The 1,153,433-nt window shown below is 40.9% G+C and overlaps 1 annotated feature.

The window, feature by feature from the left end:
- Positions 1-1,153,433: part of a centromere (Linear centromere model derived predominantly from reads generated in PMID: 17803354. This region does not represent an actual centromere sequence, as long-range ordering of repeats and unmapped WGS contigs is not provided by the model. For details of model production, see http://arxiv.org/abs/1307.0035.) that runs on past both edges of the window.

The following is a 1,153,433-nucleotide window of genomic DNA, read 5'->3' as shown; positions in this document are numbered from 1 at the left end:
GAAATATCCACTTGCAGATTCCACAGAAAGAGTGATTGGAAACTGCTGTTTGAAAAGGAACCTTCAACTCTGTGAGTTGAATGCAATCATCTCAAAGAAGTTTCTGACAATGCTTCTATCTAGCTTTTACGGGAAGATAATTCCTTTTCCACCACAGGCCTCAAAGCTCCCCAAATGTCCACTTGCACATTCTGGAAAAAGAGTGTTTCAAAGCTTCTCTCTCGAAAGGAAAGTTCAACTCTGTGAGTTGAATGCAAGCATCACAAAGAAGTTTCTGAGAATGCTACTGTCTAGCTTTTATATGAAGCTATTTCCTTTACTACCATAGGCCTCAAAGCGGTCCATATCTCCACTTGCAGATTCTACACAAAGAGAGTTTCCAAACTGCTCTGTCAAAGGGAATGTTCAACTCTGTGACTTGAATGCAATCATCACAAAGTAGTTTCTGAGAATGCTTCTGTTTTAGTTCTGTGCGTTTTATCCCGTTTCCAACGAAATCCTCAGAGAGGCCCAAATATCCACTTGCAGATTCTACAAATAGTGTGTTTCGAAACTGCTCCATCCAAAGGAATGTTCAGCTCTGTGAGTTAAACTCAGTCGTCACCAAGAGTTTTCTGTGAATGCTTCTGTTTTAGTTCTGTGCGGTTTATCCCGTTTCCAACGAAATCCTCAGAGAGGACCAAATATCCACTTGCAGTTTCTACAAAAAGAGTGTTTCAAAGCTGCACTATCAAAGAAAGGTTCAGCACTGTGAGTTGAATGCAAACATCACGAAGAGGGCTCTGAGAGTTCTTCTGTTTAGTTCTGTGCGGTTTATCCCGTTTCCAACGAAATCCTCAGAGAGGACCAAATATCCACTTGCAGTTTCTACAAGAAGAGTGTTTCAAAGCTGAACTATCAAAGAAAGGTTCAGCACTGTGAGTTGAATGCAAACATCACGAAGAGGGTTCTGAGAATGCTTCTGTCTTCTTTCTATAGGAAGTTATTTCCTTTACGACGGTAGGCCTCAAAGAAGTGCAATTATCCCCTTGCAGTTTCTACAAAAGGAGTGTTTCAAACCTGAACTATCAAAGAAAGGTTCCACACTGTGAGTTGAATGCAGACATCACGAAGAAGGTTCTGAGAATGCTTCTGTTTAGTCAGCTGAAATTATCCCGTTTCCAACGAATTCCTCAGAGAGGTCCAAATATGCACTTGCAGATTCTGCAGAAAGTGTGTTTCTAAACTGCTACATCGCAAGGAATGTTCAGCTCTGTGAGTTCCACTCAATCATCCCAAAGAATTTTCTGAGAAAGCTCTGTCTAGATGTCGTGTGAAGATATACCCGTTTCGAACGAAGGACACAGAGTGGTCCAAATATCCACTTGTAGATCCTGCAAAAAGAGTGTTTCAAACGTGAACTTTGAAAGGAAAGTTCAACTCTGGGATTTGAATGCAAACATCACAAAGAAGATTCTGAGACTGCTTTCTGTATAGTTTTTATGTGAAGATGATTCCGTTTCCAACGAAATCTTCAAAGAGGTCTACATGTCCCCTTGCAGATGCCACAGAAAGAGAGTTTCAAAACTGCGCTCTCAAAAGGAGTGTTCAACTCCGTGAGTTGAATGCAGTCATCACAGAGAAGCTTCTGAGAATGCTTCTATCTAGTATTTAGGTGAAGGATATTTCCTTTTCCACCACAAACCACAAAGCCCTCCAAACGTCCACTTGCAGATTCTAGAAAAACAGTGTTTCATAGCTGCTCTTTCCAAAGGAAAGTTCAACTCTGGGAGTTGAATACAAACATCACCAAAAAGTTCCTGAGAATGCATCTGTCTAGTTTTTCTATGAAGCTATTCCCTTTACTACCATAGGCCTCAAAGCGCTCCAAATCTCCACTTGCACATTCCACAACAAGAGTGTTTCCAAACTGCTCTATCAATAGGAATGTTCAACTCTGTGAGGTGAATGCAATCATCACAAAGCAGTTTCTGATAATGCTTCCGTTTAGTTAGGTGCAGTTATCCCGTTTCCAACGATATCCTCAGAGAGGTCCAAATATCCACTTGTAGATTCTACAAAAAGTGTGTCTCAAACCTGCTCCATCCAAAGGAATGTTCAGCTCTGTGAGTTCAACTCAATCATCACAAAGTATTTTCTGAGAATGCTTCTGTCTAGATTTTATGCGAAGATGTACCCGTTTCGAACGAAGGCCACAGAGTGGTCCAAATATCCACTTGCAGATCCTACAAAAAGAGTGTTTCAAACCTGAACTATCAAAGGAAGGTTCAACTCTGGGATTTGATTGCAAACATCACCAAGAAGTTTCTGAGAATGCTTCTGTTTAGTTTTTATGTGAAGATATTCCCGTTTCCAAAGACATCTTCGGAGAGGTCCACATATCCGCTTGCAGATTCCACAAAAAGAGAGTTTCAACACTGCTCTATCCACAGGAGGGTTCAACTCTGTGAGTTGAATGCAATCATCACAGAGAAGTTTCTGAGAAGGCTTCTCTCCAGTTTTTATGTGACCATAATTCGTTTTCCACCACAGGCCTGAAAGCGCTCCAAATGTCCACTTGCAGACACTACGAAAAGCATGTTTCAGAACTACTCTATGAGAAGCAATGTGAAACTCTGGGAGTTGAACACAAACATCACAGAGAAGTTTCTGAGAATGCTTCTGTTTAGCTTTCCTTTGAAGATTCTCCCGTTTCCAACGAAATCTTCAAAGAGGTCCAAATATCCACTTGCAGATTCCACAGAAAGAGTGATTGGAAACTGCTCTTTGAAAAGGAACCTTCAACTCTGTGAGTTGAATGCAATCATCACAAAGAAGTTTCTGACAATGCTTCTGTCTAGCTTTTACGGGAAGATAATTCCTTTTCCACCACAGGCCTCAAAGCCCTCCAAATGTCCACTTGCAGATTCTGGAAAAAGAGTGTTTCAAAGCTTCTCTCTCGAAAGGAAAGTTCAACTCTGTGAGTTGAATGCGAGCATCACAAAGAAGTTTCTGAGAATGCTACTGTCTAGCTTTTATATGAAGCTATTTCCTTTACTACCATAGGCCTCAAAGCGGTCTATATCTCCACTTGCAGATTCTACACAGAGAGAGTTTCCAAACTGCTCTGTCAAAGGGAATGTTCAACTCTGTGACTTGAATGCAATCATCACAAAGTAGTTTCTGAGAATGCTTCTGTTTAGTTCTGTGCGTTTTATCCCGTTTCCAACGAAATCCTCAGAGAGGCCCAAATATCCACTTGCAGATTCTACAAATAGTGTGTTTCGAAACTGCTCCATCCAAAGGAATGTTCAGCTCTGTGAGTTAAACTCAGTCGTCACCAAGAGTTTTCTGTGAATGCTTCTGTCTTCTTTCTATAGGAAGTTATTTCCTTTACTACGGTAGGCCTCAAAGAAGTGCAATTATCCCCTTGCAGTTTCTACAAAAAGAGTGTTTCAAACCTGAACTATCAAAGAAAGGTTCCACACTGTGAGTTGAATGCAGACATCACGAAGAAGGTTCTGAGAATGCTTCTGTGTAGTCAGCTGAAATTATCCCGTTTCCAACGAATTCCTCAGAGAGGTCCAAATATGCACTTGCAGATTCTGCAGAAAGTGTGTTTCTAAACTGCTACATCGCAAGGAATGTTCAGCTCTGTGAGTTCCACTCAATCATCCCAAAGAATTTTCTGAGAAAGCTTCTGTCTAGATGTCGTGTGAAGATATACCCGTTTCGAACGAAGGACACAGAGTGGTCCAAATATCCACTTGTAGATCCTGCAAAAAGAGTGTTTCAAACGTGAACTTTGAAAGGAAAGTTCAACTCTGGGATTTGAATGCAAACATCACAAAGAAGATTCTGAGACTGCTTCTGTATAGTTTTTATGTGAAGATGATTCCGTTTCCAACGAAATCTTCAAAGAGGTCTTCATGTCCCCTTGCGGATGCCACAGAAAGAGAGTTTCAAAACTGCGCTCTCAAAAGGAGTGTTCAACTCCGTGAGTTGAATGCAGTCATCACAGAGAAGCTTCTGAGAATGCTTCTATCTAGTATTTAGGTGAAGATATTTCCTTTTCCACCACAAACCACAAAGCCCTCCAAACGTCCACTTGCAGATTCTAGAAAAAGAGTGTTTCATAGCTGCTCTTTCCAAAGGAAAGTTCAACTCTGGGAGTTGAATACAAACATCACCAAAAAGTTCCTGAGAATGCATCTGTCTAGTTTTTCTATGAAGCTCTTCCCTTTACTACCATAGGCCTCAAAGCGCTCCAAATCTCCACTTGCACATTCCACAACAAGAGTGTTTCCAAACTGCTCTATCAATAGGAATGTTCAACTCTGTGAGGTGAATGCAATCATCACCAAGCAGTTTCTGAGAAGGCTTCCGTTTAGTTAGGTGCAGTTATCCCGTTTCCAACGAAATCCTCAGAGAGGTCCAAATATCCACTTGTAGATTCTACAAAAAGTGTGTCTCAAACCTGCTCCATCCAAAGGAATGTTCAGCTCTGTGAGTTCAACTCAATCATCACAAAGTATTTTCTGAGAATGCTTCTGTCTAGATTTTATGCGGAGATGTACCCGTTTGGAACGAAGGCCACAGAGTGGTCCAAATATCCACTTGCAGATCCTACAAAAAGAGTGTTTCAAACCTGAACTATCAAAGGAAGGTTCAACTCTGGGATTTGAATGCAAACATCACCAAGAATTTTCTGAGAATGCTTCTGTTTAGTTTTTATGTGAAGATATTCCCGTTTCCAAAGACATCTTCGGAGAGGTCCACATATCCACTTGCAGATTCCACAAAAAGAGAGTTTCAACACTGCTCTATCCATAGGAGGGTTCAACTCTGTGAGTTGAATGCAATCAGCACAGAGAAGTTTCTGAGAAGGCTTTTCTCCAGTTTTTATGTGACCATAATTCGTTTTCCACCACAGGCCTGAAAGCGCTCCAAATGTCCACTTGTAGACACTACGAAAAGCATGTTTCAGAACTACTCTATGAAAAGCAATGTGAAACTCTGGGAGTTGAACACAAACATCACAGAGAAGTTTCTGAGAATGCTTCTGTTTAGCTTTCCTGTGAAGATTCTCCCGTTTCCAACGAAATCTTCAAAATAGGTCCAAATATCCACTTGCAGATTCCACAGAAAGAGTGATTGGAAACTGCTCTTTGAAAAGGAACCTTCAACTCTGTGAGTTGAATGCAATCATCACAAAGAAGTTTCTGACAATGCTTCTATCTAGCTTTTACGGGAAGATAATTCCTTTTCCACCACAGGCCTCAAAGCCCTCCAAATGTCCACTTGCAGATTCCGGAAAAAGAGTGTTTCAAAGCTTCTCTCTCGAAAGGAAAGTTCAACTCTGTGAGTTGAATGCAAGCATCACAAAGAAGTTTCTGAGAATGCTACTGTCTAGCTTTTATATGAAGCTATTTCCTTTACTACCATAGGCCTCAAAGCGGTCCATATCTCCACTTGCAGATTCTACACAAAGAGAGTTTCCAAACTGCTCTGTCAAAGGGAATGTTCAACTCTGTGACTTGAATGCAATCATCACAAAGTAGTTTCTGAGAATGCTTCTGTTTTAGTTCTGTGCGTTTTATCCCGTTTCCATCGAAATCCTCAGAGTAGGCTCAAATATCCACTTGCAGATTCTACAAATAGTGTGTTTCGAAACTGCTCCATCCAAAGGAATGTTCAGCTCTGTGAGTTAAACTCAGTCGTCACCAAGAGTTTTCTGTGAATGCTTCTGTTTTAGTTCTGTGCGGTTTATCCAGTTTCCAACGAAATCCTCAGAGAGGTCCAAATATCCACTTGCAGTTTCTAGAAAAAGAGTGTTTCAAAGCTGCACTATCAAAGAAAGGTTCAGCACTGTGAGTTGAATGCAAACATCACGAAGAGGGCTCTGAGAATGCTTCTGTTTAGTTCTGTGCAGGTTATCCCGTCTACAACGAAATCCTCAGAGAGGACAAAATATCCACTTGCAGTTTCTACAAGAAGAGCGTTTCAAAGCTGAACTATCAAAGAAAGGTTCAGCACTGTGAGTTGAATGCAAACATCACGAAGAGGGTTCTGAGAATGCTTCTGTCTTCTTTCTATAGGAAGTTATTTCCTTTACTACGGTAGGCTTCAAAGAAGTGCAATTATCCCCTTGCAGTTTCTACAAAAAGAGTGTTTCAAACCTGAACTATCAAAGAAAGGTTCCACACTGTGAGTTGAATGCAGACATCACGAAGAAGGTTCTGAGAATGCTTCTGTTTAGTCAGCTGAAATTATCCCGTTTCCAACGAATTCCTCAGAGAGGTCCAAATATGCACTTGCAGATTCTGCAGAAAGTGTGTTTCTAAACTGCTACATCGCAAGGAATGTTCAGCTCTGTGAGTTCCACTCAATCATCCCACAGAATTTTCTGAGAAAGCTTCTGTCTAGATGTCATGTGAAGATATACCCGTTTCGAACGAAGGACACAGAGTGGTCCAAATATCCACTTGTAGATCCTGCAAAAAGAGTGTTTCAAACGTGAACTTTGAAAGGAAAGTTCAACTCGGGGATTTGAATGCAAACATCACAAAGAAGATTCTGAGACTGCTTCTGTATAGTTTTTATGTGAAGATGATTCCGTTTCCAACGAAATCTTCAAAGAGGTCTACATGTCCCCTTGCAGATGCCACAGAAAGAGAGTTTCAAAACTGCGCTCTCAAAAGGAGTGTTCAACTCCGTGAGTTGAATGCAGTCATCACAGAGAAGCTTACTGAGAATGCTTTCTATCTAGTATTTAGGTGAAGATATTTCCTTTTCCACCACAAACCACAAAGCCCTCCAAACGTCCACTTGCAGATTCTAGAAAAAGAGTGTTTCATAGCTGCTCTTTCCAAAGGAAAGTTCAACTCTGGGAGTTGAATACAAACATCACCAAAAAGTTCCTGAGAATGCATCTGTCTAGTTTTTCTATGAAGCTATTCCCTTTATTACCATAGGCCTCAAAGCGCTCCAAATCTCCACTTGCACATTCCACAACAAGAGTGTTTCCAAACTGCTCTATCAATAGGAATGTTCAACTCTGTGAGGTGAATGCAATCATCACAAAGCAGTTTCTGAGAATGCTTCCGTTTAGTTAGGTGCAGTTATCCCGTTTCCAACGAAATCCTCAGAGAGGTCCAAATATCCACTTGTAGATTCTACAAAAAGTGTGTCTCAAACCTGCTCCATCCAAAGGAATGGTCAGCTCTGTGATTTAAACTCAATCATCACAAAGTATTTTCTGAGAATGCTTCTGTCTAGATTTTATGCGAAGATGTACCCGTTTCAAACGAAGGCCACAGAGTGGTCCAAATATCCACTTGCAGATCCTACAAAAAGAGTGTTTCAAACCTGAACTCTCAAAGGAAGGTTCAACTCTGGGATTTGAATGCAAACATCACCAAGAAGTTTCTGAGAATGCTTCTGTTTAGTTTTTATGTGAAGATATTCCCTTTTCCAAAGACATCTTTGGAGAGGTCCACATATCCGCTTGCAGATTCCACAAAAAGAGAGTTTCAACACTGCTCTATCCATAGGAGGGTTCAACTCTGTGAGTTGAATGCAATCATCACAGAGAAGTTTCTGAGAAGGCTTCTCTCCAGTTTTTATGTGACCATAATTCGTTTTCCACCACAGGCCTGAAAGCGCTCCAAATGTCCACTTGCAGACACTACGAAAAGCATGTTTCAGAACTACTCTATGAGAAGCAATGTGAAACTCTGGGAGTTGAACACAAACATCACAGAGAAGTTTCTGAGAATGCTTCTGTTTAGCTTTTCTGTGAAGATTCTCCCGTTTCCAACGAAATCTTCAAAGAGGTCCAAATATCCACTTGCAGATTCCTCAGAAAGAGTGATTGGAAACTGCTCTTTGAAAAGGAACCTTCAACTCTGTGACTTGAATGCAATCATCACAAAGAAGTTTCTGACAATGCTTCTATCTAGCTTTTACGGGAAGATAATTCCTTTTCCACCACAGGCCTCAAAGCCCTCCAAATGTCCACTTGCAGATTCTGGAAAAAGAGTGTTTCAAAGCTTCTCTCTCGAAAGGAAAGTTCAACTCTGTGAGTTGAATGCAAGCATCACAAAGAAGTTTCTGAGAATGCTACTGTCTAGCTTTTATATGAAGCTATTTCCTTTACTACCATAGGCCTCAAAGCGGTCCATATCTCCACTTGCAGATTCTACACAAAGAGAGTTTCCAAACTGCTCTGTCAAAGGGAATGTTCAACTCTGTGACTTGAATGCAATCATCACAAAGTAGTTTCTGAGAATGCTTCTGTTTAGTTCTGTGCGGTTTATCCCGTTTCCAACGAAATCCTCAGAGAGGCCCACATATCCACTTGCACCTTCTAGAAATAGTGTGTTTCGAAACTGCTCCATCCAAAGGAATGTTCAGCTCTGTGAGTTAAACTCAGTCGTCACCAAGAGTTTTCTGTGAATGCTTCTGTTTTAGTTGTGTGCGGTTTATCCCGTTTCCAACGAAATCCTCAGAGAGGTCCAAATATCTACTTGCAGTTTCTACAGAAAGACCGTTTCAAACCTGAACTATCAAAGAAAGGTTCAACACTGTGAGTTGAATGCAAACATCACGAAGAAGGTTCTGAGAATGCTTCTGTTTAGTTCTGTGCGGTTTATCCCGTTTCCAACGAAATCCTCAGAGAGGACCAAATATCCACTTGCAGTTTCTACAAAAAGAGTGTTTCAAAGCTGAACTATCAAAGAAAGGTTCAGCACCGTGAGTTGAATGCAAACATCACGAAGAGGGTTCTGAGAATGCTTCTGTCTTCTTTCTATAGGAAGTTATTTCCTTTACTACGGTAGGCCTCAAAGAAGTGCAATTATCCCCTTGCAGTTTCTACAAAAAGAGTGTTTCAAACCTGAACTATCAAAGAAAGGTTCCACACTGTGAGTTGAATGCAGACATCACGAAGAAGGTTCTGAGAATGCTTCTGTTTAGTCAGCTGAAATTATCCCGTTTCCAACGAATTCCTCAGAGAGGTCCAAATATGCACTTGCAGATTCTGCAGAAAGTGTGTTTCTAAACTGCTCCATCGCAAGGAATGTTCAGCTCTGTGAGTTCCACTCAATCATCCCAAAGAATTTTCTGAGAAAGCTTCTGTCTAGATGTCATGTGAAGATATACCCGTTTCGAACGAAGGACACAGAGTGCTCCAAATATCCACTTGTAGATCCTGCAAAAAGAGTGTTTCAAACGTGAACTTTGAAAGGAAAGTTCAACTCTGGGATTTGAATGCAAACATCACAAAGAAGATTCTGAGACTGCTTCTGTATAGTTTTTATGTGAAGATGATTCCGTTTCCAACGAAATCTTCAAAGAGGTCTACATGTCCCCTTGCAGATGCCACAGAAAGAGAGTTTCAAAACTGCGCTCTCAAAAGGAGTGTTCAACTCCGTGAGTTGAATGCAGTCATCACAGAGAAGCTTCTGAGAATGCTTCTATCTAGTATTTAGGTGAAGATATTTCCTTTTCCACCACAAACCACAAAGCCCTCCAAACGTCCACTTGCAGATTCTAGAAAAAGAGTGTTTCATAGCTGCTCTTTCCAAAGGAAAGTTCAACTCTGGGAGTTGAATACAAACATCACCAAAAAGTTCCTGAGAATGCATCTGTCTAGTTTTTCTATGAAGCTATTCCCTTTACTACCATAGGCCTCAAAGCGCTCCAAATCTCCACTTGCACATTCCACAACAAGAGTGTTTCCAAACTGCTCTATCAATAGGAATGTTCAACTCTGTGAGGTGAATGCAATCATCACAAAGCAGTTTCTGAGAATGCTTCCGTTTAGTTAGGTGCAGTTATCCCGTTTCCAACGAAATCCTCAGAGAGGTCCAAATATCCACTTGTAGATTCTACAAAAAGTGTGTCTCAAACCTGCTCCATCCAAAGGAATGTTCAGCTCTGTGAGTTCAACTCAATCATCACAAAGTATTTTCTGAGAATGCTTCTGTCTAGATTTTATGCAAAGATGTACCCGTTTCGAACGAAGGCCACAGAGTGGTCCAAATATCCACTTGCAGATCCTACAAAAAGAGTGTTTCAAACCTGAACTATCAAAGGAAGGTTCAACTCTGGGATTTGAATGCAAACATCACCAAGAAGTTTCTGAGAATGCTTCTGTTTAGTTTTTATGTGAAGATATTCCCGTTTCCAAAGACATCTTCGGAGAGGTCTACATATCCACTTGCAGATTCCACAAAAAGAGAGTTTCAACACTGCTCTATCCATAGGAGGGTTCAACTCTGTGAGTTGAATGCAATCATCACAGAGAAGTTTCTGAGAAGGCTTCTCTCCAGTTTTTATGTGACCATAATTCGTTTTCCACCACAGGCCTGAAAGCGCTCCAAATGTCCACTTGCAGACACTACGAAAAGCATGTTTCAGAACTACTCTATGAAAAGCAATGTGAAACTCTGGGAGTTGAACACAAACATCACAGAGAAGTTTCTGAGAATGCTTCTGTTTAGCTTTTCTGTGAAGATTCTCCCGTTTCCAACGAAATCTTCAAAGCGGTCCAAATATCTACTTGCAGATTCCACAGAAAGAGTGATTGGAAACTGCTCTTTGAAAAGGAACCTTCAACTCTGTGAGTTGAATGCAATCATCACAAAGAAGTTTCTGACAATGCTTCTATCTAGCTTTTACGGGAAGATAATTCCTTTTCCACCACAGGCCTCAAAGCCCTCCAAATGTCCACTTGCAGATTCTGGAAAAAGAGTGTTTCAAAGCTTCTCTCTCGAAAGGAAAGTTCAACTCTGTGAGTTGAATGCAAGCATCACAAAGAAGTTTCTGAGAATGCTACTGTCTAGCTTTTATATGAAGCTCTTTCCTTTACTACCATAGGCCTCAAAGCGGTCCATATCTCCACTTGCAGATTCTACACAAAGAGAGTTTCCAAACTGCTCTGTCAAAGGGAATGTTCAACTCTGTGACTTGAATGCAATCATCACAAATTAGTTTCTGAGAATGCTTCTGTTTAGTTCTGTGCGGTTTATCCCGTTTCCAACGAAATCCTCAGAGAGGCCCAAATATCCACTTGCACATTCTACAAATAGTGTGTTTCGAAACTGCTCCATCCAAAGGAATGTTCAGCTCTGTGAGTTAAACTCAGTCGTCACCAAGAGTTTTCTGTGAATGCTTCTGTTTTAGTTCTGTGCGGTTTATCCCGTTTCCAACGAAATCCTCAGAGAGGTCCAAATATCTACTTGCAGTTTCTACAGAAAGACCGTTTCCAACCTGAACTATCAAAGAAAGGTTCAACACTGTGAGTTGAATGCAAACATCACGAAGAAGGTTCTGAGAATGCTTCTGTTTAGTTCTGTGTGGTTTATCCCGTTTCCAACGAAATCCTCAGAGAGGACCAAATATCCACTTGCAGTTTCTACAAGAAGAGTGTTTCAAAGCTGAACTATCAAAGAAAGGTTCAGCACTGTGAGTTGAATGCAAACATCACGAAGAGGGTTCTGAGAATGCTTCTGTCTTCTTTCTATAGGAAGTTATTTCCTTTACTACGGTAGGCCTCAAAGAAGTGCAATTATCCCCTTGCAGTTTCTACAAAAAGAGTGTTTCAAACCTGAACTATCAAAGAAAGGTTCCACACTGTGAGTTGAATGCAGACATCACGAAGAAGGTTCTGAGAATGCTTCTGTTTAGTCAGCTGAAATTATCCCGTTTCCAACGAATTCCTCAGAGAGGTCCAAATATGCACTTGCAGATTCTGCAGAAAGTGTGTTTCTAAACTGCTACATCGCAAGGAATGCTCAGCTCTGTGAGTTCAACTCAATCATCCCAAAGAATTTTCTGAGAAAGCTTCTGTCTAGATGTCATGTGAAGATATACCTGTTTCGAACGAAGGACACAGAGTGGTCCAAATATCCACTTGTAGATCCTGCAAAAAGAGTGTTTCAAACGTGAACTTTGAAAGGAAAGTTCAACTCTGGGATTTGAATGCAAACATCACAAAGAAGATTCTGAGACTGCTTCTGTATAGTTTTTATGTGAAGATGATTCCGTTTCCAACGAAATCTTCAAAGAGGTCTACATGTCCCCTTGCAGATGCCACAGAAAGAGAGTTTCAAAACTGCGCTCTCAAAAGGAGTGTTCAACTCCGTGAGTTGAATGCAGTCATCACAGAGAAGCTTCTGAGACTGCTTCTATCTAGTATTTAGGTGAAGATATTTCCTTTTCCACCACAAACCACAAAGCCCTCCAAACGTCCACTTGCAGATTCTAGAAAAACAGTGTTTCATAGCTGCTCTTTCCAAAGAAAAGTTCAACTCTGGGAGTTGAATACAAACATCACCAAAAAGTTCCTGAGAATGCATCTGTCTAGTTTTTCTATGAAGCTATTCCCTTTACTACCACAGGCCTCAAAGCGCTCCAAATCTCCACTTGCACATTCCACAACAAGAGTGTTTCCAAACTGCTCTATCAATAGGAATGTTCAACTCTGTGAGGTGAATGCAATCATCACAAAGCAGTTTCTGAGAATGCTTCCGTTTAGTTCGGTGCAGTTATCCCGTTTCCAACGAAATCCTCAGAGAGGTCCAAATATCCACTTGTGGATTCTACAAAAAGTGTGTCTCAAGCCTGCTCCATCCAAAGGAATGTTCAGCTCTGTGAGTTAAACTCAATCATCACAAAGTATTTTCTGAGAATGCTTCTGTCTAGATTTTATGCGAAGATATACCCGTTTCGAACGAAGGCCACAGAGTGGTCCAAATAGCCACTTCCAGATCCTACAAAAAGAGTGTTTCAAACCTGAACTATCAAAGGAAGGTTCAACTCTGGGATTTGAATGCAAACATCACCAAGAAGTTTCTGAGAATGCTTCTGTTTAGTTTTTATGTGAAGATATTCCCGTTTCCAAAGACATCTTCGGAGAGGTCCACATATCCACTTGCAGATTCCACAAAAAGAGAGTTTCAACACTGCTCTATCCATAGAGGGTTCAACTCTGTGAGTTGAATGCAATCATCACAGAGAAGTTTCTGAGAAGGCTTCTCTCCAGTTTTTATGTGACCATAATTCGTTTTCCACCACAGGCCTGAAAGCGCTCCAAATGTCCACTTGCAGACACTACGAAAAGCATGTTTCAGAACTACTCTATGAAAAGCAACGTGAAACTCTGGGAGTTGAACACAAACATCACAGAGAAGTTTCTGAGAATGCTTCTGTTTAGCTTTTCTGTGAAGATTCTCCCGTTTCCAACGAAATCTTCAAAGAGGTCCAAACATCCACTTGCAGATTCCAAAGAAAGAGTGTTTGGAAACTGCTGTTTAAAAAGGAACCTTCAACTCTGTGAGTTGAATGCAATCATCACAAAGAAGTTTCTGACAATGCTTCTATCTAGCTTTTACGGGAAGATAATTCCTTTTCCACCACAGGCCTCAAAGCCCTCCAAATGTCCACTTGCAGACTCTGGAAAAAGAGTGTTTCGAAGCTTCTCTCTCGAAAGGAAAGTTCAACTCTGTGAGTTGAATGCAAGCATCACAAAGAAGTTTCTGAGAATGCTACTGTCTAGCTTTTATATGAAGCTATTTCCTTTACTACCATAGTCCTCAAAGCATTCCATATCTCCACTTGCAGATTCTACACAAAGAGAGTTTCCAAACTGCTCTGTCAAAGGGAATGTTCAGCTCTGTGACTTGAATGCAATCATCACAAAGTAGTTTCTGAGAATGCTTCTGTTTAGTTCTGTGCGGTTTATCCCGTTTCCAACGAAATCCTCAGAGAGGCCCAAATATCCACTTGCAAATCTACAAATAGTGTGTTTCGAAACTGCTCCATCCAAAGGAATGTTCAGCTCTGTCAGTTAAACTCATTCGTCACCAAGAGTTTTCTGTGAATGCTTCTGTCTTCTTTCTATAGGAAGTTATTTCCTTTACTACGGTAGGCCTCAAAGAAGTGCAATTATCCCCTTGCAGATTCTACAAAAAGAGTGTTTCAAAGCTGAACTATCAAAGAAAGGTTCAGCACTGTGAGTTGAATGCAAACATCACGAAGAAGGTTCTGAGAATGCTTCTGTTTAGTCAGCTGAAATTATCCCGTTTCCAACGAATTCCTCAGAGAGGTCCAAATATGCACTTGCAGATTCTGCAGAAAGTGTGTTTCTAAACTGCTACATCGCAAGGAATGTTCAGCTCTGTGAGTTCCACTCAATCATCCCAAAGAATTTTCTGAGAAAGCTTCTGTCTAGATGTCATGTGAAGATATACCCGTTTCGAACGAAGGACACAGAGTGGTCCAAATATCCACTTGTAGATCCTGCAAAAAGAGTGTTTCAAACGTGAACTTTGAAAGGAAAGTTCAACTCTGGGATTTGAATGCAAACATCACAAAGAAGATTCTGAGACTGCTTCTGTATAGTTTTTATGTGAAGATGATTCCGTTTCCAACGAAATCTTCAAAGAGGTCTACATGTCCCCTTGCGGATGCCACAGAAAGAGAGTTTCAAAACTGCGCTCTCAAGAGGAGTGTTCAACTCCGTGAGTTGAATGCAGTCATCACAGAGAAGCTTCTGAGAATGCTTCTCTCTAGTATTTAGGTGAAGATATTTCCTTTTCCACCACAAACCACAAAGCCCTCCAAACGTCCACTTGCAGATCCTAGAAAAAGAGTGTTTCATAGCTGCTCTTTCCAAAGGAAAGTTCAACTCTGGGAGTTGAATACAAACATCACCAAAAAGTTCCTGAGAATGCATCTGTCTAGTTTTTCTATGAAGCTATTCCCTTTACTACCACAGGCCTCAAAGCGCTCCAAATCTCCACTTGCACATTCCACAACAAGAGTGTTTCCAAACTGCTCTATCAATAGGAATGTTCAACTCCTGTGAGGTGAATGCAATCATCACAAAGCAGTTTCTGAGAATGCTTTCCGTTTAGTTAGGTGCAGTTATCCCGTTTCCAACGAAATCCTCAGAGAGGTCCAAATATCCACTTGTAGATTCTACAAAAAGTGTGTCTCAAACCTGCTCCATCCAAAGGAATGGTCAGCTCTGTGATTTAAACTCAATCATCACAAAGTATTTTCTGAGAATGCTTCTCTCCAGTTTTTATGTGACCATAATTCGTTTTCCACCACAGGCCTGAAAGCGATCCAAATGTCCACTTGCAGACACTACGAAAAGCATGTTTCAGAACTACTCTATGAAAAGCAACGTGAAACTCTGGGAGTTGAACACAAACATCACAGAGAAGTTTCTGAGAATGCTTCTGTTTTAGTTCTGTGCGTTTTATCCCGTTTCCAACGAAATCCTCAGAGAGGCCCAAATATCCACTTGCAGATTCCACAGAAAGAGTGATTGGAAACTGCTGTTTGAAAAGGAACCTTCAACTCTGTGAGTTGAATGCAATCATCACAAAGAAGTTTCTGACAATGCTTCTATCTAGCTTTTACGGGAAGATAATTCCTTTTCCACCACAGGCCTCAAAGCCCTCCAAATGTCCACTTGCACATTCTGGAAAAAGAGTGTTTCAAAGCTTCTCTCTCGAAAGGAAAGTTCAACTCTGTGAGTTGAATGCAAGCATCACAAAGAAGTTTCTGAGAATGCTACTGTCTAGCTTTCATATGAAGCTATTTCCTTTACTACCATAGGCCTCAAAGCGGTCCATATCTCCACTTGCAGATTCTACACAAATAGAGTTTCCAAACTGCTCTGTCAAAGGGAATGTTCAACTCTGTGACTTGAATGCAATCATCACAAAGTAGTTTCTGAGAATTCTTCTGTTTAGTTCTGTGCGGTTTATCCCGTTTCCAACGAAATCCTCAGAGAGGCCCAAATATCCACTTGCACATTCTACAAATAGTGTGTTTCGAAACTGCTCCATCCAAAGGAATGTTCAGCTCCTGTGAGTTAAACTCAGTCGTCACCAAGAGTTTTTTCTGAATGCTTCTGTTTAGTTCTGTGCGTTTTATCCCTTTTCCAACGAAATCCTCAGAGAGGACCAAATATCCATTTGCAGTTTCTACAAAAAGAGTGTTTCAAAGCTGAACTATCAAAGAAAGGTTCAGCACTGTGAGTTGAATGCAAACATCACGAAGAGGGTTCTGAGAATGCTTCTGTCTTCTTTTTATAGGAAGTTATTTCCTTTACTACGGTACTCCTCAAAGAGTGCAATTATCCCCTTGCAGTTTCTACAAAAAGAGTGTTTCAAACCTGAACTATCAAAGAAAGGTTCCACACTGTGAGTTGAATGCAGACATCACGAAGAAGGTTCTGAGAATGCTTCTGTTTAGTCAGCTGAAATTATCCCGTTTCCAACGAATTCCTCAGAGAGGTCCAAATATGCACTTGCAGATTCTGCAGAAAGTGTGTTTCTAAACTGCTACATCGCAAGGAATGCTCACCTCTGTGAGTTCAAATCAATCATCCCAAACAATTTTCTGAGAAAGCTTCTGTCTAGATGTCATGTGAAGATATACCCGTTTCGAACGAAGGACACAGAGTGGTCCAAATATCCACTTGTAGATCCTGCAAAAAGAGTGTTTCAAACGTGAACTTTGAAAGGAAAGTTCAACTCTGGGATTTGAATGCAAACATCACAAAGAAGATTCTGAGACTGCTTCTGTATAGTTTTTATGTGAAGATGATTCCGTTTCCAACGAAATCTTCAAAGAGGTCTACATGTCCCCTTGCGGATGCCACAGAAAGAGAGTTTCAAAACTGCGCTCTCAAAAGGAGTGTTCAACTCCGTGAGTTGAATGCAGTCATCACAGAGAAGCTTCTGAGAATGCTTCTATCTAGTATTTAGGTGAAGATATTTCCTTTTCCACCACAAACCACAAAGCCCTCCAAACGTCCACTTGCAGATTCTAGAAAAAGAGTGTTTCATAGCTGCTCTTTCCAAAGGAAAGTTCAACTCTGGGAGTTGAATACAAACATCACCAAAAAGTTCCTGAGAATGCATCTGTCTAGTTTTTCTATGAAGCTGTTCCCTTTACTACCATAGGCCTCAAAGCGCTCCAAATCTCCACTTGCACATTCCACAACAAGAGTGTGTCCAAACTGCTCTATCAATAGGAATGTTCAACTCTGTGAGGTGAATGCAATCATCACAAAGCAGTTTCTGAGAATGCTTCCGTTTAGTTAGGTGCAGTTATCCCGTTTCCAACGAAATCCTCAGAGAGGTCCAAATATCCACTTGTAGATTCTACAAAAAGTGTGTCTCAAACCTGCTCCATCCAAAGGAATGTTCAGCTCTGTGAGTTCAACTCAATCATCACAAAGTATTTTCTGAGAATGCTTCTGTCTAGATTTTATGCGAAGATGTACCCGTTTCGAACGAAGGCCACAGAGTGGTCCAAATATCCACTTTCAGATCCTACAAAAAGAGTGTTTCAAACCTGAACTCTCAAAGGAAGGTTCAACTCTGGGATTTGAATGCAAACATCACCAAGAAGTTTCTGAGAATGCTTCTGTTTAGTTTTTATGTGAAGATATTCCCGTTTCCAAAGACATCTTCGGAGAGGTCCACATATCCGCTTGCAGATTCCACAAAAAGAGAGTTTCAACACTTCTCTATCCATAGGAGGGTTCAACTCTGTGGAGTTGAATGCAATCATCACAGAGAAGTTTCTGAGAAGGCTTCTCTCCAGTTTTTATGTGACCATAATTCGTTTTCCACCACAGGCCTGAAAGCGCTCCAAATGTCCACTTGCAGACACTACGAAAAGCATGTTTCAGAACTACTCTATGAAAAGCAATGTGAAACTCTGGGAGTTGAACACAAACATCACAGAGAAGTTTCTGAGAATGCTTCTGTTTAGCTTTCCTGTGAAGATTCTCCCGTTTCCAACGAAATCTTCAAAATAGGTCCAAATATCCACTTGCAGATTCCACACAAAGAGTGATTGGAAACTGCTCTTTGAAAAGGAACCTTCAACTCTGTGAGTTGAATGCAATCATCACAAAGAAGTTTCTGACAATGCTTCTATCTAGCTTTTACGGGAAGATAATTCCTTTTCCACCACAGGCCTCAAAGCCCTCCAAATGTCCACTTGCAGATTCTGGAAAAAGAGTGTTTCCAAGCTTCTCTCTCGAAAGGAAAGTTCAACTCTGTGAGTTGAATGCAAGCATCACAAAGAAGTTTCTGAGAATGCTACTGTCTAGCTTTTATATGAAGCTATTTCCTTTACTACCATAGGCCTCAAAGCGGTCCATATCTCCACTTGCAGATTCTACACAAAGAGAGTTTCCAAACTGCTCTGTCAAAGGGAATGTTCAACTCTGTGACTTGAATGCAATCATCACAAAGTAGTTTCTGAGAATGCTTCTGTTTAGTTCTGTGCGGTTTATCCCGTTTCCAACGAAATCCTCAGAGAGGCCCAAATATCCACTTGCACATTCTACAAATAGTGTGTTTCGAAACTGCTCCATCCAAAGGAATGTTCAGCTCTGTGAGTTAAACTCAGTCGTCACCAAGAGTTTTCTGTGAATGCTTCTGTTTTAGTTCTTTGCGGTTTATCCCGTTTCCAACGAAATCCTCAGAGAGGTCCAAATATCTACTTGCAGATTCTACAGAAAGACCGTTTCAAACCTGAACTATCAAAGGAAGGTTCAACACTGTGAGTTGAATGCAAACATCACGAAGAAGGTTCTGAGAATGCTTCTGTTTAGTTCTGTGCGGTTTATCCCGTTTCCAACGAAATCCTCAGAGAGGACCAAATATCCACTTGCAGTTTCTACAAGAAGAGTGTTTCAAAGCTGAACTATCAAGAAAGGTTCAGCACTGTGAGTTGAATGCAAACATCACGAAGAGGGTTCTGAGAATGCTTCCGTTTTAGTTCTGTGCGGTTTATCCCGTTTCCAACGAAATCCTCAGAGAGGTCCAAATATCTACTTGCATTTTCTACAGAATGACCGTTTCAAACCTGAACTATCAAGGAAAGGTTCAACACTGTGAGTTGAATGCAAACATCACGAAGAAGGTTCTGAGAATGCTTCTGTTTAGTTCTGTGCGGTTTATCCCGTTTCCAACGAAATCCTCAGAGAGGACCCAAATATCCACTTGCAGTTTCTACAAGAAGAGTGTTTCAAAGCTGAACTATCAAAGAAAAGTTCAGCACTGTGAGTTGAATGCAAACATCACGAAGAGGGTTCTGAGAATGCTTCTGTCTTCTTTCTATAGGAAGTTATTTCCTTTACTACGGTAGGCCTCAAAGAAGTGCAATTATCCCCTTGCAGTTTCTACAAAAAGAGTGTTTCAAACCTGAGCTATCAAAGAAAGGTTCCACACTGTGAGTTGAATGCAGACATCACGAAGAAGGTTCTGAGAATGCTTCTGTTTAGTCAGCTGAAATTATCCCGTTTCCAACGAATTCCTCAGAGAGGTCCAAATATGCACTTGCAGATTCTGCAGAAAGTGTGTTTCTAAACTGCTACATCGCAAGGAATGTTCAGCTCTGTGAGTTCCACTCAATCATCCCAAAGAATTTTCTGAGAAAGCTTCTGTCTAGATGTCATGTGAAGATATACCCGTTTCGAACGAAGGACACAGAGTGGTCCAAATATCCACTTGTAGATCCTGCAAAAAGAGTGTTTCAAACGTGAACTTTGAAAGGAAAGTTCAACTCTGGGATTTGAATGCAAACATCACAAAGAAGATTCTGAGACTGCTTCTGTATAGTTCTTATGTGAAGATGATTCCGTTTCCAACGAAATCTTCAAAGAGGTCTACATGTCCCCTTGCAGATGCCACAGAAAGAGAGTTTCAAAACTGCGCTCTCAAAAGGAGTGTTCAACTCCGTGAGTTGAATGCAGTCATCACAGAGAAGCTTCTGAGAATGCTTCTATCTAGTATTTAGGTGAAGATATTTCCTTTTCCACCACAAACCACAAAGCCCTCCAAACGTCCACTTGCAGATTCTAGAAAAAGAGTGTTTCATAGCTGCTCTTTCCAAAGGAAAGTTCAACTCTGGGAGTTGAATACAAACATCACCAAAAAGTTCCTGAGAATGCATCTGTCTAGTTTTTCTATGAAGCTATTCCCTTTACTACCATAGGCCTCAAAGCGCTCCAAATCTCCACTTGCACATTCCACAACAAGAGTGTTTCCAAACTGCTCTATCAATAGGAATGTTCAACTCTGTGAGGTGAATGCAACCATCACAAAGCAGTTTCTGAGAATGCTTCCGTTTAGTTAGGTGCAGTTATCCCGTTTCCAACGAAATCCTCAGAGAGGTCCAAATATCCACTTGTAGATTCTACAAAAAGTGTGTCTCAAACCTGCTCCATCCAAAGGAATGGTCAGCTCTGTGATTTAAACTCAATCATCACAAAGTATTTTCTGAGAATGCTTCTGTCTAGATTTTATGCGAAGATATACCCGTTTCGAACGAAGGCCACAGAGTGGTCCAAATAGCCACTTGCAGATCCTACAGAAAGAGTGTTTCAAACCTGAACTATCAAAGGAAGGTTCAACTCTGGGATTTGAATGCAAACATCACCAAGAAGTTTCTGAGAATGCTTCTGTTTAGTTTTTATGTGAAGATATTCCCGTTTCCAAAGACATCTTCGGAGAGGTCCACATATCCACTTGCAGATTCCACAAAAAGAGAGTTTCAACACTGCTCTATCCATAGGAGGGTTCAACTCTGTGAGTTGAATGCAATCATCACAGAGAAGTTTCTGAGAAGGCTTCTCTCCAGTTTTTATGTGACCATAATTCGTTTTCCACCACAGGCCTGAAAGCGCTCCAAATGTCCACTTGCAGACACTACGAAAAGCATGTTTCAGAACTACTCTATGAAAAGCAACGTGAAACTCTGGGAGTTGAACACAAACATCACAGAGAAGTTTCTGAGAATGCTTCTGTTTAGCTTTTCTGTGAAGATTCTCCCGTTTCCAACGAAATCTTCAAAGAGGTCGAAATATCCACTTGCAGATTCCACAGAAAGAGTGATTGGAAACTGCTGTTTGAAAAGGAACCTTCAACTCTGTGAGTTGAATGCAATCATCTCAAAGAAGTTTCTGACAATGCTTCTATCTAGCTTTTACGGGAAGATAATTCCTTTTCCACCACAGGCCTCAAAGCTCCCCAAATGTCCACTTGCACATTCTGGAAAAAGAGTGTTTCAAAGCTTGTCTCTCGAAAGGAAAGTTCAACTCTGTGAGTTGAATGCAAGCATCACAAAGAAGTTTCTGAGAATGTTACTGTCTAGCTTTTATATGAAGCTATTTCCTTTACTACCATAGGCCTCAAAGCGGTCCATATCTCCACTTGCAGATTCTACACAAAGAGAGTTTCCAAACTGCTCTGTCAAAGGGAATGTTCAACTCTGTGACTTGAATGCAATCATCACAAAGTAGTTTCTGAGAATGCTTCTGTTTTAGTTCTGTGCGGTTTATCCCGTTTCCAACGAAATCCTCAGAGAGGCCCAAATATCCACTTGCAGATTCTACAAATAGTGTGTTTCGAAACTGCTCCATCCAAAGGAATGTTCAGCTCTGTGAGTTAAACTCAGTCGTCACCAAGAGTTTTCTGTGAATGCTTCTGTTTTAGTTCTGTGCGGGTTATCCCGTTTCCAACGAAATCCTCAGAGAGGTCCAAATATCTACTTGCAGTTTCTACAGAAAGACCGTTTCAAACCTGAACTATCAAAGGAAGGTTCAACACTGTGAGTTGAATGCAAACATCACGAAGAAGGTTCTGAGAATGCTTCTGTTTAGTTCTGTGCAGTTTATCCCGTTTCCAACGAAATCCTCAGAGAGGACCAAATATCCACTTGCAGTTTCTACAAAAAGAGTGTTTCAAACCTGAACTATCAAAGAAAGGTTCAGCACTGTGAGTTGAATGCAAACATCACGAAGAGGGTTCTGAGAATGCTTCTGTCTTCTTTTTATAGGAAGTTATTTCCTTTACTACGGTACTCCTCAAAGAGTGCAATTATCCCCTTGCAGTTTCTACAAAAAGAGTGTTTCAAACCTGAACTATCAAAGAAAGGTTCCACACTGTGAGTTGAATGCAGACATCACGAAGAAGGTTCTGAGAATGCTTCTGTTTAGTCAGCTGAAATTATCCCGTTTCCAACGAATTCCTCACAGAGGTCCAAATATGCACTTGCAGATTCTGCAGAAAGTGTGTTTCTAAACTGCTACATCGCAAGGAATGCTCAGCTCTGTGAGTTCAACTCAATCATCCCAAAGAATTTTCTGAGAAAGCTTCTGTCTAGATGTCATGTGAAGATATACCCGTTTCGAACGAAGGACACAGAGTGGTCCAAATATCCACTTGTAGATCCTGCAAAAAGAGTGTTTCAAACGTGAACTTTGAAAGGAAAGTTCAACTCGGGGATTTGAATGCAAACATCACAAAGAAGATTCTGAGACTGCTTCTGTATAGTTTTTATGTGAAGATGATTCCGTTTCCAACGAAATCTTCAAAGAGGTCTACATGTCCCCTTGCAGATGCCACAGAAAGAGAGTTTCAAAACTGCGCTCTCAAAAGGAGTGTTCAACTCCGTGAGTTGAATGCAGTCATCACAGAGAAGCTTCTGAGGATGCTTCTATCTAGTATTTAGGTGAAGATATTTCCTTTTCCACCACAAACCACAAAGCCCTCCAAACGTCCACTTGCAGATTCTAGAAAAACAGTGTTTCATAGCTGCTCTTTCCAAAGGAAAGTTCAACTCTGGGAGTTGAATACAAACATCACCAAAAAGTTCCTGAGAATGCATCTGTCTAGTTTTTCTATGAAGCTATTCCCTTTACTACCATAGGCCTCAAAGCGCTCCAAATCTCCACTTGCACATTCCACAACAAGAGTGTTTCCAAACTGCTCTATCAATAGGAATGTTCAACTCTGTGAGGTGAATGCAATCATCACAAAGCAGTTTCTGAGAATGCTTCCGTTTAGTTAGGTGCAGTTATCCCGTTTCCAACGAAATCCTCAGAGAGGTCCAAATATCCACTTGTAGATTCTACAAAAGGTGTGTCTCAAACCTGCTCCATCCAAAGGAATGTTCAGCTCTGTGAGTTAAACTCAATCATCACAAAGTATTTTCTGAGAATGCTTCTGTCTAGATTTTATGCGAAGATATACCCGTTTCGAACGAAGGCCACAGAGTGGTCCAAATATCCACTTGCAGATCCTACAAAAAGAGTGTTTCAAACCTGAACTATCAAAGGAAGGTTCAACTCTGGGATTTGAATGCAAACATCACCAAGAAGTTTCTGAGAATGCTTCTGTTTAGTTTTTATGTGAAGATATTCCCGTTTCCAAAGACATCTTCGGAGAGGTCCACGTATCCACTTGCAGATTCCACAAAAAGAGAGTTTCAACACTGCTCTATCCATAGGAGGGTTCAACTCTGTGAGTTGAATGCAATCATCACAGAGAAGTTTCTGAGAAGGCTTCTCTCCAGTTTTTATGTGACCATAATTCGTTTTCCACCACAGGCCTGAAAGCGCTCCAAATGTCCACTTGTAGACACTACGAAAAGCATGTTTCAGAACTACTCTATGAAAAGCAATGTGAAACTCTGGGAGTTGAACACAAACATCACAGAGAAGTTTCTGAGAATGCTTCTGTTTAGCTTTCCTGTGAAGATTCTCCCGTTTCCAACGAAATCTTCAAAATAGGTCCAAATATCCACTTGCAGATTCCACAGAAAGAGTGATTGGAAACTGCTCTTTGAAAAGGAACCTTCAACTCTGTGAGTTGAATGCAATCATCACAAAGAAGTTTCTGACAATGCTTCTATCTAGCTTTTACGGGAAGATAATTCCTTTTCCACCACAGGCCTCAAAGCCCTCCAAATGTCCACTTGCACATTCTGGAAAAAGAGTGTTTCAAAGCTTCTCTCTCGAAAGGAAAGTTCAACTCTGTGAGTTGAATGCAAGCATCACAAAGAAGTTTCTGAGAATGCTACTGTCTAGCTTTTATATGAAGATATTTCCTTTACTACCATAGGCCTCAAAGCGGTCCATATCTCCACTTGCAGATTCTACACAAAGAGAGTTTCCAAACTGCTCTGTCAAAGGGAATGTTCAACTCTGTGACTTGAATGCAATCATCACAAAGTAGTTTCTGAGAATGCTTCTGTTTTAGTTCTATGCGTTTTATCCCGTTTCCAACGAAATCCTCAGAGAGGCCCACATATCCACTTGCAGATTCTACAAATAGTGTGGTTCGAAACTGCTCCATCCAAAGGAATGTTCAGCTCTGTGAGTTAAACTCAGTCGTCACCAAGAGTTTTCTGTGAATGCTTCTGTTTAGTTCTGTGCGGTTTATCCCGTTTCCAACGAAATCCTCAGAGAGGTCCAAATATCTACTTGCAGTTTCTACAGAAAGACCGTTTCAAACCTGAACTATCAAAGAAAGGTTCAACACTGTGAGTTGAATGCAAACATCACGAAGAAGGTTCTGAGAATGCTTCTGTTTATTTCCGTGCGGTTTATCCCGTTTACAACGAAATCCTCAGAGAGGACAAAATATCCACTTGCAGTTTCTACAAGAAGAGTGTTTCAAAGCTGAACTATCAAAGAAAGGTTCAGCACTGTGAGTTGAATGCAAACATCACGAAGAGGGTTCTGAGAATGCTTCTGTCTTCTTTCTATAGGAAGTTATTTCCTTTACTACGGTAGGCCTCAAAGAAGTGCAATTATCCCCTTGCAGTTTCTACAAAAAGAGTGTTTCAAACCTGAACTATCAAAGAAAGGTTCCACACTGTGAGTTGAATGCAGACATCACGAAGAAGGTTCTGAGAATGCTTCTGTTTAGTCAGCTGAAATTATCCCGTTTCCAACGAATTCCTCAGAGAGGTCCAAATATGCACTTGCAGATTCTGCAGAAAGTGTGTTTCTAAACTGCTCCATCGCAAGGAATGTTCAGCTACTGTGAGTTCCACTCAATCATCCCAAAGAATTTTCTGAGAAAGCTTCTGTCTAGATGTCGTGTGAAGATATACCCGTTTCGAACGAAGGACACAGAGTGGTCCAAATATCCACTTGTAGATCCTGCAAAAAGAGTGTTTCAAACGTGAACTTTGAAAGGAAAGTTCAACTCTGGGATTTGAATGCAAACATCACAAAGAAGATTCTGAGACTGCTTCTGTATAGTTTTTATGTGAAGATGATTCCGTTTCCAACGAAATCTTCAAAGAGGTCTACATGTCCCCTTGCAGATGCCACAGAAAGAGAGTTTCAAAACTGCGCTCTCAAAAGGAGTGTTCAACTCCATGAGTTGAATGCAGTCATCACAGAGAAGCTTCTGAGAATGCTTCTATCTAGTATTTAGGTGAAGATATTTCCTTTTCCACCACAAACCACAAAGCCCTCCAAACGTCCACTTGCAGATTCTAGAAAAAGAGTGTTTCATAGCTGCTCTTTCCAAAGGAAAGTTCAACTCTGGGAGTTGAATACAAACATCACCAAAAAGAAGTTCCTGAGAATGCATCTGTCTAGTTTTTCTATGAAGCTATTCCCTTTACTACCATAGGCCTCAAAGCGCTCCAAATCTCCACTTGCACATTCCACAACAAGAGTGTTTCCAAACTGCTCTATCAATAGGAATGTTCAACTCTGTGAGGTGAATGCAATCATCACAAAGCAGTTTCTGAGAATGCTTCCGCTTAGTTAGGTGCAGTTATCCCGTTTCCAACGAAATCCTCAGAGAGGTCCAAATATCCACTTGTAGATTCTACAAAAAGTGTGTCTCAAACGTGCTCCATCCAAAGGAATGTTCAGCTCTGTGAGTTAAACTCAATCATCACAAAGTATTTTCTGAGAATGCTTCTGTCTAGATTTTATGCGAAGATGTACCCGTTTCGAACGAAGGCCACAGAGTGGTCCAAATATCCACTTGCAGATCCTACAAAAAGAGTGTTTCAAACCTGAACTATCAAAGGAAGGTTCAACTCTGGGATTTGAATGCAAACATCACCAAGAAGTTTCTGAGAATGCTTCTGTTTAGTTTTTATGTGAAGATATTCCCGTTTCCAAAGACATCTTCGGAGAGGTCCACATATCCACTTGCAGATTCCACAAAAAGAGAGTTTCAACACTGCTCTATCCATAGGAGGGTTCAACTCTGTGAGTTGAATGCAATCATCACAGAGAAGTTTCTGAGAAGGCTTCTCTCCAGTTTTTATGTGACCATAATTCGTTTTCCACCACAGGCCTGAAAGCGCTCCAAATGTCCACTTGCAGACACTACGAAAAGCATGTTTCAGAACTACTCTATGAGAAGCAATGTGAAACTCTGGGAGTTGAACACAAACATCACAGAGAAGTTTCTGAGAATGCTTCTGTTTAGCTTTTCTGTGAAGATTCTCCCGTTTCCAACGAAATCTTCAAAGAGGTCCAAATATCCACTTGCAGATTCCACAGAAAGAGTGATTGGAAACTGCTCTTTGAAAAGGAACCTTCAACTCTGTGAGTTGAATGCAATCATCACAAAGAAGTTTCTGACAATGCTTCTATCTAGCTTTTACGGGAAGATAATTCCTTTTCCACCACAGGCCTCAAAGCCCTCCAAATGTCCACTTGCAGATTCTGGAAAAAGAGTGTTTCAAAGCTTCTCTCTCGAAAGGAAAGTTCAACTCTGTGAGTTGAATGCAAGCATCACAAAGAAGTTTCTGAGAATGCTACTGTTTAGCTTTTATATGAAGCTATTTCCTTTACTACCATAGTCCTCAAAGTGGTCCATATCTCCACTTGCAGATTCTACACAAAGAGAGTTTCCAAACTGCTCTGTCAAAGGGAATGTTCAACTCTGTGACTTGAATGCAATCATCACAAAGTAGTTTCTGAGAATGCTTCTGTTTAGTTCTGTGCGGTTTATCCCGTTTCCAACGAAATCCTCAGAGAGGCCCCAATATCCACTTGCACATTCTACAAATAGTGTGTTTCGAAACTGCTCCATCCAAAGAGATGTTCAGCTCTGTGAGTTAAACTCAGTCGTCACCAAGAGTTTTCTGTGAATGCTTCTGTTTAGTTCTGTGCGGTTTATCCCGCTTCCAACAAAATCCTCACAGAGGACCAAATATCCACTTGCAGTTTCTACAAAAAGAGTGTTTCAAAGCTGAACTATCAAAGAAACGTTCAGCACTGTGATTTGAATGCAAACATCACGAAGAAGGTTCTGAGAATGCTTCTGTTTAGTTCTGTGCGGTTTATCCCGTTTCCAACGAAATCCTCAGAGAGGACCAAATATCCACTTGCAGTTTCTACAAGAAGAGTGTTTCAAAGCTGAACTATCAAAGAAAGGTTCAGCACTGTGAGTTGAATGCAAACATCACGAAGAGGGTTCTGAGAATGCTTCTGTCTTCTTTCTATAGGAAGTTATTTCCTTTACTACGGTAGGCCTCAAAGAAGTGCAATTATCCCCTTGCAGTTTCTACAAAAAGAGTGTTTCAAACCTGAACTATCAAAGAAAGGTTCCACACTGTGAGTTGAATGCAGACATCACGAAGAAGGTTCTGAGAATGCTTCTGTTTAGTCAGCTGAAATTATCCCGTTTCCAACGAATTCCTCAGAGAGGTCCAAATATGCACTTGCAGATTCTGCAGAAAGTGTGTTTCTAAACTGCTCCATCGCAAGGAATGTTCAGCTCTGTGAGTTCCACTCAATCATCCCAAAGAATTTTCTGAGAAAGCTTCTGTCTAGATGTCATGTGAAGATATACCCGTTTCGAACGAAGGACACAGAGTGGTCCAAATATCCACTTGTAGATCCTGCAAAAAGAGTGTTTCAAACGTGAACTTTGAAAGGAAAGTTCAACTCTGGGATTTGAATGCAAACATCACAAAGAAGATTCTGAGACTGCTTCTGTATAGTTTTTATGTGAAGATGATTCCGTTTCCAACGAAATCTTCAAAGAGGTCTACATGTCCCCTTGCAGATGCCACAGAAAGAGAGTTTCAAAACTGCGCTCTCAAAAGGAGTGTTCAACTCCGTGAGTTGAATGCAGTCATCACAGAGAAGCTTCTGAGAATGCTTCTATCTAGTATTTAGGTGAAGATATTTCCTTTTCCACCACAAACCACAAAGCCCTCCAAACGTCCACTTGCAGATTCTAGAGAAACAGTGTTTCATAGCTGCTCTTTCCAAAGGAAAGTTCAACTCTGGGAGTTGAATACAAACATCACCAAAAAGTTCCTGAGAATGCATCTGTCTAGTTTTTCTATGAAGCTATTCCCTTTACTACCATAGGCCTCAAAGCGCTCCAAATCTCCACTTGCACATTCCACAACAAGAGTGTTTCCAAACTGCTCTATCAATAGGAATGTTCAACTCTGTGAGGTGAATGCAATCATCACAAAGCAGTTTCTGAGAATGCTTCCGTTTAGTTAGGTGCAGTTATCCCGTTTCCAACGAAATCCTCAGAGAGGTCCAAATATCCACTTGTAGATTCTACAAAAAGTGTGTCTCAAACCTGCTCCATCCAAAGGAATGTTCAGCTCTGTGAGTTAAACTCAATCATCACAAAGTATTTTCTGAGAATGCTTCTGTCTAGATTTTATGTGAAGATGTACCCGTTTCGAACGAAGGCCACAGAGTGGTCCAAATATCCACTTGAAGATCCTACAAAAAGAGTGTTTCAAACCTGAACTATCACAGGAAGGTTCAACTCTGGGATTTGAATGCAAACATCACCAAGAAGTTTCTGAGAATGCTTCTGTTTAGTTTTTATGTGAAGATATTCCCGTTTCCAAAGACATCTTCGGAGAGGTCCACATATCCACTTGCAGATTCCACAAAAAGAGAGTTTCAACACTGCTCTATCCATAGGAGGGTTCAAACCTGTGAGTTGAATGCAATCATCACAGAGAAGTTTCTGAGAAGGCTTCTTTCCAGTTTTTATGGGACCATAATTCGTTTTGCACCACAGGCCTGAAAGCGCTCCAAATGTCCACTTGCAGACACTACGAAAAGCATGTTTCAGAACTACTCTATGAAAAGCAATGTGAAACTTCTGGGAGTTGAACACAAACATCACAGAGAAGTTTCTGAGAATGCTTCTGTTTAGCTTTTCTGTGAAGATTCTCCCGTTTCCAACGAAATCTTCAAAGAGATCCAAATATCCACTTGCAGATTCCACAGAAAGAGTGTTTGGAAACTGCTGTTTGAAAAGGAACCTTCATCTCTGTGAGTTGAATGCAATCATCACAAAGAAGTTTCTGACAATGCTTCCATCTAGTTTTTACGGGAAGATAATTCCCTTTCCACCACAGGCCTCAAATCCCTCCAAATATCCACTTGCAGATTCTAGAGAAAGAGTGTTTCAAAGCTTGTCTCTCAAAAGGAAAGTTCAACTCTGTGAGTTGAATGCAAACATTACAAAGAAGTTTCTGAGAATGCCACTGTCTAGCTTTTATATGAAGCTATTTCCTTTACTACCATAGGCCTCAAAGCGGTCCATATCTCCACTTGCAGATTCTACACAAAGAGAGTTTCCAAACTGCTCTGTCAAAGGGAATGTACAACTCTGTGACTTGAATGCAATCATCACAAAGTAGTTTCTGAGAATGCTTCTGTTTAGTTCTGTGCGGTTTATCCCGTTTCCAACGAAATCCTCAGAGAGGCCTAAATATCCACTTGCACATTCTACAAATAGTGTGTTTCGAAACTGCTCCATCCAAAGGAATGTTCAGCTCTGTGAGTTAAACTCAGTCGTCACCAAGAGTTTTCTGTGAATGCTTCTGTTTTAGTTCTGTGCGGGTTATCCCGTTTCCAACGAAATCCTCAGAGAGGTCCAAATATCTACTTGCAGTTTCTACAGAAAGACCGTTTCAAACCTGAACTATCAAAGAAAGGTTCAACACTGTGAGTTGAATGCAAACATCACGAAGAAGGTTCTGAGAATGCTTCTGTTTAGTTCTGTGCGGTTTATCCCGTTTCCAATGAAATCCTCAGAGAGGACCAAATATCCACTTGCAGTTTCTACAAGAAGAGTGTTTCAAAGCTGAACTATCAAAGAAAGGTTCACGCACTGTGAGTTGAATGCAAACATCACGAAGAGGGTTCTGAGAATGCTTCTGTCTTCTTTTTATAGGAAGTTATTTCCTTTACTACGGTACTCCTCAAAGAGTGCAATTATCCCCTTGCAGTTTCTACAAAAAGAGTGTTTCAAACCTGAACTATCAAAGAAAGGTTCCACACTGTGAGTTGAATGCAGACATCACGAAGAAGGTTCTGAGAATGCTTCTGTTTAGTCAGCTGAAATTATCCCGTTTCCAACGAATTCCTCACAGAGGTCCAAATATGCACTTGCAGATTCTGCAGAAAGTGTGTTTCTAAACTGCTACATCGCAAGGAATGCTCAGCTCTGTGAGTTCAACTCAATCATCCCAAAGAATTTTCTGAGAAAGCTTCTGTCTAGATGTCATGTGAAGATATACCCGTTTCGAACGAAGGCCACAGAGTGGTCCAAATATCCACTTGTAGATCCTGCAAAAAGAGTATTTCAAACGTGAACTTTGAAAGGAAAGTTCAACTCTGGGATTTGAATGCAAACATCACAAAGAAGATTCTGAGACTGCTTCTGTATAGTTTTTATGTGAAGATGATTCCGTTTCCAACGAAATCTTCAAAGAGGTCTACATGTCCCCTTGCAGATGCCACAGAAAGAGAGTTTCAAAACTGCGCTCTCAAAAGGAGTGTTCAATTCCGTGAGTTGAATGCAGTCATCACAGAGAAGCTTCTGAGAATGCTTCTATCTAGTATTTAGGTGAAGATATTTCCTTTTCCACCACAAACCACAAAGCCCTCCAAACGTCCACTTGCAGATTCTAGAAAAAGAGTGTTTCATAGCTGCTCTTTCCAAAGGAAAGTTCAACTCTGGGAGTTGAATACAAACATCACCAAAAAGTTCCTGAGAATGCATCTGTCTAGTTTTTCTATGAAGCTATTCCCTTTACTACCATAGGCCTCAAAGCGCTCCAAATCTCCACTTGCACATTCCACAACAAGAGTGTTTCCAAACTGCTCTATCAATAGGAATGTTCAACTCTGTGAGGTGAATGCAATCATCACAAAGCAGTTTCTGAGAATGCTTCCGTTTAGTTAGGTGCAGTTATCCCGTTTCCAACGAAATCCTCAGAGAGGTCCAAATATCCACTTGTAGATTCTACAAAAAGTGTGTCTCAAACCTGCTCCATCCAAAGGAATGGTCAGCTCTGTGATTTAAACTCAATCATCACAAAGTATTTTCTGAGAATGCTTCTGTCTAGATTTTTTGCGAAGATGTACCCGTTTCGAACGAAGGCCACAGAGTGGTCCAAATATCCACTTGCAGATCCTACAAAAAGAGTGTTTCAAACCTGAACTCTCAAAGGAAGGTTCAACTCTGGGATTTGAATGCAAACATCACCAAGAAGTTTCTGAGAATGCTTCTGTTTAGTTTTTATGTGAAGATATTCCCGTTTCCAAAGACATCTTCGGAGAGGTCCACATATCCGCTTGCAGATTCCACAAAAAGAGAGTTTCAACACTGCTCTATCCATAGGAGGGTTCAACTCTGTGAGTTGAATGCAATCATCACAGAGAAGTTTCTGAGAAGGCTTCTCTCCAGTTTTCATGTGACCATAATTCGTTTTCCACCACAGGCCTGAAAGCGCTCCAAATGTCCACTTGCAGACACTACGAAAAGCATGTTTCAGAACTACTCTATGAGAAGCAATGTGAAACTCTGGGAGTTGAACACAAACATCACAGAGAAGTTTCTGAGAATGCTTCTGTTTAGCTTTTCTGTGAAGATTCTCCCGTTTCCAACGAAATCTTCAAAGAGGTCCAAATATCCACTTGCAGATTCCACAGAAAGAGTGATTGGAAACTGCTCTTTGAAAAGGAACCTTCAACTCTGTGAGTTGAATGCAATCATCACAAAGAAGTTTCTGACAATGCTTCTATCTAGCTTTTACAGGAAGATAATTCCTTTTCCACCACAGGCCTCAAAGCCCTCCAAATGTCCACTTGCAGATTCTGGAAAAAGAGTGTTTCAAAGCTTCTCTCTCGAAAGGAAAGTTCAACTCTGTGAGTTGAATGCAAGCATCACAAAGAAGTTTCTGAGAATGCTACTGTCTAGCTTTTATATGAAGCTATTTCCTTTACTACCATAGGCCTCAAAGCGGTCCATATCTCCACTTGCAGATTCTACACAAAGAGAGTTTCCAAACTGCTCTGTCAAAGGGAATGTTCAACTCTGTGACTTGAATGCAATCATCACAAAGTAGTTTCTGAGAATGCTTCTGTTTAGTTCTGTGCGGTTTATCCCGTTTCCAACGAAATCCTCAGAGAGGCCCACATATCCACTTGCACCTTCTAGAAATAGTGTGTTTCGAAACTGCTCCATCCAAAGGAATGTTCAGCTCTGTGAGTTAAACTCAGTCGTCACCAAGAGTTTTCTGTGAATGCTTCTGTTTTAGTTCTGTGCGGTTTATCCCGTTTCCAACGAAATCCTCAGAGAGGTCCAAATATCTACTTGCAGTTTCTACAGAAAGACCGTTTCAAACCTGAACTATCAAAGAAAGGTTCAACCCTTTGAGTTGAATGTAAACATCACGAAGAATGTTCTGAGAATGCTTCTGTTTAGTTCTGTGCGGTTTATCCCGTTTCCAACGAAATCCTCAGAGAGGACCAAATATCCACTTGCAGTTTCTACAAAAAGAGTGTTTCAAAGCTGAACTATCAAAGAAAGGTTCAGCACCGTGAGTTGAATGCAAACATCACGAAGAGGGTTCTGAGAATGCTTCTGTCTTCTTTTTATAGGAAGTTATTTCCTTTACTACGGTAGGCCTCAAAGAAGTGCAATTATCCCCTTGCAGTTTCTACAAAAAGAGTGTTTCAAACCTGAACTATCAAAGAAAGGTTCCACACTGTGAGTTGAATGCAGACATCACGAAGAAGGTTCTGAGAATGCTTCTGTTTAGTCAGCTGAAATTATCCCGTTTCCAACGAATTCCTCAGAGAGGTCCAAATATGCACTTGCAGATTCTGCAGAAAGTGTGTTTCTAAACTGCTACATCGCAAGGAATGTTCAGCTCTGTGAGTTCAACTCAATCATCCCAAAGAATTTTCTGATAAAGCTTCTGTCTAGATGTCATGTGAAGATATACCCGTTTCGAACGAAGGACACAGAGTGGTCCAAATATCCACTTGTAGATCCTGCAAAAAGAGTGTTTCAAACGTGAACTTTGAAAGGAAAGTTCAGTTATGGGATTTGAATGCAAACATCACCAAGAAGATTCTGAGACTGCTTCTGTATAGTTTTTATGTGAAGATGATTCCGTTTCCAACGAAATCTTCAAAGAGGTCTACATGTCCCCTTGCAGATGCCACAGAAAGAGAGATTCAAAACTGCGCTCTCAAAAGGAGTGTTCAACTCCGTGAGTTGAATGCAGTCATCACAGAGAAGCTTCTGAGAATGCTTCTATCTAGTATTTAGGTGAAGATATTTCCTTTTCCACCACAAACCAAAAAAGACCTCCAAACGTCCACTTGCAGATTCTAGAAAAAGAGTGTTTCATAGCTGCTCTTTTCAAAGGAAAGTTCAACTCTGGGAGTTGAATACAAACATCACCAAAAAGTTCCTGAGAATGCATCTGTCTAGTTTTTCTATGAAGCTATTCCCTTTACTACCATAGGCCTCAAAGCGCTCCAAATCTCCACTTGCACATTCCACAAGAAGAGTGTTTCCAAACTGCTCTATCAATAGGAATGTTCAACTCTGTGAGGTGAATGCAATCATCACAAAGCAGTTTCTGACAATGCTTCCGTTTAGTTAGGTGCAGTTATCCCGTTTCCAACGAAATCTTCAGAGAGGTCCAAATATCCACCTGTAGATTCTACAAAAAGTGTGTTTCAAACCTGCTCCATCGAAAGGAATGTTCAGCTCTGTGAGTTCAACTCAATCATCACAAAATATTTTCTGAGAATGCTTCTCTCTAGATTTTATGCGAAGATGTACCCGTTTCGAACGAAGGCCACAGAGTGGTCCAAATATCCACTTGCAGATCCTACAAAAAGAGTGTTTCAAACCTGAACTATCAAAGGAAGGTTCAACTCTGGGATTGCAATGCAAACATCACCAAGAACTTTCTGAGAATGCTTCTGTTTAGTTTTTATGTGAAGATATTCCCGTTTCCAAAGACATCTTCGGAGAGGTCCACATATCCACTTGCAGATTCCACAAAAAGAGAGTTTCAACACTGCTCTGTCCATAGGAGGGTTCAACTCTGTGAGTTGAATGCAATCATCACAGAAAAGTTTCTGAGAAGGCTTCTCTCCAGTTTTTATGTGACCATAATTCGTTTTCCACCACAGGCCTGAAAGCGCTCCAAATGTCCACTTGCAGACACTACGAAAAGCATGTTTCAGAACTACTCTATGAAAAGCAACGTGAAACTCTGGGAGTTGAACACAAACATCACAGAGAAGTTTCTGAGAATGCTTCTGTTTTAGTTCTGTGCGTTTTATCCCGTTTCCAACGAAATCCTCAGAGAGGCCCAAATATCCACTTGCAGATTCCACAGAAAGAGTGATTGGAAACTGCTGTTTGAAAAGGAACCTTCAACTCTGTGAGTTGAATGCAATCATCACAAAGAAGTTTCTGACAATGCTCTGTTTTAGTTCTGTGCGGTTTATCCCGTTTCCAACGAAATCCTCAGAGAGGACCAAACATCCACTTGCAGTTTCTACAAAAAGAGTGTTTCAAAGCTGCACTATCAAAGAAAGGTTCAGCACTGTGAGTTGAATGCAAACATCACGAAGAGGGCTCTGAGAATTCTTCTGTCTTCTTTTTATAGGAACTTATCTCCTTTACTACGGTAGGCCTCAAAGAAGTGCAATGATCCCCTTGCAGTTTCTACAAAAAGAGTGTTTCAAACCTGAACTATCAAAGAAAGGTTCCACACTGTGAGTTGAATGCAGACATCACGAAGAAGGTTCTGAGAATGCTTCTGTTTAGTCAGCTGAAATTATCCCATTTCCAACGAATTCCTCAGAGAGGTCCACATATGCACTTGCAGATTCTGCAGAAAGTGTGTTTCTAAACTGCTACATCGCAAGGAGTGTTCAGCTCTGTTTGCTCAACTCAATCATCCCAAAGAATTTTCTGAGAAAGCTTCTGTCTAGATGTCATGTGAAGATATACCCGTTTCGAACGAAGGACACAGAGTGGTCCAAATATCCACTTGTAGATCCTGCAAAAAGAGTGCTTCAAACGTGAACTTTGAAAGGAAAGTTCAACTCTGGGATTTGAATGCAAACATCACAAAGAAGATTCTGAGACTGCTTCTGTATAGTTTTTATGTGAAGATGATTCCGTTTCCAACGAAATCTTCAAAGAGGTCTACATGTCCCCTTGCAGATGCCACAGAAAGAGAGTTTCAAAACTGCGCTCTCAAAAGGAGTGTTCAACTCCGTGAGTTGAATGCAGTCATCACAGAGAAGCTTCTGAGAATGCTTCTATCTAGTATTTAGGTGAAGATATTTCCTTTTCCACCACAAACCACAAAGCCCTCCAAACGTCCACTTGCAGATTCTAGAAAAACAGTGTTTCATAGCTGCTCTTTCCAAAGGAAAAGTTCAACTCTGGGAGTTGAATACAAACATCACCAAAAAGTTCCTGAGAATGCATCTGTCTAGTTTTTCTATGAAGCTATTCCCTTTACTACCATAGGCCTCAAAGCGCTCCAAATCTCCACTTGCACATTCCACAACAAGAGTGTTTCCAAACTGCTCTATCAATAGGAATGTTCAACTCTGTGAGTTGAATGCAATCATCACAAGCAGTTTCTGAGAATGCTTCCGTTTAGTTAGGTGCAGTTATCCCGTTTCCAACGAAATCCTCAGAGAGGTCCAAATATCCACTTGTAGATTCTACAAAAAGTGTGTCTCAAACCTGCTCCATCCAAAGGAATGTTCAGCTCTGTGAGTTAAACTCAATCATCACAAAGTATTTTCTGAGAATGCTTCTGTCTAGATTTTATGCGAAGATGTACCCGTTTCGAACGAAGGCCACAGAGTGGTCCAAATATCCACTTGCAGATCCTACAAAAAGAGTGTTTCAAACCTGAACTATCAAAGGAAGGTTCAACTCTGGGATTTGAATGCAAACATCACCAAGAAGTTTCTGAGAATGCTTCTGTTTAGTTTTTATGTGAAGATATTCCCGTTTCCAAAGACATCTTCGGAGAGGTCCACATATCCACTTGCAGATTCCACAAAAAGAGAGTTTCAACACTGCTCTATCCATAGGAGGGTTCAACTCTGTGAGTTGAATGCAATCATCACAGAGAAGTTTCTGAGAAGGCTTCTCTCCAGTTTTTATGTGACCATAATTCGTTTTCCACCACAGGCCTGAAAGCGCTCCAAATGTCCACTTGTAGACACTACGAAAAGCATGTTTCAGAACTACTCTATGAAAAGCAATGTGAAACTCTGGGAGTTGAACACAAACATCACAGAGAAGTTTCTGAGAATGCTTCTGTTTAGCTTTTCTGTGAAGATTCTCCCGTTTCCAACGAAATCTTCAAAGAGGTCGAAATATCCACTTGCAGATTCCACAGAAAGAGTGATTGGAAACTGCTGTTTGAAAAGGAACCTTCAACTCTGTGAGTTGAATGCAATCATCACAAAGAAGTTTCTGACAATGCTTCTATCTAGCTTTTACGGGAAGATAATTCCTTTTCCTCCACAGGCCTCAAAGCTCCCCAAATGTCCACTTGCACATTCTGGAAAAAGAGTGTTTCAAAGCTTCTCTCTCGAAAGGAAAGTTCAACTCTGTGAGTTGAATGCAAGCATCACAAAGAAGTTTCTGAGAATGCTACTGTCTAGGTTTTATATGAAGCTATTTCCTTTACTACCATAGGCCTCAAAGCGGTCCATATCTCCACTTGCAGATTCTACACAAAGAGAGTTTCCAAACTGCTCTGTCAAAGGGAATGTTCAACTCTGTGACTTGAATGCAATCATCACAAAGTAGTTTCTGAGAATGCTTCTGTTTAGTTCTGTGCGGTTTATCCCGTTTCCAACGAAATCCTCAGAGAGGCCTAAATATCCACTTGCACATTCTACAAATAGTGTGTTTCGAAACTGCTCCATCCAAAGGAATGTTCAGCTCTGTGAGTTAAACTCAGTCGTCACCAAGAGTTTTCTGTGAATGCTTCTGTTTTAGTTCTGTGCGGGTTATCCCGTTTCCAACGAAATCCTCAGAGAGGTCCAAATATCTACTTGCAGTTTCTACAGAAAGACCGTTTCAAACCTGAACTATCAAAGAAAGGTTCAACACTGTGAGTTGAATGCAAACATCACGAAGAAGGTTCTGAGAATGCTTCTGTTTAGTTCTGTGCAGTTTATCCCGTTTCCAACGAAATCCTCAGAGAGGACCAAATATCCACTTGCAGTTTCTACAAAAAGAGTGTTTCAAAGCTGAACTATCAAAGAAAGGTTCAGCACTGTGAGTTGAATGCAAACATCACGAAGAGGGTTCTGAGAATGCTTCTGTCTTCTTTTTATAGGAAGTTATTTCCTTTACTACGGTACTCCTCAAAGAGTGCAATTATCCCCTTGCAGTTTCTACAAAAAGAGTGTTTCAAACCTGAACTATCAAAGAAAGGTTCCACACTGTGAGTTGAATGCAGACATCATGAAGAAGGTTCTGAGAATGCTTCTGTTTAGTCAGCTGAAATTATCCCGTTTCCAACGAATTCCTCACAGAGGTCCAAATATGCACTTGCAGATTCTGCAGAAAGTGTGTTTCTAAACTGCTACATCGCAAGGAATGCTCAGCTCTGTGAGTTCAACTCAATCATCCCAAAGAATTTTCTGAGAAAGCTTCTGTCTAGATGTCATGTGAAGATATACCCGTTTCGAACGAAGGACACAGAGTGGTCCAAATATCCACTTGTAGATCCTGCAAAAAGAGTGTTTCAAACGTGAACTTTGAAAGGAAAGTTCAACTCGGGGATTTGAATGCAAACATCACAAAGAAGATTCTGAGACTGCTTCTGTATAATTTTTATGTGAAGATGATTCCGTTTCCAACGAAATCTTCAAAGAGGTCCACATGTCCCCTTGCGGATGCCACAGAAAGAGAGTTTCAAAACTGCGCTCTCAAAAGGAGTGTTCAACTCCGTGAGTTGAATGCAGTCATCACAGAAAAGCTTCTGAGGATGCTTCTATCCTAGTATTTAGGTGAAGATATTTCCTTTTCCACCACAAACCACAAAGCCCTCCAAACGTCCACTTGCAGATTCTAGAAAAAGAGTGTTTCATAGCTGCTCTTTCCAAAGGAAAGTTCAACTCTGGGAGTTGAATACAAACATCACCAAAAAGTTCCTGAGAATGCATCTGTCTAGTTTTTCTATGAAGCTATTCCCTTTACTACCATAGGCCTCAAAGCGCTCCAAATCTCCACTTGCACATTCCACAACAAGAGTGTTTCCAAACTGCTCTATCAATAGGAATGTTCAACTCTGTGAGGTGAATGCAATCATCACAAAGCAGTTTCTGAGAATGCTTCCGTTTAGTTCGGTGCAGTTATCCCGTTTCCAACGAAATCCTCAGAGAGGTCCAAATATCCACTTGTAGATCCTACAAAAAGTGTGTCTCGAACCTGCTCCATCCAAAGGAATGTTCAGCTCTGTGAGTTAAACTCAATCATCACAAAGTATTTTCTGAGAATGCTTCTGTCTAGATTTTATGCGAAGATGTACCCGTTTCGAACGAAGGCCACAGAGTGGTCCAAATATCCACTTGCAGATCCTACAAAAAGAGTGTTTCAAACCTGAACTATCAAAGGAAGGATCAACTCTGCGATGTGAATGCAAACATCACCAAGAAGTTTCTGAGAATGCTTCTGTGTAGTTTTTATGTGAAGATATTCCCGTTTCCAAAGACATCTTCGGAGAGGTCCACATATCCACTTGCAGATTCCACAAAAAGAGAGTTTCAACACTGCTCTATCCATAGGAGGGTTCAACTCTGTGAGTTGAATGCAATCATCACAGAGAAGTTTCTGAGAAGGCTTCTCTCCAGTTTTTATGTGACCATAATTCGTTTTCCACCACAGGCCTGAAAGCGCTCCAAATGTCCACTTGCAGACACTACGAAAAGCACGTTTCAGAACTACTCTATGAAAAGCAATGTGACACTCTGGGAGTTGAACACAAACATCACAGAGAAGTTTCTGAGAATGCTTCTGTTTAGATTTTCTGTGAAGATTCTCCCGTTTCCAACGAAATCTTCAAAGAGGTCCAAATATCCACTTGCAGATTCCACAGAAAGAGTGTTTGGAAACTGCTGTTTGTAAAGGAACCTTCATCTCCGTGAGTTGAATGCAATCATCACAAAGAAGTTTCTGACAATGCTTCTATCTAGCTTTTACGGGAAGTTAATTCCTTTTCCACCACAGGCCTCAAAGCCCTCCAAATGTCCACTTGCAGATTCTGGAAAAAGAGTGTTTCAAAGCTTCTCTCTCGAAAGGAAAGTTCAACTCTGTGAGTTGAATGCAAGCATCACAAAGAAGTTTCTGAGAATGCTACTGTCTAGCTTTTATATGAAGCTATTTCCTTTACTACCATAGGCCTCAAAGCGGTCCATATCTCCACTTGCAGATTCTACACAAAGAGAGTTTCCAAACTGCTCTGTCAAAGGGAATGTTCAACTCTGTGACTTGAATGCAATCATCACAAAGTAGTTTCTGAGAATGCTTCTGTTTTAGTTCTGTGCGGTTTATCCCGTTTCCAACGAAATCCTCAGAGAGGCCCAAATATCCACTTGCAGATTCTACAAATAGTGTGTTTCGAAACTGCTCCATCCAAAGGAATGTTCAGCTCTGTGAGTTAAACTCAGTCGTCACCAAGAGTTTTCTGTGAATGCTTCTGTTTTAGTTCTGTGCGGTTTATCCCGTTTCCAACGAAATCCTCAGAGAGGACCAAATATCGACTTGCAGTTTCTACAAAAAGAGTGTTTCAAAGCTGCACTATCAAAGAAAGGTTCAGCACTGTGAGTTGAATGCAAACATCACGAATAGGGCTCTGAGAATTCTTCTGTTTAGTTCTGTGCGGTTTATCCCGTTTCCAACGAAATCCTCAGAGAGGACCAAATATCCACTTGCAGTTTCTACAAGAAGAGTGTTTCAAAGCTGAACTATCAAAGAAAGGTTCAGCACTGTGAGTTGAATGCAAACATCACGAAGAGGGTTCTGAGAATGCTTCTGTCTTCTTTCTATAGGAAGTTATTTCCTTTACTACGGTAGGCCTCAAAGAAGTGCAATTATCCCCTTGCAGTTTCTACAAAAAGAGTGTTTCAAACCTGAACTATCAAAGAAAGGTTCCACACTGTGAGTTGAATGCAGACATCACGAAGAAGGTTCTGAGAATGCTTCTGTTTAGTCAGCTGAAATTATCCCGTATCCAACGAATTCCTCAGAGAGGTCCAAATATGCACTTGCAGATTCTGCAGAAAGTGTGTTTCTAAACTGCTACATCGCAAGGAATGTTCAGCTCTGTGAGTTCCACTCAATCATCCCAAAGAATTTTCTGAGAAAGCTTCTGTCTAGATGTCATGTGAAGATATACCCGTTTCGAACGAAGGACACAGAGTGGTCCAAATATCCACTTGTAGATCCTGCAAAAAGAGTGTTTCAAACGTGAACTTTGAAAGGCAAGTTCAACTCTGGGATTTGAATGCAAACATCACAAAGAAGATTCTGAGACTGCTTCTGTATAGTTTTTATGTGAAGATGATTCCGTTTCCAACGAAACCTTCAAAGAGGTCCACATGTCCCCTTGCGGATGCCACAGAAAGAGAGTTTCAAAACTGCGCTCTCAAAAGGAGTGTTCAACTCCGTGAGTTGAATGCAGTCATCACAGAGAAGCTTCTGAGAATGCTTCTATCTAGTATTTAAGTGAAGATATTTCCTTTTCCACCACAAACCACAAAGCCCTCCAAACGTCCACTTGCAGATTCTAGAAAAAGAGTGTTTCATAGCTGCTCTTTCCAAAGGAAAGTTCAACTCTGGGAGTTGAATACAAACATCACCAAAAAGTTCCTGAGAATGCATCTGTCTAGTTTTTCTATGAAGCTATTCCCTTTACTACCATAGGCCTCAAAGCGCTCCAAATCTCCACTTGCACATTCCACAACAAGAGTGTTTCCAAACTGCTCTATCAATAGGAATGTTCAACTCTGTGAGGTGAATGCAATCATCACAAAGCAGTTTCTGAGAATGCTTCCGTTTAGTTAGGTGCAGTTATCCCGTTTCCAACGAAATCCTCAGAGAGGTCCAAATATCCACTTGTAGATTCTACAAAAGGTGTGTCTCAAACCTGCTCCATCCAAAGAAATGTTCAGCTCTGTGAGTTAAACTCAATCATCACAAAGTATTTTCTGAGAATGCTTCTGTCTAGATTTTATGCGAAGATATACCCGTTTCGAACGAAGGCCACAGAGTGGTCCAAATATCCACTTGCAGATCCTACAAAAAGAGTGTTTCAAACCTGAACTATCAAAGGAAGGTTCAACTCTGGGATTTGAATGCAAACATCACCAAGAAGTTTCTGAGAATGCTTCTGTTTAGTTTTTATGTGAAGATATTCCCGTTTCCAAAGACATCTTCGGAGAGGTCCACATATCCACTTGCAGATTCCACAAAAAGAGAGTTTCAACACTGCTCTATCCATAGGAGGGTTCAACTCTGTGAGTTGAATGCAATCATCACAGAGAAGTTTCTGAGAAGGCTTCTCTCCAGTTTTTATGTGACCATAATTCGTTTTCCACCACAGGCCTGAAAGCGCTCCAAATGTCCACTTGTAGACACTACGAAAAGCATGTTTCAGAACTACTCTATGAAAAGCAATGTGAAACTCTGGGAGTTGAACACAAACATCACAGAGAAGTTTCTGAGAATGCTTCTGTTTAGCTTTTCTGTGAAGATTCTCCCGTTTCCAACGAAATCTTCAAAGAGGTCCAAATATCCACTTGCAGATTCCACAGAAAGAGTGATTGGAAACTGCTCTTTGAAAAGGAACCTTCAACTCTGTGAGTTGAATGCAATCATCACAAAGAAGTTTCTGACAATGCTTCTATCTAGCTTTTACGGGAAGATAATTCCTTTTCCACCACAGGCCTCAAAGCCCTCCAAATGTCCACTTGCAGATTCTGGAAAAAGAGTGTTTCAAGGCTTCTCTCTCGAAAGGAAAGTTCAACTCTGTGAGTTGAATGCAAGCATCACAAAGAAGTTTCTGAGAATGCTACTGTCTAGCTTTTATATGAAGCTATTTCCTTTACTACCATAGGCCTCAAAGCGGTCCATATCTCCACTTGCAGATTCTACACAAAGAGAGTTTCCAAACTGCTCTGTCAAAGGGAATGTTCAACTCTGTGACTTGAATGCAATCATCACAAAGTAGTTTCTGAGAATGCTTCTGTTTAGTTCTGTGCGGTTTATCCCGTTTCCAACGAAATCCTCAGAGAGGCCCACATATCCACTTGCACATTCTACAAATAGTGTGTTTCGAAACTGCTCCATCCAAAGGAATGTTCAGCTCTGTGAGTTAAACTCAGTCGTCACCAAGAGTTTTCTGTGAATGCTTCTGTTTAGTTCTGTGCGGTTTATCCCGTTTCCAACGAAATCCTCAGAGAGGACGAAATATCCACTTGCTGTTTCTACAAAAAGAGTGTTTCAAAGCTGAACTATCAAAGAAAGGTTCAGCACTGTGAGTTGAATGCAAACATCACGAAGAAGGTTCTGAGAATGCTTCTGTCTTCTTTTTATAGGAAGTTATTTCTTTTGCTACGGTAGGCCTCAAAGAAGTGCAATTATCCCCTTGCAGTTTCTACAAAAAGAGTGTTTCAAACCTGAACTATCAAAGAAAGGTTCCACACTGTGAGTTGAATGCAGACATCACGAAGAAGGTTCTGAGAATGCTTCTGTTTAGTCAGCTGAAATTATCCCGTTTCCAACGAATTCCTCAGAGAGGTCTAAATATGCACTTGCAGATTCTGCAGAAAGTGTGTTTCTAAACTGCTACATCGCAAGGAATGTTCAGCTCTGTGAGTTCAACTCAATCATCCCAAAGAATTTTCTGAGAAAGCTTCTGTCTAGATGTCGTGTGAAGATATACCCGTCTCGAACGAAGGACACAGAGTGGTCCAAATATCCACTTGTAGATCCTGCAAAAAGAGTGTTTCAAACGTGAACTTTGAAAGGAAAGTTCAACTCTGGGATTTGAATGCAAACATCACAAAGAAGATTCTGAGACTGCTTCTGTATAGTTTTTATGTGAAGATGATTCCGTTTCCAACGAAATCTTCAAAGAGGTCTACATGTCCCCTTGCAGATGCCACAGAAAGAGAGTTTCAAAAGTGCGCTCTCAAAAGGAGTGTTCAACTCCGTGAGTTGAATGCAGTCATCACAGAGAAGCTTCTGAGAATGCTTCTCTCTAGTATTTAGGTGAAGATATTTCCTTTTCCACCACAAACCACAAAGCCCTCCAAACGTCCACTTGCAGATTCTAGAAAAAGAGTGTTTCATAGCTGCTCTTTCCAAAGGAAAGTTCAACTCTGGGAGTTGAATACAAACATCACCAAAAAGTTCCTGAAAATGCATCTGTCTAGTTTTTCTATGAAGCTATTCCCTTTACTACCATAGGCCTCAAAGCGCTCCAAATCTCCACTTGCACATTCCACAACAAGAGTGTTTCCAAACTGCTCTATCAATAGGAATGTTCAACTCTGTGAGGTGAATGCAATCATCACAAAGCAGTTTCTGAGAATGCTTCCGTTTAGTTCGGTGCAGTTATCCCGTTTCCAACGAAATCCTCAGAGAGGTCCAAATATCCACTTGTGGATTCTACAAAAAGTGTGTCTCAAGCCTGCTCCATCCAAAGGAATGTTCAGCTCTGTGAGTTAAACTCAATCATCACAAAGTATTTTCTGAGAATGCTTCTGTCTAGATTTTATGCGAAGATATACCCGTTTCGAACGAAGGCCACAGAGTGGTCCAAATATCCACTTGCAGATCCTACAAAAAGAGTGTTTCAAACCTGAACTATCAAAGGAAGGTTCAACTCTGGGATTTGAATGCAAACATCACCAAGAAGTTTCTGAGAATGCTTCTGTTTAGTTTTTATGTGAAGATATTCCCGTTTCCAAAGACATCTTCGGAGAGGTCCACATATCCACTTGCAGATTCCACAAAAAGAGAGTTTCAACACTGCTCTATCCATAGGAGGGTTCAACTCTGTGAGTTGAATGCAATCATCACAGAGAAGTTTCCTGAGAAGGCTTCTCTCCAGTTTTTATGTGACCATAATTCGTTTTCCACCACAGGCCTGAAAGCGCTCCAAATGTCCACTTGCAGACACTACGAAAAGCATGTTTCAGAACTACTCTATGAAAAGCAACGTGAAACTCTGGGAGTTGAACACAAACATCACAGAGAAGTTTCTGAGAATGCTTCTGTTTTAGTTCTGTGCGTTTTATCCCGTTTCCAACGAAATCCTCAGAGAGGCCCAAATATCCACTTGCAGATTCCACAGAAAGAGTGATTGGAAACTGCTGTTTGAAAAGGAACCTTCAACTCTGTGAGTTGAATGCAATCATCACAAAGAAGTTTCTGACAATGCTTCTGTTTTAGTTCTGTGCGGTTTATCCCGTTTCCAACGAAATCCTCAGAGAGGACCAAACATCCACTTGCAGTTTCTACAAAAAGAGTGTTTCAAAGCTGCACTATCAAAGAAAGGTTCAGCACTGTGAGTTGAATGCAAACATCACGAAGAGGGCTCTGAGAATGCTTCTGTTTAGTTCTGTGCGGTTTATCCCGTTTCCAACGAAATCCTCAGAGAGGACCAAATATCCACTTGCAGTTTCTACAAGAAGAGTGTTTCAAAGCTGAACTATCAAAGAAAGGTTCAGCACTGTGAGTTGAATGCAAACGTCACGAAGAGGGTTCTGAGAATGCTTCTGTCTTCTTTCTATAGGAAGTTATTTCCTTTACTACGGTAGGCCTCAAAGAAGTGCAATTATCCCCTTGCAGTTTCTACAAAAAGAGTGTTTCAAACCTGAACTATCAAAGAAAGGTTCCACACTGTGAGTTGAATGCAGACATCACGAAGAAGGTTCTGAGAATGCTTCTGTTTAGTCAGCTGAAATTATCCCGTTTCCAACGAATTCCTCAGAGAGGTCCAAATATGCACTTGCAGATTCTGCAGAAAGTGTGTTTCTAAACTGCCACATCGCAAGGAATGTTCAGCTCTGTGAGTTCCACTCAATCATCCCAAAGAATTTTCTGAGAAAGCTTCTGTCTAGATGTCGTGTGAAGATATACCCGTTTCGAACGAAGGACACAGAGTGGTCCAAATATCCACTTGTAGATCCTGCAAAAAGAGTGTTTCAAACGTGAACTTTGAAAGGAAAGTTCAACTCTGGGATTTGAATGCAAACATCACAAAGAAGATTCTGAGACTGCTTCTGTATAGTTTTTATGTGAAGATGATTCCGTTTCCAACGAAATCTTCAAAGAGGTCTACATGTCCCCTTGCAGATGCCACAGAAAGAGAGTTTCAAAACTGCGCTCTCAAAAGGAGTGTTCAACTCCGTGAGTTGAATGCAGTCATCACAGAGAAGCTTCTGAGAATGCTTCTATCTAGTATTTAGGTGAAGATATTTCCTTTTCCACCACAAACCACAAAGCCCTCCAAACGTCCACTTCCAGATTCTAGAAAAAGAGTGTTTCATAGCTGCTCTTTCCAAAGGAAAGTTCAACTCTGGGAGTTGAATACAAACATCACCAAAAAGTTCCTGAGAATGCATCTGTCAATTTTTTCTATGAAGCTATTCCCTTTACTACCATAGGCCTCAAAGCGCTCCAAATCTCCACTTGCACATTCCACAACAAGAGTGTTTCCAAACTGCTCTATCAATAGGAATGTTCAACTCTGTGAGGTGAATGCAATCATCACAAAGCAGTTTCTGAGAATGCTTCCGTTTAGTTAGGTGCAGTTATCCCGTTTCCAACGAAATCCTCAGAGAGGTCCAAATATCCACTTGTAGATTCTACAAAAAGTGTGTCTCAAACCTGCTCCATCCAAAGGAATGGTCAGCTCTGTGATTTAAACTCAATCATCACAAAGTATTTTCTGAGAATGCTTCTGTCTAGATTTTATGCGAAGATATACCCGTTTCGAACGAAGGCCACAGAGTGGTCCAAATAGCCACTTGCAGATCCTACAAAAAGAGTGTTTCAAACCTGAACTATCAAAGGAAGGTTCAACGCTGGGATTTGAATGCAAACATCACCAAGAAGTTTCTGAGAATGCTTCTGTTTAGTTTTTATGTGAAGATATTCCCGTTTCCAAAGACATCTTCGGAGAGGTCCACATATCCACTTGCAGATTCCACAAAAAGAGAGTTTCAACACTGTTCTATCCATAGGAGGGTTCAACTCTGTGAGTTGAATGCAATCATCACAGAGAAGTTTCTGAGAAGGCTTCTCTCCAGTTTTTATGTGACCATAATTCGTTTTCCACCACAGGCCTGAAAGCGCTCCAAATGTCCACTTGCAGACACTACGAAAAGCATGTTTCAGAACTACTCTATGAAAAGCAACGTGAAACTCTGGGAGTTGAACACAAACATCACAGAGAAGTTTCTGAGAATGCTTCTGTTTTAGTTCTGTGCGTTTTATCCCGTTTCCAACGAAATCCTCAGAGAGGCCCAAATATCCACTTGCAGATTCCACAGAAAGAGTGATTGGAAACTGCTGTTTGAAAAGGAACCTTCAACTCTGTGAGTTGAATGCAATCATCACAAAGAAGTTTCTGACAATGCTTCTGTTTTAGTTCTGTGCGGTTTATCCCGTTTCCAACGAAATCCTCAGAGAGGACCAAACATCCACTTGCAGTTTCTACAAAAAGAGTGTTTCAAAGCTGCACTATCAAAGAAAGGTTCAGCACTGTGAGTTGAATGCAAACATCACGAAGAGGGCTCTGAGAATGCTTCTGTTTAGTTCTGTGCGGTTTATCCCGTTTCCAACGAAATCCTCAGAGAGGACCAAATATCCACTTGCAGTTTCTACAAGAAGAGTGTTTCAAAGCTGAACTATCAAAGAAAGGTTCAGCACTGTGAGTTGAATGCAAACATCACGAAGAGGGTTCTGAGAATGCTTCTGTCTTCTTTCTATAGGAAGTTATTTCCTTTACTACGGTAGGCCTCAAAGAAGTGCAATTATCCCCTTGCAGTTTCTACAAAAAGAGTGTTTCAAACCTGAACTATCAAAGAAAGGTTCCACACTGTGAGTTGAATGCAGACATCACGAAGAAGGTTCTGAGAATGCTTCTGTTTAGTCAGCTGAAATTATCCCGTTTCCAACGAATTCCTCAGAGAGGTCCAAATATGCACTTGCAGATTCTGCAGAAAGTGTGTTTCTAAACTGCTACATCGCAAGGGAATGTTCAGCTCTGTGAGTTCCACTCAATCATCCCAAAGAATTTTCTGAGAAAGCTTCTGTCTAGATGTCGTGTGAAGATATACCCGTTTCGAACGAAGGACACAGAGTGGTCCAAATATCCACTTGTAGATCCTGCAAAAAGAGTGTTTCAAACGTGAACTTTGAAAGGAAAGTTCAACTCTGGGATTTGAATGCAAACATCACAAAGAAGATTCTGAGACTGCTTCTGTATAGTTTTTATGTGAAGATGATTCCGTTTCCAACGAAATCTTCAAAGAGGTCTACATGTCCCCTTGCAGATGCCACAGAAAGAGAGTTTCAAAACTGCGCTCTCAAAAGGAGTGTTCAACTCCGTGAGTTGAATGCAGTCATCACAGAGAAGCTTCTGAGAATGCTTCTATCTAGTATTTAGGTGAAGATATTTCCTTTTCCACCACAAACCACAAAGCCCTCCAAACGTCCACTTGCAGATTCTAGAAAAAGAGTGTTTCATAGCTGCTCTTTCCAAAGGAAAGTTCAACTCTGGGAGTTGAATACAAACATCACCAAAAAGTTCCTGAGAATGCATCTGTCTAGTTTTTCTATGAAGCTATTCCCTTTACTACCATAGGCCTCAAAGCGCTCCAAATCTCCACTTGCACATTCCACAACAAGAGTGTTTCCAAACTGCTCTATCAATAGGAATGTTCAACTCTGTGAGGTGAATGCAATCATCACAAAGCAGTTTCTGAGAATGCTTCCGTTTAGTTAGGTGCAGTTATCCCGTTTCCAACGAAATCCTCAGAGAGGTCCAAATATCCACTTGTAGATTCTACAAAAAGTGTGTCTCAAACCTGCTCCATCCAAAGGAATGGTCAGCTCTGTGATTTAAACTCAATCATCACAAAGTATTTTCTGAGAATGCTTCTGTCTAGATTTTATGCGAAGATATACCCGTTTCGAACGAAGGCCACAGAGTGGTCCAAATAGCCACTTGCAGATCCTACAAAAAGAGTGTTTCAAACCTGAACTATCAAAGGAAGGTTCAACTCTGGGATTTGAATGCAAACATCACCAAGAAGTTTCTGAGAATGCTTCTGTTTAGTTTTTATGTGAAGATATTCCCGTTTCCAAAGACATCTTCGGAGAGGTCCACATATCCACTTGCAGATTCCACAAAAAGAGAGTTTCAACACTGCTCTATCCATAGGAGGGTTCAACTCTGTGAGTTGAATGCAATCATCACAGAAAAGTTTCTGAGAAGGCTTCTCTCCAGTTTTTATGTGACCATAATTCGTTTTCCACCACAGGCCTGAAAGCGCTCCAAATGTCCACTTGCAGACACTACGAAAAGCATGTTTCAGAACTACTCTATGAAAAGCAACGTGAAACTCTGGGAGTTGAACACAAACATCACAGAGAAGTTTCTGAGAATGCTTCTGTTTTAGTTCTGTGCGTTTTATCCCGTTTCCAACGAAATCCTCAGAGAGGCCCAAATATCCACTTGCAGATTCCACAGAAAGAGTGATTGGAAACTGCTGTTTGAAAAGGAACCTTCAACTCTGTGAGTTGAATGCAATCATCACAAAGAAGTTTCTGACAATGCTTCTGTTTTAGTTCTGTGCGGTTTATCCCGTTTCCAACGAAATCCTCAGAGAGGACCAAACATCCACTTGCAGTTTCTACAAAAAGAGTGTTTCAAAGCTGCACTATCAAAGAAAGGTTCAGCACTGTGAGTTGAATGCAAACATCACGAAGAGGGCTCTGAGAATTCTTCTGTTTAGTTCTGTGCGGTTTATCCCGTTTCCAACGAAATCCTCAGAGAGGACCAAATATCCACTTGCAGTTTCTACAAGAAGAGTGTTTCAAAGCTGAACTATCAAAGAAAGGTTCAGCACTGTGAGTTGAATGCAAACATCACGAAGAGGGTTCTGAGAATGCTTCTGTCTTCTTTCTATAGGAAGATACTTCCTTTACTACGGTAGGCCTCAAAGAAGTGCAATTATCCCCTTGCAGTTTCTACAAAAAGAGTGTTTCAAACCTGAACTATCAAAGAAAGGTTCCACACTGTGAGTTGAATGCAGACATCAGGAAGAAGGTTCTGAGAATGCTTCTGTTTAGTCAGCTGAAATTATCCCGTTTCCAACGAATTCCTCAGAGAGGTCCAAATATGCACTTGCAGATTCTGCAGAAAGTGTGTTTCTAAACTGCTACATCGCAAGGAATGTTCAGCTCTGTGAATTCCACTCAATCATCCCAAAGAATTTTCTGAGAAAGCTTCTGTCTAGATGTCATGTGAAGATATACCCGTTTCGAACGAAGGACACAGAGTGGTCCAAATATCCACTTGTAGATCCTGCAAAAAGAGTGTTTCAAACGTGAACTTTGAAAGGAAAGTTCAACTCTGGGATTTGAATGCAAACATCACAAAGAAGATTCTGAGACTGCTTCTGTATAGTTTTTATGTGAAGATGATTCCGTTTCCAACGAAATCTTCAAAGAGGTCTACATGTCAACTTGCAGATGCCACAGAAAGAGAGTTTCAAAACTGCGCTCTCAAAAGGAGTGTTCAACTCCGTGAGTTGAATGCAGTCATCACAGAGAAGCTTCTGAGAATGCTTCTATCTAGTATTTAGGTGAAGATATTTCCTTTTCCACCACAAACCACAAAGCCCTCCAAACGTCCACTTGCAGATTCTAGAAAAAGAGTGTTTCATAGCTGCTCTTTCCAAAGGAAAGTTCAACTCTGGGAGTTGAATACAAACATCACCAAAAAGTTCCTGAGAATGCATCTGTCTAGTTTTTCTATGAAGCTATTCCCTTTACTACCATAGGCCTCAAAGCGCGCCAAATCTCCACTTGCACATTCCACAACAAGAGTGTTTCCAAACTGCTCTATCAATAGGAATGTTCAACTCTGTGAGGTGAATGCAATCATCACAAAGCAGTTTCTGAGAATGCTTCCGTTTAGTTAGGTGCAGTTATCCCGTTTCCAACGAAATCCTCAGAGAGGTCCAAATATCCACTTGTAGATTCTACAAAAAGTGTGTCTCAAACCTGCTCCATCCAAAGGAATGGTCAGCTCTGTGATTTAAACTCAATCATCACAAAGTATTTTCTGAGAATGCTTCTGTCTAGATTTTATGCGAAGATATACCCGTTTCGAACGAAGGCCACAGAGTGGTCCAAATAGCCACTTGCAGATCCTACAGAAAGAGTGTTTCAAACCTGAACTATCAAAGGAAGGTTCAACTCTGGGATTTGAATGCAAACATCACCAAGAAGTTTCTGAGAATGCTTCTGTTTAGTTTTTATGTGAAGATATTCCCGTTTCCAAAGACATCTTCGGAGAGGTCCACATATCCACTTGCAGATTCCACAAAAAGAGAGTTTCAACACTGCTCTATCCATAGGAGGGTTCAACTCTGTGAGTTGAATGCAATCATCACAGAGAAGTTTCTGAGAAGGCTTCTCTCCAGTTTTTATGTGACCATAATTCGTTTTCCACCACAGGCCTGAAAGCGCTCCAAATGTCCACTTGCAGACACTACGAAAAGCATGTTTCAGAACTACTCTATGAAAAGCAACGTGAAACTCTGGGAGTTGAACACAAACATCACAGAGAAGTTTCTGAGAATGCTTCTGTTTTAGTTCTGTGCGTTTTATCCCATTTCCAACGAAATCCTCAGAGAGGCCCAAATATCCACTTGCAGATTCCACAGAAAGAGTGATTGGAAACTGCTGTTTGAAAAGGAACCTTCAACTCTGTGAGTTGAATGCAATCATCACAAAGAAGTTTCTGACAATGCTTCTGTTTTAGTTCTGTGCGGTTTATCCCGTTTCCAACGAAATCCTCAGAGAGGACCAAACATCCACTTGCAGTTTCTACAAAAAGAGTGTTTCAAAGCTGCACTATCAAAGAAAGGTTCAGCACTGTGAGTTGAATGCAAACATCACGAAGAGGGCTCTGAGAATTCTTCTGTCTTCTTTTTATAGTAAGTTATCTCCTTTACTACGGTAGGCCTCAAAGAAGTGCAATGATCCCCTTGCAGTTTCTACAAAAAGAGTGTTTCAAACCTGAACTATCAAAGAAAGGTTCCACACTGTGAGTTGAATGCAGACATCACGAAGAAGGTTCTGAGAATGCTTCTGTTTAGTCAGCTGAAATTATCCCGTTTCCAACGAATTCCTCAGAGAGGTCCACATATGCACTTGCAGATTCTGCAGAAAGTGTGTTTCTAAACTGTTACATCGCAAGGAGTGTTCAGCTCTGTTTGCTCAACTCAATCATCCCAAAGAATTTTCTGAGAAAGCTTCTGTCTAGATGTCATGTGAAGATATACCCGTTTCGAACGAAGGACACAGAGTGGTCAAAATATCCACTTGTAGATCCTGCAAAAAGAGTGTTTCAAACGTGAACTTGGAAAGGAAAGTTCAACTCTGGGATTTGAATGCAAACATCACAAAGAAGATTCTGAGACTGCTTCTGTATAGTTTTGATGTGAAGATGATTCCGTTTCCAACGAAATCTTCAAAGAGGTCTACATGTCCCCTTGCAGATGCCACAGAAAGAGAGTTTCAAAACTGCGCTCTCAAAAGGAGTGTTCAACTCCGTGAGTTGAATGCAGTCATCACAGAGAAGCTTCTGAGAATGCTTCTATCTAGCATTTAGGTGAAGATATTTCCTTTTCCACCACAAACCACAAAGCCCTCCAAACGTCCACTTGCAGATTCTAGAAAAAGAGTGTTTCATAGCTGCTCTTTCCAAAGGAAAGTTCAACTCTGGGAGTTGAATACAAACATCACCAAAAAGTTCCTGTGAATGCATCTGTCTAGTTTTTCTATGAAGCTATTCCCTTTACTACCATAGGCCTCAAAGCGCTCCAAATCTCCACTTGCACATTCCACAACAAGAGTGTTTCCAAACTGCTCTATCAATAGGAATGTTCAACTCTGTGAGGTGAATGCAATCATCACAAAGCAGTTTCTGAGAATGCTTCCGTTTAGTTAGGTGCAGTTATCCCGTTTCCAACGAAATCCTCAGAGAGGTCCAAATATCCACTTGTAGATTCTACAAAAAGTGTGTCTCAAACCTGCTCCATCCAAAGGAATGTTCAGCTCTGTGAGTTCAACTCAATCATCACAAAGTATTTTCTCAGAATGCTTCTGTCTAGATTTTATGCGAAGATGTACCCGTTTCGAACGAAGGCCACATAGTGGTCCAAATATCCACTTGCAGATCCTACAAAAAGAGTGTTTCAAACCTGAACTCTCAAAGGAAGGTTCAACTCTGGGATTTGAATGCAAACATCACCAAGAAGTTTCTGAGAATGCTTCTGTTTAGTTTTTATGTGAAGATATTCCCGTTTCCAAAGACATCTTCGGAGAGGTCCACATATCCGCTTGCAGATTCCACAAAAAGAGAGTTTCAACACTGCTCTATCCATAGGAGGGTTCAACTCTGTGAGTTGAATGCAATCATCACAGAGAAGTTTCTGAGAAGGCTTCTCTCCAGTTTTTATGTGACCATAATTCGTTTTCCACCACAGGCCTGAAAGCGCTCCAAATGTCCACTTGCAGACACTACGAAAAGCATGTTTCAGAAATACTCTATGAGAAGCAATGTGAAACTCTGGGAGTTGAACACAAACATCACAGAGAAGTTTTTGAGAATGCTTCTGTTTAGCTTTTCTGTGAAGATTCTCCCGTTTCCAACGAAATCTTCAAAGAGGTCCAAATATCCACTTGCAGATTCCACAGAAAGAGTGATTGGAAACTGCTCTTTGAAAAGGAACCTTCAACTCTGTGACTTGAATGCAATCATCACAAAGAAGTTTCTGACAATGCTTCTATCTAGCTTTTACGGGAAGATAATTCCTTTTCCACCACAGGCCTCAAAGCCCTCCAAATGTCCACTTGCAGATTCTGGAAAAAGAGTGTTTCAAAGCTTCTCTCTCGAAAGGAAAGTTCAACTCTGTGAGTTGAATGCAAGCATCACAAAGAAGTTTCTGAGAATGCTACTGTCTAGCTTTTATATGAAGCTATTTCCTTTACTACCATAGGCCTCAAAGCGGTCCATATCTCCACTTGCAGATTCTACAGAAAGAGAGTTTCCAAACTGCTCTGTCAAAGGGAATGTTCAACTGCTGTGACTTGAATGCAATCATCACAAAGTAGTTTCTGAGAATGCTTCTGTTTAGTTCTGTGCGGTTTATCCCGTTTCCAACGAAATCCTCAGAGAGGCCCAAATATCCACTTGCACATTCTACAAATAGTGTGTTTCGAAACTGCTCCATCCAAAGGAATGTTCAGCTCTGTGAGTTAAACTCAGTCGTCACCAAGAGTTTTCTGTGAATGCTTCTGTTTTAGTTCTGTGCGGTTTATCCCGTTTCCAACGAAATCCTCAGAGAGGTCCAAATATCTACTTGCAGTTTCTACAGAAAGACCGTTTCAAACCTGAACTATCAAAGAAAGGTTCAACACTGTGAGTTGAATGCAAACATCACGAAGAAGGTTCTGAGAATGCTTCTGTTTAGTTCTGTGCGGTTTACCCCGTTTCCAACGAAATCCTCAGAGAGGACCAAATATCCACTTGCAGTTTCTACAAGAAGAGTGTTTGAAAGCTGAACTATCAAAGAAAGGTTCAGCACTATGAGTTGAATGCAAACATCACGAAGAGGGTTCTGAGAATGCTTCTGTCTTCTTTCTATAGGAAGTTATTTCCTTTACTACGGTAGGCCTCAAAGAAGTGCAATTATCCCCTTGCAGTTTCTACAAAAAGAGTGTTTCAAACCTGAACTATCAAAGAAAGGTTCCACACTGTGAGTTGAATGCAGACATCACGAAGAAGGTTCTGAGAATGCTTCTGTTTAGTCAGCTGAAATTATCCCGTTTCCAACGAATTCCTCAGAGAGGTCCAAATATGCACTTGCAGATTCTGCAGAAAGTGTGTTTCTAAACTGCTACATCGCAAGGAATGTTCAGCTCTGTGAGTTCCACTCAATCATTCCAAAGAATTTTCTGAGAAAGCTTCTGTCTAGATGTCGTGTGAAGATATACCCGTTTCGAACGAAGGACACAGAGTGGTCCAAATATCCACTTGTAGATCCTGCAAAAAGAGTGTTTCAAACGTGAACTTTGAAAGGAAAGTTCAACTCTGGGATTTGAATGCAAACATCACAAAGAAGATTCTGAGACTGCTTCTGTATAGTTTTTATGTGAAGATGATTCCGTTTCCAACGAAATCTTCAAAGAGGTCTACATGTCCCCTTGCAGATGCCACAGAAAGAGAGTTTCAAAACTGCGCTCTCAAAAGGAGTGTTCAACTCCGTGAGTTGAATGCAGTCATCACAGAGAAGCTTCTGAGAAAGCTTCTATCTAGTATTTAGGTGAAGATATTTCCTTTTCCACCACAAACCACAAAGCCCTCCAAACGTCCACTTGCAGATTCTAGAAAAAGAGTGTTTCATAGCTGCTCTTTCCAAAGGAAAGTTCAACTCTGGGAGTTGAATACAAACATCACCAAAAAGTTCCTGAGAATGCATCTGTCTAGTTTTTCTATGAAGCTATTCCCTTTACTACCATAGGCCTCAAAGCGCTCCAAATCTCCACTTGCACATTCCACAACAAGAGTGTTTCCAAACTGCTCTATCAATAGGAATGTTCAACTCTGTGACGTGAATGCAATCATCACAAAGCAGTTTCTGAGAATGCTTCCGTTTAGTTAGGTGCAGTTATCCCGTTTCCAACGAAATCCTCAGAGAGGTCCAAATATCCACTTGTAGATTCTACAAAAAGTGTGTCTCAAACCTGCTCCATCCAAAGGAATGGTCAGCTCTGTGATTTAAACTCAATCATCACAAAGTATTTTCTGAGAATGCTTCTGTCTAGATTTTATGCGAAGATATACCAGTTTCGAACGAAGGCCACAGAGTGGTCCAAATAGCCACTTGCAGATCCTACAAAAAGAGTGTTTCAAACCTGAACTATCAAAGGAAGGTTCAACTCTGGGATTTGAATGCAAACATCACCAAGAAGTTTCTGAGAATGCTTCTGTTTAGTTTTTATGTGAAGATATTCCCGTTTCCAAAGTACATCTTCGGAGAGGTCCACATATCCACTTGCAGATTCCACAAAAAGAGAGTTTCAACAATGCTCTATCCATAGGAGGGTTCAAATCTGTGAGTTGAATGCAATCATCACAGAGAAGTTTCTGAGAAGGCTTCTCTCCAGTTTTTATGTGACCATAATTCGGTTTTCCACCACAGGCCTGAAAGCGCTCCAAATGTCCACTTGCAGACACTACGAAAAGCATGTTTCAGAACTACTCTATGAAAAGCAATGTGAAACTCTGGGAGTTGAACACAAACATCACAGAGAAGTTTCTGAGAATGCTTCTGTTTAGCTTTTCTGTGAAGATTCTCCCGTTTCCAACGAAATCTTCAAAGAGGTCCAAATATCCACTTGCAGATTCCACAGAAAGAGTGTTTGGAAACTGCTGTTTGTAAAGGAACCTTCATCTCTGTGAGTTGAATGCAATCATCACAAAGAAGTTTCTGACAATGCTTCTATCTAGCTTTTACGGGAAGATAATTCCTTTTCCACCACAGGCCTCAAAGCCCTCCAAATGTCCACTTGCAGATTCTGGAAAAAGAGTGTTTCAAGGCTTCTCTCTCGAAAGGAAAGTTCAACTCTGTGAGTTGAATGCAAGCATCACAACGAAGTTTCTGAGAATGCTACTGTCTAGCTTTTATATGAAGCTATTTCCTTTACTACCATAGGCCTCAAAGCGGTCCATATCTCCACTTGCAGATTCTACACAAAGAGAGTTTCCAAACTGCTCTGTCAAAGGGAATGTTCAACTCTGTGACTTGAATGCAATCATCACAAAGTAGTTTCTGAGAATGCTTCTGTTTAGTTCTGTGCGGTTTATTCCGTTTCCAACGAAATCCTCAGAGAGGCCCAAATATCCACTTGCACATTCTACAAATAGTGTGTTTCGAAACTGCTCCATCCAAAGGAATGTTCAGCTCTGTGAGTTAAACTCAGTCGTCACCAAGAGTTTTCTGTGAATGCTTCTGTTTTAGTTCTGTGCGGGTTATCCCGTTTCCAACGAAATCCTCAGAGAGGTCCAAATATCTACTTGCAGTTTCTACAGAAAGACCGTTTCAAACCTGAACTATCAAAGAAAGGTTCAACACTGTGAGTTGAATGCAAACATCACGAAGAAGGTTCTGAGAATGCTTCTGTTTAGTTCTGTGCGTTTTATCCCGTTTCCAACGAAATCCTCAGAGAGGACCAAATATTCACTTGCAGTTTCTACAAAAAGAGTGTTTCAAAGCTGAACTATCAAAGAAAGGTTCAGCACTGTGAGTTGAATGCAAACATCACGAAGAGGGTTCTGAGAATGCTTCTGTCTTCTTTTTATAGGAAGTTATTTCCTTTACTACGGTACTCTTCAAAGAGTGCAATTATCCCCTTGCAGTTTCTACAAAAAGAGTTTTTAAAACCTGAACTATCAAAGAAAAGTTCCACACTTTGTGTTGAATGCAGACATCACGAAGAAGGTTCTGAGAATGCTTCTGTTTAGTCAGCTGAAATTATCCCGTTTCCAACGAATTCCTCACAGAGGTCCAAATATGCACTTGCAGATTCTGCAGAAAGTGTGTTTCTAAACTGCTACATCGCAAGGAATGCTCAGCTCTGTGAGTTCAACTCAATCATCCCAAAGAATTTTCTGAGAAAGCTTCTGTCTAGATGTCATGTGAAGATATACCCGTTTCGAACGAAGGACACAGTAGTGGTCCAAATATCCACTTGTAGATCCTGCAAAAAGAGTGTTTCAAACGTGAACTTTGAAAGGAAAGTTCAACTCGGGGATTTGAATGCAAACATCACAAAGAAGATTCTGAGACTGCTTCTGTATAGTTTTTATGTGAAGATGATTCCGTTTCCAACGAAATCTTCAAAGAGGTCCACATGTTCCCTTGCGGATGCCACAGAAAGAGAGTTTCAAAACTGCGCTCTCAAAAGGAGTGTTCAACTCCGTGAGTTGAATGCAGTCATCACAGAGAAGCTTCTGAGAATCGCTTCTATCTAGTATTTAGGTGAAGATATTTCCTTTTCCACCACAAACCACAAAGCCCTCCAAACGTCCACTTGCAGATTCTAGAAAAAGAGTGTTTCATAGCTGCTCTTTCCAAAGGAAAGTTCAACTCTGGGAGTTGAATACAAACATCACGAAAAAGTTCCTGAGAATGCATCTGTCTAGTTTTTCTATGAAGCTATTCCCTTTACTACCATAGGCCTCAAAGCGCTCCAAATCTCCACTTGCACATTCCACAACAAGAGTGTTTCCAAACTGCTCTATCAATAGGAATGTTCAACTCTGTGAGGTGAATGCAATCATCACAAAGCAGTTTCTGAGAATGCTTCCGTTTAGTTAGGTGCAGTTATCCCGTTTCCAACGAAATCCTCAGAGAGGTCCAAATATCCACTTGTAGATTCTACAAAAAGTGTGTCTCAAACCTGCTCCATCCAAAGGAATGTTCAGCTCTGTGAGTTCAACTCAATCATCACAAAGTATTTTCTGAGAATGCTTCTGTCTAGATTTTATGCGAAGATGTACCCGTTTCGAACGAAGGCCACAGAGTGGTCCAAATATCCACTTGCAGATCCTACAAAAAGAGTGTTTCAAACCTGAACTATCAAAGGAAGGTTCAACTCTGGGATTTGAATGCAAACATCACCAAGAAGTTTCTGAGAATGCTTCTGTTTAGTTTTTATGTGAAGATATTCCCGTTTCCAAAGACATCTTCGGAGAGGTCCACATATCCACCTGCAGATTCCACAAAAACAGAGTTTCAACACTGCTCTATCCATAGTAGGGTTCAACTCTGTGAGTTGAATGCAATCATCACAGAGAAGTTTCTGAGAAGGCTTCTCTCCAGTTTTTATGTGACCATAATTCGTTTTCCACCACAGGCCTGAAAGCGCTCCAAATGTCCACTTGTAGACAGTACGAAAAGCATGTTTCAGAACGACTCTATGAAAAGCAATGTGAAACTCTGGGAGTTGAACACAAACATCACAGAGAAGTTTCTGAGAATGCTTCTGTTTAGCTTTTCTGTGACGATTCTCCCGTTTCCAACGAAATCTTCAAAGAGGTCCAAATATCCACTTGCAGATTCCACGGAAAGAGTGATTTGAAACTGCTCTTTGAAAAGGAACCTTCAACTCTGTGAGTTGAATGCAATCATCACAAAGAAGTTTCTGACAATGCTTCTATCTAGCTTTTACGGGAAGATAATTCCTTTTCCACCACAGGCCTCAAAGCCCTCCAAATGTCCACTTGCAGATTCTGGAAAAAGAGTGTTTCAAAGCTTCTCTCTCGAAAGGAATGTTCAACTCTGTGAGTTGAATGCAAGCATCACAAAGAAGTTTCCGAGAATGCTACTGTCTAGCTTTTATATGAAGCTATTTCCTTTACTACCATAGGCCTCAAAGCGGTCCATATCTCCACTTGCAGATTCTACACAAAGAGAGTTTCCAAACTGCTCTGTCAAAGGGAATGTTCAACTCTGTGACTTGAATGCAATCATCACAAAGTAGTTTCTGAGAATGCTTCTGTTTAGTTCTGTGCGGTTTATCGCGTTTCCAATGAAATCCTCAGAGAGGCCCAAATATCCACTTGCACATTCTACAAATAGTGTGTTTCGAAACTGCTCCATCCAAAGGAATGTTCAGCTCTGTGAGTTAAACTCAGTCGTCACCAAGAGTTTTCTGTGAATGCTTCTGTTTTAGTTCTGTGCGGTTTATCCCGTTTCCAACGAAATCCTCAGAGAGGTCCAAATATCTACTTGCAGTTTCTACAGAAAGACCGTTTCCAACCTGAACTATCAAAGAAAGGTTCAACACTGTGAGTTGAATGCAAACATCACGAAGAAGGTTCTGAGAATGCTTCTGTTTTAGTTCTGTGCGGTTTATCCCGTTTCCAGCGAAATCCTCAGAGAGGACCAAATATCCACTTGCAGTTTCTACAAAAAGAGTGTTTCAAAGCTGCACTATCAAAGAAAGGTTCAGCACTGTGAGTTGAATGCAAACATCACGAAGAGGGCTCTGAGAATTCTTCTGGTTAGTTCTGTGCGGTTTATCCCGTTTCCAACGAAATCCTCAGAGAGGACCAAATATCCACTTGCAGTTTCTACAAGAAGAGTGTTTCAAAGCTGAACTATCAAAGAAAGGTTCAGCACTGTGAGTTGAATGCAAACATCACGAAGAGGGTTCTGAGAATGCTTCTGTCTTCTTTCTATAGGAAGTTATTTCCTTTACTACGGTAGGCCTCAAAGAAGTGCAATTATCCCCTTGCAGTTTCTACAAAAAGAGTGTTTCAAACCTGAACTATCAAAGAAAGGTTCCACACTGTGAGTTGAATGCAGACATCACGAAGAAGGTTCTGAGAATGCTTCTGTTTAGTCAGCTGAAATTATCCCGTTTCCAACGAATTCCTCAGAGAGGTCCAAATATGCACTTGCAGATTCTGCAGAAAGTGTGTTTCTAAACTGCTACATCGCAAGGAATGTTCAGCTCTGTGAGTTCCACTCAATCATCCCAAAGAATTTTCTGAGAAGGCTTCTGTCTAGATGTCGTGTGAAGATATACCCGTTTCGAACGAAGGACACAGAGTGGTCCAAATATCCACTTGTAGATCCTGCAAAAAGAGTGTTTCAAACGTGAACTTTGAAAGGAAAGTTCAACTCTGGGATTTGAATGCAAACATCACAAAGAAGATTCTGAGACTGCTTCTGTATAGTTTTTATGTGAAGATGATTCCGTTTCCAACGAAATCTTCAAAGAGGTCTACATGTCCCCTTGCAGATGCCACAGAAAGAGAGTTTCAAAACTGCGCTCTCAAAAGGAGTGTTCAACTCCGTGAGTTGAATGCAGTCATCACAGAGAAGCTTCTGAGAATGCTTCTATCTAGTATTTAGGTGAAGATATTTCCTTTTCCACCACAAACCACAAAGCCCTCCAAACGTCCACTTGCAGATTCTAGAAAAAGAGTGTTTCATAGCTGCTCTTTCCAAAGGAAAGTTCAACTCTGGGAGTTGAATACAAACATCACCAAAAAGTTCCTGAGAATGCATCTGTCTAGTTTTTCTATGAAGCTATTCCCTTTACTACCATAGGCCTCAAAGCGCTCCAAATCTCCACTTGCACATTCCACAACAAGAGTGTTTCCAAACTGCTCTATCAATAGGAATGTTCAACTCTGTGAGGTGAATGCAATCATCACAAAGCAGTTTCTGAGAATGCTTCCGTTTAGTTAGGTGCAGTTATCCCGTTTCCAACGAAATCCTCAGAGAGGTCCAAATATCCACTTGTAGATTCTACAAAAAGTGTGTCTCAAACCTGCTCCATCCAAAGGAATGGTCAGCTCTGTGATTTAAACTCAATCATCACAAAGTATTTTCTGAGAATGCTTCTGTCTAGATTTTATGCGAAGATATACCCGTTTCGAACGAAGGCCACAGAGTGGTCCAAATAGCCACTTGCAGATCCTACAAAAAGAGTGTTTCAAACCTGAACTATCAAAGGAAGGTTCAACTCTGGGATTTGAATGCAAACATCACCAAGAAGTTTCTGAGAATGCTTCTGTTTAGTTTTTATGTGAAGATATTCCCGTTTCCAAAGACATCTTCGGAGAGGTCCACATATCCACTTGCAGATTCCACAAAAAGAGAGTTTCAACACTGCTCTATCCATAGGAGGGTTCAACTCTGTGAGTTGAATGTAATCATCACAGAGAAGTTTCTGAGAAGGCTTCTCTCCAGTTTTTATGTGACCATAATTCGTTTTCCACCACAGGCCTGAAAGCGCTCCAAATGTCCACTTGCAGACACTACGAAAAGCATGTTTCAAAACTACTCTATGAAAAGCAACGTGAAACTCTGGGAGTTGAACACAAACATCACAGAGAAGTTTCTGAGAATGCTTCTGTTTTAGTTCTGTGCGTTTTATCCCGTTTCCAACGAAATCCTCAGAGAGGCCCAAATATCCACTTGCAGATTCCACAGAAAGAGTGATTGGAAACTGCTGTTTGAAAAGGAACCTTCAACTCTGTGAGTTGAATGCAATCATCACAAAGAAGTTTCTGACAATGCTTCTGTTTTAGTTCTGTGCGGTTTATCCCGTTTCCAACGAAATCCTCAGAGAGGACCAAACATCCACTTGCAGTTTCTACAAAAAGAGTGTTTCAAAGCTGCACTATCAAAGAAAGGTTCAGCACTGTGAGTTGAATGCAAACATCACGAAGAGGGCTCTGAGAATTCTTCTGTTTAGTTCTGTGCGGTTTATCCCGTTTCCAACGAAATCCTCAGAGAGGACCAAATATCCACTTGCAGTTTCTACAAGAAGAGTGTTTCAAAGCTGAACTATCAAAGAAAGCTTCAGCACTGTGAGTTGAATGCAAACATCACGAAGAGGGTTCTGAGAATGCTTCTGTCTTCTTTCTATAGGAAGTTATTTCCTTTACTACGGTAGGCCTCAAAGAAGTGCAATTATCCCCTTGCAGTTTCTACAAAAAGAGTGTTTCAAACCTGAACTATCAAAGAAAGGTTCCACACTGTGAGTTGAATGCAGACATCACGAAGAAGGTTCTGAGAATGCTTCTGTTTAGTCAGCTGAAATTATCCCGTTTCCAACGAATTCCTCAGAGAGGTCCAAATATGCACTTGCAGATTCTGCAGAAAGTGTGTTTCTAAACTGCTACATCGCAAGGAATGTTCAGCTCTGTGAGTTCCACTCAATCATCCCAAAGAATTTTCTGAGAAAGCTTCTGTCTAGATGTCGTGTGAAGATATACCCGTTTCGAACGAAGGACACAGAGTGGTCCAAATATCCACTTGTAGATCCTGCAAAAAGAGTGTTTCAAACGTGAACTTTGAAAGGAAAGTTCAACTCTGGGATTTGAATGCAAACATCACAAAGAAGATTCTGAGACTGCTTCTGTATAGTTTTTATGTGAAGATGATTCCGTTTCCAACGAAATCTTCAAAGAGGTCTACATGTCCCCTTGCAGATGCCACAGAAAGAGAGTTTCAAAACTGCGCTCTCAAAAGGAGTGTTCAACTCCGTGAGTTGAATGCAGTCATCACAGAGAAGCTTCTGAGAATGCTTCTATCTAGTATTTAGGTGAAGATATTTCCTTTTCCACCACAAACCACAAAGCCCTCCAAACGTCCACTTGCAGATTCTAGAAAAAGAGTGTTTCATAGCTGCTCTTTCCAAAGGAAAGTTCAACTCTGGGAGTTGAATACAAACATCACCAAAAAGTTCCTGAGAATGCATCTGTCTAGTTTTTCTATGAAGCTATTCCCTTTACTACCATAGGCCTCAAAGCGCTCCAAATCTCCACTTGCACATTCCACAACAAGAGTGTTTCCAAACTGCTCTATCAATAGGAATGTTCAACTCTGTGAGGTGAATGCAATCATCACAAAGCAGTTTCTGAGAATGCTTCCGTTTAGTTAGGTGCAGTTATCCCGTTTCCAATGAAATCCTCAGAGAGGTCCAAATATCCACTTGTAGATTCTACAAAAAGTGTGTCTCAAACCTGCTCCATCCAAAGGAATGTTCAGCTCTGTGAGTTCAACTCAATCATCACAAAGTATTTTCTGAGAATGCTTCTGTCTAGATTTTATGCGAAGATATACCCGTTTCGAACGAAGGCCACAGAGTGGTCTAAATAGCCACTTGCAGATCTTACAAAAAGAGTGTTTCAAACCTGAACTATCAAAGGAAGGTTCACCTCTGGGATTTGAATGCAAACATCACCAAGAAGTTTCTGAGAATGCTTCTGTTTAGTTTTTATGTGAAGATATTCCCGTTTCCAAAGACATCTTCGGAGAGGTCCACATATCCACTTGCAGATTCCACAAAAAGAGAGTTTCAACACTGCTCTATCCATAGGAGGGTTCAACTCTGTGAGTTGAATGCAATCATCACAGAGAAGTTTCTGAGAAGGCTTCTCTCCAGTTTTTATGTGACCATAATTCGTTTTCCACCACAGGCCTGAAAGCGCTCCAAATGTCCACTTGCAGACACTATGAAAAGCATGTTTCAGAACTACTCTATGAAAAGCAACGTGAAACTCTGGGAGTTGAACACAAACATCACAGAGAAGTTTCTGAGAATGCTTCTGTTTTAGTTCTGTGCGTTTTATCCCGTTTCCAACGAAATCCTCAGAGAGGCCCAAATATCCACTTGCAGATTCCACAGAAAGAGTGATTGGAAACTGCTGTTTGAAAAGGAACCTTCAACTCTGTGAGTTGAATGCAATCATCACAAAGAAGTTTCTGACAATGCTTCTGTTTTAGTTCTGTGCGGTTTATCCCGTTTCCAACGAAATCCTCAGAGAGGACCAAACATCCACTTGCAGTTTCTACAAAAAGAGTGTTTCAAAGCTGCACTATCAAAGAAAGGTTCAGCACTGTGAGTTGAATGCAAACATCACGAAGAGGGCTCTGAGAATTCTTCTGTTTAGTTCTGTGCGGTTTACCCCTTTTCCAACGAAATCCTCAGAGAGGACCAAGTATCCACTTGCAGTTTCTACAAAAAGAGTGTTTCAAAGCTGAACTATCAAAGAAAGTTTCAGCACTGTGAGTTGAATGCAAACATCACGAAGAGGGTTCTGAGAATGCTTCTGTCTTCTTTTTATAGGAAGTTATTTCCTTTACTACGGTAGGCCTCAAAGAAGTGCAATTATCCCCTTGCAGTTTCTACAAAAAGAGTGTTTCAAACCTGAACTATCAAAGAAAGGTTCCACACTGTGAGTTGAATGCAGACATCACGAAGAAGGTTCTGAGAATGCTTCTGTTTAGTCAGCTGAAATTATCCCGTTTCCAATGAATTCCTCAGAGAGGTCCACATATGCACTTGCAGATTCTGCAGAAAGTGTGTTTCTAAACTGCTACATCGCAAGGAGTGTTCAGCTCTGTTTCCTCAACTCAATCATCCCAAAGAATTTTCTGAGAAAGCTTCTGTCTAGATGTCATGTGAAGATATACCCGTTTCGAAAGAAGGACACAGAGTGGTCCAAATATCCACTTGTAGATCCTGCAAAAAGAGTGTTTCAAACGTGAACTTTGAAAGGAAAGTTCAACTCTGGGATTTGAATGCAAACATCACAAAGAAGATTCTGAGACTGCTTCTGTATAGTTTTTATGTGAAGATGATTCCGTTTCCAACGAAATCTTCAAAGAGGTCTACATGTCCCCTTGCAGATGCCACAGAAAGAGAGTTTCAAAACTGCGCTCTCAAAAGGAGTGTTCAACTCCGTGAGTTGAATGCAGTCATCACAGAGAAGCTTCTGAGAATGCTTCTATCTAGTATTTAGGTGAAGATATTTCCTTTTCCACCACAAACCACAAAGCCCTCCAAACGTCCACTTGCAGATTCTAGAAAAAGAGTGTTTCATAGCTGCTCTTTCCAAAGGAAAGTTCAACTCTGGGAGTTGAATACAAACATCACCAAAAGGTTCCTGAGAATGCATCTGTCTAGTTTTTCTATGAAGCTATTCCCTTTACTACCATAGGCCTCAAAGCGCTCCAAATCTCCATTTGCACATTCCACAACAAGAGTGTTTCCAAACTGCTCTATCAATAGGAATGTTCAACTCTGTGAGGTGAATGCAATCATCACAAAGCAGTTTCTGAGAATGCTTCCGTTTAGTTAGGTGCAGTTATCCCGTTTCCAACGAAATCCTCAGAGAGGTCCAAATATCCACTTGTAGATTCTACAAAAAGTGTGTCTCAAACCTGCTCCATCCAAAGGAATGTTCAGCTCTGTGATTTAAACTCAATCATCACAAAGTATTTTCTGAGAATGTTTCTGTCTAGATTTTATGCGAAGATATACCCGTTTCGAACGAAGGCCACAGAGTGGTCCAAATATCCACTTGCAGATCCTACAAAAAGAGTGTTTCAAACCTGAACTATCAAAGGAAGGTTCAACTCTGGGATTTGAATGCAAACATCACCAAGAAGTTTCTGAGAATGCTTCTGTTTAGTTTTTATGTGAAGATATTCCCGTTTCCAAAGACATCTTCGGAGAGGTCCACATATCCACTTGCAGATTCCACAAAAAGAGAGTTTCAACAATGCTCTATCCATAGGAGGGTTCAAATCTGTGAGTTGAATGCAATCATCACAGAGAAGTTTCTGAGAAGGCTTCTCTCCAGTTTTTATGTGACCATAATTCGTTTTCCACCACAGGCCTGAAAGCGCTCCAAATGTCCACTTGCAGACACTACGAAAAGCATGTTTCAGAACTACTCTATGAAAAGCAATGTGAAACTCTGGGAGTTGAACACAAACATCACAGAGAAGTTTCTGAGAATGCTTCTGTTTAGCTTTTCTGTGAAGATTCTCCCGTTTCCAACGAAATCTTCAAAGAGGTCCAAATATCCACTTGCAGATTCCACAGAAAGAGTGATTGGAAACTGCTCTTTGAAAAGGAACCTTCAACTCTGTGACTTGAATGCAATCATCACAAAGAAGTTTCTGACAATGCTTCTATCTAGGCTTTTACGGGAAGATAATTCCTTTTCCACCACAGGCCTCAAAGCCCTCCAAATGTCCACTTGCAGATTCTGGAAAAAGAGTGTTTCAAAGCTTCTCTCTCGAAAGGAAAGTTCAACTCTGTGAGTTGAATGCAAGCATCACAAAGAAGTTTCTGAGAAGGCTACTGTCTAGCTTTTATATGAAGCTATTTCCTTTACTACCATAGGCCTCAAAGCGGTCCATATCTCCACTTGCAGATTCTACACAAAGAGAGTTTCCAAACTGCTCTGTCAAAGGGAATGTTCAACTCTGTGACTTGAATGCAATCATCACAAAGTAGTTTCTGAGAATGCTTCTGTTTTAGTTCTGTGCGTTTTATCCCGTTTCCAACGAAATCCTCAGAGAGGCCCAAATATCCACTTGCAGATTCTACAAATAGTGTGTTTTGAAACTGCTCCATACAAAGGAATGTTCAGCTCTGTGACTTAAACGCAGTCATCACCAAGAGTTTTCTGTGAATGCTTCTGTTTTAGTTCTGTGCGGTTTATCCCGTTTCCAACGAAATCCTCAGAGAGGACCAAATATCCACTTGCAGTTTCTACAAAAAGAGTGTTTCAAAGTTGCACTATCAAAGAAAGGTTCAGCACTGTGAGTTGAATGCAAACACCACGAAGAGGGCTCTGAGAATTCTTCTGTTTAGTTCTGTGCGGTTTATCCCGTTTCCAACGAAATCCTCAGAGAGGACCAAATATCCACTTGCAGTTTCTACAAGAAGAGTGTTTCAAAGCTGAACTATCAAAGAAAGGTTCAGCACTGTGAGTTGAATGCAAACATCACGAAGAGGGTTCTGAGAATGCTTCTGTCTTCTTTCTATAGGAAGTTATTTCCTTTACTACGGTAGGCCTCAAAGAAGTGCAATTATCCCCTTGCAGTTTCTACAAAAAGAGTGTTTCAAACCTGAACTATCAAAGAAAGGTTCCACACTGTGAGTTGAATGCAGACATCACGAAGAAGGTTCTGAGAATGCTTCTGTTTAGTCAGCTGAAATTATCCCGTTTCCAACGAATTCCTCAGAGAGGTCCACATATGCACTTGCAGATTCTGCAGAAAGTGTGTTTCTAAACTGCTACATCGCAAGGAATGTTCAGCTCTGTGAGTTCCACTCAATCATCCCAAAGGATTTTCTGAGAAAGCTTCTGTCTAGATGCCATGTGAAGATATACCCGTTTCGAACGAAGGACACAGAGTGGTCCAAATATCCACTTGTAGATCCTGCAAAAAGAGTGTTTCAAACGTGAACTTTGAAAGGGAAGTTCAACTCTGGGATTTGAATGCAAACATCACAAAGAAGATTCTGAGACTGCTTCTGTATAGTTTTTATGTGAAGATGATTCCGTTTCCAACGAAATCTTCAAAGAGGTCTACATGTCCCCTTGCAGATGCCACAGAAAGAGAGTTTCAAAACTGCGCTCTCAAAAGGAGTGTTCAACTCCGTGAGTTGAATGCAGTCATCACAGAGAAGCTTCTGAGAATGCTTCTATCTAGTATTTAGGTGAAGATATTTCCTTTTCCACCACAAACCACAAAGCCCTCCAAACGTCCACTTGCAGATTCTAGAAAAAGAGTGTTTCATAGCTGCTCTTTCCAAAGGAAAGTTCAACTCTGGGAGTTGAATACAAACATCACCAAAAAGTTCCTGAGAATGCATCCTGTCTAGTTTTTCTATGAAGCTATTCCCTTTACTACCATAGGCCTCAAAGCGCTCCAAATCTCCACTTGCACATTCCACAACAAGAGTGTTTCCAAACTGCTCTATCAATAGGAATGTTCAACTCTGTGAGGTGAATGCAATCATCACAAAGCAGTTTCTGAGAATGCTTCCGTTTAGTTAGGTGCAGTTATCCCGTTTCCAACGAAATCCTCAGAGAGGTCCAAATATCCACTTGTAGATTCTACAAAAAGTGTGTCTCAATCCTGCTCCATCCAAAGGAATGTTCAGCTCTGTGAGTTCAACTCAATCATCACAAAGTATTTTCTGAGAATGCTTCTGTCTAGATTTTATGCGAAGATATACCCGTTTCGAACGAAGGCCACAGAGTGGTCCAAATAGCCACTTGCAGATCCTACAAAAAGAGTGTTTCAAACCTGAACTATCAAAGGAAGGTTCAACTCTGGGATTTGAATGCAAACATCACCAAGAAGTTTCTGAGAATGCTTCTGTTTAGTTTTTATGTGAAGATATTCCCGTTTCCAAAGACATCTTCGGAGAGGTCCACATATCCACTTGCAGATTCCACAAAAAGAGAGTTTCAACACTGCTCTATCCATAGGAGGGTTCAAATCTGTGAGTTGAATGCAATCATCACAGAGAAGTTTCTGAGAAGGCTTCTCTCCAGTTTTTATGTGACCATAATTCGTTTTCCACCACAGGCCTGAAAGCGCTCCAAATGTCCACTTGTAGACACTACGAAAAGCATGTTTCAGAACTACTCTACGAAAAGCAATGTGAAACTCTGGGAGTTGAACACAAACATCACAGAGAAGTTTCTGAGAATGCTTCTGTTTAGCTTTTCTGTGAAGATTCTCCCGTTTCCAACGAAATCTTCAAAGAGGTCCAAATATCCACTTGCAGATTCCACAGAAAGAGTGATTGGAAACTGCTCTTTGAAAAGGAACCTTCAACTCTGTGAGTTGAATGCAATCATCACAAAGAAGTTTCTGACAATGCTTCTGTCTAGCTTTTACGGGAAGATAATTCCTTTTCCACCACAGGCCTCAATGCCCTCCAAATGTCCACTTGCAGTTTCTGGAAAAGAGTGTTTCAAAGCTTCTCTCTCGAAAGGAAAGTTCAACTCTGTGAGTTGAATGCAAGCATCACAAAGAAGTTTCTGAGAATGCTACTGTCTAGCTTTTATATGAAGCTATTTCCTTTACTACCATAGGCCTCAAAGCGGTCCATATCTCCACTTGCAGATTCTACACAAAGAGAGTTTCCAAACTGCTCTATCAAAGGGAATGTTCAACTCTGTGACTTGAATGCAATCATCACAAAGTAGTTTCTGAGAATGCTTCTGTTTAGTTCTGTGCGGTTTATCCCGTTTCCAACGAAATCCTCAGAGAGGCCCAAATATCCACTTGCACATTCTACAAATAGTGTGTTTCGAAACTGCTCCATCCAAAGGAATGTTCAGCTCTGTGAGTTAAACTCAGTCGTCACCAAGAGTTTTCTGTGAATGCTTCTGTTTTAGTTCTGTGCGGGTTATCCCGTTTCCAACGAAATCCTCAGAGAGGTCCAAATATCTACTTGCAGTTTCTACAGAAAGACCGTTTCAAACCTGAACTATCAAAGAAAGGTTCAACACTGTGAGTTGAATGCAAACATCACGAAGAAGGTTCTGAGAATGCTTCTGTTTAGTTCTGTGCGGTTTATCCCGTTTCCAACGAAATCCTCAGAGAGGACCAAATATCCACTTGCAGTTTCTACAAGAAGAGTGTTTCAAAGCTGAACTATCAAAGAAAGGTTCAGCACTGTGAGTTGAATGCAAACATCACGAAGAGGGTTCTGAGAATGCTTCTGTCTTCTTTTTATAGGAAGTTATTTCCTTTACGACGGTAGGCCTCAAAGAAGTGCAATTATCCCCTTGCAGCCTCTACAAAAAGAGTGTTTCAAACCTGAACTATCAAAGAAAGGTTCCACACTGTGAGTTGAATGCAGACATCACGAAGAAGGATCTGAGAATGCTTCTGTTTAGTCAGCTGAAATTATCCCGTTTCCAACGAATTCCTCAGAGAGGTCCACATATGCACTTGCAGATTCTGCAGAAAGTGTGTTTCTAAACTGCTACATCGCAAGGAGTGTTCAGCTCTGTTTGCTCAACTCAATCATCCCAAAGAATTTTCTGAGAAAGCTTCTGTCTAGATGTCATGTGAAGATATACCCGTTTCGAACGAAGGACACAGAGTGGTCCAAATATCCACTTGTAGATCCTGCAAAAAGAGTGTTTCAAACGTGAACTTTGAAAGGAAAGTTCAACTCGGGGATTTGAATGCAAACATCACAAAGAAGATTCTGAGACTGCTTCTGTATAGTTTTTATGTGAAGATGATTCCGTTTCCAACCAAATCTTCAAAGAGGTCTACATGTCCCCTTGCAGATGCCACAGAAAGAGAGTTTCAAAACTGCGCTCTCAAAAGGAGTGTTCAACTCCGTGAGTTGAATGCAGTCATCACAGAGAAGCTTCTGAGAATGCTTCTATCTAGTATTTAGGTGAAGATATTTCCTTTTCCACCACAAACCACAAAGCCCTCCAAACGTCCACTTGCAGATTCTAGAAAAAGAGTGTTTCATAGCTGCTCTTTCCAAAGGAAAGTTCAACTCTGGGAGTTGAATACAAACATCACCAAAAAGTTCCTGAGAATGCATCTGTCTAGTTTTTCTATGAAGCTATTCCCTTTACTACCATAGGCCTCAAAGCGCTCCAAATCTCCACTTGCACATTCCACAACAAGAGTGTTTCCAAACTGCTCTATCAATAGGAATGTTCAACTCTGTGAGGTGAATGCAATCATCACAAAGCAGTTTCTGAGAATGCTTCCGTTTAGTTAGGTGCAGTTATCCCGTTTCCAACGAAATCCTCAGAGAGGTCCAAATATCCACTTGTAGATTCTACAAAAAGTGTGTCTCAAACCTGCTCCATCCAAAGGAATGTTCAGCTCTGTGAGTTCAACTCAATCATCACAAAGTATTTTCTGAGAATGCTTCTGTCTAGATTTTATGCGAAGATGTACCCGTTTCGAACGAAGGACACAGCGTGGTCCAAATATCCACTTGCAGATCCTACAAAAAGAGTGTTTCAAACCTGAACTCTCAAAGGAAGGTTCAACTCTGGGATTTGAATGCAAACATCACCAAGAAGTTTCTGAGAATGCTTCTGTTTAGTTTTTATGTGAAGATATTCCCGTTTCCAAAGACATCTTCGGAGAGGTCCACATATCCACTTGCAGATTCCACAAAAAGAGAGTTTCAACACTGCTCTATCCATAGGAGGGTTCAACTCTGTGAGTTGAATGCAATCATCACAGAGAAGTTTCTGAGAAGGCTTCTCTCCAGTTTTTATGTGACCATAATTCGTTTTCCACCACAGGCCTGAAAGCGCTCCAAATGTCCACTTGCAGACACTACGAAAAGCATGTTTCAGAACTACTCTATGAGAAGCAACGTGAAACTCTGGGAGTTGAACACAAACATCACAGAGAAGTTTCTGAGAATGCTTCTGTTTAGCTTTTCTGTGAAGATTCTCCCGTTTCCAACGAAATCTTCAAAGAGGTCGAAATATCCACTTGCAGATTCCACAGAAAGAGTGATTGGAAACTGCTGTTTGAAAAGGAACCTTCAACTCTGTGAGTTGAATGCAATCATCACAAAGAAGTTTCTGACAATGCTTCTATCTAGCTTTTACGGGAAGATAATTCCTTTTCCACCACAGGCCTCAAAGCTCCCCAAATGTCCACTTGCACATTCTGGAAAAAGAGTGTTTCAAAGCTTCTCTCTCGAAAGGAAAGTTCAACTCTGTGAGTTGAATGCAAGCATCACAAAGAAGTTTCTGAGAATGCTACTGTCTAGGTTTTATATGAAGCTATTTCCTTTACTACCATAGGCCTCAAAGCGGTCCATATCTCCACTTGCAGATTCTACACAAAGAGAGTTTCCAAACTGCTCTGTCAAAGGGAATGTTCAACTCTGTGACTTGAATGCAATCATCACAAAGTAGTTTCTGAGAATGCTTCTGTTTTAGTTCTGTGCGTTTTATCCCGTTTCCAACGAAATCCTCAGAGAGGCCCAAATATCCACTTGCAGATTCTACAAATAGTGTGTTTCGAAACTGCTCCATCCAAAGGAATGTTCAGCTCTGTGAGTTAAACTCAGTCGTCACCAAGAGTTTTCTGTGAATGCTTCTGTTTTAGTTCTGTGCGGTTTATCCCGTTTCCAACGAAATCCTCAGAGAGGACCAAATATCCACTTGCAGTTTCTACAAAAAGAGTGTTTCAAAGCTGCACTATCAAAGAAAGGTTCAGCACTGTGAGTTGAATGCAAACATCACGAAGAGGGCTCTGAGAATTCTTCTGTTTAGTTCTGTGCGGTTTATCCCGTTTCCAACGAAATCCTCAGAGAGGACCAAATATCCACTTGCAGTTTCTACAAGAAGAGTGTTTCAAAGCTGAACTATCAAAGAAAGGTTCAGCACTGTGAGTTGAATGCAAACATCACGAAGAGGGTTCTGAGAATGCTTCTGTCTTCTTTCTATAGGAAGTTATTTCCTTTACTACGGTAGGCCTCAAAGAAGTGCAATTATCCCCTTGCAGTTTCTACAAAAAGAGTGTTTCAAACCTGAACTATCAAAGAAAGGTTCCACAGTGTGAGTTGAATGCAGACATCACGAAGAAGGTTCTGAGAATGCTTCTGTTTAGTCAGCTGAAATTATACCGTTTCCTACGAATTCCTCAGAGAGGTCCAAATATGCACTTGCAGATTCTGCAGAAAGTGTGTTTCTAAACTGCTACATCGCAAGGAATGTTCAGCTCTGTGAGTTCAACTCAATCATCCCAAAGAATTTTCTGAGAAAGCTTCTGTCTAGATGTCATGTGAAGATATACCCGTTTCGAACGAAGGACACAGAGTGGTCCAAATATCCACTTGTAGATCCTGCAAAAAGAGTGTTTCAAACGTGAACTTTGAAAGGAAAGTTCAACTCGGGGATTTGAATGCAAACATCACAAAGAAGATTCTGAGACTGCTTCTGTATAGTTTTTATGTGAAGATGATTCCGTTTCCAACGAAATCTTCAAAGAGGTCTACATGTCCCCTTGCAGATGCCACAGAAAGAGAGTTTCAAAACTGCGCTCTCAAAAGGAGTGTTCAACTCCGTGAGTTGAATGCAGTCATCTCAGAGAAGCTTCTGAGAATGCTTCTATCTAGTATTTAGGTGAAGATATTTCTTTTTCCACCACAAACCACAAAGCCCTCCAAACGTCCACTTGCAGATTCTAGAAAAAGAGTGTTTCATAGCTGCTCTTTCCAAAGGAAAGTTCAACTCTGGGAGTTGAATACAAACATCACCAAAAAGTTCCTGAGAATGCATCTGTCTAGTTTTTCTATGAAGCTATTCCCTTTACTATCATAGGCCTCAAAGCGCTCCAAATCTCCACTTGCACATTCCACAAGAAGAGGGTTTCCAAACTGCTCTATCAATAGGAATGTTCAACTCTGTGAGGTGAATGCAATCATGACAAAGCAATTTCTGGGAATGCTTCCGTTTAGTTAGGTGCAGTTATCCCGTTTCCAACGAAATCCTCAGAGAGGTCCAAATATCCACTTGTAGATTCTACAAAAAGTGTGTCTCAAACCTGCTCCATCCAAAGGAATGGTCAGCTCTGTGATTTAAACTCAATCATCACAAAGTATTTTCTGAGAATGCTTTTCTGTCTAGATTTTATGCGAAGATATACCCGTTTCGAACGAAGGCCACAGAGTGGTCCAAATAGCCACTTGCAGATCCTACAGAAAGAGTGTTTCAAACCTGAACTATCAAAGGAAGGTTCAACTCTGGGATTTGAATGCAAACATCACCAAGAAGTTTCTGAGAATGCTTCTGTTTAGTTTTTATGTGAAGATATTCCCGTTTCCAAAGACATCTTCGGAGAGGTCCACATATCCACTTGCAGATTCCACAAAAAGAGAGTTTCAACACTGCTCTATCCATAGGAGGGTTCAACTCTGTGAGTTGAATGCAATCATCACAGAGAAGTTTCTGAGAAGGCTTCTCTCCAGTTTTTATGTGACCATAATTCGTTTTCCACCACAGGCCTGAAAGCGCTCCAAATGTCCACTTGCAGACACTACGAAAAGCATGTTTCAGAACTACTCTATGAAAAGCAACGTGAAACTCTGGGAGTTGAACACAAACATCACAGAGAAGTTTCTGAGAATGCTTCTGTTTTAGTTCTGTGCGTTTTATCCCGTTTCCAACGAAATCCTCAGAGAGGCCCAAATATCCACTTGCAGATTCCACAGAAAGAGTGATTGGAAACTGCTGTTTGAAAAGGAACCTTCAACTCTGTGAGTTGAATGCAATCATCACAAAGAAGTTTCTGACAATGCTTCTGTTTTAGTTCTGTGCGGTTTATCCCGTTTCCAACGAAATCCTCAGAGTGGACCAAATATCCACTTGCAGTTTCTACAAAAAGAGTGTTTCAAAGCTGCACTATCAAAGAAAGTTTCAGCACTGTGAGTTGAATGCAAACATCACGAAGAGGGCTCTGAGAATTCTTCTGTTTAGTTCTGTGCGGTTTATCCCGTTTCCAACGAAATCCTCAGAGAGGACCAAATATCCACTTGCAGTTTCTACAAGAAGAGTGTTTCAAAGCTGAACTATCAAAGAAAGGTTCAGCACTGTGAGTTGAATGCAAACATCACGAAGAGGGTTCTGAGAATGCTTCTGTCTTCTTTCTATAGGAAGTTATTTCCTTTACTACGGTAGGCCTCAAAGAAGTGCAATTATCCCCTTGCAGTTTCTACAAAAAGAGTGTTTCAAACCTGAACTATCAAAGAAAGGTTCCACACTGTGAGTTGAATGCAGACATCACGAAGAAGTTCTGAGAATGCTTCTGTTTAGTCAGCTGAAATTATCCCGTTTCCAACGAATTCCTCAGAGAGGTCCAAATATGCACTTGCAGATTCTGCAGAAAGTGTGTTTCTAAACTGCTACATCGCAAGGAATGTTCAGCTCTGTGAGTTCCACTCAATCATCCCAAAGAATTTTCTGAGAAAGCTTCTGTCTAGATGTCATGTGAAGATATACCCGTTTCGAACGAAGGACACAGAGTGGTCCAAATATCCACTTGTAGATCCTGCAAAAAGAGTGTTTCAAACGTGAACTTTGAAAGGAAAGTTCAACTCTGGGATTTGAATGCAAACATCACAAAGAAGATTCTGAGACTGCTTCTGTATAGTTTTTATGTGAAGATGATTCCGTTTCCAACGAAATCTTCAAAGAGGTCTACATGTCCCCTTGCAGATGCCACAGAAAGAGAGTTTCAAAACTGCGCTCTCAAAAGGAGTGTTCAACTCCGTGAGTTGAATGCAGTCATCACAGAGAAGCTTCTGAGAATGCTTCTATCTAGTATTTAGGTGAAGATATTTCCTTTTCCACCACAAACCACAAAGCCCTCCAAACGTCCACTTGCAGATTCTAGAAAAAGAGTGTTTCATAGCTGCTCTTTCCAAAGGAAAGTTCAACTCTGGGAGTTGAATACAAACATCACCAAAAAGTTCCTGAGAATGCATCTGTCTAGTTTTTCTATGAAGCTATTCCCTTTACTACGATAGGCCTCAAAGCGCTCCAAATCTCCACTTGCACATTCCACAACAAGAGTGTTTCCAAACTGCTCTATCAATAGGAATGTTCAACTCTGTGAGGTGAATGCAATCATCACAAAGCAGTTTCTGAGAATGCTTCTGTTTAGCTTTTCTGTGAAGGTTATCCCGTTTCCAAAGAAATCCTCAGAGAGGTCCAAATATCCACTTGTAGATTCTACAAAAAGTGTGTCTCAAACCTGCTCCATCCAAAGGAATGTTCAGCTCTGTGAGTTCAACTCAATCATCACAAAGTATTTTCTGAGAATGCTTCTGTCTAGATTTTATGCGAAGATGTACCCGTTTCGAACGAAGGCCACAGAGTGGTCCAAATATCCACTTGCAGATCCTACAAAAAGAGTGTTTCAAACCTGAACTCTCAAAGGAAGGTTCAACTCTGGGATTTGAATGCAAACATCACCAAGAAGTTTCTGAGAATGCTTCTGTTTAGTTTTTATGTGAAGATATTCCCGTTTCCAAAGACATCTTCGGAGAGGTCCACATATCCGCTTGCAGATTCCACAAAAAGAGAGTTTCAACACTGCTCTATCCATAGGAGGGTTCAACTCTGTGAGTTGAATGCAATCATCACAGAGAAGTTTCTGAGAAGGCTTCTCTCCAGTTTTTATGTGACCATAATTCGTTTTCCACCACAGGCCTGAAAGCGCTCCAAATGTCCACTTGCAGACACTACGAAAAGCATGTTTCAGAACTACTCTATGAGAAGCAATGTGAAACTCTGGGAGTTGAACACAAACATCACAGAGAAGTTTCTGAGAATGCTTCTGTTTAGCTTTTCTGTGAAGATTCTCCCGTTTCCAACGAAATCTTCAAAGAGGTCCAAATATCCACTTGCAGATTCCACAGAAAGAGTGATTGGAAACTGCTCTTTGAAAAGGAACCTTCAACTCTGTGACTTGAATGCAATCATCACAAAGAAGTTTCTGACAATGCTTCTATCTAGCTTTTACGGGAAGATAATTCCTTTTCCACCACAGGCCTCAAAGCCCTCCAAATGTCCACTTGCAGATTCTGGAAAAAGAGTGTTTCAAAGCTTCTCTCTCGAAAGGAAAGTTCAACTCTGTGAGTTGAATGCAAGCATCACAAAGAAGTTTCTGAGAATGCTACTGTCTAGCTTTTATATGAAGCTATTTCCTTTACTACCATAGGCCTCAAAGCGGTCCATATCTCCACTTGCAGATTCTACACAAAGAGAGTTTCCAAACTGCTCTGTCAAAGGGAATGTTCAACTCTGTGACTTGAATGCAATCATAACAAAGTAGTTTCTGAGAATGCTTCTGTTTTAGTTCTGTGCGGTTTATCCCGTTTCCAACGAAATCCTCAGAGAGGCCCACATATCCACTTGCACATTCTACAAATAGTGTGTTTTGAAACTGCTCCTTCCAAAGGAATGTTCAGCTCTGTGAGTTAAACTCAGTCGTCACCAAGAGTTTTCTGTGAATGCTTCTGTTTTAGTTCTGTGCGGGTTATCCCGTTTCCAACGAAATCCTCAGAGAGGTCCAAATATCTACTTGCAGTTTCTACAGAAAGACCGTTTCAAACCTGAACTATCAAAGAAAGGTTCAACACTGTGAGTTGAATGCAAACATCACGAAGAAGGTTCTGAGAATGCTTCTGTTTAGTTCTGTGCGTTTTATCCTGTTTCCAACGAAATCCTCAGAGAGGACCAAATATTCACTTGCAGTTTCTACAAAAAGAGTGTTTCAAAGCTGAACTATCAAAGAAAGGTTCAGCACTGTGAGTTGAATGCAAACATCACGAAGAGGGTTCTGAGAATGCTTCTGTCTTCTTTTTATAGGAAGTTATTTCCTTTACTACGGTACTCCTCAAAGAGTGCAATTATCCCCTTGCAGTTTCTACAAAAAGAGTTTTTAAAACCTGAACTATCAAAGAAAGGTTCCACACTTTGTGTTGAATGCAGACATCACGAAGAAGGTTCTGAGAATGCTTCTGTTTAGTCAGCTGAAATTATCCCGTTTCCAACGAATTCCTCACAGAGGTCCAAATATGCACTTGCAGATTCTGCAGAAAGTGTGTTTCTAAACTGCTACATCGCAAGGAATGCTCAGCTCTGTGAGTTCAACTCAATCATCCCAAAGAATTTTCTGAGAAAGCTTCTGTCTAGATGTCATGTGAAGATATACCCGTTTCTAACGAAGGACACAGAGTGGTCCAAATATCCACTTGTAGATCCTGCAAAAAGAGTGTTTCAAACGTGAACTTTGAAAGGAAAGTTCAACTCGGGGATTTGAATGCAAACATCACAAAGAAGATTCTGAGACTGCTTCTGTATAGTTTTTATGTGAAGATGATTCCGTTTCCAACGAAATCTTCAAAGAGGTCTACATGTCCCCTTGCAGATGCCACAGAAAGAGAGTTTCAAAACTGCGCTCTCAAAAGGAGTGTTCAACTCCGTGAGTTGAATGCAGTCATCACAGAGAAGCTTCTGAGAATGCTTCTATCTAGTATTTAGGTGAAGATATTTCCTTTTCCACCACAAACCACAAAGCCCTCCAAACGTCCACTTGCAGATTCTAGAAAAAGAGTGTTTCATAGCTGCTCTTTCCAAAGGAAAGTTCAACTCTGGGAGTTGAATACAAACATCACCAAAAGGTTCCTGAGAATGCATCTGTCTAGTTTTTCTATGAAGCTATTCCCTTTACTACCATAGGCCTCAAAGCGCTCCAAATCTCCACTTGCACATTCCACAACAAGAGTGTTTCCAAACTGCTCTATCAATAGGAATGTTCAACTCTGTGAGGTGAATGCAATCATCACAAAGCAGTTTCTGAGAATGCTTCCGTTTAGTTAGGTGCAGTTATCCCGTTTCCAACGAAATCCTCAGAGAGGTCCAAATATCCACTTGTAGATTCTACAAAAAGTGTGTCTCAAACCTGCTCCATCCAAAGGAATGGTCAGCTCTGTGATTTAAACTCAATCATCACAAAGTATTTTCTGAGAATGCTTCTGTCTAGATTTTATGTGAAGATGTACCCGTTTCGAACGAAGGCCACAGAGTGGTCCAAATATCCACTTGCAGATCCTACAAAAAGAGTGTTTCAAACCTGAACTATCAAAGGAAGGTTCAACTCTGGGATTTGAATGCAAACATCACCAAGAAGTTTCTGAGAATGCTTCTGTTTAGTTTTTATGTGAAGATATTCCCGTTTCCAAAGACATCTTCGGAGAGGTCCACATATCCACTTGCAGATTCCACAAAAAGAGAGTTTCAACACTGCTCTATCCATAGGAGGGTTCAACTCTGTGAGTTGAATGCAATCATCACAGAGAAGTTTCTGAGAAGGCTTCTCTCCAGTTTTTATGTGACCATAATTCGTTTTCCACCACAGGCCTGAAAGCGCTCCAAATGTCCACTTGTAGACACTACGAAAAGCATGTTTCAGAACTACTCTATGAAAAGCAATGTGAAACTCTGGGAGTTGAACACAAACATCACAGAGAAGTTTCTGAGAATGCTTTCTGTTTTAGTTCTGTGCGTTTTATCCCGTTTCCAACGAAATCCTCAGAGAGGCCCAAATATCCACTTGCAGATTCCACAGAAAGAGTGATTGGAAACTGCTGTTTGAAAAGGAACCTTCAACTCTGTGAGTTGAATGCAATCATCACAAAGAAGTTTCTGACAATGCTTCTGTTTTAGTTCTGTGCGGTTTATCCCGTTTCCAACGAAATCCTCAGAGAGGACCAAACATCCACTTGCAGTTTCTACAAAAAGAGTGTTTCAAAGCTGCACTATCAAAGAAAGGTTCAGCACTGTGAGTTGAATGCAAACATCACGAAGAGGGCTCTGAGAATTCTTCTGTTTAGTTCTGTGCGGTTTATCCCGTTTCCAACGAAATCCTCAGAGAGGACCAAATATCCACTTGCAGTTTCTACAAGAAGAGTGTTTCAAAGCTGAACTATCAAAGAAAGGTTCAGCACTGTGAGTTGAATGCAAACATCACGAAGAGGGTTCTGAGAATGCTTCTGTCTTCTTTCTATAGGAAGTTATTTCCTTTACTACGGTAGGCCTCAAAAGAAGTGCAATTATCCCCTTGCAGTTTCTACAAAAAGAGTGTTTCAAACCTGAACTATCAAAGAAAGGTTCCACACTGTGAGTTGAATGCAGACATCACGAAGAAGGTTCTGAGAATGCTTCTGTTTAGTCAGCTGAAATTATCCCGTTTCCAACGAATTCCTCAGAGAGGTCCAAATATGCACTTGCAGATTCTGCAGAAAGTGTGTTTCTAAACTGCTACATCGCAAGGAATGTTCAGCTCTGTGAGTTCCACTCAATCATCCCAAAGAATTTTCTGAGAAAGCTTCTGTCTAGATGTCATGTGAAGATATACCCGTTTCGAACGAAGGACACAGAGTGGTCCAAATATCCACTTGTAGATCCTGCAAAAAGAGTGTTTCAAACGTGAACTTTGAAAGGAAAGTTCAACTCTGGGATTTGAATGCAAACATCACAAAGAAGATTCTGAGACTGCTTCTGTATAGTTTTTATGTGAAGATGATTCCGTTTCCAACGAAATCTTCAAAGAGGTCTACATGTCCCCTTGCAGATGCCACAGAAAGAGAGTTTCAAAACTGCGCTCTCAAAAGGAGTGTTCAACTCCGTGAGTTGAATGCAGTCATCACAGAGAAGCTTCTGAGAATGCTTCTATCTAGTATTTAGGTGAAGATATTTCCTTTTCCACCACAAACCACAAAGCCCTCCAAACGTCCACTTGCAGATTCTAGAAAAAGAGTGTTTCATAGCTGCTCTTTCCAAAGGAAAGTTCAACTCTTGGGAGTTGAATACAAACATCACCAAAAAGTTCCTGAGAATGCATCTGTCTAGTTTTTCTATGAAGCTATTCCCTTTACTACCACAGGCCTCAAAGCGCTCCAAATCTCCACTTGCACATTCCACAACAAGAGTGTTTCCAAACTGCTCTATCAATAGGAATGTTCAACTCTGTGAGGTGAATGCAATCATCACAAAGCAGTTTCTGAGAATGCTTCCGTTTAGTTAGGTGCAGTTTTCCCGTTTCCAACGAAATCCTCAGAGAGGTCCAAATATCCACTTGTAGATTCTACAAAAAGTGTGTCTCAAACCTGCTCCATCCAAAGGAATGGTCAGCTCTGTGATTTAAACTCAATCATCACAAAGTATTTTCTGAGAATGCTTCTGTCTAGATTTTATGCGAAGATATACCCGTTTCGAACGAAGGCCACAGAGTGGTCCAAATAGCCACTTGCAGATCCTACAGAAAGAGTGTTTCAAACCTGAACTATCAAAGGAAGGTTCAACTCTGGGATTTGAATGCAAACATCACCAAGAAGTTTCTGAGAATGCTTCTGTTTAGTTTTTATGTGAAGATATTCCCGTTTCCAAAGACATCTTCGGAGAGGTCCACATATCCACTTGCAGATTCCACAAAAAGAGAGTTTCAACACTGCTCTATCCATAGGAGGGTTCAACTCTGTGAGTTGAATGCAATCATCACAGAGAAGTTTCTGAGAAGGCTTCTCTCCAGTTTTTATGTGACCATAATTCGTTTTCCACCACAGGCCTGAAAGCGCTCCAAATGTCCACTTGCAGACACTACGAAAAGCATGTTTCAGAACTACTCTATGAAAAGCAACGTGAAACTCTGGGAGTTGAACACAAACATCACAGGAGAAGTTTCTGAGAATGCTTCTGTTTCAGTTCTGTGCGTTTTATCCCGTTTCCAACGAAATCCTCAGAGAGGCCCAAATATCCACTTGCAGATTCCACAGAAAGAGTGATTGGAAACTGCTGTTTGAAAAGGAACCTTCAACTCTGTGAGTTGAATGCAATCATCACAAAGAAGTTTCTGACAATGCTTCTGTTTTAGTTCTGTGCAGTTTATCCCGTTTCCAACGAAATCCTCAGAGAGGACCAAATATCCACTTGCAGTTTCTACAAAAAGAGTGTTTCAAAGCTGCACTATCAAAGAAAGGTTCAGCACTGTGAGTTGAATGCAAACATCACGAAGAGGGCTCTGAGAATGCTTCTGTTTAGTTCTGTGCGGTTTATCTCGTTTCCAACGAAATCCTCAGAGAGGACCAAATATCCACTTGCAGTTTCTACAAGAAGAGTGTTTCAAAGCTGAACTATCAAAGAAAGGTTCAGCACTGTGAGTTGAATGCAAACATCACGAAGAGGGTTCTGAGAATGCTTCTGTCTTCTTTCTATAGGAAGTTATTTCCTTTACTACGGTAGGCCTCAAAGAAGTGCAATTATCCCCTTGCAGTTTCTACAAAAAGAGTGTTTCAAACCTGAACTATCAAAGAAAGGTTCCACACTGTGAGTTGAATGCAGACATCACGAAGAAGGTTCTGAGAATGCTTCTGTTTAGTCAGCTGAAATTATCCCGTTTCCAACGAATTCCTCAGAGAGGTCCAAATATGCACTTGCAGATTCTGCAGAAAGTGTGTTTCTAAACTGCTACATCGCAAGGAATGTACAGCTCTGTGAGTTCCACTCAATCATCCCAAAGAATTTTCTGAGAAAGCTTCTGTCTAGATGTCATGTGAAGATATACCCGTTTCGAACGAAGGACACAGAGTGGTCCAAATATCCACTTGTAGATCCTGCAAAAAGAGTGTTTCAAACGTGAACTTTGAAAGGCAAGTTCAACTCTGGGATTTGAATGCAAACATCACAAAGAAGATTCTGAGACTGCTTCTGTATAGTTTTGATGTGAAGATGATTCCGTTTCCAACGAAATCTTCAAAGAGGTCTACATGTCCCCTTGCAGATGCCACAGAAAGAGAGTTCCAAAACTGCGCTCTCAAAAGGAGTGTTCAACTCCGTGAGTTGAATGCAGTCATCACAGAGAAGCTTCTGAGAATGCTTCTTTCTAGTATTTAGGTGAAGATATTTCCTTTTCCACCACAAACCACAAAGCCCTCCAAACGTCCACTTGCAGATTCTAGAAAAAGAGTGTTTCATAGCTGCTCTTTCCAAAGGAAAGTTCAACTCTGGGAGTTGAATACAAACATCACCAAAAAGTTCCTGAGAATGCATCTGTCTAGTTTTTCTATGAAGCTATTCCCTTTACTACCATAGGCCTCAAAGCGCTCCAAATCTCCACTTGCACATTCCACAAGAAGAGTGTTTCCAAACTGCTCTATCAATAGGAATGTTCAACTCTGTGAGGTGAATGCAATCATCACAAAGCAGTTTCTGAGAATGCTTCCGTTTACTTAGGTGCAGTTCTCCCGTTTCCAACGAAATCCTCAGAGAGGTCCAAATATCCACTTGTAGATTCTACAAAAAGTGTGTCTCAAACCTGCTCCATCCAAAGGAATGTTCAGCTCTGTGATTTAAACTCAATCATCACAAAGTATTTTCTGAGAATGCTTCTGTCTAGATTTTATGCGAAGATATACCCGTTTCGAACGAAGGCCACAGAGTGGTCCAAATAGCCACTTGCAGATCCTACAAAAAGAGTGTTTCAAACCTGAACTATCAAAGGAAGGTTCAACTCTGGGATTTGAATGCAAACATCACCAAGAAGTTTCTGAGAATGCTTCTGTTTAGTTTTTATGTGAAGATATTCCCGTTTCCAAAGACATCTTCGGAGAGGTCCACATATCCACTTGCAGATTCCACAAAAAGAGAGTTTCAACACTGCTCTATCCATAGGAGGGTTCAACTCTGTGAGTTGAATGCAATCATCACAGAGAAGTTTCTGAGAAGGCTTCTCTCCAGTTTTTATGTGACCATAATTCGTTTTCCACCACAGGCCTGAAAGCGCTCCAAATGTCCACTTGCAGACACTACGAAAAGCATGTTTCAGAACTACTCTATGAAAAGCAACGTGAAACTCTGGGAGTTGAACACAAACATCACAGAGAAGTTTCTGAGAATGCTTCTGTTTAGCTTTTCTGTGAAGATTATCCCGTTTCCAACGAAATCTTCAAAATAGGTCCAAATATCCACTTGCAGATTCCACAGAAAGAGTGATTGGAAACTGCTGTTTGAAAAGGAACCTTCAACTCTGTGAGTTGAATGCAATCATCACAAAGAAGTTTCTGACAATGCTTCTATCTAGCTTTTACGGGAAGATAATTCCTTTTCCACCACAGGCCTCAAAGCCCTCCAAATGTCCACTTGCAGATTCTGGAAAAAGAGTGTTTCAAAGCTTCTCTCTCGAAAGGAAAGTTCAACTCTGTGAGTTGAATGCAAGCATCACAAAGAAGTTTCTGAGAATGCTACTGTCTAGCTTTTATATGAAGCTATTTCCTTTACTACCATAGGCCTCAAAGCGGTCCATATCTCCACTTGCAGATTCTACACAAAGAGAGTTTCCAAACTGCTCTGTCAAAGGGAATGTTCAACTCTGTGACTTGAATGCAATCATCACAAAGTAGTTTCTGAGAATGCTTCTGTTTTAGTTCTGTGCGGTTTATCCCGTTTCCAACGAAATCCTCAGAGAGGCCCACATATCCACTTGCACATTCTACAAATAGTGTGTTTTGAAACTGCTCCATCCAAAGGAATGTTCAGCTCTGTGAGTTAAACTCAGTCGTCACCAAGAGTTTTCTGTGAATGCTTCTGTTTTAGTTCTGTGCGGGTTATCCCGTTTCCAACGAAATCCTCAGAGAGGTCCAAATATCTACTTGCAGTTTCTACAGAAAGACCGTTTCAAACCTGAACTATCAAAGAAAGGTTCCACACTGTGAGTTGAATGCAAACATCACGAAGAAGGTTCTGAGAATGCTTCTGTTTAGTTCTGTGCAGTTTATCCCGTTTCCAACGAAATCCTCAGAGAGGACCAAATATCCACTTGCAGTTTCCACAAAAAGAGTGTTTCAAAGCTGAACTATCAAAGAAAGGTTCAGCACTGTGAGTTGAATGCAAACATCACGAAGAGGGTTCTGAGAATGCTTCTGTCTTCTTTTTATAGGAAGTTATTTCCTTTACTACGGTACTCCTCAAAGAGTGCAATTATCCCCTTGCAGTTTCTACAGAAAGAGTGTTTCAAACCTGAACTATCAAAGAAAGGTTCCACACTGTGAGTTGAATGCAGACATCACGAAGAAGGTTCTGAGAATGCTTCTGTTTAGTCAGCTGAAATTATCCCGTTTCCAACGAATTCCTCACAGAGGTCCAAATATGCACTTGCAGATTCTGCAGAAAGTGTGTTTCTAAACTGCTACATCGCAAGGAATGCTCAGCTCTGTGAGTTCAACTCAATCATCCCAAAGAATTTTCTGAGAAAGCTTCTGTCTAGATGTCATGTGAAGATATACCCGTTTCGAACGAAGGACACAGAGTGGTCCAAATATCCACTTGAAGATCCTGCAAAAAGAGTGTTTCAAACGTGAACTTTGAAAGGAAAGTTCAACTCGGGGATTTGAATGCAAACATCACAAAGAAGATTCTGAGACTGCTTCTGTGTAGTTTTTATGTGAAGATGATTCCGTTTCCAACGAAATCTTCAAAGAGGTCTACATGTCCCCTTGCAGATGCCACAGAAAGAGAGTTTCAAAACTGCGCTCTCAAAAGGAGTGTTCAACTCCGTGAGTTGAATGCAGTCATCACAGAGAAGCTTCTGAGGATGCTTCTATCTAGTATTTAGGTGAAGATATTTCCTTTTCCACCACAAACCACAAAGCCCTCCAAACGTCCACTTGCAGATTCTAGAAAAAGAGTGTTTCATAGCTGCTCTTTCCAAAGGAAAGTTCAACTCTGGGAGTTGAATACAAACATCACCAAAAAGTTCCTGAGAATGCATCTGTCTAGTTTTTCTATGAAGCTATTCCCTTTACTACCATAGACCTCAAAGCGCTCCAAATCTCCACTTGCACATTCCACAACAAGAGTGTTTCCAAACTGCTCTATCAATAGGAATGTTCAACTCTGTGAGGTGAATGCAATCATCACAAAGCAGTTTCTGAGAATGCTTCCGTTTAGTTAGGTGCAGTTATCCCGTTTCCAACGAAATCCTCAGAGAGGTCCAAATATCCACTTGTAGATTCTACAAAAAGTGTGTCTCAAACCTGCTCCATCCAAAGGAATGTTCAGCTCTGTGAGTTAAACTCAATCATCACAAAGTATTTTCTGAGAATGCTTCTGTCTAGATTTTATGCGAAGATATACCCGTTTCGAACGAAGGCCACAGAGTGGTCCAAATAGCCACTTGCAGATCCTACAGAAAGAGTGTTTCAAACCTGAACTATCAAAGGAAGGTTCAACTCTGGGATTTGAATGCAAACATCACCAAGAAGTTTCTGAGAATGCTTCTGTTTAGTTTTTATGTGAAGATATTCCCGTTTCCAAAGACATCTTCGGAGAGGTCCACATATCCACTTGCAGATTCCACAAAAAGAGAGTTTCAACACTGCTCTATCCATAGGAGGGTTCAACTCTGTGAGTTGAATGCAATCATCACAGAGAAGTTTCTGAGAAGGCTTCTCTCCAGTTTTTATGTGACCATAATTCGTTTTCCACCACAGGCCTGAAAGCGCTCCAAATGTCCACTTGCAGACACTACGAAAAGCATGTTTCAGAACTACTCTATGAAAAGCAACGTGAAACTCTGGGAGTTGAACACAAACATCACAGAGAAGTTTCTGAGAATGCTTCTGTTTAGCTTTTCTGTGAAGATTCTCCCGTTTCCAACGAAATCTTCAAAGAGGTCGAAATATCCACTTGCAGATTCCACAGAAAGAGTGATTGGAAACTGCTGTTTGAAAAGGAACCTTCAACTCTGTGAGTTGAATGCAATCATCACAAAGAAGTTTCTGACAATGCTTCTATCTAGCTTTTACGGGAAGATAATTCCTTTTCCACCACAGGCCTCAAAGCTCCCCAAATGTCCACTTGCACATTCTGGAAAAAGAGTGTTTCAAAGCTTCTCTCTCGAAAGGAAAGTTCAACTCTGTGAGTTGAATGCAAGCATCACAAAGAAGTTTCTGAGAATGCTACTGTCTAGCTTTTATATGAAGCTATTTCCTTTACTACCATAGGCCTCAAAGCGGTCCATATCTCCACTTGCAGATTCTACACAAAGAGAGTTTCCAAACTGCTCTGTCAAAGGGAATGTTCAACTCTGTGACTTGAATGCAATCATCACAAAGTAGTTTCTGAGAATGCTTCTGTTTTAGTTCTGTGCGTTTTATCCCGTTTCCAACGAAATCCTCAGAGAGGCCCAAATATCCACTTGCAGATTCTACAAATAGTGTGTTTCGAAACTGCTCCATCCAAAGGAATGTTCAGCTCTGTGAGTTAAACTCAGTCGTCACCAAGAGTTTTCTGTGAATGCTTCTGTTTTAGTTCTGTGCGGTTTATCCCGTTTCCAACGAAATCCTCAGAGAGGACCAAATATCCACTTGCAGTTTCTACAAAAAGAGTGTTTCAAAGCTGCACTATCAAAGAAAGGTTCAGCACTGTGAGTTGAATGCAAACATCACGAAGAGGGCTCTGAGAATTCTTCTGTTTAGTTCTGTGCGGTTTATCCCGTTTCCAACGAAATCCTCAGAGAGGACCAAATATCCACCTGCAGTTTCTACAAGAAGAGTGTTTCAAAGCTGAACTATCAAAGAAAGGTTCAGCACTGTGAGTTGAATGCAAACATCACGAAGAGGGTTCTGAGAATGCTTCTGTCTTCTTTCTATAGGAAGTTATTTCCTTTACTACGGTAGGCCTCAAAGAAGTGCAATTATCCCCTTGCAGTTTCTACAAAAAGAGTGTTTCAAACCTGAACTATCAAAGAAAGGTTCCACACTGTGAGTTGAATGCAGACATCACGAAGAAGGTTCTGAGAATGCTTCTGTTTAGTCAGCTGAAATTATCCCGTTTCCAACGAATTCCTCAGAGAGGTCCAAATATGCACTTGCAGATTCTGCAGAAAGTGTGTTTCTAAACTGCTCCATCGCAAGGAATGTTCAGCTCTGTGAGTTCCACTCAATCATCCCAAAGAATTTTCTGAGAAAGCTTCTGTCTAGATGTCGTGTGAAGATATACCCGTTTCGAACGAAGGACACAGAGTGGTCCAAATATCCACTTGTAGATCCTGCAAAAAGAGTGTTTCAAACGTGAACTTTGAAAGGAAAGTTCAACTCTGGGATTTGAATGCAAACATCACAAAGAAGATTCTGAGACTGCTTCTGTATAGTTTTTATGTGAAGATGATTCCGTTTCCAACGAAATCTTCAAAGAGGTCCACATGTCCCCTTGCGGAGGCCACAGAAAGAGAGTTTCAAAACTGCGCTCTCAAAAGGAGTGTTCAACTCCGTGAGTTGAATGCAGTCATCACAGAGAAGCTTCTGAGAATGCTTCTATCTAGTATTTAGGTGAAGATATTTCCTTTTCCACCACAAACCACAAAGCCCTCCAAACGTCCACTTGCAGATTCTAGAAAAAGAGTGTTTCATAGCTGCTCTTTCCAAAGGAAAGTTCAACTTCTGGGAGTTGAATACAAACATCACCAAAAGGTTCCTGAGAATGCATCTGTCTAGTTTTTCTATGAAGCTATTCCCTTTACTACCATAGGCCTCAAAGCGCTCCAAATCTCCACTTGCACATTCCACAACAAGAGTGTTTCCAAACTGCTCTATCAATAGGAATGTTCAACTCTGTGAGGTGAATGCAATCATCACAAAGCAGTTTCTGAGAATGCTTCCGTTTAGTTAGGTGCAGTTATCCCGTTTCCAACGAAATCCTCAGAGAGGTCCAAATATCCACTTGTAGATTCTACAAAAAGTGTGTCTCAAACCTGCTCCATCCAAAGGAATGGTCAGCTCTGTGATTTAAACTCAATCATCACAAAGTATTTTCTGAGAATGCTTCTGTCTAGATTTTATGCGAAGATATACCCGTTTCGAACGAAGGCCACAGAGTGGTCCAAATAGCCACTTGCAGATCCTACAGAAAGAGTGTTTCAAACCTGAACTATCAAAGGAAGGTTCAACTCTGGGATTTGAATGCAAACATCACCAAGAAGTTTCTGAGAATGCTCTGTTTAGTTTTTATGTGAAGATATTCCCGTTTCCAAAGACATCTTCGGAGAGGTCCACATATCCACTTGCAGATTCCACAAAAAGAGAGTTTCAACACTGCTCTATCCATAGGAGGGTTCAACTCTGTGAGTTGAATGCAATCATCACAGAGAAGTTTCTGAGAAGGCTTTCTCTCCAGTTTTTATGTGACCATAATTCGTTTTCCACCACAGGCCTGAAAGCGCTCCAAATGTCCACTTGCAGACACTACGAAAAGCATGTTTCAGAACTACTCTATGAAAAGCAACGTGAAACTCTGGGAGTTGAACACAAACATCACAGAGAAGTTTCTGAGAATGCTTCTGTTTAGCTTTTCTGTGAAGATTCTCCCGTTTCCAACGAAATCTTCAAAGAGGTCGAAATATCCACTTGCAGATTCCACAGAAAGAGTGATTGGAAACTGCTGTTTGAAAAGGAACCTTCAACTCTGTGAGTTGAATGCAATCATCACAAAGAAGTTTCTGACAATGCTCTATCTAGCTTTTACGGGAAGATAATTCCTTTTCCACCACAGGCCTCAAAGCTCCCCAAATGTCCACTTGCACATTCTGGAAAAAGAGTGTTTCAAAGCTTCTCTCTCGAAAGGAAAGTTCAACTCTGTGAGTTGAATGCAAGCATCACAAAGTAGTTTCTGAGAATGCTACTGTCTAGCTTTTATATGAAGCTATTTCCTTTACTACCATAGGCCTCAAAGCGGTCCATATCTCCACTTGCAGATTCTACACAAAGAGAGTTTCCAAACTGCTCTGTCAAAGGGAATGTTCAACTCTGTGACTTGAATGCAATCATCACAAAGTAGTTTCTGAGAATGCTTCTGTTTTAGTTCTGTGCGGTTTATCCCGTTTCCAACGAAATCCTCAGAGAGGCCCATATATCCACTTGCAGATTCTACAAATAGTGTGTTTTGAAACTGCTCCATCCAAAGGAATGTTCAGCTCTGTGAGTTAAACTCAGTCGTCACCAAGAGTTTTCTGTGAATGCTTCTGTTTAGTTCTGGGCGTTTTATCCCTTTTCCAACGAAATCCTCAGAGAGGACCAAATATCCATTTGCAGTTTCTACAAAAAGAGTGTTTCAAAGCTGAACTATCAAAGAAAGGTTCAGCACTGTGAGTTGAATGCAAACATCACGAAGAGGGTTCTGAGAATGCTTCTGTCTTCTTTTTATAGGAAGTTATCTCCTTTACTACGGTAGGCCTCAAAGAAGTGCAATGATCCCCTTGCAGTTTCTACAAAAAGAGTGTTTCAAACCTGAACTATCAAAGAAAGGTTCCACACTGTGAGTTGAATGCAGACATCACGAAGAAGGTTCTGAGAATGCTTCTGTTTAGTCAGCTGAAATTATCCCGTTTCCAACGAATTCCTCAGAGAGGTCCACATATGCACTTGCAGATTCTGCAGAAAGTGTGTTTCTAAACTGCTACATCGCAAGGAGTGTTCAGCTCTGTTTGCTCAACTCAATCATCCCAAAGAATTTTCTGAGAAAGCTTCTGTCTAGATGTCATGTGAAGATATACCCGTTTCGAACGAAGGACACAGAGTGGTCCAAATATCCACTTGTAGATCCTGCAAAAAGAGTGTTTCAAACATGAACTTTGAAAGGAAAGTTCAACTCTGGGATTTGAATGCAAACATCACAAAGAAGATTCTGAGACTGCTTCTGTATAGTTTTGATGTGAAGATGATTCCGTTTCCAACGAAATCTTCAAAGAGGTCTACATGTCCCCTTGCAGATGCCACAGAAAGAGAGTTTCAAAACTGCGCTCTCAAAAGGAGTGTTCAACTCCGTGAGTTGAATGCAGTCATCACAGAGAAGCTTCTGAGAATGCTTCTCTCTAGTATTTAGGTGAAGATATTTCCTTTTCCACCACAAACCACAAAGCCCTCCAAACGTCCACTTGCAGATTCTAGAAAAAGAGTGTTTCATAGCTGCTCTTTCCAAAGGAAAGTTCAACTCTGGGAGTTGAATACAAACATCACCAAAAAGTTCCTGAGAATGCATCTGTCTAGTTTTTCTATGAAGCTATTCCCTTTACTACCATAGGCCTCAAAGCGCTCCAAATCTCCACTTGCACATTCCACAACAAGAGTGTTTCCAAACTGCTCTATCAATAGGAATGTTCAACTCTGTGAGGTGAATGCAATCATCACAAAGCAGTTTCTGAGAATGCTTCCGTTTAGTTAGGTGCAGTTATCCCGTTTCCAACGAAATCCTCAGAGAGGTCCAAATATCCACTTGTAGATTCTACAAAAAGTGTGTCTCAAACCTGCTCCATCCAAAGGAATGTTCAGCTCTGTGAGTTCAACTCAATCATCACAAAGTATTTTCTGAGAATGCTTCTGGCTAGATGTCATGTGAAGATATATCCGTTTCGAACGAAGGGCACAGAGTGGTCCAAATATCCACTTGTAGATCCTGCAAAAAGAGTGTTTCAAACCTGAACTATCAAAGGAAGGTTCAACTCTGGGATTTGAATGCAAACATCACCAAGAAGTTTCTGAGAATGCTTCTGTATAGTTTTTATGTGAAGATGATTCCGTTTCCAACGAAATCTTCCAAGAGGTCTACGTGTCCCCTTGCAGATGCCACAGAAAGAATGTTTCAAAACTGCGCTCTCAAAAGGACTGTTCAACTCCGTGAGTTGAATGCAGTCATCACAGAGAAGCTTCTGAGAATGCTTCTATCTAGTATTTAGGTGAAGATATTTCCTTTTCCACCACAAACCACGAAGCCCTCCAAACGTCCACTTGCAGATTCTAGAAAAAGAGTGTTTCATAGCTGCTCTTTCCAAAGGAAAGTTCAACTCTGGGAGTTGAATACAAACGTCACCAAAAAGTTCCTGACAATGCATCTGTCTAGTTTTTCTATGAAGCTATTCCCTTTACTACCATAGGCCTCAAAGCGCTCCAAATCTCCACTTGCACATTCCACAACAAGAGTGTTTCCAAACTGCTCTATCAATAGGAATGTTCAACTCTGTGAGGTGAATGCAATCATCACAAAGCAGTTTCTGAGAATGCTTCCGTTTAGTTAGGTGCAGTTATCCCGTTTCCAATGAAATCCTCAGAGAGGTGCAAATATCCACTTGTAGATTCTACAAAAAGTGTGTCTCAAACCTGCTCCATCCAAAGGAATGTTCAGCTCTGTGATTTAAACTCAATCATCACAAAGTATTTTCCTGAGAATGCTTCTGTCTAGATTTTATGCGAAGATATACCCGTTTCGAACGAAGGCCACAGAGTGGTCCAAATATCCACTTGCAGATCCTACAAAAAGAGTGTTTCAAACCTGAACTATCAAAGGAAGGTTCAACTCTGGGATTTGAATGCAAACATCACCAAGAAGTTTCTGAGAATGCTTCTGTTTAGTTTTTATGTGAAGATATTCCCGTTTCCAAAGACATCTTCGGAGAGGTCCACATATCCACTTGCAGATTCCACAAAAAGAGAGTTTCAACACTGCTCTATCCATAGGAGGGTTCAACTCTGTGAGTTGAATGCAATCATCACAGAGAAGTTTCTGAGAAGGCTTCTCTCCAGTTTTTATGTGACCATAATTCGTTTTCCACCAAAGGCCTGAAAGCGCTCCAAATGTCCACTTGCAGACACTACGAAAAGCATGTTTCAGAACTACTCTATGAAAAGCAATGTGAAACTCTGGGAGTTGAACACAAACATCACAGAGAAGTTTCTGAGAATGCTTCTGTTTAGCTTTTCTGTGAAGATTCTCCCGTTTCCAACGAAATCTTCAAAGAGGTCCAAATATCCACTTGCAGATTCCACAGAAAGAGTGATTGGAAACTGCTGTTTGAAAAGGAACCTTCAACACTGTGAGTTGAATGCAATCATCACAAAGAAGTTTCTGACAATGCTTCTATCTAGCTTTTACGGGAAGATAATTCCTTTTCCACCACAGGCCTCAAAGCCCTCCAAATGTCCACTTGCAGATTCTGGAAAAAGAGTGTTTCAAAGCTTCTCTCTCAAAAGGAAAGTTCAACTCTGTGAGTTGAATGCAAGCATCAGAAAGAAGTTTCTGAGAATGCTACTGTCTAGCTTTTATATGAAGCTATTTCCTTTACTACCATAGGCCTCAAAGCGGTCCATATCTCCACTTGCAGATTCTACACAAAGACAGTTTCCAAACTGCTCTGTCAAAGGGAATGTTCAACTCTGTGACTTGAATGCAATCATCACAAAGTAGTTTCTGAGAATGCTTCAGTTTAGTTCTGTGAGGTTTATCCCGTTTCCAACGAAATCCTCAGAGAGGCCCCAATATCCACTTGCACATTCTACAAATAGTGTGTTTCGAAACTGCTCCATCCAAAGGAATGTTCAGCTCTGTGTGTTAAACTCAGTCGTCACCAAGAGTTTTCTGTGAATGCTTCTGTTTTAGTTCTGTGCTGTTTATCCCGTTTCCAACGAAATCCTCAGAGAGGTCCAAATATCTACTTGCAGTTTCTACAGAAAGACCGTTTCAAACCTGAACTATCAAAGAAAGGTTCAACACTGTGAGTTGAATGCAAACATCACGAAGAAGGTTTTGAGAATGCTTCTGTTTAGTTCTGTGCGGTTTATCCCGTTTCCAACGAAATCCTCAGAGAGGACCAAATATCCACTTGCAGTTTCTACAAAAAGAGTGTTTCAAAGCTGAACTATCAAAGAAAGGTTCAGCACCGTGAGTTGAATGCAAACATCACGAAGAGGGTTCTGCGAATGCTTCTGTCTTCTTTTTATAGGAAGTTATTTCCTTTACTACGGTAGGCCTCAAGGAAGTGCAATTATCCCCTTGCAGTTACTACAAAAAGAGTGTTTCAAACCTGAACTATCAAAGAAAGGTTCCACACTGTGAGTTGAATGCAGACATCCCGAAGAAGGTTCTGAGAATGCTTCTGTTTAGTCAGCTGAAATTATCCCGTTTCTAATGAATTCCTCAGAGAGGTCCACATATGTACTTGCAGATTCTGCAGAAAGTGTGTTTCTAAACTGCTACATCACAAGGAGTGTTCAGCTCTGTTTGCTCAACTCAATCATCCCAAAGAATTTTCTGAGAAAGCTTCTGTCTAGATGTCGTGTGAAGATATACCCGTTTCGAACGAAGGACACAGAGTGGTCCAAATATCCACTTGTAGATCCTGCAAAAAGAGTGTTTCAAACGTGAACTTTGAAAGGAAAGTTCAACTCTGGGATTTGAATGCAAACATCACAAAGAAGATTCTGAGACTGCTTCTGTATAGTTTTTATGTGAAGATGATTCCGTTTCCAACGAAATCTTCAAAGAGGTCTACATGTCCCCTTGCAGATGCCACAGAAAGAGAGTTTCAAAACTACGCTCTCAAAAGGAGTGTTCAACTCCGTGAGTTGAATGCAGTCATCACAGAGAAGCTTCTGAGAATGCTTCTATCTAGTATTTAGGTGAAGATATTTCCTTTTCCACCACAAACCACAAAGCCCTCCAAACGTCCACTTGCAGATTCTAGAAAAAGAGTGTTTCATAGCTGCTCTTTCCAAAGGAAAGTTCAACTCTGGGAGTTGAATACAAACATCACCAAAAAGTTCCTGAGAATGCATCTGTCTAGTTTTTCTATGAAGCTATTCCCTTTACTACCATAGACCTCAAAGCGCTCCAAATCTCCACTTGCACATTCCACAACAAGAGTGTTTCCAAACTGCTCTATCAATAGGAATGTTCAACTCTGTGAGGTGAATGCAATCATCACAAAGCAGTTTCTGAGAATGCTTCCGTTTAGTTAGGTGCAGTTATCCCGTTTCCAACGAAATCCTCAGAGAGGTCCAAATATCCACTTGTAGATTCTACAAAAAGTGTGTCTCAAACCTGCTCCATCCAAAGGAATGTTCAGCTCTGTGATTTAAACTCAATCATCACAAAGTATTTTCTGAGAATGCTTCTGTCTAGACTTTATGTGAAGATATACCCGTTTCGAACGAAGGCCACAGAGTGGTCCAAATAGCCACTTGCAGATCCTACAAAAAGAGTGTTTCAAACCTGAACTATCAAAGGAAGGTTCAACTCTGGGATTTGAATGCAAACATCACCAAGAAGTTTCTGAGAATGCTTCTGTTTAGTTTTTATGTGAAGATATTCCCGTTTCCAAAGACATCTTCGGAGAGGTCCACATATCCACTTGCAGATTCCACAAAAAGAGAGTTTCAACACTGCTCTATCCATAGGAGGGTTCAACTCTGTGAGTTGAATGCAATCATCACAGAGAAGTTTCTGAGAAGGCTTCTCTCCAGTTTTTATGTGACCATAATTCGTTTTCCACCACAGGCCTGAAAGCGCTCCAAATGTCCACTTGTAGACACTACGAAAAGCATGTTTCAGAACTACTCTATGAAAAGCAATGTGAAACTCTGGGAGTTGAACACAAACATCACACAGAAGTTTCTGAGAATGCTTCTGTTTAGCTTTTCTGTGAAGATTCTCCCGTTTCCAACGAAATCTTCAAAGAGGTCCAAATATCCACTTGCAGATTCCACAGAAAGAGTGATTGGAAACTGCTCTTTGAAAAGGAACCTTCAACCCTGTGAGTTGAATGCAATCATCACAAAGAAGTTTCTGACAATGCTTCTCTCCAGTTTTTATGTGACCATAATTCGTTTTCCACCACAGGCCTGAAAGCGCTCCAAATGTCCACTTGCAGACACTACGAAAAGCATGTTTCAGAACTACTCTATGAGAAGCAATGTGAAACTCTGGGAGTTGAACACAAACATCACAGAGAAGTTTCTGAGAATGCTTCTGTTTAGCTTTTCTGTGAAGATTCTCCCGTTTCCAACGAAATCTTCAAAGAGGTCCAAATATCCACTTGCAGATTCCACAGAAAGAGTGATTGGAAACTGCTCTTTGAAAAGGAACCTTCAACTCTGTGAGTTGAATGCAATCATCACAAAGAAGTTTCTGACAATGCTTCTATCTAGCTTTTACGGGAAGTTAATTCCTTTTCCACCACAGGCCTCAAAGCCCTCCAAATGTCCACTTGCAGATTCTGGAAAAAGAGTGTTTCAAAGCTTCTCTCTCGAAAGGAAAGTTCAACTCTGTGAGTTGAATGCAAGCATCACAAAGAAGTTTCTGAGAATGCTACTGTCTAGCTTTTATATGAAGCTATTTCCTTTACTACCATAGGCCTCAAAGCGGTCCATATCTCCACTTGCAGATTCTACACAAAGAGAGTTTCCAAACTGCTCTGTCAAAGGGAATGTTCAACTCTGTGACTTGAATGCAATCATCACAAAGTAGTTTCTGAGAATGCTTCTGTTTAGTTCTGTGCGGTTTATCCCGTTTCCAACGAAATCCTCAGAGAGGCCTAAATATCCACTTGCACATTCTACAAATAGTGTGTTTCGAAACTGCTCCATCCAAAGGAATGTTCAGCTCTGTGAGTTAAACTCAGTCGTCACCAAGAGTTTTCTGTGAATGCTTCTGTTTTAGTTCTGTGCGGGTTATCCCGTTTCCAACGAAATCCTCAGAGAGGTCCAAATATCTACTTGCAGTTTCTACAGAAAGACCGTTTCAAACCTGAACTATCAAAGAAAGGTTCAACACTGTGAGTTGAATGCAAACATCACGAAGAAGGTTCTGAGAATGCTTCTGTTTAGTTCTGTGCAGTTTATCCCGTTTCCAACGAAATGCTCAGAGAGGACCAAATATCCACTTGCAGTTTCTACAAAAAGAGTGTTTCAAAGCTGAACTATCAAAGAAAGGTTCAGCACTGTGAGTTGAATGCAAACATCACGAAGAGGGTTCTGAGAATGCTTCTGTCTTCTTTTTATAGGAAGTTATTTCCTTTACTACGGTACTCCTCAAAGAGTGCAATTATCCCCTTGCAGTTTCTACAAAAAGAGTGTTTCAAACCTGAACTATCAAAGAAAGGTTCCACACTGTGAGTTGAATGCAGACATCACGAAGAAGGTTCTGAGAATGCTTCTGTTTAGTCAGCTGAAATTATCCCGTTTCCAACGAATTCCTCACAGAGGTCCAAATATGCACTTGCAGATTCTGCAGAAAGTGTGTTTCTAAACTGCTACATCGCAAGGAATGCTCAGCTCTGTGAGTTCAACTCAATCATCCCAAAGAATTTTCTGAGAAAGCTTCTGTCTAGATGTCATGTGAAGATATACCCGTTTCGAACGAAGGACACAGAGTGGTCCAAATATCCACTTGTAGATCCTGCAAAAAGAGTGTTTCAAACGTGAACTTTGAAAGGAAAGTTCAACTCGGGGATTTGAATGCAAACATCACAAAGAAGATTCTGAGACTGCTTCTGTGTAGTTTTTATGTGAAGATGATTCCGTTTCCAACGAAATCTTCAAAGAGGTCTACATGTCCCCTTGCAGATGCCACAGAAAGAGAGTTTCAAAACTGCGCTCTCAAAAGGAGTGTTCAACTCCGTGAGTTGAATGCAGTCATCACAGAGAAGCTTCTGAGGATGCTTCTATCTAGTATTTAGGTGAAGATATTTCCTTTTCCACCACAAACCACAAAGCCCTCCAAACGTCCACTTGCAGATTCTAGAAAAACAGTGTTTCATAGCTGCTCTTTCCAAAGGAAAGTTCAACTCTGGGAGTTGAATACAAACATCACCAAAAAGTTCCTGAGAATGCATCTGTCTAGTTTTTCTATGAAGCTATTCCCTTTACTACCATAGGCCTCAAAGCGCTCCAAATCTCCACTTGCACATTCCACAACAAGAGTGTTTCCAAACTGCTCTATCAATAGGAATGTTCAACTCTGTGAGGTGAATGCAATCATCACAAAGCAGTTTCTGAGAATGCTTCCGTTTAGTTAGGTGCAGTTATCCCGTTTCCAACGAAATCCTCAGAGAGGTCCAAATATCCACTTGTAGATTCTACAAAAGGTGTGTCTCAAACCTGCTCCATCCAAAGGAATGTTCAGCTCTGTGAGTTAAACTCAATCATCACAAAGTATTTTCTGAGAATGCTTCTGTCTAGATTTTATGCGAAGATATACCCGTTTCGAACGAAGGCCACAGAGTGGTCCAAATAGCCACTTGCAGATCCTACAAAAAGAGTGTTTCAAACCTGAACTATCAAAGGAAGGTTCAACTCTGGGATTTGAATGCAAACATCACCAAGAAGTTTCTGAGAATGCTTCTGTTTAGTTTTTATGTGAAGATATTCCCGTTTCCAAAGACATCTTCGGAGAGGTCCACATATCCACTTGCAGATTCCACAAAAAGAGAGTTTCAACACTGCTCTATCCATAGGGAGGGTTCAACTCTGTGAGTTGAATGCAATCATCACAGAGAAGTTTCTGAGAAGGCTTCTCTCCAGTTTTTATGTGACCATAATTCGTTTTCCACCACAGGCCTGAAAGCGCTCCAAATGTCCACTTGCAGACACTACGAAAAGCATGTTTCAGAACTACTCTATGAAAAGCAACGGTGAAACTCTGGGAGTTGAACACAAACATCACAGAGAAGTTTCTGAGAATGCTTCTGTTTTAGTTCTGTGCGTTTTATCCCGTTTCCAACGAAATCCTCAGAGAGGCCCAAATATCCACTTGCAGATTCCACAGAAAGAGTGATTGGAAACTGCTGTTTGAAAAGGAACCTTCAACTCTGTGAGTTGAATGCAATCATCACAAAGAAGTTTCTGACAATGCTTCTGTTTTGGTTCTGTGCGGTTTATCCCGTTTCCAACGAAATCCTCAGAGAGGACCAAACATCCACTTGCAGTTTCTACAAAAAGAGTGTTTCAAAGCTGCACTATCAAAGAAAGGTTCAGCACTGTGAGTTGAATGCAAACATCACGAAGAGGGCTCTGAGAATTCTTCTGTTTAGTTCTGTGCGGTTTATCCCGTTTCCAACGAAATCCTCAGAGAGGACCAAATATCCACTTGCAGTTTCTACAAGAAGAGTGTTTCAAAGCTGAACTATCAAAGAAAGGTTCAGCACTGTGAGTTGAATGCAAACATCACGAAGAGGGTTCTGAGAATGCTTCTGTCTTCTTTTTATAGGAAGTTATTTCCTTTACTACGGTACCCTCAAAGAGTGCAATTATCCCCTTGCAGTTTCTACGAAAAGAGTTTTTAAATCCTGAACTATCAAAGAATGGTTCCACACTTTGAGTTGAATGCAGACATCACGAAGAAGGTTCTGAGAATGCTTCTGTTTAGTCAGCTGAAATTATCCTGTTTCCAACGAATTCCTCAGAGAGGTCCAAATATGCACTTGCAGATTCTGCAGAAAGTGTGTTTCTAAACTGCTACATCGCAAGGAATACTCAGCTCTGTGAGTTCAACTCAATCATCCCAAAGAATTTTCTGAGAAAGCTTCTGTCTAGATGTCATGTGAAGATATACCCGTTTCGAACGAAGGACACAGAGTGGTCCAAATATCCACTTGTAGATCCTGCAAAAAGAGTGTTTCAAACGTGAACTTTGAAAGGAAAGTTCAACTCGGGGATTTGAATGCAAACATCACAAAGAAGATTCTGAGACTGCTTCTGTATAGTTTTTATGTGAAGATGATTCCGTTTCCAACGAAATCTTCAAAGAGGTCTACATGTCCCCTTGCAGATGCCACAGAAAGAGAGTTTCAAAACTGCGCTCTCAAAAGGAGTGTTCAACTCCGTGAGTTGAATGCAGTCATCACAGAGAAGCTTCTGAGAATGCTTCTATCTAGTATTTAGGTGAAGATATTTCCTTTTCCACCACAAACCACAAAGCCCTCCAAACGTCCACTTGCAGATTCTAGAAAAAGAGTGTTTCATAGCTGCTGTTTCCAAAGGAAAGTTCAACTCTGGGAGTTGAATACAAACATCACCAAAAAGTTCCTGAGAATGCATCTGTCTAGTTTTTCTATGAAGCTATTCCCTTTACTACCATAGGCCTCAAAGCGCTCCAAATCTCCACTTGCACATTCCACAACAGGAGTGTTTCCAAACTGCTCTATCAATAGGAATGTTCAACTCTGTGAGGTGAATGCAATCATCACAAACCAGTTTCTGAGAATGCTTCCGTTTAGTTAGGTGCAGTTATCCCGTTTCCAACGAAATCCTCAGAGAGGTCCAAATATCCACTTGTAGATTCTACAAAAAGTGTGTCTCAAACCTGCTCCATCCAAAGGAATGGTCAGCTCTGTGATTTAAACTCAATCATCACAAAGTATTTTCTGAGAATGCTTCTGTCTAGATTTTATGCGAAGATATACCCGTTTCGAACGAAGGCCACAGAGTGGTCCAAATAGCCACTTGCAGATCCTACAGAAAGAGTGTTTCAAACCTGAACTATCAAAGGAAGGTTCAACTCTGGGATTTGAATGCAAACATCACCAAGAAGTTTCTGAGAATGCTTCTGTTTTAGTTCTGTGCGTTTTATCCCGTTTCCAACGAAATCCTCAGAGAGGCCCAAATATCCACTTGCAGATTCCACAGAAAGAGTGATTGGAAACTGCTGTTTGAAAAGGAACCTTCAACTCTGTGAGTTGAATGCAATCATCACAAAGAAGTTTCTGACAATGCTTCTATCTAGCTTTTACGGGAAGATAATTCCTTTTCCACCACAGGCCTCAAAGCCCTCCAAATGTCCACTTGCACATTCTGGAAAAAGAGTGTTTCAAAGCTTCTCTCTCGAAAGGAAAGTTCAACTCTGTGAGTTGAATGCAAGCATCACAAAGAAGTTTCTGAGAATGCTACTGTCTAGCTTTTATATGAAGCTATTTCCTTTACTACCATAGGCCTCAAAGCGGTCCATATCTCCACTTGCAGATTCTACACAAAGAGAGTTTCCAAACTGCTCTGTCAAAGGGAATGTTCAACTCTGTGACTTGAATGCAATCATCACAAAGTAGTTTCTGAGAATGCTTCTGTTTAGTTCTGTGCGGTTTATCCCGTTTCCAATGAAATCCTCAGAGAGGCCCAAATATCCACTTGCACATTCTACAAATAGTGTGTTTTGAAACTGCTCCATCCAAAGGAATGTTCAGCTCTGTGAGTTAAACTCAGTCGTCACCAAGAGTTTTCTGTGAATGCTTCTGTTTTAGTTCTGTGCGGTTTATCCCGTTTCCAACGAAATCCTCAGAGAGGTCCAAATATCTACTTGCAGTTTCTACAGAAAGACCGTTTCCAACCTGAACTATCAAAGAAAGGTTCAACACTGTGAGTTGAATGCAAACATCACGAAGAAGGTTCTGAGAATGCTTCTGTTTACTTCTGTGCGGTTTATCCCGTTTCCAACGAAATCCTCAGAGAGGACCAAATATCCACTTGCAGTTTCTACAAGAAGAGTGTTTCAAAGCTGAACTATCAAAGAAAGGTTCAGCACTGTGAGTTGAATGCAAACATCACGAAGAGGGTTCTGAGAATGCTTCTGTCTTCTTTCTATAGGAAGTTATTTCCTTTACTACGGTAGGCCTCAAAGAAGTGCAATTATCCCCTTGCAGTTTCTACAAAAAGAGTGTTTCAAACCTGAACTATCAAAGAAAGGTTCCACACTGTGAGTTGAATGCAGACATCACGAAGAAGGTTCTGAGAATGCTTCTGTTTAGTCAGCTGAAATTATCCCGTTTCCAACGAATTCCTCAGAGAGGTCCAAATATGCACTTGCAGATTCTGCAGAAAGTGTGTTTCTAAACTGCTACATCGCAAGGAATGTTCAGCTCTGTGAGTTCCACTCAATCATCCCAAAGAATTTTCTGAGAAAGCTTCTGTCTAGATGTCCTGTGAAGATATACCCGTTTCGAACGAAGGACACAGAGTGGTCCAAATATCCACTTGTAGATCCTGCAAAAAGAGTGTTTCAAACGTGAACTTTGAAAGGAAAGTTCAACTCTGGGATTTGAATGCAAACATCACAAAGAAGATTCTGAGACTGCTTCTGTATAGTTTTGATGTGAAGATGATTCCGTTTCCAACGAAATCTTCAAAGAGGTCTACATGTCCCCTTGCAGATACCACAGAAACAGAGTTTCAAAACTGCGCTCTCAAAAGGAGTGTTCAACTCCGTGAGTTGAATGCAGTCATCACAGAGAAGCTTCTGAGTATGCTTCTATCTAGTATTGAGGTGAAGATATTTCCTTTTCCACCACAAACCACAAAGCCCTCCAAACGTCCACTTGCAGATTCTAGAAAAAGAGTGTTTCATAGCTGCTCTTTCCAAAGGAAAGTTCAACTCTGGGAGTTGAATACAAACATCACCAAAAAGTTCCTGAGAATGCATCTGTCTAGTTTTTCTATGAAGCTATTCCCTTTACTACCATAGGCCTCAAAGCGCTCCAAATCTCCACTTGCACATTCCACAACAAGAGTGTTTCCAAACTGCTCTATCAATAGGAATGGTCAACTCTGTGAGGTGAATGCAATCATCACAAAGCAGTTTCTGAGAATGCTTCCGTTTAGTTCGGTGCAGTTATCCCGTTTCCAACGAAATCCTCAGAGAGGTCCAAATATCCACTTGTGGATTCTACAAAAAGTGTGTCTCAAGTCTGCTCCATCCAAAGGAATGTTCAGCTCTGTGAGTTAAACTCAATCATCACAAAGTATTTTCTGAGAATGCTTCTGTCTAGATTTTATGCGAAGATGTACCCGTTTCGAACGAAGGCCACAGAGTGGTCCAAATATCCACTTGCAGATCCTACAAAAAGAGTGTTTCAAACCTGAACTATCAAAGGAAGGTTCAACTCTGGGATTTGAATGCAAACATCACCAAGAAGTTTCTGAGAATGCTTCTGTTTAGTTTCTATGTGAAGATATTCCCGTTTCCAAAGACATCTTCGGAGAGGTCCACATATCCACTTGCAGATTCCACAAAAAGAGAGTTTCAACACTGCTCTATCCATAGGAGGGTTCAACTCTGTGAGTTGAATGCAATCATCGCAGAGAAGTTTCTGAGAAGGCTTCTCTCCAGTTTTTATGTGACCATAATTCGTTTTCCACCACAGGCCTGAAAGCGCTCCAAATGTCCACTTGCAGACACTACGAAAAGCATGTTTCAGAACTACTCTATGAAAAGCAACGTGAAACTCTGGGAGTTGAACACAAACATCACAGAGAAGTTTCTGAGAATGCTTCTGTTTTAGTTCTGTGCGTTTTATCCCGTTTCCAACGAAATCCTCAGAGAGGCCCAAATATCGACTTGCAGATTCCACAGAAAGAGTGATTGGAAACTGCTGTTTGAAAAGGAACCTTCAACTCTGTGAGTTGAATGCAATCATCACAAAGAAGTTTCTGACAATGCTTCTGTTTTAGTTCTGTGCGGTTTATCCCGTTTCCAACGAAATCCTCAGAGAGGACCAAACATCCACTTGCAGTTTCTACAAAAAGAGTGTTTCAAAGCTGCACTATCAAAGAAAGGTTCAGCACTGTGAGTTGAATGCAAACATCACGAAGAGGGCTCTGAGAATTCTTCTGTTTAGTTCTGTGCGGTTTATCCCGTTTCCAACGAAATCCTCAGAGAGGACCAAATATCCACTTGCAGTTTCTACAAGAAGAGTGTTTCAAAGCTGAACTATCAAAGAAAGGTTCAGCACTGTGAGTTGAATGCAAACATCACGAAGAGGGTTCTGAGAATGCTTCTGTCTTCTTTCTATAGGAAGTTATTTCCTTTACTACGGTAGGCCTCAAAGAAGTGCAATTATCCCCTTGCAGTTTCTACAAAAAGAGTGTTTCAAACCTGAACTATCAAAGAAAGGTTCCACACTGTGAGTTGAATGCAGACATCACGAAGAAGTTCTGAGAATGCTTCTGTTTAGTCAGCTGAAATTATCCCGTTTCCAACGAATTCCTCAGAGAGGTCCAAATATGCACTTGCAGATTCTGCAGAAAGTGTGTTTCTAAACTGCTACATTGCAAGGAATGTTCAGCTCTGTGAGTTCCACTCAATCATCCCAAAGAATTTTCTGGGAAAGCTTCTGTCTAGATGTCATGTGAAGATATACCCGTTTCGAACGAAGGACACAGAGTGGTCCAAATATCCACTTGTAGATCCTGCAAAAAGAGTGTTTCAAACGTGAACTTTGAAAGGAAAGTTCAACTCTGGGATTTGAATGCAAACATCACAAAGAAGATTCTGAGACTGCTTCTGTATAGTTTTGATGTGAAGATGATTCCGTTTCCAACGAAATCTTCAAAGAGGTCTACATGTCCCCTTGCAGATGCCACAGAAAGAGAGTTTCAAAACTGCGCTCTCAAAAGGAGTGTTCAACTCCGTGAGTTGAATGCAGTCATCACAGAGAAGCTTCTGAGAATGCTTCTATCTAGTATTTAGGTGAAGATATTTCCTTTTCCACCACAAACCACAAAGCCTTCCAAACGTCCACTTGCAGATTCTAGAAAAAGAGTGTTTCATAGCTGCTCTTTCCAAAGGAAAGTTCAACTCTGGGAGTTGAATACAAACATCACCAAAAAGTTCCTGAGAATGCATCTGTCTAGTTTTTCTATGAAGCTATTCCCTTTACTACCATAGGCCTCAAAGCGCTCCAAATCTCCACTTGCACATTCCACAACAAGAGTGTTTCCAAACTGCTCTATCAATAGGAATGTTCAACTCTGTGAGGTGAATGCAATCATTACAAAGCAGTTTCTGAGAATGCTTACGTTTAGTTAGGTGTATTTATCCCGTTTCCAACGAAATCCTCAGAGAGGTCCAAATATCCACTTGTAGATTCTACAAAAAGTGTGTCTCAAACCTGCTCCATCCAAAGGAATGTTCAGCTCTGTGAGTTCAACTCAATCATCACAAAGTATTTTCTGAGAATGCTTCTGTCTAGATTTTATGCGAAGATGTACCCGTTTCGAACGAAGGCCACAGAGTGGTCCAAATATCCACTTGCAGATCCTACAAAAAGAGTGTTTCAAACCTGAACTCTCAAAGGAAGGTTCAACTCTGGGATTTGAATGCAAACATCACCAAGAAGTTTCTGAGAATGCTTCTGTTTAGTTTTTATGTGAAGATATTCCCGTTTCCAAAGACATCTTCGGAGAGGTCCACATATCCACTTGCAGATTCCACAAAAAGAGAGTTTCAACAATGCTCTATCCATAGGAGGGTTCAAATCTGTGAGTTGAATGCAATCATCACAGAGAAGTTTCTGAGAAGGCTTCTCTCCAGTTTTTATGGGACCATAATTCGTTTTCCACCACAGGCCTGAAAGCGCTCCAAATGTCCACTTGCAGACACTACGAAAAGCATGTTTCAGAACTACTCTATGAAAAGCAATGTGAAACTCTGGGAGTTGAACACAAACATCACAGAGAAGTTTCTGAGAATGCTTCTGTTTAGCTTTTCTGTGAAGATTCTCCCGTTTCCAACGAAATCTTCAAAGAGGTCCAAATATCCACTTGCAGATTCCACAGAAAGAGTGTTTGGAAACTGCTGTTTGTAAAGGAACCTTCATCTCTGTGAGTTGAATGCAATCATCACAAAGAAGTTTCTGACAATGCTTCTATCTAGCTTTTACGGGAAGTTAATTCCTTTTCCACCACAGGCCTCAAATCCCTCCAAATGTCCACTTGCAGATTCTGGAAAAAGAGTGTTTCAAAGCTTCTCTCTCGAAAGGAAAGTTCAACTCTGTGAGTTGAATGCAAGCATCACAAAGAAGTTTCTGAGAATGCTACTGTCTAGCTTTTATATGAAGCTATTTCCTTTACTACCATAGGCCTCAAAGCGGTCCATATCTCCACTTGCAGATTCTACACAAAGAGAGTTTCCAAACTGCTCTGTCAAAGGGAATGTTCAACTCTGTGACTTGAATGCAATCATCACAAAGTAGTTTCTGAGAATGCTTCTGTTTTAGTTCTGTGCGGTTTATCCCGTTTCCAACGAAATCCTCAGAGAGGCCCAAATATCCACTTGCAGATTCTACAAATAGTGTGTTTCGAAACTGCTCCATCCAAAGGAATGTTCAGCTCTGTGAGTTAAACTCAGTCGTCACCAAGAGTTTTCTGTGAATGCTTCTGTTTTAGTTCTGTGCGGTTTATCCCGTTTCCAACGAAATCCTCAGAGAGGACCAAATATCCACTTGCAGTTTCTACAAAAAGAGTGTTTCAAAGCTGCACTATCAAAGAAAGGTTCAGCACTGTGAGTTGAATGCAAACATCACGAAGAGGGCTCTGAGAATGCTTCTGTTTAGTTCTGTGCGGTTTATCCCGTTTCCAACGAAATCCTCAGAGAGGACCAAATATCCACTTGCAGTTTCTACAAGAAGAGTGTTTCAAAGCTGAACTATCAAAGAAAGGTTCAGCACTGTGAGTTGAATGCAAACATCACGAAGAGGGTTCTGAGAATGCTTCTGTCTTCTTTCTATAGGAAGTTATTTCCTTTACGACCGTAGGCCTCAAAGAAGTGCAATTATCCCCTTGCAGTTTCTACAAAAAGAGTGTTTCAAACCTGAACTATCAAAGAAAGGTTCCACACTGTGAGTTGAATGCAGACATCACGAAGAAGGTTCTGAGAATGCTTCTGTTTAGTCAGCTGAAATTATCCCGTTTCCAACGAATTCCTCAGAGAGGTCCACATATGCACTTGCAGATTCTGCAGAAAGTGTGTTTCTAAACTGCTACATCGCAAGGAATGTTCAGCTCTGTGAGTTCCACTCAATCATCCCAAAGAATTTTCTGAGAAAGCTTCTGTCTAGATGTCGTGTGAAGATATACCCGTTTCGAACGAAGGACACAGAGTGGTCCAAATATCCACTTGTAGATCCGGCAAAAAGAGTGTTTCAAACGTGAACTTTGAAAGGAAAGTTCAACTCTGGGATTTGAATGCAAACATCACAAAGAAGATTCTGAGACTGCTTCTGTATAGTTTTTATGAGAAGATGATTCCGTTTCCAACGAAATCTTCAAAGAGGTCTACATGTCCCCTTGCAGATGCCACAGAAAGAGAGTTTCAAAACTGCGCTCTCAAAAGGAGTGTTCAACTCCGTGAGTTGAATGCAGTCATCACAGAGAAGCTTCTGAGAATGCTTCTGTCTAGTATTTAGGTGAAGATATTTCCTTTTCCACCACAAACCACAAAGCCCTCCAAACGTCCGCTTGCAGATTCTAGAAAAAGAGTGTTTCATAGCTGCTCTTTCCAAAGGAAAGTTCAACTCTGGGAGTTGAATACAAACATCACCAAAAAGTTCCTGAGAATGCATCTGTCTAGTTTTTCTATGAAGCTATTCCCTTTACTACCATAGGCCTCAAAGCGCTCCAAATCTCCACTTGCACATTCCACAACAAGAGTGTTTCCAAACTGCTCTATCAATAGGAATGTTCAACTCTGTGAGGTGAATGCAATCATCACAAAGCAGTTTCTGAGAATGCTTCCGTTTAGTTAGGTGCAGTTATCCCGTTTCCAACGAAATCCTCACAGAGGTCCAAATATCCACTTGTAGATTCTACAAAAAGTGTGTCTCAAACCTGCTCCATCCAAAGGAATGTTCAGCTCTGTGAGTTAAACTCAATCATCACAAAGTATTTTCTGAGAATGCTTCTGTCTAGATTTTATGCGAAGATGTACCCGTTTCGAACGAAGGCCACAGAGTGGTCCAAATATCCACTTGCAGATCCTACAAAAAGAGTGTTTCAAACCTGAACTATCAAAGGAAGGTTCAACTCTGGGATTTGAATGCAAACATCACCAAGAAGTTTCTGAGAATGCTTCTGTTTAGTTTTTATGTGAAGATATTCCCGTTTCCAAAGACATCTTCGGAGAGGTCCACATATCCACTTGCAGATTCCACAAAAAGAGAGTTTCAACACTGCTCTATCCATAGGAGGGTTCAACTCAGTGAGTTGAATGCAATCATCACAGAGAAGTTTCTGAGAAGGCTTCTCTCCAGTTTTTATGTGACCATAATTCGTTTTCCACCACAGGCCTGAAAGCGCTCCAAATGTCCACTTGCAGACACTACGAAAAGCATGTTTCAGAACTACTCTATGAAAAGCAATGTGAAACTCTGGGAGTTGAACACAAACATCACAGAGAAGTTTCTGAGAATGCTTCTGTTTAGCTTTTCTGTGAAGATTATCCCGTTTCCAAGGAAATCTTCAAAATAGGTCCAAATATCCACTTGCAGATTCCACAGAAAGAGTGATTGGAAACTGCTGTTTGAAAAGGAACCTTCAACTCTGTGAGTTGAATGCAATCATCACAAAGAAGTTTCTGACAATGCTTCTATCTAGCTTTTACGGGAAGATAATTCCTTTTCCACCACAGGCCTCAAAGCCCTCCAAATGTCCACTTGCAGATTCCGGAAAAAGAGTGTTTCAAAGCTTCTCTCTCGAAAGGAAAGTTCAACTCTGTGAGTTGAATGCAAGCATCACAAAGAAGTTTCTGAGAATGCTACTGTCTAGCTTTTATATGAAGCTATTTCCTTTACTACCATAGGCCTCAAAGCGGTCCATATCTCCACTTGCAGATTCTACACAAAGAGAGTTTCCAAACTGCTCTGTCAAAGGGAATGTTCAACTCTGTGACTTGAATGCAATCATCACAAAGTAGTTTCTGAGAATGCTTCTGTTTAGTTCTGTGCGGTTTATCCCGTTTCCAACGAAATCCTCAGAGAGGCCCAAATATCCACTTGCACATTCTACAAATAGTGTGTTTCGAAACTGATCCATCCAAAGGAATGTTCAGCTCTGTGAGTTAAACTCAGTCGTCACCAAGAGTTTTCTGTGAATGCTTCTGTTTTAGTTCTGTGCGGGTTATCCCGTTTCCAACGAAATCCTCAGAGAGGTCCAAATATCTACTTGCAGTTTCTACAGAAAGACCGTTTCAAACCTGAACTATCAAAGAAAGGTTCAACACTGTGAGTTGAATGCAAACATCACGAAGAAGGTTCTGAGAATGCTTCTGTTTAGTTCTGTGCAGTTTATCCCGTTTCCAACGAAATCCTCAGAGAGGACCAAATATCCACTTGCAGTTTCTACAAAAAGAGTGTTTCAAAGCTGAACTATCAAAGAAAGGTTCAGCACTGTGAGTTGAATGCAAACATCACGAAGAGGGTTCTGAGAATGCTTCTGTCTTCTTTTTATAGGAAGTTATTTCCTTTACTACGGTACTCCTCAAAGAGTGCAATTATCCCCTTGCAGTTTCTACAAAAAGAGTGTTTCAAACCTGAACTATCAAAGAAAGGTTCCACACTGTGAGTTGAATGCAGACATCACGAAGAAGGTTCTGAGAATGCTTCTGTTTAGTCAGCTGAAATTATCCCGTTTCCAACGAATTCCTCACAGAGGTCCAAATATGCACTTGCAGATTCTGCAGAAAGTGTGTTTCTAAACTGCTACATCGCAAGGAATGCTCAGCTCTGTGAGTTCAACTCAATCATCCCAAAGAATTTTCTGAGAAAGCTTCTGTCTAGATGTCATGTGAAGATATACCCGTTTCGAACGAAGGACACAGAGTGGTCCAAATATCCACTTGTAGATCCTGCAAAGAGAGTGTTTCAAACGTGAACTTTGAAAGGAAAGTTCAACTCTGGGATTTGAATGCAAACATCACAAAGAAGATTCTGAGACTGCTTCTGTATAGTTTTTATGTGAAGATGATTCCGTTTCCAACGAAATCTTCAAAGAGGTCTACATGTCCCCTTGCAGATGCCACAGAAAGAGAGTTTCAAAACTGCGCTCTCAAAAGGAGTGTTCAACTCCGTGAGTTGAATGCAGTCATCACAGAGAAGCTTCTGAGAATGCTTCTGTCTAGTATTTAGGTGAAGATATTTCCTTTTCCACCACAAACCACAAAGCCCTCCAAACGTCCACTTGCAGATTCTAGAAAAAGAGTGTTTCATAGCTGCTCTTTCCAAAGGAAAGTTCAACTCTGGGAGTTGAATACAAACATCACCAAAAAGTTCCTGAGAATGCATCTGTCTAGTTTTTCTATGAAGCTATTCCCTTTACTACCATAGGCCTCAAAGCGCTCCAAATCTCCACTTGCACATTCCACAACAAGAGTGTTTCCAAACTGCTCTATCAATAGGAATGTTCAACTCTGTGAGGTGAATGCAATCATCACAAAGCAGTTTCTGAGAATGCTTCCGTTTAGTTAGGTGCAGTTATCCCGTTTCCAACGAAATCCTCAGAGAGGTCCAAATATCCACTTGTAGATTCTACAAAAAGTGTGTCTCAAACCTGCTCCATCCAAAGGAATGGTCAGCTCTGTGATTTAAACTCAATCATCACAAAGTATTTTCTGAGAATGCTTCTGTCTAGATTTTATGCGAAGATATACCCGTTTCGAACGAAGGCCACAGAGTGGTCCAAATAGCCACTTGCAGATCCTACAGAAAGAGTGTTTCAAACCTGAACTATCAAAGGAAGGTTCAACTCTGGGATTTGAATGCAAACATCACCAAGAAGTTTCTGAGAATGCTTCTGTTTAGTTTTTATGTGAAGATATTCCCGTTTCCAAAGACATCTTCGGAGAGGTCCACATATCCACTTGCAGATTCCACAAAAAGAGAGTTTCAACACTGCTCTATCCATAGGAGGGTTCAACTCTGTGAGTTGAATGCAATCATCACAGAGAAGTTTCTGAGAAGGCTTCTCTCCAGTTTTTATGTGACCATAATTCGTTTTCCACCACAGGCCTGAAAGCGCTCCAAATGTCCACTTGCAGACACTACGAAAAGCATGTTTCAGAACTACTCTATGAAAAGCAACGTGAAACTCTGGGAGTTGAACACAAACATCACAGAGAAGTTTCTGAGAATGCTTCTGTTTTAGTTCTGTGCGTTTTATCCCGTTTCCAACGAAATCCTCAGAGAGGCCCAAATATCCACTTGCAGATTCCACAGAAAGAGTGATTGGAAACTGCTGTTTGAAAAGGAACCTTCAACTCTGTGAGTTGAATGCAATCATCACAAAGAAGTTTCTGACAATGCTTTTCTGTTTTAGTTCTGTGCAGTTTATCCCGTTTCCAACGAAATCCTCAGAGAGGACCAAATATCCACTTGCAGTTTCTACAAAAAGAGTGTTTCAAAGCTGCACTATCAAAAAAGGTTCAGCACTGTGAGTTGAATGCAAACATCACGAAGAGGGCTCTGAGAATTCTTCTGTTTAGTTCTGTGCGGTTTATCCCGTTTCCAACGAAATCCTCAGAGAGGACCAAATATCCACTTGCAGTTTCTACAAGAAGAGTGTTTCAAAGCTGAACTATCAAAGAAAGGTTCAGCACTGTGAGTTGAATGCAAACATCACGAAGAGGGTTCTGAGAATGCTTCTGTCTTCTTTCTATAGGAAGTTATTTCCTTTACGACGGTAGGCCTCAAAGAAGTGCAATTATCCCCTTGCAGTTTCTACAAAAAGAGTGTTTCAAACCTGAACTATCAAAGAAAGGTTCCACACTGTGAGTTGAATGCAGACATCACGAAGAAGGTTCTGAGAATGCTTCTGTTTAGTCAGCTGAAATTATCCCGTTTCCAACGAATTCCTCAGAGAGGTCCAAATATGCACTTGCAGATTCTGCAGAAAGTGTGTTTCTAAACTGCTACATCGCAAGGAATGTTCAGCTCTGTGAGTTCCACTCAATCATCCCAAAGAATTTTCTGAGAAAGCTTCTGTCTAGATGTCATGTGAAGATATACCCGTTTCGAACGAAGGACACAGAGTGGTCCAAATATCCACTTGTAGATCCTGCAAAAAGAGTGTTTCAAACGTGAACTTTGAAAGGAAAGTTCAACTCTGGGATTTGAATGCAAACATCACAAAGAAGATTCTGAGACTGCTTCTGTATAGATTTTATGTGAAGATGATTCCGTTTCCAACGAAATCTTCAAAGAGGTCTACATGTCCCCTTGCAGATGCCACAGAAAGAGAGTTTCAAAACTGTGCTCTCAAAAGGAGTGTTCAACTCCGTGAGTTGAATGCAGTCATCACAGAGAAGCTTCTGAGAATGCTTCTATCTAGTATTTAGGTGAAGATATTTCCTTTTCCACCACAAAACCACAAAGCCCTCCAAACGTCCACTTGCAGATTCTAGAAAAAGAGTGTTTCATAGCTGCTCTTTCCAAAGGAAAGTTCAACTCTGGGAGTTGAATACAAACATCACCAAAAAGTTCCTGAGAATGCATCTGTCTAGTTTTTCTATGAAGCTATTCCCTTTACTACCATAGGCCTCAAAGCGTTCCAAATCTCCACTTGCACATTCCACAACAAGAGTGTTTCCAAACTGCTCTATCAATAGGAATGTTCAACTCTGTGAGGTGAATGCAATCATCACAAAGCAGTTTCTGGGAATGCTTCCGTTTAGTTAGGTGCAGTTATCCCGTTTCCAACGAAATCCTCAGAGAGGTCCAAATATCCACTTGTAGATTCTACAAAAAGTGTGTCTCAAACCTGCTCCATCCAAAGGAATGTTCAGCTCTGTGAGTTCAACTCAATCATCACAAAGTATTTTCTGAGAATGCTTCTGTCTAGATTTTATGCGAAGATGTACCCGTTTCGAACGAAGGCCACAGAGTGGTCCAAATATCCACTTGCAGATCCTACAAAAAGAGTGTTTCAAACCTGAACTATCAAAGGAAGGTTCAACTCTGGGATTTGAATGCAAACATCACCAAGAAGTTTCTGAGAATGCTTCTGTTTAGTTTTTATGTGAAGATATTCCCGTTTCCAAAGACATCTTCGGAGAGGTCCACATATCCACTTGCAGATTCCACAAAAAGAGAGTTTCAACACTGCTCTATCCATAGGAGGGTTCAACTCTGTGAGTTGAATGCAATCATCACAGAGAAGTTTCTGAGAAGGCTTCTCTCCAGTTTTTATGTGACCATAATTCGTTTTCCAACACAGGCCTGAAAGCGCTCCAAATGTCCACTTGCAGACACTACGAAAAGCATGTTTCAGAACTCCTCTATGAAAAGCAACGTGAAACTCTGGGAGTTGAACACAAACATCACAGAGAAGTTTCTGAGAATGCTTCTGTTTTAGTTCTGTGCGTTTTATCCCGTTTCCAACGAAATCCTCAGAGAGGCCCAAATATCCACTTGCAGATTCCACAGAAAGAGTGATTGGAAACTGCTGTTTGAAAAGGAACCTTCAACTCTGTGAATTGAATGCAATCATCACAAAGAAGTTTCTGACAATGCTTCTGTTTTAGTTCTGTGCGGTTTATCCCGTTTCCAACGAAATCCTCAGAGAGGACCAAACATCCACTTGCAGTTTCTACAAAAAGAGTGTTTCAAAGCTGCACTATCAAAGAAAGGTTCAGCACTGTGAGTTGAATGCAAACATCACGAAGAAGGCTCTGAGAATTCTTCTGTTTAGTTCTGTGCGGTTTATCCCGTTTCCAACGAAATCCTCAGAGAGGACCAAATATCCACTTGCAGTTTCTACAAGAAGAGTGTTTCAAAGCTGAACTATCAAAGAAAGGTTCAGCACTGTGAGTTGAATGCAAACATCACGAAGAGGGTTCTGAGAATGCTTCTGTCTTCTTTTTATAGGAAGTTATTTCCTTTACTACGGTAGGCCTCAAAGCAGTGCAATTATCCCCTTGCAGTTTCTACAAAAAGAGTGTTTCAAACCTGAACTATCAAAGAAAGCTTCCACACTGTGAGTTGAATGCAGACATCACGAAGAAGGTTCTGAGAATGCTTCTGTTTAGTCAGCTGAAATTATCCCGTTTCCAACGAATTCCTCAGAGAGGTCCAAATATGCACTTGCAGATTCTGCAGAAAGTGTGTTTCTAAACTGCTACATCGCAAGGAATGTTCAGCTCTGTGAGTTCCACTCAATCATCCCAAAGAATTTTCTGAGAAAGCTTCTGTCTAGATGTCATGTGAAGATATACCCGTTTCGAACGAAGGACACAGAGTGGTCCAAATATCCACTTGTAGATCCTGCAAAAAGAGTGTTTCAAACGTGAACTTTGAAAGGAAAGTTCAACTCTGGGATTTGAATGCAAACATCACAAAGAAGATTCTGAGACTGCTTCTGTATAGTTTTTTTGTGAAGATGATTCCGTTTCCAAGGAAATCCTCAAAGAGGTCTACATGTCCCCTTGCAGATGCCACAGAAAGAGAGTTTCAAAACTGTGCTCTCAAAAGGAGTGTTCAACTCCGTGAGTTGAATGCAGTCATCACAGAGAAGCTTCTGAGAATGCTTCTATCTAGTATTTAGGTGAAGATATTTCCTTTTCCACCACAAACCACAAAGCCCTCCAAACGTCCACTTGCAGATTCTAGAAAAACAGTGTTTCATAGCTGCTCTTTCCAAAGGAAAGTTCAACTCTGGGAGTTGAATACAAACATCACCAAAAAGTTCCTGAGAATGCATCTGTCTAGTTTTTCTATGAAGCTATTCCCTTTACTACCACAGGCCTCAAAGCGCTCCAAATCTCCACTTGCACATTCCACAACAAGAGTGTTTCCAAACTGCTCTATCAATAGGAATGTTCAACTCTGTGAGGTGAATGCAATCATCACAAAGCAGTTTCTGAGAATGCTTCCGTTTAGTTAGGTGCAGTTATCCCGTTTCCAACGAAATCCTCAGAGAGGTCCAAATATCCACTTGTAGATTCTACAAAAAGTGTGTCTCAAACCTGCTCCATCCAAAGGAATGGTCAGCTCTGTGATTTAAACTCAATCATCACAAAGTATTTTCTGAGAATGCTTCTGTCTAGATTTTATGCGAAGATATACCCGTTTCGAACGAAGGCCACAGAGTGGTCCAAATAGCCACTTGCAGATCCTACAGAAAGAGTGTTTCAAACCTGAACTATCAAAGGAAGGTTCAACTCTGGGATTTGAATGCAAACATCACCAAGAAGTTTCTGAGAATGCTCTGTTTAGTTTTTATGTGAAGATATTCCCGTTTCCAAAGACATCTTCGGAGAGGTCCACATATCCACTTGCAGATTCCACAAAAAGAGAGTTTCAACACTGCTCTATCCATAGGAGGGTTCAACTCTGTGAGTTGAATGCAATCATCACAGAGAAGTTTCTGAGAAGGCTTTCTCTCCAGTTTTTATGTGACCATAATTCGTTTTCCACCACAGGCCTGAAAGCGCTCCAAATGTCCACTTGCAGACACTACGAAAAGCATGTTTCAGAACTACTCTATGAAAAGCAACGTGAAACTCTGGGAGTTGAACACAAACATCACAGAGAAGTTTCTGAGAATGCTTCTGTTTAGCTTTTCTGTGAAGATTCTCCCGTTTCCAACGAAATGTTCAAAGAGGTCCAAATATCCACTTGCAGATTCCACAGAAAGAGTGATTGGAAACTGCTCTTTGAAAAGGAACCTTCAACTCTGTGACTTGAATGCAATCATCACAAAGAAGTTTCTGACAATGCTTCTATCTAGCTTTTACGGGAAGATAATTCCTTTTCCACCACAGGCCTCAAAGCCCTCCAAATGTCCACTTGCAGATTCTGGAAAAAGAGTGTTTCAAAGCTTCTCTCTCGAAAGGAAAGTTCAACTCTGTGAGTTGAATGCAAGCATCACAAAGAAGTTTCTGAGAATGCTGCTGTCTAGCTTTTATATGAAACTATTTCCTTTACTACCATAGGCCTCAAAGCGGTCCATAGCTCCACTTGCAGATTCTACACAAAGAGAGTTTCCAAACTGCTCTGTCAAAGGGAATGTTCAACTCTGTGACTTGAATGCAATCATCACAAAGTAGTTTCTGAGAATGCTTCTGTTTAGTTCTGTGCGGTTTATCCCGTTTCCAACGAAATCCTCAGAGAGGCCCAAATATCCACTTGCACATTCTACAAATAGTGTGTTTCGAAACGGCTCCATCCAAAGGAATGTTCAGCTCTGTGAGTTAAACTCAGTCGTCACCAAGAGTTTTCTGTGAATGCTTCTGTTTATTTCTGTGCGATTTATCCCGTTTCCAACGAAATCCTCAGAGAGGTCCTAGTATCTCCTTGCAGTTTCTACAGAAAGACCGTTTCAAACCTGAACTATCAAAGAAAGGTTCAACACTGTGAGTTGAATGCAAACATCACGAAGAAGGTTCTGAGAATGCTTCTGTCTTCTTTCTATAGGAAGTTATTTCCTTTACTACGGTAGGCCTCAAAGAAGTGCAATTATCCCCTTGCAGTTTCTACAAAAAGAGTGTTTCAAACCTGAACTATCAAAGAAAGGTTCCACACTGTGAGTTGAATGCAGACATCACGAAGAAGGTTCTGAGAATGCTTCTGTTTAGTCAGCTGAAATTATCCCGTTTCCAACGAATTCCTCAGAGAGGTCCAAATATGCACTTGCAGATTCTGCAGAAAGTGTGTTTCTAAACTGCTACATCGCAAGGAATGTTCAGCTCTGTGAGTTCCACTCAATCATCCCAAAGAATTTTCTGAGAAAGCTTCTGTCTAGATGTCGTGTGAAGATATACCCGTTTCGAACGAAGGACACAGAGTGGTCCAAATATCCACTTGTAGATCCTGCAAAAAGAGTGTTTCAAACGTGAACTTTGAAAGGAAAGTTCAACTCTGGGATTTGAATGCAAACATCACAAAGAAGATTCTGAGACTGCTTCTGTATAGTTTTTATGTGAAGATGATTCCGTTTCCAACGAAATCTTCAAAGAGGTCTACATGTCCCCTTGCAGATGCCACAGAAAGAGAGTTTCAAAACTGCGCTCTCAAAAGGAGTGTTCAACTCCGTGAGTTGAATGCAGTCATCACAGAGAAGCTTCTGAGAATGCTTCTATCTAGTATTTAGGTGAAGATATTTCCTTTTCCACCACAAACCACAAAGCCCTCCAAACGTCCACTTGCAGATTCTAGAAAAAGAGTGTTTCATAGCTGCTCTTTCCAAAGGAAAGTTCAACTCTGGGAGTTGAATACAAACATCACCAAAAAGTTCCTGAGAATGCATCTGTCTAGTTTTTCTATGAAGCTATTCCCTTTACTACCACAGGCCTCAAAGCGCTCCAAATCTCCACTTGCACATTCCACAACAAGAGTGTTTCCAAACTGCTCTATCAATAGGAATGTTCAACTCTGTGAGGTGAATGCAATCATCACAAAGCAGTTTCTGAGAATGCTTCCGTTTAGTTAGGTGCAGTTATCCCGTTTCCAACGAAATCCTCAGAGAGGTCCAAATATCCACTTGTAGATTCTACAAAAAGTGTGTCTCAAACCTGCTCCATCCAAAGGAATGGTCAGCTCTGTGATTTAAACTCAATCATCACAAAGTATTTTCTGAGAATGCTTCTGTCTAGATTTTATGCGAAGATATACCCGTTTCGAACGAAGGCCACAGAGTGGTCCAAATAGCCACTTGCAGATCCTACAGAAAGAGTGTTTCAAACCTGAACTATCAAAGGAAGGTTCAACTCTGGGATTTGAATGCAAACATCACCAAGAAGTTTCTGAGAATGCTTCTGTTTAGTTTTTATGTGAAGATATTCCCGTTTCCAAAGACATCTTCGGAGAGGTCCACATATCCACTTGCAGATTCCACAAAAAGAGAGTTTCAACACTGCTCTATCCATAGGAGGGTTCAACTCTGTGAGTTGAATGCAATCATCACAGAGAAGTTTCTGAGAAGGCTTCTCTCCAGTTTTTATGTGACCATAATTCGTTTTCCACCACAGGCCTGAAAGCGCTCCAAATGTCCACTTGCAGACACTACGAAAAGCATGTTTCAGAACTACTCTATGAAAAGCAACGTGAAACTCTGGGAGTTGAACACAAACATCACAGAGAAGTTTCTGAGAATGCTTCTGTTTTAGTTCTGTGCGTTTTATCCCGTTTCCAACGAAATCCTCAGAGAGGCCCAAATATCCACTTGCAGATTCCACAGAAAGAGTGATTGGAAACTGCTGTTTGAAAAGGAACCTTCAACTCTGTGAGTTGAATGCAATCATCACAAAGAAGTTTCTGACAATGCTTCTGTTTTAGTTCTGTGCGGTTTATCCCGTTTCCAACGAAATCCTCAGAGAGGACCAAACATCCACTTGCAGTTTCTACAAAAAGAGTGTTTCAAAGCTGCACTATCAAAGAAAGGTTCAGCACTGTGAGTTGAATGCAAACATCACGAAGAGGGCTCTGAGAATTCTTCTGTCTTCTTTCTATAGGAAGTTATTTCCTTTACTACGGTAGGCCTCAAAGAAGTGCAATTATCCCCTTGCAGTTTCTACAAAAAGAGTGTTTCAAACCTGAACTATCAAAGAAAGGTTCCACACTGTGAGTTGAATGCAGACATCACGAAGAAGTTCTGAGAATGCTTCTGTTTAGTCAGCTGAAATTATCCCGTTTCCAACGAATTCCTCAGAGAGGTCCAAATATGCACTTGCAGATTCTGCAGAAAGTGTGTTTCTAAACTGCTACATCGCAAGGAATGTTCAGCTCTGTGAGTTCCACTCAATCATCCCAAAGAATTTTCTGAGAAAGCTTCTGTCTAGATGTCATGTGAAGATATACCCGTTTCGAACGAAGGACACAGAGTGGTCCAAATATCCACTTGTAGATCCTGCAAAAAGAGTGTTTCAAACGTGAACTTTGAAAGGAAAGTTCAACTCTGGGATTTGAATGCAAACATCACAAAGAAGATTCTGAGACTGCTTCTGTATAGTTTTTATGTGAAGATGATTCCGTTTCCAACGAAATCTTCAAAGAGGTCTACATGTCCCCTTGCAGATGCCACAGAAAGAGAGTTTCAAAACTGCGCTCTCAAAAGGAGTGTTCAACTCCGTGAGTTGAATGCAGTCATCACAGAGAAGCTTCTGAGAATGCTTCTATCTAGTATTTAGGTGAAGATATTTCCTTTTCCACCACAAACCACAAAGCCCTCCAAACGTCCACTTGCAGATTCTAGAAAAAGAGTGTTTCATAGCTGCTCTTTCCAAAGGAAAGTTCAACTCTGGGAGTTGAATATAAACATCACCAAAAAGTTCCTGAGAATGCATCTGTCTAGTTTTTCTATGAAGCTATTCCCTTTACTACCATAGGCCTCAAAGCGCTCCAAATCTCCACTTGCACATTCCACAACAAGAGTGTTTCCAAACTGCTCTATCAATAGGAATGTTCAACTCTGTGAGGTGAATGCAATCATCACAAAGCAGTTTCTGAGAATGCTTCCGTTTAGTTAGGTGCAGTTATCCCGTTTCCAACGAAATCCTCAGAGAGGTCCAAATATCCACTTGTAGATTCTACAAAATGTGTGTCTCAAACCTGCTCCATCCAAAGGAATGTTCAGCTCTGTGATTTAAACTCAATCATCACAAAGTATTTTCTGAGAATGCTTCTGTCTAGATTTTATGCGAAGATATACCCGTTTCGAACGAAGGCCACAGAGTGGTCCAAATAGCCACTTGCAGATCCTACAAAAAGAGTGTTTCAAACCTGAACTATCAAAGGAAGGTTCAACTCTGGGATTTGAATGCAAACATCACCAAGAAGTTTCTGAGAATGCTTCTGTTTAGTTTTTATGTGAAGATATTCCCGTTTCCAAAGACATCTTCGGAGAGGTCCACATATCCACTTGCAGATTCCACAAAAAGAGAGTTTCAACACTGCTCTATCCAATAGGAGGGTTCAACTCAGTGAGTTGAATGCAATCATCACAGAGAAGTTTCTGAGAAGGCTTCTCTCCAGTTTTTATGTGACCATAATTCGTTTTCCACCACAGGCCTGAAAGCGCTCCAAATGTCCACTTGCAGACACTACGAAAAGCATGTTTCAGAACTACTCTATGAAAAGCAACGTGAAACTCTGGGAGTTGAACACAAACATCACAGAGAAGTTTCTGAGAATGCTTCTGTTTAGCTTTTCTGTGAAGATTATCCCCTTTCCAAAGAAATCTTCAAAGAGGTCCAAATATCCACTTGCAGATTCCACAGAAAGAGTGTTTGGAAACTGCTGTTTGAAAAGGAACCTTCAACTCTGTGAGTTGAATGCAATCATCACAAAGAAGTTTCTGACAATGCTTCTATCTAGCTTTTACGGGAAGATAATTCCTTTTCCACCACAGGCCTCAAAGCCCTCCAAATGTCCACTTGCAGATTCTGGAAAAAGAGTGTTTCAAAGCTTCTCTCTCGAAAGGAAAGTTCAACTCTGTGAGTTGAATGCAAGCATCACAAAGAAGTTTCTGAGAATGCTGCTGTCTAGCTTTTATATGAAGCTATTTCCTTTACTACCATAGGCCTCAAAGCGGTCCATATCTCCACTTGCAGATTCTACACAAAGAGAGTTTCCAAACTGCTCTGTCAAAGGGAATGTTCAACTCTGTGACTTGAATGCAATCATCACAAAGTAGTTTCTGAGAATGCTTCTGTTTAGTTCTGTGCGGTTTATCCCGTTTCCAACGAAATCCTCAGAGAGGCCCACATATCCACTTGCACATTCTACAAATAGTGTGTTTCGAAACTGCTCCATCCAAAGGAATGTTCAGTTCTGTGAGTTAAACTCAGTCGTCACCAAGAGTTTTCTGTGAATGCTTCTGTTTTAGTTCTGTGCGGTTTATCCCGTTTCCAACGAAATCCTCAGAGAGGACCAAATATCCACTTGCAGTTTCTACAAAAAGAGTGTTTCAAAGCTGAACTATCAAAGAAAGGTTCAGCACTGTGAGTTGAATGCAAACATCACGAAGAAGGTTCTGAGAATGCTTCTGTTTGGTTCTGTGCGGTTTATCCCGTTTCCAAAGAAATCCTCAGAGAGGACCAAATATCCACTTGCAGTTTCTACAAAAAGAGTGTTTCAAAGCTGAACTATCAAAGAAAGGTTCAGCACTGTGAGTTGAATGCAAACATCACGAAGAGGGTTCTGAGAATGCTTCTGTCTTCTTTTTATAGGAAGTTATTTCCTTTACAACGGTAGGCCTCAAAGAAGTGCAATTATCCCCTTGCAGGTTCTACAAAAAGAGTGTTTCAAAGCTGAACTATCAAAGAAAGGTTCCACACTGTGAGTTGAATGCAGACATCACGAGGAAGGTTCTGAGAATGCTTCTGTTTAGTCAGCTGAAATTATCCCGTTTCCAACGAATTCCTCAGAGAGGTCCAAATATGCACTTGCAGATTCTGCAGAAAGTGTGTTTCTAAACTGCTACATCACAAGGAATGTTCAGCTCTGTGAGTTCAACTCAATCATCCCAAAGAATTTTCTGAGAAAGCTTCTGTCTAGATGTCATGTGAAGATATACCCGTTTCGAACGAAGGACACAGAGTGGTCCAAATATCCACTTGTAGATCCTGCAAAAAGAGTGTTTCAAACGTGAACTTTGAAAGGAAAGTTCAACTCTGGGATTTGAATGCAAACATCACAAAGAAGATTCTGAGACTGCTTCTGTATAGTTTTGATGTGAAGATGATTCCGTTTCCAACGAAATCTTCAAAGAGGTCTACATGTCCCCTTGCAGATGCCACAGAAACAGAGTTTCAAAACTGCGCTCTCAAAAGGAGTGTTCAACTCCGTGAGTTGAATGCAGTCATCACAGAGAAGCTTCTGAGAATGCTTCTATCTAGTATTTAGGTGAAGATATTTCCTTTTCCACCACAAACCACAAAGCCCTCCAAACGTCCACTTGCAGATTCTAGAAAAAGAGTGTTTCATAGCTGCTCTTTCCAAAGGAAAGTTCAACTCTGGGAGTTGAATACAAACATCACCAAAAAGTTCCTGAGAATGCATCTGTCTAGTTTTTCTATGAAGGTATTCCCTTTACTACCATAGGCCTCAAAGCGCTCCAAATCTCCACTTGCACATTCCACAACAAGAGTGTTTCCAAACTGCTCTATCAATAGGAATGTTCAACTCTGTGAGGTGAATGCAATCATCACAAAGCAGTTTCTGAGAATGCTTCCGTTTAGTTAGGTGCAGTTATCCCGTTTCCAACGAAATCCTCAGAGAGGTCCAAATATCCACTTGTAGATTCTACAAAAAGTGTGTCTCAAACCTGCTCCATCCAAAGGAATGTTCAGCTCTGTGATTTAAACTCAATCATCACAAAGTATTTTCTGAGAATGTTTCTGTCTAGATTTTATGCGAAGATATACCCGTTTCGAACGAAGGCCACAGAGTGGTCCAAATAGCCACTTGCAGATCCTACAAAAAGAGTGTTTCAAACCTGAACTATCAAAGGAAGGTTCAACTCTGGGATTTGAATGCAAACATCACCAAGAAGTTTCTGAGAATGCTTCTGTTTAGTTTTTATGTGAAGATATTCCCGTTTCCAAAGACATCTTCGGCGAGGTCCACATATCCACTTGCAGATTCCACAAAAAGAGAGTTTCAACACTGCTCTATCCATAGGAGGGTTCAACTCTGTGAGTTGAATGCAATCATCACAGAGAAGTTTCTGAGAAGGCTTCTCTCCAGTTTTTATGTGACCATAATTCGTTTTCCACCACAGGCCTGAAAGCGCTCCAAATGTCCACTTGCAGACACTACGAAAAGCATGTTTCAGAACTACTCTATGAAAAGCAACGTGAAACTCTGGGAGTTGAACACAAACATCACAGAGAAGTTTCTGAGAATGCTTCTGTTAAGCTTTTCTGTGAAGATTCTCCCGTTTCCAACGAAATCTTCAAAGAGGTCGAAATATCCACTTGCAGATTCCACAGAAAGAGTGATTGGAAACTGCTGTTTGAAAAGGAACCTTCAACTCTGTGAGTTGAATGCAATCATCACAAAGAAGTTTCTGACAATGCTTCTATCTAGCTTTTACGGGAAGATAATTCCTTTTCCACCCCAGGCCTCAAAGCTCCCCAAATGTCCACTTGCACATTCTGGAAAAAGAGTGTTTCAAAGCTTCTCTCTCGAAAGGAAAGTTCAACTCTGTGAGTTGAATGCAAGCATCACAAAGAAGTTTCTGAGAATGCTACTGTCTAGCTTTTATATGAAGCTATTTCCTTTACTACCATAGGCCTCAAAGCGGTCCATATCTCCACTTGCAGATTCTACACAAAGAGAGTTTCCAAACTGCTCTGTCAAAGGGAATGTTCAACTCTGTGACTTGAATGCAATCATCACAAAGTAGTTTCTGAGAATGCTTCTGTTTTAGTTCTGTGCGGTATATCCCGTTTCCAACGAAATCCTCAGAGAGGCCCAAATATCCAGTTGCACATTCTACAAATAGTGTGTTTCGAAACTGCTCCATCCAAAGGAATGTTCAGCTCTGTGAGTTAAACTCAGTCGTCACCAAGAGTTTTCTGTGAATGCTTCTGTTTAGTTCTGTGCGGTTTATCCCGTTTCCAACGAAATCCTCAGAGAGGACCAAATATCCACTTGCAGTTTCTACAAGAAGAGTGTTTCAAAGCTGAACTATCAAAGAAAGGTTCAGCACTGTGAGTTGAATGCAAACATCACGAAGAGGGTTCTGAGAATGCTTCTGTCTTCTTTTTATAGGAAGTTATGTCCTTTACTACAGTAGGCCTCAAAGAAGTGCAATTATCCCCTTGCAGTTTCTACAAAAAGAGTGTTTCAAACCTGAACTATCAAAGAAAGGTTCCACACTGTGAGTTGAATGCAGACATCACGAAGAAGATTCTGAGAATGCTTCTGTTTAGTCAGCTGAAATTATCCCGTTTCCAACGAATTCCTCAGAGAGGTCCAAATATGCACTTGCAGATTCTGCAGAAAGTGTGTTTCTAAACTGCTACATCGCAAGGAATGTTCAGCTCTGTGAGTTCCACTCAATCATCCCAAAGAATTTTCTGAGAAAGCTTCTGTCTAGATGTCGTGTGAAGATATACCCGTTTCGAACGAAGGACACAGAGTGGTCCAAATATCCACTTGTAGATCCTGCAAAAAGAGTGTTTCAAACGTGAACTTTGAAAGGAAAGTTCAACTCTGGGATTTGAATGCAAACATCACAAAGAAGATTCTGAGACTGCTTCTGTATAGTTTTTATGTGAAGATGATTCCGTTTCCAACGAAATCTTCAAAGAGGTCTGCATGTCCCCTTGCAGATGCCACAGAAAGAGAGTTTCAAAACTGCGCTCTCAAAAGGAGTGTTCAACTCCGTGAGTTGAATGCAGTCATCACAGAGAAGCTTCTGAGAATGCTTCTATCTAGTATTTAGGTGAAGATATTTCCTTTTCCACCACAAACCACAAAGCCCTCCAAACGTCCACTTGCAGATTCTAGAAAAAGAGTGTTTCATAGCTGCTCTTTCCAAAGGAAAGTTCAACTCTGGGAGTTGAATACAAACATCACCAAAAAGTTCCTGAGAATGCATCTGTCTAGTTTTTCTATGAAGCTATTCCCTTTACTACCATAGGCCTCAAAGCGCTCCAAATCTCCACTTGCACATTCCACAACAAGAGTGTTTCCAAACTGCTCTATCAATAGGAATGTTCAACTCTGTGAGGTGAATGCAATCATCACAAAGCAGTTTCTGAGAATGCTTCCGTTTAGTTAGGTGCAGTTATCCCGTTTCCAACGAAATCCTCAGAGAGGTCCAAATATCCACTTGTAGATTCTACAAAAAGTGTGTCTCAAACCTGCTCCATCCAAAGGAATGTTCAGCTCTGTGATTTAAACTCAATCATCACAAAGTATTTTCTGAGAATGCTTCTGTCTAGATTTTATGCGAAGATATACCCGTTTCGAACGAAGGCCACAGAGTGGTCCAAATAGCCACTTGCAGATCCTACAAAAAGAGTGTTTCAAACCTGAACTATCAAAGGAAGGTTCAACTCTGGGATTTGAATGCAAACATCACCAAGAAGTTTCTGACAATGCTTCTGTTTAGTTTTTATGTGAAGATATTCCCGTTTCCAAAGACATCTTCGGAGAGGTCCACATATCCACTTGCAGATTCCACAAAAAGAGAGTTTCAACACTGCTCTATCCATAGGAGGGTTCAACTCTGTGAGTTGAATGCAATCATCACAGAGAAGTTTCTGAGAAGGCTTCTCTCCAGTTTTTATGTGACCATAATTCGTTTTCCACCACAGGCCTGAAAGCGCTCCAAATGTCCACTTGCAGACACTACGAAAAGCATGTTTCAGAACTACTCTATGAAAAGCAATGTGAAACTCTGGGAGTTGAACACAAACATCACAGAGAAGTTTCTGAGAATGCTTCTGTTTAGCTTTTCTGTGAAGATTCTCCCGTTTCCAACGAAATCTTCAAAGAGGTCCAAACATCCACTTGCAGATTCCACAGAAAGTGTGATTGGAAACTGCTGTTTGAAAAGGAACCTGCAACTCTGTGAGTTGAATGCAATCATCACAAAGAAGTTTCTGACAATGCTTCTATCTAGCTTTTACGGGAAGATAATTCCTTTTCCACCACAGGCCTCAAAGCCCTCCAAATGTCCACTTGCAGATTCTGGAAAAAGAGTGTTTCAAAGCTTCTCTCTCGAAAGGAAAGTTCAACTCTGTGAGTTGAATGCAAGCATCACAAAGAAGTTTCTGAGAATGCTACTGTCTAGCTTTTATATGAAGCTATTTCCTTTACTACCATAGTCCTCAAAGCATTCCATATCTCCACTTGCAGATTCTACACAAAGAGAGTTTCCAAACTGCCCCGTCAAAGGGAATGTTCAACTCTGTGACTTGAATGCAATCATCACAAAGTAGTTTCTGAGAATGCTTCTGTTTTAGTTCTGTGCGGTTTATCCCATTTCCAACGAAATCCTCAGAGTGGCCCAAATATCCACCTGCAGATTCTACAAAGAGTGTGTTTCGAAACTGCTCCAACCTAGGGAATGTTCAGCTCTGTGAGTTAAACTCAGTCGTCACCAAGGGTTTTCTGTGAATGCTTCTGTTTTAGTTCTGTGCGGGTTATCCCGTTTCCAACGAAATCCTCAGAGAGGTCCAAATATCTACTTGCAGTTTCTACAGAAAGACCGTTTCAAACCTGAACTATCAAAGAAAGGTTCAACACTGTGAGTTGAATGCAAACATCACGAAGAAGGTTCTGAGAATGCTTCTGTTTAGTTCTGTGCGGTTTATCCCGTTTCCAACGAAATCCTCAGAGAGGACCAAATATCCACTTGCAGTTTCTACAAAAAGAGTGTTTCAAAGCTGAACTATCAAAGAAAGGTTCAGCACTGTGAGTTGAATGCAAACATCACGAAGAGGGTTCTGAGAATGCTTCTGTCTTCTTTTTATAGGAAGTTATTTCCTTTACTACGGTAGACCTGAAAGAAGTGCAATTATCCCCTTGCAGTTTCTACAAAAAGAGTGTTTCAAACCTGAACTATCAAAGAAAGGTTCCACACTGTGAGTTGAATGCAGACATCACGAAGAAGGTTCTGAGAATGCTTCTGTTTAGTCGGCTGAAATTATCCCGTTTCCAACGAATTCCTCAGAGAGGTCCAAATATGCACTTGCAGATTCTGCAGAAAGTGTGTTTCTAAACTGCTCCATCGCAAGGAATGTTCAGCTCTGTGAGTTCAACTCAATCATCCCAAAGAATTTTCTGAGAAAGCTTCTGTCTAGATGTCATGTGAAGATATACCCGTTTCGAACGAAGGACACAGAGTGGTCCAAATATCCACTTGTAGATCCTGCAAAAAGAGTGTTTCAAACGTGAACTTTGAAAGGAAAGTTCAACTCTGGGATTTGAATGCAAACATCACAAAGAAGATTCTGAGACTGCTTCTGTATAGTTTTTATGTGAAGATGATTCCGTTTCCAACGAAATCTTCAAAGAGGTCTACATGTCCCCTTGCGGATGCCACAGAAAGAGAGTTTCAAAACTGCGCTCTCAAAAGGAGTGTTCAACTCCGTGAGTTGAATGCAGTCATCACAGAGAAGCTTCTGAGAATGCTTCTCTCTAGTATTTAGGTGAAGATATTTCCTTTTCCACCACAAACCACAAAGCCCTCCAAACGTCCACTTGCAGATTCTAGAAAAAGAGTGTTTCATAGCTGCTCTTTCCAAAGGAAAGTTCAACTCTGGGAGTTGAATACAAACATCACCAAAAAGTTCCTGAGAATGCATCTGTCTAGTTTTTCTATGAAGCTATTCCCTTTACTACCATAGGCCTCAAAGCGCTCCAAATCTCCACTTGCACATTCCACAACAAGAGGGTTTCCAAACTGCTCTATCAATAGTAACGGTCAACTCTGTGAGGTGAGTGCAATCATCACAAAGCAGTTTCTGAGAATGCTTCCGCTTAGTTAGGTGCAGTTATCCCGTTTCCAACGAAATCCTCAGAGAGGTCCAAATATCCACTTGTAGATTCTACAAAAAGTGTGTCTCAAGCCTGCTCCATCCAAAGGAATGTTCAGCTCTGTGAGTTAAACTCAATCATCACAAAGTATTTTCTGAGAATGCTTCTGTCTAGATTTTATGCGAAGATGTACCCGTTTCGAACGAAGGCCACAGAGTGGTCCAAATATCCACTTGCAGATCCTACAAAAAGAGTGTTTCAACCCTGAACTATCAAAGGAAGGTTCAACTCTGGGATTTGAATGCAAACATCACCAAGAAGTTTCTGAGAATGCTTCTGTTTAGTTTTTATGTGAAGATATTCCCGTTGCCAAAGACATCTTCGGAGAGGTCCACATATCCGCTTGCAGATTCCACAAAAAGAGAGTTTCAACACTGCTCTATCCATAGGAGGGTTCAACTCTGTGAGTTGAATGCAATCATCACAGAGAAGTTTCTGAGAAGGCTTCTCTCCAGTTTTTATGTGACCATAATTCGTTTTCCACCACAGGCCTGAAAGCGCTCCAAATGTCCACTTGCAGACACTACGAAAAGCATGTTTCAGAACTACTCTATGAAAAGCAACGTGAAACTCTGGGAGTTGAACACAAACATCACAGAGAAGTTTCTGAGAATGCTTCTGTTTTAGTTCTGTGCGTTTTATCCCGTTTCCAACGAAATCCTCAGAGAGGCCCAAATATCCACTTGCAGATTCCACAGAAAGAGTGATTGGAAACTGCTGTTTGAAAAGGAACCTTCAACTCTGTGAGTTGAATGCAATCATCACAAAGAAGTTTCTGACAATGCTTCTGTTTTAGTTCTGTGCGGTTTATCCCGTTTCCAACGAAATCCTCAGAGAGGACCAAACATCCACTTGCAGTTTCTACAAAAAGAGTGTTTCAAAGCTGCACTATCAAAGAAAGGTTCAGCACTGTGAGTTGAATGCAAACATCACGAAGAGGGCTCTGAGAATGCTTCTGTTTAGTTCTGTGCGGTTTATCCCTTTTCCAATGAAATCCTCAGAGAGGACCAAATATCCACTTGCAGTTTCTACAAGAAGAGTGTTTCAAAGCTGAACTATCAAAGAAAGGTTCAGCACTGTGAGTTGAATGCAAACATCACGAAGAGGGTTCTGAGAATGCTTCTGTCTTCTTTCTATAGGAAGTTATTTCCTTTACTACGGTAGGCCTCAAAGAAGTGCAATTATCCCCTTGCAGTTTCTACAAAAAGAGTGTTTCAAACCTGAACTATCAAAGAAAGGTTCCACACTGTGAGTTGAATGCAGACATCACGAAGAAGGTTCTGAGAATGCTTCTGTTTAGTCAGCTGAAATTATCCCGTTTCCAACGAATTCCTCAGAGAGGTCCAAATATGCACTTGCAGATTCTGCAGAAAGTGTGTTTCTAAACTGCTACATCGCAAGGGAATGTTCAGCTCTGTGAGTTCCACTCAATCATCCCAAAGAATTTTCTGAGAAAGCTTCTGTCTAGATGTCGTGTGAAGATATACCCGTTTCGAACGAAGGACACAGAGTGGTCCAAATATCCACTTGTAGATCCTGCAAAAAGAGTGTTTCAAACGTGAACTTTGAAAGGAAAGTTCAACTCTGGGATTTGAATGCAAACATCACAAAGAAGATTCTGAGACTGCTTCTGTATAGTTTTTATGTGAAGATGATTCCGTTTCCAACGAAATCTTCAAAGAGGTCTACATGTCCCCTTGCAGATGCCACAGAAAGAGAGTTTCAAAACTACGCTCTCAAAAGGAGTGTTCAACTCCGTGAGTTGAATGCAGTCATCACAGAGAAGCTTCTGAGAATGCTTCTATCTAGTATTTAGGTGAAGATATTTCCTTTTCCACCACAAACCACAAAGCCCTCCAAACGTCCACTTGCAGATTCTAGAAAAAGAGTGTTTCATAGCTGCTCTTTCCAAAGGAAAGTTCAACTCTGGGAGTTGAATACAAACATCACCAAAAAGTTCCTGAGAATGCATCTGTCTAGTTTTTCTATGAAGCTATTCCCTTTACTACCATAGGCCTCAAAGCGCTCCAAATCTCCACTTGCACATTCCACAACAAGAGTGTTTCCAAACTGCTCTATCAATAGGAATGTTCAACTCTGTGAGGTGAATGCAATCATCACAAAGCAGTTTCTGTGAATGCTTCCGTTTAGTTAGGTGCAGTTATCCCGTTTCCAACGAAATCCTCAGAGAGGTCCAAATATCCACTTGTAGATTCTACAAAAAGTGTGTCTCAAACCTGCTCCATCCAAAGGAATGGTCAGCTCTGTGATTTAAACTCAATCATCACAAAGTATTTTCTAAGAATGCTTCTGTCTAGATTTTATGCGAAGATATACCCGTTTCGAACGAAGGCCACAGAGTGGTCCAAATAGCCACTTGCAGATCCTACAGAAAGAGTGTTTCAAACCTGAACTATCAAAGGAAGGTTCAACTCTGGGATTTGAATGCAAACATCACCAAGAAGTTTCTGAGAATGCTTCTGTTTAGTTTTTATGTGAAGATATTCCCGTTTCCAAAGACATCTTCGGAGAGGTCCACATATCCACTTGCAGATTCCACAAAAAGAGAGTTTCAACACTGCTCTATCCATAGGAGGGTTCAACTCTGTGAGTTGAATGCAATCATCACAGAGAAGTTTCTGAGAAGGCTTCTCTCCAGTTTTTATGTGACCATAATTCGTTTTCCACCACAGGCCTGAAAGCGCTCCAAATGTCCACTTGCAGACACTACGAAAAGCATGTTTCAGAACTACTCTATGAAAAGCAACGTGAAACTCTGGGAGTTGAACACAAACATCACAGAGAAGTTTCTGAGAATGCTTCTGTTTTAGTTCTGTGCGTTTTATCCCGTTTCCAACGAAATCCTCAGAGAGGCCCAAATATCCACTTGCAGATTCCACAGAAAGAGTGATTGGAAACTGCTGTTTGAAAAGGAACCTTCAACTCTGTGAGTTGAATGCAATCATCACAAAGAAGTTTCTGACAATGCTTCTGTTTTAGTTCTGTGCGGTTTATCCCGTTTCCAACGAAATCCTCAGAGAGGACCAAACATCCACTTGCAGTTTCTACAAAAAGAGTGTTTCAAAGCTGCACTATCAAAGAAAGGTTCAGCACTGTGAGTTGAATGCAAACATCACGAAGAGGGCTCTGAGAATTCTTCTGTCTTCTTTCTATAGGAAGTTATTTCCTTTACTACGGTAGGCCTCAAAGAAGTGCAATTATCCCCTTGCAGTTTCTACAAAAAGAGTGTTTCAAACCTGAACTATCAAAGAAAGGTTCCACACTGTGAGTTGAATGCAGACATCACGAAGAAGGTTCCTGAGAATGCTTTCTGTTTAGTCAGCTGAAATTATCCCGTTTCCAACGAATTCCTCAGAGAGGTCCAAATATGCACTTGCAGATTCTGCAGAAAGTGTGTTTCTAAACTGCTACATCGCAAGGAATGTTCAGCTCTGTGAGTTCCACTCAATCATCCCAAAGAATTTTCTGAGAAAGCTTCTGTCTAGATGTCATGTGAAGATATACCCGTTTCGAACGAAGGACACAGAGTGGTCCAAATATCCACTTGTAGATCCTGCAAAAAGAGTGTTTCAAACGTGAACTTTGAAAGGCAAGTTCAACTCTGGGATTTGAATGCAAACATCACAAAGAAGATTCTGAGACTGCTTCTGTATAGTTTTTATGTGAAGATGATTCCGTTTCCAACGAAATCTTCAAAGAGGTCTACATGTCCCCTTGCAGATGCCACAGAAAGAGAGTTTCAAAACTGCGCTCTCAAAAGGAGTGTTCAACTCCGTGAGTTGAATGCAGTCATCACAGAGAAGCTTCTGAGGATGCTTCTATCTAGTATTTAGGTGAAGATATTTCCTTTTCCACCACAAACCACAAAGCCCTCCAAACGTCCACTTGCAGATTCTAGAAAAAGAGTGTTTCATAGCTGCTCTTTCCAAAGGAAAGTTCAACTCTGGGAGTTGAATACAAACATCACCAAAAAGTTACCTGAGAATGCATCTGTCTAGTTTTTCTATGAAGCTATTCCCTTTACTACCATAGGCCTCAAAGCGCTCCAAATCTCCACTTGCACATTCCACAACAAGAGTGTTTCCAAACTGCTCTATCAATAGGAATGTTCAACTCTGTGAGGTGAATGCAATCATCACAAAGCAGTTTCTGAGAATGCTTCCGTTTAGTTAGGTGCAGTTATCGCGTTTCCAACGAAATCCTCAGAGAGGTCCAAATATCCACTTGTAGATTCTACAAAAAGTGTGTCTCAAACCTGCTCCATCCAAAGGAATGTTCAGCTCTGTGAGTTAAACTCAATCATCACAAAGTATTTTCTGAGAATGCTTCTGTCTAGATTTTATGCGAAGATATACCCGTTTCGAACGAAGGCCACAGAGTGGTCCAAATATCCACTTGCAGATCCTACAAAAAGAGTGTTTCAAACCTGAACTATCAAAGGAAGGTTCTACTCTGGGATTTGAATGCAAACATCACCAAGAAGTTTCTGAGAATGCTTCTGTTTAGCTTTCCTGTGAAGATTCTCCCGTTTCCAACGAAATCTTCAAAATAGGTCCAAATATCCACTTGCAGATTCCACAGAAAGAGTGATTGGAAACTGCTCTTTGAAAAGGAACCTTCAACTCTGTGAGTTGAATGCAATCATCACAGAGAAGTTTCTGAGAAGGCTTCTATCTAGCTTTTACGGGAAGATAATTCCTTTTCCACCACAGGCCTCAAAGCCCTCCAAATGTCCACTTGCAGATTCTGGAAAAAGAGTGTTTCAAAGCTTCTCTCTCGAAAGGAAAGTTCAACTCTGTGAGTTGAATGCAAGCATCACAAAGAAGTTTCTGAGAATGCTACTGTCTAGCTTTTATATGAAGCTATTTCCTTTACTACCATAGGCCTCAAAGCGGTCCATATCTCCACTTGCAGATTCTACACAAAGATAGTTTCCAAGCTGCTCTGTCAAAGGGAATCTTCAACTCTGTGACTTGAATGCAATCATCACAAAGTAGTTTCTGAGAATGCTTCTGTTTTAGTTCTGTGCGTTTTATCCCGTTTCCAACGAAATCCTCAGAGAGGCCCAAATATCCACTTGCAGATTCTACAAATAGTGTGTTTCGAAACTGCTCCATCCAAAGGAATGTTCAGCTCTGTGAGTTAAACTCAGTCGTCACCAAGAGTTTTCTGTGAATGCTTCTGTTTTAGTTCTGTGCGGTTTATCCCGTTTCCAACGAAATCCTCAGAGAGGACCAAATATCGACTTGCAGTTTCTACAAAAAGAGTGTTTCAAAGCTGCACTATCAAAGAAAGGTTCAGCACTGTGAGTTGAATGCAAACATCACGAATAGGGCTCTGAGAATTCTTCTGTTTAGTTCTGTGCGGTTTATCCCGTTTCCAACGAAATCCTCAGAGAGGACCAAATATCCACTTGCAGTTTCTACAAGAAGAGTGTTTCAAAGCTGAACTATCAAAGAAAGGTTCAGCACTGTGAGTTGAATGCAAACATCACGAAGAGGGTTCTGAGAATGCTTCTGTCTTCTTTCTATAGGAAGTTATTTCCTTTACTACGGTAGGCCTCAAAGAAGTGCAATTATCCCCTTGCAGTTTCTACAAAAAGAGTGTTTCAAACCTGAACTATCAAAGAAAGGTTCCACACTGTGAGTTGAATGCAGACATCACGAAGAAGGTTCTGAGAATGCTTCTGTTTAGTCAGCTGAAATTATCCCGTTTCCAACGAATTCCTCGGAGAGGTCCAAATATGCACTTGCAGATTCTGCAGAAAGTGTGTTTCTAAACTGCTACATCGCAAGGAATGTTCAGCTCTGTGAGTTCCACTCAATCATCCCAAAGAATTTTCTGAGAAAGCTTCTGTCTAGATGTCGTGTGAAGATATACCCGTTTCGAACGAAGGACACAGAGTGGTCCAAATATCCACTTGTAGATCCTGCAAAAAGAGTGTTTCAAACGTGAACTTTGAAAGGAAAGTTCAACTCTGGGATTTGAATGCAAACATCACAAAGAAGATTCTGAGACTGCTTCTGTACAGTTTTTATGTGAAGATGATTCCGTTTCCAACGAAATCTTCAAAGAGGTCCACATGTCCCCTTGCGGATGCCACAGAAAGAGAGTTTCAAAACTGCGCTCTCAAAAGGAGTGTTCAACTCCGTGAGTTGAATGCAGTCATCACAGAGAAGCTTCTGAGAATGCTTCTATCTAGTATTTAGGTGAAGATATTTCCTTTTCCACCACAAACCACAAAGCCCTCCAAACGTCCACTTGCAGATTCTAGAAAAAGAGTGTTTCATAGCTGCTCTTTCCAAAGGAAAGTTCAACTCTGGGAGTTGAATACAAACATCACCAAAAAGTTCCTGAGAATGCATCTGTCTAGTTTTTCTATGAAGCTATTCCCTTTACTACCACAGGCCTCAAAGCGCTCCAAATCTCCACTTGCACATTCCACAACAAGAGTGTTTCCAAACTGCTCTATCAATAGGAATGTTCAACTCTGTGAGGTGAATGCAATCATCACAAAGCAGTTTCTGAGAATGCTTCCGTTTAGTTAGGTGCAGTTATCCCGTTTCCAACGAAATCCTCAGAGAGGTCCAAATATCCACTTGTAGATTCTACAAAAAGTGTGTCTCAAACCTGCTCCATCCAAAGGAATGGTCAGCTCTGTGATTTAAACTCAATCATCACAAAGTATTTTCCTGAGAATGCTTCTGTCTAGATTTTATGTGAAGATGTACCCGTTTCGAACGAAGGCCACAGAGTGGTCCAAATATCCACTTGCAGATACTACAAAAAGAGTGTTTCAAACCTGAACTATCACAGGAAGGTTCAACTCTGGGATTGGAATGCAAACATCACCAAGAAGTTTCTGAGAATGCTTCTGTTTAGTTTTTATGTGAAGATATTCCCGTTTCCAAAGACATCTTCGGAGAGGTCCACATATCCACTTGCAGATTCCACAAAAAGAGAGTTTCAACAATGCTCTATCCATAGGAGGGTTCAAATCTGTGAGTTGAATGCAATCATCACAGAGAAGTTTCTGAGAAGGCTTCTCTCCAGTTTTTATGTGACCATAATTCGTTTTCCACCACAGGCCTGAAAGCGCTCCAAATGTCCACTTGCAGACACTACGAAAAGCATGTTTCAGAACTACTCTATGAAAAGCAATGTGAAACTCTGGGAGTTGAACACAAACATCACAGAGAAGTTTCTGAGAATGCTTCTGTTTAGCTTTTCTGTGAAGATTCTCCCGTTTCCAACGAAATCTTCAAAGAGGTCCAAATATCCACTTGCAGATTCCACAGAAAGAGTGATTGGAAACTGCTCTTTGAAAAGGAACCTTCACCTCTGTGAGTTGAATCCAATCATCACAAAGAAGTTTCTGACAATGCTTCTATCTAGCTTTTACGGGAAGATAATTCCTTTTCCACCACAGGCCTCAAAGCCCTCCAAATGTCCACTTGCACATTCTGGAAAAAGAGTGTTTCAAAGCTTCTCTCTCGAAAGGAAAGTTCAACTCTGTGAGTTGAATGCAAGCATCACAAAGAAGTTTCTGAGAATGCTACTGTCTAGCTTTCATATGAAGCTATTACCTTTACTACCATAGGCCTCAAAGCGGTCCATATCTCCACTTGCAGATTCTACACAAAGAGAGTTTCCAAACTGCTCTGTCAAAGGGAATGTTCAACTCTGTGACTTGAATGCAATCGTCACAAAGTAGTTTCTGAGAATGCTTCTGTTTAGTTCTGTGCGGTTTATCCCGTTTCCAATGAAATCCTCAGAGAGGCCCAAATATCCACTTGCACATTCTACAAATAGTGTGTTTTGAAACTGCTCCATCCAAAGGAATGTTCAGCTCTGTGAGTTAAACTCAGTCGTCACCAAGAGTTTTCTGTGAATGCTTCTGTTTTAGTTCTTTGCGGTTTATCCCGTTTCCAACGAAATCCTCAGAGAGGTCCAAATATCTACTTGCAGTTTCTACAGAAAGACCGTTTCCAACCTGAACTATCAAAGAAAGGTTCAACACTGTGAGTTGAATGCAAACATCACGAAGAAGGTTCTGAGAATGCTTCTGTTTAGTTCTGTGCGGTTTATCCCGTTTCCAACGAAATCCTCAGAGAGGACCAAATATCCACTTGCAGTTTCTACAAGAAGAGTGTTTCAAAGCTGAACTATCAAAGAAAGGTTCAGCACTGTGAGTTGAATGCAAACATCACGAAGAGGGTTCTGAGAATGCTTCTGTCTTCTTTCTATAGGAAGTTATTTCCTTTACTACGGTAGGCCTCAAAGAAGTGCAATTATCCCCTTGCAGTTTCTACAAAAAGAGTGTTTCAAACCTGAACTATCAAAGAAAGGTTCCACACTGTGAGTTGAATGCAGACATCACGAAGAAGGTTCTGAGAATGCTTCTGTTTAGTCAGCTGAAATTATCCCGTTTCCAACGAATTCCTCAGAGAGGTCCAAATATGCACTTGCAGATTCTGCAGAAAGTGTGTTTCTAAACTGCTACATCGCAAGGAATGTTCAGCTCTGTGAGTTCCACTCAATCATCCCAAAGAATTTTCTGAGAAAGCTTTCTGTCTAGATGTCGTGTGAAGATATACCCGTTTCGAATGAAGGACACAGAGTGGTCCAAATATCCACTTGTAGATCCTGCAAAAAGAGTGTTTCAAACGTGAACTTTGAAAGGAAAGTTCAACTCTGGGATTTGAATGCAAACATCACAAAGAAGATTCTGAGACTGCTTCTGTATAGTTTTTATGTGAAGATGATTCCGTTTCCAACGAAATCTTCAAAGAGGTCTACATGTCCCCTTGCAGATGCCACAGAAAGGGAGTTTCAAAACTGCGCTCTCAAAAGGAGTGTTCAACTCCGTGAGTTGAATGCAGTCATCACAGAGAAGCTTCTGAGAAAGCTTCTATCTAGTATTTAGGTGAAGATATTTCCTTTTCCACCACAAACCACAAAGCCCTCCAAACGTCCACTTGCAGATTCTAGAAAAAGAGTGTTTCATAGCTGCTCTTTCCAAAGGAAAGTTCAACTCTGGGAGTTGAATACAAACATCACCAAAAAGTTCCTGAGAATGCATCTGTCTAGTTTTTCTATGAAGCTATTCCCTTTACTACCATAGGCCTCAAAGCGCTCCAAATCTCCACTTGCACATTCCACAACAAGAGTGTTTCCAAACTGCTCTATCAATAGGAATGTTCAACTCTGTGAGGTGAATGCAATCATCACAAAGCAGTTTCTGAGAATGCTTCCGTTTAGTTAGGTGCAGTTATCCCGTTTCCAACGAAATCCTCAGAGAGGTCCAAATATCCACTTGTAGATTCTACAAAAAGTGTGTCTCAAACCTGCTCCATCCAAAGGAATGGTCAGCTCTGTGATTTAAACTCAATCATCACAAAGTATTTTCTGAGAATGCTTCTGTCTAGATTTTATGCGAAGATATACCCGTTTCGAACGAAGGCCACAGAGTGGTCCAAATAGCCACTTGCAGATCCTACAGAAAGAGTGTTTCAAACCTGAACTATCAAAGGAAGGTTCAACTCTGGGATTTGAATGCAAACATCACCAAGAAGTTTCTGAGAATGCTTCTGTTTAGTTTTTATGTGAAGATATTCCCGTTTCCAAAGACATCTTCGGAGAGGTCCACATATCCACTTGCAGATTCCACAAAAAGAGAGTTTCAACACTGCTCTACCCATAGGAGGGTTCAACTCTGTGAGTTGAATGCAATCATCACAGAGAAGTTTCTGAGAAGGCTTCTCTCCCAGTTTTTATGTGACCATAATTCGTTTTCCACCACAGGCCTGAAAGCGCTCCAAATGTCCACTTGCAGACACTACGAAAAGCATGTTTCAGAACTACTCTATGAAAAGCAACGTGAAACTCTGGGAGTTGAACACAAACATCACAGAGAAGTTTCTGAGAATGCTTCTGTTTTAGTTCTGTGCGTTTTATCCCGTTTCCAACGAAATCCTCAGAGAGGCCCAAATATCCACTTGCAGATTCCACAGAAAGAGTGATTGGAAACTGCTGTTTGAAAAGGAACCTTCAACTCTGTGAGTTGAATGCAATCATCACAAAGAAGTTTCTGACAATGCTTCTATCTAGCTTTTACGGGAAGATAATTCCTTTTCCACCACAGGCCTCAAAGCCCTCCAAATCTCCACTTGCACATTCTGGAAAAAGAGTGTTTCAAAGCTTCTCTCTCGAAAGGAAAGTTCAACTCTGTGAGTTGAATGCAAGCATCACAAAGAAGTTTCTGAGAATGCTACTGTCTAGCTTTTATATGAAGCTCTTTCCTTTACTACCATAGGCCTCAAAGCGGTCCATATCTCCACTTGCAGATTCTACACAAAGAGAGTTTCCAAACTGCTCTGTCAAAGGGAATGTTCAACTCTGTGACTTGAATGCAATCGTCACAAATTAGTTTCTGAGAATGCTTCTGTTTAGTTCTGTGCGGTTTATCCCGTTTCCAACGAAATCCTCAGAGAGGCCCAAATATCCACTTGCACATTCTACAAATAGTGTGTTTCGAAACTGCTCCATCCAAAGGAATGTTCAGCTCTGTGAGTTAAACTCAGTCGTCACCAAGAGTTTTCTGTGAATGCTTCTGTCTTCTTTCTATTGGAAGTTATTTCCTTTACTACGGTAGGCCTCAAAGAAGTGCAATTATACCCTTGCAGTTTCTACAAAAAGAGTGTTTCAAACCTGAACTATCAAAGAAAGGATCCACACTGTGAGTTGAATGCAGACATCACGAAGAAGGTTCTGAGAATGCTTCTGTTTAGTCAGCTGAAATTATCCCGTTTCCAACGAATTCCTCAGAGAGGTCCAAATATGCACTTGCAGATTCTGCAGAAAGTGTGTTTCTAAACTGCTCCATCGCAAGGAATGTTCAGCTCTGTGAGTTCCACTCAATCATCCCAAAGAATTTTCTGAGAAAGCTTCTGTCTAGATGTCATGTGAAGATATACCCGTTTCGAACGAAGGACACAGAGTGGTCCAAATATCCACTTGTAGATCCTGCAAAAAGAGTGTTTCAAACGTGAACTTGGAAAGGAAAGTTCAACTCTGGGATTTGAATGCAAACATCACAAAGAAGATTCTGAGACTGCTTCTGTATAGTTTTGATGTGAAGATGATTCCGTTTCCAACGAAATCTTCAAAGAGGTCTACATGTCCCCTTGCAGATGCCACAGAAAGAGAGTTTCAAAACTGCGCTCTCAAAAGGAGTGTTCAACTCCGTGAGTTGAATGCAGTCATCACAGAGAAGCTTCTGAGAATGCTTCTATCTAGTATTTAGGTGAAGATATTTCCTTTTCCACCACAAACCACAAAGCCCTCCAAACGTCCACTTGCAGATTCTAGAAAAAGAGTGTTTCATAGCTGCTCTTTCCAAAGGAAAGTTCAACTCTGGGAGTTGAATACAAACATCACCAAAAAGTTGCTGAGAATGCATCTGTCTAGTTTTTCTATGAAGCTATTCCCTTTACTACCATAGGCCTCAAAGCGCTCCAAATCTCCACTTGCACATTCCACAACAAGAGTGTTTCCAAACTGCTCTATCAATAGGAATGTTCAACTCTGTGAGGTGAATGCAATCATCACAAAGCAGTTTCTGAGAATGCTTCCGTTTAGTTAGGTGCAGTTATCCCGTTTCCAACGAAATCCTCAGAGAGGTCCAAATATCCACTTGTAGATTCTACAAAAAGTGTGTCTCAAACCTGCTCCATCCAAAGGAATGTTCAGCTCTGTGAGTTAAACTCAATCATCACGAAGTATTTTCTGAGAATGCTTCTGTCTAGATTTTATGCGAAGATATACCCGTTTCGAACGAAGGCCACAGAGTGGTCCAAATATCCACTTGCAGATCCTACAAAAAGAGTGTTTCAAACCTGAACTATCAAAGGAAGGTTCAACTCTGGGATTTGAATGCAAACATCACCAAGAAGTTTCTGAGAATGCTTCTGTTTAGTTTTTATGTGAAGATATTCCCGTTTCCAAAGACATCTTCGGAGAGGTCCACGTATCCACTTGCAGATTCCACAAAAAGAGAGTTTCAACACTGCTCTATCCATAGGAGGGTTCAACTCTGTGAGTTGAATGCAATCATCACAGAGAAGTTTCTGAGAAGGCTTCTCTCCAGTTTTTATGTGACCATAATTCGTTTTCCACCACAGGCCTGAAAGCGCTCCAAATGTCCACTTGTAGACACTACGAAAAGCATGTTTCAGAACTACTCTATGAAAAGCAATGTGAAACTCTGGGAGTTGAACACAAACATCACAGAGAAGTTTCTGAGAATGCTTCTGTTTAGCTTTTCTGGGAAGATTCTCCCGTTTCCAACGAAATCTTCAAAGAGGTCGAAATATCCACTTGCAGATTCCACAGAAAGAGTGATTGGAAACTGCTGTTTGAAAAGGAACCTTCAACTCTGTGAGTTGAATGCAATCATCACAAAGAAGTTTCTGACAATGCTTCTATCTAGCTTTTACGGGAAGATAATTCCTTTTCCACCCCAGGCCTCAAAGCTCCCCAAATGTCCACTTGCACATTCTGGAAAAAGAGTGTTTCAAAGCTTCTCTCTCGAAAGGAAAGTTCAACTCTGTGAGTTGAATGCAAGCATCACAAAGAAGTTTCTGAGAATGCTACTGTCTAGCTTTTATATGAAGCTATTTCCTTTACTACCATAGGCCTCAAAGCGGTCCATATCTCCACTTGCAGATTCTACACAAAGAGAGTTTCCAAACTGCTCTGTCAAAGGAAATGTTCAACTCTGTGACTTGAATGCAATCATCACAAAGTAGTTTCTGAGAATGCTTCTGTTTAGTTCTGTGCGGTTTATCCCGTTTCCAACGAAATCCTCAGAGAGGCCCAAATATCCACTTGCACATTCTACAAATAGTGTGTTTCGAAACTGCTCCATCCAAAGGAATGTTCAGCTCTGTGAGTTAAACTCAGTCGTCACCAAGAGTTTTCTGTGAATGCTTCTGTTTTAGTTCTGTGCGGGTTATCCCGTTTCCAACGAAATCCTCAGAGAGGTCCAAATATCTACTTGCAGTTTCTACAGAAAGACCGTTTCAAACCTGAACTATCAAAGAAAGGTTCAACACTGTGAGTTGAATGCAAACATCACGAAGAAGGTTCTGAGAATGCTTCTGTTTAGTTCTGTGCAGTTTATCCCGTTTCCAACGAAATCCTCAGAGAGGACCAAATATCCACTTGCAGTTTCTACAAAAAGAGTGTTTCAAAGCTGAACTATCAAAGAAAGGTTCAGCACTGTGAGTTGAATGCAAACATCACGAAGAGGGTTCTGAGAATGCTTCTGTCTTCTTTTTAGAGGAAGTTATTTCCTTTACTACGGTACTCCTCAAAGAGTGCAATTATCCCCTTGCAGTTTCTACAAAAAGAGTGTTTCAAACCTGAACTATCAAAGAAAGGTTCCACACTGTGAGTTGAATGCAGACATCACGAAGAAGGTTCTGAGAATGCTTTCTGTTTAGTCAGCTGAAATTATCCCGTTTCCAACGAATTCCTCAGAGAGGTCCAAATATGCACTTGCAGATTCTGCAGAAAGTGTGTTTCTAAACTGCTACATCGCAAGGAATGCTCAGCTCTGTGAGTTCAAATCAATCATCCCAAACAATTTTCTGAGAAAGCTTCTGTCTAGATGTCATGTGAAGATATACCCGTTTCGAACGAAGGACACAGAGTGGTCCAAATATCCACTTGTAGATCCTGCAAAAAGAGTGTTTCAAACGTGAACTTTGAAAGGAAAGTTCAACTCGGGGATTTGAATGCAAACATCACAAAGAAGATTCTGAGACTGCTTCTGTATAGTTTTTATGTGAAGATGATTCCGTTTCCAACGAAACCTTCAAAGAGGTCTACATGTCCCCTTGCAGATGCCACAGAAAGAGAGTTTCAAAACTGCGCTCTCAAAAGGAGTGTTCAACTCCGTGAGTTGAATGCAGTCATCACAGAGAAGCTTCTGAGAATGCTTCTATCTAGTATTTAGGTGAAGATATTTCCTTTTCCACCACAAACCACAAAGCCCTCCAAACGTCCACTTGCAGATTCTAGAAAAAGAGTGTTTCATAGCTGCTCTTTCCAAAGGAAAGTTCAACTCTGGGAGTTGAATACAAACATCACCAAAAAGTTCCTGAGAATGCATCTGTCTAGTTTTTCTATGAAGCTATTCCCTTTACTACCATAGGCCTCAAAGCGCTCCAAATCTCCACTTGCACATTCCACAACAAGAGTGTTTCCAAACTGCTGTATCAATAGGAATGTTCAACTCTGTGAGGTGAATGCAATCATCACAAAGCAGTTTCTGAGAATGCTTCCGTTTAGTTAGGTGCAGTTATCCCGTTTCCAACGAAATCCTCAGAGAGGTCCAAATATCCACTTGTAGATTCTACAAAAAGTGTGTCTCAAACCTGCTCCATCCAAAGGAATGGTCAGCTCTGTGATTTAAACTCAATCATCACAAAGTATTTTCTGAGAATGCTTTTGTCTAGATTTTATGCGAAGATATACCCGTTTCGAACGAAGGCCACAGAGTTGTCCAAATAGCCACTTGCAGATCCTACAGAAAGAGTGTTTCAAACCTGAACTATCAAAGGAAGGTTCAACTCTGGGATTTGAATGCAAACATCACCAAGAAGTTTCTGAGAATGCTTCTGTTTAGTTTTTATGTGAAGATATTCCCGTTTCCAAAGACATCTTCGGAGAGGTCCACATATCCACTTGCAGATTCCACAAAAAGAGAGTTTCAACACTGCTCTATCCATAGGAGGGTTCAACTCTGTGAGTTGAATGCAATCATCACAGAGAAGTTTCTGAGAAGGCTTCTCTCCAGTTTTTATGTGACCATAATTCGTTTTCCACCACAGGCCTGAAAGCGCTCCAAATGTCCACTTGCAGACACTACGAAAAGCATGTTTCAGAACTACTCTATGAAAAGCAACGTGAAACTCTGGGAGTTGAACACAAACATCACAGAGAAGTTTCTGAGAATGCTTCTGTTTTAGTTCTGTGCGTTTTATCCCGTTTCCAATGAAATCCTCAGAGAGGCCCAAATATCCACTTGCAGATTCCACAGAAAGAGTGATTGGAAACTGCTGTTTGAAAAGGAACCTTCAACTCTGTGAGTTGAATGCAATCATCACAAAGAAGTTTCTGACAATGCTTCTGTTTTAGTTCTGTGCGGTTTATCCCGTTTCCAACGAAATCCTCAGAGAGGACCAAAACATCCACTTGCAGTTTCTACAAAAAGAGTGTTTCAAAGCTGCACTATCAAAGAAAGGTTCAGCACTGTGAGTTGAATGCAAACATCACGAAGAGGGCTCTGAGAATTCTTCTGTTTAGTTCTGTGCGGTTTATCCCGTTTCCAACGAAATCCTCAGAGAGGACCAAATATCCACTTGCAGTTTCTACAAGAAGAGTGTTTCAAAGCTGAACTATCAAAGAAAGGTTCAGCACTGTGAGTTGAATGCAAACATCACGAAGAGGGTTCTGAGAATGCTTCTGTCTTCTTTCTATAGGAAGTTATTTCCTTTACTACGGTAGGCCTCAAAGAAGTGCAATTATCCCCTTGCAGTTTCTACAAAAAGAGTGTTTCAAACCTGAACTATCAAAGAAAGGTTCCACACTGTGAGTTGAATGCAGACATCACGAAGAAGGTTCTGAGAATGCTTCTGTTTAGTCAGCTGAAATTATCCCGTTTCCAACGAATTCCTCAGAGAGGTCCAAATATGCACTTGCAGATTCTGCAGAAAGTGTGTTTCTAAACTGCTACATCGCAAGGAATGTTCAGCTCTGTGAGTTCCACTCAATCATCCCAAAGAATTTTCTGAGAAAGCTTCTGTCTAGATGTCGTGTGAAGATATACCCGTTTCGAACGAAGGACACAGAGTGGTCCAAATATCCACTTGTAGATCCTGCAAAAAGAGTGTTTCAAACGTGAACTTTGAAAGGAAAGTTCAACTCTGGGATTTGAATGCAAACATCACAAAGAAGATTCTGAGACTGCTTCTGTATAGTTTTTATGTGAAGATGATTCCGTTTCCAACGAAATCTTCAAAGAGGTCTACATGTCCCCTTGCAGATGCCACAGAAAGAGAGTTTCAAAACTGCGCTCTCAAAAGGAGTGTTCAACTCCGTGAGTTGAATGCAGTCATCACAGAGAAGCTTCTGAGAATGCTTCTATCTAGTATTTAGGTGAAGATATTTCCTTTTCCACCACAAACCACAAAGCCCTCCAAACGTCCACTTGCAGATTCTAGAAAAAGAGTGTTTCATAGCTGCTCTTTCCAAAGGAAAGTTCAACTCTGGGAGTTGAATACAAACATCACCAAAAAGTTCCTGAGAATGCATCTGTCTAGTTTTTCTATGAAGCTATTCCCTTTACTACCACAGGCCTCAAAGCGCTCCAAATCTCCACTTGCACATTCCACAACAAGAGTGTTTCCAAACTGCTCTATCAATAGGAATGTTCAACTCTGTGAGGTGAATGCAATCATCACAAAGCAGTTTCTGAGAATGCTTCCGTTTAGTTAGGTGCAGTTATCCCGTTTCCAACGAAATCCTCAGAGAGGTCCAAATATCCACTTGTAGATTCTACAAAAAGTGTGTCTCAAACCTGCTCCATCCAAAGGAATGGTCAGCTCTGTGATTTAAACTCAATCATCACAAAGTATTTTCTGAGAATGCTTCTGTCTAGATTTTATGCGAAGATATACCCGTTTCGAACGAAGGCCACAGAGTGGTCCAAATAGCCACTTGCAGATCCTACAGAAAGAGTGTTTCAAACCTGAACTATCAAAGGAAGGTTCAACTCTGGGATTTGAATGCAAACATCACCAAGAAGTTTCTGAGAATGCTTCTGTTTAGTTTTTATGTGAAGATATTCCCGTTTCCAAAGACATCTTCGGCGAGGTCCACATATCCACTTGCAGATTCCACAAAAACATAGTTTCAACACTGCTCTATCCATACGAGGGTTCAACTCTGTGAGTTGAATGCAATCATCGCAGAGAAGTTTCTGAGAAGGCTTCTCTCCAGTTTTTATGTGACCATAATTCGTTTTCCACCACAGGCCTGAAAGCGCTCCAAATGTCCACTTGCAGACACTACGAAAAGCATGTTTCAGAACTACTCTATGAAAAGCAACGTGAAACTCTGGGAGTTGAACACAAACATCACAGAGAAGTTTCTGAGAATGCTTCTGTTTAGCTTTTCTGTGAAGATTCTCCCTTTTCCAACGAAATCTTCAAAGAGGTTGAAATATCCCCTTGCAGATTCCACAGAAAGAGTGATTGGAAACTGCTGTTTGAAAAGGAACCTTCAACTCTGTGAGTTGAATGCAATCATCACAAAGAAGTTTCTGACAATGCTTCTATCTAGCTTCTACGGGAAGATAATTCCTTTTCCACCACAGGCCTCAAAGCCCTCCAAATGTCCACTTGCACATTCTGGAAAAAGAGTGTTTCAAAGCTTCTCTCTCGAAAGGAAAGTTCAACTCTGTGAGTTGAATGCAAGCATCACAAAGAAGTTTCTGAGAATGCTACTGTCTAGCTTTCATATGAAGCCATTTCCTTTACTACCATAGGCCTCAAAGCGGTCCATATCTCCACTTGCAGACTCTACACAAAGAGAGTTTCCAAACTGCTCTGTCAAAGGGAATGTTCAACTCTGTGACTTGAATGCAATCATCACAAAGTAGTTTCTGAGAATGCTTCTGTTTAGTTCTGTGCGGTTTATCCCGTTTCCAACGAAATCCTCAGAGAGGCCCAAATATCCACTTGCACATTCTACAAATAGTGTGTTTCGAAACTGCTCCATCCAAAGGAATGTTCAGCTCTGTGAGTTAAACTCAGTCGTCACCAAGAGTTTTCTGTGAATGCTTCTGTTTTAGTTCTGTGCGGTTTATCCCGTTTCCAACGAAATCCTCAGAGAGGTCCAAATATCTACTTGCAGTTTCTACAGAAAGATCGTTTCAAACCTGAACTATCAAAGAAAGGTTCAACACTGTGAGTTGAATGCAAACATCACGAAGAAGGTTCTGAGAATGCTTCTGTTTAGTTCTGTGCGGTTTATCCCGTTTCCAACGAAATCCTCAGAGAGGACCAAATATCCACTTGCAGTTTCTACAAAAAGAGTGTTTCAAAGCTGAACTATCAAAGAAAGGTTCAGCACCGTGAGTTGAAAGCAAACATCACGAAGAGGGTTCTGAGAATGCTTCTGTCTTCTTTCTATAGGAAGTTATTTCCTTTACTACGGTAGGCCTCAAAGAAGTGCAATTATCCCCTTGCAGTTTCTACAAAAAGAGTGTTTCAAACCTGAACTATCAAAGAAAGGTTCCACACTGTGAGTTGAATGCAGACATCACGAAGAAGGTTCTGAGAATGCTTCTGTTTAGTCAGCTGAAATTATCCCGTTTCCAACGAATTCCTCAGAGAGGTCCAAATATGCACTTGCAGATTCTGCAGAAAGTGTGTTTCTAAACTGCTCCATCGCAAGGAATGTTCAGCTCTGTGAGTTCCACTCAATCATCCCAAAGAATTTTCTGAGAAAGCTTCTGTCTAGATGTCGTGTGAAGATATACCCGTTTCGAACGAAGGACACAGAGTGGTCCAAATATCCACTTGTAGATCCTGCAAAAAGAGTGTTTCAAACGTGAACTTTGAAAGGAAAGTTCAACTCTGGGATTTGAATGCAAACATCACAAAGAAGATTCTGAGACTGCTTCTGTATAGTTTTTATGTGAAGATGATTCCGTTTCCAACGAAATCTTCAAAGAGGTCTACATGTCCCCTTGCAGATGCCACAGAAAGAGAGTTTCAAAACTGCGCTCTCAAAAGGAGTGTTCAACTCCGTGAGTTGAATGCAGTCATCACAGAGAAGCTTCTGAGAATGCTTCTATCTAGTATTTAGGTGAAGATATTTCCTTTTCCACCACAAACCACAAAGCCCTCCAAACGTCCACTTGCAGATTCTAGAAAAAGAGTGTTTCATAGCTGCTCTTTCCAAAGGAAAGTTCAACTCTGGGAGTTGAATACAAACATCACCAAAAGGTTCCTGAGAATGCATCTGTCTAGTTTTTCTATGAAGCTATTCCCTTTACTACCATAGGCCTCAAAGCGCTCCAAATCTCCACTTGCACATTCCACAACAAGAGTGTTTCCAAACTGCTCTATCAATAGGAATGTTCAACTCTGTGAGGTGAATGCAATCATCACAAAGCAGTTTCTGAGAATGCTTCCGTTTAGTTAGGTGCAGTTATCCCGTTTCCAACGAAATCCTCAGAGAGGTCCAAATATCCACTTGTAGATTCTACAAAAAGTGTGTCTCAAACCTGCTCCATCCAAAGGAATGGTCAGCTCTGTGATTTAAACTCAATCATCACAAAGTATTTTCTGAGAATGCTTCTGTCTAGATTTTATGCGAAGATATACCCGTTTCGAACGAAGGCCACAGAGTGGTCCAAATAGCCACTTGCAGATCCTACAGAAAGAGTGTTTCAAACCTGAACTATCAAAGGAAGGTTCAACTCTGGGATTTGAATGCAAACATCACCAAGAAGTTTCTGAGAATGCTTCTGTTTAGTTTTTATGTGAAGATATTCCCGTTTCCAAAGACATCTTCGGAGAGGTCCACATATCCACTTGCAGATTCCACAAAAAGAGAGTTTCAACACTGCTCTATCCATAGGAGGGTTCAACTCTGTGAGTTGAATGCAATCATCACAGAGAAGTTTCTGAGAAGGCTTCTCTCCAGTTTTTATGTGACCATAATTCGTTTTCCACCACAGGCCTGAAAGCGCTCCAAATGTCCACTTGCAGACACTACGAAAAGCATGTTTCAGAACTACTCTATGAAAAGCAACGTGAAACTCTGGGAGTTGAACACAAACATCACAGAGAAGTTTCTGAGAATGCTTCTGTTTTAGTTCTGTGCGTTTTATCCCGTTTCCAACGAAATCCTCAGAGAGGCCCAAATATCCACTTGCAGATTCCACAGAAAGAGTGATTGGAAACTGCTGTTTGAAAAGGAACCTTCAACTCTGTGAGTTGAATGCAATCATCACAAAGAAGTTTCTGACAATGCTTCTGTTTTAGTTCTGTGCGGTTTATCCCGTTTCCAACGAAATCCTCAGAGAGGACCAAACATCCACTTGCAGTTTCTACAAAAAGAGTGTTTCAAAGCTGCACTATCAAAGAAAGGTTCAGCACTGTGAGTTGAATGCAAACATCACGAAGAGGGCTCTGAGAATTCTTCTGTTTAGTTCTGTGCGGTTTATCCCGTTTCCAACGAAATCCTCAGAGAGGACCAAATATCCACTTGCAGTTTCTACAAGAAGAGTGTTTCAAAGCTGAACTATCAAAGAAAGGTTCAGCACTGTGAGTTGAATGCAAACATCACGAAGAGGGTTCTGAGAATGCTTCTGTCTTCTTTCTATAGGAAGTTATTTCCTTTACTACGGTAGGCCTCAAAGAAGTGCAATTATCCCCTTGCAGTTTCTACAAAAAGAGTGTTTCAAACCTGAACTATCAAAGAAAGGTTCCACACTGTGAGTTGAATGCAGACATCACGAAGAAGGTTCTGAGAATGCTTCTGTTTAGTCAGCTGAAATTATCCCGTTTCCAACGAATTCCTCAGAGAGGTCCAAATATGCACTTGCAGATTCTGCAGAAAGTGTGTTTCTAAACTGCTACATCGCAAGGAATGTTCAGCTCTGTGAGTTCCACTCAATCATCCCAAAGAATTTTCTGAGAAAGCTTCTGTCTAGATGTCGTGTGAAGATATACCCGTTTCGAACGAAGGACACAGAGTGGTCCAAATATCCACTTGTAGATCCTGCAAAAAGAGTGTTTCAAACGTGAACTTTGAAAGGAAAGTTCAACTCTGGGATTTGAATGCAAACATCACAAAGAAGATTCTGAGACTGCTTCTGTATAGTTTTGATGTGAAGATGATTCCGTTTCCAACGAAATCTTCAAAGAGGTCTACATGTCCCCTTGCAGATGCCACAGAAAGAGAGTTTCAAAACTGCGCTCTCAAAAGGAGTGTTCAACTCCGTGAGTTGAATGCAGTCATCACAGAGAAGCTTCTGAGAATGCTTCTATCTAGTATTTAGGTGAAGATATTTCCTTTTCCACCACAAACCACAAAGCCCTCCAAACGTACACTTGCAGATTCTAGAAAAAGAGTGTTTCATAGCTGCTCTTTCCAAAGGAAAGTTCAACTCTGGGAGTTGAATACAAACATCACCAAAAAGTTCCTGAGAATGCATCTGTCTAGTTTTTCTATGAAGCTATTCCCTTTACTACCATAGGCCTCAAAGCGCTCCAAATCTCCACTTGCACATTCCACAACAAGAGTGTTTCCAAACTGCTCTATCAATAGGAATGTTCAACTCTGTGAGGTGAATGCAATCATCACAAAGCAGTTTCTGAGAATGCTTCCGTTTAGTTAGGTGCAGTTATCCCGTTTCCAACGAAATCCTCAGAGAGGTCCAAATATCCACTTGTAGATTCTACAAAAAGTGTGTCTCAAACCTGCTCCATCCAAAGGAATGGTCAGCTCTGTGATTTAAACTCAATCATCACAAAGTATTTTCCTGAGAATGCTTCTGTCTAGATTTTATGCGAAGATATACCCGTTTCGAACGAAGGCCACAGAGTGGTCCAAATAGCCACTTGCAGATCCTACAGAAAGAGTGTTTCAAACCTGAACTATCAAAGGAAGGTTCAACTCTGGGATTTGAATGCAAACATCACCAAGAAGTTTCTGAGAATGCTTCTGTTTAGTTTTTATGTGAAGATATTCCCGTTTCCAAAGACATCTTCGGAGAGGTCCACATATCCACTTGCAGATTCCACAAAAAGAGAGTTTCAACACTGCTCTATCCATAGGAGGGTTCAACTCTGTGAGTTGAATGCAATCATCACAGAGAAGTTTCCTGAGAAGGCTTCTCTCCAGTTTTTATGTGACCATAATTCGTTTTCCACCACAGGCCTGAAAGCGCTCCAAATGTCCACTTGTAGACACTACGAAAAGCATGTTTCAGAACTACTCTATGAAAAGCAATGTGAAACTCTGGGAGTTGAACACAAACATCACAGAGAAGTTTCTGAGAATGCTTCTGTTTAGCTTTTCTGTGAAGATTATCCCGTTTCCAATGAAATCTTCAAAGAGGTCCAAATATCCACTTGCAGATTCCACAGAAAGAGTGATTGGAAACTGCTGTTTGAAAAGGAACCTTCAACTCTGTGAGTTGAATGCAATCATCACAAAGAAGTTTCTGACAATGCTTCTATCTAGCTTTTACTGGAAGATAATTCCTTTTCCACCACAGGCCTCAAAGCCCTCCAAATGTCCACTTGCAGATTCTGGAAAAAGAGTGTTTCAAAGCTTCTCTCTCGAAAGGAAAGTTCAACTCTGTGAGTTGAATGCAAGCATCACAAAGAAGTTTCTGAGAATGCTACTGTCTAGCTTTTATATGAAGCTATTTCCTTTACTACCATAGTCATCAAAGCGGTCCATATCTCCACTTGCAGATTCTACACAAAGAGAGTTTCCAAACTGCTCTGTCAAAGGGAATGTTCAACTCTGTGACTTGAATGCAATCATCACAAAGTAGTTTCTGAGAATGCTTCTGTTTAGTTCTGTGCGGTTTATCCCGTTTCCAACGAAATCCTCAGAGAGGCCTAAATATCCACTTGCACATTCTACAAATAGTGTGTTTCGAAACTGCTCCATCCAAAGGAATGTTCAGCTCTGTGAGTTAAACTCAGTCGTCACCAAGAGTTTTCTGTGAATGCTTCTGTTTTAGTTCTGTGCGGGTTATCCCGTTTCCAACGAAATCCTCAGAGAGGTCCAAATATCTACTTGCAGTTTCTACAGAAAGACCGTTTCAAACCTGAACTATCAAAGAAAGGTTCAACACTGTGAGTTGAATGCAAACATCACGAAGAAGGTTCTGAGAATGCTTCTGTTTAGTTCTGTGCAGTTTATCCCGTTTCCAACGAAATGCTCAGAGAGGACCAAATATCCACTTGCAGTTTCTACAAAAAGAGTGTTTCAAAGCTGAACTATCAAAGAAAGGTTCAGCACTGTGAGTTGAATGCAAACATCACGAAGAGGGTTCTGAGAATGCTTCTGTCTTCTTTCTATAGGAAGTTATTTCCTTTACTACGGTAGGCCTCAAAGAAGTGCAATTATCCCCTTGCAGTTTCTACAAAAAGAGTGTTTCAAACCTGAACTATCAAAGAAAGGTTCCACACTGTGAGTTGAATGCAGACATCACGAAGAAGTTCTGAGAATGCTTCTGTTTAGTCAGCTGAAATTATCCCGTTTCCAACGAATTCCTCAGAGAGGTCCAAATATGCACTTGCAGATTCTGCAGAAAGTGTGTTTCTAAACTGCTACATCGCAAGGAATGTTCAGCTCTGTGAGTTCCACTCAATCATCCCAAAGAATTTTCTGAGAAAGCTTCTGTCTAGATGTCGTGTGAAGATATACCCGTTTCGAACGAAGGACACAGAGTGGTCCAAATATCCACTTGTAGATCCTGCAAAAAGAGTGTTTCAAACGTGAACTTTGAAAGGAAAGTTCAACTCTGGGATTTGAATGCAAACATCACAAAGAAGATTCTGAGACTGCTTCTGTATAGTTTTTATGTGAAGATGATTCCGTTTCCAACGAAATCTTCAAAGAGGTCTACATGTCCCCTTGCAGATGCCACAGAAAGAGAGTTTCAAAACTGCGCTCTCAAAAGGAGTGTTCAACTCCGTGAGTTGAATGCAGTCATCACAGAGAAGCTTCTGAGAATGCTTCTATCTAGTATTTAGGTGAAGATATTTCCTTTTCCACCACAAACCACAAAGCCCTCCAAACGTCCACTTGCAGATTCTAGAAAAAGAGTGTTTCATAGCTGCTCTTTCCAAAGGAAAGTTCAACTCTGGGAGTTGAATACAAACATCACCAAAAAGTTCCTGAGAATGCATCTGTCTAGTTTTTCTATGAAGCTATTCCCTTTACTACCATAGGCCTCAAAGCGCTCCAAATCTCCACTTGCACATTCCACAACAAGAGTGTTTCCAAACTGCTCTATCAATAGGAATGTTCAACTCTGTGAGGTGAATGCAATCATCACAAAGCAGTTTCTGAGAATGCTTCCGTTTAGTTAGGTGCAGTTATCCCGTTTCCAACGAAATCCTCAGAGAGGTCCAAATATCCACTTGTAGATTCTACAAAAAGTGTGTCTCAAACCTGCTCCATCCAAAGGAATGGTCAGCTCTGTGATTTAAACTCAATCATCACAAAGTATTTTCTGAGAATGCTTCTGTCTAGATTTTATGCGAAGATATACCCGTTTCGAACGAAGGCCACAGAGTGGTCCAAATAGCCACTTGCAGATCCTACAGAAAGAGTGTTTCAAACCTGAACTATCAAAGGAAGGTTCAACTCTGGGATTTGAATGCAAACATCACCAAGAAGTTTCTGAGAATGCTTCTGTTTAGTTATTATGTGAAGATATTCCCGTTTCCAAAGACATCTTCGGAGAGGTCCACATATCCACTTGCAGATTCCACAAAAAGAGAGTTTCAACACTGCTCTATCCATAGGAGGGTTCAACTCTGTGAGTTGAATGCAATCATCACAGAGAAGTTTCTGAGAAAGCTTCTCTCCAGTTTTTAAGTGACCATAATTCGTTTTCCACCACAGGCCTGAAAGCGCTCCAAATGTCCACTTGCAGACACTACGAAAAGCATGTTTCAGAACTACTCTATGAAAAGCAACGTGAAACTCTGGGAGTTGAACACAAACATCACAGAGAAGTTTCTGAGAATGCTTCTGTTTAGCTTTTCTGTGAAGATTCTCCCGTTTCCAACGAAATCTTCAAAGAGGTCGAAATATCCACTTGCAGATTCCACAGAAAGAGTGATTGGAAACTGCTGTTTGAAAAGGAACCTTCAACTCTGTGAGTTGAATGCAATCATCACAAAGAAGTTTCTGACAATGCTTCTATCTAGCTTTTACGGGAAGATAATTCCTTTTCCACCACAGGCCTCAAAGCTCCCCAAATGTCCACTTGCACATTCTGGAAAAAGAGTGTTTCAAAGCTTCTCTCTCGAAAGGAAAGTTCAACTCTGTGAGTTGAATGCAAGCATCACAAAGACGTTTCTGAGAATGATACTGTCTAGCTTTTATATGAAGCTATTTCCTTTACTACCATAGGCCTCAAAGCGGTCCATATCTCCACTTGCAGATTCTACACAAAGAGAGTTTCCAAACTGCTCTGTCAAAGGGAATGTTCAACTCTGTGACTTGAATGCAATCATCACAAAGTAGTTTCTGAGAATGCTTCTGTTTAGTTCTGTGCGGTTTAACCCGTTTCCAACGAAATCCTCAGAGAGGCCTAAATATCCACTTGCACATTCTACAAATAGTGTGTTTCGAAACTGCTCCATCCAAAGGAATGTTCAGCTCTGTGAGTTAAACTCAGTCGTCACCAAGAGTTTTCTGTGAATGCTTCTGTTTTAGTTCTGTGCGGGTTATCCCGTTTCCAACGAAATCCTCAGAGCGGTCCAAATATCTACTTGCAGTTTCTGCAGAAAGACCGTTTCAAACCTGAACTATCAAAGAAAGGTTCAACACTGTGAGTTGAATGCAAACATCACGAAGAAGGTTCTGAGAATGCTTCTGTTTTAGTTCTGTGCGGTTTATCCCGTTTCCAACGAAATCCTCAGAGAGGACCAAACATCCACTTGCAGTTTCTACAAAAAGAGTGTTTCGAAGCTGCACTATCAAAGAAAGGTTCAGCACTGTGAGTTGAATGCAAACATCACGAAGAGGGCTCTGAGAATTCTTCTGTTTAGTTCTGTGCGGTTTATCCCGTTTCCAACGAAATCCTCAGAGAGGACCAAATATCCACTTGCAGTTTCTACAAGAAGAGTGTTTCAAAGCTGAACTATCAAAGAAAGGTTCAGCACTGTGAGTTGAATGCAAACATCACGAAGAGGGTTCTGAGAATGCTTCTGTCTTCTTTCTATAGGAAGTTATTTCCTTTACTACGGTAGGCCTCAAAGAAGTGCAATTATCCCCTTGCAGTTTCTACAAAAAGAGTGTTTCAAACCTGAACTATCAAAGAAAGGTTCCACACTGTGAGTTGAATGCAGACATCACGAAGAAGGTTCTGAGAATGCTTCTGTTTAGTCAGCTGAAATTATCCCGTTTCCAACGAATTCCTCAGAGAGGTCCAAATATGCACTTGCAGATTCTGCAGAAAGTGTGTTTCTAAACTGCTACATCGCAAGGAATGTTCAGCTCTGTGAGTTCCACTCAATCATCCCAAAGAATTTTCTGAGAAAGCTTCTGTCTAGATGTCGTGTGAAGATATACCCGTTTCGAACGAAGGACACAGAGTGGTCCAAATATCCACTTGTAGATCCTGCAAAAAGAGTGTTTCAAACGTGAACTTTGAAAGGAAAGTTCAACTCTGGGATTTGAATGCAAACATCACAAAGAAGATTCTGAGACTGCTTCTGTATAGTTTTTATGTGAAGATGATTCCGTTTCCAACGAAATCTTCAAAGAGGTCTACATGTCCCCTTGCAGATGCCACAGAAAGAGAGTTTCAAAACTACGCTCTCAAAAGGAGTGTTCAACTCCGTGAGTTGAATGCAGTCATCACAGAGAAGCTTCTGAGAATGCTTCTATCTAGTATTTAGGTGAAGATATTTCCTTTTCCACCACAAACCACAAAGCCCTCCAAACGTCCACTTGCAGATTCTAGAAAAAGAGTGTTTCATAGCTGCTCTTTCCAAAGGAAAGTTCAACTCTGGGAGTTGAATACAAACATCACCAAAAAGTTCCTGAGAATGCATCTGTCTAGTTTTTCTATGAAGCTATTCCCTTTACTACCACAGGCCTCAAAGCGCTCCAAATCTCCACTTGCACATTCCACAACAAGAGTGTTTCCAAACTGCTCTATCAATAGGAATGTTCAACTCTGTGAGGTGAATGCAATCATCACAAAGCAGTTTCTGAGAATGCTTCCGTTTAGTTAGGTGCAGTTATCCCGTTTCCAACGAAATCCTCAGAGAGGTCCAAATATCCACTTGTAGATTCTACAAAAAGTGTGTCTCAAACCTGCTCCATCCAAAGGAATGGTCAGCTCTGTGATTTAAACTCAATCATCACAAAGTATTTTCTGAGAATGCTTCTGTCTAGATTTTATGCGAAGATATACCCGTTTCGAACGAAGGCCACAGAGTGGTCCAAATAGCCACTTGCAGATCCTACAGAAAGAGTGTTTCAAACCTGAACTATCAAAGGAAGGTTCAACTCTGGGATTTGAATGCAAACATCACCAAGAAGTTTCTGAGAATGCTTCTGTTTAGTTTTTATGTGAAGATATTCCCGTTTCCAAAGACATCTTCGGAGAGGTCCACATATCCACTTGCAGATTCCACAAAAAGAGAGTTTCAACACTGCTCTATCCATAGGAGGGTTCAACTCTGTGAGTTGAATGCAATCATCACAGAGAAGTTTCTGAGAAGGCTTCTCTCCAGTTTTTATGTGACCATAATTCGTTTTCCACCACAGGCCTGAAAGCGCTCCAAATGTCCACTTGCAGACACTACGAAAAGCATGTTTCAGAACTACTCTATGAAAAGCAACGTGAAACTCTGGGAGTTGAACACAAACATCACAGAGAAGTTTCTGAGAATGCTTTCTGTTTTAGTTCTGTGCGTTTTATCCCGTTTCCAACGAAATCCTCAGAGAGGCCCAAATATCCACTTGCAGATTCCACAGAAAGAGTGATTGGAAACTGCTGTTTGAAAAGGAACCTTCAACTCTGTGAGTTGAATGCAATCATCACAAAGAAGTTTCTGACAATGCTTCTATCTAGCTTTTACGGGAAGATAATTCCTTTTCCTCCACAGGCCTCAAAGCTCCCCAAATGTCCACTTGCACATTCTGGAAAAAGAGTGTTTCAAAGCTTCTCTCTCGAAAGGAAAGTTCAACTCTGTGAGTTGAATGCAAGCATCACAAAGAAGTTTCTGAGAATGCTACTGTCTAGCTTTTATATGAAGCTATTTCCTTTACTACCATAGGCCTCAAAGCGGTCCATATCTCCACTTGCAGATTCTACACAAAGAGAGTTTCCAAACTGCTCTGTCAAAGGGAATGTTCAACTCTGTGACTTGAATGCAATAATCACAAAGTAGTTTCTGAGAATGCTTCTGTTTTAGTTCTGTGCGTTTTATCCCGTTTCCAACGAAATCCTCAGAGAGGCCCAAATATCCACTTGCAGATTCTACAAATAGTGTGTTTCGAAACTGCTCCATCCAAAGGAATGTTCAGCTCTGTGAGTTAAACTCAGTCGTCACCAAGAGTTTTCTGTGAATGCTTCTGTTTTAGTTCTGTGCGGTTTATCCCGTTTCCAACGAAATCCTCAGAGAGGACCAAATATCCACTTGCAGTTTCTACAAAAAGAGTGTTTCAAAGCTGCACTATCAAAGAAAGGTTCAGCACTGTGAGTTGAATGCAAACATCACGAAGAGGGCTCTGAGAATTCTTCTGTTTAGTTCTGTGCGGTTTATCCCGTTTCCAACGAAATCCTCAGAGAGGACCAAATATCCACTTGCAGTTTCTACAAGAAGAGTGTTTCAAAGCTGAACTATCAAAGAAAGGTTCAGCACTGTGAGTTGAATGCAAACATCACGAAGAGGGTTCTGAGAATGCTTCTGTCTTCTTTCTATAGGAAGTTATTTCCTTTACTACGGTAGGCCTCAAAGAAGTGCAATTATCCCCTTGCAGTTTCTACAAAAAGAGTGTTTCAAACCTGAACTATCAAAGAAAGGTTCCACACTGTGAGTTGAATGCAGACATCACGAAGAAGGTTCTGAGAATGCTTCTGTTTAGTCAGCTGAAATTATCCCGTTTCCAACGAATTCCTCAGAGAGGTCCAAATATGCACTTGCAGATTCTGCAGAAAGTGTGTTTCTAAACTGCTACATCGCAAGGAATGTTCAGCTCTGTGAGTTCCACTCAATCATCCCAAAGAATTTTCTGAGAAAGCTTCTGTCTAGATGTCGTGTGAAGATATACCCGTTTCGAACGAAGGACACAGAGTGGTCCAAATATCCACTTGTAGATCCTGCAAAAAGAGTGTTTCAAACGTGAACTTTGAAAGGAAAGTTCAACTCTGGGATTTGAATGCAAACATCACAAAGAAGATTCTGAGACTGCTTCTGTATAGTTTTTATGTGAAGATGATTCCGTTTCCAACGAAATCTTCAAAGAGGTCTACATGTCCCCTTGCAGATGCCACAGAAAGAGAGTTTCAAAACTGCGCTCTCAAAAGGAGTGTTCAACTCCGTGAGTTGAATGCAGTCATCACAGAGAAGCTTCTGAGAATGCTTCTATCTAGTATTTAGGTGAAGATATTTCCTTTTCCACCACAAACCACAAAGCCCTCCAAACGTCCACTTGCAGATTCTAGAAAAAGAGTGTTTCATAGCTGCTCTTTCCAAAGGAAAGTTCAACTCTGGGAGTTGAATACAAACATCACCAAAAAGTTCCTGAGAATGCATCTGTCTAGTTTTTCTATGAAGCTATTCCCTTTACTACCATAGGCCTCAAAGCGCTCCAAATCTCCACTTGCACATTCCACAACAAGAGTGTTTCCAAACTGCTCTATCAATAGGAATGTTCAACTCTGTGAGGTGAATGCAATCATCACAAAGCAGTTTCTGAGAATGCTTCCGTTTAGTTAGGTGCAGTTATCCCGTTTCCAACGAAATCCTCAGAGAGGTCCAAATATCCACTTGTAGATTCTACAAAAAGTGTGTCTCAAACCTGCTCCATCCAAAGGAATGTTCAGCTCTGTGAGTTAAACTCAATCATCACAAAGTATTTTCTGAGAATGCTTCTGTCTAGATTTTATGCGAAGATATACCCGTTTCGAACGAAGGCCACAGAGTGGTCCAAATAGCCACTTGCAGATCCTACAAAAAGAGTGTTTCAAACCTGAACTATCAAAGGAAGGTTCAACTCTGGGATTTGAATGCAAACATCACCAAGAAGTTTCTGAGAATGCTTCTGTTTAGTTTTTATGTGAAGATATTCCCGTTTCCAAAGACATCTTCGGAGAGGTCCACATATCCACTTGCAGATTCCACAAAAAGAGAGTTTGAACACTGCTCTATCCATAGGAGGGTTCAACTCTGTGAGTTGAATGCAATCATCACAGAGAAGTTTCTGAGAAGGCTTCTCTCCAGTTTTTATGTGACCATAATTCGTTTTCCACCACAGGCCTGAAAGCGCTCCAAATGTCCACTTGCAGACACTACGAAAAGCATGTTTCAGAACTACTCTATGAAAAGCAACGTGAAACTCTGGGAGTTGAACACAAACATCACAGAGAAGTTTCTGAGAATGCTTCTGTTTAGCTTTTCTGTGAAGATTCTCCCGTTTCCAACGAAATCTTCAAAGAGGTCGAAATATCCACTTGCAGATTCCACAGAAAGAGTGATTGGAAACTGCTGTTTGAAAAGGAACCTTCAACTCTGTGAGTTGAATGCAATCATCACAAAGAAGTTTCTGACAATGCTTCTATCTAGCTTTTACGGGAAGATAATTCCTTTTCCACCACAGGCCTCAAAGCTCCCCAAATGTCCACTTGCACATTCTGGAAAAAGAGTGTTTCAAAGCTTCTCTCTCGAAAGGAAAGTTCAACTCTGTGAGTTGAATGCAAGCATCACAAAGAAGTTTCTGAGAATGCTACTGTCTCGCTTTTATATGAAGCTATTTCCTTTACTACCATAGGCCTCAAAGCGGTCCATATCTCCACTTGCAGATTCTACACAAAGAGAGTTTCCAAACTGCTCTGTCAAAGGGAATGTTCAACTCTGTGACTTGAATGCAATCATCACAAAGTAGTTTCTGAGAATGCTTCTGTTTTAGTTCTGTGCGTTTTATCCCGTTTCCAACGAAATCCTCAGAGAGGCCCAAATATCCACTTGCAGATTCTACAAATAGTGTGTTTCGAAACTGCTCCATCCAAAGGAATGTTCAGCTCTGTGAGTTAAACTCAGTCGTCACCAAGAGTTTTCTGTGAATGCTTCTGTTTTAGTTCTGTGCGGTTTATCCCGTTTCCAACGAAATCCTCAGAGAGGACCAAATATCCACTTGCAGTTTCTACAAAAAGAGTGTTTCAAAGCTGCACTATCAAAGAAAGGTTCAGCACTGTGAGTTGAATGCAAACACCACGAAGAGGGCTCTGAGAATTCTTCTGTTTAGTTCTGTGCGGTTTATCCCGTTTCCAACGAAATCCTCAGAGAGGACCAAATATCCACTTGCAGTTTCTACAAGAAGAGTGTTTCAAAGCTGAACTATCAAAGAAAGGTTCAGCACTGTGAGTTGAATGCAAACATCACGAAGAGGGTTCTGAGAATGCTTCTGTCTTCTTTCTATAGGAAGTTATTTCCTTTACTACGGTAGGCCTCAAAGAAGTGCAATTATCCCCTTGCAGTTTCTACAAAAAGAGTGTTTCAAACCTGAACTATCAAAGAAAGGTTCCACACTGTGAGTTGAATGCAGACATCACGAAGAAGGGTGTCTGAGAATGCTTCTGTTTAGTCAGCTGAAATTATCCCGTTTCCAACGAATTCCTCAGAGAGGTCCAAATATGCACTTGCAGATTCTGCAGAAAGTGTGTTTCTAAACTGCTACATCGCAAGGAATGTTCAGCTCTGTGAGTTCCACTCAATCATCCCAAAGAATTTTCTGAGAAAGCTTCTGTCTAGATGTCATGTGAAGATATACCCGTTTCGAACGAAGGACACAGAGTGGTCCAAATATCCACTTGTAGATCCTGCAAAAAGAGTGCTTCAAACGTGAACTTTGAAAGGAAAGTTCAACTCTGGGATTTGAATGCAAACATCACAAAGAAGATTCTGAGACTGCTTCTGTATAGTTTTTATGTGAAGATGATTCCGTTTCCAACGAAATCTTCAAAGAGGTCTACATGTCCCCTTGCAGATGCCACAGAAAGAGAGTTTCAAAACTGCGCTCTCAAAAGGAGTGTTCAACTCCGTGAGTTGAATGCAGTCATCACAGAGAAGCTTCTGAGAATGCTTCTATCTAGTATTTAGGTGAAGATATTTCCTTTTCCACCACAAACCACAAAGCCCTCCAAACGTCCACTTGCAGATTCTAGAAAAAGAGTGTTTCATAGCTGCTCTTTCCAAAGGAAAGTTCAACTCTGGGAGTTGAATACAAACATCACCAAAAAGTTCCTGAGAATGCATCTGTCTAGTTTTTCTATGAAGCTATTCCCTTTACGACCATAGGCCTCAAAGCGCTCCAAATCTCCACTTGCACATTCAACAACAAGAGTGTTTCCAAACTGCTCTATCAATAGGAATGTTCAACTCTGTGAGGTGAATGCAATCATCACAAAGCAGTTTCTGGGAATGCTTCCGTTTAGTTAGGTGCAGTTATCCCGTTTCCAACGAAATCCTCAGAGAGGTCCAAATATCCACTTGTAGATTCTACAAAAAGTGTGTCTCAAACCTGCTCCATCCAAAGGAATGTTCAGCTCTGTGAGTTCAACTCAATCATCACAAAGTATTTTCTGAGAATGCTTCTGTCTACATATTATGCGAAGATGTACCCGTTTTGAACGAAGGCCACAGTGTGGTCCAAATATCCACTTGCAGATCCTACAAAAAGAGTGTTTCAAACCTGAACTATCAAAGGAAGGTTCAACTCTGGGATTTGAATGCAAACATCACCAAGAAGTTTCTGAGAATGCTTCTGTTTAGTTTTTATGTGAAGATATTCCCGTTTCCAAAGACATCTTCGGAGAGGTCCACATATCCACTTGCAGATTCCACAAAAACAGAGTTTCAACACTGCTCTATCCATAGGAGGGTTCAACTCTGTGAGTTGAATGCAATCATCACAGAGAAGTTTCTGAGAAGGCTTCTCTCCAGTTTTTATGTGACCATAATTCGTTTTCCACCACAGGCCTGAAAGCGCTCCAAATGTCCACTTGCAGACACTACGAAAAGCATGTTTCAGAACTACTCTATGAAAAGCAACGTGAAACTCTGGGAGTTGAACACAAACATCACAGAGAAGTTTCTGAGAATGCTTCTGTTTAGCTTTTCTGTGAAGGTTATCCCGTTTCCAACGAAATCTTCAAAGAGGTCCAAATATCCACTTGCAGATTCCACAGAAATAGTGTTTGGAAACTGCTGTTTGAAAAGGAACCTTCAACTCTGTGAGTTGAATGCAATCATCTCAAAGAAGTTTCTGACAATGCTTCTATCCAGCTTTTACGGGAAGATAATTCCTTTTCCACCACAGGCCTCAAAGCCCTCCAAATGTCCACTTGCAGATTCTGGAAAAAGAGTGTTTCAAAGCTTCTCTCTCGAAAGGAAAGTTCAACTCTGTGAGTTGAATGCAAGCATCACAAAGAAGTTTCTGAGAATGCTACTGTCTAGCTTTTCTATGAAGCTATTTCCTTTACTACCATAGTCCTCAAAGCATTCCATATCTCCACTTGCAGATTCTACAGAAAGAGAGTTTCCAAACTGCTCTGTCAAAGGGAATGTTCAGCTCTGTGACTTGAATGCAATCATCACAAAGTAGTTTCTGAGAATGCTTCTGTTTAGTTCTGTGCGGTTTACCCCGTTTCCAACGAAATCCTCAGAGAGGCCTAAATATCCACTTGCACATTCTACAAATAGTGTGTTTCGAAACTGCTCCATCCAAAGGAATGTTCAGCTCTGTGAGTTAAACTCAGTCGTCACCAAGAGTTTTCTGTGAATGCTTCTGTTTTAGTTCTGTGCGGGTTATCCCGTTTCCAACGAAATCCTCAGAGAGGTCCAAATATCTACTTGCAGTTTCTACAGAAAGACCGTTTCAAACCTGAACTATCAAAGAAAGGTTCAACACTGTGAGTTGAATGCAAACATCACGAAGAAGGTTCTGAGAATGCTTCTGTTTAGTTCTGTGCAGTTTATCCCGTTTCCAACGAAATGCTCAGAGAGGACCAAATATCCACTTGCAGTTTCTACAAAAAGAGTGTTTCAAAGCTGAACTATCAAAGAAAGGTTCAGCACTGTGAGTTGAATGCAAACATCACGAAGAGGGTTCTGAGAATGCTTCTGTCTTCTTTTTATAGGAAGTTATTTCCTTTACTACGGTACTCCTCAAAGAGTGCAATTATCCCCTTGCAGTTTCTACAGAAAGAGTGTTTCAAACCTGAACTATCAAAGAAAGGTTCCACACTGTGAGTTGAATGCAGACATCACGAAGAAGGTTCTGAGAATGCTTCTGTTTAGTCAGCTGAAATTATCCCGTTTCCAACGAATTCCTCACAGAGGTCCAAATATGCACTTGCAGATTCTGCAGAAAGTGTGTTTCTAAACTGCTACATCGCAAGGAATGCTCAGCTCTGTGAGTTCAACTCAATCATCCCAAAGAATTTTCTGAGAAAGCTTCTGTCTAGATGTCATGTGAAGATATACCCGTTTCGAACGAAGGACACAGAGTGGTCCAAATATCCACTTGTAGATCCTGCAAAAAGAGTGTTTCAAACGTGAACTTTGAAAGGAAAGTTCAACTCGGGGATTTGAATGCAAACATCACAAAGAAGATTCTGAGACTGCTTCTGTGTAGTTTTTATGTGAAGATGATTCCGTTTCCAACGAAATCTTCAAAGAGGTCTACATGTCCCCTTGCAGATGCCACAGAAAGAGAGTTTCAAAACTGCGCTCTCAAAAGGAGTGTTCAACTCCGTGAGTTGAATGCAGTCATCACAGAGAAGCTTCTGAGGATGCTTCTATCTAGTATTTAGGTGAAGATATTTCCTTTTCCACCACAAACCACAAAGCCCTCCAAACGTCCACTTGCAGATTCTAGAAAAAGAGTGTTTCATAGCTGCTCTTTCCAAAGGAAAGTTCAACTCTGGGAGTTGAATACAAACATCACCAAAAAGTTCCTGAGAATGCATCTGTCTAGTTTTTCTATGAAGCTATTCCCTTTACTACCACAGGCCTCAAAGCGCTCCAAATCTCCACTTGCACATTCCGCAACAAGAGTGTTTCCAAACTGCTCTATCAATAGGAATGTTCAACTCTGTGAGGTGAATGCAATCATCACAAAGCAGTTTCTGAGAATGCTTCCGTTTAGTTAGGTGCAGTTATCCCGTTTCCAACGAAATCCTCAGAGAGGTCCAAATATCCACTTGTAGATTCTACAAAAAGTGTGTCTCAAACCTGCTCCATCCAAAGGAATGGTCAGCTCTGTGATTTAAACTCAATCATCACAAAGTATTTTCTGAGAATGCTTCTGTCTAGATTTTATGCGAAGATATACCCGTTTCGAACGAAGGCCACAGAGTGGTCCAAATAGCCACTTGCAGATCCTACAGAAAGAGTGTTTCAAACCTGAACTATCAAAGGAAGGTTCAACTCTGGGATTTGAATGCAAACATCACCAAGAAGTTTCTGAGAATGCTTCTGTTTAGTTTTTATGTGAAGATATTCCCGTTTCCAAAGACATCTTCGGAGAGGTCCACATATCCACTTGCAGATTCCACAAAAAGAGAGTTTCAACACTGCTCTATCCATAGGAGGGTTCAACTCTGTGAGTTGAATGCAATCATCACAGAGAAGTTTCTGAGAAGGCTTCTCTCCAGTTTTTATGTGACCATAATTCGTTTTCCACCACAGGCCTGAAAGCGCTCCAAATGTCCACTTGCAGACACTACGAAAAGCATGTTTCAGAACTACTCTATGAAAAGCAACGTGAAACTCTGGGAGTTGAACACAAACATCACAGAGAAGTTTCTGAGAATGCTTCTGTTTTAGTTCTGTGCGTTTTATCCCGTTTCCAACGAAATCCTCAGAGAGGCCCAAATATCCACTTGCAGATTCCACAGAAAGAGTGATTGGAAACTGCTGTTTGAAAAGGAACCTTCAACTCTGTGAGTTGAATGCAATCATCACAAAGAAGTTTCTGACAATGCTTCTGTTTTAGTTCTGTGCGGTTTATCCCGTTTCCAACGAAATCCTCAGAGAGGACCAAACATCCACTTGCAGTTTCTACAAAAAGAGTGTTTCAAAGCTGCACTATCAAAGAAAGGTTCAGCACTGTGAGTTGAATGCAAACATCACGAAGAGGGCTCTGAGAATTCTTCTGTTTAGTTCTGTGCGGTTTATCCCGTTTCCAACGAAATCCTCAGAGAGGACCAAATATCCACTTGCAGTTTCTACAAGAAGAGTGTTTCAAAGCTGAACTATCAAAGAAAGGTTCAGCACTGTGAGTTGAATGCAAACATCACGAAGAGGGTTCTGAGAATGCTTCTGTCTTCTTTCTATAGGAAGTTATTTCCTTTACTACGGTAGGCCTCAAAGAAGTGCAATTATCCCCTTGCAGTTTCTACAAAAAGAGTGTTTCAAACCTGAACTATCAAAGAAAGGTTCCACACTGTGAGTTGAATGCAGACAGCACGAAGAAGGTTCTGAGAATGCTTCTGTTTAGTCAGCTGAAATTATCCCGTTTCCAACGAATTCCTCAGAGAGGTCCAAATATGCACTTGCAGATTCTGCAGAAAGTGTGTTTCTAAACTGCTACATCGCAAGGAATGTTCAGCTCTGTGAGTTCCACTCAATCATCCCAAAGAATTTTCTGAGAAAGCTTCTGTCTAGATGTCGTGTGAAGATATACCCGTTTCGAACGAAGGACACAGAGTGGTCCAAATATCCACTTGTAGATCCTGCAAAAAGAGTGTTTCAAACGTGAACTTTGAAAGGAAAGTTCAACTCTGGGATTTGAATGCAAACATCACAAAGAAGATTCTGAGACTGCTCTGTATAGTTTTTATGTGAAGATGATTCCGTTTCCAACGAAATCTTCAAAGAGGTCTACATGTCCCCTTGCAGATGCCACAGAAAGAGAGTTTCAAAACTGCGCTCTCAAAAGGAGTGTTCAACTCCGTGAGTTGAATGCAGTCATCACAGAGAAGCTTCTGAGAATGCTTTCTATCTAGTATTTAGGTGAAGATATTTCCTTTTCCACCACAAACCACAAAGCCCTCCAAACGTCCACTTGCAGATTCTAGAAAAAGAGTGTTTCATAGCTGCTCTTTCCAAAGGAAAGTTCAACTCTGGGAGTTGAATACAAACATCACCAAAAAGTTCCTGAGAATGCATCTGTCTAGTTTTTCTATGAAGCTATTCCCTTTACTACCATAGGCCTCAAAGCGCTCCAAATCTCCACTTGCACATTCCACAACAAGAGTGTTTCCAAACTGCTCTATCAATAGGAATGTTCAACTCTGTGAGGTGAATGCAATCATCACAAAGCAGTTTGCTGAGAATGCTTCCGTTTAGTTAGGTGCAGTTATCCCGTTTCCAACGAAATCCTCAGAGAGGTCCAAATATCCACTTGTAGATTCTACAAAAAGTGTGTCTCAAACCTGCTCCATCCAAAGGAATGTTCAGCTCTGTGAGTTAAACTCAATCATCACAAAGTATTTTCTGAGAATGCTTCTGTCTAGATTTTATGCGAAGATATACCCGTTTCGAACGAAGGCCACAGAGTTGTCCAAATAGCCACTTGCAGATCCTACAAAAAGAGTGTTTCAAACCTGAACTTTCAAAGGAAGGTTCAACTCTGGGATTTGAATGCAAACATCACCAAGAAGTTTCTGAGAATGCTTCTGTTTAGTTTTTATGTGAAGATATTCCCGTTTCCAAAGACATCTTCGGAGAGGTCCACATATCCACTTGCAGATTCCACAAAAAGAGAGTTTCAACACTGCTCTATCCATAGGAGGGTTCAACTCTGTGAGTTGAATGCAATCATCACAGAGAAGTTTCTGAGAAGGCTTCTCTCCAGTTTTTATGTGACCATAATTCGTTTTCCACCACAGGCCTGAAAGCGCTCCAAATGTCCACTTGCAGACACTACGAAAAGCATGCTTCAGAACTACTCTATGAAAAGCAACGTGAAACTCTGGGAGTTGAACACAAACATCACAGAGAAGTTTCTGAGAATGCTTCTGTTTTATTTCTGTGCGTTTTATCCCGTTTCCAACGAAATCCTCAGAGAGGCCCAAATATCCACTTGCAGATTCCACAGAAAGAGTGATTGGAAACTGCTGTTTGAAAAGGAACCTTCAACTCTGTGAGTTGAATGCAATCATCACAAAGAAGTTTCTGACAATGCTTCTGTTTTAGTTCTGTGCGGTTTATCCCGTTTCCAACGAAATCCTCAGAGAGGACCAAACATCCACTTGCAGTTTCTACAAAAAGAGTGTTTCAAAGCTGCACTATCAAAGAAAGGTTCAGCACTGTGAGTTGAATGCAAACATCACGAAGAGGGCTCTGAGAATTCTTCTGTCTTCTTTCTATAGGAAGTTATTTCCTTTACTACGGTAGGCCTCAAAGAAGTGCAATTATCCCCTTGCAGTTTCTACAAAAAGAGTGTTTCAAACCTGAACTATCAAAGGAAGGTTCAGCACTGTGAGTTGAATGCAAACATCACGAAGAGGGTTCTGAGAATGCTTCTGTTTAGTCAGCTGAAATTATCCCGTTTCCAACGAATTCCTCAGAGAGGTCCAAATATGCACTTGCAGATTCTGCAGAAAGTGTGTTTCTAAACTGCTACATCGCAAGGAATGTTCAGCTCTGTGAGTTCCACTCAATCATCCCAAAGAATTTTCTGAGAAAGCTTCTGTCTAGATGTCATGTGAAGATATACCCGTTTCGAACGAAGGACACAGAGTGGTCCAAATATCCACTTGTAGATCCTGCAAAAAGAGTGTTTCAAACGTGAACTTGGAAAGGAAAGTTCAACTCAGGGATTTGAATGCAAACATCACAAAGAAGATTCTGAGACTGCTTCTGTATAGTTTTTATGTGAAGATGATTCCGTTTCCAACGAAATCTTCAAAGAGGTCTACATGTCCCCTTGCAGATGCCACAGAAAGAGAGTTCCAAAACTGCGCTCTCAAAAGGAGTGTTCAACTCCGTGAGTTGAATGCAGTCATCACAGAGAAGCTTCTGAGAATGCTTCTATCTAGTATTTAGGTGAAGATATTTCCTTTTCCACCACAAACCACAAAGCCCTCCAAACGTCCACTTGCAGATTCTAGAAAAAGAGTGTTTCATAGCTGCTCTTTCCAAAGGAAAGTTCAACTCTGGGAGTTGAATACAAACATCACCAAAAAGTTCCTGAGAATGCATCTGTCTAGTTTTTCTATGAAGCTATTCCCTTTACTACCATAGGCCTCAAAGCGCTCCAAATCTCCACTTACACATTCCACAACAAGAGTGTTTCCAAACTGCTCTATCAATAGGAATGTTCAACTCTGTGAGGTGAATGCAATCATCACAAAGCAGTTTCTGAGAATGCTTCCGTTTAGTTAGGTGCAGTTATCCCGTTTCCAACGAAATCCTCAGAGAGGTCCAAATATCCACTTGTAGATTCTACAAAAAGTGTGTCTCAAACCTGCTCCATCCAAAGGAATGTTCAGCTCTGTGAGTTAAACTCAATCATCACAAAGTATTTTCTGAGAATGCTTCTGTCTAGATTTTATGCGAAGATGTACCCGTTTCGAACGAAGGCCACAGAGTGGTCCAAATATCCACTTGCAGATCCTACAAAAAGAGTGTTTCAAACCTGAACTATCAAAGGAAGCTTCAACTCTGGGATTTGAATGTAAACATCACCAAGAAGTTTCTGAGAATGCTGCTGTTTAGTTTTTATGTGAAGATATTCCCGTTTCCAAAGACATCTTCGGAGAGGTCCACATATCCACTTGCAGATTCCACAAAACAGAGTTTCAACACTGCTCTATCCATAGGAGGGTTCAACTCTGTGAGTTGAATGCAATCATCACAGAGAAGTTTCTGAGAAGGCTTCTCTCCAGTTTTTCTGTGACCATAATTCGTTTTCCACCACAGGCCTGAAAGCGCTCCAAATGTCCACTTGCAGACACTACGAAAAGCATGTTTCAGAACTACTCTATGAAAAGCAATGTGAAACTCTGGGAGTTGAACACAAACATCACAGAGAAGTTTCTGAGAATGCTTCTGTTTAGCTTTTCTGTGAAGATTCTCCCGTTTCCAACGAAATCTTCAAAGAGGTCGAAATATCCACTTGCAGATTCCACAGAAAGAGTGATTGGAAACTGCTGTTTGAAAAGGAACCTTCAACTCTGTGAGTTGAATGCAATCATCACAAAGAAGTTTCTGACAATGCTTCTATCTAGCTTTTACGGGAAGATAATTCCTTTTCCTCCACAGGCCTCAAAGCTCCCCAAATGTCCACTTGCACATTCTGGAAAAAGAGTGTTTCAAAGCTTCTCTCTCGAAAGGAAAGTTCAACTCTGTGAGTTGAATGCAAGCATCACAAAGAAGTTTCTGAGAATGCTACTGTCTAGCTTTTATATGAAGCTATTTCCTTTACTACCATAGGCCTCAAAGCGGTCCATATCTCCACTTGCAGATTCTACACAAAGAGAGTTTCCAAACTGCTCTGTCAAAGGGAATGTTCAACTCTGTGACTTGAATGCAATAATCACAAAGTAGTTTCTGAGAATGCTTCTGTTTTAGTTCTGTGCGTTTTATCCCGTTTCCAACGAAATCCTCAGAGAGGCCCAAATATCCACTTTCAGATTCTACAAATAGTGTGTTTCGAAACTGCTCCATCCAAAGGAATGTTCAGCTCTGTGAGTTAAACTCAGTCGTCACCAAGAGTTTTCTGTGAATGCTTCTGTTTTAGTTCTGTGCGGTTTATCCCGTTTCCAACGAAATCCTCAGAGAGGACCAAACATCCACTTGCAGTTTCTACAAAAAGAGTGTTTCAAAGCTGCACTATCAAAGAAAGGTTCAGCACTGTGAGTTGAATGCAAACATCACGAAGAGGGCTCTGAGAATTCTTCTGTTTAGTTCTGTGCGGTTTATCCCGTTTCCAACGAAATCCTCAGAGAGGACCAAATATCCACTTGCAGTTTCTACAAGAAGAGTGTTTCAAAGCTGAACTATCAAAGAAAGGTTCAGCACTGTGAGTTGAATGCAAACATCACGAAGAGGGTTCTGAGAATGCTTCTGTCTTCTTTCTATAGGAAGTTATTTCCTTTACTACGGTAGGCCTCATAGAAGTGCAATTATCCCCTTGCAGTTTCTACAAAAAGAGTGTCTCAAACCTGAACTATCAAAGAAAGGTTCCACACTGTGAGTTGAATGCAGACATCACGAAGAAGGTTCTGAGAATGCTTCTGTTTAGTCAGCTGAAATTATCCCATTTCCGACGAATTCCTCAGAGAGGTCCAAATATGCACTTGCAGATTCTGCAGAAAGTGTGTTTCTAAACTGCTACATCGCAAGGAATGTTCAGCTCTGTGAGTTCCACTCAATCATCCCAAAGAATTTTCTGAGAAAGCTTCTGTCTAGATGTCATGTGAAGATATACCCGTTTCGAACGAAGGACACAGAGTGGTCCAAATATCCACTTGTAGATCCTGCAAAAAGAGTGTTTCAAACGTGAACTTTGAAAGGAAAGTTCAACTCTGGGATTTGAATGCAAACATCACAAAGAAGATTCTGAGACTGCTTCTGTATAGTTTTGATGTGAAGATGATTCCGTTTCCAACGAAATCTTCAAAGAGGTCTACATGTCCCCTTGCAGATGCCACAGAAAGAGAGTTTCAAAACTGCGCTCTCAAAAGGAGTGTTCAACTCCGTGAGTTGAATGCAGTCATCACAGAGAAGCTTCTGAGAATGCTTCTATCTAGTATTTAGGTGAAGATATTTCCTTTTCCACCACAAACCACAAAGCCCTCCAAACGTCCACTTGCAGATTCTAGAAAAAGAGTGTTTCATAGCTGCTCTTTCCAAAGGAAAGTTCAACTCTGGGAGTTGAATACAAACATCACAAAAAAGTTCCTGAGAATGCATCTGTCTAGTTTTTCTATGAAGCTATTCCCTTTACTACCACAGGCCTCAAAGCGCTCCAAATCTCCACTTGCACATTCCACAACAAGAGTGTTTCCAAACTGCTCTATCAATAGGAATGTTCAACTCCTGTGAGGTGAATGCAATCATCACAAAGCAGTTTCTGAGAATGCTTTCCGTTTAGTTAGGTGCAGTTATCCCGTTTCCAACGAAATCCTCAGAGAGGTCCAAATATCCACTTGTAGATTCTACAAAAAGTGTGTCTCAAACCTGCTCCATCCAAAGGAATGGTCAGCTCTGTGATTTAAACTCAATCATCACAAAGTATTTTCTGAGAATGCTTCTGTCTAGATTTTATGCGAAGTATATACCCGTTTCGAACGAAGGCCACAGAGTGGTCCAAATAGCCACTTGCAGATCCTACAAAAAGAGTGTTTCAAACCTGAACTATCAAAGGAAGGTTCAACTCTGGGATTTGAATGCAAACATCACCAAGAAGTTTCTGAGAATGCTTCTCTCCAGTTTTTATGTGACCATAATTCGTTTTCCACCACAGGCCTGAAAGCGCTCCAAATGTCCACTTGCAGACACTACGAAAAGCATGTTTCAGAACTACTCTATGAGAAGCAATGTGAAACTCTGGGAGTTGAACACAAACATCACAGAGAAGTTTCTGAGAATGTTTCTGTTTAGCTTTTCTGTGAAGATTCTCCCGTTTCCAACGAAATCTTCAAAGAGGTCCAAATATCCACTTGCAGATTCCACAGAAAGAGTGATTGGAAACTGCTCTTTGAAAAGGAACCTTCAACTCTGTGACTTGAATGCAATCATCACAAAGAAGTTTCTGACAATGCTTCTATCTAGCTTTTATGGGAAGATAATTCCTTTTCCACCACAGGCCTCAAAGCCCTCCAAATGTCCACTTGCAGATTCTGGAAAAAGAGTGTTTCAAAGCTTCTCTCTCGAAAGGAAAGTTCAACTCTGTGAGTTGAATGCAAGCATCACAAAGAAGTTTCTCAGAATGCTACTGTCTAGCTTTTATATGAAGCTATTTCCTTTACTACCATAGGCCTCAAAGCGGTCCATATCTCCACTTGCAGATTCTACACAAAGAGAGTTTCCAAACTGCTCTGTCAAAGGGAATGTTCAACTCTGTGACTTGAATGCAATCATCACAAAGTAGTTTCTGAGAATGCTTCTGTTTAGTTCTGTGCGGTTTATCCCGTTTCCAACGAAATCCTCAGAGAGGCCCAAATATCCACTTGCACATTCTACAAATAGTGTGTTTCGAAACTGCTCCATCCAAAGGAATGTTCAGCTCTGTGAGTTAAACTCAGTCGTCACCAAGAGTTTTCTGTGAATGCTTCTGTTTTAGTTCTGTGCGGGTTATCCCGTTTCCAACGAAATCCTCAGAGAGGTCCAAATATCTACTTGCAGTTTCTACAGAAAGACCGTTTCAAACCTGAACTATCAAAGAAAGGTTCAACACTGTGAGTTGAATGCAAACATCACGAAGAAGGTTCTGAGAATGCTTCTGTTTTAGTTCTGTGCGGTTTATCCCGTTTCCAACGAAATCCTCAGAGAGGACCAAATATCCACTTGCAGTTTCTACAAAAAGAGTGTTTCAAAGCTGCACTATCAAAGAAAGGTTCAGCACTGTGAGTTGAAGGCAAACATCACGAAGAGGGCTCTGAGAATGCTTCTGTTTTAGTTCTGTGCGGTTTATCCCGTTTCCAACGAAATCCTCAGAGAGGACCAAATATCCACTTGCAGTTTCTACAAAAAGAGTGTTTCAAAGCTGCACTATCAAAGAAAGGTTCAGCACTGTGAGTTGAATGCAAACATCACGAAGAGGGTTCTGAGAATGCTTCTGTCTTCTTTCTATAGGAAGTTATTTCCTTTACTACGGTAGGCCTCAAAGAAGTGCAATTATCCCCTTGCAGTTTCTACAAAAAGAGTGTTTCAAACCTGAACTATCAAAGAAAGGTTCCACACTGTGAGTTGAATGCAGACATCACGAAGAAGGTTCTGAGAATGCTTCTGTTTAGTCAGCTGAAATTATCCCGTTTCCAACGAATTCCTCAGAGAGGTCCAAATATGCACTTGCAGATTCTGCAGAAAGTGTGTTTCTAAACTGCTCCATCGCAAGGAATGTTCAGCTCTGTGAGTTCCACTCAATCATCCCAAAGAATTTTCTGAGAAAGCTTCTGTCTAGATGTCGTGTGAAGATATACCCGTTTCGAACGAAGGACACAGAGTGGTCCAAATATCCACTTGTAGATCCTGCAAAAAGAGTGTTTCAAACGTGAACTTTGAAAGGAAAGTTCAACTCTGGGATTTGAATGCAAACATCACAAAGAAGATTCTGAGACTGCTTCTGTATAGTTTTTATGTGAAGATGATTCCGTTTCCAACGAAATCTTCAAAGAGGTCTACATGTCCCCTTGCAGATGCCACAGAAAGAGAGTTTCAAAACTGCGCTCTCAAAAGGAGTGTTCAACTCCGTGAGTTGAATGCAGTCATCACAGAGAAGCTTCTGAGAATGCTTCTATCTAGTATTTAGGTGAAGATATTTCCTTTTCCACCACAAACCACAAAGCCCTCCAAACGTCCACTTGCAGATTCTAGAAAAAGAGTGTTTCATAGCTGCTCTTTCCAAAGGAAAGTTCAACTCTGGGAGTTGAATACAAACATCACCAAAAAGTTCCTGAGAATGCATCTGTCTAGTTTTTCTATGAAGCTATTCCCTTTACTACCATAGGCCTCAAAGCGCTCCAAATCTCCACTTGCACATTCCACAACAAGAGTGTTTCCAAACTGCTCTATCAATAGGAATGTTCAACTCTGTGAGGTGAATGCAATCATCACAAAGCAGTTTCTGAGAATGCTTCCGTTTAGTTAGGTGCAGTTATCCCGTTTCCAACGAAATCCTCAGAGAGGTCCAAATATCCACTTGTAGATTCTACAAAAAGTGTGTCTCAAACCTGCTCCATCCAAAGGAATGTTCAGCTCTGTGAGTTCAACTCAATCATCACAAAGTATTTTCTGAGAATGCTTCTGTCTAGATTTTATGCGAAGATGTACCCGTTTCGAACGAAGGCCACAGAGTGGTCCAAATATCCACTTGCAGATCCTACAAAAAGAGTATTTCAAACCTGAACTATCAAAGGAAGGTTCAACTCTGGGATTTGAATGCAAACATCACCAAGAAGTTTCTGAGAATGCTTCTGTTTAGTTTTTATGTGAAGATATTCCCGTTTCCAAAGACATCCTCGGAGAGGTCCACATATCCACTTGCAGATTCCACAAAAAGAGAGTTTCAACACTGCTCTATCCATAGGAGGGTTCAACTCTGTGAGTTGAATGCAATCATCACAGAGAAGTTTCTGAGAAGGCTTCTCTCCAGTTTTTATGTGACCATAATTCGTTTTCCACCACAGGCCTGAAAGCGCTCCAAATGTCCACTTGCAGACACTACGAAAAGCATGTTTCAGAACTACTCTATGAAAAGCAACGTGAAACTCTGGGAGTTGAACACAAACATCACAGAGAAGTTTCTGAGAATGCTTCTGTTTTAGTTCTGTGCGTTTTATCCCGTTTCCAACGAAATCCTCAGAGAGGCCCAAATATCCACTTGCAGATTCCACAGAAAGAGTGATTGGAAACTGCTGTTTGAAAAGGAACCTTCAACTCTGTGAGTTGAATGCAATCATCACAAAGAAGTTTCTGACAATGCTTCTGTTTTAGTTCTGTGCGGTTTATCCCGTTTCCAACGAAATCCTCAGAGAGGACCAAACATCCACTTGCAGTTTCTACAAAAAGAGTGTTTCAAAGCTGCACTATCAAAGAAAGGTTCAGCACTGTGAGTTGAATGCAAACATCACGAAGAGGGCTCTGAGAATTCTTCTGTTTAGTTCTGTGCGGTTTATCCCGTTTCCAACGAAATCCTCAGAGAGGACCAAATATCCACTTGCAGTTTCTACAAGAAGAGTGTTTCAAAGCTGAACTATCAAAGAAAGGTTCAGCACTGTGAGTTGAATGCAAACATCACGAAGAGGGTTCTGAGAATGCTTCTGTCTTCTTTCTATAGGAAGTTATTTCCTTTACTACGGTAGGCCTCAAAGAAGTGCAATTATCCCCTTGCAGTTTCTACAAAAAGAGTGTTTCAAACCTGAACTATCAAAGAAAGGTTCCACACTGTGAGTTGAATGCAGACATCACGAAGAAGGTTCTGAGAATGCTTCTGTTTAGTCAGCTGAAATTATCCCGTTTCCAACGAATTCCTCAGAGAGGTCCAAATATGCACTTGCAGATTCTGCAGAAAGTGTGTTTCTAAACTGCTACATCGCAAGGAATGTTCAGCTCTGTGAGTTCCACTCAATCATCCCAAAGAATTTTCTGAGAAAGCTTCTGTCTAGATGTCGTGTGAAGATATACCCGTTTCGAACGAAGGACACAGAGTGGTCCAAATATCCACTTGTAGATCCTGCAAAAAGAGTGTTTCAAACGTGAACTTTGAAAGGAAAGTTCAACTCTGGGATTTGAATGCAAACATCACAAAGAAGATTCTGAGACTGCTTCTGTATAGTTTTTATGTGAAGATGATTCCGTTTCCAACGAAATCTTCAAAGAGGTCTACATGTCCCCTTGCAGATGCCACAGAAAGAGAGTTTCAAAACTGCGCTCTCAAAAGGAGTGTTCAACTCCGTGAGTTGAATGCAGTCATCACAGAGAAGCTTCTGAGAATGCTTCTATCTAGTATTTAGGTGAAGATATTTCCTTTTCCACCACAAACCACAAAGCCCTCCAAACGTCCACTTGCAGATTCTAGAAAAAGAGTGTTTCATAGCTGCTCTTTCCAAAGGAAAGTTCAACTCTGGGAGTTGAATACAAACATCACCAAAAGGTTCCTGAGAATGCATCTGTCTAGTTTTTCTATGAAGCTATTCCCTTTACTACCACAGGCCTCAAAGCGCTCCAAATCTCCACTTGCACATTCCACAACAAGAGTGTTTCCAAACTGCTCTATCAATAGGAATGTTCAACTCTGTGAGGTGAATGCAATCATCACAAAGCAGTTTCTGAGAATGCTCCGTTTAGTTAGGTGCAGTTATCCCGTTTCCAACGAAATCCTCAGAGAGGTCCAAATATCCACTTGTAGATTCTACAAAAAGTGTGTCTCAAACCTGCTCCATCCAAAGGAATGGTCAGCTCTGTGATTTAAACTCAATCATCACAAAGTATTTTCTGAGAATGCTTTCTGTCTAGATTTTATGCGAAGATATACCCGTTTCGAACGAAGGCCACAGAGTGGTCCAAATAGCCACTTGCAGATCCTACAGAAAGAGTGTTTCAAACCTGAACTATCAAAGGAAGGTTCAACTCTGGGATTTGAATGCAAACATCACCAAGAAGTTTCTGAGAATGCTTCTGTTTAGTTTTTATGTGAAGATATTCCCGTTTCCAAAGACATCTTCGGAGAGGTCCACATATCCACTTGCAGATTCCACAAAAAGAGAGTTTCAACACTGCTCTATCCATAGGAGGGTTCAACTCTGTGAGTTGAATGCAATCATCACAGAGAAGTTTCCTGAGAAGGCTTCTCTCCAGTTTTTATGTGACCATAATTCGTTTTCCACCACAGGCCTGAAAGCGCTCCAAATGTCCACTTGCAGACACTACGAAAAGCATGTTTCAGAACTACTCTATGAAAAGCAACGTGAAACTCTGGGAGTTGAACACAAACATCACAGAGAAGTTTCTGAGAATGCTTCTGTTTAGCTTTTCTGTGAAGATTCTCCCGTTTCCAACGAAATCTTCAAAGAGGTCGAAATATCCACTTGCAGATTCCACAGAAAGAGTGATTGGAAACTGCTGTTTGAAAAGGAACCTTCAACTCTGTGAGTTGAATGCAATCATCTCAAAGAAGTTTCTGACAATGCTTCTATCTAGCTTTTACGGGAAGATAATTCCTTTTCCACCACAGGCCTCAAAGCTCCCCAAATGTCCACTTGCACATTCTGGAAAAAGAGTGTTTCAAAGCTTCTCTCTCGAAAGGAAAGTTCAACTCTGTGAGTTGAATGCAAGCATCACAAAGAAGTTTCTGAGAATGCTACTGTCTAGCTTTTATATGAAGCTATTTCCTTTACTACCATAGGCCTCAAAGCGGTCCATATCTCCACTTGCAGATTCTACACAAAGAGAGTTTCCAAACTGCTCTGTCAAAGGGAATGTTCAACTCTGTGACTTGAATGCAATCATCACAAAGTAGTTTCTGAGAATGCTTCTGTTTAGTTCTGTGCGGTTTATCCCGTTTCCAACGAAATCCTCAGAGAGGCCCACATATCCACTTGCACATTCTACAAATCGTGTGTTTCGAAACTGCTCCATCCAAAGGAATGTTCAGCTCTGTGAGTTAAACTCAGTCGTCACCAAGAGTTTTCTGTGAATGCTTCTGTTTTAGTTCTGTGCGGGTTATCCCGTTTCCAACGAAATCCTCAGAGAGGTCCAAATATCTACTTGCAGTTTCTACAGAAAGACCGTTTCAAACCTGAACTATCAAAGAAAGGTTCAACACTGTGAGTTGAATGCAAACATCACGAAGAAGGTTCTGAGAATGCTTCTGTTTAGTTCTGTGCGGTTTATCCCGTTTCCAACGAAATCCTCAGAGAGGACCAAATATCCACTTGCAGTTTCTACAAGAAGAGTGTTTCAAAGCTGAACTATCAAAGAAAGGTTCAGCACTGTGAGTTGAATGCAAACATCACGAAGAGGGTTCTGAGAATGCTTCTGTCTTCTTTCTATAGGAAGTTATTTCCTTTACTACGGTAGGCCTCAAAGAAGTGCAATTATCCCCTTGCAGTTTCTACAAAAAGAGTGTTTCAAACCTGAACTATCAAAGAAAGGTTCCACACTGTGAGTTGAATGCAGACATCACGAAGAAGGTTCTGAGAATGCTTCTGTTTAGTCAGCTGAAATTATCCCGTTTCCAACGAATTCCTCAGAGAGGTCCAAATATGCACTTGCAGATTCTGCAGAAAGTGTGTTTCTAAACTGCTACATCGCAAGGAATGTTCAGCTCTGTGAGTTCAACTCAATCAACCCAAAGAATTTTCTGAGAAAGCTTCTGTCTAGATGTCATGTGAAGATATACCCGTTTCGAACGAAGGACACAGAGTGGTCCAAATATACACTTGTAGATCCTGCAAAAAGAGTGTTTCAAACGTGAACTTTGAAAGGAAAGTTCAACTCTGGGATTTGAATGCAAACATCACAAAGAAGATTCTGAGACTGCTTCTGTATAGTTTTTATGTGAAGATGATTCCGTTTCCAACGAAATCTTCAAAGAGGTCTACATGTCCCCTTGCAGATGCCACAGAAAGAGAGTTTCAAAACTGCGCTCTCAAAAGGAGTGTTCAACTCCGTGAGTTGAATGCAGTCATCACAGAGAAGCTTCTGAGAATGCTTCTATCTAGTATTTAGGTGAAGATATTTCCTTTTCCACCACAAACCACAAAGCCCTCCAAACGTCCACTTGCAGATTCTAGAAAAACAGTGTTTCATAGCTGCTCTTTCCAAAGGAAAGTTCAACTCTGGGAGTTGAATACAAACATCACCAAAAAGTTCCTGAGAATGCATCTGTCTTGTTTTTCTATGAAGCTATTCCCTTTACTACCATAGGCCTCAAAGCGCTCCAAATCTCCACTTGCACATTCCACAACAAGAGTGTTTCCAAACTGCTCTATCAATAGGAATGTTCAACTCTGTGAGGTGAATGCAATCATCACAAAGCAGTTTCTGAGAATGCTTCCGTTTAGTTAGGTGCAGTTATCGCGTTTCCAACGAAATCCTCAGAGAGGTCCCAATATCCACTTGTAGATTCTACAAAAAGTGTGTCTCAAACCTGCTCCATCCAAAGGAATGTTCAGCTCCGTGAGTTAAACTCAATCATCACAAAGTATTTTCTGAGAATGCTTCTGTCTAGATTTTATGTGAAGATGTACCCGTTTCGAACGAAGGCCACAGAGTGGTCCAAATATCCACTTGCAGATCCTACAAAAAGAGTGTTTCAAACCTGAACTATCACAGGAAGGTTCAACTCTGGGATTTGAATGCAAACATCACCAAGAAGTTTCTGAGAATGCTTCTGTTTAGTTTTTATGTGAAGATATTCCCGTTGCCAAAGACATCTTCGGAGAGGTCCACATATCCACTTGCAGATTCCACAAAAAGAGAGTTTCAACAATGCTCTATCCATAGGAGGGTTCAACTCTGTGAGTTGAATGCAATCATCACAGAGAAGTTTCTGAGAAGGCTTCTCTCCAGTTTTTATGTGACCATAATTCGTTTTCCACCACAGGCCTGAAAGCGCTCCAAATGTCCACTTGCAGACACTACGAAAAGCATGTTTCAGAACTACTCTATGAGAAGCAATGTGAAACTCTGGGAGTTGAACACAAACATCACAGAGAAGTTTCTGAGAATGCTTCTGTTTAGCTTTTCTGTGAAGATTCTCCCGTTTCCAACGAAATCTTCAAAGAGGTCCAAATATCCACTTGCAGATTCCACAGAAAGAGTGATTGGAAACTGCTCTTTGAAAAGGAACCTTCAACTCTGTGACTTGAATGCAATCATCACAAAGAAGTTTCTGACAATGCTTCTATCTAGCTTTTACGGGAAGATAATTCCTTTTCCACCACAGGCCTCAAAGCCCTCCAAATGTCCACTTGCACATTCTGGAAAAAGAGTGTTTCAAAGCTTCTCTCTCGAAAGGAAAGTTCAACTCTGTGAGTTGAATGCAAGCATCACAAAGAAGTTTCTGAGAATGCTACTGTCTAGCTTTTATATGAAGCTATTTCCTTTACTACCATAGGCCTCAAAGCGGTCCATATCTCCACTTGCAGATTCTACACAAAGAGAGTTTCCAAACTGCTCTGTCATAGGGAATGTTCAACTCTGTGACTTGAATGCAATCATCACAAAGTAGTTTCTGAGAATGCTTCTGTTTTAGTTCTGTGCGGTTTATCCCGTTTCCAACGAAATCCTCAGAGAGGCCCACATATCCACTTGCAGATTCTACAAATAGTGTGTTTTGAAACTGCTCCATCCAAAGGAATGTTCAGCACTGTGAGTTAAACTCATTCGTCACCAAGGGTTTTCTGTGAATGCTTCTGTTTTAGTTCTGTGCGGTTTATCCCGTTTCCAACGAAATCCTCAGAGAGGTCCAAATATCTACTTGCAGTTTCTACAGAAAGACCGTTTCAAACCTGAACTATCAAAGAAAGGTTCAACACTGTGAGTTGAATGCAAACATCACGAAGAAGGTTCTGAGAATGCTTCTGTTTAGTTCTGTGCGGTTTATCCCGTTTCCAACGAAATCCTCAGAGAGGACCAAATATCCACTTGCAGTTTCTACAAGAAGAGTGTTTCAAAGCTGAACTATCAAAGAAAGGTTCAGCACTGTGAGTTGAATGCAAACATCATGAAGAGGGTTCTGAGAATGCTTCTGTCTTCTTTCTATAGGAAGTTATTTCCTTTACTACGGTAGGCCTCAAAGAAGTGCAATTATCCCCTTGCAGTTTCTACAAAAAGAGTGTTTCAAACCTGAACTATCAAAGAAAGGTTCCACACTGTGAGTTGAATGCAGACATCACGAAGAAGGTTCTGAGAATGCTTCTGTTTAGTCAGCTGAAATTATCCCGTTTCCAACGAATTCCTCACAGAGGTCCCAAATATGCACTTGCAGATTCTGCAGAAAGTGTGTTTCTAAACTGCTACATCGCAAGGAATGCTCAGCTCTGTGAGTTCAACTCAATCATCCCAAAGAATTTTCTGAGAAAGCTTCTGTCTAGATGTCATGTGAAGATATACCCGTTTCGAACGAAGGACACAGAGTGGTCCAAATATCCACTTGTAGATCCTGCAAAAAGAGTGTTTCAAACGTGAACTTTGAAAGGAAAGTTCAACTCGGGGATTTGAATGCAAACATCACAAAGAAGATTGCTGAGACTGCTTCTGTGTAGTTTTTATGTGAAGATGATTCCGTTTCCAACGAAATCTTCAAAGAGGTCTACATGTCCCCTTGCAGATGCCACAGAAAGAGAGTTTCAAAACTGCGCTCTCAAAAGGAGTGTTCAACTCCGTGAGTTGAATGCAGTCATCACAGAGAAGCTTCTGAGGATGCTTCTATCTAGTATTTAGGTGAAGATATTTCCTTTTCCACCACAAACCACAAAGCCCTCCAAACGTCCACTTGCAGATTCTAGAAAAACAGTGTTTCATAGCTGCTCTTTCCAAAGGAAAGTTCAACTCTGGGAGTTGAATACAAACATCACCAAAAAGTTTCCTGAGAATGCATCTGTCTAGTTTTTCTATGAAGCTATTCCCTTTACTACCATAGGCCTCAAAGCGCTCCAAATCTCCACTTGCACATTCCACAACAAGAGTGTTTCCAAACTGCTCTATCAATAGGAATGTTCAACTCTGTGAGGTGAATGCAATCATCACAAAGCAGTTTCTGAGAATGCTTCCGTTTAGTTAGGTGCAGTTATCCCGTTTCCAACGAAATCCTCAGAGAGGTCCAAATATCCACTTGTAGATTCTACAAAAGGTGTGTCTCAAACCTGCTCCATCCAAAGGAATGTTCAGCTCTGTGAGTTAAACTCAATCATCACAAAGTATTTTCTGAGAATGCTTCTGTCTAGATTTTATGCGAAGATATACCCGTTTCGAACGAAGGCCACAGAGTGGTCCAAATATCCACTTGCAGATCCTACAAAAAGAGTGTTTCAAACCTGAACTATCAAAGGAAGGTTCAACTCTGGGATTTGAATGCAAACATCACCAAGAAGTTTCTGAGAATGCTTCTGTTTAGTTTTTATGTGAAGATATTCCCGTTTCCAAAGACATCTTCGGAGAGGTCCACATATCCACTTGCAGATTCCACAAAAAGAGAGTTTCAACACTGCTCTATCCATAGGAGGGTTCAACTCTGTGAGTTGAATGCAATCATCACAGAGAAGTTTCTGAGAAGGCTTCTCTCCAGTTTTTATGTGACCATAATTCGTTTTCCACCACAGGCCTGAAAGTGCTCCAAATGTCCACTTGCAGACACTACGAAAAGCATGTTTCAGAACTACTCTATGAAAAGCAACGTGAAACTCTGGGAGTTGAACACAAACATCACAGAGAAGTTTCTGAGAATGCTTCTGTTTAGCTTTTCTGTGAAGATTCTCCCGTTTCCAACGAAATCTTCAAAGAGGTCGAAATATCCACTTGCAGATTCCACAGAAAGAGTGATTGGAAACTGCTGTTTGAAAAGGAACCTTCAACTCTGTGAGTTGAATGCAATCATCACAAAGAAGTTTCTGACAATGCTTCTATCTAGCTTTTACGGGAAGATAATTCCTTTTCCACCACAGGCCTCAAAGCTCCCCAAATGTCCACTTGCACATTCTGGAAAAAGAGTGTTTCAAAGCTTCTCTCTCGAAAGGAAAGTTCAACTCTGTGAGTTGAATGCAAGCATCACAAAGAAGTTTCTGAGAATGCTACTGTCTAGCTTTTATATGAAGGTATTTCCTTTACTACCATAGGCCTCAAAGCGGTCCATATCTCCACTTGCAGATTCTACACAAAGAGAGTTTCCAAACTGCTCTGTCAAAGGGAATGTTCAACTCTGTGACTTGAATGCAATCATCACAAAGTAGTTTCTGAGAATGCTTCTGTTTTAGTTCTGTGCGTTTTATCCCGTTTCCAACGAAATCCTCAGAGAGGCCCAAATATCCACTTGCAGATTCTACAAATAGTGTGTTTCGAAACTGCTCCATCCAAAGGAATGTTCAGCTCTGTGAGTTAAACTCAGTCGTCACCAAGAGTTTTCTGTGAATGCTTCTGTTTAGTTCTGTGCGGTTTATCCCGTTTCCAACGAAATCCTCAGAGAGGACCAAATATCCACTTGCAGTTTCTACAAAAAGAGTGTTTCAAAGCTGCACTATCAAAGAAAGGTTCAGCACTGTGAGTTGAATGCAAACATCACGAAGAGGGCTCTGAGAATTCTTAGGTTTTAGTTCTGTGCGGTTTATCCCGTTTCCAACGAAATCCTCAGAGAGGTCCAAATATCTACTTGCAGTTTCTACAGAAAGACCGTTTCCAACCTGAACTATCAAAGAAAGGTTCAACACTGTGAGTTGAATGCAAACATCACGAAGAAGGTTCTGAGAATGCTTCTGTTTAGTCAGCTGAAATTATCCCGTTTCCAACGAATTCCTCAGAGAGGTCCAAATATGCACTTGCAGATTCTGCAGAAAGTGTGTTTCTAAACTGCTACATCGCAAGGAATGTTCAGCTCTGTGAGTTCCACTCAATCATCCCAAAGAATTTTCTGAGAAAGCTTCTGTCTAGATGTCATGTGAAGATATACCCGTTTCGAACGAAGGACACAGAGTGGTCCAAATATCCACTTGTAGATCCTGCAAAAAGAGTGTTTCAAACGTGAACTTTGAAAGGAAAGTTCAACTCTGGGATTTGAATGCAAACATCACAAAGAAGATTCTGAGACTGCTTCTGTATAGTTTTTATGTGAAGATGATTCCGTTTCCAACGAAATCTTCAAGGAGGTCTACATGTCCCCTTGCAGATGCCACAGAAAGAGAGTTTCAAAACTGCGCTCTCAAAAGGAGTGTTCAACTCCGTGAGTTGAATGCAGTCATCACAGAGAAGCTTCTGAGGATGCTTCTATCTAGTATTTAGGTGAAGATATTTCCTTTTCCACCACAAACCACAAAGCCCTCCAAACGTCCACTTGCAGATTCTAGAAAAAGAGTGTTTCATAGCTGCTCTTTCCAAAGGAAAGTTCAACTCTGGGAGTTGAATACAAACATCACCAAAAAGTTCCTGAGAATGCATCTGTCTAGTTTTTCTATGAAGCTATTCCCTTTACTACCATAGGCCTCAAAGCGCTCCAAATCTCCACTTGCACATTCCACAACAAGAGTGTTTCCAAACTGCTCTATCAATAGGAATGTTCAACTCTGTGAGGTGAATGCAATCATCACAAAGCAGTTTCTGAGAATGCTTCCGTTTAGTTAGGTGCAGTTATCCCGTTTCCAACGAAATCCTCAGAGAGGTCCAAATATCCACTTGTAGATTCTACAAAAAGTGTGTCTCAAACCTGCTCCATCCAAAGGAATGGTCAGCTCTGTGATTTAAACTCAATCATCACAAAGTATTTTCTGAGAATGCTTCTGTCTAGATTTTATGCGAAGATATACCCGTTTCGAACGAAGGCCACAGAGTGGTCCAAATAGCCACTTGCAGATCCTACAGAAAGAGTGTTTCAAACCTGAACTATCAAAGGAAGGTTCAACTCTGGGATTTGAATGCAAACATCACCAAGAAGTTTCTGAGAATGCTTCTGTTTAGTTTTTATGTGAAGATATTCCCGTTTCCAAAGACATCTTCGGAGAGGTCCACATATCCACTTGCAGATTCCACAAAAAGAGAGTTTCAACACTGCTCTATCCATAGGAGGGTTCAACTCTGTGAGTTGAATGCAATCATCACAGAGAAGTTTCTGAGAAGGCTTCTCTCCAGTTTTTATGTGACCATAATTCGTTTTCCACCACAGGCCTGAAAGCGCTCCAAATGTCCACTTGCAGACACTACGAAAAGCATGTTTCAGAACTACTCTATGAAAAGCAACGTGAAACTCTGGGAGTTGAACACAAACATCACAGAGAAGTTTCTGAGAATGCTTCTGTTTAGCTTTTCTGTGAAGATTCTCCCGTTTCCAACGAAATCTTCAAAGAGGTCGAAATATCCACTTGCAGATTCCACAGAAAGAGTGATTGGAAACTGCTGTTTGAAAAGGAACCTTCAACTCTGTGAGTTGAATGCAATCATCACAAAGAAGTTTCTGACAATGCTTCTATCTAGCTTTTACGGGAAGATAATTCCTTTTCCACCCCAGGCCTCAAAGCTACCCAAATGTCCACTTGCACATTCTGGAAAAAAAGTGTTTCAAAGCTTCTCTCTCGAAAGGAAAGTTCAACTCTGTGAGTTGAATGCAAGCATCACAAAGAAGTTTCTGAGAATGCTACTGTCTAGCTTTTATATGAAGCTATTTCCTTTACTACCATAGGCCTCAAAGCGGTCCATATCTCCACTTGCAGATTCTACACAAAGAGAGTTTCCAAACTGCTCTGTCAAAGGGAATGTTCAACTCTGTGACTTGAATGCAATCATCACAAAGTAGTTTCTGAGAATGCTTCTGTTTAGTTCTGTGCGGTTTATCCCGTTTCCAACGAAATCCTCAGAGAGGCCCAAATATCCACTTGCACATTCTACAAATAGTGTGTTTCGAATCTGCTCCATCCAAAGGAATGTTCAGCTCTGTGAGTTAAACTCAGTCGTCACCAAGAGTTTTCTGTGAATGCTTCTGTTTTAGTTCTGTGCGGGTTATCCCGTTTCCAACGAAATCCTCAGAGAGGTCCAAATATCTACTTGCAGTTTCTACAGAAAGACCGTTTCAAACCTGAACTATCAAAGAAAGGTTCCACACTGTGAGTTGAATGCAAACATCACGAAGAAGGTTCTGAGAATGCTTCTGTTTAGTTCTGTGCAGTTTATCCCGTTTCCAACGAAATCCTCAGAGAGGACCAAATATCCACTTGCAGTTTCTACAAAAAGAGTGTTTCAAAGCTGAACTATCAAAGAAAGGTTCAGCACTGTGAGTTGAATGCAAACATCACGAAGAGGGTTCTGAGAATGCTTCTGTCTTCTTTTTAGAGGAAGTTATTTCCTTTACTACGGTACTCCTCAAAGAGTGCAATTATCCCCTTGCAGTTTCTACAAAAAGAGTGTTTCAAACCTGAACTATCAAAGAAAGGTTCCACACTGTGAGTTGAATGCAGACATCACGAAGAAGGTTCTGAGAATGCTTCTGTTTAGTCAGCTGAAATTATCCCGTTTCCAACGAATTCCTCACAGAGGTCCAAATATGCACTTGCAGATTCTGCAGAAAGTGTGTTTCTAAACTGCTACATCGCAAGGAATGCTCAGCTCTGTGAGTTCAACTCAATCATCCCAAAGAATTTTCTGAGAAAGCCTCTGTCTAGATGTCATGTGAAGATATACCCGTTTCGAACGAAGGACACAGAGTGGTCCAAATATCCACTTGTAGATCCTGCAAAAAGAGTGTTTCAAACGTGAACTTTGAAAGGAAAGTTCAACTCGGGGATTTGAATGCAAACATCACAAAGAAGATTCTGAGACTGCTTCTGTATAGTTTTTATGTGAAGATGATTCCGTTTCCAACGAAATCTTCAAAGAGGTCTACATGTCCCCTTGCAGATGCCACAGAAAGAGAGTTTCAAAACTGCGCTCTCAAAAGGAGTGTTCAACTCCGTGAGTTGAATGCAGTCATCACAGAGAAGCTTCTGAGAATGCTTCTATCTAGTATTTAGGTGAAGATATTTCCTTTTCCACCACAAACCACAAAGCCCTCCAAACGTCCACTTGCAGATTCTAGAAAAACAGTGTTTCATAGCTGCTCTTTCCAAAGGAAAGTTCAACTCTGGGAGTTGAATACAAACATCACCAAAAAGTTCCTGAGAATGCATCTGTCTAGTTTTTCTATGAAGCTATTCCCTTTACTACCATAGGCCTCAAAGCGCTCCAAATCTCCACTTGCACATTCCACAACAAGAGTGTTTCCAAACTGCTCTATCAATAGGAATGTTCAACTCTGTGAGGTGAATGCAATCATCACAAAGCAGTTTCTGAGAATGCTTCCGTTTAGTTAGGTGCAGTTATCCCGTTTCCAACGAAATCCTCAGAGAGGTCCAAATATCCACTTGTAGATTCTACAAAAAGTGTGTCTCAAACCTGCTCCATCCAAAGGAATGTTCAGCTCTGTGATTTTAACTCAATCATCACAAAGTATTTTCTGAGAATGCTTCTGTCTAGATTTTATGCGAAGATATACCCGTTTCGAACGAAGGCCACAGAGTGGTCCAAATAGCCACTTGCAGATCCTACAGAAAGAGTGTTTCAAACCTGAACTATCAAAGGAAGGTTCAACTCTGGGATTTGAATGCAAACATCACCAAGAAGTTTCTGAGAATGCTTCTGTTTAGTTTTTATGTGAAGATATTCCCGTTTCCAAAGACATCTTCGGAGAGGTCCACATATCCACTTGCAGATTCCACAAAAAGAGAGTTTCAACACTGCTCTATCCATAGGAGGGTTCAACTCTGTGAGTTGAATGCAATCATCACAGAGAAGTTTCTGAGAAGGCTTCTCTCCAGTTTTTATGTGACCATAATTCGTTTTCCACCACAGGCCTGAAAGCGCTCCAAATGTCCACTTGCAGACACTACGAAAAGCATGTTTCAGAACTACTCTATGAAAAGCAACGTGAAACTCTGGGAGTTGAACACAAACATCACAGAGAAGTTTCTGAGAATGCTTCTGTTTTAGTTCTGTGCGTTTTATCCCGTTTCCAACGAAATCCTCAGAGAGGCCCAAATATCCACTTGCAGATTCCACAGAAAGAGTGATTGGAAACTGCTGTTTGAAAAGGAACCTTCAACTCTGTGAGTTGAATGCAATCATCACAAAGAAGTTTCTGACAATGCTTCTGTTTTAGTTCTGTGCGGTTTATCCCGTTTCCAACGAAATCCTCAGAGAGGACCAAACATCCACTTGCAGTTTCTACAAAAAGAGTGTTTCAAAGCTGCACTATCAAAGAAAGGTTCAGCACTGTGAGTTGAATGCAAACATCACGAAGAGGGCTCTGAGAATTCTTCTGTTTAGTTCTGTGCGGTTTATCCCGTTTCCAACGAAATCCTCAGAGAGGACCAAATATCCACTTGCAGTTTCTACAAGAAGAGTGTTTCAAAGCTGAACTATCAAAGAAAGGTTCAGCACTGTGAGTTGAATGCAAACATCACGAAGAGGGTTCTGAGAATGCTTCTGTCTTCTTTCTATAGGAAGTTATTTCCTTTACTACGGTAGGCCTCAAAGAAGTGCAATTATCCCCTTGCAGTTTCTACAAAAAGAGTGTTTCAAACCTGAACTATCAAAGAAAGGTTCCACACTGTGAGTTGAATGCAGACATCACGAAGGAGGTTCTGAGAATGCTTCTGTTTAGTCAGCTGAAATTATCCCGTTTCCAACGAATTCCTCAGAGAGGTCCAAATATGCACTTGCAGATTCTGCAGAAAGTGTGTTTCTAAACTGCTCCATCGCAAGGAATGTTCAGCTCTGTGAGTTCCACTCAATCATCCCAAAGAATTTTCTGAGAAAGCTTCTGTCTAGATGTCCTGTGAAGATATACCCGTTTCGAACGAAGGACACAGAGTGGTCCAAATATCCACTTGTAGATCCTGCAAAAAGAGTGTTTCAAACGTGAACTTTGAAAGGAAAGTTCAACTCTGGGATTTGAATGCAAACATCACAAAGAAGATTCTGAGACTGCTTCTGTATAGTTTTTATGTGAAGATGATTCCGTTTCCATCGAAATCTTCAAAGAGGTCTACATGTCCCCTTGCAGATGCCACAGAAAGAGAGTTTCAAAACTGCGCTCTCAAAAGGAGTGTTCAACTCCGTGAGTTGAATGCAGTCATCACAGAGAAGCTTCTGAGAATGCTTCTCTCTAGGATTTAGGTGAAGATATTTCCTTTTCCACCACAAACCACAAAGCCCTCCAAACGTCCACTTGCAGATTCTAGAAAAAGAGTGTTTCATAGCTGCTCTTTCCAAAGGAAAGTTCAACTCTGGGAGTTGAATACAAACATCACCAAAAAGTTCCTGAGAATGCATCTGTCTAGTTTTTCTATGAAGCTATTCCCTTTACTACCATAGGCCTCAAAGCGCTCCAAATCTCCACTTGCACATTCCACAACAAGAGTGTTTCCAAACTGCTCTATCAATAGGAATGTTCAACTCTGTGAGGTGAATGCAATCATCACAAAGCAGTTTCTGAGAATGCTTCCGTTTAGTTAGGTGCAGTTATCCCGTTTCCAACGAAATCCTCACAGAGGTCCAAATATCCACTTGTAGATTCTACAAAAAGTGTGTCTCAAACCTGCTCCATCCAAAGGAATGTTCAGCTCTGTGAGTTAAACTCAATCATCACAAAGTATTTTCTGAGAATGCTTCTGTCTAGATTTTATGCGAAGATGTACCCGTTTCGAACGAAGGCCACAGAGTGGTCCAAATATCCACTTGCAGATCCTACAAAAAGAGTGTTTCAAACCTGAACTATCAAAGGAAGGTTCAACTCTGGGATTTGAATGCAAACATCACCAAGAAGTTTCTGAGAATGCTTCTGTTTAGTTTTTATGTGAAGATATTCCCGTTTCCAAAGACATCTTCGGAGGGGTCCACATATCCACTTGCAGATTCCACAAAAAGAGAGTTTCAACACTGCTCTATCCATAGGAGGTTTCAACTCTGTGAGTTGAATGCAATCATCACAGAGAAGTTTCTCAGAAGGCTTCTCTCCAGTTTTTATGTGACCATAATTCGTTTTCCACCACAGGCCTGAAAGCGCTCCAAATGTCCACTTGCAGACACTATGAAAAGCATGTTTCAGAACTACTCTATGAGAAGCAATGTGAAACTCTGGGAGTTGAACACAAACATCACAGAGAAGTTTCTGAGAATGCTTCTGTTTAGCTTTTCTGTGAACATTATCCCGTTTCCAACGACATCTTCAAAGAGGTCCAAATATCCACTTGCAGATTCCACAGAAAGAGTGTTTGGAAAGTGCTGTTTATAAAGGAAACTTCAACTCTGTGAGTTGAATGCTATCATCACGAAGATGTTTCTGACAATGCTTCTATCTAGCTTTTACGGGAAGTTAATTCCTTTTCTACCACAGGCCTCAAAGCCCTCCAAATGTCCACTTGCAGATTCTGGAAAAAGAGTGTTTCAAAGCTTCTCTCTCGAAAGGAAAGTTCAACTCTGTGAGTTGAATGCAAGCATCACAAAGAAGTTTCTGAGAATGCTACTGTCTAGCTTTTATATGAAGCTATTTCCTTTACTACCATAGGCCTCAAAGCGGTCCATATCTCCACTTGCAGATTCTACACAAAGAGAGTTTCCAAACTGCTCTGTCAAAGGGAATGTTCAACTCTGTGACTTGAATGCAATCATCACAAAGTAGTTTCTGAGAATGCTTCTGTTTAGTTCTGTGCGGTTTATCCCGTTTCCAACGAAATCCTCAGAGAGGACCACATATCCACTTGCACATTCTACAAATAGTGTGTTTCGAAACTGCTCCATCCAAAGGAATGTTCAGCTCTGTGAGTTAAACTCAGTCGTCACCAAGAGTTTTCTGTGAATGCTTCTGTTTTAGTTCTGTGCGGGTTATCCCGTTTCCAACGAAATCCTCAGAGAGGTCCAAATATCTACTTGCAGTTTCTACAGAAAGACCGTTTCAAACCTGAACTATCAAAGAAAGGTTCAACACTGTGAGTTGAATGCAAACATCACGAAGAAGGTTCTGAGAATGCTTCTGTTTAGTTCTGTGTGGTTTATCCCGTTTCCAACGAAATCCTCAGAGAGGACCAAATATCCACTTGCAGTTTCTACAAGAAGAGTGTTTCAAAGCTGAACTATCAAAGAAAGGTTCAGCACTGTGTGTTGAATGCAAACATCACGAAGAGGGTTCTGAGAATGCTTCTGTCTTCTTTCTATAGGAAGTTATTTCCTTTACTACGGTAGGCCTCAAAGAAGTGCAATTATCCCCTTGCAGTTTCTACAAAAAGAGTGTTTCAAACCTGAACTATCAAAGAAAGGTTCCACACTGTGAGTTGAATGCAGACATCACGAAGAAGGTTCTGAGAATGCTTCTGTTTAGTCAGCTGAAATTATCCCGTTTCCAACGAATTCCTCAGAGAGGTCCAAATATGCACTTGCAGATTCTGCAGAAAGTGTGTTTCTAAACTGCTCCATCGCAAGGAATGTTCAGCTCTGTGAGTTCCACTCAATCATCCCAAAGAATTTTCTGAGAAAGCTTCTGTCTAGATGTCGTGTGAAGTTATACCCGTTTCGAACGAAGGACACAGAGTGGTCCAAATATCCACTTGTAGATCCTGCAAAAAGAGTGTTTCAAACGTGAACTTTGAAAGGAAAGTTCAACTCTGGGATTTGAATGCAAACATCACAAAGAAGATTCTGAGACTGCTTCTGTATAGTTTTTATGTGAAGATGATTCCGTTTCCAACCAAATCTTCAAAGAGGTCTACATGTCCCCTTGCAGATGCCACAGAAAGAGAGTTTCAAAACTGCGCTCTCAAAAGGAGTGTTCAACTCCGTGAGTTGAATGCAGTCATCACAGAGAAGCTTCTGAGAATGCTTCTATCTAGTATTTAGGTGAAGATATTTCCTTTTCCACCACAAACCACAAAGCCCTCCAAACGTCCACTTGCAGATTCTAGAAAAAGAGTGTTTCATAGCTGCTCTTTCCAAAGGAAAGTTCAACTCTGGGAGTTGAATACAAACATCACCAAAAAGTTCCTGAGAATGCATCTGTCTAGTTTTTCTATGAAGCTATTCCCTTTACTACCATAGGCCTCAAAGCGCTCCAAATCTCCACTTGCACATTCCACAACAACAGTGTTTCCAAACTGCTCTATCAATAGGAATGTTCAACTCTGTGAGGTGAATGCAATCATCACAAAGCAGTTTCTGAGAATGCTTCCGTTTAGTTAGGTGCAGTTATCCCGTTTCCAACGAAATCCTCAGAGAGGTCCAAATATCCACTTGTAGATTCTACAAAAAGTGTGTCTCAAACCTGCTCCATCCAAAGGAATGGTCAGCTCTGTGATTTAAACTCAATCATCACAAAGTATTTTCTGAGAATGCTTCTGTCTAGATTTTATGCGAAGATATACCCGTTTCGAACGAAAGCCACAGAGTGGTCCAAATAGCCACTTGCAGATCCTACAAAAAGAGTGTTTCAAACCTGAACTATCAAAGGAAGGTTCAACTCTGGGATTTGAATGCAAACATCACCAAGAAGTTTCTGAGAATGCTTCTGTTTAGTTTTTATGTGAAGATATTCCCGTTTCCAAAGACATCTTCGGAGAGGTCCACATATCCACTTGCAGATTCCACAAAAAGAGAGTTTCAACACTGCTCTATCCATAGGAGGGTTCAACTCTGTGAGTTGAATGCAATCATCACAGAGAAGTTTCTGAGAAGGCTTCTCTCCAGTTTTTATGTGACCATAATTCGTTTTCCACCACAGGCCTGAAAGCGCTCCAAATGTCCACTTGCAGACACTACGAAAAGCATGTTTCAGAACTACTCTATGAAAAGCAACGTGAAACTCTGGGAGTTGAACACAAACATCACAGAGAAGTTTCTGAGAATGCTTCTGTTTTAGTTCTGTGCGTTTTATCCCGTTTCCAACGAAATCCTCAGAGAGGCCCAAATATCCACTTGCAGATTCCACAGAAAGAGTGATTGGAAACTGCTGTTTGAAAAGGAACCTTCAACTCTGTGAGTTGAATGCAATCATCACAAAGAAGTTTCTGACAATGCTTCTATCTAGCTTTTACGGGAAGATAATTCCTTTTCCACCACAGGCCTCAAAGCCCTCCAAATGTCCACTTGCAGATTCTGGAAAAAGAGTGTTTCAAAGCTTCTCTCTCGAAAGGAAAGTTCAACTCTGTGAGTTGAATGCAAGCATCACAAAGAAGTTTCTCAGAATGCTACTGTCTAGCTTTTATATGAAGCTATTTCCTTTACTACCATAGGCCTCAAAGCGGTCCATATCTCCACTTGCAGATTCTACACAAAGAGAGTTTCCAAACTGCTCTGTCAAAGGGAATGTTCAACTCTGTGACTTGAATGCAATCATCACAAAGTAGTTTCTGAGAATGCTTCTGTTTAGTTCTGTGCGGTTTATCCCGTTTCCAACGAAATCCTCAGAGAGGCCCAAATATCCACTTGCACATTCTACAAATAGTGTGTTTCGAAACTGCTCCATCCAAAGGAATGTTCAGCTCTGTGAGTTAAACTCAGTCGTCACCAAGAGTTTTTTCTGAATGCTTCTGTTTTAGTTCTGTGCGGGTTATCCCGTTTCCAACGAAATCCTCAGAGAGGTCCAAATATCTACTTGCAGTTTCTACAGAAAGACCGTTTCAAACCTGAACTATCAAAGAAAGGTTCAACACTGTGAGTTGAATGCAAACATCACGAAGAAGGTTCTGAGAATGCTTCTGTTTAGTTCTGTGCGGTTTATCCCGTTTCCAACGAAATCCTCAGAGAGGACCAAATATCCACTTGCAGTTTCTACAAGAAGAGTGTTTCAAAGCTGAACTATCAAAGAAAGGTTCAGCACTGTGAGTTGAATGCAAACATCACGAAGAGGGTTCTGAGAATGCTTCTGTCTTCTTTCTATAGGAAGTTATTTCCTTTACTACGGTAGGCCTCAAAGAAGTGCAATTATCCCCTTGCAGTTTCTACAAAAGGAGTGTTTCAAACGTGAACTATCAAAGAAAGGTTCCACACTGTGAGTTGAATGCAGACATCACGAAGAAGGTTCTGAGAATGCTTCTGTTTAGTCAGCTGAAATTATCCCGTTGCCAACGAATTCCTCAGAGAGGTCCAAATATGCACTTGCAGATTCTGCAGAAAGTGTGTTTCTAAACTGCTACATCGCAAGGAATGTTCAGCTCTGTGAGTTCAACTCAATCATCCCAAAGAATTTTGCTGAGAAAGCTTCTGTCTAGATGTCGTGTGAAGATATACCCGTTTCGAACGAAGGACACAGAGTGGTCCAAATATCCACTTGTAGATCCTGCAAAAAGAGTGTTTCAAACGTGAACTTTGAAAGGAAAGTTCAACTCTGGGATTTGAATGCAAACATCACAAAGAAGATTCTGAGACTGCTTCTGTATAGTTTTTATGTGAAGATGATTCCGTTTCCAACGAAATCTTCAAAGAGGTCTACATGTCCCCTTGCAGATGCCACAGAAAGAGAGTTTCAAAACTGCGCTCTCAAAAGGAGTGTTCAACTCCGTGAGTTGAATGCAGTCATCACAGAGAAGCTTCTGAGAATGCTTCTATCTAGTATTTAGGTGAAGATATTTCCTTTTCCACCACAAACCACAAAGCCCTCCAAACGTCCACTTGCAGATTCTAGAAAAAGAGTGTTTCATAGCTGCTCTTTCCAAAGGAAAGTTCAACTCTGGGAGTTGAATACAAACATCACCAAAAAGTTCCTGAGAATGCATCTGTCTAGTTTTTCTATGAAGCTATTCCCTTTACTACCATAGGCCTCAAAGCGCTCCAAATCTCCACTTGCACATTCCACAACAAGAGTGTTTCCAAACTGCTCTATCAATAGGAATGTTCAACTCTGTGAGGTGAATGCAATCATCACAAAGCAGTTTCTGAGAATGCTTCCGTTTAGTTAGGTGCAGTTATCCCGTTTCCAACGAAATCCTCAGAGAGGTCCAAATATCCACTTGTAGATTCTACAAAAAGTGTGTCTCAAACCTGCTCCATCCAAAGGAATGTTCAGCTCTGTGAGTTAAACTCAATCATCACAAAGTATTTTCTGAGAATGCTTCTGTCTAGATTTTATGCGAAGATATACCCGTTTCGAACGAAGGCCACAGAGTGGTCCAAATATCCACTTGCAGATCCTACAAAAAGAGTGTTTCAAACCTGAACTAGCAAAGGAAGGTTCAACTCTGGGATTTGAATGCAAACATCACCAAGAAGTTTCTGAGAATGCTTCTGTTTAGTTTTTATGTGAAGATATTCCCGTTTCCAAAGACATCTTCGGAGAGGTCCACATATCCACTTGCAGATTCCACAAAAAGAGAGTTTCAACACTGCTCTATCCATAGGAGGGTTCAACTCTGTGAGTTGAATGCAATCATCACAGAGAAGTTTCTGAGAAGGCTTCTCTCCAGTTTTTATGTGACCATAATTCGTTTTCCACCACAGGCCTGAAAGCGCTCCAAATGTCCACTTGTAGACACTACGAAAAGCATGTTTCAGAACTACTCTATGAAAAGCAATGTGAAACTCTGGGAGTTGAACACAAACATCACAGAGAAGTTTCTGAGAATGCTTCTGTTTAGCTTTCCTGTGAAGATTCTCCCGTTTCCAACGAAATCTTCAAAATAGGTCCAAATATCCACTTGCAGATTCCACAGAAAGAGTGATTGGAAACTGCTCTTTGAAAAGGAACCTTCAACTCTGTGAGTTGAATGCAATCATCACAAAGAAGTTTCTGACAATGCTTCTATCTAGCTTTTACGGGAAGATAATTCCTTTTCCACCACAGGCCTCAAAGCCCTCCAAATGTCCACTTGCAGATTCTGGAAAAAGAGTGTTTCAAAGCTTCTCTCTCGAAAGGAAAGTTCAACTCTGTGAGTTGAATGCAAGCATCACAAAGAAGTTTCTCAGAATGCTACTGTCTAGCTTTTATATGAAGCTATTTCCTTTACTACCATAGGCCTCAAAGCGGTCCATATCTCCACTTGCAGATTCTACACAAAGAGAGTTTCCAAACTGCTCTGTCAAAGGGAATGTTCAACTCTGTGACTTGAATGCAATCATCACAAAGTAGTTTCTGAGAATGCTTCTGTTTACTTCTGTGCGGTTTATCCCGTTTCCAACGAAATCCTCAGAGAGGCCCAAATATCCACTTGCAGATTCTACAAATAGTGTGTTTCGAAACTGCTCCATCCAAAGGAATGTTCAGCTCTGTGAGTTAAACTCAGTCGTCACCAAGAGTTTTCTGTGAATGCTTCTGTTTTAGTTCTTTGCAGTTTATCCCGTTTCCAACGAAATCCTCAGAGAGGACCAAATATCCACTTGCAGTTTCTACAAAAAGAGTGTTTCAAAGCTGCACTATCAAAGAAAGGTTCAGCACTGTGAGTTGAATGCAAACATCACGAAGAGGGCTCTGAGAATGCTTCTGTTTAGTTCTGTGCGGGTTTATCCCGTTTCCAACGAAATCCTCAGAGAGGACCAAATATCCACTTGCAGTTTCTACAAGAAGAGTGTTTCAAAGCTGAACTATCAAAGAAAGGTTCAGCACTGTGAGTTGAATGCAAACATCACGAAGAGGGTTCTGAGAATGCTTCTGTCTTCTTTCTATAGGAAGTTATTTCCTTTACTACGGTAGGCCTCAAAGAAGTGCCATTATCCCCTTGCAGTTTCTACAAAAAGAGTGTTTCAAACCTGAACTATCAAAGAAAGCTTCCACACTGTGAGTTGAATGCAGACATCACGAAGAAGGTTCTGAGAATGCTTCTGTTTAGTCAGCTGAAATTATCCCGTTTCCAACGAATTCCTCAGAGAGGTCCAAATATGCACTTGCAGATTCTGCAGAAAGTGTGTTTCTAAACTGCTACATCGCAAGGAATGTTCAGCTCTGTGAGTTCAACTCAATCATCCCAAAGAATTTTCTGAGAAAGCTTCTGTCTAGATGTCATGTGAAGATATACCCGTTTCGAACGAAGGACACAGAGTGGTCCAAATATCCACTTGTAGATCCTGCAAAAAGAGTGTTTCAAACGTGAACTTTGAAAGGAAAGTTCAACTCTGGGATTTGAATGCAAACATCACAAAAAAGATTCTGAGACTGCTTCTGTATAGTTTTTATGTGAAGATGATTCCGTTTCCAACGAAATCTTCAAAGAGGTCTACATGTCCCCTTGCAGATGCCACAGAAAGAGAGTTTCAAAACTGCGCTCTCAAAAGGAGTGTTCAACTCCGTGAGTTGAATGCAGTCATCACAGAGAAGCTTCTGAGAATGCTTCTATCTAGTATTTAGGTGAAGATATTTCCTTTTCCACCACAAACCACAAAGCCCTCCAAACGTCCACTTGCAGATTCTAGACAAAGATTGTTTCATAGCTGCTCTTTCCAAAGGAAAGTTCAACTCTGGGAGTTGAATACAAACATCACCAAAAAGTTCCTGAGAATGCATCTGTCTAGTTTTTCTATGAAGCTATTCCCTTTACTACCATAGACCTCAAAGCGCTCCAAATCTCCACTTGCACATTCCACAACAAGAGTGTTTCCAAACTGCTCTATCAATAGGAATGTTCAACTCTGTGAGGTGAATGCAATCATCACAAAGCAGTTTCTGAGAATGCTTCCGTTTAGTTAGGTGCAGTTATCCCGTTTCCAACGAAATCCTCAGAGAGGTCCAAATATCCACTTGTAGATTCCACAAAAAGTGTGTCTCAAACCTGCTCCATCCAAAGGAATGTTCAGCTCTGTGAGTTCAACTCAATCATCACAAAGTATTTTCTGAGAATGCTTCTGTCTAGATTTTATTCGAAGATGTACCCGTTTCGAACGAAGGCCACAGAGTGGTCCAAATATCCACTTTCAGATCCTACAAAAAGAGTGTTTCAAACCTGAACTCTCAAAGGAAGGTTCAACTCTGGGATTTGAATGCAAACATCACCAAGAAGTTTCTGAGAATGCTTCTGTTTAGTTTTTATGTGAAGATATTCCCGTTTCCAAAGACATCTTCGGAGAGGTCCACATATCCGCTTGCAGATTCCACAAAAAGAGAGTTTCAACACTGCTCTATCCATAGGAGGGTTCAACTCTGTGAGTTGAATGCAATCATCACAGAGAAGTTTCTGAGAAGGCTTCTCTCCAGTTTTTATGTGACCATAATTCGTTTTCCACCACAGGCCTGAAAGCGCTGCAAATGTCCACTTGCAGACACTACGAAAAGCATGTTTCAGAACTACTCTATGAGAAGCAATGTGAATCTCTGGGAGTTGAACACAAACATCACAGAGAAGTTTCTGAGAATGCTTCTGTTTAGCTTTTCTGTGAAGATTCTCCCGTTTCCAACGAAATCTTCAAAGAGGTCCAAATATCCACTTGCAGATTCCACAGAAAGAGTGATTGGAAACTGCTCTTTGAAAAGGAACCTTCAACTCTGTGACTTGAATGCAATCATCACAAAGAAGTTTCTGACAATGCTTCTATCTAGCTTTTACGGGAAGATAATTCCTTTTCCACCACAGGCCTCAAAGCCCTCCAAATGTCCACTTGCAGATTCTGGAAAAAGAGTGTTTCAAAGCTTCTCTCTCGAAAGGAAAGTTCAACTCTGTGAGTTGAATGCAAGCATCACAAAGAAGTTTCTGAGAATGCTACTGTCTAGCTTTTATATGAAGCTATTTCCTTTACTACCATAGGCCTCAAAGCGGTCCATATCTCCACTTGCAGATTCTACAGAAAGAGAGTTTCCAAACTGCTCTGTCAAAGGGAATGTTCAACTCTGTGACTTGAATGCAATCATCACAAAGTAGTTTCTGAGAATGCTTCTGTTTAGTTCTGTGCGGTTTATCCCGTTTCCAACGAAATCCTCAGAGAGGCCTAAATATCCACTTGCACATTCTACAAATAGTGTGTTTCGAAACTGCTCCATCCAAAGGAATGTTCAGCTCTGTGAGTTAAACTCAGTCGTCACCAAGAGTTTTCTGTGAATGCTTCTGTTTTAGTTCTGTGCGGGTTATCCCGTTTCCAACGAAATCCTCAGAGAGGTCCAAATATCTACTTGCAGTTTCTACAGAAAGACCGTTTCAAACCTGAACTATCAAAGAAAGGTTCAACACTGTGAGTTGAATGCAAACATCACGAAGAAGGTTCTGAGAATGCTTCTGTTTAGTTCTGTGCAGTTTATCCCGTTTCCAACGAAATGCTCAGAGAGGACCAAATATCCACTTGCAGTTTCTACAAAAAGAGTGTTTCAAAGCTGAACTATCAAAGAAAGGTTCAGCACTGTGAGTTGAATGCAAACATCACGAAGAGGGTTCTGAGAATGCTTCTGTCTTCTTTTTAGAGGAAGTTATTTCCTTTACTACGGTACTCCTCAAAGAGTGCAATTATCCCCTTGCAGTTTCTACAAAAAGAGTGTTTCAAACCTGAACTATCAAAGAAAGGTTCCACACTGTGAGTTGAATGCAGACATCACGAAGAAGGTTCTGAGAATGCTTCTGTTTAGTCAGCTGAAATTATCCCGTTTCCAACGAATTCCTCACAGAGGTCCAAATATGCACTTGCAGATTCTGCAGAAAGTGTGTTTCTAAACTGCTACATCGCAAGGAATGCTCAGCTCTGTGAGTTCAACTCAATCATCCCAAAGAATTTTCTGAGAAAGCTTCTGTCTAGATGTCATGTGAAGATATACCCGTTTCGAACGAAGGACACAGAGTGGTCCAAATATCCACTTGTAGATCCTGCAAAAAGAGTGTTTCAAACGTGAACTTTGAAAGGAAAGTTCAACTCGGGGATTTGAATGCAAACATCACAAAGAAGATTCTGAGACTGCTTCTGTATAGTTTTTATGTGAAGATGATTCCGTTTCCAACGAAATCTTCAAAGAGGTCTACATGTCCCCTTGGAGATGCCACAGAAAGGGAGTTTCAAAACTGCGCTCTCAAAAGGAGTGTTCAACTCCGTGAGTTGAATGCAGTCATCACAGAGAAGCTTCTGAGAATGCTTCTATCTAGTATTTAGGTGAAGATATTTCCTTTTCCACCACAAACCACAAAGCCCTCCAAACGTCCACTTGCAGATTCTAGAAAAAGAGTGTTTCATAGCTGCTCTTTCCAAAGGAAAGTTCAACTCTGGGAGTTGAATACAAACATCACCAAAAAGTTCCTGAGAATGCATCTGTCTAGTTTTTCTATGAAGCTATTCCCTTTACTACCATAGGCCTCAAAGCGCTCCAAATCTCCACTTGCACATTCCACAACAAGAGTGTTTCCAAACTGCTCTATCAATAGGAATGTTCAACTCTGTGAGGTGAATGCAATCATCACAAAGCAGTTTCTGAGAATGCTTCCGTTTAGTTAGGTGCAGTTATCGCGTTTCCAACGAAATCCTCAGAGAGGTCCAAATATCCACTTGTAGATTCTACAAAAAGTGTGTCTCAAACCTGCTCCATCCAAAGGAATGTTCAGCTCTGTGAGTTAAACTCAATCATCACAAAGTATTTTCTGAGAATGCTTCTGTCTAGATTTTATGTGAAGATGTACCCGTTTCGAACGAAGGCCACAGAGTGGTCCAAATATCCACTTGCAGATCCTACAAAAAGAGTGTTTCAAACCTGAACTATCACAGGAAGGTTCAACTCTGGGATTTGAATGCAAACATCACCAAGAAGTTTCTGAGAATGCTTCTGTTTAGTTTTTATGTGAAGATATTCCCGTTTCCAAAGACATCTTCGGAGAGGTCCACATATCCACTTGCAGATTCCACAAAAAGAGAGTTTCAACACTGCTCTATCCATAGGAGGGTTCAACTCTGTGAGTTGAATGCAATCATCACAGAGAAGTTTCCTGAGAAGGCTTCTCTCCAGTTTTTATGTGACCATAATTCGTTTTCCACCACAGGCCTGAAAGCGCTCCAAATGTCCACTTGCAGACACTACGAAAAGCATGTTTCAGAACTACTCTATGAAAAGCAACGTGAAACTCTGGGAGTTGAACACAAACATCACAGAGAAGTTTCTGAGAATGCTTCTGTTTAGCTTTTCTGTGAAGATTCTCCCGTTTCCAACGAAATCTTCAAAGAGGTCGAAATATCCACTTGCAGATTCCACAGAAAGAGTGATTGGAAACTGCTGTTTGAAAAGGAACCTTCAACTCTGTGAGTTGAATGCAATCATCTCAAAGAAGTTTCTGACAATGCTTCTATCTAGCTTTTACGGGAAGATAATTCCTTTTCCACCACAGGCCTCAAAGCTCCCCAAATGTCCACTTGCACATTCTGGAAAAAGAGTGCTTCAAAGCTTCTCTCTCGAAAGGAAAGTTCAACTCTGTGAGTTGAATGCAAGCATCACAAAGAAGTTTCTGAGAATGCTACTGTCTAGCTTTTATATGAAGCTATTTCCTTTACTACCATAGGCCTCAAAGCGGTCCATATCTCCACTTGCAGATTCTACACAAAGAGAGTTTCCAAACTGCTCTGTCAAAGGGAATGTTCAACTCTGTGACTTGAATGCAATCATCACAAAGTAGTTTCTGAGAATGCTTCTGTTTTAGTTCTGTGCGTTTTATCCCGTTTCCAACGAAATCCTCAGAGAGGCCCAAATATCCACTTGCAGATTCTACAAATAGTGTGTTTCGAAACTGCTCCATCCAACGGAATGTTCAGCTCTGTGAGTTAAACTCAGTCGTCACCAAGAGTTTTCTGTGAATGCTTCTGTTTTAGTTCTGTGCGGTTTATCCCGTTTCCAACGAAATCCTCAGAGAGGTCCAAATATCTACTTGCAGTTTCTACAGAAAGACCGTTTCAAACCTGAACTATCAAAGAAAGGTTCAACACTGTGAGTTGAATGCAAACATCACGAAGAAGGTTCTGAGAATGCTTCTGTTTAGTTCTGTGCGGTTTATCCCGTTTCCAACGAAATCCTCAGAGAGGACCAAATATCCACTTGCAGTTTCTACAAGAAGAGTGTTTCAAAGCTGCACTATCAAAGAAAGGTTCAGCACTGTGAGTTGAATGCAAACATCACGAAGAGGGTTCTGAGAATGCTTCTGTCTTCTTTCTATAGGAAGTTATTTCCTTTACTACGGTAGGCCTCAAAGAAGTGCAATTATCCCCTTGCAGTTTCTACAAAAAGAGTGTTTCAAACCTGAACTATCAAAGAAAGGTTCCACACTGTGAGTTGAATGCAGACATCACGAAGAAGGTTCTGAGAATGCTTCTGTTTAGTCAGCTGAAAATATCCCGTTTCCAACGAATTCCTCAGAGAGGTCCAAATATGCACTTGCAGATTCTGCAGAAAGTGTGTTTCTAAAATGCTACATCGCAAGGAATGTTCAGCTCTGTGAGTTCCACTCAATCATCCCAAAGAATTTTCTGAGAAAGCTTCTGTCTAGATGTCATGTGACGATATACCCGTTTCGAACGAAGGACACAGAGTGGTCCAAATATCCACTTGTAGATCCTGCAAAAAGAGTGTTTCAAACGTGAACTTTGAAAGGAAAGTTCAACTCTGGGATTTGAATGCAAACATCACAAAGAAGATTCTGAGACTGCTTCTGTATAGTTTTTATGTGAAGATGATTCCGTTTCCAACGAAATCTTCAAAGAGGTCTACATGTCCCCTTGCAGATGCCACAGAAAGAGAGTTTCAAAACTGCGCTCTCAAAAGGAGTGTTCAACTCCGTGAGTTGAATGCAGTCATCACAGAGAAGCTTCTGAGAATGCTTCTATCTAGTATTTAGGTGAAGATATTTCCTTTTCCACCACAAACCACAAAGCCCTCCAAACGTCCACTTGCAGATTCTAGAAAAAGAGTGTTTCATAGCTGCTCTTTCCAAAGGAAAGTTCAACTCTGGGAGTTGAATACAAACATCACCAAAAAGTTCCTGAGAATGCATCTGTCTAGTTTTTCTATGAAGCTATTCCCTTTACTACCACAGGCCTCAAAGCGCTCCAAATCTCCACTTGCACATTCCACAACAAGAGTGTTTCCAAACTGCTCTATCAATAGGGATGTTCAACTCTGTGAGGTGAATGCAATCATCACAAAGCAGTTTCTGAGAATGCTTCCGTTTAGTTAGGTGCAGTTATCCCGTTTCCAACGAAATCCTCAGAGAGGTCCAAATATCCACTTGTAGATTCTACAAAAAGTGTGTCTCAAACCTGCTCCATCCAAAGGAATGTTCAGCTCTGTGATTTTAACTCAATCATCACAAAGTATTTTCTGAGAATGCTTCTGTCTAGATTTTATGCGAAGATATACCCGTTTCGAACGAAGGCCACAGAGTGGTCCAAATAGCCACTTGCAGATCCTACAGAAAGAGTGTTTCAAACCTGAACTATCAAAGGAAGGTTCAACTCTGGGATTTGAATGCAAACATCACCAAGAAGTTTCTGAGAATGCTTCTGTTTAGTTTTTATGTGAAGATATTCCCGTTTCCAAAGACATCTTCGGAGAGGTCCACATATCCGCTTGCAGATTCCACAAAAAGAGAGTTTCAACACTGCTCTATCCATAGGAGGGTTCAACTCTGTGAGTTGAATGCAATCATCACAGAGAAGTTTCTGAGAAGGCTTCTCTCCAGTTTTTATGTGACCATAATTCGTTTTCCACCACAGACCTGAAAGCGCTCCAAATGTCCACTTGCAGACACTACGAAAAGCATGTTTCAGAACTACTCTATGAGAAGCAATGTGAAACTCTGGGAGTTGAACAAAAACATCACAGAGAAGTTTCTGAGAATGCTTCTGTTTAGCTTTTCTGTGAAGATTCTCCCGTTTCCAACGAAATCTTCAAAGAGGTCCAAATATCCACTTGCAGATTCCACAGAAAGAGTGATTGGAAACTGCTCTTTGAAAAGGAACCTTCAACTCTGTGACTTGAATGCAATCATCACAAAGAAGTTTCTGACAATGCTTCTATCTAGCTTTTACGGGAAGATAATTCCTTTTCCACCACAGGCCTCAAAGCCCTCCAAATGTCCACTTGCAGATTCTGGAAAAAGAGTGTTTCAAAGCTTCTCTCTCGAAAGGAAAGTTCAACTCTGTGAGTTGAATGCAAGCATCACAAAGAAGTTTCTGAGAATGCTAATGTCTAGCTTTTATATGAAGCTATTTCCTTTACTACCATAGGCCTCAAAGCGGTCCATATCTCCACTTGCAGATTCTACACAAAGAGAGTTTCCAAACTGCTCTGTCAAAGGGAATGTTCAACTCTGTGACTTGAATGCAATCATCACAAAGTAGTTTCTGAGAATGCTTCTGTTTAGTTCTGTGCGGTTTATCCCGTTTCCAACGAAATCCTCAGAGAGGCCCAAATATCCACTTGCACATTCTACAAATAGTGTGTTTCGAAACTGCTCCATCCAAAGGAATGTTCAGCTCTGTGAGTTAAACTCAGTCGTCACCAAGAGTTTTCTGTGAATGCTTCTGTTTAGTTCTGTGCGGTTTATCCCGTTTCCAACGAAATCCTCAGAGAGGTCCAAATATCTACTTGCAGTTTCTACAGAAAGACCGTTTCAAACCTGAACTATCAAAGAAAGGTTCAACACTGTGAGTTGAATGCAAACATCACGAAGAAGGTTCTGAGAATGCTTCCGTTTAGTTCTGTGCGGTTTATCCCGTTTCCAACGAAATCCTCAGAGAGGACCAAATATCCATTTGCAGTTTCTACAAGAAGAGTGTTTCAAACCTGAACTATCAAAGAAAGGTTCCACACTGTGAGTTGAATGCAGACATCACTAAGAAGGTTCTCAGAATGCTTCTGTCTTCTTTCTATAGGAAGTTATTTCCTTTACTACGGTAGGCCTCAAAGAAGTGCAATTATCCCTGTGCAGTTTCTACAAAAAGAGTGTTTCAAACCTGAACTATCAAAGAAAGGTTCCACACTGTGAGTTGAATGCAGACATCACGAAGAAGGTTCTGAGAATGCTTCTGTTTAGTCAGCTGAAATTATTCCGTTTCCAACGAATTCCTCAGAGAGGTCCAAATATGCACTTGCAGATTCTGCAGAAAGTGTGTTTCTAAACTGCTACATCGCAAGGAATGTTAAGCTCTGTGACTTCCACTCAATCATCCCAAAGAATTTTCTGTGAAAGCTTCTGTCTAGATGTCATGTGAAGATATACCCGTTTCGAACGAAGGACACAGAGTGGTCCAAATATCCACTTGTAGATCCTGCAAAAAGAGTGTTTCAAACGTGAACTTCCAAAGGAAAGTTCAACTCTGGGATTTGAATGCAAACATCACAAAGACGATTCTGAGACTGCTTCTGTATAGTTTTTATGTGAAGATGATTCCGTTTCCAACGAAATCTTCAAAGAGGTCTACATGTCCCCTTGCAGATGCCACAGAAAGAGAGTTTCAAAACTGCGCTCTCAAAAGGAGTGTTCAGACTCCGTGAGTTGAATGCAGTCATCACAGAGAAGCTTCTGAGAATGCTTCTATCTAGTATTTAGGTGAAGATATTTCCTTTTCCACCACAAACCACAAAGCCCTCCAAACGTCCACTTGCAGATTCTAGAAAAAGAGTGTTTCATAGCTGCTCTTTCCAAAGGAAAGTTCAACTCTGGGAGTTGAATACAAACATCACCAAAAAGTTCCTGAGAATGCATCTGTCTAGTTTTTCTATGAAGCTATTCCCTTTACTACCATAGGCCTCAAAGCGCTCCAAATCTCCACTTGCACATTCCACAACAAGAGTGTTTCCAAACTGCTCTATCAATAGGAATGTTCAACTCTGTGAGGTGAATGCAATCATCACAAAGCAGTTTCTGAGAATGCTTCCGTTTAGTTAGGTGCAGTTATCCCGTTTCCAACGAAATCCTCAGAGAGGTCCAAATATCCACTTGTAGATTCTACAAAAAGTGTGTCTCAAACCTGCTCCATCCAAAGGAATGTTCAGCTCTGTGATTTTAACTCAATCATCACAAAGTATTTTCTGAGAATGCTTCTGTCTAGATTTTATGCGAAGATATACCCGTTTCGAACGAAGGCCACAGAGTGGTCCAAATAGCCACTTGCAGATCCTACAGAAAGAGTGTTTCAAACCTGAACTATCAAAGGAAGGTTCAACTCTGGGATTTGAATGCAAACATCACCAAGAAGTTTCTGAGAATGCTTCTGTTTAGTTTTTATGTGAAGATATTCCCGTTTCCAAAGACATCTTCGGAGAGGTCCACATATCCACTTGCAGATTCCACAAAAAGAGAGTTTCAACACTGCTCTATCCATAGGAGGGTTCAACTCTGTGAGTTGAATGCAATCATCACAGAGAAGTTTCTGAGAAGGCTTCTCTCCAGTTTTTATGTGACCATAATTCGTTTTCCACCACAGGCCTGAAAGCGCTCCAAATGTCCACTTGCAGACACTACGAAAAGCATGTTTCAGAACTACTCTATGAAAAGCAACGTGAAACTCTGGGAGTTGAACACAAACATCACAGAGAAGTTTCTGAGAATGCTTCTGTTTAGCTTTTCTGTGAAGATTCTCCCGTTTCCAACGAAATCTTCAAAGAGGTCGAAATATCCACTTGCAGATTCCACAGAAAGAGTGATTGGAAACTGCTGTTTGAAAAGGAACCTTCAACTCTGTGAGTTGAATGCAGTCATCACAAAGAAGTTTCTGACAATGCTTCTATCTAGCTTTTACGGGAAGATAATTCCTTTTCCACCACAGGCCTCAAAGCTCCCCAAATGTCCACTTGCACATTCTGGAAAAAGAGTGTTTCAAAGCTTCTCTCTCGAAAGGAAAGTTCAACTCTGTGAGTTGAATGCAAGCATCACAAAGAAGTTTCTGAGAATGCTACTGTCTAGCTTTTATATGAAGCTATTTCCTTTACTACCATAGGCCTCAAAGCGGTCCATATCTCCACTTGCAGATTCTACACAAAGAGAGTTTCCAAACTGCTCTGTCAAAGGGAATGTTCAACTCTGTGACTTGAATGCAATCATCACAAAGTAGTTTCTGAGAATGCTTCTGTTTTAGTTCTGTGCGTTTTATCCCGTTTCCAACGAAATCCTCAGAGAGGCCCAAATATCCACTTGCAGATTCTACAAATAGTGTGTTTCGAAACTGCTCCATCCAAAGGAATGTTCAGCTCTGTGAGTTAAACTCAGTCGTCACCAAGAGTTTTCTGTGAATGCTTCTGTTTTAGTTCTGTGCGGTTTATCCCGTTTCCAACGAAATCCTCAGAGAGGACCAAATATCCACTTGCAGTTTCTACAAAAAGAGTGTTTCAAAGCTGCACTATCAAAGAAAGGTTCAGCACTGTGAGTTGAATGCAAACACCACGAAGAGGGCTCTGAGAATTCTTCTGTTTAGTTCTGTGCGGTTTATCCCGTTTCCAACGAAATCCTCAGAGAGGACCAAATATCCACTTGCAGTTTCTACAAGAAGAGTGTTTCAAAGCTGAACTATCAAAGAAAGGTTCAGCACTGTGAGTTGAATGCAAACATCACGAAGAGGGTTCTGAGAATGCTTCTGTCTTCTTTCTATAGGAAGTTATTTCCTTTACTACGGTAGGCCTCAAAGAAGTGCAATTATCCCCTTGCAGTTTCTACAAAAAGAGTGTTTCAAACCTGAACTATCAAAGAAAGGTTCCACACTGTGAGTTGAATGCAGACATCACGAAGAAGGTTCTGAGAATGCTTCTGTTTAGTCAGCTGAAATTATCCCGTTTCCAACGAATTCCTCAGAGAGGTCCAAATATGCACTTGCAGATTCTGCAGAAAGTGTGTTTCTAAACTGCTACATCGCAAGGAATGTTCAGCTCTGTGAGTTCCACTCAATCATCCCAAAGAATTTTCTGAGAAACCTTCTGTCTAGATGTCGTGTGAAGTTATACCCGTTTCGAACGAAGGACACAGAGTGGTCCAAATATCCACTTGTAGATCCTGCAAAAAGAGTGTTTCAAACGTGAACTTTGAAAGGAAAGTTCAACTCTGGGATTTGAATGCAAACATCACAAAGAAGATTCTGAGACTGCTTCTGTATAGTTTTTATGCGAAGATGATTCCGTTTCCAACGAAATCTTCAAAGAGGTCAACATGTCCCCTTGCAGATGCCACAGAAAGAGAGTTTCAAAACTGCGCTCTCAAAAGGAGTGTTCAACTCCGTGAGTTGAATGCAGTCATCACAGAGAAGCTTCTGAGAATGCTTCTCTCTAGGATTTAGGTGAAGATATTTCCTTTTCCACCACAAACCACAAAGCCCTCCAAACGTCCACTTGCAGATTCTAGAAAAAGAGTGTTTCATAGCTGCTCTTTCCAAAGGAAAGTTCAACTCTGGGAGTTGAATACAAACATCACCAAAAAGTTCCTGAGAATGCATCTGTCTAGTTTTTTTATGAAGCTATTCCCTTTACTACCATAGGCCACAAAGCGCTCCAAATCTCCACTTGCACATTCCACAACAAGATTGTTTCCAAACTGCTCTATCAATAGGAATGTTCAACTCTGTGAGGTGAATGCAATCATCACAAAGCAGTTTCTGAGAATGCTTCCGTTTAGTTAGGTGCAGTTATCCCGTTTCCAACGAAATCCTCAGAGAGGTCCAAATATCCACTTGTAGATTCTACAAAAAGTGTGTCTCAAACCTGCTCCATCCAAAGGAATGTTCACCTCTGCGAGTTCAACTCAATCATCACAAAGTATTTTCTGAGAATGCTTCTGTCTAGATTTTATGTGAAGATATACCCGTTTAGAACGAAGGCCACAGAGTGGTCCAAATATCCACTTGCAGATCCTACAAAAAGAGGGTTTCAAACCTGAACTATCAAAGGAAGGTTCAACTCTGGGATTTGAAGGCAAACATCACAAAGAAGTTTCTGAGACTGCTTCTGTTTAGTTTTTATGTGAAGATATTCCCGTTTCCAAAGTCATCTTCGGAGAGGTCCACATATCCACTTGCAGATTCCACAAAAAGAGAGTTTCAACACTGCTCTATCCATAGGAGGGTTCAACTCTGTGAGTTGAATGCAATCATCACAGAGAAGTTTCTGAGAAGGCTTCTCTCCAGTTTTTATGTGACCATAATTCGTTTTCCACCACAGGCCTGAAAGCGCTCCAAATGTCCACTTGCAGACACTACGAAAAGCATGTTTCAGAACTACTCTATGAAAAGCAATGTGAAACTCTGGGAGTTGAACACAAACATCACAGAGAAGGTTCTGAGAATGCTTCTGTTTAGTCAGCTGAAATTATCCCGTTTCCAACGAATTCCTCAGAGAGGTCCAAATATGCACTTGCAGATTCCACAGAAAGGGTGTTTGGAAACTGCTGTTTGAAAAGGAACCTTCAACTCTGTGAGTTGAATGCAATCATCACAAAGAAGTTTCTGACAATGCTTCTGTCTAGATGTCATGTGAAGATATACCAGTTTGGAACGAAGGACACAGAGTGGTCCAAATATCCACTTGTAGATCCTGCAAAAAGAGTGTTTCAAACGTGAACTTTGAAAGGAAAGTTCAACTCTGGGATTTGAATGCAAACATCACAAAGAAGATTCTGAGACTGCTTCTGTATAGTTTTTATGTGAAGATGATTCCGTTTCCAACGAAATCTTCAAAGAGGTCTACATGTCCCCTTGCAGATGCCACAGAAAGAGAGTTTCAAAACTGCGCTCTCAAAAGGAGTGTTCAACTCCGTGAGTTGAATGCAGTCATCACAGAGAAGCTTCTGAGAATGCTTCTATCTAGTATTTAGGTGAAGATATTTCCTTTTCCACCACAAACCACAAAGCCCTCCAAACGTCCACTTGCAGATTCTAGAAAAAGAGTGTTTCATAGCTGCTCTTTCCAAAGGAAAGTTCAACTCTGGGAGTTGAATACAAACATCACCAAAAAGTTCCTGAGAATACATCTGTCTAGTTTTTCTATGAAGCTATTCCCTTTACTACCATAGGCCTCAAAGCGCTCCAAATCTCCACTTGCACATTCCACAACAAGAGTGTTTCCAAACTGCTCTATCAATAGGAATGTTCAACTCTGTGAGGTGAATGCAATCATCACAAAGCAGTTTCTGAGAATGCTTCCGTTTAGTTAGGTGCAGTTATCCCGTTTCCAACGAAATCCTCAGAGAGGTCCAAATATCCACTTGTAGATTCTACAAAAAGTGTGTCTCAAACCTGCTCCATCCAAAGGAATGGTCAGCTCTGTGATTTAAACTCAATCATCACAAAGTATTTTCTGAGAATGCTTCTGTCTAGATTTTATGCGAAGATATACCCGTTTCGAACGAAGGCCACAGAGTGGTCCAAATAGCCACTTGCAGATCCTACAGAAAGAGTGTTTCAAACCTGAACTATCAAAGGAAGGTTCAACTCTGGGATTTGAATGCAAACATCACCAAGAAGTTTCTGAGAATGCTTCTGTTTAGTTTTTATGTGAAGATATTCCCGTTTCCAAAGACATCTTCGGAGAGGTCCACATATCCACTTGCAGATTCCACAAAAAGAGAGTTTCAACACTGCTCTATCCATAGGAGGGTTCAACTCTGTGAGTTGAATGCAATCATCACAGAGAAGTTTCTGAGAAGGCTTCTCTCCAGTTTTTATGTGACCATAATTCGTTTTCCACCACAGGCCTGAAAGCGCTCCAAATGTCCACTTGCAGACACTACGAAAAGCATGTTTCAGAACTACTCTATGAAAAGCAACGTGAAACTCTGGGAGTTGAACACAAACATCACAGAGAAGTTTCTGAGAATGCTTCTGTTTTAGTTCTGTGCGTTTTATCCCGTTTCCAACGAAATCCTCAGAGAGGCCCAAATATCCACTTGCAGATTCCACAGAAAGAGTGATTGGAAACTGCTGTTTGAAAAGGAACCTTCAACTCTGTGAGTTGAATGCAATCATCACAAAGAAGTTTCTGACAATGCTTCTATCTAGCTTTTACGGGAAGATAATTCCTTTTCCACCACAGGCCTCAAAGCCCTCCAAATGTCCACTTGCAGATTCTGGAAAAAGAGTGTTTCAAAGCTTCTCTCTCGAAAGGAAAGTTCAACTCTGTGAGTTGAATGCAAGCATCACAAAGAAGTTTCTCAGAATGCTACTGTCTAGCTTTTATATGAAGCTATTTCCTTTACTACCATAGGCCTCAAAGCGGTCCATATCTCCACTTGCAGATTCTACACAAAGAGAGTTTCCAAACTGCTCTGTCAAAGGGAATGTTCAACCCTGTGACTTGAATGCAATCATCACAAAGTAGTTTCTGAGAATGCTTCTGTTTAGTTCTGTGCGGTTTATCCCGTTTCCAACGAAATCCTCAGAGAGGCCTAAATATCCACTTGCACATTCTACAAATAGTGTGTTTCGAAACTGCTCCATCCAAAGGAATGTTCAGCTCTGTGAGTTAAACTCAGTCGTCACCAAGAGTTTTCTGTGAATGCTTCTGTTTTAGTTCTGTGCGGGTTATCCCATTTCCAACGAAATCCTCAGAGCGGTCCAAATATCTACTTGCAGTTTCTACAGAAAGACCGTTTCAAACCTGAACTATCAAAGAAAGGTTCAACACTGTGAGTTGAATGCAAACATCACGAAGAAGGTTCTGAGAATGCTTCTGTTTAGTTCTGTGCAGTTTATCCCGTTTCCAACGAAATGCTCAGAGAGGACCAAATATCCACTTGCAGTTTCTACAAAAAGAGTGTTTCAAAGCTGAACTATCAAAGAAAGGTTCAGCACTGTGAGTTGAATGCAAACATCACGAAGAGGGTTCTGAGAATGCTTCTGTCTTCTTTTTATAGGAAGTTATTTCCTTTACTACGGTACTCCTCAAAGAGTGCAATTATCCCCTTGCAGTTTCTACAAAAAGAGTGTTTCAAACCTGAACTATCAAAGAAAGGTTCCACACTGTGAGTTGAATGCAGACATCACGAAGAAGGTTCTGAGAATGCTTCTGTTTAGTCAGCTGAAATTATCCCGTTTCCAACGAATTCCTCACAGAGGTCCAAATATGCACTTGCAGATTCTGCAGAAAGTGTGTTTCTAAACTGCTACATCGCAAGGAATGCTCAGCTCTGTGAGTTCAACTCAATCATCCCAAAGAATTTTCTGAGAAAGCTTCTGTCTAGATGTCATGTGAAGATATACCCGTTTCGAACGAAGGACACAGAGTGGTCCAAATATCCACTTGTAGATCCTGCAAAAAGAGTGTTTCAAACGTGAACTTTGAAAGGAAAGTTCAACTCGGGGATTTGAATGCAAACATCACAAAGAAGATTCTGAGACTGCTTCTGTATAGTTTTTATATGAAGATGATTCCGTTTCCAACGAAATCTTCAAAGAGGTCTACATGTCCCCTTGCAGATGCCACATAAAGAGAGTTTCAAAACTGTGCTCTCAAAAGGAGTGTTCAACTCCGTGAGTTGAATGCAGTCATCACAGAGAAGCTTCTGAGAATGCTTCTATCTAGTATTTAGGTGAAGATATTTCCTTTTCCACCACAAACCACAAAGCCCTCCAAACGTCCACTTGCAGATTCTAGAAAAAGAGTGTTTCATAGCTGCTCTTTCCAAAGGAAAGTTCAACTCTGGGAGTTGAATACAAACATCACCAAAAAGTTCCTGAGAATGCATCTGTCTAGTTTTTCTATGAAGCTATTCCCTTTACTACCATAGGCCCCAAAGCGCTCCAAATCTCCACTTGCACATTCCACAAGAAGAGTGTTTCCAAACTGCTCTATCAATACGAATGTTCAACTCTGTGAGGTGAATGCAATCATCACAAAGCAGTTTCTGAGAATGCTTCCGTTTAGTTAGGTGCAGTTATCGCGTTTCCAACGAAATCCTCAGAGAGGTCCAAATATCCACTTGTAGATTCTACAAAAAGTGTGTCTCAAACCTGCTCCATCCAAAGGAATGTTCAGCTCTGTGAGTTAAACTCAATCATCACAAAGTATTTTCTGAGAATGCTTCTGTCTAGATTTTATGCGAAGATATACCCGTTTCGAACGAAGGCCACAGAGTGGTCCAAATAGCCACTTGCAGATCCTACAGAAACAGTGTTTCAAACCTGAACTATCAAAGGAAGGTTCAACTCTGGGATTTGAATGCAAACATCACCAAGAAGTTTCTGAGAATGCTTCTGTTTAGTTTTTATGTGAAGATATTCCCGTTTCCAAAGACATCTTCGGAGAGGTCCACATATCCACTTGCAGGTTCCACAAAAAGAGAGTTTCAACACTGCTCTATCCATAGGAGGGTTCAACTCTGTGAGTTGAATGCAATCATCACAGAGAAGTTTCTGAGAAGGCTTCTCTCCAGTTTTTATGTGACCATAATTCGTTTTCCACCACAGGCCTGAAAGCGCTCCAAATGTCCACTTGCAGACAGTATGAAAAGCATGTTTCAGAACTACTCTATGAGAAGCAATGTGAAACTCTGGGAGTTGAACACAAACATCACAGAGAAGTTTCTGAGAATGCTTCTGTTTAGCTTTTCTGTGAAGATTCTCCCGTTTCCAACGAAATCTTCAAAGAGGTCCAAATATCCACTTGCAGATTCCACAGAAAGTGTGATTGGAAACTGCTCTTTGAAAAGGAACCTTCAACTCTGTGACTTGAATGCAATCATCACAAAGAAGTTTCTGACAATGCTTCTATCTAGCTTTTACGGGAAGATAATTCCTTTTCCACCACAGGCCTCAAAGCCCTCCAAATGTCCACTTGCAGATTCTGGAAAAAGAGTGTTTCAAAGCTTCTCTCTCGAAAGGAAAGTTCAACTCTGTGAGTTGAATGCAAGCATCACAAAGAAGTTTCTGAGAATGCTACTGTCTAGCTTTTATATGAAGCTATTTCCTTTACTAAAATAGGCCTCAAAGCGGTCCATATCTCCACTTGCAGATTCTACACAAAGAGAGTTTCCAAACTGCTCTGTCAAAGGGAATGTTCAACTCTGTGACTTGAATGCAATCATCACAAAGTAGTTTCTGAGAATGCTTCTGTTTAGTTCTGTGCGGTTTATCCCGTTTCCAACGAAATCCTCAGAGAGGACCAAATATCCACTTGCAGATTCTACAAATAGTGTGTTTCGAAACTGCTAAATCCAAAGGAATGTTCAGCTCTGTGAGTTAAACTCAGTCGTCACCAAGAGTTTTCTGTGAATGCTTCTGTTTTAGTTCTGTGCGGGTTATCCCGTTTCCAACGAAATCCTCAGAGAGGTCCAAATATCTACTTGCAGTTTCTACAGAAAGACCGTTTCAAACCTGAACTATCAAAGAAAGGTTCAACACTGTGAGTTGAATGCAAACATCACGAAGAAGGTTCTTAGAATGCTTCTGTTTTAGTTCTGTGCGGTTTATCCCGTTTCCAACGAAATCCTCAGAGAGGACCAAATATCCACTTGCAGTTTCTACAAAAAGAGTGTTTCAAAGCTGCACTATCAAAGAAAGGTTCAGCACTGTGAGTTGAATGCAAACATCACGAAGAGGGCTCTGAGAATTTCTGTTTAGTTCTGTGCGGTTTATCCCGTTTCCAACGAAATCCTCAGAGAGGACCAAATATCCACTTGCAGTTTCTACAAGAAGAGTGTTTCAAAGCTGAACTATCAAAGAAAGGTTCAGCACTGTGAGTTGAATGCAAACATCACGAAGAGGGTTCTGAGAATGCTTCTGTCTTCTTTCTATAGGAAGTTATTTCCTTTACTACGGTAGGCCTCAAAGAAGTGCAATTATCCCCTTGCAGTTTCTACAAAAAGAGTGTTTCAAACCTGAACTATCAAAGAAAGGTTCCACACTGTGAGTTGAATGCAGACATCACGAAGAAGGTTCTGAGAATGCTTCTGTTTAGTCAGCTGAAATTATCCCGTTTCCAACGAATTCCTCAGAGAGGTCCAAATATGCACTTGCAGATTCTGCAGAAAGTGTGTTTCTAAACTGCTACATCGCAAGGAATGTTCAGCTCTGTGAGTTCCACTCAATCATCCCAAAGAATTTTCTGAGAAAGCTTCTGTCTAGATGTCGTGTGAAGATATACCCGTTTCGAACGAAGGACACAGAGTGGTCCAAATATCCACTTGTAGATCCTGCAAAAAGAGTGTTTCAAACGTGAACTTTGAAAGGAAAGTTCAACTCTGGGATTTGAATGCAAACATCACAAAGAAGATTCTGAGACTGCTTCTGTATAGTTTTTATGTGAAGATGATTCCGTTTCCAACGAAATCTTCAAAGAGGTCTACATGTCCCCTTGCAGATGCCACAGAAAGAGAGTTTCAAAACTGCGCTCTCAAAAGGAGTGTTCAACTCCGTGAGTTGAATGCAGTCATCACAGAGAAGCTTCTGAGAATGCTTCTATCTAGTATTTAGGTGAAGATATTTCCTTTTCCACCACAAACCACAAAGCCCTCCAAACGTCCACTTGCAGATTCTAGAAAAAGAGTGTTTCATAGCTGCTCTTTCCAAAGGAAAGTTCAACTCTGGGAGTTGAATACAAACATCACCAAAAAGTTCCTGAGAATGCATCTGTCTAGTTTTTCTATGAAGCTATTCCCTTTACTACCATAGGCCTCAAAGCGCTCCAAATCTCCACTTGCACATTCCACAACAAGAGTGTTTCCAAACTGCTCTATCAATAGGAATGTTCAACTCTGTGAGGTGAATGCAATCATCACAAAGCAGTTTCTGAGAATGCTTCCGTTTAGTTAGGTGCAGTTATCCCGTTTCCAACGAAATCCTCAGAGAGGTCCAAATATCCACTTGTAGATTCTACAAAAAGTGTGTCTCAAACCTGCTCCATCCAAAGGAATGGTCAGCTCTGTGATTTAAACTCAATCATCACAAAGTATTTTCTGAGAATGCTTCTGTCTAGATTTTATGCGAAGATATACCCGTTTCGAACGAAGGCCACAGAGTGGTCCAAATAGCCACTTGCAGATCCTACAGAAAGAGTGTTTCAAACCTGAACTATCAAAGGAAGGTTCAACTCTGGGATTTGAATGCAAACATCACCAAGAAGTTTCTGAGAATGCTTCTGTTTAGTTTTTATGTGAAGATATTCCCGTTTCCAAAGACATCTTCGGAGAGGTCCACATATCCACTTGCAGATTCCACAAAAAGAGAGTTTCAACACTGCTCTATCCATAGGAGGGTTCAACTCTGTGAGTTGAATGCAATCATCACAGAGAAGTTTCTGAGAAGGCTTCTCTCCAGTTTTTATGTGACCATAATTCGTTTTCCACCACAGGCCTGAAAGCGCTCCAAATGTCCACTTGCAGACACTACGAAAAGCATGTTTCAGAACTACTCTATGAAAAGCAACGTGAAACTCTGGGAGTTGAACACAAACATCACAGAGAAGTTTCTGAGAATGCTTCTGTTTAGCTTTTCTGTGAAGATTCTCCCGTTTCCAACGAAATCTTCAAAATAGGTCCAAATATCCACTTGCAGATTCCACAGAAAGAGTGATTGGAAACTGCTGTTTGAAAAGGAACCTTCAACTCTGTGAGTTGAATGCAATCATCACAAAGAAGTTTCTGACAATGCTTCTATCTAGCTTTTACGGGAAGTTAATTCCTTTTCTACCACAGGCCTCAAAGCCCTCCAAATGTCCACTTGCAGATTCTGGAAAAAGAGTGTTTCAAAGCTTCTCTCTCGAAAGGAAAGTTCAACTCTGTGAGTTGAATGCAAGCATCACAAAGAAGTTTCTGAGAATGCTACTGTCTAGCTTTTATATGAAGCTATTTCCTTTACTACCATAGGCCTCAAAGCGGTCCATATCTCCACTTGCAGATTCTACACAAAGAGAGTTTCCAAACTGCTCTGTCAAAGGGAATGTTCAACTACTGTGACTTGAATGCAATCATCACAAAGTAGTTTCTGAGAATGCTTCTGTTTAGTTCTGTGCGGTTTAACCCGTTTCCAACGAAATCCTCAGAGAGGCCTAAATATCCACTTGCACATTCTACAAATAGTGTGTTTCGAAACTGCTCCATCCAAAGGAATGTTCAGCTCTGTGAGTTAAACTCAGTCGTCACCAAGAGTTTTCTGTGAATGCTTCTGTTTTAGTTCTGTGCGGGTTATCCCGTTTCCAACGAAATCCTCAGAGCGGTCCAAATATCTACTTGCAGTTTCTGCAGAAAGACCGTTTCAAACCTGAACTATCAAAGAAAGGTTCAACACTGTGAGTTGAATGCAAACATCACGAAGAAGGTTCTGAGAATGCTTCTGTTTAGTTCTGTGCGGTTTATCCCTTTTCCAACGAAATCCTCAGAGAGGACCAAGTATCCACTTGCAGTTTCTACAAAAAGAGTGTTTCAAAGCTGAACTATCAAAGAAAGTTTCAGCACTGTGAGTTGAATGCAAACATCACGAAGAGGGTTCTGAGAATGCTTCTGTCTTCTTTTTATAGGAAGTTATTTCCTTTACTACGGTAGGCCTCAAAGAAGTGCAATTATCCCCTTGCAGTTTCTACAAAAAGAGTGTTTCAAACCTGAACTATCAAAGAAAGGTTCCACACTGTGAGTTGAATGCAGACATCACGAAGAAGGTTCTGAGAATGCTTCTGTTTAGTCAGCTGAAATTATCCCGTTTCCAACGAATTCCTCAGAGAGGTCCAAATATGCACTTGCAGATTCTGCAGAAAGTGTGTTTCTAAACTGCTACATCGCAAGGAATGTTCACCTCTGTGAGTTCCACTCAATCATCCCAAAGAATTTTCTGAGAAAGCTTCTGTCTAGATGTCATGTGAAGATATACCCGTTTCGAACGAAGGACACAGAGTGGTCCAAATATCCACTTGTAGATCCTGCAAAAAGAGTGTTTCAAACGTGAACTTTGAAAGGAAAGTTCAACTCTGGGATTTGAATGCAAACATCACAAAGAAGATTCTGAGACTGCTTCTGTATAGTTTTTATGTGAAGATGATTCCGTTTCCAACGAAATCTTCAAAGAGGTCTACATGTCCCCTTGCAGATGCCACAGAAAGAGAGTTTCAAAACTGCGCTCTCAAAAGGAGTGTTCAACTCCGTGAGTTGAATGCAGTCATCACAGAGAAGCTTCTGAGAATGCTTCTATCTAGTATTTAGGTGAAGATATTTCCTTTTCCACCACAAACCACAAAGCCCTCCAAACGTCCACTTGCAGATTCTAGAAAAAGAGTGTTTCATAGCTGCTCTTTCCAAAGGAAAGTTCAACTCTGGGAGTTGAATACAAACATCACCAAAAAGTTCCTGAGAATGCATCTGTCTAGTTTTTCTATGAAGCTATTCCCTTTACTACCACAGGCCTCAAAGCGCTCCAAATCTCCACTTGCACATTCCACAACAAGAGTGTTTCCAAACTGCTCTATCAATAGGAATGTTCAACTCTGTGAGGTGAATGCAATCATCACAAAGCAGTTTCTGAGAATGCTTCCGTTTAGTTAGGTGCAGTTATCCCGTTTCCAACGAAATCCTCAGAGAGGTCCAAATATCCACTTGTAGATTCTACAAAAAGTGTGTCTCAAACCTGCTCCATCCAAAGGAATGGTCAGCTCTGTGATTTAAACTCAATCATCACAAAGTATTTTCTGAGAATGCTTCTGTCTAGATTTTATGCGAAGATATACCCGTTTCGAACGAAGGCCACAGAGTGGTCCAAATAGCCACTTGCAGATCCTACAGAAAGAGTGTTTCAAACCTGAACTATCAAAGGAAGGTTCAACTCTGGGATTTGAATGCAAACATCACCAAGAAGTTTCTGAGAATGCTTCTGTTTAGTTTTTATGTGAAGATATTCCCGTTTCCAAAGACATCTTCGGAGAGGTCCACATATCCACTTGCAGATTCCACAAAAAGAGAGTTTCAACACTGCTCTATCCATAGGAGGGTTCAACTCTGTGAGTTGAATGCAATCATCACAGAGAAGTTTCTGAGAAGGCTTCTCTCCAGTTTTTATGTGACCATAATTCGTTTTCCACCACAGGCCTGAAAGCGCTCCAAATGTCCACTTGCAGACACTACGAAAAGCATGTTTCAGAACTACTCTATGAAAAGCAACGTGAAACTCTGGGAGTTGAACACAAACATCACAGAGAAGTTTCTGAGAATGCTTCTGTTTTAGTTCTGTGCGTTTTATCCCGTTTCCAACGAAATCCTCAGAGAGGCCCAAATATCCACTTGCAGATTCCACAGAAAGAGTGATTGGAAACTGCTGTTTGAAAAGGAACCTTCAACTCTGTGAGTTGAATGCAATCATCACAAAGAAGTTTCTGACAATGCTTCTGTTTTAGTTCTGTGCGGTTTATCCCGTTTCCAACGAAATCCTCAGAGAGGACCAAACATCCACTTGCAGTTTCTACAAAAAGAGTGTTTCAAAGCTGCACTATCAAAGAAAGGTTCAGCACTGTGAGTTGAATGCAAACATCACGAAGAGGGCTCTGAGAATTCTTCTGTTTAGTTCTGTGCGGTTTATCCCGTTTCCAACGAAATCCTCAGAGAGGACCAAATATCCACTTGCAGTTTCTACAAGAAGAGTGTTTCAAAGCTGAACTATCAAAGAAAGGTTCAGCACTGTGAGTTGAATGCAAACATCACGAAGAGGGTTCTGAGAATGCTTCTGTCTTCTTTTTATAGTAAGTTATCTCCTTTACTACGGTAGGCCTCAAAGAAGTGCAATGATCCCCTTGCAGTTTCTACAAAAAGAGTGTTTCAAACCTGAACTATCAAAGAAAGGTTCCACACTGTGAGTTGAATGCAGACATCACGAAGAAGGTTCTGAGAATGCTTCTGTTTAGTCAGCTGAAATTATCCCGTTTCCAACGAATTCCTCAGAGAGGTCCACATATGCACTTGCAGATTCTGCAGAAAGTGTGTTTCTAAACTGCTACATCGCAAGGAGTGTTCAGCTCTGTTTGCTCAACTCAATCATCCCAAAGAATTTTCTGAGAAAGCTTCTGTCTAGATGTCATGTGAAGATATACCCGTTTCGAACGAAGGACACAGAGTGGTCCAAATATCCACTTGTAGATCCTGCAAAAAGAGTGTTTCAAACGTGAACTTTGAAAGGAAAGTTCAACTCTGGGATTTGAATGCAAACATCACAAAGAAGATTCTGAGACTGCTTCTGTATAGTTTTTATGTGAAGATGATTCCGTTTCCAACGAAATCTTCAAAGAGGTCTACATGTCCCCTTGCAGATGCCACAGAAAGAGAGTTTCAAAACTGCGCTCTCAAAAGGAGTGTTCAACTCCGTGAGTTGAATGCAGTCATCACAGAGAAGCTTCTGAGAATGCTTCTATCTAGTATTTAGGTGAAGATATTTCCTTTTCCACCACAAACCACAAAGCCCTCCAAACGTCCACTTGCAGATTCTAGAAAAAGAGTGTTTCATAGCTGCTCTTTCCAAAGGAAAGTTCAACTCTGGGAGTTGAATACAAACATCACCAAAAAGTTACCTGAGAATGCATCTGTCTAGTTTTTCTATGAAGCTATTCCCTTTACTACCATAGGCCTCAAAGCGCTCCAAATCTCCACTTGCACATTCCACAACAAGAGTGTTTCCAAACTGCTCTATCAATAGGAATGTTCAACTCTGTGAGGTGAATGCAATCATCACAAAGCAGTTTCTGAGAATGCTTCCGTTTAGTTAGGTGCAGTTATCCCGTTTCCAACGAAATCCTCAGAGAGGTCCAAATATCCACTTGTAGATTCTACAAAAAGTGTGTCTCAAACCTGCTCCATCCAAAGGAATGTTCAGCTCTGTGATTTAAACTCAATCATCACAAAGTATTTTCTGAGAATGCTTCTGTCTAGATTTTATGCGAAGATATACCCGTTTCGAACGAAGGCCACAGAGTGGTCCAAATAGCCACTTGCAGATCCTACAAAAAGAGTGTTTCAAACCTGAACTATCAAAGGAAGGTTCAACTCTGGGATTTGAATGCAAACATCACCAAGAAGTTTCTGAGAATGCTTCTGTTTAGTTTTTATGTGAAGATATTCCCGTTTCCAAAGACATCTTCGGAGAGGTCCACATATCCACTTGCAGATTCCACAAAAAGAGAGTTTCAACACTGCTCTATCCATAGGAGGGTTCAACTCTGTGAGTTGAATGCAATCATCACAGAGAAGTTTCTGAGAAGGCTTCTCTCCAGTTTTTATGTGACCATAATTCGTTTTCCACCACAGGCCTGAAAGCGCTCCAAATGTCCACTTGCAGACACTACGAAAAGCATGTTTCAGAACTACTCTATGAAAAGCAACGTGAAACTCTGGGAGTTGAACACAAACATCACAGAGAAGTTTCTGAGAATGCTTCTGTTTTAGTTCTGTGCGTTTTATCCCGTTTCCAACGAAATCCTCAGAGAGGCCCAAATATCCACTTGCAGATTCCACAGAAAGAGTGATTGGAAACTGCTGTTTGAAAAGGAACCTTCAACTCTGTGAGTTGAATGCAATCATCACAAAGAAGTTTCTGACAATGCTTCTATCTAGCTTTTACGGGAAGATAATTCCTTTTCCTCCACAGGCCTCAAAGCTCCCCAAATGTCCACTTGCACATTCTGGAAAAAGAGTGTTTCAAAGCTTCTCTCTCGAAAGGAAAGTTCAACTCTGTGAGTTGAATGCAAGCATCACAAAGAAGTTTCTGAGAATGCTACTGTCTAGCTTTTATATGAAGCTATTTCCTTTACTACCATAGGCCTCAAAGCGGTCCATATCTCCACTTGCAGATTCTACACAAAGAGAGTTTCCAAACTGCTCTGTCAAAGGGAATGTTCAACTCTGTGACTTGAATGCAATCATCACAAAGTAGTTTCTGAGAATGCTTCTGTTTAGTTCTGTGCGGTTTATCCCGTTTCCAACGAAATCCTCAGAGAGGCCCAAATATCCACTTGCACATTCTACAAATAGTGTGTTTCGAAACTGATCCATCCAAAGGAATGTTCAGCTCTGTGAGTTAAACTCAGTCGTCACCAAGAGTTTTCTGTGAATGCTTCTGTTTTAGTTCTGTGCGGGTTATCCCGTTTCCAACGAAATCCTCAGAGAGGTCCAAATATCTACTTGCAGTTTCTACAGAAAGACCGTTTCAAACCTGAACTATCAAAGAAAGGTTCAACACTGTGAGTTGAATGCAAACATCACGAAGAAGGTTCTGAGAATGCTTCTGTTTAGTTCTGTGCAGTTTATCCCGTTTCCAACGAAATCCTCAGAGAGGACCAAATATCCACTTGCAGTTTCTACAAAAAGAGTGTTTCAAAGCTGAACTATCAAAGAAAGGTTCAGCGCTGTGAGTTGAATGCAAACATCACGAAGAGGGTTCTGAGAATGCTTCTGTCTTCTTTCTATAGGAAGTTATTTCCTTTACTACGGTAGGCCTCAAAGAAGTGCAATTATCCCCTTGCAGTTTCTACAAAAAGAGTGTTTCAAACCTGAACTATCAAAGAAAGGTTCCACACTGTGAGTTGAATGCAGACATCACGAAGAAGGTTCTGAGAATGCTTCTGTTTAGTCAGCTGAAATTATCCCGTTTCCAACGAATTCCTCAGAGAGGTCCAAATATGCACTTGCAGATTCTGCAGAAAGTGTGTTTCTAAACTGCTACATCACAAGGAAATGTTCAGCTCTGTGAGTTCAACTCAATCATCCCAAAGAATTTTCTGAGAAAGCTTCTGTCTATATGTCATGTGAAGATATACCCGTTTCGAACGGAGGACACAGAGTGGTCCAAATATCCACTTGTAGATCCTTCAAAAAGAGTGTTTCAAACGTGAACTTTGAAAGGAAAGTTCAACTCTGGGATTTGAATGCAAACATCACAAAGAAGATTCTGAGACTGCTTCTGTATAGTTTTTATGTGAAGATGATTCCGTTTCCAACGAAATCTTCAAAGAGGTCCACATGTCCCCTTGCGGATGCCACAGAAAGAGAGTTTCAAAACTGCGCTCTCAAAAGGAGTGTTCAACTCCGTGAGTTGAATGCAGTCATCACAGAGAAGCTTCTGAGAATGCTTCTATCTAGTATTTAGGTGAAGATATTTCCTTTTCCACCACAAACCACAAAGCCCTCCAAACGTCCACTTGCAGATTCTAGAAAAAGAGTGTTTCATAGCTGCTCTTTCCAAAGGAAAGTTCAACTCTGGGAGTTGAATACAAACATCACCAAAAAGTTCCTGAGAATGCATCTGTCTAGTTTTTCTATGAAGCTATTCCCTTTACTACCATAGGCCTCAAAGCGCTCCAAATCTCCACTTGCACATTCCACAACAAGAGTGTTTCCAAACTGCTCTATCAATAGGAATGTTCAACTCTGTGAGGTGAATGCAATCATCACAAAGCAGTTTCTGAGAATGCTTCCGTTTAGTTAGGTGCAGTTATCGCGTTTCCAACGAAATCCTCAGAGAGGTCCAAATATCCACTTGTAGATTCTACAAAAAGTGTGTCTCAAACCTGCTCCATCCAAAGGAATGTTCAGCTCTGTGAGTTAAACTCAATCATCACAAAGTATTTTCTGAGAATGCTTCTGGCTAGATTTTATGTGAAGATGTACCCGTTTCAAACGAAGGCCACAGAGTGGTTCAAATATCCACTTGAAGATCCTACAAAAAGAGTGTTTCAAACCTGAACTATCACAGGAAGGTTCAACTCTGGGATTTGAATGCAAACATCACCAAGAAGTTTCTGAGAATGCTTCTGTTTAGTTTTTATGTGAAGATATTCCCGTTTCCAAAGACATCTTCGGAGAGGTCCACATATCCACTTGCAGATTCCACAAAAAGAGAGTTTCAACAATGCTCTATCCATAGGAGGGTTGAAATCTGTGAGTTGAATGCAATCATCACAAAGAAGTTTCTGAGAAGGCTTCTCTCCAGTTTTTATGGGACCATAATTCGTTTTCCACCACAGGCCTGAAAGCGCTCCAAATGTCCACTTGTAGACACTACGAAAAGCATGTTTCAGAACTTCTCTATGAAAAGCAATGTGAAACTCTGGGAGTTGAACACAAACATCACAGAGAAGTTTCTGAGAATGCTTCTGTTTAGCTTTTCTGTGAAGATTCTCCCGTTTCCAACGAAATCTTCAAAGAGGTCCAAATATCCACTTGCAGATTCCACAGAAAGAGTGTTTGGAAACTGCTGTTTGTAAAGGAACCTTCATCTCTGTGAGTTGAATGCAATCATCACAAAGAAGTTTCTGACAATGCTTCTATCTAGCTTTTACGGGAAGTTAATTCCTTTTCCACCACAGGCCTCAAAGCCCTCCAAATGTCCACTTGCAGATTCTGGAAAAAGAGTGTTTCAAAGCTTCTCTCTCGAAAGGAAAGTTCAACTCTGTGAGTTGAATGCAAGCATCACAAAGAAGTTTCTGAGAATGCTACTGTCTAGCTTTCATATGAAGCTATTACCTTTACTACCATAGGTCTCAAAGCGGTCCATATCTCCACTTGCAGATTCTACACAAAGAGAGTTTCCAAACTGCTCTGTGAAAGGGAATGTTCAACTCTGTGACTTGAATGCAATCGTCACAAAGTAGTTTCTGAGAATGCTTCTGTTTAGTTCTGTGCGGTTTATCCCGTTTCCAACGAAATCCTCAGAGAGGCCCAAATATCCACTTGCACATTCTACAAATAGTGTGTTTCAAAACTGCTCCATCCAAAGGAATGTTCAGCTCTGTGAGTTAAACTCAGTCGTCACCAAGAGTTTTCTGTGAATGCTTCTGTTTTAGTTCTGTGCAGTTTATCCCGTTTCCAACGAAATCCTCAGAGAGGTCCAAATATCTACTTGCAGTTTCTACAGAAAGACCGTTTCCAACCTCAACTATCAAAGAAAGCTTCAACACTGTGAGTTGAATGCAAACATCACGAAGAAGGTTCTGAGAATGCTTCTGTTTAGTTCTGTGCGGTTTAACCCGTTTCCAACGAAATCCTCAGAGAGGACCAAATATCCACTTGCAGTTTCTACAAGAAGAGTGTTTCAAAGCTGAACTATCAAAGAAAGGTTCAGCACTGTGAGTTGAATGCAAACATCACGAAGAGGGTTACTGAGAATGCTTTCTGTCTTCTTTCTATAGGAAGTTATTTCCTTTACTACGGTAGGCCTCAAAGAAGTGCAATTATCCCCTTGCAGTTTCTACAAAAAGAGTGTTTCAAACCTGAACTATCAAAGTAAGGTTCCACACTGTGAGTTGAATGCAGACATCACGAAGAAGGTTCTGAGAATGCTTCTGTTTAGTCAGCTGAAATTATCCCGTTTCCAACGAATTCCTCAGAGAGGTCCAAATATGCACTTGCAGATTCTGCAGAAAGTGTGTTTCTAAACTGCTACATCGCAAGGAATGTTCAGCTCTGTGAGTTCCACTCAATCATCCCAAAGAATTTTCTGAGAAAGCTTCTGTCTAGATGTCGTGTGAAGATATACCCGTTTCGAACGAAGGACACAGAGTGGTCCAAATATCCACTTGTAGATCCTGCAAAAAGAGTGTTTCAAACGTGAACTTTGAAAGGAAAGTTCAACTCTGGGATTTGAATGCAAACCATCACAAAGAAGATTCTGAGACTGCTTCTGTATAGTTTTTATGTGAAGATGATTCCTTTTCCAACCAAATCTTCAAAGAGGTCTACATGTCCCCTTGCAGATGCCACAGAAAGAGAGTTTCAAAACTGCGCTCTCAAAAGGAGTGTTCAACTCCGTGAGTTGAATGCAGTCATCACAGAGAAGCTTCTGAGAATGCTTCTATCTAGTATTTAGGTGAAGATATTTCCTTTTCCACCACAAACCACAAAGCCCTCCAAACGTCCACTTGCAGATTCTAGAAAAAGAGTGTTTCATAGCTGCTCTTTCCAAAGGAAAGTTCAACTCTGGGGGTTGAATACAAACATGACCAAAAAGTTCCTGAGAATGCATCTGTCTAGTTTTTCTATGAAGCTATTCCCTTTACTACCACAGGCCTCAAAGCGCTCCAAATCTCCACTTGCACATTCCACAACAAGAGTGTTTCCAAACTGCTCTATCAATAGGAATGTTCAACTCTGTGAGGTGAATGCAATCATCACAAAGCAGTTTCTGAGAATGCTTCCGTTTAGTTAGGTGCAGTTATCCCGTTTCCAACGAAATCCTCAGAGAGGTCCAAATATCCACTTGTAGATTCTACAAAAAGTGTGTCTCAAACCTGCTCCATCCAAAGGAATGGTCAGCTCTGTGATTTAAACTCAATCATCACAAAGTATTTTCTGAGAATGCTTCTGTCTAGATTTTATGCGAAGATATACCCGTTTCGAACGAAGGCCACAGAGTGGTCCAAATAGCCACTTGCAGATCCTACAGAAAGAGTGTTTCAAACCTGAACTATCAAAGGAAGGTTCAACTCTGGGATTTGAATGCAAACATCACCAAGAAGTTTCTGAGAATGCTTCTGTTTAGTTTTTATGTGAAGATATTCCCGTTTCCAAAGACATCTTCGGAGAGGTCCACATATCCACTTGCAGATTCCACAAAAAGAGAGTTTCAACACTGCTCTATCCATAGGAGGGTTCAACTCTGTGAGTTGAATGCAATCATCACAGAGAAGTTTCTGAGAAGGCTTCTCTCCAGTTTTTATGTGACCATAATTCGTTTTCCACCACAGGCCTGAAAGCGCTCCAAATGTCCACTTGCAGACACTACGAAAAGCATGTTTCAGAACTACTCTATGAAAAGCAATGTGAAACTCTGGGAGTTGAACACAAACATCACAGAGAAGTTTCTGAGAATGCTTCTGTTTAGCTTTTCTGTGAAGATTCTCCCGTTTCCAACGAAATCTTCAAAGAGGTCCAAATATCCACTTGCAGATTCCACAGAAAGAGTGATTGGAAACTGCTCTTTGAAAAGGAACCTTCAACTCTGTGAGTTGAATGCAATCATCACAAAGAAGTTTCTGACAATGCTTCTATCTAGCTTTTACGGGAAGATAATTCCTTTTCCACCACAGGCCTCAAAGCCCTCCAAATGTCCACTTGCAGATTCTGGAAAAAGAGTGTTTCAAAGCTTCTCTCTCGAAAGGAAAGTTCAACTCTGTGAGTTGAATGCAAGCATCACAAAGAAGTTTCTGAGAATGCTACTGTCTAGCTTTTATATGAAGCTATTTCCTTTACTACCATAGGCCTCAAAGCGGTCCATATCTCCACTTGCAGATTCTACACAAAGAGAGTTTCCAAACTGCTCTGTCAAAGGGAATGTTCAACTCTGTGACTTGAATGCAATCATCACAAAGTAGTTTCTGAGAATGCTTCTGTTTAGTTCTGTGCGGTTTATCCCGTTTCCAACGAAATCCTCAGAGAGGCCCAAATATCCACTTGCACATTCTACAAATAGTGTGTTTCGAAACTGCTCCATCCAAAGGAATGTTCAGCTCTGTGAGTTAAACTCAGTCGTCACCAAGAGTTTTCTGTGAATGCTTCTGTTTTAGTTCTGTGCGGGTTATCCCGTTTCCAACGAAATCCTCAGAGAGGTCCAAATATCTACTTGCAGTTTCTACAGAAAGACCGTTTCAAACCTGAACTATCAAAGAAAGGTTCAACACTGTGAGTTGAATGCAAACATCACGAAGAAGGTTCTGAGAATGCTTCTGTTTAGTTCTGTGCAGTTTATCCCGTTTCCAACGAAATCCTCAGAGAGGACCAAATATCCACTTGCAGTTTCTACAAAAAGAGTGTTTCAAAGCTGAACTATCAAAGAAAGGTTCAGCACTGTGAGTTGAATGCAAACATCACGAAGAGGGTTCTGAGAATGCTTCTGTCTTCTTTTTATAGGAAGTTATTTCCTTTACTACGGTACTCCTCAAAGAGTGCAATTATCCCCTTGCAGTTTCTACAAAAAGAGTGTTTCAAACCTGACCTGTCAAAGAAAGGTTCCACACTGTGAGTTGAATGCAGACATCACGAAGAAGGTTCTGAGAATGCTTCTGTTTAGTCAGCTGAAATTATCCCGTTTCCAACGAATTCCTCACAGAGGTCCAAATATGCACTTGCAGATTCTGCAGAAAGTGTGTTTCTAAACTGCTACATCGCAAGGAATGCTCAGCTCTGTGAGTTCAACTCAATCATCCCAAAGAATTTTCTGAGAAAGCTTCTGTCTAGATGTCATGTGAAGATATACCCGTTTCGAACGAAGGACACAGAGTGGTCCAAATATCCACTTGTAGATCCTGCAAAAAGAGTGTTTCAAACGTGAACTTTGAAAGGAAAGTTCAACTCGGGGATTTGAATGCAAACATCACAAAGAAGATTCTGAGACTGCTTCTGTGTAGTTTTTATGTGAAGATGATTCCGTTTCCAACGAAATCTTCAAAGAGGTCTACATGTCCCCTTGCAGATGCCACAGAAAGAGAGTTTCAAAACTGCGCTCTCAAAAGGAGTGTTCAACTCCGTGAGTTGAATGCAGTCATCACAGAGAAGCTTCTGAGGATGCTTCTATCTAGTATTTAGGTGAAGATATTTCCTTTTCCACCACAAACCACAAAGCCCTCCAAACGTCCACTTGCAGATTCTAGAAAAACAGTGTTTCATAGCTGCTCTTTCCAAAGGAAAGTTCAACTCTGGGAGTTGAATACAAACATCACCAAAAAGTTCCTGAGAATGCATCTGTCTAGTTTTTCTATGAAGCTATTCCCTTTACTACCATAGGCCTCAAAGCGCTCCAAATCTCCACTTGCACATTCCACAACAAGAGTGTTTCCAAACTGCTCTATCAATAGGAATGTTCAACTCTGTGAGGTGAATGCAATCATCACAAAGCAGTTTCTGAGAATGCTTCCGTTTAGTTAGGTGCAGTTATCCCGTTTCCAACGAAATCCTCAGAGAGGTCCAAATATCCACTTGTAGATTCTACAAAAAGTGTGTCTCAAACCTGCTCCATCCAAAGGAATGTTCAGCTCTGTGATTTAAACTCAATCATCACAAAGTATTTTCTGAGAATGCTTTCTGTCTAGATTTTATGCGAAGATATACCCGTTTCGAACGAAGGCCACAGAGTGGTCCAAATAGCCACTTGCAGATCCTACAAAAAGAGTGTTTCAAACCTGAACTATCAAAGGAAGGTTCAACTCTGGGATTTGAATGCAAACATCACCAAGAAGTTTCTGAGAATGCTTCTGTTTAGTTTTTATGTGAAGATATTCCCGTTTCCAAAGACATCTTCGGAGAGGTCCACATATCCACTTGCAGATTCCACAAAAAGAGAGTTTCAACACTGCTCTATCCATAGGAGGGTTCAACTCTGTGAGTTGAATGCAATCATCACAGAGAAGTTTCTGAGAAGGCTTCTCTCCAGTTTTTATGTGACCATAATTCGTTTTCCACCACAGGCCTGAAAGCGCTCCAAATGTCCACTTGCAGACACTACGAAAAGCATGTTTCAGAACTACTCTATGAAAAGCAACGTGAAACTCTGGGAGTTGAACACAAACATCACAGAGAAGTTTTCTGAGAATGCTTCTGTTTTAGTTCTGTGCGTTTTATCCCGTTTCCAACGAAATCCTCAGAGAGGCCCAAATATCCACTTGCAGATTCCACAGAAAGAGTGATTGGAAACTGCTGTTTGAAAAGGAACCTTCAACTCTGTGAGTTGAATGCAATCATCACAAAGAAGTTTCTGACAATGCTTCTGTTTTAGTTCTGTGCGGTTTATCCCGTTTCCAACGAAATCCTCAGAGAGGACCAAATATCCACTTGCAGTTTCTACAAAAAGAGTGTTTCAAAGCTGCACTATCAAAGAAAGGTTCAGCACTGTGAGTTGAATGCAAACATCACGAAGAGGGCTCTGAGAATTCTTCTGTTTAGTTCTGTGCGGTTTATCCCGTTTCCAACGAAATCCTCAGAGAGGACCAAATATCCACTTGCAGTTTCTACAAGAAGAGTGTTTCAAAGCTGAACTATCAAAGAAAGGTTCAGCACTGTGAGTTGAATGCAAACATCACGAAGAGGGTTCTGAGAATGCTTCTGTCTTCTTTCTATAGGAAGTTATTTCCTTTACTACGGTAGGCCTCAAAGAAGTGCAATTATCCCCTTGCAGTTTCTACAAAAAGAGTGTTTCAAACCTGAACTATCAAAGAAAGGTTCCACACTGTGAGTTGAATGCAGACATCACGAAGAAGGTTCTGAGAATGCTTCTGTTTAGTCAGCTGAAATTATCCCGTTTCCAACAAATTCCTCAGAGAGGTCCAAATATGCACTTGCAGATTCTGCAGAAAGTGTGTTTCTAAACTGCTACATCGCAAGGAATGTTCAGCTCTGTGAGTTCCACTCAATCATCCCAAAGAATTTTCTGAGAAAGCTTCTGTCTAGATGTCGTGTGAAGATATACCCGTTTCGAACGAAGGACACAGAGTGGTCCAAATATCCACTTGTAGATCCTGCAAAAAGAGTGTTTCAAACGTGAACTTTGAAAGGAAAGTTCAACTCTGGGATTTGAATGCAAACATCACAAAGAAGATTCTGAGACTGCTTCTGTATAGTTTTTATGTGAAGATGATTCCGTTTCCAACGAAATCTTCAAAGAGGTCTACATGTCCCCTTGCAGATGCCACAGAAAGAGAGTTTCAAAACTGCGCTCTCAAAAGGAGTGTTCAACTCCGTGAGTTGAATGCAGTCATCACAGAGAAGCTTCTGAGAATGCTTCTATCTAGTATTTAGGTGAAGATATTTCCTTTTCCACCACAAACCACAAAGCCCTCCAAACGTCCACTTGCAGATTCTAGAAAAAGAGTGTTTCATAGCTGCTCTTTCCAAAGGAAAGTTCAACTCTGGGAGTTGAATACAAACATCACCAAAAAGTTCCTGAGAATGCATCTGTCTAGTTTTTCTATGAAGCTATTCCCTTTACTACCACAGGCCTCAAAGCGCTCCAAATCTCCACTTGCACATTCCACAACAAGAGTGTTTCCAAACTGCTCTATCAATAGGAATGTTCAACTCTGTGAGGTGAATGCAATCATCACAAAGCAGTTTCTGAGAATGCTTCCGTTTAGTTAGGTGCAGTTATCCCGTTTCCAACGAAATCCTCAGAGAGGTCCAAATATCCACTTGTAGATTCTACAAAAAGTGTGTCTCAAACCTGCTCCATCCAAAGGAATGGTCAGCTCTGTGATTTAAACTCAATCATCACAAAGTATTTTCTGAGAATGCTTCTGTCTAGATTTTATGCGAAGATATACCCGTTTCGAACGAAGGCCACAGAGTGGTCCAAATAGCCACTTGCAGATCCTACAGAAAGAGTGTTTCAAACCTGAACTATCAAAGGAAGGTTCAACTCTGGGATTTGAATGCAAACATCACCAAGAAGTTTCTGAGAATGCTTCTGTTTAGTTTTTATGTGAAGATATTCCCGTTTCCAAAGACATCTTCGGAGAGGTCCACATATCCACTTGCAGATTCCACAAAAAGAGAGTTTCAACACTGCTCTATCCATAGGAGGGTTCAACTCTGTGAGTTGAATGCAATCATCACAGAGAAGTTTCTGAGAAGGCTTCTCTCCAGTTTTTATGTGACCATAATTCGTTTTCCACCACAGGCCTGAAAGCGCTCCAAATGTCCACTTGCAGACACTACGAAAAGCATGTTTCAGAACTACTCTATGAAAAGCAACGTGAAACTCTGGGAGTTGAACACAAACATCACAGAGAAGTTTCTGAGAATGCTTCTGTTTTAGTTCTGTGCGTTTTATCCCATTTCCAACGAAATCCTCAGAGAGGCCCAAATATCCACTTGCAGATTCCACAGAAAGAGTGATTGGAAACTGCTGTTTGAAAAGGAACCTTCAACTCTGTGAGTTGAATGCAATCATCACAAAGAAGTTTCTGACAATGCTTCTGTTTTAGTTCTGTGCGGTTTATCCCGTTTCCAACGAAATCCTCAGAGAGGACCAAATATCCACTTGCAGTTTCTACAAAAAGAGTGTTTCAAAGCTGCACTATCAAAGAAAGGTTCAGCACTGTGAGTTGAATGCAAACATCACGAAGAGGGCTCTGAGAATTCTTCTGTTTAGTTCTGTGCGGTTTATCCCGTTTCCAACGAAATCCTCAGAGAGGACCAAATATCCACTTGCAGTTTCTACAAGAAGAGTGTTTCAAAGCTGAACTATCAAAGAAAGGTTCAGCACTGTGAGTTGAATGCAAACATCACGAAGAGGGTTCTGAGAATGCTTCTGTCTTCTTTCTATAGGAAGTTATTTCCTTTACTACGGTAGGCCTCAAAGAAGTGCAATTATCCCCTTGCAGTTTCTACAAAAAGAGTGTTTCAAACCTGAACTATCAAAGAAAGGTTCCACACTGTGAGTTGAATGCAGACATCACGAAGAAGGTTCTGAGAATGCTTCTGTTTAGTCAGCTGAAATTATCCCGTTTCCAACGAATTCCTCAGAGAGGTCCAAATATGCACTTGCAGATTCTGCAGAAAGTGTGTTTCTAAACTGCTACATCGCAAGGAATGTTCAGCTCTGTGAGTTCCACTCAATCATCCCAAAGAATTTTCTGAGAAAGCTTCTGTCTAGATGTCGTGTGAAGATATACCCGTTTCGAACGAAGGACACAGAGTGGTCCAAATATCCACTTGTAGATCCTGCAAAAAGAGTGTTTCAAACGTGAACTTTGAAAGGAAAGTTCAACTCTGGGATTTGAATGCAAACATCACAAAGAAGATTCTGAGACTGCTTCTGTATAGTTTTTATGTGAAGATGATTCCGTTTCCAACGAAATCTTCAAAGAGGTCTACATGTCCCCTTGCAGATGCCACAGAAAGAGAGTTTCAAAACTGCGCTCTCAAAAGGAGTGTTCAACTCCGTGAGTTGAATGCAGTCATCACAGAGAAGCTTCTGAGAATGCTTCTATCTAGTATTTAGGTGAAGATATTTCCTTTTCCACCACAAACCACAAAGCCCTCCAAACGTCCACTTGCAGATTCTAGAAAAAGAGTGTTTCATAGCTGCTCTTTCCAAAGGAAAGTTCAACTCTGGGAGTTGAATACAAACATCACCAAAAGGTTCCTGAGAATGCATCTGTCTAGTTTTTCTATGAAGCTATTCCCTTTACTACCACAGGCCTCAAAGCGCTCCAAATCTCCACTTGCACATTCCACAACAAGAGTGTTTCCAAACTGCTCTATCAATAGGAATGTTCAACTCTGTGAGGTGAATGCAATCATCACAAAGCAGTTTCTGAGAATGCTTCCGTTTAGTTAGGTGCAGTTATCCCGTTTCCAACGAAATCCTCAGAGAGGTCCAAATATCCACTTGTAGATTCTACAAAAAGTGTGTCTCAAACCTGCTCCATCCAAAGGAATGGTCAGCTCTGTGATTTAAACTCAATCATCACAAAGTATTTTCTGAGAATGCTTCTGTCTAGATTTTATGCGAAGATATACCCGTTTCGAACGAAGGCCACAGAGTGGTCCAAATAGCCACTTGCAGATCCTACAGAAAGAGTGTTTCAAACCTGAACTATCAAAGGAAGGTTCAACTCTGGGATTTGAATGCAAACATCACCAAGAAGTTTCTGAGAATGCTTCTTTTTAGTTTTTATGTGAAGATATTCCCGTTTCCAAAGACATCTTCGGAGAGGTCCACATATCCACTTGCAGATTCCACAAAAAGAGAGTTTCAACACTGCTCTATCCATAGGAGGGTTCAACTCTGTGAGTTGAATGCAATCATCACAGAGAAGTTTCTGAGAAGGCTTCTCTCCAGTTTTTATGTGACCATAATTCGTTTTCCACCACAGGCCTGAAAGCGCTCCAAATGTCCACTTGCAGACACTACGAAAAGCATGTTTCAGAACTACTCTATGAAAAGCAACGTGAAACTCTGGGAGTTGAACACAAACATCACAGAGAAGTTTCTGAGAATGCTTCTGTTTAGCTTTTCTGTGAAGATTCTCCCGTTTCCAACGAAATCTTCAAAGAGGTCCAAATATCCACTTGCGGATTCCACAGAAAGAGTGATTGGAAACTGCTGTTTGAAAAGGAACCTTCAACTCTGTGAGTTGAATGCAATCATCACAAAGAAGTTTCTGACAATGCTTCTATCTAGCTTTTGCCGGAAGATAATTCCTTTTCCACCACAGGCCTCAAAGCCCTCCAAATGTCCACTTGCAGATTCTGGAAAAAGAGTGTTTCAAAGCTTCTCTCTCGAAAGGAAAGTTCAACTCTGTGAGTTGAATGCAAGCATCACAAAGAAGTTTCTGAGAATGCTACTGTCTAGCTTTTATATGAAGCTATTTCCTTTACTACCATAGGCCTCAAAGCGGTCCATATCTCCACTTGCAGATTCTACACAAAGAGAGTTTCCAAACTGCTCTGTCAAAGGGAATGTTCAACTCTGTGACTTGAATGCAATCATCACAAAGTAGTTTCTGAGAATGCTTCTGTTTAGTTCTGTGCGGTTTATCCCGTTTCCAACGAAATCCTCAGAGAGGCCTAAATATCCACTTGCACATTCTACAAATAGTGTGTTTCGAAACTGCTCCATCCAAAGGAATGTTCAGCTCTGTGAGTTAAACTCAGTCGTCACCAAGAGTTTTCTGTGAATGCTTCTGTTTTAGTTCTGTGCGGGTTATCCCGTTTCCAACGAAATCCTCAGAGAGGTCCAAATATCTACTTGCAGTTTCTACAGAAAGACCGTTTCAAACCTGAACTATCAAAGAAAGGTTCAACACTGTGAGTTGAATGCAAACATCACGAAGAAGGTTCTGAGAATGCTTCTGTTTAGTTCTGTGCAGTTTATCCCGTTTCCAACGAAATCCTCAGAGAGGACCAAATATCCACTTGCAGTTTCTACAAAAAGAGTGTTTCAAAGCTGAACTATCAAAGAAAGGTTCAGCACTGTGAGTTGAATGCAAACATCACGAAGAGGGTTCTGAGAATGCTTCTGTCTTCTTTTTATAGGAAGTTATTTCCTTTACTACGGTACTCCTCAAAGAGTGCAATTATCCCCTTGCAGTTTCTACAGAAAGAGTGTTTCAAACCTGAACTATCAAAGAAAGGTTCCACACTGTGAGTTGAATGCAGACATCACGAAGAAGGTTCTGAGAATGCTTCTGTTTAGTCAGCTGAAATTATCCCGTTTCCAACGAATTCCTCACAGAGGTCCAAATATGCACTTGCAGATTCTGCAGAAAGTGTGTTTCTAAACTGCTACATCGCAAGGAATGCTCAGCTCTGTGAGTTCAACTCAATCATCCCAAAGAATTTTCTGAGAAAGCTTCTGTCTAGATGTCATGTGAAGATATACCCGTTTCGAACGAAGGACACAGAGTGGTCCAAATATCCACTTGTAGATCCTGCAAAAAGAGTGTTTCAAACGTGAACTTTGAAAGGAAAGTTCAACTCGGGGATTTGAATGCAAACATCACAAAGAAGATTCTGAGACTGCTTCTGTATAGTTTTTATGTGAAGATGATTCCGTTTCCAACGAAATCTTCAAAGAGGTCTACATGTCCCCTTGCAGATGCCACAGAAAGAGAGTTTCAAAACTGCGCTCTCAAAAGGAGTGTTCAACTCCGTGAGTTGAATGCAGTCATCACAGAGAAGCTTCTGAGGATGCTTCTATCTAGTATTTAGGTGAAGATATTTCCTTTTCCACCACAAACCACAAAGCCCTCCAAACGTCCACTTGCAGATTCTAGAAAAACAGTGTTTCATAGCTGCTCTTTCCAAAGGAAAGTTCAACTCTGGGAGTTGAATACAAACATCACCAAAAAGTTCCTGAGAATGCATCTGTCTAGTTTTTCTATGAAGCTATTCCCTTTACTACCATAGGCCTCAAAGCGCTCCAAATCTCCACTTGCACATTCCACAACAAGAGTGTTTCCAAACTGCTCTATCAATAGGAATGTTCAACTCTGTGAGGTGAATGCAATCATCACAAAGCAGTTTGCTGAGAATGCTTCCGTTTAGTTAGGTGCAGTTATCCCGTTTCCAACGAAATCCTCAGAGAGGTCCAAATATCCACTTGTAGATTCTACAAAAAGTGTGTCTCAAACCTGCTCCATCCAAAGGAATGTTCAGCTCTGTGAGTTAAACTCAATCATCACAAAGTATTTTCTGAGAATGCTTCTGTCTAGATTTTATGCGAAGATATACCCGTTTCGAACGAAGGCCACAGAGTGGTCCAAATATCCACTTGCAGATCCTACAAAAAGAGTGTTTCAAACCTGAACTATCAAAGGAAGGTTCAACTCTGGGATTTGAATGCAAACATCACCAAGAAGTTTCTGAGAATGCTTCTGTTTAGTTTTTATGTGAAGATATTCCCGTTTCCAAAGACATCTTCGGAGAGGTCCACATATCCACTTGCAGATTCCACAAAAAGAGAGTTTCAACACTGCTCTATCCATAGGAGGGTTCAACTCTGTGAGTTGAATGCAATCATCACAGAGAAGTTTCTGAGAAGGCTTCTCTCCAGTTTTTATGTGACCATAATTCGTTTTCCACCACAGGCCTGAAAGCGCTCCAAATGTCCACTTGCAGACACTACGAAAAGCATGTTTCAGAACTACTCTATGAAAAGCAACGTGAAACTCTGGGAGTTGAACACAAACATCACAGAGAAGTTTCTGAGAATGCTTCTGTTTTAGTTCTGTGCGTTTTATCCCGTTTCCAACGAAATCCTCAGAGAGGCCCAAATATCCACTTGCAGATTCCACAGAAAGAGTGATTGGAAACTGCTGTTTGAAAAGGAACCTTCAACTCTGTGAGTTGAATGCAATCATCACAAAGAAGTTTCTGACAATGCTTCTGTTTTAGTTCTGTGCGGTTTATCCCGTTTCCAACGAAATCCTCAGAGAGGACCAAACATCCACTTGCAGTTTCTACAAAAAGAGTGTTTCAAAGCTGCACTATCAAAGAAAGGTTCAGCACTGTGAGTTGAATGCAAACATCACGAAGAGGGCTCTGAGAATTCTTCTGTTTAGTTCTGTGCGGTTTATCCCGTTTCCAACGAAATCCTCAGAGAGGACCAAATATCCACTTGCAGTTTCTACAAGAAGAGTGTTTCAAAGCTGAACTATCAAAGAAAGGTTCAGCACTGTGAGTTGAATGCAAACATCACGAAGAGGGTTCTGAGAATGCTTCTGTCTTCTTTCTATAGGAAGTTATTTCCTTTACTACGGTAGGCCTCAAAGAAGTGCAATTATCCCCTTGCAGTTTCTACAAAAAGAGTGTTTCAAACCTGAACTATCAAAGAAAGGTTCCACACTGTGAGTTGAATGCAGACATCACGAAGAAGGTTCTGAGAATGCTTCTGTTTAGTCAGCTGAAATTATCCCGTTTCCAACGAATTCCTCAGAGAGGTCCAAATATGCACTTGCAGATTCTGCAGAAAGTGTGTTTCTAAACTGCTACATCGCAAGGAATGTTCAGCTCTGTTGAGTTCCACTCAATCATCCCAAAGAATTTTCTGAGAAAGCTTCTGTCTAGATGTCGTGTGAAGATATACCCGTTTCGAACGAAGGACACAGAGTGGTCCAAATATCCACTTGTAGATCCTGCAAAAAGAGTGTTTCAAACGTGAACTTTGAAAGGAAAGTTCAACTCTGGGATTTGAATGCAAACATCACAAAGAAGATTCTGAGACTGCTTCTGTATAGTTTTTATGTGAAGATGATTCCGTTTCCAACGAAATCTTCAAAGAGGTCTACATGTCCCCTTGCAGATGCCACAGAAAGAGAGTTTCAAAACTGCGCTCTCAAAAGGAGTGTTCAACTCCGTGAGTTGAATGCAGTCATCTCAGAGAAGCTTCTGAGAATGCTTCTATCTAGTATTTAGGTGAAGATATTTCCTTTTCCACCACAAACCACAAAGCCCTCCAAACGTCCACTTGCAGATTCTAGAAAAAGAGTGTTTCATAGCTGCTCTTTCCAAAGGAAAGTTCAACTCTGGGAGTTGAATACAAACATCACCAAAAAGTTCCTGAGAATGCATCTGTCTAGTTTTTCTATGAAGCTATTCCCTTTACTACCATAGGCCTCAAAGCGCTCCAAATCTCCACTTGCACATTCCACAACAAGAGTGTTTCCAAACTGCTCTATCAATAGGAATGTTCAACTCTGTGAGGTGAATTCAATCATCACAAAGCAGTTTCTGAGAATGCTTCCGTTTAGTTAGGTGCAGTTATCCCGTTTCCAACGAAATCCTCAGAGAGGTCCAAATATCCACTTGTAGATTCTACAAAAAGTGTGTCTCAAACCTGCTCCATCCAAAGGAATGTTCAGCTCTGTGATTTAAACTCAATCATCACAAAGTATTTTCTGAGAATGTTTCTGTCTAGATTTTATGCGAAGATATACCCGTTTCGAACGAAGGCCACAGAGTGGTCCAAATAGCCACTTGCAGATCCTACAAAAAGAGTGTTTCAAACCTGAACTATCAAAGGAAGGTTCAACTCTGGGATTTGAATGCAAACATCACCAAGAAGTTTCTGAGAATGCTTCTGTTTAGTTTTTATGTGAAGATATTCCCGTTTCCAAAGACATCTTCGGAGAGGTCCACATATCCACTTGCAGATTCCACAAAAAGAGAGTTTCAACACTGCTCTATCCATAGGAGGGTTCAACTCTGTGAGTTGAATGCAATCACCACAGAGAAGTTTCTGAGAAGGCTTCTCTCCAGTTTTTATGTGACCATAATTCGTTTTCCACCACAGGCCTGAAAGCGCTCCAAATGTCCACTTGCAGACACTACGAAAAGCATGTTTCAGAACTACTCTATGAAAAGCAACGTGAAACTCTGGGAGTTGAACACAAACATCACAGAGAAGTTTCTGAGAATGCTTCTGTTTAGCTTTTCTGTGAAGATTCTCCCGTTTCCAACGAAATCTTCAAAGAGGTCGAAATATCCACTTGCAGATTCCACAGAAAGAGTGATTGGAAACTGCTGTTTGAAAAGGAACCTTCAACTCTGTGAGTTGAATGCAATCATCACAAAGAAGTTTCTGACAATGCTTCTATCTAGCTTTTACGGGAAGATAATTCCTTTTCCACCACAGGCCTCAAAGCTCCCCAAATGTCCACTTGCACATTCTGGAAAAAGAGTGTTTCAAAGCTTCTCTCTCGAAAGGAAAGTTCAACTCTGTGAGTTGAATGCAAGCATCACAAAGAAGTTTCTGAGAATGCTACTGTCTAGCTTTTATATGAAGCTATTTCCTTTACTACCATAGGCCTCAAAGCGGTCCATATCTCCACTTGCAGATTCTACACAAAGAGAGTTTCCAAACTGCTCTGTCAAAGGGAATGTTCAACTCTGTGACTTGAATGCAATCATCACAAAGTAGTTTCTGAGAATGCTTCTGTTTAGTTCTGTGCGGTTTATCCCGTTTCCAGCGAAATCCTCAGAGAGGCCCAAATATCCACTTGCACATTCTACAAATAGTGTGTTTCGAAACTGCTCCATCCAAAGGAATGTTCAGCTCTGTGAGTTAAACTCAGTCGTCACCAAGAGTTTTCTGTGAATGCTTCTGTTTTAGTTCTGTGCGGTTTATCCCGTTTCCAACGAAATCCTCAGAGAGGTCCAAATATCTACTTGCAGTTTCTACAGAAAGACCGTTTCCAACCTGAACTATCAAAGAAAGGTTCAACACTGTGAGTTGAATGCAAACATCACGAAGAGGGTTCAGAGAATGCTTCTGTTTAGTTCTGTGCGGTTTATCCCGTTTCCAACGAAATCCTCAGAGAGGACCAAATATCCACTTGCAGTTTCTACAAGAAGAGTGTTTCAAAGCTGAACTATCAAAGAAAGGTTCAGCACTGTGAGTTGAATGCAAACATCACGAAGAGGGTTCTGAGAATGCTTCTGTCTTCTTTCTATAGGAAGTTATTTCCTTTACTACGGTAGGCCTCAAAGAAGTGCAATTATCCCCTTGCAGTTTCTACAAAAAGAGTGTTTCAAACCTGAACTATCAAAGAAAGGTTCCACACTGTGAGTTGAATGCAGACATCACGAAGAAGGTTCTGAGAATGCTTCTGTTTAGTCAGCTGAAATTATCCCGTTTCCAACGAATTCCTCAGAGAGGTCCAAATATGCACTTGCAGATTCTGCAGAAAGTGTGTTTCTAAACTGCTACATCACAAGGAATGTTCAGCTCTGTGAGTTCCACTCAATCATCCCAAAGAATTTTCTGAGAAAGCTTCTGTCTAGATGTCGTGTGAAGATATACCCGTTTCGAACGAAGGACACAGAGTGGTCCAAATATCCACTTGTAGATCCTGCAAAAAGAGTGTTTCAAACGTGAACTTTGAAAGGAAAGTTCAACTCTGGGATTTGAATGCAAACATCACAAAGAAGATTCTGAGACTGCTTCTGTATAGTTTTTATGTGAAGATGATTCCGTTTCCAACGAAATCTTCAAAGAGGTCTACATGTCCCCTTGCAGATGCCACAGAAAGAGAGTTTCAAAACTGCGCTCTCAAAAGGAGTGTTCAACTCCGTGAGTTGAATGCAGTCATCACAGAGAAGCTTCTGAGAATGCTTCTATCTAGTATTTAGGTGAAGATATTTCCTTTTCCACCACAAACCACAAAGCCCTCCAAACGTCCACTTGCAGATTCTAGAAAAAGAGTGTTTCATAGCTGCTCTTTCCAAAGGAAAGTTCAACTCTGGGAGTTGAATACAAACATCACCAAAAAGTTCCTGAGAATGCATCTGTCTAGTTTTTCTATGAAGCTATTCCCTTTACTACCATAGGCCTCAAAGCGCTCCAAATCTCCACTTGCACATTCCACAACAAGAGTGTTTCCAAACTGCTCTATCAATAGGAATGTTCAACTCTGTGAGGTGAATGCAATCATCACAAAGCAGTTTCTGAGAATGCTTCCGTTTAGTTAGGTGCAGTTATCCCGTTTCCAACGAAATCCTCAGAGAGGTCCAAATATCCACTTGTAGATTCTACAAAAAGTGTGTCTCAAACCTGCTCCATCCAAAGGAATGGTCAGCTCTGTGATTTAAACTCAATCATCACAAAGTATTTTCTGAGAATGCTTCTGTCTAGATTTTATGCGAAGATATACCCGTTTCGAACGAAGGCCACAGAGTGGTCCAAATAGCCACTTGCAGATCCTACAGAAAGAGTGTTTCAAACCTGAACTATCAAAGGAAGGTTCAACTCTGGGATTTGAATGCAAACATCACCAAGAAGTTTCTGAGAATGCTTCTGTTTAGTTTTTATGTGAAGATATTCCCGTTTCCAAAGACATCTTCGGAGAGGTCCACATATCCACTTGCAGATTCCACAAAAAGAGAGTTTCAACACTGCTCTATCCATAGGAGGGTTCAACTCTGTGAGTTGAATGCAATCATCACAGAGAAGTTTCTGAGAAGGCTTCTCTCCAGTTTTTTTGTGACCATAATTCATTTTCCACCACAGGCCTGAAAGCGCTCCAAATGTCCACTTGCAGACACTACGAAAAGCATGTTTCAGAACTACTCTATGAAAAGCAACGTGAAACTCTGGGAGTTGAACACAAACATCACAGAGAAGTTTCTGAGAATGCTTCTGTTTTAGTTCTGTGCGTTTTATCCCGTTTCCAACGAAATCCTCAGAGAGGCCCAAATATCCACTTGCAGATTCCACAGAAAGAGTGATTGGAAACTGCTGTTTGAAAAGGAACCTTCAACTCTGTGAGTTGAATGCAATCATCACAAAGAAGTTTCTGACAATGCTTCTGTTTTAGTTCTGTGCGGTTTATCCCGTTTCCAACGAAATCCTCAGAGAGGACCAAACATCCACTTGCAGTTTCTACAAAAAGAGTGTTTCAAAGCTGCACTATCAAAGAAAGGTTCAGCACTTGTGAGTTGAATGCAAACATCACGAAGAGGGCTCTGAGAATTCTTCTGTCTTCTTTTTATAGGAAGTTATTTCCTTTACTACGGTACTCCTCAAAGAGTGCAATTATCCCCTTGCAGTTTCTACAAAAAGAGTGTTTCAAACCTGACCTATCAAAGAAAGGTTCCACACTGTGAGTTGAATGCAGACATCACGAAGAAGGTTCTGAGAATGCTTCTGTTTAGTCAGCTGAAATTATCCCGTTTCCAACGAATTCCTCACAGAGGTCCAAATATGCACTTGCAGATTCTGCAGAAAGTGTGTTTCTAAACTGCTACATCGCAAGGAATGCTCAGCTCTGTGAGTTCTACTCAATCATCCCAAAGAATTTTCTGAGAAAGCTTTCTCTGTCTAGATGTCATGTGAAGATATACCCGTTTCGAACGAAGGACACAGAGTGGTCCAAATATCCACTTGTAGATCCTGCAAAAAGAGTGTTTCAAACGTGAACTTTGAAAGGAAAGTTCAACTCTGGGATTTGAATGCAAATATCACAAAGAAGATTCTGAGACTGCTTCTGTATAGTTTTTATGTGAAGATGATTCCGTTTCCAACGAAATCTTCAAAGAGGTCTACATGTCCCCTTGCAGATGCCACAGAAAGAGAGTTTCAAAACTGCGCTCTCAAAAGGAGTGTTCAACTCCGTGAGTTGAATGCAGTCATCACAGAGAAGCTTCTGAGAATGCTTCTATCTAGTATTTAGGTGAAGATATTTCCTTTTCCACCACAAACCACAAAGCCCTCCAAACGTCCACTTGCAGATTCTAGAAAAAGAGTGTTTCATAGCTGCTCTTTCCAAAGGGAAAGTTCAACTCTGGGAGTTGAATACAAACATCACCAAAAAGTTCCTGAGAATGCATCTGTCTAATTTTTCTATGAAGCTATTCCCTTTACTACCATAGGCCTCAAAGCGCTCCAAATCTCCACTTCCACATTCCACAACAAGAGTGTTTCCAAACTGCTCTATCAATAGGAATGTTCAACTCTGTGAGGTGAATGCAATCATCACAAAGCAGTTTCTGACAATGCTTCCGTTTAGTTAGGTGCAGTTATCCCGTTTCCAACGAAATCCTCAGAGAGGTCCAAATATCCACTTGTAGATTCTACAAAAAGTGTGTCTCAAACCTGCTCCATCCAAAGGAATGGTCAGCTCTGTGATTTAAACTCAATCATCACAAAGTATTTTCTGAGAATGCTTCTGTCTAGATTTTATGCGAAGATATACCCGTTTCGAACGAAGGCCACAGAGTGGTCCAAATAGCCACTTGCAGATCCTACAAAAAGAGTGTTTCAAACCTGAACTATCAAAGGAAGGTTCAACTCTGGGATTTGAATGCAAACATCACCAAGAAGTTTCTGAGAATGCTTCTGTTTAGTTTTTATGTGAAGATATTCCCGTTTCCAAAGACATCTTCGGAGAGGTCCACATATCCACTTGCAGATTCCACAAAAAGAGAGTTTCAACACTGCTCTATCCATAGGAGGGTTCAACTCTGTGAGTTGAATGCAATCATCACAGAGAAGTTTCTGAGAAGGCTTCTCTCCAGTTTTTATGTGACCATAATTCGTTTTCCACCACAGGCCTGAAAGCGCTCCAAATGTCCACTTGCAGACACTACGAAAAGCATGTTTCAGAACTACTCTATGAAAAGCAACGTGAAACTCTGGGAGTTGAACACAAACATCACAGAGAAGTTTCTGAGAATGCTTCTGTTTTAGTTCTGTGCGTTTTATCCCGTTTCCAACGAAATCCTCAGAGAGGCCCAAATATCCACTTGCAGATTCCACAGAAAGAGTGATTGGAAACTGCTGTTTGAAAAGGAACCTTCAACTCTGTGAGTTGAATGCAATCATCACAAAGAAGTTTCTGACAATGCTTCTGTTTTAGTTCTGTGCGGTTTATCCCGTTTCCAACGAAATCCTCAGAGAGGACCAAACATCCACTTGCAGTTTCTACAAAAAGAGTGTTTCAAAGCTGCACTATCAAAGAAAGGTTCAGCACTGTGAGTTGAATGCAAACATCACGAAGAGGGCTCTGAGAATTCTTCTGTTTAGTTCTGTGCGGTTTATCCCGTTTCCAACGAAATCCTCAGAGAGGACCAAATATCCACTTGCAGTTTCTACAAGAAGAGTGTTTCAAAGCTGAACTATCAAAGAAAGGTTCAGCACTGTGAGTTGAATGCAAACATCACGAAGAGGGTTCTGAGAATGCTTCTGTCTTCTTTCTATAGGAAGTTATTTCCTTTACTACGGTAGGCCTCAAAGAAGTGCAATTATCCCCTTGCAGTTTCTACAAAAAGAGTGTTTCAAACCTGAACTATCAAAGAAAGGTTCCACACTGTGAGTTGAATGCAGACATCATGAAGAAGGTTCTGAGAATGCTTCTGTTTAGTCAGCTGAAATTATCCCGTTTCCAACGAATTCCTCAGAGAGGTCCAAATATGCACTTGCAGATTCTGCAGAAAGTGTGTTTCTAAACTGCTACATCGCAAGGAATGTTCAGCTCTGTGAGTTCCACTCAATCATCCCAAAGAATTTTCTGAGAAAGCTTCTGTCTAGATGTCGTGTGAAGATATACCCGTTTCGAACGAAGGACACAGAGTGGTCCAAATATCCACTTGTAGATCCTGCAAAAAGAGTGTTTCAAACGTGAACTTTGAAAGGAAAGTTCAACTCTGGGATTTGAATGCAAACATCACAAAGAAGATTCTGAGACTGCTTCTGTATAGTTTTTATGTGAAGATGATTCCGTTTCCAACGAAATCTTCAAAGAGGTCTACATGTCCCCTTGCAGATGCCACAGAAAGAGAGTTTCAAAACTGCGCTCTCAAAAGGAGTGTTCAACTCCGTGAGTTGAATGCAGTCATCACAGAGAAGCTTCTGAGAATGCTTCTATCTAGTATTTAGGTGAAGATATTTCCTTTTCCACCACAAACCACAAAGCCCTCCAAACGTCCACTTGCAGATTCTAGAAAAAGAGTGTTTCATAGCTGCTCTTTCCAAAGGAAAGTTCAACTCTGGGAGTTGAATACAAACATCACCAAAAAGTTCCTGAGAATGCATCTGTCTAGTTTTTCTATGAAGCTATTCCCTTTACTACCACAGGCCTCAAAGCGCTCCAAATCTCCACTTGCACATTCCACAACAAGAGTGTTTCCAAACTGCTCTATCAATAGGAATGTTCAACTCTGTGAGGTGAATGCAATCATCACAAAGCAGTTTCTGAGAATGCTTCCGTTTAGTTAGGTGCAGTTATCCCGTTTCCAACGAAATCCTCAGAGAGGTCCAAATATCCACTTGTAGATTCTACAAAAAGTGTGTCTCAAACCTGCTCCATCCAAAGGAATGGTCAGCTCTGTGATTTAAACTCAATCATCACAAAGTATTTTCTGAGAATGCTTCTCTCCAGTTTTTATGTGACCATAATTCGTTTTCCACCACAGGCCTGAAAGCGCTCCAAATGTCCACTTGCAGACACTACGAAAAGCATGTTTCAGAACTACTCTATGAAAAGCAACGTGAAACTCTGGGAGTTGAACACAAACATCACAGAGAAGTTTCTGAGAATGCTTCTGTTTAGCTTTTCTGTGAAGATTCTCCCGTTTCCAACGAAATCTTCAAAGAGGTCGAAATATCCACTTGCAGATTCCACAGAAAGAGTGATTGGAAACTGCTGTTTGAAAAGGAACCTTCAACTCTGTGAGTTGAATGCAATCATCACAAAGAAGTTTCTGACAATGCTTCTATCTAGCTTTTACGGGAAGATAATTCCTTTTCCACCACAGGCCTCAAAGCTCCCCAAATGTCCACTTGCACATTCTGGAAAAAGAGTGTTTCAAAGCTTCTCTCTCGAAAGGAAAGTTCAACTCTGTGAGTTGAATGCAAGCATCACAAAGAAGTTTCTGAGAATGCTACTGTCTAGCTTTTATATGAAGCTATTTCCTTTACTACCATAGGCCTCAAAGCGGTCCATATCTCCACTTGCAGATTCTACACAAAGAGAGTTTCCAAACTGCTCTGTCAAAGGGAATGTTCAACTCTGTGACTTGAATGCAATCATCACAAAGTAGTTTCTGAGAATGCTTCTGTTTTAGTTCTGTGCGTTTTATCCCGTTTCCAACGAAATCCTCAGAGAGGCCCAAATATCCACTTGCAGATTCTACAAATAGTGTGTTTCGAAACTGCTCCATCCAAAGGAATGTTCAGCTCTGTGAGTTAAACTCAGTCGTCACCAAGAGTTTTCTGTGAATGCTTCTGTTTTAGTTCTGTGCGGTTTATCCCGTTTCCAACGAAATCCTCAGAGAGGACCAAATATCCACTTGCAGTTTCTACAAAAAGAGTGTTTCAAAGCTGCACTATCAAAGAAAGGTTCAGCACTGTGAGTTGAATGCAAACATCACGAAGAGGGCTCTGAGAATTCTTCTGTTTAGTTCTGTGCGGTTTATCCCGTTTCCAACGAAATCCTCAGAGAGGACCAAATATCCACTTGCAGTTTCTACAAGAAGAGTGTTTCAAAGCTGAACTATCAAAGAAAGGTTCAGCACTGTGAGTTGAATGCAAACATCACGAAGAGGGTTCTGAGAATGCTTCTGTCTTCTTTCTATAGGAAGTTATTTCCTTTACTACGGTAGGCCTCAAAGAAGTGCAATTATCCCCTTGCAGTTTCTACAAAAAGAGTGTTTCAAACCTGAACTATCAAAGAAAGGTTCCACACTGTGAGTTGAATGCAGACATCACGAAGAAGGTTCTGAGAATGCTTCTGTTTAGTCAGCTGAAATTATCCCGTTTCCAACGAATTCCTCAGAGAGGTCCAAATATGCACTTGCAGATTCTGCAGAAAGTGTGTTTCTAAACTGCTACATCGCAAGGAATGTTCAGCTCTGTGAGTTCCACTCAATCATCCCAAAGAATTTTCTGAGAAAGCTTCTGTCTAGATGTCATGTGAAGATATACCCGTTTCGAACGAAGGACACAGTAGTGGTCCAAATATCCACTTGTAGATCCTGCAAAAAGAGTGTTTCAAACGTGAACTTTGAAAGGAAAGTTCAACTCTGGGATTTGAATGCAAACATCACAAAGAAGATTCTGAGACTGTTTCTGTATAGTTTTTATGTGAAGATGATTCCGTTTCCAACGAAATCTTCAAAGAGGTCTACATGTCCCCTTGCAGATGCCACAGAAAGAGAGTTTCAAAACTGCGCTCTCAAAAGGAGTGTTCAACTCCGTGAGTTGAATGCAGTCATCACAGAGAAGCTTCTGAGAATGCTTCTATCTAGTATTTAGGTGAAGATATTTCCTTTTCCACCACAAACCACAAAGCCCTCCAAACGTCCACTTGCAGATTCTAGAAAAAGAGTGTTTCATAGCTGCTCTTTCCAAAGGAAAGTTCAACTCTGGGAGTTGAATACAAACATCACCAAAAAGTTCCTGAGAATGCATCTGTCTAGTTTTTCTATGAAGCTATTCCCTTTACTACCATAGGCCTCAAAGCGCTCCAAATCTCCACTTGCACATTCCACAACAAGAGTGTTTCCAAACTGCTCTATCAATAGGAATGTTCAACTCTGTGAGGTGAATGCAATCATCACAAAGCAGTTTCTGAGAATGCTTCCGTTTAGTTAGGTGCAGTTATCCCGTTTCCAACGAAATCCTCAGAGAGGTCCAAATATCCACTTGTAGATTCTACAAAAAGTGTGTCTCAAACCTGCTCCATCCAAAGGAATGTTCAGCTCTGTGATTTAAACTCAATCATCACAAAGTATTTTCTGAGAATGCTTCTGTCTAGATTTTATGCGAAGATATACCCGTTTCGAACGAAGGCCACAGAGTGGTCCAAATAGCCACTTGCAGATCCTACAAAAAGAGTGTTTCAAACCTGAACTATCAAAGGAAGGTTCAACTCTGGGATTTGAATGCAAACATCACCAAGAAGTTTCTGAGAATGCTTCTGTTTAGTTTTTATGTGAAGATATTCCCGTTTCCAAAGACATCTTCGGAGAGGTCCACATATCCACTTGCAGATTCCACAAAAAGAGAGTTTCAACACTGCTCTATCCATAGGAGGGTTCAACTCTGTGAGTTCAATGCAATCATCACAGAGAAGTTTCTGAGAAGGCTTCTCTCCAGTTTTTATGTGACCATAATTCGTTTTCCACCACAGGCCTGAAAGCGCTCCAAATGTCCACTTGCAGACACTACGAAAAGCATGTTTCAGAACTACTCTATGAAAAGCAACGTGAAACTCTGGGAGTTGAACACAAACATCACAGAGAAGTTTCTGAGAATGCTTCTCTTTAGCTTTTCTGTGAAGATTCTCCCGTTTCCAACGAAATCTTCAAAGAGGTCCAAATATCCACTTGCAGATTCCACAGAAAGAGTGATTGGAAACTGCTCTTTGAAAAGGAACCTTCAACTCTGTGAGTTGAATGCAATCATCACAAAGAAGTTTCTGACAATGCTTCTATCTAGCTTTTACGGGAAGATAATTCCTTTTCCACCACAGGCCTCAAAGCCCTCCAAATGTCCACTTGCAGATTCTGGAAAAAGAGTGTTTCAAAGCTTCTCTCTCGAAAGGAAAGTTCAACTCTGTGAGTTGAATGCAAGCATCACCAAGAAGTTTCTGAGAATGCTACTGTCTAGCTTTTATATGAAGCTATTTCCTTTACTACCATAGGCCTCAAAGCGGTCCATATCTCCACTTGCAGATTCTACACAAAGAGAGTTTCCAAACTGCTCTGTCAAAGGGAATGTTCAACTCTGTGACTTGAATGCAATCATCACAAAGTAGTTTCTGAGAATGCTTCTGTTTTAGTTCTGTGCGGTTTATCCCGTTTCCAACGAAATCCTCAGAGAGGCCCAAATATCCACTTGCAGATTCTACAAATAGTGTGTTTCGAAACTGCTCCATCCAAAGGAATGTTCAGCTCTGTGAGTTAAACTCAGTCGTCACCAAGAGTTTTCTGTGAATGCTTCTGTTTTAGTTCTGTGCGGTTTATCCCGTTTCCAACGAAATCCTCAGAGAGGACCAAATATCCACTTGCAGTTTCTACAAAAAGAGTGTTTCAAAGCTGCACTATCAAAGAAAGGTTCAGCACTGTGAGTTGAATGCAAACACCACGAAGAGGGCTCTGAGAATTCTTCTGTTTAGTTCTGTGCGGTTTATCCCGTTTCCAACGAAATCCTCAGAGAGGACCAAATATCCACTTGCAGTTTCTACAAGAAGAGTGTTTCAAAGCTGAACTATCAAAGAAAGGTTCAGCACTGTGAGTTGAATGCAAACATCACGAAGAGGGTTCTGAGAATGCTTCTGTCTTCTTTCTATAGGAAGTTATTTCCTTTACTACGGTAGGCCTCAAAGAAGTGCAATTATCCCCTTGCAGTTTCTACAAAAAGAGTGTTTCAAACCTGAACTATCAAAGAAAGGTTCCACACTGTGAGTTGAATGCAGACATCACGAAGAAGGTTCTGAGAATGCTTCTGTTTAGTCAGCTGAAATTATCCCGTTTCCAACGAATTCCTCAGAGAGGTCCAAATATGCACTTGCAGATTCTGCAGAAAGTGTGTTTCTAAACTGCTACATCGCAAGGAATGTTCAGCTCTGTGAGTTCCACTCAATCATCCCAAAGAATTTTCTGAGAAAGCTTCTGTCTAGATGTCGTGTGAAGATATACCCGTTTCGAACGAAGGACACAGAGTGGTCCAAATATCCACTTGTAGATCCTGCAAAAAGAGTGTTTCAAACGTGAACTTTGAAAGGAAAGTTCAACTCTGGGATTTGAATGCAAACATCACAAAGAAGATTCTGAGACTGCTTCTGTATAGTTTTTATGTGAAGATGATTCCGTTTCCAACGAAATCTTCAAAGAGGTCTACATGTCCCCTTGCAGATGCCACAGAAAGAGAGTTTCAAAACTGCGCTCTCAAAAGGAGTGTTCAACTCCGTGAGTTGAATGCAGTCATCACAGAGAAGCTTCTGAGAATGCTTCTATCTAGTATTTAGGTGAAGATATTTCCTTTTCCACCACAAACCACAAAGCCCTCCAAACGTCCACTTGCAGATTCTAGAAAAAGAGTGTTTCATAGCTGCTCTTTCCAAAGGAAAGTTCAACTCTGGGAGTTGAATACAAACATCACCAAAAAGTTCCTGAGAATGCATCTGTCTAGTTTTTCTATGAAGCTATTCCCTTTACTACCATAGGCCTCAAAGCGCTCCAAATCTCCACTTGCACATTCCACAACAAGAGTGTTTCCAAACTGCTCTATCAATAGGAATGTTCAACTCTGTGAGGTGAATGCAATCATCACAAAGCAGTTTCTGAGAATGCTTCCGTTTAGTTAGGTGCAGTTATCCCGTTTCCAACGAAATCCTCAGAGAGGTCCAAATATCCACTTGTAGATTCTACAAAAAGTGTGTCTCAAACCTGCTCCATCCAAAGGAATGTTCAGCTCTGTGATTTTAACTCAATCATCACAAAGTATTTTCTGAGAATGCTTCTGTCTAGATTTTATGCGAAGATATACCCATTTCGAACGAAGGCCACAGAGTGGTCCAAATAGCCACTTGCAGATCCTACAGAAAGAGTGTTTCAAACCTGAACTATCAAAGGAAGGTTCAACTCTGGGATTTGAATGCAAACATCACCAAGAAGTTTCTGAGAATGCTTCTGTTTAGTTTTTATGTGAAGATATTCCCGTTTCCAAAGACATCTTCGGAGAGGTCCACATATCCACTTGCAGATTCCACAAAAAGAGAGTTTCAACACTGCTCTATCCATAGGAGGGTTCAACTCTGTGAGTTGAATGCAATCATCACAGAGAAGTTTCTGAGAAGGCTTCTCTCCAGTTTTTATGTGACCATAATTCGTTTTCCACCACAGGCCTGAAAGCGCTCCAAATGTCCACTTGCAGACACTACGAAAAGCATGTTTCAGAACTACTCTATGAAAAGCAACGTGAAACTCTGGGAGTTGAACACAAACATCACAGAGAAGTTTCTGAGAATGCTTCTGTTTAGCTTTTCTGTGAAGATTCTCCCGTTTCCAACGAAATCTTCAAAGAGGTCGAAATATCCACTTGCAGATTCCACAGAAAGAGTGATTGGAAACTGCTGTTTGAAAAGGAACCTTCAACTCTGTGAGTTGAATGCAATCATCACAAAGAAGTTTCTGACAATGCTTCTATCTAGCTTTTACGGGAAGATAATTCCTTTTCCACCACAGGCCTCAAAGCTCCCCAAATGTCCACTTGCACATTCTGGAAAAAGAGTGTTTCAAAGCTTCTCTCTCGAAAGGAAAGTTCAACTCTGTGAGTTGAATGCAAGCATCACAAAGAAGTTTCTGAGAATGCTACTGTCTAGCTTTTATATGAAGCTATTTCCTTTACTACCATAGGCCTCAAAGCGGTCCATATCTCCACTTGCAGATTCTACACAAAGAGAGTTTCCAAACTGCTCTGTCAAAGGGAATGTTCAACTCTGTGACTTGAATGCAATCATCACAAAGTAGTTTCTGAGAATGCTTCTGTTTAGGTCTGTGCGGTTTATCCCGTTTCCAACGAAATCCTCAGAGAGGCCCAAATATCCACTTGCACATTCTACAAATAGTGTGTTTCGAAACTGCTCCATCCAAAGGAATGTTCAGCTCTGTGAGTTAAACTCATTCGTCACCATGAGTTTTCTGTGAATGCTTCTGTTTTAGTTCTGTGCGGGTTATCCCGTTTCCAACGAAATCCTCAGAGAGGTCCAAATATCTACTTGCAGTTTCTACAGAAAGACCGTTTCAAACCTGAACTATCTAAGAAAGGTTCAACACTGTGAGTTGAATGCAAACATCACGAAGAAGGTTCTGAGAATGCTTCTGTTTAGTTCTGTGCAGTTTATCCCGTTTCCAACGAAATCCTCAGAGAGGACCAAATATCCACTTGCAGTTTCTACAAAAAGAGTGTTTCAAAGCTGAACTATCAAAGAAAGGTTCAGCACTGTGAGTTGAATGCAAACATCACGAAGAGGGTTCTGAGAATGCTTCTGTCTTCTTTTTATAGGAAGTTATTTCCTTTACTACGGTACTCCTCAAAGAGTGCAATTATCCCCTTGCAGTTTCTACAGAAAGAGTGTTTCAAACCTGAACTATCAAAGAAAGGTTCCACACTGTGAGTTGAATGCAGACATCACGAAGAAGGTTCTGAGAATGCTTCTGTTTAGTCAGCTGAAATTATCCCGTTTCCAACGAATTCCTCACAGAGGTCCAAATATGCACTTGCAGATTCTGCAGAAAGTGTGTTTCTAAACTGCTACATCGCAAGGAATGCTCAGCTCTGTGAGTTCAACTCAATCATCCCAAAGAATTTTCTGAGAAAGCTTCTGTCTAGATGTCATGTGAAGATATACCCGTTTCGAACGAAGGACACAGAGTGGTCCAAATATCCACTTGTAGATCCTGCAAAAAGAGTGTTTCAAACGTGAACTTTGAAAGGAAAGTTCAACTCGGGGATTTGAATGCAAACATCACAAAGAAGATTCTGAGACTGCTTCTGTATAGTTTTTATGTGAAGATGATTCCGTTTCCAACGAAATCTTCAAAGAGGTCTACATGTCCCCTTGCAGATGCCACAGAAAGAGAGTTTCAAAACTGCGCTCTCAAAAGGAGTGTTCAACTCCGTGAGTTGAATGCAGTCATCACAGAGAAGCTTCTGAGAATGCTTCTATCTAGTATTTAGGTGAAGATATTTCCTTTTCCACCACAAACCACAAAGCCCTCCAAACGTCCACTTGCAGATTCTAGAAAAACAGTGTTTCATAGCTGCTCTTTCCAAAGGAAAGTTCAACTCTGGGAGTTGAATACAAACATCACCAAAAAGTTCCTGAGAATGCATCTGTCTAGTTTTTCTATGAAGCTATTCCCTTTACTACCATAGGCCTCAAAGCGCTCCAAATCTCCACTTGCACACTCCACAACAAGAGTGTTTCCAAACTGCTCTATCAATAGGAATGTTCAACTCTGTGAGGTGAATGCAATCATCACAAAGCAGTTTCTGAGAATGCTTCCGTTTAGTTAGGTGCAGTTATCGCGTTTCCAACGAAATCCTCAGAGAGGTCCAAATATCCACTTGTAGATTCTACAAAAAGTGTGTCTCAAACCTGCTCCATCCAAAGGAATGTTCAGCTCTGTGAGTTAAACTCAATCATCACAAAGTATTTTCTGAGAATGCTTCTGTCTAGATTTTATGCGAAGATATACCCGTTTCGAACGAAGGCCACAGAGTGGTCCAAATATCCACTTGCAGATCCTACAAAAAGAGTGTTTCAAACCTGAACTATCAAAGGAAGGTTCAACTCTGGGATTTGAATGCAAACATCACCAAGAAGTTTCTGAGAATGCTTCTGTTTAGTTTTTATGTGAAGATATTCCCGTTTCCAAAGACATCTTCGGCGAGGTCCACATATCCACTTGCAGATTCCACAAAAACATAGTTTCAACACTGCTCTATCCATACGAGGGTTCAACTCTGTGAGTTGAATGCAATCATCGCAGAGAAGTTTCTGAGAAGGCTTCTCTCCAGTTTTTATGTGACCATAATTCGTTTTCCACCACAGGCCTGAAAGCGCTCCAAATGTCCACTTGCAGACACTACGAAAAGCATGTTTCAGAACTACTCTATGAAAAGCAACGTGAAACTCTGGGAGTTGAACACAAACATCACAGAGAAGTTTCTGAGAATGCTTCTGTTTAGCTTTTCTGTGAAGATTATACCGTTTCCAAGGAAATCTTCAAAATAGGTCCAAATATCCACTTGCAGATTCCACAGAAAGAGTGATTGGAAACTGCTGTTTGAAAAGGAACCTTCAACTCTGTGAGTTGAATGCAATCATCACAAAGAAGTTTCTGACAATGCTTCTATCTAGCTTTTACGGGAAGATAATTCCTTTTCCACCACAGGCCTCAAAGCCCTCCAAATGTCCACTTGCAGATTCCGGAAAAAGAGTGTTTCAAAGCTTCTCTCTCGAAAGGAAAGTTCAACTCTGTGAGTTGAATGCAAGCATCACAAAGAAGTTTCTGAGAATGCTACTGTCTAGCTTTTATATGAAGCTATTTCCTTTACTACCATAGGCCTCAAAGCGGTCCATATCTCCACTTGCAGATTCTACACAAAGAGAGTTTCCAAACTGCTCTGTCAAAGGGAATGTTCAACTCTGTGACTTGAATGCAATCATCACAAAGTAGTTTCTGAGAATGCTTCTGTTTTAGTTCTGTGCGTTTTATCCCGTTTCCAACGAAATCCTCAGAGAGGCCCAAATATCCACTTGCAGATTCTACAAATAGTGTGTTTCGAAACTGCTCCATCCAAAGGAATGTTCAGCTCTGTGAGTTAAACTCAGTCGTCACCAAGAGTTTTCTGTGAATGCTTCTGTTTTAGTTCTGTGCGGTTTATCCCGTTTCCAACGAAATGCTCAGAGAGGACCAAATATCCACTTGCAGTTTCTACAAAAAGAGTGTTTCAAAGCTGCACTATCAAAGAAAGGTTCAGCACTGTGAGTTGAATGCAAACATCACGAAGAGGGCTCTGAGAAATCTTCTGTTTAGTTCTGTGCGGTTTATCCCGTTTCCAACGAAATCCTCAGAGAGGACCAAATATCCACTTGCAGTTTCTACAAGAAGAGTGTTTCAAAGCTGAACTATCAAAGAAAGGTTCAGCACTGTGAGTTGAATGCAAACATCACGAAGAGGGTTCTGAGAATGCTTCTGTCTTCTTTCTATAGGAAGTTATTTCCTTTACTACGGTAGGCCTCAAAGAAGTGCAATTATCCCCTTGCAGTTTCTACAAAAAGAGTGTTTCAAACCTGAACTATCAAAGAAAGGTTCCACACTGTGAGTTGAATGCAGACATCACGAAGAAGGTTCTGAGAATGCTTCTGTTTAGTCAGCTGAAATTATCCCGTTTCCAACGAATTCCTCAGAGAGGTCCAAATATGCACTTGCAGATTCTGCAGAAAGTGTGTTTCTAAACTGCTACATCGCAAGGAATGTTCAGCTCTGTGAGTTCCACTCAATCATCCCAAAGAATTTTCTGAGAAAGCTTCTGTCTAGATGTCGTGTGAAGATATACCCGTTTCGAACGAAGGACACAGAGTGGTCCAAATATCCACTTGTAGATCCTGCAAAAAGAGTGTTTCAAACGTGAACTTTGAAAGGAAAGTTCAACTCTGGGATTTGAATGCAAACATCACAAAGAAGATTCTGAGACTGCTTCTGTATAGTTTTTATGTGAAGATGATTCGGTTTCCAACGAAATCTTCAAAGAGGTCTACATGTCCCCTTGCAGATGCCACAGAAAGAGAGTTTCAAAACTGCGCTCTCAAAAGGAGTGTTCAACTCCGTGAGTTGAATGCAGTCATCACAGAGAAGCTTCTGAGAATGCTTCTATCTAGTATTTAGGTGAAGATATTTCCTTCTCCACCACAAACCACAAAGCCCTCCAAACGTCCACTTGCAGATTCTAGAAAAAGAGTGTTTCATAGCTGCTCTTTCCAAAGGAAAGTTCAACTCTGGGAGTTGAATACAAACATCACCAAAAAGTTCCTGAGAATGCATCTGTCTAGTTTTTCTATGAAGCTATTCACTTTACTACCATAGGCCTCAAAGCGCTCCAAATCTCCACTTGCACATTCCACAACAAGAGTGTTTCCAAACTGCTCTATCAATAGGAATGTTCAACTCTGTGAGGTGAATGCAATCATCACAAAGCAGTTTCTGAGAATGCTTCCGTTTAGTTAGGTGCAGTTATCCCGTTTCCAACGAAATCCTCAGAGAGGTCCAAATATCCACTTGTAGATTCTACAAAAAGTGTGTCTCAAACCTGCTCCATCCAAAGGAATGTTCAGCTCTGTGATTTAAACTCAATCATCACAAAGTATTTTCTGAGAATGCTTTCTGTCTAGATTTTATGCGAAGATATACCCGTTTCGAACGAAGGCCACAGAGTGGTCCAAATAGCCACTTGCAGATCCTACAGAAAGAGTGTTTCAAACCTGAACTATCAAAGGAAGGTTCAACTCTGGGATTTGAATGCAAACATCACCAAGAAGTTTCTGAGAATGCTTCTGTTTAGTTTTTATGTGAAGATATTCCCGTTTCCAAAGACATCTTCGGAGAGGTCCACATATCCACTTGCAGGTTCCACAAAAAGAGAGTTTCAACACTGCTCTATCCATAGGGAGGGTTCAACTCTGTGAGTTGAATGCAATCATCACAGAGAAGTTTCTGAGAAGGCTTCTCTCCAGTTTTTATGTGACCATAATTCGTTTTCCACCACAGGCCTGAAAGCGCTCCAAATGTCCACTTGCAGACACTACGAAAAGCATGTTTCAGAACTACTCTATGAAAAGCAATGTGAAATTCTGGGAGTTGAACACAAACATCACAGAGAAGTTTCTGAGAATGCTTCTGTTTAGCTTTTCTGTGAAGATTCTCCCGTTTCCAACGAAATCTTCAAAGCGGTCCAAATATCCACTTGCAGATTCCACAGAAAGAGTGATTGGAAACTGCTGTTTGAAAAGGAACCTTCAACTCTGTGAGTTGAATGCAATCATCACAAAGAAGTTTCTGACAATGCTTCTATCTAGCTTTTACGGGAAGATAATTCCTTTTCCACCACAGGCCTCAAAGCCCTCCAAATGTCCACTTGCAGATTCTGGAAAAAGAGTGTTTCAAAGCTTCTCTCTCGAAAGGAAAGTTCAACTCTGTGAGTTGAATGCAAGCATCACAAAGAAGTTTCTGAGAATGCTACTGTCTAACTTTTATATGAAGCTATTTCCTTTACTACCATAGGCCTCAACGGTCCATATCTCCACTTGCAGATTCTACACAAAGAGAGTTTCCAAACTGCTCTGTCAAAGGGAATGTTCAACTCTGTGACTTGAATGCAATCATCACAAAGTAGTTTCTGAGAATGCTTCTGTTTAGTTCTGTGCGGTTTATCCCGTTTCCAACGAAATCCTCAGAGAGGCCTAAATATCCACTTGCACATTCTACAAATAGTGTGTTTCGAAACTGCTCCATCCAAAGGAATGTTCAGCTCTGTGAGTTAAACTCAGTCGTCACCAAGAGTTTTCTGTGAATGCTTCTGTTTTAGTTCTGTGCGGGTTATCCCGTTTCCAACGAAATCCTCAGAGAGGTCCAAATATCTACTTGCAGTTTCTACAGAAAGACCGTTTCAAACCTGAACTATCAAAGAAAGGTTCAACACTGTGAGTTGAATGCAAACATCACGAAGAAGGTTCTGAGAATGCTTTCTGTTTAGTTCTGTGCAGTTTATCCCGTTTCCAACGAAATCCTCAGAGAGGACCAAATATCCACTTGCAGTTTCTACAAAAAGAGTGTTTCAAAGCTGAACTATCAAAGAAAGGTTCAGCACTGTGAGTTGAATGCAAACATCACGAAGAGGGTTCTGAGAATGCTTCTGTCTTCTTTTTATAGGAAGTTATTTCCTTTACTACGGTACTCCTCAAAGAGTGCAATTATCCCCTTGCAGTTTCTACAAAAAGAGTGTTTCAAACCTGAACTATCAAAGAAAGGTTCCACACTGTGAGTTGAATGCAGACATCACGAAGAAGGTTCTGAGAATGCTTCTGTTTAGTCAGCTGAAATTATCCCGTTTCCAACGAATTCCTCACAGAGGTCCAAATATGCACTTGCAGATTCTGCAGAAAGTGTGTTTCTAAACTGCTACATCGCAAGGAATGCTCAGCTCTGTGAGTTCAACTCAATCATCCCAAAGAATTTTCTGAGAAAGCTTCTGTCTAGATGTCATGTGAAGATATACCCGTTTCGAACGAAGGACACAGAGTGGTCCAAATATCCACTTGTAGATCCTGCAAAAAGAGTGTTTCAAACGTGAACTTTGAAAGGAAAGTTCAACTCTGGGATTTGAATGCAAACATCACAAAGAAGATTCTGAGACTGCTTCTGTATAGTTTTTATGTGAAGATGATTCCGTTTCCAACGAAATCTTCAAAGAGGTCTACATGTCCCCTTGCAGATGCCACAGAAAGAGAGTTTCAAAACTGCGCTCTCAAAAGGAGTGTTCAACTCCGTGAGTTGAATGCAGTCATCACAGAGAAGCTTCTGAGAATGCTTCTATCTAGTATTTAGGTGAAGATATTTCCTTTTCCACCACAAACCACAAAGCCCTCCAATCGTCCACTTGCAGATTCTAGAAAAAGAGTGTTTCATAGCTGCTCTTTCCAAAGGAAAGTTCAACTCTGGGAGTTGAATACAAACATCACCAAAAAGTTCCTGAGAATGCATCTGTCTAGTTTTTCTATGAAGCTATTCCCTTTACTACCATAGGCCTCAAAGCGCTCCAAATCTCCACTTGCACATTCCACAACAAGAGTGTTTCCAAACTGCTCTATCAATAGGAATGGTCAACTCTGTGAGGTGAATGCAATCATCACAAAGCAGTTTCTGAGAATGCTTCCGTTTAGTTAGGTGCAGTTATCCCGTTTCCAACGAAATCCTCAGAGAGGTCGAAATATCCACTTGTAGATCCTACAAAAAGTGTGTCTCAAACCTGCTCCATCCAAAGGAATGTTCAGCTCTGTGAGTTAAACTCAATCATCACAAAGTATTTTCTGAGAATGCTTCTGTCTAGATTTTTTGCGAAGATGTACCCGTTTCGAACGAAGGCCACAGAGTGGTCCAAATATCCACTTGCAGATCCTACAAAAAGAGTGTTTCAAACCTGAACTATCAAAGGAAGGTTCAACTCTGGGATTTGAATGCAAACATCACCAAGAAGTTTCTGAGAATGCTTCTGTTTAGTTTTTATGTGAAGATATTCCCGTTTCCAAAGACATCTTCGGAGAGGTCCACATATCCACTTGCAGATTCCACAAAAAGAGAGTTTCAACACTGCTCTATCCATAGGAGGGTTCAACTCTGTGAGTTGAATGCAATCATCACAGAGAAGTTTCTGAGAAGGCTTCTCTCCAGTTTTTATGTGACCATAATTCGTTTTCCACCACAGGCCTGAAAGCGCTCCAAATGTCCACTTGCAGACACTACGAAAAGCATGTTTCAGAACTACTCTATGAAAAGCAATGTGAAACTCTGGGAGTTGAACACAAACATCACAGAGAAGTTTCTGAGAATGCTTCTGTTTAGCTTTTCTGTGAACATTCTCCCGTTTCCAACGAAATCTTCAAAGAGGTCCAAATATCCACTTGCAGATTCCACAGAAAGAGTGATTGGAAACTGCTGTTTGAAAAGGAACCTTCAACTCTGTGAGTTGAAAGCAATCATCACAAAGAAGTTTCTGACAATGCTTCTATCTAGCTTTTACGGGAAGATAATTCCTTTTCCACCACAGGCCTCAAAGCCCTCCAAATGTCCACTTGCAGATTCTGGAAAAAGAGTGTTTCAAAGCTTCTCTCTCGAAAGGAAAGTTCAACTCTGTGAGTTGAATGCAAGCATCACAAAGAAGTTTCTGAGAATGCTGCTGTCTAGCATTTATATGAAGCTATTTCCTTTACTACCATAGGCCTCAAAGCGGTCCATATCTCCACTTGCAGATTCTACGCAAAGAGATTTTCCAAACTGCTCTGTCAAAGGGAATGTTCAACTCTGTGACTTGAATGCAATCATCACAAAGTATTTTCTGAGAATGCTTCTGTTTAGTTCTGTGCGGTTTATCCCGTTTCCAACGAAATCCTCAGAGAGGCCCACATATCCACTTGCACATTCTACAAATAGTGTGTTTCGAAACTGCTCCATCCAAAGGAATGTTCAGCTCTGTGAGTTAAACTCAGTCGTCACCAAGAGTTTTCTGTGAATGCTTCTGTCTTCTTTTTATAGGAAGTTATCTCCTTTACTACGGTAGGCCTCAAAGAAGTGCAATGATCCCCTTGCAGTTTCTACAAAAAGAGTGTTTCAAACCTGAACTATCAAAGAAAGGTTCCACACTGTGAGTTGAATGCAGACATCACGAAGAAGGTTCTGAGAATGCTTCTGTTTAGTCAGCTGAAATTATCCCATTTCCAACGAATTCCTCAGAGAGGTCCACATATGCACTTGCAGATTCTGCAGAAAGTGTGTTTCTAAACTGCTACATCGCAAGGAGTGTTCAGCTCTGTTTGCTCAACTCAATCATCCCAAAGAATTTTCTGAGAAAGCTTCTGTCTAGATGTCATGTGAAGATATACCCGTTTCGAACGAAGGACACAGAGTGGTCCAAATATCCACTTGTAGATCCTGCAAAAAGAGTGTTTCAAACGTGAACTTTGAAAGGAAAGTTCAACTCTGGGATTTGAATGCAAACATCACAAAGAAGATTCTGAGACTGCTTCTGTATAGTTTTTATGTGAAGATGATTCCGTTTCCAACGAAATCTTCAAAGAGGTCTACATGTCCCCTTGCAGATGCCACAGAAAGAGAGTTTCAAAACTACGCTCTCAAAAGGAGTGTTCAACTCCGTGAGTTGAATGCAGTCATCACAGAGAAGCTTCTGAGAATGCTTCTATCTAGTATTTAGGTGAAGATATTTCCTTTTCCACCACAAACCACAAAGCCCTCCAAACGTCCACTTGCAGATTCTAGAAAAAGAGTGTTTCATAGCTGCTCTTTCCAAAGGAAAGTTCAACTCTGGGAGTTGAATACAAACATCACCAAAAAGTTCCTGAGAATGCATCTGTCTAGTTTTTCTATGAAGCTATTCCCTTTACTACCATAGGCCTCAAAGCGCTCCAAATCTCCACTTGCACATTCCACAACAAGAGTGTTTCCAAACTGCTCTATCAATAGGAATGTTCAACTCTGTGAGGTGAATGCAATCATCACAAAGCAGTTTCTGAGAATGCTTCCGTTTAGTTAGGTGCAGTTATCCCGTTTCCAACGAAATCCTCAGAGAGGTCCAAATATCCACTTGTAGATTCTACAAAAAGTGTGTCTCAAACCTGCTCCATCCAAAGGAATGTTCAGCTCTGTGAGTTCAACTCAATCATCACAAAGTATTTTCTGAGAATGCTTCTGTCTAGATTTTATGCGAAGATATACCCGTTTCGAACGAAGGCCACAGAGTGGTCCAAATATCCACTTGCAGATCCTACAAAAAGAGTGTTTCAAACCTGAACTATCAAAGGAAGGTTCAACTCTGGGATTTGAATGCAAACATCACCAAGAAGTTTCTGAGAATGCTTCTGTTTAGTTTTTATGTGAAGATATTCCCGTTTCCAAAGACATCTTCGGAGAGGTCCACATATCCACTTGCAGATTCCACAAAAAGAGAGTTTCAACACTGCTCTATCCATAGAGGGTTCAACTCTGTGAGTTGAATGCAATCATCACAGAGAAGTTTCTGAGAAGGCTTCTCTCCAGTTTTTATGTGACCATAATTCGTTTTCCACCACAGGCCTGAAAGCGCTCCAAATGTCCACTTGCAGACACTACGAAAAGCATGTTTCAGAACTACTCTATGAGAAGCAACGTGAAACTCTGGGAGTTGAACACAAACATCACAGAGAAGTTTCTGAGAATGCTTCTGTTTAGCTTTTCTGTGAAGATTCTCCCGTTTCCAACGAAATCTTCAAAGAGGTCGAAATATCCACTTGCAGATTCCACAGAAAGAGTGATTGGAAACTGCTGTTTGAAAAGGAACCTTCAACTCTGTGAGTTGAATGCAATCATCACAAAGAAGTTTCTGACAATGCTTCTATCTAGCTTTTACGGGAAGATAACTCCTTTTCCACCACAGGCCTCAAAGCCCTCCAAATGTCCACTTGCACATTCTGGAAAAAGAGTGTTTCAAAGCTTCTCTCTCGAAAGGGAAGTTCAACTCTGTGAGTTGAATGCAAGCATCACAAAGAAGTTTCTGAGAATGCTACTGTCTAGCTTTTATATGAAGCTATTTCCTTTACTACCATAGGCCTCAAAGCGGTCCATATCTCCACTTGCAGATTCTACACAAAGAGAGTTTCCAAACTGCTCTGTCAAAGGGAATGTTCAACTCTGTGACTTGAATGCAATCATCACAAAGTAGTTTCTGAGAATGCTTCTGTTTTAGTTCTGTGCGTTTTATCCCGTTTCCAACGAAATCCTCAGAGAGGCCCAAATATCCACTTGCACATTCTACAAATAGTGTGTTTCGAAACTGCTCCATCCAAAGGAATGTTCAGCTCTGTGAGTTAAACTCAGTCGTCACCAAGAGTTTTCTGTGAATGCTTCTGTTTTAGTTCTGTGCGGTTTATCCCGTTTCCAACGAAATCCTCAGAGAGGACCAAATATCCACTTGCAGTTTCTACAAAAAGAGTGTTTCAAAGCTGCACTATCAAAGAAAGGTTCAGCACTGTGAGTTGAATGCAAACATCACGAAGAGGGCTCTGAGAATTCTTCTGTTTATTTCCGTGCGGTTTATCCCGTTTACAACGAAATCCTCAGAGAGGACCAAATATCCACTTGCAGTTTCTACAAGAAGAGTGTTTCAAAGCTGAACTATCAAAGAAAGGTTCAGCACTGTGAGTTGAATGCAAACATCACGAAGAGGGTTCTGAGAATGCTTCTGTCTTCTTTCTATAGGAAGTTATTTCCTTTACTACGGTAGGCCTCAAAGAAGTGCAATTATCCCCTTGCAGTTTCTACAAAAAGAGTGTTTCAAACCTGAACTATCAAAGAAAGGTTCCACACTGTGAGTTGAATGCAGACATCACGAAGAAGGTTCTGAGAATGCTTCTGTTTAGTCAGCTGAAATTATCCCGTTTCCAACGAATTCCTCAGAGAGGTCCAAATATGCACTTGCAGATTCTGCAGAAAGTGTGTTTCTAAACTGCTACATCGCAAGGAATGTTCAGCTCTGTGAGTTCCACTCAATCATCCCAAAGAATTTTCTGAGAAAGCTTCTGTCTAGATGTCCTGTGAAGATATACCCGTTTCGAACGAAGGACACAGAGTGGTCCAAATATCCACTTGTAGATCCTGCAAAAAGAGTGTTTCAAACGTGAACTTTGAAAGGAAAGTTCAACTCTGGGATTTGAATGCAAACATCACAAAGAAGATTCTGAGACTGCTTCTGTATAGTTTTTATGTGAAGATGATTCCGTTTCCAACGAAATCTTCAAAGAGGTCTACATGTCCCCTTGCAGATGCCACAGAAAGAGAGTTTCAAAACTACGCTCTCAAAAGGAGTGTTCAACTCCGTGAGTTGAATGCAGTCATCACAGAGAAGCTTCTGAGAATGCTTCTATCTAGTATTTAGGTGAAGATATTTCCTTTTCCACCACAAACCACAAAGCCCTCCAAACGTCCACTTGCAGATTCTAGAAAAAGAGTGTTTCATAGCTGCTCTTTCCAAAGGAAAGTTCAACTCTGGGAGTTGAATACAAACATCACCAAAAAGTTCCTGAGAATGCATCTGTCTAGTTTTTCTATGAAGCTATTCCCTTTACTACCATAGACCTCAAAGCGCTCCAAATCTCCACTTGCACATTCCACAACAAGAGTGTTTCCAAACTGCTCTATCAATAGGAATGTTCAACTCTGTGAGGTGAATGCAATCATCACAAAGCAGTTTCTGAGAATGCTTCCGTTTAGTTAGGTGCAGTTATCCCGTTTCCAACGAAATCCTCAGAGAGGTCCAAATATCCACTTGTAGATTCTACAAAAAGTGTGTCTCAAACCTGCTCCATCCAAAGGAATGTTCAGCTCTGTGATTTAAACTCAATCATCACAAAGTATTTTCTGAGAATGCTTCTGTCTAGATTTTATGCGAAGATATACCCGTTTCGAACGAAGGCCACAGAGTGGTCCAAATAGCCACTTGCAGATCCTACAGAAAGAGTGTTTCAAACCTGAACTATCAAAGGAAGGCTCAACTCTGGGATTTGAATGCAAACATCACCAAGAAGTTTCTGAGAATGCTTCTGTTTAGTTTTTATGTGAAGATATTCCCGTTTCCAAAGACATCTTCGGAGAGGTCCACATATCCACTTGCAGATTCCACAAAAAGAGAGTTTCAACACTGCTCTATCCATAGGAGGGTTCAACTCTGTGAGTTGAATGCAATCATCACAGAGAAGTTTCTGAGAAGGCTTCTCTCCAGTTTTTATGTGACCATAATTCGTTTTCCACCACAGGCCTGAAAGCGCTCCAAATGTCCACTTGCAGACACTACGAAAAGCATGTTTCAGAACTACTCTATGAAAAGCAACGTGAAACTCTGGGAGTTGAACACAAACATCACAGAGAAGTTTCTGAGAATGCTTCTGTTTTAGTTCTGTGCGTTTTATCCCGTTTCCAACGAAATCCTCAGAGAGGCCCAAATATCCACTTGCAGATTCCACAGAAAGAGTGATTGGAAACTGCTGTTTGAAAAGGAACCTTCAACTCTGTGAGTTGAATGCAATCATCACAAAGAAGTTTCTGACAATGCTTCTGTTTTAGTTCTGTGCGGTTTATCCCGTTTCCAACGAAATCCTCAGAGAGGACCAAACATCCACTTGCAGTTTCTACAAAAAGAGTGTTTCAAAGCTGCACTATCAAAGAAAGGTTCAGCACTGTGAGTTGAATGCAAACATCACGAAGAGGGCTCTGAGAATTCTTCTGTTTAGTTCTGTGCGGTTTATCCCGTTTCCAACGAAATCCTCAGAGAGGACCAAATATCCACTTGCAGTTTCTACAAGAAGAGTGTTTCAAAGCTGAACTATCAAAGAAAGGTTCAGCACTGTGAGTTGAATGCAAACATCACGAAGAGGGTTCTGAGAATGCTTCTGTCTTCTTTCTATAGGAAGTTATTTCCTTTACTACGGTAGGCCTCAAAGAAGTGCAATTATCCCCTTGCAGTTTCTACAAAAAGAGTGTTTCAAACCTGAACTATCAAAGAAAGGTTCCACACTGTGAGTTGAATGCAGACATCACGAAGAAGGTTCTGAGAATGCTTCTGTTTAGTCAGCTGAAATTATCCCGTTTCCAACGAATTCCTCAGAGAGGTCCAAATATGCACTTGCAGATTCTGCAGAAAGTGTGTTTCTAAACTGCTACATCGCAAGGAATGTTCAGCTCTGTGAGTTCCACTCAATCATCCCAAAGAATTTTCTGAGAAAGCTTCTGTCTAGATGTCGTGTGAAGTTATACCCGTTTCGAACGAAGGACACAGAGTGGTCCAAATATCCACTTGTAGATCCTGCAAAAAGAGTGTTTCAAACGTGAACTTTGAAAGGAAAGTTCAACTCTGGGATTTGAATGCAAACATCACAAAGAAGATTCTGAGACTGCTTCTGTATAGTTTTTATGTGAAGATGATTCCGTTTCCAACGAAATCTTCAAAGAGGTCTACATGTCCCCTTGCAGATGCCACAGAAAGAGAGTTTCAAAACTGCGCTCTCAAAAGGAGTGTTCAACTCCGTGAGTTGAATGCAGTCATCACAGAGAAGCTTCTGAGAATGCTTCTATCTAGTATTTAGGTGAAGATATTTCCTTTTCCACCACAAACCACAAAGCCCTCCAAACGTCCACTTGCAGATTCTAGAAAAAGAGTGTTTCATAGCTGCTCTTTCCAAAGGAAAGTTCAACTCTGGGAGTTGAATACAAACATCACCAAAAAGTTCCTGAGAATGCATCTGTCTAGTTTTTCTATGAAGCTATTCCCTTTACTACCACAGGCCTCAAAGCGCTCCAAATCTCCACTTGCACATTCCACAACAAGAGTGTTTCCAAACTGCTCTATCAATAGGAATGTTCAACTCTGTGAGGTGAATGCAATCATCACAAAGCAGTTTCTGAGAATGCTTCCGTTTAGTTAGGTGCAGTTATCCCGTTTCCAACGAAATCCTCAGAGAGGTCCAAATATCCACTTGTAGATTCTACAAAAAGTGTGTCTCAAACCTGCTCCATCCAAAGGAATGTTCAGCTCTGTGAGTTCAACTCAATCAATCACAAAGTATTTTCTGAGAATGCTTCTGTCTAGATTTTATGCGAAGATGTACCCGTTTCGAACGAAGGCCACAGAGTGGTCCAAATATCCACTTGCAGATCCTACAAAATGAGTGTTTCCAACCTGAACTATCAAAGGAAGGTTCAACTCTGGGATTTGAATGCAAACATCACCAAGAAGTTTCTGAGAATGCTTCTGTTTAGTTTTTATGTGAAGATATTCCCGTTTCCAAAGACATCTTCGGAGAGGTCCACATATCCACTTGCAGATTCCACAAAAAGAGAGTTTCAACACTGCTCTATCCATAGGAGGGTTCAACTCTGTGAGTTGAATGCAATCATCACAGAGAAGTTTCTGAGAAGGCTTCTCTCCAGTTTTTATGTGACCATAATTCGTTTTCCACCACAGGCCTGAAAGCGCTCCAAATGTCCACTTGCAGACACTACGAAAAGCATGTTTCAGAACTACTCTATGAAAAGCAATGTGAATCTCTGGGAGTTGAACACAAACATCACAGAGAAGTTTCTGAGAATGCTTCTGTTTAGCTTTTCTGTGAAGATTCTCCCGTTTCCAACGAAATCTTCAAAGAGGTCCAAACATCCACTTGCAGATTCCACAGAAAGAGTGTTTGAAACTGCTGTTTGAAAAGGAACCTTCAACTCTGTGAGTTGAATGCAATCATCACAAAGAAGTTTCTGACAATGCTTCTATCTAGCTTTTACGGGAAGATAATTCCTTTTCCACCACAGGCCTCAAAGCCCTCCAAATGTCCACTTGCAGATTCTGGAAAAAGAGTGTTTCGAAGCTTCTCTCTCGAAAGGAAAGTTCAACTCTGTGAGTTGAATGCAAGCATCACAAAGAAGTTTCTGAGAATGCTACTGTCTAGCTTTTATATGAAGCTATTTCCTTTACTACCATAGTCCTCAAAGCATTCCATATCTCCACTTGCAGATGCTACACAAAGAGAGTTTCCAAACTGCTCTGTCAGAGGGAATGTTCTGCTCTGTGACTTGAATGCAATCATCACGAAGTAGTTTCTGAGAATGCTTCTGTTTTAGTTCTGTGCGGTTTATCCCATTTCCAACGAAATCTTCAGAGAGGCCCAAATATCCACTTGCAGATTCTACAAAGAGTGTGTTTCGAAACTGCTCCATCCAAAGGAATGTTCAGCTCTGTGAGTTAAACTCAGTCGTCACCAAGAGTTTTCTGTGAATGCTTCTGTTTAGTTCTGTGCGGTTTATCCCTTTTCCAACGAAATCCTCAGAGAGGACCAAATATCCACTTGCAGTTTCTACAAAAAGAGTGTTTCAAAGCTGAACTATCAAAGAAAGGTTCAGCAGTGTGAGTTGAATGCAAACATCACGAAGAGGGTTCTGAGAATTCTTCTGTTTAGTTCTGTGCGGTTTATCCCGTTTCCAACGAAATCCTCAGAGAGGACCAAATATCCACTTGCAGTTTCTACAAGAAGAGTGTTTCAAAGCTGAACTATCAAAGAAAGGTTCAGCACTGTGAGTTGAATGCAAACATCACGAAGAGGGTTCTGAGAATGGTTCTGTCTTCTTTCTATAGGAAGTTATTTCCTTTACTACGGTAGGCCTCAAAGAAGTGCCATTATCCCCTTGCAGTTTCTACAAAAAGAGTGTTTCAAACCTGAACTATCAAAGAAAGGTTCCACACTGTGAGTTGAATGCAGACATCACGAAGAAGGTTCTGAGAATGCTTCTGTTTAGTCAGCTGAAATTATCCCGTTTCCAACGAATTCCTCAGAGAGGTCCAAATATGCACTTGCAGATTCTGCAGAAAGTGTGTTTCTAAACTGCTACATCGCAAGGAATGTTCAGCTCTGTGAGTTCCACTCAATCATCCCAAAGAATTTTCTGAGAAAGCTTCTGTCTAGATGTCATGTGAAGATATACCCGTTTCGAACGAAGGACACAGAGTGGTCCAAATATCCACTTGTAGATCCTGCAAAAAGAGTGTTTCAAACGTGAACTTTGAAAGGCAAGTTCAACTCTGGGATTTGAATGCAAACATCACAAAGAAGATTCTGAGACTGCTTCTGTATAGTTTTTATGTGAAGATGATTCCGTTTCCAACGAAATCTTCAAAGAGGTCTACATGTCCCCTTGCAGATGCCACAGAAAGAGAGTTTCAAAACTGCGCTCTCAAAAGGAGTGTTCAACTCCGTGAGTTGAATGCAGTCATCACAGAGAAGCTTCTGAGAATGCTTCTATCTAGTATTTAGGTGAAGATATTTCCTTTTCCACCACAAACCACAAAGCCCTCCAAACGTCCACTTGCAGATTCTAGAAAAAGAGTGTTTCATAGCTGCTCTTTCCAAAGGAAAGTTCAACTCTGGGAGTTGAATACAAACATCACCAAAAAGTTCCTGAGAATGCATCTGTCTAGTTTTTCTATGAAGCTATTCCCTTTACTACCATAGGCCTCAAAGCGCTCCAAATCTCCACTTGCACATTCCACAACAAGAGTGTTTCCAAACTGCTCTATCAATAGGAATGTTCAACTCTGTGAGGTGAATGCAATCATCACAAAGCAGTTTCTGAGAATGCTTCCGTTTAGTTAGGTGCAGTTATCCCGTTTCCAACGAAATCCTCAGAGAGGTCCAAATATCCACTTGTAGATTCTACAAAAGGTGTGTCTCAAACCTGCTCCATCCAAAGGAATGTTCAGCTCTGTGAGTTAAACTCAATCATCACAAAGTATTTTCTGAGAATGCTTCTGTCTAGATTTTATGCGAAGATATACCCGTTTCGAACGAAGGCCACAGAGTGGTCCAAATATCCACTTGCAGATCCTACAAAAAGAGTGTTTCAAACCTGAACTATCAAAGGAAGGTTCAACTCTGGGATTTGAATGCAAACATCACCAAGAAGTTTCTGAGAATGCTTCTGTTTAGTTTTTATGTGAAGATATTCCCGTTTCCAAAGACATCTTCGGAGAGGTCCACATATCCACTTGCAGATTCCACAAAAAGAGAGTTTCAACACTGCTCTATCCATAGGAGGGTTCAACTCTGTGAGTTGAATGCAATCATCACAGAGAAGTTTCTGAGAAGGCTTCTCTCCAGTTTTTATGTGACCATAATTCGTTTTCCACCACAGGCCTGAAAGCGCTCCAAATGTCCACTTGTAGACACTACGAAAAGCATGTTTCAGAACTACTCTATGAAAAGCAATGTGAAACTCTGGGAGTTGAACACAAACATCACAGAGAAGTTTCTGAGAATGCTTCTGTTTAGCTTTTCTGTGAAGATACTCCCGTTTCCAACGAAATCTTCAAAGAGGTCCAAATATCCACTTGCAGATTCCACAGAAAGAGTGATTGGAAACTGCTGTTTGAAAAGGAACCTTCAACTCTGTGAGTTGAATGCAATCATCACAAAGAAGTTTCTGACAATGCTTCTATCTAGCTTTTACGGGAAGATAATTCCTTTTCCACCACAGGCCTCAAAGCTCCCCAAATGTCCACTTGCACATTCTGGAAAAAGAGTGTTTCAAAGCTTCTCTCTCGAAAGGAAAGTTCAACTCTGTGAGTTGAATGCAAGCATCACAAAGAAGTTTCTGAGAATGCTACTGTCTAGCTTTTATATGAAGCTATTTCCTTTACTACCATAGGCCTCAAAGCGGTCCATATCTCCACTTGCAGATTCTACACAAAGAGAGTTTCCAAACTGCTCTGTCAAAGGGAATGTTCAACTCTGTGACTTGAATGCAATCATCACAAAGTAGTTTCTGAGAATGCTTCTGTTTTAGTTCTGTGCGTTTTATCCCGTTTCCAACGAAATCCTCAGAGAGGCCCAAATATCCACTTGCAGATTCTACAAATAGTGTGTTTCGAAACTGCTCCATCCAAAGGAATGTTCAGCTCTGTGAGTTAAACTCAGTCGTCACCAAGAGTTTTCTGTGAATGCTTCTGTTTTAGTTCTGTGCGGTTTATCCCGTTTCCAACGAAATCTTCAGAGAGGACCAAATATCCACTTGCAGTTTCTACAAAAAGAGTGTTTCAAAGCTGCACTATCAAAGAAAGGTTCAGCACTGTGAGTTGAATGCAAACATCACGAAGAGGGTTCTGAGAATTCTTCTGTTTAGTTCTGTGCGGTTTATCCCGTTTCCAACGAAATCCTCAGAGAGGACCAAATATCCACTTGCAGTTTCTACAAGAAGAGAGTTTCAAAGCTGAACTATCAAAGAAAGGTTCAGCACTGTGAGTTGAATGCAAACATCACGAAGAGGGTTCTGAGAATGCTTCTGTCTTCTTTTTATAGGAAGTTATTTCCTTTACTACGGTAGGCCTCAAAGCAGTGCAATTATCCCCTTGCAGTTTCTACAAAAAGAGTGTTTCAAACCTGAACTATCAAAGAAAGCTTCCACACTGTGAGTTGAATGCAGACATCACGAAGAAGGTTCTGAGAATGCTTCTGTTTAGTCAGCTGAAATTATCCCGTTTCCAACGAATTCCTCAGAGAGGTCCAAATATGCACTTGCAGATTCTGCAGAAAGTGTGTTTCTAAACTGCTACATCGCAAGGAATGTTCAGCTCTGTGAGTTCAACTCAATCATCCCAAAGAATTTTCTGAGAAAGCTTCTGTCTAGATGTCCTGTGAAGATATACCCGTTTCGAACGAAGGACACAGAGTGGTCCAAATATCCACTTGTAGATCCTGCAAAAAGAGTGTTTCAAACGTGAACTTTGAAAGGAAAGTTCAACTCTGGGATTTGAATGCAAACATCACAAAGAAGATTCTGAGACTGCTTCTGTATAGTTTTTATGTGAAGATGATTCCGTTTCCAACGAAATCTTCAAAGAGGTCTACATGTCCCCTTGCAGATGCCACAGAAAGAGAGTTTCAAAACTGCGCTCTCAAAAGGAGTGTTCAACTCCGTGAGTTGAATGCAGTCATCTCAGAGAAGCTTCTGAGAATGCTTCTCTCTAGTATTTAGGTGAAGATATTTCCTTTTCCACCACAAACCACAAAGCCCTCCAAACGTCCACTTGCAGATTCTAGAAAAACAGTGTTTCATAGCTGCTCTTTCCAAAGGAAAGTTCAACTCTGGGAGTTGAATACAAACATCACCAAAAAGTTCCTGAGAATGCATCTGTCTAGTTTTTCTATGAAGCTATTCCCTTTACTACCATAGGCCTCAAAGCGCTCCAAATCTCCACTTGCACATTCCACAACAAGAGTGTTTCCAAACTGCTCTATCAATAGGAATGTTCAACTCTGTGAGGTGAATGCAATCATCACAAAGCAGTTTCTGAGAATGCTTCCGTTTAGTTAGGTGCAGTTATCGCGTTTCCAACGAAATCCTCAGAGAGGTCCAAATATCCACTTGTAGATTCTACAAAAAGTGTGTCTCAAACCTGCTCCATCCAAAGGAATGTTCAGCTCTGTGAGTTAAACTCAATCATCACAAAGTATTTTCTGAGAATGCTTCTCTCCAGTTTTTATGTGACCATAATTCGTTTTCCACCACAGGCCTGAAAGCGCTCCAAATGTCCACTTGTAGACACTACGAAAAGCATGTTTCAGAACTACTCTATGAAAAGCAATGTGAAACTCTGGGAGTTGAACACAAACATCACAGAGAAGTTTCTGAGAATGCTTCTGTTTAGCTTTTCTGTGAAGATTCTCCCGTTTCCAACGAAATCTTCAAAGAGGTCCAAATATCCACTTGCAGATTCCACAGAAAGAGTGTTTGGAAACTGCTGTTTGGAAAGGAACCTTCAACTCTGTGAGTTGAATGCAATCATCACAAAGAAGTTTCTGACAATGCTTCTATCTAGCTTTTACGGGAAGATAATTCCTTTTCCACCACAGGCCTCAAAGCCCTCCAAATGTCCACTTGCAGATTCTGGAAAAAGAGTGTTTCAAAGCTTCTCTCTCGAAAGGAAAGTTCAACTCTGTGAGTTGAATGCAAGCATCACAAAGAAGTTTCTGAGAATGCTACTGTCTAGCTTTTATATGAAGCTATTTCCTTTACTACCATAGGCCTCAAAGCGGTCCATATCTCCACTTGCAGATTCTACACAAAGAGAGTTTCCAAACTGCTCTGTCAAAGGGAATGTTCAACTCTGTGACTTGAATGCAATCATCACAAAGTAGTTTCTGAGAATGTTTCTGTTTAGTTCTGTGCGGTTTATCCCGTTTCCAACGAAATCCTCAGAGAGGCCCCAATATCCACTTGCACATTCTACAGATAGTGTGTTTCGAAACTGCTCCATCCAAAGGAATGTTCAGCTCTGTGAGTTAAACTCAGTCGTCACCAAGAGTTTTCTGTGAATGCTTCTGTTTTAGTTCTGTGCGGTTTATCCCGTTTCCAACGAAATCCTCAGAGAGGTCCAAATATCTACTTGCAGTTTCTACAGAAAGACCGTTTCCAACCTGAACTATCAAAGAAAGGTTCAACACTGTGAGTTGAATGCAAACATCACGAAGAAGGTTCAGAGAATGCTTCTGTTTTAGTTCTGTGCGGTTTATCCCGTTTCCAACGAAATCCTCAGAGAGGACCAAACATCCACTTGCAGTTTCTACAAAAAGAGTGTTTCAAAGCTGCACTATCAAAGAAAGGTTCAGCACTGTGAGTTGAATGCCGAACATCACGAAGAGGGCTCTGAGAATTCTTCTGTCTTCTTTTTATAGGAAGTTATCTCCTTTACTACGGTAGGCCTCAAAGAAGTGCAATGATCCCCTTGCAGTTTCTACAAAAAGAGTGTTTCAAACCTGAACTATCAAAGAAAGGTTCCACACTGTGAGTTGAATGCAGACATCACGAAGAAGGTTCTGAGAATGCTTCTGTTTAGTCAGCTGAAATTATCCCGTTTCCAACGAATTCCTCAGAGAGGTCCACATATGCACTTGCAGATTCTGCAGAAAGTGTGTTTCTAAACTGCTACATCACAAGGAGTGTTCAGCTCTGTTTGCTCAACTCAATCATCCCAAAGAATTTTCTGAGAAAGCTTCTGTCTAGATGTCATGTGAAGATATACCCGTTTCGAACGAAGGACACAGAGTGGTCCAAATATCCACTTGTAGATCCTGCAAAAAGAGTGTTTCAAACGTGAACTTTGAAAGGAAAATTCAACTCAGGGATTTGAATGCAAACATCACAAAGAAGATTCTGAGACTGCTTCTGTATAGTTTTTATGTGAAGATGATTCCGTTTCCAACGAAATCTTCAAAGAGGTCTACATGTCCCCTTGCAGATGCCACAGAAAGAGAGTTTCAAAACTGCACTCTCAAAAGGAGTGTTCAACTCCGTGAGTTGAATGCAGTCATCACAGAGAAGCTTCTGAGAATGCTTCTATCTAGTATTTAGGTGAAGATATTTCCTTTTCCACCACAAACCACAAAGCCCTCCAAACGTCCACTTGCAGATTCTAGAAAAAGAGTGTTTCATAGCTGCTCTTTCCAAAGGAAAGTTCAACTCTGGGAGTTGAATACAAACATCACCAAAAAGTACCTGAGAATGCATCTGTCTAGTTTTTCTATGAAGCTATTCCCTTTACTACCACAGGCCTCAAAGCGCTCCAAATCTCCACTTGCACATTCCACAACAAGAGTGTTTCCAAACTGCTCTATCAATAGGAATGTTCAACTCTGTGAGGTGAATGCAATCATCACAAAGCAGTTTCTGAGAATGCTTCCGTTTAGTTAGGTGCAGTTATCCCGTTTCCAACGAAATCCTCAGAGAGGTCCAAATATCCACTTGTAGATTCTACAAAAGGTGTGTCTCAAACCTGCTCCATCCAAAGGAATGTTCAGCTCTGTGAGTTAAACTCAATCATCACAAAGTATTTTCTGAGAATGCTTCTGTCTAGATTTTATGCGAAGATATACCCGTTTCGAACGAAGGCCACAGAGTGGTCCAAATAGCCACTTGCAGATCCTACAGAAAGAGTGTTTCAAACCTGAACTATCAAAGGAAGGTTCAACTCTGGGATTTGAATGCAAACATCACCAAGAAGTTTCTGAGAATGCTTCTGTTTAGTTTTTATGTGAAGATATTCCCGTTTCCAAAGACATCTTCGGAGAGGTCCACATATCCACTTGCAGATTCCACAAAAAGAGAGTTTCAACACTGCTCTATCCATAGGAGGGTTCAACTCTGTGAGTTGAATGCAATCATCACAGAGAAGTTTCTGAGAAGGCTTCTCTCCAGTTTTTATGTGACCATAATTCGTTTTCCACCACAGGCCTGAAAGCGCTCCAAATGTCCACTTGCAGACACTACGAAAAGCATGTTTCAGAACTACTCTATGAAAAGCAACGTGAAACTCTGGGAGTTGAACACAAACATCACAGAGAAGTTTCTGAGAATGCTTCTGTTTTAGTTCTGTGCGTTTTATCCCGTTTCCAACGAAATCCTCAGAGAGGCCCAAATATCCACTTGCAGATTCCACAGAAAGAGTGATTGGAAACTGCTGTTTGAAAAGGAACCTTCAACTCTGTGAGTTGAATGCAATCATCACAAAGAAGTTTCTGACAATGCTTCTGTTTTAGTTCTGTGCGGTTTATCCCGTTTCCAACGAAATCCTCAGAGAGGACCAAACATCCACTTGCAGTTTCTACAAAAAGAGTGTTTCAAAGCTGCACTATCAAAGAAAGGTTCAGCACTGTGAGTTGAATGCAAACATCACGAAGAGGGCTCTGAGAATTCTTCTGTTTAGTTCTGTGCGGTTTATCCCGTTTCCAACGAAATCCTCAGAGAGGACCAAATATCCACTTGCAGTTTCTACAAGAAGAGTGTTTCAAAGCTGAACTATCAAAGAAAGGTTCAGCACTGTGAGTTGAATGCAAACATCACGAAGAGGGTTCTGAGAATGCTTCTGTCTTCTTTCTATAGGAAGTTATTTCCTTTACTACGGTAGGCCTCAAAGAAGTGCAATTATCCCCTTGCAGTTTCTACAAAAAGAGTGTTTCAAACCTGAACTAACAAGGAAAGGTTCCACACTGTGAGTTGAATGCAGACATCACGAAGAAGGTTCTGAGAATGCTTCTGTTTAGTCAGCTGAAATTATCCCGTTTCCAACGAATTCCTCAGAGAGGTCCAAATATGCACTTGCAGATTCTGCAGAAAGTGTGTTTCTAAACTGCTACATCGCAAGGAATGTTCAGCTCTGTGAGTTCCACTCAATCATCCCAAAGAATTTTCTGAGAAAGCTTCTGTCTAGATGTCATGTGAAGATATACCCGTTTCGAACGAAGGACACAGAGTGGTCCAAATATCCACTTGTAGATCCTGCAAAAAGAGTGTTTCAAACGTGAACTTTGAAAGGAAAGTTCAACTCTGGGATTTGAATGCAAACATCACAAAGAAGATTCTGAGACTGCTTCTGTATAGTTCTTATGTGAAGATGATTCCGTTTCCAACGAAATCTTCAAAGAGGTCTACATGTCCCCTTGCAGATGCCACAGAAACAGAGTTTCAAAACTGCGCTCTCAAAAGGAGTGTTCAACTCCGTGAGTTGAATGCAGTCATCACAGAGAAGCTTCTGAGAATGCTTCTATCTAGTATTTAGGTGAAGATATTTCCTTTTCCACCACAAACCACAAAGCCCTCCAAACGTCCACTTGCAGATTCTAGAAAAAGAGTGTTTCATAGCTGCTCTTTCCAAAGGAAAGTTCAACTCTGGGAGTTGAATACAAACATCACCAAAAAGTTCCTGAGAATGCATCTGTCTAGTTTTTCTATGAAGCTATTCCCTTTACTACCATAGGCCTCAAAGCGCTCCAAATCTCCACTTGCACATTCCAGATGAAGAGTGTTTCCAAACTGCTCTATCAATAGGAATGTTCAACTCTGTGAGGTGAATGCAATCATCACAAAGCAGTTTCTGAGAATGCTTCCGTTTAGTTAGGTGCAGTTATCGCGTTTCCAACGAAATCCTCAGAGAGGTCCAAATATCCACTTGTAGATTCTACAAATGTGTGTCTCAAACCTGCTCCATCCAAAGGAATGTTCAGCTCTGTGAGTTAAACTCAATCATCACAAAGTATTTTCTGAGAATGCTTCTGTCTAGATTTTATGCGAAGATATACCCGTTTCGAACGAAGGCCACAGAGTGGTCCAAATAGCCACTTGCAGATCCTACAGAAAGAGTGTTTCAAACCTGAACTATCAAAGGAAGGTTCAACTGCTGGGATTTGAATGCAAACATCACCAAGAAGTTTCTGAGAATGCTTCTGTTTAGTTTTTATGTGAAGATATTCCCGTTTCCAAAGACATCTTCGGAGAGGTCCACATATCCACTTGCAGATTCCACAAAAAGAGAGTTTCAACACTGCTCTATCCATAGGAGGGTTCAACTCTGTGAGTTGAATGCAATCATCACAGAGAAGTTTCTGAGAAGGCTTCTCTCCAGTTTTTATGTGACCATAATTCGTTTTCCACCACAGGCCTGAAAGCGCTCCAAATGTCCACTTGTAGACACTACGAAAAGCATGTTTCAGAACTACTCTATGAAAAGCAATGTGAAACTCTGGGAGTTGAACACAAACATCACAGAGAAGTTTCTGAGAATGCTTCTGTTTAGCTTTCCTGTGAAGATTCTCCCGTTTCCAACGAAATCTTCAAAATAGGTCCAAATATCCACTTGCAGATTCCACAGAAAGAGTGATTGGAAACTGCTCTTTGAAAAGGAACCTTCAACTCTGTGAGTTGAATGCAATCATCACAAAGAAGTTTCTGACAATGCTTCTATCTAGCTTTTACGGGAAGATAATTCCTTTTCCACCACAGGCCTCAAAGCCCTCCAAATGTCCACTTGCAGATTCTGGAAAAAGAGTGTTTCAAAGCTTCTCTCTCGAAAGGAAAGTTCAACTCTGTGAGTTGAATGCAAGCATCACAAAGAAGTTTCTGAGAATGCTACTGTCTAGCTTTTATATGAAGCTATTTCCTTTACTACCATAGGCCTCAAAGCGGTCCGTATCTCCACTTGCAGATTCTACACAAAGAGAGTTTCCAAACTGCTCTGTCAAAGGGAATGTTCAACTCTGTGACTTGAATGCAATCATCACAAAGTAGTTTCTGAGAATGCTTCTGTTTAGTTCTGTGCGGTTTATCCCGTTTCCAACGAAATCCTCAGAGAGGCCTAAATATCCACTTGCACATTCTACAAATAGTGTGTTTCGAAACTGCTCCATCCAAAGGAATGTTCAGCTCTGTGAGTTAAACTCAGTCGTCACCAAGAGTTTTCTGTGAATGCTTCTGTTTTAGTTCTGTGCGGGTTATCCCGTTTCCAACGAAATCCTCAGAGAGGTCCAAATATCTACTTGCAGTTTCTACAGAAAGACCGTTTCAAACCTGAACTATCAAAGAAAGGTTCAACACTGTGAGTTGAATGCAAACATCACGAAGAAGGTTCTGAGAATGCTTCTGTTTAGTTCTGTGCAGTTTATCCCGTTTCCAACGAAATGCTCAGAGAGGACCAAATATCCACTTGCAGTTTCTACAAAAAGAGTGTTTCAAAGCTGAACTATCAAAGAAAGGTTCAGCACTGTGAGTTGAATGCAAACATCACGAAGAGGGTTCTGAGAATGCTTCTGTCTTCTTTTTATAGGAAGTTATTTCCTTTACTACGGTACTCCTCAAAGAGTGCAATTATCCCCTTGCAGTTTCTACAAAAAGAGTGTTTCAAACCTGAACTATCAAAGAAAGGTTCCACACTGTGAGTTGAATGCAGACATCACGAAGAAGGTTCTGAGAATGCTTCTGTTTAGTTCTGTGCGGTTTATCCCGTTTCCAACGAAATCCTCAGAGAGGCCCACATATCCACTTGCACATTCTACAAATAGTGTGTTTCGAAACTGCTCCATCCAAAGGAATGCTCAGCTCTGTGAGTTCAAATCAATCATCCCAAACAATTTTCTGAGAAAGCTTCTGTCTAGATGTCATGTGAAGATATACCCGTTTCGAACGAAGGACACAGAGTGGTCCAAATATCCACTTGTAGATCCTGCAAAAAGAGTGTTTCAAACGTGAACTTTGAAAGGAAAGTTCAACTCTGGGATTTGAATGCAAACATCACAAAGAAGATTCTGAGACTGCTTCTGTATAGTTTTTATGTGAAGATGATTCCGTTTCCAACGAAATCTTCAAAGAGGTCTACATGTCCCCTTGCAGATGCCACAGAAAGAGAGTTTCAAAACTGCGCTCTCAAAAGGAGTGTTCAACTCCGTGAGTTGAATGCAGTCATCACAGAGAAGCTTCTGAGAATGCTTCTGTCTAGTATTTAGGTGAAGATATTTCCTTTTCCACCACAAACCACAAAGCCCTCCAAACGTCCACTTGCAGATTCTAGAAAAAGAGTGTTTCATAGCTGCTCTTTCCAAAGGAAAGTTCAACTCTGGGAGTTGAATACAAACATCACCAAAAAGTTCCTGAGAATGCATTCTGTCTAGTTTTTCTATGAAGCTATTCCCTTTACTACCATAGGCCTCAAAGCGCTCCAAATCTCCACTTGCACATTCCACAACAAGAGTGTTTCCAAACTGCTCTATCAATAGGAATGTTCAACTCTGTGAGGTGAATGCAATCATCACAAAGCAGTTTCTGAGAAAGCTTCCGTTTAGTTAGGTGCAGTTATCCCGTTTCCAACGAAATCCTCAGAGAGGTCCAAATATCCACTTGTAGATTCTACAAAAAGTGTGTCTCAAACCTGCTCCATCCAAAGGAATGTTCAGCTCTGTGATTTAAACTCAATCATCACAAAGTATTTTCTGAGAATGCTTCTGTCTAGATTTTATGCGAAGATATACCCGTTTCGAACGAAGGCCACAGAGTGGTCCAAATAGCCACTTGCAGATCCTACAAAAAGAGTGTTTCAAACCTGAACTATCAAAGGAAGGTTCAACTCTGGGATTTGAATGCAAACATCACCAAGAAGTTTCTGAGAATGCTTCTGTTTAGTTTTTATGTGAAGATATTCCCGTTTCCAAAGACATCTTCGGAGAGGTCCACATATCCACTTGCAGATTCCACAAAAAGAGAGTTTCAACACTGCTCTATCCATAGGAGGGTTCAACTCTGTGAGTTGAATGCAATCATCACAGAGAAGTTTCTGAGAAGGCTTCTCTCCAGTTTTTATGTGACCATAATTCGTTTTCCACCACAGGCCTGAAAGCGCTCCAAATGTCCACTTGCAGACACTACGAAAAGCATGTTTCAGAACTACTCTATGAAAAGCAACGTGAAACTCTGGGAGTTGAACACAAACATCACAGAGAAGTTTCTGAGAATGCTTCTGTTTTAGTTCTGTGCGTTTTATCCCGTTTCCAACGAAATCCTCAGAGAGGCCCAAATATCCACTTGCAGATTCCACAGAAAGAGTGATTGGAAACTGCTGTTTGAAAAGGAACCTTCAACTCTGTGAGTTGAATGCAATCATCACAAAGAAGTTTCTGACAATGCTTCTGTTTTAGTTCTGTGCGGTTTATCCCGTTTCCAACGAAATCCTCAGAGAGGACCAAACATCCACTTGCAGTTTCTACAAAAAGAGTGTTTCAAAGCTGCACTATCAAAGAAAGGTTCAGCACTGTGAGTTGAATGCAAACATCACGAAGAGGGCTCTGAGAATTCTTCTGTTTAGTTCTGTGCGGTTTATCCCGTTTCCAACGAAATCCTCAGAGAGGACCAAATATCCACTTGCAGTTTCTACAAGAAGAGTGTTTCAAAGCTGAACTATCAAAGAAAGGTTCAGCACTGTGAGTTGAATGCAAACATCACGAAGAGGGTTCTGAGAATGCTTCTGTCTTCTTTCTATAGGAAGTTATTTCCTTTACTACGGTAGGCCTCAAAGAAGTGCAATTATCCCCTTGCAGTTTCTACAAAAAGAGTGTTTCAAACCTGAACAATCAAAGGAAGGTTCCACACTGTGAGTTGAATGCAGACATCAAGAAGAACGTTCTGAGAATGCTTCTGTTTAGTCAGCTGAAATTATCCCGTTTCCAACGAATTCCTCAGAGAGGTCCAAATATGCACTTGCAGATTCTGCAGAAAGTGTGTTTCTAAACTGCTACATCGCAAGGAATGTTCAGCTCTGTGAGTTCCACTCAATCATCCCAAAGAATTTTCTGAGAAAGCTTCTGTCTAGATGTCATGTGAAGATATACCCGTTTCGAACGAAGGACACAGAGTGGTCCAAATATCCACTTGTAGATCCTGCAAAAAGACTGTTTCAAACGTGAACTTGGAAAGGAAAGTTCAACTCTGGGATTTGAATGCAAACATCACAAAGAAGATTCTGAGACTGCTTCTGTATAGTTTTTATGTGAAGATGATTCCGTTTCCAACGAAATCTTCAAAGAGGTCTACATGTCCCCTTGCGGATGCCACAGAAAGAGAGTTTCAAAACTGCGCTCTCAAAAGGAGTGTTCAACTCCGTGAGTTGAATGCAGTCATCACAGAGAAGCTTCTGAGAATGCTTCTCTCTAGTATTTAGGTGAAGATATTTCCTTTTCCACCACAAACCACAAAGCCCTCCAAACGTCCACTTGCAGATTCTAGAAAAAGAGTGTTTCATAGCTGCTCTTTCCAAAGGAAAGTTCAACTCTGGGAGTTGAATGCAAACATCACCAAAAAGTTCCTGAGAATGCATCTGTCTAGTTTTTCTATGAAGCTATTCCCTTTACTACCATAGGCCTCAAAGCGCTCCAAATCTCCACTTGCACATTCCACAACAAGAGTGTTTCCAAACTGCTCTATCAATAGGAATGTTCAACTCTGTGAGGTGAATGCAATCATCACAAAGCAGTTTCTGAGAATGCTTCCGTTTAGTTAGGTGCACTTATCCCGTTTCCAACGAAATCCTCAGAGAGGTCCAAATATCCACTTGTAGATTCTACAAAAAGTGTGTCTCAAACCTGCTCCATCCAAAGGAATGGTCAGCTCTGTGATTTAAACACAATCATCACAAAGTATTTTCTGAGAATGCTTCTGTCTAGATTTTATGCGAAGATATACCCGTTTCGAACGAAGGCCACAGAGTGGTCCAAATAGCCACTTGCAGATCCTACAGAAAGAGTGTTTCAAACCTGAACTATCAAAGGAAGGTTCAACTCTGGGATTTGAATGCAAACATCACCAAGAAGTTTCTGAGAATGCTTCTGTTTAGTTTTTATGTGAAGATATTCCCGTTTCCAAAGACATCTTCGGAGAGGTCCACATATCCACTTGCAGATTCCACAAAAAGAGAGTTTCAACACTGCTCTATCCATAGGAGGGTTCAACTCTGTGAGTTGAATGCAATCATCACAGAGAAGTTTCTGAGAAGGCTTCTCTCCAGTTTTTATGTGACCATAATTCGTTTTCCACCACAGGCCTGAAAGCGCTCCAAATGTCCACTTGCAGACACTACGAAAAGCATGTTTCAGAACTACTCTATGAAAAGCAACGTGAAACTCTGGGAGTTGAACACAAACATCACAGAGAAGTTTCTGAGAATGCTTCTGTTTTAGTTCTGTGCGTTTTATCCCGTTTCCAACGAAATCCTCAGAGAGGCCCAAATATCCACTTGCAGATTCCACAGAAAGAGTGATTGGAAACTGCTGTTTGAAAAGGAACCTTCAACTCTGTGAGTTGAATGCAATCATCACAAAGAAGTTTCTGACAATGCTTCTGTTTTAGTTCTGTGCGGTTTATCCCGTTTCCAACGAAATCCTCAGAGAGGACCAAACATCCACTTGCAGTTTCTACAAAAAGAGTGTTTCAAAGCTGCACTATCAAAGAAAGGTTCAGCACTGTGAGTTGAATGCAAACATCACGAAGAGGGCTCTGAGAATTCTTCTGTTTAGTTCTGTGCGGTTTATCCCGTTTCCAACGAAATCCTCAGAGAGGACCAAATATCCACTTGCAGTTTCTACAAGAAGAGTGTTTCAAAGCTGAACTATCAAAGAAAGGTTCAGCACTGTGAGTTGAATGCAAACATCACGAAGAGGGTTCTGAGAATGCTTCTGTCTTCTTTCTATAGGAAGTTATTTCCTTTACTACGGTAGGCCTCAAAGAAGTGCAATTATCCCCTTGCAGTTTCTACAAAAAGAGTGTTTCAAACCTGAACTATCAAAGAAAGGTTCCACACTGTGAGTTGAATGCAGACATCACGAAGAAGGGTGTCTGAGAATGCTTCTGTTTAGTCAGCTGAAATTATCCCGTTTCCAACGAATTCCTCAGAGAGGTCCAAATATGCACTTGCAGATTCTGCAGAAAGTGTGTTTCTAAACTGCTACATCGCAAGGAATGTTCAGCTCTGTGAGTTCCACTCAATCATCCCAAAGAATTTTCTGAGAAAGCTTCTGTCTAGATGTCGTGTGAAGATATACCCGTTTCGAACGAAGGACACAGAGTGGTCCAAATATCCACTTGTAGATCCTGCAAAAAGAGTGTTTCAAACGTGAACTTTGAAAGGAAAGTTCAACTCTGGGATTTGAATGCAAACATCACAAAGAAGATTCTGAGACTGCTTCTGTATAGTTTTTATGTGAAGATGATTCCGTTTCCAACGAAATCTTCAAAGAGGTCTACATGTCCCCTTGCAGATGCCACAGAAAGAGAGTTTCAAAACTGCGCTCTCAAAAGGAGTGTTCAACTCCGTGAGTTGAATGCAGTCATCACAGAGAAGCTTCTGAGAATGCTTCTATCTAGTATTTAGGTGAAGATATTTCCTTTTCCACCACAAACCACAAAGCCCTCCAAACGTCCACTTGCAGATTCTAGAAAAAGAGTGTTTCATAGCTGCTCTTTCCAAAGGAAAGTTCAACTCTGGGAGTTGAATACAAACATCACCAAAAAGTTCCTGAGAATGCATCTGTCTAGTTTTTCTATGAAGCTATTCCCTTTACTACCATAGGCCTCAAAGCGCTCCAAATCTCCACTTGCACATTCCACAACAAGAGTGTTTCCAAACTGCTCTATCAATAGGAATGTTCAACTCTGTGAGGTGAATGCAATCATCACAAAGCAGTTTCTGAGAATGCTTCCGTTTAGTTAGGTGCAGTTATCCCGTTTCCAACGAAATCCTCAGAGAGGTCCAAATATCCACTTGTAGATTCTACAAAAAGTGTGTCTCAAACCTGCTCCATCCAAAGGAATGTTCAGCTCTGTGAGTTAAACTCAATCATCACAAAGTATTTTCTGAGAATGCTTCTGTCTAGATTTTATGTGAAGATGTACCCGTTTCGAACGAAGGCCACAGAGTGGTCCAAATATCCACTTGCAGATCCTACAAAAAGAGTGTTTCAAACCTGAACTATCACAGGAAGGTTCAACTCTGGGATTTGAATGCAAACATCACCAAGAAGTTTCTGAGAATGCTTCTGTTTAGTTTTTATGTGAAGATATTCCCGTTTCCAAAGACATCTTCGGAGAGGTCCACATATCCACTTGCAGATTCCACAAAAAGAGAGTTTCAACAATGCTCTATCCATAGGAGGGTTCAAATCTGTGAGTTGAATGCAATCATCACAGAGAAGTTTCTGAGAAGGCTTCTCTCCAGTTTTTATGTGACCATAATTCGTTTTCCACCACAGGCCTGAAAGCGCTCCAAATGTCCACTTGTAGACACTACGAAAAGCATGTTTCAGAACTACTCTATGAAAAGCAATGTGAAACTCTGGGAGTTGAACACAAACATCACAGAGAAGTTTCTGAGAATGCTTCTGTTTAGCTTTTCTGTGAAGATTCTCCCGTTTCCAACGAAATCTTCAAAGAGGTCCAAATATCCACTTGCAGATTCCACAGAAAGAGTGATTGGAAACTGCTCTTTGAAAAGGAACCTTCAACCCTGTGAGTTGAATGCAATCATCACAAAGAAGTTTCTGACAATGCTTCTCTCCAGTTTTTATGTGACCATAATTCGTTTTCCACCACAGGCCTGAAAGCGCTCCAAATGTCCACTTGCAGACACTACGAAAAGCATGTTTCAGAACTACTCTATGAGAAGCAATGTGAAACTCTGGGAGTTGAACACAAACATCACAGAGAAGTTTCTGAGAATGCTTCTGTTTAGCTTTTCTGTGAAGATTCTCCCGTTTCCAACGAAATCTTCAAAGAGGTCCAAATATCCACTTGCAGATTCCACAGAAAGAGTGATTGGAAACTGCTCTTTGAAAAGGAACCTTCAACTCTGTGACTTGAATGCAATCATCACAAAGAAGTTTCTGACAATGCTTCTATCTAGCTTTTACGGGAAGATAATTCCTTTTCCACCACAGGCCTCAAAGCCCTCCAAATGTCCACTTGCAGATTCTGGAAAAAGAGTGTTTCAAAGCTTCTCTCTCGAAAGGAAAGTTCAACTCTGTGAGTTGAATGCAAGCATCACAAAGAAGTTTCTGAGAATGCTACTGTCTAGCTTTTATATGAAGCTATTTCCTTTACTACCATAGGCCTCAAAGCGGTCCATATCTCCACTTGCAGATTCTACAGAAAGAGAGTTTCCAAACTGCTCTGTCAAAGGGAATGTTCAACTCTGTGACTTGAATGCAATCATCACAAAGTAGTTTCTGAGAATGCTTCTGTTTAGTTCTGTGCGGTTTATCCCGTTTCCAACGAAATCCTCAGAGAGGCCCAAATATCCACTTGCACATTCTACAAATAGTGTGTTTCGAAACTGCTCCATCCAAAGGAATGTTCAGCTCTGTGAGTTAAACTCAGTCGTCACCAAGAGTTTTCTGTGAATGCTTCTGTTTTAGTTCTGTGCGGGTTATCCCGTTTCCAACGAAATCCTCAGAGAGGTCCAAATATCTACTTGCAGTTTCTACAGAAAGACCGTTTCAAACCTGAGCTATCAAAGAAAGGTTCAACACTGTGAGTTGAATGCAAACATCACGAAGAAGGTTCTGAGAATGCTTCTGTTTAGTTCTGTGCGGTTTATCCCGTTTCCAACGAAATCCTCAGAGAGGACCAAATATCCACTTGCAGTTTCTACAAGAAGAGTGTTTCAAAGCTGAACTATCAAAGAAAGGTTCAGCACTGTGAGTTGAATGCAAACATCACGAAGAGGGTTCTGAGAATGCTTCTGTCTTCTTTCTATAGGAAGTTATTTCCTTTACTACGGTAGGCCTCAAAGAAGTGCAATTATCCCCTTGCAGTTTCTACAAAAAGAGTGTTTCAAACCTGAACTATCAAAGAAAGGTTCCACACTGTGAGTTGAATGCAGACATCACGAAGAAGGTTCTGAGAATGCTTCTGTTTAGTCAGCTGAAATTATCCCGTTTCCAACGAATTCCTCAGAGAGGTCCAAATATGCACTTGCAGATTCTGCAGAAAGTGTGTTTCTAAACTGCTACATCGCAAGGAATGTTCAGCTCTGTGAGTTCCACTCAATCATCCCAAAGAATTTTCTGAGAAAGCTTCTGTCTAGATGTCGTGTGAAGATATACCCGTTTCGAACGAAGGACACAGAGTGGTCCAAATATCCACTTGTAGATCCTGCAAAAAGAGTGTTTCAAACGTGAACTTTGAAAGGAAAGTTCAACTCTGGGATTTGAATGCAAACATCACAAAGAAGATTCTGAGACTGCTTCTGTATAGTTTTTATGTGAAGATGATTCCGTTTCCAACGAAATCTTCAAAGAGGTCTACATGTCCCCTTGCAGATGCCACAGAAAGAGAGTTTCAAAACTGCGCTCTCAAAAGGAGTGTTCAACTCCGTGAGTTGAATGCAGTCATCACAGAGAAGCTTCTGAGAATGCTTCTATCTAGTATTTAGGTGAAGATATTTCCTTTTCCACCACAAACCACAAAGCCCTCCAAACGTCCACTTGCAGATTCTAGAAAAAGAGTGTTTCATAGCTGCTCTTTCCAAAGGAAAGTTCAACTCTGGGAGTTGAATACAAACATCACCAAAAAGTTCCTGAGAATGCATCTGTCTAGTTTTTCTATGAAGCTATTCCCTTTACTACCATAGGCCTCAAAGCGCTCCAAATCTCCACTTGCACATTCCACAACAAGAGTGTTTCCAAACTGCTCTATCAATAGGAATGTTCAACTCTGTGAGGTGAATGCAATCATCACAAAGCAGTTTCTGAGAATGCTTCCGTTTAGTTAGGTGCAGTTATCCCGTTTCCAACGAAATCCTCAGAGAGGTCCAAATATCCACTTGTAGATTCTACAAAAAGTGTGTCTCAAACCTGCTCCATCCAAAGGAATGGTCAGCTCTGTGATTTAAACTCAATCATCACAAAGTATTTTCTGAGAATGCTTCTGTCTAGATTTTATGCGAAGATATACCCGTTTCGAACGAAGGCCACAGAGTGGTCCAAATAGCCACTTGCAGATCCTACAGAAAGAGTGTTTCAAACCTGAACTATCAAAGGAAGGTTCAACTCTGGGATTTGAATGCAAACATCACCAAGAAGTTTCTGAGAATGCTTCTGTTTAGTTTTTATGTGAAGATATTCCCGTTTCCAAAGACATCTTCGGAGAGGTCCACATATCCACTTGCAGATTCCACAAAAAGAGAGTTTCAACACTGCTCTATCCATAGGAGGGTTCAACTCTGTGAGTTGAATGCAATCATCACAGAGAAGTTTCTGAGAAGGCTTCTCTCCAGTTTTTATGTGACCATAATTCGTTTTCCACCACAGGCCTGAAAGCGCTCCAAATGTCCACTTGCAGACACTACGAAAAGCATGTTTCAGAACTACTCTATGAAAAGCAACGTGAAACTCTGGGAGTTGAACACAAACATCACAGAGAAGTTTCTGAGAATGCTTCTGTTTTAGTTCTGTGCGTTTTATCCCGTTTCCAACGAAATCCTCAGAGAGGCCCAAATATCCACTTGCAGATTCCACAGAAAGAGTGATTGGAAACTGCTGTTTGAAAAGGAACCTTCAACTCTGTGAGTTGAATGCAATCATCACAAAGAAGTTTCTGACAATGCTTCTGTTTTAGTTCTGTGCGGTTTATCCCGTTTCCAACGAAATCCTCAGAGAGGACCAAACATCCACTTGCAGTTTCTACAAAAAGAGTGTTTCAAAGCTGCACTATCAAAGAAAGGTTCAGCACTGTGAGTTGAATGCAAACATCACGAAGAGGGCTCTGAGAATTCTTCTGTTTAGTTCTGTGCGGTTTATCCCGTTTCCAACGAAATCCTCAGAGAGGACCAAATATCCACTTGCAGTTTCTACAAGAAGAGTGTTTCAAAGCTGAACTATCAAAGAAAGGTTCAGCACTGTGAGTTGAATGCAAACATCACGAAGAGGGTTCTGAGAATGCTTCTGTCTTCTTTCTATAGGAAGTTATTTCCTTTACTACGGTAGGCCTCAAAGAAGTGCAATTATCCCCTTGCAGTTTCTACAAAAAGAGTGTTTCAAACCTGAACTATCAAAGAAAGGTTCCACACTGTGAGTTGAATGCAGACATCACGAAGAAGGTTCTGAGAATGCTTCTGTTTAGTCAGCTGAAATTATCCCGTTTCCAACGAATTCCTCAGAGAGGTCCAAATATGCACTTGCAGATTCTGCAGAAAGTGTGTTTCTAAACTGCTACATCGCAAGGAATGTTCAGCTCTGTGAGTTCCACTCAATCATCCCAAAGAATTTTCTGAGAAAGCTCCTGTCTAGATGTCATGTGAAGATATAACCGTTTCGAACGAAGGACACAGAGTGGTCCAAATATCCACTTGTAGATCCTGCAAAAAGAGTGTTTCAAACGTGAACTTTGAAAGGAAAGTTCAACTCTGGGATTGGAATGCAAACATCACTAATAAGATTCTGAGACTGCTTCTGTATAGTTTTGATGTGAAGATGATTCCGTTTCCAACGAAATCTTCCAAGAGGTCTACATGTCCCCTTGCAGATGCCACAGAAAGAGAGTTTCAAAACTGCGCTCTCAAAAGGAGTGTTCAACTCCGTGAGTTGAATGCAGTCATCACAGAGAAGCTTCTGAGAATGCTTCTATCTAGTATTTAGGTGAAGATATTTCCTTTTCCACCACAAACCACAAAGCCCTCCAAACGTCCACTTGCAGATTCTAGAAAAAGAGTGTTTCATAGCTGCTCTTTCCAAAGGAAAGTTCAACTCTGGGAGTTGAATACAAACATCACCAAAAAGTTCCTGAGAATGCATCTGTCTAGTTTTTCTATGAAGCTATTCCCTTTACTACCATAGGCCTCAAAGCGCGCCAAATCTCCACTTGCACATTCCACAACAAGAGTGTTTCCAAACTGCTCTATCAATAGGAATGTTCAACTCTGTGAGGTGAATGCAATCATCACAAAGCAGTTTCTGAGAATGCTTCCGTTTAGTTAGGTGCAGTTATCCCGTTTCCAACGAAATCCTCAGAGAGGTCCAAATATCCACTTGTAGATTCTACAAAAAGTGTGTCTCAAACCTGCTCCATCCAAAGGAATGGTCAGCTCTGTGATTTAAACTCAATCATCACAAAGTATTTTCTGAGAATGCTTCTCTCCAGTTTTTATGTGACCATAATTCGTTTTCCACCACAGGCCTGAAAGCGCTCCAAATGTCCACTTGCAGACACTACGAAAAGCATGTTTCAGAACTACTCTATGAAAAGCAACGTGAAACTCTGGGAGTTGAACACAAACATCACAGAGAAGTTTCTGAGAATGCTTCTGTTTAGCTTTTCTGTGAAGATTCTCCCGTTTCCAACGAAATCTTCAAAGAGGTCCAAATATCTACTTGTAGATTCCACAGAAAGAGTGTTTGGAAACTGCTGTTTCAAAAGGAACCTTCAACTCTGTGAGTTGAATGCAATAATCACAAAGAAGTTTCTGACAATGCTTCTATCTAGCTTTTACGGGAAGATAATTCCTTTTCCTCCACAGGCCTCAAAGCTCCCCAAATGTCCACTTGCACATTCTGGAAAAAGAGTGTTTCAAAGCTTCTCTCTCGAAAGGAAAGTTCAACTCTGTGAGTTGAATGCAAGCATCACAAAGAAGTTTCTGAGAATGCTACTGTCTAGCTTTTATATGAAGCTATTTCCTTTACTACCATAGGCCTCAAAGCGGTCCATATCTCCACTTGCAGATTCTACACAAAGAGAGTTTCCAAAATGCTCTGTCAAAGGGAATGTTCAACTCTGTGACTTGAATGCAATCATCACAAAGTAGTTTCTGAGAATGCTTCTGTTTAGTTCTGTGCGGTTTATCCCGTTTCCAACGAAATCCTCAGAGAGTCCCAAATATCCACTTGCGCATTCTACAAATAGTGTGTTTCGAAACTGCTCCATCCAAAGGAATGTTCAGCTCTGTGAGTTAAACTCAGTCGTCACCAAGAGTTTTCTGTGAATGCTTCTGTTTTAGTTCTGTGCGGTTTATCCCGTTTCCAACGAAATCCTCAGAGAGGTCCAAATATCTACTTGCAGTTTCTACAGAAAGACCGTTTCAAACCTGAACTATCAAAGAAAGGTTCAACACTGTGAGTTGAATGCAAACATCACGAAGAAGGTTCTGAGAATGCTTCTGTTTAGTTCTGTGCGGTTTATCCCGTTTCCAACGAAATCCTCAGAGAGGACCAAATATCCACTTGCAGTTTCTACAAGAAGAGTGTTTCAAAGCTGAACTATCAAAGAAAGGTTCAGCACTGTGAGTTGAATGCAAACATCACGAAGAGGGTTCTGAGAATGCTTCTGTCTTCTTTCTATAGGAAGTTATTTCCTTTACTACGGTAGGCCTCAAAGAAGTGCAATTATCCCCTTGCAGTTTCTACAAAAAGAGTGTTTCAAACCTGAACTATCAAAGAAAGGTTCCACACTGTGAGTTGAATGCAGACATCACGAAGAAGGTTCTGAGAATGCTTCTGTTTAGTCAGCTGAAATTATCCCGTTTCCAACGAATTCCTCAGAGAGGTCCAAATATGCACTTGCAGATTCTGCAGAAAGTGTGTTTCTAAACTGCTACATCGCAAGGAATGTTCAGCTCTGTGAGTTCCACTCAATCATCCCAAAGAATTTTCTGAGAAAGCTTCTGTCTAGATGTCGTGTGAAGATATACCCGTTTCGAACGAAGGACACAGAGTGGTCCAAATATCCACTTGTAGATCCTGCAAAAAGAGTGTTTCAAACGTGAACTTTGAAAGGAAAGTTCAACTCTGGGATTTGAATGCAAACATCACAAAGAAGATTCTGAGACTGCTTCTGTATAGTTTTTATGTGAAGATGATTCCGTTTCCAACGAAATCTTCAAAGAGGTCTACATGTCCCCTTGCAGATGCCACAGAAAGAGAGTTTCAAAACTGCGCTCTCAAAAGGAGTGTTCAACTCCGTGAGTTGAATGCAGTCATCACAGAGAAGCTTCTGAGAATGCTTCTATCTAGTATTTAGGTGAAGATATTTCCTTTTCCACCACAAACCACAAAGCCCTCCAAACGTCCACTTGCAGATTGTAGAAAAAGAGTGTTTCATAGCTGCTCTTTCCAAAGGAAAGTTCAACTCTGGGAGTTGAATACAAACATCACCAAAAAGTTCCTGAGAATGCATCTGTCTAGTTTTTCTATGAAGCTATTCCCTTTACTACCATAGGCCTCAAAGCGCTCCAAATCTCCACTTGCACATTCCACAACAAGAGTGTTTCCAAACTGCTCTATCAATAGGAATGTTCAACTCTGTGAGGTGAATGCAATCATCACAAAGTAGTTTCTGAGAATGCTTCCGTTTAGTTAGGTGCAGTTATCGCGTTTCCAACGAAATCCTCAGAGAGGTCCAAATATCCACTTGTAGATTCTACAAAAAGTGTGTCTCAAACCTGCTCCATCCAAAGGAATGTTCAGCTCTGTGAGTTAAACTCAATCATCACAAAGTATTTTCTGAGAATGCTTCTGTCTAGATTTTATGTGAAGATGTACCCGTTTCGAACGAAGGCCACAGAGTGGTCCAAATATCCACTTGCAGATCCTACAAAAAGAGTGTTTCATACCTGAACTATCACAGGAAGGTTCAACTCTGGGATTTGAATGCAAACATCACCAAGAAGTTTCTGAGAATGCTTCTGTTTAGTTTTTATGTGAAGATATTCCCGTTTCCAAAGACATCTTCGGAGAGGTCCACATATCCACTTGCAGATTCCACAAAAAGAGAGTTTCAACAATGCTCTATCCATAGGAGGGTTCAAATCTGTGAGTTGAATGCAATCATCACAGAGAAGTTTCTGAGAAGGCTTCTCTCCAGTTTTTATGGGACCATAATTCGTTTTCCACCACAGGCTTGAAAGCGCTCCAAATGTCCACTTGCAGACACTACGAAAAGCATGTTTCAGAACTACTCTATGAAAAGCAATGTGAAATTCTGGGAGTTGAACACAAACATCACAGAGAAGTTTCTGAGAATGCTTCTGTTTAGATTTTCTGTGAAGATTCTCCCGTTTCCAACGAAATCTTCAAAGAGGTCCAAATATCCACTTGCAGATTCCACAGAAAGAGTGTTTGGAAACTGCTGTTTGTAAAGGAACCTTCATCTCTGTGAGTTGAATGCAATCATCACAAAGAAGTTTCTGACAATGCTTCTATCTAGCTTTTACGGGAAGATAATTCCTTTTCCACCACAGGCCTCAAAGCCCTCCAAATGTCCACTTGCAGATTCTGGAAAAAGAGTGTTTCAAAGCTTCTCTCTCGAAAGGAAAGTTCAACTCTGTGAGTTGAATGCAAGCATCACAAAGAAGTTTCTGAGAATGCTACTGTCTAGCTTTTATATGAAGCTATTTCCTTTACTACCATAGGCCTCAAAGCGGTCCATATCTCCACTTGCAGATTCTACACAAAGAGAGTTTCCAAACTGCTCTGTCAAAGGGAATGTTCAACTACTGTGACTTGAATGCAATCATCACAAAGTAGTTTCTGAGAATGCTTCTGTTTTAGTTCTGTGCGTTTTATCCCGTTTCCAACGAAATCCTCAGAGAGGCCCAAATATCCACTTGCAGATTCTACAAATAGTGTGTTTCGAAACTGCTCCATCCAAAGGAATGTTCAGCTCTGTGAGTTAAACTCAGTCGTCACCAAGAGTTTTCTGTGAATGCTTCTGTTTTAGTTCTGTGCGGTTTATCCCGTTTCCAACGAAATCCTCAGAGAGGACCAAATATCCACTTGCAGTTTCTACAAAAAGAGTGTTTCAAAGCTGCACTATCAAAGAAAGGTTCAGCACTGTGAGTTGAATGCAAACATCACGAAGAGGGCTCTGAGAATTCTTCTGTTTAGTTCTGTGCGGTTTATCCCGTTTCCAACGAAATCCTCAGAGAGGACCAAATATCCACTTGCAGTTTCTACAAGAAGAGTGTTTCAAAGCTGAACTATCAAAGAAAGGTTCAGCACTGTGAGTTGAATGCAAACATCACGAAGAGGGTTCTGAGAATGCTTCTGTCTTCTTTCTATAGGAAGTTATTTCCTTTACTACGGTAGGCCTCAAAGAAGTGCAATTATCCCCTTGCAGTTTCTACAAAAAGAGTGTTTCAAACCTGAACTATCAAAGAAAGGTTCCACACTGTGAGTTGAATGCAGACATCACGAAGAAGGTTCTGAGAATGCTTCTGTTTAGTCAGCTGAAATTATCCCGTTTCCAACGAATTCCTCAGAGAGGTCCAAATATGCACTTGCAGATTCTGCAGAAAGTGTGTTTCTAAACTGCTACATCGCAAGGAATGTTCAGCTCTGTTGAGTTCCACTCAATCATCCCAAAGAATTTTCTGAGAAAGCTTCTGTCTAGATGTCATGTGAAGATATACCCGTTTCGAACGAAGGACACAGAGTGGTCCAAATATCCACTTGTAGATCCTGCAAAAAGAGTGTTTCAAACGTGAACTTTGAAAGGAAAGTTCAACTCTGGGATTTGAATGCAAACATCACAAAGAAGATTCTGAGACTGCTTCTGTATAGTTTTTATGTGAAGATGATTCCGTTTCCAACGAAATCTTCAAAGAGGTCTACATGTCCCCTTGCAGATGCCACAGAAAGGGAGTTTCAAAACTGCGCTCTCAAAAGGAGTGTTCAACTCCGTGAGTTGAATGCAGTCATCACAGAGAAGCTTCTGAGAATGCTTCTATCTAGTATTTAGGTGAAGATATTTCCTTTTCCACCACAAACTACAAAGCCCTCCAAACGTCCACTTGCAGATTCTAGAAAAAGAGTGTTTCATAGCTGCTCTTTCCAAAGGAAAGTTCAACTCTGGGAGTTGAATACAAACATCACCAAAAAGTTCCTGAGAATGCATCTGTCTAGTTTTTCTATGACGCTATTCCCTTTACTACCATAGGCCTCAAAGCGCTCCAAATCTCCACTTGCACATTCCACAACAAGTGTGTTTCCAAACTGCTCTATCAATAGGAATGTTCAACTCTGTGAGGTGAATGCAATCATCACAAAGCAGTTTCTGAGAATGCTTCCGTTTAGTTAGGTGCAGTTATCCCGTTTCCAACGAAATCCTCAGAGAGGTCCAAATATCCACTTGTAGATTCTACAAAAAGTGTGTCTCAAACCTGCTCCATCCAAAGGAATGGTCAGCTCTGTGATTTAAACTCAATCATCACAAAGTATTTTCTGAGAATGCTTCTGTCTAGATTTTATGCGAAGATATACCCGTTTCGAAAGAAGGCCACAGAGTGGTCCAAATAGCCACTTGCAGATCCTACAAAAAGAGTGTTTCAAACCTGAACTATCAAAGGAAGGTTCAACTCTGGGATTTGAATGCAAACATCACCAAGAAGTTTCTGAGAATGCTTCTGTTTAGTTTTTATGTGAAGATATTCCCGTTTCCAAAGACATCTTCGGAGAGGTCCACATATCCACTTGCAGATTCCACAAAAAGAGAGTTTCAACACTGCTCTATCCATAGGAGGGTTCAACTCTGTGAGTTGAATGCAATCATCACAGAGAAGTTTCTGAGAAGGCTTCTCTCCAGTTTTTATGTGACCATAATTCGTTTTCCACCACAGGCCTGAAAGCGCTCCAAATGTCCACTTGCAGACACTACGAAAAGCATGTTTCAGAACTACTCTATGAAAAGCAACGTGAAACTCTGGGAGTTGAACACAAACATCACAGAGAAGTTTCTGAGAATGCTTCTGTTTAGCTTTTCTGTGAAGATTCTCCCGTTTCCAACGAAATCTTCAAAGAGGTCGAAATATCCACTTGCAGATTCCACAGAAAGAGTGATTGGAAACTGCTGTTTGAAAAGGAACCTTCAACTCTGTGAGTTGAATGCAATCATCACAAAGAAGTTTCTGACAATGCTTCTATCTAGCTTTTACGGGAAGATAATTCCTTTTCCACCCCAGGCCTCAAAGCTCCCCAAATGTCCACTTGCACATTCTGGAAAAAGAGTGTTTCAAAGCTTCTCTCTCGAAAGGAAAGTTCAACTCTGTGAGTTGAATGCAAGCATCACAAAGAAGTTTCTGAGAATGCTACTGTCTAGCTTTTATATGAAGCTATTTCCTTTACTACCATAGGCCTCAAAGCGGTCCATATCTCCACTTGCAGATTCTACACAAAGAGAGTTTCCAAACTGCTCTGTCAAAGGAAATGTTCAACTCTGTGACTTGAATGCAATCATCACAAAGTAGTTTCTGAGAATGCTTCTGTTTAGTTCTGTGCGGTTTATCCCGTTTCCAACGAAATCCTCAGAGAGGCCCAAATATCCACTTGCAGATTCTACAAATAGTGTGTTTCGAAACTGCTCCATCCAAAGGAATGTTCAGCTCTGTGAGTTAAACTCAGTCGTCACCAAGAGTTTTCTGTGAATGCTTCTGTTTTAGTTCTGTGCGGTTTATCCCGTTTCCAACGAAATCCTCAGAGAGGTCCAAATATCTACTTGCAGTTTCTACAGAAAGACCGTTTCAAACCTGAACTATCAAAGAAAGGTTCAACACTGTGAGTTGAATGCAAACATCACGAAGAAAGTTCAGAGAATGCTTCTGTTTAGTTCTGTGCGGTTTATCCCGTTTCCAACGAAATCCTCAGAGAGGACCAAATATCCACTTGCAGTTTCTACAAGAAGAGTGTTTCAAAGCTGAACTATCAAAGAAAGGTTCAGCACTGTGAGTTGAATGCAAACATCACGAAGAGGGTTCTGAGAATGCTTCTGTCTTCTTTCTATAGGAAGTTATTTCCTTTACTACGGTAGGCCTCAAAGAAGTGCAATTATCCCCTTGCAGTTTCTACAAAAAGAGTGTTTCACACCTGAACTATCAAAGAAAGGTTCCACACTGTGAGTTGAATGCAGACATCACGAAGAAGGTTCTGAGAATGCTTCTGTTTAGTCAGCTGAAATTATCCCGTTTCCAACGAATTCCTCAGAGAGGTCCACATATGCACTTGCAGATTCTGCAGAAAGTGTGTTTCTAAACTGCTACATCGCAAGGAATGTTCAGCTTCTGTGAGTTCCACTCAATCATCCCAAAGAATTTTCTGAGAAAGCTTCTGTCTAGATGTCGTGTGAAGTTATACCCGTTTCGAACGAAGGACACAGAGTGGTCCAAATATCCACTTGTAGATCCTGCAAAAAGAGTGTTTCAAACGTGAACTTTGAAAGGAAAGTTCAACTCCTGGGATTTGAATGCAAACATCACAAAGAAGATTCTGAGACTGCTTCTGTATAGTTTTTATGTGAAGATGATTCCGTTTCCAACGAAATCTTCAAAGAGGTCTACATGTCCCCTTGCAGATGCCACAGAAAGAGAGTTTCAAAACTACGCTCTCAAAAGGAGTGTTCAACTCCGTGAGTTGAATGCAGTCATCACAGAGAAGCTTCTGAGAATGCTTCTATCCTAGTATTTAGGTGAAGATATTTCCTTTTCCACCACAAACCACAAAGCCCTCCAAACGTCCACTTGCAGATTCTAGAAAAAGAGTGTTTCATAGCTGCTCTTTCCAAAGGAAAGTTCAACTCTGGGAGTTGAATACAAACATCACCAAAAAGTTCCTGAGAATGCATCTGTCTAGTTTTTCTATGAAGCTATTCCCTTTACTACCATAGGCCTCAAAGCGCTCCAAATCTCCACTTGCACATTCCACAACAAGAGTGTTTCCAAACTGCTCTATCAATAGGAATGTTCAACTCTGTGAGGTGAATGCAATCATCACAAAGCAGTTTCTGAGAATGCTTCCGTTTAGTTAGGTGCAGTTATCCCGTTTCCAACGAAATCCTCAGAGAGGTCCAAATATCCACTTGTAGATTCTACAAAAAGTGTGTCTCAAACCTGCTCCATCCAAAGGAATGTTCAGCTCTGTGATTTAAACTCAATCATCACAAAGTATTTTCTGAGAATGCTTCTGTCTAGATTTTATGCGAAGATATACCCGTTTCGAACGAAGGCCACAGAGTGGTCCAAATAGCCACTTGCAGATCCTACAAAAAGAGTGTTTCAAACCTGAACTATCAAAGGAAGGTTCAACTCTGGGATTTGAATGCAAACATCACCAAGAAGTTTCTGAGAATGCTTCTGTTTAGTTTTTATGTGAAGATATTCCCGTTTCCAAAGACATCTTCGGAGAGGTCCACATATCCACTTGCAGATTCCACAAAAAGAGAGTTTCAACACTGCTCTATCCATAGGAGGGTTCAACTCTGTGAGTTGAATGCAATCATCACAGAGAAGTTTCTGAGAAGGCTTCTCTCCAGTTTTTATGTGACCATAATTCGTTTTCCACCACAGGCCTGAAAGCGCTCCAAATGTCCACTTGCAGACACTACGAAAAGCATGTTTCAGAACTACTCTATGAAAAGCAACGTGAAACTCTGGGAGTTGAACACAAACATCACAGAGAAGTTTCTGAGAATGCTTCTGTTTTAGTTCTGTGCGTTTTATCCCGTTTCCAACGAAATCCTCAGAGAGGCCCAAATATCCACTTGCAGATTCCACAGAAAGAGTGATTGGAAACTGCTGTTTGAAAAGGAACCTTCAACTCTGTGAGTTGAATGCAATCATCACAAAGAAGTTTCTGACAATGCTTCTGTTTTAGTTCTGTGCGGTTTATCCCGTTTCCAACGAAATCCTCAGAGAGGACCAAACATCCACTTGCAGTTTCTACAAAAAGAGTGTTTCAAAGCTGCACTATCAAAGAAAGGTTCAGCACTGTGAGTTGAATGCAAACATCACGAAGAGGGCTCTGAGAATTCTTCTGTTTAGTTCTGTGCAGTTTATCCCGTTTCCAACGAAATCCTCAGAGAGGACCAAATATCCACTTGCAGTTTCTACAAGAAGAGTGTTTCAAAGCTGAACTATCAAAGAAAGGTTCAGCACTGTGAGTTGAATGCAAACATCACGAAGAGGGTTCTGAGAATGCTTCTGTCTTCTTTCTATAGGAAGTTATTTCCTTTACTACGGTAGGCCTCAAAGAAGTGCAATTATCCCCTTGCAGTCTCTACAAAAAGAGTGTTTCAAACCTGAACTATCAAAGAAAGGTTCCACACTGTGAGTTGAATGCAGACATCACGAAGAAGGTTCTGAGAATGCTTCTGTTTAGTCAGCTGAAATTATCCCGTTTCCAACGAATTCCTCAGAGAGGTCCAAATATGCACTTGCAGATTCTGCAGAAAGTGTGTTTCTAAACTGCTACATCGCAAGGAATGTTCAGCTCTGTGAGTTCCACTCAATCATCCCAAAGAATTTTCTGAGAAAGCTTCTGTCTAGCATGTCGTGTGAAGATATACCCGTTTCGAACGAAGGACACAGAGTGGTCCAAATATCCACTTGTAGATCCTGCAAAAAGAGTGTTTCAAACGTGAACTTTGAAAGGAAAGTTCAACTCTGGGATTTGAATGCAAACATCACAAAGAAGATTCTGAGACTGCTTCTGTATAGATTTTATGTGAAGATGATTCCGTTTCCAACGAAATCTTCAAAGAGGTCTACATGTCCCCTTGCAGATGCCACAGAAAGAGAGTTTCAAAACTGTGCTCTCAAAAGGAGTGTTCAACTCCCGTGAGTTGAATGCAGTCATCACAGAGAAGCTTCTGAGAATGCTTCTATCTAGTATTTAGGTGAAGATATTTCCTTTTCCACCACAAACCACAAAGCCCTCCAAACGTCCACTTGCAGATTCTAGAAAAAGAGTGTTTCATAGCTGCTCTTTCCAAAGGAAAGTTCAACTCTGGGAGTTGAATACAAACATCACCAAAAAGTTCCTGAGAATGCATCTGTCTAGTTTTTCTATGAAGCTATTCCCTTTACTACCATAGACCTCAAAGCGCTCCAAATCTCCACTTGCACATTCCACAACAAGAGTGTTTCCAAACTGCTCTATCAATAGGAATGTTCAACTCTGTGAGGTGAATGCAATCATCACAAAGCAGTTTCTGAGAATGCTTCCGTTTAGTTAGGTGCAGTTATCCCGTTTCCAACGAAATCCTCAGAGAGGTCCAAATATCCACTTGTAGATTCTACAAAAAGTGTGTCTCAAACCTGCTCCATCCAAAGGAATGGTCAGCTCTGTGATTTAAACTCAATCATCACAAAGTATTTTCTGAGAATGCTTCTGTCTAGATTTTATGCGAAGATATACCCGTTTCGAACGAAGGCCACAGAGTGGTCCAAATAGCCACTTGCAGATCCTACAGAAAGAGTGTTTCAAACCTGAACTATCAAAGGAAGGTTCAACTCTGGGATTTGAATGCAAACATCACCAAGAAGTTTCTGAGAATGCTTCTGTTTAGTTTTTATGTGAAGATATTCCCGTTTCCAAAGACATCTTCGGAGAGGTCCACATATCCACTTGCAGATTCCACAAAAAGAGAGTTTCAACACTGCTCTATCCATAGGAGGGTTCAACTCTGTGAGTTGAATGCAATCATCACAGAGAAGTTTCTGAGAAGGCTTCTCTCCAGTTTTTATGTGACCATAATTCGTTTTCCACCACAGGCCTGAAAGCGCTCCAAATGTCCACTTGCAGACACTACGAAAAGCATGTTTCAGAACTACTCTATGAAAAGCAACGTGAAACTCTGGGAGTTGAACACAAACATCACAGAGAAGTTTCTGAGAATGCTTCTGTTTTAGTTCTGTGCGTTTTATCCCGTTTCCAACGAAATCCTCAGAGAGGCCCAAATATCCACTTGCAGATTCCACAGAAAGAGTGATTGGAAACTGCTGTTTGAAAAGGAACCTTCAACTCTGTGAGTTGAATGCAATCATCACAAAGAAGTTTCTGACAATGCTTCTATCTAGCTTTTACGGGAAGTTAATTCCTTTTCTACCACAGGCCTCAAAGCCCTCCAAATGTCCACTTGCAGATTCTGGAAAAAGAGTGTTTCAAAGCTTCTCTCTCGAAAGGAAAGTTCAACTCTGTGAGTTGAATGCAAGCATCACAAAGAAGTTTCTGAGAATGCTACTGTCTAGCTTTTATATGAAGCTATTTCCTTTACTACCATAGGCCTCAAAGCGGTCCATATCTCCACTTGCAGATTCTACAGAAAGAGAGTTTCCAAACTGCTCTGTCAAAGGGAATGTTCAACTCTGTGACTTGAATGCAATCATCACAAAGTAGTTTCTGAGAATGCTTCTGTTTAGTTCTGTGCGGTTTATCCCGTTTCCAACGAAATCCTCAGAGAGGCCCAAATATCCACTTGCACATTCTACAAATAGTGTGTTTCGAAACTGCTCCATCCAAAGGAATGTTCAGCTCTGTGAGTTAAACTCAGTCGTCACCAAGAGTTTTCTGTGAATGCTTCTGTTTTAGTTCTGTGCGGTTTATCCCGTTTCCAACGAAATCCTCAGAGAGGACCAAACATCCACTTGCAGTTTCTACAAAAAGAGTGTTTCAAAGCTGCACTATCAAAGAAAGGTTCAGCACTGTGAGTTGAATGCAAACATCACGAAGAGGGCTCTGAGAATTCTTCTGTTTAGTTCTGTGCGGTTTATCCCGTTTCCAACGAAATCCTCAGAGAGGACCAAATATCCACTTGCAGTTTCTACAAGAAGAGTGTTTCAAAGCTGAACTATCAAAGAAAGGTTCAGCACTGTGAGTTGAATGCAAACATCACGAAGAGGGTTCTGAGAATGCTTCTGTCTTCTTTCTATAGGAAGTTATTTCCTTTACTACGGTAGGCCTCAAAGAAGTGCAATTATCCCCTTGCAGTTTCTACAAAAAGAGTGTTTCAAACCTGAACTATCAAAGAAAGGTTCCACACTGTGAGTTGAATGCAGACATCACGAAGAAGGTTCTGAGAATGCTTCTGTTTAGTCAGCTGAAATTATCCCGTTTCCAACGAATTCCTCAGAGAGGTCCAAATATGCACTTGCAGATTCTGCAGAAAGTGTGTTTCTAAACTGCTACATCGCAAGGAATGTTCAGCTCTGTGAGTTCCACTCAATCATCCCAAAGAATTTTCTGAGAAAGCTTCTGTCTAGATGTCGTGTGAAGATATACCCGTTTCGAACGAAGGACACAGAGTGGTCCAAATATCCACTTGTAGATCCTGCAAAAAGAGTGTTTCAAACGTGAACTTTGAAAGGAAAGTTCAACTCTGGGATTTGAATGCAAACATCACAAAGAAGATTCTGAGACTGCTTCTGTATAGTTTTTATGTGAAGATGATTCCGTTTCCAACGAAATCTTCAAAGAGGTCTACATGTCCCCTTGCAGATGCCACAGAAAGAGAGTTTCAAAACTGCGCTCTCAAAAGGAGTGTTCAACTCCGTGAGTTGAATGCAGTCATCACAGAGAAGCTTCTGAGAATGCTTCTATCTAGTATTTAGGTGAAGATATTTCCTTTTCCACCACAAACCACAAAGCCCTCCAAACGTCCACTTGCAGATTCTAGAAAAAGAGTGTTTCATAGCTGCTCTTTCCAAAGGAAAGTTCAACTCTGGGAGTTGAATACAAACATCACCAAAAAGTTCCTGAGAATGCATCTGTCTAGTTTTTCTATGAAGCTATTCCCTTTACTACCATAGGCCTCAAAGCGCTCCAAATCTCCACTTGCACATTCCACAACAAGAGTGTTTCCAAACTGCTCTATCAATAGGAATGTTCAACTCTGTGAGGTGAATGCAATCATGACAAAGCAGTTTCTGAGAATGCTTCCGTTTAGTTAGGTGCAGTTATCCCGTTTCCAACGAAATCCTCAGAGAGGTCCAAATATCCACTTGTAGATTCTACAAAAAGTGTGTCTCAAACCTGCTCCATCCAAAGGAATGTTCAGCTCTGTGAGTTCAACTCAGTCATCACAAAGTATTTTCTGAGAATGCTTCTGTCTAGATTTTATGCGAAGATGTACCCGTTTCGAACGAAGGCCACAGAGTGGTCCAAATATCCACTTGCAGATCCTACAAAAAGAGTGTTGCAAACCTGAACTATGAAAGGAAGGTTCAACTCTGGGATTTGAATGCAAACATCACCAAGAAGTTTCTGAGAATGCTTCTGTTTAGTTTTTATGTGAAGATATTCCCGTTGCCAAAGACATCTTCGGAGAGGTCCACATATCCGCTTGCAGATTCCACAAAAAGAGAGTTTCAACACTGCTCTATCCATAGGAGGGTTCAACTCTGTGAGTTGAATGCAATCATCACAGAGAAGTTTCTGAGAAGGCTTCTCTCCAGTTTTTATGTGACCATAATTCGTTTTCCACCACAGGCCTGAAAGCGCTCCAAATGTCCACTTGCAGACACTACGAAAAGCATGTTTCAGAACTACTCTATGAGAAGCAATGTGAAACTCTGGGAGTTGAACACAAACATCACAGAGAAGTTTCTGAGAATGCTTCTGTTTAGCTTTTCTGTGAAGATTCTCCCGTTTCCAACGAAATCTTCAAAGAGGTCCAAATATCCACTTGCAGATTCCACAGAAAGAGTGATTGGAAACTGCTCTTTGAAAAGGAACCTTCAACTCTGTGACTTGAATGCAATCATCACAAAGAAGTTTCTGACAAAGCTTCTATCTAGCTTTTACGGGAAGATAATTCCTTTTCCACCACAGGCCTCAACGCCCTCCAAATGTCCACTTGCAGATTCTGGAAAAAGAGTGTTTCAAAGCTTCTCTCTCGAAAGGAAAGTTCAACTCTGTGAGTTGAATGCAAGCATCACAAAGAAGTTTCTGAGAATGCTACTGTCTAGCTTTTATATGAAGCTATTTCCTTTACTACCATAGGCCTCAAAGCGGTCCATATCTCCACTTGCAGATTCTACACAAAGAGAGTTTCCAAACTGCTCTGTCAAAGGGAATGTTCAACTCTGTGACTTGAATGCAATCATCACAAAGTAGTTTCTGAGAATGATTCTGTTTAGTTCTGTGCGGTTTATCCCGTTTCCAACGAAATCCTCAGAGAGGCCCACATATCCACTTGCACCTTCTAGAAATAGTGTGTTTCGAAACTGCTCCATCCAAAGGAATGTTCAGCTCTGTGAGTTAAACTCAGTCGTCACCAAGAGTTTTCTGTGAATGCTTCTGTTTTAGTTCTGTGCGGGTTATCCCGTTTCCAACGAAATCCTCAGAGAGGTCCAAATATCTACTTGCAGTTTCTACAGAAAGACCGTTTCAAACCTGAACTATCAAAGAAAGGTTCAACACTGTGAGTTGAATGCAAACATCACGAAGAAGGTTCTGAGAATGCTTCTGTTTAGTTCTGTGCGGTTTATCCCGTTTCCAACGAAATCCTCAGAGAGGACCAAATATCCACTTGCAGTTTCTACAAGAAGAGTGTTTCAAAGCTGCACTATCAAAGAAAGGTTCAGCACTGTGAGTTGAATGCAAACATCACGAAGAGGGCTCTGAGAATTCTTCTGTCTTCTTTCTATAGGAAGTTATTTCCTTTACTACGGTAGGCCTCAAAGAAGTGCAATTATCCCCTTGCAGTTTCTACAAAAAGAGTGTTTCAAACCTGAACTATCAAAGAAAGGTTCCACACTGTGAGTTGAATGCAGACATCACGAAGAAGGTTCTGAGAATGCTTCTGTTTAGTCAGCTGAAATTATCCCGTATCCAACGAATTCCTCAGAGAGGTCCAAATATGCACTTGCAGATTCTGCAGAAAGTGTGTTTCTAAACTGCTACATCGCAAGGAATGTTCAGCTCTGTGAGTTCCACTCAATCATCCCAAAGAATTTTCTGAGAAAGCTTCTGTCTAGATGTCGTGTGAAGATATACCCGTTTCGAACGAAGGACACAGAGTGGTCCAAATATCCACTTGTAGATCCTGCAAAAAGAGTGTTTCAAACGTGAACTTTGAAAGGAAAGTTCAACTCTGGGATTTGAATGCAAACATCACAAAGAAGATTCTGAGACTGCTTCTGTATAGTTTTGATGTGAAGATGATTCCGTTTCCAACGAAATCTTCAAAGAGGTCTACATGTCCCCTTGCAGATGCCACAGAAAGAGAGTTTCAAAACTGCGCTCTCAAAAGGAGTGTTCAACTCCGTGAGTTGAATGCAGTCATCACAGAGAAGCGTCTGAGAATGCTTCTATCTAGTATTTAGGTGAAGATATTTCCTTTTCCACCACAAACCACAAAGCCCTCCAAACGTCCACTTGCAGATTCTAGAAAAAGAGTGTTTCATAGCTGCTCTTTCCAAAGGAAAGTTCAACTCTGGGAGTTGAATACAAACATCACCAAAAAGTTCCTGAGAATGCATCCTGTCTAGTTTTTCTATGAAGCTATTCCCTTTACTACCATAGGCCTCAAAGCGCTCCAAATCTCCACTTGCACATTCCACAACAAGAGTGTTTCCAAACTGCTCTATCAATAGGAATGTTCAACTCTGTGAGGTGAATGCAATCATCACAAAGCAGTTTCTGAGAATGCTTCCGTTTAGTTAGGTGCAGTTATCCCGTTTCCAACGAAATCCTCAGAGAGGTCCAAATATCCACTTGTAGATTCTACAAAAAGTGTGTCTCAAACCTGCTCCATCCAAAGGAATGTTCAGCTCTGTGATTTAAACTCAATCATCACAAAGTATTTTCTGAGAATGCTTCTGTCTGATTTTATGCGAAGATATACCCGTTTCGAACGAAGGCCACAGAGTGGTCCAAATAGCCACTTGCAGATCCTACAAAAAGAGTGTTTCAAACCTGAACTATCAAAGGAAGGTTCAACTCTGGGATTTGAATGCAAACATCACCAAGAAGTTTCTGAGAATGCTTCTGTTTAGTTTTTATGTGAAGATATTCCCGTTTCCAAAGACATCTTCGGAGAGGTCCACATATCCACTTGCAGATTCGACAAAAAGAGAGTTTCAACACTGCTCTATCCATAGGAGGGTTCAACTCTGTGAGTTGAATGCAATCATCACAGAGAAGTTTCTGAGAAGGCTTTCTCTCCAGTTTTTATGTGACCATAATTCGTTTTCCACCACAGGCCTGAAAGCGCTCCAAATGTCCACTTGCAGACACTACGAAAAGCATGTTTCAGAACTACTCTATGAAAAGCAACGTGAAACTCTGGGAGTTGAACACAAACATCACAGAGAAGTTTCTGAGAATGCTTCTGTTTAGCTTTCCTGTGAAGATTCTCCCGTTTCCAACGAAATCTTCAAAGAGGTCCAAATATCCACTTGCAGATTCCACAGAAAGAGTGATTGGAAACTGCTCTTTGAAAAGGAACCTTCAACTCTGTGAGTTGAATGCAATCATCACAAAGAAGTTTCTGACAATGCTTCTATCTAGCTTTTACGGGAAGATAATTCCTTTTCCACCACAGGCCTCAAAGCCCTCCAAATGTCCACTTGCAGATTCTGGAAAAAGAGTGTTTCAAAGCTTCTCTCTCGAAAGGAAAGTTCAACTCTGTGAGTTGAATGCAAGCATCACAAAGAAGTTTCTGAGAATGCTACTGTCTAGCTTTTATATGAAGCTATTTCCTTTACTACCATAGGCCTCAAAGCGGTCCATATCTCCACTTGCAGATTCTACACAAAGAGAGTTTCCAAACTGCTCTGTCAAAGGGAATGTTCAACTCTGTGACTTGAATGCAATCATCACAAAGTAGTTTCTGAGAATGCTTCTGTTTAGTTCTGTGCGGTTTATCCCGTTTCCAACGAAATCCTCAGAGAGGCCTAAATATCCACTTGCACATTCTACAAATAGTGTGTTTCGAAACTGCTCCATCCAAAGGAATGTTCAGCTCTGTGAGTTAAACTCAGTCGTCACCAAGAGTTTTCTGTGAATGCTTCTGTTTTAGTTCTGTGCGGTTTATCCCGTTTCCAACGAAATCCTCAGAGAGGTCCAAATATCTACTTGCAGTTTCTACAGAAAGACCGTTTCAAACCTGAACTATCAAAGAAAGGTTCAACACTGTGAGTTGAATGCAAACATCACGAAGAAGGTTCTGAGAATGCTTCTGTTTTTGTTCTGTGCGGTTTATTCCGTTTCCAACGAAATCCTCAGAGAGGACCAAATATCCACTTGCAGTTTCTACAAAAAGAGTGTTTTAAAGCTGCACTATCAAAGAAAGGTTCAGCACTGTGAGTTGAATGCAAACATCACGAAGAGGGCTCTGAGAAATCTTCTGTTTAGTTCTGTGCGGTTTATCCCGTTTCCAACGAAATCCTCAGAGAGGACCAAATATCCACTTGCAGTTTCTACAAGAAGAGTGTTTCAAAGCTGAACTATCAAAGAAAGGTTCAGCACTGTGAGTTGAATGCAAACATCACGAAGAGGGTTCTGAGAAATCTTCTGTCTTCTTTCTATAGGAAGTTATTTCCTTTACTACGGTAGGCCTCAAAGAAGTGCAATTATCCCCTTGCAGTTTCTACAAAAAGAGTGTTTCAAACCTGAACTATCAAAGAAAGGTTCCACACTGTGAGTTGAATGCAGACATCACGAAGAAGGTTCTGAGAATGCTTCTGTTTAGTCAGCTGAAATTATCCCGTTTCCAACGAATTCCTCAGAGAGGTCCAAATATGCACTTGCAGATTCTGCAGAAAGTGTGTTTCTAAACTGCTACATCGCAAGGAATGTTCAGCTCTGTGAGTTCCACTCAATCATCCCAAAGAATTTTCTGAGAAAGCTTCTGTCTAGATGTCGTGTGAAGATATACCCGTTTCGAACGAAGGACACAGAGTGGTCCAAATATCCACTTGTAGATCCTGCAAAAAGAGTGTTTCAAACGTGAACTTTGAAAGGAAAGTTCAACTCTGGGATTTGAATGCAAACATCACAAAGAAGATTCTGAGACTGCTTCTGTATAGTTTTTATGTGAAGATGATTCCGTTTCCAACGAAATCTTCAAAGAGGTCTACATGTCCCCTTGCAGATGCCACAGAAAGAGAGTTTCAAAACTGCGCTCTCAAAAGGAGTGTTCAACTCCGTGAGTTGAATGCAGTCATCACAGAGAAGCTTCTGAGAATGCTTCTATCTAGTATTTAGGTGAAGATATTTCATTTTCCACCACAAACCACAAAGCCCTCCAAACGTCCACTTGCAGATTCTAGAAAAAGAGTGTTTCATAGCTGCTCTTTCCAAAGGAAAGTTCAACTCTGGGAGTTGAATACAAACATCACCAAAAAGTTCCTGAGAATGCATCTGTCTAGTTTTTCTATGAAGCTATTCCCTTTACTACCATAGGCCTCAAAGCGCTCCAAATCTCCACTTGCACATTCCACAAGAAGAGTGTTTCCAAACTGCTCTATCAATAGGAATGTTCAACTCTGTGAGGTGAATGCAATCATCACAAAGCAGTTTACTGAGAATGCTTCCGTTTAGTTAGGTGCAGTTATCCCGTTTCCAACGAAATCCTCAGAGAGGTCCAAATATCCACTTGTAGATTCTACAAAAAGTGTGTCTCAAACCTGCTCCATCCAAAGGAATGTTCAGCTCTGTGAGTTCAACTCAATCATCACAAAGTATTTTCTGAGAATGCTTCTGTCTAGATTTTATGCGAAGATATACCCGTTTCGAACGAAGGCCACAGAGTGGTCCAAATAGCCACTTGCAGATCCTACAGAAAGAGTGTTTCAAACCTGAACTATCAAAGGAAGGTTCAACTCTGGGATTTGAATGCAAACATCACCAAGAAGTTTCTGAGAATGCTTCTGTTTAGTTTTTATGTGAAGATATTCCCGTTTCCAAAGACATCTTCGGAGAGGTCCACATATCCACTTGCAGATTCCACAAAAAGAGAGTTTCAACACTGCTCTATCCATAGGGAGGGTTCAACTCTGTGAGTTGAATGCAATCATCACAGAGAAGTTTCTGAGAAGGCTTCTCTCCAGTTTTTATGTGACCATAATTCGTTTTCCACCACAGGCCTGAAAGCGCTCCAAATGTCCACTTGCAGACACTACGAAAAGCATGTTTCAGAACTACTCTATGAAAAGCAACGTGAAACTCTGGGAGTTGAACACAAACATCACAGAGAAGTTTCTGAGAATGCTTCTGTTTTAGTTCTGTGGGTTTTATCCCGTTTCCAACGAAATCCTCAGAGAGGCCCAAATATCCACTTGCAGATTCCACAGAAAGAGTGATTGGAAACTGCTGTTTGAAAAGGAACCTTCAACTCTGTGAGTTGAATGCAATCATCACAAAGAAGTTTCTGACAATGCTTCTGTTTTAGTTCTGTGCGGTTTATCCCGTTTCCAACGAAATCCTCAGAGAGGACCAAATATCCACTTGCAGTTTCTACAAAAAGAGTGTTTCAAAGCTGCACTATCAAAGAAAGGTTCAGCACTGTGAGTTGAATGCAAACATCACGAAGAGGGCTCTGAGAATTCTTCTGTTTAGTTCTGTGCGGTTTATCCCGTTTCCAACGAAATCCTCAGAGAGGACCAAATATCCACTTGCAGTTTCTACAAGAAGAGTGTTTCAAAGCTGAACTATCAAAGAAAGGTTCAGCACTGTGAGTTGAATGCAAACATCACGAAGAGGGTTCTGAGAATGCTTCTGTCTTCTTTCTATAGGAAGTTATTTCCTTTACTACGGTAGGCCTCAAAGAAGTGCAATTATCCCCTTGCAGTTTCTACAAAAAGAGTGTTTCAAACCTGAACTATCAAAGAAAGGTTCCACACTGTGAGTTGAATGCAGACATCACGAAGAAGGTTCTGAGAATGCTTCTGTTTAGTCAGCTGAAATTATCCCGTTTCCAACGAATTCCTCAGAGAGGTCCAAATATGCACTTGCAGATTCTGCAGAAAGTGTGTTTCTAAACTGCTACATCGCAAGGAATGTTCAGCTCTGTGAGTTCCACTCAATCATCCCAAAGAATTTTCTGAGAAAGCTTCTGTCTAGATGTCGTGTGAAGATATACCCGTTTCGAACGAAGGACACAGAGTGGTCCAAATATCCACTTGTAGATCCTGCAAAAAGAGTGTTTCAAACGTGAACTTTGAAAGGAAAGTTCAACTCTGGGATTTGAATGCAAACATCACAAAGAAGATTCTGAGACTGCTTCTGTATAGTTTTTATGTGAAGATGATTCCGTTTCCAACGAAATCTTCAAAGAGGTCTACATGTCCCCTTGCAGATGCCACAGAAAGAGAGTTTCAAAACTGCGCTCTCAAAAGGAGTGTTCAACTCCGTGAGTTGAATGCAGTCATCACAGAGAAGCTTCTGAGAATGCTTCTATCTAGTATTTAGGTGAAGATATTTCCTTTTCCACCACAAACCACAAAGCCCTCCAAACGTCCACTTGCAGATTCTAGAAAAAGAGTGTTTCATAGCTGCTCTTTCCAAAGGAAAGTTCAACTCTGGGAGTTGAATACAAACATCACCAAAAAGTTCCTGAGAATGCATCTGTCTAGTTTTTCTATGAAGCTATTCCCTTTACTACCATAGGCCTCAAAGCGCTCCAAATCTCCACTTGCACATTCCACAACAAGAGTGTTTCCAAACTGCTCTATCAATAGGAATGTTCAACTCTGTGAGGTGAATGCAATCATCACAAAGCAGTTTCTGAGAATGCTTCCGTTTAGTTAGGTGCAGTTATCGCGTTTCCAACGAAATCCTCAGAGAGGTCCAAATATCCACTTGTAGATTCTACAAAAAGTGTGTCTCAAACCTGCTCCATCCAAAGGAATGTTCAGCTCTGTGAGTTAAACTCAATCATCACAAAGTATTTTCTGAGAATGCTTCTGTCTAGATTTTATGTGAAGATGTACCCGTTTCGAACGAAGGCCACAGAGTGGTCCAAATATCCACTTGCAGATCCTACAAAAAGAGTGTTTCAAACCTGAACTATCACAGGAAGGTTCAACTCTGGGATTTGAATGCAAACATCACCAAGAAGTTTCTGAGAATGCTTCTGTTTAGTTTTTATGTGAAGATATTCCCGTTTCCAAAGACATCTTCGGAGAGGTCCACATATCCACTTGCAGATTCCACAAAAAGAGAGTTTCAACAATGCTCTATCCATAGGAGGGTTCAAATCTGTGAGTTGAATGCAATCATCACAGAGAAGTTTCTGAGAAGGCTTCTCTCCAGTTTTTATGGGACCATAATTCGTTTTCCACCACAGGCCTGAAAGCGCTCCAAATGTCCACTTGCAGACACTACGAAAAGCATGTTTCAGAACTACTCTATGAAAAGCAATGTGAAAATCTGGGAGTTGAACACAAACATCACAGAGAAGTTTCTGAGAATGCTTCTGTTTAGCTTTTCTGTGAAGATTCTCCCGTTTCCAACGAAATCTTCAAAGAGGTCCAAATATCCACTTGCAGATTCCACAGAAAGAGTGTTTGGAAACTGCTGTTTGTAAAGGAACCTTCATCTCTGTGAGTTGAATGCAATCGTCACAAAGAAGTTTCTGACAATGCTTCTGTCTAGCTTTTACGGGAAGATAATTCCTTTTCCACCACAGGCCTCAAAGCCCTCAAAATGTCCACTTGCAGATTCTGGAAAAAGAGTGTTTCAAAGCTTCTCTCTCGAAAGGAAAGTTCAACTCTGTGAGTTGAATGCAAGCATCACAAAGAAGTTTCTGAGAATGCTACTGTCTAGCTTTTATATGAAGCTATTTCCTTTACTGCCATAGTCCTCAAAGCGGTCCATATCTCCACTTGCAGATTCTACACAAAGAGAGTTTCCAAACTGCTCTGTCAAAGGGAATGTTCAACTCTGTGACTTGCATGCAATCATCACAAAGTAGTTTCTGAGAATGCTTCTGTTTAGTTCTGTGCGGTTTATCCCGTTTCCAACGAAATCCTCAGAGAGGCCCCAATATCCACTTGCACATTCTACAAATAGTGTGTTTCGAAACTGCTCCATCCAAAGAGATGTTCATCTCTGTGAGTTAAACTCAGTCGTCACCAAGAGTTTTCTGTGAATGCTTCTGTTTTAGTTCTGTGCGGTTTATCCCGTTTCCAACGAAATCCTCAGAGAGGTCCAAATATCTACTTGCAGTTTCTACAGAAAGACCGTTTCCAACCTGAACTATCAAAGAAAGGTTCAACACTGTGAGTTGAATGCAAACATCACGAAGAAGGTTCTGAGAATGCTTCTGTGTAGTTCTGTGCGGTTTATCCCGTTTCCAACGAAATCCTAAGAGAGGACCAAATATCCACTTGCAGTTTCTACAAGAAGAGTGTTTCAAAGCTGAACTATCAAAGAAAGTTTCAGCACTGTGAGTTGAATGCAAACATCACGAAGAGGGTTCTGAGAATGCTTCTGTCTTCTTTCTATAGGAAGTTATTTCCTTTACTACGGTAGGCCTCAAAGAAGTGCAATTATCCCCTTGCAGTTTCTACAAAAAGAGTGTTTCAAACCTGAACTATCAAAGAAAGGTTCCACACTGTGAGTTGAATGCAGACATCACGAAGAAGGTTCTGAGAATGCTTCTGTGTAGTCAGCTGAAATTATCCCGTTTCCAACGAATTCCTCACAGAGGTCCAAATATGCACTTGCAGATTCTGCAGAAAGTGTGTTTCTAAACTGCTACATCGCAAGGAATGCTCAGCTCTGTGAGTTCAACTCAATCATCCCAAAGAATTTTCTGAGAAAGCTTCTGTCTAGATGTCATGTGAAGATATACCCGTTTTGAACGAAGGACACAGAGTGGTCCAAATATCCACTTGTAGATCCTGCAAAAAGAGTGTTTCAAACGTGAACTTTGAAACGAAAGTTCAACTCTGGGATTTGAATGCAAACATCACAAAGAAGATTCTGAGACTGCTTCTGTATAGTTTTTATGTGAAGATGATTCCGTTTCCAACGAAATCTTCAAAGAGGTCTACATGTCCCCTTGCAGATGCCACAGAAAGAGAGTTTCAAAACTGCGCTCTCAAAAGGAGTGTTCAACTCCGTGAGTTGAATGCAGTCATCACAGAGAAGCTTCTGAGAATGCTTCTATCTAGTATTTAGGTGAAGATATTTCCTTTTCCACCACAAACCACAAAGCCCTCCAAACGTCCACTTGCAGATTCTAGAAAAAGAGTGTTTCATAGCTGCTCTTTCCAAAGGAAAGTTCAACTCTGGGAGTTGAATACAAACATCACCAAAAAGTTCCTGAGAATGCATCTGTCTAGTTTTTCTATGAAGCTATTCCCTTTACTACCACAGGCCTCAAAGCGCTCCAAATCTCCACTTGCACATTCCACAACAAGAGTGTTTCCAAACTGCTCTATCAATAGGAATGTTCAACTCTGTGAGGTGAATGCAATCATCACAAAGCAGTTTCTGAGAATGCTTCCGTTTAGTTAGGTGCAGTTATCCCGTTTCCAACGAAATCCTCAGAGAGGTCCAAATATCCACTTGTAGATTCTACAAAAAGTGTGTCTCAAACCTGCTCCATCCAAAGGAATGGTCAGCTCTGTGATTTAAACTCAATCATCACAAAGTATTTTCTGAGAATGCTTCTGTCTAGATTTTATGCGAAGATATACCCGTTTCGAACGAAGGCCACAGAGTGGTCCAAATAGCCACTTGCAGATCCTACAGAAAGAGTGTTTCAAACCTGAACTATCAAAGGAAGGTTCAACTCTGGGATTTGAATGCAAACATCACCAAGAAGTTTCTGAGAATGCTTCTGTTTAGTTTTTATGTGAAGATATTCCCGTTTCCAAAGACATCTTCGGAGAGGTCCACATATCCACTTGCAGATTCCACAAAAAGAGAGTTTCAACACTGCTCTATCCATAGGAGGGTTCAACTCTGTGAGTTGAATGCAATCATCACAGAGAAGTTTCTGAGAAGGCTTCTCTCCAGTTTTTATGTGACCATAATTCGTTTTCCACCACAGGCCTGAAAGCGCTCCAAATGTCCACTTGCAGACACTACGAAAAGCATGTTTCAGAACTACTCTATGAAAAGCAACGTGAAACTCTGGGAGTTGAACACAAACATCACAGAGAAGTTTCTGAGAATGCTTCTGTTTTAGTTCTGTGCGTTTTATCCCGTTTCCAACGAAATCCTCAGAGAGGCCCAAATATCCACTTGCAGATTCCACAGAAAGAGTGATTGGAAACTGCTGTTTGAAAAGGAACCTTCAACTCTGTGAGTTGAATGCAATCATCACAAAGAAGTTTCTGACAATGCTTCTGTTTTAGTTCTGTGCGGTTTATCCCGTTTCCAACGAAATCCTCAGAGAGGACCAAACATCCACTTGCAGTTTCTACAAAAAGAGTGTTTCAAAGCTGCACTATCAAAGAAAGGTTCAGCACTGTGAGTTGAATGCAAACATCACGAAGAGGGCTCTGAGAATTCTTCTGTTTAGTTCTGTGCGGTTTATCCCGTTTCCAACGAAATCCTCAGAGAGGACCAAATATCCACTTGCAGTTTCTACAAGAAGAGTGTTTCAAAGCTGAACTATCAAAGAAAGGTTCAGCACTGTGAGTTGAATGCAAACATCACGAAGAGGGTTCTGAGAATGCTTCTGTCTTCTTTCTATAGGAAGTTATTTCCTTTACTACGGTAGGCCTCAAAGAAGTGCAATTATCCCCTTGCAGTTTCTACAAAAAGAGTGTTTCAAACCTGAACTATCAAAGAAAGGTTCCACACTGTGAGTTGAATGCAGACATCACGAAGAAGGTTCTGAGAATGCTTCTGTTTAGTCAGCTGAAATTATCCCGTTTCCAACGAATTCCTCAGAGAGGTCCAAATATGCACTTGCAGATTCTGCAGAAAGTGTGTTTCTAAACTGCTACATCGCAAGGAATGTTCAGCTCTGTGAGTTCCACTCAATCATCCCAAAGAATTTTCTGAGAAAGCTTCTGTCTAGATGTCCTGTGAAGATATACCCGTTTCGAACGAAGGACACAGAGTGGTCCAAATATCCACTTGTAGATCCTGCAAAAAGAGTGTTTCAAACGTGAACTTTGAAAGGAAAGTTCAACTCTGGGATTTGAATGCAAACATCACAAAGAAGATTCTGAGACTGCTTCTGTATAGTTTTTATGTGAAGATGATTCCGTTTCCAACGAAATCTTCAAAGAGGTCTACATGTCCCCTTGCAGATGCCACAGAAAGAGAGTTTCAAAACTGCGCTCTCAAAAGGAGTGTTCAACTCCGTGAGTTGAATGCAGTCATCACAGAGAAGCTTCTGAGAATGCTTCTATCTAGTATTTAGGTGAAGATATTTCCTTTTCCACCACAAACCACAAAGCCCTCCAAACGTCCACTTGCAGATTCTAGAAAAAGAGTGTTTCATAGCTGCTCTTTCCAAAGGAAAGTTCAACTCTGGGAGTTGAATACAAACATCACCAAAAAGTTCCTGAGAATGCATCTGTCTAGTTTTTCTATGAAGCTATTCCCTTTACTACCATAGGCCTCAAAGCGCTCCAAATCTCCACTTGCACATTCCACAACAAGAGTGTTTCCAAACTGCTCTATCAATAGGAATGTTCAACTCTGTGAGGTGAATGCAATCATCACAAAGCAGTTTCTGAGAATGCTTCCGTTTAGTTAGGTGCAGTTATCCCGTTTCCAACGAAATCCTCAGAGAGGTCCAAATATCCACTTGTAGATTCTACAAAAGGTGTGTCTCAAACCTGCTCCATCCAAAGGAATGTTCAGCTCTGTGAGTTAAACTCAATCATCACAAAGTATTTTCTGAGAATGCTTCTGTCTAGATTTTATGCGAAGATATACCCATTTCGAACGAAGGCCACAGAGTGGTCCAAATAGCCACTTGCAGATCCTACAGAAAGAGTGTTTCAAACCTGAACTATCAAAGGAAGGTTCAACTCTGGGATTTGAATGCAAACATCACCAAGAAGTTTCTGAGAATGCTTCTGTTTAGTTTTTATGTGAAGATATTCCCGTTTCCAAAGACATCTTCGGAGAGGTCCACATATCCACTTGCAGATTCCACAAAAAGAGAGTTTCAACACTGCTCTATCCATAGGAGGGTTCAACTCTGTGAGTTGAATGCAATCATCACAGAGAAGTTTCTGAGAAGGCTTCTCTCCAGTTTTTATGTGACCATAATTCGTTTTCCACCACAGGCCGGAAAGCGCTCCAAATGACCACTTGCAGACACTACGAAAAGCATGTTTCAGAACTACTCTACGAGAAGCAATGTGAAACTCTGGGAGTTGAACACAAACATCACAGAGAAGTTTCTGAGAATGCTTCCGCTTAGTTAGGTGCAGTTATCCCGTTTCCAACGAAATCCTCAGAGAGGTCCAAACATCCACTTGCAGATTCCACAGAAAGAGTGTTTGGAAACTGCTGTTTGAAAAGCAACCTTCAACTCTGTCAGTTGAATGCAATCATCACAAAGACGTTTCTGACAATGCTTCTGTCTAGATTTTATGCGAAGATGTACCCGTTTCGAACGAAGGCCACAGAGTGGTCCAAATATCCACTTGCAGATCCTACAAAAAGAGTGTTTCAAACCTGAACTATCAAAGGAAGGTTCAACTCTGGGATTTGAATGCAAACATCACCAAGAAGTTTCTGAGAATGCTTCTGTTTAGTTTTTATGTGAAGATAGCCCCGTTTCCAAAGACATCTTCGGAGAGGTCCACATATCCACTTGCAGATTCCACAAAAAGAGAGTTTCAACACTGCTCTATCCATAGGACGGTTCAACTCTGTGAGTTGAATGCAATCATCACAGAGAAGTTTCTGAGAAGGCTTCTCTCCAGTTTTCATGTGACCATAATTCGTTTTCCACCACAGGCCTGAAAGCGCTCCAAATGTCCACTTGCAGACACTACGAAAAGCATGTTTCAGAACTACTCTATGAAAAGCAACGTGAAACTCTGGGAGTTGAACACAAACATCACAGAGAAGTTTCTGAGAATGCTTCTGTTTAGCTTTTCTGTGAAGATTCTCCCGTTTCCAACGAAATCTTCAAAGAGGTTGAAATATCCACTTGCAGATTCCACAGAAAGAGTGATTGGAAACTGCTGTTTGAAAAGGAACCTTCAACTCTGTGAGTTGAATGCAATCATCTCAAAGAAGTTTCTGACAATGCTTCTATCTAGCTTTTACGGGAAGATAATTCCTTTTCCACCACAGGCCTCAAAGCTCCCCAAATGTCCACTTGCACATTCTGGAAAAAGAGTGTTTCAAAGCTTCTCTCTCGAAAGGAAAGTTCAACTCTGTGAGTTGAATGCAAGCATCACAAAGAAGTTTCTGAGAATGCTACTGTCTAGCTTTTATATGAAGGTATTTCCTTTACTACCATAGGCCTCAAAGCGGTCCATATCTCCACTTGCAGATTCTACACAAAGAGAGTTTCCAAACTGCTCTGTCAAAGGGAATGTTCAACTCTGTGACTTGAATGCAATCATCACAAAGTAGTTTCTGAGAATGCTTCTGTTTTAGTTCTGTGCGTTTTATCCCGTTTCCAACGAAATCCTCAGAGAGGCCCAAATATCCACTTGCAGATTCTACAAATAGTGTGTTTCGAAACTGCTCCATCCAAAGGAATGTTCAGCTCTGTGAGTTAAACTCAGTCGTCACCAAGAGTTTTCTGTGAATGCTTCTGTTTTAGTTCTGTGCGGTTTATCCCGTTTCCAACGAAATCCTCAGAGAGGACCAAATATCCACTTGCAGTTTCTACAAAAAGAGTGTTTCAAAGCTGCACTATCAAAGAAAGGTTCAGCACTGTGAGTTGAATGCAAACATCACGAAGAGGGCTCTGAGAATGCTTCTGTTTAGTTCTGTGCGGTTTATCCCGTTTCCAACGAAATCCTCAGAGAGGACCAAATATCCACTTGCAGTTTCTACAAGAAGAGTGTTTCAAAGCTGAACTATCAAAGAAAGGTTCAGCACTGTGAGTTGAATGCAAACATCACGAAGAGGGTTCTGAGAATGCTTCTGTCTTCTTTTTATAGGAAGTTATTTCCTTTACTACGGTAGGACTCAAAGAAGTGCAATTTTCCCCTTGCAGTTTCTACAAAAAGAGTGTTTCAAACCTGAACTATCAAAGAAAGGTTCCACACTGTGAGTTGAATGCAGACATCACGAAGAAGGTTCTGAGAATGCTTCTGTTTAGTCAGCTGAAATTATCCCGTTTCCAACGAATTCCTCAGAGAGGTCCAAATATGTACTTGCAGATTCTGCAGAAAGTGTGTTTCTAAACTGCTACATCGCAAGGAATGTTCAGCTCTGTGAGTTCAACTCAATCATCCCAAAGAATTTTCTGAGAAAGCTTCTGTCTAGATGTCGTGTGAAGTTATACCCGTTTCGAACGAAGGACACAGAGTGGTCCAAATATCCACTTGTAGATCCTGCAAAAAGAGTGTTTCAAACGTGAACTTTGAAAGGAAAGTTCAACTCTGGGATTTGAATGCAAACATCACAAAGAAGATTCTGAGACTGCTTCTGTATAGTTTTTATGTGAAGATGATTCCGTTTCCAACGAAATCTTCAAAGAGGTCTACATGTCCCCTTGCAGATGCCACAGAAAGAGTTTCAAAACTGCGCTCTCAAAAGGAGTGTTCAACTCCGTGAGTTGAATGCAGTCATCACAGAGAAGCTTCTGAGAATGCTTCTCTCTAGTATTTAGGTGAAGATATTTCCTTTTCCACCACAAACCACAAAGCCCTCCAAACGTCCACTTGCAGATTCTAGAAAAAGAGTGTTTCATAGCTGCTCTTTCCAAAGGAAATTTCAACTCTGGGAGTTGAATACAAACATCACCAAAAAGTTCCTGAGAATGCATCTGTCTAGTTTTTCTATGAAGCTATTCCCTTTACTACCATAGGCCTCAAAGCGCTCCAAATCTCCACTTGCACATTCCACAACAAGAGTGTTTCCAAACTGCTCTATCAATAGGAATGTTCAACTCTGTGAGGTGAATGCAATCATCACAAAGCAGTTTCTGAGAATGCTTCCGTTTAGTTAGGTGCAGTTATCCCGTTTCCAACGAAATCCTCAGAGAGGTCCAAATATCCACTTGTAGATTCTACAAAAAGTGTGTCTCAAACCTGCTCCATCCAAAGGAATGTTCAGCTCTGTGAGTTCAACTCAATCATCACAAAGTATTTTCTGAGAATTCTTCTGTCTAGATTTTATGCGAAGATATACCCGTTTCGAACGAAGGCCACAGAGTGGTCCAAATAGCCACTTGCAGATCCTACAAAAAGAGTGTTTCAAACCTGAACTATCAAAGGAAGGTTCAACTCTGGGATTTGAATGCAAACATCACCAAGAAGTTTCTGAGAATGCTTCTGTTTAGTTTTTATGTGAAGATATTCCCGTTTCCAAAGACGTCTTCGGAGAGGTCCACATATCCACTTGCAGATTCCACAAAAAGAGAGTTTCAACACTGCTCTATCCATAGGAGGGTTCAACTCTGTGAGTTGAATGCAATCATCACAGAGAAGTTTCTGAGAAGGCATCTCTCCAGTTTTTATGTGACCATAATTCGTTTTCCACCACAGGCCTCAAAGCGCTCCAAATGTCCACTTGCAGACACTACGAAAAGCATGTTTCAGAACTACTCTATGAGAAGCAATGTGAAACTCTGGGAGTTGAACACAAACATCACAGAGAAGTTTCTGAGAATGCTTCTGTTTAGCTTTTCTGTGAAGATTCTCCCGTTTCCAACGAAATCTTCAAAGAGGTCCAAATATCCACTTGCAGATTCCACAGAAAGAGTGATTGGAAACTGCTGTTTGAAAAGGAACCTTCAACTCTGTGAGTTGAATGCAATCATCACAAAGAAGTTTCTGACAATGCTTCTATCTAGCTTTTACGGGAAGATAATTCCTTTTCCAACACAGGCCTCAAAGCCCTCCAAATGTCCACTTGCAGATGTCTGGAAAAAGAGTGTTTCAAAGCTTCTCTCTCTAAAGGAAAGTTCAACTCTGTGAGTTGAATGCAAGCATCACAAAGAAGTTTCTGAGAATGCTACTGTCTAGCTTTTATATGAAGCTATTTCCTTTACTACCATAGGCCTCAAAGCGGTCCATATCTCCACTTGCAGATTCTACACAAAGAGAGTTTCCAAACTGCTCTGTCAAAGGGAATGTTCAACTCTGTGACTTGAATGCAATCATCACAAAGTAGTTTCTGAGAATGCTTCTGTTTAGTTCTGTGCGGTTTATCCCGTTTCCAACGAAATCCTCAGAGAGGCCCAAATATCCACTTGCACATTCTACAAATAGTGTGTTTCGAAACTGCTCCATCCAAAGGAATGTTCAGCTACTGTGAGTTAAACTCAGTCGTCACCAAGAGTTTTCTGTGAATGCTTCTGTTTTAGTTCTGTGCGGTTTATCCCGTTTCCAACGAAATCCTCAGAGAGGTCCAAATATCTACTTGCAGTTTCTACAGAAAGACCGTTTCCAACCTGAACTATCAAAGAAAGGTTCAACACTGTGAGTTGAATGCAAACATCACGAAGAAGGTTCTGAGAATGCTTCTGTTTAGTTCTGTGCGGTTTATCACGTTTCCAACGAAATCCTCAGAGAGGACAAAATATCCACTTGCAGTTTCTCCAAGAAGAGTGTTTCAAAGCTGAACTATCAAAGAAAGTTTCAGCACTGTGAGTTGAATGCAAACATCACGAAGAGGGTTCTGAGAATGCTTCTGTCTTCTTTCTATAGGAAGTTATTTCCTTTACTACGGTAGGCCTCAAAGAAGTGCAATTATCCCCTTGCAGTTTCTACAAAAAGAGTGTTTCAAACCTGAACTATCAAAGAAAGGTTCCACACTGTGAGTTGAATGCAGACATCACGAAGAAGGTTCTGAGAATGCTTCTGTTTAGTCAGCTGAAATTATCCCGTTTCCAACGAATTCCTCAGAGAGGTCCAAATATGCACTTGCAGATTCTGCAGAAAGTGTGTTTCTAAACTGCTACATCGCAAGGAATGTTCAGCTCTGTGAGTTCCACTCAATCATCCCAAAGAATTTTCTGAGAAAGCTTCTGTCTAGATGTCGTGTGAAGATATACCCGTTTCGAACGAAGGACACAGAGTGGTCCAAATATCCACTTGTAGATCCTGCAAAAAGAGTGTTTCAAACGTGAACTTTGAAAGGAAAGTTCAACTCTGGGATTTGAATGCAAACATCACAAAGAAGATTCTGAGACTGCTTCTGTATAGTTTTTATGTGAAGATGATTCCGTTTCCAACGAAATCTTCAAAGAGGTCTACATGTCCCCTTGCAGATGCCACAGAAAGAGAGTTTCAAAACTGCGCTCTCAAAAGGAGTGTTCAACTCCGTGAGTTGAATGCAGTCATCACAGAGAAGCTTCTGAGAATGCTTCTATCTAGTATTTAGGTGAAGATATTTCCTTTTCCACCACAAACCACAAAGCCCTCCAAACGTCCACTTGCAGATTCTAGAAAAAGAGTGTTTCATAGCTGCTCTTTCCAAAGGAAAGTTCAACTCTGGGAGTTGAATACAAACATCACCAAAAAGTTCCTGAGAATGCATCTGTCTAGTTTTTCTATGAAGCTATTCCCTTTACTACCACAGGCCTCAAAGCGCTCCAAATCTCCACTTGCACATTCCACAACAAGAGTGTTTCCAAACTGCTCTATCAATAGGAATGTTCAACTCTGTGAGGTGAATGCAATCATCACAAAGCAGTTTCTGAGAATGCTTCCGCTTAGTTAGGTGCAGTTATCCCGTTTCCAACGAAATCCTCAGAGAGGTCCAAATATCCACTTGTAGATTCTACAAAAAGTGTGTCTCAAACCTGCTCCATCCAAAGGAATGTTCAGCTCTGTGAGTTAAACTCAATCATCACAAAGTATTTTCTGAGAATGCTTCTGTCTAGATTTTATGCGAAGATATACCCGTTTCGAACGAAGGCCACAGAGTGGTCCAAATATCCACTTGCAGATCCTACAAAAAGAGTGTTTCAAACCTGAACTATCAAAGGAAGGTTCAACTCTGGGATTTGAATGCAAACATCACCAAGAAGTTTCTGAGAATGCTTTCTGTTTAGTTTTTATGTGAAGATATTCCCGTTTCCAAAGACATCTTCGGAGAGGTCCACGTATCCACTTGCAGATTCCACAAAAAGAGAGTTTCAACACTGCTCTATCCGTAGGAGGGTTCAACTCTGTGAGTTGAATGCAATCATCACAGAGAAGTTTCTGAGAAGGCTTCTCTCCAGTTTTTATGTGACCATAATTCGTTTTCCACCACAGGCCTGAAAGCGCTCCAAATGTCCACTTGTAGACACTACGAAAAGCATGTTTCAGAACTACTCTATGAAAAGCAATGTGAAACTCTGGGAGTTGAACACAAACATCACAGAGAAGTTTCTGAGAATGCTTCTGTTTAGCTTTTCTGTGAAGATTCTCCCGTTTCCAACGAAATCTTCAAAGAGGTCCAAATATCCACTTGCAGATTCCACAGAAAGAGTGTTTGGAAACTGCTGTTTGTAAAGGAACCTTCATCTCTGTGAGTTGAATGCAATCATCACAAAGAAGTTTCTGACAATGCTTCTATCTAGCTTTTACGGGAAGTTAATTCCTTTTCCACCACAGGCCTCAAAGCCCTCCAAATGTCCACTTGCAGATTCTGGAAAAAGAGTGTTTCAAAGCTTCTCTCTCGAAAGGAAAGTTCAACTCTGTGAGTTGAATGCAAGCATCACAAAGAAGTTTCTGAGAATGCTACTGTCTAGCTTTTATATGAAGCTATTTCCTTTACTACCATAGGCCTCAAAGCGGTCCATATCTCCACTTGCAGATTCTACACAAAGAGAGTTTCCAAACTGCTCTGTCAAAGGGAATGTTCAACTCTGTGACTTGAATGCAATCATCACAAAGTAGTTTCTGAGAATGCTTCTGTTTAGTTCTGTGCGGTTTATCCCGTTTCCAACGAAATCCTCAGAGAGGCCCAAATATCCACTTGCACATTCTACAAATAGTGTGTTTCGAAACTGCTCCATCCAAAGGAATGTTCAGCTCTGTGAGTTAAACTCAGTCGTCACCAAGAGTTTTCTGTGAATGCTTCTGTTTTAGTTCTGTGCGGTTTATCCCGTTTCCAACGAAATCCTCAGAGAGGTCCAAATATCTACTTGCAGTTTCTACAGACAGACCGTTTCAAACCTGAACTATCAAAGAAAGGTTCAACACCGTGAGTTGAATGCAAACATCACGAAGAAGGTTTTGAGAATGCTCTGTTTAGTTCTGTGCGGTTTATCCCGTTTCCAACGAAATCCTCAGAGAGGACCAAATATCCACTTGCAGTTTCTACAAGAAGAGTGTTTCAAAGCTGAACTATCAAAGAAAGGTTCAGCACTGTGAGTTGAATGCAAACATCACGAAGAGGGTTCTGAGAATGCTTTCTGTCTTCTTTCTATAGGAAGTTATTTCCTTTACTACGGTAGGCCTCAAAGAAGTGCAATTATCCCCTTGCAGTTTCTACAAAAAGAGTGTTTCAAACCTGAACTATCAAAGAAAGGTTCCACACTGTGAGTTGAATGCAGACATCACGAAGAAGGTTCTGAGAATGCTTCTGTTTAGTCAGCTGAAATTATCCCGTTTCCAACGAATTCCTCAGAGAGGTCCAAATATGCACTTGCAGATTCTGCAGAAAGTGTGTTTCTAAACTGCTACATCGCAAGGAATGTTCAGCTCTGTGAGTTCCACTCAATCATCCCAAAGAATTTTCTGAGAAAGCTTCTGTCTAGATGTCGTGTGAAGATATACCCGTTTCGAACGAAGGACACAGAGTGGTCCAAATATCCACTTGTAGATCCTGCAAAAAGAGTGTTTCAAACGTGAACTTTGAAAGGAAAGTTCAACTCTGGGATTTGAATGCAAACATCACAAAGAAGATTCTGAGACTGCTTCTGTATAGTTTTTATGTGAAGATGATTCCGTTTCCAACGAAATCTTCAAAGAGGTCTACATGTCCCCTTGCAGATGCCACAGAAAGAGAGTTTCAAAACTGCGCTCTCAAAAGGAGTGTTCAACTCCGTGAGTTGAATGCAGTCATCACAGAGAAGCTTCTGAGAATGCTTCTATCTAGTATTTAGGTGAAGATATTTCCTTTTCCACCACAAACCACAAAGCCCTCCAAACGTCCACTTGCAGATTCTAGAAAAAGAGTGTTTCATAGCTGCTCTTTCCAAAGGAAAGTTCAACTCTGGGAGTTGAATACAAACATCACCAAAAAGTTCCTGAGAATGCATCTGTCTAGTTTTTCTATGAAGCTATTCCCTTTACTACCATAGGCCTCAAAGCGCTCCAAATCTCCACTTGCACATTCCACAACAAGAGTGTTTCCAAACTGCTCTATCAATAGGAATGTTCAACTCTGTGAGGTGAATGCAATCATCACAAAGCAGTTTCTGAGAATGCTTCCGTTTAGTTAGGTGCAGTTATCCCGTTTCCAACGAAATCCTCAGAGAGGTCCAAATATCCACTTGTAGATTCTACAAAAAGTGTGTCTCAAACCTGCTCCATCCAAAGGAATGGTCAGCTCTGTGATTTAAACTCAATCATCACAAAGTATTTTCTGAGAATGCTTCTGTCTAGATTTTATGTGAAGATGTACCCGTTTCGAACGAAGGCCACAGAGTGGTCCAAATATCCACTTGCAGATCCTACAAAAAGAGTGTTTCAAACCTGAACTATCACAGGAAGGTTCAACTCTGGGATTGGAATGCAAACATCACCAAGAAGTTTCTGAGAATGCTTCTGTTTAGTTTTTATGTGAAGATATTCCCGTTTCCAAAGACATCTTCGGAGAGGTCCACATATCCACTTGCAGATTCCACAAAAAGAGAGTTTCAACAATGCTCTATCCATAGGAGGGTTCAAATCTGTGAGTTGAATGCAATCATCACAGAGAAGTTTCTGAGAAGGCTTCCCTCCAGTTTTTATGGGACCATAATTCGTTTTCCACCACAGGCCTGAAAGCGCTCCAAATGTCCACTTGCAGACACTACGAAAAGCATGTTTCAGAACTACTCTATGAAAAGCAATGTGAAACTCTGGGAGTTGAACACAAACATCACAGAGAAGTTTCTGAGGATGCTTCTGTTTAGCTTTTCTGTGAAGATTCTCCCGTTTCCAACGAAATCTTCAAAGAGGTCCAAATATCCACTTGCAGATTCCACAGAAAGAGTGTTTGGAAACTGCTGTTTGTAAAGGAACCTTCATCTCTGTGAGTTGAATGCAATCGTGACAAAGAAGTTTCTGACAATGCTTCTATCTAGCTTTTACGGGAAGATAATTCCTTTTCCACCACAGGCCTCAAAGCCCTCCAAATGTCCACTTGCAGATTCTGGAAAAAGAGTGTTTCAAAGCTTCTCTCTCGAAAGGAAAGTTCAACTCTGTGAGTTGAATGCAAGCATCACAAAGAAGTTTCTGAGAATGCTACTGTCTAGCTTTTATATGAAGCTATTTCCTTTACTACCATAGGCCTCAAAGCGGTCCATATCTCCACTTGCAGATTCTACACAAAGAGAGTTTCCAAACTGCTCTGTCAAAGGGAATGTTCAACTCTGTGACTTGAATGCAATCATCACAAAGTAGTTTACTGAGAATGCTTCTGTTTAGTTCTGTGCGGTTTATCCCGTTTCCAACGAAATCCTCAGAGAGGCCTAAATATCCACTTGCACATTCTACAAATAGTGTGTTTCGAAACTGCTCCATCCAAAGGAATGTTCAGCTCTGTGAGTTAAACTCAGTCGTCACCAAGAGTTTTCTGTGAATGCTTCTGTTTTAGTTCTGTGCGGGTTATCCCGTTTCCAACGAAATCCTCAGAGAGGTCCAAATATCTACTTGCAGTTTCTACAGAAAGACCGTTTCAAACCTGAACTATCAAAGAAAGGTTCAACACTGTGAGTTGAATGCAAACATCACGAAGAAGGTTCTGAGAATGCTTCTGTTTAGTTCTGTGCAGTTTATCCCGTTTCCAACGAAATCCTCAGAGAGGACCAAATATCCACTTGCAGTTTCTACAAAAAGAGTGTTTCGAAGCTGAACTATCAAAGAAAGGTTCAGCACTGTGAGTTGAATGCAAACATCACGAAGAGGGTTCTGAGAATGCTTCTGTCTTCTTTTTATAGGAAGTTATTTCCTTTACTACGGTACTCCTCAAAGAGTGCAATTATCCCCTTGCAGTTTCTACAGAAAGAGTGTTTCAAACCTGAACTATCAAAGAAAGGTTCCACACTGTGAGTTGAATGCAGACATCACGAAGAAGGTTCTGAGAATGCTTCTGTTTAGTCAGCTGAAATTATCCCGTTTCCAACGAATTCCTCACAGAGGTCCAAATATGCACTTGCAGATTCTGCAGAAAGTGTGTTTCTAAACTGCTACATCGCAAGGAATGCTCAGCTCTGTGAGTTCAACTCAATCATCCCAAAGAATTTTCTGAGAAAGCTTCTGTCTAGATGTCATGTGAAGATATACCCGTTTTGATCGAAGGACACAGAGTGGTCCAAATATCCACTTGTAGATCCTGCAAAAAGAGTGTTTCAAACGTGAACTTTGAAAGGAAAGTTCAACTCGGGGATTTGAATGCAAACATCACAAAGAAGATTCTGAGACTGCTTCTGTGTAGTTTTTATGTGAAGATGATTCCGTTTCCAACGAAATCTTCAAAGAGGTCTACATGTCCCCTTGCAGATGCCACAGAAAGAGAGTTTCAAAACTGCGCTCTCAAAAGGAGTGTTCAACTCCGTGAGTTGAATGCAGTCATCACAGAGAAGCTTCTGAGGATGCTTCTATCTAGTATTTAGGTGAAGATATTTCCTTTTCCACCACAAACCACAAAGCCCTCCAAACGTCCACTTGCAGATTCTAGAAAAAGAGTGTTTCATAGCTGCTCTTTCCAAAGGAAAGTTCAACTCTGGGAGTTGAATACAAACATCACCAAAAAGTTCCTGAGAATGCATCTGTCTAGTTTTTCTATGAAGCTATTCCCTTTACTACCATAGGCCTCAAAGCGCTCCAAATCTCCACTTGCACATTCCACAACAAGAGTGTTTCCAAACTGCTCTATCAATAGGAATGTTCAACTCTGTGAGGTGAATGCAATCATCACAAAGCAGTTTCTGAGAATGCTTCCGTTTAGTTAGGTGCAGTTATCCCGTTTCCAACGAAATCCTCAGAGAGGTCCAAATATCCACTTGTAGATTCTACAAAAGGTGTGTCTCAAACCTGCTCCATCCAAAGGAATGTTCAGCTCTGTGAGTTAAACTCAATCATCACAAAGTATTTTCTGAGAATGCTTCTGTCTAGATTTTATGCGAAGATGTACCCGTTTTGAACGAAGGCCACAGAATGGTCCAAATATCCACTTGCAGATCGTACAAAAAGAGTGTTTCAAACCTGAACTATCAAAGGAAGGTTCAACTCTGGGATTTGAATGCAAACATCACCAAGAAGTTTCTGAGAATGCTTCTGTTTAGTTTTTATGTGAAGATATTCCCGTTTCCAAAGACATCTTTGGCGAGGTCCACATATCCACTTGCAGATTCCACAAAAACAGAGTTTCAACACTGCTCTATCCATAGGAGGGTTCAACTCTTTGAGATGAATGCAATCATCACAGAGAAGTTTCTGAGAAGGCTTCTCTCCAGTTTTTATGTGACCATAATTCGTTTTCCACCACAGGCCTGAAAGCGCTCCAAATGTCCACTTGCAGACACTACGAAAAGCATGTTTCAGAACTACTCTATGAAAAGCAACGTGAAACTCTGGGAGTTGAACACAAACATCACAGAGAAGTTTCTGAGAATGCTTCTGTTTAGCTTTTCTGTGAAGATTCTCCCGTTTCCAACGAAATCTTCAAAGAGGTCGAAATATCCACTTGCAGATTCCACAGAAAGAGTGATTGGAAACTGCTCTTTGAAAAGGAACCTTCAACTCTGTGAGTTGAATGCAATCATCACAAAGAAGTTTCTGACAATGCTTCTATCTAGCTTTTACGGGAAGATAATTCCTTTTCCACCACAGGCCTCAAAGCTCCCCAAATGTCCACTTGCACATTCTGGAAAAAGAGTGTTTCAAAGCTTCTCTCTCGAAAGGAAAGTTCAACTCTGTGAGTTGAATGCAAGCATCACAAAGAAGTTTCTGAGAATGCTACTGTCTAGCTTTTATATGAAGCTATTTCCTTTACTACCATAGGCCTCAAAGCGGTCCATATCTCCACTTGCAGATTCTACACAAACAGAGTTTCCAAACTGCTCTGTCAAAGGGAATGTTCAACTCTGTGACTTGAATGCAATCATAACAAAGTAGTTTCTGAGAATGCTTCTGTTTTAGTTCTGTGCGTTTTATCCCGTTTCCAACGAAATCCTCAGAGAGGCCCAAATATCCACTTGCAGATTCTACAAATAGTGTGTTTCGAAACTGCTCCATCCAAAGGAATGTTCAGCTCTGTGAGTTAAACTCAGTCGTCACCAAGAGTTTTCTGTGAATGCTTCTGTTTTAGTTCTGTGCGTTTTATCCCGTTTCCAACGAAATCCTCAGAGAGGAACAAATATCCACTTGCAGTTTCTACAAAAAGAGTGTTTCAAAGCTGCACTATCAAAGAAAGGTTCAGCACTGTGAGTTGAATGCAAACACCACGAAGAGGGCTCTGAGAATTCTTCTGTTTAGTTCTGTGCGGTTTATCCCGTTTCCAACGAAATCCTCAGAGAGGACCAAATATCCACTTGCAGTTTCTACAAGAAGAGTGTTTCAAAGCTGAACTATCAAAGAAAGGTTCAGCACTGTGAGTTGAATGCAAACATCACGAAGAGGGTTCTGAGAATGCTTCTGTCTTCTTTCTATAGGAAGTTATTTCCTTTACTACGGTAGGCCTCAAAGAAGTGCAATTATCCCCTTGCAGTTTCTACAAAAAGAGTGTTTCAAACCTGAACTATCAAAGAAAGGTTCCACACTGTGAGTTGAATGCAGACATCACGAAGAAGGTTCTGAGAATGCTTCTGTTTAGTCAGCTGAAATTATCCCGTTTCCAACGAATTCCTCAGAGAGGTCCAAATATGCACTTGCAGATTCTGCAGAAAGTGTGTTTCTAAACTGCTACATCGCAAGGAATGTTCAGCTCTGTGAGTTCCACTCAATCATCCCAAAGAATTTTCTGAGAAAGCTTCTGTCTAGATGTCGTGTGAAGATATACCCGTTTCGAACGAAGGACACAGAGTGGTCCAAATATCCACTTGTAGATCCTGCAAAAAGAGTGTTTCAAACGTGAACTTTGAAAGGAAAGTTCAACTCTGGGATTTGAATGCAAACATCACAAAGAAGATTCTGAGACTGCTTCTGTATAGTTTTTATGTGAAGATGATTCCGTTTCCAACGAAATCTTCAAAGAGGTCTACATGTCCCCTTGCAGATGCCACAGAAAGAGAGTTTCAAAACTGCGCTCTCAAAAGGAGTGTTCAACTCCGTGAGTTGAATGCAGTCATCACAGAGAAGCTTCTGAGAATGCTTCTATCTAGTATTTAGGTGAAGATATTTCATTTTCCACCACAAACCACAAAGCCCTCCAAACGTCCACTTGCAGATTCTAGAAAAAGAGTGTTTCATAGCTGCTCTTTCCAAAGGAAAGTTCAACTCTGGGAGTTGAATACAAACATCACCAAAAAGTTCCTGAGAATGCATCTGTCTAGTTTTTCTATGAAGCTATTCCCTTTACTACCATAGGCCTCAAAGCGCTCCAAATCTCCACTTGCACATTCCACAAGAAGAGTGTTTCCAAACTGCTCTATCAATAGGAATGTTCAACTCTGTGAGGTGAATGCAATCATCACAAAGCAGTTTACTGAGAATGCTTCCGTTTAGTTAGGTGCAGTTATCGCGTTTCCAACGAAATCCTCAGAGAGGTCCAAATATCCACTTGCAGATTCTACAAAAAGTGTGTCTCAAACCTGCTCCATCCAAAGGAATGTTCAGCTCTGTGAGTTAAACTCAATCATCACAAAGTATTTTCTGAGAATGCTTCTGTCTAGATTTTATGTGAAGATGTACCCGTTTCGAACGAAGGCCACAGAGTGGTCCAAATATCCACTTGCAGATCCTACAAAAAGAGTGTTTCAAACCTGAACTATCACAGGAAGGTTCAACTCTGGGATTTGAATGCAAACATCACCAAGAAGTTTCTGAGAATGCTTCTGTTTAGTTTTTATGTGAAGATATTCCCGTTTCCAAAGACATCTTCGGAGAGGTCAACATATCCACTTGCAGATTCCACAAAAAGAGAGTTTCAAGAATGCTCTATCCATAGGAGGGTTCAAATCTGTGAGTTGAATGCAATCATCACAGAGAAGTTTCTGAGAAGGCTTCTCTCCAGTTTTTATGTGACCATAATTCGATTTCCACCACAGGCCTGAAAGCGCTCCAAATGTCCACTTGCAGACACTACGAAAAGCATGTTTCAGAACTACTCTATGAAAAGCAATGTGAAACTCTGGGAGTTGAACACAAACATCACAGAGAAGTTTCTGAGAATGCTTCTGTTTAGCTTTTCTGTGAAGATTCTCCCGTTTCCAACGAAATCTTCAAAGAGGTCCAAATATCCACTTGCAGATTCCACAGAAAGAGTGTTTGGAAACTGCTGTTTGTAAAGGAACCTTCATCTCTGTGAGTTGAATGCAATCATCACAAAGAAGTTTCTGACAATGCTTCTATCTAGCTTTTACGGGAAGTTAATTCCTTTTCCACCACAGGCCTCAAAGCCCTCCAAATGTCCACATGCAGATTCTGGAAAAAGAGTGTTTCAAAGCTTCTCTCTCGAAAGGAAAGTTCAACTCTGTGAGTTGAATGCAAGCATCACAAAGAAGTTTCTGAGAATGCTACTGTCTAGCTTTCATATGAAGCTATTACCTTTACTACCATAGGCCTCAAAGCGGTCCATATCTCCACTTGCAGATTCTACACAAAGAGAGTTTCCAAACTGCTCTGTCAAAGGGAATGTTCAACTCTGTGACTTGAATGCAATCGTCACAAAGTAGTTTCTGAGAATGCTTCTGTTTAGTTCTGTGCGGTTTATCCCGTTTCCAACGAAATCCTCAGAGAGGCCCAAATATCCACTTGCACATTCTACAAATAGTGTGTTTCGAAACTGCTCCATCCAAAGGAATGTTCAGCTCTGTGAGTTAAACTCAGTCGTCACCAAGAGTTTTCTGTGAATGCTTCTGTTTTAGTTCTGTGCGGGTTATCCCGTTTCCAACGAAATCCTCAGAGAGGTCCAAATATCTACTTGCAGTTTCTACAGAAAGACCGTTTCAAACCTGAACTATCAAAGAAAGGTTCAACACTGTGAGTTGAATGCAAACATCACGAAGAAGGTTCTGAGAATGCTTCTGTTTAGTTCTGTGCAGTTTATCCCGTTTCCAACGAAATCCTCAGAGAGGACCAAATATCCACTTGCAGTTTCTACAAGAAGAGTGTTTCAAAGCTGAACTATCAAAGAAAGGTTCAGCACTGTGAGTTGAATGCAAACATCACGAAGAGGGTTCTGAGAATGCTTCTGTCTTCTTTCTATAAGAAGTTATTTCCTTTACTACGGTAGGCCTCAAAGAAGTGCAATTATCCCCTTGCAGTTTCTACAAAAAGAGTGTTTCAAACCTGAACTATCAAAGAAAGGTTCCACACTGTGAGTTGAATGCAGACATCACGAAGAAGGTTCTGAGAATGCTTCTGTTTAGTCAGCTGAAATTATCCCGTTTCCAACGAATTCCTCAGAGAGGTCCAAATATGCACTTGCAGATTCTGCAGAAAGTGTGTTTCTAAACTGCTACATCGCAAGGAATGTTCAGCTCTGTGAGTTCCACTCAATCATCCCAAAGAATTTTCTGAGAAAGCTTCTGTCTAGATGTCGTGTGAAGATATACCCGTTTCGAACGAAGGACACAGAGTGGTCCAAATATCCACTTGTAGATCCTGCAAAAAGAGTGTTTCAAACGTGAACTTTGAAAGGAAAGTTCAACTCTGGGATTTGAATGCAAACATCACAAAGAAGATTCTGAGACTGCTTCTGTATAGTTTTTATGTGAAGATGATTCCGTTTCCAACGAAATCTTCAAAGAGGTCTACATGTCCCCTTGCAGATGCCACAGAAAGAGAGTTTCAAAACTGCGCTCTCAAAAGGAGTGTTCAACTCCGTGAGTTGAATGCAGTCATCACAGAGAAGCTTCTGAGAATGCTTCTATCTAGTATTTAGGTGAAGATATTTCCTTTTCCACCACAAACCACAAAGCCCTCCAAACGTCCACTTGCAGATTCTAGAAAAAGAGTGTTTCATAGCTGCTCTTTCCAAAGGAAAGTTCAACTCTGGGAGTTGAATACAAACATCACCAAAAAGTTCCTGAGAATGCATCTGTCTAGTTTTTCTATGAAGCTATTCCCTTTACTACCATAGGCCTCAAAGCGCTCCAAATCTCCACTTGCACATTCCACAACAAGAGTGTTTCCAAACTGCTCTATCAATAGGAATGTTCAACTCTGTGAGGTGAATGCAATCATCACAAAGCAGTTTCTGAGAATGCTTCCGTTTAGTTAGGTGCAGTTATCCCGTTTCCAACAAAATCCTCAGAGAGGTCCAAATATCCACTTGTAGATTCTACAAAAAGTGTGTCTCAAACCTGCTCCATCCAAAGGAATGGTCAGCTCTGTGATTTAAACTCAATCATCACAAAGTATTTTCTGAGAATGCTTCTGTCTAGATTTTATGCGAAGATGTACCCGTTTCGAACGAAGGCCACAGAGTGGTCCAAATATCCACTTGCAGATCCTACAAAAAGAGTGTTTCAAACTTGAAGTATCAAAGGAAGGATCAACTCTGCGATGTGAATGCAAACATCACCAAGAAGTTTCTGAGAATGCTTCTGTTTAGTTTTTATGTGAAGATATTCCCGTTTCCAAAGACATCTTCGGAGAGGTCCACATATCCACTTGCAGATTCCACAAAAAGAGAGTTTCAACACTGCTCTATCCATAGGAGGGTTCAACTCTGTGAGTTGAATGCAATCATCACAGAGAAGTTTCTGAGAAGGCTTCTCTCCAGTTTTTATGTGACCATAATTCGTTTTCCACCACAGGCCTGAAAGCGCTCCAAATGTCCACTTGCAGACACTACGAAAAGCATGTTTCAGAACTACTCTATGAAAAGCAACGTGAAACTCTGGGAGTTGAACACAAACATCACAGAGAAGTTTCTGAGAATGCTTCTGTTTTAGTTCTGTGCGTTTTATCCCGTTTCCAACGAAATCCTCAGAGAGGCCCAAATATCCACTTGCAGATTCCACAGAAAGAGTGATTGGAAACTGCTGTTTGAAAAGGAACCTTCAACTCTGTGAGTTGAATGCAATCATCACAAAGAAGTTTCTGACAATGCTTCTGTTTTAGTTCTGTGCGTTTTATCCCGTTTCCAACGAAATCCTCAGAGAGGACCAAACATCCACTTGCAGTTTCTACAAAAAGAGTGTTTCAAAGCTGCACTATCAAAGAAAGGTTCAGCACTGTGAGTTGAATGCAAACATCACGAAGAGGGCTCTGAGAATTCTTCTGTTTAGTTCTGTGCGGTTTATCCCGTTTCCAACGAAATCCTCAGAGAGGACCAAATATCCACTTGCAGTTTCTACAAGAAGAGTGTTTCAAAGCTGAACTATCAAAGAAAGGTTCAGCACTGTGAGTTGAATGCAAACATCACGAAGAGGGTTCTGAGAATGCTTCTGTCTTCTTTCTATAGGAAGTTATTTCCTTTACTACAGTAGGCCTCAAAGAAGTGCAATTATCCCCTTGCAGTTTCTACAAAAAGAGTGTTTCAAACCTGAACTATCAAAGAAAGGTTCCACACTGTGAGTTGAATGCAGACATCACGAAGAAGGTTCTGAGAATGCTTCTGTTTAGTCAGCTGAAATTATCCCGTTTCCAACGAATTCCTCAGAGAGGTCCAAATATGCACTTGCAGATTCTGCAGAAAGTGTGTTTCTAAACTGCTCCATCGCAAGGAATGTTCAGCTCTGTGAGTTCCACTCAATCATCCCAAAGAATTTTCTGAGAAAGCTTCTGTCTAGATGTCATGTGAAGATATACCCGTTTCGAACGAAGGACACAGAGTGGTCCAAATATCCACTTGTAGATCCTGCAAAAAGAGTGTTTCAAACGTGAACTTTGAAAGGAAAGTTCAACTCTGGGATTTGAATGCAAACATCACAAAGAAGATTCTGAGACTGCTTCTGTATAGTTTTTATGTGAAGATGATTCCGTTTCCAACGAAATCTTCAAAGAGGTCTACATGTCCCCTTGCAGATGCCACAGAAAGAGAGTTTCAAAACTGCGCTCTCAAAAGGAGTGTTCAACTCCGTGAGTTGAATGCAGTCATCACAGAGAAGCTTCTGAGAATGCTTCTATCTAGTATTTAGGTGAAGATATTTCCTTTTCCACCACAAACCACAAAGCCCTCCAAACGTCCACTTGCAGATTCTAGAAAAAGAGTGTTTCATAGTTGCTCTTTCCAAAGGAAAGTTCAACTCTGGGAGTTGAATACAAACATCACCAAAAAGTTCCTGAGAATGCATCTGTCTAGTTTTTCTATGAAGCTATTCCCTTTACTACCATAGGCCTCAAAGCGCTCCAAATCTCCACTTGCACATTCCACAACAAGAGTGTTTCCAAACTGCTCTATCAATAGGAATGTTCAACTCTGTGAGGTGAATGCAATCATCACAAAGCAGTTTCTGAGAATGCTTCCGTTTAGTTAGGTGCAGTTATCGCGTTTCCAACGAAATCCTCAGAGAGGTCCAAATATCCACTTGTAGATTCTACAAAAAGTGTGTCTCAAACCTGCTCCATCCAAAGGAATGTTCAGCTCTGTGAGTTAAACTCAATCATCACAAAGTATTTTCTGAGAATGCTTCTGTCTAGATTTTATGCGAAGATATACCCGTTTCGAACGAAGGCCACAGAGTGGTCCAAATATCCACTTGCAGATCCTACAAAAAGAGTGTTTCAAACCTGAACTATCAAAGGAAGGTTCAACTCTGGGATTTGAATGCAAACATCACCAAGAAGTTTCTGAGAATGCTTCTGTTTAGTTTTTATGTGAAGATATTCCCGTTTCCAAAGACATCTTCGGAGAGGTCCACATATCCACTTGCAGATTCCACAAAAAGAGAGTTTCAACACTGCTCTATCCATAGGAGGGTTCAACTCTGTGAGTTGAATGCAATCATCACAGAGAAGTTTCTGAGAAGGCTTCTCTCCAGTTTTTATGTGACCATAATTCGTTTTCCACCACAGGCCTGAAAGCGCTCCAAATGTCCACTTGTAGACACTACGAAAAGCATGTTTCAGAACTACTCTATGAAAAGCAATGTGAAACTCTGGGAGTTGAACACAAACATCACAGAGAAGTTTCTGAGAATGCTTCTGTTTAGCTTTCCTGTGAAGATTCTCCCGTTTCCAACGAAATCTTCAAAATAGGTCCAAATATCCACTTGCAGATTCCACACAAAGAGTGATTGGAAACTGCTCTTTGAAAAGGAACCTTCATCTCTGTGAGTTGAATGCAATCATCACAAAGAAGTTTCTGACAATGCTTCTATCTAGCTTTTACGGGAAGATAATTCCTTTTCCACCACAGGCCTCAAAGCCCTCCAAATGTCCACTTGCAGATTCTGGAAAAAGAGTGTTTCAAAGCTTCTCTCTCGAAAGGAAAGTTCAACTCTGTGAGTTGAATGCAAGCATCACAAAGAAGTTTCTGAGAATGCTACTGTCTAGCTTTTATATGAAGCTATTTCCTTTACTACCATAGGCCTCAAAGCGGTCCATATCTCCACTTGCAGATTCTACACAAAGAGAGTTTCCAAACTGCTCTGTCAAAGGGAATGTTCAACTCTGTGACTTGAATGCAATCATCACAAAGTAGTTTCTGAGAATGCTTCTGTTTTAGTTCTGTGCGTTTTATCCCGTTTCCAACGAAATCCTCAGAGAGGCCCAAATATCCAGTTGCACATTCTACAAATAGTGTGTTTCGAAACTGCTCCATCCAAAGGAATGTTCAGCTCTGTGAGTTAAACTCAGTCGTCACCAAGAGTTTTCTGTGAATGCTTCTGTTTAGTTCTGTGCAGTTTATCCCGTTTCCAACGAAATCCTCAGAGAGGACCAAATATCCACTTGCAGTTTCTACAAAAAGAGTGTTTCAAAGCTGAACTATCAAAGAAAGGTTCAACACTGTGAGTTGAATGCAAACATCACGAAGAAGGTTCTGAGAATGCTTCTGTCTTCTTTTTAGAGGAAGTTATTTCCTTTACTACGGTACTCCTCAAAGAGTGCAATTATCCCCTTGCAGTTTCTACAAAAAGAGTGTTTCAAACCTGAACTATCAAAGAAAGGTTCCACACTGTGAGTTGAATGCAGACATCACGAAGAAGGTTCTGAGAATGCTTCTGTTTAGTCAGCTGAAATTATCCCGTTTCCAACGAATTCCTCACAGAGGTCCAAATATGCACTTGCAGATTCTGCAGAAAGTGTGTTTCTAAACTGCTACATCGCAAGGAATGCTCAGCTCTGTGAGTTCAACTCAATCATCCCAAAGAATTTTCTGAGAAAGCTTCTGTCTAGATGTCATGTGAAGATATACCCGTTTCGAACGAAGGACACAGAGTGGTCCAAATATCCACTTGTAGATCCTGCAAAAAGAGTGTTTCTAACGTGAACTTTGAAAGGAAAGTTCAACTCTGGGATTTGAATGCAAACATCACAAAGAAGATTCTGAGACTGCTTCTGTATAGTTTTTATGTGAAGATGATTCCGTTTCCAACGAAATCTTCAAAGAGGTCTACATGTCCCCTTGCGGATGCCACAGAAGGAGAGTTTCAAAACTGCGCTCTCAAAAGGAGTGTTCAACTCCGTGAGTTGAATGCAGTCATCACAGAGAAGCTTCTGAGAATGCTTCTATCTAGTATTTAGGTGAAGATATTTCCTTTTCCACCACAAACCACAAAGCCCTCCAAACGTCCACTTGCAGATTCTAGAAAAAGAGTGTTTCATAGCTGCTCTTTCCAAAGGAAAGTTCAACTCTGGGAGTTGAATACAAACATCACCAAAAAGTTCCTGAGAATGCATCTGTCTAGTTTTTCTATGAAGCTATTCCCTTTACTACCATAGGCCTCAAAGCGCTCCAAATCTCCACTTGCACATTCCACAACAAGAGTGTTTCCAAACTGCTCTATCAATAGGAATGTTCAACTCTGTGAGGTGAATGCAATCATCACAAAGCAGTTTCTGAGAATGCTTCCGTTTAGTTAGGTGCAGTTATCCCGTTTCCAACGAAATCCTCAGAGAGGTCCAAATATCCACTTGTAGATTCTACAAAAAGTGTGTCTCAAACCTGCTCCATCCAAAGGAATGGTCAGCTCTGTGATTTAAACTCAATCATCACAAAGTATTTTCTGAGAATGCTTCTGTCTAGATTTTATGCGAAGATATACCCGTTTCGAACGAAGGCCACAGAGTGGTCCAAATAGCCACTTGCAGATCCTACAGAAAGAGTGTTTCAAACCTGAACTATCAAAGGAAGGTTCAACTCTGGGATTTGAATGCAAACATCACCAAGAAGTTTCTGAGAATGCTTCTGTTTAGTTTTTATGTGAAGATATTCCCGTTTCCAAAGACATCTTCGGAGAGGTCCACATATCCACTTGCAGATTCCACAAAAAGAGAGTTTCAACACTGCTCTATCCATAGGAGGGTTCAACTCTGTGAGCTGAATGCAATCATCACAGAGAAGTTTCTGAGAAGGCTTCTCTCCAGTTTTTATGTGACCATAATTCGTTTTCCACCACAGGCCTGAAAGCGCTCCAAATGTCCACTTGCAGACACTACGAAAAGCATGTTTCAGAACTACTCTATGAAAAGCAACGTGAAACTCTGGGAGTTGAACACAAACATCACAGAGAAGTTTCTGAGAATGCTTCTGTTTAGCTTTTCTGTGAAGATTCTCCCGTTTCCAACGAAATCTTCAAAATAGGTCCAAATATCCACTTGCAGATTCCACACAAAGAGTGATTGGAAACTGCTCTTTGAAAAGGAACCTTCAACTCTGTGAGTTGAATGCAATCATCACAAAGAAGTTTCTGACAATGCTTCTATCTAGCTTTTACGGGAAGATAATTCCTTTTCCACCACAGGCCTCAAAGCCCTCCAAATGTCCACTTGCAGATTCTGGAAAAAGAGTGTTTCAAAGCTTCTCTCTCGAAAGGAAAGTTCAACTCTGTGAGTTGAATGCAAGCATCACAAAGAAGTTTCTGAGAATGCTACTGTCTAGCTTTTATATGAAGCTATTTCCTTTACTACCATAGGCCTCAAAGCGGTCCGTATCTCCACTTGCAGATTCTACACAAAGAGAGTTTCCAAACTGCTCTGTCAAAGGGAATGTTCAACTCTGTGACTTGAATGCAATCATCACAAAGTAGTTTCTGAGAATGCTTCTGTTTAGTTCTGTGCGGTTTATCCCGTTTCCAACGAAATCCTCAGAGAGGCCTAAATATCCACTTGCACATTCTACAAATAGTGTGTTTCGAAACTGCTCCATCCAAAGGAATGTTCAGCTCTGTGAGTTAAACTCAGTCGTCACCAAGAGTTTTCTGTGAATGCTTCTGTTTAGTTCTGTGCGGTTTATCCCGTTTCCAACGAAATCCTCAGAGAGGTCCAAATATCTACTTGCAGTTTCTACAGAAAAACCGTTTCAAACCTGAACTATCAAAGAAAGGTTCAACACTGTGAGTTGAATGCAAACATCACGAAGAGGGTTCTGAGAATGCTCTGTTTTAGTTCTGTGCGGTTTATCCCGTTTCCAACGAAATCCTCAGAGAGGACCAAACATCCACTTGCAGTTTCTACAAAAAGAGTGTTTCAAAGCTGCACTATCAAAGAAAGGTTCAGCACTGTGAGTTGAATGCAAACATCACGAAGAGGGCTCTGAGAATTCTTTCTGTTTAGTTCTGTGCGGTTTATCCCGTTTCCAACGAAATCCTCAGAGAGGACCAAATATCCACTTGCAGTTTCTACAAGAAGAGTGTTTCAAAGCTGAACTATCAAAGAAAGGTTCAGCACTGTGAGTTGAATGCAAACATCACGAAGAGGGTTCTGAGAATGCTTCTGTCTTCTTTCTATAGGAAGTTATTTCCTTTACTACGGTAGGCCTCAAAGAAGTGCAATTATCCCCTTGCAGTTTCTACAAAAAGAGTGTTTCAAACCTGAACTATCAAAGAAAGGTTCCACACTGTGAGTTGAATGCAGACATCACGAAGAAGGTTCTGAGAATGCTTCTGTTTAGTCAGCTGAAATTATCCCGTTTCCAACGAATTCCTCAGAGAGGTCCAAATATGCACTTGCAGATTCTGCAGAAAGTGTGTTTCTAAACTGCTACATCGCAAGGAATGTTCAGCTCTGTGAGTTCCACTCAATCATCCCAAAGAATTTTCTGAGAAAGCTTCTGTCTAGATGTCATGTGAAGATATACCCGTTTCGAACGAAGGACACAGAGTGGTCCAAATATCCACTTGTAGATCCTGCAAAAAGAGTGTTTCAAACGTGAACTTTGAAAGGAAAGTTCAACTCTGGGATTTGAATGCAAACATCACAAAGAAGATTCTGAGACTGCTTCTGTATAGTTTTGATGTGAAGATGATTCCGTTTCCAACGAAATCTTCAAAGAGGTCTACATGTCCCCTTGCAGATGCCACAGAAAGAGAGTTTCAAAACTGCGCTCTCAAAAGGAGTGTTCAACTCCGTGAGTTGAATGCAGTCATCACAGAGAAGCTTCTGAGAATGCTTCTATCTAGTATTTAGGTGAAGATATTTCCTTTTCCACCACAAACCACAAAGCCCTCCAAACGTCCACTTGCAGATTCTAGAAAAAGAGTGTTTCATAGCTGCTCTTTCCAAAGGAAAGTTCAACTCTGGGAGTTGAATGCAAACATCACCAAAAAGTTCCTGAGAATGCATCTGTCTAGTTTTTCTATGAAGCTATTCCCTTTACTACCATAGGCCTCAAAGCGCTCCAAATCTCCACTTGCACATTCCACAACAAGGGTGTTTCCAAACTGCTCTATCAATAGGAATGGTCAACTCTGTGAGGTGAATGCAATCATCACAAAGCAATTTCTGAGAATGCTTCCGTTTAGTTAGGTGCAGTTATCCCGTTTCCAACGAAATCCTCAGAGAGGTCCAAATATCCACTTGTAGATTCTACAAAAAGTGTGTCTCAAACCTGCTCCATCCAAAGGAATGGTCAGCTCTGTGATTTAAACTCAATCATCACAAAGTATTTTCTGAGAATGCTTCTGTCTAGATTTTATGCGAAGATATACCCGTTTCGAACGAAGGCCACAGAGTGGTCCAAATAGCCACTTGCAGATCCTACAGAAAGAGTGTTTCAAACCTGAACTATCAAAGGAAGGTTCAACTCTGGGATTTGAATGCAAACATCACCAAGAAGTTTCTGAGAATGCTTCTGTTTAGTTTTTATGTGAAGATATTCCCGTTTCCAAAGACATCTTCGGAGAGGTCCACATATCCGCTTGCAGATTCCACAAAAAGAGAGTTTCAACACTGCTCTATCCATAGGAGGGTTCAACTCTGTGAGTTGAATGCAATCGTCACAGAGAAGTTTCTGAGAATGCTTCTCTCCAGTTTTTATGTGACCATAATTCGTTTTCCACCACAGGCCTGAAAGCGCTCCAAATGTCCACTTGCAGACACTACGAAAAGCATGTTTCAGAACTACTCTATGAGAAGCAATGTGAAACTCTGGGAGTTGAACACAAACATCACAGAGAAGTTTCTGAGAATGCTTCTGTTTAGCTTTTCTGTGAAGATTCTCCCGTTTCCAACGAAATCTTCAAAGAGGTCCAAATATCCACTTGCAGATTCCACAGAAAGAGTGATTGGAAACTGCTCTTTGAAAAGGAACCTTCAACTCTGTGACTTGAATGCAATCATCACAAAGAAGTTTCTGACAATGCTTCTATCTAGCTTTTACGGGAAGATAATTCCTTTTCCACCACAGGCCTCAAAGCCCTCCAAATGTCCACTTGCAGATTCTGGAAAAAGACTGTTTCAAAGCTTCTCTCTCGAAAGGAAAGTTCAACTCTGTGAGTTGAATGCAAGCATCACAAAGAAGTTTCTGAGAATGCTACTGTCTAGCTTTTATATGAAGCTCTTTCCTTTACTACCATAGGCCTCAAAGCGGTCCATATCTCCACTTGCAGATTCTACACAAAGAGAGTTTCCAAACTGCTCTGTCATAGGGAATGTTCAACTCTGTGACTTGAATGCAATCATCACAAAGTAGTTTCTGAGAATGCTTCTCTTTAGTTCTGTGCGGTTTATCGCGTTTCCAACGAAATCCTCAGAGAGGCCCAAATATCCACTTGCACATTCTACAAATAGTGTGTTTCGAAACTGCTCCATCCAAAGGAATGTTCAGCTCTGTGAGTTAAACTCAGTCGTCACCAAGAGTTTTCTGTGAATGCTTCTGTTTTAGTTCTGTGCGGTTTATCCCGTTTCCAACGAAATCCTCAGAGAGGTCCAAATATCTACTTGCAGTTTCTACAGAAAGACCGTTTCCAACCTGAACTATCAAAGAAAGGTTCAACACTGTGAGTTGAATGCAATCATCACGAAGAAGATTCTGAGAATGCTTCTGTTTAGTTCTGTGCGGTTTATCCCGTTTCCAACGAAATCCTCAGAGAGGACCAAATATCCACTTGCAGTTTCTACAAGAAGAGTGTTTCAAAGCAGAACTATCAAAGAAAGGTTCAGCACTGTGAGTTGAATGCAAACATCACGAAGAGGGTTCTGAGAATGCTTCTGTCTTCTTTCTATAGGAAGTTATTTCCTTTACTACGGTAGGCCTCAAAGAAGTGCAATTATCCCCTTGCAGTTTCTACAAAAAGAGTGTTTCAAACCTGAACTATCAAAGAAAGGTTCCACACTGTGAGTTGAATGCAGACATCACGAAGAAGGTTCTGAGAATGCTTCTGTTTAGTCAGCTGAAATTATCCCGTTTCCAACGAATTCCTCAGAGAGGTCCAAATATGCACTTGCAGATTCTGCAGAAAGTGTGTTTCTAAACTGCTACATCGCAAGGAATGTTCAGCTCTGTGAGTTCCACTCAATCATCCCAAAGAATTTTGCTGAGAAAGCTTCTGTCTAGATGTCGTGTGAAGATATACCCGTTTCGTACGAAGGACACAGAGTGGTCCAAATATCCACTTGTAGATCCTGCAAAAAGAGTGTTTCAAACGTGAACTTCGAAAGGAAAGTTCAACTCTGGGATTTGAATGCAAACATCACAAAGAAGATTCTGAGACTGCTTCTGTATAGTTTTTATGTGAAGATGATTCCGTTTCCAACGAAATCTTCAAAGAGGTCTACATGTCCCCTTGCAGATGCCACAGAAAGAGAGTTTCAAAACTGCGCTCTCAAAAGGAGTGTTCAACTCCGTGAGTTGAATGCAGTCATCACAGAGAAGCTTCTGAGAATGCTTCTATCTAGTATTTAGGTGAAGATATTTCCTTTTCCACCACAAACCACAAAGCCCTCCAAACGTCCACTTGCAGATTCTAGAAAAAGAGTGTTTCATAGCTGCTCTTTCCAAAGGAAAGTTCAACTCTGGGAGTTGAATACAAACATCACCAAAAAGTTCCTGAGAATGCATCTGTCTAGTTTTTCTATGAAGCTATTCCCTTTACTACCATAGGCCTCAAAGCGCTCCAAATCTCCACTTGCACATTCCACAACAAGAGTGTTTCCAAACTGCTCTATCAATAGGAATGTTCAGCTCTGTGAGGTGAATGCAATCATCACAAAGCAGTTTCTGAGAATGCTTCCGTTTAGTTAGGTGCAGTTATCCCGTTTCCAACGAAATCCTCAGAGAGGTCCAAATATCCACTTGTAGATTCTACAAAAAGTGTGTCTCAAACCTGCTCCATCCAAAGGAATGGTCAGCTCTGTGATTTAAACTCAATCATCACAAAGTATTTTCTGAGAATGCTTCTGTCTAGATTTTATGCGAAGATATACCCGTTTCGAACGAAGGCCACAGAGTGGTCCAAATAGCCACTTGCAGATCCTACAAAAAGAGTGTTTCAAACCTGAACTATCAAAGGAAGGTTCAACTCTGGGATTTGAATGCAAACATCACCAAGAAGTTTCTGAGAATGCTTCTGTTTAGTTTTTATGTGAAGATATTCCCGTTTCCAAAGACATCTTCGGAGAGGTCCACATATCCACTTGCAGATTACACAAAAAGAGAGTTTCAACACTGCTCTATCCATAGGAGGGTTCAACTCTGTGAGTTGAATGCAATCATCACAGAGAAGTTTCTGAGAAGGCTTCTCTCCAGTTTTTATGTGACCATAATTCGTTTTCCACCACAGGCCTGAAAGCGCTCCAAATGTCCACTTGCAGACACTACGAAAAGCATGTTTCAGAACTACTCTATGAGAAGCAATATGAAACTCTGGGAGTTGAACACAAACATCACAGAGAAGTTTCTGAGAATGCTTCTGTTTAGCTTTTCTGTGAAGATTCTCCCGTTTCCAACGAAATCTTCAAAGAGGTCCAAATATCCACTTGCAGATTCCACAGAAAGAGTGTTTGGAAACTGCTGTTTGTAAAGGAACCTTCATCTCTGTGAGTTGAATGCAATCATCACAAAGAAGTTTCTGACAATGCTTCTATCTAGCTTTTACGGGAAGTTAATTCCTTTTCCACCACAGGCCTCAAAGCCCTCCAAATGTCCACTTGCAGATTCTGGAAAAAGAGTGTTTCAAAGCTTCTCTCTCGAAAGGAAAGTTCAACTCTGTGAGTTGAATGCAAGCATCACAAAGAAGTTTCTGAGAATGCTTACTGTCTAGCTTTTATATGAAGCTATTTCCTTTACTACCATAGGCCTCAAAGCGGTCCATATCTCCACTTGCAGATTCTACACAAAGAGAGTTTCCAAACTGCTCTGTCAAAGGGAATGTTCAACTCTGTGACTTGAATGCAATCATCACAAAGTAGTTTCTGAGAATGCTTCTGTTTAGTTCTGTGCGGTTTATCCCGTTTCCAACGAAATCCTCAGAGAGGCCCAAATATCCACTTGCACATTCTACAAATAGTGTGTTTCGAAACTGCTCCATCCAAAGGAATGTTCAGCTCTGTGAGTTAAACTCAGTCGTCACCAAGAGTTTTCTGTGAATGCTTCTGTTTTAGTTCTGTGCGGTTTATCCCGTTTCCAACGAAATCCTCAGAGAGGTCCAAATATCTACTTGCAGTTTCTACAGAAAGACCGTTTCCAACCTGAACTATCAAAGAAAGGTTCAACACTGTGAGTTGAATGCAAACATCACGAAGAAGGTTCTGAGAATGCTTCTGTTTAGTTCTGTGCGGTTTATCCCGTTTCCAACGAAATCCTCAGAGAGGACCAAATATCCACTTGCAGTTTCTACAAGAAGAGTGTTTCAAAGCTGAACTATCAAAGAAAGGTTCAGCACTGTGAGTTGAATGCAAACATCACGAAGAGGGTTCTGAGAATGCTTCTGTCTTCTTTCTATAGGAAGTTATTTCCTTTACTATGGTAGGCCTCAAAGAAGTGCAATTATCCCCTTGCAGTTTCTACAAAAAGATTGTTTCAAACCTGAACTATCAAAGAAAGGTTCCACACTGTGAGTTGAATGCAGACATCACGAAGAAGGTTCTGAGAATGCTTCTGTTTAGTCAGCTGAAATTATCCGGTTTCCAACGAATTCCTCAGAGAGGTCCACATATGCACTTGCAGATTCTGCAGAAAGTGTGTTTCTAAACTGCTACATCGCAAGGAGTGTTCAGCTCTGTTTGCTCAACTCAATCATCCCAAAGAATTTTCTGAGAAAGCTTCTGTCTAGATGTCATGTGAAGATATACCCGTTTCGAACGAAGGACACAGAGTGGTCCAAATATCCACTTGTAGATCCTGCAAAAAGAGTGTTTCAAACGTGAACTTTGAAAGGAAAGTTCAACTCTGGGATTTGAATGCAAACATCACAAAGAAGATTCTGAGACTGCTTCTGTATAGTTTTTATGTGAAGATGATTCCGTTTCCAACGAAATCTTCAAAGAGGTCTACATGTCCCCTTGCAGATGCCACAGAAAGAGAGTTTCAAAACTGCGCTCTCAAAAGGAGTGTTCAACTCCGTGAGTTGAATGCAGTCATCACAGAGAAGCTTCTGAGAATGCTTCTATCTAGTATTTAGGTGAAGATATTTCCTTTTCCACCACAAACCACAAAGCCCTCCAAACGTCCACTTGCAGATTCTAGAAAAAGAGTGTTTCATAGCTGCTCTTTCCAAAGGAAAGTTCAACTCTGGGAGTTGAATACAAACATCACCAAAAAGTTCCTGAGAATGCATCTGTCTAGTTTTTCTATGAAGCTATTCCCTTTACTACCATAGGCCTCAAAGCGCTCCAAATCTCCACTTGCACATTCCACAACAAGAGTGTTTCCAAACTGCTCTATCAATAGGAATGTTCAACTCTGTGAGGTGAATGCAATCATCACAAAGCAGTTTCTGAGAATGCTTCCGTTTAGTTAGGTGCAGTTATCCCGTTTCCAACGAAATCCTCAGAGAGGTCCAAATATCCACTTGTAGATTCTACAAAAAGTGTGTCTCAAACCTGCTCCATCCAAAGGAATGGTCAGCTCTGTGATTTAAACTCAATCATCACAAAGTATTTTCTGAGAATGCTTCTGTCTAGATTTTATGCGAAGATATACCCGTTTCGAACGAAGGCCACAGAGTGGTCCAAATAGCCACTTGCAGATCCTACAGAAAGAGTGTTTCAAACCTGAACTATCAAAGGAAGGTTCAACTCTGGGATTTGAATGCAAACATCACCAAGAAGTTTCTGAGAATGCTTCTGTTTAGTTTTTATGTGAAGATATTCCCGTTTCCAAAGACATCTTCGGAGAGGTCCACATATCCACTTGCAGGTTCCACAAAAAGAGAGTTTCAACACTGCTCTATCCATAGGAGGGTTCAACTCTGTGAGTTGAATGCAATCATCACAGAGAAGTTTCTGAGAAGGCTTCTCTCCAGTTTTTATGTGACCATAATTCGTTTTCCACCACAGGCCTGAAAGCGCTCCAAATGTCCACTTGCAGACACTACGAAAAGCATGTTTCAGAACTACTCTATGAAAAGCAACGTGAAACTCTGGGAGTTGAACACAAACATCACAGAGAAGTTTCTGAGAATGCTTCTGTTTTAGTTCTGTGCGTTTTATCCCGTTTCCAACGAAATCCTCAGAGAGGCCCAAATATCCACTTGCAGATTCCACAGAAAGAGTGATTGGAAACTGCTGTTTGAAAAGGAACCTTCAACTCTGTGAGTTGAATGCAATCATCACAAAGAAGTTTCTGACAATGCTTCTGTTTTAGTTCTGTGCGGTTTATCCCGTTTCCAACGAAATCCTCAGAGAGGACCAAACATCCACTTGCAGTTTCTACAAAAAGAGTGTTTCAAAGCTGCACTATCAAAGAAAGGTTCAGCACTGTGAGTTGAATGCAAACATCACGAAGAGGGCTCTGAGAATTCTTCTGTCTTCTTTCTATAGGAAGTTATTTCCTTTACTACGGTAGGCCTCAAAGAAGTGCAATTATCCCCTTGCAGTTTCTACAAAAAGAGTGTTTCAAACCTGAACTATCAAGGAAAGGTTCCACACTGTGAGTTGAAGGCAGATATCACGAAGAAGGTTCTGAGAATGCTTCTGTTTAGTCAGCTGAAATTATCCCGTTTCCAACGAATTCCTCAGAGAGGTCCAAATATGCACTTGCAGATTCTGCAGAAAGTGTGTTTCTAAACTGCTACATCGCAAGGAATGTTCAGCTCTGTGAGTTCAACTCAATCATCCCAAAGAATTTTCTGAGAAAGCTTCTGTCTAGATGTCATGTGAAGATATACCCGTTTCGCACGAAGGACACAGAGTGGTCCAAATATCCACTTGTAGATCCTGCAAAAAGAGTGTTTCAAACGTGAACTTTGAAAGGAAAGTTCAACTCTGGGATTTGAATGCAAACATCACAAAGAAGATTCTGAGACTGCTTCTGTATAGTTTTGATGTGAAGATGATTCCGTTTCCAACGAAATCTTCAAAGAAGTCTACATGTCCCCTTGCAGATGCCACAGAAAGAGAGTTTCAAAACTGCGCTCTCAAAAGGAGTGTTCAACTCCGTGAGTTGAATGCAGTCATCACAGAGAAGCTTCTGAGAATGCTTCTATCTAGTATTTAGGTGAAGATATTTCCTTTTCCACCACAAACCACAAAGCCCTCCAAACGTCCACTTGCAGATTCTAGAAAAAGAGTGTTTCATAGCTGCTCTTTCCAAAGGAAAGTTCAACTCTGGGAGTTGAATACAAACATCACCAAAAAGTTCCTGAGAATGCATCTGTCTAGTTTTTCTATGAAGCTATTCCCTTTACTACCATAGGCCTCAAAGCGCTCCGAATCTCCACTTGCACATTCCACAACAAGAGTGTTTCCAAACTGCTCTATCAATAGGAATGTTCAACTCTGTGAGGTGAATGCAATCATCACAAAGCAGTTTCTGACAATGCTTCCGTTTAGTTAGGTGCAGTTATCCCGTTTCCAACGAAATCCTCAGAGAGGTCCAAATATCCACTTGTAGATTCTACAAAAAGTGTGTCTCAAACCTGCTCCATCCAAAGGAATGGTCAGCTCTGTGATTTAAACTCAATCATCACAAAGTATTTTCTGAGAATGCTTTTCTGTCTAGATTTTATGCGAAGATATACCCGTTTCGAACGAAGGCCACAGAGTGGTCCAAATAGCCACTTGCAGATCCTACAGAAAGAGTGTTTCAAACCTGAACTATCAAAGGAAGGTTCAACTCTGGGATTTGAATGCAAACATCACCAAGAAGTTTCTGAGAATGCTTCTGTTTAGTTTTTATGTGAAGATATTCCCGTTTCCAAAGACATCTTCGGAGAGGTCCACATATCCACTTGCAGATTCCACAAAAAGAGAGTTTCAACACTGCTCTATCCATAGGAGGGTTCAACTCTGTGAGTTGAATGCAATCATCACAGAGAAGTTTCTGAGAAGGCTTCTCTCCAGTTTTTATGTGACCATAATTCGTTTTCCACCACAGGCCTGAAAGCGCTCCAAATGTCCACTTGCAGACACTACGAAAAGCATGTTTCAGAACTACTCTATGAAAAGCAACGTGAAACTCTGGGAGTTGAACACAAACATCACAGAGAAGTTTCTGAGAATGCTTCTGTTTTAGTTCTGTGCGTTTTATCCCGTTTCCAACGAAATCCTCAGAGAGGCCCAAATATCCACTTGCAGATTCCACAGAAAGAGTGATTGGAAACTGCTGTTTGAAAAGGAACCTTCAACTCTGTGAGTTGAATGCAATCATCACAAAGAAGTTTCTGACAATGCTTCTGTTTTAGTTCTGTGCGGTTTATCCCGTTTCCAACGAAATCCTCAGAGAGGACCAAACATCCACTTGCAGTTTCTACAAAAAGAGTGTTTCGAAGCTGCACTATCAAAGAAAGGTTCAGCACTGTGAGTTGAATGCAAACATCACGAAGAGGGCTCTGAGAATTCTTCTGTTTAGTTCTGTGCGGTTTATCCCGTTTCCAACGAAATCCTCAGAGAGGACCAAATATCCACTTGCAGTTTCTACAAGAAGAGTGTTTCAAAGCTGAACTATCAAAGAAAGGTTCAGCACTGTGAGTTGAATGCAAACATCACGAAGAGGGTTCTGAGAATGCTTCTGTCTTCTTTCTATAGGAAGTTATTTCCTTTACTACGGTAGGCCTCAAAGAAGTGCAATTATCCCCTTGCAGTTTCTACAAAAAGAGTGTTTCAAACCTGAACTATCAAAGAAAGGTTCCACACTGTGAGTTGAATGCAGACATCACGAAGAAGGTTCTGAGAATGCTTCTGTTTAGTCAGCTGAAATTATCCCGTTTCCAACGAATTCCTCAGAGAGGTCCAAATATGCACTTGCAGATTCTGCAGAAAGTGTGTTTCTAAACTGCTACATCGCAAGGAATGTTCAGCTCTGTGAGTTCCACTCAATCATCCCAAAGAATTTTCTGAGAAAGCTTCTGTCTAGATGTCGTGTGAAGATATACCCGTTTCGAACGAAGGACACAGAGTGGTCCAAATATCCACTTGTAGATCCTGCAAAAAGAGTGTTTCAAACGTGAACTTTGAAAGGAAAGTTCAACTCTGGGATTTGAATGCAAACATCACAAAGAAGATTCTGAGACTGCTTCTGCATAGTTTTGATGTGAAGATGATTCCGTTTCCAACGAAATCTTCAAAGAGGTCTACATGTCCCCTTGCGGATGCCACAGAAAGAGAGTTTCAAAACTGCGCTCTCAAAAGGAGTGTTCAACTCCGTGAGTTGAATGCAGTCATCACAGAGAAGCTTCTGAGAATGCTTCTATCTAGTATTTAGGTGAAGATATTTCCTTTTCCACCACAAACCACAAAGCCCTCCAAACGTCCACTTGCAGATTCTAGAAAAAGAGTGTTTCATAGCTGCTCTTTCCAAAGGAAAGTTCAACTCTGGGAGTTGAATACAAACATCACCAAAAAGTTCCTGAGAATGCATCTGTCTAATTTTTCTATGAAGCTATTGCCTTTACTACCATAGGCCTCAAAGCGCTCCAAATCTCCACTTGCACATTCCACAACAAGAGTGTTTCCAAACTGCTCTATCAATAGGAATGTTCAACTCTGTGAGGTGAATGCAATCATCACAAAGCAGTTTCTGAGAATGCTTCCGTTTAGTTAGGTGCAGTTATCCCGTTTCCAACGAAATCCTCAGAGAGGTCCAAATATCCACTTGTAGATTCTACAAAAAGTGTGTCTCAAACCTGCTCCATCCAAAGGAATGTTCAGCTCTGTGAGTTCAACTCAATCATCACAAAGTATTTTCTGAGAATGCTTCTGTCTAGATTTTATGCGAAGATATACCCGTTTTGAACGAATGCCACAGGAGTGGTCCAAATAGCCACTTGCAGATCCTACAAAAAGAGTGTTTCAAACCTGAACTATCAAAGGAAGGTTCAACTCTGGGATTTGAATGCAAACATCACCAAGAAGTTTCTGAGAATCCTTCTGTTTAGTTTTTATGTGAAGATATTCCCGTTTCCAAAGACATCTTCGGCGAGGTCCACATATCCACTTGCAGATTCCACAAAAAGAGAGTTTCAACACTGCTCTATCCATAGGAGGGTTCAACTCTGTGAGTTGAATGCAATCATCACAGAGAAGTTTCTGAGAAGGCTTCTCTCCAGTTTTTATGTGACCATAATTCGTTTTCCACCACAGGCCTGAAAGCGCTCCAAATGTCCACTTGCAGACACTACGAAAAGCATGTTTCAGAACTACTCTATGAAAAGCAACGTGAAACTCTGGGAGTTGAACACAAACATCACAGAGAAGTTTCTGAGAATGCTTCTGTTTAGCTTTTCTGTGAAGATTCTCCCGTTTCCAACGAAATCTTCAAAGAGGTCGAAATATCCACTTGCAGATTCCACAGAAAGAGTGATTGGAAACTGCTGTTTGAAAAGGAACCTTCAACTCTGTGAGTTGAATGCAATCATCACAAAGAAGTTTCTGACAATGCTTCTATCTAGCTTTTACGGGAAGATAATTCCTTTTCCACCCCAGGCCTCAAAGCTCCCCAAATGTCCACTTGCACATTCTGGAAAAAGAGTGTTTCAAAGCTTCTCTCTCGAAAGGAAAGTTCAACTCTGTGAGTTGAATGCAAGCATCACAAAGAAGTTTCTGAGAATGCTACTGTCTAGCTTTTATATGAAGCTATTTCCTTTACTACCATAGGCCTCAAAGCGGTCCATATCTCCACTTGCAGATTCTACACAAAGAGAGTTTCCAAACTGCTCTGTCAAAGGGAATGTTCAACTCTGTGACTTGAATGCAATCATCACAAAGTAGTTTCTGAGAATGCTTCTGTTTTAGTTCTGTGCGTTTTATCCCGTTTCCAACGAAATCCTCAGAGAGGCCCAAATATCCACTTGCAGATTCTACAAATAGTGTGTTTCGAAACTGCTCCATCCAAAGGAATGTTCAGCTCTGTGAGTTAAACTCAGTCGTCACCAAGAGTTTTCTGTGAATGCTTCTGTTTTAGTTCTGTGCGGTTTATCCCGTTTCCAACGAAATCCTCAGAGAGGACCAAATATCCACTTGCAGTTTCTACAAAAAGAGTGTTTCAAAGCTGCACTATCAAAGAAAGGTTCAGCACTGTGAGTTGAATGCAAACATCACGAAGAGGGCTCTGAGAGTTCTTCTGTTTAGTTCTGTGCGGTTTATCCCGTTTCCAACGAAATCCTCAGAGAGGACCAAATATCCACTTGCAGTTTCTACAAGAAGAGTGTTTCAAAGCTGAACTATCAAAGAAAGGTTCAGCACTGTGAGTTGAATGCAAACATCACGAAGAGGGTTCTGAGAATGCTTCTGTCTTCTTTTTATAGGAAGTTATTTCCTTTACTACGGTACTCCTCAAAGAGTGCAATTATCCCCTTGCAGTTTCTACAAAAAGAGTTTTTAAAACCTGAACTATCAAAGAAAGGTTCCACACTTTGAGTTGAATGCAGACATCACGAAGAAGGTTCTGAGAATGCTTCTGTTTAGTCAGCTGAAATTATCCCGTTTCCAACGAATTCCTCAGAGAGGTCCACATATGCACTTGCAGATTCTGCAGAAAGTGTGTTTCTAAACTGCTACATCGCAAGGAATGCTCAGCTCTGTGAGTTCAACTCAATCATCCCAAAGAATTTTCTGAGAAAGCTTCTGTCTAGATGTCATGTGAAGATATACCCGTTTCGAACGAAGGACACAGAGTGGTCCAAATATCCACTTGTAGATCCTGCAAAAAGAGTGTTTCAAACGTGAACTTTGAAAGGAAAGTTCAACTCGGGGATTTGAATGCAAACATCACAAAGAAGATTCTGAGACTGCTTCTGTATAGTTTTTATGTGAAGATGATTCCGTTTCCAACGAAATCTTCAAAGAGGTCTACATGTCCCCTTGCAGATGCCACAGAAAGAGAGTTTCAAAACTGCGCTCTCAAAAGGAGTGTTCAACTCCGTGAGTTGAATGCAGTCATCACAGAGAAGCTTCTGAGGATGCTTCTATCTAGTATTTAGGTGAAGATATTTCCTTTTCCACCACAAACCACAAAGCCCTCCAAACGTCCACTTGCAGATTCTAGAAAAAGAGTGTTTCATAGCTGCTCTTTCCAAAGGAAAGTTCAACTCTGGGAGTTGAATACAAACATCACCAAAAAGTTCCTGAGAATGCATCTGTCTAGTTTTTCTATGAAGCTATTCCCTTTACTACCATAGGCCTCAAAGCGCTCCAAATCTCCACTTGCACATTCCACAACAAGAGTGTTTCCAAACTGCTCTATCAATAGGAATGTTCAACTCTGTGAGGTGAATGCAATCATCACAAAGCAGTTTCTGAGAATGCTTCCGTTTAGTTAGGTGCAGTTATCCCGTTTCCAACGAAATCCTCAGAGAGGTCCAAATATCCACTTGTAGATTCTACAAAAAGTGTGTCTCAAACCTGCTCCATCCAAAGGAATGTTCAGCTCTGTGAGTTAAACTCAATCATCACAAAGTATTTTCTGAGAATGCTTCTGTCTAGATTTTATGCGAAGATGTACCCGTTTCGAACGAAGGCCACAGAGTGGTCCAAATATCCACTTGCAGATCCTACAAAAAGAGTGTTTCAAACCTGAACTCTCAAAGGAAGGTTCAACTCTGGGATTTGAATGCAAACATCACCAAGAAGTTTCTGAGAATGTTTCTGTTTAGTTTTTATGTGAAGATAATCCCGTTGCCAAAGACATCTTCGGAGAGGTCCACATATCCGCTTGCAGATTCCACAAAAAGAGAGTTTCAACACTGCTCTATCCATAGGAGGGTTCAACTCTGTGAGTTGAATGCAATCATCACAGAGAAGTTTCTGAGAAGGCTTCTCTCCAGTTTTTATGTGACCATAATTCGTTTTCCACCACAGGCCTGAAAGCGCTCCAAATGTCCACTTGCAGACACTACGAAAAGCATGTTTCAGAACTACTCTATGAGAAGCAATGTGAAACTCTGGGAGTTGAACACAAACATCACAGAGAAGTTTCTGAGAATGCTTCTGTTTAGCTTTTCTGTGAAGATTCTCCCGTTTCCAACGAAATCTTCAAAGAGGTCCAAATATCCACTTGCAGATTCCACAGAAAGAGTGTTTGGAAACTGCTGTTTGTAAAGGAACCTTCATCTCTTTGAGTTGAATGCAATCATCACAAAGAAGTTTCTGACAATGCTTCTATCTAGCTTTTACGGGAAGTTAATTCCTTTTCCACCACAGGCCTCAAAGCCCTCCAAATGTCCACTTGCAGATTCTGGAAAAAGAGTGTTTCAAAGCTTCTCTCTCGAAAGGAAAGTTCAACTCTGTGAGTTGAATGCAAGCATCACAAAGAAGTTTCTGAGAATGCTACTGTCTAGCTTTTATATGAAGCTATTTCCTTTACTACCATAGGCCTCAAAGCGGTCCATATCTCCACTTGCAGATTCTACACAAAGAGAGTTTCCAAACTGCTCTGTCAAAGGGAATGTTCAACTCTGTGACTTGAATGCAATCATCACAAAGTAGTTTCTGAGAATGCTTTCTGTTTAGTTCTGTGCGGTTTATCCCGTTTCCAACGAAATCCTCAGAGAGGCCTAAATATCCACTTGCACATTCTACAAATAGTGTGTTTCGAAACTGCTCCATCCAAAGGAATGTTCAGCTCTGTGAGTTAAACTCAGTCGTCACCAAGAGTTTTCTGTGAATGCTTCTGTTTTAGTTCTGTGCGGGTTATCCCGTTTCCAACGAAATCCTCAGAGAGGTCCAAATATCTACTTGCAGTTTCTACAGAAAGACCGTTTCAAACCTGAACTATCAAAGAAAGGTTCAACACTGTGAGTTGAATGCAAACATCACGAAGAAGGTTCTGAGAATGCTTCTGTTTAGTTCTGTGCAGTTTATCCCGTTTCCAACGAAATGCTCAGAGAGGACCAAATATCCACTTGCAGTTTCTACAAAAAGAGTGTTTCAAAGCTGAACTATCAAAGAAAGGTTCAGCACTGTGAGTTGAATGCAAACATCACGAAGAGGGTTCTGAGAATGCTTCTGTCTTCTTTTTATAGGAAGTTATTTCCTTTACTACGGTACTCCTCAAAGAGTGCAATTATCCCCTTGCAGTTTCTACAGAAAGAGTGTTTCAAACCTGAACTATCAAAGAAAGGTTCCACACTGTGAGTTGAATGCAGACATCACGAAGAAGGTTCTGAGAATGCTTCTGTTTAGTCAGCTGAAATTATCCCGTTTCCAACGAATTCCTCACAGAGGTCCAAATATGCACTTGCAGATTCTGCAGAAAGTGTGTTTCTAAACTGCTACATCGCAAGGAATGCTCAGCTCTGTGAGTTCAACTCAATCATCCCAAAGAATTTTCTGAGAAAGCTTCTGTCTAGATGTCATGTGAAGATATACCCGTTTCGAACGAAGGACACAGAGTGGTCCAAATATCCACTTGTAGATCCTGCAAAAAGAGTGTTTCAAACGTGAACTTTGAAAGGAAAGTTCAACTCGGGGATTTGAATGCAAACATCACAAAGAAGATTCTGAGACTGCTTCTGTATAGTTTTTATGTGAAGATGATTCCGTTTCCAACGAAATCTTCCAAGAGGTCTACATGTCCCCTTGCAGATGCCACAGAAAGAGAGTTTCAAAACTGCGCTCTCAAAAGGAGTGTTCAACTCCGTGAGTTGAATGCAGTCATCACAGAGAAGCTTCTGAGAATGCTTCTATCTAGTATTTAGGTGAAGATATTTCCTTTTCCACCACAAACCACAAAGCCCTCCAAACGTCCACTTGCAGATTCTAGAAAAAGAGTGTTTCATAGCTGCTCTTTCCAAAGGAAAGTTCAACTCTGGGAGTTGAATACAAACATCACCAAAAAGTTCCTGAGAATGCATCTGTCTAGTTTTTCTATGAAGCTATTCCCTTTACAACCATAGGCCTCAAAGCGCTCCAAATCTCCACTTGCACATTCCACAACAGCAGTGTTTCCCAACTGCTCTATCAATAGGAATGTTCAACTCTGTGAGGTGAATGCAATCATCACAAAGCAGTTTCTGAGAATGCTTCCGTTTAGTTAGGTGCAGTTATCCCGTTTCCAACGAAATCCTCAGAGAGGTCCAAATATCCACTTGTAGATTCTACAAAAAGTGTGTCTCAAACCTGCTCCATCCAAAGGAATGGTCAGCTCTGTGATTTAAACTCAATCATCACAAAGTATTTTCTGAGAATGCTTCTGTCTAGATTTTATGCGAAGATATACCCGTTTCGAACGAAGGCCACAGAGTGGTCCAAATAGCCACTTGCAGATCCTACAGAAAGAGTGTTTCAAACCTGAACTATCAAAGGAAGGTTCAACTCTGGGATTTGAATGCAAACATCACCAAGAAATTTCTGAGAATGCTTCTGTTTAGTTTTTATGTGAAGATATTCCCGTTTCCAAAGACATCTTCGGAGAGGTCCACATATCCACTTGCAGATTCCACAAAAAGAGAGTTTCAACACTGCTCTATCCATAGGAGGGTTCAACTCTGTGAGTTGAATGCAATCATCACAGAGAAGTTTCTGAGAAGGCTTCTCTCCAGTTTTTATGTGACCATAATTCGTTTTCCACCACAGGCCTGAAAGCGCTCCAAATGTCCACTTGCAGACACTACGAAAAGCATGTTTCAGAACTACTCTATGAAAAGCAACGTGAAACTCTGGGAGTTGAACACAAACATCACAGAGAAGTTTCTGAGAATGCTTCTGTTTTAGTTCTGTGCGTTTTATCCCGTTTCCAACGAAATCCTCAGAGAGGCCCAAATATCCACTTGCAGATTCCACAGAAAGAGTGATTGGAAACTGCTGTTTGAAAAGGAACCTTCAACTCTGTGAGTTGAATGCAATCATCACAAAGAAGTTTCTGACAATGCTTCTGTTTTAGTTCTGTGCGGTTTATCCCGTTTCCAACGAAATCCTCAGGAGCAGGACCAAACATCCACTTGCAGTTTCTACAAAAAGAGTGTTTCAAAGCTGCACTATCAAAGAAAGGTTCAGCACTGTGAGTTGAATGCAAACATCACGAAGAGGGCTCTGAGAATTCTTCTGTTTAGTTCTGTGCGGTTTATCCCGTTTCCAACGAAATCCTCAGAGAGGACCAAATATCCACTTGCAGTTTCTACAAGAAGAGTGTTTCAAAGCTGAACTATCAAAGAAAGGTTCAGCACTGTGAGTTGAATGCAAACATCACGAAGAGGGTTCTGAGAATGCTTCTGTCTTCTTTCTATAGGAAGTTATTTCCTTTACTACGGTAGGCCTCAAAGAAGTGCAATTATCCCCTTGCAGTTTCTACAAAAAGAGTGTTTCAAACCTGAACTATCAAAGAAAGGTTCCACACTGTGAGTTGAATGCAGACATCACGAAGAAGGTTCTGAGAATGCTTCTGTTTAGTCAGCTGAAATTATCCCGTTTCCAACGAATTCCTCAGAGAGGTCCAAATATGCACTTGCAGATTCTGCAGAAAGTGTGTTTCTAAACTGCTCCATCGCAAGGAATGTTCAGCTCTGTGAGTTCCACTCAATCATCCCAAAGAATTTTCTGAGAAAGCTTCTGTCTAGATGTCATGTGAAGATATACCCGTTTCGAACGAAGGACACAGAGTGGTCCAAATATCCACTTGTAGATCCTGCAAAAAGAGTGTTTCAAACGTGAACTTTGAAAGGAAAGTTCAACTCTGGGATTTGAATGCAAACATCACAAAGAAGATTCTGAGACTGCTTCTGTATAGTTTTTATGTGAAGATGATTCCGTTTCCAACGAAATCTTCAAAGAGGTCTACATGTCCCCTTGCAGATGCCACAGAAAGAGAGTTTCAAAACTGCGCTCTCAAAAGGAGTGTTCAACTCCGTGAGTTGAATGCAGTCATCACAGAGAAGCTTCTGAGAATGCTTCTATCTAGTATTTAGGTGAAGATATTTCCTTTTCCACCACAAACCACAAAGCCCTCCAAACGTCCACTTGCAGATTCTAGAAAAAGAGTGTTTCATAGCTGCTCTTTCCAAAGGAAAGTTCAACTCTGGGAGTTGAATACAAACATCACCAAAAAGTTCCTGAGAATGCATCTGTCTAGTTTTTCTATGAAGCTATTCCCTTTACTACCATAGGCCTCAAAGCGCTCCAAATCTCCACTTGCACATTCCACAACAAGAGTGTTTCCAAACTGCTCTATCAATAGGAATGTTCAACTCTGTGAGGTGAATGCAATCATCACAAAGCAGTTTCTGGGAATGCTTCCGTTTAGTTAGGTGCAGTTATCCCGTTTCCAACGAAATCCTCAGAGAGGTCCAAATATCCACTTGTAGATTCTACAAAAAGTGTGTCTCAAACCTGCTCCATCCAAAGGAATGTTCAGCTCTGTGAGTTCAACTCAATCATCACAAAGTATTTTCTGAGAATGCTTCTGTCTAGATTTTATGCGAAGATGTACCCGTTTCAAACGAAGGCCACAGAGTGGTCCAAATATCCACTTGCAGATCCTACAAAAAGAGTGTTTCAAACCTGAACTCTCAAAGGAAGGTTCAACTCTGGGATTTGAATGCAAACATCACCAAGAAGTTTCTGAGAATGCTTCTGTTTAGTTTTTATGTGACGATATTCCCGTTTCCAAAGACATCTTCAGAGAGGTCCACATATCCGCTTGCAGATTCCACAAAAAGAGAGTTTCAACACTGCTCTATCCATAGGAGGGTTCAACTCTGTGAGTTGAATGCAATCATCCCAGAGAAGTTTCTGAGAAGGCTTCTCTCCAGTTTTTATGTGACCATAATTCGTTTTCCACCACAGGCCTGAAAGCGCTCCAAATGTCCACTTGCAGACACTACGAAAAGCATGTTTCAGAACTACTCTATGAGAAGCAATGTGAAACTCTGGGAGTTGAACACAAACATCACAGAGAAGTTTCTGAGAATGCTTCTGTTTAGCTTTCCTGTGAAGATTCTCCCGTTTCCAACGAAATCTTCAAAATAGGTCCAAATATCCACTTGCAGATTCCACAGAAAGAGTGATTGGAAACTGCTCTTTGAAAAGGAACCTTCAACTACTGTGAGTTGAATGCAATCATCACAAAGAAGTTTCTGACAATGCTTCTATCTAGCTTTTACGGGAAGATAATTCCTTTTCCACCACAGGCCTCAAAGCCCTCCAAATGTCCACTTGCAGATTCTGGAAAAAGAGTGTTTCAAAGCTTCTCTCTCGAAAGGAAAGTTCAACTCTGTGAGTTGAATGCAAGCATCACAAAGAAGTTTCTGAGAATGCTACTGTCTAGCTTTTATATGAAGCTATTTCCTTTACTACCATAGGCCTCAAAGCGGTCCATATCTCCACTTGCAGATTCTACACAAAGAGAGTTTCCAAACTGCTCTGTCAAAGGGAATGTTCAACTCTGTGACTTGAATGCAATCATCACAAAGTAGTTTCTGAGAATGCTTCTGTTTAGTTCTGTGCGGTTTATCCCGTTTCCAACGAAATCCTCAGAGAGGCCTAAATATCCACTTGCACATTCTACAAATAGTGTGTTTCGAAACTGCTCCATCCAAAGGAATGTTCAGCTCTGTGAGTTAAACTCAGTCGTCACCAAGAGTTTTCTGTGAATGCTTCTGTTTTAGTTCTGTGCGGGTTATCCCGTTTCCAACGAAATCCTCAGAGAGGTCCAAATATCTACTTGCAGTTTCTACAGAAAGACCGTTTCAAACCTGAACTATCAAAGAAAGGTTCAACACTGTGAGTTGAATGCAAACATCACGAAGAAGGTTCTGAGAATGCTTCTGTTTTAGTTCTGTGCGGTTTATCCCGTTTCCAACGATATCCTCAGAGAGGACCAAACATCCACTTGCAGTTTCTACAAAAAGAGTGTTTCAAAGCTGCACTATCAAAGAAAAGTTCAGCACTGTGAGTTGAATGCAAACATCACGAAGAGGGCTCTGAGAATTCTTCTGTTTAGTTCTGTGCGGTTTATCCCGTTTCCAACGAAATCCTCAGAGAGGACCAAATATCCACTTGCAGTTTCTACAAGAAGAGTGTTTCAAAGCTGAACTATCAAAGAAAGGTTCAGCACTGTGAGTTGAATGCAAACATCACGAAGAGGGTTCTGAGAATGCTTCTGTCTTCTTTCTATAGGAAGTTATTTCCTTTACTACGGTAGGCCTCAAAGAAGTGCAATTATCCCCTTGCAGTTTCTACAAAAAGAGTGTTTCAAACCTGAACTATCAAAGAAAGGTTCCACACTGTGAGTTGAATGCAGACATCACGAAGAAGGTTCTGAGAATGCTTCTGTTTAGTCAGCTGAAATTATCCCGTTTCCAACGAATTCCTCAGAGAGGTCCAAATATGCACTTGCAGATTCTGCAGAAAGTGTGTTTCTAAACTGCTACATCGCAAGGAATGTTCAGCTCTGTGAGTTCCACTCAATCATCCCAAAGAATTTTCTGAGAAAGCTTCTGTCTAGATGTCGTGTGAAGATATACCCGTTTCGAACGAAGGACACAGAGTGGTCCAAATATCCACTTGTAGATCCTGCAAAAAGAGTGTTTCAAACGTGAACTTTGAAAGGAAAGTTCAACTCTGGGATTTGAATGCAAACATCACAAAGAAGATTCTGAGACTGCTTCTGTATAGTTTTTATGTGAAGATGATTCCGTTTCCAACGAAATCTTCAAAGAGGTCTACATGTCCCCTTGCAGATGCCACAGAAAGAGAGTTTCAAAACTGCGCTCTCAAAAGGAGTGTTCAACTCCGTGAGTTGAATGCAGTCATCACAGAGAAGCTTCTGAGAATGCTTCTATCTAGTATTTAGGTGAAGATATTTCCTTTTCCACCACAAACCACAAAGCCCTCCAAACGTCCACTTGCAGATTCTAGAAAAAGAGTGTTTCATAGCTGCTCTTTCCAAAGGAAAGTTCAACTCTGGGAGTTGAATACAAACATCACCAAAAAGTTCCTGAGAATGCATCTGTCTAGTTTTTCTATGAAGCTATTCCCTTTACTACCACAGGCCTCAAAGCGCTCCAAATCTCCACTTGCACATTCCACAACAAGAGTGTTTCCAAACTGCTCTATCAATAGGAATGTTCAACTCTGTGAGGTGAATGCAATCATCACAAAGCAGTTTCTGAGAATGCTTCCGTTTAGTTAGGTGCAGTTATCCCGTTTCCAACGAAATCCTCAGAGAGGTCCAAATATCCACTTGTAGATTCTACAAAAAGTGTGTCTCAAACCTGCTCCATCCAAAGGAATGGTCAGCTCTGTGATTTAAACTCAATCATCACAAAGTATTTTCTGAGAATGCTTCTGTCTAGATTTTATGCGAAGATATACCCGTTTCGAACGAAGGCCACAGAGTGGTCCAAATAGCCACTTGCAGATCCTACAGAAAGAGTGTTTCAAACCTGAACTATCAAAGGAAGGTTCAACTCTGGGATTTGAATGCAAACATCACCAAGAAGTTTCTGAGAATGCTTCTGTTTAGTTTTTATGTGAAGATATTCCCGTTTCCAAAGACATCTTCGGAGAGGTCCACATATCCACTTGCAGATTCCACAAAAAGAGAGTTTCAACACTGCTCTATCCATAGGAGGGTTCAACTCTGTGAGTTGAATGCAATCATCACAGAGAAGTTTCTGAGAAGGCTTCTCTCCAGTTTTTATGTGACCATAATTCGTTTTCCACCACAGGCCTGAAAGCGCTCCAAATGTCCACTTGCAGACACTACGAAAAGCATGTTTCAGAACTACTCTATGAAAAGCAACGTGAAACTCTGGGAGTTGAACACAAACATCACAGAGAAGTTTCTGAGAATGCTTCTGTTTTAGTTCTGTGCGTTTTATCCCGTTTCCAACGAAATCCTCAGAGAGGCCCAAATATCCACTTGCAGATTCCACAGAAAGAGTGATTGGAAACTGCTGTTTGAAAAGGAACCTTCAACTCTGTGAGTTGAATGCAATCATCACAAAGAAGTTTCTGACAATGCTTCTGTTTTAGTTCTGTGCGGTTTATCCCGTTTCCAACGAAATCCTCAGAGAGGACCAAACATCCACTTGCAGTTTCTACAAAAAGAGTGTTTCAAAGCTGCACTATCAAAGAAAGGTTCAGCACTGTGAGTTGAATGCAAACATCACGAAGAGGGCTCTGAGAATTCTTCTGTTTAGTTCTGTGCGGTTTATCCCGTTTCCAACGAAATCCTCAGAGAGGACCAAATATCCACTTGCAGTTTCTACAAGAAGAGTGTTTCAAAGCTGAACTATCAAAGAAAGGTTCAGCACTGTGAGTTGAATGCAAACATCACGAAGAGGGTTCTGAGAATGCTTCTGTCTTCTTTCTATAGGAAGTTATTTCCTTTACTACGGTAGGCCTCAAAGAAGTGCAATTATCCCCTTGCAGTTTCTACAAAAAGAGTGTTTCAAACCTGAACTATCAAAGAAAGGTTCCACACTGTGAGTTGAATGCAGACATCACGAAGAAGGTTCTGAGAATGCTTCTGTTTAGTCAGCTGAAATTATCCCGTTTCCAACGAATTCCTCAGAGAGGTCCAAATATGCACTTGCAGATTCTGCAGAAAGTGTGTTTCTAAACTGCTACATCGCAAGGAATGTTCAGCTCTGTGAGTTCCACTCAATCATCCCAAAGAATTTTCTGAGAAAGCTTCTGTCTAGATGTCGTGTGAAGATATACCCGTTTCGAACGAAGGACACAGAGTGGTCCAAATATCCACTTGTAGATCCTGCAAAAAGAGTGTTTCAAACGTGAACTTTGAAAGGAAAGTTCAACTCTGGGATTTGAATGCAAACATCACAAAGAAGATTCTGAGACTGCTTCTGTATAGTTTTTATGTGAAGATGATTCCGTTTCCAACGAAATCTTCAAAGAGGTCTACATGTCCCCTTGCAGATGCCACAGAAAGAGAGTTTCAAAACTGCGCTCTCAAAAGGAGTGTTCAACTCCGTGAGTTGAATGCAGTCATCACAGAGAAGCTTCTGAGAATGCTTCTATCTAGTATTTAGGTGAAGATATTTCCTTTTCCACCACAAACCACAAAGCCCTCCAAACGTCCACTTGCAGATTCTAGAGAAACAGTGTCTCATAGCTGCTCTTTCCAAAGGAAAGTTCAACTCTGGGAGTTGAATACAAACATCACCAAAAAGTTCCTGAGAATGCATCTGTCTAGTTTTTCTATGAAGCTATTCCCTTTACTACCATAGGCCTCAAAGCGCTCCAAATCTCCACTTGCACATTCCACAACAAGAGTGTTTCCAAACTGCTCTATCAATAGGAATGTTCAACTCTGTGAGGTGAATGCAATCATCACAAAGCAGTTTCTGAGAATGCTTCCGTTTAGTTAGGTGCAGTTATCCCGTTTCCAACGAAATCCTCAGAGAGGTCCAAATATCCACTTGTAGATTCTACAAAAAGTGTGTCTCAAACCTGCTCCATCCAAAGGAATGTTCAGCTCTGTGAGTTAAACTCAATCATCACAAAGTATTTTCTGAGAATGCTTCTGTCTAGATTTTATGCGAAGATATACCCGTTTCGAACGAAGGCCACAGAGTGGTCCAAATATCCACTTGCAGATCCTACAAAAAGAGTGTTTCAAACCTGAACTATCAAAGGAAGGTTCAACTCTGGGATTTGAATGCAAACATCACCAAGAAGTTTCTGAGAATGCTTCTGTTTAGTTTTTATGTGAAGATATTCCCGTTTCCAAAGACATCTTCGGAGAGGTCCACATATCCACTTGCAGATTCCACAAAAAGAGAGTTTCAACACTGCTCTATCCATAGGAGGGTTCAACTCTGTGAGTTGAATGCAATCATCACAGAGAAGTTTCTGAGAAGGCTTCTCTCCAGTTTTTATGTGACCATAATTCGTTTTCCACCACAGGCCTGAAAGCGCTCCAAATGTCCACTTGCAGACACTACGAAAAGCATGTTTCAGAACTACTCTATGAAAAGCAACGTGAAACTCTGGGAGTTGAACACAAACATCACAGAGAAGTTTCTGAGAATGCTTCTGTTTTAGTTCTGTGCGTTTTATCCCGTTTCCAACGAAATCCTCAGAGAGGCCCAAATATCCACTTGCAGATTCCACAGAAAGAGTGATTGGAAACTGCTGTTTGAAAAGGAACCTTCAACTCTGTGAGTTGAATGCAATCATCACAAAGAAGTTTCTGACAATGCTTCTGTTTTAGTTCTGTGCGGTTTATCCCGTTTCCAACGAAATCCTCAGAGAGGACCAAACATCCACTTGCAGTTTCTACAAAAAGAGTGTTTCAAAGCTGCACTATCAAAGAAAGGTTCAGCACTGTGAGTTGAATGCAAACATCACGAAGAGGGCTCTGAGAATTCTTCTGTTTAGTTCTGTGCGGTTTATCCCGTTTCCAACGAAATCCTCAGAGAGGACCAAATATCCACTTGCAGTTTCTACAAGAAGAGTGTTTCAAAGCTGAACTATCAAAGAAAGGTTCAGCACTGTGAGTTGAATGCAAACATCACGAAGAGGGTTCTGAGAATGCTTCTGTCTTCTTTCTATAGGAAGTTATTTCCTTTACTACGGTAGGCCTCAAAGAAGTGCAATTATCCCCTTGCAGTTTCTACAAAAAGAGTGTTTCAAACCTGAACTATCAAAGAAAGGTTCCACACTGTGAGTTGAATGCAGACATCACGAAGAAGGTTCTGAGAATGCTTCTGTTTAGTCAGCTGAAATTATCCCGTTTCCAACGAATTCCTCAGAGAGGTCCAAATATGCACTTGCAGATTCTGCAGAAAGTGTGTTTCTAAACTGCTACATCGCAAGGAATGTTCAGCTCTGTGAGTTCCACTCAATCATCCCAAAGAATTTTCTGAGAAAGCTTCTGTCTAGATGTCATGTGAAGATATACCCGTTTCGAACGAAGGACACAGAGTGGTCCAAATATCCACTTGTAGATCCTGCAAAAAGAGTGTTTCAAACGTGAACTTTGAAAGGCAAGTTCAACTCTGGGATTTGAATGCAAACATCACAAAGAAGATTCTGAGACTGCTTCTGTATAGTTTTTATGCGAAGATGATTCCGTTTCCAACGAAATCTTCAAAGAGGTCTACATGTCCCCTTGCAGATGCCACAGAAAGAGAGTTTCAAAACTGCGCTCTCAAAAGGAGTGTTCAACTCCGTGAGTTGAATGCAGTCATCACAGAGAAGCTTCTGAGAATGCTTCTATCTAGTATTTAGGTGAAGATATTTCCTTTTCCACCACAAACCACAAAGCCCTCCAAACGTCCACTTGCAGATTCTAGAAAAAGAGTGTTTCATAGCTGCTCTTTCCAAAGGAAAGTTCAACTCTGGGAGTTGAATACAAACATCACCAAAAAGTTCCTGAGAATGCATCTGTCTAGTTTTTCTATGAAGCTATTCCCTTTACTACCATAGGCCTCAAAGCGCTCCAAATCTCCACTTGCACATTCCACAAGAAGAGTGTTTCCAAACTGCTCTATCAATAGGAATGTTCAACTCTGTGAGGTGAATGCAATCATCACAAAGCAGTTTCTGACAATGCTTCCGTTTAGTTAGGTGCATTTATCCCGTTTCCAACGAAATCCTCAGAGAGGTCCAAATATCCACTTGTAGATTCTACAAAAAGTGTGTCTCAAACCTGCTCCATCCAAAGGAATGTTCAGCTCTGTGAGTTCAACTCAACCATCACAAAGTATTTTCTGAGAATGCTTCTGTCTAGATTTATGCGAAGATGTACCCGTTTTGAACGAAGGCCACAGAGTGGTCCAAATATCCACTTGCAGATCCTACAAAAAGAGTGTTTCAAACCTGAACTATCAAAGGAAGGTTCAACTCTGGGATTTGAATGCAAACATCACCAAGAAGTTTCTGAGAATGCTTCTGTTTAGTTTTTATGTGAAGATATTCCCGTTTCCAAAGACATCTTCGGAGAGGTCCACATATCCACTTGCAGATTCCACAAAAAGAGAGTTTCAACACTGCTCTATCCATAGGAGGGTTCAACTCTGTGAGTTGAATGCAATCATCACAGAGAAGTTTCTGAGAAGGCTTCTCTCCAGTTTTTATGTGACCATAATTCGTTTTCCACCACAGGCCTGAAATCTCTCCAAATGTCCACTTGCAGACACTACGAAAGGCATGTTTCAGAACTACTCTATGAAAAGCAATGTGAAACTCTGGGAGTTGAACACAAACATCACAGAGAAGTTTCTGAGAATGCTTCTGTTTAGCTTTTCTGTGAAGATTATCCCGTTTCCAACGAAATCTTCAAAATAGGTCCAAATATACACTTGCAGATTCCACAGAAAGAGTGATTGGAAACTGCTGTTTGAAAAGGAACCTTCAACTCTGTGAGTTGAATGCAATCATCACAAAGAAGCTTCTGACTATGCTTCTATCTAGCTTTTACGGGAAGATAATTCCTTTTCCACCACAGGCCTCAAAGCCCTCCAAATGTCCACTTGCAGATTCTGGAAAAAGAGTGTTTCAAAGCTTCTCTCTCGAAAGGAAAGTTCAACTCTGTGAGTTGAATACAAGCATCACAAAGAAGTTTCTGAGAATGCTCTGTCTAGCTTTTATATGAAGCTATTTCCTTTACTACCATAGGCCTCAAAGCGGTCCATATCTCCACTTGCAGATTCTACACAAAGAGAGTTTCCAAACTGCTCTGTCAAAGGGAATGTTCAACTCTGTGACTTGAATGCAATCATCACAAAATAGTTTCTGAGAATGCTTTCTGTTTAGTTCTGTGTGGTTTATCCCGTTTCCAACGAAATCCTCAGAGAGGCCCACATATCCACTTGCACATTCTACAAATAGTGTGTTTCGAAACTGCTCCATCCAAAGGAATGTTCAGCTCTGTGAGTTAAACTCAGTCGTCACCAAGAGTTTTCTGTGAATGCTTCTGTTTTAGTTCTGTGCGGTTTATCCCGTTTCCAACGAAATCCTCAGAGAGGACCAAATATCCACTTGCAGTTTCTACAAAAAGAGTGTTTCAAAGCTGCACTATCAAAGAAAGGTTCAGCACTGTGAGTTGAATGCAAACATCACGAAGAGGGCTCTGAGAATGCTTCTGTTTAGTTCTGTGCGGTTTATCCCTTTTCCAACGAAATCCTCAGAGAGGACCAAATATCCACTTGCAGTTTCTACAAGAAGAGTGTTTCAAAGCTGAACTATCAAAGAAAGTTTCAGCACTGTGAGTTGAATGCAAACATCACGAAGAGGGTTCTGAGAATGCTTCTGTCTTCTTTCTATAGGAAGTTATTTCCTTTACTACGGTAGGCCTCAAAGAAGTGCAATTATCCCCTTGCAGTTTCTACAAAAAGAGTGTTTCAAACCTGAACTATCAAAGAAAGGTTCCACACTGTGAGTTGAATGCAGACATCACGAAGAAGGTTCTGAGAATGCTTCTGTTTAGTCAGCTGAAATTATCCCGTTTCCAACGAATTCCTCAGAGAGGTCCAAATATGCACTTGCAGATTCTGCAGAAAGTGTGTTTCTAAACTGCTACATCGCAAGGAATGTTCATCTCTGTGAGTTCCACTCAATCATCCCAAAGAATTTTCTGAGAAAGCTTCTGTCTAGATGTCGTGTGAAGATATACCCGTTTCGAACGAAGGACACAGAGTGGTCCAAATATCCACTTGTAGATCCTGCAAAAAGAGTGTTTCAAACGTGAACTTTGAAAGGAAAGTTCAACTCTGGGATTTGAATGCAAACATCACAAAGAAGATTCTGAGACTGCTTCTGTGTAGTTTTTATGTGAAGATGATTCCGTTTCCAACGAAATTTTCAAAGAGGTCTACATGTCCCCTTGCAGATGCCACAGAAAGAGAGTTTCAAAACTGCGCTCTCAAAAGGAGTGTTCAACTCCGTGAGTTGAATGCAGTCATCACAGAGAAGCTTCTGAGAATGCTTCTATCTAGTATTTAGGTGAAGATATTTCCTTTTCCACCACAAACCACAAAGCCCTCCAAACGTCCACTTGCAGATTCTAGAAAAACAGTGTTTCATAGCTGCTCTTTCCAAAGGAAAGTTCAACTCTGGGAGTTGAATACAAACATCACCAAAAAGTTCCTGAGAATGCATCTGTCTAGTTTTTCTATGAAGCTATTCCCTTTACTACCATAGGCCTCAAAGCGCTCCAAATCTCCACTTGCACATTCCACAACAAGAGTGTTTCCAAACTGCTCTATCAATAGGAATGTTCAACTCTGTGAGGTGAATGCAATCATCACAAAGCAGTTTCTGAGAATGCTTCCGTTTAGTTAGGTGCAGTTATCCCGTTTCCAACGAAATCCTCAGAGAGGTCCAAATATCCACTTGTAGATTCTACAAAAGGTGTGTCTCAAACCTGCTCCATCCAAAGGAATGTTCAGCTCTGTGAGTTAAACTCAATCATCACAAAGTATTTTCTGAGAATGCTTCTGTCTAGATTTTATGCGAAGATATACCCGTTTCGAACGAAGGCCACAGAGTGGTCCAAATATCCACTTGCAGATCCTACAAAAAGAGTGTTTCAAACCTGAACTATCAAAGGAAGGTTCAACTCTGGGATTTGAATGCAAACATCACCAAGAAGTTTCTGAGAATGCTTCTGTTTAGTTTTTATGTGAAGATATTCCCGTTTCCAAAGACATCTTCGGAGAGGTCCACATATCCACTTGCAGATTCCACAAAAAGAGAGTTTCAACACTGCTCTATCCATAGGAGGGTTCAACTCTGTGAGTTGAATGCAATCATCACAGAGAAGTTTCTGAGAAGGCTTCTCTCCAGTTTTTATGTGACCATAATTCGTTTTCCACCACAGGCCTGAAAGCGCTCCAAATGTCCACTTGCAGACACTACGAAAAGCATGTTTCAGAACTACTCTATGAAAAGCAACGTGAAACTCTGGGAGTTGAACACAAACATCACAGAGAAGTTTCTGAGAATGCTTCTGTTTTAGTTCTGTGCGTTTTATCCCGTTTCCAACGAAATCCTCAGAGAGGCCCAAATATCCACTTGCAGATTCCACAGAAAGAGTGATTGGAAACTGCTGTTTGAAAAGGAACCTTCAACTCTGTGAGTTGAATGCAATCATCACAAAGAAGTTTCTGACAATGCTTCTGTTTTAGTTCTGTGCGGTTTATCCCGTTTCCAACGAAATCCTCAGAGAGGACCAAACATCCACTTGCAGTTTCTACAAAAAGAGTGTTTCAAAGCTGCACTATCAAAGAAAGGTTCAGCACTGTGAGTTGAATGCAAACATCACGAAGAGGGCTCTGAGAATTCTTCTGTTTAGTTCTGTGCGGTTTATCCCGTTTCCAACGAAATCCTCAGAGAGGACCAAATATCCACTTGCAGTTTCTACAAGAAGAGTGTTTCAAAGCTGAACTATCAAAGAAAGGTTCAGCACTGTGAGTTGAATGCAAACATCACGAAGAGGGTTCTGAGAATGCTTCTGTCTTCTTTCTATAGGAAGTTATTTCCTTTACTACGGTAGGCCTCAAAGAAGTGCAATTATCCCCTTGCAGTTTCTACAAAAAGAGTGTTTCAAACCTGAACTATCAAAGAAAGGTTCCACACTGTGAGTTGAATGCAGACATCACGAAGAAGGTTCTGAGAATGCTTCTGTTTAGTCAGCTGAAATTATCCCGTTTCCAACGAATTCCTCAGAGAGGTCCAAATATGCACTTGCAGATTCTGCAGAAAGTGTGTTTCTAAACTGCTCCATCGCAAGGAATGTTCAGCTCTGTGAGTTCCACTCAATCATCCCAAAGAATTTTCTGAGAAAGCTTCTGTCTAGATGTCGTGTGAAGATATACCCGTTTCGAACGAAGGACACAGAGTGGTCCAAATATCCACTTGTAGATCCTGCAAAAAGAGTGTTTCAAACGTGAACTTTGAAAGGAAAGTTCAACTCTGGGATTTGAATGCAAACATCACAAAGAAGATTCTGAGACTGCTTCTGTATAGTTTTTATGTGAAGATGATTCCGTTTCCAACGAAATCTTCAAAGAGGTCTACATGTCCCCTTGCAGATGCCACAGAAAGAGAGTTTCAAAACTGCGCTCTCAAAAGGAGTGTTCAACTCCGTGAGTTGAATGCAGTCATCACAGAGAAGCTTCTGAGAATGCTTCTATCTAGTATTTAGGTGAAGATATTTCCTTTTCCACCACAAACCACAAAGCCCTCCAAACGTCCACTTGCAGATTCTAGAAAAAGAGTGTTTCATAGCTGCTCTTTCCAAAGGAAAGTTCAACTCTGGGAGTTGAATACAAACATCACCAAAAAGTTCCTGAGAATGCATCTGTCTAGTTTTTCTATGAAGCTATTCCCTTTACTACCATAGGCCTCAAAGCGCTCCAAATCTCCACTTGCACATTCCACAACAAGAGTGTTTCCAAACTGCTCTATCAATAGGAATGTTCAACTCTGTGAGGTGAATGCAACCATCACAAAGCAGTTTCTGAGAATGCTTCCGTTTAGTTAGGTGCAGTTATCCCGTTTCCAACGAAATCCTCAGAGAGGTCCAAATATCCACTTGTAGATTCTACAAAAAGTGTGTCTCAAACCTGCTCCATCCAAAGGAATGGTCAGCTCTGTGATTTAAACTCAATCATCACAAAGTATTTTCTGAGAATGCTTCTGTCTAGATTTTATGCGAAGATATACCCGTTTCGAACGAAGGCCACAGAGTGGTCCAAATAGCCACTTGCAGATCCTACAGAAAGAGTGTTTCAAACCTGAACTATCAAAGGAAGGTTCAACTCTGGGATTTGAATGCAAACATCACCAAGAAGTTTCTGAGAATGCTTCTGTTTAGTTTTTATGTGAAGATATTCCCGTTTCCAAAGACATCTTCGGAGAGGTCCACATATCCACTTGCAGATTCCACAAAAAGAGAGTTTCAACACTGCTCTATCCATAGGAGGGTTCAACTCTGTGAGTTGAATGCAATCATCACAGAGAAGTTTCTGAGAAGGCTTCTCTCCAGTTTTTATGTGACCATAATTCGTTTTCCACCACAGGCCTGAAAGCGCTCCAAATGTCCACTTGCAGACACTACGAAAAGCATGTTTCAGAACTACTCTATGAAAAGCAACGTGAAACTCTGGGAGTTGAACACAAACATCACAGAGAAGTTTCTGAGAATGCTTCTGTTTTAGTTCTGTGCGTTTTATCCCGTTTCCAACGAAATCCTCAGAGAGGCCCAAATATCCACTTGCAGATTCCACAGAAAGAGTGATTGGAAACTGCTGTTTGAAAAGGAACCTTCAACTCTGTGAGTTGAATGCAATCATCACAAAGAAGTTTCTGACAATGCTTCTGTTTTAGTTCTGTGCGGTTTATCCCGTTTCCAACGAAATCCTCAGAGAGGACCAAACATCCACTTGCAGTTTCTACAAAAAGAGTGTTTCAAAGCTGCACTATCAAAGAAAGGTTCAGCACTGTGAGTTGAATGCAAACATCACGAAGAGGGCTCTGAGAATTCTTCTGTTTAGTTCTGTGCGGTTTATCCCGTTTCCAACGAAATCCTCAGAGAGGACCAAATATCCACTTGCAGTTTCTACAAGAAGAGTGTTTCAAAGCTGAACTATCAAAGAAAGGTTCAGCACTGTGAGTTGAATGCAAACATCACGAAGAGGGTTCTGAGAATGCTTCTGTCTTCTTTCTATAGGAAGTTATTTCCTTTACTACGGTAGGCCTCAAAGAAGTGCAATTATCCCCTTGCAGTTTCTACAAAAAGAGTGTTTCAAACCTGAACTATCAAAGAAAGGTTCCACACTGTGAGTTGAATGCAGACATCACGAAGAAGGTTCTGAGAATGCTTCTGTTTAGTCAGCTGAAATTATCCCGTTTCCAACGAATTCCTCAGAGAGGTCCAAATATGCACTTGCAGATTCTGCAGAAAGTGTGTTTCTAAACTGCTACATCGCAAGGAATGTTCAGCTCTGTGAGTTCCACTCAATCATCCCAAAGAATTTTCTGAGAAAGCTTCTGTCTAGATGTCATGTGAAGATATACCCGTTTCGAACGAAGGACACAGAGTGGTCCAAATATCCACTTGTAGATCCTGCAAAAAGAGTGTTTCAAACGTGAACTTTGAAAGGAAAGTTCAACTCTGGGATTTGAATGCAAACATCACAAAGAAGATTCTGAGACTGCTTCTGTATAGTTTTGATGTGAAGATGATTCCGTTTCCAACGAAATCTTCAAAGAGGTCTACATGTCCCCTTGCAGATGCCACAGAAAGAGAGTTTCAAAACTGCGCTCTCAAAAGGAGTGTTCAACTCCGTGAGTTGAATGCAGTCATCACAGAGAAGCTTCTGAGAACGCTTCTATCTAGTATTTAGGTGAAGATATTTCCTTTTCCACCACAAACCACAAAGCCCTCCAAACGTCCACTTGCAGATTCTAGAAAAAGAGTGTTTCATAGCTGCTCTTTCCAAAGGAAAGTTCAACTCTGGGAGTTGAATACAAACATCACCAAAAAGTTCCTGAGAATGCATCTGTCTAGTTTTTCTATGAAGCTATTCCCTTTACTACCATAGGCCTCAAAGCGCTCCAAATCTCCACTTGCACATTCCACAACAAGAGTGTTTCCAAACTGCTCTATCAATAGGAATGTTCAACTCTGTGAGGTGAATGCAATCATCACAAAGCAGTTTCTGAGAATGCTTCCGTTTAGTTAGGTGCAGTTATCCCGTTTCCAACGAAATCCTCAGAGAGGTCCAAATATCCACTTGTAGATTCTACAAAAAGTGTGTCTCAAACCTGCTCCATCCAAAGGAATGGTCAGCTCTGTGATTTAAACTCAATCATCACAAAGTATTTTCTGAGAATGCTTCTGTCTAGATTTTATGCGAAGATATACCCGTTTCGAACGAAGGCCACAGAGTGGTCCAAATAGCCACTTGCAGATCCTACAGAAAGAGTGTTTCAAACCTGAACTATCAAAGGAAGGTTCAACTCTGGGATTTGAATGCAAACATCACCAAGAAGTTTCTGAGAATGCTTCTGTTTAGTTTTTATGTGAAGATATTCCCGTTTCCAAAGACATCTTCGGAGAGGTCCACATATCCACTTGCAGATTCCACAAAAAGAGAGTTTCAACACTGCTCTATCCATAGGAGGGTTCAACTCTGTGAGTTGAATGCAATCATCACAGAGAAGTTTCTGAGAAGGCTTCTCTCCAGTTTTTATGTGACCATAATTCGTTTTCCACCACAGGCCTGAAAGCGCTCCAAATGTCCACTTGCAGACACTACGAAAAGCATGTTTCAGAACTACTCTATGAAAAGCAACGTGAAACTCTGGGAGTTGAACACAAACATCACAGAGAAGTTTCTGAGAATGCTTCTGTTTTAGTTCTGTGCGTTTTATCCCGTTTCCAACGAAATCCTCAGAGAGGCCCAAATATCCACTTGCAGATTCCACAGAAAGAGTGATTGGAAACTGCTGTTTGAAAAGGAACCTTCAACTCTGTGAGTTGAATGCAATCATCACAAAGAAGTTTCTGACAATGCTTCTGTTTTAGTTCTGTGCGGTTTATCCCGTTTCCAACGAAATCCTCAGAGAGGACCAAACATCCACTTGCAGTTTCTACAAAAAGAGTGTTTCAAAGCTGCACTATCAAAGAAAGGTTCAGCACTGTGAGTTGAATGCAAACATCACGAAGAGGGCTCTGAGAATTCTTCTGTTTAGTTCTGTGCGGTTTATCCCGTTTCCAACGAAATCCTCAGAGAGGACCAAATATCCACTTGCAGTTTCTACAAGAAGAGTGTTTCAAAGCTGAACTATCAAAGAAAGGTTCAGCACTGTGAGTTGAATGCAAACATCACGAAGAGGGTTCTGAGAATGCTTCTGTCTTCTTTCTATAGGAAGTTATTTCCTTTACTACGGTAGGCCTCAAAGAAGTGCAATTATCCCCTTGCAGTTTCTACAAAAAGAGTGTTTCAAACCTGAACTATCAAAGAAAGGTTCCACACTGTGAGTTGAATGCAGACATCACGAAGAAGGTTCTGAGAATGCTTCTGTTTAGTCAGCTGAAATTATCCCGTTTCCAACGAATTCCTCAGAGAGGTCCAAATATGCACTTGCAGATTCTGCAGAAAGTGTGTTTCTAAACTGCTACATCGCAAGGAATGTTCAGCTCTGTGAGTTCCACTCAATCATCCCAAAGAATTTTCTGAGAAAGCTTCTGTCTAGATGTCGTGTGAAGATATACCCGTTTCGAACGAAGGACACAGAGTGGTCCAAATATCCACTTGTAGATCCTGCAAAAAGAGTGTTTCAAACGTGAACTTTGAAAGGAAAGTTCAACTCTGGGATTTGAATGCAAACATCACAAAGAAGATTCTGAGACTGCTTCTGTATAGTTTTTATGTGAAGATGATTCCGTTTCCAACGAAATCTTCAAAGAGGTCTACATGTCCCCTTGCAGATGCCACAGAAAGAGAGTTTCAAAACTGCGCTCTCAAAAGGAGTGTTCAACTCCGTGAGTTGAATGCAGTCATCACAGAGAAGCTTCTGAGAATGCTTCTATCTAGTATTTAGGTGAAGATATTTCCTTTTCCACCACAAACCACAAAGCCCTCCAAACGTCCACTTGCAGATTCTAGAAAAAGAGTGTTTCATAGCTGCTCTTTCCAAAGGAAAGTTCAACTCTGGGAGTTGAATACAAACATCACCAAAAAGTTCCTGAGAATGCATCTGTCTAGTTTTTCTATGAAGCTATTCCCTCTAATACCATAGGCCTCAAAGCGCTCCAAATCTCCACTTGCACATTCCACAACAAGAGTGTTTCCAAACTGCTCTATCAATAGAAATGTTCAACTCTGTGAGGTGAATGCAATCATCACAAAGCAGTTTCTGAGAATGCTTCCGTTTAGTTAGGTGCAGTTATCCCGTTCCCAACGAAATCCTCAGAGAGGTCCAAATATCCACTTGTAGATTCTACAAGAAGTGTGTCTCAAACCTGCTCCATCCAAAGGAATGTTCAGCTCTGTGAGTTCAACTCAATCATCACAAAGTATTTTCTGAGAATGCTTCTGTCTAGATTTTATGCGAAGATGTACCCGTTTCGAACGAAGGCCACAGAGTGGTCCAAATATCCACTTGCAGATCCTACAAAAAGAGTGTTTCAAACCTGAACTCTCAAAGGAAGGTTCAACTCTGGGATTTGAATGCAAACATCACCAAGAAGTTTCTGAGAATGCTTCTGTTTAGTTTTTATGTGAAGATATTCCCGTTTCCAAAGACATCTTCGGAGAGGTCCACATATCCACTTGCAGATTCCACAAAAAGAGAGTTTCAACACTGCTCTATCCATAGGAGGGTTCAACTCTGTGAGTTGAATGCAATCATCACAGAGAAGTTTCTGAGAAGGCTTCTCTCCAGTTTTTATGTGACCATAATTCGTTTTCCACCACAGGCCTGAAAGCGCTCCAAATGTCCACTTGCAGACACTACGAAAAGCATGTTTCAGAACTACTCTATGAGAAGCAACGTGAAACTCTGGGAGTTGAACACAAACATCACAGAGAAGTTTCTGAGAATGCTTCTGTTTAGCTTTTCTGTGAAGATTCTCCCGTTTCCAACGAAATCTTCAAAGAGGTCCAAATATCCACTTGCAGATTCCACAGAAAGAGTGATTGGAAACTGCTCTTTGAAAAGGAACCTTCAACTCTGTGACTTGAATGCAATCATCACAAAGAAGTTTCTGACAATGCTTCTATCTAGCTTTTACGGGAAGATAATTCCTTTTCCACCACAGGCCTCAAAGCCCTCCAAATGTCCACTTGCAGATTCTGGAAAAAGAGTGTTTCAAAGCTTCTCTCTCGAAAGGAAAGTTCAACTCTGTGAGTTGAATGCAAGCATCACAAAGAAGTTTCTGAGAATGCTACTGTCTAGCTTTTATATGAAGCTATTTCCTTTACTACCATAGGCCTCAAAGCGGTCCATATCTCCACTTGCAGATTCTACACAAAGAGAGTTTCCAAACTGCTCTGTCAAAGGGAATGTTCAACTCTGTGACTTGAATGCAATCATCACAAAGTAGTTTCTGAGAATGCTTCTGTTTAGTTCTGTGCGGTTTATCCCGTTTCCAACGAAATCCTCAGAGAGGCCTAAATATCCACTTGCACATTCTACAAATAGTGTGTTTCGAAACTGCTCCATCCAAAGGAATGTTCAGCTCTGTGAGTTAAACTCAGTCGTCACCAAGAGTTTTCTGTGAATGCTTCTGTTTTAGTTCTGTGCTGTTTATCCCGTTTCCAACGAAATCCTCAGAGAGGTCTAAATATCTACTTGCAGTTTCTACAGAAAGACCGTTTCAAACCTGAACTATCAAAGAAAGGTTCAACACTGTGAGTTGAATGCAAACATCACGAAGAAGGTTCTGAGAATGCTTCTGTTTAGTTCTGTGCGGTTTATCCCGTTTCCAACGAAATCCTCAGAGAGGACCAAATATCCACTTGCAGTTTCTACAAAAAGAGTGTTTCAAAGCTGAACTATCAAAGAAAGGTTCAGCACCGTGAGTTGAATGCAAACATCACGAAGAGTGTTCTGAGAATGCTTCTGTCTTCTTTTTATAGGAAGTTATCTCCTTTACTACGGTAGGCCTCAAAGAAGTGCAATGATCCCCTTGCAGTTTCTACAAAAAGAGTGTTTCAAACCTGAACTATCAAAGAAAGGTTCCACACTGTGAGTTGAATGCAGACATCATGAAGAAGGTTCTGAGAATGCTTCTGTTTAGTCAGCTGAAATTATCCCGTTTCCAACGAATTCCTCAGAGAGGTCCACATATGCACTTGCAGATTCTGCAGAAAGTGTGTTTCTAAACTGCTACATCGCAAGGAGTGTTCAGCTCTGTTTGCTCAACTCAATCATCCCAAAGAATTTTCTGAGAAAGCTTCTGTCTAGATGTCATGTGAAGATATACCCGTTTCGAACGAAGGACACAGAGTGGTCCAAATATCCACTTGCAGATCCTGCAAAAAGAGTGTTTCAAACGTGAACTTGGAAAGGAAAGTTCAACTCTGGGATTTGAATGCAAACATCACAAAGAAGATTCTGAGACTGCTTCTGTATAGTTTTGATGTGAAGATGATTCCGTTTCCAACGAAATCTTCAAAGAGGTCTACATGTCCCCTTGCAGATGCCACAGAAAGAGAGTTTCAAAACTGCGCTCTCAAAAGGAGTGTTCAACTCCGTGAGTTGAATGCAGTCATCACAGAGAAGCTTCTGAGAATGCTTCTATCTAGTATTTAGGTGAAGATATTTCCTTTTCCACCACAAACCACATAGCCCTCCAAACGTCCACTTGCAGATTCTAGAAAAAGAGTGTTTCATAGCTGCTCTTTCCAAAGGAAAGTTCAACTCTGGGAGTTGAATACAAACATCACCAAAAAGTTCCTGAGAATGCATCTGTCTAGTTTTTCTATGAAGCTATTCCCTTTACTACCATAGGCCTCAAAGCGCTCCAAATCTCCACTTGCACATTCCACAACAAGAGTGTTTCCAAACTGCTCTATCAATAGGAATGTTCAACTCTGTGAGGTGAATGCAATCATCACAAAGCAGTTTCTGAGAATGCTTCCGTTTAGTTAGGTGCAGTTATCCCGTTTCCAACGAAATCCTCAGAGAGGTCCAAATATCCACTTGTAGATTCTACAAAAAGTGTGTCTCAAACCTGCTCCATCCAAAGGAATGTTCAGCTCTGTGAGTTCAACTCAATCATCACAAAGTATTTTCTGAGAATGCTTTCTGTCTAGATTTTATGCGAAGATATACCCGTTTCGAACGAAGGCCACAGAGTGGTCCAAATAGCCACTTGCAGATCCTACAAAAAGAGTGTTTCAAACCTGAACTATCAAAGGAAGGTTCAACTCTGGGATTTGAATGCAAACATCACCAAGAAGTTTCTGAGAATGCTTCTGTTTAGTTTTTATGTGAAGATATTCCCGTTTCCAAAGACATCTTCGGAGAGGTCCACATATCCACTTGCAGATTCCACAAAAAGAGAGTTTCAACACTGCTCTATCCATAGGAGGGTTCAACTCTGTGAGTTGAATGCAATCATCACAGAGAAGTTTCTGAGAAGGCTTCTCTCCAGTTTTTATGTGACCATAATTCGTTTTCCACCACAGGCCTGAAAGCGCTCCAAATGTCCACTTGCAGACACTACGAAAAGCATGCTTCAGAACTACTCTATGAAAAGCAACGTGAAACTCTGGGAGTTGAACACAAACATCACAGAGAAGTTTCTGAGAATGCTTCTGTTTTATTTCTGTGCGTTTTATCCCGTTTCCAACGAAATCCTCAGAGAGGCCCAAATATCCACTTGCAGATTCCACAGAAAGAGTGATTGGAAACTGCTGTTTGAAAAGGAACCTTCAACTCTGTGAGTTGAATGCAATCATCACAAAGAAGTTTCTGACAATGCTTCTGTTTTAGTTCTGTGCGGTTTATCCCGTTTCCAACGAAATCCTCAGAGAGGACCAAACATCCACTTGCAGTTTCTACAAAAAGAGTGTTTCAAAGCTGCACTATCAAAGAAAGGTTCAGCACTGTGAGTTGAATGCAAACATCACGAAGAGGGCTCTGAGAATTCTTCTGTCTTCTTTTTATAGGAAGTTATTTCCTTTACTACGGGTACTCCTCAAAGAGTGCAATTATCCCCTTGCAGTTTCTACAAAAAGAGTGTTTCAAACCTGAACTATCAAAGAAAGGTTCCACACTGTGAGTTGAATGCAGACATCACGAAGAAGGTTCTGAGAATGCTTCTGTTTAGTCAGCTGAAATTATCCCGTTTCCAACGAATTCCTCACAGAGGTCCAAATATGCACTTGCAGATTCTGCAGAAAGTGTGTTTCTAAACTGCTACATCGCAAGGAATGCTCAGCTCTGTGAGTTCAACTCAATCATCCCAAAGAATTTTCTGAGAAAGCTTCTGTCTAGATGTCGTGTGAAGATATACCCGTTTCGAACGAAGGACACAGAGTGGTCCAAATATCCACTTGTAGATCCTGCAAAAAGAGTGTTTCAAACGTGAACTTTGAGAGGAAAGTTCAACTCTGGGATTTGAATGCAAACATCACAAAGAAGATTCTGAGACTGCTTCTGTATAGTTTTTATGTGAAGATGATTCCGTTTCCAACGAAATCTTCAAAGAGGTCTACATGTCCCCTTGCAGATGCCACAGAAAGAGAGTTTCAAAACTGCGCTCTCAAAAGGAGTGTTCAGACTCCGTGAGTTGAATGCAGTCATCACAGAGAAGCTTCTGAGAATGCTTCTATCTAGTATTTAGGTGAAGATATTTCCTTTTCCACCACAAACCACAAAGCCCTCCAAACGTCCACTTGCAGATTCTAGAAAAAGAGTGTTTCATAGCTGCTCTTTCCAAAGGAAAGTTCAACTCTGGGAGTTGAATACAAACATCACCAAAAAGTTCCTGAGAATGCATCTGTCTAGTTTTTCTATGAAGCTATTCCCTTTACTACCATAGGCCTCAAAGCACTCCAAATCACCACTTGCACATTCCACAAGAAGAGTGTTTCCAAACTGCTCTATCAATAGGAATGTTCAACTCTGTGAGGTGAATGCAATCATCACAAAGCAGTTTCTGAGAATTCTTCCGTTTAGTTAGGTGCAGTTATCCCGTTTCCAACGAAATCCTCAGAGAGGTCCAAATATCCACTTGTAGATTCTACAAAAAGTGTGTCTCAAACCTGCTCCATCCAAAGGAATGTTCAGCTCTGTGAGTTCAACTCAATCATCACAAAGTATTTTCTGAGAATGCTTCTGTCTAGATTTTATGCGAAGATATACCCGTTTCGAACGAAGGCCACAGAGTGGTCCAAATATCCACTTGCAGATCCTACAAAAAGAGTGTTTCAAACCTGAACTATCAAAGGAAGGTTCAACTCTGGGATTTGAATGCAAACATCACCAAGAAGTTTCTGAGAATGCTTCTGTTTAGTTTTTATGTGAAGATATTCCCGTTTCCAAAGACATCTTCGGAGAGGTCCACATATCCACTTGCAGATTCCACAAAAAGAGAGTTTCAACACTGCTCTATCCATAGGAGGGTTCAACTCTGTGAGTTGAATGCAATCATCACAGAGAAGTTTCTGAGAAGGCTTCTCTCCAGTTTTTATGTGACCATAATTCGTTTTCCACCACAGGCCTGAAAGCGCTCCAAATGTCCACTTGTAGACACTACGAAAAGCATGTTTCAGAACTACTCTATGAAAAGCAATGTGAAACTCTGGGAGTTGAACACAAACATCACAGAGAAGTTTCTGAGAATGCTTCTGTTTAGCTTTCCTGTGAAGATTCTCCCGTTTCCAACGAAATCTTCAAAATAGGTCCAAATATCCACTTGCAGATTCCACAGAAAGAGTGATTGGAAACTGCTCTTTGAAAAGGAACCTTCAACTCTGTGAGTTGAATGCAATCATCACAAAGAAGTTTCTGACAATGCTTCTATCTAGCTTTTACGGGAAGATAATTCCTTTTCCACCACAGGCCTCAAAGCCCTCCAAATGTCCACTTGCAGATTCTGGAAAAAGAGTGTTTCAAAGCTTCTCTCTCGAAAGGAAAGTTCAACTCTGTGAGTTGAATGCAAGCATCACAAAGAAGTTTCTGAGAATGCTACTGTCTAGCTTTTATATGAAGCTATTTCCTTTACTACCATAGGCCTCAAAGCGGTCCATATCTCCACTTGCAGATTCTACACAAAGAGAGTTTCCAAACTGCTCTGTCAAAGGGAATGTTCAACTCTGTGACTTGAATGCAATCATCACAAAGTAGTTTCTGAGAATGCTTCTGTTTAGTTCTGTGCGGTTTATCCTGTTTCCAACGAAATCCTCAGAGAGGCCCAAATATCCACTTGCACATTGTACAAATAGTGTGTTTCGAAACTGCTCCATCCAAAGGAATGTTCAGCTCTGTGAGTTAAACTCAGTCGTCACCAAGAGTTTTCTGTGAATGCTTCTGTTTTAGTTCTGTGCGGTTTATCCCGTTTCCAACGAAATCCTCAGAGAGGTCCAAATATCTACTTGCAGTTTCTACAGAAAGACCGTTTCCAACCTGAACTATCAAAGAAAGGTTCAACACTGTGAGTTGAATGCAAACATCACGAAGAAGGTTCTGAGAATGCTTCTGTTTAGTTCTGTGCGGTGTATCACGTCTACAACGAAATCCTCAGAGAGGAGCAAATATCCACTTACAGTTTCTACAAGAAGAGTGTTTCAAAGCTGAACTATCAAAGAAAGGTTCAGCACTGTGAGTTGAATGCAAACATCACGAAGAGGGTTCTGAGAATGCTTCTGTCTTCTTTCTATAGGAAGTTATTTCCTTTACTACGGTAGGCCTCAAAGAAGTGCAATTATCCCCTTGCAGTTTCTACAAAAAGAGTGTTTCAAACCTGAACTATCAAAGAAAGGTTCCACACTGTGAGTTGAATGCAGACATCACGAAGAAGGTTCTGAGAATGCTTCTGTTTAGTCAGCTGAAATTATCCCGTTTCCAACGAATTCCTCAGAGAGGTCCAAATATGCACTTGCAGATTCTGCAGAAAGTGTGTTTCTAAACTGCTACATCGCAAGGGATGTTCAGCTCTGTGAGTTCCACTCAATCATTCCAAAGAATTTTCTGAGAAAGCTTCTGTCTAGATGTCATGTGAAGATATACCCGTTTCGAAGGAAGGACACAGAGTGGTCCAAATATCCACTTGTAGATCCTGCAAAAAGAGTGTTTCAAACGTGAACTTTGAAAGGAAAGTTCAACTCTGGGATTTGAATGCAAACATCACAAAGAAGATTCTGAGACTGCTTCTGTATAGTTTTTATGTGAAGATGATTCCGTTTCCAACGAAATCTTCAAAGAGGTCTACATGTCCCCTTGCAGATGCCACAGAAAGGGAGTTTCAAAACTGCGCTCTCAAAAGGAGTGTTCAACTCCGTGAGTTGAATGCAGTCATCACAGAGAAGCTTCTGAGAATGCTTCTATCTAGTATTTAGGTGAAGATATTTCCTTTTCCACCACAAACCACAAAGCCCTCCAAACGTCCACTTGCAGATTCTAGAAAAAGAGTGTTTCATAGCTGCTCTTTCCAAAGGAAAGTTCAACTCTGGGAGTTGAATACAAACATCACCAAAAAGTTCCTGAGAATGCATCTGTCTAGTTTTTCTATGAAGCTATTCCCTTTACTACCATAGGCCTCAAAGCGCTCCAAATCTCCACTTGCACATTCCACAACAAGAGTGTTTCCAAACTGCTCTATCAATAGGAATGTTCAACTCTGGTGAGGTGAATGCAATCATCACAAAGCAGTTTCTGAGAATGCTTCCGTTTAGTTAGGTGCAGTTATCCTGTTTCCAACGAAATCCTCAGAGAGGTCCAAATATCCACTTGTAGATTCTACAAAAAGTGTGTCTCAAACCTGCTCCATCCAAAGGAATGGTCAGCTCTGTGATTTAAACTCAATCATCACAAAGTATTTTCTGAGAATGCTTCTGTCTAGATTTTATGCGAAGATATACCCGTTTCGAACGAAGGCCACAGAGTGGTCCAAATAGCCACTTGCAGATCCTACAGAAAGAGTGTTTCAAACCTGAACTATCAAAGGAAGGTTCAACTCTGGGATTTGAATGCAAACATCACCAAGAAGTTTCTGAGAATGCTTCTGTTAAGTTTTTATGTGAAGATATTCCCGTTTCCAAAGACATCTTCGGAGAGGTCCACATATCCACTTGCAGATTCCACAAAAAGAGAGTTTCAACACTGCTCTATCCATAGGAGGGTTCAACTCTGTGAGTTGAATGCAATCATCACAGAGAAGTTTCTGAGAAGGCTTCTCTCCAGTTTTTATGTGACCATAATTCGTTTTCCACCACAGGCCTGAAAGCGCTCCAAATGTCCACTTGCAGACACTACGAAAAGCATGTTTCAGAAGTACTCTATGAAAAGCAACGTGAAACTCTGGGAGTTGAACACAAACATCACAGAGAAGTTTCTGAGAATGCTTCTGTTTTAGTTCTGTGCGTTTTATCCCGTTTCCAACGAAATCCTCAGAGAGGCCCAAATATCCACTTGCAGATTCCACAGAAAGAGTGATTGGAAACTGCTGTTTGAAAAGGAACCTTCAACTCTGTGAGTTGAATGCAATCATCACAAAGAAGTTTCTGACAATGCTTCTGTTTTAGTTCTGTGCGGTTTATCCCGTTTCCAACGAAATCCTCAGAGAGGACCAAACATCCACTTGCAGTTTCTACAAAAAGAGTGTTTCAAAGCTGCACTATCAAAGAAAGGTTCAGCACTGTGAGTTGAATGCAAACATCACGAAGAGGGCTCTGAGAATTCTTCTGTTTAGTTCTGTGCGGTTTATCCCGTTTCCAACGAAATCCTCAGAGAGGACCAAATATCCACTTGCAGTTTCTACAAGAAGAGTGTTTCAAAGCTGAACTATCAAAGAAAGGTTCAGCACTGTGAGTTGAATGCAAACATCACGAAGAGGGTTCTGAGAATGCTTCTGTCTTCTTTCTATAGGAAGTTATTTCCTTTACTACGGTAGGCCTCAAAGAAGTGCAATTATCCCCTTGCAGTTTCTACAAAAAGAGTGTTTCAAACCTGAACTATCAAAGAAAGGTTCCACACTGTGAGTTGAATGCAGACATCACGAAGAAGGTTCTGAGAATGCTTCTGTTTAGTCAGCTGAAATTATCGCGTTTCCAACGAATTCCTCAGAGAGGTCCAAATATGCACTTGCAGATTCTGCAGAAAGTGTGTTTCTAAACTGCTCCATCGCAAGGAATGTTCAGCTCTGTGAGTTCAACTCAATCATCCCAAAGAATTTTCTGAGAAAGCTTCTGTCTAGATGTCATGTGAAGATATACCCGTTTCGAACGAAGGACACAGAGTGGTCCAAATATCCACTTGTAGATCCTGCAAAAAGAGTGTTTCAAACGTGAACTTTGAAAGGAAAGTTCAACTCTGGGATTTGAATGCAAACATCACAAAGAAGATTCTGAGACTGCTTCTGTATAGTTTTTATGTGAAGATGATTCCGTTTCCAACGAAATCTTCAAAGAGGTCTACATGTCCCCTTGCAGATGCCACAGAAAGAGAGTTTCAAAACTGCGCTCTCAAAAGGAGTGTTCAACTCCGTGAGTTGAATGCAGTCATCACAGAGAAGCTTCTGAGAATGCTTCTATCTAGTATTTAGGTGAAGATATTTCCTTTTCCACCACAAACCACAAAGCCCTCCAAACGTCCACTTGCAGATTCTAGAAAAAGAGTGTTTCATAGCTGCTCTTTCCAAAGGAAAGTTCAACTCTGGGAGTTGAATACAAACATCACCAAAAAGTTCCTGAGAATGCATCTGTCTAGTTTTTCTATGAAGCTATTCCCTTTACTACCATAGGCCTCAAAGCGCTCCAAATCTCCACTTGCACATTCCACAACAAGAGTGTTTCCAAACTGCTCTATCAATAGGAATGTTCAACTCTGTGAGGTGAATGCAATCATCACAAAGCAGTTTCTGAGAATGCTTCCGTTTAGTTAGGTGCAGTTATCCCGTTTCCAACGAAATCCTCAGAGAGGTCCAAATATCCACTTGTAGATTCTACAAAAAGTGTGTCTCAAACCTGCTCCATCCAAAGGAATGGTCAGCTCTGTGATTTAAACTCAATCATCACAAAGTATTTTCTGAGAATGCTTCTGTCTAGATTTTATGCGAAGATATACCCGTTTCGAACGAAGGCCACAGAGTGGTCCAAATAGCCACTTGCAGATCCTACAAAAAGAGTGTTTCAAACCTGAACTATCAAAGGAAGGTTCAACTCTGGGATTTGAATGCAAACATCACCAAGAAGTTTCTGAGAATGCTTCTGTTTAGTTTTTATGTGAAGATATTCCCGTTTCCAAAGACATCTTCGGAGAGGTCCACATATCCACTTGCAGATTCCACAAAAAGAGAGTTTCAACACTGCTCTATCCATAGGAGGGTTCAACTCTGTGAGTTGAATGCAATCATCACAGAGAAGTTTCTGAGAAGGCTTCTCTCCAGTTTTTATGTGACCATAATTCGTTTTCCACCACAGGCCTGAAAGCGCTCCAAATGTCCACTTGCAGACACTACGAAAAGCATGTTTCAGAACTACTCTATGAAAAGCAACGTGAAACTCTGGGAGTTGAACACAAACATCACAGAGAAGTTTCTGAGAATGCTTCTGTTTTAGTTCTGTGCGTTTTATCCCGTTTCCAACGAAATCCTCAGAGAGGCCCAAATATCCACTTGCAGATTCCACAGAAAGAGTGATTGGAAACTGCTGTTTGAAAAGGAACCTTCAACTCTGTGAGTTGAATGCAATCATCACAAAGAAGTTTCTGACAATGCTTCCATCTAGCTTTTACGGGAAGATAATTCCTTTTCCACCACAGGCCTCAAAGCCCTCCAAATCTACACTTGCAGATTCTGGAAAAAGAGTGTTTCAAAGCTTCTCTCTCGAAAGGAAAGTTCAACTCTGTGAGTTGAATGCAAGCATCACAAAGAAGTTTCTGAGAATGCTACTGTCTAGCTTTTATATGAAGCTATTTCCTTTACTACCATAGGCCTCAAAGCGGTCCATATCTCCACTTGCAGATTCTACACAAAGAGAGTTTCCAAACTGCTCTGTCAAAGGGAATGTTAAACTCTGTGACTTGAATGCAATCATCACAAAGTAGTTTCTGAGAATGCTTCTGTTTAGTTCTGTGCGGTTTATCCCGTTTCCAACGAAATCCTCAGAGAGGCCCAAATATCCACTTGCACATTCTACAAATAGTGTGTTTCGAAACTGCTCCATCCAAAGGAATGTTCAGCTCTGTGAGTTAAACTCAGTCATCACCAAGAGTTTTCTGTGAATGCTTCTGTTTTAGTTCTGTGCGGTTTATCCCGTTTCCAACGAAATCCTCAGAGAGGTCCAAATATCTACTTGCAGTTTCTACAGAAAGACCGTTTCCAACCTGAACTATCACAGAAAGGTTCAACACTGTGAGTTGAATGCAAACATCACGAAGAAGGTTCTGAGAATGCTTCTGTTTAGTTCTGTGCGGTTTATCCCGTTTCCAACGAAATCCTCAGAGAGGACCAAATATCCACTTGCAGTTTCTACAAGAAGAGTGTTTCAAAGCTGAACTATCAAAGAAAGGTTCAGCACTGTGAGTTGAATGCAAACATCACGAAGAGGGTTCTGAGAATGCTTCTGTCTTCTTTCTATAGGAAGTTATTTCCTTTACTACGGTAGGCCTCAAAGAAGTGCAATTATCCCCTTGCAGTTTCTACAAAAAGAGTGTTTCAAACCTGAACTATCAAAGAAAGGTTCCACACTGTGAGTTGAATGCAGACATCACGAAGAAGGTTCTGAGAATGCTTCTGTTTAGTCAGCTGAAATTATCCCGTTTCCAACGAATTCCTCAGAGAGGTCCAAATATGCACTTGCAGATTCTGCAGAAAGTGTGTTTCTAAACTGCTACATCGCAAGGAATGTTCAGCTCTGTGAGTTCAACTCAATCAACCCAAAGAATTTTCTGAGAAAGCTTCTGTCTAGATGTCATGTGAAGATATACCCGTTTCGAACGAAGGACACAGAGTGGTCCAAATATCCACTTGTAGATCCTGCAAAAAGAGTGTTTCAAACGTGAACTTTGAAAGGAAAGTTCAACTCTGGGATTTGAATGCAAACATCACAAAGAAGATTCTGAGACTGCTTCTGTATAGTTTTTATGTGAAGATGATTCCGTTTCCAACGAAATCTTCAAAGAGTTCTACATGTCCCCTTGCAGATGCCACAGAAAGAGAGTTTCAAAACTGCGCTCTCAAAAGGAGTGTTCAACTCCGTGAGTTGAATGCAGTCATCACAGAGAAGCTTCTGAGAATGCTTCTATCTAGTATTTAGGTGAAGATATTTCCTTTTCCACCACAAACCACAAAGCCCTCCAAACGTCCACTTGCAGATTCTAGAAAAAGAGTGTTTCATAGCTGCTCTTTCCAAAGGAAAGTTCAACTCTGGGAGTTGAATACAAACATCACCAAAAAGTTCCTGAGAATGCATCTGTCTAGTTTTTCTATGAAGCTATTCCCTTTACTACCATAGGCCTCAAAGCGCTCCAAATCTCCACTTGCACATTCCACAACAAGAGTGTTTCCAAACTGCTCTATCAATAGGAATGTTCAACTCTGTGAGGTGAATGCAATCATCACAAAGCAGTTTCTGAGAATGCTTCCGTTTAGTTAGGTGCAGTTATCCCGTTTCCAACGAAATCCTCAGAGAGGTCCAAATATCCACTTGTAGATTCTACAAAAAGTGTGTCTCAAACCTGCTCCATCCAAAGGAATGGTCAGCTCTGTGATTTAAACTCAATCATCACAAAGTATTTTCTGAGAATGCTTCTGTCTAGATTTTATGCGAAGATATACCCGTTTCGAACGAAGGCCACAGAGTGGTCCAAATAGCCACTTGCAGATCCTACAGAAAGAGTGTTTCAAACCTGAACTATCAAAGGAAGGTTCAACTCTGGGATTTGAATGCAAACATCACCAAGAAGTTTCTGAGAATGCTTCTGTTTAGTTTTTATGTGAAGATATTCCCGTTTCCAAAGACATCTTCGGAGAGGTCCACATATCCACTTGCAGGTTCCACAAAAAGAGAGTTTCAACACTGCTCTATCCATAGGAGGGTTCAACTCTGTGAGTTGAATGCAATCATCACAGAGAAGTTTCTGAGAAGGCTTCTCTCCAGTTTTTATGTGACCATAATTCGTTTTCCACCACAGGCCTGAAAGCGCTCCAAATGTCCACTTGCAGACACTACGAAAAGCATGTTTCAGAACTACTCTATGAAAAGCAACGGTGAAACTCTGGGAGTTGAACACAAACATCACAGAGAAGTTTCTGAGAATGCTTCTGTTTAGCTTTTCTGTGAAGATTCTCCCGTTTCCAACGAAATCTTCAAAGAGGTCGAAATATCCACCTGCAGATTCCACAGAAAGAGTGATTGGAAACTGCTGTTTGAAAAGGAACCTTCAACTCTGTGAGTTGAATGCAATCATCACAAAGAAGTTTCTGACAATGCTTCTATCTAGCTTTTACGGGAAGATAATTCCTTTTCCACCACAGGCCTCAAAGCCCTCCAAATGTCCACTTGCAGATTCTGGAAAAAGAGTGTTTCAAAGCTTCTCTCTCGAAAGGAAAGTTCAACTCTGTGAGTTGAATGCAAGCATCACAAAGAAGTTTCTGAGAATGCTACTGTCTAGCTTTTATATGAAGCTATTTCCTTTACTACCATAGGCCTCAAAGCGGTCCATATCTCCACTTGCAGATTCTACACAAAGAGAGTTTCCAAACTGCTCTGTCAAAGGGAATGTTCAACTCTGTGACTTGAATGCAATCATCACAAAGTAGTTTCTGAGAATGCTTCTGTTTAGTTCTGTGCGGTTTATCCCGTTTCCAACGAAATCCTCAGAGAGGCCTAAATATCCACTTGCACATTCTACAAATAGTGTGTTTCGAAACTGCTCCATCCAAAGGAATGTTCAGCTCTGTGAGTTAAACTCAGTCGTCACCAAGAGTTTTCTGTGAATGCTTCTGTTTTAGTTCTGTGCGGGTTATCCCGTTTCCAACGAAATCCTCAGAGAGGTCCAAATATCTACTTGCAGTTTCTACAGAAAGACCGTTTCAAACCTGAACTATCAAAGAAAGGTTCAACACTGTGAGTTGAATGCAAACATCACGAAGAAGGTTCTGAGAATGCTTCTGTTTTAGTTCTGTGCGGTTTATCCCGTTTCCAACGAAATCCTCAGAGAGGACCAAATATCCACTTGCAGTTTCTACAAGAAGAGTGTTTCAAAGCTGAACTATCAAAGAAAGGTTCAGCACTGTGTGTTGAATGCAAACATCACGAAGAGGGTTCTGAGAATGCTTCTGTTTAGTTCTGTGCAGTTTATCCCGTTTCCAACGAAATCCTCAGAGAGAACCAAATATCCACTTGCAGTTTCTACAAAAAGAGTGTTTCAAAGCTGAACTGTGAAAGAAAGGTTCAACACTGTGAGTTGAATGCAAACATCACGAAGAAGGTTCTGAGAATGCTTCTGTCTTCTTTTTATAGGAAGTTATTTCCTTTACTACGGTAGGCCTCAAAGAAGTGCAATTATCCCCTTGCAGTTTCTACAAAAAGAGTGTTTCAAACCTGAACTATCAAAGAAAGGTTCCACACTGTGAGTTGAATGCAGACATCACGAAGAAGGTTCTGAGAATGCTTCTGTTTAGTCAGCTGAAATTATCCCGTTTCCAACGAATTCCTCAGAGAGGTCCAAATATGCACTTGCAGATTCTGCAGAAAGTGTGTTTCTAAACTGCTACATCGCAAGGAATGTTCAGCTCCGTGAGTTCAACTCAATCATCCCAAAGAATTTTCTGAGAAAGCTTCTGTCTAGATGTCCTGTGAAGATATACCCGTTTCGAACGAAGGACACAGAGTGGTCCAAATATCCACTTGTAGATCCTGCAAAAAGAGTGTTTCAAACGTGAACTTTGAAAGGAAAGTTCAACTCTGGGATTTGAATGCAAACATCACAAACAAGATTCTGAGACTGCTTCTGTATAGTTTTTATGTGAAGATGATTCCGTTTCCAACGAAATCTTCAAAGAGGTCCACATGTCCCCTTGCGGATGCCACAGAAAGAGAGTTTCAAAACTGCGCTCTCAAAAGGAGTGTTCAACTCCGTGAGTTGAATGCAGTCATCACAGAGAAGCTTCTGAGAATGCTTCTATCTAGTATTTAGGTGAAGATATTTCCTTTTCCACCACAAACCACAAAGCCCTCCAAACGTCCACTTGCAGATTCTAGAAAAAGAGTGTTTCATAGCTGCTCTTTCCAAAGGAAAGTTCAACTCTGGGAGTTGAATACAAACATCACGAAAAGGTTCCTGAGAATGCATCTGTCTAGTTTTTCTATGAAGCTATTCCCTTTACTACCACAGGCCTCAAAGCGCTCCAAATCTCCACTTGCACATTCCACAACAAGAGTGTTTCCAAACTGCTCTATCAATAGGAATGTTCAACTCTGTGAGGTGAATGCAATCATCACAAAGCAGTTTCTGAGAATGCTTCCGTTTAGTTAGGTGCAGTTATCCCGTTTCCAACGAAATCCTCAGAGAGGTCCAAATATCCACTTGTAGATTCTACAAAAAGTGTGTCTCAAACCTGCTCCATCCAAAGGAATGGTCAGCTCTGTGATTTAAACTCAATCATCACAAAGTATTTTCTGAGAATGCTTCTGTCTAGATTTTATGCGAAGATATACCCGTTTCGAACGAAGGCCACAGAGTGGTCCAAATAGCCACTTGCAGATCCTACAGAAAGAGTGTTTCAAACCTGAACTATCAAAGGAAGGTTCAACTCTGGGATTTGAATGCAAACATCACCAAGAAGTTTCTGAGAATGCTTCTGTTTAGTTTTTATGTGAAGATATTCCCGTTTCCAAAGACATCTTCGGAGAGGTCCACATATCCACTTGCAGGTTCCACAAAAAGAGAGTTTCAACACTGCTCTATCCATAGGAGGGTTCAACTCTGTGAGTTGAATGCAATCATCACAGAGAAGTTTCTGAGAAGGCTTCTCTCCAGTTTTTATGTGACCATAATTCGTTTTCCACCACAGGCCTGAAAGCGCTCCAAATGTCCACTTGCAGACACTACGAAAAGCATGTTTCAGAACTACTCTATGAAAAGCAACGTGAAACTCTGGGAGTTGAACACAAACATCACAGAGAAGTTTCTGAGAATGCTTCTGTTTTAGTTCTGTGCGTTTTATCCCGTTTCCAACGAAATCCTCAGAGAGGCCCAAATATCCACTTGCAGATTCCACAGAAAGAGTGATTGGAAACTGCTGTTTGAAAAGGAACCTTCAACTCTGTGAGTTGAATGCAATCATCACAAAGAAGTTTCTGACAATGCTTCTGTTTTAGTTCTGTGCGGCTTATCCCGTTTCCAACGAAATCCTCAGAGAGGACCAAATATCCACTTGCAGTTTCTACAAAAAGAGTGTTTCAAAGCTGCACTATCAAAGAAAGGTTCAGCACTGTGAGTTGAATGCAAACATCACGAAGAGGGCTCTGAGAATTCTTCTGTTTAGTTCTGTGCGGTTTATCCCGTTTCCAACGAAATCCTCAGAGAGGACCAAATATCCACTTGCAGTTTCTACAAGAAGAGTGTTTCAAAGCTGAACTATCAAAGAAAGGTTCAGCACTGTGAGTTGAATGCAAATATCACGAAGAGGGTTCTGAGAATGCTTCTGTCTTCTTTCTATAGGAAGTTATTTCCTTTACTACGGTAGGCCTCAAAGAAGTGCAATTATCCCCTTGCAGTTTCTACAAAAAGAGTGTTTCAAACCTGAACTATCAAAGTAAGGTTCCACACTGTGAGTTGAATGCAGACATCACGAAGAAGGTTCTGAGAATGCTTCTGTTTAGTCAGCTGAAATTATCCCGTTTCCAACGAATTCCTCAGAGAGGTCCAAATATGCACTTGCAGATTCTGCAGAAAGTGTGTTTCTAAACTGCTCCATCGCAAGGAATGTTCAGCTCTGTGAGTTCCACTCAATCATCCCAAAGAATTTTCTGAGAAAGCTTCTGTCTAGATGTCGTGTGAAGATATACCCGTTTCGAACGAAGGACACAGAGTGGTCCAAATATCCACTTGTAGATCCTGCAAAAAGAGTGTTTCAAACGTGAACTTTGAAAGGAAAGTTCAACTCTGGGATTTGAATGCAAACATCACAAAGAAGATTCTGAGACTGCTTCTGTATAGTTTTTATGTGAAGATGATTCCGTTTCCAACGAAATCTTCAAAGAGGTCTACATGTCCCCTTGCAGATGCCACAGAAAGAGAGTTTCAAAACTGCGCTCTCAAAAGGAGTGTTCAACTCCGTGAGTTGAATGCAGTCATCACAGAGAAGCTTCTGAGAATGCTTCTATCTAGTATTTAGGTGAAGATATTTCCTTTTCCACCACAAACCACAAAGCCCTCCAAACGTCCACTTGCAGATTCTAGAAAAAGAGTGTTTCATAGCTGCTCTTTCCAAAGGAAAGTTCAACTCTGGGAGTTGAATACAAACATCACCAAAAGGTTCCTGAGAATGCATCTGTCTAGTTTTTCTATGAAGCTATTCCCTTTACTACCATAGGCCTCAAAGCGCTCCAAATCTCCACTTGCACATTCCACAACAAGAGTGTTTCCAAACTGCTCTATCAATAGGAATGTTCAACTCTGTGAGGTGAATGCAACCATCACAAAGCAGTTTCTGAGAATGCTTCCGTTTAGTTAGGTGCAGTTATCCCGTTTCCAACGAAATCCTCAGAGAGGTCCAAATATCCACTTGTAGATTCTACAAAAAGTGTGTCTCAAACCTGCTCCATCCAAAGGAATGGTCAGCTCTGTGATTTAAACTCAATCATCACAAAGTATTTTCTGAGAATGCTTCTGTCTAGATTTTATGCGAAGATATACCCGTTTCGAACGAAGGCCACAGAGTGGTCCAAATAGCCACTTGCAGATCCTACAGAAAGAGTGTTTCAAACCTGAACTATCAAAGGAAGGTTCAACTCTGGGATTTGAATGCAAACATCACCAAGAAGTTTCTGAGAATGCTTCTGTTTAGTTTTTATGTGAAGATATTCCCGTTTCCAAAGACATCTTCGGAGAGGTCCACATATCCACTTGCAGATTCCACAAAAAGAGAGTTTCAACACTGCTCTATCCATAGGAGGGTTCAACTCTGTGAGTTGAATGCAATCATCACAGAGAAGTTTCTGAGAAGGCTTCTCTCCAGTTTTTATGTGACCATAATTCGTTTTCCACCACAGACCTGAAAGCGCTCCAAATGTCCACTTGCAGACACTACGAAAAGCATGTTTCAGAACTACTCTATGAGAAGCAATGTGAAACTCTGGGAGTTGAACACAAACATCACAGAGAAGTTTCTGAGAATGCTTCTGTTTAGCTTTTCTGTGAAGATTCTCCCGTTTCCAACGAAATCTTCAAAGAGGTCCAAATATCCACTTGCAGATTCCACAGAAAGAGTGATTGGAAACTGCTCTTTGAAAAGGAACCTTCAACTCTGTGAGTTGAATGCAATCATCACAAAGAAGTTTCTGACAATGCTTCTATCTAGCTTTTACGGGAAGAAAATTCCTTTTCCACCACAGGCCTCAAAGCCCTCCGAATGTCCACTTGCAGATTCTGGAAAAAGAGTGTTTCAAAGCTTCTCTCTCGAAAGGAAAGTTCAACTCAGTGAGTTGAATGCAAGCATCACAAAGAAGTTTCTGAGAATGCTACTGTCTAGCTTTTATATGAAGCTATTTCCTTTACTACCATAGGCCTCAAAGCGTTCCATATCTCCACTTGCAGATTCTACACAAAGAGAGTTTCCAAACTGCTCTGTCAAAGGGAATGTTCAACTCTGTGACTTGAATGCAATCATCACAAAGTAGTTTCTGAGAATGCTTCTGTTTTAGTTCTGTGCGTTTTATCCCGTTTCCAACGAAATCCTCAGAGAGGCCCAAATATCCACTTGCAGATTCTACAAATAGTGTGTTTCGAAACTGCTCCATCCAAAGGAATGTTCAGCTCTGTGAGTTAAACTCAGTCGTCACCAAGAGTTTTCTGTGAATGCTTCTGTTTTAGTTCTGTGTGGTTTATCCCGTTTCCAACGAAATCCTCAGAGAGGACCAAATATCCACTTGCAGTTTCTACAAAAAGAGTGTTTCAAAGCTGCACTATCAAAGAAAGGTTCAGCACTGTGAGTTGAATGCAAACATCACGAAGAGGGCTCTGAGAGTTCTTCTGTTTAGTTCTGTGCGGTTTATCCCGTTTCCAACGAAATCCTCAGAGAGGACCAAATATCCACTTGCAGTTTCTACAAGAAGAGTGTTTCAAAGCTGAACTATCAAAGAAAGGTTCAGCACTGTGAGTTGAATGCAAACATCACGAAGAGGGTTCTGAGAATGCTTCTGTCTTCTTTCTATAGGAAGTTATTTCCTTTACTACGGTAGGCCTCAAAGAAGTGCAATTATCCCCTTGCAGTTTCTACAAAAAGAGTGTTTCAAACCTGAACTATCAAAGAAAGGTTCCACACTGTGAGTTGAATGCAGACATCACGAAGAAGGTTCTGAGAATGCTTCTGTTTAGTCAGCTGAAATTATCCCGTTTCCAACGAATTCCTCAGAGAGGTCCAAATATGCACTTGCAGATTCTGCAGAAAGTGTGTTTCTAAACTGCTACATCGCAAGGAATGTTCAGCTCTGTGAGTTCCACTCAATCATCCCAAAGAATTTTCTGAGAAAGCTTCTGTCTAGATGTCGTGTGAAGATATACCCGTTTCGAACGAAGGACACAGAGTGGTCCAAATATCCACTTGTAGATCCTGCAAAAAGAGTGTTTCAAACGTGAACTTTGAAAGGAAAGTTCAACTCTGGGATTTGAATGCAAACATCACAAAGAAGATTCTGAGACTGCTTCTGTATAGTTTTTATGTGAAGATGATTCCGTTTCCAACGAAATCTTCAAAGAGGTCTACATGTCCCCTTGCAGATGCCACAGAAAGAGAGTTTCAAAACTGCGCTCTCAAAAGGAGTGTTCAACTCCGTGAGTTGAATGCAGTCATCACAGAGAAGCTTCTGAGAATGCTTCTGTCTAGTATTTAGGTGAAGATATTTCCTTTTCCACCACAAACCACAAAGCCCTCCAAACGTCCACTTGCAGATTCTAGAAAAAGTGTGTTTCATAGCTGCTCTTTCCAAAGGAAAGTTCAACTCTGGGAGTTGAATACAAACATCACCAAAAAGTTCCTGAGAATGCATCTGTCTAGTTTTTCTATGAAGCTATTCCCTTTACTACCATAGGCCTCAAAGCGCTCCAAATCTCCACTTGCACATTCCACAACAAGAGTGTTTCCAAACTGCTCTATCAATAGGAATGTTCAACTCTGTGAGGTGAATGCAATCATCACAAAGCAGTTTCTGAGAATGCTTCCGTTTAGTTAGGTGCAGTTATCCCGTTTCCAACGAAATCCTCAGAGAGGTCCAAATATCCACTTGTAGATTCTACAAAAAGTGTGTCTCAAACCTGCTCCATCCAAAGGAATGGTCAGCTCTGTGATTTAAACTCAATCATCACAAAGTATTTTCTGAGAATGCTTCTGTCTAGATTTTATGCGAAGATATACCCGTTTCGAACGAAGGCCACAGAGTGGTCCAAATAGCCACTTGCAGATCCTACAGAAAGAGTGTTTCAAACCTGAACTATCAAAGGAAGGTTCAACTCTGGGATTTGAATGCAAACATCACCAAGAAGTTTCTGAGAATGCTTCTGTTTAGTTTTTATGTGAAGATATTCCCGTTTCCAAAGACATCTTCGGAGAGGTCCACATATCCACTTGCAGATTCCACAAAAAGAGAGTTTCAACACTGCTCTATCCATAGGAGGGTTCAACTCTGTGAGTTGAATGCAATCATCACAGAGAAGTTTCTGAGAAGGCTTCTCTCCAGTTTTTATGTGACCATAATTCGTTTTCCACCACAGGCCTGAAAGCGCTCCAAATGTCCACTTGCAGACACTACGAAAAGCATGTTTCAGAACTACTCTATGAAAAGCAACGTGAAACTCTGGGAGTTGAACACAAACATCACAGAGAAGTTTCTGAGAATGCTTCTGTTTTAGTTCTGTGCGTTTTATCCCGTTTCCAACGAAATCCTCAGAGAGGCCCAAATATCCACTTGCAGATTCCACAGAAAGAGTGATTGGAAACTGCTGTTTGAAAAGGAACCTTCAACTCTGTGAGTTGAATGCAATCATCACAAAGAAGTTTCTGACAATGCTTCTGTTTTAGTTCTGTGCGGTTTATCCCGTTTCCAACGAAATCCTCAGAGAGGACCAAACATCCACTTGCAGTTTCTACAAAAAGAGTGTTTCAAAGCTGCACTATCAAAGAAAGGTTCAGCACTGTGAGTTGAATGCAAACATCACGAAGAGGGCTCTGAGAATTCTTCTGTTTAGTTCTGTGCGGTTTATCCCGTTTCCAACGAAATCCTCAGAGAGGACCAAATATCCACTTGCAGTTTCTACAAGAAGAGTGTTTCAAAGCTGAACTATCAAAGAAAGGTTCAGCACTGTGAGTTGAATGCAAACATCACGAAGAGGGTTCTGAGAATGCTTCTGTCTTCTTTCTATAGGAAGTTATTTCCTTTACTACGGTAGGCCTCAAAGAAGTGCAATTATCCCCTTGCAGTTTCTACAAAAAGAGTGTTTCAAACCTGAACTATCAAAGAAAGGTTCCACACTGTGAGTTGAATGCAGACATCACGAAGAAGGTTCTGAGAATGCTTCTGTTTAGTCAGCTGAAATTATCCCGTTTCCAACGAATTCCTCAGAGAGGTCCAAATATGCACTTGCAGATTCTGCAGAAAGTGTGTTTCTAAACTGCTACATCGCAAGGAATGTTCAGCTCTGTGAGTTCCACTCAATCATCCCAAAGAATTTTCTGAGAAAGCTTCTGTCTAGATGTCGTGTGAAGATATACCCGTTTCGAACGAAGGACACAGAGTGGTCCAAATATCCACTTGTAGATCCTGCAAAAAGAGTGTTTCAAACGTGAACTTTGAAAGGAAAGTTCAACTCTGGGATTTGAATGCAAACATCACAAAGAAGATTCTGAGACTGCTTCTGTATAGTTTTTATGTGAAGATGATTCCGTTTCCAACGAAATCTTCAAAGAGGTCTACATGTCCCCTTGCAGATGCCACAGAAAGAGAGTTTCAAAACTGCGCTCTCAAAAGGAGTGTTCAACTCCGTGAGTTGAATGCAGTCATCACAGAGAAGCTTCTGAGAATGCTTCTATCTAGTATTTAGGTGAAGATATTTCCTTTTCCACCACAAACCACAAAGCCCTCCAAACGTCCACTTGCAGATTCTAGAAAAAGAGTGTTTCATAGCTGCTCTTTCCAAAGGAAAGTTCAACTCTGGGAGTTGAATACAAACATCACCAAAAAGTTCCTGAGAATGCATCTGTCTAGTTTTTCTATGAAGCTATTCCCTTTACTACCACAGGCCTCAAAGCGCTCCAAATCTCCACTTGCACATTCCACAACAAGAGTGTTTCCAAACTGCTCTATCAATAGGAATGTTCAACTCTGTGAGGTGAATGCAATCATCACAAAGCAGTTTCTGAGAATGCTTCCGTTTAGTTAGGTGCAGTTATCCCGTTTCCAACGAAATCCTCAGAGAGGTCCAAATATCCACTTGTAGATTCTACAAAAAGTGTGTCTCAAACCTGCTCCATCCAAAGGAATGGTCAGCTCTGTGATTTAAACTCAATCATCACAAAGTATTTTCTGAGAATGCTTCTGTCTAGATTTTATGCGAAGATATACCCGTTTCGAACGAAGGCCACAGAGTGGTCCAAATAGCCACTTGCAGATCCTACAGAAAGAGTGTTTCAAACCTGAACTATCAAAGGAAGGTTCAACTCTGGGATTTGAATGCAAACATCACCAAGAAGTTTCTGAGAATGCTTCTGTTTAGTTTTTATGTGAAGATATTCCCGTTTCCAAAGACATCTTCGGAGAGGTCCACATATCCACTTGCAGATTCCACAAAAAGAGAGTTTCAACACTGCTCTATCCATAGGAGGGTTCAACTCTGTGAGTTGAATGCAATCATCACAGAGAAGTTTCTGAGAAGGCTTCTCTCCAGTTTTTATGTGACCATAATTCGTTTTCCACCACAGGCCTGAAAGCGCTCCAAATGTCCACTTGCAGACACTACGAAAAGCATGTTTCAGAACTACTCTATGAAAAGCAACGTGAAACTCTGGGAGTTGAACACAAACATCACAGAGAAGTTTCTGAGAATGCTTCTGTTTAGCTTTTCTGTGAAGATTCTCCCGTTTCCAACGAAATCTTCAAAGAGGTCGAAATATCCACTTGCAGATTCCACAGAAAGAGTGATTGGAAACTGCTGTTTGAAAAGGAACCTTCAACTCTGTGAGTTGAATGCAATCATCTCAAAGAAGTTTCTGACAATGCTTCTATCTAGCTTTTACGGGAAGATAATTCCTTTTCCTCCACAGGCCTCAAAGCTCCCCAAATGTCCACTTGCACATTCTGGAAAAAGAGTGTTTCAAAGCTTCTCTCTCGAAAGGAAAGTTCAACTCTGTGAGTTGAATGCAAGCATCACAAAGAAGTTTCTGAGAATGCTACTGTCTAGGTTTTATATGAAGCTATTTCCTTTACTACCATAGGCCTCAAAGCGGTCCATATCTCCACTTGCAGATTCTACACAAAGAGAGTTTCCAAACTGCTCTGTCAAAGGGAATGTTCAACTCTGTGACTTGAATGCAATAATCACAAAGTAGTTTCTGAGAATGCTTCTGTTTTAGTTCTGTGCGTTTTATCCCGTTTCCAACGAAATCCTCAGAGAGGCCCAAATATCCACTTGCAGATTCTACAAATAGTGTGTTTCGAAACTGCTCCATCCAAAGGAATGTTCAGCTCTGTGAGTTAAACTCAGTCGTCACCAAGAGTTTTCTGTGAATGCTTCTGTTTTAGTTCTGTGCGGTTTATCCCGTTTCCAACGAAATCCTCAGAGAGGACCAAATATCCACTTGCAGTTTCTACAAAAAGAGTGTTTCAAAGCTGCACTATCAAAGAAAGGTTCAGCACTGTGAGTTGAATGCAAACATCACGAAGAGGGCTCTGAGAATTCTTCTGTTTAGTTCTGTGCGGTTTATCCCGTTTCCAACGAAATCCTCAGAGAGGACCAAATATCCACTTGCAGTTTCTACAAGAAGAGTGTTTCAAAGCTGAACTATCAAAGAAAGGTTCAGCACTGTGAGTTGAATGCAAACATCACGAAGAGGGTTCTGAGAATGCTTCTGTCTTCTTTCTATAGGAAGTTATTTCCTTTACTACGGTAGGCCTCAAAGAAGTGCAATTATCCCCTTGCAGTTTCTACAAAAAGAGTGTTTCAAACCTGAACTATCAAAGAAAGGTTCCACACTGTGAGTTGAATGCAGACATCACGAAGAAGGTTCTGAGAATGCTTCTGTTTAGTCAGCTGAAATTATCCCGTTTCCAACGAATTCCTCAGAGAGGTCCAAATATGCACTTGCAGATTCTGCAGAAAGTGTGTTTCTAAACTGCTACATCGCAAGGAATGTTCAGCTCTGTGAGTTCCACTCAATCATCCCAAAGAATTTTCTGAGAAAGCTTCTGTCTAGATGTCGTGTGAAGATATACCCGTTTCGAACGAAGGACACAGAGTGGTCCAAATATCCACTTGTAGATCCTGCAAAAAGAGTGTTTCAAACGTGAACTTTGAAAGGAAAGTTCAACTCTGGGATTTGAATGCAAACATCACAAAGAAGATTCTGAGACTGCTTCTGTATAGTTTTTATGTGAAGATGATTCCGTTTCCAACGAAATCTTCAAAGAGGTCTACATGTCCCCTTGCAGATGCCACAGAAAGAGAGTTTCAAAACTGCGCTCTCAAAAGGAGTGTTCAACTCCGTGAGTTGAATGCAGTCATCACAGAGAAGCTTCTGAGAATGCTTCTATCTAGTATTTAGGTGAAGATATTTCCTTTTCCACCACAAACCACAAAGCCCTCCAAACGTCCACTTGCAGATTCTAGAAAAAGAGTGTTTCATAGCTGCTCTTTCCAAAGGAAAGTTCAACTCTGGGAGTTGAATACAAACATCACCAAAAAGTTCCTGAGAATGCATCTGTCTAGTTTTTCTATGAAGCTATTCCCTTTACTACCATAGGCCTCAAAATGCTCCAAGTCTCCACTTGCACATTCCACAACAAGAGTGTTTCCAAACTGCTCTATCAATAGGAATGTTCAACTCTGTGAGGTGAATGCAATCATCACAAAGCAGTTTCTGAGAATGCTTCCGTTTAATTAGGTGCAGTTATCGCGTTTCCAACGAAATCCTCAGAGAGGTCCAAATATCCACTTGTAGTTTCTACAAAAAGTGTGTCTCAAACCTGCTCCATCCAAAGGAATGTTCAGCTCTGTGAGTTAAACTCAATCATCACAAAGTATTTTCTGAGAATGCTTCTGTCTAGATTTTATGGGAAGATGTACCCGTTTCGAACGAAGGCCACAGAGTGGTCCAAATATCCACTTGCAGATCCTACAAAAAGAGTGTTTCAAACCTGAACTATCAAAGGAAGGTTCAACTCTGGGATTTGAATGCAAACATCACCAAGAAGTTTCTGAGAATGCTTCTGTTTAGTTTTTATGTGAAGATATTCCCGTTTCCAAAGACATCTTCGGAGAGGTCCACATATCCACTTGCAGATTCCACAAAAAGAGAGTTTCAACAATGCTCTATCCATAGGAGGGTTCAACTCTGTGAGTTGAATGCAATCATCACAGAGAAGTTTCTGAGAAGGCTTCTCTCCAGTTTTTATGTGACCATAATTCGTTTTCCACCACAGGCCTGAAAGCGCTCCAAATGTCCACTTGCAGACACTACGAAAAGCATGTTTCAGAACTACTCTATGAAAAGCAATGTGAAACTCTGGGAGTTGAACACAAACATCACAGAGAAGTTTCTGAGAATGCTTCTCTTTAGCTTTTCTGTGAAGATTCTCCCGTTTCCAACGAAATCTTCAAAGAGGTCCAAATATCCACTTGCAGATTCCACAGAAAGAGTGATTGGAAACTGCTCTTTGAAAAGGAACCTTCAACTCTGTGAGTTGAATGCAATCATCACAAAGAAGTTTCTGACAATGCTTCTATCTAGCTTTTACGGGAAGATAATTCCTTTTCCACCACAGGCCTCAAAGCCCTCCAAATGTCCACTTGCAGATTCTGGAAAAAGAGTGTTTCAAAGCTTCTCTCTCGAAAGGAAAGTTCAACTCTGTGAGTTGAATGCAAGCATCACAAAGAAGTTTCTGAGAATGCTACTGTCTAGTTTTTCTATGAAGCTATTCCCTTTACTACCATAGGCCTCAAAGCGGTCCATATCTCCACTTGCAGATTCTACACAAAGAGAGTTTCCATACTGCTCTGTCAAACGGAATGTTCAACTCTGTGACTTGAATGCAATCATCACAAAGTAGTTTCTGAGAATGCTTCTGTTTAGTTCTGTGCGATTTACCCGTTTCCAACGAAATCCTCAGAGAGGCCCACATATCCACTTGCAGATTCTACAAATAGTGTGTTTCGAAACTGCTCCATCCAAAGGAATGTTCAGCTCTGTGAGTTAAACTCAGTCGTCACCAAGAGTTTTCTGTGAATGCTTCTGTTTTAGTTCTGTGCGGTTTATCCCGTTTCCAACGAAATCCTCAGAGAGGTCCAAATATCTACTTGCAGTTTCTACAGAAAGATCGTTTCAAACCTGAACTATCAAAGAAAGGTTCAACACTGTGAGTTGAATGCAAACATCACGAAGAAGGTTCTGAGAATGCTTCTGTTTAGTTCTGTGCGGTTTATCCCGTTTCCCAACGAAATCCTCAGAGAGGACCAAATATCCACTTGCAGTTTCTACAAGAAGAGTGTTTCAAAGCTGAACTATCAAAGAAAGGTTCAGCACTGTGAGTTGAATGCAAACATCACGAAGAGGGTTCTGAGAATGCTTCTGTCTTCTTTCTATAGGAAGTTATTTCCTTTACTACGGTAGGCCTCAAAGAAGTGCAATTATCCCCTTGCAGTTTCTACAAAAAGAGTGTTTCAAACCTGAACTATCAAAGAAAGGTTCCACACTGTGAGTTGAATGCAGACATCACGAAGAAGGTTCTGAGAATGCTTCTGTTTAGTCAGCTGAAATTATCCCGTTTCCAACGAATTCCTCAGAGAGGTCCAAATATGCACTTGCAGATTCTGCAGAAAGTGTGTTTCTAAACTGCTCCATCGCAAGGAATGTTCAGCTCTGTGAGTTCCACTCAATCATCCCAAAGAATTTTCTGAGAAAGCTTCTGTCTAGATGTCGTGTGAAGATATACCCGTTTCGAACGAAGGACACAGAGTGGTCCAAATATCCACTTGTAGATCCTGCAAAAAGAGTGTTTCAAACGTGAACTTTGAAAGGAAAGTTCAACTCTGGGATTTGAATGCAAACATCACAAAGAAGATTCTGAGACTGCTTCTGTATAGTTTTTATGTGAAGATGATTCCGTTTCCAACGAAATCTTCAAAGAGGTCTACATGTCCCCTTGCAGATGCCACAGAAAGAGAGTTTCAAAACTGCGCTCTCAAAAGGAGTGTTCAACTCCGTGAGTTGAATGCAGTCATCACAGAGAAGCTTCTGAGAATGCTTCTATCTAGTATTTAGGTGAAGATATTTCCTTTTCCACCACAAACCACAAAGCCCTCCAAACGTCCACTTGCAGATTCTAGAAAAAGAGTGTTTCATAGCTGCTCTTTCCAAAGGAAAGTTCAACTCTGGGAGTTGAATACAAACATCACCAAAAGGTTCCTGAGAATGCATCTGTCTAGTTTTTCTATGAAGCTATTCCCTTTACTACCATAGGCCTCAAAGCGCTCCAAATCTCCACTTGCACATTCCACAACAAGAGTGTTTCCAAACTGCTCTATCAATAGGAATGTTCAACTCTGTGAGGTGAATGCAATCATCACAAAGCAGTTTCTGAGAATGCTTCCGTTTAGTTAGGTGCAGTTATCCCGTTTCCAACGAAATCCTCAGAGAGGTCCAAATATCCACTTGTAGATTCTACAAAAAGTGTGTCTCAAACCTGCTCCATCCAAAGGAATGGTCAGCTCTGTGATTTAAACTCAATCATCACAAAGTATTTTCTGAGAATGCTTCTGTCTAGATATTATGCGAAGATGTACCCGTTTTGAACGAAGGCCACAGAGTGGTCCAAATATCCACTTGCACATCCTACAAAAAGAGTGTTTCAAACCTGAACTATCAAAGGAAGGTTCAACTCTGGGATTTGAATGCAAACATCACCAAGAAGTTTCTGAGAATGCTTCTGTTTAGTTTTTATGTGAAGATATTCCCGTTTCCAAAGACATCTTTGGCGAGGTCCACATATCCACTTGCAGATTCCACAAAAACAGAGTTTCAACACTGCTCTATCCATAGGAGGGTTCAACTCTGTGAGATGAATGCAATCATCACAGAGAAGTTTCTGAGAAAGCTTCTCTCCAGTTTTTATGTGACCATAATTCGTTTTCCACCACAGGCCTGAAAGCGCTCCAAATGTCCACTTGCAGACACTTCGAAAAGCATGTTTCAGAACTACTCTATGAAAAGCAACGTGAAACTCTGGGAGTTGAACACAAACATCACAGAGAAGTTTCTGAGAATGCTTCTGTTTAGCTTTTCTGTGAAGATTCTCCCGTTTCCAACGAAATCTTCAAAGAGGTCGAAATATCCACTTGCAGATTCCACAGAAAGAGTGATTGGAAACTGCTGTTTGAAAAGGAACCTTCAACTCTGTGAGTTGAATGCAATCATCAGAAAGAAGTTTCTGACAATGCTTCTATCTAGCTTTTACGGGAAGATAATTCCTTTTCCACCACAGGCCTCAAAGCTCCCCAAATGTCCACTTGCACATTCTGGAAAAAGAGTGTTTCAAAGCTTCTCTCTCGAAAGGAAAGTTCAACTCTGTGAGTTGAATGCAAGCATCACAAAGAAGTTTCTGAGAATGCTACTGTCTAGCTTTTATATGAAGCTATTTCCTTTACTACCATAGGCCTCAAAGCGGTCCATATCTCCACTTGCAGATTCTACACAAAGAGAGTTTCCAAACTGCTCTGTCAAAGGGAATGTTCAACTCTGTGACTTGAATGCAATCATCACAAAGTAGTTTCTGAGAATGCTTCTGTTTAGTTCTGTGCGGTTTACCCCGTTTCCAACGAAACCCTCAGAGAGGCCTAAATATCCACTTGCACATTCTACAAATAGTGTGTTTCGAAACTGCTCCATCCAAAGGAATGTTCAGCTCTGTGAGTTAAACTCAGTCGTCACCAAGAGTTTTCTGTGAATGCTTCTGTTTTAGTTCTGTGCGGGTTATCCCGTTTCCAACGAAATCCTCAGAGAGGTCCAAATATCTACTTGCAGTTTCTACAGAAAGACCGTTTCAAACCTGAACTATCAAAGAAAGGTTCAACACTGTGAGTTGAATGCAAACATCACGAAGAAGGTTCTGAGAATGCTTCTGTTTAGTTCTGTGCAGTTTATCCCGTTTCCAACGAAATCCTCAGAGAGGACCAAATATCCACTTGCAGTTTCTACAAAAAGAGTGTTTCAAAGCTGAACTATCAAAGAAAGGTTCAGCACTGTGAGTTGAATGCAAACATCAGGAAGAGGGTTCTGAGAATGCTTCTGTCTTCTTTTTATAGGAAGTTATTTCCTTTACTACGGTAGGCCTCAAAGAAGTGCAATTATCCCCTTGCAGTTTCTACAAAAAGAGTGTTTCAAACCTGAACTATCAAAGAAAGGTTCCACACTGTGAGTTGAATGCAGACATCACGAAGAAGGTTACTGAGAATGCTTCTGTTTAGTCAGCTGAAATTATCCCGTTTCCAACGAATTCCTCACAGAGGTCCAAATATGCACTTGCAGATTCTGCAGAAAGTGTGTTTCTAAACTGCTACATCGCAAGGAATGCTCAGCTCTGTGAGTTCAACTCAATCATCCCAAAGAATTTTCTGAGAAAGCTTCTGTCTAGATGTCATGTGAAGATATACCCGTTTCGAACGAAGGACACAGAGTGGTCCAAATATCCACTTGTAGATCCTGCAAAAAGAGTGTTTCAAACGTGAACTTTGAAAGGAAAGTTCAACTCGGGGATTTGAATGCAAACATCACAAAGAAGATTCTGAGACTGCTTCTGTATAGTTTTTATGTGAAGATGATTCCGTTTCCAACGAAATCTTCAAAGAGGTCTACATGTCCCCTTGCAGATGCCACAGAAAGAGAGTTTCAAAACTGCGCTCTCAAAAGGAGTGTTCAACTCCGTGAGTTGAATGCAGTCATCACAGAGAAGCTTCTGAGAATGCTTCTATCTAGTATTTAGGTGAAGATATTTCCTTTTCCACCACAAACCACAAAGCCCTCCAAACGTCCACTTGCAGATTCTAGAAAAAGAGTGTTTCATAGCTGCTCTTTCCAAAGGAAAGTTCAACTCTGGGAGTTGAATACAAACATCACCAAAAAGTTCCTGAGAATGCATCTGTCTAGTTTTTCTATGAAGCTATTCCCTTTACTACCATAGGCCTCAAAGCGCTCCAAATCTCCACTTGCACATTCCACAACAAGAGTGTTTCCAAACTGCTCTATCAATAGGAATGGTCAACTCTGTGAGGTGAATGCAATCATCACAAAGCAGTTTCTGAGAATGCTTCCGTTTAGTTAGGTGCAGTTATCCCGTTTCCAACGAAATCCTCAGAGAGGTCCAAATATCCACTTGTAGATTCTACAAAAAGTGTGTCTCAAACCTGCTCCATCCAAAGGAATGGTCAGCTCTGTGATTTAAACTCAATCATCACAAAGTATTTTCTGAGAATGCTTCTGTCTAGATTTTATGCGAAGATATACCCGTTTCGAACGAAGGCCACAGAGTGGTCCAAATAGCCACTTGCAGATCCTACAGAAAGAGTGTTTCAAACCTGAACTATCAAAGGAAGGTTCAACTCTGGGATTTGAATGCAAACATCACCAAGAAGTTTCTGAGAATGCTTCTGTTTAGTTTTTATGTGAAGATATTCCCGTTTCCAAAGACATCTTCGGAGAGGTCCACATATCCACTTGCAGATTCCACAAAAAGAGAGTTTCAACACTGCTCTATCCATAGGAGGGTTCAACTCTGTGAGTTGAATGCAATCATCACAGAGAAGTTTCTGAGAAGGCTTCTCTCCAGTTTTTATGTGACCATAATTCGTTTTCCACCACAGGCCTGAAAGCGCTCCAAATGTCCACTTGCAGACACTACGAAAAGCATGTTTCAGAACTACTCTATGAAAAGCAACGTGAAACTCTGGGAGTTGAACACAAACATCACAGAGAAGTTTCTGAGAATGCTTCCGTTTAGCTTTTCTGTGAAGATTCTCCCGTTTCCAACGAAATCTTCAAAGAGGTCCAAATATCCACTTGTAGATTCCACAGAAAGAGTGTTTGGAAACTGCTGTTTGAAAAGGAACCTTCAACTCTGTGAGTTGAATGCAATCATCACAAAGAAGTTTCTGACAATGTTTCTATCTAGCTTTTACGGGAAGATAATTCCTTTTCCACCACAGGCCTCAAAGCCCTCCAAATGTCCACTTGCAGATTCTGGAAAAAGAGTGTTTCAAAGCTTCTCTCTCGAAAGGAAAGTTCAACTCTGTGAGTTGAATGCAAGCATCACAAAGAAGTTTCTGAGAATGCTACTGTCTAGCTTTTATATGAAGCTATTTCCTTTACTACCATAGTCCTCAAAGCATTCCATATCTCCACTTGCAGATGCTACACAAAGAGAGTTTCCAAACTGCTCTGTCAAAGGGAATGTTCTGCTCTGTGACTTGAATGCAATCATCACAAAGTAGTTTCTGAGAATGCTTCTGTTTAGTTCTGTGCGGTTTATCCCGTTTCCAACGAAATCCTCAGAGAGGCCCACATATACACTTGCACATTCTACAAATAGTGTGTTTCGAAACTGCTCCATCCAAAGGAATGCTCAGCTCTGTGAGTTCAAATCAATCATCCCAAACAATTTTCTGAGAAAGCTTCTGTTTTAGTTCTGTGCGGTTTATCCCGTTTCCAACGAAATCCTCAGAGAGGTCCAAATATCTACTTGCAGTTTCTACAGAAAGACCGTTTCAAACCTGAACTATCAAAGAAAGGTTCAACACTGTGAGTTGAATGCAAACATCACGAAGAAGGTTCTGAGAATGCTTCTGTTTTAGTTCTGTGCGGTTTATCCCGTTTCCAACGAAATCCTCAGGGAGGACAAAACATCCACTTGCAGTTTCTACAAAAAGAGTGTTTCAAAGCTGCACTATCAAAGAAAGGTTCAGCACTGTGAGTTGAATGCAAACATCACGAAGAGGGCTCTGAGAATGCTTCTGTTTAGTTCTGTGCGGTTTATCCCTTTTCCAACGAAATCCTCAGAGAGGACAAAATATCCACTTGCAGTTTCTACAAGAAGAGTGTTTCAAAGCTGAACTATCAAAGAAAGGTTCAGCACTGTGAGTTGAATGCAAACATCACGAAGAGGGTTCTGAGAATGCTTCTGTCTTCTTTCTATAGGAAGTTATTTCCTTTACTACGGTAGGCCTCAAAGAAGTGCAATTATCCCCTTGCAGTTTCTACAAAAAGAGTGTTTCAAACCTGAACTATCAAAGAAAGGTTCCACACTGTGAGTTGAATGCAGACATCACGAAGAAGGTTCTGAGAATGCTTCTGTTTAGTCAGCTGAAATTATCCCGTTTCCAACGAATTCCTCAGAGAGGTCCAAATATGCACTTGCAGATTCTGCAGAAAGTGTGTTTCTAAACTGCTACATCGCAAGGAATGTTCAGCTCTGTGAGTTCCACTCAATCATCCCAAAGAATTTTGCTGAGAAAGCTTCTGTCTAGATGTCCTGTGAAGATATACCCGTTTCGAACGAAGGACACAGAGTGGTCCAAATATCCACTTGTAGATCCTGCAAAAAGAGTGTTTCAAACGTGAACTTTGAAAGGAAAGTTCAACTCTGGGATTTGAATGCAAACATCACAAAGAAGATTCTGAGACTGCTTCTGTATAGTTTTTATGTGAAGATGATTCCGTTTCCAACGAAATCTTCAAAGAGGTCTACATGTCCCCTTGCAGATGCCACAGAAAGAGAGTTTCAAAACTGCGCTCTCAAAAGGAGTGTTCAACTCCGTGAGTTGAATGCAGTCATCACAGAGAAGCTTCTGAGAATGCTTCTATCTAGTATTTAGGTGAAGATATTTCCTTTTCCACCACAAACCACAAAGCCCTCCAAACGTCCACTTGCAGATTCTAGAAAAAGAGTGTTTCATAGCTGCTCTTTCCAAAGGAAAGTTCAACTCTGGGAGTTGAATACAAACATCACCAAAAAGTTCCTGAGAATGCATCTGTCTAGTTTTTCTATGAAGCTATTCCCTTTACTACCATAGGCCTCAAAGCGCTCCAAATCTCCACTTGCACATTCCACAACAAGAGTGTTTCCAAACTGCTCTATCAATAGGAATGTTCAACTCTGTGAGGTGAATGCAATCATCACAAAGCAGTTTCTGAGAATGCTTCCGTTTAGTTAGGTGCAGTTATCCCGTTTCCAACGAAATCCTCAGAGAGGTCCAAATATCCACTTGTAGATTCTACAAAAAGTGTGTCTCAAACCTGCTCCATCCAAAGGAATGGTCAGCTCTGTGATTTAAACTCAATCATCACAAAGTATTTTCTGAGAATGCTTCTGTCTAGATTTTATGCGAAGATATACCCGTTTCGAACGAAGGCCACAGAGTGGTCCAAATAGCCACTTGCAGATCCTACAGAAAGAGTGTTTCAAACCTGAACTATCAAAGGAAGGTTCAACTCTGGGATTTGAATGCAAACATCACCAAGAAGTTTCTGAGAATGCTTCTGTTTAGTTTTTATGTGAAGATATTCCCGTTTCCAAAGACATCTTCGGAGAGGTCCACATATCCACTTGCAGGTTCCACAAAAAGAGAGTTTCAACACTGCTCTATCCATAGGAGGGTTCAACTCTGTGAGTTGAATGCAATCATCACAGAGAAGTTTCTGAGAAGGCTTCTCTCCAGTTTTTATGTGACCATAAATCGTTTTCCACCACAGGCCTGAAAGCGCTCCAAATGTCCACTTGCAGACACTACGAAAAGCATGTTTCAGAACTACTCTATGAAAAGCAATGTGAAACTCTGGGAGTTGAACACAAACATCACAAAGAAGTTTCTCAGAATGCTTCTGTTTAGCTTTTCTGTGAAGATTCTCCCGTTTCCAACGAAATCTTCAAAGAGGTCCAAATATCCACTTGCAGATTCCACAGAAATAGTGTTTGGAAACTGCTGTTTGAAAAGGAACCTTCAACTCTGTGAGTTGAATGCAATCATCACGAAGATGTTTCTGACAATGCTTCTATCTAGCTTTTATGGGAAGATAATTCCTTTTCCACCACAGGCCTCAAAGCCCTCCAAATGTCCACTTGCAGATTCTGGAAAAAGAGTGTTTCAAAGCTTCTCTCTCGAAAGGAAAGTTCAACTCTGTGAGTTGAATGCAAGCATCACAAAGAAGTTTCTGAGAATGCTACTGTCTAGCTTTTATATGAAGCTATTTCCTTTACTACCATAGTCCTCAAAGCATTCCATATCTCCACTTGCAGATTCTACACAAAGAGAGTTTCCAAACTGCTCCGTCAAAGGGAATGTTCAGCTCTGTGACTTGAATGCAATCATCACAAAGTAGTTTCTGAGAATGCTTCTGTTTTAGTTCTGTGCGGTTTATCCCGTTTCCAACGAAATCCTCAGAGAGGCCCAAATATCCACCTGCAGATTCCAAAAAGAGTGTGTTTCGAAACTGCTCCAACCAAGGGAATGTTCAGCTCTGTGAGTTAAACTCAGTCGTCAACAGGAGTTTTCTGTGAATGCTTCTGTTTAGTTCTGTGCGGTTTATCCCTTTTCCAACGAAATCCTCAGAGAGGACCAAGTATCCACTTGCAGTTTCTACAAAAAGATTGTTTCAAAGCTGAACTATCAAAGAAAGGTTCAGCACTGTGAGTTGAATGCAAACATCACGAAGAGGGTTCTGAGAATGCTTCTGTCTTCTTTTTATAGGAAGTTATTTCCTTTACTACGGTAGGCCTCAAAGAAGTGCAATTATCCCCTTGCAGTTTCTACAAAAAGAGTGTTTCAAACCTGAACTATCAAAGAAAGGTTCCACACTGTGAGTTGAATGCAGACATCACGAAGAAGGTTCTGAGAATGCTTCTGTTTAGTCAGCTGAAATTATCCCGTTTCCAACGAATTCCTCAGAGAGGTCCAAATATGCACTTGCAGATTCTGCAGAAAGTGTGTTTCTAAACTGCTCCATCGCAAGGAATGTTCAGCTCTGTGAGTTCAACTCAATCATCCCAAAGAATTTTCTGAGAAAGCTTCTGTCTAGATGTCATGTGAAGATATACCCGTTTCGAACGAAGGACACAGAGTGGTCCAAATATCCACTTGTAGATCCTGCAAAAAGAGTGTTTCAAACGTGAACTTTGAAAGGAAAGTTCAACTCTGGGATTTGAATGCAAACATCACAAAGAAGATTCTGAGACTGCTTCTGTATAGTTTTTATGTGAAGATGATTCCGTTTCCAACGAAATCTTCAAAGAGGTCTACATGTCCCCTTGCAGATGCCACAGAAAGAGAGTTTCAAAACTGCGCTCTCAAAAGGAGTGTTCAACTCCGTGAGTTGAATGCAGTCATCACAGAGAAGCTTCTGAGAATGCTTCTATCTAGTATTTAGGTGAAGATATTTCCTTTTCCACCACAAACCACAAAGCCCTCCAAACGTCCACTTGCAGATTCTAGAAAAAGAGTGTTTCATAGCTGCTCTTTCCAAAGGAAAGTTCAACTCTGGGAGTTGAATACAAACATCACCAAAAAGTTCCTGAGAATGCATCTGTCTAGTTTTTCTATGAAGCTATTCCCTTTACTACCATAGGCCTCAAAGCGCTCCAAATCTCCACTTGCACATTCCACAACAAGAGTGTTTCCAAACTGCTCTATCAATAGGAATGTTCAACTCTGTGAGGTGAATGCAATCATCACAAAGCAGTTTCTGAGAATGCTTCCGTTTAGTTAGGTGCAGTTATCGCGTTTCCAACGAAATCCTCAGAGAGGTCCAAATATCCACTTGTAGATTCTACAAATGTGTGTCTCAAACCTGCTCCATCCAAAGGAATGTTCAGCTCTGTGAGTTAAACTCAATCATCACAAAGTATTTTCTGAGAATGCTTCTGTCTGGATTTTATGCGAAGATATACCCGTTTCGAACGAAGGCCACAGAGTGGTCCAAATATCCACTTGCAGATCCTACAAAAAGAGTGTTTCAAACCTGAACTATCAAAGGAAGGTTCAACTCTGGGATTTGAATGCAAACATCACCAAGAAGTTTCTGAGAATGCTTCTGTTTAGTTTTTATGTGAAGATATTCCCGTTTCCAAAGACATCTTCGGAGAGGTCCACATATCCACTTGCAGATTCCACAAAAAGAGAGTTTCAACACTGCTCTATCCATAGGAGGGTTCAACTCTGTGAGTTGAATGCAATCATCACAGAGAAGTTTCTGAGAAGGCTTCTCTCCAGGTTTTATGGGACCATAAATCGTTTTCCACCACAGGCCTGAAAGCGCTCCAAATGTCCACTTGCAGACACTACGAAAAGCATGTTTCAGAACTACTCTATGAAAGGCAATCTGAAATTCTGGGAGTTGAACACAAACATCACAGAGAAGTTTCTGAGAATGCTTCTGTTTAGCTTTTCTGTGAAGATTCTCCCGTTTCCAACGAAATCTTCAAAGAGGTCCAAATATCCACTTGCAGATTCCACAGAAAGAGTGATTGGAAACTGCTCTTTGAAAAGGAACCTTCAACTCTGTGAGTTGAATGCAATCATCACAAAGAAGTTTCTGACAATGCTTCTATCTAGCTTTTACGGGAAGATAATTCCTTTTCCACCACAGGCCTCAAAGCCCTCCAAATGTCCACTTGCAGATTCTGGAAAAAGAGTGTTTCAAAGCTTCTCTCTCGAAAGGAAAGTTCAACTCTGTAAGTTGAATGCAAGCATCACAAAGAAGTTTCTGAGAATGCTACTGTCTAGCTTTTATATGAAGCTATTTCCTTTACTACCATAGGCCTCAAAGCGGTCCATATCTCCACTTGCAGATTCTACACAAAGATAGTTTCCAAGCTGCTCTGTCAAAGGGAATCTTCAACTCTGTGACTTGAATGCAATCATCACAAAGTAGTTTCTGAGAATGCTTCTGTTTTAGTTCTGTGCGTTTTATCCCGTTTCCAACGAAATCCTCAGAGAGGCCCAAATATCCACTTGCAGATTCTACAAATAGTGTGTTTCGAAACTGCTCCATCCAAAGGAATGTTCAGCTCTGTGAGTTAAACTCAGTCGTCACCAAGAGTTTTCTGTGAATGCTTCTGTTTTAGTTCTGTGCGGTTTATCCCGTTTCCAACGAAATCCTCAGAGAGGACCAAATATCCACTTGCAGTTTCTACAAAAAGAGTGTTTCAAAGCTGCACTATCAAAGAAAGGTTCAGCACTGTGAGTTGAATGCAAACATCACGAAGAGGGCTCTGAGAATTCTTCTGTTTAGTTCTGTGCGGTTTATCCCGTTTCCAACGAAATCCTCAGAGAGGACCAAATATCCACTTGCAGTTTCTACAAGAAGAGTGTTTCAAAGCTGAACTATCAAAGAAAGGTTCAGCACTGTGAGTTGAATGCAAACATCACGAAGAGGGTTCTGAGAATGCTTCTGTCTTCTTTCTATAGGAAGTTATTTCCTTTACTACGGTAGGCCTCAAAGAAGTGCAATTATCCCCTTGCAGTTTCTACAAAAAGAGTGTTTCAAACCTGAACTATCAAAGAAAGGTTCCACACTGTGAGTTGAATGCAGACATCACGAAGAAGGTTCTGAGAATGCTTCTGTTTAGTCAGCTGAAATTATCCCGTTTCCAACGAATTCCTCAGAGAGGTCCAAATATGCACTTGCAGATTCTGCAGAAAGTGTGTTTCTAAACTGCTCCATCGCAAGGAATGTTCAGCTCTGTGAGTTCCACTCAATCATCCCAAAGAATTTTCTGAGAAAGCTTCTGTCTAGATGTCGTGTGAAGATATACCCGTTTCGAACGAAGGACACAGAGTGGTCCAAATATCCACTTGTAGATCCTGCAAAAAGAGTGTTTCAAACGTGAACTTTGAAAGGAAAGTTCAACTCTGGGATTTGAATGCAAACATCACAAAGAAGATTCTGAGACTGCTTCTGTATAGTTTTTATGTGAAGATGATTCCGTTTCCAACGAAATCTTCAAAGAGGTCTACATGTCCCCTTGCAGATGCCACAGAAAGAGAGTTTCAAAACTGCGCTCTCAAAAGGAGTGTTCAACTCCGTGAGTTGAATGCAGTCATCACAGAGAAGCTTCTGAGAATGCTTCTATCTAGTATTTAGGTGAAGATATTTCCTTTTCCCCACAAACCACAAAGCCCTCCAAACGTCCACTTGCAGATTCTAGAAAAAGAGTGTTTCATAGCTGCTCTTTCCAAAGGAAAGTTCAACTCTGGGAGTTGAATACAAACATCACCAAAAAGTTCCTGAGAATGCATCTGTCTAGTTTTTCTATGAAGCTATTCCCTTTACTACCACAGGCCTCAAAGCGCTCCAAATCTCCACTTGCACATTCCACAACAAGAGTGTTTCCAAACTGCTCTATCAATAGGAATGTTCAACTCTGTGAGGTGAATGCAATCATCACAAAGCAGTTTCTGAGAATGCTTCCGTTTAGTTAGGGGCAGTTATCGCGTTTCCAACGAAATCCTCAGAGAGGTCCAAATATCCACTTGTAGATTCTACAAATGTGTGTCTCAAACCTGCTCCATCCAAAGGAATGTTCAGCTCTGTGAGTTAAACTCAATCATCACAAAGTATTTTCTGAGAATGCTTCTGTCTGGATTTTATGCGAAGATATACCCGTTTCGAACGAAGGCCACAGAGTGGTCCAAATATCCACTTGCAGATCCTACAAAAAGAGTGTTTCAAACCTGAACTATCAAAGGAAGGTTCAACTCTGGGATTTGAATGCAAACATCACCAAGAAGTTTCTGAGAATGCTTCTGTTTAGTTTTTATGTGAAGATATTCCCGTTTCCAAAGACATCTTCGGAGAGGTCCACATATCCACTTGCAGATTCCACAAAAAGAGAGTTTCAACACTGCTCTATCCATAGGAGGGTTCAACTCTGTGAGTTGAATGCAATCATCACAGAGAAGTTTCTGAGAAGGCTTCTCTCCAGTTTTTATGTGACCATAATTCGTTTTCCACCACAGGCCTGAAAGCGCTCCAAATGTCCACTTGTAGACACTACGAAAAGCATGTTTCAGAACTACTCTATGAAAAGCAATGTGAAACTCTGGGAGTTGAACACAAACATCACAGAGAAGTTTCTGAGAATGCTTCTGTTTAGCTTTTCTGTGAAGATTCTCCCGTTTCCAACGAAATCTTCAAAGAGGTCCAAACATCCACTTGCAGATTCCACAGAAAGAGTGTTTGGAAACTGCTGTTTGAAAAGGAACCTTCAACTCTGTGAGTTGAATGCAATCATCACAAAGAAGTTTCTGACAATGCTTCTATCTAGCTTTTACGGGAAGATAATTCCTTTTCCACCACAGGCCTCAAAGCCCTCCAAATGTCCACTTGCAGATTCTGGAAAAAGAGTGTTTCAAAGCTTCTCTCTCGAAAGGAAAGTTCAACATCTGTGAGTTGAATGCAAGCATCACAAAGAAGTTTCTGAGAATGCTACTGTCTAGCTTTTATATGAAGCTATTTCCTTTACTACCATAGTCCTCAAAGCATTCCATATCTCCACTTGCAGATTCTACACAAAGAGAGTTTCCAAACTGCTCTGTCAAAGGGAATGTTCAGCTCTGTGACTTGAATGCAATCATCACAAAGTAGTTTCTGAGAATGCTTCTGTTTTAGTTCTGTGCGGTTTATCCCGTTTCCAACGAAATCTTCAGAGAGGCCCACATATCCACTTGCAGATTCTACAAATAGTGTGTTTCGAAACTGCTCCATCCAAAGGAATGTTCAGCTCTGTGAGTTAAACTCAGTCGTCACCAAGAGTTTTCTGTGAATGCTTCTGTTTAGTTCTGTGCGGTTTATCCCGTTTCCAACGAAATCCTCAGAGAGGACAAAATATCCAGTTGCAGTTTCTACAAAAAGAGTGTTTCAAAGCTGAACTATCAAAGAAAGGTTCAGCACTGTGTGTTGAATGCAAACATCACGAAGAGGGTTCTGAGAATGCTTCTGTCTTCTTTTTATAGGAAGTTATTTCCTTTACTACGGTAGGCCTCAAAGAAGTGCAATTATCCCCTTGCAGTTTCCACAAAAAGAGTGTTTCAAACCTGAACTATCAAAGAAAGGTTCCACACTGTGAGTTGAATGCAGACATCACGAAGAAGGTTCTGAGAATGCTTCTGTTTAGTCAGCTGAAATTATCCCGTTTCCAACGAATTCCTCAGAGAGGTCCAAATATGCACTTGCAGATTCTGCAGAAAGTGTGTTTCTAAACTGCTCCATCGCAAGGAATGTTCAGCTCTGTGAGTTCAACTCAATCATCCCAAAGAATTTTCTGAGAAAGCTTCTGTCTAGATGTCATGTGAAGATATACCCGTTACGAACGAAGGACACAGAGTGGTCCAAATATCCACTTGTAGATCCAGCAAAAAGAGTGTTTCAAACCTGAACTTTGAAAGGAAAGTTCAACTCTGGGATTTGAATGCAAACATCACAAAGAAGATTCTGAGACTGCTTCTGTATAGTTTTGATGTGAGGATGATTCCGTTTCCAACGAAATCTTCAAAGAGGTCTACATGTCCCCTTGCAGATGCCACAGAAAGAGAGTTTCAAAACTGCGCTCTCAAAAGGAGTGTTCAACTCCGTGAGTTGAATGCAGTCATCACAGAGAAGCTTCTGAGAATGCTTCTATGTAGTATTTAGGTGAAGATATTTCCTTTTCCACCACAAACCACAAAGCCCTCCAAACGTCCACTTGCAGATTCTAGAAAAAGAGTGTTTCATAGCTGCTCTTTCCAAAGGAAAGTTCAACTCTGGGAGTTGAATACAAACATCACCAAAAAGTTCCTGAGAATGCATCTGTCTACTTTTTCTATGAAGCTATTCCCTTTACTACCATAGGCCTCAAAGCGCTCCAAATCTCCACTTGCACATTCCACAACAAGAGTGTTTCCAAACTGCTCTATCAATAGGAATGTTCAACTCTGTGAGGTGAATGCAATCATGAAAAAGCAGTTTCTGAGAATGCTTCCGTTTAGTTAGGTGCAGTTATCCCGTTTCCAACGAAATCCTCAGAGAGGTCCAAATATCCACTTGTAGATTCTACAAAAAGTGTGTCTCAAACCTGCTCCATCCAAAGGAATGTTCAGCTCTGTGAGTTCAACTCAATCATCACAAAGTATTTTCTGAGAATGCTTCTGTCTAGATATTATGCGAAGATGTACCCGTTTCGAACGAAGGCCACAGAGTGGTCCAAATATCCACTTGCAGATCCTACAAAAAGAGTGTTTCAAACCTGAACTATCAAAGGAAGGTTCAACTCTGGGATTTGAATGCAAACATCACCAAGAAGTTTCTGAGAATGCTTCTGTTTAGTTTTTATGTGAAGATATTCCCGTTTCCAAAGACATCTTCGGAGAGGTCCACATATCCACTTGCATATTCCACAAAAAGAGAGTTTCAACACTGCTCTATCCATAGGAGGGTTCAACTCTGTGAGTTGAATGCAATCATCACAGAGAAGTTTCTGAGAAGGCTTCTCTCCAGTTTTTATGTGACCATAATTCGTTTTCCACCACAGGCCTGAAAGCGCTCCAAATGTCCACTTGCAGACACTACGAAAAGCATGTTTCAGAACTACTCTATGAAAAGCAATGTGAAACTCTGGGAGTTGAACACAAACATCACAGAGAAGTTTCTGAGAATGCTTCTGTTTAGCTTTTCTGTGAAGATTCTCCCGTTTCCAATGAAATCTTCAAAGAGGTCCAAATATCCACTTGCAGATTCCACAGAAAGAGTGATTGGAACCTGCTGTTTGTAAAGGAACCTTCAACTCTGTGAGTTGAATGCAATCATCACAAAGAAGTTTCTGACAATGCTTCTATCTAGCTTTTACGGGAAGATAATTCCTTTTCCACCACAGGCCTCAAATCCCTCCAAATGTCCACTTGCAGATTCTGGAAAAAGAGTGTTTCAAAGCTTCTCTCTCGAAAGGAAAGTTCAACTCTGTGAGTTGAATGCAAGCATCACAAAGAAGTTTCTGAGAATGCTACTGTCTAGCTTTTATATGAAGCTATTTCCTTTACTACCATAGGCCTCAAAGCGGTCCATATCTCCACTTGCAGATTCTACACAAAGAGAGTTTCCAAACTGCTCTGTCAAAGGGAATGTTCAACTCTGTGACTTGAATGCAATCATCACAAAGTAGTTTCTGAGAATGCTTCTGTTTAGTTCTGTGCGGTTTATCCCGTTTCCAACGAAATCCTCAGAGAGGCCTAAATATCCACTTGCACATTCTACAAATAGTGTGTTTCGAAACTGCTCCATCCAAAGGGAATGTTCAGCTCTGTGAGTTAAACTCAGTCGTCACCAAGAGTTTTCTGTGAATGCTTCTGTTTTAGTTCTGTGCGGGTTATCCCGTTTCCAACGAAATCCTCAGAGAGGTCCAAATATCTACTTGCAGTTTCTACAGAAAGACCGTTTCAAACCTGAACTATCAAAGAAAGGTTCAACACTGTGAGTTGAATGCAAACATCACGAAGAAGGTTCTGAGAATGCTTCTGTTTAGTTCTGTGCAGTTTATCCCGTTTCCAACGAAATGCTCAGAGAGGACCAAATATCCACTTGCAGTTTCTACAAAAAGAGTGTTTCAAAGCTGAACTATCAAAGAAAGGTTCAGCACTGTGAGTTGAATGCAAACATCACGAAGAGGGTTCTGAGAATGCTTCTGTCTTCTTTTTATAGGAAGTTATTTCCTTTACTACGGTACTCCTCAAAGAGTGCAATTATCCCCTTGCAGTTTCTACAAAAAGAGTGTTTCAAACCTGAACTATCAAAGAAAGGTTCCACACTGTGAGTTGAATGCAGACATCACGAAGAAGGTTCTGAGAATGCTTCTGTTTAGTCAGCTGAAATTATCCCGTTTCCAACGAATTCCTCACAGAGGTCCAAATATGCACTTGCAGATTCTGCAGAAAGTGTGTTTCTAAACTGCTACATCGCAAGGAATGCTCAGCTCTGTGAGTTCAACTCAATCATCCCAAAGAATTTTCTGAGAAAGCTTCTGTCTAGATGTCATGTGAAGATATACCCGTTTCGAACGAAGGACACAGAGTGGTCCAAATATCCACTTGTAGATCCTGCAAAAAGAGTGTTTCAAACGTGAACTTTGAAAGGAAAGTTCAACTCGGGGATTTGAATGCAAACATCACAAAGAAGATTCTGAGACTGCTTCTGTATAGTTTTTATGTGAAGATGATTCCGTTTCCAACGAAATCTTCAAAGAGGTCTACATGTCCCCTTGCAGATGCCACAGAAAGAGAGTTTCAAAACTGCGCTCTCAAAAGGAGTGTTCAACTCCGTGAGTTGAATGCAGTCATCACAGAGAAGCTTCTGAGGATGCTTCTATCTAGTATTTAGGTGAAGATATTTCCTTTTCCACCACAAACCACAAAGCCCTCCAAACGTCCACTTGCAGATTCTAGAAAAACAGTGTTTCATAGCTGCTCTTTCCAAAGGAAAGTTCAACTCTGGGAGTTGAATACAAACATCACCAAAAAGTTCCTGAGAATGCATCTGTCTAGTTTTTCTATGAAGCTATTCCCTTTACTACCATAGACCTCAAAGCGCTCCAAATCTCCACTTGCACATTCCACAACAAGAGTGTTTCCAAACTGCTCTATCAATAGGAATGTTCAACTCTGTGAGGTGAATGCAATCATCACAAAGCAGTTTCTGAGAATGCTTCCGTTTAGTTAGGTGCAGTTATCCCGTTTCCAACGAAATCCTCAGAGAGGTCCAAATATCCACTTGTAGATTCTACAAAAAGTGTGTCTCAAACCTGCTCCATCCAAAGGAATGTTCAGCTCTGTGATTTTAACTCAATCATCACAAAGTATTTTCTGAGAATGCTTCTGTCTAGATTTTATGCGAAGATATACCCGTTTCGAACGAAGGCCACAGAGTGGTCCAAATAGCCACTTGCAGATCCTACAGAAAGAGTGTTTCAAACCTGAACTATCAAAGGAAGGTTCAACTCTGGGATTTGAATGCAAACATCACCAAGAAGTTTCTGAGAATGCTTCTGTTTAGTTTTTATGTGAAGATATTCCCGTTTCCAAAGACATCTTCGGAGAGGTCCACATATCCACTTGCAGGTTCCACAAAAAGAGAGTTTCAACACTGCTCTATCCATAGGAGGGTTCAACTCTGTGAGTTGAATGCAATCATCACAGAGAAGTTTCTGAGAAGGCTTCTCTCCAGTTTTTATGTGACCATAATTCGTTTTCCACCACAGGCCTGAAAGCGCTCCAAATGTCCACTTGCAGACACTACGAAAAGCATGTTTCAGAACTACTCTATGAAAAGCAACGTGAAACTCTGGGAGTTGAACACAAACATCACAGAGAAGTTTCTGAGAATGCTTCTGTTTTAGTTCTGTGCGTTTTATCCCGTTTCCAACGAAATCCTCAGAGAGGCCCAAATATCCACTTGCAGATTCCACAGAAAGAGTGATTGGAAACTGCTGTTTGAAAAGGAACCTTCAACTCTGTGAGTTGAATGCAATCATCACAAAGAAGTTTCTGACAATGCTTCTGTTTTAGTTCTGTGCGGTTTATCCCGTTTCCAACGAAATCCTCAGAGAGGACCAAACATCCACTTGCAGTTTCTACAAAAAGAGTGTTTCAAAGCTGCACTATCAAAGAAAGGTTCAGCACTGTGAGTTGAATGCAAACATCACGAAGAGGGCTCTGAGAATTCTTCTGTTTAGTTCTGTGCGGTTTATCCCGTTTCCAACGAAATCCTCAGAGAGGACCAAATATCCACTTGCAGTTTCTACAAGAAGAGTGTTTCAAAGCTGAACTATCAAAGAAAGGTTCAGCACTGTGAGTTGAATGCAAACATCACGAAGAGGGTTCTGAGAATGCTTCTGTCTTCTTTCTATAGGAAGTTATTTCCTTTACTACGGTAGGCCTCAAAGAAGTGCAATTATCCCCTTGCAGTTTCTACAAAAAGAGTGTTTCAAACCTGAACTATCAAAGAAAGGTTCCACACTGTGAGTTGAATGCAGACATCACGAAGAAGGTTCTGAGAATGCTTCTGTTTAGTCAGCTGAAATTATCCCGTTTCCAACGAATTCCTCAGAGAGGTCCAAATATGCACTTGCAGATTCTGCAGAAAGTGTGTTTCTAAACTGCTCCATCGCAAGGAATGTTCAGCTCTGTGAGTTCCACTCAATCATCCCAAAGAATTTTCTGAGAAAGCTTCTGTCTAGATGTCGTGTGAAGATATACCCGTTTCGAACGAAGGACACAGAGTGGTCCAAATATCCACTTGTAGATCCTGCAAAAAGAGTGTTTCAAACGTGAACTTTGAAAGGAAAGTTCAACTCTGGGATTTGAATGCAAACATCACAAAGAAGATTCTGAGACTGCTTCTGTATAGTTTTTATGTGAAGATGATTCCGTTTCCAACGAAATCTTCAAAGAGGTCTACATGTCCCCTTGCAGATGCCACAGAAAGAGAGTTTCAAAACTGCGCTCTCAAAAGGAGTGTTCAACTCCGTGAGTTGAATGCAGTCATCACAGAGAAGCTTCTGAGAATGCTTCTATCTAGTATTTAGGTGAAGATATTTCCTTTTCCACCACAAACCACAAAGCCCTCCAAACGTCCACTTGCAGATTCTAGAAAAAGAGTGTTTCATAGCTGCTCTTTCCAAAGGAAAGTTCAACTCTGGGAGTTGAATACAAACATCACCAAAAAGTTCCTGAGAATGCATCTGTCTAGTTTTTCTATGAAGCTATTCCCTTTACTACCATAGGCCTCAAAGCGCTCCAAATCTCCACTTGCACATTCCACAACAAGAGTGTTTAAAAACTGCTCTATCAATAGGAATGTTCAACTCTGTGAGGTGAATGCAATCATCACAAAGCAGTTTCTGAGAATGCTTCCGTTTAGTTAGGTGCAGTTATCCCGTTTCCAACGAAATCCTCAGAGAGGTCCAAATATCCACTTGTAGATTCTACAAAAAGTGTGTCTCAAACCTGCTCCATCCAAAGGAATGTTCAGCTCTGTGAGTTAAACTCAATCATCACAAAGTATTTTCTGAGAATGCTTCTCTCCAGTTTTTATGTGACCATAATTCGTTTTCCACCACAGGCCTGAAAGCGCTCCAAATGTCCACTTGCAGACACTACGAAGTTTCAAACCTGAACTATCAAAGGAAGGTTCAACTCTGGGATTTGAATGCAAACATCACCAAGAAGTTTCTGAGAATGCTTCTGTTTAGCTTTTCTGTGAAGATTCTCCCGTTTCCAACGAAATCTTCAAAGAGGTTGAAATATCCACTTGCAGATTCCACAGAAAGAGTGATTGGAAACTGCTGTTTGAAAAGGAACCTTCAACTCTGTGAGTTGAATGCAATCATCTCAAAGAAGTTTCTGACAATGCTTCTATCTAGCTTTTACGGGAAGACAATTCCTTTTCCACCACAGGCCTCAAAGCTCCCCAAATGTCCACTTGCACATTCTGGAAAAAGAGTGTTTCAAAGCTTCTCTCTCGAAAGGAAAGTTCAACTCTGTGAGTTGAATGCAAGCATCACAAAGAAGTTTCTGAGAATGCTACTGTCTAGCTTTTATATGAAGGTATTTCCTTTACTACCATAGGCCTCAAAGCGGTCCATATCTCCACTTGCAGATTCTACACAAAGAGAGTTTCCAAACTGCTCTGTCAAAGGGAATGTTCAACTCTGTGACTTGAATGCAATCATCACAAAGTAGTTTCTGAGAATGCTTCTGTTTTAGTTCTGTGCGTTTTATCCCGTTTCCAACGAAATCCTCAGAGAGGCCCAAATATCCACTTGCAGATTCTACAAATAGTGTGTTTCGAAACTGCTCCATCCAAAGGAATGTTCAGCTCTGTGAGTTAAACTCAGTCGTCACCAAGAGTTTTCTGTGAATGCTTCTGTTTTAGTTCTGTGCGGTTTATCCCGTTTCCAACGAAATCCTCAGAGAGGACCAAATATCCACTTGCAGTTTCTACAAAAAGAGTGTTTCAAAGCTGCACTATCAAAGAAAGGTTCAGCACTGTGAGTTGAATGCAAACACCACGAAGAGGGCTCTGAGAATTCTTCTGTTTAGTTCTGTGCGGTTTATCCCGTTTCCAACGAAATCCTCAGAGAGGACCAAATATCCACTTGCAGTTTCTACAAGAAGAGTGTTTCAAAGCTGAACTATCAAAGAAAGGTTCAGCACTGTGAGTTGAATGCAAACATCACGAAGAGGGTTCTGAGAATGCTTCTGTCTTCTTTTTATAAGAAGTTATTTCCTTTACTACGGTAGGCCTCAAAGAAGTGCTATTATCCCCTTGCAGTTTCCACAAAAAGAGTGTTTCAAACCTGAACTATCAAAGAAAGGTTCCACACTGTGAGTTGAATGCAGACATCACGAAGAAGGTTCTGAGAATGCTTCTGTTTAGTCAGCTGAAATTATCCCGTTTCCAACGAATTCCTCAGAGACGTCCAAATATGCACTTGCAGATTCTGCAGAAAGTGTGTTTCTAAACTGCTCCATCGCAAGGAATGTTCAGCTCTGTGAGTTCAACTCAATCATCCCAAAGAATTTTCTGAGAAAGCTTCTGTCTAGATGTCATGTGAAGATATACCCGTTTCGAACGAAGGACACAGAGTGGTCCAAATATCCACTTGTAGATCCTGCAAAAAGAGTGTTTCAAACGTGAACTTTGAAAGGGAAGTTCAACTCTGGGATTTGAATGCAAACATCACAAAGAAGATTCTGAGACTGCTTCTGTGTAGTTTTTATGTGAAGATGATTCCGTTTCCAACGAAATCTTCAAAGACGTCTACATGTCCCCTTGCAGATGCCACAGAAAGAGAGTTTCAAAACTGCGCTCTCAAAAGGAGTGTTCAACTCCGTGAGTTGAATGCAGTCATCACAGAGAAGCTTCTGAGGATGCTTCTATCTAGTATTTAGGTGAAGATATTTCCTTTTCCACCACAAACCACAAAGCCCTCCAAACGTCCACTTGCAGATTCTAGAAAAAGAGTGTTTCATAGCTGCTCTTTCCAAAGGAAAGTTCAACTCTGGGAGTTGAATACAAACATCACCAAAAAGTTCCTGAGAATGCATCTGTCTAGTTTTTCTATGAAGCTATTCCCTTTACTACCATAGGCCTCAAAGCGCTCCAAATCTCCACTTGCACATTCCACAACAAGAGTGTTTCCAAACTGCTCTATCAATAGGAATGTTCAACTCTGTGAGGTGAATGCAATCATCACAAAGCAGTTTCTGAGAATGCTTCCGTTTAGTTAGGTGCAGTTATCCCGTTTCCAACGAAATCCTCAGAGAGGTCCAAATATCCACTTGTAGATTCTACAAAAAGTGTGTCTCAAACCTGCTCCATCCAAAGGAATGGTCAGCTCTGTGATTTAAACTCAATCATCACAAAGTATTTTCTGAGAATGCTTCTGTCTAGATTTTATGCGAAGATATACCCGTTTCGAACGAAGGCCACAGAGTGGTCCAAATAGCCACTTGCAGATCCTACAGAAAGAGTGTTTCAAACCTGAACTATCAAAGGAAGGTTCAACTCTGGGATTTGAATGCAAACATCACCAAGAAGTTTCTGAGAATGCTTCTGTTTAGTTTTTATGTGAAGATATTCCCGTTTCCAAAGACATCTTCGGAGAGGTCCACATATCCACTTGCAGATTCCACAAAAAGAGAGTTTCAACACTGCTCTATCCATAGGAGGGTTCAACTCTGTGAGTTGAATGCAATCATCACAGAGAAGTTTCTGAGAAGGCTTCTCTCCAGTTTTTATGTGACCATAATTCGTTTTCCACCACAGGCCTGAAAGCGCTCCAAATGTCCACTTGCAGACACTACGAAAAGCATGTTTCAGAACTACTCTATGAAAAGCAACGTGAAACTCTGGGAGTTGAACACAAACATCACAGAGAAGTTTCTGAGAATGCTTCTGTTTTAGTTCTGTGCGTTTTATCCCGTTTCCAACGAAATCCTCAGAGAGGCCCAAATATCCACTTGCAGATTCCACAGAAAGAGTGATTGGAAACTGCTGTTTGAAAAGGAACCTTCAACTCTGTGAGTTGAATGCAATCATCACAAAGAAGTTTCTGACAATGCTTCTGTTTTAGTTCTGTGCGGTTTATCCCGTTTCCAACGAAATCCTCAGAGAGGACCAAACATCCACTTGCAGTTTCTACAAAAAGAGTGTTTCAAAGCTGCACTATCAAAGAAAGGTTCAGCACTGTGAGTTGAATGCAAACATCACGAAGAGGGCTCTGAGAATTCTTCTGTTTAGTTCTGTGCGGTTTATCCCGTTTCCAACGAAATCCTCAGAGAGGACCAAATATCCACTTGCAGTTTCTACAAGAAGAGTGTTTCAAAGCTGAACTATCAAAGAAAGGTTCAGCACTGTGAGTTGAATGCAAACATCACGAAGAGGGTTCTGAGAATGCTTCTGTCTTCTTTCTATAGGAAGTTATTTCCTTTACTACGGTAGGCCTCAAAGAAGTGCAATTATCCCCTTGCAGTTTCTACAAAAAGAGTGTTTCAAACCTGAACTATCAAAGAAAGGTTCCACACTGTGAGTTGAATGCAGACATCACGAAGAAGGTTCTGAGAATGCTTCTGTTTAGTCAGCTGAAATTATCCCGTTTCCAACGAATTCCTCAGAGAGGTCCAAATATGCACTTGCAGATTCTGCAGAAAGTGTGTTTCTAAACTGCTACATCGCAAGGAATGTTCAGCTCTGTGAGTTCCACTCAATCATCCCAAAGAATTTTCTGAGAAAGCTTCTGTCTAGATGTCATGTGAAGATATACCCGTTTCGAACGAAGGACACAGAGTGGTCCAAATATCCACTTGTAGATCCTGCAAAAAGAGTGTTTCAAACGTGAACTTTGAAAGGAAAGTTCAACTCGGGGATTTGAATGCAAACATCACAAAGAAGATTCTGAGACTGCTTCTGTATAGTTTTTATGTGAAGATGATTCCGTTTCCAACGAAATCTTCAAAGAGGTCTACATGTCCCCTTGCAGATGCCACAGAAAGAGAGTTTCAAAACTGCGCTCTCAAAAGGAGTGTTCAACTCCGTGAGTTGAATGCAGTCATCACAGAGAAGCTTCTGAGGATGCTTCTATCTAGTATTTAGGTGAAGATATTTCCTTTTCCACCACAAACCACAAAGCCCTCCAAACGTCCACTTGCAGATTCTAGAAAAAGAGTGTTTCATAGCTGCTCTTTCCAAAGGGAAAGTTCAACTCTGGGAGTTGAATACAAACATCACCAAAAAGTTCCTGAGAATGCATCTGTCTAGTTTTTCTATGAAGCTATTCCCTTTACTACCATAGGCCTCAAAGCACTCCAAATCTCCACTTGCACATTCCACAACAAGAGTGTTTCCAAACTGCTCTATCAATAGGAATGTTCAACTCTGTGAGGTGAATGCAATCATCACAAAGCAGTTTCTGGGAATGCTTCCGTTTAGTTAGGTGCAGTTATCCCGTTTCCAACGAAATCCTCAGAGAGGTCCAAATATCCTCTTGTAGATTCTACAAAAAGTGTGTCTCAAACCTGCTCCATCCAAAGGAATGTTCAGCTCTGTGAGTTCAACTCAATCATCACAAAGTATTTTCTGAGAATGCTTCTGTCTAGATTTTATGCGAAGATATACCCGTTTCGAACGAAGGCCACAGAGTGGTCCAAATATCCACTTGCAGATCCTACAAAAAGAGTGTTTCAAACCTGAACTATCAAAGGAAGGTTCAACTCTGGGATTTGAATGCAAACATCACCAAGAAGTTTCTGAGAATGCTTCTGTTTAGTTTTTATGTGAAGATATTCCCGTTTCCAAAGACATCTTCGGAGAGGTCCACATATCCACTTGCAGATTCCACAAAAAGAGAGTTTCAACACTGCTCTATCCATAGGAGGGTTCAACTCTGTGAGTTGAATGCAATCATCACAGAGAAGTTTCTGAGAAGGCTTCTCTCCAGTTTTTATGTGACCATAATTCGTTTTCCACCACAGGCCTGAAAGCGCTCCAAATGTCCACTTGTAGACACTACGAAAAGCATGTTTCAGAACTACTCTATGAAAAGCAATGTGAAACTCTGGGAGTTGAACACAAACATCACAGAGAAGTTTCTGAGAATGCTTCTGTTTAGCTTTCCTGTGAAGATTCTCCCGTTTCCAACGAAATCTTCAAAATAGGTCCAAATATCCACTTGCAGATTCCACAGAAAGAGTGATTGGAAACTGCTCTTTGAAAAGGAACCTTCAACTCTGTGAGTTGAATGCAATCATCACAAAGAAGTTTCTGACAATGCTTCTATCTAGCTTTTACGGGAAGATAATTCCTTTTCCACCACAGGCCTCAAAGCCCTCCAAATGTCCACTTGCAGATTCTGGAAAAAGAGTGTTTCAAAGCTTCTCTCTCGAAAGGAAAGTTCAACTCTGTGAGTTGAATGCAAGCATCACAAAGAAGTTTCTGAGAATGCTACTGTCTAGCTTTTATATGAAGCTATTTCCTTTACTACCATAGGCTTCAAAGCGGTCCATATCTCCACTTGCAGATTCTACACAAAGAGAGTTTCCAAACTGCTCTGTCAAAGGGAATGTTCAACTCTGTGACTTGAATGCAATCATCACAAAGTAGTTTCTGAGAATGCTTCTGTTTAGTTCTGGGCAGTTTATCCCGTTTCCAACAAAATCCTCAGAGAGGCCCAAATATCCACTTGCACATTCTACAAATAGTGTGTTTCGAAACTGCTCCATCCAAAGGAATGTTCAGCTCTGTGGGTTAAACTCAGTCGTCACCAAGAGTTTTCTGTGAATGCTTCTGTTTTAGTTCTGTGCGGGTTATCCCGTTTCCAACGAAATCCTCAGAGAGGTCCAAATATCTACTTGCAGTTTCTACAGAAAGACCGTTTCAAACCTGAACTATCAAAGAAAGGTTCAACACTGTGAGTTGAATGCAAACATCACGAAGAAGGTTCTGAGAATGCTTCTGTTTAGTTCTGTGCGTTTTATCCCGTTTCCAACGAAATCCTCAGAGAGGACCAAATATCCACTTGCAGTTTCTACAAAAAGAGTGTTTCAAAGCTGAACTATCAAAGAAAGGTTCAGCACTGTGAGTTGAATGCAAACATCACGAAGAGGGTTCTGAGAATTCTTCTGTTTTAGTTCTGTGGGGTTTATCCCGTTTCCAACGAAATCCTCAGAGAGGTCCAAATATCTACTTGCAGTTTCTACAGAAAGACCGTTTCAAACCTGAACTATCAAAGAAAGGTTCAACACTGTGAGTTGAATGCAAACATCACGAAGAAGGTTCTGAGAATGCTTCTGTTTAGTTCTGTGCGGTTTATCCCGTTTCCAACGAAATCCTCAGAGAGGACCAAATATCCACTTGCAGTTTCTACAAGAAGAGTGTTTCAAAGCTGAACTATCAAAGAAAGGTTCAGCACTGTGAGTTGAATGCAAACATCACGAAGAGGGTTCTGAGAATGCTTCTGTCTTCTTTCTATAGGAAGTTATTTCCTTTACTACGGTAGGCCTCAAAGAAGTGCAATTATCCCCTTGCAGTTTCTACAAAAAGAGTGTTTCAAACCTGAACTATCAAAGAAAGGTTCCACACTGTGAGTTGAATGCAGACATCACGAAGAAGGTTCTGAGAATGCTTCTGTTTAGTCAGCTGAAATTATCCCGTTTCCAACGAATTCCTCAGAGAGGTCCAAATATGCACTTGCAGATTCTGCAGAAAGTGTGTTTCTAAACTGCTCCATCGCAAGGAATGTTCAGCTCTGTGAGTTCCACTCAATCATCCCAAAGAATTTTCTGAGAAAGCTTCTGTCTAGATGTCGTGTGAAGATATACCCGTTTCGAACGAAGGACACAGAGTGGTCCAAATATCCACTTGTAGATCCTGCAAAAAGAGTGTTTCAAACGTGAACTTTGAAAGTAAAGTTCAACTCTGGGATTTGAATGCAAACATCACAAAGAAGATTCTGAGACTGCTTCTGTATAGTTTTTATGTGAAGATGATTCCGTTTCCAACGAAATCTTCAAAGAGGTCTACATGTCCCCTTGCAGATGCCACAGAAAGAGAGTTTCAAAACTGCGCTCTCAAAAGGAGTGTTCAACTCCGTGAGTTGAATGCAGTCATCACAGAGAAGCTTCTGAGAATGCTTCTATCTAGTATTTAGGTGAAGATATTTCCTTTTCCACCACAAACCACAAAGCCCTCCAAACGTCCACTTGCAGATTCTAGAAAAAGAGTGTTTCATAGCTGCTCTTTCCAAAGGAAAGTTCAACTCTGGGAGTTGAATACAAACATCACCAAAAAGTTCCTGAGAATGCATCTGTCTAGTTTTCTATGAAGCTATTCCCTTTACTACCATAGGCCTCAAAGCGCTCCAAATCTCCACTTGCACATTCCACAACAAGAGTGTTTCCAAACTGCTCTATCAATAGGAATGTTCAACTCTGTGAGGTGAATGCAATCATCACAAAGCAGTTTCTGAGAATGCTTCCGTTTAGCTTAGGTGCAGTTATCCCGTTTCCAACGAAATCCTCAGAGAGGTCCAAATATCCACTTGTAGATTCTACAAAAAGTGTGTCTCAAACCTGCTCCATCCAAAGGAATGTTCAGCTCTGTGATTTAAACTCAATCATCACAAAGTATTTTCTGAGAATGCTTCTGTCTAGATTTTATGCGAAGATATACCCGTTTCGAACAAAGGCCACAGAGTGGTCCAAATAGCCACTTGCAGATCCTACAAAAAGAGTGTTTCAAACCTGAACTATCAAATGAAGGTTCAACTCTGGGATTTGAATGCAAACATCACCAAGAAGTTTCTGAGAATGCTTCTGTTTAGTTTTTATGTGAAGATATTCCCGTTTCCAAAGACATCTTCGGAGAGATCCACATATCCACTTGCAGATTCCACAAAAAGAGAGTTTCAACACTGCTCTATCCATAGGAGGGTTCAACTCTGTGAGTTGAATGCAATCATCACAGAGAAGTTTCTGAGAAGGCTTCTCTCCAGTTTTTATGTGACCATAATTCGTTTTCCACCACAGGCCTGAAAGCGCTCCAAATGTCCACTTGCAGACACTACGAAAAGCATGTTTCAGAACTACTCTATGAAAAGCAACGTGAAACTCTGGGAGTTGAACACAAACATCACAGAGAAGTTTCTGAGAATGCTTCTGTTTAGCTTTTCTGTGAAGATTCTCCCGTTTCCAATGAAATCTTCAAAGAGGTCAAAATATCCACTTGCAGATTCCACAGAAAGAGTGATTGGAAACTGCTGTTTGAAAAGGAACCTTCAACTCTGTGAGTTGAATGCAATCATCACAAAGAAGTTTCTGACAATGCTTCTATCTAGCTTTTACGGGAAGATAATTCCTTTTCCACCACAGGCCTCAAAGCTCCCCAAATGTCCACTTGCACATTCTGGAAAAAGAGTGTTTCAAAGCTTCTCTCTCGAAAGGAAAGTTCAACTCTGTGAGTTGAATGCAAGCATCACAAAGAAGTTTCTGAGAATGCTACTGTCTAGCTTTTATATGAAGCTATTTCCTTACTACCATAGGCCTCAAAGCGGTCCATATCTCCACTTGCAGATTCTACACAAAGAGAGTTTCCAAACTGCTCTGTCAAAGGGAATGTTCAACTCTGTGACTTGAATGCAATCATCACAAAGTAGTTTCTGAGAATGCTCTGTTTAGTTCTGTGCGGTTTATCCCGTTTCCAACGAAATCCTCAGAGAGGCCCAAATATCCACTTGCACATTCTACAAATAGTGTGTTTCGAAACTGCTCCATCCAAAGGGATGTTCAGCTCTGTGAGTTAAACTCAGTCGTCACCAAGAGTTTTCTGTGAATGCTATCTGTTTTAGTTCTGTGCGGGTTATCCCGTTTCCAACGAAATCCTCAGAGCGGTCCAAATATCTACTTGCAGTTTCTACAGAAAGACCGTTTCAAACCTGAACTATCAAAGAAAGGTTCAACACTGTTGAGTTGAATGCAAACATCACGAAGAAGGTTCTGAGAATGCTTCTGTTTAGTTCTGGGCAGTTTATCCCGTTTCCAACGAAATCCTCAGAGAGGACCAAATATCCACTTGCAGTTTCTACAAAAAGAGTGTTTCAAAGCTGAACTATCAAAGAAAGGTTCAGCACTGTGAGTTGAATGCAAACATCACGAAGAGGGTTCTGAGAATGCTTCTGTCTTCTTTTTATAGGAAGTTATTTCCTTTACTACGGTACTCCTCAAAGAGTGCAATGATCCCCTTGCAGTTTCTACGAAAAGAGTGTTTCAAACCTGAACTATCAAAGAAAGGTTCCACACTGTGAGTTGAATGCAGACATCACGAAGAAGGTTCTGAGAATGCTTCTGTTTAGTCAGCTGAAATTATCCCGTTTCCAACGAATTCCTCAGAGAGGTCCAAATATGCACTTGCAGATTCTGCAGAAAGTGTGTTTCTAAACTGCTACATCGCAAGGAATGCTCAGCTCTGTGAGTTCAACTCAATCATCCCAAAGAATTTTCTGAGAAAGCTTCTGTCTAGATGTCATGTGAAGATATACCCGTTTCGAACGAAGGACACAGAGTGGTCCAAATATCCACTTGTAGATCCTGCAAAAAGAGTGTTTCAAACGTGAACTTTGAAAGGAAAGTTCAACTCGGGGATTTGAATGCAAACATCACAAAGAAGATTCTGAGACTGCTTCTGTATAGTTTTTATGTGAAGATGATTCCGTTTCCAACGAAATCTTCAAAGAGGTCTACATGTCCCCTTGCAGATGCCACAGAAAGAGAGTTTCAAAACTGCGCTCTCAAAAGGAGTGTTCAACTCCGTGAGTTGAATGCAGTCATCACAGAGAAGCTTCTGAGAATGCTTCTGTCTAGTATTTAGGTGAAGATATTTCCTTTTCCACCACAAACCACAAAGCCCTCCAAACGTCCACTTGCAGATTCTAGAAAAAGTGTGTTTCATAGCTGCTCTTTACAAAGGAAAGTTCAACTCTGGGAGTTGAATACAAACATCACCAAAAAGTTCCTGAGAATGCATCTGTCTAGTTTTTCTATGAAGCTATTCCCTTTGCTACCACAGGCCTCAAAGCGCTCCAAATCTCCACTTGCACATTCCACAACAAGAGTGTTTCCAAACTGCTCTATCAATAGGAATGTTCAACTCTGTGAGGTGAATGCAATCATCACAAAGCAGTTTCTGAGAATGCTTCCGTTTAGTTAGGTGCAGTTATCCCGTTTCCAACGAAATCCTCAGAGAGGTCCAAATATCCACTTGTAGATTCTACAAAAAGTGTGTCTCAAACCTGCTCCATCCAAAGGAATGGTCAGCTCTGTGATTTAAACTCAATCATCACAAAGTATTTTCTGAGAATGCTTCTGTCTAGATTTTATGCGAAGATATACCCGTTTCGAACGAAGGCCACAGAGTGGTCCAAATAGCCACTTGCAGATCCTACAGAAAGAGTGTTTCAAACCTGAACTATCAAAGGAAGGTTCAACTCTGGGATTTGAATGCAAACATCACCAAGAAGTTTCTGAGAATGCTTCTGTTTAGTTTTTATGTGAAGATATTCCCGTTTCCAAAGACATCTTCGGAGAGGTCCACATATCCACTTGCAGATTCCACAAAAAGAGAGTTTCAACACTGCTCTATCCATAGGAGGGTTCAACTCTGTGAGTTGAATGCAATCATCACAGAGAAGTTTCTGAGAAGGCTTCTCTCCAGTTTTTATGTGACCATAATTCGTTTTCCACCACAGGCCTGAAAGCGCTCCAAATGTCCACTTGCAGACACTACGAAAAGCATGTTTCAGAACTACTCTATGAAAAGCAACGTGAAACTCTGGGAGTTGAACACAAACATCACAGAGAAGTTTCTGAGAATGCTTCTGTTTAGCTTTTCTGTGAAGATTCTCCCGTTTCCAACGAAATCTTCAAAGAGGTCGAAATATCCACTTGCAGATTCCACAGAAAGAGTGATTGGAAACTGCTGTTTGAAAAGGAACCTTCAACTCTGTGAGTTGAATGCAATCATCTCAAAGAAGTTTCTGACAATGCTTCTATCTAGCTTTTACGGGAAGATAATTCCTTTTCCACCACAGGCCTCAAAGCTCCCCAAATGTCCACTTGCACATTCTGGAAAAAGAGTGTTTCAAAGCTTCTCTCTCGAAAGGAAAGTTCAACTCTGTGAGTTGAATGCAAGCATCACAAAGAAGTTTCTGAGAATGCTACTGTCTAGCTTTTATATGAAGCTATTTCCTTTACTACCATAGGCCTCAAAGCGGTCCATATCTCCACTTGCAGATTCTACACAAAGAGAGTTTCCAAACTGCTCTGTCAAAGGGAATGTTCAACTCTGTGACTTGAATGCAATCATCACAAAGTAGTTTCTGAGAATGCTTCTGTTTAGTTCTGTGCGGTATATCCGGTTTCCAACGAAATCCTCAGAGAGGACCAAATATCCACTTGCAGGTTCTACAAAGAGTGTGATTCGAAACTGCTCCATCCAAAGGAATGTTCAGCCCTGTGAGTTAAACTCAGTCATCACAAAGAATTTTCTGAGAATGCTTCTGTCTTCTTTTTGTAGGAAGTTATCTACTTTACTACGGTAGGCCTCAAAGAAGTGCAATGATCCCCTTGCAGTTTCTACAAAAAGAGTGTTTCAAACCTGAACTATCAAAGAAAGGTTCCACACTGTGAGTTGAATGCAGACATCACGAAGATGGTTCTGAGAATGCTTCTGTTTAGTCAGCTGAAATTATCCCGTTTCCAACGAATTCCTCAGAGAGGTCCACATATGCACTTGCAGATTCTGCAGAAAGTGTGTTTCTAAACTGCTACATCGCAAGGAATGTTCAGCTTCTGTGAGTTCCACTCAATCATCCCAAAGAATTTTCTGAGAAAGCTTCTGTCTAGATGTCATGTGAAGATATACCCGTTTCGAACGAAGGACACAGAGTGGTCCAAATATCCACTTGTAGATCCTGCAAAAAGAGTGTTTCAAACGTGAACTTGGAAAGGAAAGTTCAACTCTGGGATTTGAATGCGAAACATCACAAAGAAGATTCTGAGACTGCTTCTGTATAGTTTTGATGTGAAGATGATTCCGTTTCCAACGAAATCTTCAAAGAGGTCTACATGTCCCCTTGCAGATGCCACAGAAAGAGAGTTTCAAAACTGCGCTCTCAAAAGGAGTGTTCAACTCCGTGAGTCGAATGCAGTCATCACAGAGAAGCTTCTGAGAATGCTTCTATCTAGTATTTAGGTGAAGATATTTCCTTTTCCACCACAAACCACAAAGCCCTCCAACGTCCACTTGCAGATTCTAGAAAAAGAGTGTTTCATAGCTGCTCTTTCCAAAGGAAAGTTCAACTCTGGGAGTTGAATACAAACATCACCAAAAAGTTCCTGAGAATGCATCTGTCTAGTTTTTCTATGAAGCTATTCCCTTTACTACCATAGGCCTCAAAGCGCTTCAAATCTCCACTTGCACATTCCACAACAAGAGTTTTTCCAAACTGCTCTATCAATAGGAATATTCAACTCTGTGAGGTGAATGCAATCATCACAAAGCAGTTTCTGAGAATGCTTCCGTTTAGTTAGGTGCAGTTATCCCGTTTCCAACGAAATCCTCAGGAGTAGGTCCAAATATCCACTTGTAGATTCTACAAAAAGTGTGTCTCAAACCTGCTCCATCCAAAGGAATGGTCAGCTCTGTGATTTAAACTCAATCATCACAAAGTATTTTCTGAGAATGCTTCTGTCTAGATTTTATGCGAAGATATACCCGTTTCGAACGAAGGCCACAGAGTGGTCCAAATAGCCACTTGCAGATCCTACAGAAAGAGTGTTTCAAACCTGAACTATCAAAGGAAGGTTCAACTCTGGGATTTGAATGCAAACATCACCAAGAAGTTTCTGAGAATGCTTCTGTTTAGTTTTTATGTGAAGATATTCCCGTTTCCAAAGACATCTTCGGAGAGGTCCACATATCCACTTGCAGATTCCACAAAAAGAGAGTTTCAACACTGCTCTATCCATAGGAGGGTTCAACTCTGTGAGTTGAATGCAATCATCACAGAGAAGTTTCTGAGAAGGCTTCTCTCCAGTTTTTATGTGACCATAATTCGTTTTCCACCACAGGCCTGAAAGCGCTCCAAATGTCCACTTGCAGACACTACGAAAAGCATGTTTCAGAACTACTCTATGAAAAGCAACGTGAAACTCTGGGAGTTGAACACAAACATCACAGAGAAGTTTCTGAGAATGCTTCTGTTTTAGTTCTGTGCGTTTTATCCCGTTTCCAACGAAATCCTCAGAGAGGCCCAAATATCCACTTGCAGATTCCACAGAAAGAGTGATTGGAAACTGCTGTTTGAAAAGGAACCTTCAACTCTGTGAGTTGAATGCAATCATCACAAAGAAGTTTCTGACAATGCTTCTGTTTTAGTTCTGTGCGGTTTATCCCGTTTCCAACGAAATCCTCAGAGAGGACCAAACATCCACTTGCAGTTTCTACAAAAAGAGTGTTTCAAAGCTGCACTATCAAAGAAAGGTTCAGCACTGTGAGTTGAATGCAAACATCACGAAGAGGGCTCTGAGAATTCTTCTGTTTAGTTCTGTGCGGTTTATCCCGTTTCCAACGAAATCCTCAGAGAGGACCAAATATCCACTTGCAGTTTCTACAAGAAGAGTGTTTCAAAGCTGAACTATCAAAGAAAGGTTCAGCACTGTGAGTTGAATGCAAACATCACGAAGAGGGTTCTGAGAATGCTTCTGTCTTCTTTCTATAGGAAGTTATTTCCTTTACTACGGTAGGCCTCAAAGAAGTGCAATTATCCCCTTGCAGTTTCTACAAAAAGAGTGTTTCAAACCTGAACTATCAAAGAAAGGTTCCACACTGTGAGTTGAATGCAGACATCACGAAGAAGGTTCTGAGAATGCTTCTGTTTAGTCAGCTGAAATTATCCCGTTTCCAACGAATTCCTCAGAGAGGTCCAAATATGCACTTGCAGATTCTGCAGAAAGTGTGTTTCTAAACTGCTACATCGCAAGGAATGTTCAGCTCTGTGAGTTCCACTCAATCATCCCAAAGAATTTTCTGAGAAAGCTTCTGTCTAGATGTCGTGTGAAGATATACCCGTTTCGAACGAAGGACACAGAGTGGTCCAAATATCCACTTGTAGATCCTGCAAAAAGAGTGTTTCAAACGTGAACTTTGAAAGGAAAGTTCAACTCTGGGATTTGAATGCAAACATCACAAAGAAGATTCTGAGACTGCTTCTGTATAGTTTTTATGTGAAGATGATTCCGTTTCCAACGAAATCTTCAAAGAGGTCTACATGTCCCCTTGCAGATGCCACAGAAAGAGAGTTTCAAAACTGCGCTCTCAAAAGGAGTGTTCAACTCCGTGAGTTGAATGCAGTCATCACAGAGAAGCTTCTGAGAATGCTTCTATCTAGTATTTAGGTGAAGATATTTCCTTTTCCACCACAAACCACAAAGCCCTCCAAACGTCCACTTGCAGATTCTAGAAAAAGAGTGTTTCATAGCTGCTCTTTCCAAAGGGAAAGTTCAACTCTGGGAGTTGAATACAAACATCACCAAAAAGTTCCTGAGAATGCATCTGTCTAGTTTTTCTATGAAGCTATTCCCTTTACTACCATAGGCCTCAAAGCGCTCCAAATCTCCACTTGCACATTCCACAACAAGAGTGTTTCCAAACTGCTCTATCAATAGGAATGTTCAACTCTGGTGAGGTGAATGCAATCATCACAAAGCAGTTTCTGAGAATGCTTCCGTTTAGTTAGGTGCAGTTATCCCGTTTCCAACGAAATCCTCAGAGAGGTCCAAATATCCACTTGTAGATTCTACAAAAAGTGTGTCTCAAACCTGCTCCATCCAAAGGAATGTTCAGCTCTGTGATTTAAACTCAATCATCACAAAGTATTTTCTGAGAATGCTTCTGTCTAGATTTTATGCGAAGATATACCCGTTTCGAACGAAGGCCACAGAGTGGTCCAAATATCCACTTGCAGATCCTACAAAAAGAGTGTTTCAAACCTGAACTATCAAAGGAAGGTTCAACTCTGGGATTTGAATGCAAACATCACCAAGAAGTTTCTGAGAATGCTTCTGTTTAGTTTTTATGTGAAGATATTCCCGTTTCCAAAGACATCTTCGGAGAGGTCCACGTATCCACTTGCAGATTCCACAAAAAGAGAGTTTCAACACTGCTCTATCCATAGGAGGGTTCAACTCTGTGAGTTGAATGCAATCATCACAGAGAAGTTTCTGAGAAGGCTTCTCTCCAGTTTTTATGTGACCATAATTCGTTTTCCACCACAGGCCTGAAAGCGCTCCAAATGTCCACTTGTAGACACTACGAAAAGCATGTTTCAGAACTACTCTATGAAAAGCAATGTGAAACTCTGGGAGTTGAACACAAACATCACAGAGAAGTTTCTGAGAATGCTTCTGTTTAGCTTTCCTGTGAAGATTCTCCCGTTTCCAACAAAATCTTCAAAATAGGTCCGAATATCCACTTGCAGATTCCACAGAAAGAGTGATTGGAAACTGCTCTTTGAAAAGGAACCTTCAACTCTGTGAGTTGAATGCAATCATCACAAAGAAGTTTCTGACAATGCTTCTATCTAGCTTTTACGGGAAGATAATTCCTTTTCCACCACAGGCCTCAAAGCCCTCCAAATGTCCACTTGCAGATTCTGGAAAAAGAGTGTTTCAAAGCTTCTCTCTCGAAAGGAAAGTTCAACTCTGTGAGTTGAATGCAAGCATCACAAAGAAGTTTCTGAGAATGCTACTGTCTAGCTTTTATATGAAGCTATTTCCTTTACTACCATAGGCCTCAAAGCGGTCCATATCTCCACTTGCAGATTCTACACAAAGAGAGTTTCCAAACTGCTCTGTCAAAGGGAATGTTCAACTCTGTGACTTGAATGCAATCATCACAAAGTAGTTTCTGAGAATGCTTCTGTTTAGTTCTGTGCGGTTTACCCCGTTTCCAACGAAATCCTCAGAGAGGCCTAAATATCCACTTGCACATTCTACAAATAGTGTGTTTCGAAACTGCTCCATCCAAAGGAATGTTCAGCTCTGTGAGTTAAACTCAGTCGTCACCAAGAGTTTTCTGTGAATGCTTCTGTTTTAGTTCTGTGCGGGTTATCCCGTTTCCAACGAAATCCTCAGAGAGGTCCAAATATCTACTTGCAGTTTCTACAGAAAGACCGTTTCAAACCTGAACTATCAAAGAAAGGTTCAACACTGTGAGTTGAATGCAAACATCACGAAGAAGGTTCTGAGAATGCTTCTGTTTTAGTTCTGTGCGGTTTATCCCGTTTCCAACGAAATCCTCAGAGAGGACCAAACATCCACTTGCAGTTTCTACAAAAAGAGTGTTTCAAAGCTGCACTATCAAAGAAAAGTTCAGCACTGTGAGTTGAATGCAAACATCACGAAGAGGGCTCTGAGAATTCTTCTGTTTAGTTCTGTGCGGTTTATCCCGTTTCCAACGAAATCCTCAGAGAGGACCAAATATCCACTTGCAGTTTCTACAAGAAGAGTGTTTCAAAGCTGAACTATCAAAGAAAGGTTCAGCACTGTGAGTTGAATGCAAACATCACGAAGAGGGTTCTGAGAATGCTTCTGTCTTCTTTCTATAGGAAGTTATTTCCTTTACTACGGTAGGCCTCAAAGAAGTGCAATTATCCCCTTGCAGTTTCTACAAAAAGAGTGTTTCAAACCTGAACTATCAAAGAAAGGTTCCACACTGTGAGTTGAATGCAGACATCACGAAGAAGGTTCTGAGAATGCTTCTGTTTAGTCAGCTGAAATTATCCCGTTTCCAACGAATTCCTCAGAGAGGTCCAAATATGCACTTGCAGATTCTGCAGAAAGTGTGTTTCTAAACTGCTACATCGCAAGGAATGTTCAGCTCTGTGAGTTCCACTCAATCATCCCAAAGAATTTTCTGAGAAAGCTTCTGTCTAGATGTCATGTGAAGATATACCCGTTTCGAACGAAGGACACAGTAGTGGTCCAAATATCCACTTGTAGATCCTGCAAAAAGAGTGTTTCAAACGTGAACTTTGAAAGGAAAGTTCAACTCTGGGATTTGAATGCAAACATCACAAAGAAGATTCTGAGACTGCTTCTGTATAGTTTTTATGTGAAGATGATTCCGTTTCCAACGAAATCTTCAAAGAGGTCTACATGTCCCCTTGCAGATGCCACAGAAAGAGAGTTTCAAAACTGCGCTCTCAAAAGGAGTGTTCAACTCCGTGAGTTGAATGCAGTCATCACAGAGAAGCTTCTGAGAATGCTTCTATCTAGTATTTAGGTGAAGATATTTCCTTTTCCACCACAAACCACAAAGCCCTCCAAACGTCCACTTGCAGATTCTAGAAAAAGAGTGTTTCATAGCTGCTCTTTCCAAAGGAAAGTTCAACTCTGGGAGTTGAATACAAACATCACCAAAAAGTTCCTGAGAATGCATCTGTCTAGTTTTTCTATGAAGCTATTCCCTTTACTACCATAGGCCTCAAAGCGCTCCAAATCTCCACTTGCACATTCCACAACAAGAGTGTTTCCAAACTGCTCTATCAATAGGAATGTTCAACTCTGTGAGGTGAATGCAATCATCACAAAGCAGTTTCTGAGAATGCTTCCGTTTAGTTAGGTGCAGTTATCCCGTTTCCAACGAAATCCTCAGAGAGGTCCAAATATCCACTTGTAGATTCTACAAAAAGTGTGTCTCAAACCTGCTCCATCCAAAGGAATGGTCAGCTCTGTGATTTAAACTCAATCATCACAAAGTATTTTCTGAGAATGCTTCTGTCTAGATTTTATGCGAAGATATACCCGTTTCGAACGAAGGCCACAGAGTGGTCCAAATAGCCACTTGCAGATCCTACAGAAAGAGTGTTTCAAACCTGAACTATCAAAGGAAGGTTCAACTCTGGGATTTGAATGCAAACATCACCAAGAAGTTTCTGAGAATGCTTCTGTTTAGTTTTTATGTGAAGATATTCCCGTTTCCAAAGACATCTTCGGAGAGGTCCACATATCCACTTGCAGATTCCACAAAAAGAGAGTTTCAACACTGCTCTATCCATAGGAGGGTTCAACTCTGTGAGTTGAATGCAATCATCACAGAGAAGTTTCTGAGAAGGCTTCTCTCCAGTTTTTATGTGACCATAATTCGTTTTCCACCACAGGCCTGAAAGCGCTCCAAATGTCCACTTGCAGACACTACGAAAAGCATGTTTCAGAACTACTCTATGAAAAGCAACGTGAAACTCTGGGAGTTGAACACAAACATCACAGAGAAGTTTCTGAGAATGCTTCTGTTTTAGTTCTGTGCGTTTTATCCCGTTTCCAACGAAATCCTCAGAGAGGCCCAAATATCCACTTGCAGATTCCACAGAAAGAGTGATTGGAAACTGCTGTTTGAAAAGGAACCTTCAACTCTGTGAGTTGAATGCAATCATCACAAAGAAGTTTCTGACAATGCTTCTGTTTTAGTTCTGTGCGGTTTATCCCGTTTCCAACGAAATCCTCAGAGAGGACCAAACATCCACTTGCAGTTTCTACAAAAAGAGTGTTTCAAAGCTGCACTATCAAAGAAAGGTTCAGCACTGTGAGTTGAATGCAAACATCACGAAGAGGGCTCTGAGAATTCTTCTGTTTAGTTCTGTGCGGTTTATCCCGTTTCCAACGAAATCCTCAGAGAGGACCAAATATCCACTTGCAGTTTCTACAAGAAGAGTGTTTCAAAGCTGAACTATCAAAGAAAGGTTCAGCACTGTGAGTTGAATGCAAACATCACGAAGAGGGTTCTGAGAATGCTTCTGTCTTCTTTCTATAGGAAGTTATTTCCTTTACTACGGTAGGCCTCAAAGAAGTGCAATTATCCCCTTGCAGTTTCTACAAAAAGAGTGTTTCAAACCTGAACTATCAAAGAAAGGTTCCACACTGTGAGTTGAATGCAGACATCACGAAGAAGGTTCTGAGAATGCTTCTGTTTAGTCAGCTGAAATTATCCCGTTTCCAACGAATTCCTCAGAGAGGTCCAAATATGCACTTGCAGATTCTGCAGAAAGTGTGTTTCTAAACTGCTACATCGCAAGGAATGTTCAGCTCTGTGAGTTCCACTCAATCATCCCAAAGAATTTTCTGAGAAAGCTTCTGTCTAGATGTCGTGTGAAGATATACCCGTTTCGAACGAAGGACACAGAGTGGTCCAAATATCCACTTGTAGATCCTGCAAAAAGAGTGTTTCAAACGTGAACTTTGAAAGGAAAGTTCAACTCTGGGATTTGAATGCAAACATCACAAAGAAGATTCTGAGACTGCTTCTGTATAGTTTTTATGTGAAGATGATTCCGTTTCCAACGAAATCTTCAAAGAGGTCTACATGTCCCCTTGCAGATGCCACAGAAAGAGAGTTTCAAAACTGCGCTCTCAAAAGGAGTGTTCAACTCCGTGAGTTGAATGCAGTCATCACAGAGAAGCTTCTGAGAATGCTTCTGTCTAGTATTTAGGTGAAGATATTTCCTTTTCCACCACAAACCACAAAGCCCTCCAAACGTCCACTTGCAGATTCTAGAAAAAGAGTGTTTCATAGCTGCTCTTTCCAAAGGAAAGTTCAACTCTGGGAGTTGAATACAAACATCACCAAAAGGTTCCTGAGAATGCATCTGTCTAGTTTTTCTATGAAGCTATTCCCTTTACTACCACAGGCCTCAAAGCGCTCCAAATCTCCACTTGCACATTCCACAACAAGAGTGTTTCCAAACTGCTCTATCAATAGGAATGTTCAACTCTGTGAGGTGAATGCAATCATCACAAAGCAGTTTCTGAGAATGCTTCCGTTTAGTTAGGTGCAGTTATCCCGTTTCCAACGAAATCCTCAGAGAGGTCCAAATATCCACTTGTAGATTCTACAAAAAGTGTGTCTCAAACCTGCTCCATCCAAAGGAATGGTCAGCTCTGTGATTTAAACTCAATCATCACAAAGTATTTTCTGAGAATGCTTCTGTCTAGATTTTATGCGAAGATATACCCGTTTCGAACGAAGGCCACAGAGTGGTCCAAATAGCCACTTGCAGATCCTACAGAAAGAGTGTTTCAAACCTGAACTATCAAAGGAAGGTTCAACTCTGGGATTTGAATGCAAACATCACCAAGAAGTTTCTGAGAATGCTTCTGTTTAGTTTTTATGTGAAGATATTCCCGTTTCCAAAGACATCTTCGGAGAGGTCCACATATCCACTTGCAGATTCCACAAAAAGAGAGTTTCAACACTGCTCTATCCATAGGAGGGTTCAACTCTGTGAGTTGAATGCAATCATCACAGAGAAGTTTCTGAGAAGGCTTCTCTCCAGTTTTTATGTGACCATAATTCGTTTTCCACCACAGGCCTGAAAGCGCTCCAAATGTCCACTTGCAGACACTACGAAAAGCATGTTTCAGAACTACTCTATGAAAAGCAACGTGAAACTCTGGGAGTTGAACACAAACATCACAGAGAAGTTTCTGAGAATGCTTCTGTTTAGCTTTTCTGTGAAGATTATCCCGTTTCCAACGAAATCTTCAAAATAGGTCCAAATATCCACTTGCAGATTCCACAGAAAGAGTGATTGGAAACTGCTGTTTGAAAAGGAACCTTCAACTCTGTGAGTTGAATGCAATCATCACAAAGAAGTTTCTGACAATGCTTCCATCTAGCTTTTACGGGAAGATAATTCCTTTTCCACCACAGGCCTCAAAGCCCTCCAAATGTCCACTTGCAGATTCTGGAAAAAGAGTATTTCAAAGCTTCTCTCTCGAAAGGAAAGTTCAACTCTGTGAGTTGAATGCAAGCATCACAAAGAAGTTTCTGAGAATGCTACTGTCTAGCTTTTATATGAAGCTATTTCCTTTACTACCATAGGCCTCAAAGCGGTCCATATCTCCACTTGCAGATTCTACACAAAGAGAGTTTCCAAACTGCTCTGTCAAAGGGAATGTTCAACTCTGTGACTTGAATGCAATCATCACAAAGTAGTTTCTGAGAATGCTTCTGTTTTAGTTCTGTGCGGTTTATCCCGTTTCCAACGAAATCCTCAGAGAGGCCCAAATATCCACTTGCAGATTCTACAAATAGTGTGTTTCGAAACTGCTCCATCCAAAGGAATGTTCAGCTCTGTGAGTTAAACTCAGTCGTCACCAAGAGTTTTCTGTGAATGCTTCTGTTTTAGTTCTGTGCGGTTTATCCCGTTTCCAACGAAATCCTCAGGGAGGACAAAACATCCACTTGCAGTTTCTACAAAAAGAGTGTTTCAAAGCTGCACTATCAAAGAAAGGTTCAGCACTGTGAGTTGAATACAAACATCACGAAGAGGGCTCTGAGAATGCTTCTGTTTAGTTCTGTGCGGTTTATCCCGTTTCCAACGAAATCCTCAGAGAGGACCAAATATCCACTTGCAGTTTCTACAAGAAGAGTGTTTCAAAGCTGAACTATCAAAGAAAGGTTCAGCACTGTGAGTTGAATGCAAACATCACGAAGAGGGTTCTGAGAATGCTTCTGTCTTCTTTCTATAGGGAAGTTATTTCCTTTACTACGGTAGGCCTCAAAGAAGTGCAATTATCCCCTTGCAGTTTCTACAAAAAGAGTGTTTCAAACCTGAACTATCAAAGAAAGGTTCCACACTGTGAGTTGAATGCAGACATCACGAAGAAGGTTCTGAGAATGCTTCTGTTTAGTCAGCTGAAATTATCCCGTTTCCAACGAATTCCTCAGAGAGGTCCAAATATGCACTTGCAGATTCTGCAGAAAGTGTGTTTCTAAACTGCTACATCGCAAGGAATGTTCAGCTCTGTGAGTTCCACTCAATCATCCCAAAGAATTTTCTGAGAAAGCTTCTGTCTAGATGTCATGTGAAGATATACCCGTTTCGAACGAAGGACACAGAGTGCTCCAAATATCCACTTGTACATCCTGCAAAAAGAGTGTTTCAAACGTGAACTTTGAAAGGGAAGTTCAACTCTGGGATTTGAATGCAAACATCACAAAGAAGATTCTGAGACTGCTTCTGTATAGTTTTTATGTGAAGATGATTCCGTTTCCAACGAAATCTTCAAAGAGGTCTACATGTCCCCTTGCAGATGCCACAGAAAGAGAGTTTCAAAACTGCGCTCTCAAAAGGAGTGTTCAACTCCGTGAGTTGAATGCAGTCATCACAGAGAAGCTTACTGAGAATGCTTTCTATCTAGTATTTAGGTGAAGATATTTCCTTTTCCACCACAAACCACAAAGCCCTCCAAACGTCCACTTGCAGATTCTAGAAAAAGAGTGTTTCATAGCTGCTCTTTCCAAAGGAAAGTTCAACTCTGGGAGTTGAATACAAACATCACCAAAAAGTTCCTGAGAATGCATCTGTCTAGTTTTTCTATGAAGCTATTCCCTTTACTACCACAGGCCTCAAAGCGCTCCAAATCTCCACTTGCACATTCCGCAACAAGAGTGTTTCCAAACTGCTCTATCAATAGGAATGTTCAACTCTGTGAGGTGAATGCAATCATCACAAAGCAGTTTCTGAGAATGCTTCCGTTTAGTTAGGTGCAGTTATCCCGTTTCCAACGAAATCCTCAGAGAGGTCCAAATATCCACTTGTAGATTCTACAAAAAGTGTGTCTCAAACCTGCTCCATCCAAAGGAATGGTCAGCTCTGTGATTTAAACTCAATCATCACAAAGTATTTTCTGAGAATGCTTCTGTCTAGATTTTATGCGAAGATATACCCGTTTCGAACGAAGGGCCACAGAGTGGTCCAAATAGCCACTTGCAGATCCTACAGAAAGAGTGTTTCAAACCTGAACTATCAAAGGAAGGTTCAACTCTGGGATTTGAATGCAAACATCACCAAGAAGTTTCTGAGAATGCTTCTGTTTAGTTTTTATGTGAAGATATTCCCGTTTCCAAAGACATCTTCGGAGAGGTCCACATATCCACTTGCAGATTCCACAAAAAGAGAGTTTCAACACTGCTCTATCCATAGGAGGGTTCAACTCTGTGAGTTGAATGCAATCATCACAGAGAAGTTTCTGAGAAGGCTTCTCTCCAGTTTTTATGTGACCATAATTCGTTTTCCACCACAGGCCTGAAAGCGCTCCAAATGTCCACTTGCAGACACTACGAAAAGCATGTTTCAGAACTACTCTATGAAAAGCAACGTGAAACTCTGGGAGTTGAACACAAACATCACAAAGAAGTTTCTGAGAATGCTTCTGTTTTAGTTCTGTGCGTTTTATCCCGTTTCCAACGAAATCCTCAGAGAGGCCCAAATATCCACTTGCAGATTCCACAGAAAGAGTGATTGGAAACTGCTGTTTGAAAAGGAACCTTCAACTCTGTGAGTTGAATGCAATCATCACAAAGAAGTTTCTGACAATGCTTCTGTTTTAGTTCTGTGCGGTTTATCCCGTTTCCAACAAAATCCTCAGAGAGGACCAAACATCCACTTGCAGTTTCTACAAAAAGAGTGTTTCAAAGCTGCACTATCAAAGAAAGGTTCAGCACTGTGAGTTGAATGCAAACATCACGAAGAGGGCTCTGAGAATTCTTCTGTTTAGTTCTGTGCGGTTTATCCCGTTTCCAACGAAATCCTCAGAGAGGACCAAATATCCACTTGCAGTTTCTACAAGAAGAGTGTTTCAAAGCTGAACTATCAAAGAAAGGTTCAGCACTGTGAGTTGAATGCAAACATCACGAAGAGGGTTCTGAGAATGCTTCTGTCTTCTTTCTATAGGAAGTTATTTCCTTTACTACGGTAGGCCTCAAAGAAGTGCAATTATCCCCTTGCAGTTTCTACAAAAAGAGTGTTTCAAACCTGAACTATCAAAGAAAGGTTCCACACTGTGAGTTGAATGCAGACATCACGAAGAAGGTTCTGAGAATGCTTCTGTTTAGTCAGCTGAAATTATCCCGTTTCCAACGAATTCCTCAGAGAGGTCCAAATATGCACTTGCAGATTCTGCAGAAAGTGTGTTTCTAAACTGCTACATCGCAAGGAATGTTCAGCTCTGTGAGTTCCACTCAATCATCCCAAAGAATTTTCTGAGAAAGCTTCTGTCTAGATGTCATGTGAAGATATACCCGTTTCGAACGGAGGACACAGAGTGGTCCAAATATCCACTTGTAGATCCTGCAAAAAGAGTGTTTCAAACGTGAACTTTGAAAGGAAAGTTCAACTCTGGGATTTGAATGCAAACATCACAAAGAAGATTCTGAGACTGCTTCTGTATAGTTTTTATGTGAAGATGATTCCGTTTCCAACGAAATCTTCAAAGAGGTCCACATGTCCCCTTGCGGATGCCACAGAAAGAGAGTTTCAAAACTGCGCTCTCAAAAGGAGTGTTCAACTCCGTGAGTTGAATGCAGTCATCACAGAGAAGCTTCTGAGAATGCTTCTATCTAGTATTTAGGTGAAGATATTTCCTTTTCCACCACAAACCACAAAGCCCTCCAAACGTCCACTTGCAGATTCTAGAAAAAGAGTGTTTCATAGCTGCTCTTTCCAAAGGAAAGTTCAACTCTGGGAGTTGAATACAAACATCACCAAAAAGTTCCTGAGAATGCATCTGTCTAGTTTTTCTATGAAGCTATTCCCTTTACTACCACAGGCCTCAAAGCGCTCCAAATCTCCACTTGCACATTCCACAACAAGAGTGTTTCCAAACTGCTCTATCAATAGGAATGTTCAACTCTGTGAGGTGAATGCAATCATCACAAAGCAGTTTCTGAGAATGCTTCCGTTTAGTTAGGTGCAGTTATCCCGTTTCCAACGAAATCCTCAGAGAGGTCCAAATATCCACTTGTAGATTCTACAAAAAGTGTGTCTCAAACCTGCTCCATCCAAAGGAATGGTCAGCTCTGTGATTTAAACTCAATCATCACAAAGTATTTTCTGAGAATGCTTCTGTCTAGATTTTATGCGAAGATATACCCGTTTCGAACGAAGGCCACAGAGTGGTCCAAATAGCCACTTGCAGATCCTACAGAAAGAGTGTTTCAAACCTGAACTATCAAAGGAAGGTTCAACTCTGGGATTTGAATGCAAACATCACCAAGAAGTTTCTGAGAATGCTTCTGTTTAGTTTTTATGTGAAGATATTCCCGTTTCCAAAGACATCTTCGGAGAGGTCCACATATCCACTTGCAGATTCCACAAAAAGAGAGTTTCAACACTGCTCTATCCATAGGAGGGTTCAACTCTGTGAGTTGAATGCAATCATCACAGAGAAGTTTCTGAGAAGGCTTCTCTCCAGTTTTTATGTGACCATAATTCGTTTTCCACCACAGGCCTGAAAGCGCTCCAAATGTCCACTTGCAGACACTACGAAAAGCATGTTTCAGAACTACTCTATGAAAAGCAACGTGAAACTCTGGGAGTTGAACACAAACATCACAGAGAAGTTTCTGAGAATGCTTCTGTTTTAGTTCTGTGCGTTTTATCCCGTTTCCAACGAAATCCTCAGAGAGGCCCAAATATCCACTTGCAGATTCCACAGAAAGAGTGATTGGAAACTGCTGTTTGAAAAGGAACCTTCAACTCTGTGAGTTGAATGCAATCATCACAAAGAAGTTTCTGACAATGCTTCTGTTTTAGTTCTGTGCGGTTTATCCCGTTTCCAACGAAATCCTCAGAGAGGACCAAACATCCACTTGCAGTTTCTACAAAAAGAGTGTTTCAAAGCTGCACTATCAAAGAAAGGTTCAGCACTGTGAGTTGAATGCAAACATCACGAAGAGGGCTCTGAGAATTCTTCTGTTTAGTTCTGTGCGGTTTATCCCGTTTCCAACGAAATCCTCAGAGAGGACCAAATATCCACTTGCAGTTTCTACAAGAAGAGTGTTTCAAAGCTGAACTATCAAAGAAAGGTTCAGCACTGTGAGTTGAATGCAAACATCACGAAGAGGGTTCTGAGAATGCTTCTGTCTTCTTTCTATAGGAAGTTATTTCCTTTACTACGGTAGGCCTCAAAGAAGTGCAATTATCCCCTTGCAGTTTCTACAAAAAGAGTGTTTCAAACCTGAACTATCAAAGAAAGGTTCCACACTGTGAGTTGAATGCAGACATCACGAAGAAGGTTCTGAGAATGCTTCTGTTTAGTCAGCTGAAATTATCCCGTTTCCAACGAATTCCTCAGAGAGGTCCAAATATGCACTTGCAGATTCTGCAGAAAGTGTGTTTCTAAACTGCTACATCGCAAGGAATGTTCAGCTCTGTGAGTTCCACTCAATCATCCCAAAGAATTTTCTGAGAAAGCTTCTGTCTAGATGTCGTGTGAAGATATACCCGTTTCGAACGAAGGACACAGAGTGGTCCAAATATCCACTTGTAGATCCTGCAAAAAGAGTGTTTCAAACGTGAACTTTGAAAGGAAAGTTCAACTCTGGGATTTGAATGCAAACATCACAAAGAAGATTCTGAGACTGCTTCTGTATAGTTTTTATGTGAAGATGATTCCGTTTCCAACGAAATCTTCAAAGAGGTCTACATGTCCCCTTGCAGATGCCACAGAAAGAGAGTTTCAAAACTGCGCTCTCAAAAGGAGTGTTCAACTCCGTGAGTTGAATGCAGTCATCACAGAGAAGCTTCTGAGAATGCTTCTATCTAGTATTTAGGTGAAGATATTTCCTTTTCCACCACAAACCACAAAGCCCTCCAAACGTCCACTTGCAGATTCTAGAAAAAGAGTGTTTCATAGCTGCTCTTTCCAAAGGAAAGTTCAACTCTGGGAGTTGAATACAAACATCACCAAAAAGTTCCTGAGAATGCATCTGTCTAGTTTTTCTATGAAGCTATTCCCTTTACTACCATAGGCCTCAAAGCGCTCCAAATCTCCACTTGCACATTCCACAACAAGAGTGTTTCCAAACTGCTCTATCAATAGGAATGTTCAACTCTGTGAGGTGAATGCAATCATCACAAAGCAGTTTCTGAGAATGCTTCCGTTTAGTTAGGTGCAGTTATCCCGTTTCCAACGAAATCCTCAGAGAGGTCCAAATATCCACTTGTAGATTCTACAAAAAGTGTGTCTCAAACCTGCTCCATCCAAAGGAATGGTCAGCTCTGTGATTTAAACTCAATCATCACAAAGTATTTTCTGAGAATGCTTCTGTCTAGATTTTATGTGAAGATGTACCCGTTTCGAACGAAGGCCACAGAGTGGTCCAAATATCCACTTGCAGATCCTACAAAAAGAGTGTTTCAAACCTGAACTATCACAGGAAGGTTCAACTACTGGGATTTGAATGCAAACATCACCAAGAAGTTTCTGAGAATGCTTCTGTTTAGTTTTTATGTGAAGATATTCCCGTTTCCAAAGACATCTTCGGAGAGGTCCACATATCCACTTGCAGATTCCACAAAAAGAGAGTTTCAAGAATGCTCTATCCATAGGAGGGTTCAAATCTGTGAGTTGAATGCAATCATCACAGAGAAGTTTCTGAGAAGGCTTCTCTCCAGTTTTTATGGGACCATAATTCGTTTTCCACCACAGGCCTGAAAGCGCTCCAAATGTCCACTTGCAGACACTACGAAAAGCATGTTTCAGAACTACTCTATGAAAAGCAATGTGAAACTCTGGGAGTTGAACACAAACATCACAGAGAAGTTTCTGAGAATGCTTCTGTTTAGCTTTTCTGTGAAGATTCTCCCGTTTCCAACGAAATCTTCAAAGAGGTCCAAATATCCACTTGCAGATTCCACAGAAAGAGTGTTTGGAAACTGCTGTTTGTAAAGGAATCTTCATCTCTGTGAGTTGAATGCAATCATCACAAAGAAGTTTCTGACAATGCTTCTATCTAGCTTTTACGGGAAGTTAATTCCTTTTCCACCACAGGCCTCAAAGCCCTCCAAATGTCCACTTGCAGATTCTGGAAAAAGAGTGTTTCAAAGCTTCTCTCTCGAAAGGAAAGTTCAACTCTGTGAGTTGAATGCAAGCATCACAAAGAAGTTTCTGAGAATGCTACTGTCTAGCTTTTATATGAAGCTATTTCCTTTACTACCATAGGCCTCAAAGCGGTCCATATCTCCACTTGCAGATTCTACACAAAGAGAGTTTCCAAACTGCTCTGTCAAAGGGAATGTTCAACTCTGTGACTTGAATGCAATCATCACAAAGTAGTTTCTGAGAATGCTTCTGTTTAGTTCTGTGCGGTTTATCCCGTTTCCAACGAAATCCTCAGAGAGGCCCAAATATCCACTTGCACATTCTACAAATAGTGTGTTTCGAAACTGCTCCATCCAAAGGAATGTTCAGCTCTGTGAGTTAAACTCAGTCGTCACCAAGAGTTTTCTGTGAATGCTTCTGTTTTAGTTCTGTGCGGTTTATCCCGTTTCCAACGAAATCCTCAGAGAGGTCCAAATATCTACTTGCAGTTTCTACAGAAAGACCGTTTCAAACCTGAACTATCAAAGAAAGGTTCAACACTGTGAGTTGAATGCAAACATCACGAAGTAGGTTCTGAGAATGCTTCTGTTTAGTTCTGTGCGGTTTATCCCGTTTCCAACGAAATCCTCAGAGAGGACCAAATATCCACTTGCAGTTTCTACAAGAAGAGTGTTTCAAAGCTGAACTATCAAAGAAAGGTTCAGCACTGTGAGTTGAATGCAAACATCACGAAGAGGGTTCTGAGAATGCTTCTGTCTTCTTTCTATAGGAAGTTATTTCCTTTACTACGGTAGGCCTCAAAGAAGTGCAATTATCCCCTTGCAGTTTCTACAAAAAGAGTGTTTCAAACCTGAACTATCAAAGAAAGGTTCCACACTGTGAGTTGAATGCAGACATCACGAAGAAGGTTCTGAGAATGCTTCTGTTTAGTCAGCTGAAATTATCCCGTTTCCAACGAATTCCTCACAGAGGTCCAAATATGCACTTGCAGATTCTGCAGAAAGTGTGTTTCTAAACTGCTACATCGCAAGGAATGTTCAGCTCTGTGAGTTCCACTCAATCATCCCAAAGAATTTTCTGAGAAAGCTTCTGTCTAGATGTCATGTGAAGATATACCCGTTTCGAACGAAGGACACAGAGTGGTCCAAATATCCACTTGTAGATCCTGCAAAAAGAGTGTTTCAAACGTGAACTTTGAAAGGAAAGTTCAACTCTGGGATTTGAATGCAAACATCACAAAGAAGATTCTGAGACTGCTTCTGTATAGTTTTTATGTGAAGATGATTCCGTTTCCAACGAAATCTTCAAAGAGGTCTACATGTCCCCTTGCAGATGCCACAGAAAGGGAGTTTCAAAACTGCGCTCTCAAAAGGAGTGTTCAACTCCGTGAGTTGAATGCAGTCATCACAGAGAAGCTTCTGAGAATGCTTCTATCTAGTATTTAGGTGAAGATATTTCCTTTTCCACCACAAACCACAAAACCCTCCAAACGTCCACTTGCAGATTCTAGAAAAAGAGTGTTTCATAGCTGCTCTTTCCAAAGGAAAGTTCAACTCTGGGAGTTGAATACAAACATCACCAAAAAGTTCCTGAGAATGCATCTGTCTAGTTTTTCTATGAAGCTATTCCCTTTACTACCATAGGCCTCAAAGCGCTCCAAATCTCCACTTGCACATTCCACAACAAGAGTGTTTCCAAACTGCTCTATCAATAGGAATGTTCAACTCTGTGAGGTGAATGCAATCATCACAAAGCAGTTTCTGAGAATGCTTCCGTTTAGTTAGGTGCAGTTATCCCGTTTCCAACGAAATCCTCAGAGAGGTCCAAATATCCACTTGTAGATTCTACAAAAAGTGTGTCTCAAACCTGCTCCATCCAAAGGAATGTTCAGCTCTGTGAGTTAAACTCAATCATCACAAAGTATTTTCTGAGAATGCTTCTGTCTAGATTTTATGCGAAGATATACCCGTTTCGAACGAAGGCCACAGAGTGGTCCAAATAGCCACTTGCAGATCCTACAGAAAGAGTGTTTCAAACCTGAACTATCAAAGGAAGGTTCAACTCTGGGATTTGAATGCAAACATCACCAAGAAGTTTCTGAGAATGCTTCTGTTTAGTTTTTATGTGAAGATATTCCCGTTTCCAAAGACATCTTCGGAGAGGTCCACATATCCACTTGCAGATTCCACAAAAAGAGAGTTTCAACACTGCTCTATCCATAGGAGGGTTCAACTCCTGTGAGTTGAATGCAATCATCACAGAGAAGTTTCTGAGAAGGCTTCTCTCCAGTTTTTATGTGACCATAATTCGTTTTCCACCACAGGCCTGAAAGCGCTCCAAATGTCCACTTGCAGACACTACGAAAAGCATGTTTCAGAACTACTCTATGAAAAGCAACGTGAAACTCTGGGAGTTGAACACAAACATCACAGAGAAGTTTCTGAGAATGCTTCTGTTTTAGTTCTGTGCGTTTTATCCCGTTTCCAACGAAATCCTCAGAGAGGCCCAAATATCCACTTGCAGATTCCACAGAAAGAGTGATTGGAAACTGCTGTTTGAAAAGGAACCTTCAACTCTGTGAGTTGAATGCAATCATCACAAAGAAGTTTCTGACAATGCTTCTGTTTTAGTTCTGTGCGGTTTATCCCGTTTCCAACGAAATCCTCAGAGAGGACCAAACATCCACTTGCAGTTTCTACAAAAAGAGTGTTTCAAAGCTGCACTATCAAAGAAAGGTTCAGCACTGTGAGTTGAATGCAAACATCACGAAGAGGGCTCTGAGAATTCTTCTGTTTAGTTCTGTGCGGTTTATCCCGTTTCCAACGAAATCCTCAGAGAGGACCAAATATCCACTTGCAGTTTCTACAAGAAGAGTGTTTCAAAGCTGAACTATCAAAGAAAGGTTCAGCACTGTGAGTTGAATGCAAACATCACGAAGAGGGTTCTGAGAATGCTTCTGTCTTCTTTCTATAGGAAGTTATTTCCTTTACTACGGTAGGCCTCAAAGAAGTGCAATTATCCCCTTGCAGTTTCTACAAAAAGAGTGTTTCAAACCTGAACTATCAAAGAAAGGTTCCACACTGTGAGTTGAATGCAGACATCACGAAGAAGGTTCTGAGAATGCTTCTGTTTAGTCAGCTGAAATTATCCCGTTTCCAACGAATTCCTCAGAGAGGTCCAAATATGCACTTGCAGATTCTGCAGAAAGTGTGTTTCTAAACTGCTACATCGCAAGGAATGTTCAGCTCTGTGAGTTCCACTCAATCATCCCAAAGAATTTTCTGAGAAAGCTTCTGTCTAGATGTCGTGTGAAGATATACCCGTTTCGAACGAAGGACACAGAGTGGTCCAAATATCCACTTGTAGATCCTGCAAAAAGAGTGTTTCAAACGTGAACTTTGAAAGGAAAGTTCAACTCTGGGATTTGAATGCAAACATCACAAAGAAGATTCTGAGACTGCTTCTGTATAGTTTTTATGTGAAGATGATTCCGTTTCCAACGAAATCTTCAAAGAGGTCTACATGTCCCCTTGCAGATGCCACAGAAAGAGAGTTTCAAAACTGCGCTCTCAAAAGGAGTGTTCAACTCCGTGAGTTGAATGCAGTCATCACAGAGAAGCTTCTGAGAATGCTTCTATCTAGTATTTAGGTGAAGATATTTCCTTTTCCACCACAAACCACAAAGCCCTCCAAACGTCCACTTGCAGATTCTAGAAAAAGAGTGTTTCATAGCTGCTCTTTCCAAAGGAAAGTTCAACTCTGGGAGTTGAATACAAACATCACCAAAAAGTTCCTGAGAATGCATCTGTCTAGTTTTTCTATGAAGCTATTCCCTTTACTACCATAGGCCTCAAAGCGCTCCAAATCTCCACTTGCACATTCCACAACAAGAGTGTTTCCAAACTGCTCTATCAATAGGAATGTTCAACTCTGTGAGGTGAATGCAATCATCACAAAGCAGTTTCTGAGAATGTTTCCGTTTAGTTAGGTGCAGTTATCCCGTTTCCAACGAAATCCTCAGAGAGGTCCAAATATCCACTTGTAGATTCTACAAAAAGTGTGTCTCAAACCTGCTCCATCCAAAGGAATGGTCAGCTCTGTGATTTAAACTCAATCATCACAAAGTATTTTCTGAGAATGCTTCTGTCTAGATTTTATGCGAAGATATACCCGTTTCGAACGAAGGCCACAGAGTGGTCCAAATAGCCACTTGCAGATCCTACAAAAAGAGTGTTTCAAACCTGAACTATCAAAGGAAGGTTCAACTCTGGGATTTGAATGCAAACATCACCAAGAAGTTTCTGAGAATGCTTCTGTTTAGTTTTTATGTGAAGATATTCCCGTTTCCAAAGACATCTTCGGAGAGGTCCACATATCCACTTGCAGATTCCACAAAAAGAGAGTTTCAACACTGCTCTATCCATAGGAGGGTTCAACTCTGTGAGTTGAATGCAATCATCACAGAGAAGTTTCTGAGAAGGCTTCTCTCCAGTTTTTATGTGACCATAATTCGTTTTCCACCACAGGCCTGAAAGCGCTCCAAATGTCCACTTGCAGACACTACGAAAAGCATGTTTCAGAACTACTCTATGAAAAGCAACGTGAAACTCTGGGAGTTGAACACAAACATCACAGAGAAGTTTCTGAGAATGCTTCTGTTTTAGTTCTGTGCGTTTTATCCCGTTTCCAACGAAATCCTCAGAGAGGCCCAAATATCCACTTGCAGATTCCACAGAAAGAGTGATTGGAAACTGCTGTTTGAAAAGGAACCTTCAACTCTGTGAGTTGAATGCAATCATCACAAAGAAGTTTCTGACAATGCTTCTGTTTTAGTTCTGTGCGGTTTATCCCGTTTCCAACGAAATCCTCAGAGAGGACCAAACATCCACTTGCAGTTTCTACAAAAAGAGTGTTTCAAAGCTGCACTATCAAAGAAAGGTTCAGCACTGTGAGTTGAATGCAAACATCACGAAGAGGGCTCTGAGAATTCTTCTGTTTAGTTCTGTGCGGTTTATCCCGTTTCCAACGAAATCCTCAGAGAGGACCAAATATCCACTTGCAGTTTCTACAAGAAGAGTGTTTCAAAGCTGAACTATCAAAGAAAGGTTCAGCACTGTGAGTTGAATGCAAACATCACGAAGAGGGTTCTGAGAATGCTTCTGTCTTCTTTCTATAGGAAGTTATTTCCTTTACTACGGTAGGCCTCAAAGAAGTGCAATTATCCCCTTGCAGTTTCTACAAAAAGAGTGTTTCAAACCTGAACTATCAAAGAAAGGTTCCACACTGTGAGTTGAATGCAGACATCACGAAGAAGGTTCTGAGAATGCTTCTGTTTAGTCAGCTGAAATTATCCCGTTTCCAACGAATTCCTCAGAGAGGTCCAAATATGCACTTGCAGATTCTGCAGAAAGTGTGTTTCTAAACTGCTACATCGCAAGGAATGTTCAGCTCTGTGAGTTCCACTCAATCATCCCAAAGAATTTTCTGAGAAAGCTTCTGTCTAGATGTCGTGTGAAGATATACCCGTTTCGAACGAAGGACACAGAGTGGTCCAAATATCCACTTGTAGATCCTGCAAAAAGAGTGTTTCAAACGTGAACTTTGAAAGGAAAGTTCAACTCTGGGATTTGAATGCAAACATCACAAAGAAGATTCTGAGACTGCTTCTGTATAGTTTTTATGTGAAGATGATTCCGTTTCCAACGAAATCTTCAAAGAGGTCTACATGTCCCCTTGCAGATGCCACAGAAAGAGAGTTTCAAAACTGCGCTCTCAAAAGGAGTGTTCAACTCCGTGAGTTGAATGCAGTCATCACAGAGAAGCTTCTGAGAATGCTTCTATCTAGTATTTAGGTGAAGATATTTCCTTTTCCACCACAAACCACAAAGCCCTCCAAACGTCCACTTGCAGATTCTAGAAAAAGAGTGTTTCATAGCTGCTCTTTCCAAAGGAAAGTTCAACTCTGGGAGTTGAATACAAACATCACCAAAAAGAAGTTCCTGAGAATGCATCTGTCTAGTTTTTCTATGAAGCTATTCCCTTTGCTACCACAGGCCTCAAAGCGCTCCAAATCTCCACTTGCACATTCCACAACAAGAGTGTTTCCAAACTGCTCTATCAATAGGAATGTTCAACTCTGTGAGGTGAATGCAATCATCACAAAGCAGTTTCTGAGAATGCTTCCGTTTAGTTAGGTGCAGTTATCCCGTTTCCAACGAAATCCTCAGAGAGGTCCAAATATCCACTTGTAGATTCTACAAAAAGTGTGTCTCAAACCTGCTCCATCCAAAGGAATGGTCAGCTCTGTGATTTAAACTCAATCATCACAAAGTATTTTCTGAGAATGCTTCTGTCTAGATTTTATGCGAAGATATACCCGTTTCGAACGAAGGCCACAGAGTGGTCCAAATAGCCACTTGCAGATCCTACAGAAAGAGTGTTTCAAACCTGAACTATCAAAGGAAGGTTCAACTCTGGGATTTGAATGCAAACATCACCAAGAAGTTTCTGAGAATGCTTCTGTTTAGTTTTTATGTGAAGATATTCCCGTTTCCAAAGACATCTTCGGAGAGGTCCACATATCCACTTGCAGATTCCACAAAAAGAGAGTTTCAACACTGCTCTATCCATAGGAGGGTTCAACTCTGTGAGTTGAATGCAATCATCACAGAGAAGTTTCTGAGAAGGCTTCTCTCCAGTTTTTATGTGACCATAATTCGTTTTCCACCACAGGCCTGAAAGCGCTCCAAATGTCCACTTGCAGACACTACGAAAAGCATGTTTCAGAACTACTCTATGAAAAGCAACGTGAAACTCTGGGAGTTGAACACAAACATCACAGAGAAGTTTCTGAGAATGCTTCTGTTTTAGTTCTGTGCGTTTTATCCCGTTTCCAACGAAATCCTCAGAGAGGCCCAAATATCCACTTGCAGATTCCACAGAAAGAGTGATTGGAAACTGCTGTTTGAAAAGGAACCTTCAACTCTGTGAGTTGAATGCAATCATCACAAAGAAGTTTCTGACAATGCTTCTGTTTTAGTTCTGTGCGGTTTATCCCGTTTCCAACGAAATCCTCAGAGAGGACCAAACATCCACTTGCAGTTTCTACAAAAAGAGTGTTTCAAAGCTGCACTATCAAAGAAAGGTTCAGCACTGTGAGTTGAATGCAAACATCACGAAGAGGGCTCTGAGAATTCTTCTGTTTAGTTCTGTGCGGTTTATCCCGTTTCCAACGAAATCCTCAGAGAGGACCAAATATCCACTTGCAGTTTCTACAAGAAGAGTGTTTCAAAGCTGAACTATCAAAGAAAGGTTCAGCACTGTGAGTTGAATGCAAACATCACGAAGAGGGTTCTGAGAATGCTTCTGTCTTCTTTCTATAGGAAGTTATTTCCTTTACTACGGTAGGCCTCAAAGAAGTGCAATTATCCCCTTGCAGTTTCTACAAAAAGAGTGTTTCAAACCTGAACTATCAAAGAAAGGTTCCACACTGTGAGTTGAATGCAGACATCACGAAGAAGGTTCTGAGAATGCTTCTGTTTAGTCAGCTGAAATTATCCCGTTTCCAACGAATTCCTCAGAGAGGTCCAAATATGCACTTGCAGATTCTGCAGAAAGTGTGTTTCTAAACTGCTACATCGCAAGGAATGTTCAGCTCTGTGAGTTCCACTCAATCATCCCAAAGAATTTTCTGAGAAAGCTTCTGTCTAGATGTCGTGTGAAGATATACCCGTTTCGAACGAAGGACACAGAGTGGTCCAAATATCCACTTGTAGATCCTGCAAAAAGAGTGTTTCAAACGTGAACTTTGAAAGGAAAGTTCAACTCTGGGATTTGAATGCAAACATCACAAAGAAGATTCTGAGACTGCTTCTGTATAGTTTTTATGTGAAGATGATTCCGTTTCCAACGAAATCTTCAAAGAGGTCTACATGTCCCCTTGCAGATGCCACAGAAAGAGAGTTTCAAAACTGCGCTCTCAAAAGGAGTGTTCAACTCCGTGAGTTGAATGCAGTCATCACAGAGAAGCTTCTGAGAATGCTTCTATCTAGTATTTAGGTGAAGATATTTCCTTTTCCACCACAAACCACAAAGCCCTCCAAACGTCCACTTGCAGATTCTAGAAAAAGGGTGTTTCATAGCTGCTCTTTCCAAAGGAAAGTTCAACTCTGGGAGTTGAATACAAACATCACCAAAAAGTTCCTGAGAATGCATCTGTCTAGTTTTTCTATGAAGCTATTCCCTTTACTACCATAGGCCTCAAAGCGCTCCAAATCTCCACTTGCACATTCCACAACAAGAGTGTTTCCAAACTGCTCTATCAATAGGAATGGTCAACTCTGTGAGGTGAATGCAATCATCACAAAGCAGTTTCTGAGAATGCTTCCGTTTAGTTAGGTGCAGTTATCCCGTTTCCAACGAAATCCTCAGAGAGGTCCAAATATCCACTTGTAGATTCTACAAAAAGTGTGTCTCAAACCTGCTCCATCCAAAGGAATGGTCAGCTCTGTGATTTAAACTCAATCATCACAAAGTATTTTCTGAGAATGCTTCTGTCTAGATTTTATGCGAAGATATACCCGTTTCGAACGAAGGCCACAGAGTGGTCCAAATAGCCACTTGCAGATCCTACAGAAAGAGTGTTTCAAACCTGAACTATCAAAGGAAGGCTCAACTCTGGGATTTGAATGCAAACATCACCAAGAAGTTTCTGAGAATGCTTCTGTTTAGTTTTTATGTGAAGATATTCCCGTTTCCAAAGACATCTTCGGAGAGGTCCACATATCCACTTGCAGATTCCACAAAAAGAGAGTTTCAACACTGCTCTATCCATAGGAGGGTTCAACTCTGTGAGTTGAATGCAATCATCACAGAGAAGTTTCTGAGAAGGCTTCTCTCCAGTTTTTATGTGACCATAATTCGTTTTCCACCACAGGCCTGAAAGCGCTCCAAATGTCCACTTGCAGACACTACGAAAAGCATGTTTCAGAACTACTCTATGAAAAGCAACGTGAAACTCTGGGAGTTGAACACAAACATCACAGAGAAGTTTCTGAGAATGCTTCTGTTTTAGTTCTGTGCGTTTTATCCCGTTTCCAACGAAATCCTCAGAGAGGCCCAAATATCCACTTGCAGATTCCACAGAAAGAGTGATTGGAAACTGCTGTTTGAAAAGGAACCTTCAACTCTGTGAGTTGAATGCAATCATCACAAAGAAGTTTCTGACAATGCTTCTGTTTTAGTTCTGTGCGGTTTATCCCGTTTCCAACGAAATCCTCAGAGAGGACCAAACATCCACTTGCAGTTTCTACAAAAAGAGTGTTTCAAAGCTGCACTATCAAAGAAAGGTTCAGCACTGTGAGTTGAATGCAAACATCACGAAGAGGGCTCTGAGAATTCTTCTGTTTAGTTCTGTGCGGTTTATCCCGTTTCCAACGAAATCCTCAGAGAGGACCAAATATCCACTTGCAGTTTCTACAAGAAGAGTGTTTCAAAGCTGAACTATCAAAGAAAGGTTCAGCACTGTGAGTTGAATGCAAACATCACGAAGAGGGTTCTGAGAATGCTTCTGTCTTCTTTTTATAGGAAGTTATTTCCTTTACTACGGTAGGCCTCAAAGAAGTGCAATTATCCCCTTGCAGTTTCTACAAAAAGAGTGTTTCAAACCTGAACTATCAAAGAAAGGTTCCACACTGTGAGTTGAATGCAGACATCACGAAGAAGGTTCTGAGAATGCTTCTGTTTCAGTTCTGTGCGGTTTATCCCGTTTCCAACGAAATCCTCAGAGAGGCCGAAATATCCACTTGCAGATTTTACAAAGAGTGTGTTTCGAAACTGCTCCATCCAAAGGAATGTTCAGCTCTGTGAGTTCTACTCAATCATCCCAAAGAATTTTCTGAGAAAGCTTCTGTCTAGATGTCGTGTGAAGATATACCCGTTTCGAACGAAGGACACAGAGTGGTCCAAATATCCACTTGTAGATCCTGCAAAAAGAGTGTTTCAAACGTGAACTTTGAAAGGAAAGTTCAACTCTGGGATTTGAATGCAAACATCACAAAGAAGATTCTGAGACTACTTCTGTATAGTTTTTATGTGAAGATGATTCCGTTTCCAACGAAATCTTCAAAGAGGTCTACATGTCCCCTTGCAGATGCCACAGAAAGGGAGTTTCAAAACTGCGCTCTCAAAAGGAGTGTTCAACTCCGTGAGTTCAATGCAGTCATCACAGAGAAGCTTCTGAGAAAGCTTCTATCTAGTATTTAGGTGAAGATATTTCCTTTTCCACCACAAACCACAAAGCCCTCCAAACGTCCACTTGCAGATTCTAGAAAAAGAGTGTTTCATAGCTGCTCTTTCCAAAGGAAAGTTCAACTCTGGGAGTTGAATACAAACATCACCAAAAAGTTCCTGAGAATGCATCTGTCTTGTTTTTCTATGAAGCTCTTCCCTTTACTACCATAGGCCTCAAAGCGCTCCAAATCTCCACTTGCACATTCCACAACAAGAGTGTTTCCAAACTGCTCTATCAATAGGAATGTTCAACTCTGTGAGGTGAATGCAATCATCACAAAGCAGTTTCTGAGAAGGCTTCCGTTTAGTTAGGTGCAGTTATCCCGTTTCCAACGAAATCCTCAGAGAGGTCCAAATATCCACTTGCAGATTCTACAAAAAGTGTGTCTCAAACCTGCTCCATCCAAAGGAATGTTCAGCTCTGTGAGTTAAACTCAATCATCACAAAGTATTTTCTGAGAATGCTTCTGTCTAGATTTTATGCGAAGATATACCCGTTTCGAACGAAGGCCACAGAGTGGTCCAAATAGCCACTTGCAGATCCTACAAAAAGAGTGTTTCAAACCTGAACTATCAAAGGAAGGTTCAACTCTGGGATTTGAATGCAAACATCACCAAGAAGTTTCTGAGAATGCTTCTGTTTAGTTTTTATGTGAAGATATTCCCGTTTCCAAAGACATCTTCGGAGAGGTCCACATATCCACTTGCAGATTCCACAAAAAGAGAGTTTCAACACTGCTCTATCCATAGGAGGGTTCAACTCTGTGAGTTGAATGCAATCATCACAGAGAAGTTTCTGAGAAGGCTTCTCTCCAGTTTTTATGTGACCATAATTCGTTTTCCACCACAGGCCTGAAAGCGCTCCAAATGTCCACTTGCAGACACTACGAAAAGCATGTTTCAGAACTACTCTATGAAAAGCAACGTGAAACTCTGGGAGTTGAACACAAACATCACAGGAGAAGTTTCTGAGAATGCTTCTGTTTAGCTTTCCTGTGAAGATTCTCCCGTTTCCAACGAAATCTTCAAAATAGGTCCAAATATCCACTTGCAGATTCCACAGAAAGAGTGATTGGAAACTGCTCTTTGAAAAGGAACCTTCAACTCTGTGAGTTGAATGCAATCATCACAAAGAAGTTTCTGACAATGCTTCTATCTAGCTTTTACGGGAAGATAATTCCTTTTCCACCACAGGCCTCAAAGCCCTCCAAATGTCCACTTGCAGATTCTGGAAAAAGAGTGTTTCAAAGCTTCTCTCTCGAAAGGAAAGTTCAACTCTGTGAGTTGAATGCAAGCATCACAAAGAAGTTTCTGAGAATGCTACTGTCTAGCTTTTATATGAAGCTATTTCCTTTACTACCATAGGCCTCAAAGCGGTCCATATCTCCACTTGCAGATTCTACACAAAGAGAGTTTCCAAACTGCTCTGTCAAAGGGAATGTTCAACTCTGTGACTTGAATGCAATCATCACAAAGTAGTTTCTGAGAATGCTTCTGTTTAGTTCTGTGCGGTTTATCCCGTTTCCAACGAAATCCTCAGAGAGGCCTAAATATCCACTTGCACATTCTACAAATAGTGTGTTTCGAAACTGCTCCATCCAAAGGAATGTTCAGCTCTGTGAGTTAAACTCAGTCGTCACCAAGAGTTTTCTGTGAATGCTTCTGTTTTAGTTCTGTGCGGTTTATCCCGTTTCCAACGAAATCCTCAGAGAGGTCCAAATATCTACTTGCAGTTTCTACATAAAGACCGTTTCCAACCTGAACTATCAAAGAAAGGTTCAACACTGTGAGTTGAATGCAAACATCACGAAGAAGGTTCTGAGAATGCTTCTGTTTAGTTCTGTGCGGTTTATCCCGTTTCCAACGAAATCCTCAGAGAGGACCAAATATCCACTTGCAGTTTCTACAAGAAGAGTGTTTCAAAGCTGAACTATCAAAGAAAGGTTCAGCACTGTGAGTTGAATGCAAACATCACGAAGAGGGTTCTGAGAATGCTTCTGTCTTCTTTCTATAGGAAGTTATTTCCTTTACTACGGTAGGCCTCAAAGAAGTGCAATTATCCCCTTGAAGTTTCTACAAAAAGAGTGTTTCAAACCTGAACTATCAAAGAAAGGTTCCACACTGTGAGTTGAATGCAGACATCACGAAGAAGGTTCTGAGAATGTTTCTGTTTAGTCAGCTGAAATTATCCCGTTTCCAACGAACTCCTCAGAGAGGTCCAAATATGCACTTGCAGATTCTGCAGAAAGTGTGTTTCTAAACTGCTACATCACAAGGAATGTTCAGCTCTGTGAGTTCCACTCAATCATCCCAAAGAATTTTCTGAGAAAGCTTCTGTCTAGATGTCATGTGAAGATATACCCGTTACGAACGAAGGACACAGAGTGGTCCAAATATCCACTTGTAGATCCTGCAAAAAGAGTGTTTCAAACGTGAACTTTGAAAGGAAAGTTCAACTCTGGGATTTGAATGCAAACATCACAAAGAAGATTCTGAGACTGCTTCTGTATAGTTTTTATGTGAAGATGATTCCGTTTCCAACGAAATCTTCAAAGGAGGTCCACATGTCCCCTTGCGGATGCCACAGAAAGAGAGTTTCAAAACTGCGCTCTCAAAAGGAGTGTTCAACTCCGTGAGTTGAATGCAGTCATCACAGAGAAGCTTCTGAGAATGCTTCTCTCTAGTATTTAGGTGAAGATATTTCCTTTTCCACCACAAACCACAAAGCCCTCCAAACGTCCACTTGCAGATTCTAGAAAAAGAGTGTTTCATAGCTGCTCTTTCCAAAGGAAAGTTCAACTCTGGGAGTTGAATACAAACATCACCAAAAAGTTCCTGAGAATGCATCTGTCTAGTTTTTCTATGAAGCTATTCCCTTTACTACCATAGGCCTCAAAGCGCTCCAAATCTCCACTTGCACATTCCACAACAAGAGTGTTTCCAAACTGCTCTATCAATAGGAATGTTCAACTCTGTGAGGTGAATGCAATCATCACAAAGCAGTTTCTGAGAATGCTTCCGTTTAGTTCGGTGCAGTTATCCCGTTTCCAACGAAATCCTCAGAGAGGTCCAAATATCCACTTGTGGATTCTACAAAAAGTGTGTCTCAAGCCTGCTCCATCCAAAGGAATGTTCAGCTCTGTGAGTTAAACTCAATCATCACAAAGTATTTTCTGAGAATGCTTCTGTCTAGATTTTATGCGAAGATATACCCGTTTCGAACGAAGGCCACAGAGTGGTCCAAATATCCACTTGCAGATCCTACAAAAAGAGTGTTTCAAACCTGAACTATCAAAGGAAGGTTCAACTCTGGGATTTGAATGCAAACATCACCAAGAAGTTTACTGAGAATGCTTCTGTTTAGTTTTTATGTGAAGATATTCCCGTTTCCAAAGACATCTTCGGAGAGGTCCACATATCCACTTGCAGATTCCACAAAAAGAGAGTTTCAACACTGCTCTATCCATAGGAGGGTTCAACTCTGTGAGTTGAATGCAATCATCACAGAGAAGTTTCTGAGAAGGCTTCTCTCCAGTTTTTATGTGACCATAATTCGTTTTCCACCACAGGCCTGAAAGCGCTCCAAATGTCCACTTGCAGACACTACGAAAAGCATGTTTCAGAACTACTCTATGAAAAGCAACGTGAAACTCTGGGAGTTGAACACAAACATCACAGAGAAGTTTCTGAGAATGCTTCTGTTTTAGTTCTGTGCGTTTTATCCCGTTTCCAACGAAATCCTCAGAGAGGCCCAAATATCCACTTGCAGATTCCACAGAAAGAGTGATTGGAAACTGCTGTTTGAAAAGGAACCTTCAACTCTGTGAGTTGAATGCAATCATCACAAAGAAGTTTCTGACAATGCTTCTGTTTTAGTTCTGTGCGGTTTATCCCGTTTCCAACGAAATCCTCAGAGAGGACCAAACATCCACTTGCAGTTTCTACAAAAAGAGTGTTTCAAAGCTGCACTATCAAAGAAAGGTTCAGCACTGTGAGTTGAATGCAAACATCACGAAGAGGGCTCTGAGAATTCTTCTGTTTAGTTCTGTGCGGTTTATCCCGTTTCCAACGAAATCCTCAGAGAGGACCAAATATCCACTTGCAGTTTCTACAAGAAGAGTGTTTCAAAGCTGAACTATCAAAGAAAGGTTCAGCACTGTGAGTTGAATGCAAACATCACGAAGAGGGTTCTGAGAATGCTTCTGTCTTCTTTCTATAGGAAGTTATTTCCTTTACTACGGTAGGCCTCAAAGAAGTGCAATTATCCCCTTGCAGTTTCTACAAAAAGAGTGTTTCAAACCTGAACTATCAAAGAAAGGTTCCACACTGTGAGTTGAATGCAGACATCACGAAGAAGGTTCTGAGAATGCTTCTGTTTAGTCAGCTGAAATTATCCCGTTTCCAACGAATTCCTCAGAGAGGTCCAAATATGCACTTGCAGATTCTGCAGAAAGTGTGTTTCTAAACTGCTACATCGCAAGGAATGTTCAGCTCTGTGAGTTCCACTCAATCATCCCAAAGAATTTTCTGAGAAAGCTTCTGTCTAGATGTCATGTGAAGATATACCCGTTTCGAACGAAGGACACAGAGTGCTCCAAATATCCACTTGTAGATCCTGCAAAAAGAGTGTTTCAAACGTGAACTTTGAAAGGAAAGTTCAACTCTGGGATTTGAATGCAAACATCACAAAGAAGATTCTGAGACTGCTTCTGTATAGTTTTTATGTGAAGATGATTCCGTTTCCAACGAAATCTTCAAAGAGGTCTACATGTCCCCTTGCAGATGCCACAGAAAGAGAGTTTCAAAACTACGCTCTCAAAAGGAGTGTTCAACTCCGTGAGTTGAATGCAGTCATCACAGAGAAGCTTCTGAGAATGCTTCTATCTAGTATTTAGGTGAAGATATTTCCTTTTCCACCACAAACCACAAAGCCCTCCAAACGTCCACTTGCAGATTCTAGAAAAAGAGTGTTTCATAGCTGCTCTTTCCAAAGGAAAGTTCAACTCTGGGAGTTGAATACAAACATCACCAAAAAGTTCCTGAGAATGCATCCTGTCTAGTTTTTCTATGAAGCTATTCCCTTTACTACCATAGGCCTCAAAGCGCTCCAAATCTCCACTTGCACATTCCACAACAAGAGTGTTTCCAAACTGCTCTATCAATAGGAATGTTCAACTCTGTGAGGTGAATGCAATCATCACAAAGCAGTTTCTGAGAATGCTTCCGTTTAGTTAGGTGCAGTTATCCCGTTTCCAACGAAATCCTCAGAGAGGTCCAAATATCCACTTGTAGATTCTACAAAAAGTGTGTCTCAAACCTGCTCCATCCAAAGGAATGTTCAGCTCTGTGAGTTCAACTCAATCATCACAAAGTATTTTCTGAGAATGCTTCTGTCTAGATTTTATGCGAAGATGTACCCGTTTCGAACGAAGGCCACAGAGTGGTCCAAATATCCACTTGCAGATCCTACAAAAAGAGTGTTTCAAACCTGAACTATCAAAGGAAGGTTCAACTCTGGGATTTGAATGCAAACATCACCAAGAAGTTTCTGAGAATGCTTCTGTTTAGTTTCTATGTGAAGATATTCCCGTTTCCAAAGACATCTTCGGAGAGGTCCACATATCCACTTGCAGATTCCACAAAAAGAGAGTTTCAACACTGCTCTATCCATAGGAGGGTTCAACTCTGTGAGTTGAATGCAATCATCGCAGAGAAGTTTCTGAGAAGGCTTCTCTCCAGTTTTTATGTGACCATAATTCGTTTTCCACCACAGGCCTGAAAGCGCTCCAAATGTCCACTTGCAGACACTACGAAAAGCATGTTTCAGAACTACTCTATGAAAAGCAATGTGAAACTCTGGGAGTTGAACACAAACATCACAGAGAAGTTTCTGAGAATGCTTCTGTTTAGCTTTTCTGTGAAGATTCTCCCGTTTCCAACGAAATCTTCAAAGAGGTCCAAATATCCACTTGCAGATTCCACAGAAAGAGTGATTGGAAACTGCTGTTTGAAAAGGAACCTTCAACTCTGTGAGTTGAATGCAATCATCACAAAGAAGTTTCTGACAATGCTTCTATCTAGCTTTTACGGGAAGATAATTCCTTTTCCACCACAGGCCTCAAAGCCCTTCAAATGTCCACTTGCAGATTCTGGAAAAAGAGTGTTTCAAAGCTTCTCTCTCGAAAGGAAAGTTCAACTCTGTGAGTTGAATGCAAGCATCACAAAGAAGTTTCTGAGAATGCTACTGTCTAGCTTTTATATGAAGCTATTTCCTTTACTACCATAGGCCTCAAAGCGGTCCATATCTCCACTTGCAGATTCTACACAAAGAGAGTTTCCAAACTGCTCTGTCAAAGGGAATGTTCAACTCTGTGACTTGAATGCAATCATCACAAAGTAGTTTCTGAGAATGCTTCTGTTTAGTTCTGTGCGGTTTATCCCGTTTCCAACGAAATCCTCAGAGAGGCCTAAATATCCACTTGCACATTCTACAAATAGTGTGTTTCGAAACTGCTCCATCCAAAGGAATGTTCAGCTCTGTGAGTTAAACTCAGTCGTCACCAAGAGTTTTCTGTGAATGCTTCTGTTTTAGTTCTGTGCGGGTTATCCCGTTTCCAACGAAATCCTCAGAGAGGTCCAAATATCTACTTGCAGTTTCTACAGAAAGACCGTTTCAAACCTGAACTATCAAAGAAAGGTTCAACACTGTGAGTTGAATGCAAACATCACGAAGAAGGTTCTGAGAATGCTTCTGTTTAGTTCTGTGCAGTTTATCCCGTTTCCAACGAAATCCTCAGAGAGGACCAAATATCCACTTGCAGTTTCTACAAAAAGAGTGTTTCAAAGCTGAACTATCAAAGAAAGGTTCAGCACTGTGAGTTGAATGCAAACATCACGAAGAGGGTTCTGAGAATGCTTCTGTCTTCTTTTTATAGGAAGTTATTTCCTTTACTACGGTACTCCTCAAAGAGTGCAATTATCCCCTTGCAGTTTCTACAAAAAGAGTGTTTCAAACCTGAACTATCAAAGAAAGGTTCCACACTGTGAGTTGAATGCAGACATCACGAAGAAGGTTCTGAGAATGCTTCTGTTTAGTCAGCTGAAATTATCCCGTTTCCAACGAATTCCTCACAGAGGTCCAAATATGCACTTGCAGATTCTGCAGAAAGTGTGTTTCTAAACTGCTACATCGCAAGGAATGCTCAGCTCTGTGAGTTCAACTCAATCATCCCAAAGAATTTTCTGAGAAAGCTTCTGTCTAGATGTCATGTGAAGATATACCCGTTTCGAACGAAGGACACAGAGTGGTCCAAATATCCACTTGTAGATCCTGCAAAAAGAGTGTTTCAAACGTGAACTTTGAAAGGAAAGTTCAACTCCTGGGATTTGAATGCAAACATCACAAAGAAGATGCTGAGACTGCTTCTGTATAGTTTTTATGTGAAGATGATTCCGTTTCCAACGAAATCTTCAAAGAGGTCTACATGTCCCCTTGCAGATGCCACAGAAAGAGAGTTTCAAAACTGCGCTCTCTAAAGGAGTGTTCAACTCCGTGAGTTGAATGCAGTCATCACAGAGAAGCTTCTGAGAATGCTTCTATCTAGTATTTAGGTGAAGATATTTCCTTTTCCACCACAAACCACAAAGCCCTCCAAACGTCCACTTGCAGATTCTAGAAAAAGAGTGTTTCATAGCTGCTCTTTCCAAAGGAAAGTTCAACTCTGGGAGTTGAATACAAACATCACCAAAAAGTTCCTGAGAATGCATCTGTCTAGTTTTTCTATGAAGCTATTCCCTTTACTACCATAGGCCTCAAAGCGCTCCAAATCTCCACTTGCACATTCCACAACAAGAGTGTTTCCAAACTGCTCTATCAATAGGAATGTTCAACTCTGTGAGGTGAATGCAATCATCACAAAGCAGTTTCTGAGAATGCTTCCGTTTAGTTAGGTGCAGTTATCCCGTTTCCAACGAAATCCTCAGAGAGGTCCAAATATCCACTTGTAGATTCTACAAAAAGTGTGTCTCAAACCTGCTCCATCCAAAGGAATGGTCAGCTCTGTGATTTAAACTCAATCATCACAAAGTATTTTCTGAGAATGCTTCTGTCTAGATTTTATGCGAAGATATACCCGTTTCGAACGAAGGCCACAGAGTGGTCCAAATAGCCACTTGCAGATCCTACAGAAAGAGTGTTTCAAACCTGAACTATCAAAGGAAGGTTCAACTCTGGGATTTGAATGCAAACATCACCAAGAAGTTTCTGAGAATGCTTCTGTTTAGTTTTTATGTGAAGATATTCCCGTTTCCAAAGACATCTTCGGAGAGGTCCACATATCCACTTGCAGGTTCCACAAAAAGAGAGTTTCAACACTGCTCTATCCATAGGAGGGTTCAACTCTGTGAGTTGAATGCAATCATCACAGAGAAGTTTCTGAGAAGGCTTCTCTCCAGTTTTTATGTGACCATAATTCGTTTTCCACCACAGGCCTGAAAGCGCTCCAAATGTCCACTTGCAGACACTACGAAAAGCATGTTTCAGAACTACTCTATGAAAAGCAACGTGAAACTCTGGGAGTTGAACACAAACATCACAGAGAAGTTTCTGAGAATGCTTCTGTTTTAGTTCTGTGCGTTTTATCCCGTTTCCAACGAAATCCTCAGAGAGGCCCAAATATCCACTTGCAGATTCCACAGAAAGAGTGATTGGAAACTGCTGTTTGAAAAGGAACCTTCAACTCTGTGAGTTGAATGCAATCATCACAAAGAAGTTTCTGACAATGCTTCTGTTTTAGTTCTGTGCGGTTTATCCCGTTTCCAACGAAATCCTCAGAGAGGACCAAACATCCACTTGCAGTTTCTACAAAAAGAGTGTTTCAAAGCTGCACTATCAAAGAAAGGTTCAGCACTGTGAGTTGAATGCAAACATCACGAAGAGGGCTCTGAGAATTCTTCTGTTTAGTTCTGTGCGGTTTATCCCGTTTCCAACGAAATCCTCAGAGAGGACCAAATATCCACTTGCAGTTTCTACAAGAAGAGTGTTTCAAAGCTGAACTATCAAAGAAAGGTTCAGCACTGTGAGTTGAATGCAAACATCACGAAGAGGGTTCTGAGAATGCTTCTGTCTTCTTTCTATAGGAAGTTATTTCCTTTACTACGGTAGGCCTCAAAGAAGTGCAATTATCCCCTTGCAGTTTCTACAAAAAGAGTGTTTCAAACCTGAACTATCAAAGAAAGGTTCCACACTGTGAGTTGAATGCAGACATCACGAAGAAGGTTCTGAGAATGCTTCTGTTTAGTCAGCTGAAATTATCCCGTTTCCAACGAATTCCTCACAGAGGTCCAAATATGCACTTGCAGATTCTGCAGAAAGTGTGTTTCTAAACTGCTACATCGCAAGGAATGTTCAGCTCTGTGAGTTCCACTCAATCATCCCAAAGAATTTTCTGAGAAAGCTTCTGTCTAGATGTCGTGTGAAGATATACCCGTTTCGAACGAAGGACACAGAGTGGTCCAAATATCCACTTGTAGATCCTGCAAAAAGAGTGTTTCAAACGTGAACTTTGAAAGGAAAGTTCAACTCTGGGATTTGAATGCAAACATCACAAAGAAGATTCTGAGACTGCTTCTGTATAGTTTTTATGTGAAGATGATTCCGTTTCCAACGAAATCTTCAAAGAGGTCTACATGTCCCCTTGCAGATGCCACAGAAAGAGAGTTTCAAAACTGCGCTCTCAAAAGGAGTGTTCAACTCCGTGAGTTGAATGCAGTCATCACAGAGAAGCTTCTGAGAATGCTTCTATCTAGTATTTAGGTGAAGATATTTCCTTTTCCACCACAAACCACAAAGCCCTCCAAACGTCCACTTGCAGATTCTAGAAAAAGAGTGTTTCATAGCTGCTCTTTCCAAAGGAAAGTTCAACTCTGGGAGTTGAATACAAACATCACCAAAAAGTTCCTGAGAATGCATCTGTCTAGTTTTTCTATGAAGCTATTCCCTTTACTACCATAGGCCTCAAAGCGCTCCAAATCTCCACTTGCACATTCCACAACAAGAGTGTTTCCAAACTGCTCTATCAATAGGAATGTTCAACTCTGTGAGGTGAATGCAATCATCACAAAGCAGTTTCTGAGAATGCTTCCGTTTAGTTAGGTGCAGTTATCCCGTTTCCAACGAAATCCTCAGAGAGGTCCAAATATCCACTTGTAGATTCTACAAAAAGTGTGTCTCAAACCTGCTCCATCCAAAGGAATGTTCAGCTCTGTGAGTTCAACTCAATCATCACAAAGTATTTTCTGAGAATGCTTCTGTCTAGATTTTATGCGAAGATATACCCGTTTCGAACGAAGGCCACAGAGTGGTCCAAATAGCCACTTGCAGATCCTACAAAAAGAGTGTTTCAAACCTGAACTATCAAAGGAAGGTTCAACTCTGGGATTTGAATGCAAACATCCCCAAGAAGTTTCTGAGAATGCTTCTGTTTAGTTTTTATGTGAAGATATTCCCGTTTCCAAAGACATCTTCGGAGAGGTCCACATATCCACTTGCAGATTCCACAAAAAGAGAGTTTCAACACTGCTCTATCCATAGGAGGGTTCAACTCTGTGAGTTGAATGCAATCATCACAGAGAAGTTTCTGAGAAGGCTTCTCTCCAGTTTTTATGTGACCATAATTCGTTTTCCACCACAGGCCTGAGAGCGCTCCAAATGTCCACTTGCAGACACTACGAAAAGCATGTTTCAGAAGTACTCTATGAAAAGCAATGTGAAACTCTGGGAGTTGAACACAAACATCACAGAGAAGTTTCTGAGAATGCTTCTGTTTAGCTTTTCTGTGAAGATTATCCCGTTTCCAACGAAATCTTCAAAATAGGTCCAAATATCCACTTGCAGATTCCACACAAAGAGTGATTGGAAACTGCTGTTTGAAAAGGAACCTTCAACTCTGTGAGTTGAATGCAATCATCACACAGAAGTTTCTGACAATGCTTCTATCTAGCTTTTACGGGAAGATAATTCCTTTTCCACCACAGGCCTCAAAGCCCTCCAAATCTCCACTTGCACATTCTGGAAAAAGAGTGTTTCAAAGCTTCTCTCTCGAAAGGAAAGTTCAACTCTGTGAGTTGAATGCAAGCATCACAAAGAAGTTTCTGAGAATGCTACTGTCTAGCTTTATATGAAGCTATTTCCTTTACTACCATAGGCCTCAAAGCGGTCCATATCTCCACTTGCAGATTCTACACAAAGAGAGTTTCCAAACTGCTCTGTCAAAGGGAATGTTCAACTCTGTGACTTGAATGCAATCATCACAAAGTAGTTTCTGAGAATGCTTCTGTTTAGTTCTGTGCGGTTTATCCCGTTTCCAACGAAATCCTCAGAGAGGCCCATATATCCACTTGCACATTATACAAATAGTGTGTTTCGAAACTGCTCCATCCAAAGGAATGTTCAGCTCTGTGAGTTAAACTCAGTCGTCACCAAGAGTTTTCTGTGAATGCTTCTGTTTTAGTTCTGTGCGGTTTATCCCGTTTCCAACGAAATCCTCAGAGAGGTCCAAATATCTACTTGCAGTTTCTACAGAAAGACCGTTTCAAACCTGAACTATCAAAGAAAGGTTCAACACTGTGAGTTGAATGCAAACATCACGAAGAAGGTTCTGAGAATGCTTCTGTTTAGTTCTGTGCGTTTTATCCCATTTCCAACGAAATCCTCAGAGAGGACCAAATATTCACTTGCAGTTTCTACAAAAAGAGTGTTTCAAAGCTGAACTATCAAAGAAAGGTTCAGCACTGTGAGTTGAATGCAAACATCACGAAGAGGGTTCTGAGAATGCTTCTGTCTTCTTTTTATAGGAAGATATTTCCTTTACTACGGTACTCCTCAAAGAGTGCAATTATCCCCTTGCAGTTTCTACAAAAAGAGTGTTTCAAACCTGAACTATCAAAGAAAGGTTCCACACTGTGACTTGAATGCAGACATCACGAAGAAGGTTCTGAAAATGCTTCTGTTTAGTCAGCTGAAATTATCCCGTTTCCAACGAATTCCTCAGAGAGGTCCAAATATGCACTTGCAGATTCTGCAGAAAGTGTGTTTCTAAACTGCTACATCGCAAGGAATGTTCAGCTCTGTGAGTTCCACTCAATCATCCCAAAGGATTTTCTGAGAAAGCTTCTGTCTAGATGTCATGTGAAGATATACCCGTTTCGAACGAAGGACACAGAGTGGTCCAAATATCCACTTGTAGATCCTGCAAAAAGAGTGTTTCAAACGTGAACTTTGAAAGGAAAGTTCAACTCTGGGATTTGAATGCAAACACCACAAAGAAGATTCTGAGACTGCTTCTGTATAGTTTTTATGTGAAGATGATTCCGTTTCCAACGAAATCTTCAAAGAGGTCTACATGTCCCCTTGCGGATGCCACAGAAAGAGAGTTTCAAAACTGCGCTCTCAAAAGGAGTGTTCAACTCCGTGAGTTGAATGCAGTCATCACAGAGAAGCTTCTGAGAATGCTTCTCTCTAGTATTTAGGTGAAGATATTTCCTTTTCCACCACAAACCACAAAGCCCTCCAAACGTCCACTTGCAGATTCTAGAAAAAGAGTGTTTCATAGCTGCTCTTTCCAAAGGAAAGTTCAACTCTGGGAGTTGAATACAAACATCACCAAAAAGTTCCTGAGAATGCATCTGTCTAATTTTTCTATGACGCTATTCCCTTTACTACCATAGGCCTCAAAGCGCTCCAAATCTCCACTTGCACATTCCACAACAAGAGTGTTTCCAAACTGCTCTATCAATAGGAATGTTCAACTCTGTGAGGTGAATGCAATCATCACAAAGCAGTTTCTGAGAATGCTTCCGTTTAGTTAGGTGCAGTTATCCCGTTTCCAACGAAATCCTCAGAGAGGTCCAAATATCCACTTGTAGATTCTACAAAAAGTGTGTCTCAAACCTGCTCCATCCAAAGGAATGTTCAGCTCTGTGAGTTCAACTCAATCATCACAAAGTATTTTCTGAGAATGCTTCTGTCTAGATTTTATGCGAAGATATACCCGTTTCGAACGAAGGCCACAGAGTGGTCCAAATAGCCACTTGCAGATCCTACAAAAAGAGTGTTTCAAACCTGAACTATCAAAGGAAGGTTCAACTCTGGGATTTGAATGCAAACATCACCAAGAAGTTTCTGAGAATGCTTCTGTTTAGTTTTTATGTGAAGATATTCCCGTTTCCAAAGACATCTTCGGAGAGGTCCACATATCCACTTGCAGATTCCACAAAAAGAGAGTTTCAACACTGCTCTATCCATAGGAGGGTTCAACTCTGTGAGTTGAATGCAATCATCACAGAGAAGTTTCTGAGAAGGCTTCTCTCCAGTTTTTATGTGACCATAATTCGTTTTCCACCACAGGCCTGAAAGCGCTCCAAATGTCCACTTGCAGACACTACGAAAAGCATGTTTCAGAACTACTCTATGAAAAGCAACGTGAAACTCTGGGAGTTGAACACAAACATCACAGAGAAGTTTCTGAGAATGCTTCTGTTTAGCTTTTCTGTGAAGATTCTCCCGTTTCCAACGAAATCTTCAAAGAGGTCGAAATATCCACTTGCAGATTCCACAGAAAGAGTGATTGGAAACTGCTGTTTGAAAAGGAACCTTCAACTCTGTGAGTTGAATGCAATCATCTCAAAGAAGTTTCTGACAATGCTTCTATCTAGCTTTTACGGGAAGATAATTCCTTTTCCACCCCAGGCCTCAAAGCTCCCCAAATGTCCACTTGCACATTCTGGAAAAAGAGTGTTTCAAAGCTTCTCTCTCGAAAGGAAAGTTCAACTCTGTGAGTTGAATGCAAGCATCACAAAGAAGTTTCTGAGAATGCTACTGTCTAGCTTTTATATGAAGCTATTTCCTTTACTACCATAGGCCTCAAAGCGGTCCATATCTCCACTTGCAGATTCTACACAAAGAGAGTTTCCAAACTGCTCTGTCAAAGGGAATGTTCAACTCTGTGACTTGAATGCAATCATCACAAAGTAGTTTCTGAGAATGCTTCTGTTTTAGTTCTGTGCGTTTTATCCCGTTTCCAACGAAATCCTCAGAGAGGCCCAAATATCCACTTGCAGATTCTACAAATAGTGTGTTTCGAAACTGCTCCATCCAAAGGAATGTTCAGCTCTGTGAGTTAAACTCAGTCGTCACCAAGAGTTTTCTGTGAATGCTTCTGTTTTAGTTCTGTGCGTTTTATCCCGTTTCCAACGAAATCCTCAGAGAGGACCAAATATCCACTTGCAGTTTCTACAAAAAGAGTGTTTCAAAGCTGCACTATCAAAGAAAGGTTCAGCACTGTGAGTTGAATGCAAACATCACGAAGAGGGCTCTGAGAGTTCTTCTGTCTTCTTTCTATAGGAAGTTATTTCCTTTACTACGGTAGGCCTCAAAGAAGTGCAATTATCCCCTTGCAGTTTCTACAAAAAGAGTGTTTCAAACCTGAACTATCAAAGAAAGGTTCCACACTTGTGAGTTGAATGCAGACATCACGAAGAAGGTTCTGAGAATGCTTCTGTTTAGTCAGCTGAAATTATCCCGTTTCCAACGAATTCCTCAGAGAGGTCCAAATATGCACTTGCAGATTCTGCAGAAAGTGTGTTTCTAAAGTGCTACATCGCAAGGAATGTTCAGCTCTGTGAGTTCCACTCAATCATCCCAAAGAATTTTCTGAGAAAGCTTCTGTCTAGATGTCGTGTGAAGATATACCCGTTTCGAACGAAGGACACAGAGTGGTCCAAATATCCACTTGTAGATCCTGCAAAAAGAGTGTTTCAAACGTGAACTTTGAAAGGAAAGTTCAACTCTGGGATTTGAATGCAAACATCACAAAGAAGATTCTGAGACTGCTTCTGTATAGTTTTTATGTGAAGATGATTCCGTTTCCAACGAAATCTTCAAAGAGGTCTACATGTCCCCTTGCAGATGCCACAGAAAGAGAGTTTCAAAACTGCGCTCTCAAAAGGAGTGTTCAACTCCGTGAGTTGAATGCAGTCATCACAGAGAAGCTTCTGAGAATGCTTCTATCTAGTATTTAGGTGAAGATATTTCCTTTTCCACCACAAACCACAAAGCCCTCCAAACGTCCACTTGCAGATTCTAGAAAAAGAGTGTTTCATAGCTGCTCTTTCCAAAGGAAAGTTCAACTCTGGGAGTTGAATACAAACATCACCAAAAAGTTCCTGAGAATGCATCTGTCTAGTTTTTCTATGAAGCTATTCCCTTTACTACCATAGGCCTCAAAGCGCTCCAAATCTCCACTTGCACATTCCACAACAAGAGTGTTTCCAAACTGCTCTATCAATAGGAATGTTCAACTCTGTGAGGTGAATGCAATCATCACAAAGCAGTTTCTGAGAATGCTTCCGTTTAGTTAGGTGCAGTTATCCCGTTTCCAACGAAATCCTCAGAGAGGTCCAAATATCCACTTGTAGATTCTACAAAAAGTGTGTCTCAAACCTGCTCCATCCAAAGGAATGGTCAGCTCTGTGATTTAAACTCAATCATCACAAAGTATTTTCTGAGAATGCTTCTGTCTAGATTTTATGCGAAGATATACCCGTTTCGAACGAAGGCCACAGAGTGGTCCAAATAGCCACTTGCAGATCCTACAGAAAGAGTGTTTCAAACCTGAACTATCAAAGGAAGGTTCAACTCTGGGATTTGAATGCAAACATCACCAAGAAGTTTCTGAGAATGCTTCTGTTTAGTTTTTATGTGAAGATATTCCCGTTTCCAAAGACATCTTCGGAGAGGTCCACATATCCACTTGCAGATTCCACAAAAAGAGAGTTTCAACACTGCTCTATCCATAGGAGGGTTCAACTCTGTGAGTTGAATGCAATCATCACAGAGAAGTTTCTGAGAAGGCTTCTCTCCAGTTTTTATGTGACCATAATTCGTTTTCCACCACAGGCCTGAAAGCGCTCCAAATGTCCACTTGCAGACACTACGAAAAGCATGTTTCAGAACTACTCTATGAAAAGCAACGTGAAACTCTGGGAGTTGAACACAAACATCACAGAGAAGTTTCTGAGAATGCTTCTGTTTTAGTTCTGTGCGTTTTATCCCGTTTCCAACGAAATCCTCAGAGAGGCCCAAATATCCACTTGCAGATTCCACAGAAAGAGTGATTGGAAACTGCTGTTTGAAAAGGAACCTTCAACTCTGTGAGTTGAATGCAATCATCACAAAGAAGTTTCTGACAATGCTTCTATCTAGCTTTTACGGGAAGTTAATTCCTTTTCCACCACAGGCCTCAAAGCCCTCCAAATGTCCACTTGCAGATTCTGGAAAAAGAGTGTTTCAAAGCTTCTCTCTCGAAAGGAAAGTTCAACTCTGTGAGTTGAATGCAAGCATCACAAAGAAGTTTCTGAGAATGCTACTGTCTAGCTTTTATATGAAGCTATTTCCTTTACTACCATAGGCCTCAAAGCGGTCTATATCTCCACTTGCAGATTCTACACAAAGAGAGTTTCCAAACTGCTCTGTCAAAGGGAATGTTCAACTCTGTGACTTGAATGCAATCATCACAAAGTAGTTTCTGAGAATGCTTCTGTTTTAGTTCTGTGCGGTTTATCCCTTTTCCAACGAAATCCTCAGAGAGGCCCAAATATCCACTTGCACATTCTACAAATAGTGTGTTTCGAAACGGCTCCATCCAAAGGAATGTTCAGCTCTGTGAGTTGAACTCAGTCGTCACCAAGAGTTTTCTGTGAATGCTTCTGTTTTAGTTCTGTGCGGTTTATCCCGTTTCCAACGAAATCCTCAGAGAGGTCCAAATATCTACTTGCAGTTTCTACAGAAAGACCGTTTCCAACCTGAACTATCAAAGAAAAGTTCAACACTGTGAGTTGAATGCAAACATCACGAAGAAGGTTCTGAGAATGCTTCTGTTTAGTTCTGTGCGGTTTATCCCATTTCCAACGAAATCCTCAGAGAGGACCAAATATCCACTTGCAGTTTCTACAAGAAGAGTGTTTCAAAGCTGAACTATCAAAGAAAGGTTCAGCACTGTGAGTTGAATGCAAACATCACGAAGAGGGTTCTGAGAATGCTTCTGTCTTCTTTCTATAGGAAGTTATTTCCTTTACTACGGTAGGCCTCAAAGAAGTGCAATTATCCCCTTGCAGTTTCTACAAAAAGAGTGTTTCAAACCTGAACTATCAAAGAAAGGTTCCACACTGTGAGTTGAATGCAGACATCACGAAGAAGGTTCTGAGAATGCTTCTGTTTAGTCAGCTGAAATTATCCCGTTTCCAACGAATTCCTCAGAGAGGTCCAAATATGCACTTGCAGATTCTGCAGAAAGTGTGTTTCTAAACTGCTACATCGCAAGGAATGTTCAGCTCTGTGAGTTCCACTCAATCATCCCAAAGAATTTTCTGAGAAAGCTTCTGTCTAGATGTCGTGTGAAGATATACCCGTTTCGAACGAAGGACACAGAGTGGTCCAAATATCCACTTGTAGATCCTGCAAAAAGAGTGTTTCAAACGTGAACTTTGAAAGGAAAGTTCAACTCTGGGATTTGAATGCAAACATCACAAAGAAGATTCTGAGACTGCTTCTGTATAGTTTTGATGTGAAGATGATTCCGTTTCCAACGAAATCTTCAAAGAGGTCTACATGTCCCCTTGCAGATGCCAGAGAAAGGGAGTTTCATAACTGCGCTCTCAAAAGGAGTGTTCAACTCCGTGAGTTGAATGCAGTCATCACAGAGAAGCTTCTGAGAATGCTTCTATCTAGTATTTAGGTGAAGATATTTCCTTTTCCACCACAAACCACAAAGCCCTCCAAACGTCCACTTGCAGATTCTAGAAAAAGAGTGTTTCATAGCTGCTCTTTCCAAAGGAAAGTTCAACTCTGGGAGTTGAATACAAACATCACCAAAAAGTTCCTGAGAATGCATCTGTCTAGTTTTTCTATGAAGCTATTCCCTTTACTACCATAGGCCTCAAAGTGCTCCAAATCTCCACTTGCACATTCCACAACAAGAGTGTTTCCAAACTGCTCTATCAATAGGAATGTTCAACTCTGTGAGGTGAATGCAATCATCACAAAGCAGTTTCTGAGAATGCTTCCGTTTAGTTAGGTGCAGTTATCCCGTTTCCAACGAAATCCTCAGAGAGGTCCAAATATCCACTTGTAGATTCTACAAAAGGTGTGTCTCAAACCTGCTCCATCCAAAGGAATGTTCAGCTCTGTGAGTTAAACTCAATCATCACAAAGTATTTTCTGAGAATGCTTCTGTCTAGATTTTATGCGAAGATATACCCGTTTCGAACGAAGGCCACAGAGTGGTCCAAATAGCCACTTGCAGATCCTACAGAAAGAGTGTTTCAAACCTGAACTATCAAAGGAAGGTTCAACTGCTGGGATTTGAATGCAAACATCACCAAGAAGTTTCTGAGAATGCTTCTGTTTAGTTTTTATGTGAAGATATTCCCGTTTCCAAAGACATCTTCGGAGAGGTCCACATATCCACTTGCAGATTCCACAAAAAGAGAGTTTCAACACTGCTCTATCCATAGGAGGGTTCAACTCTGTGAGTTGAATGCAATCATCACAGAGAAGTTTCTGAGAAGGCTTCTCTCCAGTTTTTATGTGACCATAATTCGTTTTCCACCACAGGCCTGAAAGCGCTCCAAATGTCCACTTGCAGACACTACGAAAAGCATGTTTCAGAACTACTCTATGAAAAGCAATGTGAAACTCTGGGAGTTGAACACAAACATCACAGAGAAGTTTCTGAGAATGCTTCTGTTTAGCTTTTCTGTGAAGATTCTCCCGTTTCCAACGAAATCTTCAAAGAGGTCCAAATATCCACTTGCAGATTCCACAGAAAGAGTGATTGGAAACTGCTCTTTGAAAAGGAACCTTCAACTCTGTGACTTGAATGCAATCATCACAAAGAAGTTTCTGACAATGCTTCTATCTAGCTTTTACGGGAAGATAATTCCTTTTCCACCACAGGCCTCAAAGCCCTCCAAATGTCCACTTGCACATTCTGGAAAAAGAGTGTTTCAAAGCTTCTCTCTCGAAAGGAAAGTTCAACTCTGTGAGTTGAATGCAAGCATCACAAAGAAGTTTCTGAGAATGCTACTGTCTAGCTTTTATATGAAGCTATTTCCTTTACTACCATAGGCCTCAAAGCGGTCCATATCTCCACTTTCAGATTCTACACAAAGAGAGTTTCCAAACTGCTCTGTCAAAGGGAATGTTCAACTCTGTGACTTGAATGCAATCATCACAAAGTAGTTTCTGAGAATGCTTCTGTTTTAGTTCTGTGCGGTTTATCCCGTTTCCAACGAAATCCTCAGAGAGGCCCACATATCCACTTGCAGATTCTACAAATAGTGTGTTTTGAAACTGCTCCATCCAAAGGAATGTTCAGCTCTGTGAGTTAAACTCAGTCGTCACCAAGAGTTTTCTGTGAATGCTTCTGTTTAGTTCTGTGCGTTTTATCCCTTTTCCAACGAAATCCTCAGAGAGGACCAAATATCCACTTGCAGTTTCTACAAAAAGAGTGTTTCAAAGCTGAACTATCAAAGAAAGGTTCAGCACTGTGAGTTGAATGCAAACATCACGAAGAGGGTTCTGAGAATGCTTCTGTCTTCTTTTTATAGGAAGTTATTTCCTTTACTACGGTACTCCTCAAAGAGTGCAATTATCCCCTTACAGTTTCTACAAAAAGAGTGTTTCAAACCTGAACTATCAAAGAAAGGTTCCACACTGTGAGTTGAATGCAGACATCACGAAGAAGGTTCTGAGAATGCTTCTGTTTAGTCAGCTGAAATTATCCCGTTTCCAACGAATTCCTCAGAGAGGTCCAAATATGCACTTGCAGATTCTGCAGAAAGTGTGTTTCTAAACTGCTACATCGCAAGGAATGCTCAGCTCTGTGAGTTCAAATCAATCATCCCAAACAATTTTCTGAGAAAGCTTCTGTCTAGATGTCATGTGAAGATATACCCGTTTCGAACGAAGGACACAGAGTGGTCCAAATATCCACTTGTAGATCCTGCAAAAAGAGTGTTTCAAACGTGAACTTTGAAAGGAAAGTTCAACTCTGGGATTTGAATGCAAACATCACAAAGAAGATTCTGAGACTGCTTCTGTATAGTTTTTATGTGAAGATGATTCCGTTTCCAACGAAATCTTCAAAGAGGTCTACATGTCCCCTTGCAGATGCCACAGAAAGAGAGTTTCAAAACTGCGCTCTCAAAAGGAGTGTTCAACTCCGTGAGTTGAATGCAGTCATCACAGAGAAGCTTCTGAGAATGCTTCTATCTAGTATTTAGGTGAATATATTTCCTTTTCCACCACAAACCACAAAGCCCTCCAAACGTCCACTTGCAGATTCTAGAAAAAGAGTGTTTCATAGCTGCTCTTTCCAAAGGAAAGTTCAACTCTGGGAGTTGAATACAAACATCACCAAAAAGTTCCTGAGAATGCATCTGTCTAGTTTTTCTATGAAGCTATTCCCTTTACTACCATAGGCCTCAAAGCGCTCCAAATCTCCACTTGCACATTCCACAACAAGAGTGTTTCCAAACTGCTCTATCAATAGGAATGTTCAACTCTGTGAGGTGAATGCAATCATCACAAAGCAGTTTCTGAGAATGCTTCCGTTTAGTTAGGTGCAGTTATCCCGTTTCCAACGAAATCCTCAGAGAGGTCCAAATATCCACTTGTAGATTCTACAAAAAGTGTGTCTCAAACCTGCTCCATCCAAAGGAATGGTCAGCTCTGTGATTTAAACTCAATCATCACAAAGTATTTTCTGAGAATGCTTCTGTCTAGATTTTATGCGAAGATATACCCGTTTCGAACGAAGGCCACAGAGTGGTCCAAATAGCCACTTGCAGATCCTACAGAAAGAGTGTTTCAAACCTGAACTATCAAAGGAAGGTTCAACTCTGGGATTTGAATGCAAACATCACCAAGAAGTTTCTGAGAATGCTTCTGTTTAGTTTTTATGTGAAGATATTCCCGTTTCCAAAGACATCTTCGGAGAGGTCCACATATCCACTTGCAGATTCCACAAAAAGAGAGTTTCAACACTGCTCTATCCATAGGAGGGTTCAACTCTGTGAGTTGAATGCAATCATCACAGAGAAGTTTCTGAGAAGGCTTCTCTCCAGTTTTTATGTGACCATAATTCGTTTTCCACCACAGGCCTGAAAGCGCTCCAAATGTCCACTTGCAGACACTACGAAAAGCATGTTTCAGAACTACTCTATGAAAAGCAACGTGAAACTCTGGGAGTTGAACACAAACATCACAGAGAAGTTTCTGAGAATGCTTCTGTTTTAGTTCTGTGCGTTTTATCCCGTTTCCAACGAAATCCTCAGAGAGGCCCAAATATCCACTTGCAGATTCCACAGAAAGAGTGATTGGAAACTGCTGTTTGAAAAGGAACCTTCAACTCTGTGAGTTGAATGCAATCATCACAAAGAAGTTTCCTGACAATGCTTCTGTTTTAGTTCTGTGCGGTTTATCCCGTTTCCAACGAAATCCTCAGAGAGGACCAAACATCCACTTGCAGTTTCTACAAAAAGAGTGTTTCAAAGCTGCACTATCAAAGAAAGGTTCAGCACTGTGAGTTGAATGCAAACATCACGAAGAGGGCTCTGAGAATGCTTCTGTTTAGTTCTGTGCGGTTTATCCCGTTTCCAACGAAATCCTCAGAGAGGACCAAATATCCACTTGCAGTTTCTACAAGAAGAGTGTTTCAAAGCTGAACTATCAAAGAAAGGTTCAGCACTGTGAGTTGAATGCAAACATCACGAAGAGGGTTCTGAGAATGCTTCTGTCTTCTTTCTATAGGAAGTTATTTCCTTTACTACGGTAGGCCTCAAAGAAGTGCAATTATCCCCTTGCAGTTTCTACAAAAAGAGTGTTTCAAACCTGAACTATCAAAGAAAGGTTCCACACTGTGAGTTGAATGCAGACATCACGAAGAAGGTTCTGAGAATGCTTCTGTTTAGTCAGCTGAAATTATCCCGTTTCCAACGAATTCCTCAGAGAGGTCCAAATATGCACTTGCAGATTCTGCAGAAAGTGTGTTTCTAAACTGCTACATCGCAAGGAATGTTCAGCTCTGTGAGTTCCACTCAATCATCCCAAAGAATTTTCTGAGAAAGCTTCTGTCTAGATGTCGTGTGAAGATATACCCGTTTCGAACGAAGGACACAGAGTGGTCCAAATATCCACTTGTAGATCCTGCAAAAAGAGTGTTTCAAACGTGAACTTTGAAAGGAAAGTTCAACTCTGGGATTTGAATGCAAACATCACAAAGAAGATTCTGAGACTGCTTCTGTATAGTTTTTATGTGAAGATGATTCCGTTTCCAACGAAATCTTCAAAGAGGTCTACATGTCCCCTTGCAGATGCCACAGAAAGAGAGTTTCAAAACTGCGCTCTCAAAAGGAGTGTTCAACTCCGTGAGTTGAATGCAGTCATCACAGAGAAGCTTCTGAGAATGCTTCTATCTAGTATTTAGGTGAAGATATTTCCTTTTCCACCACAAACCACAAAGCCCTCCAAACGTCCACTTGCAGATTCTAGAAAAAGAGTGTTTCATAGCTGCTCTTTCCAAAGGAAAGTTCAACTCTGGGAGTTGAATACAAACATCACCAAAAAGTTCCTGAGAATGCATCTGTCTAGTTTTTCTATGAAGCTATTCCCTTTACTACCATAGGCCTCAAAGCGCTCCAAATCTCCACTTGCACATTCCACAACAAGAGTGTTTCCAAACTGCTCTATCAATAGGAATGTTCAACTCTGTGAGGTGAATGCAATCATCACAAAGCAGTTTCTGAGAATGCTTCCGTTTAGTTAGGTGCAGTTATCCCGTTTCCAACGAAATCCTCAGAGAGGTCCAAATATCCACTTGTAGATTCTACAAAAAGTGTGTCTCAAACCTGCTCCATCCAAAGGAATGGTCAGCTCTGTGATTTAAACTCAATCATCACAAAGTATTTTCTGAGAATGCTTCTGTCTAGATTTTATGCGAAGATATACCCGTTTCGAACGAAGGCCACAGAGTGGTCCAAATAGCCACTTGCAGATCCTACAAAAAGAGTGTTTCAAACCTGAACTATCAAAGGAAGGTTCAACTCTGGGATTTGAATGCAAACATCACCAAGAAGTTTCTGAGAATGCTTCTGTTTAGTTTTTATGTGAAGATATTCCCTTTTCCAAAGACATCTTCGGAGAGGTCCACATATCCACTTGCAGATTCCACAAAAAGAGAGTTTCAACACTGCTCTATCCATAGGAGGGTTCAACTCTGTGAGTTGAATGCAATCATCACAGAGAAGTTTCTGAGAAGGCTTCTCTCCAGTTTTTATGTGACCATAATTCGTTTTCCACCACAGGCCTGAAAGCGCTCCAAATGTCCACTTGCAGACACTACGAAAAGCATGTTTCAGAACTACTCTATGAAAAGCAACGTGAAACTCTGGGAGTTGAACACAAACATCACAGAGAAGTTTCTGAGAATGCTTCTGTTTAGCTTTTCTGTGAAGATTCTCCCGTTTCCAACGAAATCTTCAAAGAGGTCCAAATATCCACTTGCAGATTCCACAGAAAGTGTGATTGGAAACTGCTCTTTGAAAAGGAACCTTCAACTCTGTGACTTGAATGCAATCATCACAAAGAAGTTTCTGACAATGCTTCTATCTAGCTTTTACGGGAAGATAATTCCTTTTCCACCACAGGCCTCAAAGCCCTCCAAATGTCCACTTGCAGATTCTGGAAAAAGAGTGTTTCAAAGCTTCTCTCTCGAAAGGAAAGTTCAACTCTGTGAGTTGAATGCAAGCATCACAAAGAAGTTTCTGAGAATGCTACTGTCTAGCTTTTATATGAAGCTATTTCCTTTACTACCATAGGCCTCAAAGCGGTCCATATCTCCACTTGCAGATTCTACACAAAGAGAGTTTCCAAACTGCTCTGTCAAAGGGAATGTTCAACTCTGTGACTTGAATGCAATCATCACAAAGTAGTTTCTGAGAATGCTTCTGTTTAGTTCTGTGCGGTTTATCCCGTTTCCAACGAAATCCTCAGAGAGGCCTAAATATCCACTTGCACATTCTACAAATAGTGTGTTTCGAAACTGCTCCATCCAAAGGAATGTTCAGCTCTGTGAGTTAAACTCAGTCGTCACCAAGAGTTTTCTGTGAATGCTTCCGTTTAGTTAGGTGCAGTTATCCCGTTTCCAACGAAATCCTCAGAGAGGTCCAAATATCTACTTGCAGTTTCTACAGAAAGACCGTTTGAAACCTGAACTATCAAAGAAAGGTTCAACACTGTGAGTTGAATGCAAACATCACGAAGAAGGTTCTGAGAATGCTTCTGTCTAGATTTTATGCGAAGATATACCCGTTTCGAACGAAGGCCACAGAGTGGTCCAAATATCCACTTGCAGATCCTACAAAAAGAGTGTTTCAAACCTGAACTATCAAAGGAAGGTTCAACTCTGGGATTTGAATGCAAACATCACCAAGAAGTTTCTGAGAATGCTTCTGTTTAGTTTTTATGTGAAGATATTCCCGTTTCCAAAGACATCTTCGGAGAGGTCCACATATCCACTTGCAGATTCCACAAAAAGAGAGTTTCAACACTGCTCTATCCATAGGAGGGTTCAACTCTGTGAGTTGAATGCAATCATCACAGAGAAGTTTCTGAGAAGGCTTCTCTCCAGTTTTTATGTGACCATAATTCGTTTTCCACCACAGGCCTGAAAGCGCTCCAAATGTCCCCTTGCAGACACTACGAAAAGCATGTTTCAGAACTACTCTATGAGAAGCAATGTGACACTCTGGGAGTTGAACTCAAACATCACAGAGAAGTTTCTGAGAATGCTTCTGTTTAGCTTTTCTGTGAAGGTTATAACGTTTCCAACGAAATCTTCAAAGAGGTCCAAATATCCACTTGCAGATTCCACAGAAAGAGTGTTTGGAAACTGCTGTTTGAAAAGGAACCTTCAACTCTGTGAGTTGAATGCAATCATCACAAAGAAGTTTCTGACAATGCTTCTATCCAGCTTTTACAGGAAGATAATTGCTTTTCCACCACAGGCCTCAAAGCCCTCCAAATGTCCACTTGCAGATTCTGGAAAAAGAGTGTTTCAAAGCTTCTCTCTCGAAAGGAAAGTTCAACTCTGTGATTTGAATGCAAGCATCACAAAGAAGTTTCTGAGAATGCTACTGTCTAGCTTTTATATGAAGCTATTTCCTTTACTACCATAGTCCTCAAAGCATTCCATATCTCCACTTGCAGATTCTACACAAAGAGAGTTTCCAAACTGCTCTGTCAAAGAGAATGTTCAGCTCTGTGACTTGAATGCAATCATCACAAAGTAGTTTCTCAGAATGCTTCTGTTTTAGTTCTGTGCGGTTTATCCCGTTTCCAACGAAATCCTCAGAGAGGCCCAAATATCCACTTGCACATTCTACAAAGAGTGTGTTTCGAAACTGCTCCATCCAAAGGAATGTTCAGCTCTGTGAGTTAAACTCAGTCGTCACCAAGAGTTTTCTGTGAATGCTTCTGTTTTAGTTCTGTGCGGTTTATCCCGTTTCCAACGAAATCCTCAGAGAGGACCAAACATCCACTTGCAGTTTCTACAAAAAGAGTGTTTCAAAGCTGCACTATCAAAGAAAGGTTCAGCACTGTGAGTTGAATGCAAACATCACGAAGAGGGCTCTGAGAATTCTTCTGTTTAGTTCTGTGCGGTTTATCCCGTTTCCAACGAAATCCTCAGAGAGGACCAAATATCCACTTGCAGTTTCTACAAGAAGAGTGTTTCAAAGCTGAACTATCAAAGAAAGGTTCAGCACTGTGAGTTGAATGCAAACATCACGAAGAGGGTTCTGAGAATGCTTCTGTCTTCTTTCTATAGGAAGTTATTTCCTTTACTACGGTAGGCCTCAAAGAAGTGCAATTATCCCCTTGCAGTTTCTACAAAAAGAGTGTTTCAAACCTGAACTATCAAAGAAAGGTTCCACACTGTGAGTTGAATGCAGACATCACGAAGAAGGTTCTGAGAATGCTTCTGTTTAGTCAGCTGAAATTATCCCGTTTCCAACGAATTCCTCAGAGAGGTCCAAATATGCACTTGCAGATTCTGCAGAAAGTGTGTTTCTAAACTGCTACATCGCAAGGAATGTTCAGCTCTGTGAGTTCCACTCAATCATCCCAAAGAATTTTCTGAGAAAGCTTCTGTCTAGATGTCGTGTGAAGATATACCCGTTTCGAACGAAGGACACAGAGTGGTCCAAATATCCACTTGTAGATCCTGCAAAAAGAGTGTTTCAAACGTGAACTTTGAAAGGAAAGTTCAACTCTGGGATTTGAATGCAAACATCACAAAGAAGATTCTGAGACTGCTTCTGTATAGTTTTTATGTGAAGATGATTCCGTTTCCAACGAAATCTTCAAAGAGGTCTACATGTCCCCTTGCAGATGCCACAGAAAGAGAGTTTCAAAACTGCGCTCTCAAAAGGAGTGTTCAACTCCGTGAGTTGAATGCAGTCATCACAGAGAAGCTTCTGAGAATGCTTCTATCTAGTATTTAGGTGAAGATATTTCCTTTTCCACCACAAACCACAAAGCCCTCCAAACGTCCACTTGCAGATTCTAGAAAAAGAGTGTTTCATAGCTGCTCTTTCCAAAGGAAAGTTCAACTCTGGGAGTTGAATACAAACATCACCAAAATGTTCCTGAGAATGCATCTGTCTAGTTTTTCTATGAAGCTATTCCCTTTACTACCATAGGCCTCAAAGCGCTCCAAATCTCCACTTGCACATTCCACAACAAGAGTGTTTCCAAACTGCTCTATCAATAGGAATGTTCAACTCTGTGAGGTGAATGCAATCATCACAAAGCAGTTTCTGAGAATGCTTCCGTTTAGTTAGGTGCAGTTATCCCGTTTCCAACGAAATCCTCAGAGAGGTCCAAATATCCACTTGTAGATTCTACAAAAAGTGTGTCTCAAACCTGCTCCATCCAAAGGAATGGTCAGCTCTGTGATTTAAACTCAATCATCACAAAGTATTTTCTGAGAATGCTTCTGTCTAGATTTTATGCGAAGATATACCCGTTTCGAACGAAGGCCACAGAGTGGTCCAAATAGCCACTTGCAGATCCTACAGAAAGAGTGTTTCAAACCTGAACTATCAAAGGAAGGTTCAACTCTGGGATTTGAATGCAAACATCACCAAGAAGTTTCTGAGAATGCTTCTGTTTAGTTTTTATGTGAAGATATTCCCGTTTCCAAAGACATCTTCGGAGAGGTCCACATATCCACTTGCAGATTCCACAAAAAGAGAGTTTCAACACTGCTCTATCCATAGGAGGGTTCAACTCTGTGAGTTGAATGCAATCATCACAGAGAAGTTTCTGAGAAGGCTTCTCTCCAGTTTTTATGTGACCATAATTCGTTTTCCACCACAGGCCTGAAAGCGCTCCAAATGTCCACTTGCAGACACTACGAAAAGCATGTTTCAGAACTACTCTATGAAACGCAACGTGAAACTCTGGGAGTTGAACACAAACATCACAGAGAAGTTTCTGAGAATGCTTCTGTTTTAGTTCTGTGCGTTTTATCCCGTTTCCAACGAAATCCTCAGAGAGGCCCAAATATCCACTTGCAGATTCCACAGAAAGAGTGATTGGAAACTGCTGTTTGAAAAGGAACCTTCAACTCTGTGAGTTGAATGCAATCATCACAAAGAAGTTTCTGACAATGCTTCTGTTTTAGTTCTGTGCGGTTTATCCCGTTTCCAACGAAATCCTCAGAGAGGACCAAACATCCACTTGCAGTTTCTACAAAAAGAGTGTTTCAAAGCTGCACTATCAAAGAAAGGTTCAGCACTGTGAGTTGAATGCAAACATCACGAAGAGGGCTCTGAGAATGCTTCTGTCTTCTTTCTATAGGAAGTTATTTCCTTTACTACGGTAGGCCTCAAAGAAGTGCAATTATCCCCTTGCAGTTTCTACAAAAAGAGTGTTTCAAACCTGAACTATCAAAGAAAGGTTCCACACTGTGAGTTGAATGCAGACATCACGAAGAAGGTTCTGAGAATGCTTTCTGTTTAGTCAGCTGAAATTATCCCGTTTCCAACGAATTCCTCAGAGAGGTCCAAATATGCACTTGCAGATTCTGCAGAAAGTGTGTTTCTAAACTGCTACATCGCAAGGAATGTTCAGCTCTGTGAGTTCCACTCAATCATCCCAAAGAATTTTCTGAGAAAGCTTCTGTCTAGATGTCATGTGAAGATATACCCGTTTCGAACGAAGGACACAGAGTGGTCCAAATATCCACTTGTAGATCCTGCAAAAAGAGTGTTTCAAACGTGAACTTGGAAAGGAAAGTTCAACTCTGGGATTTGAATGCAAACATCACAAAGAAGATTCTGAGACTGCTTCTGTATAGTTTTTATGTGAAGATGATTCCGTTTACAACGAAATCTTCAAAGAGGTCTACATGTCCCCTTGCAGATGCCACAGAAAGAGAGTTCCAAAACTGCGCTCTCAAAAGGAGTGTTCAACTCCGTGAGTTGAATGCAGTCATCACAGAGAAGCTTCTGAGAATGCTTCTATCTAGTATTTAGGTGAAGTATATTTCCTTTTCCACCACAAACCACAAAGCCCTCCAAACGTCCACTTGCAGATTCTAGAAAAAGAGTGTTTCATAGCTGCTCTTTCCAAAGGAAAGTTCAACTCTGGGAGTTGAATACAAACATCACCAAAAAGTTCCTGAGAATGCACTGTCTAGTTTTTCTATGAAGCTATTCCCTTTACTACCACAGGCCTCAAAGCGCTCCAAATCTCCACTTGCACATTCCACAACAAGAGTGTTTCCAAACTGCTCTATCAATAGGAATGTTCAACTCTGTGAGGTGAATGCAATCATCACAAAGCAGTTTCTGAGAATGCTTTCCGTTTAGTTAGGTGCAGTTATCCCGTTTCCAACGAAATCCTCAGAGAGGTCCAAATATCCACTTGTAGATTCTACAAAAAGTGTGTCTCAAACCTGCTCCATCCAAAGGAATGGTCAGCTCTGTGATTTAAACTCAATCATCACAAAGTATTTTCTGAGAATGCTTCTGTCTAGATTTTATGCGAAGATATACCCGTTTCGAACGAAGGCCACAGAGTGGTCCAAATAGCCACTTGCAGATCCTACAGAAAGAGTGTTTCAAACCTGAACTATCAAAGGAAGGTTCAACTCTGGGATTTGAATGCAAACATCACCAAGAAGTTTCTGAGAATGCTTCTGTTTAGTTTTTATGTGAAGATATTCCCGTTTCCAAAGACATCTTCGGAGAGGTCCACATATCCACTTGCAGATTCCACAAAAAGAGAGTTTCAACACTGCTCTATCCATAGGAGGGTTCAACTCTGTGAGTTGAATGCAATCATCACAGAGAAGTTTCTGAGAAGGCTTCTCTCCAGTTTTTATGTGACCATAATTCGTTTTCCACCACAGGCCTGAAAGCGCTCCAAATGTCCACTTGCAGACACTACGAAAAGCATGTTTCAGAACTACTCTATGAAAAGCAACGTGAAACTCTGGGAGTTGAACACAAACATCACAGAGAAGTTTCTGAGAATGCTTCTGTTTTAGTTCTGTGCGTTTTATCCCGTTTCCAACGAAATCCTCAGAGAGGCCCAAATATCCACTTGCAGATTCCACAGAAAGAGTGATTGGAAACTGCTGTTTGAAAAGGAACCTTCAACTCTGTGAGTTGAATGCAATCATCACAAAGAAGTTTCTGACAATGCTTCTGTTTTAGTTCTGTGCGGTTTATCCCGTTTCCAACGAAATCCTCAGAGAGGACCAAACATCCACTTGCAGTTTCTACAAAAAGAGTGTTTCAAAGCTGCACTATCAAAGAAAGGTTCAGCACTGTGAGTTGAATGCAAACATCACGAAGAGGGCTCTGAGAATTCTTCTGTTTAGTTCTGTGCGGTTTATCCCGTTTCCAACGAAATCCTCAGAGAGGACCAAATATCCACTTGCAGTTTCTACAAGAAGAGTGTTTCAAAGCTGAACTATCAAAGAAAGGTTCAGCACTGTGAGTTGAATGCAAACATCACGAAGAGGGTTCTGAGAATGCTTCTGTCTTCTTTCTATAGGAAGTTATTTCCTTTACTACGGTAGGCCTCAAAGAAGTGCCATTATCCCCTTGCAGTTTCTACAAAAAGAGTGTTTCAAACCTGAACTATCAAAGAAAGGTTCCACACTGTGAGTTGAATGCAGACATCACGAAGAAGGTTCTGAGAATGCTTCTGTTTAGTCAGCTGAAATTATCCCGTTTCCAACGAATTCCTCAGAGAGATCCAAATATGCACTTGCAGATTCTGCAGAAAGTGTGTTTCTAAACTGCTACATCGCAAGGAATGTTCAGCTCTGTGAGTTCAACTCAATCATCCCAAAGAATTTTCTGAGAAAGCTTCTGTCTAGATGTCATGTGAAGATATACCCGTTTCGCACGAAGGACACAGAGTGGTCCAAATATCCACTTGTACATCCTGCAAAAAGAGTGTTTCAAACGTGAACTTTGAAAGGAAAGTTCAACTCTGGGATTTGAATGCAAACATCACAAAGAAGATTCTGAGACTGCTTCTGTATAGTTTTTATGTGAAGATGATTCCGTTTCCAACGAAATATTCAAAGAGGTCCACATGTCCCCTTGCGGATGCCACAGAAAGAGAGTTTCAAAACTGCGCTCTCAAAAGGAGTGTTCAACTCCGTGAGTTGAATGCAGTCATCACAGAGAAGCTTTTGAGAATGCTTCTATCTAGTATTTAGGTGAAGATATTTCCTTTTCCACCACAAACCACAAAGCCCTCCAAACGTCCACTTGCAGATTCTAGAAAAAGAGTGTTTCATAGCTGCTCTTTCCAAAGGAAAGTTCAACTCTGGGAGTTGAATACAAACATCACCAAAAAGTTCCTGAGAATGCATCTGTCTAGTTTTTCTATGAAGCTATTCCCTTTACTACCATAGGCCTCAAAGCGCTCCAAATCTCCACTTGCACATTCCACAACAAGAGTGTTTCCAAACTGCTCTATCAATAGGAATGTTCAACTCTGTGAGGTGAATGCAATCATCACAAAGCAGTTTCTGAGAATGCTTCCGTTTAGTTAGGTGCAGTTATCCCGTTTCCAACGAAATCCTCAGAGAGGTCCAAATATCCACTTGTAGATTCTACAAAAAGTGTGTCTCAAACCTGCTCCATCCAAAGGAATGGTCAGCTCTGTGATTTAAACTCAATCATCACAAAGTATTTTCTGAGAATGCTTCTGTCTAGATTTTATGCGAAGATATACCCGTTTCGAACGAAGGCCACAGAGTGGTCCAAATATCCACTTGCAGATCCTACAAAAAGAGTGTTTCAAACCTGAACTATCAAAGGAAGGTTCGACTCTGGGATTTGAATGCAAACATCACCAAGAAGTTTGCTGAGAATGCTTCTGTTTAGTTTTTATGTGAAGATATTCCCGTTTCCAAAGACATCTTCGGAGAGGTCCACATATCCACTTGCAGATTCCACAAAAAGAGAGTTTCAACACTGCTCTATCCATAGGAGGGTTCAACTCTGTGAGTTGAATGCAATCATCACAGAGAAGTTTCTGAGAAGGCTTCTCTCCAGTTTTTATGTGACCATAATTCGTTTTCCACCACAGGCCTGAAAGCGCTCCAAATGTCCACTTGTAGACACTACGAAAAGCATGTTTCAGAACTACTCTATGAAAAGCAATGTGAAACTCTGGGAGTTGAACACAAACATCACAGAGAAGTTTCTGAGAATGCTTCTGTTTAGCTTTTCTGTGAAGATTCTCCCGTTTCCAACGAAATCTTCAAAGAGGTCGAAATATCCACTTGCAGATTCCACAGAAAGAGTGATTGGAAACTGCTGTTTGAAAAGGAACCTTCAACTCTGTGAGTTGAATGCAATCATCAGAAAGAAGTTTCTGACAATGCTTCTATCTAGCTTTTACGGGAAGATAATTCCTTTTCCACCACAGGCCTCAAAGCTCCCCAAATGTCCACTTGCACATTCTGGAAAAAGAGTGTTTCAAAGCTTCTCTCTCGAAAGGAAAGTTCAACTCTGTGAGTTGAATGCAAGCATCACAAAGAAGTTTCTGAGAATGCTACTGTCTAGCTTTTATATGAAGCTATTTCCTTTACTACCATAGGCCTCAAAGCGGTCCATATCTCCACTTGTAGATTCTACACAAAGAGAGTTTCCAAACTGCTCTGTCAAAGGGAATGTTCAACTCTGTGACTTGAATGCAATAATCACAAAGTAGTTTCTGAGAATGCTTCTGTTTTAGTTCTGTGCGTTTTATCCCGTTTCCAACGAAATCCTCAGAGAGGCCCAAATATCCACTTGCAGATTCTACAAATAGTGTGTTTCGAAACTGCTCCATCCAAAGGAATGTTCAGCTCTGTGAGTTAAACTCAGTCGTCACCAAGAGTTTTCTGTGAATGCTTCTGTTTAGTTCTGTGCGTTTTATCCCGTTTCCAACGAAATCCTCAGAGAGGACCAAATATCCACTTGCAGTTTCTACAAAAAGAGTGTTTCAAAGCTGCACTATCAAAGAAAGGTTCAGCACTGTGAGTTGAATGCAAACATCACGAAGAGGGCTCTGAGAGTTCTTCTGTTTAGTTCTGTGCGGTTTATCCCGTTTCCAACGAAATCCTCAGAGAGGACCAAATATCCACTTGCAGTTTCTACAATAAGAGTGTTTCAAAGCTGAACTATCAAAGAAAGGTTCAGCACTGTGAGTTGAATGCAAACATCACGAAGAGGGTTCTGAGAATGCTTCTGTCTTCTTTCTATAGGAAGTTATTTCCTTTACTACGGTAGGCCTCAAAGAAGTGCAATTATCCCCTTGCAGTTTCTACAAAAAGAGTGTTTCAAACCTGAACTATCAAAGAAAGGTTCCACACTGTGAGTTGAATGCAGACATCACGAAGAAGGTTCTGAGAATGCTTCTGTTTAGTCAGCTGAAATTATCCCGTTTCCAACGAATTCCTCAGAGAGGTCCAAATATGCACTTGCAGATTCTGCAGAAAGTGTGTTTCTAAACTGCTACATCGCAAGGAATGTTCAGCTCTGTGAGTTCCACTCAATCATCCCAAAGAATTTTCTGAGAAAGCTTCTGTCTAGATGTCGTGTGAAGATATACCCGTTTCGAACGAAGGACACAGAGTGGTCCAAATATCCACTTGTAGATCCTGCAAAAAGAGTGTTTCAAACGTGAACTTTGAAAGGAAAGTTCAACTCTGGGATTTGAATGCAAACATCACAAAGAAGATTCTGAGACTGCTTCTGTATAGTTTTTATGTGAAGATGATTCCGTTTCCAACGAAATCTTCAAAGAGGTCTACATGTCCCCTTGCGGATGCCACAGAAAGAGACTTTCAAAACTGCGCTCTCAAAAGGAGTGTTCAACTCCGTGAGTTGAATGCAGTCATCACAGAGAAGCTTCTGAGAATGCTTCTATCTAGTATTTAGGTGAAGATATTTCCTTTTCCACCACAAACCACAAAGCCGTCCAAACGTCCACTTGCAGATTCTAGAAAAAGAGTGTTTCATAGCTGCTCTTTCCAAAGGAAAGTTCAACTCTGGGAGTTGAATACAAACATCACCAAAAAGTTCCTGATAATGCATCTGTCTACTTTTTCTATGAAGCTATTCCCTTTACTACCATAGGCCTCAAAGCGCTCCAAATCTCCACTTGCACATTCCACAACAAGAGTGTTTCCAAACTGCTCTATCAATAGGAATGTTCAACTCTGTGAGGTGAATGCAATCATGAAAAAGCAGTTTCTGAGAATGCTTCCGTTTAGTTAGGTGCAGTTATCCCGTTTCCAACGAAATCCTCAGAGAGGTCCAAATATCCACTTGTAGATTCTACAAAAAGTGTGTCTCAAACCTGCTCCATCCAAAGGAATGTTCAGCTCTGTGAGTTCAACTCAATCATCACAAAGTATTTTCTGAGAATGCTTCTGTCTAGATTTTATGCGAAGATATACCCGTTTCGAACGAAGGCCACAGAGTGGTCCAAATAGCCACTTGCAGATCTTACAAAAAGAGTGTTTCAAACCTGAACTATCAAAGGAAGGTTCAACTCTGGGATTTCAATGCAAACATCACCAAGAAGTTTCTGAGAATGCTTCTGTTTAGTTTTTATGTGAAGATATTCCCGTTTCCAAAGACATCTTCGGAGAGGTCCACATATCCACTTGCAGATTCCACAAAAAGAGAGTTTCAACACTGCTCTATCCATAGGAGGGTTCAACTCTGTGAGTTGAATGCAATCATCACAGAGAAGTTTCTGAGAAGGCTTCTCTCCAGTTTTTATGTGACCATAATTCGTTTTCCACCACAGGCCTGAAAGCGCTCCAAATGTCCACTTGCAGACACTACGAAAAGCATGTTTCAGAACTACTCTATGAAAAGCAACGTGAAACTCTGGGAGTTGAACACAAACATCACAGAGAAGTTTCTGAGAATGCTTCTGTTTTAGTTCTGTGCGTTTTATCCCGTTTCCAACGAAATCCTCAGAGAGGCCCAAATATCCACTTGCAGATTCCACAGAAAGAGTGATTGGAAACTGCTGTTTGAAAAGGAACCTTCAACTCTGTGAGTTGAATGCAATCATCACAAAGAAGTTTCTGACAATGCTTCTGTTTTAGTTCTGTGCGGTTTATCCCGTTTCCAACGAAATCCTCAGAGAGGACCAAACATCCACTTGCAGTTTCTACAAAAAGAGTGTTTCAAAGCTGCACTATCAAAGAAAGGTTCAGCACTGTGAGTTGAATGCAAACATCACGAAGAGGGCTCTGAGAATTCTTCTGTTTAGTTCTGTGCGGTTTATCCCGTTTCCAACGAAATCCTCAGAGAGGACCAAATATCCACTTGCAGTTTCTACAAGAAGAGTGTTTCAAAGCTGAACTATCAAAGAAAGGTTCAGCACTGTGAGTTGAATGCAAACATCACGAAGAGGGTTCTGAGAATGCTTCTGTCTTCTTTCTATAGGAAGTTATTTCCTTTACTACGGTAGGCCTCAAAGAAGTGCAATTATCCCCTTGCAGTTTCTACAAAAAGAGTGTTTCAAACCTGAACTATCAAAGAAAGGTTCCACACTGTGAGTTGAATGCAGACATCACGAAGAAGGTTCTGAGAATGCTTCTGTTTAGTCAGCTGAAATTATCCCGTTTCCAACGAATTCCTCAGAGAGGTCCAAATATGCACTTGCAGATTCTGCAGAAAGTGTGTTTCTAAACTGCTACATCGCAAGGAATGTTCAGCTCTGTGAGTTCCACTCAATCATCCCAAAGAATTTTCTGAGAAAGCTTCTGTCTAGATGTCCTGTGAAGATATACCCGTTTCGAACGAAGGACACAGAGTGGTCCAAATATCCACTTGTAGATCCTGCAAAAAGAGTGTTTCAAACGTGAACTTTGAAAGGAAAGTTCAACTCTGGGATTTGAATGCAAACATCACAAAGAAGATTCTGAGACTGCTTCTGTATAGTTTTTATGTGAAGATGATTCCGTTTCCAACGAAATCTTCAAAGAGGTCCACATGTCCCCTTGCGGATGCCACAGAAAGAGAGTTTCAAAACTGCGCTCTCAAAAGGAGTGTTCAACTCCGTGAGTTGAATGCAGTCATCACAGAGAAGCTTCTGAGAATGCTTCTATCTAGTATTTAGGTGAAGATATTTCCTTTTCCACCACAAACCACAAAGCCCTCCAAACGTCCACTTGCAGATTCTAGAAAAAGAGTGTTTCATAGCTGCTCTTTCCAAAGGAAAGTTCAACTCTGGGAGTTGAATACAAACATCACCAAAAAGTTCCTGAGAATGCATCTGTCTAGTTTTTCTATGAAGCTATTCCCTTTACTACCATAGGCCTCAAAGCGCTCCAAATCTCCACTTGCACATTCCACAACAAGAGTGTTTCCAAACTGCTCTATCAATAGGAATGTTCAACTCTGTGAGGTGAATGCAATCATCACAAAGCAGTTTCTGAGAATGCTTCCGTTTAGTTAGGTGCAGTTATCCCGTTTCCAACGAAATCCTCAGAGAGGTCCAAATATCCACTTGTAGATTCTACAAAAGGTGTGTCTCAAACCTGCTCCATCCAAAGGAATGTTCAGCTCTGTGAGTTAAACTCAATCATCACAAAGTATTTTCTGAGAATGCTTCTGTCTAGATTTTATGCGAAGATACACCCGTTTCGAACGAAGGCCACAGAGTGGTCCAAATATCCACTTGCAGATCCTACAAAAAGAGTGTTTCAAACCTGAACTATCAAAGGAAGGTTCGACTCTGGGATTTGAATGCAAACATCACCAAGAAGTTTCTGAGAATGCTTCTGTTTAGTTTTTATGTGAAGATATTCCCGTTTCCAAAGACATCTTCGGAGAGGTCCACATATCCACTTGCAGATTCCACAAAAAGAGAGTTTCAACACTGCTCTATCCATAGGAGGGTTCAACTCTGTGAGTTGAATGCAATCATCACAGAGAAGTTTCTGAGAAGGCTTCTCTCCAGTTTTTATGTGACCATAATTCGTTTTCCACCACAGGCCTGAAAGCGCTCCAAATGTCCACTTGTAGACACTACGAAAAGCATGTTTCAGAACTACTCTATGAAAAGCAATGTGAAACTCTGGGAGTTGAACACAAACATCACAGAGAAGTTTCTGAGAATGCTTCTGTTTAGCTTTCCTGTGAAGATTCTCCCGTTTCCAACGAAATCTTCAAAATAGGTCCGAATATCCACTTGCAGATTCCACAGAAAGAGTGATTGGAAACTGCTCTTTGAAAAGGAACCTTCAACTCTGTGAGTTGAATGCAATCATCCCAAAGAAGTTTCTGACAATGCTTCTATCTAGCTTTTACGGGAAGATAATTCCTTTTCCACCACAGGCCTCAAAGCCCTCCAAATGTCCACTTGCAGATTCTGGAAAAAGAGTGTTTCAAAGCTTCTCTCTCGAAAGGAAAGTTCAACTCTGTGAGTTGAATGCAAGCATCACAAAGAAGTTTCTGAGAATGCTACTGTCTAGCTTTTATATGAAGCTATTTCCTTTACTACCATAGGCCTCAAAGCGGTCCATATCTCCACTTGCAGATTCTACACAAAGAGAGTTTCCAAACTGCTCTGTCAAAGGGAATGTTCAACTCTGTGACTTGAATGCAATCATCACAAAGTAGTTTCTGAGAATGCTTCTGTTTAGTTCTGTGCGGTTTATCCCGTTTCCAACGAAATCCTCAGAGAGGCCTAAATATCCACTTGCACATTCTACAAATAGTGTGTTTCGAAACTGCTCCATCCAAAGGGAATGTTCAGCTCTGTGAGTTAAACTCAGTCGTCACCAAGAGTTTTCTGTGAATGCTTCTGTTTTAGTTCTGTGCGGTTTATCCCGTTTCCAACGAAATCCTCAGAGAGGTCCAAATATCTACTTGCAGTTTCTACAGAAAGACCGTTTCAAACCTGAACTATCAAAGAAAGGTTCAACACTGTGAGTTGAATGCAAACATCACGAAGAAGGTTCTGAGAATGCTTCTGTTTAGTTCTGTGCGGTTTATCCCGTTTCCAACGAAATCCTCAGAGAGGACCAAATATCCACTTGCAGTTTCTACAAGAAGAGTGTTTCAAAGCTGAACTATCAAAGAAAGGTTCAGCACTGTGAGTTGAATGCAAACATCACGAAGAGGGTTCTGAGAATGCTTCTGTCTTCTTTCTATAGGAAGTTATTTCCTTTACTACGGTAGGCCTCAAAGAAGTGCAATTATCCCCTTGCAGTTTCTACAAAAAGAGTGTTTCAAACCTGAACTATCAAAGAAAGGTTCCACACTGTGAGTTGAATGCAGACATCACGAAGAAGGGTGTCTGAGAATGCTTCTGTTTAGTCAGCTGAAATTATCCCGTTTCCAACGAATTCCTCAGAGAGGTCCAAATATGCACTTGCAGATTCTGCAGAAAGTGTGTTTCTAAACTGCTACATCGCAAGGAATGTTCAGCTCTGTGAGTTCCACTCAATCATCCCAAAGAATTTTCTGAGAAAGCTTCTGTCTAGATGTCATGTGAAGATATACCCGTTTCGAACGAAGGACACAGAGTGGTCCAAATATCCACTTGTAGATCCTGCAAAAAGAGTGTTTCAAACGTGAACTTTGAAAGGAAAGTTCAACTCTGGGATTTGAATGCAAACATCACAAAGAAGATTCTGAGACTGCTTCTGTATAGTTTTTATGTGAAGATGATTCCGTTTCCAACGAAATCTTCAAAGAGGTCTACATGTCCCCTTGCAGATGCCACAGAAAGAGAGTTTCAAAACTGCGCTCTCAAAAGGAGTGTTCAACTCCGTGAGTTGAATGCAGTCATCACAGAGAAGCTTACTGAGAATGCTTTCTATCTAGTATTTAGGTGAAGATATTTCCTTTTCCACCACAAACCACAAAGCCCTCCAAACGTCCACTTGCAGATTCTAGAAAAAGAGTGTTTCATAGCTGCTCTTTCCAAAGGAAAGTTCAACTCTGGGAGTTGAATACAAACATCACCAAAAAGTTCCTGAGAATGCATCTGTCTAGTTTTTCTATGAAGCTATTCCCTTTACTACCATAGGCCTCAAAGCGCTCCAAATCTCCACTTGCACATTCCACAACAAGAGTGTTTCCAAACTGCTCTATCAATAGGAATGTTCAACTCTGTGAGGTGAATGCAATCATCACAAAGCAGTTTCTGAGAATGCTTCCGTTCAGTTAGGTGCAGTTATCCCGTTTCCAACGAAATCCTCAGAGAGGTCCAAATATCCACTTGTAGATTCTACAAAAAGTGTGTCTCAAACCTGCTCCATCCAAAGGAATGTTCAGCTCTGTGAGTTCAACTCAATCATCACAAAGTATTTTCTGAGAATGCTTCTGTCTAGATTTTATGCGAAGATATACCCGTTTCGAACGAAGGCCACAGAGTGGTCCAAATATCCACTTGCAGATCCTACAAAAAGAGTGTTTCAAACCTGAACTATCAAAGGAAGGTTCAACTCTGGGATTTGAATGCAAACATCACCAAGAAGTTTCTGAGAATGCTTCTGTTTAGTTTTTATGTGAAGATATTCCCGTTTCCAAAGACATCTTCGGAGAGGTCCACATATCCACTTGCAGATTCCACAAAAAGAGAGTTTCAACACTGCTCTATCCATAGGAGGGTTCAACTCTGTGAGTTGAATGCAATCATCACAGAGAAGTTTCTGAGAAGGCTTCTCTCCAGTTTTTATGTGACCATAATTCGTTTTCCACCACAGGCCTGAAAGCGCTCCAAATGTCCACTTGTAGACACTACGAAAAGCATGTTTCAGAACTACTCTATGAAAAGCAATGTGAAACTCTGGGAGTTGAACACAAACATCACAGAGAAGTTTCTGAGAATGCTTCTGTTTAGCTTTTCTGTGAAGATTCTCCCGTTTCCAACGAAATCTTCAAACTAGGTCCAAATATCCACTTGCAGATTCCACAGAAAGAGTGATTGGAAACTGCTGTTTGAAAAGGAACCTTCAACTCTGTGAGTTGAATGCAATCATCACAAAGAAGTTTCTGACAATGCTTCTATCCAGCTTTTACAGGAAGATAATTCCTTTTCCACCGCAGGCCTCAAAGCCCTCCAAATGTCCACTTGCAGATTCTGGAAAAAGAGTGTTTCAAAGCTTCTCTCTCGAAAGGAAAGTTCAACTCTGTGAGTTGAATGCAAGCATCACAAAGAAGTTTCTGAGAATGCTACTGTCTAGCTTTTATATGAAGCTATTTCCTTTACTACCATAGTCCTCAAAGCATTCCATATCTCCACTTGCAGATTCTACACAAAGAGAGTTTCCAAACTGCTCTGTCAAAGGGAATGTTCAGCTCTGTGACTTGAATGCAATCATCACAAAGTAGTTTCTCAGAATGCTTCTGTTTTAGTTCTGTGCGGTTTATCCCGTTTCCAACGAAATCCTCAGAGAGGCCCAAATATCCACTTGCAGATTCTACAAAGAGTGTGTTTCGAAACTGCTCCATCCAAAGGAATGTTCAGCTCTGTGAGTTAAACTCAGTCGTCACCAAGAGTTTTCTGTGAATGCTTCTGTTTAGTTCTGTGCGGTTTATCCCGTTTCCAACGAAATCCTCAGAGAGCACCAAATATCCACTTGCAGTTTCTACAAAAAGAGTGTTTCAAAGCTGAACTATCAAAGAAAGGTTCAGCATTGTGAGTTGAATGCAAACATCACGAAGAAGGTTCTGAGAATGCTTCTGTCTTCTTTTTATAGGAAGTAATTTCCTTTACTACGGTAGGCCTCAAAGAAGTGCAATAATCCCCTTACAGTTTCTACAAAAAGAGTGTTTCAAAGCTGAACTATCAAAGAAAGTTTCCACACTGTGAGTTGAATGCAGACATCACGAAGAAGGTTCTGAGAATGCTTCTGTTTAGTCAGCTGAAATTATCCCGTTTCCAACGAATTCCTCAGAGAGGTCCAAATATGCACTTGCAGATTCTGCAGAAAGTCTGTTTCTAAACTGCTACATCGCAAGGAATGTTCAGCTCTGTGAGTTCAACTCAGTCATCCCAAAGAATTTTCTGAGAAAGCTTCTGTCTAGATGTCCTGTGAAGATATACCCGTTTCGAACGAAGGACACAGAGTGGTCCAAATATCCACTTGTAGATCCTGCAAAAAGAGTGTTTCAAACGTGAACTTTGAAAGGAAAGTTCAACTCTGGGATTTGAATGCAAACATCACAAAGAAGATTCTGAGACTGCTTCTGTGTAGTTTTTATGTGAAGATGATTCCGTTTCCAACGAAATCTTCAAAGAGGTCTACATGTCCCCTTGCAGATGCCACAGAAAGAGAGTTTCAAAACTGCGCTCTCAAAAGGAGTGTTCAACTCCGTGAGTTGAATGCAGTCATCACAGAGAAGCTTCTGAGGATGCTTCTATCTAGTATTTAGGTGAAGATATTTCCTTTTCCACCACAAACCACAAAGCCCTCCAAACGTCCACTTGCAGATTCTAGAAAAAGAGTGTTTCATAGCTGCTCTTTCCAAAGGAAAGTTCAACTCTGGGAGTTGAATACAAACATCACCAAAAAGTTCCTGAGAATGCATCTGTCTAGTTTTTCTATGAAGCTATTCCCTTTACTACCATAGGCCTCAAAGCGCTCCAAATCTCCACTTGCACATTCCACAACAAGAGTGTTTCCAAACTGCTCTATCAATAGGAATGTTCAACTCTGTGAGGTGAATGCAATCATCACAAAGCAGTTTCTGAGAATGCTTCCGTTTAGTTAGGTGCAGTTATCCCGTTTCCAACGAAATCCTCAGAGAGGTCCAAATATCCACTTGTAGATTCTACAAAAAGTGTGTCTCAAACCTGCTCCATCCAAAGGAATGGTCAGCTCTGTGATTTAAACTCAATCATCACAAAGTATTTTCTGAGAATGCTTCTGTCTAGATTTTATGTGAAGATGTACCCGTTTCGAACGAAGGCCACAGAGTGGTCCAAATATCCACTTGCAGATCCTACAAAAAGAGTGTTTCAAACCTGAACTATCAAAGGAAGGTTCAACTCTGGGATTTGAATGCAAACATCACCAAGAAGTTTCTGAGAATGCTTCTGTTTAGTTTTTATGTGAAGATATTCCCGTTTCCAAAGACATCTTCGGAGAGGTCCACATATCCACTTGCAGATTCCACAAAAAGAGAGTTTCAACAATGCTCTATCCATAGGAGGGTTCAACTCTGTGAGTTGAATGCAATCATCACAGAGAAGTTTCTGAGAAGGCTTCTCTCCAGTTTTTATGTGACCATAATTCGTTTTCCACCACAGGCCTGGAAGCGCTCCAAATGTCCACTTGTAGACACTACGAAAAGCATGTTTCAGAACTACTCTATGAAAAGCAATGTGAAACTCTGGGAGTTGAACACAAACATCACAGAGAAGTTTCTGAGAATGCTTCTGTTTAGCTTTTCTGTGAAGATTCTCCCGTTTCCAACGAAATCTTCAAAATAGGTCGAAATATCCACTTGCAGATTCCACAGAAAGAGTGATTGGAAACTGCTCTTTGAAAAGGAACCTTCAACTCTGTGAGTTGAATGCAATCATCACAAAGAAGTTTCTGACAATGCTTCTATCTAGCTTTTACGGGAAGATAATTCCTTTTCCACCACAGGCCTCAAAGCCCTCCAAATGTCCACTTGCACATTCTGGAAAAAGAGTGTTTCAAAGCTTCTCTCTCGAAAGGAAAGTTCAACTCTGTGAGTTGAATGCAAGCATCACAAAGAAGTTTCTGAGAATGCTACTGTCTAGCTTTTATATGAAGCTATTTCCTTTACTACCATAGGCCTCAAAGCGGTCCATATCTCCACTTGCAGATTCTACACAAAGAGAGTTTCCAAACTGCTCTGTCAAAGGGAATGTTCAACTCTGTGACTTGAATGCAATCATCACAAAGTAGTTTCTGAGAATGCTTCTGTTTAGTTCTGTGCGGTTTATCCCGTTTCCAGCGAAATCCTCAGAGAGGCCCAAATATCCACTTGCACATTCTACAAATAGTGTGTTTCGAAACTGCTCCATCCAAAGGAATGTTCAGCTCTGTGAGTTAAACTCAGTCGTCACCAAGAGTTTTCTGTGAATGCTTCTGTTTTAGTTCTGTGCGGTTTATCCCGTTTCCAACGAAATCCTCAGAGAGGTCCAAATATCTACTTGCAGTTTCTACAGAAAGACCGTTTCCAACCTGAACTATCAAAGAAAGGTTCAACACTGTGAGTTGAATGCAAACATCACGAAGAAGGTTCAGAGAATGCTTCTGTTTAGTTCTGTGCGGTTTATCCCGTTTCCAACGAAATCCTCAGAGAGGACCAAATATCCACTTGCAGTTTCTACAAGAAGAGTGTTTCAAAGCTGAACTATCAAAGAAAGGTTCAGCACTGTGAGTTGAATGCAAACATCACGAAGAGGGTTCTGAGAATGCTTCTGTCTTCTTTCTATAGGAAGTTATTTCCTTTACTACGGTAGGCCTCAAAGAAGTGCAATTATCCCCTTGCAGTTTCTACAAAAAGAGTGTTTCAAACCTGAACTATCAAAGAAAGGTTCCACACTGTGAGTTGAATGCAGACATCACGAAGAAGGTTCTGAGAATGCTTCTGTTTAGTCAGCTGAAATTATCCCGTTTCCAACGAATTCCTCAGAGAGGTCCAAATATGCACTTGCAGATTCTGCAGAAAGTGTGTTTCTAAACTGCTACATCGCAAGGAATGTTCAGCTCTGTGAGTTCCACTCAATCATTCCAAAGAATTTTCTGAGAAAGCTTCTGTCTAGATGTCATGTGAAGATATACCCGTTTCGAACGAAGGACACAGAGTGGTCCAAATATCCACTTGTAGATCCTGCAAAAAGAGTGTTTCAAACGTGAACTTTGAAAGGGAAGTTCAACTCTGGGATTTGAATGCAAACATCACAAAGAAGATTCTGAGACTGCTTCTGTATAGTTTTTATGTGAAGATGATTCCGTTTCCAACGAAATCTTCAAAGAGGTCTACATGTCCCCTTGCAGATGCCACAGAAAGAGAGTTTCAAAACTGCGCTCTCAAAAGGAGTGTTCAACTCCGTGAGTTGAATGCAGTCATCACAGAGAAGCTTCTGAGAATGCTTCTATCTAGTATTTAGGTGAAGATATTTCCTTTTCCACCACAAACCACAAAGCCCTCCAAACGTCCACTTGCAGATTCTAGAAAAAGAGTGTTTCATAGCTGCTCTTTCCAAAGGAAAGTTCAACTCTGGGAGTTGAATACAAACATCACCAAAAAGTTCCTGAGAATGCATCTGTCTAGTTTTTCTATGAAGCTATTCCCTTTACTACCACAGGCCTCAAAGCGCTCCAAATCTCCACTTGCACATTCCACAACAAGAGTGTTTCCAAACTGCTCTATCAATAGGAATGTTCAACTCTGTGAGGTGAATGCAATCATCACAAAGCAGTTTCTGAGAATGCTTCCGTTTAGTTAGGTGCAGTTATCCCGTTTCCAACGAAATCCTCAGAGAGGTCCAAATATCCACTTGTAGATTCTACAAAAAGTGTGTCTCAAACCTGCTCCATCCAAAGGAATGGTCAGCTCTGTGATTTAAACTCAATCATCACAAAGTATTTTCTGAGAATGCTTCTGTCTAGATTTTATGCGAAGATATACCCGTTTCGAACGAAGGCCACAGAGTGGTCCAAATAGCCACTTGCAGATCCTACAGAAAGAGTGTTTCAAACCTGAACTATCAAAGGAAGGTTCAACTCTGGGATTTGAATGCAAACATCACCAAGAAGTTTCTGAGAATGCTTCTGTTTAGTTTTTATGTGAAGATATTCCCGTTTCCAAAGACATCTTCGGAGAGGTCCACATATCCACTTGCAGATTCCACAAAAAGAGAGTTTCAACACTGCTCTATCCATAGGAGGGTTCAACTCTGTGAGTTGAATGCAATCATCACAGAGAAGTTTCTGAGAAGGCTTCTCTCCAGTTTTTATGTGACCATAATTCGTTTTCCACCACAGGCCTGAAAGCGCTCCAAATGTCCACTTGCAGACACTACGAAAAGCATGTTTCAGAACTACTCTATGAAAAGCAACGTGAAACTCTGGGAGTTGAACACAAACATCACAGAGAAGTTTCTGAGAATGCTTCTGTTTTAGTTCTGTGCGTTTTATCCCGTTTCCAACGAAATCCTCAGAGAGGCCCAAATATCCACTTGCAGATTCCACAGAAAGAGTGATTGGAAACTGCTGTTTGAAAAGGAACCTTCAACTCTGTGAGTTGAATGCAATCATCACAAAGAAGTTTCTGACAATGCTTCTGTTTTAGTTCTGTGCGGTTTATCCCGTTTCCAACGAAATCCTCAGAGAGGACCAAACATCCACTTGCAGTTTCTACAAAAAGAGTGTTTCAAAGCTGCACTATCAAAGAAAGGTTCAGCACTGTGAGTTGAATGCAAACATCACGAAGAGGGCTCTGAGAATTCTTCTGTCTTCTTTTTATAGGAAGTTATTTCCTTTACTACGGTAGGCCTCAAAGAAGTGCAATTATCCCCTTGCAGTCTCTACAAAAAGAGTGTTTCAAACCTGAACTATCAAAGAAAGGTTCCACACTGTGAGTTGAATGCAGACATCACGAAGAAGGTTCTGAGAATGCTTCTGTTTAGTCAGCTGAAATTATCCCGTTTCCAACGAATTCCTCAGAGAGGTCCACATATGCACTTGCAGATTCTGCAGAAAGTGTGTTTCTAAACTGCTCCATCGCAAGGAATGTTCAGCTCTGTGAGTTCAACTCAATCATCCCAAAGAATTTTCTGAGAAAGCTTCTGTCTAGATGTCATGTGAAGATATACCCGTTTCGAACGAAGGACACAGAGTGGTCCAAATATCCACTTGTAGATCCTGCAAAAAGAGTGTTTCAAACGTGAACTTTGAAAGGAAAGTTCAACTCTGGGATTTGAATGCAAACATCACAAAGAAGATTCTGAGACTGCTTCTGTATAGTTTTGATGTGAAGATGATTCCGTTTCCAACGAAATCTTCAAAGAGGTCTACATGTCCCCTTGCAGATGCCACAGAAAGAGAGTTTCAAAACTGCGCTCTCAAAAGGAGTGTTCAACTCCGTGAGTTGAATGCAGTCATCACAGAGAAGCTTCTGAGAATGCTTCTATCTAGTATTTAGGTGAAGATATTTCCTTTTCCACCACAAACCACAAAGCCCTCCAAACGTCCACTTGCAGATTCTAGAAAAAGAGTGTTTCATAGCTGCTCTTTCCAAAGGAAAGTTCAACTCTGGGAGTTGAATACAAACATCATCAAAAAGTTCCTGAGAATGCATCTGTCTAGTTTTTCTATGAAGCTATTCCCTTTACTACCATAGGCCTCAAAGCGCTCCAAATCTCCACTTGCACATTCCACAACAAGAGTGTTTCCAAACTGCTCTATCAATAGGAATGTTCAACTCTGTGAGGTGAATGCAATCATCACTAAGCAGTTTCTGAGAATGCTTCCGTTTAGTTAGGTGCAGTTATCCCGTTTCCAACGAAATCCTCAGAGAGGTCCAAATATCCACTTGTAGATTCTATAAAAAGTGTGTCTCAAACCTGCTCCATCCAAAGGAATGTTCAGCTCTGTGATTTAAACTCAATCATCACAAAGTATTTTCTGAGAATGCTTCTGTCTAGATTTTATGCGAAGATATACCCGTTTCGAACGAAGGCCACAGAGTGGTCCAAATAGCCACTTGCAGATCCTACAAAAAGAGTGTTTCAAACCTGAACTATCAAAGGAAGGTTCAACTCTGGGATTTGAATGCAAACATCACCAAGAAGTTTCTGAGAATGCTTCTGTTTAGTTTTTATGTGAAGATATTCCCGTTTCCAAAGACATCTTCGGAGAGGTCCACATATCCACTTGCAGATTCCACAAAAAGAGAGTTTCAACACTGCTCTATCCATAGGAGGGTTCAACTCTGTGAGTTGAATGCAATCATCACAGAGAAGTTTCTGAGAAGGCTTCTCTCCAGTTTTTATGTGACCATAATTCGTTTTCCACCACAGGCCTGAAAGCGCTCCAAATGTCCACTTGCAGACACTACGAAAAGCATGTTTCAGAACTACTCTATGAAAAGCAACGTGAAACTCTGGGAGTTGAACACAAACATCACAGAGAAGTTTCTGAGAATGCTTCTGTTTTAGTTCTGTGCGTTTTATCCCGTTTCCAACGAAATCCTCAGAGAGGCCCAAATATCCACTTGCAGATTCCACAGAAAGAGTGATTGGAAACTGCTGTTTGAAAAGGAACCTTCAACTCTGTGAGTTGAATGCAATCATCACAAAGAAGTTTCTGACAATGCTTCTGTTTTAGTTCTGTGCGGTTTATCCCGTTTCCAACGAAATCCTCAGAGAGGACCAAACATCCACTTGCAGTTTCTACAAAAAGAGTGTTTCAAAGCTGCACTATCAAAGAAAGGTTCAGCACTGTGAGTTGAATGCAAACATCACGAAGAGGGCTCTGAGAATTCTTCTGTTTAGTTCTGTGCGGTTTATCCCGTTTCCAACGAAATCCTCAGAGAGGACCAAATATCCACTTGCAGTTTCTACAAGAAGAGTGTTTCAAAGCTGAACTATCAAAGAAAGGTTCAGCACTGTGAGTTGAATGCAAACATCACGAAGAGGGTTCTGAGAATGCTTCTGTCTTCTTTCTATAGGAAGTTATTTCCTTTACTACGGTAGGCCTCAAAGAAGTGCAATTATCCCCTTGCAGTTTCTACAAAAAGAGTGTTTCAAACCTGAACTATCAAAGAAAGGTTCCACACTGTGAGTTGAATGCAGACATCACGAAGAAGGTTCTGAGAATGCTTCTGTTTAGTCAGCTGAAATTATCCCGTTTCCAACGAATTCCTCAGAGAGGTCCAAATATGCACTTGCAGATTCTGCAGAAAGTGTGTTTCTAAACTGCTACATCGCAAGGAATGTTCAGCTCTGTGAGTTCCACTCAATCATCCCAAAGAATTTTCTGAGAAAGCTTCTGTCTAGATGTCGTGTGAAGATATACCCGTTTCGAACGAAGGACACAGAGTGGTCCAAATATCCACTTGTAGATCCTGCAAAAAGAGTGTTTCAAACGTGAACTTTGAAAGGAAAGTTCAACTCTGGGATTTGAATGCAAACATCACAAAGAAGATTCTGAGACTGCTTCTGTATAGTTTTTATGTGAAGATGATTCCGTTTCCAACGAAATCTTCAAAGAGGTCTACATGTCCCCTTGCAGATGCCACAGAAAGAGAGTTTCAAAACTGCGCTCTCAAAAGGAGTGTTCAACTCCGTGAGTTGAATGCAGTCATCACAGAGAAGCTTCTGAGAATGCTTCTATCTAGTATTTAGGTGAAGATATTTCCTTTTCCACCACAAACCACAAAGCCCTCCAAACGTCCACTTGCAGATTCTAGAAAAAGAGTGTTTCATAGCTGCTCTTTCCAAAGGAAAGTTCAACTCTGGGAGTTGAATACAAACATCACCAAAAAGTTCCTGAGAATGCATCTGTCTAGTTTTTCTATGAAGCTATTCCCTTTACTACCATAGGCCTCAAAGCGCTCCAAATCTCCACTTGCACATTCCACAACAAGAGTGTTTCCAAACTGCTCTATCAATAGGAATGTTCAACTCTGTGAGGTGAATGCAATCATCACAAAGCAGTTTCTGAGAATGCTTCCGTTTAGTTAGGTGCAGTTATCCCGTTTCCAACGAAATCCTCAGAGAGGTCCAAATATCCACTTGTAGATTCTACAAAAAGTGTGTCTCAAACCTGCTCCATCCAAAGGAATGGTCAGCTCTGTGATTTAAACTCAATCATCACAAAGTATTTTCTGAGAATGCTTCTGTCTAGATTTTATGCGAAGATATACCCGTTTCGAACGAAGGCCACAGAGTGGTCCAAATAGCCACTTGCAGATCCTACAGAAAGAGTGTTTCAAACCTGAACTATCAAAGGAAGGTTCAACTCTGGGATTTGAATGCAAACATCACCAAGAAGTTTCTGAGAATGCTTCTGTTTAGTTTTTATGTGAAGATATTCCCGTTTCCAAAGACATCTTCGGAGAGGTCCACATATCCACTTGCAGATTCCACAAAAAGAGAGTTTCAACACTGCTCTATCCATAGGAGGGTTCAACTCTGTGAGTTGAATGCAATCATCACAGAGAAGTTTCTGAGAAGGCTTCTCTCCAGTTTTTATGTGACCATAATTCGTTTTCCACCACAGGCCTGAAAGCGCTCCAAATGTCCACTTGCAGACACTACGAAAAGCATGTTTCAGAACTACTCTATGAAAAGCAACGTGAAACTCTGGGAGTTGAACACAAACATCACAGAGAAGTTTCTGAGAATGCTTCTGTTTTAGTTCTGTGCGTTTTATCCCGTTTCCAACGAAATCCTCAGAGAGGCCCAAATATCCACTTGCAGATTCCACAGAAAGAGTGATTGGAAACTGCTGTTTGAAAAGGAACCTTCAACTCTGTGAGTTGAATGCAATCATCACAAAGAAGTTTCTGACAATGCTTCTGTTTTAGTTCTGTGCGGTTTATCCCGTTTCCAACGAAATCCTCAGAGAGGACCAAACATCCACTTGCAGTTTCTACAAAAAGAGTGTTTCAAAGCTGCACTATCAAAGAAAGGTTCAGCACTGTGAGTTGAATGCAAACATCACGAAGAGGGCTCTGAGAATTCTTCTGTTTAGTTCTGTGCGGTTTATCCCGTTTCCAACGAAATCCTCAGAGAGGACCAAATATCCACTTGCAGTTTCTACAAGAAGAGTGTTTCAAAGCTGAACTATCAAAGAAAGGTTCAGCACTGTGAGTTGAATGCAAACATCACGAAGAGGGTTCTGAGAATGCTTCTGTCTTCTTTCTATAGGAAGTTATTTCCTTTACTACGGTAGGCCTCAAAGAAGTGCAATTATCCCCTTGCAGTTTCTACAAAAAGAGTGTTTCAAACCTGAACTATCAAAGAAAGGTTCCACACTGTGAGTTGAATGCAGACATCACGAAGAAGGTTCTGAGAATGCTTCTGTTTAGTCAGCTGAAATTATCCCGTTTCCAACGAATTCCTCAGAGAGGTCCAAATATGCACTTGCAGATTCTGCAGAAAGTGTGTTTCTAAACTGCTACATCGCAAGGAATGTTCAGCTCTGTGAGTTCCACTCAATCATCCCAAAGAATTTTCTGAGAAAGCTTCTGTCTAGATGTCGTGTGAAGATATACCCGTTTCGAACGAAGGACACAGAGTGGTCCAAATATCCACTTGTAGATCCTGCAAAAAGAGTGTTTCAAACGTGAACTTTGAAAGGAAAGTTCAACTCTGGGATTTGAATGCAAACATCACAAAGAAGATTCTGAGACTGCTTCTGTATAGTTTTTATGTGAAGATGATTCCGTTTCCAACGAAATCTTCAAAGAGGTCTACATGTCCCCTTGCAGATGCCACAGAAAGGGAGTTTCATAACTGCGCTCTCAAAAGGAGTGTTCAACTCCGTGAGTTGAATGCAGTCATCACAGAGAAGCTTCTGAGAATGCTTCTATCTAGTATTTAGGTGAAGATATTTCCTTTTCCACCACAAACCACAAAGCCCTCCAAACGTCCACTTGCAGATTCTAGAAAAAGAGTGTTTCATAGCTGCTCTTTCCAAAGGAAAGTTCAACTCTGGGAGTTGAATACAAACATCACCAAAAAGTTCCTGAGAATGCATCTGTCTAGTTTTTCTATGAAGCTATTCCCTTTACTACCATAGGCCTCAAAGCGCTCCAAATCTCCACTTGCACATTCCACAACAAGAGTGTTTCCAAACTGCTCTATCAATAGGAATGTTCAACTCTGTGAGGTGAATGCAATCATCACAAAGCAGTTTCTGAGAATGCTTCCGTTTAGTTAGGTGCAGTTATCCCGTTTCCAACGAAATCCTCAGAGAGGTCCAAATATCCACTTGTAGATTCTACAAAAAGTGTGTCTCAAACCTGCTCCATCCAAAGGAATGGTCAGCTCTGTGATTTAAACTCAATCATCACAAAGTATTTTCTGAGAATGCTTCTGTCTAGATTTTATGCGAAGATATACCCGTTTCGAACGAAGGCCACAGAGTGGTCCAAATAGCCACTTGCAGATCCTACAGAAAGAGTGTTTCAAACCTGAACTATCAAAGGAAGGTTCAACTCTGGGATTTGAATGCAAACATCACCAAGAAGTTTCTGAGAATGCTTCTGTTTAGTTTTTATGTGAAGATATTCCCGTTTCCAAAGACATCTTCGGAGAGGTCCACATATCCACTTGCAGATTCCACAAAAAGAGAGTTTCAACACTGCTCTATCCATAGGAGGGTTCAACTCTGTGAGTTGAATGCAATCATCACAGAGAAGTTTCTGAGAAGGCTTCTCTCCAGTTTTTATGTGACCATAATTCGTTTTCCACCACAGGCCTGAAAGCGCTCCAAATGTCCACTTGCAGACACTACGAAAAGCATGTTTCAGAACTACTCTATGAAAAGCAACGTGAAACTCTGGGAGTTGAACACAAACATCACAGAGAAGTTTCTGAGAATGCTTCTGTTTTAGTTCTGTGCGTTTTATCCCGTTTCCAACGAAATCCTCAGAGAGGCCCAAATATCCACTTGCAGATTCCACAGAAAGAGTGATTGGAAACTGCTGTTTGAAAAGGAACCTTCAACTCTGTGAGTTGAATGCAATCATCACAAAGAAGTTTCTGACAATGCTTCTGTTTTAGTTCTGTGCGGTTTATCCCGTTTCCAACGAAATCCTCAGAGAGGACCAAACATCCACTTGCAGTTTCTACAAAAAGAGTGTTTCAAAGCTGCACTATCAAAGAAAGGTTCAGCACTGTGAGTTGAATGCAAACATCACGAAGAGGGCTCTGAGAATTCTTCTGTTTAGTTCTGTGCGGTTTATCCCGTTTCCAACGAAATCCTCAGAGAGGACCAAATATCCACTTGCAGTTTCTACAAGAAGAGTGTTTCAAAGCTGAACTATCAAAGAAAGGTTCAGCACTGTGAGTTGAATGCAAACATCACGAAGAGGGTTCTGAGAATGCTTCTGTCTTCTTTCTATAGGAAGTTATTTCCTTTACTACGGTAGGCCTCAAAGAAGTGCAATTATCCCCTTGCAGTTTCTACAAAAAGAGTGTTTCAAACCTGAACTATCAAAGAAAGGTTCCACACTGTGAGTTGAATGCAGACATCACGAAGAAGGTTCTGAGAATGCTTCTGTTTAGTCAGCTGAAATTATCCCGTTTCCAACGAATTCCTCAGAGAGGTCCAAATATGCACTTGCAGATTCTGCAGAAAGTGTGTTTCTAAACTGCTACATCGCAAGGAATGTTCAGCTCTGTGAGTTCCACTCAATCATCCCAAAGAATTTTCTGAGAAAGCTTCTGTCTAGATGTCGTGTGAAGATATACCCGTTTCGAACGAAGGACACAGAGTGGTCCAAATATCCACTTGTAGATCCTGCAAAAAGAGTGTTTCAAACGTGAACTTTGAAAGGAAAGTTCAACTCTGGGATTTGAATGCAAACATCACAAAGAAGATTCTGAGACTGCTTCTGTATAGTTTTTATGTGAAGATGATTCCGTTTCCAACGAAATCTTCAAAGTAGGTCTACATGTCCCCTTGCAGATGCCACAGAAAGAGAGTTTCAAAACTGCGCTCTCAAAAGGAGTGTTCAACTCCGTGAGTTGAATGCAGTCATCACAGAGAAGCTTCTGAGAATGCTTCTATCTAGTATTTAGGTGAAGATATTTCCTTTTCCACCACAAACCACAAAGCCCTCCAAACGTCCACTTGCAGATTCTAGAAAAAGAGTGTTTCATAGCTGCTCTTTCCAAAGGAAAGTTCAACTCTGGGAGTTGAATACAAACATCACCAAAAAGTTCCTGAGAATGCATTCTGTCTAGTTTTTCTATGAAGCTATTCCCTTTACTACCATAGGCCTCAAAGCGCTCCAAATCTCCACTTGCACATTCCACAACAAGAGTGTTTCCAAACTGCTCTATCAATAGGAATGTTCAACTCTGTGAGGTGAATGCAATCATCACAAAGCAGTTTCTGAGAATGCTTCCGTTTAGTTAGGTGCAGTTATCCCGTTTCCAACGAAATCCTCAGAGAGGTCCAAATATCCACTTGTAGATTCTACAAAAAGTGTGTCTCAAACCTGCTCCATCCAAAGGAATGTTCAGCTCTGTGATTTAAACTCAATCATCACAAAGTATTTTCTGAGAATGCTTCTGTCTAGATTTTATGCGAAGATATACCCGTTTCAAACGAAGGCCACAGAGTGGTCCAAATAGCCACTTGCAGATCCTACAAAAAGAGTGTTTCAAACCTGAACTATCAAAGGAAGGTTCAACTCTGGGATTTGAATGCAAACATCACCAAGAAGTTTCTGAGAATGCTTCTGTTTAGTTTTTATGTGAAGATATTCCCGTTTCCAAAGACATCTTCGGAGAGGTCCACATATCCACTTGCAGATTCCACAAAAAGAGAGTTTCAACACTGCTCTATCCATAGGAGGGTTCAACTCTGTGAGTTGAATGCAATCATCACAGAGAAGTTTCTGAGAAGGCTTCTCTCCAGTTTTTATGTGACCATAATTCGTTTTCCACCACAGGCCTGAAAGCGCTCCAAATGTCCACTTGCAGACACTACGAAAAGCATGTTTCAGAACTACTCTATGAAAAGCAACGTGAAACTCTGGGAGTTGAACACAAACATCACAGAGAAGTTTCTGAGAATGCTTCTGTTTTAGTTCTGTGCGTTTTATCCCGTTTCCAACGAAATCCTCAGAGAGGCCCAAATATCCACTTGCAGATTCCACAGAAAGAGTGATTGGAAACTGCTGTTTGAAAAGGAACCTTCAACTCTGTGAGTTGAATGCAATCATCACAAAGAAGTTTCTGACAATGCTTCTATCTAGGCTTTTACGGGAAGATAATTCCTTTTCCACCACAGGCCTCAAAGCCCTCCAAATGTCCACTTGCAGATTCTGGAAAAAGAGTGTTTCAAAGCTTCTCTCTCGAAAGGAAAGTTCAACTCTGTGAGTTGAATGCAAGCATCACAAAGAAGTTTCTGAGAATGCTACTGTCTAGCTTTTATATGAAGCTATTTCCTTTACTACCATAGGCCTCAAAGCGGTCCATATCTCCACTTGCAGATTCTACACAAAGAGAGTTTCCAAACTGCTCTGTCAAAGGGAATGTTCAACTCTGTGTCTTGAATGCAATCATCACAAAGTAGTTTCTGAGAATGCTTCTGTTTAGTTCTGTGCGGTTTATCCCGTTTCCAACGAAATCCTCAGAGAGGCCCACATATCCACTTGCACATTCTACAAATAGTGTGTTTCGAAACTGCTCCATCCAAAGGAATGTTCAGCTCTGTGAGTTAAACTCAGTCGTCACCAAGAGTTTTCTGTGAATGCTTCTGTTTTAGTTCTGTGCGGTTTATCCCGTTTCCAACGAAATCCTCAGAGAGGTCCAAATATCTACTTGCAGTTTCTACAGAAAGACCGTTTCAAACCTGAACTATCAAAGAAAGGTTCAACACTGTGAGTTGAATGCAAACATCACGAAGAAGGTTCTGAGAATGCTTCTGTTTAGTTCTGTGCGGTTTATCCCGTTTCCAACGAAATCCTCAGAGAGGACCAAATATCCACTTGCAGTTTCTACAAGAAGAGTGTTTCAAAGCTGAACTATCAAAGAAAGGTTCAGCACTGTGAGTTGAATGCAAACATCACGAAGAGGATCCTGAGAATGCTTCTGTCTTCTTTCTATAGGAAGTTATTTCCTTTACTACGGTAGGCCTCAAAGAAGTGCAATTATCCCCTTGCAGTTTCTACAAAAAGAGTGTTTCAAACCTGAACTATCAAAGAAAGGTTCCACACTGTGAGTTGAATGCAGACATCACGAAGAAGGTTCTGAGAATGCTTCTGTTTAGTCAGCTGTAATTATCCCGTTTCCAACGAATTCCTCAGAGAGGTCCAAATATGCACTTGCAGATTCTGCAGAAAGTGTGTTTCTAAACTGCTACATCGCAAGGAATGTTCAGCTCTGTGAGTTCCACTCAATCATCCCAAAGAATTTTCTGAGAAAGCTTCTGTCTAGATGTCATGTGAAGATATACCCGTTTCGAACGAAGGACACAGAGTGGTCCAAATATCCACTTGTAGATCCTGCAAAAAGAGTGTTTCAAACGTGAACTTTGAAAGGAAAGTTCAACTCTGGGATTTGAATGCAAACATCACAAAGAAGATTCTGAGACTGCTTCTGTATAGTTTTTATGTGAAGATGATTCCGTTTCCAACGAAATCTTCAAAGAGGTCTACATGTCCCCTTGTAGATGCCACAGAAAGAGAGTTTCAAAACTGCGCTCTCAAAAGGAGTGTTCAACTCCGTGAGTTGAATGCAGTCATCACAGAGAAGCTTCTGAGAATGCTTCTATCTAGTATTTAGGTGAAGATATTTCCTTTTCCACCACAAACCGCAAAGCCCTCCAAACGTCCACTTGCAGATTCTAGAAAAAGAGTGTTTCATAGCTGCTCTTTCCAAAGGAAAGTTGAACTCTGGGAGTTGAATACAAACATCACCAAAAAGTTCCTGAGAATGCATCTGTCTAGTTTTTCTATGAAGCTATTCCCTTTACTACCATAGACCTCAAAGCGCTCCAAATCTCCACTTGCACATTCCACAACAAGAGTGTTTCCAAACTGCTCTATCAATAGGAATGTTCAACTCTGTGAGGTGAATGCAATCATCACAAAGCAGTTTCTGAGAATGCTTCCGTTTAGTTAGGTGCAGTTATCCCGTTTCTAACGAAATCCTCAGAGAGGTCCAAATATCCACTTGTAGATTCTACAAAAAGTGTGTCTCAAACCTGCTCCATCCAAAGGAATGTTCAGCTCTGTGAGTTAAACTCAATCATCACAAAGTATTTTCTGAGAATGCTTCTGTCTAGATTTTATGCGAAGATATACCCGTTTCGAACGAAGGCCACAGAGTGGTCCAAATATCCACTTGCAGATCCTACAAAAAGAGTGTTTCAAACCTGAACTATCAAAGGAAGGTTCAACTCTGGGATTTGAATGCAAACATCACCAAGAAGTTTCTGAGAATGCTTCTGTTTAGTTTTTATGTGAAGATATTCCCGTTTCCAAAGACATCTTCGGAGAGGTCCACATATCCACTTGCAGATTCCACAAAAAGAGAGTTTCAACACTGCTCTATCCATAGGAGGGTTCAACTCTGTGAGTTGAATGCAATCATCACAGAGAAGTTTCTGAGAAGGCTTCTCTCCAGTTTTTATGTGACCATAATTCGTTTTCCACCACAGGCCTGAAAGCGCTCCAAATGTCCACTTGTAGACACTACGAAAAGCATGTTTCAGAACTACTCTATGAAAAGCAATGTGAAACTCTGGGAGTTGAACACAAACATCACAGAGAAGTTTCTGAGAATGCTTCTGTTTAGCTTTCCTGTGAAGATTCTCCCGTTTCCAACGAAATCTTCAAAATAGGTCCAAATATCCACTTGCAGATTCCACAGAAAGAGTGATTGGAAACTGCTCTTTGAAAAGGAACCTTCAACTCTGTGAGTTGAATGCAATCATCACAAAGAAGTTTCTGACAATGCTTCTATCTAGCTTTTACGGGAAGATAATTCCTTTTCCACCACAGGCCTCAAAGCCCTCCAAATGTCCACTTGCAGATTCCGGAAAAAGAGTGTTTCAAAGCTTCTCTCTCCAAAGGAAAGTTCAACTCTGTGAGTTGAATGCAAGCATCACAAAGAAGTTTCTGAGAATGCTACTGTCTAGCTTTTATATGAAGCTATTTCCTTTACTACCATAGGCCTCAAAGCGGTCCATATCTCCACTTGCAGATTCTACACAAAGAGAGTTTCCAAACTGCTCTGTCAAAGGGAATGTTCAACTCTGTGACTTGAATGCAATCATCACAAAGTAGTTTCTGAGAATGCTTCTCTTTTAGTTCTGTGCATTTTATCCCGTTTCCAACGAAATCCTCAGAGAGGCCCAAATATCCACTTGCAGATTCTACAAATAGTGTGTTTCGAAACTGCTCCATCCAAAGGAATGTTCAGCTCTGTGAGTTAAACTCAGTCGTCACCAAGAGTTTTCTGTGAATGCTTCTGTTTAGTTCTGTGCGGTTTATCCCGTTTCCAACGAAATCCTCAGAGAGGACCAAATATCCACTTGCAGTTTCTACAAGAAGAGTGTTTCAAAGCTGCACTATCAAAGAAAGGTTCAGCACTGTGAGTTGAATGCAAACATCACGAAGAGGGCTCTGAGAATGCTTCTGTCTTCTTTCTATAGGAAGTTATTTCCTTTACTACGGTTGGCCTCAAAGAAGTGCAATTATCCCCTTGCAGTTTCTACAAAAAGATTGTTTCAAACCTGAACTATCAAAGAAAGGTTCCACACTGTGAGTTGAATGCAGACATCACGAAGAAGGTTCTGAGAATGCTTCTGTTTAGTCAGCTGAAATTATCCCGTTTCCAACGAATTCCTCAGAGAGGTCCAAATATGCACTTGCAGATTCTGCAGAAAGTGTGTTTCTAAACTGCTACATCGCAAGGAATGTTCAGCTCTGTGAGTTCCACTCAATCATCCCAAAGAATTTTCTGAGAAAGCTTCTGTCTAGATGTCATGTGAAGATATACCCGTTTCGAACGGAGGACACGGAGTGGTCCAAATATCCACTTGTAGATCCTGCAAAAAGAGTGTTTCAAACGTGAACTTTGAAAGGAAAGTTCAACTCTGGGATTTGAATGCAAACATCACAAAGAAGATTCTGAGACTGCTTCTGTATAGTTTTTATGTGAAGATGATTCCGTTTCCAACGAAATCTTCAAAGAGGTCCACATGTCCCCTTGCGGATGCCACAGAAGGAGAGTTTCAAAACTGCGCTCTCAAAAGGAGTGTTCAACTCCGTGAGTTGAATGCAGTCATCACAGAGAAGCTTCTGAGAATGCTTCTATCTAGTATTTAGGTGAAGATATTTCCTTTTCCACCACAAACCACAAAGCCCTCCAAACGTCCACTTGCAGATTCTAGAAAAAGAGTGTTTCATAGCTGCTCTTTCCAAAGGAAAGTTCAACTCTGGGAGTTGAATACAAACATCACCAAAAAGTTCCTGAGAATGCATCTGTCTAGTTTTTCTATGAAGCTATTCCCTTTACTAACATAGGCCTCAAAGCGCTCCAAATCTCCACTTGCACATTCCACAACAAGAGTGTTTCCAAACTGCTCTATCAATAGGAATGTTCAACTCTGTGAGGTGAATGCAATCATCACAAAGCAGTTTCTGAGAATGCTTCCGTTTAGTTAGGTGCAGTTATCCCGTTTCCAACGAAATCCTCAGAGAGGTCCAAATATCCACTTGTAGATTCTACAAAAAGTGTGTCTCAAACCTGCTCCATCCAAAGGAATGGTCAGCTCTGTGATTTAAACTCAATCATCACAAAGTATTTTCTGAGAATGCTTCTGTCTAGATTTTATGCGAAGATATACCCGTTTCGAACGAAGGCCACAGAGTGGTCCAAATAGCCACTTGCAGATCCTACAGAAAGAGTGTTTCAAACCTGAACTATCAAAGGAAGGTTCAACTCTGGGATTTGAATGCAAACATCACCAAGAAGTTTCTGAGAATGCTTCTGTTTAGTTTTTATGTGAAGATATTCCCGTTTCCAAAGACATCTTCGGAGAGGTCCACATATCCAATTGCAGATTCCACAAAAAGAGAGTTTCAACACTGCTCTATCCATAGGAGGGTTCAACTCTGTGAGTTGAATGCAATCATCACAGAGAAGTTTCTGAGAAGGCTTCTCTCCAGTTTTTATGTGACCATAATTCGTTTTCCACCACAGGCCTGAAAGCGCTCCAAATGTCCACTTGCAGACACTACGAAAAGCATGTTTCAGAACTACTCTATGAAAAGCAACGTGAAACTCTGGGAGTTGAACACAAACATCACAGAGAAGTTTCTGAGAATGCTTCTGTTTTAGTTCTGTGCGTTTTATCCCGTTTCCAACGAAATCCTCAGAGAGGCCCAAATATCCACTTGCAGATTCCACAGAAAGAGTGATTGGAAACTGCTGTTTGAAAAGGAACCTTCAACTCTGTGAGTTGAATGCAATCATCACAAAGAAGTTTCTGACAATGCTTCTATCTAGCTTTTACGGGAAGTTAATTCCTTTTCCACCACAGGCCTCAAAGCCCTCCAAATGTCCACTTGCAGATTCTGGAAAAAGAGTGTTTCAAAGCTTCTCTCTCGAAAGGAAAGTTCAACTCTGTGAGTTGAATGCAAGCATCACAAAGAAGTTTCTGAGAATGCTACCGTCTAGCTTTTATATGAAGCTATTTCCTTTACTACCATAGGCCTCAAAGCGGTCCATATCTCCACTTGCAGATTCTACACAAAAAGAGTTTCCAAACTGCTCTGTCAAAGGGAATGTTCAACTCTGTGACTTGAATGCAATCATCACAAAGTAGTTTCTGAGAATGCTTCTGTTTAGTTCTGTGCGGTTTATCCCGTTTCCAACGAAATCCTCAGAGAGGCCCAAATATCCACTTGCACATTCTACAAATAGTGTGTTTCGAAACTGCTCCATCCAAAGGAATGTTCAGCTCTGTGAGTTAAACTCAGTCGTCACCAAGAGTTTTCTGTGAATGCTTCTGTTTTAGTTCTGTGCGGTTTATCCTGTTTCCAACGAAATCCTCAGAGAGGTCAAAATATCTACTTGCAGTTTCCACAGAAAGACCGTTTCAATCCTGAACTATCAAAGAAAGGTTCAACACTGTGAGTTGAATGCAAACATCACGAAGAAGGTTTTGAGAATGCTTCTGTTTAGTTCTGTGCGGTTTATCCCGTTTCCAACGAAATCCTCAGAGAGCACCAAATATCCACTTGCAGTTTCTACAAAAAGAGTGTTTCAAAGCTGTACTATCAAAGAAAGTTTCAGCACTGTGAGTTCAATGTAAACATCACGAAGAGGGTTCTGAGAATGCTTCTGTCTTCTTTTTATAGGAAGTTATTTCCTTTACTACGGTAGGCCTCAAAGAAGTGCAATTATCCCCTTGCAGTTTCTACAAAAAGAGTGTTTCAAACCTGAACTATCAAAGAAAGTTTCCACACTGTGAGTTGAATGCAGACATCACGAAGAAGGTTCTGAGAATGCTTCTGTTTAGTCAGCTGAAATTATCCCGTTTCCAACGAATTCCTCAGAGAGGTCCAAATATGCACTTGCAGATTCTGCAGAAAGTCTGTTTCTAAACTGCTACATCGCAAGGAATGTTCAGCTCTGTGAGTTCAACTCAATCATCCCAAAGAATTTTCTGAGAAAGCTTCTGTCTAGATGTCATGTGAAGATATACCCGTTTGGAACGAAGGACACAGAGTGGTCCAAATATCCACTTGTAGATCCTGCAAAAAGAGTGTTTCAAACGTGAACTTTGAAAGGAAAGTTCAACTCTGGGATTTGAATGTAAACATCACAAAGAAGATTCTGAGACTGCTTCTGTATAGTTTTTATGTGAAGATGATTCCGTTTCCAACGAAATCTTCAAAGAGGTCTACATGTCCCCTTGCAGATGCCACAGAAAGAGAGTTTCAAAACTGCGCTCTCAAAAGGAGTGTTCAACTCCGTGAGTTGAATGCAGTCATCACAGAGAAGCTTCTGAGAATGCTTCTCTCTAGTATTTAGGTGAAGATATTTCCTTTTCCACCACAAACCACAAAGCCCTCCAAACGTCCACTTGCAGATTCTAGAAAAAGAGTGTTTCATAGCTGCTCTTTCCAAAGGAAAGTTCAACTCTGGGAGTTGAATACAAACATCACCAAAAAGTTCCTGAGAATGCATCGGTCTAGTTTTTCTATGAAGCTATTCCCTTTACTACCATAGGCCTCAAAGCGCTCCAAATCTCCACTTGCACATTCCACAACAAGAGTGTTTCCAAACTGCTCTATCAATAGGAATGTTCAACTCTGTGAGGTGAATGCAATCATCACAAAGCAGTTTCTGAGAATGCTTCCGTTTAGTTAGGTGCAGTTATACCGTTTCCAACGAAATCCTCAGAGAGGTCCAAATATCCACTTGTAGATTCTACAAAAAGTGTGTCTCAAACCTGCTCCATCCAAAGGAATGTTCAGCTCTGTGATTTAAACTCAATCATCACAAAGTATTTTCTGAGAATGCTTCTGTCTAGATTTTATGCGAAGATATACCCGTTTCGAACGAAGGCCACAGAGTGGTCCAAATAGCCACTTGCAGATCCTACAAAAAGAGTGTTTCAAACCTGAACTATCAAAGGAAGGTTCAACTCTGGGATTTGAATGCAAACATCACCAAGAAGTTTCTGAGAATGCTTCTGTTTAGTTTTTATGTGAAGATATTCCCGTTTCCAAAGACATCTTCGGAGAGGTCCACATATCCACTTGCAGATTCCACAAAAAGAGAGTTTCAACACTGCTCTATCCATAGGAGGGTTCAACTCTGTGAGTTGAATGCAATCATCACAGAGAAGTTTCTGAGAAGGCTTCTCTCCAGTTTTTATGTGACCATAATTCGTTTTCCACCGCAGGCCTGAAAGCACTCCAAATGTCCACTTGCAGACACTACGAAAAGCATGTTTCAGAACTACTCTATGAAAATCAATGTGAAACTCTGGGAGTTGAACACAAACATCACAGAGAAGTTTCTGAGTATGCTTCTGTTTAGCTTTTCTGTGAAGATTCTCCCGTTTCCAACGAAATCTTCAAACTAGGTCCAAATATCCACTTGCAGATTCCACAGAAAGAGTGATTGGAAACTGCTGTTTGAAAAGGAACCTTCAACTCTGTGAGTTGAATGCAATCATCACAAAGAAGTTTCTGACAATGCTTCCATCTAGCTTTTACGGGAAGGTAATTCCTTTTCCACCACAGGCCTCAAAGCCCTCCAAATGTCCACTTGCAGATTCTGGAAAAGGAGTGTTCCAAAGCTTCTCTCTCGAAAGGAAAGTTCAACTCTGTGAGTTGAATGCAAGCATCACAAAGAAGTTTCTGAGAATGCTACTGTCTAGCTTTTATATGAAGCTATTTCCTTTACTACCATAGGCCTCAAAGCGGTCCATATCTCCACTTGCAGATTCTACACAAAGAGAGTTTCCAAACTGCTCTGTCAAAGGGAATGTTCAACTCTGTGACTTGAATGCAATCATCACAAAGTAGTTTCTGAGAATGCTTCTGTTTTAGTTCTGTGCGTTTTATCCCGTTTCCAACGAAATCCTCAGAGAGGCCCCAATATCCACTTGCAGATTCTACAAATAGTGTGTTTCGAAACTGCTCCATCCAAAGGAATGTTCAGCTCTGTGAGTTAAACTCAGTCGTCACCAAGAGTTTTCTGTGAATGCTTCTGTTTTAGTTCTGTGCGGTTTATCCCGTTTCCAACGAAATCCTCAGAGAGGACCAAACATCCAGTTGCAGTTTCTACAAAAAGAGTGTTTCAAAGCTGCACTATCAAAGGAAGGTTCAGCACTGTGAGTTGAATGCAAACATCACGAAGAGGGCTCTGAGAATGCTTCTGTTTAGTTCTGTGCGGTTTATCCCGTTTCCAACGAAATCCTCAGAGAGGACCAAATATCCACTTGCAGTTTCTACAAGAAGAGTGTTTCAAAGCTGAACTATCAAAGAAAGGTTCAGCACTGTGAGTTGAATGCAAACATCACGAAGAGGGTTCTGAGAATGCTTCTGTCTTCTTTCTATAGGAAGTTATTTCCTTTACTACGGTAGGCCTCAAAGAAGTGCAATTATCCCCTTGCAGTTTCTACAAAAAGAGTGTTTCAAACCTGAACTATCAAAGAAAGGTTCCACACTGTGAGTTGAATGCAGACATCACGAAGAAGGTTCTGAGAATGCTTCTGTTTAGTCAGCTGAAATTATCCCGTTTCCAACGAATTCCTCAGAGAGGTCCAAATATGCACTTGCAGATTCTGCAGAAAGTGTGTTTCTAAACTGCTACATCGCAAGGAATGTTCAGCTCTGTGAGTTCCACTCAATCATCCCAAAGAATTTTCTGAGAAAGCTTCTGTCTAGATGTCATGTGAAGATATACCCGTTTCGAACGAAGGACACAGAGTGGTCCAAATATCCACTTGTAGATCCTGCAAAAAGAGTGTTTCAAACGTGAAGTTTGAAAGGAAAGTTCAACTCTGGGATTTGAATGCAAACATCACAAAGAAGATTCTGAGACTGCTTCTGTATAGTTTTTATGTGAAGATGATTCCGTTTCCAACGAAATCTTCAAAGAGGTCCACATGTCCCCTTGCGGATGCCACAGAAAGAGAGTTTCAAAACTGCGCTCTCAAAAGGAGTGTTCAACTCCGTGAGTTGAATGCAGTCATCACAGAGAAGCTTCTGAGAATGCTTCTATCTAGTATTTAGGTGAAGATATTTCCTTTTCCACCACAAACCACAAAGCCCTCCAAACGTCCACTTGCAGATTCTAGAAAAAGAGTGTTTCATAGCTGCTCTTTCCAAAGGAAAGTTCAACTCTGGGAGTTGAATACAAACATCACCAAAAAGTTCCTGAGAATGCATCTGTCTAGTTTTTCTATGAAGCTATTCCCTTTACTACCACAGGCCTCAAAGCGCTCCAAATCTCCACTTGCACATTCCACAACAAGAGTGTTTCCAAACTGCTCTATCAATAGGAATGTTCAACTCTGTGAGGTGAATGCAATCATCACAAAGCAGTTTCTGAGAATGCTTCCGTTTAGTTAGGTGCAGTTATCCCGTTTCCAACGAAATCCTCAGAGAGGTCCAAATATCCACTTGTAGATTCTACAAAAAGTGTGTCTCAAACCTGCTCCATCCAAAGGAATGGTCAGCTCTGTGATTTAAACTCAATCATCACAAAGTATTTTCTGAGAATGCTTCTGTCTAGATTTTATGCGAAGATATACCCGTTTCGAACGAAGGCCACAGAGTGGTCCAAATAGCCACTTGCAGATCCTACAGAAAGAGTGTTTCAAACCTGAACTATCAAAGGAAGGTTCAACTCTGGGATTTGAATGCAAACATCACCAAGAAGTTTCTGAGAATGCTTCTGTTTAGTTTTTATGTGAAGATATTCCCGTTTCCAAAGACATCTTCGGAGAGGTCCACATATCCACTTGCAGATTCCACAAAAAGAGAGTTTCAACACTGCTCTATCCATAGGAGGGTTCAACTCTGTGAGTTGAATGCAATCATCACAGAGAAGTTTCTGAGAAGGCTTCTCTCCAGTTTTTATGTGACCATAATTCGTTTTCCACCACAGGCCTGAAAGCGCTCCAAATGTCCACTTGCAGACACTACGAAAAGCATGTTTCAGAACTACTCTATGAAAAGCAACGTGAAACTCTGGGAGTTGAACACAAACATCACAGAGAAGTTTCTGAGAATGCTTCTGTTTTAGTTCTGTGCGTTTTATCCCGTTTCCAACGAAATCCTCAGAGAGGCCCAAATATCCACTTGCAGATTCCACAGAAAGAGTGATTGGAAACTGCTGTTTGAAAAGGAACCTTCAACTCTGTGAGTTGAATGCAATCATCACAAAGAAGTTTCTGACAATGCTTCTGTTTTAGTTCTGTGCGGTTTATCCCGTTTCCAACGAAATCCTCAGAGAGGACCAAACATCCACTTGCAGTTTCTACAAAAAGAGTGTTTCAAAGCTGCACTATCAAAGAAAGGTTCAGCACTGTGAGTTGAATGCAAACATCACGAAGAGGGCTCTGAGAATTCTTCTGTTTAGTTCTGTGCGGTTTATCCCGTTTCCAACGAAATCCTCAGAGAGGACCAAATATCCACTTGCAGTTTCTACAAGAAGAGTGTTTCAAAGCTGAACTATCAAAGAAAGGTTCAGCACTGTGAGTTGAATGCAAACATCACGAAGAGGGTTCTGAGAATGCTTCTGTCTTCTTTCTATAGGAAGTTATTTCCTTTACTACGGTAGGCCTCAAAGAAGTGCAATTATCCCCTTGCAGTTTCTACAAAAAGAGTGTTTCAAACCTGAACTATCAAAGAAAGGTTCCACACTGTGAGTTGAATGCAGATATCACGAAGAAGGTTCTGAGAATGCTTCTGTTTAGTCAGCTGAAATTATCCCGTTTCCAACGAATTCCTCAGAGAGGTCCAAATATGCACTTGCAGATTCTGCAGAAAGTGTGTTTCTAAACTGCTACATCGCAAGGAATGTTCAGCTCTGTGAGTTCCACTCAATCATCCCAAAGAATTTTCTGAGAAAGCTTCTGTCTAGATGTCGTGTGAAGATATACCCGTTTCGAACGAAGGACACAGAGTGGTCCAAATATCCACTTGTAGATCCTGCAAAAAGAGTGTTTCAAACGTGAACTTTGAAAGGAAAGTTCAACTCTGGGATTTGAATGCAAACATCACAAAGAAGATTCTGAGACTGCTTCTGTATAGTTTTTATGTGAAGATGATTCCGTTTCCAACGAAATCTTCAAAGAGGTCTACATGTCCCCTTGCAGATGCCACAGAAAGAGAGTTTCAAAACTGCGCTCTCAAAAGGAGTGTTCAACTCCGTGAGTTGAATGCAGTCATCACAGAGAAGCTTCTGAGAATGCTTCTATCTAGTATTTAGGTGAAGATATTTCCTTTTCCACCACAAACCACAAAGCCCTCCAAACGTCCACTTGCAGATTCTAGAAAAAGAGTGTTTCATAGCTGCTCTTTCCAAAGGAAAGTTCAACTCTGGGAGTTGAATACAAACATCACCAAAAGGTTCCTGAGAATGCATCTGTCTAGTTTTTCTATGAAGCTATTCCCTTTACTACCATAGGCCTCAAAGCGCTCCAAATCTCCACTTGCACATTCCACAACAAGAGTGTTTCCAAACTGCTCTATCAATAGGAATGTTCAACTCTGTGAGGTGAATGCAACCATCACAAAGCAGTTTCTGAGAATGCTTCCGTTTAGTTAGGTGCAGTTATCCCGTTTCCAACGAAATCCTCAGAGAGGTCCAAATATCCACTTGTAGATTCTACAAAAAGTGTGTCTCAAACCTGCTCCATCCAAAGGAATGGTCAGCTCTGTGATTTAAACTCAATCATCACAAAGTATTTTCTGAGAATGCTTCTGTCTAGATTTTATGCGAAGATATACCCGTTTCGAACGAAGGCCACAGAGTGGTCCAAATAGCCACTTGCAGATCCTACAGAAAGAGTGTTTCAAACCTGAACTATCAAAGGAAGGTTCAACTCTGGGATTTGAATGCAAACATCACCAAGAAGTTTCTGAGAATGCTTCTGTTTAGTTTTTATGTGAAGATATTCCCGTTTCCAAAGACATCTTCGGAGAGGTCCACATATCCACTTGCAGATTCCACAAAAAGAGAGTTTCAACACTGCTCTATCCATAGGAGGGTTCAACTCTGTGAGTTGAATGCAATCATCACAGAGAAGTTTCTGAGAAGGCTTCTCTCCAGTTTTTATGTGACCATAATTCGTTTTCCACCACAGGCCTGAAAGCGCTCCAAATGTCCACTTGCAGACACTACGAAAAGCATGTTTCAGAACTACTCTATGAAAAGCAACGTGAAACTCTGGGAGTTGAACACAAACATCACAGAGAAGTTTCTGAGAATGCTTCTGTTTAGCTTTTCTGTGAAGATTCTCCCGTTTCCAACGAAATCTTCAAAGAGTTCCAAATATCCACTTGCAGATTCCACAGAAAGAGTGATTGGAAACTGCTGTTTGAAAAGGAACCTTCAACTCTGTGACTTGAATGCAATCATCACAAAGAAGTTTCTGACAATGCTTCTGTTTTAGTTCTGTGCGGTTTATCCCGTTTCCAACGAAATCCTCAGAGAGGACCAAACATCCACTTGCAGTTTCTACAAAAAGAGTGTTTCAAAGCTGCACTATCAAAGAAAGGTTCAGCACTGTGAGTTGAATGCAAACATCACGAAGAGGGCTCTGAGAATTCTTCTGTTTAGTTCTGTGCGGTTTATCCCGTTTCCAACGAAATCCTCAGAGAGGACCAAATATCCACTTGCAGTTTCTACAAGAAGAGTGTTTCAAAGCTGAACTATCAAAGAAAGGTTCAGCACTGTGAGTTGAATGCAAACATCACGAAGAGGGTTCTGAGAATGCTTCTGTCTTCTTTCTATAGGAAGTTATTTCCTTTACTACGGTAGGCCTCAAAGAAGTGCAATTATCCCCTTGCAGTTTCTACAAAAAGAGTGTTTCAAACCTGAACTATCAAAGAAAGGTTCCACACTGTGAGTTGAATGCAGACATCACGAAGAAGGTTCTGAGAATTCTTCTGTTTAGTCAGCTGAAATTATCCCGTTTCCAACGAATTCCTCAGAGAGGTCCAAATATGCACTTGCAGATTCTGCAGAAAGTGTGTTTCTAAACTGCTACATCACAAGGAATGTTCAGCTCTGTGAGTTCAACTCAATCAACCCAAAGAATTTTCTGAGAAAGCTTCTGTCTAGATGTCATGTGAAGATATACCCTTTTCGAACGAAGGACACAGAGTGGTCCAAATATCCACTTGTAGATCCTGCAAAAAGAGTGTTTCAAACGTGAACTTTGAAAGGAAAGTTCAACTCTGGGATTTGAATGCAAACATCACAAAGAAGTTTCTGAGACTGCTTCTGTATAGTTTTGATGTGAAGATGATTCCGTTTCCAACGAAATCTTCAAAGAGGTCTACATGTCCCCTTGCAGATGCCACAGAAAGAGAGTTTCAAAACTGCGCTCTCAAAAGGAGTGTTCAACTCCGTGAGTTGAATGCAGTCATCACAGAGAAGCTTCTGAGAATGCTTCTATCTAGTATTTAGGTGAAGATAATTCCTTTTCCACCACAAACCACAAAGCCCTCCAAACGTCCACTTGCAGATTCTAGAAAAAGAGTGTTTCATAGCTGCTCTTTCCAAAGGAAAGTTCAACTCTGGGAGTTGAATACAAACATCACCAAAAAGTTCCTGAGAATGCATCTGTCTAGTTTTTCTATGAAGCTATTCCCTTTACTACCATAGGCCTCAAAGCGCTCCAAATCTCCACTTGCACATTCCACAACAAGAGTGTTTCCAAACTGCTCTATCAATAGGAATGTTCAACTCTGTGAGGTGAATGCAATCATCACAAAGCAGTTTCTGAGAATGCTTCCGTTTAGTTAGGTGCAGTTATCCCGTTTCCAACGAAATCCTCAGAGAGGTCCAAATATCCACTTGTAGATTCTACAAAAAGTGTGTCTCAAACCTGCTCCATCCAAAGGAATGTTCAGCTCTGTGAGTTCAACTCAATCATCACAAAGTATTTTCTGAGAATGCTTCTGTCTAGATTTTATGCGAAGATGTACCCGTTTCGAACGAAGGCCACAGAGTGGTCCAAATATCCACTTGCAGATCCTACAAACAGAGTGTTTCAAACCTGAACTCTCAAAGGAAGGTTCAACTCTGGGATTTGAATAGAAACATCACCAAGAAGTTTCTGAGAATGCTTCTGTTTAGTTTTTATGTGAAGATATTCCCGTTTCCAAAGACATCTTCGGAGAGGTCCACATATCCACTTGCAGATTCCACAAAAAGAGAGTTTCAACACTGCTCTATCCATAGGAGGGTTCAACTCTGTGAGTTGAATGCAATCATCACAGAGAAGTTTCTGAGAAGGCTTCTCTCCAGTTTTTATGTGACCATAATTCGTTTTCCACCACAGGCCTGAAAGCGCTCCAAATGTCCACTTGCAGACACTACGAAAAGCATGTTTCAGAACTACTCTATGAAAAGCAACGTGAAACTCTGGGAGTTGAACACAAACATCACAGAGAAGTTTCTGAGAATGCTTCTGTTTTAGTTCTGTGCGTTTTATCCCGTTTCCAACGAAATCCTCAGAGAGGCCCAAATATCCACTTGCAGATTCCACAGAAAGAGTGATTGGAAACTGCTGTTTGAAAAGGAACCTTCAACTCTGTGAGTTGAATGCAATCATCACAAAGAAGTTTCTGACAATGCTTCTGTTTTAGTTCTGTGCGGTTTATCCCGTTTCCAACGAAATCCTCAGAGAGGACCAAACATCCACTTGCAGTTTCTACAAAAAGAGTGTTTCAAAGCTGCACTATCAAAGAAAGGTTCAGCACTGTGAGTTGAATGCAAACATCACGAAGAGGGCTCTGAGAATTCTTCTGTTTAGTTCTGTGCGGTTTATCCCGTTTCCAACGAAATCCTCAGAGAGGACCAAATATCCACTTGCAGTTTCTACAAGAAGAGTGTTTCAAAGCTGAACTATCAAAGAAAGGTTCAGCACTGTGAGTTGAATGCAAACATCACGAAGAGGGTTCTGAGAATGCTTCTGTCTTCTTTTTATAGGAAGTTATTTCCTTTACTACGGTAGGCCTCAAAGAAGTGCAATTATCCCCTTGCAGTTTCTACAAAAAGAGTGTTTCAAACCTGAACTATCAAAGAAAGGTTCCACACTGTGAGTTGAATGCAGACATCACGAAGAAGGTTCTGAGAATGCTTCTGTTTAGTCAGCTGAAATTATCCCGTTTCCAACGAATTCCTCAGAGAGGTCCAAATATGCACTTGCAGATTCTGCAGAAAGTGTGTTTCTAAACTGCTACATCGCAAGGAATGTTCAGCTCTGTGAGTTCCACTCAATCATCCCAAAGAATTTTCTGAGAAAGCTTCTGTCTAGATGTCGTGTGAAAATATACCCGTTTCGAACGAAGGACACAGAGTGGTCCAAATATCCACTTGTAGATCCTGCAAAAAGAGTGTTTCAAACGTGAACTTTGAAAGGAAAGTTCAACTCTGGGATTTGAATGCAAACATCACAAAGAAGATTCTGAGACTGCTTCTGTATAGTTTTTATGTGAAGATGATTCCGTTTCCAACGAAATCTTCAAAGAGGTCTACATGTCCCCTTGCAGATGCCACAGAAAGAGAGTTTCAAAACTGCGCTCTCAAAAGGAGTGTTCAACTCCGTGAGTTGAATGCAGTCATCACAGAGAAGCTTCTGAGAATGCTTGTATCTAGTATTTAGGTGAAGATATTTCCTTTTCCACCACAAACCACAAAGCCCTCCAAACGTCCACTTGCAGATTCTAGAAAAAGAGTGTTTCATAGCTGCTCTTTCCAAAGGAAAGTTCAACTCTCGGAGTTGAATACAAACATCACCAAAAAGTTCCTGAGAATGCATCTGTCTAGTTTTTCTATGAAGCTATTCCCTTTACTACCATAGGCCTCAAAGCGCTCCAAATCTCCACTTGCACATTCCACAACAAGAGTGTTTCCAAACTGCTCTATCAATAGGAATGTTCAACTCTGTGAGGTGAATGCAATCATCACAAAGCAGTTTCTGAGAATGCTTCCGTTTAGTTAGGTGCAGTTATCGCGTTTCCAACGAAATCCTCAGAGAGGTCCAAATATCCACTTGTAGATTCTACAAAAAGTGTGTCTCAAACCTGCTCCATCCAAAGGAATGTTCAGCTCTGTGAGTTAAACTCAATCATCACAAAGTATTTTCTGAGAATGCTTCTGTCTAGATTTTATGTGAAGATGTACCCGTTTCGAACGAAGGCCACAGAGTGGTCCAAATATCCACTTGCAGATCCTACAAAAAGAGTGTTTCAAACCTGAACTATCACAGGAAGGTTCAACTCTGGGATTTGAATGCAAACATCACCAAGAAGTTTCTGAGAATGCTTCTGTTTAGTTTTTATGTGAAGATATTCCCGTTTCCAAAGACATCTTCGGAGAGGTCCACATATCCACTTGCAGATTCCACAAAAAGAGAGTTTCAACAATGCTCTATCCATAGGAGGGTTCAAATCTGTGAGTTGAATGCAATCATCACAGAGAAGTTTCTGAGAAGGCTTCTCTCCAGTTTTTATGTGACCATAATTCGTTTTCCACCACAGGCCTGAAAGCGCTCCAAATGTCCACTTGCAGACACTACGAAAAGCATGTTTCAGAACTACTCTATGAAAAGCAATGTGAAACTCTGGGAGTTGAACACAAACATCACAGAGAAGGTTCTGAGAATGCTTCTGTTTAGTCAGCTGAAATTATCCCGTTTCCAACGAATTCCTCAGAGAGGTCCAAATATGCACTTGCAGATTCCACAGAAAGGGTGTTTGGAAACTGCTGTTTGAAAAGGAACCTTCAACTCTGTGAGTTGAATGCAATCATCACAAAGAAGTTTCTGACAATGCTTCTGTCTAGATGTCATGTGAAGATATACCCGTTTCGAACGAAGGACACAGAGTGGTCCAAATATCCACTTGTAGATCCTGCAAAAAGAGTGTTTCAAACGTGAACTTTGAAAGGAAAGTTCAACTCTGGGATTTGAATGCAAACATCACAAGGAAGATTCTGAGACTGCTTCTGTATAGTTTTTATGTGAAGATGATTCCGTTTCCAACGAAATCTTCAAAGAGGTCTACATGTCCCCTTGCAGATGCCACAGAAACAGAGTTTCAAAACTGCGCTCTCAAAAGGAGTGTTCAACTCCGTGAGTTGAATGCAGTCATCACAGAGAAGCTTCTGAGAATGCTTCTCTCTAGTATTTAGGTGAAGATATTTCGTTTTCCACCACAAACCACAAAGCCCTCCAAACGTCCACTTGCAGATTCTAGAAAAAGCGTGTTTCATAGCTGCTCTTTCCAAAGGAAAGTTCAACTCTGGGAGTTGAATACAAACATCACCAAAAAGTTCCTGAGAATGCATCTGTCTAGTTTTTCTATGAAGCTATTCCCTTTACTACCATAGGCCTCAAAGCGCTCCAAATCTCCACTTGCACATTCCACAACAAGAGTGTTTCCAAACTGCTCTATCAATAGGAATGGTCAACTCTGTGAGGTGAATGCAATCATCACAAAGCAGTTTCTGAGAATGCTTCCGTTTAGTTCGGTGCAGTTATCCCGTTTCCAACGAAATCCTCAGAGAGGTCCAAATATCCACTTGTGGATTCTACAAAAAGTGTGTCTCAAGCCTGCTCCATCCAAAGGAATGTTCAGCTCTGTGAGTTAAACTCAATCATCACAAAGTATTTTCTGAGAATGCTTCTGTCTAGATTTTATGCGAAGATATACCCGTTTCGAACGAAGGCCACAGAGTGGTCCAAATAGCCACTTGCAGATCCTACAGAAAGAGTGTTTCAAACCTGAACTATCAAAGGAAGGTTCAACTCTGGGATTTGAATGCAAACATCACCAAGAAGTTTCTGAGAATGCTTCTGTTTAGTTTTTATGTGAAGATATTCCCGTTTCCAAAGACATCTTCGGAGAGGTCCACATATCCACTTGCAGATTCCACAAAAAGAGAGTTTCAACACTGCTCTATCCATAGGAGGGTTCAACTCTGTGAGTTGAATGCAATCATCACAGAGAAGTTTCTGAGAAGGCTTCTCTCCAGTTTTTATGTGACCATAATTCGTTTTCCACCACAGGCCTGAAAGCGCTCCAAATGTCCACTTGCAGACACTACGAAAAGCATGTTTCAGAACTACTCTATGAAAAGCAACGTGAAACTCTGGGAGTTGAACACAAACATCACAGAGAAGTTTCTGAGAATGCTTCTGTTTTAGTTCTGTGCGTTTTATCCCGTTTCCAACGAAATCCTCAGAGAGGCCCAAATATCCACTTGCAGATTCCACAGAAAGAGTGATTGGAAACTGCTGTTTGAAAAGGAACCTTCAACTCTGTGAGTTGAATGCAATCATCACAAAGAAGTTTCTGACAATGCTTCTGTTTTAGTTCTGTGCGGTTTATCCCGTTTCCAACGAAATCCTCAGAGAGGACCAAACATCCACTTGCAGTTTCTACAAAAAGAGTGTTTCAAAGCTGCACTATCAAAGAAAGGTTCAGCACTGTGAGTTGAATGCAAACATCACGAAGAGGGCTCTGAGAATTCTTCTGTCTTCTTTTTATAGGAAGTTATTTCCTTTACTACGGTAGGCCTCAAAGAAGTGCAATTATACCCTTGCAATTTCTACAAAAAGAGTGTTTCAAACCTGAACTATCAAAGAAAGGTTCCACACTGTGAGTTGAATGCAGACATCACGAAGAAGGTTCTGAGAATGCTTCTGTTTAGTCAGCTGAAATTATCCCGTTTCCAACGAATTCCTCAGAGAGGTCCAAATATGCACTTGCAGATTCTGCAGAAAGTGTGTTTCTAAACTGCTACATTGCAAGGAATGTTCAGCTCTGTGAGTTCCACTCAATCATCCCAAAGAATTTTCTGAGAAAGCTTCTGTCTAGATGTCGTGTGAAGATATACCCGTTTCGAACGAAGGACACAGAGTGGTCCAAATATCCACTTGTAGATCCTGCAAAAAGAGTGTTTCAAACGTGAACTTTGAAAGGAAAGTTCAACTCTGGGATTTGAATGCAAACATCACAAAGAAGATTCTGAGACTGCTTCTGTATAGTTTTTATGTGAAGATGATTCCGTTTCCAACGAAATCTTCAAAGAGGTCTACATGTCCCCTTGCAGATGCCACAGAAAGAGAGTTTCAAAACTGCGCTCTCAAAAGGAGTGTTCAACTCCGTGAGTTGAATGCAGTCATCACAGAGAAGCTTCTGAGAATGCTTCTATCTAGTATTTAGGTGAAGATATTTCCTTTTCCACCACAAACCACAAAGCCCTCCAAACGTCCACTTGCAGATTCTAGAAAAAGAGTGTTTCATAGCTGCTCTTTCCAAAGGAAAGTTCAACTCTGGGAGTTGAATACAAACATCACCAAAAAGTTCCTGAGAATGCATCTGTCTAGTTTTTCTATGAAGCTATTCCCTTTACTACCATAGGCCTCAAAGCGCTCCAAATCTCCACTTGCACATTCCACAACAAGAGTGTTTCCAAACTGCTCTATCAATAGGAATGTTCAACTCTGTGAGGTGAATGCAATCATCACAAAGCAGTTTCTGAGAATGCTTCCGTTTAGTTAGGTGCAGTTATCCCGTTTCCAACGAAATCCTCCGAGAGGTCCAAATATCCACTTGTAGATTCTACAAAAAGTGTGTCTCAAACCTGCTCCATCCAAAGGAATGTTCAGCTCTGTGATTTAAACTCAATCATCACAAAGTATTTTCTGAGAATGCTTCTGTCTAGATTTTATGCGAAGATATACCCGTTTCGAACGAAGGCCACAGAGTGGTCCAAATAGCCACTTGCAGATCCTACAAAAAGAGTGTTTCAAACCTGAACTATCAAAGGAAGGTTCAACTCTGGGATTTGAATGCAAACATCACCAAGAAGTTTCTGAGAATGCTTCTGTTTAGTTTTTATGTGAAGATATTCCCGTTTCCAAAGACATCTTCGGAGAGGTCCACATATCCACTTGCAGATTCCACAAAAAGAGAGTTTCAACACTGCTCTGTCCATAGGAGGGTTCAACTCTGTGAGTTGAATGCAATCATCACAGAAAAGTTTCTGAGAAGGCTTCTCTCCAGTTTTTATGTGACCATAATTCGTTTTCCACCACAGGCCTGAAAGCGCTCCAAATGTCCACTTGCAGACACTACGAAAAGCATGTTTCAGAACTACTCTATGAAAAGCAACGTGAAACTCTGGGAGTTGAACACAAACATCACAGAGAAGTTTCTGAGAATGCTTCTGTTTAGCTTTTCTGTGAAGATTCTCCCGTTTCCAACGAAATCTTCAAAGAGGTCGAAATATCCACTTGCAGATTCCACAGAAAGAGTGATTGGAAACTGCTGTTTGAAAAGGAACCTTCAACTCTGTGAGTTGAATGCAATCATCACAAAGAAGTTTCTGACAATGCTTCTATCTACCTTTTACGGGAAGATAATTCCTTTTCCACCCCAGGCCTCAAAGCTCCCCAAATGTCCACTTGCACATTCTGGAAAAAGAGTGTTTCAAAGCTTCTCTCTCGAAAGGAAAGTTCAACTCTATGAGTTGAATGCAAGCATCACAAAGAAGTTTCTGAGAATGCTACTGTCTAGCTTTTATATGAAGGTATTTCCTTTACTACCATAGGCCTCAAAGCGGTCCATATCTCCACTTGCAGATTCTACACAAAGAGAGTTTCCAAACTGCTCTGTCAAAGGAAATGTTCAACTCTGTGACTTGAATGCAATCATCACAAAGTAGTTTCTGAGAATGCTTCTGTTTTAGTTCTGTGCGTTTTATCCCGTTTCCAACGAAATCCTCAGAGAGGCCCAAATATCCACTTGCAGATTCTACAAATAGTGTGTTTCGAAACTGCTCCATCCAAAGGAATGTTCAGCTCTGTGAGTTAAACTCAGTCGTCACCAAGAGTTTTCTGTGAATGCTTCTGTTTTAGTTCTGTGCTGTTTATCCCGTTTCCAACGAAATCCTCAGAGAGGTCTAAATATCTACTTGCAGTTTCTACAGAAAGACCGTTTCAAACCTGAACTATCAAAGAAAGGTTCAACACTGTGAGTTGAATGCAAACATCACGAAGAAGGTTCTGAGAATGCTTCTGTTTAGTTCTGTGCGGTTTATCCCGTTTCCAACGAAATCCTCAGAGAGGTCCAAATATCCACTTGCAGTTTCTACAAGAAGAGTGTTTCAAAGCTGAACTATCAAAGAAAGGTTCAGCACTGTGAGTTGAATGCAAACATCACGAAGAGGGTTCTGAGAATGCTTCTGTCTTTTTTCTATAGGAAGTTATTTCCTTTACTACGGTAGGCCTCAAAGAAGTGCAATTATCCCCTTGCAGTTTCTACAAAAAGAGTGTTTCAAACCTGAACTATCAAAGAAAGGTTCCACACTGTGAGTTGAATGCAGACATCACGAAGAAGGTTCTGAGAATGCTTCTGTTTAGTCAGCTGAAATTATCCCGTTTCCAACGAATTCCTCAGAGAGGTCCAAATATGCACTTGCAGATTCTGCAGAAAGTGTGTTTCTAAACTGCTACATCGCAAGGAATGTTCAGCTCTGTGAGTTCCACTCAATCATCCCAAAGAATTTTCTGAGAAAGCTTCTGTCTAGATGTCATGTGAAGATATAGCCGTTTCGAACGAAGGACACAGAGTGGTCCAAATATAAAATTGTAGATCCTGCAAAAAGAGTGTTTCAAACGTGAACTTTGAAAGGAAAGTTCAACTCTGGGATTTGAATGCAAACATCACAAAGAAGATTCTGAGACTGCTTCTGTATAGTTTTTATGTGAAGATGATTCCGTTTCCAACGAAATCTTCAAAGAGGTCTACATGTCCCCTTGCAGATGCCACAGAAAGAGAGTTTCAAAACTGCGCTCTCAAAAGGAGTGTTCAACTCCGTGAGTTGAATGCAGTCATCACAGAGAAGCTTCTGAGAATGCTTCTATCTAGTATTTAGGTGAAGATATTTCCTTTTCCACCACAAACCACAAAGCCCTCCAAACGTCCACTTGCAGATTCTAGAAAAACAGTGTTTCATAGCTGCTCTTTCCAAAGGAAAGTTCAACTCTGGGAGTTGAATACAAACATCACCAAAAAGTTCCTGAGAATGCATCTGTCTAGTTTTTCTATGAAGCTATTCCCTTTACTACCATAGGCCTCAAAGCGCTCCAAATCTCCACTTGCACATTCCACAACAAGAGTGTTTCCAAACTGCTCTATCAATAGGAATGTTCAACTCTGTGAGGTGAATGCAATCATCACAAAGCAGTTTGCTGAGAATGCTTCCGTTTAGTTAGGTGCAGTTATCCCGTTTCCAACGAAATCCTCAGAGAGGTCCAAATATCCACTTGTAGATTCTACAAAAAGTGTGTCTCAAACCTGCTCCATCCAAAGGAATGGTCAGCTCTGTGATTTAAACTCAATCATCACAAAGTATTTTCTGAGAATGCTTCTGTCTAGATTTTATGCGAAGATATACCCGTTTCGAACGAAGGCCACAGAGTGGTCCAAATAGCCACTTGCAGATCCTACAGAAAGAGTGTTTCAAACCTGAACTATCAAAGGAAGGTTCAACTCTGGGATTTGAATGCAAACATCACCAAGAAGTTTCTGAGAATGCTTCTGTTTAGTTTTTATGTGAAGATATTCCCGTTTCCAAAGACATCTTCGGAGAGGTCCACATATCCACTTGCAGATTCCACAAAAAGAGAGTTTCAACACTGCTCTATCCATAGGAGGGTTCAACTCCTGTGAGTTGAATGCAATCATCACAGAGAAGTTTCTGAGAAGGCTTCTCTCCAGTTTTTATGTGACCATAATTCGTTTTCCACCACAGGCCTGAAAGCGCTCCAAATGTCCACTTGCAGACACTACGAAAAGCATGTTTCAGAACTACTCTATGAAAAGCAACGTGAAACTCTGGGAGTTGAACACAAACATCACAGAGAAGTTTCTGAGAATGCTTCTGTTTAGCTTTCCTGTGAAGATTCTCCCGTTTCCAACGAAATCTTCAAAATAGGTCCGAATATCCACTTGCAGATTCCACAGAAAGAGTGATTGGAAACTGCTCTTTGAAAAGGAACCTTCAACTCTGTGAGTTGAATGCAATCATCACAAAGAAGTTTCTGACAATGCTTCTATCTAGCTTTTACGGGAAGATAATTCCTTTTCCACCACAGGCCTCAAAGCCCTCCAAATGTCCACTTGCAGATTCTGGAAAAAGAGTGTTTCAAAGCTTCTCTCTCGAAAGGAAAGTTCAACTCTGTGAGTTGAATGCAAGCATCACAAAGAAGTTTCTGAGAATGCTACTGTCTAGCTTTTATATGAAGCTATTTCCTTTACTACCATAGGCCTCAAAGCGGTCCATATCTCCACTTGCAGATTCTACACAAAGAGAGTTTCCAAACTGCTCTGTCAAAGGGAATGTTCAACTCTGTGACTTGAATGCAATCATCACAAAGTAGTTTCTGAGAATGCTTCTGTTTAGTTCTGTGCGGTTTATCCCGTTTCCAACGAAATCCTCAGAGAGGCCTAAATATCCACTTGCACATTCTACAAATAGTGTGTTTCGAAACTGCTCCATCCAAAGGAATGTTCAGCTCTGTGAGTTAAACTCAGTCGTCACCAAGAGTTTTCTGTGAATGCTTCTGTTTTAGTTCTGTGCGGGTTATCCCGTTTCCAACGAAATCCTCAGAGAGGTCCAAATATCTACTTGCAGTTTCTACAGAAAGACCGTTTCAAACCTGAACTATCAAAGAAAGGTTCAACACTGTGAGTTGAATGCAAACATCACGAAGAAGGTTCTGAGAATGCTTCTGTTTAGTTCTGTGCAGTTTATCCCGTTTCCAACGAATTCCTCAGAGAGGACCAAATATCCACTTGCAGTTTCTACAAAAAGAGTGTTTCAAAGCTGAACTATCAAAGAAAGGTTCAGCACTGTGAGTTGAATGCAAACATCACGAAGAGGGTTCTGAGAATGCTTCTGTCTTCTTTTTATAGGAAGTTATTTCCTTTACTACGGTACTCCTCAAAGAGTGCAATTATCCCCTTGCAGTTTCTACAAAAAGAGTGTTTCAAACCTGAACTATCAAAGAAAGGTTCCACACTGTGAGTTGAATGCAGACATCACGAAGAAGGTTCTGAGAATGCTTCTGTTTAGTCAGCTGAAATTATCCCGTTTCCAACGAATTCCTCACAGAGGTCCAAATATGCACTTGCAGATTCTGCAGAAAGTGTGTTTCTAAACTGCTACATCGCAAGGAATGCTCAGCTCTGTGAGTTCAACTCAATCATCCCAAAGAATTTTCTGAGAAAGCTTCTGTCTAGATGTCATGTGAAGATATACCCGTTTCGAACGAAGGACACAGAGTGGTCCAAATATCCACTTGTAGATCCTGCAAAAAGAGTGTTTCAAACGTGAACTTTGAAAGGAAAGTTCAACTCGGGGATTTGAATGCAAACATCACAAAGAAGATTCTGAGACTGCTTCTGTATAGTTTTTATGTGAAGATGATTCCGTTTCCAACGAAATCTTCAAAGAGGTCTACATGTCCCCTTGCAGATGCCACAGAAAGAGAGTTTCAAAACTGCGCTCTCAAAAGGAGTGTTCAACTCCGTGAGTTGAATGCAGTCATCACAGAGAAGCTTCTGAGGATGCTTCTATCTAGTATTTAGGTGAAGATATTTCCTTTTCCACCACAAACCACAAAGCCCTCCAAACGTCCACTTGCAGATTCTAGAAAAAGAGTGTTTCATAGCTGCTCTTTCCAAAGGAAAGTTCAACTCTGGGAGTTGAATACAAACATCACCAAAAAGTTCCTGAGAATGCATCTGTCTAGTTTTTCTATGAAGCTATTCCCTTTGCTACCACAGGCCTCAAAGCGCTCCAAATCTCCACTTGCACATTCCACAACAAGAGTGTTTCCAAACTGCTCTATCAATAGGAATGTTCAACTCTGTGAGGTGAATGCAATCATCACAAAGCAGTTTCTGAGAATGCTTCCGTTTAGTTAGGTGCAGTTATCCCGTTTCCAACGAAATCCTCAGAGAGGTCCAAATATCCACTTGTAGATTCTACAAAAAGTGTGTCTCAAACCTGCTCCATCCAAAGGAATGGTCAGCTCTGTGATTTAAACTCAATCATCACAAAGTATTTTCTGAGAATGCTTCTGTCTAGATTTTATGCGAAGATATACCCGTTTCGAACGAAGGCCACAGAGTGGTCCAAATAGCCACTTGCAGATCCTACAGAAAGAGTGTTTCAAACCTGAACTATCAAAGGAAGGTTCAACTCTGGGATTTGAATGCAAACATCACCAAGAAGTTTCTGAGAATGCTTCTGTTTAGTTTTTATGTGAAGATATTCCCGTTTCCAAAGACATCTTCGGAGAGGTCCACATATCCACTTGCAGATTCCACAAAAAGAGAGTTTCAACACTGCTCTATCCATAGGAGGGTTCAACTCTGTGAGTTGAATGCAATCATCACAGAGAAGTTTCTGAGAAGGCTTCTCTCCAGTTTTTATGTGACCATAATTCGTTTTCCACCACAGGCCTGAAAGCGCTCCAAATGTCCACTTGCAGACACTACGAAAAGCATGTTTCAGAACTACTCTATGAAAAGCAACGTGAAACTCTGGGAGTTGAACACAAACATCACAGAGAAGTTTCTGAGAATGCTTCTGTTTAGCTTTTCTGTGAATGTTCTCCCGTTTCCAACGAAATCTTCAAAGAGGTCGAAATATCCACTTGCAGATTCCACAGAAAGAGTGATTGGAAACTGCTGTTTGAAAAGGAACCTTCAACTCTGTGAGTTGAATGCAATCATCACAAAGAAGTTTCTGACAATGCTTCTATCTAGCTTTCACGGGAAGATAATTCCTTTTCCACCACAGGCCTCAAAGCCCTCCAAATGTCCACTTGCACATTCTGGAAAAAGAGTGTTTCAAAGCTTCTCTCTCGAAAGGAAAGTTCAACTCTGTGAGTTGAATGCAAGCATCACAAAGAAGTTTCTGAGAATGCTACTGTCTAGCTTTTATATGAAGCTATTTCCTTTACTACCATAGGCCTCAAAGCGGTCCATATCTCCACTTGCAGATTCTACACAAAGAGAGTTTCCAAACTGCTCTGTCAAAGGGAATGTTCAACTCTGTGACTTGAATGCAATCATCACAAAGTAGTTTCTGAGAATGCTTCTGTTTAGTTCTGTGCGGTTTATACCGTTTCCAACGAAATCCTCAGAGAGGCCCCAATATCCACTTGCACATTCTACAAATAGTGTTTTTCGAAACTGCTCCATCCAAAGGGATCTTCAGCTCTGTGAGTTAAACTCAGTCGTCACCAAGAGTTTTCTGTGAATGCTTCTGTTTTAGTTCTGTGCTGTTTATCCCGTTTCCAACGAAATCCTCAGAGAGGTCCAAATATCTACTTGCAGTTTCTACAGAAAGACCGTTTCAAACCTGAACTATGAAAGAAAGGTTCAACACTGTGAGTTGAATGCAAACATCACGAAGAAGGTTCTGAGAATGCTTCTGTTTAGTTCTGTGCGGTTTATCCCGTTTCCAACGAAATCCTCAGAGAGGACCAAATATCCACTTGCAGTTTCTACAAAAAGAGTGTTTCAAAGCTGAACTATCAAAGAAAGGTTCAGCACCGTGAGTTGAATGCAAACATCACGAAGAGGGTTCTGCGAATGCTTCTGTCTTCTTTTTACAGGAAGTTATTTCCTTTACTACGGTAGGCCTCAAAGAAGTGCAATGATCCCCTTGCAGTTTCTACAAAAAGAGTGTTTCAAACCTGAACTATCAAAGAAAGGTTCCACACTGTGAGTTGAATGCAGACATCACGAAGAAGGTTCTGAGAATGCTTCTGTTTAGTCAGCTGAAATTATCCCGTTTCCAACGAATTCCTCAGAGAGGTCCAAATATGCACTTGCAGATTCTGCAGAAAGTGTGTTTCTAAACTGCTACATCGCAAGGAATGTTCAGCTCTGTGAGTTCCTACTCAATCATCCCAAAGAATTTTCTGAGAAAGCTTCTGTCTAGATGTCGTGTGAAGATATACCCGTTTCGAACGAAGGACACAGAGTGGTCCAAATATCCACTTGTAGATCCTGCAAAAAGAGTGTTTCAAACGTGAACTTTGAAAGGAAAGTTCAACTCTGGGATTTGAATGCAAACATCACAAAGAAGATTCTGAGACTGCTTCTGTATAGTTTTTATGTGAAGATGATTCCGTTTCCAACGAAATCTTCAAAGAGGTCTACATGTCCCCTTGCAGATGCCACAGAAAGAGAGTTTCAAAACTGCGCTCTCAAAAGGAGTGTTCAACTCCGTGAGTTGAATGCAGTCATCACAGAGAAGCTTCTGAGAATGCTTCTATCTAGTATTTAGGTGAAGATATTTCCTTTTCCACCACAAACCACAAAGCCCTCCAAACGTCCACTTGCAGATTCTAGAAAAAGAGTGTTTCATAGCTGCTCTTTCCAAAGGAAAGTTCAACTCTGGGAGTTGAATACAAACATCACCAAAAAGTTCCTGAGAATGCATCTGTCTAGTTTTTCTATGAAGCTATTCCCTTTACTACCACAGGCCTCAAAGCGCTCCAAATCTCCACTTGCACATTCCACAACAAGAGTGTTTCCAAACTGCTCTATCAATAGGAATGTTCAACTCTGTGAGGTGAATGCAATCATCACAAAGCAGTTTCTGAGAATGCTTCCGTTTAGTTAGGTGCAGTTATCCCGTTTCCAACGAAATCCTCAGAGAGGTCCAAATATCCACTTGTAGATTCTACAAAAAGTGTGTCTCAAACCTGCTCCATCCAAAGGAATGGTCAGCTCTGTGATTTAAACTCAATCATCACAAAGTATTTTCTGAGAATGCTTCTGTCTAGATTTTATGCGAAGATATACCCGTTTCGAACGAAGGCCACAGAGTGGTCCAAATAGCCACTTGCAGATCCTACAGAAAGAGTGTTTCAAACCTGAACTATCAAAGGAAGGTTCAACTCTGGGATTTGAATGCAAACATCACCAAGAAGTTTCTGAGAATGCTTCTGTTTAGTTTTTATGTGAAGATATTCCCGTTTCCAAAGACATCTTCGGAGAGGTCCACATATCCACTTGCAGATTCCACAAAAAGAGAGTTTCAACACTGCTCTATCCATAGGAGGGTTCAACTCTGTGAGTTGAATGCAATCATCACAGAGAAGTTTCTGAGAAGGCTTCTCTCCAGTTTTTATGTGACCATAATTCGTTTTCCACCACAGGCCTGAAAGCGCTCCAAATGTCCACTTGCAGACACTACGAAAAGCATGTTTCAGAACTACTCTATGAAAAGCAACGTGAAACTCTGGGAGTTGAACACAAACATCACAGAGAAGTTTCTGAGAATGCTTCTGTTTTAGTTCTGTGCGTTTTATCCCGTTTCCAACGAAATCCTCAGAGAGGCCCAAATATCCACTTGCAGATTCCACAGAAAGAGTGATTGGAAACTGCTGTTTGAAAAGGAACCTTCAACTCTGTGAGTTGAATGCAATCATCACAAAGAAGTTTCTGACAATGCTTCTGTTTTAGTTCTGTGCGGTTTATCCCGTTTCCAACGAAATCCTCAGAGAGGACCAAACATCCACTTGCAGTTTCTACAAAAAGAGTGTTTCAAAGCTGCACTATCAAAGAAAGGTTCAGCACTGTGAGTTGAATGCAAACATCACGAAGAGGGCTCTGAGAATTCTTCTGTCTTCTTTTTATAGGAAGTTATTTCCTTTACTACGGTACTCCTCAAAGAGTGCAATTATCCCCTTGCAGTTTCTACAGAAAGAGTGTTTCAAACCTGAACTATCAAAGAAAGGTTCCACACTGTGAGTTGAATGCAGACATCAAGAAGAAGGTTCTGAGAATGCTTCTGTTTAGTCAGCTGAAATTATCCCGTTTCCAACGAATTCCTCACAGAGGTCCAAATATGCACTTGCAGATTCTGCAGAAAGTGTGTTTCTAAACTGCTACATCGCAAGGAATGCTCAGCTCTGTGAGTTCAACTCAATCATCCCAAAGAATTTTCTGAGAAAGCTTCTGTCTAGATGTCATGTGAAGATATACCCGTTTCGAACGAAGGACACAGAGTGGTCCAAATATCCACTTGTAGATCCTGCAAAAAGAGTGTTTCAAACGTGAACTTTGAAAGGAAAGTTCAACTCGGGGATTTGAATGCAAACATCACAAAGAAGATTCTGAGACTGCTTCTGTATAGTTTTTATGTGAAGATGATTCCGTTTCCAACGAAATCTTCAAAGAGGTCTACATGTCCCCTTGCAGATGCCACAGAAAGAGAGTTTCAAAACTGCGCTCTCAAAAGGAGTGTTCAACTCCGTGAGTTGAATGCAGTCATCTCAGAGAAGCTTCTGAGAATGCTTCTATCTAGTATTTAGGTGAAGATATTTCCTTTTCCACCACAAACCACAAAGCCCTCCAAACGTCCACTTGCAGATTCTAGAAAAAGAGTGTTTCATAGCTGCTCTTTCCAAAGGAAAGTTCAACTCTGGGAGTTGAATACAAACATCACCAAAAAGTTCCTGAGAATGCATCTGTCTAGTTTTTCTATGAAGCTATTCCCTTTACTACCATAGGCCTCAAAGCGCTCCAAATCTCCACTTGCACATTCCACAACAAGAGTGTTTCCAAACTGCTCTATCAATAGGAATGTTCAACTCTGTGAGGTGAATGCAATCATCACAAAGCAGTTTCTGAGAATGCTTCCGTTTAGTTAGGTGCAGTTATCCCGTTTCCAACGAAATCCTCAGAGAGGTCCAAATATCCACTTGTAGATTCTACAAAAAGTGTGTCTCAAACCTGCTCCATCCAAAGGAATGTTCAGCTCTGTGATTTAAACTCAATCATCACAAAGTATTTTCTGAGAATGCTTCTGTCTAGATTTTATGCGAAGATATACCCGTTTCGAACGAAGGCCACAGAGTGGTCCAAATATCCACTTGCAGATCCTACAAAAAGAGTGTTTCAAACCTGAACTATCAAAGGAAGGTTCAACTCTGGGATTTGAATGCAAACATCACCAAGAAGTTTCTGAGAATGCTTCTGTTTAGTTTTTATGTGAAGATATTCCCGTTTCCAAAGACATCTTCGGAGAGGTCCACATATCCACTTGCAGATTCCACAAAAAGAGAGTTTCAACACTGCTCTATCCATAGGAGGGTTCAACTCTGTGAGTTGAATGCAATCATCACAGAGAAGTTTCTGAGAAGGCTTCTCTCCAGTTTTTATGTGACCATAATTCGTTTTCCACCACAGGCCTGAAAGCGCTCCAAATGTCCACTTGTAGACACTACGAAAAGCATGTTTCAGAACTACTCTATGAAAAGCAATGTGAAACTCTGGGAGTTGAACACAAACATCACAGAGAAGTTTCTGAGAATGCTTCTGTTTAGCTTTCCTGTGAAGATTCTCCCGTTTCCAACGAAATCTTCAAAATAGGTCCAAATATCCACTTGCAGATTCCACAGAAAGAGTGATTGGAAACTGCTCTTTGAAAAGGAACCTTCAACTCTGTGAGTTGAATGCAATCATCACAAAGAAGTTTCTGACAATGCTTCTATCTAGCTTTTACGGGAAGATAATTCCTTTTCCACCACAGGCCTCAAAGCCCTCCAAATGTCCACTTGCAGATTCTGGAAAAAGAGTGTTTCAAAGCTTCTCTCTCGAAAGGAAAGTTCAACTCTGTGAGTTGAATGCAAGCATCACAAAGAAGTTTCTGAGAATGCTACTGTCTAGCTTTTATATGAAGCTATTTCCTTTACTACCATAGGCCTCAAAGCGGTCCATATCTCCACTTGCAGATTCTACACAAAGAGAGTTTCCAAACTGCTCTGTCAAAGGGAATGTTCAACTACTGTGACTTGAATGCAATCATCACAAAGTAGTTTCTGAGAATGCTTCTGTTTAGTTCTGTGCGGTTTATCCCATTTCCAACGAAATCCTCAGAGAGGCCCAAATATCCACTTGCACATTCTACAAATAGTGTGTTTCGAAACTGCTCCATCCAAAGGAATGTTCAGCTCTGTGAGTTAAACTCAGTCGTCACCAAGAGTTTTCTGTGAATGCTTCTGTTTTAGTTCTGTGCGGGTTATCCCGTTTCCAACGAAATCCTCAGAGAGGTCCAAATATCTACTTGCAGTTTCTACAGAAAGACCGTTTCAAACCTGAACTATCAAAGAAAGGTTCAACACTGTGAGTTGAATGCAAACATCACGAAGAAGGTTCTGAGAATGCTTCTGTTTTAGTTCTGTGCGGTTTATCCCGTTTCCAACGAAATCCTCAGAGAGGACCAAATATCCACTTGCAGTTTCTACAAAAAGAGTGTTTCAAAGCTGCACTATCAAAGAAAGTTTCAGCACTGTGAGTTGAATGCAAACATCACGAAGAGGGCTCTGAGAATTCTTCTGTTTAGTTCTGTGCGGTTTATCCCGTTTCCCAACGAAATCCTCAGAGAGGACCAAATATCCACTTGCAGTTTCTACAAGAAGAGTGTTTCAAAGCTGAACTATCAAAGAAAGGTTCAGCACTGTGAGTTGAATGCAAACATCACGAAGAGGGTTCTGAGAATGCTTCTGTCTTCTTTCTATAGGAAGTTATTTCCTTTACTACGGTAGGCCTCAAAGAAGTGCAATTATCCCCTTGCAGTTTCTACAAAAAGAGTGTTTCAAACCTGAACTATCAAAGAAAGGTTCCACACTGTGAGTTGAATGCAGACATCACGAAGAAGGTTCTGAGAATGCTTCTGTTTAGTCAGCTGAAATTATCCCGTTTCCAACGAATTCCTCAGAGAGGTCCAAATATGCACTTGCAGATTCTGCAGAAAGTGTGTTTCTAAACTGCTACATCGCAAGGAATGTTCAGCTCTGTGAGTTCCACTCAATCATCCCAAAGAATTTTCTGAGAAAGCTTCTGTCTAGATGTCGTGTGAAGATATACCCGTTTCGAACGAAGGACACAGAGTGGTCCAAATATCCACTTGTAGATCCTGCAAAAAGAGTGTTTCAAACGTGAACTTTGAAAGGAAAGTTCAACTCTGGGATTTGAATGCAAACATCACAAAGAAGATTCTGAGACTGCTTCTGTATAGTTTTTATGTGAAGATGATTCCGTTTCCAACGAAATCTTCAAAGAGGTCTACATGTCCCCTTGCAGATGCCACAGAAAGAGAGTTTCAAAACTGCGCTCTCAAAAGGAGTGTTCAACTCCGTGAGTTGAATGCAGTCATCACAGAGAAGCTTCTGAGAATGCTTCTATCTAGTATTTAGGTGAAGATATTTCCTTTTCCACCACAAACCACAAAGCCCTCCAAACGTCCACTTGCAGATTCTAGAAAAAGAGTGTTTCATAGCTGCTCTTTCCAAAGGAAAGTTCAACTCTGGGAGTTGAATACAAACATCACCAAAAAGTTCCTGAGAATGCATCTGTCTAGTTTTTCTATGAAGCTATTCCCTTTACTAACATAGGCCTCAAAGCGCTCCAAATCTCCACTTGCACATTCCACAACAAGAGTGTTTCCAAACTGCTCTATCAATAGGAATGTTCAACTCTGTGAGGTGAATGCAATCATCACAAAGCAGTTTCTGAGAATGCTTCCGTTTAGTTAGGTGCAGTTATCCCGTTTCCAACGAAATCCTCAGAGAGGTCCAAATATCCACTTGTAGATTCTACAAAAAGTGTGTCTCAAACCTGCTCCATCCAAAGGAATGGTCAGCTCTGTGATTTAAACTCAATCATCACAAAGTATTTTCTGAGAATGCTTCTGTCTAGATTTTATGCGAAGATATACCCGTTTCGAACGAAGGCCACAGAGTGGTCCAAATAGCCACTTGCAGATCCTACAGAAAGAGTGTTTCAAACCTGAACTATCAAAGGAAGGTTCAACTCTGGGATTTGAATGCAAACATCACCAAGAAATTTCTGAGAATGCTTCTGTTTAGTTTTTATGTGAAGATATTCCCGTTTCCAAAGACATCTTCGGAGAGGTCCACATATCCACTTGCAGATTCCACAAAAAGAGAGTTTCAACACTGCTCTATCCATAGGAGGGTTCAACTCTGTGAGTTGAATGCAATCATCACAGAGAAGTTTCTGAGAAGGCTTCTCTCCAGTTTTTATGTGACCATAATTCGTTTTCCACCACAGGCCTGAAAGCGCTCCAAATGTCCACTTGCAGACACTACGAAAAGCATGTTTCAGAACTACTCTATGAAAAGCAACGTGAAACTCTGGGAGTTGAACACAAACATCACAGAGAAGTTTCTGAGAATGCTTCTGTTTTAGTTCTGTGCGTTTTATCCCGTTTCCAACGAAATCCTCAGAGAGGCCCAAATATCCACTTGCAGATTCCACAGAAAGAGTGATTGGAAACTGCTGTTTGAAAAGGAACCTTCAACTCTGTGAGTTGAATGCAATCATCACAAAGAAGTTTCTGACAATGCTTCTGTTTTAGTTCTGTGCGGTTTATCCCGTTTCCAACGAAATCCTCAGAGAGGACCAAACATCCACTTGCAGTTTCTACAAAAAGAGTGTTTCAAAGCTGCACTATCAAAGAAAGGTTCAGCACTGTGAGTTGAATGCAAACATCACGAAGAGGGCTCTGAGAATTCTTCTGTTTAGTTCTGTGCGGTTTATCCCGTTTCCAACGAAATCCTCAGAGAGGACCAAATATCCACTTGCAGTTTCTACAAGAAGAGTGTTTCAAAGCTGAACTATCAAAGAAAGGTTCAGCACTGTGAGTTGAATGCAAACATCACGAAGAGGGTTCTGAGAATGCTTCTGTCTTCTTTCTATAGGAAGTTATTTCCTTTACTACGGTAGGCCTCAAAGAAGTGCCATTATCCCCTTGCAGTTTCTACAAAAAGAGTGTTTCAAACCTGAACTATCAAAGAAAGGTTCCACACTGTGAGTTGAATGCAGACATCACGAAGAAGGTTCTGAGAATGCTTCTGTTTAGTCAGCTGAAATTATCCCGTTTCCAACGAATTCCTCAGAGAGGTCCAAATATGCACTTGCAGATTCTGCAGAAAGTGTGTTTCTAAACTGCTACATCGCAAGGAATGTTCAGCTCTGTGAGTTCCACTCAATCATCCCAAAGAATTTTCTGAGAAAGCTTCTGTCTAGATGTCCTGTGAAGATATACCCGTTTCGAACGAAGGACACAGAGTGGTCCAAATATCCACTTGTAGATCCTGCAAAAAGAGTGTTTCAAACGTGAACTTTGAAAGGAAAGTTCAACTCTGGGATTTGAATGCAAACATCACAAAGAAGATTCTGAGACTGCTTCTGTATAGTTTTTATGTGAAGATGATTCCGTTTCCAACGAAATCTTCAAAGAGGTCTACATGTCCCCTTGCAGATGCCACAGAAAGAGAGTTTCAAAACTGCGCTCTCAAAAGGAGTGTTCAACTCCGTGAGTTGAATGCAGTCATCACAGAGAAGCTTCTGAGAATGCTTCTATCTAGTATTTAGGTGAAGATATTTCCTTTTCCACCACAAACCACAAAGCCCTCCAAACGTCCACTTGCAGATTCTAGAAAAAGAGTGTTTCATAGCTGCTCTTTCCAAAGGAAAGTTCAACTCTGGGAGTTGAATACAAACATCACCAAAAAGTTCCTGAGAATGCATCTGTCTAGTTTTTCTATGAAGCTATTCCCTTTACTACCACAGGCCTCAAAGCGCTCCAAATCTCCACTTGCACATTCCACAACAAGAGTGTTTCCAAACTGCTCTATCAATAGGAATGTTCAACTCTGTGAGGTGAATGCAATCATCACAAAGCAGTTTCTGAGAATGCTTCCGTTTAGTTAGGTGCAGTTATCCCGTTTCCAACGAAATCCTCAGAGAGGTCCAAATATCCACTTGTAGATTCTACAAAAAGTGTGTCTCAAACCTGCTCCATCCAAAGGAATGGTCAGCTCTGTGATTTAAACTCAATCATCACAAAGTATTTTCTGAGAATGCTTCTGTCTAGATTTTATGCGAAGATATACCCGTTTCGAACGAAGGCCACAGAGTGGTCCAAATAGCCACTTGCAGATCCTACAGAAAGAGTGTTTCAAACCTGAACTATCAAAGGAAGGTTCAACTCTGGGATTTGAATGCAAACATCACCAAGAAGTTTCTGAGAATGCTTCTGTTTAGTTTTTATGTGAAGATATTCCCGTTTCCAAAGACATCTTCGGAGAGGTCCACATATCCACTTGCAGGTTCCACAAAAAGAGAGTTTCAACACTGCTCTATCCATAGGAGGGTTCAACTCTGTGAGTTGAATGCAATCATCACAGAGAAGTTTCTGAGAAGGCTTCTCTCCAGTTTTTATGTGACCATAATTCGTTTTCCACCACAGGCCTGAAAGCGCTCCAAATGTCCACTTGCAGACACTACGAAAAGCATGTTTCAGAACTACTCTATGAAAAGCAACGTGAAACTCTGGGAGTTGAACACAAACATCACAGAGAAGTTTCTGAGAATGCTTCTGTTTTAGTTCTGTGCGTTTTATCCCGTTTCCAACGAAATCCTCAGAGAGGCCCAAATATCCACTTGCAGATTCCACAGAAAGAGTGATTGGAAACTGCTGTTTGAAAAGGAACCTTCAACTCTGTGAGTTGAATGCAATCATCACAAAGAAGTTTCTGACAATGCTTCTGTTTTAGTTCTGTGCGGTTTATCCCGTTTCCAACGAAATCCTCAGAGAGGACCAAACATCCACTTGCAGTTTCTACAAAAAGAGTGTTTCAAAGCTGCACTATCAAAGAAAGGTTCAGCACTGTGAGTTGAATGCAAACATCACGAAGAGGGCTCTGAGAATTCTTCTGTTTAGTTCTGTGCGGTTTATCCCGTTTCCAACGAAATCCTCAGAGAGGACCAAATATCCACTTGCAGTTTCTACAAGAAGAGTGTTTCAAAGCTGAACTATCAAAGAAAGGTTCAGCACTGTGAGTTGAATGCAAACATCACGAAGAGGGTTCTGAGAATGCTTCTGTCTTCTTTTTATAGGAAGTTATTTCCTTTACTACGGTACTCCTCAAAGAGTGCAATGATCCCCTTGCAGTTTCTACAAAAAGAGTGTTTCAAACCTGAACTATCAAAGAAAGGTTCCACACTGTGAGTTGAATGCAGACATCACGAAGAAGGTTCTGAGAATGCTTCTGTTTAGTCAGCTGAAATTATCCCGTTTCCAACGAATTCCTCAGAGAGGTCCAAATATGCACTTGCAGATTCTGCAGAAAGTGTGTTTCTAAACTGCTACATCGCAAGGAATGTTCAGCTCTGTGAGTTCCACTCAATCATCCCAAAGGATTTTCTGAGAAAGCTTCTGTCTAGATGTCATGTGAAGATATACCCGTTTCGAACGAAGGACACAGAGTGGTCCAAATATCCACTTGTAGATCCTGCAAAAAGAGTGTTTCAAACGTGAACTTTGAAAGGAAAGTTCAACTCTGGGATTTGAATGCAAACATCACAAAGAAGATTCTGAGACTGCTTCTGTATAGTTTTTATGTGAAGATGATTCCGTTTCCAACGAAATCTTCAAAGAGGTCTACATGTCCCCTTGCAGATGCCACAGAAAGAGAGTTTCAAAACTGCGCTCTCAAAAGGAGTGTTCAACTCCGTGAGTTGAATGCAGTCATCACAGAGAAGCTTCTGAGAATGCTTCTATCTAGTATTTAGGTGAAGATATTTCCTTTTCCACCACAAACCACAAAGCCCTCCAAACGTCCACTTGCAGATTCTAGAAAAAGAGTGTTTCATAGCTGCTCTTTCCAAAGGAAAGTTCAACTCTGGGGGTTGAATACAAACATCACCAAAAAGTTCCTGAGAATGCATCTGTCTAGTTTTTCTATGAAGCTATTCCCTTTACTACCATAGGCCTCAAAGCGCTCCAAATCTCCACTTGCACATTCCACAACAAGAGTGTTTCCAAACTGCTCTATCAATAGGAATGTTCAACTCTGTGAGGTGAATGCAATCATCACAAAGCAGTTTCTGAGAATGCTTCCGTTTAGTTAGGTGCAGTTATCCCGTTTCCAACGAAATCCTCAGAGAGGTCCAAATATCCACTTGTAGATTCTACAAAAAGTGTGTCTCAAACCTGCTCCATCCAAAGGAATGTTCAGCTCTGTGATTTTAACTCAATCATCACAAAGTATTTTCTGAGAATGCTTCTGTCTAGATTTTATGCGAAGATATACCCGTTTCGAACGAAGGCCACAGAGTGGTCCAAATAGCCACTTGCAGATCCTACAGAAAGAGTGTTTCAAACCTGAACTATCAAAGGAAGGTTCAACTCTGGGATTTGAATGCAAACATCACCAAGAAGTTTCTGAGAATGCTTCTGTTTAGTTTTTATGTGAAGATATTCCCGTTTCCAAAGACATCTTCGGAGAGGTCCACATATCCACTTGCAGATTCCACAAAAAGAGAGTTTCAACACTGCTCTATCCATAGGAGGGTTCAACTCTGTGAGTTGAATGCAATCATCACAGAGAAGTTTCTGAGAAGGCTTCTCTCCAGTTTTTATGTGACCATAATTCGTTTTCCACCACAGGCCTGAAAGCGCTCCAAATGTCCACTTGCAGACACTACGAAAAGCATGTTTCAGAACTACTCTATGAAAAGCAACGTGAAACTCTGGGAGTTGAACACAAACATCACAGAGAAGTTTCTGAGAATGCTTCTGTTTAGCTTTTCTGTGAAGATTCTCCCGTTTCCAACGAAATCTTCAAAGAGGTCCAAATATCCACTTGCAGATTCCACAGAAAGAGTGTTTGGAAACTGCTGTTTGTAAAGGAACCTTCATCTCCGTGAGTTGAATGCAATCATCACAAAGAAGTTTCTGACAATGCTTCTATCTAGCTTTTACGGGAAGTTAATTCCTTTTCCACCACAGGCCTCAAAGCCCTCCAAATGTCCACTTGCAGATTCTGGAAAAAGAGTGTTTCAAAGCTTCTCTCTCGAAAGGAAAGTTCAACTCTGTGAGTTGAATGCAAGCATCACAAAGAAGTTTCTGAGAATGCTACTGTCTAGCTTTTATATGAAGCTATTTACTTTACTACCATAGGCCTCAAAGCGGTCCATGTCTCCACTTGCAGATTCTACACAAAGAGAGTTTCCAAACTGCCCTGTCAAAGGGAATGTTCAACTCTGTGACTTGAATGCAATCATCACAAAGTAGTTTCTGAGAATGCTTCTGTTTAGTTCTGTGCGGTTTATCCCTTTTCCAACGAAATCCTCAGAGAGGCCCAAATATCCACTTGCACATTCTACAAATAGTGTGTTTTGAAACTGCTCCATCCAAAGGAATGTTCAGCTCTGTGAGTTAAACTCAGTCGTCACCAAGAGTTTTCTGTGAATGCTTCTGTTTTAGTTCTGTGCGGTTTATCCCGTTTCCAACGAAATCCTCAGAGAGGTCCAAATATCTACTTGCAGTTTCTACAGAAAGACCGTTTCCAACCTGAACTATCAAAGAAAGGTTCAACACTGTGAGTTGAATGCAAACATCACGAAGAAGGTTCTGAGAATGCTTCTGTTTAGTTCTGTGTGGTTTATCCCGTTTCCAACGAAATCCTCAGAGAGGACCAAATATCCACTTGCAGTTTCTACAAGAAGAGTGTTTCAAAGCTGAACTATCAAAGAAAGGTTCAGCACTGTGAGTTGAATGCAAACATCACGAAGAGGGTTCTGAGAATGCTTCTGTCTTCTTTCTATAGGAAGTTATTTCCTTTACTACGGTAGGCCTCAAAGAAGTGCAATTATCCCCTTGCAGTTTCTACAAAAAGAGTGTTTCAAACCTGAACTATCAAAGAAAGGTTCCACACTGTGAGTTGAATGCAGACATCACGAAGAAGGTTCTGAGAATGCTTCTGTTTAGTCAGCTGAAATTATCCCGTTTCCAACGAATTCCTCACAGAGGTCCAAATATGCACTTGCAGATTCTGCAGAAAGTGTGTTTCTAAACTGCTACATCGCAAGGAATGCTCAGCTCTGTGAGTTCAACTCAATCATCCCAAAGAATTTTCTGAGAAAGCTTCTGTCTAGATGTCATGTGAAGATATACCCGTTTCGAACGAAGGACACAGAGTGGTCCAAATATCCACTTGTAGATCCTGCAAAAAGAGTGTTTCAAACGTGAACTTTGAAAGGGAAGTTCAACTCTGGGATTTGAATGCAAACATCACAAAGAAGATTCTGAGACTGCTTCTGTATAGTTTTTATGTGAAGATGATTCCGTTTCCAACGAAATCTTCAAAGAGGTCTACATGTCCCCTTGCAGATGCCACAGAAAGAGAGTTTCAAAACTACGCTCTCAAAAGGAGTGTTCAACTCCGTGAGTTGAATGCAGTCATCACAGAGAAGCTTCTGAGAATGCTTCTATGTAGTATTTAGGTGAAGATATTTCCTTTTCCACCACAAACCACAAAGCTCTCCAAACGTCCACTTTCAGATTCTAGAAAAAGAGTGTTTCATAGCTGCTCTTTCCAAAGGAAAGTTCAACTCTGGGAGTTGAATACAAACATCACCAAAAAGTTCCTGAGAATGCATCCTGTCTAGTTTTTCTATGAAGCTATTCCCTTTACTACCATAGGCCTCAAAGCGCTCCAAATCTCCACTTGCACATTCCACAACAAGAGTGTTTCCAAACTGCTCTATCAATAGGAATGTTCAACTCTGTGAGGTGAATGCAATCATCACAAAGCAGTTTCTGAGAATGCTTCCGTTTAGTTAGGTGCAGTTATCCCGTTTCCAACGAAATCCTCAGAGAGGTCCAAATATCCACTTGTAGATTCTACAAAAAGTGTGTCTCAAACCTGCTCCATCCAAAGGAATGGTCAGCTCTGTGATTTAAACTCAATCATCACAAAGTATTTTCTGAGAATGCTTCTGTCTAGATTTTATGCGAAGATATACCCGTTTCGAACGAAGGCCACAGAGTGGTCCAAATAGCCACTTGCAGATCCTACAGAAAGAGTGTTTCAAACCTGAACTATCAAAGGAAGGTTCAACTCTGGGATTTGAATGCAAACATCACCAAGAAGTTTCTGAGAATGCTTCTGTTTAGTTTTTATGTGAAGATATTCCCGTTTCCAAAGACATCTTCGGAGAGGTCCACATATCCACTTGCAGATTCCACAAAAAGAGAGTTTCAACACTGCTCTATCCATAGGAGGGTTCAACTCTGTGAGTTGAATGCAATCATCACAGAGAAGTTTCTGAGAAGGCTTCTCTCCAGTTTTTATGTGACCATAATTCGTTTTCCACCACAGGCCTGGAAGCGCTCCAAATGTCCACTTGTAGACACTACGAAAAGCATGTTTCAGAACTACTCTATGAAAAGCAATGTGAAACTCTGGGAGTTGAACACAAACATCACAGAGAAGTTTCTGAGAATGCTTCTGTTTAGCTTTTCTGTGAAGATTATCCCGTTTCCAACGAAATCTTCAAAATAGGTCGAAATATCCACTTGCAGATTCCACAGAAAGAGTGATTGGAAACTGCTCTTTGAAAAGGAACCTTCAACTCTGTGAGTTGAATGCAATCATCACAAAGAAGTTTCTGACAATGCTTCTATCTAGCTTTTACGGGAAGATAATTCCTTTTCCACCACAGGCCTCAAAGCCCTCCAAATGTCCACTTGCACATTCTGGAAAAAGAGTGTTTCAAAGCTTCTCTCTCGAAAGGAAAGTTCAACTCTGTGAGTTGAATGCAAGCATCACAAAGAAGTTTCTGAGAATGCTACTGTCTAGCTTTTATATGAAGCTATTTCCTTTACTACCATAGGCCTCAAAGCGGTCCATATCTCCACTTGCAGATTCTACACAAAGAGAGTTTCCAAACTGCTCTGTCAAAGGGAATGTTCAACTCTGTGACTTGAATGCAATCATCACAAAGTTGTTTCTGAGAATGCTTCTGTTTTAGTTCTGTGCGGTTTATCCCGTTTCCAACGAAATCCTCAGAGAGGCCCAAATATCCACTTGCAGATTCTACAAATAGTGTGTTTCGAAACTGCTCCATCCAAAGGAATGTTCAGCTCTGTGAGTTAAACTCAGTCGTCACCAAGAGTTTTCTGTGAATGCTTCTGTTTTAGTTCTGTGCGGTTTATCCCGTTTCCAACGAAATCCTCAGAGGAGGTCCAAATATCTACTTGCAGTTTCTACAGAAAGACCGTTTCCAACCTGAACTATCAAAGAAAGGTTCAACACTGTGAGTTGAATGCAATCATCACGAAGAAGATTCTGAGAATGCTTCTGTCTAGATGTCGTGTGAAGATATACCCGTTTCGAACGAAGGACACAGAGTGGTCCAAATATCCACTTGTAGATCCTGCAAAAAGAGTGTTTCAAACGTGAACTTTGAAAGGAAAGTTCAACTCTGGGATTTGAATGCAAACATCACAAAGAAGATTCTGAGACTGCTTCTGTATAGTTTTTATGTGAAGATGATTCCGTTTCCAACGAAATCTTCAAAGAGGTCTACATGTCCCCTTGCAGATGCCACAGAAAGAGAGTTTCAAAACTGCGCTCTCAAAAGGAGTGTTCAACTCCGTGAGTTGAATGCAGTCATCACAGAGAAGCTTCTGAGAATGCTTCTATCTAGTATTTAGGTGAAGATATTTCCTTTTCCACCACAAACCACAAAGCCCTCCAAACGTCCACTTGCAGATTCTAGAAAAAGAGTGTTTCATAGCTGCTCTTTCCAAAGGAAAGTTCAACTCTGGGAGTTGAATACAAACATCACCAAAAAGTTCCTGAGAATGCATCTGTCTAGTTTTTCTATGAAGCTATTCCCTTTACTACCACAGGCCTCAAAGCGCTCCAAATCTCCACTTGCACATTCCACAACAAGAGTGTTTCCAAACTGCTCTATCAATAGGAATGTTCAACTCTGTGAGGTGAATGCAATCATCACAAAGCAGTTTCTGAGAATGCTTCCGTTTAGTTAGGTGCAGTTATCCCGTTTCCAACGAAATCCTCAGAGAGGTCCAAATATCCACTTGTAGATTCTACAAAAAGTGTGTCTCAAACCTGCTCCATCCAAAGGAATGGTCAGCTCTGTGATTTAAACTCAATCATCACAAAGTATTTTCCTGAGAATGCTTCTGTCTAGATTTTATGCGAAGATATACCCGTTTCGAACGAAGGCCACAGAGTGGTCCAAATAGCCACTTGCAGATCCTACAAAAAGAGTGTTTCAAACCTGAACTATCAAAGGAAGGTTCAACTCTGGGATTTGAATGCAAACATCACCAAGAAGTTTCCTGAGAATGCTTCTGTTTAGTTTTTATGTGAAGATATTCCCGTTTCCAAAGACATCTTCGGAGAGGTCCACATATCCACTTGCAGATTCCACAAAAAGAGAGTTTCAACACTGCTCTATCCATAGGAGGGTTCAACTCTGTGAGTTGAATGCAATCATCACAGAGAAGTTTCTGAGAAGGCTTCTCTCCAGTTTTTATGTGACCATAATTCGTTTTCCACCACAGGCCTGAAAGCGCTCCAAATGTCCACTTGCAGACACTACGAAAAGCATGTTTCAGAACTACTCTATGAAAAGCAACGTGAAACTCTGGGAGTTGAACACAAACATCACAGAGAAGTTTCTGAGAATGCTTCTGTTTTAGTTCTGTGCGTTTTATCCCGTTTCCAACGAAATCCTCAGAGAGGCCCAAATATCCACTTGCAGATTCCACAGAAAGAGTGATTGGAAACTGCTGTTTGAAAAGGAACCTTCAACTCTGTGAGTTGAATGCAATCATCACAAAGAAGTTTCTGACAATGCTTCTGTTTAGTTCTGTGCGGTTTATCCCGTTTCCAACGAAATCCTCAGAGAGGACCAAATATCCACTTGCAGTTTCTACAAGAAGAGTGTTTCAAAGCTGAACTATCAAAGAAAGGTTCAGCACTGTGAGTTGAATGCAAACATCACGAAGAGGGCTCTGAGAATGCTTCTGTCTTCTTTCTATAGGAAGTTATTTCCTTTACTACGGTAGGCCTCAAAGAAGTGCAATTATCCCCTTGCAGTTTCTACAAAAAGAGTGTTTCAAACCTGAACTATCAAAGAAAGGTTCCACACTGTGAGTTGAATGCAGACATCACGAAGAAGGTTCTGAGAATGCTTCTGTTTAGTCAGCTGAAATTATCCCGTTTCCAACGAATTCCTCAGAGAGGTCCAAATATGCACTTGCAGATTCTGCAGAAAGTGTGTTTCTAAACTGCTCCATCGCAAGGAATGTTCAGCTCTGTGAGTTCCACTCAATCATCCCAAAGAATTTTCTGAGAAAGCTTCTGTCTAGATGTCATGTGAAGATATACCCGTTTCGAACGAAGGACACAGAGTGGTCCAAATATCCACTTGTAGATCCTGCAAAAAGAGTGTTTCAAACGTGAACTTTGAAAGGAAAGTTCAACTCTGGGATTTGAATGCAAACATCACAAAGAAGATTCTGAGACTGCTTCTGTATAGTTTTTATGTGAAGATGATTCCGTTTCCAACGAAATCTTCAAAGAGGTCTACATGTCCCCTTGCAGATGCCACAGAAAGAGAGTTTCAAAACTGCGCTCTCAAAAGGAGTGTTCAACTCCGTGAGTTGAATGCAGTCATCACAGAGAAGCTTCTGAGAATGCTTCTCTCTAGTATTTAGGTGAAGATATTTCCTTTTCCACCACAAACCACAAAGCCCTCCAAACGTCCACTTGCAGATTCTAGAAAAAGAGTGCTTCATAGCTGCTCTTTCCAAAGGAAAGTTCAACTCTGGGAGTTGAATACAAACATCACCAAAAAGTTCCTGAGAATGCATCTGTCTAGTTTTTCTATGAAGCTATTCCCTTTACTACCATAGGCCTCAAAGCGCTCCAAATCTCCACTTGCACATTCCACAACAAGAGTGTTTCCAAACTGCTCTATCAATAGGAATGTTCAACTCTGTGAGGTGAATGCAATCATCACAAAGCAGTTTCTGAGAATGCTTCCGTTTAGTTAGGTGCAGTTATCCCGTTTCCAACGAAATCCTCAGAGAGGTCCAAATATCCACTTGTGGATTCTACAAAAAGTGTGTCTCAAACCTGCTCCATCCAAAGGAATGTTCAGCTCTGTGAGTTAAACTCAATCATCACAAAGTATTTTCTGAGAATGCTTCTGTCTAGATTTTATGCGAAGATGTACCCGTTTCGAACGAAGGCCACAGAGTGGTCCAAATATCCACTTGCAGATCCTACAAAAAGAGTGTTTCAAACCTGAACTATCAAAGGAAGGTTCAACTCTGGGATTTGAATGCAAACATCACCAAGAAGTTTCTGAGAATGCTTCTGTTTAGTTTTTATGTGAAGATAGTCCCGTTTCCAAAGACATCTTCGGAGAGGTCCACATATCCACTTGCAGATTCCACAAAAAGAGAGTTTCAACACTGCTCTATCCATAGGAGGGTTCAACTCTGTGAGTTGAATGCAATCATCACAGAGAAGTTTCTGAGAAGGCTTCTCTCCAGTTTTTATGTGACCATAATTCGTTTTCCACCACAGGCCTGAAAGCGCTCCAAATGTCCCCTTGCAGGCACTACGAAAAGCATGTTTCAGAACTACTCTATGAGAAGCAATGTGACACTCTGGGAGTTGAACACAAACATCACAGAGAAGTTTCTGAGAATGCTTCTGTTTAGCTTTTCTGTGAAGGCTATCCCGTTTCCAACGAAATCTTCAAAGAGGTCCAAATATCCACTTGCAGATTCCACAGAAAGAGTGTTTGGAAACTGCTGTTTGAAAAGGAACCTTCAACTCTGTGAGTTGAATGCAATCATCACAAAGAAGTTTCTGACAATGCTTCTATCCAGCTTTTACGGGAAGATAATTCCTTTTCCACCACAGGCCTCAAAGCCCTCCAAATGTCCACTTGCAGATTCTGGAAAAAGAGTGTTTCAAAGCTTCTCTCTCGAAAGGAAAGTTCAACTCTGTTAGTTGAATGCAAGCATCACAAAGAAGTTTCTGAGAATGCTACTGTCTAGCTTTTATATGAAGCTATTTCCTTTACTACCATAGTCCTCAAAGCATTCCATATCTCCACTTGCAGATTCTACACAAAGAGAGTTTCCAAACTGCTCTGTCAAAGGGAATGTTCAGCTCTGTGACTTGAATGCAATCATCACAAAGTAGTTTCTCAGAATGGTTCTGTTTAGTTCTGTGCGGTTTATCCCGTTTCCAACGAAATCCTCAGAGAGGACCAAATATCCACTTGCAGATTCTACAAATAGTGTGTTTCGAAACTGCTAAATCCAAAGGAATGTTCAGCTCTGTGAGTTAAACTCAGTCGTCACCAAGAGTTTTCTGTGAATGCTTCTGTCTTCTTTTTATAGGAAGTTATTTCCTTTACTACGATAGGCCTCAAAGAAGTGCAATTATCCCCTTGCAGTTTCTACAAAAAGAGTGTTTCAAACCTGAACTATCAAAGAAAGGTTCCACACTGTGAGTTGAATGCAGACATCACGAAGAAGGTTCTGAGAATGCTTCTGTTTAGTCAGCTGAAATTATCCCGTTTCCAACGAATTCCTCAGAGAGGTCCAAATATGCACTTGCAGATTCTGCAGAAAGTGTGTTTCTAAACTGCTCCATCGCAAGGAATGTTCAGCTCTGTGAGTTCAACTCAATCATCCCAAAGAATTTTCTGAGAAAGCTTCTGTCTAGATGTCATGTGAAGATATACCCGTTTCGAACGAAGGACACAGAGTGGTCCAAATATCCACTTGAAGATCCTGCAAAAAGAGTGTTTCAAACGTGAACTTTGAAAGGAAAGTTCAACTCTGGGATTTGAATGCAAACATCACAAAGAAGATTCTGAGACTGCTTCTGTATAGTTTTTATGTGAAGATGATTCCGTTTCCAACGAAATCTTCAAAGAGGTCTACATGTCCCCTTGCAGATGCCACAGAAAGAGAGTTTCAAAACTGCGCTCTCAAAAGGAGTGTTCAACTCCGTGAGTTGAATGCAGTCATCACAGAGAAGCTTCTGAGAATGCTTCTGTCTAGTATTTAGGTGAAGATATTTCCTTTTCCACCACAAACCACAAAGCCCTCCAAACGTCCACTTGCAGATTCTAGAAAAAGAGTGTTTCATAGCTGCTCTTTCCAAAGGAAAGTTCAACTCTGGGAGTTGAATACAAACATCACCAAAAAGTTCCTGAGAATGCATCTGTCTAGTTTTTCTATGAAGCTATTCCCTTTACTACCACAGGCCTCAAAGCGCTCCAAATCTCCACTTGCACATTCCACAACAAGAGTGTTTCCAAACTGCTCTATCAATAGGAATGTTCAACTCTGTGAGGTGAATGCAATCATCACAAAGCAGTTTCTGAGAATGCTTCCGTTTAGTTAGGTGCAGTTATCCCGTTTCCAACGAAATCCTCAGAGAGGTCCAAATATCCACTTGTAGATTCTACAAAAAGTGTGTCTCAAACCTGCTCCATCCAAAGGAATGGTCAGCTCTGTGATTTAAACTCAATCATCACAAAGTATTTTCTGAGAATGCTTCTGTCTAGATTTTATGCGAAGATATACCCGTTTCGAACGAAGGCCACAGAGTGGTCCAAATAGCCACTTGCAGATCCTACAGAAAGAGTGTTTCAAACCTGAACTATCAAAGGAAGGTTCAACTCTGGGATTTGAATGCAAACATCACCAAGAAGTTTCTGAGAATGCTTCTGTTTAGTTTTTATGTGAAGATATTCCCGTTTCCAAAGACATCTTCGGAGAGGTCCACATATCCACTTGCAGATTCCACAAAAAGAGAGTTTCAACACTGCTCTATCCATAGGAGGGTTCAACTCTGTGAGTTGAATGCAATCATCACAGAGAAGTTTCTGAGAAGGCTTCTCTCCAGTTTTTATGTGACCATAATTCGTTTTCCACCACAGGCCTGAAAGCGCTCCAAATGTCCACTTGCAGACACTACGAAAAGCATGTTTCAGAACTACTCTATGAAAAGCAACGTGAAACTCTGGGAGTTGAACACAAACATCACGGAGAAGTTTCTGAGAATGCTTCTGTTTTAGTTCTGTGCGTTTTATCCCGTTTCCAACGAAATCCTCAGAGAGGCCCAAATATCCACTTGCAGATTCCACAGAAAGAGTGATTGGAAACTGCTGTTTGAAAAGGAACCTTCAACTCTGTGAGTTGAATGCAATCATCACAAAGAAGTTTCTGACAATGCTTCTGTTTTAGTTCTGTGCGGTTTATCCCGTTTCCAACGAAATCCTCAGAGAGGACCAAATATCCACTTGCAGTTTCTACAAAAAGAGTGTTTCAAAGCTGCACTATCAAAGAAAGGTTCAGCACTGTGAGTTGAATGCAAACATCACGAAGAGGGCTCTGAGAATGCTTCTGTTTAGTTCTGTGCGGTTTATCCCGTTTCCAACGAAATCCTCAGAGAGGACCAAATATCCACTTGCAGTTTCTACAAGAAGAGTGTTTCAAAGCTGAACTATCAAAGAAAGGTTCAGCACTGTGAGTTGAATGCAAACATCACGAAGAGGGTTCTGAGAATGCTTCTGTCTTCTTTCTATAGGAAGTTATTTCCTTTACTACGGTAGGCCTCAAAGAAGTGCAATTATCCCCTTGCAGTTTCTACAAAAAGAGTGTTTCAAACCTGAACTATCAAAGAAAGGTTCCACACTGTGAGTTGAATGCAGACATCACGAAGAAGGTTCCTGAGAATGCTTTCTGTTTAGTCAGCTGAAATTATCCCGTTTCCAACGAATTCCTCAGAGAGGTCCAAATATGCACTTGCAGATTCTGCAGAAAGTGTGTTTCTAAACTGCTACATCGCAAGGAATGTTCAGCTCTGTGAGTTCCACTCAATCATCCCAAAGAATTTTCTGAGAAAGCTTCTGTCTAGATGTCGTGTGAAGATATACCCGTTTCGAACGAAGGACACAGAGTGGTCCAAATATCCACTTGTAGATCCTGCAAAAAGAGTGTTTCAAACGTGAACTTTGAAAGGAAAGTTCAACTCTGGGATTTGAATGCAAACATCACAAAGAAGATTCTGAGACTGCTTCTGTATAGTTTTTATGTGAAGATGATTCCGTTTCCAACGAAATCTTCAAAGAGGTCTACATGTCCCCTTGCAGATGCCACAGAAAGAGAGTTTCAAAACTGCGCTCTCAAAAGGAGTGTTCAACTCCGTGAGTTGAATGCAGTCATCACAGAGAAGCTTCTGAGAATGCTTCTATCTAGTATTTAGGTGAAGATATTTCCTTTTCCACCACAAACCACAAAGCCCTCCAAACGTCCACTTGCAGATTCTAGAAAAAGAGTGTTTCATAGCTGCTCTTTCCAAAGGAAAGTTCAACTCTGGGAGTTGAATACAAACATCACCAAAAAGTTCCTGAGAATGCATCTGTCTAGTTTTTCTATGAAGCTATTCCCTTTACTACCACAGGCCTCAAAGCGCTCCAAATCTCCACTTGCACATTCCGCAACAAGAGTGTTTCCAAACTGCTCTATCAATAGGAATGTTCAACTCTGTGAGGTGAATGCAATCATCACAAAGCAGTTTCTGAGAATGCTTCCGTTTAGTTAGGTGCAGTTATCCCGTTTCCAACGAAATCCTCAGAGAGGTCCAAATATCCACTTGTAGATTCTACAAAAAGTGTGTCTCAAACCTGCTCCATCCAAAGGAATGTTCAGCTCTGTGATTTTAACTCAATCATCACAAAGTATTTTCTGAGAATGCTTCTGTCTAGATTTTATGCGAAGATATACCCGTTTCGAACGAAGGCCACAGAGTGGTCCAAATAGCCACTTGCAGATCCTACAAAAAGAGTGTTTCAAACCTGAACTATCAAAGGAAGGTTCAACTCTGGGATTTGAATGCAAACATCACCAAGAAGTTTCTGAGAATGCTTCTGTTTAGTTTTTATGTGAAGATATTCCCGTTTCCAAAGACATCTTCGGAGAGGTCCACATATCCACTTGCAGATTCCACAAAAAGAGAGTTTCAACACTGCTCTATCCATAGGGAGGGTTCAACTCTGTGAGTTGAATGCAATCATCACAGAGAAGTTTCTGAGAAGGCTTCTCTCCAGTTTTTATGGGACCATAATTCGTTTTCCACCACAGGCCTGAAAGCGCTCCAAATGTCCACTTGCAGACACTACGAAAAGCATGTTTCAGAACTACTCTATGAAAAGCAATGTGAAACTCTGGGAGTTGAACACAAACATCACAGAGAAGTTTCTGAGAATGCTTCTGTTTAGCTTTTCTGTGAAGATTCTCCCGTTTCCAACGAAATCTTCAAAGAGGTCCAAATATCCACTTGCAGATTCCACAGAAAGAGTGTTTGGAAACTGCTGTTTGTAAAGGAACCTTCATCTCTGTGAGTTGAATGCAATCATCACAAAGAAGTTTCTGACAATGCTTCTATCTAGCTTTTACGGGAAGTTAATTCCTTTTCCACCACAGGCCTCAAAGCCCTCCAAATGTCCACTTGCAGATTCTGGAAAAAGAGTGTTTCAAAGCTTCTCTCTCGAAAGGAAAGTTCAACTCTGTGAGTTGAGTGCAAGCATCACAAAGAAGTTTCTGAGAATGCTACTGTCTAGCTTTTATATGAAGCTATTTCCTTTACTACCATAGGCCTCAAAGCGGTCCATATCTCCACTTGCAGATTCTACAGAAAGAGAGTTTCCAAACTGCTCTGTCAAAGGGAATGTTCAACTCTGTGACTTGAATGCAATCATCACAAAGTAGTTTCTGAGAATGCTTCTGTTTAGTTCTGTGCGGTTTATCCCGTTTCCAGCGAAATCCTCAGAGAGGCCCAAATATCCACTTGCACATTCTACAAATAGTGTGTTTCGAAACTGCTCCATCCAAAGGAATGTTCAGCTCTGTGAGTTAAACTCAGTCGTCACCAAGAGTTTTACTGTGAATGCTATCTGTTTTAGTTCTGTGCGGGTTATCCCGTTTCCAACGAAATCCTCAGAGAGGTCCAAATATCTACTTGCAGTTTCTACAGAAAGACCGTTTCAAACCTGAACTATCAAAGAAAGGTTCAACACTGTGAGTTGAATGCAAACATCACGAAGAAGTTCTGAGAATGCTTCTGTTTAGTTCTGTGCAGTTTATCCCGTTTCCAACGAAATGCTCAGAGAGGACCAAATATCCACTTGCAGTTTCTACAAAAAGAGTGTTTCAAAGCTGAACTATCAAAGAAAGGTTCAGCACTGTGAGTTGAATGCAAACATCACGAAGAGGGTTCTGAGAATGCTTCTGTCTTCTTTTTATAGGAAGTTATTTCCTTTACTACGGTACTCCTCAAAGAGTGCAATTATCCCCTTGCAGTTTCTACAAAAAGAGTGTTTCAAACCTGAACTATCAAAGAAAGGTTCCACACTGTGAGTTGAATGCAGACATCATGAAGAAGGTTCTGAGAATGCTTCTGTTTAGTCAGCTGAAATTATCCCGTTTCCAACGAATTCCTCACAGAGGTCCAAATATGCACTTGCAGATTCTGCAGAAAGTGTGTTTCTAAACTGCTACATCGCAAGGAATGCTCAGCTCTGTGAGTTCAACTCAATCATCCCAAAGAATTTTCTGAGAAAGCTTCTGTCTAGATGTCATGTGAAGATATACCCGTTTCGAACGAAGGACACAGAGTGGTCCAAATATCCACTTGTAGATCCTGCAAAAAGAGTGTTTCAAACGTGAACTTTGAAAGGAAAGTTCAACTCGGGGATTTGAATGCAAACATCACAAAGAAGATTCTGAGACTGCTTCTGTATAGTTTTTATGTGAAGATGATTCCGTTTCCAACGAAATCTTCAAAGAGGTCTACATGTCCCCTTGCAGATGCCACAGAAAGAGAGTTTCAAAACTGCGCTCTCAAAAGGAGTGTTCAACTCCGTGAGTTGAATGCAGTCATCACAGAGAAGCTTCTGAGAATGCTTCTATCTAGTATTTAGGTGAAGATATTTCCTTTTCCACCACAAACCACAAAGCCCTCCAAACGTCCACTTGCAGATTCTAGAAAAAGAGTGTGTCATAGCTGCTCTTTCCAAAGGAAAGTTCAACTCTGGGAGTTGAATACAAACATCACCAAAAAGTTCCTGAGAATGCATCTGTCTAGTTTTTCTATAAAGCTATTCCCTTTACTACCATAGGCCTCAAAGCGCTCCAAATCTCCACTTGCACATTCCACAACAAGAGTGTTTCCAAACTGCTCTATCAATAGGAATGTTCAACTCTGTGAGGTGAATGCAATCATCACAAAGTAGTTTCTGAGAATGCTTCCGTTTAGTTAGGTGCAGTTATCCCGTTTCCAACGAAATCCTCAGAGAGGTCCAAATATCCACTTGTAGATTCTACAAAAAGTGTTTCTCAAACCTGCTCCATCCAAAGGAATGTTCAGCTCTGTGAGTTAAACTCAATCATCAGAAAGTATTTTCTGAGAATGCTTCTGTCTAGATTTTATGCGAAGATATACCCGTTTCGAACGAAGGCCACAGAGTGGTCCAAATAGCCACTTGCAGATCCTACAAAAAGAGTGTTTCAAACCTGAACTATCAAAGGAAGGTTCAACTCTGGGATTTGAATGCAAACATCACCAAGAAGTTTCCTGAGAATGCTTCTGTTTAGTTTTTATGTGAAGATATTCCCGTTTCCAAAGACATCTTCGGAGAGGTCCACATATCCACTTGCAGATTCCACAAAAAGAGAGTTTCAACACTGCTCTATCCATAGGAGGGTTCAACTCTGTGAGTTGAATGCAATCATCACAGAGAAGTTTCTGAGAAGGCTTCTCTCCAGTTTTTATGTGACCATAATTCGTTTTCCACCACAGGCCTGAAAGCGCTCCAAATGTCCACTTGTAGACACTACGAAAAGCATGTTTCAGAACTACTCTATGAAAAGCAATGTGAAACTCTTGGGAGTTGAACACAAACATCACAGAGAAGTTTCTGAGAATGCTTCTGTTTTAGTTCTGTGCGTTTTATCCCGTTTCCAACGAAATCCTCAGAGAGGCCCAAATATCCACTTGCAGATTCCACAGAAAGAGTGATTGGAAACTGCTGTTTGAAAAGGAACCTTCAACTCTGTGAGTTGAATGCAATCATCACAAAGAAGTTTCTGACAATGCTTCTATCTAGCTTTTACGGGAAGTTAATTACTTTTCCACCACAGGCCTCAAAGCCCTCCAAATGTCCACTTGCAGATTCTGGAAAAAGAGTGTTTCAAAGCTTCTCTCTCGAAAGGAAAGTTCAACTCTGTGAGTTGAATGCAAGCATCACAAAGAAGTTTCTGAGAATGCTACTGTCTAGCTTTTATATGAAGCTATTTCCTTTACTACCATAGGCCTCAAAGCGGTCCATATCTCCACTTGCAGATTCTACAGAAAGAGAGTTTCCAAACTGCTCTGTCAAAGGGAATGTTCAACTCTGTGACTTGAATGCAATCATCACAAAGTAGTTTCTGAGAATGCTTCTGTTTAGTTCTGTGCGGTTTATCCCGTTTCCAACGAAATCCTCAGAGAGGCCCAAATATCCACTTGCACATTCAACAAATAGTGTGTTTCGAAACTGCTCCATCCAAAGGAATGTTCAGCTCTGTGAGTTAAACTCAGTCGTCACCAAGAGTTTTCTGTGAATGCTTCTGTTTTAGTTCTGTGCGGGTTATCCCGTTTCCAACGAAATCCTCAGAGAGGTCCAAATATCTACTTGCAGTTTCTACAGAAAGACCGTTTCAAACCTGAACTATCAAAGAAAGGTTCAACACTGTGAGTTGAATGCAAACATCACGAAGAAGGTTCTGAGAATGCTTCTGTTTAGTTCTGTGCGGTTTATCCCGTTTCCAACGAAATCCTCAGAGAGGACCAAATATCCACTTGCAGTTTCTACAAGAAGAGTGTTTCAAAGCTGAACTATCAAAGAAAGGTTCAGCACTGTGAGTTGAATGCAGACATCACGAAGAGGGTTCTGAGAATGCTTCTGTCTTCTTTCTATAGGAAGTTATTTCCTTTACTACGGTAGGCCTCAAAGAAGTGCAATTATCCCCTTGCAGTTTCTACAAAAAGAGTGTTTCAAACCTGAACTATCAAAGAAAGGTTCCACACTGTGAGTTGATTGCAGACATCACGAAGAAGGTTCTGAGAATGCTTCTGTTTAGTCAGCTGAAATTATCCCGTTTCCAACGAATTCCTCAGAGAGGTCCAAATATGCACTTGCAGATTCTGCAGAAAGTGTGTTTCTAAACTGCTACATCGCAAGGAATGTTCAGCTCTGTGAGTTCCACTCAATCATCCCAAAGAATTTTCTGAGAAAGCTTCTGTCTAGATGTCATGTGAAGATATACCCGTTTCGAACGAAGGACACAGAGTGGTCCAAATATCCACTTGTAGATCCTGCAAAAAGAGTGTTTCAAACGTGAACTTTGAAAGGAAAGTTCAACTCTGGGATTTGAATGCAAACATCACAAAGAAGATTCTGAGACTGCTTCTGTATAGTTTTTATGTGAAGATGATTCCGTTTCCAACGAAATCTTCAAAGAGGTCTACATGTCCCCTTGCAGATGCCACAGAAAGAGAGTTTCAAAACTGCGCTCTCAAAAGGAGTGTTCAACTCCGTGAGTTGAATGCAGTCATCACAGAGAAGCTTCTGAGAATGCTTCTCTCTAGTATTTAGGTGAAGATATTTCCTTTTCCACCACAAACCACAAAGCCCTCCAAACGTCCACTTGCAGATTCTAGAAAAAGAGTGTTTCATAGCTGCTCTTTCCAAAGGAAAGTTCAACTCTGGGAGTTGAATACAAACATCACCAAAAAGTTCCTGAGAATGCATCTGTCTAGTTTTTCTATGAAGCTATTCCCTTTACTACCATAGACCTCAAAGCGCTCCAAATCTCCACTTGCACATTCCACAACAAGAGTGTTTCCAAACTGCTCTATCAATAGGAATGTTCAACTCTGTGAGGTGAATGCAATCATCACAAAGCAGTTTCTGAGAATGCTTCCGTTTAGTTAGGTGCAGTTATCCCGTTTCCAACGAAATCCTCAGAGAGGTCCAAATATCCACTTGTAGATTCTACAAAAAGTGTGTCTCAAACCTGCTCCATCCAAAGGAATGTTCAGCTCTGTGAGTTCAACTCAATCATCACAAAGTATTTTCTGAGAATGCTTCTGTCTAGATTTTATGCGAAGATGTACCCGTTTCGAACGAAGGCCACAGAGTGGTCCAAATATCCACTTGCAGATCCTACAAAAAGAGTGTTTCAAACCTGAACTCTCAAAGGAAGGTTCAACTCTGGGATTTGAATGCAAACATCACCAAGAAGTTTCTGAGAATGCTTCTGTTTAGTTTTTATGTGAAGATATTCCCGTTTCCAAAGACATCTTCGGAGAGGTCCACATATCCACTTGCAGATTCCACAAAAAGAGAGTTTCAACACTGCTCTATCCATAGGAGGGTTCAACTCTGTGAGTTGAATGCAATCATCACAGAGAAGTTTCTGAGAAGGCTTCTCTCCAGTTTCTATGTGACCATAATTCGTTTTCCACCACAGGCCTGAAAGCGCTCCAAATGTCCACTTGCAGACACTACGAAAAGCATGTTTCAGAACTACTCTATGAAAAGCAATGTGAAACTCTGGGAGTTGAACACAAACATCACAGAGAAGTTTCTGAGAATGCTTCTGTTTAGCTTTTCTGTGAAGATTATCCCGTTTCCAACGAAATCTTCAAAATAGGTCCAAATATCCACTTGCAGATTCCACAGAAAGAGTGATTGGAAACTGCTGTTTGAAAAGGAACCTTCAACTCTGTGAGTTGAATGCAATCATCACAAAGAAGTTTCTGACAATGCTTCTATCTAGCTTTTACGGGAAGATAATTCCTTTTCCACCACAGGCCTCAAAGCCCTCCAAATGTCCACTTGCACATTCTGGAAAAAGAGTGTTTCAAAGCTTCTCTCTCGAAAGGAAAGTTCAACTCTGTGAGTTGAATGCAAGCATCACAAAGAAGTTTCTGAGAATGCTACTGTCTAGCTTTTATATGAAGCTCTTTCCTTTACTACCATAGGCCTCAAAGCGGTCCATATCTCCACTTGCAGATTCTACACAAAGAGAGTTTCCAAACTGCTCTGTCAAAGGGAATGTTCAACTCTGTGACTTGAATGCAATCATCACAAATTAGTTTCTGAGAATGCTTCTGTTTTAGTTCTGTGCGTTTTATCCCGTTTCCAACGAAATCCTCAGAGAGGCCCAAATATCCACTTGCAGATTCTACAAATAGTGTGTTTCGAAACTGCTCCATCCAAAGGAATGTTCAGCTCTGTGAGTTAAATTCAGTCGTCACCAAGAGTTTTCTGTGAATGCTTCTGTTTTAGTTCTGTGCGGTTTATCCCGTTTCCAACGAAATCCTCAGAGAGGACCAAATATCCACTTGCAGTTTCTACAAAAAGAGTGTTTCAAAGCTGCACTATCAAAGAAAGGTTCAGCACTGTGAGTTGAATGCAAACATCACGAAGAGGGCTCTGAGAATTCTTCTGTTTAGTTCTGTGCGTTTTATCCCGTTTCCAACGAAATCCTCAGAGAGGACCAAATATCCACTTGCAGTTTCTACAAGAAGAGTGTTTCAAAGCTGAACTATCAAAGAAAGGTTCAGCACTGTGAGTTGAATGCAAACATCACGAAGAGGGTTCTGAGAATGCTTCTGTCTTCTTTTTATAGGAAGTTATTTCCTTTACTACGGTAGGCCTCAAAGAAGTGCAATTATCCCCTTGCAGTTTCTACAAAAAGAGTGTTTCAAACCTGAACTATCAAAGAAAGGTTCCACACTGTGAGTTGAATGCAGACATCACGAAGGAGGTTCTGAGAATGCTTCTGTTTAGTCAGCTGAAATTATCCCGTTTCCAACGAATTCCTCAGAGAGGTCCAAATATGCACTTGCAGATTCTGCAGAAAGTGTGTTTCTAAACTGCTACATCGCAAGGAATGTTCAGCTCTGTGAGTTCCACTCAATCATCCCAAAGAATTTTCTGAGAAAGCTTCTGTCTAGATGTCGTGTGAAGATATACCCGTTTCGAACGAAGGACACAGAGTGGTCCAAATATCCACTTGTAGATCCTGCAAAAAGAGTGTTTCAAACGTGAACTTTGAAAGGAAAGTTCAACTCTGGGATTTGAATGCAAACATCACAAAGAAGATTCTGAGACTGCTTCTGTATAGTTTTTATGTGAAGATGATTCCGTTTCCAACGAAATCTTCAAAGAGGTCTACATGTCCCCTTGCAGATGCCACAGAAAGAGAGTTTCAAAACTGCGCTCTCAAAAGGAGTGTTCAACTCCGTGAGTTGAATGCAGTCATCACAGAGAAGCTTCTGAGAATGCTTCTATCTAGTATTTAGGTGAAGATATTTCCTTTTCCACCACAAACCACAAAGCCCTCCAAACGTCCACTTGCAGATTCTAGAAAAAGGGTGTTTCATAGCTGCTCTTTCCAAAGGAAAGTTCAACTCTGGGAGTTGAATACAAACATCACCAAAAAGTTCCTGAGAATGCATCTGTCTAGTTTTTCTATGAAGCTATTCCCTTTACTACCATAGGCCTCAAAGCGCTCCAAATCTCCACTTGCACATTCCACAACAAGAGTGTTTCCAAACTGCTCTATCAATAGGAATGGTCAACTCTGTGAGGTGAATGCAATCATCACAAAGCAGTTTCTGAGAATGCTTCCACTTAGTTAGGTGCAGTTATCCCGTTTCCAACGAAATCCTCAGAGAGGTCCAAATATCCACTTGTAGATTCTACAAAAAGTGTGTCTCAAGCCTGCTCCATCCAAAGGAATGTTCAGCTCTGTGAGTTAAACTCAATCATCACAAAGTATTTTCTGAGAATGCTTCTGTCTAGATTTTATGCGAAGATATACCCGTTTCGAACGAAGGCCACAGAGTGGTCCAAATAGCCACTTGCAGATCCTACAGAAAGAGTGTTTCAAACCTGAACTATCAAAGGAAGGTTCAACTCTGGGATTTGAATGCAAACATCACCAAGAAGTTTCTGAGAATGCTTCTGTTTAGTTTTTATGTGAAGATATTCCCGTTTCCAAAGACATCTTCGGAGAGGTCCACATATCCACTTGCAGATTCCACAAAAAGAGAGTTTCAACACTGCTCTATCCATAGGAGGGTTCAACTCTGTGAGTTGAATGCAATCATCACAGAGAAGTTTCTGAGAAGGCTTCTCTCCAGTTTTTATGTGACCATAATTCGTTTTCCACCACAGGCCTGAAAGCGCTCCAAATGTCCACTTGCAGACACTACGAAAAGCATGTTTCAGAACTACTCTATGAAAAGCAACGTGAAACTCTGGGAGTTGAACACAAACATCACAGAGAAGTTTCTGAGAATGCTTCTGTTTTAGTTCTGTGCGTTTTATCCCGTTTCCAACGAAATCCTCAGAGAGGCCCAAATATCCACTTGCAGATTCCACAGAAAGAGTGATTGGAAACTGCTGTTTGAAAAGGAACCTTCAACTCTGTGAGTTGAATGCAATCATCACAAAGAAGTTTCTGACAATGCTTCTGTTTTAGTTCTGTGCGGTTTATCCCGTTTCCAACGAAATCCTCAGAGAGGACCAAACATCCACTTGCAGTTTCTACAAAAAGAGTGTTTCAAAGCTGCACTATCAAAGAAAGGTTCAGCACTGTGAGTTGAATGCAAACATCACGAAGAGGGCTCTGAGAATTCTTCTGTTTAGTTCTGTGCGGTTTATCCCGTTTCCAACGAAATCCTCAGAGAGGACCAAATATCCACTTGCAGTTTCTACAAGAAGAGTGTTTCAAAGCTGAACTATCAAAGAAAGGTTCAGCACTGTGAGTTGAATGCAAACATCACGAAGAGGGTTCTGAGAATGCTTCTGTCTTCTTTCTATAGGAAGTTATTTCCTTTACTACGGTAGGCCTCAAAGAAGTGCAATTATCCCCTTGCAGTTTCTACAAAAAGAGTGTTTCAAACCTGAACTATCAAAGAAAGGTTCCACACTGTGAGTTGAATGCAGACATCACGAAGAAGGTTCTGAGAATGCTTCTGTTTAGTCAGCTGAAATTATCCCGTTTCCAACGAATTCCTCAGAGAGGTCCAAATATGCACTTGCAGATTCTGCAGAAAGTGTGTTTCTAAACTGCTACATCGCAAGGAATGTTCAGCTCTGTGAGTTCCACTCAATCATCCCAAAGAATTTTCTGAGAAAGCTTCTGTCTAGATGTCGTGTGAAGATATACCCGTTTCGAACGAAGGACACAGAGTGGTCCAAATATCCACTTGTAGATCCTGCAAAAAGAGTGTTTCAAACGTGAACTTTGAAAGGAAAGTTCAACTCTGGGATTTGAATGCAAACATCACAAAGAAGATTCTGAGACTGCTTCTGTATAGTTTTTATGTGAAGATGATTCCGTTTCCAAAGAAATCTTCAAAGAGGTCTACATGTCCCCTTGCAGATGCCACAGAAAGAGAGTTTCAAAACTGCGCTCTCAAAAGGAGTGTTCAACTCCGTGAGTTGAATGCAGTCATCACAGAGAAGCTTCTGAGGATGCTTCTATCTAGTATTTAGGTGAAGATATTTCCTTTTCCACCACAAACCACAAAGCCCTCCAAACGTCCACTTGCAGATTCTAGAAAAAGAGTGTTTCATAGCTGCTCTTTCCAAAGGAAAGTTCAACTCTGGGAGTTGAATACAAACATCACCAAAAAGTTCCTGAGAATGCATCTGTCTAGTTTTTCTATGAAGCTATTCCCTTTACTACCATAGGCCTCAAAGCGCTCCAAATCTCCACTTGCACATTCCACAACAAGAGTGTTTCCAAACTGCTCTATCAATAGGAATGTTCAACTCTGTGAGGTGAATGCAATCATCACAAAGCAGTTTCTGAGAATGCTTCCGTTTAGTTAGGTGCAGTTATCCCGTTTCCAACGAAATCCTCAGAGAGGTCCAAATATCCACTTGTAGATTCTACAAAAAGTGTGTCTCAAACCTGCTCCATCCAAAGGAATGGTCAGCTCTGTGATTTAAACTCAATCATCACAAAGTATTTTCTGAGAATGCTTCTGTCTAGATTTTATGCGAAGATATACCCGTTTCGAACGAAGGCCACAGAGTGGTCCAAATAGCCACTTGCAGATCCTACAAAAAGAGTGTTTCAAACCTGAACTATCAAAGGAAGGTTCAACTCTGGGATTTGAATGCAAACATCACCAAGAAGTTTCTGAGAATGCTTCTGTTTAGTTTTTATGTGAAGATATTCCCGTTTCCAAAGACATCTTCGGAGAGGTCCACATATCCACTTGCAGATTCCACAAAAAGAGAGTTTCAACACTGCTCTATCCATAGGAGGGTTCAACTCTGTGAGTTGAATGCAATCATCACAGAGAAGTTTCTGAGAAGGCTTCTCTCCAGTTTTTATGTGACCATAATTCGTTTTCCACCACAGGCCTGAAAGCGCTCCAAATGTCCACTTGCAGACACTACGAAAAGCATGTTTCAGAACTACTCTATGAAAAGCAACGTGAAACTCTGGGAGTTGAACACAAACATCACAGAGAAGTTTCTGAGAATGCTTCTGTTTTAGTTCTGTGCGTTTTATCCCGTTTCCAACGAAATCCTCAGAGAGGCCCAAATATCCACTTGCAGATTCCACAGAAAGAGTGATTGGAAACTGCTGTTTGAAAAGGAACCTTCAACTCTGTGAGTTGAATGCAATCATCACAAAGAAGTTTCTGACAATGCTTCTGTTTTAGTTCTGTGCGGTTTATCCCGTTTCCAACGAAATCCTCAGAGAGGACCAAACATCCACTTGCAGTTTCTACAAAAAGAGTGTTTCAAAGCTGCACTATCAAAGAAAGGTTCAGCACTGTGAGTTGAATGCAAACATCACGAAGAGGGCTCTGAGAATTCTTCTGTTTAGTTCTGTGCGGTTTATCCCGTTTCCAACGAAATCCTCAGAGAGGACCAAATATCCACTTGCAGTTTCTACAAGAAGAGTGTTTCAAAGCTGAACTATCAAAGAAAGGTTCAGCACTGTGAGTTGAATGCAAACATCACGAAGAGGGTTCTGAGAATGCTTCTGTCTTCTTTCTATAGGAAGTTATTTCCTTTACTACGGTAGGCCTCAAAGAAGTGCAATTATCCCCTTGCAGTTTCTACAAAAAGAGTGTTTCAAACCTGAACTATCAAAGAAAGGTTCCACACTGTGAGTTGAATGCAGACATCACGAAGAAGGTTCTGAGAATGCTTCTGTTTAGTCAGCTGAAATTATCCCGTTTCCAACGAATTCCTCAGAGAGGTCCAAATATGCACTTGCAGATTCTGCAGAAAGTGTGTTTCTAAACTGCTACATCGCAAGGAATGTTCAGCTCTGTGAGTTCCACTCAATCATCCCAAAGAATTTTCTGAGAAAGCTTCTGTCTAGATGTCGTGTGAAGATATACCCGTTTCGAACGAAGGACACAGAGTGGTCCAAATATCCACTTGTAGATCCTGCAAAAAGAGTGTTTCAAACGTGAACTTTGAAAGGAAAGTTCAACTCTGGGATTTGAATGCAAACATCACAAAGAAGATTCTGAGACTGCTTCTGTATAGTTTTTATGTGAAGATGATTCCGTTTCCAACGAAATCTTCAAAGAGGTCTACATGTCCCCTTGCAGATGCCACAGAAAGAGAGTTTCAAAACTGCGCTCTCAAAAGGAGTGTTCAACTCCGTGAGTTGAATGCAGTCATCACAGAGAAGCTTCTGAGAATGCTTCTATCTAGTATTTAGGTGAAGATATTTCCTTTTCCACCACAAACCACAAAGCCCTCCAAACGTCCACTTGCAGATTCTAGAAAAAGAGTGTTTCATAGCTGCTCTTTCCAAAGGAAAGTTCAACTCTGGGAGTTGAATACAAACATCACCAAAAAGTTCCTGAGAATGCATCTGTCTAGTTTTTCTATGAAGCTATTCCCTTTACTACCATAGGCCTCAAAGCGCTCCAAATCTCCACTTGCACATTCCACAACAAGAGTGTTTCCAAACTGCTCTATCAATAGGAATGTTCAACTCTGTGAGGTGAATGCAATCATCACAAAGCAGTTTCTGAGAATGCTTCCGTTTAGTTAGGTGCAGTTATCCCGTTTCCAACGAAATCCTCAGAGAGGTCCAAATATCCACTTGTAGATTCTACAAAAAGTGTGTCTCAAACCTGCTCCATCCAAAGGAATGGTCAGCTCTGTGATTTAAACTCAATCATCACAAAGTATTTTCTGAGAATGCTTCTGTCTAGATTTTATGCGAAGATATACCCGTTTCGAACGAAGGCCACAGAGTGGTCCAAATAGCCACTTGCAGATCCTACAGAAAGAGTGTTTCAAACCTGAACTATCAAAGGAAGGTTCAACTCTGGGATTTGAATGCAAACATCACCAAGAAGTTTCTGAGAATGCTTCTGTTTAGTTTTTATGTGAAGATATTCCCGTTTCCAAAGACATCTTCGGAGAGGTCCACATATCCACTTGCAGATTCCACAAAAAGAGAGTTTCAACACTGCTCTATCCATAGGAGGGTTCAACTCTGTGAGTTGAATGCAATCATCACAGAGAAGTTTCTGAGAAGGCTTCTCTCCAGTTTTTATGTGACCATAATTCGTTTTCCACCACAGGCCTGAAAGCGCTCCAAATGTCCACTTGCAGACACTACGAAAAGCATGTTTCAGAACTACTCTATGAAAAGCAACGTGAAACTCTGGGAGTTGAACACAAACATCACAGAGAAGTTTCTGAGAATGCTTCTGTTTTAGTTCTGTGCGTTTTATCCCGTTTCCAACGAAATCCTCAGAGAGGCCCAAATATCCACTTGCAGATTCCACAGAAAGAGTGATTGGAAACTGCTGTTTGAAAAGGAACCTTCAACTCTGTGAGTTGAATGCAATCATCACAAAGAAGTTTCTGACAATGCTTCTGTTTTAGTTCTGTGCGGTTTATCCCGTTTCCAACGAAATCCTCAGAGAGGACCAAATATCCACTTGCAGTTTCTACAAAAAGAGTGTTTCAAAGCTGCACTATCAAAGAAAGGTTCAGCACTGTGAGTTGAATGCAAACATCACGAAGAGGGCTCTGAGAATTCTTCTGTTTAGTTCTGTGCGGTTTATCCCGTTTCCAACGAAATCCTCAGAGAGGACGAAATATCCACTTGCAGTTTCTACAAGAAGAGTGTTTCAAAGCTGAACTATCAAAGAAAGGTTCAGCACTGTGAGTTGAATGCAAACATCACGAAGAGGATTCTGAGAATGCTTCTGTCTTCTTTCTATAGGAAGTTATTTCCTTTATTACGGTAGGCCTCAAAGAAGTGCAATTATCCCCTTGCAGTTTCTACAAAAAGAGTGTTTCAAACCTGAACTATCAAAGAAAGGTTCCACACTGTGAGTTGAATGCAGACATCACGAAGAAGGTTCTGAGAATGCTTCTGTTTAGTCAGCTGAAATTATCCCGTTTCCAACGAATTCCTCAGAGAGGTCCAAATATGCACTTGCAGATTCTGCAGAAAGTGTGTTTCTAAACTGCTACATCGCAAGGAATGTTCAGCTCTGTGAGTTCCACTCAATCATCCCAAAGAATTTTCTGAGAAAGCTTCTGTCTAGATGTCGTGTGAAGATATACCCGTTTCGAACGAAGGACACAGAGTGGTCCAAATATCCACTTGTAGATCCTGCAAAAAGAGTGTTTCAAACGTGAACTTTGAAAGGAAAGTTCAACTCTGGGATTTGAATGCAAACATCACAAAGAAGATTCTGAGACTGCTTCTGTATAGTTTTTATGTGAAGATGATTCCGTTTCCAACGAAATCTTCAAAGAGGTCTACATGTCCCCTTGCAGATGCCACAGAAAGAGAGTTTCAAAACTGCGCTCTCAAAAGGAGTGTTCAACTCCGTGAGTTGAATGCAGTCATCACAGAGAAGCTTCTGAGAATGCTTCTATCTAGTATTTAGGTGAAGATATTTCCTTTTCCACCACAAACCACAAAGCCCTCCAAACGTCCACTTGCAGATTCTAGAAAAAGAGTGTTTCATAGCTGCTCTTTCCAAAGGAAAGTTCAACTCTGGGAGTTGAATACAAACATCACCAAAAAGTTCCTGAGAATGCATCTGTCTAGTTTTTCTATGAAGCTATTCCTTTTACTACCATAGGCCTCAAAGCGCTCCAAATCTCCACTTGCACATTCCACAACAAGAGTGTTTCCAAACTGCTCTATCAATAGGAATGTTCAACTCTGTGAGGTGAATGCAATCATCACAAAGCAGTTTCTGAGAATGCTTCCGTTTAGTTAGGTGCAGTTATCGCGTTTCCAACGAAATCCTCAGAGAGGTCCCAATATCCACTTGTAGATTCTACAAAAAGTGTGTCTCAAACCTGCTCCATCCAAAGGAATGTTCAGCTCCGTGAGTTAAACTCAATCATCACAAAGTATTTTCTGAGAATGCTTCTGTCTAGATTTTATGTGAAGATGTACCCGTTTCGGACGAAGGCCACAGAGTGGTCCAAATATCCACTTGCAGATCCTACAAAAAGAGTGTTTCAAACCTGAACTATCACAGGAAGGTTCAACTCTGGGATTTGAATGCAAACATCACCAAGAAGTTTCTGAGAATGCTTCTGTTTAGTTTTTATGTGAAGATATTCCCGTTTCCAAAGACATCTTCGGAGAGGTCCACATATCCACTTGCAGATTCCACAAAAAGAGAGTTTCAACAATGCTCTATCCATAGGAGGGTTCAAATCTGTGAGTTGAATGCAATCATCACAGAGAAGTTTCTGAGAAGGCTTCTCTCCAGTTTTTATGGGACCATAATTCGTTTTCCACCACAGGCCTGAAAGCGCTCCAAATGTCCACTTGCAGACACTACGAAAAGCATGTTTCAGAACTACTCTATGAAAAGCAATGTGAAACTCTGGGAGTTGAACACAAACATCACAGAGAAGTTTCTGAGAATGCTTCTGTTTAGCTTTTCTGTGAAGATTCTCCCGTTTCCAACGAAATCTTCAAAGAGGTCCAAATATCCACTTGCAGATTCCACAGAAAGGGTGTTTGGAAACTGCTGTATGTAAAGGAACCTTCATCTCTGTGAGTTGAATGCAATCATCACAAAGAAGTTTCTGACAATGCTTCTATCTAGCTTTTACGGGAAGTTAATTCCTTTTCCACCACAGGCCTCAAAGCCCTCCAAAGGTCCACTTGCAGATTCTGGAAAAAGAGTGTTTCAAAGCTTCTCTCTCGAAAGGAAAGTTCAACTCTGTGAGTTGAATGCAAGCATCACAAAGAAGTTTCTGAGAATGCTACTGTCTAGCTTTTATATGAAGCTATTTCCTTTACTACCATAGGCTTCAAAGCGGTCCATATCTCCACTTGCAGATTCTACACAAAGAGAGTTTCCAAACTGCTCTGTCAAAGGGAATGTTCAACTCTGTGACTTGAATGCAATCATCACAAAGTAGTTTCTGAGAATGCTTCTGTTTAGTTCTGGGCAGTTTATCCCGTTTCCAACAAAATCCTCAGAGAGGCCCAAATATCCACTTGCACATTCTACAAATAGTGTGTTTCGAAACTGCTCCATCCAAAGGAATGTTCAGCTCTGTGGGTTAAACTCAGTCGTCACCAAGAGTTTTCTGTGAATGCTTCTGTTTTAGTTCTGTGCGGTTTATCCCGTTTCCAACGAAATCCTCAGAGAGGTCCAAATATCTACTTGCAGTTTCTACAGAAAGACCGTTTCAAACCTGAACTATCAAAGAAAGGTTCAACACTGTGAGTTGAATGCAAACATCACGAAGAAGGTTCTGAGAATGCTTCTGTTTAGTTCTGTGCGGTTTATCCCGTTTCCAACGAAATCCTCAGAGAGGACCAAATATCCACTTGCAGTTTCTACAAAAAGAGTGTTTCAAAGCTGAACTATCAAAGAAAGGTTCAGCACCGTGAGTTGAATGCAAACATCACGAAGAGGGTTCTGAGAATGCTTCTGTCTTCTTTTTATAGGAAGTTATTTCCTTTACTACGGTAGGCCTCAAAGAAGTGCAATGATCCCCTTGCAGTTTCTACAAAAAGAGTGTTTCAAACCTGAACTATCAAAGAAAGGTTCCACACTGTGAGTTGAATGCAGACATCACGAAGAAGGTTCTGAGAATGCTTCTGTTTAGTCAGCTGAAATTATCCCGTTTCCAACGAATTCCTCAGAGAGGTCCACATATGCACTTGCAGATTCTGCAGAAAGGGTGTTTCTAAACTGCTACATCGCAAGGAGTGTTCAGCTCTGTTTGCTCAACTCAATCATCCCAAAGAATTTTCTGAGAAAGCTTCTGTCTAGATGTCATGTGAAGATATACCCGTTTCGAACGAAGGACACAGAGTGGTCCAAATATCCACTTGTAGATCCTGCAAAAAGAGTGTTTCAAACGTGAACTTTGAAAGGAAAGTTCAACTCTGGGATTTGAATGCAAACATCACAAAGAAGATTCTGAGACTGCTTCTGTATAGTTTGTATGTGAAGATGATTCCGTTTCCAACGAAATCTTCAGAGAGGTCTACATGTCCCCTTGCAGATGCCACAGAAAGAGAGTTTCAAAACTGCACTCTCAAAAGGAGTGTTCAACTCCGTGAGTTGAATGCAGTCATCACAGAGAAGCTTCTGAGAATGCTTCTATCTAGTATTTAGGTGAAGATATTTCCTTTTCCACCACAAACCACAAAGCCCTCCAAACGTCCACTTGCAGATTCTAGAAAAAGAGTGTTTCATAGCTGCTCTTTCCAAAGGAAAGTTCAACTCTGGGAGTTGAATACAAACATCACCAAAAAGTTCCTGAGAATGCATCTGTCTAGTTTTTCTATGAAGCTATTCCCTTTACTACCATAGGCCCCAAAGCGCTCCAAATCTCCACTTGCACATTCCACAAGAAGAGTGTTTCCAAACTGCTCTATCAATACGAATGTTCAACTCTGTGAGGTGAATGCAATCATCACAAAGCAGTTTCTGAGAATGCTTCCGTTTAGTTAGGTGCAGTTATCCCGTTTCCAACGAAATCCTCAGAGAGGTCCAAATATCCACTTGTAGATTCTACAAAAAGTGTGTCTCAAACCTGCTCCATCCAAAGGAATGGTCAGCTCTGTGATTTAAACTCAATCATCACAAAGTATTTTCTGAGAATGCTTCTCTCCAGTTTTTATGTGACCATAATTCGTTTTCCACCACAGGCCTGAAAGCGCTCCAAATGTCCACTTGCAGACACTACGAAAAGCATGTTTCAGAACTACTCTATGAAAAGCAACGTGAAACTCTGGGAGTTGAACACAAACATCACAGAGAAGTTTCTGAGAATGCTTCTGTTTTAGTTCTGTGCGTTTTATCCCGTTTCCAACGAAATCCTCAGAGAGGCCCAAATATCCACTTGCAGATTCCACAGAAAGAGTGATTGGAAACTGCTGTTTGAAAAGGAACCTTCAACTCTGTGAGTTGAATGCAATCATCACAAAGAAGTTTCTGACAATGCTTCTGTTTTAGTTCTGTGCGGTTTATCCCGTTTCCAACGAAATCCTCAGAGAGGACCAAACATCCACTTGCAGTTTCTACAAAAAGAGTGTTTCAAAGCTGCACTATCAAAGAAAGGTTCAGCACTGTGAGTTGAATGCAAACATCACGAAGAGGGCTCTGAGAATTCTTCTGTTTAGTTCTGTGCGGTTTATCCCGTTTCCAACGAAATCCTCAGAGAGGACCAAATATCCACTTGCAGTTTCTACAAGAAGAGTGTTTCAAAGCTGAACTATCAAAGAAAGGTTCAGCACTGTGAGTTGAATGCAAACATCACGAAGAGGGTTCTGAGAATGCTTCTGTCTTCTTTCTATAGGAAGTTATTTCCTTTACTACGGTAGGCCTCAAAGAAGTGCAATTATCCCCTTGCAGTTTCTACAAAAAGAGTGTTTCAAACCTGAACTATCAAAGAAAGGTTCCACACTGTGAGTTGAATGCAGACATCACGAAGAAGGTTCTGAGAATGCTTCTGTTTAGTCAGCTGAAATTATCCCGTTTCCAACGAATTCCTCAGAGAGGTCCAAATATGCACTTGCAGATTCTGCAGAAAGTGTGTTTCTAAACTGCTACATCGCAAGGAATGTTCAGCTCTGTGAGTTCCACTCAATCATCCCAAAGAATTTTCTGAGAAAGCTTCTGTCTAGATGTCGTGTGAAGATATACCCGTTTCGAACGAAGGACACAGAGTGGTCCAAATATCCACTTGTAGATCCTGCAAAAAGAGTGTTTCAAACGTGAACTTTGAAAGGAAAGTTCAACTCTGGGATTTGAATGCAAACATCACAAAGAAGATTCTGAGACTGCTTCTGTATAGTTTTTATGTGAAGATGATTCCGTTTCCAACGAAATCTTCAAAGAGGTCTACATGTCCCCTTGCAGATGCCACAGAAAGAGAGTTTCAAAACTGCGCTCTCAAAAGGAGTGTTCAACTCCGTGAGTTGAATGCAGTCATCACAGAGAAGCTTCTGAGAATGCTTCTATCTAGTATTTAGGTGAAGATATTTCCTTTTCCACCACAAACCACAAAGCCCTCCAAACGTCCACTTGCAGATTCTAGAAAAAGAGTGTTTCATAGCTGCTCTTTCCAAAGGAAAGTTCAACTCTTGGGAGTTGAATACAAACATCACCAAAAAGTTCCTGAGAATGCATCTGTCTAGTTTTTCTATGAAGCTATTCCCTTTACTACCATAGGCCTCAAAGCGCTCCAAATCTCCACTTGCACATTCCACAACAAGAGTGTTTCCAAACTGCTCTATCAATAGGAATGTTCAACTCTGTGAGGTGAATGCAACCATCACAAAGCAGTTTCTGAGAATGCTTCCGTTTAGTTAGGTGCAGTTATCCCGTTTCCAACGAAATCCTCAGAGAGGTCCAAATATCCACTTGTAGATTCTACAAAAAGTGTGTCTCAAACCTGCTCCATCCAAAGGAATGGTCAGCTCTGTGATTTAAACTCAATCATCACAAAGTATTTTCTGAGAATGCTTCTGTCTAGATTTTATGCGAAGATATACCCGTTTCGAACGAAGGCCACAGAGTGGTCCAAATAGCCACTTGCAGATCCTACAAAAAGAGTGTTTCAAACCTGAACTATCAAAGGAAGGTTCAACTCTGGGATTTGAATGCAAACATCACCAAGAAGTTTCTGAAAATGCTTCTGTTTAGTTTTTATGTGAAGATATTCCCGTTTCCAAAGACATCTTCGGAGAGGTCCACATATCCACTTGCAGATTCCACAAAAAGAGAGTTTCAACACTGCTCTATCCATAGGGAGGGTTCAACTCTGTGAGTTGAATGCAATCATCACAGAGAAGTTTCTGAGAAGGCTTCTCTCCAGTTTTTATGTGACCATAATTCGTTTTCCACCACAGGCCTGAAAGCGCTCCAAATGTCCACTTGTAGACACTACGAAAAGCATGTTTCAGAACTACTCTATGAAAAGCAATGTGAAACTCTGGGAGTTGAACACAAACATCACAGAGAAGTTTCTGAGAATGCTTCTGTTTTAGTTCTGTGCGTTTTATCCCGTTTCCAACGAAATCCTCAGAGAGGCCCAAATATCCACTTGCAGATTCCACAGAAAGAGTGATTGGAAACTGCTGTTTGAAAAGGAACCTTCAACTCTGTGAGTTGAATGCAATCATCACAAAGAAGTTTCTGACAATGCTTCTGTTTTAGTTCTGTGCGGTTTATCCCGTTTCCAACGAAATCCTCAGAGAGGACCAAACATCCACTTGCAGTTTCTACAAAAAGAGTGTTTCAAAGCTGCACTATCAAAGAAAGGTTCAGCACTTGTGAGTTGAATGCAAACATCACGAAGAGGGCTCTGAGAATTCTTCTGTTTAGTTCTGTGCGGTTTATCCCGTTTCCAACGAAATCCTCAGAGAGGACCAAATATCCACTTGCAGTTTCTACAAGAAGAGTGTTTCAAAGCTGAACTATCAAAGAAAGGTTCAGCACTGTGAGTTGAATGCAAACATCACGAAGAGGGTTCTGAGAATGCTTCTGTCTTCTTTCTATAGGAAGTTATTTCCTTTACTACGGTAGGCCTCAAAGAAGTGCAATTATCCCCTTGCAGTTTCTACAAAAAGAGTGTTTCAAACCTGAACTATCAAAGAAAGGTTCCACACTGTGAGTTGAATGCAGACATCACGAAGAAGGTTCTGAGAATGCTTCTGTTTAGTCAGCTGAAATTATCCCGTTTCCAACGAATTCCTCAGAGAGGTCCAAATATGCACTTGCAGATTCTGCAGAAAGTGTGTTTCTAAACTGCTACATCGCAAGGAATGTTCAGCTCTGTGAGTTCCACTCAATCATCCCAAAGAATTTTCTGAGAAAGCTTCTGTCTAGATGTCGTGTGAAGATATACCCGTTTCGTACGAAGGACACAGAGTGGTCCAAATATCCACTTGTAGATCCTGCAAAAAGAGTGTTTCAAACGTGAACTTCGAAAGGAAAGTTCAACTCTGGGATTTGAATGCAAACATCACAAAGAAGATTCTGAGACTGCTTCTGTATAGTTTTTATGTGAAGATGATTCCGTTTCCAACGAAATCTTCAAAGAGGTCTACATGTCCCCTTGCAGATGCCACAGAAAGAGAGTTTCAAAACTGCGCTCTCAAAAGGAGTGTTCAACTCCGTGAGTTGAATGCAGTCATCACAGAGAAGCTTCTGAGAATGCTTCTATCTAGTATTTAGGTGAAGATATTTCCTTTTCCACCACAAACCACAAAGCCCTCCAAACGTCCACTTGCAGATTCTAGAAAAAGAGTGTTTCATAGCTGCTCTTTCCAAAGGAAAGTTCAACTCTGGGAGTTGAATACAAACATCACCAAAAAGTTCCTGAGAATGCATCTGTCTAGTTTTTCTATGAAGCTATTCCCTTTACTACCATAGGCCTCAAAGCGCTCCAAATCTCCACTTGCACATTCCACAACAAGAGTGTTTCCAAACTGCTCTATCAATAGGAATGTTCAACTCTGTGAGGTGAATGCAATCATCACAAAGCAGTTTCTGAGAATGCTTCCGTTTAGTTAGGTGCAGTTATCCCGTTTCCAACGAAATCCTCAGAGAGGTCCAAATATCCACTTGTAGATTCTACAAAAAGTGTGTCTCAAACCTGCTCCATCCAAAGGAATGTTCAGCTCTGTGATTTAAACTCAATCATCACAAAGTATTTTCTGAGAATGCTTCTGTCTAGATTTTATGCGAAGATATACCCGTTTCGAACGAAGGCCACAGAGTGGTCCAAATAGCCACTTGCAGATCCTACAAAAAGAGTGTTTCAAACCTGAACTATCAAAGGAAGGTTCAACTCTGGGATTTGAATGCAAACATCACCAAGAAGTTTCTGAGAATGCTTCTGTTTAGTTTTTATGTGAAGATATTCCCGTTTCCAAAGACATGTTCGGAGAGGTCCACATATCCACTTGCAGATTCCACAAAAAGAGAGTTTCAACACTGCTCTATCCATAGGAGGGTTCAACTCTGTGAGTTGAATGCAATCATCACAGAGAAGTTTCTGAGAAGGCTTCTCTCCAGTTTTTATGTGACCATAATTCGTTTTCCACCACAGGCCTGAAAGCGCTCCAAATGTCCACTTGCAGACACTACGAAAAGCATGTTTCAGAACTACTCTATGAAAAGCAACGTGAAACTCTGGGAGTTGAACACAAACATCACAGAGAAGTTTCTGAGAATGCTTCTGTTTAGCTTTTCTGTGAAGATTATCCCGTTTCCAACGAAATCTTCAAAATAGGTCCAAATATCCACTTGCAGATTCCACAGAAAGAGTGATTGGAAACTGCTGTTTGAAAAGGAACCTTCAACTCTGTGAGTTGAATGCAATCATCACAAAGAAGTTTCTGACAGTGCTTCTATCTAGCTTTTACGGGAAGATAATTCCTTTTCCACCACAGGCCTCAAAGCCCTCCAAATGTCCACTTGCAGATTCTGGAAAAAGAGTGTTTCAAAGCTTCTCTCTCGAAAGGAAAGTTCAACTCTGTGAGTTGAATGCAAGCATCACAAAGAAGTTTCTGAGAATGCTACTGTCTAGCTTTTATATGAAGCTATTTCCTTTACTACCATAGGCCTCAAAGCGGTCCATATCTCCACTTGCAGATTCTACACAAAGAGAGTTTCCAAACTGCTCTGTCAAAGGGAATGTTCAACTCTGTGACTTGAATGCAATCATCACAAAGTAGTTTCTGAGAATGCTTCTGTTTAGTTCTGTGCGGTTTATCCCGTTTCCAACGAAATCCTCAGAGAGGCCCAAATATCCACTTGCACATTCTACAAATAGTGTGTTTCGAAACTGCTCCATCCAAAGGAATGTTCAGCTCTGTGAGTTAAACTCAGTCGTCACCAAGAGTTTTCTGTGAATGCTTCTGTTTTAGTTCTGTGCGGGTTATCCCGTTTCCAACGAAATCCTCAGAGAGGTCCAAATATCTACTTGCAGTTTCTACAGAAAGACCGTTTCAAACCTGAGCTATCAAAGAAAGGTTCAACACTGTGAGTTGAATGCAAACATCACGAAGAAGGTTCTGAGAATGCTTCTGTTTAGTTCTGTGCAGTTTATCCCGTTTCCAACGAAATCCTCAGAGAGGACCAAATATCCACTTGCAGTTTCTACAAAAAGAGTGTTTCAAAGCTGAACTATCAAAGAAAGGTTCAGCACTGTGAGTTGAATGCAAACATCACGAAGAGGGTTCTGAGAATGCTTCTGTCTTCTTTTTATAGGAAGTTATTTCCTTTACTACGGTACTCCTCAAAGAGTGCAATTATCCCCTTGCAGTTTCTACAGAAAGAGTGTTTCAAACCTGAACTATCAAAGAAAGGTTCCACACTGTGAGTTGAATGCAGACATCACGAAGAAGGTTCTGAGAATGCTTCTGTTTAGTCAGCTGAAATTATCCCGTTTCCAACGAATTCCTCACAGTAGGTCCAAATATGCACTTGCAGATTCTGCAGAAAGTGTGTTTCTAAACTGCTACATCGCAAGGAATGCTCAGCTCTGTGAGTTCTACTCAATCATCCCAAAGAATTTTCTGAGAAAGCTTCTGTCTAGATGTCATGTGAAGATATACCCGTTTCGAACGAAGGACACAGAGTGGTCCAAATATCCACTTGTAGATCCTGCAAAAAGAGTGTTTCAAACGTGAACTTTGAAAGGAAAGTTCAACTCGGGGATTTGAATGCAAACATCACAAAGAAGATTCTGAGACTGCTTCTGTATAGTTTTTATGTGAAGATGATTCCGTTTCCAACGAAATCTTCAAAGAGGTCTACATGTCCCCTTGCAGATGCCACAGAAAGAGAGTTTCAAAACTGCGCTCTCAAAAGGAGTGTTCAACTCCGTGAGTTGAATGCAGTCATCTCAGAGAAGCTTCTGAGAATGCTTCTATCTAGTATTTAGGTGAAGATATTTCCTTTTCCACCACAAACCACAAAGCCCTCCAAACGTCCACTTGCAGATTCTAGAAAAAGAGTGTTTCATAGCTGCTCTTTCCAAAGGAAAGTTCAACTCTGGGAGTTGAATACAAACATCACCAAAAAGTTCCTGAGAATGCATCTGTCTAGTTTTTCTATGAAGCTATTCCCTTTACTACCATAGGCCTCAAAGCGCTCCAAATCTCCACTTGCACATTCCACAACAAGAGTGTTTCCAAACTGCTCTATCAATAGGAATGTTCAACTCTGTGAGGTGAATGCAATCATCACAAAGCAGTTTCTGAGAATGCTTCCGTTTAGTTAGGTGCAGTTATCCCGTTTCCAACGAAATCCTCAGAGAGGTCCAAATATCCACTTGTAGATTCTACAAAAAGTGTGTCTCAAACCTGCTCCATCCAAAGGAATGGTCAGCTCTGTGATTTAAACTCAATCATCACAAAGTATTTTCTGAGAATGCTTCTGTCTAGATTTTATGCGAAGATATACCCGTTTCGAACGAAGGCCACAGAGTGGTCCAAATAGCCACTTGCAGATCCTACAAAAAGAGTGTTTCAAACCTGAACTATCAAAGGAAGGTTCAACTCTGGGATTTGAATGCAAACATCACCAAGAAGTTTCTGAGAATGCTTCTGTTTAGTTATTATGTGAAGATATTACCGTTTCCAAAGACATCTTCGGAGAGGTCCACATATCCACTTGCAGATTCCACAAAAAGAGAGTTTCAACACTGCTCTATCCATAGGAGCGTTCAACTCTGTGAGTTGAATGCAATCATCACAGAGAAGTTTCTGAGAAGGCTTCTCTCCAGTTTTTATGAGACCATAATTCGTTTTCCACCACAGGCCTGAAAGCGCTCCAAATGTCCACTTGCAGACACTACGAAAAGCATGTTTCAGAACTACTCTATGAAAAGCAATGTGAAACTCTGGGAGTTGAACACAAACATCACAGAGAAGTTTCTGAGAATGCTTCTGTTTAGCTTTTCTGTGAAGATTCTCCCGTTTCCAACGAAATCTTCAAAGAGGTCGAAATATCCACTTGCAGATTCCACAGAAAGAGTGATTGGAAACTGCTGTTTGAAAAGGAACCTTCAACTCTGTGAGTTGAATGCAATCATCACAAAGAAGTTTCTGACAATGCTTCTATCTAGCTTTTACGGGAAGATAATTCCTTTTCCAGCACAGGCCTCAAAGCTCCCCAAATGTCCACTTGCACATTCTGGAAAAAGAGTGTTTCAAAGCTTCTCTCTCGAAAGGAAAGTTCAACTCTGTGAGTTGAATGCAAGCATCACAAAGAAGTTTCTGAGAATGCTACTGTCTAGCTTTTATATGAAGCTCTTTCCTTTACTACCATAGACCTCAAAGCGGTCCATATCTCCACTTGCAGATTCTACACAAAGAGAGTTTCCAAACTGCTCTGTCAAAGGGAATGTTCAACTCTGTGACTTGAATGCAATCATCACAAAGTAGTTTCTGAGAATTCTTCTGTTTTAGTTCTGTGCGTTTTATCCCGTTTCCAACGAAATCCTCAGAGAGGCCCAAATATCCACTTGCAGATTCTACAAATAGTGTGTTTCGAAACTGCTCCATCCAAAGGAATGTTCAGCTCTGTGAGTTAAACTCAGTCGTCACCAAGAGTTTTCTGTGATTGCTTCTGTTTTAGTTCTGTGCGGGTTATCCCGTTTCCAACGAAATCCTCAGAGAGGTCCAAATATCTACTTGCAGTTTCTACAGAAAGACCGTTTCAAACCTGAACTATCAAAGAAAGGTTCAACACTGTGAGTTGAATGCAAACATCACGAAGAAGGTTCTGAGAATGCTTCTGTTTAGTTCTGTGCGGTTTATCCCGTTTCCAACGAAATCCTCAGAGAGGACCAAATATCCACTTGCAGTTTCTACAAAAAGTGTGTTTCAAAGCTGAACTATCAAAGAAAGTTTCAGCACCGTGAGTTGAATGCAAACATCACGAAGAGGGTTCTGAGAATGCTTCTGTCTTCTTTTTATAGGAAGTTATCTCCTTTACTACGGTAGGCCTCAAAGAAGTGCAATGATCCCCTTGCAGTTTCTACAAAAAGAGTGTTTCAAACCTGAACTATCAAAGAAAGGTTCCACACTGTGAGTTGAATGCAGACATCACGAAGAAGGTTCTGAGAATGCTACTGTTTAGTCAGCTGAAATTATCCCGTTTCCAACGAATTCCTCAGAGAGGTCCACATATGCACTTGCAGATTCTGCAGAAAGTGTGTTTCTAAACTGCTACATCGCAAGGAGTGTTCAGCTCTGTTTGCTCAACTCAATCATCCCAAAGAATTTTCTGAGAAAGCTTCTGTCTAGATGTCATGTGAAGATATACCCGTTTCGAACGAAGGACACAGAGTGGTCCAAATATCCACTTGTAGATCCTGCAAAAAGAGTGTTTCAAACGTGAACTTTGAAAGGAAAGTTCAACTCTGGGATTTGAATGCAAACATCACAAAGAAGATTCTGAGACTGCTTCTGTATAGTTTTGATGTGAAGATGATTCCGTTTCCAACGAAATCTTCAAAGAGGTCTACATGTCCCCTTGCAGATGCCACAGAAAGAGAGTTTCAAAACTGTGCTCTCAAAAGGAGTGTTCAACTCCGTGAGTTGAATGCAGTCATCACAGAGAAGCTTCTGAGAATGCTTCTATCTAGTATTTAGGTGAAGATATTTCCTTTTCCACCACAAACCACAAAGCCCTCCAAACGTCCACTTGCAGATTCTAGAAAAAGAGTGTTTCATAGCTGCTCTTTCCAAAGGAAAGTTCAACTCTGGGAGTTGAATACAAACATCACCAAAAAGTTCCTGAGAATGCATCTGTCTAGTTTTTCTATGAAGCTATTCCCTTTACTACCATAGGCCTCAAAGCGCTCCAAATCTCCACTTGCACATTCCACAACAAGAGTGTTTCCAAACTGCTCTATCAATAGGAATGTTCAACTCTGTGAGGTGAATGCAATCATCACAAAGCAGTTTCTGAGAATGCTTCCGTTTAGTTAGGTGCAGTTATCCCGTTTCCAACGAAATCCTCAGAGAGGTCCAAATATCCACTTGTAGATTCTACAAAAGGTGTGTCTCAAACCTGCTCCATCCAAAGGAATGTTCAGCTCTGTGAGTTAAACTCAATCATCACAAAGTATTTTCTGAGAATGCTTCTGTCTAGATTTTATGCGAAGATATACCCGTTTCGAACGAAGGCCACAGAGTGGTCCAAATAGCCACTTGCAGATCCTACAAAAAGAGTGTTTCAAACCTGAACTATCAAAGGAAGGTTCAACTCTGGGATTTGAATGCAAACATCACCAAGAAGTTTCTGAGAATGCTTCTGTTTAGTTTTTATGTGAAGATATTCCCGTTTCCAAAGACATCTTCGGAGAGGTCCACATATCCACTTGCAGATTCCACAAAAAGAGAGTTTCAACACTGCTCTATCCATAGGAGGGTTCAACTCTGTGAGTTGAATGCAATCATCACAGAGAAGTTTCTGAGAAGGCTTCTCTCCAGTTTTTATGTGACCATAATTCGTTTTCCACCACAGGCCTGAAAGCGCTCCAAATGTCCACTTGCAGACACTACGAAAAGCATGTTTCAGAACTACTCTATGAAAAGCAACGTGAAACTCTGGGAGTTGAACACAAACATCACAGAGAAGTTTCTGAGAATGCTTCTGTTTTAGTTCTGTGCGTTTTATCCCGTTTCCAACGAAATCCTCAGAGAGGCCCAAATATCCACTTGCAGATTCCACAGAAAGAGTGATTGGAAACTGCTGTTTGAAAAGGAACCTTCAACTCTGTGAGTTGAATGCAATCATCACAAAGAAGTTTCTGACAATGCTTCTATCTAGCTTTTACGGGAAGTTAATTCCTTTTCTACCACAGGCCTCAAAGCCCTCCAAATGTCCACTTGCAGATTCTGGAAAAAGAGTGTTTCAAAGCTTCTCTCTCGAAAGGAAAGTTCAACTCTGTGAGTTGAATGCAAGCATCACAAAGAAGTTTCTGAGAATGCTACTGTCTAGCTTTTATATGAAGCTATTTCCTTTACTACCATAGGCCTCAAAGCGGTCCATATCTCCACTTGCAGATTCTACAGAAAGAGAGTTTCCAAACTGCTCTGTCAAAGGGAATGTTCAACTCTGTGACTTGAATGCAATCATCACAAAGTAGTTTCTGAGAATGCTTCTGTTTAGTTCTGTGCGGTTTATCCCGTTTCCAACGAAATCCTCAGAGAGGCCCAAATATCCACTTGCACATTCTACAAATAGTGTGTTTCGAAACTGCTCCATCCAAAGGAATGTTCAGCTCTGTGAGTTAAACTCAGTCGTCACCAAGAGTTTTCTGTGAATGCTTCTGTTTTAGTTCTGTGCGGTTTATCCCGTTTCCAACGAAATCCTCAGAGAGGTCCAAATATCTACTTGCAGTTTCTACAGAAAGACCGTTTCAAACCTGAACTATCAAAGAAAGGTTCAACACTGTGAGTTGAATGCAAACATCACGAAGAAGGTTCTGAGAATGCTTCTGTTTAGTTCTGTGCGGTTTATCCCGTTTCCAACGAAATCCTCATAGAGGACCAAATATCCACTTGCAGTTTCTACAAAAAGAGTGTTTCAAAGCTGAACTATCAAAGAAAGGTTCAGCACCGTGGGTTGAATGCAAACATCACGAAGAGGGTTCTGAGAATGCTTCTGTCTTCTTTCTATAGGAAGTTATTTCCTTTACTACGGTAGGCCTCAAAGAAGTGCAATTATCCCCTTGCAGTTTCTACAAAAAGAGTGTTTCAAACCTGAACTATCAAAGAAAGGTTCCACACTGTGAGTTGAATGCAGACATCACGAAGAAGGTTCTGAGAATGCTTCTGTTTAGTCAGCTGAAATTATCCCGTTTCCAACGAATTCCTCAGAGAGGTCCAAATATGCACTTGCAGATTCTGCAGAAAGTGTGTTTCTAAACTGCTACATCGCAAGGAATGTTCAGCTCTGTGAGTTCCACTCAATCATCCCCAAGAATTTTCTGAGAAAGCTTCTGTCTAGATGTCATGTGAAGATATACCCGTTTCGAACGAAGGACACAGAGTGGTCCAAATATCCACTTGTAGATCCTGCAAAAAGAGTGTTTCAAACGTGAACTTTGAAAGGAAAGTTCAACTCTGGGATTTGAATGCAAACATCACAAAGAAGATTCTGAGACTGCTTCTGTATAGTTTTTATGTGAAGATGATTCCGTTTCCAACGAAATCTTCAAAGAGGTCTACATGTCCCCTTGCAGATGCCACAGAAAGAGAGTTTCAAAACTGCGCTCTCAAAAGGAGTGTTCAACTCCGTGAGTTGAATGCAGTCATCACAGAGAAGCTTCTGAGAATGCTTCTGTCTAGTATTTAGGTGAAGATATTTCCTTTTCCACCACAAACCACAAAGCCCTCCAAACGTCCACTTGCAGATTCTAGAAAAAGAGTGTTTCATAGCTGCTCTTTCCAAAGGAAAGTTCAACTCTGGGAGTTGAATACAAACATCACCAAAAGGTTCCTGAGAATGCATCTGTCTAGTTTTTCTATGAAGCTATTCCCTTTACTACCATAGGCCTCAAAGCGCTCCAAATCTCCACTTGCACATTCCACAACAAGAGTGTTTCCAAACTGCTCTATCAATAGGAATGTTCAACTCTGTGAGGTGAATGCAATCATCACAAAGCAGTTTCTGAGAATGCTTCCGTTTAGTTAGGTGCAGTTATCCCGTTTCCAACGAAATCCTCAGAGAGGTCCAAATATCCACTTGTAGATTCTACAAAAAGTGTGTCTCAAACCTGCTCCATCCAAAGGAATGGTCAGCTCTGTGATTTAAACTCAATCATCACAAAGTATTTTCTGAGAATGCTTCTGTCTAGATTTTATGCGAAGATATACCCGTTTCGAACGAAGGCCACAGAGTGGTCCAAATAGCCACTTGCAGATCCTACAGAAAGAGTGTTTCAAACCTGAACTATCAAAGGAAGGTTCAACTCTGGGATTTGAATGCAAACATCACCAAGAAGTTTCTGAGAATGCTTCTGTTTAGTTTTTATGTGAAGATATTCCCGTTTCCAAAGACATCTTCGGAGAGGTCCACATATCCACTTGCAGATTCCACAAAAAGAGAGTTTCAACACTGCTCTATCCATAGGAGGGTTCAACTCTGTGAGTTGAATGCAATCATCACAGAGAAGTTTCTGAGAAGGCTTCTCTCCAGTTTTTATGTGACCATAATTCGTTTTCCACCACAGGCCTGAAAGCGCTCCAAATGTCCACTTGCAGACACTACGAAAAGCATGTTTCAGAACTACTCTATGAAAAGCAACGTGAAACTCTGGGAGTTGAACACAAACATCACAGAGAAGTTTCTGAGAATGCTTCTGTTTAGCTTTTCTGTGAAGATTATCCCGTTTCCAAGGAAATCTTCAAAATAGGTCCAAATATCCACTTGCAGATTCCACAGAAAGAGTGATTGGAAACTGCTGTTTGAAAAGGAACCTTCAACTCTGTGAGTTGAATGCAATCATCACAAAGAAGTTTCTGACAATGCTTCTATCTAGCTTTTACGGGAAGATAATTCCTTTTCCACCACAGGCCTCAAAGCCCTCCAAATGTCCACTTGCAGATTCTGGAAAAAGAGTGTTTCAAAGCTTCTCTCTCGAAAGGAAAGTTCAACTCTGTGAGTTGAATGCAAGCATCACAAAGAAGTTTCTGAGAATGCTACTGTCTAGCTTTTATATGAAGCTATTTCCTTTACTACCATAGGCCTCAAAGCGGTCCATATCTCCACTTGCAGATTCTACACAAAGAGAGTTTCCAAACTGCTCTGTCAAAGGGAATGTTCAACTCTGTGACTTGAATGCAATCATCACAAAGTAGTTTCTGAGAATGCTTCTGTTTAGTTCTGTGCGGTTTATCCCGTTTCCAACGAAATCCTCAGAGAGGCCTAAATATCCACTTGCACATTCTACAAATAGTGTGTTTCGAAACTGCTCCATCCAAAGGAATGTTCAGCTCTGTGAGTTAAACTCAGTCGTCACCAAGAGTTTTCTGTGAATGCTTCTGTTTTAGTTCTGTGCGGGTTATCCCGTTTCCAACGAAATCCTCAGAGAGGTCCAAATATCTACTTGCAGTTTCTACAGAAAGACCGTTTCAAACCTGAACTATCAAAGAAAGGTTCAACACTGTGAGTTGAATGCAAACATCACGAAGAAGGTTCTGAGAATGCTTCTGTTTAGTTCTGTGCGGTTTATCCCGTTTCCAACGAAATCCTCAGAGAGGACCAAATATCCACTTGCAGTTTCTACAAGAAGAGTGTTTCAAAGCTGAACTATCAAAGAAAGGTTCAGCACTGTGAGTTGAATGCAAACATCACGAAGAAGATTCTGAGAATGCTTCTGTCTTCTTTCTATAGGAAGTTATTTCCTTTACTACGGTAGGCCTCAAAGAAGTGCAATTATCCCCTTGCAGTTTCTACAAAAAGAGTGTTTCAAACCTGAACTATCAAAGAAAGGTTCCACACTGTGAGTTGAATGCAGACATCACGAAGAAGGTTCTGAGAATGCTTCTGTTTAGTCAGCTGAAATTATCCCGTTTCCAACGAATTCCTCAGAGAGGTCCAAATATGCACTTGCAGATTCTGCAGAAAGTGTGTTTCTAAACTGCTACATCGCAAGGAATGTTCAGCTCTGTGAGTTCCACTCAATCATCCCAAAGGATTTTCTGAGAAAGCTTCTGTCTAGATGTCATGTGAAGATATACCCGTTTCGAACGAAGGACACAGAGTGGTCCAAATATCCACTTGTAGATCCTGCAAAAAGAGTGTTTCAAACGTGAACTTTGAAAGGGAAGTTCAACTCTGGGATTTGAATGCAAACATCACAAAGAAGATTCTGAGACTGCTTCTGTATAGTTTTTATGTGAAGATGATTCCGTTTCCAACGAAATCTTCAAAGAGGTCTACATGTCCCCTTGCAGATGCCACAGAAAGAGAGTTTCAAAACTGCGCTCTCAAAAGGAGTGTTCAACTCCGTGAGTTGAATGCAGTCATCACAGAGAAGCTTCTGAGAATGCTTCTATCTAGTATTTAGGTGAAGATATTTCCTTTTCCACCACAAACCACAAAGCCCTCCAAACGTCCACTTGCAGATTCTAGAAAAAGAGTGTTTCATAGCTGCTCTTTCCAAAGGAAAGTTCAACTTTGGGAGTTGAATACAAACATCACCAAAAAGTTCCTGAGAATGCATCTGTCTAGTTTTTCTATGAAGCTATTCCCTTTACTACCATAGGCCTCAAAGCGCTCCAAATCTCCACTTGCACATTCCACAACAAGAGTGTTTCCAAACTGCTCTATCAATAGGAATGGTCAACTCTGTGAGGTGAATGCAATCATCACAAAGCAGTTTCTGAGAATGCTTCCGTTTAGTTAGGTGCAGTTATCCCGTTTCCAACGAAATCCTCAGAGAGGTCCAAATATCCACTTGTAGATTCTACAAAAAGTGTGTCTCAAACCTGCTCCATCCAAAGGAATGTTCAGCTCTGTGAGTTAAACTCAATCATCACAAAGTATTTTCTGAGAATGCTTCTGTCTAGATTTTATGCGAAGATATACCCGTTTCGAACGAAGGCCACAGAGTGGTCCAAATATCCACTTGCAGATCCTACAAAAAGAGTGTTTCAAACCTGAACTATCAAAGGAAGGTTCTACTCTGGGATTTGAATGCAAACATCACCAAGAAGTTTCTGAGAATGCTTCTGTTTAGCTTTCCTGTGAAGATTCTCCCGTTTCCAACGAAATCTTCAAAATAGGTCCAAATATCCACTTGCAGACTCCACAGAAAGAGTGATTGGAAACTGCTCTTTGAAAAGGAACCTTCAACTCTGTGAGTTGAATGCAATCATCACAGAGAAGTTTCTGAGAAGGCTTCTATCTAGCTTTTACGGGAAGATAATTCCTTTTCCACCACAGGCCTCAAAGCCCTCCAAATGTCCACTTGCAGATTCTGGAAAAAGAGTGTTTCAAAGCTTCTCTCTCGAAAGGAAAGTTCAACTCTGTGAGTTGAATGCAAGCATCACAAAGAAGTTTCTGAGAATGCTACTGTCTAGCTTTTATATGAAGCTATTTCCTTTACTACCATAGGCCTCAAAGCGGTCCATATCTCCACTTGCAGATTCTACACAAAGAGAGTTTCCAAACTGCTCTGTCAAAGGGAATGTTCAACTCTGTGACTTGAATGCAATCATCACAAAGTAGTTTCTGAGAATGCTTCTGTTTAGTTCTGTGCGGTTTATCCCGTTTCCAACGAAATCCTCAGAGAGGCCCACATATCCACTTGCACATTCTACAAATAGTGTGTTTCGAAACTGCTCCATCCAAAGGAATGTTCAGCTCTGTGAGTTAAACTCAGTCGTCACCAAGAGTTTTCTGTGAATGCTTCTGTTTTAGTTCTGTGCGGTTTATCCCGTTTCCAACGAAATCCTCAGAGAGGTCCAAATATCTACTTGCAGTTTCTACAGAAAGACCGTTTCAAACCTGAACTATCAAAGAAAGGTTCAACACTGTGAGTTGAATGCAAACATCACGAAGAAGGTTCTGAGAATGCTTCTGTTTAGTTCTGTGCGGTTTATCCCGTTTCCAACGAAATCCTCAGAGAGGACCAAATATCCACTTGCAGTTTCTACAAAAAGTGTGTTTCAAAGCTGAACTATCAAAGAAAGGTTCAGCACCGTGAGTTGAATGCAAACATCACGAAGAGGGTTCTGAGAATGCTTCTGTTTTAGTTCTGTGCGGTTTATCCCGTTTCCAACGAAATCCTCAGAGAGGTCCAAATATCTACTTGCAGTTTCTACAGAAAGACCGTTTCAAACCTGAACTATCAAAGAAAGGTTCAACACTGTGAGTTGAATGCAAACATCACGAAGAAGGTTCTGAGAATGCTTCTGTTTCGTTCTGTGCGTTTTATCCCGTTTCCAACGAAATCCTCAGAGAGGACCAAATATCCACTTGCAGTTTCTACAAAAAGAGTGTTTCAAAGCTGAACTATCAAAGAAAGGTTCAGCACTGTGAGTTGAATGCAAACATCACGAAGAGGGTTCTGAGAATGCTTCTGTCTTCTTTTTATAGGAAGTTATTTCCTTTACTACGGTACTCCTCAAAGAGTGCAATTATCCCCTTGCAGTTTCTATAAAAAGAGTTTTTAAAACCTGAACTATCAAAGAAAGGTTCCACACTTTGAGTTGAATGCAGACATCACGAAGAAGGTTCTGAGAATGCTTCTGTTTAGTCAGCTGAAATTATCCTGTTTCCAACGAATTCCTCAGAGAGGTCCAAATATGCACTTGCAGATTCTGCAGAAAGTGTGTTTCTAAACTGCTACATCGCAAGGAATACTCAGCTCTGTGAGTTCAACTCAATCATCCCAAAGAATTTTCTGAGAAAGCTTCTGTCTAGATGTCATGTGAAGATATAGCCGTTTCGAACGAAGGACACAGAGTGGTCCAAATATAAAATTGTAGATCCTGCAAAAAGAGTGTTTCAAACGTGAACTTTGAAAGGAAAGTTCAACTCTGGGATTTGAATGCAAACATCACAAAGAAGATTCTGAGACTGCTTCTGTATAGTTTTTATGTGAAGATGATTCCGTTTCCAACGAAATCTTCAAAGAGGTCTACATGTCCCCTTGCAGATGCCACAGAAAGAGAGTTTCAAAACTGCGCTCTCAAAAGGAGTGTTCAACTCCGTGAGTTGAATGCAGTCATCACAGAGAAGCTTCTGAGAATGCTTCTATCTAGTATTTAGGTGAAGATATTTCCTTTTCCACCACAAACCACAAAGCCCTCCAAACGTCCACTTGCAGATTCTAGAAAAACAGTGTTTCATAGCTGCTCTTTCCAAAGGAAAGTTCAACTCTGGGAGTTGAATACAAACATCACCAAAAAGTTCCTGAGAATGCATCTGTCTAGTTTTTCTATGAAGCTATTCCCTTTACTACCATAGGCCTCAAAGCGCTCCAAATCTCCACTTGCACATTCCACAACAAGAGTGTTTCCAAACTGCTCTATCAATAGGAATGTTCAACTCTGTGAGGTGAATGCAATCATCACAAAGCAGTTTCTGAGAATGCTTCCGTTCAGTTAGGTGCAGTTATCCCGTTTCCAACGAAATCCTCAGAGAGGTCCAAATATCCACTTGTAGATTCTACAAAAAGTGTGTCTCAAACCTGCTCCATCCAAAGGAATGTTCAGCTCTGTGAGTTCAACTCAATCATCACAAAGTATTTTCTGAGAATGCTTCTGTCTAGATTTTATGCGAAGATATACCCGTTTCGAACGAAGGCCACAGAGTGGTCCAAATATCCACTTGCAGATCCTACAAAAAGAGTGTTTCAAACCTGAACTATCAAAGGAAGGTTCAACTCTGGGATTTGAATGCAAACATCACCAAGAAGTTTCTGAGAATGCTTCTGTTTAGTTTTTATGTGAAGATATTCCCGTTTCCAAAGACATCTTCGGAGAGGTCCACGTATCCACTTGCAGATTCCACAAAAAGAGAGTTTCAACACTGCTCTATCCATAGGAGGGTTCAACTCTGTGAGTTGAATGCAATCATCACAGAGAAGTTTCTTGAGAAGGCTTCTCTCCAGTTTTTATGTGACCATAATTCGTTTTCCACCACAGGCCTGAAAGCGCTCCAAATGTCCACTTGTAGACACTACGAAAAGCATGTTTCAGAACTACTCTATGAAAAGCAATGTGAAACTCTGGGAGTTGAACACAAACATCACAGAGAAGTTTCTGAGAATGCTTCTGTTTAGCTTTCCTGTGAAGATTCTCCCATTTCCAACGAAATCTTCAAAATAGGTCCAAATATCCACTTGCAGATTCCACACAAAGAGTGATTGGAAACTGCTCTTTGAAAAGGAACCTTCAACTCTGTGAGTTGAATGCAATCATCACAAAGAAGTTTCTGACAATGCTTCTATCTAGCTTTTACGGGAAGATAATTCCTTTTCCACCACAGGCCTCAAAGCCCTCCAAATGTCCACTTGGAGATTCTGGAAAAAGAGTGTTTCAAAGCTTCTCTCTCGAAAGGAAAGTTCAACTCTGTGAGTTGAATGCAAGCATCACAAAGAAGTTTCTGAGAATGCTACTGTCTAGCTTTTATATGAAGCTATTTCCTTTACTACCATAGGCCTCAAAGCGGTCCATATCTCCACTTGCAGATTCTACACAAAGAGAGTTTCCAAACTGCTCTGTCAAAGGGAATGTTCAACTCTGTGACTTGAATGCAATCATCACAAAGTAGTTTCTGAGAATGCTTCTGTTTAGTTCTGTGCGGTTTATCCCGTTTCCAACGAAATCCTCAGAGAGGCCCACATATCCACTTGCACATTCTACAAATAGTGTGTTTCGAAACTGCTCCATCCAAAGGAATGTTCAGCTCTGTGAGTTAAACTCAGTCGTCACCAAGAGTTTTCTGTGAAAGCTTCTGTTTTAGTTCTGTGCGGTTTATCCCGTTTCCAACGAAATCCTCAGAGAGGTCCAAATATCTACTTGCAGTTTCTACAGAAAGACCGTTTCAAACCTGAACTATCAAAGAAAGGTTCAACACTGTGAGTTGAATGCAAACATCACGAAGAAGGTTCTGAGAATGCTTCTGTTTAGTTCTGTGCGGTTTATCCCGTTTCCAACGAAATCCTCAGAGTGGACCAAATATCCACTTGCAGTTTCTACAAAAAGAGTGTTTCAAAGCTGAACTATCCAAGAAAGGTTCAGCACCGTGAGTTGAATGCAAACGTCACGAAGAGGGTTCTGAGAATGCTTCTGTCTTCTTTTTATAGGAAGTTATCTCCTTTACTACGGTAGGCCTCAAAGAAGTGCAATGATCCCCTTGCAGTTTCTACAAAAAGAGTGTTTCAAACCTGAACTATCAAAGAAAGGTTCCACACTGTGAGTTGAATGCAGACATCACGAATAAGGTTCTGAGAATGCTTCTGTTTAGTCAGCTGAAATTATCCCGTTTCCAACGAATTCCTCAGAGAGGTCCACATATGCACTTGCAGATTCTGCAGAAAGTGTGTTTCTAAACTGCTACATCGCAAGGAGTGTTCAGCTCTGTTTGCTCAACTCAATCATCCCAAAGAATTTTCTGAGAAAGCTTCTGTCTAGATGTCATGTGAAGATATACCCGTTTCGAACGAAGGACACAGAGTGGTCCAAATATCCACTTGTAGATCCTGCAAAAAGAGTGTTTCAAACGTGAACTTGGAAAGGAAAGTTCAACTCAGGGATTTGAATGCAAACATCACAAAGAAGATTCTGAGACTGCTTCTGTATAGTTTTTATGTGAAGATGATTCCGTTTCCAACGAAATCTTCAAAGAGGTCTACATGTCCCCTTGCAGATGCCACAGAAAGAGAGTTTCAAAACTGCGCTCTCAAAAGGAGTGTTCAACTCCGTGAGTTGAATGCAGTCATCACAGAGAAGCTTCTGAGAATGCTTCTATCTAGTATTTAGGTGAAGATATTTCCTTTTCCACCACAAACCACAAAGCCCTCCAAACGTCCACTTGCAGATTCTAGAAAAAGAGTGTTTCATAGCTGCTCTTTCCAAAGGAAAGTTCAACTCTGGGAGTTGAATACAAACATCACCAAAAAGTTCCTGAGAATGCATCTGTCTAGTTTTTCTATGAAGCTATTCCCTTTACTACCATAGGCCTCAAAGCGCTCCAAATCTCCACTTGCACATTCCACAACAAGAGTGTTTCCAAACTGCTCTATCAATAGGAATGTTCAACTCTGTGAGGTGAATGCAATCATCACAAAGCAGTTTCTGAGAATGCTTCCGTTTAGTTAGGTGCAGTTATCCCGTTTCCAACGAAATCCTCAGAGAGGTCCAAATATCCACTTGTAGATTCTACAAAAAGTGTGTCTCAAACCTGCTCCATCCAAAGGAATGGTCAGCTCTGTGATTTAAACTCAATCATCACAAAGTATTTTCTGAGAATGCTTCTGTCTAGATTTTATGCGAAGATATACCCGTTTCGAACGAAGGCCACAGAGTGGTCCAAATAGCCACTTGCAGATCCTACAGAAAGAGTGTTTCAAACCTGAACTATCAAAGGAAGGTTCAACTCTGGGATTTGAATGCAAACATCACCAAGAAGTTTCTGAGAATGCTTCTGTTTAGTTTTTATGTGAAGATATTCCCGTTTCCAAAGACATCTTCGGAGAGGTCCACATATCCACTTGCAGATTCCACAAAAAGAGAGTTTCAACACTGCTCTATCCATAGGAGGGTTCAACTCTGTGAGTTGAATGCAATCATCACAGAGAAGTTTCTGAGAAGGCTTCTCTCCAGTTTTTATGTGACCATAATTCGTTTTCCACCACAGGCCTGAAAGCGCTCCAAATGTCCACTTGCAGACACTACGAAAAGCATGTTTCAGAACTACTCTATGAAAAGCAACGTGAAACTCTGGGAGTTGAACACAAACATCACAGAGAAGTTTCTGAGAATGCTTCTGTTTTAGTTCTGTGCGTTTTATCCCGTTTCCAACGAAATCCTCAGAGAGGCCCAAATATCCACTTGCAGATTCCACAGAAAGAGTGATTGGAAACTGCTGTTTGAAAAGGAACCTTCAACTCTGTGAGTTGAATGCAATCATCACAAAGAAGTTTCTGACAATGCTTCTGTTTTAGTTCTGTGCGGTTTATCCCGTTTCCAACGAAATCCTCAGAGAGGACCAAACATCCACTTGCAGTTTCTACAAAAAGAGTGTTTCAAAGCTGCACTATCAAAGAAAGGTTCAGCACTGTGAGTTGAATGCAAACATCACGAAGAAGGCTCTGAGAATTCTTCTGTTTAGTTCTGTGCGGTTTATCCCGTTTCCAACGAAATCCTCAGAGAGGACCAAATATCCACTTGCAGTTTCTACAAGAAGAGTGTTTCAAAGCTGAACTATCAAAGAAAGGTTCAGCACTGTGAGTTGAATGCAAACATCACGAAGAGGGTTCTGAGAATGCTTCTGTCTTCTTTCTATAGGAAGTTATTTCCTTTACTACGGTAGGCCTCAAAGAAGTGCAATTATCCCCTTGCAGTTTCTACAAAAAGAGTGTTTCAAACCTGAACTATCAAAGAAAGGTTCCACACTGTGAGTTGAATGCAGACATCACGAAGAAGGTTCTGAGAATGCTTCTGTTTAGTCAGCTGAAATTATCCCGTTTCCAACGAATTCCTCAGAGAGGTCCAAATATGCACTTGCAGATTCTGCAGAAAGTGTGTTTCTAAACTGCTACATTGCAAGGAATGTTCAGCTCTGTGAGTTCCACTCAATCATCCCAAAGAATTTTCTGAGAAAGCTTCTGTCTAGATGTCATGTGAAGATATACCCGTTTCGAACGAAGGACACAGAGTGGTCCAAATATCCACTTGTAGATCCTGCAAAAAGAGTGTTTCAAACGTGAACTTTGAAAGGAAAGTTCAACTCTGGGATTTGAATGCAAACATCACAAAGAAGATTCTGAGACTGCTTCTGTATAGTTTTGATGTGAAGATGATTCCGTTTCCAACGAAATCTTCAAAGAGGTCCACATGTCCCCTTGCGGATGCCACAGAAAGAGAGTTTCAAAACTGCACTCTCAAAAGGAGTGTTCAACTCCGTGAGTTGAATGCAGTCATCACAGAGAAGCTTCTGAGAATGCTTCTATCTAGTATTTAGGTGAAGATATTTCCTTTTCCACCACAAACCACAAAGCCCTCCAAACGTCCACTTGCAGATTCTAGAAAAAGAGTGTTTCATAGCTGCTCTTTCCAAAGGAAAGTTCAACTCTGGGAGTTGAATACAAACATCACCAAAAAGTTCCTGAGAATGCATCTGTCTAGTTTTTCTATGAAGCTATTCCCTTTACTACCACAGGCCTCAAAGCGCTCCAAATCTCCACTTGCACATTCCACAACAAGAGTGTTTCCAAACTGCTCTATCAATAGGAATGTTCAACTCTGTGAGGTGAATGCAATCATCACAAAGCAGTTTCTGAGAATGCTTCCGTTTAGTTAGGTGCAGTTATCCCGTTTCCAACGAAATCCTCAGAGAGGTCCAAATATCCACTTGTAGATTCTACAAAAAGTGTGTCTCAAACCTGCTCCATCCAAAGGAATGGTCAGCTCTGTGATTTAAACTCAATCATCACAAAGTATTTTCTGAGAATGCTTCTGTCTAGATTTTATGCGAAGATATACCCGTTTCGAACGAAGGCCACAGAGTGGTCCAAATAGCCACTTGCAGATCCTACAGAAAGAGTGTTTCAAACCTGAACTATCAAAGGAAGGTTCAACTCTGGGATTTGAATGCAAACATCACCAAGAAGTTTCTGAGAATGCTTCTGTTTAGTTTTTATGTGAAGATATTCCCGTTTCCAAAGACATCTTCGGAGAGGTCCACATATCCACTTGCAGATTCCACAAAAAGAGAGTTTCAACACTGCTCTATCCATAGGAGGGTTCAACTCTGTGAGTTGAATGCAATCATCACAGAGAAGTTTCTGAGAAGGCTTCTCTCCAGTTTTTATGTGACCATAATTCGTTTTCCACCACAGGCCTGAAAGCGCTCCAAATGTCCACTTGCAGACACTACGAAAAGCATGTTTCAGAACTACTCTATGAAAAGCAACGTGAAACTCTGGGAGTTGAACACAAACATCACAGAGAAGTTTCTGAGAATGCTTCTGTTTTAGTTCTGTGCGTTTTATCCCGTTTCCAACGAAATCCTCAGAGAGGCCCAAATATCCACTTGCAGATTCCACAGAAAGAGTGATTGGAAACTGCTGTTTGAAAAGGAACCTTCAACTCTGTGAGTTGAATGCAATCATCACAAAGAAGTTTCTGACAATGCTTCTGTTTTAGTTCTGTGCGGTTTATCCCGTTTCCAACGAAATCCTCAGAGAGGACCAAACATCCACTTGCAGTTTCTACAAAAAGAGTGTTTCAAAGCTGCACTATCAAAGAAAGGTTCAGCACTGTGAGTTGAATGCAAACATCACGAAGAGGGCTCTGAGAATTCTTCTGTTTAGTTCTGTGCGGTTTATCCCGTTTCCAACGAAATCCTCAGAGAGGACCAAATATCCACTTGCAGTTTCTACAAGAAGAGTGTTTCAAAGCTGAACTATCAAAGAAAGGTTCAGCACTGTGAGTTGAATGCAAACATCACGAAGAGGGTTCTGAGAATGCTTCTGTCTTCTTTCTATAGGAAGTTATTTCCTTTACTACGGTAGGCCTCAAAGAAGTGCAATTATCCCCTTGCAGTTTCTACAAAAAGAGTGTTTCAAACCTGAACTATCAAAGAAAGGTTCCACACTGTGAGTTGAATGCAGACATCACGAAGAAGGTTCTGAGAATGCTTCTGTTTAGTCAGCTGAAATTATCCCGTTTCCAACGAATTCCTCAGAGAGGTCCAAATATGCACTTGCAGATTCTGCAGAAAGTGTGTTTCTAAACTGCTCCATCGCAAGGAATGTTCAGCTCTGTGAGTTCCACTCAATCATCCCAAAGAATTTTCTGAGAAAGCTTCTGTCTAGATGTCGTGTGAAGATATACCCGTTTCGAACGAAGGACACAGAGTGGTCCAAATATCCACTTGTAGATCCTGCAAAAAGAGTGTTTCAAACGTGAACTTTGAAAGGAAAGTTCAACTCTGGGATTTGAATGCAAACATCACAAAGAAGATTCTGAGACTGCTTCTGTATAGTTTTTATGTGAAGATGATTCCGTTTCCAACGAAATCTTCAAAGAGGTCTACATGTCCCCTTGCAGATGCCACAGAAAGAGAGTTTCAAAACTGCGCTCTCAAAAGGAGTGTTCAACTCCGTGAGTTGAATGCAGTCATCACAGAGAAGCTTCTGAGAATGCTTCTATCTAGTATTTAGGTGAAGATATTTCCTTTTCCACCACAAACCACAAAGCCCTCCAAACGTCCACTTGCAGATTCTAGAAAAAGAGTGTTTCATAGCTGCTCTTTCCAAAGGAAAGTTCAACTCTGGGAGTTGAATACAAACATCACCAAAAAGTTCCTGAGAATGCATCTGTCTAGTTTTTCTATGAAGCTATTCCCTTTACTACCATAGGCCTCAAAGCGCTCCAAATCTCCACTTGCACATTCCACAACAAGAGTGTTTCCAAACTGCTCTATCAATAGGAATGTTCAACTCTGTGAGGTGAATGCAATCATCACAAAGCAGTTTCTGAGAATGCTTCCGTTTAGTTAGGTGCAGTTATCCCGTTTCCAACGAAATCCTCAGAGAGGTCCAAATATCCACTTGTAGATTCTACAAAAAGTGTGTCTCAAACCTGCTCCATCCAAAGGAATGGTCAGCTCTGTGATTTAAACTCAATCATCACAAAGTATTTTCTGAGAATGCTTCTGTCTAGATTTTATGCGAAGATATACCCGTTTCGAACGAAGGCCACAGAGTGGTCCAAATAGCCACTTGCAGATCCTACAGAAAGAGTGTTTCAAACCTGAACTATCAAAGGAAGGTTCAACTCTGGGATTTGAATGCAAACATCACCAAGAAGTTTCTGAGAATGCTTCTGTTTAGTTTTTATGTGAAGATATTCCCGTTTCCAAAGACATCTTCGGAGAGGTCCACATATCCACTTGCAGATTCCACAAAAAGAGAGTTTCAACACTGCTCTATCCATAGGAGGGTTCAACTCTGTGAGTTGAATGCAATCATCACAGAGAAGTTTCTGAGAAGGCTTCTCTCCAGTTTTTATGTGACCATAATTCGTTTTCCACCACAGGCCTGAAAGCGCTCCAAATGTCCACTTGCAGACACTACGAAAAGCATGTTTCAGAACTACTCTATGAAAAGCAACGTGAAACTCTGGGAGTTGAACACAAACATCACAGAGAAGTTTCTGAGAATGCTTCTGTTTTAGTTCTGTGCGTTTTATCCCGTTTCCAACGAAATCCTCAGAGAGGCCCAAATATCCACTTGCAGATTCCACAGAAAGAGTGATTGGAAACTGCTGTTTGAAAAGGAACCTTCAACTCTGTGAGTTGAATGCAATCATCACAAAGAAGTTTCTGACAATGCTTCTGTTTTAGTTCTGTGCGGTTTATCCCGTTTCCAACGAAATCCTCAGAGAGGACCAAACATCCACTTGCAGTTTCTACAAAAAGAGTGTTTCAAAGCTGCACTATCAAAGAAAGGTTCAGCACTGTGAGTTGAATGCAAACATCACGAAGAGGGCTCTGAGAATTCTTCTGTTTAGTTCTGTGCGGTTTATCCCGTTTCCAACGAAATCCTCAGAGAGGACCAAATATCCACTTGCAGTTTCTACAAGAAGAGTGTTTCAAAGCTGAACTATCAAAGAAAGGTTCAGCACTGTGAGTTGAATGCAAACATCACGAAGAGGGTTCTGAGAATGCTTCTGTCTTCTTTCTATAGGAAGTTATTTCCTTTACTACGGTAGGCCTCAAAGAAGTGCAATTATCCCCTTGCAGTTTCTACAAAAAGAGTGTTTCAAACCTGAACTATCAAAGAAAGGTTCCACACTGTGAGTTGAATGCAGACATCACGAAGAAGGTTCTGAGAATGCTTCTGTTTAGTCAGCTGAAATTATCCCGTTTCCAACGAATTCCTCAGAGAGGTCCAAATATGCACTTGCAGATTCTGCAGAAAGTGTGTTTCTAAACTGCTACATCGCAAGGAATGTTCAGCTCTGTGAGTTCCACTCAATCATCCCAAAGAATTTTCTGAGAAAGCTTCTGTCTAGATGTCGTGTGAAGATATACCCGTTTCGAACGAAGGACACAGAGTGGTCCAAATATCCACTTGTAGATCCTGCAAAAAGAGTGTTTCAAACGTGAACTTTGAAAGGAAAGTTCAACTCTGGGATTTGAATGCAAACATCACAAAGAAGATTCTGAGACTGCTTCTGTGTAGTTTTTATGTGAAGATGATTCCGTTTCCAACGAAATCTTCAAAGAGGTCTACATGTCCCCTTGCAGATGCCACAGAAAGAGAGTTTCAAAACTGCGCTCTCAAAAGGAGTGTTCAACTCCGTGAGTTGAATGCAGTAATCACAGAGAAGCTTCTGAGGATGCTTCTATCTAGTATTTAGGTGAAGATATTTCCTTTTCCACCACAAACCACAAAGCCCTCCAAACGTCCACTTGCAGATTCTAGAAAAACAGTGTTTCATAGCTGCTCTTTCCAAAGGAAAGTTCAACTCTGGGAGTTGAATACAAACATCACCAAAAAGTTCCTGAGAATGCATCTGTCTAGTTTTTCTATGAAGCTATTCCCTTTACTACCATAGGCCTCAAAGCGCTCCAAATCTCCACTTGCACATTCCACAACAAGAGTGTTTCCAAACTGCTCTATCAATAGGAATGTTCAACTCTGTGAGGTGAATGCAATCATCACAAAGCAGTTTCTGAGAATGCTTCCGTTTAGTTAGGTGCAGTTATCCCGTTTCCAACGAAATCCTCAGAGAGGTCCAAATATCCACTTGTAGATTCTACAAAAGGTGTGTCTCAAACCTGCTCCATCCAAAGGAATGTTCAGCTCTGTGAGTTAAACTCAATCATCACAAAGTATTTTCTGAGAATGCTTCTGTCTAGATATTATGCGAAGATGTACCCGTTTTGAACGAAGGCCACAGAGTGGTCCAAATATCCACTTGCAGATCCTACAAAAAGATTGTTTCAAACCTGAACTATCAAAGGAAGGTTCAACTCTGGGATTTGAATGCAAACATCACCAAGAAGTTTCTGAGAATGCTTCTGTTTAGTTTTTATGTGAAGATATTCCCGTTTCCAAAGACATCTTTGGCGAGGTCCACATATCCACTTGCAGATTCCACAAAAACAGAGTTTCAACACTGCTCTATCCATAGGAGGGTTCAACTCTTTGAGATGAATGCAATCATCACAGAGAAGTTTCTGAGAAGGCTTCTCTCCAGTTTTTATGTGACCATAATTCGTTTTCCACCACAGGCCTGAAAGCGCTCCAAATGTCCACTTGCAGACACTACGAAAAGCATGTTTCAGAACTACTCTATGAAAAGCAACGTGAAACTATGGGAGTTGAACACAAACATCACAGAGAAGTTTCTGAGAATGCTTCTGTTTAGCTTTTCTGTGAATGTTCTCCCGTTTCCAACGAAATCTTCAAAGAGGTCGAAATATCCACTTGCAGATTCCACAGAAAGAGTGATTGGAAACTGCTCTTTGAAAAGGAACCTTCAACTCTGTGAGTTGAATGCAATCATCACAAAGAACTTTCTGACAATGCTTCTATCTAGCTTTTACGGGAAGATAATTCCTTTTCCACCACAGGCCTCAAAGCCCTCCAAATGTCCACTTGCAGATTCTGGAAAAAGAGTGTTTCAAAGCTTCTCTCTCGAAAGGAAAGTTCAACTCTGTGAGTTGAATGCAAGCATCACAAAGAAGTTTCTGAGAATGCTACTGTCTAGCTTTTATATGAAGCTATTTCCTTTACTACCATAGGCCTCAAAGCGGTCCATATCTCCACTTGCAGATTCTACACAAAGAGAGTTTCCAAACTGCTCTGTCAAAGGGAATGTTCAACTCTGTGACTTGAATGCAATCATCACAAAGTAGTTTCTGAGAATGCTTCTGTTTAGTTCTGTGCGGTTTATCCCGTTTCCAACGAAATCCTCAGAGAGGCCTAAATATCCACTTGCACATTCTACAAATAGTGTGTTTCGAAACTGCTCCATCCAAAGGAATGTTCAGCTCTGTGAGTTAAACTCAGTCGTCACCAAGAGTTTTCTGTGAATGCTTCTGTTTTAGTTCTGTGCGGGTTATCCCGTTTCCAACGAAATCCTCAGAGAGGTCCAAATATCTACTTGCAGTTTCTACAGAAAGACCGTTTCAAACCTGAACTATCAAAGAAAGGTTCAACACTGTGAGTTGAATGCAAACATCACGAAGAAGGTTCTGAGAATGCTTCTGTTTAGGTCTGTGCAGTTTATCCCGTTTCCAACGAAATGCTCAGAGAGGACCAAATATCCACTTGCAGTTTCTACAAAAAGAGTGTTTCAAAGCTGAACTATCAAAGAAAGGTTCAGCACTGTGAGTTGAATGCAAACATCACGAAGAGGGTTCTGAGAATGCTTCTGTCTTCTTTTTATAGGAAGTTATTTCCTTTACTACGGTACTCCTCAAAGAGTGCAATGATCCCCTTGCAGTTTCTACAGAAAGAGTGTTTCAAACCTGAACTATCAAAGAAAGGTTCCACACTGTGAGTTGAATGCAGACATCACGAAGAAGGTTCTGAGAATGCTTCTGTTTAGTCAGCTGAAATTATCCCGTTTCCAACGAATTCCTCACAGAGGTCCAAATATGCACTTGCAGATTCTGCAGAAAGTGTGTTTCTAAACTGCTACATCGCAAGGAATGCTCAGCTCTGTGAGTTCAACTCAATCATCCCAAAGAATTTTCTGAGAAAGCTTCTGTCTAGATGTCATGTGAAGATATACCCGTTTCGAACGAAGGACACAGAGTGGTCCAAATATCCACTTGTAGATCCTGCAAAAAGAGTGTTTCAAACGTGAACTTTGAAAGGAAAGTTCAACTCGGGGATTTGAATGCAAACATCACAAAGAAGATTCTGAGACTGCTTCTGTATAGTTTTTATGTGAAGATGATTCCGTTTCCAACGAAATCTTCAAAGAGGTCTACATGTCCCCTTGCAGATGCCACAGAAAGAGAGTTTCAAAACTGCGCTCTCAAAAGGAGTGTTCAACTCCGTGAGTTGAATGCAGTCATCACAGAGAAGCTTCTGAGGATGCTTCTATCTAGTATTTAGGTGAAGATATTTCCTTTTCCACCACAAACCACAAAGCCCTCCAAACGTCCACTTGCAGATTCTAGAAAAACAGTGTTTCATAGCTGCTCTTTCCAAAGGAAAGTTCAACTCTGGGAGTTGAATACAAACATCACCAAAAAGTTCCTGAGAATGCATCTGTCTAGTTTTTCTATGAAGCTATTCCCTTTACTACCATAGGCCTCAAAGCGCTCCAAATCTCCACTTGCACATTCCACAACAAGAGTGTTTCCAAACTGCTCTATCAATAGGAATGTTCAACTCTGTGAGGTGAATGCAATCATCACAAAGCAGTTTCTGAGAATGCTTCCGTTTAGTTAGGTGCAGTTATCCCGTTTCCAACGAAATCCTCAGAGAGGTCCAAATATCCACTTGTAGATTCTACAAAAAGTGTGTCTCAAACCTGCTCCATCCAAAGGAATGTTCAGCTCTGTGAGTTAAACTCAATCATCACAAAGTATTTTCTGAGAATGCTTCTGTCTAGATTTTATGCGAAGATATACCCGTTTCGAACGAAGGCCACAGAGTGGTCCAAATATCCACTTGCAGATCCTACAAAAAGAGTGTTTCAAACCTGAACTATCAAAGGAAGGTTCAACTCTGGGATTTGAATGCAAACATCACCAAGAAGTTTCTGAGAATGCTTCTGTTTAGTTTTTATGTGAAGATATTCCCGTTTCCAAAGACATCTTCGGAGAGGTCCACGTATCCACTTGCAGATTCCACAAAAAGAGAGTTTCAACACTGCTCTATCCATAGGAGGGTTCAACTCTGTGAGTTGAATGCAATCATCACAGAGAAGTTTCTGAGAAGGCTTCTCTCCAGTTTTTATGTGACCATAATTCGTTTTCCACCACAGGCCTGAAAGCGCTCCAAATGTCCACTTGTAGACACTACGAAAAGCATGTTTCAGAACTACTCTATGAAAAGCAATGTGAAACTCTGGGAGTTGAACACAAACATCACAGAGAAGTTTCTGAGAATGCTTCTGTTTAGCTTTCCTGTGAAGATTCTCCCGTTTCCAACGAAATCTTCAAAATAGGTCCAAATATCCACTTGCAGATTCCACACAAAGAGTGATTGGAAACTGCTCTTTGAAAAGGAAGCTTCAACTCTGTGAGTTGAATGCAATCATCACAAAGAAGTTTCTGACAATGCTTCTATCTAGCTTTTACGGGAAGATAATTCCTTTTCCACCACAGGCCTCAAAGCCCTCCAAATGTCCACTTGCAGATTCTGGAAAAAGAGTGTTTCAAAGCTTCTCTCTCGAAAGGAAAGTTCAACTCTGTGAGTTGAATGCAAGCATCACAAAGAAGTTTCTGAGAATGCTACTGTCTAGCTTTTATATGAAGCTATTTCCTTTACTACCATAGGCCTCAAAGCGGTCCATATCTCCACTTGCAGATTCTACACAAAGAGAGTTTCCAAACTGCTCTGTCAAAGGGAATGTTCAACTCTGTGACTTGAATGCAATCATCACAAAGTAGTTTCTGAGAATGCTTCTGTTTAGTTCTGTGCGGTTTATCCCGTTTCCAACGAAATCCTCAGAGAGGCCTAAATATCCACTTGCACATTCTACAAATAGTGTGTTTCGAAACTGCTCCATCCAAAGGAATGTTCAGCTCTGTGAGTTAAACTCAGTCGTCACCAAGAGTTTTCTGTGAATGCTTCTGTTTTAGTTCTGTGCGGGTTATCCCGTTTCCAACGAAATCCTCAGAGAGGTCCAAATATCTACTTGCAGTTTCTACAGAAAGACCGTTTCAAACCTGAACTATCAAAGAAAGGTTCAACACTGTGAGTTGAATGCAAACATCACGAAGAAGGTTCTGAGAATGCTTCTGTTTAGTTCTGTGCAGTTTATCCCGTTTCCAACGAAATGCTCAGAGAGGACCAAATATCCACTTGCAGTTTCTACAAAAAGAGTGTTTCAAAGCTGAACTATCAAAGAAAGGTTCAGCACTGTGAGTTGAATGCAAACATCACGAAGAGGGTTCTGAGAATGCTTCTGTCTTCTTTTTATAGGAAGTTATTTCCTTTACTACGGTACTCCTCAAAGAGTGCAATTATCCCCTTGCAGTTTCTACAGAAAGAGTGTTTCAAACCTGAACTATCAAAGAAAGGTTCCACACTGTGAGTTGAATGCAGACATCACGAAGAAGGTTCTGAGAATGCTTCTGTTTAGTCAGCTGAAATTATCCCGTTTCCAACGAATTCCTCAAAGAGGTCCACATATGCACTTGCAGATTCTGCAGAAAGTGTGTTTCTAAACTGCTACATCGCAAGGAATGTTCAGATCTGTGAGTTCCACTCAATCATCCCAAAGAATTTTCTGAGAAAGCTTCTGTCTAGATGTCTTGTGAAGATATAACCGTTTCGAACGAAGGACACAGAGTGGTCCAAATATCCACTTGTAGATCCTGCAAAAAGAGTGTTTCAAACGTGAACTTTGAAAGGAAAGTTCAACTCTGGGATTTGAATGCAAACATCACAAAGAAGATTCTGAGACTGCTTCTGTATAGTTTTTATGTGAAGATGATTCCGTTTCCAACGAAATCTTCAAAGAGGTCTACATGTCCCCTTGCAGATGCCACAGAAAGAGAGTTTCAAAACTACGCTCTCAAAAGGAGTGTTCAACTCCGTGAGTTGAATGCAGTCATCACAGAGAAGCTTCTGAGAATGCTTCTATCTAGTATTTAGGTGAAGATATTTCCTTTTCCACCACAAACCACAAAGCCCTCCAAACGTCCACTTGCAGATTCTAGAAAAAGAGTGTTTCATAGCTGCTCTTTCCAAAGGAAAGTTCAACTCTGGGAGTTGAATACAAACATCACCAAAAGGTTCCTGAGAATGCATCTGTCTAGTTTTTCTATGAAGCTATTCCCTTTACTACCACAGGCCTCAAAGCGCTCCAAATCTCCACTTGCACATTCCACAACAAGAGTGTTTCCAAACTGCTCTATCAATAGGAATGTTCAACGCTGTGAGGTGAATGCAATCATCACAAAGCAGTTTGCTGAGAATGCTTCCGTTTAGTTAGGTGCAGTTATCCCGTTTCCAACGAAATCCTCAGAGAGGTCCAAATATCCACTTGTAGATTCTACAAAAAGTGTGTCTCAAACCTGCTCCATCCAAAGGAATGGTCAGCTCTGTGATTTAAACTCAATCATCACAAAGTATTTTCTGAGAATGCTTCTGTCTAGATTTTATGCGAAGATATACCCGTTTCGAACGAAGGCCACAGAGTGGTCCAAATAGCCACTTGCAGATCCTACAGAAAGAGTGTTTCAAACCTGAACTATCAAAGGAAGGTTCAACTCTGGGATTTGAATGCAAACATCACCAAGAAGTTTCTGAGAATGCTTCTGTTTAGTTTTTATGTGAAGATATTCCCGTTTCCAAAGACATCTTCGGAGAGGTCCACATATCCACTTGCAGATTCCACAAAAAGAGAGTTTCAACACTGCTCTATCCATAGGAGGGTTCAACTCTGTGAGTTGAATGCAATCATCACAGAGAAGTTTCTGAGAAGGCTTCTCTCCAGTTTTTATGTGACCATAATTCGTTTTCCACCACAGGCCTGAAAGCGCTCCAAATGTCCACTTGCAGACACTACGAAAAGCATGTTTCAGAACTACTCTATGAAAAGCAACGTGAAACTCTGGGAGTTGAACACAAACATCACAGAGAAGTTTCTGAGAATGCTTCTGTTTTAGTTCTGTGCGTTTTATCCCGTTTCCAACGAAATCCTCAGAGAGGCCCAAATATCCACTTGCAGATTCCACAGAAAGAGTGATTGGAAACTGCTGTTTGAAAAGGAACCTTCAACTCTGTGAGTTGAATGCAATCATCACAAAGAAGTTTCTGACAATGCTTCTGTTTTAGTTCTGTGCGGTTTATCCCGTTTCCAACGAAATCCTCAGAGAGGACCAAACATCCACTTGCAGTTTCTACAAAAAGAGTGTTTCAAAGCTGCACTATCAAAGAAAGGTTCAGCACTGTGAGTTGAATGCAAACATCACGAAGAGGGCTCTGAGAATTCTTCTGTTTAGTTCTGTGCGGTTTATCCCGTTTCCAACGAAATCCTCAGAGAGGACCAAATATCCACTTGCAGTTTCTACAAGAAGAGTGTTTCAAAGCTGAACTATCAAAGAAAGGTTCAGCACTGTGAGTTGAATGCAAACATCACGAAGAGGGTTCTGAGAATGCTTCTGTCTTCTTTCTATAGGAAGTTATTTCCTTTACTACGGTAGGCCTCAAAGAAGTGCAATTATCCCCTTGCAGTTTCTACAAAAAGAGTGTTTCAAACCTGAACTATCAAAGAAAGGTTCCACACTGTGAGTTGAATGCAGACATCACGAAGAAGGTTCTGAGAATGCTTCTGTTTAGTCAGCTGAAATTATCCCGTTTCCAACGAATTCCTCAGAGAGGTCCAAATATGCACTTGCAGATTCTGCAGAAAGTGTGTTTCTAAACTGCTACATCGCAAGGAATGTTCAGCTCTGTGAGTTCCACTCAATCATCCCAAAGAATTTTCTGAGAAAGCTTCTGTCTAGATGTCGTGTGAAGATATACCCGTTTCGAACGAAGGACACAGAGTGGTCCAAATATCCACTTGTAGATCCTGCAAAAAGAGTGTTTCAAACGTGAACTTTGAAAGGAAAGTTCAACTCTGGGATTTGAATGCAAACATCACAAAGAAGATTCTGAGACTGCTTCTGTATAGTTTTTATGTGAAGATGATTCCGTTTCCAACGAAATCTTCAAAGAGGTCTACATGTCCCCTTGCAGATGCCACAGAAAGAGAGTTTCAAAACTGCGCTCTCAAAAGGAGTGTTCAACTCCGTGAGTTGAATGCAGTCATCACAGAGAAGCTTCTGAGAATGCTTCTATCTAGTATTTAGGTGAAGATATTTCCTTTTCCACCACAAACCACAAAGCCCTCCAAACGTCCACTTGCAGATTCTAGAAAAAGAGTGTTTCATAGCTGCTCTTTCCAAAGGAAAGTTCAACTCTGGGAGTTGAATACAAACATCACCAAAAAGTTACCTGAGAATGCATCTGTCTAGTTTTTCTATGAAGCTATTCCCTTTACTACCATAGGCCTCAAAGCGCTCCAAATCTCCACTTGCACATTCCACAACAAGAGTGTTTCCAAACTGCTCTATCAATAGGAATGTTCAACTCTGTGAGGTGAATGCAATCATCACAAAGCAGTTTCTGAGAATGCTTCCGTTTAGTTAGGTGCAGTTATCCCGTTTCCAACGATATCCTCAGAGAGGTCCAAATATCCACTTGTAGATTCTACAAAAAGTGTGTCTCAAACCTGCTCCATCCAAAGGAATGTTCAGCTCTGTGAGTTCAACTCAATCATCACAAAGTATTTCCTGAGAATGCTTCTGTCTAGATTTTATGCGAAGATGTACCCGTTTCGAACGAAGGCCACAGAGTGTTCCAAATATCCACTTGCAGATCCTACAAAAACAGTGTTTCAAACCTGAACTATCAAAGGAAGGTTCAACTCTGGGATTTGAATGCAAACATCACCAAGAAGTTTCTGAGAATGCTTCTGTTTAGTTTTTATGTGAAGATATTCCCGTTTCCAAAGACATCTTCGGAGAGGTCCACATATCCGCTTGCAGATTCCACAAAAAGAGAGTTTCAACACTGCTCTATCCATAGGAGGGTTCAACTCTGTGAGTTGAATGCAATCATCACAGAGAAGTTTCTGAGAAGGCTTCTCTCCAGTTTTTATGTGACCATAATTCGTTTTCCACCACAGGCCTGAAAGCGCTCCAAATGTCCACTTGCAGACACTACGAAAAGCATGTTTCAGAACTACTCTATGAGAAGCAATGTGAAACTCTGTGAGTTGCACACAAACATCACAGAGAAGTTTCTGAGAATGCTTCTGTTTAGCTTTTCTGTGAAGATTATCCCCTTTCCAAAGAAATCTTCAAAGAGGTCCAAATATCCACTTGCAGATTCCACAGAAAGAGTGTTTGGAAACTGCTGTTTGAAAAGGAACCTTCAACTCTGTGAGTTGAATGCAATCATCACAAAGAAGTTTCTGACAATGCTTCTATCTAGCTTTTACGGGAAGATAATTCCTTTTCCACCACAGGCCTCAAAGCCCTCCAAATGTCCACTTGCAGATTCTGGAAAAAGAGTGTTTCAAAGCTTCTCTCTCGAAAGGAATGTTCAACTCTGTGAGTTGAATGCAAGCATCACAAAGAAGTTTCTGAGAATGCTACTGTCTAGCGTTTATATGAAGCTATTCCCTTTACTACCATAGTCCTCAAAGCATTCCATATCTCCACTTGCAGATTCTACACAAAGAGAGTTTCCAAACTGCTCCGTCAAAGGGAATGTTCAGCTCTGTGACTTGAATGCAATCATCACAAAGTAGTTTCTGAGAATGCTTCTGTTTAGTTCTGTGCGGTTTATCCCGTTTCCAAGGAAATCCTCAGAGAGGCCCAAATATCCACTTGCACATTCTACAAATAGTGTGTTTCGAAACTGCTCCATCCAAAGGAATGTTCAGCTCTGTGAGTTAAACTCAGTCGTCACCAAGAGTTTTCTGTGAATGCTTCTGTTTTAGTTCTGTGCGGTTTATCCCGTTTCCAACGAAATCCTCAGAGAGGTCCAAATATCTACTTGCAGTTTCTACAGAAAGACCGTTTCAAACCTGAACTATCAAAGAAAGGTTCAACACTGTGAGTTGAATGCAAACATCACGAAGAAGGTTCTGAGAATGCTTCTGTTTAGTTCTGTGCGGTTTATCCCGTTTCCAAAGAAATCCTCAGAGAGGACCAAATATCCACTTGCAGTTTCTACAAAAAGAGTGTTTCAAAGCTGAACTATCAAAGAAAGGTTCAGCACTGTGAGTTGAATGCAAACATCACGAAGAGGGTTCTGAGAATGCTTCTGTCTTCTTTTTATAGGAAGTTATCTCGTTTACTACGGTAGGCCTCAAAGAAGTGCAATGATCCCCTTGCAGTTTCTACAAAAAGAGTGTTTCAAACCTGAACTATCAAAGAAAGGTTCCACACAGTGAGTTGAACGCAGACATCACGAAGAAGGTTCTGAGAATGCTTCTGTTTAGTCAGCTGAAATTATCCCGTTTCCAACGAATTCCTCAGAGAGGTCCAAATATGCACTTGCAGATTCTGCAGAAAGTGTGTTTCTAAACTGCTACATCGCAAGGAATGTTCAGCTCTGTGAGTTCCACTCAATCATCCCAAAGAATTTTCTGAGAAAGCTTCTGTCTAGATGTCGTGTGAAGATATACCCGTTTCGAACGAAGGACACAGAGTGGTCCAAATATCCACTTGTAGATCCTGCAAAAAGAGTGTTTCAAACGTGAACTTTGAAAGGAAAGTTCAACTCTGGGATTTGAATGCAAACATCACAAAGAAGATTCTGAGACTGCTTCTGTATAGTTTTTATGTGAAGATGATTCCGTTTCCAACGAAATCTTCAAAGAGGTCTACATGTCCCCTTGCAGATGCCACAGAAAGAGAGTTTCAAAACTGCGCTCTCAAAAGGAGTGTTCAACTCCGTGAGTTGAATGCAGTCATCACAGAGAAGCTTCTGAGAATGCTTCTATCTAGTATTTAGGTGAAGATATTTCCTTTTCCACCACAAACCACAAAGCCCTCCAAACGTCCACTTGCAGATTCTAGAAAAAGAGTGTTTCATAGCTGCTCTTTCCAAAGGAAAGTTCAACTCTGGGAGTTGAATACAAACATCACCAAAAAGTTCCTGAGAATGCATCTGTCTAGTTTTTCTATGAAGCTATTCCCTTTACTACCACAGGCCTCAAAGCGCTCCAAATCTCCACTTGCACATTCCACAACAAGAGTGTTTCCAAACTGCTCTATCAATAGGAATGTTCAACTCTGTGAGGTGAATGCAATCATCACAAAGCAGTTTCTGAGAATGCTTCCGTTTAGTTAGGTGCAGTTATCCCGTTTCCAACGAAATCCTCAGAGAGGTCCAAATATCCACTTGTAGATTCTACAAAAAGTGTGTCTCAAACCTGCTCCATCCAAAGGAATGGTCAGCTCTGTGATTTAAACTCAATCATCACAAAGTATTTTCTGAGAATGCTTCTGTCTAGATTTTATGCGAAGATGTACCCGTTTCGAACGAAGACCACAGAGTGGTCCAAATATCCACTTGCAGATCCTACAAAAAGAGTGTTTCAAACCTGAACTCTCAAAGGAAGGTTCAACTCTGGGATTTGAATGCAAACATCACCAAGAAGTTTCTGAGAATGCTTCTGTTTAGTTTTTATGTGAAGATATTCCCGTTTCCAAAGACATCCTCGGAGAGGTCCACATATCCACTTGCAGATTCCACAAAAAGAGAGTTTCAACACTGCTCTATCCATAGGAGGGTTCAACTCCTGTGAGTTGAATGCAATCATCACAGAGAAGTTTCTGAGAAGGCTTCTCTCCAGTTTTTATGTGACCATAATTCGTTTTCCACCACAGGCCTGAAAGCGCTCCAAATGTCCACTTGCAGACACTACGAAAAGCATGTTTCAGAACTACTCTATGAAAAGCAACGTGAAACTCTGGGAGTTGAACACAAACATCACAGAGAAGTTTCTGAGAATGCTTCTGTTTTAGTTCTGTGCGTTTTATCCCGTTTCCAACGAAATCCTCAGAGAGGCCCAAATATCCACTTGCAGATTCCACAGAAAGAGTGATTGGAAACTGCTGTTTGAAAAGGAACCTTCAACTCTGTGAGTTGAATGCAATCATCACAAAGAAGTTTCTGACAATGCTTCTGTTTTAGTTCTGTGCGGTTTATCCCGTTTCCAACGAAATCCTCAGAGAGGACCAAACATCCACTTGCAGTTTCTACAAAAAGAGTGTTTCAAAGCTGCACTATCAAAGAAAGGTTCAGCACTGTGAGTTGAATGCAAACATCACGAAGAGGGCTCTGAGAATTCTTCTGTTTAGTTCTGTGCGGTTTATCCCGTTTCCAACGAAATCCTCAGAGAGGACCAAATATCCACTTGCAGTTTCTACAAGAAGAGTGTTTCAAAGCTGAACTATCAAAGAAAGGTTCAGCACTGTGAGTTGAATGCAAACATCACGAAGAGGGTTCTGAGAATGCTTCTGTCTTCTTTCTATAGGAAGTTATTTCCTTTACTACGGTAGGCCTCAAAGAAGTGCAATTATCCCCTTGCAGTTTCTACAAAAAGAGTGTTTCAAACCTGAACTATCAAAGAAAGGTTCCACACTGTGAGTTGAATGCAGACATCACGAAGAAGGTTCTGAGAATGCTTCTGTTTAGTCAGCTGAAATTATCCCGTTTCCAACGAATTCCTCAGAGAGGTCCAAATATGCACTTGCAGATTCTGCAGAAAGTGTGTTTCTAAACTGCTACATCGCAAGGAATGTTCAGCTCTGTGAGTTCCACTCAATCATCCCAAAGAATTTTCTGAGAAAGCTTCTGTCTAGATGTCGTGTGAAGATATACCCGTCTCGAACGAAGGACACAGAGTGGTCCAAATATCCACTTGTAGATCCTGCAAAAAGAGTGTTTCAAACGTGAACTTTGAAAGGAAAGTTCAACTCTGGGATTTGAATGCAAACATCACAAAGAAGATTCTGAGACTGCTTCTGTATAGTTTTTATGTGAAGATGATTCCGTTTCCAACGAAATCTTCAAAGAGGTCTACATGTCCCCCTTGCAGATGCCACAGAAAGAGAGTTTCAAAACTGCGCTCTCAAAAGGAGTGTTCAACTCCGTGAGTTGAATGCAGTCATCACAGAGAAGCTTCTGAGAATGCTTCTATCTAGTATTTAGGTGAAGATATTTCCTTTTCCACCACAAACCACAAAGCCCTCCAAACGTCCACTTGCAGATTCTAGAAAAAGAGTGTTTCATAGCTGCTCTTTCCAAAGGAAAGTTCAACTCTGGGAGTTGAATACAAACATCACCAAAAAGTTCCTGAGAATGCATCTGTCTAGTTTTTCTATGAAGCTATTCCCTTTACTACCACAGGCCTCAAAGCGCTCCAAATCTCCACTTGCACATTCCACAACAAGAGTGTTTCCAAACTGCTCTATCAATAGGAATGTTCAACTCTGTGAGGTGAATGCAATCATCACAAAGCAGTTTCTGAGAATGCTTCCGTTTAGTTAGGTGCAGTTATCCCGTTTCCAACGAAATCCTCAGAGAGGTCCAAATATCCACTTGTAGATTCTACAAAAAGTGTGTCTCAAACCTGCTCCATCCAAAGGAATGGTCAGCTCTGTGATTTAAACTCAATCATCACAAAGTATTTTCTGAGAATGCTTCTGTCTAGATTTTATGCGAAGATATACCCGTTTCGAACGAAGGCCACAGAGTGGTCCAAATAGCCACTTGCAGATCCTACAGAAAGAGTGTTTCAAACCTGAACTATCAAAGGAAGGTTCAACTCTGGGATTTGAATGCAAACATCACCAAGAAGTTTCTGAGAATGCTTCTGTTTAGTTTTTATGTGAAGATATTCCCGTTTCCAAAGACATCTTCGGAGAGGTCCACATATCCACTTGCAGATTCCACAAAAAGAGAGTTTCAACACTGCTCTATCCATAGGAGGGTTCAACTCTGTGAGTTGAATGCAATCATCACAGAGAAGTTTCTGAGAAGGCTTCTCTCCAGTTTTTATGTGACCATAATTCGTTTTCCACCACAGGCCTGAAAGCGCTCCAAATGTCCACTTGCAGACACTACGAAAAGCATGTTTCAGAACTACTCTATGAAAAGCAACGTGAAACTCTGGGAGTTGAACACAAACATCACAGAGAAGTTTCTGAGAATGCTTCTGTTTTAGTTCTGTGCGTTTTATCCCGTTTCCAACGAAATCCTCAGAGAGGCCCAAATATCCACTTGCAGATTCCACAGAAAGAGTGATTGGAAACTGCTGTTTGAAAAGGAACCTTCAACTCTGTGAGTTGAATGCAATCATCACAAAGAAGTTTCTGACAATGCTTCTGTTTTAGTTCTGTGCGGTTTATCCCGTTTCCAACGAAATCCTCAGAGAGGACCAAACATCCACTTGCAGTTTCTACAAAAAGAGTGTTTCAAAGCTGCACTATCAAAGAAAGGTTCAGCACTGTGAGTTGAATGCAAACATCACGAAGAGGGCTCTGAGAATTCTTCTGTTTAGTTCTGTGCGGTTTATCCCGTTTCCAACGAAATCCTCAGAGAGGACCAAATATCCACTTGCAGTTTCTACAAGAAGAGTGTTTCAAAGCTGAACTATCAAAGAAAGGTTCAGCACTGTGAGTTGAATGCAAACATCACGAAGAGGGTTCTGAGAATGCTTCTGTCTTCTTTTTATAGGAAGTTATTTCCTTTACTACGGTACTCCTCAAAGAGTGCAATGATCCCCTTGCAGTTTCTACAAAAAGAGTGTTTCAAACCTGAACTATCAAAGAAAGGTTCCACACTGTGAGTTGAATGCAGACATCACGAAGAAGGTTCTGAGAATGCTTCTGTTTAGTCAGCTGAAATTATCCCGTTTCCAACGAATTCCTCACAGAGGTCCAAATATGCACTTGCAGATTCTGCAGAAAGTGTGTTTCTAAACTGCTACATCGCAAGGAATGCTCAGCTCTGTGAGTTCAACTCAATCATCCCAAAGAATTTTCTGAGAAAGCTTCTGTCTAGATGTCATGTGAAGATATACCCGTTTCGATCGAAGGACACAGAGTGGTCCAAATATCCACTTGTAGATCCTGCAAAAAGAGTGTTTCAAACGTGAACTTTGAAAGGCAAGTTCAACTCTGGGATTTGAATGCAAACATCACAAAGAAGATTCTGAGACTGCTTCTGTGTAGTTTTTATGTGAAGATGATTCCGTTTCCAACGAAATCTTCAAAGAGGTCTACATGTCCCCTTGCAGATGCCACAGAAAGAGAGTTTCAAAACTGCGCTCTCAAAAGGAGTGTTCAACTCCGTGAGTTGAATGCAGTCATCACAGAGAAGCTTCTGAGGATGCTTCTATCTAGTATTTAGGTGAAGATATTTCCTTTTCCACCACAAACCACAAAGCCCTCCAAACGTCCACTTGCAGATTCTAGAAAAACAGTGTTTCATAGCTGCTCTTTCCAAAGGAAAGTTCAACTCTGGGAGTTGAATACAAACATCACCAAAAAGTTCCTGAGAATGCATCTGTCTAGTTTTTCTATGAAGCTATTCCCTTTACTACCATAGGCCTCAAAGCGCTCCAAATCTCCACTTGCACATTCCACAACAAGAGTGTTTCCAAACTGCTCTATCAATAGGAATGTTCAACTCTGTGAGGTGAATGCAATCATCACAAAGCAGTTTCTGAGAATGCTTCCGTTTAGTTAGGTGCAGTTATCCCGTTTCCAACGAAATCCTCAGAGAGGTCCAAATATCCACTTGTAGATTCTACAAAAAGTGTGTCTCAAACCTGCTCCATCCAAAGGAATGTTCAGCTCTGTGAGTTAAACTCAATCATCACAAAGTATTTTTCTGAGAATGCTTCTGTCTAGATTTTATGCGAAGATATACCCGTTTCGAACGAAGGCCACAGAGTGGTCCAAATATCCACTTGCAGATCCTACAAAAAGAGTGTTTCAAACCTGAACTATCAAAGGAAGGTTCAACTCTGGGATTTGAATGCAAACATCACCAAGAAGTTTCTGAGAATGCTTCTGTTTAGTTTTTATGTGAAGATATTCCCGTTTCCAAAGACATCTTCGGAGAGGTCCACATATCCACTTGCAGATTCCACAAAAAGAGAGTTTCAACACTGCTCTATCCATAGGAGGGTTCAACTCTGTGAGTTGAATGCAATCATCACAGAGAAGTTTCTGAGAAGGCTTCTCTCCAGTTTTTATGTGACCATAATTCGTTTTCCACCACAGGCCTGAAAGCGCTCCAAATGTCCACTTGTAGACACTACGAAAAGCATGTTTCAGAACTACTCTATGAAAAGCAATGTGAAACTCTGGGAGTTGAACACAAACATCACAGAGAAGTTTCTGAGAATGCTTCTGTTTAGCTTTCCTGTGAAGATTCTCCCGTTTCCAACGAAATCTTCAAAATAGGTCCAAATATCCACTTGCAGATTCCACACAAAGAGTGATTGGAAACTGCTCTTTGAAAAGGAACCTTCAACTCTGTGAGTTGAATGCAATCATCACAAAGAAGTTTCTGACAATGCTTCTATCTAGCTTTTACGGGAAGATAATTCCTTTTCCACCACAGGCCTCAAAGCCCTCCAAATGTCCACTTGCAGATTCTGGAAAAAGAGTGTTTCAAAGCTTCTCTCTCGAAAGGAAAGTTCAACTCTGTGAGTTGAATGCAAGCATCACAAAGAAGTTTCTGAGAATGCTACTGTCTAGCTTTTATATGAAGCTATTTCCTTTACTACCATAGGCCTCAAAGCGGTCCATATCTCCACTTGCAGATTCTACACAAAGAGAGTTTCCAAACTGCTCTGTCAAAGGGAATGTTCAACTCTGTGACTTGAATGCAATCATCACAAAGTGGTTTCTGAGAATGCTTCTGTTTTAGTTCTGTGCGGTTTATCCCGTTTCCATCGAAATCCTCAGAGAGGCCCAAATATCCACTTGCAGATTCTACAAATAGTGTGTTTCGAAACTGCTCCCTCCAAAGGAATGTTCAGCTCTGTGTGTTAAACTCAGTCGTCACCAAGTGCTTTCTGTGAATGCTTCTGTTTAGTTCTGTGCGGTTTATCCCGTTTCCCAACGAAATCCTCAGAGAGGACCAAATATCCACTTGCAGTTTCTACAAGAAGAGTGTTTCAAAGCTGAACTATCAAAGAAAGGTTCAGCACTGTGAGTTGAATGCAAACATCACGAAGAGGGTTCTGAGAATGCTTCTGTCTTCTTTTTATAGGAAGTTATTTCCTTTACTACCGTAGGCCTCAAAGAAGTGCAATTATCCCCTTGCAGTCTCTACAAAAAGAGTGTTTCAAACCTGAACTATCAAAGAAAGGTTCCACACTGTGAGTTGAATGCAGACATCACGAAGAAGGTTCTGAGAATGCTTCTGTTTAGTCAGCTGAAATTATCCCGTTTCCAACGAATTCCTCAGAGAGGTCCAAATATGCACTTGCAGATTCTGCAGAAAGTGTGTTTCTAAACTGCTACATCGCAAGGAATGTTCAGCTCTGTGAGTTCAACTCAATCATCGCAAAGAATTTTCTGAGAAAGCTTCTGTCTAGATGTCCTGTGAAGATATACCCGTTTCGAACGAAGGACACAGAGTGGTCCAAATATCCACTTGTAGATCCTGCAAAAAGAGTGTTTCAAACGTGAACTTTGAAAGGAAAGTTCAACTCTGGGATTTGAATGCAAACATCACAAAGAAGATTCTGAGACTGCTTCTGTATAGTTTTGATGTGAAGATGATTCCGTTTCCAACGAAATCTTCAAAGAGGTCTACATGTCCCCTTGCAGATGCCACAGAAAGGGAGTTTCATAACTGCGCTCTCAAAAGGAGTGTTCAACTCCGTGAGTTGAATGCAGTCATCACAGAGAAGCTTCTGAGAATGCTTCTATCTAGTATTTAGGTGAAGATATTTCCTTTTCCACCACAAACCACAAAGCCCTCCAAACGTCCACTTGCAGATTCTAGAAAAAGAGTGTTTCATAGCTGCTCTTTCCAAAGGAAAGTTCAACTCTGGGAGTTGAATACAAACATCACCAAAAAGTTCCTGAGAATGCATCTGTCTAGTTTTTCTATGAAGCTATTCCCTTTACTACCACAGGCCTCAAAGCGCTCCAAATCTCCACTTGCACATTCCACAACAAGAGTGTTTCCAAACTGCTCTATCAATAGGAATGTTCAACTCTGTGAGGTGAATGCAATCATCACAAAGCAGTTTCTGAGAATGCTTCCGTTTAGTTAGGTGCAGTTATCCCGTTTCCAACGAAATCCTCAGAGAGGTCCAAATATCCACTTGTAGATTCTACAAAAAGTGTGTCTCAAACCTGCTCCATCCAAAGGAATGGTCAGCTCTGTGATTTAAACTCAATCATCACAAAGTATTTTCTGAGAATGCTTCTGTCTAGATTTTATGCGAAGATATACCCGTTTCGAACGAAGGCCACAGAGTGGTCCAAATAGCCACTTGCAGATCCTACAGAAAGAGTGTTTCAAACCTGAACTATCAAAGGAAGGTTCAACTCTGGGATTTGAATGCAAACATCACCAAGAAGTTTCTGAGAATGCTTCTGTTTAGTTTTTATGTGAAGATATTCCCGTTTCCAAAGACATCTTCGGAGAGGTCCACATATCCACTTGCAGATTCCACAAAAAGAGAGTTTCAACACTGCTCTATCCATAGGAGGGTTCAACTCTGTGAGTTGAATGCAATCATCACAGAGAAGTTTCTGAGAAGGCTTCTCTCCAGTTTTTATGTGACCATAATTCGTTTTCCACCACAGGCCTGAAAGCGCTCCAAATGTCCACTTGCAGACACTACGAAAAGCATGTTTCAGAACTACTCTATGAAAAGCAACGTGAAACTCTGGGAGTTGAACACAAACATCACAGAGAAGTTTCTGAGAATGCTTCTGTTTTAGTTCTGTGCGTTTTATCCCGTTTCCAACGAAATCCTCAGAGAGGCCCAAATATCCACTTGCAGATTCCACAGAAAGAGTGATTGGAAACTGCTGTTTGAAAAGGAACCTTCAACTCTGTGAGTTGAATGCAATCATCACAAAGAAGTTTCTGACAATGCTTCTGTTTTAGTTCTGTGCGGTTTATCCCGTTTCCAACGAAATCCTCAGAGAGGACCAAACATCCACTTGCAGTTTCTACAAAAAGAGTGTTTCAAAGCTGCACTATCAAAGAAAGGTTCAGCACTGTGAGTTGAATGCAAACATCACGAAGAGGGCTCTGAGAATTCTTCTGTTTAGTTCTGTGCGGTTTATCCCGTTTCCAACGAAATCCTCAGAGAGGACCAAATATCCACTTGCAGTTTCTACAAGAAGAGTGTTTCAAAGCTGAACTATCAAAGAAAGGTTCAGCACTGTGAGTTGAATGCAAACATCACGAAGAGGGTTCTGAGAATGCTTCTGTCTTCTTTCTATAGGAAGTTATTTCCTTTTCTACGGTAGGCCTCAAAGAAGTGCAATTATCCCCTTGCAGTTTCAACAAAATGAGTGTTTCAAACCTGAGCTATCAAAGAAAGGTTCCACACTGTGAGTTGAATGCAGACATCACGAAGAAGGTTCTGAGAATGCTTCTGTTTAGTCAGCTGAAATTATCCCGTTTCCAACGAATTCCTCAGAGAGGTCCAAATATGCACTTGCAGATTCTGCAGAAAGTGTGTTTCTAAACTGCTATATCGCAAGGAATGTTCAGCTCTGTGAGTTCCACTCAATCATCCCAAAGAATTTTCTGAGAAAGCTTCTGTCTAGATGTCATGTGAAGATATACCCGTTTCGAACGAAGGACACAGAGTGGTCCAAATATCCACTTGTAGATCCTGCAAAAAGAGTGTTTCAAACGTGAACTTTGAAAGGAAAGTTCAACTCTGGGATTTGAATGCAAACACCACAAAGAAGATTCTGAGACTGCTTCTGTATAGTTTTTATGTGAAGATGATTATGTTTCCAACGAAATCTTCAAAGAGGTCTACATGTCCCCTTGCGGATGCCACAGAAAGAGAGTTTCAAAACTGCGCTCTCAAAAGGAGTGTTCAACTCCGTGAGTTGAATGCAGTCATCACAGAGAAGCTTCTGAGAATGCTTCTCTCTAGTATTTAGGTGAAGATATTTCCTTTTCCACCACAAACCACAAAGCCCTCCAAACGTCCACTTGCAGATTCTAGAAAAAGAGTGTTTCATAGCTGCTCTTTCCAAAGGAAAGTTCAACTCTGGGAGTTGAATACAAACATCACCAAAAAGTTCCTGAGAATGCATCTGTCTAGTTTTTCTATGAAGCTGTTCCCTTTACTACCATAGGCCTCAAAGCGCTCCAAATCTCCACTTGCACATTCCACAACAAGAGTGTGTCCAAACTGCTCTATCAATAGGAATGTTCAACTCTGTGAGGTGAATGCAATCATCACAAAGCAGTTTCTGAGAATGCTTCCGTTTAGTTAGGTGCAGTTATCCCGTTTCCAACGAAATCCTCAGAGAGGTCCAAATATCCACTTGTAGATTCTACAAAAAGTGTGTCTCAAACCTGCTCCATCCAAAGGAATGTTCAGCTCTGTGAGTTCAACTCAATCATCACAAAGTATTTTCTGAGAATGCTTCTGTCTAGATTTTATGCGAAGATGTACCCGTTTCAAACGAAGGCCACAGATTGGTCCAAATATCCACTTGCAGATCCTACAAAAAGAGTGTTTCAAACCTGAACTATCAAAGGAAGGTTCATCTCTGGGATTTGAATGCAAACATCACCAAGAAGTTTCTGAGAATGCTTCTGTTTAGTTTTTATGTGAAGATATTCCCGTTTCCAAAGACATCTTCGGAGAGGTCCACATATCCACTTGCAGATTCCACAAAAAGAGAGTTTCAACACTGCTCTATCCATAGGAGGGTTCAACTCTGTGAGTTGAATGCAATCATCACAGAGAAGTTTCTGAGAAGGCTTATCTCTCCAGTTTTTATGTGACCATAATTCGTTTTCCACCACAGGCCTGAAAGCGCTCCAAATGTCCACTTGCAGACACTACGAAAAGCATGTTTCAGAACTACTCTATGAAAAGCAACGTGAAACTCTGGGAGTTGAACACAAACATCACAGAGAAGTTTCTGAGAATGCTTCTGTTTTAGTTCTGTGCGTTTTATCCCGTTTCCAACGAAATCCTCAGAGAGGCCCAAATATCCACTTGCAGATTCCACAGAAAGAGTGATTGGAAACTGCTGTTTGAAAAGGAACCTTCAACTCTGTGAGTTGAATGCAATCATCACAAAGAAGTTTCTGACAATGCTTCTGTTTTAGTTCTGTGCGGTTTATCCCGTTTCCAACGAAATCCTCAGAGAGGACCAAACATCCACTTGCAGTTTCTACAAAAAGAGTGTTTCAAAGCTGCACTATCAAAGAAAGGTTCAGCACTGTGAGTTGAATGCAAACATCACGAAGAGGGCTCTGAGAATTCTTCTGTTTAGTTCTGTGCGGTTTATCCCGTTTCCAACGAAATCCTCAGAGAGGACCAAATATCCACTTGCAGTTTCTACAAGAAGAGTGTTTCAAAGCTGAACTATCAAAGAAAGGTTCAGCACTGTGAGTTGAATGCAAACATCACGAAGAGGGTTCTGAGAATGCTTCTGTCTTCTTTCTATAGGAAGTTATTTCCTTTACTACGGTAGGCCTCAAAGAAGTGCAATTATCCCCTTGCAGTTTCTACAAAAAGAGTGTTTCAAACCTGAACTATCAAAGAAAGGTTCCACACTGTGAGTTGAATGCAGACATCACGAAGAAGGTTCTGAGAATGCTTCTGTTTAGTCAGCTGAAATTATCCCGTTTCCAACGAATTCCTCAGAGAGGTCCAAATATGCACTTGCAGATTCTGCAGAAAGTGTGTTTCTAAACTGCTACATCGCAAGGAATGTTCAGCTCTGTGAGTTCCACTCAATCATCCCAAAGAATTTTCTGAGAAAGCTTCTGTCTAGCATGTCGTGTGAAGATATACCCGTTTCGAACGAAGGACACAGAGTGGTCCAAATATCCACTTGTAGATCCTGCAAAAAGAGTGTTTCAAACGTGAACTTTGAAAGGAAAGTTCAACTCTGGGATTTGAATGCAAACATCACAAAGAAGATTCTGAGACTGCTTCTGTATAGATTTTATGTGAAGATGATTCCGTTTCCAACGAAATCTTCAAAGAGGTCTACATGTCCCCTTGCAGATGCCACAGAAAGAGAGTTTCAAAACTGTGCTCTCAAAAGGAGTGTTCAACTCCCGTGAGTTGAATGCAGTCATCACAGAGAAGCTTCTGAGAATGCTTCTATCTAGTATTTAGGTGAAGATATTTCCTTTTCCACCACAAACCACAAAGCCCTCCAAACGTCCACTTGCAGATTCTAGAAAAAGAGTGTTTCATAGCTGCTCTTTCCAAAGGAAAGTTCAACTCTGGGAGTTGAATACAAACATCACCAAAAAGTTCCTGAGAATGCATCTGTCTAGTTTTTCTATGAAGCTATTCCCTTTACTACCATAGGCCTCAAAGCGCTCCAAATCTCCACTTGCACATTCCACAACAAGAGTGTTTCCAAACTGCTCTATCAATAGGAATGTTCAACTCTGTGAGGTGAATGCAATCATCACAAAGCAGTTTCTGAGAATGCTTCCGTTTAGTTAGGTGCAGTTATCGCGTTTCCAACGAAATCCTCAGAGAGGTCCAAATATCCACTTGTAGATTCTACAAATGTGTGTCTCAAACCTGCTCCATCCAAAGGAACGTTCAGCTCTGTGAGTTAAACTCAATCATCACAAAGTATTTTCTGAGAGTGCTTCTGTCTAGATTTTATGCGAAGATATACCCGTTTCGAACGAAGGCCACAGAGTGGTCCAAATAGCCACTTGCAGATCCTACAGAAAGAGTGTTTCAAACCTGAACTATCAAAGGAAGGTTCAACTCTGGGATTTGAATGCAAACATCACCAAGAAGTTTCTGAGAATGTCTGTTTAGTTTTTATGTGAAGATATTCCCGTTTCCAAAGACATCTTCGGAGAGGTCCACATATCCACTTGCAGATTCCACAAAAAGAGAGTTTCAACACTGCTCTATCCATAGGAGGGTTCAACTCTGTGAGTTGAATGCAATCATCACAGAGAAGTTTCTGAGAAGGCTTCTCTCCAGTTTTTATGTGACCATAATTCGTTTTCCACCACAGGCCTGAAAGCGCTCCAAATGTCCACTTGCAGACACTACGAAAAGCATGTTTCAGAACTACTCTATGAAAAGCAACGTGAAACTCTGGGAGTTGAACACAAACATCACAGAGAAGTTTCTGAGAATGCTTCTGTTTTAGTTCTGTGCGTTTTATCCCGTTTCCAACGAAATCCTCAGAGAGGCCCAAATATCCACTTGCAGATTCCACAGAAAGAGTGATTGGAAACTGCTGTTTGAAAAGGAACCTTCAACTCTGTGAGTTGAATGCAATCATCACAAAGAAGTTTCTGACAATGCTTCTGTTTTAGTTCTGTGCGGTTTATCCCGTTTCCAACGAAATCCTCAGAGAGGACCAAACATCCACTTGCAGTTTCTACAAAAAGAGTGTTTCAAAGCTGCACTATCAAAGAAAGGTTCAGCACTGTGAGTTGAATGCAAACATCACGAAGAGGGCTCTGAGAATTCTTCTGTTTAGTTCTGTGCGGTTTATCCCGTTTCCAACGAAATCCTCAGAGAGGACCAAATATCCACTTGCAGTTTCTACAAGAAGAGTGTTTCAAAGCTGAACTATCAAAGAAAGGTTCAGCACTGTGAGTTGAATGCAAACATCACGAAGAGGGTTCTGAGAATGCTTCTGTCTTCTTTCTATAGGAAGTTATTTCCTTTACTACGGTAGGCCTCAAAGAAGTGCAATTATCCCCTTGCAGTTTCTACAAAAAGAGTGTTTCAAACCTGAACTATCAAAGAAAGGTTCCACACTGTGAGTTGAATGCAGACATCACGAAGAAGGTTCTGAGAATGCTTCTGTTTAGTCAGCTGAAATTATCCCGTTTCCAACGAATTCCTCAGAGAGGTCCAAATATGCACTTGCAGATTCTGCAGAAAGTGTGTTTCTAAACTGCTACATCGCAAGGAATGCTCAGCTCTGTGAGTTCCACTCAATCATCCCAAAGAATTTTCTGAGAAAGCTTCTGTCTAGATGTCGTGTGAAGATATACCCGTTTCGAACGAAGGACACAGAGTGGTCCAAATATCCACTTGTAGATCCTGCAAAAAGAGTGTTTCAAACGTGAACTTTGAAAGGAAAGTTCAACTCTGGGATTTGAATGCAAACATCACAAAGAAGTTTCTGAGACTGCTTCTGTATAGTTTTTATGTGAAGATGATTCCGTTTCCAACGAAATCTTCAAAGAGGTCTACATGTCCCCTTGCAGATGCCACAGAAAGAGAGTTTCAAAACTGCGCTCTCAAAAGGAGTGTTCAACTCCGTGAGTTGAATGCAGTCATCACAGAGAAGCTTCTGAGAATGCTTCTATCTAGTATTTAGGTGAAGATATTTCCTTTTCCACCACAAACCACAAAGCCCTCCAAACGTCCACTTGCAGATTCTAGAAAAAGAGTGTTTCATAGCTGCTCTTTCCAAAGGAAAGTTCAACTCTGGGAGTTGAATACAAACATCACCAAAAGGTTCCTGAGAATGCATCTGTCTAGTTTTTCTATGAAGCTATTCCCTTTACTACCATAGGCCTCAAAGCGCTCCAAATCTCCACTTGCACATTCCACAACAAGAGTGTTTCCAAACTGCTCTATCAATAGGAATGTTCAACTCTGTGAGGTGAATGCAATCATCACAAAGCAGTTTCTGAGAATGCTTCCGTTTAGTTAGGTGCAGTTATCCCGTTTCCAACGAAATCCTCAGAGAGGTCCAAATATCCACTTGTAGATTCTACAAAAAGTGTGTCTCAAACCTGCTCCATCCAAAGGAATGGTCAGCTCTGTGATTTAAACTCAATCATCACAAAGTATTTTCTGAGAATGCTTCTGTCTAGATTTTATGCGAAGATATACCCGTTTCGAACGAAGGCCACAGAGTGGTCCAAATAGCCACTTGCAGATCCTACAGAAAGAGTGTTTCAAACCTGAACTATCAAAGGAAGGTTCAACTCTGGGATTTGAATGCAAACATCACCAAGAAGTTTCTGAGAATGCTTCTGTTTAGTTTTTATGTGAAGATATTCCCGTTTCCAAAGACATCTTCGGAGAGGTCCACATATCCACTTGCAGATTCCACAAAAAGAGAGTTTCAACACTGCTCTATCCATAGGAGGGTTCAACTCTGTGAGTTGAATGCAATCATCACAGAGAAGTTTCTGAGAAGGCTTCTCTCCAGTTTTTATGTGACCATAATTCGTTTTCCACCACAGGCCTGAAAGCGCTCCAAATGTCCACTTGCAGACACTACGAAAAGCATGTTTCAGAACTACTCTATGAAAAGCAACGTGAAACTCTGGGAGTTGAACACAAACATCACAGAGAAGTTTCTGAGAATGCTTCTGTTTAGCTTTTCTGTGAAGATTCTCCCGTTTCCAACGAAATCTTCAAAGAGGTCGAAATATCCACTTGCAGATTCCACAGAAAGAGTGATTGGAAACTGCTGTTTGAAAAGGAACCTTCAACTCTGTGAGTTGAATGCAGTCATCACAAAGAAGTTTCTGACAATGCTTCTATCTAGCTTTTACGGGAAGATAATTCCTTTTCCACCACAGGCCTCAAAGCTCCCCAAATGTCCACTTGCACATTCTGGAAAAAGAGTGTTTCAAAGCTTCTCTCTCGAAAGGAAAGTTCAACTCTGTGAGTTGAATGCAAGCATCACAAAGAAGTTTCTGAGAATGCTACTGTCTAGCTTTTATATGAAGCTATTTCCTTTACTACCATAGGCCTCAAAGCGGTCCATATCTCCACTTCCAGATTCTACACAAAGAGAGTTTCCAAACTGCTCTGTCAAAGGGAATGTTCAACTCTGTGACTTGAATGCAATCATCACAAAGTAGTTTCTGAGAATGCTTCTGTTTAGTTCTGTGCGGTTTATCCCGTTTCCAACGAAATCCTCAGAGAGGCCCAAATATCCACTTGCACATTCTACAAATAGTGTGTTTCGAATCTGCTCCATCCAAAGGAATGTTCAGCTCTGTGAGTTAAACTCAGTCGTCACCAAGAGTTTTCTGTGAATGCTTCTGTTTTAGTTCTGTGCGGGTTATCCCGTTTCCAACGAAATCCTCAGAGAGGTCCAAATATCTACTTGCAGTTTCTACAGAAAGACCGTTTCAAACCTGAACTATCAAAGAAAGGTTCCACACTGTGAGTTGAATGCAAACATCACGAAGAAGGTTCTGAGAATGCTTCCGTTTTAGTTCCGTGCGGTTTATCCCGTTTCCAACGAAATCCTCAGAGAGGACCAAATATCCACTTGCAGTTTCTACAAAAAGAGTGTTTCAAAGCTGCACTATCAAAGAAAGGTTCAGCACTGTGAGTTGAATGCAAACATCACGAAGAGGGTTCTGAGAACGCTTCTGTTTAGTTCTGTGCGGTTTATCCCGTTTCCAACGAAATCCTCAGAGAGGACCAAATATCCACTTGCAGTTTCTACAAGAAGAGTGTTTCAAAGCTGAACTATCAAAGAAAGGTTCAGCACTTGTGAGTTGAATGCAAACATCACGAAGAGGGTTCTGAGAATGCTTCTGTCTTCTTTCTATAGGAAGTTATTTCCTTTACTACGGTAGGCCTCAAAGAAGTGCAATTATCCCCTTGCAGTTTCTACAAAAAGAGTGTTTCAAACCTGAACTATCAAAGAAAGGTTCCACACTGTGAGTTGAATGCAGACATCACGAAGAAGGTTCTGAGAATGCTTCTGTTTAGTCAGCTGAAATTATCCCGTTTCCAACGAATTCCTCAGAGAGGTCCAAATATGCACTTGCAGATTCTGCAGAAAGTGTGTTTCTAAACTGCTACATCGCAAGGAATGTTCAGCTCTGTGAGTTCCACTCAATCATCCCAAAGAATTTTCTGAGAAAGCTTCTGTCTAGATGTCGTGTGAAGATATACCCGTTTCGAACGAAGGACACAGAGTGGTCCAAATATCCACTTGTAGATCCTGCAAAAAGAGTGTTTCAAACGTGAACTTTGAAAGGAAAGTTCAACTCTGGGATTTGAATGCAAACATCACAAAGAAGATTCTGAGACTGCTTCTGTATAGTTTTTATGTGAAGATGATTCCGTTTCCAACGAAATCTTCAAAGAGGTCTACATGTCCCCTTGCAGATGCCACAGAAAGAGAGTTTCAAAACTGCGCTCTCAAAAGGAGTGTTCAACTCCGTGAGTTGAATGCAGTCATCACAGAGAAGCTTCTGAGAATGCTTCTATCTAGTATTTAGGTGAAGATATTTCCTTTTCCACCACAAACCACAAAGCCCTCCAAACGTCCACTTGCAGATTCTAGAAAAAGAGTGTTTCATAGCTGCTCTTTCCAAAGGAAAGTTCAACTCTGGGAGTTGAATACAAACATCACCAAAAAGTTCCTGAGAATGCATCTGTCTAGTTTTTCTATGAAGCTATTCCCTTTACTACCATAGGCCTCAAAGCGCTCCAAATCTCCACTTGCACATTCCACAACAAGAGTGTTTCCAAACTGCTCTATCAATAGGAATGTTCAACTCTGTGAGGTGAATGCAATCATCACAAAGCAGTTTCTGAGAATGCTTCCGTTTAGTTAGGTGCAGTTATCCCGTTTCCAACGAAATCCTCAGAGAGGTCCAAATATCCACTTGTAGATTCTACAAAAGGTGTGTCTCAAACCTGCTCCATCCAAAGGAATGTTCAGCTCTGTGAGTTAAACTCAATCATCACAAAGTATTTTCTGAGAATGCTTCTGTCTAGATTTTATGCGAAGATGTACCCGTTTCGAACGAAGGCCACAGAGTGGTCCAAATATCCACTTGCAGATCCTACAAAAAGAGTGTTTCAAACCTGAACTATCAAAGGAAGGTTCAACTCTGGGATTTGAATGCAAACATCACCAAGAAGTTTCTGAGAATGCTTCTGTTTAGTTTTTATGTGAAGATATTCCCGTTTCCAAAGACATCTTCGGAGAGGTCCACATATCCACTTGCAGATTCCACAAAAAGAGAGTTTCAACACTGCTCTATCCATAGGAGGGTTCAACTCTGTGAGTTGAATGCAATCATCACAGAGAAGTTTCTGAGAAGGCTTCTCTCCAGTTTTTATGTGACCATAATTCGTTTTCCACCACAGGCCTGAAAGCGCTCCAAATGTCCACTTGTAGACACTACGAAAAGCATGTTTCAGAACTACTCTATGAAAAGCAATGTGAAACTCTGGGAGTTGAACACAAACATCACAGAGAAGTTTCTGAGAATGCTTCTGTTTAGCTTTCCTGTGAAGATTCTCCCGTTTCCAACGAAATCTTCAAAATAGGTCCAAATATCCACTTGCAGATTCCACAGAAAGAGTGATTGGAAACTGCTCTTTGAAAAGGAACCTTCAACTCTGTGAGTTGAATGCAATCATCACAAAGAAGTTTCTGACAATGCTTCTATCTAGCTTTTACGGGAAGATAATTCCTTTTCCACCACAGGCCTCAAAGCCCTCCAAATGTCCACTTGCAGATTCTGGAAAAAGAGTGTTTCAAAGCTTCTCTCTCGAAAGGAAAGTTCAACTCTGTGAGTTGAATGCAAGCATCACAAAGAAGTTTCTGAGAATGCTACTGTCTAGCTTTTATATGAAGCTATTTCCTTTACTACCATAGGCCTCAAAGCGGTCCATATCTCCACTTGCAGATTCTACACAAAGAGAGTTTCCAAACTGCTCTGTCAAAGGGAATGTTCAACTCTGTGACTTGAATGCAATCATCACAAAGTAGTTTCTGAGAATGCTTCTGTTTACTTCTGTGCGGTTTATCCCGTTTCCAACGAAATCCTCAGAGAGGCCCAAATATCCACTTGCAGATTCTACAAATAGTGTGTTTCGAAACTGCTCCATCCAAAGGAATGTTCAGCTCTGTGAGTTAAACTCAGTCGTCACCAAGAGTTTTCTGTGAATGCTTCTGTTGTAGTTCTGTGCGGTTTATCCCGTTTCCAACGAAATCCTCAGAGAGGTCCAAATATCTACTTGCAGTTTCTACAGAAAGACCGTTTCAAACCTGAACTATCAAAGAAAGGTTCAACACTGTGAGTTGAATGCAAACATCACGAAGAAGGTTCTGAGAATGCTTCTGTTTAGTTCTGTGCGGTTTATCCCGTTTCCAACGAAATCCTCAGAGAGGACCAAATATCCACTTGCAGTTTCTACAAAAAGAGTGTTTCAAAGCTGAACTATCAAAGAAAGGTTCAGCACCGTGAGTTGAATGCAAACATCACGAAGAGGGTTCTGAGAATGCTTCTGTCTTCTTTTTATAGGAAGTTATTTCCTTTACTACGGTAGGCCTCAAAGAAGTGCAATGATCCCCTTGCAGTTTCTACAAAAAGAGTGATTCAAACCTGAACTATCAAAGAAAGGTTCCACACTGTGAGTTGAATGCAGACATCACGAAGAAGGTTCTGAGAATGCTTCTGTTTAGTCAGCTGAAATTATCCCGTTTCCAACGAATTCCTCAGAGAGGTCCACATATGCACTTGCAGATTCTGCAGAAAGTGTGTTTCTAAACTGCTACATCGCAAGGAGTGTTCAGCTCTGTTTGCTCAACTCAATCATCACAAAGAATTTTCTGAGAAAGCTTCTGTCTAGATGTCATGTGAAGATATACCCGTTTCGAACGAAGGACACAGAGTGGTCCAAATATCCACTTGTAGATCCTGCAAAAAGAGTGTTTCAAACGTGAACTTTGAAAGGAAAGTTCAACTCTGGGATTTGAATGCAAACATCACAAAGAAGATTCTGAGACTGCTTCTGTATAGTTTTTATGTGAAGATGATTCCGTTTCCAACGAAATCTTCAAAGAGGTCTACATGTCCCCTTGCAGATGCCACAGAAAGAGAGTTTCAAAACTGCGCTCTCAAAAGGAGTGTTCAACTCCGTGAGTTGAATGCAGTCATCACAGAGAAGCTTCTGAGAATGCTTCTCTCTAGTATTTAGGTGAAGATATTTCCTTTTCCACCACAAACCACAAAGCCCTCCAAACGTCCACTTGCAGATTCTAGAAAAAGAGTGTTTCATAGCTGCTCTTTCCAAAGGAAAGTTCAACTCTGGGAGTTGAATACAAACATCACCAAAAAGTTCCTGAGAATGCATCTGTCTAGTTTTTCTATGAAGCTATTCCCTTTACTACCATAGGCCCCAAAGCGCTCCAAATCTCCACTTGCACATTCCACAAGAAGAGTGTTTCCAAACTGCTCTATCAATACGAATGTTCAACTCTGTGAGGTGAATGCAATCATCACAAAGCAGTTTCTGAGAATGCTTCCGTTTAGTTAGGTGCAGTTATCCCGTTTCCAACGAAATCCTCAGAGAGGTCCAAATATCCACTTGTAGATTCTACAAAAAGTGTGTCTCAAACGTGCTCCATCCAAAGGAATGTTCAGCTCTGTGAGTTAAACTCAATCATCACAAAGTATTTTCTGAGAATGCTTCTGTCTAGATTTTATGCGAAGATGTACCCGTTTCGAACGAAGGCCACAGAGTGGTCCAAATATCCACTTGCAGATCCTACAAAAAGAGTGTTTCAAACCTGAACTATCAAAGGAAGGTTCAACTCTGGGATTTGAATGCAAACATCACCAAGAAGTTTCTGAGAATGCTTCCGTTTAGTTTTTATGTGAAGATATTCCCGTTTCCAAAGACATCTTCGGAGAGGTCCACATATCCACTTGCAGATTCCACAAAAAGAGCGTTTCAACACTGCTCTATCCATAGGAGGGTTCAACTCTGTGAGTTGAATGCAATCATCACAGAGAAGTTTCTGAGAAGGCTTCTCTCCAGTTTTTATGTGACCATAATTCGTTTTCCACCACAGGCCTGAAAGCGCTCCAAATGTCCACTTGCAGACACTACGAAAAGCATGTTTCAGAACTACTCTATGAAAAGCAATGTGAAACTCTGGGAGTTGAACACAAACATCACAGAGAAGTTTCTGAGAATGCTTCTGTTTAGCTTTTCTGTGAAGATTCTCCCGTTTCCAACGAAATCTTCAAAGAGGTCCAAATATCCACTTGCAGATTCCACAGAAAGAGTGATTGGAAACTGCTCTTTGAAAAGGAACCTTCAACTCTGTGAGTTGAATGCAATCATCACAAAGAAGTTTCTGACAATGCTTCTATCTAGCTTTTACGGGAAGTTAATTCCTTTTCCACCACAGGCCTCAAAGCCCTCCAAATGTCCACTTGCAGATTCTGGAAAAAGAGTGTTTCAAAGCTTCTCTCTCGAAAGGAAAGTTCAACTCTGTGAGTTGAATGCAAGCATCACAAAGAAGTTTCTGAGAATGCTACTGTCTAGCTTTTATATGAAGCTATTTCCTTTACTACCATAGTCCTCAAAGCATTCCATATCTCCACTTGCAGATTCTACACAAAGAGAGTTTCCAAACTCCTCTATCAATAGGAATGTTCAACTCTGTGAGGTGAATGCAATCATCACAAAGCAGTTTCTGAGAATGCTTCTGTTTAGTTCTGTGCGGTTTATCCCGTTTCCAACGAAATCCTCAGAGAGGCCCAAATATCCACTTGCACATTCTACAAATAGTGTGTTTCGAAACTGCTCCATCTAAAGGAATGTTCAGCTCTGTGAGTTAAACTCAGTCGTCAGCAAGAGTTTTCTGTGAATGCTTCTGTTTTAGTTCTGTGCGGTTTATCCCGTTTCCAACGAAATCCTCAGAGAGGTCCAAATATCTACTTGCAGTTTCTACAGAAAGACCGTTTCAAACCTGAACTATCAAAGAAAGGTTCAACACTGTGAGTTGAATGCAAACATCACGAAGAAGGTTCTGAGAATGCTTCTGTTTAGTTCTGTGCGGTTTATCACGTTTCCAACGAAATCCTCAGAGAGGACCAAATATCCACTTGCAGTTTCTCCAAGAAGAGTGTTTCAAAGCTGAACTATCAAAGAAAGTTTCAGCACTGTGAGTTGAATGCAAACATCACGAAGAGGGTTCTGAGAATGCTTCTGTCTTCTTTCTATAGGAAGTTATTTCCTTTACTACAGTAGGCCTCAAAGAAGTGCAATTATCCCCTTGCAGTTTCTACAAAAAGAGTGTTTCAAACCTGAACTATCAGAGAAAGGTTCCACACTATGAGTTGAATGCAGACATCACGAAGAAGGTTCTGAGAATGCTTCTGTTTAGTCAGCTGAAATTATCCCGTTTCCAACGAATTCCTCAGGGAGGTCCACATATGCACTTGCAGATTCTGCAGAAAGTGTGTTTCTAAACTGCTACATCGCAAGGAGTGTTCAGCTCTGTTTGCTCAACTCAATCATCCCAAAGAATTTTCTGAGGAAGCTTCTGTCTAGATGTCGTGTGAAGATATACCCGTTTCGAACGAAGGACACAGAGTGGTCCAAATATCCACTTGTAGATCCTGCAAAAAGAGTGTTTCAAACGTGAACTTTGAAAGGAAAGTTCAACTCTGGGATTTGAATGCAAACATCACAAAGAAGATTCTGAGACTGCTTCTGTATAGTTTTTATGTGAAGATGATTCCGTTTCCAACGAAATCTTCAAAGAGGTCTACATGTCCCCTTGCAGATGCCACAGAAAGAGAGTTTCAAAACTGCGCTCTCAAAAGGAGTGTTCAACTCCGTGAGTTGAATGCAGTCATCACAGAGAAGCTTCTGAGAATGCTTCTGTCTAGTATTTAGGTGAAGATATTTCCTTTTCCACCACAAACCACAAAGCCCTCCAAACGTCCACTTGCAGATTCTAGAAAAAGAGTGTTTCATAGCTGCTCTTTCCAAAGGAAAGTTCAACTCTGGGAGTTGAATACAAACATCACCAAAAAGTTCCTGAGAATGCATCTGTCTAGTTTTTCTATGAAGCTATTCCCTTTACTACCATAGGCCTCAAAGCGCTCCAAATCTCCACTTGCACATTCCACAACAAGAGTGTTTCCAAACTGCTCTATCAATAGGAATGTTCAACTCTGTGAGGTGAATGCAATCATCACAAAGCAGTTTCTGAGAATGCTTCCGTTTAGTTAGGTGCAGTTATCCCGTTTCCAACGAAATCCTCAGAGAGGTCCAAATATCCACTTGTAGATTCTACAAAAAGTGTGTCTCAAACCTGCTCCATCCAAAGGAATGGTCAGCTCTGTGATTTAAACTCAATCATCACAAAGTATTTTCTGAGAATGCTTCTGTCTAGATTTTATGCGAAGATATACCCGTTTCGAACGAAGGCCACAGAGTGGTCCAAATAGCCACTTGCAGATCCTACAGAAAGAGTGTTTCAAACCTGAACTATCAAAGGAAGGTTCAACTCTGGGATTTGAATGCAAACATCACCAAGAAGTTTTCTGAGAATGCTTCTGTTTAGTTTTTATGTGAAGATATTCCCGTTTCCAAAGACATCTTCGGAGAGGTCCACATATCCACTTGCAGATTCCACAAAAAGAGAGTTTCAACACTGCTCTATCCATAGGAGGGTTCAACTCTGTGAGTTGAATGCAATCATCACAGAGAAGTTTCTGAGAAGGCTTCTCTCCAGTTTTTATGTGACCATAATTCGTTTTCCACCACAGGCCTGAAAGCGCTCCAAATGTCCACTTGCAGACACTACGAAAAGCATGTTTCAGAACTACTCTATGAAAAGCAACGTGAAACTCTGGGAGTTGAACACAAACATCACAGAGAAGTTTCTGAGAATGCTTCTGTTTAGCTTTTCTGTGAAGATTCTCCCGTTTCCAACGAAATCTTCAAAGAGGTCGAAATATCCACTTGCAGATTCCACAGAAAGAGTGATTGGAAACTGTTGTTTGAAAAGGAACCTTCAACTCTGTGAGTTGAATGCAATCATCACAAAGAAGTTTCTGACAATGCTTCTATCTAGCTTTTACGGGAAGATAATTCCTTTTCCACCACAGGCCTCAAAGCTCCCCAAATGTCCACTTGCACATTCTGGAAAAAGAGTGTTTCAAAGCTTCTCTCTCGAAAGGAAAGTTCAACTCTGTGAGTTGAATGCAAGCATCACAAAGAAGTTTCTGAGAATGCTACTGTCTAGCTTTTATATGAAGCTATTTCCTTTACTACCATAGGCCTCAAAGCGGTCCATATCTCCACTTGCAGATTCTACACAAAGAGAGTTTCCAAACTGCTCTGTCAAAGGGAATGTTCAACTCTGTGACTTGAATGCAATCATCACAAAGTAGTTTCTGAGAATGCTTCTGTTTTAGTTCTGTGCGTTTTATCCCGTTTCCAACGAAATCCTCAGAGAGGCCCAAATATCCACTTGCAGATTCTACAAATAGTGTGTTTCGAAACTGCTCCATCCAAAGGAATGTTCAGCTCTGTGAGTTAAACTCAGTCGTCACCAAGAGTTTTCTGTGAATGCTTCTGTTTTAGTTCTGTGCGGTTTATCCCGTTTCCAACAAAATCCTCAGAGAGGACCAAATATCCACTTGCAGTTTCTACAAAAAGAGTGTTTCAAAGCTGCACTATCAAAGAAAGGTTCAGCACTGTGAGTTGAATGCAAACATCACGAAGAGGGCTCTGAGAATTCTTCTGTTTAGTTCTGTGCGGTTTATCCCGTTTCCAACGAAATCCTCAGAGAGGACCAAATATCCACTTGCAGTTTCTACAAGAAGAGTGTTTCAAAGCTGAACTATCAAAGAAAGGTTCAGCACTGTGAGTTGAATGCAAACATCACGAAGAGGGTTCTGAGAATGCTTCTGTCTTCTTTTTATAGGAAGTTATTTCCTTTACTACGGTAGGCCTCAAAGAAGTGCAATTATCCCCTTGCAGTTTCTACAAAAAGAGTGTTTCAAACCTGAACTATCAAAGAAAGGTTCCACACTGTGAGTTGAATGCAGACATCACGAAGAAGGTTCTGAGAATGCTTCTGTTTAGTCAGCTGAAATTATCCCGTTTCCAACGAATTCCTCAGAGAGGTCCAAATATGCACTTGCAGATTCTGCAGAAAGTGTGTTTCTAAACTGCTACATCGCAAGGAATGTTCAGCTCTGTGAGTTCAACTCAATCATCGCAAAGAATTTTCTGAGAAAGCTTCTGTCTAGATGTCATGTGAAGATATACCCGTTTCGAACGAAGGACACAGAGTGGTCCAAATATCCACTTGTAGATCCTGCAAAAAGAGTGTTTCAAACGTGAACTTTGAAAGGAAAGTTCAACTCTGGGATTTGAATGCAAACATCACAAAGAAGATTCTGAGACTGCTTCTGTATAGTTTTGATGTGAAGATGATTCCGTTTCCAACGAAATCTTCAAAGAGGTCTACATGTCCCCTTGCAGATGCCACAGAAAGAGAGTTTCAAAACTGCGCTCTCAAAAGGAGTGTTCAACTCCGTGAGTTGAATGCAGTCATCACAGAGAAGCTTCTGAGAATGCTTCTATCTAGTATTTAGGTGAAGATATTTCCTTTTCCACCACAAACCACAAAGCCCTCCAAACGTCCACTTGCAGATTCTAGAAAAAGAGTGTTTCATAGCTGCTCTTTCCAAAGGAAAGTTCAACTCTGGGAGTTGAATACAAACATCACCAAAAAGTTCCTGAGAATGCATCTGTCTAGTTTTTCTATGAAGCTATTCCCTTTACTACCATAGGCCTCAAAGCGCTCCAAATCTCCACTTGCACATTCCACAACAAGAGTGTTTCCAAACTGCTCTATCAATAGAGAATGTTCAACTCTGTGAGGTGAATGCAATCATCACAAAGCAGTTTCTGAGAATGCTTCCGTTTAGTTAGGTGCAGTTATCCCGTTTCCAACGAAATCCTCAGAGAGGTCCAAATATCCACTTGTAGATTCTACAAAAAGTGTGTCTCAAACCTGCTCCATCCAAAGGAATGGTCAGCTCTGTGATTTAAACTCAATCATCACAAAGTATTTTCTGAGAATGCTTCTGTCTAGATTTTATGCGAAGATATACCCGTTTCGAACGAAGGCCACAGAGTGGTCCAAATAGCCACTTGCAGATCCTACAAAAAGAGTGTTTCAAACCTGAACTATCAAAGGAAGGTTCAACTCTGGGATTTGAATGCAAACATCACCAAGAAGTTTCTGAGAATGCTTCTGTTTAGTTTTTATGTGAAGATATTCCCGTTTCCAAAGACATCTTCGGAGAGGTCCACATATCCAATTGCAGATTCCACAAAAAGAGAGTTTCAACACTGCTCTATCCATAGGAGGGTTCAACTCTGTGAGTTGAATGCAATCATCACAGAGAAGTTTCTGAGAAGGCTTCTCTCCAGTTTTTATGTGACCATAATTCGTTTTCCACCACAGGCCTGAAAGCGCTCCAAATGTCCACTTGCAGACACTACGAAAAGCATGTTTCAGAACTACTCTATGAAAAGCAACGTGAAACTCTGGGAGTTGAACACAAACATCACAGAGAAGTTTCTGAGAATGCTTCTGTTTTAGTTCTGTGCGTTTTATCCCGTTTCCAACGAAATCCTCAGAGAGGCCCAAATATCCACTTGCAGATTCCACAGAAAGAGTGATTGGAAACTGCTGTTTGAAAAGGAACCTTCAACTCTGTGAGTTGAATGCAATCATCACAAAGAAGTTTCTGACAATGCTTCTGTTTTAGTTCTGTGCGGTTTATCCCGTTTCCAACGAAATCCTCAGAGAGGACCAAACATCCACTTGCAGTTTCTACAAAAAGAGTGTTTCAAAGCTGCACTATCAAAGAAAGGTTCAGCACTGTGAGTTGAATGCAAACATCACGAAGAGGGCTCTGAGAATTCTTCTGTTTAGTTCTGTGCGGTTTATCCCGTTTCCAACGAAATCCTCAGAGAGGACCAAATATCCACTTGCAGTTTCTACAAGAAGAGTGTTTCAAAGCTGAACTATCAAAGAAAGGTTCAGCACTGTGAGTTGAATGCAAACATCACGAAGAGGGTTCTGAGAATGCTTCTGTCTTCTTTCTATAGGAAGTTATTTCCTTTACTACGGTAGGCCTCAAAGAAGTGCAATTATCCCCTTGCAGTTTCTACAAAAAGAGTGTTTCAAACCTGAACTATCAAAGAAAGGTTCCACACTGTGAGTTGAATGCAGACATCACGAAGAAGGTTCTGAGAATGCTTCTGTTTAGTCAGCTGAAATTATCCCGTTTCCAACGAATTCCTCAGAGAGGTCCAAATATGCACTTGCAGATTCTGCAGAAAGTGTGTTTCTAAACTGCTACATCGCAAGGAATGTTCAGCTCTGTGAGTTCCACTCAATCATCCCAAAGAATTTTCTGAGAAAGCTTCTGTCTAGATGTCGTGTGAAGATATACCCGTTTCGAACGAAGGACACAGAGTGGTCCAAATATCCACTTGTAGATCCTGCAAAAAGAGTGTTTCAAACGTGAACTTTGAAAGGAAAGTTCAACTCTGGGATTTGAATGCAAACATCACAAAGAAGATTCTGAGACTGCTTCTGTATAGTTTTTATGTGAAGATGATTCCGTTTCCAACGAAATCTTCAAAGAGGTCTACATGTCCCCTTGCAGATGCCACAGAAAGAGAGTTTCAAAACTGCGCTCTCAAAAGGAGTGTTCAACTCCGTGAGTTGAATGCAGTCATCACAGAGAAGCTTCTGAGAATGCTTCTATCTAGTATTTAGGTGAAGATATTTCCTTTTCCACCACAAACCACAAAGCCCTCCAAACGTCCACTTGCAGATTCTAGAAAAAGAGTGTTTCATAGCTGCTCTTTCCAAAGGAAAGTTCAACTCTGGGAGTTGAATACAAACATCACCAAAAAGTTCCTGAGAATGCATCTGTCTAGTTTTTCTATGAAGCTATTCCCTTTACTACCACAGGCCTCAAAGCGCTCCAAATCTCCACTTGCACATTCCACAACAAGAGTGTTTCCAAACTGCTCTATCAATAGGAATGTTCAACTCTGTGAGGTGAATGCAATCATCACAAAGCAGTTTCTGAGAATGCTTCCGTTTAGTTAGGTGCAGTTATCCCGTTTCCAACGAAATCCTCAGAGAGGTCCAAATATCCACTTGTAGATTCTACAAAAAGTGTGTCTCAAACCTGCTCCATCCAAAGGAATGGTCAGCTCTGTGATTTAAACTCAATCATCACAAAGTATTTTCTGAGAATGCTTCTGTCTAGATTTTATGCGAAGATATACCCGTTTCGAACGAAGGCCACAGAGTGGTCCAAATAGCCACTTGCAGATCCTACAGAAAGAGTGTTTCAAACCTGAACTATCAAAGGAAGGTTCAACTCTGGGATTTGAATGCAAACATCACCAAGAAGTTTCTGAGAATGCTTCTGTTTAGTTTTTATGTGAAGATATTCCCGTTTCCAAAGACATCTTCGGAGAGGTCCACATATCCACTTGCAGATTCCACAAAAAGAGAGTTTCAACACTGCTCTATCCATAGGAGGGTTCAACTCTGTGAGTTGAATGCAATCATCACAGAGAAGTTTCTGAGAAGGCTTCTCTCCAGTTTTTATGTGACCATAATTCGTTTTCCACCACAGGCCTGAAAGCGCTCCAAATGTCCACTTGCAGACACTACGAAAAGCATGTTTCAGAACTACTCTATGAAAAGCAACGTGAAACTCTGGGAGTTGAACACAAACATCACAGAGAAGTTTCTGAGAATGCTTCTGTTTTAGTTCTGTGCGTTTTATCCCGTTTCCAACGAAATCCTCAGAGAGGCCCAAATATCCACTTGCAGATTCCACAGAAAGAGTGATTGGAAACTGCTGTTTGAAAAGGAACCTTCAACTCTGTGAGTTGAATGCAATCATCACAAAGAAGTTTCTGACAATGCTTCTGTTTTAGTTCTGTGCGGTTTATCCCGTTTCCAACGAAATCCTCAGAGAGGACCAAACATCCACTTGCAGTTTCTACAAAAAGAGTGTTTCAAAGCTGCACTATCAAAGAAAGGTTCAGCACTGTGAGTTGAATGCAAACATCACGAAGAGGGCTCTGAGAATTCTTCTGTTTAGTTCTGTGCGGTTTATCCCGTTTCCAACGAAATCCTCAGAGAGGACCAAATATCCACTTGCAGTTTCTACAAGAAGAGTGTTTCAAAGCTGAACTATCAAAGAAAGGTTCAGCACTGTGAGTTGAATGCAAACATCACGAAGAGGGTTCTGAGAATGCTTCTGTCTTCTTTCTATAGGAAGTTATTTCCTTTACTACGGTAGGCCTCAAAGAAGTGCAATTATCCCCTTGCAGTTTCTACAAAAAGAGTGTTTCAAACCTGAACTATCAAAGAAAGGTTCCACACTGTGAGTTGAATGCAGACATCACGAAGAAGGTTCTGAGAATGCTTCTGTTTAGTCAGCTGAAATTATCCCGTTTCCAACGAATTCCTCAGAGAGGTCCAAATATGCACTTGCAGATTCTGCAGAAAGTGTGTTTCTAAACTGCTCCATCGCAAGGAATGTTCAGCTCTGTGAGTTCCACTCAATCATCCCAAAGAATTTTCTGAGAAAGCTTCTGTCTAGATGTCATGTGAAGATATACCCGTTTCGAACGAAGGACACAGAGTGGTCCAAATATCCACTTGTAGATCCTGCAAAAAGAGTGTTTCAAACGTGAACTTTGAAAGGAAAGTTCAACTCTGGGATTTGAATGCAAACATCACAAAGAAGATTCTGAGACTGCTTCTGTATAGTTTTTATGTGAAGATGATTCCGTTTCCAACGAAATCTTCAAAGAGGTCTACATGTCCCCTTGCAGATGCCACAGAAACAGAGTTTCAAAACTGCGCTCTCAAAAGGAGTGTTCAACTCCGTGAGTTGAATGCAGTCATCACAGAGAAGCTTCTGAGAATGCTTCTATCTAGTATTTAGGTGAAGATATTTCCTTTTCCACCACAAACCACAAAGCCCTCCAAACGTCCACTTGCAGATTCTAGAAAAAGAGTGTTTCATAGCTGCTCTTTCCAAAGGAAAGTTCAACTCTGGGAGTTGAATACAAACATCACCAAAAAGTTCCTGAGAATGCATCTGTCTAGTTTTTCTATGAAGCTATTTCCTTTACTACCATAGGCCTCAAAGCGCTCCAAATCTCCACTTGCACATTCCACAACAAGAGGGTTTCCAAACTGCTCTATCAATAGGAATGGTCAACTCTGTGAGGTGAATGCAATCATCACAAAGCAGTTTCTGAGAATGCTTCCGTTTAGTTAGGTGCAGTTATCCCGTTTCCAACGAAATCCTCAGAGAGGTCCAAATATCCACTTGTAGATTCTACAAAAAGTGTGTCTCAAACCTGCTCCATCCAAAGGAATGTTCAGCTCTGTGAGTTAAACTCAATCATCACAAAGTATTTTCTGAGAATGCTTCTGTCTAGATTTTATGCGAAGATATACCCGTTTCGAACGAAGGCCACAGAGTGGTCCAAATAGCCACTTGCAGATCCTACAAAAAGAGTGTTTCAAACCTGAACTATCAAAGGAAGGTTCAAGTCTGGGATTTGAATGCAAACATCACCAAGAAGTTTCTGAGAATGCTTCTGTTTAGTTTTTATGTGAAGATATTCCCGTTTCCAAAGACATCTTCGGAGAGGTCCACATATCCACTTGCAGATTCCACAAAAAGAGAGTTTCAACACTGCTCTATCCATAGGAGGGTTCAACTCTGTGAGTTGAATGCAATCATCACAGAGAAGTTTCTGAGAAGGCTTCTCTCCAGTTTTTATGTGACCATAATTCGTTTTCCACCACAGGCCTGAAAGCGCTCCAAATGTCCACTTGCAGACACTACGAAAAGCATGTTTCAGAACTACTCTATGAAAAGCAACGTGAAACTCTGGGAGTTGAACACAAACATCACAGAGAAGTTTCTGAGAATGCTTCTGTTTTAGTTCTGTGCGTTTTATCCCGTTTCCAACGAAATCCTCAGAGAGGCCCAAATATCCACTTGCAGATTCCACAGAAAGAGTGATTGGAAACTGCTGTTTGAAAAGGAACCTTCAACTCTGTGAGTTGAATGCAATCATCACAAAGAAGTTTCTGACAATGCTTCTGTTTTAGTTCTGTGCGGTTTATCCCGTTTCCAACGAAATCCTCAGAGAGGACCAAACATCCACTTGCAGTTTCTACAAAAAGAGTGTTTCAAAGCTGCACTATCAAAGAAAGGTTCAGCACTGTGAGTTGAATGCAAACATCACGAAGAGGGCTCTGAGAATTCTTCTGTTTAGTTCTGTGCGGTTTATCCCGTTTCCAACGAAATCCTCAGAGAGGACCAAATATCCACTTGCAGTTTCTACAAGAAGAGTGTTTCAAAGCTGAACTATCAAAGAAAGGTTCAGCACTGTGAGTTGAATGCAAACATCACGAAGAGGGTTCTGAGAATGCTTCTGTCTTCTTTCTATAGGAAGTTATTTCCTTTACTACGGTAGGCCTCAAAGAAGTGCAATTATCCCCTTGCAGTTTCTACAAAAAGAGTGTTTCAAACCTGAACTATCAAAGAAAGGTTCCACACTGTGAGTTGAATGCAGACATCACGAAGAAGGTTCTGAGAATGCTTCTGTTTAGTCAGCTGAAATTATCCCGTTTCCAACGAATTCCTCAGAGAGGTCCAAATATGCACTTGCAGATTCTGCAGAAAGTGTGTTTCTAAACTGCTACATCGCAAGGAATGTTCAGCTCTGTGAGTTCCACTCAATCATCCCAAAGAATTTTCTGAGAAAGCTTCTGTCTAGATGTCATGTGAAGATATACCCGTTTCGAACGAAGGACACAGAGTGGTCCAAATATCCACTTGTAGATCCTGCAAAAAGAGTGTTTCAAACGTGAACTTTGAAAGGAAAGTTCAACTCTGGGATTTGAATGCAAACATCACAAAGAAGATTCTGAGACTGCTTCTGTATAGTTTTTATGTGAAGATGATTCCGTTTCCAACGAAATCTTCAAAGAGGTCTACATGTCCCCTTGCAGATGCCACAGAAAGAGAGTTTCAAAACTGCGCTCTCAAAAGGAGTGTTCAACTCCGTGAGTTGAATGCAGTCATCACAGAGAAGCTTCTGAGAATGCTTCTGTCTAGTATTTAGGTGAAGATATTTCCTTTTCCACCACAAACCACAAAGCCCTCCAAACGTCCACTTGCAGATTCTAGAAAAAGAGTGTTTCATAGCTGCTCTTTCCAAAGGAAAGTTCAACTCTGGGAGTTGAATACAAACATCACCAAAAAGTTCCTGAGAATGCATCTGTCTAGTTTTTCTATGAAGCTATTCCCTTTACTACCATAGACCTCAAAGCGCTCCAAATCTCCACTTGCACATTCCACAACAAGAGTGTTTCCAAACTGCTCTATCAATAGGAATGTTCAACTCTGTGAGGTGAATGCAATCATCACAAAGCAGTTTCTGAGAATGCTTCCGTTTAGTTAGGTGCAGTTATCCCGTTTCCAACGAAATCCTCAGAGAGGTCCAAATATCCACTTGTAGATTCTACAAAAAGTGTGTCTCAAACCTGCTCCATCCAAAGGAATGGTCAGCTCTGTGATTTAAACTCAATCATCACAAAGTATTTTCTGAGAATGCTTCTGTCTAGATTTTATGCGAAGATATACCCGTTTCGAACGAAGGCCACAGAGTGGTCCAAATAGCCACTTGCAGATCCTACAGAAAGAGTGTTTCAAACCTGAACTATCAAAGGAAGGTTCAACTCTGGGATTTGAATGCAAACATCACCAAGAAGTTTCTGAGAATGCTTCTGTTTAGTTTTTATGTGAAGATATTCCCGTTTCCAAAGACATCTTCGGAGAGGTCCACATATCCACTTGCAGATTCCACAAAAAGAGAGTTTCAACACTGCTCTATCCATAGGAGGGTTCAACTCTGTGAGTTGAATGCAATCATCACAGAGAAGTTTCTGAGAAGGCTTCTCTCCAGTTTTTATGTGACCATAATTCGTTTTCCACCACAGGCCTGAAAGCGCTCCAAATGTCCACTTGCAGACACTACGAAAAGCATGTTTCAGAACTACTCTATGAAAAGCAACGTGAAACTCTGGGAGTTGAACACAAACATCACAGAGAAGTTTCTGAGAATGCTTCTGTTTAGCTTTCCTGTGAAGATTCTCCCGTTTCCAATGAAATCTTCAAAATAGGTCCAAATATCCACTTGCAGATTCCACAGAAAGAGTGATTGGAAACTGCTCTTTGAAAAGGAACCTTCAACTCTGTGAGTTGAATGCAATCATCACAAAGAAGTTTCTGACAATGCTTCTATCTAGCTTTTACGGGAAGATAATTCCTTTTCCACCACAGGCCTCAAAGCCCTCCAAATGTCCACTTGCAGATTCTGGAAAAAGAGTGTTTCAAAGCTTCTCTCTCGAAAGGAAAGTTCAACTCTGTGAGTTGAATGCAAGCATCACAAAGAAGTTTCTGAGAATGCTACTGTCTAGCTTTTATATGAAGCTATTTCCTTTACTACCATAGGCCTCAAAGCGGTCCATATCTCCACTTGCAGATTCTACACAAAGAGAGTTTCCAAACTGCTCTGTCAAAGGGAATGTTCAACTCTGTGACTTGAATGCAATCATCACAAAGTAGTTTCTGAGAATGCTTCTGTTTAGTTCTGTGCGGTTTATCCCGTTTCCAACGAAATCCTCAGAGAGGCCCAAATATCCACTTGCACATCCTACAAATAGTGTGTTTCGAAACTGCTCCATCCAAAGGAATGTTCAGCTCTGTGAGTTAAACTCAGTCGTCACCAAGAGTTTTCTGTGAATGCTTCTGTTTTAGTTCTGTGCGGGTTATCCCGTTTCCAACGAAATCCTCAGAGAGGTCCAAATATCTACTTGCAGTTTCTACAGAAAGACCGTTTCAAACCTGAACTATCAAAGAAAGGTTCAACACTGTGAGTTGAATGCAAACATCACGAAGAAGGTTCTGAGAATGCTTCTGTTTAGTTCTGTGCAGTTTATCCCGTTTCCAACGAAATCCTCAGAGAGGACCAAATATCCACTTGCAGTTTCTACAAAAAGAGTGTTTCAAAGCTGAACTATCAAAGAAAGGTTCAGCACTGTGAGTTGAATGCAAACATCACGAAGAGGGTTCTGAGAATGCTTCTGTCTTCTTTTTATAGGAAGTTATTTCCTTTACTACGGTACTCCTCAAAGAGTGCAATTATCCCCTTGCAGTTTCTACAGAAAGAGTGTTTCAAACCTGAACTATCAAAGAAAGGTTCCACACTGTGAGTTGAATGCAGACATCACGAAGAAGGTTCTGAGAATGCTTCTGTTTAGTCAGCTGAAATTATCCCGTTTCCAACGAATTCCTCACAGAGGTCCAAATATGCACTTGCAGATTCTGCAGAAAGTGTGTTTCTAAACTGCTACATCGCAAGGAATGCTCAGCTCTGTGAGTTCAACTCAATCATCCCAAAGAATTTTCTGAGAAAGCTTCTGTCTAGATGTCATGTGAAGATATACCCGTTTCGAACGAAGGACACAGAGTGGTCCAAATATCCACTTGTAGATCCTGCAAAAAGAGTGTTTCAAACGTGAACTTTGAAAGGAAAGTTCAACTCGGGGATTTGAATGCAAACATCACAAAGAAGATTCTGAGACTGCTTCTGTATAGTTTTTATGTGAAGATGATTCCGTTTCCAACGAAATCTTCAAAGAGGTCTACATGTCCCCTTGCAGATGCCACAGAAAGAGAGTTTCAAAACTGCGCTCTCAAAAGGAGTGTTCAACTCCGTGAGTTGAATGCAGTCATCACAGAGAAGCTTCTGAGAATGCTTCTATCTAGTATTTAGGTGAAGATATTTCCTTTTCCACCACAAACCACAAAGCCCTGCAAACGTCCACTTGCAGATTCTAGAAAAAGAGTGTTTCATAGCTGCTCTTTCCAAAGGAAAGTTCAACTCTGGGAGTTGAATACAAACATCACCAAAAAGTTCCTGAGAATGCATCTGTCTAGTTTTACTATGAAGCTATTCCCTTTACTACCATAGGCCTCAAAGCGCTCCAAATCTCCACTTGCACATTCCACAACAAGAGTGTTTCCAAACTGCTCTATCAATAGGAATGTTCAACTCTGTGAGGTGAATGCAATCATCACAAAGCAGTTTCTGAGAATGCTCCGTTTAGTTAGGTGCAGTTATCCCGTTTCCAACGAAATCCTCAGAGAGGTCCAAATATCCACTTGTAGATTCTACAAAAAGTGTGTCTCAAACCTGCTCCATCCAAAGGAATGTTCAGCTCTGTGAGTTAAACTCAATCATCACAAAGTATATTCTGAGAATGCTCTCTGTCTAGATTTTATGCGAAGATATACCCGTTTCGAACGAAGGCCACAGAGTGGTCCAAATAGCCACTTGCAGATCCTACAGAAAGAGTGTTTCAAACCTGAACTATCAAAGGAAGGTTCAACTCTGGGATTTGAATGCAAACATCACCAAGAAGTTTCTGAGAATGCTTCTGTTTAGTTTTTATGTGAAGATATTCCCGTTTCCAAAGACATCTTCGGAGAGGTCCACATATCCACTTGCAGATTCCACAAAAAGAGAGTTTCAACACTGCTCTATCCATAGGAGGGTTCAACTCTGTGAGTTGAATGCAATCATCACAGAGAAGTTTCTGAGAAGGCTTCTCTCCAGTTTTTATGTGACCATAATTCGTTTTCCACCACAGGCCTGAAAGCGCTCCAAATGTCCACTTGCAGACACTACGAAAAGCATGTTTCAGAACTACTCTATGAAAAGCAACGTGAAACTCTGGGAGTTGAACACAAACATCACAGAGAAGTTTCTGAGAATGCTTCTGTTTTAGTTCTGTGCGTTTTATCCCGTTTCCAACGAAATCCTCAGAGAGGCCCAAATATCCACTTGCAGATTCCACAGAAAGAGTGATTGGAAACTGCTGTTTGAAAAGGAACCTTCAACTCTGTGAGTTGAATGCAATCATCACAAAGAAGTTTCTGACAATGCTTCTGTTTTAGTTCTGTGCGGTTTATCCCGTTTCCAACGAAATCCTCAGAGAGGACCAAACATCCACTTGCAGTTTCTACAAAAAGAGTGTTTCAAAGCTGCACTATCAAAGAAAGGTTCAGCACTGTGAGTTGAATGCAAACATCACGAAGAGGGCTCTGAGAATTCTTCTGTTTAGTTCTGTGCGGTTTATCCCGTTTCCAACGAAATCCTCAGAGAGGACCAAATATCCACTTGCAGTTTCTACAAGAAGAGTGTTTCAAAGCTGAACTATCAAAGAAAGGTTCAGCACTGTGAGTTGAATGCAAACATCACGAAGAGGGTTCTGAGAATGCTTCTGTCTTCTTTCTATAGGAAGTTATTTCCTTTACTACGGTAGGCCTCAAAGAAGTGCAATTATCCCCTTGCAGTTTCTACAAAAAGAGTGTTTCAAACCTGAACTATCAAAGAAAGGTTCCACACTGTGAGTTGAATGCAGACATCACGAAGAAGGTTCTGAGAATGCTTCTGTTTAGTCAGCTGAAATTATCCCGTTTCCAACGAATTCCTCAGAGAGGTCCAAATATGCACTTGCAGATTCTGCAGAAAGTGTGTTTCTAAACTGCTACATCGCAAGGAATGTTCAGCTCTGTGAGTTCCACTCAATCATCCCAAAGAATTTTCTGAGAAAGCTTCTGTCTAGATGTCGTGTGAAGATATACCCGTTTCGAACGAAGGACACAGAGTGGTCCAAATATCCACTTGTAGATCCTGCAAAAAGAGTGTTTCAAACGTGAACTTTGAAAGGAAAGTTCAACTCTGGGATTTGAATGCAAACATCACAAAGAAGATTCTGAGACTGCTTCTGTATAGTTTTTATGTGAAGATGATTCCGTTTCCAACGAAATCTTCAAAGAGGTCTACATGTCCCCTTGCAGATGCCACAGAAAGAGAGTTTCAAAACTGCGCTCTCAAAAGGAGTGTTCAACTCCGTGAGTTGAATGCAGTCATCACAGAGAAGCTTCTGAGAATGCTTCTATCTAGTATTTAGGTGAAGATATTTCCTTTTCCACCACAAACCACAAAGCCCTCCAAACGTCCACTTGCAGATTCTAGAAAAAGAGTGTTTCATAGCTGCTCTTTCCAAAGGAAAGTTCAACTCTGGGAGTTGAATACAAACATCACCAAAAAGTTCCTGAGAATGCATCTGTCTAGTTTTTCTATGAAGCTATTCCCTTTACTACCATAGGCCTCAAAGCGCTCCAAATCTCCACTTGCACATTCCACAACAAGAGTGTTTCCAAACTGCTCTATCAATAGGAATGTTCAACTCTGTGAGGTGAATGCAATCATCACAAAGCAGTTTCTGAGAATGCTTCCGTTTAGTTAGGTGCAGTTATCCCGTTTCCAACGAATCCTCAGAGAGGTCCAAATATCCACTTGTAGATTCTACAAAAAGTGTGTCTCAAACCTGCTCCATCCAAAGGAATGGTCAGCTCTGTGATTTAAACTCAATCATCACAAAGTATTTTCTGAGAATGCTTCTGTCTAGATTTTATGCGAAGATATACCCGTTTCGAACGAAGGCCACAGAGTGGTCCAAATAGCCACTTGCAGATCCTACAAAAAGAGTGTTTCAAACCTGAACTATCAAAGGAAGGTTCAACTCTGGGATTTGAATGCAAACATCACCAAGAAGTTTCCTGAGAATGCTTCTGTTTAGTTTTTATGTGAAGATATTCCCGTTTCCAAAGACATCTTCGGAGAGGTCCACATATCCACTTGCAGATTCCACAAAAAGAGAGTTTCAACACTGCTCTATCCATAGGAGGGTTCAACTCTGTGAGTTGAATGCAATCATCACAGAGAAGTTTCTGAGAAGGCTTCTCTCCAGTTTTTATGTGACCATAATTCGTTTTCCACCACAGGCCTGAAAGCGCTCCAAATGTCCACTTGCAGACACTACGAAAAGCATGTTTCAGAACTACTCTATGAAAAGCAACGTGAAACTCTGGGAGTTGAACACAAACATCACAGAGAAGTTTCTGAGAATGCTTCTGTTTTAGTTCTGTGCGTTTTATCCCGTTTCCAACGAAATCCTCAGAGAGGCCCAAATATCCACTTGCAGATTCCACAGAAAGAGTGATTGGAAACTGCTGTTTGAAAAGGAACCTTCAACTCTGTGAGTTGAATGCAATCATCACAAAGAAGTTTCTGACAATGCTTCTGTTTTAGTTCTGTGCGGTTTATCCCGTTTCCAACGAAATCCTCAGAGAGGACCAAATATCCACTTGCAGTTTCTACAAAAAGAGTGTTTCAAAGCTGCACTATCAAAGAAAGGTTCAGCACTGTGAGTTGAATGCAAACATCACGAAGAGGGCTCTGAGAATTCTTCTGTTTAGTTCTGTGCGGTTTATCCCGTTTCCAACGAAATCCTCAGAGAGGACCAAATATCCACTTGCAGTTTCTACAAGAAGAGTGTTTCAAAGCTGAACTATCAAAGAAAGGTTCAGCACTGTGAGTTGAATGCAAACATCACGAAGAGGGTTCTGAGAATGCTTCTGTCTTCTTTCTATAGGAAGTTATTTCCTTTACTACGGTAGGCCTCAAAGAAGTGCAATTATCCCCTTGCAGTTTCTACAAAAAGAGTGTTTCAAACCTGAACTATCAAAGAAAGGTTCCACACTGTGAGTTGAATGCAGACATCACGAAGAAGGTTCTGAGAATGCTTCTGTTTAGTCAGCTGAAATTATCCCGTTTCCAACGAATTCCTCAGAGAGGTCCAAATATGCACTTGCAGATTCTGCAGAAAGTGTGTTTCTAAACTGCTACATCGCAAGGAATGTTCAGCTCTGTGAGTTCCACTCAATCATCCCAAAGAATTTTCTGAGAAAGCTTCTGTCTAGATGTCGTGTGAAGATATACCCGTTTCGAACGAAGGACACAGAGTGGTCCAAATATCCACTTGTAGATCCTGCAAAAAGAGTGTTTCAAACGTGAACTTTGAAAGGAAAGTTCAACTCTGGGATTTGAATGCAAACATCACAAAGAAGATTCTGAGACTGCTTCTGTATAGTTTTTATGTGAAGATGATTCCGTTTCCAACGAAATCTTCAAAGAGGTCCACATGTCCCCTTGCGGATGCCACAGAAAGAGAGTTTCAAAACTGCGCTCTCAAAAGGAGTGTTCAACTCCGTGAGTTGAATGCAGTCATCACAGAGAAGCTTCTGAGAATGCTTCTATCTAGTATTTAGGTGAAGATATTTCCTTTTCCACCACAAACCACAAAGCCCTCCAAACGTCCACTTGCAGATTCTAGAAAAAGAGTGTTTCATAGCTGCTCTTTCCAAAGGAAAGTTCAACTCTGGGAGTTGAATACAAACATCACCAAAAAGTTCCTGAGAATGCATCTGTCTAGTTTTTCTATGAAGCTATTCCCTTTACTACCATAGGCCTCAAAGCGCTCCAAATCTCCACTTGCACATTCCACAACAAGAGTGTTTCCAAACTGCTCTATCAATAGGAATGTTCAACTCTGTGAGGTGAATGCAATCATCACAAAGCAGTTTCTGAGAATGCTTCCGTTTAGTTAGGTGCAGTTATCCCGTTTCCAACGAAATCCTCAGAGAGGTCCAAATATCCACTTGTAGATTCTACAAAAAGTGTGTCTCAAACCTGCTCCATCCAAAGGAATGGTCAGCTCTGTGATTTAAACTCAATCATCACAAAGTATTTTCTGAGAATGCTTCTGTCTAGATTTTATGCGAAGATATACCCGTTTCGAACGAAGGCCACAGAGTGGTCCAAATAGCCACTTGCAGATCCTACAGAAAGAGTGTTTCAAACCTGAACTATCAAAGGAAGGTTCAACTCTGGGATTTGAATGCAAACATCACCAAGAAGTTTCTGAGAATGCTTCTGTTTAGTTTTTATGTGAAGATATTCCCGTTTCCAAAGACATCTTCGGAGAGGTCCACATATCCACTTGCAGATTCCACAAAAAGAGAGTTTCAACACTGCTCTATCCATAGGAGGGTTCAACTCTGTGAGTTGAATGCAATCATCACAGAGAAGTTTCTGAGAAGGCTTCTCTCCAGTTTTTATGTGACCATAATTCGTTTTCCACCACAGGCCTGAAAGCGCTCCAAATGTCCACTTGCAGACACTACGAAAAGCATGTTTCAGAACTACTCTATGAAAAGCAACGTGAAACTCTGGGAGTTGAACACAAACATCACAGAGAAGTTTCTGAGAATGCTTCTGTTTTAGTTCTGTGCGTTTTATCCCGTTTCCAACGAAATCCTCAGAGAGGCCCAAATATCCACTTGCAGATTCCACAGAAAGAGTGATTGGAAACTGCTGTTTGAAAAGGAACCTTCAACTCTGTGAGTTGAATGCAATCATCACAAAGAAGTTTCTGACAATGCTTCTGTTTTAGTTCTGTGCGGTTTATCCCGTTTCCAACGAAATCCTCAGAGAGGACCAAACATCCACTTGCAGTTTCTACAAAAAGAGTGTTTCAAAGCTGCACTATCAAAGAAAGGTTCAGCACTGTGAGTTGAATGCAAACATCACGAAGAGGGCTCTGAGAATTCTTCTGTTTAGTTCTGTGCGGTTTATCCCGTTTCCAACGAAATCCTCAGAGAGGACCAAATATCCACTTGCAGTTTCTACAAGAAGAGTGTTTCAAAGCTGAACTATCAAAGAAAGGTTCAGCACTGTGAGTTGAATGCAAACATCACGAAGAGGGTTCTGAGAATGCTTCTGTCTTCTTTCTATAGGAAGTTATTTCCTTTACTACGGTAGGCCTCAAAGAAGTGCAATTATCCCCTTGCAGTTTCTACAAAAAGAGTGTTTCAAACCTGAACTATCAAAGAAAGGTTCCACACTGTGAGTTGAATGCAGACATCACGAAGAAGGTTCTGAGAATGCTTCTGTTTAGTCAGCTGAAATTATCCCGTTTCCAACGAATTCCTCAGAGAGGTCCAAATATGCACTTGCAGATTCTGCAGAAAGTGTGTTTCTAAACTGCTACATCGCAAGGAATGTTCAGCTCTGTGAGTTCCACTCAATCATCCCAAAGAATTTTCTGAGAAAGCTTCTGTCTAGATGTCGTGTGAAGATATACCCGTTTCGAACGAAGGACACAGAGTGGTCCAAATATCCACTTGTAGATCCTGCAAAAAGAGTGTTTCAAACGTGAACTTTGAAAGGAAAGTTCAACTCTGGGATTTGAATGCAAACATCACAAAGAAGATTCTGAGACTGCTTCTGTATAGTTTTTATGTGAAGATGATTCCGTTTCCAACGAAATCTTCAAAGAGGTCTACATGTCCCCTTGCAGATGCCACAGAAAGAGAGTTTCAAAACTGCGCTCTCAAAAGGAGTGTTCAACTCCGTGAGTTGAATGCAGTCATCACAGAGAAGCTTCTGAGAATGCTTCTATCTAGTATTTAGGTGAAGATATTTCCTTTTCCACCACAAACCACAAAGCCCTCCAAACGTCCACTTGCAGATTCTAGAAAAAGAGTGTTTCATAGCTGCTCTTTCCAAAGGAAAGTTCAACTCTGGGAGTTGAATACAAACATCACCAAAAAGTTCCTGAGAATGCATCTGTCTAGTTTTTCTATGAAGCTATTCCCTTTGCTACCACAGGCCTCAAAGCGCTCCAAATCTCCACTTGCACATTCCACAACAAGAGTGTTTCCAAACTGCTCTATCAATAGGAATGTTCAACTCTGTGAGGTGAATGCAATCATCACAAAGCAGTTTCTGAGAATGCTTCCGTTTAGTTAGGTGCAGTTATCCCGTTTCCAACGAAATCCTCAGAGAGGTCCAAATATCCACTTGTAGATTCTACAAAAAGTGTGTCTCAAACCTGCTCCATCCAAAGGAATGGTCAGCTCTGTGATTTAAACTCAATCATCACAAAGTATTTTCTGAGAATGCTTCTGTCTAGATTTTATGCGAAGATATACCCGTTTCGAACGAAGGCCACAGAGTGGTCCAAATAGCCACTTGCAGATCCTACAGAAAGAGTGTTTCAAACCTGAACTATCAAAGGAAGGTTCAACTCTGGGATTTGAATGCAAACATCACCAAGAAGTTTCTGAGAATGCTTCTGTTTAGTTTTTATGTGAAGATATTCCCGTTTCCAAAGACATCTTCGGAGAGGTCCACATATCCACTTGCAGATTCCACAAAAAGAGAGTTTCAACACTGCTCTATCCATAGGAGGGTTCAACTCTGTGAGTTGAATGCAATCATCACAGAGAAGTTTCTGAGAAGGCTTCTCTCCAGTTTTTATGTGACCATAATTCGTTTTCCACCACAGGCCTGAAAGCGCTCCAAATGTCCACTTGCAGACACTACGAAAAGCATGTTTCAGAACTACTCTATGAAAAGCAACGTGAAACTCTGGGAGTTGAACACAAACATCACAGAGAAGTTTCTGAGAATGCTTCTGTTTTAGTTCTGTGCGTTTTATCCCGTTTCCAACGAAATCCTCAGAGAGGCCCAAATATCCACTTGCAGATTCCACAGAAAGAGTGATTGGAAACTGCTGTTTGAAAAGGAACCTTCAACTCTGTGAGTTGAATGCAATCATCACAAAGAAGTTTCTGACAATGCTTCTGTTTTAGTTCTGTGCGGTTTATCCCGTTTCCAACGAAATCCTCAGAGAGGACCAAATATCCACTTGCAGTTTCTACAAAAAGAGTGTTTCAAAGCTGCACTATCAAAGAAAGGTTCAGCACTGTGAGTTGAATGCAAACATCACGAAGAGGGCTCTGAGAATTCTTCTGTTTAGTTCTGTGCAGTTTATCCCGTTTCCAACGAAATGCTCAGAGAGGACCAGAATATCCACTTGCAGTTTCTACAAAAAGAGTGTTTCAAAGCTGAACTATCAAAGAAATGTTCAGCACTGTGAGTTGAATGCAAACATCACGAAGAGGGTTCTGAGAATGCTTCTGTCTTCTTTCTATAGGAAGTTATTTCCTTTACTACGGTAGGCCTCAAAGAAGTGCAATTATCCCCTTGCAGTTTCTACAAAAAGAGTGTTTCAAACCTGAACTATCAAAGAAAGGTTCCACACTGTGAGTTGAATGCAGACATCACGAAGAAGGTTCTGAGAATGCTTCTGTTTAGTCAGCTGAAATTATCCCGTTTCCAACGAATTCCTCAGAGAGGTCCAAATATGCACTTGCAGATTCTGCAGAAAGTGTGTTTCTAAACTGCTCCATCGCAAGGAATGTTCAGCTCTGTGAGTTCCACTCAATCATCCCAAAGAATTTTCTGAGAAAGCTTCTGTCTAGATGTCGTGTGAAGATATACCCGTTTCGAACGAAGGACACAGAGTGGTCCAAATATCCACTTGTAGATCCTGCAAAAAGAGTGTTTCAAACGTGAACTTTGAAAGGAAAGTTCAACTCTGGGATTTGAATGCAAACATCACAAAGAAGATTCTGAGACTGCTTCTGTATAGTTTTTATGTGAAGATGATTCCGTTTCCAACGAAATCTTCAAAGAGGTCTACATGTCCCCTTGCAGATGCCACAGAAAGAGAGTTTCAAAACTGCGCTCTCAAAAGGAGTGTTCAACTCCGTGAGTTGAATGCAGTCATCACAGAGAAGCTTCTGAGAATGCTTCTATCTAGTATTTAGGTGAAGATATTTCCTTTTCCACCACAAACCACAAAGCCCTCCAAACGTCCACTTGCAGATTCTAGAAAAAGAGGGTTTCACAGCTGCTCTTTCCAAAGGAAAGTTCAACTCTGGGAGTTGAATACAAACATGAACAAAAAGTTCCTCAGAATGCATCTGTCTAGATTTTATGGGAAGATGTACCCGTTTTGAACGAAGGCCACAGAGTGGTCCAAATATGCACTTGCAGATTCTGCAACAAGAGTGTTTACGAACTGCTCTATCAACAGGAATGTTCAACTCTGTGAGGTGAATGCAATCATCACAAAGCAGTTTCTGAGAATGCTTCTGTTTAGTTTTTATGTGAAGATATTCCCGTTTCCAAAGACATCTTCGGAGGGGTCCACATATCCACTTGCAGATTCCACAAAAAGAGAGTTTCAACACTGCTCTATCCATAGGAGGGTTCAACTCTGTGAGTTGAATGCAATCATCACAGAGAAGTTTCTGAGAAGGCTTCTCTCCAGTTTTTATGTGACCATAATTCGTTTTCCACCACAGGCCTGAAAGCGCTCCAAATGTCCACTTGCAGACAGTATGAAAAGCATGTTTCAGAACTACTCTATGAGAAGCAATGTGAAACTCTGGGAGTTGAACACAAACATCACAGAGAAGTTTCTGAGAATGCTTCTGTTTAGCTTTTCTGTGAAGATTCTCCCGTTTCCAACGAAATCTTCAAAGAGGTCCAAATATCCACTTGCAGATTCCACAGAAAGAGTGTTTGGAAACTGCTGTTTGAAAAGGAACCTTCAACTCTGTGAGTTGAATGCAATCATCACGAAGAAGTTTCTTACAATGCTTCTATCTAGCATTTACGGGAAGATAATTCCTTTTCCACCACAGGCCTCAAAGCCCTCCAAATGTCCCCTTGCAGATTCTGGAAAAAGAGTGTTTCAAAGCTTCTCTCTTGAAAGGAATGTTCAACTCTGTGAGTTGAATGCAAGCATCACAAAGAAGTTTCTGAGAATGTTACTGTCTAGCGTTTATATGAAGCTATTTCCTTTACTACCATAGTCCTCAAAGCATTCCATATCTCCACTTGTAGATTCTACACAAAGAGAGTTTCCAAACTGCTCCGTCAAAGGGAATGTTCAGCTCTGTGACTTGAATGCAATCATCACAAAGTAGTTTCTGAGAATGCTTCTGTTTAGTTCTGTGCGGTTTATCCCGTTTCCAACGAAATCCTCAGAGAGGCCTAAATATCCACTTGCACATTCTACAAATAGTGTGTTTCGAAACTGCTCCATCCAAAGGAATGTTCAGCTCTGTGAGTTAAACTCAGTCGTCACCAAGAGTTTTCTGTGAATGCTTCTGTTTTAGTTCTGTGCGGGTTATCCCGTTTCCAACGAAATCCTCAGAGAGGTCCAAATATCTACTTGCAGTTTCTACAGAAAGACCGTTTCAAACCTGAACTATCAAAGAAAGGTTCAACACTGTGAGTTGAATGCAAACATCACGAAGAAGGTTCTGAGAATGCTTCTGTTTAGTTCTGTGCAGTTTATCCCGTTTCCAACGAAATGCTCAGAGAGGACCAAATATCCACTTGCAGTTTCTACAAAAAGAGTGTTTCAAAGCTGAACTATCAAAGAAAGTTTCAGCACTGTGGGTTGAATGCAAACATCACGAAGAGGGTTCTGAGAATGCTTCTGTCTTCTTTTTATAGGAAGTTATTTCCTTTACTACGGTACTCCTCAAAGAGTGCAATTATCCCCTTGCAGTTTCTACAGAAAGAGTGTTTCAAACCTGAACTATCAAAGAAAGGTTCCACACTGTGAGTTGAATGCAGACATCACGAAGAAGGTTCTGAGAATGCTTCTGTTTAGTCAGCTGAAATTATCCCGTTTCCAACGAATTCCTCACAGAGGTCCAAATATGCACTTGCAGATTCTGCAGAAAGTGTGTTTCTAAACTGCTACATCGCAAGGAATGCTCAGCTCTGTGAGTTCAACTCAATCATCCCAAAGAATTTTCTGAGAAAGCTTCTGTCTAGATGTCATGTGAAGATATACCCGTTTCGAACGAAGGACACAGAGTGGTCCAAATATCCACTTGTAGATCCTGCAAAAAGAGTGTTTCAAACGTGAACTTTGAAAGGAAAGTTCAACTCGGGGATTTGAATGCAAACATCACAAAGAAGATTCTGAGACTGCTTCTGTATAGTTTTTATGTGAAGATGATTCCGTTTCCAACGAAATCTTCAAAGAGGTCTACATGTCCCCTTGCAGATGCCACAGAAAGAGAGTTTCAAAACTGCGCTCTCAAAAGGAGTGTTCAACTCCGTGAGTTGAATGCAGTCATCTCAGAGAAGCTTCTGAGAATGCTTCTATCTAGTATTTAGGTGAAGATATTTCCTTTTCCACCACAAACCACAAAGCCCTCCAAACGTCCACTTGCAGATTCTAGAAAAAGAGTGTTTCATAGCTGCTCTTTCCAAAGGAAAGTTCAACTCTGGGAGTTGAATACAAACATCACCAAAAAGTTCCTGAGAATGCATCTGTCTAGTTTTTCTATGAAGGTATTCCCTTTACTACCATAGGCCTCAAAGCGCTCCAAATCTCCACTTGCACATTCCACAACAAGAGTGTTTCCAAACTGCTCTATCAATAGGAATGTTCAACTCTGTGAGGTGAATGCAATCATCACAAAGCAGTTTCTGAGAATGCTTCCGTTTAGTTAGGTGCAGTTATCCCGTTTCCAACGAAATCCTCAGAGAGGTCCAAATATCCACTTGTAGATTCTACAAAAAGTGTGTCTCAAACCTGCTCCATCCAAAGGAATGGTCAGCTCTGTGATTTAAACTCAATCATCACAAAGTATTTTCTGAGAATGCTTCTGTCTAGATTTTATGCGAAGATATACCCGTTTCGAACGAAGGCCACAGAGTGGTCCAAATAGCCACTTGCAGATCCTACAGAAAGAGTGTTTCAAACCTGAACTATCAAAGGAAGGTTCAACTCTGGGATTTGAATGCAAACATCACCAAGAAGTTTCTGAGAATGCTTCTGTTTAGTTTTTATGTGAAGATATTCCCGTTTCCAAAGACATCTTCGGAGAGGTCCACATATCCACTTGCAGATTCCACAAAAAGAGAGTTTCAACACTGCTCTATCCATAGGAGGGTTCAACTCTGTGAGTTGAATGCAATCATCACAGAGAAGTTTCTGAGAAGGCTTCTCTCCAGTTTTTATGTGACCATAATTCGTTTTCCACCACAGGCCTGAAAGCGCTCCAAATGTCCACTTGCAGACACTACGAAAAGCATGTTTCAGAACTACTCTATGAAAAGCAACGTGAAACTCTGGGAGTTGAACACAAACATCACAGAGAAGTTTCTGAGAATGCTTCTGTTTTAGTTCTGTGCGTTTTATCCCGTTTCCAACGAAATCCTCAGAGAGGCCCAAATATCCACTTGCAGATTCCACAGAAAGAGTGATTGGAAACTGCTGTTTGAAAAGGAACCTTCAACTCTGTGAGTTGAATGCAATCATCACAAAGAAGTTTCTGACAATGCTTCTGTTTTAGTTCTGTGCGGTTTATCCCGTTTCCAACGAAATCCTCAGAGAGGACCAAACATCCACTTGCAGTTTCTACAAAAAGAGTGTTTCAAAGCTGCACTATCAAAGAAAGGTTCAGCACTGTGAGTTGAATGCAAACATCACGAAGAGGGCTCTGAGAATTCTTCTGTTTAGTTCTGTGCGGTTTATCCCGTTTCCAACGAAATCCTCAGAGAGGACCAAATATCCACTTGCAGTTTCTACAAGAAGAGTGTTTCAAAGCTGAACTATCAAAGAAAGGTTCAGCACTGTGAGTTGAATGCAAACATCACGAAGAGGGTTCTGAGAATGCTTCTGTCTTCTTTTTATAGGAAGTTATCTCCTTTACTACGGTAGGCCTCAAAGAAGTTCAATGATCCCCTTGCAGTTTCTACAAAAAGAGTGTTTCAAACCTGAACTATCAAAGAAAGGTTCCACACTGTGAGTTGAATGCAGACATCACGAAGAAGGTTCTGAGAATGCTTCTGTTTAGTCAGCTGAAATTATCCCGTTTCCAACGAATTCCTCAGAGAGGTCCACATATGCACTTGCAGATTCTGCAGAAAGTGTGTTTCTAAACTGCTACATCACAAGGAGTGTTCAGCTCTGTTTGCTCAACTCAATCATCCCAAAGAATTTTCTGAGAAAGCTTCTGTCTAGATGTCATGTGAAGATATACCCGTTTCGAACGAAGGACACAGAGTGGTCCAAATATCCACTTGTAGATCCTGCAAAAAGAGTGTTTCAAACGTGAACTTTGAAAGGCAAGTTCAACTCTGGGATTTGAATGCAAACATCACAAAGAAGATTCTGAGACTGCTTCTGTGTAGTTTTTATGTGAAGATGATTCCGTTTCCAACGAAATCTTCAAAGAGGTCTACATGTCCCCTTGCAGATGCCACAGAAAGAGAGTTTCAAAACTGCGCTCTCAAAAGGAGTGTTCAACTCCGTGAGTTGAATGCAGTCATCACAGAGAAGCTTCTGAGGATGCTTCTATCTAGTATTTAGGTGAAGATATTTCCTTTTCCACCACAAACCACAAAGCCCTCCAAACGTCCACTTGCAGATTCTAGAAAAACAGTGTTTCATAGCTGCTCTTTCCAAAGGAAAGTTCAACTCTGGGAGTTGAATACAAACATCACCAAAAAGTTCCTGAGAATGCATCTGTCTAGTTTTTCTATGAAGCTATTCCCTTTACTACCATAGGCCTCAAAGCGCTCCAAATCTCCACTTGCACATTCCACAACAAGAGTGTTTCCAAACTGCTCTATCAATAGGAATGTTCAACTCTGTGAGGTGAATGCAATCATCACAAAGCAGTTTCTGAGAATGCTTCCGTTTAGTTAGGTGCAGTTATCCCGTTTCCAACGAAATCCTCAGAGAGGTCCAAATATCCACTTGTAGATTCTACAAAAAGTGTGTCTCAAACCTGCTCCATCCAAAGGAATGTTCAGCTCTGTGAGTTAAACTCAATCATCACAAAGTATTTTCTGAGAATGCTTCTGTCTAGATTTTATGCGAAGATATACCCGTTTCGAACGAAGGCCACAGAGTGGTCCAAATATCCACTTGCAGATCCTACAAAAAGAGTGTTTCAAACCTGAACTATCAAAGGAAGGTTCAACTCTGGGATTTGAATGCAAACATCACCAAGAAGTTTCTGAGAATGCTTCTGTTTAGTTTTTATGTGAAGATATTCCCGTTTCCAAAGACATCTTCGGAGAGGTCCACATATCCACTTGCAGATTCCACAAAAAGAGAGTTTCAACACTGCTCTATCCATAGGAGGGTTCAACTCTGTGAGTTGAATGCAATCATCACAGAGAAGTTTCTGAGAAGGCTTCTCTCCAGTTTTTATGTGACCATAATTCGTTTTCCACCACAGGCCTGAAAGCGCTCCAAATGTCCACTTGTAGACACTACGAAAAGCATGTTTCAGAACTACTCTATGAAAAGCAATGTGAAACTCTGGGAGTTGAACACAAACATCACAGAGAAGTTTCTGAGAATGCTTCTGTTTAGCTTTCCTGTGAAGATTCTCCCGTTTCCAACGAAATCTTCAAAATAGGTCCAAATATCCACTTGCAGATTCCACACAAAGAGTGATTGGAAACTGCTCTTTGAAAAGGAACCTTCAACTCTGTGAGTTGAATGCAATCATCACAAAGAAGTTTCTGACAATGCTTCTATCTAGCTTTTACGGGAAGATAATTCCTTTTCCACCACAGGCCTCAAAGCCCTCCAAATGTCCACTTGCAGATTCTGGAAAAAGAGTGTTTCAAAGCTTCTCTCTCGAAAGGAAAGTTCAACTCTGTGAGTTGAATGCAAGCATCACAAAGAAGTTTCTGAGAATGCTACTGTCTAGCTTTTATATGAAGCTATTTCCTTTACTACCATAGGCCTCAAAGCGGTCCATATCTCCACTTGCAGATTCTACACAAAGAGAGTTTCCAAACTGCTCTGTCAAAGGGAATGTTCAACTCTGTGACTTGAATGCAATCATCACAAAGTAGTTTCTGAGAATGCTTCTGTTTAGTTCTGTGCGGTTTATCCCGTTTCCAACGAAATCCTCAGAGAGGCCTAAATATCCACTTGCACATTCTACAAATAGTGTGTTTCGAAACTGCTCCATCCAAAGGAATGTTCAGCTCTGTGAGTTAAACTCAGTCGTCACCAAGAGTTTTCTGTGAATGCTTCTGTTTTAGTTCTGTGCGGGTTATCCCGTTTCCAACGAAATCCTCAGAGAGGTCCAAATATCTACTTGCAGTTTCTACAGAAAGACCGTTTCAAACCTGAACTATCAAAGAAAGGTTCAACACTGTGAGTTGAATGCAAACATCACGAAGAAGGTTCTGAGAATGCTTCTGTTTAGTTCTGTGCAGTTTATCCCGTTTCCAACGAAATGCTCAGAGAGGACCAAATATCCACTTGCAGTTTCTACAAAAAGAGTGTTTCAAAGCTGAACTATCAAAGAAAGGTTCAGCACTGTGAGTTGAATGCAAACATCACGAAGAGGGTTCTGAGAATGCTTCTGTCTTCTTTTTATAGGAAGTTATTTCCTTTACTACGGTACTCCTCAAAGAGTGCAATGATCCCCTTGCAGTTTCTACAAAAAGAGTGTTTCAAACCTGAACTATCAAAGAAAGGTTCCACACTGTGAGTTGAATGCAGACATCACGAAGAAGGTTCTGAGAATGCTTCTGTTTAGTCAGCTGAAATTATCCCGTTTCCAACGAATTCCTCACAGAGGTCCAAATATGCACTTGCAGATTCTGCAGAAAGTGTGTTTCTAAACTGCTACATCGCAAGGAATGCTCAGCTCTGTGAGTTCAACTCAATCATCCCAAAGAATTTTCTGAGAAAGCTTCTGTCTAGATGTCATGTGAAGATATACCCGTTTCGAACGAAGGACACAGAGTGGTCCAAATATCCACTTGTAGATCCTGCAAAAAGAGTGTTTCAAACGTGAACTTTGAAAGGAAAGTTCAACTCGGGGATTTGAATGCAAACATCACAAAGAAGATTCTGAGACTGCTTCTGTATAGTTTTTATGTGAAGATGATTCCGTTTCCAACGAAATCTTCAAAGAGGTCTACATGTCCCCTTGCAGATGCCACAGAAAGAGAGTTTCAAAACTGCGCTCTCAAAAGGAGTGTTCAACTCCGTGAGTTGAATGCAGTCATCACAGAGAAGCTTCTGAGGATGCTTCTATCTAGTATTTAGGTGAAGATATTTCCTTTTCCACCACAAACCACAAAGCCCTCCAAACGTCCACTTGCAGATTCTAGAAAAAGAGTGTTTCATAGCTGCTCTTTCCAAAGGAAAGTTCAACTCTGGGAGTTGAATACAAACATCACCAAAAAGTTCCTGAGAATGCATCTGTCTAGTTTTTCTATGAAGCTATTCCCTTTACTACCATAGGCCTCAAAGCGCTCCAAATCTCCACTTGCACATTCCACAACAAGAGTGTTTCCAAACTGCTCTATCAATAGGAATGTTCAACTCTGTGAGGTGAATGCAATCATCACAAAGCAGTTTCTGAGAATGCTTCCGTTTAGTTAGGTGCAGTTATCCCGTTTCCAACGAAATCCTCAGAGAGGTCCAAATATCCACTTGTAGATTCTACAAAAGGTGTGTCTCAAACCTGCTCCATCCAAAGGAATGTTCAGCTCTGTGAGTTAAACTCAATCATCACAAAGTATTTTCTGAGAATGCTTCTGTCTAGATTTTATGCGAAGATATACCCGTTTCGAACGAAGGCCACAGAGTGGTCCAAATATCCACTTGCAGATCCTACAAAAAGAGTGTTTCAAACCTGAACTATCAAAGGAAGGTTCAACTCTGGGATTTGAATGCAAACATCACCAAGAAGTTTCTGAGAATGCTTCTGTTTAGTTTTTATGTGAAGATATTCCCGTTTCCAAAGACATCTTCGGAGAGGTCCACATATCCACTTGCAGATTCCACAAAAAGAGAGTTTCAACACTGCTCTATCCATAGGAGGGTTCAACTCTGTGAGTTGAATGCAATCATCACAGAGAAGTTTCTGAGAAGGCTTCTCTCCAGTTTTTATGTGACCATAATTCGTTTTCCACCACAGGCCTGAAAGCGCTCCAAATGTCCACTTGTAGACACTACGAAAAGCATGTTTCAGAACTACTCTATGAAAAGCAATGTGAAACTCTGGGAGTTGAACACAAACATCACAGAGAAGTTTCTGAGAATGCTTCTGTTTAGCTTTCCTGTGAAGATTCTCCCGTTTCCAACGAAATCTTCAAAATAGGTCCAAATATCCACTTGCAGATTCCACAGAAAGAGTGATTGGAAACTGCTCTTTGAAAAGGAACCTTCAACTCTGTGAGTTGAATGCAATCATCACAAAGAAGTTTCTGACAATGCTTCTATCTAGCTTTTACGGGAAGATAATTCCTTTTCCACCACAGGCCTCAAAGCCCTCCAAATGTCCACTTGCAGATTCTGGAAAAAGAGTGTTTCAAAGCTTCTCTCTCGAAAGGAAAGTTCAACTCTGTGAGTTGAATGCAAGCATCACAAAGAAGTTTCTGAGAATGCTACTGTCTAGCTTTTATATGAAGCTATTTCCTTTACTACCATAGGCCTCAAAGCGGTCCATATCTCCACTTGCAGATTCTACACAAAGAGAGTTTCCAAACTGCTCTGTCAAAGGGAATGTTCAACTCTGTGACTTGAATGCAATCATCACAAAGTAGTTTCTGAGAATGCTTCTGTTTAGTTCTGTGCGGTTTATCCCGTTTCCAACGAAATCCTCAGAGAGGCCCAAATATCCACTTGCACATTCTACAAATAGTGTGTTTCGAAACTGCTCCATCCAAAGGAATGTTCAGCTCTGTGAGTTAAACTCAGTCGTCACCAAGAGTTTTCTGTGAATGCTTCTGTTTTAGTTCTGTGCGGGTTATCCCGTTTCCAACGAAATCCTCAGAGAGGTCCAAATATCTACTTGCAGTTTCTACAGAAAGACCGTTTCAAACCTGAACTATCAAAGAAAGGTTCCACACTGTGAGTTGAATGCAAACATCACGAAGAAGGTTCTGAGAATGCTTCTGTTTAGTTCTGTGCAGTTTATCCCGTTTCCAACGAAATCCTCAGAGAGGACCAAATATCCACTTGCAGTTTCTACAAAAAGAGTGTTTCAAAGCTGAACTATCAAAGAAAGGTTCAGCACTGTGAGTTGAATGCAAACATCACGAAGAGGGTTCTGAGAATGCTTCTGTCTTCTTTTTATAGGAAGTTATTTCCTTTACTACGGTACTCCTCAAAGAGTGCAATTATCCCCTTGCAGTTTCTACAGAAAGAGTGTTTCAAACCTGAACTATCAAAGAAAGGTTCCACACTGTGAGTTGAATGCAGACATCACGAAGAAGGTTCTGAGAATGCTTCTGTTTAGTCAGCTGAAATTATCCCGTTTCCAACGAATTCCTCACAGAGGTCCAAATATGCACTTGCAGATTCTGCAGAAAGTGTGTTTCTAAACTGCTACATCGCAAGGAATGCTCAGCTCTGTGAGTTCTACTCAATCATCCCAAAGAATTTTCTGAGAAAGCTTCTGTCTAGATGTCATGTGAAGATATACCCGTTTCGAACGAAGGACACAGAGTGGTCCAAATATCCACTTGTAGATCCTGCAAAAAGAGTGTTTCAAACGTGAACTTTGAAAGGAAAGTTCAACTCGGGGATTTGAATGCAAACATCACAAAGAAGATTCTGAGACTGCTTCTGTATAGTTTTTATGTGAAGATGATTCCGTTTCCAACGAAATCTTCAAAGAGGTCTACATGTCCCCTTGCAGATGCCACAGAAAGAGAGTTTCAAAACTGCGCTCTCAAAAGGAGTGTTCAACTCCGTGAGTTGAATGCAGTCATCTCAGAGAAGCTTCTGAGAATGCTTCTATCTAGTATTTAGGTGAAGATATTTCCTTTTCCACCACAAACCACAAAGCCCTCCAAACGTCCACTTGCAGATTCTAGAAAAAGAGTGTTTCATAGCTGCTCTTTCCAAAGGAAAGTTCAACTCTGGGAGTTGAATACAAACATCACCAAAAAGTTCCTGAGAATGCATCTGTCTAGTTTTTCTATGAAGCTATTCCCTTTACTACCATAGGCCTCAAAGCGCTCCAAATCTCCACTTGCACATTCCACAAGAAGAGTGTTTCCAAACTGCTCTATCAATAGGAATGTTCAACTCTGTGAGGTGAATGCAATCATCACAAAGCAGTTTCTGAGAATGCTTCCGTTTAGTTAGGTGCAGTTATCCCGTTTCCAACGAAATCCTCAGAGAGGTCCAAATATCCACTTGTAGATTCTACAAAAAGTGTGTCTCAAACCTGCTCCATCCAAAGGAATGTTCAGCTCTGTGAGTTCAACTCAATCATCACAAAGTATTTTCTGAGAATGCTTCTGTCTAGATTTTATGCGAAGATATACCCGTTTCGAACGAAGGCCACAGAGTGGTCCAAATAGCCACTTGCAGATCCTACAAAAAGAGTGTTTCAAACCTGAACTATCAAAGGAAGGTTCAACTCTGGGATTTGAATGCAAACATCCCCAAGAAGTTTCTGAGAATGCTTCTGTTTAGTTTTTATGTGAAGATATTCCCGTTTCCAAAGACATCTTCGGAGAGGTCCACATATCCACTTGCAGATTCCACAAAAAGAGAGTTTCAACACTGCTCTATCCATAGGAGGGTTCAACTCTGTGAGTTGAATGCAATCATCACAGAGAAGTTTCTGAGAAGGCTTCTCTCCAGTTTTTATGTGACCATAATTCGTTTTGCACCACAGGCCTGAGAGCGCTCCAAATGTCCACTTGCAGACACTACGAAAAGCATGTTTCAGAACTACTCTATGAAAAGCAATGTGAAACTCTGGGAGTTGAACACAAACATCACAGAGAAGTTTCTGAGAATGCTTCTGTTTAGCTTTTCTGTGAAGATTATCCCGTTTCCAACGAAATCTTCAAAATAGGTCCAAATATCCACTTGCAGATTCCACACAAAGAGTGATTGGAAACTGCTGTTTGAAAAGGAACCTTCAACTCTGTGAGTTGAATGCAATCATCACAAAGAAGTTTCTGACAATGCTTCTATCTAGCTTTTACGGGAAGATAATTCCTTTTCCACCACAGGCCTCAAAGCCCTCCAAATCTCCACTTGCACATTCTGGAAAAAGAGTGTTTCAAAGCTTCTCTCTCGAAAGGAAAGTTCAACTCTGTGAGTTGAATGCAAGCATCACAAAGAAGTTTCTGAGAATGCTACTGTCTAGCTTTTATATGAAGCTCTTTCCTTTACTACCATAGGCCTCAAAGCGGTCCATATCTCCACTTGCAGATTCTACACAAAGAGAGTTTCCAAACTGCTCTGTCAAAGGGAATGTTCAACTCTGTGACTTGAATGCAATCATCACAAAGTAGTTTCTGAGAATGCTTCTCTTTAGTTCTGTGCGGTTTATCCCGTTTCCAACGAAATCCTCAGAGAGGCCCAAATATCCACTTGCACATTCTACAAATAGTGTGTTTCGAAACTGCTCCATCCAAAGGAATGTTCAGCTCTGTGAGTTAAACTCAGTCGTCACCAAGAGTTTTCTGTGAATGCTTCTGTTTTAGTTCTGTGCGGTTTATCCCGTTTCCAACGAAATCCTCAGAGAGGTCCAAATATCTACTTGCAGTTTCTACAGAAAGACCGTTTCCAACCTGAACTATCAAAGAAAGGTTCAACACTGTGAGTTGAATGCAAACATCACGAAGAAGGTTCTGAGAATGCTTCTGTTTAGTTCTGTGCGGTTTATCCCGTTTCCAACGAAATCCTCAGAGAGGACCAAATATCCACTTGCAGTTTCTACAAGAAGAGTGTTTCAAAGCTGAACTATCAAAGAAAGGTTCAGCACTGTGAGTTGAATGCAAACATCACGAAGAGGGTTCTGAGAATGCTTCTGTCTTCTTTCTATAGGAAGTTATTTCCTTTACTACGGTAGGCCTCAAAGAAGTGCAATTATCCCCTTGCAGTTTCTACAAAAAGAGTGTTTCAAACCTGAACTATCAAAGAAAGGTTCCACACTGTGAGTTGAATGCAGACATCACGAAGAAGGTTCTGAGAATGCTTCTGTTTAGTCAGCTGAAATTATCCCGTTTCCAACGAATTCCTCAGAGAGGTCCAAATATGCACTTGCAGATTCTGCAGAAAGTGTGTTTCTAAACTGCTACATCGCAAGGAATGTTCAGCTCTGTGAGTTCCACTCAATCATCCCAAAGAATTTTCTGAGAAAGCTTCTGTCTAGATGTCATGTGAAGATATACCCGTTTCGAACGAAGGACACAGAGTGGTCCAAATATCCACTTGTAGATCCTGCAAAAAGAGTGTTTCAAACGTGAACTTTGAAAGGAAAGTTCAACTCTGGGATTTGAATGCAAACATCACAAAGAAGATTCTGAGACTGCTTCTGTATAGTTTTTATGTGAAGATGATTCCGTTTCCAACGAAATCTTCAAAGAGGTCCACATGTCCCCTTGCGGATGCCACAGAAAGAGAGTTTCAAAACTGCGCTCTCAAAAGGAGTGTTCAACTCCATGAGTTGAATGCAGTCATCACAGAGAAGCTTCTGAGAATGCTTCTATCTAGTATTTAGGTGAAGATATTTCCTTTTCCACCACAAACCACAAAGCCCTCCAAACGTCCACTTGCAGATTCTAGAAAAAGAGTGTTTCATAGCTGCTCTTTCCAAAGGAAAGTTCAACTCTGGGAGTTGAATACAAACATCACCAAAAAGTTCCTGAGAATGCATCTGTCTAGTTTTTCTATGAAGCTATTCCCTTTACTACCACAGGCCTCAAAGCGCTCCAAATCTCCACTTGCACATTCCACAACAAGAGTGTTTCCAAACTGCTCTATCAATAGGAATGTTCAACTCTGTGAGGTGAATGCAATCATCACAAAGCAGTTTCTGAGAATGCTTCCGTTTAGTTAGGTGCAGTTATCCCGTTTCCAACGAAATCCTCAGAGAGGTCCAAATATCCACTTGTAGATTCTACAAAAAGTGTGTCTCAAACCTGCTCCATCCAAAGGAATGGTCAGCTCTGTGATTTAAACTCAATCATCACAAAGTATTTTCTGAGAATGCTTCTGTCTAGATTTTATGCGAAGATATACCCGTTTCGAACGAAGGCCACAGAGTGGTCTAAATAGCCACTTGCAGATCTTACAAAAAGAGTGTTTCAAACCTGAACTATCAAAGGAAGGTTCACCTCTGGGATTTGAATGCAAACATCACCAAGAAGTTTCTGAGAATGCTTCTCGTTTAGTTTTTATGTGAAGATATTCCCGTTTCCAAAGACATCTTCGGAGAGGTCCACATATCCACTTGCAGATTCCACAAAAAGAGAGTTTCAACACTGCTCTATCCATAGGAGGGTTCAACTCTGTGAGTTGAATGCAATCATCACAGAGAAGTTTCTGAGAAGGCTTCTCTCCAGTTTTTATGTGACCATAATTCGTTTTCCAACACAGGCCTGAAAGCGCTCCAAATGTCCACTTGCAGACACTACGAAAAGCATGTTTCAGAACTACTCTATGAAAAGCAATGTGAAACTCTGGGAGTTGAACACAAACATCACAGAGAAGTTTCTGAGAATGCTTCTGTTTAGCTTTTCTGTGAAGATTCTCCCGTTTCCAACGAAATCTTCAAAGAGGTCCAAACATCCACTTGCAGATTCCACAGAAAGAGTGTTTGGAAACTGCTGTTTGAAAAGGAACCTTCAACTCTGTGAGTTGAATGCAATCATCACAAAGAAGTTTCTGACAATGCTTCTATCCAGCTTTTACGGGAAGATAATTCCTTTTCCACCACAGGCCTCAAAGCCCTCCAAATGTCCACTTGCAGATTCTGGAAAAAGAGTGTTTCAAAGCTTCTCTCTCGAAAGGAAAGTTCAACTCTGTGAGTTGAATGCAAGCATCACAAAGAAGTTTCTGAGAATGCTACTGTCTAGCTTTTATATGAAGCTATTTCCTTTACTACCATAGTCCTCAAAGCATTCCATATCTCCACTTGCAGATTCTACACAAAGAGAGTTTCCAAACTGCTCTGTCAAAGGGAATGTTCAGCTCTGTGACTTGAATGCAATCATCACAAAGTAGTTTCTGAGAATGCTTCTGTTTAGTTCTGTGCGGTTTATCCCGTTTCCAACGTAATCCTCAGAGAGGCCTAAATATCCACTTGCACATTCTACAAATAGTGTGTTTCGAAACTGCTCCATCCAAAGGAATGTTCAGCTCTGTGAGTTAAACTCAGTCGTCACCAAGAGTTTTCTGTGAATGCTTCTGTTTTAGTTCTGTGCGGGTTATCCCGTTTCCAACGAAATCCTCAGAGAGGTCCAAATATCTACTTGCAGTTTCTACAGAAAGACCGTTTCAAACCTGAACTATCAAAGAAAGGTTCAACACTGTGAGTTGAATGCAAACATCACGAAGAAGGTTCTGAGAATGCTTCTGTTTAGTTCTGTGCAGTTTATCCCGTTTCCAACGAATTCCTCAGAGAGGACCAAATATCCACTTGCAGTTTCTACAAAAAGAGTGTTTCAAAGCTGAACTATCAAAGAAAGGTTCAGCACTGTGAGTTGAATGCAAACATCACGAAGAGGGTTCTGAGAATGCTTCTGTCTTCTTTTTATAGGAAGTTATTTCCTTTACTACGGTACTCCTCAAAGAGTGCAATTATCCCCTTGCAGTTTCTACAAAAAGAGTGTTTCAAACCTGAACTATCAAAGAAAGGTTCCACACTGTGAGTTGAATGCAGACATCACGAAGAAGGTTCTGAGAATGCTTCTGTTTAGTCAGCTGAAATTATCCCGTTTCCAACGAATTCCTCACAGAGGTCCAAATATGCACTTGCAGATTCTGCAGAAAGTGTGTTTCTAAACTGCTACATCGCAAGGAATGCTCAGCTCTGTGAGTTCAACTCAATCATCCCAAAGAATTTTCTGAGAAAGCTTCTGTCTAGATGTCATGTGAAGATATACCCGTTTCGAACGAAGGACACAGAGTGGTCCAAATATCCACTTGTAGATCCTGCAAAAAGAGTGTTTCAAACGTGAACTTTGAAAGGAAAGTTCAACTCGGGGATTTGAATGCAAACATCACAAAGAAGATTCTGAGACTGCTTCTGTATAGTTTTTATGTGAAGATGATTCCGTTTCCAACGAAATCTTCAAAGAGGTCTACATGTCCCCTTGCAGATGCCACAGAAAGAGAGTTTCAAAACTGCGCTCTCAAAAGGAGTGTTCAACTCCGTGAGTTGAATGCAGTCATCACAGAGAAGCTTCTGAGGATGCTTCTATCTAGTATTTAGGTGAAGATATTTCCTTTTCCACCACAAACCACAAAGCCCTCCAAACCTCCACTTGCAGATTCTAGAAAAACAGTGTTTCATAGCTGCTCTTTCCAAAGGAAAGTTCAACTCTGGGAGTTGAATACAAACATCACCAAAAAGTTCCTGAGAATGCATCTGTCTAGTTTTTCTATGAAGCTATTCCCTTTACTACCATAGGCCTCAAAGCGCTCCAAATCTCCACTTGCACATTCCACAACAAGAGTGTTTCCAAACTGCTCTATCAATAGGAATGTTCAACTCTGTGAGGTGAATGCAATCATCACAAAGCAGTTTCTGAGAATGCTTCCGTTTAGTTAGGTGCAGTTATCCCGTTTCCAACGAAATCCTCAGAGAGGTCCAAATATCCACTTGTAGATTCTACAAAAAGTGTGTCTCAAACCTGCTCCATCCAAAGGAATGTTCAGCTCTGTGATTTAAACTCAATCATCACAAAGTATTTTCTGAGAATGCTTCTGTCTAGATTTTATGCGAAGATATACCCGTTTCGAACGAAGGCCACAGAGTGGTCCAAATATCCACTTGCAGATCCTACAAAAAGAGTGTTTCAAACCTGAACTATCAAAGGAAGGTTCAACTCTGGGATTTGAATGCAAACATCACCAAGAAGTTTCTGAGAATGCTTCTGTTTAGTTTTTATGTGAAGATATTCCCGTTTCCAAAGACATCTTCGGAGAGGTCCACATATCCACTTGCAGATTCCACAAAAAGAGAGTTTCAACACTGCTATATCCATAGGAGGGTTCAACTCTGTGAGTTGAATGCAATCATCACAGAGAAGTTTCTGAGAAAGCTTCTCTCCAGTTTTTATGTGACCATAATTCGTTTTCCACCACAGGCCTCAAAGCGCTCCAAACGTCCACTTGCAGACACTACGAAAAGCATGTTTCAGAACTACTCTATGAAATGCAATGTGAAACTCTGGGAGTTGAACACAAACATCACAGAGAAGTTTCTGAGAAAGCTTCTGTTTAGCTTTTCTGTGAAGATTCTCCCGTTTCCAACGAAATCTTCAAAGAGGTCGAAATATCCACTTGCAGATTCCACAGAAAGAGTGATTGGAAACTGCTGTTTGAAAAGGAACCTTCAACTCCGTGAGTTGAATGCAATCATCACAAAGAAGTTTCTGACAATGCTTCTATCTAGCTTTTACGGGAAGATAATTCCTTTTCCACCCCAGGCCTCAAAGCTCCCCAAATGTCCACTTGCACATTCTGGAAAAAGAGTGTTTCAAAGCTTCTCTCTCGAAAGGAAAGTTCAACTCTGTGAGTTGAATGCAAGCATCACAAAGAAGTTTCTGAGAATGCTACTGTCTAGCTTTTATATGAAGCTATTTCCTTTACTACCATAGGCCTCAAAGCGGTCCATATCTCCACTTGCAGATTCTACACAAAGAGAGTTTCCAAACTGCTCTGTCAAAGGGAATGTTCAACTCTGTGACTTGAATGCAATCATCACAAAGTAGTTTCTGAGAATGCTTCTGTTTAGTTCTGTGCGGTTTATCCCGTTTCCAACGAAATCCTCAGAGAGGCCCACATATCCACTTGCACATTCTACAAATAGTGTGTTTCGAAACTGCTCCATCCAAACGAATGTTCAGCTCTGTGAGTTAAACTCAGTCGTCACCAAGAGTTTTCTGTGAATGCTTCTGTTTTAGTTGTGTGCGGTTTATCCCGTTTCCAACGAAATCCTCAGAGAGGTCCAAATATCTACTTGCAGTTTCTACAGAAAGACCGTTTCAAACCTGAACTATCAAAGAAAGGTTCAACACTGTGAGTTGAATGCAAACATCACGAAGAAGGTTCTGAGAATGCTTCTGTTTATTTCTGTGCGGTTTATCCCGTTTCCAACGAAATCCTCAGAGAGGCCCAAATATCCACTTGCAGTTTCTACAAAAAGAGTGTTTCAAACCTGAACTATCAAAGAAAGGTTCAGCACTGTGAGTTGAATGCAAACATCACGAAGAGGGTTCTGAGAATGCTTCTGTCTTCTTTTTGTAGAAAGTTATCTCCTTTACTACGGTAGGCCTCAAAGAAGTGCAATGATCCCCTTGCAGTTTCTACAAAAAGAGTGTTTCAAACCTGAACTATCAAAGAAAGGTTCCACACTGTGAGTTGAACGCAGACATCACGAAGAAGGTTCTGAGAATGCTTCTGTTTAGTCAGCTGAAATTATCCCGTTTCCAACGAATTCCTCAGAGAGGTCCACATATGCACTTGCAGATTCTGCAGAAAGTGTGTTTCTAAACTGCTACATCACAAGGAGTGTTCAGCTCTGTTTGCTCAACTCAATCATCCCAAAGAATTTTCTGAGAAAGCTTCTGTCTAGATGTCATGTGAAGATATACCCGTTTCGAACGAAGGACACAGAGTGGTCCAAATATCCACTTGTAGATCCTGCAAAAAGAGTGTTTCAAACGTGAACTTGGAAAGGAAAGTTCAACTCAGGGATTTGAATGCAAACATCACAAAGAAGATTCTGAGACTGCTTCTGTATAGTTTTGATGTGAAGATGATTCCGTTTCCAACGAAATCTTCAAAGAGGTCTACATGTCCCCTTGCGGATGCCACAGAAAGAGAGTTTCAAAACTGCGCTCTCAAAAGGAGTGTTCAACTCCGTGAGTTGAATGCAGTCATCACAGAGAAGCTTCTGAGAATGCTTCTATCTAGTATTTAGGTGAAGATATTTCCTTTTCCACCACAAACCACAAAGCCCTCCAAACGTCCACTTGCAGATTCTAGAAAAAGAGTGTTTCATAGCTGCTCTTTCCAAAGGAAAGTTCAACTCTGGGAGTTGAATACAAACATCACCAAAAAGTTCCTGAGAATGCATCTGTCTAGTTTTTCTATGAAGCTATTCCCTTTACTACCATAGGCCTCAAAGCGCTCCGAATCTCCACTTGCACATTCCACAAGAAGAGTGTTTCCAAACTGCTCTATCAATAGGAATGTTCAACTCTGTGAGGTGAATGCAATCATCACAAAGCAGTTTCTGAGAATGCTTCCGTTTAGTTAGGTGCAGTTATCCCGTTTCCAACGAAATCCTCAGAGAGGTCCAAATATCCACTTGTAGATTCTACAAAAAGTGTGTCTCAAACCTGCTCCATCCAGAGGAATGTTCAGCTCTGTGATTTAAACTCAATCATCACAAAGTATTTTCTGAGAATGCTTCTGTCTAGATTTTATGCGAAGATATACCCGTTTCGAACGAAGGCCACAGAGTGGTCCAAATAGCCACTTGCAGATCCTACAGAAAGAGTGTTTCAAACCTGAACTATCAAAGGAAGGTTCAACTCTGGGATTTGAATGCAAACATCACCAAGAAGTTTCTGAGAATGCTTCTGTTTAGTTTTTATGTGAAGATATTCCCGTTTCCAAAGACATCTTCGGAGAGGTCCACATATCCACTTGCAGATTCCACAAAAAGAGAGTTTCAACACTGCTCTATCCATAGGAGGGTTCAACTCTGTGAGTTGAATGCAATCATCACAGAGAAGTTTCTGAGAAGGCTTCTCTCCAGTTTTTATGTGACCATAATTCGTTTTCCACCACAGGCCTGAAAGCGCTCCAAATGTCCACTTGCAGACACTACGAAAAGCATGTTTCAGAACTACTCTATGAAAAGCAACGTGAAACTCTGGGAGTTGAACACAAACATCACAGAGAAGTTTCTGAGAATGCTTCTGTTTTAGTTCTGTGCGTTTTATCCCGTTTCCAACGAAATCCTCAGAGAGGCCCAAATATCCACTTGCAGATTCCACAGAAAGAGTGATTGGAAACTGCTGTTTGAAAAGGAACCTTCAACTCTGTGAGTTGAATGCAATCATCACAAAGAAGTTTCTGACAATGCTTCTGTTTTAGTTCTGTGCGGTTTATCCCGTTTCCAACGAAATCCTCAGAGAGGACCAAACATCCACTTGCAGTTTCTACAAAAAGAGTGTTTCAAAGCTGCACTATCAAAGAAAGGTTCAGCACTGTGAGTTGAATGCAAACATCACGAAGAGGGCTCTGAGAATTCTTCTGTTTAGTTCTGTGCGGTTTATCCCGTTTCCAACGAAATCCTCAGAGAGGACCAAATATCCACTTGCAGTTTCTACAAGAAGAGTGTTTCAAAGCTGAACTATCAAAGAAAGGTTCAGCACTGTGAGTTGAATGCAAACATCACGAAGAGGGTTCTGAGAATGCTTCTGTCTTCTTTCTATAGGAAGTTATTTCCTTTACTACGGTAGGCCTCAAAGAAGTGCAATTATCCCCTTGCAGTTTCTACAAAAAGAGTGTTTCAAACCTGAACTATCAAAGAAAGGTTCCACACTGTGAGTTGAATGCAGACATCACGAAGAAGGTTCTGAGAATGCTTCTGTTTAGTCAGCTGAAATTATCCCGTTTCCAACGAATTCCTCAGAGAGGTCCAAATATGCACTTGCAGATTCTGCAGAAAGTGTGTTTCTAAACTGCTACATCGCAAGGAATGTTCAGCTCTGTGAGTTCCACTCAATCATCCCAAAGAATTTTCTGAGAAAGCTTCTGTCTAGATGTCGTGTGAAGATATACCCGTTTCGAACGAAGGACACAGAGTGGTCCAAATATCCACTTGTAGATCCTGCAAAAAGAGTGTTTCAAACGTGAACTTTGAAAGGAAAGTTCAACTCTGGGATTTGAATGCAAACATCACAAAGAAGATTCTGAGACTGCTTCTGTATAGTTTTTATGTGAAGATGATTCCGTTTCCAACGAAATCTTCAAAGAGGTCTACATGTCCCCTTGCAGATGCCACAGAAAGAGAGTTTCAAAACTACGCTCTCAAAAGGAGTGTTCAACTCCGTGAGTTGAATGCAGTCATCACAGAGAAGCTTCTGAGAATGCTTCTCTCTAGTATTTCGGTGAAGATATTTCCTTTTCCACCACAAACCACAAAGCCCTCCAAACGTCCACTTGCAGATTCTAGAAAAAGAGTGTTTCATAGCTGCTCTTTCCAAAGGAAAGTTCAACTCTGGGAGTTGAATACAAACATCACCAAAAAGTTCCTGAGAATGCATCTGTCTAGTTTTTCTATGAAGCTATTCCCTTTACTATCATAGGCCTCAAAGCGCTCCAAATCTCCACTTGCACATTCCACAACAAGAGTGTTTCCAAACTGCTCTATCAATAGGAATGTTCAACTCTGTGAGGTGAATGCAATCATCACAAAGCAGTTTCTGAGAATGCTTCCGTTTAGTTAGGTGCAGTTATCCCGTTTCCAACGAAATCCTCAGAGAGGTCCAAATATCCACTTGTAGATTCTACAAAAAGTGTGTCTCAAACCTGCTCCATCCAAAGGAATGTTCAGCTCTGTGATTTAAACTCAATCATCACAAAGTATTTTCTGAGAATGCTTTCTGTCTAGATTTTATGCGAAGATATACCCGTTTCGAACGAAGGCCACAGAGTGGTCCAAATAGCCACTTGCAGATCCTACAGAAAGAGTGTTTCAAACCTGAACTATCAAAGGAAGGTTCAACTCTGGGATTTGAATGCAAACATCACCAAGAAGTTTCTGAGAATGCTTCTGTTTAGTTTTTATGTGAAGATATTCCCGTTTCCAAAGACATCTTCGGAGAGGTCCACATATCCACTTGCAGGTTCCACAAAAAGAGAGTTTCAACACTGCTCTATCCATAGGAGGGTTCAACTCTGTGAGTTGAATGCAATCATCACAGAGAAGTTTCTGAGAAGGCTTCTCTCCAGTTTTTATGTGACCATAATTCGTTTTCCACCACAGGCCTGAAAGCGCTCCAAATGTCCACTTGCAGACACTACGAAAAGCATGTTTCAGAACTACTCTATGAAAAGCAACGTGAAACTCTGGGAGTTGAACACAAACATCACAGAGAAGTTTCTGAGAATGCTTCTGTTTTAGTTCTGTGCGTTTTATCCCGTTTCCAACGAAATCCTCAGAGAGGCCCAAATATCCACTTGCAGATTCCACAGAAAGAGTGATTGGAAACTGCTGTTTGAAAAGGAACCTTCAACTCTGTGAGTTGAATGCAATCATCACAAAGAAGTTTCTGACAATGCTTCTGTTTTAGTTCTGTGCGGTTTATCCCGTTTCCAACGAAATCCTCAGAGAGGACCAAACATCCACTTGCAGTTTCTACAAAAAGAGTGTTTCAAAGCTGCACTATCAAAGAAAGGTTCAGCACTGTGAGTTGAATGCAAACATCACGAAGAGGGCTCTGAGAATTCTTCTGTTTAGTTCTGTGCGGTTTATCCCGTTTCCAACGAAATCCTCAGAGAGGACCAAATATCCACTTGCAGTTTCTACAAGAAGAGTGTTTCAAAGCTGAACTATCAAAGAAAGGTTCAGCACTGTGAGTTGAATGCAAACATCACGAAGAGGGTTCTGAGAATGCTTCTGTCTTCTTTCTATAGGAAGTTATTTCCTTTACTACGGTAGGCCTCAAAGAAGTGCAATTATCCCCTTGCAGTTTCTACAAAAAGAGTGTTTCAAACCTGAACTATCAAAGAAAGGTTCCACACTGTGAGTTGAATGCAGACATCACGAAGAAGGTTCTGAGAATGCTTCTGTTTAGTCAGCTGAAATTATCCCGTTTCCAACGAATTCCTCGGAGAGGTCCAAATATGCACTTGCAGATTCTGCAGAAAGTGTGTTTCTAAACTGCCACATCGCAAGGAATGTTCAGCTCTGTGAGTTCCACTCAATCATCCCAAAGAATTTTCTGAGAAAGCTTCTGTCTAGATGTCATGTGAAGATATACCCGTTTCGAACGAAGGACACAGAGTGGTCCAAATATCCACTTGTAGATCCTGCAAAAAGAGTGTTTCAAACGTGAACTTTGAAAGGAAAGTTCAACTCTGGGATTTGAATGCAAACACCACAAAGAAGATTCTGAGACTGCTTCTGTATAGTTTTTATGTGAAGATGATTCCGTTTCCAACGAAATCTTCAAAGAGGTCTACATGTCCCCTTGCAGATGCCACAGAAAGAGAGTTTCAAAACTGCGCTCTCAAAAGGAGTGTTCAACTCCGTGAGTTGAATGCAGTCATCACAGAGAAGCTTCTGAGAATGCTTCTCTCTAGTATTTAGGTGAAGATATTTCCTTTTCCACCACAAACCACAAAGCCCTCCAAACGTCCACTTGCAGATTCTAGAAAAAGAGTGTTTCATAGCTGCTCTTTCCAAAGGAAAGTTCAACTCTGGGAGTTGAATACAAACATCACCAAAAAGTTCCTGAGAATGCATCTGTCTAGTTATTCTATGAAGCTATTCCCTTTACTACCATAGGCCTCAAAGCGCTCCAAATCTCCACTTGCACATTCCACAACAAGAGTGTTTCCAAACTGCTCTATCAATAGGAATGTTCAACTCTGTGAGGTGAATGCAATCATCACAAAGCAGTTTCTGAGAATGCTTCCGTTTAGTTAGGTGCAGTTATCCCGTTTCCAACGAAATCCTCAGAGAGGTCCAAATATCCACTTGTAGATTCTACAAAAAGTGTGTCTCAAACCTGCTCCATCCAAAGGAATGTTCAGCTCTGTGAGTTAAACTCAATCATCACAAAGTATTTTGTGAGAATGCTTCTGTCTAGATTTTATGCGAAGATGTACCCGTTTCGAACGAAGGCCACAGAGTGGTCCAAATATCCACTTGCAGATCCTACAAAAAGAGTGTTTCAAACCTGAACTCTCAAAGGAAGGTTCAACTCTGGGATTTGAATGCAAACATCACCAAGAAGTTTCTGAGAATGCTTCTGTTTAGTTTTTATGTGAAGATATTCCCGTTGCCAAAGACATCTTCGGAGAGGTCCACATATCCGCTTGCAGATTCCACAAAAAGAGAGTTTCAACACTGCTCTATCCATAGGAGGGTTCAACTCTGTGAGTTGAATGCAATCATCACAGAGAAGTTTCTGAGAAGGCTTCTCTCCAGTTTTTATGTGACCATAATTCGTTTTCCACCACAGGCCTGAAAGCGCTCCAAATGTCCACTTGCAGACACTACGAAAAGCATGTTTCAGAACTACTCTATGAGAAGCAATGTGAAACTCTGGGAGTTGAACACAAACATCACAGAGAAGTTTCTGAGAATGCTTCTGTTTAACTTTTCTGTGAAGATTCTCCCGTTTCCAACGAAATCTTCAAAGAGGTCCAAATATCCACTTGCAGATTCCACAGAAAGAGTGATTGGAAACTGCTCTTTGAAAAGGAACCTTCAACTCTGTGACTTGAATGCAATCATCACAAAGAAGTTTCTGACAATGCTTCTATCTAGCTTTTACAGGAAGATAATTCCTTTTCCACCACAGGCCTCAAAGCCCTCCAAATGTCCACTTGCATATTGTGGAAAAAGACTGTTTCAAAGCTTCTCTCACGAAAGGAAAGTTCAACTCTGTGAGTTGAATGCAAGCATCACAAAGAAGTTTCTGAGAATGCTACTGTCTAGCTTTTATATGAAGCTATTTCCTTTACTACCATAGACCTCAAAGCGGTCCATATCTCCACTTGCAGATTCTACACAAAGAGAGTTTCCAAACTGCTCTGTCAAAGGGAATGTTCAACTCTGTGACTTGAATGCAATCATCACAAAGTAGTTTCTGAGAATGCTTCTGTTTAGTTCTGTGCGGTTTATCCCGTTTCCAACGAAATCCTCAGAGAGGCCTAAATATCCACTTGCACATTCTACAAATAGTGTGTTTCGAAACTGCTCCATCCAAAGGAATGTTCAGCTCTGTGAGTTAAACTCAGTCGTCACCAAGAGTTTTCTGTGAATGCTTCTGTTTTAGTTCTGTGCGGGTTATCCCGTTTCCAACGAAATCCTCAGAGAGGTCCAAATATCTACTTGCAGTTTCTACAGAAAGACCGTTTCAAACCTGAACTATCAAAGAAAGGTTCAACACTGTGAGTTGAATGCAAACATCACGAAGAAGGTTCTGAGAATGCTTCTGTTTAGTTCTGTGCAGTTTATCCCGTTTCCAACGAATTCCTCAGAGAGGACCAAATATCCACTTGCAGTTTCTACAAAAAGAGTGTTTCAAAGCTGAACTATCAAAGAAAGGTTCAGCACTGTGAGTTGAATGCAAACATCACGAAGAGGGTTCTGAGAATGCTTCTGTCTTCTTTTTATAGGAAGTTATTTCCTTTACTACGGTACTCCTCAAAGAGTGCAATTATCCCCTTGCAGTTTCTACAAAAAGAGTGTTTCAAACCTGAACTATCAAAGAAAGGTTCCACACTGTGAGTTGAATGCAGACATCACGAAGAAGGTTCTGAGAATGCTTCTGTTTAGTCAGCTGAAATTATCCCGTTTCCAACGAATTCCTCACAGAGGTCCAAATATGCACTTGCAGATTCTGCAGAAAGTGTGTTTCTAAACTGCTACATCGCAAGGAATGCTCAGCTCTGTGAGTTCAACTCAATCATCCCAAAGAATTTTCTGAGAAAGCTTCTGTCTAGATGTCATGTGAAGATATACCCGTTTCGAACGAAGGACACAGAGTGGTCCAAATATCCACTTGTAGATCCTGCAAAAAGAGTGTTTCAAACGTGAACTTTGAAAGGAAAGTTCAACTCGGGGATTTGAATGCAAACATCACAAAGAAGATTCTGAGACTGCTTCTGTATAGTTTTGATGTGAAGATGATTCCGTTTCCAACGAAATCTTCAAAGAGGTCTACATGTCCCCTTGCAGATGCCACAGAAAGAGAGTTTCAAAACTGCGCTCTCAAAAGGAGTGTTCAACTCCGTGAGTTGAATGCAGTCATCACAGAGAAGCTTCTGAGAATGCTTCTATCTAGTATTTAGGTGAAGATATTTCCTTTTCCACCACAAACCACAAAGCCTTCCAAACGTCCACTTGCAGATTCTAGAAAAAGAGTGTTTCATAGCTGCTCTTTCCAAAGGAAAGTTCAACTCTGGGAGTTGAATACAAACATCACCAAAAAGTTCCTGAGAATGCATCTGTCTAGTTTTTCTATGAAGCTATTCCCTTTACTACCATAGGCCTCAAAGCGCTCCAAATCTCCACTTGCACATTCCACAAGAAGAGTGTTTCCAAACTGCTCTATCAATAGGAATGTTCAACTCTGTGAGGTGAATGCAATCATCACAAAGCAGTTTCTGAGAATGCTTCCGTTTAATTAGGTGCAGTTATCCCGTTTCCAACGAAATCCTCAGAGAGGTCCAAATATCCACTTGTAGATTCTACAAAAAGTGTGTCTCAAACCTGCTCCATCCAAAGGAATGTTCAGCTCTGTGAGTTCAACTCAATCATCACAAAGTATTTTCTGAGAATGCTTCTGTCTAGATTTTATGCGAAGATGTACCCGTTTCGAACGAAGGCCACAGAGTGGTCCAAATATCCACTTGCAGATCCTACAAAAAGAGTGTTTCAAACCTGAACTCTCAAAGGAAGGTTCAACTCTGGGATTTGAATGCAAACATCACCAAGAAGTTTCTGAGAATGCTTCTGTTTAGTTTTTATGTGAAGATATTCCCGTTTCCAAAGACATCTTCGGAGAGGTCCACATATCCACTTGCAGATTCCACAAAAAGAGAGTTTCAACACTGCTCTATCCATAGGAGGGTTCAACTCTGTGAGTTGAATGCAATCATCACAGAGAAGTTTCTGAGAAGGCTCTCTCCAGTTTTTATGTGACCATAATTCGTTTTCCACCACAGGCCTGAAAGCGCTCCAAATGTCCACTTGCAGACACTACGAAAAGCATGTTTCAGAACTACTCTATGAAAAGCAACGTGAAACTCTGGGAGTTGAACACAAACATCACAGAGAAGTTTCTGAGAATGCTTCTGTTTAGCTTTTCTGTGAAGATTCTCCCGTTTCCAACGAAATCTTCAAAGAGGTCGAAATATCCACTTGCAGATTCCACAGAAAGAGTGATTGGAAACTGCTGTTTGAAAAGGAACCTTCAACTCTGTGAGTTGAATGCAATCATCACAAAGAAGTTTCTGACAATGCTTCTATCTAGCTTTTACGGGAAGATAATTCCTTTTCCACCACAGGCCTCAAAGCTCCCCAAATGTCCACTTGCACATTCTGGAAAAAGAGTGTTTCAAAGCTTCTCTCTCGAAAGGAAAGTTCAACTCTGTGAGTTGAATGCAAGCATCACAAAGAAGTTTCTGAGAATGCTACTGTCTAGCTTTTATATGAAGCTATTTCCTTTACTACCATAGGCCTCAAAGCGGTCCATATCTCCACTTGCAGATTCTACACAAAGAGAGTTTCCAAACTGCTCTGTCAAAGGGAATGTTCAACTCTGTGACTTGAATGCAATCATCACAAAGTAGTTTCTGAGAATGCTTCTGTTTAGTTCTGTGCGGTTTATCCCGTTTCCAACGAAATCCTCAGAGAGGCCTAAATATCCACTTGCACATTCTACAAATAGTGTGTTTCGAAACTGCTCCATGCAAAGGAATGTTCAGCTCTGTGAGTTAAACTCAGTCGTCACCAAGAGTTTTCTGTGAATGCTTCTGTTTTAGTTCTGTGCGGGTTATCCCGTTTCCAACGAAATCCTCAGAGAGGTCCAAATATCTACTTGCAGTTTCTACAGAAAGACCGTTTCAAACCTGAACTATCAAAGAAAGGTTCAACACTGTGAGTTGAATGCAAACATCACGAAGAAGGTTCTGAGAATGCTTCTGTTTAGTTCTGTGCGGTTTATCCCGTTTCCAACGAAATCCTCAGAGAGGACCAAATATCCACTTGCAGTTTCTACAAGAAGAGTGTTTCAAAGCTGAACTATCAAAGAAAGGTTCAGCACTGTGTGTTGAATGCAAACATCACGAAGAGGGTTCTGAGAATGCTTCTGTCTTCTTTCTATAGGAAGTTATTTCCTTTACTACGGTAGGCCTCAAAGAAGTGCAATTATCCCCTTGCAGTTTCTACAAAAAGAGTGTTTCAAACCTGAACTATCAAAGAAAGGTTCCACACTGTGAGTTGAATGCAGACATCACGAAGAAGGTTCTGAGAATGCTTCTGTTTAGTCAGCTGAAATTATCCCGTTTCCAACGAATTCCTCACAGAGGTCCAAATATGCACTTGCAGATTCTGCAGAAAGTGTGTTTCTAAACTGCTACATCGCAAGGAATGTTCAGCTCTGTGAGTTCCACTCAATCATCCCAAAGAATTTTCTGAGAAAGCTTCTGTCTAGATGTCGTGTGAAGATATACCCGTTTCGAACGAAGGACACAGAGTGGTCCAAATATCCACTTGTAGATCCTGCAAAAAGAGTGTTTCAAACGTGAACTTTGAAAGGAAAGTTCAACTCTGGGATTTGAATGCAAACATCACAAAGAAGATTCTGAGACTGCTTCTGTATAGTTTTTATGTGAAGATGATTCCGTTTCCAACGAAATCTTCAAAGAGGTCTACATGTCCCCTTGCAGATGCCACAGAAAGAGAGTTTCAAAACTGCGCTCTCAAAAGGAGTGTTCAACTCCGTGAGTTGAATGCAGTCATCACAGAGAAGCTTCTGAGAATGCTTCTATCTAGTATTTAGGTGAAGATATTTCCTTTTCCACCACAAACCACAAAGCCCTCCAAACGTCCACTTGCAGATTCTAGAAAAAGAGTGTTTCATAGCTGCTCTTTCCAAAGGAAAGTTCAACTCTGGGAGTTGAATACAAACATCACCAAAAAGTTCCTGAGAATGCATCTGCCTAGTTTTTATATGAAGCTATTCCCTTTAGTACCATAGGCCTCAAAGCGCTCCAAATCTCCACTTGCAGATTCTCCAACAAGAGTGTTTCCAAACTGCTCTCTCAATAGGAATGTTCAACTCTGTGAGGTGAATGCAATCATCACAAAGTAGTTTCTGAGAATGCTTCTGTTTAGTTAGGTGCAGTTATCCCGTTTCCAACGAAATCCTCAGAGAGGTCCAAATATCCACTTGCAGATTCTACAAAAAGTGTGTTTCAAACCTGCTCCATCCAAAGGAATGTTCAGCTCTGTGAGTTAAACTCAATCATCACAAAGTATTTTCTGAGAATGCTTCTGTCTAGATTTTATGTGAAGATGTACCCGTTTCGAACGAAGGCCACAGAGTGGTCCAAATATCCACTTGCAGATCCTACAAAAAGAGTGTTTCAAACCTGAACTATCACAGGAAGGTTCAACTCTGGGATTTGAATGCAAACATCACCAAGAAGTTTCTGAGAATGCTTCTGTTTAGTTTTTATGTGAAGATATTCCCGTTTCCAAAGACATCTTCGGAGAGGTCCACATATCCACTTGCAGATTCCACAAAAAGAGAGTTTCAAGAATGCTCTATCCATAGGAGGGTTCAAATCTGTGAGTTGAATGCAATCATCACAGAGAAGTTTCTGAGAAGGCTTCTCTCCAGTTTTTATGTGACCATAATTCGTTTTCCACCACAGGCCTGAAAGCGCTCCAAATGTCCACTTGCAGACACTACGAAAAGCATGTTTCAGAACTACTCTATGAAAAGCAACGTGAAACTCTGGGAGTTGAACACAAACATCACAGAGAAGTTCTGAGAATGCTTCTGTTTAGCTTTTCTGTGAAGATTATCCCGTTTCCAACAAAATCTTCAAAATAGGTCCAAATATCCACTTGCAGATTCCACAGAAAGAGTGATTGGAAACTGCTGTTTGAAAAGGAACCTTCAACTCTGTGAATTGAATGCAATCATCACAAAGAAGTTTCTGACAATGCTTCCATCTAGCTTTTACGGGAAGATAATTCCTTTTCCACCACAGGCCTCAAAGCCCTCCAAATGTCCACTTGCAGATTCTGGAAAAAGAGTGTTTCAAAGCTTCTCTCTCGAAAGGAAAGTTCAACTCTGTGAGTTGAATGCAAGCATCACAAAGAAGTTTCTGAGAATGCTACTGTCTAGCTTTTATATGAAGCTATTTCCTTTACTACCATAGGCCTCAAAGCGGTCCATATCTCCACTTGCAGATTCTACACAAAGAGAGTTTCCAAACTGCTCTGTCAAAGGGAATGTTCAACTCTGTGACTTGAATGCAATCATCACAAAGTAGTTTCTGAGAATACTTCTCTTTAGTTCTGTGCGGTTTATCCCGTTTCCAACGAAATCCTCAGAGAGGCCCAAATATCCACTTGCACATTCTACAAATAGTGTGTTTCGAAACTGCTCCATCCAAAGGAATGTTCAGCTCTGTGAGTTAAACTCAGTCGTCACCAAGAGTTTTCTGTGAATGCTTCTGTTTTAGTTCTGTGCGGTTTATCCCGTTTCCAACGAAATCCTCAGAGAGGTCCAAATATCTACTTGCAGTTTCTACAGAAAGACCGTTTCCAACCTGAACTATCAAAGAAAGGTTCAACACTGTGAGTTGAATGCAAACATCACGAAGAAGGTTCTGAGAATGCTTCTGTTTAGTTCTGTGCGGTTTATCCCGTTTCCAACGAAATCCTCAGAGAGGCCCAAATATCCACTTGCAGTTTCTACAAAAAGAGTGTTTCAAAGCTGAACTATCAAAGAAAGGTTCAGCACTGTGAGTTGAATGCAAACATCACGAAGAAGGTTCTGAGAATGCTTCTGTTTTGTTCTGTGCGGTTTATCCCGTTTCCAATGAAATCCTCAGAGAGGACCAAATATCCATTTGCACTTTCTACAAAAAGAGTGTTTCAAAGCTGATCTATCAAAGAAAGGTTCAGCAGTGTGAGTTGAATGCAAACATCAAGAAGAGGGTTCTGAGAATGCTTCTGTCTTCTTTTTATAGGAAGTTATTTCCTTTACTACGGTAGGCCTCAAAGAAGTGCAATTATCCCCTTGCAGTCTCTACAAAAAGAGTGTTTCAAACCTGAACTATCAAAGAAAGTTTCCACACTGTGAGTTGAATGCAGACATCACGAAGAAGGTTCTGAGAATGCTTCTGTTTAGTCAGCTGAAATTATCCCGTTTCCAACGAATTCCTCAGAGAGGTCCAAATATGCACTTGCAGATTCTGCAGAAAGTGTGTTTCTAAACTGCTACATCGCAAGGAATGTTCAGCTCTGTGAGTTCAACTCAATCATCCCAAAGAATTTTCTGAGAAAGCTTCTGTCTAGATGTCATGTGAAGATATACCCGTTTCGAACGAAGGACACAGAGTGGTCCAAATATCCACTTGTAGATCCTGCAAAAAGAGTGTTTCAAACGTGAACTTTGAAAGGAAAGTTCAACTCTGGGATTTGAATGCAAACATCACAAAGAAGATTCTGAGACTGCTTCTGTATAGTTTTTATGTGAAGATGATTCCGTTTCCAACGAAATCTTCAAAGAGGTCTACATGTCCCCTTGCAGATGCCACAGAAAGGGAGTTTCAAAACTGCGCTCTCAAAAGGAGTGTTCAACTCCGTGAGTTGAATGCAGTCATCACAGAGAAGCTTCTGAGAATGCTTCTCTCTAGTATTTAGGTGAAGATATTTCCTTTTCCACCACAAACCACAAAGCCCTCCAAACGTCCACTTGCAGATTCTAGAAAAAGAGTGTTTCATAGCTGCTCTTTCCAAAGGAAAGTTCAACTCTGGGAGTTGAATACAAACATCACCAAAAAGTTCCTGAGAATGCATCTGTCTAGTTTTTCTATGAAGCTATTCCCTTTACTACCATAGGCCTCAAAGCGCTCCAAATCTCCACTTGCACATTCCACAACAAGAGTGTTTCCAAACTGCTCTATCAATAGGAATGTTCAACTCTGTGAGGTGAATGCAATCATCACAAAGCAGTTTCTGAGAATGCTTCCGTTTAGTTAGGTGCAGTTATCCCGTTTCCAACGAAATCCTCAGAGAGGTCCAAATATCCACTTGTAGATTCTACAAAAAGTGTGTCTCAAACCTGCTCCATCCAAAGGAATGTTCAGCTCTGTGATTTAAACTCAATCATCACAAAGTATTTTCTGAGAATGCCTCTGTCTAGATTTTATGCGAAGATATACCCGTTTCGAACGAAGGCCACAGAGTGGTCCAAATAGCCACTTGCAGATCCTACAAAAAGAGTGTTTCAAACCTGAACTATCAAAGGAAGGTTCAACTCTGGGATTTGAATGCAAACATCACCAAGAAGTTTCTGAGAATGCTTCTGTTTAGTTTTTATGTGAAGATATTCCCGTTTCCAAAGACATCTTCGGAGAGGTCCACATATCCACTTGCAGATTCCACAAAAAGAGAGTTTCAACACTGCTCTATCCATAGGAGGGTTCAACTCTGTGAGTTGAATGCAATCATCACAGAGAAGTTTCTGAGAAGGCTTCTCTCCAGTTTTTATGTGACCATAATTCGTTTTCCACCACAGGCCTGAAAGCGCTCCAAATGTCCACTTGCAGACACTACGAAAAGCATGTTTCAGAACTACTCTATGAAAAGCAACGTGAAACTCTGGGAGTTGAACACAAACATCACAGAGAAGTTTCTGAGAATGCTTCTGTTTTAGTTCTGTGCGTTTTATCCCGTTTCCAACGAAATCCTCAGAGAGGCCCAAATATCCACTTGCAGATTCCACAGAAAGAGTGATTGGAAACTGCTGTTTGAAAAGGAACCTTCAACTCTGTGAGTTGAATGCAATCATCACAAAGAAGTTTCTGACAATGCTTCTGTTTTAGTTCTGTGCGGTTTATCCCGTTTCCAACGAAATCCTCAGAGAGGACCAAACATCCACTTGCAGTTTCTACAAAAAGAGTGTTTCAAAGCTGCACTATCAAAGAAAGGTTCAGCACTGTGAGTTGAATGCAAACATCACGAAGAGGGCTCTGAGAATTCTTCTGTTTAGTTCTGTGCGGTTTATCCCGTTTCCAACGAAATCCTCAGAGAGGACCAAATATCCACTTGCAGTTTCTACAAGAAGAGTGTTTCAAAGCTGAACTATCAAAGAAAGGTTCAGCACTGTGAGTTGAATGCAAACTTCACGAAGAGGGTTCTGAGAATGCTTCTGTCTTCTTTCTATAGGAAGTTATTTCCTTTACTACGGTAGGCCTCAAAGAAGTGCAATTATCCCCTTGCAGTTTCTACAAAAAGAGTGTTTCAAACCTGAACTATCAAAGAAAGGTTCCACACTGTGAGTTGAATGCAGACATCACGAAGAAGGTTCTGAGAATGCTTCTGTTTAGTCAGCTGAAATTATCCCGTTTCCAACGAATTCCTCAGAGAGGTCCAAATATGCACTTGCAGATTCTGCAGAAAGTGTGTTTCTAAACTGCTACATTACAAGGAATGTTCAGCTCTGTGAGTTCCACTCAATCATCCCAAAGAATTTTCTGAGAAAGCTTCTGTCTAGATGTCATGTGAAGATATACCCGTTTCGAACGAAGGACACAGAGTGGTCCAAATATCCACTTGTAGATCCTGCAAAAAGAGTGTTTCAAACGTGAACTTTGAAAGGAAAGTTCAACTCTGGGATTTGAATGCAAACATCACAAAGAAGATTCTGAGACTGCTTCTGTATAGTTTTTATGTGAAGATGATTCCGTTTCCAACGAAATCTTCAAAGAGGTCTACATGTCCCCTTGCAGATGCCACAGAAAGAGAGTTTCAAAACTGCGCTCTCAAAAGGAGTGTTCAACTCCGTGAGTTGAATGCAGTCATCACAGAGAAGCTTCTGAGAATGCTTCTATCTAGTATTTAGGTGAAGATATTTCCTTTTCCACCACAAACCACAAAGCCCTCCAAACGTCCACTTGCAGATTCTAGAAAAAGAGTGTTTCATAGCTGCTCTTTCCAAAGGAAAGTTCAACTCTGGGGGTTGAATACAAACATGACCAAAAAGTTCCTGAGAATGCATCTGTCTAGTTTTTCTATGAAGCTATTCCCTTTACTACCATAGGCCTCAAAGCGCTCCAAATCTCCACTTGCACATTCCACAACAAGAGTGTTTCCAAACTGCTCTATCAATAGGAATGTTCAACTGCTGTGAGGTGAATGCAATCATCACAAAGCAGTTTCTGAGAATGCTTCCGTTTAGTTAGGTGCAGTTATCCCGTTTCCAACGAAATCCTCAGAGAGGTCCAAATATCCACTTGTAGATTCTACAAAAAGTGTGTCTCAAACCTGCTCCATCCAAAGGAATGGTCAGCTCTGTGATTTAAACTCAATCATCACAAAGTATTTTCTGAGAATGCTTCTGTCTAGATTTTATGCGAAGATATACCCGTTTCGAACGAAGGCCACAGAGTGGTCCAAATAGCCACTTGCAGATCCTACAAAAAGAGTGTTTCAAACCTGAACTATCAAAGGAAGGTTCAACTCTGGGATTTGAATGGAAACATCACCAAGAAGTTTCTGAGAATGCTTCTGTTTAGTTTTTATGTGAAGATATTCCCGTTTCCAAAGACATCTTCGGAGAGGTCCACATATCCACTTGCAGATTCCACAAAAAGAGAGTTTCAACACTGCTCTATCCATAGGAGGGTTCAACTCTGTGAGTTGAATGCAATCATCACAGAGAAGTTTCTGAGAAGGCTTCTCTCCAGTTTTTATGTGACCATAATTCGTTTTCCACCACAGGCCTGAAAGCGCTCCAAATGTCCACTTGCAGACACTACGAAAAGCATGTTTCAGAACTACTCTATGAAAAGCAACGTGAAACTCTGGGAGTTGAACACAAACATCACAGAGAAGTTTCTGAGAATGCTTCTGTTTTAGTTCTGTGCGTTTTATCCCGTTTCCAACGAAATCCTCAGAGAGGCCCAAATATCCACTTGCAGATTCCACAGAAAGAGTGATTGGAAACTGCTGTTTGAAAAGGAACCTTCAACTCTGTGAGTTGAATGCAATCATCACAAAGAAGTTTCTGACAATGCTTCTGTTTTAGTTCTGTGCGGTTTATCCCGTTTCCAACGAAATCCTCAGAGAGGACCAAACATCCACTTGCAGTTTCTACAAAAAGAGTGTTTCAAAGCTGCACTATCAAAGAAAGGTTCAGCACTGTGAGTTGAATGCAAACATCACGAAGAGGGCTCTGAGAATTCTTCTGTTTAGTTCTGTGCGGTTTATCCCGTTTCCAACGAAATCCTCAGAGAGGACCAAATATCCACTTGCAGTTTCTACAAGAAGAGTGTTTCAAAGCTGAACTATCAAAGAAAGGTTCAGCACTGTGAGTTGAATGCAAACATCACGAAGAGGGTTCTGAGAATGCTTCTGTCTTCTTTCTATAGGAAGTTATTTCCTTTACTACGGTAGGCCTCAAAGAAGTGCAATTATCCCCTTGCAGTTTCTACAAAAAGAGTGTTTCAAACCTGAACTATCAAAGAAAGGTTCCACACTGTGAGTTGAATGCAGACATCACGAAGAAGGTTCTGAGAATGCTTCTGTTTAGTCAGCTGAAATTATCCCGTTTCCAACGAATTCCTCAGAGAGGTCCAAATATGCACTTGCAGATTCTGCAGAAAGTGTGTTTCTAAACTGCTACATCGCAAGGAATGTTCAGCTCTGTGAGTTCCACTCAATCATCCCAAAGAATTTTCTGAGAAAGCTTCTGTCTAGCTGTCATGTGAAGATATACCCGTTTCGAACGAAGGACACAGAGTGGTCCAAATATCCACTTGTAGATCCTGCAAAAAGAGTGTTTCAAACGTGAACTTTGAAAGGAAAGTTCAACTCTGGGATTTGAATGCAAACATCACAAAGAAGATTCTGAGACTGCTTCTGTATAGTTTTTATATGAAGATGATTCCGTTTCCAACGAAATCTTCAAAGAGGTCTACATGTCCCCTTGCAGATGCCACATAAAGAGAGTTTCAAAACTGTGCTCTCAAAAGGAGTGTTCAACTCCGTGAGTTGAATGCAGTCATCACAGAGAAGCTTCTGAGAATGCTTCTATCTAGTATTTAGGTGAAGATATTTCCTTTTCCACCACAAACCACGAAGCCCTCCAAACGTCCACTTGCAGATTCTAGAAAAAGAGTGTTTCATAGCTGCTCTTTCCAAAGGAAAGTTCAAATCTGGGAGATGAATACAAACATCACCAAAAAGTTCCTGAGAATGCATCTGTCTAGTTTTTCTATGAAGCTATTCCCTTTACTACCATAGGCCTCAAAGCGCTCCAAATCTCCACTTGCACATTCCACAACAAGAGTGTTTCCAAACTGCTCTATCAATAGGAATGTTCAACTCTGTGAGGTGAATGCAATCATCACAAAGCAGTTTCTGAGAATGCTTCCGTTTAGTTAGGTGCAGTTATCCCGTTTCCAACGAAATCCTCAGAGAGGTCCAAATATCCACTTGTAGATTCTACAAAAAGTGTGTCTCAAACCTGCTCCATCCAAAGGAATGTTCAGCTGCTGTGAGTTAAACTCAATCATCACAAAGTATTTTCTGAGAATGCTTCTGTCTAGATTTTATGCGAAGATGTCCCCGTTTCGAACGAAGGCCACAGAGTGGTCCAAATATCCACTTGCAGATCCTACAAAAAGAGTGTTTCAAACCTGAACTATCAAAGGAAGGTTCAACTCTGGGATTTGAATGCAAACATCACCAAGAAGTTTCTGAGAATGCTTCTGTTTAGTTTTTATGTGAAGATATTCCCGTTTCCAAAGACATCTTCGGAGAGGTCCACATATCCACTTGCAGATTCCACAAAAAGAGAGTTTCAACACTGCTCTATCCATAGGAGGGTTCAACTCTGTGAGTTGAATGCAATCATCACAGAGAAGTTTCTGAGAAGGCTTCTCTCCAGTTTTTATGTGACCATAATTCGTTTTCCACCACAGGCCTGAAAGCGCTCCAAATGTCCACTTGCAGACACTACGAAAAGCATGTTTCAGAACTACTCTATGAAAAGCAACGTGAAACTCTGGGAGTTGAACACAAACATCACAGAGAAGTTTCTGAGAATGCTTCTGTTTTAGTTCTGTGCGTTTTATCCCGTTTCCAACGAAATCCTCAGAGAGGCCCAAATATCCACTTGCAGATTCCACAGAAAGAGTGATTGGAAACTGCTGTTTGAAAAGGAACCTTCAACTCTGTGAGTTGAATGCAATCATCACAAAGAAGTTTCTGACAATGCTTCTGTTTTAGTTCTGTGCGGTTTATCCCGTTTCCAACGAAATCCTCAGAGAGGACCAAACATCCACTTGCAGTTTCTACAAAAAGAGTGTTTCAAAGCTGCACTATCAAAGAAAGGTTCAGCACTGTGAGTTGAATGCAAACATCACGAAGAGGGCTCTGAGAATTCTTCTGTTTAGTTCTGTGCGGTTTATCCCGTTTCCAACGAAATCCTCAGAGAGGACCAAATATCCACTTGCAGTTTCTACAAGAAGAGTGTTTCAAAGCTGAACTATCAAAGAAAGGTTCAGCACTGTGAGTTGAATGCAAACATCACGAAGAGGGTTCTGAGAATGCTTCTGTCTTCTTTCTATAGGAAGTTATTTCCTTTACTACGGTAGGCCTCAAAGAAGTGCAATTATCCCCTTGCAGTTTCTACAAAAAGAGTGTTTCAAACCTGAACTATCAAAGAAAGGTTCCACACTGTGAGTTGAATGCAGACATCACGAAGAAGGTTCTGAGAATGCTTCTGTTTAGTCAGCTGAAATTATCCCGTTTCCAACGAATTCCTCAGAGAGGTCCAAATATGCACTTGCAGATTCTGCAGAAAGTGTGTTTCTAAACTGCTACATCGCAAGGAATGTTCAGCTCTGTGAGTTCCACTCAATCATCCCAAAGAATTTTCTGAGAAAGCTTCTGTCTAGATGTCGTGTGAAGATATACCCGTTTCGAACGAAGGACACAGAGTGGTCCAAATATCCACTTGTAGATCCTGCAAAAAGAGTGTTTCAAACGTGAACTTTGAAAGGAAAGTTCAACTCTGGGATTTGAATGCAAACATCACAAAGAAGATTCTGAGACTGCTTCTGTATAGTTTTTATGTGAAGATGATTCCGTTTCCAACGAAATCTTCAAAGAGGTCCACATGTCCCCTTGCGGATGCCACAGAAAGAGAGTTTCAAAACTGCGCTCTCAAAAGGAGTGTTCAACTCCGTGAGTTGAATGCAGTCATCACAGAGAAGCTTCTGAGAATGCTTCTATCTAGTATTTAGGTGAAGATATTTCCTTTTCCACCACAAACCACAAAGCCCTCCAAACGTCTACTTGCAGATTCTAGAAAAAGAGTGTTTCATAGCTGCTCTTTCCAAAGGAAAGTTCAACTCTGGGAGTTGAATACAAACATCACCAAAAAGTTCCTGAGAATGCATCTGTCTAGTTTTTCTATGAAGCTATTCCCTTTACTACCATAGGCCTCAAAGCGCTCCAAATCTCCACTTGCACATTCCACAACAAGAGTGTTTCCAAACTGCTCTATCAATAGGAATGTTCAACTCTGTGAGGTGAATGCAATCATCACAAAGCAGTTTCTGAGAATGCTTCCGTTTAGTTAGGTGCAGTTATCCCGTTTCCAACGAAATCCTCAGAGAGGTCCAAATATCCACTTGTAGATTCTACAAAAAGTGTGTCTCAAACCTGCTCCATCCAAAGGAATGGTCAGCTCTGTGATTTAAACTCAATCATCACAAAGTATTTTCCTGAGAATGCTTCTGTCTAGATTTTATGCGAAGATATACCCGTTTCGAACGAAGGCCACAGAGTGGTCCAAATAGCCACTTGCAGATCCTACAGAAAGAGTGTTTCAAACCTGAACTATCAAAGGAAGGTTCAACTCTGGGATTTGAATGCAAACATCACCAAGAAGTTTCTGAGAATGCTTCTGTTTAGTTTTTATGTGAAGATATTCCCGTTTCCAAAGACATCTTCGGAGAGGTCCACATATCCACTTGCAGATTCCACAAAAAGAGAGTTTCAACACTGCTCTATCCATAGGAGGGTTCAACTCTGTGAGTTGAATGCAATCATCACAGAGAAGTTTCTGAGAAGGCTTCTCTCCAGTTTTTATGTGACCATAATTCGTTTTCCACCACAGGCCTGAAAGCGCTCCAAATGTCCACTTGCAGACACTACGAAAAGCATGTTTCAGAACTACTCTATGAAAAGCAACGTGAAACTCTGGGAGTTGAACACAAACATCACAGAGAAGTTTCTGAGAATGCTTCTGTTTTAGTTCTGTGCGTTTTATCCCGTTTCCAACGAAATCCTCAGAGAGGCCCAAATATCCACTTGCAGATTCCACAGAAAGAGTGATTGGAAACTGCTGTTTGAAAAGGAACCTTCAACTCTGTGAGTTGAATGCAATCATCACAAAGAAGTTTCTGACAATGCTTCTGTTTTAGTTCTGTGCGGTTTATCCCGTTTCCAACGAAATCCTCAGAGAGGACCAAACATCCACTTGCAGTTTCTACAAAAAGAGTGTTTCAAAGCTGCACTATCAAAGAAAGGTTCAGCACTGTGAGTTGAATGCAAACATCACGAAGAGGGCTCTGAGAATTCTTCTGTTTAGTTCTGTGCGGTTTATCCCGTTTCCAACGAAATCCTCAGAGAGGACCAAATATCCACTTGCAGTTTCTACAAGAAGAGTGTTTCAAAGCTGAACTATCAAAGAAAGGTTCAGCACTGTGAGTTGAATGCAAACATCACGAAGAGGGTTCTGAGAATGCTTCTGTCTTCTTTCTATAGGAAGTTATTTCCTTTACTACGGTAGGCCTCAAAGAAGTGCAATTATCCCCTTGCAGTTTCTACAAAAAGAGTGTTTCAAACCTGAACTATCAAAGAAAGGTTCCACACTGTGAGTTGAATGCAGACATCACGAAGAAGGTTCTGAGAATGCTTCTGTTTAGTCAGCTGAAATTATCCCGTTTCCAACGAATTCCTCAGAGAGGTCCAAATATGCACTTGCAGATTCTGCAGAAAGTGTGTTTCTAAACTGCTACATCGCAAGGAATGTTCAGCTCTGTGAGTTCCACTCAATCATCCCAAAGAATTTTCTGAGAAAGCTTCTGTCTAGATGTCGTGTGAAGATATACCCGTTTCGAACGAAGGACACAGAGTGGTCCAAATATCCACTTGTAGATCCTGCAAAAAGAGTGTTTCAAACGTGAACTTTGAAAGGAAAGTTCAACTCTGGGATTTGAATGCAAACATCACAAAGAAGATTCTGAGATTGCTTCTGTATAGTTTTTATGTGAAGATGATTCCGTTTCCAACCAAATCTTCAAAGAGGTCCACATGTCCCCTTGCGGATGCCACAGAAAGAGAGTTTCAAAACTGCGCTCTCAAAAGGAGTGTTCAACTCCGTGAGTTGAATGCAGTCATCACAGAGAAGCTTCTGAGAATGCTTCTATCTAGTATTTAGGTGAAGATATTTCCTTTTCCACCACAAACCACAAAGCCCTCCAAACGTCCACTTGCAGATTCTAGAAAAAGAGTGTTTCATAGCTGCTCTTTCCAAAGGAAAGTTCAACTCTGGGAGTTGAATACAAACATCACCAAAAAGTTCCTGAGAATGCATCTGTCTAGTTTTTCTATGAAGCTATTCCCTTTACTACCATAGGCCTCAAAGCGCTCCAAATCTCCACTTGCACATTCCACAACAAGAGTGTTTCCAAACTGCTCTATCAATAGGAATGTTCAACTCTGTGAGGTGAATGCAATCATCACAAAGCAGTTTCTGAGAATGCTTCCGTTTAGTTAGGTGCAGTTATCCCGTTTCCAACGAAATCCTCAGAGAGGTCCAAATATCCACTTGTAGATTCTACAAAAAGTGTGTCTCAAACCTGCTCCATCCAAAGGAATGGTCAGCTCTGTGATTTAAACTCAATCATCACAAAGTATTTTCTGAGAATGCTTCTGTCTAGATTTTATGCGAAGATATACCCGTTTCGAACGAAGGCCACAGAGTGGTCCAAATAGCCACTTGCAGATCCTACAGAAAGAGTGTTTCAAACCTGAACTATCAAAGGAAGGTTCAACTCTGGGATTTGAATGCAAACATCACCAAGAAGTTTCTGAGAATGCTTCTGTTTAGTTTTTATGTGAAGATATTCCCGTTTCCAAAGACATCTTCGGAGAGGTCCACATATCCACTTGCAGATTCCACAAAAAGAGAGTTTCAACACTGCTCTATCCATAGGAGGGTTCAACTCTGTGAGTTGAATGCAATCATCACAGAGAAGTTTCTGAGAAGGCTTCTCTCCAGTTTTTATGTGACCATAATTCGTTTTCCACCACAGGCCTGAAAGCGCTCCAAATGTCCACTTGCAGACACTACGAAAAGCATGTTTCAGAACTACTCTATGAAAAGCAACGTGAAACTCTGGGAGTTGAACACAAACATCACAGAGAAGTTTCTGAGAATGCTTCTGTTTTAGTTCTGTGCGTTTTATCCCGTTTCCAACGAAATCCTCAGAGAGGCCCAAATATCCACTTGCAGATTCCACAGAAAGAGTGATTGGAAACTGCTGTTTGAAAAGGAACCTTCAACTCTGTGAGTTGAATGCAATCATCACAAAGAAGTTTCTGACAATGCTTCTGTTTTAGTTCTGTGCGGTTTATCCCGTTTCCAACGAAATCCTCAGAGAGGACCAAACATCCACTTGCAGTTTCTACAAAAAGAGTGTTTCAAAGCTGCACTATCAAAGAAAGGTTCAGCACTGTGAGTTGAATGCAAACATCACGAAGAGGGCTCTGAGAATTCTTCTGTTTAGTTCTGTGCGGTTTATCCCGTTTCCAACGAAATCCTCAGAGAGGACCAAATATCCACTTGCAGTTTCTACAAGAAGAGTGTTTCAAAGCTGAACTATCAAAGAAAGGTTCAGCACTGTGAGTTGAATGCAAACATCACGAAGAGGGTTCTGAGAATGCTTCTGTCTTCTTTCTATAGGAAGTTATTTCCTTTACTACGGTAGGCCTCAAAGAAGTGCAATTATCCCCTTGCAGTTTCTACAAAAAGAGTGTTTCAAACCTGAACTATCAAAGAAAGGTTCCACACTGTGAGTTGAATGCAGACATCACGAAGAAGGTTCTGAGAATGCTTCTGTTTAGTCAGCTGAAATTATCCCGTTTCCAACGAATTCCTCAGAGAGGTCCAAATATGCACTTGCAGATTCTGCAGAAAGTGTGTTTCTAAACTGCTACATCGCAAGGAATGTTCAGCTCTGTGAGTTCCACTCAATCATCCCAAAGAATTTTCTGAGAAAGCTTCTGTCTAGATGTCGTGTGAAGATATACCCGTTTCGAACGAAGGACACAGAGTGGTCCAAATATCCACTTGTAGATCCTGCAAAAAGAGTGTTTCAAACGTGAACTTTGAAAGGAAAGTTCAACTCTGGGATTTGAATGCAAACATCACAAAGAAGATTCTGAGACTGCTTCTGTATAGTTTTTATGTGAAGATGATTCCGTTTCCAACGAAATCTTCAAAGAGGTCTACATGTCCCCTTGCAGATGCCACAGAAAGAGAGTTTCAAAACTGCGCTCTCAAAAGGAGTGTTCAACTCCGTGAGTTGAATGCAGTCATCACAGAGAAGCTTCTGAGAATGCTTCTGTCTAGTATTTAGGTGAAGATATTTCCTTTTCCACCACAAACCACAAAGCCCTCCAAACGTCCACTTGCAGATTCTAGAAAAAGAGTGTTTCATAGCTGCTCTTTCCAAAGGAAAGTTCAACTCTGGGAGTTGAATACAAACATCACCAAAAAGTTCCTGAGAATGCATCTGTCTAGTTTTTCTATGAAGCTATTCCCTTTACTACCATAGGCCTCAAAGCGCTCCAAATCTCCACTTGCACATTCCACAACAAGAGTGTTTCCAAACTGCTCTATCAATAGGAATGTTCAACTCTGTGAGGTGAATGCAATCATCACAAAGCAGTTTCTGAGAATGCTTCCGTTTAGTTAGGTGCAGTTATCCCGTTTCCAACGAAATCCTCAGAGAGGTCCAAATATCCACTTGTAGATTCTACAAAAAGTGTGTCTCAAACCTGCTCCATCCAAAGGAATGGTCAGCTCTGTGATTTAAACTCAATCATCACAAAGTATTTTCTGAGAATGCTTCTGTCTAGATTTTATGCGAAGATATACCCGTTTCGAACGAAGGCCACAGAGTGGTCCAAATAGCCACTTGCAGATCCTACAGAAAGAGTGTTTCAAACCTGAACTATCAAAGGAAGGTTCAACTCTGGGATTTGAATGCAAACATCACCAAGAAGTTTCTGAGAATGCTTCTGTTTAGTTTTTATGTGAAGATATTCCCGTTTCCAAAGACATCTTCGGAGAGGTCCACATATCCACTTGCAGATTCCACAAAAAGAGAGTTTCAACACTGCTCTATCCATAGGAGGGTTCAACTCTGTGAGTTGAATGCAATCATCACAGAGAAGTTTCTGAGAAGGCTTCTCTCCAGTTTTTATGTGACCATAATTCGTTTTCCACCACAGGCCTGAAAGCGCTCCAAATGTCCACTTGCAGACACTACGAAAAGCATGTTTCAGAACTACTCTATGAAAAGCAACGTGAAACTCTGGGAGTTGAACACAAACATCACAGAGAAGTTTCTGAGAATGCTTCTGTTTTAGTTCTGTGCGTTTTATCCCGTTTCCAACGAAATCCTCAGAGAGGCCCAAATATCCACTTGCAGATTCCACAGAAAGAGTGATTGGAAACTGCTGTTTGAAAAGGAACCTTCAACTCTGTGAGTTGAATGCAATCATCACAAAGAAGTTTCTGACAATGCTTCTATCTAGCTTTTACGGGAAGATAATTCCTTTTCCACCACAGGCCTCAAAGCCCTCCAAATGTCCACTTGCAGATTCTGGAAAAAGAGTGTTTCAAAGCTTCTCTCTCGAAAGGAAAGTTCAACTCTGTGAGTTGAATGCGAGCATCACAAAGAAGTTTCTGAGAATGCTACTGTCTAGCTTTTATATGAAGCTATTTCCTTTACTACCATAGGCCTCAAAGTGGTCCATATCTCCACTTGCAGATTCTACACAAAGAGAGTTTCCAAACTGCTCTGTCAAAGGGAATGTTCAACTCTGTGACTTGAATGCAATCATCACAAAGTAGTTTCTGAGAATGCTTCTGTTTAGTTCTGTGCGGTTTATCCCGTTTCCAACGAAATCCTCAGAGAGGCCTAAATATCCACTTGCACATTCTACAAATAGTGTGTTTCGAAACTGCTCCATCCAAAGGAATGTTCAGCTCTGTGAGTTAAACTCAGTCGTCACCAAGAGTTTTCTGTGAATGCTTCTGTTTTAGTTCTGTGCGGGTTATCCCGTTTCCAACGAAATCCTCAGAGAGGTCCAAATATCTACTTGCAGTTTCTACAGAAAGACCGTTTCAAACCTGAACTATCAAAGAAAGGTTCAACACTGTGAGTTGAATGCAAACATCACGAAGAAGGTTCTGAGAATGCTTCTGTTTAGTTCTGTGCAGTTTATCCCGTTTCCAACGAAATGCTCAGAGAGGACCAAATATCCACTTGCAGTTTCTACAAAAAGAGTGTTTCAAAGCTGAACTATCAAAGAAAGGTTCAGCACTGTGAGTTGAATGCAAACATCACGAAGAGGGTTCTGAGAATGCTTCTGTCTTCTTTTTATAGGAAGTTATTTCCTTTACTACGGGTACTCCTCAAAGAGTGCAATTATCCCCTTGCAGTTTCTACAAAAAGAGTGTTTCAAACCTGAACTATCAAAGAAAGGTTCCACACTGTGAGTTGAATGCAGACATCACGAAGAAGGTTCTGAGAATGCTTCTGTTTAGTCAGCTGAAATTATCCCGTTTCCAACGAATTCCTCACAGAGGTCCAAATATGCACTTGCAGATTCTGCAGAAAGTGTGTTTCTAAACTGCTACATCGCAAGGAATGCTCAGCTCTGTGAGTTCAACTCAATCATCCCAAAGAATTTTCTGAGAAAGCTTCTGTCTAGATGTCATGTGAAGATATACCCGTTTCGAACGAAGGACACAGAGTGGTCCAAATATCCACTTGTAGATCCTGCAAAAAGAGTGTTTCAAACGTGAACTTTGAAAGGAAAGTTCAACTCGGGGATTTGAATGCAAACATCACAAAGAAGATTCTGAGACTGCTTCTGTATAGTTTTTATGTGAAGATGATTCCGTTTCCAACGAAATCTTCAAAGAGGTCTACATGTCCCCTTGCAGATGCCACAGAAAGAGAGTTTCAAAACTGCGCTCTCAAAAGGAGTGTTCAACTCCGTGAGTTGAATGCAGTCATCACAGAGAAGCTTCTGAGAATGCTTCTATCTAGTATTCAGGTGAAGATATTTCCTTTTCCACCACAAACCACAAAGCCCTCCAAACGTCCACTTGCAGATTCTAGAAAAAGAGTGTTTCATATCTGCTCTTTCCAAAGGAAAGTTCAACTCTGGGAGTTGAATACAAACATCACCAAAAAGTTCCTGAGAATGCATCTGTCTAGTTTTTCTATGAAGCTATTCCCTTTACTACCATAGGCCTCAAAGCACTCCAAATCTCCACTTGCACATTCCACAACAAGAGTGTTTCCAAACTGCTCTATCAATAGGAATGTTCAACTCTGTGAGGTGAATGCAATCATCACAAAGCAGTTTCTGGGAATGCTTCCGTTTAGTTAGGTGCAGTTATCCCGTTTCCAACGAAATCCTCAGAGAGGTCCAAATATCCTCTTGTAGATTCTACAAAAAGTGTGTCTCAAACCTGCTCCATCCAAAGGAATGTTCAGCTCTGTGAGTTCAACTCAATCATCACAAAGTATTTTCTGAGAATGCTTCTGTCTAGATTTTATGCGAAGATATACCCGTTTCGAACGAAGGCCACAGAGTGGTCCAAATATCCACTTGCAGATCCTACAAAAAGAGTGTTTCAAACCTGAACTATCAAAGGAAGGTTCAACTCTGGGATTTGAATGCAAACATCACCAAGAAGTTTCTGAGAATGCTTCTGTTTAGTTTTTATGTGAAGATATTCCCGTTTCCAAAGACATCTTCGGAGAGGTCCACATATCCACTTGCAGATTCCACAAAAAGAGAGTTTCAACACTGCTCTATCCATAGGAGGGTTCAACTCTGTGAGTTGAATGCAGTCATCACAGAGAAGTTTCTGAGAAGGCTTCTCTCCAGTTTTTATGTGACCATAATTCGTTTTCCACCACAGGCCTGAAAGCGCTCCAAATGTCCACTTGTAGACACTACGAAAAGCATGTTTCAGAACTACTCTATGAAAAGCAATGTGAAACTCTGGGAGTTGAACACAAACATCACAGAGAAGTTTCTGAGAATGCTTCTGTTTAGCTTTTCTGTGAAGATTCTCCCGTTTCCAACGAAATCTTCAAAGAGGTCCAAATATCCACTTGCAGATTCCACAGAAAGAGTGTTTGGAAACTGCTGTTTGTAAAGGAACCTTCATCTCTGTGAGTTGAATGCAATCATCACAAAGAAGTTTCTGACAATGCTTCTATCTAGCTTTTACGGGAAGTTAATTCCTTTTCCACCACAGGCCTCAAAGCCCTCCAAATGTCCACTTGCAGATTCTGGAAAAAGAGTGTTTCAAAGCTTCTCTCTCGAAAGGAAAGTTCAACTCTGTGAGTTGAATGCAAGCATCACAAAGAAGTTTCTGAGAATGCTACTGTCTAGCTTTTATATGAAGCTATTTCCTTTACTACCATAGGCCTCAAAGCGGTCCATATCTCCACTTGCAGATTATACACAAAGAGAGTTTCCAAACTGCTCTGTCGAAGGGAATGTTCAACTCTGTGACTTGAATGCAATCATCACAAAGTAGTTTCTGAGAATGCTTCTGTTTAGTTCTGTGCGGTTTATCCCGTTTCCAACGAAATCCTCAGAGAGGCCCAAATATCCACTTGCACATTCTACAGATAGTGTGTTTCGAAACTGCTCCATCCAAAGGAATGTTCAGCTCTGTGAGTTAAACTCAGTCGTCACCAAGAGTTTTCTGTGAATGCTTCTGTTTTAGTTCTGTGCGGTTTATCCCGTTTCCAACGAAATCCTCAGAGAGGTCCAAATATCTACTTGCAGTTTCTACAGAAAGACCGTTTCAAACCTGAACTATCAAAGAAAGGTTCAACACTGTGAGTTGAATGCAAACATCACGAAGAAGGTTCTGAGAATGCTTCTGTTTAGTTCTGTGCGGTTTATCCCGTTTCCAACGAAATCCTCAGAGAGGACCAAATATCCACTTGCAGTTTCTACAAAAAGAGTGTTTCAAAGCTGAACTATCAAAGAAAGGTTCAGCACCGTGAGTTGAATGCAAACATCACGAAGAGGGTTCTGAGAATGCTTCTGTCTTCTTTTTATAGGAACTTATCTCCTTTACTACGGTAGGCCTCAAAGAAGTGCAATGATCCCCTTGCAGTTTCTACAAAAAGAGTGTTTCAAACCTGAACTATCAAAGAAAGGTTCCACACTGTGAGTTGAATGCAGACATCACGAAGAAGGTTCTGAGAATGCTTCTGTTTAGTCAGCTGAAATTATCCCATTTCCAACGAATTCCTCAGAGAGGTCCACATATGCACTTGCAGATTCTGCAGAAAGTGTGTTTCTAAACTGCTACATCGCAAGGAGTGTTCAGCTCTGTTTGCTCAACTCAATCATCCCAAAGAATTTTCTGAGAAAGCTTCTGTCTAGATGTCATGTGAAGATATACCCGTTTCGAACGAAGGACACAGAGTGGTCCAAATATCCACTTGTAGATCCTGCAAAAAGAGTGTTTCAAACGTGAACTTTGAAAGGAAAGTTCAACTCTGGGATTTGAATGCAAACATCACAAAGAAGATTCTGAGACTGCTTCTGTATAGTTTTTATGTGAAGATGATTCCGTTTCCAACGAAATCTTCAAAGAGGTCTACATGTCCCCTTGCAGATGCCACAGAAAGAGAGTTTCAAAACTACGCTCTCAAAAGGAGTGTTCAACTCCGTGAGTTGAATGCAGTCATCACAGAGAAGCTTCTGAGAATGCTTCTATCTAGTATTTAGGTGAAGATATTTCCTTTTCCACCACAAACCACAAAGCCCTCCAAACGTCCACTTGCAGATTCTAGAAAAAGAGTGTTTCATAGCTGCTCTTTCCAAAGGAAAGTTCAACTCTGGGAGTTGAATACAAACATCACCAAAAAGTTCCTGAGAATGCATCTGTCTAGTTTTTCTATGAAGCTATTCCCTTTACTACCACAGGCCTCAAAGCGCTCCAAATCTCCACTTGCACATTCCGCAACAAGAGTGTTTCCAAACTGCTCTATCAATAGGAATGTTCAACTCTGTGAGGTGAATGCAATCATCACAAAGCAGTTTCTGAGAATGCTTCCGTTTAGTTAGGTGCAGTTATCCCGTTTCCAACGAAATCCTCAGAGAGGTCCAAATATCCACTTGTAGATTCTACAAAAAGTGTGTCTCAAACCTGCTCCATCCAAAGGAATGGTCAGCTCTGTGATTTAAACTCAATCATCACAAAGTATTTTCTGAGAATGCTTCTGTCTAGATTTTATGCGAAGATATACCCGTTTCGAACGAAGGCCACAGAGTGGTCCAAATAGCCACTTGCAGATCCTACAGAAAGAGTGTTTCAAACCTGAACTATCAAAGGAAGGTTCAACTCTGGGATTTGAATGCAAACATCACCAAGAAGTTTCTGAGAATGCTTCTGTTTAGTTTTTATGTGAAGATATTCCCGTTTCCAAAGACATCTTCGGAGAGGTCCACATATCCACTTGCAGATTCCACAAAAAGAGAGTTTCAACACTGCTCTATCCATAGGAGGGTTCAACTCTGTGAGTTGAATGCAATCATCACAGAGAAGTTTCTGAGAAGGCTTCTCTCCAGTTTTTATGTGACCATAATTCGTTTTCCACCACAGGCCTGAAAGCGCTCCAAATGTCCACTTGCAGACACTACGAAAAGCATGTTTCAGAACTACTCTATGAAAAGCAACGTGAAACTCTGGGAGTTGAACACAAACATCACAGAGAAGTTTCTGAGAATGCTTCTGTTTTAGTTCTGTGCGTTTTATCCCGTTTCCAACGAAATCCTCAGAGAGGCCCAAATATCCACTTGCAGATTCCACAGAAAGAGTGATTGGAAACTGCTGTTTGAAAAGGAACCTTCAACTCTGTGAGTTGAATGCAATCATCACAAAGAAGTTTCTGACAATGCTTCTGTTTTAGTTCTGTGCGGTTTATCCCGTTTCCAACGAAATCCTCAGAGAGGACCAAACATCCACTTGCAGTTTCTACAAAAAGAGTGTTTCAAAGCTGCACTATCAAAGAAAGGTTCAGCACTGTGAGTTGAATGCAAACATCACGAAGAGGGCTCTGAGAATTCTTCTGTTTAGTTCTGTGCGGTTTATCCCGTTTCCAACGAAATCCTCAGAGAGGACCAAATATCCACTTGCAGTTTCTACAAGAAGAGTGTTTCAAAGCTGAACTATCAAAGAAAGGTTCAGCACTGTGAGTTGAATGCAAACATCACGAAGAGGGTTCTGAGAATGCTTCTGTCTTCTTTCTATAGGAAGTTATTTCCTTTACTACGGTAGGCCTCAAAGAAGTGCAATTATCCCCTTGCAGTTTCTACAAAAAGAGTGTTTCAAACCTGAACTATCAAAGAAAGGTTCCACACTGTGAGTTGAATGCAGACATCACGAAGAAGGTTCTGAGAATGCTTCTGTTTAGTCAGCTGAAATTATCCCGTTTCCAACGAATTCCTCAGAGAGGTCCAAATATGCACTTGCAGATTCTGCAGAAAGTGTGTTTCTAAACTGCTACATCGCAAGGAATGTTCACCTCTGTGAGTTCCACTCAATCATCCCAAAGAATTTTCTGAGAAAGCTTCTGTCTAGATGTCGTGTGAAGTTATACCCGTTTCGAACGAAGGACACAGAGTGGTCCAAATATCCACTTGTAGATCCTGCAAAAAGAGTGTTTCAAACGTGAACTTTGAAAGGAAAGTTCAACTCTGGGATTTGAATGCAAACATCACAAAGAAGATTCTGAGACTGCTTCTGTATAGTTTTTATGTGAAGATGATTCCGTTTCCAACGAAATCTTCAAAGAGGTCTACATGTCCCCTTGCAGATGCCACAGAAAGAGAGTTTCAAAACTGCGCTCTCAAAAGGAGTGTTCAACTCCGTGAGTTGAATGCAGTCATCACAGAGAAGCTTCTGAGAATGCTTCTATCTAGTATTTAGGTGAAGATATTTCCTTTTCCACCACAAACCACAAAGCCCTCCAAACGTCCACTTGCAGATTCTAGAAAAAGAGTGTTTCATAGCTGCTCTTTCCAAAGGAAAGTTCAACTCTGGGAGTTGAATACAAACATCACCAAAAAGTTCCTGAGAATGCATCCTGTCTAGTTTTTCTATGAAGCTATTCCCTTTACTACCATAGGCCTCAAAGCGCTCCAAATCTCCACTTGCACATTCCACAACAAGAGTGTTTCCAAACTGCTCTATCAATAGGAATGTTCAACTCTGTGAGGTGAATGCAATCATCACAAAGCAGTTTCTGAGAATGCTTCCGTTTAGTTAGGTGCAGTTATCCCGTTTCCAACGAAATCCTCAGAGAGGTCCAAATATCCACTTGTAGATTCTACAAAAAGTGTGTCTCAAACCTGCTCCATCCAAAGGAATGGTCAGCTCTGTGATTTAAACTCAATCATCACAAAGTATTTTCTGAGAATGCTTCTGTCTAGATTTTATGCGAAGATATACCCGTTTCGAACGAAGGCCACAGAGTGGTCCAAATATCCACTTGCAGATCCTACAAAAAGAGTGTTTCAAACCTGAACTATCAAAGGAAGGTTCAACTCTGGGATTTGAATGCAAACATCACCAAGAAGTTTCTGAGAATGCTTCTGTTTAGTTTTTATGTGAAGATATTCCCGTTTCCAAAGACATCTTCGGAGAGGTCCACATATCCACTTGCAGATTCCACAAAAAGAGAGTTTCAACACTGCTCTATCCATAGGAGGGTTCAACTCTGTGAGTTGAATGCAATCATCACAGAGAAGTTTCTGAGAAGGCTTCTCTCCAGTTTTTATGTGACCATAATTCGTTTTCCACCACAGGCCTGAAAGCGCTCCAAATGTCCACTTGTAGACACTACGAAAAGCATGTTTCAGAACTACTCTATGAAAAGCAATGTGAAACTCTGGGAGTTGAACACAAACATCACAGAGAAGTTTCTGAGAATGCTTCTGTTTAGCTTTCCTGTGAAGATTCTCCCGTTTCCAACGAAATCTTCAAAATAGGTCCAAATATCCACTTGCAGATTCCACAGAAAGAGTGATTGGAAACTGCTCTTTGAAAAGGAACCTTCAACTCTGTGAGTTGAATGCAATCATCACAAAGAAGTTTCTGACAATGCTTCTATCTAGCTTTTACGGGAAGATAATTCCTTTTCCACCACAGGCCTCAAAGCCCTCCAAATGTCCACTTGCAGATTCTGGAAAAAGAGTGTTTCAAAGCTTCTCTCTCGAAAGGAAAGTTCAACTCTGTGAGTTGAATGCAAGCATCACAAAGAAGTTTCTGAGAATGCTACTGTCTAACTTTTATATGAAGCTATTTCCTTTACTACCATAGGCCTCAAAGCGGTCCATATCTCCACTTGCAGATTCTACACAAAGAGAGTTTCCAAACTGCTCTGTCAAAGGGAATGTTCAACTCTGTGACTTGAATGCAATCATCACAAAGTAGTTTCTGAGAATGCTTCTGTTTAGTTCTGTGCGGTTTATCCCGTTTCCAACGAAATCCTCAGAGAGGCCTAAATATCCACTTGCACATTCTACAAATAGTGTGTTTCGAAACTGCTCCATCCAAAGGAATGTTCAGCTCTGTGAGTTAAACTCAGTCGTCACCAAGAGTTTTCTGTGAATGCTTCTGTTTTAGTTCTGTGCGGTTTATCCCGTTTCCAACGAAATCCTCAGAGAGGGCCAAATATCTACTTGCAGTTTCTACAGAAAGACCGTTTCAAACCTGAACTATCAAAGAAAGGTTCAACACTGTGAGTTGAATGCAAACATCACGAAGAAGGTTCTGAGAATGCTTCTGTATAGTTCTGTGCGGTTTATCCCGTTTCCAACGAAATCCTCAGAGAGGACCAAATATCCACTTGCAGTTTCTACAAAAAGAGTGTTTCAAAGCTGAACTATCAAAGAAAGTTTCAGCACCGTGAATTGAATGCAAACATCACGAAGAGGGTTCTGAGAATGCTTCTGTCTTCTTTTTATAGGAAGTTATTTCCTTTACTACGGTAGGCCTCAAAGAAGTGCAATGATCCCCTTGCAGTTTCTACAAAAAGAGTGTTTCAAACCTGAACTATCAAAGAAAGGTTCCACACTGTGAGTTGAATGCAGACATCACGAAGAAGGTTCTGAGAATGCTTCTGTTTAGTCAGCTGAAATTATCCCGTTTCCAACGAATTCCTCAGAGAGGTCCACATATGCACTTGCAGATTCTGCAGAAAGGGTGTTTCTAAACTGCTACATCGCAAGGAGTGTTCAGCTCTGTTTGCTCCACTCAATCATCCCAAAGAATTTTCTGAGAAAGCTTCTGTCTAGATGTCATGTGAAGATATACCCGTTTCGAACGAAGGACACAGAGTGGTCCAAATATCCACTTGTAGATCCTGCAAAAAGAGTGTTTCAAACGTGAACTTTGAAAGGAAAGTTCAACTCTGGGATTTGAATGCAAACAACACAAAGAAGATTCTGAGACTGCTTCTGTATAGTTTTTATGTGAAGATGATTCCGTTTCCAACGAAATCTTCAAAGAGGTCTACATGTCCCCTTGCAGATGCCACAGAAAGGGAGTTTCAAAACTGCGCTCTCAAAAGGAGTGTTCAACTCCGTGAGTTGAATGCAGTCATCACAGAGAAGCTTCTGAGAATGCTTCTATCTAGTATTTAGGTGAAGATATTTCCTTTTCCACCACAAACCACAAAGCCCTCCAAACGTCCACTTGCAGATTCTAGAAAAAGAGTGTTTCATAGCAGCTCTTTCCAAAGGAAAGTTCAACTCTGGGAGTTGAATACAAACATCACCAAAAAGTTCCTGAGAATGCATCTGTCTAGTTTTTCTATGAAGCTATTCCCTTTACTACCATAGGCCTCAAAGCGCTCCAAATCTCCACTTGCACATTCCACAACAAGAGTGTTTCCAAACTGCTCTATCAATAGGAATGTTCAACTCTGTGAGGTGAATGCAATCATCACAAAGCAGTTTCTGAGAATGCTTCCGTTTAGTTAGGTGCAGTTATCCCGTTTCCAACGAAATCCTCAGAGAGGTCCAAATATCCACTTGTAGATTCTACAAAAAGTGTGTCTCAAACCTGCTCCATCCAAAGGAATGTTCAGCTCTGTGATTTAAACTCAATCATCACAAAGTATTTTCTGAGAATGCTTCTGTCTAGATTTTATGCGAAGATGTACCCGTTTCGAACGAAGGCCACAGAGTGGTCCAAATAGCCACTTGCAGATCCTACAAAAAGAGTGTTTCAAACCTGAACTATCAAAGGAAGGTTCAACTCTGGGATTTGAATACAAACATCACCAAGAAGTTTCTGAGAATGCTTCTGTTTAGTTTTTATGTGAAGATATTCCCGTTTCCAAAGACATCTTCGGAGAGGTCCACATATCCACTTGCAGATTCCACAAAAAGAGAGTTTCAACACTGCTCTATCCATAGGAGGGTTCAACTCTGTGAGTTGAATGCAATCATCACAGAGAAGTTTCTGAGAAGGCTTCTCTCCAGTTTTTATGTGACCATAATTCGTTTTCCACCACAGGCCTGAAAGCGCTCCAAATGTCCACTTGCAGACACTAGGAAAAGCATGTTTCAGAACTACTCTATGAAAAGCAACGTGAAACTCTGGGAGTTGAACACAAACATCACAGAGAAGTTTCTGAGAATGCTTCTGTTTTAGTTCTGTGCGTTTTATCCCGTTTCCAACGAAATCCTCAGAGAGGCCCAAATATCCACTTGCAGATTCCACAGAAAGAGTGATTGGAAACTGCTGTTTGAAAAGGAACCTTCAACTCTGTGAGTTGAATGCAATCATCACAAAGAAGTTTCTGACAATGCTTCTGTTTTAGTTCTGTGCGGTTTATCCCGTTTCCAACGAAATCCTCAGAGAGGACCAAACATCCACTTGCAGTTTCTACAAAAAGAGTGTTTCAAAGCTGCACTATCAAAGAAAGGTTCAGCACTGTGAGTTGAATGCAAACATCACGAAGAGGGCTCTGAGAATTCTTCTGTTTAGTTCTGTGCGGTTTATCCCGTTTCCAACGAAATCCTCAGAGAGGACCAAATATCCACTTGCAGTTTCTACAAGAAGAGTGTTTCAAAGCTGAACTATCAAAGAAAGGTTCAGCACTGTGAGTTGAATGCAAACATCACGAAGAGGGTTCTGAGAATGCTTCTGTCTTCTTTCTATAGGAAGTTATTTCCTTTACTACGGTAGGCCTCAAAGAAGTGCAATTATCCCCTTGCAGTTTCTACAAAAAGAGTGTTTCAAACCTGAACTATCAAAGAAAGGTTCCACACTGTGAGTTGAATGCAGACATCACGAAGAAGGTTCTGAGAATGCTTCTGTTTAGTCAGCTGAAATTATCCCGTTTCCAACGAATTCCTCAGAGAGGTCCAAATATGCACTTGCAGATTCTGCAGAAAGTGTGTTTCTAAACTGCTCCATCGCAAGGAATGTTCAGCTCTGTGAGTTCCACTCAATCATCCCAAAGAATTTTCTGAGAAAGCTTCTGTCTAGATGTCATGTGAAGATATACCCGTTTCGAACGAAGGACACAGAGTGGTCCAAATATCCACTTGTAGATCCTGCAAAAAGAGTGTTTCAAACGTGAACTTTGAAAGGAAAGTTCAACTCTGGGATTTGAATGCAAACATCACAAAGAAGATTCTGAGACTGCTTCTGTATAGTTTTTATGTGAAGATGATTCCGTTTCCAACGAAATCTTCAAAGAGGTCTACATGTCCCCTTGCGGATGCCACAGAAAGAGAGTTTCAAAACTGCGCTCTCAAAAGGAGTGTTCAACTCCGTGAGTTGAATGCAGTCATCACAGAGAAGCTTCTGAGAATGCTTCTCTCTAGTATTTAGGTGAAGATATTTCCTTTTCCACCACAAACCACAAAGCCCTCCAAACGTCCACTTGCAGATTCTAGAAAAAGAGTGTTTCATAGCTGCTCTTTCCAAAGGAAAGTTCAACTCTGGGAGTTGAATACAAACATCACCAAAAAGTTCCTGAGAATGCATCTGTCTAGTTTTTCTATGAAGCTATTCCCTTTACTACCATAGGCCTCAAAGCGCTCCAAATCTCCACTTGCACATTCCACAACAAGAGTGTTTCCAAACTGCTCTATCAATAGGAATGTTCAACTCTGTGAGGTGAATGCAATCATCACAAAGCAGTTTCTGAGAATTCTTCCGTTTAGTTAGGTGCAGTTATCCCGTTTCCAACGAAATCCTCAGAGAGGTCCAAATATCCACTTGTAGATTCTACAAAAAGTGTGTCTCAAACCTGCTCCATCCAAAGGAATGGTCAGCTCTGTGATTTAAACTCAATCATCACAAAGTATTTTCTGAGAATGCTTCTGTCTAGATGTTATGTGAAGATGTACCCGTTTCGAACGAAGGCCACAGAGTGGTCCAAATATCCACTTGCAGATCGTACAGAAAGAGTGTTTCAAACCTGACCTATCAAAGGAAGTTTCAACTCTGGGATTTGAATGCAAATATCACAAAGAAGTTTCTGAGAATGCTTCTGTTTAGTTTTTATGTGAAGATATTCCCGTTTCCAAAGACATCTTCGGAGAGGTCCACATATCCACTTGCAGATTCCACAAAAAGAGAGTTTCAACACTGCTCTATCCATAGGAGGGTTCAACTCTGTGAGTTGAATGCAATCATCACAGAGAAGTTTCCTGAGAAGGCTTCTCTCCAGTTTTTATGTGACCATAATTCGTTTTCCACCACAGGCCTGAAAGCGCTCCAAATGTCCACTTGCAGACACTACGAAAAGCATGTTTCAGAACTACTCTATGAAAAGCAACGTGAAACTCTGGGAGTTGAACACAAACATCACAGAGAAGTTTCTGAGAATGCTTCTGTTTTAGTTCTGTGCGTTTTATCCCGTTTCCAACGAAATCCTCAGAGAGGCCCAAATATCCACTTGCAGATTCCACAGAAAGAGTGATTGGAAACTGCTGTTTGAAAAGGAACCTTCAACTCTGTGAGTTGAATGCAATCATCACAAAGAAGTTTCTGACAATGCTTCTGTTTTAGTTCTGTGCGGTTTATCCCGTTTCCAACGAAATCCTCAGAGAGGACCAAACATCCACTTGCAGTTTCTACAAAAAGAGTGTTTCAAAGCTGCACTATCAAAGAAAGGTTCAGCACTGTGAGTTGAATGCAAACATCACGAAGAGGGCTCTGAGAATTCTTCTGTTTAGTTCTGTGCGGTTTATCCCGTTTCCAACGAAATCCTCAGAGAGGACCAAATATCCACTTGCAGTTTCTACAAGAAGAGTGTTTCAAAGCTGAACTATCAAAGAAAGGTTCAGCACTGTGAGTTGAATGCAAACATCACGAAGAGGGTTCTGAGAATGCTTCTGTCTTCTTTCTATAGGAAGTTATTTCCTTTACTACGGTAGGCCTCAAAGAAGTGCAATTATCCCCTTGCAGTTTCTACAAAAAGAGTGTTTCAAACCTGAACTATCAAAGAAAGGTTCCACACTGTGAGTTGAATGCAGACATCACGAAGAAGGTTCTGAGAATGCTTCTGTTTAGTCAGCTGAAATTATCCCGTTTCCAACGAATTCCTCAGAGAGGTCCAAATATGCACTTGCAGATTCTGCAGAAAGTGTGTTTCTAAACTGCTACATCGCAAGGAATGTTCAGCTCTGTGAGTTCCACTCAATCATCCCAAAGAATTTTCTGAGAAAGCTTCTGTCTAGATGTCATGTGAAGATATACCCGTTTCGAACGAAGGACACAGAGTGGTCCAAATATCCACTTGTAGATCCTGCAAAAAGAGTGTTTCAAACGTGAACTTTGAAAGGAAATTCAACTCTGGGATTTGAATGCAAACATCACAAAGAAGATTCTGAGACTGCTTCTGTATAGTTTTTATGTGAAGATGATTCCGTTTCCAACGAAATCTTCAAAGAGGTCTACATGTCCCCTTGCAGATGCCACAGAAAGAGAGTTTCAAAACTGCGCTCTCAAAAGGAGTGTTCAACTCCGTGAGTTGAATGCAGTCATCACAGAGAAGCTTCTGAGAATGCTTCTATCTAGTATTTAGGTGAAGATATTTCCTTTTCCACCACAAACCACAAAGCCCTCCAAACGTCCACTTGCAGATTCTAGAAAAAGTGTTTCATAGCTGCTCTTTCCAAAGGAAAGTTCAACTCTGGGAGTTGAATACAAACATCACCAAAAAGTTCCTGAGAATGCATCTGTCTAGTTTTTCTATGAAGCTATTCCCTTTACTACCATAGGCCTCAAAGCGCTCCAAATCTCCACTTGCACATTCCACAACAAGAGTGTTTCCAAACTGCTCTATCAATAGGAATGTTCAACTCTGTGAGGTGAATGCAATCATCACAAAGCAGTTTCTGAGAATGCTTCCGTTTAGTTAGGTGCAGTTATCCCGTTTCCAACGAAATCCTCAGAGAGGTCCAAATATCCACTTGTAGATTCTACAAAAAGTGTGTCTCAAACCTGCTCCATCCAAAGGAATGGTCAGCTCTGTGATTTAAACTCAATCATCACAAAGTATTTTCTGAGAATGCTTCTGTCTAGATTTTATGCGAAGATATACCCGTTTCGAACGAAGGCCACAGAGTGGTCCAAATAGCCACTTGCAGATCCTACAGAAAGAGTGTTTCAAACCTGAACTATCAAAGGAAGGTTCAACTCTGGGATTTGAATGCAAACATCACCAAGAAGTTTCTGAGAATGCTTCTGTTTAGTTTTTATGTGAAGATATTCCCGTTTCCAAAGACATCTTCGGAGAGGTCCACATATCCACTTGCAGATTCCACAAAAAGAGAGTTTCAACACTGCTCTATCCATAGGAGGGTTCAACTCTGTGAGTTGAATGCAATCATCACAGAGAAGTTTCTGAGAAGGCTTCTCTCCAGTTTTTATGTGACCATAATTCGTTTTCCACCACAGGCCTGAAAGCGCTCCAAATGTCCACTTGCAGACACTACGAAAAGCATGTTTCAGAACTACTCTATGAAAAGCAACGTGAAACTCTGGGAGTTGAACACAAACATCACAGAGAAGTTTCTGAGAATGCTTCTGTTTTAGTTCTGTGCGTTTTATCCCGTTTCCAACGAAATCCTCAGAGAGGCCCAAATATCCACTTGCAGATTCCACAGAAAGAGTGATTGGAAACTGCTGTTTGAAAAGGAACCTTCAACTCTGTGAGTTGAATGCAATCATCACAAAGAAGTTTCTGACAATGCTTCTGTTTTAGTTCTGTGCGGTTTATCCCGTTTCCAACGAAATCCTCAGAGAGGACCAAACATCCACTTGCAGTTTCTACAAAAAGAGTGTTTCAAAGCTGCACTATCAAAGAAAGGTTCAGCACTGTGAGTTGAATGCAAACATCACGAAGAGGGCTCTGAGAATTCTTCTGTTTAGTTCTGTGCGGTTTATCCCGTTTCCAACGAAATCCTCAGAGAGGACCAAATATCCACTTGCAGTTTCTACAAGAAGAGTGTTTCAAAGCTGAACTATCAAAGAAAGGTTCAGCACTGTGAGTTGAATGCAAACATCACGAAGAGGGTTCTGAGAATGCTTCTGTCTTCTTTCTATAGGAAGTTATTTCCTTTACTACGGTAGGCCTCAAAGAAGTGCAATTATCCCCTTGCAGTTTCTACAAAAAGAGTGTTTCAAACCTGAACTATCAAAGAAAGGTTCCACACTGTGAGTTGAATGCAGACATCACGAAGAAGGTTCTGAGAATGCTTCTGTTTAGTCAGCTGAAATTATCCCGTTTCCAACGAATTCCTCAGAGAGGTCCAAATATGCACTTGCAGATTCTGCAGAAAGTGTGTTTCTAAACTGCTACATCGCAAGGAATGTTCAGCTCTGTGAGTTCCACTCAATCATCCCAAAGAATTTTCTGAGAAAGCTTCTGTCTAGATGTCGTGTGAAGATATACCCGTTTCGAACGAAGGACACAGAGTGGTCCAAATATCCACTTGTAGATCCTGCAAAAAGAGTGTTTCAAACGTGAACTTTGAAAGGAAAGTTCAACTCTGGGATTTGAATGCAAACATCACAAAGAAGATTCTGAGACTGCTTCTGTATAGTTTTTATGTGAAGATGATTCCGTTTCCAACGAAATCTTCAAAGAGGTCTACATGTCCCCTTGCAGATGCCACAGAAAGAGAGTTTCAAAACTGCGCTCTCAAAAGGAGTGTTCAACTCCGTGAGTTGAATGCAGTCATCACAGAGAAGCTTCTGAGAATGCTTCTATCTAGTATTTAGGTGAAGATATTTCCTTTTCCACCACAAACCACAAAGCCCTCCAAACGTCCACTTGCAGATTCTAGAAAAAGAGTGTTTCATAGCTGCTCTTTCCAAAGGAAAGTTCAACTCTGGGAGTTGAATACAAACATCACCAAAAGGTTCCTGAGAATGCATCTGTCTAGTTTTTCTATGAAGCTATTCCCTTTACTACCACAGGCCTCAAAGCGCTCCAAATCTCCACTTGCACATTCCACAACAAGAGTGTTTCCAAACTGCTCTATCAATAGGAATGTTCAACTCTGTGAGGTGAATGCAATCATCACAAAGCAGTTTCTGAGAATGCTTCCGTTTAGTTAGGTGCAGTTATCCCGTTTCCAACGAAATCCTCAGAGAGGTCCAAATATCCACTTGTAGATTCTACAAAAAGTGTGTCTCAAACCTGCTCCATCCAAAGGAATGGTCAGCTCTGTGATTTAAACTCAATCATCACAAAGTATTTTCTGAGAATGCTTCTGTCTAGATTTTATGCGAAGATATACCCGTTTCGAACGAAGGCCACAGAGTGGTCCAAATAGCCACTTGCAGATCCTACAGAAAGAGTGTTTCAAACCTGAACTATCAAAGGAAGGTTCAACTCTGGGATTTGAATGCAAACATCACCAAGAAGTTTCTGAGAATGCTTCTGTTTAGTTTTTATGTGAAGATATTCCCGTTTCCAAAGACATCTTCGGAGAGGTCCACATATCCACTTGCAGATTCCACAAAAAGAGAGTTTCAACACTGCTCTATCCATAGGAGGGTTCAACTCTGTGAGTTGAATGCAATCATCACAGAGAAGTTTCTGAGAAGGCTTCTCTCCAGTTTTTATGTGACCATAATTCGTTTTCCACCACAGGCCTGAAAGCGCTCCAAATGTCCACTTGCAGACACTACGAAAAGCATGTTTCAGAACTACTCTATGAAAAGCAACGTGAAACTCTGGGAGTTGAACACAAACATCACAGAGAAGTTTCTGAGAATGCTTCTGTTTTAGTTCTGTGCGTTTTATCCCGTTTCCAACGAAATCCTCAGAGAGGCCCAAATATCCACTTGCAGATTCCACAGAAAGAGTGATTGGAAACTGCTGTTTGAAAAGGAACCTTCAACTCTGTGAGTTGAATGCAATCATCACAAAGAAGTTTCTGACAATGCTTCTGTTTTAGTTCTGTGCGGTTTATCCCGTTTCCAACGAAATCCTCAGAGAGGACCAAACATCCACTTGCAGTTTCTACAAAAAGAGTGTTTCAAAGCTGCACTATCAAAGAAAGGTTCAGCACTGTGAGTTGAATGCAAACATCACGAAGAGGTCTCTGAGAATGCTTCTGTTTAGTTCTGTGCGGTTTATCCCGTTTCCAACGAAATCCTCAGAGAGGACCAAATATCCACTTGCAGTTTCTACAAGAAGAGTGTTTCAAAGCTGAACTATCAAAGAAAGGTTCAGCACTGTGAGTTGAATGCAAACATCACGAAGAGGGTTCTGAGAATGCTTCTGTCTTCTTTCTATAGGAAGTTATTTCCTTTACTACGGTAGGCCTCAAAGAAGTGCAATTATCCCCTTGCAGTTTCTACAAAAAGAGTGTTTCAAACCTGAACTATCAAAGAAAGGTTCCACACTGTGAGTTGAATGCAGACATCACGAAGAAGGTTCTGAGAATGCTTCTGTTTAGTCAGCTGAAATTATCCCGTTTCCAACGAATTCCTCAGAGAGGTCCAAATATGCACTTGCAGATTCTGCAGAAAGTGTGTTTCTAAACTGCTACATCGCAAGGAATGTTCAGCTCTGTGAGTTCCACTCAATCATCCCAAAGAATTTTCTGAGAAAGCTTCTGTCTAGATGTCGTGTGAAGATATACCCGTTTCGAACGAAGGACACAGAGTGGTCCAAATATCCACTTTGTAGATCCTGCAAAAAGAGTGTTTCAAACGTGAACTTTGAAAGGAAAGTTCAACTCTGGGATTTGAATGCAAACATCACAAAGAAGATTCTGAGACTGCTTCTGTATAGTTTTTATGTGAAGATGATTCCGTTTCCAACGAAATCTTCAAAGAGGTCTACATGTCCCCTTGCAGATGCCACAGAAAGAGAGTTTCAAAACTGCGCTCTCAAAAGGAGTGTTCAACTCCGTGAGTTGAATGCAGTCATCACAGAGAAGCTTCTGAGAATGCTTCTATCTAGTATTTAGGTGAAGATATTTCCTTTTCCACCACAAACCACAAAGCCCTCCAAACGTCCACTTGCAGATTCTAGAAAAAGAGTGTTTCATAGCTGCTCTTTCCAAAGGAAAGTTCAACTCTGGGAGTTGAATACAAACATCACCAAAAAGTTCCTGAGAATGCATCTGTCTAGTTTTTCTATGAAGCTATTCCCTTTACTACCATAGACCTCAAAGCGCTCCAAATCTCCACTTGCACATTCCACAACAAGAGTGTTTCCAAACTGCTCTATCAATAGGAATGTTCAACTCTGTGAGGTGAATGCAATCATCACAAAGCAGTTTCTGAGAATGCTTCCGTTTAGTTAGGTGCAGTTATCCCGTTTCCAACGAAATCCTCAGAGAGGTCCAAATATCCACTTGTAGATTCTACAAAAAGTGTGTCTCAAACCTGCTCCATCCAAAGGAATGGTCAGCTCTGTGATTTAAACTCAATCATCACAAAGTATTTTCTGAGAATGCTTCTGTCTAGATTTTATGCGAAGATATACCCGTTTCGAACGAAGGCCACAGAGTGGTCCAAATAGCCACTTGCAGATCCTACAAAAAGAGTGTTTCAAACCTGAACTATCAAAGGAAGGTTCAACTCTGGGATTTGAATGCAAACATCACCAAGAAGTTTCTGAGAATGCTTCTGTTTAGTTTTTATGTGAAGATATTCCCGTTTCCAAAGACATCTTCGGAGAGGTCCACATATCCACTTGCAGATTCCACAAAAAGAGAGTTTCAACACTGCTCTATCCATAGGAGGGTTCAACTCTGTGAGTTGAATGCAATCATCACAGAGAAGTTTCTGAGAAGGCTTCTCTCCAGTTTTTATGTGACCATAATTCGTTTTCCACCACAGGCCTGAAAGCGCTCCAAATGTCCACTTGCAGACACTACGAAAAGCATGTTTCAGAACTACTCTATGAAAAGCAACGTGAAACTCTGGGAGTTGAACACAAACATCACAGAGAAGTTTCTGAGAATGCTTCTGTTTTAGTTCTGTGCGTTTTATCCCGTTTCCAACGAAATCCTCAGAGAGGCCCAAATATCCACTTGCAGATTCCACAGAAAGAGTGATTGGAAACTGCTGTTTGAAAAGGAACCTTCAACTCTGTGAGTTGAATGCAATCATCACAAAGAAGTTTCTGACAATGCTTCTGTTTTAGTTCTGTGCGGTTTATCCCGTTTCCAACGAAATCCTCAGAGAGGACCAAACATCCACTTGCAGTTTCTACAAAAAGAGTGTTTCAAAGCTGCACTATCAAAGAAAGGTTCAGCACTGTGAGTTGAATGCAAACATCACGAAGAGGGCTCTGAGAATTCTTCTGTTTAGTTCTGTGCGGTTTATCCCGTTTCCAACGAAATCCTCAGAGAGGACCAAATATCCACTTGCAGTTTCTACAAGAAGAGTGTTTCAAAGCTGAACTATCAAAGAAAGGTTCAGCACTGTGAGTTGAATGCAAACATCACGAAGAGGGTTCTGAGAATGCTTCTGTCTTCTTTCTATAGGAAGTTATTTCCTTTACTACGGTAGGCCTCAAAGAAGTGCAATTATCCCCTTGCAGTTTCTACAAAAAGAGTGTTTCAAACCTGAACTATCAAAGAAAGGTTCCACACTGTGAGTTGAATGCAGACATCACGAAGAAGGTTCTGAGAATGCTTCTGTTTAGTCAGCTGAAATTATCCCGTTTCCAACGAATTCCTCAGAGAGGTCCAAATATGCACTTGCAGATTCTGCAGAAAGTGTGTTTCTAAACTGCTACATTGCAAGGAATGTTCAGCTCTGTGAGTTCCACTCAATCATCCCAAAGAATTTTCTGAGAAAGCTTCTGTCTAGATGTCGTGTGAAGATATACCCGTTTCGAACGAAGGACACAGAGTGGTCCAAATATCCACTTGTAGATCCTGCAAAAAGAGTGTTTCAAACGTGAACTTTGAAAGGAAAGTTCAACTCTGGGATTTGAATGCAAACATCACAAAGAAGATTCTGAGACTGCTTCTGTATAGTTTTTATGTGAAGATGATTCCGTTTCCAACGAAATCTTCAAAGAGGTCTACATGTCCCTTGCAGATGCCACAGAAAGAGAGTTTCAAAACTGCGCTCTCAAAAGGAGTGTTCAACTCCGTGAGTTGAATGCAGTCATCACAGAGAAGCTTCTGAGAATGCTTCTATCTAGTATTTAGGTGAAGATATTTCCTTTTCCACCACAAACCACAAAGCCCTCCAAACGTCCACTTGCAGATTCTAGAAAAAGGGTGTTTCATAGCTGCTCTTTCCAAAGGAAAGTTCAACTGCTGGGAGTTGAATACAAACATCACCAAAAAGTTGCCTGAGAATGCATCTGTCTAGTTTTTCTATGAAGCTATTCCCTTTACTACCACAGGCCTCAAAGCGCTCCAAATCTCCACTTGCACATTCCACAACAAGAGTGTTTCCAAACTGCTCTATCAATAGGAATGTTCAACTCTGTGAGGTGAATGCAATCATCACAAAGCAGTTTCTGAGAATGCTTCCGTTTAGTTAGGTGCAGTTATCCCGTTTCCAACGAAATCCTCAGAGAGGTCCAAATATCCACTTGTAGATTCTACAAAAAGTGTGTCTCAAACCTGCTCCATCCAAAGGAATGGTCAGCTCTGTGATTTAAACTCAATCATCACAAAGTATTTTCTGAGAATGCTTCTGTCTAGATTTTATGCGAAGATATACCCGTTTCGAACGAAGGCCACAGAGTGGTCCAAATAGCCACTTGCAGATCCTACAGAAAGAGTGTTTCAAACCTGAACTATCAAAGGAAGGTTCAACTCTGGGATTTGAATGCAAACATCACCAAGAAGTTTCTGAGAATGCTTCTGTTTAGTTTTTATGTGAAGATATTCCCGTTTCCAAAGACATCTTCAAAGAGGTCCACATATCCACTTGCAGATTCCACAAAAAGAGAGTTTCAACACTGCTCTATCCATAGGAGGGTTCAACTCTGTGAGTTGAATGCAGTCATCACACAGAAGTTTCTGAGAAGGCTTCTCTCCAGTTTTTATGTGACCATAATTCGTTTTCCACCACAGGCCTGAAAGCTCTCCAAATGTCCACTTGCAGACACTACGAAAAGCATGTTTCAGAACTACTCTATGAGAAGCAATGTGAAACTCTGGGAGTTGAACACAAACATCACAGAGAAGTTTCTGAGAATGCTTCTGTTTAGCTTTTCTGTGAAGATTCTCCCGTTTCCAACGAAATCTTCAAAGAGGTCCAAACATCCACTTGCAGATTCCACAGAAACAGTGTTTGGAAACCGCTGTTTGAAAAGGAACCTTCAACTCTGTGAGTTGAATGCAATCATCACAAAGAAGTTTCTGACAATGCTTCTATCTAGCTTTTACGGGATGATAATTCCTTTTCCACCACAGGCCTCAAAGCCCTCCAAATGTCCACTTGCAGATTCTGGAAAAAGAGTGTTTCGAAGATTCTCTCTCGAAATGAAAGTTCAACTCTGTGAGTTGAATGCAAGCATCACAAAGAAGTTTCTGAGAATGCTACTGTCTAGCTTTTATATGAAGCTATTTCCTTTACTACCATAGTCCCCAAAGCATTTCATATCTCCACTTGCAGATTCTACACAAAGAGAGTTTCCAAACTGCTCTGTCAAAGGGAATGTTCAGCTCTGTGACTTGAATGCAATCATCACAAAGTAGTTTCTGAGAATGCTTCTGTTTTAGTTCTGTGCGGTTTATCCCGTTTCCAGTGAAATCCTCAGAGAGGCCCAAATATCCACTTGCAGAATCTACAAATAGTGTGTTTCAAAACTGCTCCATCCAAAGGAATGTTCAGCTCTGTGAGTTAAACTCAGTCGTCACCAAGAGTTTTCTGTGAATGCTTCTGTTTAGTTCTGTGCGGTTTATCCCGTTTCCAACGAAATCCTCAGAGAGGACCAAATATCCACTTGCAGTTTCTACAAAAAGAGTGTTTCAAAGCTGAACTATCAAAGAAAGTTTCAGCAGTGTGAGTTGAATGCAAACATCACGAAGAGGGTTCTGAGAATGCTTCTGTCTTCTTTTTATAGGAAGTTATTTCCTTTACTACGGTAGGCCTCAAAGAAGTGCAATTATCCCCTTGCAGTTTCTACAAAAAGAGTGTTTCAAACCTGAGCTATCAAAGAAAGGTTCCACACTGTGAGTTGAATGCAGACATCACGAAGAAGGTTCTGAGAACGCTTCTGTTTAGTCAGCTGAAATTATCCCGTTTCCAACGAATTCCTCACAGAGGTCCAAATATGCACTTGCAGATTCTGCAGAAAGTGTGTTTCTAAACTGCTACATCGCTAGGAATGTTCAGCACTGTGAGTTCAACTCAATCATCCCAAAGAATTTTCTGAGAAAGCTTCTGTCTAGATGTCATGTGAAGATATACCCGTTTCGAACGAAGGACACAGAGTGGTCCAAATATCCACTTGTAGATCCTGCAAAAAGAGTGTTTCAAACGTGAACTTTGAAAGGAAAGTTCAACTCTGGGATTTGAATGCAAACATCACAAAGAAGATTCTGAGACTGCTTCTGTATAGTTTTTATGTGAAGATGATTCCGTTTCCAACGAAATCTTCAAAGAGGTCTACATGTCCCCTTGCAGATGCCACAGAAAGAGATTTTCAAAACTGCGCTCTCAAAAGGAGTGTTCAACTCCGTGAGTTGAATGCAGTCATCACAGAGAAGCTTCTGAGAATGCTTCTATCTAGTATTTAGGTGAAGATATTTCCTTTTCCACCACAAACCACAAAGCCCTCCAAACGTCCACTTGCAGATTCTAGAAAAAGAGTGTTTCATAGCTGCTCTTTCCAAAGGAAAGTTCAACTCTGGGAGTTGAATACAAACATCACCAAAAAGTTCCTGAGAATGCATCTGTCTAGTTTTTCTATGAAGCTATTCCCTTTACTACCATAGGCCTCAAAGCACTCCAAATCTCCACTTGCACATTCCACAACAAGAGTGTTTCCAAACTGCTCTATCAATAGGAATGGTCAACTCTGTGAGGTGAATGCAATCATCACAAAGCAGTTTCTGAGAATGCTTCCGTTTAGTTCGGTGCAGTTATCCCGTTTCCAACGAAATCCTCAGAGAGGTCCAAATATCCACTTGTGGATTCTACAAAAAGTGTGTCTCAAGCCTGCTCCATCCAAAGGAATGTTCAGCTCTGTGAGTTAAACTCAATCATCACAAAGTATTTTCTGAGAATGCTTCTGTCTAGATTTTATGCGAAGATATACCCGTTTCGAACGAAGGCCACAGAGTGGTCCAAATATCCACTTGCAGATCCTACAAAAAGAGTGTTTCAAACCTGAACTATCAAAGGAAGGTTCAACTCTGGGATTTGAATGCAAACATCACCAAGAAGTTTACTGAGAATGCTTCTGTTTAGTTTTTATGTGAAGATATTCCCGTTTCCAAAGACATCTTCGGAGAGGTCCACATATCCACTTGCAGATTCCACAAAAAGAGAGTTTCAACACTGCTCTATCCATAGGAGGGTTCAACTCTGTGAGTTGAATGCAATCATCACAGAGAAGTTTCTGAGAAGGCTTCTCTCCAGTTTTTATGTGACCATAATTCGTTTTCCACCACAGGCCTGAAAGCGCTCCAAATGTCCACTTGTAGACACTACGAAAAGCATGTTTCAGAACTACTCTATGAAAAGCAATGTGAAACTCTGGGAGTTGAACACAAACATCACAGAGAAGTTTCTGAGAATGCTTCTGTTTAGCTTTCCTGTGAAGATTCTCCCGTTTCCAACGAAATCTTCAAAATAGGTCCAAATATCCACTTGCAGATTCCACAGAAAGAGTGATTGGAAACTGCTCTTTGAAAAGGAACCTTCAACTCTGTGAGTTGAATGCAATCATCACAAAGAAGTTTCTGACAATGCTTCTATCTAGCTTTTACGGGAAGATAATTCCTTTTCCACCACAGGCCTCAAAGCCCTCCAAATGTCCACTTGCAGATTCTGGAAAAAGAGTGTTTCAAAGCTTCTCTCTCGAAAGGAAAGTTCAACTCTGTGAGTTGAATGCAAGCATCACAAAGAAGTTTCTGAGAATGCTACTGTCTAGCTTTTATATGAAGCTATTTCCTTTACTACCATAGGCCTCAAAGCGGTCCATATCTCCACTTGCAGATTCTACACAAAGAGAGTTTCCAAACTGCTCTGTCAAAGGGAATGTTCAACTACTGTGACTTGAATGCAATCATCACAAAGTAGTTTCTGAGAATGCTTCTGTTTAGTTCTGTGCGGTTTATCCCGTTTCCAACGAAATCCTCAGAGAGGCCTAAATATCCACTTGCACATTCTACAAATAGTGTGTTTCGAAACTGCTCCATCCAAAGGAATGTTCAGCTCTGTGAGTTAAACTCAGTCGTCACCAAGAGTTTTCTGTGAATGCTTCTGTTTTAGTTCTGTGCGGGTTATCCCGTTTCCAACGAAATCCTCAGAGAGGTCCAAATATCTACTTGCAGTTTCTACAGAAAGACCGTTTCAAACCTGAACTATCAAAGAAAGGTTCAACACTGTGAGTTGAATGCAAACATCACGAAGAAGGTTCTGAGAATGCTTCTGTTTAGTTCTGTGCAGTTTATCCCGTTTCCAACGAAATCCTCAGAGAGGACCAAATATCCACTTGCAGTTTCTACAAAAAGAGTGTTTCAAAGCTGAACTATCAAAGAAAGGTTCAGCACTGTGAGTTGAATGCAAACATCACGAAGAGGGTTCTGAGAATGCTTCTGTCTTCTTTTTATAGGAAGTTATTTCCTTTACTACGGTACTCCTCAAAGAGTGCAATTATCCCCTTGCAGTTTCTACAGAAAGAGTGTTTCAAACCTGAACTATCAAAGAAAGGTTCCACACTGTGAGTTGAATGCAGACATCACGAAGAAGGTTCTGAGAATGCTTCTGTTTAGTCAGCTGAAATTATCCCGTTTCCAACGAATTCCTCACAGAGGTCCAAATATGCACTTGCAGATTCTGCAGAAAGTGTGTTTCTAAACTGCTACATCGCAAGGAATGCTCAGCTCTGTGAGTTCAACTCAATCATCCCAAAGAATTTTCTGAGAAAGCTTCTGTCTAGATGTCATGTGAAGATATACCCGTTTCGAACGAAGGACACAGAGTGGTCCAAATATCCACTTGTAGATCCTGCAAAAAGAGTGTTTCAAACGTGAACTTTGAAAGGAAAGTTCAACTCGGGGATTTGAATGCAAACATCACAAAGAAGATTCTGAGACTGCTTCTGTATAGTTTTTATGTGAAGATGATTCCGTTTCCAACGAAATCTTCAAAGAGGTCTACATGTCCCCTTGCAGATGCCACAGAAAGAGAGTTTCAAAACTGCGCTCTCAAAAGGAGTGTTCAACTCCGTGAGTTGAATGCAGTCATCACAGAGAAGCTTCTGAGAATGCTTCTATCTAGTATTTAGGTGAAGATATTTCCTTTTCCACCACAAACCACAAAGCCCTCCAAACGTCCACTTGCAGATTCTAGAAAAAGAGTGTTTCATAGCTGCTCTTTCCAAAGGAAAGTTCAACTCTGGGAGTTGAATACAAACATCACCAAAAAGTTCCTGAGAATGCATCTGTCTAGTTTTTCTATGAAGCTATTCCCTTTACTACCATAGGCCTCAAAGCGCTCCAAATCTCCACTTGCACATTCCACAACAAGAGTGTTTCCAAACTGCTCTATCAATAGGAATGTTCAACTCTGTGAGGTGAATGCAATCATCACAAAGCAGTTTCTGAGAATGCTTCCGTTTAGTTAGGTGCAGTTATCCCGTTTCCAACGAAATCCTCAGAGAGGTCCAAATATCCACTTGTAGATTCTACAAAAAGTGTGTCTCAAACCTGCTCCATCCAAAAGAATGTTCAGCTCTGTGAGTTAAACTCAATCATCACAAAGTATTTTCTGAGAATGCTTCTGTCTAGATTTTATGCGAAGATATACCCGTTTCGAACGAAGGCCACAGAGTGGTCCAAATAGCCACTTGCAGATCCTACAAAAAGAGTGTTTCAAACCTGAACTATCAAAGGAAGGTTCAACTCTGGGATTTGAATGCAAACATCACCAAGAAGTTTCTGAGAATGCTTCTGTTTAGTTTTTATGTGAAGATATTCCCGTTTCCAAAGACATCTTCGGAGAGGTCCACATATCCACTTGCAGATTCCACAAAAAGAGAGTTTCAACACTGCTCTATCCATAGGAGGGTTCAACTCTGTGAGTTGAATGCAATCATCACAGAGAAGTTTCTGAGAAGGCTTCTCTCCAGTTTTTATGTGACCATAATTCGTTTTCCACCACAGGCCTGAAAGCGCTCCAAATGTCCACTTGCAGACACTACGAAAAGCATGTTTCAGAACTACTCTATGAAAAGCAACGTGAAACTCTGGGAGTTGAACACAAACATCACAGAGAAGTTTCTGAGAATGCTTCTGTTTTAGTTCTGTGCGTTTTATCCCGTTTCCAACGAAATCCTCAGAGAGGCCCAAATATCCACTTGCAGATTCCACAGAAAGAGTGATTGGAAACTGCTGTTTGAAAAGGAACCTTCAACTCTGTGAGTTGAATGCAATCATCACAAAGAAGTTTCTGACAATGCTTCTGTTTTAGTTCTGTGCGGTTTATCCCGTTTCCAACGAAATCCTCAGAGAGGACCAAACATCCACTTGCAGTTTCTACAAAAAGAGTGTTTCAAAGCTGCACTATCAAAGAAAGGTTCAGCACTGTGAGTTGAATGCAAACATCACGAAGAGGGCTCTGAGAATTCTTCTGTTTAGTTCTGTGCGGTTTATCCCGTTTCCAACGAAATCCTCAGAGAGGACCAAATATCCACTTGCAGTTTCTACAAGAAGAGTGTTTCAAAGCTGAACTATCAAAGAAAGGTTCAGCACTGTGAGTTGAATGCAAACATCACGAAGAGGGTTCTGAGAATGCTTCTGTCTTCTTTTTATAGGAAGTTATTTCCATTACTACGGTAGGCCTCAAAGAAGTGCAATTATCCCCTTGCAGTTTCCACAAAAAGAGTGTTTCAAACCTGAACTATCAAAGAAAGGTTCCACACTGTGAGTTGAATGCAGACATCACGAAGAAGGTTCTGAGAATGCTTCTGTTTAGTCAGCTGAAATTATCCCGTTTCCAACGAATTCCTCAGAGAGATCCAAATATGCACTTGTAGATTCTGCAGAAAGTGTGTTTCTAACTGCTCCATCGCAAGGAATGTTCAGCTCTGTGAGTTCAACTCAATCATCCCAAAGAATTTTCTGAGAAAGCTTCCGTCTAGATGTCATGTGAAGATATACCCGTTTCGAACGAAGGACACAGAGTGGTCCAAATATCCACTTGTAGATCCTGCAAAAAGAGTGTTTCAAACGTGAACTTTGAAAGGAAAGTTCAACTCTGGGATTTGAATGCAAACATCACAAAGAAGATTCTGAGACTGCTTCTGTATAGTTTTTATGTGAAGATGATTCCGTTTCCAACGAAATCTTCAAAGAGGTCTACATGTCCCCTTGCAGATGCCACAGAAAGAGAGTTTCAAAACTGCGCTCTCAAAAGGAGTGTTCAACTCCGTGAGTTGAATGCAGTCATCACAGAGAAGCTTCTGAGAATGCTTCTATCCTAGTATTTAGGTGAAGATATTTCCTTTTCCACCACAAACCACAAAGCCCTCCAAACGTCCACTTGCAGATTCTAGAAAAAGAGTGTTTCATAGCTGCTCTTTCCAAAGGAAAGTTCAACTCTGGGAGTTGAATACAAACATCACCAAAAAGTTCCTGAGAATGCATCTGTCTAGTTTTTCTATGAAGCTATTCCCTTTACTACCATAGGCCTCAAAGCACTCCAAATCTCCACTTGCACATTCCACAACAAGAGTGTTTCCAAACTGCTCTATCAATAGGAATGTTCAACTCTGTGAGGTGAATGCAATCATCACAAAGCAGTTTCTGAGAATGTTTCCGTTTAGTTAGGTGCAGTTATCCCGTTTCCAACGAAATCCTCAGAGAGGTCCAAATATCCACTTGTAGATTCTACAAAAAGTGTGTCTCAAACCTGCTCCATCCAAAGGAATGTTCAGCTGCTGTGAGTTAAACTCAATCATCACAAAGTATTTTCTGAGAATGCTTCTGTCTAGATTTTATGCGAAGATATACCCGTTTCGAACGAAGGCCACAGAGTGGTCCAAATAGCCACTTGCAGATCCTACAGAAAGAGTGTTTCAAACCTGAACTATCAAAGGAAGGTTCAACTCTGGGATTTGAATGCAAACATCACCAAGAAGTTTCTGAGAATGCTTCTGTTTAGTTTTTATGTGAAGATATTCCCGTTTCCAAAGACATCTTCGGAGAGGTCCACATATCCACTTGCAGATTCCACAAAAAGAGAGTTTCAACACTGCTCTATCCATAGGAGGGTTCAACTCTGTGAGTTGAATGCAATCATCACAGAGAAGTTTCTGAGAAGGCTTCTCTCCAGTTTTTATGTGACCATAATTCGTTTTCCACCACAGGCCTGAAAGCGCTCCAAATGTCCACTTGCAGACACTACGAAAAGCATGTTTCAGAACTACTCTATGAAAAGCAACGTGAAACTCTGGGAGTTGAACACAAACATCACAGAGAAGTTTCTGAGAATGCTTCTGTTTTAGTTCTGTGCGTTTTATCCCGTTTCCAACGAAATCCTCAGAGAGGCCCAAATATCCACTTGCAGATTCCACAGAAAGAGTGATTGGAAACTGCTGTTTGAAAAGGAACCTTCAACTCTGTGAGTTGAATGCAATCATCACAAAGAAGTTTCTGACAATGCTTCTGTTTTAGTTCTGTGCGGTTTATCCCGTTTCCAACGAAATCCTCAGAGAGGACCAAACATCCACTTGCAGTTTCTACAAAAAGAGTGTTTCAAAGCTGCACTATCAAAGAAAGGTTCAGCACTGTGAGTTGAATGCAAACATCACGAAGAGGGCTCTGAGAATTCTTCTGTTTAGTTCTGTGCGGTTTATCCCGTTTCCAACGAAATCCTCAGAGAGGACCAAATATCCACTTGCAGTTTCTACAAGAAGAGTGTTTCAAAGCTGAACTATCAAAGAAAGGTTCAGCACTGTGAGTTGAATGCAAACATCACGAAGAGGGTTCTGAGAATGCTTCTGTCTTCTTTCTATAGGAAGTTATTTCCTTTACTACGGTAGGCCTCAAAGAAGTGCAATTATCCCCTTGCAGTTTCTACAAAAAGAGTGTTTCAAACCTGAACTATCAAAGAAAGGTTCCACACTGTGAGTTGAATGCAGACATCACGAAGAAGGTTCTGAGAATGCTTCTGTTTAGTCAGCTGAAATTATCCCGTTTCCAACGAATTCCTCAGAGAGGTCCAAATATGCACTTGCAGATTCTGCAGAAAGTGTGTTTCTAAACTGCTACATCGCAAGGAATGTTCAGCTCTGTGAGTTCCACTCAATCATCCCAAAGAATTTTCTGAGAAAGCTTCTGTCTAGATGTCGTGTGAAGATATACCCGTTTCGAACGAAGGACACAGAGTGGTCCAAATATCCACTTGTAGATCCTGCAAAAAGAGTGTTTCAAACGTGAACTTTGAAAGGAAAGTTCAACTCTGGGATTTGAATGCAAACATCACAAAGAAGATTCTGAGACTGCTTCTGTATAGTTTTTATGTGAAGATGATTCCGTTTCCAACGAAATCTTCAAAGAGGTCTACATGTCCCCTTGCAGATGCCACAGAAAGAGAGTTTCAAAACTGCGCTCTCAAAAGGAGTGTTCAACTCCGTGAGTTGAATGCAGTCATCACAGAGAAGCTTCTGAGAATGCTTCTATCTAGTATTTAGGTGAAGATATTTCCTTTTCCACCACAAACCACAAAGCCCTCCAAACGTCCACTTGCAGATTCTAGAAAAAGAGTGTTTCATAGCTGCTCTTTCCAAAGGAAAGTTCAACTCTGGGAGTTGAATACAAACATCACCAAAAGGTTCCTGAGAATGCATCTGTCTAGTTTTTCTATGAAGCTATTCCCTTTACTACCATAGGCCTCAAAGCGCTCCAAATCTCCACTTGCACATTCCACAACAAGAGTGTTTCCAAACTGCTCTATCAATAGGAATGTTCAACTCTGTGAGGTGAATGCAATCATCACAAAGCAGTTTCTGAGAATGCTTCCGTTTAGTTAGGTGCAGTTATCCCGTTTCCAACGAAATCCTCAGAGAGGTCCAAATATCCACTTGTAGATTCTACAAAAAGTGTGTCTCAAACCTGCTCCATCCAAAGGAATGGTCAGCTCTGTGATTTAAACTCAATCATCACAAAGTATTTTCTGAGAATGCTTCTGTCTAGATTTTATGCGAAGATATACCCGTTTCGAACGAAGGCCACAGAGTGGTCCAAATAGCCACTTGCAGATCCTACAGAAAGAGTGTTTCAAACCTGAACTATCAAAGGAAGGTTCAACTCTGGGATTTGAATGCAAACATCACCAAGAAGTTTCTGAGAATGCTTCTGTTTAGTTTTTATGTGAAGATATTCCCGTTTCCAAAGACATCTTCGGAGAGGTCCACATATCCACTTGCAGATTCCACAAAAAGAGAGTTTCAACACTGCTCTATCCATAGGAGGGTTCAACTCTGTGAGTTGAATGCAATCATCACAGAGAAGTTTCTGAGAAGGCTTCTCTCCAGTTTTCATGTGACCATAATTCGTTTTCCACCACAGGCCTGAAAGCGCTCCAAATGTCCACTTGCAGACACTACGAAAAGCATGTTTCAGAACTACTCTATGAAAAGCAACGTGAAACTCTGGGAGTTGAACACAAACATCACAGAGAAGTTTCTGAGAATGCTTCTGTTTAGCTTTTCTGTGAAGATTCTCCCGTTTCCAACGAAATCTTCAAAGAGGTCGAAATATCCACTTGCAGATTCCACAGAAAGAGTGATTGGAAACTGCTGTTTGAAAAGGAACCTTCAACTCTGTGAGTTGAATGCAATCATCACAAAGAAGTTTCTGACAATGCTTCTATCTAGCTTTTACGGGAAGATAACTCCTTTTCCACCACAGGCCTCAAAGCCCTCCAAATGTCCACTTGCACATTCTGGAAAAAGAGTGTTTCAAAGCTTCTCTCTCGAAAGGGAAGTTCAACTCTGTGAGTTGAATGCAAGCATCACAAAGAAGTTTCTGAGAATGCTACTGTCTAGCTTTTATATGAAGCTATTTCCTTTACTACCATAGGCCTCAAAGCGGTCCATATCTCCACTTGCAGATTCTACACAAAGAGAGTTTCCAAACTGCTCTGTCAAAGGGAATGTTCAACTCTGTGACTTGAATGCAATCATCACAAAGTAGTTTACTGAGAATGCTTCTGTTTAGTTCTGTGCGGTTTATCCCGTTTCCAACGAAATCCTCAGAGAGGCCTAAATATCCACTTGCACATTCTACAAATAGTGTGTTTCGAAACTGCTCCATCCAAAGGAATGTTCAGCTCTGTGAGTTAAACTCAGTCGTCACCAAGAGTTTTCTGTGAATGCTTCTGTTTTAGTTCTGTGCGGGTTATCCCGTTTCCAACGAAATCCTCAGAGAGGTCCAAATATCTACTTGCAGTTTCTACAGAAAGACCGTTTCAAACCTGAACTATCAAAGAAAGGTTCAACACTGTGAGTTGAATGCAAACATCACGAAGAAGGTTCTGAGAATGCTTCTGTTTAGTTCTGTGCAGTTTATCCCGTTTCCAACGAAATGCTCAGAGAGGACCAAATATCCACTTGCAGTTTCTACAAAAAGAGTGTTTCAAAGCTGAACTATCAAAGAAAGGTTCAGCACTGTGAGTTGAATGCAAACATCACGAAGAGGGTTCTGAGAATGCTTCTGTCTTCTTTTTATAGGAAGTTATTTCCTTTACTACGGTACTCCTCAAAGAGTGCAATTATCCCCTTGCAGTTTCTACAGAAAGAGTGTTTCAAACCTGAACTATCAAAGAAAGGTTCCACACTGTGAGTTGAATGCAGACATCACGAAGAAGGTTCTGAGAATGCTTCTGTTTAGTCAGCTGAAATTATCCCGTTTCCAACGAATTCCTCACAGAGTTCCAAATATGCACTTGCAGATTCTGCAGAAAGTGTGTTTCTAAACTGCTACATCGCAAGGAATGCTCAGCTCTGTGAGTTCAACTCAATCATCCCAAAGAATTTTTTGAGAAAGCTTCTGTCTAGATGTCATGTGAAGATATACCCGTTTCGAACGAAGGACACAGAGTGGTCCAAATATCCACTTGTAGATCCTGCAAAAAGAGTGTTTCAAACGTGAACTTTGAAAGGAAAGTTCAACTCGGGGATTTGAATGCAAACATCACAAAGAAGATTCTGAGACTGCTTCTGTATAGATTTTATGTGAAGATGATTCCGTTTCCAACGAAATCTTCAAAGAGGTCTACATGTCCCCTTGCGGATGCCACAGAAAGAGAGTTTCAAAACTGCGCTCTCAAGAGGAGTGTTCAACTCCGTGAGTTGAATGCAGTCATCACAGAGAAGCTTCTGAGAATGCTTCTATCTAGTATTTAGTTGAAGATATTTCCTTTTCCACCACAAACCACAAAGCCCTCCAAACGTCCACTTGCAGATTCTAGAAAAAGAGTGTTTCATAGCTGCTCTTTCCAAAGGAAAGTTCAACTCTGGGAGTTGAATACAAACATCACCAAAAAGTTCCTGAGAATGCATCTGTCTAGTTTTTCTATGAAGCTATTCCCTTTATTACCATAGGCCTCAAAGCGCTCCAAATCTCCACTTGCACATTCCACAACAAGAGTGTTTCCAAACTGCTCTATCAATAGGAATGTTCAACTCGGTGAGGTGAATGCAATCATCACAAAGTAGTTTCTGAGAATGCTTCCGTTTAGTTAGGTGCAGTTATCGCGTTTCCAACGAAATCCTCAGAGAGGTCCAAATATCCACTTGTAGATTCTACAAAAAGTGTGACTCAAACCTGCTCCATCCAAAGGAATGTTCAGCTCTGTGAGTTAAACTCAATCATCACAAAGTATTTTCTGAGAATGCTTCTGTCTAGATTTTATGCGAAGATGTACCCGTTTCGAACGAAGGCCACAGAGTGGTCCAAATATCCACTTGCAGATCCTACAAAAAGTGTGTTTCAAACCTGAACTATCACAGGAAGTTTCAACTCTGGGATTTGAATGCAAACATCACCAAGAAGTTTCTGAGAATGCTTCTGTTTAGTTTTTATGTGAAGATATTCCCGTTTCCAAAGACATCTTCGGAGAGGTCCACATATCCACTTGCAGATTCCACAAAAAGAGAGTTTCAACAATGCTCTATCCATAGGAGGGTTCAAACCTGTGAGTTGAATGCAATCATCACAGAGAAGTTTCTGAGAAGGCTTCTCTCCAGTTTTTATGGGACCATAATTCGTTTTCCACCACAGGCCTGAAAGCGCTCCAAATGTCCACTTGCAGACACTACGAAAAGCATGTTTCAGAACTACTCTATGAAAAGCAATGTGAAACTCTGGGAGTTGAACACAAACATCACAGAGAAGTTTCTGAGAATGCTTCTGTTTAGCTTTTCTGTGAAGATTCTCCCGTTTCCAATGAAATCTTCAATGAGGTCCAAATATCCACTTGCAGATTCCACAGAAAGAGTGTTTGGAAACTGCTGTTTGTAAAGGAACCTTCATCTCTGTGAGTTGAATGCAATCATCACAAAGAAGTTTCTGACAATGCTTCTATCTAGCTTTTACGGGAAGTTAATTCCTTTTCCACCACAGGCCTCAAAGCCCTCCAAATGTCCACTTGCAGATTCTGGAAAAAGAGTGTTTCAAAGCTTCTCTCTCGAAAGGAAAGTTCAACTCTGTGAGTTGAATGCAAGCATCACAAAGAAGTTTCTGAGAATGCTACTGTCTAGCTTTTATATGAAGCTATTTCCTTTACTACCATAGGCCTCAAAGCGGTCCATATCTCCACTTGCAGATTCTACACAAAGAGAGTTTCCAAACTGCTCTGTCAAAGGGAATGTTCAACTCTGTGACTTGAATGCAATCATCACAAAGTAGTTTCTGAGAATGCTTCTGTTTTAGTTCTGTGCGTTTTAATCCGGTTTCCAACGAAATCCTCAGAGAGGCCCAAATATCCACTTGCAGATTCTACAAATAGTGTGTTTCGAAACTGCTCCATCCAAAGGAATGTTCAGCTCTGTGAGTTAAACTCAGTCGTCACCAAGAGTTTTCTGTGAATGCTTCTGTTTTAGTTCTGTGCGGTTTATCCCGTTTCCAACGAAATCCTCAGAGAGGACCAAACATCCACTTGCAGTTTCTACAAAAAGAGTGTTTCAAAGCTGCACTATCAAAGAAAGGTTCAGCACTGTGAGTTGAATGCAAACATCACGAAGAGGGCTCTGAGAATTCTTCTGTCTTCTTTTTATAGGAAGTTATTTCCTTTACTACGGTACTCCTCAAAGAGTGCAATTATCCCCTTGCAGTTTCTACAAAAAGAGTTTTTAAAACCTGAACTATCAAAGAAAGGTTCCACACTTTGTGTTGAATGCAGACATCACGAAGAAGGTTCTGAGAATGCTTCTGTGTAGTCAGCTGAAATTATCCCGTTTCCAACGAATTCCTCACAGAGGTCCAAATATGCACTTGCAGATTCTGCAGAAAGTGTGTTTCTAAACTGCTACATCGCAAGGAATGCTCAGCTCTGTGAGTTCAACTCAATCATCCCAAAGAATTTTCTGAGAAAGCTTCTGTCTAGATGTCATGTGAAGATATACCCGTTTCGAACGAAGGACACAGAGTGGTCCAAATATCCACTTGTAGATCCTGCAAAAAGAGTGTTTCAAACGTGAACTTGGAAAGGAAAGTTCAACTCTGGGATTTGAATGCAAACATCACAAAGAAGATTCTGAGACTGCTTCTGTATAGTTTTGATGTGAAGATGATTCCGTTTCCAACGAAATCTTCAAAGAGGTCTACATGTCCCCTTGCAGAAGCCACAGAAACAGAGTTTCAAAACTGCGCTCTCAAAAGGAGTGTTCAACTCCGTGAGTTGAATGCAGTCATCACAGAGAAGCTTCTGAGAATGCTTCTATCTAGTATTTAGGTGAAGATATTTCCTTTTCCACCACAAACCACAAAGCCCTCCAAACGTCCACTTGCAGATTCTAGAAAAAGAGTGTTTCATAGCTGCTCTTTCCAAAGGAAAGTTCAACTCTGGGAGTTGAATACAAACATCACCAAAAAGTTCCTGAGAATGCATCTGTCTAGTTTTTCTATGAAGCTATTCCCTTTACTACCATAGGCCTCAAAGCGCTCCAAATCTCCACTTGCACATTCCACAACAAGAGTGTTTCCAAACTGCTCTATCAATAGGAATGTTCAACTCTGTGAGGTGAATGCAATCATCACAAAGCAGTTTCTGAGAATGCTTCCGTTTAGTTAGGTGCAGTTATCCCGTTTCCAACGAAATCCTCAGAGAGGTCCAAATATCCACTTGTAGATTCTACAAAAAGTGTGTCTCAAACCTGCTCCATCCAAAGGAATGGTCAGCTCTGTGATTTAAACTCAATCATCACAAAGTATTTTCTGAGAATGCTTCTGTCTAGATTTTATGCGAAGATATACCCGTTTCGAACGAAGGCCACAGAGTGGTCCAAATAGCCACTTGCAGATCCTACAGAAAGAGTGTTTCAAACCTGAACTATCAAAGGAAGGTTCAACTCTGGGATTTGAATGCAAACATCACCAAGAAGTTTCTGAGAATGCTTCTGTTTAGTTTTTATGTGAAGATATTCCCGTTTCCAAAGACATCTTCGGAGAGGTCCACATATCCACTTGCAGGTTCCACAAAAAGAGAGTTTCAACACTGCTCTATCCATAGGAGGGTTCAACTCTGTGAGTTGAATGCAATCATCACAGAGAAGTTTCTGAGAAGGCTTCTCTCCAGTTTTTATGTGACCATAATTCGTTTTCCACCACAGGCCTGAAAGCGCTCCAAATGTCCACTTGCAGACACTACGAAAAGCATGTTTCAGAACTACTCTATGAAAAGCAACGTGAAACTCTGGGAGTTGAACACAAACATCACAGAGAAGTTTCTGAGAATGCTTCTGTTTTAGTTCTGTGCGTTTTATCCCGTTTCCAACGAAATCCTCAGAGAGGCCCAAATATCCACTTGCAGATTCCACAGAAAGAGTGATTGGAAACTGCTGTTTGAAAAGGAACCTTCAACTCTGTGAGTTGAATGCAATCATCACAAAGAAGTTTCTGACAATGCTTCTGTTTTAGTTCTGTGCGGTTTATCCCGTTTCCAACGAAATCCTCAGAGAGGACCAAACATCCACTTGCAGTTTCTACAAAAAGAGTGTTTCAAAGCTGCACTATCAAAGAAAGGTTCAGCACTGTGAGTTGAATGCAAACATCACGAAGAGGGCTCTGAGAATTCTTCTGTTTAGTTCTGTGCGGTTTATCCCGTTTCCAACGAAATCCTCAGAGAGGACCAAATATCCACTTGCAGTTTCCACAAGAAGAGTGTTTCAAAGCTGAACTATCAAAGAAAGGTTCAGCACTGTGAGTTGAATGCAAACATCACGAAGAGGGTTCTGAGAATGCTTCTGTCTTCTTTCTATAGGAAGTTATTTCCTTTACTACGGTAGGCCTCAAAGAAGTGCAATTATCCCCTTGCAGTTTCTACAAAAAGAGTGTTTCAAACCTGAAATATCAAAGAAAGGTTCCACACTGTGAGTTGAATGCAGACATCACGAAGAAGGTTCTGAGAATGCTTCTGTTTAGTCAGCTGAAATTATCCCGTTTCCAACGAATTCCTCAGAGAGGTCCAAATATGCACTTGCAGATTCTGCAGAAAGTGTGTTTCTAAACTGCTACATCGCAAGGAATGTTCAGCTCTGTGAGTTCCACTCAATCATCCCAAAGAATTTTCTGAGAAAGCTTCTGTCTAGATGTCGTGTGAAGATATACCCGTTTCGAACGAAGGACACAGAGTGGTCCAAATATCCACTTGTAGATCCTGCAAAAAGAGTGTTTCAAACGTGAACTTTGAAAGGAAAGTTCAACTCTGGGATTTGAATGCAAACATCACAAAGAAGATTCTGAGACTGCTTCTGTATAGTTTTTATGTGAAGATGATTCCGTTTCCAACGAAATCTTCAAAGAGGTCTACATGTCCCCTTGCAGATGCCACAGAAAGAGAGTTTCAAAACTGCGCTCTCAAAAGGAGTGTTCAACTCCGTGAGTTGAATGCAGTCATCACAGAGAAGCTTCTGAGAATGCTTCTATCTAGTATTTAGGTGAAGATATTTCCTTTTCCACCACAAACCACAAAGCCCTCCAAACGTCCACTTGCAGATTCTAGAAAAAGAGTGTTTCATAGCTGCTCTTTCCAAAGGAAAGTTCAACTCTGGGAGTTGAATACAAACATCACCAAAAAGTTCCTGAGAATGCATCTGTCTAGTTTTTCTATGAAGCTATTCCCTTTACTACCACAGGCCTCAAAGCGCTCCAAATCTCCACTTGCACATTCCACAACAAGAGTGTTTCCAAACTGCTCTATCAATAGGAATGTTCAACTCTGTGAGGTGAATGCAATCATCACAAAGCAGTTTCTGAGAATGCTTCCGTTTAGTTAGGTGCAGTTATCCCGTTTCCAACGAAATCCTCAGAGAGGTCCAAATATCCACTTGTAGATTCTACAAAAAGTGTGTCTCAAACCTGCTCCATCCAAAGGAATGGTCAGCTCTGTGATTTAAACTCAATCATCACAAAGTATTTTCTGAGAATGCTTCTGTCTAGATTTTATGCGAAGATATACCCGTTTCGAACGAAGGCCACAGAGTGGTCCAAATAGCCACTTGCAGATCCTACAGAAAGAGTGTTTCAAACCTGAACTATCAAAGGAAGGTTCAACTCTGGGATTTGAATGCAAACATCACCAAGAAGTTTCTGAGAATGCTTCTGTTTAGTTTTTATGTGAAGATATTCCCGTTTCCAAAGACATCTTCGGAGAGGTCCACATATCCACTTGCAGATTCCACAAAAAGAGAGTTTCAACACTGCTCTATCCATAGGAGGGTTCAACTCTGTGAGTTGAATGCAATCATCACAGAGAAGTTTCTGAGAAGGCTTCTCTCCAGTTTTTATGTGACCATAAATCGTTTTCCACCACAGGCCTGAAAGCGCTCCAAATGTCCACTTGCAGACACTACGAAAAGCATGTTTCAGAACTACTCTATGAAAAGCAATGTGAAACTCTGGGAGTTGAACACAAACATCACAGAGAAGTTTCTGAGAATGCTTCTGTTTAGCTTTTCTGTGAAGATTCTCCCGTTTCCAACGAAATCTTCAAAGAGGTCCAAATATCCACTTGCAGATTCCACAGAAAGAGTGATTGGAAACTGCTCTTTGAAAAGGAACCTTCAACTCTGTGAGTTGAATGCAATCATCACAAAGAAGTTTCTGACAATGCTTCTATCTAGCTTTTACGGGAAGATAATTCCTTTTCCACCACAGGCCTCAAAGCCCTCCAAATGTCCACTTGCAGATTCTGGAAAAAGAGTGTTTCAAAGCTTCTCTCTCAAAAGGAAAGTTCAACTCTGTGAGTTGAATGCAAGCATCAGAAAGAAGTTTCTGAGAATGCTACTGTCTAGCTTTTATATGAAGCTATTTCCTTTACTACCATAGGCCTCAAAGCGGTCCATATCTCCACTTGCAGATTCTACACAAAGAGAGTTTCCAAACTGCTCTGTCAAAGGGAATGTTCAACTCTGTGACTTGAATGCAATCATCACAAAGTAGTTTCTGAGAATGCTTCTGTTTAGTTCTGTGCGGTTTATCCCGTTTCCAACGAAATCCTCAGAGAGGCCCAAATATCCACTTGCACATTCTACAAATAGTGTGTTTCGAAACTGCTCCCTCCAAAGGAATGTTCAGCTCTGTGAGTTAAACTCAGTCGTCACCAAGAGTTTTTTCTGAATGCTTCTGTTTTAGTTCTGTGCGGGTTATCCCGTTTCCAACGAAATCCTCAGAGCGGTCCAAATATCTACTTGCAGTTTCTACAGAAAGACCGTTTCAAACCTGAACTATCAAAGAAAGGTTCAACACTGTTGAGTTGAATGCAAACATCACGAAGAAGGTTCTGAGAATGCTTCTGTTTTAGTTCTGTGCGGTTTATCCCGTTTCCAACGAAATCCTCAGAGAGGACCAAACATCCACTTGCAGTTTCTACAAAAAGAGTGTTTCAAAGCTGCACTATCAAAGAAAAGTTCAGCACTGTGAGTTGAATGCAAACATCACGAAGAGGGCTCTGAGAATTCTTCTGTTTAGTTCTGTGCGGTTTATCCCGTTTCCAACGAAATCCTCAGAGAGGACCAAATATCCACTTGCAGTTTCTACAAGAAGAGTGTTTCAAAGCTGAACTATCAAAGAAAGGTTCAGCACTGTGAGTTGAATGCAAACATCACGAAGAGGGTTCTGAGAATGCTTCTGTCTTCTTTCTATAGGAAGTTATTTCCTTTACTACGGTAGGCCTCAAAGAAGTGCAATTATCCCCTTGCAGTTTCTACAAAAAGAGTGTTTCAAACCTGAACTATCAAAGAAAGGTTCCACACTGTGAGTTGAATGCAGACATCACGAAGAAGGTTCTGAGAATGCTTCTGTTTAGTCAGCTGAAATTATCCCGTTTCCAACGAATTCCTCAGAGAGGTCCAAATATGCACTTGCAGATTCTGCAGAAAGTGTGTTTCTAAACTGCTACATCACAAGGAATGTTCAGCTCTGTGAGTTCCACTCAATCATCCCAAAGAATTTTCTGAGAAAGCTTCTGTCTAGATGTCCTGTGAAGATATACCCGTTTCGAACGAAGGACACAGAGTGGTCCAAATATCCACTTGTAGATCCTGCAAAAAGAGTGTTTCAAACGTGAACTTTGAAAGGAAAGTTCAACTCTGGGATTTGAATGCAAACATCACAAAGAAGATTCTGAGACTGCTTCTGTATAGTTTTTATGTGAAGATGATTCCGTTTCCAACGAAATCTTCAAAGAGGTCTACATGTCCCCTTGCAGATGCCACAGAAAGAGAGTTTCAAAACTACGCTCTCAAAAGGAGTGTTCAACTCCGTGAGTTGAATGCAGTCATCACAGAGAAGCTTCTGAGAATGCTTCTATCTAGTATTTAGGTGAAGATATTTCCTTTTCCACCACAAACCACAAAGCCCTCCAAACGTCCACTTGCAGATTCTAGAAAAAGAGTGTTTCATAGCTGCTCTTTCCAAAGGAAAGTTCAACTCTGGGAGTTGAATACAAACATCACCAAAAAGTTCCTGAGAATGCATCTGTCTAGTTTTTCTATGAAGCTATTCCCTTTACTACCATAGGCCTCAAAGCGCTCCAAATCTCCACTTGCACATTCCACAACAAGAGTGTTTCCAAACTGCTCTATCAATAGGAATGTTCAACTCTGTGAGGTGAATGCAATCATCACAAAGCAGTTTCTGAGAATGCTTCCGTTTAGTTAGGTGCAGTTATCCCGTTTCCAACGAAATCCTCAGAGAGGTCCAAATATCCACTTGTAGATTCTACAAAAAGTGTGTCTCAAACCTGCTCCATCCAAAGGAATGGTCAGCTCTGTGATTTAAACTCAATCATCACAAAGTATTTTCTGAGAATGCTTCTGTCTAGATTTTATGCGAAGATATACCCGTTTCGAACGAAGGCCACAGAGTGGTCCAAATAGCCACTTGCAGATCCTACAGAAAGAGTGTTTCAAACCTGAACTATCAAAGGAAGGTTCAACTCTGGGATTTGAATGCAAACATCACCAAGAAGTTTCTGAGAATGCTTCTGTTTAGTTTTTATGTGAAGATATTCCCGTTTCCAAAGACATCTTCGGAGAGGTCCACATATCCACTTGCAGATTCCACAAAAAGAGAGTTTCAACACTGCTCTATCCATAGGAGGGTTCAACTCTGTGAGTTGAATGCAATCATCACAGAGAAGTTTCTGAGAAGGCTTCTCTCCAGTTTTTATGTGACCATAATTCGTTTTCCACCACAGGCCTGAAAGCGCTCCAAATGTCCACTTGCAGACACTACGAAAAGCATGTTTCAGAACTACTCTATGAAAAGCAACGTGAAACTCTGGGAGTTGAACACAAACATCACAGAGAAGTTTCTGAGAATGCTTCTGTTTTAGTTCTGTGCGTTTTATCCCGTTTCCAACGAAATCCTCAGAGAGGCCCAAATATCCACTTGCAGATTCCACAGAAAGAGTGATTGGAAACTGCTGTTTGAAAAGGAACCTTCAACTCTGTGAGTTGAATGCAATCATCACAAAGAAGTTTCTGACAATGCTTCTGTTTTAGTTCTGTGCGGTTTATCCCGTTTCCAACGAAATCCTCAGAGAGGACCAAACATCCACTTGCAGTTTCTACAAAAAGAGTGTTTCAAAGCTGCACTATCAAAGAAAGGTTCAGCACTGTGAGTTGAATGCAAACATCACGAAGAGGGCTCTGAGAATTCTTCTGTTTAGTTCTGTGCGGTTTATCCCGTTTCCAACGAAATCCTCAGAGAGGACCAAATATCCACTTGCAGTTTCTACAAGAAGAGTGTTTCAAAGCTGAACTATCAAAGAAAGGTTCAGCACTGTGAGTTGAATGCAAACATCACGAAGAGGGTTCTGAGAATGCTTCTGTCTTCTTTCTATAGGAAGTTATTTCCTTTACTACGGTAGGCCTCAAAGAAGTGCAATTATCCCCTTGCAGTTTCTACAAAAAGAGTGTTTCAAACCTGAACTATCAAAGAAAGGTTCCACACTGTGAGTTGAATGCAGACATCACGAAGAAGGTTCTGAGAATGCTTCTGTTTAGTCAGCTGAAATTATCCTGTTTCCAACGAATTCCTCAGAGAGGTCCAAATATGCACTTGCAGATTCTGCAGAAAGTGTGTTTCTAAACTGCTACATCGCAAGGAATGTTCAGCTCTGTGAGTTCAACTCAATCATCCCAAAGAATTTTCTGAGAAAGCTTCTGTCTAGATGTCGTGTGAAGATATACCCGTTTCGAACGAAGGACACAGAGTGGTCCAAATATCCACTTGTAGATCCTGCAAAAAGAGTGTTTCAAACGTGAACTTTGAAAGGAAAGTTCAACTCTGGGATTTGAATGCAAACATCACAAAGAAGATTCTGAGACTGCTTCTGTATAGTTTTTATGTGAAGATGATTCCGTTTCCAACGAAATCTTCAAAGAGGTCTACATGTCCCCTTGCAGATGCCACAGAAAGAGAGTTTCAAAACTGCGCTCTCAAAAGGAGTGTTCAACTCCGTGAGTTGAATGCAGTCATCACAGAGAAGCTTCTGAGAATGCTTCTATCTAGTATTTAGGTGAAGATATTTCCTTTTCCACCACAAACCACAAAGCCCTCCAAACGTCCACTTGCAGATTCTAGAAAAAGAGTGTTTCATAGCTGCTCTTTCCAAAGGAAAGTTCAACTCTGGGAGTTGAATACAAACATCACCAAAAAGTTCCTGAGAATGCATCTGTCTAGTTTTTCTATGAAGCTATTCCCTTTACTACCATAGGCCTCAAAGCGCTCCAAATCTCCACTTGCACATTCCACAACAAGAGTGTTTCCAAACTGCTCTATCAATAGGAATGTTCAACTCTGTGAGGTGAATGCAATCATCACAAAGCAGTTTCTGAGAATGCTTCCGTTTAGTTAGGTGCAGTTATCCCGTTTCCAACGAAATCCTCAGAGAGGTCCAAATATCCACTTGTAGATTCTACAAAAAGTGTGTCTCAAACCTGCTCCATCCAAAGGAATGGTCAGCTCTGTGATTTAAACTCAATCATCACAAAGTATTTTCTGAGAATGCTTCTGTCTAGATTTTATGCGAAGATATACCCGTTTCGAACGAAGGCCACAGAGTGGTCCAAATAGCCACTTGCAGATCCTACAGAAAGAGTGTTTCAAACCTGAACTATCAAAGGAAGGTTCAACTCTGGGATTTGAATGCAAACATCACCAAGAAGTTTCTGAGAATGCTTCTGTTTAGTTTTTATGTGAAGATATTCCCGTTTCCAAAGACATCTTCGGAGAGGTCCACATATCCACTTGCAGATTCCACAAAAAGAGAGTTTCAACACTGCTCTATCCATAGGAGGGTTCAACTCTGTGAGTTGAATGCAATCATCACAGAGAAGTTTCTGAGAAGGCTTCTCTCCAGTTTTTATGTGACCATAATTCGTTTTCCACCACAGGCCTGAAAGCGCTCCAAATGTCCACTTGCAGACACTACGAAAAGCATGTTTCAGAACTACTCTATGAAAAGCAACGTGAAACTCTGGGAGTTGAACACAAACATCACAGAGAAGTTTCTGAGAATGCTTCTGTTTTAGTTCTGTGCGTTTTATCCCGTTTCCAACGAAATCCTCAGAGAGGCCCAAATATCCACTTGCAGATTCCACAGAAAGAGTGATTGGAAACTGCTGTTTGAAAAGGAACCTTCAACTCTGTGAGTTGAATGCAATCATCACAAAGAAGTTTCTGACAATGCTTCTGTTTTAGTTCTGTGCGGTTTATCCCGTTTCCAACGAAATCCTCAGAGAGGACCAAACATCCACTTGCAGTTTCTACAAAAAGAGTGTTTCAAAGCTGCACTATCAAAGAAAGGTTCAGCACTGTGAGTTGAATGCAAACATCACGAAGAGGGCTCTGAGAATTCTTCTGTTTAGTTCTGTGCGGTTTATCCCGTTTCCAACGAAATCCTCAGAGAGGACCAAATATCCACTTGCAGTTTCTACAAGAAGAGTGTTTCAAAGCTGAACTATCAAAGAAAGGTTCAGCACTGTGAGTTGAATGCAAACATCACGAAGAGGGTTCTGAGAATGCTTCTGTCTTCTTTCTATAGGAAGTTATTTCCTTTACTACGGTAGGCCTCAAAGAAGTGCAATTATCCCCTTGCAGTTTCTACAAAAAGAGTGTTTCAAACCTGAACTATCAAAGAAAGGTTCCACACTGTGAGTTGAATGCAGACATCACGAAGAAGGTTCTGAGAATGCTTCTGTTTAGTCAGCTGAAATTATCCCGTTTCCAACGAATTCCTCAGAGAGGTCCAAATATGCACTTGCAGATTCTGCAGAAAGTGTGTTTCTAAACTGCTACATCGCAAGGAATGTTCAGCTCTGTGAGTTCCACTCAATCATCCCAAAGAATTTTCTGAGAAAGCTTCTGTCTAGATGTCGTGTGAAGATATACCCGTTTCGAACGAAGGACACAGAGTGGTCCAAATATCCACTTGTAGATCCTGCAAAAAGAGTGTTTCAAACGTGAACTTTGAAAGGAAAGTTCAACTCTGGGATTTGAATGCAAACATCACAAAGAAGATTCTGAGACTGCTTCTGTATAGTTTTTATGTGAAGATGATTCCGTTTCCAACGAAATCTTCAAAGAGGTCTACATGTCCCCTTGCAGATGCCACAGAAAGAGAGTTTCAAAACTGCGCTCTCAAAAGGAGTGTTCAACTCCGTGAGTTGAATGCAGTCATCACAGAGAAGCTTCTGAGAATGCTTCTATCTAGTATTTAGGTGAAGATATTTCCTTTTCCACCACAAACCACAAAGCCCTCCAAACGTCCACTTGCAGATTCTAGAAAAAGAGTGTTTCATAGCTGCTCTTTCCAAAGGAAAGTTCAACTCTGGGAGTTGAATACAAACATCACCAAAAAGTTCCTGAGAATGCATCTGTCTAGTTTTTCTATGAAGCTATTCCCTTTACTACCACAGGCCTCAAAGCGCTCCAAATCTCCACTTGCACATTCCGCAACAAGAGTGTTTCCAAACTGCTCTATCAATAGGAATGTTCAACTCTGTGAGGTGAATGCAATCATCACAAAGCAGTTTCTGAGAATGCTTCCGTTTAGTTAGGTGCAGTTATCCCGTTTCCAACGAAATCCTCAGAGAGGTCCAAATATCCACTTGTAGATTCTACAAAAAGTGTGTCTCAAACCTGCTCCATCCAAAGGAATGTTCAGCTCTGTGATTTTAACTCAATCATCACAAAGTATTTTCTGAGAATGCTTCTGTCTAGATTTTATGCGAAGATGTACCCGTTTCGAACGAAGGCCACAGAGTGGTCCAAATATCCACTTGCAGATCCTACAAAAAGAGTGTTTCAAACCTGAACTCTCAAAGGAAGGTTCAACTCTGGGATTTGAATGCAAACATCACCAAGAAGTTTCTGAGAATGCTTCTGTTTAGTTTTTATGTGAAGATATTCCCGTTGCCAAAGACATCTTCGGAGAGGTCCACATATCCGCTTGCAGATTCCACAAAAAGAGAGTTTCAACACTGCTCTATCCATAGGAGGGTTCAACTCTGTGAGTTGAATGCAATCATCACAGAGAAGTTTCTGAGAAGGCTTCTCTCCAGTTTTTATGTGACCATAATTCGTTTTCCACCACAGGCCTGAAAGCGCTCCAAATGTCCACTTGCAGACACTACGAAAAGCATGTTTCAGAACTACTCTATGAGAAGCAATGTGAAACTCTGGGAGTTGAACACAAACATCACAGAGAAGTTTCTGAGAATGCTTCTGTTTAGCTTTTCTGTGATGATTATCCCGTTTCCAACGAAATCTTCAAAGAGGCCCAAATATCCACTTGCAGATTCCACAGAAAGAGTGATTGGAAACTGCTCTTTGAAAAGCAACCTTCAACTCTGTGAGTTGAATGCAATCATTCAAAGAAGTTTCTGACAATGCTTCTATCTAGCTTTTACGGGAAGATAATTCCTTTTCCACCACAGGCCTCAAAGCCCTCCAAATGTCCACTTGCAGATTCTGGAAAAAGAGTGTTTCAAAGCTTCTCTCTCGAAAGGAAAGTTCAACTCTGTGAGTTGAATGCAAGCATCACAAAGAAGTTTCTGAGAATGCTGCTGTCTAGCTTTTATATGAAGCTATTTCCTTTACTACCATAGGCCTCAAAGCGGTCCATATCTCCACTTGCAGATTCTACGCAAAGAGAGTTTCCAAACTGCTCTGTCAAAGGGAATGTTCAACTCTGTGACTTGAATGCAATCATCACAAAGTAGTTTCTGAGAATGCTTCTGTTTAGTTCTGTGCGGTTTATCCCTTTTCCAACGAAATCCTCAGAGAGGCCCACATATCCACTTGCACATTCTACAAATAGTGTGTTTCGAAACTGCTCCATCCAAAGGAATGTTCAGCTCTGTGAGTTAAACTCAGTCGTCACCAAGAGTTTTCTGTGAATGCTTCTGTTTTAGTTCTGTGCGGTTTATCCCGTTTCCAACGAAATCCTCAGAGAGGTCCAAATATCTACTTGCAGTTTCTACAGAAAGACCGTTTCCAACCTGAACTATCAAAGAAAGGTTCAACACTGTGAGTTGAATGCAAACATCACGAAGAAGGTTCTGAGAATGCTTCTGTTTTAGTTCTGTGCGGTTTATCCCGTTTCCAACGAAATCCTCAGAGAGGACCAAATATCCACTTGCAGTTTCTACAAAAAGAGTGTTTCAAAGCTGCACTATCAAAGAAAGGTTGAGCACTGTGAGTTGAATGCAAACATCACGAAGAGGGCTCTGAGAATTCTTCTGTTTAGTTCTGTGCGGTTTATCCCGTTTCCAACGAAATACTCAGAGAGGACCAAATATCCACTTGCAGTTTCTACAAGAAGAGTGTTTCAAAGCTGAACTATCAAATAAAGGTTCAGCACTGTGAGTTGAATGCAAACATCACGAAGAGGGTTCTGAGAATGCTTCTGTCTTCTTTCTATAGGAAGTTATTTCCTTTACTACGGTAGGCCTCAAAGAAGTGCAATTATCCCCTTGCAGTTTCTACAAAAAGAGTGTTTCAAACCTGAACTATCAAAGAAAGGTTCCACACTGTGAGTTGAATGCAGACATCACGAAGAAGGTTCTGAGAATGCTTCTGTTTAGTCAGCTGAAATTATCCCGTTTCCAACGAATTCCTCAGAGAGGTCCAAATATGCACTTGCAGATTCTGCAGAAAGTGTGTTTCTAAACTGCTACATCGCAAGGAATGTTCAGCTCTGTGAGTTCCACTCAATCATCCCAAAGAATTTTCTGAGAAAGCTTCTGTCTAGATGTCGTGTGAAGATATACCCGTTTCGAACGAAGGACACAGAGTGGTCCAAATATCCACTTGTAGATCCTGCAAAAAGAGTGTTTCAAACGTGAACTTTGAAAGGAAAGTTCAACTCTGGGATTTGAATGCAAACATCACAAAGAAGATTCTGAGACTGCTTCTGTACAGTTTTTATGTGAAGATGATTCCGTTTCCAACGAAATCTTCAAAGAGGTCCACATTTCCCCTTGCGGATGCCACAGAAAGAGAGTTTCAAAACTGCGCTCTCAAAAGGAGTGTTCAACTCCGTGAGTTGAATGCAGTCATCACAGAGAAGCTTCTGAGAATGCTTCTATCTAGTATTTAGGTGAAGATATTTCCTTTTAGACCACAAACCACAAAGCCCTCCAAACGTCCACTTGCAGATTCTAGAAAAAGCGTGTTTCATAGCTGCTCTTTCCAAAGGGAAGTTCAACTCTGGGAGTTGAATACAAACATCACCAAAAAGTTCCTGAGAATGCATCTGTCTAGTTTTTCTATGAAGCTATTCCCTTTACTACCATAGGCCTCAAAGCGCTCCAAATCTCCACTTGCACATTCCACAACAAGAGTGTTTCCAAACTGCTCTATCAATAGGAATGTTCAACTCTGTGAGGTGAATGCAATCATCACAAAGCAGTTTCTGAGAATGCTTCCGTTTAGTTAGGTGCAGTTATCCCGTTTCCAACGAAATCCTCAGAGAGGTCCAAATATCCACTTGTAGATTCTACAAAAAGTGTGTCTCAAACCTGCTCCATCCAAAGGAATGGTCAGCTCTGTCATTTAAACTCAATCATCACAAAGTATTTTCTGAGAATGCTTCTGTCTAGATTTTATGCGAAGATATACCCGTTTCGAACGAAGGCCACAGAGTGGTCCAAATAGCCACTTGCAGATCCTACAGAAAGAGTGTTTCAAACCTGAACTATCAAAGGAAGGTTCAACTCTGGGATTTGAATGCAAACATCACCAAGAAGTTTCTGAGAATGCTTCTGTTTAGTTTTTATGTGAAGATATTCCCGTTTCCAAAGACATCTTCGGAGAGGTCCACATATCCACTTGCAGATTCCACAAAAAGAGAGTTTCAACACTGCTCTATCCATAGGAGGGTTCAACTCTGTGAGTTGAATGCAATCATCACAGAGAAGTTTCTGAGAAGGCTTCTCTCCAGTTTTTATGTGACCATAATTCGTTTTCCACCACAGGCCTGAAAGCGCTCCAAATGTCCACTTGCAGACACTACGAAAAGCATGTTTCAGAACTACTCTATGAAAAGCAACGTGAAACTCTGGGAGTTGAACACAAACATCACAGAGAAGTTTCTGAGAATGCTTCTGTTTTAGTTCTGTGCGTTTTATCCCGTTTCCAACGAAATCCTCAGAGAGGCCCAAATATCCACTTGCAGATTCCACAGAAAGAGTGATTGGAAACTGCTGTTTGAAAAGGAACCTTCAACTCTGTGAGTTGAATGCAATCATCACAAAGAAGTTTCTGACAATGCTTCTGTTTTAGTTCTGTGCGGTTTATCCCGTTTCCAACGAAATCCTCAGAGAGGACCAAACATCCACTTGCAGTTTCTACAAAAAGAGTGTTTCAAAGCTGCACTATCAAAGAAAGGTTCAGCACTGTGAGTTGAATGCAAACATCACGAAGAGGGCTCTGAGAATTCTTCTGTTTAGTTCTGTGCGGTTTATCCCGTTTCCAACGAAATCCTCAGAGAGGACCAAATATCCACTTGCAGTTTCTACAAGAAGAGTGTTTCAAAGCTGAACTATCAAAGAAAGGTTCAGCACTGTGAGTTGAATGCAAACATCACGAAGAGGGTTCTGAGAATGCTTCTGTCTTCTTTCTATAGGAAGTTATTTCCTTTACTACGGTAGGCCTCAAAGAAGTGCAATTATCCCCTTGCAGTTTCTACAAAAAGAGTGTTTCAAACCTGAACTATCAAAGAAAGGTTCCATACTGTGAGTTGAATGCAGACATCACGAAGAAGGTTCTGAGAATGCTTCTGTTTAGTCAGCTGAAATTATCCCGTTTCCAACGAATTCCTCAGAGAGGTCCAAATATGCACTTGCAGATTCTGCAGAAAGTGTGTTTCTAAACTGCTACATCGCAAGGAATGTTCAGCTCTGTGAGTTCCACTCAATCATCCCAAAGAATTTTCTGAGAAAGCTTCTGTCTAGATGTCGTGTGAAGTTATACCCGTTTCGAACGAAGGACACAGAGTGGTCCAAATATCCACTTGTAGATCCTGCAAAAAGAGTGTTTCAAACGTGAACTTTGAAAGGAAAGTTCAACTCTGGGATTTGAATGCAAACATCACAAAGAAGATTCTGAGACTGCTTCTGTATAGTTTTTATGTGAAGATGATTCCGTTTCCAGCGAAATCTTCAAAGAGGTCTACATGTCCCCTTGCAGATGCCACAGAAAGAGAGTTTCAAAACTGCGCTCTCAAAAGGAGTGTTCAACTCCGTGAGTTGAATGCAGTCATCACAGAGAAGCTTCTGAGAATGCTTCTATCTAGTATTTAGGTGAAGATATTTCCTTTTCCACCACAAACCACAAAGCCCTCCAAACGTCCACTTGCAGATTCTAGAAAAAGAGTGTTTCATAGCTGCTCTTTCCAAAGGAAAGTTCAACTCTGGGAGTTGAATACAAACATCACCAAAAAGTTCCTGAGAATGCATCTGTCTAGTTTTTCTATGAAGCTATTCCCTTTACTACCATAGGCCTCAAAGCGCTCCAAATCTCCACTTGCACATTCCACAACAAGAGTGTTTCCAAACTGCTCTATCAATAGGAATGTTCAACTCTGTGAGGTGAATGCAATCATCACAAAGCAGTTTCTGAGAATGCTTCCGTTTAGTTAGGTGCAGTTATCCCGTTTCCAAGGAAATCCTCAGAGAGGTCCAAATATCCACTTGTAGATTCTACAAAAAGTGTGTCTCAAACCTGCTCCATCCAAAGGAATTTTCAGCTCTGTGAGTTAAACTCAATCATCACAAAGTATTTTCTGAGAATGCTTCTGTCTAGATTTTATGCGAAGATATACCCGTTTCGAACGAAGGCCACAGAGTGGTCCAAATATCCACTTGCAGATCCTACAAAAAGAGTGTTTCAAACCTGAACTATCAAAGGAAGGTTCAACTCTGGGATTTGAATGCAAACATCACCAAGAAGTTTCTGAGAATGCTTCTGTTTAGTTTTTATGTGAAGATATTCCCGTTTCCAAAGACATCTTCAGAGAGGTGCACATATCCACCTGCAGATTCCACAAAAAGAGAGTTTCAACACTGCTCTATCCATAGGAGGGTTCAACTCTGTGAGTTGAATGCAATCATCACAGAGAAGTTTCTGAGAAGGCTTCTCTCCAGTTTTTATGTGACCATAATTCGTTTTCCACCACAGGCCTGAAAGCGCTCCAAATGTCCACTTGCAGACACTGCGAAAAGCATGTTTCAGAACTACTCTATGAAAAGCAATATGAAACTCTGGGAGTTGAACACAAACATCACAGAGAAGTTTCTGAGAATGCTTCTGTTTAGCTTTTCTGTGAAGATTCTCCCGTTTCCAACGAAATCTTCAAAGAGGTCCAAATATCCACTTGTAGATACCACAGAAAGAGTGTTTGGAAACTGCTGTTTGAAAAGGAACCTTCAACTCTGTGAGTTGAATGCAATCATCACAAAGAAGTTTCTGACAATGCTTCTATCTAGCTTTTACGGGAAGATAATTCCTTTTCCACCACAGGCCTCAAAGCCCTCCAAATGTCCACTTGCAGATTCTGGAAAAAGAGTGTTTCAAAGCTTCTCTCTCGAAAGGAAAGTTCAACTCTGTGAGTTGAATGCAAGCATCACAAAGAAGTTTCTGAGAATGCTAATGTCTAGCTTTTATATGAAGCTATTTCCTTTACTACCATAGGCCTCAAAGCGGTCCATATCTCCACTTGCAGATTCTACACAAAGAGAGTTTCCAAACTGCTCTGTCAAAGGGAATGTTCAACTCTGTGACTTGAATGCAATCATCACAAAGTAGTTTCTGAGAATGCTTCTGTTTAGTTCTGTGCGGTTTATCCCGTTTCCAACGAAATCCTCAGAGAGGCCCAAATATCCACTTGCACATTCTACAAATAGTGTGTTTCGAAACTGCTCCATCCAAAGGAATGTTCAGCTCTGTGAGTTAAACTCAGTCGTCACCAAGAGTTTTCTGTGAATGCTTCTGTTTTAGTTCTGTGCGGTTTATCCCGTTTCCAACGAAATCCTCAGAGAGGTCCAAATATCTACTTGCAGTTTCTACAGAAAGACCGTTTCAAACCTGAACTATGAAAGAAAGGTTCAACACTGTGAGTTGAATGCAAACATCACGAAGAAGGTTCTGAGAATGCTTCTGTTTAGTTCTGTGCGGTTTATCCCGTTTCCAACGAAATCCTCAGAGAGGACCAAATATCCACTTGCAGTTTCTACAAGAAGAGTGTTTCAAAGCTGAACTATCAAAGAAAGGTTCAGCACTGTGAGTTGAATGCAAACATCACGAAGAGGGTTCTGAGAATGCTTCTGTCTTCTTTCTATAGGAAGTTATTTCCTTTACTACGGTAGGCCTCAAAGAAGTGCAATTATCCCCTTGCAGTTTCTACAAAAAGAGTGTTTCAAACCTGAACTATCAAAGAAAGGTTCCACACTGTGAGTTGAATGCAGACATCACGAAGAAGGTTCTGAGAATGCTTCTGTTTAGTCAGCTGAAATTATCCCGTTTCCAACGAATTCCTCAGAGAGGTCCAAATATGCACTTGCAGATTCTGCAGAAAGTGTGTTTCTAAACTGCTCCATCGCAAGGAATGTTCAGCTACTGTGAGTTCCACTCAATCATCCCAAAGAATTTTCTGAGAAAGCTTCTGTCTAGATGTCGTGTGAAGATATACCCGTTTCGAACGAAGGACACAGAGTGGTCCAAATATCCACTTGTAGATCCTGCAAAAAGAGTGTTTCAAACGTGAACTTTGAAAGGAAAGTTCAACTCTGGGATTTGAATGCAAACATCACAAAGAAGATTCTGAGACTGCTTCTGTATAGTTTTTATGTGAAGATGATTCCGTTTCCAACGAAATCTTCAAAGAGGTCTACATGTCCCCTTGCAGATGCCACAGAAAGAGAGTTTCAAAACTGCGCTCTCAAAAGGAGTGTTCAACTCCGTGAGTTGAATGCAGTCATCACAGAGAAGCTTCTGAGAATGCTTCTATCTAGTATTTAGGTGAAGATATTTCCTTTTCCACCACAAACCACAAAGCCCTCCAAACGTCCACTTGCAGATTCTAGAAAAAGAGTGTTTCATAGCTGCTCTTTCCAAAGGAAAGTTCAACTCTGGGAGTTGAATACAAACATCACCAAAAGGTTCCTGAGAATGCATCTGTCTAGTTTTTCTATGAAGCTATTCCCTTTACTACCACAGGCCTCAAAGCGCTCCAAATCTCCACTTGCACATTCCACAACAAGAGTGTTTCCAAACTGCTCTATCAATAGGAATGTTCAACTCTGTGAGGTGAATGCAATCATCACAAAGCAGTTTCTGAGAATGCTTCCGTTTAGTTAGGTGCAGTTATCCCGTTTCCAACGAAATCCTCAGAGAGGTCCAAATATCCACTTGTAGATTCTACAAAAAGTGTGTCTCAAACCTGCTCCATCCAAAGGAATGGTCAGCTCTGTGATTTAAACTCAATCATCACAAAGTATTTTCTGAGAATGCTTCTGTCTAGATTTTATGCGAAGATATACCCGTTTCGAACGAAGGCCACAGAGTGGTCCAAATAGCCACTTGCAGATCCTACAGAAAGAGTGTTTCAAACCTGAACTATCAAAGGAAGGTTCAACTCTGGGATTTGAATGCAAACATCACCAAGAAGTTTCTGAGAATGCTTCTGTTTAGTTTTTATGTGAAGATATTCCCGTTTCCAAAGACATCTTCGGAGAGGTCCACATATCCACTTGCAGATTCCACAAAAAGAGAGTTTCAACACTGCTCTATCCATAGGAGGGTTCAACTCTGTGAGTTGAATGCAATCATCACAGAGAAGTTTCTGAGAAGGCTTCTCTCCAGTTTTTATGTGACCATAATTCGTTTTCCACCACAGGCCTGAAAGCGCTCCAAATGTCCACTTGCAGACACTACGAAAAGCATGTTTCAGAACTACTCTATGAAAAGCAACGTGAAACTCTGGGAGTTGAACACAAACATCACAGAGAAGTTTCTGAGAATGCTTCTGTTTTAGTTCTGTGCGTTTTATCCCGTTTCCAACGAAATCCTCAGAGAGGCCCAAATATCCACTTGCAGATTCCACAGAAAGAGTGATTGGAAACTGCTGTTTGAAAAGGAACCTTCAACTCTGTGAGTTGAATGCAATCATCACAAAGAAGTTTCTGACAATGCTTCTGTTTTAGTTCTGTGCGGTTTATCCCGTTTCCAACGAAATCCTCAGAGAGGACCAAACATCCACTTGCAGTTTCTACAAAAAGAGTGTTTCAAAGCTGCACTATCAAAGAAAGGTTCAGCACTGTGAGTTGAATGCAAACATCACGAAGAGGGCTCTGAGAATTCTTCTGTTTAGTTCTGTGCGGTTTATCCCGTTTCCAACGAAATCCTCAGAGAGGACCAAATATCCACTTGCAGTTTCTACAAGAAGAGTGTTTCAAAGCTGAACTATCAAAGAAAGGTTCAGCACTGTGAGTTGAATGCAAACATCACGAAGAGGGTTCTGAGAATGCTTCTGTCTTCTTTCTATAGGAAGTTATTTCCTTTACTACGGTAGGCCTCAAAGAAGTGCAATTATCCCCTTGCAGTTTCTACAAAAAGAGTGTTTCAAACCTGAACTATCAAAGAAAGGTTCCACACTGTGAGTTGAATGCAGACATCACGAAGAAGGTTCTGAGAATGCTTCTGTTTAGTCAGCTGAAATTATCCCGTTTCCAACGAATTCCTCAGAGAGGTCCAAATATGCACTTGCAGATTCTGCAGAAAGTGTGTTTCTAAACTGCTACATCGCAAGGAATGTTCAGCTCTGTGAGTTCCACTCAATCATCCCAAAGGATTTTCTGAGAAAGCTTCTGTCTAGATGTCATGTGAAGATATACCCGTTTCGAACGAAGGACACAGAGTGGTCCAAATATCCACTTGTAGATCCTGCAAAAAGAGTGTTTCAAACGTGAACTTTGAAAGGGAAGTTCAACTCTGGGATTTGAATGCAAACATCACAAAGAAGATTCTGAGACTGCTTCTGTATAGTTTTTATGCGAAGATGATTCCGTTTCCAACGAAATCTTCAAAGAGGTCTACATGTCCCCTTGCAGATGCCACAGAAAGAGAGTTTCAAAACTGCGCTCTCAAAAGGAGTGTTCAACTCCGTGAGTTGAATGCAGTCATCACAGAGAAGCTTCTGAGAATGCTTCTATCTAGTATTTAGGTGAAGATATTTCCTTTTCCACCACAAACCACAAAGCCCTCCAAACGTCCACTTGCAGATTCTAGAAAAAGAGTGTTTCATAGCTGCTCTTTCCAAAGGAAAGTTCAACTCTGGGAGTTGAATACAAACATCACCAAAAAGTTCCTGAGAATGCATCTGTCTAGTTTTTCTATGAAGCTATTCCCTTTACTACCACAGGCCTCAAAGCGCTCCAAATCTCCACTTGCACATTCCACAACAAGAGTGTTTCCAAACTGCTCTATCAATAGGAATGTTCAACTCCTGTGAGGTGAATGCAATCATCACAAAGCAGTTTCTGAGAATGCTTTCCGTTTAGTTAGGTGCAGTTATCCCGTTTCCAACGAAATCCTCAGAGAGGTCCAAATATCCACTTGTAGATTCTACAAAAAGTGTGTCTCAAACCTGCTCCATCCAAAGGAATGGTCAGCTCTGTGATTTAAACTCAATCATCACAAAGTATTTTCTGAGAATGCTTCTGTCTAGATTTTATGCGAAGATATACCCGTTTCGAACGAAGGCCACAGAGTGGTCCAAATAGCCACTTGCAGATCCTACAGAAAGAGTGTTTCAAACCTGAACTATCAAAGGAAGGTTCAACTCTGGGATTTGAATGCAAACATCACCAAGAAGTTTCTGAGAATGCTTCTGTTTAGTTTTTATGTGAAGATATTCCCGTTTCCAAAGACATCTTCGGAGAGGTCCACATATCCACTTGCAGATTCCACAAAAAGAGAGTTTCAACACTGCTCTATCCATAGGAGGGTTCAACTCTGTGAGTTGAATGCAATCATCACAGAGAAGTTTCTGAGAAGGCTTCTCTCCAGTTTTTATGTGACCATAATTCGTTTTCCACCACAGGCCTGAAAGCGCTCCAAATGTCCACTTGCAGACACTACGAAAAGCATGTTTCAGAACTACTCTATGAAAAGCAACGTGAAACTCTGGGAGTTGAACACAAACATCACAGAGAAGTTTCTGAGAATGCTTCTGTTTTAGTTCTGTGCGTTTTATCCCGTTTCCAACGAAATCCTCAGAGAGGCCCAAATATCCACTTGCAGATTCCACAGAAAGAGTGATTGGAAACTGCTGTTTGAAAAGGAACCTTCAACTCTGTGAGTTGAATGCAATCATCACAAAGAAGTTTCTGACAATGCTTCTGTTTTAGTTCTGTGCGGTTTATCCCGTTTCCAACGAAATCCTCAGAGAGGACCAAACATCCACTTGCAGTTTCTACAAAAAGAGTGTTTCAAAGCTGCACTATCAAAGAAAGGTTCAGCACTGTGAGTTGAATGCAAACATCACGAAGAGGGCTCTGAGAATTCTTCTGTTTAGTTCTGTGCGGTTTATCCCGTTTCCAACGAAATCCTCAGAGAGGACCAAATATCCACTTGCAGTTTCTACAAGAAGAGTGTTTCAAAGCTGAACTATCAAAGAAAGGTTCAGCACTGTGAGTTGAATGCAAACATCACGAAGAGGGTTCTGAGAATGCTTCTGTCTTCTTTCTATAGGAAGTTATTTCCTTTACTACGGTAGGCCTCAAAGAAGTGCAATTATCCCCTTGCAGTTTCTACAAAAAGAGTGTTTCAAACCTGAACTATCAAAGAAAGGTTCCACACTGTGAGTTGAATGCAGACATCACGAAGAAGTTCTGAGAATGCTTCTGTTTAGTCAGCTGAAATTATCCCGTTTCCAACGAATTCCTCAGAGAGGTCCAAATATGCACTTGCAGATTCTGCAGAAAGTGTGTTTCTAAACTGCTACATCGCAAGGAATGTTCAGCTCTGTGAGTTCCACTCAATCATCCCAAAGAATTTTCTGAGAAAGCTTCTGTCTAGATGTCATGTGAAGATATACCCGTTTCGAACGAAGGACACAGAGTGGTCCAAATATCCACTTGTAGATCCTGCAAAAAGAGTGTTTCAAACGTGAACTTTGAAAGGGAAGTTCAACTCTGGGATTTGAATGCAAACATCACAAAGAAGATTCAGAGACTGCTTCTGTATAGTTTTTATGTGAAGATGATTCCGTTTCCAACGAAATCTTCAAAGAGGTCTACATGTCCCCTTGCAGATGCCACAGAAAGAGAGTTTCAAAACTGCGCTCTCAAAAGGAGTGTTCAACTCCGTGAGTTGAATGCAGTCATCACAGAGAAGCTTCTGAGAATGCTTCTATCTAGTATTTAGGTGAAGATATTTCCTTTTCCACCACAAACCACAAAGCCCTCCAAACGTCCACTTGCAGATTCTAGAAAAAGAGTGTTTCATAGCTGCTCTTTCCAAAGGAAAGTTCAACTCTGGGAGTTGAATACAAACATCACCAAAAAGTTCCTGAGAATGCATCTGTCTAGTTTTTCTATGAAGCTATTCCCTTTACTACCATAGGCCTCAAAGCGCTCCAAATCTCCACTTGCACATTCCACAACAAGAGTGTTTCCAAACTGCTCTATCAATAGGAATGTTCAACTCTGTGAGGTGAATGCAATCATCACAAAGCAGTTTCTGAGAATGCTTCCGTTTAGTTAGGTGCAGTTATCCCGTTTCCAACGAAATCCTCAGAGAGGTCCAAATATCCACTTGTAGATTCTACAAAAAGTGTGTCTCAAACCTGCTCCATCCAAAGGAATGGTCAGCTCTGTGATTTAAACTCAATCATCACAAAGTATTTTCTGAGAATGCTTCTGTCTAGATTTTATGCGAAGATATACCCGTTTCGAACGAAGGCCACAGAGTGGTCCAAATAGCCACTTGCAGATCCTACAAAAAGAGTGTTTCAAACCTGAACTATCAAAGGAAGGTTCAACTCTGGGATTTGAATGCAAACATCACCAAGAAGTTTCTGAGAATGCTTCTGTTTAGTTTTTATGTGAAGATATTCCCGTTTCCAAAGACATCTTCGGAGAGGTCCACATATCCACTTGCAGATTCCACAAAAAGAGAGTTTCAACACTGCTCTATCCATAGGAGGGTTCAACTCTGTGAGTTGAATGCAATCATCACAGAGAAGTTTCTGAGAAGGCTTCTCTCCAGTTTTTATGTGACCATAATTCGTTTTCCACCACAGGCCTGAAAGCGCTCCAAATGTCCACTTGCAGACACTACGAAAAGCATGTTTCAGAACTACTCTATGAAAAGCAACGTGAAACTCTGGGAGTTGAACACAAACATCACAGAGAAGTTTCTGAGAATGCTTCTGTTTTAGTTCTGTGCGTTTTATCCCGTTTCCAACGAAATCCTCAGAGAGGCCCAAATATCCACTTGCAGATTCCACAGAAAGAGTGATTGGAAACTGCTGTTTGAAAAGGAACCTTCAACTCTGTGAGTTGAATGCAATCATCACAAAGAAGTTTCTGACAATGCTTCTGTTTTAGTTCTGTGCGGTTTATCCCGTTTCCAACGAAATCCTCAGAGAGGACCAAACATCCACTTGCAGTTTCTACAAAAAGAGTGTTTCAAAGCTGCACTATCAAAGAAAGGTTCAGCACTGTGAGTTGAATGCAAACATCACGAAGAGGGCTCTGAGAATTCTTCTGTTTAGTTCTGTGCGGTTTATCCCGTTTCCAACGAAATCCTCAGAGAGGACCAAATATCCACTTGCAGTTTCTACAAGAAGAGTGTTTCAAAGCTGAACTATCAAAGAAAGGTTCAGCACTGTGAGTTGAATGCAAACATCACGAAGAGGGTTCTGAGAATGCTTCTGTCTTCTTTCTATAGGAAGTTATTTCCTTTACTACGGTAGGCCTCAAAGAAGTGCAATTATCCCCTTGCAGTTTCTACAAAAAGAGTGTTTCAAACCTGAACTATCAAAGAAAGGTTCCACACTGTGAGTTGAATGCAGACATCACGAAGAAGGTTCTGAGAATGCTTCTGTTTAGTCAGCTGAAATTATCCCGTTTCCAACGAATTCCTCAGAGAGGTCCAAATATGCACTTGCAGATTCTGCAGAAAGTGTGTTTCTAAACTGCTCCATCGCAAGGAATGTTCAGCTCTGTGAGTTCCACTCAATCATCCCAAAGAATTTTCTGAGAAAGCTTCTCTCTAGATGTCGTGTGAAGATATACCCGTTTCGAACGAAGGACACAGAGTGGTCCAAATATCCACTTGTAGATCCTGCAAAAAGAGTGTTTCAAACGTGAACTTTGAAAGGAAAGTTCAACTCTGGGATTTGAATGCAAACATCACAAAGAAGATTCTGAGACTGCTTCTGTATAGTTTTTATGTGAAGATGATTCCGTTTCCAACGAAATCTTCAAAGAGGTCTACATGTCCCCTTGCAGATGCCACAGAAAGAGAGTTTCAAAACTGCGCTCTCAAAAGGAGTGTTCAACTCCGTGAGTTGAATGCAGTCATCACAGAGAAGCTTCTGAGAATGCTTCTATCTAGTATTTAGGTGAAGATATTTCCTTTTCCACCACAAACCACAAAGCCCTCCAAACGTCCACTTGCAGATTCTAGAAAAAGAGTGTTTCATAGCTGCTCTTTCCAAAGGAAAGTTCAACTCTGGGAGTTGAATACAAACATCACCAAAAAGTTCCTGAGAATGCATCTGTCTAGTTTTTCTATGAAGCTATTCCCTTTACTACCATAGGCCTCAAAGCGCTCCAAATCTCCACTTGCACATTCCACAACAAGAGTGTTTCCAAACTGCTCTATCAATAGGAATGTTCAACTCTGTGAGGTGAATGCAATCATCACAAAGCAGTTTCTGAGAATGCTTCCGTTTAGTTAGGTGCAGTTATCCCGTTTCCAACGAAATCCTCAGAGAGGTCCAAATATCCACTTGTAGATTCTACAAAAAGTGTGTCTCAAACCTGCTCCATCCAAAGGAATGTTCAGCTCTGTGAGTTAAACTCAATCATCACAAAGTATTTTCTGAGAATGCTTCTGTCTAGATTTTATGCGAAGATATACCCGTTTCGAACGAAGGCCACAGAGTGGTCCAAATATCCACTTGCAGATCCTACAAAAAGAGTGTTTCAAACCTGAACTATCAAAGGAAGGTTCAACTCTGGGATTTGAATGCAAACATCACCAAGAAGTTTCTGAGAATGCTTCTGTTTAGTTTTTATGTGAAGATATTCCCGTTTCCAAAGACATCTTCGGAGAGGTCCACATATCCACTTGCAGATTCCACAAAAAGAGAGTTTCAACACTGCTCTATCCATAGGAGGGTTCAACTCTGTGAGTTGAATGCAATCATCACAGAGAAGTTTCTGAGAAGGCTTCTCTCCAGTTTTTATGTGACCATAATTCGTTTTCCACCACAGGCCTGAAAGCGCTCCAAATGTCCACTTGCAGACACTACGAAAAGCATGTTTCAGAACTACTCTATGAAAAGCAACGTGAAACTCTGGGAGTTGAACACAAACATCACAGAGAAGTTTCTGAGAATGCTTCTGTTTTAGTTCTGTGCGTTTTATCCCGTTTCCAACGAAATCCTCAGAGAGGCCCAAATATCCACTTGCAGATTCCACAGAAAGAGTGATTGGAAACTGCTGTTTGAAAAGGAACCTTCAACTCTGTGAGTTGAATGCAATCATCACAAAGAAGTTTCTGACAATGCTTCTGTTTTAGTTCTGTGCGGTTTATCCCGTTTCCAACGAAATCCTCAGAGAGGACCAAACATCCACTTGCAGTTTCTACAAAAAGAGTGTTTCAAAGCTGCACTATCAAAGAAAGGTTCAGCACTGTGAGTTGAATGCAAACATCACGAAGAGGGCTCTGAGAATTCTTCTGTTTAGTTCTGTGCGGTTTATCCCGTTTCCAACGAAATCCTCAGAGAGGACCAAATATCCACTTGCAGTTTCTACAAGAAGAGTGTTTCAAAGCTGAACTATCAAAGAAAGGTTCAGCACTGTGAGTTGAATGCAAACATCACGAAGAGGGTTCTGAGAATGCTTCTGTCTTCTTTCTATAGGAAGTTATTTCCTTTACTACGGTAGGCCTCAAAGAAGTGCAATTATCCCCTTGCAGTTTCTACAAAAAGAGTGTTTCAAACCTGAACTATCAAAGAAAGGTTCCACACTGTGAGTTGAATGCAGACATCACGAAGAAGGTTCTGAGAATGCTTCTGTTTAGTCAGCTGAAATTATCCCGTTTCCAACGAATTCCTCAGAGAGGTCCAAATATGCACTTGCAGATTCTGCAGAAAGTGTGTTTCTAAACTGCTACATCGCAAGGAATGTTCAGCTCTGTGAGTTCCACTCAATCATCCCAAAGAATTTTCTGAGAAAGCTTCTGTCTAGATGTCATGTGAAGATATACCCGTTTCGAACGAAGGACACAGAGTGGTCCAAATATCCACTTGTAGATCCTGCAAAAAGAGTGTTTCAAACGTGAACTTTGAAAGGCAAGTTCAACTCTGGGATTTGAATGCAAACATCACAAAGAAGATTCTGAGACTGCTTCTGTATAGTTTTTATGTGAAGATGATTCCGTTTCCAACGAAATCTTCAAAGAGGTCCACATGTCCCCTTGCGGATGCCACAGAAGGAGAGTTTCAAAACTGCGCTCTCAAAAGGAGTGTTCAACTCCGTGAGTTGAATGCAGTCATCACAGAGAAGCTTCTGAGAATGCTTCTATCTAGTATTTAGGTGAAGATATTTCCTTTTCCACCACAAACCACAAAGCCCTCCAAACGTCCACTTGCAGATTCTAGAAAAAGAGTGTTTCATAGCTGCTCTTTCCAAAGGAAAGTTCAACTCTGGGAGTTGAATACAAACATCACCAAAAAGTTACCTGAGAATGCATCTGTCTAGTTTTTCTATGAAGCTATTCCCTTTACTACCATAGGCCTCAAAGCGCTCCAAATCTCCACTTGCACATTCCACAACAAGAGTGTTTCCAAACTGCTCTATCAATAGGAATGTTCAACTCTGTGAGGTGAATGCAATCATCACAAAGCAGTTTCTGAGAATGCTTCCGTTTAGTTAGGTGCAGTTATCCCGTTTCCAACGAAATCCTCAGAGAGGTCCAAATATCCACTTGTAGATTCTACAAAAAGTGTGTCTCAAACCTGCTCCATCCAAAGGAATGGTCAGCTCTGTGATTTAAACTCAATCATCACAAAGTATTTTCTGAGAATGCTTCTGTCTAGATTTTATGCGAAGATATACCCGTTTCGAACGAAGGCCACAGAGTGGTCCAAATAGCCACTTGCAGATCCTACAGAAAGAGTGTTTCAAACCTGAACTATCAAAGGAAGGTTCAACTCTGGGATTTGAATGCAAACATCACCAAGAAGTTTCTGAGAATGCTTCTGTTTAGTTTTTATGTGAAGATATTCCCGTTTCCAAAGACATCTTCGGAGAGGTCCACATATCCACTTGCAGGTTCCACAAAAAGAGAGTTTCAACACTGCTCTATCCATAGGAGGGTTCAACTCTGTGAGTTGAATGCAATCATCACAGAGAAGTTTCTGAGAAGGCTTCTCTCCAGTTTTTATGTGACCATAATTCGTTTTCCACCACAGGCCTGAAAGCGCTCCAAATGTCCACTTGCAGACACTACGAAAAGCATGTTTCAGAACTACTCTATGAAAAGCAACGTGAAACTCTGGGAGTTGAACACAAACATCACAGAGAAGTTTCTGAGAATGCTTCTGTTTTAGTTCTGTGCGTTTTATCCCGTTTCCAACGAAATCCTCAGTAGAGGCCCAAATATCCACTTGCAGATTCCACAGAAAGAGTGATTGGAAACTGCTGTTTGAAAAGGAACCTTCAACTCTGTGAGTTGAATGCAATCATCACAAAGAAGTTTCTGACAATGCTTCTGTTTTAGTTCTGTGCGGTTTATCCCGTTTCCAACGAAATCCTCAGAGAGGACCAAACATCCACTTGCACTTTCTACAAAAAGAGTGTTTCAAAGCTGCACTATCAAAGAAAGGTTCAGCACTGTGAGTTGAATGCAAACATCACGAAGAGGGCTCTGAGAATGCTTCTGTTTAGTTCTGTGCGGTTTATCCCGTTTCCAACGAAATCCTCAGAGAGGACCAAATATCCACTTGCAGTTTCTACAAGAAGAGTGTTTCAAAGCTGAACTATCAAAGAAAGGTTCAGCACTGTGAGTTGAATGCAAACATCACGAAGAGGGTTCTGAGAATGCTTCTGTCTTCTTTCTATAGGAAGTTATTTCCTTTACTACGGTAGGCCTCAAAGAAGTGCAATTATCCCCTTGCAGTTTCTACAAAAAGAGTGTTTCAAACCTGAACTATCAAAGAAAGGTTCCACACTGTGAGTTGAATGCAGACATCACGAAGAAGGTTCTGAGAATGCTTCTGTTTAGTCAGCTGAAATTATCCCGTTTCCAACGAATTCCTCAGAGAGGTCCAAATATGCACTTGCAGATTCTGCAGAAAGTGTGTTTCTAAACTGCTACATCGCAAGGAATGTTCAGCTCTGTGAGTTCCACTCAATCATCCCAAAGAATTTTCTGAGAAAGCTTCTGTCTAGATGTCATGTGAAGATATACCCGTTTCAAACGAAGGACACAGAATGGTCCAAATATCCACTTGTAGATCCTGCAAAAAGAGTGTTTCAAACGTGAACTTTGAAAGGAAAGTTCAACTCTGGGATTTGAATGCAAACATCACAAAGAAGATTCTGAGACTGCTTCTGTATAGTTTTTATGTGAAGATGATTCCGTTTCCAACGAAATCTTCAAAGAGGTCTACATGTCCCCTTGCAGATGCCACAGAAAGAGAGTTTCAAAACTGCGCTCTCAAAAGGAGTGTTCAACTCCGTGAGTTGAATGCAGTCATCACAGAGAAGCTTCTGAGAATGCTTCTATCTAGTATTTAGGTGAAGATATTTCCTTTTCCACCACAAACCACAAAGCCCTCCAAACGTCCACTTGCAGATTCTAGAAAAAGAGTGTTTCATAGCTGCTCTTTCCAAAGGAAAGTTCAACTCTGGGAGTTGAATACAAACATCACCAAAAAGTTCCTGAGAATGCATCTGTCTAGTTTTTCTATGAAGCTATTCCCTTTACTACCATAGGCCTCAAAGCGCTCCAAATCTCCACTTGCACATTCCACAACAAGAGTGTTTCCAAACTGCTCTATCAATAGGAATGTTCAACTCTGTGAGGTGAATGCAATCATCACAAAGCAGTTTCTGAGAATGCTTCCGTTTAGTTAGGTGCAGTTATCCCGTTTCCAACGAAATCCTCAGAGAGGTCCAAATATCCACTTGTAGATTCTACAAAAAGTGTGTCTCAAACCTGCTCCATCCAAAGGAATGGTCAGCTCTGTGATTTAAACTCAATCATCACAAAGTATTTTCTGAGAATGCTTCTGTCTAGATTTTATGCGAAGATATACCCGTTTCGAACGAAGGCCACAGAGTGGTCCAAATAGCCACTTGCAGATCCTACAGAAAGAGTGTTTCAAACCTGAACTATCAAAGGAAGGTTCAACTCTGGGATTTGAATGCAAACATCACCAAGAAGTTTCTGAGAATGCTTCTGTTTAGTTTTTATGTGAAGATATTCCCGTTTCCAAAGACATCTTCGGAGAGGTCCACATATCCACTTGCAGATTCCACAAAAAGAGAGTTTCAACACTGCTCTATCCATAGGAGGGTTCAACTCTGTGAGTTGAATGCAATCATCACAGAGAAGTTTCTGAGAAGGCTTCTCTCCAGTTTTTATGTGACCATAATTCGTTTTCCACCACAGGCCTGAAAGCGCTCCAAATGTCCACTTGCAGACACTACGAAAAGCATGTTTCAGAACTACTCTATGAAAAGCAACGTGAAACTCTGGGAGTTGAACACAAACATCACAGAGAAGTTTCTGAGAATGCTTCTGTTTAGCTTTTCTGTGAAGATTCTCCCGTTTCCAACGAAATCTTCAAAGAGGTCGAAATATCCACTTGCAGATTCCACAGAAAGAGTGATTGGAAACTGCTGTTTGAAAAGGAACCTTCAACTCTGTGAGTTGAATGCAATCATCACAAAGAAGTTTCTGACAATGCTTCTATCTAGCTTTTACGGGAAGATAATTCCTTTTCCACCACAGGCCTCAAAGCTCCCCAAATGTCCACTTGCACATTCTGGAAAAAGAGTGTTTCAAAGCTTCTCTCTCGAAAGGAAAGTTCAACTCTGTGAGTTGAATGCAAGCATCACAAAGAAGTTTCTGAGAATGCTACTGTCTAGCTTTTATATGAAGCTATTTCCTTTACTACCATAGGCCTCAAAGCGTTCCATATCTCCACTTGCAGATTCTACACAAAGAGAGTTTCCAAACTGCTCTGTCAAAGGGAATGTTCAACTCTGTGACTTGAATGCAATCATCACAAAGTAGTTTCTGAGAATGCTTCTGTTTTAGTTCTGTGCGTTTTATCCCGTTTCCAACGAAATCCTCAGAGAGGCCCAAATATCCACTTGCAGATTCTACAAATAGTGTGTTTCGAAACTGCTCCATCCAAAGGAATGTTCAGCTCTGTGAGTTAAACTCAGTCGTCACCAAGAGTTTTCTGTGAATGCTTCTCTTTAGTTCTGTGCGGTTTATCCCGTTTCCAACGAAATCCTCAGAGAGGACCAAATATCCACTTGCAGTTTCTACAAAAAGAGTGTTTCAAAGCTGCACTATCAAAGAAAGGTTCAGCACTGTGAGTTGAATGCAAACACCACGAAGAGGGCTCTGAGAATTCTTCTGTCTTCTTTTTATAGGAAGTTATTTCCTTTACTACGGTAGGCCTCAAAGAAGTGCAATTATCCCCTTGCAGTTTCTACAAAAAGAGTGTTTCAAACCTGAACTATCAAAGAAAGGTTCCACACTGTGAGTTGAATGCAGACATCACGAAGAAGGTTCTGAGAATGCTTCTGTTTAGTCAGCTGAAATTATCCCGTTTCCAACGAATTCCTCACAGAGGTCCCAAATATGCACTTGCAGATTCTGCAGAAAGTGTGTTTCTAAACTGCTACATCGCAAGGAATGCTCAGCTCTGTGAGTTCAACTCAATCATCCCAAAGAATTTTCTGAGAAAGCTTCTGTCTAGATGTCATGTGAAGATATACCCGTTTCGAACGAAGGACACAGAGTGGTCCAAATATCCACTTGTAGATCCTGCAAAAAGAGTGTTTCAAACGTGAACTTTGAAAGGAAAGTTCAACTCGGGGATTTGAATGCAAACATCACAAAGAAGATTGCTGAGACTGCTTCTGTATAGTTTTTATGTGAAGATGATTCCGTTTCCAACGAAATCTTCAAAGAGGTCTACATGTCCCCTTGCAGATGCCACAGAAAGAGAGTTTCAAAACTGCGCTCTCAAAAGGAGTGTTCAACTCCGTGAGTTGAATGCAGTCATCACAGAGAAGCTTCTGAGGATGCTTCTATCTAGTATTTAGGTGAAGATATTTCCTTTTCCACCACAAACCACAAAGCCCTCCAAACGTCCACTTGCAGATTCTAGAAAAAGAGTGTTTCATAGCTGCTCTTTCCAAAGGAAAGTTCAACTCTGGGAGTTGAATACAAACATCACCAAAAAGTTCCTGAGAATGCATCTGTCTAGTTTTTCTATGAAGCTATTCCCTTTACTACCATAGGCCTCAAAGCGCTCCAAATCTCCACTTGCACATTCCACAACAAGAGTGTTTCCAAACTGCTCTATCAATAGGAATGTTCAACTCTGTGAGGTGAATGCAATCATCACAAAGCAGTTTCTGAGAATGCTTCCGTTTAGTTAGGTGCAGTTATCCCGTTTCCAACGAAATCCTCAGAGAGGTCCAAATATCCACTTGTAGATTCTACAAAAAGTGTGTCTCAAACCTGCTCCATCCAAAGGAATGGTCAGCTCTGTGATTTAAACTCAATCATCACAAAGTATTTTCTGAGAATGCTTCTGTCTAGATTTTATGCGAAGATATACCCGTTTCGAACGAAGGCCACAGAGTGGTCCAAATAGCCACTTGCAGATCCTACAGAAAGAGTGTTTCAAACCTGAACTATCAAAGGAAGGTTCAACTCTGGGATTTGAATGCAAACATCACCAAGAAGTTTCTGAGAATGCTTCTGTTTAGTTTTTATGTGAAGATATTCCCGTTTCCAAAGACATCTTCGGAGAGGTCCACATATCCACTTGCAGATTCCACAAAAAGAGAGTTTCAACACTGCTCTATCCATAGGAGGGTTCAACTCTGTGAGTTGAATGCAATCATCACAGAGAAGTTTCTGAGAAGGCTCTCTCCAGTTTTTATGTGACCATAATTCGTTTTCCACCACAGGCCTGAAAGCGCTCCAAATGTCCACTTGCAGACACTACGAAAAGCATGTTTCAGAACTACTCTATGAAAAGCAACGTGAAACTCTGGGAGTTGAACACAAACATCACAGAGAAGTTTCTGAGAATGCTTCTGTTTTAGTTCTGTGCGTTTTATCCCGTTTCCAACGAAATCCTCAGAGAGGCCCAAATATCCACTTGCAGATTCCACAGAAAGAGTGATTGGAAACTGCTGTTTGAAAAGGAACCTTCAACTCTGTGAGTTGAATGCAATCATCACAAAGAAGTTTCTGACAATGCTTCTGTTTTAGTTCTGTGCGGTTTATCCCGTTTCCAACGAAATCCTCAGGGAGGACCAAACATCCACTTGCAGTTTCTACAAAAAGAGTGTTTCAAAGCTGCACTATCAAAGAAAGGTTCAGCACTGTGAGTTGAATGCAAACATCACGAAGAGGGCTCTGAGAATTCTTCTGTTTAGTTCTGTGCGGTTTATCCCGTTTCCAACGAAATCCTCAGAGAGGACCAAATATCCACTTGCAGTTTCTACAAGAAGAGTGTTTCAAAGCTGAACTATCAAAGAAAGGTTCAGCACTGTGAGTTGAATGCAAACATCACGAAGAGGGTTCTGAGAATGCTTCTGTCTTCTTTCTATAGGAAGTTATTTCCTTTACTACGGTAGGCCTCAAAGAAGTGCAATTATCCCCTTGCAGTTTCTACAAAAAGAGTGTTTCAAACCTGAACTATCAAAGAAAGGTTCCACACTGTGAGTTGAATGCAGACATCACGAAGAAGGTTCTGAGAATGCTTCTGTTTAGTCAGCTGAAATTATCCCGTTTCCAACGAATTCCTCAGAGAGGTCCAAATATGCACTTGCAGATTCTGCAGAAAGTGTGTTTCTAAACTGCTCCATCGCAAGGAATGTTCAGCTCTGTGAGTTCCACTCAATCATCCCAAAGAATTTTCTGAGAAAGCTTCTGTCTAGATGTCCTGTGAAGATATACCCGTTTCGAACGAAGGACACAGAGTGGTCCAAATATCCACTTGTAGATCCTGCAAAAAGAGTGTTTCAAACGTGAACTTTGAAAGGAAAGTTCAACTCTGGGATTTGAATGCAAACATCACAAAGAAGATTCTGAGACTGCTTCTGTATAGTTTTTATGTGAAGATGATTCCGTTTCCAACGAAATCTTCAAAGAGGTCTACATGTCCCCTTGCAGATGCCACAGAAAGAGAGTTTCAAAACTACGCTCTCAAAAGGAGTGTTCAACTCCGTGAGTTGAATGCAGTCATCACAGAGAAGCTTCTGAGAATGCTTCTATCTAGTATTTAGGTGAAGATATTTCCTTTTCCACCACAAACCACAAAGCCCTCCAAACGTCCACTTGCAGATTCTAGAAAAAGAGTGTTTCATAGCTGCTCTTTCCAAAGGAAAGTTCAACTCTGGGAGTTGAATACAAACATCACCAAAAAGTTCCTGAGAATGCATCTGTCTAGTTTTTCTATGAAGCTATTCCCTTTGCTACCACAGGCCTCAAAGCGCTCCAAATCTCCACTTGCACATTCCACAACAAGAGTGTTTCCAAACTGCTCTATCAATAGGAATGTTCAACTCTGTGAGGTGAATGCAATCATCACAAAGCAGTTTCTGAGAATGCTTCCGTTTAGTTAGGTGCAGTTATCCCGTTTCCAACGAAATCCTCAGAGAGGTCCAAATATCCACTTGTAGATTCTACAAAAAGTGTGTCTCAAACCTGCTCCATCCAAAGGAATGGTCAGCTCTGTGATTTAAACTCAATCATCACAAAGTATTTTCTGAGAATGCTTCTGTCTAGATTTTATGCGAAGATATACCCGTTTCGAACGAAGGCCACAGAGTGGTCCAAATAGCCACTTGCAGATCCTACAGAAAGAGTGTTTCAAACCTGAACTATCAAAGGAAGGTTCAACTCTGGGATTTGAATGCAAACATCACCAAGAAGTTTCTGAGAATGCTTCTGTTTAGTTTTTATGTGAAGATATTCCCGTTTCCAAAGACATCTTCGGAGAGGTCCACATATCCACTTGCAGATTCCACAAAAAGAGAGTTTCAACACTGCTCTATCCATAGGAGGGTTCAACTCTGTGAGTTGAATGCAATCATCACAGAGAAGTTTCTGAGAAGGCTTCTCTCCAGTTTTTATGTGACCATAATTCGTTTTCCACCACAGGCCTGAAAGCGCTCCAAATGTCCACTTGCAGACACTACGAAAAGCATGTTTCAGAACTACTCTATGAAAAGCAACGTGAAACTCTGGGAGTTGAACACAAACATCACAGAGAAGTTTCTGAGAATGCTTCTGTTTTAGTTCTGTGCGTTTTATCCCGTTTCCAACGAAATCCTCAGAGAGGCCCAAATATCCACTTGCAGATTCCACAGAAAGAGTGATTGGAAACTGCTGTTTGAAAAGGAACCTTCAACTCTGTGAGTTGAATGCAATCATCACAAAGAAGTTTCTGACAATGCTTCTGTTTTAGTTCTGTGCGGTTTATCCCGTTTCCAACGAAATCCTCAGAGAGGACCAAACATCCACTTGCAGTTTCTACAAAAAGAGTGTTTCAAAGCTGCACTATCAAAGAAAGGTTCAGCACTGTGAGTTGAATGCAAACATCACGAAGAGGGCTCTGAGAATTCTTCTGTTTAGTTCTGTGCGGTTTATCCCGTTTCCAACGAAATCCTCAGAGAGGACCAAATATCCACTTGCAGTTTCTACAAGAAGAGTGTTTCAAAGCTGAACTATCAAAGAAAGGTTCAGCACTGTGAGTTGAATGCAAACATCACGAAGAGGGTTCTGAGAATGCTTCTGTCTTCTTTCTATAGGAAGTTATTTCCTTTACTACGGTAGGCCTCAAAGAAGTGCAATTATCCCCTTGCAGTTTCTACAAAAAGAGTGTTTCAAACCTGAACTATCAAAGAAAGGTTCCACACTGTGAGTTGAATGCAGACATCACGAAGAAGGTTCTGAGAATGCTTCTGTTTAGTCAGCTGAAATTATCCCGTTTCCAACGAATTCCTCAGAGAGGTCCAAATATGCACTTGCAGATTCTGCAGAAAGTGTGTTTCTAAACTGCTACATCGCAAGGAATGTTCAGCTCTGTGAGTTCCACTCAATCATCCCAAAGAATTTTCTGAGAAAGCTTCTGTCTAGATGTCGTGTGAAGATATACCCGTTTCGAACGAAGGACACAGAGTGGTCCAAATATCCACTTGTAGATCCTGCAAAAAGAGTGTTTCAAACGTGAACTTTGAAAGGAAAGTTCAACTCTGGGATTTGAATGCAAACATCACAAAGAAGATTCTGAGACTGCTTCTGTATAGTTTTTATGTGAAGATGATTCCGTTTCCAACGAAATCTTCAAAGAGGTCTACATGTCCCCTTGCAGATGCCACAGAAAGAGAGTTTCAAAACTGCGCTCTCAAAAGGAGTGTTCAACTCCGTGAGTTGAATGCAGTCATCACAGAGAAGCTTCTGAGAATGCTTCTATCTAGTATTTAGGTGAAGATATTTCCTTTTCCACCACAAACCACAAAGCCCTCCAAACGTCCACTTGCAGATTCTAGAAAAAGAGTGTTTCATAGCTGCTCTTTCCAAAGGAAAGTTCAACTCTGGGAGTTGAATACAAACATCACCAAAAAGTTCCTGAGAATGCATCTGTCTAGTTTTTCTATGAAGCTATTCCCTTTACTACCATAGGCCTCAAAGCGCTCCAAATCTCCACTTGCACATTCCACAACAAGAGTGTTTCCAAACTGCTCTCTAAATAGGAATGTTCAACTCTGTGAGGTGAATGCAATCATCACAAAGCAGTTTCTGAGAATGCTTCCGTTTAGTTAGGTGCAGTTATCCCGTTTCCAACGAAATCCTCAGAGAGGTCCAAATATCCACTTGTAGATTCTACAAAAAGTGTGTCTCAAACCTGCTCCATCCAAAGGAATGTTCAGCTCTGTGAGTTCAACTCAATCATCACAAAGTATTTTCTGAGAATGCTTCTGTCTAGGATTTTATGCGAAGATATACCCGTTTCGAACGAAGGCCACAGAGTGGTCTAAATAGCCAATTGCAGATCCTACAAAAAGAGTGTTTCAAACCTGAACTATCAAAGGAAGGTTCAACTCTGGGATTTGAATGCAAACATCACCAAGAAGTTTCTGAGAATGCTTCTGTTTAGTTTTTATGTGAAGATAGTCCCGTTTCCAAAGACATCTTCGGAGAGGTCCACATATCCACTTGCAGATTCCACAAAAAGAGAGTTTCAACACTGCTCTATCCATAGGACGGTTCAACTCTGTGAGTTGAATGCAATCATCACAGAGAAGTTTCTGAGAAGGCTTCTCTCCAGTTTTTATGTGACCATAATTCGTTTTCCACCACAGGCCTGAAAGCGCTCCAAATGTCCACTTGCAGACACTACGAAAAGCATGTTTCAGAACTACTCTATGAAAAGCAACGTGAAACTCTGGGAGTTGAACACAAACATCACAGAGAAGTTTCTGAGAATGCTTCTGTTTTAGTTCTGTGCGTTTTATCCCGTTTCCAACGAAATCCTCAGAGAGGCCCAAATATCCACTTGCAGATTCCACAGAAAGAGTGATTGGAAACTGCTGTTTGAAAAGGAACCTTCAACTCTGTGAGTTGAATGCAATCATCACAAAGAAGTTTCTGACAATGCTTCTGTTTTAGTTCTGTGCGGTTTATCCCGTTTCCAACGAAATCCTCAGAGAGGACCAAACATCCACTTGCAGTTTCTACAAAAAGAGTGTTTCAAAGCTGCACTATCAAAGAAAGGTTCAGCACTGTGAGTTGAATGCAAACATCACGAAGAGGGCTCTGAGAATTCTTCTGTTTAGTTCTGTGCGGTTTATCCCGTTTCCAACGAAATCCTCAGAGAGGACCAAATATCCACTTGCAGTTTCTACAAGAAGAGTGTTTCAAAGCTGAACTATCAAAGAAAGGTTCAGCACTGTGAGTTGAATGCAAACATCACGAAGAGGGTTCTGAGAATGCTTCTGTCTTCTTTCTATAGGAAGTTATTTCCTTTACTACGGTAGGCCTCAAAGAAGTGCAATTATCCCCTTGCAGTTTCTACAAAAAGAGTGTTTCAAACCTGAACTATCAAAGAAAGGTTCCACACTGTGAGTTGAATGCAGACATCACGAAGAAGGTTCTGAGAATGCTTCTGTTTAGTCAGCTGAAATTATCCCGTTTCCAACGAATTCCTCAGAGAGGTCCAAATATGCACTTGCAGATTCTGCAGAAAGTGTGTTTCTAAACTGCTACATCGCAAGGAATGTTCAGCTCTGTGAGTTCCACTCAATCATCCCAAAGAATTTTCTGAGAAAGCTTCTGTCTAGATGTCGTGTGAAGATATACCCGTTTCGAACGAAGGACACAGAGTGGTCCAAATATCCACTTGTAGATCCTGCAAAAAGAGTGTTTCAAACGTGAACTTTGAAAGGAAAGTTCAACTCTGGGATTTGAATGCAAACATCACAAAGAAGATTCTGAGACTGCTTCTGTATAGTTTTTATGTGAAGATGATTCCGTTTCCAACGAAATCTTCAAAGAGGTCTACATGTCCCCTTGCAGATGCCACAGAAAGAGAGTTTCAAAACTGCGCTCTCAAAAGGAGTGTTCAACTCCGTGAGTTGAATGCAGTCATCACAGAGAAGCTTCTGAGAATGCTTCTATCTAGTATTTAGGTGAAGATATTTCCTTTTCCACCACAAACCACAAAGCCCTCCAAACGTCCACTTGCAGATTCTAGAAAAAGGGTGTTTCATAGCTGCTCTTTCCAAAGGAAAGTTCAACTCTGGGAGTTGAATACAAACATCACCAAAAGGTTCCTGAGAATGCATCTGTCTAGTTTTTCTATGAAGCTATTCCCTTTACTACCACAGGCCTCAAAGCGCTCCAAATCTCCACTTGCACATTCCACAACAAGAGTGTTTCCAAACTGCTCTATCAATAGGAATGTTCAACGCTGTGAGGTGAATGCAATCATCACAAAGCAGTTTGCTGAGAATGCTTCCGTTTAGTTAGGTGCAGTTATCCCGTTTCCAACGAAATCCTCAAAGAGGTCCAAATATCCACTTGTAGATTCTACAAAAAGTGTGTCTCAAACCTGCTCCATCCAAAGGAATGTTCAGCTCTGTGAGTTCAACTCAATCATCACAAAGTATTTTCTGAGAATGCTTCTGTCTAGATTTTATGCGAAGATGTACCCGTTTCGAACGAAGGCCACAGAGTGGTCCAAATATCCACTTGCAGGTCCTACAAAAAGAGTGTTTCAAACCTGAACTATCAAAGGAAGGTTCAACTCTGGGATTTGAATGCAAACATCACCAAGAAGTTTCTGAGAATGCTTCTGTTTAGTTTTTATGTGAAGATATTCCCGTTTCCAAAGACATCTTCGGAGAGGTCCACATATCCACTTGCAGATTCCACAAAAAGAGAGTTTCAACACTGCTCTATCCATAGGAGGGTTCAACTCCGTGAGTTGAATGCAATCATCACAGAGAAGTTTCTGAGAAGGCTTCTCTCCAGTTTTTATGTGACCATAATTCGTTTTCCACCACAGGCCTGAAAGCGCTCCAAATGTCCACTTGCAGACACTACGAAAAGCATGTTTCAGAACTACTCTATGAAAAGCAATGTGAAACTCTGGGAGTTGAACACAAACATCACAGAGAAGTTTCTGAGAATGCTTCTGTTTAGCTTTTCTGTGAAGATACTCCCGTTTCCAACGAAATCTTCAAAGAGGTCCAAATATCCACTTGCAGATTCCACAGAAAGAGTGATTGGAAACTGCTGTTTGAAAAGGAACCTTCAACTCTGTGAGTTGAATGCAATCATCACAAAGAAGTTTCTGACAATGCTTCTATCTAGCTTTTACGGGAAGATAATTCCTTTTCCACCACAGGCCTCAAAGCCCTCCAAATGTCCACTTGCAGATTCTGGAAAAAGAGTGTTTCAAAGCTTCTCTCTCGAAAGGAAAGTTCAACTCTGTGAGTTGAATGCAAGCATCACAAAGAAGTTTCTGAGAATGCTACTGTCTAGCTTTTATATGAAGCTATTTCCTTTACTACCATAGGCCTCAAAGCGGTCCATATCTCCACTTGCAGATTCTACACAAAGAGAGTTTCCAAACTGTTCTGTCAAAGGGAATGTTCAACTCTGTGACTTGAATGCAATCATCACAAAGTAGTTTCTGAGAATGCTTCTGTTTTAGTTCTGTGCGTTTTATCCCGTTTCCAACGAAATCCTCAGAGAGGCCCAAATATCCACTTGCAGATTCTACAAATAGTGTGTTTCGAAACTGCTCCATCCAAAGGAATGTTCAGCTCTGTGAGTTAAACTCAGTCGTCACCAAGAGTTTTCTGTGAATGCTTCTGTTTTAGTTCTGTGCGGTTTATCCCGTTTCCAACGAAATCCTCAGAGAGGACCAAATATCCACTTGCAGTTTCTACAAAAAGAGTGTTTCAAAGCTGCACTATCAAAGAAAGGTTCAGCACTGTGAGTTGAATGCAAACATCACGAAGAGGGCTCTGAGAATTCTTCTGTTTAGTTCTGTGCGGTTTATCCCGTTTCCAACGAAATCCTCAGAGAGGACCAAATATCCACTTGCAGTTTCTACAAGAAGAGTGTTTCAAAGCTGAACTATCAAAGAAAGGTTCAGCACTGTGAGTTGAATGCAAGCATCACGAAGAGGGTTCTGAGAATGCTTCTGTCTTCTTTCTATAGGAAGTTATTTCCTTTACTACGGTAGGCCTCAAAGAAGTGCAATTATCCCCTTGCAGTTTCTACAAAAAGAGTGTTTCAAACCTGAACTATCAAAGAAAGGTTCCACACTGTGAGTTGAATGCAGACATCACGAAGAAGGTTCTGAGAATGCTTCTGTTTAGTCAGCTGAAATTATCCCGTTTCCAACGAATTCCTCAGAGAGGTCCAAATATGCACTTGCAGATTCTGCAGAAAGTGTGTTTCTAAACTGCTACATCGCAAGGAATGTTCAGCTCTGTGAGTTCCACTCAATCATCCCAAAGAATTTTGCTGAGAAAGCTTCTGTCTAGATGTCGTGTGAAGATATACCCGTTTCGAACGAAGGACACAGAGTGGTCCAAATATCCACTTGTAGATCCTGCAAAAAGAGTGTTTCAAACGTGAACTTTGAAAGGAAAGTTCAACTCTGGGATTTGAATGCAAACATCACAAAGAAGATTCTGAGACTGCTTCTGTATAGTTTTTATGTGAAGATGATTCCGTTTCCAACGAAATCTTCAAAGAGGTCTACATGTCCCCTTGCAGATGTCACAGAAAGAGAGTTTCAAAACTGCGCTCTCAAAAGGAGTGTTCAACTCCGTGAGTTGAATGCAGTCATCACAGAGAAGCTTCTGAGAATGCTTCTATCTAGTATTTAGGTGAAGATATTTCCTTTTCCACCACAAACCACAAAGCCCTCCAAACGTCCACTTGCAGATTCTAGAAAAAGAGTGTTTCATAGCTGCTCTTTCCAAAGGAAAGTTCAACTCTGGGAGTTGAATACAAACATCACCAAAAAGTTCCTGAGAATGCATCTGTCTAGTTTTTCTATGAAGCTATTCCCTTTACTACCATAGGCCTCAAAGCGCTCCAAATCTCCACTTGCACATTCCACAACAAGAGTGTTTCCAAACTGTTCTATCAATAGGAATGTTCAACTCTGTGAGGTGAATGCAATCATCACAAAGTAGTTTCTGTGAATGCTTCCGTTTAATTAGGTGCAGTTATCGCGTTTCCAACGAAATCCTCAGAGAGGTCCAAATATCCACTTGTAGATTCTACAAAAAGTGTGTCTCAAACCTGCTCCATCCAAAGGAATGTTCAGCTCTGTGAGTTAAACTCAATCATCACAAAGTATTTTCTGAGAATGCTTCTGTCTAGATTTTATGTGAAGATGTACCCGTTTCGAACGAAGGCCACAGAGTGGTCCAAATATCCACTTGCAGATCCTACAAAAAGAGTGTTTCAAACCTGAACTATCACAGGAAGGTTCAACTACTGGGATTTGAATGCAAACATCACCAAGAAGTTTCTGAGAATGCTTCTGTTTAGTTTTTATGTGAAGATATTCCCGTTTCCAAAGACATCTTCGGAGAGGTCCACATATCCACTTGCAGATTCCACAAAAAGAGAGTTTCAACAATGCTCTATCCATAGGAGGGTTCAAATCTGTGAGTTGAATGCAATCATCACAGAGAAGTTTCTGAGAAGGCTTCTCTCCAGTTTTTATGGGACCATAATTCGTTTTCCACCACAGGCTTGAAAGCGCTCCAAATGTCCACTTGCAGACACTACGAAAAGCATGTTTCAGAACTACTCTATGAAAAGCAATGTGAAATTCTGGGAGTTGAACACAAACATCACAGAGAAGTTTCTGAGAATGCTTCTGTTTAGATTTTCTGTGAAGATTCTCCCGTTTCCAACGAAATCTTCAAAGAGGTCCAAATATCCACTTGCAGATTCCACAGAAAGAGTGTTTGGAAACTGCTGTTTGTAAAGGAACCTTCATCTCTGTGAGTTGAATGCAATCATCACAAAGAAGTTTCTGACAATGCTTCTATCTAGCTTTTATGGGAAGTTAATTCCTTTTCCACCACAGGCCTCAAAGCCCTCCAAATGTCCACTTGCAGATTCTGGAAAAAGAGTGTTTCAAAGCTTCTCTCTCGAAAGGAAAGTTCAACTCTGTGAGTTGAATGCAAGCATCACAAAGAAGTTTCTGAGAATGCTACTGTCTAGCTTTTATATGAAGCTATTTCCTTTACTACCATAGGCCTCAAAGCGGTCCATATCTCCACTTGCAGATTCTACACAAAGAGAGTTTCCAAACTGCTCTGTCAAAGGGAATGTTCAACTCTGTGACTTGAATGCAATCATCACAAAGTAGTTTCTGAGAATGCTTCTGTTTAGTTCTGTGCGGTTTATCCCGTTTCCAACGAAATCCTCAGAGAGGCCCAAATATCCACTTGCACATTCTACAAATAGTGTGTTTCGAAACTGCTCCATCCAAAGGAATGTTCAGCTCTGTGAGTTAAACTCAGTCGTCACCAAGAGTTTTCTGTGAATGCTTCTGTTTTAGCTCTGTGCGGTTTATCCCGTTTCCAACGAAATCCTCAGAGAGGTCCAAATATCTACTTGCAGTTTCTACAGAAAGACCGTTTCAAACCTGAACTATCAAAGAAAGGTTCAACACTGTGAGTTGAATGCAAACATCACGAAGAAGGTTCTGAGAATGCTTCTGTTTAGTTCTGTGCGTTTTATCCCGTTTCCAACGAAATCCTCAGAGAGGACCAAATATTCACTTGCAGTTTCTACAAAAAGAGTGTTTCAAAGCTGAACTATCAAAGAAAGGTTCAGCACTGTGAGTTGAATGCAAACATCACGAAGAGGGTTCTGAGAATGCTTCTGTCTTCTTTTTATAGGAAGTTATTTCCTTTACTACGGTACTCCTCAAAGAGTGCAATTATCCCCTTGCAGTTTCTACAAAAAGAGTTTTTAAAACCTGAACTATCAAAGAAAAGTTCCACACTTTGTGTTGAATGCAGACATCACGAAGAAGGTTCTGAGAATGCTTCTGTTTAGTCAGCTGAAATTATCCCGTTTCCAACGAATTCCTCACAGAGGTCCAAATATGCACTTGCAGATTCTGCAGAAAGTGTGTTTCTAAACTGCTACATCGCAAGGAATGCTCAGCTCTGTGAGTTCAACTCAATCATCCCAAAGAATTTTCTGAGAAAGCTTCTGTCTAGATGTCGTGTGAAGATATACCCGTTTCGAACGAAGGACACAGAGTGGTCCAAATATCCACTTGTAGATCCTGCAAAAAGAGTGTTTCAAACGTGAACTTTGAAAGGAAAGTTCAACTCTGGGATTTGAATGCAAACATCACAAAGAAGATTCTGAGACTGCTTCTGTATAGTTTTTATGTGAAGATGATTCCGTTTCCAACGAAATCTTCAAAGAGGTCTACATGTCCCCTTGCAGATGCCACAGAAAGAGAGTTTCAAAACTGCGCTCTCAAAAGGAGTGTTCAACTCCGTGAGTTGAATGCAGTCATCACAGAGAAGCTTCTGAGAATGCTTCTATCTAGTATTTAGGTGAAGATATTTCCTTTTCCACCACAAACCACAAAGCCCTCCAAACGTCCACTTGCAGATTCTAGAAAAAGAGTGTTTCATAGCTGCTCTTTCCAAAGGAAAGTTCAACTCTGGGAGTTGAATACAAACATCACCAAAAAGTTCCTGAGAATGCATCTGTCTAGTTTTTCTATGAAGCTATTCCCTTTACTACCATAGGCCTCAAAGCGCTCCAAATCTCCACTTGCACATTCCACAACAAGAGTGTTTCCAAACTGCTCTATCAATAGGAATGTTCAACTCTGTGAGGTGAATGCAATCATCACAAAGCAGTTTCTGAGAATGCTTCCGTTTAGTTAGGTGCAGTTATCCCGTTTCCAACGAAATCCTCAGAGAGGTCCAAATATCCACTTGTAGATTCTACAAAAGGTGTGTCTCAAACCTGCTCCATCCAAAGGAATGTTCAGCTCTGTGAGTTAAACTCAATCATCACAAAGTATTTTCTGAGAATGCTTCTGTCTAGATTTTATGCGAAGATGTACCCGTTTCGAACGAAGGCCACAGAGTGGTCCAAATATCCACTTGCAGATCCTACAAAAAGAGTGTTTCAAACCTGAACTATCAAAGGAAGGTTCAACTCTGGGATTTGAATGCAAACATCACCAAGAAGTTTCTGAGAATGCTTCTGTTAAGTTTTTATGTGAAGATATTCCCGTTTCCAAAGACATCTTCGGAGAGGTCCACATATCCACTTGCAGATTCCACAAAAAGAGAGTTTCAACACTGCTCTATCCATAGGAGGGTTCAACTCTGTGAGTTGAATGCAATCATCACAGAGAAGTTTCTGAGAAGGCTTCTCTCCAGTTTTTATGTGACCATAATTCGTTTTCCACCACAGGCCTGAAAGCGCTCCAAATGTCCACTTGTAGACACTACGAAAAGCATGTTTCAGAACTACTCTATGAAAAGCAATGTGAAACTCTGGGAGTTGAACACAAACATCACAGAGAAGTTTCTGAGAATGCTTCTGTTTAGCTTTCCTGTGAAGATTCTCCCGTTTCCAACGAAATCTTCAAAATAGGTCCAAATATCCACTTGCAGATTCCACACAAAGAGTGATTGGAAACTGCTCTTTGAAAAGGAACCTTCAACTCTGTGAGTTGAATGCAATCATCACAAAGAAGTTTCTGACAATGCTTCTATCTAGCTTTTACGGGAAGATAATTCCTTTTCCACCACAGGCCTCAAAGCCCTCCAAATGTCCACTTGCAGATTCTGGAAAAAGAGTGTTTCAAAGCTTCTCTCTCGAAAGGAAAGTTCAACTCTGTGAGTTGAATGCAAGCATCAGAAAGAAGTTTCTGAGAATGCTACTGTCTAGCTTTTATATGAAGCTATTTCCTTTACTACCATAGGCCTCAAAGCGGTCCATATCTCCACTTGCAGATTCTACACAAAGAGAGTTTCCAAACTGCTCTGTCAAAGGGAATGTTCAACTCTGTGACTTGAATGCAATCATCACAAAGTAGTTTCTGAGAATGCTTCTGTTTAGTTCTGTGCGGTTTATCCCGTTTCCAACGAAATCCTCAGAGAGGCCTAAATATCCACTTGCACATTCTACAAATAGTGTGTTTCGAAACTGCTCCATCCAAAGGAATGTTCAGCTCTGTGAGTTAAACTCAGTCGTCACCAAGAGTTTTCTGTGAATGCTTCTGTTTTAGTTCTGTGCGGGTTATCCCGTTTCCAACGAAATCCTCAGAGAGGTCCAAATATCTACTTGCAGTTTCTACAGAAAGACCGTTTCAAACCTGAACTATCAAAGAAAGGTTCAACACTGTGAGTTGAATGCAAACATCACGAAGAAGGTTCTGAGAATGCTTCTGTTTAGTTCTGTGCGGTTTATCCCGTTTCCAACGAAATCCTCAGAGAGGCCCAAATATCCACTTGCCGTTTCTACAAAAAGAGAGTTTCAAAGCTGAACTATCAAAGAAAGGTTCAGCACTGTGAGTTGAATGCAAATATCACGAAGATGGTTCTGAGAATGCTTCTGTCTTCTTTTTATAGGAAGTTATCTCCTTTACTAAGGTAGGCCTCAAAGAAGTGCAATGATCCCCTTGCAGTTTCTACAAAAAGAGTGTTTCAAACCTGAACTATCAAAGAAAGGTTCCACACTGTGAGTTGAATGCAGACATCACGAAGAAGGTTCTGAGAATGCGTCTGTTTAGTCAGCTGAAATTATCCCGTTTCCAACGAATTCCTCAGAGAGGTCCACATATGCAGTTGCAGATTCTGCAGAAAGTGTGTTTCTAAACTGCTACATCGCAAGGAGTGTTCAGCTCTGTTTGCTCAACTCAATCATCCCAAAGAATTTTCTGAGAAAGCTTCTGTCTAGATGTCATGTGAAGATATACCCGTTTCGAACGAAGGACACAGAGTGGTCCAAATATCCACTTGTAGATCCTGCAAAAAGAGTGTTTCAAACGTGAACTTTGAAAGGAAAGCTCAACTCTGGGATTTGAATGCAAACATCACAAAGAAGATTCTGAGACTGCTTCTGTATAGTTTTGATGTGAAGATGATTCCGTTTCCAACGAAATCTTCAAAGAGGTCTACATGTCCCCTTGCAGATGCCACAGAAAGAGAGTTTCAAAACTGCGCTCTCAAAAGGAGTGTTCAACTCCGTGAGTTGAATGCAGTCATCACAGAGAAGCTTCTGAGAATGCTTCTATCTAGTATTTAGGTGAAGATATTTCCTTTTCCACCACAAACCACAAAGCCCTCCAAACGTCCACTTGCAGATTCTAGAAAAAGAGTGTTTCATAGCTGCTCTTTCCAAAGGAAAGTTCAACTCTGGGAGTTGAATACAAACATCACCAAAAAGTTCCTGAGAATGCATCTGTCTAGTTTTTCTATGAAGCTATTCCCTTTACTACCATAGGCCTCAAAGCGCTCCAAATCTCCACTTGCACATTCCACAACAAGAGTGTTTCCAAACTGCTCTATCAATAGGAATGTTCAACTCTGTGAGGTGAATGCAATCATCACAAAGCAGTTTCTGAGAATGCTTCCGTTTAGTTAGGTGCAGTTATCCCGTTTCCAACGAAATCCTCAGAGAGGTCCAAATATCCACTTGTAGATTCTACAAAAAGTGTGTCTCAAACCTGCTCCATCCAAAGGAATGGTCAGCTCTGTGATTTAAACTCAATCATCACAAAGTATTTTCTGAGAATGCTTCTGTCTAGATTTTATGCGAAGATATACCCGTTTCGAACGAAGGCCACAGAGTGGTCCAAATAGCCACTTGCAGATCCTACAGAAAGAGTGTTTCAAACCTGAACTATCAAAGGAAGGTTCAACTCTGGGATTTGAATGCAAACATCACCAAGAAGTTTCTGAGAATGCTTCTGTTTAGTTTTTATGTGAAGATATTCCCGTTTCCAAAGACATCTTCGGAGAGGTCCACATATCCACTTGCAGATTCCACAAAAAGAGAGTTTCAACACTGCTCTATCCATAGGAGGGTTCAACTCTGTGAGTTGAATGCAATCATCACAGAGAAGTTTCTGAGAAGGCTTCTCTCCAGTTTTTATGTGACCATAATTCGTTTTCCACCACAGGCCTGAAAGCGCTCCAAATGTCCACTTGCAGACACTACGAAAAGCATGTTTCAGAACTACTCTATGAAAAGCAACGTGAAACTCTGGGAGTTGAACACAAACATCACAGAGAAGTTTCTGAGAATGCTTCTGTTTAGCTTTTCTGTGAAGATTCTCCCGTTTCCAACGAAATCTTCAAAGAGGTCGAAATATCCACTTGCAGATTCCACAGAAAGAGTGATTGGAAACTGCTGTTTGAAAAGGAACCTTCAACTCTGTGAGTTGAATGCAATCATCACAAAGAAGTTCCTGACAATGCTTCTATCTAGCTTTTACGGGAAGATAATTCCTTTTCCACCCCAGGCCTCAAAGCTCCCCAAATGTCCACTTGCACATTCTGGAAAAAGAGTGTTTCAAAGCTTCTCTCTCGAAAGGAAAGTTCAACTCTGTGAGTTGAATGCAAGCATCACAAAGAAGTTTCTGAGAATGCTACTGTCTGGCTTTTCTATGAAGGTATTTCCTTTACTACCATAGGCCTCAAAGCGGTCCATATCTCCACTTGCAGATTCTACACAAAGAGAGTTTCCAAACTGCTCTGTCAAAGGGAATGTTCAACTCTGTGACTTGAATGCAATCACCACAAAGTAGTTTCTGAGAATGCTTCTGTTTTTGTTCTGTGCGTTTTATCCCGTTTCCAACGAAATCCTCAGAGAGGCCCAAATATCCACTTGCAGATTCTACAAATAGTGTGTTTCGAAACTGCTCCATCCAAAGGAATGTTCAGCTCTGTGAGTTAAACTCAGTCGTCACCAAGAGTTTTCTGTGAATGCTTCTGTTTTAGTTTTGTGCGGTTTATCCCGTTTCCAACGAAATCCTCAGAGAGGACCAAATATCCACTTGCAGTTTCTACAAAAAGAGTGTTTCAAAGCTGCACTATCAAAGAAAGGTTCAGCACTGTGAGTTGAATGCAAACATCACGAAGAGGGCTCTGAGAATTCTTCTGTTTAGTTCTGTGCGGTTTATCCCGTTTCCAACGAAATCCTCAGAGAGGACCAAATATCCACTTGCAGTTTCTACAAGAAGAGTGTTTCAAAGCTGAACTATCAAAGAAAGGTTCAGCACTGTGAGTTGAATGCAAACATCACGAAGAGGGTTCTGAGAATGCTTCTGTCTTCTTTCTATAGGAAGTTATTTCCTTTACTACGGTAGGCCTCAAAGAAGTGCAATTATCCCCTTGCAGTTTCTACAAAAAGAGTGTTTCAAACCTGAACTATCAAAGAAAGGTTCCACACTGTGAGTTGAATGCAGACATCACGAAGAAGGTTCTGAGAATGCTTCTGTTTAGTCAGCTGAAATTATCCCGTTTCCAACGAATTCCTCAGAGAGGTCCAAATATGCACTTGCAGATTCTGCAGAAAGTGTGTTTCTAAACTGCTCCATCGCAAGGAATGTTCAGCTCTGTGAGTTCCACTCAATCATCCCAAAGAATTTTCTGAGAAAGCTTCTGTCTAGATGTCGTGTGAAGATATACCCGTTTCGAACGAAGGACACAGAGTGGTCCAAATATCCACTTGTAGATCCTGCAAAAAGAGTGTTTCAAACGTGAACTTTGAAAGGAAAGTTCAACTCTGGGATTTGAATGCAAACATCACAAAGAAGATTCTGAGACTGCTTCTGTATAGTTTTTATGTGAAGATGATTCCGTTTCCAACGAAATCTTCAAAGAGGTCTACATGTCCCCTTGCAGATGCCACAGAAAGAGAGTTTCAAAACTGCGCTCTCAAAAGGAGTGTTCAACTCCGTGAGTTGAATGCAGTCATCACAGAGAAGCTTCTGAGAATGCTTCTATCTAGTATTTAGGTGAAGATATTTCCTTTTCCACCACAAACCACAAAGCCCTCCAAACGTCCACTTGCAGATTCTAGAAAAAGAGTGTTTCATAGCTGCTCTTTCCAAAGGAAAGTTCAACTCTGGGAGTTGAATACAAACATCACCAAAAAGTTCCTGAGAATGCATCTGTCTAGTTTTTCTATGAAGCTATTCCCTTTACTACCATAGGCCTCAAAGCGCTCCAAATCTCCACTTGCACATTCCACAACAAGAGTGTTTCCAAACTGCTCTATCAATAGGAATGTTCAACTCTGTGAGGTGAATGCAATCATCACAAAGCAGTTTCTGAGAATGCTTCCGTTTAGTTAGGTGCAGTTATCCCGTTTCCAACGAAATCCTCAGAGAGGTCCAAATATCCACTTGTAGATTCTACAAAAAGTGTGTCTCAAACCTGCTCCATCCAAAGGAATGGTCAGCTCTGTGATTTAAACTCAATCATCACAAAGTATTTTCTGAGAATGCTTCTGTCTAGATTTTATGCGAAGATATACCCGTTTCGAACGAAGGCCACAGAGTGGTCCAAATAGCCACTTGCAGATCCTACAGAAAGAGTGTTTCAAACCTGAACTATCAAAGGAAGGTTCAACTCTGGGATTTGAATGCAAACATCACCAAGAAGTTTCTGAGAATGCTTCTGTTTAGTTTTTATGTGAAGATATTCCCGTTTCCAAAGACATCTTCGGAGAGGTCCACATATCCACTTGCAGATTCCACAAAAAGAGAGTTTCAACACTGCTCTATCCATAGGAGGGTTCAACTCTGTGAGTTGAATGCAATCATCACAGAGAAGTTTCTGAGAAGGCTTCTCTCCAGTTTTTATGTGACCATAATTCGTTTTCCACCACAGGCCTGAAAGCGCTCCAAATGTCCACTTGCAGACACTACGAAAAGCATGTTTCAGAACTACTCTATGAAAAGCAACGTGAAACTCTGGGAGTTGAACACAAACATCACAGAGAAGTTTCTGAGAATGCTTCTGTTTAGCTTTTCTGTGAAGATTCTCCCGTTTCCAACGAAATCTTCAAAGAGGTCGAAATATCCACTTGCAGATTCCACAGAAAGAGTGATTGGAAACTGCTGTTTGAAAAGGAACCTTCAACTCTGTGAGTTGAATGCAATCATCACAAAGAAGTTTCTGACAATGCTTCTATCTAGCTTTTACGGGAAGATAATTCCTTTTCCTCCACAGGCCTCAAAGCTCCCCAAATGTCCACTTGCACATTCTGGAAAAAGAGTGTTTCAAAGCTTCTCTCTCGAAAGGAAAGTTCAACTCTGTGAGTTGAATGCAAGCATCACAAAGAAGTTTCTGAGAATGCTACTGTCTAGGTTTTATATGAAGCTATTTCCTTTACTACCATAGGCCTCAAAGCGGTCCATATCTCCACTTGCAGATTCTACACAAAGAGAGTTTCCAAACTGCTCTGTCAAAGGGAATGTTCAACTCTGTGACTTGAATGCAATCATCACAAAGTAGTTTCTGAGAATGCTTCTGTTTTAGTTCTGTGCGTTTTATCCCGTTTCCAACGAAATCCTCAGAGAGGCCCAAATATCCACTTGCAGATTCTACAAATAGTGTGTTTCGAAACTGCTCCATCCAAAGGAATGTTCAGCTCTGTGAGTTAAACTCAGTCGTCACCAAGAGTTTTCTGTGAATGCTTCTGTTTTAGTTCTGTGCGGTGTATCCCGTTTCCAACGAAATCCTCAGAGAGGTCCAAATATCTACTTGCAGTTTCTACAGAAAGACCGTTTCAAACCTGAACTATCAAAGAAAGGTTCAACACTGTGAGTTGAATGCAAACATCACGAAGAAGGTTCTGAGAATGCTCTGTTTTAGTTCTGTGCGGTTTATCCCGTTTCCAACGAAATCCTCAGAGAGGACCAAACATCCACTTGCAGTTTCTACAAAAAGAGTGTTTCAAAGCTGCACTATCAAAGAAAGGTTCAGCACTGTGAGTTGAATGCAAACATCACGAAGAGGGCTCTGAGAATTCTTTCTGTTTAGTTCTGTGCGGTTTATCCCGTTTCCAACGAAATCCTCAGAGAGGACCAAATATCCACTTGCAGTTTCTACAAGAAGAGTGTTTCAAAGCTGAACTATCAAAGAAAGGTTCAGCACTGTGAGTTGAATGCAAACATCACGAAGAGGGTTCTGAGAATGCTTCTGTCTTCTTTCTATAGGAAGTTATTTCCTTTACTACGGTAGGCCTCAAAGAAGTGCAATTATCCCCTTGCAGTTTCTACAAAAAGAGTGTTTCAAACCTGAACTATCAAAGAAAGGTTCCACACTGTGAGTTGAATGCAGACATCACGAAGAAGGTTCTGAGAATGCTTCTGTTTAGTCAGCTGAAATTATCCCGTTTCCAACGAATTCCTCAGAGAGGTCCAAATATGCACTTGCAGATTCTGCAGAAAGTGTGTTTCTAAACTGCTACATCGCAAGGAATGTTCAGCTCTGTGAGTTCCACTCAATCATCCCAAAGAATTTTCTGAGAAAGCTTCTGTCTAGATGTCGTGTGAAGATATACCCGTTTCGAACGAAGGACACAGAGTGGTCCAAATATCCACTTGTAGATCCTGCAAAAAGAGTGTTTCAAACGTGAACTTCGAAAGGAAAGTTCAACTCTGGGATTTGAATGCAAACATCACAAAGAAGATTCTGAGACTGCTTCTGTATAGTTTTTATGCGAAGATGATTCCGTTTCCAACGAAATCTTCAAAGAGGTCTACATGTCCCCTTGCAGATGCCACAGAAAGAGAGTTTCAAAACTGCGCTCTCAAAAGGAGTGTTCAACTGCCGTGAGTTGAATGCAGTCATCACAGAGAAGCTTCTGAGAATGCTTCTATCTAGTATTTAGGTGAAGATATTTCCTTTTCCACCACAAACCACAAAGCCCTCCAAACGTCCACTTGCAGATTCTAGAAAAAGAGTGTTTCATAGCTGCTCTTTCCAAAGGAAAGTTCAACTCTGGGAGTTGAATACAAACATCACCAAAAAGAAGTTCCTGAGAATGCATCTGTCTAGTTTTTCTATGAAGCTATTCCCTTTGCTACCACAGGCCTCAAAGCGCTCCAAATCTCCACTTGCACATTCCACAACAAGAGTGTTTCCAAACTGCTCTATCAATAGGAATGTTCAACTCTGTGAGGTGAATGCAATCATCACAAAGCAGTTTCTGAGAATGCTTCCGTTTAGTTAGGTGCAGTTATCCCGTTTCCAACGAAATCCTCAGAGAGGTCCAAATATCCACTTGTAGATTCTACAAAAAGTGTGTCTCAAACCTGCTCCATCCAAAGGAATGGTCAGCTCTGTGATTTAAACTCAATCATCACAAAGTATTTTCTGAGAATGCTTCTGTCTAGATTTTATGCGAAGATATACCCATTTCGAACGAAGGCCACAGAGTGGTCCAAATAGCCACTTGCAGATCCTACAGAAAGAGTGTTTCAAACCTGAACTATCAAAGGAAGGTTCAACTCTGGGATTTGAATGCAAACATCACCAAGAAGTTTCTGAGAATGCTTCTGTTTAGTTTTTATGTGAAGATATTCCCGTTTCCAAAGACATCTTCGGAGAGGTCCACATATCCACTTGCAGATTCCACAAAAAGAGAGTTTCAACACTGCTCTATCCATAGGAGGGTTCAACTCTGTGAGTTGAATGCAATCATCACAGAGAAGTTTCTGAGAAGGCTTCTCTCCAGTTTTTATGTGACCATAATTCGTTTTCCACCACAGGCCTGAAAGCGCTCCAAATGTCCACTTGCAGACACTACGAAAAGCATGTTTCAGAACTACTCTATGAAAAGCAACGTGAAACTCTGGGAGTTGAACACAAACATCACAGAGAAGTTTCTGAGAATGCTTCTGTTTTAGTTCTGTGCGTTTTATCCCGTTTCCAACGAAATCCTCAGAGAGGCCCAAATATCCACTTGCAGATTCCACAGAAAGAGTGATTGGAAACTGCTGTTTGAAAAGGAACCTTCAACTCTGTGAGTTGAATGCAATCATCACAAAGAAGTTTCTGACAATGCTTCTGTTTTAGTTCTGTGCGGTTTATCCCGTTTCCAACGAAATCCTCAGAGAGGACCAAACATCCACTTGCAGTTTCTACAAAAAGAGTGTTTCAAAGCTGCACTATCAAAGAAAGGTTCAGCACTGTGAGTTGAATGCAAACATCACGAAGAGGGCTCTGAGAATTCTTCTGTTTAGTTCTGTGCGGTTTATCCCGTTTCCAACGAAATCCTCAGAGAGGACCAAATATCCACTTGCAGTTTCTACAAGAAGAGTGTTTCAAAGCTGAACTATCAAAGAAAGGTTCAGCACTGTGAGTTGAATGCAAACATCACGAAGAGGGTTCTGAGAATGCTTCTGTCTTCTTTCTATAGGAAGTTATTTCCTTTACTACGGTAGGCCTCAAAGAAGTGCAATTATCCCCTTGCAGTTTCTACAAAAAGAGTGTTTCAAACCTGAACTATCAAAGAAAGGTTCCACACTGTGAGTTGAATGCAGACATCACGAAGAAGGTTCTGAGAATGCTTCTGTTTAGTCAGCTGAAATTATCCCGTTTCCAACGAATTCCTCAGAGAGGTCCAAATATGCACTTGCAGATTCTGCAGAAAGTGTGTTTCTAAACTGCTACATCGCAAGGAATGTTCAGCTCTGTGAGTTCCACTCAATCATCCCAAAGAATTTTCTGAGAAAGCTTCTGTCTAGATGTCATGTGAAGATATACCCGTTTCGAACGAAGGACACAGAGTGGTCCAAATATCCACTTGAAGATCCTGCAAAAAGAGTGTTTCAAACGTGAACTTTGAAAGGAAAGTTCAACTCTGGGATTTGAATGCAAACATCACAAAGAAGATTCTGAGACTGCTTCTGTATAGTTTTTATGTGAAGATGATTCCGTTTCCAACGAAATCTTCAAAGAGGTCTACATGTCCTCTTGCAGATGCCACAGAAAGAGAGTTTCAAAACTGCGCTCTCAAAAGGAGTGTTCAACTCCGTGAGTTGAATGCAGTCATCACAGAGAAGCTTCTGAGAATGCTTCTATCTAGTATTTAGGTGAAGATATTTCCTTTTCCACCACAAACCACAAAGCCCTCCAAACGTCCACTTGCAGATTCTAGAAAAACAGTGTTTCATAGCTGCTCTTTCCAAAGGAAAGTTCAACTCTGGGAGTTGAATACAAACATCACCAAAAAGTTCCTGAGAATGCATCTGTCTAGTTTTTCTATGAAGCTATTCCCTTTACTACCATAGGCCTCAAAGCGCTCCAAATCTCCACTTGCACATTCCACAACAAGAGTGTTTCCAAACTGCTCTATCAATAGGAATGTTCAACTCTGTGAGGTGAATGCAATCATCACAAAGCAGTTTCTGAGAATGCTTCCGTTTAGTTAGGTGCAGTTATCCCGTTTCCAACGAAATCCTCAGAGAGGTCCAAATATCCACTTGTAGATTCTACAAAAGGTGTGTCTCAAACCTGCTCCATCCAAAGGAATGTTCAGCTCTGTGAGTTAAACTCAATCATCACAAAGTATTTTCTGAGAATGCTTCTGTCTAGATTTTATGCGAAGATATACCCGTTTCGAACGAAGGCCACAGAGTGGTCCAAATATCCACTTGCAGATCCTACAAAAAGAGTGTTTCAAACCTGAACTATCAAAGGAAGGTTCGACTCTGGGATTTGAATGCAAACATCACCAAGAAGTTTCTGAGAATGCTTCTGTTTAGTTTTTATGTGAAGATATTCCCGTTTCCAAAGACATCTTCGGAGAGGTCCACATATCCACTTGCAGATTCCACAAAAAGAGAGTTTCAACACTGCTCTATCCATAGGAGGGTTCAACTCTGTGAGTTGAATGCAATCATCACAGAGAAGTTTCTGAGAAGGCTTCTCTCCAGTTTTTATGTGACCATAATTCGTTTTCCACCACAGGCCTGAAAGCGCTCCAAATGTCCACTTGTAGACACTACGAAAAGCATGTTTCAGAACTACTCTATGAAAAGCAATGTGAAACTCTGGGAGTTGAACACAAACATCACAGAGAAGTTTCTGAGAATGCTTCTGTTTTAGTTCTGTGCGTTTTATCCCGTTTCCAACGAAATCCTCAGAGAGGCCCAAATATCCACTTGCAGATTCCACAGAAAGAGTGATTGGAAACTGCTGTTTGAAAAGGAACCTTCAACTCTGTGAGTTGAATGCAATCATCACAAAGAAGTTTCTGACAATGCTTCTGTTTTAGTTCTGTGCGGTTTATCCCGTTTCCAACGAAATCCTCAGAGAGGACCAAACATCCACTTGCAGTTTCTACAAAAAGAGTGTTTCAAAGCTGCACTATCAAAGAAAGGTTCAGCACTGTGAGTTGAATGCAAACATCACGAAGAGGGCTCTGAGAATTCTTCTGTTTAGTTCTGTGCGGTTTATCCCGTTTCCAACGAAATCCTCAGAGAGGACCAAATATCCACTTGCAGTTTCTACAAGAAGAGTGTTTCAAAGCTGAACTATCAAAGAAAGGTTCAGCACTGTGAGTTGAATGCAAACATCACGAAGAGGGTTCTGAGAATGCTTCTGTCTTCTTTCTATAGGAAGTTATTTCCTTTACTACGGTAGGCCTCAAAGAAGTGCAATTATCCCCTTGCAGTTTCTACAAAAAGAGTGTTTCAAACCTGAACTATCAAAGAAAGGTTCCACACTGTGAGTTGAATGCAGACATCACGAAGAAGGTTCTGAGAATGCTTCTGTTTAGTCAGCTGAAATTATCCCGTTTCCAACGAATTCCTCAGAGAGGTCCAAATATGCACTTGCAGATTCTGCAGAAAGTGTGTTTCTAAACTGCTACATCGCAAGGAATGTTCAGCTCTGTGAGTTCCACTCAATCATCCCAAAGAATTTTCTGAGAAAGCTTCTGTCTAGATGTCGTGTGAAGATATACCCGTTTCGAACGAAGGACACAGAGTGGTCCAAATATCCACTTGTAGATCCTGCAAAAAGAGTGTTTCAAACGTGAACTTTGAAAGGAAAGTTCAACTCTGGGATTTGAATGCAAACATCACAAAGAAGATTCTGAGACTGCTTCTGTATAGTTTTTATGTGAAGATGATTCCGTTTCCAACGAAATCTTCAAAGAGGTCTACATGTCCCCTTGCAGATGCCACAGAAAGAGAGTTTCAAAACTGCGCTCTCAAAAGGAGTGTTCAACTCCGTGAGTTGAATGCAGTCATCACAGAGAAGCTTCTGAGAATGCTTCTATCTAGTATTTAGGTGAAGATATTTCCTTTTCCACCACAAACCACAAAGCCCTCCAAACGTCCACTTCCAGATTCTAGAAAAAGAGTGTTTCATAGCTGCTCTTTCCAAAGGAAAGTTCAACTGCTGGGAGTTGAATACAAACATCACCAAAAAGTTCCTGAGAATGCATCTGTCTAGTTTTTCTATGAAGCTATTCCCTTTACTACCATAGGCCTCAAAGCGCTCCAAATCTCCACTTGCACATTCCACAACAAGAGTGTTTCCAAACTGCTCTATCAATAGGAATGTTCAACTCTGTGAGGTGAATGCAATCATCACAAAGCAGTTTCTGAGAATGCTTCCGTTTAGTTAGGTGCAGTTATCCCGTTTCCAACGAAATCCTCAGAGAGGTCCAAATATCCACTTGTAGATTCTACAAAAAGTGTGTCTCAAACCTGCTCCATCCAAAGGAATGTTCAGCTCTGTGAGTTCAACTCAATCATCACAAAGTATTTTCTGAGAATGCTTCTGTCTAGATTTTATGCGAAGATGTACCCGTTTCGAACGAAGGCCACAGAGTGGTCCAAATATCCACTTGCAGATCCTACAAAAAGAGTGTTTCAAACCTGAACTCTCAAAGGAAGGTTCAACTCTGGGATTTGAATGCAAACATCACCAAGAAGTTTCTGAGAATGCTTCTGTTTAGTTTTTATGTGAAGATATTCCCGTTTCCAAAGATGTCTTCGGAGAGGTCCACATATCCGCTTGCAGATTCCACAAAAAGAGAGTTTCAACACTGCTCTATCCATAGGAGGGTTCAACTCTGTGAGTTGAATGCAATTATCACAGAGAAGTTTCTGAGAAGGCTTCTCTCCAGTTTTTATGTGACCATAATTCGTTTTCCACCACAGGCCTGAAAGCGCTCCAAATGTCCACTTGCAGACACTACGAAAAGCATGTTTCAGAACTACTCTATGAGAAGCAATGTGAAACTCTGGGAGTTGAACACAAACATCACAGAGAAGTTTCTGAGAATGCTTCTGTTTAGCTTTTCTGTGAAGATTCTCCCGTTTCCAACGAAATCTTCAAAGAGGTCCAAATATCCACTTGCAGATTCCACAGAAAGAGTGATTGGAAACTGCTCTTTGAAAAGGAACCTTCAACTCTGTGACTTGAATGCAATCATCACAAAGAAGTTTCTGACAATGCTTCTATCTAGCTTTTACGGGAAGATAATTCCTTTTCCACCACAGGCCTCAAAGCCCTCCAAATGTCCACTTGCAGATTCTGGAAAAAGAGTGTTTCAAAGCTTCTCTCTCGAAAGGAAAGTTCAACTCTGTGAGTTGAATGCAAGCATCACAAAGAAGTTTCTGAGAATGCTGCTGTCTAGCTTTTATATGAAGCTATTTCCTTTACTACCATAGGCCTCAAAGCGGTCCATATCTCCACTTGCAGATTCTACGCAAAGAGAGTTTCCAAACTGCTCTGTCAAAGGGAATGTTCAACTCTGTGACTTGAATGCAATCATCACAAAGTAGTTTCTGAGAATGCTTCTGTTTAGTTCTGTGCGGTTTATCCCGTTTCCAACGAAATCCTCAGAGAGGCCCACATATCCACTTGCACATTCTACAAATAGTGTGTTTCGAAACTGCTCCATCCAAAGGAATGTTCAGCTCTGTGAGTTAAACTCAGTCGTCACCAAGAGTTTTCTGTGAATGCTTCTGTTTTAGTTCTGTGCGGGTTATCCCGTTTCCAACGAAATCCTCAGAGAGGTCCAAATATCTACTTGCAGTTTCTACAGAAAGACCGTTTCAAACCTGAACTATCAAAGAAAGGTTCAACACTGTGAGTTGAATGCAAACATCACGAAGAAGTTCTGAGAATGCTTCTGTTTAGTTCTGTGCAGTTTATCCCGTTTCCAACGAAATGCTCAGAGAGGACCAAATATCCACTTGCAGTTTCTACAAAAAGAGTGTTTCAAAGCTGAACTATCAAAGAAAGGTTCAGCACTGTGAGTTGAATGCAAACATCACGAAGAGGGTTCTGAGAATGCTTCTGTCTTCTTTTTATAGGAAGTTATTTCCTTTACTACGGTACTCCTCAAAGAGTGCAATTATCCCCTTGCAGTTTCTACAGAAAGAGTGTTTCAAACCTGAACTATCAAAGAAAGGTTCCACACTGTGAGTTGAATGCAGACATCACGAAGAAGGTTCTGAGAATGCTTCTGTTTAGTCAGCTGAAATTATCCCGTTTCCAACGAATTCCTCACAGAGGTCCAAATATGCACTTGCAGATTCTGCAGAAAGTGTGTTTCTAAACTGCTACATCGCAAGGAATGCTCAGCTCTGTGAGTTCAACTCAATCATCCCAAAGAATTTTCTGAGAAAGCTTCTGTCTAGATGTCATGTGAAGATATACCCGTTTCGAACGAAGGACACAGAGTGGTCCAAATATCCACTTGTAGATCCTGCAAAAAGAGTGTTTCAAACGTGAACTTTGAAAGGAAAGTTCAACTCGGGGATTTGAATGCAAACATCACAAAGAAGATTCTGAGACTGCTTCTGTATAGTTTTTATGTGAAGATGATTCCGTTTCCAACGAAATCTTCAAAGAGGTCTACATGTCCCCTTGCAGATGCCACAGAAAGAGAGTTTCAAAACTGCGCTCTCAAAAGGAGTGTTCAACTCCGTGAGTTGAATGCAGTCATCACAGAGAAGCTTCTGAGGATGCTTCTATCTAGTATTTAGGTGAAGATATTTCCTTTTCCACCACAAACCACAAAGCCCTCCAAACGTCCACTTGCAGATTCTAGAAAAACAGTGTTTCATAGCTGCTCTTTCCAAAGGAAAGTTCAACTCTGGGAGTTGAATACAAACATCACCAAAAAGTTCCTGAGAATGCATCTGTCTAGTTTTTCTATGAAGCTATTCCCTTTACTACCATAGGCCTCAAAGCGCTCCAAATCTCCACTTGCACATTCCACAACAAGAGTGTTTCCAAACTGCTCTATCAATAGGAATGTTCAACTCTGTGAGGTGAATGCAATCATCACAAAGCAGTTTCTGAGAATGCTTCCGTTTAGTTAGGTGCAGTTATCCCGTTTCCAACGAAATCCTCAGAGAGGTCCAAATATCCACTTGTAGATTCTACAAAAGGTGTGTCTCAAACCTGCTCCATCCAAAGGAATGTTCAGCTCTGTGAGTTAAACTCAATCATCACAAAGTATTTTCTGAGAATGCTTCTGTCTAGATTTTATGCGAAGATATACCCGTTTCGAACGAAGGCCACAGAGTGGTCCAAATAGCCACTTGCAGATCCTACAGAAAGAGTGTTTCAAACCTGAACTATCAAAGGAAGGTTCAACTCTGGGATTTGAATGCAAACATCACCAAGAAGTTTCTGAGAATGCTTCTGTTTAGTTTTTATGTGAAGATATTCCCGTTTCCAAAGACATCTTCGGAGAGGTCCACATATCCACTTGCAGATTCCACAAAAAGAGAGTTTCAACACTGCTCTATCCATAGGAGGGTTCAACTCTGTGAGTTGAATGCAATCATCACAGAGAAGTTTCTGAGAAGGCTCTCTCCAGTTTTTATGTGACCATAATTCGTTTTCCACCACAGGCCTGAAAGCGCTCCAAATGTCCACTTGCAGACACTACGAAAAGCATGTTTCAGAACTACTCTATGAAAAGCAACGTGAAACTCTGGGAGTTGAACACAAACATCACAGAGAAGTTTCTGAGAATGCTTCTGTTTTAGTTCTGTGCGTTTTATCCCGTTTCCAACGAAATCCTCAGAGAGGCCCAAATATCCACTTGCAGATTCCACAGAAAGAGTGATTGGAAACTGCTGTTTGAAAAGGAACCTTCAACTCTGTGAGTTGAATGCAATCATCACAAAGAAGTTTCTGACAATGCTTCTGTTTTAGTTCTGTGCGGTTTATCCCGTTTCCAACGAAATCCTCAGAGAGGACCAAATATCCACTTGCAGTTTCTACAAAAAGAGTGTTTCAAAGCTGCACTATCAAAGAAAGGTTCAGCACTGTGAGTTGAATGCAAACATCACGAAGAGGGCTCTGAGAATGCTTCTGTTTAGTTCTGTGCGGTTTATCCCGTTTCCAACGAAATCCTCAGAGAGGACCAAATATCCACTTGCAGTTTCTACAAGAAGAGTGTTTCAAAGCTGAACTATCAAAGAAAGGTTCAGCACTGTGAGTTGAATGCAAACATCACGAAGAGGGTTCTGAGAATGCTTCTGTCTTCTTTCTATAGGAAGTTATTTCCTTTACTACGGTAGGCCTCAAAGAAGTGCAATTATCCCCTTGCAGTTTCTACAAAAAGAGTGTTTCAAACCTGAACTATCAAAGAAAGGTTCCACACTGTGAGTTGAATGCAGACATCACGAAGAAGGTTCTGAGAATGCTTCTGTTTAGTCAGCTGAAATTATCCCGTTTCCAACGAATTCCTCAGAGAGGTCCAAATATGCACTTGCAGATTCTGCAGAAAGTGTGTTTCTAAACTGCTACATCGCAAGGAATGTTCAGCTCTGTGAGTTCCACTCAATCATCCCAAAGAATTTTCTGAGAAAGCTTCTGTCTAGATGTCGTGTGAAGATATACCCGTTTCGAACGAAGGACACAGAGTGGTCCAAATATCCACTTGTAGATCCTGCAAAAAGAGTGTTTCAAACGTGAACTTTGAAAGGAAAGTTCAACTCTGGGATTTGAATGCAAACATCACAAAGAAGATTCTGAGACTGCTTCTGTATAGTTTTTATGTGAAGATGATTCCGTTTCCAACGAAATCTTCAAAGAGGTCTACATGTCCCCTTGCAGATGCCACAGAAAGAGAGTTTCAAAACTGCGCTCTCAAAAGGAGTGTTCAACTCCGTGAGTTGAATGCAGTCATCACAGAGAAGCTTCTGAGAATGCTTCTATCTAGTATTTAGGTGAAGATATTTCCTTTTCCACCACAAACCACAAAGCCCTCCAAACGTCCACTTGCAGATTCTAGAAAAAGAGTGTTTCATAGCTGCTCTTTCCAAAGGAAAGTTCAACTCTGGGAGTTGAATACAAACATCACCAAAAAGTTCCTGAGAATGCATCTGTCTAGTTTTTCTATGAAGCTATTCCCTTTACTACCACAGGCCTCAAAGCGCTCCAAATCTCCACTTGCACATTCCACAACAAGAGTGTTTCCAAACTGCTCTATCAATAGGAATGTTCAACTCTGTGAGGTGAATGCAATCATCACAAAGCAGTTTCTGAGAATGCTTCCGTTTAGTTAGGTGCAGTTATCCCGTTTCCAACGAAATCCTCAGAGAGGTCCAAATATCCACTTGTAGATTCTACAAAAAGTGTGTCTCAAACCTGCTCCATCCAAAGGAATGGTCAGCTCTGTGATTTAAACTCAATCATCACAAAGTATTTTCTGAGAATGCTTCTGTCTAGATTTTATGCGAAGATATACCCGTTTCGAACGAAGGCCACAGAGTGGTCCAAATAGCCACTTGCAGATCCTACAGAAAGAGTGTTTCAAACCTGAACTATCAAAGGAAGGTTCAACTCTGGGATTTGAATGCAAACATCACCAAGAAGTTTCTGAGAATGCTTCTGTTTAGTTTTTATGTGAAGATATTCCCGTTTCCAAAGACATCTTCGGAGAGGTCCACATATCCACTTGCAGATTCCACAAAAAGAGAGTTTCAACACTGCTCTATCCATAGGAGGGTTCAACTCTGTGAGTTGAATGCAATCATCACAGAGAAGTTTCTGAGAAGGCTTCTCTCCAGTTTTTATGTGACCATAATTCGTTTTCCACCACAGGCCTGAAAGCGCTCCAAATGTCCACTTGCAGACACTACGAAAAGCATGTTTCAGAACTACTCTATGAAAAGCAACGTGAAACTCTGGGAGTTGAACACAAACATCACAGAGAAGTTTCTGAGAATGCTTCTGTTTTAGTTCTGTGCGTTTTATCCCGTTTCCAACGAAATCCTCAGAGAGGCCCAAATATCCACTTGCAGATTCCACAGAAAGAGTGATTGGAAACTGCTGTTTGAAAAGGAACCTTCAACTCTGTGAGTTGAATGCAATCATCACAAAGAAGTTTCTGACAATGCTTCTGTTTTAGTTCTGTGCGGTTTATCCCGTTTCCAACGAAATCCTCAGAGAGGACCAAACATCCACTTGCAGTTTCTACAAAAAGAGTGTTTCAAAGCTGCACTATCAAAGAAAGGTTCAGCACTGTGAGTTGAATGCAAACATCACGAAGAGGGCTCTGAGAATTCTTCTGTTTAGTTCTGTGCGGTTTATCCCGTTTCCAACGAAATCCTCAGAGAGGACCAAATATCCACTTGCAGTTTCTACAAGAAGAGTGTTTCAAAGCTGAACTATCAAAGAAAGGTTCAGCACTGTGAGTTGAATGCAAACATCACGAAGAGGGTTCTGAGAATGCTTCTGTCTTCTTTCTATAGGAAGTTATTTCCTTTACTACGGTAGGCCTCAAAGAAGTGCAATTATCCCCTTGCAGTTTCTACAAAAAGAGTGTTTCAAACCTGAACTATCAAAGAAAGGTTCCACACTGTGAGTTGAATGCAGACATCACGAAGAAGGTTCTGAGAATGCTTCTGTTTAGTCAGCTGAAATTATCCCGTTTCCAACGAATTCCTCAGAGAGGTCCAAATATGCACTTGCAGATTCTGCAGAAAGTGTGTTTCTAAACTGCTACATCGCAAGGAATGTTCAGCTCTGTGAGTTCCACTCAATCATCCCAAAGAATTTTCTGAGAAAGCTTCTGTCTAGATGTCGTGTGAAGTTATACCCGTTTCGAACGAAGGACACAGAGTGGTCCAAATATCCACTTGTAGATCCTGCAAAAAGAGTGTTTCAAACGTGAACTTTGAAAGGAAAGTTCAACTCTGGGATTTGAATGCAAACATCACAAAGAAGATTCTGAGACTGCTTCTGTATAGTTTTTATGTGAAGATGATTCCGTTTCCAACGAAATCTTCAAAGAGGTCTACATGTCCCCTTGCAGATGCCACAGAAAGAGATTTTCAAAACTGCGCTCTCAAAAGGAGTGTTCAACTCCGTGAGTTGAATGCAGTCATCACAGAGAAGCTTCTGAGAATGCTTCTATCTAGTATTTAGGTGAAGATATTTCCTTTTCCACCACAAACCACAAAGCCCTCCAAACGTCCACTTGCAGATTCTAGAAAAAGAGTGTTTCATAGCTGCTCTTTCCAAAGGAAAGTTCAACTCTGGGAGTTGAATACAAACATCACCAAAAAGTTCCTGAGAATGCATCTGTCTAGTTTTTCTATGAAGCTATTCCCTTTACTACCATAGACCTCAAAGCGCTCCAAATCTCCACTTGCACATTCCACAACAAGAGTGTTTCCAAACTGCTCTATCAATAGGAATGTTCAACTCTGTGAGGTGAATGCAATCATCACAAAGCAGTTTCTGAGAATGCTTCCGTTTAGTTAGGTGCAGTTATCGCGTTTCCAACGAAATCCTCAGAGAGGTCCAAATATCCACTTGTAGATTCTACAAAAAGTGTGTCTCAAACCTGCTCCATCCAAAGGAATGTTCAGCTCTGTGAGTTAAACTCAATCATCACAAAGTATTTTCTGAGAATGCTTCTGTCTAGATTTTATGCGAAGATATACCCGTTTCGAACGAAGGCCACAGAGTGGTCCAAATATCCACTTGCAGAACCTACAAAAAGAGTGTTTCAAACCTGAACTATCAAAGGAAGGTTCAACTCTGGGATTTGAATGCAAACATCACCAAGAAGTTTCTGAGAATGCTTCTGTTTAGTTTTTATGTGAAGATATTCCCGTTTCCAAAGACATCTTCGGAGAGGTCCACATATCCACTTGCAGATTCCACAAAAAGAGAGTTTCAACACTGCTCTATCCATAGGAGGGTTCAACTCTGTGAGTTGAATGCAATCATCACAGAGAAGTTTCTGAGAAGGCTTCTCTCCAGTTTTTATGTGACCATAATTCGTTTTCCACCACAGGCCTGAAAGCGCTCCAAATGTCCACTTGTAGACACTACGAAAAGCATGTTTCAGAACTACTCTATGAAAAGCAATGTGAAACTCTGGGAGTTGAACACAAACATCACAGAGAAGTTTCTGAGAATGCTTCTGTTTAGCTTTCCTGTGAAGATTCTCCCGTTTCCAACGAAATCTTCAAAATAGGTCCAAATATCCACTTGCAGATTCCACACAAAGAGTGATTGGAAACTGCTCTTTGAAAAGGAACCTTCAACTCTGTGAGTTGAATGCAATCATCACAAAGAAGTTTCTGACAATGCTTCTATCTAGCTTTTACGGGAAGATAATTCCTTTTCCACCACAGGCCTCAAAGCCCTCCAAATGTCCACTTGCAGATTCTGGAAAAAGAGTGTTTCAAAGCTTCTCTCTCGAAAGGAAAGTTCAACTCTGTGAGTTGAATGCAAGCATCACAAAGAAGTTTCTGAGAATGCTACTGTCTAGCTTTTATATGAAGCTATTTCCTTTACTACCATAGGCCTCAAAGCGGTCCATATCTCCACTTGCAGATTCTACACAAAGAGAGTTTCCAAACTGCTCTGTCAAAGGGAATGTTCAACTCTGTGACTTGAATGCAATCATCACAAAGTAGTTTCTGAGAATGCTTCTGTTTAGTTCTGTGCGGTTTATCCCGTTTCCAACGAAATCCTCAGAGAGGCCCAAATATCCACTTGCACATTCTACAAATAGTGTGTTTCGAAACTGCTCCATCCAAAGGAATGTTCAGCTCTGTGAGTTAAACTCAGTCGTCACCAAGAGTTTTCTGTGAATGCTTCTGTTTTAGTTCTGTGCGGGTTATCCCGTTTCCAACGAAATCCTCAGAGAGGTCCAAATATCTACTTGCAGTTTCTACAGAAAGACCGTTTCAAACCTGAACTATCAAAGAAAGGTTCCACACTGTGAGTTGAATGCAAACATCACGAAGAAGGTTCTGAGAATGCTTCTGTTTAGTTCTGTGCAGTTTATCCCGTTTCCAACGAAATCCTCAGAGAGGACCAAATATCCACTTGCAGTTTCTACAAAAAGAGTGTTTCAAAGCTGAACTATCAAAGAAAGGTTCAGCACTGTGAGTTGAATGCAAACACCACGAAGAGGGTTCTGAGAATGCTTCTGTCTTCTTTTTATAGGAAGTTATTTCCTTTACTACGGTACTCCTCAAAGAGTGCAATTATCCCCTTGCAGTTTCTACAGAAAGAGTGTTTCAAACCTGAACTATCAAAGAAAGGTTCCACACTGTGAGTTGAATGCAGACATCACGAAGAAGGTTCTGAGAATGCTTCTGTTTAGTCAGCTGAAATTATCCCGTTTCCAACGAATTCCTCACAGAGGTCCAAATATGCACTTGCAGATTCTGCAGAAAGTGTGTTTCTAAACTGCTACATCGCAAGGAATGCTCAGCTCTGTGAGTTCAACTCAATCATCCCAAAGAATTTTCTGAGAAAGCTTCTGTCTAGATGTCATGTGAAGATATACCCGTTTCGAACGAAGGACACAGAGTGGTCCAAATATCCACTTGTAGATCCTGCAAAAAGAGTGTTTCAAACGTGAACTTTGAAAGGAAAGTTCAACTCGGGGATTTGAATGCAAACATCACAAAGAAGATTCTGAGACTGCTTCTGTATAGTTTTTATGTGAAGATGATTCCGTTTCCAACGAAATCTTCAAAGAGGTCTACATGTCCCCTTGCAGATGCCACAGAAAGAGAGTTTCAAAACTGCGCTCTCAAAAGGAGTGTTCAACTCCGTGAGTTGAATGCAGTCATCACAGAGAAGCTTCTGAGGATGCTTCTATCTAGTATTTAGGTGAAGATATTTCCTTTTCCACCACAAACCACAAAGCCCTCCAAACGTCCACTTGCAGATTCTAGAAAAACAGTGTTTCATAGCTGCTCTTTCCAAAGGAAAGTTCAACTCTGGGAGTTGAATACAAACATCACCAAAAAGTTCCTGAGAATGCATCTGTCTAGTTTTTCTATGAAGCTATTCCCTTTACTACCATAGGCCTCAAAGCGCTCCAAATCTCCACTTGCACATTCCACAACAAGAGTGTTTCCAAACTGCTCTATCAATAGGAATGTTCAACTCTGTGAGGTGAATGCAATCATCACAAAGCAGTTTCTGAGAATGCTTCCGTTTAGTTAGGTGCAGTTATCCCGTTTCCAACGAAATCCTCAGAGAGGTCCAAATATCCACTTGTAGATTCTACAAAAGGTGTGTCTCAAACCTGCTCCATCCAAAGGAATGTTCAGCTCTGTGAGTTAAACTCAATCATCACAAAGTATTTTCTGAGAATGCTTCTGTCTAGATTTTATGCGAAGATGTACCCGTTTCGAACGAAGGCCACAGAGTGGTCCAAATATCCACTTGCAGATCCTACAAAAAGAGTGTTTCAAACCTGAACTATCAAAGGAAGGTTCAACTCTGGGATTTGAATGCAAACATCACCAAGAAGTTTCTGAGAATGCTTCTGTTTAGTTTTTATGTGAAGATATTCCCGTTTCCAAAGACATCTTCGGAGAGGTCCACATATCCACTTGCAGATTCCACAAAAAGAGAGTTTCAACACTGCTCTATCCATAGGAGGGTTCAACTCTGTGAGTTGAATGCAATCATCACAGAGAAGTTTCTGAGAAGGCTTCTCTCCAGTTTTTATGTGACCATAATTCGTTTTCCACCACAGGCCTGAAAGCGCTCCAAATGTCCACTTGCAGACACTACGAAAAGCATGTTTCAGAACTACTCTATGAAAAGCAACGTGAAACTCTGGGAGTTGAACACAAACATCACAGAGAAGTTTTCTGAGAATGCTTCTGTTTTAGTTCTGTGCGTTTTATCCCGTTTCCAACGAAATCCTCAGAGAGGCCCAAATATCCACTTGCAGATTCCACAGAAAGAGTGATTGGAAACTGCTGTTTGAAAAGGAACCTTCAACTCTGTGAGTTGAATGCAATCATCACAAAGAAGTTTCTGACAATGCTTCTGTTTTAGTTCTGTGCGGTTTATCCCGTTTCCAACGAAATCCTCAGAGAGGACCAAATATCCACTTGCAGTTTCTACAAAAAGAGTGTTTCAAAGCTGCACTATCAAAGAAAGGTTCAGCACTGTGAGTTGAATGCAAACATCACGAAGAGGGCTCTGAGAATGCTTCTGTTTAGTTCTGTGCGGTTTATCCCGTTTCCAACGAAATCCTCAGAGAGGACCAAATATCCACTTGCAGTTTCTACAAGAAGAGTGTTTCAAAGCTGAACTATCAAAGAAAGGTTCAGCACTGTGAGTTGAATGCAAACATCACGAAGAGGGTTCTGAGAATGCTTCTGTCTTCTTTCTATAGGAAGTTATTTCCTTTACTACGGTAGGCCTCAAAGAAGTGCAATTATCCCCTTGCAGTTTCTACAAAAAGAGTGTTTCAAACCTGAACTATCAAAGAAAGGTTCCACACTGTGAGTTGAATGCAGACATCACGAAGAAGGTTCTGAGAATGCTTCTGTTTAGTCAGCTGAAATTATCCCGTTTCCAACGAATTCCTCAGAGAGGTCCAAATATGCACTTGCAGATTCTGCAGAAAGTGTGTTTCTAAACTGCTCCATCGCAAGGAATGTTCAGCTCTGTGAGTTCCACTCAATCATCCCAAAGAATTTTCTGAGAAAGCTTCTGTCTAGATGTCGTGTGAAGATATACCCGTTTCGAACGAAGGACACAGAGTGGTCCAAATATCCACTTGTAGATCCTGCAAAAAGAGTGTTTCAAACGTGAACTTTGAAAGGAAAGTTCAACTCTGGGATTTGAATGCAAACATCACAAAGAAGATTCTGAGACTGCTTCTGTATAGTTTTTATGTGAAGATGATTCCGTTTCCAACGAAATCTTCAAAGAGGTCCACATGTCCCCTTGCAGATGCCACAGAAAGAGAGTTTCAAAACTGCGCTCTCAAAAGGAGTGTTCAACTCCGTGAGTTGAATGCAGTCATCACAGAGAAGCTTCTGAGAATGCTTCTGTCTAGTATTTAGGTGAAGATATTTCCTTTTCCACCACAAACCACAAAGCCCTCCAAACGTCCACTTGCAGATTCTAGAAAAAGAGTGTTTCATAGCTGCTCTTTCCAAAGGAAAGTTCAACTGCTGGGAGTTGAATACAAACATCACCAAAAAGTTACCTGAGAATGCATCTGTCTAGTTTTTCTATGAAGCTATTCCCTTTACTACCATAGGCCCCAAAGCGCTCCAAATCTCCACTTGCACATTCCACAAGAAGAGTGTTTCCAAACTGCTCTATCAATACGAATGTTCAACTCTGTGAGGTGAATGCAATCATCACAAAGCAGTTTCTGAGAATGCTTCCGTTTAGTTAGGTGCAGTTATCCCGTTTCCAACGAAATCCTCAGAGAGGTCCAAATATCCACTTGTAGATTCTACAAAAAGTGTGTCTCAAACCTGCTCCATCCAAAGGAATGTTCAGCTCTGTGAGTTCAACTCAATCATCACAAAGTATTTTCTGAGAATGCTTCTGTCTAGATTTTATGCGAAGATGTACCCGTTTCGAACGAAGGCCACAGAGTGGTCCAAATATCCACTTGCAGATCCTACAAAAAGAGTGTTTCAAACCTGAACTCTCAAAGGAAGGTTCAACTCTGGGATTTGAATGCAAACATCACGAAGAAGTTTCTGAGAATGCTTCTGTTTAGTTTTTATGTGAAGATATTCCCGTTTCCAAAGACATCTTCGGAGAGGTCCACATATCCGCTTGCAGATTCCACAAAAAGAGAGTTTCAACACTGCTCTATCCATAGGAGGGTTCAACTCTGTGAGTTGAATGCAATCATCACAGAGAAGTTTCTGAGAAGGCTTCTCTCCAGTTTTTATGTGACCATAATTCGTTTTCCACCACAGGCCTGAAAGCGCTCCAAATGTCCACTTGCAGACACTACGAAAAGCATGTTTCAGAACTACTCTATGAGAAGCAATGTGAAACTCTGGGAGTTGAACACAAACATCACAGAGAAGTTTCTGAGAATGCTTCTGTTTAGCTTTTCTGTGAAGATTCTCCCGTTTCCAACGAAATCTTCAAAGAGGTCCAAATATCCACTTGCAGATTCCACAGAAAGAGTGATTGGAAACTGCTCTTTGAAAAGGAACCTTCAACTCTGTGACTTGAATGCAATTATCACAAAGAAGTTTCTGACAATGCTTCTATCTAGCTTTTACGGGAAGATAATTCCTTTTCCACCACAGGCCTCAAAGCCCTCCAAATGTCCACTTGCAGATTCTGGAAAAAGAGTGTTTCAAAGCTTCTCTCTCGAAAGGAAAGTTCAACTCTGTGAGTTGAATGCAAGCATCACAAAGAAGTTTCTCAGAATGCTACTGTCTAGCTTTTATATGAAGCTATTTCCTTTACTACCATAGGCCTCAAAGCGGTCCATATCTCCACTTGCAGATTCTACACAAAGAGAGTTTCCAAACTGCTCTGTCAAAGGGAATGTTCAACTCTGTGACTTGAATGCAATCATCACAAAGTAGTTTCTGAGAATGCTTCTGTTTAGTTCTGTGCGGTTTATCCCGTTTCCAACGAAATCCTCAGAGAGGCCCACATATCCACTTGCACATTCTACAAATAGTGTGTTTCGAAACTGCTCCATCCAAAGGAATGTTCAGCTCTGTGAGTTAAACTCAGTCGTCACCAAGAGTTTTCTGTGAATGCTTCTGTTTTAGTTCTGTGCGGTTTATCCCGTTTCCAACGAAATCCTCAGAGAGGTCCAAATATCTACTTGCAGTTTCTACAGAAAGACCGTTTCAAACCTGAACTATCAAAGAAAGGTTCAACACTGTGAGTTGAATGCAAACATCACGAAGAAGGTTCTGAGAATGCTTCTGTTTTAGTTCTGTGCGGTTTATCCCGTTTCCAACGAAATCCTCAGGGAGGACAAAACATCCACTTGCAGTTTCTACAAAAAGAGTGTTTCAAAGCTGCACTATCAAAGAAAGGTTCAGCACTGTGAGTTGAATGCAAACATCACGAAGAGGGCTCTGAGAATGCTTCTGTTTAGTTCTGTGCGGTTTATCCCGTTTCCAACGAAATCCTCAGAGAGGACCAAATATCCACTTGCAGTTTCTACAAGAAGAGTGTTTCAAAGCTGAACTATCAAAGAAAGGTTCAGCACTGTGAGTTGAATGCAAACATCACGAAGAGGGTTCTGAGAATGCTTCTGTCTTCTTTCTATAGGAAGTTATTTCCTTTACTACGGTAGGCCTCAAAGAAGTGCAATTATCCCCTTGCAGTTTCTACAAAAAGAGTGTTTCAAACCTGAACTATCAAAGAAAGGTTCCACACTGTGAGTTGAATGCAGACATCACGAAGAAGGTTCTGAGAATGCGTCTGTTTAGTCAGCTGAAATTATCCCGTTTCCAACGAATTCCTCAGAGAGGTCCAAATATGTACTTGCAGATTCTGCAGAAAGTGTGTTTCTAAACTGCTACATCGCAAGGAATGTTCAGCTCTGTGAGTTCCACTCAATCATCCCAAAGAATTTTCTGAGAAAGCTTCTGTGTAGATGTCATGTGAAGATATACCCGTTTCGAACGAAGGACACAGAGTGGTCCAAATATCCACTTGTAGATCCTGCAAAAAGAGTGTTTCAAACGTGAACTTTGAAAGGAAAGTTCAACTCTGGGATTTGAATGCAAACATCACAAAGAAGATTCTGAGACTGCTTCTGTATAGTTTTGATGTGAAGATGATTCCGTTTCCAACGAAATCTTCAAAGAGGTCCACATGTCCCCTTGCGGATGCCACAGAAAGAGAGTTTCAAAACTGCGCTCTCAAAAGGAGTGTTCAACTCCATGAGTTGAATGCAGTCATCACAGAGAAGCTTCTGAGAATGCTTCTATCTAGTATTTAGGTGAAGATATTTCCTTTCCACCACAAACCACAAAGCCCTCCAAACGTCCACTTGCAGATTCTAGAAAAAGAGTGTTTCATAGCTGCTCTTTCCAAAGGAAAGTTCAACTCTGGGAGTTGAATACAAACATCACCAAAAAGTTCCTGAGAATGCATCTGTCTAGTTTTTCTATGAAGCTATTCCCTTTACTACCATAAGCCTCAAAGCGCTCCAAATCTCCACTTGCACATTCCACAACAAGAGTGTTTCCAAACTGCTCTATCAATAGGAATGTTCAACCCTGTGAGGTGAATGCAATCATCACAAAGCAGTTTCTGAGAATGCTTCCGTTTAGTTAGGTGCAGTTATCCCGTTTCCAACGAAATCCTCAGAGAGGTCCAAATATCCACTTGTAGATTCTACAAAAAGTGTGTCTCAAACCTGCTCCATCCAAAGGAATGTTCAGCTCTGTGAGTTCAACTCAATCATCACAAAGTATTTTCTGAGAATGCTTCTGTCTAGATTTTATGCGAAGATGTACCCGTTTCGAACGAAGGCCACAGGGTGGTCCAAATATCCACTTGCAGATCCTACAAAAAGAGTGTTTCAAACCTGAACTCTCAAAGGAAGGTTCAACTCTGGGATTTGAATGCAAACATCACCAAGAAGTTTCTGAGAATGCTTCTGTTTAGTTTTTATGTGAAGATATTCCCGTTTCCAAAGACATCTTCGGAGAGGTCCACATATCCACTTGCAGATTCCACAAAAAGAGAGTTTCAACACTGCTCTATCCATAGGAGGGTTCAACTCTGTGAGTTGAATGCAATCATCACAGAGAAGTTTCTGAGAAGGCTTCTCTCCAGTTTTTATGTGACCATAATTCGTTTTCCACCACAGGCCTGAAAGCGCTCCAAATGTCCACTTGCAGACACTACGAAAAGCATGTTTCAGAACTACTCTATGAAAAGCAATGTGAAACTCTGGGAGTTGAACACAAACATCACAGAGAAGTTTCTGAGAATGCTTCTGTTTAGCTTTTCTGTGAAGATTCTCCCGTTTCCAACGAAATCTTCAAAGAGGTCCAAATATCCACTTGCAGATTCCACAGAAAGAGTGTTTGGAAACTGCTGTTTGTAAAGGAACCTTCATCTCTGTGAGTTGAATGCAATCATCACAAAGAAGTTTCTGACAATGCTTCTATCTAGCTTTTACGGGAAGTTAATTCCTTTTCCACCACAGGCCTCAAAGCCCTCCAAATGTCCACTTGCAGATTCTGGAAAAAGAGTGTTTCAAAGCTTCTCTCTCGAAAGGAAAGTTCAACTCTGTGAGTTGAATGCAAGCATCACAAAGAAGTTTCTGAGAATGCTACTGTCTAGCTTTTATATGAAGCTATTTCCTTTACTACCATAGGCCTCAAAGCGGTCCATATCTCCACTTGCAGATTCTACACAAAGAGAGTTTCCAAACTGCTCTGTCAAAGGGAATGTTCAACTCTGTGACTTGAATGCAATCGTCACAAAGTAGTTTCTGAGAATGCTTCTTTTTAGTTCTGTGCGGTTTATCCCGTTTCCAACGAAATCCTCAGAGAGGCCCAAATATCCACTTGCACATTCTACAAATAGTGTGTTTCGAAACTGCTCCATCCAAAGGAATGTTCAGCTCTGTGAGTTAAACTCAGTCGTCACCAAGAGTTTTCTGTGAATGCTTCTGTTTTAGTTCTGTGCGGGTTATCCCGTTTCCAACGAAATCCTCAGAGAGGTCCAAATATCTACTTGCAGTTTCTACAGAAAGACCGTTTCAAACCTGAACTATCAAAGAAAGGTTCAACACTGTGAGTTGAATGCAAACATCACGAAGAAGTTCTGAGAATGCTTCTGTTTAGTTCTGTGCAGTTTATCCCGTTTCCAACGAATTCCTCAGAGAGGACCAAATATCCACTTGCAGTTTCTACAAAAAGAGTGTTTCAAAGCTGAACTATCAAAGAAAGGTTCAGCACTGTGAGTTGAATGCAAACATCACGAAGAGGGTTCTGAGAATGCTTCTGTCTTCTTTTTATAGGAAGTTATTTCCTTTACTACGGTACTCCTCAAAGAGTGCAATTATCCCCTTGCAGTTTCTACAAAAAGAGTGTTTCAAACCTGAACTATCAAAGAAAGGTTCCACACTGTGAGTTGAATGCAGACATCACGAAGAAGGTTCTGAGAATGCTTCTGTTTAGTCAGCTGAAATTATCCCGTTTCCAACGAATTCCTCACAGAGGTCCAAATATGCACTTGCAGATTCTGCAGAAAGTGTGTTTCTAAACTGCTACATCGCAAGGAATGCTCAGCTCTGTGAGTTCAACTCAATCATCCCAAAGAATTTTCTGAGAAAGCTTCTGTCTAGATGTCATGTGAAGATATACCCGTTTCGAACGAAGGACACAGAGTGGTCCAAATATCCACTTGTAGATCCTGCAAAAAGAGTGTTTCAAACGTGAACTTTGAAAGGAAAGTTCAACTCGGGGATTTGAATGCAAACATCACAAAGAAGATTCTGAGACTGCTTCTGTATAGTTTTTATGTGAAGATGATTCCGTTTCCAACGAAATCTTCAAAGAGGTCTACATGTCCCCTTGCAGATGCCACAGAAAGAGAGTTTCAAAACTGCGCTCTCAAAAGGAGTGTTCAACTCCGTGAGTTGAATGCAGTCATCACAGAGAAGCTTCTGAGGATGCTTCTATCTAGTATTTAGGTGAAGATATTTCCTTTTCCACCACAAACCACAAAGCCCTCCAAACGTCCACTTGCAGATTCTAGAAAAAGAGTGTTTCATAGCTGCTCTTTCCAAAGGAAAGTTCAACTCTGGGAGTTGAATACAAACATCACCAAAAAGTTCCTGAGAATGCATCTGTCTAGTTTTTCTATGAAGCTATTCCCTTTACTACCACAGGCCTCAAAGCGCTCCAAATCTCCACTTGCACATTCCACAACAAGAGTGTTTCCAAACTGCTCTATCAATAGGAATGTTCAACTCCTGTGAGGTGAATGCAATCATCACAAAGCAGTTTCTGAGAATGCTTTCCGTTTAGTTAGGTGCAGTTATCCCGTTTCCAACGAAATCCTCAGAGAGGTCCAAATATCCACTTGTAGATTCTACAAAAAGTGTGTCTCAAACCTGCTCCATCCAAAGGAATGGTCAGCTCTGTGATTTAAACTCAATCATCACAAAGTATTTTCTGAGAATGCTTCTGTCTAGATTTTATGCGAAGATATACCCGTTTCGAACGAAGGCCACAGAGTGGTCCAAATAGCCACTTGCAGATCCTACAGAAAGAGTGTTTCAAACCTGAACTATCAAAGGAAGGTTCAACTCTGGGATTTGAATGCAAACATCACCAAGAAGTTTCTGAGAATGCTTCTGTTTAGTTTTTATGTGAAGATATTCCCGTTTCCAAAGACATCTTCGGAGAGGTCCACATATCCACTTGCAGATTCCACAAAAAGAGAGTTTCAACACTGCTCTACCCATAGGAGGGTTCAACTCTGTGAGTTGAATGCAATCATCACAGAGAAGTTTCTGAGAAGGCTTCTCTCCAGTTTTTATGTGACCATAATTCGTTTTCCACCACAGGCCTGAAAGCGCTCCAAATGTCCACTTGCAGACACTACGAAAAGCATGTTTCAGAACTACTCTATGAAAAGCAACGTGAAACTCTGGGAGTTGAACACAAACATCACAGAGAAGTTTCTGAGAATGCTTCTGTTTTAGTTCTGTGCGTTTTATCCCGTTTCCAACGAAATCCTCAGAGAGGCCCAAATATCCACTTGCAGATTCCACAGAAAGAGTGATTGGAAACTGCTGTTTGAAAAGGAACCTTCAACTCTGTGAGTTGAATGCAATCATCACAAAGAAGTTTCTGACAATGCTTCTGTTTAGTTCTGTGCGGTTTATCCCGTTTCCAACGAAATCCTCAGAGAGGACCAAATATCCACTTGCAGTTTCTACAAAAAGAGTGTTTCAAAGCTGCACTATCAAAGAAAGGTTCAGCACTGTGAGTTGAATGCAAACATCACGAAGAGGGCTCTGAGAATTCTTCTGTCTTCTTTCTATAGGAAGTTATTTCCTTTACTACGGTAGGCCTCAAAGAAGTGCAATTATCCCCTTGCAGTTTCTACAAAAAGAGTGTTTCAAACCTGAACTATCAAAGAAAGGTTCCACACTGTGAGTTGAATGCACACATCACGAAGAAGGTTCTGAGAATGCTTCTGTTTAGTCAGCTGAAATTATCCCGTTTCCAACGAATTCCTCAGAGAGGTCCAAATATGCACTTGCAGATTCTGCAGAAAGTGTGTTTCTAAACTGCTACATCGCAAGGAATGTTCAGCTCTGTTGAGTTCCACTCAATCATCCCAAAGAATTTTCTGAGAAAGCTTCTGTCTAGATGTCATGTGAAGATATGCCGTTTCGAACGAAGGACACAGAGTGGTCCAAATATCCACTTGTAGATCCTGCAAAAAGAGTGTTTCAAACGTGAACTTTGAAAGGAAAGTTCAACTCTGGGATTTGAATGCAAACATCACAAAGAAGATTCTGAGACTGCTTCTGTATAGTTTTTATGTGAAGATGATTCCGTTTCCAACGAAATCTTCAAAGAGGTCTACATGTCCCCTTGCAGATGCCACAGAAAGAGAGTTTCAAAACTGCGCTCTCAAAAGGAGTGCTCAACTCCGTGAGTTGAATGCAGTCATCACAGAGAAGCTTCTGAGAATGCTTCTATCTAGTATTTAGGTGAAGATATTTCCTTTTCCACCACAAACCACAAAGCCCTCCAAACGTCCACTTGCAGATTCTAGAAAAAGAGTGTTTCATAGCTGCTCTTTCCAAAGGAAAGTTCAACTCTGGGAGTTGAATACAAACATCACCAAAAAGTTCCTGAGAATGCATCTGTCTAGTTTTTCTATGAAGCTATTCCCTTTACTACCATAGGCCTCAAAGCGCTCCAAATCTCCACTTGCACATTCCACAACAAGAGTGTTTCCAAACTGCTCTATCAATAGGAATGTTCAACTCTGTGAGGTGAATGCAATCATCACAAAGCAGTTTCTGAGAATGCTTCCGTTTAGTTAGGTGCAGTTATCCCGTTTCCAACGAAATCCTCCGAGAGGTCCAAATATCCACTTGTAGATTCTACAAAAAGTGTGTCTCAAACCTGCTCCATCCAAAGGAATGTTCAGCTCTGTGATTTAAACTCAATCATCACAAAGTATTTTCTGAGAATGCTTCTGTCTAGATTTTATGCGAAGATATACCCGTTTCGAACGAAGGCCACAGAGTGGTCCAAATAGCCACTTGCAGATCCTACAAAAAGAGTGTTTCAAACCTGAACTATCAAAGGAAGGTTCAACTCTGGGATTTGAATGCAAACATCACCAAGAAGTTTCTGAGAATGCTTCTGTTTAGTTTTTATGTGAAGATATTCCCGTTTCCAAAGACATCTTCGGAGAGGTCCACATATCCACTTGCAGATTCCACAAAAAGAGAGTTTCAACACTGCTCTATCCATAGGAGGGTTCAACTCTGTGAGTTGAATGCAATCATCACAGAGAAGTTTCTGAGAAGGCTTCTCTCCAGTTTTTATGTGACCATAATTCGTTTTCCACCACAGGCCTGAAAGCGCTCCAAATGTCCACTTGCAGACACTACGAAAAGCATGTTTCAGAACTACTCTATGAAAAGGAACGTGAAACTCTGGGAGTTGAACACAAACATCACAGAGAAGTTTCTGAGAATGCTTCTGTTTAGCTTTTCTGTGAAGATTCTCCCGTTTCCAACGAAATCTTCAAAGAGGTCGAAATATCCACTTGCAGATTCCACAGAAAGAGTGATTGGAAACTGCTGTTTGAAAAGGAACCTTCAACTCTGTGAGTTGAATGCAATCATCACAAAGAAGTTTCTGACAATGCTTCTATCTAGCTTTTACGGGAAGATAATTCCTTTTCCTCCACAGGCCTCAAAGCTCCCCAAATGTCCACTTGCACATTCTGGAAAAAGAGTGTTTCAAAGCTTCTCTCTCGAAAGGAAAGTTCAACTCTGTGAGTTGAATGCAAGCATCACAAAGAAGTTTCTGAGAATGCTATTGTCTAGCTTTTATATGAACCTATTTCCATTACTACCATAGGCCCCAAAGCGGTCCATATCTCCACTTGCAGATTCTACACAAAGAGAGTTTCCAAACTGCTCTGTCAAAGGGAATGTTCAAGTCTGTGACTTGAATGCAATCATCACAAAGTAGTTTACTGAGAATGCTTCTGTTTAGTTCTGTGCGGTTTATCCCGTTTCCAACGAAATCCTCAGAGAGGCCCAAATATCCACTTGCACATTCTACAAATAGTGTGTTTCGAAACTGCTCCATCCAAAGGAATGTTCAGCTCTGTGAGTTAAACTCAGTCGTCACCAAGAGTTTTCTGTGAATGCTTCTGTTTAGTTCTGTGCGGTTTATCCCGTTTCCAACGAAATCCTCAGAGAGGACCAAATATCCACTTGCAGTTTCTACAAGAAGAGTGTTTCAAAGCTGAACTATCAAAGAAAGGTTCAGCACTGTGAGTTGAATGCAAACATCACGAAGAGGGTTCTGAGAATGCTTCTGTCTTCTTTCTATAGGAAGTTATTTCCTTTACTACGGTAGGCCTCAAAGAAGTGCAATTATCCCCTTGCAGTTTCTACAAAAAGAGTGTTTCAAACCTGAACTATCAAAGAAAGGTTCCACACTGTGAGTTGAATGCAGACATCACGAAGAAGGTTCTGAGAATGCTTCTGTTTAGTCAGCTGAAATTATCCCGTTTCCAACGAATTCCTCAGAGAGGTCCAAATATGCACTTGCAGATTCTGCAGAAAGTGTGTTTCTAAACTGCTACATCGCAAGGAATGTTCAGCTCTGTGAGTTCCACTCAATCATCCCAAAGAATTTTCTGAGAAAGCTTCTGTCTAGATGTCGTGTGAAGATATACCCGTTTCGAACGAAGGACACAGAGTGGTCCAAATATCCACTTGTAGATCCTGCAAAAAGAGTGTTTCAAACGTGAACTTTGAAAGGAAAGTTCAACTCTGGGATTTGAATGCAAACATCACAAAGAAGATTCTGAGACTGCTTCTGTACAGTTTTTATGTGAAGATGATTCCGTTTCCAACGAAATCTTCAAAGAGGTCCACATGTCCCCTTGCGGATGCCACAGAAAGAGAGTTTCAAAACTGCGCTCTCAAAAGGAGTGTTCAACTCCGTGAGTTGAATGCAGTCATCACAGAGAAGCTTCTGAGAATGCTTCTATCTAGTATTTAGGTGAAGATATTTCCTTTTCCACCACAAACCACAAAGCCCTCCAAACGTCCACTTGCAGATTCTAGAAAAAGAGTGTTTCATAGCTGCTCTTTCCAAAGGAAAGTTCAACTCTGGGAGTTGAATACAAACATCACCAAAAAGAAGTTCCTGAGAATGCATCTGTCTAGTTTTTCTATGAAGCTATTCCCTTTACTACCACAGGCCTCAAAGCGCTCCAAATCTCCACTTGCACATTCCACAACAAGAGTGTTTCCAAACTGCTCTATCAATAGGAATGTTCAACTCTGTGAGGTGAATGCAATCATCACAAAGCAGTTTCTGAGAATGCTTCCGTTTAGTTAGGTGCAGTTATCCCGTTTCCAACGAAATCCTCAGAGAGGTCCAAATATCCACTTGTAGATTCTACAAAAAGTGTGTCTCAAACCTGCTCCATCCAAAGGAATGGTCAGCTCTGTGATTTAAACTCAATCATCACAAAGTATTTTCTGAGAATGCTTCTGTCTAGATTTTATGCGAAGATATACCCGTTTCGAACGAAGGCCACAGAGTGGTCCAAATAGCCACTTGCAGATCCTACAGAAAGAGTGTTTCAAACCTGAACTATCAAAGGAAGGTTCAACTCTGGGATTTGAATGCAAACATCACCAAGAAGTTTCTGAGAATGCTTCTGTTTAGTTTTTATGTGAAGATATTCCCGTTTCCAAAGACATCTTCGGAGAGGTCCACATATCCACTTGCAGATTCCACAAAAAGAGAGTTTCAACACTGCTCTATCCATAGGAGGGTTCAACTCTGTGAGTTGAATGCAATCATCACAGAGAAGTTTCTGAGAAGGCTTCTCTCCAGTTTTTATGTGACCATAATTCGTTTTCCACCACAGGCCTGAAAGCGCTCCAAATGTCCACTTGCAGACACTACGAAAAGCATGTTTCAGAACTACTCTATGAAAAGCAACGTGAAACTCTGGGAGTTGAACACAAACATCACAGAGAAGTTTCTGAGAATGCTTCTGTTTTAGTTCTGTGCGTTTTATCCCGTTTCCAACGAAATCCTCAGAGAGGCCCAAATATCCACTTGCAGATTCCACAGAAAGAGTGATTGGAAACTGCTGTTTGAAAAGGAACCTTCAACTCTGTGAGTTGAATGCAATCATCACAAAGAAGTTTCTGACAATGCTTCTGTTTTAGTTCTGTGCGGTTTATCCCGTTTCCAACGAAATCCTCAGAGAGGACCAAACATCCACTTGCAGTTTCTACAAAAAGAGTGTTTCAAAGCTGCACTATCAAAGAAAGGTTCAGCACTGTGAGTTGAATGCAAACATCACGAAGAGGGCTCTGAGAATTCTTCTGTTTAGTTCTGTGCGGTTTATCCCGTTTCCAACGAAATCCTCAGAGAGGACCAAATATCCACTTGCAGTTTCTACAAGAAGAGTGTTTCAAAGCTGAACTATCAAAGAAAGGTTCAGCACTGTGAGTTGAATGCAAACATCACGAAGAGGGTTCTGAGAATGCTTCTGTCTTCTTTCTATAGGAAGTTATTTCCTTTACTACGGTAGGCCTCAAAGAAGTGCAATTATCCCCTTGCAGTTTCTACAAAAAGAGTGTTTCAAACCTGAACTATCAAAGAAAGGTTCCACACTGTGAGTTGAATGCAGACATCACGAAGAAGGTTCTGAGAATGCTTCTGTTTAGTCAGCTGAAATTATCCCGTTTCCAACGAATTCCTCAGAGAGGTCCAAATATGCACTTGCAGATTCTGCAGAAAGTGTGTTTCTAAACTGCTACATCGCAAGGAATGTTCAGCTCTGTGAGTTCCACTCAATCATCCCAAAGAATTTTCTGAGAAAGCTTCTGTCTAGATGTCGTGTGAAGATATACCCGTTTCGAACGAAGGACACAGAGTGGTCCAAATATCCACTTGTAGATCCTGCAAAAAGAGTGTTTCAAACGTGAACTTTGAAAGGAAAGTTCAACTCTGGGATTTGAATGCAAACATCACAAAGAAGATTCTGAGACTGCTTCTGTATAGTTTTTATGTGAAGATGATTCCGTTTCCAACGAAATCTTCAAAGAGGTCTACATGTCCCCTTGCAGATGCCACAGAAAGAGAGTTTCAAAACTGCGCTCTCAAAAGGAGTGTTCAACTCCGTGAGTTGAATGCAGTCATCACAGAGAAGCTTCTGAGAATGCTTCTATCTAGTATTTAGGTGAAGATATTTCCTTTCCACCACAAACCACAAAGCCCTCCAAACGTCCACTTGCAGATTCTAGAGAAACAGTGTCTCATAGCTGCTCTTTCCAAAGGAAAGTTCAACTCTGGGAGTTGAATACAAACATCACCAAAAAGTTCCTGAGAATGCATCTGTCTAGTTTTTCTATGAAGCTATTCCCTTTACTACCATAGGCCTCAAAGCGCTCCAAATCTCCACTTGCACATTCCACAACAAGAGTGTTTCCAAACTGCTCTATCAATAGGAATGTTCAACTGCTGTGAGGTGAATGCAATCATCACAAAGCAGTTTCTGAGAATGCTTCCGTTTAGTTAGGTGCAGTTATCCCGTTTCCAACGAAATCCTCAGAGAGGTCCAAATATCCACTTGTAGATTCTACAAAAAGTGTGTCTCAAACCTGCTCCATCCAAAGGAATGGTCAGCTCTGTGATTTAAACTCAATCATCACAAAGTATTTTCTGAGAATGCTTCTGTCTAGATTTTATGCGAAGATATACCCGTTTCGAACGAAGGCCACAGAGTGGTCCAAATAGCCACTTGCAGATCCTACAGAAAGAGTGTTTCAAACCTGAACTATCAAAGGAAGGTTCAACTCTGGGATTTGAATGCAAACATCACCAAGAAGTTTCTGAGAATGCTTCTGTTTAGTTTTTATGTGAAGATATTCCCGTTTCCAAAGACATCTTCGGAGAGGTCCACATATCCACTTGCAGATTCCACAAAAAGAGAGTTTCAACACTGCTCTATCCATAGGAGGGTTCAACTCTGTGAGTTGAATGCAATCATCACAGAGAAGTTTCTGAGAAGGCTTCTCTCCAGTTTTTATGTGACCATAATTCGTTTTCCACCACAGGCCTGAAAGCGCTCCAAATGTCCACTTGCAGACACTACGAAAAGCATGTTTCAGAACTACTCTATGAAAAGCAACGTGAAACTCTGGGAGTTGAACACAAACATCACAGAGAAGTTTCTGAGAATGCTTCTGTTTTAGTTCTGTGCGTTTTATCCCGTTTCCAACGAAATCCTCAGAGAGGCCCAAATATCCACTTGCAGATTCCACAGAAAGAGTGATTGGAAACTGCTGTTTGAAAAGGAACCTTCAACTCTGTGAGTTGAATGCAATCATCACAAAGAAGTTTCTGACAATGCTTCTGTTTTAGTTCTGTGCGGTTTATCCCGTTTCCAACGAAATCCTCAGAGAGGACCAAACATCCACTTGCAGTTTCTACAAAAAGAGTGTTTCAAAGCTGCACTATCAAAGAAAGGTTCAGCACTGTGAGTTGAATGCAAACATCACGAAGAGGGCTCTGAGAATTCTTCTGTTTAGTTCTGTGCGGTTTATCCCGTTTCCAACGAAATCCTCAGAGAGGACCAAATATCCACTTGCAGTTTCTACAAGAAGAGTGTTTCAAAGCTGAACTATCAAAGAAAGGTTCAGCACTGTGAGTTGAATGCAAACATCACGAAGAGGGTTCTGAGAATGCTTCTGTCTTCTTTCTATAGGAAGTTATTTCCTTTACTACGGTAGGCCTCAAAGAAGTGCAATTATCCCCTTGCAGTTTCTACAAAAAGAGTGTTTCAAACCTGAACTATCAAAGAAAGGTTCCACACTGTGAGTTGAATGCAGACATCACGAAGAAGGTTCTGAGAATGCTTCTGTTTAGTCAGCTGAAATTATCCCGTTTCCAACGAATTCCTCAGAGAGGTCCAAATATGCACTTGCAGATTCTGCAGAAAGTGTGTTTCTAAACTGCTACATCGCAAGGAATGTTCAGCTCTGTGAGTTCCACTCAATCATCCCAAAGAATTTTCTGAGAAAGCTTCTGTCTAGATGTCGTGTGAAGATATACCCGTTTCGAACGAAGGACACAGAGTGGTCCAAATATCCACTTGTAGATCCTGCAAAAAGAGTGTTTCAAACGTGAACTTTGAAAGGAAAGTTCAACTCTGGGATTTGAATGCAAACATCACAAAGAAGATTCTGAGACTGCTTCTGTATAGTTTTTATGTGAAGATGATTCCGTTTCCAACGAAATCTTCAAAGAGGTCTACATGTCCCCTTGCAGATGCCACAGAAAGAGAGTTTCAAAACTGCGCTCTCAAAAGGAGTGTTCAACTCCGTGAGTTGAATGCAGTCATCACAGAGAAGCTTCTGAGAATGCTTCTATCTAGTATTTAGGTGAAGATATTTCCTTTTCCACCACAAACCACAAAGCCCTCCAAACGTCCACTTGCAGATTCTAGAAAAAGAGTGTTTCATAGCTGCTCTTTCCAAAGGAAAGTTCAACTCTGGGAGTTGAATACAAACATCACCAAAAAGTTCCTGAGAATGCATCTGTCTAGTTTTTCTATGAAGCTATTCCCTTTACTACCATAGGCCTCAAAGCGCTCCAAATCTCCACTTGCACATTCCACAACAAGAGTGTTTCCAAACTGCTCTATCAATAGGAATGTTCAACTCTGTGAGGTGAATGCAATCATCACAAAGCAGTTTCTGAGAATGCTTCCGTTTAGTTAGGTGCAGTTATCGCGTTTCCAACGAAATCCTCAGAGAGGTCCAAATATCCACTTGTAGATTCTACAAAAAGTGTGTCTCAAACCTGCTCCATCCAAAGGAATGTTCAGCTCTGTGAGTTAAACTCAATCATCACAAAGTATTTTCTGAGAATGCTTCTGTCTAGATTTTATGTGAAGATGTACCCGTTTCGAACGAAGGCCACAGAGTGGTCCAAATATCCACTTGCAGATCCTACAAAAAGAGTGTTTCAAACCTGAACTATCACAGGAAGGTTCAACTCTGGGATTTGAATGCAAACATCACCAAGAAGTTTCTGAGAATGCTTCTGTTTAGTTTTTATGTGAAGATATTCCCGTTTCCAAAGTACATCTTCGGAGAGGTCCACATATCCACTTGCAGATTCCACAAAAAGAGAGTTTCAACAATGCTCTATCCATAGGAGGGTTCAAATCTGTGAGTTGAATGCAATCATCACAGAGAAGTTTCTGAGAAGGCTTCTCTCCAGTTTTTATGGGACCATAATTCGTTTTCCACCACAGGCCTGAAAGCGCTCCAAATGTCCACTTGCAGACACTACGAAAAGCATGTTTCAGAACTACTCTATGAAAAGCAATGTGAAACTCTGGGAGTTGAACACAAACATCACAGAGAAGTTTCTGAGAATGCTTCTGTTTAGCTTTTCTGTGAAGATTCTCCCGTTTCCAACGAAATCTTCAAAGAGGTCCAAATATCCACTTGCAGATTCCACAGAAAGAGTGTTTGGAAACTGCTGTTTGTAAAGGAACCTTCATCTCTGTGAGTTGAATGCAATCATCACAAAGAAGTTTCTGACAATGCTTCTATCTAGCTTTTAAGGGAAGTTAATTCCTTTTCCACCACAGGCCTCAAAGCCCTCCAAATGTCCACTTGCAGATTCTGGAAAAAGAGTGTTTCAAAGCTTCTCTCTCGAAAGGAAAGTTCAACTCTGTGAGTTGAATGCAAGCATCACAAAGAAGTTTCTGAGAATGCTACTGTCTAGCTTTTATATGAAGCTATTTCCTTTACTACCATAGGCCTCAAAGCGGTCCATATCTCCACTTGCAGATTCTACACAAAGAGAGTTTCCAAACTGCTCTGTCAAAGGGAATGTTCAACTCTGTGACTTGAATGCAATCATCACAAAGTAGTTTCTGAGAATGCTTCTGTTTAGTTCTGTGCGGTTTATCCCGTTTCCAACGAAATCCTCAGAGAGGCCTAAATATCCACTTGCACATTCTACAAATAGTGTGTTTCAAAACTGCTCCATCCAAAGGAATGTTCAGCTCTGTGAGTTAAACTCAGTCGTCACCAAGAGTTTTCTGTGAATGCTTCTGTTTTAGTTCTGTGCGGGTTATCCCGTTTCCAACGAAATCCTCAGAGAGGTCCAAATATCTACTTGCAGTTTCTACAGAAAGACCGTTTCAAACCTGAACTATCAAAGAAAGGTTCAACACTGTGAGTTGAATGCAAACATCACGAAGAAGGTTCTGAGAATGCTTCTGTTTAGTTCTGTGCAGTTTATCCCGTTTCCAACGAAATGCTCAGAGAGGACCAAATATCCACTTGCAGTTTCTACAAAAAGAGTGTTTCAAAGCTGAACTATCAAAGAAAGGTTCAGCACTGTGAGTTGAATGCAAACATCACGAAGAGGGTTCTGAGAATGCTTCTGTCTTCTTTTTATAGGAAGTTATTTCCTTTACTACGGTACTCCTCAAAGAGTGCAATTATCCCCTTGCAGTTTCTACAAAAAGAGTGTTTCAAACCTGAACTATCAAAGAAAGGTTCCACACTGTGAGTTGAATGCAGACATCACGAAGAAGGTTCTGAGAATGCTTCTGTTTAGTCAGCTGAAATTATCCCGTTTCCAACGAATTCCTCAGAGAGGTCCAAATATGCACTTGCAGATTCTGCAGAAAGTGTGTTTCTAAACTGCTACATCGCAAGGAATGTTCAGCTCTGTGAGTTCCACTCAATCATCCCAAAGAATTTTCTGAGAAAGCTTCTGTCTAGATGTCATGTGAAGATATACCCGTTTCGAACGAAGGACACAGAGTGGTCCAAATATCCACTTGTAGATCCTGCAAAAAGAGTGTTTCAAACGTGAACTTTGAAAGGAAAGTTCAACTCTGGGATTTGAATGCAAACACCACAAAGAAGATTCTGAGACTGCTTCTGTATAGTTTTTATGTGAAGATGATTCCGTTTCCAACGAAATCTTCAAAGAGGTCTACATGTCCCCTTGCAGATGCCACAGAAAGAGAGTTTCAAAACTGCGCTCTCAAAAGGAGTGTTCAACTCCGTGAGTTGAATGCAGTCATCACAGAGAAGCTTCTGAGAATGCTTCTATCTAGTATTTAGGTGAAGATATTTCCTTTTCCACCACAAACCACAAAGCCCTCCAAACGTCCACTTGCAGATTCTACAAAAAGAGTGTTTCATAGCTGCTCTTTCCAAAGGAAAGTTCAACTCTGGGAGTTGAATACAAACATCACCAAAAAGTTCCTGAGAATGCATCTGTCTAGTTTTTCTATGAAGCTATTCCCTTTACTACCATAGGCCTCAAAGCGCTCCAAATCTCCACTTGCACATTCCACAACAAGAGTGTTTCCAAACTGCTCTATCAATAGGAATGTTCAACTCTGTGAGGTGAATGCAATCATCACAAAGCAGTTTCTGAGAATGCTTCCGTTTAGTTAGGTGCAGTTATCCCGTTTCCAACGAAATCCTCAGAGAGGTCCAAATATCCACTTGTAGATTCTACAAAAAGTGTGTCTCAAACCTGCTCCATCCAAAGGAATGTTCAGCTCTGTGATTTAAACTCAATCATCACAAAGTATTTTCTGAGAATGCTTCTGTCTAGATTTTATGCGAAGATATACCAGTTTCGAACGAAGGCCACAGAGTGGTCCAAATAGCCACTTGCAGATCCTACAAAAAGAGTGTTTCAAACCTGAACTATCAAAGGAAGGTTCAACTCTGGGATTTGAATGCAAACATCACCAAGAAGTTTCTGAGAATGCTTCTGTTTAGTTTTTATGTGAAGATATTCCCGTTTCCAAAGACATCTTCGGAGAGGTCCACATATCCACTTGCAGATTCCACAAAAAGAGAGTTTCAACACTGCTCTATCCATAGGAGGGTTCAACTCTGTGAGTTGAATGCAATCATCACAGAGAAGTTTCTGAGAAGGCTTCTCTCCAGTTTTTATGTGACCATAATTCGTTTTCCACCACAGGCCTGAAAGCGCTCCAAATGTCCACTTGCAGACACTACGAAAAGCATGTTTCAGAACTACTCTATGAAAAGCAACGTGAAACTCTGGGAGTTGAACACAAACATCACAGAGAAGTTTCTGAGAATGCTTCTGTTTTAGTTCTGTGCGTTTTATCCCGTTTCCAACGAAATCCTCAGAGAGGCCCAAATATCCACTTGCAGATTCCACAGAAAGAGTGATTGGAAACTGCTGTTTGAAAAGGAACCTTCAACTCTGTGAGTTGAATGCAATCATCACAAAGAAGTTTCTGACAATGCTTCTGTTTTAGTTCTGTGCGGTTTATCCCGTTTCCAACGAAATCCTCAGAGAGGACCAAATATCCACTTGCAGTTTCTACAAAAAGAGTGTTTCAAAGCTGCACTATCAAAGAAAGGTTCAGCACTGTGAGTTGAATGCAAACATCACGAAGAGGGCTCTGAGAATTCTTCTGTTTAGTTCTGTGCGGTTTATCCCGTTTCCAACGAAATCCTCAGAGAGGACCAAATATCCACTTGCAGTTTCTACAAGAAGAGTGTTTCAAAGCTGAACTATCAAAGAAAGGTTCAGCACTGTGAGTTGAATGCAAACATCACGAAGAGGGTTCTGAGAATGCTTCTGTCTTCTTTCTATAGGAAGTTATTTCCTTTACTACGGTAGGCCTCAAAGAAGTGCAATTATCCCCTTGCAGTTTCTACAAAAAGAGTGTTTCAAACCTGAACTATCAAAGAAAGGTTCCACACTGTGAGTTGAATGCAGACATCACGAAGAAGGTTCTGAGAATGCTTCTGTTTAGTCAGCTGAAATTATCCCGTTTCCAACGAATTCCTCAGAGAGGTCCAAATATGCACTTGCAGATTCTGCAGAAAGTGTGTTTCTAAACTGCTACATCGCAAGGAATGTTCAGCTCTGTGAGTTCCACTCAATCATCCCAAAGAATTTTCTGAGAAAGCTTCTGTCTAGATGTCGTGTGAAGATATACCCGTTTCGAACGAAGGACACAGAGTGGTCCAAATATCCACTTGTAGATCCTGCAAAAAGAGTGTTTCAAACGTGAACTTTGAAAGGAAAGTTCAACTCTGGGATTTGAATGCAAACATCACAAAGAAGATTCTGAGACTGCTTCTGTATAGTTTTTATGTGAAGATGATTCCGTTTCCAACGAAATCTTCAAAGAGGTCTACATGTCCCCTTGCAGATGCCACAGAAAGAGAGTTTCAAAACTGCGCTCTCAAAAGGAGTGTTCAAATCCGTGAGTTGAATGCAGTCATCACAGAGAAGCTTCTGAGAATGCTTCTATCTAGTATTTAGGTGAAGATATTTCCTTTTCCACCACAAACCACAAAGCCCTCCAAACGTCCACTTGCAGATTCTAGAAAAAGAGTGTTTCATAGCTGCTCTTTCCAAAGGAAAGTTCAACTCTGGGAGTTGAATACAAACATCACCAAAAAGTTCCTGAGAATGCATCTGTCTAGTTTTTCTATGAAGCTATTCCCTTTACTACCACAGGCCTCAAAGCGCTCCAAATCTCCACTTGCACATTCCACAACAAGAGTGTTTCCAAACTGCTCTATCAATAGGAATGTTCAACTCTGTGAGGTGAATGCAATCATCACAAAGCAGTTTCTGAGAATGCTTCCGTTTAGTTAGGTGCAGTTATCCCGTTTCCAACGAAATCCTCAGAGAGGTCCAAATATCCACTTGTAGATTCTACAAAAAGTGTGTCTCAAACCTGCTCCATCCAAAGGAATGTTCAGCTCTGTGATTTTAACTCAATCATCACAAAGTATTTTCTGAGAATGCTTCTGTCTAGATTTTATGCGAAGATATACCCGTTTCGAACGAAGGCCACAGAGTGGTCCAAATAGCCACTTGCAGATCCTACAGAAAGAGTGTTTCAAACCTGAACTATCAAAGGAAGGTTCAACTCTGGGATTTGAATGCAAACATCACCAAGAAGTTTCTGAGAATGCTTCTGTTTAGTTTTTATGTGAAGATATTCCCGTTTCCAAAGACATCTTCGGAGAGGTCCACATATCCACTTGCAGGTTCCACAAAAAGAGAGTTTCAACACTGCTCTATCCATAGGAGGGTTCAACTCTGTGAGTTGAATGCAATCATCACAGAGAAGTTTCTGAGAAGGCTTCTCTCCAGTTTTTATGTGACCATAATTCGTTTTCCACCACAGGCCTGAAAGCGCTCCAAATGTCCACTTGCAGACACTACGAAAAGCATGTTTCAGAACTACTCTATGAAAAGCAACGTGAAACTCTGGGAGTTGAACACAAACATCACAGAGAAGTTTCTGAGAATGCTTCTGTTTTAGTTCTGTGCGTTTTATCCCGTTTCCAACGAAATCCTCAGAGAGGCCCAAATATCCACTTGCAGATTCCACAGAAAGAGTGATTGGAAACTGCTGTTTGAAAAGGAACCTTCAACTCTGTGAGTTGAATGCAATCATCACAAAGAAGTTTCTGACAATGCTTCTGTTTTAGTTCTGTGCGGTTTATCCCGTTTCCAACGAAATCCTCAGAGAGGACCAAACATCCACTTGCAGTTTCTACAAAAAGAGTGTTTCAAAGCTGCACTATCAAAGAAAGGTTCAGCACTGTGAGTTGAATGCAAACATCACGAAGAGGGCTCTGAGAATTCTTCTGTTTAGTTCTGTGCGGTTTATCCCGTTTCCAACGAAATCCTCAGAGAGGACCAAATATCCACTTGCAGTTTCTACAAGAAGAGTGTTTCAAAGCTGAACTATCAAAGAAAGGTTCAGCACTGTGAGTTGAATGCAAACATCACGAAGAGGGTTCTGAGAATGCTTCTGTCTTCTTTCTATAGGAAGTTATTTCCTTTACTACGGTAGGCCTCAAAGAAGTGCAATTATCCCCTTGCAGTTTCTACAAAAAGAGTGTTTCAAACCTGAACTATCAAAGAAAGGTTCCACACTGTGAGTTGAATGCAGACATCACGAAGAAGGTTCTGAGAATGCTTCTGTTTAGTCAGCTGAAATTATCCCGTTTCCAACGAATTCCTCAGAGAGGTCCAAATATGCACTTGCAGATTCTGCAGAAAGTGTGTTTCTAAACTGCTACATCGCAAGGAATGTTCAGCTCTGTGAGTTCCACTCAATCATCCCAAAGAATTTTCTGAGAAAGCTTCTGTCTAGATGTCGTGTGAAGATATACCCGTTTCGAACGAAGGACACAGAGTGGTCCAAATATCCACTTGTAGATCCTGCAAAAAGAGTGTTTCAAACGTGAACTTTGAAAGGAAAGTTCAACTCTGGGATTTGAATGCAAACATCACAAAGAAGATTCTGAGACTGCTTCTGTATAGTTTTTATGTGAAGATGATTCCGTTTCCAACGAAACCTTCAAAGAGGTCTACATGTCCCCTTGCAGATGCCACAGAAAGAGAGTTTCAAAACTGCGCTCTCAAAAGGAGTGTTCAACTCCGTGAGTTGAATGCAGTCATCACAGAGAAGCTTCTGAGAATGCTTCTATCTAGTATTTAGGTGAAGATATTTCCTTTTCCACCACAAACCACAAAGCCCTCCAAACGTCCACTTGCAGATTCTAGAAAAAGAGTGTTTCATAGCTGCTCTTTCCAAAGGAAAGTTCAACTCTGGGAGTTGAATACAAACATCACCAAAAAGTTCCTGAGAATGCATCTGTCTAGTTTTTCTATGAAGCTATTCCCTTTACTACCATAGGCCTCAAAGCGCTCCAAATCTCCACTTGCACATTCCACAACAAGAGTGTTTCCAAACTGCTCTATCAATAGGAATGTTCAACTCTGTGAGGTGAATGCAATCATCACAAAGCAGTTTCTGAGAATGCTTCCGTTTAGTTAGGTGCAGTTATCCCGTTTCCAACGAAATCCTCAGAGAGGTCCAAATATCCACTTGTAGATTCTACAAAAAGTGTGTCTCAAACCTGCTCCATCCAAAGGAATGTTCAGCTCTGTGATTTAAACTCAATCATCACAAAGTATTTTCTGAGAATGTTTCTGTCTAGATTTTATGCGAAGATGTACCCGTTTCGAACGAAGGCCACAGAGTGGTCCAAATATCCACTTGCAGATCCTACAAAAAGAGTGTTTCAAACCTGAACTATCAAAGGAAGGTTCAACTCTGGGATTTGAATGCAAACATCACCAAGAAGTTTCTGAGAATGCTTCTGTTTAGTTTTTATGTGAAGATATTCCCGTTTCCAAAGACATCTTCGGAGAGGTCCACATATCCACTTGCAGATTCCACAAAAAGAGAGTTTCAACACTGCTCTATCCATAGGAGGGTTCAACTCTGTGAGTTGAATGCAATCATCACAGAGAAGTTTCTGAGAAGGCTTCTCTCCAGTTTTTATGTGACCATAATTCGTTTTCCACCACAGGCCTGAAAGCGCTCCAAATGTCCACTTGTAGACACTACGAAAAGCATGTTTCAGAACTACTCTATGAAAAGCAATGTGAAACTCTGGGAGTTGAACACAAACATCACAGAGAAGTTTCTGAGAATGCTTCTGTTTAGCTTTTCTGTGAAGATTCTCCCGTTTCCAACGAAATCTTCAAAGAGGTCCAAATATCCACTTGCAGATTCCACAGAAAGAGTGATTGGAAACTGCTCTTTGAAAAGGAACCTTCAACCCTGTGAGTTGAATGCAATCATCACAAAGAAGTTTCTGACAATGCTTCTATCTAGCTTTTACGGGAAGATAATTCCTTTTCCACCACAGGCCTCAAAGCCCTCCAAATGTCCACTTGCAGATTCTGGAAAAAGAGTGTTTCAAAGCTTCTCTCTCGAAAGGAAAGTTCAACTCTGTGAGTTGAATGCAAGCATCACAAAGAAGTTTCTGAGAATGCTACTGTCTAGCTTTTATATGAAGCTATTTCCTTTACTACCATAGGCCTCAAAGCGGTCCATATCTCCACTTGCAGATTCTACACAAAGAGAGTTTCCAAACTGCTCTGTCAAAGGGAATGTTCAACTCTGTGACTTGAATGCAATCATCACAAAGTAGTTTCTGAGAATGCTTCTGTTTAGTTCTGTGCGGTTTATCCCGTTTCCAACGAAATCCTCAGAGAGGCCCAAATATCCACTTGCACATCCTACAAATAGTGTGTTTCGAAACTGCTCCATCCAAAGGAATGTTCAGCTCTGTGAGTTAAACTCAGTCGTCACCAAGAGTTTTCTGTGAATGCTTCTGTTTTAGTTCTGTGCGGGTTATCCCGTTTCCAACGAAATCCTCAGAGAGGTCCAAATATCTACTTGCAGTTTCTACAGAAAGACCGTTTCAAACCTGAACTATCAAAGAAAGGTTCAACACTGTGAGTTGAATGCAAACATCACGAAGAAGGTTCTGAGAATGCTTCTGTTTAGTTCTGTGCGGTTTATCCCGTTTCCAACGAAATCCTCAGAGAGGACCAAATATCCACTTGCAGTTTCTACAAGAAGAGTGTTTCAAAGCTGAACTATCAAAGAAAGATTCAGCACTGTGAGTTGAATGCAAACATCACGAAGAGGGTTCTGAGAATGCTTCTGTCTTCTTTCTATAGGAAGTTATTTCCTTTACTACGGTAGGCCTCAAAGAAGTGCAATTATCCCCTTGCAGTTTCTACAAAAAGAGTGTTTCAAACCTGAACTATCAAAGAAAGGTTCCACACTGTGAGTTGAATGCAGACATCACGAAGAAGGTTCTGAGAATGCTTCTGTTTAGTCAGCTGAAATTATCCCGTTTCCAACGAATTCCTCAGAGAGGTCCAAATATGCACTTGCAGATTCTGCAGAAAGTGTGTTTCTAAACTGCTACATCGCAAGGAATGTTCAGCTCTGTGAGTTCCACTCAATCATCCCAAAGAATTTTCTGAGAAAGCTTCTGTCTAGATGTCGTGTGAAGATATACCCGTTTCGAACGAAGGACACAGAGTGGTCCAAATATCCACTTGTAGATCCTGCAAAAAGAGTGTTTCAAACGTGAACTTTGAAAGGAAAGTTCAACTCTGGGATTTGAATGCAAACATCACAAAGAAGATTCTGAGACTGCTTCTGTATAGTTTTTATGTGAAGATGATTCCGTTTCCAACGAAATCTTCAAAGAGGTCTACATGTCCCCTTGCAGATGCCACAGAAAGAGAGTTTCAAAACTACGCTCTCAAAAGGAGTGTTCAACTCCGTGAGTTGAATGCAGTCATCACAGAGAAGCTTCTGAGAATGCTTCTATCTAGTATTTAGGTGAAGATATTTCCTTTTCCACCACAAACCACAAAGCCCTCCAAACGTCCACTTGCAGATTCTAGAAAAAGAGTGTTTCATAGCTGCTCTTTCCAAAGGAAAGTTCAACTCTGGGAGTTGAATACAAACATCACCAAAAAGTTCCTGAGAATGCATCTGTCTAGTTTTTCTATGAAGCTATTCCCTTTACTACCATAGGCCTCAAAGCGCTCCAAATCTCCACTTGCACATTCCACAACAAGAGTGTTTCCAAACTGCTCTATCAATAGGAATGTTCAACTCTGTGAGGTGAATGCAATCATCACAAAGCAGTTTCTGAGAATGCTTCCGTTTAGTTAGGTGCAGTTATCCCGTTTCCAACGAAATCCTCAGAGAGGTCCAAATATCCACTTGTAGATTCTACAAAAAGTGTGTCTCAAACCTGCTCCATCCAAAGGAATGGTCAGCTCTGTGATTTAAACTCAATCATCACAAAGTATTTTCTGAGAATGCTTCTGTCTAGATTTTATGCGAAGATATACCCGTTTCGAACGAAGGCCACAGAGTGGTCCAAATAGCCACTTGCAGATCCTACAGAAAGAGTGTTTCAAACCTGAACTATCAAAGGAAGGTTCAACTCTGGGATTTGAATGCAAACATCACCAAGAAGTTTCTGAGAATGCTTCTGTTTAGTTTTTATGTGAAGATATTCCCGTTTCCAAAGACATCTTCGGAGAGGTCCACATATCCACTTGCAGATTCCACAAAAAGAGAGTTTCAACACTGCTCTATCCATAGGAGGGTTCAACTCTGTGAGTTGAATGCAATCATCACAGAGAAGTTTCTGAGAAGGCTTCTCTCCAGTTTTTATGTGACCATAATTCGTTTTCCACCACAGGCCTGAAAGCGCTCCAAATGTCCACTTGCAGACACTACGAAAAGCATGTTTCAGAACTACTCTATGAAAAGCAACGTGAAACTCTGGGAGTTGAACACAAACATCACAGAGAAGTTTCTGAGAATGCTTCTGTTTTAGTTCTGTGCGTTTTATCCCGTTTCCAACGAAATCCTCAGAGAGGCCCAAATATCCACTTGCAGATTCCACAGAAAGAGTGATTGGAAACTGCTGTTTGAAAAGGAACCTTCAACTCTGTGAGTTGAATGCAATCATCACAAAGAAGTTTCTGACAATGCTTCTGTTTTAGTTCTGTGCGGTTTATCCCGTTTCCAACGAAATCCTCAGAGAGGACCAAATATCCACTTGCAGTTTCTACAAAAAGAGTGTTTCAAAGCTGCACTATCAAAGAAAGGTTCAGCACTGTGAGTTGAATGCAAACATCACGAAGAGGGCTCTGAGAATTCTTCTGTTTAGTTCTGTGCGGTTTATCCCGTTTCCAACGAAATCCTCAGAGAGGACCAAATATCCACTTGCAGTTTCTACAAGAAGAGTGTTTCAAAGCTGAACTATCAAAGAAAGGTTCAGCACTGTGAGTTGAATGCAAACATCACGAAGAGGGTTCTGAGAATGCTTCTGTCTTCTTTCTATAGGAAGTTATTTCCTTTACTACGGTAGGCCTCAAAGAAGTGCAATTATCCCCTTGCAGTTTCTACAAAAAGAGTGTTTCAAACCTGAACTATCAAAGAAAGGTTCCACACTGTGAGTTGAATGCAGACATCATGAAGAAGGTTCTGAGAATGCTTCTGTTTAGTCAGCTAAAATTATCCCGTTTCCAACGAATTCCTCAGAGAGGTCCAAATATGCAGTTGCAGATTCTGCAGAAAGTGTGTTTCTAAACTGCTACATCGCAAGGAATGTTCAGCTCTGTGAGTTCCACTCAATCATCCCAAAGAATTTTCTGAGAAAGCTTCTGTCTAGATGTCGTGTGAAGATATACCCGTTTCGAACGAAGGACACAGAGTGGTCCAAATATCCACTTGTAGATCCTGCAAAAAGAGTGTTTCAAACGTGAACTTTGAAAGGAAAGTTCAACTCTGGGATTTGAATGCAAACATCACAAAGAAGATTCTGAGACTGCTTCTGTATAGTTTTTATGTGAAGATGATTCCGTTTCCAACGAAATCTTCAAAGAGGTCTACATGTCCCCTTGCAGATGCCACAGAAAGAGAGTTTCAAAACTGCGCTCTCAAAAGGAGTGTTCAACTCCGTGAGTTGAATGCAGTCATCACAGAGAAGCTTCTGAGAATGCTTCTATCTAGTATTTAGGTGAAGATATTTCCTTTTCCACCACAAACCACAAAGCCCTCCAAACGTCCACTTGCAGATTCTAGAAAAAGAGTGTTTCATAGCTGCTCTTTCCAAAGGAAAGTTCAACTCTGGGAGTTGAATACAAACATCACCAAAAGGTTCCTGAGAATGCATCTGTCTAGTTTTTCTATGAAGCTATTCCCTTTACTACCATAGGCCTCAAAGCGCTCCAAATCTCCACTTGCACATTCCACAACAAGAGTGTTTCCAAACTGCTCTATCAATAGGAATGTTCAACTCTGTGAGGTGAATGCAATCATCACAAAGCAGTTTCTGAGAATGCTTCCGTTTAGTTAGGTGCAGTTATCCCGTTTCCAACGAAATCCTCAGAGAGGTCCAAATATCCACTTGTAGATTCTACAAAAAGTGTGTCTCAAACCTGCTCCATCCAAAGGAATGGTCAGCTCTGTGATTTAAACTCAATCATCACAAAGTATTTTCTGAGAATGCTTCTGTCTAGATGTTATGTGAAGATGTACCCGTTTCGAACGAAGGCCACAGAGTGGTCCAAATATCCACTTGCAGATCGTACAGAAAGAGTGTTTCAAACCTGACCTATCAAAGGAAGTTTCAACTCTGGGATTTGAATGCAAACATCACCAAGAAGTTTCTGAGAATGCTTCTGTTTAGTTTTTATGTGAAGATATTCCCGTTTCCAAAGACATCTTCGGAGAGGTCCACATATCCACTTGCAGATTCCACAAAAAGAGAGTTTCAACACTGCTCTGTCCATAGGAGGGTTCAACTCCGTGAGTTGAATGCAATCATCACAGAGAAGTTTCTGAGAAGGCTTCTCTCCAGTTTTTATGTGACCATAATTCGTTTTCCACCACAGGCCTGAAAGCGCTCCAAATGTCCACTTGCAGACACTACGAAAAGCATGTTTCAGAACTACTCTATGAAAAGCAATGTGAAACTCTGGGAGTTGAACACAAACATCACAGAGAAGTTTCTGAGAATGCTTCTGTTTAGCTTTTCTGTGAAGATTCTCCCGTTTCCAACGAAATCTTCAAAGAGGTCCAAATATCCACTTTCAGATTCCACAGAAAGAGTGATTGGAAACTGCTCTTTGAAAAGGAACCTTCAACTCTGTGTGTTGAATGCAATCATCACAAAGGAAGTTTCTGACAATGCTTCTATCTAGCTTTTACGGGAAGATAATTCCTTTTCCACCACAGGCCTCAAAGCCCTCCAAATGTCCACTTGCAGATTCTGGAAAAAGAGTGTTTCAAAGCTTCTCTCTCGAAAGGAAAGTTCAACTCTGTGAGTTGAATGCAAGCATCACAAAGAAGTTTCTGAGAATGCTACTGTCTAGCTTTTATATGAAGCTATTTCCTTTACTACCATAGGCCTCAAAGCGGTCCATATCTCCACTTGCAGATTCTACACAAAGAGAGTTTCCAAACTGCTCTGTCAAAGGGAATGTTCAACTCTGTGACTTGAATGCAATCATCACAAAGTAGTTTCTGAGAATGCTTCTGTTTTAGTTCTGTGCGTTTTATCCCGTTTCCAACGAAATCCTCAGAGAGGCCCAAATATCCACTTGCAGATTCTACAAATAGTGTGTTTCGAAACTGCTCCATCCAAAGGAATGTTCAGCTCTGTGAGTTAAACTCAGTCGTCACCAAGAGTTTTACTGTGAATGCTATCTGTTTAGTTCTGTGCGGTTTATCCCGTTTCCAACGAAATCCTCAGAGAGGACCAAATATCCACTTGCAGTTTCTACAAGAAGAGTGTTTCAAAGCTGAACTATCAAAGAAAGGTTCAGCACTGTGAGTTGAATGCAAACATCACGAAGAGGGTTCTGAGAATGCTTCTGTCTTCTTTCTATAGGAAGTTATTTCCTTTACTACGGTAGGCCTCAAAGAAGTGCAATTATCCCCTTGCAGTTTCTACAAAAAGAGTGTTTCAAACCTGAACTATCAAAGAAAGGTTCCACACTGTGAGTTGAATGCAGACATCACGAAGAAGGTTCTGAGAATGCTTCTGTTTAGTCAGCTGAAATTATCCCGTTTCCAACGAATTCCTCAGAGAGGTCCAAATATGCACTTGCAGATTCTGCAGAAAGTGTGTTTCTAAACTGCTACATCGCAAGGAATGTTCAGCTCTGTGAGTTCCACTCAATCATCCCAAAGAATTTTCTGAGAAAGCTTCTGTCTAGATGTCGTGTGAAGATATACCCGTTTCGAACGAAGGACACAGAGTGGTCCAAATATCCACTTGTAGATCCTGCAAAAAGAGTGTTTCAAACGTGAACTTTGAAAGGAAAGTTCAACTCTGGGATTTGAATGCAAACATCACAAAGAAGATTCTGAGACTGCTTCTGTATAGTTTTTATGTGAAGATGATTCCGTTTCCAACGAAATCTTCAAAGAGGTCTACATGTCCCCTTGCAGATGCCACAGAAAGAGAGTTTCAAAACTGCGCTCTCAAAAGGAGTGTTCAACTCCGTGAGTTGAATGCAGTCATCACAGAGAAGCTTCTGAGAATGCTTCTATCTAGTATTTAGGTGAAGATATTTCCTTTTCCACCACAAACCACAAAGCCCTCCAAACGTCCACTTGCAGATTCTAGAAAAAGAGTGTTTCATAGCTGCTCTTTCCAAAGGAAAGTTCAACTCTGGGAGTTGAATACAAACATCACCAAAAAGTTCCTGAGAATGCATCTGTCTAGTTTTTCTATGAAGCTATTCCCTTTACTACCATAGGCCTCAAAGCGCTCCAAATCTCCACTTGCACATTCCACAACAAGAGTGTTTCCAAACTGCTCTATCAATAGGAATGTTCAACTCTGTGAGGTGAATGCAATCATCACAAAGCAGTTTCTGAGAATGCTTCCGTTTAGTTAGGTGCAGTTATCCCGTTTCCAACGAAATCCTCAGAGAGGTCCAAATATCCACTTGTAGATTCTACAAAAGGTGTGTCTCAAACCTGCTCCATCCAAAGGAATGTTCAGCTCTGTGAGTTAAACTCAATCATCACAAAGTATTTTCTGAGAATGCTTCTGTCTAGATTTTATGCGAAGATGTACCCGTTTCGAACGAAGGCCACAGAGTGGTCCAAATATCCACTTGCAGATCCTACAAAAAGAGTGTTTCAAACCTGAACTATCAAAGGAAGGTTCAACTCTGGGATTTGAATGCAAACATCACCAAGAAGTTTCTGAGAATGCTTCTGTTTAGTTTTTATGTGAAGATATTCCCGTTTCCAAAGACATCTTCGGAGAGGTCCACATATCCACTTGCAGATTCCACAAAAAGAGAGTTTCAACACTGCTCTATCCATAGGAGGGTTCAACTCTGTGAGTTGAATGCAATCATCACAGAGAAGTTTCTGAGAAGGCTTCTCTCCAGTTTTTATGTGACCATAATTCGTTTTCCACCACAGGCCTGAAAGCGCTCCAAATGTCCACTTGCAGACACTACGAAAAGCATGTTTCAGAACTACTCTATGAAAAGCAACGTGAAACTCTGGGAGTTGAACACAAACATCACAGAGAAGTTTCTGAGAATGCTTCTGTTTTAGTTCTGTGCGTTTTATCCCGTTTCCAACGAAATCCTCAGAGAGGCCCAAATATCCACTTGCAGATTCCACAGAAAGAGTGATTGGAAACTGCTGTTTGAAAAGGAACCTTCAACTCTGTGAGTTGAATGCAATCATCACAAAGAAGTTTCTGACAATGCTTCTGTTTTAGTTCTGTGCGGTTTATCCCGTTTCCAACGAAATCCTCAGAGAGGACCAAACATCCACTTGCAGTTTCTACAAAAAGAGTGTTTCAAAGCTGCACTATCAAAGAAAGGTTCAGCACTGTGAGTTGAATGCAAACATCACGAAGAGGGCTCTGAGAATTCTTCTGTTTAGTTCTGTGCGGTTTATCCCGTTTCCAACGAAATCCTCAGAGAGGACCAAATATCCACTTGCAGTTTCTACAAGAAGAGTGTTTCAAAGCTGAACTATCAAAGAAAGGTTCAGCACTGTGAGTTGAATGCAAACATCACGAAGAGGGTTCTGAGAATGCTTCTGTCTTCTTTCTATAGGAAGTTATTTCCTTTACTACGGTAGGCCTCAAAGAAGTGCAATTATCCCCTTGCAGTTTCTACAAAAAGAGTGTTTCAAACCTGAACTATCAAAGAAAGGTTCCACACTGTGAGTTGAATGCAGACATCACGAAGAAGGTTCTGAGAATGCTTCTGTTTAGTCAGCTGAAATTATCCCGTTTCCAACGAATTCCTCAGAGAGGTCCAAATATGCACTTGCAGATTCTGCAGAAAGTGTGTTTCTAAACTGCTACATCGCAAGGAATGTTCAGCTCTGTGAGTTCCACTCAATCATCCCAAAGAATTTTCTGAGAAAGCTTCTGTCTAGACGTCATGTGAAGATATACCCGTTTCGAACGAAGGACACAGAGTGGTCCAAATATCCACTTGTAGATCCTGCAAAAAGAGTGTTTCAAACGTGAAATTTGAAACGAAAGTTCAACTCTGGGATTTGAATGCAAACATCACAAAGAAGATTCTGAGACTGCTTCTGTATAGTTTTTATGTGAAGATGATTCCGTTTCCAACGAAATCTTCAAAGAGGTCTACATGTCCCCTTGCAGATGCCACAGAAAGAGAGTTTCAAAACTGCGCTCTCAAAAGGAGTGTTCAACTCCGTGAGTTGAATGCAGTCATCACAGAGAAGCTTCTGAGAATGCTTCTATCTAGTATTTAGGTGAAGATATTTCCTTTTCCACCACAAACCACAAAGCCCTCCAAACGTCCACTTGCAGATTCTAGAAAAAGAGTGTTTCATAGCTGCTCTTTCCAAAGGAAAGTTCAACTCTGGGAGTTGAATACAAACATCACCAAAAAGTTCCTGAGAATGCATCTGTCTAGTTTTTCTATGAAGCTATTCCCTTTACTACCATAGGCCTCAAAGCGCTCCAAATCTCCACTTGCAAATTCCACAACAAGAGTGTTTCCAAACTGCTCTATCAATAGGAATGTTCAACTCTGTGAGGTGAATGCAATCATCACAAAGCAGTTTCTGAGAATGCTTCCGTTTAGTTAGGTGCAGTTATCCCGTTTCCAACGAAATCCTCAGAGAGGTCCAAATATCCACTTGTAGATTCTACAAAAAGTGTGTCTCAAACCTGCTCCATCCAAAGGAATGTTCAGCTCTGTGAGTTAAACTCAATCATCACAAAGTATTTTCTGAGAATGCTTCTGTCTAGATTTTATGCGAAGATATACCCGTTTCGAACGAAGGCCACAGAGTGGTCCAAATATCCACTTGCAGATCCTACAAAAAGAGTGTTTCAAACCTGAACTATCAAAGGAAGGTTCAACTCTGGGATTTGAATGCAAACATCACCAAGAAGTTTCTGAGAATGCTTCTGTTTAGTTTTTATGTGAAGATATTCCCGTTTCCAAAGACATCTTCGGAGAGGTCCACGTATCCACTTGCAGATTCCACAAAAAGAGAGTTTCAACACTGCTCTATCCATAGGAGGGTTCAACTCTGTGAGTTGAATGCAATCATCACAGAGAAGTTTCTGAGAAGGCTTCTCTCCAGTTTTTATGTGACCATATTCGTTTTCCACCACAGGCCTGAAAGCGCTCCAAATGTCCACTTGCAGACACTACGAAAAGCATGTTTCAGAACTACTCTATGAGAAGCAATGTGAAACTCTGGGAGTTGAACACAAACATCACAGAGAAGTTTCTGAGAATGCTTCTGTTTAGCTTTTCTGTGAAGATTCTCCCGTTTCCAACGAAATCTTCAAAGAGGTCGAAATATCCACTTGCAGATTCCACAGAAAGAGTGATTGGAAACTGCTCTTTGAAAAGGAACCTTCAACTCTGTGAGTTGAATGCAATCATCACAAAGAAGTTTCTGACAATGCTTCTATCTAGCTTTTACGGGAAGATAATTCCTTTTCCACCACAGGCCTCAAAGCTCCCCAAATGTCCACTTGCACATTCTGGAAAAAGAGTGTTTCAAAGCTTCTCTCTCGAAAGGAAAGTTCAACTCTGTGAGTTGAATGCAAGCATCACAAAGAAGTTTCTGAGAATGCTACTGTCTAGCTTTTATATGAAGCTATTTCCTTTACTACCATAGGCCTCAAAGCGGTCCATATCTCCACTTGCAGATTCTACACAAAGAGAGTTTCCAAACTGCTCTGTCAAAGGGAATGTTCAACTCTGTGACTTGAATGCAATCATCACAAAGTAGTTTCTGAGAATGCTTCTGTTTTAGTTCTGTGCGTTTTATCCCGTTTCCATCGAAATCCTCAGAGTAGGCTCAAATATCCACTTGCAGATTCTACAAATAGTGTGTTTCGAAACTGCTCCATCCAAAGGAATGTTCAGCTCTGTGAGTTAAACTCAGTCGTCACCAAGAGTTTTCTGTGAATGCTTCTGTTTTAGTTCTGTGCGGTTTATCCCGTTTCCAACGAAATCCTCAGAGGAGGTCCAAATATCTACTTGCAGTTTCTACAGAAAGACCGTTTCCAACCTGAACTATCAAAGAAAGGTTCAACACTGTGAGTTGAATGCAATCATCACGAAGAAGATTCTGAGAATGCTTCTGTTTAGTTCTCTGCGGTTTATCCCGTTTCCAACGAAATCCTCAGAGAGGACCAAATATCCACTTGCAGTTTCTACAAGAAGAGTGTTTCAAAGCTGAACTATCAAAGAAAGGTTCAGCACTGTGAGTTGAATGCAAACATCACGAAGAGGGTTCTGAGAATGCTTCTGTCTTCTTTCTATAGGAAGTTATTTCCTTTACTACGGTAGGCCTCAAAGAAGTGCAATTATCCCCTTGCAGTTTCTACAAAAAGAGTGTTTCAAACCTGAACTATCAAAGAAAGGTTCCACACTGTGAGTTGAATGCAGACATCACGAAGAAGGTTCTGAGAATGCTTCTGTTTAGTCAGCTGAAATTATCCCGTTTCCAACGAATTCCTCAGAGAGGTCCAAATATGCACTTGCAGATTCTGCAGAAAGTGTGTTTCTAAACTGCTACATCGCAAGGAATGTTCAGCTCTGTGAGTTCCACTCAATCATCCCAAAGAATTTTCTGAGAAAGCTTCTGTCTAGATGTCGTGTGAAGATATACCCGTTTCGAACGAAGGACACAGAGTGGTCCAAATATCCACTTGTAGATCCTGCAAAAAGAGTGTTTCAAACGTGAACTTTGAAAGGAAAGTTCAACTCTGGGATTTGAATGCAAACATCACAAAGAAGATTCTGAGACTGCTTCTGTATAGTTTTATGTGAAGATGATTCCGTTTCCAACGAAATCTTCAAAGAGGTCTACATGTCCCCTTGCAGATGCCACAGAAAGAGAGTTTCAAAACTGCGCTCTCAAAAGGAGTGTTCAACTCCGTGAGTTGAATGCAGTCATCACAGAGAAGCTTCTGAGAATGCTTCTGTCTAGTATTTAGGTGAAGATATTTCCTTTTCCACCACAAACCACAAAGCCCTCCAAACGTCCACTTGCAGATTCTAGAAAAAGAGTGTTTCATAGCTGCTCTTTCCAAAGGAAAGTTCAACTCTGGGAGTTGAATACAAACATCACCAAAAAGTTCCTGAGAATGCATTCTGTCTAGTTTTTCTATGAAGCTATTCCCTTTACTACCACAGGCCTCAAAGCGCTCCAAATCTCCACTTGCACATTCCACAACAAGAGTGTTTCCAAACTGCTCTATCAATAGGAATGTTCAACTCTGTGAGGTGAATGCAATCATCACAAAGCAGTTTCTGAGAATGCTTCCGTTTAGTTAGGTGCAGTTATCCCGTTTCCAACGAAATCCTCAGAGAGGTCCAAATATCCACTTGTAGATTCTACAAAAAGTGTGTCTCAAACCTGCTCCATCCAAAGGAATGGTCAGCTCTGTGATTTAAACTCAATCATCACAAAGTATTTTCTGAGAATGCTTCTGTCTAGATTTTATGCGAAGATATACCCGTTTCGAATGAAGGCCACAGAGTGGTCCAAATAGCCAATTGCAGATCCTACAAAAAGAGTGTTTCAAACCTGAACTATCAAAGGAAGGTTCAACTCTGGGATTTGAATGCAAACATCACCAAGAAGTTTCTGAGAATGCTTCTGTTTAGTTTTTATGTGAAGATATTCCCGTTTCCAAAGACATCTTCGGAGAGGTCCACATATCCACTTGCAGATTCCACAAAAAGAGAGTTTCAACACTGCTCTATCCATAGGAGGGTTCAACTCTGTGAGTTGAATGCAATCATCACAGAGAAGTTTCTGAGAAGGCTTCTCTCCAGTTTTTATGTGACCATAATTCGTTTTCCACCACAGGCCTGAAAGCGCTCCAAATGTCCACTTGCAGACACTACGAAAAGCATGTTTCAGAACTACTCTATGAAAAGCAACGTGAAACTCTGGGAGTTGAACACAAACATCACAGAGAAGTTTCTGAGAATGCTTCTGTTTTAGTTCTGTGCGTTTTATCCCGTTTCCAACGAAATCCTCAGAGAGGCCCTAATATCCACTTGCAGATTCCACAGAAAGAGTGATTGGAAACTGCTGTTTGAAAAGGAACCTTCAACTCTGTGAGTTGAATGCAATCATCACAAAGAAGTTTCTGACAATGCTTCTGTTTTAGTTCTGTGCGGTTTATCCCGTTTCCAACGAAATCCTCAGAGAGGACCAAACATCCACTTGCAGTTTCTACAAAAAGAGTGTTTCAAAGCTGCACTATCAAAGAAAGGTTCAGCACTGTGAGTTGAATGCAAACATCACGAAGAGGGCTCTGAGAATTCTTCTGTTTAGTTCTGTGCGGTTTATCCCGTTTCCAACGAAATCCTCAGAGAGGACCAAATATCCACTTGCAGTTTCTACAAGAAGAGTGTTTCAAAGCTGAACTATCAAAGAAAGGTTCAGCACTGTGAGTTGAATGCAAACATCACGAAGAGGGTTCTGAGAATGCTTCTGTCTTCTTTTTATAGGAAGTTATTTCCTTTACTACGGTAGGCCTCAAAGCAGTGCAATTATCCCCTTGCAGTTTCTACAAAAAGAGTGTTTCAAACCTGAACTATCAAAGAAAGGTTCCACACTGTGAGTTGAATGCAGACATCACGAAGAACGTTCTGAGAATGCTTCTGTTTAGTCAGCTGAAATTATCCCGTTTCCAACGAATTCCTCAGAGAGATCCAAATATGCACTTGCAGATTCTGCAGAAAGTGTGTTTCTAAACTGCTACATCGCAAGGAATGTTCAGCTCTGTGAGTTCCACTCAATCATCCCAAAGAATTTTCTGAGAAAGCTTCTGTCTAGATGTCATGTGAAGATATACCCGTTTCGAACGAAGGACACAGAGTGGTCCAAATATCCACTTGTAGATCCTGCAAAAAGAGTGTTTCAAACGTGAACTTTGAAAGGAAAGTTCAACTCTGGGATTTGAATGCAAACATCACAAAGAAGATTCTGAGACTGCTTCTGTATAGTTTTTATGTGAAGATGATTCCGTTTCCAACGAAATCTTCAAAGAGGTCTACATGTCCCCTTGCAGATGCCACAGAAAGAGAGTTTCAAAACTGCGCTCTCAAAAGGAGTGTTCAACTCCGTGAGTTGAATGCAGTCATCACAGAGAAGCTTCTGAGAATGCTTCTATCTAGTATTTAGGTGAAGATATTTCCTTTTCCACCACAAACCACAAAGCCCTCCAAACGTCCACTTGCAGATTCTAGAAAAAGAGTGTTTCATAGCTGCTCTTTCCAAAGGAAAGTTCAACTCTGGGAGTTGAATACAAACATCACCAAAAAGTTCCTGAGAATGCATCTGTCTAGTTTTTCTATGAAGCTATTCCCTTTACTACCATAGGCCTCAAAGCGCTCCAAATCTCCACTTGCACATTCCACAACAAGAGGGTTTCCAAACTGCTCTATCAATAGGAATGTTCAACTCTGTGAGGTGAATGCAATCATCACAAAGCAGTTTCTGAGAATGCTTCCGTTTAGTTAGGGGCAGTTATCGCGTTTCCAACGAAATCCTCAGAGAGGTCCAAATATCCACTTGTAGATTCTACAAATGTGTGTCTCAAACCTGCTCCATCCAAAGGAATGTTCAGCTCTGTGAGTTAAACTCAATCATCACAAAGTATTTTCTGAGAATGCTTCTGTCTAGATTTTATGCGAAGATATACCCGTTTCGAACGAAGGCCACAGAGTGGTCCAAATAGCCACTTGCAGATCCTACAGAAACAGTGTTTCAAACCTGAACTATCAAAGGAAGGTTCAACTCTGGGATTTGAATGCAAACATCACCAAGAAGTTTCTGAGAATGCTTCTGTTTAGTTTTTATGTGAAGATATTCCCGTTTCCAAAGACATCTTCGGAGAGGTCCACATATCCACTTGCAGGTTCCACAAAAAGAGAGTTTCAACACTGCTCTATCCATAGGAGGGTTCAACTCTGTGAGTTGAATGCAATCATCACAGAGAAGTTTCTGAGAAGGCTTCTCTCCAGTTTTTATGTGACCATAATTCGTTTTCCACCACAGGCCTGAAAGCGCTCCAAATGTCCACTTGCAGACACTACGAAAAGCATGTTTCAGAACTACTCTATGAAAAGCAACGTGAAACTCTGGGAGTTGAACACAAACATCACAGAGAAGTTTCTGAGAATGCTTCTGTTTTAGTTCTGTGCGTTTTATCCCGTTTCCAACGAAATCCTCAGAGAGGCCCAAATATCCACTTGCAGATTCCACAGAAAGAGTGATTGGAAACTGCTGTTTGAAAAGGAACCTTCAACTCTGTGAGTTGAATGCAATCATCACAAAGAAGTTTCTGACAATGCTTCTGTTTTAGTTCTGTGCGGTTTATCCCGTTTCCAACGAAATCCTCAGAGAGGACCAAACATCCACTTGCAGTTTCTACAAAAAGAGTGTTTCAAAGCTGCACTATCAAAGAAAGGTTCAGCACTGTGAGTTGAATGCAAACATCACGAAGAGGGCTCTGAGAATTCTTCTGTTTAGTTCTGTGCGGTTTATCCCGTTTCCAACGAAATCCTCAGAGAGGACCAAATATCCACTTGCAGTTTCTACAAGAAGAGTGTTTCAAAGCTGAACTATCAAAGAAAGGTTCAGCACTGTGAGTTGAATGCAAACATCACGAAGAGGGTTCTGAGAATGCTTCTGTCTTCTTTCTATAGGAAGTTATTTCCTTTACTACGGTAGGCCTCAAAGAAGTGCAATTATCCCCTTGCAGTTTCTACAAAAAGAGTGTTTCAAACCTGAACTATCAAAGAAAGGTTCCACACTGTGAGTTGAATGCAGACATCACGAAGAAGGTTCTGAGAATGCTTCTGTTTAGTCAGCTGAAATTATCCCGTTTCCAACGAATTCCTCAGAGAGGTCCAAATATGCACTTGCAGATTCTGCAGAAAGTGTGTTTCTAAACTGCTACATCGCAAGGAATGTTCAGCTCTGTGAGTTCCACTCAATCATCCCAAAGAATTTTCTGAGAAAGCTTCTGTCTAGATGTCGTGTGAAGATATACCCGTTTCGAACGAAGGACACAGAGTGGTCCAAATATCCACTTGTAGATCCTGCAAAAAGAGTGTTTCAAACGTGAACTTTGAAAGGAAAGTTCAACTCTGGGATTTGAATGCAAACATCACAAAGAAGATTCTGAGACTGCTTCTGTATAGTTTTTATGTGAAGATGATTCCGTTTCCAACGAAATCTTCAAAGAGGTCTACATGTCCCCTTGCAGATGCCACAGAAAGAGAGTTTCAAAACTGCGCTCTCAAAAGGAGTGTTCAACTCCGTGAGTTGAATGCAGTCATCACAGAGAAGCTTCTGAGAATGCTTCTGTCTAGTATTTAGGTGAAGATATTTCCTTTTCCACCACAAACCACAAAGCCCTCCAAACGTCCACTTGCAGATTCTAGAAAAAGGGTGTTTCATAGCTGCTCTTTCCAAAGGAAAGTTCAACTCTGGGAGTTGAATACAAACATCACCAAAAAGTTCCTGAGAATGCATCTGTCTAGTTTTTCTATGAAGCTATTCCCTTTACTACCATAGGCCTCAAAGCGCTCCAAATCTCCACTTGCACATTCCACAACAAGAGTGTTTCCAAACTGCTCTATCAATAGGAATGGTCAACTCTGTGAGGTGAATGCAATCATCACAAAGCAGTTTCTGAGAATGCTTCCGTTTAGTTAGGTGCAGTTATCCCGTTTCCAACGAAATCCTCAGAGAGGTCCAAATATCCACTTGTAGATTCTACAAAAAGTGTGTCTCAAACCTGCTCCATCCAAAGGAATGGTCAGCTCTGTGATTTAAACTCAATCATCACAAAGTATTTTCTGAGAATGCTTCTGTCTAGATTTTATGCGAAGATATACCCATTTCGAACGAAGGCCACAGAGTGGTCCAAATAGCCACTTGCAGATCCTACAGAAAGAGTGTTTCAAACCTGAACTATCAAAGGAAGGTTCAACTCTGGGATTTGAATGCAAACATCACCAAGAAGTTTCTGAGAATGCTTCTGTTTAGTTTTTATGTGAAGATATTCCCGTTTCCAAAGACATCTTCGGAGAGGTCCACATATCCACTTGCAGATTCCACAAAAAGAGAGTTTCAACACTGCTCTATCCATAGGAGGGTTCAACTCTGTGAGTTGAATGCAATCATCACAGAGAAGTTTCTGAGAAGGCTTCTCTCCAGTTTTTATGTGACCATAATTCGTTTTCCACCACAGGCCTGAAAGCGCTCCAAATGTCCACTTGCAGACACTACGAAAAGCATGTTTCAGAACTACTCTATGAAAAGCAACGTGAAACTCTGGGAGTTGAACACAAACATCACAGAGAAGTTTCTGAGAATGCTTCTGTTTTAGTTCTGTGCGTTTTATCCCGTTTCCAACGAAATCCTCAGAGAGGCCCAAATATCCACTTGCAGATTCCACAGAAAGAGTGATTGGAAACTGCTGTTTGAAAAGGAACCTTCAACTCTGTGAGTTGAATGCAATCATCACAAAGAAGTTTCTGACAATGCTTCTGTTTTAGTTCTGTGCGGTTTATCCCGTTTCCAACGAAATCCTCAGAGAGGACCAAACATCCACTTGCAGTTTCTACAAAAAGAGTGTTTCAAAGCTGCACTATCAAAGAAAGGTTCAGCACTGTGAGTTGAATGCAAACATCACGAAGAGGGCTCTGAGAATTCTTCTGTTTAGTTCTGTGCGGTTTATCCCGTTTCCAACGAAATCCTCAGAGAGGACCAAATATCCACTTGCAGTTTCTACAAAAAGAGTGTTTCAAAGCTGAACTATCAAAGAAAGGTTCAGCACTGTGAGTTGAATGCAAACATCACGAAGAGGGTTCTGAGAATGCTTCTGTCTTCTTTCTATAGGAAGTTATTTCCTTTACTACGGTAGGCCTCAAAGAAGTGCAATTATCCCCTTGCAGTTTCTACAAAAAGAGTGTTTCAAACCTGAACTATCAAAGAAAGGTTCCACACTGTGAGTTGAATGCAGACATCACGAAGAAGGTTCTGAGAATGCTTCTGTTTAGTCAGCTGAAATTATCCCGTTTCCAACGAATTCCTCAGAGAGGTCCAAATATGCACTTGCAGATTCTGCAGAAAGTGTGTTTCTAAACTGCTACATCGCAAGGAATGTTCAGCTCTGTGAGTTCCACTCAATCATCCCAAAGAATTTTCTGAGAAAGCTTCTGTCTAGATGTCATGTGAAGATATACCCGTTTCGAAAGAAGGACACAGAGTGGTCCAAATATCCACTTGTAGATCCTGCAAAAAGAGTGTTTCAAACGTGAACTTTGAAAGGAAAGTTCAACTCTGGGATTTGAATGCAAACATCACAAAGAAGATTCTGAGACTGCTTCTGTATAGTTTTTATGTGAAGATGATTCCGTTTCCAACGAAATCTTCAAAGAGGTCTACATGTCCCCTTGCAGATGCCACAGAAAGAGAGTTTCAAAACTACGCTCTCAAAAGGAGTGTTCAACTCCGTGAGTTGAATGCAGTCATCACAGAGAAGCTTCTGAGAATGCTTCTATCTAGTATTTAGGTGAAGATATTTCCTTTTCCACCACAAACCACAAAGCCCTCCAAACGTCCACTTGCAGATTCTAGAAAAACAGTGTTTCATAGCTGCTCTTTCCAAAGGAAAGTTCAACTCTGGGAGTTGAATACAAACATCACCAAAAAGTTCCTGAGAATGCATCTGTCTAGTTTTTCTATGAAGCTATTCCCTTTACTACCATAGGCCTCAAAGCGCTCCAAATCTCCACTTGCACATTCCACAACAAGAGTGTTTCCAAACTGCTCTATCAATAGGAATGTTCAACTCTGTGAGGTGAATGCAATCATCACAAAGCAGTTTCTGAGAATGCTTCTGTTTTAGTTCTGTGCGGGTTATCCCGTTTCCAACGAAATCCTCAGAGAGGTCCAAATATCCACTTGTAGATTCTACAAAAAGTGTGTCTCAAACCTGCTCCATCCAAAGGAATGTTCAGCTCTGTGAGTTAAACTCAATCATCACAAAGTATTTTCTGAGAATGCTTCTGTTTAGTTCTGTGCAGTTTATCCCGTTTCCAACGAAATGCTCAGAGAGGACCAAATATCCACTTGCAGTTTCTACAAAAAGAGTGTTTCAAAGCTGAACTATCAAAGAAAGGTTCAGCACTGTGAGTTGAATGCAAACATCACGAAGAGGGTTCTGAGAATGCTTCTGTCTTCTTTTTATAGGAAGTTATTTCCTTTACTACGGTACTCCTCAAAGAGTGCAATGATCCCCTTGCAGTTTCTACAAAAAGAGTGTTTCAAACCTGAACTATCAAAGAAAGGTTCCACACTGTGAGTTGAATGCAGACATCACGAAGAAGGTTCTGAGAATGCTTCTGTTTAGTCAGCTGAAATTATCCCGTTTCCAACGAATTCCTCAGAGAGGTCCAAATATGCACTTGCAGATTCTGCAGAAAGTGTGTTTCTAAACTGCTACATCGCAAGGAATGCTCAGCTCTGTGAGTTCAACTCAATCATCCCAAAGAATTTTCTGAGAAAGCTTCTGTCTAGATGTCATGTGAAGATATACCCGTTTCGAACGAAGGACACAGAGTGGTCCAAATATCCACTTGTAGATCCTGCAAAAAGAGTGTTTCAAACGTGAACTTTGAAAGGAAAGTTCAACTCTGGGATTTGAATGCAAACATCACAAAGAAGATTCTGAGACTGCTTCTGTATAGTTTTTATGTGAAGATGATTCCGTTTCCATCGAAATCTTCAAAGAGGTCTACATGTCCCCTTGCAGATGCCACAGAAAGAGAGTTTCAAAACTGCGCTCTCAAAAGGAGTGTTCAACTCCGTGAGTTGAATGCAGTCATCACAGAGAAGCTTCTGAGAATGCTTCTCTCTAGGATTTAGGTGAAGATATTTCCTTTTCCACCACAAACCACAAAGCCCTCCAAACGTCCACTTGCAGATTCTAGAAAAAGAGTGTTTCATAGCTGCTCTTTCCAAAGGAAAGTTCAACTCTGGGAGTTGAATACAAACATCACCAAAAAGTTCCTGAGAATGCATCTGTCTAGTTTTTCTATGAAGCTATTCCCTTTACTACCATAGGCCACAAAGCGCTCCAAATCTCCACTTGCACATTCCACAACAAGAGTGTTTCCAAACTGCTCTATCAATAGTAATGTTCAACTCTGTGAGGTGAATGCAATCATCACAAAGCAGTTTCTGAGAATGCTTCCGTTTAGTTAGGTGCAGTTATCCCGTTTCCAACGAAATCCTCAGAGAGGTCCAAATATCCACTTGTAGATTCTACAAAAAGTGTGTCTCAAACCTGCTCCATCCAAAGGAATGTTCAGCTCTGTGAGTTAAACTCAATCATCACAAAGTATTTTCTGAGAATGCTTCTGTCTAGATTTTATGCGAAGATATACCCGTTTCGAACGAAGGCCACAGAGTGGTCCAAATATCCACTTGCAGATCCTACAAAAAGAGTGTTTCAAACCTGAACTATCAAAGGAAGGTTCAACTCTGGGATTTGAATGCAAACATCACCAAGAAGTTTCTGAGAATGCTTCTGTATAGTTTTTATGTGAAGATATTCCCGTTTCCAAAGACATCTACGGCGAGGTCCACATATCCACTTGCAGATTACACAAAAAGAGAGTTTCAACACTGCTCTATCCATAGGAGGGTTCAACTCTGTGAGTTGAATGCAATCATCACAGAGAAGTTTCTGAGAAGGCTTCTCTCCAGTTTTTATGTGACCATAATTCGTTTTCCACCACAGGCCTGAAAGCGCTCCAAATGTCCACTTGTAGACACTACGAAAAGCATGTTTCAGAACTACTCTATGAAAAGCAATGTGAAACACTGGGAGTTGAACACAAACATCACAGAGAAGTTTCTGAGAATGCTTCTGTTTAGCTTTTCTGTGAAGATTCTCCCGTTTCCAACGAAATCTTCAAAATAGGTCCAAATATCCACTTGCATATTCCACAGAAAGAGTGATTGGAAACTGCTCTTTGAAAAGGAACCTTCAACTCTGTGAGTTGAATGCAATCATCACAAAGAAGTTTCTGACAATGCTTCTATCTAGCTTTTACGGGAAGATAATTCCTTTTCCACCACAGGCCTCAAAGCCCTCCAAATGTCCACTTGCAGATTCTGGAAAAAGAGTGTTTCAAAGCTTCTCTCTCGAAAGGAAAGTTCAACTCTGTGAGTTGAATGCAAGCATCACAAAGAAGTTTCTGAGAATGCTACTGTCTAGCTTTTATATGAAGCTATTTCCTTTACTACCATAGGCCTCAACGCGGTCCATATCTCCACTTGCAGATTCTACACAAAGAGAGTTTCCAAACTGCTCTGTCAAAGGGAATGTTCAACTCTGTGACTTGAATGCAATCATCACAAAGTAGTTTCTGAGAATGCTTCTGTTTTAGTTCTGTGCGGTTTATCCCGTTTCCAACGAAATCCTCAGAGAGGCCCAAATATCCACTTGCAGATTCTACAAATAGTGTGTTTCGAAACTGCTCCATCCAAAGGAATGTTCAGCTCTGTGAGTTAAACTCAGTCGTCACCAAGAGTTTTCTGTGAATGCTTCTGTTTTAGTTCTGTGCGGTTTATCCCGTTTCCAACGAAATCCTCAGAGAGGACCAAATATCCACTTGCAGTTTCTACAAAAAGAGTGTTTCAAAGCTGCACTATCAAAGAAAGGTTCAGCACTGTGAGTTGAATGCAAACATCACGAAGAGGGCTCTGAGAATTCTTCTGTTTAGTTCTGTGCGGTTTATCCCGTTTCCAACGAAATCCTCAGAGAGGACCAAAAATCCACTTGCAGTTTCTACAAGAAGAGTGTTTCAAAGCTGAACTATCAAAGAAAGGTTCAGCACTGTGAGTTGAATGCAAACATCACGAAGAGGGTTCTGAGAATGCTTCTGTCTTCTTTCTATAGGAAGTTATTTCCTTTACTACGGTAGGCCTCAAAGAAGTGCCATTATCCCCTTGCAGTTTCTACAAAAAGAGTGTTTCAAACCTGAACTATCAAAGAAAGGTTCCACACTGTGAGTTGAATGCAGACATCACGAAGAAGGTTCTGAGAATGCTTCTGTTTAGTCAGCTGAAATTATCCCGTTTCCAACGAATTCCTCGGAGAGGTCCAAATATGCACTTGCAGATTCTGCAGAAAGTGTGTTTCTAAACTGCTACATCGCAAGGAATGTTCAGCTCTGTGAGTTCCACTCAATCATCCCAAAGAATTTTCTGAGAAAGCTTCTGTCTAGATGTCATGTGAAGATATACCCGTTTCGAACGAAGGACACAGAGTGGTCCAAATATCCACTTGTAGATCCTGCAAAAAGAGTGTTTCAAACGTGAACTTTGAAAGGAAAGTTCAACTCTGGGATTTGAATGCAAACATCACAAAGAAGATTCTGAGACTGCTTCTGTATAGTTTTTATGTGAAGATGATTCCGTTTCCAACGAAATCTTCAAAGAGGTCTACATGTCCCCTTGCAGATGCCACAGAAAGAGAGTTTCAAAACTGCGCTCTCAAAAGGAGTGTTGAACTCCGTGAGTTGAATGCAGTCATCACAGAGAAGCTTCTGAGAATGCTTCTATCTAGTATTTAGGTGAAGATATTTCCTTTTCCACCACAAACCACAAAGCCCTCCAAACGTCCACTTGCAGATTCTAGAGAAACAGTGTTTCATAGCTGCTCTTTCCAAAGGAAAGTTCAACTCTGGGAGTTGAATACAAACATCACCAAAAAGTTCCTGAGAATGCATCTGTCTAGTTTTTCTATGAAGCTATTCCCTTTACTACCATAGGCCTCAAAGCGCTCCAAATCTCCACTTGCACATTCCACAACAAGAGTGTTTCCAAACTGCTCTATCAATAGGAATGTTCAACTCTGTGAGGTGAATGCAATCATCACAAAGCAGTTTCTGAGAATGCTTCCGTTTAGTTAGGTGCAGTTATCCCGTTTCCAACGAAATCCTCAGAGAGGTCCATATATCCACTTGTAGATTCTACAAAAAGTGTGTCTCAAACCTGCTCCATCCAAAGGAATGTTCAGCTCTGTGAGTTCAACTCAATCATCACAAAGTATTTTCTCAGAATGCTTCTGTCTAGATTTTATGCGAAGATGTACCCGTTTCGAACGAAGGCCACAGAGTGGTCCAAATATCCACTTTCAGATCCTACAAAAAGAGTGTTTCAAACCTGAACTCTCAAAGGAAGGTTCAACTCTGGGATTTGAATGCAAACATCACCAAGAAGTTTCTGAGAATGCTTCTGTTTAGTTTTTATGTGAAGATATTCCCGTTTCCAAAGACATCTTCGGAGAGGTCCACATATCCACTTGCAGATTCCACAAAAAGAGAGTTTCAACACTGCTCTATCCATAGGGAGGGTTCAACTCTGTGAGTTGAATGCAATCATCACAGAGAAGTTTCTGAGAAGGCTTCTCTCCAGTTTTTATGTGACCATAATTCGTTTTCCACCACAGGCCTGAAAGCGCTCCAAATGTCCACTTGCAGACACTACGAAAAGCATGTTTCAGAACTACTCTATGAAAAGCAACGTGAAACTCTGGGAGTTGAACACAAACATCACAGAGAAGTTTCTGAGAATGCTTCTGTTTTAGTTCTGTGCGTTTTATCCCGTTTCCAACGAAATCCTCAGAGAGGCCCAAATATCCACTTGCAGATTCCACAGAAAGAGTGATTGGAAACTGCTGTTTGAAAAGGAACCTTCAACTCTGTGAGTTGAATGCAATCATCACAAAGAAGTTTCTGACAATGCTTCTGTTTTAGTTCTGTGCGGTTTATCCCGGTTTCCAACGAAATCCTCAGAGAGGACCAAACATCCACTTGCAGTTTCTACAAAAAGAGTGTTTCAAAGCTGCACTATCAAAGAAAGGTTCAGCACTGTGAGTTGAATGCAAACATCACGAAGAGGGCTCTGAGAATTCTTCTGTCTTCTTTCTATAGGAAGTTATTTCCTTTACTACGGTAGGCCTCAAAGAAGTGCAATTATCCCCTTGCAGTTTCTACAAAAAGAGTGTTTCAAACCTGAACTATCAAAGAAAGGTTCCACACTGTGAGTTGAATGCAGACATCACGAAGAAGGTTCTGAGAATGCTTCTGTTTAGTCAGCTGAAATTATCCCGTTTCCAACGAATTCCTCAGAGAGGTCCAAATATGCACTTGCAGATTCTGCAGAAAGTGTGTTTCTAAACTGCTACATCGCAAGGAATGTTCAGCTCTGTGAGTTCCACTCAATCATCCCAAAGAATTTTCTGAGAAAGCTTCTGTCTAGATGTCGTGTGAAGATATACCCGTTTCGAACGAAGGACACAGAGTGGTCCAAATATCCACTTGTAGATCCTGCAAAAAGAGTGTTTCAAACGTGAACTTTGAAAGGAAAGTTCAACTCTGGGATTTGAATGCAAACATCACAAAGAAGATTCTGAGACTGCTTCTGTATAGTTTTTATGTGAAGATGATTCCGTTTCCAACGAAATCTTCAAAGAGGTCTACATGTCCCCTTGCAGATGCCACAGAAAGAGAGTTTCAAAACTGCGCTCTCAAAAGGAGTGTTCAACTCCGTGAGTTGAATGCAGTCATCACAGAGAAGCTTCTGAGAATGCTTCTATCTAGTATTTAGGTGAAGATATTTCCTTTTCCACCACAAACCACAAAGCCCTCCAAACGTCCACTTGCAGATTCTAGAAAAAGAGTGTTTCATAGCTGCTCTTTCCAAAGGAAAGTTCAACTCTGGGAGTTGAATACAAACATCACCAAAAAGTTCCTGAGAATGCATCTGTCTAGTTTTTCTATGAAGCTATTCCCTTTACTACCATAGGCCTCAAAGCGCTCCAAATCTCCACTTGCACATTCCACAAGAAGAGTGTTTCCAAACTGCTCTATCAATAGGAATGTTCAACTCTGTGAGGTGAATGCAATCATCACAAAGCAGTTTCTGAGAATGCTTCCGTTTAGTTAGGTGCAGTTATCCCGTTTCCAACGAAATCCTCAGAGAGGTCCAAATATCCACTTGTAGATTCTACAAAAAGTGTGTCTCAAACCTGCTCCATCCAAAGGAATGTTCAGCTCTGTGAGTTCAACTCAATCATCACAAAGTATTTTCTGAGAATGCTTCTGTCTAGATTTTATGCGAAGATGTACCCGTTTCGAACGAAGGCCACAGAGTGGTCCAAATATCCACTTGCAGATCCTACAAAAAGAGTGTTTCAAACCTGAACTCTCAAAGGAAGGTTCAACTCTGGGATTTGAATGCAAACATCACGAAGAAGTTTCTGAGAATGCTTCTGTTTAGTTTTTATGTGAAGATATTCCCGTTTCCAAAGACATCTTCGGAGAGGTCCACATATCCGCTTGCAGATTCCACAAAAAGAGAGTTTCAACACTGCTCTATCCATAGGAGGGTTCAACTCTGTGAGTTGAATGCAATCATCACAGAGAAGTTTCTGAGAAGGCTTCTCTCCAGTTTTTATGTGACCATAATTCGTTTTCCACCACAGGCCTGAAAGCGCTCCAAATGTCCACTTGCAGACACTACGAAAAGCATGTTTCAGAACTACTCTATGAAAAGCAATGTGAAACTCTGGGAGTTGAACACAAACATCACAGAGAAGTTTCTGAGAATGCTTCTGTTTAGCTTTTCTGTGAAGATTCTCCCGTTTCCAACGAAATCTTCAAAGAGGTCCAAATATCCACTTGCAGATTCCACAGAAAGAGTGATTGGAAACTGCTCTTTGAAAAGGAACCTTCAACTCTGTGACTTGTATGCAATCATCACAAAGAAGTTTCTGACAATGCTTCTATCTAGCTTTTACGGGAAGATAATTCCTTTTCCACCACAGGCCTCAAAGCCCTCCAAATGTCCACTTGCAGATTCTGGAAAAAGAGTGTTTCAAAGCTTCTCTCTCGAAAGGAAAGTTCAACTCTGTGAGTTGAATGCAAGCATCACAAAGAAGTTTCTGAGAATGCTACTGTCTAGCTTTTATATGAAGCTATTTCCTTTACTACCATAGGCCTCAAAGCGGTCCATATCTCCACTTGCAGATTCTACACAAAGAGAGTTTCCAAACTGCTCTGTCAAAGGGAATGTTCAACTCTGTGACTTGAATGCAATCATCACAAAGTAGTTTCTGAGAATGCTTCTGTTTAGTTCTGTGCGGTTTATCCCGTTTCCAACGAAATCCTCAGAGAGGCCCACATATCCACTTGCACCTTCTAGAAATAGTGTGTTTCGAAACTGCTCCATCCAAAGGAATGTTCAGCTCTGTGATTTAAACTCAGTCGTCACCAAGAGTTTTCTGTGAATGCTTCTGTTTTAGTTCTGTGCGGGTTATCCCGTTTCCAACGAAATCCTCAGAGAGGTCCAAATATCTACTTGCAGTTTCTACAGAAAGACCGTTTCAAACCTGAACTATCAAAGAAAGGTTCAACACTGTGAGTTGAATGCAAACATCACGAAGAAGGTTCTGAGAATGCTTCTGTTTAGTTCTGTGCAGTTTATCCCGTTTCCAACGAAATGCTCAGAGAGGACCAAATATCCACTTGCAGTTTCTACAAAAAGAGTGTTTCAAAGCTGAACTATCAAAGAAAGGTTCAGCACTGTGAGTTGAATGCAAACATCACGAAGAGGGTTCTGAGAATGCTTCTGTCTTCTTTTTATAGGAAGTTATTTCCTTTACTACGGTACTCCTCAAAGAGTGCAATTATCCCCTTGCAGTTTCTACAAAAAGAGTGTTTCAAACCTGAACTATCAAAGAAAGGTTCCACACTGTGAGTTGAATGCAGACATCACGAAGAAGGTTCTGAGAATGCTTCTGTTTAGTCAGCTGAAATTATCCCGTTTCCAACGAATTCCTCACAGAGGTCCAAATATGCACTTGCAGATTCTGCAGAAAGTGTGTTTCTAAACTGCTACATCGCAAGGAATGCTCAGCTCTGTGAGTTCAACTCAATCATCCCAAAGAATTTTCTGAGAAAGCTTCTGTCTAGATGTCATGTGAAGATATACCCGTTTCGAACGAAGGACACAGAGTGGTCCAAATATCCACTTGTAGATCCTGCAAAAAGAGTGTTTCAAACGTGAACTTTGAAAGGAAAGTTCAACTCGGGGATTTGAATGCAAACATCACAAAGAAGATTCTGAGACTGCTTCTGTATAGTTTTTATGTGAAGATGATTCCGTTTCCAACGAAATCTTCAAAGAGGTCTACATGTCCCCTTGCAGATGCCACAGAAAGAGAGTTTCAAAACTGCGCTCTCAAAAGGAGTGTTCAACTCCGTGAGTTGAATGCAGTCATCACAGAGAAGCTTCTGAGGATGCTTCTATCTAGTATTTAGGTGAAGATATTTCCTTTTCCACCACAAACCACAAAGCCCTCCAAACGTCCACTAGCAGATTCTAGAAAAAGAGTGTTTCATAGCTGCTCTTTCCAAAGGAAAGTTCAACTCTGGGAGTTGAATACAAACATCACCAAAAAGTTCCTGAGAATGCATCTGTCTAGTTTTTCTATGAAGCTATTCCCTTTACTACCATAGGCCTCAAAATGCTCCAAGTCTCCACTTGCACATTCCACAACAAGAGTGTTTCCAAACTGCTCTATCAATAGGAATGTTCAACTCTGTGAGGTGAATGCAATCATCACAAAGCAGTTTCTGAGAATGCTTCCGTTTAATTAGGTGCAGTTATCGCGTTTCCAACGAAATCCTCAGAGAGGTCCAAATATCCACTTGTAGTTTCTACAAAAAGTGTGTCTCAAACCTGCTCCATCCAAAGGAATGTTCAGCTCTGTGAGTTAAACTCAATCATCACAAAGTATTTTCTGAGAATGCTTCTGTCTAGATTTTATGCGAAGATGTACCCGTTTTGAACGAAGGCCACAGAATGGTCCAAATATCCACTTGCAGATCGTACAAAAAGAGTGTTTCAAACCTGAACTATCAAAGGAAGGTTCAACTCTGGGATTTGAATGCAAACATCACCAAGAAGTTTCTGAGAATGCTTCTGTTTAGTTTTTATGTGAAGATATTCCCGTTTCCAAAGACATCTTCGGAGAGGTCCACATATCCACTTGCAGATTCCACAAAAAGAGAGTTTCAACAATGCTCTATCCATAGGAGGGTTCAACTCTGTGAGTTGAATGCAATCATCACAGAGAAGTTTCTGAGAAGGCTTCTCTCCAGTTTTTATGGGACCATAATTCGTTTTCCACCACAGGCCTGAAAGCGCTCCAAATGTCCACTTGCAGACACTACGAAAAGCATGTTTCAGAACTACTCTATGAAAAGCAATGTGAAACTCTGGGAGTTGAACACAAACATCACAGAGAAGTTTCTGAGAATGCTTCTGTTTAGCTTTTCTGTGAAGATTCTCCCGTTTCCAACGAAATCTTCAAAGAGGTCCAAATATCCACTTGCAGATTCCACAGAAAGAGTGTTTGGAAACTGCTGTTTGTAAAGGAATCTTCATCTCTGTGAGTTGAATGCAATCATCACAAAGAAGTTTCTGACAATGCTTCTATCTAGCTTTTACGGGAAGTTAATTCCTTTTCCACCACAGGCCTCAAAGCCCTCCAAATGTCCACTTGCAGATTCTGGAAAAAGAGTGTTTCAAAGCTTCTCTCTCGAAAGGAAAGTTCAACTCTGTGAGTTGAATGCAAGCATCACAAAGAAGTTTCTGAGAATGCTACTGTCTAGCTTTCATATGAAGCTATTACCTTTACTACCATAGGCCTCAAAGCGGTCCATATCTCCACTTGCAGATTCTACACAAAGAGAGTTTCCAAACTGCTCTGTCAAAGGGAATGTTCAACTCTGTGACTTGAATGCAATCGTCACAAAGTAGTTTCTGAGAATGCTTCTGTTTAGTTCTGTGCGGTTTATCCCGTTTCCAACGAAATCCTCAGAGAGGCCCAAATATCCACTTGCACATTCTACAAATAGTGTGTTTCGAAACTGCTCCATCCAAAGGAATGTTCAGCTCTGTGAGTTAAACTCAGTCGTCACCAAGAGTTTTCTGTGAATGCTTCCGTTTAGTTAGGTGCAGTTATCCCGTTTCCAACGAAATCCTCAGAGAGGTCCAAATGTCTACTTGCAGTTTCTACAGAAAGACCGTTTCAAACCTGAACTATCAAAGAAAGGTTCAACACTGTGAGTTGAATGCAAACATCATGAAGAAGGTTCTGAGAATGCTTCTGTCTAGATTTTATGCGAAGATATACCCGTTTCGAACGAAGGCCACAGAGTGGTCCAAATATCCACTTGCAGATCCTACAAAAAGAGTGTTTCAAACCTGAACTATCAAAGGAAGGTTCAACTCTGGGATTTGAATGCAAACATCACCAAGAAGTTTCTGAGAATGCTTCTGTTTAGTTTTTATGTGAAGATATTCCCGTTTCCAAAGACATCTTCGGAGAGGTCCACATATCCACTTGCAGATTCCACAAAAAGAGAGTTTCAACACTGCTCTATCCATAGGAGGGTTCAACTCTGTGAGTTGAATGCAATCATCACAGAGAAGTTTCTGAGAAGGCTTCTCTCCAGTTTTTATGTGACCATAATTCGTTTTCCACCACAGGCCTGAAAGCGCTCCAAATGTCCACTTGTAGACACTACGAAAAGCATGTTTCAGAACTACTCTATGAAAAGCAATGTGAAACTCTGGGAGTTGAACACAAACATCACAGAGAAGTTTCTGAGAATGCTTCTGTTTAGCTTTCCTGTGAAGATTCTCCCGTTTCCAACGAAATCTTCAAAATAGGTCCAAATATCCACTTGCAGATTCCACAGAAAGAGTGATTGGAAACTGCTCTTTGAAAAGGAACCTTCAACTCTGTGAGTTGAATGCAATCATCACAAAGAAGTTTCTGACAATGCTTCTATCTAGCTTTTACGGGAAGATAATTCCTTTTCCACCACAGGCCTCAAAGCCCTCCAAATGTCCACTTGCAGATTCTGGAAAAAGAGTGTTTCAAAGCTTCTCTCTCGAAAGGAAAGTTCAACTCTGTGAGTTGAATGCAAGCATCACAAAGAAGTTTCTGAGAATGCTACTGTCTAGCTTTTATATGAAGCTATTTCCTTTACTACCATAGGCCTCAAAGCGGTCCATATCTCCACTTGCAGATTCTACACAAAGAGAGTTTCCAAACTGCTCTGTCAAAGGGAATGTTCAACTCTGTGACTTGAATGCAATCATCACAAAGTAGTTTCTGAGAATGCTTCTGTTTAGTTCTGTGCGGTTTATCCCGTTTCCAACGAAATCCTCAGAGAGGCCCAAATATCCACTTGCACATTCTACAAATAGTGTGTTTCGAAACTGCTCCATCCAAAGGAATGTTCAGCTCTGTGAGTTAAACTCAGTCGTCACCAAGAGTTTTCTGTGAATGCTTCTGTTTTAGTTCTGTGCGGTTTATCCCGTTTCCAACGAAATCCTCAGAGAGGTCCAAATATCTACTTGCAGTTTCTACAGAAAGACCGTTTCCAACCTGAACTATCAAAGAAAGGTTCAACACTGTGAGTTGAATGCAAACATCACGAAGAAGGTTCTGAGAATGCTTCTGTTTAGTTCTGTGCGGTTTATCCCGTTTCCAACGAAATCCTCAGAGAGGACCAAATATCCACTTGCAGTTTCTACAAGAAGAGTGTTTCAAAGCTGAACTATCAAAGAAAGGTTCAGCACTGTGAGTTGAATGCAAACATCACGAAGAGGGTTCTGAGAATGCTTCTGTCTTCTTTCTATAGGAAGTTATTTCCTTTACTACGGTAGGCCTCAAAGAAGTGCAATTATCCCCTTGCAGTTTCTACAAAAAGAGTGTTTCAAACCTGAACTATCAAAGAAAGGTTCCACACTGTGAGTTGAATGCAGACATCACGAAGAAGGTTCTGAGAATGCTTCTGTTTAGTCAGCTGAAATTATCCCGTTTCCAACGAATTCCTCAGAGAGGTCCAAATATGCACTTGCAGATTCTGCAGAAAGTGTGTTTCTAAACTGCTACATCGCAAGGAATGTTCAGCTCTGTGAGTTCCACTCAATCATCCCAAAGAATTTTCTGAGAAAGCTTCTGTCTAGATGTCATGTGAAGATATACCCGTTTCGAACGAAGGACACAGAGTGGTCCAAATATCCACTTGTAGATCGTGCAAAAAGAGTGTTTCAAACGTGAACTTTGAAAGGAAAGTTCAACTCTGGGATTTGAATGCAAACATCACAAAGAAGATTCTGAGACTGCTTCTGTATAGTTTTTATGTGAAGATGATTCCGTTTCCAACGAAATCTTCAAAGAGGTCTACATGTCCCCTTGCAGATGCCACAGAAAGAGAGTTTCAAAACTGCGCTCTCAAAAGGAGTGTTCAACTCCGTGAGTTGAATGCAGTCATCACAGAGAAGCTTCTGAGAATGCTTCTATCTAGTATTTAGGTGAAGATATTTCCTTTTCCACCACAAACCACAAAGCCCTCCAAACGTCCACTTGCAGATTCTAGAAAAAGAGTGTTTCATAGCTGCTCTTTCCAAAGGAAAGTTCAACTCTGGGAGTTGAATACAAACATCACCAAAAAGTTCCTGAGAATGCATCTGTCTAGTTTTTCTATGAAGCTATTCCCTTTACTACCATAGGCCTCAAAGCGCTCCAAATCTCCACTTGCACATTCCACAACAAGAGTGTTTCCAAACTGCTCTATCAATAGGAATGTTCAACTCTGTGAGGTGAATACAATCATCACAAAGCAGTTTCTGAGAATGCTTCCGTTTAGTTAGGTGCAGTTATCCCGTTTCCAACGAAATCCTCAGAGAGGTCCAAATATCCACTTGTAGATTCTACAAAAAGTGTGTCTCAAACCTGCTCCATCCAAAGGAATGGTCAGCTCTGTGATTTAAACTCAATCATCACAAAGTATTTTCTGAGAATGCTTCTGTCTAGATTTTATGCGAAGATATACCCGTTTCGAACGAAGGCCACAGAGTGGTCCAAATAGCCACTTGCAGATCCTACAGAAAGAGTGTTTCAAACCTGAACTATCAAAGGAAGGTTCAACTCTGGGATTTGAATGCAAACATCACCAAGAAGTTTCTGAGAATGCTTCTGTTTAGTTTTTATGTGAAGATATTCCCGTTTCCAAAGACATCTTCGGAGAGGTCCACATATCCACTTGCAGATTCCACAAAAAGAGAGTTTCAACACTGCTCTATCCATAGGAGGGTTCAACTCTGTGAGTTGAATGCAATCATCACAGAGAAGTTTCTGAGAAGGCTTCTCTCCAGTTTTTATGTGACCATAATTCGTTTTCCACCACAGGCCTGAAAGCGCTCCAAATGTCCACTTGCAGACACTACGAAAAGCATGTTTCAGAACTACTCTATGAAAAGCAACGTGAAACTCTGGGAGTTGAACACAAACATCACAGAGAAGTTTCTGAGAATGCTTCTGTTTAGCTTTTCTGTGAAGATTCTCCCGTTTCCAACGAAATCTTCAAAGAGGTCGAAATATCCACTTGCAGATTCCACAGAAAGAGTGATTGGAAACTGCTGTTTGAAAAGGAACCTTCAACTCTGTGAGTTGAATGCAATCATCTCAAAGAAGTTTCTGACAATGCTTCTATCTAGCTTTTACGGGAAGATAATTCCTTTTCCTCCACAGGCCTCAAAGCTCCCCAAATGTCCACTTGCACATTCTGGAAAAAGAGTGTTTCAAAGCTTCTCTCTCGAAAGGAAAGTTCAACTCTGTGAGTTGAATGCAAGCATCACAAAGAAGTTTCTGAGAATGCTACTGTCTAGCTTTTATATGAAGCTATTTCCTTTACTACCATAGGCCTCAAAGCGGTCCATATCTCCACTTGCAGATTCTACACAAAGAGAGTTTCCAAACTGCTCTGTCAAAGGGAATGTTCAACTCTGTGACTTGAATGCAATCATCACAAAGTAGTTTCTGAGAATGCTTCTGTTTTAATTCTGTGCGTTTTATCCCGTTTCCAAGGAAATCCTCAGAGAGGCCCAAATATCCACTTGCAGATTCTACAAATAGTGTGTTTCGAAACTGCTCCATCCAAAGGAATGTTCAGCTCTGTGAGTTAAACTCAGTCGTCACCAAGAGTTTTCTGTGAATGCTTCTGTTTTAGTTCTGTGCGGTTTATCCCGTTTCCAACGAAATCCTCAGAGAGGACCAAATATCCACTTGCAGTTTCTACAAAAAGAGTGTTTCAAAGCTGCACTATCAAAGAAAGGTTCAGCACTGTGAGTTGAATGCAAACATCACGAAGAGGGCTCTGAGAATTCTTCTGTTTAGTTCTGTGCGGTTTATCCCGTTTCCAACGAAATCCTCAGAGAGGACCAAATATCCACTTGCAGTTTCTACAAGAAGAGTGTTTCAAAGCTGAACTATCAAAGAAAGGTTCAGCACTGTGAGTTGAATGCAAACATCACGAAGAGGGTTCTGAGAATGCTTCTGTCTTCTTTCTATAGGAAGTTATTTCCTTTACTACGGTAGGCCTCAAAGAAGTGCAATTATCCCCTTGCAGTTTCTACAAAAAGAGTGTTTCAAACCTGAACTATCAAAGAAAGGTTCCACACTGTGAGTTGAATGCAGACATCACGAAGAAGGTTCTGAGAATGCTTCTGTTTAGTCAGCTGAAATTATCCCGTTTCCAACGAATTCCTCAGAGAGGTCCAAATATGCACTTGCAGATTCTGCAGAAAGTGTGTTTCTAAACTGCTACATCGCAAGGAATGTTCAGCTCTGTGAGTTCCACTCAATCATCCCAAAGAATTTTCTGAGAAAGCTTCTGTCTAGATGTCGTGTGAAGATATACCCGTTTCGAACGAAGGACACAGAGTGGTCCAAATATCCACTTGTAGATCCTGCAAAAAGAGTGTTTCAAACGTGAACTTTGAAAGGAAAGTTCAACTCTGGGATTTGAATGCAAACATCACAAAGAAGATTCTGAGACTGCTCTGTGTAGTTTTTATGTGAAGATGATTCCGTTTCCAACGAAATCTTCAAAGAGGTCTACATGTCCCCTTGCAGATGCCACAGAAAGAGAGTTTCAAAACTGCGCTCTCAAAAGGAGTGTTCAACTCCGTGAGTTGAATGCAGTAATCACAGAGAAGCTTCTGAGGATGCTTTCTATCTAGTATTTAGGTGAAGATATTTCCTTTTCCACCACAAACCACAAAGCCCTCCAAACGTCCACTTGCAGATTCTAGAAAAAGAGTGTTTCATAGCTGCTCTTTCCAAAGGAAAGTTCAACTCTGGGAGTTGAATACAAACATCACCAAAAAGTTCCTGAGAATGCATCTGTCTAGTTTTTCTATGAAGCTATTCCCTTTACTAACATAGGCCTCAAAGCGCTCCAAATCTCCACTTGCACATTCCACAACAAGAGTGTTTCCAAACTGCTCTATCAATAGGAATGTTCAACTCTGTGAGGTGAATGCAATCATCACAAAGCAGTTTCTGAGAATGCTTCCGTTTAGTTAGGTGCAGTTATCCCGTTTCCAACGAAATCCTCAGAGAGGTCCAAATATCCACTTGTAGATTCTACAAAAAGTGTGTCTCAAACCTGCTCCATCCAAAGGAATGGTCAGCTCTGTGATTTAAACTCAATCATCACAAAGTATTTTCTGAGAATGCTTCTGTCTAGATTTTATGCGAAGATATACCCGTTTCGAACGAAGGCCACAGAGTGGTCCAAATAGCCACTTGCAGATCCTACAGAAAGAGTGTTTCAAACCTGAACTATCAAAGGAAGGTTCAACTCTGGGATTTGAATGCAAACATCACCAAGAAGTTTCTGAGAATGCTTCTGTTTAGTTTTTATGTGAAGATATTCCCGTTTCCAAAGACATCTTCGGAGAGGTCCACATATCCACTTGCAGATTCCACAAAAAGAGAGTTTCAACACTGCTCTATCCATAGGAGGGTTCAACTCTGTGAGTTGAATGCAATCATCACAGAGAAGTTTCTGAGAAGGCTTCTCTCCAGTTTTTATGTGACCATAATTCGTTTTCCACCACAGGCCTGAAAGCGCTCCAAATGTCCACTTGCAGACACTACGAAAAGCATGTTTCAGAACTACTCTATGAAAAGCAACGTGAAACTCTGGGAGTTGAACACAAACATCACAGAGAAGTTTCTGAGAATGCTTCTGTTTTAGTTCTGTGCGTTTTATCCCGTTTCCAACGAAATCCTCAGAGAGGCCCAAATATCCACTTGCAGATTCCACAGAAAGAGTGATTGGAAACTGCTGTTTGAAAAGGAACCTTCAACTACTGTGAGTTGAATGCAATCATCACAAAGAAGTTTCTGACAATGCTTCTGTTTTAGTTCTGTGCGGTTTATCCCGTTTCCAACGAAATCCTCAGAGAGGACCAAACATCCACTTGCAGTTTCTACAAAAAGAGTGTTTCAAAGCTGCACTATCAAAGAAAGGTTCAGCACTGTGAGTTGAATGCAAACATCACGAAGAGGGCTCTGAGAATTCTTCTGTTTAGTTCTGTGCGGTTTATCCCGTTTCCAACGAAATCCTCAGAGAGGACCAAATATCCACTTGCAGTTTCTACAAGAAGAGTGTTTCAAAGCTGAACTATCAAAGAAAGGTTCAGCACTGTGAGTTGAATGCAAACATCACGAAGAGGGTTCTGAGAATGCTTCTGTCTTCTTTCTATAGGAAGTTATTTCCTTTACTACGGTAGGCCTCAAAGAAGTGAAATTATCCCCTTGCAGTTTCTACAAAAAGAGTGTTTCAAACCTGAACTATCAAAGAAAGGTTCCACACTGTGAGTTGAATGCAGACATCACGAAGAAGGTTCTGAGAATGCTTCTGTTTAGTCAGCTGAAATTATCCCGTTTCCAACGAATTCCTCAGAGAGGTCCAAATATGCACTTGCAGATTCTGCAGAAAGTGTGTTTCTAAACTGCTACATCGCAAGGAATGTTCAGCTCTGTGAGTTCCACTCAATCATCCCAAAGAATTTTGCTGAGAAAGCTTCTGTCTAGATGTCGTGTGAAGATATACCCGTTTCGAACGAAGGACACAGAGTGGTCCAAATATCCACTTGTAGATCCTGCAAAAAGAGTGTTTCAAACGTGAACTTTGAAAGGAAAGTTCAACTCTGGGATTTGAATGCAAACATCACAAAGAAGATTCTGAGACTGCTTCTGTATAGTTTTTATGTGAAGATGATTCCGTTTCCAACGAAATCTTCAAAGAGGTCTACATGTCCCCTTGCAGATGCCACAGAAAGAGAGTTTCAAAACTGCGCTCTCAAAAGGAGTGTTCAACTCCGTGAGTTGAATGCAGTCATCACAGAGAAGCTTCTGAGAATGCTTCTGTCTAGTATTTAGGTGAAGATATTTCCTTTTCCACCACAAACCACAAAGCCCTCCAAACGTCCACTTGCAGATTCTAGAAAAAGAGTGTTTCATAGCTGCTCTTTCCAAAGGAAAGTTCAACTCTGGGAGTTGAATACAAACATCACCAAAAAGTTCCTGAGAATGCATCTGTCTAGTTTTTCTATGAAGCTATTCCCTTTACTACCATAGGCCTCAAAGCGCTCCAAATCTCCACTTGCACATTCCACAACAAGAGTGTTTCCAAACTGCTCTATCAATAGGAATTTTCAACTCTGTGAGGTGAATGCAATCATCACAAAGCAGTTTCTGAGAATGCTTCCGTTTAGTTAGGTGCAGTTATCCCGTTTCCAACGAAATCCTCAGAGAGGTCCAAATATCCACTTGTAGATTCTACAAAAAGTGTGTCTCAAACCTGCTCCATCCAAAGGAATGGTCAGCTCTGTGATTTAAACTCAATCATCACAAAGTATTTTCTGAGAATGCTTCTGTCTAGATTTTATGCGAAGATATACCCGTTTCGAACGAAGGCCACAGAGTGGTCCAAATAGCCACTTGCAGATCCTACAGAAAGAGTGTTTCAAACCTGAACTATCAAAGGAAGGTTCAACTCTGGGATTTGAATGCAAACATCACCAAGAAGTTTCTGAGAATGCTTCTGTTTAGTTTTTATGTGAAGATATTCCCGTTTCCAAAGACATCTTCGGAGAGGTCCACATATCCACTTGCAGATTCCACAAAAAGAGAGTTTCAACACTGCTCTATCCATAGGAGGGTTCAACTCTGTGAGTTGAATGCAATAATCACAGAGAAGTTTCTGAGAAGGCTTCTCTCCAGTTTTTATGTGACCATAATTCGTTTTCCACCACAGGCCTGAAAGCGCTCCAAATGTCCACTTGCAGACACTACGAAAAGCATGTTTCAGAACTACTCTATGAAAAGCAACGTGAAACTCTGGGAGTTGAACACAAACATCACAGAGAAGTTTCTGAGAATGCTTCTGTTTTAGTTCTGTGCGTTTTATCCCGTTTCCAACGAAATCCTCAGAGAGGCCCAAATATCCACTTGCAGATTCCACAGAAAGAGTGATTGGAAACTGCTGTTTGAAAAGGAACCTTCAACTCTGTGAGTTGAATGCAATCATCACAAAGAAGTTTCTGACAATGCTTCTGTTTAGTTCTGTGCGGTTTATCCCGTTTCCAACGAAATCCTCAGAGAGGACCAAATATCCACTTGCAGTTTCTACAAGAAGAGTGTTTCAAAGCTGAACTATCAAAGAAAGGTTCAGCACTGTGAGTTGAATGCAAACATCACGAAGAGGGTTCTGAGAATGCTTCTGTCTTCTTTCTATAGGAAGTTATTTCCTTTACTACGGTAGGCCTCAAAGAAGTGCAATTATCCCCTTGCAGTTTCTACAAAAAGAGTGTTTCAAACCTGAACTATCAAAGAAAGGTTCCACACTGTGAGTTGAATGCAGACATCACGAAGAAGGTTCTGAGAATGCTTCTGTTTAGTCAGCTGAAATTATCCCGTTTCCAACGAATTCCTCAGAGAGGTCCAAATATGCACTTGCAGATTCTGCAGAAAGTGTGTTTCTAAACTGCTCCATCGCAAGGAATGTTCAGCTCTGTGAGTTCCACTCAATCATCCCAAAGAATTTTCTGAGAAAGCTTCTGTCTAGATGTCGTGTGAAGATATACCCGTTTCGAACGAAGGACACAGAGTGGTCCAAATATCCACTTGTAGATCCTGCAAAAAGAGTGTTTCAAACGTGAACTTTGAAAGGAAAGTTCAACTCTGGGATTTGAATGCAAACATCACAAAGAAGATTCTGAGACTGCTTCTGTATAGTTTTTATGTGAAGATGATTCCGTTTCCAACGAAATCTTCAAAGAGGTCTACATGTCCCCTTGCAGATGCCACAGAAAGAGAGTTTCAAAACTGCGCTCTCAAAAGGAGTGTTCAACTCCGTGAGTTGAATGCAGTCATCACAGAGAAGCTTCTGAGAATGCTTCTATCTAGTATTTAGGTGAAGATATTTCCTTTTCCACCACAAACCACAAAGCCCTCCAAACGTCCACTTGCAGATTCTAGAAAAAGAGTGTTTCATAGCTGCTCTTTCCAAAGGAAAGTTCAACTCTGGGAGTTGAATACAAACATCACCAAAAGGTTCCTGAGAATGCATCTGTCTAGTTTTTCTATGAAGCTATTCCCTTTACTACCATAGGCCTCAAAGCGCTCCAAATCTCCACTTGCACATTCCACAACAAGAGTGTTTCCAAACTGCTCTATCAATAGGAATGTTCAACTCTGTGAGGTGAATGCAATCATCACAAAGCAGTTTCTGAGAATGCTTCCGTTTAGTTAGGTGCAGTTATCCCGTTTCCAACGAAATCCTCAGAGAGGTCCAAATATCCACTTGTAGATTCTACAAAAAGTGTGTCTCAAACCTGCTCCATCCAAAGGAATGGTCAGCTCTGTGATTTAAACTCAATCATCACAAAGTATTTTCTGAGAATGCTTCTGTCTAGATTTTATGCGAAGATATACCCGTTTCGAACGAAGGCCACAGAGTGGTCCAAATAGCCACTTGCAGATCCTACAGAAAGAGTGTTTCAAACCTGAACTATCAAAGGAAGGTTCAACTCTGGGATTTGAATGCAAACATCACCAAGAAGTTTCTGAGAATGCTTCTGTTTAGTTTTTATGTGAAGATATTCCCGTTTCCAAAGACATCTTCGGAGAGGTCCACATATCCACTTGCAGATTCCACAAAAAGAGAGTTTCAACACTGCTCTATCCATAGGAGGGTTCAACTCTGTGAGTTGAATGCAATCATCACAGAGAAGTTTCTGAGAAGGCTTCTCTCCAGTTTTTATGTGACCATAATTCGTTTTCCACCACAGGCCTGAAAGCGCTCCAAATGTCCACTTGCAGACACTACGAAAAGCATGTTTCAGAACTACTCTATGAAAAGCAACGTGAAACTCTGGGAGTTGAACACAAACATCACAGAGAAGTTTCTGAGAATGCTTCTGTTTTAGTTCTGTGCGTTTTATCCCGTTTCCAACGAAATCCTCAGAGAGGCCCAAATATCCACTTGCAGATTCCACAGAAAGAGTGATTGGAAACTGCTGTTTGAAAAGGAACCTTCAACTCTGTGAGTTGAATGCAATCATCACAAAGAAGTTTCTGACAATGCTTCTGTTTTAGTTCTGTGCGGTTTATCCCGTTTCCAACGAAATCCTCAGAGAGGACCAAACATCCACTTGCAGTTTCTACAAAAAGAGTGTTTCAAAGCTGCACTATCAAAGAAAGGTTCAGCACTGTGAGTTGAATGCAAACATCACGAAGAGGGCTCTGAGAATTCTTCTGTTTAGTTCTGTGCGGTTTATCCCGTTTCCAACGAAATCCTCAGAGAGGACCAAATATCCACTTGCAGTTTCTACAAGAAGAGTGTTTCAAAGCTGAACTATCAAAGAAAGGTTCAGCACTGTGAGTTGAATGCAAACATCACGAAGAGGGTTCTGAGAATGCTTCTGTCTTCTTTCTATAGGAAGTTATTTCCTTTACTACGGTAGGCCTCAAAGAAGTGCAATTATCCCCTTGCAGTTTCTACAAAAAGAGTGTTTCAAACCTGAACTATCAAAGAAAGGTTCCACACTGTGAGTTGAATGCAGACATCACGAAGAAGGTTCTGAGAATGCTTCTGTTTAGTCAGCTGAAATTATCCCGTTTCCAACGAATTCCTCAGAGAGGTCCAAATATGCACTTGCAGATTCTGCAGAAAGTGTGTTTCTAAACTGCTACATCGCAAGGAATGTTCAGCTCTGTGAGTTCCACTCAATCATCCCAAAGAATTTTCTGAGAAAGCTTCTGTCTAGATGTCGTGTGAAGATATACCCGTTTCGAACGAAGGACACAGAGTGGTCCAAATATCCACTTGTAGATCCTGCAAAAAGAGTGTTTCAAACGTGAACTTTGAAAGGAAAGTTCAACTCTGGGATTTGAATGCAAACATCACAAAGAAGATTCTGAGACTGCTTCTGTATAGTTTTTATGTGAAGATGATTCCGTTTCCAACGAAATCTTCAAAGAGGTCTACATGTCCCCTTGCAGATGCCACAGAAAGAGAGTTTCAAAACTGCGCTCTCAAAAGGAGTGTTCAACTCCGTGAGTTGAATGCAGTCATCACAGAGAAGCTTCTGAGAATGCTTCTGTCTAGTATTTAGGTGAAGATATTTCCTTTTCCACCACAAACCACAAAGCCCTCCAAACGTCCACTTGCAGATTCTAGAAAAAGTGTGTTTCATAGCTGCTCTTTCCAAAGGAAAGTTCAACTCTGGGAGTTGAATACAAACATCACCAAAAAGTTCCTGAGAATGCATCTGTCTAGTTTTTCTATGAAGCTATTCCCTTTACTACCATAGGCCTCAAAGCGCTCCAAATCTCCACTTGCACATTCCACAACAAGAGTGTTTCCAAACTGCTCTATCAATAGGAATGTTCAACTCTGTGAGGTGAATGCAATCATCACAAAGCAGTTTCTGAGAATGCTTCCGTTTAGTTAGGTGCAGTTATCCCGTTTCCAACGAAATCCTCAGAGAGGTCCAAATATCCACTTGTAGATTCTACAAAAAGTGTGTCTCAAACCTGCTCCATCCAAAGGAATGTTCAGCTCTGTGATTTAAACTCAATCATCACAAAGTATTTTCTGAGAATGCTTCTGTCTAGATTTTATGCGAAGATATACCCGTTTCGAACGAAGGCCACAGAGTGGTCCAAATAGCCACTTGCAGATCCTACAAAAAGAGTGTTTCAAACCTGAACTATCAAAGGAAGGTTCAACTCTGGGATTTGAATGCAAACATCACCAAGAAGTTTCTGAGAATGCTTCTGTTTAGTTTTTATGTGAAGATATTCCCGTTTCCAAAGACATCTTCGGAGAGGTCCACATATCCACTTGCAGATTCCACAAAAAGAGAGTTTCAACACTGCTCTATCCATAGGAGGGTTCAACTCTGTGAGTTGAATGCAATCATCACAGAGAAGTTTCTGAGAAGGCTTCTCTCCAGTTTTTATGTGACCATAATTCGTTTTCCACCACAGGCCTGAAAGCGCTCCAAATGTCCACTTGCAGACACTACGAAAAGCATGTTTCAGAACTACTCTATGAAAAGCAACGTGAAACTCTGGGAGTTGAACACAAACATCACAGAGAAGTTTCTGAGAATGCTTCTGTTTAGCTTTCCTGTGATGATTCTCCCGTTTCCAACGAAATCTTCAAAATAGGTCCAAATATCCACTTGCAGATTCCACAGAAAGAGTGATTGGAAACTGCTCTTTGAAAAGGAACCTTCAACTCTGTGAGTTGAATGCAATCATCACAAAGAAGTTTCTGACAATGCTTCTATCTAGCTTTTACGGGAAGATAATTCCTTTTCCACCACAGACCTCAAAGCCCTCCAAATGTCCACTTGCAGATTCTGGAAAAAGAGTGTTTCAAAGCTTCTCTCTCGAAAGGAAAGTTCAACTCAGTGAGTTGAATGCAAGCATCACAAAGAAGTTTCTGAGAATGCTACTGTCTAGCTTTTATATGAAGCTATTTCCTTTACTACCATAGTCCTCAAATCATTCCATATCTCCACTTGCAGATTCTACACAAAGAGAGTTTCCAAACTGCTCTGTCAAAGGGAATGTTCAACTCTGTGACTTGAATGCAATCATCACAAAGTAGTTTCTGAGAATGCTTCTGTTTAGTTCTGTGCGGTTTATCCCGTTTCCAACGAAATCCTCAGAGAGGCCCACATATCCACTTGCACCTTCTAGAAATAGTGTGTTTCGAAACTGCTCCATCCAAAGGAATGTTCAGCTCTGTGAGTTAAACTCAGTCGTCACCAAGAGTTTTCTGTGAATGCTTCTGTTTTAGTTCTGTGCGGTTTATCCCGTTTCCAACGAAATCCTCAGAGAGGTCCAAATATCTACTTGCAGTTTCTACAGAAAGACCGTTTCAAACCTGAACTATCAAAGGAAGGTTCAACACTGTGAGTTGAATGCAAACATCACGAAGAAGGTTCTGAGAATGCTTCCGTTTAGTTCTGTGCGGTTTATCCCGTTTCCAACGAAATCCTCAGAGAGGACAAAATATTCACTTGCAGTTTCTACAAGAAGAGTGTTTCAAAGCTGAACTATCAAAGAAAGGTTCAGCACTGTGAGTTGAATGCAAACATCACGAAGAGGGTTCTGAGAATGCTTTTGTCTTCTTTCTATAGGAAGTTATTTCCTTTACTACGGTAGGCCTCAAAGAAGTGCAATTATCCCCTTGCAGTTTCTACAAAAAGAGTGTTTCAAAGCTGAACTATCAAAGAAAGGTTCCACACTGTGAGTTGAATGCAGACATCACGAAGAAGGTTCTGAGAATGCTTCTGTTTAGTCAGCTGAAATTATCCCGTTTCCAACGAATTCCTCAGAGAGGTCCAAATATGCACTTGCAGATTCTGCAGAAAGTGTGTTTCTAAACTGCTACATCGCAAGGAATGTTCAGCTCTGTGAGTTCCACTCAATCATCCCAAAGAATTTTCTGAGAAAGCTTCTGTCTAGATGTCATGTGAAGATATACCCGTTTCGAACGAAGGACACAGAGTGGTCCAAATATCCACTTGTAGATCCTGCAAAAAGAGTGTTTCAAACGTGAACTTTGAAAGGAAAGTTCAACTCTGGGATTTGAATGCAAACATCACAAAGAAGATTCTGAGACTGCTTCTGTATAGTTTTTATGTGAAGATGATTCCGTTTCCAACGAAATCTTCAAAGAGGTCTACATGTCCCCTTGCGAATGCCACAGAAGGAGAGTTTCAAAACTGCGCTCTCAAAAGGAGTGTTCAACTCCGTGAGTTGAATGCAGTCATCACAGAGAAGCTTCTGAGAATGCTTCTCTCTAGTATTTAGGTGAAGATATTTCCTTTTCCACCACAAACCACAAAGCCCTCCAAACGTCCACTTGCAGATTCTAGAAAAAGAGTGCTTCATAGCTGCTCTTTCCAAAGGAAAGTTCAACTCTGGGAGTTGAATACAAACATCACCAAAAAGTTCCTGAGAATGCATTCTGTCTAGTTTTTCTATGAAGCTATTCCCTTTACTACCATAGGCCTCAAAGCGCTCCAAATCTCCACTTGCACATTCCACAACAAGAGTGTTTCCAAACTGCTCTATCAATAGGAATGTTCAACTCTGTGAGGTGAATGCAATCATCACAAAGCAGTTTCTGAGAATGCTTCCGTTTAGTTAGGTGCAGTTATCCCGTTTCCAACGAAATCCTCAGAGAGGTCCAAATATCCACTTGTAGATTCTACAAAAAGTGTGTCTCAAACCTGCTCCATCCAAAGGAATGGTCAGCTCTGTGATTTAAACTCAATCATCACAAAGTATTTTCTGAGAATGCTTCTGTCTAGATTTTATGCGAAGATATACCCGTTTCGAACGAAGGCCACAGAGTGGTCCAAATAGCCACTTGCAGATCCTACAGAAAGAGTGTTTCAAACCTGAACTATCAAAGGAAGGTTCAACTCTGGGATTTGAATGCAAACATCACCAAGAAGTTTCTGAGAATGCTTCTGTTTAGTTTTTATGTGAAGATATTCCCGTTTCCAAAGACATCTTCGGAGAGGTCCACATATCCACTTGCAGATTCCACAAAAAGAGAGTTTCAACACTGCTCTATCCATAGGAGGGTTCAACTCTGTGAGTTGAATGCAATCATCACAGAGAAGTTTCTGAGAAGGCTTCTCTCCAGTTTTTATGTGACCATAATTCGTTTTCCACCACAGGCCTGAAAGCGCTCCAAATGTCCACTTGCAGACACTACGAAAAGCATGTTTCAGAACTACTCTATGAAAAGCAACGTGAAACTCTGGGAGTTGAACACAAACATCACAGAGAAGTTTCTGAGAATGCTTCTGTTTTAGTTCTGTGCGTTTTATCCCGTTTCCAACGAAATCCTCAGAGAGGCCCAAATATCCACTTGCAGATTCCACAGAAAGAGTGATTGGAAACTGCTGTTTGAAAAGGAACCTTCAACTCTGTGAGTTGAATGCAATCATCACAAAGAAGTTTCTGACAATGCTTCTGTTTTAGTTCTGTGCGGTTTATCCCGTTTCCAACGAAATCCTCAGAGAGGACCAAACATCCACTTGCAGTTTCTACAAAAAGAGTGTTTCAAAGCTGCACTATCAAAGAAAGGTTCAGCACTGTGAGTTGAATGCAAACATCACGAAGAGGGCTCTGAGAATTCTTCTGTTTAGTTCTGTGCGGTTTATCCCGTTTCCAACGAAATCCTCAGAGAGGACCAAATATCCACTTGCAGTTTCTACAAGAAGAGTGTTTCAAAGCTGAACTATCAAAGAAAGGTTCAGCACTGTGAGTTGAATGCAAACATCACGAAGAGGGTTCTGAGAATGCTTCTGTCTTCTTTCTATAGGAAGTTATTTCCTTTACTACGGTAGGCCTCAAAGAAGTGCAATTATCCCCTTGCAGTTTCTACAAAAAGAGTGTTTCAAACCTGAACTATCAAAGAAAGGTTCCACACTGTGAGTTGAATGCAGACATCACGAAGAAGGTTCTGAGAATGCTTCTGTTTAGTCAGCTGAAATTATCCCGTTTCCAACGAATTCCTCAGAGAGGTCCAAATATGCACTTGCAGATTCTGCAGAAAGTGTGTTTCTAAACTGCTACATCGCAAGGAATGTTCAGCTCTGTGAGTTCCACTCAATCATCCCAAAGAATTTTCTGAGAAAGCTTCTGTCTAGATGTCGTGTGAAAGATATACCCGTTTCGAACGAAGGACACAGAGTGGTCCAAATATCCACTTGTAGATCCTGCAAAAAGAGTGTTTCAAACGTGAACTTTGAAAGGAAAGTTCAACTCTGGGATTTGAATGCAAACATCACAAAGAAGATTCTGAGACTGCTTCTGTATAGTTTTTATGTGAAGATGATTCCGTTTCCAACGAAATCTTCAAAGAGGTCTACATGTCCCCTTGCAGATGCCACAGAAAGAGAGTTTCAAAACTGCGCTCTCAAAAGGAGTGTTCAACTCCGTGAGTTGAATGCAGTCATCACAGAGAAGCTTCTGAGAATGCTTCTATCTAGTATTTAGGTGAAGATATTTCCTTTTCCACCACAAACCACAAAGCCCTCCAAACGTCCACTTGCAGATTCTAGAAAAAGAGTGTTTCATAGCTGCTCTTTCCAAAGGAAAGTTCAACTCTGGGAGTTGAATACAAACATCACCAAAAAGTTCCTGAGAATGCATCTGTCTAGTTTTTCTATGAAGCTATTCCCTTTACTACCATAGGCCTCAAAACGCTCCAAGTCTCCACTTGCACATTCCACAACAAGAGTGTTTCCAAACTGCTCTATCAATAGGAATGTTCAACTCTGTGAGGTGAATGCAATCATCACAAAGCAGTTTCTGAGAATGCTTCCGTTTAATTAGGTGCAGTTATCGCGTTTCCAACGAAATCCTCAGAGAGGTCCAAATATCCACTTGTAGTTTCTACAAAAAGTGTGTCTCAAACCTGCTCCATCCAAAGGAATGTTCAGCTCTGTGAGTTAAACTCAATCATCACAAAGTATTTTCTGAGAATGCTTCTGTCTAGATTTTATGCGAAGATATACCCGTTTCGAACGAAGGCCACAGAGTGGTCCAAATATCCACTTGCAGATCCTACAAAAAGAGTGTTTCAAACCTGAACTATCAAAGGAAGGTTCAACTCTGGGATTTGAATGCAAACATCACCAAGAAGTTTCTGAGAATGCTTCTGTTTAGTTTTTATGTGAAGATATTCCCGTTTCCAAAGACATCTTCGGAGAGGTCCACATATCCACTTGCAGATTCCACAAAAAGAGAGTTTCAACAATGCTCTATCCATAGGAGGGTTCAACTCTGTGAGTTGAATGCAATCATCACAGAGAAGTTTCTGAGAAGGCTTCTCTCCAGTTTTTATGGGACCATAATTCGTTTTCCACCACAGGCCTGAAAGCGCTCCAAATGTCCACTTGCAGACACTACGAAAAGCATGTTTCAGAACTACTCTATGAAAAGCAATGTGAAACTCTGCGAGTTGAACACAAACATCACAGAGAAGTTTCTGAGAATGCTTCTGTTTAGCTTTTCTGTGAAGATTCTCCCGTTTCCAACGAAATCTTCAAAGAGGTCCAAATATCCACTTGCAGATTCCACAGAAAGAGTGTTTGGAAACTGCTGTTTGTAAAGGAACCTTCATCTCTGTGAGTTGAATGCAATCATCACAAAGAAGTTTCTGACAATGCTTCTGTCTAGCTTTTACGGGAAGATAATTCCTTTTCCACCACAGGCCTCAAAGCCCTCCAAATGTCCACTTGCAGATTCTGGAAAAGAGTGTTTCAAAGCTACTCTCTCGAAAGGAAAGTTCAACTCTGTGAGTTGAATGCAAGCATCACAAAGAAGTTTCTGAGAATGCTACTGTCTAGCTTTTATATGAAGCTATTTCCTTTACTACCATAGGCCTCAAAGCTGTCCATATCTCCACTTGCAGATTCTACACAAAGAGAGTTTCCAAACTGCTCTGTCAAAGGGAATGTTCAACTCTGTGACTTGAATGCAATCATCACAAAGTAGTTTCTGAGAATGCTTCTGTTTAGTTCTGTGCGGTTTATCCTGTTTCCAACGAAATCCTCAGAGAGGCCCAAATATCCACTTGCACATTCTACAAATAGTGTGTTTCGAAACTGCTCCATCCAAAGGAATGTTCAGCTCTGTGAGTTAAACTCAGTCGTCACCAAGAGTTTTCTGTGAATGCTTCTGTTTTAGTTCTGTGCGGTTTATCCCGTTTCCAACGAAATCCTCAGAGAGGTCCAAATATCTACTTGCAGTTTCTACAGAAAGACCGTTTCAAACCTGAACTATCAAAGAAAGGTTCAACACTGTGAGTTGAATGCAAACATCACGAAGAAGGTTCTGAGAATGCTTCTGTTTAGTTCTGTGCGGTTTATCCCGTTTCCAATGAAATCCTCAGAGAGGACCAAATATCCACTTGCAGTTTCTACAAAAAGAGTGTTTCAAAGCTGAACTATCAAAGAAAGGTTCAGCACCGTGGGTTGAATGCAAACATCACGAAGAGGGTTCTGAGAATGCTTCTGTCTTCTTTCTATAGGAAGTTATTTCCTTTACTACGGTAGGCCTCAAAGAAGTGCAATTATCCCCTTGCAGTTTCTACAAAAAGAGTGTTTCAAACCTGAACTATCAAAGAAAGGTTCCACACTGTGAGTTGAATGCAGACATCACGAAGAAGGTTCTGAGAATGCTTCTGTTTAGTCAGCTGAAATTATCCCGTTTCCAACGAATTCCTCAGAGAGGTCCAAATATGCACTTGCAGATTCTGCAGAAAGTGTGTTTCTAAACTGCTACATCGCAAGGAATGTTCAGCTCTGTTGAGTTCCACTCAATCATCCCAAAGAATTTTCTGAGAAAGCTTCTGTCTAGATGTCATGTGAAGATATACCCGTTTCGAACGAAGGACACAGAGTGGTCCAAATATCCACTTGTAGATCCTGCAAAAAGAGTGTTTCAAACGTGAACTTTGAAAGGAAAGTTCAACTCTGGGATTTGAATGCAAACATCACAAAGAAGATTCTGAGACTGCTTCTGTATAGTTTTGATGTGAAGATGATTCCGTTTCCAACGAAATCTTCAAAGAGGTCTACATGTCCCCTTGCAGATGCCACAGAAAGAGAGTTTCAAAACTGCACTCTCAAAAGGAGTGTTCAACTCCGTGAGTTGAATGCAGTCATCACAGAGAAGCTTCTGAGAATGCTTCTATCTAGTATTTAGGTGAAGATATTTCCTTTTCCACCACAAACCACAAAGCCCTCCAAACGTCCACTTGCAGATTCTAGAAAAAGAGTGTTTCATAGCTGCTCTTTCCAAAGGAAAGTTCAACTCTGGGAGTTGAATACAAACATCACCAAAAAGTTCCTGAGAATGCATCTGTCTAGTTTTTCTATGAAGCTATTCCCTTTACTACCACAGGCCTCAAAGCGCTCCAAATCTCCACTTGCACATTCCACAACAAGAGTGTTTCCAAACTGCTCTATCAATAGGAATGTTCAACTCTGTGAGGTGAATGCAATCATCACAAAGCAGTTTCTGAGAATGCCTCCGTTTAGTTAGGTGCAGTTATCCCGTTTCCAACGAAATCCTCAGAGAGGTCCAAATATCCACTTGTAGATTCTACAAAAAGTGTGTCTCAAACCTGCTCCATCCAAAGGAATGGTCAGCTCTGTGATTTAAACTCAATCATCACAAAGTATTTTCTGAGAATGCTTCTGTCTAGATTTTATGCGAAGATATACCCGTTTCGAACGAAGGCCACAGAGTGGTCCAAATAGCCACTTGCAGATCCTACAGAAAGAGTGTTTCAAACCTGAACTATCAAAGGAAGGTTCAACTCTGGGATTTGAATGCAAACATCACCAAGAAGTTTCTGAGAATGCTTCTGTTTAGTTTTTATGTGAAGATATACCCGTTTCCAAAGACATCTTCGGAGAGGTCCACATATCCACTTGCAGATTCCACAAAAAGAGAGTTTCAACACTGCTCTATCCATAGGAGGGTTCAACTCTGTGAGTTGAATGCAATCATCACAGAGAAGTTTCTGAGAAGGCTTCTCTCCAGTTTTTATGTGACCATAATTCGTTTTCCACCACAGGCCTGAAAGCGCTCCAAATGTCCACTTGCAGACACTACGAAAAGCATGTTTCAGAACTACTCTATGAAAAGCAACGTGAAACTCTGGGAGTTGAACACAAACATCACAGAGAAGTTTCTGAGAATGCTTCTGTTTTAGTTCTGTGCGTTTTATCCCGTTTCCAACGAAATCCTCAGAGAGGCCCAAATATCCACTTGCAGATTCCACAGAAAGAGTGATTGGAAACTGCTGTTTGAAAAGGAACCTTCAACTCTGTGAGTTGAATGCAATCATCACAAAGAAGTTTCTGACAATGCTTCTGTTTTAGTTCTGTGCGGTTTATCCCGTTTCCAACGAAATCCTCAGAGAGGACCAAACATCCACTTGCAGTTTCTACAAAAAGAGTGTTTCAAAGCTGCACTATCAAAGAAAGGTTCAGCACTGTGAGTTGAATGCAAACATCACGAAGAGGGCTCTGAGAATTCTTCTGTTTAGTTCTGTGCGGTTTATCCCTTTTCCAACGAAATCCTCAGAGAGGACCAAATATCCACTTGCAGTTTCTACAAAAAGAGTGTTTCAAAGCTGAACTATCGAAGAAAGGCTCAGCACTGTGAGTTGAATGCAAACATCACGAAGAGGGTTCTGAGAATGCTTCTGTCTTCTTTTTATAGGAAGTTATTTCCTTTACTACGGTAGGCCTCAAAGAAGTGCAATTATCCCCTTGCAGTTTCTACAAAAAGAGTGTTTCAAACCTGAACTATCAAAGAAAGGTTCCACACTGTGAGTTGAATGCAGACATCACGAAGAAGGTTCTGAGAATGCTTCTGTTTAGTCAGCTGAAATTATCCCGTTTCCAACGAATTCCTCAGAGAGGTCCAAATATGCACTTGCAGATTCTGCAGAAAGTGTGTTTCTAAACTGCTACATCGCAAGGAATGTTCAGCTCTGTGAGTTCAACTCAATCATCCCAAAGAATTTTCTGAGAAAGCTTCTGTCTAGATGTCGTGTGAAGATATACCCGTTTCGAACGAAGGACACAGAGTGGTCCAAATATCCACTTGTAGATCCTGCAAAAAGAGTGTTTCAAACGTGAACTTTGAAAGGAAAGTTCAACTCTGGGATTTGAATGCAAACATCACAAAGAAGATTCTGAGACTGCTTCTGTATAGTTTTTATGTGAAGATGATTCCGTTTCCAACGAAATCTTCAAAGAGGTCTACATGTCCCCTTGCAGATGCCACAGAAAGGGAGTTTCAAAACTGCGCTCTCAAAAGGAGTGTTCAACTCCGTGAGTTGAATGCAGTCATCACAGAGAAGCTTCTGAGAAAGCTTCTATCTAGTATTTAGGTGAAGATATTTCCTTTTCCACCACAAACCACAAAGCCCTCCAAACGTCCACTTGCAGATTCTAGAAAAAGAGTGTTTCATAGCTGCTCTTTCCAAAGGAAAGTTCAACTCTGGGAGTTGAATACAAACATCACCAAAAAGTTCCTGAGAATGCATCTGTCTAGTTTTTCTATGAAGCTATTCCCTTTACTACCATAGGCCTCAAAGCGCTCCAAATCTCCACTTGCACATTCCACAACAAGAGTGTTTCCAAACTGCTCTATCAATAGGAATGTTCAACTCTGTGAGGTGAATGCAATCATCACAAAGCAGTTTCTGAGAATGCTTCCGTTTAGTTAGGTGCAGTTATCCCGTTTCCAACGAAATCCTCAGAGAGGTCCAAATATCCACTTGTAGATTCTACAAAAAGTGTGTCTCAAACCTGCTCCATCCAAAGGAATGGTCAGCTCTGTGATTTAAACTCAATCATCACAAAGTATTTTCTGAGAATGCTTCTGTCTAGATTTTATGCGAAGATATACCCGTTTCGAACGAAGGCCACAGAGTGGTCCAAATAGCCACTTGCAGATCCTACAGAAAGAGTGTTTCAAACCTGAACTATCAAAGGAAGGTTCAACTCTGGGATTTGAATGCAAACATCACCAAGAAGTTTCTGAGAATGCTTCTGTTTAGTTTTTATGTGAAGATATTCCCGTTTCCAAAGACATCTTCGGAGAGGTCCACATATCCACTTGCAGATTCCACAAAAAGAGAGTTTCAACACTGCTCTATCCATGGGAGGGTTCAACTCTGTGAGTTGAATGCAATCATCACAGAGAAGTTTCTGAGAAGGCTTCTCTCCAGTTTTTATGTGACCATAATTCGTTTTCCACCACAGGCCTGAAAGCGCTCCAAATGTCCACTTGCAGACACTACGAAAAGCATGTTTCAGAACTACTCTATGAAAAGCAACGTGAAACTCTGGGAGTTGAACACAAACATCACAGAGAAGTTTCTGAGAATGCTTCTGTTTTAGTTCTGTGCGTTTTATCCCGTTTCCAACGAAATCCTCAGAGAGGCCCAAATATCCACTTGCAGATTCCACAGAAAGAGTGATTGGAAACTGCTGTTTGAAAAGGAACCTTCAACTCTGTGAGTTGAATGCAATCATCACAAAGAAGTTTCTGACAATGCTTCTGTTTTAGTTCTGTGCGGTTTATCCCGTTTCCAACGAAATCCTCAGAGAGGACCAAACATCCACTTGCAGTTTCTACAAAAAGAGTGTTTCAAAGCTGCACTATCAAAGAAAGGTTCAGCACTGTGAGTTGAATGCAAACATCACGAAGAGGGCTCTGAGAATTCTTCTGTTTAGTTCTGTGCAGTTTATCCCGTTTCCAACGAAATCCTCAGAGAGGACCAAATATCCACTTGCAGTTTCTACAAGAAGAGTGTTTCAAAGCTGAACTATCAAAGAAAGGTTCAGCACTGTGAGTTGAATGCAAACATCACGAAGAGGGTTCTGAGAATGCTTCTGTCTTCTTTCTATAGGAAGTTATTTCCTTTACTACGGTAGGCCTCAAAGAAGTGCAATTATCCCCTTGCAGTTTCTACAAAAAGAGTGTTTCAAACCTGAACTATCAAAGAAAGGTTCCACACTGTGAGTTGAATGCAGACATCACGAAGAAGGTTCTGAGAATGCTTCTGTTTAGTCAGCTGAAATTATCCCGTTTCCAAAGAATTCCTCAGAGAGGTCCAAATATGAACTTGCAGATTCTGCAGAAAGTGTGTTTCTAAACTGCTACATCGCAAGGAATGTTCAGCTCTGTGAGTTCCACTCAATCATCCCAAAGAATTTTCTGAGAAAGCTTCTGTCTAGATGTCATGTGAAGACATACCCGTTTCGAACGAAGGACACAGAGTGGTCCAAATATCCACTTGTAGATCCTGCAAAAAGAGTGTTTCAAACGTGAACTTTGAAACGAAAGTTCAACTCTGGGATTTGAATGCAAACATCACAAAGAAGATTCTGAGACTGCTTCTGTATAGTTTTTATGTGAAGATGATTCCGTTTCCAACGAAATCTTCAAAGAGGTCTACATGTCCCCTTGCAGATGCCACAGAAAGAGAGTTTCAAAACTGCGCTCTCAAAAGGAGTGTTCAACTCCGTGAGTTGAATGCAGTCATCGCAGAGAAGCTTCTGAGAATGCTTCTATCTAGTATTTAGGTGAAGATATTTCCTTTTCCACCACAAACCACAAAGCCCTCCAAACGTCCACTTGCAGATTCTAGAAAAAGAGTGTTTCATAGCTGCTCTTTCCAAAGGAAAGTTCAACTCTGGGAGTTGAATACAAACATCACCAAAAAGTTCCTGAGAATGCATCTGTCTAGTTTTTCTATGAAGCTATTCCCTTTACTACCATAGGCCTCAAAGCGCTCCAAATCTCCACTTGCACATTCCACAACAAGAGTGTTTCCAAACTGCTCTATCAATAGGAATGTTCAACTCTGTGAGGTGAATGCAATCATCACAAAGCAGTTTCTGAGAATGCTTCCGTTTAGTTAGGTGCAGTTATCCCGTTTCCAACGAAATCCTCAGAGAGGTCCAAATATCCACTTGTAGATTCTACAAAAAGTGTGTCTCAAACCTGCTCCATCCAAAGGAATGGTCAGCTCTGTGATTTAAACTCAATCATCACAAAGTATTTTCTGAGAATGCTTCTGTCTAGATTTTATGCGAAGATATACCCGTTTCGAACGAAGGCCACAGAGTGGTCCAAATAGCCACTTGCAGATCCTACAGAAAGAGTGTTTCAAACCTGAACTATCAAAGGAAGGTTCAACTCTGGGATTTGAATGCAAACATCACCAAGAAGTTTCTGAGAATGCTTCTGTTTAGTTTTTATGTGAAGATATTCCCGTTTCCAAAGACATCTTCGGAGAGGTCCACATATCCACTTGCAGGTTCCACAAAAAGAGAGTTTCAACACTGCTCTATCCATAGGAGGGTTCAACTCTGTGAGTTGAATGCAATCATCACAGAGAAGTTTCTGAGAAGGCTTCTCTCCAGTTTTTATGTGACCATAATTCGTTTTCCACCACAGGCCTGAAAGCGCTCCAAATGTCCACTTGCAGACACTACGAAAAGCATGTTTCAGAACTACTCTATGAAAAGCAACGTGAAACTCTGGGAGTTGAACACAAACATCACAGAGAAGTTTCTGAGAATGCTTCTGTTTTAGTTCTGTGCGTTTTATCCCGTTTCCAACGAAATCCTCAGAGAGGCCCAAATATCCACTTGCAGATTCCACAGAAAGAGTGATTGGAAACTGCTGTTTGAAAAGGAACCTTCAACTCTGTGAGTTGAATGCAATCATCACAAAGAAGTTTCTGACAATGCTTCTGTTTTAGTTCTGTGCGGTTTATCCCGTTTCCAACGAAATCCTCAGAGAGGACCAAACATCCACTTGCAGTTTCTACAAAAAGAGTGTTTCAAAGCTGCACTATCAAAGAAAGGTTCAGCACTGTGAGTTGAATGCAAACATCACGAAGAGGGCTCTGAGAATTCTTCTGTTTAGTTCTGTGCGGTTTATCCCGTTTCCAACGAAATCCTCAGAGAGGACCAAATATCCACTTGCAGTTTCTACAAGAAGAGTGTTTCAAAGCTGAACTATCAAAGAAAGGTTCAGCACTGTGAGTTGAATGCAAACATCACGAAGAGGGTTCTGAGAATGCTTCTGTCTTCTTTCTATAGGAAGTTATTTCCTTTACTACGGTAGGCCTCAAAGAAGTGCAATTATCCCCTTGCAGTTTCTACAAAAAGAGTGTTTCAAACCTGAACTATCAAAGAAAGGTTCCACACTGTGAGTTGAATGCAGACATCACGAAGAAGGTTCTGAGAATGCTTCTGTTTAGTCAGCTGAAATTATCCCGTTTCCAACGAATTCCTCACAGAGGTCCAAATATGCACTTGCAGATTCTGCAGAAAGTGTGTTTCTAAACTGCTACATCGCAAGGAATGTTCAGCTCTGTGAGTTCCACTCAATCATCCCAAAGAATTTTCTGAGAAAGCTTCTGTCTAGATGTCGTGTGAAGATATACCCGTTTCGAACGAAGGACACAGAGTGGTCCAAATATCCACTTGTAGATCCTGCAAAAAGAGTGTTTCAAACGTGAACTTTGAAAGGAAAGTTCAACTCTGGGATTTGAATGCAAACATCACAAAGAAGATTCTGAGACTGCTTCTGTATAGTTTTGATGTGAAGATGATTCCGTTTCCAACGAAATCTTCAAAGAGGTCCACATGTCCCCTTGCGGATGCCACAGAAAGAGAGTTTCAAAACTGCGCTCTCAAAAGGAGTGTTCAACTCCCGTGAGTTGAATGCAGTCATCACAGAGAAGCTTCTGAGAATGCTTCTATCTAGTATTTAGGTGAAGATATTTCCTTTTCCACCACAAACCACAAAGCCCTCCAAACGTCCACTTGCAGATTCTAGAAAAAGAGTGTTTCATAGCTGCTCTTTCCAAAGGAAAGTTCAACTCTGGGAGTTGAATACAAACATCACCAAAAAGTTCCTGAGAATGCATCTGTCTAGTTTTTCTATGAAGGTATTCCCTTTACTACCATAGGCCTCAAAGCGCTCCAAATCTCCACTTGCACATTCCACAACAAGAGTGTTTCCAAACTGCTCTATCAATAGGAATGTTCAACTCTGTGAGGTGAATGCAATCATCACAAAGCAGTTTCTGAGAATGCTTCCGTTTAGTTAGGTGCAGTTATCCCGTTTCCAACGAAATCCTCAGAGAGGTCCAAATATCCACTTGTAGATTCTACAAAAAGTGTGTCTCAAACCTGCTCCATCCAAAGGAATGGTCAGCTCTGTGATTTAAACTCAATCATCACAAAGTATTTTCTGAGAATGCTTCTGTCTAGATTTTATGCGAAGATATACCCGTTTCGAACGAAGGCCACAGAGTGGTCCAAATAGCCACTTGCAGATCCTACAGAAAGAGTGTTTCAAACCTGAACTATCAAAGGAAGGTTCAACTCTGGGATTTGAATGCAAACATCACCAAGAAGTTTCTGAGAATGCTTCTGTTTAGTTTTTATGTGAAGATATTCCCGTTTCCAAAGACATCTTCGGAGAGGTCCACATATCCACTTGCAGGTTCCACAAAAAGAGAGTTTCAACACTGCTCTATCCATAGGAGGGTTCAACTCTGTGAGTTGAATGCAATCATCACAGAGAAGTTTCTGAGAAGGCTTCTCTCCAGTTTTTATGTGACCATAATTCGTTTTCCACCACAGGCCTGAAAGCGCTCCAAATGTCCACTTGTAGACACTACGAAAAGCATGTTTCAGAACTACTCTATGAAAAGCAATGTGAAACTCTGGGAGTTGAACACAAACATCACAGAGAAGTTTCTGAGAATGCTTCTGTTTTAGTTCTGTGCGTTTTATCCCGTTTCCAACGAAATCCTCAGAGAGGCCCAAATATCCACTTGCAGATTCCACAGAAAGAGTGATTGGAAACTGCTGTTTGAAAAGGAACCTTCAACTCTGTGAGTTGAATGCAATCATCACAAAGAAGTTTCTGACAATGCTTCTGTTTTAGTTCTGTGCGGTTTATCCCGTTTCCAACGAAATCCTCAGAGAGGACCAAACATCCACTTGCAGTTTCTACAAAAAGAGTGTTTCAAAGCTGCACTATCAAAGAAAGGTTCAGCACTGTGAGTTGAATGCAAACATCACGAAGAGGGCTCTGAGAATGCTTCTGTTTAGTTCTGTGCGGTTTATCCCGTTTCCAACGAAATCCTCAGAGAGGACCAAATATCCACTTGCAGTTTCTACAAGAAGAGTGTTTCAAAGCTGAACTATCAAAGAAAGGTTCAGCACTGTGAGTTGAATGCAAACATCACGAAGAGGGTTCTGAGAATGCTTCTGTCTTCTTTCTATAGGAAGTTATTTCCTTTACTACGGTAGGCCTCAAAGAAGTGCAATTATCCCCTTGCAGTTTCTACAAAAAGAGTGTTTCAAACCTGAACTATCAAAGAAAGGTTCCACACTGTGAGTTGAATGCAGACATCACGAAGAAGGTTCTGAGAATGCTTCTGTTTAGTCAGCTGAAATTATCCCGTTTCCAACGAATTCCTCAGAGAGGTCCAAATATGCACTTGCAGATTCTGCAGAAAGTGTGTTTCTAAACTGCTACATCGCAAGGAATGTTCAGCTCTGTGAGTTCCACTCAATCATCCCAAAGAATTTTCTGAGAAAGCTTCTGTCTAGATGTCGTGTGAAGATATACCCGTTTCGAACGAAGGACACAGAGTGGTCCAAATATCCACTTGTAGATCCTGCAAAAAGAGTGTTTCAAACGTGAACTTTGAAAGGAAAGTTCAACTCTGGGATTTGAATGCAAACATCACAAAGAAGATTCTGAGACTGCTTCTGTATAGTTTTTATGTGAAGATGATTCCGTTTCCAACGAAATCTTCAAAGAGGTCTACATGTCCCCTTGCAGATGCCACAGAAAGAGAGTTTCAAAACTGCGCTCTCAAAAGGAGTGTTCAACTCCGTGAGTTGAATGCAGTCATCACAGAGAAGCTTCTGAGAATGCTTCTATCTAGTATTTAGGTGAAGATATTTCCTTTTCCACCACAAACCACAAAGCCCTCCAAACGTCCACTTGCAGATTCTAGAAAAAGAGTGTTTCATAGCTGCTCTTTCCAAAGGAAAGTTCAACTCTGGGAGTTGAATACAAACATCACCAAAAAGTTCCTGAGAATGCATCTGTCTAGTTTTTCTATGAAGCTATTCCCTTTACTACCATAGGCCTCAAAGCGCTCCAAATCTCCACTTGCACATTCCACAACAAGAGTGTTTCCAAACTGCTCTATCAATAGGAATGTTCAACTCTGTGAGGTGAATGCAATCATCACAAAGCAGTTTCTGAGAATGCTTCCGTTTAGTTAGGTGCAGTTATCCCGTTTCCAACGAAATCCTCAGAGAGGTCCAAATATCCACTTGTAGATTCTACAAAAAGTGTGTCTCAAACCTGCTCCATCCAAAGGAATGTTCAGCTCTGTGAGTTCAACTCAATCATCACAAAGTATTTTCTGAGAATGCTTCTGTCTAGATTTTATGCGAAGATATACCCGTTTCGAACGAAGGCCACAGAGTGGTCCAAATAGCCACTTGCAGATCCTACAAAAAGAGTGTTTCAAACCTGAACTATCAAAGGAAGGTTCACCTCTGGGATTTGAATGCAAACATCACCAAGAAGTTTCTGAGAATGCTTCTGTTTAGTTTTTATGTGAAGATATTCCCGTTTCCAAAGACATCTTCGGAGAGCTCCACATATCCACTTGCAGATTCCACAAAAAGAGAGTTTCAACACTGCTCTATCCATAGGAGGGTTCAACTCTGTGAGTTGAATGCAATCATCACAGAGAAGTTTCTGAGAAGGCTTCTCTCCAGTTTTTATGTGACCATAATTCGTTTTCCACCACAGGCCTGAAAGCGCTCCAAATGTCCACTTGCAGACACTACGAAAAGCATGTTTCAGAACTACTCTATGAAAAGCAACGTGAAACTCTGGGAGTTGAACACAAACATCACAGAGAAGTTTCTGAGAATGCTTCTGTTTAGCTTTTCTGTGAAGATTCTCCCGTTTCCAACGAAATCTTCAAAGAGGTCGAAATATCCACTTGCAGATTCCACAGAAAGAGTGATTGGAAACTGCTGTTTGAAAAGGAACCTTCAACTCTGTGAGTTGAATGCAATCATCACAAAGAAGTTTCTGACAATGCTTCTATCTAGCTTTTACGGGAAGATGATTCCTTTTCCTCCACAGGCCTCAAAGCTCCCCAAATGTCCACTTGCACATTCTGGAAAAAGAGTGTTTCAAAGCTTCTCTCTCGAAAGGAAAGTTCAACTCTGTGAGTTGAATGCAAGCATCACAAAGAAGTTTCTGAGAATGCTACTGTCTAGCTTTTATATGAAGCTATTTCCTTTACTACCATAGGCCTCAAAGCGGTCCATATCTCCACTTGCAGATTCTACACAAAGAGAGTTTCCAAACTGCTCTGTCAAAGGGAATGTTCAACTCTGTGACTTGAATGCAATCATCACAAAGTAGTTTCTGAGAATGCTTCTGTTTAGTTCTGTGCGGTTTATCCCGTTTCCAACGAAATCCTCAGAGAGGCCTAAATATCCACTTGCACATTCTACAAATAGTGTGTTTCAAAACTGCTCCATCCAAAGGAATGTTCAGCTCTGTGAGTTAAACTCAGTCGTCACCAAGAGTTTTCTGTGAATGCTTCTGTTTTAGTTCTGTGCGGGTTATCCCGTTTCCAACGAAATCCTCAGAGAGGTCCAAATATCTACTTGCAGTTTCTACAGAAAGACCGTTTCAAACCTGAACTATCAAAGAAAGGTTCAACACTGTGAGTTGAATGCAAACATCACGAAGAAGGTTCTCAGAATGCTTCTGTTTAGTTCTGTGCAGTTTATCCCGTTTCCAACGAAATGCTCAGAGAGGACCAAATATCCACTTGCAGTTTCTACAAAAAGAGTGTTTCAAAGCTGAACTATCAAAGAAAGGTTCAGCACTGTGAGTTGAATGCAAACATCACGAAGAGGGTTCTGAGAATGCTTCTGTCTTCTTTTTATAGGAAGTTATTTCCTTTACTACGGTACTCCTCAAAGAGTGCAATTATCCCCTTGCAGTTTCTACAGAAAGAGTGTTTCAAACCTGAACTATCAAAGAAAGGTTCCACACTGTGAGTTGAATGCAGACATCACGAAGAAGGTTCTGAGAATGCTTCTGTTTAGTCAGCTGAAATTATCCCGTTTCCAACGAATTCCTCACAGAGGTCCAAATATGCACTTGCAGATTCTGCAGAAAGTGTGTTTCTAAACTGCTACATCGCAAGGAATGCTCAGCTCTGTGAGTTCAACTCAATCATCCCAAAGAATTTTCTGAGAAAGCTTCTGTCTAGATGTCATGTGAAGATATACCCGTTTCGAACGAAGGACACAGAGTGGTCCAAATATCCACTTGTAGATCCTGCAAAAAGAGTGTTTCAAACGTGAACTTTGAAAGGAAAGTTCAACTCGGGGATTTGAATGCAAACATCACAAAGAAGATTCTGAGACTGCTTCTGTATAGTTTTTATGTGAAGATGATTCCGTTTCCAACGAAATCTTCAAAGAGGTCTACATGTCCCCTTGCAGATGCCACAGAAAGAGAGTTTCAAAACTGCGCTCTCAAAAGGAGTGTTCAACTCCGTGAGTTGAATGCAGTCATCACAGAGAAGCTTCTGAGGATGCTTCTATCTAGTATTTAGGTGAAGATATTTCCTTTTCCACCACAAACCACAAAGCCCTCCAAACGTCCACTTGCAGATTCTAGAAAAACAGTGTTTCATAGCTGCTCTTTCCAAAGGAAAGTTCAACTCTGGGAGTTGAATACAAACATCACCAAAAAGTTCCTGAGAATGCATCTGTCTAGTTTTTCTATGAAGCTATTCCCTTTACTACCATAGGCCTCAAAGCGCTCCAAATCTCCACTTGCACATTCCACAACAAGAGTGTTTCCAAACTGCTCTATCAATAGGAATGTTCAACTCTGTGAGGTGAATGCAATCATCACAAAGCAGTTTCTGAGAATGCTTCCGTTTAGTTAGGTGCAGTTATCCCGTTTCCAACGAAATCCTCAGAGAGGTCCAAATATCCACTTGTAGATTCTACAAAAGGTGTGTCTCAAACCTGCTCCATCCAAAGGAATGTTCAGCTCTGTGAGTTAAACTCAATCATCACAAAGTATTTTCTGAGAATGCTTCTGTCTAGATTTTATGCGAAGATGTACCCGTTTCGAACGAAGGCCACAGAGTGGTCCAAATATCCACTTGCAGATCCTACAAAAAGAGTGTTTCAAACCTGAACTCTCAAAAGAAGGTTCAACTTTGGGATTTGAATGCAAACATCACCAAGAAGTTTCTGAGAATGCTTCTGTTTAGTTTTTATGTGAAGATAGTCCCGTTTCCAAAGACATCTTCGGAGAGGTCCACATATACACTTGCAGATTCCACAAAAAGAGAGTTTCAACACTGCTCTATCCATAGGAGGGTTCAACTCTGTGAGTTGAATGCAATCATCACAGAGAAGTTTCTGAGAAGGCTTCTCTCCAGTTTTTATGTGACCATAATTCGTTTTCCACCACAGGCCTGAAAGCGCTCCAAATGTCCCCTTGCAGGCACTACGAAAAGCATGTTTCAGAACTACTCTATGAGAAGCAATGTGACACTCTGGGAGTTGAACACAAACATCACAGAGAAGTTTCTGAGAATGCTTCTGTTTAGCTTTTCTGTGAAGATTCTCCCGTTTCCAACGAAATCTTCAAAGAGGTCCAAATATCCACTTGCAGATTCCACAGAAAGAGTGTTTGGAAACTGCTGTTTGTAAAGGAACCTTCATCTCTGTGAGTTGAATGCAATCATCACAAAGAAGTTTCTGACAATGCTTCTATCTAGCTTTTACGGGAAGATAATTCCTTTTCCACCACAGGCCTCAAAGCCCTCCAAATGTCCACTTGCAGATTCTGGAAAAAGAGTGTTTCAAAGCTTCTCTCTCGAAAGGAAAGTTCAACTCTGTGAGTTGAATGCAAGCATCACAAAGAAGTTTGCTGAGAATGCTACTGTCTAGCTTTTATATGAAGCTATTTCCTTTACTACCATAGGCCTCAAAGCGGTCCATATCTCCACTTGCAGATTCTACACAAAGAGAGTTTCCAAACTGCTCTGTCAAAGGGAATGTTCAACTCTGTGACTTGAATGCAATCATCACAAAGTAGTTTCTGAGAATGCTTCTGTTTTAGTTCTGTGCGGTTTATCCCGTTTCCAACGAAATCCTCAGAGAGGCCCAAATATCCACTTGCAGATTCTACAAATAGTGTGTTTCGAAACTGCTCCATCCAAAGGAATGTTCAGCTCTGTGAGTTAAACTCAGTCGTCACCAAGAGTTTTCTGTGAATGCTTCTGTTTTAGTTCTGTGCGGGTTATCCCGTTTCCAACGAAATCCTCAGAGAGGTCCAAATATCTACTTGCAGTTTCTACAGAAAGACCGTTTCAAACCTGAACTATCAAAGAAAGGTTCAACACTGTGAGTTGAATGCAAACATCACGAAGAAGGTTCCTGAGAATGCTTCTGTTTAGTTCTGTGCGGTTTATCCCGTTTCCAACGAAATCCTCAGAGAGGACCAAATATCCACTTGCAGTTTCTACAAGAAGAGTGTTTCAAAGCTGAACTATCAAAGAAAGGTTCAGCACTGTGAGTTGAATGCAAACATCACGAAGAGGGTTCTGAGAATGCTTCTGTCTTCTTTCTATAGGAAGTTATTTCCTTTACTACGGTAGGCCTCAAAGAAGTGCAATTATCCCCTTGCAGTTTCTACAAAAAGAGTGTTTCAAACCTGAACTATCAAAGAAAGGTTCCACACTGTGAGTTGAATGCAGACATCACGAAGAAGGTTCTGAGAATGCTTCTGTTTAGTCAGCTGAAATTATCCCGTTTCCAACGAATTCCTCAGAGAGGTCCAAATATGCACTTGCAGATTCTGCAGAAAGTGTGTTTCTAAACTGCTACATCGCAAGGAATGTTCAGCTCTGTGAGTTCCACTCAATCATCCCAAAGAATTTTCTGAGAAAGCTTCTGTCTAGATGTCATGTGAAGATATACCCGTTTCGAACGAAGGACACAGAGTGGTCCAAATATCCACTTGTAGATCCTGCAAAAAGAGTGTTTCAAACGTGAACTTTGAAAGGCAAGTTCAACTCTGGGATTTGAATGCAAACATCACAAAGAAGATTCTGAGACTGCTTCTGTATAGTTTTTATGTGAAGATGATTCCGTTTCCAACGAAATCTTCAAAGAGGTCTACATGTCCCCTTGCAGATGCCACAGAAAGAGAGTTTCAAAACTGCGCTCTCAAAAGGAGTGTTCAACTCCGTGAGTTGAATGCAGTCATCACAGAGAAGCTTCTGAGAATGCTTCTATCTAGTATTTAGGTGAAGATATTTCCTTTTCCACCACAAACCACAAAGCCCTCCAAACGTCCACTTGAAGATTCTAGAAAAAGAGTGTTTCATAGCTGCTCTTTCCAAAGGAAAGTTCAACTCTGGGAGTTGAATACAAACATCACCAAAAAGTTCCTGAGAATGCATCTGTCTAGTTTTTCTATGAAGCTATTCCCTTTACTACCATAGGCCTCAAAGCGCTCCAAATCTCCACTTGCACATTCCACAACAAGAGTGTTTCCAAACTGCTCTATCAATAGGAATGTTCAACTCTGTGAGGTGAATGCAATCATCACAAAGCAGTTTCTGAGAATGCTTCCGTTTAGTTAGGTGCAGTTATCCCGTTTCCAACGAAATCCTCAGAGAGGTCCAAATATCCACTTGTAGATTCTACAAAAAGTGTGTCTCAAACCTGCTCCATCCAAAGGAATGTTCAGCTCTGTGAGTTCAACTCAATCATCACAAAGTATTTTCTGAGAATGCTTCTGTCTAGATTTTATGCGAAGATATACCCGTTTCGAACGAAGGCCACAGAGTGGTCCAAATAGCCACTTGCAGATCCTACAAAAAGAGTGTTTCAAACCTGAACTATCAAAGGAAGGTTCAACTCTGGGATTTGAATGCAAACATCACCAAGAAGTTTCTGAGAATGCTTCTGTTTAGTTTTTATGTGAAGATATTCCCGTTTCCAAAGACATCTTCGGAGAGGTCCACATATCCACTTGCAGATTCCACAAAAAGAGAGTTTCAACACTGCTCTGTCCATAGGAGGGTTCAACTCTGTGAGTTGAATGCAATCATCACAGAGAAGTTTCTGAGAAGGCTTCTCTCCAGTTTTTATGTGACCATAATTCGTTTTCCACCACAGGCCTGAAAGCTCTCCAAATGTCCACTTGCAGACACTACGAAAAGCATGTTTCAGAACTACTCTATGAAAAGCAATGTGAAACTCTGGGAGTTGAACACAAACATCACAGAGAAGTTTCTGAGAATGCTTCTGTTTAGCTTTTCTGTGAAGATTCTCCCGTTTCCAACGAAATCTTCAAAGCGGTCCAAATATCCACCTGCAGATTCCACAGAAAGAGTGATTGGAAACTGCTGTTTGAAAAGGAACCTTCAACTCTGTGAGTTGAATGCAATCATCACAAAGAAGTTTCTGACAATGCTTCTATCTAGCTTTTACGGGAAGATAATTCCTTTTCCACCACAGGCCTCAAAGCCCTCCAAATGTCCACTTGCAGATTCTGGAAAAAGAGTGTTTCAAAGCTTCTCTCTCGAAAGGAAAGTTCAACTCTGTGAGTTGAATGCAAGCATCACAAAGAAGTTTCTGAGAATGCTACTGTCTAGCTTTTATATGAAGCTATTTCCTTTACTACCATAGGCCTCAACGCGGTCCATATCTCCACTTGCAGATTCTACACAAAGAGAGTTTCCAAACTGCTCTCTCAAAGGGAATGTTCAACTCTGTGACTTGAATGCAATCATCACAAAGTAGTTTCTGAGAATGCTTCTGTTTAGTTCTGTGCGGTTTATCCCGTTTCCAACGAAATCCTCAGAGAGGCCCAAATATCCACTTGCACATTCTACAAATAGTGTGTTTCAAAACTGCTCCATCCAAAGGAATGTTCAGCTCTGTGAGTTAAACTCAGTCGTCACCAAGAGTTTTCTGTGAATGCTTCTGTTTTAGTTCTGTGCGGGTTATCCCGTTTCCAACGAAATCCTCAGAGAGGTCCAAATATCTACTTGCAGTTTCTACAGAAAGACCGTTTCAAACCTGAACTATCAAAGAAAGGTTCAACACTGTGAGTTGAATGCAAACATCACGAAGAAGGTTCCTGAGAATGCTTCTGTTTAGTTCTGTGCGGTTTTTCCCGTTTCCAACGAAATCCTCAGAGAGGACCAAATATCCACTTGCAGTTTCTACAAGAAGAGTGTTTCAAAGCTGAACTATCAAAGAAAGGTTCAGCACTGTGAGTTGAATGCAAACATCACGACGAGGGTTCTGAGAATGCTTCTGTCTTCTTTCTATAGGAAGTTATTTCCTTTACTACGGTAGGCCTCAAAGAAGTGCAATTATCCCCTTGCAGTTTCTACAAAAAGAGTGTTTCAAACCTGAACTATCAAAGAAAGGTTCCACACTGTGAGTTGAATGCAGACATCACGAAGAAGGTTCTGAGAATGCTTCTGTTTAGTCAGCTGAAATTATCCCGTTTCCAACGAATTCCTCAGAGAGGTCCAAATATGCACTTGCAGATTCTGCAGAAAGTGTGTTTCTAAACTGCTACATCGCAAGGAATGTTCAGCTCTGTGAGTTCAACTCAATCATCCCAAAGAATTTTCTGAGAAAGCTTCTGTCTAGATGTCATGTGAAGATATACCCGTTTCGAACGAAGGACACAGAGTGGTCCAAATATCCACTTGTAGATCCTGCAAAAAGAGTGTTTCAAACGTGAACTTTGAAAGGAAAGTTCAACTCTGTGATTTGAATGCAAACATCACAAAGAAGATTCTGAGACTGCTTCCGTGTAATTTTTATGTGAAGATGATTCTGTTTCCAACGAAACCTTCAAAGAGGTCTACATGTCCCCTTGCAGATTCCACAGAAAGAGAGTTTCAAAACTGCGCTCTCAAAAGGAGTGTTCAACTCTGTGAGTTGAATGCAGTCATCACAGAAAAGTTTCTGAGAATGCTTCTGTCTAGTATTTAGGTGAAGATATTTCCTTTTCCACCACAAACCACAAAGCCCTCCAAACGTCCGCTTGCAGATTCTAGAAAAAGAGTGTTTCATAGCTGCTCTTTCCAAAGGAAAGTTCAACTGTGGGAGTTGAATACAAACATCACCAAAAAGTTCCTGAGAATGCATCTGTCTAGTTTTTCTATGAAGCTATTCCCTTTACTACCATAGGCCTCAAAGCGCTCCAAATCTCCACTTGCACATTCCACAACAAGAGTGTTTCCAAACTGCTCTATCAATAGGAATGTTCAACTCTGTGAGGTGAATGCAATCATCACAAAGCAGTTTCTGAGAATGCTTCCGTTTAGTTAAGTGCAGTTATCCCGTTTCCAACGAAATCCTCAGAGAGGTCCAAATATCCACTTGTAGATTCTACAAAAAGTGTGTCTCAAACCTGCTCCATCCAAAGGAATGTTCAGCTCTGTGAGTTCAACTCAATCATCACAAAGTATTTTCTGAGAATGCTTCTGTCTAGATTTTATGCGAAGATATACCCGTTTCGAACGAAGGCCACAGAGTGGTCCAAATAGCCAATTGCAGATCCTACAAAAAGAGTGTTTCAAACCTGAACTATCAAAGGAAGGTTCAACTCTGGGATTTGAATGCAAACATCACCAAGAAGTTTCTGAGAATGCTTCTGTTTAGTTTTTATGTGAAGATAGTCCCGTTTCCAAACACATCTTCGGAGAGGTCCACATATCCACTTGCAGATTCCACAAAAAGAGAGTTTCAACACTGCTCTATCCATAGGAGGGTTCAACTCTGTGAGTTGAATGCAATCATCACAGAGAAGTTTCTGAGAAGGCTTCTGTCCAGTTTTTATGTGACCATAATTCGTTTTCCACCACAGGCCTGAAAGCGCTCCAAATGTCCACTTGCAGACACTACGAAAAGCATGTTTCAGAACTACTCTATGAGAAGCAATGTGACACTCTGGGAGTTGAACACAAACATCACAGAGAAGTTTCTGAGAATGCTTCTGTTTAGCTTTTCTGTGAAGGTTATCCCGTTTCCAACGAAATCTTCAAAGAGGTCCAAACATCCACTTGCAGATTCCACAGAAAGAGTGTTTGGAAACTGCTGTTTGAAAAGGAACCTTCAACTCTGTGAGTTGAATGCAATCATCACAAAGAAGTTTCTGACAATGCTTCTATCCAGCTTTTACGGGAAGATAATTCCTTTTCCACCACAGGCCTCAAAGCCCTCCAAATGTCCACTTGCAGATTCTGGAAAAAGAGTGTTTCAAAGCTTCTCTCTCGAAAGGAAAGTTCAACTCTGTGAGTTGAATGCAAGCATCACAAAGAAGTTTCTGAGAATGCTACTGTCTAGCTTTTATATGAAGCTATTTCCTTTACTACCATAGTCCTCAAAGCATTCCATATCTCCACTTGCAGATTCTACACAAAGAGAGTTTCCTAACTGCTCTGTCAAAGGGAATGTTCAGCTCTGTGACTTGAATGCAATCATCACAAAGTAGTTTCTCAGAATGCTTTTGTTTTAGTTCTGTGCGGTTTATCCCATTTCCAACGAAATCCTTAGAGAGGCCCAAATATCCACTTGCAGATTCTACAAAGAGTGTGTTTCGAAACTGCTCCATCCAAAGGAATGTTCAGCTCTGTGAGTTAAACTCAGTCGTCACCAAGAGTTTTCTGTGAATGCTTCTGTTTAGTTCTGTGCGGTTTATCACGTTTCCAACGAAATCCTCAGAGAGGACCAAATATCCACTTGCAGTTTCTACAAAAAGAGTGTTTCAAAGCTGAACTATCAAAGAAAAGGTTCAGCACTGTGTGTTGAATGCAAACATCACGAAGAGGGTTCTGAGAATGCTTCTATCTTCTTTGTATAGGAAGTTATTTCCTTTACTACGGTAGGCCTCAAAGAAGTGCAATTATCCCCTTGCAGTTTCTACAAAAAGAGTGTTTCAAACCTGAACTATCAAAGAAAGGTGCCACACTGTGAGTTGAATGCAGACATCACGAAGAAGATTCTGAGAATGCTTCTGTTTAGTCAGCTGAAATTATCCCGTTTCCAACGAATTCCTCAGAGAGGTCCAAATATGCACTTGCAGATTCTGCAGAAAGTGTGTTTCTAAACTGCTCCATCGCAAGGAATGTTCAGCTCTGTGAGTTCAACTCAATCATCCCAAAGAATTTTCTGAGAAAGCTTCTGTCTAGATGTCATGTGAAGATATACCCGTTTCGAACGAAGGACACAGAGTGGTCCAAATATCCACTTGTAGATCCTGCAAAAAGAGTGTTTCAAACGTGAACTTTGAAAGGAAAGTTCAACTCTGGGATTTGAATGCAAACATCACAAAGAAGATTCTGAGACTGCTTCTGTATAGTTTTTATGTGAAGATGATTCCGTTTCCAACGAAATCTTCAAAGAGGTCCACATGTCCCCTTGCGGATGCCACAGAAAGAGAGTTTCAAAACTGCGCTCTCAAAAGGAGTGTTCAACTCCGTGAGTTGAATGCAGTCATCACAGAGAAGCTTCTGAGAATGCTTCTATCTAGTATTTAGGTGAAGATATTTCCTTTTCCACCACAAACCACAAAGCCCTCCAAACGTCCACTTGCAGATTCTAGAAAAAGAGTGTTTCATAGCTGCTCTTTCCAAAGGAAAGTTCAACTCTGGGAGTTGAATACAAACATCACCAAAAAGTTCCTGAGAATGCATCTGTCTAGTTTTTCTATGAAGCTATTCCCTTTACTACCATAGGCCTCAAAGCGCTCCAAATCTCCACTTGCACATTCCACAAGAAGAGTGTTTCCAAACTGCTCTATCAATAGGAATGTTCAACTCTGTGAGGTGAATGCAATCATCACAAAGCAGTTTCTGAGAATGCTTCCGTTTAGTTAGGTGCAGTTATCCCGTTTCCAACGAAATCCTCAGAGAGGTCCAAATATCCCCTTGTAGATTCTACAAAAAGTGTGTCTCAAACCTGCTCCATCCAAAGGAATGTTCAACTCTGTGAGTTCAACTCAATCATCACAAAGTATTTTCTGAGAATGCTTCTGTCTAGATTTTATGCGAAGATGTACCCGTTTCGAACGAAGGCCACAGAGTGGTCCAAATATCCACTTGCAGATCCTACAAAAAGAGTGTTTCAAACCTGAACTCTCAAAGGAAGGTTCAACTCTGGGATTTGAATGCAAACATCACCAAGAAGTTTCTGAGAATGCTTCTGTTTAGTTTTTAGGTGAAGATATTCCCGTTTCCAAAGACATCTTCGGAGAGGTCCACATATCCACTTGCAGATTCCACAAAAAGAGAGTTTCAACACTGTTCTATCCATAGGAGGGTTCAAATCTGTGAGTTGAATGCAATCATCACAGAGAAGGTTCTGAGAAGTCTTCTCTCCAGTTTTTATGGGACCATAATTCGTTTTCCACCACAGGCCTGAAAGCGCTCCAAATGTCCACTTGCAGACACTACGAAAAGCATGTTTCAGAACTACTCTATGAAAAGCAATGTGAAACTCTGGGAGTTGAACACAAACATCACAGAGAAGTTTCTGAGAATGCTTCTGTTTAGCTTTTCTGTGAAGATTCTCCCGTTTCCAACGAAATCTTCAAAGAGGTCCAAATATCCACTTGCAGATTCCACAGAAAGAGTGTTTGGAAACTGCTGTTTGTAAAGGAACCTTCATCTCTGTGAGTTGAATGCAATCATCACAAAGAAGTTTCTGACAATGCTTCTATCTAGCTTTTACGGGAAGTTAATTCCTTTTCCACCACAGGCCTCAAAGCCCTCCAAATGTCCACTTGCAGATTCTGGAAAAAGAGTGTTTCAAAGCTTCTCTCTCGAAAGGAAAGTTCAACTCTGTGAGTTGAATGCAAGCATCACAAAGAAGTTTCTGAGAATGCTACTGTCTAGCTTTCATATGAAGCTATTACCTTTACTACCATAGGCCTCAAAGCGGTCCATATCTCCACTTGCAGATTCTACACAAAGAGAGTTTCCAAACTGCTCTGTCAAAGGGAATGTTCAACTCTGTGACTTGAATGCAATCGTCACAAAGTAGTTTCTGAGAATGCTTCTGTTTTAGTTCTGTGCGGTTTATCCCGTTTCCAACGAAATCCTCAGAGAGGCCCAAATATCCACTTGCACATTCTACAAAGAGTGTGTTTCGAAACTGCTCCATCCAAAGGAATGTTCAGCTCTGTGAGTTAAACACAGTCGTCACCAAGTGTTTTCTGTGAATGCTTCTGTTTAGTTCTGTGCGGTTTATGCCGTTTCCAACGAAATCCTCAGAGAGGATCAAATATCCACTTGCAGTTTCTACAAAAAGAGTGTTTCAAAGCTGAACTATCAAAGAAAGGTTCAGCACTGTGAGTTGAATGCAAACATCACGAAGAGGGTTCTGAGAATGCTTCTGTCTTCTTTTTATAGGAAGTTATTTCCATTACTACGGTGGGCCTCAAAGAAGTGCAATTATCCCCTTGCAGTTTCCACAAAAAGAGTGTTTCAAACCTGAACTATCAAAGAAAGGTTCCACACTGTGAGTTGCATGCAGACATCACGAAGAAGGTACTGAGAATGCTTCTGTTTAGTCAGCTGAAATTAACCCGTTTCCAACGAATTCCTCAGAGAGGTCCAAATATGCACTTGCAGATTCTGCAGAAAGTGTGTTTCTAACTGCTCCATCGCAAGGAATGTTCAGCTCTGTGAGTTCAACTCAATCATCCCAAAGAATTTTCTGAGAAAGCTTCTGTCTAGATGTCATGTGAAGATATACCCGTTTCGAACGAAGGACACAGAGTGGTCCAAATATCCACTTGTAGATCCTGCAAAAAGAGTGTTTCAAACGTGAACTTTGAAAGGAAAGTTCAACTCTGGGATTTGAATGCAAACATCACAAAGAAGATTCTGAGACTGCTTCTGTATAGTTTTTATGTGAAGATGATTCCGTTTCCAACGAAATCTTCAAAGAGGTCTACATGTCCCCTTGCAGATGCCACAGAAAGAGAGTTTCAAAACTGCGCTCCCAAAAGGAGTGTTCAACCCCGTGAGTTGAATGCAGTCATCACAGAGAAGCTTCTGAGAATGCTTCTCTCTAGTATTTAGGTGAAGATATTTCCTTTTCCACCACAAACCACAAAGCCCTCCAAACGTCCACTTGCAGATTCTAGAAAAAGAGTGTTTCATAGCTGCTCTTTCCAAAGGAAAGTTCAACTCTGGGAGTTGAATACAAACATCACCAAAAAGTTCCTGAGAATGCATCTGTCTAGTTTTTCTATGAAGCTATTCCCTTTACTACCATAGGCCTCAAAGCGCTCCAAATCTCCACTTGCACATTCCACAACAAGAGTGTTTCCAAACTGCTCTATCAATAGGAATGTTCAACTCTGTGAGGTGAATGCAATCATCACAAAGCAGTTTCTGAGAATGCTTCCGTTTAGTTAGGTGCAGTTATCCCGTTTCCAACGAAATCCTCAGAGAGGTCCAAATATCCACTTGTAGATTCTACAAAAAGTGTGTCTCAAACCTGCTCCATCCAAAGGAATGTTCAGCTGCTGTGAGTTAAACTCAATCATCACAAAGTATTTTCTGAGAATGCTTCTGTCTAGATTTTATGCGAAGATATACCCGTTTCGAACGAAGGCCACAGAGTGGTCCAAATATCCACTTGCAGATCCTACAAAAAGAGTGTTTCAAACCTGAACTATCAAAGGAAGGTTCAACTCTGGGATTTGAATGCAAACATCACCAAGAAGTTTCTGAGAATGCTTCTGTTTAGTTTTTATGTGAAGATATTCCCGTTTCCAAAGACATCTTCGGAGAGGTCCACGTATCCACTTGCAGATTCCACAAAAAGAGAGTTTCAACACTGCTCTATCCATAGGAGGGTTCAACTCTGTGAGTTGAATGCAATCATCACAGAGAAGTTTCTGAGAAGGCTTCTCTCCAGTTTTTATGTGACCATAATTCGTTTTCCACCACAGGCCTGAAAGCGCTCCAAATGTCCACTTGTAGACACTACGAAAAGCATGTTTCAGAACTACTCTATGAAAAGCAATGTGAAACTCTGGGAGTTGAACACAAACATCACAGAGAAGTTTCTGAGAATGCTTCTGTTTAGCTTTCCTGTGAAGATTCTCCCGTTTCCAACGAAATCTTCAAAATAGGTCCGAATATCCACTTGCAGATTCCACACAAAGAGTGATTGGAAACTGCTCTTTGAAAAGGAACCTTCAACTCTGTGAGTTGAATGCAATCATCACAAAGAAGTTTCTGACAATGCTTCTATCTAGCTTTTACGGGAAGATAATTCCTTTTCCACCACAGGCCTCAAAGCCCTCCAAATGTCCACTTGCAGATTCTGGAAAAAGAGTGTTTCAAAGCTTCTCTCTCGAAAGGAAAGTTCAACTCTGTGAGTTGAATGCAAGCATCACAAAGAAGTTTCTGAGAATGCTACTGTCTAGCTTTTATATGAAGCTATTTCCTTTACTACCATAGGCCTCAAAGCGGTCCATATCTCCACTTGCAGATTCTACACAAAGAGAGTTTCCAAACTGCTCTGTCAAAGGGAATGTTCAACTCTGTGACTTGAATGCAATCATCACAAAGTAGTTTCTGAGAATGCTTCTGTTTAGTTCTGTGCGGTTTATCCCGTTTCCAACGAAATCCTCAGAGAGGCCCAAATATCCACTTGCACATTCTACAAATAGTGTGTTTCGAAACTGCTCCATCCAAAGGAATGTTCAGCTCTGTGAGTTAAACTCAGTCGTCACCAAGAGTTTTCTGTGAATGCTTCTGTTTTAGTTCTGTGCGGGTTATCCCGTTTCCAACGAAATCCTCAGAGAGGTCCAAATATCTACTTGCAGTTTCTACAGAAAGACCGTTTCAAACCTGAACTATCAAAGAAAGGTTCCACACTGTGAGTTGAATGCAAACATCACGAAGAAGGTTCTGAGAATGCTTCTGTTTAGTTCTGTGCAGTTTATCCCGTTTCCAACGAAATGCTCAGAGAGGACCAAATATCCACTTGCAGTTTCTACAAAAAGAGTGTTTCAAAGCTGAACTATCAAAGAAAGGTTCAGCACTGTGAGTTGAATGCAAACATCACGAAGAGGGTTCTGAGAATGCTTCTGTCTTCTTTTTATAGGAAGTTATTTCCTTTACTACGGTACTCCTCAAAGAGTGCAATTATCCCCTTGCAGTTTCTACAGAAAGAGTGTTTCAAACCTGAACTATCAAAGAAAGGTTCCACACTGTGAGTTGAATGCAGACATCACGAAGAAGGTTCTGAGAATGCTTCTGTTTAGTCAGCTGAAATTATCCCGTTTCCAACGAATTCCTCACAGAGGTCCAAATATGCACTTGCAGATTCTGCAGAAAGTGTGTTTCTAAACTGCTACATCGCAAGGAATGCTCAGCTCTGTGAGTTCAACTCAATCATCCCAAAGAATTTTCTGAGAAAGCTTCTGTCTAGATGTCATGTGAAGATATACCCGTTTCGAACGAAGGACACAGAGTGGTCCAAATATCCACTTGTAGATCCAGCAAAAAGAGTGTTTCAAACGTGAACTTTGAAAGGAAAGTTCAACTCTGGGATTTGAATGCAAACATCACAAAGAAGATTCTGAGACTGCTTCTGTATAGTTTTTATGTGAAGATGATTCCGTTTCCAACGAAATCTTCAAAGAGGTCTACATGTCCCCTTGCAGATGCCACAGAAAGAGAATTTCAAAACTGCGCTCTCAAAAGGAGTGTTCAACTCCGTGAGTTGAATGCAGTCATCACAGAGAAGCTTCTGAGAATGCTTCTATCTAGTATTTAGGTGAAGATATTTCCTTTTCCACCACAAACCACAAAGCCCTCCAAACGTCCACTTGCAGATTCTAGAAAAAGAGTGTTTCATAGCTGCTCTTTCCAAAGGAAAGTTCAACTCTGGGAGTTGAATACAAACATCACCAAAAAGTTCCTGAGAATGCATCTGTCTAGTTTTTCTATGAAGCTATTCCCTTTACTACCATAGGCCTCAAAGCGCTCCAAATCTCCACTTGCACATTCCACAACAAGAGTGTTTCCAAACTGCTCTATCAATAGGAATGTTCAACTCTGTGAGGTGAATGCAATCATCACAAAGCAGTTTCTGAGAATGCTTCCGTTTAGTTAGGTGCAGTTATCCCGTTTCCAACGAAATCCTCAGAGAGGTCCAAATATCCACTTGTAGATTCTACAAAAAGTGTGTCTCAAACCTGCTCCATCCAAAGGAATGGTCAGCTCTGTGATTTAAACTCAATCATCACAAAGTATTTTCTGAGAATGCTTCTGTCTAGATTTTATGCGAAGATATACCCGTTTCGAACGAAGGCCACAGAGTGGTCCAAATAGCCACTTGCAGATCCTACAGAAAGAGTGTTTCAAACCTGAACTATCAAAGGAAGGTTCAACTCTGGGATTTGAATGCAAACATCACCAAGAAGTTTCTGAGAATGCTTCTGTTTAGTTTTTATGTGAAGATATTCCCGTTTCCAAAGACATCTTCGGAGAGGTCCACATATCCACTTGCAGATTCCACAAAAAGAGAGTTTCAACACTGCTCTATCCATAGGAGGGTTCAACTCTGTGAGTTGAATGCAATCATCACAGAGAAGTTTCTGAGAAGGCTTCTCTCCAGTTTTTATGTGACCATAATTCGTTTTCCACCACAGGCCTGAAAGCGCTCCAAATGTCCACTTGCAGACACTACGAAAAGCATGTTTCAGAACTACTCTATGAAAAGCAACGTGAAACTCTGGGAGTTGAACACAAACATCACAGAGAAGTTTCTGAGAATGCTTCTGTTTTAGTTCTGTGCGTTTTATCCCGTTTCCAACGAAATCCTCAGAGAGGCCCAAATATCCACTTGCAGATTCCACAGAAAGAGTGATTGGAAACTGCTGTTTGAAAAGGAACCTTCAACTCTGTGAGTTGAATGCAATCATCACAAAGAAGTTTCTGACAATGCTTCTGTTTTAGTTCTGTGCGGTTTATCCCGTTTCCAACGAAATCCTCAGAGAGGACCAAACATCCACTTGCAGTTTCTACAAAAAGAGTGTTTCAAAGCTGCACTATCAAAGAAAGGTTCAGCACTGTGAGTTGAATGCAAACATCACGAAGAGGGCTCTGAGAATTCTTCTGTTTAGTTCTGTGCGGTTTATCCCGTTTCCAACGAAATCCTCAGAGAGGACCAAATATCCACTTGCAGTTTCTACAAGAAGAGTGTTTCAAAGCTGAACTATCAAAGAAAGGTTCAGCACTGTGAGTTGAATGCAAACATCACGAAGAGGGTTCTGAGAATGCTTCTGTCTTCTTTCTATAGGAAGTTATTTCCTTTACTACGGTAGGCCTCAAAGAAGTGCAATTATCCCCTTGCAGTTTCTACAAAAAGAGTGTTTCAAACCTGAACTATCAAAGAAAGGTTCCACACTGTGAGTTGAATGCAGACATCACGAAGAAGGTTCTGAGAATGCTTCTGTTTAGTCAGCTGAAATTATCCCGTTTCCAACGAATTCCTCAGAGAGGTCCAAATATGCACTTGCAGATTCTGCAGAAAGTGTGTTTCTAAACTGCTACATCGCAAGGAATGTTCAGCTCTGTGAGTTCCACTCAATCATCCCAAAGAATTTTCTGAGAAAGCTTCTGTCTAGATGTCGTGTGAAGATATACCCGTTTCGAACGAAGGACACAGAGTGGTCCAAATATCCACTTGTAGATCCTGCAAAAAGAGTGTTTCAAACGTGAACTTTGAAAGGAAAGTTCAACTCTGGGATTTGAATGCAAACATCACAAAGAAGATTCTGAGACTGCTTCTGTATAGTTTTTATGTGAAGATGATTCCGTTTCCAACGAAATCTTCAAAGAGGTCTACATGTCCCCTTGCAGATGCCACAGAAAGAGAGTTTCAAAACTGCGCTCTCAAAAGGAGTGTTCAACTCCGTGAGTTGAATGCAGTCATCACAGAGAAGCTTCTGAGAATGCTTCTATCTAGTATTTAGGTGAAGATATTTCCTTTTCCACCACAAACCACAAAGCCCTCCAAACGTCCACTTGCAGATTCTAGAAAAAGAGTGTTTCATAGCTGCTCTTTCCAAAGGAAAGTTCAACTCTGGGAGTTGAATACAAACATCACCAAAAGGTTCCTGAGAATGCATCTGTCTAGTTTTTCTATGAAGCTATTCCCTTTACTACCATAGGCCTCAAAGCGCTCCAAATCTCCACTTGCACATTCCACAACAAGAGTGTTTCCAAACTGCTCTATCAATAGGAATGTTCAACTCTGTGAGGTGAATGCAATCATCACAAAGCAGTTTCTGAGAATGCTTCCGTTTAGTTAGGTGCAGTTATCCCGTTTCCAACGAAATCCTCAGAGAGGTCCAAATATCCACTTGTAGATTCTACAAAAAGTGTGTCTCAAACCTGCTCCATCCAAAGGAATGGTCAGCTCTGTGATTTAAACTCAATCATCACAAAGTATTTTCTGAGAATGCTTCTGTCTAGATTTTATGCGAAGATATACCCATTTCGAACGAAGGCCACAGAGTGGTCCAAATAGCCACTTGCAGATCCTACAGAAAGAGTGTTTCAAACCTGAACTATCAAAGGAAGGTTCAACTCTGGGATTTGAATGCAAACATCACCAAGAAGTTTCTGAGAATGCTTCTGTTTAGTTTTTATGTGAAGATATTCCCGTTTCCAAAGACATCTTCGGAGAGGTCCACATATCCACTTGCAGATTCCACAAAAAGAGAGTTTCAACACTGCTCTATCCATAGGAGGGTTCAACTCTGTGAGTTGAATGCAATCATCACAGAGAAGTTTCTGAGAAGGCTTCTCTCCAGTTTTTATGTGACCATAATTCGTTTTCCACCACAGGCCTGAAAGCGCTCCAAATGTCCACTTGCAGACACTACGAAAAGCATGTTTCAGAACTACTCTATGAAAAGCAACGTGAAACTCTGGGAGTTGAACACAAACATCACAGAGAAGTTTCTGAGAATGCTTCTGTTTTAGTTCTGTGCGTTTTATCCCGTTTCCAACGAAATCCTCAGAGAGGCCCAAATATCCACTTGCAGATTCCACAGAAAGAGTGATTGGAAACTGCTGTTTGAAAAGGAACCTTCAACTCTGTGAGTTGAATGCAATCATCACAAAGAAGTTTCTGACAATGCTTCTATCTAGCTTTTACGGGAAGATAATTCCTTTTCCACCACAGGCCTCAAAGCCCTCCAAATGTCCACTTGCAGATTCTGGAAAAAGAGTGTTTCAAGGCTTCTCTCTCGAAAGGAAAGTTCAACTCTGTGAGTTGAATGCAAGCATCACAACGAAGTTTCTGAGAATGCTACTGTCTAGCTTTTATATGAAGCTATTTCCTTTACTACCATAGGCCTCAAAGCGGTCCATATCTCCACTTGCAGATTCTACACAAAGAGAGTTTCCAAACTGCTCTGTCAAAGGGAATGTTCAACTCTGTGACTTGAATGCAATCATCACAAAGTAGTTTCTGAGAATGCTTCTGTTTAGTTCTGTGCGGTTTATCCCGTTTCCAACGAAATCCTCAGAGAGGCCCAAATATCCACTTGCACATCCTACAAATAGTGTGTTTCGAAACTGCTCCATCCAAAGGAATGTTCAGCTCTGTGAGTTAAACTCAGTCGTCACCAAGAGTTTTCTGTGAATGCTTCTGTTTTAGTTCTGTGCGGGTTATCCCGTTTCCAACGAAATCCTCAGAGAGGTCCAAATATCTACTTGCAGTTTCTACAGAAAGACCGTTTCAAACCTGAACTATCAAAGAAAGGTTCAACACTGTGAGTTGAATGCAAACATCACGAAGAAGGTTCTGAGAATGCTTCTGTTTAGTTCTGTGCGGTTTATCCCGTTTCCAACGAAATCCTCAGAGAGGACCAAATATCCACTTGCAGTTTCTACAAGAAGAGTGTTTCAAAGCTGAACTATCAAAGAAAGATTCAGCACTGTGAGTTGAATGCAAACATCACGAAGAGGGTTCTGAGAATGCTTCTGTCTTCTTTTTATAGGAAGTTATTTCCTTTACTACGGTAGACCTGAAAGAAGTGCAATTATCCCCTTGCAGTTTCTACAAAAAGAGTGTTTCAAACCTGAACTATCAAAGAAAAGTTCCACACTGTGAGTTGAATGCAGACATCACGAAGAAGGTTCTGAGAATGCTTCTGTTTAGTCAGCTGAAATTATCCCGTTTCCAACGAATTCCTCAGAGAAGTCCAAATATGCACTTGCAGATTCTGCAGAAAGTGTGTTTCTAAACTGCTACATCGCAAGGAATGTTCAGCTCTGTGAGTTCAACTCAATCATCCCAAAGAATTTTCTGAGAAAGCTTCTGTCTAGATGTCATGTGAAGATATACCCGTTTCGAACGAAGGACACAGAGTGGTCCAAATATCCACTTGTAGATCCTGCAAAAAGAGTGTTTCAAACGTGAACTTTGAAAGGAAAGTTCAACTCTGGGATTTGAATGCAAACATCACAAAGAAGATTCTGAGACTGCTTCTGTATAGTTTTTATGTGAAGATGATTCCGTTTCCAACGAAATCTTCAAAGAGGTCTACATGTCCCCTTGCAGATGCCACAGAAAGAGAGTTTCAAAACTGCGCTCTCAAAAGGAGTGTTCAACTCCGTGAGTTGAATGCAGTCATCACAGAGAAGCTTCTGAGAATGCTTCTATCTAGTATTTAGGTGAAGATATTTCCTTTTGCACCACAAACCACAAAGCCCTCCAAACGTCCACTTGCAGATTCTAGAAAAAGAGTGTTTCATAGCTGCTCTTTCCAAAGGAAAGTTCAACTCTGGGAGTTGAATACAAACATCACCAAAAAGTTCCTGAGAATGCATCTGTCTAGTTTTTCTATGAAGCTATTCCCTTTACTACCACAGGCCTCAAAGCGCTCCAAATCTCCACTTGCACATTCCACAACAAGAGTGTTTCCAAACTGCTCTATCAATAGGAATGTTCAACTCTGTGAGGTGAATGCAATCATCACAAAGCAGTTTCTGAGAATGCTTCCGTTTAGTTAGGTGCAGTTATCCCGTTTCCAACGAAATCCTCAGAGAGGTCCAAATATCCACTTGTAGATTCTACAAAAAGTGTGTCTCAAACCTGCTCCATCCAAAGGAATGGTCAGCTCTGTGATTTAAACTCAATCATCACAAAGTATTTTCTGAGAATGCTTCTGTCTAGATTTTATGCGAAGATATACCCGTTTCGAACGAAGGCCACAGAGTGGTCCAAATAGCCACTTGCAGATCCTACAGAAAGAGTGTTTCAAACCTGAACTATCAAAGGAAGGTTCAACTCTGGGATTTGAATGCAAACATCACCAAGAAGTTTCTGAGAATGCTTCTGTTTAGTTTTTATGTGAAGATATTCCCGTTTCCAAAGACATCTTCGGAGAGGTCCACATATCCACTTGCAGATTCCACAAAAAGAGAGTTTCAACACTGCTCTACCCATAGGAGGGTTCAACTCTGTGAGTTGAATGCAATCATCACAGAGAAGTTTCTGAGAAGGCTTCTCTCCAGTTTTTATGTGACCATAATTCGTTTTCCACCACAGGCCTGAAAGCGCTCCAAATGTCCACTTGCAGACACTACGAAAAGCATGTTTCAGAACTACTCTATGAAAAGCAACGTGAAACTCTGGGAGTTGAACACAAACATCACAGAGAAGTTTCTGAGAATGCTTCTGTTTTAGTTCTGTGCGTTTTATCCCGTTTCCAACGAAATCCTCAGAGAGGCCCAAATATCCACTTGCAGATTCCACAGAAAGAGTGATTGGAAACTGCTGTTTGAAAAGGAACCTTCAACTCTGTGAGTTGAATGCAATCATCACAAAGAAGTTTCTGACAATGCTTCTGTTTTAGTTCTGTGCGGTTTATCCCGTTTCCAACGAAATCCTCAGAGAGGACCAAACATCCACTTGCAGTTTCTACAAAAAGAGTGTTTCAAAGCTGCACTATCAAAGAAAGGTTCAGCACTGTGAGTTGAATGCAAACATCACGAAGAGGGCTCTGAGAATTCTTCTGTTTAGTTCTGTGCGGTTTATCCCGTTTCCAACGAAATCCTCAGAGAGGACCAAATATCCACTTGCAGTTTCTACAAGAAGAGTGTTTCAAAGCTGAACTATCAAAGAAAGGTTCAGCACTGTGAGTTGAATGCAAACATCACGAAGAGGGTTCTGAGAATGCTTCTGTCTTCTTTCTATAGGAAGTTATTTCCTTTACTACGGTAGGCCTCAAAGAAGTGCAATTATCCCCTTGCAGTTTCTACAAAAAGAGTGTTTCAAACCTGAACTATCAAAGAAAGGTTCCACACTGTGAGTTGAATGCAGACATCACGAAGAAGGTTCTGAGAATGCTTCTGTTTAGTCAGCTGAAATTATCCCGTTTCCAACGAATTCCTCAGAGAGGTCCAAATATGCACTTGCAGATTCTGCAGAAAGTGTGTTTCTAAACTGCTCCATCGCAAGGAATGTTCAGCTCTGTGAGTTCCACTCAATCATCCCAAAGAATTTTCTGAGAAAGCTTCTGTCTAGATGTCGTGTGAAGATATACCCGTTTCGAACGAAGGACACAGAGTGGTCCAAATATCCACTTGTAGATCCTGCAAAAAGAGTGTTTCAAACGTGAACTTTGAAAGGAAAGTTCAACTCTGGGATTTGAATGCAAACATCACAAAGAAGATTCTGAGACTGCTTCTGTATAGTTTTTATGTGAAGATGATTCCGTTTCCAACGAAATCTTCAAAGAGGTCTACATGTCCCCTTGCAGATGCCACAGAAAGAGAGTTTCAAAACTGCGCTCTCAAAAGGAGTGTTCAACTCCGTGAGTTGAATGCAGTCATCACAGAGAAGCTTCTGAGAATGCTTCTATCTAGTATTTAGGTGAAGATATTTCCTTTTCCACCACAAACCACAAAGCCCTCCAAACGTCCACTTGCAGATTCTAGAAAAAGAGTGTTTCATAGCTGCTCTTTCCAAAGGAAAGTTCAACTCTGGGAGTTGAATACAAACATCACCAAAAGGTTCCTGAGAATGCATCTGTCTAGTTTTTCTATGAAGCTATTCCCTTTACTACCATAGGCCTCAAAGCGCTCCAAATCTCCACTTGCACATTCCACAACAAGAGTGTTTCCAAACTGCTCTATCAATAGGAATGTTCAACTCTGTGAGGTGAATGCAATCATCACAAAGCAGTTTCTGAGAATGCTTCCGTTTAGTTAGGTGCAGTTATCCCGTTTCCAACGAAATCCTCAGAGAGGTCCAAATATCCACTTGTAGATTCTACAAAAAGTGTGTCTCAAACCTGCTCCATCCAAAGGAATGGTCAGCTCTGTGATTTAAACTCAATCATCACAAAGTATTTTCTGAGAATGCTTCTGTCTAGATTTTATGCGAAGATGTACCCGTTTCGAACGAAGGCCACAGAGTGGTCCAAATATCCACTTGCAGATCCTACAAAAAGAGTGTTTCAAACCTGAACTACCAAAGGAAGGTTCAACTCTGGGATTTGAATGCAAACATCACCAAGAAGTTTCTGAGAATGCTTCTGTTTAGTTTTTATGTGAAGATATTCCCGTTTCCAAAGACATCTTCGGAGAGGTCCACATATCCACTTGCAGATTCCACAAAAAGAGAGTTTCAACACTGCTCTATCCATAGGAGGGTTCAACTCTGTGAGTTGAATGCAATCATCACAGAGAAGTTTCTGAGAAGGCTCTCTCCAGTTTTTATGTGACCATAATTCGTTTTCCACCACAGGCCTGAAAGCGCTCCAAATGTCCACTTGCAGACACTACGAAAAGCATGTTTCAGAACTACTCTATGAAAAGCAACGTGAAACTCTGGGAGTTGAACACAAACATCACAGAGAAGTTTCTGAGAATGCTTCTGTTTTAGTTCTGTGCGTTTTATCCCGTTTCCAACGAAATCCTCAGAGAGGCCCAAATATCCACTTGCAGATTCCACAGAAAGAGTGATTGGAAACTGCTGTTTGAAAAGGAACCTTCAACTCTGTGAGTTGAATGCAATCATCACAAAGAAGTTTCTGACAATGCTTCTGTTTTAGTTCTGTGCGGTTTATCCCGTTTCCAACGAAATCCTCAGAGAGGACCAAACATCCACTTGCAGTTTCTACAAAAAGAGTGTTTCAAAGCTGCACTATCAAAGAAAGGTTCAGCACTGTGAGTTGAATGCAAACATCACGAAGAGGGCTCTGAGAATTCTTCTGTTTAGTTCTGTGCGGTTTATCCCGTTTCCAACGAAATCCTCAGAGAGGACCAAATATCCACTTGCAGTTTCTACAAGAAGAGTGTTTCAAAGCTGAACTATCAAAGAAAGGTTCAGCACTGTGAGTTGAATGCAAACATCACGAAGAGGGTTCTGAGAATGCTTCTGTCTTCTTTCTATAGGAAGTTATTTCCTTTACTACGGTAGGCCTCAAAGAAGTGCAATTATCCCCTTGCAGTTTCTACAAAAAGAGTGTTTCAAACCTGAACTATCAAAGAAAGGTTCCACACTGTGAGTTGAATGCAGACATCACGAAGAAGGTTCTGAGAATGCTTCTGTTTAGTCAGCTGAAATTATCCCGTTTCCAACGAATTCCTCAGAGAGGTCCAAATATGCACTTGCAGATTCTGCAGAAAGTGTGTTTCTAAACTGCTACATCGCAAGGAATGTTCAGCTCTGTGAGTTCCACTCAATCATCCCAAAGAATTTTCTGAGAAAGCTTCTGTCTAGATGTCATGTGAAGATATACCCGTTTCGAACGAAGGACACAGAGTGGTCCAAATATCCACTTGTAGATCCTGCAAAAAGAGTGTTTCAAACGTGAACTTTAAAGTAAAGTTCAATTCTGGGATTTGAATGCAAACATCACAAAGAAGATTCTGAGACTGCTTCTGTATAGTTTTTATGTGAAGATGATTCCGTTTCCAACGAAATCTTCAAAGAGGTCTACATGTCCCCTTGCGGATGCCACAGAAAGAGAGTTTCAAAACTGCGCTCTCAAAAGGAGTGTTCAACTCCGTGAGTTGAATGCAGTCATCACAGAGAAGCTTCTGAGAATGCTTCTCTCTAGTATTTAGGTGAAGATATTTCCTTTTCCACCACAAACCACAAAGCCCTCCAAACGTCCACTTGCAGATTCTAGAAAAAGAGTGTTTCATAGCTGCTCTTTCCAAAGGAAAGTTCAACTCTGGGAGTTGAATACAAACATCACCAAAAAGTTCCTGAGAATGCATCTGTCTAGTTTTTCTATGAAGCTATTCCCTTTACTACCATAGGCCTCAAAGCGCTCCAAATCTCCACTTGCACATTCCACAACAAGAGTGTTTCCAAACTGCTCTATCAATAGGAATGTTCAACTCTGTGAGGTGAATGCAATCATCACAAAGCAGTTTCTGAGAATGCTTCCGTTTAGTTAGGTGCAGTTATCCCGTTTCCAACAAAATCCTCAGAGAGGTCCAAATATCCACTTGTAGATTCTACAAAAAGTGTGTCTCAAACCTGCTCCATTCAAAGGAATGTTCAGCTCTGTGAGTTAAACTCAATCATCACAAAGTATTTTCTGAGAATGCTTCTGTCTAGATTTTATGCGAAGATGTACCCGTTTCGAACGAAGGCCACAGAGTGGTCCAAATATCCACTTGCAGATCCTACAAAAAGAGTGTTTCAAACCTGAACTATCAAAGGAAGGTTCAACTCTGGGATTTGAATGCAAACATCACCAAGAAGTTTCTGAGAATGCTTCTGTTTAGTTTTTATGTGAAGATATTCCCGTTTCCAAAGACATCTTCGGAGAGGTCCACATATCCGCTTGCAGATTCCACAAAAAGAGAGTTTCAACACTTCTCTATCCATAGGAGGGTTCAACTCTGTGAGTTGAATGCAATCATCACAGAGAAGTTTCTGAGAAGGCTTCTCTCCAGTTTTTATGTGACCATAATTCGTTTTCCACCACAGGCCTGAAAGCGCTCCAAATGTCCACTTGCAGACCCTACGAAAAGCATGTTTCAGAACTACTCTATGAAAAGCAATGTGAAACTCTGGGAGTTGAACACAAACATCACAGAGAAGTTTCTGAGAATGCTTCTGTTTAGCTTTTCTGTGAAGATTATCCCGTTTCCAACGAAATCTTCAAACTAGGTCCAAATATCCACTTGCAGATTCCACAGAAAGAGTGATTGGAAACTGCTGTTTGAAAAGGAACCTTCAACTCTGTGAGTTGAATGCAATCATCACAAAGAAGTTTCTGACAATGCTTCCATCTAGCTTTTACGGGAAGATGATTCCTTTTCCACCACAGGCCTCAAAGCCCTCCAAATCTCCACTTGCACATTCTGGAAAAAGAGTGTTTCAAAGCTTCTCTCTCGAAAGGAAAGTTCAACTCTGTGAGTTGAATGCAAGCATCACAAAGAAGTTTCTGAGAATGCTACTGTCTAGCTTTTATATGAAGCTATTTCCTTTACTACCATAGGCCTCAAAGCGGTCCATATCTCCACTTGCAGATTCTACACAAAGAGAGTTTCCAAACTGCTCTGTCAAAGGGAATGTTCAACTCTGTGACTTGAATGCAATCATCACAAAGTAGTTTCTGAGAATGCTTCTGTTTTAGTTCTGTGCGGTTTATCCCGTTTCCAACGAAATCCTCAGAGAGGCCCACATATCCACTTGCAGATTCTACAAATAGTGTGTTTTGAAACTGCTCCATCCAAAGGAATGTTCAGCTCTGTGAGTTAAACTCAGTCGTCACCAAGAGTTTTCTGTGAATGCTTCTGTTTAGTTCTGGGCGTTTTATCCCTTTTCCAACGAAATCCTCAGAGAGGACCAAATATCCATTTGCAGTTTCTACAAAAAGAGTGTTTCAAAGCTGAACTATCAAAGAAAGGTTCAGCACTGTGAGTTGAATGCAAACATCACGAAGAGGGTTCTGAGAATGCTTCTGTCTTCTTTTTATAGGAAGTTATTTCCTTTACTACGGTACTCCTCAAAGAGTGCAATTATCCCCTTGCAGTTTCTACAAAAAGAGTGTTTCAAACCTGAACTATCAAAGAAAGGTTCCACACTGTGAGTTGAATGCAGACATCACGAAGAAGGTTCTGAGAATGCTTCTGTTTAGTCAGCTGAAATTATCCCGTTTCCAACGAATTCCTCAGAGAGGTCCAAATATGCACTTGCAGATTCTGCAGAAAGTGTGTTTCTAAACTGCTACATCGCAAGGAATGCTCAGCTCTGTGAGTTCAAATCAATCATCCCAAACAATTTTCTGAGAAAGCTTCTGTCTAGATGTCATGTGAAGATATACCCGTTTCGAACGAAGGACACAGAGTGGTCCAAATATCCACTTGTAGATCCTGCAAAAAGAGTGTTTCAAACGTGAACTTTGAAAGGAAAGTTCAACTCTGGGATTTGAATGCAAACATCACAAAGAAGATTCTGAGACTGCTTCTGTATAGTTTTTATGTGAAGATGATTCGTTTCCAACGAAATCTTCAAAGAGGTCTACATGTCCCCTTGCAGATGCCACAGAAAGAGAGTTTCAAAACTGCGCTCTCAAAAGGAGTGTTCAACTCCGTGAGTTGAATGCAGTCATCACAGAGAAGCTTCTGAGAATGCTTCTATCTAGTATTTAGGTGAAGATATTTCCTTTTCCACCACAAACCACAAAGCCCTCCAAACGTCCACTTGCAGATTCTAGAAAAAGAGTGTTTCATAGCTGCTCTTTCCAAAGGAAAGTTCAACTCTGGGAGTTGAATACAAACATCACCAAAAAGTTCCTGAGAATGCATCTGTCTAGTTTTTCTATGAAGCTATTCCCTTTACTACCATAGGCCTCAAAGCGCTCCAAATCTCCACTTGCACATTCCACAACAAGAGGGTGTCCAAACTGCTCTATCAATAGGAATGTTCAACTCTGTGAGGTGAATGCAATCATCACAAAGCAGTTTCTGAGAATGCTTCCGTTTAGTTAGGTGCAGTTATCGCGTTTCCAACGAAATCCTCAGAGAGGTCCAAATATCCACTTGTAGATTCTACAAATGTGTGTCTCAAACCTGCTCCATCCAAAGGAACGTTCAGCTCTGTGAGTTAAACTCAATCATCACAAAGTATTTTCTGAGAGTGCTTCTGTCTGGATTTTATGCGAAGATATACCCGTTTCGAACGAAGGCCACAGAGTGGTCCAAATATCCACTTGCAGATCCTACAAAAAGAGTGTTTCAAACCTGAACTATCAAAGGAAGGTTCAACTCTGGGATTTGAATGCAAACATCACCAAGAAGTTTCTGAGAATGCTTCTGTTTAGTTTTTATGTGAAGATATTCCCGTTTCCAAAGACATCTTCGGAGAGGTCCACATATCCACTTGCAGATTCCACAAAAAGAGAGTTTCAACACTGCTCTATCCATAGGAGGGTTCAACTCTGTGAGTTGAATGCAATCATCACAGAGAAGTTTCTGAGAAGGCTTCTCTCCAGTTTTTATGTGACCATAATTCGTTTTCCACCACAGGCCTGAAAGCGCTCCAAATGTCCACTTGCAGACACTACGAAAAGCATGTTTCAGAAGTACTCTATGAAAAGCAACGTGAAACTCTGGGAGTTGAACACAAACATCACAGAGAAGTTTCTGAGAATGCTTCTGTTTTAGTTCTGTGCGTTTTATCCCGTTTCCAACGAAATCCTCAGAGAGGCCCAAATATCCACTTGCAGATTCCACAGAAAGAGTGATTGGAAACTGCTGTTTGAAAAGGAACCTTCAACTCTGTGAGTTGAATGCAATCATCACAAAGAAGTTTCTGACAATGCTTCTGTTTTAGTTCTGTGCGGTTTATCCCGTTTCCAACGAAATCCTCAGAGAGGACCAAACATCCACTTGCAGTTTCTACAAAAAGAGTGTTTCAAAGCTGCACTATCAAAGAAAGGTTCAGCACTGTGAGTTGAATGCAAACATCACGAAGAGGGCTCTGAGAATTCTTCTGTCTTCTTTCTATAGGAAGTTATTTCCTTTACTACGGTAGGCCTCAAAGAAGTGCAATTATCCCCTTGCAGTTTCTACAAAAAGAGTGTTTCAAACCTGAACTATCAAAGAAAGGTTCCACACTGTGAGTTGAATGCAGACATCACGAAGAAGTTCTGAGAATGCTTCTGTTTAGTCAGCTGAAATTATCCCGTTTCCAACGAATTCCTCAGAGAGGTCCAAATATGCACTTGCAGATTCTGCAGAAAGTGTGTTTCTAAACTGCTACATCGCAAGGAATGTTCAGCTCTGTGAGTTCCACTCAATCATCCCAAAGAATTTTCTGAGAAAGCTTCTGTCTAGATGTCGTGTGAAGATATACCCGTTTCGAACGAAGGACACAGAGTGGTCCAAATATCCACTTGTAGATCCTGCAAAAAGAGTGTTTCAAACGTGAACTTTGAAAGGAAAGTTCAACTCTGGGATTTGAATGCAAACATCACAAAGAAGATTCTGAGACTGCTTCTGTATAGTTTTTATGTGAAGATGATTCCGTTTCCAACGAAATCTTCAAAGAGGTCTACATGTCCCCTTGCAGATGCCACAGAAAGAGAGTTTCAAAACTGCGCTCTCAAAAGGAGTGTTCAACTCCGTGAGTTGAATGCAGTCATCACAGAGAAGCTTCTGAGAATGCTTCTATCTAGTATTTAGGTGAAGATATTTCCTTTTCCACCACAAACCACAAAGCCCTCCAAACGTCCACTTGCAGATTCTAGAAAAAGAGTGTTTCATAGCTGCTCTTTCCAAAGGAAAGTTCAACTCTGGGAGTTGAATACAAACATCACCAAAAGGTTCCTGAGAATGCATCTGTCTAGTTTTTCTATGAAGCTATTCCCTTTACTACCATAGGCCTCAAAGCGCTCCAAATCTCCACTTGCACATTCCACAACAAGAGTGTTTCCAAACTGCTCTATCAATAGGAATGTTCAACTCTGTGAGGTGAATGCAATCATCACAAAGCAGTTTCTGAGAATGCTTCCGTTTAGTTAGGTGCAGTTATCCCGTTTCCAACGAAATCCTCAGAGAGGTCCAAATATCCACTTGTAGATTCTACAAAAAGTGTGTCTCAAACCTGCTCCATCCAAAGGAATGGTCAGCTCTGTGATTTAAACTCAATCATCACAAAGTATTTTCTGAGAATGCTTCTGTCTAGATTTTATGCGAAGATATACCCGTTTCGAACGAAGGCCACAGAGTGGTCCAAATAGCCACTTGCAGATCCTACAGAAAGAGTGTTTCAAACCTGAACTATCAAAGGAAGGTTCAACTCTGGGATTTGAATGCAAACATCACCAAGAAGTTTCTGAGAATGCTTCTGTTTAGTTTTTATGTGAAGATATTCCTGTTTCCAAAGACATCTTCGGAGAGGTCCACATGTCCACTTGCAGATTCCACAAAAAGAGAGTTTCAACACTGCTCTATCCATAGGAGGGTTCAACTCTGTGAGTTGAATGCAATCATCACAGAGAAGTTTCTGAGAAGGCTTCTCTCCAGTTTTTATGTGACCCTAATTCGTTTTCCACCACAGGCCTGAAAGCGCTCCAAATGTCCACTTGCAGACACTACGAAAAGCATGTTTCAGAACTACTCTATGAAAAGCAACGTGAAACTCTGGGAGTTGAACACAAACATCACAGAGAAGTTTCTGAGAATGCTTCTGTTTAGCTTTTCTGTGAAGATTCTCCCGTTTCCAACGAAATCTTCAAAGAGGTCGAAATACCCACTTGCAGATTCCACAGAAAGAGTGATTGGAAACTGCTGTTTGAAATGGAACCTTCAACTCTGTGAGTTGAATGCAATCATCACAAAGAAGTTTCTGACAATGCTTCTATCTAGCTTTTACGAGAAGATAATTCCTTTTCCACCACAGGCCTCAAAGCCCTCCAAATGTCCACTTGCAGATTCCGGAAAAAGAGTGTTTCAAAGCTTCTCTCTCGAAAGGAAAGTTCAACTCTGTGAGTTGAATGCAAGCATCACAAAGAAGTTTCTGAGAATGCTACTGTCTAGCTTTTATATGAAGCTATTTCCTTTACTACCATAGGCCTCAAAGCGGTCCATATCTCCACTTGCAGATTCTACACAAAGAGAGTTTCCAAACTGCTCTGTCAAAGGGAATGTTCAACTCTGTGACTTGAATGCAATCATCACAAAGTAGTTTCTGAGAATGCTTCTGATTTAGTTCTGTGCGTTTTATCCCGTTTCCAACGAAATCCTGAGAGAGGCCCAAATATCCACTTGCACATTCTACAAATAGTGTGTTTCGAAACTGCTCCATCCAAAGGAATGTTCAGCTCTGTGAGTTAAACTCAGTCGTCACCAAGAGTTTTCTGTGAATGCTTCTGTTTTAGTTCTGTGCGGTTTATCCCATTTCCAACGAAATCCTCAGAGAGGACCAAATATCCACTTGCAGTTTCTACAAAAAGAGTGTTTCAAAGCTGCACTATCAAAGAAAGGTTCAGCACTGTGAGTTGAATGCAAACATCACGAAGAGGGCTCTGAGAATGCTTCTGTTTAGTTCTGTGCAGTTTATCCCGTTTCCAACGAAATCCTCAGAGAGGACCAAATATCCACTTGCAGTTTCTACAAGAAGAGTGTTTCAAAGCTGAACTATCAAAGAAAGGTTCAGCACTGTGAGTTGAATGCAAACATCACGAAGAGGGTTCTGAGAATGCTTCTGTCTTCTTTCTATAGGAAGTTATTTCCTTTACTACGGTAGGCCTCAAAGAAGTGCAATTATCCCCTTGCACTTTCTACAAAAAGAGTGTTTCAAACCTGAACTATCAAAGAAAGGTTCCACACTGTGAGTTGAATGCAGACATCACGAAGAAGGTTCTGAGAATGCTTCTGTTTAGTCAGCTGAAATTATCCCGTTTCCAACGAATTCCTCAGAGAGGTCCAAATATGCACTTGCAGATTCTGCAGAAACTGTGTTTCTAAACTGCTACATCGCAAGGAATGTTCAGCTCTGTGAGTTCCACTCACTCATCCCAAAGAATTTTCTGAGAAAGCTTCTGTCTAGATGTCATGTGAAGATATACCCGTTTCGAACGAAGGACACAGAGTGGTCCAAATATCCACTTGTAGATCCTGCAAAAAGAGTGTTTCAAACGTGAACTTTGAAAGGAAAGTTCAACTCTGGGATTTGAATGCAAACATCACAAAGAAGATTCTGAGAATGCTTCTGTATAGTTTTTATGTGAAGATGATTCCGTTTCCAACGAAATCTTCAAAGAGGTCTACATGTCCCCTTGCAGATGCCACAGAAAGAGAGTTTCAAAACTGCGCTCTCAAAAGGAGTGTTCAACTCCGTGAGTTGAATGCAGTCATCACAGAGAAGCTTCTGAGAATGCTTCTATCTAGTATTTAGGTGAAGATATTTCCTTTTCCACCACAAACCACAAAGCCCTCCAAACGTCCACTTGCAGATTCTAGAAAAAGAGTGTTTCATAGCTGCTCTTTCCAAAGGAAAGTTCAACTCTGGGAGTTGAATACAAACATCACCAAAAAGTTCCTGAGAATGCATCTGTCTAGTTTTTCTATGAAGCTATTCCCTTTACTACCACAGGCCTCAAAGCGCTCCAAATCTCCACTTGCACATTCCGCAACAAGAGTGTTTCCAAACTGCTCTATCAATAGGAATGTTCAACTCTGTGAGGTGAATGCAATCATCACAAAGCAGTTTCTGAGAATGCTTCCGTTTAGTTAGGTGCAGTTATCCCGTTTCCAACGAAATCCTCAGAGAGGTCCAAATATCCACTTGTAGATTCTACAAAAAGTGTGTCTCAAACCTGCTCCATCCAAAGGAATGGTCAGCTCTGTGATTTAAACTCAATCATCACAAAGTATTTTCTGAGAATGCTTCTGTCTAGATTTTATGCGAAGATATACCCGTTTCGAACGAAGGCCACAGAGTGGTCCAAATAGCCACTTGCAGATCCTACAGAAAGAGTGTTTCAAACCTGAACTATCAAAGGAAGGTTCAACTCTGGGATTTGAATGCAAACATCACCAAGAAGTTTCTGAGAATGCTTCTGTTTAGTTTTTATGTGAAGATATTCCCGTTTCCAAAGACATCTTCGGAGAGGTCCACATATCCACTTGCAGATTCCACAAAAAGAGAGTTTCAACACTGCTCTATCCATAGGAGGGTTCAACTCTGTGAGTTGAATGCAATCATCACAGAGAAGTTTCTGAGAAGGCTTCTCTCCAGTTTTTATGTGACCATAATTCGTTTTCCACCACAGGCCTGAAAGCGCTCCAAATGTCCACTTGCAGACACTACGAAAAGCATGTTTCAGAACTACTCTATGAAAAGCAACGTGAAACTCTGGGAGTTGAACACAAACATCACAGAGAAGTTTCTGAGAATGCTTCTGTTTTAGTTCTGTGCGTTTTATCCCGTTTCCAACGAAATCCTCAGAGAGGCCCAAATATCCACTTGCAGATTCCACAGAAAGAGTGATTGGAAACTGCTGTTTGAAAAGGAACCTTCAACTCTGTGAGTTGAATGCAATCATCACAAAGAAGTTTCTGACAATGCTTCTGTTTTAGTTCTGTGCGGTTTATCCCGTTTCCAACGAAATCCTCAGAGAGGACCAAACATCCACTTGCAGTTTCTACAAAAAGAGTGTTTCAAAGCTGCACTATCAAAGAAAGGTTCAGCACTGTGAGTTGAATGCAAACATCACGAAGAGGGCTCTGAGAATGCTTCTGTTTTAGTTCTGTGCGGTTTATCCCGTTTCCAACGAAATCCTCAGAGAGGACCAAATATCCACTTGCAGTTTCTACAAGAAGAGTGTTTCAAAGCTGAACTATCAAAGAAAGGTTCAGCACTGTGAGTTGAATGCAAACATCACGAACAGGGTTCTGAGAATGCTTCTGTCTTCTTTCTATAGGAAGTTATTTCCTTTACTACGGTAGGCCTCAAAGAAGTGCAATTATCCCCTTGCAGTTTCTACAAAAAGAGTGTTTCAAACCTGAACTATCAAAGAAAGGTTCCACACTGTGAGTTGAATGCAGACATCACGAAGAAGGTTCTGAGAATGCTTCTGTTTAGTCAGCTGAAATTATCCCGTTTCCAACGAATTCCTCAGAGAGGTCCAAATATGCACTTGCAGATTCTGCAGAAAGTGTGTTTCTAAACTGCTCCATCGCAAGGAATGTTCAGCTCTGTGAGTTCCACTCAATCATCCCAAAGAATTTTCTGAGAAAGCTTCTGTCTAGATGTCGTGTGAAGATATACCCGTTTCGAACGAAGGACACAGAGTGGTCCAAATATCCACTTGTAGATCCTGCAAAAAGAGTGTTTCAAACGTGAACTTTGAAAGGAAAGTTCAACTCTGGGATTTGAATGCAAACATCACAAAGAAGATTCTGAGACTGCTTCTGTATAGTTTTTATGTGAAGATGATTCCGTTTCCAACGAAATCTTCAAAGAGGTCTACATGTCCCCTTGCAGATGCCACAGAAAGAGAGTTTCAAAACTGCGCTCTCAAAAGGAGTGTTCAACTCCGTGAGTTGAATGCAGTCATCACAGAGAAGCTTCTGAGAATGCTTCTATCTAGTATTTAGGTGAAGATATTTCCTTTTCCACCACAAACCACAAAGCCCTCCAAACGTCCACTTGCAGATTCTAGAAAAAGAGTGTTTCATAGCTGCTCTTTCCAAAGGAAAGTTCAACTCTGGGAGTTGAATACAAACATCACCAAAAAGTTCCTGAGAATGCATCTGTCTAGTTTTTCTATGAAGCTATTCCCTTTACTACCATAGGCCTCAAAGCGCTCCAAATCTCCACTTGCACATTCCACAAGAAGAGTGTTTCCAAACTGCTCTATCAATAGGAATGTTCAACTCTGTGAGGTGAATGCAATCATCACAAAGCAGTTTCTGAGAATGCTTCCGTTTAGTTAGGTGCAGTTATCCCGTTTCCAACGAAATCCTCAGAGAGGTCCAAATATCCCCTTGTAGATTCTACAAAAAGTGTGTCTCAAACCTGCTCCATCCAAAGGAATGTTCAGCTCTGTGAGTTCAACTCAATCATCACAAAGTATTTTCTGAGAATGCTTTTGTCTAGATTTTATGCGAAGATGTACCCGTTTCAAACGAAGGCCACAGAGTGGTCCAAATATCCACTTGCAGATCCTACAAAAAGAGTGTTTCAAACCTGAACTCTCAAAGGAAGGTTCAACTCTGGGATTTGAATGCAAACATCACCAAGAAGTTTCTGAGAATGCTTCTGTTTAGTTTTTATGTGAAGATATTCCCGTTTCCAAAGACATCTTCGGAGAGGTCCACATATCCACTTGCAGATTCCACAAAAAGAGAGTTTCAACACTGCTCTATCCATAGGAGGGTTCAACTCTGTGAGTTGAATGCAATCATCACAGAGAAGTTTCTGAGAAGGCTTCTCTCCAGTTTTTATGTGACCATAATTCGTTTTCCACCACAGGCCTGAAAGCGCTCCAAATGTCCACTTGCAGACATTACGAAAAGCATGTTTCAGAAGTACTCTATGAAAAGCAACGTGAAACTCTGGGAGTTGAACACAAACATCACAGAGAAGTTTCTGAGAATGCTTCTGTTTTAGTTCTGTGCGTTTTATCCCGTTTCCAACGAAATCCTCAGAGAGGCCCAAATATCCACTTGCAGATTCCACAGAAAGAGTGATTGGAAACTGCTGTTTGAAAAGGAACCTTCAACTACTGTGAGTTGAATGCAATCATCACAAAGAAGTTTCTGACAATGCTTCTGTTTTAGTTCTGTGCGGTTTATCCCGTTTCCAACGAAATCCTCAGAGAGGACCAAACATCCACTTGCAGTTTCTACAAAAAGAGTGTTTCAAAGCTGCACTATCAAAGAAAGGTTCAGCACTGTGAGTTGAATGCAAACATCACGAAGAGGGCTCTGAGAATGCTTCTGTTTAGTTCTGTGCGGTTTATCCCGTTTCCAACGAAATCCTCAGAGAGGACCAAATATCCACTTGCAGTTTCTACAAGAAGAGTGTTTCAAAGCTGAACTATCAAAGAAAGGTTCAGCACTGTGAGTTGAATGCAAACATCACGAAGAGGGTTCTGAGAATGCTTCTGTCTTCTTTCTATAGGAAGTTATTTCCTTTACTACGGTAGGCCTCAAAGAAGTGCAATTATCCCCTTGCAGTTTCTACAAAAAGAGTGTTTCAAACCTGAACTATCAAAGAAAGGTTCCACACTGTGAGTTGAATGCAGACATCACGAAGAAGGTTCTGAGAATGCTTCTGTTTAGTCAGCTGAAATTATCCCGTTTCCAACGAATTCCTCAGAGAGGTCCAAATATGCACTTGCAGATTCTGCAGAAAGTGTGTTTCTAAACTGCTCCATCGCAAGGAATGTTCAGCTCTGTGAGTTCCACTCAATCATCCCAAAGAATTTTCTGAGAAAGCTTCTGTCTAGATGTCATGTGAAGATATACCCGTTTCGAACGAAGGACACAGAGTGGTCCAAATATCCACTTGTAGATCCTGCAAAAAGAGTGTTTCAAACGTGAACTTTGAAAGGCAAGTTCAACTCTGGGATTTGAATGCAAACATCACAAAGAAGATTCTGAGACTGCTTCTGTATAGTTTTTATGTGAAGATGATTCCGTTTCCAACGAAATCTTCAAAGAGGTCCACATGTCCCCTTGCGGATGCCACAGAAAGAGAGTTTCAAAACTGCGCTCTCAAAAGGAGTGTTCAACTCCGTGAGTTGAATGCAGTCATCACAGAGAAGCTTCTGAGAATGCTTCTATCTAGTATTTAGGTGAAGATATTTCCTTTTCCACCACAAACCACAAAGCCCTCCAAACGTCCACTTGCAGATTCTAGAAAAAGAGTGTTTCATAGCTGCTCTTTCCAAAGGAAAGTTCAACTCTGGGAGTTGAATACAAACATCACCAAAAAGTTCCTGAGAATGCATCTGTCTAGTTTTTCTATGAAGCTATTCCCTTTACTACCATAGGCCTCAAAGCGCTCCAAATCTCCACTTGCACATTCCACAACAAGAGTGTTTCCAAACTGCTCTATCAATAGGAATGTTCAACTCTGTGAGGTGAATGCAATCATCACAAAGCAGTTTCTGAGAATGCTTCCGTTTAGTTAGGTGCAGTTATCCCGTTTCCAACGAAATCCTCAGAGAGGTCCAAATATCCACTTGTAGATTCTACAAAAAGTGTGTCTCAAACCTGCTCCATCCAAAGGAATGTTCAGCTCTGTGAGTTAAACTCAATCATCACAAAGTATTTTCTGAGAATGCTTCTGTCTAGATTTTATGCGAAGATATACCCGTTTCGAACGAAGGCCACAGAGTGGTCCAAATATCCACTTGCAGATCCTACAAAAAGAGTGTTTCAAACCTGAACTATCAAAGGAAGGTTCTACTCTGGGATTTGAATGCAAACATCACCAAGAAGTTTCTGAGAATGCTTCTGTTTAGCTTTCCTGTGAAGATTCTCCCGTTTCCAACGAAATCTTCAAAATAGGTCCAAATATCCACTTGCAGATTCCACACAAAGAGTGATTGGAAACTGCTCTTTGAAAAGGAACCTTCAACTCTGTGAGTTGAATGCAATCATCACAAAGAAGTTTCTGACAATGCTTCTATCTAGCTTTTACGGGAAGTTAATTCCTTTTACACCACAGGCCTCAAAGCCCTCCAAATGTCCACTTGCAGATTCTGGAAAAAGAGTGTTTCAAAACTTCTCTCTCGAAAGGAACGTTCAACTCTGTGAGTTGAATGCAAGCATCACAAAGAAGTTTCTGAGAATGCTACTGTCTAGCTTTTATATGAAGCTATTTCCTTTACTACCATAGGCCTCAAAGCGGTCCATATCTCCACTTGCAGATTCTACACAAAGAGAGTTTCCAAACTGCTCTGTCAAAGGGAATGTTCAACTCTGTGACTTGAATGCAATCATCACAAAGTAGTTTCTGAGAATGCTTCTGTTTAGTTCTGTGCGGTTTATCCCGTTTCCAACGAAATCCTCAGAGAGGCCCAAATATCCACTTGCACATTCTACAAATAGTGTGTTTCGAAACTGCTCCATCCAAAGGAATGTTCAGCTCTGTGAGTTAAACTCAGTCGTCACCAAGAGTTTTCTGTGAATGCTTCTGTTTTAGTTCTGTGCGGGTTATCCCGTTTCCAACGAAATCCTCAGAGAGGTCCAAATATCTACTTGCAGTTTCTACAGAAAGACCGTTTCAAACCTGAACTATCAAAGAAAGGTTCAACACTGTGAGTTGAATGCAAACATCACGAAGAAGGTTCCTGAGAATGCTTCTGTTTAGTTCTGTGCGGTTTATCCCGTTTCCAACGAAATCCTCAGAGAGGACCAAATATCCACTTGCAGTTTCTACAAGAAGAGTGTTTCAAAGCTGAACTATCAAAGAAAGGTTCAGCACTGTGAGTTGAATGTAAACATCACGAAGAGGGTTCTGAGAATGCTTCTGTCTTCTTTCTATAGGAAGTTATTTCCTTTACTACGGTAGGCCTCAAAGAAGTGCAATTATCCCCTTGCAGTTTCTACAAAAAGAGTGTTTCAAACCTGAACTATCAAAGAAAGGTTCCACACTGTGAGTTGAATGGAGACATTACGAAGAAGGTTCTGAGAATGCTTCTGTTTAGTCAGCTGAAATTATCCCGTTTCCAACGAATTCCTCAGAGAGGTCCAAATATGCACTTGCAGATTCTGCAGAAAGTGTGTTTCTAAACTGCTACATCGCAAGGAATGTTCAGCTCTGTGAGTTCCACTCAATCATCCCAAAGAATTTTCTGAGAAAGCTTCTGTCTAGATGTCATGTGAAGATATACCCGTTTCGAACGAAGGACACAGAGTGGTCCAAATATCCACTTGTAGATCCTGCAAAAAGAGTGTTTCAAACGTGAACTTTGAAAGGAAAGTTCAACTCTGGGATTTGAATGCAAACATCACAAAGAAGATTCTGAGACTGCTTCTGTATAGTTTTGATGTGAAGATGATTCCGTTTCCAACGAAATCTTCAAAGAGGTCTACATGTCCCCTTGCAGATACCACAGAAACAGAGTTTCAAAACTGCGCTCTCAAAAGGAGTGTTCAACTCCGTGAGTTGAATGCAGTCATCACAGAGAAGCTTCTGAGTATGCTTCTATCTAGTATTTAGGTGAAGATATTTCCTTTTCCACCACAAACCACAAAGCCCTCCAAACGTCCACTTGCAGATTCTAGAAAAAGAGTGTTTCATAGCTGCTCTTTCCAAAGGAAAGTTCAACTCTGGGAGTTGAATACAAACATCACCAAAAAGTTCCTGAGAATGCATCTGTCTAGTTTTTCTATGAAGCTATTCCCTTTACTACCATAGGCCTCAAAGCGCTCCAAATCTCCACTTGCACATTCCACAACAAGAGTGTTTCCAAACTGCTCTATCAATAGGAATGTTCAACTCTGTGAGGTGAATGCAATCATCACAAAGCAGTTTCTGAGAATGCTTCCGTTTAGTTAGGTGCAGTTATCCCGTTTCCAACGAAATCCTCAGAGAGGTCCAAATATCCACTTGTAGATTCTACAAAAAGTGTGTCTCAAACCTGCTCCATCCAAAGGAGTGTTCAGCTCTGTGAGTTCAACTCAATCATCACAAAGTAGTTTCTGAGAATGCTTCTGTCTAGATTTTATGCGAAGATATACCCGTTTCGAACGAAGGCCACAGAGTGGTCCAAATAGCCACTTGCAGATCCTACAAAAAGAGTGTTTCAAACCTGAACTATCAAAGGAAGGTTCAACTCTGGGATTTGAATGCAAACATCACCAAGAAGTTTCTGAGAATGCTTCTGTTTAGTTTTTATGTGAAGATATTCCCGTTTCCAAAGACATCTTCGGAGAGGTCCACATATCCACTTGCAGATTCCACAAAAAGAGAGTTTCAACACTGCTCTATCCATAGGAGGGTTCAACTCTGTGAGTTGAATGCAATCATCACAGAGAAGTTTCTGAGAAGGCTTCTCTCCAGTTTTTATGTGACCATAATTCGTTTTCCACCACAGGCCTGAAAGCGCTCCAAATGTCCACTTGCAGACACTACGAAAAGCATGTTTCAGAACTACTCTATGAAAAGCAACGTGAAACTCTGGGAGTTGAACACAAACATCACAGAGAAGTTTCTGAGAATGCTTCTGTTTTAGTTCTGTGCGTTTTATCCCGTTTCCAACGAAATCCTCAGAGAGGCCCAAATATCCACTTGCAGATTCCACAGAAAGAGTGATTGGAAACTGCTGTTTGAAAAGGAACCTTCAACTCTGTGAGTTGAATGCAATCATCACAAAGAAGTTTCTGACAATGCTTCTGTTTTAGTTCTGTGCGGTTTATCCCGTTTCCAACGAAATCCTCAGAGAGGACCAAACATCCACTTGCAGTTTCTACAAAAAGAGTGTTTCAAAGCTGCACTATCAAAGAAAGGTTCAGCACTGTGAGTTGAATGCAAACATCACGAAGAGGGCTCTGAGAATTCTTCTGTTTAGTTCTGTGCGGTTTATCCCGTTTCCAACGAAATCCTCAGAGAGGACCAAATATCCACTTGCAGTTTCTACAAGAAGAGTGTTTCAAAGCTGAACTATCAAAGAAAGGTTCAGCACTGTGAGTTGAATGCAAACATCACGAAGAGGGTTCTGAGAATGCTTCTGTCTTCTTTCTATAGGAAGTTATTTCCTTTACTACGGTAGGCCTCAAAGAAGTGCAATTATCCCCTTGCAGTTTCTACAAAAAGAGTGTTTCAAACCTGAACTATCAAAGAAAGGTTCCACACTGTGAGTTGAATGCAGACATCACGAAGAAGGTTCTGAGAATGCTTCTGTTTAGTCAGCTGAAATTATCCCGTTTCCAACGAATTCCTCAGAGAGGTCCAAATATGCACTTGCAGATTCTGCAGAAAGTGTGTTTCTAAACTGCTCCATCGCAAGGAATGTTCAGCTCTGTGAGTTCCACTCAATCATCCCAAAGAATTTTCTGAGAAAGCTTCTGTCTAGATGTCGTGTGAAGATATACCCGTTTCGAACGAAGGACACAGAGTGGTCCAAATATCCACTTGTAGATCCTGCAAAAAGAGTGTTTCAAACGTGAACTTTGAAAGGAAAGTTCAACTCTGGGATTTGAATGCAAACATCACAAAGAAGATTCTGAGACTGCTTCTGTATAGTTTTTATGTGAAGATGATTCCGTTTCCAACGAAATCTTCAAAGAGGTCTACATGTCCCCTTGCAGATGCCACAGAAAGAGAGTTTCAAAACTGCGCTCTCAAAAGGAGTGTTCAACTCCGTGAGTTGAATGCAGTCATCACAGAGAAGCTTCTGAGAATGCTTCTATCTAGTATTTAGGTGAAGATATTTCCTTTTCCACCACAAACCACAAAGCCCTCCAAACGTCCACTTGCAGATTCTAGAAAAAGAGTGTTTCATAGCTGCTCTTTCCAAAGGAAAGTTCAACTCTGGGAGTTGAATACAAACATCACCAAAAAGTTCCTGAGAATGCATCTGTCTAGTTTTTCTATGAAGCTATTCCCTTTACTACCATAGGCCTCAAAGCGCTCCAAATCTCCACTTGCACATTCCACAACAAGAGTGTTTCCAAACTGCTCTATCAATAGGAATGTTCAACTCTGTGAGGTGAATGCAATCATCACAAAGCAGTTTCTGAGAATGCTTCCGTTTAGTTAGGTGCAGTTATCCCGTTTCCAACGAAATCCTCAGAGAGGTCCAAATATCCACTTGTAGATTCTACAAAAAGTGTGTCTCAAACCTGCTCCATCCAAAGGAATGGTCAGCTCTGTGATTTAAACTCAATCATCACAAAGTATTTTCTGAGAATGCTTCTGTCTAGATTTTATGCGAAGATATACCCGTTTCGAACGAAGGCCACAGAGTGGTCCAAATAGCCACTTGCAGATCCTACAGAAAGAGTGTTTCAAACCTGAACTATCAAAGGAAGGTTCAACTCTGGGATTTGAATGCAAACATCACCAAGAAGTTTCTGAGAATGCTTCTGTTTAGTTTTTATGTGAAGATATTCCCGTTTCCAAAGACATCTTCGGAGAGGTCCACATATCCACTTGCAGATTCCACAAAAAGAGAGTTTCAACACTGCTCTATCCATAGGAGGGTTCAACTCTGTGAGTTGAATGCAATCATCACAGAGAAGTTTCTGAGAAGGCTTCTCTCCAGTTTTTATGTGACCATAATTCGTTTTCCACCACAGGCCTGAAAGCGCTCCAAATGTCCACTTGCAGACACTACGAAAAGCATGTTTCAGAACTACTCTATGAAAAGCAACGTGAAACTCTGGGAGTTGAACACAAACATCACAGAGAAGTTTCTGAGAATGCTTCTGTTTTAGTTCTGTGCGTTTTATCCCGTTTCCAACGAAATCCTCAGAGAGGCCCAAATATCCACTTGCAGATTCCACAGAAAGAGTGATTGGAAACTGCTGTTTGAAAAGGAACCTTCAACTCTGTGAGTTGAATGCAATCATCACAAAGAAGTTTCTGACAATGCTTCTGTTTTAGTTCTGTGCGGTTTATCCCGTTTCCAACGAAATCCTCAGAGAGGACCAAACATCCACTTGCAGTTTCTACAAAAAGAGTGTTTCAAAGCTGCACTATCAAAGAAAGGTTCAGCACTGTGAGTTGAATGCAAACATCACGAAGAGGGCTCTGAGAATTCTTCTGTTTAGTTCTGTGCGGTTTATCCCGTTTCCAACGAAATCCTCAGAGAGGACCAAATATCCACTTGCAGTTTCTACAAGAAGAGTGTTTCAAAGCTGAACTATCAAAGAAAGGTTCAGCACTGTGAGTTGAATGCAAACATCACGAAGAGGGTTCTGAGAATGCTTCTGTCTTCTTTCTATAGGAAGTTATTTCCTTTACTACGGTAGGCCTCAAAGAAGTGCAATTATCCCCTTGCAGTTTCTACAAAAAGAGTGTTTCAAACCTGAACTATCAAAGAAAGGTTCCACACTGTGAGTTGAATGCAGACATCACGAAGAAGGTTCTGAGAATGCTTCTGTTTAGTCAGCTGAAATTATCCCGTTTCCAACGAATTCCTCAGAGAGGTCCAAATATGCACTTGCAGATTCTGCAGAAAGTGTGTTTCTAAACTGCTCCATCGCAAGGAATGTTCAGCTCTGTGAGTTCCACTCAATCATCCCAAAGAATTTTCTGAGAAAGCTTCTGTCTAGATGTCGTGTGAAGATATACCCGTTTCGAACGAAGGACACAGAGTGGTCCAAATATCCACTTGTAGATCCTGCAAAAAGAGTGTTTCAAACGTGAACTTTGAAAGGAAAGTTCAACTCTGGGATTTGAATGCAAACATCACAAAGAAGATTCTGAGACTGCTTCTGTATAGTTTTTATGTGAAGATGATTCCGTTTCCAACGAAATCTTCAAAGAGGTCTACATGTCCCCTTGCAGATGCCACAGAAAGAGAGTTTCAAAACTGCGCTCTCAAAAGGAGTGTTCAACTCCGTGAGTTGAATGCAGTCATCACAGAGAAGCTTCTGAGAATGCTTCTATCCTAGTATTTAGGTGAAGATATTTCCTTTTCCACCACAAACCACAAAGCCCTCCAAACGTCCACTTGCAGATTCTAGAAAAAGAGTGTTTCATAGCTGCTCTTTCCAAAGGAAAGTTCAACTCTGGGAGTTGAATACAAACATCACCAAAAAGTTCCTGAGAATGCATCTGTCTAGTTTTTCTATGAAGCTATTCCCTTTACTACCATAGGCCTCAAAGCGCTCCAAATCTCCACTTGCACATTCCACAACAAGAGTGTTTCCAAACTGCTCTATCAATAGGAATGTTCAACTCTGTGAGGTGAATGCAATCATCACAAAGCAGTTTCTGAGAATGCTTCCGTTTAGTTAGGTGCAGTTATCGCGTTTCCAACGAAATCCTCAGAGAGGTCCAAATATCCACTTGTAGATTCTACAAAAAGTGTGTCTCAAACCTGCTCCATCCAAAGGAATGTTCAGCTCTGTGAGTTAAACTCAATCATCACAAAGTATTTTCTGAGAATGCTTCTGTCTAGATTTTATGTGAAGATGTACCCGTTTGGAACGAAGGCCACAGAGTGGTCCAAATATCCACTTGCAGATCCTACAAAAAGAGTGTTTCAAACCTGAACTATCACAGGAAGGTTCAACTCTGGGATTTGAATGCAAACATCACCAAGAAGTTTCTGAGAATGCTTCTGTTTAGTTTTTAGGTGAAGATATTCCCGTTTCCAAAGACATCTTCGGAGAGGTCCACATATCCACTTGCAGATTCCACAAAAAGAGAGTTTCAACACTGTTCTATCCATAGGAGGGTTCAAATCTGTGAGTTGAATGCAATCATCACAGAGAAGGTTCTGAGAAGTCTTCTCTCCAGTTTTTATGGGACCATAATTCGTTTTCCACCACAGGCCTGAAAGCGCTCCAAATGTCCACTTGCAGACACTACGAAAAGCATGTTTCAGAACTACTCTATGAAAAGCAATGTGAAACTCTGGGAGTTGAACACAAACATCACAGAGAAGTTTCTGAGAATGCTTCTGTTTAGCTTTTCTGTGAAGATTCTCCCGTTTCCAACGAAATCTTCAAAGAGGTCCAAATATCCACTTGCAGATTCCACAGAAAGAGTGTTTGGAAACTGCTGTTTGTAAAGGAACCTTCATTCTCTGTGAGTTGAATGCAATCATCACAAAGAAGTTTCTGACAATGCTTCTATCTAGCTTTTACGGGAAGATAATTCCTTTTCCACCACAGGCCTCAAAGCCCTCCAAATGTCCACTTGCAGATTCTGAAAAAAGAGTGTTTCAAAGCTTCTCTCTCGAAAGGAAAGTTCAACTCTGTGAGTTGAATGCAAGCATCACAAAGAAGTTTCTGAGAATGCTACTGTCTAGCTTTTATATGAAGCTATTTCCTTTACTACTATAGTCCTCAAAGCATTCCATATCTCCACTTGCAGATTCTACACAAAGAGAGTTTCCAAACTGCTCTGTCAAAGGGAATGTTCAGCTCTGTGACTTGAATGCAATCATCACAAAGTAGTTTCTGAGAATGCTTCTGTTTAGTTCTGTGCGGTTTATCGCGTTTCCAATGAAATCCTCAGAGAGGCCCAAATATCCACTTGCACATTCTACAAATAGTGTGTTTCGAAACTGCTCCATCCAAAGGAATGTTCAGCTCTGTGAGTTAAACTCAGTCGTCACCAAGAGTTTTCTGTGAATGCTTCTGTTTTAGTTCTGTGCGGTTTATCCCGTTTCCAACGAAATCCTCAGAGAGGTCCAAATATCTACTTGCAGTTTCTACAGAAAGACCGTTTCAAACCTGAACTATCAAAGAAAGGTTCCACACTGTGAGTTGAATGCAGACATCACGAAGAAGGTTCTGAGAATGCTTCTGTTTAGTTCTGTGCGGTTTAACCCGTTTCCAACGAAATCCTCAGAGAGGACCAAATATCCACTTGCAGTTTCTACAAGAAGAGTGTTTCAAAGCTGAACTATCAAAGAAAGGTTCAGCACTGTGAGTTGAATGCAAACATCACGAAGAGGGTTACTGAGAATGCTTTCTGTCTTCTTTCTATAGGAAGTTATTTCCTTTACTACGGTAGGCCTCAAAGAAGTGCAATTATCCCCTTGCAGTTTCTACAAAAAGAGTGTTTCAAACCTGAACTATCAAAGAAAGGTTCCACACTGTGAGTTGAATGCAGACATCACGAAGAAGGTTCTGAGAATGCTTCTGTTTAGTCAGCTGAAATTATCCCGTTTCCAACGAATTCCTCAGAGAGGTCCAAATATGCACTTGCAGATTCTGCAGAAAGTGTGTTTCTAAACTGCTACATCGCAAGGAATGTTCAGCTCTGTGAGTTCCACTCAATCATCCCAAAGAATTTTCTGAGAAAGCTTCTGTCTAGATGTCGTGTGAAGATATACCCGTTTCGAACGAAGGACACAGAGTGGTCCAAATATCCACTTGTAGATCCTGCAAAAAGAGTGTTTCAAACGTGAACTTTGAAAGGAAAGTTCAACTCTGGGATTTGAATGCAAACATCACAAAGAAGATTCTGAGACTGCTTCTGTATAGTTTTTATGTGAAGATGATTCCGTTTCCAACGAAATCTTCAAAGAGGTCTACATGTCCCCTTGCAGATGCCACAGAAAGAGAGTTTCAAAACTGCGCTCTCAAAAGGAGTGTTCAACTCCGTGAGTTGAATGCAGTCATCACAGAGAAGCTTCTGAGAATGCTTCTATCTAGTATTTAGGTGAAGATATTTCCTTTTCCACCACAAACCACAAAGCCCTCCAAACGTCCACTTGCAGATTCTAGAAAAAGAGTGTTTCATAGCTGCTCTTTCCAAAGGAAAGTTCAACTCTGGGAGTTGAATACAAACATCACCAAAAGGTTCCTGAGAATGCATCTGTCTAGTTTTTCTATGAAGCTATTCCCTTTACTACCATAGGCCTCAAAGCGCTCCAAATCTCCACTTGCACATTCCACAACAAGAGTGTTTCCAAACTGCTCTATCAATAGGAATGTTCAACTCTGTGAGGTGAATGCAATCATCACAAAGCAGTTTCTGAGAATGCTTCCGTTTAGTTAGGTGCAGTTATCCCGTTTCCAACGAAATCCTCAGAGAGGTCCAAATATCCACTTGTAGATTCTACAAAAAGTGTGTCTCAAACCTGCTCCATCCAAAGGAATGGTCAGCTCTGTGATTTAAACTCAATCATCACAAAGTATTTTCTGAGAATGCTTCTGTCTAGATTTTATGCGAAGATATACCCGTTTCGAACGAAGGCCACAGAGTGGTCCAAATAGCCACTTGCAGATCCTACAGAAAGAGTGTTTCAAACCTGAACTATCAAAGGAAGGCTCAACTCTGGGATTTGAATGCAAACATCACCAAGAAGTTTCTGAGAATGCTTCTGTTTAGTTTTTATGTGAAGATATTCCCGTTTCCAAAGACATCTTCGGAGAGGTCCACATATCCACTTGCAGATTCCACAAAAAGAGAGTTTCAACACTGCTCTATCCATAGGAGGGTTCAACTCTGTGAGTTGAATGCAATCATCACAGAGAAGTTTCTGAGAAGGCTTCTCTCCAGTTTTTATGTGACCATAATTCGTTTTCCACCACAGGCCTGAAAGCGCTCCAAATGTCCACTTGCAGACACTACGAAAAGCATGTTTCAGAACTACTCTATGAAAAGCAACGTGAAACTCTGGGAGTTGAACACAAACATCACAGAGAAGTTTCTGAGAATGCTTCTGTTTTAGTTCTGTGCGTTTTATCCCGTTTCCAACGAAATCCTCAGAGAGGCCCAAATATCCACTTGCAGATTCCACAGAAAGAGTGATTGGAAACTGCTGTTTGAAAAGGAACCTTCAACTCTGTGAGTTGAATGCAATCATCACAAAGAAGTTTCTGACAATGCTTCTGTTTTAGTTCTGTGCGGTTTATCCCGTTTCCAACGAAATCCTCAGAGAGGACCAAACATCCACTTGCAGTTTCTACAAAAAGAGTGTTTCAAAGCTGCACTATCAAAGAAAGGTTCAGCACTGTGAGTTGAATGCAAACATCACGAAGAGGGCTCTGAGAATTCTTCTGTTTAGTTCTGTGCGGTTTATCCCGTTTCCAACGAAATCCTCAGAGAGGACCAAATATCCACTTGCAGTTTCTACAAGAAGAGTGTTTCAAAGCTGAACTATCAAAGAAAGGTTCAGCACTGTGAGTTGAATGCAAACATCACGAAGAGGGTTCTGAGAATGCTTCTGTCTTCTTTCTATAGGAAGTTATTTCCTTTACTACGGTAGGCCTCAAAGAAGTGCAATTATCCCCTTGCAGTTTCTACAAAAAGAGTGTTTCAAACCTGAACTATCAAAGAAAGGTTCCACACTGTGAGTTGAATGCAGACATCACGAAGAAGGTTCTGAGAATGCTTCTGTTTAGTCAGCTGAAATTATCCCGTTTCCAACGAATTCCTCAGAGAGGTCCAAATATGCACTTGCAGATTCTGCAGAAAGTGTGTTTCTAAACTGCTACATCGCAAGGAATGTTCAGCTCTGTGAGTTCCACTCAATCATCCCAAAGAATTTTCTGAGAAAGCTTCTGTCTAGATGTCGTGTGAAGATATACCCGTTTCGAACGAAGGACACAGAGTGGTCCAAATATCCACTTGTAGATCCTGCAAAAAGAGTGTTTCAAACGTGAACTTTGAAAGGAAAGTTCAACTCTGGGATTTGAATGCAAACATCACAAAGAAGATTCTGAGACTGCTTCTGTATAGTTTTTATGTGAAGATGATTCCGTTTCCAACGAAATCTTCAAAGAGGTCTACATGTCCCCTTGCAGATGCCACAGAAAGAGAGTTTCAAAACTGCGCTCTCAAAAGGAGTGTTCAACTCCGTGAGTTGAATGCAGTCATCACAGAGAAGCTTCTGAGAATGCTTCTGTCTAGTATTTAGGTGAAGATATTTCCTTTTCCACCACAAACCACAAAGCCCTCCAAACGTCCACTTGCAGATTCTAGAAAAAGAGTGTTTCATAGCTGCTCTTTCCAAAGGAAAGTTCAACTCTGGGAGTTGAATACAAACATCACCAAAAAGTTCCTGAGAATGCATCTGTCTAGTTTTTCTATGAAGCTATTCCCTTTACTACCATAGGCCTCAAAGCGCTCCAAATCTCCACTTGCACATTCCACAACAAGAGTGTTTCCAAACTGCTCTATCAATAGGAATGTTCAACTCTGTGAGGTGAATGCAATCATCACAAAGCAGTTTCTGAGAATGCTTCCGTTTAGTTAGGTGCAGTTATCCCGTTTCCAACGAAATCCTCAGAGAGGTCCAAATATCCACTTGTAGATTCTACAAAAAGTGTGTCTCAAACCTGCTCCATCCAAAGGAATGTTCAGCTGCTGTGAGTTAAACTCAATCATCACAAAGTATTTTCTGAGAATGCTTCTGTCTAGATTTTATGCAAAGATATACCCGTTTCGAACGAAGGCCACAGAGTGGTCCAAATATCCACTTGCAGATCCTACAAAAAGAGTGTTTCAAACCTGAACTATCAAAGGAAGGTTCTACTCTGGGATTTGAATGCAAACATCACCAAGAAGTTTCTGAGAATGCTTCTGTTTAGCTTTCCTGTGAAGATTCTCCCGTTTCCAACGAAATCTTCAAAATAGGTCCAAATATCCACTTGCAGATTCCACAGAAAGAGTGATTGGAAACTGCTCTTTGAAAAGGAACCTTCAACTCTGTGAGTTGAATGCAATCATCACAGAGAAGTTTCTGAGAAGGCTTCTATCTAGCTTTTACGGGAAGATAATTCCTTTTCCACCACAGGCCTCAAAGCCCTCCAAATGTCCACTTGCAGATTCTGGAAAAAGAGTGTTTCAAAGCTTCTCTCTCGAAAGGAAAGTTCAACTCTGTGAGTTGAATGCAAGCATCACAAAGAAGTTTCTGAGAATGCTACTGTCTAGCTTTTATATGAAGCTATTTCCTTTACTACCATAGGCCTCAAAGCGGTCCATATCTCCACTTGCAGATTCTACACAAAGAGAGTTTCCAAACTGCTCTGTCAAAGGGAATGTTCAACTCTGTGACTTGAATGCAATCATCACAAAGTAGTTTCTGAGAATGCTTCTGTTTAGGTCTGTGCGGTTTATCCCGTTTCCAACGAAATCCTCAGAGAGGCCCAAATATCCACTTGCACATTCTACAAATAGTGTGTTTCGAAACTGCTCCATCCAAAGGAATGTTCAGCTCTGTGAGTTAAACTCATTCGTCACCAAGAGTTTTCTGTGAATGCTTCTGTTTTAGTTCTGTGCGGGTTATCCCGTTTCCAACGAAATCCTCAGAGAGGTCCAAATATCTACTTGCAGTTTCTACAGAAAGACCGTTTCAAACCTGAACTATCAAAGAAAGGTTCAACACTGTGAGTTGAATGCAAACATCACGAAGAAGGTTCTGAGAATGCTTCTGTTTAGTTCTGTGCAGTTTATCCCGTTTCCAACGAAATGCTCAGAGAGGACCAAATATCCACTTGCAGTTTCTACAAAAAGAGTGTTTCAAAGCTGAACTATCAAAGAAAGGTTCAGCACTGTGAGTTGAATGCAAACATCACGAAGAGGGTTCTGAGAATGCTTCTGTCTTCTTTTTATAGGAAGTTATTTCCTTTACTATGGTACTCCTCAAAGAGTGCAATTATCCCCTTGCAGTTTCTACAAAAAGAGTGTTTCAAACCTGAACTATCAAAGAAAGGTTCCACACTGTGAGTTGAATGCAGACATCACGAAGAAGGTTCTGAGAATGCTTCTGTTTAGTCAGCTGAAATTATCCCGTTTCCAACGAATTCCTCACAGAGGTCCAAATATGCACTTGCAGATTCTGCAGAAAGTGTGTTTCTAAACTGCTACATCGCAAGGAATGCTCAGCTCTGTGAGTTCAACTCAATCATCCCAAAGAATTTTCTGAGAAAGCTTCTGTCTAGATGTCATGTGAAGATATACCCGTTTCGAACGAAGGACACAGAGTGGTCCAAATATCCACTTGTAGATCCTGCAAAAAGAGTGTTTCAAACGTGAACTTTGAAAGGAAAGTTCAACTCGGGGATTTGAATGCAAACATCACAAAGAAGATTCTGAGACTGCTTCTGTATAGTTTTTATGTGAAGATGATTCCGTTTGCAACGAAATCTTCAAAGAGGTCTACATGTCCCCTTGCAGATGCCACAGAAAGAGAGTTTCAAAACTGCGCTCTCAAAAGGAGTGTTCAACTCCGTGAGTTGAATGCAGTCATCACAGAGAAGCTTCTGAGAATGCTTCTATCTAGTATTTAGGTGAAGATATTTCCTTTTCCACCACAAACCACAAAGCCCTCCAAACGTCCACTTGCAGATTCTAGAAAAAGAGTGTTTCATAGCTGCTCTTTCCAAAGGAAAGTTCAACTCTGGGAGTTGAATACAAACATCACCAAAAAGTTCCTGTGAATGCATCTGTCTAGTTTTTCTATGAAGCTATTCCCCTTACTACCATATTCCTCAAAGCGCTAAAAAATCTCCACTTGCACATTCCACAACAAGAGTGTTTCCAAACTGCTCTATCAATAGGGATGTTCAACTCTGTGAGGTGAATGCAATCATCACAAAGCAGTTTCTGAGAATGCTTCCGTTTAGTTAGGTGCAGTTATCCCGTTTCCAACGAAATCCTCAGAGAGGTCCAAATATCCACTTGTAGATTCTACAAAAAGTGTGTCTCAAACCTGCTCCATCCAAAGGAATGTTCAGCTCTGTGAGTTAAACTCAATCATCACAAAGTATATTCTGAGAATGCTTCTGTCTAGATTTTATGCGAAGATATACCCGTTTCGAACGAAGGCCACAGAGTGGTCCAAATAGCCACTTGCAGATCCTACAGAAACAGTGTTTCAAACCTGAACTATCAAAGGAAGGTTCAACTCTGGGATTTGAATGCAAACATCACCAAGAAGTTTCTGAGAATGCTTCTGTTTAGTTTTTATGTGAAGATATTCCCGTTTCCAAAGACATCTTCGGAGAGGTCCACATATCCACTTGCAGGTTCCACAAAAAGAGAGTTTCAACACTGCTCTATCCATAGGAGGGTTCAACTCTGTGAGTTGAATGCAATCATCACAGAGAAGTTTCTGAGAAGGCTTCTCTCCAGTTTTTATGTGACCATAATTCGTTTTCCACCACAGGCCTGAAAGCGCTCCAAATGTCCACTTGCAGACACTACGAAAAGCATGTTTCAGAACTACTCTATGAAAAGCAACGTGAAACTCTGGGAGTTGAACACAAACATCACAGAGAAGTTTCTGAGAATGCTTCTGTTTAGCTTTTCTGTGAAGATTCTCCCGTTTCCAACGAAATCTTCAAAGAGGTCGAAATATCCACTTGCAGATTCCACAGAAAGAGTGATTGGAAACTGGTATTTGAAAAGGAACCTTCAACTCTGTGAGTTGAATGCAATCATCACAAAGAAGTTTCTGACAATGCTTCTATCTAGCTTTTACGGGAAGATAATTCCTTTTCCACCACAGGCCTCAAAGCTCCCCAAATGTCCACTTGCACATTCTGGAAAAAGAGTGTTTCAAAGCTTCTCTCTCGAAAGGAAAGTTCAACTCTGTGAGTTGAATGCAAGCATCACAAAGAAGTTTCTGAGAATGCTACTGTCTAGCTTTTATATGAAGCTATTTCCTTTACTACCATAGGCCTCAAAGCGGTCCATATCTCCACTTGCAGATTCTACACAAAGAGAGTTTCCAAACTGCTCTGTCAAAGGGAATGTTCAACTCTGTGACTTGAATGCAATCATCACAAAGTAGTTTCTGAGAATGCTTCTGTTTTAGTTCTGTGCGTTTTATCCCGTTTCCAACGAAATCCTCAGAGAGGCCCAAATATCCACTTGCAGATTCTACAAATAGTGTGTTTCGAAACTGCTCCATCCAAAGGAATGTTCAGCTCTGTGAGTTAAACTCAGTCGTCACCAAGAGTTTTCTGTGAATGCTTCTGTTTTAGTTCTGTGCGGTTTATCCCGTTTCCAACGAAATCTTCAGAGAGGACCAAATATCCACTTGCAGTTTCTACAAAAAGAGTGTTTCAAAGCTGCACTATCAAAGAAAGGTTCAGCACTGTGAGTTGAATGCAAACACCAGGAAGAGGGCTCTGAGAATTCTTCTGTTTAGTTCTGTGCGGTTTATCCCGTTTCCAACGAAATCCTCAGAGAGGACCAAATATCCCCTTGCAGTTTCTACAAGAAGAGTGTTTCAAAGCTGAACTATCAAAGAAAGGTTCAGCACTGTGAGTTGAATGCAAACATCACGAAGAGGGTTCTGAGAATGCTTCTGTCTTCTTTTTATAGGAAGTTATTTCCTTTACTACGGTAGGCCTCAACGAAGTGCAATTATCCCCTTGCAGTTTCTACAAAAAGAGTGTTTCAAACCTGAACTATCAAAGAAAGGTTCCACACTGTGAGTTGAATGCAGACATCACGAAGAAGGTTCTGAGAATGCTTCTGTTTAGTCAGCTGAAATTATCCCGTTTCCAACGAATTCCTCAGAGAGGTCCAAATATGCACTTGCAGATTCTGCAGAAAGTGTGTTTCTAAACTGCTACATCGCAAGGAATGTTCAGCTCTGTGAGTTCCACTCAATCATCCCAAAGAATTTTCTGAGAAAGCTTCTGTCTAGATGTCGTGTGAAGATATACCCGTTTCGAACGAAGGACACAGAGTGGTCCAAATATCCACTTGTAGATCCTGCAAAAAGAGTGTTTCAAACGTGAACTTTGAAAGGAAAGTTCAACTCTGGGATTTGAATGCAAACATCACAAAGAAGATTCTGAGACTGCTTCTGTATAGTTTTTATGTGAAGATGATTCCGTTTCCAACGAAATCTTCAAAGAGGTCTACATGTCCCCTTGCAGATGCCACAGAAAGAGAGTTTCAAAACTGCGCTCTCAAAAGGAGTGTTCAACTCCGTGAGTTGAATGCAGTCATCACAGAGAAGCTTCTGAGAATGCTTCTATCTAGTATTTAGGTGAAGATATTTCCTTTTCCACCACAAACCACAAAGCCCTCCAAACGTTCACTTGCAGATTCTAGAAAAAGAGTGTTTCATAGCTGCTCTTTCCAAAGGAAAGTTCAACTCTGGGAGTTGAATACAAACATCACCAAAAAGTTCCTGAGAATGCATCTGTCTAGTTTTTCTATGAAGCTATTCCCTTTACTACCATAGGCCTCAAAGCGCTCCAAATCTCCACTTGCACATTCCACAACAAGAGTGTTTCCAAACTGCTCTATCAATAGGAATGTTCAACTCTGTGAGGTGAATGCAATCATCACAAAGCAGTTTCTGAGAATGCTTCCGTTTAGTTAGGTGCAGTTATCCCGTTTCCAACGAAATCCTCAGAGAGGTCCAAATATCCACTTGTAGATTCTACAAAAAGTGTGTCTCAAACCTGCTCCATCCAAAGGAATGGTCAGCTCTGTGATTTAAACTCAATCATCACAAAGTATTTTCTGAGAATGCTTCTGTCTAGATTTTATGCGAAGATATACCCGTTTCGAACGAAGGCCACAGAGTGGTCCAAATAGCCACTTGCAGATCCTACAGAAAGAGTGTTTCAAACCTGAACTATCAAAGGAAGGTTCAACTCTGGGATTTGAATGCAAACATCACCAAGAAGTTTCTGAGAATGCTTCTGTTTAGTTTTTATGTGAAGATATTCCCGTTTCCAAAGACATCTTCGGAGAGGTCCACATATCCACTTGCAGATTCCACAAAAAGAGAGTTTCAACACTGCTCTATCCATAGGAGGGTTCAACTCTGTGAGTTGAATGCAATCATCACAGAGAAGTTTCTGAGAAGGCTTCTCTCCAGTTTTTATGTGACCATAATTTGTTTTCCACCACAGGCCTGAAAGCGCTCCAAATGTCCACTTGCAGACACTACGAAAAGCATGTTTCAGGACTACTCTATGAAAAGCAACGTGAAACTCTGGGAGTTGAACACAAACATCACAGAGAAGTTTCTGAGAATGCTTCTGTTTAGCTTTTCTGTGAAGATTCTCCCGTTTCCAACGAAATCTTCAAAGAGGTCGAAATATCCACTTGCAGATTCCACAGAAAGAGTGATTGGAAACTGCTGTTTGAAAAGGAACCTTCAACTCTGTGAGTTGAATGCAATCATCACAAAGAAGTTTCTGACAATGCTTCTATCTAGCTTTTACGGGAAGACAATTCCTTTTCCACCACAGGCCTCAAAGCTCCCCAAATGTCCACTTGCACATTCTGGAAAAAGAGTGTTTCAAAGCTTCTCTCTCGAAAGGAAAGTTCAACTCTGTGAGTTGAATGCAAGCATCACAAAGAAGTTTCTGAGAATGCTACTGTCTAGCTTTTATATGAAGGTATTTCCTTTACTACCATAGGCCTCAAAGCGGTCCATATCTCCACTTGCAGATTCTACACAAAGAGAGTTTCCAAACTGCTCTGTCAAAGGGAATGTTCAACTCTGTGACTTGAATGCAATCATCACAAAGTAGTTTCTGAGAATGCTTCTGTTTTAGTTCTGTGCGTTTTATCCCGTTTCCAACGAAATCCTCAGAGAGGCCCAAATATCCACTTGCAGATTCTACAAATAGTGTGTTTCGAAACTGCTCCATCCAAAGGAATGTTCAGCTCTGTGAGTTAAACTCAGTCGTCACCAAGAGTTTTCTGTGAATCCTTCTGTTTTAGTTCTGTGCGGTTTATCCCGTTTCCAACGAAATCCTCAGAGAGGACCAAATATCCACTTGCAGTTTCTACAAAAAGAGTGTTTCAAAGCTGCACTATCAAAGAAAGGTTCAGCACTGTGAGTTGAATGCAAACATCACGAAGAGGGCTCTGAGAAATCTTCTGTTTAGTTCTGTGCGGTTTATCCCGTTTCCAACGAAATCCTCAGAGAGGACCAAATATCCACTTGCAGTTTCTACAAGAAGAGTGTTTCAAAGCTGAACTATCAAAGAAAGGTTCAGCACTGTGAGTTGAATGCAAACATCACGAAGAGGGTTCTGAGAATGCTTCTGTCTTCTTTCTATAGGAAGTTATTTCCTTTACGACGGTAGGCCTCAAAGAAGTGCAATTATCCCCTTGCAGTTTCTACAAAAAGAGTGTTTCAAACCTGAACTATCAAAGAAAGGTTCCACACTGTGAGTTGAATGCAGACATCACGAAGAAGGTTCTGAGAATGCTTCTGTTTAGTCAGCTGAAATTATCCCGTTTCCAACGAATTCCTCAGAGAGGTCCAAATATGCACTTGCAGATTCTGCAGAAAGTGTGTTTCTAAACTGCTACATCGCAAGGAATGTTCAGCTCTGTGAGTTCAACTCAATCATCCCAAAGAATTTTCTGAGAAAGCTTCTGTCTAGATGTCGTGTGAAGATATACCCGTTTCGAACGAAGGACACAGAGTGGTCCAAATATCCACTTGTAGATCCTGCAAAAAGAGTGTTTCAAACGTGAACTTTGAAAGGAAAGTTCAACTCTGGGATTTGAATGCAAACATCACAAAGAAGATTCTGAGACTGCTTCTGTATAGTTTTTATGTGAAGATGATTCCGTTTCCAACGAAATCTTCAAAGAGGTCTACATGTCCCCTTGCGGATGCCACAGAAAGAGAGTTTCAAAACTGCGCTCTCAAAAGGAGTGTTCAACTCCGTGAGTTGAATGCAGTCATCACAGAGAAGCTTCTGAGAATGCTTCTATCTAGTATTTAGGTGAAGATATTTCCTTTTCCACCACAAACCACAAAGCCCTCCAAACGTCCACTTGCAGATTCTAGAAAAAGAGTGTTTCATAGCTGCTCTTTCCAAAGGAAAGTTCAACTCTGGGAGTTGAATACAAACATCACCAAAAAGTTCCTGAGAATGCATCTGTCTAGTTTTTCTATGAAGCTATTCCCTTTACTACCATAGGCCTCAAAGCGCTCCAAATCTCCACTTGCACATTCCACAACAAGAGTGTTTCCAAACTGCTCTATCAATAGGAATGTTCAACTCTGTGAGGTGAATGCAATCATCACAAAGCAGTTTCTGAGAATGCTTCCGTTTAGTTAGGTGCAGTTATCCCGTTTCCAACGAAATCCTCAGAGAGGTCCAAATATCCACTTGTAGATTCTACAAAAAGTGTGTCTCAAACCTGCTCCATCCAAAGGAATGGTCAGCTCTGTGATTTAAACTCAATCATCACAAAGTATTTTCTGAGAATGCTTCTGTCTAGATTTTATGCGAAGATATACCCGTTTCGAACGAAGGCCACAGAGTGGTCCAAATAGCCACTTGCAGATCCTACAGAAAGAGTGTTTCAAACCTGAACTATCAAAGGAAGGTTCAACTCTGGGATTTGAATGCAAACATCACCAAGAAGTTTCTGAGAATGCTTCTGTTTAGTTTTTATGTGAAGATATTCCCGTTTCCAAAGACATCTTCGGAGAGGTCCACATATCCACTTGCAGATTCCACAAAAAGAGAGTTTCAACACTGCTCTATCCATAGGAGGGTTCAACTCTGTGAGTTGAATGCAATCATCACAGAGAAGTTTCTGAGAAGGCTTCTCTCCAGTTTTTATGTGACCATAATTCGTTTTCCACCACAGGCCTGAAAGCGCTCCAAATGTCCACTTGCAGACACTACGAAAAGCATGTTTCAGAACTACTCTATGAAAAGCAACGTGAAACTCTGGGAGTTGAACACAAACATCACAGAGAAGTTTCTGAGAATGCTTCTGTTTTAGTTCTGTGCGTTTTATCCCGTTTCCAACGAAATCCTCAGAGAGGCCCAAATATCCACTTGCAGATTCCACAGAAAGAGTGATTGGAAACTGCTGTTTGAAAAGGAACCTTCAACTCTGTGAGTTGAATGCAATCATCACAAAGAAGTTTCTGACAATGCTTCTGTTTTAGTTCTGTGCGGTTTATCCCGTTTCCAACGAAATCCTCAGAGAGGACCAAACATCCACTTGCAGTTTCTACAAAAAGAGTGTTTCAAAGCTGCACTATCAAAGAAAGGTTCAGCACTGTGAGTTGAATGCAAACATCACGAAGAGGGCTCTGAGAATTCTTCTGTTTAGTTCTGTGCGGTTTATCCCGTTTCCAACGAAATCCTCAGAGAGGACCAAATATCCACTTGCAGTTTCTACAAGAAGAGTGTTTCAAAGCTGAACTATCAAAGAAAGGTTCAGCACTGTGAGTTGAATGCAAACATCACGAAGAGGGTTCTGAGAATGCTTCTGTCTTCTTTCTATAGGAAGTTATTTCCTTTACTACGGTAGGCCTCAAAGAAGTGCAATTATCCCCTTGCAGTTTCTACAAAAAGAGTGTTTCAAACCTGAACTATCAAAGAAAGGTTCCACACTGTGAGTTGAATGCAGACATCACGAAGAAGGTTCTGAGAATGCTTCTGTTTAGTCAGCTGAAATTATCCCGTTTCCAACGAATTCCTCAGAGAGGTCCAAATATGCACTTGCAGATTCTGCAGAAAGTGTGTTTCTAAACTGCTACATCGCAAGGAATGTTCAGCTCTGTGAGTTCCACTCAATCATCCCAAAGAATTTTCTGAGAAAGCTTCTGTCTAGATGTCGTGTGAAGATATACCCGTTTCGAACGAAGGACACAGAGTGGTCCAAATATCCACTTGTAGATCCTGCAAAAAGAGTGTTTCAAACGTGAACTTTGAAAGGAAAGTTCAACTCTGGGATTTGAATGCAAACATCACAAAGAAGATTCTGAGACTGCTTCTGTATAGTTTTTATGTGAAGATGATTCCGTTTCCAACGAAATCTTCAAAGAGGTCTACATGTCCCCTTGCAGATGCCACAGAAAGAGAGTTTCAAAACTGCGCTCTCAAAAGGAGTGTTCAACTCCGTGAGTTGAATGCAGTCATCACAGAGAAGCTTCTGAGAATGCTTCTATCTAGTATTTAGGTGAAGATATTTCCTTTTCCACCACAAACCACAAAGCCCTCCAAACGTCCACTTGCAGATTCTAGAAAAAGAGTGTTTCATAGCTGCTCTTTCCAAAGGAAAGTTCAACTCTGGGAGTTGAATACAAACATCACCAAAAGGTTCCTGAGAATGCATCTGTCTAGTTTTTCTATGAAGCTATTCCCTTTACTACCATAGGCCTCAAAGCGCTCCAAATCTCCACTTGCACATTCCACAACAAGAGTGTTTCCAAACTGCTCTATCAATAGGAATGTTCAACTCTGTGAGGTGAATGCAATCATCACAAAGCAGTTTCTGAGAATGCTTCCGTTTAGTTAGGTGCAGTTATCCCGTTTCCAACGAAATCCTCAGAGAGGTCCAAATATCCACTTGTAGATTCTACAAAAAGTGTGTCTCAAACCTGCTCCATCCAAAGGAATGGTCAGCTCTGTGATTTAAACTCAATCATCACAAAGTATTTTCTGAGAATGCTTCTGTCTAGATTTTATGCGAAGATATACCCGTTTCGAACGAAGGCCACAGAGTGGTCCAAATAGCCACTTGCAGATCCTACAGAAAGAGTGTTTCAAACCTGAACTATCAAAGGAAGGTTCAACTCTGGGATTTGAATGCAAACATCACCAAGAAGTTTCTGAGAATGCTTCTGTTTAGTTTTTATGTGAAGATATTCCCGTTTCCAAAGACATCTTCGGAGAGGTCCACATATCCACTTGCAGATTCCACAAAAAGAGAGTTTCAACACTGCTCTATCCATAGGAGGGTTCAACTCTGTGAGTTGAATGCAATCATCACAGAGAAGTTTCTGAGAAGGCTTCTCTCCAGTTTTTATGTGACCATAATTCGTTTTCCACCACAGGCCTGAAAGCGCTCCAAATGTCCACTTGCAGACACTACGAAAAGCATGTTTCAGAACTACTCTATGAAAAGCAACGTGAAACTCTGGGAGTTGAACACAAACATCACAGAGAAGTTTCTGAGAATGCTTCTGTTTTAGTTCTGTGCGTTTTATCCCGTTTCCAACGAAATCCTCAGAGAGGCCCAAATATCCACTTGCAGATTCCACAGAAAGAGTGATTGGAAACTGCTGTTTGAAAAGGAACCTTCAACTCTGTGAGTTGAATGCAATCATCACAAAGAAGTTTCTGACAATGCTTCTGTTTTAGTTCTGTGCGGTTTATCCCGTTTCCAACGAAATCCTCAGAGAGGACCAAACATCCACTTGCAGTTTCTACAAAAAGAGTGTTTCAAAGCTGCACTATCAAAGAAAGGTTCAGCACTGTGAGTTGAATGCAAACATCACGAAGAGGGCTCTGAGAATTCTTCTGTTTAGTTCTGTGCGGTTTATCCCGTTTCCAACGAAATCCTCAGAGAGGACCAAATATCCACTTGCAGTTTCTACAAGAAGAGTGTTTCAAAGCTGAACTATCAAAGAAAGGTTCAGCACTGTGAGTTGAATGCAAACATCACGAAGAGGGTTCTGAGAATGCTTCTGTCTTCTTTCTATAGGAAGTTATTTCCTTTACTACGGTAGGCCTCAAAGAAGTGCAATTATCCCCTTGCAGTTTCTACAAAAAGAGTGTTTCAAACCTGAACTATCAAAGAAAGGTTCCACACTGTGAGTTGAATGCAGACATCACGAAGAAGGTTCTGAGAATGCTTCTGTTTAGTCAGCTGAAATTATCCCGTTTCCAACGAATTCCTCAGAGAGGTCCAAATATGCACTTGCAGATTCTGCAGAAAGTGTGTTTCTAAACTGCTACATCGCAAGGAATGTTCAGCTCTGTGAGTTCCACTCAATCATCCCAAAGAATTTTCTGAGAAAGCTTCTGTCTAGATGTCATGTGAAGATATACCCGTTTCGAACGAAGGACACAGAGTGGTCCAAATATCCACTTGTAGATCCTGCAAAAAGAGTGTTTCAAACGTGAACTTTGAAAGGAAAGTTCAACTCTGGGATTTGAATGCAAACATCACAAAGAAGATTCTGAGACTGCTTCTGTATAGTTTTTATGTGAAGATGATTCCGTTTCCAACGAAATCTTCAAAGAGGTCCACATGTCCCCTTGCGGATGCCACAGAAGGAGAGTTTCAAAACTGCGCTCTCAAAAGGAGTGTTCAACTCCGTGAGTTGAATGCAGTCATCACAGAGAAGCTTCTGAGAATGCTTCTATCTAGTATTTAGGTGAAGATATTTCCTTTTCCACCACAAACCACAAAGCCCTCCAAACGTCCACTTGCAGATTCTAGAAAAAGAGTGTTTCATAGCTGCTCTTTCCAAAGGAAAGTTCAACTCTGGGAGTTGAATACAAACATCACCAAAAAGTTCCTGAGAATGCATCTGTCTAGTTTTTCTATGAAGCTATTCCCTTTACGACCATAGGCCTCAAAGCGCTCCAAATCTCCACTTGCACATTCCACAACAAGAGTGTTTCCAAACTGCTCTATCAATAGGAATGTTCAACTCTGTGAGGTGAATGCAATCATCACAAAGCAGTTTCTGGGAATGCTTCCGTTTAGTTAGGTGCAGTTATCCCGTTTCCAACGAAATCCTCAGAGAGGTCCAAATATCCACTTGTAGATTCTACAAAAAGTGTGTCTCAAACCTGCTCCATCCAAAGGAATGTTCAGCTCTGTGAGTTCAACTCAATCATCACAAAGTATTTTCTGAGAATGCTTCTGTCTAGATTTTATGCGAAGATGTACCCGTTTCGAACGAAGGCCACAGAGTGGTCCAAATATCCACTTGCAGATCCTACAAAAAGAGTTTTTCAAACCTGAACTATCAAAGGAAGGTTCAACTCTGGGATTTGAATGCAAACATCACCAAGAAGTTTTGAGAATGCTTCTGTTTAGTTTTTATGTGAAGATATTCCCGTTTCCAAAGACATCTTCGGAGAGGTCCACATATCCGCTTGCAGATTCCACAAAAAGAGAGTTTCAACACTGCTCTATCCATAGGAGGGTTCAACTCTGTGAGTTGAATGCAATCATCACAGAGAAGTTTTTGAGAAGGCTTCTCTCCAGTTTTTATGTGACCATAATTCGTTTTCCACCACAGGCCTGAAAGCGCTCCAAATGTCCACTTGCAGACACTACGAAAAGCATGTTTCAGAACTACTCTATGAGAAGCAATGTGAAACTCTGGGAGTTGAACACAAACATCACAGAGAAGTTTCTGAGAATGCTTCTGTTTATCTTTTTTGTGAAGATTCTCCCGTTTCCAACGAAATCTTCAAAGAGGTCCAAATATCCACTTGCAGATTCCACAGAAAGAGTGATTGGAAACTGCTCTTTGAAAAGGAACCTTCAACTCTGTGACTTGTATGCAATCATCACAAAGAAGTTTCTGACAATGCTTCTATCTAGCTTTTACGGGAAGATAATTCCTTTTCCACCACAGGCCTCAAAGCCCTCCAAATGTCCACTTGCAGATTCTGGAAAAAGAGTGTTTCAAAGCTTCTCTCTCGAAAGGAAAGTTCAACTCTGTGAGTTGAATGCAAGCATCACAAAGAAGTTTCTGAGAATGCTACTGTCTAGCTTTTATATGAAGCTATTTCCTTTACTACCATAGGCCTCAAAGCGGTCCATATCTCCACTTGCAGATTCTACACAAAGAGAGTTTCCAAACTGCTCTGTCAAAGGGAATGTTCAACTCTGTGACTTGAATGCAATCATCACAAAGTAGTTTCTGAGAATGCTTCTGTTTAGTTCTGTGCGGTTTATCCCGTTTCCAACGAAATCCTCAGAGAGGCCCACATATCCACTTGCACATTCTACAAATAGTGTGTTTCGAAACTGCTCCATCCAAAGGAATGTTCAGCTCTGTGAGTTAAACTCAGTCGTCACCAAGAGTTTTCTGTGAATGCTTCTGTTTTAATTCTGTGTGGTTTATCCCGTTTCCAACGAAATCCTCAGAGAGGTCCAAATATCTACTTGCAGTTTCTACAGAAAGACCGTTTCAAACCTGAACTATCAAAGAAAGGTTCAACACTGTGAGTTGAATGCAAACATCACGAAGAAGGTTCTGAGAATGCTTCCGTTTTAGTTCCGTGCGGTTTATCCCGTTTCCAACGAAATCCTCAGAGAGGACCAAATATCCACTTGCAGTTTCTACAAAAAGAGTGTTTCAAAGCTGCACTATCAAAGAAAGGTTCAGCACTGTGAGTTGAATGCAAACATCACGAAGAGGGTTCTGAGAACGCTTCTGTTTAGTTCTCTGCGGTTTATCCCGTTTCCAACGAAATCCTCAGAGAGGACCAAATATCCACTTGCAGTTTCTACAAGAAGAGTGTTTCAAAGCTGAACTATCAAAGAAAGGTTCAGCACTGTGAGTTGAATGCAAACATCACGAAGAGGGTTCTGAGAATGCTTCTGTCTTCTTTCTATAGGAAGTTATTTCCTTTACTACGGTAGGCCTCAAAGAAGTGCAATTATCCCCTTGCAGTTTCTACAAAAAGAGTGTTTCAAACCTGAACTATCAAAGAAAGGTTCCACACTGTGAGTTGAATGCAGACATCACGAAGAAGGTTCTGAGAATGCTTCTGTTTAGTCAGCTGAAATTATCCCGTTTCCAACGAATTCCTCAGAGAGGTCCAAATATGCACTTGCAGATTCTGCAGAAAGTGTGTTTCTAAACTGCTACATCGCAAGGAATGTTCAGCTCTGTGAGTTCCACTCAATCATCCCAAAGAATTTTCTGAGAAAGCTTCTGTCTAGATGTCGTGTGAAGATATACCCGTTTCGAACGAAGGACACAGAGTGGTCCAAATATCCACTTGTAGATCCTGCAAAAAGAGTGTTTCAAACGTGAACTTTGAAAGGAAAGTTCAACTCTGGGATTTGAATGCAAACATCACAAAGAAGATTCTGAGACTGCTTCTGTATAGTTTTTATGTGAAGATGATTCCGTTTCCAACGAAATCTTCAAAGAGGTCTACATGTCCCCTTGCAGATGCCACAGAAAGAGAGTTTCAAAACTGCGCTCTCAAAAGGAGTGTTCAACTCCGTGAGTTGAATGCAGTCATCACAGAGAAGCTTCTGAGAATGCTTCTATCTAGTATTTAGGTGAAGATATTTCCTTTTCCACCACAAACCACAAAGCCCTCCAAACGTCCACTTGCAGATTCTAGAAAAAGAGTGTTTCATAGCTGCTCTTTCCAAAGGAAAGTTCAACTCTGGGAGTTGAATACAAACATCACCAAAAAGTTCCTGAGAATGCATCTGTCTAGTTTTTCTATGAAGCTATTCCCTTTACTACCATAGGCCTCAAAGCGCTCCAAATCTCCACTTGCACATTCCACAACAAGAGTGTTTCCAAACTGCTCTATCAATAGGAATGTTCAACTCTGTGAGGTGAATGCAACCATCACAAAGCAGTTTCTGAGAATGCTTCCGTTTAGTTAGGTGCAGTTATCCCGTTTCCAACGAAATCCTCAGAGAGGTCCAAATATCCACTTGTAGATTCTACAAAAAGTGTGTCTCAAACCTGCTCCATCCAAAGGAATGGTCAGCTCTGTGATTTAAACTCAATCATCACAAAGTATTTTCTGAGAATGCTTCTGTCTAGATTTTATGCGAAGATATACCCGTTTCGAACGAAGGCCACAGAGTGGTCCAAATAGCCACTTGCAGATCCTACAGAAAGAGTGTTTCAAACCTGAACTATCAAAGGAAGGTTCAACTCTGGGATTTGAATGCAAACATCACCAAGAAGTTTCTGAGAATGCTTCTGTTTAGTTTTTATGTGAAGATATTCCCGTTTCCAAAGACATCTTCGGAGAGGTCCACATATCCACTTGCAGATTCCACAAAAAGAGAGTTTCAACACTGCTCTATCCATAGGAGGGTTCAACTCTGTGAGTTGAATGCAATCATCACAGAGAAGTTTCTGAGAAGGCTTCTCTCCAGTTTTTATGTGACCATAATTCGTTTTCCACCACAGGCCTGAAAGCGCTCCAAATGTCCACTTGCAGACACTACGAAAAGCATGTTTCAGAACTACTCTATGAAAAGCAACGTGAAACTCTGGGAGTTGAACACAAACATCACAGAGAAGTTTCTGAGAATGCTTCTGTTTTAGTTCTGTGCGTTTTATCCCGTTTCCAACGAAATCCTCAGAGAGGCCCAAATATCCACTTGCAGATTCCACAGAAAGAGTGATTGGAAACTGCTGTTTGAAAAGGAACCTTCAACTCTGTGAGTTGAATGCAATCATCACAAAGAAGTTTCTGACAATGCTTCTGTTTTAGTTCTGTGCGGTTTATCCCGTTTCCAACGAAATCCTCAGAGAGGACCAAACATCCACTTGCAGTTTCTACAAAAAGAGTGTTTCAAAGCTGCACTATCAAAGAAAGGTTCAGCACTGTGAGTTGAATGCAAACATCACGATGAGGGCTCTGAGAATTCTTCTGTTTAGTTCTGTGCGGTTTATCCCGTTTCCAACGAAATCCTCAGAGAGGACCAAATATCCACTTGCAGTTTCTACAAGAAGAGTGTTTCAAAGCTGAACTATCAAAGAAAGGTTCAGCACTGTGAGTTGAATGCAAACATCACGAAGAGGGTTCTGAGAATGCTTCTGTCTTCTTTCTATAGGAAGTTATTTCCTTTACTACGGTAGGCCTCAAAGAAGTGCAATTATCCCCTTGCAGTTTCTACAAAAAGAGTGTTTCAAACCTGAACTATCAAAGAAAGGTTCCACACTGTGAGTTGAATGCAGACATCACGAAGAAGGTTCTGAGAATGCTTCTGTTTAGTCAGCTGAAATTATCCCGTTTCCAACGAATTCCTCAGAGAGGTCCAAATATGCACTTGCAGATTCTGCAGAAAGTGTGTTTCTAAACTGCTACATCGCAAGGAATGTTCAGCTCTGTGAGTTCCACTCAATCATCCCAAAGAATTTTCTGAGAAAGCTTCTGTCTAGATGTCGTGTGAAGATATACCCGTTTCGAACGAAGGACACAGAGTGGTCCAAATATCCACTTGTAGATCCTGCAAAAAGAGTGTTTCAAACGTGAACTTTGAAAGGAAAGTTCAACTCTGGGATTTGAATGCAAACATCACAAAGAAGATTCTGAGACTGCTTCTGTATAGTTTTTATGTGAAGATGATTCCGTTTCCAACGAAATCTTCAAAGAGGTCTACATGTCCCCTTGCAGATGCCACAGAAAGAGAGTTTCAAAACTGCGCTCTCAAAAGGAGTGTTCAACTCCGTGAGTTGAATGCAGTCATCACAGAGAAGCTTCTGAGAATGCTTCTGTCTAGTATTTAGGTGAAGATATTTCCTTTTCCACCACAAACCACAAAGCCCTCCAAACGTCCACTTGCAGATTCTAGAAAAAGAGTGTTTCATAGCTGCTCTTTCCAAAGGAAAGTTCAACTCTGGGAGTTGAATACAAACATCACCAAAAAGTTCCTGAGAATGCATCTGTCTAGTTTTTCTATGAAGCTATTCCCTTTACTACCACAGGCCTCAAAGCGCTCCAAATCTCCACTTGCACATTCCACAACAAGAGTGTTTCCAAACTGCTCTATCAATAGGAATGTTCAACTCTGTGAGGTGAATGCAATCATCACAAAGCAGTTTCTGAGAATGCTTCCGTTTAGTTAGGTGCAGTTATCCCGTTTCCAACGAAATCCTCAGAGAGGTCCAAATATCCACTTGTAGATTCTACAAAAAGTGTGTCTCAAACCTGCTCCATCCAAAGGAATGGTCAGCTCTGTGATTTAAACTCAATCATCACAAAGTATTTTCTGAGAATGCTTCTGTCTAGATTTTATGCGAAGATATACCCGTTTCGAACGAAGGCCACAGAGTGGTCCAAATAGCCACTTGCAGATCCTACAGAAAGAGTGTTTCAAACCTGAACTATCAAAGGAAGGTTCAACTCTGGGATTTGAATGCAAACATCACCAAGAAGTTTCTGAGAATGCTTCTGTTTAGTTTTTATGTGAAGATATTCCCGTTTCCAAAGACATCTTCGGAGAGGTCCACATATCCACTTGCAGATTCCACAAAAAGAGAGTTTCAACACTGCTCTATCCATAGGAGGGTTCAACTCTGTGAGTTGAATGCAATCATCACAGAGAAGTTTCTGAGAAGGCTTCTCTCCAGTTTTTATGTGACCATAATTCGTTTTCCACCACAGGCCTGAAAGCGCTCCAAATGTCCACTTGCAGACACTACGAAAAGCATGTTTCAGAACTACTCTATGAAAAGCAATGTGAAATTCTGGGAGTTGAACACAAACATCACAGAGAAGTTTCTGAGAATGCTTCTGTTTAGCTTTTCTGTGAAGATTCTCCCGTTTCCAACGAAATCTTCAAAGAGGTCCAAATATCCACTTGCAGATTCCACAGAAAGAGTGATTGGAAACTGCTGTTTGAAAAGGAACCTTCAACTCTGTGAGTTGAATGCAATCATCACAAAGTAGTTTCTGACAATGCTTCTATCTAGCTTTTACGGGAAGATAATTCCTTTTCCACCACAGGCCTCAAAGCCCTCCAAATGTCCACTTGCAGATTCTGGAAAAAGAGTGTTTCAAAGCTTCTCTCTCGAAAGGAAAGTTCAACTCTGTGAGTTGAATGCAAGCATCACAAAGAAGTTTCTGAGAATGCTACTGTCTAGCTTTTATATGAAGCTATTTCCTTTACTACCATAGGCCTCAAAGCGGTCCATATCTCCACTTGCAGATTCTACACAAAGAGAGTTTCCAAACTGCTCTGTCAAAGGGAATGTTCAACTCTGTGACTTGAATGCAATCATCACAAAGTAGTTTCTGAGAATGCTTCTGTTTAGTTCTGTGCGGTTTATCCCGTTTCCAACGAAATCCTCAGAGAGGCCTAAATATCCACTTGCACATTCTACAAATAGTGTGTTTCGAAACTGCTCCATCCAAAGGAATGTTCAGCTCTGTGAGTTAAACTCAGTCGTCACCAAGAGTTTTCTGTGAATGCTTCTGTTTTAGTTCTGTGCGGGTTATCCCGTTTCCAACGAAATCCTCAGAGAGGTCCAAATATCTACTTGCAGTTTCTACAGAAAGACCGTTTCAAACCTGAACTATCAAAGAAAGGTTCAACACTGTGAGTTGAATGCAAACATCACGAAGAAGGTTCTGAGAATGCTTCTGTTTTAGTTCTGTGCGGTTTATCCCGTTTCCAACGAAATCCTCAGGGAGGACAAAACATCCACTTGCAGTTTCTACAAAAAGAGTGTTTCAAAGCTGCACTATCAAAGAAAGGTTCAGAACTGTGAGTTGAATGCAAACATCACGAAGAGGGCTCTGAGAATGCTTCTGTTTAGTTCTGTGCGGTTTATCCCGTTTCCAACGAAATCCTCAGAGAGGACCAAATATCCACTTGCAGTTTCTACAAGAAGAGTGTTTCAAAGCTGAACTATCAAAGAAAGCTTCAGCACTGTGAGTTGAATGCAAACATCACGAAGAGGGTTCTGAGAATGCTTCTGTCTTCTTTCTATAGGAAGTTATTTCCTTTACTACGGTAGGCCTCAAAGAAGTGCAATTATCCCCTTGCAGTTTCTACAAAAAGAGTGTTTCAAACCTGAACTATCAAAGAAAGGTTCCACACTGTGAGTTGAATGCAGACATCACGAAGAAGGTTCTGAGAATGCTTCTGTTTAGTCAGCTGAAATTATCCCGTTTCCAACGAATTCCTCAGAGAGGTCCAAATATGCACTTGCAGATTCTGCAGAAAGTGTGTTTCTAAACTGCTACATCGCAAGGAATGTTCAGCTCTGTGGGTTCCACTCAATCATCCCAAAGAATTTTCTGAGAAAGCTTCTGTCTAGATGTCGTGTGAAGATATACCCGTTTCGAACGAAGGACACAGAGTGGTCCAAATATCCACTTGTAGATCCTGCAAAAAGAGTGTTTCAAACGTGAACTTTGAAAGGAAAGTTCAACTCTGGGATTTGAATGCAAACATCACAAAGAAGATTCTGAGACTGCTTCTGTATAGTTTTTATGTGAAGATGATTCCGTTTCCAACGAAATCTTCAAAGAGGTCTACATGTCCCCTTGCAGATGCCACAGAAAGAGAGTTTCAAAACTGCGCTCTCAAAAGGAGTGTTCAACTCCGTGAGTTGAATGCAGTCATCACAGAGAAGCTTCTGAGAATGCTTCTATCTAGTATTTAGGTGAAGATATTTCCTTTTCCACCACAAACCACAAAGCCCTCCAAACGTCCACTTGCAGATTCTAGAAAAAGAGTGTTTCATAGCTGCTCTTTCCAAAGGAAAGTTCAACTCTGGGAGTTGAATACAAACATCACCAAAAAGTTCCTGAGAATGCATCTGTCTAGTTTTTCTATGAAGCTATTCCCTTTACTACCATAGGCCTCAAAGCGCTCCAAATCTCCACTTGCACATTCCACAACAAGAGTGTTTCCAAACTGCTCTATCAATAGGAATGTTCAACTCTGTGAGGTGAATGCAATCATCACAAAGCAGTTTCTGAGAATGCTTCCGTTTAGTTAGGTGCAGTTATCCCGTTTCCAACGAAATCCTCCGAGAGGTCCAAATATCCACTTGTAGATTCTACAAAAAGTGTGTCTCAAACCTGCTCCATCCAAAGGAATGTTCAGCTCTGTGATTTAAACTCAATCATCACAAAGTATTTTCTGAGAATGCTTCTGTCTAGATTTTATGCGAAGATATACCCGTTTCGAACGAAGGCCACAGAGTGGTCCAAATAGCCACTTGCAGATCCTACAAAAAGAGTGTTTCAAACCTGAACTATCAAAGGAAGGTTCAACTCTGGGATTTGAATGCAAACATCACCAAGAAGTTTCTGAGAATGCTTCTGTTTAGTTTTTATGTGAAGATATTCCCTTTTCCAAAGACATCTTCGGAGAGGTCCACATATCCACTTGCAGATTCCACAAAAAGAGAGTTTCAACACTGCTCTATACATAGGAGGGTTCAACTCTGTGAGTTGAATGCAATCATCACAGAGAAGTTTCTGAGAAGGCTTCTCTCCAGTTTTTATGTGACCATAATTCGTTTTCCACCACAGGCCTGAAAGCGCTCCAAATGTCCACTTGTAGACACTACGAAAAGCATGTTTCAGAACTACTCTATGAAAAGCAATGTGAAACTCTGGGAGTTGAACACAAACATCACAGAGAAGTTTCTGAGAATGCTTCTGTTTTAGTTCTGTGCGTTTTATCCCGTTTCCAATGAAATCCTCAGAGAGGCCCAAATATCCACTTGCAGATTCCACAGAAAGAGTGATTGGAAACTGCTGTTTGAAAAGGAACCTTCAACTCTGTGAGTTGAATGCAATCATCACAAAGAAGTTTCTGACAATGCTTCTGTTTTAGTTCTGTGCGGTTTATCCCGTTTCCAACGAAATCCTCAGAGAGGACCAAACATCCACTTGCAGTTTCTACAAAAAGAGTGTTTCAAAGCTGCACTATCAAAGAAAGGTTCAGCACTGTGAGTTGAATGCAAACATCACGAAGAGGGCTCTGAGAATTCTTCTGTTTAGTTCTGTGCGGTTTATCCCGTTTCCAACGAAATCCTCAGAGAGGACCAAATATCCACTTGCAGTTTCTACAAGAAGAGTGTTTCAAAGCTGAACTATCAAAGAAAGGTTCAGCACTGTGAGTTGAATGCAAACATCACGAAGAGGGTTCTGAGAATGCTTCTGTCTTCTTTCTATAGGAAGTTATTTCCTTTACTACGGTAGGCCTCAAAGAAGTGCAATTATCCCCTTGCAGTTTCTACAAAAAGAGTGTTTCAAACCTGAACTATCAAAGAAAGGTTCCACACTGTGAATTGAATGCAGACATCACGAACAAGGTTCTGAGAATGCTTCTGTTTAGTCAGCTGAAATTATCCCGTTTCCAACGAATTCCTCAGAGAGGTCCACATATGCACTTGCAGATTCTGCAGAAAGTGTGTGTCTAAACTGCTACATCGCAAGGAATGTTCAGCTCTGTGAGTTCCACTCAATCATCCCAAAGAATTTTCTGAGAAAGCTTCTGTCTAGATGTCGTGTGAAGATATACCCGTTTCGAACGAAGGACACAGAGTGGTCCAAATATCCACTTGTAGATCCTGCAAAAAGAGTGTTTCAAACGTGAACTTTGAAAGGAAAGTTCAACTCTGGGATTTGAATGCAAACATCACAAAGAAGATTCTGAGACTGCTTCTGTATAGTTTTTATGTGAAGATGATTCCGTTTCCAACGAAATCTTCAAAGAGGTCTACATGTCCCCTTGCAGATGCCACAGAAAGAGAGTTTCAAAACTGCGCTCTCAAAAGGAGTGTTCAACTCCGTGAGTTGAATGCAGTCATCACAGAGAAGCTTCTGAGAATGCTTCTATCTAGTATTTAGGTGAAGATATTTCCTTTTCCACCACAAACCACAAAGCCCTCCAAACGTCCACTTGCAGATTCTAGAAAAAGAGTGTTTCATAGCTGCTCTTTCCAAAGGAAAGTTCAACTCTGGGAGTTGAATACAAACATCACCAAAAAGTTCCTGAGAATGCATCTGTCTAGTTTTTCTATGAAGCTATTCCCTTTACTACCATAGGCCTCAAAGCGCTCCAAATCTCCACTTGCACATTCCACAACAACAGTGTTTCCAAACTGCTCTATCAATAGGAATGTTCAACTCTGTGAGGTGAATGCAATCATCACAAAGCAGTTTCTGAGAATGCTTCCGTTTAGTTAGGTGCAGTTATCGCGTTTCCAACGAAATCCTCAGAGAGGTCCAAATATCCACTTGTAGATTCTACAAAAAGTGTGTCTCAAACCTGCTCCATCCAAAGGAATGTTCAGCTCTGTGAGTTAAACTCAATCATCACAAAGTATTTTCTGAGAATGCTTCTGTCTAGATTTTATGTGAAGATGTACCCGTTTCGAACGAAGGCCACAGAGTGGTCCAAATATCCACTTGCAGATCCTACAAAAAGAGTGTTTCAAACCTGAACTATCACAGGAAGGTTCAACTCTGGGATTGGAATGCAAACATCACCAAGAAGTTTCTGAGAATGCTTCTGTTTAGTTTTTATGCGAAGATATTCCCGTTTCCAAAGACATCTTCGGAGAGGTCCACATATCCACTTGCAGATTCCACAAAAAGAGAGTTTCAACAATGCTCTATCCATAGGAGGGTTCAAATCTGTGACTTGAATGCAATCATCACAGAGAAGTTTCTGAGAAGGCTTCCCTCCAGTTTTTATGGGACCATAATTCGTTTTCCACCACAGGCCTGAAAGCGCTCCAAATGTCCACTTGCAGACACTACGAAAAGCATGTTTCAGAACTACTCTATGAAAAGCAATGTGAAACTCTGGGAGTTGAACACAAACATCACAGAGAAGTTTCTGAGGATGCTTCTGTTTAGCTTTTCTGTGAAGATTCTCCCGTTTCCAACGAAATCTTCAAAGAGGTCCAAATATCCACTTGCAGATTCCACAGAAAGAGTGTTTGGAAACTGCTGTTTGTAAAGGAACCTTCATCTCTGTGAGTTGAATGCAATCGTGACAAAGAAGTTTCTGACAATGCTTCTATCTAGCTTTTACGGGAAGTTAATTCCTTTTCCACCACACGCCTCAAAGCCCTCCAAATGTCCACTTGCAGATTCTGGAAAAAGAGTGTTTCAAAGCTTCTCTCTCGAAAGGAAAGTTCAACTCTGTGAGTTGAATGCAAGCATCACAAAGAAGTTTCTGAGAATGCTACTGTCTAGCTTTTATATGAAGCTATTTCCTTTACTACCATAGGCCTCAAAGCGGTCCATATCTCCACTTGCAGATTCTACACAAAGAGAGTTTCCAAACTGCTCTGTCAAAGGGAATGTTCAACTCTGTGACTTGAATGCAATCATCACAAAGTAGTTTCTGAGAATGCTTCTGTTTAGTTCTGTGCGGTTTATCCCGTTTCCAACGAAATCCTCAGAGAGGCCCAAATATCCACTTGCACATTCTACAAATAGTGTGTTTCGAAACTGCTCCATCCAAAGGAATGTTCAGCTCTGTGAGTTAAACTCAGTCGTCACCAAGAGTTTTCTGTGAATGCTTCTGTTTTAGTTCTGTGCGGGTTATCCCGTTTCCAACGAAATCCTCAGAGAGGTCCAAATATCTACTTGCAGTTTCTACAGAAAGACCGTTTCAAACCTGAACTATCAAAGAAAGGTTCAACACTGTGAGTTGAATGCAAACATCACGAAGAAGGTTCTGAGAATGCTTCTGTTTAGTTCTGTGCGGTTTATCCCTTTTCCAACGAAATCCTCAGAGAGGACCAAATATCCACTTGCAGTTTCTACAAGAAGAGTGTTTCAAAGCTGAACTATCAAAGAAAGGTTCAGCACTGTGAGTTGAATGCAAACATCACGAAGAGGGTTCTGAGAATGCTTCTGTCTTCTTTCTATAGGAAGTTATTTCCTTTACTACGGTAGGCCTCAAAGAAGTGCAATTATCCCCTTGCAGTTTCTACAAAAAGAGTGTTTCAAACCTGAACTATCAAAGAAAGGTTCCACACTGTGAGTTGAATGCAGACATCACGAAGAAGGTTCTGAGAATGCTTCTGTTTAGTCAGCTGAAATTATCCCGTTTCCAACGAATTCCTCAGAGAGGTCCAAATATGCACTTGCAGATTCTGCAGAAAGTGTGTTTCTAAACTGCTACATCGCAAGGAATGTTCAGCTCTGTGAGTTCCACTCAATCATCCCAAAGAATTTTCTGAGAAAGCTTCTGTCTAGATGTCATGTGAAGATATACCCGTTTCGAACGAAGGACACAGAGTGGTCCAAATATCCACTTGTAGACCCTGCAAAAAGAGTGTTTCAAACGTGAACTTTGAAAGGAAAGTTCAACTCTGGGATTTGAATGCAAACATCACAAAGAAGATTCTGAGACTGCTTCTGTATAGTTTTTATGTGAAGATGATTCCGTTTCCAACGAAATCTTCAAAGAGGTCTACATGTCCCCTTGCAGATGCCACAGAAAGAGAGTTTCAAAACTGCGCTCTCAAAAGGAGTGTTCAACTCCGTGAGTTGAATGCAGTCATCACAGAGAAGCTTCTGAGAATGCTTCTATCTAGTATTTAGGTGAAGATATTTCCTTTTCCACCACAAACCACAAAGCCCTCCAAACGTCCACTTGCAGATTCTAGAAAAAGAGTGTTTCATAGCTGCTCTTTCCAAAGGAAAGTTCAACTCTGCGAGTTGAATACAAACATCACCAAAAAGTTCCTGAGAATGCATCTGTCTAGTTTTTCTATGAAGCTATCCCCTTTACTACCATAGGCCTCAAAGCGCTCCAAATCTCCACTTGCACATTCCACAACAAGAGTGTTTCCAAACTGCTTTATCAATAGGAATGTTCAACTCTGTGAGGTGAATGCAATCATCACAAAGCAGTTTCTGAGAATGCTTCCGTTTAGTTAGGTGCAGTTATCGCGTTTCCAACGAAATCCTCAGAGAGGTCCAAATATCCACTTGTAGATTCTACAAAAAGTGTGTCTCAAACCTGCTCCATCCAAAGGAATGTTCAGCTCTGTGAGTTAAACTCAATCATCACAAAGTATTTTCTGAGAATGCTTCTGTCTAGATTTTATGTGAAGATGTACCCGTTTCGAACGAAGGCCACAGAGTGGTCCAAATATCCACTTGCAGATCCTACAAAAAGAGTGTTTCAAACCTGAACTATCACAGGAAGGTTCAACTCTGGGATTGGAATGCAAACATCACCAAGAAGTTTCTGAGAATGCTTCTGTTTAGTTTTTATGTGAAGATATTCCCGTTTCCAAAGACATCTTCGGAGAGGTCCACATATCCACTTGCAGATTCCACAAAAAGAGAGTTTCAACAATGCTCTATCCATAGGAGGGTTCAAATCTGTGAGTTGAATGCAATCATCACAGAGAAGTTTCTGAGAAGGCTTCTCTCCAGTTTTTATGGGACCATAATTCGTTTTCCACCACAGGCCTGAAAGCGCTCCAAATGTCCACTTGCAGACACTACGAAAAGCATGTTTCAGAACTACTCTATGAAAAGCAATGTGAAACTCTGGGAGTTGAACACAAACATCACAGAGAAGTTTCTGAGAATGCTTCTGTTTAGCTTTTCTGTGAAGATTCTCCCGTTTCCAACGAAATCTTCAAAGAGGTCCAAATATCCACTTGCAGATTCCACAGAAAGAGTGTTTGGAAACTGCTGTTTGTAAAGGAACCTTCATCTCTGTGAGTTGAATGCAATCATCACAAAGAAGTTTCTGACAATGCTTCTATCTAGCTTTTACGGGAAGATAATTCCTTTTCCACCACAGGCCTCAAAGCCCTCCAAATGTCCACTTGCAGATTCTGGAAAAAGAGTGTTTCAAAGCTTCTCTCTCGAAAGGAAAGTTCAACTCTGTGAGTTGAATGCAAGCATCACAAAGAAGTTTCTGAGAATGCTACTGTCTAGCTTTTATATGGAGCTATTTCCTTTACTACCATAGTCCTCAAAGCATTCCATATCTCCACTTGCAGATTCTACACAAAGAGAGTTTCCAAACTGCTCTGTCAAAGGGAATGTTCAGCTCTGTGACTTGAATGCAATCATCACAAAGTAGTTTCTCAGAATGCTTCTGTTTTAGTTCTGTGCGGTTTATCCCGATTCCAACGAAATCCTCAGAGAGGCCCAAATATCCACTTGCAGATTCTACAAATAGTGTGTTTCGAAACTGCTCCATCCAAAGGAATGTTCAGCTCTGTGAGTTAAACTCAGTCGTCACCAAGCGTTTTCTGTGAATGCTTCTGTTTAGTTCTGTGCGGTTTATCCCGTTTCCAACGAAATCCTCAGAGAGGACCAAATATCCACTTGCAGTTTCTACAAAAAGAGTGTTTCAAAGCTGAACTATCAAAGAAAGGTTCAGCAGTGTGAGTTGAATGCAATTATCACGAAGAAGGTTCTGAGAATGCTTCTGTCTTCTTTTTATAGGAAGTTATTTCCTTTACTACGGTAGGCCTCAAAGAAGTGCAATTATCCCCTTGCAGTTTCTACAAAAAGAGTGTTTCAAACCTGAACTATCAAAGAAAGGTTCCACACTGTGAGTTGAATGCAGACATCACGAAGAAGGTTCTGAGAATGCTTCTGTTTAGTCAGCTGAAATTATCCCGTTTCCAACGAATTCCTCAGAGAGGTCCAAATATGCACTTGCAGATTCTGCAGAAAGTGTGTTTCTAAACTGCTACATCACAAGGAATGTTCAGCTCTGTGAGTTCAACTGAATCATCCCAAAGAATTTTCTGAGAAAGCTTCTGTCTAGATGTCGTGTGAAGTTATACCCGTTTCGAACGAAGGACACAGAGTGGTCCAAATATCCACTTGTAGATCCTGCAAAAAGAGTGTTTCAAACGTGAACTTTGAAAGGAAAGTTCAACTCTGGGATTTGAATGCAAACATCACAAAGAAGATTCTGAGACTGCTTCTGTATAGTTTTTATGTGAAGATGATTCCGTTTCCAACGAAATCTTCAAAGAGGTCTACATGTCCCCTTGCAGATGCCACAGAAAGAGAGTTTCAAAACTGCGCTCTCAAAAGGAGTGTTCAACTCCGTGAGTTGAATGCAGTCATCACAGAGAAGCTTCTGAGAATGCTTCTATCTAGTATTTAGGTGAAGATATTTCCTTTTCCACCACAAACCACAAAGCCCTCCAAACGTCCACTTGCAGATTCTAGAAAAAGAGTGTTTCATAGCTGCTCTTTCCAAAGGAAAGTTCAACTCTGGGAGTTGAATACAAACATCACCAAAAAGTTCCTGAGAATGCATCTGTCTAGTTTTTCTATGAAGCTATTCCCTTTACTACCATAGGCCTCAAAGCGCTCCAAATCTCCACTTGCACATTCCACAACAAGAGTGTTTCCAAACTGCTCTATCAATAGGAATGTTCAACTCTGTGAGGTGAATGCAATCATCACAAAGTAGTTTCTGAGAATGCTTCCGTTTAGTTAGGTGCAGTTATCGCGTTTCCAACGAAATCCTCAGAGAGGTCCAAATATCCACTTGTAGATTCTACAAAAAGTGTGTCTCAAACCTGCTCCATCCAAAGGAATGTTCAGCTCTGTGAGTTAAACTCAATCATCACAAAGTATTTTCTGAGAATGCTTCTGTCTAGATTTTATGTGAAGATGTACCCGTTTCGAACGAAGGCCACAGAGTGGTCCAAATATCCACTTGCAGATCCTACAAAAAGAGTGTTTCAAACCTGAACTATCACAGGAAGGTTCAACTCTGGGATTTGAATGCAAACATCACCAAGAAGATTCTGAGAATGCTTCTGTTTAGTTTTTATGTGAAGATATTCCCGTTTCCAAAGACATCTTCGGAGAGGTCCACATATCCACTTGCAGATTCCACAAAAAGAGAGTTTCAACAATGCTCTATCCATAGGAGGGTTCAAATCTGTGAGTTGAATGCAATCATCACAGAGAAGTTTCTGAGAAGGCTTCTCTCCAGTTTTTATGGGACCATAATTCGTTTTCCACCACAGGCCTGAAAGCGCTCCAAATGTCCACTTGCAGACACTACGAAAAGCATGTTTCAGAACTACTCTATGAAAAGCAATGTGAAACTCTGGGAGTTGAACACAAACATCACAGAGAAGTTTCTGAGAATGCTTCTGTTTAGCTTTTCTGTGAAGATTCTCCCGTTTCCAACGAAATCTTCAAAGAGGTCCAAATATCCACTTGCAGATTCCACAGAAAGAGTGTTTGGAAACTGCTGTTTGTAAAGGAACCTTCATCTCTTTGAGTTGAATGCAATCATCACAAAGAAGTTTCTGACAATGCTTCTATCTAGCTTTTACGGGAAGTTAATTCCTTTTCCACCACAGGCCTCAAAGCCCTCCAAATGTCCACTTGCAGATTCTGGAAAAAGAGTGTTTCAAAGCTTCTCTCTCGAAAGGAAAGTTCAACTCTGTGAGTTGAATGCAAGCATCACAAAGAAGTTTCTGAGAATGCTACTGTCTAGCTTTTATATGAAGCTATTTCCTTTACTACCATAGGCCTCAAAGCGGTCCATATCTCCACTTGCAGATTCTACACAAAGAGAGTTTCCAAACTGCTCTGTCAAAGGGAATGTTCAACTCTGTGACTTGAATGCAATCATCACAAAGTAGTTTCTGAGAATGCTTCTGTTTAGTTCTGTGCGGTTTATCCCGTTTCCAACGAAATCCTCAGAGAGGTCCAAATATCCACTTGCACATTCTACAAATAGTGTGTTTCGAAACTGCTCCATCCAAAGGAATGTTCAGCTCTGTGAGTTAAACTCAGTCGTCACCAAGAGTTTTCTGTGAATGCTTCTGTTTTAGTTCTGTGCGGTTTATCCCGTTTCCAACGAAATCCTCAGAGAGGTCCAAATATCTACTTGCAGTTTCTACAGAAAGACCGTTTCAAACCTGAACTATCAAAGAAAGGTTCAACACTGTGAGTTGAATGCAAACATCACGAAGAAGGTTCTGAGAATGCTTCTGTTTAGTTCTGTGCGGTTTATCCCGTTTCCAACGAAGTCCTCAGAGAGGACCAAATATCCACTTGCAGTTTCTACAAGAAGAGTGTTTCAAAGCTGAACTATCAAAGAAAGGTTCAGCACTGTGAGTTGAATGCAAACATCACGAAGAGGGTTCTGAGAATGCTTCTGTCTTCTTTCTATAGGAAGTTATTTCCTTTACTACGGTAGGCCTCAAAGAAGTGCAATTATCCCCTTGCAGTTTCTACAAAAAGAGTGTTTCAAACCTGAACTATCAAAGAAAGGTTCCACACTGTGAGTTGAATGCAGACATCACGAAGAAGGTTCTGAGAATGCTTCTGTTTAGTCAGCTGAAATTATCCCGTTTCCAACGAATTCCTCAGAGAGGTCCAAATATGCACTTGCAGATTCTGCAGAAAGTGTGTTTCTAAACTGCTACATCGCAAGGAATGTTCAGCTCTGTGAGTTCCACTCAATCATCCCAAAGAATTTTCTGAGAAAGCTTCTGTCTAGATGTCGTGTGAAGATATACCCGTTTCGAACGAAGGACACAGAGTGGTCCAAATATCCACTTGTAGATCCTGCAAAAAGAGTGTTTCAAACGTGAACTTTGAAAGGAAAGTTCAACTCTGGGATTTGAATGCAAACATCACAAAGAAGATTCTGAGACTGCTTCTGTATAGTTTTTATGTGAAGATGATTCCGTTTCCAACGAAATCTTCAAAGAGGTCTACATGTCCCCTTGCAGATGCCACAGAAAGAGAGTTTCAAAACTGCGCTCTCAAAAGGAGTGTTCAACTCCGTGAGTTGAATGCAGTCATCACAGAGAAGCTTCTGAGAATGCTTCTATCTAGTATTTAGGTGAAGATATTTCCTTTTCCACCACAAACCACAAAGCCCTCCAAACGTCCACTTGCAGATTCTAGAAAAAGAGTGTTTCATAGCTGCTCTTTCCAAAGGAAAGTTCAACTCTGGGAGTTGAATACAAACATCACCAAAAGGTTCCTGAGAATGCATCTGTCTAGTTTTTCTATGAAGCTATTCCCTTTACTACCATAGGCCTCAAAGCGCTCCAAATCTCCACTTGCACATTCCACAACAAGAGTGTTTCCAAACTGCTCTATCAATAGGAATGTTCAACTCTGTGAGGTGAATGCAATCATCACAAAGCAGTTTCTGAGAATGCTTCCGTTTAGTTAGGTGCAGTTATCCCGTTTCCAACGAAATCCTCAGAGAGGTCCAAATATCCACTTGTAGATTCTACAAAAAGTGTGTCTCAAACCTGCTCCATCCAAAGGAATGGTCAGCTCTGTGATTTAAACTCAATCATCACAAAGTATTTTCTGAGAATGCTTCTGTCTAGATTTTATGCGAAGATATACCCGTTTCGAACGAAGGCCACAGAGTGGTCCAAATAGCCACTTGCAGATCCTACAGAAAGAGTGTTTCAAACCTGAACTATCAAAGGAAGGTTCAACTCTGGGATTTGAATGCAAACATCACCAAGAAGTTTCTGAGAATGCTTCTGTTTAGTTTTTATGTGAAGATATTCCCGTTTCCAAAGACATCTTCGGAGAGGTCCACATATCCACTTGCAGATTCCACAAAAAGAGAGTTTCAACACTGCTCTATCCATAGGAGGGTTCAACTCTGTGAGTTGAATGCAATCATCACAGAGAAGTTTCTGAGAAGGCTTCTCTCCAGTTTTTATGTGACCATAATTCGTTTTCCACCACAGGCCTGAAAGCGCTCCAAATGTCCACTTGCAGACACTACGAAAAGCATGTTTCAGAACTACTCTATGAAAAGCAACGTGAAACTCTGGGAGTTGAACACAAACATCACAGAGAAGTTTCTGAGAATGCTTCTGTTTTAGTTCTGTGCGTTTTATCCCGTTTCCAACGAAATCCTCAGAGAGGCCCAAATATCCACTTGCAGATTCCACAGAAAGAGTGATTGCAAACTGCTGTTTGAAAAGGAACCTTCAACTCTGTGAGTTGAATGCAATCATCACAAAGAAGTTTCTGACAATGCTTCTGTTTTAGTTCTGTGCGGTTTATCCCGTTTCCAACGAAATCCTCAGAGAGGACCAAACATCCACTTGCAGTTTCTACAAAAAGAGTGTTTCAAAGCTGCACTATCAAAGAAAGGTTCAGCACTGTGAGTTGAATGCAAACATCACGAAGAGGGCTCTGAGAATTCTTCTGTTTAGTTCTGTGCGGTTTATCCCGTTTCCAACGAAATCCTCAGAGAGGACCAAATATCCACTTGCAGTTTCTACAAGAAGAGTGTTTCAAAGCTGAACTATCAAAGAAAGGTTCAGCACTGTGAGTTGAATGCAAACATCACGAAGAGGGTTCTGAGAATGCTTCTGTCTTCTTTCTATAGGAAGTTATTTCCTTTACTACGGTAGGCCTCAAAGAAGTGCAATTATCCCCTTGCAGTTTCTACAAAAAGAGTGTTTCAAACCTGAACTATCAAAGAAAGGTTCCACACTGTGAGTTGAATGCAGACATCACGAAGAAGGTTCTGAGAATGCTTCTGTTTAGTCAGCTGAAATTATCCCGTTTCCAACGAATTCCTCAGAGAGGTCCAAATATGCACTTGCAGATTCTGCAGAAAGTGTGTTTCTAAACTGCTACATCGCAAGGAATGTTCAGCTCTGTGAGTTCCACTCAATCATCCCAAAGAATTTTCTGAGAAAGCTTCTGTCTAGATGTCCTGTGAAGATATACCCGTTTCGAACGAAGGACACAGAGTGGTCCAAATATCCACTTGTAGATCCTGCAAAAAGAGTGTTTCAAACGTGAACTTTGAAAGGAAAGTTCAACTCTGGGATTTGAATGCAAACATCACAAAGAAGATTCTGAGACTGCTTCTGTATAGTTTTTATGTGAAGATGATTCCGTTTCCAACGAAATCTTCAAAGAGGTCCACATGTCCCCTTGCGGATGCCACAGAAAGAGAGTTTCAAAACTGCGCTCTCAAAAGGAGTGTTCAACTCCGTGAGTTGAATGCAGTCATCACAGAGAAGCTTCTGAGAATGCTTCTATCTAGTATTTAGGTGAAGATATTTCCTTTTCCACCACAAACCACAAAGCCCTCCAAACGTCCACTTGCAGATTCTAGAAAAAGAGTGTTTCATAGCTGCTCTTTCCAAAGGAAAGTTCAACTCTGGGAGTTGAATACAAACATCACCAAAAAGTTCCTGAGAATGCATCTGTCTAGTTTTTCTATGAAGCTATTCCCTTTACTACCATAGGCCTCAAAGCGCTCCAAATCTCCACTTGCACATTCCACAACAAGAGTGTTTCCAAACTGCTCTATCAATAGGAATGTTCAACTCTGTGAGGTGAATGCAATCATCACAAAGCAGTTTCTGAGAATGCTTCCGTTTAGTTAGGTGCAGTTATCCCGTTTCCAACGAAATCCTCAGAGAGGTCCAAATATCCACTTGTAGATTCTACAAAAAGTGTGTCTCAAACCTGCTCCATCCAAAGGAATGGTCAGCTCTGTGATTTAAACTCAATCATCACAAAGTATTTTCTGAGAATGCTTTTGTCTAGATTTTATGCGAAGATATACCCGTTTCGAACGAAGGCCACAGAGTTGTCCAAATAGCCACTTGCAGATCCTACAGAAAGAGTGTTTCAAACCTGAACTATCAAAGGAAGGTTCAACTCTGGGATTTGAATGCAAACATCACCAAGAAGTTTCTGAGAATGCTTCTGTTTAGTTTTTATGTGAAGATATTCCCGTTTCCAAAGACATCTTCGGAGAGGTCCACATATCCACTTGCAGATTCCACAAAAAGAGAGTTTCAACACTGCTCTATCCATAGGAGGGTTCAACTCTGTGAGTTGAATGCAATCATCACAGAGAAGTTTCTGAGAAGGCTTCTCTCCAGTTTTTATGTGACCATAATTCGTTTTCCACCACAGGCCTGAAAGCGCTCCAAATGTCCACTTGCAGACACTACGAAAAGCATGTTTCAGAACTACTCTATGAAAAGCAACGTGAAACTCTGGGAGTTGAACACAAACATCACAGAGAAGTTTCTGAGAATGCTTCTGTTTTAGTTCTGTGCGTTTTATCCCGTTTCCAACGAAATCCTCAGAGAGGCCCAAATATCCACTTGCAGATTCCACAGAAAGAGTGATTGGAAACTGCTGTTTGAAAAGGAACCTTCAACTCTGTGAGTTGAATGCAATCATCACAAAGAAGTTTCTGACAATGCTTCTATCTAGCTTTTACGGGAAGATAATTCCTTTTCCACCACAGGCCTCAAAGCTCCCAAAATGTCCACTTGCACATTCTGGAAAAAGAGTGTTTCAAAGCTTCTCTCTCGAAAGGAAAGTTCAACTCTGTGAGTTGAATGCAAGCATCACAAAGAAGTTTCTGAGAATGCTACTGTCTAGCTTTTATATGAAGCTATTTCCTTTACTACCATAGGCCTCAAAGCGGTCCATATCTCCACTTGCAGATTCTACACAAAGAGAGTTTCCAAACTGCTCTGTCAAAGGGAATGTTCAACTCTGTGACTTGAATGCAATCATCACAAAGTAGTTTCTGAGAATGCTTCTGTTTTAGTTCTGTGCGTTTTATCCCGTTTCCAACGAAATCCTCAGAGAGGCCCAAATATCCACTTGCAGATTCTACAAATAGTGTGTTTCGAAACTGCTCCATCCAAAGGAATGTTCAGCTCTGTGAGTTAAACTCAGTCGTCACCAAGAGTTTTCTGTGAATGCTTCTGTTTTAGTTCTGTGCGGTTTATCCCGTTTCCAACGAAATCCTCAGAGAGGACCAAATATCCACTTGCAGTTTCTACAAAAAGAGTGTTTCAAAGCTGCACTATCAAAGAAAGGTTCAGCACTGTGAGTTGAATGCAAACATCACGAAGAGGGCTCTGAGAATGCTTCTGTTTAGTTCTGTGCGGTTTATCCCGTTTCCAACGAAATCCTCAGAGAGGACCAAATATCCACTTGCAGTTTCTACAAGAAGAGTATTTCAAAGCTGAACTATCAAAGAAAGGTTCAGCACCGTGAGTGGAATGCAAACATCACGAAGAGGGTTCTGAGAATGCTTCTGTCTTCTTTCTATAGGAAGTTATTTCCTTTACTACGGTAGGCCTCAAAGAAGTGCAATTATCCCCTTGCAGTTTCTACAAAAAGAGTGTTTCAAACCTGAACTATCAAAGAAAGGTTCCACACTGTGCGTTGAATGTAGACATCACGAAGAAGGTTCTGAGAATGCTTCTGTTTAGTCAGCTGAAATTATCCCGTTTCCAACGAATTCCTCAGAGAGGTCCAAATATGCACTTGCAGATTCTGCAGAAAGTGTGTTTCTAAACTGCTACATCGCAAGGAATGTTCAGCTCTGTGAGTTCCACTCAATCATCCCAAAGAATTTTCTGAGAAAGCTTCTGTCTAGATGTCGTGTGAAGATATACCCGTTTCGAACGAAGGACACAGAGTGGTCCAAATATCCACTTGTAGATCCTGCAAAAAGAGTGTTTCAAACGTGAACTTTGAAAGGAAAGTTCAACTCTGGGATTTGAATGCAAACATCACAAAGAAGATTCTGAGACTGCTTCTGTATAGTTTTTATGTGAAGATGATTCCGTTTCCAACGAAATCTTCAAAGAGGTCTACATGTCCCCTTGCAGATGCCACAGAAAGAGAGTTTCAAAACTGCGCTCTCAAAAGGAGTGTTCAACTCCGTGAGTTGAATGCAGTCATCACAGAGAAGCTTCTGAGAATGCTTCTATCTAGTATTTAGGTGAAGATATTTCCTTTTCCACCACAAACCACAAAGCCCTCCAAACGTCCACTTGCAGATTCTAGAAAAAGAGTGTTTCATAGCTGCTCTTTCCAAAGGAAAGTTCAACTCTGGGAGTTGAATACAAACATCACCAAAAGGTTCCTGAGAATGCATCTGTCTAGTTTTTCTATGAAGCTATTCCCTTTACTACCATAGGCCTCAAAGCGCTCCAAATCTCCACTTGCACATTCCACAACAAGAGTGTTTCCAAACTGCTCTATCAATAGGAATGTTCAACTCTGTGAGGTGAATGCAATCATCACAAAGCAGTTTCTGAGAATGCTTCCGTTTAGTTAGGTGCAGTTATCCCGTTTCCAACGAAATCCTCAGAGAGGTCCAAATATCCACTTGTAGATTCTACAAAAAGTGTGTCTCAAACCTGCTCCATCCAAAGGAATGGTCAGCTCTGTGATTTAAACTCAATCATCACAAAGTATTTTCTGAGAATGCTTCTGTCTAGATTTTATGCGAAGATATACCCGTTTCGAACGAAGGCCACAGAGTGGTCCAAATAGCCACTTGCAGATCCTACAGAAAGAGTGTTTCAAACCTGAACTATCAAAGGAAGGTTCAACTCTGGGATTTGAATGCAAACATCACCAAGAAGTTTCTGAGAATGCTTCTGTTTAGTTTTTATGTGAAGATATTCCCGTTTCCAAAGACATCTTCGGAGAGGTCCACATATCCACTTGCAGATTCCACAAAAAGAGAGTTTCAACACTGCTCTATCCATAGGAGGGTTCAACTCTGTGAGTTGAATGCAATCATCACAGAGAAGTTTCTGAGAAGGCTTCTCTCCAGTTTTTATGTGACCATAATTCGTTTTCCACCACAGGCCTGAAAGCGCTCCAAATGTCCACTTGCAGACACTACGAAAAGCATGTTTCAGAACTACTCTATGAAAAGCAACGTGAAACTCTGGGAGTTGAACACAAACATCACAGAGAAGTTTCTGAGAATGCTTCTGTTTAGCTTTTCTGTGAAGATTCTCCCGTTTCCAACGAAATCTTCAAAGAGGTCGAAATATCCACTTGCAGATTCCACAGAAAGAGTGATTGGAAACTGCTGTTTGAAAAGGAACCTTCAACTCTGTGAGTTGAATGCAATCATCACAAAGAAGTTTCTGACAATGCTTCTATCTAGCTTTTACGGGAAGATAATTCCTTTTCCACCCCAGGCCTCAAAGCTCCCCAAATGTCCACTTGCACATTCTGGAAAAAGAGTGTTTCAAAGCTTCTCTCTCGAAAGGAAAGTTCAACTCTGTGAGTTGAATGCAAGCATCACAAAGAAGTTTCTGAGAATGCTACTGTCTAGCTTTTATATGAAGCTCTTTCCTTTACTACCATAGGCCTCAAAGCGGTCCATATCTCCACTTGCAGATTCTACACAAAGAGAGTTTCCAAACTGCTCTGTCAAAGGGAATGTTCAACTCTGTGACTTGAATGCAATCATCACAAAGTAGTTTCTGAGAATGCTTCTGTTTTAGTTCTGTGCGTTTTATCCCGTTTCCAACGAAATCCTCAGAGAGGCCCAAATATCCACTTGCAGATTCTACAAATAGTGTGTTTCGAAACTGCTCCATCCAAAGGAATGTTCAGCTCTGTGAGTTAAACTCAGTCGTCACCAAGAGTTTTCTGTGAATGCTTCTGTTTTAGTTCTGTGCGGTTTATCCCGTTTCCAACGAAATCCTCAGAGAGGACCAAATATCCACTTGCAGTTTCTACAAAAAGAGTGTTTCAAAGCTGCACTATCAAAGAAAGGTTCAGCACTGTGAGTTGAATGCAAACATCACGAAGAGGGCTCTGAGAGTTCTTCTGTTTAGTTCTGTGCGGTTTATCCCGTTTCCAACGAAATCCTCAGAGAGGACCAAATATCCACTTGCAGTTTCTACAAGAAGAGTGTTTCAAAGCTGAACTATCAAAGAAAGGTTCAGCACTGTGAGTTGAATGCAAACATCACGAAGAGGGTTCTGAGAATGCTTCTGTCTTCTTTCTATAGGAAGTTATTTCCTTTACTACGGTAGGCCTCAAAGAAGTGCAATTATCCCCTTGCAGTTTCTACAAAAAGAGTGTTTCAAACCTGAACTATCAAAGAAAGGTTCCACACTGTGAGTTGAATGCAGACATCACGAAGAAGGTTCTGAGAATGCTTCTGTTTAGTCAGCTGAAATTATCCCGTTTCCAACGAATTCCTCAGAGAGGTCCAAATATGCACTTGCAGATTCTGCAGAAAGTGTGTTTCTAAACTGCTACATCGCAAGGAATGTTCAGCTCTGTGAGTTCCACTCAATCATCCCAAAGAATTTTCTGAGAAAGCTTCTGTCTAGATGTCCTGTGAAGATATACCCGTTTCGAACGAAGGACACAGAGTGGTCCAAATATCCACTTGTAGATCCTGCAAAAAGAGTGTTTCAAACGTGAACTTTGAAAGGAAAGTTCAACTCTGGGATTTGAATGCAAACATCACAAAGAAGATTCTGAGACTGCTTCTGTATAGTTTTTATGTGAAGATGATTCCGTTTCCAACGAAATCTTCAAAGAGGTCTACATGTCCCCTTGCAGATGCCACAGAAAGAGAGTTTCAAAACTGCGCTCTCAAAAGGAGTGTTCAACTCCGTGAGTTGAATGCAGTCATCACAGAGAAGCTTCTGAGAATGCTTCTATCTAGTATTTAGGTGAAGATATTTCCTTTTCCACCACAAACCACAAAGCCCTCCAAACGTCCACTTGCAGATTCTAGAAAAAGAGTGTTTCATAGCTGCTCTTTCCAAAGGAAAGTTCAACTCTGGGAGTTGAATACAAACATCACCAAAAAGTTCCTGAGAATGCATCTGTCTAGTTTTTCTATGATGCTATTCCCTTTACTACCATAGGCCTCAAAGCGCTCCAAATCTCCACTTGCACATTCCACAACAAGAGTGTTTCCAAACTGCTCTATCAATAGGAATGTTCAACTCTGTGAGGTGAATGCAATCATCACAAAGCAGTTTCTGAGAATGCTTCCGTTTAGTTAGGTGCAGTTATCCCGTTTCCAACGAAATCCTCAGAGAGGTCCAAATATCCACTTGTAGATTCTACAAAAAGTGTGTCTCAAACCTGCTCCATCCAAAGGAATGGTCAGCTCTGTGATTTAAACTCAATCATCACAAAGTATTTTCTGAGAATGCTTCTGTCTAGATTTTATGCGAAGATATACCCGTTTCGAACGAAGGCCACAGAGTGGTCCAAATAGCCACTTGCAGATCCTACAAAAAGAGTGTTTCAAACCTGAACTATCAAAGGAAGGTTCAACTCTGGGATTTGAATGCAAACATCACCAAGAAGTTTCTGAGAATGCTTCTGTTTAGTTTTTATGTGAAGATATTCCCGTTTCCAAAGACATCTTCGGAGAGGTCCACATATCCACTTGCAGATTCCACAAAAAGAGAGTTTCAACACTGCTCTATCCATAGGAGGGTTCAACTCTGTGAGTTGAATGCAATCATCACAGAGAAGTTTCTGAGAAGGCTTCTCTCCAGTTTTTATGTGACCATAATTCGTTTTCCACCACAGGCCTGAAAGCGCTCCAAATGTCCACTTGCAGACACTACGAAAAGCATGTTTCAGAACTACTCTATGAAAAGCAACGTGAAACTCTGGGAGTTGAACACAAACATCACAGAGAAGTTTCTGAGAATGCTTCTGTTTTAGTTCTGTGCGTTTTATCCCGTTTCCAACGAAATCCTCAGAGAGGCCCAAATATCCACTTGCAGATTCCACAGAAAGAGTGATTGGAAACTGCTGTTTGAAAAGGAACCTTCAACTCTGTGAGTTGAATGCAATCATCACAAAGAAGTTTCTGACAATGCTTCTGTTTTAGTTCTGTGCGGTTTATCCCGTTTCCAACGAAATCCTCAGAGAGGACCAAACATCCACTTGCAGTTTCTACAAAAAGAGTGTTTCAAAGCTGCACTATCAAAGAAAGGTTCAGCACTGTGAGTTGAATGCAAACATCACGAAGAGGGCTCTGAGAATTCTTCTGTTTAGTTCTGTGCGGTTTATCCCGTTTCCAACGAAATCCTCAGAGAGGACCAAATATCCACTTGCAGTTTCTACAAGAAGAGTGTTTCAAAGCTGAACTATCAAAGAAAGGTTCAGCACTGTGAGTTGAATGCAAACATCACGAAGAGGGTTCTGAGAATGCTTCTGTCTTCTTTCTATAGGAAGTTATTTCCTTTACTACGGTAGGCCTCAAAGAAGTGCAATTATCCCCTTGCAGTTTCTACAAAAAGAGTGTTTCAAACCTGAACTATCAAAGAAAGGTTCCACACTGTGAGTTGAATGCAGACATCACGAAGAAGGTTCTGAGAATGCTTCTGTTTAGTCAGCTGAAATTATCCCGTTTCCAACGAATTCCTCAGAGAGGTCCAAATATGCACTTGCAGATTCTGCAGAAAGTGTGTTTCTAAACTGCTACATCGCAAGGAATGTTCAGCTCTGTGAGTTCCACTCAATCATCCCAAAGAATTTTCTGAGAAAGCTTCTGTCTAGATGTCATGTGAAGATATATCCGTTTCGAACGAAGGACACAGAGTGGTCCAAATATCCACTTGTAGATCCTGCAAAAAGAGTGTTTCAAACGTGAACTTTGAAAGGAAAGTTCAACTCTGGGATTTGAATGCTAACATCACAAAGAAGATTACTGAGACTGCTTTCTGTATAGTTTTGATGTGAAGATGATTCCGTTTCCAACGAAATCTTCAAAGAGGTCTACATGTCCCCTTGCAGATGCCACAGAAAGAGAGTTTCAAAACTGCGCTCTCAAAAGGAGTGTTCAACTCCGTGAGTTGAATGCAGTCATCACAGAGAAGCTTCTGAGAATGCTTCTATCTAGTATTTAGGTGAAGATATTTCCTTTTCCACCACAAACCACAAAGCCCTCCAAACGTCCACTTGCAGATTCTAGAAAAAGAGTGTTTCATAGCTGCTCTTTCCAAAGGAAAGTTCAACTCTGGGAGTTGAATACAAACATCACCAAAAAGTTCCTGAGAATGCATCTGTCTAGTTTTTCTATGAAGCTATTCCCTTTACTACCATAGGCCTCAAAGCGCTCCAAATCTCCACTTGCACATTCCACAACAAGAGTGTTTCCAAACTGCTCTATCAATAGGAATGGTCAACTCTGTGAGGTGAATGCAATCATCACAAAGCAGTTTCTGAGAATGCTTCCGTTTAGTTAGGTGCAGTTATCCCGTTTCCAACGAAATCCTCAGAGAGGTCCAAATATCCACTTGTAGATTCTACAAAAAGTGTGTCTCAAACCTGCTCCATCCAAAGGAATGGTCAGCTCTGTGATTTAAACTCAATCATCACAAAGTATTTTCTGAGAATGCTTCTGTCTAGATTTTATGCGAAGATGTACCCGTTTCGAACGAAGGCCACAGAGTGGTCCAAATATCCACTTGCAGATCCTACAAAAAGAGTGTTTCAAACCTGAACTAGCAAAGGAAGGTTCAACTCTGGGATTTGAATGCAAACATCACCAAGAAGTTTCTGAGAATGCTTCTGTTTAGTTTTTATGTGAAGATATTCCCGTTTCCAAAGACATCTTCGGAGAGGTCCACATATCCACTTGCAGATTCCACAAAAAGAGAGTTTCAACACTGCTCTATCCATAGGAGGGTTCAACTCTGTGAGTTGAATGCAATCATCACAGAGAAGTTTCTGAGAAGGCTTCTCTCCAGTTTTTATGTGACCATAATTCGTTTTCCACCACAGGCCTGAAAGCGCTCCAAATGTCCACTTGTAGACACTACGAAAAGCATGTTTCAGAACTACTCTATGAAAAGCAATGTGAAACTCTGGGAGTTGAACACAAACATCACAGAGAAGTTTCTGAGAATGCTTCTGTTTAGCTTTCCTGTGAAGATTCTCCCGTTTCCAACGAAATCTTCAAAATAGGTCCAAATATCCACTTGCAGATTCCACACAAAGAGTGATTGGAAACTGCTCTTTGAAAAGGAACCTTCAACTCTGTGAGTTGAATGCAATCATCACAAAGAAGTTTCTGACAATGCTTCTATCTAGCTTTTACGGGAAGATAATTCCTTTTCCACCACAGGCCTCAAAGCCCTCCAAATGTCCACTTGCAGATTCTGGAAAAAGAGTGTTTCAAAGCTTCTCTCTCGAAAGGAAAGTTCAACTCTGTGAGTTGAATGCAAGCATCACAAAGAAGTTTCTGAGAATGCTACTGTCTAGCTTTTATATGAAGCTATTTCCTTTACTACCATAGGCCTCAAAGCGGTCCATATCTCCACTTGCAGATTCTACACAAAGAGAGTTTCCAAACTGCTCTGTCAAAGGGAATGTTCAACTCTGTGACTTGAATGCAATCATCACAAAGTAGTTTCTGAGAATGCTTCTGTTTAGTTCTGTGCGGTTTATCCCGTTTCCAACGAAATCCTCAGAGAGGCCTAAATATCCACTTGCACATTCTACAAATAGTGTGTTTCGAAACTGCTCCATCCAAAGGAATGTTCAGCTCTGTGAGTTAAACTCAGTCGTCACCAAGAGTTTTCTGTGAATGCTTCTGTTTTAGTTCTGTGCGGGTTATCCCGTTTCCAACGAAATCCTCAGAGAGGTCCAAATATCTACTTGCAGTTTCTACAGAAAGACCGTTTCAAACCTGAACTATCAAAGAAAGGTTCAACACTGTGAGTTGAATGCAAACATCACGAAGAAGGTTCTGAGAATGCTTCTGTTTAGTTCTGTGCAGTTTATCCCGTTTCCAACGAATTCCTCAGAGAGGACCAAATATCCACTTGCAGTTTCTACAAAAAGAGTGTTTCAAAGCTGAACTATCAAAGAAAGGTTCAGCACTGTGAGTTGAATGCAAACATCACGAAGAGGGTTACTGAGAATGCTTCTGTCTTCTTTTTATAGGAAGTTATTTCCTTTACTACGGTACTCCTCAAAGAGTGCAATTATCCCCTTGCAGTTTCTACAAAAAGAGTGTTTCAAACCTGAACTATCAAAGAAAGGTTCCACACTGTGAGTTGAATGCAGACATCACGAAGAAGGTTCTGAGAATGCTTCTGTTTAGTCAGCTGAAATTATCCCGTTTCCAACGAATTCCTCACAGAGGTCCAAATATGCACTTGCAGATTCTGCAGAAAGTGTGTTTCTAAACTGCTACATCGCAAGGAATGCTCAGCTCTGTGAGTTCAACTCAATCATCCCAAAGAATTTTCTGAGAAAGCTTCTGTCTAGATGTCATGTGAAGATATACCCGTTTCGATCGAAGGACACAGAGTGGTCCAAATATCCACTTGTAGATCCTGCAAAAAGAGTGTTTCAAACGTGAACTTTGAAAGGAAAGTTCAACTCGGGGATTTGAATGCAAACATCACAAAGAAGATTCTGAGACTGCTTCTGTGTAGTTTTTATGTGAAGATGATTCCGTTTCCAACGAAATCTTCAAAGAGGTCTACATGTCCCCTTGCAGATGCCACAGAAAGAGAGTTTCAAAACTGCGCTCTCAAAAGGAGTGTTCAACTCCGTGAGTTGAATGCAGTCATCACAGAGAAGCTTCTGAGGATGCTTCTATCTAGTATTTAGGTGAAGATATTTCCTTTTCCACCACAAACCACAAAGCCCTCCAAACGTCCACTTGCAGATTCTAGAAAAACAGTGTTTCATAGCTGCTCTTTCCAAAGGAAAGTTCAACTCTGGGAGTTGAATACAAACATCACCAAAAAGTTCCTGAGAATGCATCTGTCTAGTTTTTCTATGAAGCTATTCCCTTTACTACCATAGGCCTCAAAGCGCTCCAAATCTCCACTTGCACATTCCACAACAAGAGTGTTTCCAAACTGCTCTATCAATAGGAATGTTCAACTCTGTGAGGTGAATGCAATCATCACAAAGCAGTTTCTGAGAATGCTTCCGTTTAGTTAGGTGCAGTTATCCCGTTTCCAACGAAATCCTCAGAGAGGTCCAAATATCCACTTGTAGATTCTACAAAAGGTGTGTCTCAAACCTGCTCCATCCAAAGGAATGTTCAGCTCTGTGAGTTAAACTCAATCATCACAAAGTATTTTCTGAGAATGCTTCTGTCTAGATTTTATGCGAAGATGTACCCGTTTCGAACGAAGGCCACAGAGTGGTCCAAATATCCACTTGCAGATCCTACAAAAAGAGTGTTTCAAACCTGAACTATCAAAGGAAGGTTCAACTCTGGGATTTGAATGCAAACATCACCAAGAAGTTTCTGAGAATGCTTCTGTTTAGTTTTTATGTGAAGATATTCCCGTTTCCAAAGACATCTTCGGAGAGGTCCACATATCCACTTGCAGATTCCACAAAAAGAGAGTTTCAACACTGCTCTATCCATAGGAGGGTTCAACTCTGTGAGTTGAATGCAATCATCACAGAGAAGTTTCTGAGAAGGCTTCTCTCCAGTTTTTATGTGACCATAATTCGTTTTCCACCACAGGCCTGAAAGCGCTCCAAATGTCCACTTGTAGACACTACGAAAAGCATGTTTCAGAACTACTCTATGAAAAGCAATGTGAAACTCTGGGAGTTGAACACAAACATCACAGAGAAGTTTCTGAGAATGCTTCTGTTTAGCTTTCCTGTGAAGATTCTCCCGTTTCCAACGAAATCTTCAAAATAGGTCCAAATATCCACTTGCAGATTCCACACAAAGAGTGATTGGAAACTGCTCTTTGAAAAGGAACCTTCAACTCTGTGAGTTGAATGCAATCATCACAAAGAAGTTTCTGACAATGCTTCTATCTAGCTTTTACGGGAAGATAATTCCTTTTCCACCACAGGCCTCAAAGCCCTCCAAATGTCCACTTGCAGATTCTGGAAAAAGAGTGTTTCAAAGCTTCTCTCTCGAAAGGAAAGTTCAACTCTGTGAGTTGAATGCAAGCATCACAAAGAAGTTTCTGAGAATGCTACTGTCTAGCTTTTATATGAAGCTATTTCCTTTACTACCATAGGCCTCAAAGCGGTCCATATCTCCACTTGCAGATTCTACACAAAGAGAGTTTCCAAACTGCTCTGTCAAAGGGAATGTTCAACTCTGTGACTTGAATGCAATCATCACAAAGTAGTTTCTGAGAATGCTTCTGTTTAGTTCTGTGCGGTTTATCCCGTTTCCAACGAAATCCTCAGAGAGGCCCAAATATCCACTTGCACATTCTACAAATAGTATGTTTCGAAACTGCTCCATCCAAAGGAATGTTCAGCTCTGTGAGTTAAACTCAGTCGTCACCAAGAGTTTTCTGTGAATGCTTCTGTTTTAGTTCTGTGCGGTTTATCCCGTTTCCAACGAAATCCTCAGAGAGGTCCAAATATCTACTTGCAGTTTCTACAGAAAGACCGTTTCCAACCTGAACTATCAAAGAAAGGTTCAACACTGTGAGTTGAATGCAAACATCACGAAGAAGGTTCTGAGAATGCTTCTGTTTAGTTCTGTGCGGTTTATCCCGTTTACAAAGAAATCCTCAGAGAGGACCAAATATCCACTTGCAGTTTCTACAAGAAGAGTGTTTCAAAGTTGAACTATCAAAGAAAGGTTCAGCACTGTGAGTTGAATGCAAACATCACGAAGAGGGTTCTGAGAATGCTTCTGTCTTCTTTCTATAGGAAGTTATTTCCTTTACTACGGTAGGCCTCAAAGAAGTGCAATTATCCCCTTGCAGTTTCTACAAAAAGAGTGTTTCAAACCTGAACTATCAAAGAAAGGTTCCACACTGTGAGTTGAATGCAGACATCACGAAGAAGGTTCTGAGAATGCTTCTGTTTAGTCAGCTGAAATTATCCCGTTTCCAACGAATTCCTCACAGAGGTCCAAATATGCACTTGCAGATTCTGCAGAAAGTGTGTTTCTAAACTGCTACATCGCAAGGAATGCTCAGCTCTGTGAGTTCAACTCAATCATCCCAAAAAATTTTCTGAGAAAGCTCTGTCTAGATGTCGTGTGAAGATATACCCGTTTCGAACGAAGGACACAGAGTGGTCCAAATATCCACTTGTAGATCCTGCAAAAAGAGTGTTTCAAACGTGAACTTTGAAAGGAAAGTTCAACTCTGGGATTTGAATGCAAACATCACAAAGAAGATTCTGAGACTGCTTTCTGTATAGTTTTTATGTGAAGATGATTCCGTTTCCAACGAAATCTTCAAAGAGGTCTACATGTCCCCTTGCAGATGCCACAGAAAGAGAGTTTCAAAACTGCGCTCTCAAAAGGAGTGTTCAACTCCGTGAGTTGAATGCAGTCATCACAGAGAAGCTTCTGAGAATGCTTCTATCTAGTATTTAGGTGAAGATATTTCCTTTTCCACCACAAACCACAAAGCCCTCCAAACGTCCACTTGCAGATTCTAGAAAAAGAGTGTTTCATAGCTGCTCTTTCCAAAGGAAAGTTCAACTCTGGGAGTTGAATACAAACATCACCAAAAAGTTCCTGAGAATGCATCTGTCTAGTTTTTCTATGAAGTTATTCCCTTTACTACCATAGGCCTCAAAGCGCTCCAAATCTCCACTTGCACATTCCACAACAGGAGTGTTTCCAAACTGCTCTATCAATAGGAATGTTCAACTCTGTCAGGTGAATGCAATCATCACAAAGCAGTTTCTGAGAATGCTTCCGTTTAGTTAGGTGCAGTTATCCCGTTTCCAACGGAATCCTCAGAGAGGTCCAAATATCCACTTGTAGATTCTACAAAAAGTGTGTCTCAAACCTGCTCCATTCAAAGGAATGTTCAGCTCTGTGAGTTAAACTCAATCATCGCAAAGTATTTTCTGAGAATGCTTCTGTCTAGATTTTATGCGAAGATATACCCGTTTCGAACGAAGGCCACAGAGTGGTCCAAATATCCACTTGCAGATCCTACAAAAAGAGTGTTTCAAACCTGAACTATCAAAGGAAGGTTCGACTCTGGGATTTGAATGCAAACATCACCAAGAAGTTTCTGAGAATGCTTCTGTTTAGTTTTTATGTGAAGATATTCCCGTTTCCAAAGACATCTTCGGAGAGGTCCACATATCCACTTGCAGATTCCACAAAAAGAGAGTTTCAACACTGCTCTATCCATAGGAGGGTTCAACTCTGTGAGTTGAATGCAATCATCACAGAGAAGTTTCTGAGAAGGCTTCTCTCCAGTTTTTATGTGACCATAATTCGTTTTCCACCACAGGCCTGAAAGCGCTCCAAATGTCCACTTGTAGACACTACGAAAAGCATGTTTCAGAACTACTCTATGAAAAGCAATGTGAAACTCTGGGAGTTGAACACAAACATCACAGAGAAGTTTCTGAGAATGCTTCTGTTTAGCTTTCCTGTGAAGATTCTCCCGTTTCCAACGAAATCTTCAAAATAGGTCCAAATATCCACTTGCAGATTCCACAGAAAGAGTGATTGGAAACTGCTCTTTGAAAAGGAACCTTCAACTCTGTGAGTTGAATGCAATCATCACAAAGAAGTTTCTGACAATGCTTCTATCTAGCTTTTACGGGAAGATAATTCCTTTTCCACCACAGGCCTCAAAGCCCTCCAAATGTCCACTTGCAGATTCTGGAAAAAGAGTGTTTCAAAGCTTCTCTCTCGAAAGGAAAGTTCAACTCTGTGAGTTGAATGCAAGCATCACAAAGAAGTTTCTGAGAATGCTACTGTCTAGCTTTTATATGAAGCTATTTCCTTTACTACCATAGTCCTCAAAGCATTCCATATCTCCACTTGCAGATTCTACACAAAGAGAGTTTCCAAACTGCTCTGTCAAAGGGAATGTTCAGCTCTGTGACTTGAATGCAATCATCACAAAGTAGTTTCTGAGAATGCTTCTGTTTTAGTTCTGTGCGGTTTATCCCGTTTCCATCGAAATCCTCAGAGAGGCCCAAATATCCACTTGCAGATTCTACAAATAGTGTGTTTCGAAACTGCTCCATCCAAAGGAATGTTCAGCTCTGTGAGTTAAACTCAGTCGTCACCAAGAGTTTTCTGTGAATGCTTCTGTTTAGTTCTGTGCGGTTTATCCCTTTTCCAACGAAATCCTCAGAGAGGACCAAGTATCCACTTGCAGTTTCTACAAAAAGAGTGTTTCAAAGCTGAACTATCAAAGAAAGGTTCAGCACTGTGAGTTGAATGCAAACATCACGAAGAGGGTTCTGAGAATGCTTCTGTCTTCTTTTTATAGGAAGTTATTTCCTTTACTATGGTAGGCCTCAAAGAAGTGCAATTATCCCCTTGCAGTTTCTACAAAAAGAGTGTTTCAAACCTGAACTATCAAAGAAAGGTTCCACACTGTGAGTTGAATGCAGACATCACGAAGAAGGTTCTGAGAATGCTTCTGTTTAGTCAGCTGAAATTATCCCGTTTCCAACGAATTCCTCAGAGAGGTCCAAATATGCACTTGCAGATTCTGCAGAAAGTGTGTTTCTAAACTGCTCCATCGCAAGGAATGTTCAGCTCTGTGAGTTCAACTCAATCATCCCAAAGAATTTTCTGAGAAAGCTTCTGTCTAGATGTCATGTGAAGATATACCCGTTTCGAACGAAGGACACAGAGTGGTCCAAATATCCACTTGTAGATCCTGCAAAAAGAGTGTTTCAAACGTGAACTTTGAAAGGAAAGTTCAACTCTGGGATTTGAATGCAAACATCACAAAGAAGATTCTGAGACTGCTTCTGTATAGTTTTTATGTGAAGATGATTCCGTTTCCAACGAAATCTTCAAAGTAGGTCTACATGTCCCCTTGCAGATGCCACAGAAAGAGAGTTTCAAAACTGCGCTCTCAAAAGGAGTGTTCAACTCCGTGAGTTGAATGCAGTCATCACAGAGAAGCTTCTGAGAATGCTTCTATCTAGTATTTAGGTGAAGATATTTCCTTTTCCACCACAAACCACAAAGCCCTCCAAACGTCCACTTGCAGATTCTAGAAAAAGAGTGTTTCATAGCTGCTCTTTCCAAAGGAAAGTTCAACTCTGGGAGTTGAATACAAACATCACCAAAAAGTTCCTGAGAATGCATTCTGTCTAGTTTTTCTATGAAGCTATTCCCTTTACTACCATAGACCTCAAAGCGCTCCAAATCTCCACTTGCACATTCCACAACAAGAGTGTTTCCAAACTGCTCTATCAATAGGAATGTTCAACTCTGTGAGGTGAATGCAATCATCACAAAGCAGTTTCTGAGAATGCTTCCGTTTAGTTAGGTGCAGTTATCCCGTTTCCAACGAAATCCTCAGAGAGGTCCAAATATCCACTTGTAGATTCTACAAAAAGTGTGTCTCAAACCTGCTCCATCCAAAGGAATGGTCAGCTCTGTGATTTAAACTCAATCATCACAAAGTATTTTCTGAGAATGCTTCTCTCCAGTTTTTATGTGACCATAATTCGTTTTCCACCACAGGCCTGAAAGCGCTCCAAATGTCCACTTGCAGACACTACGAAAAGCATGTTTCAGAACTACTCTATGAAAAGCAACGTGAAACTCTGGGAGTTGAACACAAACATCACAGAGAAGTTTCTGAGAATGCTTCTGTTTTAGTTCTGTGCGTTTTATCCCGTTTCCAACGAAATCCTCAGAGAGGCCCAAATATCCACTTGCAGATTCCACAGAAAGAGTGATTGGAAACTGCTGTTTGAAAAGGAACCTTCAACTCTGTGAGTTGAATGCAATCATCACAAAGAAGTTTCTGACAATGCTTCTGTTTTAGTTCTGTGCGGTTTATCCCGTTTCCAACGAAATCCTCAGAGAGGACCAAACATCCACTTGCAGTTTCTACAAAAAGAGTGTTTCAAAGCTGCACTATCAAAGAAAGGTTCAGCACTGTGAGTTGAATGCAAACATCACGAAGAGGGCTCTGAGAATTCTTCTGTTTAGTTCTGTGCGGTTTATCCCGTTTCCAACGAAATCCTCAGAGAGGACCAAATATCCACTTGCAGTTTCTACAAGAAGAGTGTTTCAAAGCTGAACTATCAAAGAAAGGTTCAGCACTGTGAGTTGAATGCAAACATCACGAAGAGGGTTCTGAGAATGCTTCTGTCTTCTTTCTATAGGAAGTTATTTCCTTTACTACGGTAGGCCTCAAAGAAGTGCAATTATCCCCTTGCAGTTTCTACAAAAAGAGTGTTTCAAACCTGAACTATCAAAGAAAGGTTCCACACTGTGAGTTGAATGCAGACATCACGAAGAAGGTTCTGAGAATGCTTCTGTTTAGTCAGCTGAAATTATCCCGTTTCCAACGAATTCCTCAGAGAGGTCCAAATATGCACTTGCAGATTCTGCAGAAAGTGTGTTTCTAAACTGCTCCATCGCAAGGAATGTTCAGCTCTGTGAGTTCCACTCAATCATCCCAAAGAATTTTCTGAGAAAGCTTCTGTCTAGATGTCGTGTGAAGATATACCCGTTTCGAACGAAGGACACAGAGTGGTCCAAATATCCACTTGTAGATCCTGCAAAAAGAGTGTTTCAAACGTGAACTTTGAAAGGAAAGTTCAACTCTGGGATTTGAATGCAAACATCACAAAGAAGATTCTGAGACTGCTTCTGTATAGTTTTTATGTGAAGATGATTCCGTTTCCAACGAAATCTTCAAAGAGGTCTACATGTCCCCTTGCAGATGCCACAGAAAGAGAGTTTCAAAACTGCGCTCTCAAAAGGAGTGTTCAACTCCGTGAGTTGAATGCAGTCATCACAGAGAAGCGTCTGAGAATGCTTCTATCTAGTATTTAGGTGAAGATATTTCCTTTTCCACCACAAACCACAAAGCCCTCCAAACGTCCACTTGCAGATTCTAGAAAAAGAGTGTTTCATAGCTGCTCTTTCCAAAGGAAAGTTCAACTCTGGGAGTTGAATACAAACATCACCAAAAAGTTCCTGAGAATGCATCTGTCTAGTTTTTCTATGAAGCTATTCCCTTTACTACCATAGGCCTCAAAGCGCTCCAAATCTCCACTTGCACATTCCACAACAAGAGTGTTTCCAAACTGCTCTATCAATAGGAATGTTCAACTCTGTGAGGTGAATGCAATCATCACAAAGCAGTTTCTGAGAATGCTTCCGTTTAGTTAGGTGCAGTTATCCCGTTTCCAACGAAATCCTCAGAGAGGTCCAAATATCCACTTGTAGATTCTACAAAAAGTGTGTCTCAAACCTGCTCCATCCAAAGGAATGGTCAGCTCTGTGATTTAAACTCAATCATCACAAAGTATTTTCTGAGAATGCTTCTGTCTAGATTTTATGCGAAGATATACCCGTTTCGAACGAAGGCCACAGAGTGGTCCAAATAGCCACTTGCAGATCCTACAAAAAGAGTGTTTCAAACCTGAACTATCAAAGGAAGGTTCAACTCTGGGATTTGAATGCAAACATCACCAAGAAGTTTCTGAGAATGCTTCTGTTTAGTTTTTATGTGAAGATATTCCCGTTTCCAAAGACATCTTCGGAGAGGTCCACATATCCACTTGCAGATTCCACAAAAAGAGAGTTTCAACACTGCTCTATCCATAGGAGGGTTCAACTCTGTGAGTTGAATGCAATCATCACAGAGAAGTTTCTGAGAAGGCTTCTCTCCAGTTTTTATGTGACCATAATTCGTTTTCCACCACAGGCCTGAAAGCGCTCCAAATGTCCACTTGCAGACACTACGAAAAGCATGTTTCAGAACTACTCTATGAAAAGCAACGTGAAACTCTGGGAGTTGAACACAAACATCACAGAGAAGTTTCTGAGAATGCTTCTGTTTTAGTTCTGTGCGTTTTATCCCGTTTCCAACGAAATCCTCAGAGAGGCCCAAATATCCACTTGCAGATTCCACAGAAAGAGTGATTGGAAACTGCTGTTTGAAAAGGAACCTTCAACTCTGTGAGTTGAATGCAATCATCACAAAGAAGTTTCTGACAATGCTTCTGTTTAGTTCTGTGCGGTTTATCCCGTTTCCAACGAAATCCTCAGAGAGGACCAAACATCCACTTGCAGTTTCTACAAGAAGAGTGTTTCAAAGCTGCACTATCAAAGAAAGGTTCAGCACTGTGAGTTGAATGCAAACATCACGAAGAGGGCTCTGAGAATTCTTCTGTTTAGTTCTGTGCGGTTTATCCCGTTTCCAACGAAATCCTCAGAGAGGACCAAATATCCACTTGCAGTTTCTACAAGAAGAGTGTTTCAAAGCTGAACTATCAAAGAAAGGTTCAGCACTGTGAGTTGAATGCAAACATCACGAAGAGGGTTCTGAGAATGCTTCTGTCTTCTTTCTATAGGAAGTTATTTCCTTTACTACGGTAGGCCTCAAAGAAGTGCAATTATCCCCTTGCAGTTTCTACAAAAAGAGTGTTTCAAACCTGAACTATCAAAGAAAGGTTCCACACTGTGAGTTGAATGCAGACATCACGAAGAAGGTTCTGAGAATGCTTCTGTTTAGTCAGCTGAAATTATCCCGTTTCCAACGAATTCCTCAGAGAGGTCCAAATATGCACTTGCAGATTCTGCAGAAAGTGTGTTTCTAAACTGCTACATCGCAAGGAATGTTCAGCTCTGTGAGTTCCACTCAATCATCCCAAAGAATTTTCTGAGAAAGCTTCTGTCTAGATGTCGTGTGAAGATATACCCGTTTCGAACGAAGGACACAGAGTGGTCCAAATATCCACTTGTAGATCCTGCAAAAAGAGTGTTTCAAACGTGAACTTTGAAAGGAAAGTTCAACTCTGGGATTTGAATGCAAACATCACAAAGAAGATTCTGAGACTGCTTCTGTATAGTTTTTATGTGAAGATGATTCCGTTTCCAACGAAATCTTCAAAGAGGTCTACATGTCCCCTTGCAGATGCCACAGAAAGAGAGTTTCAAAACTGCGCTCTCAAAAGGAGTGTTCAACTCCGTGAGTTGAATGCAGTCATCACAGAGAAGCTTCTGAGAATGCTTCTATCTAGTATTTAGGTGAAGATATTTCCTTTTCCACCACAAACCACAAAGCCCTCCAAACGTCCACTTGCAGATTCTAGAAAAAGAGTGTTTCATAGCTGCTCTTTCCAAAGGAAAGTTCAACTCTGGGAGTTGAATACAAACATCACCAAAAGGTTCCTGAGAATGCATCTGTCTAGTTTTTCTATGAAGCTATTCCCTTTACTACCACAGGCCTCAAAGCGCTCCAAATCTCCACTTGCACATTCCGCAACAAGAGTGTTTCCAAACTGCTCTATCAATAGGAATGTTCAACTCTGTGAGGTGAATGCAATCATCACAAAGCAGTTTCTGAGAATGCTTCCGTTTAGTTAGGTGCAGTTATCCCGTTTCCAACGAAATCCTCAGAGAGGTCCAAATATCCACTTGTAGATTCTACAAAAAGTGTGTCTCAAACCTGCTCCATCCAAAGGAATGGTCAGCTCTGTGATTTAAACTCAATCATCACAAAGTATTTTCTGAGAATGCTTCTGTCTAGATTTTATGCGAAGATATACCCGTTTCGAACGAAGGCCACAGAGTGGTCCAAATAGCCACTTGCAGATCCTACAGAAAGAGTGTTTCAAACCTGAACTATCAAAGGAAGGTTCAACTCTGGGATTTGAATGCAAACATCACCAAGAAGTTTCTGAGAATGCTCTGTTTAGTTTTTATGTGAAGATATTCCCGTTTCCAAAGACATCTTCGGAGAGGTCCACATATCCACTTGCAGATTCCACAAAAAGAGAGTTTCAACACTGCTCTATCCATAGGAGGGTTCAACTCTGTGAGTTGAATGCAATCATCACAGAGAAGTTTCTGAGAAGGCTTTCTCTCCAGTTTTTATGTGACCATAATTCGTTTTCCACCACAGGCCTGAAAGCGCTCCAAATGTCCACTTGCAGACACTACGAAAAGCATGTTTCAGAACTACTCTATGAAAAGCAACGTGAAACTCTGGGAGTTGAACACAAACATCACAGAGAAGTTTCTGAGAATGCTTCTGTTTTAGTTCTGTGCGTTTTATCCCGTTTCCAACGAAATCCTCAGAGAGGCCCAAATATCCACTTGCAGATTCCACAGAAAGAGTGATTGGAAACTGCTGTTTGAAAAGGAACCTTCAACTCTGTGAGTTGAATGCAATCATCACAAAGAAGTTTCTGACAATGCTTCTGTTTTAGTTCTGTGCGGTTTATCCCGTTTCCAACGAAATCCTCAGAGAGGACCAAACATCCACTTGCAGTTTCTACAAAAAGAGTGTTTCAAAGCTGCACTATCAAAGAAAGGTTCAGCACTGTGAGTTGAATGCAAACATCACGAAGAGGGCTCTGAGAATTCTTCTGTTTAGTTCTGTGCGGTTTATCCCGTTTCCAACGAAATCCTCAGAGAGGACCAAATATCCACTTGCAGTTTCTACAAGAAGAGTGTTTCAAAGCTGAACTATCAAAGAAAGGTTCAGCACTGTGAGTTGAATGCAAACATCACGAAGAGGGTTCTGAGAATGCTTCTGTCTTCTTTCTATAGGAAGTTATTTCCTTTACGACGGTAGGCCTCAAAGAAGTGCAATTATCCCCTTGCAGTTTCTACAAAAAGAGTGTTTCAAACCTGAACTATCAAAGAAAGGTTCCACACTGTGAGTTGAATGCAGACATCACGAAGAAGGTTCTGAGAATGTTTCTGTTTAGTCAGCTGAAATTATCCCGTTTCCAACGAATTCCTCACAGAGGTCCAAATATGCACTTGCAGATTCTGCAGAAAGTGTGTTTCTAAACTGCTACATCGCAAGGAATGCTCAGCTCTGTGAGTTCAACTCAATCATCCCGAGAAGAATTTTCTGAGAAAGCTTCTGTCTAGATGTCATGTGAAGATATACCCGTTTCGAACGAAGGACACAGAGTGGTCCAAATATCCACTTGTAGATCCTGCAAAAAGAGTGTTTCAAACGTGAACTTTGAAAGGAAAGTTCAACTCGGGGATTTGAATGCAAACATCACAAAGAAGATTCTGAGACTGCTTCTGTATAGTTTTTATGTGAAGATGATTCCGTTTCCAACGAAATCTTCAAAGAGGTCTACATGTCCCCTTGCAGATGCCACAGAAAGAGAGTTTCAAAACTGCGCTCTCAAAAGGAGTGTTCAACTCCGTGAGTTGAATGCAGTCATCACAGAGAAGCTTCTGAGGATGCTTCTATCTAGTATTTAGGTGAAGATATTTCCTTTTCCACCACAAACCACAAAGCCCTCCAAACGTCCACTTGCAGATTCTAGAAAAAGAGTGTTTCATAGCTGCTCTTTCCAAAGGAAAGTTCAACTCTGGGAGTTGAATACAAACATCACCAAAAAGTTCCTGAGAATGCATCTGTCTAGTTTTTCTATGAAGCTATTCCCTTTACTACCATAGGCCTCAAAGCGCTCCAAATCTCCACTTGCACATTCCACAACAAGAGTGTTTCCAAACTGCTCTATCAATAGGAATGTTCAACTCTGTGAGGTGAATGCAATCATCACAAAGCAGTTTCTGAGAATGCTTCCGTTTAGTTAGGTGCAGTTATCCCGTTTCCAACGAAATCCTCAGAGAGGTCCAAATATCCACTTGTAGATTCTACAAAAGGTGTGTCTCAAACCTGCTCCATCCAAAGGAATGTTCAGCTCTGTGAGTTAAACTCAATCATCACAAAGTATTTTCTGAGAATGCTTCTGTCTAGATTTTATGCGAAGATATACCCGTTTCGAACGAAGGCCACAGAGTGGTCCAAATATCCACTTGCAGATCCTACAAAAAGAGTGTTTCAAACCTGAACTATCAAAGGAAGGTTCAACTCTGGGATTTGAATGCAAACATCACCAAGAAGTTTCTGAGAATGCTTCTGTTTAGTTTTTATGTGAAGATATTCCCGTTTCCAAAGACATCTTCGGAGAGGTCCACATATCCACTTGCAGATTCCACAAAAAGAGAGTTTCAACACTGCTCTATCCATAGGAGGGTTCAACTCTGTGAGTTGAATGCAATCATCACAGAGAAGTTTCTGAGAAGGCTTCTCTCCAGTTTTTATGTGACCATAATTCGTTTTCCAACACAGGCCTGAAAGCGCTCCAAATGTCCACTTGTAGACACTACGAAAAGCATGTTTCAGAACTACTCTATGAAAAGCAATGTGAAACTCTGGGAGTTGAACACAAACATCACAGAGAAGTTTCTGAGAATGCTTCTGTTTAGCTTTCCTGTGAAGATTCTCCCGTTTCCAACGAAATCTTCAAAATAGGTCCAAATATCCACTTGCAGATTCCACAGAAAGAGTGATTGGAAACTGCTCTTTGAAAAGGAACCTTCAACTCTGTGAGTTGAATGCAATCATCACAAAGAAGTTTCTGACAATGCTTCTATCTAGCTTTTACGGGAAGATAATTCCTTTTCCACCACAGGCCTCAAAGCCCTCCAAATGTCCACTTGCAGATTCTGGAAAAAGAGTGTTTCAAAGCTTCTCTCTCGAAAGGAAAGTTCAACTCTGTGAGTTGAATGCAAGCATCACAAAGAAGTTTCTGAGAATGCTACTGTCTAGCTTTTATATGAAGCTATTTCCTTTACTACCATAGGCCTCAAAGCGGTCCATATCTCCACTTGCAGATTCTACACAAAGAGAGTTTCCAAACTGCTCTGTCAAAGGGAATGTTCAACTCTGTGACTTGAATGCAATCATCACAAAGTAGTTTCTGAGAATGCTTCTGTTTAGTTCTGTGCGGTTTATCCCGTTTCCAACGAAATCCTCAGAGAGGCCTAAATATCCACTTGCACATTCTACAAATAGTGTGTTTCGAAACTGCTCCATCCAAAGGAATGTTCAGCTCTGTGAGTTAAACTCAGTCGTCACCAAGAGTTTTCTGTGAATGCTTCTGTTTTAGTTCTGTGCGGGTTATCCCGTTTCCAACGAAATCCTCAGAGAGGTCCAAATATCTACTTGCAGTTTCTACAGAAAGACCGTTTCAAACCTGAACTATCAAAGAAAGGTTCAACACTGTGAGTTGAATGCAAACATCACGAAGAAGGTTCTGAGAATGCTTCTGTTTAGTTCTGTGCGGTTTATCCCGTTACCAACGAAATCCTCAGACAGGACCAAATATCCACTTGCAGTTTCTACAAAAAGAGTGTTTCAAAGCTGAACTATCAAAGAAAGATTCAGCACCGTGAGTTGAATGCAAACATCACGAAGAGGGTTCTGAGAATGCTTCTGTCTTCTTTCTATAGGAAGTTATTTCCTTTACTACGGTAGGCCTCAAAGAAGTGCAATTATCCCCTTGCAGTTTCTACAAAAAGAGTGTTTCAAACCTGAACTATCAAAGAAAGGTTCCACACTGTGAGTTGAATGCAGACACCACGAAGAAGGTTCTGAGAATGCTTCTGTTTAGTCAGCTGAAATTATCCCGTTTCCAACGAATTCCTCAGAGAGGTCCAAATATGCACTTGCAGATTCTGCAGAAAGTGTGTTTCTAAACTGCTACATCGCAAGGAATGTTCAGCTCTGTGAGTTCCACTCAATCATCCCAAAGAATTTTCTGAGAAAGCTTCTGTCTAGATGTCGTGTGAAGATATACCCGTTTCGAACGAAGGACACAGAGTGGTCCAAATATCCACTTGTAGATCCTGCAAAAAGAGTGTTTCAAACGTGAACTTTGAAAGGAAAGTTCAACTCTGGGATTTGAATGCAAACATCACAAAGAAGATTCTGAGACTGCTTCTGTATAGTTTTTATGTGAAGATGATTCCGTTTCCAACGAAATCTTCAAAGAGGTCTACATGTCCCCTTGCAGATGCCACAGAAAGAGAGTTTCAAAACTGCGCTCTCAAAAGGAGTGTTCAACTCCGTGAGTTGAATGCAGTCATCACAGAGAAGCTTCTGAGAATGCTTCTATCTAGTATTTAGGTGAAGATATTTCCTTTTCCACCACAAACCACAAAGCCCTCCAAACGTCCACTTGCAGATTCTAGAAAAAGAGTGTTTCATAGCTGCTCTTTCCAAAGGAAAGTTCAACTCTGGGAGTTGAATACAAACATCACCAAAAGGTTCCTGAGAATGCATCTGTCTAGTTTTTCTATGAAGCTATTCCCTTTACTACCATAGGCCTCAAAGCGCTCCAAATCTCCACTTGCACATTCCACAACAAGAGTGTTTCCAAACTGCTCTATCAATAGGAATGTTCAACTCTGTGAGGTGAATGCAATCATCACAAAGCAGTTTCTGAGAATGCTTCCGTTTAGTTAGGTGCAGTTATCCCGTTTCCAACGAAATCCTCAGAGAGGTCCAAATATCCACTTGTAGATTCTACAAAAAGTGTGTCTCAAACCTGCTCCATCCAAAGGAATGGTCAGCTCTGTGATTTAAACTCAATCATCACAAAGTATTTTCTGAGAATGCTTCTGTCTAGATTTTATGCGAAGATATACCCGTTTCGAACGAAGGCCACAGAGTGGTCCAAATAGCCACTTGCAGATCCTACAGAAAGAGTGTTTCAAACCTGAACTATCAAAGGAAGGTTCAACTCTGGGATTTGAATGCAAACATCACCAAGAAGTTTCTGAGAATGCTTCTGTTTAGTTTTTATGTGAAGATATTCCCGTTTCCAAAGACATCTTCGGAGAGGTCCACATATCCACTTGCAGATTCCACAAAAAGAGAGTTTCAACACTGCTCTATCCATAGGAGGGTTCAACTCTGTGAGTTGAATGCAATCATCACAGAGAAGTTTCTGAGAAGGCTTCTCTCCAGTTTTTATGTGACCATAATTCGTTTTCCACCACAGGCCTGAAAGCGCTCCAAATGTCCACTTGCAGACACTACGAAAAGCATGTTTCAGAACTACTCTATGAAAAGCAACGTGAAACTCTGGGAGTTGAACACAAACATCACAGAGAAGTTTCTGAGAATGCTTCTGTTTTAGTTCTGTGCGTTTTATCCCGTTTCCAACGAAATCCTCAGAGAGGCCCAAATATCCACTTGCAGATTCCACAGAAAGAGTGATTGGAAACTGCTGTTTGAAAAGGAACCTTCAACTCTGTGAGTTGAATGCAATCATCACAAAGAAGTTTCTGACAATGCTTCTGTTTTAGTTCTGTGCGGTTTATCCCGTTTCCAACGAAATCCTCAGAGAGGACCAAACATCCACTTGCAGTTTCTACAAAAAGAGTGTTTCAAAGCTGCACTATCAAAGAAAGGTTCAGCACTGTGAGTTGAATGCAAACATCACGAAGAGGGCTCTGAGAATTCTTCTGTTTAGTTCTGTGCGGTTTATCCCGTTTCCAACGAAATCCTCAGAGAGGACCAAATATCCACTTGCAGTTTCTACAAGAAGAGTGTTTCAAAGCTGAACTATCAAAGAAAGGTTCAGCACTGTGAGTTGAATGCAAACATCACGAAGAGGGTTCTGAGAATGCTTCTGTCTTCTTTCTATAGGAAGTTATTTCCTTTACTACGGTAGGCCTCAAAGAAGTGCAATTATCCCCTTGCAGTTTCTACAAAAAGAGTGTTTCAAACCTGAACTATCAAAGAAAGGTTCCACACTGTGAGTTGAATGCAGACATCACGAAGAAGGTTCTGAGAATGCTTCTGTTTAGTCAGCTGAAATTATCCCGTTTCCAACGAATTCCTCAGAGAGGTCCAAATATGCACTTGCAGATTCTGCAGAAAGTGTGTTTCTAAACTGCTACATCGCAAGGAATGTTCAGCTCTGTGAGTTCCACTCAATCATCCCAAAGAATTTTCTGAGAAAGCTTCTGTCTAGATGTCATGTGAAGATATACCCGTTTCGAACGAAGGACACAGAGTGGTCCAAATATCCACTTGTAGATCCTGCAAAAAGAGTGTTTCAAACGTGAACTTTGAAAGGAAAGTTCAACTCTGGGATTTGAATGCAAACATCACAAAGAAGATTCTGAGACTGCTTCTGTATAGTTTTTATGTGAAGATGATTCCGTTTCCAACGAAATCTTCAAAGAGGTCTACATGTCCCCTTGCAGATGCCACAGAAAGAGAGTTTCAAAACTGCGCTCTCAAAAGGAGTGTTCAACTCCGTGAGTTGAATGCAGTCATCACAGAGAAGCTTCTGAGAATGCTTCTGTCTAGTATTTAGGTGAAGATATTTCCTTTTCCACCACAAACCACAAAGCCCTCCAAACGTCCACTTGCAGATTCTAGAAAAAGAGTGTTTCATAGCTGCTCTTTCCAAAGGAAAGTTCAACTCTGGGAGTTGAATACAAACATCACCAAAAAGTTCCTGAGAATGCATCTGTCTAGTTTTTCTATGAAGCTATTCCCTTTACTACCACAGGCCTCAAAGCGCTCCAAATCTCCACTTGCACATTCCACAACAAGAGTGTTTCCAAACTGCTCTATCAATAGGAATGTTCAACTCTGTGAGGTGAATGCAATCATCACAAAGCAGTTTCTGAGAATGCTTCCGTTTAGTTAGGTGCAGTTATCCCGTTTCCAACGAAATCCTCAGAGAGGTCCAAATATCCACTTGTAGATTCTACAAAAAGTGTGTCTCAAACCTGCTCCATCCAAAGGAATGGTCAGCTCTGTGATTTAAACTCAATCATCACAAAGTATTTTCTGAGAATGCTTCTGTCTAGATTTTATGCGAAGATATACCCGTTTCGAACGAAGGCCACAGAGTGGTCCAAATAGCCAATTGCAGATCCTACAAAAAGAGTGTTTCAAACCTGAACTATCAAAGGAAGGTTCAACTCTGGGATTTGAATGCAAACATCACCAAGAAGTTTCTGAGAATGCTTCTGTTTAGTTTTTATGTGAAGATATTCCCGTTTCCAAAGACATCTTCGGAGAGGTCCACATATCCACTTGCAGATTCCACAAAAAGAGAGTTTCAACACTGCTCTATCCATAGGAGGGTTCAACTCTGTGAGTTGAATGCAATCATCACAGAGAAGTTTCTGAGAAGGCTTCTCTCCAGTTTTTATGTGACCATAATTCGTTTTCCACCACAGGCCTGAAAGCGCTCCAAATGTCCACTTGCAGACACTACGAAAAGCATGTTTCAGAACTACTCTATGAAAAGCAACGTGAAACTCTGGGAGTTGAACACAAACATCACAGAGAAGTTTCTGAGAATGCTTCTGTTTTAGTTCTGTGCGTTTTATCCCGTTTCCAACGAAATCCTCAGAGAGGCCCAAATATCCACTTGCAGATTCCACAGAAAGAGTGATTGGAAACTGCTGTTTGAAAAGGAACCTTCAACTCTGTGAGTTGAATGCAATCATCACAAAGAAGTTTCTGACAATGCTTCTGTTTTAGTTCTGTGCGGTTTATCCCGTTTCCAACGAAATCCTCAGAGAGGACCAAACATCCACTTGCAGTTTCTACAAAAAGAGTGTTTCAAAGCTGCACTATCAAAGAAAGGTTCAGCACTGTGAGTTGAATGCAAACATCACGAAGAGGGCTCTGAGAATGCTTCTGTTTAGTTCTGTGCGGTTTATCCCGTTTCCAACGAAATCCTCAGAGAGGACCAAATATCCACTTGCAGTTTCTACAAGAAGAGTGTTTCAAAGCTGAACTATCAAAGAAAGGTTCAGCACTGTGAGTTGAATGCAAACATCACGAAGAGGGTTCTGAGAATGCTTCTGTCTTCTTTCTATAGGAAGTTATTTCCTTTACTACGGTAGGCCTCAAAGAAGTGCAATTATCCCCTTGCAGTTTCTACAAAAAGAGTGTTTCAAACCTGAACTATCAAAGAAAGGTTCCACACTGTGAGTTGAATGCAGACATCACGAAGAAGGTTCTGAGAATGCTTCTGTTTAGTCAGCTGAAATTATCCCGTTTCCAACGAATTCCTCAGAGAGGTCCAAATATGCACTTGCAGATTCTGCAGAAAGTGTGTTTCTAAACTGCTACATCGCAAGGAATGTTCAGCTCTGTGAGTTCCACTCAATCATCCCAAAGAATTTTCTGAGAAAGCTTCTGTCTAGATGTCATGTGAAGATATACCCGTTTCGAACGAAGGACACAGAGTGGTCCAAATATCCACTTGTAGAACCTGCAAAAAGAGTGTTTCAAACGTGAACTTTGAAAGGAAAGTTCAACTCTGGGATTTGAATGCAAACATCACAAAGAAGATTCTGAGACTGCTTCTGTATAGTTTTTATGTGAAGATGATTCCGTTTCCTACGAAATCTTCAAAGAGGTCTACATGTCCCCTTGCAGATGCCACAGAAAGAGAGTTTCAAAACTGCGCTCTCAAAAGGAGTGTTCAACTCCGTGAGTTGAATGCAGTCATCACAGAGAAGCTTCTGAGAATGCTTCTATCTAGTATTTAGGTGAAGATATTTCCTTTTCCACCACAAACCACAAAGCCCTCCAAACGTCCACTTGCAGATTCTAGAAAAAGAGTGTGTCATAGCTGCTCTTTCCAAAGGAAAGTTCAACTCTGGGAGTTGAATACAAACATCACCAAAAAGTTCCTGAGAATGCATCTGTCTAGTTTTTCTATGAAGCTATTCCCTTTACTACCATAGGCCTCAAAGCGCTCCAAATCTCCACTTGCACATTCCACAACAAGAGTGTTTCCAAACTGCTCTATCAATAGGAATGTTCAACTCTGTGAGGTGAATGCAATCATCACAAAGCAGTTTCTGAGAATGCTTCCGTTTAGTTAGGTGCAGTTATCGCGTTTCCAACGAAATCCTCAGAGAGGTCCAAATATCCACTTGTAGATTCTACAAAAAGTGTGTCTCAAACCTGCTCCATCCAAAGGAATGTTCAGCTCTGTGAGTTAAACTCAATCATCACAAAGTATTTTCTGAGAATGCTTCTGTCTAGATTTTATGCGAAGATATACCCGTTTCGAACGAAGGCCACAGAGTGGTCCAAATATCCACTTGCAGATCCTACAAAAAGAGTGTTTCAAACCTGAACTATCAAAGGAAGGTTCAACTCTGGGATTTGAATGCAAACATCACCAAGAAGTTTCTGAGAATGCTTCTGTTTAGTTTTTATGTGAAGATATTCCCGTTTCCAAAGACATCTTCGGAGAGGTCCACATATCCACTTGCAGATTCCACAAAAAGAGAGTTTCAACACTGCTCTATCCATAGGAGGGTTCAACTCTGTGAGTTGAATGCAATCATCACAGAGAAGTTTCTGAGAAGGCTTCTCTCCAGTTTTTATGTGACCATAATTCGTTTTCCACCACAGGCCTGAAAGCGCTCCAAATGTCCACTTGTAGACACTACGAAAAGCATGTTTCAGAACTACTCTATGAAAAGCAATGTGAAACTCTGGGAGTTGAACACAAACATCACAGAGAAGTTTCTGAGAATGCTTCTGTTTAGCTTTCCTGTGAAGATTCTCCCGTTTCCAACGAAATCTTCAAAATAGGTCCGAATATCCACTTGCAGATTCCACACAAAGAGTGATTGGAAACTGCTCTTTGAAAAGGAACCTTCAACTCTGTGAGTTGAATGCAATCATCACAAAGAAGTTTCTGACAATGCTTCTATCTAGCTTTTACGGGAAGTTAATTCCTTTTCCACCACAGGCTTCAAAGCCCTCCAAATGTCCACTTGCAGATTCTGGAAAAAGAGTGTTTCAAAGCTTCTCTCTCGAAAGGAAAGTTCAACTCTGTGAGTTGAATGCAAGCATCACAAAGAAGTTTCTGAGAATGCTACTGTCTAGCTTTTATATGAAGCTATTTCCTTTACTACCATAGGCCTCAAAGCGGTCCATATCTCCACTTGCAGATTCTACACAAAGAGAGTTTCCAAACTGCTCTGTCAAAGGGAATGTTCAACTACTGTGACTTGAATGCAATCATCACAAAGTAGTTTCTGAGAATGCTTCTGTTTAGTTCTGTGCGGTTTATCCCGTTTCCAACGAAATCCTCAGAGAGGCCCAAATATCCACTTGCACATTCTACAAATAGTGTGTTTCGAAACTGCTCCATCCAAAGGAATGTTCAGCTCTGTGAGTTAAACTCAGTCGTCACCAAGAGTTTTCTGTGAATGCTTCTGTTTTAGTTCTGTGCGGGTTATCCCGTTTCCAACGAAATCCTCAGAGAGGTCCAAATATCTACTTGCAGTTTCTACAGAAAGACCGTTTCAAACCTGAACTATCAAAGAAAGGTTCAACACTGTGAGTTGAATGCAAACATCACGAAGAAGGTTCTGAGAATGCTTCTGTTTAGTTCTGTGCGGTTTATCCCGTTTCCAACGATATCCTCAGAGAGGACCAAATATCCACTTGCAGTTTCTACAAGAAGAGTGTTTCAAAGCTGAACTATCAAAGAAAGGTTCAGCACTGTGAGTTGAATGCAAACATCACGAAGAGGGTTCTGAGAATGCTTCTGTCTTCTTTCTATAGGAAGTTATTTCCTTTACTACGGTAGGCCTCAAAGAAGTGCAATTATCCCCTTGCAGTTTCTACAAAAAGAGTGTTTCAAACCTGAACTATCAAAGAAAGGTTCCACACTGTGAGTTGAATGCAGACATCACGAAGAAGGTTCTGAGAATGCTTCTGTTTAGTCAGCTGAAATTATCCCGTTTCCAACGAATTCCTCAGAGAGGTCCAAATATGCACTTGCAGATTCTGCAGAAAGTGTGTTTCTAAACTGCTACATCGCAAGGAATGTTCAGCTCTGTGAGTTCCACTCAATCATCCCAAAGAATTTTCTGAGAAAGCTTCTGTCTAGATGTCGTGTGAAGATATACCCGTTTCGAACGAAGGACACAGAGTGGTCCAAATATCCACTTGTAGATCCTGCAAAAAGAGTGTTTCAAACGTGAACTTTGAAAGGAAAGTTCAACTCTGGGATTTGAATGCAAACATCACAAAGAAGATTCTGAGACTGCTTCTGTATAGTTTTTATGTGAAGATGATTCCGTTTCCAACGAAATCTTCAAAGAGGTCTACATGTCCCCTTGCAGATGCCACAGAAAGAGAGTTTCAAAACTGCGCTCTCAAAAGGAGTGTTCAACTCCGTGAGTTGAATGCAGTCATCACAGAGAAGCTTCTGAGAATGCTTCTATCTAGTATTTAGGTGAAGATATTTCCTTTTCCACCACAAACCACAAAGCCCTCCAAACGTCCACTTGCAGATTCTAGAAAAAGAGTGTTTCATAGCTGCTCTTTCCAAAGGAAAGTTCAACTCTGGGAGTTGAATACAAACATCACCAAAAAGTTCCTGAGAATGCATCTGTCTAGTTTTTCTATGAAGCTATTCCCTTTACTACCATAGGCCTCAAAGCGCTCCAAATCTCCACTTGCACATTCCACAACAAGAGTGTTTCCAAACTGCTCTATCAATAGGAATGTTCAACTCTGTGAGGTGAATGCAATCATCACAAAGCAGTTTCTGAGAATGCTTCCGTTTAGTTAGGTGCAGTTATCCCGTTTCCAACGAAATCCTCAGAGAGGTCCAAATATCCACTTGTAGATTCTACAAAAAGTGTGTCTCAAACCTGCTCCATCCAAAGGAATGGTCAGCTCTGTGATTTAAACTCAATCATCACAAAGTATTTTCTGAGAATGCTTCTCTCCAGTTTTTATGTGACCATAATTCGTTTTCCACCACAGGCCTGAAAGCGCTCCAAATGTCCACTTGCAGACACTACGAAAAGCATGTTTCAGAACTACTCTATGAAAAGCAACGTGAAACTCTGGGAGTTGAACACAAACATCACAGAGAAGTTTCTGAGAATGCTTCTGTTTTAGTTCTGTGCGTTTTATCCCGTTTCCAACGAAATCCTCAGAGAGGCCCAAATATCCACTTGCAGATTCCACAGAAAGAGTGATTGGAAACTGCTGTTTGAAAAGGAACCTTCAACTCTGTGAGTTGAATGCAATCATCACAAAGAAGTTTCTGACAATGCTTCTGTTTTAGTTCTGTGCGGTTTATCCCGTTTCCAACGAAATCCTCAGAGAGGACCAAACATCCACTTGCAGTTTCTACAAAAAGAGTGTTTCAAAGCTGCACTATCAAAGAAAGGTTCAGCACTGTGAGTTGAATGCAAACATCACGAAGAGGGCTCTGAGAATTCTTCTGTTTAGTTCTGTGCGGTTTATCCCGTTTCCAACGAAATCCTCAGAGAGGACCAAATATCCACTTGCAGTTTCTACAAGAAGAGTGTTTCAAAGCTGAACTATCAAAGAAAGGTTCAGCACTGTGAGTTGAATGCAAACATCACGAAGAGGGTTCTGAGAATGCTTCTGTCTTCTTTCTATAGGAAGTTATTTCCTTTACTACGGTAGGCCTCAAAGAAGTGCAATTATCCCCTTGCAGTTTCTACAAAAAGAGTGTTTCAAACCTGAACTATCAAAGAAAGTTTCCACACTGTGAGTTGAATGCAGACATCACGAAGAAGGTTCTGAGAATGCTTCTGTTTAGTCAGCTGAAATTATCCCGTTTCCAACGAATTCCTCAGAGAGGTCCAAATATGCACTTGCAGATTCTGCAGAAAGTGTGTTTCTAAACTGCTACATCGCAAGGAATGTTCAGCTCTGTGAGTTCCACTCAATCATCCCAAAGAATTTTCTGAGAAAGCTTCTGTCTAGATGTCGTGTGAAGATATACCCGTTTCGAACGAAGGACACAGAGTGGTCCAAATATCCACTTGTAGATCCTGCAAAAAGAGTGTTTCAAACGTGAACTTTGAAAGGAAAGTTCAACTCTGGGATTTGAATGCAAACATCACAAAGAAGATTCTGAGACTGCTTCTGTATAGTTTTTATGTGAAGATGATTCCGTTTCCAACGAAATCTTCAAAGAGGTCTACATGTCCCCTTGCAGATGCCACAGAAAGAGAGTTTCAAAACTGCGCTCTCAAAAGGAGTGTTCAACTCCGTGAGTTGAATGCAGTCATCACAGAGAAGCTTCTGAGAATGCTTCTATCTAGTATTTAGGTGAAGATATTTCCTTTTCCACCACAAACCACAAAGCCCTCCAAACGTCCACTTGCAGATTCTAGAAAAAGAGTGTTTCATAGCTGCTCTTTCCAAAGGAAAGTTCAACTCTGGGAGTTGAATACAAACATCACCAAAAAGTTCCTGAGAATGCATCTGTCTAGTTTTTCTATGAAGCTATTCCCTTTACTACCATAGGCCTCAAAGCGCTCCAAATCTCCACTTGCACATTCCACAACAAGAGTGTTTCCAAACTGCTCTATCAATAGGAATGTTCAACTCTGTGAGGTGAATGCAATCATCACAAAGCAGTTTCTGAGAATGCTTCCGTTTAGTTAGGTGCAGTTATCCCGTTTCCAACGAAATCCTCAGAGAGGTCCAAATATCCACTTGTAGATTCTACAAAAAGTGTGTCTCAAACCTGCTCCATCCAAAGGAATGTTCAGCTCTGTGAGTTCAACTCAATCATCACAAAGTATTTTCTGAGAATGCTTCTGTCTAGATTTTATGCGAAGATATACCCATTTCGAACGAAGGCCACAGAGTGGTCCAAATATCCACTTGCAGATCCTACAAAAAGAGTGTTTCAAACCTGAACTATCAAAGGAAGGTTCAACTCTGGGATTTGAATGCAAACATCACCAAGAAGTTTGCTGAGAATGCTTCTGTTTAGTTTTTATGTGAAGATATTCCCGTTTCCAAAGACATCTTCGGAGAGGTCCACATATCCACTTGCAGATTCCACAAAAAGAGAGTTTCAACACTGCTCTATCCATAGGAGGGTTCAACTCTGTGAGTTGAATGCAATCATCACAGAGAAGTTTCTGAGAAGGCTTCTCTCCAGTTTTTATGTGACCATAATTCGTTTTCCACCACAGGCCTGAAAGCGCTCCAAATGTCCACTTGTAGACACTACGAAAAGCATGTTTCAGAACTACTCTATGAAAAGCAATGTGAAACTCTGGGAGTTGAACACAAACATCACAGAGAAGTTTCTGAGAATGCTTCTGTTTAGCTTTCCTGTGAAGATTCTCCCGTTTCCAACGAAATCTTCAAAATAGGTCCAAATATCCACTTGCAGATTCCACAGAAAGAGTGATTGGAAACTGCTCTTTGAAAAGGAACCTTCAACTCTGTGAGTTGAATGCAATCATCACAAAGAAGTTTCTGACAATGCTTCTATCTAGCTTTTACGGGAAGATAATTCCTTTTCCACCACAGGCCTCAAAGCCCTCCAAATGTCCACTTGCAGATTCTGGAAAAAGAGTGTTTCAAAGCTTCTCTCTCGAAAGGAAAGTTCAACTCTGTGAGTTGAATGCAAGCATCACAAAGAAGTTTCTGAGAATGCTACTGTCTAGCTTTTATATGAAGCTATTTCCTTTACTACCATAGGCCTCAAAGCGGTCCATATCTCCACTTGCAGATTCTACACAAAGAGAGTTTCCAAACTGCTCTGTCAAAGGGAATGTTCAACTCTGTGACTTGAATGCAATCATCACAAAGTAGTTTCTGAGAATGCTTCTGTTTAGTTCTGTGCGGTTTATCCCGTTTCCAACGAAATCCTCAGAGAGGCCTAAATATCCACTTGCACATTCTACAAATAGTGTGTTTCGAAACTGCTCCATCCAAAGGAATGTTCAGCTCTGTGAGTTAAACTCAGTCGTCACCAAGAGTTTTCTGTGAATGCTTCTGTTTTAGTTCTGTGCGGGTTATCCCGTTTCCAACGAAATCCTCAGAGAGGTCCAAATATCTACTTGCAGTTTCTACAGAAAGACCGTTTCAAACCTGAACTATCAAAGAAAGGTTCAACACTGTGAGTTGAATGCAAACATCACGAAGAAGGTTCTGAGAATGCTTCTGTTTAGTTCTGTGCAGTTTATCCCGTTTCCAACGAAATCCTCAGAGAGGACCAAATATCCACTTGCAGTTTCTACAAAAAGAGTGTTTCAAAGCTGAACTATCAAAGAAAGGTTCAGCACTGTGAGTTGAATGCAAACATCACGAAGAGGGTTACTGAGAATGCTTCTGTCTTCTTTTTATAGGAAGTTATTTCCTTTACTACGGTACTCCTCAAAGAGTGCAATTATCCCCTTGCAGTTTCTACAAAAAGAGTGTTTCAAACCTGAACTATCAAAGAAAGGTTCCACACTGTGAGTTGAATGCAGACATCACGAAGAAGGTTCTGAGAATGCTTCTGTTTAGTCAGCTGAAATTATCCCGTTTCCAACGAATTCCTCACAGAGGTCCAAATATGCACTTGCAGATTCTGCAGAAAGTGTGTTTCTAAACTGCTACATCGCAAGGAATGCTCAGCTCTGTGAGTTCAACTCAATCATCCCAAAGAATTTTCTGAGAAAGCTTCTGTCTAGATGTCATGTGAAGATATACCCGTTTCGAACGAAGGACACAGAGTGGTCCAAATATCCACTTGTAGATCCTGCAAAAAGAGTGTTTCAAACGTGAACTTTGAAAGGAAAGTTCAACTCGGGGATTTGAATGCAAACATCACAAAGAAGATTCTGAGACTGCTTCTGTGTAGTTTTTATGTGAAGATGATTCCGTTTCCAACGAAATCTTCAAAGACGTCTACATGTCCCCTTGCAGATGCCACAGAAAGAGAGTTTCAAAACTGCGCTCTCAAAAGGAGTGTTCAACTCCGTGAGTTGAATGCAGTCATCACAGAGAAGCTTCTGAGGATGCTTCTATCTAGTATTTAGGTGAAGATATTTCCTTTTCCACCACAAACCACAAAGCCCTCCAAACGTCCACTTGCAGATTCTAGAAAAAGAGTGTTTCATAGCTGCTCTTTCCAAAGGAAAGTTCAACTCTGGGAGTTGAATACAAACATCACCAAAAAGTTCCTGAGAATGCATCTGTCTAGTTTTTCTATGAAGCTATTCCCTTTACTACCATAGGCCTCAAAGCGCTCCAAATCTCCACTTGCACATTCCACAACAAGAGTGTTTCCAAACTGCTCTATCAATAGGAATGTTCAACTCTGTGAGGTGAATGCAATCATCACAAAGCAGTTTCTGAGAATGCTTCCGTTTAGTTAGGTGCAGTTATCCCGTTTCCAACGAAATCCTCAGAGAGGTCCAAATATCCACTTGTAGATTCTACAAAAAGTGTGTCTCAAACCTGCTCCATCCAAAGGAATGGTCAGCTCTGTGATTTAAACTCAATCATCACAAAGTATTTTCTGAGAATGCTTCTGTCTAGATTTTATGCGAAGATATACCCGTTTCGAACGAAGGCCACAGAGTGGTCCAAATAGCCACTTGCAGATCCTACAGAAAGAGTGTTTCAAACCTGAACTATCAAAGGAAGGTTCAACTCTGGGATTTGAATGCAAACATCACCAAGAAGTTTCTGAGAATGCTTCTGTTTAGTTTTTATGTGAAGATATTCCCGTTTCCAAAGACATCTTCGGAGAGGTCCACATATCCACTTGCAGATTCCACAAAAAGAGAGTTTCAACACTGCTCTATCCATAGGAGGGTTCAACTCTGTGAGTTGAATGCAATCATCACAGAGAAGTTTCTGAGAAGGCTTCTCTCCAGTTTTTATGTGACCATAATTCGTTTTCCACCACAGGCCTGAAAGCGCTCCAAATGTCCACTTGCAGACACTACGAAAAGCATGTTTCAGAACTACTCTATGAAAAGCAACGTGAAACTCTGGGAGTTGAACACAAACATCACAGAGAAGTTTCTGAGAATGCTTCTGTTTTAGTTCTGTGCGTTTTATCCCGTTTCCAACGAAATCCTCAGAGAGGCCCAAATATCCACTTGCAGATTCCACAGAAAGAGTGATTGGAAACTGCTGTTTGAAAAGGAACCTTCAACTCTGTGAGTTGAATGCAATCATCACAAAGAAGTTTCTGACAATGCTTCTGTTTTAGTTCTGTGCGGTTTATCCCGTTTCCAACGAAATCCTCAGAGAGGACCAAACATCCACTTGCAGTTTCTACAAAAAGAGTGTTTCAAAGCTGCACTATCAAAGAAAGGTTCAGCACTGTGAGTTGAATGCAAACATCACGAAGAGGGCTCTGAGAATTCTTCTGTTTAGTTCTGTGCGGTTTATCCCGTTTCCAACGAAATCCTCAGAGAGGACCAAATATCCACTTGCAGTTTCTACAAGAAGAGTGTTTCAAAGCTGAACTATCAAAGAAAGGTTCAGCACTGTGAGTTGAATGCAAACATCACGAAGAGGGTTCTGAGAATGCTTCTGTCTTCTTTTTATAGGAAGTTATTTCCTTTACTACGGTAGGCCTCAAAGAAGTGCAATTATCCCCTTGCAGTTTCTACAAAAAGAGTGTTTCAAACCTGAACTATCAAAGAAAGGTTCCACACTGTGAGTTGAATGCAGACATCACGAAGAAGGTTCTGAGAATGCTTCTGTTTAGTCAGCTGAAATTATCCCGTTTCCAACGAATTCCTCAGAGAGGTCCTAATATGCACTTGCAGATTCTGCAGAAAGTGTGTTTCTAAACTGCTACATCGCAAGGAATGTTCAGCTCTGTGAGTTCAACTCAATCATCCCAAAGAATTTTCTGAGAAAGCTTCTGTCTAGATGTCATGTGAAGATATACCCGTTTCAAACGAAGGACACATAGTGGTCCAAATATCCACTTGTAGATCCTGCAAAAAGAGTGTTTCAAAAGTGAACTTTGAAAGGAAAGTTCAACTCTGGGATTTGAATGCAAACATCACCAAGAAAATTCTGAGACTGCTTCTGTATAGTTTTTATGTGAAGATTATTCCGTTTCCAACGAAATCTTCAAAGAGGTCTACATGTCCCCTTGCAGATGCCACAGAAAGAGAGTTTCAAAACTGCGCTCTCAAAAGGAGTGTTCAACTCCGTGAGTTGAATGCAGTCATCACAGAGAAGCTTCTGAGAATGCTTCTGTCTAGTATTTAGGTGAAGATATTTCCTTTTCCACCACAAACCACAAAGCCCTCCAAACGTCCACTTGCAGATTCTAGAAAAAGAGTGTTTCATAGCTGCTCTTTCCAAAGGAAAGTTCAACTCTGGGAGTTGAATACAAACATCACCAAAAGGTTCCTGAGAATGCATCTGTCTAGTTTTTCTATGAAGCTATTCCCTTTACTACCATAGGCCTCAAAGCGCTCCAAATCTCCACTTGCACATTCCACAACAAGAGTGTTTCCAAACTGCTCTATCAATAGGAATGTTCAACTCTGTGAGGTGAATGCAATCATCACAAAGCAGTTTCTGAGAATGCTTCCGTTTAGTTAGGTGCAGTTATCCCGTTTCCAACGAAATCCTCAGAGAGGTCCAAATATCCACTTGTAGATTCTACAAAAAGTGTGTCTCAAACATGCTCCATCCAAAGGAATGGTCAGCTCTGTGATTTAAACTCAATCATCACAAAGTATTTTCTGAGAATGCTTCTGTCTAGATTTTATGCGAAGATATACCCGTTTCGAACGAAGGCCACAGAGTGGTCCAAATAGCCACTTGCAGATCCTACAGAAAGAGTGTTTCAAACCTGAACTATCAAAGGAAGGTTCAACTCTGGGATTTGAATGCAAACATCACCAAGAAGTTTCTGAGAATGCTTCTGTTTAGTTTTTATGTGAAGATATTCCCGTTTCCAAAGACATCTTCGGAGAGGTCCACATATCCACTTGCAGATTCCACAAAAAGAGAGTTTCAACACTGCTCTATCCATAGGAGGGTTCAACTCTGTGAGTTGAATGCAATCATCACAGAGAAGTTTCTGAGAAGGCTTCTCTCCAGTTTTTATGTGACCATAATTCGTTTTCCACCACAGGCCGGAAAGCGCTCCAAATGACCACTTGCAGACACTACGAAAAGCATGTTTCAGAACTACTCTATGAGAAGCAATGTGAAACTCTGGGAGTTGAACACAAACATCACAGAGAAGTTTCTGAGAATGCTTCTGTTTAGCTTTTCTGTGAAGATTCTCCCGTTTCCAACGAAATCTTCAAAGAGGTCCAAATATCCACTTGCAGATTCCACAGAAAGAGTGTTTGGAAACTGCTGTTTGTAAAGGAACCTTCATCTCTGTGAGTTGAATGCAATCATCACAAAGAAGTTTCTGACAATGCTTCTATCTAGCTTTTACGGGAAGATAATTCCTTTTCCACCACAGGCCTCAAAGCCCTCCAAATGTCCACTTGCAGATTCTGGAAAAAGAGTGTTTCAAAGCTTCTCTCTCGAAAGGAAAGTTCAACTCTGTGAGTTGAATGCAAGCATCACAAAGAAGTTTGCTGAGAATGCTACTGTCTAGCTTTTATATGAAGCTATTTCCTTTACTACCATAGGCCTCAAAGCGGTCCATATCTCCACTTGCAGATTCTACACAAAGAGAGTTTCCAAACTGCTCTGTCAAAGGGAATGTTCAACTCTGTGACTTGAATGCAATCATCACAAAGTAGTTTCTGAGAATGCTTCTGTTTAGTTCTGTGCGGTTTATCCCGTTTCCAACGAAATCCTCAGAGAGGCCCAAATATCCACTTGCACATTCTACAAATAGTGTGTTTCGAAACTGCTCCATCCAAAGGAATGTTCAGCTCTGTGAGTTAAACTCAGTCGTCACCAAGAGTTTTCTGTGAATGCTTCTGTTTTAGTTCTGTGCGGGTTATCCCGTTTCCAACGAAATCCTCAGAGAGGTCCAAATATCTACTTGCAGTTTCTACAGAAAGACCGTTTCAAACCTGAACTATCAAAGAAAGGTTCAACACTGTGAGTTGAATGCAAACATCACGAAGAAGGTTCTGAGAATGCTTCTGTTTAGTTCTGTGCGGTTTATCCCGTTTCCAACGAAATCCTCAGAGAGGACCAAATATCCACTTGCAGTTTCTACAAGAAGAGTGTTTCAAAGCTGAACTATCAAAGAAAGGTTCAGCACTGTGTGTTGAATGCAAACATCACGAAGAGGGTTCTGAGAATGCTTCTGTCTTCTTTCTATAGGAAGTTATTTCCTTTACTACGGTAGGCCTCAAAGAAGTGCAATTATCCCCTTGCAGTTTCTACAAAAAGAGTGTTTCAAACCTGAACTATCAAAGAAAGGTTCCACACTGTGAGTTGAATGCAGACATCACGAAGAAGGTTCTGAGAATGCTTCTGTTTAGTCAGCTGAAATTATCCCGTTTCCAACGAATTCCTCGGAGAGGTCCAAATATGCACTTGCAGATTCTGCAGAAAGTGTGTTTCTAAACTGCTACATCGCAAGGAATGTTCAGCTCTGTGAGTTCCACTCAATCATCCCAAAGAATTTTCTGAGAAAGCTTCTGTCTAGATGTCATGTGAAGATATACCCGTTTCGAACGAAGGACACAGAGTGGTCCAAATATCCACTTGTAGATCCTGCAAAAAGAGTGTTTCAAACGTGAACTTTGAAAGGAAAGTTCAACTCTGGGATTTGAATGCAAACATCACAAAGAAGATTCTGAGACTGCTTCTGTATAGTTTTTATGTGAAGATGATTCCGTTTCCAACGAAATCTTCAAAGAGGTCTACATGTCCCCTTGCAGATGCCACAGAAAGAGAGTTTCAAAACTGCGCTCTCAAAAGGAGTGTTCAACTCCGTGAGTTGAATGCAGTCATCACAGAGAAGCTTCTGAGAATGCTTCTATCTAGTATTTAGGTGAAGATATTTCCTTTTCCACCACAAACCACAAAGCCCTCCAAACGTCCACTTGCAGATTCTAGAAAAAGAGTGTTTCATAGCTGCTCTTTCCAAAGGAAAGTTCAACTCTGGGAGTTGAATACAAACATCACCAAAAAGTTCCTGAGAATGCATCTGTCTAGTTTTTCTATGAAGCTATTCCCTTTACTACCATAGGCCTCAAAGCGCTCCAAATCTCCACTTGCACATTCCACAACAAGAGTGTTTCCAAACTGCTCTATCAATAGGAATGTTCAACTCTGTGAGGTGAATGCAATCATCACAAAGCAGTTTCTGAGAATGCTTCCGTTTAGTTAGGTGCAGTTATCCCGTTTCCAACGAAATCCTCAGAGAGGTCCAAATATCCACTTGTAGATTCTACAAAAAGTGTGTCTCAAACCTGCTCCATCCAAAGGAATGGTCAGCTCTGTGATTTAAACTCAATCATCACAAAGTATTTTCTGAGAATGCTTCTGTCTAGATTTTATGCGAAGATATACCCGTTTCGAACGAAGGCCACAGAGTGGTCCAAATAGCCACTTGCAGATCCTACAGAAAGAGTGTTTCAAACCTGAACTATCAAAGGAAGGTTCAACTCTGGGATTTGAATGCAAACATCACCAAGAAGTTTCTGAGAATGCTTCTGTTTAGTTTTTATGTGAAGATATTCCCGTTTCCAAAGACATCTTCGGAGAGGTCCACATATCCACTTGCAGATTCCACAAAAAGAGAGTTTCAACACTGCTCTATGCATAGGACGGTTCAACTCTGTGAGTTGAATGCAATCATCACAGAGAAGTTTCTGAGAAGGCTTCTCTGCAGTTTTTATGTGACCATAATTCGTTTTCCACCACAGGCCTGAAAGCGCTCCAAATGTCCACTTGCAGACACTACGAAAAGCATGTTTCAGAACTACTCTATGAAAAGCAACGTGAAACTCTGGGAGTTGAACACAAACATCACAGAGAAGTTTCTGAGAATGCTTCTGTTTTAGTTCTGTGCGTTTTATCCCGTTTCCAACGAAATCCTCAGAGAGGCCCAAATATCCACTTGCAGATTCCACAGAAAGAGTGATTGGAAACTGCTGTTTGAAAAGGAACCTTCAACTCTGTGAGTTGAATGCAATCATCACAAAGAAGTTTCTGACAATGCTTCTGTTTTAGTTCTGTGCGGTTTATCCCGTTTCCAACGAAATCCTCAGAGAGGACCAAACATCCACTTGCAGTTTCTACAAAAAGAGTGTTTCAAAGCTGCACTATCAAAGAAAGGTTCAGCACTGTGAGTTGAATGCAAACATCACGAAGAGGGCTCTGAGAATTCTTCTGTTTAGTTCTGTGCGGTTTATCCCGTTTCCAACGAAATCCTCAGAGAGGACCAAATATCCACTTGCAGTTTCTACAAGAAGAGTGTTTCAAAGCTGAACTATCAAAGAAAGGTTCAGCACTGTGAGTTGAATGCAAACATCACGAAGAGGGTTCTGAGAATGCTTCTGTCTTCTTTCTATAGGAAGTTATTTCCTTTACTACGGTAGGCCTCAAAGAAGTGCAATTATCCCCTTGCAGTTTCTACAAAAAGAGTGTTTCAAACCTGAACTATCAAAGAAAGGTTCCACACTGTGAGTTGAATGCAGACATCACGAAGAAGGTTCTGAGAATGCTTCTGTTTAGTCAGCTGAAATTATCCCGTTTCCAACGAATTCCTCAGAGAGGTCCAAATATGCACTTGCAGATTCTGCAGAAAGTGTGTTTCTAAACTGCTACATCGCAAGGAATGTTCAGCTCTGTGAGTTCCACTCAATCATCCCAAAGAATTTTCTGAGAAAGCTTCTGTCTAGATGTCGTGTGAAGATATACCCGTTTCGAACGAAGGACACAGAGTGGTCCAAATATCCACTTGTAGATCCTGCAAAAAGAGTGTTTCAAACGTGAACTTTGAAAGGAAAGTTCAACTCTGGGATTTGAATGCAAACATCACAAAGAAGATTCTGAGACTGCTTCTGTATAGTTTTTATGTGAAGATGATTCCGTTTCCAACGAAATCTTCAAAGAGGTCTACATGTCCCCTTGCAGATGCCACAGAAAGAGAGTTTCAAAACTGCGCTCTCAAAAGGAGTGTTCAACTCCGTGAGTTGAATGCAGTCATCACAGAGAAGCTTCTGAGAATGCTTCTATCTAGTATTTAGGTGAAGATATTTCCTTTTCCACCACAAACCACAAAGCCCTCCAAACGTCCACTTGCAGATTCTAGAAAAAGAGTGTTTCATAGCTGCTCTTTCCAAAGGAAAGTTCAACTCTGGGAGTTGAATACAAACATCACCAAAAAGTTCCTGAGAATGCATCTGTCTAGTTTTTCTATGAAGCTATTCCCTTTACTACCATAGACCTCAAAGCGCTCCAAATCTCCACTTGCACATTCCACAACAAGAGTGTTTCCAAACTGCTCTATCAATAGGAATGTTCAACTCTGTGAGGTGAATGCAATCATCACAAAGCAGTTTCTGAGAATGCTTCCGTTTAGTTAGGTGCAGTTATCCCGTTTCCAACGAAATCCTCAGAGAGGTCCAAATATCCACTTGTAGATTCTACAAAAAGTGTGTCTCAAACCTGCTCCATCCAAAGGAATGGTCAGCTCTGTGATTTAAACTCAATCATCACAAAGTATTTTCTGAGAATGCTTCTGTCTAGATTTTATGCGAAGATATACCCGTTTCGAATGAAGGCCACAGAGTGGTCCAAATAGCCACTTGCAGATCCTACAAAAAGAGTGTTTCAAACCTGAACTATCAAAGGAAGGTTCAACTCTGGGATTTGAATGCAAACATCACCAAGAAGTTTCTGAGAATGCTTCTGTTTAGTTTTTATGTGAAGATATTCCCGTTTCCAAAGACATCTTCGGAGAGGTCCACATATCCACTTGCAGATTCCACAAAAAGAGAGTTTCAACACTGCTCTATCCATAGGAGGGTTCAACTCTGTGAGTTGAATGCAATCATCACAGAGAAGTTTCTGAGAAGGCTTCTCTCCAGTTTTTATGTGACCATAATTCGTTTTCCACCACAGGCCTGAAAGCGCTCCAAATGTCCACTTGCAGACACTACGAAAAGCATGTTTCAGAACTACTCTATGAAAAGCAACGTGAAACTCTGGGAGTTGAACACAAACATCACAGAGAAGTTTCTGAGAATGCTTCTGTTTAGCTTTTCTGTGAAGATTCTCCCGTTTCCAACGAAATCTTCAAAGAGGTCGAAATATCCACTTGCAGATTCCACAGAAAGAGTGATTGGAAACTGCTGTTTGAAAAGGAACCTTCAACTCTGTGAGTTGAATGCAATCATCACAAAGAAGTTTCTGACAATGCTTCTATCTAGCTTTTACGGGAAGATAATTCCTTTTCCACCACAGGCCTCAAAGCTCCCCAAATGTCCACTTGCACATTCTGGAAAAAGAGTGTTTCAAAGCTTCTCTCTCGAAAGGAAAGTTCAACTCTGTGAGTTGAATGCAAGCATCACAAAGAAGTTTCTGAGAATGCTACTGTCTAGCTTTTATATGAAGCTATTTCCTTTACTACCATAGGCCTCAAAGCGGTCCATATCTCCACTTGCAGATTCTACACAAAGAGAGTTTCCAAACTGCTCTGTCAAAGGGAATGTTCAACTCTGTGACTTGAATGCAATCATCACAAAGTAGTTTCTGAGAATGCTTCTGTTTTAGTTCTGTGCGTTTTATCCCGTTTCCAACGAAATCCTCAGAGAGGCCCAAATATCCACTTGCAGATTCTACAAATAGTGTGTTTCGAAACTGCTCCATCCAAAGGAATGTTCAGCTCTGTGAGTTAAACTCAGTCGTCACCAAGAGTTTTCTGTGAATGCTTCTGTTTTAGTTCTGTGCGGTTTATCCCGTTTCCAACGAAATCCTCAGAGAGGACCAAATATCCACTTGCAGTTTCTACAAAAAGAGTGTTTCAAAGCTGCACTATCAAAGAAAGGTTCAGCACTGTGAGTTGAATGCAAACATCACGAAGAGGGCTCTGAGAATTCTTCTGTTTAGTTCTGTGCGGTTTATCCCGTTTCCAACGAAATCCTCAGAGAGGACCAAATATCCACTTGCAGTTTCTACAAGAAGAGTGTTTCAAAGCTGAACTATCAAAGAAAGGTTCAGCACTGTGAGTTGAATGCAAACATCACGAAGAGGGTTCTGAGAATGCTTCTGTCTTCTTTCTATAGGAAGTTATTTCCTTTACTACGGTAGGCCTCAAAGAAGTGCAATTATCCCCTTGCAGTTTCTACAAAAAGAGTGTTTCAAACCTGAACTATCAAAGAAAGGTTCCACACTGTGAGTTGAATGCAGACATCACGAAGAAGTTCTGAGAATGCTTCTGTTTAGTCAGCTGAAATTATCCCGTTTCCAACGAATTCCTCAGAGAGGTCCAAATATGCACTTGCAGATTCTGCAGAAAGTGTGTTTCTAAACTGCTACATCGCAAGGAATGTTCAGCTCTGTGAGTTCCACTCAATCATCCCAAAGAATTTTCTGAGAAAGCTTCTGTCTAGATGTCGTGTGAAGATATACCCGTTTCGAACGAAGGACACAGAGTGGTCCAAATATCCACTTGTAGATCCTGCAAAAAGAGTGTTTCAAACGTGAACTTTGAAAGGAAAGTTCAACTCTGGGATTTGAATGCAAACATCACAAAGAAGATTCTGAGACTGCTTCTGTATAGTTTTTATGTGAAGATGATTCCGTTTCCAACGAAATCTTCAAAGAGGTCTACATGTCCCCTTGCAGATGCCACAGAAAGAGAGTTTCAAAACTGCGCTCTCAAAAGGAGTGTTCAACTCCGTGAGTTGAATGCAGTCATCACAGAGAAGCTTCTGAGAATGCTTCTATCTAGTATTTAGGTGAAGATATTTCCTTTTCCACCACAAACCACAAAGCCCTCCAAACGTCCACTTGCAGATTCTAGAAAAAGAGTGTTTCATAGCTGCTCTTTCCAAAGGAAAGTTCAACTCTGGGAGTTGAATACAAACATCACCAAAAAGTTCCTGAGAATGCATCTGTCTAGTTTTTCTATGAAGCTATTCCCTTTACTACCACAGGCCTCAAAGCGCTCCAAATCTCCACTTGCACATTCCACAACAAGAGTGTTTCCAAACTGCTCTATCAATAGGAATGTTCAACTCCTGTGAGGTGAATGCAATCATCACAAAGCAGTTTCTGAGAATGCTTTCCGTTTAGTTAGGTGCAGTTATCCCGTTTCCAACGAAATCCTCAGAAAGATCCAAATATCCACTTGTAGATTCTACAAAAAGTGTGTCTCAAACCTGCTCCATCCAAAGGAATGTTCAGCTCTGTGAGTTAAACTCAATCATCACAAAGTATTTTCTGAGAATGCTTCTGTCTAGATTTTATGCGAAGATATACCCGTTTCGAACGAAGGCCACAGAGTGGTCCAAATAGCCACTTGCAGATCCTACAGAAAGAGTGTTTCAAACCTGAACTATCAAAGGAAGGTTCAACTCTGGGATTTGAATGCAAACATCACCAAGAAGTTTCTGAGAATGCTTCTGTTTAGTTTTTATGTGAAGATATTCCCGTTTCCAAAGACATCTTCGGAGAGGTCCACATATCCACTTGCAGATTCCACAAAAAGAGAGTTTCAACACTGCTCTATCCATAGGAGGGTTCAACTCTGTGAGTTGAATGCAATCATCACAGAGAAGTTTCTGAGAAGGCTTCTCTCCAGTTTTTATGTGACCATAATTCGTTTTCCACCACCGGCCTGAAAGCGCTCCAAATGTCCACTTGCAGACACTACGAAAAGCATGTTTCAGAACTACTCTATGAAAAGCAACGTGAAACTCTGGGAGTTGAACACAAACATCACAGAGAAGTTTCTGAGAATGCTTCTGTTTTAGTTCTGTGCGTTTTATCCCGTTTCCAACGAAATCCTCAGAGAGGCCCAAATATCCACTTGCAGATTCCACAGAAAGAGTGATTGGAAACTGCTGTTTGAAAAGGAACCTTCAACTCTGTGAGTTGAATGCAATCATCACAAAGAAGTTTCTGACAATGCTTCTATCTAGCTTTTATGGGAAGTTAATTCCTTTTCCACCACAGGCCTCAAAGCCCTCCAAATGTCCACTTGCAGATTCTGGAAAAACAGTGTTTCAAAGCTTCTCTCTCGAAAGGAAAGTTCAACTCTGTGAGTTGAATGCAAGCATCACAAAGAAGTTTCTGAGAATGCTACTGTCTAGCTTTTATATGAAGCTATTTCCTTTACTACCATAGGCCTCAAAGCGGTCCATATCTCCACTTGCAGATTCTACACAAAGAGAGTTTCCAAACTGCTCTGTCAAAGGGAATGTTCAACTCTGTGACTTGAATGCAATCATCACAAAGTAGTTTCTGAGAATGCTTCTGTTTTAGTTCTGTGCGGTTTATCCCGTTTCCAACGAAATCCTCAGAGAGGCCCACATATCCACTTGCACATTCTACAAATAGTGTGTTTTGAAACTGCTCCATCCAAAGGAATGTTCAGCTCTGTGAGTTAAACTCAGTCGTCACCAGGAGTTTTCTGTGAATGCTTCTGTTTAGTTCTGTGCGTTTTATCCCTTTTCCAACGAAATCCTCAGAGAGGACCAAATATCCATTTGCAGTTTCTACAAAAAGAGTGTTTCAAAGCTGAACTATCAAAGAAAGGTTCAGCACTGTGAGTTGAATGCAAACATCACGAAGAGGGTTCTGAGAATGCTTCTGTCTTCTTTCTATAGGAAGTTATTTCCTTTACGACGGTAGGCCTCAAAGAAGTGCAATTATCCCCTTGCAGTTTCTACAAAAAGAATGTTTCAAACCTGAACTATCAAAGAAAGGTTCCACACTGTGAGTTGAATGCAGACATCACGAAGAAGGTTCTGAGAATGCTTCTGTTTAGTCAGCTGAAATTATCCCGTTTCCAACGAATTCCTCAGAGAGGTTCAAATATGCACTTGCAGATTCTGCAGAAAGTGTGTTTCTAAACTGCTACATCGCAAGGAATGTTCAGCTCTGTGAGTTCCACTCAATCATCCCAAAGAATTTTCTGAGAAAGCTTCTGTCTAGATGTCTTGTGAAGATATACCCGTTTCGAACGAAGGACACAGAGTGGTCCAAATATCCACTTGTAGATCCTGCAAAAAGAGTGTTTCAAACGTGAACTTTGAAAGGAAAGTTCAACTCTGGGATTTGAATGCAAACATCACAAAGAAGATTCTGAGACTGCTTCTGTATAGTTTTTATGTGAAGATGATTCCGTTTCCAACGAAATCTTCAAAGAGGTCTACATGTCCCCTTGCAGATGCCACAGAAAGAGAGTTTCAAAACTGCGCTCTCAAAAGGAGTGTTCAACTCCGTGAGTTGAATGCAGTCATCACAGAGAAGCTTCTGAGGATGCTTCTATCTAGTATTTAGGTGAAGATATTTCCTTTTCCACCACAAACCACAAAGCCCTCCAAACGTCCACTTGCAGATTTTAGAAAAAGAGTGTTTCATAGCTGCTCTTTCCAAAGGAAAGTTCAACTCTGGGAGTTGAATACAAACATCACCAAAAAGTTCCTGAGAATGCATCTGTCTAGTTTTTCTATGAAGCTATTCCCTTTACTACCATAGGCCTCAAAGCGCTCCAAATCTCCACTTGCACATTCCACAAGAAGAGTGTTTCCAAACTGCTCTATCAATAGGAATGTTCAACTCTGTGAGGTGAATGCAATCATCACAAAGCAGTTTCTGAGAATGCTTCCGTTTAGTTAGGTGCAGTTATCCCGTTTCCAACGAAATCCTCAGAGAGGTCCAAATATCCACTTGTAGATTCTACAAAAAGTGTGTCTCAAACCTGCTCCATCCAAAGGAATGTTCAGCTCTGTGAGTTCAACTCAGTCATCAAAAAGTATTTTCTGAGAATGCTTCTGTCTAGATTTTATGCGAAGATGTACCCGTTTCGAACGAAGGCCACAGAGTGGTCCAAATATCCACTTGCAGATCCTACAAAAAGAGTGTTTCAAACCTGAACTCTCAAAGGAAGGTTCAACTCTGGGATTTGAATGCAAACATCACGAAGAAGTTTCTGAGAATGCTTCTGTTTAGTTTTTATGTGAAGATATGCCCGTTTCCAAAGACATCTTCGGAGAGGTCCACATATCCACTTGCAGATTCCACAAAAAGAGAGTTTCAACAATGCTCTATCCATAGGAGGGTTCAAATCTGTGAGTTGAATGCAATCATCACAGAGAAGTTTCTGAGAAGGCTTCTCTCCAGTTTTTATGGGACCATAATTCGTTTTCCACCACAGGCCTGAAAGCACTCCAAATGTCCACTTGCAGACACTACGAAAAGCATGTTTCAGAACTACTCTATGAAAAGCAATGTGAAACTCTGGGAGTTGAACACAAACATCACAGAGAAGTTTCTGAGAATGCTTCTGTTTAGCTTTTCTGTGAAGATTCTCCCGTTTCCAACGAAATCTTCAAAGAGGTCCAAATATCCACTTGCAGATTCCACAGAAAGAGTGTTTGGAAACTGCTGTTTGTAAAGAAACCTTCATCTCTGTGAGTTGAATGCAATCATCACAAAGAAGTTTCTGACAATGCTTCTATCTAGCTTTTACGGGAAGTTAATTCCTTTTCCACCACAGGCCTCAAAGCCCTCCAAATGTCCACTTGCAGATTCTGGAAAAAGAGTGTTTCAAAGCTTCTCTCTCGAAAGGAAAGTTCAACTCTGTGAGTTGAATGCAAGCATCACAAAGAAGTTTCTGAGAATGCTACTGTCTAGCTTTCATATGAAGCTATTACCTTTACTACCATAGGCCTCAAAGCGGTCCATATCTCCACTTGCAGATTCTACACAAAGAGAGTTTCCAAACTGCTCTGTCAAAGGGAATGTTCAACTCTGTGACTTGAATGCAATCGTCACAAAGTAGTTTCTGAGAATGCTTCTGTTTAGTTCTGTGCGGTTTATCCCGTTTCCAACGAAATCCTCAGAGAGGCCCAAATATCCACTTGCACATTCTACAAATAGTGTGTTTCGAAACTGCTCCATCCAAAGGAATGTTCAGCTCTGTGAGTTAAACTCAGTCGTCACCAAGAGTTTTCTGTGAATGCTTCTGTTTTAGTTCTGTGCGGTTTATCCCGTTTCCAACGAAATCCTCAGAGAGGTCCAAATATCTACTTGCAGTTTCTACAGAAAGACCGTTTCAAACCTGAACTATCAAAGAAAGGTTCAACACTGTGAGTTGAATGCAAACATCACGAAGAAGTTCTGAGAATGCTTCTGTTTAGTTCTGTGCGGTTTATCCCGTTTCCAACGAAATCCTCAGAGAGGACCAAATATCCACTTGCAGTTTCTACAAGAAGAGTGTTTCAAAGCTGAACTATCAAAGAAAGGTTCAGCACTGTGAGTTGAATGCAAACATCACGAAGAGGGTTCTGAGAATGCTTCTGTCTTCTTTCTATAGGAAGTTATTTCCTTTACTACGGTAGGCCTCAAAGAAGTGCAATTATCCCCTTGCAGTTTCTACAAAAAGAGTGTTTCAAACCTGAACTATCAAAGAAAGGTTCCACACTGTGAGTTGAATGCAGACATCACGAAGAAGGTTCTGAGAATGCTTCTGTTTAGTCAGCTGAATTATCCCGTTTCCAACGAATTCCTCAGAGAGGTCCAAATATGCACTTGCAGATTCTGCAGAAAGTGTGTTTCTAAACTGCTACATCGCAAGGAATGTTCAGCTCTGTGAGTTCCACTCAATCATCCCAAAGAATTTTCTGAGAAAGCTTCTGTCTAGATGTCATGTGAAGATATACCCGTCTCAAACGAAGGACACAGAGTGGTCCAAATATCCACTTGTAGATCCTGCAAAAAGAGTGTTTCAAACGTGAACTTTGAAAGGAAAGTTCAACTCTGGGATTTGAATGCAAACAACACAAAGAAGATTCTGAGACTGCTTCTGTATAGTTTTTATGTGAAGATGATTCCGTTTCCAACGAAATCTTCAAAGAGGTCTACATGTCCCCTTGCAGATGCCACAGAAAGAGAGTTTCAAAACTGCGCTCTCAAAAGGAGTGTTCAACTCCGTGAGTTGAATGCAGTCATCACAGAGAAGCTTCTGAGAATGCTTCTATCTAGTATTTAGGTGAAGATATTTCCTTTTCCACCACAAACCACAAAGCCCTCCAAACGTCCACTTGCAGATTCTAGAAAAAGAGTGTTTCATAGCTGCTCTTTCCAAAGGAAAGTTCAACTCTGGGAGTTGAATACAAACATCACCAAAAAGTTCCTGAGAATGCATCTGTCTAGTTTTTCTATGAAGCTATTCCCTTTACTACCACAGGCCTCAAAGCGCTCCAAATCTCCACTTGCACATTCCGCAACAAGAGTGTTTCCAAACTGCTCTATCAATAGGAATGTTCAACTCTGTGAGGTGAATGCAATCATCACAAAGCAGTTTCTGAGAATGCTTCCGTTTAGTTAGGTGCAGTTATCCCGTTTCCAACGAAATCCTCAGAGAGGTCCAAATATCCACTTGTAGATTCTACAAAAAGTGTGTCTCAAACCTGCTCCATCCAAAGGAATGGTCAGCTCTGTGATTTAAACTCAATCATCACAAAGTATTTTCTGAGAATGCTTCTGTCTAGATTTTATGCGAAGATATACCCGTTTCGAACGAAGGCCACAGAGTGGTCCAAATAGCCACTTGCAGATCCTACAAAAAGAGTGTTTCAAACCTGAACTATCAAAGGAAGGTTCAAGTCTGGGATTTGAATGCAAACATCACCAAGAAGTTTCTGAGAATGCTTCTGTTTAGTTTTTATGTGAAGATATTCCCGTTTCCAAAGACATCTTCGGAGAGGTCCACATATCCACTTGCAGATTCCACAAAAAGAGAGTTTCAACACTGCTCTATCCATAGGAGGGTTCAACTCTGTGAGTTGAATGCAATCATCACAGAGAAGATTCTGAGAAGGCTTCTCTCCAGTTTTTATGGGACCATAATTCGTTTTCCACCACAGGCCTGAAAGCGCTCCAAATGTCCACTTGCAGATACTACGAAAAGCATGTTTCAGAACTACTCTATGAAAAGCAATGTGAAACTCTGGGAGTTGAACACAAACATCACAGAGAAGTTTCTGAGAATGCTTCTGTTTAGCTTTTCTGTGAAGATTCTCCCGTTTCCAACGAAATCTTCAAAGAGGTCCAAATATCCACTTGCAGATTCCACAGAAAGAGTGTTTGGAAACTGCTGTTTGTAAAGGAACCTTCATTCTCTGTGAGTTGAATGCAATCATCACAAAGAAGTTTCTGACAATGCTTCTATCTAGCTTTTACGGGAAGATAATTCCTTTTCCACTACAGGCCTCAAAGCCCTCCAAATGTCCTCTTGCAGATTCTGGAAAAAGAGTGTTTCAAAGCTTCTCTCTCGAAAGGAAAGTTCAACTCTGTGAGTTAAATGCAAGCATCACAAAGAAGTTTCTGAGAATGCTACTGTCTAGCTTTTATATGAAGCTATTTCCTTTACTACCATAGTCCTCAAAGCATTCCATATCTCCACTTGCAGATTCTACACAAAGAGAGTTTCCAAACTTCTCTGTCAAAGGGAATGTTCAGCTCTGTGACTTGAATGCAATCATCACAAAGTAGTTTCTGAGAATGCTTCTGTTTTAGTTCTTTGCGGTTTATCCCGTTTCGAACGAAATCCTCAGAGAGGCCCACATATCCACTTGCAGATTCTACAAATAGTGTGTTTCGAAACTGCTCCATCCAAAGGAATGTTCAGCTCTGTGAGTTAAACTCAGTCGTCACCAAGAGTTTTCTGTGAATGCTTCTGTTTTAGTTCTGTGCTGTTTATCCCGTTTCCAACGAAATCCTCAGAGAGGTCCAAATATCTACTTGCAGTTTCTACAGAAAGACCGTTTCAAACCTGAACTATGAAAGAAAGGTTCAACACTGTGAGTTGAATGCAAACATCACGAAGAAGGTTCTGAGAATGCTTCTGTTTAGTTCTGTGCGGTTTATCCCGTTTCCAACGAAATCCTCAGAGAGGACCAAATATCCACTTGCAGTTTCTACAAGAAGAGTGTTTCAAAGCTGAACTATCAAAGAAAGGTTCAGCACTGTGAGTTGAATGCAAACATCACGAAGAGGGTTCTGAGAATGCTTCTGTCTTCTTTCTATAGGAAGTTATTTCCTTTACTACGGTAGGCCTCAAAGAAGTGCAATTATCCCCTTGCAGTTTCTACAAAAAGAGTGTTTCAAACCTGAACTATCAAAGAAAGGTTCCACACTGTGAGTTGAATGCAGACATCACGAAGAAGGTTCTGAGAATGCTTCTGTTTAGTCAGCTGAAATTATCCCGTTTCCAACGAATTCCTCAGAGAGGTCCAAATATGCACTTGCAGATTCTGCAGAAAGTGTGTTTCTAAACTGCTACATCGCAAGGAATGTTCAGCTCTGTGAGTTCCACTCAATCATCCCAAAGAATTTTCTGAGAAAGCTTCTGTCTAGATGTCGTGTGAAGATATACCCGTTTCGAACGAAGGACACAGAGTGGTCCAAATATCCACTTGTAGATCCTGCAAAAAGAGTGTTTCAAACGTGAACTTTGAAAGGAAAGTTCAACTCTGGGATTTGAATGCAAACATCACAAAGAAGATTCTGAGACTGCTTCTGTATAGTTTTTATGTGAAGATGATTCCGTTTCCAACGAAATCTTCAAAGAGGTCTACATGTCCCCTTGCAGATGCCACAGAAAGAGAGTTTCAAAAGTGCGCTCTCAAAAGGAGTGTTCAACTCCGTGAGTTGAATGCAGTCATCACAGAGAAGCTTCTGAGAATGCTTCTATCTAGTATTTAGGTGAAGATATTTCCTTTTCCACCACAAACCACAAAGCCCTCCAAACGTCCACTTGCAGATTCTAGAAAAAGAGTGTTTCATAGCTGCTCTTTCCAAAGGAAAGTTCAACTCTGGGAGTTGAATACAAACATCACCAAAAAGTTCCTGAGAATGCATCTGTCTAGTTTTTCTATGAAGCTATTCCCTTTACTACCATAGGCCTCAAAGCGCTCCAAATCTCCACTTGCACATTCCACAACAAGAGTGTTTCCAAACTGCTCTATCAATAGGAATGTTCAACTCTGTGAGGTGAATGCAATCATCACAAAGCAGTTTCTGAGAATGCTTCCGTTTAGTTAGGTGCAGTTATCCCGTTTCCAACGAAATCCTCAGAGAGGTCCAAATATCCACTTGTAGATTCTACAAAAAGTGTGTCTCAAACCTGCTCCATCCAAAGGAATGGTCAGCTCTGTGATTTAAACTCAATCATCACAAAGTATTTTCTGAGAATGCTTCTGTCTAGATTTTATGCGAAGATATACCCGTTTCGAACGAAGGCCACAGAGTGGTCCAAATAGCCACTTGCAGATCCTACAAAAAGAGTGTTTCAAACCTGAACTATCAAAGGAAGGTTCAACTCTGGGATTTGAATGCAAACATCACCAAGAAGTTTCTGAGAATGCTTCTGTTTAGTTTTTATGTGAAGATATTCCCGTTTCCAAAGACATCTTCGGAGAGGTCCACATATCCACTTGCAGATTCCACAAAAAGAGAGTTTCAACACTGCTCTGTCCATAGGAGGGTTCAACTCTGTGAGTTGAATGCAATCATCACAGAAAAGTTTCTGAGAAGGCTTCTCTCCAGTTTTTATGTGACCATAATTCGTTTTCCACCACAGGCCTGAAAGCGCTCCAAATGTCCACTTGTAGACACTACGAAAAGCATGTTTCAGAACTACTGTATGAAAAGCAACGTGAAACTCTGGGAGTTGAACACAAACATCACAGAGAAGTTTCTGAGAATGCTTCTGTTTAGCTTTTCTGTGAAGATTCTCCCGTTTCCAACGAAATCTTCAAAGAGGTCGAAATATCCACTTGCAGATTCCACAGAAAGAGTGATTGGAAACTGCTGTTTGAAAAGGAACCTTCAACTCTGTGAGTTGAATGCAATCATCACAAAGAAGTTTCTGACAATGCTTCTATCTAGCTTTTACGGGAAGATAATTCCTTTTCCACCCCAGGCCTCAAAGCTCCCCAAATGTCCACTTGCACATTCTGGAAAAAGAGTGTTTCAAAGCTTCTCTCTCGAAAGGAAAGTTCAACTCTGTGAGTTGAATGCAAGCATCACAAAGAAGTTTCTGAGAATGCTACTGTCTAGCTTTTATATGAAGCTATTTCCTTTACTACCATAGGCCTCAAAGCGGTCCATATCTCCACTTGCAGATTCTACACAAAGAGAGTTTCCAAACTGCTCTGTCAAAGGGAATGTTCAACTCTGTGACTTGAATGCAATCATCACAAAGTAGTTTCTGAGAATGCTTCTGTTTTAGTTCTGTGCGTTTTATCCCGTTTCCAACGAAATCCTCAGAGAGGCCCAAATATCCACTTGCAGATTCTACAAATAGTGTGTTTCGAAACTGCTCCATCCAAAGGAATGTTCAGCTCTGTGAGTTAAACTCAGTCGTCACCAAGAGTTTTCTGTGAATGTTTCTGTTTTAGTTCTGTGCGGTTTATCCCGTTTCCAACGAAATCCTCAGAGAGGACCAAATATCCACTTGCAGTTTCTACAAAAAGAGTGTTTCAAAGCTGCACTATCAAAGAAAGGTTCAGCACTGTGAGTTGAATGCAAACATCACGAAGAGGGCTCTGAGAGTTCTTCTGTTTAGTTCTGTGCGGTTTATCCCGTTTCCAACGAAATCCTCAGAGAGGACCAAATATCCACTTGCAGTTTCTACAAGAAGAGTGTTTCAAAGCTGAACTATCAAAGAAAGGTTCAGCACTGTGAGTTGAATGCAAACATCACGAAGAGGGTTCTGAGAATGCTTCTGTCTTCTTTCTATAGGAAGTTATTTCCTTTACTACGGGTAGGCCTCAAAGAAGTGCAATTATCCCCTTGCAGTTTCTACAAAAAGAGTGTTTCAAACCTGAACTATCAAAGAAAGGTTCCACACTGTGAGTTGAATGCAGACATCACGAAGAAGGTTCTGAGAATGCTTCTGTTTAGTCAGCTGAAATTATCCCGTTTCCAACGAATTCCTCAGAGAGGTCCAAATATGCACTTGCAGATTCTGCAGAAAGTGTGTTTCTAAACTGCTACATCGCAAGGAATGTTCAGCTCTGTGAGTTCCACTCAATCATCCCAAAGAATTTTCTGAGAAAGCTTCTGTCTAGATGTCATGTGAAGATATACCCGTTTCGAACGAAGGACACAGAGTGGTCCAAATATCCACTTGTAGATCCTGCAAAAAGAGTGTTTCAAACGTGAACTTTGAAAGGAAAGTTCAACTCTGGGATTTGAATGCAAACATCACAAAGAAGATTCTGAGACTGCTTCTGTATAGTTTTTATGTGAAGATGATTCCGTTTCCAACGAAATCTTCAAAGAGGTCCACATGTCCCCTTGCGGATGCCACAGAAAGAGAGTTTCAAAACTGCGCTCCCAAAAGGAGTGTTCAACTCCGTGAGTTGAATGCAGTCATCACAGAGAAGCTTCTGAGAATGCTTCTATCTAGTATTTAGGTGAAGATATTTCCTTTTCCACCACAAACCACAAAGCCCTCCAAACGTCCACTTGCAGATTCTAGAAAAAGAGTGTTTCATAGCTGCTCTTTCCAAAGGAAAGTTCAACTCTGGGAGTTGAATACAAACATCACCAAAAAGTTCCTGAGAATGCATCTGTCTAGTTTTTCTATGAAGCTATTCCCTTTACTACCATAGGCCTCAAAGCGCTCCAAATCTCCACTTGCACATTCCACAACAAGAGTGTTTCCAAACTGCTCTATCAATAGGAATGTTCAACTCTGTGAGGTGAATGCAATCATCACAAAGCAGTTTCTGAGAATGCTTCCGTTTAGTTAGGTGCAGTTATCCCGTTTCCAACGAAATCCTCAGAGAGGTCCAAATATCCACTTGTAGATTCTACAAAAAGTGTGTCTCAAACCTGCTCCATCCAAAGGAATGGTCAGCTCTGTGATTTAAACTCAATCATCACAAAGTATTTTCTGAGAATGCTTCTGTCTAGATTTTATGCGAAGATATACCCGTTTCGAACGAAGGCCACAGAGTGGTCCAAATAGCCACTTGCAGATCCTACAGAAAGAGTGTTTCAAACCTGAACTATCAAAGGAAGGTTCAACTCTGGGATTTGAATGCAAACATCACCAAGAAGTTTCTGAGAATGCTTCTGTTTAGTTTTTATGTGAAGATATTCCCGTTTCCAAAGACATCTTCGGAGAGGTCCACATATCCACTTGCAGATTCCACAAAAAGAGAGTTTCAACACTGCTCTATCCATAGGAGGGTTCAACTCTGTGAGTTGAATGCAATCATCACAGAGAAGTTTCTGAGAAGGCTTCTCTCCAGTTTTTATGTGACCATAATTCGTTTTCCACCACAGGCCTGAAAGCGCTCCAAATGTCCACTTGCAGACACTACGAAAAGCATGTTTCAGAACTACTCTATGAAAAGCAACGTGAAACTCTGGGAGTTGAACACAAACATCACAGAGAAGTTTCTGAGAATGCTTCTGTTTTAGTTCTGTGCGTTTTATCCCGTTTCCAACGAAATCCTCAGAGAGGCCCAAATATCCACTTGCAGATTCCACAGAAAGAGTGATTGGAAACTGCTGTTTGAAAAGGAACCTTCAACTCTGTGAGTTGAATGCAATCATCACAAAGAAGTTTCTGACAATGCTTCTGTTTTAGTTCTGTGCGGTTTATCCCGTTTCCAACGAAATCCTCAGAGAGGACCAAACATCCACTTGCAGTTTCTACAAAAAGAGTGTTTCAAAGCTGCACTATCAAAGAAAGGTTCAGCACTGTGAGTTGAATGCAAACATCACGAAGAGGGCTCTGAGAATTCTTCTGTTTAGTTCTGTGCGGTTTATCCCGTTTCCAACGAAATCCTCAGAGAGGACCAAATATCCACTTGCAGTTTCTACAAGAAGAGTGTTTCAAAGCTGAACTATCAAAGAAAGGTTCAGCACTGTGAGTTGAATGCAAACATCACGAAGAGGGTTCTGAGAATGCTTCTGTCTTCTTTCTATAGGAAGTTATTTCCTTTACTACGGTAGGCCTCAAAGAAGTGCAATTATCCCCTTGCAGTTTCTACAAAAAGAGTGTTTCAAACCTGAACTATCAAAGAAAGGTTCCACACTGTGAGTTGAATGCAGACATCACGAAGAAGGTTCTGAGAATGCTTCTGTTTAGTCAGCTGAAATTATCCCGTTTCCAACGAATTCCTCAGAGAGGTCCAAATATGCACTTGCAGATTCTGCAGAAAGTGTGTTTCTAAACTGCTACATCGCAAGGAATGTTCAGCTCTGTGAGTTCCACTCAATCATCCCAAAGAATTTTCTGAGAAAGCTTCTGTCTAGATGTCGTGTGAAGATATACCCGTTTCGAACGAAGGACACAGAGTGGTCCAAATATCCACTTGTAGATCCTGCAAAAAGAGTGTTTCAAACGTGAACTTTGAAAGGAAAGTTCAACTCTGGGATTTGAATGCAAACATCACAAAGAAGATTCTGAGACTGCTTCTGTATAGTTTTTATGTGAAGATGATTCCGTTTCCAACGAAATCTTCAAAGAGGTCTACATGTCCCCTTGCAGATGCCACAGAAAGAGAGTTTCAAAACTGCGCTCTCAAAAGGAGTGTTCAACTCCGTGAGTTGAATGCAGTCATCACAGAGAAGCTTCTGAGAATGCTTCTATCTAGTATTTAGGTGACGATATTTCCTTTTCCACCACAAACCACAAAGCCCTCCAAACGTCCACTTCCAGATTCTAGAAAAAGAGTGTTTCATAGCTGCTCTTTCCAAAGGAAAGTTCAACACTGGGAGTTGAATACAAACATCACCAAAAAGTTCCTGAGAATGCATCTGTCTAGTTTTTCTATGAAGCTATTCCCTTTACTACCATAGGCCTCAAAGCGCTCCAAATCTCCACTTGCACATTCCACAACAAGAGTGTTTCCAAACTGCTCTATCAATAGGAATGTTCAACTCTGTGAGGTGAATGCAATCATCACAAAGCAGTTTCTGAGAATGCTTCCGTTTAGTTAGGTGCAGTTATCGCGTTTCCAACGAAATCCTCAGAGAGGTCCAAATATCCACTTGTAGATTCTACAAAAAGTGTGTCTCAAACCTGCTCCATCCAAAGGAATGTTCAGCTCTGTGAGTTAAACTCAATCATCACAAAGTATTTTCTGAGAATGCTTCTGTCTAGATTTTATGTGAAGATGTACCCGTTTCGAACGAAGGCCACAGAGTGGTCCAAATATCCACTTGCAGATCCTACAAAAAGAGTGTTTCAAACCTGAACTATCACAGGAAGGTTCAACTCTGGGATTTGAATGCAAACATCACCAAGAAGTTTCTGAGAATGCTTCTGTTTAGTTTTTATGTGAAGATATTCCCGTTTCCAAAGACATCTTCGGAGAGCTCCACATATCCACTTGCAGATTCCACAAAAAGAGAGTTTCAACAATGCTCTATCCATAGGAGGGTTCAAATCTGTGAGTTGAATGCAATCATCACAGAGAAGTTTCTGAGAAGGCTTCTCTCCAGTTTTTATGGGACCATAATTCGTTTTCCACCACAGGCCTGAAAGCGCTCCAAATGTCCACTTGCAGACACTACGAAAAGCATGTTTCAGAACTACTCTATGAAAAGCAATGTGAAACTCTGGGAGTTGAACACAAACATCACAGAGAAGTTTCTGAGAATGCTTCTGTTTAGCTTTTCTGTGAAGATTCTCCCGTTTCCAACGAAATCTTCAAAGAGGTCCAAATATCCACTTGCAGATTCCACAGAAAGAGTGTTTGGAAACTGCTGTTTGTAAAGGAACCTTCATCTCTGTGAGTTGAATGCAATCATCACAAAGAAGTTTCTGACAATGCTTCTATCTAGCTTTTACGGGAAGTTAATTCCTTTTCCACCACAGGCCTCAAAGCCCTCCAAATGTCCACTTGCAGATTCTGGAAAAAGAGTGTTTCAAAGCTTCTCTCTCGAAAGGAAAGTTCAACTCTGTGAGTTGAATGCAAGCATCACAAAGAAGTTTCTGAGAATGCTACTGTCTAGCTTTCATATGAAGCTATTTCCTTTACTACCATAGGCCTCAAAGCGGTCCATATCTCCACTTGCAGATTCTACACAAAGAGAGTTTCCAAACTGCTCTGTCAAAGGGAATGTTCAACTCTGTGACTTGAATGCAATCATCACAAAGTAGTTTCTGAGAATGCTTCTGTTTAGTTCTGTGCGGTTTATCCCGTTTCCAACGAAATCCTCAGAGAGGCCCAAATATCCACTTGCACATTCTACAAATAGTGTGTTTCGAAACTGCTCCATCCAAAGGAATGTTCAGCTCTGTGAGTTAAACTCAGTCGTCACCAAGAGTTTTCTGTGAATGCTTCTGTTTTAGTTCTGTGCGGGTTATCCCGTTTCCAACGAAATCCTCAGAGAGGTCCAAATATCTACTTGCAGTTTCTACAGAAAGACCGTTTCAAACCTGAACTATCAAAGAAAGGTTCAACACTGTGAGTTGAATGCAAACATCACGAAGAAGGTTCTGAGAATGCTTCTGTTTAGTTCTGTGCAGTTTATCCCGTTTCCAACGAAATCCTCAGAGAGGACCAAATATCCACTTGCAGTTTCTACAAAAAGAGTGTTTCAAAGCTGAACTATCAAAGAAAGGTTCAGCACTGTGAGTTGAATGCAAACATCACGAAGAGGGTTCTGAGAATGCTTCTGTCTTCTTTTTATAGGAAGTTATTTCCTTTACTACGGTAGGCCTCAAAGAAGTGCAATTATCCCCTTGCAGTCTCTACAAAAAGAGTGTTTCAAACCTGAACTATCAAAGAAAGGTTCCACACTGTGAGTTGAATGCAGACATCACGAAGAAGGTTCTGAGAATGCTTCTGTTTAGTCAGCTGAAATTATCCCGTTTGCAACGAATTCCTCAGAGAGGTCCAAATATGCACTTGCAGATTCTGCAGAAAGTGTGTTTCTAAACTGCTCCATCGCAAGGAATGTTCAGCTCTGTGAGTTCAACTCAATCATCCCAAAGAATTTTCTGAGAAAGCTTCTGTCTAGATGTCATGTGAAGATATACCCGTTTCGAACGAAGGACACAGAGTGGTCCAAATATCCACTTGTAGATCCTGCAAAAAGAGTGTTTCAAACGTGAACTTTGAAAGGAAAGTTCAACTCTGGGATTTGAATGCAAACATCACAAAGAAGATTCTGAGACTGCTTCTGTATAGTTTTGATGTGAGGATGATTCCGTTTCCAACGAAATCTTCAAAGAGGTCTACATGTCCCCTTGCAGATGCCACAGAAAGAGAGTTTCAAAACTGCGCTCTCAAAAGGAGTGTTCAACTCCGTGAGTTGAATGCAGTCATCACAGAGAAGCTTCTGAGAATGCTTCTATCTACTATTTAGGTGAAGATATTTCCTTTTCCACCAAAAACCACAAAGCCCTCCAATCGTCCACTTGCAGATTCTAGAAAAAGAGTGTTTCATAGCTGCTCTTTCCAAAGGAAAGTTCAACTCTGGGAGTTGAATACAAACATCACCAAAAAGTTCCTGAGAATGCATCTGTCTAGTTTTTCTATGAAGCTATTCCCTTTACTACCATAGGCCTCAAAGCGCTCCAAATCTCCACTTGCACATTCCACAACAAGAGTGTTTCCAAACTGCTCTATCAATGGGAATGGTCAACTCTGTGAGGTGAATGCAATCATCACAAAGCAGTTTCTGAGAATGCTTCCGTTTAGTTAGGTGCAGTTATCCCGTTTCCAACGAAATCCTCAGAGAGGTCCAAATATCCACTTGTAGATTCTACAAAAAGTGTGTCTCAAACCTGCTCCATCCAAAGGAATGGTCAGCTCTGTGATTTAAACTCAATCATCACAAAGTATTTTCTGAGAATGCTTCTGTCTAGATTTTATGCGAAGATATACCCGTTTCGAACGAAGGCCACAGAGTGGTCCAAATAGCCACTTGCAGATCCTACAGAAAGAGTGTTTCAAACCTGAACTATCAAAGGAAGGTTCAACTCTGGGATTTGAATGCAAACATCACCAAGAAGTTTCTGAGAATGCTTCTGTTTAGTTTTTATGTGAAGATATTCCCGTTTCCAAAGACATCTTCGGAGAGGTCCACATATCCGCTTGCAGATTCCACAAAAAGAGAGTTTCAACACTGCTCTATCCATAGGAGGGTTCAACTCTGTGAGTTGAATGCAATCATCACAGAGAAGTTTCTGAGAAGGCTTATCTCTTCAGTTTTTATGTGACCATAATTCGTTTTCCACCACAGGCCTGAAAGCGCTCCAAATGTCCACTTGCAGACACTACGAAAAGCATGTTTCAGAACTACTCTATGAGAAGCAATGTGAAACTCTTGGAGTTGAACACAAACATCACAGAGAAGTTTCTGAGAATGCTTCTGTTTAGCTTTTCTGTGAAGATTCTCCCGTTTCCAACGAAATCTTCAAAGAGGTCCAAATATCCACTTGCAGATTCCACAGAAAGAGTGATTGGAAACTGCTCTTTGAAAAGGAACCTTCAACTCTGTGACTTGAATGCAATCATCACAAAGAAGTTTCTGACAATGCTTTCTATCTAGCTTTTACGGGAAGATAATTCCTTTTCCACCACAGGCCTCAAAGCCCTCCAAATGTCCACTTGCAGATTCTGGAAAAAGAGTGTTTCAAAGCTTCTCTCTCGAAAGGAAAGTTCAACTCTGTGAGTTGAATGCAAGCATCACAAAGAAGTTTCTGAGAATGCTACTGTCTAGCTTTTATATGAAGCTATTTCCTTTACTACCATAGGCCTCAAAGCGGTCCATATCTCCACTTGCAGATTCTACACAAAGAGAGTTTCCAAACTGCTCTGTCAAAGGGAATGTTCAACTCTGTGACTTGAATGCAATCATCACAAAGTAGTTTCTGAGAATGCTTCTGTTTAGTTCTGTGCGGTTTATCCCGTTTCCAACGAAATCCTCAGAGAGGCCTAAATATCCACTTGCACATTCTACAAATAGTGTGTTTCGAAACTGCTCCATCCAAAGGAATGTTCAGCTCTGTGAGTTAAACTCAGTCGTCACCAAGAGTTTTCTGTGAATGCTTCTGTTTTAGTTCTGTGCGGTTTATCCCGTTTCCAACGAAATCCTCAGAGAGGCCCAAATATCCACTTGCACATTCTACAAAGAGTGTGTTTCGAAACTGCTCCATCCAAAGGAATGTTCAGCTCTGTGATTTAAACTCAGTCGTCACCAAGAGTTTTCTGTGAATGCTTCTGTTTAGTTCTGTGCGGTTTATCCCGTTTCCAACGAAATCCTCAGAGAGGACCAAATATCCACTTGCAGTTTCTACAAAAAGAGTGTTTCAAAGCTGAACTATCAAAGAAAGGTTCAGCACTGTGAGTTGAATGCAAACATCACGAAGAGGGTTCTGAGAATGCTTCTGTCTTCTTTTTATAGGAAGTTATTTCCTTTACTACGGTAGGCCTCAAAGAAGTGCAATTATCCCCTTACAGTTTCTACAAAAAGAGTGTTTCAAACCTGAACTATCAAAGAAAGGTTCCACACTGTGAGTTGAATGCAGACATCACGAAGAAGGTTCTGAGAATGCTTCTGTTTAGTCAGCTGAAATTATCCCGTTTCCAACGAATTCCTCAGAGAGGTCCAAATATGCACTTGCAGATTCTGCAGAAAGTGTGTTTCTAAACTGCTACATCGCAAGGAATGTTCAGCTCTGTGAGTTCAACTCAATCATCGCAAAGAATTTTCTGAGAAAGCTTCTGTCTAGATGTCGTGTGAAGTTATACCCGTTTCGAACGAAGGACACAGAGTGGTCCAAATATCCACTTGTAGATCCTGCAAAAAGAGTGTTTCAAACGTGAACTTTGAAAGGAAAGTTCAACTCTGGGATTTGAATGCAAACATCACAAAGAAGATTCTGAGACTGCTTCTGTATAGTTTTTATGTGAAGATGATTCCGTTTCCAACGAAATCTTCAAAGAGGTCTACATGTCCCCTTGCAGATGCCACAGAAAGAGAGTTTCAAAACTGCGCTCTCAAAAGGAGTGTTCAACTCCGTGAGTTGAATGCAGTCATCACAGAGAAGCTTCTGAGAATGCTTCTATCTAGTATTTAGGTGAAGATATTTCCTTTTCCACCACAAACCACAAAGCCCTCCAAACGTCCACTTGCAGATTCTAGAAAAAGAGTGTTTCATAGCTGCTCTTTCCAAAGGAAAGTTCAACTCTGGGAGTTGAATACAAACATCACCAAAAAGTTCCTGAGAATGCATCTGTCTAGTTTTTCTATGAAGCTATTCCCTTTACTACCATAGGCCTCAAAGCGCTCCAAATCTCCACTTGCACATTCCACAACAAGAGTGTTTCCAAACTGCTCTATCAATAGGAATGTTCAACTCTGTGAGGTGAATGCAATCATCACAAAGCAGTTTCTGAGAATGCTTCCGTTTAGTTAGGTGCAGTTATCGCGTTTCCAACGAAATCCTCAGAGAGGTCCAAATATCCACTTGTAGATTCTACAAAAAGTGTGTCTCAAACCTGCTCCATCCAAAGGAATGTTCAGCTCTGTGAGTTAAACTCAATCATCACAAAGTATTTTCTGAGAATGCTTCTGTCTAGATTTTATGTGAAGATGTACCCGTTTCGAACGAAGGCCACAGAGTGGTCCAAATATCCACTTGCAGATCCTACAAAAAGAGTGATTCAAACCTGAACTATCACAGGAAGGTTCAACTCTGGGATTTGAATGCAAACATCACAAAGAAGTTTCTGAGAATGCTTCTGTTTAGTTTTTATGTGAAGACATTCCCGTTTCCAAAGACATCTTCGGAGAGGTCCACATATCCACTTGCAGATTCCACAAAAAGAGAGTTTCAACAATGCTCTATCCATAGGAGGGTTCAAATCTGTGAGTTGAATGCAATCATCACAGAGAAGTTTCTGAGAAGGCTTCTCTCCAGTTTTTATGGGACCATAATTGGTTTTCCACCACAGGCCTGAAAGCGCTCCAAATGTCCACTTGCAGACACTACGAAAAGCATGTTTCAGAACTACTCTATGAAAAGCAATGTGAAACTCTGGGAGTTGAACACAAACATCACAGAGAAGTTTCTGAGAATGCTTCTGTTTAGCTTTTCTGTGAAGATTCTCCCGTTTCCAACGAAATCTTCAAAGAGGTCCAAATATCCACTTGCAGATTCCACAGAAAGAGTGTTTGGAAACTGCTGTTTGTAAAGGAACCTTCATCTCTGTGAGTTGAATGCAATCGTCACAAAGAAGTTTCTGACAATGCTTCTATCTAGCTTTTACGGGAAGTTAATTCCTTTTCCACCACAGGCCTCAAAGCCCTCCAAATGTCCACTTGCAGATTCTGGAAAAAGAGTGTTTCAAAGCTTCTCTCTCGAAAGGAAAGTTCAACTCTGTGAGTTGAATGCAAGCATCACAAAGAAGTTTCTGAGAATGCTACTGTCTAGCTTTTATATGAAGCTATTTCCTTTACTACCATAGGCCTCAAAGCGGTCCATATCTCCACTTGCAGATTATACACAAAGAGAGTTTCCAAACTGCTCTGTCGAAGGGAATGTTCAACTCTGTGACTTGAATGCAATCATCACAAAGTAGTTTCTGAGAATGCTTCTGTTTAGTTCAGTGCGGTTTATCCCGTTTGCAACGAAATCCTCAGAGAGGCCCAAATATCCACTTGCAGATTCTACAAATAGTGTGTTTCGAAACTGCTCCATTCAAAGGAATCTTCAGCTCTGTGAGTTAAACTCAGTCGTCACCAAGAGTTTTCTGTGAATGCTTCTGTTTTAGTTCTGTGCGGGTTATCCCGTTTCCAACGAAATCCTCAGAGAGGTCCAAATATCTACTTGCAGTTTCTACAGAAAGACCGTTTCAAACCTGAACTATCAAAGAAAGCTTCAACACTGTGAGTTGAATGCAAACATCACGAAGAAGGTTCTGAGAATGCTTCTGTTTAGTTCTGTGCAGTTTATCCCGTTTCCAACGAAATCCTCAGAGAGGACCAAATATCCACTTGCAGTTTCTACAAAAAGAGTGTTTCAAAGCTGAACTATCAAAGAAAGGTTCAGCACTGTGAGTTGAATGCAAACATCACGAAGAGGGTTCTGAGAATGCTTCTGTCTTCTTTTTATAGGAAGTTATTTCCTTTACTACGGTACTCCTCAAAGGAGTGCAATTATCCCCTTGCAGTTTCTACAAAAAGAGTGTTTCAAACCTGAACTATCAAAGAAAGGTTCCACACTGTGAGTTGAATGCAGACATCACGAAGAAGGTTCTGAGAATGCTTCGGTTTAGTCAGCTGAAATTATCCCGTTTCCAACGAATTCCTCAGAGAGGTCCAAATATACACTTGCAGATTCTGCAGAAAGTGTGTTTCTAAACTGCTACATCGCAGGGAATGTTCAGCTCTGTGAGTTCAACTCAATCATCCCAAAGAATTTTCTGAGAAAGCTTCTGTCTAGATGTCGTGTGAAGATATACCCGTTTCGAACGAAGGACACAGAGTGGTCCAAATATCCACTTGTAGATCCTGCAAAAAGAGTGTTTCAAACGTGAACTTTGAAAGGAAAGTTCAAGTCTGGGATTTGAATGCAAACATCACAAAGAAGATTCTGAGACTGCTTCTGTATAGTTTTTATGTGAAGATGATTCCGTTTCCAACGAAATCTTCAAAGAGGTCTACATGTCCCCTTGCAGATGCCACAGAAAGAGAGTTTCAAAACTGCGCTCTCAAAAGGAGTGTTCAACTCCGTGAGTTGAATGCAGTCATCACAGAGAAGCTTCTGAGAATGCTTCTATCTAGTATTTAGGTGAAGATATTTCCTTTTCCACCACAAACCACAAAGCCCTCCAAACGTCCACTTGCAGATTCTAGAAAAAGAGTGTTTCATAGCTGCTCTTTCCAAAGGAAAGTTCAACTCTGGGAGTTGAATACAAACATCACCAAAAAGTTCCTGAGAATGCATCTGTCTAGTTTTTCTATGAAGCTATTCCCTTTACTACCATAGGCCTCAAAGCGCTCCAAATCTCCACTTGCACATTCCACAACAAGAGTGTTTCCAAACTGCTCTATCAATAGGAATGTTCAACTCTGTGAGGTGAATGCAATCATCACAAAGCAGTTTCTGAGAATGCTTCCGTTTAGTTAGGTGCAGTTATCCCGTTTCCAACGAAATCCTCAGAGAGGTCCAAATATCCACTTGTAGATTCTACAAAAAGTGTGTCTCAAACCTGCTCCATCCAAAGGAATGGTCAGCTCTGTGATTTAAACTCAATCATCACAAAGTATTTTCTGAGAATGCTTCTGTCTAGATTTTATGCGAAGATATACCCGTTTCGAACGAAGGCCACAGAGTGGTCCAAATAGCCACTTGCAGATCCTACAGAAAGAGTGTTTCAAACCTGAACTATCAAAGGAAGGTTCAACTCTGGGATTTGAATGCAAACATCACCAAGAAGTTTCTGAGAATGCTTCTGTTTAGTTTTTATGTGAAGATATTCCCGTTTCCAAAGACATCTTCGGAGAGGTCCACATATCCACTTGCAGATTCCACAAAAAGAGAGTTTCAACACTGCTCTATCCATAGGAGGGTTCAACTCTGTGAGTTGAATGCAATCATCACAGAGAAGTTTCTGAGAAGGCTTCTCTCCATTTTTATGTGACCATAATTCGTTTTCCACCACAGGCCTGAAAGCGCTCCAAATGTCCACTTGCAGACACTACGAAAAGCATGTTTCAGAACTACTCTATGAAAAGCAACGTGAAACTCTGGGAGTTGAACACAAACATCACAGAGAAGTTTCTGAGAATGCTTCTGTTTAGCTTTTCTGTGAAGATTATCCCGTTTCCAACGAAATCTTCAAAATAGTTCCAAATATCCACTTGCAGATTCCACAGAAAGAGTGATTGGAAACTGCTGTTTGAAAAGGAACCTTCAACTCTGTGAGTTGAATGCAATCATCACAAAGAAGTTTCTGACAATGCTTCCATCTAGCTTTTACGGGAAGATAATTCCTTTTCCACCACAGGCCTCAAAGCCCTGCAAATCTCCACTTGCACATTCTGGAGAAAGAGTGTTTCAAAGCTTCTCTCTCGAAAGGAAAGTTCAACTCTGTGAGTTGAATGCAAGCATCACAAAGAAGTTTCTGAGAATGCTACTGTCTAGCTTTTATATGAAGCTATTTCCTTTACTACCATAGGCCTCAAAGCGGTCCATATCTCCACTTGCAGATTCTACACAAAGAGAGTTTCCACACTGCTCTGTCAAAGGGAATGTTCAACTCTGTGACTTGAATGCAATCATCACAAAGTAGTTTCTGAGAATGCTTCTGTTTAGTTCTGTGCGGTTTATCCCGTTTCCAACGAAATCCTCAGAGAGGCCCAAATATCCACTTGCACATTCTACAAATAGTGTGTTTCGAAACTGCTCCATCCAAAGGAATGTTCAGCTCTGTGAGTTAAACTCAGTCGTCACCAAGAGTTTTCTGTGAATGCTTCTGTTTTAGTTCTGTGCGGTTTATCCCGTTTCCAACGAAATCCTCAGAGAGGTCCAAATATCTACTTGCAGTTTCTACAGAAAGACCGTTTCAAACCTGAACTATCAAAGAAAGGTTCAACACTGTGAGTTGAATGCAAACATCACGAAGAAAGTTCTGAGAATGCTTCTGTTTTTGTTCTGTGCGGTTTATTCCGTTTCCAACGAAATCCTCAGAGAGGACCAAATATCCACTTGCAGTTTCTACAAAAAGAGTGTTTTAAAGCTGCACTATCAAAGAAAGGTTCAGCACTGTGAGTTGAATGCAAACATCACGAAGAGGGCTCTGAGAAATCTTCTGTTTAGTTCTGTGCGGTTTATCCCGTTTCCAACGAAATCCTCAGAGAGGACCAAATATCCACTTGCAGTTTCTACAAGAAGAGTGTTTCAAAGCTGAACTATCAAAGAAAGGTTCAGCACTGTGAGTTGAATGCAAACATCACGAAGAGGGTTCTGAGAAATCTTCTGTCTTCTTTCTATAGGAAGTTATTTCCTTTACTACGGTAGGCCTCAAAGAAGTGCAATTATCCCCTTGCAGTTTCTACAAAAAGAGTGTTTCAAACCTGAACTATCAAAGAAAGGTTCCACACTGTGAGTTGAATGCAGACATCACGAAGAAGGTTCTGAGAATGCTTCTGTTTAGTCAGCTGAAATTATCCCGTTTCCAACGAATTCCTCAGAGAGGTCCAAATATGCACTTGCAGATTCTGCAGAAAGTGTGTTTCTAAACTGCTACATCGCAAGGAATGTTCAGCTCTGTGAGTTCCACTCAATCATCCCAAAGAATTTTCTGAGAAAGCTTCTGTCTAGATGTCGTGTGAAGATATACCCGTTTCGAACGAAGGACACAGAGTGGTCCAAATATCCACTTGTAGATCCTGCAAAAAGAGTGTTTCAAACGTGAACTTTGAAAGGAAAGTTCAACTCTGGGATTTGAATGCAAACATCACAAAGAAGATTCTGAGACTGCTTCTGTATAGTTTTTATGTGAAGATGATTCCGTTTCCAACGAAATCTTCAAAGAGGTCTACATGTCCCCTTGCAGATGCCACAGAAAGAGAGTTTCAAAACTGCGCTCTCAAAAGGAGTGTTCAACTCCGTGAGTTGAATGCAGTCATCACAGAGAAGCTTCTGAGAATGCTTCTATCTAGTATTTAGGTGAAGATATTTCCTTTTCCACCACAAACCACAAAGCCCTCCAAACGTCCACTTGCAGATTCTAGAAAAAGAGTGTTTCATAGCTGCTCTTTCCAAAGGAAAGTTCAACTCTGGGAGTTGAATACAAACATCACCAAAAAGTTCCTGAGAATGCATCTGTCTAGTTTTTCTATGAAGCTATTCCCTTTACTACCATAGACCTCAAAGCGCTCCAAATCTCCACTTGCACATTCCACAACAAGAGTGTTTCCAAACTGCTCTATCAATAGGAATGTTCAACTCTGTGAGGTGAATGCAATCATCACAAAGCAGTTTCTGAGAATGCTTCCGTTTAGTTAGGTGCAGTTATCCCGTTTCCAACGAAATCCTCAGAGAGGTCCAAATATCCACTTGTAGATTCTACAAAAAGTGTGTCTCAAACCTGCTCCATCCAAAGGAATGTTCAGCTCTGTGAGTTAAACTCAATCATCACAAAGTATTTTCTGAGAATGCTTCTGTCTAGATTTTATGCGAAGATGTACCCGTTTCGAACGAAGGCCACAGAGTGGTCCAAATATCCACTTGCAGATCCTACAAAAAGAGTGTTTCAAACCTGAACTATCAAAGGAAGGTTCAACTCTGGGATTTGAATGCAAACATCACCAAGAAGTTTCTGAGAATGCTTCTGTTTAGTTTTTATGTGAAGATATTCCCGTTTCCAAAGACAACTTCGGAGAGGTCCACATATCCACTTGCAGATTCCACAAAAAGAGAGTTTCAACACTTCTCTATCCATAGGAGGGTTCAACTCTGTGAGTTGAATGCAATCATCACAGAGAAGTTTCTGAGAAGGCTTCTCTCCAGTTTTTATGTGACCATAATTCGTTTTCCACCACAGGCCTGAAAGCGCTCCAAATGTCCACTTGCAGACACTACGAAAAGCACGTTTCAGAACTACTCTATGAAAAGCAATGTGAAACTCTGGGAGTTGAACACAAACATCACAGAGAAGTTTCTGAGAATGCTTCTGTTTAGCTTTTCTGTGAAGATTCTCCCGTTTCCAACGAAATCTTCAAAGAGGTCGAAATATCCACTTGCAGATTCCACAGAAAGAGTGATTGGAAACTGCTGTTTGAAAAGGAACCTTCAACTCGGTGAGTTGAATGCAATCATCACAAAGAAGTTTCTGACAATGCTTCTATCTAGCTTTTACGGGAAGATAATTCCTTTTCCACCACAGGCCTCAAAGCCCTCCAAATGTCCACTTGCAGATTCTGGAAAAAGAGTGTTTCAAAGCTTCTCTCTCGAAAGGAAAGTTCAACTCTGTGAGTTGAATGCAAGCATCACAAAGAAGTTTCTGAGAATGCTACTGTCTAGCTTTTATATGAAGCTATTTCCTTTACTACCATAGGCCTCAAAGCGGTCCATATCTCCACTTGCAGATTCTACACAAAGAGAGTTTCCAAACTGCTCTGTCAAAGGGAATGTTCAACTCTGTGACTTGAATGCAATCATCACAAAGTAGTTTCTGAGAATGCTTCTGTTTAGTTCTGTGCGGTTTATCCCGTTTCCAACGAAATCCTCAGAGAGGCCTAAATATCCACTTGCACATTCTACAAATAGTGTGTTTCGAAACTGCTCCATCCAAAGGAATGTTCAGCTCTGTGAGTTAAACTCAGTCGTCACCAAGAGTTTTCTGTGAATGCTTCTGTTTTAGTTCTGTGCGGGTTATCCCGTTTCCAACGAAATCCTCAGAGAGGTCCAAATATCTACTTGCAGTTTCTACAGAAAGACCGTTTCAAACCTGAACTATCAAAGAAAGGTTCAACACTGTGAGTTGAATGCAAACATCACGAAGAAGGTTCTGAGAATGCTTCTGTTTAGTTCTGTGCAGTTTATCCCGTTTCCAACGAAATGCTCAGAGAGGACCAAATATCCACTTGCAGTTTCTACAAAAAGAGTGTTTCAAAGCTGAACTATCAAAGAAAGGTTCAGCACTGTGAGTTGAATGCAAACATCACGAAGAGGGTTCTGAGAATGCTTCTGTCTTCTTTTTATAGGAAGTTATTTCCTTTACTACGGTACTCCTCAAAGAGTGCAATTATCCCCTTGCAGTTTCTACAAAAAGAGTGTTTCAAACCTGAACTATCAAAGAAAGGTTCCACACTGTGAGTTGAATGCAGACATCACGAAGAAGGTTCTGAGAATGCTTCTGTTTAGTCAGCTGAAATTATCCCGTTTCCAACGAATTCCTCACAGAGGTCCAAATATGCACTTGCAGATTCTGCAGAAAGTGTGTTTCTAAACTGCTACATCGCAAGGAATGCTCAGCTCTGTGAGTTCAACTCAATCATCCCAAAGAATTTTCTGAGAAAGCTTCTGTCTAGATGTCATGTGAAGATATACCCGTTTCGATCGAAGGACACAGAGTGGTCCAAATATCCACTTGTAGATCCTGCAAAAAGAGTGTTTCAAACGTGAACTTTGAAAGGAAAGTTCAACTCGGGGATTTGAATGCAAACATCACAAAGAAGATTCTGAGACTGCTTCTGTGTAGTTTTTATGTGAAGATGATTCCGTTTCCAACGAAATCTTCAAAGAGGTCTACATGTCCCCTTGCAGATGCCACAGAAAGAGAGTTTCAAAACTGCGCTCTCAAAAGGAGTGTTCAACTCCGTGAGTTGAATGCAGTCATCACAGAGAAGCTTCTGAGGATGCTTCTATCTAGTATTTAGGTGAAGATATTTCCTTTTCCACCACAAACCACAAAGCCCTCCAAACGTCCACTTGCAGATTCTAGAAAAACAGTGTTTCATAGCTGCTCTTTCCAAAGGAAAGTTCAACTCTGGGAGTTGAATACAAACATCACCAAAAAGTTCCTGAGAATGCATCTGTCTAGTTTTTCTATGAAGCTATTCCCTTTACTACCATAGGCCTCAAAGCGCTCCAAATCTCCACTTGCACATTCCACAACAAGAGTGTTTCCAAACTGCTCTATCAATAGGAATGTTCAACTCTGTGAGGTGAATGCAATCATCACAAAGCAGTTTCTGAGAATGCTTCCGTTTAGTTAGGTGCAGTTATCCCGTTTCCAACGAAATCCTCAGAGAGGTCCAAATATCCACTTGTAGATTCTACAAAAAGTGTGTCTCAAACCTGCTCCATCCAAAGGAATGTTCAGCTCTGTGATTAAAACTCAATCATCACAAAGTATTTTCTGAGAATGCTTCTGTCTAGATTTTATGCGAAGATATACCCGTTTCGAACGAAGGCCACAGAGTGGTCCAAATAGCCACTTGCAGATCCTACAAAAAGAGTGTTTCAAACCTGAACTATCAAAGGAAGGTTCAACTCTGGGATTTGAATGCAAACATCACCAAGAAGTTTCTGAGAATGCTTCTGTTTAGTTTTTATGTGAAGATATTCCCGTTTCCAAAGACATCTTCGGAGAGGTCCACATATCCACTTGCAGATTCCACAAAAAGAGAGTTTCAACACTGCTCTATCCATAGGAGGGTTCAACTCTGTGAGTTGAATGCAATCATCACAGAGAAGTTTCTGAGAAGGCTTCTCTCCAGTTTTTATGTGACCATAATTCGTTTTCCACCACAGGCCTGAAAGCGCTCCAAATGTCCACTTGCAGACACTACGAAAAGCATGTTTCAGAACTACTCTATGAAAAGCAACGTGAAACTCTGGGAGTTGAACACAAACATCACAGAGAAGTTTCTGAGAATGCTTCTGTTTTAGTTCTGTGCGTTTTATCCCGTTTCCAACGAAATCCTCAGAGAGGCCCAAATATCCACTTGCAGATTCCACAGAAAGAGTGATTGGAAACTGCTGTTTGAAAAGGAACCTTCAACTCTGTGAGTTGAATGCAATCATCACAAAGAAGTTTCTGACAATGCTTCTGTTTTAGTTCTGTGCGGTTTATCCCGTTTCCAACGAAATCCTCAGAGAGGACCAAACATCCACTTGCAGTTTCTACAAAAAGAGTGTTTCAAAGCTGCACTATCAAAGAAAGGTTCAGCACTGTGAGTTGAATGCAAACATCACGAAGAGGGCTCTGAGAATTCTTCTGTTTAGTTCTGTGCGGTTTATCCCGTTTCCAACGAAATCCTCAGAGAGGACCAAATATCCACTTGCAGTTTCTACAAGAAGAGTGTTTCAAAGCTGAACTATCAAAGAAAGGTTCAGCACTGTGAGTTGAATGCAAACATCACGAAGAGGGTTCTGAGAATGCTTCTGTCTTCTTTCTATAGGAAGTTATTTCCTTTACTACGGTAGGCCTCAAAGAAGTGCAATTATCCCCTTGCAGTTTCTACAAAAAGAGTGTTTCAAACCTGAACTATCAAAGAAAGGTTCCACACTGTGAGTTGAATGCAGACATCACGAAGAAGGTTCTGAGAATGCTTCTGTTTAGTCAGCTGAAATTATCCCGTTTCCAACGAATTCCTCAGAGAGGTCCAAATATGCACTTGCAGATTCTGCAGAAAGTGTGTTTCTAAACTGCTACATCGCAAGGAATGTTCAGCTCTGTGAGTTCCACTCAATCATCCCAAAGAATTTTCTGAGAAAGCTTCTGTCTAGATGTCGTGTGAAGATATACCCGTTTCGAACGAAGGACACAGAGTGGTCCAAATATCCACTTGTAGATCCTGCAAAAAGAGTGTTTCAAACGTGAACTTTGAAAGGAAAGTTCAACTCTGGGATTTGAATGCAAACATCACAAAGAAGATTCTGAGACTGCTTCTGTATAGTTTTTATGTGAAGATGATTCCGTTTCCAACGAAATCTTCAAAGAGGTCTACATGTCCCCTTGCAGATGCCACAGAAAGAGAGTTTCAAAACTGCGCTCTCAAAAGGAGTGTTCAACTCCGTGAGTTGAATGCAGTCATCACAGAGAAGCTTCTGAGAATGCTTCTATCTAGTATTTAGGTGAAGATATTTCCTTTTCCACCACAAACCACAAAGCCCTCCAAACGTCCACTTGCAGATTCTAGAAAAAGAGTGTTTCATAGCTGCTCTTTCCAAAGGAAAGTTCAACTCTGGGAGTTGAATACAAACATCACCAAAAAGTTCCTGAGAATGCATCTGTCTAGTTTTTCTATGAAGCTATTCCCTTTACTACCATAGGCCTCAAAGCGCTCCAAATCTCCACTTGCACATTCCACAACAAGAGTGTTTCCAAACTGCTCTATCAATAGGAATGTTCAACTCTGTGAGGTGAATGCAATCATCACAAAGCAGTTTCTGAGAATGCTTCCGTTTAGTTAGGTGCAGTTATCCCGTTTCCAACGAAATCCTCAGAGAGGTCCAAATATCCACTTGTAGATTCTACAAAAAGTGTGTCTCAAACCTGCTCCATCCAAAGGAATGGTCAGCTCTGTGATTTAAACTCAATCATCACAAAGTATTTTCTGAGAATGCTTCTGTCTAGATTTTATGCGAAGATATACCCGTTTCGAACGAAGGCCACAGAGTGGTCCAAATAGCCACTTGCAGATCCTACAGAAAGAGTGTTTCAAACCTGAACTATCAAAGGAAGGTTCAACTCTGGGATTTGAATGCAAACATCACCAAGAAGTTTCTGAGAATGCTTCTGTTTAGTTTTTATGTGAAGATATTCCCGTTTCCAAAGACATCTTCGGAGAGGTCCACATATCCACTTGCAGATTCCACAAAAAGAGAGTTTCAACACTGCTCTATCCATAGGAGGGTTCAACTCTGTGAGTTGAATGCAATCATCACAGAGAAGTTTCTGAGAAGGCTTCTCTCCAGTTTTTATGTGACCATAATTCGTTTTCCACCACAGGCCTGAAAGCGCTCCAAATGTCCACTTGCAGACACTACGAAAAGCATGTTTCAGAACTACTCTATGAAAAGCAACGTGAAACTCTGGGAGTTGAACACAAACATCACAGAGAAGTTTCTGAGAATGCTTCTGTTTTAGTTCTGTGCGTTTTATCCCGTTTCCAACGAAATCCTCAGAGAGGCCCAAATATCCACTTGCAGATTCCACAGAAAGAGTGATTGGAAACTGCTGTTTGAAAAGGAACCTTCAACTCTGTGAGTTGAATGCAATCATCACAAAGAAGTTTCTGACAATGCTTCTGTTTTAGTTCTGTGCGGTTTATCCCGTTTCCAACGAAATCCTCAGAGAGGACCAAACATCCACTTGCAGTTTCTACAAAAAGAGTGTTTCAAAGCTGCACTATCAAAGAAAGGTTCAGCACTGTGAGTTGAATGCAAACATCACGAAGAGGGCTCTGAGAATTCTTCTGTTTAGTTCTGTGCGGTTTATCCCGTTTCCAACGAAATCCTCAGAGAGGACCAAATATCCACTTGCAGTTTCTACAAGAAGAGTGTTTCAAAGCTGAACTATCAAAGAAAGGTTCAGCACTGTGAGTTGAATGCAAACATCACGAAGAGGGTTCTGAGAATGCTTCTGTCTTCTTTCTATAGGAAGTTATTTCCTTTACTACGGTAGGCCTCAAAGAAGTGCAATTATCCCCTTGCAGTTTCTACAAAAAGAGTGTTTCAAACCTGAACTATCAAAGAAAGGTTCCACACTGTGAGTTGAATGCAGACATCACGAAGAAGGTTCTGAGAATGCTTCTGTTTAGTCAGCTGAAATTATCCCGTTTCCAACGAATTCCTCAGAGAGGTCCAAATATGCACTTGCAGATTCTGCAGAAAGTGTGTTTCTAAACTGCTACATCGCAAGGAATGTTCAGCTCTGTGAGTTCCACTCAATCATCCCAAAGAATTTTCTGAGAAAGCTTCTGTCTAGATGTCGTGTGAAGATATACCCGTTTCGAACGAAGGACACAGAGTGGTCCAAATATCCACTTGTAGATCCTGCAAAAAGAGTGTTTCAAACGTGAACTTTGAAAGGAAAGTTCAACTCTGGGATTTGAATGCAAACATCACAAAGAAGATTCTGAGACTGCTTCTGTATAGTTTTTATGTGAAGATGATTCCGTTTCCAACGAAATCTTCAAAGAGGTCTACATGTCCCCTTGCAGATGCCACAGAAAGAGAGTTTCAAAACTGCGCTCTCAAAAGGAGTGTTCAACTCCGTGAGTTGAATGCAGTCATCACAGAGAAGCTTCTGAGAATGCTTCTATCTAGTATTTAGGTGAAGATATTTCCTTTTCCACCACAAACCACAAAGCCCTCCAAACGTCCACTTGCAGATTCTAGAAAAAGAGTGTTTCATAGCTGCTCTTTCCAAAGGAAAGTTCAACTCTGGGAGTTGAATACAAACATCACCAAAAAGTTCCTGAGAATGCATCTGTCTAGTTTTTCTATGAAGCTATTCCCTTTACTACCATAGGCCTCAAAGCGCTCCAAATCTCCACTTGCACATTCCACAACAAGAGTGTTTCCAAACTGCTCTATCAATAGGAATGTTCAACTCTGTGAGGTGAATGCAATCATCACAAAGCAGTTTCTGAGAATGCTTCCGTTTAGTTAGGTGCAGTTATCCCGTTTCCAACGAAATCCTCAGAGAGGTCCAAATATCCACTTGTAGATTCTACAAAAAGTGTGTCTCAAACCTGCTCCATCCAAAGGAATGGTCAGCTCTGTGATTTAAACTCAATCATCACAAAGTATTTTCTGAGAATGCTTCTGTCTAGATTTTATGCGAAGATATACCCGTTTCGAACGAAGGCCACAGAGTGGTCCAAATAGCCACTTGCAGATCCTACAGAAAGAGTGTTTCAAACCTGAACTATCAAAGGAAGGTTCAACTCTGGGATTTGAATGCAAACATCACCAAGAAGTTTCTGAGAATGCTTCTGTTTAGTTTTTATGTGAAGATATTCCCGTTTCCAAAGACATCTTCGGAGAGGTCCACATATCCACTTGCAGGTTCCACAAAAAGAGAGTTTCAACACTGCTCTATCCATAGGAGGGTTCAACTCTGTGAGTTGAATGCAATCATCACAGAGAAGTTTCTGAGAAGGCTTCTCTCCAGTTTTTATGTGACCATAATTCGTTTTCCACCACAGGCCTGAAAGCGCTCCAAATGTCCACTTGCAGACACTACGAAAAGCATGTTTCAGAACTACTCTATGAAAAGCAACGTGAAACTCTGGGAGTTGAACACAAACATCACAGAGAAGTTTCTGAGAATGCTTCTGTTTTAGTTCTGTGCGTTTTATCCCGTTTCCAACGAAATCCTCAGAGAGGCCCAAATATCCACTTGCAGATTCCACAGAAAGAGTGATTGGAAACTGCTGTTTGAAAAGGAACCTTCAACTCTGTGAGTTGAATGCAATCATCACAAAGAAGTTTCTGACAATGCTTCTGTTTTAGTTCTGTGCGGTTTATCCCGTTTCCAACGAAATCCTCAGAGAGGACCAAACATCCACTTGCAGTTTCTACAAAAAGAGTGTTTCAAAGCTGCACTATCAAAGAAAGGTTCAGCACTGTGAGTTGAATGCAAACATCACGAAGAGGGCTCTGAGAATTCTTCTGTTTAGTTCTGTGCGGTTTATCCCGTTTCCAACGAAATCCTCAGAGAGGACCAAATATCCACTTGCAGTTTCTACAAGAAGAGTGTTTCAAAGCTGAACTATCAAAGAAAGGTTCAGCACTGTGAGTTGAATGCAAACATCACGAAGAGGGTTCTGAGAATGCTTCTGTCTTCTTTCTATAGGAAGTTATTTCCTTTACTACGGTAGGCCTCAAAGAAGTGCAATTATCCCCTTGCAGTTTCTACAAAAAGAGTGTTTCAAACCTGAACTATCAAAGAAAGGTTCCACACTGTGAGTTGAATGCAGACATCACGAAGAAGGTTCTGAGAATGCTTCTGTTTAGTCAGCTGAAATTATCCCGTTGCCAACGAATTCCTCAGAGAGGTCCAAATATGCACTTGCAGATTCTGCAGAAAGTGTGTTTCTAAACTGCTACATCGCAAGGAATGTTCAGCTCTGTGAGTTCAACTCAATCATCCCAAAGAATTTTCTGAGAAAGCTTCTGTCTAGATGTCGTGTGAAGATATACCCGTTTCGAACGAAGGACACAGAGTGGTCCAAATATCCACTTGTAGATCCTGCAAAAAGAGTGTTTCAAACGTGAACTTTGAAAGGAAAGTTCAACTCTGGGATTTGAATGCAAACATCACAAAGAAGATTCTGAGATTGCTTCTGTATAGTTTTTATGTGAAGATGATTCCGTTTCCAACGAAATCTTCAAAGAGGTCCACATGTCCCCTTGCGGATGCCACAGAAAGAGAGTTTCAAAACTGCGCTCTCAAAAGGAGTGTTCAACTCCGTGAGTTGAATGCAGTCATCACAGAGAAGCTTCTGAGAATGCTTCTATCTAGTATTTAGGTGAAGATATTTCCTTTTCCACCACAAACCACAAAGCCCTCCAAACGTCCACTTGCAGATTCTAGAAAAAGAGTGTTTCATAGCTGCTCTTTCCAAAGGAAAGTTCAACTCTGGGAGTTGAATACAAACATCACCAAAAAGTTCCTGAGAATGCATCTGTCTAGTTTTTCTATGAAGCTATTCCCTTTACTACCATAGACCTCAAAGCGCTCCAAATCTCCACTTGCACATTCCACAACAAGAGTGTTTCCAAACTGCTCTATCAATAGGAATGTTCAACTCTGTGAGGTGAATGCAATCATCACAAAGCAGTTTCTGAGAATGCTTCCGTTTAGTTAGGTGCAGTTATCCCGTTTCCAACGAAATCCTCAGAGAGGTCCAAATATCCACTTGTAGATTCTACAAAAAGTGTGTCTCAAACCTGCTCCATCCAAAGGAATGGTCAGCTCTGTGATTTAAACTCAATCATCACAAAGTATTTTCTGAGAATGCTTCTGTCTAGATTTTATGCGAAGATATACCCGTTTCGAACGAAGGCCACAGAGTGGTCCAAATAGCCACTTGCAGATCCTACAAAAAGAGTGTTTCAAACCTGAACTATCAAAGGAAGGTTCAACTCTGGGATTTGAATGCAAACATCACCAAGAAGTTTCTGAGAATGCTTCCGTTTAGTTTTTATGTGAAGATATTCCCGTTTCCAAAGACATCTTCGGAGAGGTCCACATATCCACTTGCAGATTCCACAAAAAGAGAGTTTCAACACTGCTCTATCCATGGGAGGGTTCAACTCTGTGAGTTGAATGCAATCATCACAGAGAAGTTTCTGAGAAGGCTTCTCTCCAGTTTTTATGTGACCATAATTCGTTTTCCACCACAGGCCTGAAAGCGCTCCAAATGTCCACTTGCAGACACTACGAAAAGCATGTTTCCGAACTACTCTATGAGAAGCAATGTGAAACTCTGGGAGTTGAACACAAACATCACAGAGAAGTTTCTGAGAATGCCTCTGTTTAGCTTTTCTGTGAAGATTCTCCCGTTTCCAACGAAATGTTCAAAGAGGTCCAAATATCCACTTGCAGATTCCACAGAAAGAGTGATTGGAAACTGCTCTTTGAAAAGGAACCTTCAACTCTGTGACTTGAATGCAATCATCACAAAGAAGTTTCTGACAATGCTTCTATCTAGCTTTTACGGGAAGATAATTCCTTTTCCACCACAGGCCTCAAAGCCCTCCAAATGTCCACTTGCAGATTCTGGAAAAAGAGTGTTTCAAAGCTTCTCTCTCGAAAGGAAAGTTCAACTCTGTGAGTTGAATGCAAGCATCACAAAGAAGTTTCTGAGAATGCTACTGTCTAGCTTTTATATGAAGCTATTTCCTTTACTACCAATAGTCCTCAAAGCATTCCATACCTCCACTTGCAGATTCTACACAAAGAGAGTTTCCAAACTGCTCTGTCAAAGGGAATGTTCAGCTCTGTGACTTGAATGCAATCATCACAAAGTAGTTTCTGAGAATGCTTCTGTTTTAGTTCTGTGCGGTTTATCCCATTTCCATCGAAATCCTCAGAGAGGCCCAAATATCCACTTGCAGATTCTACAAATAGTGTGTTTCGAAACTGCTCCATCCAAAGGAATGTTCAGCTCTGTGAGTAAAACTCAGTCGTCACCAAGAGTTTTCTGTGAATGCTTCTGTTTAGTTCTGTGCGGTTTATCCCTTTTCCAACGAAATCCTCAGAGAGGACCAAGTATCCACTTGCAGTTTCTACAAAAAGAGTGTTTCAAAGCTGAACTATCAAAGAAAGTTTCAGCACTGTGAGTTGAATGCAAACATCACGAAGAGGGTTCTGAGAATGCTTCTGTCTTCTTTCTATAGGAAGTTATTTCCTTTACTACGGTAGGCCTCAAAGAAGTGCAATTATCCCCTTGCAGTTTCTACAAAAAGAGTGTTTCAAACCTGAACTATCAAAGAAAGGTTCCACACTGTGAGTTGAATGCAGACATCACGAAGAAGTTCTGAGAATGCTTCTGTTTAGTCAGCTGAAATTATCCCGTTTCCAACGAATTCCTCAGAGAGGTCCAAATATGCACTTGCAGATTCTGCAGAAAGTGTGTTTCTAAACTGCTACATCGCAAGGAATGTTCAGCTCTGTGAGTTCCACTCAATCATCCCAAAGAATTTTCTGAGAAAGCTTCTGTCTAGATGTCGTGTGAAGATATACCCGTTTCGAACGAAGGACACAGAGTGGTCCAAATATCCACTTGTAGATCCTGCAAAAAGAGTGTTTCAAACGTGAACTTTGAAAGGAAAGTTCAACTCTGGGATTTGAATGCAAACATCACAAAGAAGATTCTGAGACTGCTTCTGTATAGTTTTTATGTGAAGATGATTCCGTTTCCAACGAAATCTTCAAAGAGGTCTACATGTCCCCTTGCAGATGCCACAGAAAGAGAGTTTCAAAACTGCGCTCTCAAAAGGAGTGTTCAACTCCGTGAGTTGAATGCAGTCATCACAGAGAAGCTTCTGAGAATGCTTCTGTCTAGTATTTAGGTGAAGATATTTCCTTTTCCACCACAAACCACAAAGCCCTCCAAACGTCCACTTGCAGATTCTAGAAAAAGAGTGTTTCATAGCTGCTCTTTCCAAAGGAAAGTTCAACTCTGGGAGTTGAATACAAACATCACCAAAAAGTTCCTGAGAATGCATCTGTCTAGTTTTTCTATGAAGCTATTCCCTTTACTACCATAGGCCTCAAAGCGCTCCAAATCTCCACTTGCACATTCCACAACAAGAGTGTTTCCAAACTGCTCTATCAATAGGAATGTTCAACTCTGTGAGGTGAATGCAATCATCACAAAGCAGTTTCTGAGAATGCTTCCGTTTAGTTAGGTGCAGTTATCCCGTTTCCAACGAAATCCTCAGAGAGGTCCAAATATCCACTTGTAGATTCTACAAAAAGTGTGTCTCAAACCTGCTCCATCCAAAGGAATGGTCAGCTCTGTGATTTAAACTCAATCATCACAAAGTATTTTCTGAGAATGCTTCTGTCTAGATTTTATGCGAAGATATACCCGTTTCGAACGAAGGCCACAGAGTGGTCCAAATAGCCACTTGCAGATCCTACAGAAAGAGTGTTTCAAACCTGAACTATCAAAGGAAGGTTCAACTCTGGGATTTGAATGCAAACATCACCAAGAAGTTTCTGAGAATGCTTCTGTTTAGTTTTTATGTGAAGATATTCCCGTTTCCAAAGACATCTTCGGAGAGGTCCACATATCCACTTGCAGATTCCACAAAAAGAGAGTTTCAACACTGCTCTATCCATAGGAGGGTTCAACTCTGTGAGTTGAATGCAATCATCACAGAGAAGTTTCTGAGAAGGCTTCTCTCCAGTTTTTATGTGACCATAATTCGTTTTCCACCACAGGCCTGAAAGCGCTCCAAATGTCCACTTGCAGACACTACGAAAAGCATGTTTCAGAACTACTCTATGAAAAGCAACGTGAAACTCTGGGAGTTGAACACAAACATCACAGAGAAGTTTCTGAGAATGCTTCTGTTTTAGTTCTGTGCGTTTTATCCCGTTTCCAACGAAATCCTCAGAGAGGCCCAAATATCCACTTGCAGATTCCACAGAAAGAGTGATTGGAAACTGCTGTTTGAAAAGGAACCTTCAACTCTGTGAGTTGAATGCAATCATCACAAAGAAGTTTCTGACAATGCTTCTGTTTTAGTTCTGTGCGGTTTATCCCGTTTCCAACGAAATCCTCAGAGAGGACCAAACATCCACTTGCAGTTTCTACAAAAAGAGTGTTTCAAAGCTGCACTATCAAAGAAAGGTTCAGCACTGTGAGTTGAATGCAAACATCACGAAGAGGGCTCTGAGAATTCTTCTGTTTAGTTCTGTGCGGTTTATCCCGTTTCCAACGAAATCCTCAGAGAGGACCAAATATCCACTTGCAGTTTCTACAAGAAGAGTGTTTCAAAGCTGAACTATCAAAGAAAGGTTCAGCACTGTGAGTTGAATGCAAACATCACGAAGAGGGTTCTGAGAATGCTTCTGTCTTCTTTCTATAGGAAGTTATTTCCTTTACTACGGTAGGCCTCAAAGAAGTGCAATTATCCCCTTGCAGTTTCTACAAAAAGAGTGTTTCAAACCTGAACTATCAAAGAAAGGTTCCACACTGTGAGTTGAATGCAGACATCACGAAGAAGGTTCTGAGAATGCTTCTGTTTAGTCAGCTGAAATTATCCCGTTTCCAACGAATTCCTCAGAGAGGTCCAAATATGCACTTGCAGATTCTGCAGAAAGTGTGTTTCTAAACTGCTCCATCGCAAGGAATGTTCAGCTCTGTGAGTTCCACTCAATCATCCCAAAGAATTTTCTGAGAAAGCTTCTGTCTAGATGTCGTGTGAAGATATACCCGTTTCGAACGAAGGACACAGAGTGGTCCAAATATCCACTTGTAGATCCTGCAAAAAGAGTGTTTCAAACGTGAACTTTGAAAGGAAAGTTCAACTCTGGGATTTGAATGCAAACATCACAAAGAAGATTCTGAGACTGCTTCTGTATAGTTTTTATGTGAAGATGATTCCGTTTCCAACGAAATCTTCAAAGAGGTCTACATGTCCCCTTGCAGATGCCACAGAAAGAGAGTTTCAAAACTGCGCTCTCAAAAGGAGTGTTCAACTCCGTGAGTTGAATGCAGTCATCACAGAGAAGCTTCTGAGAATGCTTCTATCTAGTATTTAGGTGAAGATATTTCCTTTTCCACCACAAACCACAAAGCCCTCCAAACGTCCACTTGCAGATTCTAGAAAAAGAGTGTTTCATAGCTGCTCTTTCCAAAGGAAAGTTCAACTCTGGGAGTTGAATACAAACATCACCAAAAGGTTCCTGAGAATGCATCTGTCTAGTTTTTCTATGAAGCTATTCCCTTTACTACCATAGGCCTCAAAGCGCTCCAAATCTCCACTTGCACATTCCACAACAAGAGTGTTTCCAAACTGCTCTATCAATAGGAATGTTCAACTCTGTGAGGTGAATGCAATCATCACAAAGCAGTTTCTGAGAATGCTTCCGTTTAGTTAGGTGCAGTTATCCCGTTTCCAACGAAATCCTCAGAGAGGTCCAAATATCCACTTGTAGATTCTACAAAAAGTGTGTCTCAAACCTGCTCCATCCAAAGGAATGGTCAGCTCTGTGATTTAAACTCAATCATCACAAAGTATTTTCTGAGAATGCTTCTGTCTAGATTTTATGCGAAGATATACCCGTTTCGAACGAAGGCCACAGAGTGGTCCAAATAGCCACTTGCAGATCCTACAAAAAGAGTGTTTCAAACCTGAACTATCAAATGAAGGTTCAACTCTGGGATTTGAATGCAAACATCACCAAGAAGTTTCTGAGAATGCTTCTGTTTAGTTTTTATGTGAAGATATTCCCGTTTCCAAAGACATCTTCGGAGAGATCCACATATCCACTTGCAGATTCCACAAAAAGAGAGTTTCAACACTGCTCTATCCATAGGAGGGTTCAACTCTGTGAGTTGAATGCAATCATCACAGAGAAGTTTCTGAGAAGGCTTCTCTCCAGTTTTTTTGTGACCATAATTCGTTTTCCACCACAGGCCTGAAAGCGCTCCAAATGTCCACTTGCAGACACTACGAAAAGCATGTTTCAGAACTACTCTATGAAAAGCAACGTGAAACTCTGGGAGTTGAACACAAACATCACAGAGAAGTTTCTGAGAATGCTTCTGTTTTAGTTCTGTGCGTTTTATCCCGTTTCCAACGAAATCCTCAGAGAGGCCCAAATATCCACTTGCAGATTCCACAGAAAGAGTGATTGGAAACTGCTGTTTGAAAAGGAACCTTCAACTCTGTGAGTTGAATGCAATCATCACAAAGAAGTTTCTGACAATGCTTCTGTTTTAGTTCTGTGCGGTTTATCCCGTTTCCAACGAAATCCTCAGAGAGGACCAAACATCCACTTGCAGTTTCTACAAAAAGAGTGTTTCAAAGCTGCACTATCAAAGAAAGGTTCAGCACTGTGAGTTGAATGCAAACATCACGAAGAGGGCTCTGAGAATTCTTCTGTTTAGTTCTGTGCGGTTTATCCCGTTTCCAACGAAATCCTCAGAGAGGACCAAATATCCACTTGCAGTTTCTACAAGAAGAGTGTTTCAAAGCTGAACTATCAAAGAAAGGTTCAGCACTGTGAGTTGAATGCAAACATCACGAAGAGGGTTCTGAGAATGCTTCTGTCTTCTTTCTATAGGAAGTTATTTCCTTTACTACGGTAGGCCTCAAAGAAGTGCAATTATCCCCTTGCAGTTTCTACAAAAAGAGTGTTTCAAACCTGAACTATCAAAGAAAGGTTCCACACTGTGAGTTGAATGCAGACATCACGAAGAAGGTTCTGAGAATGCTTCTGTTTAGTCAGCTGAAATTATCCCGTTTCCAACGAATTCCTCAGAGAGGTCCAAATATGCACTTGCAGATTCTGCAGAAAGTGTGTTTCTAAACTGCTACATCGCAAGGAATGTTCAGCTCTGTGAGTTCCACTCAATCATCCCAAAGAATTTTCTGAGAAAGCTTCTGTCTAGATGTCGTGTGAAGATATACCCGTTTCGAACGAAGGACACAGAGTGGTCCAAATATCCACTTGTAGATCCTGCAAAAAGAGTGTTTCAAACGTGAACTTTGAAAGGAAAGTTCAACTCTGGGATTTGAATGCAAACATCACAAAGAAGATTCTGAGACTGCTTCTGTATAGTTTTTATGTGAAGATGATTCCGTTTCCAACGAAATCTTCAAAGAGGTCTACATGTCCCCTTGCAGATGCCACAGAAAGAGAGTTTCAAAACTGCGCTCTCAAAAGGAGTGTTCAACTCCGTGAGTTGAATGCAGTCATCACAGAGAAGCTTCTGAGAATGCTTCTATCTAGTATTTAGGTGAAGATATTTCCTTTTCCACCACAAACCACAAAGCCCTCCAAACGTCCACTTGCAGATTCTAGAAAAAGAGTGTTTCATAGCTGCTCTTTCCAAAGGAAAGTTCAACTCTGGGAGTTGAATACAAACATCACCAAAAAGTTCCTGAGAATGCATCTGTCTAGTTTTTCTATGAAGCTATTCCCTTTACTACCACAGGCCTCAAAGCGCTCCAAATCTCCACTTGCACATTCCACAACAAGAGTGTTTCCAAACTGCTCTATCAATAGGAATGTTCAACTCTGTGAGGTGAATGCAATCATCACAAAGCAGTTTCTGAGAATGCTTCCGTTTAGTTAGGTGCAGTTATCCCGTTTCCAACGAAATCCTCAGAGAGGTCCAAATATCCACTTGTAGATTCTACAAAAAGTGTGTCTCAAACCTGCTCCATCCAAAGGAATGGTCAGCTCTGTGATTTAAACTCAATCATCACAAAGTATTTTCTGAGAATGCTTCTGTCTAGATTTTATGCGAAGATATACCCGTTTCGAACGAAGGCCACAGAGTGGTCCAAATAGCCACTTGCAGATCCTACAGAAAGAGTGTTTCAAACCTGAACTATCAAAGGAAGGTTCAACTCTGGGATTTGAATGCAAACATCACCAAGAAGTTTCTGAGAATGCTTCTGTTTAGTTTTTATGTGAAGATATTCCCGTTTCCAAAGACATCTTCGGAGAGGTCCACATATCCACTTGCAGATTCCACAAAAAGAGAGTTTCAACACTGCTCTATCCATAGGAGGGTTCAACTCTGTGAGTTGAATGCAATCATCACAGAGAAGTTTCTGAGAAGGCTTCTCTCCAGTTTTTATGTGACCATAATTCGTTTTCCACCACAGGCCTGAAAGCGCTCCAAATGTCCACTTGCAGACACTACGAAAAGCATGTTTCAGAACTACTCTATGAAAAGCAACGTGAAACTCTGGGAGTTGAACACAAACATCACAGAGAAGTTTCTGAGAATGCTTCTGTTTAGCTTTTCTGTGAAGATTCTCCCGTTTCCAAAGAAATCTTCAAAGAGGTCGAAATATCCACTTGCAGATTCCACAGAAAGAGTGATTGGAAACTGCTGTTTGAAAAGGAACCTTCAACTCTGTGAGTTGAATGCAATCATCACAAAGAAGTTTCTGACAATGCTTCTATCTAGCTTTTACGGGAAGATAATTCCTTTTCCACCACAGGCCTCAAAGCTCCCCAAATGTCCACTTGCACATTCTGGAAAAAGAGTGTTTCAAAGCTTCTCTCTCGAAAGGAAAGTTCAACTCTGTGAGTTGAATGCAAGCATCACAAAGAAGTTTCTGAGAATGCTAATGTCTAGCTTTTATATGAAGCTATTTCCTTTACTACCATAGGCCTCAAAGCGGTCCATATCTCCACTTGCAGATTCTACACAAAGAGAGTTTCCAAACTGCTCTGTCAAAGGGAATGTTCAACTCTGTGACTTGAATGCAATCATCACAAAGTAGTTTCTGAGAATGCTTCTGTTTTAGTTCTGTGCGTTTTATCCCGTTTCCAACGAAATCCTCAGAGAGGCCCAAATATCCACTTGCAGATTCTACAAATAGTGTGTTTCGAAACTGCTCCATCCAAAGGAATGTTCAGCTCTGTGAGTTAAACTCAGTCGTCACCAAGAGTTTTCTGTGAATGCTTCTGTTTTAGTTCTGTGCGGTTTATCCCGTTTCCAATGAAATCCTCAGAGAGGTCCAAATATCTACTTGCAGTTTCTACAGAAAGACCGTTTCCAACCTGAACTATCAAAGAAAGGTTCAACACTGTGAGTTGAATGCAAACATCACGAAGAAGGTTCTGAGAATGCTTCTGTTTAGTTCTGTGCGGTTTATCCCGTTTCCAACGAAATCCTCAGAGAGCACCAAATATCCACTTGCAGTTTCTACAAAAAGAGTGTTTCAAAGCTGAACTATCAAAGAAAGGTTCAGCACCGTGAGTTGAATGCAAACATCACGAAGAGGGTTCTGAGAATGCTTCTGTCTTCTTTTTATAGGAAGTTATTTCCTTTACTACGGTAGGCCTCAAAGAAGTGCAATGATCCCCTTGCAGTCTCTACAAAAAGAGTGTTTCAAACCTGAACTATCAAAGAAAGGTTCCACACTGTGAGTTGAATGCAGACATCACGAAGAAGGTTCTGAGAATGCTTCTGTTTAGTCAGCTGAAATTATCCCGTTTCCAACGAATTCCTCAGAGAGGTCCACATATGCACTTGCAGATTCTGCAGAAAGGGTGTTTCTAAACTGCTACATCGCAAGGAGTGTTCAGCTCTGTTTGCTCAACTCAATCATCCCAAAGAATTTTCTGAGAAAGCTTCTGTCTAGATGTCATGTGAAGATATACCCGTTTCGAACGAAGGACACAGAGTGGTCCAAATATCCACTTGTAGATCCTGCAAAAAGAGTGTTTCAAACGTGAACTTTGAAAGGAAAGTTCAACTCCTGGGATTTGAATGCAAACATCACAAAGAAGATGCTGAGACTGCTTCTGTATAGTTTTTATGTGAAGATGATTCCGTTTCCAACGAAATCTTCAAAGAGGTCTGCATGTCCCCTTGCAGATGCCACAGAAAGAGAGTTTCAAAACTGCGCTCTCAAAAGGAGTGTTCAACTCCGTGAGGTTGAATGCAGTCATCACAGAGAAGCTTCTGAGAATGCTTCTATCTAGTATTTAGGTGAAGATATTTCCTTTTCCTCCACAAACCACAAAGCCCTCCAAAAGTCCACTTGCAGATTCTAGAAAAAGAGTGTTTCATAGCTGCTCTTTCCAAAGGAAAGTTCAACTCTGGGAGTTGAATACAAACATCACCAAAAAGTTCCTGAGAATGCATCTGTCTAGTTTTTCTATTAAGCTATTCCCTTTACTACCATAGGCCTCAAAGCGCTCCAAATCTCCACTTGCACATTCCACAACAAGAGTGTTTCCAAACTGCTCTATCAATAGGAATGTTCAACTCTGTGAGGTGAATGCAATCATCACAAAGCAGTTTCTGAGAATGCTTCCGTTTAGTTAGGTGCAGTTATCCCGTTTCCAACGAAATCCTCAGAGAGGTCCAAATATCCACTTGTAGATTCTACAAAAAGTGTGTCTCAAACCTGCTCCATCCAAAGGAATGTTCAGCTCTGTGATTTTAACTCAATCATCACAAAGTATTTTCTGAGAATGCTTCTGTCTAGATTTTATGCGAAGATATACCCGTTTCGAACGAAGGCCACAGAGTGGTCCAAATATCCACTTGCAGATCCTACAAAAAGAGTGTTTCAAACCTGAACTCTCAAAGGAAGGTTCGACTCTGGGATTTGAATGCAAACATCACCAAGAAGTTTCTGAGAATGCTTCTGTTTAGTTTTTATGTGAAGATATTCCCGTTTCCAAAGACATCTTCGGAGAGGTCCACATATCCACTTGCAGATTCCACAAAAAGAGAGTTTCAACACTGCTCTATCCATAGGAGGGTTCAACTCTGTGAGTTGAATGCAATCATCACAGAGAAGTTTCTGAGAAGGCTTCTCTCCAGTTTTTATGTGACCATAATTCGTTTTCCACCACAGGCCTGAAAGCGCTCCAAATGTCCACTTGTAGACACTACGAAAAGCATGTTTCAGAACTACTCTATGAAAAGCAATGTGAAACTCTGGGAGTTGAACACAAACATCACAGAGAAGTTTCTGAGAATGCTTCTGTTTAGCTTTCCTGTGAAGATTCTCCCGTTTCCAACGAAATCTTCAAAATAGGTCCAAATATCCACTTGCAGATTCCACAGAAAGAGTGATTGGAAACTGCTCTTTGAAAAGGAACCTTCAACTCTGTGAGTTGAATGCAATCATCACAAAGAAGTTTCTGACAATGCTTCTATCTAGCTTTTACGGGAAGATAATTCCTTTTCCACCACAGGCCTCAAAGCCCTCCAAATGTCCACTTGCAGATTCTGGAAAAAGAGTGTTTCAAAGCTTCTCTCTCGAAAGGAAAGTTCAACTCTGTGAGTTGAATGCAAGCATCACAAAGAAGTTTCTGAGAATGCTACTGTCTAGCTTTTATATGAAGCTATTTCCTTTACTACCATAGGCCTCAAAGCGGTCCATATCTCCACTTGCAGATTCTACACAAAGAGAGTTTCCAAACTGCTCTGTCAAAGGGAATGTTCAACTCTGTGACTTGAATGCAATCATCACAAAGTAGTTTCTGAGAATGCTTCTGTTTAGTTCTGTGCGGTTTATCCCGTTTCCAACGAAATCCTCAGAGAGGCCCAAATATCCACTTGCACATTCTACAAATAGTGTGTTTCGAAACTGCTCCATCCAAAGGAATGTTCAGCTCTGTGAGTTAAACTCAGTCGTCACCAAGAGTTTTCTGTGAATGCTTCTGTTTTAGTTCTGTGCGGGTTATCCCGTTTCCAACGAAATCCTCAGAGAGGTCCAAATATCTACTTGCAGTTTCTACAGAAAGACCGTTTCAAACCTGAACTATCAAAGAAAGGTTCAACACTGTGAGTTGAATGCAAACATCACGAAGAAGGTTCTGAGAATGCTTCTGTTTTAGTTCTGTGCGGTTTATCCAGTTTCCAACGAAATCCTCAGAGAGGTCCAAATATCCACTTGCAGTTTCTAGAAAAAGAGTGTTTCAAAGCTGCACTATCAAAGAAAGGTTCAGCACTGTGAGTTGAATGCAAACATCACGAAGAGGGCTCTGAGAATGCTTCTGTCTTCTTTTTATAGGAAGTTATCTCCTTTACTACAGTAGGCCTCAAAGAAGTGCAATGATCCCCTTGCAGTTTCTACAAAAAGAGTGTTTCAAACCTGAACTATCAAAGAAAGGTTCCACACTTTGAGTTGAATGCAGACATCACGAAGAAGGTTCTGAGAATGCTTCTGTTTAGTCAGCTGAAATTATCCCGTTTCCAACGAATTCCTCACAGAGGTCCAAATATGCACTTGCAGATTCTGCAGAAAGTGTGTTTCTAAACTGCTACATCACAAGGAATGCTCAGCTGCTGTGAGTTCAACTCAATCATCCCAAAGAATTTTCTGAGAAAGCTTCTGTCTAGATGTCATGTGAAGATATAACCGTTTCGAACGAAGGACACAGAGTGGTCCAAATATCCACTTGTAGATCCTGCAAAAAGAGTGTTTCAAACGTGAACTTTGAAAGGAAAGTTCAACTCGGGGATTTGAATGCAAACATCACAAAGAAGATTCTGAGACTGCTTCTGTATAGTTTTTATGTGAAGATGATTCCGTTTCCAACGAAATCTTCAAAGAGGTCTACATGTCCCCTTGCAGATGCCACAGAAAGAGAGTTTCAAAACTACGCTCTCAAAAGGAGTGTTCAACTCCGTGAGTTGAATGCAGTCATCACAGAGAAGCTTCTGAGAATGCTTCTATCTAGTATTTAGGTGAAGATATTTCCTTTTCCACCACAAACCACAAAGCCCTCCAAACGTCCACTTGCAGATTCTAGAAAAAGAGTGTTTCATAGCTGCTCTTTCCAAAGGAAAGTTCAACTCTGGGAGTTGAATACAAACATCACCAAAAAGTTCCTGAGAATGCATCTGTCTAGTTTTTCTATGAAGCTATTCCCTTTACTACCACAGGCCTCAAAGCGCTCCAAATCTCCACTTGCACATTCCACAACAAGAGTGTTTCCAAACTGCTCTATCAATAGGAATGTTCAACTCTGTGAGGTGAATGCAATCATCACAAAGCAGTTTCTGAGAATGCTTCCGTTTAGTTAGGTGCAGTTATCCCGTTTCCAACGAAATCCTCAGAGAGGTCCAAATATCCACTTGTAGATTCTACAAAAAGTGTGTCTCAAACCTGCTCCATCCAAAGGAATGGTCAGCTCTGTGATTTAAACTCAATCATCACAAAGTATTTTCTGAGAATGCTTCTGTCTAGATTTTATGCGAAGATATACCCGTTTCGAACGAAGGCCACAGAGTGGTCCAAATAGCCACTTGCAGATCCTACAGAAAGAGTGTTTCAAACCTGAACTATCAAAGGAAGGTTCAACTCTGGGATTTGAATGCAAACATCACCAAGAAGTTTCTGAGAATGCTTCTGTTTAGTTTTTATGTGAAGATATTCCCGTTTCCAAAGACATCTTCGGAGAGGTCCACATATCCACTTGCAGATTCCACAAAAAGAGAGTTTCAACACTGCTCTACCCATAGGAGGGTTCAACTCTGTGAGTTGAATGCAATCATCACAGAGAAGTTTCTGAGAAGGCTTCTCTCCAGTTTTTATGTGACCATAATTCGTTTTCCACCACAGGCCTGAAAGCGCTCCAAATGTCCACTTGCAGACACTACGAAAAGCATGTTTCAGAACTACTCTATGAAAAGCAACGTGAAACTCTGGGAGTTGAACACAAACATCACAGAGAAGTTTCTGAGAATGCTTCTGTTTTAGTTCTGTGCGTTTTATCCCGTTTCCAACGAAATCCTCAGAGAGGCCCAAATATCCACTTGCAGATTCCACAGAAAGAGTGATTGGAAACTGCTGTTTGAAAAGGAACCTTCAACTCTGTGAGTTGAATGCAATCATCACAAAGAAGTTTCTGACAATGCTTCTGTTTTAGTTCTGTGCGGTTTATCCCGTTTCCAACGAAATCCTCAGAGAGGACCAAACATCCACTTGCAGTTTCTACAAAAAGAGTGTTTCAAAGCTGCACTATCAAAGAAAGGTTCAGCACTGTGAGTTGAATGCAAACATCACGAAGAGGGCTCTGAGAATTCTTCTGTTTAGTTCTGTGCGGTTTATCCCGTTTCCAACGAAATCCTCAGAGAGGACCAAATATCCACTTGCAGTTTCTACAAGAAGAGTGTTTCAAAGCTGAACTATCAAAGAAAGGTTCAGCACTGAGAGTTGAATGCAAACATCACGAAGAGGGTTCTGAGAATGCTTCTGTCTTCTTTCTATAGGAAGTTATTTCCTTTACTGCGGTAGGCCTCAAAGAAGTGCAATTATCCCCTTGCAGTTTCTACAAAAAGAGTGTTTCAAACCTGAACTATCAAAGAAAGGTTCCACACTGTGAGTTGAATGCAGACACCACGAAGAAGGTTCTGAGAATGCTCTGTTTAGTCAGCTGAAATTATCCCGTTTCCAACGAATTCCTCAGAGAGGTCCAAATATGCACTTGCAGATTCTGCAGAAAGTGTGTTTCTAAACTGCTACATCGCAAGGAATGTTCAGCTCTGTGAGTTCCACTCAATCATCCCAAAGAATTTTCTGAGAAAGCTTCTGTCTAGATGTCGTGTGAAGATATACCCGTTTCGAACGAAGGACACAGAGTGGTCCAAATATCCACTTGTAGATCCTGCAAAAAGAGTGTTTCAAACGTGAACTTTGAAAGGAAAGTTCAACTCTGGGATTTGAATGCAAACATCACAAAGAAGATTCTGAGACTGCTTCTGTATAGTTTTTATGTGAAGATGATTCCGTTTCCAACGAAATCTTCAAAGAGGTCTACATGTCCCCTTGCAGATGCCACAGAAAGAGAGTTTCAAAACTGCGCTCTCAAAAGGAGTGTTCAACTCCGTGAGTTGAATGCAGTCATCACAGAGAAGCTTCTGAGAATGCTTCTATCTAGTATTTAGGTGAAGATATTTCCTTTTCCACCACAAACCACAAAGCCCTCCAAACGTCCACTTGCAGATTCTAGAAAAAGAGTGTTTCATAGCTGCTCTTTCCAAAGGAAAGTTCAACTCTGGGAGTTGAATACAAACATCACCAAAAGGTTCCTGAGAATGCATCTGTCTAGTTTTTCTATGAAGCTATTCCCTTTACTACCATAGGCCTCAAAGCGCTCCAAATCTCCACTTGCACATTCCACAACAAGAGTGTTTCCAAACTGCTCTATCAATAGGAATGTTCAACTCTGTGAGGTGAATGCAATCATCACAAAGCAGTTTCTGAGAATGCTTCCGTTTAGTTAGGTGCAGTTATCCCGTTTCCAACGAAATCCTCAGAGAGGTCCAAATATCCACTTGTAGATTCTACAAAAAGTGTGTCTCAAACCTGCTCCATCCAAAGGAATGGTCAGCTCTGTGATTTAAACTCAATCATCACAAAGTATTTTCTGAGAATGCTTCTGTCTAGATTTTATGCGAAGATATACCCGTTTCGAACGAAGGCCACAGAGTGGTCCAAATAGCCACTTGCAGATCCTACAGAAAGAGTGTTTCAAACCTGAACTATCAAAGGAAGGTTCAACTCTGGGATTTGAATGCAAACATCACCAAGAAGTTTCTGAGAATGCTTCTGTTTAGTTTTTATGTGAAGATATTCCCGTTTCCAAAGACATCTTCGGAGAGGTCCACATATCCACTTGCAGATTCCACAAAAAGAGTTTCAACACTGCTCTATCCATAGGAGGGTTCAACTCTGTGAGTTGAATGCAATCATCACAGAGAAGTTTCTGAGAAGGCTTCTCTCCAGTTTTTATGTGACCATAATTCGTTTTCCACCACAGGCCTGAAAGCGCTCCAAATGTCCACTTGCAGACACTACGAAAAGCATGTTTCAGAACTACTCTATGAAAAGCAACGTGAAACTCTGGGAGTTGAACACAAACATCACAGAGAAGTTTCTGAGAATGCTTCTGTTTTAGTTCTGTGCGTTTTATCCCGTTTCCAACGAAATCCTCAGAGAGGCCCAAATATCCACTTGCAGATTCCACAGAAAGAGTGATTGGAAACTGCTGTTTGAAAAGGAACCTTCAACTCTGTGAGTTGAATGCAATCATCACAAAGAAGTTTCTGACAATGCTTCTGTTTTAGTTCTGTGCGGTTTATCCCGTTTCCAACGAAATCCTCAGAGAGGACCAAACATCCACTTGCAGTTTCTACAAAAAGAGTGTTTCAAAGCTGCACTATCAAAGAAAGGTTCAGCACTGTGAGTTGAATGCAAACATCACGAAGAGGGCTCTGAGAATTCTTCTGTTTAGTTCTGTGCGGTTTATCCCGTTTCCAACGAAATCCTCAGAGAGGACCAAATATCCACTTGCAGTTTCTACAAGAAGAGTGTTTCAAAGCTGAACTATCAAAGAAAGGTTCAGCACTGTGAGTTGAATGCAAACATCACGAAGAGGGTTCTGAGAATGCTTCTGTCTTCTTTCTATAGGAAGTTATTTCCTTTACTACGGTAGGCCTCAAAGAAGTGCAATTATCCCCTTGCAGTTTCTACAAAAAGAGTGTTTCAAACCTGAACTATCAAAGAAAGGTTCCACACTGTGAGTTGAATGCAGACATCACGAAGAAGGTTCTGAGAATGCTTCTGTTTAGTCAGCTGAAATTATCCCGTTTCCAACGAATTCCTCAGAGAGGTCCAAATATGCACTTGCAGATTCTGCAGAAAGTGTGTTTCTAAACTGCTACATCGCAAGGAATGTTCAGCTCTGTGAGTTCCACTCAATCATCCCAAAGAATTTTCTGAGAAAGCTTCTGTCTAGATGTCCTGTGAAGATATACCCGTTTCGAACGAAGGACACAGAGTGGTCCAAATATCCACTTGTAGATCCTGCAAAAAGAGTGTTTCAAACGTGAACTTTGAAAGGAAAGTTCAACTCTGGGATTTGAATGCAAACATCACAAAGAAGATTCTGAGACTGCTTCTGTATAGTTTTTATGTGAAGATGATTCCGTTTCCAACGAAATCTTCAAAGAGGTCTACATGTCCCCTTGCAGATGCCACAGAAAGAGAGTTTCAAAACTGCGCTCTCAAAAGGAGTGTTCAACTCCGTGAGTTGAATGCAGTCATCACAGAGAAGCTTCTGAGAATGCTTCTATCTAGTATTTAGGTGAAGTATATTTCCTTTTCCACCACAAACCACAAAGCCCTCCAAACGTCCACTTGCAGATTCTAGAAAAAGAGTGTTTCATAGCTGCTCTTTCCAAAGGAAAGTTCAACTCTGGGAGTTGAATACAAACATCACCAAAAAGTTCCTGAGAATGCATCTGTCTAGTTTTTCTATGAAGCTATTCCCTTTACTACCACAGGCCTCAAAGCGCTCCAAATCTCCACTTGCACATTCCACAACAAGAGTGTTTCCAAACTGCTCTATCAATAGGAATGGTCAACTCTGTGAGGTGAATGCAATCATCACAAAGCAGTTTCTGAGAATGCTTCCGTTTAGTTAGGTGCAGTTATCGCGTTTCCAACGAAATCCTCAGAGAGGTCCAAATATCCACTTGTAGATTCTACAAAAGGTGTGTCTCAAACCTGCTCCATCCAAAGGAATGTTCAGCTCTGTGAGTTAAACTCAATCATCACAAAGTATTTTCTGAGAATGCTTCTGTCTAGATTTTATGTGAAGATGTACCCGTTTCGAACGAAGGCCACAGAGTGGTCCAAATATCCACTTGCAGATCCTACAAAAAGAGTGTTTCAAACCTGAACTATCACAGGAAGGTTCAACTCTGGGATTTGAATGCAAACATCACCAAGAAGTTTCTGAGAATGCTTCTGTTTAGTTTTTATGTGAAGATATTCCCGTTTCCAAAGACATCTTCGGAGAGGTCCACATATCCACTTGCAGATTCCACAAAAAGAGAGTTTCAACAATGCTCTATCCATAGGAGGGTTGAAATCTGTGAGTTGAATGCAATCATCACAGAGAAGTTTCTGAGAAGGCTTCTCTCCAGTTTTTATGGGACCATAATTCGTTTTCCACCACAGGCCTGAAAGCGCTCCAAATGTCCACTTGCAGACACTACGAAAAGCATGTTTCAGAACTACTCTATGAAAAGCAATGTGAAACTCTGGGAGTTGAACACAAACATCACAGAGAAGTTTCTGAGAATGCTTCTGTTTAGCTTTTCTGTGAAGATTCTCCCGTTTCCAACGAAATCTTCAAAGAGGTCCAAATATCCACTTGCAGATTCCACAGAAAGAGTGTTTGGAAACTGCTGTTTGTAAAGGAACCTTCATCTCTGTGAGTTGAATGCAATCATCACAAAGAAGTTTCTGACAATGCTTCTATCTAGCTTTTACGGGAAGTTAATTCCTTTTCTACCACAGGCCTCAAAGCCCTCCAAATGTCCACTTGCAGATTCTGGAAAAAGAGTGTTTCAAAGCTTCTCTCTCGAAAGGAAAGTTCAACTCTGTGAGTTGAATGCAAGCATCACAAAGAAGTTTCTGAGAATGCTACTGTCTAGCTTTTATATGAAGCTATTTCCTTTACTACCATAGGCCTCAAAGCGGTCCATATCTCCACTTGCAGATTCTACACAAAGAGAGTTTCCAAACTGCTCTGTCAAAGGGAATGTTCAACTCTGTGACTTGAATGCAATCATCACAAAGTAGTTTCTGAGAATGCTTCTGTTTAGTTCTGTGCGGTTTATCCCGTTTCCAACGAAATCCTCAGAGAGGCCCAAATATCCACTTGCACATTCTACAAATAGTGTGTTTCGAAACTGCTCCATCCAAAGGAATGTTCAGCTCTGTGAGTTAAACTCAGTCGTCACCAAGAGTTTTCTGTGAATGCTTCTGTTTAGTTCTGTGCGGTTTATCCCGTTTCCAACGAAATCCTCAGAGAGGACCAAATATCCACTTGCAGTTTCTACAAGAAGAGTGTTTCAAAGCTGAACTATCAAAGAAAGGTTCAGCACTGTGAGTTGAATGGAAACATCACGAAGAGGGTTCTGAGAATGCTTCTGTCTTCTTTCTATAGGAAGTTATTTCCTTTACTACGGTAGGCCTCAAAGAAGTGCAATTATCCCCTTGCAGTTTCTACAAAAAGAGTGTTTCAAACCTGAACTATCAAAGAAAGGTTCCACACTGTGAGTTGAATGCAGACATCACGAAGAAGGTTCTGAGAATGCTTCTGTTTAGTCAGCTGAAATTATCCCGTTTCCAACGAATTCCTCGGAGAGGTCCAAATATGCACTTGCAGATTCTGCAGAAAGTGTGTTTCTAAACTGCTACATCGCAAGGAATGTTCAGCTCTGTGAGTTCCACTCAATCATCCCAAAGAATTTTCTGAGAAAGCTTCTGTCTAGATGTCGTGTGAAGATATACCCGTTTCGAACGAAGGACACAGAGTGGTCCAAATATCCACTTGTAGATCCTGCAAAAAGAGTGTTTCAAACGTGAACTTTGAAAGGAAAGTTCAACTCTGGGATTTGAATGCAAACATCACAAAGAAGATTCTGAGACTGCTTCTGTATAGTTTTTATGTGAAGATGATTCCGTTTCCAACGAAATCTTCAAAGAGGTCTACATGTCCCCTTGCAGATGCCACAGAAAGAGAGTTTCAAAACTGCGCTCTCAAAAGGAGTGTTCAACTCCGTGAGTTGAATGCAGTCATCACAGAGAAGCTTCTGAGGATGCTTCTATCTAGTATTTAGGTGAAGATATTTCCTTTTCCACCACAAACCACAAAGCCCTCCAAACGTCCACTTGCAGATTCTAGAAAAAGAGTGTTTCATAGCTGCTCTTTCCAAAGGAAAGTTCAACTCTGGGAGTTGAATACAAACATCACCAAAAAGTTCCTGAGAATGCATCTGTCTAGTTTTTCTATGAAGCTATTCCCTTTACTACCATAGGCCTCAAAGCGCTCCAAATCTCCACTTGCACATTCCACAACAAGAGTGTTTCCAAACTGCTCTATCAATAGGAATGTTCAACTCTGTGAGGTGAATGCAATCATCACAAAGCAGTTTCTGAGAATGCTTCCGTTTAGTTAGGTGCAGTTATCCCGTTTCCAACGAAATCCTCAGAGAGGTCCAAATATCCACTTGTAGATTCTACAAAAAGTGTGTCTCAAACCTGCTCCATCCAAAGGAATGGTCAGCTCTGTGATTTAAACTCAATCATCACAAAGTATTTTCTGAGAATGCTTCTGTCTAGATTTTATGCGAAGATATACCCGTTTCGAACGAAGGCCACAGAGTGGTCCAAATAGCCACTTGCAGATCCTACAGAAAGAGTGTTTCAAACCTGAACTATCAAAGGAAGGTTCAACTCTGGGATTTGAATGCAAACATCACCAAGAAGTTTCTGAGAATGCTTCTGTTTAGTTTTTATGTGAAGATATTCCCGTTTCCAAAGACATCTTCGGAGAGGTCCACATATCCACTTGCAGATTCCACAAAAAGAGAGTTTCAACACTGCTCTATCCATAGGAGGGTTCAACTCTGTGAGTTGAATGCAATCATCACAGAGAAGTTTCTGAGAAGGCTTCTCTCCAGTTTTTATGTGACCATAATTCGTTTTCCACCACAGGCCTGAAAGCGCTCCAAATGTCCACTTGCAGACACTACGAAAAGCATGTTTCAGAACTACTCTATGAAAAGCAACGTGAAACTCTGGGAGTTGAACACAAACATCACAGAGAAGTTTCTGAGAATGCTTCTGTTTTAGTTCTGTGCGTTTTATCCCGTTTCCAACGAAATCCTCAGAGAGGCCCAAATATCCACTTGCAGATTCCACAGAAAGAGTGATTGGAAACTGCTGTTTGAAAAGGAACCTTCAACTCTGTGAGTTGAATGCAATCATCACAAAGAAGTTTCTGACAATGCTTCTGTTTTAGTTCTGTGCGGTTTATCCCGTTTCCAACGAAATCCTCAGAGAGGACCAAACATCCACTTGCAGTTTCTACAAAAAGAGTGTTTCAAAGCTGCACTATCAAAGAAAGGTTCAGCACTGTGAGTTGAATGCAAACATCACGAAGAGGGCTCTGAGAATTCTTCTGTTTAGTTCTGTGCGGTTTATCCCGTTTCCAACGAAATCCTCAGAGAGGACCAAATATCCACTTGCAGTTTCTACAAGAAGAGTGTTTCAAAGCTGAACTATCAAAGAAAGGTTCAGCACTGTGAGTTGAATGCAAACATCACGAAGAGGGTTCTGAGAATGCTTCTGTCTTCTTTCTATAGGAAGTTATTTCCTTTACTACGGTAGGCCTCAAAGAAGTGCAATTATCCCCTTGCAGTTTCTACAAAAAGAGTGTTTCAAACCTGAACTATCAAAGAAAGGTTCCACACTGTGAGTTGAATGCAGACATCACGAAGAAGGTTCTGAGAATGCTTCTGTTTAGTCAGCTGAAATTATCCCGTTTCCAACGAATTCCTCAGAGAGGTCCAAATATGCACTTGCAGATTCTGCAGAAAGTGTGTTTCTAAACTGCTCCATCGCAAGGAATGTTCAGCTCTGTGAGTTCCACTCAATCATCCCAAAGAATTTTCTGAGAAAGCTTCTGTCTAGATGTCGTGTGAAGATATACCCGTTTCGAACGAAGGACACAGAGTGGTCCAAATATCCACTTGTAGATCCTGCAAAAAGAGTGTTTCAAACGTGAACTTTGAAAGGAAAGTTCAACTCTGGGATTTGAATGCAAACATCACAAAGAAGATTCTGAGACTGCTTCTGTATAGTTTTTATGTGAAGATGATTCCGTTTCCAACGAAATCTTCAAAGAGGTCTACATGTCCCCTTGCAGATGCCACAGAAAGAGAGTTTCAAAACTGCGCTCTCAAAAGGAGTGTTCAACTCCGTGAGTTGAATGCAGTCATCACAGAGAAGCTTCTGAGAATGCTTCTATCTAGTATTTAGGTGAAGATATTTCCTTTTCCACCACAAACCACAAAGCCCTCCAAACGTCCACTTGCAGATTCTAGAAAAAGAGTGTTTCATAGCTGCTCTTTCCAAAGGAAAGTTCAACTCTGGGAGTTGAATACAAACATCACCAAAAAGTTCCTGAGAATGCATCTGTCTAGTTTTTCTATGAAGCTATTCCCTTTACTACCACAGGCCTCAAAGCGCTCCAAATCTCCACTTGCACATTCCACAACAAGAGTGTTTCCAAACTGCTCTATCAATAGGAATGTTCAACTCTGTGAGGTGAATGCAATCATCACAAAGCAGTTTCTGAGAATGCTTCCGTTTAGTTAGGTGCAGTTATCCCGTTTCCAACGAAATCCTCAGAGAGGTCCAAATATCCACTTGTAGATTCTACAAAAAGTGTGTCTCAAACCTGCTCCATCCAAAGGAATGGTCAGCTCTGTGATTTAAACTCAATCATCACAAAGTATTTTCTGAGAATGCTTCTGTCTAGATTTTATGCGAAGATATACCCGTTTCGAACGAAGGCCACAGAGTGGTCCAAATAGCCACTTGCAGATCCTACAGAAAGAGTGTTTCAAACCTGAACTATCAAAGGAAGGTTCAACTCTGGGATTTGAATGCAAACATCACCAAGAAGTTTCTGAGAATGCTTCTGTTTAGTTTTTATGTGAAGATATTCCCGTTTCCAAAGACATCTTCGGAGAGGTCCACATATCCACTTGCAGATTCCACAAAAAGAGAGTTTCAACACTGCTCTATCCATAGGAGGGTTCAACTCTGTGAGTTGAATGCAATCATCACAGAGAAGTTTCTGAGAAGGCTTCTCTCCAGTTTTTATGTGACCATAATTCGTTTTCCACCACAGGCCTGAAAGCGCTCCAAATGTCCACTTGCAGACACTACGAAAAGCATGTTTCAGAAGTACTCTATGAAAAGCAACGTGAAACTCTGGGAGTTGAACACAAACATCACAGAGAAGTTTCTGAGAATGCTTCTGTTTTAGTTCTGTGCGTTTTATCCCGTTTCCAACGAAATCCTCAGAGAGGCCCAAATATCCACTTGCAGATTCCACAGAAAGAGTGATTGGAAACTGCTGTTTGAAAAGGAACCTTCAACTCTGTGAGTTGAATGCAATCATCACAAAGAAGTTTCTGACAATGCTTCTGTTTTAGTTCTGTGCGGTTTATCCCGTTTCCAACGAAATCCTCAGAGAGGACCAAATATCCACTTGCAGTTTCTACAAAAAGAGTGTTTCAAAGCTGCACTATCAAAGAAAGGTTGAGCACTGTGAGTTGAATGCAAACATCACGAAGAGGGCTCTGAGAATTCTTCTGTTTAGTTCTGTGCGGTTTATCCCGTTTCCAACGAAATCCTCAGAGAGGACCAAATATCCACTTGCAGTTTCTACAAGAAGAGTGTTTCAAAGCTGAACTATCAAAGAAAGGTTCAGCACTGTGAGTTGAATGCAAACATCACGAAGAGGGTTCTGAGAATGCTTCTGTCTTCTTTCTATAGGAAGTTATTTCCTTTACTACGGTAGGCCTCAAAGAAGTGCAATTATCCCCTTGCAGTTTCTACAAAAAGAGTGTTTCAAACCTGAACTATCAAAGAAAGGTTCCACACTGTGAGTTGAATGCAGACATCACGAAGAAGGTTCTGAGAATGCTTCTGTTTAGTCAGCTGAAATTATCCCGTTTCCAACGAATTCCTCAGAGAGGTCCAAATATGCACTTGCAGATTCTGCAGAAAGTGTGTTTCTAAACTGCTACATCGCAAGGAATGTTCAGCTCTGTGAGTTCCACTCAATCATCCCAAAGAATTTTCTGAGAAAGCTTCTGTCTAGATGTCGTGTGAAGATATACCCGTTTCGAACGAAGGACACAGAGTGGTCCAAATATCCACTTGTAGATCCTGCAAAAAGAGTGTTTCAAACGTGAACTTTGAAAGGAAAGTTCAACTCTGGGATTTGAATGCAAACATCACAAAGAAGATTCTGAGACTGCTTCTGTATAGTTTTTATGTGAAGATGATTCCGTTTCCAACGAAATCTTCAAAGAGGTCTACATGTCCCCTTGCAGATGCCACAGAAAGAGAGTTTCAAAACTGCGCTCTCAAAAGGAGTGTTCAACTCCGTGAGTTGAATGCAGTCATCACAGAGAAGCTTCTGAGAATGCTTCTATCTAGTATTTAGGTGAAGATATTTCCTTTTCCACCACAAACCACAAAGCCCTCCAAACGTCCACTTGCAGATTCTAGAAAAAGAGTGTTTCATAGCTGCTCTTTCCAAAGGAAAGTTCAACTCTGGGAGTTGAATACAAACATCACCAAAAAGTTCCTGAGAATGCATCTGTCTACTTTTTCTATGAAGCTATTCCCTTTACTACCATAGGCCTCAAAGCGCTCCAAATCTCCACTTGCGCATTCCACAACAAGAGTTTTTCCAAACTGCTCTATCAATAGGAATGTTCAACTCTGTGAGGTGAATGCAATCATGACAAAGCAGTTTCTGAGAATGCTTCCGTTTAGTTAGGTGCAGTTATCCCGTTTCCAACGAAATCCTCAGAGAGGTCCAAATATCCACTTGTAGATTCTACAAAAAGTGTGTCTCAAACCTGCTCCATCCAAAGGAATGTTCAGCTCTGTGAGTTCAACTCAATCATCACAAATTATTTTCTGAGAATGCTTCTGTCTAGATTTTATGCGAAGATGTACCCGTTTCGAACGAAGGCCACAGAGTGGTCCAAATATCCACTTGCAGATCCTACAAAAAGAGTGTTTCAAACCTGAACTATCAAAGGAAGGTTCAACTCTGGGATTTGAATGCAAACATCACCAAGAAGTTTCTGAGAATGCTTTCTGTTTAGTTTTTATGTGAAGATATTCCCGTTTCCAAAGACATCTTCGGAGAGGTCCACATATCCACTTGCAGATTCCACAAAAAGAGAGTTTCAACACTGCTCTATCCATAGGAGGGTTCAACTCTGTGAGTTGAATGCAATCATCACAGAGAAGTTTCTGAGAAGGCTTCTCTCCAGTTTTTATGTGACCATAATTCGTTTTCCACCACAGGCCTGAAAGCGCTCCAAATGTCCACTTGCAGACACTACGAAAAGCATGTTTCAGAAGTACTCTATGAAAAGCAACGTGAAACTCTGGGAGTTGAACACAAACATCACAGAGAAGTTTCTGAGAATGCTTCTGTTTTAGTTCTGTGCGTTTTATCCCGTTTCCAACGAAATCCTCAGAGAGGCCCAAATATCCACTTGCAGATTCCACAGAAAGAGTGATTGGAAACTGCTGTTTGAAAAGGAACCTTCAACTCTGTGAGTTGAATGCAATCATCACAAAGAAGTTTCTGACAATGCTTCTGTTTTAGTTCTGTGCGGTTTATCCCGTTTCCAACGAAATCCTCAGAGAGGACCAAACATCCACTTGCAGTTTCTACAAAAAGAGTGTTTCAAAGCTGCACTATCAAAGAAAGGTTCAGCACTGTGAGTTGAATGCAAACATCACGAAGAGGGCTCTGAGAATTCTTCTGTTTAGTTCTGTGCGGTTTATCCCGTTTCCAACGAAATCCTCAGAGAGGACCAAATATCCACTTGCAGTTTCTACAAGAAGAGTGTTTCAAAGCTGAACTATCAAAGAAAGGTTCAGCACTGTGAGTTGAATGCAAACATCACGAAGAGGGTTCTGAGAATGCTTCTGTCTTCTTTCTATAAGAAGTTATTTCCTTTACTACGGTAGGCCTCAAAGAAGTGCAATTATCCCCTTGCAGTTTCTACAAAAAGAGTGTTTCAAACCTGAACTATCAAAGAAAGGTTCCACACTGTGAGTTGAATGCAGACATCACGAAGAAGGTTCTGAGAATGCTTCTGTTTAGTCAGCTGAAATTATCCCGTTTCCAACGAATTCCTCAGAGAGGTCCAAATATGCACTTGCAGATTCTGCAGAAAGTGTGTTTCTAAACTGCTACATCGCAAGGAATGTTCAGCTCTGTGAGTTCCACTCAATCATCCCAAAGAATTTTCTGAGAAAGCTTCTGTCTAGATGTCGTGTGAAGATATACCCGTTTCGAACGAAGGACACAGAGTGGTCCAAATATCCACTTGTAGATCCTGCAAAAAGAGTGTTTCAAACGTGAACTTTGAAAGGAAAGTTCAACTCTGGGATTTGAATGCAAACATCACAAAGAAGATTCTGAGACTGCTTCTGTATAGTTTTTATGTGAAGATGATTCCGTTTCCAACGAAATCTTCAAAGAGGTCTACATGTCCCCTTGCAGATGCCACAGAAAGAGAGTTTCAAAACTGCGCTCTCAAAAGGAGTGTTCAACTCCGTGAGTTGAATGCAGTCATCACAGAGAAGCTTCTGAGAATGCTTCTATCTAGTATTTAGGTGAAGATATTTCCTTTTCCACCACAAACCACAAAGCCCTCCAAACGTCCACTTGCAGATTCTAGAAAAAGAGTGTTTCATAGCTGCTCTTTCCAAAGGAAAGTTCAACTCTGGGAGTTGAATACAAACATCACCAAAAGGTTCCTGAGAATGCATCTGTCTAGTTTTTCTATGAAGCTATTCCCTTTACTACCATAGGCCTCAAAGCGCTCCAAATCTCCACTTGCACATTCCACAACAAGAGTGTTTCCAAACTGCTCTATCAATAGGAATGTTCAACTCTGTGAGGTGAATGCAATCATCACAAAGCAGTTTCTGAGAATGCTTCCGTTTAGTTAGGTGCAGTTATCCCGTTTCCAACGAAATCCTCAGAGAGGTCCAAATATCCACTTGTAGATTCTACAAAAAGTGTGTCTCAAACCTGCTCCATCCAAAGGAATGTTCAGCTCTGTGATTTTAACTCAATCATCACAAAGTATTTTCTGAGAATGCTTCTGTCTAGATTTTATGCGAAGATATACCCGTTTCGAACGAAGGCCACAGAGTGGTCCAAATAGCCACTTGCAGATCCTACAAAAAGAGTGTTTCAAACCTGAACTATCACAGGAAGGTTCAACTCTGGGATTTGAATGCAAACATCACCAAGAAGTTTCTGAGAATGCTTCCGTTTAGTTATTATGTGAAGATATTCCCGTTTCCAAAGACATCTTCGGAGAGGTCCACATATCCACTTGCAGATTCCACAAAAAGAGAGTTTCAACACTGCTCTATCCATAGGAGGGTTCAACTCTGTGAGTTGAATGCAATCATCACAGAGAAGTTTCTGAGAAAGCTCTCTCCAGTTTTTATGTGACCATAATTCGTTTTCCACCACAGGCCTGAAAGCGCTCCAAATGTCCACTTGCAGACACTACGAAAAGCATGTTTCAGAACTACTCTATGAAAAGCAACGTGAAACTCTGGGAGTTGAACACAAACATCACAGAGAAGTTTCTGAGAATGCTCTCTGTTTTAGTTCTGTGCGTTTTATCCCGTTTCCAACAAAATCCTCAGAGAGGCCCAAATATCCACTTGCAGATTCCACAGAAAGAGTGATTGGAAACTGCTGTTTGAAAAGGAACCTTCAACTCTGTGAGTTGAATGCAATCATCACAAAGAAGTTTCTGACAATGCTTCTGTTTTAGTTCTGTGCGGTTTATCCCGTTTCCAACGAAATCCTCAGAGAGGACCAAACATCCACTTGCAGTTTCTACAAAAAGAGTGTTTCAAAGCTGCACTATCAAAGAAAGGTTCAGCACTGTGAGTTGAATGCAAACATCACGAAGAGGGCTCTGAGAATTCTTCTGTTTAGTTCTGTGCGGTTTATCCCGTTTCCAACGAAATCCTCAGAGAGGACCAAATATCCACTTGCAGTTTCTACAAGAAGAGTGTTTCAAAGCTGAACTATCAAAGAAAGGTTCAGCACTGTGAGTTGAATGCAAACATCACGAAGAGGGTTCTGAGAATGCTTCTGTCTTCTTTCTATAGGAAGTTATTTCCTTTACTACGGTAGGCCTCAAAGAAGTGCAATTATCCCCTTGCAGTTTCTACAAAAAGAGTGTTTCAAACCTGAACTATCAAAGAAAGGTTCCACACTGTGAGTTGAATGCAGACATCACGAAGAAGGTTCTGAGAATGCTTCTGTTTAGTCAGCTGAAATTATCCCGTTTCCAACGAATTCCTCAGAGAGGTCCAAATATGCACTTGCAGATTCTGCAGAAAGTGTGTTTCTAAACTGCTACATCGCAAGGAATGTTCAGCTCTGTGAGTTCCACTCAATCATCCCAAAGAATTTTCTGAGAAAGCTTCTGTCTAGATGTCGTGTGAAGATATACCCGTTTCGAACGAAGGACACAGAGTGGTCCAAATATCCACTTGTAGATCCTGCAAAAAGAGTGTTTCAAACGTGAACTTTGAAAGGAAAGTTCAACTCTGGGATTTGAATGCAAACATCACAAAGAAGATTCTGAGACTGCTTCTGTATAGTTTTTATGTGAAGATGATTCCGTTTCCAACGAAATCTTCAAAGAGGTCTACATGTCCCCTTGCAGATGCCACAGAAAGAGAGTTTCAAAACTGCGCTCTCAAAAGGAGTGTTCAACTCCGTGAGTTGAATGCAGTCATCACAGAGAAGCTTCTGAGAATGCTTCTATCTAGTATTTAGGTGAAGATATTTCCTTTTCCACCACAAACCACAAAGCCCTCCAAACGTCCACTTGCAGATTCTAGAAAAAGAGTGTTTCATAGCTGCTCTTTCCAAAGGAAAGTTCAACTCTGGGAGTTGAATACAAACATCACCAAAAAGTTCCTGAGAATGCATCTGTCTAGTTTTTCTATGAAGCTATTCCCTTTACTACCATAGGCCTCAAAGCGCTCCAAATCTCCACTTGCACATTCCACAACAAGAGTGTTTCCAAACTGCTCTATCAATAGGAATGTTCAACTCTGTGAGGTGAATGCAATCATCACAAAGCAGTTTCTGAGAATGCTTCCGTTTAGTTAGGTGCAGTTATCCCGTTTCCAACGAAATCCTCAGAGAGGTCCAAATATCCACTTGTAGATTCTACAAAAAGTGTGTCTCAAACCTGCTCCATCCAAAGGAATGTTCAGCTCTGTGAGTTAAACTCAATCATCACAAAGTATTTTCTGAGAATGCTTCTGTCTAGATTTTATGCGAAGATATACCCGTTTCGAACGAAGGCCACAGAGTGGTCCAAATATCCACTTGCAGATCCTACAAAAAGAGTGTTTCAAACCTGAACTATCAAAGGAAGGTTCAACTCTGGGATTTGAATGCAAACATCACCAAGAAGTTTCTGAGAATGCTTCTGTTTAGTTTTTATGTGAAGATATTCCCGTTTCCAAAGACATCTTCGGAGAGGTCCACATATCCACTTGCAGATTCCACAAAAAGAGAGTTTCAACACTGCTCTATCCATAGGAGGGTTCAACTCTGTGAGTTGAATGCAATCATCACAGAGAAGTTTCTGAGAAGGCTTCTCTCCAGTTTTTATGTGACCATAATTCGTTTTCCACCACAGGCCTGAAAGCGCTCCAAATGTCCACTTGTAGACACTACGAAAAGCATGTTTCAGAACTACTCTATGAAAAGCAATGTGAAACTCTGGGAGTTGAACACAAACATCACAGAGAAGTTTCTGAGAATGCTTCTGTTTAGCTTTCCTGTGAAGATTCTCCCGTTTCCAATGAAATCTTCAAAATAGGTCCAAATATCCACTTGCAGATTCCACAGAAAGAGTGATTGGAAACTGCTCTTTGAAAAGGAACCTTCAACTCTGTGAGTTGAATGCAATCATCACAAAGAAGTTTCTGACAATGCTTCTATCTAGCTTTTACGGGAAGATAATTCCTTTTCCACCACAGGCCTCAAAGCCCTCCAAATGTCCACTTGCAGATTCTGGAAAAAGAGTGTTTCAAAGCTTCTCTCTCGAAAGGAAAGTTCAACTCTGTGAGTTGAATGCAAGCATCACAAAGAAGTTTCTGAGAATGCTACTGTCTAGCTTTTATATGAAGCTATTTCCTTTACTACCATAGTCCTCAAAGCGGTCCATATCTCCACTTGCAGATTCTACACAAAGAGAGTTTCCAAACTGCTCTGTCAAAGGGAATGTTCAACTCTGTGACTTGAATGCAATCATCACAAAGTAGTTTCTGAGAATGCTTCTGTTTAGTTCTGTGCGGTTTATCCCGTTTCCAACGAAATCCTCAGAGAGGCCCACATATCCACTTGCACATTCTACAAATAGTGTGTTTCGAAACTGCTCCATCCAAACGAATGTTCAGCTCTGTGAGTTAAACTCAGTCGTCACCAAGAGTTTTCTGTGAATGCTTCTGTTTTAGTTCTGTGCGGGTTATCCCGTTTCCAACGAAATCCTCAGAGAGGTCCAAATATCTACTTGCAGTTTCTACAGAAAGACCGTTTCAAACCTGAACTATCAAAGAAAGGTTCAACACTGTGAGTTGAATGCAAACATCACGAAGAAGGTTCTGAGAATGCTTCTGTTTAGTTCTGTGCAGTATATCCCGTTTCCAACGAATTCCTCAGAGAGGACCAAATATCCACTTGCAGTTTCTACAAAAAGAGTGTTTCAAAGCTGAACTATCAAAGAAAGGTTCAGCACTGTGAGTTGAATGCAAACATCACGAAGAGGGTTCTGAGAATGCTTCTGTCTTCTTTTTATAGGAAGTTATTTCCTTTACTACGGTAGGCCTCAAAGAAGTGCAATTATCCCCTTGCAGTTTCTACAAAAAGAGTGTTTCAAACCTGAACTATCAAAGAAAGGTTCCACACTGTGAGTTGAATGCAGACATCACGAAGAAGGTTCTGAGAATGCTTCTGTTTAGTCAGGTGAAATTATCCCGTTTCCAACGAATTCCTCAGAGAGGTCCAAATATGCACTTGCAGATTCTGCAGAAAGTGTGTTTCTAAACTGCTACATCGAAAGGAATGTTCAGCTCTGTGAGTTCCACTCAATCATCCCAAAGAATTTTCTGAGAAAGCTTCTGTCTAGATGTCATGTGAAGATATACCCGTTTCGAACGAAGGACACAGAGTGGTCCAAATATCCACTTGTAGATCCTGCAAAAAGAGTGTTTCAAACGTGAACTTTGAAAGGAAAGTTCAACTCTGGGATTTGAATGCAAACATCACAAAGAAGATTCTGAGACTGCTTCTGTATAGTTTTTATGTGAAGATGATTCCGTTTCCAACGAAATCTTCAAAGAGGTCTACATGTCCCCTTGCAGATGCCACAGAAAGAGAGTTTCAAAACTGCGCTCTCAAAAGGAGTGTTCAACTCCGTGAGTTGAATGCAGTCATCACAGAGAAGCTTCTGAGAATGCTTCTATCTAGTATTTAGGTGAAGATATTTCCTTTTCCACCACAAACCACAAAGCCCTCCAAACGTCCACTTGCAGATTCTAGAAAAAGAGTGTTTCATAGCTGCTCTTTCCAAAGGAAAGTTCAACTCTGGGAGTTGAATACAAACATCACCAAAAAGTTCCTGAGAATGCATCTGTCTAGTTTTTCTATGAAGCTATTCCCTTTACTACCACAGGCCTCAAAGCGCTCCAAATCTCCACTTGCACATTCCACAACAAGAGTGTTTCCAAACTGCTCTATCAATAGGAATGTTCAACTCTGTGAGGTGAATGCAATCATCACAAAGCAGTTTCTGAGAATGCTTCCGTTTAGTTAGGTGCAGTTATCCCGTTTCCAACGAAATCCTCAGAGAGGTCCAAATATCCACTTGTAGATTCTACAAAAAGTGTGTCTCAAACCTGCTCCATCCAAAGGAATGGTCAGCTCTGTGATTTAAACTCAATCATCACAAAGTATTTTCTGAGAATGCTTCTGTCTAGATTTTATGCGAAGATGTACCCGTTTCGAACAAAGGCCACAGAGTGGTCCAAATATCCACTTGCAGATCCTACAAAAAGAGTGTTTCAAACCTGAACTATCAAAGGAAGGTTCAACTCTGGGATTTGAATGCAAACATCACCAAGAAGTTTCTGAGAATGCTCTGTTTAGTTTTTATGTGAAGATATTCCCGTTTCCAAAGACATCTTCGGAGAGGTCCACATATCCACTTGCAGATTCCACAAAAAGAGAGTTTCAACACTGCTCTATCCATAGGAGGGTTCAACTCTGTGAGTTGAATGCAATCATCACAGAGAAGTTTCTGAGAAGGCTTTCTCTCCAGTTTTTATGTGACCATAATTCGTTTTCCACCACAGGCCTGAAAGCGCTCCAAATGTCCACTTGCAGACACTACGAAAAGCATGTTTCAGAACTACTCTATGAAAAGCAACGTGAAACTCTGGGAGTTGAACACAAACATCACAGAGAAGTTTCTGAGAATGCTTCTGTTTTAGTTCTGTGCGTTTTATCCCGTTTCCAACGAAATCCTCAGAGAGGCCCAAATATCCACTTGCAGATTCCACAGAAAGAGTGATTGGAAACTGCTGTTTGAAAAGGAACCTTCAACTCTGTGAGTTGAATGCAATCATCACAAAGAAGTTTCTGACAATGCTTCTGTTTTAGTTCTGTGCGGTTTATCCCGTTTCCAACGAAATCCTCAGAGAGGACCAAACATCCACTTGCAGTTTCTACAAAAAGAGTGTTTCAAAGCTGCACTATCAAAGAAAGGTTCAGCACTGTGAGTTGAATGCAAACATCACGAAGAGGGCTCTGAGAATTCTTCTGTTTAGTTCTGTGCGGTTTATCCCGTTTCCAACGAAATCCTCAGAGAGGACCAAATATCCACTTGCAGTTTCTACAAGAAGAGTGTTTCAAAGCTGAACTATCAAAGAAAGGTTCAGCACTGTGAGTTGAATGCAAACATCACGAAGAGGGTTCTGAGAATGCTTCTGTCTTCTTTCTATAGGAAGTTATTTCCTTTACTACGGTAGGCCTCAAAGAAGTGCAATTATCCCCTTGCAGTTTCTACAAAAAGAGTGTTTCAAACCTGAACTATCAAAGAAAGGTTCCACACTGTGAGTTGAATGCAGACATCACGAAGAAGGTTCTGAGAATGCTTCTGTTTAGTCAGCTGAAATTATCCCGTTTCCAACGAATTCCTCAGAGAGGTCCAAATATGCACTTGCAGATTCTGCAGAAAGTGTGTTTCTAAACTGCTCCATCGCAAGGAATGTTCAGCTCTGTGAGTTCCACTCAATCATCCCAAAGAATTTTCTGAGAAAGCTTCTGTCTAGATGTCGTGTGAAGATATACCCGTTTCGAACGAAGGACACAGAGTGGTCCAAATATCCACTTGTAGATCCTGCAAAAAGAGTGTTTCAAACGTGAACTTTGAAAGTAAAGTTCAACTCTGGGATTTGAATGCAAACATCACAAAGAAGATTCTGAGACTGCTTCTGTATAGTTTTTATGTGAAGATGATTCCGTTTCCAACGAAATCTTCAAAGAGGTCTACATGTCCCCTTGCAGATGCCACAGAAAGAGAGTTTCAAAACTGCGCTCTCAAAAGGAGTGTTCAACTCCGTGAGTTGAATGCAGTCATCACAGAGAAGCTTCTGAGAATGCTTCTATCTAGTATTTAGGTGAAGATATTTCCTTTTCCACCACAAACCACAAAGCCCTCCAAACGTCCACTTGCAGATTCTAGAAAAAGAGTGTTTCATAGCTGCTCTTTCCAAAGGAAAGTTCAAGTCTGGGAGTTGAATACAAACGTCACCAAAAAGTTCCTGAGAATGCATCTGTCTAGTTTTTCTATGAAGCTATTCCCTTTACTACCATAGGCCTCAAAGCGCTCCAAATCTCCACTTGCACATTCCACAACAAGAGTGTTTCCAAACTGCTCTATCAATAGGAATGTTCAACTCTGTGAGGTGAATGCAATCATCACAAAGCAGTTTCTGAGAATGCTTCCGTTTAGTTAGGTGCAGTTATCGCGTTTCCAACGAAATCCTCAGAGAGGTCCAAATATCCACTTGTAGATTCTACAAAAAGTGTGTCTCAAACCTGCTCCATCCAAAGGAATGTTCAGCTCTGTGAGTTAAACTCAATCATCACAAAGTATTTTCTGAGAATGCTTCTGTCTAGATTTTATGCGAAGATATACCCGTTTCGAACGAAGGCCACAGAGTGGTCCAAATATCCACTTGCAGATCCTACAAAAAGAGTGTTTCAAACCTGAACTATCAAAGGAAGGTTCAACTCTGGGATTTGAATGCAAACATCACCAAGAAGTTTCTGAGAATGCTTCTGTTTAGTTTTTATGTGAAGATATTCCCGTTTCCAAAGACATCTTCGGAGAGGTCCACATATCCACTTGCAGATTCCACAAAAAGAGAGTTTCAACACTGCTCTATCCATAGGAGGGTTCAACTCTGTGAGTTGAATGCAATCATCACAGAGAAGTTTCTGAGAAGGCTTCTCTCCAGTTTTTATGTGACCATAATTCGTTTTCCACCACAGGCCTGAAAGCGCTCCAAATGTCCACTTGTAGACACTACGAAAAGCATGTTTCAGAACTACTCTATGAAAAGCAATGTGAAACTCTGGGAGTTGAACACAAACATCACAGAGAAGTTTCTGAGAATGCTTCTGTTTAGCTTTTCTGTGAAGATTCTCCCGTTTCCAACGAAATCTTCAAAGAGGTCCAAATATCCACTTGCAGATTCCACAGAAAGAGTGTTTGGAAACTGCTGTTTGTAAAGGAACCTTCATCTCTGTGAGTTGAATGCAATCATCACAAAGAAGTTTCTGACAATGCTTCTATCTAGCTTTTACGGGAAGATAATTCCTTTTCCACCACAGGCCTCAAAGCCCTCCAAATGTCCACTTGCAGATTCTGGAAAAAGAGTGTTTCAAAGCTTCTCTCTCGAAAGGAAAGTTCAACTCTGTGAGTTGAATGCAAGCATCACAAAGAAGTTTCTGAGAATGCTACTGTCTAGCTTTTATATGAAGCTATTTCCTTTACTACCATAGGCCTCAAAGCGGTCCATATCTCCACTTGCAGATTCTACACAAAGAGAGTTTCCAAACTGCTCTGTCAAAGGGAATGTTCAACTCTGTGACTTGAATGCAATCATCACAAAGTAGTTTCTGAGAATGCTTCTGTTTAGTTCTGTGCGGTTTATCCCGTTTCCAACGAAATCCTCAGAGAGGCCCACATATCCACTTGCACATTCTACAAATAGTGTGTTTCGAAACTGCTCCATCCAAAGGAATGTTCAGTTCTGTGAGTTAAACTCAGTCGTCACCAAGAGTTTTCTGTGAATGCTTCTGTTTTAGTTCTGTGCGGTTTATCCCGTTTCCAACGAAATCCTCAGAGAGGTCCAAATATCTACTTGCAGTTTCTACAGAAAGACCGTTTCAAACCTGAACTATCAAAGAAAGGTTCAACACTGTGAGTTGAATGCAAACATCACGAAGAAGGTTCTGAGAATGCTTCTGTTTAGTTCTGTGCAGTTTATCCCGTTTCCAACGAAATCCTCAGAGAGGACCAAATATCCACTTGCAGTTTCTACAAAAAGAGTGTTTCAAAGCTGAACTATCAAAGAAAGGTTCAGCACTGTGAGTTGAATGCAAACATCACGAAGAGGGTTCTGAGAATGCTTCTGTCTTCTTTTTATAGGAAGTTATTTCCTTTACTACGGTACTCCTCAAAGAGTGCAATTATCCCCTTGCAGTTTCTACAAAAAGAGTGTTTCAAACCTGAACTATCAAAGAAAGGTTCCACACTGTGAGTTGAATGCAGACATCACGAAGAAGGTTCTGAGAATGCTTCTGTTTAGTCAGCTGAAATTATCCCGTTTCCAACGAATTCCTCACAGAGGTCCAAATATGCACTTGCAGATTCTGCAGAAAGTGTGTTTCTAAACTGCTACATCGCAAGGAATGCTCAGCTCTGTGAGTTCAACTCAATCATCCCAAAGAATTTTCTGAGAAAGCTTCTGTCTAGATGTCATGTGAAGATATACCCGTTTCGATCGAAGGACACAGAGTGGTCCAAATATCCACTTGTAGATCCTGCAAAAAGAGTGTTTCAAACGTGAACTTTGAAAGGAAAGTTCAACTCGGGGATTTGAATGCAAACATCACAAAGAAGATTCTGAGACTGCTTCTGTGTAGTTTTTATGTGAAGATGATTCCGTTTCCAACGAAATCTTCAAAGAGGTCTACATGTCCCCTTGCAGATGCCACAGAAAGAGAGTTTCAAAACTGCGCTCTCAAAAGGAGTGTTCAACTCCGTGAGTTGAATGCAGTCATCACAGAGAAGCTTCTGAGGATGCTTCTATCTAGTATTTAGGTGAAGATATTTCCTTTTCCACCACAAACCACAAAGCCCTCCAAACGTCCACTTGCAGATTCTAGAAAAACAGTGTTTCATAGCTGCTCTTTCCAAAGGAAAGTTCAACTCTGGGAGTTGAATACAAACATCACCAAAAAGTTCCTGAGAATGCATCTGTCTAGTTTTTCTATGAAGCTATTCCCTTTACTACCATAGGCCTCAAAGCGCTCCAAATCTCCACTTGCACATTCCACAACAAGAGTGTTTCCAAACTGCTCTATCAATAGGAATGTTCAACTCTGTGAGGTGAATGCAATCATCACAAAGCAGTTTCTGAGAATGCTTCCGTTTAGTTAGGTGCAGTTATCCCGTTTCCAACGAAATCCTCAGAGAGGTCCAAATATCCACTTGTAGATTCTACAAAAAGTGTGTCTCAAACCTGCTCCATCCAAAGGAATGTTCAGCTCTGTGATTTAAACTCAATCATCACAAAGTATTTTCTGACAATGCTTCTGTCTAGATTTTATGCGAAGATATACCCGTTTCGAACGAAGGCCACAGAGTGGTCCAAATATCCACTTGCAGATCCTACAAAAAGAGTGTTTCAAACCTGAACTATCAAAGGAAGGTTCAACTCTGGGATTTGAATGCAAACATCACCAAGAAGTTTCTGAGAATGCTTCTGTTTAGTTTTTATGTGAAGATATTCCCGTTTCCAAAGACATCTTCGGAGAGGTCCACATATCCACTTGCAGATTCCACAAAAAGAGAGTTTCAACACTGCTCTATCCATAGGAGGGTTCAACTCTGTGAGTTGAATGCAATCATCACAGAGAAGTTTCTGAGAAGTCTTCTCTCCAGTTTTTATGTGACCATAATTCGTTTTCCACCACAGGCCTGAAAGCGCTCCAAATGTCCACTTGTAGACACTACGAAAAGCATGTTTCAGAACTACTCTATGAAAAGCAATGTGAAACTCTGGGAGTTGAACACAAACATCACAGAGAAGTTTCTGAGAATGCTTCTGTTTAGCTTTCCTGTGAAGATTCTCCCGTTTCCAACGAAATCTTCAAAATAGGTCCAAATATCCACTTGCAGATTCCACACAAAGAGTGATTGGAAACTGCTCTTTGAAAAGGAACCTTCAACTCTGTGAGTTGAATGCAATCATCACAAAGAAGTTTCTGACAATGCTTCTATCTAGCTTTTACGGGAAGATAATTCCTTTTCCACCACAGGCCTCAAAGCCCTCCAAATGTCCACTTGCAGATTCTGGAAAAAGAGTGTTTCAAAGCTTCTCTCTCGAAAGGAAAGTTCAACTCTGTGAGTTGAATGCAAGCATCACAAAGAAGTTTCTGAGAATGCTGCTGTCTAGCTTTTATATGAAGCTATTTCCTTTACTACCATAGGCCTCAAAGCGGTCCATATCTCCACTTGCAGATTCTACGCAAAGAGAGTTTCCAAACTGCTCTGTCAAAGGGAATGTTCAACTCTGTGACTTGCATGCAATCATCACAAAGTAGTTTCTGAGAATGCTTCTGTTTAGTTCTGTGCGGTTTATCCCGTTTCCAACGAAATCCTCAGAGAGGCCCACATATCCACTTGCACATTCTACAAATAGTGTGTTTCGAAACTGCTCCATCCAAAGGAATGTTCAGCTCTGTGAGTTAAACTCAGTCGTCACCAAGAGTTTTCTGTGAATGCTTCTGTTTTAGTTCTGTGCGGGTTATCCCGTTTCCAACGAAATCCTCAGAGAGGTCCAAATATCTACTTGCAGTTTCTACAGAAAGACCGTTTCAAACCTGAACTATCAAAGAAAGGTTCAACACTTGTGAGTTGAATGCAAACATCACGAAGAAGGTTCTGAGAATGCTTCTGTTTTAGTTCTGTGTGGTTTATCCCGTTTCCAATGAAATCCTCAGAGAGGTCCAAATATCCACTTGCAGTTTCTACAAAAAGAGTGTTTCATAGCTGAACTATCAAAGAAACGTTCAGCACTGTGATTTGAATGCAAACATCACGAAGAAGGTTCTGAGAATGCTTCTGTTTAGTTCTGTGCGGTTTATCCCGTTTCCAATGAAATCCTCAGAGAGGCCCAAATATCCACTTGCAGTTTCTACAAAAAGAGTGTTTCAAACCTGAACTATCAAAGAAAGGTTCAGCACTGTGAGTTGAATGCAAACATCACGAAGAGGGTTCTGAGAATGCTCTGTTTTAGTTCTGTGCGGTTTATCCCGTTTCCAACGAAATCCTCAGAGAGGTCCAAATATCTACTTGCAGTTTCTACAGAAAGACCGTTTCAAACCTGAACTATCAAAGAAAGGTTCAACACTGTGAGTTGAATGCAAACATCACGAAGAAGGTTCTGAGAATGCTTTCTGTTTAGTTCTGTGCGGTTTATCCCGTTTCCAACGAAATCCTCAGAGAGGACCAAATATCCACTTGCAGTTTCTACAAGAAGAGTGTTTCAAAGCTGAACTATCAAAGAAAGGTTCAGCACTGTGAGTTGAATGCAAACATCACGAAGAGGGTTCTGAGAATGCTTCTGTCTTCTTTCTATAGGAAGTTATTTCCTTTACTACGGTAGGCCTCAAAGAAGTGCAATTATCCCCTTGCAGTTTCTACAAAAAGAGTGTTTCAAACCTGAACTATCAAAGAAAGGTTCCACACTGTGAGTTGAATGCAGACATCACGAAGAAGGTTCTGAGAATGCTTCTGTTTAGTCAGCTGAAATTATCCCGTTTCCAACGAATTCCTCAGAGAGGTCCAAATATGCACTTGCAGATTCTGCAGAAAGTGTGTTTCTAAACTGCTCCATCACAAGGAATGTTCAGCTCTGTGAGTTCCACTCAATCATCCCAAAGAATTTTCTGAGAAAGCTTCTGTCTAGATGTCGTGTGAAGTTATACCCGTTTCGAACGAAGGACACAGAGTGGTCCAAATATCCACTTGTAGATCCTGCAAAAAGAGTGTTTCAAACGTGAACTTTGAAAGGAAAGTTCAACTCTGGGATTTGAATGCAAACATCACAAAGAAGATTCTGAGACTGCTTCTGTATAGTTTTTATGTGAAGATGATTCCGTTTCCAACGAAATCTTCAAAGAGGTCTACATATCCCCTTGCAGATGCCACAGAAAGAGAGTTTCAAAACTGCGCTCTCAAAAGGAGTGTTCAACTCCGTGAGTTGAATGCAGTCATCACAGAGAAGCTTCTGAGAATGCTTCTATCTAGTATTTAGGTGAAGATATTTCCTTTTCCACCACAAACCACAAAGCCCTCCAAACGTCCACTTGCAGATTCTAGAAAAAGAGTGTTTCATAGCTGCTCTTTCCAAAGGAAAGTTCAACTCTGGGAGTTGAATACAAACATCACCAAAAAGTTCCTGAGAATGCATCTGTCTAGTTTTTCTATGAAGCTATTCCCTTTACTACCATAGACCTCAAAGCGCTCCAAATCTCCACTTGCACATTCCACAACAAGAGTGTTTCCAAACTGCTCTATCAATAGGAATGTTCAACTCTGTGAGGTGAATGCAATCATCACAAAGCAGTTTCTGAGAATGCTTCCGTTTAGTTAGGTGCAGTTATCCCGTTTCCAACGAAATCCTCAGAGAGGTCCAAATATCCACTTGTAGATTCTACAAAAAGTGTGTCTCAAACCTGCTCCATCCAAAGGAATGTTCAGCTCTGTGAGTTAAACTCAATCATCACAAAGTATTTTCTGAGAATGCTTCTGTCTAGATTTTATGCGAAGATATACCCGTTTCGAACGAAGGCCACAGAGTGGTCCAAATATCCACTTGCAGATCCTACAAAAAGAGTGTTTCAAACCTGAACTATCAAAGGAAGGTTCAACTCTGGGATTTGAATGCAAACATCACCAAGAAGTTTCTGAGAATGCTTCTGTTTAGTTTTTATGTGAAGATATTCCCGTTTCCAAAGACATCTTCGGAGAGGTCCACATATCCGCTTGCAGATTCCACAAAAAGAGAGTTTCAACACTGCTCTATCCATAGGAGGGTTCAACTCTGTGAGTTGAATGCAGTCATCACAGAGAAGTTTCTGAGAAGGCTTCTCTCCAGTTTTTATGTGACCATAATTCGTTTTCCACCACAGGCCTGAAAGCGCTCCAAATGTCCACTTGTAGACACTACGAAAAGCATGTTTCAGAACTACTCTATGAAAAGCAATGTGAAACTCTGGGAGTTGAACACAAACATCACAGAGAAGTTTCTGAGAATGCTTTCTGTTTAGCTTTTCTGTGAAGATTCTCCCGTTTCCAACGAAATCTTCAAAGAGGTCGAAATATCCACTTGCAGATTCCACAGAAAGAGTGATTGGAAACTGCTGTTTGAAAAGGAACCTTCAACTCTGTGAGTTGAATGCAATCATCACAAAGAAGTTTCTGACAATGCTTCTATCTAGCTTTTACGGGAAGATAATTCCTTTTCCACCACAGGCCTCAAAGCTCCCCAAATGTCCACTTGCACATTCTGGAAAAAGAGTGTTTCAAAGCTTCTCTCTCGAAAGGAAAGTTCAACTCTGTGAGTTGAATGCAAGCATCACAAAGAAGTTTCTGAGAATGCTACTGTCTAGCTTTTATATGAAGGTATTTCCTTTACTACCATAGGCCTCAAAGCGGTCCATATCTCCACTTGCAGATTCTACACAAAGAGAGTTTCCAAACTGCTCTGTCAAAGGGAATGTTCAACTCTGTGACTTGAATGCAATCATCACAAAGTAGTTTCTGAGAATGCTTCTGTTTTAGTTCTGTGCGTTTTATCCCGTTTCCAACGAAATCCTCAGAGAGGCCCAAATATCCACTTGCACATTCTACAAATAGTGTGTTTCGAAACTGCTCCATCCAAAGGAATGTTCAGCTCTGTGAGTTAAACTCAGTCGTCACCAAGAGTTTTCTGTGAATGCTTCTGTTTTAGTTCTGTGCGGTTTATCCCGTTTCCAACGAAATCCTCAGAGAGGACCAAACATCCACTTGCAGTTTCTACAAAAAGAGTGTTTCAAAGCTGCACTATCAAAGACAGGTTCAGCACTGTGAGTTGAATGCAAACATCACGAAGAGGGCTCTGAGAATGCTTCTGTTTAGTTCTGTGCGATTTATCCCCTTTCCAACGAAATCCTCAGAGAGGACCAAATATCCACTTGCAGTTTCTACAAGAAGAGTGTTTCAAAGCTGAACTATCAAAGAAAGGTTCAGCACTGTGAGTTGAATGCAAACATCACGAAGAGGGTTCTGAGAATGCTTCTGTCTTCTTTCTATAGGAAGTTATTTCCTTTACTATGGTAGGCCTCAAAGAAGTGCAATTATCCCCTTGCAGTTTCTACAAAAAGAGTGTTTCAAACCTGAACTATCAAAGAAAGGTTCCACACTGTGAGTTGAATGCAGACATCACGAAGAAGGTTCTGAGAATGCTTCTGTTTAGTCAGCTGAAATTATCCCGTTTCCAACGAATTCCTCAGAGAGGTCCAAATATGCACTTGCAGATTCTGCAGAAGGTGTGTTTCTAAACTGCTACATCGCAAGGAATGTTCAGCTCTGTGAGTTCCACTCAATCATCCCAAAGAATTTTCTGAGAAAGCTTCTGTCTAGATGTCATGTGAAGATATACCCGTTTCGAACGAAGGACACAGAGTGGTCCAAATATCCACTTGTAGATCCTGCAAAAAGAGTGTTTCAAACGTGAACTTTGAAAGGAAATTTCAACTCTGGGATTTGAATGCAAACATCACAAAGAAGATTCTGAGACTGCTTCTGTATAGTTTTTATGTGAAGATGATTCCGTTTCCAACGAAATCTTCAAAGAGGTCCACATGTCCCCTTGCGGATGCCACAGAAAGAGAGTTTCAAAACTGCGCTCTCAAAAGGAGTGTTCAACTCCGTGAGTTGAATGCAGTCATCACAGAGAAGCTTCTGAGAATGCTTCTATCTAGTATTTAGGTGAAGATATTTCCTTTTCCACCACAAACCACAAAGCCCTCCAAACGTCCACTTGCAGATTCTAGAAAAAGAGTGTTTCATAGCTGCTCTTTCCAAAGGAAAGTTCAACTCTGGGAGTTGAATACAAACATCACCAAAAAGTTCCTGAGAATGCATCTGTCTAGTTTTTCTATGAAGCTATTCCCTTTACTACCATAGGCCTCAAAGCGCTCCAAATCTCCACTTGCACATTCCACAACAAGAGTGTTTCCAAACTGCTCTATCAATAGGAATGTTCAACTCTGTGAGGTGAATGCAATCATCACAAAGCAGTTTCTGAGAATGCTTCCGTTTAGTTAGGTGCAGTTATCCCGTTTCCAACGAAATCCTCAGAGAGGTCCAAATATCCACTTGTAGATTCTACAAAAAGTGTGTCTCAAACCTGCTCCATCCAAAGGAATGGTCAGCTCTGTGATTTAAACTCAATCATCACAAAGTATTTTCTGAGAATGCTTCTGTCTAGATTTTATGCGAAGATATACCCGTTTCGAACGAAGGCCACAGAGTGGTCCAAATAGCCACTTGCAGATCCTACAGAAAGAGTGTTTCAAACCTGAACTATCAAAGGAAGGTTCAACTCTGGGATTTGAATGCAAACATCACCAAGAAGTTTCTGAGAATGCTTCTGTTTAGTTTTTATGTGAAGATATTCCCGTTTCCAAAGACATCTTCGGAGAGGTCCACATATCCACTTGCAGATTCCACAAAAAGAGAGTTTCAACACTGCTCTATCCATAGGAGGGTTCAACTCTGTGAGTTGAATGCAATCATCACAGAGAAGTTTCTGAGAAGGCTTCTCTCCAGTTTTTATGTGACCATAATTCGTTTTCCACCACAGGCCTGAAAGCGCTCCAAATGTCCACTTGCAGACACTACGAAAAGCATGTTTCAGAACTACTCTATGAAAAGCAACGTGAAACTCTGGGAGTTGAACACAAACATCACAGAGAAGTTTCTGAGAATGCTTCTGTTTTAGTTCTGTGCGTTTTATCCCGTTTCCAACGAAATCCTCAGAGAGGCCCAAATATCCACTTGCAGATTCCACAGAAAGAGTGATTGGAAACTGCTGTTTGAAAAGGAACCTTCAACTCTGTGAGTTGAATGCAATCATCACAAAGAAGTTTCTGACAATGCTTCTATCTAGCTTTTACGGGAAGATAATTCCTTTTCCACCACAGGCCTCAAAGCCCTCCAAATGTCCACTTGCAGATTCTGGAAAAAGAGTGTTTCAAAGCTTCTCTCTCGAAAGGAAAGTTCAACTCTGTGAGTTGAATGCAAGCATCACAAAGAAGTTTCTGAGGATGCTACTGTCTAGCTTTTATATGAAGCTATTTCCTTTACTACCATAGGCCTCAAAGCGGTCCATATCTCCACTTGCAGATTCTACACAAAGAGAGTTTCCAAACTGCTCTGTCAAAGGGAATGTTCAACTCTGTGACTTGAATGCAATCATCACAAAGTAGTTTCTGAGAATGCTTCTGTTTAGTTCTGTGCGGTTTATCCCGTTTCCAACGAAATCCTCAGAGAGGCCCAAATATCCACTTGCACATTCTACAAATAGTGTGTTTCGAAACTGCTCCATCCAAAGGAATGTTCAGCTCTGTGAGTTAAACTCAGTCGTCACCAAGAGTTTTCTGTGAATGCTTCTGTTTAGTTCTGTGCGGTTTATCCCGTTTCCAACGAAATCCTCAGAGAGGTCCAAATATCTACTTGCAGTTTCTACAGAAAGACCGTTTCAAACCTGAACTATCAAAGAAAGGTTCAACACTGTGAGTTGAATGCAAACATCACGAAGAAGGTTCTGAGAATGCTTCTGTTTAGTTCTGTGCGGTTTATCCCGTTTCCAACGAAATCCTCAGAGAGGACCAAATATCCACTTGCAGTTTCTACAAGAAGAGTGTTTCAAAGCTGAACTATCAAAGAAAGGTTCAGCACTGTGAGTTGAATGCAAACATCACGAAGAGGGTTCTGAGAATGCTCTGTCTTCTTTCTATAGGAAGTTATTTCCTTTACTACGGTAGGCCTCAAAGAAGTGCAATTATCCCCTTGCAGTTTCTACAAAAAGAGTGTTTCAAACCTGAACTATCAAAGAAAGGTTCCACACTGTGAGTTGAATGCAGACATCACGAAGAAGGTTCTGAGAATGCTTCTGTTTAGTCAGCTGAAATTATCCCGTTTCCAACGAATTCCTCAGAGAGGTCCAAATATGCACTTGCAGATTCTGCAGAAAGTGTGTTTCTAAACTGCTACATCGCAAGGAATGTTCAGCTCTGTGAGTTCCACTCAATCATCCCAAAGAATTTTCTGAGAAAGCTTCTGTCTAGATGTCGTGTGAAGATATACCCGTTTCGAACGAAGGACACAGAGTGGTCCAAATATCCACTTGTAGATCCTGCAAAAAGAGTGTTTCAAACGTGAACTTTGAAAGGAAAGTTCAACTCTGGGATTTGAATGCAAACATCACAAAGAAGATTCTGAGACTGCTTCTGTATAGTTTTTATGTGAAGATGATTCCGTTTCCAACGAAATCTTCAAAGAGGTCTACATGTCCCCTTGCAGATGCCACAGAAAGAGAGTTTCAAAACTGCGCTCTCAAAAGGAGTGTTCAACTCCGTGAGTTGAATGCAGTCATCACAGAGAAGCTTCTGAGAATGCTTCTATCTAGTATTTAGGTGAAGATATTTCCTTTTCCACCACAAACCACAAAGCCCTCCAAACGTTCACTTGCAGATTCTAGAAAAAGAGTGTTTCATAGCTGCTCTTTCCAAAGGAAAGTTCAACTCTGGGAGTTGAATACAAACATCACCAAAAAGTTCCTGAGAATGCATCTGTCTAGTTTTTCTATGAAGCTATTCCCTTTACTACCATAGGCCTCAAAGCGCTCCAAATCTCCACTTGCACATTCCACAACAAGAGTGTTTCCAAACTGCTCTATCAATAGGAATGTTCAACTCTGTGAGGTGAATGCAATCATCACAAAGCAGTTTCTGAGAATGCTTCCGTTTAGTTAGGTGCAGTTATCCCGTTTCCAACGAAATCCTCAGAGAGGTCCAAATATCCACTTGTAGATTCTACAAAAAGTGTGTCTCAAACCTGCTCCATCCAAAGGAATGGTCAGCTCTGTGATTTAAACTCAATCATCACAAAGTATTTTCTGAGAATGCTTCTGTCTAGATTTTATGCGAAGATATACCCGTTTCGAACGAAGGCCACAGAGTGGTCCAAATAGCCACTTGCAGATCCTACAGAAAGAGTGTTTCAAACCTGAACTATCAAAGGAAGGTTCAACTCTGGGATTTGAATGCAAACATCACCAAGAAGTTTCTGAGAATGCTTCTGTTTAGTTTTTATGTGAAGATATTCCCGTTTCCAAAGACATCTTCGGAGAGGTCCACATATCCACTTGCAGATTCCACAAAAAGAGAGTTTCAACACTGCTCTATCCATAGGAGGGTTCAACTCTGTGAGTTGAATGCAATCATCACAGAGAAGTTTCTGAGAAGGCTTCTCTCCAGTTTTTATGTGACCATAATTCGTTTTCCACCACAGGCCTGAAAGCGCTCCAAATGTCCACTTGCAGACACTACGAAAAGCATGTTTCAGAACTACTCTATGAAAAGCAACGTGAAACTCTGGGAGTTGAACACAAACATCACAGAGAAGTTTCTGAGAATGCTTCTGTTTTAGTTCTGTGCGTTTTATCCCGTTTCCAACGAAATCCTCAGAGAGGCCCAAATATCCACTTGCAGATTCCACAGAAAGAGTGATTGGAAACTGCTGTTTGAAAAGGAACCTTCAACTCTGTGAGTTGAATGCAATCATCACAAAGAAGTTTCTGACAACGCTTCTGTTTTAGTTCTGTGCGGTTTATCCCGTTTCCAACGAAATCCTCAGAGAGGACCAAACATCCACTTGAAGTTTCTACAAAAAGAGTGTTTCAAAGCTGCACTATCAAAGAAAGGTTCAGCACTGTGAGTTGAATGCAAACATCACGAAGAGGGCTCTGAGAATTCTTCTGTTTAGTTCTGTGCGGTTTATCCCGTTTCCAACGAAATCCTCAGAGAGGACCAAATATCCACTTGCAGTTTCTACAAGAAGAGTGTTTCAAAGCTGAACTATCAAAGAAAGGTTCAGCACTGTGAGTTGAATGCAAACATCACGAAGAGGGTTCTGAGAATGCTTCTGTCTTCTTTCTATAGGAAGTTATTTCCTTTACTACGGTAGGCCTCAAAGAAGTGCAATTATCCCCTTGCAGTTTCTACAAAAAGAGTGTTTCAAACCTGAACTATCAAAGAAAGGTTCCACACTGTGAGTTGAATGCAGACATCACGAAGAAGGTTCTGAGAATGCTTCTGTTTAGTCAGCTGAAATTATCCCGTTTCCAACGAATTCCTCAGAGAGGTCCAAATATGCACTTGCAGATTCTGCAGAAAGTGTGTTTCTAAACTGCTACATCGCAAGGAATGTTCAGCTCTGTGAGTTCCACTCAATCATCCCAAAGAATTTTCTGAGAAAGCTTCTGTCTAGATGTCGTGTGAAGATATACCCGTTTCGAACGAAGGACACAGAGTGGTCCAAATATCCACTTGTAGATCCTGCAAAAAGAGTGTTTCAAACGTGAACTTTGAAAGGAAAGTTCAACTCTGGGATTTGAATGCAAACATCACAAAGAAGATTCTGAGACTGCTTCTGTATAGTTTTTATGTGAAGATGATTCCGTTTCCAACGAAATCTTCAAAGAGGTCTACATGTCCCCTTGCAGATGCCACAGAAAGAGAGTTTCAAAACTGCGCTCTCAAAAGGAGTGTTCAACTCCGTGAGTTGAATGCAGTCATCACAGAGAAGCTTCTGAGAATGCTTCTATCTAGTATTTAGGTGAAGATATTTCCTTTTCCACCACAAACCACAAAGCCCTCCAAACGTCCACTTGCAGATTCTAGAAAAAGAGTGTTTCATAGCTGCTCTTTCCAAAGGAAAGTTCAACTCTGGGAGTTGAATACAAACATCACCAAAAAGTTCCTGAGAATGCATCTGTCTAGTTTTTCTATGAAGCTATTCCCTTTACTACCATAGGCCTCAAAGCGCTCCAAATCTCCACTTGCACATTCCACAACAAGAGTGTTTCCAAACTGCTCTATCAATAGGAATGTTCAACTCTGTGAGGTGAATGCAATCATCACAAAGCAGTTTCTGAGAATGCCTCCGTTTAGTTAGGTGCAGTTATCCCGTTTCCAACGAAATCCTCAGAGAGGTCCAAATATCCACTTGTAGATTCTACAAAAAGTGTGTCTCAAACCTGCTCCATCCAAAGGAATGGTCAGCTCTGTGATTTAAACTCAATCATCACAAAGTATTTTCTGAGAATGCTTCTGTCTAGATTTTATGCGAAGATATACCCGTTTCGAACGAAGGCCACAGAGTGGTCCAAATAGCCACTTGCAGATCCTACAGAAAGAGTGTTTCAAACCTGAACTATCAAAGGAAGGTTCAACTCTGGGATTTGAATGCAAACATCACCAAGAAGTTTCTGAGAATGCTTCTGTTTAGTTTTTATGTGAAGATATTCCCGTTTCCAAAGACATCTTCGGAGAGGTCCACATATCCACTTGCAGATTCCACAAAAAGAGAGTTTCAACACTGCTCTATCCATAGGAGGGTTCAACTCTGTGAGTTGAATGCAATCATCACAGAGAAGTTTCTGAGAAGGCTTCTCTCCAGTTTTTATGTGACCATAATTCGTTTTCCACCACAGGCCTGAAAGCGCTCCAAATGTCCACTTGCAGACACTACGAAAAGCATGTTTCAGAACTACTCTATGAAAAGCAACGTGAAACTCTGGGAGTTGAACACAAACATCACAGAGAAGTTTCTGAGAATGCTTCTGTTTAGCTTTTCTGTGAAGATTCTCCCGTTTCCAATGAAATCTTCAAAGAGGTCAAAATATCCACTTGCAGATTCCACAGAAAGAGTGATTGGAAACTGCTGTTTGAAAAGGAACCTTCAACTCTGTGAGTTGAATGCAATCATCACAAAGAAGTTTCTGACAATGCTTCTATCTAGCTTTTACGGGAAGATAATTCCTTTTCCACCACAGGCCTCAAAGCTCCCCAAATGTCCACTTGCACATTCTGGAAAAAGAGTGTTTCAAAGCTTCTCTCTCGAAAGGAAAGTTCAACTCTGTGAGTTGAATGCAAGCATCACAAAGAAGTTTCTGAGAATGCTACCGTCTAGCTTTTATATGAAGCTATTTCCTTTACTACCATAGGCCTCAAAGCGGTCCATATCTCCACTTGCAGATTCTACACAAAAAGAGTTTCCAAACTGCTCTGTCAAAGGGAATGTTCAACTCTGTGACTTGAATGCAATCATCACAAAGTAGTTTACTGAGAATGCTTCTGTTTAGTTCTGTGCGGTTTATCCCGTTTCCAACGAAATCCTCAGTGAGGCCCAAATATCCACTTGCACATTCTACAAATAGTGTGTTTCGAAACTGCTCCATCCAAAGGAATGTTCAGCTCTGTGAGTTAAACTCAGTCGTCACCAAGAGTTTTCTGTGAATGCTTCTGTTTTAGTTCTGTGCGGGTTATCCCGTTTCCAACGAAATCCTCAGAGAGGTCCAAATATCTACTTGCAGTTTCTACAGAAAGACCGTTTCAAACCTGAACTATCAAAGAAAGGTTCAACACTGTGAGTTGAATGCAAACATCACGAAGAAGGTTCTGAGAATGCTTCTGTTTAGTTCTGTGCGGTTTATCCCGTTTCCAACGAAATCCTCAGAGAGGTCCAAATATCCACTTGCAGTTTCTACAAGAAGAGTGTTTCAAAGCTGAACTATCAAAGAAAGGTTCAGCACTGTGAGTTGAATGCAAACATCACGAAGAGGGTTCTGAGAATGCTTCTGTCTTCTTTCTATAGGAAGTTATTTCCTTTACTACGGTAGGCCTCAAAGAAGTGCAATTATCCCCTTGCAGTTTCTACAAAAAGAGTGTTTCAAACCTGAACTATCAAAGAAAGGTTCCACACTGTGAGTTGAATGCAGACATCACGAAGAAGGTTCTGAGAATGCTTCTGTTTAGTCAGCTGAAATTATCCCGTTTCCAACGAATTCCTCAGAGAGGTCCAAATATGCACTTGCAGATTCTGCAGAAAGTGTGTTTCTAAACTGCTACATCGCAAGGAATGTTCAGCTCTGTGAGTTCCACTCAATCATCCCAAAGAATTTTCTGAGAAAGCTTCTGTCTAGATGTCGTGTGAAGATATACCCGTTTCAAACGAAGGACACAGAGTGGTCCAAATATCCACTTGTAGATCCTGCAAAAAGAGTGTTTCAAACGTGAACTTTGAAAGGAAAGTTCAACTCTGGGATTTGAATGCTAACATCACAAAGAAGATTCTGAGACTGCTTCTGTATAGTTTTTATGTGAAGATGATTCCGTTTCCAACGAAATCTTCAAAGAGGTCTACATGTCCCCTTGCAGATGCCACAGAAAGAGAGTTTCAAAACTGCGCTCTCAAAAGGAGTGTTCAACTCCGTGAGTTGAATGCAGTCATCACAGAGAAGCTTCTGAGAATGCTTCTATCTAGTATTTAGGTGAAGATATTTCCTTTTCCACCACAAACCACAAAGCCCTCCAAACGTCCACTTGCAGATTCTAGAAAAAGAGTGTTTCATAGCTGCTCTTTCCAAAGGAAAGTTCAACTCTGGGAGTTGAATACAAACATCACCAAAAAGTTCCTGAGAATGCATCTGTCTAGTTTTTCTATGAAGCTATTCCCTTTACTACCACAGGCCTCAAAGCGCTCCAAATCTCCACTTGCACATTCCACAACAAGAGTGTTTCCAAACTGCTCTATCAATAGGAATGTTCAACTCTGTGAGGTGAATGCAATCATCACAAAGCAGTTTCTGAGAATGCTTCCGTTTAGTTAGGTGCAGTTATCCCGTTTCCAACGAAATCCTCAGAGAGGTCCAAATATCCACTTGTAGATTCTACAAAAAGTGTGTCTCAAACCTGCTCCATCCAAAGGAATGGTCAGCTCTGTGATTTAAACTCAATCATCACAAAGTATTTTCTGAGAATGCTTCTGTCTAGATTTTATGCGAAGATATACCCGTTTCGAACGAAGGCCACAGAGTGGTCCAAATAGCCACTTGCAGATCCTACAGAAAGAGTGTTTCAAACCTGAACTATCAAAGGAAGGTTCAACTCTGGGATTTGAATGCAAACATCACCAAGAAGTTTCTGAGAATGCTTCTGTTTAGTTTTTATGTGAAGATATTCCCGTTTCCAAAGACATCTTCGGAGAGGTCCACATATCCACTTGCAGATTCCACAAAAAGAGAGTTTCAACACTGCTCTATCCATAGGAGGGTTCAACTCTGTGAGTTGAATGCAATCATCACAGAGAAGTTTCTGAGAAGGCTTCTCTCCAGTTTTTATGTGACCATAATTCGTTTTCCACCACAGGCCTGAAAGCGCTCCAAATGTCCACTTGCAGACACTACGAAAAGCATGTTTCAGAACTACTCTATGAAAAGCAACGTGAAACTCTGGGAGTTGAACACAAACATCACAGAGAAGTTTCTGAGAATGCTTCTGTTTTAGTTCTGTGCGTTTTATCCCGTTTCCAACGAAATCCTCAGAGAGGCCCAAATATCCACTTGCAGATTCCACAGAAAGAGTGATTGGAAACTGCTGTTTGAAAAGGAACCTTCAACTCTGTGAGTTGAATGCAATCATCACAAAGAAGTTTCTGACAATGCTTCTGTTTTAGTTCTGTGCGGTTTATCCCGTTTCCAACGAAATCCTCAGAGAGGACCAAACATCCACTTGCAGTTTCTACAAAAAGAGTGTTTCAAAGCTGCACTATCAAAGAAAGGTTCAGCACTGTGAGTTGAATGCAAACATCACGAAGAGGGCTCTGAGAATTCTTCTGTTTAGTTCTGTGCGGTTTATCCCGTTTCCAACGAAATCCTCAGAGAGGACCAAATATCCACTTGCAGTTTCTACAAGAAGAGTGTTTCAAAGCTGAACTATCAAAGAAAGGTTCAGCACTGTGAGTTGAATGCAAACATCACGAAGAGGGTTCTGAGAATGCTTCTGTCTTCTTTCTATAGGAAGTTATTTCCTTTACTACGGTAGGCCTCAAAGAAGTGCAATTATCCCCTTGCAGTTTCTACAAAAAGAGTGTTTCAAACCTGAACTATCAAAGAAAGGTTCCACACTGTGAGTTGAATGCAGACATCACGAAGAAGGTTCTGAGAATGCTTCTGTTTAGTCAGCTGAAATTATCCCGTTTCCAACGAATTCCTCAGAGAGGTCCAAATATGCACTTGCAGATTCTGCAGAAAGTGTGTTTCTAAACTGCTACATCGCAAGGAATGTTCAGCTCTGTGAGTTCCACTCAATCATCCCAAAGAATTTTCTGAGAAAGCTTCTGCCTAGATGTCATGTGAAGATATACCCGTTTCGAACGAAGGACACAGAGTGGTCCAAATATCCACTTGTAGATCCTGCAAAAAGAGTGTTTCAAACGTGAACTTTGAAAGGAAAGTTCAACTCTGGGATTTGAATGCAAACATCACAAAGAAGATTCTGAGACTGCTTCTGTATAGATTTTATGTGAAGATGATTCCGTTTCCAACGAAATCTTCAAAGAGGTCTACATGTCCCCTTGCGGATGCCACAGAAAGAGAGTTTCAAAACTGCGCTCTCAAGAGGAGTGTTCAACTCCGTGAGTTGAATGCAGTCATCACAGAGAAGCTTCTGAGAATGCTTCTCTCTAGTATTTAGGTGAAGATATTTCCTTTTCCACCACAAACCACAAAGCCCTCCAAACGTCCACTTGCAGATTCTAGAAAAAGAGTGTTTCATAGCTGCTCTTTCCAAAGGAAAGTTCAACTCTGGGAGTTGAATACAAACATCACCAAAAAGTTCCTGAGAATGCATCTGTCTAGTTTTTCTATGAAGCTATTCCCTTTACTACCATAGGCCTCAAAGCGCTCCAAATCTCCACTTGCACATTCCACAACAAGAGTGTTTCCAACCTGCTCTATCAATAGGAATGTTCAACTCTGTGAGGTGAATGCAATCATCACAAAGCAGTTTCTGAGAATGCTTCCGTTTAGTTAGGTGCAGTTATCCCGTTTCCAACGAAATCCTCAGAGAGGTCCAAATATCCACTTGTAGATTCTACAAAAAGTGTGTCTCAAACCTGCTCCATCCAAAGGAATGTTCAGCTCTGTGAGTTCAACTCAATCATCACAAAGTATTTTCTGAGAATGCTTCTGTCTAGATTTTATGCGAAGATGTACCCGTTTCGAACGAAGGCCACAGAGTGGTCCAAATATCCACTTGCAGATCCTACAAAAAGAGTGTTTCAAACCTGAACTCTCAAAGGAAGGTTCAACTCTGGGATTTGAATGCAAACATCACCAAGAAGTTTCTGAGAATGCTTCTGTTTAGTTTTTATGTGAAGATATTCCCGTTTCCAAAGACATCTTCGGAGAGGTCCACATATCCGCTTGCAGATTCCACAAAAAGAGAGTTTCAACACTGCTCTATCCATAGGAGGGTTCAACTCTGTGAGTTGAATGCAATCATCACAGAGAAGTTTCTGAGAAGGCTTCTCTCCAGTTTTTATGTGACCATAATTCGTTTTCCACCACAGGCCTGAAAGCGCTCCAAATGTCCACTTGCAGACACTACGAAAAGCATGTTTCAGAACTACTCTACGAGAAGCAATGTGAAACTCTGGGAGTTGAACACAAACATCACAGAGAGGTTTCTGAGAATGCTTCTGTTTAGCTTTTCTGTGAAGATTCTCCCGTTTCCAACGAAATCTTCAAAGAGGTCCAAATATCCACTTGCAGATTCCACAGAAAGTGTGATTGGAAACTGCTCTTTGAAAAGGAACCTTCAACTCTGTGACTTGAATGCAATCATCACAAAGAAGTTTCTGACAATGCTTCTATCTAGCTTTTACGGGAAGATAATTCCTTTTCCACCACAGGCCTCAAAGCCCTCCAAATGTCCACTTGCAGATTCTGGAAAAAGAGTGTTTCAAAGCTTCTCTCTCGAAAGGAAAGTTCAACTCTGTGAGTTGAATGCAAGCATCACAAAGAAGTTTCTGAGAATGCTTACGGTCTGGTTTTATATGAAGCTATTTCCTTTACTACCATAGGCCTCAAAGCGGTCCATATCTCCACTTGCAGATTCTACACAAAGAGAGTTTCCAAACTGCTCTGTCAAAGGGAATGTTCAACTCTGTGACTTGAATGCAATCATCACAAAGTAGTTTCTGAGAATGCTTCTGTTTAGTTCTGTGCGGTTTATCCCGTTTCCAACGAAATCCTCAGAGAGGCCCACATATCCACTTGCACATTCTACAAATAGTGTGTTTTGAAACTGCTCCATCCAAAGGAATGTTCAGCTCTGTGAGTTAAACTCAGTCGTCACCAAGAGTTTTCTGTGAATGCTTCTGTTTTAGTTCTGTGCGGGTTATCCCGTTTCCAACGAAATCCTCAGAGAGGTCCAAATATCTACTTGCAGTTTCTACAGAAAGACCGTTTCAAACCTGAACTATCAAAGAAAGGTTCAACACTGTGAGTTGAATGCAAACATCACGAAGAAGGTTCTGAGAATGCTTCTGTTTAGTTCTGTGCGGTTTATCCCGTTTCCAACGAAATCCTCAGAGAGGACCAAATATCCACTTGCAGTTTCTACAAGAAGAGTGTTTCAAAGCTGAACTATCAAAGAAAGATTCAGCACTGTGAGTTGAATGCAAACATCACGAAGAGGGTTCTGAGAATGCTTCTGTCTTCTTTCTATAGGAAGTTATTTCCTTTACTACGGTAGGCCTCAAAGAAGTGCAATTATCCCCTTGCAGTTTCTACAAAAAGAGTGTTTCAAACCTGAACTATCAAAGAAAGGTTCCACACTGTGAGTTGAATGCAGACATCACGAAGAAGGTTCTGAGAATGCTTCTGTTTAGTCAGCTGAAATTATCCCGTTTCCAACGAATTCCTCAGAGAGGTCCAAATATGCACTTGCAGATTCTGCAGAAAGTGTGTTTCTAAACTGCTACATCGCAAGGAATGTTCAGCTCTGTGAGTTCCACTCAATCATCCCCAAGAATTTTCTGAGAAAGCTTCTGTCTAGATGTCATGTGAAGATATACCCGTTTCGAACGAAGGACACAGAGTGGTCCAAATATCCACTTGTAGATCCTGCAAAAAGAGTGTTTCAAACGTGAACTTTGAAAGGAAAGTTCAACTCTGGGATTTGAATGCAAACATCACAAAGAAGATTCTGAGACTGCTTCTGTATAGTTTTTATGTGAAGATGATTCCGTTTCCAACGAAATCTTCAAAGAGGTCTACATGTCCCCTTGCAGATGCCACAGAAAGAGAGTTTCAAAAGTGCGCTCTCAAAAGGAGTGTTCAACTCCGTGAGTTGAATGCAGTCATCACAGAGAAGCTTCTGAGAATGCTTCTATCTAGTATTTAGGTGAAGATATTTCCTTTTCCACCACAAACCACAAAGCCCTCCAAACGTCCACTTGCAGATTCTAGAAAAAGAGTGTTTCATAGCTGCTCTTTCCAAAGGAAAGTTCAACTCTGGGAGTTGAATACAAACATCACCAAAAAGTTCCTGAGAATGCATCTGTCTAGTTTTTCTATGAAGCTATTCCCTTTACTACCATAGGCCTCAAAGCGCTCCAAATCTCCACTTGCACATTCCACAAGAAGAGTGTTTCCAAACTGCTCTATCAATAGGAATGTTCAACTCTGTGAGGTGAATGCAATCATCACAAAGCAGTTTCTGAGAATGCTTCCGTTTAGTTAGGTGCAGTTATCCCGTTTCCAACGAAATCCTCAGAGAGGTCCAAATATCCACTTGTAGATTCTACAAAAAGTGTGTCTCAAACCTGCTCCATCCAAAGGAATGTTCAGCTCTGTGAGTTCAACTCAATCATCACAAAGTATTTTCTGAGAATGCTTCTGTCTAGATTTTATGCGAAGATATACCCGTTTCGAACGAAGGCCACAGAGTGGTCCAAATATCCACTTGCAGATCCTACAAAAAGAGTGTTTCAAACCTGAACTATCAAAGGAAGGTTCAACTCTGGGATTTGAATGCAAACATCACCAAGAAGTTTCTGAGAATGCTTCTGTTTAGTTTTTATGTGAAGATATTCCCGTTTCCAAAGACATCTTCGGAGAGGTCCACATATCCACTTGCAGATTCCACAAAAAGAGAGTTTCAACACTGCTCTATCCATAGGGAGGGTTCAACTCTGTGAGTTGAATGCAATCATCACAGAGAAGTTTCTGAGAAGGCTTCTCTCCAGTTTTTATGTGACCATAATTCGTTTTCCACCACAGGCCTGAAAGCGCTCCAAATGTCCACTTGTAGACACTACGAAAAGCATGTTTCAGAACTACTCTATGAAAAGCAATGTGAAACTCTGGGAGTTGAACACAAACATCACAGAGAAGTTTCTGAGAATGCTTCTGTTTAGCTTTCCTGTGAAGATTCTCCCGTTTCCAACGAAATCTTCAAAATAGGTCCAAATATCCACTTGCAGATTCCACAGAAAGAGTGATTGGAAACTGCTCTTTGAAAAGGAACCTTCAACTCTGTGAGTTGAATGCAATCATCACAAAGAAGTTTCTGACAATGCTTCTATCTAGCTTTTACGGGAAGATAATTCCTTTTCCACCACAGGCCTCAAAGCCCTCCAAATGTCCACTTGCAGATTCTGGAAAAAGAGTGTTTCAAAGCTTCTCTCTCGAAAGGAAATTTCAACTCTGTGAGTTGAATGCAAGCATCACAAAGAAGTTTCTGAGAATGCTACTGTCTAGCTTTTATATGAAGCTATTTCCTTTACTACCATAGGCCTCAAAGCGGTCCATATCTCCACTTGCAGATTCTACACAAAGAGAGTTTCCAAACTGCTCTGTCAAAGGGAATGTTCAACTCTGTGACTTGAATGCAATCATCACAAAGTAGTTTCTGAGAATGCTTCTGTTTTAGTTCTGTGCGTTTTATCCCGTTTCCAATGAAATCCTCAGAGAGGCCCAAATATCCACTTGCAGATTCTACAAATAGTGTGTTTCGAAACTGCTCCATCCAAAGGAATGTTCAGCTCTGTGAGTTAAACTCAGTCGTCACCAAGAGTTTTCTGTGAATGCTTCTGTTTTAGTTCTGTGCGGTTTATCCCGTTTCCAACGAAATCCTCAGAGAGGACCAAATATCCACTTGCAGTTTCTACAAAAAGAGTGTTTCAAAGCTGCACTATCAAAGAAAGGTTCAGCACTGTGAGTTGAATGCAAACATCACGAAGAGGGCTCTGAGAATGCTTCTGTTTAGTTCTGTGCGGTTTATCCCGTTTCCAACGAAATCCTCAGAGAGGACCAAATATCCACTTGCAGTTTCTACAAGAAGAGTGTTTCAAAGCTGAACTATCAAAGAAAGGTTCAGCACTGTGAGTTGAATGCAAACATCACGAAGAGGGTTCTGAGAATGCTTCTGTCTTCTTTCTATAGGAAGTTATTTCCTTTACTACGGTAGGCCTCAAAGAAGTGCAATTATCCCCTTGCAGTTTCTACAAAAAGAGTGTTTCAAACCTGAACTATCAAAGAAAGGTTCCACACTGTGAGTTGAATGCAGACATCACGAAGAAGGTTCTGAGAATGCTTCTGTTTAGTCAGCTGAAATTATCCCGTTTCCAACGAATTCCTCAGAGAGGTCCAAATATGCACTTGCAGATTCTGCAGAAAGTGTGTTTCTAAACTGCTACATCGCAAGGAATGTTCAGCTCTGTGAGTTCCACTCAATCATCCCAAAGAATTTTCTGAGAAAGCTTCTGTCTAGATGTCGTGTGAAGATATACCCGTTTCGAACGAAGGACACAGAGTGGTCCAAATATCCACTTGTAGATCCTGCAAAAAGAGTGTTTCAAACGTGAACTTTGAAAGGAAAGTTCAACTCTGGGATTTGAATGCAAACATCACAAAGAAGATTCTGAGACTGCTTCTGTATAGTTTTTATGTGAAGATGATTCCGTTTCCAACGAAATCTTCAAAGAGGTCTACATGTCCCCTTGCAGATGCCACAGAAAGAGAGTTTCAAAACTGCGCTCTCAAAAGGAGTGTTCAACTCCGTGAGTTGAATGCAGTCATCACAGAGAAGCTTCTGAGAATGCTTCTATCTAGTATTTAGGTGAAGATATTTCCTTTTCCACCACAAACCACAAAGCCCTCCAAACGTCCACTTGCAGATTCTAGAAAAAGAGTGTTTCATAGCTGCTCTTTCCAAAGGAAAGTTCAACTCTGGGAGTTGAATACAAACATCACCAAAAAGTTCCTGAGAATGCATCTGTCTAGTTTTTCTATGAAGCTATTCCCTTTACTACCATAGGCCTCAAAGCGCTCCAAATCTCCACTTGCACATTCCACAACAAGAGTGTTTCCAAACTGCTCTATCAATAGGAATGTTCAACTCTGGTGAGGTGAATGCAATCATCACAAAGCAGTTTCTGAGAATGCTTCCGTTTAGTTAGGTGCAGTTATCCCGTTTCCAACGAAATCCTCAGAGAGGTCCAAATATCCACTTGTAGATTCTACAAAAAGTGTGTCTCAAACCTGCTCCATCCAAAGGAATGGTCAGCTCTGTGATTTAAACTCAATCATCACAAAGTATTTTCTGAGAATGCTTCTGTCTAGATTTTATGCGAAGATATACCCGTTTCGAACGAAGGGCCACAGAGTGGTCCAAATAGCCACTTGCAGATCCTACAGAAAGAGTGTTTCAAACCTGAACTATCAAAGGAAGGTTCAACTCTGGGATTTGAATGCAAACATCACCAAGAAGTTTCTGAGAATGCTTCTGTTTAGTTTTTATGTGAAGATATTCCCGTTTCCAAAGACATCTTCGGAGAGGTCCACATATCCACTTGCAGATTCCACAAAAAGAGAGTTTCAACACTGCTCTATCCATAGGAGGGTTCAACTCTGTGAGTTGAATGCAATCATCACAGAGAAGTTTCTGAGAAGGCTTCTCTCCAGTTTTTATGTGACCATAATTCGTTTTCCACCACAGGCCTGAAAGCGCTCCAAATGTCCACTTGCAGACACTACGAAAAGCATGTTTCAGAACTACTCTATGAAAAGCAACGTGAAACTCTGGGAGTTGAACACAAACATCACAGAGAAGTTTCTGAGAATGCTTCTGTTTTAGTTCTGTGCGTTTTATCCCGTTTCCAACGAAATCCTCAGAGAGGCCCAAATATCCACTTGCAGATTCCACAGAAAGAGTGATTGGAAACTGCTGTTTGAAAAGGAACCTTCAACTCTGTGAGTTGAATGCAATCATCACAAAGAAGTTTCTGACAATGCTTCTATCTAGCTTTTACGGGAAGATAATTCCTTTTCCACCACAGGCCTCAAAGCTCCCCAAATGTCCACTTGCACATTCTGGAAAAAGAGTGTTTCAAAGCTTCTCTCTCGAAAGGAAAGTTCAACTACTGTGAGTTGAATGCAAGCATCACAAAGAAGTTTCTGAGAATGCTACTGTCTAGCTTTTATATGAAGCTATTTCCTTTACTACCATAGGCCTCAAAGCGGTCCATATCTCCACTTGCAGATTCTACACAAAGTGAGTTTCCAAACTGCTCTGTCAAAGGGAATGTTCAACTCTGTGACTTGAATGCAATCATCACAAAGTAGTTTCTGAGAATGCTCTGTTTAGTTCTGTGCGGTTTATCCCGTTTCCAACGAAATCCTCAGAGAGGCCCAAGTATCCGCTTGCAGATCCTACAGATAGTGTGTTTCCAAACTGCTCCATCCAAAGGAATGTTCAGCCCTGTGAGTTAAACTCAGTCGTCACAAAGAGTTTTCTGAGAATGCTGTCTGTTTTAGTTCTGTGCGGGTTATCCCGTTTCCAACGAAATCCTCAGAGAGGTCCAAATATCTACTTGCAGTTTCTACAGAAAGACCGTTTCAAACCTGAACTATCAAAGAAAGGTTCAACACTGTGAGTTGAATGCAAACATCACGAAGAAGTTCTGAGAATGCTTCTGTTTAGTTCTGTGCAGTTTATCCCGTTTCCAACGAAATCCTCAGAGAGGACCAAATATCCACTTGCAGTTTCTACAAAAAGAGTGTTTCAAAGCTGAACTATCAAAGAAAGGTTCAGCACTGTGAGTTGAATGCAAACATCACGAAGAGGGTTCTGAGAATGCTTCTGTCTTCTTTTTATAGGAAGTTATTTCCTTTACTACGGTACTCCTCAAAGAGTGCAATTATCCCCTTGCAGTTTCTACAAAAAGAGTGTTTCAAACCTGAACTATCAAAGAAAGGTTCCACACTGTGAGTTGAATGCAGACATCACGAAGAAGGTTCTGAGAATGCTTCTGTTTAGTCAGCTGAAATTATCCCGTTTCCAACGAATTCCTCACAGAGGTCCAAATATGCACTTGCAGATTCTGCAGAAAGTGTGTTTCTAAACTGCTACATCGCAAGGAATGCTCAGCTCTGTGAGTTCAACTCAATCATCCCAAAGAATTTTCTGAGAAAGCTTCTGTCTAGATGTCATGTGAAGATATACCCGTTTCGAACGAAGGACACAGAGTGGTCCAAATATCCACTTGTAGATCCTGCAAAAAGAGTGTTTCAAACGTGAACTTTGAAAGGAAAGTTCAACTCGGGGATTTGAATGCAAACATCACAAAGAAGATTCTGAGACTGCTTCTGTATAGTTTTTATGTGAAGATGATTCCGTTTCCAACGAAATCTTCAAAGAGGTCTACATGTCCCCTTGCAGATGCCACAGAAAGAGAGTTTCAAAACTGCGCTCTCAAAAGGAGTGTTCAACTCCGTGAGTTGAATGCAGTCATCACAGAGAAGCTTCTGAGAATGCTTCTATCTAGTATTTAGGTGAAGATATTTCCTTTTCCACCACAAACCACAAAGCCCTCCAAACGTCCACTTGCAGATTCTAGAAAAAGAGTGTTTCATAGCTGCTCTTTCCAAAGGAAAGTTCAACTCTGGGAGTTGAATACAAACATCACCAAAAAGTTCCTGAGAATGCATCTGTCTAGTTTTTCTATGAAGCTATTCCCTTTACTACCACAGGCCTCAAAGCGCTCCAAATCTCCACTTGCACATTCCACAACAAGAGTGTTTCCAAACTGCTCTATCAATAGGAATGTTCAACTCTGTGAGGTGAATGCAATCATCACAAAGCAGTTTCTGAGAATGCTTCCGTTTAGTTAGGTGCAGTTATCCCGTTTCCAACGAAATCCTCAGAGAGGTCCAAATATCCACTTGTAGATTCTACAAAAAGTGTGTCTCAAACCTGCTCCATCCAAAGGAATGGTCAGCTCTGTGATTTAAACTCAATCATCACAAAGTATTTTCTGAGAATGCTTCTCTCCAGTTTTTATGTGACCATAATTCGTTTTCCACCACAGGCCTGAAAGCGCTCCAAATGTCCACTTGCAGACACTACGAAAAGCATGTTTCAGAACTACTCTATGAAAAGCAACGTGAAACTCTGGGAGTTGAACACAAACATCACAGAGAAGTTTCTGAGAATGCTTCTGTTTTAGTTCTGTGCGTTTTATCCCGTTTCCAACGAAATCCTCAGAGAGGCCCAAATATCCACTTGCAGATTCCACAGAAAGAGTGATTGGAAACTGCTGTTTGAAAAGGAACCTTCAACTCTGTGAGTTGAATGCAATCATCACAAAGAAGTTTCTGACAATGCTTCTGTTTTAGTTCTGTGCGGTTTATCCCGTTTCCAACGAAATCCTCAGAGAGGACCAAACATCCACTTGCAGTTTCTACAAAAAGAGTGTTTCAAAGCTGCACTATCAAAGAAAGGTTCAGCACTGTGAGTTGAATGCAAACATCACGAAGAGGGCTCTGAGAATTCTTCTGTTTAGTTCTGTGCGGTTTATCCCGTTTCCAACGAAATCCTCAGAGAGGACCAAATATCCACTTGCAGTTTCTACAAGAAGAGTGTTTCAAAGCTGAACTATCAAAGAAAGGTTCAGCACTGTGAGTTGAATGCAAACATCACGAAGAGGGTTCTGAGAATGCTTCTGTCTTCTTTCTATAGGAAGTTATTTCCTTTACTACGGTAGGCCTCAAAGAAGTGCAATTATCCCCTTGCAGTTTCTACAAAAAGAGTGTTTCAAACCTGAACTATCAAAGAAAGGTTCCACACTGTGAGTTGAATGCAGACATCACGAAGAAGGTTCTGAGAATGCTTCTGTTTAGTCAGCTGAAATTATCCCGTTTCCAACGAATTCCTCAGAGAGGTCCAAATATGCACTTGCAGATTCTGCAGAAAGTGTGTTTCTAAACTGCTACATCGCAAGGGAATGTTCAGCTCTGTGAGTTCCACTCAATCATCCCAAAGAATTTTCTGAGAAAGCTTCTGTCTAGATGTCGTGTGAAGATATACCCGTTTCGAACGAAGGACACAGAGTGGTCCAAATATCCACTTGTAGATCCTGCAAAAAGAGTGTTTCAAACGTGAACTTTGAAAGGAAAGTTCAACTCTGGGATTTGAATGCAAACATCACAAAGAAGATTCTGAGACTGCTTCTGTATAGTTTTTATGTGAAGATGATTCCGTTTCCAACGAAATCTTCAGAGAGGTCTACATGTCCCCTTGCAGATGCCACAGAAAGAGAGTTTCAAAACTGCGCTCTCAAAAGGAGTGTTCAGCTCCGTGAGTTGAATGCAGTCATCACAGAGAAGCTTCTGAGAATGCTTCTATCTAGTATTTAGGTGAAGATATTTCCTTTTCCACCACAAACCACAAAGCCCTCCAAACGTCCACTTGCAGATTCTAGAAAAACAGTGTTTCATAGCTGCTCTTTCCAAAGGAAAGTTCAACTACTGGGAGTTGAATACAAACATCACCAAAAAGTTACCTGAGAATGCATCTCTCTAGTTTTTCTATGAAGCTATTCCCTTTACTACCATAGGCCTCAAAGCGCTCCAAATCTCCACTTGCACATTCCACAACAAGAGTGTTTCCAAACTGCTCTATCAATAGGAATGTTCAACTCTGTGAGGTGAATGCAATCATCACAAAGCAGTTTCTGAGAATGCTTCCGTTTAGTTAGGTGCAGTTATCCCGTTTCCAACGAAATCCTCAGAGAGGTCCAAATATCCACTTGTAGATTCTACAAAAAGTGTGTCTCAAACCTGCTCCATCCAAAGGAATGGTCAGCTCTGTGATTTAAACTCAATCATCACAAAGTATTTTCTGAGAATGCTTCTGTCTAGATTTTATGCGAAGATATACCCGTTTCGAACGAAGGCCACAGAGTGGTCCAAATAGCCACTTGCAGATCCTACAAAAAGAGTGTTTCAAACCTGAACTATCAAAGGAAGGTTCAACTCTGGGATTTGAATGCAAACATCACCAAGAAGTTTCTGAGAATGCTTCTGTTTAGTTTTTATGTGAAGATATTCCCGTTTCCAAAGACATCTTCGGAGAGGTCCACATATCCACTTGCAGATTCCACAAAAAGAGAGTTTCAACACTGCTCTATCCATAGGAGGGTTCAACTCTGTGAGTTGAATGCAATCATCACAGAGAAGTTTCTGAGAAGGCTTCTCTCCAGTTTTTATGTGACCATAATTCGTTTTCCACCACAGGCCTGAAAGCGCTCCAAATGTCCACTTGCAGACACTACGAAAAGCATGTTTCAGAACTACTCTATGAAAAGCAACGTGAAACTCTGGGAGTTGAACACAAACATCACAGAGAAGTTTCTGAGAATGCTTCTGTTTTAGTTCTGTGCGTTTTATCCCGTTTCCAACGAAATCCTCAGAGAGGCCCAAATATCCACTTGCAGATTCCACAGAAAGAGTGATTGGAAACTGCTGTTTGAAAAGGAACCTTCAACTCTGTGAGTTGAATGCAATCATCACAAAGAAGTTTCTGACAATGCTTCTGTTTTAGTTCTGTGCGGTTTATCCCGTTTCCAACGAAATCCTCAGAGAGGACCAAACATCCACTTGCAGTTTCTACAAAAAGAGTGTTTCAAAGCTGCACTATCAAAGAAAGGTTCAGCACTGTGAGTTGAATGCAAACATCACGAAGAGGGCTCTGAGAATTCTTCTGTTTAGTTCTGTGCGGTTTATCCCGTTTCCAACGAAATCCTCAGAGAGGACCAAATATCCACTTGCAGTTTCTACAAGAAGAGTGTTTCAAAGCTGAACTATCAAAGAAAGGTTCAGCACTGTGAGTTGAATGCAAACATCACGAAGAGGGTTCTGAGAATGCTTCTGTCTTCTTTCTATAGGAAGTTATTTCCTTTACTACGGTAGGCCTCAAAGAAGTGCAATTATCCCCTTGCAGTTTCTACAAAAAGAGTGTTTCAAACCTGAACTATCAAAGAAAGGTTCCACACTGTGAGTTGAATGCAGACATCACGAAGAAGGTTCTGAGAATGCTTCTGTTTAGTCAGCTGAAATTATCCCGTTTCCAACGAATTCCTCAGAGAGGTCCAAATATGCACTTGCAGATTCTGCAGAAAGTGTGTTTCTAAACTGCTACATCGCAAGGAATGTTCAGCTCTGTGAGTTCCACTCAATCATCCCAAAGAATTTTCTGAGAAAGCTTCTGTCTAGATGTCGTGTGAAGATATACCCGTTTCGAACGAAGGACACAGAGTGGTCCAAATATCCACTTGTAGATCCTGCAAAAAGAGTGTTTCAAACGTGAACTTTGAAAGGAAAGTTCAACTCTGGGATTTGAATGCAAACATCACAAAGAAGATTCTGAGACTGCTTCTGTATAGTTTTTATGTGAAGATGATTCCGTTTCCAACGAAATCTTCAAAGAGGTCTACATGTCCCCTTGCAGATGCCACAGAAAGAGAGTTTCAAAACTGCGCTCTCAAAAGGAGTGTTCAACTCCGTGAGTTGAATGCAGTCATCACAGAGAAGCTTCTGAGAATGCTTCTATCTAGTATTTAGGTGAAGATATTTCCTTTTCCACCACAAACCACAAAGCCCTCCAAACGTCCACTTGCAGATTCTAGAAAAAGAGTGTTTCATAGCTGCTCTTTCCAAAGGAAAGTTCAACTCTGGGAGTTGAATACAAACATCACCAAAAAGTTCCTGAGAATGCATCTGTCTAGTTTTTCTATGAAGCTATTCCCTTTACTACCATAGGCCTCAAAGCGCTCCAAATCTCCACTTGCACATTCCACAACAAGAGTGTTTCCAAACTGCTCTATCAATAGGAATGTTCAACTCTGTGAGGTGAATGCAATCATCACAAAGCAGTTTCTGAGAATGCTTCCGTTTAGTTAGGTGCAGTTATCCCGTTTCCAACGAAATCCTCAGAGAGGTCCAAATATCCACTTGTAGATTCTACAAAAAGTGTGTCTCAAACCTGCTCCATCCAAAGGAATGGTCAGCTCTGTGATTTAAACTCAATCATCACAAAGTATTTTCTGAGAATGCTTCTGTCTAGATTTTATGCGAAGATATACCCGTTTCGAACGAAGGCCACAGAGTGGTCCAAATAGCCACTTGCAGATCCTACAGAAAGAGTGTTTCAAACCTGAACTATCAAAGGAAGGTTCAACTCTGGGATTTGAATGCAAACATCACCAAGAAGTTTCTGAGAATGCTTCTGTTTAGTTTTTATGTGAAGATATTCCCGTTTCCAAAGACATCTTCGGAGAGGTCCACATATCCACTTGCAGATTCCACAAAAAGAGAGTTTCAACACTGCTCTATCCATAGGAGGGTTCAACTCTGTGAGTTGAATGCAATCATCACAGAGAAGTTTCTGAGAAGGCTTCTCTCCAGTTTTTATGTGACCATAATTCGTTTTCCACCACAGGCCTGAAAGCGCTCCAAATGTCCACTTGCAGACACTACGAAAAGCATGTTTCAGAACTACTCTATGAAAAGCAACGTGAAACTCTGGGAGTTGAACACAAACATCACAGAGAAGTTTCTGAGAATGCTTCTGTTTTAGTTCTGTGCGTTTTATCCCGTTTCCAACGAAATCCTCAGAGAGGCCCAAATATCCACTTGCAGATTCCACAGAAAGAGTGATTGGAAACTGCTGTTTGAAAAGGAACCTTCAACTCTGTGAGTTGAATGCAATCATCACAAAGAAGTTTCTGACAATGCTTCTGTTTTAGTTCTGTGCGGTTTATCCCGTTTCCAACGAAATCCTCAGAGAGGACCAAACATCCACTTGCAGTTTCTACAAAAAGAGTGTTTCAAAGCTGCACTATCAAAGAAAGGTTCAGCACTGTGAGTTGAATGCAAACATCACGAAGAGGGCTCTGAGAATTCTTCTGTTTAGTTCTGTGCGGTTTATCCCGTTTCCAACGAAATCCTCAGAGAGGACCAAATATCCACTTGCAGTTTCTACAAGAAGAGTGTTTCAAAGCTGAACTATCAAAGAAAGGTTCAGCACTGTGAGTTGAATGCAAACATCACGAAGAGGGTTCTGAGAATGCTTCTGTCTTCTTTCTATAGGAAGTTATTTCCTTTACTACGGTAGGCCTCAAAGAAGTGCAATTATCCCCTTGCAGTTTCTACAAAAAGAGTGTTTCAAACCTGAACTATCAAAGAAAGGTTCCACACTGTGAGTTGAATGCAGACATCACGAAGAAGGTTCTGAGAATGCTTCTGTTTAGTCAGCTGAAATTATCCCGTTTCCAACGAATTCCTCAGAGAGGTCCAAATATGCACTTGCAGATTCTGCAGAAAGTGTGTTTCTAAACTGCTACATCGCAAGGAATGTTCAGCTCTGTGAGTTCCACTCAATCATCCCAAAGAATTTTCTGAGAAAGCTTCTGTCTAGATGTCGTGTGAAGATATACCCGTTTCGAACGAAGGACACAGAGTGGTCCAAATATCCACTTGTAGATCCTGCAAAAAGAGTGTTTCAAACGTGAACTTTGAAAGGAAAGTTCAACTCTGGGATTTGAATGCAAACATCACAAAGAAGATTCTGAGACTGCTTCTGTATAGTTTTTATGTGAAGATGATTCCGTTTCCAACGAAATCTTCAAAGAGGTCTACATGTCCCCTTGCAGATGCCACAGAAAGAGAGTTTCAAAACTGCGCTCTCAAAAGGAGTGTTCAACTCCGTGAGTTGAATGCAGTCATCACAGAGAAGCTTCTGAGAATGCTTCTATCTAGTATTTAGGTGAAGATATTTCCTTTTCCACCACAAACCACAAAGCCCTCCAAACGTCCACTTGCAGATTCTAGAAAAAGAGTGTTTCATAGCTGCTCTTTCCAAAGGAAAGTTCAACTCTGGGAGTTGAATACAAACATCACCAAAAAGTTCCTGAGAATGCATCTGTCTAGTTTTTCTATGAAGCTATTCCCTTTACTACCATAGGCCTCAAAGCGCTCCAAATCTCCACTTGCACATTCCACAACAAGAGTGTTTCCAAACTGCTCTATCAATAGGAATGTTCAACTCTGTGAGGTGAATGCAATCATCACAAAGCAGTTTCTGAGAATGCTTCCGTTTAGTTAGGTGCAGTTATCGCGTTTCCAACGAAATCCTCAGAGAGGTCCAAATATCCACTTGTAGATTCTACAAAAAGTGTGTCTCAAACCTGCTCCATCCAAAGGAATGTTCAGCTCTGTGAGTTAAACTCAATCATCACAAAGTATTTTCTGAGAATGCTTCTGTCTAGATTTTATGTGAAGATGTACCCGTTTCGAACGAAGGCCACAGAGTGGTCCAAATATCCACTTGCAGATCCTACAAAATGAGTGTTTCAAACCTGAACTATCACAGGAAGGTTCAACTCTGGGATTTGAATGCAAACATCACCAATAAGTTTCTGAGAATGCTTCTGTTTAGTTTTTATGTGAAGATATTCCCGTTTCCAAAGACATCTTCGGAGAGGTCCACATATCCACTTGCAGATTCCACAAAAAGAGAGTTTCAACAATGCTCTATCCATAGGAGGGTTCAAATCTGTGAGTTGAATGCAATCATCACAGAGAAGTTTCTGAGAAGGCTTCTCTCCAGTTTTTATGGGACCATAATTCGTTTTCCACCACAGGCCTGAAAGCGCTCCAAATGTCCACTTGCAGACACTACGAAAAGCATGTTTCAGAACTACTCTATGAAAAGCAATGTGAAACTCTGGGAGTTGAACACAAACATCACAGAGAAGTTTCTGAGAATGCTTCTGTTTAGCTTTTCTGTGAAGATTCTCCCGTTTCCAACGAAATCTTCAAAGAGGTCCAAATATCCACTTGCAGATTCCAGAGAAAGAGTGTTTGGAAACTGCTGTTTGTAAAGGAACCTTCATCTCTATGAGTTGAATGCAATCATCAGAAAGAAGTTTCTGACAATGCTTCTATCTAGCTTTTATGGGAAGTTAATTCCTTTTCCACCACAGGCCTCAAAGCCCTCCAAATGTCCACTTGCAGATTCTGGAAAAAGAGTGTTTCAAAGCTTCTCTCTCGAAAGGAAAGTTCAACTCTGTGAGTTGAATGCAAGCATCACAAAGAAGTTTCTGAGAATGCTACTGTCTAGCTTTTATATGAAGCTATTTCCTTTACTACCATAGGCCTCAAAGCGGTCCATATCTCCACTTGCAGATTCTACACAAAGAGAGTTTCCAAACTGCTCTGTCAAAGGGAATGTTCAACTCTGTGACTTGAATGCAATCATCACAAAGTAGTTTTTGAGAATGCTTCTGTTTAGTTCTGTGCGGTTTATCCCGTTTCCAACGAAATCCTCAGAGAGGCCCAAATATCCACTTGCACATTCTACAAATAGTGTGTTTCGAAACTGCTCCATCCAAAGGAATGTTCAGCTCTGTGAGTTAAACTCAGTCGTCACCAAGAGTTTTCTGTGAATGCTTCTGTTTTAGTTCTGTGCGGGTTATCCCGTTTCCAACGAAATCCTCAGAGAGGTCCAAAGATCTACTTGCAGTTTCTACAGAAAGACCGTTTCAAACCTGAACTATCAAAGAAAGGTTCAACACTGTGAGTTGAATGCAAACATCACGAAGAAGGTTCTGAGAATGCTTCTGTTTAGTTCTGTGCGGTTTATCCCGTTTCCAACGAAATCCTCAGAGAGGACCAAATATCCACTTGCAGTTTCTACAAGAAGAGTGTTTCAAAGCTGAACTATCAAAGAAAGATTCAGCACTGTGAGTTGAATGCAAACATCACGAAGAGGGTTCTGAGAATGCTTCTGTCTTCTTTCTATAGGAAGTTATTTCCTTTACTACGGTAGGCCTCAAAGAAGTGCAATTATCCCCTTGCAGTTTCTACAAAAAGAGTGTTTCAAACCTGAACTATCAAAGAAAGGTTCCACACTGTGAGTTGAATGCAGACATCACGAAGAAGGTTCTGAGAATGCTTCTGTTTAGTCAGCTGAAATTATCCCGTTTCCAACGAATTCCTCAGAGAGGTCCAAATATGCACTTGCAGATTCTGCAGAAAGTGTGTTTCTAAACTGCTACATCGCAAGGAATGTTCAGCTCTGTGAGTTCCACTCAATCATCCCAAAGAATTTTCTGAGAAAGCTTCTGTCTAGATGTCATGTGAAGATATACCCGTTTCGAACGAAGGACACAGAGTGGTCCAAATATCCACTTGCAGATCCTGCAAAAAGAGTGTTTCAAACGTGAAGTTGGAAAGGAAAGTTCAACTCTGGGATTTGAATGCAAACATCACAAAGAAGATTCTGAGACTGCTTCTGTATAGTTTTGATGTGAAGATGATTCCGTTTCCAACGAAATCTTCAAAGAGGTCTACATGTCCCCTTGCAGATGCCACAGAAAGAGAGTTTCAAAACTGCGCTCTCAAAAGGAGTGTTCAACTCCGTGAGTTGAATGCAGTCATCACAGAGAAGCTTCTGAGAATGCTTCTATCTAGTATTTAGGTGAAGATATTTCCTTTTCCACCACAAACCACAAAGCCCTCCAAACGTCCACTTGCAGATTCTAGAAAAAGAGTGTTTCATAGCTGCTCTTTCCAAAGGAAAGTTCAACTCTGGGAGTTGAATACAAACATCACCAAAAAGTTCCTGAGAATGCATCTGTCTAGTTTTTCTATGAAGCTATTCCCTTTACTACCACAGGCCTCAAAGCGCTCCAAATCTCCACTTGCACATTCCACAACAAGAGTGTTTCCAAACTGCTCTATCAATAGGAATGTTCAACTCTGTGAGGTGAATGCAATCATCACAAAGCAGTTTCTGAGAATGCTTCCGTTTAGTTAGGTGCAGTTATCCCGTTTCCAACGAAATCCTCAGAGAGGTCCAAATATCCACTTGTAGATTCTACAAAAGGTGTGTCTCAAACCTGCTCCATCCAAAGGAATGTTCAGCTCTGTGAGTTAAACTCAATCATCACAAAGTATTTTCTGAGAATGCTTCTGTCTAGATTTTATGCGAAGATATACCCGTTTCGAACGAAGGCCACAGAGTGGTCCAAATATCCACTTGCAGATCCTACAAAAAGAGTGTTTCAAACCTGAACTATCAAAGGAAGGTTCAACTCTGGGATTTGAATGCAAACATCACCAAGAAGTTTCTGAGAATGCTTCTGTTTAGTTTTTATGTGAAGATATTCCCGTTTCCAAAGACATCTTCGGAGAGGTCCACATATCCACTTGCAGATTCCACAAAAAGAGAGTTTCAACACTGCTCTATCCATAGGAGGGTTCAACTCTGTGAGTTGAATGCAATCATCACAGAGAAGTTTCTGAGAAGGCTTCTCTCCAGTTTTTATGTGACCATAATTCGTTTTCCACCACAGGCCTGAAAGCGCTCCAAATGTCCACTTGTAGACACTACGAAAAGCATGTTTCAGAACTACTCTATGAAAAGCAATGTGAAACTCTGGGAGTTGAACACAAACATCACAGAGAAGTTTCTGAGAATGCTTCTGTTTAGCTTTCCTGTGAAGATTCTCCCGTTTCCAACGAAATCTTCAAAATAGGTCCGAATATCCACTTGCAGATTACACACAAAGAGTGATTGGAAACTGCTCTTTGAAAAGGAACCTTCAACTCTGTGAGTTGAATGCAATCATCACAAAGAAGTTTCTGACAATGCTTCTATCTAGCTTTTACGGGAAGATAATTCCTTTTCCACCACAGGCCTCAAAGCCCTCCAAATGTCCACTTGCAGATTCTGGAAAAAGAGTGTTTCAAAGCTTCTCTCTCGAAAGGAAAGTTCAACTCTGTGAGTTGAATGCAAGCATCACAAAGAAGTTTCTGAGAATGCTACTGTCTAGCTTTTATATGAAGCTATTTCCTTTACTACCATAGGCCTCAAAGCGGTCCATATCTCCACTTGCAGATTCTACACAAAGAGAGTTTCCAAACTGCTCTGTCAAAGGGAATGTTCAACTCTGTGACTTGAATGCAATCATCACAAAGTAGTTTCTGAGAATGCTTCTGTTTAGTTCTGTGCGGTTTATCCCGTTTCCAACGAAATCCTCAGAGAGGCCCACATATCCACTTGCACATTCTACAAATAGTGTGTTTCGAAACTGCTCCATCCAAAGGAATGTTCAGCTCTGTGAGTTAAACTCAGTCGTCACCAAGAGTTTTCTGTGAATGCTTCTGTTTTAGTTGTGTGCGGTTTATCCCGTTTCCAGCGAAATCCTCAGAGAGGTCCAAATATCTACTTGCAGTTTCTACAGAAAGACCGTTTCAAACCTGAACTATCAAAGAAAGGTTCAACACTGTGAGTTGAATGCAAACATCACGAAGAAGGTTCTGAGAATGCTTCTGTATAGTTCTGTGCGGTTTATCCCGTTTCCAACGAAATCCTCAGAGAGGACCAAATATCCACTTGCAGTTTCTACAAAAAGAGTGTTTCAAAGCTGAACTATCAAAGAAAGGTTCAGCACCGTGAATTGAATGCAAACATCACGAAGAGGGTTCTGAGAATGTTTCTGTCTTCTTTTTATAGGAAGTTATTTCCTTTACAACGGTAGGCCTCAAAGAAGTGCAATTATCCCCTTGCAGTTTCTACAAAAAGAGTGTTTCAAACCTGAACTATCAAAGAAAGGTTCCACACTGTGAGTTGAATGCAGACATCACGAAGAAGGTTCTGAGAATGCTTCTGTTTAGTCAGCTGAAATTATCCCGTTTCCAACGAATTCCTCAGAGAGGTCCAAATATGCACTTGCAGATTCTGCAGAAAGTGTGTTTCTAAACTGCTACATTGCAAGGAATGTTCAGCTCTGTGAGTTCAACTCAATCATCCCAAAGAGTTTTCTGAGAAAGCTTCTGTCTAGATGTCATGTGAAGATATACCCGTTTCGAACGAAGGACACAGAGTGGTCCAAATATCCACTTGTAGATCCTGCAAAAAGAGTGTTTCAAACGTGAACTTTGAAAGGAAAGTTCAACTCGGGGATTTGAATGCAAACATCACAAAGAAGATTCTGAGACTGCTTCTGTGTAGTTTTTATGTGAAGATGATTCCGTTTCCAATGAAATCTTCAAAGAGGTCTACATGTCCCCTTGCAGATGCCACAGAAAGAGAGTTTCAAAACTGCGCTCTCAAAAGGAGTGTTCAACTCCGTGAGTTGAATGCAGTCATCACAGAGAAGCTTCTGAGGATGCTTCTATCTAGTATTTAGGTGAAGATATTTCCTTTTCCACCACAAACCACAAAGCCCTCCAAACGTCCACTTGCAGATTCTAGAAAAACAGTGTTTCATAGCTGCTCTTTCCAAAGGAAAGTTCAACTCTGGGAGTTGAATACAAACATCACCAAAAAGTTCCTGAGAATGCATCTGTCTAGTTTTTCTATGAAGCTATTCCCTTTACTACCATAGGCCTCAAAGCGCTCCAAATCTCCACTTGCACATTCCACAACAAGAGTGTTTCCAAACTGCTCTATCAATAGGAATGTTCAACTCTGTGAGGTGAATGCAATCATCACAAACCAGTTTCTGAGAATGCTTCCGTTTAGTTAGGTGCAGTTATCCCGTTTCCAACGAAATCCTCAGAGAGGTCCAAATATCCACTTGTAGATTCTACAAAAAGTGTGTCTCAAGCCTGCTCCATCCAAAGGAATGTTCAGCTCTGTGAGTTCAACTCAATCATCACAAAGCATTTTCTGAGAATGCTTCTGTCTAGATTTTATGCGAAGATATACCCGTTTCGAACGAAGGCCACAGAGTGGTCCAAATAGCCACTTGCAGATCCTACAAAAAGAGTGTTTCAAACCTGAACTATCAAAGGAAGGTTCAACTCTGGGATTTGAATGCAAACATCACCAAGAAGTTTCTGAGAATGCTTCTGTTTAGTTTTTATGTGAAGATATTCCCGTTTCCAAAGACATCTTCGGAGAGGTCCACATATCCACTTGCAGATTCCACAAAAAGAGAGTTTCAACACTGCTCTATCCATAGGAGGGTTCAACTCTGTGAGTTGAATGCAATCATCACAGAGAAGTTTCTGAGAAGGCTTCTCTCCAGTTTTTATGTGACCATAATTCGTTTTCCACCACAGGCCTGAAAGCGCTCCAAATGTCCACTTGCAGACACTACGAAAAGCATGTTTCAGAACTACTCTATGAAAAGCAACGTGAAACTCTGGGAGTTGAACACAAACATCACAGAGAAGTTTCTGAGAATGCTTCTGTTTTAGTTCTGTGCGTTTTATCTCGTTTCCAACGAAATCCTCAGAGAGGCCCAAATATCCACTTGCAGATTCCACAGAAAGAGTGATTGGAAACTGCTGTTTGAAAAGGAACCTTCAACTCTGTGAGTTGAATGCAATCATCACAAAGAAGTTTCTGACAATGCTTCTGTTTTAGTTCTGTGCGGTTTATCCCGTTTCCAGCGAAATCCTCAGAGAGGACCAAATATCCACTTGCAGTTTCTACAAAAAGAGTGTTTCAAAGCTGCACTATCAAAGAAAGGTTCAGCACTGTGAGTTGAATGCAAACATCACGAAGAGGGCTCTGAGAATTCTTCTGTTTAGTTCTGTGCGGTTTATCCCGTTTCCAACGAAATCCTCAGAGAGGACCAAATATCCACTTGCAGTTTCTACAAGAAGAGTGTTTCAAAGCTGAACTATCAAAGAAAGGTTCAGCACTGTGAGTTGAATGCAAACATCACGAAGAGGGTTCTGAGAATGCTTCTGTCTTCTTTCTATAGGAAGTTATTTCCTTTACTACGGTAGGCCTCAAAGAAGTGCAATTATCCCCTTGCAGTTTCTACAAAAAGAGTGTTTCAAACCTGAACTATCAAAGAAAGGTTCCACACTGTGAGTTGAATGCAGACATCACGAAGAAGGTTCCTGAGAATGCTTTCTGTTTAGTCAGCTGAAATTATCCCGTTTCCAACGAATTCCTCAGAGAGGTCCAAATATGCACTTGCAGATTCTGCAGAAAGTGTGTTTCTAAACTGCTACATCGCAAGGAATGTTCAGCTCTGTGAGTTCCACTCAATCATCCCAAAGAATTTTCTGAGAAAGCTTCTGTCTAGATGTCATGTGAAGATATACCCGTTTCGAACGATGGACACAGAGTGGTCCAAATATCCACTTGTAGATCCTGCAAAAAGAGTGTTTCAAACGTGAACTTTGAAAGGAAAGTTCAACTCTGGGATTTGAATGCAAACATCACAAAGAAGATTCTGAGACTGCTTCTGTATAGTTTTTATGTGAAGATGATTCCGTTTCCAACGAAATCTTCAAAGAGGTCTACATGTCCCCTTGCGGATGCCACAGAAAGAGAGTTTCAAAACTGCGCTCTCAAAAGGAGTGTTCAACTCCGTGAGTTGAATGCAGTCATCACAGAGAAGCTTCTGAGAATGCTTCTATCTAGTATTTAGGTGAAGATATTTCCTTTTTCACCACAAACCACAAAGCCCTCCAAACGTCCACTTGCAGATTCTAGAAAAAGAGTGTTTCATAGCTGCTCTTTCCAAAGGAAAGTTCAACTCTGGGAGTTGAATACAAACATCACCAAAAAGTTCCTGAGAATGCATCTGTCTAGTTTTTCTATGAAGCTATTCCCTTTACTACCATAGGCCTCAAAGCGCTCCAAATCTCCACTTGCACATTCCACAACAAGAGTGTTTCCAAACTGCTCTATCAATAGGAATGTTCAACTCTGTGAGGTGAATGCAATCATCACAAAGCAGTTTCTGAGAATGCTTCCGTTTAGTTAGGTGCAGTTATCCCGTTTCCAACGAAATCCTCAGAGAGGTCCAAATATCCACTTGTAGATTGTACAAAAGGTGTGTCTCAAACCTGCTCCATCCAAAGGAATGTTCAGCTCTGTGAGTTAAACTCAATCATCACAAAGTATTTTCTGAGAATGCTTCTGTCTAGATTTTATGCGAAGATATACCCGTTTCGAACGAAGGCCACAGAGTGGTCCAAATATCCACTTGCAGATCCTACAAAAAGAGTGTTTCAAACCTGAACTATCAAAGGAAGGTTCAACTCTGGGATTTGAATGCAAACATCACCAAGAAGTTTCTGAGAATGCTTCTGTTTAGTTTTTATGTGAAGATATTCCCGTTTCCAAAGACATCTTCGGAGAGGTCCACATATCCACTTGCAGATTCCACAAAAAGAGAGTTTCAACACTGCTCTATCCATAGGAGGGTTCAACTCTGTGAGTTGAATGCAATCATCACAGAGAAGTTTCTGAGAAGGCTTCTCTCCAGTTTTTATGTGACCATAATTCGTTTTCCACCACAGGCCTGAAAGCGCTCCAAATGTCCACTTGTAGACACTACGAAAAGCATGTTTCAGAACTACTCTATGAAAAGCAATGTGAAACTCTGGGAGTTGAACACAAACATCACAGAGAAGTTTCTGAGAATGCTTCTGTTTAGCTTTCCTGTGAAGATTCTCCCGTTTCCAACGAAATCTTCAAAATAGGTCCAAATATCCACTTGCAGATTCCACAGAAAGAGTGATTGGAAACTGCTCTTTGAAAAGGAACCTTCAACTCTGTGAGTTGAATGCAATCATCACAAAGAAGTTTCTGACAATGCTTCTATCTAGCTTTTACGGGAAGATAATTCCTTTTCCACCACAGGCCTCAAAGCCCTCCAAATGTCCACTTGCAGATTCTGGAAAAAGAGTGTTTCAAAGCTTCTCTCTCGAAAGGAAAGTTCAACTCTGTGAGTTGAATGCAAGCATCACAAAGAAGTTTCTGAGAATGCTACTGTCTAGCTTTTATATGAAGCTATTTCCTTTACTACCATAGGCCTCAAAGCGGTCCATATCTCCACTTGCAGATTCTACACAAAGAGAGTTTCCAAACTGCTCTGTCAAAGGGAATGTTCAACTCTGTGACTTGAATGCAATCATCACAAAGTAGTTTCTGAGAATGCTTCTGTTTAGTTCTGTGCGGTTTATCCCGTTTCCAACGAAATCCTCAGAGAGGCCTAAATATCCACTTGCACATTCTACAAATAGTGTGTTTCGAAACTGCTCCATCCAAAGGAATGTTCAGCTCTGTGAGTTAAACTCAGTCGTCACCAAGAGTTTTCTGTGAATGCTTCTGTTTTAGTTCTGTGCGGGTTATCCCGTTTCCAACGAAATCCTCAGAGAGGTCCAAATATCTACTTGCAGTTTCTACAGAAAGACCGTTTCAAACCTGAACTATCAAAGAAAGGTTCAACACTGTGAGTTGAATGCAAACATCACGAAGAAGGTTCTGAGAATGCTTCTGTTTAGTTCTGTGCAGTTTATCCCGTTTCCAACGAAATGCTCAGAGAGGACCAAATATCCACTTGCAGTTTCTACAAAAAGAGTGTTTCAAAGCTGAACTATCAAAGAAAGGTTCAGCACTGTGAGTTGAATGCAAACATCACGAAGAGGGTTCTGAGAATGCTTCTGTCTTCTTTTTATAGGAAGTTATTTCCTTTACTACGGTACTCCTCAAAGAGTGCAATTATCCCCTTGCAGTTTCTACAGAAAGAGTGTTTCAAACCTGAACTATCAAAGAAAGGTTCCACACTGTGAGTTGAATGCAGACATCACGAAGAAGGTTCTGAGAATGCTTCTGTTTAGTCAGCTGAAATTATCCCGTTTCCAACGAATTCCTCACAGAGGTCCAAATATGCACTTGCAGATTCTGCAGAAAGTGTGTTTCTAAACTGCTACATCGCAAGGAATGCTCAGCTCTGTGAGTTCAACTCAATCATCCCAAAGAATTTTCTGAGAAAGCTTCTGTCTAGATGTCATGTGAAGATATACCCGTTTCGAACGAAGGACACAGAGTGGTCCAAATATCCACTTGTAGATCCTGCAAAAAGAGTGTTTCAAACGTGAACTTTGAAAGGAAAGTTCAACTCGGGGATTTGAATGCAAACATCACAAAGAAGATTCTGAGACTGCTTCTGTGTAGTTTTTATGTGAAGATGATTCCGTTTCCAACGAAATCTTCAAAGAGGTCTACATGTCCCCTTGCAGATGCCACAGAAAGAGAGTTTCAAAACTGCGCTCTCAAAAGGAGTGTTCAACTCCGTGAGTTGAATGCAGTCATCACAGAGAAGCTTCTGAGGATGCTTCTATCTAGTATTTAGGTGAAGATATTTCCTTTTCCACCACAAACCACAAAGCCCTCCAAACGTCCACTTGCAGATTCTAGAAAAACAGTGTTTCATAGCTGCTCTTTCCAAAGGAAAGTTCAACTCTGGGAGTTGAATACAAACATCACCAAAAAGTTCCTGAGAATGCATCTGTCTAGTTTTTCTATGAAGCTATTCCCTTTACTACCATAGGCCTCAAAGCGCTCCAAATCTCCACTTGCACATTCCACAACAAGAGTGTTTCCAAACTGCTCTATCAATAGGAATGTTCAACTCTGTGAGGTGAATGCAATCATCACAAAGCAGTTTGCTGAGAATGCTTCCGTTTAGTTAGGTGCAGTTATCGCGTTTCCAACGAAATCCTCAGAGAGGTCCAAATATCCACTTGTAGATTCTACAAAAAGTGTGTCTCAAACCTGCTCCATCCAAAGGAATGTTCAGCTCTGTGAGTTAAACTCAATCATCACAAAGTATTTTCTGAGAATGCTTCTGTCTAGATTTTATGTGAAGATGTACCCGTTTCGAACGAAGGCCACAGAGTGGTCCAAATATCCACTTGCAGATCCTACAAAAAGAGTGTTTCAAACCTGAACTATCACAGGAAGGTTCAACTCTGGGATTTGAATGCAAACATCACCAAGAAGTTTCTGAGAATGCTTCTGTTTAGTTTTTATGTGAAGATATTCCCGTTTCCAAAGACATCTTCGGAGAGGTCCACATATCCACTTGCAGATTCCACAAAAAGAGAGTTTCAACAATGCTCTATCCATAGGAGGGTTCAAATCGGTGAGTTGAATGCAATCATCACAGAGAAGTTTCTGAGAAGTCTTCTCTCCAGTTTTTATGGGACCATAATTCGTTTTCCACCACAGGCCTGAAAGCGCTCCAAATGTCCACTTGCAGACACTACGAAAAGCATGTTTCAGAACTACTCTATGAAAAGCAATGTGAAACTGCTGGGAGTTGAACACAAACATCACAGAGAAGTTTCTGAGAATGCTTCTGTTTAGCTTTTCTGTGAAGATTCTCCCGTTTCCAACGAAATCTTCAAAGAGGTCGAAATATCCACTTGCAGATTCCACAGAAAGAGTGATTGGAAACTGCTGTTTGAAAAGGAACCTTCAATTCTGTGAGTTGAATGCAATCATCACAAAGAAGTTTCTGACAATGCTTCTATCTAGCTTTTACGGGAAGATAATTCCTTTTCCACCACAGGCCTCAAAGCTCCCCAAATGTCCACTTGCACATTCTGGAAAAAGAGTGATTCAAAGCTTCTCTCTCGAAAGGAAAGTTCAACTCTGTGAGTTGAATGCAAGCATCACAAAGAAGTTTCTGAGAATGCTACTGTCTAGCTTTTATATGAAGCTATTTCCTTTACTACCATAGGCCTCAAAGCGGTCCATATCTCCACTTGCAGATTCTACACAAAGAGAGTTTCCAAACTGCTCTGTCAAAGGGAATGTTCAACTCTGTGACTTGAATGCAATCATCCAAAGTAATTTCTGAGAATGCTTCTGTTTAATTCTGTGCGGTTTATCCCGTTTCCAACGAAATCCTCAGAGAGGCCCCAATATCCACTTGCACATTCTACAAATAGTGTGTTTCGAAACTGCTCCATCCAAAGGGATGTTCAGCTCTGTGAGTTAAACTCAGTCGTCACCAAGAGTTTTCTGTGAATGCTTCTGTTTTAGTTCTGTGCGGTTTATCCCGTTTCCAACGAAATCCTCAGAGAGGTCCAAATATCTACTTGCAGTTTCTACAGAAAGACCGTTTCAAACCTGAACTATCAAAGAAAGGTTCAACACTGTGAGTTGAATGCAAACATCACGAAGAAGGTTCTGAGAATGCTTCTGTTTAGTTCTGTGCGTTTTATCCCGTTTCCAACGAAATCCTCAGAGAGGACCAAATATTCACTTGCAGTTTTTACAAAAAGAGTGTTTCAAAGCTGAACTATCAAAGAAAGGTTCAGCACTGTGAGTTGAATGCAAACATCACGAAGAGGGTTCTGAGAATGCTTCTGTCTTCTTTTTATAGGAAGTTATTTCCTTTACTACGGTAATCCTCAAAGAGTGCAATTATCCCCTTGCAGTTTCTACAAAAAGAGTTTTTAAAACCTGAACTATCAAAGAAAGGTTCCACACTTTGAGTTGAATGCAGACATCACGAAGAAGGTTCTGAGAATGCTTCTGTTTAGTCAGCTGAAATTATCCCGTTTCCAACGAATTCCTCACAGAGGTCCAAATATGCACTTGCAGATTCTGCAGAAAGTGTGTTTCTAAACTGCTACATCGCAAGGAATGCTCACCTCTGTGAGTTCAACTCAATCATCCCAAAGAATTTTCTGAGAAAGCTTCTGTCTAGATGTCATGTGAAGATATACCCGTTTCGAACGAAGGACACAGAGTGGTCCAAATATCCACTTGTAGATCCTGCAAAAAGAGTGTTTCAAACGTGAACTTTGAAAGGAAAGTTCAACTCGGGGATTTGAATGCAAACATCACAAAGAAGATTCTGAGACTGCTTCTGTATAGTTTTTATGTGAAGATGATTCCGTTTCCAACGAAATCTTCAAAGAGGTCTACATGTCCCCTTGCAGATGCCACAGAAAGAGAATTTCAAAACTGCGCTCTCAAAAGGAGTGTTCAACTCCGTGAGTTGAATGCAGTCATCACAGAGAAGCTTCTGAGGATGCTTCTATCTAGTATTTAGGTGAAGATATTTCCTTTTCCACCACAAACCACAAAGCCCTCCAAACGTCCACTTGCAGATTCTAGAAAAACAGTGTTTCATAGCTGCTCTTTCCAAAGGAAAGTTCAACTCTGGGAGTTGAATACAAACATCACCAAAAAGTTCCTGAGAATGCATCTGTCTAGTTTTTCTATGAAGCTATTCCCTTTACTACCATAGGCCTCAAAGCGCTCCAAATCTCCACTTGCACATTCCACAACAAGAGTGTTTCCAAACTGCTCTATCAATAGGAATGTTCAACTCTGTGAGGTGAATGCAATCATCACAAAGCAGTTTCTGAGAATGCTTCCGTTTAGTTAGGTGCAGTTATCCCGTTTCCAACGAAATCCTCAGAGAGGTCCAAATATCCACTTGTAGATTCTACAAAAGGTGTGTCTCAAACCTGCTCCATCCAAAGGAATGTTCAGCTCTGTGAGTTAAACTCAATCATCACAAAGTATTTTCTGAGAATGCTTCTGTCTAGATTTTATGCGAAGATATACCCGTTTCGAACGAAGGCCACAGAGTGGTCCAAATATCCACTTGCAGATCCTACAAAAAGAGTGTTTCAAACCTGAACTATCAAAGGAAGGTTCAACTCTGGGATTTGAATGCAAACATCACCAAGAAGTTTCTGAGAATGCTTCTGTTTAGTATTTATGTGAAGATATTCCCGTTTCCAAAGACATCTTCGGATAGGTCCACATATTCACTTGCAGATTCCACAAAAAGAGAGTTTCAACACTGCTCTATCCATAGGAGGGTTCAACTCTGTGAGTTGAATGCAATCATCACAGAGAAGTTTCTGAGAAGGCTTCTCTCCAGTTTTTATGTGACCATAATTCGTTTTCCACCACAGGCCTGAAAGCGCTCCAAATGTCCACTTGTAGACACTACGAAAAGCATGTTTCAGAACTACTCTATGAAAAGCAATGTGAAACTCTGGGAGTTGAACACAAACATCACAGAGAAGTTTCTGAGAATGCTTCTGTTTAGCTTTCCTGTGAAGATTCTCCCGTTTCCAACGAAATCTTCAAAATAGGTCCAAATATCCACTTGCAGATTCCACAGAAAGAGTGATTGGAAACTGCTCTTTGAAAAGGAACCTTCAACTCTGTGAGTTGAATGCAATCATCACAAAGAAGTTTCTGACAATGCTTCTATCTAGCTTTTACGGGAAGATAATTCCTTTTCCACCACAGGCCTCAAAGCCCTCCAAATGTCCACTTGCAGATTCTGGAAAAAGAGTGTTTCAAAGCTTCTCTCTCGAAAGGAAAGTTCAACTCTGTGAGTTGAATGCAAGCATCACAAAGAAGTTTCTGAGAATGCTACTGTCTAGCTTTTATATGAAGCTATTTCCTTTACTACCATAGGCCTCAAAGCGGTCCATATCTCCACTTGCAGATTCTACACAAAGAGAGTTTCCAAACTGCTCTGTCAAAGGGAATGTTCAACTCTGTGACTTGAATGCAATCATCACAAAGTAGTTTCTGAGAATGCTTCTGTTTAGTTCTGTGCGGTTTATCCCGTTTCCAACGAAATCCTCAGAGAGGCCCCAATATCCACTTGCACATTCTACAAATAGTGTGTTTCGAAACTGCTCCATCCAAAGGAATGTTCAGCTCTGTGTGTTAAACTCAGTCGTCACCAAGAGTTTTCTGTGAATGCTTCTGTTTTAGTTGTGTGCGCTTTATCCCGTTTCCAACGAAATCCTCAGAGAGGTCCAAATATCTACTAGCAGTTTCTACAGAAAGACCGTTTCAAACCTGAACTATCAAAGAAAGGTTCAACACTGTGAGTTGAATGCAAACATCACGAAGAAGGTTCTGAGAATGCTTCTGTTTAGTTCTGTGCGGTTTATCCCGTTTCCAACGAAATCCTCAGAGAGGACCAAATATCCACTTGCAGTTTCTACAAAAAGAGTGTTTCAAAGCTGAACTATCAAAGAAAGGTTCAGCACCGTGAGTTGAATGCAAACATCACGAAGAGGGTTCTGAGAATGCTTCTGTCTTCTTTTTATAGGAAGTTATCTCCTTTACTACGGTAGGCCTCAAAGAAGTGCAATGATCCCCTTGCAGTTTCTACAAAAAGAGTGTTTCAAACCTGAACTATCAAAGAAAGGTTCCACACTGTGAGTTGAATGCAGACATCACGAAGAAGGTTCTGAGAATGCTTCTGTTTAGTCAGCTGAAATTATCCCGTTTCCAACGAATTCCTCAGAGAGGTCCACATATGCACTTGCAGATTCTGCAGAAAGTGTGTTTCTAAACTGCTACATCGCAAGGAGTGTTCAGCTCTGTTTGCTCAACTCAATCATCACAAAGAATTTTCTGAGAAAGCTTCTGTCTAGATGTCATGTGAAGATATACCCGTTTCGAACGAAGGACACAGAGTGGTCCAAATATCCACTTGTAGATCCTGCAAAAAGAGTGTTTCAAACGTGAACTTTGAAAGGCAAGTTCAACTCTGGGATTTGAATGCAAACATCACAAAGAAGATTCTGAGACTGCTTCTGTATAGTTTTGATGTGAAGATGATTCCGTTTCCAACGAAATCTTCAAAGAGGTCTACATGTCCCCTTGCAGATGCCACAGAAAGAGAGTTCCAAAACTGCGCTCTCAAAAGGAGTGTTCAACTCCGTGAGTTGAATGCAGTCATCACAGAGAAGCTTCTGAGAATGCTTCTATCTAGTATTTAGGTGAAGATATTTCCTTTTCCACCACAAACCACAAAGCCGTCCAAACGTCCACTTGCAGATTCTAGAAAAAGAGTGTTTCATAGCTGCTCTTTCCAAAGGAAAGTTCAACTCTGGGAGTTGAATACAAACATCACCAAAAAGTTCCTGATAATGCATCTGTCTAGTTTTTCTATGAAGCTATTCCCTTTACTACCATAGGCCCCAAAGCGCTCCAAATCTCCACTTGCACATTCCACAAGAAGAGTGTTTCCAAACTGCTCTATCAATACGAATGTTCAACTCTGTGAGGTGAATGCAATCATCACAAAGCAGTTTCTGAGAATGCTTCCGTTTAGTTAGGTGCAGTTATCCCGTTTCCAACGAAATCCTCAGAGAGGTCCAAATATCCACTTGTAGATTCTACAAAAAGTGTGTCTCAAACCTGCTCCATCCAAAGGAATGGTCAGCTCTGTGATTTAAACTCAATCATCACAAAGTATTTTCTGAGAATGCTTCTGTCTAGATTTTATGCGAAGATATACCCGTTTCGAACGAAGGCCACAGAGTGGTCCAAATAGCCACTTGCAGATCCTACAGAAAGAGTGTTTCAAACCTGAACTATCAAAGGAAGGTTCAACTCTGGGATTTGAATGCAAACATCACCAAGAAGTTTCTGAGAATGCTTCTGTTTAGTTTTTATGTGAAGATATTCCCGTTTCCAAAGACATCTTCGGAGAGGTCCACATATCCACTTGCAGATTCCACAAAAAGAGAGTTTCAACACTGCTCTATCCATAGGAGGGTTCAACTCTGTGAGTTGAATGCAATCATCACAGAGAAGTTTCTGAGAAGGCTTCTCTCCAGTTTTTATGTGACCATAATTCGTTTTCCACCACAGGCCTGAAAGCGCTCCAAATGTCCACTTGCAGACACTACGAAAAGCATGTTTCAGAACTACTCTATGAAAAGCAACGTGAAACTCTGGGAGTTGAACACAAACATCACAGAGAAGTTTCTGAGAATGCTTCTGTTTTAGTTCTGTGCGTTTTATCCCGTTTCCAACGAAATCCTCAGAGAGGCCCAAATATCCACTTGCAGATTCCACAGAAAGAGTGATTGGAAACTGCTGTTTGAAAAGGAACCTTCAACTCTGTGAGTTGAATGCAATCATCACAAAGAAGTTTCTGACAATGCTTCTGTTTTAGTTCTGTGCGGTTTATCCCGTTTCCAACGAAATCCTCAGAGAGGACCAAACATCCACTTGCAGTTTCTACAAAAAGAGTGTTTCAAAGCTGCACTATCAAAGAAAGGTTCAGCACTGTGAGTTGAATGCAAACATCACGAAGAGGGCTCTGAGAATTCTTCTGTTTAGTTCTGTGCGGTTTATCCCGTTTCCAACGAAATCCTCAGAGAGGACCAAATATCCACTTGCAGTTTCTACAAGAAGAGTGTTTCAAAGCTGAACTATCAAAGAAAGGTTCAGCACTGTGAGTTGAATGCAAACATCACGAAGAGGGTTCTGAGAATGCTTCTGTCTTCTTTCTATAGGAAGTTATTTCCTTTACTACGGTAGGCCTCAAAGAAGTGCAATTATCCCCTTGCAGTTTCTACAAAAAGAGTGTTTCAAACCTGAACTATCAAAGAAAGGTTCCACACTGTGAGTTGAATGCAGACATCACGAAGAAGGTTCTGAGAATGCTTCTGTTTAGTCAGCTGAAATTATCCCGTTTCCAACGAATTCCTCAGAGAGGTCCAAATATGCACTTGCAGATTCTGCAGAAAGTGTGTTTCTAAACTGCTACATCGCAAGGAATGTTCAGCTCTGTGAGTTCCACTCAATCATCCCAAAGAATTTTCTGAGAAAGCTTCTGTCTAGATGTCGTGTGAAGATATACCCGTTTCGAACGAAGGACACAGAGTGGTCCAAATATCCACTTGTAGATCCTGCAAAAAGAGTGTTTCAAACGTGAACTTTGAAAGGAAAGTTCAACTCTGGGATTTGAATGCAAACATCACAAAGAAGATTCTGAGACTGCTTCTGTATAGTTTTTATGTGAAGATGATTCCGTTTCCAACGAAATCTTCAAAGAGGTCTACATGTCCCCTTGCAGATGCCACAGAAAGAGAGTTTCAAAACTGCGCTCTCAAAAGGAGTGTTCAACTCCGTGAGTTGAATGCAGTCATCACAGAGAAGCTTCTGAGAATGCTTCTATCTAGTATTTAGGTGAAGATATTTCCTTTTCCACCACAAACCACAAAGCCCTCCAAACGTCCACTTGCAGATTCTAGAAAAAGAGTGTTTCATAGCTGCTCTTTCCAAAGGAAAGTTCAACTCTGGGAGTTGAATACAAACATCACCAAAAAGTTCCTGAGAATGCATCTGTCTAGTTTTTCTATGAAGCTATTCCCTTTACTACCATAGGCCTCAAAGCGCTCCAAATCTCCACTTGCACATTCCACAACAAGAGTGTTTCCAAACTGCTCTATCAATAGGAATGTTCAACTCTGTGAGGTGAATGCAATCATCACAAAGCAGTTTCTGAGAATGCTTCCGTTTAGTTAGGTGCAGTTATCCCGTTTCCAACGAAATCCTCAGAGAGGTCCAAATATCCACTTGTAGATTCTACAAAAAGTGTGTCTCAAACCTGCTCCATCCAAAGGAATGGTCAGCTCTGTGATTTAAACTCAATCATCACAAAGTATTTTCTGAGAATGCTTCTGTCTAGATTTTATGCGAAGATATACCCGTTTCGAACGAAGGCCACAGAGTGGTCCAAATAGCCACTTGCAGATCCTACAGAAAGAGTGTTTCAAACCTGAACTATCAAAGGAAGGTTCAACTCTGGGATTTGAATGCAAACATCACCAAGAAGTTTCTGAGAATGCTTCTGTTTAGTTTTTATGTGAAGATATTCCCGTTTCCAAAGACATCTTCGGAGAGGTCCACATATCCACTTGCAGGTTCCACAAAAAGAGAGTTTCAACACTGCTCTATCCATAGGAGGGTTCAACTCTGTGAGTTGAATGCAATCATCACAGAGAAGTTTCTGAGAAGGCTTCTCTCCAGTTTTTATGTGACCATAATTCGTTTTCCACCACAGGCCTGAAAGCGCTCCAAATGTCCACTTGCAGACACTACGAAAAGCATGTTTCAGAACTACTCTATGAAAAGCAACGTGAAACTCTGGGAGTTGAACACAAACATCACAGAGAAGTTTCTGAGAATGCTTCTGTTTTAGTTCTGTGCGTTTTATCCCGTTTCCAACGAAATCCTCAGAGAGGCCCAAATATCCACTTGCAGATTCCACAGAAAGAGTGATTGGAAACTGCTGTTTGAAAAGGAACCTTCAACTCTGTGAGTTGAATGCAATCATCACAAAGAAGTTTCTGACAATGCTTCTGTTTTAGTTCTGTGCGGTTTATCCCGTTTCCAACGAAATCCTCAGAGAGGACCAAACATCCACTTGCAGTTTCTACAAAAAGAGTGTTTCAAAGCTGCACTATCAAAGAAAGGTTCAGCACTGTGAGTTGAATGCAAACATCACGAAGAGGGCTCTGAGAATTCTTCTGTTTAGTTCTGTGCGGTTTATCCCGTTTCCAACGAAATCCTCAGAGAGGACCAAATATCCACTTGCAGTTTCTACAAGAAGAGTGTTTCAAAGCTGAACTATCAAAGAAAGGTTCAGCACTGTGAGTTGAATGCAAACATCACGAAGAGGGTTCTGAGAATGCTTCTGTCTTCTTTCTATAGGAAGTTATTTCCTTTACTACGGTAGGCCTCAAAGAAGTGCAATTATCCCCTTGCAGTTTCTACAAAAAGAGTGTTTCAAACCTGAACTATCAAAGAAAGGTTCCACACTGTGAGTTGAATGCAGACATCACGAAGAAGGTTCTGAGAATGCTTCTGTTTAGTCAGCTGAAATTATCCCGTTTCCAACGAATTCCTCAGAGAGGTCCAAATATGCACTTGCAGATTCTGCAGAAAGTGTGTTTCTAAACTGCTCCATCCAAAGGAATGTTCAGCTCTGTGAGTTAAACTCAGTCGTCACCAAGAGTTTTCTGTGAATGCTTCTGTCTAGATGTCATGTGAAGATATACCCGTTTCGAACGAAGGACACAGAGTGGTCCAAATATCCACTTGTAGACCCTGCAAAAAGAGTGTTTCAAACGTGAACTTTGAAAGGAAAGTTCAATTCTGGGATTTGAATGCAAACATCACAAAGAAGATTCTGAGACTGCTTCTGTATAGTTTTTATATGAAGATGATTCCGTTTCCAACGAAATCTTCAAAGAGGTCTACATGTCCCCTTGCAGATGCCACATAAAGAGAGTTTCAAAACTGTGCTCTCAAAAGGAGTGTTCAACTCCGTGAGTTGAATGCAGTCATCACAGAGAAGCTTCTGAGAATGCTTCTATCTAGTATTTAGGTGAAGATATTTCCTTTTAGACCACAAACCACAAAGCCCTCCAAACGTCCACTTGCAGATTCTAGAAAAAGCGTGTTTCATAGCTGCTCTTTCCAAAGGAAAGTTCAACTCTGGGAGTTGAATACAAACATCACCAAAAAGTTCCTGAGAATGCATCTGTTTAGTTTTTCTATGAAGCTATTCCCTTTACAACCATAGGCCTCAAAGCGCTCCAAATCTCCACTTGCACATTCCACAACAGGAGTGTTTCCAAACTGCTCTATCAATAGGAATGTTCAACTCTGTGAGGTGAATGCAATCATCACAAAGCAGTTTCTGAGAATGCTTCCGTTTAGTTAGGTGCAGTTATCCCGTTTCCAACGAAATCCTCAGAGAGGTCCAAATATCCACTTGTAGATACTACAAAAAGTGTGTCTCAAACCTGCTCCATCCAAAGGAATGTTCAGCTCTGTGAGTTAAACTCAATCATCACAAAGTATTTTCTGAGAATGCTTCTGTCTAGATTTTATGCGAAGATGTACCCGTTTCGAACGAAGGCCACAGAGTGGTCCAAATATCCACTTGCAGATCCTACAAAAAGAGTGTTTCAAACCTGAACTATCAAAGGAAGGTTCAACTCTGGGATTTGAATGCAAACATCACCAAGATGTTTCTGAGAATGCTTCTGTTTAGTTTTTATGTGAAGATAGTCCCGTTTCCAAAGACATCTTCGGAGAGGTCCACATATCCACTTGCAGATTCCACAAAAAGAGAGTTTCAACACTGCTCTATCCATAGGAGGGTTCAACTCTGTGAGTTGAATGCAATCATCACAGAGAAGTTTCTGAGAAGGCTTCTCTCCAGTTTTTATGTGACCATAATTCGTTTTCCACCACAGGCCTGAAAGCGCTCCAAATGTCCACTTGCAGACACTACGAAAAGCATGTTTCAGAACTACTCTATGAAAAGCAATGTGAAACTCTGGGAGTTGAACACAAACATCACAGAGAAGTTTCTGAGAATGCTTCTGTTTAGCTTTTCTGTGAAGATTCTCCCGTTTCCAACGAAATCTTCAAAATAGGTCCAAATATCCACTTGCAGATTCCACAGAAAGAGTGATTGGAAACTGCTGTTTGAAAAGGAACCTTCAACTCTGTGAGTTGAATGCAATCATCACAAAGAAGTTTCTGACAATGCTTCTATCTAGCTTTTACGGGAAGATAATTCCTTTTCCACCACAGGCCTCAAAGCCCTCCAAATGTCCACTTGCAGATTCTGGAGAAAGAGTGTTTCAAAGCTTCTCTCTCGAAAGGAAAGTTCAACTCTGTGAGTTGAATGCAAGCATCACAAAGAAGTTTCTGAGAATGCTACTGTCTAGCTTTTATATGAAGCTATTTCCTTTACTACCATAGGCCTCAAAGCGGTCCATATCTCCACTTGCAGATTCTACACAAAGAGAGTTTCCAAACTGCTCTGTCAAAGGGAATGTTCAACTCTGTGACTTGAATGCAATCATCACAAAGTAGTTTCTGAGAATGCTTCTGTTTAGTTCTGTGCGGTTTATCCCGTTTCCAACGAAATCCTCAGAGAGGCCTAAATATCCACTTGCACATTCTACAAATAGTGTGTTTCGAAACTGCTCCATCCAAAGGAATGTTCAGCTCTGTGAGTTAAACTCAGTCGTCACCAAGAGTTTTCTGTGAATGCTTCTGTTTTAGTTCTGTGCGGGTTATCCCGTTTCCAACGAAATCCTCAGAGAGGTCCAAATATCTACTTGCAGTTTCTACAGAAAGACCGTTTCAAACCTGAACTATCAAAGAAAGGTTCAACACTGTGAGTTGAATGCAAACATCACGAAGAAGGTTCTGAGAATGCTTCTGTTTAGTTCTGTGCAGTTTATCCCGTTTCCAACGAAATCCTCAGAGAGGACCAAATATCCACTTGCAGTTTCTACAAAAAGAGTGTTTCAAAGCTGAACTATCAAAGAAAGGTTCAGCACTGTGAGTTGAATGCAAACATCACGAAGAGGGTTCTGAGAATGCTTCTGTCTTCTTTTTATAGGAAGTTATTTCCTTTACTACGGTACTCCTCAAAGAGTGCAATTATCCCCTTGCAGTTTCTACAAAAAGAGTGTTTCAAACCTGAACTATCAAAGAAAGGTTCCACACTGTGAGTTGAATGCAGACATCACGAAGAAGGTTCTGAGAATGCTTCTGTTTAGTCAGCTGAAATTATCCCGTTTCCAACGAATTCCTCACAGAGGTCCAAATATGCACTTGCAGATTCTGCAGAAAGTGTGTTTCTAAACTGCTACATCGCAAGGAATGCTCAGCTCTGTGAGTTCAACTCAATCATCCCAAAGAATTTTCTGAGAAAGCTTCTGTCTAGATGTCATGTGAAGATATACCCGTTTCGAACGAAGGACACAGAGTGGTCCAAATATCCACTTGTAGATCCTGCAAAAAGAGTGTTTCAAACGTGAACTTTGAAAGGAAAGTTCAACTCGGGGATTTGAATGCAAACATCACAAAGAAGATTCTGAGACTGCTTCTGTATAGTTTTTATGTGAAGATGATTCCGTTTCCAACGAAATCTTCAAAGAGGTCTACATGTCCCCTTGCAGATGCCACAGAAAGAGAGTTTCAAAACTGCGCTCTCAAAAGGAGTGTTCAACTCCGTGAGTTGAATGCAGTCATCACAGAGAAGCTTCTGAGGATGCTTCTATCTAGTATTTAGGTGAAGATATTTCCTTTTCCACCACAAACCACAAAGCCCTCCAAACGTCCACTTGCAGATTCTAGAAAAAGAGTGTTTCATAGCTGCTCTTTCCAAAGGAAAGTTCAACTCTGGGAGTTGAATACAAACATCACCAAAAAGTTCCTGAGAATGCATCTGTCTAGTTTTTCTATGAAGCTATTCCCTTTACTACCATAGGCCTCAAAGCGCTCCAAATCTCCACTTGCACATTCCACAACAAGAGTGTTTCCAAACTGCTCTATCAATAGGAATGTTCAACTCTGTGAGGTGAATGCAATCATCACAAAGCAGTTTCTGAGAATGCTTCCGTTTAGTTAGGTGCAGTTATCCCGTTTCCAACGAAATCCTCAGAGAGGTCCAAATATCCACTTGTAGATTCTACAAAAGGTGTGTCTCAAACCTGCTCCATCCAAAGGAATGTTCAGCTCTGTGAGTTAAACTCAATCATCACAAAGTATTTTCTGAGAATGCTTCTGTCTAGATTTTATGCGAAGATATACCCGTTTCGAACGAAGGCCACAGAGTGGTCCAAATATCCACTTGCAGATCCTACAAAAAGAGTGTTTCAAACCTGAACTATCAAAGGAAGGTTCAACTCTGGGATTTGAATGCAAACATCACCAAGAAGTTTCTGAGAATGCTTCTGTTTAGTTTTTATGTGAAGATATTCCCGTTTCCAAAGACATCTTCGGAGAGGTCCACATATCCACTTGCAGATTCCACAAAAAGAGAGTTTCAACACTGCTCTATCCATAGGAGGGTTCAACTCTGTGAGTTGAATGCAATCATCACAGAGAAGTTTCTGAGAAGGCTTCTCTCCAGTTTTTATGGGACCATAATTCGTTTTCCACCACAGGCCTGAAAGCGCTCCAAATGTCCACTTGTAGACACTACGAAAAGCATGTTTCAGAACTACTCTATGAGAAGCAATGTGAAACTCTGGGAGTTGAACACAAACATCACAGAGAAGTTTCTGAGAATGCTTCTGTTTAGCTTTCCTGTGAAGATTCTCCCGTTTCCAACGAAATCTTCAAAGAGGTCCAAATATCCACTTGCAGATTCCACAGAAAGAGTGATTGGAAACTGCTCTTTGAAAAGGAACCTTCAACTCTGTGAGTTGAATGCAATCATCACAAAGAAGTTTCTGACAATGCTTCTATCTAGCTTTTACGGGAAGATAATTCCTTTTCCACCACAGGCCTCAAAGCCCTCCAAATGTCCACTTGCAGATTCTGGAAAAAGAGTGTTTCAAAGCTTCTCTCTCGAAAGGAAAGTTCAACTCTGTGAGTTGAATGCAAGCATCACAAAGAAGTTTCTGAGAATGCTACTGTCTAGCTTTTATATGAAGCTATTTCCTTTACTACCATAGGCCTCAAAGCGGTCCATATCTCCACTTGCAGATTCTACACAAAGAGAGTTTCCAAACTGCTCTGTCAAAGGGAATGTTCAACTCTGTGACTTGAATGCAATCATCACAAAGTAGTTTCTGAGAATGCTTCTGTTTAGTTCTGTGCGGTTTATCCCGTTTCCAACGAAATCCTCAGAGAGGCCTAAATATCCACTTGCACATTCTACAAATAGTGTGTTTCGAAACTGCTCCATCCAAAGGAATGTTCAGCTCTGTGAGTTAAACTCAGTCGTCACCAAGAGTTTTCTGTGAATGCTTCTGTTTTAGTTCTGTGCGGGTTATCCCGTTTCCAACGAAATCCTCAGAGAGGTCCAAATATCTACTTGCAGTTTCTACAGAAAGACCGTTTCAAACCTGAACTATCAAAGAAAGGTTCAACACTGTGAGTTGAATGCAAACATCACGAAGAAGGTTCTGAGAATGCTTCTGTTTAGTTCTGTGCAGTTTATCCCGTTTCCAACGAAATCCTCAGAGAGGACCAAATATCCACTTGCAGTTTCTACAAAAAGAGTGTTTCAAAGCTGAACTATCAAAGAAAGGTTCAGCACTGTGAGTTGAATGCAAACATCACGAAGAGGGTTCTGAGAATGCTTCTGTCTTCTTTTTATAGGAAGTTATTTCCTTTACTACGGTACTCCTCAAAGAGTGCAATTATCCCCTTGCAGTTTCTACAGAAAGAGTGTTTCAAACCTGAACTATCAAAGAAAGGTTCCACACTGTGAGTTGAATGCAGACATCACGAAGAAGGTTCTGAGAATGCTTCTGTTTAGTCAGCTGAAATTATCCCGTTTCCAACGAATTCCTCACAGAGGTCCAAATATGCACTTGCAGATTCTGCAGAAAGTGTGTTTCTAAACTGCTACATCGCAAGGAATGCTCAGCTCTGTGAGTTCAACTCAATCATCCCAAAGAATTTTCTGAGAAAGCTTCTGTCTAGATGTCATGTGAAGATATATCCGTTTCGAACGAAGGACACAGAGTGGTCCAAATATCCACTTGTAGATCCTGCAAAAAGAGTGTTTCAAACGTGAACTTTGAAAGGAAAGTTCAACTCGGGGATTTGAATGCAAACATCACAAAGAAGATTCTGAGACTGCTTCTGTATAGTTTTTATGTGAAGATGATTCCGTTTCCAACGAAATCTTCAAAGAGGTCTACATGTCCCCTTGCAGATGCCACAGAAAGAGAGTTTCAAAACTGCGCTCTCAAAAGGAGTGTTCAACTCCGTGAGTTGAATGCAGTCATCACAGAGAAGCTTCTGAGGATGCTTCTATCTAGTATTTAGGTGAAGATATTTCCTTTTCCACCACAAACCACAAAGCCCTCCAAACGTCCACTTGCAGATTCTAGAAAAACAGTGTTTCATAGCTGCTCTTTCCAAAGGAAAGTTCAACTCTGGGAGTTGAATACAAACATCACCAAAAAGTTCCTGAGAATGCATCTGTCTAGTTTTTCTATGAAGCTATTCCCTTTACTACCATAGGCCTCAAAGCGCTCCAAATCTCCACTTGCACATTCCACAACAAGAGTGTTTCCAAACTGCTCTATCAATAGGAATGTTCAACTCTGTGAGGTGAATGCAATCATCACAAAGCAGTTTCTGAGAATGCTTCCGTTTAGTTAGGTGCAGTTATCGCGTTTCCAACGAAATCCTCAGCAGAGGTCCAAATATCCACTTGTAGATTCTACAAAAAGTGTGTCTCAAACCTGCTCCATCCAAAGGAATGTTCAGCTCTGTGAGTTAAACTCAATCATCACAAAGTATTTTCTGAGAATGCTTCTGTCTAGATTTTATGCGAAGATATACCCGTTTCGAACGAAGGCCACAGAGTGGTCCAAATATCCACTTGCAGATCCTACAAAAAGAGTGTTTCAAACCTGAACTATCAAAGGAAGGTTCTACTCTGGGATTTGAATGCAAACATCACCAAGAAGTTTCTGAGAATGCTTCTGTTTAGCTTTCCTGTGAAGATTCTCCCGTTTCCAACGAAATCTTCAAAATAGGTCCAAATATCCACTTGCAGATTCCACAGAAAGAGTGATTGGAAACTGCTCTTTGAAAAGGAACCTTCAACTCTGTGAGTTGAATGCAATCATCACAGAGAAGTTTCTGAGAAGGCTTCTATCTAGCTTTTACGGGAAGATAATTCCTTTTCCACCACAGGCCTCAAAGCCCTCCAAATGTCCACTTGCAGATTCTGGAAAAAGAGTGTTTCAAAGCTTCTCTCTCGAAAGGAAAGTTCAACTCTGTGAGTTGAATGCAAGCATCACAAAGAAGTTTCTGAGAATGCTACTGTCTAGCTTTTATATGAAGCTATTTCCTTTACTACCATAGGCCTCAAAGCGGTCCATATCTCCACTTGCAGATTCTACACAAAGAGAGTTTCCAAACTGCTCTGTCAAAGGGAATGTTCAACTCTGTGACTTGAATGCAATCATCACAAAGTAGTTTCTGAGAATGCTTCTGTTTAGTTCTGTGCGGTTTATCCCGTTTCCAACGAAATCCTCAGAGAGGCCCAAATATCCACTTGCACATTCTACAATTAGTGTGTTTCGAAACTGCTCCATCCAAAGGAATGTTCAGCTCTGTGAGTTAAACTCAGTCGTCACCAAGGGTTTTCTGTGAATGCTTCTGTTTTAGTTCTGTGCGGGTTATCCCGTTTCCAACGAAATCCTCAGAGAGGTCCAAATATCTACTTGCAGTTTCTACAGAAAGACCGTTTCAAACCTGAACTATCAAAGAAAGGTTCAACACTGTGAGTTGAATGCAAACATCACGAAGAAGGTTCTGAGAATGCTTCTGTTTAGTTCTGTGCAGTTTATCCCGTTTCCAACGAAATGCTCAGAGAGGACCAAATATCCACTTGCAGTTTCTACAAAAAGAGTGTTTCAAAGCTGAACTATCAAAGAAAGGTTCAGCACTGTGAGTTGAATGCAAACATCACGAAGAGGGTTCTGAGAATGCTTCTGTCTTCTTTTTATAGGAAGTTATTTCCTTTACTACGGTACTCCTCAAAGAGTGCAATGATCCCCTTGCAGTTTCTACAAAAAGAGTGTTTCAAACCTGAACTATCAAAGAAAGGTTCCACACTGTGAGTTGAATGCAGACATCACGAAGAAGGTTCTGAGAATGCTTCTGTTTAGTCAGCTGAAATTATCCCGTTTCCAACGAATTCCTCACAGAGGTCCAAATATGCACTTGCAGATTCTGCAGAAAGTGTGTTTCTAAACTGCTACATCGCAAGGAATGCTCAGCTCTGTGAGTTCAACTCAATCATCCCAAAGAATTTTCTGAGAAAGCTTCTGTCTAGATGTCATGTGAAGATATACCCGTTTCGAACGAAGGACACAGAGTGGTCCAAATATCCACTTGTAGATCCTGCAAAAAGAGTGTTTCAAACGTGAACTTTGAAAGGAAAGTTCAACTCGGGGATTTGAATGCAAACATCACAAAGAAGATTCTGAGACTGCTTCTGTATAGTTTTTATGTGAAGATGATTCCGTTTCCAACGAAATCTTCAAAGAGGTCTACATGTCCCCTTGCAGATGCCACAGAAAGAGAGTTTCAAAACTGCGCTCTCAAAAGGAGTGTTCAACTCCGTGAGTTGAATGCAGTCATCACAGAGAAGCTTCTGAGAATGCTTCTATCTAGTATTTAGGTGAAGATATTTCCTTTTCCACCACAAACCACAAAGCCCTCCAAACGTCCACTTGCAGATTCTAGAAAAAGAGTGTTTCATAGCTGCTCTTTCCAAAGGAAAGTTCAACTCTGGGAGTTGAATACAAACATCACCAAAAAGTTCCTGAGAATGCATCTGTCTAGTTTTCTATGAAGCTATTCCCTTTACTACCATAGGCCTCAAAGCGCTCCAAATCTCCACTTGCACATTCCACAACAAGAGTGTTTCCAAACTGCTCTATCAATAGGAATGTTCAACTCTGTGAGGTGAATGCAATCATCACAAAGCAGTTTCTGAGAATGCTTCCGTTTAGTTAGGTGCAGTTATCCCGTTTCCAACGAAATCCTCAGAGAGGTCCAAATATCCACTTGTAGATTCTACAAGAAGTGTGTCTCAAAACTGCTCCATCCAAAGGAATGTTCAGCTCTGTGAGTTCAACTCAATCATCACAAAGTATTTTCTGAGAATGCTTCTGTCTAGATTTTATGCGAAGATATACCCGTTTCGAACGAAGGCCACAGAGTGGTCCAAATAGCCACTTGCAGATCCTACAGAAAGAGTGTTTCAAACCTGAACTATCAAAGGAAGGTTCAACTCTGGGATTTGAATGCAAACATCACCAAGAAGTTTCTGACAATGCTTCTGTTTAGTTTTTATGTGAAGATATTCCCGTTTCCAAAGACATCTTCGGAGAGGTCCACATATCCACTTGCAGATTCCACAAAAAGAGAGTTTCAACACTGCTCTATCCATAGGAGGGTTCAACTCTGTGAGTTGAATGCAATCATCACAGAGAAGTTTCTGAGAAGGCTTCTCTCCAGTTTTTATGTGACCATAATTCGTTTTCCACCACAGGCCTGAAAGCGCTCCAAATGTCCACTTGCAGACACTACGAAAAGCATGTTTCAGAACTACTCTATGAAAAGCAACGTGAAACTCTGGGAGTTGAACACAAACATCACAGAGAAGTTTCTGAGAATGCTTCTGTTTTAGTTCTGTGCGTTTTATCCCGTTTCCAACGAAATCCTCAGAGAGGCCCAAATATCCACTTGCAGATTCCACAGAAAGAGTGATTGGAAACTGCTGTTTGAAAAGGAACCTTCAACTCTGTGAGTTGAATGCAATCATCACAAAGAAGTTTCTGACAATGCTTCTGTTTTAGTTCTGTGCGGTTTATCCCGTTTCCAACGAAATCCTCAGAGAGGACCAAACATCCACTTGCAGTTTCTACAAAAAGAGTGTTTCAAAGCTGCACTATCAAAGAAAGGTTCAGCACTGTGAGTTGAATGCAAACATCACGAAGAGGGCTCTGAGAATTCTTCTGTTTAGTTCTGTGCGGTTTATCCCGTTTCCAACGAAATCCTCAGAGAGGACCAAATATCCACTTGCAGTTTCTACAAGAAGAGTGTTTCAAAGCTGAACTATCAAAGAAAGGTTCAGCACTGTGAGTTGAATGCAAACATCACGAAGAGGGTTCTGAGAATGCTTCTGTCTTCTTTCTATAGGAAGTTATTTCCTTTACTACGGTAGGCCTCAAAGAAGTGCAATTATCCCCTTGCAGTTTCTACAAAAAGAGTGTTTCAAACCTGAACTATCAAAGAAAGGTTCCACACTGTGAGTTGAATGCAGACATCACGAAGAAGGTTCTGAGAATGCTTCTGTTTAGTCAGCTGAAATTATCCCGTTTCCAACGAATTCCTCAGAGAGGTCCAAATATGCACTTGCAGATTCTGCAGAAAGTGTGTTTCTAAACTGCTACATCGCAAGGAATGTTCAGCTCTGTGAGTTCCACTCAATCATCCCAAAGAATTTTCTGAGAAAGCTTCTGTCTAGATGTCGTGTGAAGATATACCCGTTTCGAACGAAGGACACAGAGTGGTCCAAATATCCACTTGTAGATCCTGCAAAAAGAGTGTTTCAAACGTGAACTTTGAAAGGAAAGTTCAACTCTGGGATTTGAATGCAAACATCACAAAGAAGATTCTGAGACTGCTTCTGTATAGTTTTTATGTGAAGATGATTCCGTTTCCAACGAAATCTTCAAAGAGGTCTACATGTCCCCTTGCAGATGCCACAGAAAGAGAGTTTCAAAACTGCGCTCTCAAAAGGAGTGTTCAACTCCGTGAGTTGAATGCAGTCATCACAGAGAAGCTTCTGAGAATGCTTCTATCTAGTATTTAGGTGAAGATATTTCCTTTTCCACCACAAACCACAAAGCCCTCCAAACGTCCACTTGCAGATTCTAGAGAAACAGTGTCTCATAGCTGCTCTTTCCAAAGGAAAGTTCAACTCTGGGAGTTGAATACAAACATCACCAAAATGTTCCTGAGAATGCATCTGTCTAGTTTTTCTATGAAGCTATTCCCTTTACTACCATAGGCCTCAAAGCGCTCCAAATCTCCACTTGCACATTCCACAACAAGAGTGTTTCCAAACTGCTCTATCAATAGGAATGTTCAACTCTGTGAGGTGAATGCAATCATCACAAAGCAGTTTCTGAGAATGCTTCCGTTTAGTTAGGTGCAGTTATCCCGTTTCCAACGAAATCCTCAGAGAGGTCCAAATATCCACTTGTAGATTCTACAAAAAGTGTGTCTCAAACCTGCTCCATCCAAAGGAATGTTCAGCTCTGTGAGTTAAACTCAATCATCACAAAGTATTTTCTGAGAATGCTTCTGTCTAGATTTTATGCGAAGATATACCCGTTTCGAACGAAGGCCACAGAGTGGTCCAAATATCCACTTGCAGATCCTACAAAAAGAGTGTTTCAAACCTGAACTATCAAAGGAAGGTTCAACTCTGGGATTTGAATGCAAACATCACCAAGAAGTTTCTGAGAATGCTTCTGTTTAGTTTTTATGTGAAGATATTCCCGTTTCCAAAGACATCTTCGGAGAGGTCCACATATCCACTTGCAGATTCCACAAAAAGAGAGTTTCAACACTGCTCTATCCATAGGAGGGTTCAACTCTGTGAGTTGAATGCAATCACCACAGAAAAGTTTCTGAGAAGGCTTCTCTCCAGTTTTTATGTGACCATAATTCGTTTTCCACCACAGGCCTGAAAGCGCTCCAAATGTCCACTTGCAGACACTACGAAAAGCATGTTTCAGAACTACTCTATGAAAAGCAACGTGAAACTCTGGGAGTTGAACACAAACATCACAGAGAAGTTTCTGAGAATGCTTCTGTTTAGCTTTTCTGTGAAGATTCTCCCGTTTCCAACGAAATCTTCAAAGAGGTCGAAATATCCACTTGCAGATTCCACAGAAAGAGTGATTGGAAACTGCTGTTTGAAAAGGAACCTTCAACTCTGTGAGTTGAATGCAATCATCTCAAAGAAGTTTCTGACAATGCTTCTATCTAGCTTTTACGGGAAGATAATTCCTTTTCCACCACAGGCCTCAAAGCTCCCCAAATGTCCACTTGCACATTCTGGAAAAAGAGTGTTTCAAAGCTTCTCTCTCGAAAGGAAAGTTCAACTCTGTGAGTTGAATGCAAGCATCACAAAGAAGTTTCTGAGAATGCTACTGTCTAGCTTTTATATGAAGCTATTTCCTTTACTACCATAGGCCTCAAAGCGGTCCATATCTCCACTTGCAGATTCTACACAAAGAGAGTTTCCAAACTGCTCTGTCAAAGGGAATGTTCAACTCTGTGACTTGAATGCAATCATCACAAAGTAGTTTCTGAGAATGCTTCTGTTTTAGTTCTGTGCGTTTTATCCCGTTTCCAACGAAATCCTCAGAGAGGCCCAAATATCCACTTGCAGATTCTACAAATAGTGTGTTTCGAAACTGCTCCATCCAAAGGAATGTTCAGCTCTGTGAGTTAAACTCAGTCGTCACCAAGTGTTTTCTGTGAATGCTTCTGTTTTTGTTCTGTGCGGTTTATTCCGTTTCCAACGAAATCCTCAGAGAGGACCAAATATCCACTTGCAGTTTCTACAAAAAGAGTGTTTTAAAGCTGCACTATCAAAGAAAGGTTCAGCACTGTGAGTTGAATGCAAACATCACGAAGAGGGCTCTGAGAAATCTTCTGTTTAGTTCTGTGCGGTTTATCCCGTTTCCAACGAAATCCTCAGAGAGGACCAAATATCCACTTGCAGTTTCTACAAGAAGAGTGTTTCAAAGCTGAACTATCAAAGAAAGGTTCAGCACTGTGAGTTGAATGCAAACATCACGAAGAGGGTTCTGAGAAATCTTCTGTCTTCTTTCTATAGGAAGTTATTTCCTTTACTACGGTAGGCCTCAAAGAAGTGCAATTATCCCCTTGCAGTTTCTACAAAAAGAGTGTTTCAAACCTGAACTATCAAAGAAAGGTTCCACACTGTGAGTTGAATGGAGACATTACGAAGAAGGTTCTGAGAATGCTTCTGTTTAGTCAGCTGAAATTATCCCGTTTCCAACGAATTCCTCAGAGAGGTCCAAATATGCACTTGCAGATTCTGCAGAAAGTGTGTTTCTAAACTGCTACATCGCAAGGAATGTTCAGCTCTGTGAGTTCCACTCAATCATCCCAAAGAATTTTCTGAGAAAGCTTCTGTCTAGATGTCATGTGAAGATATACCCGTTTCGAACGAAGGACACAGAGTGGTCCAAATATCCACTTGTAGATCCTGCAAAAAGAGTGTTTCAAACGTGAACTTTGAAAGGGAAGTTCAACTCTGGGATTTGAATGCAAACATCACAAAGAAGATTCTGAGACTGCTTCTGTATAGTTTTTATGTGAAGATGATTCCGTTTCCAACGAAATCTTCAAAGAGGTCTACATGTCCCCTTGCAGATGCCACAGAAAGAGAGTTTCAAAACTGCGCTCTCAAAAGGAGTGTTCAACTCCGTGAGTTGAATGCAGTCATCACAGAGAAGCTTCTGAGAATGCTTCTATCTAGTATTTAGGTGAAGATATTTCCTTGTCCACCACAAACCACAAAGCCCTCCAAACGTCCACTTGCAGATTCTAGAAAAAGAGTGTTTCATAGCTGCTCTTTCCAAAGGAAAGTTCAACTCTGGGAGTTGAATACAAACATCACCAAAAAGTTCCTGAGAATGCATCTGTCAATTTTTTCTATGAAGCTATTCCCTTTACTACCATAGGCCTCAAAGCGCTCCAAATCTCCACTTGCACATTCCACAACAAGAGTGTTTCCAAACTGCTCTATCAATAGGAATGTTCAACTCTGTGAGGTGAATGCAATCATCACAAAGCAGTTTCTGAGAATGCTTCCGTTTAGTTAGGTGCAGTTATCCCGTTTCCAACGAAATCCTCAGAGAGGTCCAAATATCCACTTGTAGATTCTACAAAAAGTGTGTCTCAAACCTGCTCCATCCAAAGGAATGGTCAGCTCTGTGATTTAAACTCAATCATCACAAAGTATTTTCTGAGAATGCTTCTGTCTAGATTTTATGCGAAGATATACCCGTTTCGAACGAAGGCCACAGAGTGGTCCAAATAGCCACTTGCAGATCCTACAAAAAGAGTGTTTCAAACCTGAACTATCAAAGGAAGGTTCAACTCTGGGATTTGAATGCAAACATCACCAAGAAGTTTCTGAGAATGCTTCTGTTTAGTTTTTATGTGAAGATATTCCCGTTTCCAAAGACATCTTCGGAGAGGTCCACATATCCACTTGCAGATTCCACAAAAAGAGAGTTTCAACACTGCTCTATCCAATAGGAGGGTTCAACTCAGTGAGTTGAATGCAATCATCACAGAGAAGTTTCTGAGAAGGCTTCTCTCCAGTTTTTATGTGACCATAATTCGTTTTCCACCACAGGCCTGAAAGCGCTCCAAATGTCCACTTGCAGACACTACGAAAAGCATGTTTCAGAACTACTCTATGAAAAGCAACGTGAAACTCTGGGAGTTGAACACAAACATCACAGAGAAGTTTCTGAGAATGCTTCTGTTTTAGTTCTGTGCGTTTTATCCCGTTTCCAACGAAATCCTCAGAGAGGCCCAAATATCCACTTGCAGATTCCACAGAAAGAGTGATTGGAAACTGCTGTTTGAAAAGGAACCTTCAACTCTGTGAGTTGAATGCAATCATCACAAAGAAGTTTCTGACAATGCTTCTGTTTTAGTTCTGTGCGGTTTATCCCGTTTCCAACGAAATCCTCAGAGAGGACCAAACATCCACTTGCAGTTTCTACAAAAAGAGTGTTTCAAAGCTGCACTATCAAAGAAAGGTTCAGCACTGTGAGTTGAATGCAAACATCACGAAGAGGGCTCTGAGAATTCTTCTGTTTAGTTCTGTGCGGTTTATCCCGTTTCCAACGAAATCCTCAGAGAGGACCAAATATCCACTTGCAGTTTCTACAAGAAGAGTGTTTCAAAGCTGAACTATCAAAGAAAGGTTCAGCACTGTGAGTTGAATGCAAACATCACGAAGAGGGTTCTGAGAATGCTTCTGTCTTCTTTCTATAGGAAGTTATTTCCTTTACTACGGTAGGCCTCAAAGAAGTGCAATTATCCCCTTGCAGTTTCTACAAAAAGAGTGTTTCAAACCTGAACTATCAAAGAAAGGTTCCACACTGTGAGTTGAATGCAGACATCACGAAGAAGGTTCTGAGAATGCTTCTGTTTAGTCAGCTGAAATTATCCCGTTTCCAACGGAATTCCTCAGAGAGGTCCAAATATGCACTTGCAGATTCTGCAGAAAGTGTGTTTCTAAACTGCTACATCGCAAGGAATGTTCAGCTCTGTGAGTTCCACTCAATCATCCCAAAGAATTTTCTGAGAAAGCTTCTGTCTAGATGTCGTGTGAAGATATACCCGTTTCGAACGAAGGACACAGAGTGGTCCAAATATCCACTTGTAGATCCTGCAAAAAGAGTGTTTCAAACGTGAACTTTGAAAGGAAAGTTCAACTCTGGGATTTGAATGCAAACATCACAAAGAAGATTCTGAGACTGCTTCTGTATAGTTTTTATGTGAAGATGATTCCGTTTCCAACGAAATCTTCAAAGAGGTCTACATGTCCCCTTGCAGATGCCACAGAAAGAGAGTTTCAAAACTACGCTCTCAAAAGGAGTGTTCAACTCCGTGAGTTGAATGCAGTCATCACAGAGAAGCTTCTGAGAATGCTTCTATCTAGTATTTAGGTGAAGATATTTCCTTTTCCACCACAAACCACAAAGCCCTCCAAACGTCCACTTGCAGATTCTAGAAAAAGAGTGTTTCATAGCTGCTCTTTCCAAAGGAAAGTTCAACTCTGGGAGTTGAATACAAACATCACCAAAAGGTTCCTGAGAATGCATCTGTCTAGTTTTTCTATGAAGCTATTCCCTTTACTACCATAGGCCTCAAAGCGCTCCAAATCTCCACTTGCACATTCCACAACAAGAGTGTTTCCAAACTGCTCTATCAATAGGAATGTTCAACTCTGTGAGGTGAATGCAACCATCACAAAGCAGTTTCTGAGAATGCTTCCGTTTAGTTAGGTGCAGTTATCCCGTTTCCAACGAAATCCTCAGAGAGGTCCAAATATCCACTTGTAGATTCTACAAAAAGTGTGTCTCAAACCTGCTCCATCCAAAGGAATGGTCAGCTCTGTGATTTAAACTCAATCATCACAAAGTATTTTCTGAGAATGCTTCTGTCTAGATTTTATGCGAAGATATACCCGTTTCGAACGAAGGCCACAGAGTGGTCCAAATAGCCACTTGCAGATCCTACAGAAAGAGTGTTTCAAACCTGAACTATCAAAGGAAAGTTCAACTCTGGGATTTGAATGCAAACATCACCAAGAAGTTTCTGAGAATGCTTCTGTTTAGTTTTTATGTGAAGATATTCCCGTTTCCAAAGACATCTTCGGAGAGGTCCACATATCCACTTGCAGATTCCACAAAAAGAGAGTTTCAACACTGCTCTATCCATAGGAGGGTTCAACTCTGTGAGTTGAATGCAATCATCACAGAGAAGTTTCTGAGAAGGCTTCTCTCCAGTTTTTATGTGACCATAATTCGTTTTCCACCACAGGCCTGAAAGCGCTCCAAATGTCCACTTGCAGACACTACGAAAAGCATGTTTCAGAACTACTCTATGAAAAGCAACGTGAAACTCTGGGAGTTGAACACAAACATCACAGAGAAGTTTCTGAGAATGCTTCTGTTTTAGTTCTGTGCGTTTTATCCCGTTTCCAACGAAATCCTCAGAGAGGCCCAAATATCCACTTGCAGATTCCACAGAAAGAGTGATTGGAAACTGCTGTTTGAAAAGGAACCTTCAACTCTGTGAGTTGAATGCAATCATCACAAAGAAGTTTCTGACAATGCTTCTGTTTTAGTTCTGTGCGGTTTATCCCGTTTCCAACGAAATCCTCAGAGAGGTCCAAATATCTACTTGCAGTTTCTACAGAAAGACCGTTTCAAACCTGAACTATCAAAGAAAGGTTCAACACTGTGAGTTGAATGCAAACATCACGAAGAAGGTTCTGAGAATGCTCTGTTTAGTTCTGTGCGGTTTATCCCGTTTCCAACGAAATCCTCAGAGAGGACCAAATATCCACTTGCAGTTTCTACAAGAAGAGTGTTTCAAAGCTGAACTATCAAAGAAAGGTTCAGCACTGTGAGTTGAATGCAAACATCACGAAGAGGGTTCTGAGAATGCTTCTGTCTTCTTTCTATAGGAAGTTATTTCCTTTACTACGGTAGGCCTCAAAGAAGTGCAATTATCCCCTTGCAGTTTCTACAAAAAGAGTGTTTCAAACCTGAACTATCAAAGAAAGGTTCCACACTGTGAGTTGAATGCAGACATCACGAAGAAGGTTCTGAGAATGCTTCTGTTTAGTCAGCTGAAATTATCCCGTTTCCAACGAATTCCTCAGAGAGGTCCAAATATGCACTTGCAGATTCTGCAGAAAGTGTGTTTCTAAACTGCTACATCGCAAGGAATGTTCAGCTCTGTGAGTTCCACTCAATCATCCCAAAGAATTTTCTGAGAAAGCTTCTGTCTAGATGTCGTGTGAAGATATACCCGTTTCGAACGAAGGACACAGAGTGGTCCAAATATCCACTTGTAGATCCTGCAAAAAGAGTGTTTCAAACGTGAACTTTGAAAGGAAAGTTCAACTCTGGGATTTGAATGCAAACATCACAAAGAAGATTCTGAGACTGCTTCTGTATAGTTTTTATGTGAAGATGATTCCGTTTCCAACGAAATCTTCAAAGAGGTCTACATGTCCCCTTGCAGATGCCACAGAAAGAGAGTTTCAAAACTGCGCTCTCAAAAGGAGTGTTCAACTCCGTGAGTTGAATGCAGTCATCACAGAGAAGCTTCTGAGAATGCTTCTATCTAGTATTTAGGTGAAGATATTTCCTTTTCCACCACAAACCACAAAGCCCTCCAAACGTCCACTTGCAGATTCTAGAAAAAGAGTGTTTCATAGCTGCTCTTTCCAAAGGAAAGTTCAACTCTGGGAGTTGAATACAAACATCACCAAAAAGTTCCTGAGAATGCATCTGTCTAGTTTTTCTATGAAGCTATTCCCTTTACTACCATAGGCCTCAAAGCGCTCCAAATCTCCACTTGCACATTCCACAACAAGAGTGTTTCCAAACTGCTCTATCAATAGGAATGTTCAACTCTGTGAGGTGAATGCAATCATCACAAAGCAGTTTCTGAGAATGCTTCCGTTTAGTTAGGTGCAGTTATCCCGTTTCCAACGAAATCCTCAGAGAGGTCCAAATATCCACTTGTAGATTCTACAAAAAGTGTGTCTCAAACCTGCTCCATCCAAAGGAATGTTCAGCTCTGTGAGTTCAACTCAATCATCACAAAGTAGTTTCTGAGAATGCTTCTGTCTAGATTTTATGCGAAGATATACCCGTTTCGAACGAAGGCCACAGAGTGGTCCAAATAGCCACTTGCAGATCCTACAGAAAGAGTGTTTCAAACCTGAACTATCAAAGGAAGGTTCAACTCTGGGATTTGAATGCAAACATCACCAAGAAGTTTCTGAGAATGCTTCTGTTTAGTTTTTATGTGAAGATATTCCCGTTTCCAAAGACATCTTCGGAGAGGTCCACATATCCACTTGCAGATTCCACAAAAAGAGAGTTTCAACACTGCTCTATCCATAGGAGGGTTCAACTCTGTGAGTTGAATGCAATCATCACAGAGAAGTTTCTGAGAAGGCTTCTCTCCAGTTTTTATGTGACCATAATTCGTTTTCCACCACAGGCCTGAAAGCGCTCCAAATGTCCACTTGCAGACACTACGAAAAGCATGTTTCAGAACTACTCTATGAAAAGCAACGTGAAACTCTGGGAGTTGAACACAAACATCACAGAGAAGTTTCTGAGAATGCTTCTGTTTTAGTTCTGTGCGTTTTATCCCGTTTCCAACGAAATCCTCAGAGAGGCCCAAATATCCACTTGCAGATTCCACAGAAAGAGTGATTGGAAACTGCTGTTTGAAAAGGAACCTTCAACTCTGTGAGTTGAATGCAATCATCACAAAGAAGTTTCTGACAATGCTTCTGTTTTAGTTCTGTGCGGTTTATCCCGTTTCCAACGAAATCCTCAGAGAGGACCAAACATCCACTTGCAGTTTCTACAAAAAGAGTGTTTCAAAGCTGCACTATCAAAGAAAGGTTCAGCACTGTGAGTTGAATGCAAACATCACGAAGAGGGCTCTGAGAATTCTTCTGTTTAGTTCTGTGCGGTTTATCCCGTTTCCAACGAAATCCTCAGAGAGGACCAAATATCCACTTGCAGTTTCTACAAGAAGAGTGTTTCAAAGCTGAACTATCAAAGAAAGGTTCAGCACTGTGAGTTGAATGCAAACATCACGAAGAGGGTTCTGAGAATGCTTCTGTCTTCTTTCTATAGGAAGTTATTTCCTTTACTACGGTAGGCCTCAAAGAAGTGCAATTATCCCCTTGCAGTTTCTACAAAAAGAGTGTTTCAAACCTGAACTATCAAAGAAAGGTTCCACACTGTGAGTTGAATGCAGACATCACGAAGAAGGTTCTGAGAATGCTTCTGTTTAGTCAGCTGAAATTATCCCGTTTCCAACGAATTCCTCAGAGAGGTCCAAATATGCACTTGCAGATTCTGCAGAAAGTGTGTTTCTAAACTGCTACATCGCAAGGAATGTTCAGCTCTGTGAGTTCCACTCAATCATCCCAAAGAATTTTCTGAGAAAGCTTCTGTCTAGATGTCGTGTGAAGATATACCCGTTTCGAACGAAGGACACAGAGTGGTCCAAATATCCACTTGTAGATCCTGCAAAAAGAGTGTTTCAAACGTGAACTTTGAAAGGAAAGTTCAACTCTGGGATTTGAATGCAAACATCACAAAGAAGATTCTGAGACTGCTTCTGTATAGTTTTTATGTGAAGATGATTCCGTTTCCAACGAAATCTTCAAAGAGGTCTACATGTCCCCTTGCAGATGCCACAGAAAGAGAGTTTCAAAACTGCGCTCTCAAAAGGAGTGTTCAACTCCGTGAGTTGAATGCAGTCATCACAGAGAAGCTTCTGAGAATGCTTCTATCTAGTATTTAGGTGAAGATATTTCCTTTTCCACCACAAACCACAAAGCCCTCCAAACGTCCACTTGCAGATTCTAGAAAAAGAGTGTTTCATAGCTGCTCTTTCCAAAGGAAAGTTCAACTCTGGGAGTTGAATACAAACATCACCAAAAGGTTCCTGAGAATGCATCTGTCTAGTTTTTCTATGAAGCTATTCCCTTTACTACCACAGGCCTCAAAGCGCTCCAAATCTCCACTTGCACATTCCACAACAAGAGTGTTTCCAAACTGCTCTATCAATAGGAATGTTCAACTCTGTGAGGTGAATGCAATCATCACAAAGCAGTTTCTGAGAATGCTTCCGTTTAGTTAGGTGCAGTTATCCCGTTTCCAACGAAATCCTCAGAGAGGTCCAAATATCCACTTGTAGATTCTACAAAAAGTGTGTCTCAAACCTGCTCCATCCAAAGGAATGGTCAGCTCTGTGATTTAAACTCAATCATCACAAAGTATTTTCTGAGAATGCTTCTGTCTAGATTTTATGCGAAGATATAGCCGTTTCGAACGAAGGCCACAGAGTGGTCCAAATATCCACTTGCAGATCCTACAAAAAGAGTGTTTCAAACCTGAACTATCAAAGGAAGGTTCAACTCTGGGATTTCAATGCAAACATCACCAAGAAGTTTCTGAGAATGCTTCTGTTTAGTTTTTATGTGAAGATATTCCCGTTTCCAAAGACATCTTCGGAGAGGTCCACATATCCACTTGCAGATTCCACAAAAAGAGAGTTTCAACACTGCTCTATCCATAGGAGGGTTCAACTCTGTGAGTTGAATGCAATCATCACAGAGAAGTTTCTGAGAAGGCTTCTCTCCAGTTTTTATGTGACCATAATTCGTTTTCCACCTCAGGCCTGAAAGTGCTCCAAATGTCCACTTGCAGACACTACGAAAAGCATGTTTCAGAACTACTCTATGAAAAGCAATGTGAAACTCTGGGAGTTGAACACAAACATCACAGAGAAGTTTCTGAGAATGCTTCTGTTTAGCTTTTCTGTGAAGGTTATCCCGTTTCCAACGAAATCTTCAAAGAGGTCCAAATATCCACTTGCAGATTCCACAGAAATAGTGTTTGGAAACTGCTGTTTGAAAAGGAACCTTCAACTCTGTGAGTTGAATGCAATCATCACAAAGAAGTTTCTGACAATGCTTCTATCCAGCTTTTACGGGAAGATAATTCCTTTTCCACCACAGGCCTCAAAGCCCTCCAAATGTCCACTTGCAGATTCTGGAAAAAGAGTGTTTCAAAGCTTCTCTCGCGAAAGGAAAGTTCAACTCTGTGAGTTGAATGCAAGCATCACAAAGAAGTTTCTGAGAATGCTACTGTCTAGCTTTTATATGGAGCTATTTCCTTTACTACCATAGTCCTCAAAGCATTCCATATCTCCACTTGCAGATTCTACACAAAGAGAGTTTCCAAACTGCTCTGTCAAAGGGAATGTTCAGCTCTGTGACTTGAATGCAATCATCACAAAGTAGTTTCTCAGAATGCTTCTGTTTAGTTCTGTGCGGTTTATCCCGTTTCCAACGAAATCCTCAGAGAGGCCCAAATATCCACTTGCACATTCTACAAATAGTGTGTTTCGAAACTGCTCCATCCAAAGGAATGTTCAGCTCTGTGAGTTAAACTCAGTCGTCACCAAGAGTTTTCTGTGAATGCTATCTGTTTTAGTTCTGTGCGGGTTATCCCGTTTCCAACGAAATCCTCAGAGAGGTCCAAATATCTACTTGCAGTTTCTACAGAAAGACCGTTTCAAACCTGAACTATCAAAGAAAGGTTCAACACTGTGAGTTGAATGCAAACATCACGAAGAAGGTTCTGAGAATGCTTCTGTTTAGTTCTGTGCGGTTTATCCCGTTTCCAACGAAATCCTCAGAGAGGACCAAATATCCACTTGCAGTTTCTACAAGAAGAGTGTTTCAAAGCTGAACTATCAAAGAAAGGTTCAGCACTGTGTGTTGAATGCAAACATCACGAAGAGGGTTCTGAGAATGCTTCTGTCTTCTTTCTATAGGAAGTTATTTCCTTTACTACGGTAGGCCTCAAAGAAGCGCAATTATCCCCTTGCAGTTTCTACAAAAAGAGTGTTTCAAACCTGAACTATCAAAGAAAGGTTCCACACTGTGAGTTGAATGCAGACATCACGAAGAAGGTTCTGAGAATGCTTCTGTTTAGTCAGCTGAAATTATCCCGTTTCCAACGAATTCCTCGGAGAGGTCCAAATATGCACTTGCAGATTCTGCAGAAAGTGTGTTTCTAAACTGCTACATCGCAAGGAATGTTCAGCTCTGTGAGTTCCACTCAATCATCCCAAAGAATTTTCTGAGAAAGCTTCTGTCTAGATGTCATGTGAAGATATACCCGTTTCGAACGAAGGACACAGAGTGGTCCAAATATCCACTTGTAGATCCTGCAAAAAGAGTGTTTCAAACGTGAACTTTGAAAGGAAAGTTCAACTCTGGGATTTGAATGCAAACATCACAAAGAAGATTCTGAGACTGCTTCTGTATAGTTTTTATGTGAAGATGATTCCGTTTCCAACGAAATCTTCAAAGAGGTCTACATGTCCCCTTGCAGATGCCACAGAAAGAGAGTTTCAAAACTGCGCTCTCAAAAGGAGTGTTCAACTCCGTGAGTTGAATGCAGTCATCACAGAGAAGCTTCTGAGGATGCTTCTATCTAGTATTTAGGTGAAGATATTTCCTTTTCCACCACAAACCACAAAGCCCTCCAAACGTCCACTTGCAGATTCTAGAAAAACAGTGTTTCATAGCTGCTCTTTCCAAAGGAAAGTTCAACTCTGGGAGTTGAATACAAACATCACCAAAAAGTTCCTGAGAATGCATCTGTCTAGTTTTTCTATGAAGCTATTCCCTTTACTACCCATAGGCCTCAAAGCGCTCCAAATCTCCACTTGCACATTCCACAAGAAGAGTGTTTCCAAACTGCTCTATCAATAGGAATGTTCAACTCTGTGAGGTGAATGCAATCATCACAAAGCAGTTTCTGAGAATGCTTCCGTTTAGTTAGGTGCAGTTATCCCGTTTCCAACGAAATCCTCAGAGAGGTCCAAATATCCACTTGTAGATTCTACAAAAAGTGTGTCTCAAACCTGCTCCATCCAAAGGAATGTTCAGCTCTGTGAGTTAAACTCAATCATCACAAAGTATTTTCTGAGAATGCTTCTGTCTAGATTTTATGCGAAGATATACCCGTTTCGAACGAAGGCCACAGAGTGGTCCAAATATCCACTTGCAGATCCTACAAAAAGAGTGTTTCAAACCTGAACTATCAAAGGAAGGTTCAACTCTGGGATTTGAATGCAAACATCACCAAGAAGTTTCTGAGAATGCTTCTGTTTAGTTTTTATGTGAAGATATTCCCGTTTCCAAAGACATCTTCGGAGAGGTCCACATATCCACTTGCAGATTCCACAAAAAGAGAGTTTCAACACTGCTCTATCCATAGGAGGGTTCAACTCTGTGAGTTGAATGCAATCATCACAGAGAAGTTTCTGAGAAGGCTTCTCTCCAGTTTTTATGTGACCATAATTCGTTTTCCACCACAGGCCTGAAAGCGCTCCAAATGTCCACTTGCAGACACTACGAAAAGCATGTTTCAGAACTACTCTATGAAAAGCAACGTGAAACTCTGGGAGTTGAACACAAACATCACAGAGAAGTTTCTGAGAATGCTTCTGTTTTAGTTCTGTGCGTTTTATCCCGTTTCCAACGAAATCCTCAGAGAGGCCCAAATATCCACTTGCAGATTCCACAGAAAGAGTGATTGGAAACTGCTGTTTGAAAAGGAACCTTCAACTCTGTGAGTTGAATGCAATCATCACAAAGAAGTTTCTGACAATGCTTCTGTTTTAGTTCTGTGCGGTTTATCCCGTTTCCAACGAAATCCTCAGAGAGGACCAAACATCCACTTGCAGTTTCTACAAAAAGAGTGTTTCAAAGCTGCACTATCAAAGAAAGGTTCAGCACTGTGAGTTGAATGCAAACATCACGAAGAGGGCTCTGAGAATTCTTCTGTTTAGTTCTGTGCGGTTTATCCCGTTTCCAACGAAATCCTCAGAGAGGACCAAATATCCACTTGCAGTTTCTACAAGAAGAGTGTTTCAAAGCTGAACTATCAAAGAAAGGTTCAGCACTGTGAGTTGAATGCAAACATCACGAAGAGGGTTCTGAGAATGCTTCTGTCTTCTTTCTATAGGAAGTTATTTCCTTTACTACGGTAGGCCTCAAAGAAGTGCAATTATCCCCTTGCAGTTTCTACAAAAAGAGTGTTTCAAACCTGAACTATCAAAGAAAGGTTCCACACTGTGAGTTGAATGCAGACATCACGAAGAAGGTTCTGAGAATGCTTATATTTAGTCAGCTGAAATTATCCCGTTTCCAACGAATTCCTCAGAGAGGTCCAAATATGCACTTGCAGATTCTGCAGAAAGTGTGTTTCTAAACTGCTACATCGCAAGGAATGTTCAGCTCTGTGAGTTCCACTCAATCATCCCAAAGAATTTTCTGAGAAAGCTTCTGTCTAGATGTCCTGTGAAGATATACCCGTTTCGAACGAAGGACACAGAGTGGTCCAAATATCCACTTGTAGATCCTGCAAAAAGAGTGTTTCAAACGTGAACTTTGAAAGGAAAGTTCAACTCTGGGATTTGAATGCAAACATCACAAAGAAGATTCTGAGACTGCTTCTGTATAGTTTTTATGTGAAGATGATTCCGTTTCCAACGAAATCTTCAAAGAGGTCTACATGTCCCCTTGCAGATGCCACAGAAAGAGAGTTTCAAAACTACGCTCTCAAAAGGAGTGTTCAACTCCGTGAGTTGAATGCAGTCATCACAGAGAAGCTTCTGAGAATGCTTCTATCTAGTATTTAGGTGAAGATATTTCCTTTTCCACCACAAACCACAAAGCCCTCCAAACGTCCACTTGCAGATTCTAGAAAAAGAGTGTTTCATAGCTGCTCTTTCCAAAGGAAAGTTCAACTCTGGGAGTTGAATACAAACATCACCAAAAGGTTCCTGAGAATGCATCTGTCTAGTTTTTCTATGAAGCTATTCCCTTTACTACCATAGGCCTCAAAGCGCTCCAAATCTCCACTTGCACATTCCACAACAAGAGTGTTTCCAAACTGCTCTATCAATAGGAATGTTCAACTCTGTGAGGTGAATGCAATCATCACAAAGCAGTTTCTGAGAATGCTTCCGTTTAGTTAGGTGCAGTTATCCCGTTTCCAACGAAATCCTCAGAGAGGTCCAAATATCCACTTGTAGATTCTACAAAAAGTGTGTCTCAAACCTGCTCCATCCAAAGGAATGGTCAGCTCTGTGATTTAAACTCAATCATCACAAAGTATTTTCTGAGAATGCTTCTCTCCAGTTTTTATGTGACCATAATTCGTTTTCCACCACAGGCCTGAAAGCGCTCCAAATGTCCACTTGCAGACACTACGAAAAGCATGTTTCAGAACTACTCTATGAAAAGCAACGTGAAACTCTGGGAGTTGAACACAAACATCACAGAGAAGTTTCTGAGAATGCTTCTGTTTTAGTTCTGTGCGTTTTATCCCGTTTCCAACGAAATCCTCAGAGAGGCCCAAATATCCACTTGCAGATTCCACAGAAAGAGTGATTGGAAACTGCTGTTTGAAAAGGAACCTTCAACTCTGTGAGTTGAATGCAATCATCACAAAGAAGTTTCTGACAATGCTTCTGTTTTAGTTCTGTGCGGTTTATCCCGTTTCCAACGAAATCCTCAGAGAGGACCAAACATCCACTTGCAGTTTCTACAAAAAGAGTGTTTCAAAGCTGCACTATCAAAGAAAGGTTCAGCACTGTGAGTTGAATGCAAACATCACGAAGAGGGCTCTGAGAATTCTTCTGTTTAGTTCTGTGCGGTTTATCCCGTTTCCAACGAAATCCTCAGAGAGGACCAAATATCCACTTGCAGTTTCTACAAGAAGAGTGTTTCAAAGCTGAACTATCAAAGAAAGGTTCAGCACTGTGAGTTGAATGCAAACATCACGAAGAGGGTTCTGAGAATGCTTCTGTCTTCTTTCTATAGGAAGTTATTTCCTTTACTACGGTAGGCCTCAAAGAAGTGCAATTATCCCCTTGCAGTTTCTACAAAAAGAGTGTTTCAAACCTGAACTATCAAAGAAAGGTTCCACACTGTGAGTTGAATGCAGACATCACGAAGAAGGTTCTGAGAATGCTTCTGTTTAGTCAGCTGAAATTATCCCGTTTCCAACGAATTCCTCAGAGAGGTCCAAATATGCACTTGCAGATTCTGCAGAAAGTGTGTTTCTAAACTGCTACATCGCAAGGAATGTTCAGCTCTGTGAGTTCCACTCAATCATCCCAAAGAATTTTCTGAGAAAGCTTCTGTCTAGATGTCGTGTGAAGATATACCCGTTTCGAACGAAGGACACAGAGTGGTCCAAATATCCACTTGTAGATCCTGCAAAAAGAGTGTTTCAAACGTGAACTTTGAAAGGAAAGTTCAACTCTGGGATTTGAATGCAAACATCACAAAGAAGATTCTGAGACTGCTTCTGTATAGTTTTTATGTGAAGATGATTCCGTTTCCAACGAAATCTTCAAAGAGGTCTACATGTCCCCTTGCAGATGCCACAGAAAGAGAGTTTCAAAACTGCGCTCTCAAAAGGAGTGTTCAACTCCGTGAGTTGAATGCAGTCATCACAGAGAAGCTTCTGAGAATGCTTCTATCTAGTATTTAGGTGAAGATATTTCCTTTTCCACCACAAACCACAAAGCCCTCCAAACGTCCACTTGCAGATTCTAGAAAAAGAGTGTTTCATAGCTGCTCTTTCCAAAGGAAAGTTCAACTCTGGGAGTTGAATACAAACATCACGAAAAGGTTCCTGAGAATGCATCTGTCTAGTTTTTCTATGAAGCTATTCCCTTTACTACCACAGGCCTCAAAGCGCTCCAAATCTCCACTTGCACATTCCACAACAAGAGTGTTTCCAAACTGCTCTATCAATAGGAATGTTCAACTCTGTGAGGTGAATGCAATCATCACAAAGCAGTTTCTGAGAATGCTTCCGTTTAGTTAGGTGCAGTTATCCCGTTTCCAACGAAATCCTCAGAGAGGTCCAAATATCCACTTGTAGATTCTACAAAAAGTGTGTCTCAAACCTGCTCCATCCAAAGGAATGGTCAGCTCTGTGATTTAAACTCAATCATCACAAAGTATTTTCTGAGAATGCTTCTGTCTAGATTTTATGCGAAGATATACCCGTTTCGAACGAAGGCCACAGAGTGGTCCAAATAGCCACTTGCAGATCCTACAGAAAGAGTGTTTCAAACCTGAACTATCAAAGGAAGGTTCAACTCTGGGATTTGAATGCAAACATCACCAAGAAGTTTCTGAGAATGCTTCTGTTTAGTTTTTATGTGAAGATATTCCCGTTTCCAAAGACATCTTCGGAGAGGTCCACATATCCACTTGCAGATTCCACAAAAAGAGAGTTTCAACACTGCTCTATCCATAGGAGGGTTCAACTCTGTGAGTTGAATGCAATCATCACAGAGAAGTTTCTGAGAAGGCTTCTCTCCAGTTTTTATGTGACCATAATTCGTTTTCCACCACAGGCCTGAAAGCGCTCCAAATGTCCACTTGCAGACACTACGAAAAGCATGTTTCAGAACTACTCTATGAAAAGCAACGTGAAACTCTGGGAGTTGAACACAAACATCACAGAGAAGTTTCTGAGAATGCTTCTGTTTTAGTTCTGTGCGTTTTATCCCGTTTCCAACGAAATCCTCAGAGAGGCCCAAATATCCACTTGCAGATTCCACAGAAAGAGTGATTGGAAACTGCTGTTTGAAAAGGAACCTTCAACTCTGTGAGTTGAATGCAATCATCACAAAGAAGTTTCTGACAATGCTTCTGTTTTAGTTCTGTGCGGTTTATCCCGTTTCCAACGAAATCCTCAGAGAGGACCAAACATCCACTTGCAGTTTCTACAAAAAGAGTGTTTCAAAGCTGCACTATCAAAGAAAGGTTCAGCACTGTGAGTTGAATGCAAACATCACGAAGAGGGCTCTGAGAATTCTTCTGTTTAGTTCTGTGCGGTTTATCCCGTTTCCAACGAAATCCTCAGAGAGGACCAAATATCCACTTGCAGTTTCTACAAGAAGAGTGTTTCAAAGCTGAACTATCAAAGAAAGGTTCAGCACTGTGAGTTGAATGCAAACATCACGAAGAGGGTTCTGAGAATGCTTCTGTCTTCTTTCTATAGGAAGTTATTTCCTTTACTACGGTAGGCCTCAAAGAAGTGCAATTATCCCCTTGCAGTTTCTACAAAAAGAGTGTTTCAAACCTGAACTATCAAAGAAAGGTTCCACACTGTGAGTTGAATGCAGACATCACGAAGAAGGTTCTGAGAATGCTTCTGTTTAGTCAGCTGAAATTATCCCGTTTCCAACGAATTCCTCAGAGAGGTCCAAATATGCACTTGCAGATTCTGCAGAAAGTGTGTTTCTAAACTGCTCCATCGCAAGGAATGTTCAGCTCTGTGAGTTCCACTCAATCATCCCAAAGAATTTTCTGAGAAAGCTTCTGTCTAGATGTCGTGTGAAGATATACCCGTTTCGAACGAAGGACACAGAGTGGTCCAAATATCCACTTGTAGATCCTGCAAAAAGAGTGTTTCAAACGTGAACTTTGAAAGGAAAGTTCAACTCTGGGATTTGAATGCAAACATCACAAAGAAGATTCTGAGACTGCTTCTGTCTAGTTTTTCTATGAAGCTATTCCCTTTACTACCATAGGCCTCAAAGCGCTCCAAATCTCCACTTGCACATTCCACAACAAGAGTGTTTCCAAACTGCTCTATCAATAGGAATGTTCAACTCTGTGAGGTGAATGCAATCATCACAAAGCAGTTTCTGAGAATGCTTCCGTTTAGTTAGGTGCAGTTATCCCGTTTCCAACGAAATCCTCAGAGAGGTCCAAAT

The sequence above is a fragment of the Homo sapiens genome, chromosome 17 (assembly GCF_000001405.40).
Source record: "Homo sapiens chromosome 17, GRCh38.p14 Primary Assembly".
Taxonomy (NCBI): Eukaryota; Metazoa; Chordata; class Mammalia; order Primates; family Hominidae; genus Homo; species Homo sapiens.
Note: the sequence above shows the minus strand (reverse complement) of the source record. Positions and strands in the feature narration are given on the sequence as shown.